This window comes from Hesperophylax consimilis, chromosome 11, assembly GCF_061612785.1.
Source record: "Hesperophylax consimilis isolate HC1 chromosome 11, BYU_Hcon_1.0, whole genome shotgun sequence".
In the NCBI taxonomy this organism is placed as follows: domain Eukaryota; kingdom Metazoa; phylum Arthropoda; class Insecta; order Trichoptera; family Limnephilidae; genus Hesperophylax; species Hesperophylax consimilis.
This window is the reverse complement of record NC_142846.1, coordinates 37,148,241-38,301,673: the sequence shown is the minus strand read 5'-3', so window position 1 is coordinate 38,301,673 and position 1,153,433 is coordinate 37,148,241. Positions and strand designations below refer to the sequence as shown.

Sequence of the window (1,153,433 nt, the reverse complement as noted above, 5' to 3'; positions counted from 1 at the left end):
TTAGCCGATTTGGTACCATCGAGCCTGAGAAAACTGCTTCCAAAGTTCGAACCCAAGTCTGAAATTAGCGTCAATTAAAATTATGATTTTTCTGTGAGTCAATCTTTATGGAGATTTTGTGATTGATTTCGATTTTTACCACTATTTTTATATTTATTCCAATATTTCAGCCCATTTGGTACCATTCAGCCTAAGAAAACTGCTTCCAAAGTTCGAACCCAAGTCTGAAATCAGCGTCCATTAAAATCATGATTTTTTTTAAATCCAACTCTATGGAGATTATGTGACTGAATTCGATTTGTACCACGTTTCTTACCATTTTTCCAACATTTCAGCCGATTTGGTACCATAGAGCCTGAGAAAACTGTTTCCAAAGTTCGAACCCAAGTCTGAAATAAGCGTCCATTAAAAACATGATTTTTTTTAAAATCCATCTTTATGGAGATTTTGTGACTGAATACGACTTGTACCACGATTTTTTCCATTTTTCTAAAATTTCAGCCCATTTGGTACCATAGAGCTTGAGAAAACTGCTTCCAAAATTCGAACCCAAGTCTGAAATAAGCGTCCATAAAAATCATGATTTTTCTAAGAATCAATCTGAATGGAGATTTTATGACTGAATTCGATTTGTACCACGATTCTTACCACTTTTCCAAAATTTTAGCCGATTTGGTACCATCGAGCCTGAGAAAACTGCTTTCAAAGTTCGAACCCAAGTCTGATATTAGCGTCCATTGAAATTATGATTTTTCTAAGAGTCAATCTTTATGGAGATTTTGTTATTGATTTCGATTTTAACAACAATTTTCATATTTAGTCCAATATTTCAGCCCATTTGGTACCATAGAGCCAGAGAAAACTGCTTCCAAAGTTCGAACCCAAGTCTGAAATAAGCGTCCATTTAAATTATGATTTTTCTAAGAGTCAATCTTTATGGAGATTTTGTTATTGATTTCGATTTTAACAACAATTTTCATATTTAGTCCAATATTTCAGCCCATTTGGTACCATTCAGCCTGAGAAAACTGCTTCCAAAGTTCGAACCCAAGTCTGAAATTAGCGTCCATTAAAATCATGATTTTTTTTTAAATCCAACTTTATGGAGATTTTGTGACTGAATTCAATTTTTACCACGATTCTTACCTTTATTCAAAAATTTCATCCCTTTATTCACATCTTACCTTAAAAAAACTACTTCCAAAGTTCGAACCCACGTCTGAAATTAGTGTCCATATAAATCATGATTTAAAAAAAAATCCATTTAAATGGAGATTTTGTGACTGAATACGACTTGTACCACGATTCTTTCCATTTTTCCAAAATTTCAGCCCATTTGGTACCATAGAGCTTGAGTAAACTGCTTCCAAAGTTCGAATCCAAGTCTGAAATAAGCGTCCATAAAAATCATGATTTTTCTAAGAATCAATCTTAATGGAGATTTTATGACTGAATTTGATTTGAACCACGATTCTTACAACTTTTCCAAAATTTTAGCCGATTTGGTACCATCGAGCCTGAGAAAACTGCTTCCAAAGTTCGAACCCAAGTCTGAAATTAGCGTCAATTAAAATTATGATTTTTCTGTGAGTCAATCTTTATGGAGATTTTGTGATTGATTTCGATTTTTACCACTATTTTTATATTTATTCCAATATTTCAGCCCATTTGGTACCATTCAGCCTGAGAAAACTGCTTCCAAAGTTCGAACCCAAGTCTGAAGTAAGCGTCCATTTAAATTATGAATTTTTTTTAAATCCAACTTTATGGAGATTATGTGACTGAATTCGATTTGTACCACGTTTCTTACCATTTTTCCAACATTTCAGCAGATTTGGTACCATAGAGCCAGATTAAACTGCTTCCAAAGTTCGAACCCAAGTCTGAAATAAGCGTCCATTTAAATTATGATTTTTCTAAGAGTCAATCTTTATGGAGATTTCGTTATTGATTTCGATTTGAACAACAATTTTCATATTGAGTCCAATATTTCAGCCTATTTGGTACCATTGAGCCTGAGAAAACTGCTTCCAAAGTTCGAACCCAAGTCTGAAATTAGCGTCCATTAAAATCATGATTTTTTTAAAATCCAACTTTATGGAGATTTTGTGACTGAATTCAATTTTTACCACGATTCTTACCGTTATTCGAAAATTTCATCCCTTTTATTCACATCTTACCTTAAAAAAACTATTTCCAAATTTCGAACCCACGTCTGAAATTAGTGTCCATATAAATCATGATTTAAAAAAAAATCCATTTTAATGGAGATTTTGTGACTGAATACGACTTGAACCACAATTCTTTCCATTTTTCCAAAATTTCAGCCCATTTGGTACCATAGAGCTTGAGAAAACTGCTTCCAAAATTCGAACCCAAGTCTGAAATAAGCGTCCATAAAAATCATGATTTTTCTAAGAATCAATCTGAATGGAGATTTTATGACTGAATTCGATTTGTACCACGATTCTTACCACTTTTCCAAAATTTTAGCCGATTTGGTACCATCGAGCCTGAGAAAACTGCTTTCAAAGTTCGAACCCAAGTCTGAAATTAGCGTCCATTGAAATTATGATTTTTCTAAGAGTCAATCTTTATGGAGATTTTGTTATTGATTTCGATTTTAACAACAATTTTCATATTTAGTCCAATATTTCAGCCCATTTGGTACCATAGAGCCAGAGAAAACTGCTTCCAAAGTTCGAACCCAAGTCTGAAATAAGCGTCCATTTAAATTATGATTTTTCTAAGAGTCAATCTTTATGGAGATTTTGTTATTGATTTCGATTTTAACAACAATTTTCATATTTAGTCCAATATTTCAGCCCATTTGGTACCATTCAGCCTGAGAAAACTGCTTCCAAAGTTCGAACCCAAGTCTGAAATTAGCGTCCATTAAAATCATGATTTTTTTTTAAATCCAACTTTATGGAGATTTTGTGACTGAATTCAATTTTTACCACGATTCTTACCTTTATTCAAAAAATTCATCCCTTTTATTCACATCTTACCTTAAAAAAACTACTTCCAAAGTTCGAACCCACGTCTGAAATTAGTGTCCATATAAATCATGATTTAAAAAAAAATCCATTTTAATGGCGATTTTGTGACTGAATACGACTTGTACCACGATTCTTTCCATTTTTCCAAAATTTCAGCCCATTTGGTACCATAGAGCTTGAGAAAACTGCTTCCAAAGTTCGAATCCAAGTCTGAAATAAGCGTCCATAAAAATCATGATTTTTCTAAGAATCAATCTTAATGGAGATTTTATGACTGAATTCGATTTGAACCACGATTCTTACAACTTTTCCAAAATTTTAGCCGATTTGGTACCATCGAGCCTGAGAAAACTGCTTCCAAAGTTCGAACCCAAGTCTGAAATTAGCGTCAATTAAAATTATGATTTTTCTGTGAGTCAATCTTTATGGAGATTTTGTGATTGATTTCGATTTTTACCACTATTTTTATATTTATTCCAATATTTCAGCCCATTTGGTACCATTCAGCATGAGAAAACTGCTTCCAAAGTTCGAACCCAAGTCTGAAATCAGCGTCCATTAAAATCATGATTTTTTTTAAATCCAACTCTATGGAGATTATGTGACTGAATTCGATTTGTACCACGTTTCTTACCATTTTTCCAACATTTCAGCCGATTTGGTACCATCGAGCCTGAGAAAACTGCTTCCAAAGTTCGAACCCCAATCTGAAATTAGCGTCGATTAAAATCAGAATTTTTCTAAGATTCAAACTTTATGGAGATTTTGTGATTGGTTTCGATTTGTACCACTATTCTTATCTTTCTTCCAATATTTTAGCCCATTTGGTACCATAGAGCCTTAGAAAACTGCTTCCAAAGTTCGAACCCAAGTCTGAAATTAGCGTCCATTAAAATCATAATTTTTCTAAGATTCACACTTTATGGAGATTTTGTGATTGATTTCGATTTGTACCACTATTCTTATCTTTCTTCCAATATTTTAACCCATTTTGTACCATAGAGCCTAAGAAAACTGCTTCAGAATTTCGAACCCAAGTCTGAAATGAGCGTCCATAAAAATCATGATTTTTTTAAGAATCAATCTTAATGGAGATTTTATGACTGAATTTGATTTGAACCACGATTCTTACAACTTTTCCAAAATTTTAGCCGATTTGGTACCATCGAGCCTGAGAAAACTGCTTCCAAAGTTCGAACCCAAGTCTGAAATTAGCGTCAATTAAAATTATGATTTTTCTGTGAGTCAATCTTTATGGAGATTTTGTGATTGATTTCGATTTTTACCACTATTTTTATATTTATTCCAATATTTCAGCCCATTTGGTACCATTCAGCCTGAGAAAACTGCTTCCAAAGTTCGAACCCAAGTCTGAAGTAAGCGTCCATTTAAATTATGAATTTTTTTTAAATCCAACTTTATGGAGATTATGTGACTGAATTCGATTTGTACCACGTTTCTTACCATTTTTCCAACATTTCAGCAGATTTGGTACCATAGAGCCAGAGAAAACTGCTTGCAAAGTTCGAACCCAAGTCTGAAATAAGCGTCCATTTAAATTATGATTTTTCTAAGGGTCAATCTTTATGGAGATTTTGTTATTGATTTCGATTTTAACAACAATTTTCATATTTAGTCCAATATTTCAGCCCATTTGGTACCATTCAGCCTGAGAAAACTGCTTCCAAAGTTCGAACCCAAGTCTGAAATCAGCGTCCATTAAAATCATGATTTTTTTTAAATCCAACTCTATGGAGATTATGTGACTGAATTCGATTTGTACCACGTTTCTTACCATTTTTCCAACATTTCAGCCGATTTGGTACCATCGAGCCTGAGAAAACTGCTTCCAAAGTTCGAACCCCAATCTGAAATTAGCGTCGATTAAAATCAGAATTTTTCTAAGATTCAAACTTTATGGAGATTTTGTGATTGGTTTCGATTTGTACCACTATTCTTATCTTTCTTCCAATATTTTAGCCCATTTGGTACCATAGAGCCTTAGAAAACTGCTTCCAAAGTTCGAACCCAAGTCTGAAATTAGCGTCCATTAAAATCATAATTTTTCTAAGATTCACACTTTATGGAGATTTTGTGATTGATTTCGATTTGTACCACTATTCTTATCTTTCTTCCAATATTTTAACCCATTTTTTGTACCATAGAGCCTAAGAAAACTGCTTCAGAATTTCGAACCCAAGTCTGAAATGAGCGTCCATAAAAATCATGATTTTTTTAAGAATCAAACTTAATACAGATTTTTTGAGAAAATTCGATTTGTTCTACAATTCTTACCACTTTTCCAAAAGTTCAGCCCATTTTGTACCATAGAATCTGAGAAAACTGCTTCCAAAGTTTGAACCCAAGTCTGAAATTAGCGTCCATTGAAATCATGATTTTTCTAAGAGTCACACTTTATGGAGATTTTGTGATTTATTTCGATTTGTACTACTATTCTTATCTTTCTTCCAATATTTTAGCCTTTTTGGTTCCAAAGAGCCTGAGAAAACTGCTTCAAAATTTCGAACCCAAGTCTTAAATTTGCGTCCATAAAATTCAGAATTTTTCTATGAGTCAAACTTAATGGAGATTTCGTGATTTGGAGCATGATTCTTATCACTGTTCCAAAATTTCAGCCCATTTGGTACCATAGAACCTGAGAAAACTGCTTCCTAAGTTCCAACCCAAGTCTGAAATTAGAGTCCATTAAAATCATGATTTTTCCAAAGGTCACACTTTATGGAGATTTTGTGATTGATTTCGATTTGTACCACTATTCTAACCTTTATTCCAATATTTCAGCCCGTTTGATCCCAGAGAGCCTGATAAACTGCTTCCAAAGTTCGAACCCAAGTCTGAAATTAGCGTCCATTGAAATTATGATTTTTCTAAGAGTCAATCTTTATGGAGATTTTGTTATTGATTTCGATTTTAACAACAATTTTCATATTTAGTCCAATATTTCAGCCCATTTGGTACCATAGAGCCAGAGAAAACTGCTTCCAAAGTTCGAACCCAAGTCTGAAATAAGCGTCCATTTAAATTATGATTTTTCTAAGAGTCAATCTTTATGGAGATTTTGTTATTGATTTCGATTTTAACAACAATTTTCATATTTAGTCCAATATTTCAGCCCATTTGGTACCATTCAGCCTGAGAAAACTGCTTCCAAAGTTCGAACCCAAGTCTGAAATTAGCGTCCATTAAAATCATGATTTTTTTAAAATCCAACTTTATGGAGATTTTGTGACTGAATTCAATTTTTACCACGATTCTTACCGTTATTCGAAAATTTCATCCCTTTTATTCACATCTTACCTTAAAAAAACTATTTCCAAATTTCGAACCCACGTCTGAAATTAGTGTCCATATAAATCATGATTTAAAAAAAAATCCATTTTAATGGAGATTTTGTGACTGAATACGACTTGTACCACGATTCTTTCCATTTTTCCAAAATTTCAGCCCATTTGGTACCATAGAGCTTGAGAAAACTGCTTCCAAAATTCGAACCCAAGTCTGAAATAAGCGTCCATAAAAATCATGATTTTTCTAAGAATCAATCTGAATGGAGATTTTATGACTGAATTCGATTTGTACCACGATTCTTACCACTTTTCCAAAATTTTAGCCGATTTGGTACCATCGAGCCTGAGAAAACTGCTTTCAAAGTTCGAACCCAAGTCTGAAATTAGCGTCCATTGAAATTATGATTTTTCTAAGAGTCAATCTTTATGGAGATTATGTTATTGATTTCGATTTTAACAACAATTTTTATATTTAGTCCAATATTTCAGCCCATTTGGTACCATAGAGCCAGAGAAAACTGCTTCCAAAGTTCGAACCCAAGTCTGAAATAAGCGTCCATTTAAATTATGATTTTTCTAAGAGTCAATCTTTATGGAGATTTTGTTATTGATTTCGATTTTAACAACAATTTTCATATTTAGTCCAATATTTCAGCCCATTTGGTACCATTCAGCCTGAGAAAACTGCTTCCAAAGTTCGAACCCAAGTCTGAAATTAGCGTCCATTAAAATCATGATTTTTTTAAAATCCAACTTTATGGAGATTTTGTGACTGAATTCAATTTTTACCACGATTCTTACCGTTATTCGAAAATTTCATCCCTTTTATTCACATCTTACCTTAAAAAAACTATTTCCAAATTTCGAACCCACGTCTGAAATAAGTGTCCATATAAATCATGATTTAAAAAAAAATCCATTTTAATGGAGATTTTGTGACTGAATACGACTTGTACCACGATTCTTTCCATTTTTCCAAAATTTCAGCCCATTTGGTACCATAGAGCTTGAGAAAACTGCTTCCAAAATTCGAACCCAAGTCTGAAATAAGCGTCCATAAAAATCATGATTTTTCTAAGAATCAATCTGAATGGAGATTTTATGACTGAATTCGATTTGTACCACGATTCTTACCACTTTTCCAAAATTTTAGCCGATTTGGTACCATCGAGCCTGAGAAAACTGCTTTCAAAGTTCGAACCCAAGTCTGAAATTAGCGTCCATTGAAATTATGATTTTTCTAAGAGTCAATCTTTATGGAGATTTTGTTATTGATTTCGATTTTAACAACAATTTTCATATTTAGTCCAATATTTCAGCCCATTTGGTACCATAGAGCCAGAGAAAACTGCTTCCAAAGTTCGAACCCAAGTCTGAAATAAGCGTCCATTTAAATAATGATTTTTCTAAGAGTCAATCTTTACGGAGATTTTGTTATTGATTTCGATTTTAACAACAATTTTCATATTTAGTCCAATATTTCAGCCCATTTGGTACCATTCAGCCTGAGAAAACTGCTTCCAAAGTTCGAACCCAAGTCTGAAATTAGCGTCCATTAAAATCATGATTTTTTTTTAAATCCAACTTTATGGAGATTTTGTGACTGAATTCAATTTTTACCACGATTCTTACATTTATTCAAAAAATTCATCCCTTTTATTCACATCTTACCTTAAAAAAACTACTTCCAAAGTTCGAACCCACGTCTGAAATTAGTGTCCATATAAATCATGATTTAAAAAAAATCCATTTTAATGGAGATTTTGTGACTGAATACGACTTGTACCACGATTCTTTCCATTTTTCCAAAATTTCAGCCCATTTGGTACCATAGAGCTTGAGAAAACTGCTTCCAAAGTTCGAATCCAAGTCTGAAATAAGCGTCCATAAAAATCATGATTTTTCTAAGAATCAATCTTAATGGAGATTTTATGACTGAATTCGATTTGAACCACGATTCTTACAACTTTTCCAAAATTTAAGCCGATTTGGTACCATCGAGCCTGAGAAAACTGCTTCCAAAGTTCGAACCCAAGTCTGAAATTAGCGTCAATTAAAATTATGATTTTTCTGTGAGTCAATCTTTATGGAGATTTTGTGATTGATTTCGATTTTTACCACTATTTTTATATTTATTCCAATATTTCAGCCCATTTGGTACCATTCAGCCTGAGAAAACTGCTTCCAAAGTTCGAACCCAAGTCTTAAATCAGCGTCCATTAAAATCATGATTTTTTTTAAATCCAACTCTATGGAGATTATGTGACTTAATTCGATTTGTACCACGTTTCTTACCATTTTTCCAACATTTCAGCCGATTTGGTACCATCGAGCCTGAGAAAACTGCTTCCAAAGTTCGAACCCCAATCTGAAATTAGCGTCGATTAAAATCAGAATTTTTCTAAGATTCACACTTTACGGAGATTTTGTGATTGGTTTCGATTTGTACCACTATTCTTATCTTTCTTCCAATATTTTAGCCCATTTGGTACCATAGAGCCTTAGAAAACTGCTTCCAAAGTTCGAACCCAAGTCTGAAATTAGCGTCCATTAAAATCATAATTTTTCTAAGATTCACACTTTATGGAGATTTTGTGATTGATTTCGATTTGAACCACTATTCTTATCTTTCTTCCAATATTTTAACCCATTTTGTACCATAGAGCCTAAAAAAACTGCTTCAGAATTTCGAACCCAAGTCTGAAATGAGCGTCCATAAAAATCATGATTTTTTTAAGAATCAAACTTAATACAGATTTTTTGAGAAAATTCGATTTGTTCTACAATTCTTACCACTTTTCCAAAATTTCAGCCCATTTGGTACCATAGAGTCTGACAAAACTGCTTCCAAAGTTTGAACCCAAGTCTGAAATTAGCGTCCATTGAAATCATGATTTTTCTAAGAGTCACACTTTATGGAGATTTTGTGATTTATTTCGATTTGTACTACTATTCTTATCTTTCTTCCAATATTTTAGCCTTTTTGGTTCCAAAGAGCCTGAGAAAACTGCTTCAAAATTTCGAACCCAAGTCTGAAATTTGCGTCCATAAAATTCAGAATTTTTCTATGAGTCAAACTTAATGGGGATTTCGTGATTTGGAGCATGATTCTTATCACTGTTCCAAAATTTCAGCCCATTTGGTACCATAGAACCTGAGAAAACTGCTTCCTAAGTTCCAACCCAAGTCTGAAATTAGAGTCCATTAAAATCATGATTTTTCCAAAGGTCACACTTTATGGAGATTTTGTGATTGATTTCGATTTGTACCACTATTCTAACCTTTATTCCAATATTTCAGCCCGTTTGATCCCAGAGAGCCTGATAAACTGCTTCCAAAGTTCGAACCCAAGTCTGAAATTAGCGTCCATTTAAATTATGATTTTTCTAAGAGTCAATCTTTATGGAGATTTTGTTATTGATTTCGATTTTAACAACAATTTTCATATTTAGTCCAATATTTCAGCCCATTTGGTACCATAGAGCCAGAGAAAACTGCTTCCAAAGTTCGAACCCAAGTCTGAAATAAGCGTCCATTTAAATTATGATTTTTCTAAGAGTCAATATTTATGGAGATTTTGTTATTGATTTCGATTTTAACAACAATTTTCATATTTAGTCCAATATTTCAGCCCATTTGGTACCATTCAGCCTGAGAAAACTGCTTCCAAAGTTCGAACCCAAGTCTGAAATAAGCGTCCATTAAAATCATGATTTTTTTAAAATCCAACTTTATGGAGATTTTGTGACTGAATTCAATTTTTACCACGATTCTTACCGTTATTCGAAAATTTCATCCCTTTTATTCACATCTTACCTTAAAAAAACTATTTCCAAATTTCGAACCCACGTCTGAAATTAGTGTCCATATAAATCATGATTTAAAAAAAAATCCATTTTAATGGAGATTTTGTGACTGAATACGACTTGTACCACGATTCTTTCCATTTTTCCAAAATTTCAGCCCATTTGGTACCATAGAGCTTGAGAAAACTGCTTCCAAAATTCGAACCCAAGTCTGAAATAAGCGTCCATAAAAATCATGATTTTTCTAAGAATCAATCTGAATGGAGATTTTATGACTGAATTCGATTTGTACCACGATTCTTACCACTTTTCCAAAATTTTAGCCGATTTGGTACCATCGAGCCTGAGAAAACTGCTTTCAAAGTTCGAACCCAAGTCTGAAATTAGCGTCCATTGAAATTATGATTTTTCTAAGAGTCAATCTTTATGGAGATTTTGTTATTGATTCCGATTTTAACAACAATTTTCATATTTAGTCCAATATTTCAGCCCATTTGGTACCATAGAGCCAGAGAAAACTGCTTCCAAAGTTCGAACCCAAGTCTGAAATAAGCGTCCATTTAAATTATGATTTTTCTAAGAGTCAATCTTTATGGAGATTTTGTTATTGATTTCGATTTCAACAACAATTTTCATATTTAGTCCAATATTTCAGCCCATTTGGTACCATTCAGCCTGAGAAAACTGCTTCCAAAGTTCGAACCCAAGTCTGAAATAAGCGTCCATTAAAATCATGATTTTTTTAAAATCCAACTTTATGGAGATTTTGTGACTGAATTCAATTTTTACCACGATTCTTACCGTTATTCGAAAATTTCATCCCTTTTATTCACATCTTACCTTAAAAAAACTATTTCCAAATTTCGAACCCACGTCTGAAATTAGTGTCCATATAAATCATGATTTAAAAAAAAATCCATTTTAATGGAGATTTTGTGACTGAATACGACTTGTACCACGATTCTTTCCATTTTTCCAAAATTTCAGCCCATTTGGTACCATAGAGCTTGAGAAAACTGCTTCCAAAATTCGAACCCAAGTCTGAAATAAGCGTCCATAAAAATCATGATTTTTCTAAGAATCAATCTGAATGGAGATTTTATGACTGAATTCGATTTGTACCACGATTCTTACCACTTTTCCAAAATTTTAGCCGATTTGGTACCATCGAGCCTGAGAAAACTGCTTTCAAAGTTCGAACCCAAGTCTGAAATTAGCGTCCATTGAAATTATGATTTTTCTTAGAGTCAATCTTTATGGAGATTTTGTTATTGATTTCGATTTTAACAACAATTTTCATATTTAGTCCAATATTTCAGCCCATTTGGTACCATAGAGCCAGAGAAAACTGCTTCCAAAGTTCGAACCCAAGTCTGAAATAAGCGTCCATAAAAATCATGATTTTTCTAAGAATCAATCTGAATGGAGATTTTATGACTGAATTCGATTTGTACCACGATTCTTACCACTTTTCCAAAATTTTAGCCGATTTGGTACCATCGAGCCTGAGAAAACTGCTTTCAAAGTTCGAACCCAAGTCTGAAATTAGCGTCCATTGAAATTATGATTTTTCTTAGAGTCAATCTTTATGGAGATTTTGTTATTGATTTCGATTTTAACAACAATTTTCATATTTAGTCCAATATTTCAGCCCATTTGGTACCATAGAGCCAGAGAAAACTGCTTCCAAAGTTCGAACCCAAGTCTGAAATAAGCGTCCATTTAAATTATGATTTTTCTAAGAGTCAATCTTTATGGAGATTTTGTTATTGATTTCGATTTTAACAACAATTTTCATATTTAGTCCAATATTTCAGCCCATTTGGTACCATTCAGCCTGAGAAAACTGCTTCCAAAGTTCGAACCCAAGTCTGAAATCAGCGTCCATTAAAATCATGATTTTTTTTAAATCCAACTCTATGGAGATTATGTGACTGAATTCGATTTGTACCACGTTTCTTACCATTTTTCCAACATTTCAGCCGATTTGGTACCATCGAGCCTGAGAAAACTGCTTCCAAAGTTCGAACCCCAATCTGAAATTAGCGTCGATTAAAATCAGAATTTTTCTAAGATTCAAACTTTATGGAGATTTTGTGATTGGTTTCGATTTGTACCACTATTCTTATCTTTCTTCCAATATTTTAGCCCATTTGGTACCATAGAGCCTTAGAAAACTGCTTCCAAAGTTCGAACCCAAGTCTGAAATTAGCGTCCATTAAAATCATAATTTTTCTAAGATTCACACTTTATGGAGATTTTGTGATTGATTTCGATTTGTACCACTATTCTTATCTTTCTTCCAATATTTTAACCCATTTTGTACCATAGAGCCTAAGAAAACTGCTTCAGAATTCCGAACCCAAGTCTGAAATGAGCGTCCATAAAAATCATGATTTTTTTAAGAATCAATCTTAATGGAGATTTTATGACTGAATTTGATTTGAACCACGATTCTTACAACTTTTCCAAAATTTTAGCCGATTTGGTACCATCGAGCCTGAGAAAACTGCTTCCAAAGTTCGAACCCAAGTCTGAAATTAGCGTCAATTAAAATTATGATTTTTCTGTGAGTCAATCTTTATGGAGATTTTGTGATTGATTTCGATTTTTACCACTATTTTTATATTTATTCCAATATTTCAGCCCATTTGGTACCATTCAGCCTGAGAAAACTGCTTCCAAAGTTCGAACCCAAGTCTGAAGTAAGCGTCCATTTAAATTATGAATTTTTTTTAAATCCAACTTTATGGAGATTATGTGACTGAATTCGATTTGTACCACGTTTCTTACCATTTTTCCAACATTTCAGCAGATTTGGTACCATAGAGCCGGAGAAAACTGCTTCCAAAGTTCGAACCCAAGTCTGAAATAAGCGTCCATTTAAATTATGATTTTTCTAAGAGTCAATCTTTATGGAGATTTCATTATTGATTTCGATTTGAACAACAATTTTCATATTTAGTCCAATATTTCAGCCCATTTGGTACCATTGAGCCTGAGAAAACTGCTTCCAAAGTTCGAACCCAAGTCTGAAATTAGCGTCCATTAAAATCATGATTTTTTTAAAATCCAACTTTATGGAGATTTTGTGACTGAATTCAATTTTTACCACGATTCTTACCGTTATTCGAAAATTTCATCCCTTTTATTCACATCTTACCTTAAAAAAACTATTTCCAAATTTCGAACCCACGTCTGAAATAAGTGTCCATATAAATCATGATTTAAAAAAAAATCCATTTTAATGGAGATTTTGTGACTGAATACGACTTGTACCACGATTCTTTCCATTTTTCCAAAATTTCAGCCCATTTGGTACCATAGAGCTTGAGAAAACTGCTTCCAAAATTCGAACCCAAGTCTGAAATAAGCGTCCATAAAAATCATGATTTTTCTAAGAATCAATCTGAATGGAGATTTTATGACTGAATTCGATTTGTACCACGATTCTTACCACTTTTCCAAAATTTTAGCCGATTTGGTACCATCGAGCCTGAGAAAACTGCTTTCAAAGTTCGAACCCAAGTCTGAAATTAGCGTCCATTGAAATTATGATTTTTCTAAGAGTCAATCTTTATGGAGATTTTGTTATTGATTTCGATTTTAACAACAATTTTCATATTTAGTCCAATATTTCAGCCCATTTGGTACCATAGAGCCAGAGAAAACTGCTTCCAAAGTTCGAACCCAAGTCTGAAATAAGCGTCCATTTAAATTATGATTTTTCTAAGAGTCAATCTTTATGGAGATTTTGTTATTGATTTCGATTTTAACAACAATTTTCATATTTAGTCCAATATTTCAGCCCATTTGGTACCATTCAGCCTGAGAAAACTGCTTCCAAAGTTCGAACCCAAGTCTGAAATTAGCGTCCATTAAAATCATGATTTTTTTTTAAATCCAACTTTATTGAGATTTTGTGACTGAATTCAATTTTTACCACGATTCTTACCTTTATTCAAAAAATTCATCCCTTTTATTCACATCTTACCTTAAAAAAACTACTTCCAAAGTTCGAACCCACGTCTGAAATTAGTGTCCATATAAATCATGATTTAAAAAAAAATCCATTTTAATGGCGATTTTGTGACTGAATACGACTTGTACCACGATTCTTTCCATTTTTCCAAAATTTCAGCCCATTTGGTACCATAGAGCTTGAGAAAACTGCTTCCAAAGTTCGAATCCAAGTCTGAAATAAGCGTCCATAAAAATCATGATTTTTCTAAGAATCAATCTTAATGGAGATTTTATGACTGAATTCGATTTGAACCACGATTCTTACAACTTTTCCAAAATTTTAGCCGATTTGGTACCATCGAGCCTGAGAAAACTGCTTCCAAAGTTCGAACCCAAGTCTGAAATTAGCGTCAATTAAAATTATGATTTTTCTGTGAGTCAATCTTTATGGAGATTTTGTGATTGATTTCGATTTTTACCACTATTTTTATATTTATTCCAATATTTCAGCCCATTTGGTACCATTCAGCCTGAGAAAACTGCTTCCAAAGTTCGAACCCAAGTCTGAAATCAGCGTCCATTAAAATCATGATTTTTTTTAAATCCAACTCTATGGAGATTATGTGACTGAATTCGATTTGTACCACGTTTCTTACCATTTTTCCAACATTTCAGCCGATTTGGTACCATCGAGCCTGAGAAAACTGCTTCCAAAGTTCGAACCCCAATCTGAAATTAGCGTCGATTAAAATCAGAATTTTTCTAAGATTCAAACTTTATGGAGATTTTGTGATTGGTTTCGATTTGTACCACTATTCTTATCTTTCTTCCAATATTTTAGCCCATTTGGTACCATAGAGCCTTAGAAAACTGCTTCCAAAGTTCGAACCCAAGTCTGAAATTAGCGTCCATTAAAATCATAATTTTTCTAAGATTCACACTTTATGGAGATTTTGTGATTGATTTCGATTTGTACCACTATTCTTATCTTTCTTCCAATATTTTAACCCATTTTGTACCATAGAGCCTAAGAAAACTGCTTCAGAATTTCGAACCCAAGTCTGAAATGAGCGTCCATAAAAATCATGATTTTTTTAAGAATCAAACTTAATACAGATTTTTTGAGAAAATTCGATTTGTTCTACAATTCTTACCACTTTTCCAAAATTTCAGCCCATTTTGTACCATAGAGTCTGAGAAAACTGCTTCCAAAGTTTGAACCCAAGTCTGAAATTAGCGTCCATTGAAATCATGATTTTTCTAAGAGTCACACTTTATGGAGATTTTGTGATTTATTTCGATTTGTACTACTATTCTTATCTTTCTTCCAATATTTTAGCCTTTTTGGTTCCAAAGAGCCTGAGAAAACTGCTTCAAAATTTCGAACCCAAGTCTTAAATTTGCGTCCATAAAATTCAGAATTTTTCTATGAGTCAAACTTAATGGAGATTTCGTGATTTGGAGCATGATTCTTATCACTGTTCCAAAATTTCAGCCCATTTGGTACCATAGAACCTGAGAAAACTGCTTCCTAAGTTCCAACCCAAGTCTGAAATTAGAGTCCATTAAAATCATGATTTTTCCAAAGGTCACACTTTATGGAGATTTTGTGATTGATTACGATTTGTACCACTATTCTAACCTTTATTCCAATATTTCAGCCCGTTTGATCCCAGAGAGCCTGATAAACTGCTTCCAAAGTTCGAACCCAAGTCTGAAATTAGCGTCCATTGAAATTATGATTTTTCTAAGAGTCAATCTTTATGGAGATTTTGTTATTGATTTCGATTTTAACAACAATTTTCATATTTAGTCCAATATTTCAGCCCATTTGGTACCATTCAGCCTGAGAAAACTGCTTCCAAAGTTCGAACCCAAGTCTGAAATTAGCGTCCATTAAAATCATGATTTTTTTAAAATCCAACTTTATGGAGATTTTGTGACTGAATTCAATTTTTACCACGATTCTTACCGTTATTCGAAAATTTCATCCCTTTTATTCACATCTTACCTTAAAAAAACTATTTCCAAATTTCGAACCCACGTCTGAAATTAGTGTCCATATAAATCATGATTTAAAAAAAAATCCATTTTAATGGAGATTTTGTGACTGAATACGACTTGTACCACGATTCTTTCCATTTTTCCAAAATTTCAGCCCATTTGGTACCATAGAGCTTGAGAAAACTGCTTCCAAAGTTCGAATCCAAGTCTGAAATAAGCGTCCATAAAAATCATGATTTTTCTAAGAATCAATCTTAATGGAGATTTTATGACTGAATTCGATTTGAACCACGATTCTTACAACTTTTCCAAAATTTTAGCCGATTTGGTACCATCGAGCCTGAGAAAACTGCTTCCAAATTTCGAACCCAAGTCTGAAATTAGCGTCAATTAAAATTATGATTTTTCTGTGAGTCAATCTTTATGGAGATTTTGTGATTGATTTCGATTTTTACCACTATTTTTATATTTATTCCAATATTTCAGCCCATTTGGTACCATTCAGCCAGAGAAAACTGCTTCCAAAGTTCGAACCCAAGTCTGAAATCAGCGTCCATTAAAATCATGATTTTTTTTAAATCCAACTCTATGGAGATTATGTGACTGAATTCGATTTGTACCACGTTTCTTACCATTTTTCCAACATTTCAGCCGATTTGGTACCATCGAGCCTGAGAAAACTGCTTCCAAAGTTCGAACCCCAATCTGAAATTAGCGTCGATTAAAATCAGAATTTTTCTAAGATTCACACTTTATGGAGATTTTGTGATTGGTTTCGATTTGTACCACTATTCTTATCTTTCTTCCAATATTTTAGCCCATTTGGTACCATAGAGCCTTAGAAAACTGCTTCCAAAGTTCGAACCCAAGTCTGAAATTAGCGTCCATTAAAATCATAATTTTTCTAAGATTCACACTTTATGGAGATTTTGTGATTGATTTCGATTTGTACCACTATTCTTATCTTTCTTCCAATATTTTAACCCATTTTGTACCATAGAGCCTAAGAAAACTGCTTCAGAATTTCGAACCCAAGTCTGAAATGAGCGTCCATAAAAATCATGATTTTTTTAAGAATCAAACTTAATACAGATTTTTTGAGAAAATTCGAATTGTTCTACAATTCTCACCACTTTTCCAAAATTTCAGCCCATTTGGTACCATAGAGTCTGAGAAAACTGCTTCCAAATTTTGAACCCAAGTCTGAAATTAGCGTCCATTGAAATCATGATTTTTCTAAGAGTCACACTTTATGGAGATTTTGTGATTTATTTCGATTTGTACTACTATTCTTATCTTTCTTCCAATATTTTAGCCTTTTTGGTTCCAAAGAGCCTGAGAAAACTGCTTCAAAATTTCGAACCCAAGTCTGAAATTTGCGTCCATAAAATTCAGAATTTTTCTATGAGTCAAACTTAATGGGGATTTCGTGATTTGGAGCATGATTCTTATCACTGTTCCAAAATTTCAGCCCATTTGGTACCATAGAACCTGAGAAAACTGCTTCCTAAGTTCCAACCCAAGTCTGAAATTAGAGTCCATTAAAATCATGATTTTTCCAAAGGTCACACTTTATGGAGATTTTGTGATTGATTTCGATTTGTACCACTATTCTAACCTTTATTCCAATATTTCAGCCCGTTTGATCCCAGAGAGCCTGATAAACTGCTTCCAAAGTTCGAACCCAAGTCTGAAATTAGCGTCCATTGAAATTATGATTTTTCTAAGAGTCAATCTTTATGGAGATTTTGTTATTGATTTCGATTTTAACAACAATTTTCATATTTAGTCCAATATTTCAGCCCATTTGGTACCATAGAGCCAGAGAAAACTGCTTCCAAAGTTCGAACCCAAGTCTGAAATAAGCGTCCATTTAAATTATGATTTTTCTAAGAGTCAATATTTATGGAGATTTTGTTATTGATTTCGATTTTAACAAAAATTTTCATATTTAGTCCAATATTTCAGCCCATTTGGTACCATTCAGCCTGAGAAAACTGCTTCCAAAGTTCGAACCCAAGTCTGAAATTAGCGTCCATTAAAATCATGATTTTTTTAAAATCCAACTTTATGGAGATTTTGTGACTGAATTCAATTTTTACCACGATTCTTACCGTTATTCGAAAATTTCATCCCTTTTATTCACATCTTACCTTAAAAAAACTATTTCCAAATTTCGAACCCACGTCTGAAATTAGTGTCCATATAAATCATGATTTAAAAAAAAATCCATTTTAATGGAGATTTTGTGACTGAATACGACTTGTACCACGATTCGTTCCATTTTTCCAAAATTTCAGCCCATTTGGTACCATAGAGCTTGAGAAAACTGCTTCCAAAATTCGAACCCAAGTCTGAAATAAGCGTCCATAAAAATCATGATTTTTCTAAGAATCAATCTGAATGGAGATTTTATGACTGAATTCGATTTGTACCACGATTCTTACCACTTTTCCAAAATTTTAGCCGATTTGGTACCATCGAGCCTGAGAAAACTGCTTTCAAAGTTCGAACCCAAGTCTGAAATTCTGAAACAAATGTACCATGCATTGTGTAACTCTTTGCTAGAATATGCATCCTTGGGATGGGGCGGCTGTTCCAAAACAATAATGGACCCTCTCGCAAAAGCACAAAAATCACTTCTAAGGGTCATCCTTAAGAAACCCTTCAGGTATCCCAGTGATTTATTATTTGGAGAGATGCGAGTTCTTGATGTACGGCAACTATACATAAGAAAAATTATTTTACACACACAAAAACACCGACACCAATATCCATCCATTGATCATCTCCACAACACCCGCCATGCAGGGAGGAATCCAGTGGTTCCACCTACTATAAACACATCACATGCCCAAAGACAATACTCCTACTTAGGGCCTAAATTGTTCAACATCATACCCGATACATGGAAACTGAAAAGTGCAAGCACTTTACGGAAATGGGTTAGCAATTGGCTTCTAGACATGGGGAGAGTCAAGAGCGAACATATGCTAACGCAATCTCACATACCTAATATGTACTAAAAAGTCTAAGTTATGCAAAAAAAAAATATATATATATGTATATATGTATGTAAGTATATATATGTATGTATATGTGTGTGTGTGTGTGTATATGTATGTGTGTGTGTGTTACATGTGCACACACATATATGAGGGTGTGTATGTACACACACACATGTGTGTGTGTGTATATGTATATATATGTATATATATGTATATATATATATATATATATATATATATATATATATATATTTTGCTCTGTTTTTTATTATCCTTGTGATATAACGAGTGTTCTTTGATTCTTGTAAACTAACGACTAGCCATTTCAAATATAAATTTTGAAATTCCCTTGAAATGCTCTATACAAATACATTGGATATTCATATGTCATAATTTTATACGGGTTTATAAATGGGTTTTTCTCTATAACTTACTTATGGTACTTACTAAAAATTAAATAGTCATAAATACAATGTGAACTAATATGTCATATATTGATTTAAAAATGTGGAAACTCTATTATGCAATTGTTAATAATAATTGTGTAATTTCTAAAATGCAATTGTTATGTTCTACAAAAAGACCTGAAAAGAATTTCAAAATTGTGATCGTCTTCTGAATGCAATTATCGATGTAATTAAATGTAGTAATTCTTTGAAAAAAAAAAAGGACTTAACTCCTTATCTAAAATATTAAAATCCACAGTTCCGAACCCCTGCAACTACAGGAAGGTAGCGAGAGGTACCTAATGTACATAGGTACTCGACTCGTACCACAGCGCTTCGGCAGTTTGGCACTGTATGAGTGGTTTGGTATATTTATGGGCACTGTGATTAAACGTACTCGTGTTATTGAGGTTATTATTGCAATTTTGGAAACATATGATCACCTTACTTATTTTTTATTTTTTCTTTGTTGTATATATTTTTAAATTATGTATGTATTCTTTCTCATCTTAAATATTTGATAGAACATATCTCACTGTACCTTTTTACTATTTCCTTGTTAAAAATATTATGAACTGAATATACAATTTGGCTGTCCTGAAACGGGTATCATTCCCAGTTGGACAGACAAAGGATCATTTTGAAATGTATTGTAATATATATGTACATCTATGAATAAATAAATAAAATAAAAAAAAAAAATTAGCGTCCATTGAAATTATGATTTTTCTAAGAGTCAATCTTTATGGAGATTTTGTTATTGATTTCGATTTTAACAACAATTTTCATATTTAGTCCAATATTTCAGCCCATTTGGTACCATAGAGCCAGAGAAAACTGCTTCCAAAGTTCGAACCCAAGTCTGAAATAAGCGTCCATTTAAATTATGATTTTTCTAAGAGTCAATCTTTATGGAGATTTTGTTATTGATTTCGATTTCAACAACAATTTTCATATTTAGTCCAATATTTCAGCCCATTTGGTACCATTCAGCCTGAGAAAACTGCTTCCAAAGTTCGAACCCAAGTCTGAAATAAGCGTCCATTAAAATCATGATTTTTTTAAAATCCAACTTTATGGAGATTTTGTGACTGAATTCAATTTTTACCACGATTCTTACCGTTATTCGAAAATTTCATCCCTTTTATTCACATCTTACCTTAAAAAAACTATTTCCAAATTTCGAACCCACGTCTGAAATTAGTGTCCATATAAATCATGATTTAAAAAAAAATCCATTTTAATGGAGATTTTGTGACTGAATACGACTTGTACCACGATTCTTTCCATTTTTCCTAAATTTCAGCCCATTTGGTACCATAGAGCTTGAGAAAACTGCTTCCAAAATTCGAACCCAAGTCTGAAATAAGCGTCCATAAAAATCATGATTTTTCTAAGAATCAATCTGAATGGAGATTTTATGACTGAATTCGATTTGTACCACGATTCTTACCACTTTTCCAAAATTTTAGCCGATTTGGTACCATCGAGCCTGAGAAAACTGCTTTCAAAGTTCGAACCCAAGTCTGAAATTCTGAAACAAATGTACCATGCATTGTGTAACTCTTTGCTAGAATATGCATCCTTGGGATGGGGCGGCTGTTCCAAAACAATAATGGACCCTCTCGCAAAAGCACAAAAATCACTTCTAAGGGTCATCCTTAAGAAACCCTTCAGGTATCCCAGTGATTTATTATTTGGAGAGATGCGAGTTCTTGATGTACGGCAACTATACATAAGAAAAATTATTTTACACACGCAAAAACACCGACACCAATATCCATCCATTGATCATCTCCACAACACCCGCCATGCAGGGAGGAATCCAGTGGTTCCACCTACTATAAACACATCACATGCCCAAAGACAATACTCCTACTTAGGGCCTAAATTGTTCAACATCATACCCGATACATGGAAACTGAAAAGTGCAAGCACTTTACGGAAATGGGTTAGCAATTGGCTTCTAGACATGGGGAGAGTCAAGAGCGAACATATGCTAACGCAATCTCACATACCTAATATGTACTAAAAAGTCTAAGTTATGCAAAAAAAAAATATATATATATGTATATATGTATGTAAGTATATATATGTATGTATATGTGTGTGTGTGTGTGTATATGTATGTGTGTGTGTGTTACATGTGCACACACATATATGAGGGTGTGTATGTACACACACACATGTGTGTGTGTATATGTATATATATGTATATATATGTATATATATATATATATATATATATATATATTTTGCTCTGTTTTTTATTATCCTTGTGATATAACGAGTGTTCTTTGATTCTTGTAAACTAACGACTAGCCATTTCAAATATAAATTTTGAAATTCCCTTGAAATGCTCTATACAAATACATTGGATATTCATATGTCATAATTTTATACTGGTTTATAAATGGGTTTTTCTCTATAACTTACTTATGGTACTTACTAAAAATTAAATAGTCATAAATACAATGTGAACTAATATGTCATATATTGATTTAAAAATGTGGAAACTCTATTATGCAATTGTTAATAATAATTGTGTAATTTCTAAAATGCAATTGTTATGTTCTACAAAAAGACCTGAAAAGAATTTCAAAATTGTGATCGTCTTCTGAATGCAATTATCGATGTAATTAAATGTAGTAATTCTTTGAAAAAAAAAAAGGACTTAACTCCTTATCTAAAATATTAAAATCCACAGTTCCGAACCCCTGCAACTACAGGAAGGTAGCGAGAGGTACCTAATGTACATAGGTACTCGACTCGTACCACAGCGCTTCGGCAGTTTGGCACTGTATGAGTGGTTTGGTATATTTATGGGCACTGTGATTAAACGTACTCGTGTTATTGAGGTTATTATTGCAATTTTGGAAACATATGATCACCTTACTTATTTTTTATTTTTTCTTTGTTGTATATATTTTTAAATTATGTATGTATTCTTTCTCATCTTAAATATTTGATAGAACATATCTCACTGTACCTTTTTACTATTTCCTTGTTAAAAATATTATGAACTGAATATACAATTTGGCTGTCCTGAAACGGGTATCATTCCCAGTTGGACAGACAAAGGATCATTTTGAAATGTATTGTAATATATATGTACATCTATGAATAAATAAATAAAATAAAAATAAAAAATTAGCGTCCATTGAAATTATGATTTTTCTAAGAGTCAATCTTTATGGAGATTTTGTTATTGATTTCGATTTTAACAACAATTTTCATATTTAGTCCAATATTTCAGCCCATTTGGTACCATAGAGCCAGAGAAAACTGCTTCCAAAGTTCGAACCCAAGTCTGAAATAAGCGTCCATTTAAATTATGATTTTTCTAAGAGTCAATCTTTATGGAGATTTTGTTATTGATTTCGATTTCAACAACAATTTTCATATTTAGTCCAATATTTCAGCCCATTTGGTACCATTCAGCCTGAGAAAACTGCTTCCAAAGTTCGAACCCAAGTCTGAAATAAGCGTCCATTAAAATCATGATTTTTTTAAAATCCAACTTTATGGAGATTTTGTGACTGAATTCAATTTTTACCACGATTCTTACCGTTATTCGAAAATTTCATCCCTTTTATTCACATCTTACCTTAAAAAAACTATTTCCAAATTTCGAACCCACGTCTGAAATTAGTGTCCATATAAATCATGATTTAAAAAAAAATCCATTTTAATGGAGATTTTGTGACTGAATACGACTTGTATCACGATTCTTTCCATTTTTCCAAAATTTCAGCCCATTTGGTACCATAGAGCTTGAGAAAACTGCTTCCAAAATTCGAACCCAAGTCTGAAATAAGCGTCCATAAAAATCATGATTTTTCTAAGAATCAATCTGAATGGAGATTTTATGACTGAATTCGATTTGTACCACGATTCTTACCACTTTTCCAAAATTTTAGCCGATTTGGTACCATCGAGCCTGAGAAAACTGCTTTCAAAGTTCGAACCCAAGTCTGAAATTAGCGTCCATTGAAATTATGATTTTTCTTAGAGTCAATCTTTATGGAGATTTTGTTATTGATTTCGATTTTAACAACAATTTTCATATTTAGTCCAATATTTCAGCCCATTTGGTACCATAGAGCCAGAGAAAACTGCTTCCAAAGTTCGAACCCAAGTCTGAAATAAGCGTCCATTTAAATTATGATTTTTCTAAGAGTCAATCTTTATGGAGATTTTGTTATTGATTTCGATTTCAACAACAATTTTCATATTTAGTCCAATATTTCAGCCCATTTGGTACCATTCAGCCTGAGAAAACTGCTTCCAAAGTTCGAACCCAAGTCTGAAATTAGCGTCCATTAAAATCATGATTTTTTTAAAATCCAACTTTATGGAGATTTTGTGACTGAATTCAATTTTTACCACGATTCTTACCGTTATTCGAAAATTTCATCCCTTTTATTCACATCTTACCTTAAAAAAACTATTTCCAAATTTCGAACCCACGTCTGAAATTAGTGTCCATATAAATCATGATTTAAAAAAAAATCCATTTTAATGGAGATTTTGTGACTGCATACGACTTGTACCACGATTCTTTCCATTTTTCCGAAATTTCAGCCCATTTGGTACCATAGAGCTTGAGAAAACTGCTTCCAAAATTCGAACCCAAGTCTGAAATAAGCGTCCATAAAAATCATGATTTTTCTAAGAATCAATCTTAATGGAGATTTTATGACTGAATTCGATTTGAACCACGATTCTTACAACTTTTCCAAAATTTTAGCCGATTTGGTACCATCGAGCCTGAGAAAACTGCTTCCAAAGTTCGAACCCAAGTCTGAAATTAGCGTCAATTAAAATTATGATTTTTCTGTGAGTCAATCTTTATGGAGATTTTGTGATTGATTTCGATTTTTACCACTATTTTTATATTTATTCCAATATTTCAGCCCATTTGGTACCATTCAGCCTGAGAAAACTGCTTCCAAAGTTCGAACCCAAGTCTGAAATCAGCGTCCATTAAAATCATGATTTTTTTTAAATCCAACTCTATGGAGATTATGTGACTGAATTCGATTTGTACCACGTTTCTTACCATTTTTCCAACATTTCTGCCGATTTGGTACCATCGAGCCTGAGAAAACTGCTTCCAAAGTTCGAACCCCAATCTGAAATTAGCGTCGATTAAAATCAGAATTTTTCTAAGATTCACACTTTATGGAGATTTTGTGATTGGTTTCGATTTGTACCACTATTCTTATCTTTCTTCCAATATTTTAGCCCATTTGGTACCATAGAGCCTTAGAAAACTGCTTCCAAAGTTCGAACCCAAGTCTGAAATTAGCGTCCATTAAAATCATAATTTTTCTAAGATTCACACTTTATGGAGATTTTGTGATTGATTTCGATTTGTACCACTATTCTTATCTTTCTTCCAATATTTTAACCCATTTTGTACCATAGAGCCTAAGAAAACTGCTTCAGAATTTCGAACCCAAGTCTGAAATGAGCGTCCATAAAAATCATGATTTTTTTAAGAATCAAACTTAATACAGATTTTTTGAGAAAATTCGAATTGTTCTACAATTCTTACCACTTTTCCAAAATTTCAGCCCATTTGGTACCATAGAGTCTGAGAAAACTGCTTCCAAATTTTGAACCCAAGTCTGAAATTAGCGTCCATTGAAATCATGATTTTTCTAAGAGTCACACTTTATGGAGATTTTGTGATTTATTTCGATTTGTACTACTATTCTTATGTTTCTTCCAATATTTTAGCCTTTTTGGTTCCAAAGAGCCTAAGAAAACTGCTTCAGAATTTCGAACCCAAGTCTGAAATGAGCGTCCATAAAAATCATGATTTTTTTAAGAATCAAACTTAATACAGATTTTTTGAGAAAATTCGATTTGTTCTACAATTCTTACCACTTTTCAAAAATTTCAGCCCATTTGGTACCATAGAGCCTGAGAAAACTGCTTCCAAAGTTTGAACCCAAGTCTGAAATTAGCGTCCATTTAAATCATGATTTTTCTAAGAGTCACACTTTATGGAGATTTTGTGATTGATTTCGATTTGGTGCACGATTCTTATCTTTCTTCCAATATTTCAGCCCGTTTGGTCCCATAGAGCCTGAGAAAACTGCTTCCAAAGTTCGAACCCAAGTCTGAAATTTGCGTCCATTAAAATCATAATTTTTCTAAGATTCACACTTTATGGAGATTTTGTGATTGATTTCGATTTGAACCACTATTCTTAGCTTTCTTCCAATATTTCAGCCCATTTGGTACCATAGAGTCTGAGAAAACTGCTTCCAAAGTTCCAACCCAAGTCTGAAATTAGCGTCCATTAAAATCATGATTTTTCTTAGGGTCACACTTTATGGAGATTTTGTGATTGATTTCGATTTGTACCACTATTCTTACCTTTATTCCAATATTTCAGCCCGTTTGATCCCAGAGAGCCTGAAAAAACTGCTTAAAAAGATCGAACCCAAGTCTGAAATGAGAGTAAATAAAAATCATGATTTTTTTAAGAATTAAATTTGAAAGAGATTTTGTGAGTAAATTCAATTTCTTCAACGATTTTTACAACTTTTTCAAAATTTCAGCCCATTTGGTTCCATAGAGCCTGAGAAAACTGCTTCAAAAGTTCGAACCCAAGTCTGAAATTTGGGTTCCATAAAATTCAAGATTTTTCTATGAGTCAAACTTTATGGAGATTTTGTGATTGTTTTCGATTTGTTCCACTATTCTTACTTATCTTATCGTATTGTAGCGCCCTTCGTGGCAGCAGGACGCGTCCTAACGCTTCCTCCAACCGCTTTGTGTTTTTTTAGTATTTTCAAGGGAAATGAGGCAACATCCCTTTGAAATTATTTTTAAAATCAATCCATCAACATTTGAACTTAAATAAAAATAAACTTAATAATTATTAGAACTTTATAATATGTGATTTGAGTGCAGTGTTTTAAAGTGAATATTCTGAAATTTGCTCAAAAATATCGGACTTTCGAAACGAACGGCGACCGGTAAATGCACTCCAGATGTTTTCAACAAAATTCTCGGAAACTGGGCAAGCTTGGACACTGGCAAGTTTTTTACTAAGCCCAGGGCAATTTATTACCCAACCGTCGCTTTTTATTGCGGACAGAATGCACCACTTCAACAATTACCAGGAACAGGATTACATGGAGATAAATGATGGACTTGCCAAACGTCACAGCGGTGCTGCCAGGGTCTCTTATCTATGTGAGGTGTCAGCGCTTTATTAGCAACAGATACATACCTGGAAGCTGTTGTTGGACGCGGTGGACTCTCTTACTGCAGCAGCTGGTCCAGTTCCTTCACCACTTAGGATTCTTGCTGCAGAGTCTCCATCTTCTATCTTCGTAGAACGTCACAGCGGTGCTGCCAAGGTCTGGTATCTGTGAGAGGATAGTGTGTCAGCGCTTTATTAGCAGCAGACACATACCTGGACGGATGACGAACCTCGTGCTGGCACTGTTGGTGGACGCGGTGGACTCTTTCGCTGCAGCAGCTGGACCAGTTTCTTCACCACCTGGGATTCTTGCTGCAGAGTCTCCATCTTCTATCTTCGTGTCACCTGTTCCTTTACTTCATTTTACTTAACTTAACTTCACTCTATTTTTGTAATATTTATATTTTCTGTAATACCTGCATCAACTGTAAAGCGCCCCTGAGGTGATATCTCACAAAAGCGGCGTTATACAAATTATCCAATAATAAATAAATAAATAAATAAATAAATCTTTATTTCAATATTTTAGCCCGTTTGGTCCCATAGAGCCTGAGAAAACTGCTTCAAAAGTTCGAACATAGGTTTGAAATTTGCGTCCATTAAAATCATAAGTTTTCTAAGATTCACACTTTATGGAGATTTTGTGATTGTTTTCGATTTGTACCACTATTCTTACTTATCTTTATTTCAATATTTTAGCCCGTTTGGTCCCATAGAGTCTGAAAAAACTGCTCGAATTTGCGAACCCAAGTCTGAAATTTGCGTCTATAAAATTCAAGATTTTTCTATGAGTCAAACTTAATGGAGATTGAGTTATTGATTTCTTCTCTTAATTCAATATTTCAGCCCGTTTGGTCTTATAGAGCCTGAGCAAACGGCTTCCAAAGTTCGAACCCAAGTTTGAAAAGAGCGTCCATAAAAATATGGATTTTTCTAATTATCAAACTTTATGGAGATTTTGTTACTGATTTCGATTTGGAGCATGATTCTTATCACTGTTCCAAAATTTCAGCCCATTTGGTACCATAGAGCCTGATAAAACTGCTTTCAAAGTTCGAACCCAAGTCTGAAATAAGCGTTCATAAAAATCATGATTTTTTTAAGAAGCACACATTAAAGAGATTTTGTGAGTAAATTCGATTTGTACCACTATTCTAACCTTTATTCCAATATTTCAGCCCGTTTGATCCCAGAGAGCCTGATAAACTGCTTCAAAAGTTCGAACCCAAGTCTGAAATTTGGGTTCCATAAAATTCAAGATTTTTCTTTGAGTCAACCTTTATGGAAATTTTGTGATTGTTTTCGATTTGTACCACTATTCTTACTTATCTTTATTTCAATATTTTAGCCCGTTTGGTCCCATAGAGCCTGAGAAAAGTGCTCGAAATTGCGAACCCAAGTCTGAAATTTGCGTCTATAAAATTCAAGATTTTTCTATGAGTCAAATTATGTATCGGAGATTTTGTGATTGATTTCGATTTGTTCCACTATTCTTACCTTAAATTCAATATTTCAGCCCGTTTGGTCCCATAGAGCCTGAGAAAACTGCTTAAAAAAATCCCTGAAATGAGCGTCCGAAAAAATCATGATTTTTTTAACAATCAAACTTTATGGAAATTGTGTGTCTGAAATCGATTTGTACCGCGATTCTTACCACTTTTCCAAAATTTCAGCCCATTTTGTACCATAGAGTCTGAGAAAACTGCTTCCAAAGTTCCAACCCAAGTCTGAAATTGCGTCCATAAAATTCAAGATTTTTCTATGAGTCCAATTAAGTATTGGAGATTTTGTGATTGATTTCGATTTGTACCACTATTCTTTCCTTTATTCCAATATTTCAGCCCGTTTGATCACAGAGAGCCTGAGAAAACTGCTTCAAAAGATCGAACCCAAGTCTGAAATGAGAGTAAATAAAAATCATGATTTTTCTAAGAATCAAACAATATGGAGATTTCGTGAAAGTTCGAACCCACATCTGAAATTAGCGTCGATTAAAATCATAATTTTTCTAAGAGTCACACTTTATGGTGATTTTGTGATTGATTTCGATTTGTACCACTATTCTTATCTTTTTTCCAATATTTGAGACCATTTTGTACCATAGAGCCTGAGAAAACTGCTTCCAGAGTTCGAACCCAAGTCTGAAATTAGCGTCCATTAAAATAATAATTTTTCTAACATTCACACTTTATGGAGATTTTGTGATTCATTTCGATTTGCACCACTATTCTTATCTTTCTTCCAATATTTCAGCCCATTTGGTACCATCATAGAGTCTGAGAAAACTGCTTCCAAAGTTCCAACCCAAGTTTGAAATTAGCGTCCATTAAAATCATGATTTTTCTTAGGGTCACACTTTATGGAGATTTTGTGATTGGTTTCGATTTGTACCACTATTCTTTCCTTTATTCCAATATTTCAGCCCGTTTGATCACAGAGAGCCTGAGAAAACTGCTTCAAAAGATCGAACCCAAGTCTGAAATGAGAGTAAATAAAAATCATGATTTTTCTAAGAATCAATCTTAATGGAGATTTTATGACTGAATTTGATTTGAACCACGATTCTTACAACTTTTCCAAAATTTTAGCCGATTTGGTACCATCGAGCCTGAGAAAACTGCTTCCAAAGTTCGAACCCAAGTCTGAAATTAGCGTCAATTAAAATTATGATTTTTCTGTGAGTCAATCTTTATGGAGATTTTGTGATTGATTTCGATTTTTACCACTATTTTTATATTTATTCCAATATTTCAGCCCATTTGGTACCATTCAGCCTGAGAAAACTGCTTCCAAAGTTCGAACCCAAGTCTGAAGTAAGCGTCCATTTAAATTATGAATTTTTTTTAAATCCAACTTTATGGAGATTATGTGACTGAATTCGATTTGTACCACGTTTCTTACCATTTTTCCAACATTTCAGCAGATTTGGTACCATAGAGCCAGAGAAAACTGCTTCCAAAGTTCGAACCCAAGTCTGAAATAAGCGTCCATTTAAATTATGATTTTTCTAAGAGTCAATCTTTATGGAGATTTCGTTATTGATTTCGATTTGAACAACAATTTTCATATTTAGTCCAATATTTCAGCCCATTTGGTACCATTGAGCCTGAGAAAACTGCTTCCAAAGTTCGAACCCAAGTCTGAAATAAGCGTCCATAAAAATCATGATTTTTCTAAGAATCAATCTTAATGGAGATTTTATGACTGAATTCGATTTGAACCACGATTCTTACAACTTTTCCAAAATTTTAGCCGATTTGGTACAATCGAGCCTGAGAAAACTGCTTCCAAAGTTCGAACCCAAGTCTGAAATTAGCGTCAATTAAAATTATGATTTTTCTGTGAGTCAATCTTTATGGAGATTTTGTGATTGATTTCGATTTTTACCACTATTTTTATATTTATTCCAATATTTCAGCCCATTTGGTACCATTCAGCCTGAGAAAACTGCTTCCAAAGTTCGAACCCAAGTCTGAAATCAGCGTCCATTAAAATCATGATTTTTTTTAAATCCAACTCTATGGAGATTATGTGACTGAATTCGATTTGTACCACGTTTCTTACCATTTTTCCAACATTTCAGCCGATTTGGTACCATCGAGCCTGAGAAAACTGCTTCCAAAGTTCGAACCCCAATCTGAAATTAGCGTCGATTAAAATCAGAATTTTTCAAAGATTCAAACTTTATGGAGATTTTGTGATTGGTTTCGATTTGTACCACTATTCTTATCTTTCTTCCAATATTTTAGCCCATTTGGTACCATAGAGCCTTAGAAAACTGCTTCCAAAGTTCGAACCCAAGTCTGAAATTAGCGTCCATTAAAATCATAATTTTTCTAAGATTCACACTTTATGGAGATTTTGTGATTGATTTCGATTTGTACCACTATTCTTATCTTTCTTCCAATATTTTAACCCATTTTGTACCATAGAGCCTAAGAAAACTGCTTCAGAATTTCGAACCCAAGTCTGAAATGAGCGTCCATAAAAATCATGATTTTTTTAAGAATCAATCTTAATGGAGATTTTATGACTGAATTTGATTTGAACCACGATTCTTACAACTTTTCCAAAATTTTAGCCGATTTGGTACCATCGAGCCTGAGAAAACTGCTTCCAAAGTTCGAACCCAAGTCTGAAATTAGCGTCCATTAAAATCATAATTTTTCTAAGATTCACACTTTATGGAGATTTTGTGATTGATTTCAATTTGTACCACTATTCTTATCTTTCTTCCAATATTTTAACCCATTTTGTACCATAGAGCCTAAGAAAACTGCTTCAGAATTTCGAACCCAAGTCTGAAATGAGCGTCCATAAAAATCATGATTTTTTTAAGAATCAAACTTAATACAGATTTTTTGAGAAAATTCGATTTGTTCTACAATTCTTACCACTTTTCCAAAATTTCAGCCCATTTTGTACCATAGAGTCTGAGAAAACTGCTTCCAAAGTTTGAACCCAAGTCTGAAATTAGCGTCCATTGAAATCATGATTTTTCTAAGAGTCACACTTTATGGAGATTTTGTGATTTATTTCGATTTGTACTACTATTCTTATCTTTCTTCCAATATTTTAGCCTTTTTGGTTCCAAAGAGCCTGAGAAAACTGCTTCAAAATTTCGAACCCAAGTCTTAAATTTGCGTCCATAAAATTCAGAATTTTTCTATGAGTCAAACTTAATGGAGATTTCGTGATTTGGAGCATGATTCTTATCACTGTTCCAAAATTTCAGCCCATTTGGTACCATAGAACCTGAGAAAACTGCTTCCTAAGTTCCAACCCAAGTCTGAAATTAGAGTCCATTAAAATCATGATTTTTCCAAAGGTCACACTTTATGGAGATTTTGTGATTGATTTCGATTTGTACCACTATTCTTAACTTTATTCCAATATTTCAGCCCGTTTGATCCCAGAGAGCCTGATAAACTGCTTCCAAAGTTCGAACCCAAGTCTGAAATTAGCGTCCATTGAAATTATGATTTTTCTAAGAGTCAATCTTTATGGAGATTTTGTTATTGATTTCGATTTTAACAACAATTTTCATATTTAGTCCAATATTTCAGCCCATTTGGTACCATAGAGCCAGAGAAAACTGCTTCCAAAGTTCGAACCCAAGTCTGAAATAAGCGTCCATTTAAATTATGATTTTTCTAAGAGTCAATCTTTATGGAGATTTTGTTATTGATTTCGATTTTAACAACAATTTTCATATTTAGTCCAATATTTCAGCCCATTTGGTACCATTCAGCCTGAGAAAACTGCTTCCAAAGTTCGAACCCAAGTCTGAAATTAGCGTCCATTAAAATCATGATTTTTTTAAAATCCAACTTTATGGAGATTTTGTGACTGAATTCAATTTTTACCACGATTCTTACCGTTATTCGAAAATTTCATCCCTTTTATTCACATCTTACCTTAAAAAAACTATTTCCAAATTTCGAACCCACGTCTGAAATTAGTGTCCATATAAATCATGATTTAAAAAAAAATCCATTTTAATGGAGATTTTGTGACTGAATACGACTTGTACCACGATTCTTTCCATTTTTCCAAAATTTCAGCCCATTTGGTACCATAGAGCTTGAGAAAACTGCTTCCAAAATTCGAACCCAAGTCTGAAATAAGCGTCCATAAAAATCATGATTTTTCTAAGAATCAATCTGAATGGAGATTTTATGACTGAATTCGATTTGTACCACGATTCTTACCACTTTTCCAAAATTTTAGCCGATTTGGTACCATCGAGCCTGAGAAAACTGCTTTCAAAGTTCGAACCCAAGTCTGAAATTAGCGTCCATTGAAATTATGATTTTTCTAAGAGTCAATCTTTATGGAGATTATGTTATTGATTTCGATTTTAACAACAATTTTTATATTTAGTCCAATATTTCAGCCCATTTGGTACCATAGAGCCAGAGAAAACTGCTTCCAAAGTTCGAACCCAAGTCTGAAATAAGCGTCCATTTAAATTATGATTTTTCTAAGAGTCAATCTTTATGGAGATTTTGTTATTGATTTCGATTTTAACAACAATTTCCATATTTAGTCCAATATTTCAGCCCATTTGGTACCATTCAGCCTGAGAAAACTGCTTCCAAAGTTCGAACCCAAGTCTGAAATTAGCGTCCATTAAAATCATGATTTTTTTAAAATCCAACTTTATGGAGATTTTGTGACTGAATTCAATTTTTACCACGATTCTTACCGTTATTCGAAAATTTCATCCCTTTTATTCACATCTTACCTTAAAAAAACTATTTCCAAATTTCGAACCCACGTCTGAAATTCGTGTCCATATAAATCATGATTTAAAAAAAAATCCATTTTAATGGAGATTTTGTGACTGAATACGACTTGTACCACGATTCTTTCCATTTTTCCAAAATTTCAGCCCATTTGGTACCATAGAGCTTGAGAAAACTGCTTCCAAAATTCGAACCCAAGTCTGAAATAAGCGTCCATAAAAATCATGATTTTTCTAAGAATCAATCTGAATGGAGATTTTATGACTGAATTCGATTTGTACCACGATTCTTACCACTTTTCCAAAATTTTAGCCGATTTGGTACCATCGAGCCTGAGAAAACTGCTTTCAAAGTTCGAACCCAAGTCTGAAATTAGCGTCCATTGAAATTATGATTTTTCTAAGAGTCAATCTTTATGGAGATTTTGTTATTGATTTCGATTTTAACAACAATTTTCATATTTAGTCCAATATTTCAGCCCATTTGGTACCATAGAGCCAGAGAAAACTGCTTCCAAAGTTCGAACCCAAGTCTGAAATAAGCGTCCATTTAAATAATGATTTTTCTAAGAGTCAATCTTTACGGAGATTTTGTTATTGATTTCGATTTTAACAACAATTTTCATATTTAGTCCAATATTTCAGCCCATTTGGTACCATTCAGCCTGAGAAAACTGCTTCCAAAGTTCGAACCCAAGTCTGAAATTAGCGTCCATTAAAATCATGATTTTTTTTTAAATCCAACTTTATGGAGATTTTGTGACTGAATTCAATTTTTACCACGATTCTTACCTTTATTCAAAAAATTCATCCCTTTTATTCACATCTTACCTTAAAAAAACTACTTCCAAAGTTCGAACCCACGTCTGAAATTAGTGTCCATATAAATCATTATTTAAAAAAAAATCCATTTTAATGGAGATTTTGTGACTGAATACGACTTGTACCACGATTCTTTCCATTTTTCCAAAATTTCAGCCCATTTGGTACCATAGAGCTTGAGAAAACTGCTTCCAAAGTTCGAATCCAAGTCTGAAATAAGCGTCCATAAAAATCATGATTTTTCTAAGAATCAATCTTAATGGAGATTTTATGACTGAATTCGATTTGAACCACGATTCTTACAACTTTTCCAAAATTTTAGCCGATTTGGTACCATCGAGCCTGAGAAAACTGCTTCCAAAGTTCGAACCCAAGTCTGAAATTAGCGTCAATTAAAATTATGATTTTTCTGTGAGTCAATCTTTATGGAGATTTTGTGATTGATTTCGATTTTTACCACTATTTTTATATTTATTCCAATATTTCAGCCCATTTGGTACCATTCAGCCTGAGAAAACTGCTTCCAAAGTTCGAACCCAAGTCTGAAATCAGCGTCCATTAAAATCATGATTTTTTTTAAATCCAACTCTATGGAGATTATGTGACTTAATTCGATTTGTACCACGTTTCTTACCATTTTTCCAACATTTCAGCCGATTTGGTACCATCGAGCCTGAGAAAACTGCTTCCAAAGTTCGAACCCCAATCTGAAATTAGCGTCGATTAAAATCAGAATTTTTCTAAGATTCACACTTTACGGAGATTTTGTGATTGGTTTCGATTTGTACCACTATTCTTATCTTTCTTCCAATATTTTAGCCCATTTGGTACCATAGAGCCTTAGAAAACTGCTTCCAAAGTTCGAACCCAAGTCTGAAATTAGCGTCCATTAAAATCATAATTTTTCTAAGATTCACACTTTATGGAGATTTTGTGATTGATTTCGATTTGTACCACTATTCTTATCTTTCTTCCAATATTTTAACCCATTTTGTACCATAGAGCCTAAGAAAACTGCTTCAGAATTTCGAACCCAAGTCTGAAATGAGCGTCCATAAAAATCATGATTTTTTTAAGAATCAAACTTAATACAGATTTTTTGAGAAAATTCGATTTGTTCTACAATTCTTACCACTTTTCCAAAATTTCAGCCCATTTGGTACCATAGAGTCTGAGAAAACTGCTTCCAAAGTTTGAACCCAAGTCTGAAATTAGCGTCCATTGAAATCATGATTTTTCTAAGAGTCACACTTTATGGAGATTTTGTGATTTATTTCGATTTGTACTACTATTATTATCTTTCTTCCAATATTTTAGCCTTTTTGGTTCCAAAGAGCCTGAGAAAACTGCTTCAAAATTTCGAACCCAAGTCTGAAATTTGCGTCCATAAAATTCAGAATTTTTCTATGAGTCAAACTTAATGGGGATTTCGTGATTTGGAGCATGATTCTTATCACTGTTCCAAAATTTCAGCCCATTTGGTACCATAGAACCTGAGAAAACTGCTTCCTAAGTTCCAACCCAAGTCTGAAATTAGAGTCCATTAAAATCATGATTTTTCCAAAGGTCACACTTTATGGAGATTTTGTGATTGATTTCGATTTGTACCACTATTCTAACCTTTATTCCAATATTTCAGCCCGTTTGATCCCAGAGAGCCTGATAAACTGCTTCCAAAGTTCGAACCCAAGTCTGAAATTAGCGTCCATTGAAATTATGATTTTTCTAAGAGTCAATCTTTATGGAGATTTTGTTATTGATTTCGATTTTAACAACAATTTTCATATTTAGTCCAATATTTCAGCCCATTTGGTACCATAGAGCCAGAGAAAACTGCTTCCAAAGTTCGAACCCAAGTCTGAAATAAGCGTCCATTTAAATTATGATTTTTCTAAGAGTCAATATTTATGGAGATTTTGTTATTGATTTCGATTTTAACAACAATTTTCATATTTAGTCCAATATTTCAGCCCATTTGGTACCATTCAGCCTGAGAAAACTGCTTCCAAAGTTCGAACCCAAGTCTGAAATTAGCGTCCATTAAAATCATGATTTTTTTTAAATCCAACTTTATGGAGATTTTGTGACTGAATTCAATTTTTACCACGATTCTTACCGTTATTCGAAAATTTCATCCCTTTTATTCACATCTTACCTTAAAAAAACTATTTCCAAATTTCGAACCCACGTCTGAAATTAGTGTCCATATAAATCATGATTTTAAAAAAAATCCATTTTAATGGAGATTTTGTGACTGAATACGACTTGTACCACGATTCTTTCCATTTTTCCAAAATTTCAGCCCATTTGGTACCATAGAGCTTGAGAAAACTGCTTCCAAAATTCGAACCCAAGTCTGAAATAAGCGTCCATAAAAATCATGATTTTTCTAAGAATCAATCTGAATGGAGATTTTATGACTGAATTCGATTTGTACCACGATTCTTACCACTTTTCCAAAATTTTAGCCGATTTGGTACCATCGAGCCTGAGAAAACTGCTTTCAAAGTTCGAACCCAAGTCTGAAATTAGCGTCCATTGAAATTATGATTTTTCTAAGAGTCAATCTTTATGGAGATTTTGTTATTGATTTCGATTTTAACAACAATTTTCATATTTAGTCCAATATTTCAGCCCATTTGGTACCATAGAGCCAGAGAAAACTGCTTCCAAAGTTCGAACCCAAGTCTGAAATAAGCGTCCATTTAAATTATGATTTTTCTAAGAGTCAATATTTATGGAGATTTTGTTATTGATTTCGATTTTAACAACAATTTTCATATTTAGTCCAATATTTCAGCCCATTTGGTACCATTCAGCCTGAGAAAACTGCTTCCAAAGTTCGAACCCAAGTCTGAAATTAGCGTCCATTAAAATCATGATTTTTTTTAAATCCAACTTTATGGAGATTTTGTGACTGAATTCAATTTTTACCACGATTCTTACCGTTATTCGAAAATTTCATCCCTTTTATTCACATCTTACCTTAAAAAAACTATTTCCAAATTTCGAACCCACGTCTGAAATTAGTGTCCATATAAATCATGATTTTAAAAAAAATCCATTTTAATGGAGATTTTGTGACTGAATACGACTTGTACCACGATTCTTTCCATTTTTCCAAAATTTCAGCCCATTTGGTACCATAGAGCTTGAGAAAACTGCTTCCAAAATTCGAACCCAAGTCTGAAATAAGCGTCCATAAAAATCATGATTTTTCTAAGAATCAATCTGAATGGAGATTTTATGACTGAATTCGATTTGTACCACGATTCTTACCACTTTTCCAAAATTTTAGCCGATTTGGTACCATCGAGCCTGAGAAAACTGCTTTCAAAGTTCGAACCCAAGTCTGAAATTAGCGTCCATTGAAATTATGATTTTTCTTAGAGTCAATCTTTATGGAGATTTTGTTATTGATTTCGATTTTAACAACAATTTTCATATTTAGTCCAATATTTCAGCCCATTTGGTACCATAGAGCCAGAGAAAACTGCTTCCAAAGTTCGAACCCAAGTCTGAAATAAGCGTCCATTTAAATTATGATTTTTCTAAGAGTCAATCTTTATGGAGATTTTGTTATTGATTTCGATTTCAACAACAATTTTCATATTTAGTCCAATATTTCAGCCCATTTGGTACCATTCAGCCTGAGAAAACTGCTTCCAAAGTTCGAACCCAAGTCTGAAATTAGCGTCCATTAAAATCATGATTTTTTTAAAATCCAACTTTATGGAGATTTTGTGACTGAATTCAATTTTTACCACGATTCTTACCGTTATTCGAAAATTTCATCCCTTTTATTCACATCTTACCTTAAAAAAACTATTTCCAAATTTCGAACCCACGTCTGAAATTAGTGTCCATATAAATCATGATTTAAAAAAAAATCCATTTTAATGGATATTTTGTGACTGAATACGACTTGTACCACGATTCTTTCCATTTTTCCGAAATTTCAGCCCATTTGGTACAATAGAGCTTGAGAAAACTGCTTCCAAAATTCGAACCCAAGTCTGAAATAAGCGTCCATAAAAATCATGATTTTTCTAAGAATCAATCTGAATGGAGATTTTATGACTGAATTCGATTTGTACCACGATTCTTACCACTTTTCCAAAATTTTAGCCGATTTGGTACCATCGAGCCTGAGAAAACTGCTTTCAAAGTTCGAACCCAAGTCTGAAATTAGCGTCCATTGAAATTATGATTTTTCTTAGAGTCAATCTTTATGGAGATTTTGTTATTGATTTCGATTTTAACAACAATTTTCATATTTAGTCCAATATTTCAGCCCATTTGGTACCATAGAGCCAGAGAAAACTGCTTCCAAAGTTCGAACCCAAGTCTGAAATAAGCGTCCATAAAAATCATGATTTTTCTAAGAATCAATCTTAATGGAGATTTTATGACTGAATTCGATTTGAACCACGATTCTTACAACTTTTCCAAAATTTTAGCCGATTTGGTACCATCGAGCCTGAGAAAACTGCTTCCAAAGTTCGAACCCAAGTCTGAAATTAGCGTCAATTAAAATTATGATTTTTCTGTGAGTCAATCTTTATGGAGATTTTGTGATTGATTTCGATTTTTACCACTATTTTTATATTTATTCCAATATTTCAGCCCATTTGGTACCATTCAGCCTGAGAAAACTGCTTCCAAAGTTCGAACCCAAGTCTGAAATCAGCGTCCATTAAAATCATGATTTTTTTTAAATCCAACTCTATGGAGATTATGTGACTGAATTCGATTTGTACCACGTTTCTTACCATTTTTCCAACATTTCTGCCGATTTGGTACCATCGAGCCTGAGAAAACTGCTTCCAAAGTTCGAACCCCAATCTGAAATTAGCGTCGATTAAAATCAGAATTTTTCTAAGATTCACACTTTATGGAGATTTTGTGATTGGTTTCGATTTGTACCACTATTTTTATCTTTCTTCCAATATTTTAGCCCATTTGGTACCATAGAGCCTTAGAAAACTGCTTCCAAAGTTCGAACCCAAGTCTGAAATCAGCGTCCATTAAAATCATGATTTTTTTTAAATCCAACTCTATGGAGATTATGTGACTGAATTCGATTTGTACCACGTTTCTTACCATTTTTCCAACATTTCTGCCGATTTGGTACCATCGAGCCTGAGAAAACTGCTTCCAAAGTTCGAACCCCAATCTGAAATTAGCGTCGATTAAAATCAGAATTTTTCTAAGATTCACACTTTATGGAGATTTTGTGATTGGTTTCGATTTGTACCACTATTCTTATCTTTCTTCCAATATTTTAGCCCATTTGGTACCATAGAGCCTTAGAAAACTGCTTCCAAAGTTCGAACCCAAGTCTGAAATTAGCGTCCATTAAAATCATAATTTTTCTAAGATTCACACTTTATGGAGATTTTGTGATTGATTTCGATTTGTACCACTATTCTTATCTTTCTTCCAATATTTTAACCCATTTTGTACCATAGAGCCTAAGAAAACTGCTTCAGAATTTCGAACCCAAGTCTGAAATGAGCGTCCATAAAAATCATGATTTTTTTAAGAATCAAACTTAATACAGATTTTTTGAGAAAATTCGAATTGTTCTACAATTCTTACCACTTTTCCAAAATTTCAGCCCATTTGGTACCATAGAGTCTGAGAAAACTGCTTCCAAATTTTGAACCCAAGTCTGAAATTAGCGTCCATTGAAATCATGATTTTTCTAAGAGTCACACTTTATGGAGATTTTGTGATTTATTTCGATTTGTACTACTATTCTTATGTTTCTTCCAATATTTCAGCACGTTTGGTCCCATAGAGCCTGAGAAAACTGCTTAAAAAGATCGAACCCAATTCTGAAATGAGAGTAAATAAAAATCATGATTTTTCTAAGAATCAAACTTTATGGAGATTTTGTGACATAATTCGATTTGTTCCACGATTCTCTCCACTTTTCCAAAATTTCAGCCCGTTTGGTACCATAGAGCCTGAGAAAACTGCTTCCAAAATTCGAACTCAAGTCTGTAATGAGCGTCCATTAAAATCATAATTTATCTAAGACTCACACATTGTGGAGATTTTGTGATTGATTTCGATTTGTACCACTATTTTTATCTTTATATCAATATTTCAGCCCATTTGGTATCATAGAGCCTGATAAAACTGCTTTCAAAGTTCGAACCCAAGTCTGAAATAAGCGTTCATAAAAATCATTTTTTTTTTAAGAATCAAACATTAAAGAGATTTTTGTGAGTAAATTCGATTTGTTCCACGATTCTTACCACTTTTCCAAAATTTCAGCCCATTTGGTACCATAGAGCCTGAGAAAACTTCTTCCAAATTCGAACCCAAGTCTGAAATTGGCATCCATTAACCTTTTCATCACCTTTTATGGAGATTTTGTGATTGATTTCGATTTGTACCACTATTCTTATCTTTATTCCAATATTTCAGCACGTTTGGTCCCATAGCGCCTGAGAAAACTGCTTCAAAAAATCGAAGCCAAGTCTGAAATGAGCGTCCGAAAAAATCATGATTTTTTTAACAATCAAAGTTTATGGAAATTGTGTGTCTGAAATCGATTTGTTCCGCGATTCTTATTACTTTTCCAAAATTTCAGCCCATTTGGTACCATAGAGCCTGAGAAAACTGCTTCCAAAGTTCGAACACAAGCCTGAAATTAGCGTCCAATAAAATCATGATTTTTCTAAGGGTCACACTAAATGGAGATTTTGTGATGAATTTCGATGTGTTGCACTATTCTTATCTTTATTCCAATATTTCAGCCCGTTTGGTCAAATACAGCCTGAGAAAACTGCTTCAAAAGTTAAAACCCAAATCTGAAATGAGCGTCCGAAAAAATCATGATTTTGTTAACAATCAATCTTTATGGAAATTGTGCGTCTGAATTCGATTTGAACCGCGATTTTTACCTTTTTTCCAAAATTTCAGCCCATTTGCTACCATAGAGCCTCATAAAACTGCTTCCAAAGTTCGAACCCAAGTCTTAAATTAGCGTCCATTAAAATCATGATTTTTTTAACAATCAAACTTAATGGAAATTGTGTGTCTGAATTCGATTTGTACCGCGATTCTCACCTTTTTTCCAAAATTTCAGCCCATTTGGTACCATAGAGCCTGATAAAATTGCTTCCAAAGTTCGAACTCAAGTCTGAAATGAGCCTCCATAAAAATCATGATTTTTCTAAGAATCAAACTTTATATAGATTTTGTGACTGATTCCGATTTGTTCAACAATTTTTATCTTTATTCCAATATTTCAGCCCGTTTGATCCCAGAGAGCCTGAGAAAACTGCTTCAAAAGATCGAACCCAAGTCTGAAATTAGCGTCCATAAAAATCATGATTTTTCTAAGAATCGAACTGAATGGAAATTTTGTGACTGAATTCGATTTTGAGCATGATTTTTATAACTGTTCAAAAATTTCAGCCTGTTTTGTCCCAGAGAGCCTGAGAAAACTGCTTCAAAAGATTGAACCCAAGTCTGAAATAAGCCTTAATAAAAATCATGATATTTCTAAGAATCAAACATTATGGAGATTTTGTGAAAAAAATTCGATTTGTTCCACAATTCTTGCCCCTTTTCCAAAATTTCAGTCCATTTGGTACAATAGAGCCTGAGAAACCTGCTTCCATAGTTCGAACCCAAGCCTGAAATTAGCGTCCATTAAAATCATAATTTTTCTAAGAGTCACACATTATGGAGATTTTGTGATTGATTTCGATTTGTTCCACTATTCTTATCTTTCTTCCAATATTTTAGCCCATTTGGTACCATAGAGCCTGCGAAAACTGCTTCCAAAGTTCGAACCCAAGTCTGAAATTAGCGTCAATTAAAATCATGATTTTTCTAAGAGTCACCTTTTATGGAGATTTTGTGATTGATTTTGATTTGTTCCACTATTCTTATCTTATTTCCAATATTTTAGCCCATTTGGTACCATAGAGCCTGAGAAAACTGCTTCAAAAGTTCGAAGCCAAGTCTGAAATTTACTTCCAAAAAATTCATGATTTTTCTATGAGTCAAACTTAATGGAGATTGTGTGATTGATTTCGATTTGTACCACTATTCTTATCTTTCTTCCAATATTTTAGCCCATTTGGTACCATAGAGCCTGCGAAAACTGCTTCCAAACTTCGAACCCAAGTCTGAAATTAGCGTCAATTAAAATCATGATTTTTCTAAGAGTCAACTTTTATGGAGATTTTGTGATTGATTTTGATTTGTTCCACTATTTTTATCTTATTTCCAATATTTTAGCCCATTTGGTACCATAGAGCCTGAGAAAACTGCTTCAAAAGTTCGAAGCCAAGTCTGAAATTTGCGTCCATTAAAATCATGATTTTTCTAAGGGTCACACTAAATGGAGATTTTGTGATTAATTTCGATGTGTAGCACTATTCTTATCTTTATTCCAATATTTCAGCCCGTTTGGTCCAATAGAGCCTGAGAAAACTGCTTCAAAAGTTAAAACCCAAGTCTGAAATGAGCGTCCGAAAAAATCATGATTTTTTTAACAATCAAACTTTATGGAAATTGTGCGTCTGAATTCGATTTATACCGCGATTCTTACCACTTTTCCAAAATTTCAGCCCATTTGGTAACATAGAGCCTGATAAAACTGCTTCCAAAGTTCGAGCCCAAGTCTGAAATTTGCGTCCAAATAAATCATGGTTTTTCGAAGAATCAAACTTTGTAGAGATTTAGTGATTGATTTCGTACTGTACCACTATTATTATCTTTATTCCAATATTTAAGCCCGTTTGGTCCCATACAGCCTGAGAAAACTGCTTCTAAAGTTCGAACCCAAGTCTGAAATGAGCGTCCGAAAAAATCATGATTTTCTTAACAATCAAACTTAATGGAAATTGTGGGTATGAATTCGATTTTTACTGCGATTCTTACTACTTTTCCAAAATTTCAGACCATTTGGTAACATAGAGTCTGATAAAACTGCTTCCAAAGTTCGAGCCCAAGTCTGAAATTTGCGATCATAAAAATCATGATTTTTCGAAGAATCAAACTTTATGGAGATTAAGTGATTGATTTCGTATTGTACCACTATTGTTATCTTTATTCCAATATTTAAGCCCGTTTGGTCTGATAGAGCCTGAAAAATCTGCTTCCAAAGTTCGAATCCAAGTCTGAAAAGCGCGTCCATTAAAATCTTGATTTTTCTATTTAGCAATTTTATGGAGATTTTGGGACTGATTTCGATTCGGAGCTCGATTCTTATCACTGTTCTAAAATTTCAGCCCATTCGGTACCATAGAGCCCGAAAAACTGCTTCCAAAGTTCGAACCCAAGTCTGATATTAGCATCCATAAAATTCATGATTTTTCTAAGAATCAAAGTTTATGGAGATTTTGTGACTTATTTCGATTTGGAGCACGATTCTTATCACTGTTCTAAAATTTCAGCCCATTTGGTACCATAGAGCCTGATAAAACTGCTTCCAAAGTTCGAACCCAAGTCTGTGATTAGCGTCCATTAAAATCATGATTTTTCTAAGAATCAAACTTTATGGAGATTTTGTGATTGATTTCGATGTGTAGCGCTATTCTTATCTTTATTCCAATATATAAGCCCGTTTGGTTCCATAGAGCCTGATAAAACTGCTTCCAAAGTTCGAGCCCAAGTCTGAAATTTGCTTCCATAAAAATACTGATTTTTCTAAGAATCAAACTTTATGGAGATTAAGTGATTGATTTCGATTTGTACCACTATTCTTTTTTTATTTCAATATTTTAGCCCATTTAGTACCATAGAGCCTGAGAAAACTGCTTCGAAAATTCGAACCCAAGTCTGAAATTTGCGTCAGTAAATATCAAGATTTTTCTATGAGTCAAACTTAATGGAGATTGAGTTATTGATTTCGTATTGTACCATTATTCTTCTCTTTATTCCAATATTTCAGCCCGTTTGGTCTAATAGGGCCTGAGAAAACTGCTTCCAAAGTTCGAACCCAAGTCTGAAAAGAGCGTCCATAAAAATATTGATTTTTCTCATTATCAAACATTATGGAGATTTTAATACTGATTTCGATTTGGAGCATGATTCTTATCACTGTTCCAAAATTTCAACCCATTTGGTACCATAGAGCCTGATAAAACTGCTTTCAAAGTTCGAACCCAAGTCTGAAATTAGCGTTCATAAAAATCATGATTTTTTTAAGAATCAAACTTTAAAGAGATTTTGTAAGTAAATTCGATTTGTTCCACGATTCTTACCACTTTTCCAAAATTTCAGCCCATTTGGTACCATAGAGCCTGAGAAAACTGCTTCCAAATTCGTCCACAAGTCTGAAATAAGCATCCATTAAAATCATGATTTTTCTAAGGATCACCTTTTATGGAGATTTTGTGATTGATTTCGATTTGTACCACTATTCTTACCTTTATTCCAATATTTCAGCCCGTTTGATCACAGAGAGCCTGAGAAAACTGCTACAAAAGATCGAACCCAAGTCTGAAATGAGAGTAAATAAAAATCATGATTTTTTCTAAGAATCAAACTTTATGGAGATTTTGTGACTTAATTCGATTTGTTCCACGATTCTTACCACTTTTCCAAAATTTCAGCCCATTTGGTACCATATAGCCTGATAAAACTGCTTCCAAAGTTCGAGCCCAAGTCTGAAATTTGCGTCCATAAAATCATGGTTTTTCGAAGAATCAAACTTTTTAGAGATTTAGTGATTGATTTCGTACTGTACCACTATTATTATCTTTATTCCAATATTTAAGCCCGTTTGGTCCCATAGAGCCTGAGAAAACTGCTTCTAAATTTCGAACCCAAGTCCTAAATGAGCGTCCGAAAAAATCATGATTTTCAACAATCAAACTTAATGGAAATTGTGGGTATGAATTCGATTTTCACTGCGATTCTCACCACTTTTCCAAAATTTCAGACCATTTGGTAACATAGAGTCTGATAAAACTGCTTCCAAAGTTCGAGCCCAAGTCTGAAATTTGCGATCATAAAAATCATGATTTTTCGAAGAATCAAACTTTATGGAGATTGTAATATTTCGCCTCTTTTCGCCATTCTTTTATTTGTTTAAAACAATATAAAATTTTCTTCTCTCTTGGCTATGACCGATATTTAATTTTTTTTCTAAGGCTTTGCATATGTGTTCGCAGGGATGGAAAATTCCTCCCCTACAACACATAAGCCTCCATGAAAATTGGACCCTTTTCTTTGATATCTACAGAAAGCTACTTAAAGCTCTCTTGTACTATATATCTTTATAGACATATGTACTTAACTAATTAATACGTTATTTACGAACTTGAACGCAAATATTTCCGTATTTATATTGTAATTAAATTCCATCAAACGTTGTGTAATTTTTTGATTTATGATATAGGATTTTAATTACCTTCATTTTTGTGGTAACCCTCTTGGTTCTGATCGAGGCTTTGAGTTTCAAAATTTAATTGGTCTTTCCATTGCAAACCTAGACTTAAATGAATTCCCTGAATGAGCTAACTTTCCTATTGTAATTATTCTGATTCCCTGCACCCTGACAAAATCGTAGTTAAACGCTGATAAAAGATATTATACATGTTTATTTGGACAGGTAATTAAATATAACTGAAATGGTTAATTGTTAGTAAATTTGATTTTGGTAAACTGTTGTGTCTGTTTGGCGCCACTCCTTTATGATTCTGCTGCTATAAGGTTCATGTAAAGATTGATTTAGTAGGTTAATGTAATTATTTAATTGCATATTTGACGAACTCGGAATAGCCCATTTGCTGGCATAATTTGGCTCCAAATCCTCCTGCAAGTAAACGAGATGATCTTGAGTCAGCGAGAAATTCGCACAATCCTTTGACACGGCTCTTCGATTGATACCTAAGTTATCGCGTCCCAAAAAGCCTTCCACGTCATCATGCACTGCCTTCAAGTTTCCCCTCGATTCCCGATACCCCCAAATTCCGACCCCTCCTTGGACTACAATTTACTTAGGGCGAACCGGTTTCGTCCTATATACAATCATATACTCACGGTTGGTGTGGACTTACGGGTCGTGAATCCTCATTCCACGTTTAAAAGAAGATGCGAGAGTGGTCCAGAAGACCTAAAATGCAAGCTGTATGCAGGTCCGCATCCTCCAGTAAACAGTACATACGAATAAATATATGTATACATACAGTTTGGGAAAGGTTTATAACTCGCAATACGAGGCTATCTACCTCGCATTCCAAGCTCGGATCTCGCACGAAGAGTTCTGCGAAACTCTAGGATTGGTAACCGAATATATACCTAAGAATAAGGTTATACTAATAAATACTAGTAGAATAAGATCTTATGATAGTTTGTTTTGGAGAGCTTTCGAACTCCAGGCTTTTTGTTTGTTTGGTTTTGACGTTTTTATTTAAGAGAATCGTCATCTCTATTTGGTTTGGTTAATGGTCTTGTTGTAGGAGCGACCACTGCCTCCTGTTTGATGAACTGTATTTGTTTTAAATTTTTCCTCCAGGGTTCAACATTAATTTTTGTTCATCCTATCCCGTGATTTTCCAATTTTTTCAAGTAGTTGATTGCCACATTAGAGAGTACTCGACTCTCAAATGTCTCAGGCAACTGATGGAGTTTTGTATGAGCACCCAATCAATAAAATTCAAATGTTTCGTATAATTATTCGATATAATCCTACTAACCCGTGATTTTCCAATTGTCGATTGTAAATGATAAGTATTTGTAAGCACGCAGCTTCCAGCTGTTTCAGGTAACTAATAAAAATCTATGCGACTATCTAATCAATGATATTTAAATGTTTCATGTAATTTTTCGATATAAATCTGGCTAACCCGTGATTTTTCAATTGTCGTTTGTGATTGATAGGTATTTGAGAGCACGCATCTTCCAGCTGTTTCGGGTAATTAATAAAATCCTATGTGACTAACTAATTATGGCCAAGGTCGTTTCCAAACTATGCGGTTGACCCAATTCTCCAGTGATCCCTTGTTTTATCAACAAATTGAACAATGTAAACATCTCATCTGACCCACTAACCCAGATGTGAGATTGTTTATTTTAAAATTATCTCGCACTCTCCTTGTGATTCAGTTATGTTACCGTTTATTGTGCATAGTTAATTTAAATATTTTTAATTCCTTTATTGAAGTTAAACTATTTATTTCTTTTCCGAATTTAGTAAATTTACTAGAGTTTAATTGAAGAATAGATTTATATATATATATATATATATATATATATAAGAAAACATATCTCGATTGTCAAAATATGTTAAAAAAAGAGTCCATATGTTAATAAATAAATATAAAATATATGATTCTACATAGTCTTGAATATTAATAAATACATATTTTCTTTTTCAATAAAGTAGATATGTCCTCGGGTAGGTATTAAAAATCGCTACCATTTCGATGCTTCGATTAATAAATAAAATACATATATATAATTACATTACTCATATATATATTCTTTATATACAATATATTATTTTATATTTATATATATATACACAAATACACAATATACATATTTAAATGTGTAATTCTTTGTTTTGTTGTTTTAATAATTTAAATGATATACCATTGATCAGCTGTGCCTCCTCACTCCTTGGGCCTGAAAATCATTTATAAAAGGAAAACTCACCCTCTACAAGATTTTTCCGGTTGGGTGCCACACAACAAATCTTGCCGAAGAAAATCCTACCTAATTAACTGAATTTTCCAACTAATTTCAAAATAAATCTTTTCGACTATTTATTCCTATTTAATATTTTATTCTCGCTTGAATCATATAAATTAGCTGATATTTAATTTTTCTTCCGAACAAAATCCTAATCCAGAAAACCCGTTGATTTAATAACACTTTTCTAGTTTAGGCTTTTGAATGATAGCTGTTTCAAAGACTTTTTTCGAAATGGTAGACTGATGTTTAGAATTCCGGTTAAAACGACAAACACTTTTAACACTGTCGTTATACGCACGATGGATTTTAATTGATCAATTTATTGATTCTAAATTTCCTTTTATTTATTTTTATAAGAAAATTTTTTCCGAATTGCGCAGACTTTTAATTATCTCGATTCTTAATAAATTAATTTCTTTTCCGAACTGTTACTTTTAGAACAAAGGTTTGAGCATTTGTTGTTATTTCCTTTCAAACTGTCTAGATTGTGTTTATTTTAAACTAAGACGTAAATATTTATTACTATTTTTATTATTTTTTAACCAAATTGATGTTAAATTATAATCTATTTTTAAATTTCAATTCACGAGCACATCCACTCTAGATGAACGACAAAACTCTCAATCGAATTTTAATTTTAACTTTGAATGGAATAATTATTTTTAAATTTTGATTTAATTTTTTAATTCCGTAATCACTTTTTGCACTTCACTTAACACTTTTTAAGCACATTATATTTATTTTTCACTGTTTAACCAAATTAAACTGACTCAACAAAACTTCACTGATGGGATTTTCAAAGGAATTTAAACTGAATTTAAAATTTCTAACTTTTCACAAAACTTCCTAAGTCCAGGGACTTGTTCAGAATTTAAACTAAGACTTTTTCAAAATTTAACACTTAGATTATTTCACTAGAATTTTACCAATAGACGTAGTACTGCGACGTAAACTCCGTTTTCAAAAATCTCGACTGACTCCCCGAAAACTGGTCTGCACCGCCATTTTATACCCTTCTCAGGTTCCAAAAGACGTATCTGAATTTTCTTTGATAATCAATTCTGTCTTTTAACAACTCGCAAATCCGAACACATCTCCCCCTAATTTCACTTGTTCCTACATACGATCTTCTGTTTTCCGGCTCTGGGCGGTGGTTAATTTTTATCTCACGACTCTAAATCGATAGGGTCCGAATCGGGTAAGCCTGCGTTAATCGCCCAAGCTTCCTTTGTCCTCTGTTCATACAATATGTAGTTAAAATCTCATGATTATGCGTTCCTTTTTTTTCTCAATTCGCGATAGGTCCGTCTTCAATAACATATATATAGATCTCAATTTCATGCATCCCGTGCGAAAATTGTTTAAATCCATGTCGAAATCTTTACTACGCATTTTTGAATTTCGATTTGTTTAAATTCTACTTAATTTTATTGTCACTTATATGAGCTTTTCCATTTCCACCCGTACTTTCTATCTTTATGTCGCAGATTTGAGTTTTTCCTAATCTTTTTGGGTTTTCTTTTATCCGCGACGTTTTCTTGCACAATGTCTTCTTTATTCTTTTGTTATTTCTCATAACTCTATAATTAATTATTTTCCAAGTCGTATTTATTTATTTCACGGATAAATTTGAATTGTATCACTTTTCTCCACTTGGATTATTCTTTATCTCCGTTCTTTACCCTTTCTTTTATCTTTCTCTCACTTTTCCCGATGTGTGTGGTCTCCAGGAAAATTTCATACTTCATTTATTATTAATTAATATATAGTTTTCCACACTTCTATGGGAGATATACCTAATTTGACTCTGGGATATCTGTCACTTTTATTGTCTGACCCAATCTCCGCCCATTCTCCATCCCTCACTTACAAGATTTCACATAAATTATACGTCTGGACATATGTTTACGTCTCAGATTTTATGTACTACGGCCGTAAATTTTATTTAATTTCAAACCTATTAATTTTAATCTCTTTTGCCTAATCTAAATACTTCATAAGCTCCACGTTAAAGTTAATCGTTTTTCTAATCGTTTATTACCTTAACGTAAATAAAAATCATGTTCGGATTTCGATTGTTTATCTCCCAAAATACACATGAGACCGTCAACCTTTTATCTTGTTTCGATCCCTCTGTAATCTTGTGTAGCTCTAATATCTATCTAACCTAATAATTATGTAAAATGTCTACTTTTCCTGAATCTAATCTATCGCTATATGTTTAGTTTTACTGTCTTCTTCTGATACTCAATTTTCATGTCCCTAGGACCTTTGTAGATGTTCAAAAATCTCTGTATTGTCCTTCCATCGGTCGCGGCACTTTTCTAAAATGTCTATTTTTTTTGCGAGATTTTCATTCAAAATTGATTTACCAATATGTCCGTTTCATCTTAAATTGATAACGATTAATTTCCATTGTTTCCAAAACTCTCACCTCTCTTTAGTACGATTTTTTATCGAACATGACACCCTCCTTCTATCATAAATAATTGTACTACAGTTGAAAATTCTGCCAGTAATTTTCCTAAGTTTCTCCGCCCTCTCTTACACTATCACGTTTATAATTTTTTCATTGCATTTTTGTGTGTGCGCTTTACAACTTGTAAAAACTTCCAAAGCCCTCGATCTCAATGGTTCGATACCTCATAAATGTCTCAGTTATTGTAAACATTCCCAGGACTAGTTCCCTTGAAACGTCGATGTTTACTCTATAGTGCATTTACCTCTAATTTTTGTGGGAATCGAAATGTCGTTAATTATCTATTTTAATGTCGGGTCCATAGTTCATTCCTTTGTCTTTCGTAGACACACGCCCCTCCGTTCACTGATTGGTTACTCAAAATTTTATAGCTCTTTGTTCAGATCTATTGGTTGACAAAATTCAATATTTATTTTTAGGCCTAGAAAGGGGGTTTCTTTCTCGTGCTAGACGATTTTACGACCTCTCTGCTTTCGTCCCGGAACCTTGATTTAATTCCAACTATTACAGGTGTCTACTGCAAGCAAGCTGAATCAATTCTTTCTCCGCCAGATGTCGTTAGCATGTCCGTTTTCATAAATAATTTGTATATTTTTTTGCAGCTATGGTTTATCTGTTTTTTCACTGTGATTTAAAGCCTTTCATCACAAGATTTAGTGATTGATTTCGTATTGTACCACTATTGTTATCTTTATTCCAATATTTAAGCCCGTTTGGTCTGATAGAGCCTGAAAAATCTGCTTCTAAAGTTCGAACCCAAGTCTGAAAAGCGCGTCCATTAAAATCTTGATTTTTCTATTTAGCAATTTTATGGAGATTTCGGGACTGATTTCGATTTGGAGCTCGATTCTTATCACTGTTCTAAAATTTCAGCCCATTCGGTACCATAGAGCCCGAAAAACTGCTTCCAAAGTTCGAACCCAAGTCTGATATTAGCATCCATAAAATTCATGATTTTTCTAAGAATCAAAGTTTATGGAGATTTTGTGACTTATTTTGATTTGGAGCACGATTCTTATCACTGTTCTTAAATTACAGCCCATTTGGTACCATAAAGCCTGAGAAAACTGCTTCCAAAGTTCGAACCCAAGTCTGAAATGAGCTTCCATAAAAATCATGTTTTTTTTAAGAATCAAACTTTAAAGAGATTTTGTGAGTAAATTCGATTTGTTCCACGATTCTTACAACTTTTTCAAAATTTCAGCCCATTTGGTACCATATAGCCTGATAAACTGCTTCCAAAGTTCGAACCCAAGTCTGAAATTAGCGTCCATTAAAATCATAATTTTTCTAAGAGTCACACTTTATGGAGATTTTGTGATTGATTTCGATTTGTACCACTATTCTTATCTTTCTTCCAATATTTTAGCCCATTTGGTACCATAGAGCCTGCGAAAACTGCTTCCAAAGTTCGAACCCAAGTCTGAAATTAGCGTCAATTAAAATCATGATTTTTCTAAAAGTCACCTTTTATGGAGATTTTGTGATTGATTTTGATTTGTTCCACTATTCTTATCTTATTTCCAATATTTTAGCCCATTTGGTACCATTGAGCCTGAGAAAACTGCTTCAAAAGTTCGAAGCCAAGTCTGAAATTTGCGTCCATTAAAATCATGATTTTTCTAAGGGTCATACTAAATGGAGATTTTGTGATTGATTTCGATGTGTAGCACTATTCTTATCTTCATTCCAATATTTCAGCCCGTTTGGTCCAAAAGAGCCTGAGAAAACTGCTTCAAAAGTTAAAACCCAAGTCTGAAATGAGCGTCCGAAAAAATCATGATTTTTTTAACAATCAAACTTTATGGAAATTGTGCGTCTGAATTCGATTTATACCGCGATTCTTACCACTTTTCCAAAATTTCAGCCCATTTGGTAACATAGAGCCTGATAAAACTGCTTCCAAAGTTCGAGCCCAAGTCTGAAATTTGCGTCCATAAAAATCGTAGTTTTTCGAAGAATCAAACTTTATAGAGATTTAGTGATTGATTTCGTACTGTACCACTATTATTATCTTTATTCTAATATTTAAGCCCGTTTAGTACCATAGAGCCTGAGAAAACTCCTTCTAAAGTTCGAACCCAATACTGAAATTTGCGTCAATAAAATTCATGGAGTCAAACTTAATGGAGATTGAGTTATTGATTTCGTACTGTACCACTATTCTTCTCTTTATTCCAATATTTAAGCCCGTTTGGTCTAATAGAACCTGAGAAAACTGCTTCCAAAGTTCGAACCCAAGTCTGAAAAGAGCGTCAATAAAAATATCGATTTTTCTAATTATCAAATATTATGGAGATTTTGTTAGCATGATTCCTTATCACTGTTCCAAAATTTCAGCCCATTTGGTACCATAGAGCCTGATAAAACTGCTTTCAAAGTTCGAACCCAAGTCAGAAATAAGCGTTCATAAAAATCATGATTTTTTTAAGAATCAAACTTTAAAGAGATTTTGTGAGTAAATTCGATTTGTTCCACGATTCTTACCACTTTTCCAAAATTTCAGCCCATTTGGTACCATAGAGCCTGAGAAAACTGCTTCCAAAGTTCGAACACGAGTCTGAAATTAGCGTCCATTAAAATCATAATTTTTCTAAGGGTCACACTAAATGGAGATTTTGTGATTAATTTCGATGTGTTGCACTATTCTTATCTTTATTCCAATATTTCAGCCCGTTTGGTCAAATAGATCCTGAGAAAACTGCTTCAAAAGTTAAAACCCAAGTCTGAAATGAGCGTCCGAAAAAATCATGATTTTTTTAACAATCAAACTTTATGGAAATTGTGCGTCTGAATTCGATTGATACCGCGATTCTTACCACTTTTCCAAAATTTCAGCCCATTTGGTAACATAGAGCCTGATAAAACTGCTTCCAAAGTTCGAGCCCAAGTCTGAAATTTGCGTCCATAAAATCATAGTTTTTCGAAGAATCAAACTTTGTAGAGATTTAGTGATTGATTTCGTACTGTACCACTATTATTATCTTTATTCCAATATTTAAGCCCGTTTGGTCCCATAGAGCCTGAGAAAACTGCTTCTAAATTTCGAACCCAAGTCTGAAATGAGCGTCCGAAAAAATCATGATTTTCTTAACAATCAAACTTAATGGAAATTTTGGGTATGAATTCGATTTTTACTGCGATTCTTACCACTATTCCAAAATTTCAGACCATTTGGTAACATAGAGTCTGATAAAACTGCTTCCAAAGTTCGAGCCCAAGTCTGAAATTTGCGATCATAAAAATCATGATTTATCGAAGAATCAAACTTTATGGAGATTTAGTGATTGATTTCGTATTGTACCACTATTGTTATCTTTATTCCAATATTTGAGCCCGTTTGGTCTGATAGAGCCTGAAAAATCTGCTTCCAAAGTTCGAACCCGAGTATGAAAAGCGCGTCCATTAAAATCTTTATTTTTCTATTTAGCAATTTTATGGAGATTTTGGGACTGATTTCGATTTGGAGCTCGATTCTTATCACTGTTCTAAAATTTCAGCTCATTCGGTACCATAGAGCCCGAAAAACTGCTTCCAAAGTTCGAACCCAAGTCTGATATTAGCATCCATAAAATTCATGAATTTTCTAAGAATCAAAGTTTATGGAGATTTTGTGACTTATTTCGATTTGGAGCACGATTCTTATCACTGTTCTTAAATTTCAGCCCATTTGGTACCATAGAGCCTGATAAAACTGCTTTCAAAGTTCGAACCCAATTCTGAAATAAGCGTTCATAAAAATCATGATTTTTTTAAGAATCAAACTTTAAAGAGATTTTGTGAGTAAATTCGATTTGTTCCACGATTCTTACCACTTTTCCAATATTTCAGACCGTTTGATCCCAGAGAGCCTGAGAAAACTGCTTCAAAAGATCGATTCCAAGTCTGAAATGAGAGTAAATAAAAATCATGATTTTTCTAAGAATCAAACTTTATGGAGATTTTGTGACTTAATTCGATTTGTTCCACGATTCTTACCCCTTTTCCGAAATTTCAGCCCATTTGGTACAATAGAGCCTGCGAAAACTGCTTCCAAAGTTCGAAACCAAGCCTGAAATTAGCGTCCATTAAAATCATGATTTTTCTAAGAGTCACCTTTTATGGAGATTTGGTGATTGATTTTGATATGTTCCACTATTTTTATCTTATTTCCAATATTTTAGCCCATTTGGTACCATATAGCCTCAGAAAACTGCTTCAAAAGTTCGAAGCCAAGTCTGAAATTTGCGTCCATTAAAATCATGATTTTTCTAAGGGTCACACTTAATGGAGATTTTGTGATTGATTTCGATGTGTAGCACTATTCTTATCTTTATTCCAATATATAAGCCCGTTTGGTTTCATAGAGCCTGATAAAACTGCTTCCAAAGTTCGAGCCCAAGTCTGAAATTTGCGTCCATAAAAATACTGATTTTTCTAAGAATCAAACTTCATCGAGATTAAGTGATTGATTTCGATTTGTACCACTCTTCTTATTTTATTTCAATATTTTAGCCCATTTATTACCATAGAGCCTGAGAAAACTGCTTCAAAAATTCGAACCCAAGTCTGAAATTTGCGTCAGTAAAATTCAAGATTTTTCTATGAGTCAAACTTAATGGAGATTGAGTTATTGATTTCGTATTGTACCATTATTCTTCTCTTTATTCCAATATTTCAGCCCGTTTGGTCTAATAGGGCCTGAGAAAACTGCTTCAAAAGTTAAAACCCAAGTCTGTAATGAGCGTCCGAAAAAATCATGATTTTTTTAACAATCAAATTTTATCGAAATTGTGCGTCTGAATTCGATTTGTACCGCGATTCTTACCAATTTTCCAAAATTTCAGCCCATTTGGTAACATAGAGCCTGATAAAACTGCTTCCAAAGTTCGAGCCCAAGTCCGAAATTTGCGTCCATAAAAATCATGGTTTTTCGAAGAATCAAATTTTGTAGAGATTTTGTGATTGATTTCGTACTGTACCACTATTATTATCTTTATTCCAATATTTCAGCCCGTTTGGTCCAATAGAGCCTGAGAAAACTGCTTCAAAAGTTAAAACCCAAATCTGAAATGAGCGTCCGAAAAAATCATGATTTTTTTAACAATCAATCTTTATGGAAATTGTGCGCTGAATTCGATTTGTACCGCGATTCTTACCTTTTTTCCAAAATTTCAGCCCATTTGCTACCATAGAGCCTCATAAAACTGCTTCCATAGTTCGAACCCAAGTCTGAAATTAGCGTCCATTAAAATTATGATTTTTCGAAGAATCAAACTTTATGGAGATTTAGTGATTGATTTCGTATTGTACCACTATTGTTATCTTTATTCCGATGTGTAGCACTATTCTTATCTTTATTCCAATATATAAGCCCGTTTGGTTCCATAGAGCCTGATAAAACTGCTTCAAAAGATCGAACCCAAGTCTGAAATGAGAGTAAATAAAAATCATTTTTTTTCTAAGAATCAAACTTTATGGAGATTTTGTGACTTAATTCGATTTGTTCCACGATTCTTACCACTTTTCCAAAATTTCAGCCCATTTGGTCCAATAGAGCCTGAGAAAACTGCTTCAAAAGTTAAAACCCAAGTCTGAAATGAGCGTCCGAAAAAATCGTGATTTTTTTAACAATCAAACTTTATGGTAATTGTGCGTCTGAATTCGATTTATACCGCGATTCTTACCACTTTTCCACAATTTCAGCCCATTTGGTAACATAGAGCCTGATAAAACTGCTTCCAAAGTTCGAGCCCAAGTCTGAAATTTGCGTCCATAAAAATCATGGTTTTTCGAAGAATCAAACTTTATGGAGATTTATTGATTGATTTCGTATTGTACCACTATTGTTATCTTTATTCCAATATTTAAGCCCGTTTGATCCCAGAGAGCCTGAGAAAACTGCTTCAAAAGATCGAATCCAAGTCTGAAATAAGAGTAAATAAAAATCATTATTTTTCTAAGAATCAAACTTTATGGAGATTTTGTGACTTCATTCGATTTGTTCCACGATTCTTACCACTTTTCCAAAATTTCAGCCCATTTGGTACCATAGAGCCTGAGAAAACTGCTTCCAAAGTTCGAACACAAGTCTGAAATTAGCGTCCATTAAAATCATGATTTTTCTAAGGGTCACACTAAATGGAGATTTCGTGATTAATTTCGATGTGTAGCACTTTTCTTATCTTTATTCCAATATTTCAGCCCGTTTGGTCCAATAGAGCCTGAGAAAACTGCTTCAAAAGTTAAAACCCAAGTCTGAAATGAGCGTCCGAAAAAATCGTGATTTTTTTAACAATCAAACTTTATGGAAATTGTGCGTCTGAATTCGATTTATACCGCGATTCTTACCACTTTTCCAAAATTTCAGCCCATTTGGTAACATAGAGCCTGATAAAACTGCTTCCAAAGTTCGAGCCCAAGTCTGAAATTTGCGTCCATAAAAATCATGGTTTTTCGAAGAACCAACTTTATAGAGATTTAGTGATTGATTTCGTACTGTATCACTATTATTATCTTTATTCCAATATTTAAGCCCGTTTGGTCCCATAGAGCCTGAGAAAACTGCTTCTAAATTTCGAACCTAAGTCTGAAATGAGCGTCCGAAAAAATCATGATTTTCTTAACAATCAAACTTAATGGAAATTGTGGGTATGAATTCGATTTTTACTGCGATTCTTACCACTTTTCCAAAATTTCAGACCATTTGGTAACATAGAGTCTGATAAAACTGCTTCCAAAGTTCGAGCCCAAGTCTGAAATTTGCGATCATAAAAATCATGATTTTTCGAAGAATCAAACTTTATGGAGATTTATTGATTGATTTCGTATTGTACCACTATTGTTATCTTTATTCCAATATTTAAGCCCGTTTGGTCTGATAGAGCCTGAAAAATCTGCTTCCAAAGTTCGAACCCAAGTCTGAAAAGCGCGTCCATTAAAATCATGATTTTTCTATTTAGCAATTTTATGGAGATTTTGGGACTGATTTCGATTTGGAGCTCGATTCTTATCACTGTTCTAAAATTTCAGCCCATTCGGTACCATAGAGCCCGAAAAACTGCTTCCAAAGTTCGAACCCAAGTCTGATATTAGCATCCATAAAATTCATGATTTTTCTAAGAATCAAAGTTTATGGAGATTTTGTGACTTATTTCGATTTGAAGCACGATTCTTATCACTGTTCTAAAATTTCAGCCCATTTGGTACCATAGAGCCTGATAAAACTGCTTCCAAAGTTCGAACCCAAGTCTGTGATTAGCGTCCATTAAAATCATGTTTTTTCTAAGAATCAAACTTTATGGAGATTTTGTGATTGATTTCGATGTGTAGCACTATTCTTATCTTTATTCCAATATATAAGCCCGTTTGGTTTCATAGAGCCTGATAAAACTGCTTCCAAAGTTCGAGCCCAAGTCTGAAATTTGCGTCCATAAAAATACTGATTTTTCTAAGAATCAAACTTCATCGAGATTAAGTGATTGATTTCGATTTGTACCACTCTTCTTATTTTATTTCAATATTTTAGCCCATTTATTACCATAGAGCCTGAGAAAACTGCTTCAAAAATTCGAACCCAAGTCTGAAATTTGCGTCAGTAAAATTCAAGATTTTTCTATGAGTCAAACTTAATGGAGATTGAGTTATTGATTTCGTATTGTACCATTATTCTTCTCTTTATTCCAATATTTCAGCCCGTTTGGTCTAATAGGGCCTGAGAAAACTGCTTCCAAAGTTCGAACCCAAGTCTGAAAAGAGCGTCCATAAAAATATTGATTTTTCTCATTATCAAACATTATGGAGATTTTGTTACTGATTTCGATTTGGAGCATGATTCTTATCACTGTTCCAAAATTTCAGCCCATTTGGTACCATAGAGCCTGATAAAACTGCTTTCAAAGTTCGAACCCAAGTCTGAAATAAGCGTTCATAAAAATCATGATTTTTTTAAGAATCAAACTTTAAAGAGATTTTGTGAGTAAATTCGATTTGTTCCACGATTCTTACCACTTTTCCAAAATTTCAGCCCATTTGGTACCATAGAGCCTGAGAAAACTGCTTCCAAATTCGAACGCAAGTCTGAAATAAGCATCCATTAAAATCATGATTTTTCTAAGGGTCACCTTTTATGGATATTTTGTGATTGATTTCGATTTGTACCACTATTCTTATCTTTATTCCAATATTTCAGCCCGTTTGGTCCCATAGAGCCTGAGAAAACTGCTTCAAAAAATCGAACCCAATTCTGAAATGAGCGTTCGAAAAAATCATGATTTTTTTAACAATCAAACTTTATGGAAATTGTGTTTCTGAATTCGATTTGTACCGCGGTTCTTACCACTTTTTCAAAATTTCAGCCCATTTGGTACCATAGAGCCTGAAAAAACTGCTTCCAAAGTTCGAATACAAGCCTGAAATTAGCGTCCATTAAAATCATGATTTTTCTAAGGGTCACACTTAATGGAGATTTTGTGATTGATTTCGATGTGTAGCACTATTCTTATCTTTATTCCAATATTTCAGCCCGTTTGGTCCAATATCAATCAATCAACAATCTACCTACTAACTAACGTACACGCAAATCAATCGCTCTGAACAAAACAATTAAAATATAAAGTTTAAAACGCTTATAAAACAAAGTATAAGTTTTATACGTGTTTACCACAGATGATTATAGTGTCACATCTAATTAACAAAGAAATATTCTTCAATTAAGTGATTAAAAAAGAACAAATATTGAAGTGAGGTGACAGATCAGCGTCATTTTACAGTGAATTTGTCATATCAATTTGAATTTCAATCTGTTGGTGATATATAATTAATTATCAAAGTGTTCATAATTATTGATCCCGTGATAGTGTTTAAAAATAATAAAATTACAAAAGTTATCTGATAATATTGAAAAGAACAGTAAATTATTTAATTTACAGGTGCTCGGTTATATTATAAGCCGTTAAAACCACGCTTTGCCGCAAGCCTTGTTTGGTTCAGTGGTCGCGTCACCTGAATTTGGTGCAGACATTTGATGATCCTAGGATCGAATCTTACAAAATCCAGAATAATAAAATCAAAGCGATTTTATTTTTATTTTATAATTTATAAAGTTCAACCAATATACCTAATTCGATTATCATCGTAGTGTCGGTATAAGGCGGGAAGTAAAAATATTATTCAAGATGCACTGCAGAGTATGTCCAGAAGCCGTCCTTTCAGACGATTCAATATTTGTGTGTGCGACGTGTAAAGGCACCTATCATTTAGCCTGTGGAGGCATTAATGAGAATACATACCGTCGATTAACTCAAGAAAGGCGAACCCAACAGAAGTGCAAGCAGTGCAAAAAGGATACTCGTTCAGCCGCCTCAAGTGCTACTATTTTAACGGAGACCACCAGTGATACCGCAACATTGGAACCATCAAAAAAAGTGACCAACAAAGCTTCAACGCCCACCTACCAACCATCAACTAATCTAGAAGAACTGCAAGAGTTAGTCATTTATAAAACGACTAATTTGGAAAAAAAAACAAAATGATATTTTGGACCAAAATAATAAAATTCTAGAAAATATCCAATTCATAAGTGCGCAGTATGAGGACTTTCTTGCCAGATTTCGTAACATGGAGCAACGGAATGATGAGCTCACGAAGAAGAACGCCGTTTTGGAAGCCAGAATTACGGTCCTGGAGAATGGTCTAGAATTTCAGGAGCGTGCCCTCAAAGCAAATAATGCCGAAATAAGAGGCATTCCTGAAATCAACGGGGAGAATTTACAAGACGTAATGTTCAACATCTGCCAGACTACAAAATCCTCGATTCAAACTAAAGATATCGACTCTATCTATCGGTCAGCTAAAAAAAAATAATAAACAGAATCATCCGAGAGAAATAATTATCAAATTAAAGACGAATCTAGCTAGAGATCAGCTGCTAGCGGATGTGAAAAATTACAATAAAAATCAACAAAATACCGAAGACAAACTTAACACATTGAACATTGGAATTGCCGGTCCTCGCTCGCCTATCTACGTTTCCGAACAACTGACCTTTCGATCAAAGCAGCTCTGGTTTAAGACACGCCAATATGCCAAGGAACGTATGTTTCGATTCGCGTGGGTTAAAGGAGGGAACATATATATTAGAAAAGAGGCGGGAACAAATGCTATTCTCATTTCCGATGAATCAAAATTGTCAGCACTGTGATAAAATTGTACCAATTTCGCTCTCGAAGTATATTTCGTCTCGCTTGTTTACTATTATATTTAGTCGTTGTTCCCGCTTCATCATGTCTATTGCCTTCCACTACCTGCTAGAAACTTGTATTATCACCAGATTCATAGTAATTTTAGGTGTCAATAAAACTAAATTAGATATTGTATTAAAACTTATATTATGCGAAAGTTTATCACAGCACTACGTTAATCTAAAATATAATAACTATGTTACGCAATACTTCACTTATCTAAAATATACTAAATATGTTTCGTTTACCATATGATAATTATAATGATTCCGATATAAATTATAACACAAATGTTATTTATGATCTAAATAATCTAAACAAATACATTTGGGGCTCATATAGTCTAAAAATCATACATCAGACTATCAGAAGCATTTCAAAAATCGATGATTTTTTATTATTTCTTGATCAATTTAATTACTCATTCGATGTTATAATTTTGTCGGAATGTTGGATAAATAAAGAATACACCTCCAAAATTATACACAATTACTGTGAATATCACACTAACATAAGTTTAAATAAATCAAGTGGAATCGTTGTTTACATCAGAGACGGAATACAAGCACAAGTAGATGAAATTTTACTATCACAAGCAAACTGTCTGAAAATTGTTTTGAACAACAACTTATGTATCTTTGCAATCTACAGATCACCCGCTTTCCAAAACATCGACACTTTTTTGAGCTCACTTCAAGCAATCATCAATACTTCAAAAAAAATAGAACGTCAAATCATCATTGGCGATCTCAATATTAATACTATTCCCGAATACCACCGTCAATATAACGATTATTTATGCCTGCTTACTGAAAATGGATTCATTCAGACAATTAAGAGCCCTACTCGAGAACAGGGCATGAGTAAATCTTGCCTAGACCATATAAATGTTAAAAATGTTAACCTTATCGACTCATTTTTTTTTCACACTACAATTTCAGACCACTACACCACAGCTATCTGTCTTAAAAACAAACCTCCCACTGATGCTAAAATTAAATATGTCCCTCGAACAAATTACAATAACTTGGTCGAAGACTTGCGATCAGAAAACTGGCAAAACGTTCTAGACCAAATTGATACTGACTCAGCAATGAATGAATTTATCACAAAATTACATTCATATATATCTAAACACACTAGTCTCATACACATAACAAATAATCAAGTAAAACTCACACCTTGGATCTCCCCTGGCCTTGTCAAATCTATTCACAGAAGGAATCAATTACACGAAAAGGCGAAAAGATGTCCTGAAAATATTTGAGTACAAGCTCATTATAAAAAGTATAGGAATTTATGTAAACATTTAATTAAATCGACCAAAGAAAATTATTATAAAAAAATTATTTACGAAAATAACTGTACGCCAAAACGTCTGTGGGAAGCTTTTCGTAATATATCTAAAACAAATATTAATAAATCTTCCGAAATTAAATCGTTGTACATTAATAATATAAACTGTTCGGACCCAAAAATTATGGCAAATTTTGCCAATAATTATTTCACTTCAGTGGGAGTCACTTTTGCGAAAAAAATTCTTGATAAACTTAATACTACTGAAATTGATCTCGCTAAGTTTACTACCTCTAATTTCGGTCATAAAATAGACAATATAGAAACAACGACAAACGAAGTCATGAAAATAATTGACGATCTTAAGTCATCAAATGCTTGTGGTCCTGATAAAGTCTCATCAAATCTGTTAAAACTTATTAAATCCTCAATCGCAATACCGATCGCGTTCATCTCGAATCTAAGTTTTAAATCAGGAATATTCCCCAATCATTTAAAACATTCAGTAGTTATATTGCTTCACAAAAATGGTGACAAATCGCATGTACATAATTACCGGCCAGTTTCTTTACTAAATTCGGTCTCGAAAATTATTGAAAAAATTGTAAAAAATCGCCTTAGCACATATCTGGAAGATAATAACATTCTTTCTAATAGACAATACGGCTTCCGACCAGGTTTAAGCACAGAAAACGCTATCACTAACCTGACAAAAATCATCTCTAATAATATCGATGGAGGAATTAAATGCACTGCACTATTCCTGGATCTAGCCAAAGCGTTCGATACTATATCACATAAAATTCTGTTGAAAAAACTACAGTGCGTTGGAATACAGGGTCAACTATTAAATTGGATGGTTAGTTATTTAGAAAACAGAAGCCAAAGAGTGAACATTAATGATACTCTAAGCGATTCAGCAAATATTAAATTTGGTGTACCTCAGGGAAGTACTCTAGGGCCAATTTTGTTTAATATATATATTAATGAGCTATGTAACAGTTCCCTTGCCGACCACATTATTACCTTTGCAGATGATACGGTCTTGTTATTTGAAGGTAAAAACTGGAATGAAGTTCACAGTAAAGCAGAAGCTGGTATAAACAGTGTTAAACAATGGCTTGATAATAATCTACTCACACTCAACACGGAGAAAACAAAATTCATCCGCTTCAGTGCAACTCAAGCGGGACAACCGAAAGAAACACAAAACATTATTATACACCACTGCAATAACCCAACTACTTGTAATTGTAACACCCTAGAATGCGTAGATAGTATAAAATATCTAGGAATTATGATAGAAAAATTTCTGAGATGGGACCTACATACAGGGTGTATCGGCACTAACCCGACAAACTTTAACCAGCTATTCCTTAGCACATTTGGAGTAAAAAATGTTATGGGCACTTTGCTGTCCGGTAGCATTTTTTTTTCAATTAAAAACAAAAAAAATTAAAATTTCCACACTACATCACTGTCATTGGCATTGCGTTTCGTGTTAAACAGCTGTTATAAGCAAGTATGTCAAAAAGCGTCTTCGCTCTTTCGCACACACTAAATAATAATAGTTAAAAATGAGACGAATGGTGCCGTGCTATTTCGTTGTGACTGTAAACGTGCGCCAATATAGGTACACACGTGCATTATTCAACGGAATTCGAATAAAATATTTGCCAGATGGGTTTTCAAACTTTGTCAAAGGGTAAAACAGTGGTGACATGTGGTGAAAATATGAATAATAAAATTTTTATTAAAAAAAAACGTTACCGGATAGCAAAGTGCACATAAGATTTTTTACTCCAAATATGCTAAGGAATAGCTGGTTAAAGTTTGTCGGGTACGTGCCGATACACCCTGTATAGACTCAATTTCCACAAAAGTCAGAAAACTTACTCATCTTTTCCTGGGCATTAGAAATATTCTCTGCATAAAAGATCTGAAATGTTTATATTATGCTCTGTGTAACTCATTACTTGAATATGCATCTTTGGGATGGGGCGGATGTACCAAAACAATACTGGATCCCTTAGCAAAAGCACAGAAATCACTATTAAGGGTCTTCCTAAAAAAACCATTTAGGTACCCCAGTGATGTATTATTCGAAGATATACGAGTTCTTGATGTAAGGCAACTATACATAAAAAAAATTATATTACACACTCAAAAACAACGTCGCCACTACCCTTCCATTGATCATTATTACGACACTAGACATTCAAGGAGGAATCCAGTTGTTCCACCTACTACTATGACATCCTTTGCCCAAAGACAATTCTATTACCTTGGTCCAAAATTATTCAACCTCTTACCCGATTTATGGAAATCGAAAAGCATAAGCATTCTGCGTAAATTAGTTTCTTATTGGCTTCTAGACTTAGGAAGAGTCGAAAGCGAACTTATGATGACCAACAGATAAACAAAAATGTTCTGTACTCACATTTATTCATTGTTATTGGCAGTTAAATAAAAAAATCCTACCATGCATCTGATTTATACAATGCGATTGATAATTTTTGTGATTGATAATGTTTATACAATATGTTTTCATGTACCTTGTTTATATTTTTCTTGATTATGTATATTATATTATATGTACCTTAATTATGTAAATTAATACACAGCACAGTAACAGCGATAAAATTAAGAAACCCACCTAATATTTTTCTTATATTGTAACTATAAATTGAATTAATCCAATATGTTATCATGTACCCTGATACAGTGTTCCTTAATTGCATATTATTACATGTACCTTGATAAAATTTATTAGGTGTTTTCATAAAAAAAACTAAAATTCGGGTGTACAAATATGTCTGAAAAAGTTTTTATTTTGATTACTTTGATAAATATATATGTATATAGACTATATTACTAGCGTAACTATTAATGTTAAGTATGGAAATATAATTCATAACAGCAGCGTGTACAAATGTTAACTAAACCAGGCAATTTGGCTGTCCTAAAACGGGAAAATTTCCTAGTTGGACAGCCAAAGCTTCCTTAATATGTGTGTAATTATTTGTATCTAATAAATAAATAAAATAAATAAAAATAAATAAATAAAATAGAGCCAGAGAAATCTGCTTCAAAAGTTAAAACCCAAGTCTGAAATGAGCGTCCGAAAAAATCATAATTTTTTTAACAATCAATCTTTATGGAAATTGTGCGTCTGAATTCGATTTGTACCGCGATTTTTACCTTTTTTCCAAAATTTTAGCCCATTTGGTAACATAGAACCTGATAAAACAGCTTCTAAAGTTCGAGCCCAAGTCTGAAATTTGCGTCCATAAAAATCATGATTTTTCGAAGAATCAAACTTTATGGAGATTTAGTGATTGATTTCGTACTGTACCACTATTATTATCTTTATTCCAATATTTAAGCCCGTTTGGTCCCATAGAGCCTGAGAAAACTGCTTCAAAAGTTCGAACCCAAGTCTGAAATGAGCGTCCGAAAAAATCATGATTTTTTTAACAATCAAACTTAAGGGAAATTGTGTGTATGAATTTTTACTGCGATTCTTACCACTTTTCCAAAATTTCAGACCATTTGGTAACATAGAGCCTGATAAAACTGCTTCCATTTATTAACATAGAGCCTGATAAAATTTGCGATCATAAAAATCATGACTTTTCGAAGAATCAAACTTTATGGAGAATTATTGATTGATTTCGTACTGTACCACTATTGTTATCTTTATTCCAATATTTAAGCCCGTTTGGTATGATAGAGCCTGAAAAATCTGCTTCCAAAGATCGAACCCAAGTCTGAAAAGCGCGTCCATAAAAATCTTGAATTTTCAATTTTGCAACTTAATGGAGATTTTGTGACTGATTTCGATTTGGAGCTAGATTCTTATCACTGTTTCAAAATTTCAGCCCACTTGGTACCATAAAGCCCGAAAAAACTGCTTCCAAAGTTCGAACCCAAGACTGAAATTAGCGTTCATAAAAATCATGATTTTTTAAAAAATCCAAATTTATGGAGATTTTGTGACTAAATTCGATTTGTTCCACGATACTTACCACTTTTCCAAAATTTCAGCCCATTTGCTACCATAGAGCCTCATAAAACTGCTTCCAAAGTTCGAACCCAAGTCTGAAATTAGCGTCCATTAAAATCATGATTTTTTTAACAATCAAACTTAATGGAAATTGTGTGTCTGAATTCGATTTGTACCGCGATCCTTACCACTTTTCCATAATTTCAGCCCATTTGGTACCATAGAGCCTGATAAAATTACTTCCAAAGTTCGAACTCAAGTCTGATATGAGCCTCCATAAAAATCATGATTTTTCTAAGAATCAAACTTTATATAGATTTTGTGACGGATTTCGATTTGTTCCACTATTCTTATCTTTATTCCAATATTTCAGCCCGTTTGATCCCAGAGAGCCTGAGAAAACTGCTTCAAAAGATCGAACCCAAGTCTGAAATGAGCGTTAATAAAAATCATGATTTTTCTAAGAATCAAACTTTATGGAGATTTTGTGACTACATTCGATTTGTTCCACGATTCTTACGACTTTTCCAAAATTTCAGCCCATTTGGTACCATAGAGCCTGATAAAACTGCTTCCAAAGTTCGAACCCAAGTCTGAAATTAGCGTCCATTATAATCATGATTTTTCTATGAGTCACACTTTATGTAGATTTTGTGATTGATTTCGATTTGTACCACTATTCTTATCTTTCTTCCAATATTTTAGCCCATTTGGTACCATAGAGCCTGAGAAAACTGCTTCAAAAGTTCGAACCCAAGTCTGAAATGAGCGTCCATAAAAATCATGATTTTTTTAATAATCAAACTTTATAGAGATTTTGTGACTGATTTCGATTTGGAGAATGATTCTTATCACTGTTCCAAAATTTCAGCCCGTTTGGTACCAAGGAGCCCGAAAAAACTGCTTCCAAAGTTCGAACCCAAGTCTGAAATAAGCGTCCATAAAAATTATGATTTTTCTAAGAATCAAAGTTTATGGAGATTTTGTGACTGATTTCGATTTGGAGCATGATTCTTATAACTGTTCCAAAATTTCAGCCCATTTGGTACCATAGAGCCTGATTAAACTGCTTCCAAAGTTCGAACCCAAGTCTGAAATTAGCTTCCATTAAAATCAAGATTTTTCAAAGAGTCAAACTTTATGGAGATTTTGTGATTGGTTTCGATTTGCAACACTATTTTTTTATTTTTTTTTAATTCCTTTTTATTTCCCAATTTTTACATTAATTACATACAATATTATATAAATCAATAATAATAATGGGAACCCACTAAGGCGCAGCCTGTGCGTGGGATATATATTTAAGTTATTATTTTATTGTACCTAGAAATAAACAAATCGTGGGCATAAAAAATAAAAACAAGATTACATTTTGTATAAGCGTTTTGTATAAAAAGTTTTTATTATAGTGTATAGTGAAGTTATTAGTGTTTAGTGTAATATATGGTGAATATTTTATGAAAAACATAAATTGATACAAATTAATTGAAAAAAGTTTCAACTGCTGTATCGAAAAGCCATAATTTTAATTCTTTTAAATATTGAGGAAGTCACTTGAATATTTTTCGGTAAAAGATTGAAAGTACGAGGTCCAATGAAACTGCAGTGTGTTTGCATTTGTTTTGTGTTCGTTTGGGGAGTATAAAATACATTATTATTTCTAATGTTGGTTCTGTTTTCTTTTTGTTTATTTCGAATTTATTTTTGTTTTTAAAGATGTATTTCATAGTTTGCAAAATAAATAGTTTACGGAGACAGAATAGTTTAGATTCTTTGTATAACTCATCCGTTGAAAATGTTCTTTTCCGACTATATATAAGTACGATGATTTTATCAGAAATGCTACTTTTTCATGATTTTTTGACTGATTTTGCTTTGGACCATGATTCATATCACAATTCCGAAATTTCAGCCCATTTGTTACGATAGGGCATGAAAGAATGCATTTTAAAATCCAAAGCCAAGTCTTCAAATAATGGCCATAAGAATAATGATTTTTTCAGAAATGCTACTTTTCCCTTATTATTTGACTTATTTTGCTTTGGACCATGATTCATATCACAATTTTCAAATAAAATCTCATTTTGTGCCATAGATTCTGAATAAATACCTTTTAAAATCCGAACCCAAGTCTTCAAATAATGCCTATAAGAATGATGATTTTTTCAGAAATGCTATTTTTTCCTGATTTTTTGACTTATTTTGCTTTGGACCATGATTCATATCACAATTCTGAAATTTCAGCCCATTTGGTACCAAAGGGCATGAAAGAATGCGTTTTAAAATCCAAACCCAAGTCTTCAAATAATGCCTATAAGAATGATGATTTTTTCAGAAATACAACATTTTGCTGATGTTTTTACAGTTTTCGGTTAATAGCATGATTTTTACCAAAATTCCAAAATTGCAGCCCATTTCGTGGCATAGATCGTGAACTAATGCTTTTAAAAATCCGAACCCAAGTCTTCAAATAATGCCTATAAGAATGACGATTTTTTCAGAAATGCTACTTTTTCCTGAGTTTTTGACTGATTTCGCTTTGGACCATGATTCATATCACAATTCCGAAATTTCAGCCCATTTGGTACCATAGGGCTTGAAAAAATGCCTTTTAAAGTCCGAACCCAAGTCTTAAAATAGTGCAAATAAGAATCATGATTTTTTCAGAAATGCTCCTTTTTCCTCATTTTTTGACTGATTTTACTTTGGAACATGATTCATATCACAATTTCCAAATAACAGCTCATTTTGTCCCATAGATCGTGAAACAATGTCTTTTAAAATCCGAACCCAAGTCTTCAAATAATGCCCTTAAGACTGATGATTTTTTCAGATATGCTCTATTTCCTGATTTTTTCACTGATTTTGCTTTGGAACATGATTCATATCACAATTTCCAAATAATAGCTCACTTCGTACCATAGATCCTGAAACAATGCCTTTTTAAATCCGAACCCAAGTCTTCAAATAATGCCTATAAGAATGATGATTTTTTCAGAAATGCTATTTTTTCCTGATTTTTTTACTTATTTTGCTTTGGACCATGATTCATATCACAATTCCGAAATTTCAGCCCATTTGGTACCAAAGGGCATGAAAGAATGCGTTTTAAAATCCAAACCCAAGTCTTAAAATACTGCACCTAAGAATGTTGATTTTTTCATAAATTTTGCTGATGTTTTTACTGATTTAGCATTTTTATTTATACTTGGTTTTACAGATCATCACACTTACGTGAGAACAATCCACTTATTAAAACTCAGTTATTGTACAATTACAAAAATCTACAATAAAATTAAGATACAAAAAATTTAATACAGATGCATACAATTAAATACAGATACATACAATTAAATACAAATACATACAATTAGAAAACAAAAACATTAAAAAATAAAATAAACAATCATATACAAGCTGGCTCAAGTAACACATTACATTATACATTATTACAAGTGGTAAGAGGCATAAGAAATACGAGAGGTATGCATAGAGAGAAAATTGACACAATGAATTAGCTAATATTTTTTAATAGCGCCAGAACTTTTTTTCTGAATCCGTACAAATTATCGACGAAAATATATATTTCAGCACACTCTATCTTGTTATACAGTCGACACATCTGGGTCAGAGGGCTAAAGTAGGCGATATTATTTATAAATGTATTCAGGTGAAAAATATTATGGCGTCTTAAACAATGCGAATTGAAGACATTTATTTTAATATTGCTAAGACATAATGTAGTATCAAGTTGACCGTGAATAATTTTATGTAAACATATGAGATCAGTCAATTGCCTTCTAGTTTTAAGTGTATCAATCTTGAAGTAATCACGACGTACGTCATATGATCTAAGATGGTCATGTAATCCACATTTGAAAGATAACATTCTTAGCATTTTTTTTTGAGTGGATTCTACAATATTTTCATATTTGCAGTAATGTGGATTCCAAATAGAGCTTCCATATTCAAGTTTACTTCTAATTAAGGCATTGTAAAGAGCTAGAATTGATTGAGGATCTTGGAAAGGTTTACATATTCTATGAATAAATCCCAACATTTTTAATGATTTGCACTTAGGACCGGTTGTTTCGGAGAATTTGAACAATTCATCAAATTTTAACGTTAATTTGCGAGTTCAAATTCAAGTTCTGATATTATATCATTATAGGCTAGTTGCTTGACAGAACTGAAATAATAACAGAACTAGAAAATATCTTTCACAGAACTCGCAAATCAACGTTGAAATTTGAATAATTGTTCAAATTCTCCGAAACAACCCCTCCTTAATGTCGTTAATGTGTACATCAAATATGAATTTAGAATCAAGAGTGATTCCTAGATCTCTTAGTGAAGATACTTTTTTGATAATAATATTATTAATAACATAAGAAAAATCCTTTATAATTTTATTTCTAGTGAAGTTTAAAATGTAACATTTTTCAACATTTAAGTGCATATCATTGACAGTACACCAGTTATTAAGTGTGTCGAGGTCGTTTTGAAGCAGTTGATGATCGGAAACAGACTTGATTTTACGAAAAATTTTAAGATCATCGGCGAAAAAAGCATAATCACAATTTAATTTCGAGCCAAGGTCATTTATGAATATAAGAAAAAGCAGGGGGCCAAGATTTAAACCCTGTGGTACACCGGAAGTTCCAATTATAGGGGATGATTTGTATCCATTAATAAGAACTAATTGAGTTCTGTTATACAAATATGATTTCACCCAGCGAAGAAGATCTCCATGTATTCCTATTTGTTCAAGTTTTTTTAATAAGATGGAGTGATTAACTTTATCAAAAACTTTTTGGAAATCAGTATAAATTGCATCTACTTGTAATCTTTCATTAAAAGAATTACATACACAATTACAAAATTCCAAAAGATTTGAGTTAATAGATCTTCGAGGAACAAACCCATGTTGCCTAGTGCAGAGAAGGGGCTTAAAATGCGAAAAAATATTTTTATATATCAAAGATTCAAAAACCTTAGCAAAACAGGATAATATACTGATTGGTCTATAATTTTTATTTCATCTGCACCAATATGTATTTTACCCAAATTGCTTTGATTGTGTTCAGTTATGTTTGGCATTGAACCATTAGTGGATGATTCCGAATTGGTATAAACAGATGAAAAATATTTAGAAATATGTTTGCTATGTGTTCACCGTCATTTGCGCAAATATCGTCAAGATGCATTACTTTAGGAATACAATTGGTTTTTCGTAATGATTTTGAGTATGACCAGAACACCTTTATGTTACCTTGCAGACCACTTTTGACAGAGTTGATGTATGATTTTTAACATTCGCTTTGTATTTTTTTGTAACTTTCCTTAAATAAGAAAATTCTCTATAATCTGACTCGTTACCATGTTTTTTTACCTTAAGTCTAATGTTGTTTTTTTTTCTTAAGAAGAGCAATCAATTGCTGATTAAACCAGACAAGATATTTATTTTTTGTTTTAGTAATATATTTTTTAAAGTGTTTATCAATTATTTCCCATAATTTTTCATAGAACAAGATCACCATACTATTCACATTTTCATTTTTAAAAAGAGTTATCCAATTAACAGATAATAGATCCTGTCGACATTAATGAAAGTTTTCCTTCCTGAAGTTATATTTTGAGTCACTTCTATTGATTTCTTAAAATTGATCTTTATTTTGTTTCACCATTATTTTAAATGAAGTGTGATATTGATCCAATTTGGTTAAGCCTGGTGCTACATGTATATCGATGTTAATTTTATCAGAGAAAACAAGATCCAATAAATTTTCATTTGTATTTAGTACATTATTGAATTGATACAAGTTGCAAATTGATGAAAGGTTGACAAGACTGTGTGCTTTCATGCTTTTATAATTAGAAGGTGAAAGTACATTATTTTTAAATGAATTTTCAGGTAACCATTTTATTTCGGGCAAATTGAAATCACCAATAATAATAAACTGTGAATTGGAAATTGAATACTTTAAATACAGATCTTGTAATTTTTCAATCTGATTACAATAATTGTCTACAGTTACACTAGGAGGAATATAGAGGATGCAAATAAAGATGAGCAAGTTGGAACGAGACTTAATTACAAGCCACAAATCTTCATTGTCACTCTCCCATTCCGTTTTTCTGGACACAAGAAGTTTTTTAGAAACGGCGGCTAGAACTCCGCCACCTTCTTTAGACGCAGATTTGGTTGACTCACGATCTCTCCTAAATACTATATATCTGTCATCAAACAGTTCTTCACTAAACACTGTTGAGTTCAGCCATGTTTCAGAAAAACAAACAATGTCATAATTATTGATTAAAATTTCATTGCGCACACTTACGGTCTTTGTTCGAATACCCCATTTTGATCTAATATATTTAATGCATCAACAGCAACTGCCTCGCCATCTTTTTCCGTATGATTAACTAACCAATAACCATTTTGTACCATAGATCCTAAAAAGATGCCTTTTAAAGTCCGAACCCAAGTCTTCAAATATTGCCAAAAAGAATGATGATTTTTTCAGAAATGCAACATTTTGCTGATGTTTCTACAGATTTCGCTTAAGAGCATGATTCTTACCACAATTCCAAAATAACCGGCCAAAATAAGCCCATTTCGTAGCATAGATCTTGAACTAATGCCTTTTAAAATCCGAACCCAAGTCTTCAAATAATGCTTATAAAAATGATGATTTTTTCAGACGTGCTACTTTTTCCTGTGTTTTTGACTGATTTTGCTTTGGACCATGATTCATATTACAATTCCGAAATTTCAGCCCATTTGGTACCACAGGGCTTGAAAAAATGCCTTTTAAAATCCGAACCCCAGTCTTAAAATAGTGCACATAAAAATGATGATTTTTTTCAGAAATGCATTATTTTGCTGATGTTTTTACTGATTTTGCTTAAGAGCATGATTCTATTCACATTTCCAAAATTACAGTCCATTTCGTACCTGCGACATTTTGCTGATGGCTTGACCGATTCCGGTTAAGACCATGATTCATATCACAATTCCAAAATATCAGCCCATTTCGTACCATAGAGCCTGAAAAAATGCCTTTTTAAGTCCGAACCCAAGTCTTCAAATAATGCCCATAAGAATGATGATTTTTTCAGAAATGCAACATTTTTCTGTTGATTTGACTGATTCCGCTTAAGAGCGTGATTCTTATAACAATTCCGAAATTTCAGCCCATTTCATACCATAGAGCCTGGAAAAATGCCTTTTAAAATCAGAACCCAAGTCTTGCAATCGTGACCATAAGAATGATGATTTTTCCCCAAATGCAACATTATGTAGATTTTTTTACTGATTTCGCTTTAGATTACGATTCGTATCACGTATTTTAACTGAAAAAATGAACTTACATGAAAATATTTCTGTTATTTGTTTTTGGGGTGTTTTGCCGTGTTGCGCTAACAGGAATTGGCTAAAGAAGGATCTTTATCCAATTTTTCGGACAGCATTACAGTGTCCATCATCAGGGCCAGAGGCGGATTTGCAGTCTTGGCCGCCCTAGGCCCCAGACCATGTAGCCGCCCTTTTTTCAGTACCCATCATATTGACCAGGAGTATCCAAACTTTTCAGTAAGTTCCTAGGGTCAAAACCGTTTTAATTTTCCTGCCATTATCATTCATGGTTCATGGGGTGAGATTTGTCCAGGTCTTGGCGGCGGATACGTCTGCCCACCTGCTGCGTGGCGGGCCGAATCGAGAGAGACTGGGTGAGGGAAGCCTTTTGACCTTTCCAGCCGGACTATCTTGACCCATCGCCTTGCACCGCAGTTGGAGGGATGTATTCATACGTATGTCACTCCTGGACACACTAATCCCCAGATTCCTACCCACCCTCATACATTTTCCTTTTCAGAACGTCCTATCCTTCCCTTCCTTAAAAAGACCCTCCACACAGCATCACCTAAGATGACATAGGTCGTGAGGGAAAATATTTTTTCTCAAAGTCTCCTGTGTGGAATTAATGTAAAAAATACGCTTGCTAAATTCGCTAGTTCAATTACTGTATAATTGTCAATTGTCGCAGGCCGGATTGATGACATTGGCGGGCCATTGTTTGGATACCCCTGATATAGACTATAAAAAGAAAACAAGGTCCACAAAAAACAGGTCCAGTACTTTCGGAATAAATTAGCCACTTTCGCGGAACTTTTTCGCCATTTAGAAGCTGACGTTCGAATAAATGTTCTGACAACTGTCGCACCTTATCTTTGTAAATTCGCACACTGTTAGAAAAATCATTTTGAATGTTTTGATTAGCTCCTTTCTTACAAATGTAATGTAAACGCGTGAACTCGTCAATTCGTTCTTGCTTATCCCCTGTACACACTCTTTAGTCATTCTTTATCGAAAGGTATATTTCCCGATCTATGGAAACATAGTTATATAACACCTATCTTCAAGAAAGGGGATAAAAACGAAGCAACTAATTATAGACCGATATGCATACTATCAACAATTCCAAAACTCTTTGAGAAGCTTATCCTGGATAAAATAATTAGTTCATTTAAAGATATTATATGTACTGAACAGCATGGTTTTATAACCGGAAAATCAACACTAACTAACCACATTCTATATCAAAATTTCATTTCCGATGCAATGGCGAAGAAGCTTCAAGTTGACTCAATTTACACTGACTTCAGCAAAGCGTTCGACAAGGTTTGTCACGCTATTCTCGTAGAAAAACTGTTTAAAGCTGGAGTTCGTGGAAATATGTTGCATTGGTTTATAAGCTATCTTTCAAATAGAAAACTTAGTGTTAAACTAAATGTGAAACGATGGTTATTGCCACGTTGGGCGGTATTGAAACGAGATTATAAAGGTGAAGGGCATGAATACCTCAGGAATGGTTGTAACAAAAGTGTATTAAATAAAAGAAAGGAGAAAATGTTTCCCATAATACAACATTTATTTCTACATCTTTTAATTAACATGAGAACTCTTTTAATTAATGACAAATAACTCAGGCGTGTGCAACAACCGAAGGTTGAATGCACGATTGGTAATTTAAAAATTGCATTGAGAGCGACAAATGGATGGTGACATTTAATGTAAAAACTAACCTGATGATAAGTAATAATGGGCGCCAAGCGATGCGGTAGGCAAAGCTATATTTATGTGCAGAACGAAGGATGACCAAAGGCATATTATTAAACTGCGGCGTCATCACCGTTCGTAAATTTTGTCAGCTCATGGCGGGGTTCGTGTTCTCCCTGCTAAGCGATGTTCCAGAAGCGCAGCCAGTTGAATACTGAATTCTCCAACTGCTTGTCTTGACCGCGAGCCCGTCCCTCGTTGTCGCGGAATTGCCATAGTTGCGGCTGTAAATCAGAGATGGGCACTGAATATTGCTAAGACTCTGTAGCGGGCAGGAAATGACTGCTACAAATGGGGAATCATCATATGATTTTTTTGCATCCAGTGGGGTACCGCAAGGTTCCCACATTGGACCTGTATTATTTATATTTTTTGTGAACGACATTTGTAATATTTTTAAAGGCATCGACGTACTTATGTTTGCAGATGATTTGAAACTTTTTAAAGCAATTCGAAGCCTGGACGACTGTTATATTCTCTCAAATTTGTCAAAATTAGTTCAGTGGTGTAACGATAATAAGCTATACCTTAATGTTAATAAATGCACAACTATGAGATTTTTCAAAATAAAAAATCCGATTTATTTTAATTACTCAATCAATAACATAATTCTCGAATCTGTCTCCCAAATAAATGACTTAGGTGTTACATTCGACACCAAACTTAGCTTCATACCTCACATTGAAAATATTTCCAAGAAGGGTTTAAAAATGTTAGGCTTTGTACTAAGAGTGGCTAAAGATTTTACCAACATTAAAACTTTACACATCACTAGTGAGAAGTCAGTTTGAATATAATTCAACTATATGGTCTCCCGACTATAATGCGCATTCTCAAACAATAGAAAGAGTGAAAAAAAAATTCCTAAGCTTTTTAAATTATAAACTAAAAATACCTATAGAACAAATAAACTACACTTATCTATTACGGTTATCTAATCTATTAACTTTGAGTGACAGAAAAACTTTTTTCGATCTAGTATTTCTATTTATAATCTTGCATAATACAATTGACAGCCCTGAATTATTGGCGCTCATAAATTTGAATGTGCCAGCCATAAACACAAGGTCAGTAATACCGTTTATTGTGGTAATACTACGACCAGGGCGCAGTTCAATATACCATTCCACAGAATTCAAAACTTGGGAAATATGTATTCGTACATAGATGTATGGAATATGTCACTGATACAATATAAACATGAAATAATCAAATCATTTATCCATGATACAAGTTCTCACTAAAGAAGTTCATTGTTAAATTTATCAACTACATCGGCAAATTAAATGTATGATTCATAGAATCATTATAAACCATCATAATCTGTAGTATTATTTAGTTATAAAAAAAATAAAAAAAATTTCATCATTAAAATTAATATATATAAAATATTAAAATACAAATCGGACAGTTCCGAACTCCTGCAACTAGCTAATTCCCCGGTACAGCGGTCTCGTATTATGCGAAACCAATACCGAACCAATACCGTAACAATAATGTTGTGATTCTCTGATCACGGTACTTTAAATTTTGGTTTTTATTTTTCACTTAACTTTAAATTTAAATTTTTATTGCATTTATTTTTAATCCATTTATGTATGTATGTATATTTCTTTCTCATGTTAAATTGTACTGCCTTTATGTATATATGTAAAAGCCCTCTGGGCGTAAAATAAAATAAATAAATAAATTGTCCATTTGGCTGGATCGTCGCTGATTTCGCACAGTTCTTGGTCCGGATAAGGCTGCACTCCTGGTACTAGTGGAACATCTTTGGCTTCTTCCTGCAATCTACTTGCCACATCGATAAAAATATCTGCACTTGAAGACACTAAAGAAACATCAGTTGACATAACACCGCTACCACTTGGAACGTCGCATGTTCGATCAATGACATATGGTTTTCCAAAGAAATCGTCTAATTTTCGCGTTTTTTTTTTAATTACATCCTGTTGTTTGTTATCTTTTTCTTTAGCTCGCTTGCGATACTCAGCCCCATTTAACCTTTTCTTTCCATCCATATCTAATTATGCGAAATAACACTTTTTACGTGAGGTATCGTCCACGTCCTGTAAAATATTTTGATTTTTGTTAATATTGCAGTACATACACGTCGCGTCGCGAATACCTTTAAGAAATTAGAAAAACGCTCGTCAACTCGCTGCAATTGCTGTACGCACACTGGCATACTGACCACTGACCACTGCCGGCACTGACTGCTGTCGCCTGTCGCGAGCGGATGCGTATTTCCAATCCCTACGCGGGTTTGTTCCTCTGGAACGATTTTGGTCGAAAAATGGGCAACGGACCACTTTTATTTTTCTGCGATTGATTTCGGTCCAAAAATGGACCACATTTCCTACCATTCGTAAAACATTTATTGTAATTATTTAAAACATTTTCTTGGCCAGCCGTTTATTTTAACACGGAGCTATTGCAAATTGCAATGCTTTATCTATTTTGACCATAGATGTCACAAATCCGAACTCCGTAGGCTACTTTAGAACAATGCTAAAAAGAAATAAAAATCCTTTGCCTCTTAATCCTATTCCTAAATTCCTCCAACCCCCCCCCCCCCCCCCCCCCCCCCCCCCCTTTTTCATAGAATTCACTAAAAATATTTTTTTTTTCAGTGGAAAGTTCATAATTGGCATAAATAAACATCTTATTTTTGTATTATTTTATAATCTCTGATTTATTTATTTATTATAGCTTTTGTAAGGTGATTAAGAGCGTGTTCACATAGAGTTATATTATAGCTCTGTGTGTGAACACGCTATAATGCATAACAATACCTAACGCGGTTCAGTCACTAGCGCAACTGAATGGATTGGAAATACGCGAGCGGGCGAGCGACGGAGCATGATAGGTGTGGCGAGGGCGGCTGCGGGGCGTGGGGGCGCGCTGTGTGCTGTGTGTGAACACGCTCTTGCATATCGCTATTTCGTACGTACAATATTTAGTTACTTAGGAAGTAATTTCTTGTTATCATCTGTGACTTTTTTGTCACGATTGGCCGCCCCTAATATCTGGCCGCCCTAGGCCCGGGCCTACATAGGCCTAAGGGCAAATCCGCCTCTGATCAGGGCAGATGTGTTATACATGGAAATAGTTTACCGCGGATGCTTCTGACAAAATTAGAGCCAAATATATAAAAATTAATGTAAAAACTCCTGGCTCATTCTTCGCATTAGAAATTTATTTAATTTTATATTGTCTACGATATTATTCACTTATAATAATTACCTTTATTATTCATTTTTTCGTAATGTTTTATTTTCAAACTTCCTTACTGAAATTTTAAAAATTCACTAGTAGTTGAATATATTTTAAGATGATTTTACATCAGGTTCGTAATTGACATACACATCAGGTTTGCCTTTCTCATTAGGAATATTAATTTTTAAAATATAAATTGACAGGGGGGCCGTGTGTAATTTTGTGTCCAGGGGGGACGTGGTTCAAATACGTTTGGGAACCTATGGTCTAGACCAGTGGTTCCCAACCTCGTGCCCGCGGGTCCCATGGTGCTCGCGGAACGATTCGTATGTGCCCGCCACTATTCGACAGTGAAATAATTTTTTCATAAACATTAATTAAAAATGTGAATTGGCTCACTTCAGTTTTTTCAAAGTATACAAGTATTGATGTGTAAATAGCATTCCCCGCCTGGAACCGCGTTGTTATCATTTTGATTGCTATTGCTGCCCCGAGTTTGTCGATCAAAAATAGGTGGTGCCCGCCACCCTACCAAAATTTTAGAATGTGCTCTAGAGAACAAAAAGGTTGGGAACTCCTGGTCTAGACGATCTAGTGAGAAAGCGAGAAAGTCAGAAATGACAAGGGGTTACCCAATTTTTCGCACGTAAAGGTATCGCATAAACTTTTTTCTTACGTTTTCTATATCATTTGAGTTTATGGCATCTTCGGGTCACCAAATTACCGAGCCACTCTCGAGAATGCTACGACCCAGAGTAAAATAAAGCATAATCAAGATTCGTCAAAACTAATTTACGATTCACACGGAGTTTCTGTATTAAATTCTTCAAAAAAGGATGTGAGCTTGTATTCTATCGAAAAAACGATATTTTTATAAAAATAATTCTGATCGTATTATGTCTTCACATGTTTTCAACGACGGATCCGTTGAAATCTTTACCTTACTCCTCATTCGTGATCTGTTGACAAAACCGAATGTCGCGTTCGATGGAGGACTTAAAGCTAGAGGAATTGAACCCACTACGCCTGGGTGGATACCTGACTTATACCACTAACCGGTCTACACAGTACACATATACATGAATTATACTTATACTACACAGTACACTTAGGCAGTTATACCCGTACTACACAGTAGACGTCTTATATTGTCTTGTTTTGTCTTATTCTTATTATTTATCCGATTTCTTTTTATTTTTTCAAATTTGGAATGTATTGCATTGCATTACTCCTGCATATTTTCTGGAATAAACTATTATTATTATTTTATACAGGTATAACTGTACTACACAGTACATACATACAATTACATATGTACTACACAGTACACATATATAGTTACACCTGTATTGTACAGTAAACATATGCAGGTATATCTGTACTACACTGTACACACATCAAGATATACCTGTACTACACAGGACACATACACAGTTATACCTGTAATATACAGTACACATGTACAGGTATTATATACCTGTACTACACAGTTCACATATAAAAGTTTACCTGTAGGTGGTACACAGTACACGAACAGAAGTATACCTGTAGGTATACTACAATTACATTTAGGTGCAAAACTAAATTCTTAAGCAAATGTTTATAGCACCGGTAGATAACTGATTGGGGACAAGACTTCCTTTGCGTGCTGGAGTTAGTATGCTTAATCATCAAAATTATAATCTTGAGACTGATTTGCCAAGCCTTGGCTTGAATTTTACGTAAATATAGTAGGTGGAGAGGATATCCGGAATAGTTATTTCGTACATAAACTAAATAATAATAGATGCCAATCTACACAAGTCCAACAAATCTATCGCTATCCATAGTAACGTCTCTTTTCATTACATGTGTTGTTCATGAGAAAGAGGGAGAGGTTTAAAAGAATGTATCAGCGGCCATAACTAGGGAAAATATTATAAAATTATGGTAATATAAGTACCAACCCAGATTAGAGGTTTCAGTAAATTCATATTAGAGGTTTTGCTTGACACCCGATTTTGACAGTTTGACATTTGAAAACGGTAGGTAACAGTTTTTTCACATATTTTTATAAATTTGGTCCAATAGCTACTTCGATATTATGTAGCTACCTACCTATATTTCAGAAATACAAAATAATACTTTTTATTGTGATTATCTCAAATGATGTAGAAGTATTGTCTTTAGTAAAGTACAGATAAAGTACAATACAGATTTCTGAACACAGTGTAGCATTCATAATGTGAAAAATATACACTTGGACTAAAGTGCTTTTCAAAATTTATAAGGTGCCTACCTTTGAATAAACTTGATGTTGCCATTTAAATTAATTTAAACGATTGCAACATGAGGTTGTCTCCTAATTGTGAAACTGCACAATAATCCCAACTGCTCACAACCGTCTGGAGCCATTGAGACTGTGGCATCCCCAATCGGGGTATGTTGTGAGGCTGAAGCTAATGGGGACGGGAAGGAGATGGGTAAGAGGAAAGTGGGGAAGTACCTGGCTATTCAGATCTAGTCACCAAACATGGCCAAAGCCATTTTTTTATTGTTATTACAATAAAAAAATTAAGCTAATTAATTTCCTTATATTTAAGGAAAATATAGATACATAAATATTTAACAATATTACATTTTTTATCATCATTGGTTATGTATACCTTTTCAGGAAAGAGGAGTTCTCGTGTCTGATAAGGGAGCCACGATCCTTAAATATGTTTTATGTTGTAATAATATTTTTGTATAGAATATAAATTTTTCAATTTAAAATTTAATTTAAGATTTAAAAAAATATATATTATTTCATTTATTTGTTCTCATTGGTTGAAAAAACAGCGCAGTTCAGAAGAAGATTTTTAAAATTTGGTGTAATAAATTGATTTATATTTCTCATTAGTTTGTAAAATTCTTGGTATTCTTTGATATTTTTTTTCTTTGTACATTTTTACAAAGGAAGCTTGCTTAAATGTGTCATTGTCATTTGGTACTCGAAACAATTTAAATAGTGACTCTGTTGAGAAGATAGATTTTAAAGTATTACTTTTATGATGATTCTTTGTGATTCATTTCAAGCATCGTTTCAATTCTGAAGAGTGTTTTTATAACAAGATGATACTGAGATTATCTTCCACATTGGAACGTGACGCAAATATACAATTTATATTATTTTAAGTGAAGGAATTGTGAAATAACAGAAATTAATCAAATTAAATTTACTTGCGCACGACAGGATTTGAACCCGCAACCTCTGACTTGCTAGTCGAGAGTCTTACCTTTCGAGGCCGTCAAAATGCTCGCAACTTAGTCATTTTTGGAGATACTGAAAAACCAATTATGCTCTCGTCAATAACTCTGTGTACAGTTTTTTCCGGGGGGAAAGTGCGCTAACTTCGGGAATTTTAATAAAAAACTTTTATCGAAATTCCAACTTTTTTCCCGTACTAAAATATTTTACAACAGAAAAATATTCATATTCAAACTTATATAAACCTTTAAGGTAATTCCCTTTTAACGTTGTTATTTATTTTTTTACTTGTACTGTCATGTAGAACCACCCCCCGAAGTTAGTGCAGTTTACCCCCGGACAACCTGTAATTAATACATTTTCTTGAAAATAAAATAAAAAATGAGAAGAAACTTTTCAATGTGTATAACTCCGTGTTTTTCGCCTTCAAGCACAGTACCTACCTGACAATATAATTATATTACAGAATGAACGCCTCAACAATGCGTACATTTAAAACCACGCCGTTCTCAGGTAGGACAGAATTATTCGATTCGCCTTTCTTGGTTTACTTGGCAGCCTTGCCGCTGTCGGAAGGCCATCGGAATAGTTATTTTTTAACAAGCTGACTGTTAAATCGGCTATTTGTTATTCTGGTCTCCTGGCACTATTGTGATTGGTATTCCGCAACTTCTGTAAGGACTGGTCTTTGTTGTATTGGCAAAATAAATTACCAGGGGGATATAAACAACTAACGGTTATTTCGCTGGCTGTTTAGCAATCATAATTTAGATTTTTCGAAGAAGACTTATGATTATTGGTACATATGTTCTAGAACATATGGAATGAATACCTCGGAAGAAAATAAGTCGCGGGAATGACTGTTGCAACCTCATTTTCCCAAGTAAAATCCGTTCATTAAATCCGTACAATTTTTTGTGAACGATGTGTAACTTGTAAACAAATATATGCGCTGTGAATAAGTGTCACAGTTGCGTAACAACAAAGTGACACAAATATGTCACAGTTTTATAATTCTTTCAGAGGTCGAAACAGTTGCCATGCCTGTACTTCATCACCTGTTCATGTACTTCATTTTATTTAACTTAATTTCACTTATTTTTGTAATATTTATATTTTGTAATACCTGCATCAACTGTAAAGCGCCCCTGAGGTGATATCTCACAAAAGCGGCGCTATACAAATTTTCCAATAAATAATAATAACGCGTAATAATGATTACACAGCAGAGCTTGTTTAATAATAAACTGTTTTTTTGTTGTAATTTTGAAGATAGGGTTTTCCAATAAGAGGTGTTATTTTAAATAGCCCGCTATTTCGGTAGATGTTACTTTAAAAGCTGTCATTTTTTGACATTTGACAAGTAAAAACTACGCCATTAATAAAACTGGAAAGATACACGCTTCAACAACGCATCGAAATTATTAAAATTCACTTGAGTGAATCAAATGCAAATCATCTTGAGTGATGAGGCCCATTTCAACTTCCGTGGCTTCGTCAACAAGCAAAATTGTCGCATCTGGGGCTCGGAAAACCCAAGAGTTATTGTTGAAAAGCCTCTTTATCTTCAACGTGTGACTTTTTGGTGCGGTTTATGGTCCGGCGGAGTTATTGGACCTTACTTTTTCGAAAATGAGGCTGGAGCAACAGTTACGATGAATGGATTGCGCTATCGAGAGATGATTAATGATTTTTCATGACCGAAATTGAATGGTATTGATCTGGACAACGTTTACTTTCAACAAGTCGGCGCTACGTGCCACACAAGCAACGAAACCATTAATCTTTTACGATTGAATATCAAAATAACACCTCTTATTGTAAAACCCTGTACTATTGAAAATATAAAAGAAAAACCAAAAAAAAAATTCGTAGAAACGAATTCAACTAGATATTGTTGTCAATATAACTGGTCAATACAATGGGCGATGTGATGTAGTGTTAGTAAGTGAAGACTTATTGCCGATATTGTTGATACAAAACCTTTATTGTGTTAATGATGTCATTTTTAAGGCTCCCCAAGCTACAATTATATATCGTGTGTTTGTAGGGCTATTTACAAAACAATCAGTTTTTCTGCATTAGCTATACTTTTGTGTACTTATTACGTTTTACTTATTTGCTTCTGGTAAACTGTAAACCCTACGGTCTGGTAAATAGTACAAAAACAACTGTGTTTGTTGAAATGGATTCCTGTCAATTTGTGGTATTTTTAGGAAAGGAAGGAGATGAAGTTCTGGGAAAGAAAAAGGAATATGGGGTGCATATGAATCTGGAGATTAGTGTGTCCAGGAGTGACGTACGAATCTATTCCTCCCATAGGTGCATAGGTCGAGAGAGTCTAGAGTCTAGCTGGATAGGTCAAGGTCCTCATACATCGTCAAGACCTGAACAAACCTCACCATATGAACCGCGGCATCGGTGCAAAGTTACCAAATGCAGCGAAGCATTTGGGGTAATCGATGGCAAAGGTGATGGGTTGGTTCCCGGGGCTCCCAAATTGGTGATTGATGTACATAATAAATTGTGATTAGTAGCGGTCTTTATAAAATTGTCCCCCCTATATGCAAGTGTCATAGCTACGCCCCTGTACCCCTGCGGAGAATTGAAAAAAACTGAAATAAAAAAGAATGCATAATGTACATTTTTCGGGAAGCCCCGTAAGGAGGAAGATGCAACTAGCTGCATTACGTTGATGCACTTGTTCGTGACGAGGGCAGAGCTTTGGCGATTACAGCGGTAAAGTTTTTCCCAGAGAATTTTTTATGGTGATACGTTCGTGATCTGAACAATGGATTTCTTTGCACTCGCGGTGCATGGGGATTCCAGAGATGCCTCTGAAAAAACCCGATTTTTTGTATGCCGTACCTACCGAATCTTCCAAAGGTAGGTACTTTATTTATCTATTTTGAATATGTTACGAATATTTTTTTAAAGTACATTTTTGTCTTATTTCAGTTTTAGATACCTACCTATTTAAATTGCTTACCATTGATAACACTTAGAATTTTTGAAGGTTTGTGAAAAATTTAAATATTCTATCTCCTAAGGACAACACCGGGTACACATCAGTTAGTTTATAGATAGAATTGCAATACTTTTCACCAAAATTATGAAAATTCAATAACAACTTGCATATAAACATTACGATTATTAATTAGTTTTACGTATAGTAAGTTTTGATTTTGTGGCTTGGAGGGTTTTACCAAACCAGAGACGAATATATTTATTTGTAATACAACTTTACAACCAACGATACTTGATTGTAAATTGCTTGTAGTTTGTTAACAATGTCGACATATTATTTTAGAATAGCACGTAACTTCGATAAGTTGAACACAAAATATCTACTACTTTTATTTGCAACCAGTACTACCTACTACCCACTACCCACTACCCACTACCCACTACCCACTACCCACTACCCACTACCCACTACCCACTACCCACTACCCACTACCCACTACCCACTACCCACTACCCACTACCCACTATCCACTACCCACTACCTACTACCTACTACCTGCCGGCCCTGGCAGGGAGGATGGAACGGTAAACAACTCCTACTTGGCATACACTCCTTTCTTCATTCATATTCATACATAAATACCTACTACCTACTACCTGCCGGCCCTGGCAGGGAGGATGGAACGGTAAACAACTCCTACTTGGCATACACTCCTTTCTTCATTCATATTCATACATAAATACTGTTATTCTGACTCTTGGCATTAACCGACTCAAGTATTTGGGTCAATTGATCCTGCCATGTATTTTTCTCTCGGGCGTCCCCGAGTTTTTCCACCATTCTCATTCGCGTGTATATTTTTATTAATTATTTCATACATTATTTTAGTAATTAACAAAAAAAATTAAACGTGATTTAAAAACACAATTGGAAATTCCATGACATAAATGATGACACAATACGTAATTCAAAAGTCTGACAACAGCGGTTGTCACAGTTATGTTCCATTCAAGGTAGTATGCCTTCGCGGAAAGATGGGTACCGACCGACCCGATTCATAACAATTAAAGGCTCATCATGGTTCAAGTCCTCATCATTATTCCCCGAGCTAATGAGGTGATGAGGCTACATAAGTACCTGCCCGTTGAATGTAATGTTGCCATAAGGAAAACGTGAGAAAACTAATCACATCTGGCAAAATCAAAAACCATTGTCAAGTGGAACAGAAATAAGGAGACACCTCTGAAGTTAAATATGATTTAAGATTTTCACGGCCAAAAGTATTTTTGTTATTTGTTTTTGGGGTATTATGCCGTGTTGCGCTAACTCCTTCTTTAGCCAACGTTTCGGACAGCATTGCAGTGTCCATCATCAGGGCAGATGTGTTCTATACAATAACATATTTCTGGAATATCTGTAGTGGGGACTGTCCCCACGGTCCCCTTATGAAGAACCGCCACTGGTTGTTGGGGTATTATGCCGTGTTGCGCTAACTCCTTCTTTAGCCAACGTTTCGGACAGCATTGCAGTGTCCATCATCAGGGCAGAGGTGTTCTATACAATAACATATCTGCCCTGATGATGGACACTGCAATGCTGTCCGAAACGTTGGCTAAAGAAGGAGTTAGCGCAACACGGCATAATACCCCAACAACCAGTGGCGGTTCTTCATAAGGGGACCGTGGGGACAGTCCCCACTACAGATATTCCAGAAATCTACCAAGAAAAAAATGACAATTCTTTCAGTTCGCAAAAAATAATGAATGCATTCTTTACATGAAAGTAATTAACAGTTGCAGAAATTTCAACTAAAAATTCATTAGGGTAATTTTTAAGCTCGAAATTTGAAAAGTTTCTTCCGACGAACGTGCGACTAGCCTCCTCCGTTCCTTGCAGCATACTAACTAATACCAACGCGAACACGCGACGGACGAGCCCGAACTAGCTAGCGTCCAGTTATGCGCAGAACGTTCTGCGCAGTTGGGGGACAACCCCAGGGATTTATTCCCACTAAAGTGATTATTCTACTTGGACAGAATACACTTGTATGAAATGTTATGAATTTGCGCATGCGTATTTGAATCTTCTAACGAAACCTCAGGGGACAGACTTGAAAATCCCCTTGTGATGGTTTGTTTTAGTTCTAATTATTGAGGTAGGTCAGTTAGGTCAGTTATGCACGGGTCAGAATATGCGTTAGTCGTGTTATAATCGTTTGTGACGTTTAAGTAAAATAATAGTATTGATATAATCGATTGATCGGATCATTTCTTATTTCTATAGCGCCGTTCTCGTGGTAAAAACGCTTTAAACTGAAGTATCTACGATTAACTTGTGTTATTTTTTATTAAACGTAATATTTATGAATATTTGGTGTTTCTGGTTAGGTGCGTGACTTATCTTCTTATCTAATAATAATTTTTGTTAGAAATTATTCGAAAAAATGAATGAAGTCGACTTTTTACTGAAAAATAAATTCAGTACGTTAACATTTGACGAAAAAGTAGAAGTGAAACGCCTAGGTGCTCACCAACCTAGAGACATTGTAATCGAGTTTCATGTTGTTAAAACTCGTAAAAAGTTAAATTTTAATCCAGAGTGGTTTTTTTAAAAATCTCGGTTATGTGCTAGTGTTTTTGTTGCAGTAAAAAACCTATTCGTGTATATATTTATATTGGATCTCGTACTCCCATTTTCTGGCAATGAAATGTCAGTATCTACACATAAAAAATGACGGTCCCCACCACCAAAAATGTGCTCGAGCCGCCACTGCCAACAACAAATAACAAAAAAAACCTCTGAAGTTATTTAACTTTTCTATGCTTTGTTTCAAATTAGTCTGAAATATCTTTATAAGGTATTTACTAAGTAAAGTACCTATTTGAAACATTCCGAAGTTAGGTACCTACTACTCGAATTCACCTGTGTTTCAAAAATATGTAGCTATTGACAAATATGAAGAGAAAAAGAGCCGTCACTGGACGCCTGCCAGACATTTGATCTGTCATACAGAATTGTTTTTTATTGAAGGAAGTTAAAATGTAAGTATACAAGTCTTCATATTTTTTTAAACAAATAAATTCTTTTATAATACTTATTGTAAATATTTATAATATAATATTTACAGTAATTTCTACCCTTGCGGTGAAACCGCGTGATGGTTAGTTAGTTAGTTATTCTTTGTGTACATTTTAATATGGAATGTATTGCATTGCACTATCCCTGCATAATAATAATTAAAATGTACACAAAGAATAACTAACTAACTAACCATCACGCGGTTTTACCGCAAGGGTAGGCAGAGAGGACGAACCGCCAAACAACACACTCCTTGCCTCATTCACATTCATACATCGTCTCATACGTACTCTTCTATTATTCTCTCTCTCTTGACGTGGCCCGACTTAAGGATCTGATTCACTTGGTCGTGCCAAAAAGAAATATATTACAAATTAAAAATTCATCATCATTTAGAATAAATGTCAGTGAGAGTAGGTTCAAATATACCGCACAGAGTTTTGGCGGCCAGGTGGAAAGAGACGACGAGTTACGAGGCTGGCCGAGTGAAGTGTTTTCCCGTCTCAAAAGATGTTTCACATAAAAAACAATCTGGCGTCTTGTCTTAATTGCCGAGAGTTAAATAGGTATACCGATGCAGCAAAGCTCAAGACGGTGACTTGATAAGCTGAATAGTATAGAGAACATTTAGGTTTTCTAATTTCATGTCGTCGGTACTCAAGTTTTTGTTGAGACAAACAGATTTTCCGCTTTGTTGTTGTTTTTCAGATATCTAGGAAAAAAAATTCTTCTTAAATATGACATTACATCCTTCACCGGTAATGAATCGAAAGTCACTTATGATGCTGATGAAGAAGTTGATTTCAAATAGAAAGATCAAGAATGTATATTATGCAGACACATAAAGGCATAAGGCCGTGGTAGCTCGGGGCAATTCTCAAATCATGGGATAAAGGCTTTTATAAGACAATGACGTTATCACGTGTGCCACATAAATAAATTGCAACTTTAAATTTAATACTTAAAATGAAAATGAAAATATAAATATATAGTATAAGTTTTGTCGTATAGAAGGAATGATTTGGACTATTGGCGAATGGCTTGGGCATGTAGAGGGTTTGATTTGGAATATTTGCGCATGGTTGGGCAAAAAGAGGGATTTATTTGGCAAGTTTTAGAATTGTTCGGGCATTAAGAGGAAATGATTTGGCCTTTTGGCGAATGGTTTGGGTATGAAGAGGGAATGATTTGGCCTATCAGCGAATGATTTGGTATCTAAAGAGAATTATTTGGACTATATACCCTTGTGAATGTTTTGGCATATTGGCAAATTGCTTGAAGTTACGCTAGATATCGAAGCCTAAACGTTATTTTCCTCTTCCACCAATCATTTCCCGAAGTATAAGTTAGGTAGAGTTATCATATGAATTTGAATGTCTATGAGAAGAACATAGAAAACAAACAACGAACCATTCTGATATCACGATCAGCATTGATAAATAACAGCGAAAACACTTTTCTTACATAAGATTGTCGCCATAGGATTGCGTGATGATAATTTGCTGAACAATGGTAGTTTTTTGTGAAAGAGTGAAATCTTCTAGAGTTATAGCTTCGACTGTGTTTTTAACGTTGAAATGATCAGTAATGCGATTACTATTATTTCCATGTTAAGGAAAAGGAAAGTATAATGGTGTTTTTTGCCATTTTCCGACTATGCTGGTTCGCCATAAAATAAAATGAGATTTCTTTTAAGTTAATGACAAATCAGTTGCGCACATTACGAATGTGGGTATGTATGAGCGAGCATCTTAAACATAATATTTTATTAATTGTATGAATTTACGGTAGTTTTTTACATGTAGTGGCCGTAGTGGGTACATTCCTTTCTAGGAACATTCCCATAAACCGCGTGTAAGCCGAAAATAAAGTAGCAAGCAGAGTAAAACCATTTCTTGTTAATGTTATTTCGAGCTTTGATTTTCAAACGTACTAATTTCGGTTGTAGGCCTGTGAGTGATTGTATCTCTGGTTCAGTGAACTCGGAATTGTTTTGAATTTAAGTGTCATTTTATTGATTGTGTGACAAATTCAGGCAATTGATAAAGAATCTATCTACAATATTGAATACTTACTTACTATTCTGCTTACAATTTGTGCAGAAAATAATTTTAATTATTATTTTCAATATTAAAATTGACGTGTTGATTACCTACCTATAATCAGTGGCGGCTCGTGACTTGAGTGTGCTAGAATTCTAATATTAAGAAAATTCTTTTTTTTTGTAATTTCTTCATAATTTTTAAGGGGTCTGTTCTAGTTTTTTTAATATTTTTTTAAGTGAAAGAACCAATTGCGGTATGTTGTGAGGCGAGAAGGAAAGGAAAGAGATAGGAAGAGGAAAGTGGGGGAGTATTTGGCTACTCAGACCTGGTCACCAAACACAGCTATAGCCATTTCAAGCAAGTTTAATTCTGAATGGTTGTCACCGGGGCGATACTGACAGTATTTTCCACTCAGGAAAGTACCGCAAGTATACTACGTAATTCATTAATATAAAATTTACTTGTGCGTGTCGGAGAGAGCCTTAACCCTCGACCACGGAGGCCATAAGATAATAACTTTAATTACGCATACCGATAAATAGGTTAAAATATATAAATTCGTCAATTATTTATAACTTAAAATACAGTGGAATTACCACTGTTGTTCACTAATAAATACCGAGTAAATTTGCGGATATTTGCTTATGTTTCAGCACTTAGAACGACAAAAATGGATTGGAAAAAGATAAGTCTTCCAATACATTGTACTTACTAGGATTCATCGCTTTACCGTTGAGTCACATTCGCATGTTTTCGGTGTCATTCGGTTTCTCAGTACATACTTACTGCACCTTCATCGACTTCTATATTAAATGTATACATATTACGGAAATGGAGAAAACCGCGTAGGTTCCTGTATTTACATCGATATTAAGTAAGTATCCACTGTTCACACAAAAACAGCATTACTGTGGTTAGAAATTCCTGCCACAACAGTCCGAGCCAAGGGGACTATGGCATCCTCAATGGGAGAAGGAGATGAGGAAAGTATGGAAGTATCTAGTTATTCAATTCAATTCAATTAGTTTATTCCTTTAAAAACATTACAAAATTACATTTTATTTCGTTTTTAAGTACATTTGTAAAATGGTATTACATAATAAGTAAGCGGTGTATAAACTATACCAGCATCAATAGGGCTTGCCTTTTAAAGGCAGCTTCACCTTCAGCTAAATATGTCGATATCCGAATTAATTCTGTTCAACAGCAAGACTGCTCTCCCCACCGGCATGACCTGCAGGCAAGTTGGTCCTGCAGGCCGGGAGATAAAACAGTCTATGCTGTCGGTGACGGAGATAACTATCAGGAACATAGAGACTAATACTCTCCATGATAGTCGGATTTTTAAACCATCCACGAATCAGTTTGAAGAAGTGTGATACAATATGCACATCTCTTCTGACCCGTAGATGGTTCATACAGAGCATGCCTAAGAGAAAGTCAGTAGGATAGAGCCACGGGTAGTAGCCATACTCCCTCAGGTAGAGGAATCTCAGAAATTATCTCAGTTATCTGATCACCAAACACGACATAAGATAGTTCAAGTAACGTTTCGATTTTCTTATTTGTGGTTTCTCCAGGGTGATACTGAGAGTGTCCACCATTCTGAAACCAGGTGGTAAAGTTCCGTATATTATGATTTATTTTTATTTTCATGTGAAACTGTACAACAGTCCCAACTGCTTCTAACCCTCTGGAGCCAGTGAGACTATGGCATCCCCAATTACTGAAGATAGTGGGGTGGGGAAGGAGATATCTCATATCTGGTTACCAAACACGGCCAAAGACATTTCAAGCAATTTTTCAATTCTGAATGATGGTCTTACACCGGGGCGATACTGGGAGTATCTTCCACTCCGGAAACTGACGCAAATATACCATATAATTTGTGAAATAACACAAATTAATCAAATGAAATTTACTTACACACTCCGGGATTTGAATCCGCAACCTCCAGCTTCCTAGTAAGAGGTCAGATAAATATATTTTGTTTTGATATAATCGGTCATAAATTAATTAAATTTACAAACATATAATTTGAACGGTTAGGCACACGAGTGTTTGAATTAATTGTAACTCTTGATAGAAATAGCGTGGTGAAGAGAAAACAGCGTTGACTTTGAAATATTACCAACAGAAAAAAACTTTGCATATTCTTCGATTCTCAGTTTGAGAGTTTTGCTAAATCAGACATACCGATATCTGATTCATACTTAAAATGTACGTTAACTGTCTTCATCTCAACATAATGGCAACACGTGGGTAGCACAAATTCCTTAAAGTTTTGTAATGCGTCCATTAATGCTACAAATTAACGAAGGATATTCAAATGAGGTTATTCAACTGAAGAACTGTGAAACATCGTTTTGCAAAACGGCCTCTCCTTTTGGGGATTGTGGAGGAACGCTGCGAACTGTGAACTTCTTCGTTTATAACCTGAAATTGGCTTTTCCCGACAGGGAAACGCAGGAAACGCATACAGTAAAAGATTTTTTAATAATATGGCAACACCGGTCGGTGGTCGAGATGACATCGCGCTTGGGTCCCACCCAGGCGTAGTGTGTTCAATTCCTCGGCTGGCTAAGTCCTCCATCACAACACAAGCAACATTTTCCGCTTTCTGTGGTGGTAGTAGGAGATTTTCAAATATTTTCAGGTTATTTGTAACCCGGGAATGTTTGTCTTTCTTTTTAAAAATAAAAAAATAAAATTATTTAAAATTTATTTAATATAAAAGGGCTGATTGATTATTCATGAAAATTTAAAAAACCTTTCTGAATTTTTTTATTATTTTTTAATCATGAATATTTATTAGCCTGTGTTACCCGCGTCAAAATCCTTACTTCATATTCACAAAACATCCAAAATATTGGCTACGTTCAAACGACCTGTTTATAAGGCGAACGTTGAAAAAAAGTTTTTATTTTTTTTTCCAAAAGTTTCACGGCACGGTGTATATGAATTTTTTTTTAACTTCAAATAAAAATTTCATTCAAAAGATGAATGAAGTGATAATTCGTCTCATACGCACTTTTGAGGAAGGAGCTCCAGTCAAAATGCTTTTTAAAAGAACATTATTCTTTTTTTATTAACAACTGCTGACCCGTAAAAATTACGAGATAATCAAAAACAAATCAGGTCCAATTTTGAAAATTAAAATAAATTTCTCATAAACTATTACATTTAATCAGTAGGTTACTTTATCACTTATCTAAATTCTTCATAAAATCAGTTACAATTTTGAAAATGACGCACATCTGAAAGTATTATTTTTTATTATATTAAAATTTGTGCAGTTAAGAAATGTTGTAAACTCATTTTGACGAGCGGTATTTAATTTAAATGTGTTCGCATGTTTAACAATACGATATTACAAAGCACGTTTAAATAATACCGTCTTCTTTGAAATGGAGTCGCAGAGACGTGTCATATCTTTAATGTTCAGCGGGTGTAACAGTGGCCCAGTTAATTAATTATTCGTAAAGAAACAAACGGTGTTCCAAACACACGGATCCATTAACCATTCAGAATTTGTTCCCCTGTTTCATCAGATCGGTAACAAAACTCAACACAAAGGCATTTCTCTACAGATATTCGACAGGGTGAGGTCAGAAACTACTTATTATAACTTCTGATCACGATCTATGGCTAACTTTACCGTTTCGGTAAAAAGGACACGGAGGTGACAAGTCGACACTAAATACGTAATGTGATGTTACAAGTACCCACGTACCGGCATTGTTTCTCTTTCCTCTCTGTTGTTTATTCGTATCCAAACATTCGCATGTGACTGTTCTCTGTTTCGTGTTTCTTGATTCGAAATAAATTCCAACCGAATGTGATTATTCTCTGCTTCGTGTTCCCAAACTCAATAATAATAATAACAATAACATTCCGTGTTCCTTGATTCAAAATTTATAAAAATTGGAATAAAACCGTTTACTGCTTCGTGTTCCTTAACTCAAAATTAATAACATTCGAATGTCGCTATTATATTTTTTGCGTTCCTTGATTCAAAATTAAGAACATTCGAATGTCGCTATTTTAATTTTTGCGTTCCTTGATTCAAAATTAATAACATTCGAATGTTAATATTCTATGTTGCGTGTCCCTTGATTCAAAATAAGTTCCATTCGAACGCTTTTCTTCGCGGAAAGCCTTTGTCTATGGAAACTAAAAAGTTTCACACGGCTCAAAATATTTAAATATATCTCGCGTACCTATCTACAATAATAGTTTTCATACCGATTTTCTCCGTTCAGTTTTGAACGTGATATTAACTGGCGTGTAAAACAAATTAAAGTGGGTTCTTGATTTTGAGGTAACGCACGACGAGTTTACCGCGAATTTGTAATAACAATAACTAATAACAAACCAGCGTCGTCAGTTTGTGTTCGACTCCATTGCTGCACGAGCCTTTTTTCGTTGCGTTCCATTCTCAGTTTCCTCGAGCGGTCGACTTAAAGTGATTGTGTTTCGGTTAATCTTTGAGATTATCGCTTTGTAAATTAACAATAACTCTTGTGAGTTTTGTAACCGGTACAGACAATAAAACAGCGGAAAATTCAACTACATAAGTTGTCCTCGGACTTTTAAATGGTGCATTGAAGTTTTTTCTGGTTTGAAGTTGTCATTATAAACCATAAAAATGGATGATCGTTATTTGGGATTGACAGAGTGTAAAAGAAATAAGTTGAGGAAGTTATTTTCTACAAGTTGGATTTCCGATGGATATAATATACAGGTAATTCAATCTTCTTATTATTTTGTTTTTTTTTTTCGGATTACGAAGTAAATTTTTATTTTTTTGCTAATTCGTTACGTTGCGGTGCGTGTATTTACTAAATTTCATAATCACGATGTTGTATTATGTCATTTGTCCAATTTCAATATTATTTATTTATCATTAGTGTGTTCTCAGTGTTATTCATTTTATAAATACGAAAGTTTTGAAAGACACGATTTTAGGGGATTTTTAAAGCTGTTTTTTAAACACAATTATATTTATCGTATGGAGTTATTCTTAGGAGATAGACATATACCATCACTGAATTTTCTGTGTGCAAAATGTACAATTTCGTAGTACATTGTAGGCTAAAGAAGGAGTTAGCGCAACACGGCATAACATCCCAAAAATAAATAACAAAAATTCGTAGTACATTATTTGTATCTCATGCGGTTTAGTCAGCGTTAGCAATGTAGTGACCGAAAATATATTTTGACGACTTGATTATAAAACATTGACTTTTCTATAATTTCTATAAATATAATATGTATGTATCATATATGTAAACCTTTCGGAAGAGAATCTCTAAATGATAGTAAAAATCATATCAAAATCCGTTGCGGAGTTTAGAAGAACTGAGCGCACAAACAGACAGACGCGGATAGCGACTTTATTTTATACTATTTATACAAATTGTATATTTTTACCTATTAAGAAAAGCCTTTAAAAATTTTCTTAAAAAAAACATTTAAAATAACAAAATTTGTCCATATATATTTTCTAAAGACATGATATGTGGATTTCGTGGATGTAGAGATTGCATTACTTGTGTTTTTTACTGTTCAAAGTAATAATCAGTGTTAACTAGAGCTGATAGAATTTAAACGATAGGTTATAATGGGGATACTTAGAGTAGGTAGGTACACCAGTGGCGTGCTATTATTTTTCCAATTTTCTGAACACATTTTTGGATATGTTTTATAACCAAAAAAATTATCCGTTTTCTAAAACGGGGCTATAATAAATTAGAATAGTACCTATACCTACAATAAAGACTATTTTAACAGTTAATTTTTAAGGTTAAATTGAGTCCACACATATTAATTATCTTTGCAATGTTTCTATTTTTAGTTAATATTTTACATTTCAATAAATATTTCTTAAACATTTTTGAAAAGTATTTTTGTTATTTGTTTTTGGGGTGTTATGCCGTGCTATTGTAATAACAATAACACGGTTATTGTAATAACACATCTGCCCTGATGATGGACACTGCAATGCTGTTCGAAACGTTGGTACAGAAGGAGTTAGCGCAACACGGCATAACACCCCAAAAACAAATAGCAAAAATACTTTTGGCCGTGAAAATCTTAAATCATATTTTTGAAAAGGCTGAAATACCCATTCCAGTAAAATCTCAACCTTGATCTTCCCCATCTCCTACATTTATCCACTCTCTTGCGCCTCAAGAAATACCCCAATTTAGTGACGACAGTTGAGATACCTATGTTAGAGTACGTTGAGTGGTTCTTGCCAACTTTAAAATTAAGCCTCTAAATTTCAGCATTTTAAAACATGTTTTCTGCAAACACAACTTGGTACTTTTGTGTGGTTATGTGTTCACGAATACACGAACTAAAAACTTGTTATTCCGGAAATTTGAACAGTTTAATAATCATGCTTTGTCACTTTATACAAGTGATGATCAACCTTTTTAGCCGGAAGGAAATCCATTTTAAATGTTTGTTCGAATCAATTTTCTTAAATGGTCATTTTTTAATTAAAACAATTACAGATCCCAAAAAATCAAGCACCGAAGACAAAAAATTTATGTTTCCATAATCAAAACAATTGACGCTGTCGATTTATATCATTCTGAAAAAGAACATATAATAATACCTACTTGCAGTTTTGGGAAAATGTTGATTTTTCTTTAAGAAAGTAAAAAACAAATTAGTCAAGAAAACTTTAATTGTATAAAACGGAAACATAGATTTAAATAATAAGATGAAGTCTCAAATTTGGTCTTAAGGCCCGGGGAGTAAGCGTTTTTAAAGCGTTTTTCTTTAGATGGTTTGAAAGGGAGATGTGTAAATAAGAATGTTAGAGGGAGCGCGCTAATTATATTAGAAAAACGATAGTAATTCAGCAAAAATGGTTAAAGTGTTTAATTAAACAAGACTCGTTTGAAATAGGGCAAAATCTCTCAAAATTCAATTGCATTTAGATACACTGTAATTTTTTTCATGCCTATAACATAATAAATAACTGAAACAACGTGTTTTTAATAATTTTCAAAGCTTATTTTGCGATTTTTTCTATCGAGGGGATTTCATATAATCTTCAAAAATAACTTATTTTTATTTTAGAATGTAAAAAATTAAAGATTTTTCAAGAAACTTGTTATAAATCGGTAGAAATTGGGTATGCGAGGGCTTAAGAATTACATAACTTAAGAAAAACATATTATTTTGAGCAGCCGATTCAAAAATTGAAGTCTTTCGCTCAACCCCTTTTCAAACAAAAGAATCCGCTGAATATTCTTTACCTGAAACTTTTTGATATTTTATCTAGCCAAGTTCGGCAAAAAGGCTCGCGGGCCACGGGTTGCTTATCACTGCTTTATAGTATCTACTCACGTACTTACATTAATCTGCGATACATTTACATTGCATTACTCAATATAGTACCTACGCAGATTACACTGACTTATAGAAAGCGATTCAACCCACATTATGCATAATGTGTACCACAATCTACAACACTACAATATACTCGTACAGTACCTACACTAACTCGTACAATATCTACACTAACTCGTACAATACCTACACTAACTTGTACAATAATGAACAATCACACGTATTGTAAAACGCATTACACAAATTATTATCTCGGAACTATTTCATTAATTTCACATTTCACCCGTATGTTTTTAAGTTGTTGTAATTTCCTTGTTTTGAAATTTTAATTGTATTGAATAATTTGATAGACTTCTGTAACATAATACAATATTAAATTCATTGTGGACGTGAATCGCTATTGCTTTATTACAAGGAAGTAGATTAATAAATAGTGATGTGCATGATCTAAATTATAATATGTTTATAATCGAAATATGTATGTGATATTATGAAAATCGAATGATGCTTAGACACGCACGATGTCGATTAGGATCGGCAGTGTGCAATTAGTTGGCAACGTTTAGTTTGTTTTTTATTGCTTTTGCAACACATTAAAATCGTTGCACAATTTTTTTAGATATCACATTAATAGAAATACTTCAATTTTTAAATCGATATCATGATTTTGTTCGTCACTACATATCATATATTTTTTACATCTATTAACACATCTGCTACATTGAGTACCCGGCTTTGCCCTGGAATAAACAGTTTTGGGGCGTTTTTTGTTGTTGTTAATAAATAAAATTAAAAAATATTGGCCAGTCGTCATATTTTTGGTCTGTATGATGATGCTAACTGAATATGGTTGGATTGATCTGGAATATTCAGACAAAACGATGTGTATTTTTCATAACACCAGTGCTCACCGTTCGAGAGTTTGGGCTGCTTCGGATATTTGATTTGGGAGACGGGTATATGTATTACCGCATCGGGAACCATTTTATTGGATAACGAATACCTCTGCCTTAGATCACCCCATGTTTCCGCTACGTTTGGTGACTTAGTAGGGGTGCCGGGTTCATGGGGCGAGGTTTGTCTAGGTCTTAATGCTTAATCTCTTCACCTAATGCGTGGCGAGCCGGTTCGGGAGACACTGGTTGAGGAAGACCCTTCAACATCTCGACCTTCTCTCGACCAGCGCCTTCCACCGCAGTGGGAGAAATGGATTCAAACGTCCGTCACTCCAAGACACACAACCCCAGATTTCTACCCACCCCTCATACCAATTTCCTTTCCCAACCTCCCTCTCCATTATTTCATTAAAAATATCCCCTACACATCATCCCCAAAGTACGCAAGTTCATTCTTTTCCTCATTGTGTGGAGCCGATGTTAAACTTTTAAAAAAATTATGCTGTTTCTTCTTTCGACCCACTTCAGTTAGTGTTCGAACGAATAATTCCATCTAATAAAACATCAATTAAACGTCTCATCAATCAATAAATATATTTTTAGACATTAGGAATAAAATTTAAAAAAAACATTTATTAATTTACTTGTGGAGGAGTAAAAAATGCAAATAAATTAATTCATATTTATTATTCGGTACCATTGGGGGAGTAAAAGATCCGCGTCGAATTATTTTAGAATGCATCCTATGTATAATTAATTTTCGATATTATTTAAATAAATCATTCAATCATGGCGTACCGGATGCTTATAAATAAAGAAGTGAATTGCGAAATTTAATTCCACCTACTGGCACCACTGACATCAAGTGTTGCCAATTTACATTCTTCTTCTTCTTTCGTATGGTGGGGTATCAGAGGGGAACATATAGGTCAGTGAGCCAGTCTAGGGCCTCTGGCGTCATCCTGTTGACCTCGTTAATCCCACCGGGGAATGAATCCAGCGGGCATTCTTTAACCACATGTTCGGTGGTCTGCACTACACCGCATTCACACATGGCCGACTCTTTTAGGCCCCACCCGTGCATTATATGGGCACAGCGGCTTTGGGATTCACGTCGGCCGATTGACACTCAAGTTTCCACCTATCTTCTGGAGTGAGAGATAATCAGTTTTTTTTTCAGTGCCTTTTTGTATTCCGTCAGCCAATTTACATAAGACATTTCGACTCCTAGGTTTCAGACATACCATTGAAATTGATTATCTGTTCAAGATAGATTTTTGGTATTTGAAAAAATTTTATCGATTTTACCAGAAGTAAGGGAAAACTGACCTTTCTTCGGGCATACAAACACGCCCACATTTTGTATGTACTTCTATCGGTTTATTTCTTTAGTGGGATTGTGGGAAACCCCAAAAAACTTACTAATCTTGCAATCAAGCAAAAGACTTTTTGTTTTTTACGTTGTCCGATAGATGGCGGTGTCATTGCTCTTTTCCTCATTTTGTATTCCTTGCGGTTCATGATTTCCGGCAAGAAAATCTTTATCGACTCTTATAAAAACAAGGAAAATTTATTTTTAAATTGATTGTTTCAAATATTATAAGGACCTTTGCTCATATGGGTTATAACAATGTCTAATTTTGTATAAATTCGAAAGGTTTATATCCACAATCGATGTAATACTTAGGTTCTGTAAATAGTACAATAAAAAAATAATTGATTAAAATTAATTAAATACCTATTCAGATTCTAACAATTAACCTATTTTTTTTCATTTACGTCGTATTTTAAAAACAGATGAGGTACACAAGATTCTAAATAATATCTAACAAAATTAATTTCTAAGATTTTTATTTAATAATTTGGAAAACTGGTATAGATTAAGAAAAATTGTTTCTAAATTTGGGTGCCTAATTATTTCGAAACATTTGTAGATTATTCCAGTCTTTTCAAACGTAAATGGTATCTACGCTTCGAGTCAGCGCCGGATCCGCCGTTCGTTAAAAAAATGTCGGTGAGAAAATAAGATCGTATTTAAATTTACTAAAAATATACCCTTGGTCATTTATAAATTACCGCGTCTTTTCTAACCTAGACAAATATACAAACACAACCAACAAATAATATTGAATATTTAACCTTCGGATTTATTACACGAATGTTATTTCTTTTACGTTTGTATCTTTTAAGATTGCCGCGTTAGTAAGTTTATTTAATTAGTTTTTGCCTCGATTGAAGGCAAAAACCAAATTAATTCTATTCACCATCACTATGATTCAATATGAATGAGTCTTTGAGAAGCTGAAGTTATATTGTGAATTAATTCAATTCGTTTATTTCCACTTATTCAATTATCATTGAAGCGAAGAAACCAGTGCACCGGCATATTTGTTACAGATTTATTACTTTACAATTTATATCAATTAACAATGATGCAGTTTTTTTTTTAATTTATTTATTTTTATATTTGATTCAATAACTTTATACAAAAATATTTGATAATGTGGGCCTCACTGGGTGCTTTCCCCAAGCTAAGGCCCCCATTTTAGAATTGAATAATATTCAATAATAAATTGAAATAAAATAAAATAAAACTGAGTTGAAATTGAATAATAATATAACGGTACAAATGTAACAAAAATCGGTAAATATTATGAGTTACGGTTGTATATAACGAAGTGTGTATTGTAATGGTATTGTGTATTTATTTATTTTTATTCTTTTACATTATGGAACTATTTTAATTTTAATCATTTCTTTAATCTTTAATCCACAATCCATATAAGATTATTATTATCAAAATAATAATAAATTATTATCAAAATAAGATTTTTTTATTTCCCTCCTTTTTTGTATCGGACTGGTGTCTTTGTCCAAAGCTTGGGTTTACCGTCGGAGTTGTTATTTTTTTTGTCTAACAGGTCTATCGATAGTTTTTTGGTCAAAAATGTAGTTTAGTAGTGTTTTTTATAGTACGTCAAGAATGTTAATTTAGTATGTGTTATATACATACAGTGTTACTTACCTACACGGAGAAAACTTACTGATAAAATTGGCTATTGCTAAATTATTAAGAATCTCTTCAAATTATTCGTATTCCGTTTAAAAACGGGATTGCAGGCCGTTAACGAATGAATTGATAGGTTTCCTGACTGTCAAGATCTCGGAACAGGTGTTCATAAAAATCCTAATATGTTTGCATTTCGTCATTAAATATCATTAAGGCAAACATAGCTGCATGAACAGTATGAACACGTGTTCCGATTTTATTACAAATTTACTAAAACTTTTTAAGGAAGCGGCCTGCAGTCCCGTTTTTAACCAGATTACAAATAATTTGAAGATTTTAATGAATCAACAATACTCACTTTTCTCCGTATATATGTTATTCTTTTACGCTATAACTTTTTAAGCCTTTTTTGTTCATTTACCCATCTTTTAATTTTGTTTTGTTCTGAAATGTTTATTGATTTTCTAATTTTTTCGTTGCTTTTATTGCCTGGTATTTGTGGTGTCTTTTTCCAAAGCTTGTGTTTTTTAATTATTTTTTTCTGTACTCTAGTCTAACTAATCTATTAATGACAGTTTATGTTTGATGAAATTTATTTTTTTGTTGTTAAATGTAGTTTAGTATGGATTTTTTATATAACTGGCGTATTTATATCTGTACGTCAAACATGCTAATTATTTCCAATCCACTTCATACGAAAAAGTTCAACGTCTACGTCTACGGCACGTGACGATGGTATTTATATGAACGATATTCCAAACTTATGTTTGGAATATCGTTCATATAAATACCATATACACTGCACCGATCTTTTGGACACCGACAAATTTAAGAAATTGTCATGATTATAATAGGCAATGAAAACCTGTTTTTTAATTGATTCCTATTAAGTAAAATATTATTTTCATTCGAACGAAAGTCAATGTTATATCGTCTAAACCGTTTTTGTCTACAATGTTACCAGGAATAATAAGGTAATTAAATATTAAAACCTGTGAGTATATTAAATAATTAGTATATTGAATTAATTTCATAGTAAAATTTTAGTAAAATTCGATTATACAATATCGGAATACGTAAAAACATGAAAATCCTAATATTTTCGTGCTTCGTTATCATATAAAATCAAGGCAATGCAGGTGTTAAGGCAAATTAGGAATTAAGTAAATGTTTATCAGGAAACGGCCTGAAATCCCGTTTTTAACCGGATTTTTGACCAATTATTTGAAGAGATTCTTAATATCTCATTATCTTCGGTGAGGATGTGAAACTGAAAGAATTAAAAAAAAATATTTGTCTCTTCAAAGAAGATCAGTTTTTTTAACAGTGTAAAATAAAAAAATTGTTTTAGTCTTACGTTAATTTTTTTTTTTGAAAAAATATGTTTTTTAGTATTTCTACGCCAATGAAGAGAACTAGCTCTTGAGTTTGGTGTAGGAGTAAAAAGTAATATCATAGTGTATATGATAGTATATCCACATCAAGCAGGAGAAAATATAGCATATGTATATGCATGTAACAATTAATTAGTAATTTGTGACCTTAAATGTACAAATTAGTAACATAAAATTAATAAATAAATAGTACAGTATGTGATACCATTATGTTAATTGAACCTTTATTCTTACGAAGAAAGTATATTTCAGAAACCGGGCGGTAGTCAAAATAAATGTTGTTTTAAACAAAATCAGGCAAAGCACCTATCAGTTTCATATAGTCTTTTTTCAGCCATCTGATCTAATTATTTATTTATCATTTATCATTTTTTTTTAAAACATGACATATTACATATTACAGTGATCTTTGGCTGTCCAACTAGGAGATTACCTGTTTTAGGACAGACAGAAATAGGCAGATTTATTAAAAGCGATTCTTGTTTAGTCTAGTGTATTGACTTTTACTTAGTTATTGCACTTTATAAATAATATGAAAAGTTTTCTTGGTTGATATAAGAAGTTTCTAACTTGTATTTTAAATAATATAAACGTAGATAATAGACTAAAAGAATATTCAAATATGATAATACAAAAATAGCAATATAGTAAAAAATTATTGACATATGAGTTTATAAAATTGAAATTTTACTTTTTATTTAGATGAAATTAATATTTAAAATTTAAAAGAGGGTTGAGAAATTAAAACAAGGAAAAATAAAATAAAAAGATGTAAAGAAAGGTTATAATTAATACGACATTAATCTAAAAACGGTTCCACGACATTATTATTTCTGAATCACAGTGATTTTGTTTCCTTGCTACCTGATTATGTCCCGGTATAAGTAATGATAAATAAATTTAAATTAATGATATCGACACACATCAATTAAATGTTAAAATAAAAAATCTCATGACAATAGTAGGGAGCTGAAAATTTCGCGCGAATTTTGCCCTTTTCACGAGAATAACCCGATTTTCCGGTATACAAAGAAACTAGCTGACGTGTACCTGGCTTTGCTGGGGATTATCCTTTGAAGATATCACATATGTTGGACTTTTCTGTAGGCCTTTTTAAGATATACAATTCCGTAGTACATTATTTTGATATATCTCATAAGGTTTAGCCAGCGTTAGCAATGTAAATATTTTTTATATTACAAAACATCAACTTTTTTCTACTTTCTATAAATATAATTTAATGTAAATATAAGCCTTCCGGAAGAAATTCTCTAAATGTTAGTGAAAACACTTAATTTCCGAAATTTCGCCAAAAAAAAACGCTACATTTTCAGTTCCCTACTCATGACTCATGGGGCGTAGTGACGATTTCATCAGTGATGCAATTATTATTCCGATGACTGGTTGTTATCTTGCGAATAAGTAACTTTTGCACAATCACAATCCAATCATGGCGCCATTTCTTATTCGACTTTGCCCATCTCCTTTCTAATAATACCCTGGTGTCTTAAATATTGCACATAATCCTTATTAATGCATTGCAAATATGCAACGTGTGTAAAAAAGCAATAAATGCAAATTACGTATTGGATTTGATGTTTTGTTTTCGTTTTAAGGAATGCACTTATGTGTACATGGCTCGCGTTGCAGCAGACCTGCTTGTTATTTTAGTATTCTTTTTAAATGCAACTTAAGACTAAGACTTCCAAATACCTAATGTAAACACTTCTAGTACTTCTCGAGGTTGGTGTTGTTATGATGATATTTTAATAGATGTATTTTAGAAAAATATAATTGTTTTTTCCGGGTTGAATTTTTAGTAATTACAAAATATTAATGAAAAAACACTAATACCGCTTCATTTTTTTTAATATTGGTCGGTGATCTACTTCGATGGGTAATTTTCGGATTCGCTCACTCCACGCACAGCGCATGGCGATAACGAAGAAAATACGTCGCAAATACGCATTTTGTGAATTTTAGGCACAATTATTATTGAAATGTTTTTATTTAAAGAACATAACTTAAAAAACAAAACATAAAATAATAGAACCGTATTCGAAAATGGGTTTGCAAGTAGTAGATTTTGCGCTTCAAAGCCTTTTTTGGAGGCTTGATACTTTATTATTTTTTTGTTTATATTTATAGAAAAACTGCACGATTATAGAAAAGGACAATGCGTGTTGAATTCGCATTATTGAACAGAAGCATAAATTAAAAAAACTGATCTATTATAGAAAGGAGAAATATGTGTTCTATACGTAGAATCGAACAGAAGCATAAGTTAAAAATTTTCAGCGCACTATTTTTAAAACCAAAACCAAAAACACTTGGTTTTGAATTACTTCGCATTGCATCACCAACAATCTGTTGCACTTACTCTCCTGCATGAAATCTGGTTCAATGAACTCCAATTTACTTTGAATATAAGTGTAATTTCAAAAATTTTAACTGATTATGTGAATAATTCAGACAAACGATAGTGTAGGTACTTACATGACCAAAAATATTTTATCATAAAATTATTTTATTTGGCGTTTTCAAAATTGTAACTGATTAATGATTTTTCAGGAATCAGACAATGCTGTGTTTTTTTTTGTTTAATTAGCATATTATTTAGTTATTATATTGTTCTCTTCGTACAAATAGTAGTAGCAATTACCAGTAGTACAAATATCGAAGAAATTGCGTGCTCACTTTTCTTCGGTTCTCTTCGCTTCTTGAAGATAATAAATTGAATCCAAAAAAGTAAGTCACAATGCAATCTAATTACTAAATACTGATACTCTTACTCACTACCATTTTGTTTCGTGACGATGACCTCGGAAGCAAAATGGTCGTGTTTTTGGTGTATCATCTCAGTTTTCAACAGCATCTCTGTCTCTGTCAACCGAGGCGAGACAGGTCTGTAGTGCAGTGTGACGTGTCACCATGTCACCCCTGGGCGCCTTGTGTATGCTGAGTCGTGACACTGAGCGGTGACTAAGTGTCACCAACGCGAGCGTGCTGACTCGTGCAAGTTATAGTTAAGTGGACAAAAAATAAAGAGAATGCGTTATTAGGTTTTTTTGCCAGCGGACAAGGTTTAAAGTGGTGATCTTGTTTGAGTTGCCTAGTCATCAAGTGTTCTTGAATCTAACAGACTAAACTTCATGCCAAATATCTGAAAGGGAAGATAAACATGGTGGAGGAAATGAAAACAATAATAAGAAATGCGATAAGGACGTGATTCGTGATCTAGAAGTCTGGCAAATCAAGCCTTAAATTTTCAATAAAAAACAGTGTTTCATCATTATTATGAAACTGAAAAGATGATGATATACGATGTCAGGCAAGTGTGCTCGAGACAGAGCGCGTGCTATACGGGCTAGAAACAAAAGGTATTAAGAAGTCAGCGGCGAAATTGGTATCCATTCAAAACTGCATTAAAGGTATTTCTAGTGGGTACATCTATTCGGTGCCTTGAAGCAAAAAAAAACTACCTTCACAGGGTGTCCGTGGGCAAAGTGTACAAACTTTGGGAGGTAATTCTACATGATGGTAGAAATAAAAACGTCAACAACTTTTTTCGAAAATCTTTGTTTTTCCCATACAAAAATATTTTCCCGTAGAAGAATATTATTTTCTCCATACAAATAATTCAATTTTTGTACATGAAATCTGCCCTAAAACGTTGAAATTTCGAAAAAAAAACCTATTTTACTTGTAGAATCACCTCCTGAAGTTTATCCACCTAATCCCCAGACACCCTGTATAAAAGCATTTACATTTCTTACACATTTACTAAAAAGAAACCTAACCTAACCTGACCCCCGGCCATTATTTTCATGGTGGTCAATAATTATTGTCAAGTACCCATGCAATTTTTTTAATTTTTCTTGACACTAAAAACAACGTAACTTCCGGGTGGTTATTTTTAGGCGGTTAATATTACTGTCACTGTCACATAAAGCTTATTCTCTTTTTCATACACCCTGCTTATTTAAACAATGTAAGTTCCCCTTTCTTAATCTTGTTCGTAGCTCATTAAATTACTCTGATTCGTAAATAGTACAAACTCCCTTCTGCATGGTACAAACCTAAATCAACACCCATTGCCTCATTTTTAATACTATTAATCAATTAAACTCAATCAATTCCATTTCTCTAAATCACTTAGATGGTACCAAAATAAATAAATGTTACTTTTAAAAATGAGAAACTGTTTTCAAGTCAATGGACGAACGTACAAAAAAACTAAACTATTAACAAAATGTTGAGAGCGGCCATCTTTATATTCCCTTATCGATTACATAACCTCGACATACACTGCGCCACATTAATTCAACAAACTAATCGCAGCAAACTAAAAGCGTATGAAAAAAATGGAAACTTATTTTTATCAGAAACAATAAATTATTTGCTTCTTTAATCAATTAACTTAAGAGATGGAAGCATAAAAAGAAAAACTTGACAATGTTGAGAGCGGCCATCTTTGCTTTCCATTTTCGATTACATAAACTCAACATCATGCTGCGTCCTATTAACTTAACAACTAATCGCATAGGTACGTATCGGAGGTTGATACGCCCCTTTCTGCATATACTGAGATAGTTGATCGTACTGGATAGTGAATAACGCCGGCAAAAGTGTACCACTGAGTCAGGTAACTGTGCAGAACTGCTCGAGTGACCACGGCGCCGTATCGTAGTGGTGTATTTGCATTTCTACAGGTCCGGTGGCAGAGTTAAATAATAAAAATACCTGATTTTTAATTAATATTAAATGCATTACATATTTATGTACGTAAGTATAACATCTTTTGAGGTTTTTAGTAAATCTTCTGTGTTAATATAACTTACAAGTATTACGCCATTCGTTATTACTAAACGAACAAACAAATGTTTATGATTTTTATCTGTTTTCACGTTTGTTGAATGCGCGTTGATATCTTTTGTATGTGAAAATGACACTGAATACGGAAAATGTATCGAGGCGGTGGGAAGTGGGGAAGTACTTGGTTATTCAGATAAGATCACATTGCTTACTAACCTTTAATAATATTTGGGAGGCGGGCATGGTTTTTGGGGTGAGGATTGTCTAAGCCTTGCAGGCGGATACGTCTGCCCACCTACTGTGTGATTTGGAGAGACTGGTTAAGGGAGATCATTTTACTTCTGCAGCAGGACTTTCTCGACAGTGAGAGGGTTGAATTCAAACGTCCGTCACTCCTGGACTCACTGACCCCAAATTACACTACCCACACCTCATACCCTTTTCCTTCCCAGATCTTCCTATCCTTCCTTTTCTAAAAAACTCTCAACACCAGCATCTACAAAGATGACATAGGCCCTGAGGGAAATTATTTTCCTCATAATTTCAAATATTTGATTTCACTAACGATTTAATTTAATTTACGAAAATGTACAGGCGTAATAGGCGTAATTACGCCTGTACATGATTTTTCAATGAGAAAATTACAACCGCTGATCTATTACGCTCACCAATACACCATATTAACATGTTTTATATTTCATCTACAGGATTGACCTACTAATTTACTAACAAGACTTATAAGAATTTGAAAATATACGTTTTTCATCTAGAATCTAGCGCTCTCCATTCTGCATTGGCCCAGTACAGAAATTTAAAAAAATTATCAGTACAAAAATCAAAAATTTTACTGCAGTACCAATCCAGCTCTATCAAGATTAGTTCCATGACTCGCCGTCATGTTTAGTAGAGTGAGCAAGAACGGTGGTAGTGGTAAGAAACTAAGTTCGCATGCTCCAACAAAACAACCTCCAATCCCTTTCACTTGTTCATTTTTACGCTGATCTCGAGCCGCTATTATTATCACCGGCTTCACAAAGAACCGTCTATCTTTATCTCCGCCGATCACAGACTTCAGACGTTTCAGACTTCTCAATGTCTTTTGAGTACGCAGAAACTAAAAAGAGAAGCGCCAACATTTTTTTTGTGAATCCTTGCGAGAACAATTTAGTGTTGTTAAGTAAGGTCATTAAAGGCCTTCCGCTGATCTTATTATTGTATTTATATTATTACAATGTATATCTTCTACAACCCTCCCTCTTTATCATAAAGTCCTCAGAGACCGAATGGTTAAGATCCTTGGCTAAGAACCCAGACGTCGCTAGGTCGATACATGTTATTTATTGTAATTTTGTATTCAGCTTTTTGGTTTTTCATTACAAACATGAAAGAATTTTCTTTAAGGGTAATTTATCATCCTCTTGATAAGCGCTATAATCTATCTATATAAATAAAAATGTAAATGTTCGTAAAAAATCTTAAATCTTCGAAAGTTCTTCAACGATTGCTTTGAAAATGTTGACACAATGTTACATTGTTGCAACGTTGCGTGTGTTTTATATACATATATGTATTATATAGATGTCACCTGAGACAGATAACAACGTGCTTTTTTAAAAAAACAGCGCCATCAGATTGTTTCTCTATCTGCACAGACAGGCTGAGCAACAGTGACGCGTGACGCGGTACAGTTAGTAATAATAATATTTGGATGATTTGTAACGACAACGATATAGGAAAACGTATTATTTTAGATTTATCGATGTATGTATTTATAAAATCGAAGGCAAACGCATGTACATGAACACGTGTTCCGATATATTAGGAATTTACTGGAACGTTCATCGGGAAACGGTAATCCATGCAATCCGGTTTATACCCGGATTACCATAATTTGGAGACATTCATAAATTGGGAAAACTGTCCCCCAATTGTGATCCCATACTTTCACTGGCTGCGGACCGTTCTAATTCTTGTGTGGTTTTCACTAGTAGAAAATTACGCATGATATATTACGGGTCGTAGTACAAGTACATACTTATTCTGTTCAGATAATACGTATAACTTACCTTTATATTATGTATACGGGTTTATCATAAAACAAATCTACTTGCATTCTTGTTTTGGTTTCTTGTGATAAATATATTTGGTTTGTGTAGGTACGAATAAATATAATTCTTATTGGGCTGTTTTTTTAAATAAAAATATGAAATTGATATGTACCACTGAAGATTGACACTGGTAGTGAAAGCGTTAACTCGTACAATCTAGTCTGGTCTATTCGATGGCAATTTTCCTAACAATGCGGACATCGAGAGGTTGAAAACATGGTGACGGTACACAATAGTTAGGTAAAGTTGGTTCTGCATCCTGATTTCCTGGTTACGCCACTGTGATTTGCAATCAAACTGCGTACACAATAGAGAAAACCATGTGAGGAAACGATGTAAGAGTGGTCTATCCACTCGAGCGATTTTTGGCAAATTATGCCAAGTTTGCAAAAACGTCTCGAGCGATCTCTTGCCGTAACGTGCCAACTTTATAGAACCAAAAAGAATGGGATAAACGGAGCAATATAGGCGGATTCATTGGCTTCTAACCGCAGCAACCAGTTTCATATGTTTCCATATTAATATTTTAAGGAATAGTATTAATTAAATGATATAGTAAATGTATATATATGACACCAATCGCTAAAGTGGATATACTCTAAGCATCGCATCGCCCTGGTAAAAGACGACACGATGAAAACTTGCTGATAAAATTAAAGCTAATTTATTAAGAGTCTCATCAAATTATTTGTAATCCGGTTAAAAGCGGGATTGCAGGCCCTTATCAAATGAATTGCTAGGTTTCCTGATAACTTTTAGTAAAATACCAATGTCGGGACACGTGTTCATAAAAATCCAAAAATTTTCGCATTTCGTCATTATATTATTTTATTAAGACAAACACGGCCGGCCGGCATAGTCCAGTGGTAACGCATTGGACTGCCATTCCTAAGGTCGCGTGCGCAAATAAATTTTATTTGATTAATTTGTGTTATTTCATAATTAATTAATTAAAATAATATATAGTATATTTGCGGCACGTTCCAGAGTGGAAGATACTACCAGTATCGCCCTGGTGTAAGACCACCATTCAGAATTGAAACGTTGCTCCAAATGGCTTTAGCCGTGTTTAGTAACTAGATCTGAATAGCCAGGTACTTCCCCACCTTCCTCTTTCCCTTCCCCACTTACCTTCGGCCTCACAACATCACCCAATTGGGGATGCCATAGTCTCACTGGCTCCAGACGGGAGCAGTTGGGACTCTTGTGAGGTATTTACTATAAAAAAAAATATTAAAAAAAACACAGGTGATCAACACGTATTGCGATATTATTACGAATTTACTAAAAGTTTATCAAGAAACGGCCTGCAGTCCCGTTTTTAACCGGATTATCAATAAATTTATTATTTTATATTCTTAATAAATTAACAATACTCATTTTTGTCCGTTCGCCATTCAGAATCGAAACGTTGCTTGAAATTACTTTAGTCATGTTTATTTACAGACCTTCCTCTTTACATCTCCCTCCATCTTCATCTTCTCTCCCTTACCCACTTTATTCAGTCTCACAACAATATATCTCATTTGGGGATGTCCCACTAGCTCCAAACAGTTGCGAGTTGAGAGCACTTGGAATCTTGTTTTGTAGTCAGATTCAAAAAAATACTAGGTAAAGGTTCTGTAAACAGTATCCCTCGCGTTTTGCTGATTATTCCTATTTGACTGCTGGTAACGCTCGTGCAAACTCTGGCGGAGTCAAAAGGTACTAACCAAGACGGCTACCATCTTAACAGGATTAACCGTACGAGGTATAAATTAATGTGAAAAGTATTGATTGTTAAATTAGAGTTGAGTTTTGATACATCTTATCTGCCCTTTAATAATATGATGTACGATAGTAAATTCAGCAAAAGAACGCGCGCCGTAACCCCAAGCACGTGATTTTTTTGCATACTGATTAATCCATTCCTTAATTCTTAAACTATCAATACCCATAAAACTTGCATCACAGTTAAATGCCGTAAAGTAGAAACGACGATGATAACATACCTCCGTGATAGTTTACTTTGCGAAATTATTATAGTTCTAGTTTCGAGCTCGGCTGTCTGTTCTTTGATGATTATAGTCCGTTAAACCGAAGTTTAATTATTCAACAAACAACGCCTGCACTCAGTATTGCTAGAAGCAATCATAACTATTATGTGTTTATCTTATGGTTTATGACATTTACTGATTAACTTAGATCACAGTCGTAACCATTCACGGTTAATACTAATTCCTGCATTAATTAGGTACCGTAATTCATTTTTGACATCGTAAATCAACATCAACATCATTTTCACATCGGCTACCCGTAGAGGGATTTGACCTCCTTTGGAAGATTTTTTAAAATGGTTTTTACTAGCTGGGGGCTCCTTCGATTCGCCTCCAGTCCTTCGTATTTCTAGTTCTGCTCGTTCCTCTTTTACTTCTTCATTTAGGCTCTGGGTCGCTTCCACTGGGGCACTCACACAATCATGATTTTTGGCATCCTGTCAATATAGTGTTTGATTATTTGGAATTTACCAAAGACAAATCTATACATATACTTTGCGGCTATTTAATATGTATCGTTTATCAACCTTTTTAGCGTCGCCATACCCTTAAAAGCCAAAAAATAAAGATAAAAAACCTTACAACCCCTTCACTACATATTTCAAGGTTTGTCAAAGTTTCAAATTACCAAATTGAAAAGGATGTGTTACGATGACTCAGATATTTTAGATCGGTGATATTTTCAATTTGTATGGATATTTTTTTGACAGATTTCGGCTTCAGGTTGAGAAACGACGTGTTAAGGAATACATAAAATAGTAACAAAATGCATGGTTTTTTTCACATGACGTATCATGTGTTGATTTCTATTCAGCCTACGAACCCGAAAATGATTTAGTTCCTACTCATATAATAAAAGTAGTAACCGAGTAACAAAAGCCAGAGCATTCATATTACAAGTTGCAGCATTCACATAATCGTGACTTTTATCCATATAGCGAAGGTTTAACATAAAGCGAGTGAAATGACATACGAGTATGACATTCACAGGTAATTCGATCAATGGTTGACATGAAAACGAAGATTAAAGTGTCTACCAGAACGTGGTGTATCTCAAACAACAACTGTGGTGTAAAATAAACCTGAGTGATTGTGCGTGTCACGTATTGTATCCAAGTCACTGAAGTAGCCACAATATAAGCACGTGCCTTATAATAGAATAGTCGTACTACATCGGGTGATCTATATTTACTAATGTCTGTGATGATACAATTGCAGATGCCTTGTGTGCCGTGGAACCAGGGACGTGACTGTCATAGTAAGCGATTAAATTGGAGATTATAGACGTCTAACATGAAATCTGGGTACCAGGAAGGTTCGAGAATGCTTTGAATAAAATATGACATGTTTTAAGTTGACCACCGAAGAGCGCACATTGAAATCACCAGACGATGCGCTGCAAGGGTTTGCAGCGCAGTCTATTGTGGGACCTTGTTTGTTTTTAAACGAACCGCCGCTAATAGCGACGCTAAAATGAGGGAGGTGGGCAAATTATTTCACATCTGTAAGAGTGTTTAACTAAGTAGTGTAACAAAATATTCAATTTTGGTAACATTTCTAAACTTTTGTCAACCCGATTTCGGATTTGTAGTTAAGTTTTACGCAGCAAACTATTTTCGCGCCATTTTAAAGAGGACTAGTAATTCGTAAGAACATTTTGTTTCGAGGTCTAAATAGTGATGCATTGCGAGTTGCCTGTATACTGTCAGATTCATTTATTGACAAATCGCAGAGACGGTCACGTCACCTCCCGCGCTCCCCTTTCCCTGAGTGGATGGTCCATCAATTTGAATATTTATGGAGATTATGAACTGCAGAGAACAAAGCACTTTTTTTTTTAAAATTTTAATATTAATTTATTTTTACAGATAAATATAAAATAAATTAATTGTATTTCAATTTTATCCTGAAATTCATGAATTACAGTTTTTACGTTTAAATGAAGATTTTTCAGAGTAGTAACTAGTAATTCCTAGATACAGATATTGTGAGTATGTTTAGTCTTCAATTTTGTTTTAAATTAAAATTGACAGATTATTTCCAAAAAATATTAACATTAAGTTTTATTAGCGAAGAAAAAAAAATGGTTATTATAAAAATCTCCGTTTACTCATTTCAAAAAGTTCCAATTATCGGCTGCTCGAAACTAACTCCTAATATGAACGCGCATGTCCTTGGGAAACGATTCGGCAATGGTAATTTCGGAGTTTGCGAGATTTTTTTTCAGTTATAAATAACTACCTATGACTGTGGAGTTTTCACTCTTATCTAAGGATGCACTAAGATTAATTTCTCCAGATAAGTTATTAAATTATATAAGGTAAGCAAATGTCACGGCACACCCTCTACTGGAAACCCTATTCTATATATAAACCCTTTATTTCGAAGACTGACTGCTCGGAGGGTTTTTTATTCTTTCGTGAGCTCTCGCTTTTCTCTCGAGAAACAAGCTTTGAAGCGGAAATTCGAGAGATTAATTGCGCCGAATGATTTGCGATGACCGATTCGTTCAACTGTGTGATACTGATATTAAATGAACCACAATCCATTGCTGAAAGTATATAACTAACAAAATATATTTTTTGAAAGAAAGAGAAACATTACCAGGATACGAATTAACGGGATAACATTTGATTTCCTCGTACTCCCATCACACTATAAGCAGTAAAAGTTTAAATGATGATGTAGGATTGAAGCCAGAATATCAGGATGGTAACCTGACGATATACTAACCGTTCATCTTATTACTTGTACATATTATAATGTGTTTATGGTACGGACATTCTTGCCATTTTCCTGTCAAGCACCGTAATAAAACCACTAGTTAGGGTTTTTACCAATATCCGTTTTCTTTGAACTATGTCGAGTGTTGACAAAGGAAGTTGCTTTATATGTTTACCGGGGTTTCCAGAATACAACAAAAAATCAATGCGCAACAAATAACGGCTTACTTAATCCGTGATCCGGGTCTCGTAGATGTTAAATCCATGTTCGAACGTGCTCATTCGTTTTAATTCTTGAAATATACTATTTTCTGTTGTTGGTCTGTCTCTAAGGATTGTGATTGTGACATCAGAATCATCAATGAACTCGGATTTGCTTTGAATTTAAGTGTCATTTTTAAAACTGGAACTGATTGCGTCAAAAAATCAGTTAAACAATTAAATATTTAAAAAAACAAATTTAATATCAAACAATCGATATCACTTTAAAAATCGGGTATGGTGTGTCAAGAATTCAGAGAATAAATGAAGCACCAGCTCATAATATAATATGATTTTACCAGAAAATGTATGAAAGAAAACCAAGGCGTACAACTCACGCCACTAGGAGGCGCTAGTGTAGCATCTTGCCATCAGAATGTATAGGTTACGATTGCGTCAGTTGCATTATAATAATAAATTCAAATTTGACGACCCCTCCTTATACGGAAGGAAGGTGTGATTGATGATTGCATATAATTAGTTTGTCGATTACAGCATATTATTTGATTGTCTGCTTTGAATAACGGTTATTATTTTGGAGTGGGAAGAAATAAAACACTCTTGCTCTATTCTAATAATATTATTGAAAATCACTTTTCGTTGTTGAAATAATATACGTCATATTCCCCGTAATCTTAATATGACTAGGTAAACGAAAAAGTGTTCTGGAAAATCGATAAAATGAGAAGAAACATAACAAATTATATTATAAGCAATAATTAGTCGCCTGAAATATCCATACAAATTGAAAATATCTCCCGAGTAAAAATAAATGCCGCCGACGGGAATTGAACCCGCACCTTCTAATGTCCGGTCAGGTGCTCTGTACCACTGAGCTACGACGGCTTATTTTCAACACGCCAAATAATTCAATAAGTACTAGTACTTCAATCAACAATTACTGATTTTTATATTTTTTCATATGTAAACAACCAACTTTATTTTTGTATTAAAGGCTTTGTTAGTGCTAAATTTTCCACTAGATGGCGTCGAGACATATTATTTCTACATTTGTTGGTGAAATATTTTAAAATATTACTATTTTTTAATGATAAACTAATGTTTATAAGACATGGTTTTTTATGCGTAGCACAAAGGATAACAAATTAGTATAAGCAATAATTAGTCGCCTGAAATATCGACCAAATTTCCACCCTTTAAAGTAGAATTGAGATACTTCTGATGAAATTTCGCACACTTGACGTTCAAAATAATATAAAAATTACTGTTTACAACTGATTTCGTAAAAAATGTGTGTATTTCCCGGGCAACGCCGGGGACAGCTAGTATATTAATATTTCTAATGGTTTTGCATAAGAGACGAATTTTATTTATATGTAGTTGCTGAAAAATATATTTATTCACCTCTATGACCCTGATGTTATATTCCACTTTGACAGATTTATTCTACCATTTTGCCAGAAGGTTTCGAAATAATGTATAAGTGATCAAAAACATAGAACCCTGAATAAAACCCATTGTTTAAATGTATTTAAAGTGTTTTTAAACTGTTTTTGCCCAATTTATGAACACTTACTAAAAATGTCCTACGCTTAGGTCCATAATGAAGATGATAGACTGTTACAGAATATTGTTAGAGTATGTAATACCGTTGTCAGTCGGTTATGTGGAGGATTACTTGCAGATTACATAGGCGGCATTTAAATAAGGCGTAAATAATTCATTATGGTGCTGAAGATGAGGTCAAAGTGGGCGAAGCGTACCTACCCAATAAGGTCTGACATTTTTATATCATTAAGTGACGAGGAAGAATGAAAGTTTTGCCCGTGATAATATTACGTCGTGTTTCTAATACAAGTTTGTCACAACTAATTATTTCAGGTCTTTGTCGGGGGGATGGTAATCATTAGTATGGAGTAGGCAAATTCTGTAATTGCTTTACTCTGTTCGTGTTGTTACCTACTATAAATACTGTTTATTTTTTTTTAAACGCTCTATCACTTGTCCAGAAGATGATCTATTTCATAGACAATAACCTAGGCTTCCCTTCCACGTGTTGTAAAACAAGTAAAAAAAAACTCAGAAATAAAGCCATTATAACCGTGTATTTTGCTATCGGCTGCCTTAGTCGATAGAAGCACCTCTTGCTAATTTAGCGGGCAGATAGTGAATTCGGCACAACCTGGTAGATAAGGATATGTGGGGATTTTCTCTATCACCAACCATATCGGGACATCATAAACTCGGACCTATATTAATTTTACTCAGCATTCCACCTGTAAATCGCAGTTATTCGCACTTAGAATATCAGCAGTTTATGATATTATCCTTTCGCCATGTTATTTCCTGAATCTAACACGATATGTTATACATACATACCATTACGATTAACCCTTTTTGACCTGAATTAAAACTGGCAGTAGTGAAACACATTTGATGCTTGTAGAATTATATGTAATTTTTTTTAGTTTTAGTCATTTATTTAAAGGTTATTAACAAGTTTATTTGAAAGAATATTTTAGATCTAAGAATTAGTCACGTAGACGAAGCTCGCCTGACATTAGCGGAACACCCGTTCACAGTTGATGTTGGCTTCATGAGAACGGGTCGTTTCTTCGACACGTTCTTATTGCCGTTTCAGGTCCGATCTTTATTGAAAAACAGTTTTTATTTTATGTTTAGTTGTTATAATATGAATAAGAGTAACAAAGTAAGAAAATTCAAATATAAATTATTAATCAATTTTCTTGGGAAAAGCAATACTCATAATAAGTACCGAGTCTCAACAGTGCCAAAATTAGGTATCGGTAGAACAGAATATTAATATGTAAATTAGCAAAAATTATTGATTATTTGCGATGAAACAAATTTCATCTTCAAAAAGAAACCGTTGAAATTTTTTGATACAAATAAGTAGACATCAAATTTTATACATTTTGTACGAGATAGCTTTGAACATCCCTCTAGTCATATATTATATAATTTACCCAGCTAAATAATATTTTTCAATTAGCTAGTCATGCTCACAACCGATCGAGTCCGGTTCCAAACTCGTAGAAGCATTTGGACCATCCGTAATTAAATATTGAACTTACCCTCACAATTGTGAATACAGGGTCTGAAAGGGATAATCCGGGCATCTTCAAGATCCACATTAATATATCCCTTCCTACAGCCCCTGCCTTAACCCGCCTCACAACACCGTCAAACTAGGTGGTGATATACTTCCCCTGTCTTTAGACTGTACAGACAGGGGTGCTCTTGTTAGGTGTCACGTAAATTAATAGAAGAGTGTGGTTCAAAAACAACACTTTATTAAAAAAAAAAAACTTACCAGCGACAAAATTAGAAAACGAAAACGGATATATAGGGAAGAAAAATAAGTGTTTTCAAATGTGTCTACGGTCCAAAAGGGTTAACTGCTGGACAGTCTATCATTATCTACCATTGCGTAACCCGTTCTGTTATTCTCGAGAAGCCAATAATGTCAACCGGTCGGCCGAGCGTAATGTTGCCAGGTTCCTCTAAGGGAAAAATGCACCAAGTGACCTTAACTGTCAAGCGACAACCGGCCACCAGCAAGTTGTCAGGTAGGTGACTTCATTTTTAATCTAGCGAACGAACCGCTAGATGCAATTATTATTCTCTGTGTCAGGGTACCGCAAATTTTTGTAAGCGTAACACGTAGTACAAATAATAATATAAGAGTGCCTTTTATGCGCAACGTACAAGCACGCGACCCACACAGCATAGGATGTTTTACGTTGTTTTATACTAAATCTTGGTGACATCAAATACTGCGACACGATATGCATTGCGTCGTAGGCATGTATGTATAAATTTATATGAGCGCACAGACTTGGAACTTGTGCTCCGGGGATGTTAAATCGACCGCTATATGTATTGTACATGGTACCCTAATAAGCCAATATTGGAATTCAGAATGGGTATGAATAAAAGAATTGATTCAGCGTTTGTTTTTATTTTCATTATTTATGTCTTCCTTCTTGTTCCCTCTTTTTGTCTCATGTTGTCTCTTCTTGCCTCCTCATATCTCTTCTTGTCTATTCTTGTGTCTTCATAACTCTTCTTATCTATTTTTGTATCTTCATATCTCTTCTTATCTATTTTTGTATCTTCTTGTCTCTTCTTGTAGAGTTTAATCGATTGGTACTCATGGAAAACTAATCAAAAAATTTAAAAAATTCCATCACACGTCGCACAGTCAGTACCCGAGTTCTCGGGAGATTTTTTCAATTTGTATTGATATTTCAGGCGACTATATATTATATATACTATATATTATTATATATTTCATTGCTCATAAATTATTTGTTATCCTTTATGCTATGCATAAAAAAACCTTGTCTTGTAAACAATAATTTAACATCAAAAAACATAATGTAATATTGTTATTTGTGCTGAAGTGTGGTAGAAAAATATATTCTTTGTTTTTGATTGAAAATATATATATAATTGGACTGCAAAATGACAACTATATTTTTACTCCAAATTTGCTTAGGAATCGTTGGTTAACCTTTCGGATACGTGCTGGTACACCCTGTATTTCTAAATCAACCAACGAATTTGACTTTATGTTTATTATCTGCTTTTTACGGATTGTGATAAATCCTACAAATACCAGTGTTTATTAATTAGTCTAATGTGACAATAGTTTTCTTAATAGTTAACTACCGCTAGTTAAAAGTTACTAAAGTAAATATACCTAGCTCCATCATTCGCAAACGAAATCCGTGATGGAGCGATAAGTTCCTTGGTTCTGGTCTTAGATTTCGCTGACATAAACTCCGAAAAGACCAAATAAAAAACACATTCAAAATTATTTATTTTGCAACTATCGTAAGAGACCCAGCGTCCCTGGCCTGAGTCCAACATTTAGAATAAAAAGTTTCTTGAAACGACTTTAGCATTATTTTGTGAGCAGATCTGAATAACCAGGTAGGTACCAAAATCACAACGGCCTTCTTTCACTTCTTGTTATCTTCCTCTATTTTATTCCGCCTGGTAACATTCCACAAATGCTAGTGCCGTAGTTAAACTGTTCCAGGCAGGTTTCAGCGGCTGTAAGTTAGTTAACATTTATTATTATTTGGCTCTTGTACCAAAGTTTTCATATTCCTGTCGTATTTACTTTATTTATTCCTTCCTACAGTGCCGCACCCCTGTCTTCAAACAGCTTTGTTGTTGTTGGTTTTACTGCATTCTAGAAAACTGTTAGCCGACCCAAGTACAACCATTTACTCAGCGAGAGTTTACTGCATATATATATGATTCTATGTACCTATCGCATCTTGCATACCAAACTGTACGTAGTATGTAATAAATTAGGTGTCAGCCTGAAGCCAACGTTGTAGATTTCTAGAGCATGGACTATCGGAATACTGTTTAATGACATCATTGTTTAGTTTATTGTTATACGCCTTACTTAATGTACTAAGGATGGTATTCCAAAAATTTAACTCGAAACGAAACTGCAAGTGGCCCAACCATGGATAATTTAAAAACCCAAGCACAATCAACACAATTCTTCCACGTTAATAAATTAATGTCAAATTTTATAGTTATTTTATGCCCACAGTCTTAAAATTAAAGCTCTTTTGTTATTGGAACTTATGTCATTTCGTTAAGAGGAACCTACAAAGACAAAAATATGCTTGGTATACCTTATATTGTTGGTAATAGGCATTAAAATCGCTTGATAGACGGAATCTAGAAACGTTCGATTTCAAACACAAAACTGTTTTTTATTTATTTTGTAAATAATTTTAAAAGATAGCAAAAATGTTAATCAAGTGAGACTGTCACAGATAATTTTAGCTATATTTTTTGGTATCCATAATGTACACCAATTCGTTATAAATATTAATCAAAATAGTAATTTAGCATTTTAAAATTCTGCATTGATTTAAATATTGTGTGAACGGTAGATACTATGTGGCTTAAGAAAATGTATGAAGTTAGATGTGGCAAAAGAAGAATATTTTCACTGTTCCAGCAAACAATATCGGATGTGCAAATTGGTAACTTTGAATTAGAGCTGGATTGGTTAGCACATTGCATTTTTTTCTGATGCATTTAATAAATACGTATATGTTTTATTTTATCCGAAATTTGAATGTATTGCTGAGGAACACAAATTAATGGAATTATATGTTTTGTACGTTTACAGAGATATTAAAATTAAATAATAAAAAAGAAAACACTTTGTTTTCGAAAAATTGATTCCGAAGAATTGTTTTCGAAAAATTGATATTAAAATTATTAAGACAAGTCAAATCAGTACACATCACAGGTAGAGAAGGGTTAAGGTCCTTCAACTCCTCGTTGTCTTTGGTCTAGAACTTTCATAAACAATTTAATATGTACAGTAAAAGATATAAATTTGTTTTAGACCACTTTAATTTTAATTGTACTCTACCGGTTTCGGAAGCACCCTTCCTTCGTCAGGAGAATATTAAAACTAACCTATGATACAAAATATTAACAGATATATACACAAAAAATATAATTTAGGTGTTTGAGTGGGAGGTTAACAAAGGGGGACGGGTAATTGCGGGAATTCCGGCAATACCAGAGCAATGCCAAATTTATATCTTTTATTGTAATTTATGACGAGCCACAAAGTAAATGCTTATTACAAATATGTAATTTAATATGCATTTATATATTTCCAAATCGAGAAATCAGAATAAGCAACTTTATCTTCAACTAATTTTTGCAATATTTTTGGCTGCAATCTTTTTGAAATATTACAAAGTTTTAATGAATTTATTTGGATAGTGTCTCGGATAAAACTGTTGGATTTTTATTTATTATGGAACACTTATTAACTTTCCCAAAGGGATTAATGAATATTCATTTTTTTCATTTATTAAAGGAAAAAGTACATATAAGTAATAAGGTTTACAATTACAATGACAATATTTAATACTACTCTTCCAGAGAAGCATTGGCTTGTGGTTGGATATCTTCTACCTACATATATAAATAAAAATGTTCGTTTGTTCGAAATCTTTGAATGTTCTCCATCGATTGCTTTGAAATGTTGACACAGCATTGTATTCGAGTACGTGTATATATTATATAGATGTCACCTGTGGCAGCATTGATGTATAACTCAATGTGTGGCAGGTAAAAACAGGCTTTAAAATAAACAAACCGCATATGTTGGACGTCAAAGCCAAAGGCTCTATTTTTTCTCTATCTGCACTGACAGACTGAGCCACAGCAACGCGTGGCGCGATACAGCAAGTTATTGTTATAAATTTTGAAGGTTGTAACCATCAATGTAATATAAATATGACAAAAATTACGTAAACAATAATTTGGTTCAATTAACCGGATTCGTAAAGGCGTTGTCCCGGTAAAACAGATATTCTGGGTTCGGTTCCCACTAGTGATCATTACCTTTTTTTATTTTTCTGTGTCTTGTTCTGTGTCTTGTTCTGTGTCTTGTTCTGTTTCAAGTTTCGTTTAAATTTATTATTTTTTATCTTTTTCTTCAATGATGTATTACGCGCCCTTGAGGTGTTTTTGCACAAAAACGGCGCTATACAAGTCATCCAAGTATTATTATTATTATTATTATTGATGGGTATAACTTTCAAAAGTTATTCAAAGAAAATTAAAAGTAAACATTTCTTTGGCTTATCGTCTACCTAACATATCATCTACCCAACATATCGTCTAACCAACAAATCGTCTACCCAACATATCGTCTAACCGACAAATCGTCTACCCAACATATTGTCTAACCGACAAATCGTCTACCCAACATATTGTTTACCCAACATATCGTCTAACCAACAAATCGTCTACCCAACATATCATTTACCCAACATATCGTCTAACCAACAAATCGTCTACCCAACATATCGTTTACCCAACATATCGTCTAACCAACAAATCGTCTACCCAACATATCGTCTAACCAACAAATCGTCTACCCAACATATCGTTTAACCAACATATCGTTTACTCAACATATCGTCTACCCAACATATCGTCGATCTTCTCCATTTTGATTAAAAATATCCCTTTATTGACTTTTCTCATTTACATCTTTTTACAATTTGAAATTGATATGGTTTCGATAATATTTACCTAATTAGCTTGTATTAGATGGAATCTGTTAAAATACTCTCAAGTGTATGCTTTTCCTAATAGCTTTTTGTTCTTATACAAAGTTTACGTCTGTATACAGTTTGTAGTAAGTAAGACAGTAGTAGTTAATCGACAATTTAGATTTCATCTCGTCAGAAGCGAATGTGGAAGTATACGGTACACTGGGTGAACTTTACCGTTCCGCATTCTTAGGATCGTCTCAATTCTACTATTGGCTATCATCCTCTTATAAGTAGTCTCGACTCTTTATAGTAGGATATTGGCAGGACCGCTGCATATTTATAATTTTGCCAAGCGTGCGGAACACAAGGGCGGCCGAACTAGGGGGTAGCCTCTTGGATTAACGCCACTTGATTTATCCTCAAAACGTCTGCTTGTTTGCAAGTATGCATGTTTGATGTGAATTGTGAATATTAATTAATTTTTCATAAAGCAGTGTTTTTCGGGTTAAAAATATAACTTTTCTTTTTTGTAATTTATATCAATTGCTGCATCCACTTTTAATCCTTAAGAAACCATACGACAAATTTAATTTACCAACTATTACAGAATTGTATAAAAGAAAGGCCGTATATTAAATTTGTAAAGAATATTTAAATAACATAAGTAATCGATTTAAAACAAAGGGCCTAAGCCTAAGCCACCAAGAAATGCTAAGAACGACCACGGCTCAACAACACTACTTATTTTTAGGTGTGAAATGGTACAATATATTATTGTCCAAAAACAAAATTAAGGTAACAGAAACATTGAAGTTTGAACAATTCAAAAACAAATTAACTACCTGAATTTGGATTAATTAATTTGCATGAATTTGCATTCACTTGAAAATAAAATAATTTTGCATATAATCTATACTATCTAATATTTTTAAAAAAAATTCCATTGGAATAAAACTATTTTGTAATATTATTATTATTATAATGCTTATAGTTATAACACTTGCTAAAATATTAATGTTATTTTTAAAAATATATTATGGTAAAACTATACTAACAGACCGAACGATTAGTCATAATAGACCCAATATTTCGACCGGTCAGTGGTTGAGTGGGCATAGCGCTTGGGTCTCACCCGAGCGTCGCCTGTTCGATTCCTCGGCTGGCTAAGTCCTCCATCACAACACAAGCAACATTTTCGGCTTTCTGTGATGGTAGTAGGATATTTTCAAACATTGTTGGGTTATTCGTAACCCGGGAATGTTTGTCTTTCTTTTTAAGAAAAAAATAAAAAAAATAGTTTTACATGACAAAATTAAAAAAATAACTTATATCATTGATTTCGCTATTCCAAATACCTGTAATATTCAAAAATCTGTTAATTAAAAAATAAGAAAATACACAGATTTAGGAAATGAAATAAAAAGAATTTGGCATTCTCAGACTATAAAAATATTACCATTCGTTATTTCGGCTACTGGCATTATACCTAGATCTCTCATTAAAAATTTAGGCGTATTAGATCTATCAAAAAAATTATATATAAAGATGCAAAAGTCGGTCATTTTGAATACTTGTAGGATAACGAAAGATTTTTTAAGTCTTTTGAGGGATCTATAAATCCTAGTGATTTAGAATTAAGGGTTAATTTAATTATTAATTAATAATAATTAAATTAATTATTAACGTAATTAATTAATTCTTAATTAAGCCCTTAATTAATTAAGGGCCTATGCCCTGTTAGGAGTTCTACCGAGCCGAATCCTCTGATATGAAAATATCGGTGAATTATTTTCCTATTTGATCTCTGGTGAGTTGACGTGTTGTTCTTGTATTGTTTTGTATTTATTTTGCTTATATAACGCACTTGCATAATGTTGACTGACTAGGTGATCATTTGTGGAAAACTGTGTGGAAGGGTTTAGTTTTGCCTATGGGGAAAACCCGGACATAAAATCGGAAGTTTAAAAAAAAAATGTTTGTGTTTGTAGTTAATTTGAAGCTTAAATTATGTATGACGAATTATGTATGTAGCTAATTTAAAGATTGAATTGTGTTAATTTGTATGTTGAATTACGTTTGTAGTTTTCTAATAAGACTTTGAATACTGTTCACACATCGCCTTTTAAACATTATTTTCTTTTTGTACATTCTTATTCCTCCCATAAACACGATCTCCTGGAGCTCTCCTTATGGAGTAGTAGAATAATTATATTTACTTTGCATACTGTTATAATTTGAAACCTTGTATTATTGTGTAATAAATAAATAAAATCTAATTATTAATGTCTAAGGTTTTGATCAGTAATTTTTAAGATGATGACATTTAGAGAAGATACATAAAATGTGTATGGCTTTGATGATCTGTACAGAATGATGTGAAGGCTGATTTATTTAGATTTCCCTAAAATAAGATAAATACACAGTAGTGTAAACAAAAATAGCGTAGTAAATTGAATAAGATCCCTGAGGCAAATTTAAGGTAAAGCGATGACAAAAATAATTCAACAGTAGTGCAAGATGAGGACCAAGAAAATTTTGAAAAATCGGTGGTGTCTCTGGGTCCCTGTTTTTGTGTGTAACGCGGGTTCAATGAACTTTGGAACTGCGATTTTCTTTATTTTTCATAATTGGAATCGATTGTGGAAACTATTCAGACAAGCGATAATATAGGTACCAAAATTGATGAATTATTTACAAAATTCTGTAAAGTGCGTTTCTTTTGTTTAATTTTTTGAGAGATGTCTTAATATTTCAAATTTGAGGAAAATATATTTTTTTATAAATACTTTCAGCTTTCAACTATTTCTAGTATTTTTATCATAAAGGTATCTACGTTAAAATTGGATTAAGAAGAGAATTTCCTGTTCACATTTGAATCAATTTGGCAAGGAAGAATCGTTCTGTTAGATTATTCCTTTACGTGGATTAGCAGTATTTTAAATCAGTATCTTTTCTCCGTGTGTGGCAATTTTATGCAAACCGGCGGCGGCCCTGTATTTCTTGATGCAGTGACCGCTACCAGAGGCATCGATTTATCATTATAGGAATCTGACAGTCTGACCAGCTCCAATGTAGCTTTGTTTATTAATCATTCTTATTGCCTAAATGAAAATCATGTTGTTATTAATGATGGTTGGGTGAGTGCAAATTTATTCACGAAGAGTGTAACGAATCGAATGCGAAACAACCCAGATAGATTGGCATTGCAGATAATCACTTTTTTTAATCGCTTTCTATTTTAGTTAGGTACTGTGAGAACATACTCGAACCTACTTTAATACAATGCATATTAATGCTTTATTTATAGTATAGTATCTATCTACTAGAGAGATAAGTTCATAAATTAATCTAAAAAAACTCGTACGTCTCAAACAAACTTCTATCCTATTGGAAACATAATGGCATGCCATTTCCTAGCAAAATATCAGTACAATCAGAATATATCTGAACACGTGTTCACGCAGCTGCGCTTATCCTATTAAATATAAAGACCAATTTCATTAAATATCAGAATTTTTATGAACATGTTTTCCGACATTCCCATAACATATTCGTGTTTTGCCGACAGTTTGTTAGGAAACCTGTCAATTCATTCATGAAAGGCCTGCAGTCCCGTTTTTATCACGAATACAAATAATTTTAACAGATGTTTGATAAATTAGAAATTTTTATTTCAGTAAGTTTTCTTCGTGCACAAACCTTATTACACAAAGTGTGCGAAATTTCATCTATCTCAGAATAAAACTGTAGATTTTTATAAAAACCAAAGCCAGGCCGCCCGAGAGACACTCTTATTTATAATATACCGGGTGTTCCTCGGAGCATCTTCCATTTTAATACCAGTAGAACAGGGACATCATCCCTACCTGACGCTTGTGCTCTAAAGTTTGCAACCCGCCCGTTAAGATAGGGGAATCTGTCAAACGGACCATTGTTTCCATTCAAATATATATAGAAGGCACTTCTTTTTTTTTCTTTATTGTATGGTCTTCATCGATCAAATATTACAACATTATCTCTAACATTTGAACACCATGGTTTATAATTGATATTTTCAATTTTCATAACTCCTGAAGATGCAGACTTAAAACATTCGGATAACTTTGAAATTGCAGCCAGAAAACGTGTGCATTTCAAGCGTCAGTCAATCATACGGACTTTCTGTTTTAACATTCAATTAGCTAAACCTTTCTTCTTGTGTATTGTTCATGCAGTAAGTTAACAACCAACGCTTGATTGTTTTATAAAACTCTGTATAACATTTACCATTGTCTGTAAAGCGATTCATAATATTACATCTGATAGACACGATAATATTATTTATAAATATATCTAAAATCGTCATCTCAGCGACAAGAGACGGAGTTCCAAGTTAGACCTCGTTTACACGATACTTTTTTTCATACCGATTACCATATCGGGACCCATACGGAAATTTTTCGATTTACATGATCATTATTTTCATACAGATGTTGCCATTACAGAAAAAAATATATTTAAATAAAATTTAATAAATCGTCAAAAAGGCAACACCTGGAACATAATCATATTTCAAAATCATGAAAGCATCTGTCACTGTCATTTGCGAGCTGTGTCACGTCCTTGGTCATTATCCAATCGATGTTTCAACCTTTATCTTAATAATTTTTTATGGGTACCTATGCCTTGGTAAAATTGTCTACCTGAACACCGTATCTTGATCCGTACGATATTCGTATAGTAGGTGAAACTACCAAAACACGGCAGCGCAGATGCCCAAACGATAGCTGTCACAACCCTGTCTCTATTCAATAAAAATTACGTTACAATATGAAGTTAACACACACAGATATTCTTTATTCTATGAAGTAAAATAAATTTCTAGGGTATTAATTCCTGAAAACAAAATGGCGAATCATCAAAGTACACGCGAAATTCACAATACCTAACAATAATACACATCCATAATAAGTACATAATGTAATCTTTTTATTAATATTTTAAATATAAAACTGAATAAACATGCAACAATTTCACGTAATATTGTTACGTAAAAAACAATGAGAGATGGCAGATGTCAAATAATGTCCGCCATCTTAAACTGTACGAAAATCGGTAATACCAACCCACGTCACTCACGGTACCAGCTACCAAAATCGAACACGTTCCTTTTTTCATCCAGTTTTTCTAATCGGGATATTATTTGATTTTTTAGTTCCTTTTTTCATCACGATTAGAAAAACTGGATGAAAAAAGGTATCGTGTAAAACGTGTATAAGATTAATCAAACACTTTAACGTCAGAGGTTCGTTCTAAAAAGCAGTAAATTTTAATCTTTTAAATTATATCTAATGTCTGGGCGGTTAAAACGGTGCACTACAAAGGTACAAAGGATATAATTAATATCTACGTTGACTGCAGCTGTTAATTACTTCACAAGGGACCGCCAATTATGTAAGGGTGATCAGCTTTTAGTATTGTTTGAAACAACAAGCAACATCACTGTATGATGTTTCAACTGCTCCACACTGTAAGGAACCAGAGGGACTATGACATCCCCAATTGGGGTAGGTTGAGAGTCTGAGGGAAGGAGACGGGGAGGATGAAGGTTGAGAAGTACATAGCTTTTCAGATATGGTTTCCATACACGGCTAAAGCCATTTCAAGCAACGTTTCGATTCCGAATGGTGGTCCTTCACCAAGGCGATACTGATAGTATCTACCACTTAGGGAGTTAAAGCGAAAATTATTTTTATTTTATTGTGATAACTTTTGAAGGTAATAATATTATTCCAATTAATTTCATATTCTAAACTTTGTAATCATGCAATGACAGCAGCTAAAAAGGGGGAATCAGATGAGGTTAATATTGTTAATAATTTTAAAATTGAGATATGAGATCAACAAAACTGTAGAAAAATAGTCTGGTCTCAATAGTTTAGTGGTTAGGACGTTGTCCTGGGTTTGATGTATGTTTCATGTTTCGTGGTTTTAACGGCTTGAAAGTAAACTATTATTTTTAATTGATAACCACAACTTCAGCTTTACGGCAGAAAAAAAATTAACAAGCTAATAAATAAAATTAATATGCACTTTTAATGAAATTAAAATAAAATATTATTGAGCGCTAGACGTTTTAATGCATTTATAGTTTTTTTATGGTGTCAACCAACTGACAAATAAAAATAGGTTAACTCTTCCGGTCATTGATTTGTATACCACTTTTTATTGTTTAAAAAACATCTGTGTTTTTTTCACATTCTAAATCAAGTTTTTTCGTAAGAAACGTGGGTCGTCAGGTCAAGCGTGAATAACCAGCTTACAAACCATAGAATACAAGTTATTAGTAGAAAAGCAACAAATAACTAACCATGCCATTTCCCCGTTGAGGCAGGCAGGGAGGATTGACCGCCATACGACTCTGTCTTGGCACACTCTCCCGTTCATACATCATTTAGTATATATGCCCTCATATTGTATTGATCCTTATATAATCCTTAACAAGTATTTGATTCGCTTTGGTCGTGCAATGTCTACTTCGAATGTCCCCAAATCCTTCTTACATACATTTTTTTCTTACTCCATCGACGTCATAAATTTAATGCTTGTTCATTTCTTAATTAATCAAATTTGGGAAGCGGGTATGGGTACCGCCGACCCGGCAACCATTTACTGCATAACCAACACCCCTTGCCATAGTCATCCCAAAAGATTCGCTACGTTTGGTGACATATTAGAGCGCCTCTTAAAAAAACCTCTTCTTCTCTTAAAAAAAACCCTCCACACAGCATCCCCAAAGATAACGTAGGCTCTGAGGGATTTTTTTTCCTAAGGGCCTCCTGTGTGGAGCTAATGTAAAAAAAAATTACCTTCACGGAGAAAAATGAGTACTGCTAATTTATTAAGAATCTCTTAAAATTATTCGTAATCTGGTTAAAAACGGGATTTCAAGCCTTCAACGAATGAATTGATAGATTTCCAGATAAAATTTTAGTAAAATACGAATATATGTATATATATACGAATATGTTTACTATGTTTTATTTGGTCGACGATAGTGCGTCATTTTACTATTTTATCAAATCCGACAACAGTACAGGACTTGGCGCTCGACAGATTTGGAAGTGTCACGTGGTGAGCCAGTGCCATCGAGCATGAAGCTAAAAGGCCATGGACAGAGCGTTAGTGCGATTTTATACGAATTACACCGAAACCTAAATCTATGGTGAAGAGAAATTGCCCGGCAGGTATTTTCGTAATTTTTTGGTTGCGCGTGCAGACCTGTGCCTACTCTACTCGTAGTCTGCCTTGACTATTATCACGTAGGTTTTAGGCTTAGGGCGTCGATTTATCGCCAATTCCACCATTATGCAATTAAAAATCTGTCATCAAACCATCCGGTCACTGGTCAATTAGTGCCCATAACGACACTCGAGACTAAACACTAACCGTCTTTCTAATTAGATTCTTACACAACGGTTCAACGTTGGTATCGTAAAGCCGGCCTTGAGCCTGGTTTAAGGCGACATAAGACTCTAATTTTGGTTTGCTCGACGCTCACATCTCAATTATTTCTGGTGAACGTACCTATTACTTAAATCTCAAATGTTTTTATTGGGATCCCTACGGATGTAAGTAATTTTTATTTATGATTAATAAAAACAGGACCTTATGATGAAAATATTTTTGTAAAACGGTTTGAAATTTTTACAATACGTTTTTCAATTATAAAATTAGCCGTAAGCACCAGATTTTATTTTTCTAGAAGATTTCACTTTAACATCCCGAGGGATCCCTCTGGAAAAATTTAGGATTTTAGTAATATGTTCATCAGGAAAAGATCGATTTTCTAGACCTGCTAGGGCAAAGTAGGTACGTCCATTACGCCGGGCTGCGCGCAAAACATTGGTTTTACACAATTTCATCACATGGTATATATTACTGCTTCACTTACGTCGTTAAGCCCCCGCATATCCAATTTCTACCGATTTATAACAAGTTTCTCGTTAAATCTTTAGGTTTTAAGTTCCAAAAATATATATATTATTTTTGAAGATAATATCTATATATATTTGGCAGAAACGTTAATTATATTAAATTCCCTCCATGTAAAAAAATCGCAAAGTAAACTCCGAAAATTTTTAAAAACACGTTTTGTTCTGTTATTTAATATGTTATAGGCATGAAAAAATCCACAGTGTATCTTTAAATGCAACTAAAGCATTGGTCGAGAGATTTTTGCTCCATTTCAAACGAGTTGTGTTTTATCAAATATTTTCACCATTTTCGCTTAGTTATTATCGTTTTTAATATTACCGCGCTCCCTCTAACATTCTTATTTTGATATCTCCCTTACAAACCATCTTTGAACGCTTACTACGGGGCCTTAAAATTCTGACTTATTTTAGGGTATTGTCTCGTCTTATTTAGACCGTTTTAACCAAACAAACGCCAGGATAATAAGTCAAGTTTTTCACCGTTCAGACATATTTACACCGCGTTTATAAGTAAGGAGGTAAACTTATAAATGGCAATACGTGCCTCAGATACACTAGTATGTTTTATATTACGGAGCCATAATGCGCACTGCTTGTTAGTTAGTACTCGGAGAAAAAATACTGATATTAAGTTCTCTTCAAATTATTTGTAATCCGGATAAAAATGGGATTGCAGGCCCTTAACAAATGAATTGATAGGTTCCTGATAAACTTTTAGTAAAACACCAATATATTGTTATCACGATGTCGGAACACGTGTTCAATAAAATCTTAATATTTTCACATTTCGTTATTATAAATTATGAAGTCAAATGTAGGTGCATGAGCGCGTATTCCAATATATATGGAATTTACTAAAAGTTTAACAGAAAACAACCTGCAATTACCAATATATAATAATTTTTTTACAAGTAACAGTATAATTTATTACAATTATGATATTTGGATGATTTATATAGCGCCGTTTTTGTGCAAAATCACCTCAAGGGCGCTGTACAAATGTATATTACACTTTGTAAAAGGGCGCAATTTCCCTGTGAGAGGTCCATTGCAAAAAGGGTGCCTTAGTACATATCGGCGTTAGCTCAGGTGGTAGAAGGTGAGGTCATGATCATCAGGGGGTCAGGTCAGCTTCTGCTTTTACACGGGGAACTGATTAACAAACAAACCACTTCGAATTCGTCAAAGGAAACGCATTAATGGGGTATGATGGTATATTCACAAAGCACAATTACAAACAGGTACACAAATGAGATGGGTCATTTACATCCTAAATATCCCTAGCGTTTCGTTAGGAACAATCTCTCTTGATAATTTAGGTTCTGGCTGGCAAGCGTGGGTGTAGGCATAGATCAAGTCACAAAAGGCACATAAAAGGTAAAGATAGTTAGTCCGCTTACATGAATCTGTAGTAGGTTTCGCGTACATGATGAACCACAAAAGGAGGGTTATCTTCCGTACTGTACGCGCTATTACGCGTACATTTCTCCATGGTGAGTAGGCACAGCGATTAGGTACAGGCTTTGAAAATACTTGTACAATGCGGCCGTTTATTTAGGCGCGCAAACACGGCGTCCTCGTTGATAGCGGAACGGACATGTAGGCAGTGCCAAAGCTAGATTGTGAGTGTGGCCGTTGGTGGTTTGAATGCCGGCGAGTGTGGCGTGGAGCAGTTTTACCAACTTGGCCGTGCGCGAGGCAGGTGCGCGCGCACAGTGACAATGGTAACAACCACCGCTTACTAATTTGAATTCGCGGGAGTTTTGAACGTGTCCGATTCGTTACGTGACACATCCCCGCCCGCCCGAGAAAAAGCGACGTGGCAATGAAGCAATAGGCTTAAGAATCCTCTTTTACTTACAACATTCCACTGGCTTGCGAGAGAGAGAGAGAGAGAGATTGTTGGGTGTGCTAGCTAATTGATGACAAACATAAAACACATAGTGACATGACAAGACAAGACAGAACACAGTAACATATGACATGACATGACAAGACAAGACAAAACATAGTAACATATGACATGACAAGACAGACAGAACATAGTAACATATGACATGACATGACATGACAAGACAAGACAAAACACAGTGACATTTGAAAGAGAGAAAAAAAATGACTCTAAGTTTATCATTGGTCCGGGAAGCTAAGATTTGCGAAGCCTAGTTTGTTTGCGTAGTGGGTCGGAGTTTGCGTAGCACTTGTTATTTTCACTAACACATGACCCTTTGAGATTACACTCAAACGAACACTAGGGTCTTGGAAAAGAACACGGTGTGGAACTTTGTTGTTGCGGAGGGGTTCTACTATCACAGAGGTCAAAATAGGTGCTTCAGGTTTGTAGAGGTGCCAGAGTGGGTCCATGCTGGTAGTAAGCAAGGTTGTTCTGGTTATTAAAGCGTGCAGGGCTGCGAGTAACATCGGTTGGTGCCAAATGGAGGTTGGTGGTGAGTATGCACAAACGGCATTTGGTGAGTCTGCATGAACGGCGACTGGTTGGTCTGCGTGTTTTAGTATTTGCAAGACAGTGCTTGTGTCAGTGCTTGATGGAGCAAAAGACAACTGTTGATTTGGCAGGAACGGACAACTAACCTGGAGCTGACATGCTCGGAGGTTGTTGTTTGGAAAGTGTCATTATATTGTGAGACAACTTGTTCGCAACTGCACAAACGGCTCACACTTGATTGAGTTGAGTGTGGTCGGGTGCTTTTTATATAACGAGGCTGAAGAGAGGGGACCTCCGTGACGGTAGTGAAGGCGGCAATGAAGAGGGCTCAGCTGGTGATGAGAGAGGCTGCTGGGCTTCTTTTTAGTCCAGGGGTGAATTATTATTAGAACAAAATTCTTGAAGTTTACCTGCCTGGTAGACCAATGATGCAAAAATGGTTGGAGAGAAACAAATGTGCCTTGGGTAGAAGAAAGAGATTTGCTTGCCAGAAACCAGAGAAAGAGAAAGGTAGAGATGTTCCTAACTAGTTGATATTTTACAAATGTGAAAAAAAATATGTTTTCGTATCAAGGGGTGACTCTGTATAGTCCATTCAGTGCAATAGTACTGAATACAAATCCACTGATACAAGAACATGTTTGTGCAGTGAGACAAAAAATAACTTCTTTGAAAGCAATTGACCTTTCATGGTCAATGTCATCGCTAAAGCGGTAACAACGTAAGGCTTTCAAGGAAAAAAACGTAGTGAATATATTTCATTGAAGGGTGAAGGGATGATGGAAGAGGGGGTGAGAAAAAAGATTCGTGGATGAGGTTTGTCCTATTTGACAGACGATAAGCCAATGCTTATCGTACTATTTCCAAATCCGTGAATAATTTTAACAATATGTACATAGTGAAAGTGATGACGAAAGAAGATGTTTGAGTACAGAAATCTGCTGAAAACTGGCTAGAGTCCGGATTCGATCTTCAGGAGAGAGCGAAATATATTTGACAGCAGGTTTCCCGACTCATTATATTTACAAGAAGGTGTGATGAAACATAACATACAACATAATACAATTCTAGTCTTTCATGTGTATTGGATGAAAGACTAGGGGTCGATTTAATCTTCTACAAATTTGTGAGAAAATGACAGACCCTTGTTCAAATTTCACAAACCTGGGAGTTTTCTTATTCGTTTCCCAGCCGACGAGTTAGGTGTTTTGGTGTCATGTCCCGATTGACCTCCTACGACACGATACCTCATAATCAAAAGTGAAGCCGATGATTAGTCCATGGTCAATGGATAGTAGATAGTTCTTGGGTTTAGTTACAAGAAGTCTACAGGCATCAGTTCAACCAAAATTTGCTGAATGCACAGCTTCAATGTTATTTTTTTTTTTTTTTTTTTAAATTCTTTCAAGAGGGAAATTTCCTGCTGTTTGGCAAGTTTAACAAAAGTGTCAAATATTTTAAAAATGACAAGACATATCCGGGTAAAATGATCTACGTCAGGTAGTTCAAGTATAAACAGGTGGCAATCTTAATTAAGAAAGGCCAATTGATATTATATCGTTCACACGAATCACGGTAAGTATTATGACGTCTTCACGTATCATGTAAGAATTTGAACGATTTTGAAAAAAAAGGTCGAGCCTAATATTGCAAGGGTGTAAGACAGTAGGTATTTATATCAAAGCATTGAGACAAATTACCTATTCGCTGCATTGGCGAAAAAATTAAGTGATTATAACGAGCTTCTCGTATAGCGTTGGATTTTATAACGTTCGCACGTATCATGGTGGATTTTATAACGATCACTCGTATCATGGTGGATTTTATAACGATCTCTCGTATCATGGTGGAAGACAAATTTACGTTTAAGTTGATAAAGAAGTTTCCATTTCAATACAGACGGCATATGAACAAAATACACAATAAACATACTCGGTGATGTCGATAGTTATTGGTACCAGCATAATGCAAAAGTAACATGACAAGCAGATACAATTGTACAAGACATGTGGTGTGATGGTAGTAATTACTTACACAGCGCACAAATATAGCGAAAGAGACCTATTGGTTTTACTTACTCTTTGCTTACAATATACTGTGATGACACAACCAAAAGTTGAGTTTACACGGTAAGTGATGACATAATACAAGACATATGTCAACAAGAATTTTTTATACAAGACAAAAAAATAATATATATATAGCAAAGGAGGCCTGTTTGGCTTTACATATTCTTTGCTTATAATATAAAGGTTTGTAGTGGTTTATTTAAGACCTGATTGGGTTTTACCTACTTAAAATGACCAAACAAAATGAGCAAGGAAACACGCTTGGTGTTACCAATTGCCACAAACACGAATGTTGTGAACTTTACATGTTATACATTTTTATATACAGAAAGGAGGGCACCTTGAGACACAGGATAACTTAATATGAGTGACCTGGCTTGGTGTATTTTAACAAGGCAAATTAATGTCATTCAAGACAAAAAAGTGCGACAAAATAACAGATTTGGGTCAGGAAGTTGAGATCCTATGATTTTACATACTCAATGTGACCGAAAGGTGTTGTGCATGGTACAATGTTATTGATTAGGAAGACAAATGCAATTTGTTTTTCTTTACAACAACTATTTTCAGAAATGACGTGTCAATATCAAATTCTGAAAAAAGACAAGAGCAAATGGGATAGTTGAGCGCCATTCAATTTTGGGAAAACTGAAAAAACTTTAACATGGTAATTGTAACTTATATTTGTTACACCTGTGTAACTTGAATCAAATGACGATACCGAACTGGAATTACACACGCATTTTGATTACAAATTACAGGGGTAGAACATTCACCTCAATTGGGTGCATGTTGCAAAAAGGGGACATTGTTTTTATACGATGGAACCCATTAGAACAAATATGAAGGACAATAGGAAGAACAAGAGCAAAAAAATATAATGATATGTCAAGAAAACTTGGTGTGTTGGGAACAGGGAATGGAGAACATTTTCGAGTATCGCGCGTACCCAAAAATACAAACCGACATTGAGGAGGTGTCTCTTTTCCGAAATGATCAGTTTCAAAAAAGGTGTGTACATGAGAAAAAGTGAAACGTGAGAAAAAGAATAGTAACAAAAGTTTATATACAAAGAAATAGTGTACCGAGGTCAAGGTTACAATTGACACTCATTGTACCTTGTCGTGTAAGATTTACTTACAACAAACCATAATGGATGATTAACTTATGAAAATCAAGAACATTGTGGTTAAAAAGGCTAATGATTTCAACAAAAAACGAATAACACTTTGGTAGACGGCTTGTGAGATCAATAGTAGAAGTCATAGATAGTTGTTTAAGCAAAGTTTGTAGTGTATGACAGTGGTTGTTTCTGCCAATGAGGTACAAACGTAGGGACAGGAGTGATGGTTTCTATTGTTTCCATATTTCCAGCCTTGACAATGTCCTTTATGTGGTAGTTGCCTATGTGTTTACCAGAAATGTCGGACAGGGTGTACACCAAATCTGAGATTTTTCTCAGTACTTTAGCCTTGATAAAGCGGGGTACCAATTTGGCAGAGAAGTACATGGCACCTTGTGACAATGTGTTATCTCTTCTCCAGACAATATCCTCTTTATTAAAAGTGACATGTTTCCTGCGTAAGTTGTATCTGTCCGCACTTTTTTGGTGGGCCAGTAATAAAGCGTCTGTTACTTCGCTGTAGATAGCAGAGAGTTCTTCTAAGCGGTGGGCATATGTTTCTACAGGGTCTTCAGATGAGGGGACCGATGATGGAAAATCAATATTCCAATGTAGAGAGCCGTGGACAATTTGTTCCATGCCGTGTTTGAGGAAGAATGGGGTGTAACCGGTTGTAAGATTTACCGTGTTGTTCATAGCTGCTTGAATTTTTTCCAAGTTTTTACACCAAGTGCGTTGGTCTTTATCGACTAGGATAGCCAGGGCAGTATTGATGTTTTGGTTATAACGCTCTACAGTGTTGTTCTGTGGTGTGTAGAGAGTATTATAAAAAATGTCCTTTATGCCGTATTTGGACAGGAACTCCTTAAATTCAGTTGCGATGAACTGTTTTCCGTTATCCACAATAATTGTACGGGGGGTTCCGTAAGGTATAAATATGTGTTTTTCCAAAAGGCTTACGACTGCAGATGCGGTGGCTCTTTTTGATTGGAAAATGTTGGTGATTACACCAAATGTAGTTTCTGTAGGTGCAGTGGGTGAGTCCATTTTGAAGGTTTGCTTGATGTTTGAAGAAGGAAGATGGTTGTGTTCCGGAATTTTTTGAAGTGTTTTGAAATTTGAAAATTTGGCCAGGACTTTGCTTTGTAAAACTGTGTTTTTTAGTTTTACTAGTCACTTTCATTTGTTGAGAAGAAAAATTGGCCAGGACTTTGCTTTGTAAAACTGTGTTTTTTAGTTTCACTAGTCACTTTCACTTGTTGAGAAAAAATTGACCACAGATTTACTGATTTGAAATTGAGGGTGTTGAAGAAAAGGAATGAATTTAATTTCACTTTTCACGTCACTTGTTGTAAGGTTAAAACTTGTCGAAGGCACTTGGAGGGTTAACACTCGTCGAAGGCACTTGGAAGGTTAACACTCGTATTTGCGCACTAGAGGAAAAAACAGTTGTACCTATAATTTATTAGGAATAAATGTATAATTAGTGTTGAGACAAACCCGTGTTTTTATTTACACTAGTTGAAGGAAGGTGATTTGTTGGTAATGTTCGCTACGTGAAAGGGAACATTACGGTTTTGAAATGGGCGTTGAAAACAAATAAACAAACACGAATTCGTGATGTTTATTGCTTGTTGAGAAACAAAAACAACTCTGTTGTGTTTGTTTGTAGTTGTCGTGAGTGTTCACGATACGCGGCAAGGTGTGAGCACGCGCGGCCACCATTTTGTGAACCCAGTTTTTTGCGAGCGCACCAAAAAAAACGGTTTGTAGACATTTGCTAAGGAAATCACATGTTGTTACAAGAATAATGTACATGAATAGAATTTCAATTGACGAACACGAGGTAGTCTATTGTTGGCTTATGAAGGGATGACAAAAAAAAAAAAATTGCCCCATGTTCGGCGACAGTGTAAAAGGGCGCAATTTCCCTGTGAGAGGTCCATTGCAAAAAGGGTGCCTTAGTACATATCGGCGTTAGCTCAGGTGGTAGAAGGTGAGGTCATGATCATCAGGGGGTCAGGTCAGCTTCTGCTTTTACACGGGGAACTGATTAACAAACAAACCACTTCGAATTCGTCAAAGGAAACGCATTAATGGGGTATGATGGTATATTCACAAAGCACAATTACAAACAGGTACACAAATGAGATGGGTCATTTACATCCTAAATATCCCTAGCGTTTCGTTAGGAACAATCTCTCTTGATAATTTAGGTTCTGGCTGGCAAGCGTGGGTGTAGGCATAGATCAAGTCACAAAAGGCACATAAAAGGTAAAGATAGTTAGTCCGCTTACATGAATCTGTAGTAGGTTTCGCGTACATGATGAACCACAAAAGGAGGGTTATCTTCCGTACTGTACGCGCTATTATGCGTACATTTCTCCATGGTGAGTAGGCACAGCGATTAGGTACAGGCTTTGAAAATACTTGTACAATGCGGCCGTTTATTTAGGCGCGCAAACACGGCGTCCTCGTTGATAGCGGAACGGACATGTAGGCAGGGCCAAAGCTAGATTGTGAGTGTGGCCGTTGGTGGTTTGAATGCCGGCGAGTGTGGCGTGGAGCAGTTTTACCAACTTGGCCGGGCGCGAGGCAGGTGCGCGCGCACAGTGACAATGGTAACAACCACCGCTTACTAATTTGAATTCGCGGGAGTTTTGAACGTGTCCGATTCGTTACGTGACAACTTCTACAATAATCTACTAACTATATATGGAGATAATATACAGTACCATACTTAGCTGGTAGGTCACTTGAGATTAACACTTAATTAACATTAACTTTAAATTAAATTTAGATACAGAATTTAGGATAAAATTAGAAAATTGCATATAATTGGACTTTTTATGAGGAACGGTATATTTAATAATGGTATGACAGCTTAAAAAGGTAAGTTTTTAGTTTAGATCTGAATTTTGTTGGACTTGTTATGGATCTTAGTTTCGGAGGGAGTTTATTCCAAGCCTTCGGCCCAGATGCTCCGAAAGCGCGATCACCAACTTAGTATTGTTCCATCAGTCTGCCTACAGCTGATACCTTTGTCTAAGTAAATATGTTTTTATTATCGTGTAAACAGTAAAACAGTTTGCACGATCTTAAAAATCATATATTATCAAGACAAACGCAGGTGCGTATACAAGCGTTCCGATATTATTACGAATTTACTAAAAAAATATCAGCAAGCGGCCTGCCATCCCGTTTTTAATCGGATTACCAATAAATTGAAGAGGTTCTTAATAAATTTGATTAGTTAGCGCCCTTTGTGGCAGCTGGACGCGTCATGCCGTCTTAGAACAGCTTTGTGTTTTTTTTTGTATTTTCAAGGGAAACAAGGCAACATCCCTTTGAAATTATTTTAAAAATCAGTGAATCAACATTTTAAATTAACTTACCAATTAGTAATCAGAACTTTATAGTAATGTGATTAGAGTGCAGTGTTTTAAAAATGAATCATCGAAAAATGTGCTAAAAAATATTCCAAATTCGCTGAAGTTGAACTTGGGACGAGAATCGGTAACTGTAGGTACGCTAGATGTTTTCAATGGAAATTTTGGAAACTCTGAAAGTCGGAACAAGTGCCCAGGGTAATTTATTATCCCTTCCGTTGCCTTTTATTGCGGAACAATGCACCACTAACATAATCACCAGGAACAAATGTACAAGGAGATAGACTTGCCGAACGTCACAGCGGTGCTGCCAAGATTTGTTATCTATATGAGGATACTGTGACAGCGCTTAATTAGCAGCAGACACATACCTGGACGGATGACGAACCTCGTGCTGGCACTGTTGGTGGCGCGGTGCACCCTTTCGCTGCAGCAGCTGGTCCAGTTTCCACACCACCTAGGATTCTTGCTGCAGAGTCTCCATCCACTACCTTCGTCGAATGTCACAGCGGTGCTGCCAAGGTCTGGAATCCATGAGAGGACATTGTGTCAGCGCTTTATTAGCATCAGACACATACCTGGACGGATGACGAACCTCGTGCTGGCACTGTTGGTGGACGCGGTGCACTCTCTCGCTGTAGCAGCTGGTCCAATTTCCTCACCACCTAGGATTCTTGCAGCAGATTATCCATCTTCGTGTCACCTGTTTCTGTACTTCATTTTATTTAACTTAATTTCAATTTCAATTTGTAGTATTTATATTTTTTTTGTAATATCTGCATTAACTGTAAAGCGCCCCTGAGGTGATATCTCACAAAAGCGGCGCTATACAAATCATCCAATAAATAAATAAAATAATAAATAATAAAATTAGCGATATATTTCTCCGTGTAGAGAGCAGAGAGTATATATTATGTGTGGGGCAATATGCACTATGTGTAGTGTTTGTAGTGCGGAAGATCAAAGCGTAACCGTCACACGAACTCTGACAAGTCGATGACCTCCGTCAGAGAGATCGGAGATCGACCCGCATAGGGTTGTCGATCAATTACGAGTACAATTCATAAATTGTCGCCAAGTATAAAGTGCCGCCATACTGGACTGAAACGACTTACCACTTACCGATTATATAAGTACCTAAATAAATTACATTATTTTTTAATGATAATTCTATTGATATACAAAAAGGGGAGTATTATTCATAATTAATTTGTTTTTCTCTAGCGGATGAAACAATGTATTCGGTGAGTAGGCACGTACTTACATAATAATAACTATTTTTACCTCGACTTATATCACAAAAAACAATTTATTATTGACATGTTACTGCACAAGAGTCCTAATTGCTCTCGACTATCAATTTTTGAGGGGCTGAAGGCAGTAGGGAAGGGAAGGAGATGGGGAAGAGAAAGGTTCGGTACACCTCCCTGGCTCTTCAGATCTGATAAAAAAATGGGAAAAAGCCATTTAAACCAACGTTTTGTTTCTGATCGGTTGTCTTTCAGCGGGGGTTTTGAAAGTTATATCCCACTCAAAAAATGAATCAAATATTTTATAATCACGAGTCAAATAATTTTATATTACATGTTTTTTTCGAAATATCTCATAGAAATCGTTATGTCTCCCTTACTGTTATAGTTATAAGTATGAACTAAACGTTTTAAGAAAGAGAAAACACCAAGCTTTGCATTCGAATACAGGTTGACCGCAGAATAAGTAATATGTACACCTCTATGAAACCATTGGTTTCGAACGCAATTTGCGAAAATTTTATGAAACTTTTTAATTGGTCATTTTTATATTAAACGACAAAAAAGTGAGGTGACAGTAATGTTTAATATACATTTGTCTAATAAAACACATATTTTTTAGACAAATGTATATTAAACATTACTGTAAAACATGTGTTTTTTTTAAGATAAACTAATATTTACAAAACAAGGTTTTATGTATAGCATTAAGGATAACAAATAATTATAAGAAATAATTACTCAATACAAATTGAAAATATCTCCCGAGTAAAATTAGAAAAATGTATTTTAAACATTACTATCAAAAAGTGAGGTGACAGTAATGTTTAGTATACATTTATCTAATAAATTATGTGTTTTTTATTATGAATAATTTTAGTTTAGTGATTAGAACAGCCATTTTTGTGAGTGTGATTAGAACTTTTTAAATTTTATTTAAAAATGTGAAAAATTATATATTTATTTCTAATAATATAATTTGAATGCATATTTCATCACCTTTCAAAAGCACTTTTATTTTTGGGATACGTTCAGTAATATATCCCATTTATTTGAATTTTATTGAAAAGCGGAAAAACTCCGACTTTCTGACTGCATCTCTAAGAAAATTTAACGGTCAGTATTCCAGAGGCAAAAGCGTTCATATTTATGATTGGTTTTGGCGCAGCCCTATTTCCACCGGTGGCAAATGTGGAACGCGTCGCGCTCCGGCCGTGTTGATAATTAAAATTACCTGGTGTTGTTTACATTACCTGTGATGTTACGCCTGTGTACATTATCAGACCATCTTATCATGTGATCACACATGAATGAGCTTGAAGATTGAAAAGATGAGAAATGAATGCTTGATTAATGTTATCAAAGCACGCACGCTTGATTCAATCATAAATCAGTTTTACAAATAAATTGTTTCGACAGCCTTTGAAAATGTTATCTAGGGACGCGAGTGTCTTGTTGACGAAATTAAAGGAAAAAAAGAACTGCAGCGAGGATGCCCCCACATTGGGTGTACCATACTTCGAATCGTAGGTTAGATATCGAGCAACCGGCTCGATGCGAAAAAGATTCAAGGACCGTAATTCTTGCTCGATGTTCGACAGAAATTTACGACTTGACAGATCGTCTTGGTGATATCTTGGTGATGACTAATTTATTTAAAAAATTCACCTAATTTTTTTTCAGTTTTAAATTTGATATCCCCCTTAGGTTATTTGTGTTAATTAGATTCCTTTTTTATTATCTTACCCCACTGGGAAAATAGGGAATTTTTATATAGTATTATAATGTTGAAGCCGGCCGTAAGAGTTTACTTAATTTGCCACACCAAAAAGATGGGTCAAATCCCAGTACTGGATGGAATGGGCGATGGCACTCGGAATAAGGACCATATAACCCATAAACGGACCAGACCTTAGCTAGACAAACCGGGAAACTACTCAATATTGTTAGCAATAATAAAACGCTAATAGATGTTTTATGATGAAATACTTTAATCTTGTCTCCACGGTATTACAATCAATAACTTTAAAATGGTGTGTATTCGCTCAGCGTGGCTGTGCTCAAGTGTTGCTCGCTTGCAATCCTTCTTCCTGGCGGGGGGGGAGTCGCTCCCGCCTAAAACCAGCAGCGCCTCTGGCGGCCGTACCGCAAACCACCCGCGAAGTGTAGATCCCTGATTGGCCGACAGCGATGAGAGTGGCGCCCCTGGCGGCCAATTAGTAAACTAAACTCTGTGGCGGCAGTATTTGAATGCGCTGCTAACACGGCCATACTGATCACTGCTTTGACCTCAAAGCAGTTGCTGAAATAAAAATAAAATAATAATTAGACTGGTTGAAACTTGTTCAGCTCCACAACGGTACTGACGAATAGACTTTACTGTTCGCCCTTCCTGACCGTTACTCCGAAATTTGTTCAGCCGGCCAATTCCTCATATTCTCATATGTGACCGTCACTCTGTGAGTGCTGCCGTTGGGTCTGGTACCCAACACGTCGAAACGATCGTTCGGCAGGACTTCAACCACTTTATAAGGCAAGCTCCGAAACCGACCTTTCAACTTTTTGTACCCAGGATTTCCCTTGGAAATCCGGATTAAAACCGTATCGCCAACGCGATATGAAGGTTTAATGAATCGTTTCGAGTTGAAACGTTTCATCTGCCGCCTTTGATCTTCATCAAAAAGCTTCCGTGCTTCCGCACGTATGACCTTAAGGTCCTGCCTCTCACCAGCCTGCGTGAGATTGTTTACCAACACAGCTTCGCACAATGCAGAGGGCTTATAACCCATCAATAGCTCATTTGGAGTTTTCAGAGTGGTTCTGTTGACTGCATTATTCAGTGCTTGCTGTGTTGCTGCCAGAGCTTCAACCCACTGATCTTCGGGTTTATCTCTGATGATGGAGTTCAGCGTATTCAATATGGTTCTATTGAGTCGCTCTACCTGACCATTAGCCCTCGGTAATAAAACTGAGTTTATGGTCAGCTTGATGCCATGCTCTTCACAGAAAGCACGCATCGCTTTTGAAGTAAAAGCTGTACCTCGATCGCAAACAAGTCTCCGTGGCACCCCGAAAAGGTACGCCATCGCCGAAAGTGCTTTTATGACACCTTTCGTACTTGTCTCTGCCACCGCCTCTAAGAAGCAGTACTTCGTGAAGCCATCCTGGAGGGCAATGACGTACTGCATTCCCTCCACACTCTTCACGAACGGCCCCAAATGGTCCACATGCACAACTGCAAAAGGAATCTCTATTTTGGGAATGGGATGCAATACCCCGGGCTTTCGACCGGTATCACTTTTCCCAACTAGGCATTTGAAACAGTTTTTCACGTATTTCGTGACAACATTCCTCATCCGCGGAAACCAGTATTTGTCCCGGATGGCAGCCAGTGTTCTATCAACACCTTGATGCCCACTATCGTCATGGAGGATCCTAAGAACGCCCCATCTGGCATTTCTAGGTACGAACCACTTAGAACCAATTGACGTCTTACGGAAAACTCTGTCTTCCTTTATCTCGTAGTCAATAAAATATTGCTTGCGGTCTTTTGACTCGTTGCCACTTTTTAGGATATTCTTTATGTTTGCAATTTCCGGATCGGCTGTTTGCATATCCAACAGCTGCTCCTGGGTAGTCCATTCGTATGTCAAGCATACAGGGTTTCGGCTTAAGTAGTCGACATGTGCTACTCTTTTGCCCGCACGATATTCAATATCAAATTGGTAATCTTGTAAAAATATCCACCACCGTGCCACACGTGGATTAATATCCTTCTTAGTCATCGTAGCCCGGACTGCATTACAATCTGTTACCACTTTGAATCGGGTTCCAATCAGGTATACGCGGAAGTGTTTCAAGGCCTGTGTTACAGCTAACGTTTCGAGGTCGTAGGAATGATACATAGATTCATCCGGGGATGTACGACGGCTATAGTAAGCCACAGGATGCATTTTCATATCTTGACCTTGCTGTAATAAGATTGCTCCCAGTCCTTTAGCAGAAGCGTCAGTGTGGACTTCTGTGGCAGCTTCCGGGTTATATATTTGTAACACAGGTCTATTGGTCAGAGCAGTTTTTATATCCTCGAATGCCTCGCTGCATTTGGAAGTCCAACTCCAATCAGTATCTTTCTTCAACAGATCGTATAAAGCTCCAATCCTAGTTGCGAAGTTGGGAATAAACTGCCTGAAGTAGCTGGCAAGGCCGATGAATTGCCTCAGCTGTTTCACAGTTTTAGGAACTAATGCTTTGATGAGACATTCTGTTTTACCACTGCTTGGTTTTATAGAGCCAGCGCATATTTCTTTGCCCAAATAGTTGATAGTGGTTTGAAAGAACTCACACTTTGCCAAATTTAAGGTAAGACCAGCTTGCTTAAGACGCAATAGCACTTTTTCCAGCTTTTCAAAACCTTCTTCTTCTGTTTCCGACGGAATTATGATGTCATCAATGAACACCAGTACCTCGTCATTTAAATCGGCTAATACTTTATTAAGTGTTCGTTGAAATACTGAAGGGGCATTAGCAAGACCGAAAGGTGTTCTCAAAAATTCATAATGTCCGTCAGGAGTCACAAACAGTGGCGGCTCGTGACTTTTGGGTTACTAGAGTGCTAATATTACAAAAAATTGCATTATTGATGTTGTTGTAGCTGAAAACGATTTTTTATTTTTTTTTGAAAAATTGGTTTTTTGTATGAAGATTTTCAGGAATTCCGTGCGGCGCACGGCTATACTGAAATTTCCTGAAAATCTTCATACAAAAAATAGATTTTCTAAAAAAAATAAAAAATCATTTTCAGCTATAAGAACATCAGAAATGCCATTTTTTTTAATATTAGCACTCTAGTACACCCAAAAGTCACGAGCCGCCACTGGTCACAAACCCAGTTTTCTCAATCGAGTCTTCTTCAATGGGAATTTGGTAGAAGCCGGACATTAAATCCAACTTAGTGAAGTATACGCCTTTCCCCAAAGTGTCAATGTGGTCTTGGATCCTCGGAAGAGGATAACGGTCCTTTACCGTAATTCCATTCAAAGCTCGAAAATCGATGCATAGGCGATCACTGCCATCCTTCTTTTTGACGAGCAGAATAGGGCTTGCGTAGGGTGACGAACTCGGTCGGACAATGTTGGCCTCAATCATCTCCGAGATCATGGCCTTCACTGTGTTCCTCTCAACTAATGACAATCGACGAGGTCTCACAAAAATGGGCACATTAGAATTCAATAAGATCTTCAGGCTGCCGACTTTAGAGCATCCGATATCTTTAAGGGAGGAGGATGTGAGATCCCAATAGTTTTTCATGAGCTTATGAAGGGATGTAATTCCTACCTCTGACAGAGCTCCAGTGGGAAGATCAGTCACCTCGACCACAGCAACCACATGATCGGGCTGCACCTCCTTGTATCGGAGTCTTACTCCGTCCTTGTCAGCCAACACTTCGATACCGGGGTGGCGCAGGATGTCTCTTCCAACGAGAAGATCAACTGGCAGGTCCTTATCTTCCATCACCAAGGGCTCCATTTGAATTCCAATCCCCTCAGATGTTATGCTGCACTTGGTCTGCCCCATTGCCGGTACGATGGCACCATTGATGCCACTCATGAGCGCAGTGGATGGTACCAGATGCAGGCCAAGGGACCTTGCTCTTTTCTCCCGCATCAAGGAACAGGAACTGCCGGTGTCTATGATGGCATCTATGACGGTGCCGTTAATGTTGCATTTTGTTGTCATATGCAACAACTTATCGGCACACAAATTCACCGGCTTCAACTTCCTGAAGCATGTTTCCTCAGTGTGGCCTTCCCTCTTGCAATGTGTGCATTTAGGCCTTTGCGAAGGCCCACTGCTAGCAGCACTTTTGCACTCATTGCGCTTGTGGCCAGTGCGCCCACACTTGTAGCAGGTGACCAAACCGGTCGCTTTTTTAGTGGCCGCATCCGTTTGTCGACTAGTAGGGGCCGTAGGGCCGGGCTTTACCGCCGGCGCATCGATCCTCGCCGCCATCGAGCGACGTGACATCTGGGTGACCAGGGACTGCATCGTCTCGCAGCTCTCCAGAACGACGCTCAGGCTCTTATCGCTGATGCCACCTAGCATCACGTCCATCTGTTGCCTCTCTGTCAGCTTCACACCGAGCCGCTTAATTTTGCCGGTCATGCGCCCAGCATATAATACGAGCGATTTCGCTTGGCAGCTTTTAAACTTCACGATATCTTCGATCATCGCATAGAAGTTTGGTTCCCGAGGATACGACAAAGTGAGGTCTTCTTGGAAGGTCTTCCAGGTACGCTTGGGCGGTGTCCACAGGTTGAACCATGCTCTGCCTTCTCCCTCCAAGGCTTGAGTAGCGCGGTATAATTTACGCCGCTCGCTCCATGAACACGCGGCGGCCACCTCATCCACTTGACGAATCCATTCCGCCACATACGCGTTTTCACGCGCGGGATTGAAATGCGGAACCAATCCCAATTCCGGGGTTTCGGATCTGCCCCGGTAACGCTTGTTCGTCCTTCTTGGTTGTGATTCCGATCGGGAACGAGATCGCGTACGAAATCTACGATGATGACGGCTTCTCGGCGAGTTTCGGCGGGAACGCGAACGGCGTGGCGGAGTATAGCGTTCCTCCGAATCTTCACTGCAATAACGCGGCATTATCGTGATTCGCAATAATAAGAAATGTCAAATGTTCAATGTTTCACACTTGCTCACGATAAATGAAACAGTTAACACAAAACAAGCGTGGTGACGCGCAATGGCGGATCGCAAAGCGTCGCTTGTTGTCAAAACACGAGGTTGGAAAGTCAGTAGGGCGAACTGATACGTTGAAGTATTTATTTATACGAATCCCACTTCTGATGTTAGCAATAATAAAACGCTAATAGATGTTTTATGATGAAATACTTTAATCTTGTCTCCACGGTATTACAATCAATAACTTTAAAATGGTGTGTATTCGCTCAGCGTGGCTGTGCTCAAGTGTTGCTCGCTTGCAATCCTTCTTCCTGGCGGGGGGGGAGTCGCTCCCGCCTAAAACCAGCAGCGCCTCTGGCGGCCGTACCGCAAACCACCCGCGAAGTGTAGATCCCTGATTGGCCGACAGCGATGAGAGTGGCGCCCCTGGCGGCCAATTAGTAAACTAAACTCTGTGGCGGCAGTATTTGAATGCGCTGCTAACAATATAGACAGAAACTCACTGAGGGAACTGGTAGAAGTACTAACGGAACACTGCCATATCAAGAGACACAACATGCAGCTGCTGAGTGTGGAAAACACCAATAAATGCAGGAAATGTAAGCAGGATGAAGAAACTCCACTTCACCTATGGTGGCAATGGGAAGAAGCCTCAGCTTATTGGGACCAGGAACACATTTTGGAACCAGGAGAGCCCAACATCAAATGACAACCCTGGTGAACTTTATCGATTGGACCGAGTTACTGTCAAAGGAATGAGGTAGATAATATAATAGGCCATGTCCTGAGATGTAAACAACTAAAAATTTGTCAGCTTTTTAAGGCCACTTCATAAACATTATCCCGTCCTAAAGAGTTCTAAACTCTCCAGTCATTTAAAATAAATATCAAATTTACTTTTGCCAATAATATTCTAATAAATGCAGTATCAGAGGACCCCATAGTAAAATCGATTTAAGAAATTTTTTACAAAAACGCGTTAAATAAATTATCCAATTATTATTATTATCATTATTATCCGCCTGTGTAATTATACAAAAACCCGTAATATTTCTAGTTTTGCTGTAAATTACTGTGTTTCTCAGCACGAGTATGCTAATAAAGCTAAGAATGTCGGTATAATCGGTTACTGTAAATCATTACCACTGTTATCGCTGTCTTTATAATATTACTATTTGACCCCGCAATTCTTCGCTATTGCTAATGTCTTTCTCGGGCGTATCCGACTTTATTCACCATGAATTACTGTATGCCACAATGTCACTGTTAAAAATCTACCATTAACACCATCTAAACACTCCTGGAATTAATAAGAACAAACTTTCAAATTTTCAGCGATATCGGTGCAGTACTTTCGAAGACTGAAGATTTTGAACAAACGAACATTTACATTTTTATTTTTATAAGATTATAATGAATACGCATTCGGCCGCTCTACGCTCTGCATTTTCAAACGGTTGCGGTCTGAATTCCCGTTGAAAACCACAAATATGTTTGATTGTTTGATGCGATGAAACATAACATAATAAAATAAAATGTGCAATTCACCTTTCGTGAAATTGGGTGATCCTACATAAATGGCTCCGTAGGGCTCTCGACTACTAATCAGGAGGTCGCGAATTCAAATCCCGGCGTACATAGTGTGATTTCACAAACAATTCGATAAAAATAACGGTTCTATGATAACTCAACACAGTGACAATTCAATACACTTTAAAAAAGTGATATAAAGTCATTAGAAACGATGAAAAAAGTTTTTGTTTCATCACTTTCCATGACTTTATATAACTTTTTAAAGATGTGATGAATTATCATTTTGATGATTTATCCGGTCACCAAAAATAACATGTAGTGTGCGGCACGTTCTAGAGTGGAAGATACACTCAATATCGTCCTGTTGAAAAACCTTCGCTCGGAATTTAAACGTTTCTTGAAATGGCTTCAGCTGTTTTATGGTGACCAGATCTGAATAGCCAGGTACTTCCCCACCTTCCTTCCTTCAATTCCTTTCCTCCCGCTATACGGAGAAATTTATTTTTCAAGAATCTCTTCAAATTATTCGTAATCCAGTTAAAAACGAGATTTCAGGCCGGTTACTAATAAACTTACAGTTAATTTTTAATAATAACACGTGTTCATGCACCTGCGTTTGTCTTGATAATATATAATGACGAAATGCGAAAATAAGACATTGTCACAATTAATTGGTATTTTACAAAAAAAAACGATAGTGATAGTAATGAAGTGATAGGAAACCTAACACTTCATACGTTAAGGGTCTGTAAACCCGTTTTGAAGAGATTCTTAATAAATTAGCAATATTTTTTATCAGTAGGTTTTATATAATATTGTGTATGTATGGGCGCAAACAATTAATCCATCTTCATGTTTTTAAAAAACTTGGGAAAGTGTTTTTTCCTGAAATAAATAAATTACCGTCATCTATGAAAGAGCAGATTGATATAAATTCTTTTAAGTATACCCTTAATTACATTCGAAATTTTAATTCCGGTTTGGTTTTGCAAGAAAACCGTTTTTGAAAATCGAACTAAAACTTAAAAAACAGTGTAGTAATAATTAATTTTGATAAATCTAAAGTGTTTAAAAAACATTTCACCTTAAAATAACAGTACATAATAATAGGTATTTTTTGTATATCGCATTTGAGGTCACTCGATAGCGAACTGTTTTCATGAACTCTCTGTGAATTCTAAACTGGAAATTACCGTATTTTGAATAAGTTGAAGACGAGTGGTTTTATGCTGTAAGATTGCATCGATAAAGCATGTTAATAATTTTATGTGGTAATAATTACCATTACTTATAATTATAGTTTAAAAATTAAATAAAATTTCTAACCGTTATTCGTATGATGATTTCTTACTTTAAAATATTATAAAATGTTTACATTGTAAAGTTCACGAGCCCGAGTAGAGTTATTCATTAAGGCGATGCACTACGTCGTGTAAATCGAGCCGCTATCAATAACACCCCTTACGTAGATGGCGATAAGCTTTCAATTCCCGCTTAACACCATCCGCCTGTTTCGATATATGCAAGAAAAAAACATGACCAAAAAGTGCCTTTTATTTTATTCTGTGGATGTTCAGGCATAAATATTTAATTTTTTTCCAATCATTTTATAAATAACTTAACTTTCCACATTATACAATAAAATCATAACCGAAAATGGGTTCGTAATTAGGAGATTTTGAACATTAAAGTAGTTTTCATAGGCCTTAAACATTATTATTCTGGGCTTATAAAAAGACTTATCTAAAAAATACTCGCATTTAATTAAACCATCTGAAGCATTTCTAGGCGACCAAATTTTCAAATCAAAAACACATTATTTTGCATACTACGTAGTGCATCGCCTTAAGACTAGACAATACCCTAAAATGAAGCCAGTATCTAAACGACTTAACTGAAGCAGCCGTGCACAAAAACATGCGACATGCGGCCCTGGGGTATTGGGCAGATATGCGGTTGAATTTGTCCTATCGAATCTCTAAAATAAAGTGGGAATGATGTCCAAAAACAATATTCGGCCCTCGGCCCGGCGTAATGGAACGACCTACGGTCGACTTCGCCTTGGCGGGCCTAGAAAATGGTTATTTCCGTGTGGTTTATTTTAATTATTTCTGATGAACGTATTACTAAAATCTCAAATGTTTCCAGCAGGATCCCTTGGAAAGTTACCAAATTCATCGTTTAGAAAAATTAAATCTGGCAGGTAGAAAAATGTTTTATAAAATTTTCTAACCGTTTTACAAAAATTATGTTAATGGTAAATTATTATTAATCTTAAATATAAATGACTTAAATCCGTTGGTATCCCTCTAGAATCATTTGAGATTTTAGTAATACGTTCATCAGAAATAATTCAAATGTGACCGTCGAGCAAACCCCGTTATTAGAGTCTTATGTCGCCTTAAGGACAGGTTGTTTTCACAAATTTCAACGTTAAAATTCAAGTTCTGTGAAATATCTACTCAAGTTCTGTTATTATTTCATCACGGGCCGGTTGTTTCACAGTAATCCATTAATAACAGAATTTGAATAGGATTTCGCAGAACTTTAAATTGGCGGTTAAAACCGGATTACAGGCCGTTTCCTGATAAACTTTTAGTCAATTCCCAATATGTTGGAAAACTTGAAAAAATGCGGAAATATTAGGGTTTTTATGAACACTTGTTCCGACATTGCGATAACACATTCGTATTTAACAAAAAAATTATTAGGAAACCTATAAATGCATTCATTAAGGGCCTGCAATCTCATTTTAAGTAGGAGAGATTTTTAATAAATTATAAATATTCACTATTAGAAAGTTTTCACCGTGCAGTGAATAATACAAGAAAACAAAAAACACGATATACATCGATAAATAAATGAGAGAAAATCTACCGTACTAGAGTTGAGATGCTTTTGACAAATCGACTTCTTTAATTGAAACACCTACAGAAACTGTACTTGCTAAGGAATGTGTCTTACGATAGGTTTCCTATAAATTCTCCAATAAAGGAGATTGGCAAAACGCCCACCGACAGTTACGTCAACAGTGGGACCGCTGAAACTCGACGCTGGACTTGGAATATACAACTGTGTGGTTTAATAGCAACGATCAAAACACCCGCCTAATGTTCAGCTTACAACTAAAAGCGACTAAATGCAGATATTATTACTGTGGGGTATACTAGTGGATCCCCCGCAATGCATCACTCTTGCTGTCTTTTTCGGGCGCCTCCGACTTCTTCCACCATTCACCACTGTGTACCACAATGATACTGGCAAAAACTACATTACATCGATATAATTTCGACTCCGTATCTTGTTACGGTGCAGAGATATTGCGTTAAGTACTCCTCGGGTGTCCCCGACTTCTACCATTTAAACATCTCAAAACACTCCTCACACTAATAACAAAAAACTTTGAAAATACCGACTACTTTTCGAGTTTTGCGAGCACAAACATACGCAGGCTAAGTTTATATATGTATATTAAAATTAGAAATTAGTTTAACCAATTTAACTTAACCATTTGGAATGCATTTTATAATATAAGACGTTGTCCTCCCACAGACCGCCTTCTAGGTAGGGAAGATAAAATTTGTGGTTGTACCTATTAGTCCAGTCAGTGGGGAGTTTTACCTTGCAAAAGGTTAGGTAGTAGCGATTTTGATATATGTTGTTAAGATTGGGACTCTAAGGAAAAAAAAAAGTTTTTTTCAAAATAATTGTGAAGTGGTCGTTTTTACAACCAAATTGTTGAAGACAAACTTAAAGACAACTAAATTACCTAAATTTTTTGTAAGTAGTATTTTTTTGTAAGTCTAATAGGTAATGAGTTACAGTGGCAGAAATGTGAATATTTTTCTAAAAAATGATGAAATTCCCAACTTTGTAATTTTTTCGGGTTATTCATTACATAATTATAATGATTTTGTAAACTCATTTCCACACCACCATGAGGTATAGAACATGGCGCATTTTTTTATTGTGGTATCTCCAGTAGGTCTACTCCACAGATATACCTGCGATGGTAGATTTCGAAATTATGTTACATTACTATGAATTATGTTACTATAAATTATGTTACTTAATAACAGTCTTCGTCACCAATGTCATCATCTAACTCATTGCCTGTGATACTGAGATTCTGGGCTTTCATTGACAAAATCTCTTCTTCTTCGTCCTCGACATCGATGTGAACCTCTAGCGAATTTCAGCATGTTTGACCATTACAGCACCCACATACAATAGAACACTTCAATCCAGCTTTCGTGCAGCTACATGCAACGCCGCATCCTTTTTTACAATTGCATGAAATCTCGGGTGCTGGTTTCTTTGTCATTCTTACTGGAACAAGCCCGTTGGTGTCACGTTTCCAGCCCCAGTTTCTGGATTTTTTTGGATTCCATACCATTTTTGGACTTGATGGTACGTTCTAAATGCATGGTACCGTGCAGCGTCGTTCGTTGGTGGCAAAGAGGCAAGATTGAATTTGCTTTTTGTTGTCGACTTTGCGAAACGTTTGTAGCGGACTTCTTCCAAGGTTTCCTTATCCATGTCACCTCCGTACAAAGCAACAAGAAAGCGTGTTTTTGCAACTGCTATGTCTTCTGGTGTTGCATCATGTTGTTTGAAGATTCCTATCATGGCATTGAGTCTTGTGTCGTTTTGCACAAGCGAACAAAATTTTGTTTTTCCTTGGTTGAAGAAAGACGATGTTGTATCGCAGCCTCTAAATGCCTTAAATGCCATGAAGAAACAGAATATTCTCAGCCGCCTCTTTGTATTTCACACTATTCGCGGAACACAGTCTTTCAAAAGTTTTGCCTCTCCCGGGTTTGCGAAGATATATACTACTTTTGGGTAGTGCTAATGCTGTCAGCAGAACTAGGAGATCAACGTCTTCGCCAATAATGAAAACAGCGTCATATGATGAACACAAGGAAATCGCAGTATTGACAATCAACTCATCAGCATCTTCTTCAGCCTGCTTAACTGTAAAATCATCCTGTATAAATTGCTTTGTAAGCATCGAAATCAGACGGACTTTGTTATTTTCATTGGCTAAAAATCGTTCTTGTGAAACTTGAACTGGCATTGTTTCATCGAAAAGAACACCTGCAGACATGAGCATCCAGGCAACGTCCTGTAACCAGGACTCAATCAGTGTTGCCAAGTCAGCTGTAGACTAGGATCCCACTATAACAAATCAACGTCATCGAGTACACGGATGATGCTATATAAGTATATTGTAGAAATACGTTAAAATGATATTGTGTAATATGTTCGTACAAAATTTATCAAGAAAACTGGAGTTTTACAATTTTTTGTCAAAATTTTCTTCTTTCAACCGCTGCAACTCGTTACCTATTAGACTTACAAAAAAAAACTTTCTCAAAAAATGTAGATAATTTAGTTGTCTTTAAGTTTGTTTTCATCAATTTGGTTGTAAAATCAACCACTTCATAATTATTTTGAAAAAAACAAATTTTGGCACCTTCAATCTAAGATGGCGGATCGAGCTCGACCCCCCCAAGGTCGAAAACTTTTTTTTTCTTTAGAGTCCCAATCTTAACAACATATGTGAAAATCGCTACTACCTAACCTTTTGCAAGGTGGAGCCCTTTTTTATCCCCCACTGACTGGACTATATGTATTTTTGGATAAGAAATCTGACAAAAAATCAAATGGTGAATGTTTTTTAGATCTTGACAACAGCGCCACCTATAGGGTCCAAAACTTCATTGAAATCGTTTGGGCGGTTTCGGAGATTTGCTTGTGAAATGTGATTTTTATAATATTAAGATTAAGATAGGTATACATATACCAGGAAACTCAGGGGGAAAATGTGTCAATCAAAATAAGATTTCGTCCATTTTACACATGAACACTGAACGGTATCAATAATACAATAAAAGTTCTACAAATTCCGTAATCCAGTTAAAAATGGGACTATAGGCCTTTAACGAATGAATTGACACGTTTCCTAACAAACTGTCGGTAAAACACAAATATGTTATTAGGATGTCGGAACACGTGTTCATAAAAATTATAATATTGTGAAATTTCGTCTTTATATTTAACATGAAAAGAAAACCTGCTTTGACACATGCTCCGATATATTCTAAATGGAATATTATTTTATTAGGAAATGGATAACAATCACGTTTTTAACAGGATTTCAATAAATTTGCCATTTTTCTTCGTGCACGACTTGTTAAATGAAATCTTCGCGGTGGAATCATAAACGTAAAAAAAGAGGTTTTAAAATCGCCATAATAATGAGACAAATCGTCCATAAGTCTTTCAGCATCAAGTCCGGCCTGGCCTTACCGTTAACTTAGGATGGGGCTACAGTTACATAGAGCTACACCATCCAACCTATACCCTATCAATACAACAACTCCACCGACTTCCAGTGAACCTGCTGCATCACGATATTATACTATTATAGATTATATTCGATGCAATACGATTGAATTATAATAAACGAATACCACAATAGCTAATTTAGAGGGATCATTACCGTATTCATATTGGGAGTCGATAAGCTCCTGGTGTCTCTTTCTAGTCAACTGTCGCCGATGGTCACAGTTGTTGCCACTTCGGTTTGAATTGCCTTGTAGTAAATTGTTTGAAGGCCCCGTAGTAAGCGTTCAAAGATGATTTGAAAGGGGGTAAATACGAATGTTAGAAGCAGCACGCTAATATTAAAAAACGATAAGAATCAAAAATAGTGAAAATATTTAATAAAACACAACTCGTTTGAAATTGAGCAAAAATCTCGGTACAAATGCTTTACTTGCATTTAAAGATACACCGTAATTATTTCATGCCTATAACATATTAAATAACAGAACAAAACGTGTTTTTAATAATTTTCGGAGCTTACTTTGCGATTTTTTCTTTCGAGTCAATTTCACATAATTAACGTTTTGTCATAAAAAATGTACCTAAGATTAATAAAAAAAATTTGGTAACTTAAAAACTCAAAGAGTTAACGTTAAACTTGTTATAAATCAGTAGAAATTATGTAAGCGGAGGCTTAGGTCCCTCTGTTTCTGTTGATGTCGATAATATAGGGTAAATTTGCGTAATATACAGTATTTATTTTACAATCTAAAATACCTAATGTCTAAACTACAAAATTCTCGTTCAATAATAATACAAAGGCCCTAGAATAATGAGATTTTTTGTTGTTGGTAATGAGCATTAAATAGACTGTATAACATCTCAGAGAGGTCAGGTCACACGTGACTATACCAGAACGTTTTCCCAACAAAAAATTAGGTCTTGAAGATTTTTTTAATGGAAGATATGAAAGTTAAAATGTTTTAAAAACAAAATTATGTTTAAAAACTGAACACAATAAGGCTATTTTTTATAGCTAAACGAAAACCTCGTAAGTTTTATTAATAATTAATCGAGCATAGCGAAGTCCTGCTTTATCTCGACTATTTGGTATTTCATCTGTCTGCAAAACTGTTTGTTACTTCCCGGTTCCGGTTCAAGATGGATGTTGAATACTATATTTTTATCTCGCCACAGTTCGTACGATCGTGGTTTCTACTACGTGCTGTCAAATTGGTATAACAGATAAATGGTACCTACCGGTCTGAAGTAAGTCTCGAGAAAGTGAATTTTTTTTGAACAAATTATATAATTCCTTAATTGAAATTTTAAAAAAAATATTTAGAAGAGGAAATTTTGGTTTTGATTTATATAAGAGAAAATTATAAACATACTTTTTTTTACGCAAGGTCTACTATTATATACACAGAACTACCAATATTTTGGGTGACCGGATAAATCATCAAAATGATAATTCATCACATCTTTAAAAAGTTATATAAAGTCATGGAAATTGATGAAACAAAAACTTTATTAACTGGGTTAGGTTAGGTTAGGTTAGGTTAGGTTAGGTTAGGTTGGGTTAGGTTAGTTTAAAAAAAATTATCGTTTTTATTGACTTTATATCACTTTTTAAAAGTGTGTTGAATAGTCACTGTGTTGAGTTAGCATGAAACCATATTTTTGGACGCGGAGTCTACTTTTGTACACAGAACTACCAATATTTTTGGACGTGAGGTCTACTACTGTACACAGAACAATCAATATTTTTAAATTAATTTATTTGAATTTCTCTTTGGTTTTCAATAATGAATGAATGCAAATCTTGGAAGCGGAAATTAAAGTACCGCTCACAAGCCACGCAAATATAGCGCGCTTATAGCGTGGTCTGTCACAGGCTTTATTGTGAAACTATTTTATCTCAAACGGATTTTCCAGTATCTATTACTCTCAGAGCATATTTACATTCTCTCGAAATACCATTGTAATTAGTGGACATTGCCAATAATTAATTGCTTGAAACACATGGCGCGATAAGTCAAACAAATACACAAGTGTGAATATAGTAGTAAAATAGGTATTGAATGTTGATGAAGCAAGCACGTATGTCTTTATAGCGTATCCCTGTTAATAGCATGATGCTTAGGTAGTTAAAAAAATAACTAACTATCTATCGCGTCGTTTCCCTGCAAGGATAGGCAGAGTAGACAGACCGCCAAACAATACAGTGTTGGCACACACTTCTTGCCTCATTATAATTTGGGAGGCGGGTTTGGATACCGCCGTCCCGGGAATCATTTATTGGACAAACACCTCTGCCATAGGTCATCCCAAGTGGTTATCTGCGTTTAGTGATCTAGCAGGGGTGCCCGGGTTCAGCGGGTTAAGTGTTTTAAGGATGCGCCTGCCCGTCGCACAGTGGGCTGAAAATCGCCTTTCATAGACATAGAGACTTGAATTTTCAAGTGTATTTTTTTGGCTAGAAATGGATTCTGCTGATCATTAATATGCTATAAAATTTTGTATGAAGCAATTGCGTGTACAAATGAAGGAGTCATCATTTTTTAAGAAAAATTTGTATGGAACTGACATTAAAAATGAGGCTATCTATGGAATCATAAGGTTGACCATTATATCCTTACACAAAAATATACTACTATTTATTTGTATTTTTTTGACATACTTCGTATTGTGGCGAAACTTGTGATTTTTTTTTTAAATCCTCAAAGTTTAAAAAAAACTTTTTTATGTTGAAGATTCATTTTAATGCTTAAATGCTTTACATATGCGTATGCTTTGTCTAGTTTACAATATTTTATTTACACTGCAAGCCTAAAAGCATTTAAGCATTAAAATGAATCATCAACATTAAAAAGGGTTTTTTTCAACTTTGAGGATTTAAAAAAAAAAAATCGCACCTTGCGCCACAATATGAAGTATGTCAAAAAATACAAATAAATAGTAGTATTATCTGTGCGTAAGGATAGAACGGCCAACCTTATGATTCCAGAGATAGCTTCATTTTTAATGTCAGTGTCATACAAAATTTTCTTAAAAAAAATATAACTTTTAACCTTCATTTGTACACGCAATTGCTTCGTATGACATTTTATAGCATAGTAATGATCAGCAGAATCCATTTCTAGCCAAAAAAAATACCCTTGAAAATTCAAGTCTCTATGTCTATGAAAGGCGATTTTCAACCCACTGTGCGGCGCGGCGTGCCAGATCGGAAGAGGCTGGTTTGGGGAGACCTTAGAGTAATAATTATAATATTATTACTCTAAGGGGGAGACCCTTTTACTACCCAACCCTTATACCCTTTACTACTCAGAACTCCCCCTCTTTCCTTTCCAAAGATCATCCACACAGCATCCAAAAAAAAAACATAGGCCCAGACGGAAATTATTTTCCTCAGGGCCTCCTGTGTGGGCTTAATGTAAAAAAACTGTTATTTTGACTCTTGACATGGTCCGACTCAAGCATTTGGATCACTTGATCGTGCCATTTCTTCCTCTGCCATCCCCAACTTCTTCCACCATTCACATTCACGTCATATATTCTCCTTACGCGCCTTTCTTCGTTCATTTGCTTTGCATGCCCAAACCATCTAAGTTAATCTTTCTTAATCTTACTCATTACGTAAGCGTAATGATTCATATCAGCCTTACATTATTTGAGAAACTTCTTTTACGACATATATGCCTCAGGGATCTCATTTCCACAGCACTCGGTCTACTTACATCCTTCCTCTGACAGTTCCATGCCTCACTGCCATACACAAGGGTAAGAGTACCGGCACTCCATTTCACAAGATTCACTTCTTTGGACAATTTGTTGTTAGCGCCAACGCGTTCAGTCCTCCATTAATGGAGTTTACTGCATTTACCTTGATTTCAATATCTCTATCAGCCTTTCCATCTGTCTCAATTCGCCGGAAAATATAAAAAATAAGCAACAATTGAGATTATATTATCGCTGCTTTTTCTTGCAGCTCTGTTTTAAAACAATAATCATTATAATATCTGAATCCACCCGTATATTATGTAACATTAAAGCTAAATGCTACCATAATCAAACAATCTTGTGATATTTTTTGTAAATTTAAATGAGTCTACGAACATAAGTAATGTTCTTACAATCAATCGGGAGATCTCATTTATAATGTGCCATTTTCCGTCAATTTCCACGAACACTTTCGCAACAAAAGGATGATGCATCTCACACAGAAGATCACCTGCAGTTAATCACGAAATCAAAACGACAAATGCAACATGCGTGAAATTACCTGTCGCAGATTCGTGCCGCCGTCATTAACCTGATGGACATTAAATTTAACTCAAGGCCATGATTTATCATTTTGTGTCATTGAAAAATAGTTTCCCTCCTGTAATGAGCTGGTAATGTGGCAAGTGGTCGGTGGTCTGCTAGAACTACCAATAAGGTAAAGAATTTTATTCGCTAAGGTAAAAGCCAACCAATGTATAAATGAAAGAGGCGCATTCTGTGGCTGGCGTCTCGCGTACAATTCAAAGGCATTTATGCATTTTATGACCACTTTATAATATGCAAGCCTAATGAATATTTTAATGCCTTTTCTAATGCATATTTTAGTTTAATGGAGAACTGAACATATAATTTTGCAATTCTAAAGAGGGATATTATATACCTGCAACCAATGCTTGGGAAATAACTTGCTAATTTATTAAAAATCTGATCAAATTATTCATATTCCTGCTAAAACAGGAAACTATCAGTAAAACGCGATTGTGTTATGAGGATGTCGGAACATGTTCATAAAAATTCTAATATTTTCGCATTTCGTCATTATATTTATCAGGATAAGCGCAGCTGCATGAACACGTGTTCTGATTTATTCTAAATGTGCTAATATATTTTTAGGAAATGGCTTGCCGACTCAATTTTAATTAAAGAATTTAATAAATCAGCAGAATTAATTTTTCTTCGTATAAGTTTTTCTTGAGTTGGGAGGTCTTTTAGAACTGTTGGAACATTTAGAAAATTCTCTGTAGAATCTCTTGAAAAATTGGTTGTTTAGTAAATTTTATGCCATTATCAATAAGACATTTAACTTATAAACAAAACTTTTAATAAATCTAATATTTTTTATTTAAATATACAAACATATTAATTGTAATTAATATGTTTGTATATTATTGATATTATTATATATTATATTATGATATGTATATATATATATATATATATACAGGGTGTATCGCCACTAACCCGACAAACTTTAACCAGCTATTCCTTAGCACATTTGGAGTAAAAAATGTTATGGGCACTTTGCTGTCCGGTAGCATTTTTTTTTCAATTAAAAACAAAAAAATTAAAAATTTCCACACTACATCACTGTCATTGGCTTTGCTTTTCGTGTTCAACAGCTGTTATAAGCAAGTATGTCGAAAAGCGTCTTCGCTCTTTCGCACACACTAAATAATAATAGTTAAAAATGAGACGAATGGTGCCGTGCCATTTCGTTGTTGTTACACACGTGCATTATTCAATGGAATTCGAATAAAATATTGTCAGATGGGTTTTCAAACTTTGACAAAGGATAAAACAGTGGTGACTTGTGGTGAAAATATGAATAGTAAATTTTTTATTAAAAAAAAACGTTACCGGACAGCAAAGTGCACATAAGATTTTTTACTCCAAATGTGCTAAGGAATAGCTGGTTAAAGTTTGTCGGGTACTTGCCGATACACCCTGTATATATATGTGGGAAGCATAGAATGAGGACAGTTTTTCGAGCGCGCCCATACTTCGGGGACATTTGTATAGTTTGGGGACAGGCCCAAAGTATCTGTCCCCAAACTAACACTTTGCATTATATACGCAACGCATAGATTGAAGCCAATTTTAAAATTATGCAGAAGGCATGCTTTGAGCCATACATTACTAAAATATCCATAGATGCCACTATCGTATCGTTCTCAGATTTTTGAAATTTTCTATTGTGAATTTACGAATTAGCAAAGGCTCTGTACCTATTTACCTAATTTATGTTTGTATTCTTTTTTGCTTGCTTTTGTCGGAGAATGTCGCATTTTTAAACCCGGTGTCCGCAAATATTTTTATTTATTTAATTGTTGGTATTATTTTTTCTCAATAGATAATAATAAAATTAACATGCTTATAATATATGCTCGTACATAATATTATGATGGTGTATTAAAAACTGATTTTAAAATAATCTAATACAAATAATTACACATATTACGTTTGTGCAAACATTAAAAAAAATACTTCAATAATTTTTAATCATATTACAGATACATGTATTTTCAAAATAAATTTATTTTCATACTTTGACAATGTGGGCTTCACCACCCGTACTGAAATTTATACTTTTTATTTTTATGTTTTTTTTCTAGTTACCTATTCAAAAGTATAAATGTACGTAAAATAATAATGAGAGGTACATACTTCATACTCTCATGTTACGTGAATAATGCAATAATAATATAACTATAAAAAAAGAATTCAGAAATCGCGGGTTCAAATTACGCCGTGCAATTTGCATAATTTCACAATATTTGTTTGTTTAAATAATACGTTAGTACCTATATGGTATATTTTTGGCAAGTTCAAGAATGGTAGATAGGTACTGTCAGTATCGCCATGTTACGTGAAAAATGCAATATTTTAAATAACTACAAAAGAGTTGTTAATTTTTTCGCCGTTGAGATTGAGATTACGATCCTTGACTACGAATTTGGAGGTCGCGGGTTCAAATTAGGGCGTGCGCAAGTAAATTTTATTTGATAAATTTCTATAATTTCACAATATTTATTAGTTTTAAATAATTCGTTCGTACCTATATGGTATATTTGCGGCAAGTTCAAGAATGGTAGATAGGTACTTTCAGTATCGCCATGTTACGTGAATGATGCAATATTTTAAATAACTACAAAATAGTTGTTCATTGTGTCGCCGTTGAGATTGAAATTACGATCCTTGACTACGAATTTGGAGGTCGCGGGTTCAAATTAGGGCGTGCGCAAGTAAATTTTATTTGATAAATTTCTATAATTTCACAATATTTATTAGTTTTAAATAATACGTTAGTACCTATACGGTATATTTGCGGCAAGTTCAAGAATGGTAGATGGGTACTTTCAGTATCGCCATGTTACGTGAAAAATGCAATATTTAAAATAACTACAAAATAGTTGTTAATTTTTTCGCCGTTGAGATTGAGATTACGATCCTTGACTACGAATTTGGAGGTCGCGGGTTCAAATTAGGGCGTGCGCAAGTAAATTTTATTTGATAAATTTCTATAATTTCACAATATTTATTAGTTTTAAATAATTCGTTCGTACCTATATGGTATATTTGCGGCAAGTTCAAGAATGGTAGATAGGTACTTTCAGTATCGCCATGTTACGTGAATGATGCAATATTTTAAATAACTACAAAATAGTTGTTCATTGTGTCGCCGTTGAGATTGAAATTACGATCCTTGACTACGAATTTGGAGGTCGCGGGTTCAAATTAGGGCGTGCGCAAGTAAATTTTATTTGATAAATTTCTATAATTTCACAATATTTATTTTGTTTAAATAATACGTTGGTACCTAAATGATATTTTTGCGGCAAGTTCAAGAATGGTAGATAGGTACTTTCAGTATCGCCATGTTACGTGAATAATGCAATATTTTAAATAAATACAAAATAGTTGTTCATTGTGTCGCCGTTGAGATTGAGATTACGATCCTTGGCTACGAATTCGGAGGTCGCGGGTTCAAATTACGGCGTGCGCAAGTAAATTTTATTTGATAAATTTGTATAATTTCACAATATTTATTTGTTTAAATAATACGTTAGTAACTATATGGTATATTTGCGGCAAGTTCAAGAATGGTAGATAGGTACTTTCAGTATCGCCATGTTACGTGAATAATGCAATATTTTAAATAACTACAAAATAGTTGTTCATTGTTTCGCCGTTGAGATTGAGATTACGATCCTTGGCTACGAATTCGGAGGTCGCGGGTTCAAATTACGGCGTGCGCAAGTAAATTTTATTTGATAAATTTGTATAATTTCACAATACTTATTAGTTTTAAATAATTCGTTCGTACCTATGTGGTATATTTGCGGCAAGTTCAAGAATGGTAGATAGGTACTTTCAGTATCGCCATGTTACGTGAATAATACAATATTTTAAAAACTAAAAAATAGTTGTTAATAGTATAGTGTTTGAGGTTGAGATTACGCTCCTTGGCTACGCATTTTGAGGTCGCGGATTCGAATTCCGGCGTGCGCAAGTAAATTTGATTTGAGCCTGAATTGTTGATGACTTAATGCGTTCATATGTGTTCATTCCGTGTCATGGGGAAGTATGGGAAAAGGACACGAGGTTTCCATGTCTAATGGTGGGCTCTGGCATTTTAAAATTTGTATGACCATTTTGCAACTAGAGGCGCGCGATTCGTTTCAACAGATGTGTGTATTTCATATAGTTTAGAATCAGGGTAAGGAAGGCGAGAGAAGGAGGGGAATATCGGAGTGGGGTAGGGTACGAATTATGGGGAGGGGGGAAAGCGGGGAAGGTGGAAGGGTAACGCGAAAAGGAGTGACGCGGAAGGGGAACGGAGCGGGAACGGGGGTTTATGGGAAAGAACACAAAAGTTTCTATATTTCATGGTGAGATCTAGCGTTTGTATAAGCATTTTACAACAGTGTGTGTATTGCATAATGTTTAGAGGCATACATGGAAGGCGGGAGCGGGGAAGGCGGGGAAAGTGTAAAAGGAATAATTTATATGGCAGTCATTGTACAATAATTTTATTTAAAAAAAATTGTTAGGTTCCAAATTTTATTAATTAAAAAATTTTGTTAGGCACGAGCTTAATGTAGATGTGTAAATAATAATGATAGATACCTATTTCTAATAATAATTATGTGACGAGAATATTGTCAAAATTGTGCCGCACAAATTATAAATCCATTTATTATTATAATTATGTCCTCTGCGTGCAAACTATATCTAAATTTTACTAAAACACAATAGCGTCATTCTCAACCGACCTTCCAGATTAGTATGGTCCCGTTTATTATCTGCCTGTATAGAATGTAAATAAATACATAATAATTGTTCATTTTAACGCAATATCACGTTCGTTGGTCAAATGAATTGTACATACATATTGTCTTGTATTAGTGATCGATCAACCGGTGGATGCAATCTGCTAGCCATAAGTTGCTATAATGGTTTGCTTAATCTGTAGTTAGTAGTAAGATAGATTATAGAAATACATTAGTGATATATTAAATAACATATTATAAATTTGTACAGAGCCCTTAAGGTGATTATGATTTTTCACAAAAACGGCGCTATACAAACCATCATTAGTATTATTATTATCCAACAGTTTTTTTACGCCAATACCGCACAAGATGACGTCTCCGTGGTCTAGAGGTATCGCTTTTGACTAGATATCCGGAGGTCGCGGGTTCAATTCCCGGTGTGCGCAAGTAAATTTTATTTCACTAATTTGTGTTATTTCACAAATCATTGATTTAAAATAACATTTAGTATATTTGCGGCACGTTCCAGACTTGAAGATACTCTCAGTATAGCCCTGGTGAAAGACCACCATTCAGAATAGAATCGTTGCTTGAAATGGCTTTAGCCGTGTTTAGTGACCAAATCTGAATAGCCAGGTACTTTCCCACCTTCCTCTTCCACATCGCCTTCCTCTTCCCACCACCTACAGCCTCACAACATACCCCATTTTTTTTCAGAAAAATAATATCTTCCGCACATTTTTAATTGTATTCATAGTTTGTGAAACTTTCCAAATGGATTATTAAATAAATCCAACATGAACTTGACCTCTTTAAAATCGAAAAACTTTTAATTTCATTAATTTTGTGTAAATAAATTGATTACATTTTTAGAAAACTTATTGTTCATAGATATAATAATAATAATATTTGGCTAATTTATATAGCGCCGTTTTCGTGAGAAATCACCTCAAGGGCGCTGTACAAATATATTTCTTAAATAGTTAATACTAGAACTACCGACTTATCTCTAAGACTTATATCTAGTGACTTACGACTAAGGCCTATAACTACTATCTTAATGACATATATACAACTATGTAATAGGGCTATGTAACTAGGTACCTAGGTAACTGGGCTAAATATTGGTAGGTTACAAGATGAATTTTAATTTAATTGAAAAACTTCATAGGTAGGTGGTTAATAAGAAGTGTAAAAATTAATTCATAACAAAGTCTCAAACGATTTGCTATGAATTCACTCCGCGAACACGTGAACATGTTAACACGTATTACTGACGTGCTCCTGCCACCGCGCAGAAAAGAGACAGCTACCCAACAGTTTGTTCCATAATTTGATTGAACCCTTTCCACATATTCTCGACCGGATATATTCCAGACAGCTATCGGATTACATCGAAAAAATATATTGCTTTTAGGAAAGGGTTGTCACAACCAATGATAATTAAAATACATTTTTAATATTATTTTTAGTTAGTGGCCATATAAGATTATCGGTATTATCATTCTGTGAACCATCATTTCTATTTGTTGTATTTTAGGGAAATCAACAGGAATAAACCAGTTTTAAAATGAAAAATGTTATCCTTATCAAAACCGTAATAATTACTAGTGTTTAATTTTTTATCAAATCTTGTATTATAAAATTCTGAACAATGGCCGAGACTCGCCAGAGCTTACCAATTTAATAAAAATTCCAATTCCATCAAGATCAACCCGACAATCCAATTTATTCCATTTGCCCACATGTAGAACAAACATTAGAAAAAAAATCCCAATTCCCGGAATATGTACGCATTATAACAAAAACATTCACAGCATAGACATTTAAAAAAAAAATCTTCAGAAATGTCGAATAGAAGAAACGCGTACGATAAATTAATACGAAAGTATGAAATGTATCGGGAGCATCTTATATCCTTATCATATATTCCTCTACTTTTTCTCTAACCAAACATTAATTTTAAGATATAATAAAACTCCATCTCCAAACCAATATTAGCATTAGAAACTTTTTTGGCTTGACTGCAATTCACTTGTGTGAATACACAAGTGGATTGCAGTCGTATTGTAGGTATTTATCTCTGTATTATATATTATGTAAACTGTAAGCTGTTTGTTTCTTACAAATAAATACATATCAATTAGTTAATTACTTATCTAACTTATTTAAATATCGAATAAAATAGTTAATATTTATTCAGTTGTAGATTTGAAGAGGTTTTAATTAAGACGTTTACACAGTAATTAACTAGGTTTGAACAGTCAGGATTCGACTGTATTCTCTTTACACTCTTTTTTCCATTAATCCGTGCAATATGCCTAATCCATATAAAGCGTCCACTTCTTTATCGTGTTCATTATAATAACTTTAGTCTTGCTTGGTGACCAGATATAAATACCTAGTCAGGAACCTTTACCGCTCCATTCCCTTCTCCTCGTACCTACAGTACCTAGTACAAGTAAATGTTCGTTTCGGGACACCGACTGGATTCTGATTTGGTAAGTACCTAGATAAACAAAATACACCAGAGATTTTTCCGAAAGGCGAAATAGCGAACCTAATTGTATTGTAAGAACTGTGGTAGGTATGCGGTCTATCTTCTTTGATCTTACGAATTCGAATCAATTTACAGAATGCAACATAATTACATTCCTACCTACTTTTTACATATCTTTTCATAAATTATCATAAATTCCAAGTAAGTAGCGACCTAGGTAGGTACCTGCCTACCGAAGTCTAAAACATCAAGATTTGATTTAACTATCGATATCAAGCAAGAAACTAAATTGTTTGTTTTGTGTATCCCTTGCCGGAAACCCTTTAGGTCTTGTGGCGTGATACATTTTAGCTCTCATTGGTTAACACTATCGCGTAGGGATATATAATAGTGCTATTCTATGGGAGTTCGATTTATATGCACCACTTAAAAATTTTCAACACTCCTGATGGAGAAAATTAATAATGTTTGTGGTAAGGTTTGGTCGAGGGGTAAGGCTCTCAACTAGCAATTCGGAGTTGCGAGTAAATTTTATTCAATTAATTTGTCATATTTCACAATCAATTCATTTGTCTTATTTCATAATCAATTCATTTAAATAATCTGTTGTGCACTTGCGGCGCATCGCATAGTGAAAGAGGCATTCTGAGTAAAACCACCGCTCACAATTGAAAAGTTGCTTTAAATAGTTTTAGCTATATTTAGTAACAAGATCTGAATAGCCAGTTATTTTTTTTAAGTTTTCTTAAGAAACTGTTTTTCACCTTCCGTACAAATTAAATTGGTGTGGCATGGAGTTATCAAAATATTGATCGATGAAAAACATGAAAAAAAAAAAACATTTTCTTCCTAGTTATAATATAATAAAGCATTGTATTGGGTTTTGGACATTTTGAAGTCTGTTTCTACATTAAAAAATATATTATGTTGCCCTACGAAAAGTTGCGGTTTCGGAATTCGGTTTTGTTATCGAAATATACGAACATTCTTATCATATCTCACTGCAAATTTTTTATATATTTTTTTTAAGTGTAACATTTCGATATTTATGATATTGTGATATTTCTACGAACCATAAAAAGTGTTTTAAGGGGCGCCCACATATTTGTCTCGGCTTGGCAAGCGTCCGCAAGCTCCAACATGTTTGGCTTGGCTTGAATAGGCTTGCGATAGCTTGCCGCCGATCAGGCCGGGGTCCGGTTGGTATTCTGTCCACAAGGCCCGGCAAGCGTTGGTAACTTGCGCCTTGTATATGGCAATTAACCCTGAGAAGAGTACAACTCCGAGCTGTTTATAGTAAATATCGAAAAAATGAATAACTGGACAAACGATAATCATTTTTTTAAAATTATATCAAGCAGGGTCCTATGTATGGATTTATTAATTTAAAAACATATTTAATTAATTCAAGTAAATTAGTTAATTTTTATATGAAAAGGAACAAGTCACAGAAAAATAAATAAAGTAACGGTTGAAACTGGGTCTCTCGTATATCCGGGACGAATGCATTATACCACTCTTTTTGTGTGTGAATACCGCACAAGAGTCTCAACAGCTCCAAGCCATCTGGAGCCAGTGAGACTATGGCATCCCCAATTGGGGTATGTTGTGATGCTGGAGGTAGTGGAGGAGGGGAAGATAAGTAAATGGGGAAGAGGAAGGTAGGGAAGTAACTAGCTATTTAGATCTGATCACTAAACACGGCTACAGCCATTTCAAGCAACTTTTCTGCTAGCGAGAGCACTTATTTTTAAGTTGTTTCTGACGATTTCAAATTTCAAAATTAACAATATTATCTTCAACTATTTTTTCCCATAGTTTTGGCAGCAATCTTTTTACATTATTTTCAAATTTCTTCTCAAATTATCAATAAAATTAATTTGTCTTTTTTTTGGGCAATTTCTTCGTTTAGCTTTTAAATAGAAATAGGAAAAATGACAGCTGTCACAGCTGATGTAGTTGCCTCAACGTCCGCCAAGAGCGTAGATGCCGACGTTTGGCTTGCCTACGCTTACCTAGGCTTGCGTTGCCACAAGTGTCAAGTGGCAAGTGTCTGGGCGTAGCATTCACTTTTCGTCGGGACAGTTTTTTTTCGAGCTTGTTGCCGTGAATTCAAGGTAAAATACTTTATTATTTGAGGTGATTTTTAAATTACTAAGAAAGCGGTGTAAGTGGTGTAAACAAAGTGATTTGTTTTTATTTAATTTGTTATTATTATTAGAAGTGAGTGCATATAATAAAGGCTTCGCATTTATCGTTCTCGATGGTAGTCAACGCGCATGGACTTGGCACGCGTGAATCGAATGTTACCTACAGGCTGTTTCAAAGTTCGTTCGTCGCTCAACAATATTAAAATATTTAGGTACTACTATTTCGGATTTTCTTCGCTCAACAATATTAAAATATTTAGGTACTACTATTTCGGATTTTCGTCGCTCAACAATATTAAAATATTTAGGTACTACTATTTCGGATTTTCGTCGCTCAACAATATTAAAATATTTATGTACTACTATTTCGGATTTCTTTCGGAAACTGCTTCCTTGAACCCATTATTAGAACCATTTAGCGCCCATCTTTCACAAAAACGGCGCTCTACAAATTATCCAATTATTATTATTATTTTTATTTGCCTGTGATTAATGAGGATCGTTAATTAAGCTAGTGTGTGTCGGAGTAATCGATAAATACTGAAAGCATGCCTTCCGTTCGATGTTTCCTGCTTTAATTAAGACAGTTACTATTGGCAAACTGCGTTAATTGTATCATTTTGTGGAACAATAAAAGAAATCAGTTTTAATCGAATACTAAATGTTGTTTTATTAATTTAAAACCAGGAATATTTCTGTGTCATTTATGAAAATGAGATGTAGTATATGCAGTTCTACTATAAAAGGTAAACAAAGTGTTTTTATTTTATTTAATGGTGTTACTAAGGTTAGGTAAAGAGATGCAACTTGGTAAAAAAAACTTAAGTATTTAGAAAATAAAATTGGTATAAATAGGTATTCATCAAAATTAAAAAGTAATTATGGGAATAGAGGTAAAATCTTTTTTGTTATTTGTTTTTGGGGTGTTATGCCGTTTTGAGCTAACTCATTCTTTAGCCAACGTTTCGGACAGCATTGCAGTGTCCATCATCAGGGCAGAACCAAGAATCAAGGGCAATAAATAACACATCTGCCCTGATGATGGACACTGCAATGCTGTCCGAAACGTTTGCTAAAGAAGGAGTTAGCGCAACACGGCATAACACCCCAAAAGCAAATAACAAAAATACTTTTGGCCGTGATAATCTTAAATCATATTTGAGGTATAATCTGATTACTATAACATGACGGCCACTTTTTCTAAATATTGACGTAAATAAACTAACGTGAAGTTGACACGCCGAAAATGTTAAATGCTAATGAGTATTGCCACGCTAAAAAAATCGTCACCAATATAATTCGTCAAATCTTCTTGTAAAAAATTTACAATCCGGCAGAATCAGTCCCCTCCCCAGAATATTTATGAGTAGGGCCGTAGATATATTTATTTTCAAATGTATTGACTAAGGACGGGTTGTTTCGGAGAATTTGAACAATTCATCAAATTTCAACATTCATTTTCAAGTTCTGCGAAAGATTTTTTCGAGTTCTGTTTTTATTTCAGTTTTGTCAAGCAACTAGCCTATAATGATATAATAACAGAACTTGAATAGGACTTTCACAGAACCCGTAATTGAACGTTGATATTGGATGAATTGTTCAAATTCTCCGAAACAACCCGTCCTTAATATTTAGTATACGTAATAAGTATGCAAGGACATTTTAAGAAATAAAGGAAGTGAGAAATTAACTTTATATCTCCTAATGGAGAATAGGGAATTCTCGTGCATTTTGTAAATAATTTATTTCAATAAAGATAATTATTTTATTATGTGCCTTTTTTTTCTTTTTTTTTTAAATGCATTTTCAATTTTTTGTAGTTGTTTTAAAAATTGCGTGCTATTTCGGCTCTGAAAACGGTCATGCGCCATCTTGACCGCTACGTCACAAGTGCTACGTCACACCTTTGCCGCCGCTGCCGCCATCGGTTTGCAGGATCTACTCGGGCCGGTCAACAGTGACGTCATCGTTCGCCCTTGAACGCTTGATCAATCACCGGGCGTTTTTAGCTGCATTGAAATATTTCGTTCGCGCCTGTTTTTAAAGTCATTATAACTTTAATAAATGATTTTTGAAAATTATAAAAACTATGTATTCTTGTGTCTGAAGTGTTTCTACATATGAATAATTTATAATAAGTGATTTTTTGGTGTGAAGAGAATTCCCTATTGTGATAAAAAATATTCATCTAAATGTTACAGATTTAAAATTTAATGTGTTTTTGTTGCTGTAGGTAAATGCTTATTTTTTTTCTGAATGTTTAGTCGAATTACACATTTTTTGTCGAAATCATAAAAATATATATTTTCAATTCATAAACGTTTCCACTTCTTTAGTAAATCCTTTTTTGGTTTGCGAAGGATTACCACGCACAAGTTTCATCATGAAAAAGATTTACGGCAAAAAAATTACTTTGCGAACTCCATATATTATACTTTTGCATCAAATATGCACTCACTCATTCAAGGCTTCGGCCAATAGTGTTATACGAAAAAACTCACACAATCACAGACCAAGTTTTACTCCCCACACGATGCAATCTCTGAGAACAGGAATTGCGTAGAAAATTAGTGCGAGAAGCAACTACATTAAATGGAGCATGGGGTCTAGTATTGTATTTATTGGGTACGTACTAGGTCAGGGCTGCCTGACCAGATCTGAATAGCCAGGTACTTTCCTCTTCCCCATATCCTTCCCCTCCCCACTACCTTCAGCCGCAGAACATAACCCAATTGTGAACGCCATAGCCTCACTAGCTCCGGATGGCTGGAAGTTGAGACTCTTGTGCGGCATTCAAATATCAACTGAAAACAATACAAATAACTCCTCGATTAATATATTTTTTATGTGAATACATCACAAGAGTCCCGAGTGCTCCCAACCGCCTGGAGCCAGTGAGACTATGGCATCCCAAATAATTGGGGTATGTTTTTATATACATATATGTGACACCTCACAAGAGCGTCCCTGCCTGTGCAGTGTACCGACAGGGGAACTATGTCACCACCCGGTTGGGCGGCGTTGTGAGGCGGATTAAGGTAGGGGCTGTAGGAAGGGATTTATTAATGCGGGCCTTGAAGAGGCTCGGATTATAGGAGGGAGGAAAAACAGATGCCGGTAGCTCGAAATTGCTCGTTGATAAGCTAAAAGTATTGGAGAGAGACAGGAGATGTGGAAGAGAAAGGTGGGGAAGTACCTGGTCACCAAACACGGCTAAAGCCATTTCAATCAAATTTTCAATTCTGAATGATGGTATTACACCAGGGCAATACTGAGAGTACCCTCCAATCTGGAACGTATCGCAAATATACCTTACATTATTTTTAAAGATAAATTGTGAAATAATACAATGTCATATCTGCTTTGTTTCTATTATCTATGGGTAAAGCCATGTAGGCACCTACCTAACACAAAAGTTAAAATGTGTAACGGAATAAGGAAGATAGGCCATTAATCGTTGTTAGTTTGTGTGTAGTGTCGCCAACATCATATAACCTAACAATGCCCTGCATCTACACTCCTACATAGTCACCAAACGTACAACCCGTGCAGTATGGTCTAAGCTCGATGACAGTTGGCAAGCTTCCATGCCATATCTGCTTTGTTTCTATTATCTATGGGTAAAGCCATGTAGGCACCTACCTAACACATAAGTTAAAATGTGTAACGGAACAGGGAAGATAGGCCATTAATCGTTGATAGTTTGTGTGTAGTGTCGCCAACATCATATAACCTAACAATGCCCTGCATCTACACTCCTACATAGTCACCAAACGTACAACCCGTGCAGTATGGTCTAAGCTCGATGACAGTTGGCAAGCTTCCATGCCATATCTGCTTTGTTTCTATTATCTATGGGTAAAGCCATGTAGGCACCTACCTAACACATAAGTTAAAATGTGTAACGGAACAGGGAAGATAGGCCATTAATCGTTGATAGTTTGTGTGTAGTGTCGCCAACATCATATAACCTAACAATGCCCTGCATCTACACTCCTACATAGTCACCAAACGTACAACCCGTGCAGTATGGTCTAAGCTCAATGACAGTTGGCAAGCTTCCATGCCATAACTGCTTTGTTTCTATTATCTATGGGTAAAGCCATGTAGGCACCTACCTAACACATAAGTTAAAATGTGTAACGGAACAGGGAAGATAGGCCATTAATCGTTGATAGTTTGTGTGTAGTGTCGCCAACATCATATAACCTAACAATGCCCTGCATCTACACTCCTACATAGTCACCAAACGTACAACCCGTGCAGTATGGTCTAAGCTCGATGACAGTTGGCAAGCTTCCATGCCATAACTGCTTTGTTTCTATTATCTATGGGTAAAGCCATGTAGGCACCTACCTAACACATAAGTTAAAATGTGTAACGGAACAGGGAAGATAGGCCATTAATCGTTGATAGTTTGTGTGTAGTGTCGCCAACATCATATAACCTAACAATGCCCTGCATCTACACTCCTACATAGTCACCAAACGTACAACCCGTGCAGTATGGTCTAAGCTCAATGACAGTTGGCAAGCTTCCATGCCATAACTGCTTTGTTTCTATTATCTATGGGTAAAGCCATGTAGGCACCTACCTAACACATAAGTTAAAATGTGTAACGGAACAGGGAAGATAGGCCATTAATCGTTGATAGTTTGTGTGTAGTGTCGCCAACATCATATAACCTAACAATGCCCTGCATCTACACTCCTACATAGTCACCAAACGTACAACCCGTGCAGTATGGTCTAAGCTCGATGACAGTTGGCAAGCTTCCATGCCATATCTGCATTGTTTCTATTATCTATGGGTAAAGCCATGTAGGCACCTACCTAACACATAAGTTAAAATGTGTAACGGAACAAGGAAGATAGGCCATTAATCGTTGATAGTTTGTGTGTAGTGTCGCCAAAATCATATAACCTAACAATGCCCTGCATCTACACTCCTACATAGTCACCAAACGTACAACCCGTGCAGTATGGTCTAAGCTCGATGACAGTTGGCAAGCTTCCATGCCATATCTGCTTTGTTTCTATTATCTATGGGTAAAGCCATGTAGGCACCTACCTAACACATAAGTTAAAATGTGTAACGGAACAGGGAAGATAGGCCATTAATCGTTGATAGTTTGTGTGTAGTGTCGCCAAAATCATATAACCTAACAATGCCCTGCATCTACACTCCTACATAGTCACCAAACGTACAACCCGTGCAGTATGGTCTAAGCTCGATGACAGTTGGCACGCTTCCATGCCATATCCGCTTTGTTTCTATTATCTATGGGTAAAAGTTTGTTGGTACCTATAAAAAAGCTAAAATTAACAATAAGTATTAAAAATGTTTTTTTTCGATATGGATGAAATTTTTCACTCTTACCTTTCGAAAAACTCAACGAAAAAGTTTCATAATGGATTTGACTTGAAGACGAAACATTACTTTATCATAATGTACCAAATTCACAGCGCGTAAATATCTACATATTTGATATTATTATTTGTGCCATCTGGCGTAAAAAATATTAATAATTACACATTATTCCAATGGAAGTTTCCTACTTACCATAGGTCCAAAGTATGCTTTATGTACACGAAACACCTCTCTGTGAAAAGCATTATTTGAGACCACGACGGGAAATTATATATAACGCATACATTGAGGACTGTCTTCAAACTATCGTCTGTACAGAATAAAAATATGTCTTCAAAGTATGCTCTAGATGTATGTATCGATATATATTTTAAACGGTACATCATAGACGTATATAGCTGTGAGGGGGTAGTTTAAAAGGGTTGATTAAACAAAATGGCATTAAAAAAAAAGTGTATATAATGTGGCTCAAAGTATGCTTTATACAAATATATATATATATATATATATATATATATATATATATATATATATATATATATATATATATATATAGGGCAGTTGGGCAGTTTCATTAAAAAAAACCCTTTCCGCAATTAATCTCGAAAAATGTATTTAAAAAAAAAAAAAAAATATATATATATATATATATATATATTTTTTTTTTTTTTTTTTTAAATACATTTTTCGAGATTAATTGCGGAAAGGGTTTTTTTTAATGAAACTGCCCAACTTACAGAGAGAGTTAACTCTTTTAAATAACAATCTTCAAAGATTATATAAATAGAATAATAGGTATCTCTTTAGTGAACAAGAAAGAAAGACTATGACTGCACGGAGAGATCTCCTTTTTTGGGCTCACGATGGTCTAATTAATAATAAAAGATTTATTTAGAATGTTTTATCGATTTGCTTTGATAATATGTCATCACGATAAAAAGATTTTTCTATGAAATGGAAAAAATTTCGGTTTTTCATGAGCACGTATTCCAACATCATGATAATATATTCGTAATTTACTAAAGTTTATGAGGAAACCTGTTACCTCATTCGTAAGGCCTGAAATTCCGTTTTTAACAGGAATTACCAATAATTTGAAAAGATTCGCAATGGTCATTTTTTCTCCGGGTGAATTTGTGACATACCAAGATTTCTTTCTTCAACATTTTCTGGAAAACTACTGAATATTTTATGACCTTTTCAAATCTTGGCTCTTATCCATCAACCCACCATCATACTCGTAATCCTACATACGAGTACTTTGCATTATCAAATATCATTTCTTAGGTACTCCTGAGATCTGATTCCAAAGCCTCCAGCTTCATAAACCTGCCCATTCAAATGTGTATACCGCTGCAAACAACAGCTACTCAGCAACTACGATCAATTACAAATTAAATAACATCAATAAATAAATTAACATAATACCTAACATAGCAACAAAACATTACGTAGCTAATGAACAAACGACTTCGAAATGCACTTAGGAATGCGATAATAAAGCATGATACATACACATTTCAAACTTTCGAAAAGGCAGGTATCAGTAGCAGGTTACAGTAGATACAAGGTACAAGACAAACGGCCATAATATATAATATGAAGGCCAATATGTACCTGAAGCAGAGGTTCAATACTCCAGCAAGGAGAACTAGATTAATGAGATAAACACTCCGTGGTTGGTTGCTATTGACATGTGAGAAATACAAGTTCACATCCGACCGTGCCTCGAAAACTTTCGATTTGGTGTTCACTCACGTATTCTCGTCATAGGTGATTTCTCTACGATTTCAGTGTGCCAGAGTGTGTCTTGAAGAAATTGATTGAAATTGGGTTAGATCTTAGAAAACTGTTTGAGTGTCATGTGATAAAACTATTGTAAGCATTGTTTGTTTGTCTTGCGAAGAAAATTGTAAACATTGTTTGAATAGGTACCATTAATTAGTGTAAATACGTATTGCATCAGACCCGGAAGCCGGAACTCATTATGATGGTACCTACCTGCTGATATGCGGCGAAGAAATTGATTAAATTTGAAATGCAACGGTTTTGTTCCATAGATTTCGTAACGATTTTAATGAATTTTCCTACCTTCCTCATACCTAAATTCATCCGCTCACGGGGCAACTGAAACTGGTTGGCAACTGCCGGTTTCAAACTGGTTGGCAATCGAACTTCTCTCACGGCGCAACTCAAGTTCACGATTTCACCAATTATCTAAGCTTGTTTAACCATATAATGAAGAAGTGTCAATGTTCTTTAGCTGTCATCTATCACTGTCATATTGCGTTACAAATGTCTGCAGAATCAAGTGACGATGAAGCCGCTATTATCTTCTTTTATTTTCTTGCATAATCAGGAAGTATATATTCGTAAATACACGGCAATTTTTCACCTCCTGAACAAATTTTATGTTTTCCTGCTAGGTCATGTCGTAATCTGACAGGTCTTGAGGCATGAACAAATCGCAAATTTCTTGAAACTGACATCTATGGGCATGGGCAACTGGCAACTGAAAACGCGCAGGCGGAGTTGCGAGTGACTGGTTGCGTCGCCGTTGAAAACTTTTTTTTTCGTAAATTGCGTCGTGTGCGTACCATTGAATACACAGGACATCAACTTGAGTTGCCAACTGGTTGTTTTTCAGTTGCCCCGTGAGCGGATGGACTTAGGACGAGTTGTTTTAGAGAATTTGAACAATTCTTCAAATTTCAAAGTTAATTTTCTAGTTTTGTGAAAGTTCTTTTCAGGTTCTGTTATTATTTCATTACTGTCAAGTAAGTGGCCTATAATGATGTAATAATAGAACTTGAAAAGGAATTTCACGGAGCCCGAAAACCCATCCTTAATCTTTAGCCGGAGACTAACAAGGTAGAATGATATCAAAAAACTTAAACAACGTCATTATTGTTCTGCCTATGTATTGAAATTAGTGTATTTTCGTTGAAGGTTTTAGTCAGCTATCGGTTAGACAAATCTAACGATTAATATCCTATTTCCCAATTTCAATGACATTTGAAAGACTTACCAATCCCATAATGCATCAACGAGTAAAATCTCACTACCAATGATCAGAGGTAGGAAACAACACAAAAACATTACGTTTATGTAGTGAACTTTAATCTTTTGCGATACGCAACAGTCGAGGAGTAATTTATAGGTCATTGTTATGAATTCAAGTATTTAATTGAGGAATTTAATTGCATGAAATTTACGGCAATTTACCTACATTAGATAACTTTAGGCCATTAAATTGAAGCATAAGGTTAGCATTTAATATTATTGTTTTGGCAGGTCTTACGTCTGTCAGTCTTTGGTTAGGTATCTACATTCAACGTTATTCGCGAATATTAACTAGAAGTATAAATTCTACTTGCGTATTTTTTCTCGAACAGTAAAATATCTCGAAAGGAGAACTTCGGCACCATGAAATTTTTACACCTTTATTTTTTGTAATGTACTGTTTTGATTTGATTTCTTATACTAATTTTTCATAATGAGCTTTGAAATTATGTCAATTTAACACAAATTGCATTTACAATTGACCCATAACAAAAATATTATTGAAGCGAAACCGGGTAGTAACAACTTAATATAATTGTTATATTATTATCCTTTAGGTATATCTTCTACACGGAGAAAAATTAGTATGGCTAATTTTTAAAATACTCTTAAAAACATGATTGCAATCTATTTCCTAATAAAATATTAGTTCATCAAGAATATATCGGAACACGTATTCATGCAGCTGTGCTTTTTCGTGACACACGTGTTCCGGCATCCTAAAAACATATTCGTGTTTTACCGACGGTTTGTTAGGAAACCTATCAATTCATTCCCAAAGGCCAGCAGTCCCATTTTTAACAGGAATATGAATAATTTGAAAAGTATTTTAATAAATTATCAATAATTTGTATCAGTAAATTTTCTTCGTGTATACTGAAAGAATTTATTTTTTTTATATTATTTTAACCATTTACACATTTTACAAACAAAAAATGATAGTGTATATATGTATATTAAATTGTATTTTTTATTCCTCCTCGCTAGACAGTCCTGTGCTGAGGCGGACTTAAGTTATTTTCTTCTATTTTATTTATTTTCTATGTGTTTTTTTGAGAGTTTTTCAATTAATCTATTTCAGCTAGATTTTTATTCTCGATTTGTAATCATTAAAAATTTCTCTTCGCTTTATATCTGGGGGAAGGATGTTGTGGAGTCATGTCGCAAAATAAATGTAGTTTCTTTGCCCGAATGTGGTTTTATGACTTGGAATATTTTTTTATGTCATGGGATTTGATTTAGTGTGATGAATATGCGGTATTGTAGAGGATTCAGTATTTTTTAATTGTTTCAATAGTATATTTTTAACATATATTTGTCGTATATTTAGTACAAAAAATTTCAATCGAAGGCGTTCTTATGGGTACTTGTAGTATGGTCTTTATGACTCCTTTTCGTATATATATATATATACTTAGATACAGCAGATCCCCATCCGATAATTCCATATTCAATTATAGAATTTGTACTTAGATACAACAGATCACCATCCTATAATTCCATATTCAATTCGAGAATATATACTTAAATACAGCAGATCCCAATCATATAATTTTACTATCAATTCGAGAATATATACGTAGATACAGCAGATCCCCATCCTATAATTCCATATTCAAATCGAGAAAAAACAATACATAAAAAATAAAAAAAGACATTAAGCGTAATAGACTATAGTATAATAATATTACGTAGAATTGGTAGAATATAGACATTTTGTCAAACAAATTCATTCAATAATTATTGCAGTTTCACTCCATAATATTTGAAATACCTACCAATAAACATAATATTATCACAAAACCAAATCGCAAATCACAAAGCTATTATCGTGTATTACACGGACCTACAATTTTTATTCATAATTACATATTATTTAATTGAAACTATGTTGCATATATTTAAAAAAACGGAATTACTATTTGCTTACATTTTAAAACTAATATTTTTTGTTTCTACAGGTAACTTCCTTCACCGCTACGAATGCTCGTCCCAGAACGACCTTTCTCCAATAGTCATCACAAAGAGGTTTATAAATAATATTTATTCTAATACAAAATTAACTAACTTCTCATAAATTATATGATTTTCAAGCATATTGTATTTAAGCCATCATTGCAAATTCAATAATAATCTATTTATTTTTTTAAAAATGTTCCTACTCTTATGACTCTTGAGTTATAATGTCTACTAAAACCATTATTAACTAACCATTGATTTTTACATAATTAAAACGTTTCCTAGTCTTGAGAACTTCTCTAATTAATCTTATTTTTAGATCGCAAAAACATGTTTTAAAAAACTACTGCTGATAGGCCGTTATCTACCTAATAATTTAATTAGAGAGATAATAAACTTGTCACTAGTGTTGTTATTCAAATCAGATGAAATAATGGTTGTTGTACTTATTTGTATATAACCTTTCAAATTAATTTATAAAAACTCAAATTTACGTAGCTTTTTATTTCCACTTTATTACAAAAAAGAGTTCAACAATAATAGTCCAAAAATGGTTGCAAAATAAAAGTCAATTCATTTAATGGTAAAAAAAAACTTGCCACTTTAAGATTGTCTCGGCTAATAAAACAGGTTCATTGTATAAACTCAAGGACTTTATTATTTCATCAGGACGGTGTTTTTAGCTTTCCTTAATAGTATCTCTGCACCTTACTTCGTTTACAATGGCTCGTCCTTGTAAGGAGCTGTTGCCAAGATTATTGAAAAGGATAATATTATTTATGTAAAGTAAATGCATAATGCAATATTGCATCCTTAACCCATCCCACTCTCAGATGCAAGCCAAACCAAAATATGTCCAATACGAGTCCTTTGTAGGCGTCTTTGCATTGTCTTTATGCACATGTTATTGTTGAATTAAAGAGATAAGGTCATGTAGTCAATGTTAATCTATCAATCGATAACTCATAATCATAATTCAATGTGTAGGATCATGATGGAATTTTTATTCAAATACTTTTGTATTTCGAAACCGCATGGAAATGTTTTTTTTTCATATTAACTCCAAACACTATATTTATATGTCTTACTTATGAATATGTAAACCTTTTAAAGACCCTCAATCAATTCTAATCCTTTCCAATGCCTTAATTAGAACTATAGTTGAATATGGAAGAACTGCTTGGAATATATATAGATATACAATACATACATCGTTCAAAAACTCTTATGACTGATGTGGTCTACAATGTGGTCTACATGACCATCTTAGATCGTACGACGTACGTCTTGTATACTTCGAGATTAGTACACTTAAAATTAGAAGGATGACTGATCTAATATGTTTACACAAAAATCACGACCATCTCATACATCCTCTTCTATTATTCTGACTCTTGACATGGCCCGTCTCCAGTATCTGATACACTTGATCGTGTCATGTATTTCTCGGGCGTCCCCGACTTCTGCTACCATTGGAATTCGCATCATTTATTCTCCTTACACTCCTTTCTTCGCTCATTCACTCTACATGCCCAAACCATCTAAGCGTCCCTTTCTTAATCTTACTCATTACAATTATTTTACAAGCAATAATTATTCGCCTGAAACACTCATCCACATTGAAAAACCTCCTGATAAAAGATACATGATAAAAGATACATGTCCCGTTGGCGTCATGTATCTTTTATCAGGAGGTTTTTCAATGTGGATGAGTGTTTCAGGCGAATAATTATTGCTTGTAAAATAATTGTTACCCTTTGTGCTATGCATAAAAAACCTTGTCTTAAACATTAGTTTACCAAAAAAAATAATAATTACTTACTCATTACGCTTACATCAGTTTTCCATTCTTTGCGGATCTCCACATTTGTCACACTATCATAAATGGTTTTACCACACATACGCCTCATTTCAACAGCATTCAATCTACTTTCATCGTTTCTCCGACAGTTCCATGCCTCACTTCCATACATCAGGGTAGGTACCAGCACTCCATTGTGGACTGCTAACTTCGCTTCTATGGACATTTTTTTTAGCGCCAACATTACATTATGTACAATATCAAAATAAATGTTCCCAATTCCATTAAAAATAAAATATTGTGTATTTTAGCCCTCTGAAATGTGTGACTATATAATAAGAAAGATTGTGCTGAAGTAGACATTTTCTTCTATAATTTATACGGTTTCAGAAAAAAAATTTGCTGTTGTTAAAAATTATGTTACGCTAATTAAATTATGTATTACTTGTGTCTCTATTTGTGTATCTTGCCTCTCTTTATTATTATTTGGTTACACTTAAGTTACTTTTTACACATAAGTGTGCTTTTATATACTTTTGTATTACAATATAATAATATTTATAATCTTTATTTAGATGTATCCAAATTAATGTATCTTATATCTGAGTAGATTTTTGTAATTTTATTTATCTATTTGAGTATTAACGAGTTTATATAACAGGATTGTTCTCACGTAAGTGAGACCATCTGTAAAAACCCAGAATAAACAAATAAAATATTTGGGGATGCTGTGTGATATGTCCGTCAGAAATTAGTTATGATATTATATTAGGTATAACACCTCAACCTCAGGGTTTTTTAAAAAGCAAGAAATGGACATATGTACAACTATAATGATGAAAAAACTCATTTACCTTTCTATATTACTATAAATAAACAACATCTACTTATCATTACTTCATATTTGATGGACTGCAAAAAGATTCAGATTTGTGTGAAGAGAAAAGTACAAAGTGTGAAATTGAATTTAGGCACATAATACCTTACACTGGATATGAAGGTCTGAAGAGATTAGTTCAAGTATTGTTTTTTACATTTATTCTGCAGAAACCTAATATGGGTATCTAATTTCACCGGATAACTCATCAAAACGGCAAATTAACACATCTTTAAAAAGTTATATAAAGTCATGAAGAGTGATAAAACAAAAACTAGATTAAATAGGTTGCGTAGCGTCTTATATGTTAGTATTCATCGTTTTTTATCAATTTTCAACGGTTTGTTGAATTGTCGTTGTGTCGAGTTATCGTGGAAAATTTCACGCGTACTAAAGTTATTTGATTTGAGTTTACAGTTGTGTGTTTTTAAACAAATTTTAACATTGTTCAACAACGCTGTATTGTTTTAGGTAATTCGATAAACCCCACATGTCTTAATCCTATAAGAAATAAAGATTTTTTAAATTTCTATTTACATGAAAGATTACTTCCCTAATTAAAAAAAAGTCGAAAACCTAGTAATTAAAAATAATTATTACTTTTTTATTTCCTTATGCCTTCGGAAATATTTAACACCTATTCGTAATTTGAACGGCAAATTGAATAACATTATAATTTTTGCATTGAATATTCTTCTGGAGAAAGTGGAACGGATAAGATGATGAGTCTACTAATCAATTCATGCCCATTTCTAATTTGATGATAAAAATAAATAACTTCTGTCAGGTATCTGTTGATAATTACGCTTTTTATAGCCAATTATTACAGTGTATTAGGAAGACCAAGTATCGCAATAATCTATATTACCTACATATCTACACCTAAATGATAAAACCAATTAATTCTTAGTAGTTCAATTATATTAAGTTATTTTATGAATATCATTGTAGTTTCTTTCAACGATTAACCTAATTTTTGTTTTTTTTATTTAAAAGATAACGTCGACTATTTAAGAATTACTTCTGTAAGGGTAGTCAGAGTCGATGGAATGGAAGAAAACTCTCACTGATGTCGAGTGATATCACGTGATGTTCCCCTAATATTCCTAATATATTATATTGTATTACAAACTCCCCGATGGACTTGATATATGATACATATTTTTATTAATTAGTAGTAAATTTACTTAATGGTGTCATTTTGATTATATATAAATGAAACACTCTGTTTTCACCACTTTTAGTTAAAAGCCTTCGTCATAATAAATCAAATTAACGAATAGTAAGAATAGATAAGTTTAGACAAATAAGTTTAAATAAACAAACATATTATAATGAAAGATGATTAATTAGTTATTATCATAAAGATAAAAATAAATTATTTAAATGTATTAAATTATCATAATATAGTTATTTATTACATATATGTATATGGAATTTTTTTAATAAAATAACTTGTTTCATTATTGATTCTTCTCCTTGATTTTTTATTGTTAATTTATAAAAGTTTTCGATTTATACATAATAACTTAATTATACATAATAACTTATCAATTACTCCTCATTACAATATTTTTGTCTATGTGTACTTATATGTCTATACTTATCTATTTTTGAATTCGTATATGTGTGGTAAAACCATGTTTGATCGTGTGAGGAATGTGGAGATCCGCAAAGAGTGCAAGGCTGATGTAAGCGTAATGAGTAAGATTAAGAAAGGGACGCTTAGATGGTTTGGGCATGTAGAGCGAATGAGCGAAGATAGGTGTGTAAGGAGGATATATGATGCAAATGTGAATGGTAGCAGAAGTCGGGGACGCCCGAGGAAGACATGGCATCGAGTGAATCAGATACTCGAGTCGGGCCATGTCAAGAGTCAGAATAATAGAAGAGTATGTATGAGACGATGTATGAATGTGAATGAGGCAAGAAGTGTCTGCCAAGACCGAGTTGTTTGGCGGTCCGTCCTATCTGCCTACCCCTGCGGGGAAACGGCGTGATGGTTAGTTAGTTAGTTAATGTACTGATCCTGACGAAGAAGCCATTGGCTTTTAAACATGTAGATTATTATTGATTAAAAGTTGTGTTAGCAAAGTATTTTCTTTATATATAATCAAAATGCCGCATAAATTGAAGAAGTAATAAAACATTATTAGGAATTGGGTCGGCAAATGATTGACCCAGATGTTTTAAGGATCTTGATGAAAATGGTGCAAATTTTCTGGTGATACTCGTGTATAATACGGTCAATGTGAATATGAATGAACTAAAGATCGGCAATGGCAGCCGGCGGTTTGCGAGAGTACGGCGAGGTACTTTTTTAATACTTTCTAATAAAAGCCAATCGAAAATGATCTACGTTTTTTATGTGATTACCGCGCAAGAGTCCCAAATGCTCCCAATAGTCGGGAGCCAGTGAGACTATGGCATCCCCAATTAGGGATATCTTGTGAGGCTGACGATAGTGGGAAGAGGAAGGAGATGGTAAGAGTAAGGGGGAGTACCTAGCTATTCAGATCTGGTCACCAAACACGGCTAAAGCCATTTCGAGCAACAATACTAACCCGGCGCGGCGTGGGCAATCAATTGTATTGGATGAATATGTGTTATTTCATAATTTATTTTTTAAAAGTATAATATACCTAATAATAATTTGGATGATTTGTATAGCGCCGTTTCGCCGACTGGTGACCGTTTGTCTGACGGACGAACGTAGATATAATACTGAACACAGTATACTTGAGTGTGTCCACTGGACCTAGTTGATCATGGATTGTACGCTCTTGATATCTAAAGTCTATGTTAATCTCAAAGAACATTCTAGCAGAAAACACTGTTAGATTTATTTTAACTAGAAAGTTGCATTAACTCTTCACTCTTACTACTTTGTCCGTGTATCATCATCGCACCAAGAATAATAACAAGTATCCGAATACAGTTGGTTAAGTTTTTTTATGGGAAACGAGTTTCGGCGTGTGATGAGGAATTCCTTAGCGTCCAAAGTGGGCCACAGTGACCGCTTGGCCCCCTTTCGGGCACTATGGGCCCCGGGCCCAAAGCCCAAATGTGGGAACAGGGCGCACAATTAATACATGCACATTGGATACTGCAAGCTGCAATGCTGACCAATGTGGTGGCAGACCATCGACAAACTGTGTGAAATGTACATTTAAGAAGAATAATTAAGAATTTACTAACCAAATCTAAAATCAGCAGTCGTTTTATTCTTGTTTTTGATCTGTTGAATTGACTGCTGAGAATTGAATTTAACATAATCTTAATTTAAAACGTTAGCTCACAATGTCTTTTCCATCAGGATCTATGGAGTTTTGAAACATCCATTGAACTGTGGTAATTAAGATGAAACACCAAACTGCTTTACCAAATTTTGTGGTACACTTCAGATACAATACGATTGTACCACCCCAGCCAGGAACAATCCTGTCCCAGTACCATGCACCAGGGGACACTGATGTGTTAGGACTTGGAAGACGTGCTTTGAGGATTGTAAGAAGGTTTTATTTTAACATTAGAATTTAGGATGGACAGGAATAAAGGAATTGATTGAGCGTTAGTGTTTGATCTCGATAACTTGCCACTTTTTGGCTCTTCCTGGTTCATCTTGTCTCTTCTTGTCAATTGCGAATTCCGGCTAAACGATAATAGTTACGCACATTTAGCTACTTGAGAAAGTAAACACTACATAAAAACACTTTTCACCAATCTCTTAACACGGGAAACCTTCTAAACGGATTAAACGAACAGGAGCGGTCTGCTTGATCAAATTTTGTGGTACACCAAATTGGATTGTTTTGAAACGTGAGCGACAACTAGATCACGGAAAGTGGAAAAGTACTATACCTACTAGGTAGGTACCAATAGTTAAATAATATGTACACCCTGAGCTCTGAGGATTTCAAAGTAGGTAGGTACTAAAAAAACTAGGTACTAAAGGTTAAAAAAACGTTATAGTACCCAGAGGCGGATTTGCAGTCTTGGCCGCCCTAGGCCCCAGACCATGTAGCCGCCCCTTTCTCAGTACCCATCATATTGACCAGGAGTATCCAAACTTTTCAGTAAGTTCCTAGGGTCAAAACCGTTTTAATTTTCCTGCCATTATCATTCATGGTTCATGGGGTGAGATTTTTCCAGGTCTTGGCGGCGGATACGTCTGCCCACCTGCTGCGTGGCGGGCCGGATCGAGAGAGACTGGGTGAGGGAGGCCTTTTGACCTTTCCAGCCGGACTATCTTGACCCATCGCCTTCCACCGCAGTTGGAGGGATCTATTCATACGTATGTCACTCCTGGACACACTAATCCCCAGATTCCTACCCACCCCTCATACATTTTCCTTTTCAGAACTTCCTATCCTTCCCTTCCTTAAAAAGACCCTCCACACAGCATCACCTAAGATGACATAGGTCGTGAGGGAAAATATTTTCCTCAAAGCCTCCTGTGTGGAATTAATGTAAAAAAATACGCTTGCTAAATTCGCTAGTTCAATTACTGTATAATTGTCGACTGTCGCAGGCCATATTGATGACATTGGCGGGCCGTTGTTTGGAGACCCCTGATATAGACTATAGACTACATAATGAATTTACTTTATTGACGACTTTTATCGAAATCGATTCAGAAATTTAGTTAACTATAATAGCTGCTAGTTTGTAATACTTTCTAAGGTTTCAAGGATTTGAATAAAACATTTAAAACTAGACTAAACTATTTTGATAGGTGTGGCGAGGGCGGCTGGGGGGCGTGGGGGCGCGCTGTTTGCTGTGTGTGAACACGCTCTTGCATATCGCTATTTCGTACGTAGAATATTTAGGTACTTAGGAAGTAATTTCTTGTTATCATCTGTGACTTTTTTGTCACGATTGGCCGCCCCTAATATCTGGCCGCCCTAGGCCCGGGCCTACATAGGCCTAAGGGCAAATCCGCCTCTGATAGTACCTACATGTCGTGGGGTTTGCGTTTGAAATTGTTTTCTGAAAATCTCGTAAAGAGGTCCGAATTGAACTATAAATACTCATAGATTCTAAATTAAGACAATTTTATTGTCCCTTTGTCTTATTAGTGGACCAAATCTTAAAAACAATGTATGCAATGTAAATTAGTATTCAGGCATAACAATAATAATAAATTTATTACCTACACAGAACAAATATTTAATTATTATAAAAAAAACTTCATTTGATCTTAAGCTTATCGACATCCAACGTATCAAAACATTTACATGATGGCTGTAAGACTTGTGAATAACAAAGAGTACCTATACCTATAGGTATTCCACACACTTGTGTAAATGTTTTGTATCTTCCGCAACAATCAGTATAAATAGTAGTAGTAGTAGTAGTAGTAGTAGTAGTACATAGTAGTAATAGTATAAGTACCTGCCAATCGAACAGCCATCAAAGCTTTCAAAAAGTAAAAGTATTATTTTTTCAACGGATGAGATTGGTCGAAAATTTTCTATTTTGCCATCGTTACTCAGGAAGAAGATCACTACTGAGAATATATGATTTTTTAGAAATCATCTCGTGTTGTCATTATGCCGGAAATATTGTCTGTAAATTATAGATGATTGAGATGATAATCAGGAAAAGTGTTTGATCATAGCTATACAGCTGACCTACGACAAAAGGTGAAAATAATAATATGAACTACAAAAGCGAGAGTTTGTTTCAATAGACCGATCTCTTCAATAAATCTTTATTTATTTTTGTTTTATGTATTTGTCCCGACTACGATACAATTATATTAATATTATTATTAAGTCTACACGATCATCTAATACCTAATTTATACAACTTTTTTGTAATGTCATACCTCGCCACGACTTCTGCAAGGAATGCCCTATATGTTCAGTAATTCGTCGATATTGGCCAGCGCTCCGTCCCTTGTAAATTTTTGTGCTACCTAAATTACTGTTTTACACGATATAAATAGCCATCACCGTGGACGGGGTATTACCGTCTCTGGACAGCGTTACGGGAACGGTACGAAATCAGTCCGAAGATCGACAGTGCGATACGAGATTAGATATGGTGCAAGGCTGATGAGAGTTGGGAGAAAGATAGGGAGGAGGAAGGTTGTATTACCAAACTCTTCGGATCCGGTCACTATATACTGCTAAAGCCATTCCAAGCATTTTTCTTTTCTACATGGTGGTCCTTCGCCAGGGCATTACTGAGAATATATCCACCACAAGCTTTAGCGATACGATTTGCTGAGAGTTTTGAAGCAGGTAGAACTTTTTACAAAGTCTGAATCCGGGACCAGAAATGAACCGTGCGCTCATTTAAAACAATTATTTCTCCTTTCCAAAGCGTTATAATCTGACATACCACAATACCGCTAGTAATCAATAAAAGCTGTTATTTCTTCACCAGAACTCGGAATAAATATAAATATTTTTCGATAATGCACAAATCTATCTATTGATTTTAGGTGATCAACTCTGCCTTGAATGAAAATTAAAAACTAATCCAAATGAGAACACCCTTTCAACAGAATTGATCGAGTTTTTAGTTGAGCGGCGATAGTTGCTTTCAGCCTACTTTTGTTGTACAATTATGATTCCTCGTTCGATTTTCCTGCCTAATCGAAACGTGTGAACACATGTTTCAAGTCGCTTGCGATTTTAGTTCCCTGCGGTCGAAAGGTCCGAAATCATAAGGACGCACGCAGCGATAACTTCACTTGACATCTTGATTAACAATATCGTCTGAACGATATCTTGTTCAATAAAAGTCGTTCAACTAAAATCGCTCCGTCCGCGTCGGAACGGGGCTTATAATATGTATATAGAAAGAATATGGTTTATTGCGGACAAACGGCTTTGGTTTGTTTTTAATACAATCTACAGTTTTTTCAAATGACCTACAAAACAAGAGGAAGGTCACTGTCTTCGTCAGATTTCGTCGGTGACTTTCGCTGGTTGAATATACTTTCCAGGATTAGATTTTGGGAATGCCTTGGAGCACCTACGTTGACTAACATCAATGAGTACCTAATATGATTTTTCTGTTCATTGTATCCTCACTTATATATTCTGCATTTTCTGCTTAATGATCATAGACATCCAACTTGATGTCTATGTGTATGATAAAAACCAGGACTGCAGGTCTTTAACGAATGAATTGACAGATTTTTGTAAGTCAGCCAGACTCATTTTTCTCCGTGTACAAACATAAATTAATTCTTAGTTATTGATGAATTGCATTCTTGTTTCTAATTTTATTTAATATATTAATTTTATGAACATCTCGAGTTATTATTATACAGGGTGTATCGGCACGTACCCGACAAACTTTAACCAGCTATTCCTTAGCATATTTGGAGTAAAAAATCTTATGTGCACTTTGCTGTCCGGTAACGTTTTTTTTTAATAAAAAATTTATTATTCATATTTTCACCACATGTCACCACTGTTTTATCCTTTGATAAAGTTTGAAAACCCATCTGGCAAATATTTTATTCGAATTCCGTTGAATAATGCACGTGTGTACCTATATTGGCGCACGTTTACAGTCACAACGAAATAGCACGGCACCATTCGTTTCATTTTTAACTATTATTATTTAGTGTGTGCGAAAGAGCGAAGACGCTTTTTGACACACTTGCTTATAACAGCTGTTTAACACGAAACGCAATGCCAATGACAGTGATGTAGTGCGGAAATTTTAAAAAAATTTGTTTTTAATTGAAAAAAAAATGCTACCGGACAGCAAAGTGCCCATAACATTTTTTACTCCAAATGTGCTAAGGAATAGCTGGTTAAAGTTTGTCGGGTTAGTGCCGATACACCCTGTATAGTGGCGGCAGACATGAACCTTCGCGAAGTCGGCCGGTTGTTGGTTGATTAGTTGATTTGGCTTATTGAATGAACAAATCCCCATTGTGGAATGCACATGTGTTTTCAAGTGCGCTTAATCAACTCGTTGAAGTGCAACATGTGCCCATGCACATTCCGAGCATACGCAGCGGACAGACGTCATCAAATAATGCAGAAACCGAGCATCTTTATCTCATAGTGGGTTATGACTGTTATGGTTTATGAACCATAATACTTTTTTTGTTTAAATATTTATTGATAGTAATTGCACACATACCTACATGCGCAATGTGCTCATTTAGACTATGCGGGTTGCCTGTATAAGGTTGAGGTGTTTCAAATTCTTTCACTTCCGATCGACGAACGAAATTGAAAATATTCTTTAGTTTTATGACATTATCGAGATAAATAAGTGTTCTTCACAATAAGAAAATAAGTCATACGAGGCTTTCCTTTAAATAAATCTTGTAGACATAATAAAAATTGTTATATTTTGTTATAAAAAATCAATGTTTGCAAGTGACGAATCAACAAGCTAGAATAATATTAAGATATCTAGATAATAGTTTAATTCCTTGCGAAGTGAGGTATGATTTAAGATTTTCACGGCCAAAAGTATTCTAATGATTTGTTTTTGGGGTATTATCTCCTTCTTTAGCCAACGTTTCGGACAGCATTGCAGTGTCCACCATCAGGGCAGATGTGTAATAGACAGAATTACTGGCTAAAGAAGGAGGTAGCGCAACACGGCATAATACCCCAAAAACAAATCACTATAAACCTAGCGAAGTGAATTTATTTTAGTAGGTATGTTAGAAGCATTTTTTATGGTTCAAAATACCATAAAATCTAAAAGTGCGGTGGGCTAGTAACAAATTCACGCTGGATTCACTGGCATTTCAAGGGTTAGTATAATATTTCTGATGACAATAGTTCCTTGTTTGCTGATAGTCTGTTTGTATGCACTCCGATTGTGCTCATACTAATCGTTGTGCATATCTTACTAATAATATTTACGTGTGTGGTTTGTGTGTATAAGTTTAGTGCATCATGGCTCCCGAGCAGTATTCATCTCGACAAATGCTGTTGGTGTGTTTTAACGGCGGAACAAGTAAAATTCATTAAAGATAATGTAAAACATGCAATAAATTTTGACGCATTTACCGATAACCAGCCAGAATAGTATGTGTACTGCCATTAACAAGCTTGTATTTTATTGTTCATATCGGCACCTTCATACTAAAATTGCGAATCTGAATAAAATTTTCGCGTTAACGACTTTTTGATGAAAAAAATCTTTATTTGTTTGTTTTTTTGTATTTCTTTGGCATTCACTATGTAACAATTTCTAGACATTTTTTGTTTTTAATGAGTTTTTATTATTCACAATGTACATTTTTAAAATAGCTAGTTAATGACACGGACGTGTCGAAACCGGTCGCTAATTTTATAAAAAAAATATACGTAACAAATGTACATTGTGAATAATAAAAACTCATTAAAAACAAAAAAAATCTTTATTTGATTATACGCACTGTGGCAAATCAACAAAATTCTATCTCTAGCAGTTACGGAATTATAAATCTGATCATATTTGCGAACCTTCAGTATATTACTTATCATTTGCATCAACCCATGATAATTTAAACAAAAAAGTTGACGAAACCCTTACACTATGTTGTAAAATTATCAATAAAATAGATTACAAACGACTGCGAATCTGACGTGTACAATAAATTAAATATTAAAATTGATTTTTTATTGCTCTTCCGAAATGTTGATTTTTTGCCGATTCACAACGCTACAAAGAAGGTGATTATATAGATAGCATATTTACAGACACCTTTTTTTTATTTTTATTATCAATATAAAGTTTTTTTACAGGTTTTTTTTTTCGATGTCAGTCTCACTAGGATAAACATGTGTCGAGACAGACGTATTTGATACATGAATTAATGTTTACATATTTTTTGATACATAAAATATTTCATTACATTAAATGACATTGTGAAAAAGATAATAAATAATAATAATAAATAATGTCGCTATACCAAATTCCTGTAATATTCAAAAATCTGTTAGCGAAAAAATAAGAAAATACACAGATTTAGGAAATGAAATAAAAAGAATTTGGCATTCTCAGACTATAAAAATATTACCATTCGTTATTTCGGCTACTGGCATTATACCTAGCTCTCTGATTAAAAATTTAGGCGTATTAGATCTATCAAAAAATTTATACATAAAGATGCAAGTCGGTCATTTTGAATACATGTAGGATAACAAAAGATTTTTGTAAATATTTATGTTGAGGGATCAGTAGGATTTATAGGCCCTGTTAGAAGTTCTACCGAGCCGAACCCTCTGATATGAAAATATCTGGAGACGGTGAATTTTTTTCCCATTTGATATCTGGTGAGTTGACGTGTTGTTGTTCTTGTATTGTTTTGTATTTATTTTACTTATATAATGCACTTACATAGTGTTGATTGACTAGCTGATCATTTGTGGAAAAGTGAGTGGAAGGGTTTAGTTTTTCCTATGGGGAAGATTTAACCCGGACAACAAAATCGGAAGCATAAAAAAAAAAAATATAGTAAACTACTTAAATAATATGAACAACTGCCTTATAAATATATATATATATATTTTTTTTTTTAGTTAGTTATAAGGCAGTTGTTCATATTATTTAAGTAGTTTACTTTCTCAAGGAAGTTGCATTTTGCTTGGGGCCGGTTTCGTGATGCAAAAATAAGGCTGCCGATCCCCCTTACTAATTTTAAATTTAAATTTTAAACAACTGATAAACTTCCATTTACCAATCGTTAATAGTTGTTTATCAGTTGTGTAAAATTTTAAACACGTTTATCAGTAAAATACATACTAAACAATTGTTAGGTCAAATATTATGAAATCAGTAGACAGGTTGTTTCATAGAGAATTGACCCCATATAGTACAGCCCACAGCGCCCTTGAGGTGATTTTGCACAAAAACGGGGCTATACAAGTCATCCAATTATAATAATTATTATTAAAGGTGCTGAAATTGAACAGTGTTTTTTTTAAATGGAACTGGTATATAACATATACATATGTACTATTTCTCTGTTGACAAACTTCACATTCGATTATTTGTTTGCCGCTTTTTGATTCTAATAATTTGGTGAAATACAAATTATGAAACAATGGAATATTTTGCAACCCGAATACCTAATACTGTACACTGGCAGATAGGTATAATATAGATGGATAATATTATGGTTTCTAGAACAATACCACAGAGTTTACGCGCGAATGCATTCAAATATGGAACACAAATGAAATGCAACCAATAGCCATCAGTCGGTCTTTCCCCTCGAAGAAACTGGTAGGAATTCCTATTGTTTTTTCTTCTTATGAACAAAACAAAACAGGATGTCTGCCCCCGTTTTAAATATTAACAAAACCGTTTAGCCGACACCATAAAGGTACCGCCATGATATGAAATCTAGACGTTATGATCATGTTAGCCTCAAGTTAATTTGGGCCTTTTTTTGCTTGGATTTTTCTGGAATCCTGACTTGAAAAAATCTCCTTGACCTTCGTAGACACAATGTAGGTTGAATTGAATAAAAGTTGTCACACGGACGCATTACTTACATCCAGCATTTTTCAAAACTGACATTCAACTTCAAAATATATTTTTTTTTGAGGCAATGCAAAAAATAGCATCAAACATACTATTTTTGGTTGTCTGTCAGTGATTATAACTCTGGATCAATAATGTCGGATTTGTTTTGAATTTAAGTATTATTTTCAAAATTGGAACTGACGTATCAATAATTTAGACTACCCCTTGGTTTTTCAAGGGTCTGCGCTAATTTTTATATAATAAAATAATACCGTAAAACTTTTCGAATAACTCGAAATATTTAAATTCAAATGTATTAACTTGGATATGATTTGAGATTAAGTATTAAAGTGATTAATTTTGGGGTATTATGCCGTGTTGTGCTACCTCCTTCTTTAGCCAACGTTTCGGACAGCATTACATTGTTCATCATTTGGGCCGATGTGTATTACAAAACCTATAACTCAAAACACCGGATTGTTATTGTATTTTGCAGTATTGCGGCAGTAGTTTCACTGGGTATTTTATATAATACTAGCGGCAGACCCGTTAAAAAATCACGGGAAATTATTTTTACTGGATTATTTGTGAAGCTGAAAGTACTTGAAAAAAATTGCCTCAGGGTCATTCATTGCCTGTCACAAGAAGAAATTTATCTTTCCAATTTTAATAAGCACGCATTTTAGACACGCCCAGCATTATTTCGGGGGGTAATTCTGCATGATAGTAGAAGTAAAAAAAAGGTAAATAACCCATGTAGAATCACCTCGCGCGCTTTGCCCCGGACATCTTGTATGTAGATACTACTCCCGTCGTACGTCCGCCATCCATTTATTAAAAAAAAAATGACGTGGTCAACCAAAAAGCTAACTGACCTACACGCTGAATAAAAGATAAGCAAACGCGTAATTAAACGTGTATTAATTTAAGGTTTTAGGTTGTGGAAAAATATTACGACCAGACTAACAAAGCGTATTATCGTCCGCAAATGGTTAATGTGCGTGCATACTGCATAATAAGTAATATTTACCTATGGAATATAATATTATGAGGAACTTTCACGTTCATAACAATATCCTTAAATAAATATCACTAACAAACCGCAAGATATTATTTTCTGTATAACCAGTGTACAAAGCTCATTTATCAACTCTTTCCAGTTTATTTATAGACATTTGCTGTTTCTGTCTAAATCGCACTTTCACTGTTTACAAGATAAATGCATTAATTGATTATTTCTCAACTAACCGATGATTCCAGCGGATATGTTACTTAGCTTCCAAGACGTCGCTTTTGACTTTTAGCACTGTCATAACAACTATGTTGATGAATGTTCCACGCGCATTGATTAATTTATTATTAAATTTGTCAAACCGAAATTGATCTTTCTCAACCGAGGGTCATAGAAATTATTTAAACATATCCGAATGATGCATTGAGGTCTATCGATAGAGCTAACATTGGCGTTCGACTTATGGGCCACAAACGTCGGTTACAAGCGCTCGTTAGGCACAGGGTGGTGATATTGTACAAGTAATTCTGGAATAGATAGGGAAAGCAATAGTTTAACCTTTCATTGTTAAATGGGGTTTTACCATAATCAGTCATGTAATTGGCTTTTAATGTTAAAAAAACTCTAGGAAGTCGGCGCGCGGTCAACGGCTACTCCGTTCGTTGAGTTCGTTCGACTTCGGAAGGATTCGGACGACATCGACAGCTGCCACACTACCCTTCCCTACCTCTCGCACGTGAACAATATTTTACACCCATTTTGCAAGGAATGCATACAATATTTATTATAACTTCTTATTTCTTACAACTCAATAGAATGATGTACATACTAAGCAGTAAGCACGCTAGATATAGAGATTGTATCAGTCGGTTCTTGACCTTTTGAGAGAAAGGATTTCTATTACATATTCAGTGTCTATTTTACTTTCATTTTTTTTATTTAATTAATTCTGTTTTTTAAGGTTTTATCCAGAAATTTCTGGTTCAGATGTGTCTCTTTGCCAGAGTGTAATCTCCATGGAAAAGAGATTCCCCAGAACACAAAGTCTTTGATTCGAATTTTTATTCCAACTATTTTTGTATAAAACTATTTTTTTAAACGTTATTTTTTCACCTTCCTGGACCTCGGGTTGCACCAGTTTATTTTTGAAATATTATATATATTATTTAAAATATATATATACCCAAGATTTAAAAAAGTTTTTATTTACCCATATACTTAAAGTAGCGGAAAGGGGTTTTCGGTTTTCGATAATCAATTTTTATTTTATTTTTTAATGTGAGTACCGCACAAGAGTCCCAACTGCTCCCAACCTTCTGGAGCCAATGAGGCTGAATATAGTGTGATGAAATAGATGGGGAAAAAGAATGTGGGAAAGTACCTGACTATTCAGATCTGGTCACCAAACATCATTTTAAGCAAAATTTCGTTAATAATCGATACAAATTAGTCAAATAAAATTTACTTGTATCTATACAAGTAATTTATTTACTTTTATCTATACAGTTTTCTAAAACGATATGTCTACTTATTTTCAAAAAATTTCTTAAAATTAACATCTGAACAAAATGAATATTCACGCTACCAACCCTTAAGTATGTATATCGTCAGTAGGTAAGTAAATACATAACAAAAAATGGTATCACTTTTACATACATAAAAACATACTTCACCACAATCTACACATATGATTCCCTTATATGGACACTGTAACGCTTTCTGAATCTTTGGTTAAAAAAGGAGGAAGCGCAACACGGCATAATAACCCAAAAATAATTAACCACGATAAACGGTAGGTTCCTATTCCATTTTTCCCGTAGATGAAACCGCATTCACGATGGAGCAAAAAAAATGCCTAGAAAAGATATTTTCCGCAATCACTACTAATTGCTTTGCTACTCCCCTCTATTACTTTACAAGGAAGCAAATATTCTTGAAACAACCCATAATGAAGAGAATGGCAAAAACGCAAGAACTGTTTATGAAACACATACTTAAGTAATTATAACAAATGGTTCTAGAAAATTAATATACTACATTTTCAGCAAAGCACCTATATAGGTATAATATTTTGTTTTTGACCTTTGCTTCTCTGCACGCAAGAGCTGGTAGAAAATAAACAAGCCTTTTAAATGCACGCGTTTTGTTTGCAAGAAGCAGCCATGCAAATGCAGCGGTTGGAATACAAAAAAATGCTTTTGAGTCTGCATCAAAACTCGCTGCTCTGGCTTAGTGTAAAGAATTAAACGCGTTATAGGAATTTGGCCGTTGTTAAATTCATTCGAAGTTGGGAATCCAAAATACCTGAAAATCATAGCAATCTTAACTTTACGATACACAGCTCAGAAAAATCTGTTCATATTACCTAAAGTTGCAAAAACTCTTGAACGGAGAGCGTTAGGAACATGCAATTTTGTAGAGTTTTTTTCGTCTGGATTGCCACTATTTTCAGCTCGTAATATATTTTCTTTTGTTAGTTTAGTCGTGGTGCTTTTAATTAATATTTTCTTCAGTCGTAAGCGTCGCCACGACTTGTTCAAGATACCACACGGCAGAACAGATGTTCTATCACAACATAGGAACACAACGAGGAATTGTGCTGATGTTAAGAGAGTCAGAAAGAGAATATTGTACTGAAATTAGATTAATAATCGAAACGAGGAATTGTGCTGTCAATGTGCTGATGTTAAGAGAGTCAGAAAGAGAATATTGTACTGAAATTAGATTAATAATCGACAAAAATAAATTTCACGTTGGAAAATATAAGATTTGACGCCATGTTGTTTGTTCGGAATAAATCTTCGTTATTAAGTTAGATAGGTTATAGGTACCTTCTCAAACAAATAGGCAAATGCAAATGTCACCAAGATGTCGATAAAAACTTTTTTCTCCTTCATAACTCTCGTCTCAAGTAAATTGAACGCTCTTCAAACGAGTAAAAATTTTGAGAAGCACTAAGTCAGAAGTATGTCAGAAGGGTGTTTTGTTCCCTGTCTAGGCTCACAATCGTATGCAAATTTCAGATGATTAATTGGGTGAAATCTTGAAAGTCCAGGTATAAAGCTAACCACAGATAGCTGCGTACGAAGCTACACGGCCACTATTGACACGATAGCTACGTGACCGCATACAGCGATGTGGCCACACATTGCTAGCTGAGCTACGACACGACAACGCCTATTTTCAGGATGCTTAATTTTTTTTTTTTAAATAGTGTAACTCGTTAAAATTCAAGCGCTTGCGACGGTTTTAAGAGTGGAAAAGGCGGGAGCGGTGAGCGCATGCGTGTGCCTCTGACGTCACATACCCCACACATCCGTGCGTAGTTGATATGTGTTGATATGTATGGCAGCTCATAATGAACGAAGCTAAAACCACGTGAGCAGCTATCTGTGGAACCGATTAAGATACTACATTAAAAAAAAACCAGACAGACAGTAACTGCACCTATACGGATTTGGCAAAAAAATCCCATAAAATTCACAGAATGTTTTACAGCCGGATAGAATTATTATACATACTTACTTAAAAAGATGCCTGTTCGGTTTTTTTGCAGCAGTAAAATCAAACATGTTTGTTAAAGCAATTTCACATTCAAATTTGCTGAGCACATGTTTCGAGGGGCTTGTTTAGACTTCGACCAATGTACTCAAACATTCAACCATAGTTTTTTCGCTGTTATATTTTGTTTTATTTTTTTATTGACTTTCATTTTGGCGGGGAATGCGAGAGTTCTCGACTGACAAGTTTTGACCACTTTTAAAGGCGAAGAAGTACTTACATGACCGAAATTAAGCCTAATTTAAAACGTTTTGAAAGTTATCAATTACAACATACTAATTTAGTTTCAGCCATCGATATGTAGTATGCCAATTATTTAGTTTTAATTTTACTATCTACAGTGATATAAATTATAGTTCTGAGAGGAGTGGCAGGAATCACAAAAAGGGATCGAGTAGTTAACTAGACGATCGGAGATAAGCATGGAATCACACCCCTGCTACCCACTTATAGTTGCAAATGAAGTTGCTCGGACATGTGCTTAGAATATTAGAAGAGCGACTTCCGCACAAGTTACTGGCTGTAATTCCCGTGGGAATGCATCTTGTTGCACTCAGTAAGTCCATAGACCAAGTTGGGGAAATCAGGTAAATTCTGAGTAAACACAACTACTTTCTGCTCGCAACGACGATTTTCACAAAAAATATATTTTTTACTTTAACTTCACACATGAGGCCCTGAAGAAAATAAATTTCCCTCAGGGCCCATGTCATATTTGGAGACGCTGTGTGAAGGGTCTATTCAAGTAAATGAAGGGTCTTTTTAAGGAAATGAAGGGTCTTTGTAAGAAAATGAAGGGGCTTTTTAAGGATATTAAGGGTATTTTTAAGGATATGAAGGGTATTTTTAAGGAAATTAAGGGTCTTTTTAAGGAAATGAAGTAGCTTTTAAGGGAAATGAAGGGTCTTTTTAAGGAAACGAAGGGGCTTTTTAAGGAAATGAAAAGTGTTTTTAAGGAAATGAAGGGTCTTTTTGAGGACGTTCTGGGAAGGAAAAAAGATATGAAGGGTGGATAGCCATCTCGAGGATCAGTGTTTCTAGGAGTGAAGGGCGTCCGAATCTATTCCTTCCACTACAGTGCAAGGCGAGAGAGTATACATTCTATTAGTCCGAGTATATGCATGTACCTTATGAACAATACCTATTAATACAGATTTGAGTACAGACAAGGGTAAGATAATCATATTTGAAACACGGTGAGATATGTTTTTAATAATTAAATTTCAAATGCTTAATAATTACATATCTACGCACCTATTTGGTGCAGTGTTGGCATGATTTTCCCCAGCCCAAAACGAACCAGTGGGTTTCCAAATTATACTTGTGAAAAAACAATTCAAAATATATATTTTTAATTAATACTTTTCTTGTACATACGTACTGTAGTAATGTATTACGAATAATGTGTAAAATATATTCCCAGAGTAGAACAACAACACTACGACAGTACGATATATTCATGTGACGAGAGTGTAAAACAAAGTTGAAAATGAATCCATCTGGGAAATCTCTTTATCTTAAAAGTTACTTCAAATTTTATACAATTCAATTATTTCTGGTCATAATCTTCATATTTATAACTTAATTTGCCACAGTATACAATAAAACTAAATCAGAAAAGATGTTCGTAAGTAGGAGATTGCACTTAATTTTTGTATGTCTATTTTTTATTTTTTTCTATGCTTATAAATAGCCGAACGATCAAATTTTCAAACCAAATCACATGTTTTGCATGATTTTGCATTGCATCTTCAAATCCTGAAAACCCAATGCAACCCAAAAAATTCCCATTAAAAAGGCCACTGGGTAAATAATCTTTGAAAAAACCCAGGTTTTTTCCAACCCTAACTTAACAGAGAAGTACGTAAAGATAAAAGTTTCGAAACCAAAAAAGTTAAAGAAACGATAGACAATTTCAACAAAATAGATCTTTACAAAGTCATCTTCCTCAGTGAACCTGAAGATTCAGAAGATGATCAAAAAGAAAAAGGTGCAGAAATTGAAGAAAAAACTGTAACAAATGCATTTGATTCTCCTCCTAGAAATGTGCAAAGAAACGAATCGCCTCCCAAAGGGATTTTTGCAAATTTGAATGTTGACAAAGTTGATTTATTGGCAGAATAGTTCCACTAGAAACAATGAAGACATCATTGGTTCAAATAGAGAAAAAAGCTTCCACAAACAGTACAACAAAAGGCATTGAAGCATCATCTAAAATAGATGCAGCAACTGGTAGAAAAGGCAGATTTGAACCAATTAATGATAAAACAAACCGCATTAAACCAATTGGAATGGGCAGATTTGAATCAATTGACGCTGGAAACAGCAGACTTGAATCAACTGATTCAGGAAGTACGAGACAAAAACCGATGGAAGCAGATTTATATGGACCGAAGCTACCAGAAAAGCATATTTTCAAACCAAAGCAGGCCAATCCAGCAGAGAACCAATCAAAAATAGATTCTCTGCAAGTTCCCAAAATTAAGTTAAAAAATAATGGTAGATTCATTGCTTTGCTTTGATTCGGTTGGTTTTTTAACATAAAATTCTTTCATACCAAAATAAAATGAATTCATAATCTTTACAATAGCGTTTGATTAAAAATATTCTGTACTTATTTATTTAAGGAACAAAAGCTGTAATAAACTGAAGAAATTTACACAAAACAGACTAATTACACAGCTAAGCACACAACTAATGTTCACAGATAAGTATTTAGAAGTAAGTAATGCATGTAAAACTAAGTGGTAGGTGAATTTTTCCTGTTTTAGCGAAATGATGTAAATGTAACTATTGTTACAACATTATATATGTACCATTATAGCAAACTTAACTGTAACTTTCTCCACAGAAATAACTTGTCTAAGTTTTTTTCCTTTCGAAGCCATGAACTTGTTGTCAAGAGGCTGACCAGTAATGTTGATTCCATATGATAATATCATTTTATTAAGCGTAGATCTAGAACAAGTTTATTGAATGGAAAGAAAAAAAAAATTTAATCCTAATTGAGTAGACTTGTTCTCTCTATTTCCGCTAATCTAATTAAAGTAATTTTGTGGAATGTTTTTTTTTATCTAACAAGCTGAAACCTTGATAGAAATCTGCTTAAAAAATAGAAAAAAATTGCAAGAATCTTGAGTGCATTGGGCTCAATCCATTTCTGTTCTCATTTAATGCCGGACGGAGGTCGGGGGTATGCTCTTGTCTAGGCCCTTGGGGCCTTACTTAATGAACGAGTTGAATATTATTGTAATGTAATGGGTGTTTATCAATTGTGTAAAATTTAATGCACGTTTATTAGTTAGGTAGTTAGTGCATACTATTTATAATATTATAATACTCCGAAAACAATGTAAGTATTGCTTATTTATTAAAATCCGGTTAAAAACGGGATCACAGGCTGTTCCCTAAAACTTTTAGTACATTCCTAGTTAATCGGAACACGTGTTTATCTGCATTTTTCCTGATAATATTATGATGAAATGCGAAAATATTCGAATTTTCATATAACACTGAAAGTTTATTCGAAAACCTATCAAATCCTGCAATCCCATTTTTAACCGGATTACGAATAATTTGAAGAGATTCTTAATAAATTAGCAATTTCTTACTTTTCTTCGTGTATAACTCATTCGGCAACGTAATATTATTCAAATAAATGATATATTTTAATACGTAAATGAAATCCTTATCACGGGATATATATCCCAGAGAGATATACGGGATATATTTTAATAAACCTATAACAAAACATAGTGACAAACTTCACATATTATTATTATTAACACCTATTTTTTTAATTCCTTAAGATACTGGAGATTTCTTCCATTTGTGTCCAAAACCTACCTGTGGGTATGTACATATTACATACACCAAAATTAATATTTTATTATTTTCATTTTCCAATCTGAATAATCTCCGATTTCAGCACAAATTTCGTTTTACTTCCATAATTCCAATAATCTAACATCTGATAATATTATTACTCCAGCGTCTGGACGGTGTAGGCCCTGTGATTGGTCAAATTCAAATTGTGTTTAAATAAGACTTTAAAGATTAAGACACCATTTCATACTGAAATAGAATCGCCACATGTAATACGATATTTCTTAAAAAATATCGTTTCTGCTCATACAATTTTTGGATAATATCGAAGAAAATATGTCTTAGAAAGTTCATAATCCATTGGATTAATTACATTACAGTGAAAATTATCCACAATTACGTGATTACGTTTGACGTTTGACGAAAAAGCATGCGTTAATTCAATATGGCCGATTCCCGATACGCATCGCGGCTAGGTGGCCGACAGAGCGCCCCTCTGGCGGTGAAGAAACGAATCAAATGACTGGCGCGTATATTTAAATATGCAAAATTACTTGAATATCAAGCATTTAATAATAAGATTTCTTCTGGAAGTTTAGTTCTACTTTGCAATGGCATTTTTCATTATTATTTATAATTTTTTTTTTGCTTATTAATTACATCTGATTTTATATTGACATGTTTTCTAATTTCTAAAATTTCTAAATTATTTATTTGCGATGCTTTAATCCTGAGTGAAGTATTTTAAGACCTGAATTTTTATCGAAAGTGTGATTCAAAAGATGATTTGCAAACTCATATTCACTATTTCCATTTAGAACCCTGAGATGTTTTTTAGTTCTGACTTCAAAGTTTCTATTGGTTCTACCTTTGTAAAATAAATTACAATCCAGCCCAATTGAGTTTATAAACTCCTGATTTTTTTGTTTGATTTTCGCAATCTATATTATTAAGAATATATTTATTCATTCTGTTATTAGTGTAAAACGCCGGTTGAATAGTACCAGGAATGTTTATATATATATAATTTTAGAAGTGTCGTTATCCACAAACAGAATTCTACGCCATTGTTTATTTATATCTTAAGAACTAGGGTAAAAATACCGTTTGAAGATAATATGTTTAATTATTTTATTTAGTATTTCAACTATCAATTTATTAGAATAACCGTTATTAAATGTTATTTGTCTTATGAATATATTGTTTTATGGTTATATGCAAAAAAAAAATTCAGGTCTTAAAATACTTCACACAGGATATAAAGCATCACAAATAAATAATTTCGAAATTTTAGAAATAAGAGAACATGTTTATAAAAGTAGATGTAATTAACAAGAATTTTTTTTTATAAACTCTCTTTTAAATATTTTCCCACTTAACTGGTCTTTCATATTGTAATTCCTAATTTTTATAAACCCAGCCTACTCTTACCCCTCCCCCCTCCTTCCACTTCTTTTTTCCAATTGTAATCTATATTTAATTTTTGACTTCGGTGTATACTTCGTTCATGAAACATGTATTGGTTGTATATAATAAAGTGAAGTTAAAAAAGTTATTTGTTTTTTAATAAAATAAAGTTTAATCGGATAACATTATTTTATCTATTTCCATTGTATATCAATGCATACGTACATAATAAAATGTAAACATTATATTTATTTATTAATTGGACAATTTGCATGGCGCCGCTTTTGTGAGATATTACCTCAGGGGCGCTATATTGTAATAATCTACCTTTATATATAGATTTTTACTCTCCTGATGAAGGTGTATATATAATCTAACTTTAAACTTTATTAGATACAGTAACAGTTTTAGGAAAAGAATTACCACCAGTTGGAGTAAAATTCACACCTTTTAATTAAACCGACTGCTAATCACATTGCACAATTACCCTCCTTTTATCCATAAACACGGGTACAATTAATCAATATGTAATAATGTATTATTTCAGTCAACTTTGTTGTAACTATCTTTAATTGTTGTGACAAACTATACGATATTGATTCAACTTATAGACATTGACGGTTGTAACACATATTTAAGCACTGCAAGTCTCCTATGAGCAAATTATATTAGGTACCATAACAGTTAATATCAGTTGTAGACATGTAGTCAATAATAGTGTTTCATTTGAAATAATCCATCACAAATACGTAAAATTTCATTTATTCAAACAACTGTCATTCTTATTATGCCTAAATTGAGCATGTTATTATTCATTAACTCCTTCCTGTTCCGTTTTTTAACAATATATACTCACCCTCTCTCTGTGAATGACCTAATATCTATCTATCAAATGTAACTGTTGTTAATATCACTTAAACTGGGCGCAGCCCAACCAAGTGCCGCCCGCAGGGCCTAGCAGCAAAAACCCGCGGAGCGGGTTTTTAACTGCTAGTCTCAATTAATATAATATAGTTTGATTTCTATATAATCGATCTCTTGCTCTGTTCCTTGCAAATGATGAGAGCTTCTTGATTATTTTTTGTTCATCAAAAATTACCTAGCTGCCTTTGTGTCAAAAATATGTCTGGTAGCCCCATTATCTATTATCTATTGTGGACCAGTCGTCCGAGATACATTAGTCAGGCTGAAGTAGGCACGTGAATACCAGATAAAAAATAGACGAATAAATAAATAAACCATTATGGTAGGTACCATGACAGCGGGACACCTGGCTTGACAGGTTCTGGTTTCGAGATCAAAAGAGAGCTTTTGAGAACCTGCTCTAAAATTATTTTTTATTAATTTATTATTGATCGAATTCATGACATCAGTGCCAAAAAAATGGTCGTGATAATAATATTATTATGTTGGTAGACCCGCTTCAGTTGTTCAGTTTTGTCTTGGTATTTGTAAACAAACACTGATACAAGAATGTGAAAGATAAAGCTTGCGTGCTTACGTGCTTACTAGTATTACATGGTGAGTTGTTTATTTATGATTACCTATGTACAGGAAGTGAAAGGAAGTACCTAAGCATGTTAGTTACCAATTTTCAACCATTTGACAACAAGATGCAAAAAAACAAGTTACGGGTGCTGTTATAATGATTCGACTTCTGATCACCATGAAATGATGAAATTTGTAAAAATTTTTTTTTTTTTTTTGTAATTATTTTTTATTTTTAATAATATGCATACATGGTACATAATTCATTTTACATCTTGGGTCTTTTTACTACTCTTCCATTGAAAGCATTTGCTTGGGTATGGAAGGGGAGTGTACATAAATGTTGTTGTTAGTTAGTATTTAAATAATTCATTGTACATAAATGTATGTTTGCTGTAGTATTTTTTTTAATAGTAGTGAGGGATAATATATTAATATAATAATTTTTTTAAAAAGAAAGGAAGTTATGGAAAACTAAGGATATTTGTGAGATTAATTAAGTGACAGTAGTTTTTTTTTCAGAAATTTTTAAAGTGTCTCTTGACAGAGAGCAGTATTCGGGTTTTATCATTAATGCTTCTGATTTCTTCTGGTAGACGATTGAAAAAAGTTCTTCCCTGGTAAGTATAATGAGATGTGCAAAAGACGTATTTAGTTTTGGGCATAGAAAAACATGTCTAAGTCGTGTTCTGCTTTCATTTAAAAATTGATATTTATCTTTTTCTTTTATAATTTGGATTAGTGAGTTTTTAATATATAGGTCTTTAAATGTAGGTACTTGAAATTCTTCAAACAGGCGTTCTGTTGGGTAGTCAAAGGATTTTTTTAATATAATTTTAATAATTGTTCTTTGTATAATTTCAATTGGAAGAAGGTTACATTTATACGCGGATCCCCAACTAATAATAGCGTATTGTAAAGTGGATTGAACTAAGGCATAGTAAATTAAATATAAATTTTTTATCGACAGAAAGTTTCTAATTCTTAAAAATATATATATATTAATTTTCTAATTTTGTTTACTACTTGACATATTTGTTCCTTCCATTTCAGATTTTTATCAATAATTACTCCTAGATATTTAATTTTATTTGTTGTTTTTAGTACTGTACAGTTTGATTTGTAATAGTTTTGGCTGTGAATTTTAGTATTATTATGTATGAAAATGTTAAAATTTTTAGGAGTATCATTTGTATGGATTGCAAATGGAATTACAAATGTCTTTTCATTATTAAATGACAGTAAATTAGTGTCGAAAAAATTCTTGAGCGTGTTGATGTCTTCTGTGGCATTTAGTTCTACTTTTTCCCAAGTCTTATTACTTATTATTAATACTGTATCATCAGCGTATGACGTAATTTGACCATGTAAAGGTTGAAAAAAAATATCGTTTACATATATAGTAAATAGAATTGGTCCAAGCACTGTACCTTGGGGGATTCCAAAACTTGTTATCTCTTGATCACTATTAACACGATTGATTTTTACTACTTGAGGACGGTTTTTTAAGTAGTCGGTGATCCATTTAATCGCGTTGCCTTTTATGCCGATATTATTCAATTTTTTTAATAGCATCTCATGGGATATATTGAATGCCTTTCTAAGGTCAATAAATATACCCGCACATTTTTTACCTTTATCTAATGATTCGTAAATATATGAAGTTACGTTAGCAATAGCATCTTGTGTGCTGAGAGATTTTATAAAGCCAAACTGGTTTTTGTGTAATATTTTATTATCATCTAGAAAATTTACCAATTGTTTTTTTACTATTTTTTCAAAGATCTTTCCTATATTAGAAATTAGACATATTGGGCGATAATTCGTTGCTTGATGTGGATCTCCAGATTTGTAAATAGGTGAGATTATTGTGGTTAGTTTAACAATTCCATTTGTTAAACTTAAGTTTATTAAATGAGTGATAGGTTTTATTAAGTGAGGTTTCATAGTTTTTAACATGTGTGTTGTAATAGAATCAAAACCGGGAGACGAACCTCCTTTCATATTTTCTATTATTTTCGAAATTTCAAATTCTGTTGTTGTTTCAAACATTGAAAGTATATTACGTTTCTGTATATTTTTATTTTTATGGTTTTCTTGGTTTGAAGGCTTATGAATATTTTTCGCAAGATTTTTCCCAACATTTGCAAAGAAGGAATTAAATATGTTTGCACATTGTTTAGGCTGTATATTGGCATCTATAATTTTTTTATCATGTTCAATGTACTTAATGTTTTGTGTTTTTTTTTCTATTTTCTATGGCGAAATTAACAGTTTTCCACATTTGTTTATGGTTATTTTCTGAAGATAATATTTTATTTTTAAAATACTCTTCTTTACTTTTTTTTAATATAAGATGTTAATTTATTTTTATAGAAAATATATGCTTTTTCATCTTGGGGATTTTTTAAAGTTATTTTGTAAAGTTTTTATTTATTTCTGATAGATATAATAAGTCCTTTGGTAATCCAAGGCTTTAAACATCTTAATTTTGATTTTATGTGTGTTGTTATCTCAGTTGTCGAATTTTTAATGTGTTGTGACATAATATTTTTGAAGTTAGTCGAACAAATTTCAGACTAGTCATATCTATTGTTGATTTTTTGGTTATTAAATTATGTTTTTTATGTTTAATATTATTATTATACAGAAGTAAGCATGAGTGGTGATCAGTTATGTTAGTTTTCCAAACAATTGATTTTATTTTGTGAAGATCTTTAATGTTTACATTTGTCCAAATGTGGTCTAAACAAGATGGAGTATGTTCTTTTATTTCCCTAGTATTTTTATTTATGCACGACATAAAATTTTGATGTATTCATTTTTGTTATTATTTTCTATTTTTTCATTAATATTAACGTTAAAATCTCCTACGACGAAGCAAAGTTTATTTTTTAATTTTAATAATATGTATTTGAGGTCATTTATAAACGTAATAATACTCGATCCATGCGTTCTATAGATAGCTATTATATAGTATATTGATTTGTCGAGTTTGAAATGTACTTCGATGCAGTTTACTAAGTGTATTGGATGTTCTATTATGTTAACAATACTAAATTTATTGCTTGCAAATATTATTATTCCCGAATTTTTATTGATGTCCACTTTGGTAGAAATATAGTTGTACTCAGGTAAGTGATAAGACGGTGATTCAGCGTTCGTAAATGTTTTGGATAACACTATGAAGTCCGGTTTTTTAATTAAATTATTTATTTTTAGAATTAATTCATCTAAATTTTTTTGAATGCTACGGATGTTTATGTGCATAATAATTATATCATTGATGTTTTTAGAAATAATTTTGCTACACGAATCGGTACATATACATTCATATTCTTGAATTTTAATATTTAACTCTAATTCGTTACTTAAGAAATCATCCATTTAATGCATTTTCGGTTGTATTTTACAAAATTAACTATAAGATTTTTATTCAATGTCGTAGTTAATTCGTTCTTTGGCTAATTTAAGCATGTAAGATCGGAACTTACATGTTTCGCTGTTTGTTCGGTGGTCTACTTCATTCATTTTACTGTTCAAGGAGTTTATTTCTTTCTTCTTGTTAGCTGAGTTGCAGTTAGCGCATTTGGGTGGCAGTTCCAGGGATTTACACTCGGAGATGGGATGATCTTCTGAACAGTGCTTGCATGTTGGTTTATTCATTCTATTGTAGCATTTTTGTGCTGTGTGTCCAAATCTTTGACAGTGGAAACATTGGGTAAGAGGACTGCAGTCTTCTACATGGATTCTCATGAATCCTAGATGAATTTTTTTTTATTAATAAGATGTAGTCTCATTTCGGGATTTGTTTGTAGTATTAAGTTTTTTTGTTTGTAATGATGGCCTTAACTTGTAATATTTCTTTGTCTTGGTATTTTTCACATATCATTTTGATGTCGTTGTTTTGTTCAATGATGTCTTCTAAGAATTCTTTTTCGGTATAGTCTTTGTCAAGACCTTTGAATATTACGCATGGATCCGTTTTCAGAAGTACCTCCGCTTTTATGGTTTTGTCGACTTCATTTATCTTAATTTTAATTTTTTTGCGTCTTCTTTTTTTGGGCATGTTATTATAAGGTTTTTTTTTTTTAATTTCGCATACTCGAATTCCCAACTGCGATATTTTAATCTTTTGTATTTTCTCTTTTATTTTTTCAGTGTCTTCTTCTTTTAAGCTTTTAATTATTATAGGAAATCGTTTTTCTTGCGTTTGTGATATTAAGTTTTTTACTGCAGAAGAGTATGAAAATGGGTATTTTTGTGCTTGGTTTTTTTCTTGAATATCATACTTTTCTTGTAATTTAGCTAATTCTATTGCCATGTGCGATATCATTTCCATGGTGTTATTTATTTCTTTCATCATTTTTGATTTGGTTTCTTTGGTAAGTTTATTTTATTCTATGATTATATGTAAGCCACTTATGTTTTGTTTCGCCTTTGTTATGAAGGCATGCGGATCAACCGCTTCCTCCATTTTTCCAGGTTAAAAAAATATATTTTCCGTAAATTTATGTATTTATATAATTTGTCTTGGATTGAAGGTGTTATTTTATTTATTCACTGTTTAAACCATAGATATGCCCAATATATAGACAGTAAAATTCTCATTCACCAATGAAAAACTCTGAGTGTTTATTCCATAGACTTTCAGAGTTTTTTATTGGTTGATATAGTTGGGCAATCATATGACGTCACAATACGTCGGTGCCAATTTTCGATCGAAGTTATGCTCCTTGGAATATACCTGCCTGAAGAAATTTGAAAAAAGAATTGTAGGTAATTGAGATGTGACAATTCCTTGGACAAATTTTATAATTACGTATTAGAAATTTTAAAGAGTACATTAAATATTATGGTTGATAGTAATTGTATTTAAGGTATTTGAGTACGTACTTACAAATCTTATTAATTTAATTTATTAATTAATGATTTCAGAGGATATTTTGGTTTCTTTTAATAGGAGAAAATTAAAAACATACTTTTTCTGTTCACAGAACTACTAGTAAGTACTTCAACATAAGAAACTCTTCAATAAAAAAAGTTAAATTTAAGTTCATGTTAAAAAGGCCCAGATTAAGAGTGGCACAGGTGTAGGCAACTAGACATCCATTAGTTTGTTCTAAAGTGCGTTGGACTTTCGACGTAGAAAACCACAGATAAAAAATATTGTTACAAAAGGAGGAAAACATCAGACTATCATAGATAATGGGTAAAATGTATTTGTTAGAATGTTAGGTTACTAGCCCATAAGTAGTATCTGAAGCTGTAATATCTCACATTTTCTACTGTCGTCAAATTTACGCAACAGATTACCATTCAATACCTATTTTTAGGTTTCGGACTCGTCTGATAAAAAAATGTTTACCTCCCAGCTCCCGCGAGGTTATTTTTAACCAAAACGACGCTGTACATCAATATATTTATTATGTTGGTCGATGGCATTAAGTCTATCTATCTACCTATCTATTCATATAAATTGTCTGTGGTGGGCGAGCGATGTATTTGATTTTTAGATAATTTAAATGTTTTATTCCGCCATTGTAAGTTTGTATGTGAAAAATGTAAATAAGTACGAATTCGGACGCTTTTTCAAAGTCTTTCACAAAGTCCCTAGACAAAGATATTAGAAGAACGAGATGTGCTACGCGCAGTTCGTACTGAGTGGAATTGTTTTGCCGAGTGTCGCCGGTTTTGTTCACCAATACTACTGCAAACCTTCGCTTGCGCTAAGGTATCCGCACTAATACATAGAACAGATTTCTGTGCGTACACGTCCCGATACCGTTCAAAGTACCCTAATTAGGTAGTACTCCGGCTACGGTCCGGCGGCCAACATAGCATATCTCGTTCTTCTAATATCTTTGTCCCTAGACGTTTAAAATAAATCTCAACTGCACTTCGGCCACTAATCTTCCACTAAATGAAAAAGCAAATGTAAAATTGTGCAATGTCCGGTGTTTTAATATACTGTCCTCTGCGTACAAAGTCTAAAGTATCTTCTCCAAGCTCTACTTTCTAATAAAAGTGTGTTTATCTGAAGTGACCTGCCATTACAAGGAAGAACTGTGAACTGTGCTGAGGCGGACTAAAGTTATTCATTTCTGTTTATTAGTTTTCTTTGTCGTTTTTACAAGCCAAAAATGTGTATATTCTTGGTATGCCTTATATTGTCACGAATGTAGGTGATAGGCATTAAAATCGCTCGACAAACCCTAGAAACGTTCGATTTCAATCAAAAAGTGATTTTTATTTATTTGGTAAATAATTTTATAAGAAAGCAAAAAATTTAATCAAGGGAAACTGTCACAGATAATCTTAGCTATAATACTGTTTTTTAAAGTTGTTTCCTTTACGCGTTCATACATTCTATTGAAAAAATATTTTTTTAGTAGTTCACATTTATATTTTTTATCGAGTAATTTATTTTTTCATTTGTATTCTACTCAAGGTAAATTATATGAAAACCTTCAATTTTTCTGAAGCATATTTTTTGGTATTCGTAATGTACACCAATTCGTCGTAAAGATAAAAACAGTGATTTAGCATTAAGCTTCGCCTTAATGTTTTTTTCAGAGTTTTTCAATAATCTCTTTCAGCCAGATATTTATTCTTGATTGGTAATCTTTCAAATTTTCTATTCGCATTATATCTGGGGAATGATATTGAGGAGTTTTGTCGCAAAATAAATGTAAGTTCTTTGTCCGAGTGTGCTTTTATGATCTGGAATATTTTTATGTCATTGTGATTTGACCTAATGTGATGAATACGCGGTATTGTAGAGGATTCAGTATTTTTGATTAGTTCCAATAAAATATTTTTAGCATATATTTATTGTACATCAAAACTATTGAAAATATTAATCGAAGACGTTCTTATGGTTACTTTCAGTATGGTCTTTATGATTCCTTTTTTAATTGTGTTCAGGTAATGTATATATTTAGATATAGTAGATTCCCATCCTATATTCCATATCAAATACGAGAATGACATAAAGCCCAATAGATTGTTTTCATTTTATTTACCACAGTTTTTAGATTTATAAAGAATTATAGAAGAAATATATAAGTTTTGTAGCTTTTCTGTGATTTCTTTGATATGTAGGTCCCATCTAAGATTTTCATCAATTACGACCCCGAGATATTTTATGCTTTGTGATTTTTCTATAATTGGGCATTGACATTGAACATTATTTCGATGGCATTCATGCAATTTAAAAAAAAATTGGAAAATTAAGAAATGTTCACGACATCGCGATAATGTTTTCGAAATTTCTCTAAATTTTATCAGGAAACCTGTTAATTCATTCTTTAAAGACCTGCAACCCCGTTTTTAACCGGATTACTAATAATTTGAGGAGATTCTAAATAAATTAGCAATACTCATTTTTATCTTCGTATATTTTCTGTATCTGTTTTGTAAATAATAAAATTGGATAGATCCTTTATTAGAAAGATTAATCGAAAATAGTTATTTCACTGATAGCTTCGGAGTGTATTTATTCTCTCTGCCAACCCCTCAATGGAGCTGCGGTGAGTTATTTTTAAATATACCAATCCATCGCCTTAACATACATTGTGATCACACCATCACAATCAATAATCATACATCAACGACCCCTGCTTCTTTGTGCCGTCGATGGTGTTTCAAAATTTAAGTACTTCCTGCAAGTCACATTCTCCTGTGAAGCAATCGTAAAGACTTCAAGCTGTGACATATACGTGTGGAGGGGAAGAAATGTATTTTTAAAATATTGGTTTTATTAACACAGTTAAAGCTCGTTAAGCTCCGGGAAGCTATTCGAGGGGTGGAACTGGGACAAGTCGCTTATTCTCTCAGTTCACGGTTAACTTTTTGGTTACAGCAATAATTGCAATAGGTTCTTTCGAGTTATCAAAGTTATGCAGTTCTGGATGATCACCGCACTTAGGTCAGATCGAGCCGTTTACTATGATCGCTCTTTTAGTGTAACAGGCCCGCTCAGCTGGAATAGACTTCCCTCAGCTCTTACTAATCTCCAGAATATGGCTGAATTTAAACGGGTTTTAAAAACAAAATTGTCTAAAAAATCTTACCATTCATAAATCTTTACTTTTTTCAATATTTTATACTAAGCCAAATTCTAAAACTTCCGTTAATTGTTCAATTTACTAAAACATGTCATATACGGTTATGTCATATCTTATATCATATACGGTTTTATAGACTGGGGAGGAGCAAACGCTGCCGTCTTTGATTCGATCTTAGAGGAAGCGCGCTAATATTAAAAAACGGTAACAATTAAGCGAAAATTATGAAAATATTTAATAAAATACGACTCGTTAGAAATAGAGCAAAAATCTCTCGACAAATGCTTTGGGTGCATTTAAAGATACACCGTGCTTTAAATAATGTTCGGAGCCTACTTTGCGATTTTTTTCTATCGGGTCAATTTCATATAATTAACGTTTTGGCATAACAAATATATAGATATTATCTTCAAAAATAACTATTTTTTCGAATACAAAAGGTTAAAGAATTGATCGAAAAACTTGTTAAAAATCGATATACGATAAATTGTGTATGCGAGGGCTTATGCAACGTAGTCAGATGTTTTAGTAGCAATATTATCAAATCAAATCCAAAGTTCATAACATTCGAGATGGAATTCGATGCTTCAGTATTTTTTTCTTAGATAAGCAATCTTTATTCATATTAAATTGAAAAAATTGCCAATATTATTCAAAAATGTTTTTTTACGATAACAACCAGTTTCAACCATGTTAATAATATGTCAGAATAATAGAAGAGTAGAGTATGAGACGATGTATGAATGTGAATGAGGCAAGAAGTGTGTGCCAAGACCGAGTTGTTTGGCGGTCCGTCCTCTCTGCCTACCCCTGCAGGGAAACGGCGTGATGGTTAGTTAGTTTCAACCATGTTTTGAACACTCTTTTACATTATTTAACAGTCGAAAAAATTGTAAGAAAGCAACCCATCTTTTTTAAAACATTCACAAACAATGATGAACATAATGTTGCTGTGAATAAAGTTTAATGCTTTCGTAATGTTTTATGAAGCTAGATCTCACCCAGTAACAACTAATAGTTATGTGAACAGTGTAGAGATCGCGTCAAAAATACCTTCTTATCAAAACGAAAATTTCCTCTGAAGTCATTAGATTTAAGTAGGTACTTAAATTCCTACCTACCTATTATAAACCATAAATATTAAAAAAATAGTATTTAAAATAAGAATTACACAGTTTATCCAAATAAATATAACATATAAATGACAATTCCTTTTTCAAACTTTCTTCAGGCGGGTAGTTTCCATTTTTATTTCGATTTGATAGCTCGTTATAGACACCATGATTATGGGAACTTGGCTGGATTAAAATATAGTATCCAACAAAGCCACCATCTTAAACCGGAAACTGAACAAACAAATTTACAGACAGATGAAATGCCAAATGATCGAGTTAAAACATCACTTCGCTGCGCTCGGTTAAAAATGAATTTTAAACAATGGATATTTTTGATCCCAGTGAGTGCAGGTAGGTACTAGTCCTCTAGTAGTCTAGTCTAGCACCGGGAACACTGCCAGTTGATCCCCGGACTGACCCGGTACTAGGCCGTAGAACCATTAGGACAATTAACATTCCGGAGGGTTCCCCATATATATTACCCGCAACCGCTATGCGCTACCGGTAGGTACCCTCAGACACAGGGCTTCTAAACCCCGGGCCATTAATGCATACCGCTGATAGATCCATTGTAAGTCTCCCTTAGTTTATTACCCACCGCTATCGAGTCCCAACTGTTAGAAGTTGGTGGGACTACGGGATCTCCAAATGAGGTATGTAGAGATAAACTCTGGCCCATAAAAACATACCGCTAATCTATTAGAGTAAGAGTCCCAAATGCCCAGAACCAGTGGGATTTTGGAATCACCAATTGCACAGAGAAAAATGATTAAAGCTAATTTATTAAGGCGAAGCTTAATGCCAAATCACTATTTTGATTAATCTTTATAACAAATTGTTGTACATTATGAATACCAACCAGAAAAATTTGATTTAGATAAATTGAAGATTTTCCTATCGTTTCCCTTGAGTAGAATACAAATAAAAAATAAATTACTCAATAAAAAATATAAATGTAAACTACTAAAAAATATTTTTTTCAATAGAAATGTAAGAACGCGTAAATTTTTAAAAAAATACAGTATTATAGTTAAGATTATCTGTGACAGTTCCACTTGATTAACTTTTTTGCTTTCTTATAAAATTATTTATAAATAAATAAAAATCAGTTTTGTGCTTGAAATCGAACGATTCTAGACTCCGTTTGTCAAGAGATTTTAATGCCTATTACCTACAATAAACCAAGAATATTCACATTTTCAGCTTGTAGCTTCCTCTTAAGAATCTCTTTAAATTCGGTTGAAAACGGGGTTTCAGGCTTTAACGAATGGATTCATAGGTTTCCTGATTTAGTAAATAATGAGTATATTATCACGACGTCAAAACAAGCGTTCATGAATGAATTATCAAGGCAAATGCAGGTACATAAACACGTGTTCCGATATATTAGGAATATACTAAATGTTTATCAGGAAATTGCCTGCAATCCCGTTTTTAACTGGATTACTAATAATTTGAAGAGATTCGCAATACTCATTTTTCTCCTTTAGGTTGCACGATCCGGTGAAGTTTCCGCATAGTAGTCATATTATTTCTATAAAACAAAAGTAAATGGTTAAAGAAAACTGTGGTTCCATGATAACTCCTCAAAATGACAATTTGACAACACACCTTTAAAAGGTGATATAAAAGTGTGATGAAACAAAAACGAGGTTAAATAGATGTAATATAATTTTACGTATGTATCAATTATTTTATAAGCAATAATTATTAGCCTGAAACACTCATCCACATTGAAAAATCTCCTGATAAAAGATTTTTCAATCAATATTTTTCAATAAAAAATCTTGTCTTAAACATTAGTTAACCAAAAAATAATAATTTACATATGTAACCTATTAAACCACATTTGCCGATATTTTTTTTCATTGCCACCTATGTTGTTTGTATTTTATTTTATCTCCGTTTCATTTTATTTAATTCTACTTTTTATTTCATTTTAATGAATTATATTAAATTGTAAAGGGAGGCCTCAGAACTGGCAAATTATCATACCCAGTGAGGCTATTACCGTATAATGTTTGGAAGTAAATAGTATAATTGCATAAAATAAATTAATGTATACGAGTACATCTGGTTTTGAACCTACGATTTCTGGATCCGTGGTCAAAATGTAATCATTTATATTTTTCCCCTAACCTTTTCTGTTCTTTATGGTTATGGTTGCTCTTTAAATCTTACCGTTAAAAAAGTATTTATTTACCATTAATATCCGAAGTCGTAAATAATTTTAAATCTACAAATAATAGGGTTTTTGCAAACAATGAACACCCGCTTTTCAACAATACCACTAGACGTACCTACCTAAACTCAACGCACTTATGAAAGAACTATTTAGGTAGAGTAGGCTTATTATCTATTCAGTTGGTAGGTAGGGACTATTATTTACTACCCTTTAATTATATAGTGGGGTCAATATATTAGGTAGGTACTTACGTCAATAAATTTCGAACTTCGTTACTGACAGGGTAAAAGTTTTTTAGGTGTTTAAAATTCGAACATAGAATTAATTCGACGCGTTGAAATATTTATAATAGGAAGGAATGCGTTTGTTTACATTACGCAAAAAATGGTTATCGGCTGTCAGTTGAATAAATAAACTATCAACAGTTTTGTATTTTGAAGCTTTATTGTATTACATAATAATTGCTGCTAATAATTTTAAGTTTGTTGAATTATGTGCTCCATGCTGATTTTATGTAACATAATAATGTCGTGGTTTGTTAGTCCTGAAATCAAAAATTAAATGGTGTGCTGGTAGAACATGGGGTTTAATTTTACTCAGCACTAGAGCTCCTAGTGAGGTGTTCACAAAACACTACTATGTATATATATACACACATACAGTTTATGATTTTATACATTTTCTGTATATTAAATTGTTATCATCTGTAAAATGTATGTATGAGAATTGGAATAAGCTGCAAGAAAGTTTTTTTTTTACCAACAGTAGCTAAAATTAAAAAAAATCGTCTTTTTTAAAAAACTAGTTACTTTTTGTCTTCTAAAAACAAATGTTAACGAAGTATTTAGGTATTACAGCACCCAACATTTTTCACATTTACGTAATACTTGAGTATGTGCATACAATAATAAAAGGGAAGGTACGTAACTACACTTGAAGTAAAATATTATTAAATCGCCTTTTTAGCAAAATCAAAAACTCAGTGGTGCTGTATCTTCATAATTTAGCTAAAGGTTAATCCGCCCACCCTAGAATAATGCATCTAAGTGCTTCCGCCTCTTTCGAAATAACACGAACCACACTGGAGATGATAAAAATGCATTTTTCTAAATTGCCCAAGAAACAAGTAATAATACATAATAAGTAGAAAATCCTGTACGTCACCAAACACCTTATAAAATATTCATTCATCTCACGGACTTTCTTAATAAATTACAAAGCCCCTTATCGCAGGCTTACTTTCACAAAGGTCGAATTGAAATTACCTACATTTTATTTTAATCACATCTCAATAAAAAAATATTCGAATGGGTTCCAAGCCTCTTTTAATGTGTGAGTGCGCCTCTACCATCCCAAAGCTGTTCGAAAACTTTCTACAATATCTTGTTTACTCTGTCTCTTTTCTTCGTGCATGTTTTGCATTATCCCATCTCTTTCAGGCATGATTTTTCCCAAGGCATTCAGTAGAATCTACGTAGAATGTTGTGTAGTTTTGAATCCCTCCCAGTCCCAGTGATCTGTTCATCAGTTTTTCAGTTGCGGTTTGTCCGCCAGTCGGTGCTGGTGTTTCCACGCTCGTTGTTCGTGCAATTTGTTTCTCTTTTGTTTGACCTTTTAATGATGTCAACCGCGTATTGTTTTCAAACAAAGTTTAGCTTTGATGAACAATAATTAAGTTGTTACAATATTGTCGCGTGCTAATATCCAATAATAGCGAACTTTAGTGTAATCAAACAGTGCCGATATATTATATTTTGTAGTGATCTATAATCTATTATAAATTGTATGTTTCCGAAGTGCTTTTGGTTTTAAAAGCAGTTCTTGGATAACTGCACATTTTCTGGATATTTGTACGAGATGTAAGTAAAGCAACTATTGAAATATTATACTAAGTTTATATATATGTGACGCATATAATGTTCTTTTTTGCAACAATAAAACATTACTAACAAGTTTGCATATTATAAAACGATGATCAACCAATTATCTTACTGATTTTAAATCATTGCAAAAGCCTTTTACTTCGAAATGTCATGTATTTCAGTTCTGTAAATGTCAAAATAACAATTTTGGGTTAGGGCACCTCCCACTATTTTGCATCAAATTATTCGTGATGGCAAATCAGCGAATGTTAAACTGTCGCTCCGGATATTATTTGTTTAAATATTAATTAACTAGTCAGTTCTTCTCAAAGTGTCTATTTATTTTGAATGTGTCGTTATTATAACAGCGCTAATCGAAAGCAATCATTTAATCACCGTGCTTTCGTTACCTTATTTCAAGTAGGTACAGAACATCATAGCAAATTTTTTTTTTAAGTTAGATAACCTAAGTTATACGGTATATACCTACACACATGTGACACAGGCATAATATTCAACCAATATTCACTTTGTATAAAGATTAGCAGTTTCGACGGCCTCCGTGGTCGTGGGAGACTCTCGACCAGCAATCCGGAGGTCGCGGGCTTAAATCTCGGCATGCTCAAGTAAATTTTATTTGATTTATTTGTATTACTTTCACAATTAATTTAGTAAAAATAATAAATTGTGTATTTGCGGCACGTTCCTGAGTGAAAGATACTCTCAGCATCGCCCTGGCGTGAGACCACAATTCAGAATTGAAACGTTGTTTGGAATGGCTTTAGCCGTATTCGGTGACCATAACCAATAGCCAGGTACTTTCCCACCTTCCTCTTCCCCATCTCCTCCCCCCCCCCCCCCTCCACCTAAATCCTCACAACATACCCCAATTGGGGATACCATAATCTTCAGACGGTTGGGAGCTGTTGACACTTGTGCGGTATTTACATTTAAAAAATATATAGCGAGTGAAGGTTCGGTTAGGTTACAGTTAGGTTTTATGTACAATATCTAATTAAATTCAATTATCTCCAACCTAACCTAACATTTGCTCATTTTGTATTGTATGCTAACCTATCCTAACCTAACACAGTTTCAACATAAATTTTATCAGGTCGTATTTGGGTACGAAATAATGATATTTTCATTTAAAAGTAAAGTTAATGTACCATTTTTAGATAATTTATTAGATTGAGCCGCAATACTGTTTCAAAATCTTATATCTCGCGAGAACTGTAGGTAGGTACTCTTTTGCTGCTGGAATCAAAACATACAAAACACAATTTCAAGACTAAACGTTGACGACTTACTTACATACAACATATAATAATATTTTCTTATTTAACTATTACGAGTGAGAACCTAGCTAACTAGGTCCTTCACCAAACATCAATATAGTAAATGGTTGTTAATCAGTTGTGTAAAATTTTAAAACACGTTTATCTATCCAGTAGGTATAGTGGGTATGCAGAGCCAGAGGTTTTACAATATGAATACTATCAGAATCAGAGAGATATTTTAATGGTAGCGTATTATGATAATTTAACAAGAATGGTTTGAAAATTATAATTAGATAGTTAGTAGTACGAAGTTGTTGGTATTCAGCATGATATGTATTTGAAAGGAGACAGCCAACGCTCCCGATACCCCGGGGGCAAAAGCAACGGTCATGGCTTCACAGATTAACTTCCTGCGCTGTGCAAAAAAATAAACCTCTAAATACTTTCTCAGAAATCAGTAGTTAAATAAAAGTGGTGCCACTTTAACATCATTTATATTATAGCTACCATTATTATTTTTAAATTGGTTGAAATTTGAGAATTCTATACGAATTACCTAGCTACTAGCTTCGCCTGAGTTTCTCTCTTGTTGAACAATGTTGGATGATTTGTACAATCATGTTCAAACTACAATACTTTTCAAAGTTGCGTGGCTCATGATGGAGATAACTCAGTCATCTGAAAATAGCTGTGTGGACCTAGGGATTCCATGCAAAAAAGCTTTGCTTTCATTATGTCTGGGCTCACCGTTCGAGAGTTTTTGATTCGCTCTTTCATTATTTTAAATAATTACCAAAAGTTACAGTAAAACGTTCAAGTGCAATTAAAAGAGTTTTTCACTAATAATAAATTATTTCAGAAGGTTCGCAGGGCTAGTGCAATGCAATGCGTTCAATAAAAATCCATAGCATATCCTATTCCCATCCTATATTCCTCTGCCTCCATCTCTTCCTTTACCTTTTTGTTAGATTTCCTAACTCAAGCCATTGAACCTCGATGTCTCTAACCAACTTCGGCCTAACCTTTTTAAATTTAACCTCCTATGATGTATATAATAATTATTGTTATCTTTGTAGTAGCTGTTTATTTCTCAAATAATTGTTAGGTAAGGAACCAATTATGTATTTGAAGTTAGTAGTCGTTCTCAATATTTTACACTGAAATTATTTTATTCCTAGTAGGTACCTACCATGACAATAAATCTTCTTTTTTTATCTGACGCCCATAAATCCTAACATATGATTAACTTGTAAATATATCGGGGGGGCGGAAATCGTGTGTCAAAATTCAGGCTACAAGATAATTATGACGATAGTATGGCTTCCTGCCTATCCTATATGTTTCAAAGGAAATATCAAAGTCCTGAAAACACATCAGTTTGAATCTCAAATTTCTGAGCTTAAAAAATCTTTTTAATTTTATGTTGCTCCAATTCTTTTGAAAAGAATAGACCTAACCTAACTTACCTGAACCAAGAAATATCTTTGTGTCACCCTAAAATCTCTCAAACGATGAGGTCTGGCGCCATGAAATTAAAATCGCTTTTTCTGTATTGAATCTATTAGTGAACGCAACTATCATCAGCTCTCGTCGTAGTTTACATGATGAACTATAAAGCTTACATGACAACATCAAATCAAATGTTTAAATTATTAATTATTACATAATTATGAACATTTTTATTTATCTATGTAATAATCTTCGAACACCATAATACGGGCTGTGCTTTGTTTGGTGACCGAGAAACATTGGTGAATTATACTAGATTTGCCCTCTAGTAGATAATTCCAAGCTAAAAATAACCCTACCTAAGAGTAATTTCACAATACAACTCCACATCGAATTCCGCCGCCTCGCTTAGAAAGCCTAGTTACTATAAATGCATGTTCCCTACAATATAAAACAGAACACAAAGTTATTCCTCAAACCCATTGCGAAAACCATAAAATTATTATAAACGTGTAATTATTAATGAATAAAGGATTTTAAAAAAAAAAACAAGTTGATTTTCAACATAATAACACGCCCTAACATCGGGGTTGTAATAGAAGGTGGGCTCTGACCAGTTGGATTCTGTCTGTTATAACTGTATCGATGCAATACAGATATGCTAATATATTACATAAGCCTTAAATTGTCAGTAATGATCCATTTTATTACTCCATCAGAATGGAAACTTCGAAATATGTTAGTAATTTGCATGCAATGAGATTTCTAAGAAATTCCGTCTTAACAGGAAGGCAATAGACAAGAATATGAACACAACATAAATACAAAGCATTACAAGCAATTTCATAAACAAAGATAATAATATATTAGTGAATGTTTATTAGGTTGCTTAAAACATAACTTGCAGCTACTCAAACATGCATTATGCGATGCATTTTTTTCGAAGCAGCCTTCACAAGTTGCATTAGAAATAATAACACGGTTTATATTTATTTCCTGAATTGAAGAATTTTAAAGAAATAAGTAAGTTTACGACTTTCGTGCTGTAACCAGTTAAACAAGTTTTTTTTTTTCAAATTAATATCAACGTTTCCGCATAACTACCCAATCATTGACATAATATATAGCACATAGGACCAAATGTTTTATTTATTTTTGTGAAGTTAGGCACGAATATTAAAATGTTTTCCAACCATAATGTAAAGAACTTATTTTTACACATTTTACAATAAAACCATATCCGAAAATTGGTTTGTAAGAAGAAGATTTTGTACTTAAAAACAGTTTTCATAAGCCTAATACTTAATATTTTTCTAGGCATATAAAAAGATAAAATGTACTTAATTATAGCTATAGTCGCAGTATATTTCTAAGTGATCAAATTTTCAAACCATGAATTTGCATTACAGCGCATTTTTCCATCTGGTTTTCTCATCCCATTCCTGAAAACTTGAATTTACAACTCATCCAATACAGCTCTGCAACGTCATCAGAAGGTAGAAGGAATTTAAATGCAGTCCAAATTCCAAATACTGAGTTCGCACTTTACGGATGCTCTAGGATCAATCTCCCACTAATTTCTAAGACGCTTAACTAAGTGTTAATCCATAAATCTAGTCATCAGTCTATTGGTTCCTAATTTGAGGAAATAAATACAATATATTTATTATTTATCTCACATTTTATTCCACAAATTTGAACATTTTTAACACTTCTTCACATTCATGCTTCACTTACCCTATTCATACTGGGAGTAAAAAAACTCCAGGTGTAATTTTATACTTAAATGAAGATAGCTTCAAAATAAGGTCACCAATACTTTTGCCATATGGCTAGAATGACATTGAATTTGATAGAGGAAGCGATTGAAAGGTGATGCAGCGGTACCTGTCCATCACCAATCTGAAATGCCATCCTCAATTCATACTTATTCATTCATTTTCAACTACAGAACAATGCACAATACACGAATGCGCATACATTGATTGTATCGGTGTTTGTCCTTATTCTCATTCAGTCAGTTCCTAATTGACAAAGTCAGTCAACAAATAATGACAGTATTTGCGTGGGCTAGTATGATAGTTTGATAGCCCACAAGCAAAAGAGTACGAAACAATATGAAGATCTATATTAAATTCTTACGTCTGTCGTACACACTAATACATATTATTTCCAACTGCTCTCAACTACCCACCCCCCATTGGGGTATGTTGTGAGGCTGGAAGCAGTGGAGAAGAAAGAGGTGAAGAAGTATCTTGTATTCTGTGGGCAGTTCCAGCTCTAGATTATTTATCAAAACCACCTTCTCTTGGCGGTGAAACACCTCTCCAAAATGATAATAAAACTCAATTTCTTGAATTATTACTCTCAGGTGAAATGAGTCCAGCGATTGATACCGAAAAATATGCGGCCCACTTTTCTGCATGGAATTTATTCCGAACGTGCTCTGGGAATTAATTTAAATGTCAAACAATTCGTGGCAAAGCGATTTGTCTGAAAATAAATGTGTTCGTGGAATATTTTTTGCAGTAGTCATCTTCTAAACTCTATTTACTTTACTGATTACTGGTTTTTACGCTAAACGTAAAATATTTAACATAACAATATTTCTCTTTTCGATTACTAGCTATAAAATACGATTTGCTCATTTGCAAACACAGCACTTTAGATTCATGTAATGAATCACCTATAATTTTACATATTCTAATAACGTAGAATGGTATGCAATAGCCTTACCAGTTAGCTCTGTGTTTTGTTTGTGATTTTCTTTAAAATGTCAAATTCTTATATCCTAAAGGCGTTGTGTTTAATAGACCTTCAGAGAGTCCGTGTCATTTGTCATGTATTGTGTCACATTGTCATGAATCATCGTTTCAAAGTTCAAAGCAATAAAAATCATGTCAACACTTCAAATATCAATTATTATTTACTACAAGTAAGAAGGCCAAACAATGATTTTATATCTTACTTAAAGTTACTACCCGGCCTCGCCCGGCATTTCAACACCATTTTTTTCTTACTGAAAAATATGAAACACACTTAACAATGACAATTGAATGCATATTACAAACCTCCATAGCTCGTTCTGCAAATGACGCAGAGAGCTAAAGATATTTCCAATGATCTACAAATTAGTAAAACAGAGTGAGTATTGCTAATTTATTAAGAATCTCATCAAATTATTGTTTATACAGTTAAAAACGGGATTTTAGGCCGTTTCATGATAAACTTTTAGTAAATTCGTAATATATGGGAATAAGTGTTAATGCTCCTACATTTGCCTTGACAATATACAATGACAAAATGCGAAAATATTATAATTTTTATGAACACGTATTCCGACATCGTCATGACACATTTGTATTGTATTGAAAGTTCATTAGGAAACCAATCAATTCATTCGTTAAGGGCCTAAAATTCTGATGTTTATCTGGTTTACGAATAATTTGAAGACATTAAATTAGCTAATAAATTAGATAAAAAATTGGCAATATTTTATATCAATAAGTTTTCTCTGTGTATCATTGGATAGTTAAATGTACATTACAAACCTTCATAGCTCGTGATGCAAATGACTCAGAGAGCTGAAAATAGTTGAGAAATTAGTTAGCTGTGCAAATTTCATGTATTTAGCGATCACCAATCGAATAATATATGTCAGTCATATATTATTTATATTCATCGTCGACTAAACATAAGTTAAATTTCCGCTAGACAACGTACCAAATTACCAATATCCACGTAATGTATTTTTTTTTAGATAAATTTGCTTATTTTGGTTAATTCCGTATTTTTCATTTACACAAATCGGTGGAAATCACCAAACCATCTAAGGTCACTTTTTGTATCGTTCTGCATGAGATGGTGATGTGTCCTCTGCTACCATTCGATATGCAGACAAACAATTAGTTGGTCGCTGTTGTAGTCGACAATGAGTGCACTTCCTGTGCTCACTCTATTCTGTCTATTTGTGTATATTCCCCGTGTCATTTGAAGCACGTTATGTAATTTATCATATCCCTGCCAATTACTTGCACGAATAATGGAAATACTGTTATATTATTACGGTTAAATGAATTAAATGCGACTTGCGTGGTATTAGATTTGTTTGTACAATCGAGTGACAAGTAATGACGGTTAGGAAAAGGCCAAACATATACAGATTGTAAATTGTAGCATCTTACAGAATACTCTTAAATAAGATATAGACAATTTATCTTCTATTTATATAAAGAAGAGTGTCTGTGGCGGACGACTGGATTTGATTTTTATACAAAACTACAATTTTATTCCGAGGTTAATAAAATTATGCACATTTGACCTTCAAAACCAAACAGAGGACACTGTCTACATTATATTTTTAAAAAAACTTCCTTTAAAGTCCGGGCAAAGTCGGGGACTTTTAATAGACTATAATATAAAGTGATTTAAGCGGTAACTTGTTGATAGATTTTTTATATGATGTCAGCTTGAGGTTATGATATTTAATGTTTCCTTAGGCCCAGTTCTGTCACATTCGACACTTCTATCAACTTGGCAATCTAAATCATTTAGATTTTTTAAACATTATTTGCCAGTCAGTGTTTGTTGAAAATGTCGTCAAGAAAATTTGATCTAACGCTGACACGCCGAGCCGAGAAGTGACAAAGATGACCGATTTGATGACAGTGCCAAATTCAAATTAAAATTTTTGTTTTTATTGATTGTAGATTAATTTAATCGCTGTGCTGCTACTTATAATAATTTGTAGTCAAATATTTATTGGGTGGTATAATTTCACCTATGAATATTGATACAAGCATGCACGTTAAAAGTGTGAAAAACCTAAAATAGGAATTCTAAATACCAAATTAGAATAGAAAGGCATCAAATTTTAAAATTCTCTTAAAACGATGAAGGGAAAATGTGTGTCACGGATTCTGATGACATTATTTTTTTTTTTCCCTTGTAGCAAACACTTTGTGGGTATACATAATTATAATAATTAAAATAAAATAACTTTGTTTAAATACCACTTTATTGTATATATTTATAACCAACCGGTTTCAGTTCAGCCCGAACCTTCATCAGGGTAAATAAAAACATATTAAATTAATTACAGAGGTGTATGGGTACTTATAGTTAAGCTGGAAGAGGGAGAGAGAACATCAACTTTGGTGGGGGTGGAAGACTTAGGTAGGAGAGAGGGGGTAAACATAGGTGCAGGAAATGGAAATATATTTAAAATGGGGCTGTTTGTTAAATCTAATTGTTTATTTAGTAAATTGATTTTATTGACTTTAAGGGATTTTTTTATCTCGAGTGCTTCTAAATTGTTGAGGCGTAGACCTATCCCGTTTCTATGTAATACTTCTACACCTGAAGGCTTATCAAATGAGTGATCTTTATCTATTAAATGTGTTGCAAATTCCGAAAAACCTATGTTGTTTAAGCATCTCAAGTGCTCAACTACCCGCGTTTGAACATTTCTTGCAGTTTTACCAATGTAAAATGCTTCGCAGTCGTTACATTTAAGTTTATAGATGCCAGAATGACTTAAATTATTTTCTTTATCTTTTGAGTTAATTAAAAGTTTACCTAGGTTATTATTGGTATAAAAAGCGGCTTTAATTTCTGTTGGAAATTTTAAAACACATGAGGACGAGAAATTATTAATGTATAAAATTCTACGCCAACCATGGTTTTTATTTAGTGCGATGTTGGGGATACTATTGTACAGTAATTTATTACAAAATATGAGTCGTTGTTTTTTTGCAAGGATTTTATCAATTAAGGTATGGGTATATCCGTTATTTATGGCGATAGATTTGATTATAGAGAGTTCAATATTGAAGTTAACTTTAGATAGCGTAATAGTGACAAGTCTGTGGACCATAGAATGGAAGGCAGAATGTTTATGGGAAATGGGATGGTTAGAAGTACTATGAATGACTGTATCGGTAAAAGTAGGTTTTCTATAAATATTAAAATTAAATTTATTATTAATAATGGAAAGGGATAGGTCTAGAAAATTTAAACTGTAATTAGTACCTATTTCTACTGTAAACTGAATATTTTTATGGAACGAATTAAGGAGGGACAAGAAGGAATTAAGTTGACGTTCTGTACCTTTCCATATGCAAAAAATGTCATCAACATAACGTTTCCACATAAAATTCCACATTATTTTTTGTTCATTTAAAAAACACATACACACATGTTAACGTGTTCTGATTGTCTTGTCCGAAAAACTTACACAATCAACCAAATTAACCTAACTTACCTACAAATCTATTCACCGCCTAACTCACTTATTTTTTGTATACATTGTTGTGGAATTTAGAGCTCCGGTGTATGGTATGACTTTGGTGTGAAAGTGATCCAAATACTTTTGTTATGTTGTGGTGAATTATATATTTTTTAAAACTATTTTTAATCTTGATTTGTTGTATTTGGTCACGTACTCGAGGACAATGTACGTGTTTGATATTGTTATTTTTACAAAAGAATGCCATGCAACCTGAAAAACTAGCCATCGTGGTGTTCTAGGGATGTCCGATGCACCCGAAGTAAAGTCAATTTTGCCTTACTTACTTTTTAAATGAAATTGAGTTTTTTTACCATAACACATCCATTTTAAAATATCTTTTTAAAGTTTAAAAACTGCCGTAATGTCGTCTGATTTCAGAGAAAAGCGTATACTATATGTCAGCGTGTGTGTAGGTGATTGCTACCCCAATGCATTGTCATCGACAACGAGTCTCAGCTGAGTTTCAGCTCGATCGGATGTCGGGAAGTGGGTTAATTTCCTCTTTCAAGAGGCATTAATTCACTATCGAAAATAAAATAACACATATATTAAAAAAGATATTGTAATTAATTTTAACAGTTAATCAATTTCATTGGCCTGTCTGGGCCCTAGAAGTGAAAGTATTGTCTAAATTGGTGACATCAGTTTTCTTTATGATCGTGACAATAATCTTGTTCCTTAGCGATTTTCTGATATATGAATTATTTGAATCCTAATCAAAATCGCTAGTAAAAATTATTTTATTATATCTAAGTTTTCATTTATTTCTTTAAACCCGGGGTTTTAAGGGCCCTTTAGATGAAACAAGTCATTGATACATTATATTAGCGCATTAAAATCATGCAACATAACAATAATAGAAATAGCAACAATCATATATTTAAACTCGGTATTGAAACTTACCTATACCTGGGGATATACATGGTCAATATTAACATAAAAAGTTACAAGTTTAAATTTTAGTATGGAATAAATGAAAACGGAATTAATTTCCAAGCCTATGTAACCTTTGGATTGGGGAATTTATAAAATAGTTAGTTGTAGATGAATAAACAAAGAACAACTCGGGAAGTCTCGCGTTACCATGCAATAGTTAAATCATTTTTCTGCCTGATTCAACCCTGAAATTGATTGAAATAAAAATTATCATATTAATCGCCTTATTTCGCAGACAGCTGACTACCTTTCTACTAGGAATTATTCGAGATAATAATATACCTACTAAATAAATAATTTACATTTGCCGATCGTTAATAATACCTACCTGCTAATTAATACGTGTAAAATAGAAAGCGAAAACGCCGAAGGTGGTCCAACTTTTTATGTGCTAATATATTTTATAGGTATAGACATAAAAAATAAGAATTTTAATCTGCACGTGTGATGGCTAGATACCAAATTCTATAAACAAATATATTGCTTTTCAAAATAAGAATTTTCATCTGCACGTGTGATGTGATAGCTAGACACAAAATTCTATAAACAAATATATTGCTTTTCAAAATAAGAATTTTCATCTGCACGTGTGATAGCTAGACACCACATTCTGTAAACAAATATATTGCTTTTCAAAATAAGAATTTTCATCTGCACGTGTGATAGCTAGACACAAAATTCTATAAACAAATATATTGCTTTTCGAAATAAGAATTTACATCTGCACACTGACACCAAATTCTATATAAAAATCTAAATAATATTGCTTTTTAAAACTGGTGAAATTTCGACGGTTATGGTAAGTCTCATATGATCGTAAGCAAAAAAATCGCACGAAAATAATAGTGTCTGTGTATTATGTTAAAGAAAAAAGATTTTATATGATTTACTTTAGGAGATGTACAAAAAGCTATAAATAAAATTATATACCAAATCAGCTTATTTTTTACCTTTTTAGCTCCTTAGGCCTCTGGCACATTGATCGTTATATTTTTTAAATACACTGGGAAGGTCGGAGAATTTGTGTGTATTTCTCAATGTATTCGAAAACTCAACACTGTTTCGAAAGGTGATGAAATACGCTTTGAAATTTTATTATTAGAAATAAACATATAATTTTTTAGTGCAAACATAAAAAGTTTTAAAAACGGCTCACCTTGCGTTTTTCGTCTAAACAGTGGACTAATATTACTGATAACGAAAAAAGAAATTAACATTATTGTCACCTCTTTTTTATCGGTTTTTATTAAAATAATTAACATTAAAATTCTCAAAGTTTCATATTTTTTTCTCAAAATGCGGTTAGAGCCTTTGGCTCTCTTAGAAGTCTACATCTTAATTCTTTCGTGGTCAACTTCTTGATTTGAATACAAAGCGTGGTGTTTTCTCTTTCTAACATCGTTTAGATCATATTTCTCATCATGACAATAATGGAGATACAACGATTTGTATGAGACCATACGAGCCATACAAATTGACTCTAATCGAGAGATTCTTCTCAGAGTTCACATATAAATAACAGACACCTACATTATTTTCCACTTCGCCACACATATAAAAATACGAAGAAATGTTAGTTTCCACTAGTATTCAAACACATTTAAAAATAATACTTGTTATTATGACCTGCCTGCTTGTTTCCGCAGCATTTTTATAATGTATTCTAGCAAACAAATGCCAGTTCTTTATTCTCATATTTTAGCTTTCTTCTGTTCCGACTCCCGACTGACGGACTGATGCCCCGCAGATGTCTCGTTATACCGCGAAGACATTATTTACAAAAGCAAATTCTGGAATCCCACACACATGTCTCTGGTAGTCTGTTTGACGACTAACTGTTCCTTTCAGCTGAATTACTTGCTTTATTATCTTGCTTACATATGCTGAGGATCATTATGTATTTACGATGCAGAATATAGACACATCCCACAAAACCAGGCACCAGAAGGGAGATAACGAGCAATATTAATGGTATTTTGTCATTTCATGACGCTAGGGATGACCGTTAGAGAGTTTTTAGTCATCTTAAATCTTTATTATGACATCATACAATCTGCCTGTGCAGAATATAAATAAATAATAATATATGTGCATTCTAAAGCAGCACCACGTTCATTGGTCAAATGCATTGTACATATAGTTTTGTGTTAGGTAACGACGAACCGATTTATGCAATCTGTTAGCAATAAGTTGATAATAGTTTGTCTAGTCTACACTTAATAATAAGATTGTAGAAATATAGTTTATACAGCGCCCTTGAGGTGATTGTTCACAAAAAACGGCACTATACAAATCATCAAATATATTCGTTAGAAAGCTTTTGTGGGACACGCGAACAAATTATTATTATTTTTTTTATATATTAACTCCACACAGGAGGCCCATTATCATCTTGCCACTGAGAGTTCCGCTGTTACATCCATTAATTTTACAAGCGTTATTTATGGGAGAGATGAAGAAGTTACAGATTTTACGCCTTATATTAATATCATGTTCGTGAATAATTCTGGCCAGGATAAAGCTTCACAAATTTCAGGACGCCAGAACTCTCGGTTCGAGAGTTTTTAGTGGGGGTACAGTTTTTATTAATTGTTATCCTTGGATAAGATTTGCAATTTATGCTGTTTCTAACGATATTTGTAAACATTAAAACCTAATATTATTATATGATGTGTACAAACAATAGATATATTAATATGTATGTCCTTATCCTCAGTTCAAAAGTATGTTTTCTAAGCATTTGAGCATTTAGCATGGGTAATGGGTACCTAATTCAAGGGCATACTCGCAGATTCTAAAAAAATAATTACGTTTTTTTAAAACTACCTTGAATATAAATTTTTCATTACTAAAATCACTTGTGATTATAGCCGGTTGACAATAATAATTATTTACCTACCAAATTCGACAAATTAAAGTTTGGTCCATTGAAACAACCATCATTATTTATAAATAAATGGCAGTTGACGTTGACTAACCTTGCACGTCAAATTATTATCGGTGACTTTTCTTCATAGTATATCGTAGCTCAAGGCTCTTAATTAGATAGTTTGTATTATAGTAATGTTAAAAATAGCTTCTAGGAAAACGTATCAGATTATTATTTATTTAAATGGGAAGAAATCGAATATACGATATTATAGTCTTGGTCATTTTACATGCTAAATTTTGCATAGTAAATTATCTCGCACGCTTTGCATGTAAACGAAAAAGACAGACCATTTAAGAATGTTTTGAATGGAATGCATAAAAATTGACTTTTATTTACCTTTATAAAGCAATCATTATTCGACCCTTTATACAGGAAATATGCAATACAAAAGAACACAAATCAGAAAGAACGTACATTCTCCAATGAATTCGTTTGATTGGAAACATTAGACATTCTTAAATCGTCTGTCTCTTTCGTTTGCAAGTAAAATTCCGAGAAAAATACAATAATTATTACTATCGTTATGTTAATTATTTTTTTGTTTTTTATATTATAGTATTTAGTGTTCCTGTTCATTTTCGTGTGTTTGTAAGTTGAAATTTAATATCTTTTAAATTTGTAATTCTGTTTCTGTATCTTTCTGGTAATGAATTAAAACATGTTTAAAATTGAATTGCCCATTATTTATTTTTTTACATGTTGGAGTTTTGACAAATTGATGTTTGTCTAAGATTTTTATTATTTTTAAATTGTGCAGTTTTATGTATAATATTGTCTTTGTAAATTTGCAATGATGCATGGTAGAAGTATAATGCATGCATGTAGTTTCCTGACTTTAAATTCTTTAAACAGAAGTTCTGATGCATATGTATATCGTAAGTAAAATGTTTTTATTATTATTTTATGTAAAGCAATTGTTTGTGTTTTTTATAAGGTATTATTGATTGACAGATTTTGTCGAATAAAGAGCACTATTTTTTATGAATGGTCACCATGGAGTGTTAGGCAAATCAAGCTGCAACATACGAGTACGATGCGCACACGATGGGTTACGCCGGATTTCTCATGCGTTAGGTATCATATCTAGAAAGAGAACACCATACACCTCTCTTCCTTCTCAATCAGATACCTGTTGTCATTTGTAATGTATTCGGTATTGTTGACTTGCCTTGGTAAGTTCGTTATCATATTTGTCCCAAAACCAGATCGATGATCCCAAAATTGGATTGTAAATTATTGGAAAATAACATGGCTATCTTCGAAATTTGTTAGTAAACCTGAACTATGTACATTATAATACCTGATATCTAGTTTTAAGTGCTATTTTTGGTTAAATCGTCTTTTTATGTTGCCCAAATGAATATTTCATTGCTCCGTACCTCGTGATCATGTTTGCGAGCTGAAAACAACATCAACATTTTTCAACGTTGCGAACATTTAAAATACTTGCGTTTACCTAGTTTCAGTTTGGATAGAAACATACCTATTATTTTTTTAAATGTAATCATTAAATACAACATTAGTAAAGTATAGTTAAGTATGAAGTATAAGTAAAGTATGATACAGTTAAATATGACCGAAGCGGATAAGTTCGAATCAGTGGCGGCCAGCTAATATGTGCTCCCGAGCGCCGAACAACCAAAAAGATTTCCGACATGACTAATCACAATACGAAACTCGGTTCGGTTATAATATCTCATTCAAAAGGTACCTACTTATTAAGCGCGCTTAACTTGCAGACCGACTTTGACTTGTTCCTATGTTCGTAGCAGTTCGTTTTCGATTGCGATCCAAAATTTAACTGCTTTGTCGCATATTCTGTGGAACAGTCGAAAGCGTGGGTACATACCAGTTCATACTATTCTTTGCAAAAAATACCATATCTTGGACGGCGTTCGGGGTTTTACCACCACATCAGAAGGAACGGTTTATTCAGTAGAAAGTTAAATTAAAACGCGTATGTTTAATGTTATTGTCGATATCGTGGTTTCAATTTACCATCTGCTATTTTCAGGGAATGTTTCGCTTCTTCGATACAAGCATTTAAGATAAAATTTGTCATTAAGAGATGAGTGATGGTCAGATTACTTATTATCAGTTTAGTCAGTAGGTAGGTACTCGCCGTTGCCGGGCACGGTCTGTTGAATTAAAAAAAAATCTTACTCTGCGAAAGTTTTTAAATTTAATTGCAGGTTATATCGATCTTGTATATCAATTATTAATAAGGTATATCAATTGCAGGTCATACTAATTTATGATTACTTTTGTGTTTGTTCAAAGTATAAATTAAGAATGTGAAATACATTAAGAACAATAGGTCGAGTTTTGAAAACAAAGTGATAATAAAAAATGTCGGTCCACCTAAAATCTGAACTGATAATAAAACAAGAGTGAAAATCTGGATCGAAGAAGTTTACGCGATCATTTGACAAAACAATGTATAACAAAGCTTCGTAGCTCTGTGCATGTGATCAATTGAATAGTTTATTTTGTTTTACGTGTTTAATTTACGATGTTGATTCAGTTTGGACAATCAGCGGTGTTACTGATGTAACTCACCTTTCTTAAAAAATCTAAAAACATAATTCTTGTCATTTACATTTACAAAAAGTTTTGAGCTTAAAGGTTTTAGGAAAAGTTGACATCAGAATGCAATTGAATTCAGGCTACCGTGCCTAAGTTAAACACCATAATGAGCTATTTAATAAAAATCGATACAGGTCAAATTTCCCAGAACATGATTTCAATGTGACGTTTAAAACGTATGACTTCCTAAATAAAGTTCAGTAAAAGTGAACTCTGTGCAATTTACGCCCGCGACGATTTTTCAAAAGCTAACGGCGCTTTATCAATTTTACAAATTTTTTATAGTACCTACTTGTTTATTAGAAGACTTTCCCGAGACTGTGAAATTACTAAAACTTTTGTGCACCATTCATGACCTTTGGAATGACCTCAGTTGAAAGCTAAAGTTGTTTCTCAACGTTAAAAAGAATAAAATCTTTTTTAAACACGTTGAGCCAGGACAGACTGAACGCACTATCAGTGTTAAGCATTGATAGAGGTCTTCGCTAAACAAAAGGAGCAGAGAATAGAACTTCTTTATAAATAGGTACGTACCTTTATTTAATTTATTTTATGACTTAATGTTGTAATCCGGTGAACCCCCATATATTTTGACCACCGGCCGCCACTGGTTCGAATTAGCTCAGTGGTTAGAGTAAATCCCGGCAAGGTTGAGGACCCTAATTAAATTCCCAGAAGCGACTGAATCATTTTATGATTTTTCTCTTTTCAAATTTTTGTTCGAGATTCGCTAATATTGTCTTCTATGATTAAATATAACATTTCGAGGTTTTACTTATTAAGTTATTATAAAAATAAAGATTTTTAAATATTTATTAGAAATTTCTTTACTTTGTGTATATTTTCATTCAGTACCTACCTATTACTGCGAAATTGATGCGCTTTATGAATAAAATCTAGATACAAATATAAATGGCAAAATTACCATTTTTTGTTTTTAATGAGAACTCATTAAAAACAAAAAATGTCTAGAAATTGTTACATAGTGAATGCCAAAGAAATACAAAAAATGGCAAAATTACCGTTTTCTGCTAGGAAACGTTGAATATTACAGATTATTATTTCAATAAATTATTATATCTTTCCTGGAAGAGGTAAATTTACTATGAATCTATTTTAATAGATACCGTTTGGTCCTTTGTCTACATAAGTACCTACATCCCTTATAAACATAAGCAACCTTCAAAATATACTACGATGTTTTTATTCCTTGCAAAATAGCTGTTCAATCAATTAATAATTTGTAAAATGCAGTCACGATTTTGATGTAAACATTATTAACTTGCTCCATCAGTACTGATGATGAATTAATCTCGTTCTTCAATTTTCTATGAGAATGCAGATTCTGATTGATTGCTATCAATAACTGTGGTCAAATGAAACCAACAACGCAATTACTATAAAATGGACACTGCATATTCGTATTATTCTGTATTTCTACGTGAGTCTAGGAGTCTACAGTACCTACCCATTCACGTTTTAATAATATAAACGTGCATAAAGCGTAGTTTGTTTAACTGATATCAAATATAATATTTTATAGCAGTATTATGTTCAACCACAAGTTAGTAATTGATAGTTGTTCTAGTGACCTTGTGACTATCAAACTTGATTTTATATTCCATGTAAAATATTTATTATAATGATGTATTATTCGATTTAAACGTAACAGTGAATGGTTTTATAAGAATTATTTTAGATCCTTTCTACCAAACGTGATTTATTGTGATTTAGCGTTGCTGTGGCTCAGTCTCTATGTGCAGATAGATAAAAATCACATGAGACATCTATATAATGTATATAAAAACACACGCGTATTCGAATGCAGCGTGTCAAAATTTTAAAACAATCAAACAATTTAAATTTTTATCTGAAAAAGTTATTCACCGATTGTTTTGAAATTTTGTCACAACGTTGCATTCGAATACGCATGTGTTTTATATACATTATATAGATAGAACAGAACCTACACATATAATAGGAAGATAACCTACTGTTATATTTCTATATATAAACGGTGAATAACTTTTCCAGATCAAAATCTTAAATCTGAAAAATTTATTCACCGTTTATATATAGAAAGATAACAGTAGGTTATCCTCCTACTAAATGTGTAGGTTCTGTTTAAGTTTATTCCATATTTTATTTGGTTAATAAAATACCTTAATCTTTAATACCGCACTAAATCGAGTCCTTAGGTATGTTGAAGGTTGAAGTACGATTATCTTGAATACAAATGCGTTTAGTCCGTCCCCGCTCCGGCAGATTAGCGCCTTCCACAGCCGCCCACAAAATGCATTTTTTCCGAGAATGCGATCAAAGTGCATTAGTCCTGGAACTGGACATTAAACGCTCGCAGTTACAGGAATAATTATTATTGGTGACTTCCAGACTTCCTCTAACCAACAAACAATCAAATAACGTAATGGGGCTTACTTAGTATGCTCAAAATAGAGTTTATTTATTTACTTAGAATTATATTAGAAACTAGCTTTTTCGTCTTAAGTCTTGGAAACCGTAGATTTTGAATTTTTAACAATTTGAAATATTGACATTGGGTTGATAGAAGAAACATTTGATTTCTTCGTTAATTCTAATGCTGTCTCTCCTGAAATAAGCTAAAATCCTTGACTAGTGAGTTCTGGCACCCCAAAACTGGAGCCTTTTCTGCGTGTTTTTTCAACGCAACTGAATTTTAGATCTTAACATCAATTCCATCATGAGCTATGAAGATTATAAATATGTAATTAAAATCATTCTCTAGTAAAGTTAGCAGACCTACACTGGACATCATCATTGAAATCTGTCTTATACCGAGGGACGAATCACATTTACGAAAGTGAATTCTGATCAAAACCTTGTACTGTAGTACCGTACCGCCAGCATAAAATTTACTTTTCCTTTCCTAAACTCGCTCATTAAAGAACATAGATATTATTAAAATAAATACCGGAAAGTCCAATTATGTCATAAAATCTATATCAAAATTTCGCTAATAAACAATTAAGTGTTAATCTCAAGTGACCTACCAGGTAAGTATGTTACTGTATATTATATCCATATATAGTTAGTGATAACATAGATTATTGTTGAAATGTATTATATATTTGTGCAGCGCCCTTGAGGTGATTTTGCACAAAAACGGCGCTATACAAATCATCCAAATATTATTATCGTCTGAATAAAGTCTCTTATTTCACCTGCCCTCGTAAATAAAAAGATAGCTGAAAATTTTCAACGATCACATTCTGATGTACTTTTTACTATATTTGGTTGATAAACATGAACGGTCACGTATATCAGAATGTGACCATTGAAAATTTCCTTATGGCTTATTACGGCAGAAATAGTGTTCACTGCTCTTCAGGGATCCCGAGCCACAAAGCAACATAAGTTGATACCACATTTTACATTGCTATTATCTAGAATATTGTTATGTTTGCTATATAGAAACTAACGCAAGAAGTTGGCGTAATTAATCCAGTTTTTGCACAAAAAACAAGAACAAAAACTCACGCCTGAGGCCGCCTTTACGTAATATAATCCGCTTGTATAAAATGTTAATTCGTCGTTTGAATGCGCGATTAAATTAATTAATGTGCCATTGATAGATTCCTACATACTAGTGCTATTCATGCCATTCACACGTAAAAATGTCTTTCTTGTCGAGCAGGAAGTGTGTTTATTGAAAACAACTACTCGAGTTCTAGAATCTGAATTTACTAAGATAATCATCTGTAAATGATAAGCACTCTCATAAGATAATATTGAATCAACTGACGATATTATTGTATGAAAATTGTTATTTTTTTAATTTTACTAAAATTCGAGCAATTCTTGTAAAAATAACATCCTGCTATTCGATACCCACTCTCTTTGAATAATATTGAGATGAACTGACAGAATAGGAGAATGTAATTGTTGAAAGATTAGAAGGGAGTATAATGTATGTTTGTTTTTGATCTTCGCTTCCCCTTTACTTTAAATGCATTCTAGGCACTTCCTGCATATGTGCACCACATGCTATGCATTTCACTTTCCGTAACCAAGTGTTACCGAAATTGTTAAAGTAGGTACCTTGAATAGTTTTACTTGTATGAACTACCCCAAAATATCATGGAATAGTTAAGACGCGACAATACCCTAAAACATAACCAGAATCTTAACGACGTAAGTGAAGCAACCATGCACAAAAATAAGCGACGCGCGGCCCTGGTGTATTGGACAGACCTGCGGTTGAATTTGCCCTATCAAATCTCTAAGATAAAGTGGAAATATTAACGACATAAGTGATGACGTCGCGTAAAAACAATATTCGGCGTGCGGCCCGGCGTAATGGACGCTCGACTTTACCCTAGCAGGCGTAGGGAAATCGACCTCTCCGTGGGGTTTATTTTAACTATTTCTGATGAACGTATTACCAAAATCTCAAAAATGTTTCTTGGGAAATCCCTCGGAAAGTTACTAATTCATCGTCTAGAAAAATAAAATCTGGTGATTTTCTGGTTTTACATAAGATATTTCAATTGTAAAGTCTTGTTTTTATTAATCTGAAATATAAATAACTTATCCATATACATCCCTCTAGAAACATTTGATTTTAGTTTTGCGTTCATCAGAAATAGTTAAAATGTGATCATTACTCTGCGTAGCAAAGACCTGCTTTGTTCGTGTTTTTCGTTTCCGGTCAATCCTGTCAACATGATAGTTCGATAGTACCTTGTTAAGTCTACTGTTCACAGAACTACTAGTAAGTAATGTTTATGTTTGCAAATTGTGCAGCGAATTAAACGAAAAATCTGATATAGTGAAGATGTGCATTTTATAGGTACTTTGTAGCAACTGGTTTTAGTGCGACTCAAACATAACATTTACGTTTACTTCAATTTATTATAATTAATTACATCATTTTGTGGTAAAATGCCTTTTGGATCAGTGAATATTGTTGATGGTTTAGTTTATATAATCAACAATTTGGTATAGATAAAAGTCGCTAAGAGTCGGTAAAACTGGACCTATGTTCAGAGCTGGACTCCAGAAGGTTTTAAGTCGAAGAAAAGACGAATATTTTTCTCATGAAATGTTTTGAGTACCTAACTGAAGTTTAGATTAGGAATGCCTACATCCCATTAGTTGTTAGATCTTAATTTACCAAATTAAAAACCGATTGTTTTCTTAAAGTCCCGTTATAGAACATAAAGCATTTAATTAAGAATTCCGGTATTTTTTCATTACTTACATATTTTAATTGTTACAATGTTCGCTGAGTTAACAATGGAGTTCCCATGGTTCCATATCACCACCAAAATGCCTACAAATGCAGGAAATAATGCGTAGGAAACCACTGTAGAGGTATTGAGTTGTAAAATATTTTTGTTGGATGTTTTGCCTACTTTTGCAGTGTTCTTATCTTGGAAGAAAATTTATAAACGACTTAAATGAAACCGTTAACGAAACTTCTCACGCCTTATTTATCTCTCTGAATAAACAAACCATAAAGATTTCATATAAATATTGTTTGTTTTTCTCGGCGTCATTTGCAATACAGACTACTCAGTGGATGCATTCAGATTTTGAAAAATTTTTTAAAAGTCGAGAAAATTAATTAATGAAAGTTATTTTTGCCTATCTTGGTTAAGATTACAGATGATAGCGTTTAAAATGAATTTTCAGAACTATTTCAAGTATCCAGAGTTTTCGTCATCAACCAGTCTTCAGCGTCTTTAGCGCATTGCAACAGATGATTATTAATTATAATGACGAAATGACAAATGGTTCATTTGTAAATAAACAAGGATCATTTACCAAAAAAAATTTTATAATGACAAAAGTATTATAAAATTGCAAGTAGCGCCCTTGGGGTGATTTTTAACAAAAACAACGCTATAGAAATCATTCAAATATTGAAATTACAATATATGTTCACATGTTCCACTAAACTCTAAAAACTCTAAAACGGAAAACCTCAGTCATGACATTTGCACAGCTTTTTACGTTTAGAATTAAACATTTATTTTTTTTGATTAATTTGTGTAATTGCGATAGAATTTGATTAATTAGACAATTGCGGCACGTTCCAGAGTGGAAGATGCCGTGAGTAATTTGTGTTATTGATTAGAATTAGATTAATTAGACATTTCCGGCACGTTCCAGAATGGAAGATACTCTCAGTATGGCCATGTTGTAAAACCACCATTCTTAATTGAAACGTTGCTTGAATGACTTTAGCCGTGTTTGGTGACCAGATCTGAATAGCGAGCTAATTCCCTCCTTCCTCTTTCCCGTCTCCTTGCCTTCCCCATAATATTCAGCCTGGCAACATACCCTTGATTGAAGTTGAATTGAGGTTGAACCTCATTGAATTGAGGTTGCCGTAGTCTCTAATAAAGCAAAAATGATACAAAATTTCCATAAAGCAGAAAAACAATTTTGAAATAGACAATTAAAATAATTTTCTGTTAAAATATTATATTATTGGTTATTTATTACTTTTCCCTTGTCGAATTAGAATCATTCTTCACGCAAGCAGTTTCAATTTTGAAACTGACACTTTAAATAAAAGCAATTTTCAGTTCAATTAACAAGTCTTCATGCAGGAAACACTCACGTACGTCACAGACGACCGAAATTAGTACGTTTGATATATTTTTTCCAGTTTTCCCCAAACATTTATTTACACAGTGTAATGATATTCACTCCGCGATTCTAGATACACAATCTTAAAATAGTCGTGTTGTACTTTTTCGCTTTGATAATGACTCACCGTCAACTATTTCGGTAAATAAGACAAATCCGTGTTTGCCAAACATGTTATAAATACGAGACACGAGTGTGTAAGTGTGTATGCAAATTTCACCTAATTACATAGACATACACTGATCTTTGTACTAAGTAACTACACTAAAACCTCTATGGCCTCATGAAAATTAAGATTGTTATTTATGTTTTTATTGCGTATTAAAGCACTTCGTACGTTGATAAAGGAAGTATTTTAATTGACAGCTTGCATAATATTTTAATTTCAAGAAAGACTAAAGTGTCAGCTTACTACTCGCTTCGACGCTTCGACGAAGTCCTCGACGAAGTTAGCCGAAGTTCGAAGTGCGTGCCCACACACTCGTGCAACTTCGCGAGTAACGCTTCGAGTCCTTTGACTCGGGCGCATTTACCGACAGCAATCGGAAGTCGGGCGAAGCGAAGTGAAGCGAAGTTGCCCGAAGCGTAGTGAAGTTCGTGCCCACACTATCGTATTCGGTCAACTTCGATCAACTTCGCGAGTAGTGAAGCTGGGCTGGGACCGGTTGTTTCACAGAATTTGAACAATTCATCAAATTTGATTTTCAAGTTTTGTGAAGGTTCTATTCAAATTCTGTTATAATTTAAGTATTGTGAACCAACTGGGCAATAATGATATAATAACAGACTTTTAATAGAACCTTCACAGAACTTGAAAATCAACTTTATTTTTTGAATAATTCTTCAAATGTCAATTTCAAAATTAAGTTTGAAATTCTGTGAAGAAATTCAAGTTCTGTTATTATTTCAGTCCTGTCAAGCAACTAGCCTATAATTATAAAATAACCGAACTTGAATGGTACTTTCGCAGAACCCGAAAATGAACGTTGTAATTTGGTGAAACAACCCATCCTAAATTCTTTCTACTACCGTCGTTGTAAGCTGGCGATGCTAATTCTACAGTGATGGAAGATTGAGAACTTAATTAGGATAGGATTAACACGAGCCTCCGATTTTATAACTGACTAACCATCATATAGTTTCCACGTAGGGGTAGGTAGAGAGAATGGACTGCCACACAACCCTGTCTCGGTGCACACTTGCTTCATTAACATTCATACATCGTCTTATACATACTATTCTGTTATTCAGAAACACTTGACATGGCACTTGGTCTTCGCCCTCGATTCCTTCTGCACAACCCATTATATATATATTCTCCTTACAATTCTTTCTTCGTTCATGACTTTTTGACTTTGCACCGTAGTGGGAAAAGTGGATTCATAAGTCCTTCACTCCTTGACACACTGACTCCCAGATTCCTATCTACCCCTCATACATTTTCCTTCTTCCTTTACTTAAAAATATCCTTCACAAAGCATCCCCAAAGATGAAGTCTCTGAGAGAAGTTATTTTCCTCGGGGCCTCGTGTTTGAAGTTAACGTTAAAAAAATCAGCTCTACATGGTCACATTGTGTATATCAATGCATTATTTCTTTAATAATTATTATTGACTTCACGGAGTTTTGAGCTGTGTTTGCTCACCCTCCTGCTTATTGGGCCAACGTTTCAGATTACATCGTCAGATTGACGCTAAAAATCTGCATCTGTGGAATTATAGGACCTATTTATTGTCCAACTAACTGACGTGTACCCGGCGTCGCTGGGAGTTATTCTTAGGAAGTAGACATATGCCATTCTAGGCTTTTCTGTAGGCCTTTTTAAGTTATACAATTCCGTAGTATATTATTTAGATGTATCTCATAAGGTTTATCCAGCGTTAGCAATGTAAGCGCGCGAAAATATTTTATTTACGACTTAATTACAAAACATCGACATTACTCTACTTTCTATAAATATAATACGCTTGTATTATATATGTAAACCTTCCGGAAGAAAATCTCTAAATGATAGTGAAAACCTTATCAACATTCGTTGTGTAGTTTTAAAGAACTAAGCGCACAAGAAAACGTCTTACAGACGCGGACAGCAACTTTATTTTATACTATTTAGAGATTAGAGATATAGCAGTAAAAAAAATGTTATATTTTTGCAGTTTCAGTTTGCATCAATCAACTATTCATTTCGAATAATGCATAACGGCATTGGACGAGGTATTGTTACGTGTCGTACGATAATTAATAAGAAAATATTTATTTAAATAATTATCGTATTATTCTTAGGTCACTTGTTGCAGTGAGCTGGTATACACCGTATCCACCCGAGGCCACTGCAAGAATGGTCTCCTTCAGTAATCACCACATTTGCATTGAGATTTTATTTTTATTTCCATCAGTAAATATACGGGCATTGTTTATGTAATCGTTATTTTATGGGAAACATTTTGTGAGGTTATTGTAGTATTGATGCATTCAACTGTAATACTTAATGTTCATTTATTTGTCTTCTTGTAGTGGGTTTTTCAAATGTTTTTGTGGGTATTGTTAAATCCTAACCTTAAACATTTTTTGCTCATTCTTAATTTCATTACAATTTAGCGTAGGATATTTACTGTAAAGCAAATAATATATTTGTCCTCGTTGTAACCTCTCCATCCTTCTCTTGCTAAAATGAGTGGGAAGGGGCAGGAGGTGGGGAAGAAGAAGGTTGAAAGTACCTGGCTAATCTGATCTGGTCACTAAACATGACTAAAGTCATTTCAAACGACGTTTTGATTCTGATTTTCTTGGCTTGGCCCTATTTCAGCATATCGCTTTCCATACATTCTCATTGGTAGTGTATGGGCGAGCGGTATGCTGAAATAAGCTAAGCCATATAGCGTAATGTGTCGCCTACCTAAACAGAACGTCTGCGTTATTTGATAATAGTTCTTTTGGCTTTTGTAAACTCGTACTAACCACGTAAGAATATAGAAGTAAGATTATGGGTTTTTTATATTATTAACTTCGTAATAAAAAAATCTATTTTCAAATTTTCGTTTACATAGAAGTATCAATAAGAAATCTCAATAAATTAATATTTTCTTAAATAATTGCAATTTAATTATACTTGGTACCCTGATGAAGTTTGGTTTTGAAACATATTGATAATTTTTATTATATAGTGAACTAAGAGACACTGAGCCACGTCGGCTTATTTTCAACCCGCCAAATAAGTCAATATGTACTAGTACTTCAAGCAACAAATACTTTTACTAATTTTTACTCGGGAGATATTTTGCTGCTTATTATATTTTTATTTTTACTAGGGAGATATTTTCAATTTGTATTACATTACAATTATATTACAAGCGACTAATTATTGCTTAAAATAATTTATTATCCTTTGTGCTATGCATAAAAACCTCGTCTTATAAACATTAGTTTATCATTAAAAAAATAATAATGTTATAGGATATTTCTGCTTCATATATTCTATTAGCAATAGTATAACATATAAGTATTTTGTAACAGACATTGCGTACTAACTTCCATCTATTTGTGAAAAAAGTTTAAACGTAATCCAATGAATGTACCTTGAAAAATTTTGTTTTCAGTTGCATCTTACATTTCTCAACTCCTCGTGAAATACCTCCTTGAATGAGTTAAATGCAAAACGAATTGAGTCCATCTCCAACGCGGAAGTATCCGGTTTTCAGCGACCCTGCATGCCCCAATTCACCCGAGGAGCAAGAAAACCTCGCGTGTAAAAGTGAGTGAATCAATGACCGACTCTGAGCGACCAACTGATCGACACGAGACGCTCCACATTACCTACAACTTACAACAGACCTAATAGAACGTAAGGATCGAGTAGCAGATTTACAGTAGCGAGAATGGAAATTATTTTCAGTCTTAAAATATCAATTTATTTGCAATTAACATAATATATCAGGTTTTGTCAAGATTTTTTAAAGGTGTTCTTGGAATGGAACTATGACATTCCCAATTGAAATGTGTTGTAAGGCTTAAGTCAGTGGGGATGGGAATGAAATAGGGTAGAGAAGTACCTAGCTATTTAGATCTGTAATAAAACGCGACGAAATCGACGTATAATGGTAGTCTTTCTCCAGGGTAATACTGAAAGTATCTACCACTCTGGGAATATTATATTGAGATTTATTGATACATAATAATATCTGGATGATTTGTATACTCGAGGGCGCTCGTTAACTATTTAATGATGGTTTATAATAAAACAACAACTTTTAAACGAGATCCGTAACATATTTTGATTAAATTTTAAATGTTTTTATAGAAAAAATATCAACAAAAACTCATAATGCAAATCAGATTCTATTTTTGGTTCAAAAATTGTTATGGATCCTTTTCAAATGATGTTTGTTTATAATGTGAAGAGAAAATGAATCCATATTTTATTATTACAATGAAATTAGATACATTACAAATACTAGACATATATGAACACATTGCTAGGCTCACTACTGTTTAACTGTACAGGTAATCAGGGTTGGGCTATTTACTGTACAATCAACGAGAGAAAAAACATCGAACCCATCAAACAGTAATGGAGACGAGACCTGAAAGTCAATTTAACTACGGTGTTTTGGTCTAGGTACGATAATTTGACCTGTATTTGTTCCATAGACACGCTTATCTCTAGTACCGATAATGTAAAATATTATATTCAACAAGTACTATAGATACTTCTACACGTTTAAATATTTTGGCTAACTGCTCGACAAGTGCTTTTTTGTACTGTGTTTTTTCTGCTGTGGTTAGTTAGTTTTTTGTGGGTGATTTTTATATAAGTCTGACTGATTTACTCAGTTACGGAAGGTTAGTCGCATCGGACGTTTAATAATGATTGAATGCCGGTGTTGACACATTCTTAAAAGAGGAAAAGATTTTATGAAGGCGTTGCGTTTTTGTCTCCGGCTGAGGTAAAAAACATGTCGATAAACTCTACGTCACGTCCTAATGAATTTGATCATATTTTTTCCAGGATATTGGGAAAACACGTCGGTAAAGCCAAATTTCACAATGTTAATGTATTTTACAGACAAGAACATTTGTATGGAAGATTGTAATAGTAAGATATTAAATGAGTATAGCTAATTTATTAAGAATCTCTTCAAATTATTGATAATCCAATTAAAAACGGAATTGCAGGCCCTTCAAATGAATTAACAGGTTTCCTGATGTCAGAATACGTGTTCATTAAAGAAGGAATATTTTCGTATTTCGTCATTATATATTATTTAGACAAATGGACTCACATGAGCACGTTTTCCGATATATTAGGAATTTACTAAAAGTTTATCAGGAAACGGCACAAAATCCCGTTTTTAGGATTAGAATAGCTTGAATCTTTCAATTCCTGAAAATGGAAACACAGTGAATTTCACCAGTTTGTTTGGTTGGTGGATAATTTTTTATTTTTTTTTTTTTTATTTAAGGAGAAAACACAGATACAGACAGTAATTAAAAGATAATTTTCTTAAACAATAACTTGAGAATTCGCCTGCATCCTAACTATTTCTCACTGATTGACTGGTAGATAACAATTTTAAATATTTTTTTACATGTAAATAAGGTAAAAATTTTGTATATAGATAATGCTCAGTATCAAATAAAAGTGTACACATATTTTGTAAACAAGTTTAGAGATAGATCATAAAAAGTACTTAAAGAGTATAGTGAATGAAGTAAGTACACATTTTCTTTTTTTATAGTAAAACAGACTTCAATTTCCTGCCAAAAGTACTATATGTATCAAAAAATATGTCGGAATCCTTCAGGTTTTGGTTTTTATTATACAATTCGCACATTCTTCTGATTGGATCTCTGACACCAGCATTTGTGCGCGTCCGGCTAATATGGAATAAGTCGTTAAGCCTCGTCGTTCTGGGTGGTATTTTAAAGTTTATTAGATTGAGTAAGCCAGGACAGTCGATAAAGTTATTACAGATTTTGAACAAGGTCATTAGGTCAAGGTAAGTTCGCCGGTTAGTAAGAGTGGAGACGTTATATTTCGAGAGCATATTTGTGTATCCCCGTTTAGGTGCGCTCATTCTGTGGTTGAGGTAACGCAGAAATTTCTTCTGGATACTTTCAATATTTTCTTTATAGATATCGTAAAGTGGAGTCCATATGGAGGTGCAGTATTCAAGTTGAGAACGGACCAGCGTATAGTAAAGCAGAAGGTAGGTTTCAGGCTTTCGAAATACGCGGCTGTTTCTGATAACAAAGCCTAGCATGCAGTAAGCTTTATTCACAATGTTTTTAATGTGCGCATCGAAATGAAGTTTGGAATCAAAAAGTACGCCAAGATCCCTTATACAGTATACACGATCTAGTGAATAGTTGCCTATATAATAATTGTGTATAATAGCGTTATGATTTTTAGTGAAGCTTATTTGTTTACATTTATTGTAACTTAGGTAAATTTTGTTTTCATTGCAAAACGCTTCGAACCTTACTAAGTCTCGTTGGATGAGCAGACAATCATTTAAATTTCTAACAATAGCAAATATTTTTATGTCATCGGCGTACAAGAGAAATAAACAATGAATGAAACATTCAGAAACTGTATTAATAAAAAGTATAAATAAAAGCGGTCCTAGGATTGATCCCTGTGGTACGCCAGAAGTAACTGGTTCCCATACGGAGGTATGTCCTCGTAACGATACAGCTTGCTGTCTTTTTGTTAAATATGAGATGAACCAACGTAATAAGTTTCCCCTAATTCCGTTATACATAATTTTTTTGATAAGAATAAGGTGATCAACCTTGTCAAAAGCCTTTTTTAAATCGCAGTAAATTGCATCTACCTGATGGCCTCGATCCATGCTAGTAAACAAAAAATTAGAGTAAATAAGTAGATTACTCACGGTAGATTTGCCTTTGACAAACCCGTGTTGTTGGTCTATAATTTTGGCAGCAAGCTGAGGATATATATTAGTATGGACAAGTCTTTCCAACAGTTTAGGGATCGCTGAGAGAATGGATATTGGCCTGTAGTTTTCCACTCGTTGACGCGAATCACCTTTGTGGACCGGTATGATGTAGGCCAGCTTCCACCTGCCAGGGAAAACCCCATCACTCAGACATTTATTGAATATTATTGTAAGCGGCACACACAGTGACGACGCAGCAGATCTAAGGAAAAACGCCGGAATTCCATCGTGACCCGCACCTTTGTTTATGTCTAGCGACTTTAAACTTGATTTCACTTCTTGTTTCGTTAGTTTAATCGTTGAATTCTTGTATAAGATTGTAGTCGATGAGATAATCGGTAGCATATGAGATAGTCGAGTTGTCCAAGACTTAGGGTTTACGCCTAGGCGTCGCGGGGTTAATACTTTGCAAGCTAAGTCCTCTATCGTGTTTGTAACCAAGGGAAGTTTAACAGTGTTCTCAGCCCTGTCAAAAAGCCTGATCTTAAAACTTTCCCTTAAATATTTTTTCATCATTCCGCAATTAATTTTGGAGCAGATTTCAAACACCGTTGCTAAATTGGTTACTTCACCACGCGTGCACCATGCACCCCGTGGCCACGGACCGTGCTGTTGTTGCACACAACACAACACACTCAACACACCACGCTATTAGCTATTAGCATCGCCATTACAGTTCTCACTTTTCTGCGGATGTGACGGTCCGGCGAGTTCCGACCACATTGCCAGATGATAAGTGCCTGCCCATCTCGCGGCCAGGAGTCAGGAAAGAACTAGCACATTTTTTTTAAGCTCCGTGTTCTATAAAGCTGGACACATATGGCAGAGCCATGTGGCCCCGAATCATTTGGCTGAATCCATTTGGACACGGTACAAATTAGGGGGCACACACGACGAACCAGTTTGATCTATGTCCAGTGATGCCATGCCCCAAAAATTAAAATCGGTAGGTTGTCAAATATTTATAGAGGCTAGTCTTTATATTTATGGTGGCTAGAAAACTTCAGAGAGAAAACTTTTCCCTGAATATTTTAGAAATGGCATCACTATCTACGTCACCATCGAGCAAACAACTCTAACTTGTGAACTAATCGTATATGAGTACAAGAAATAGGTTATGTTTTCATAAATATTCAGCAAAGGTTTATTTAAAATAGCTATTAAAAATTATGTACTCAAATATTCAACAAAGAAAGTTTATTAATATTTAAAACAAAATATATATAACAAAGGTTTATTTAAAATTAAGTAGTAAGTAATTTAGAGGAAAATAAAATAGGTACTATATATTTTTCTAAAACATCCAGAACAAAATCATGTTCGCATGAAGGACTATCTTTGAAGAAATCGTTCTTCCGCGCGCGATACTGTCTGATTCGATATCTGAATTCATACTGAGCAGGTTTTGCACACACACGACAGAGCCGGCAAGCCATTGGCTCGGGGATTTGGACTCGCCAAATATCAAGCCACCTGAATTACCCAACATACGATGAGTTTTGGCTCGGCGCGGGACTGTTTGGCTAGTTGGCCCTGCCATGTGTGTCCAGCTTAAGAGAATGCGCATACCAAAATGTGGCCACCCACATGGAATTTGATTGAACTAAGCTGTATTCGGAAGTTTTCTGTCTTTTCTTCTTCTCGATACAACGCTTCAGGCATCCTCGGAATGGCCGTTGTTCACAAAAAAATATATAACTTTATACTATATCCACTCATAGTGGCCACTGTAAGGCTGAACTAAATGTGTGGCTCAAGAAAGTAAAAGAAGTGTAAGGGGGTTCACCAAAATACTGCTACTTCACTAAAACTAATGTTAACTAAAATGTAAAATCTGTTCTGAAAAAACTGGACTCACAAGGGATAGTGGATTTATCAACTCCTTTCGTTTAGTTTTATTATTCGCTTTAGTCATTGATGGAATCGTTTGTCGATGACATTGTAAAAGTTTAATCCTCAATTCTATCAAACGATACTGACTTGAAGCTGCATATTATTGCTTGTATACATCAGTTATTAAATATTTATATCCAATCTATCTAATTTTAGAATCTGCTAATATTCTTCCACTCCGATGATGCCTAGCGAAGATCTCACAGTTCGTTTACGTTCGTACAAAATTTAATAAACTGTATTAATTTTAGATCGGCATAACTTTTCACCACTAATGCAACATTAGAAATTGTTTATAAACAAACGCCTCGCTCCGCATCTGCTTTTGATGACTGTTTCGCCATTTATGTGGAGCATTGTTGTTTCATCGGCTCTATAATTCTATAATAGCCTGCCATCATTTACTTAACATGGACGAGTTTGCATTAAAACGGTCCAATAGATAGGTAGGAACACACTGTACGTTTACGGTTACCTTCATCAAATTCTTCTTGCGAATCGAAGGTGGGCGCTAAGTCATTATTTTTTCAATTTATTTTGCTCAAAGTGGATAAATATCAAATATGGATCTCTAATCTAAAGAAATAGTTAATTATTGTGTTTCTATTTTTGGGTGATGATGTTTCAGCGACATCTAAAAGCGTAAAAAGACTAAATGTAAATCTGAATTACCACTACTTACGTAAAAAGTTTTACAGATTTCAGATTAGCGTCATGTTATGTTAATGAACTCTTCTGTACCTGTTTGTTACAAAAGTGGCCATAAGTTCATTGGCATTTGCACTGGTAGTGACACCGAGTGTTGCAAGCATATCAAAACGACGTATTATGATAATGGCAACACGATCGGCTTAGCGAACTGGGATAATGTCTTTGCATTATTCATTCAGGAAAAAATAAAGACGATTTATGACATTTCAACAACCTTATCTGGTAATTTCAAATGCGTCTGTAAAGAGAAAACCTTGAAACTGGACTTAGATACTATTTATTTTGTGATTTATGAAAATATCGATGTTGATAGTTGAGTGTCACGTAAAGACAGTTTGATAGAATCATCACACTTAGCGTTTATCAATGGCAGAGAAAATAAACAAAGAGAGCCTAATGGATTTCTTCTCGCGACCTTTTACATACAGAACCCAGACATATGACCAAGATTTCTACATTATCTCGGCTATAAAGCGCCTTGAGCACAATCTCTCTCTCCATGTGACGATCTCACATCGCGGCTCCAATTTGGCCTTGGGTAGAGCATTCGAGGCCAATTCGAGAACAGGTGGCAGTAGGTGGTTTGGTTTACGGTTCAGATACCTGAACAACACGTGTGCTCTTTGTATTCTTCTGGGTTGCATTAATTAGGTTACCTTTGTGTGCAGGAAGCCAAATAGAACATTATCAATGTGCTTGTGACGTTAACATAACAAAAGATAAGAATTTCCTAGTCATTGTGACATAATTATATAAACCTCTGTAGGTTTATGCAAGTTTCAGATTACTTTAATATTATTGTACCTGCATAGAGGTTGTTACCTAGGTTTTATTTCATATAAACATATCATAAAATGATCACTTCGTGCGTTTCTCTTTCTAATTTTAACACCCCCTCTAAAAATTCCGATCTATTGCGTTTTTCATGTGCTTTACCATGTCGTGCAATCCGGATAGGTTTCAAATTACATCGTTAAAATACCTTTGCATAGAAAGTTGAAGAAGGATGCGTGGTAATATAAAACCAACTTTGTTGTGGTGTTCTATAGATTAGTTGCAGTTCTAGGTGTGCTTTCTTAAATAGTTTTACTGATGATGAACACACATAATTCCTGCAAGTATTACTGCGGTTAAATATATACAACCCTCTCGAGATAAACGCTTACGAGTAGCTTTTGAATTTGAATCATTCAAAGTCTCGTCTGAAGTGGATTCCTGTATAGAAGACTCTAAAGTGGCTGTAGAGAGATTAATATGGGCAGTTCCACTTGCGGAAACCTTCTCGGGCCCGACGAACCGACCCGAAGGTCGACATCCTTATAAGTTCCTGGCTCGCAAGAGGCCAGTGATTCATTATTACTTGACGCCCACATCACTGTTACAAGTCCACCAGTCATAATACTAAATTGCTGCCACTGGCACTGTCTAACGTAGATGACCGGCAAAGCTGTTTGGCCATGTGTTTTACCAAATTGTGCTTTCAATTGCCGATACTTAAGAATATAAGCGTTTTATTTTCAGATAGATATATTCGTGAAGAAATGCTACATGCTTTTAATATTTTTTATCATCTATATAGCACTTTTTTGTGTGAAATGTAAGAGCGGATTAAAATTATTGATTATTATAGAATATCCTTAGACGATCGCCTTAGGACTAAGACAAAGATGAAATAATCAATTAATCAATCAATTGTAGCTTGATATATTGAAACAATTTTGAATGAATAAAAAATTATCTAGATTTGATGGGCTAAAATTTAACTTTAGGCGATGCACCACGTCGTGTAATATTTCAAATTGAGCAGCTATCAATAACAATCCTTACGTAGATGGCGATAAGGTTTAAATTCCCGCTTAACACCGTCCGCCTGTTTTGATTTATGTAAGAAAAAACATGGCCAAAAAGTGCCTTTTATTTTATTTTGTGGATGTTCAGGCATAATTTTTTTTTCGATCATTTTATTAATAACATAATTTGCCACATTATACAATAAAATCATGAGCGAAATTCCTAAAAAATAAAACTAGTTTTTTTATACTAACTTTGGGCCGGGGAATCCGAATCCGAAAGAATTAGGTTGGGGCAAGCAATATAAACTGAAATACAGGACTTAAAAATTTTCGATGCAGAACAAAATACAATACCCCATTTTCGACACGTTGTTGACAATAAAATCCATAGAAAAATAACCAAAGATATATCACCATATAAAATTAAGTGTTGCTAGTAAGCAATAATATCAATAACGTAAAATAACATGTTTATAATTTCAGTAATATTTCTTATTCAAACAGTTAGATTTAGGTTTATTATCACGAAAGGTGAGTTTTTACGTCGGGGGAGACGAAAAAATATGCATTTTATATTTTAATTTTGCTAACATTAATTCATTTACGTAAAGTATTCAGATACATTTTATTCACTTTTGTATCACAAACCATGTTACACAAACCTAGCGTAGCCGCTAAACTACTTGAAAACTGGGATGTTTTCTTGCCTTGACGCGAGTAGGCGCTACGAAGGGGGCACTTTCTTTTCTATCACAAACCAAAATAAATAAATATTTTTGAGAGTTGGTAACACTGTATGTAATATCTTTGGTTATTTTTCTATGGATTTTATTGTCAACAACGTGTCGAAAATGGGGTATTGTATTTTGTTCTGCATCGAAAATTTTTAAGTCGTGTATTTCAGTTTGTATTGCTTGCCCCAACCTAATTCTTTCGGATTCGGATTCCCCGGCCCAAAGTTAGTATAAAGATAACTAGTTTTATTGTCAGAAAGCGTTCAAAATGGCCAGTTAAATTGTTTGTGCGTCGAAATTTTAAAGTCGTGTAATTCAGTTAATATTGCTTGCCGCAACCTAATTCTTCCAGATTCGGATTCCCGGCCCAAAGTTAGTATAAAAATAACTAGTTTTATTTTTTAGGAATTTCGCCCATAAACCGAATTTTTTCCGATTATTTTTTAATATTTACAAAAAATGCCAAAGTTGACTCTAAAAGAAGGCAAAATTTAATTATTCATCGACCTATATATTTATATATCATAATTTAAAACTCTAATTGGCACATATCAGTACTAGATATGTGTTATACCTTTTAAAATAAATAATTATTTAGTTTGGTTGGGTATTTTGGTCACTAATCGAAATTTAAGTTTTGCATGAAAAAGTTCCTCTTGAAGCCTTGTGTTTTGAAAATCTAATTTAATATTGTACGATTGATAATTGCATGTCAGATGAAAATCATAAGAAATTTAAACAAAAAATTCATATTTCAAATAAAGAATTTATAAAAAAAATATATTATAACAGGTAAACTACTAAAGTAACGAAAAGTGCAAAAATGCTAAAGAAATGTACCCAAAATCTGGTCAAAAATCTTACATTATATTATAGGTCGGTACTTTATAGTTGTTCACTTTATTATAATAAGTTCCAGTTTTTAAAATGACACTTAAATTGAAAGCCAATTCGACTTCTATAGTTTTACCCAGAGTTTCGAACCAGAGTTACAAATAGACAGACAAACAGAAAATAGTATTTTTGAATTGCATTGATGATGTAAAACTTGAAATAATGATAGCCAAAAACAGGAAACAATACATAATATAACACAATTACATCGATATCTCCGGCAAATTCAATTGGTTTTGCATATCCATGTACAGTCCGTGTATAGTCTGCTTGCATAACGCGAAAAATAAAAACTCTTCATTATTTCACTATTTGCCTATACGAAAAGCGCAGCGCAAGATTACGTAAACATCAATGAACTATAAAATGATTGCATAATGTTGCCTGATCTCTTCAACAGTCTAGCCGGTAAAGTTAACCTTCAGACGTGCGATTTAATAAAAAGATGTTCGACTTTTTCACGGTCGTTTAGGCTTGACATTTTCACTTTTCGGTTTGTCTAAATAAAAAAAGTTGGTAGATACCTATAACCTATTATACCCACTTTACCATTTTGTTTTTTTTTGTGCTCAATACACAACACCATCGCTATAGTGTATAGAGTGAGGTTTTTATAATTCCTACGGTTACATTCATTGATATTCAAAAAGGTCAGCTCGTCCGGAACCAGTGGGACTAAGGCATTCCCAATTGGGATATGTTGTGAGGCTAAATGGAGTGTCAAAGGGAAGAAGAAGGTTTGGAAGTACCTAGCTTTTCAGATCTGGTCATCATACATGCACGGAGAAAAATGAGTATTGCTAATTTATTAAGAATATATTCAAATTATTGGAAATCCGGTTAAAACGGGATTGCAGGCCGCTTCCTGATAAACTTTTAATAAATTCCTATTATATCGTAAGTCTTGTTCATGCATCTGCATTTACCTTGATAATATATAATGACGGAATGCGAAAATATTTGAATTTTTAAGAACACATTTCATATAAGTATTATACTCAAAGTTTATCAGTAATTCATTCGTTAAGGACATGCAATCCCGTTTTAGCCGGATTACCAAAGATTTGAAGATATTCTTAATTAATTAGCAATACTCATTTTTCTCAGAGTGGCTAACGCTAAGGGCGATATGGAGAGAAGATCTTTATTCTAAGTTCTAACTTGTCAATATATTTAAAGTTCCGCTCGAAGCCAAACGGCAATTACTATTATTTGATAAATGCCACACAACGGTGACCCATTCAGGTATATTTTACCTAACCTTACCTGTGATTAGCATCTTACACTGCGCCGTGCAAACGACTCCTACGGCTAACAGGTATTTAATAATACGTACTTGATGAAACCTTCAGATATATTATTAGGGACGTGCAGAGGTAAATAACCAAGCAGGAAACCAATCAAATGTATCGGTCGCGCAATTAGAGTTCACACATTTTATTTATTTTTTATTAATCCTATTGGGCTCTTACAATAAAATTATAAATTAAATTAAAAACAACAGTAACTTAAATTTCAACCTAACTTAATTTCCAATAAAAACACATAAATTTGTTTTTGACCACTATAGTTTTATTTTCACTCTACCGGTTTCGGAAGAACCCTTCCTTCGTCAGGAGAATATTAAAAACTTTTTTTCAAAAAAAAAAGTTTTTAATATTCTCCTGACGAATGAAGGGTTCTTCCCAAACCGGTAGAGTGAAAATAAAACAATAGTGGTCAAAAACAAATTTATGTGTTTTTATTGTAAATTATGATGAGCCACAAAGTGAATGCTTTTTACAATTACATTACTTAATTTCAGTTAAAAATAACAACAATATGACATAAATAAAAAATAAATTATGAAATACCTACAATATACTTGATAAGTTAATGGCACGCTAAATAAAGAACGCTTGAAATAAAAAAAATATATAAATATATATTATGAATACATAAGCATATGCATATATTATGATATGTCGTTATTGACATTTACTAAAAAGTTATTTGGTTTAAATTTTGTTCTTTTTTTTAATTAACACCACACAGGAGGCTCTGATAAAAATAATTTTCCTCAAGGCCTATGTCATCTTTAAGGATGCTGTTAGGAGGGTATTTTTAATGAAAGGTAGGAGAGAAAGCTCTGGAAAGAAAAATGGTACTAAGAGTGGATAGGATTCGAGTGTGAAATACTCTTAGGATTGTGTGTAGGTATTGGTGCCTATGTTTGACCTTCCGACAGTGATACCTATATTAGCGAAACGTCACTGAGAAACAGCCTTTGGTCTTAGTTACGCAATATTAATTTTTTTAATTGTAAACTTATATTTATAAGACAAAGTTTTATGCATAGCACAAAGGATAATAAATTATTATAAGCAATAATTAGTTGCCTGAAATATCAATACACATTGAAAATATCTCCCGAGCAAAAATAAATGCCGCCGACGCGAATCGAACCCGCACCTTCTGATGTCCGGTCAGGTGCTCTGGAACACTGAGCTACGTCGGCTTATTTCCTACACGCCAAATAATTCAATCGACAATTACTGCTTATTATTTTTTTCCACCTTGAAACAACCCACTTTACTTTTGTAGGAAAGTCTTTTACGTGGTAAGTAGGTAGGTAGACATATTAAAAATGAACTTTTTCAATTTCACTAGTATTTTATTTTTTTAATAATATTAAAAGGGATGATTTTCATAACGCCATTTTCGCGAAAAAGCACACCTCAAGGGCGACTTTAAGGACAGGTTGTTTCACAGAATTTGAACAATTCATCAAATTTCAAAGTGAATATTCTAGTTCTGTGAAAGTCCTATTCAAGTAGTGGAACTTTGAAAGAACTTAAATTTCAGCTTATAAATTTGAGGAACTGTTTTGAATCCTATGAAACAACCTATCCCAAGTCGAATAACAAGGTGAATTGCTAGTATTTTAAAGATTTATTGGGATGAACATTTTCCATGGTGACCAACATAACACATCCTCTTTCACTATTTCACAATAATTGACAGCCTTCTTCTATTCTTGTTTGAAAGTATGAGAATTGAGTTCTTAATTAACGTTATGACCTTTGAATGCACATTGAGGGATCTCCCAAACGACTCTTCAGCCATTATTCTGAGCTACCTGCATCATTGGAAAACTATTATTATCACAACCGTGACGGACCAATGCGAATAATTATAAATGTTTATTAATCTGTTAAATAATTTATTGCACCCAAAATACATTAAAAAAACTCATCGAATTATAGTATACCTATATGCATTATTTAAGAGGCAACCTTGGCGTTTTTTTCGATTCAATTGTAATTATTAAAGAAATAATCTAGACTTATCTAATTTGTTAATATGATGAAATATAATCTAAAACAGTCGATTTTTGGATAGAAATTTAAATTTATATACGTCAAAATTCTGTTTTCAATCTGTCGTTTATAATTTAATTTTACGTCCATCAAAATGCTTCTTTTAATGTATATTTTTAAAATTTTATATTTCATCATATCTGTACAGCAGAGTAGAGCAAAATAATTTTTTTTCTCACAAATAATAGCTAAAGTTGAAGTAAAATCATGAAAAATGTAATAACGTTAATAGCCTACATTTTATAATTTCAAAATAAATAAATAAAATACATAGCCATATAAATATAAATATAAATCCATAATAGATATTTGCTATATATACCTTTTGATAAAAATTTTTTTTGCCTCGAATGCAAATATAAGTTTTGTATGAAAAAGACCGCGCAGCCAAAAAGTCTTAATTGCGGTAAGTACCTAATATGAAATGAGAGCAAGCTAGGTAGGTAATGTCGTCATCAAATTAATTAAAAAATTAACATATCACCCAAACAACAAGTCCCTCATTTTATATAATATAATATTATGTTAATATCTCTCATTGTCTTATAAGCATATCAGAATGAGTTTTATATGTGTGATTTTCTATCAAATCGAAAGTTGAATTATAAGCAATGTGAAGTGTAAAAAATCAGCTCTTGGCATTTTATTTGAATTTTAATGCAGTAATGGTAAATTATTAAATTAAAATAATAATAGATTCAACCTACTTGGTTAATTTTATTGTATCATTTTTAGTATCACCTGAGGCCCGCCTTATATTGTTTCAAAATAACCTAATTATTAATATCGCTTTACATAAATATTATATTTAATTACATATAGTTTTTTTTTTAATTTATTTAGTTCAGGATAACATACATTTGTAAAATATTTTGACTGTCCAACTAGGAGTAATTCCCAAAGTACATATATTTAATAATAAGGGATTCAAACATAAAAGAAGTTATCTGGTGTTTGTTTTGCATATTAATTAATTAGTTATGCATACATACTTTGTAAAAAGATGAAAATTTGAAGTTTTTTTTGTTTTATTTTTCTTTTGTATTGGTTTTGTTTTTTTTTATGTGGTTTTGTTGTTGTTTTTGAATTTGTATTTGTTTTTGTTTAATGGACAAGACTTTAAAATTAACAATTTATTTACATACCACCATCGATGTAATGAATTTGTTGGTTGTCGAAATTATCGTTGCTCCGAATTGTCCGGAGACAGTGGGACTATGACATCCCAGGTCGGGGTATGTTGTGACCCTAAAGGAAGTTGTAAAAGGAAGTTTGGGAAGTACCTGGCTTTTAGATCTGGTCACCGAACACGGCTAAAGCCATTTCGAGCAATCCAGAATGGTGGTCTTTCACCAAGGCGATACTGAGAGTATCTACCACAACTTCAAAGATTTAGACAAATAAATGGTTGTTGAAAGTCGGTCGAAACCGGGTAGTAAAGCTAGTTTTATATTATTACTTGCTGAATTTCCCAGCGTTGCCCGGGCTTAACGCAGAATTTTTCGAAATCAGATATACTTAGACAGTAATGATCCTCTTATTTTGAACGTCAAGAAGTATCAAAATTCTGCTTTGAGGGTTCAGAAAATGGGATAGGTGGTTTTTCGTACAGACAGCGACCTTCATTTTGTTTTGAAGGTCAAGTTTGAAAAATTTCATCAATCAATGAATAAAACTGTAGATTTGTATACAAAAATAAAACTACAAACAGAAACATCCCAGTGATGTGTCAGTTTTGTTTTCTTTATTGATTAAGTTGGGCGAAACAGAGTATTAAACCTAGAAAAAATAATAGTTATCGATAAACAATTGTTGGTAGATTTAAACGATCAAATTAATTAAACTAATTAATTAACAGGACCTTTACAGAACTTGAATGTTTACTTTGAAATTTCCCCGTCCCAACATACTTGGAATTTGATGGCCGAAAATACAGACCATTAAACATCTTCTTTTACAGTGAAAGTGTCCGTTTCGTTTGCTTTATTGATTCATAAATTCACAAATACTGCATTTGAGACTGTGCGTGACTTGCTCCAAATGATGCTGATGAATGAATAACGTGTCTCCTTGGTAACTAATTGAAGAATCCTGACTCAGTCATCAGCCCGTGTAAACTCGAGTCTGAGTCGGGAGTCGAGAGAAAGCAACGACTCGGTGCAATGAACCAGCAGCAGTCGGTGGTTAAAATAGAATGAGAAATACACCACGTCTATACACGCCTATCTTATTTACAGTATGTGTATGGCTAGCTTTAGACTTGTAAGTTTTTTCGTAAATTTACGACTTCTAGCCAATGGGCATATTGGATTTTCAAAATGCAATATGCCCATTGGCTAGAAGTCGTAAATATTGTAATATTGGATTTTCAAAATGCAATATGCCCATTGGCTAGAAGTCGTAAATTTACGAAAAAACTTACAAGTCTAAAGCTAGCCTATCGATGACAATGGTTCAAAATAAAATTATTGCAGTTTCCAACTAGTTAGTACATACATACAATGCTTAGAGAATGTACTTAGGTCGTTAAGTAGATCAGCTGGAAATTGCTTTACAAATCGATACAAGTACATACCTGGTGAATTTTTAAGAGGAAGCTACAAACCAACAATGTGTTTATTCTTGGTATGCCTTATATTGTCACGAATATTCGTAATAGGCATTAAAATCGCTTGGCAAACGGAGTCTAGAAACTCTCGATTTCGAGCACAAAAGTAGTTTTTATTTATTTTGTAAACAATTTTATGAAAAAGCAAAAGAGTTAATCAAGAGAAACTGTCACAGATAATCATTAGCTATAATATTTTACTTTTATAAGTTGTTTCTTTTATGCGTTCATATTTTTTTAGTAGTGTACATTTATATTTTTTATTTGTATTCTACTCAAGGGAAACGGTAGGAAAAGCGTCAATTTATCTAAAACATATTTTTTGGCATTCATAATGTAAACCAAATCGCTATAAAGACTAATCGAAAATAATGATTTAACATTAAGCTTCGCCTTAATGGAATCTTTTTCAGATCAAATGATTTCCGGAGGATGTAATTTTTTGGGCGCATTTTATATTGGTACAATAATCGCTTTCATTAATTAACTAGCGTGGGCCCGTTAAGAATCACGGATAGTCAAATCATTTCCAATTTTTAAATTGGCAATAAAAATATTTATCTGCCAAAATTTTGTATTACAGTTTGGTAGTTTCTCGCGTTTCTGAATTTGTTCAAAAAAACAGTTCCAATTTTGAAAATGATACTTTCAAATCCAAGTACTAGAGTTCATTGAACCGGAGTTACAGACACAACCGAAATTCGTAATTTTAAAATACCCTTAGAACTAACTGTTAGAGAGGGTTGTTTCACAGAATTTGAACAATTCCTCAAATTTCAAAGTATAGCTTTTAGTTCTGTGATAGTTCTATTCAAGTTATGTTATTATTTCATCATGGGCCGTTTGTTTCCCAGTACTTGGATAAAAACAAAACTTGAATAAGACTTTTACAGAACAGCGACCTTGGATAATTTAAAGCGCCCTCGAGGTGATTAAAAAAAAAACGGAGCTATAAAAATCATACAATTATTATAATTATTAACTAGAATATCATAATTTTGTAAAACCTTACCTTAAGTAATAATAATTGGATAATTTGTATAGCGAGGTTTTCTCGAAAACTCACCTCAAGGGCGCTGTGTACGATTACCTACAATGTACCGAGTCCATAAAATTGCAATTTATTTCCAAGCGTTTACCATTTTGTTAATTGAATTAGTATCTGAATTGACGGTTGTTGTTTCATGATTATTTATGTAAATCATTCCTAAGGTCTAGTAATTCTATTTCACGCTTCACGGAATCTCTTATTCATTCTGTGTATTCAGGGAGTGTCTTGCATGAACACTGAACACTGCTTATTAGTAATTCATTGGAGCAATTGAATCATACTGTATATCACTGTAGTAATCTTATGATTAAACCAAGTTAATTGTGCTTCTGTCAGCGGTTATACTTTCCAAGTAGGGCTTCCAAACCATAATATCACTTTAGTAATCTTATGATTAAACCAAGTTAATTGTGCTTCTGTCAGCGGTTATACTTTCCAAGTAGGGCTTCCAAACCATAATATCACTGTAGTAATCTTATGATTAAACCAAGTTAATTGTGCTTCTGTCAGCGGTTATACTTTCCAAGTAGGGCTTCCAAACCATAATATCACTGTAGTAATCTTATGATTAAACCAAGTTAATTGTGCTTCTGTCAGCGGTTATACTTTCCAAGTAGGGCTTCCAAACCATAACCTGTTGACCGGTTATTTGGACAAATTAAAAATACCTAAAATTGGTATTTTTTGTTTAACCGGAAAAAACTCCAACGCGTTAATTTTGCAATTAGTTGATGTGTAGTAAAATAATCAATGGCAAAGGAAACATTAATAATAAGACTGTAAATAGAAGTTAGACTAAATGCACAGCGGTGTTCCGGTACCAACCCTGGACAAGCGCGTATTTGTGGTAAAATCATGTATAATCGAATTATAATAGCGCCCTTGAGGTGATTTTGCACAAAACCGGCGCTATACAAGTCATCCAATTTATTATTATTATTATTCTCAGTATAATTAAAATGAGTATTGCCATTTTATAAAAAAATCTCTTCAAATTATTGGTAATGCGGTTAAAAACGTGATTGCAGGTCATTTGCTGATAAACTTTTAGTAAAATCACAAAATATCGTGTTCATGCGCCTACATTTGTCTTGATAATATACCATTATGAAATACGGAAATATTAGGATTTTTATTTGTATTTGTATATTACTAAAAGTTTATTACGAAACCTGTCAAGTCAATTCAAGGATAAACATCGACTTTTTTCCACTTTCGATAAATATAATATACATGGATATATAAACCTTCCGGAAGTAATTCTCAAAATGATATTGAAAAATCAGTTGCGTAGTCTAGAAGAACTAAGCGCACAAACAGACAGACCGGATAGCAACTTTATTTGATACTATTTAGAAGTCTACTGAACCATTAAAACGGCCACCATCTTGAAACGGATCGTATAAATAAATTTACAGATATACGAAATGCAAGGCAATCGAGTTAAAACAGGAGTTCGTTACGCTCACTCAATTGAATATCCGTAAATATTGGATATGTGATTTGAACAAAGAACAAGACGAGGAAGAGTGTTGGAATGAAATATGATGCTAAAATGGAAATGGAATACTTAGATCTGGTCATAATAAAACCTGTTAGCCGGTTTCGAGGATGTGAAAATAATAAAAATCTCTTAATCTAATTAAACGGTTAAATAGGGAGCCCTAGTTCCAAGTACGGCGTGTCTACTATGTGACAGGTGACAGTCCCATTTGCATGATTTGTTAGGCACGATGGCTTTGTAAATAGAACTAGTAAAACACAAGTATCACATGCTGATTTCAGTCAGAATTAATTAAACGCCGTCACAGAAGCCGAATATGTTTGTTACCAAATAAAACCAAACGCAGTTGGACGATTTCTCGTCACATTCTGAACGCGTCTTCTAAAATGCCATTCGCACAATGGTCTTGCAAAATCACGGCTAGAAATTTGGTAGCGTCATTGAGCATTCCTTTCCCGACTCGATGCGGAGATATCTTTAGAATTTAAACGCATCAACTGTTATTTCTTAATGTGAATTTCACCTTGGACAGTTCGTAGTTCGTTTACCCACATGGTTAATTTATATTCACCGCGAACGTTCGCCAACTCTTTTACCAATGGCCAGAGCTTTCTTTGTGGTGGAACGCGACGAAACGATGTTTCTGCATCTACGAGTATGTTTGACGGTTTTCAAAAAGACAATTGCAAAATAAAACGGTTGCATTTGGTAATCGCTTTGAGCACCATTCCCAAATATTCATTTGATTACGAACATGGGTTATGACAGATAAATCTTATATCATCTCAATAAAAGCTTCGTTGAAGATTAAATCAGTTTCAGAAATTTGGTTCATTAAACTTATTGGTCCACCCATGAGCCGGTTCGATCTTTTAAATTGCTCAAAGAACAACATTCGGAACTATATACTAACTAACTAACTATCACACTCAGGGGTAGGCAGAGAGGACGGACCAAACAACTCGCTTTTGGCACACACTCCTTGCCTCATTCACTTTCATACATCGTCTCATACACACTCTTCTATTATTCTGACTCTTGACATGGCCCGAATTTTATATCTGATTCACTTGCACGTGCCGTGTCCTTCTCAAGCGTCCCCGACTTCTTCTACCATTTACATTTGCGTCATATATTCTTTACACTACTTTCTTCGTTTATTCGCTCTATATGCCCAAACCAACTATGCGTCCCTTTCTTATTTTTTTCTTGCCTTGCATTCCATGCAAATCTACACATTTCTCACACGATCATCATGGTTTTACCAGACATACGCCATAAGGATCTCATTTCTGCTAAATCAATTAAATTTTTTGTATAACGAGAAATGGAAAAACTTTGAAGCATTCTTTCAAATTATTAATTTAAAAAAAAATCCGAGATGTTCCAGCACAAATTTACCAATTGCCCAACTGCTTTCACCAGAACTTACAAGCTAAACTACAAGCAACACGGTTTCCACAAAGAAAGTGTGAAGTGAATAAATAATTGTTTGTCCAGTTTGCGTAAATATCACGGAGCACGATAGTGCAGTATTTTGTCTTTTGATATTTGCCAGGTGACAATTATTATCATCACGAAGAGGCCTCCAACTTTCATAAAGTTTCCATCGCAATAATTCTCGTGCGCTTCAATCGCTGCCTACTTTGTCAAAGACGGCTTTCCAGTGATTCGAGATTCGATTGGCCAAATCGGGTGTGTCAAGTTTGCCTCACTTATCCGATTTTCTAATAGCTCTCGTTCTTCATCAAAATGCTTTAATGTGATTTTTATAGCCAGTTCTTTTGAATGCCAGATTCAGAAGACCAGCAGGTAATACATATAAGGGAAAAATTGTGCAAATACTCGCATATCGATGTTTCTTATATAAATTTGAAACGAGAAGACTTTCTAAGACATTGCCATTTTTTCATGTTTTTAGAAGATGTTCGATACATAAATTGAACAAAGTTGTGGGTATATCAAATAAATTATGCAATCTGCCATTTTTTTAGAATTAGATACGTCATTTCTTCAAATACATTATGCAGATGAACCACTGAAGTTGTTGATTATCTTAAATATCCTGTTGTCTGTCTTTTATAGACCATACATACTCATAGCAAATCACGGATGCCGCCTCGATCGACAGGACAAATAGTCGATAGACAACAAGCTTATGTGTTTCTATTGAACCCACGCACGTGAAAAATATACGTGAAGTGATTTACATAACATAAAAATATCGCCATAAAGGTCATCCGACCATCGTGGTTTCACACGCGTTGACATTACATGAAATATGGTAGGTATACATAAAAATACTGCTATTTTGGTTTTAGGCGATGGATGAGAATTCAAATAAGGTGAACACGTCGAATCTTCAAGCGTTCAGATGTTAATTTATTTAAGACAAAATTCTAAATATCTAGGAGGTATTTTATGACCGTTTTTATTTTTAGCATTCAGAAAAATATACCTACTTTTAAGTATTTTTGGCAGTTTTTTTCTTCTCAGGGTAACCTATCTGCACGAGTTTACGATTTTTACAAGTTGCAGGCAAATAATGATTTTTATATGTCATGGTTTCGTTCCACCCATCCTTGGTCGCGTTTAGCCTATTTGCAAAAGCAATGTAGTAATCTTTAAGGCTTCATGCTTTTTTAATAATATATTATAGACTTTCAAGGTGTCAAATCAGCCTCCAAAAAATCCTCCCACGCGGTTTTTATTTATTAATTTTATGAATGAACCAGAAAATAAGCTGTTGATGGTGCCACGTGTTAGCTAAACTTAGTAACTTAAACTTTTTGCTCTCGTAATGTATGTATTTTCACTCCCCAATGTAAACACCCATCTTCCAGGCCAAATGCTGAAAATTTACAGCGAAATTTATATTTAGCTGAAGTTTCTCATTCGCAACGGATTTGAAATATCCCCGAGTTGAACAACTGTCGGAGTTAACGAAACTGAGATTAATGGTTTATGCAAACTACCTTCTCCTATTTTCTAAATCTTTTTCGATCAATCTCTAAACCATGAAATAAAATCATAATAGTTGGTTCTACACGGAGAAAAATTATTAATATTGAATATTGCTAATTTACTAAGAATCTCTTCAAATTATTGGTAAGCTGGTTAAAAACGGGATTGCAGACCCTTAAAGAAAGAATTTATAGGTTTCCTAATAAACTTTCAGTGAAATATGAATGTGTTATCACGATGTCGGAACACGTGTTTATAAAAATTATAATATTTTCGAATTTCGTCATTGTGTATTATCGAGACAAATGCAGTTGCATAAACACGTGTTCAGATATATTACGAATTTACTAAAAGTTTTCGGGAAACGGCATGCAATCACGTTTTTAAACGGATTACCAAATATTTGTAAACAGATTTTTAATAAATTGAAATTACTCATTTTTTTCGTGTAATCGACGGTATATATTTGCGAACCGAAACGCGAACCGAGCCACGAATTGCAGGAAAGGATCGAAACAACTGCTTTGTGGTTGATTCGTTGAGGTTCAGCTCGGCAGTTCGGCTCGTGTATGTATACGTAGCACTAGGGTCCGTATAAACAGTCAAGCCGCGAATTACGGGAAAAGAACAAAGCAATCGCAAGCGGCGTTTCGCGCCTTTTGCGGTTGCTCACCTTTCCCATAATTCGCGGCTCGTTTAAATGTAGCACTAGATCGACAAATTCTCAGAACGTGGACAAGTGAAACTGAGATTAATGATTTATGCAAACTAGTGTACCTCTTCCTATTTACTGCAATCCTGTTCCATCGATCTTTAAACTATGATATCTATTAAAAAGAAATCATAACATTTGGTGTTAATTGATGGGGTTTGGTCGACAAGTTCTCAGAACGTGGTCAAACACGTTATTTTGCTGCGGGGTCTGAAACAGTTATATAGGTATTATATTTATTCAACTCAACAACTTTCCTTTGCTTTCATAAACTATCTTCTATTATTGTAATTTTCTGATTTCACCGACCAGCGAGATACCACAACAATACCATCATCGGGTAAATGCACAATTTTCCTATGTTTATTTTTTCTTACTTTACAAACAATACAATATTATCTGCATTTGTTATTTGAACTCGCAAACGGTGCTTTACAAATTTAATATTGTTAAGTTGTGTGATTATTTGATTGGATATTATAACTCATAATCATCGCTTTCAACAAAATTTCTTTGTGACTTGTTTTGATCATTTGTATTCTTGACCATCGAAATATAAATGAATGTTTCTTTGTTTGTCCCGCACGAGTATATATATACTAGCTGACCTGTACCCGGTATTGCTGGGGGTTATCCTTAAGAGATAGACATATACCATCAAGGACATTTCTGTAGGCCCTTTCAAGATATACAATTCAGTAGAACATTATTGTGATATATCTCACAAGGTTTAGCCAGCGTTAAAAATGAAAGCGCCCGAAAATATTTTGTTTACGACTTGATTACAAAACATCGACTTTTCTCAACTTTCTATAAATATTATATGCATGCATTATATATACATATAAACCTTCCGGAGAAATTCTCTAAATAATAGAGAAATTTCTATCAAATTCCGTTGCGTAGTTTAGAAGAACTAAGCGCAGAAACAGACAGACGTGGATAGCGACTTTATTTTTAACTATTTAGAGTTATATAATACACCATTCACCCGATTGCGATGAAAATTTCTGTCCATCATTATTAGTGCCAGGAGTGTTTAGAGCAGAGGTTCCCAAACTTTTTTGCCCCGTAGACCACTTTCCAAATATATTTTTTTCCGTAGACCCCCTGCCTGCCGAATATTGAATTTTCCTAAATCTATTAACGTCCCATGTGATAATCATTGATTTTTTTTCGTAAAAATATTCCCTTCCCTTGCCCGCCCTACAACCGGGTGGCGATATAGTTCCTCTGTTTTTGCATTGTGTAGACAGGGGCGCCCTTGTGAGGTATTACACCAAATGAAAATGGAGCAGGATAAGCAACGGGAATTTCTTTCTGTAGCTGGCCCTACAGAACTGCCCATCAGTTCTTTTTGTCATATGATATCCGATTCTTCAACCTTCCATTTCCACAGTCAAAATGTCCTCTAACTTAGTTTTGAAGTCTCTGTGAAGTACATATAAATGTTGAACGTCATTATTACCCTGCACGTTTTTCAAAAACAAGATGGGGAACTAGGAAAATTCCCGGCTTCCAATGTGCAATGTGTTGCTTGAATATATTAATTCAGACGAGAAAAGGAACGTAGACTCTATTTACATACCTCAATAAACAACTTTATGGTATATAACCATACAAATATCAAATAAGTAATTTCTGAGTCTATTATTAGTATTACGTAAACTGTGTTATTTGTGTTATGTGTATTGTGTCATTTACGGAACTCCTAAATATTGAGTTGAGGTAAATGGGGATCCGCTCGTATGTACCCCCATTTGAAACTCGTGGACCCCCAAATTTTTTTCTCGCTGACATAGACCCCCAGCAAGCCAATATCGACCCCTGGGGGTCCATATAGAGCACTTTGGGAACCACTGGTTTAGAGGATGGTTTGAATGGTTATAAAAGTCGGGGACGTCCGTAGAAGACTAAATACCTTATCTCTGCACTGGATTAAGATACGTATCCGAATTAATGTTGATACGATGTACTTTTTAATAGTAATAATGTGGTATACGGTAGTGAAGGTAGAAAAAGCAGGAAGGCTCGAGGAAGGACTCTCTGCACTGGAAGATATGAAGTCGACTTAAAGTCGGCATAATGTAGTTTTTTATCTTTAACTATTTGGATTTCATGATACTACATAAAGCGAGATTAAAAAAAAATAACCTGAATTAAACCAAGCAACCATGCACATCTCCAAAATGACGTAAGTTTACATTGTCCAATAAATGTTAAATAAAGCAATAATTACTATTTGGTATTGCTTACGTAATCTCTTATTACATTACGTGTGCGGAAAAAATGCAATGGAAAAAAGAAAGGAAACATAAATATTCCAGTACTGTTTTTCTTCGGTGTTATGTTCCGTCTTATGGGATGACTAGCAAATTAAATACCGCTATTGGAACACGTAGTATTCATTGAACGATATTGGGAACTTGGAACGGTATTTTTTTATCTCAGATATTTTGCGCATCTTAAAAAAACCACTCACGACTTGAATCTCAATCAATTGGCATGTGTAATGGATTCAGTTTGGGAAAAAACAGCAGTACCCATATTTTACGATGTGTGCTCAACGAAAATATCGGGGATCACAGTGTTTTTACTCATAACAGTGGAAAAATATGGAATAAGGAATTTAATAATATCTTTTCTAAGGACGGGTTGATTTACAGAATTTGAACAATTCATCGAACTTCAAAGTTGGTTTTCAAGTTCTATTCAAGTTCTGTTATTATTTCAGTTTTGTGAAACAACTAGCAAAAAATTAAATAGTAACTTAAATTGAATAGAATCTTTAGAGAACTTGAAAATCAACTTTAAAATTTCACGAATTGTTCAAATTCTTTGAAAAAAACAGAACTTAGTTTTTGACAGTTAAATGAGAATTCGTAGCTATTGGTGAAAATAACGAAAAATAAAAATAAGCAAAAGAAAGTTGTTGAGTTGAATAAATATAATACCTATATAACGTTGTGAGTTGAAAATATGTATTTTTGAGCTTCATTCCAGATAGTAAAAGCTATCCAAATTTCATGAAGTCAGAGTTCACTTTTCGACAGTTTTTGCTGCGACAGATTTTATGTTTTAAGATTCCAGAATTTTCAAAACCATGTTATTTTTTCTTTTCGTTTACTTTTATATCCGTTGTCCCGTTAGAACAGATCAAACACATTGACCCCGGTCTGCAGCCAGTCAAGATGATAATTAACATGATGATGGTGTTGTCGTGAAGCCAGATGATCGTGATCATGATCAATGATGTTCATCATTGATTTTGCACGATCACTCACGCGCATCTGAACGCATCAACAGCTTTGCTGTGCCAAAGTCATGCCCCCTTTTGTATTTGTCTTTACCATAAATTACTTACAATAACGAACAGTCGAGTCGTTACTTAATTTCCATACGAATCGACGGAAAAAAACCATAACTCAGTCGTCGGTCAGAGCTTCCTTCATTATTTTATTAGTCCTCCGAATTATAAATACTGAGATGATGTGTTTGTTGTTTTTTCTCAATTAATCACTATTGTTGTTTCAAATTACCCTGATGCCTGGACGCGTGGGTGTGGCTGCTTACAAGTAGAATTCCTGGAATTGATTTAAAGAACCAACGATTTTATAATTAAGAAACTAACTAACCATCACGCCGTTTCCCCGCAGGGGTAGGCAGGGAGGACGGACCGCCAAGCAACTCGGTCTTGGCACACACTTCTTGCCTCATTCACATTAATACATCGTTTCATACATACTCTTCTATTATTCTGACTCAAGAGTCAAGACATGGCCCGACTCGAGTATATGATTCAATTGATCGTGCCATGTCTTCCTCGGGCGTCGCCGACTTCTGCTACCATTCGCATTTGCATCATGTATCCTCCTTACACTCTTATTTTCGCTCATTCGCTCTTCATGCCCAAACCATCTAAGCGTCCCTTTCTTAATCTTACTCATTACGCTTACATCAGCCTTGCACTTTTTGCGGATCTCCACATTCCTCACACGATCAAACATGGTTTTACCACTTTGCCCTCGACTGGTTCATTAGCTATACTAAAAACAGAAAACAAATAGTAGAACTGAATAAATGCTACAGTGATCCGGAAGAAATCAAGTATGGTGTCCCTCAAGGTAGCGTCCTTGGTCCCCTTCTATTTCTCATTTACATAAACGAACTTACTGAGATTAAAATGGCATCTATCGACTACAAGATTATCAGTTACGCAGATGATACGGTAATTTTAGTCAAATGACCAAGTTGGGAAAAGGCATTCAAAAATGCGGAAACCGGTATGTCAGAAATAAAAAATTGGCTCGACAAAAACTTACTTACCTTAAACATCTCCAAAACAAAATACCTAACTTTTAGCAAAACCATCACTGGGCAACCAAAAACCCTTCCGCCTTTATACCTACACCTATATACTCCCTCAAAATCCTCATACCACCTCTGCGAAAAAATAGAACATACTGACAACATCAAGTATCTAGGCTTAACAGTGGACAATAAATTAAATTGGGATCTTCACATTAACTCCCTCATAAAGAAAATCCGAAAACTATCATTTATTTTTAAAACTATAAGAAATATCACTATTACAAATAATATACTAGATATTAGGAAACTATTCATTAAAAAGATTATTCAAATAAACTGCATAAAATCCTCACCATGCCACGTAACTCACCCACATAACACAAGGGCAAAATCACAGAATCAACTTCAAGTACCAAAAATTAATTCAACTTTTGCCAAAAAGCACGAATCCTTCCTAGCACCTTACATCTTCAACACCTTCCTAAAAGAAACCACTTACTGCAACACTCATAAACACCCAAACAGTTTACTTAAACATTTCAACACATGGTTACTACATAAAAAAGAGCATGCATTAGCAAATTACTAGCAATCCCTTCTTAGTCTAATTCTCATTCCTTATTTACAAACATGTGTTATGTACATTTATAGTGATTTACTCTTTCTTATTAAAACTGCTTATGTTTTACGCATGCCTAATACCTAATACTGTTGTTTAAAACTATTCTTTGATATGTTATTATTATGAGATTAAGATTAAGATTTTTTAAATTTAGAGTTCCTACGAAACTCCTGTTTTCTTTTTTAACTATACATGAATGTAACTATTTATGGAATGCTCCATGTATATATTGATATATGTCTATATTTGTATAAAAAATGTATGTGTATGTGTAAATAAATATATGTACCCGCCTCAGAACAGAAACCTTCTAGTGAGGCGGGTTACTTTCACATTTGTTATATTAAACATGTAATTGCAATAAACGCCCGGGTTTCCGTCAATTTAAAAAAAAAAAAAAAAAAAAAAACACACACATACGCCCCAGGGATCTCATTTCAACAGCATTCAATCTACTTTCTTCTTTTTTTGCCAATTTCATGCCTCACTTCCATACATCAGGGTAGGTACCAGCACTCCGTTGTGGACTGCTAACTTCGCTTCTTTGGACAATTTACAAGCAATTTTGGACAAGTATGAACATACTTCATAATAATAATAATTGGATAATTTATATAACGAAAGGGCGCTGTACAATTTATTTCGAGTTCCTAGGCTCTATCTAATTTTATTGTTTACATACAAATTCGGAAAAACATACTTATTATTCATTAAACAGGTACAAAAAGCAATCACTTCAGATAAACACACTTTTGTTAAAAAGTTTACGACTTGCCTTCCATTACTATTGATATAAAATTTATTAGAAGATTAGTGGCAGGAGTAAAGTTGATATTTGTTTTAAATAAAGGCCTTGAAAAGCTTACAAATTCTTAGTTGTTTACATATTTAGTTATTTACAATGTCGCGCCACTGTGAAGGCGAAATTAAGGAAGTTACTATAATTATATTATTGATCGATTTGAGAGTAAGATTGGTTTAGGTTTGGGCAGGCATCAAAATGAGGCCCATGGGGTTTCTTGCTTGTGCGTGATTCACAAATGTTTCTGAGACATGTATTATTTGTTTAAATCTTTGGAGCATGACACGGATCATTTAACGCTAGATTCAAAGGAGTGGTTCAAATGTTGTGTTATTTATTAGTTCCAAGTTTTAAGCTATTTTAAACGACTGTATTGAATCATGACAGATTTGGATCGTTTTGGTTTGAATCCCACAAAATTAACATAGCGTGAAACGAACCAGTGTATGTGTAACATACACTTCTAACTTTCGGTTATTGAATTGACGTATATTTCCACCTACCACCACCTGCTATCGGCTATCAGGTAATAAATCGTAGACAAGAGGCTAGATCGTTAATTGCTTTAAGAATTTGAGAGGTAGACCGTAGCTGGAGGTGCGAGTGGAATCGGTTTCTGGTTTCTATACAATGTGAAACCATCTTACTGCAGTGGGCGGGACTGAATCCTAAATAACACTGGCTCGTTATGTACACCAGTGTCCATTTTTAATAAATTATTAACATAGTGTTTTGTATATGGACTGGAGGCTGTCATCGTTTAAGGAGCTTCTCAAGGTTACGGTATTGACCATTGACTTTTGATTTTACAGATTTCAGACAATTCTTCAAATTTCGTCATTTTCTTCGCAGATGAGAAATTTTGACACGATTCACCGATTTTGAAGTAAAATGAAATTCAGGTCAAGATCGATGAAGGTAAAATGACGCGTAGACAGTCTTAACCGCAAGTAATAGTGGCTATGACAAACAGCATTTTTTGTTCCAGTTATTCACGGAAAAAGTATCCGGGAAACGTATTAACATTATGTTCTGTAATATCCGGAAAAAATAATGTCATCAACTAATAGAATATTTGTAAAAAAAGAAACGAACATTAAGGGGTACTACGGGGATCACAAGTAGGGCCCATATTACTTTTTTAAAGTTGTGAAACATTAAAAAGAACTTAACCATCAGAAAACATCATAATAATCTGATCAACAATATCCATCGACGGATATTTCAAGTATCAAGAAAGTAGGTACTTAATAATAAGGAATGCGCTCTAAATTACACGGTAGTTAGCTCCCAACCCTTGAATACTTTCCCACGAAATGCGCTAGTTTTTTAGCTCCTTATTCCTGCTCGCTTTGGTTGATGATGTTGTTTTTTTTACTTCTTTTGAAAAAATCGTTTAGTTAAACGATTTCTTAGCTAGGAAATATGATTTACAACCACGCAACCTTATAGGAATAGCACTTAAAATAATTCCAATGAACATTTATCCATTATGTAGTTTATTTTTCTCATTTTTTAATTATTTCTACGTTTTTTACAAACCACTTCAACGTCATTAATTTTTGTCATTATTTTACTCAGATTCTTTGAAACGTTACGTCATTCTCACTCGCAAGTAGCCACAACTTTCCGATTAAGTTTACCGGATCTCACATTCCGTGACATTTCGTAATAATATAATTTAATACCGCTATACATTATAACACTTTCATGCGTATAATTTTATTTGGTTATAAGTTATAACATGGATTGTTTTGTTTAGCAACCATTTGCGATTACGGAGCACATAATAGGTACAGAGGGTTATGATGACTTATTTTTTTAAATACCTTTCCGAAGACCCAGAGCTCACGATGGAATTTGAAATTGCTAGCCTCAAATGGTTGCTTTGGCCTATAAATTCTATATTTCGCCAAATTCGAGAGTTTTAATGAGACACACAAACAGCTTTTCAGCTATGAAATATGAATTTGATTTTGTGGTCCTGCCGCTTAGAGTTCCGTTATGACATCTATTTCTGTTGCATGCGTTGTTCATGATTCACGAGAAAGAGGGACAAGGGACAAGTTACAACTGAGCTATCATTGGATGAAAAATACATGTGTTTGGTTTGTTGGTGTTTTTGTTGCTTCATTAAAACAGACTCAAGGCTCCGCATAATTGCATTATTTACGCTAGACACAAAAAGGTTTGATAAACAGCAGAGATGTCTAAACGTGAAACATAACCCACTGTGCGATTCTTCACAATGCAATTCTTTGTATCTTTTGCAATGTCTGATGCCATTAAAAAGATGGCACGGAGTTGGACACGTTTGTGAGTCACGATCTTCGCATTTTCTCAGTTCTTGTGAATTTCAGTGTTCGAGTAATAGCCGGGGAGATGACTGTTAGAATGGTAATTGGTAAAGAATGAGTAAACATGCAATGATTGTTCTATCTTGATTCAAGTGACCATCACTTATGAGTTCTTATGTATCTCAGGGTACTTCGCACGTTAGACTGCGCCGCTAAAGTATTTTTAAATTTTGGAAACGGAAGAAACGAACAGAGAGAAGCAAGAAATAGAAAGAAACAAGAAAAAGTAGTAAGAAACGTAATTAAGGGAGAAGAAGCAGGAAGTAGAAAGAAAAAAGTAGAACTAAGAATGAAGAAATAAAATTAGCGAGATAATAATAAAACTTAACAATTTAACAACTTTGCCAACTTAACTACACATCTTACTAAATTTAAAGCGCCGCTAAAGTATATTTAAAAAAAATTGTAGCATCCTAAAATATATTTTTACGACTTTATTATAAAACATCGACATTTCTTTACTTTCTATAAATATAACATGCACGTTTTATATATGTAAACCTTCCGAAAGAAAATATCTAAATGATAGTGAAAACGCTGTCAAAATCCGGTGCGTAGTTTAGAAGAACCAAGCGCACAAACAGACAGACGCGGAGAGCGACTTTATTTTATAGTATTTAATAAATAATTGAAATAAAATAAAATAATTAATATTCTAATTAAATAACATAACCACAAAATCGCTAACACAAACAGGCATTTTTCATTAGGTATTCATAAATTTTATCAGTTATGATTTTAGCAACCATTCCCCGCAGAGCTTCCCGTAGCACTGCAACGGTGTCGATGTTCGAATAGATAATATATTTCATTTTTGTTTGATGAATAGCTGTAACTACTCTCAAATACAGCAGTTTGATGTCTGGGAAGAAAAGTAAATACTCTCTTTGGCGTGTATTGTAATAATGTATGTATGTAGTGCATGGGAGTCACAGGACTGCAGCTGTCAAATAGATTAATTCATTCGTTGTTTCCTGTTTACCCTACATTCCTGTATACATTGGCTCAAAGTTGTTATGTATATCGTCTGATTCCACAATTCAGCCCCCTTCACATTCCCATCCTCAGAGCACTTGATCTAAGTTTTAACTGATTAGTGCCCAAATTGTGTATAAGTCGCACCGGGTCAGTGATGCTCTTGATTGGGGGTGGTTCATTTATATCATGTCGTCAGAGATCTCAAAAGTTGTTCAATTGAATATATTTGGGGCGTATAAAACCAGAGACTAGTTTAAACACACATCAGTCTAATGGTACGTATACATTCGCGAACCGAGCCACGAATTACCGGAAAGGAACGAAGTAACTGCAAGCGGCGTGTCACGCCATTTGCAGTTCGGCAGTTCGGCTCGTGTATGTATAAGTAGCATAAAGCGGCCGCTACACTACTCGCTTCGACGCTTCGACGAAGTCCTCGACGAAGTTAGCCGAAGTTCGAAGTGCGTGCCCACACACTCGTGCAACTTCGCGAGTAACTCAGTCCAACCAGTCAGTGATTGGTTTATTTATGCCGTGACGCTTCGAGTCCTTTGACTCGGGCGCATTTACCGACAACAATCGGAAGTCGGGCGAAGCGAAGCGAAGTTGCCCGAAGCGAAGCGAAGTTCGTGCCCACACTATCGTATTCGGTCAACTTCGATCAACTTCGCGAGTAGTGTAGCTGGGCTATTAGGTATCTAATTTTCACTGAATGAAGTCTACTTTCGTCCTTTAAGCATAACTTGCCTGTTACAAGGAAACCGGTTCTTTACAAGTAAAACTTTGTAAGATATGTAAAATGATTTGTTTTCAAAAGACGTGATCTTAGTCATCTTTGAATCCAAAGAATTGCATAATAACATTCCTACAATTGGTGTGTTCTTAATCATTGTTTGCGACATCATAATCATTGTATATGTAAGTATGACATTGTACGAACGACAATTATTCAATGAAATATGACTATGGTTACTTCGCCGACAATCGAATTCACCAGGAACCTCAGTTACCACTACAATACGTTACCAATTTACAAAGGCGACAAAGAAATGAAGAAATACGGTCGCAAAAATAAATGTTAAGTAACTTTCTACGATGGCTCGCGATAAGCGAATTAATTAGTTGTGCAAGGCGCATTATTTACTGATTACCCATTACCAGTAACTGTTCGTCTCGCCGGGTTAACACGATAAACTGTATCGTGTGTACAGCGTACACTATTCAATGATCACCGACTGCACTGTCTGCAGTGCAGAGTATAATATATAAACAGAGTAATGCAGCACAATTAGGAACTATAGTGAATAATATTACGACTTGAAATTGAAATTTTGCTAATACATAACATCACGCTCCCCCCACTTACGGGCCTTAATAATAAACATGTTTTAAATTTTGCACAACTGGTATACAACCATTAATGTGTCGTACGTAAATGGATGTTTATCAGTTGTGTAAAATTTTAAACACGTTTATTACTAAATGGACAGGTATACACATAAATATATAATTCACTAAATTAAAACAGTTAATAAACGGTACCTAAATTATCTTACTAAAAAATCTCTTGAATAGTGAGCTCTGATGTCATGATATTTGTATAGCTTTTTTTATCTGATTTTTCTACTTTGACACGAAAATGTTCACCTAGCAACGTAATACATCATGTTCTATATGGTGAAATTGAAGGGAGTGGTGGGGGGGGGGAGATGAGGAAGAGAATTTTTGGGCAGTACCGTGACCTGGCTATTCAGATCTGGTCACTAAACACGGTTAAAGCTATTTCAAGCAAATTTTCGATTCTGAAAGGTGGTCTTTTACCAGGGCGATACTGAGAGTATCCACCACTCTCGAATGTGCCGCGAACGTACTACTATTATTTTTTAAATAATAAAACATTTAAATTAAATCGCGGCCTATATCTTAACCACTCGGCCACGGTGATTGGTTACATATTGCATGAGTTTTCGTGGAATGCGTAGCTTATCCTCTTTAGTTATTTTACCATTTCTTAGCATGGGAAACGGCAGACAGCTTTGATTGCTGTCTGAGGAATGGATTCCCCATTGACGTCCAAAAAAAGGGGCGCATGAATTACGCGCCACTTGTCTAGTATATTTTTATATATCTACATATTAATAACATTTGGATCATTTTGATAGCGCCGTTTTTGTGTAAAATCACTTCAAGGGCGCTATTGGCATATTTTTTTTAATTTTTTTTTTAATATTACATTTAGTTACAATAGTAACGTATTGCCCATCTTACTAGGTGTGGAACGCCTGTGTTGAGATGGCAATTTACATAGTGGTTGTTAACTAGGTTTTAGCTAATACAATATTGTGAAAATGCCAGATAAAATAAAATAAAATCAGTTTTTTTTTGTTTTTTTTTTTTAAATTATACAATTCAAGAATGAATGTGGTGGAGGCCAAGCAATAATAATTTTAAGTAATTAATTAATAAAGTTTCAGTTTGACCAAAAGGCGTATTATACATATATATACACAGTAGGCACAATTTTTAGTATGTTTTGAAATAGTTCAATGTATATTTTTATTGGAGGTAATCAATGATTTTATTTTTAAATAAAGTTTTGATTTGTGTGTTTCTAATGTCAATAGGTAAAGAATCGAATAGCTTAATAGCATTGTATTTAAAGCTTTTTTGTCCATAAGAGATTTGACAAACTGGGATGTTAAAAGATTTTACATGTGAATGTCTCAAGGCTCTAGTGCTTGTTCGTTCTTCATACATATGGGTATTTTTAAATTGATGAAGCAGGATATTTTTTTAATATAATTTTTTCAGGTTTGGAACATTTAGGACGGGTTGTTTCGGAGAATTTGAACAATTCATCAAATTTCAACCTTCATTTCCAGGTTTTGTGAGAGTCCTATTCAAGTTCTGTTATTATACAGGGTGTATCGGCACTAACCCGACAAACTTTAACCAGCTATTCCTTAGCACATTTGGAGTAAAAAAATGTATGTGCACTTTGCTGTCCGGTAACGTTTTTTTTAATAAAAAATTTACTATTCATATTTTCACCACATGTCACCACTGTTTTATCCTTTGTCAAAGTTTGAAAGCAACGTCGCAACTGCTCGCGTGTCGCTGCGAACGAAGCCCGTATTACATAATCCAGTACCAGAAAATAAATATTTTATTTAACAATAATGATTATTCACATTTTTCGTATGCGAATCACTGATTGTCTTCTTGTATTGTACACATTAGTTTTATTTTTGTATCTAAATTGTTTCACCTCTGGAATGCTCTGGTTTCACCTCTTACGCATTTCACGTATTAAATAGTCTAATTTTGAAACTAAGAAACTTATTAGTAGATTTCCTGAATTTATAATCGAAGTCCAATAATTCTGAGCACTTTTAAAAACAATTTTCCTCACTTAGGTACTTATCAATAATAATAATTGGATTATTTGAACAGCGCCCTTGTTTTTTAAATCACCGTAAGTGCTCCGTCAAAATGTTACTTGCTAGGCTATCCTACAACGTATATTTTTTAATAAATTTAGTTATTTACAATTTCGCGGAATGTGATTTATGAATATTATTGCTTATGTTAAAAGCCTTCCAGAATTACCGGAATATAACGAGCAGCTTGACACACTTAAGTTTATTTCCACTAATTTGAAGGTACAAAGAATGTATAGTTTTAAAAACAATCCCGATGAATCAAAAAACGGTTCATATAAAACTGCTGCGCAACACACTCACACAAAGGAAACCACTCACACAAACGTCATGACTGCATTGGATTGACCACCTGCAAATGAATGCTGCCTGATTGCTAATTTATTTACATAATAATTATTAAATTTTATTTAAAATATCGCAATTTTTTTTAAAAATCGACAATAAATTACAACTTTAATTTTAAAAAATATTCTTAACCCCACGCTTTTTCGTAATTGATTAATTAATTCAGAATTTAAACGTTGCTTGAAATGACTAGCCGTATTTGGTGACCAGATCTGAATATCCAGGTACTTCCTCACCTTCCACTCCTTCCCTTAGCCATAAAACTTTCCCCAATTCAACATAAAAATTGTGTTGATATATCGGATGTAATGAAATGCATGATAATTAGACCCCAAAATACTTAATTATTCAGGGAAATAAACCCCCGAGTCATCAGTAATTCGTAATTGATTAATTAATTCAGAATTTAAACGTTGCTTTAAATGACTAGCCGTATTTGGTGACCAGATCTGAATATCCAGGTTCAGAATTTAAACGTTCCTTGAAATGACTAGCCGTATTTGGTGACCAGATCTGAATATCCAGGTTCAGAATTTAAACGTTCCTTGAAATGACTAGCCGTATTTGGTGAGATCTGAATATCCAGGCTCAGAATTTAAACGTTGCTTGAAATGATCCAGGTTCAGAATTTAAACGTTCCTTGAAATGACTAGCCGTATTTGGTGACCAGATCTGAATCAGATTTGAATCCTTTAACATTGACGTAACGTCCGGCGTTCCCCAAGGAGCTCATTTGGCCCCGCTTCTCTTCAACCTTTTTATTAACGATATCACCAAAGTTTTTTCTCATACACGCTTCTGGCTTTTTGCGGATGATAATAAGATTCTTCAGATAATTAAATCCTACCTTGACTGCTTACATTTTCAACGTGATATTGACTCGTTTAATAATTGGTGCAAAATAAACTGCATGGAACTTAATGTTGATAAATGTAAAATTTTGTCCTTTTATAGAACCAAAAAACCTATTCAGTTTGATTATAAATTAAACAATGTTTGTTTATCTACTGTAACATCTATCAAGGATCTTGGGGTCACTCTAGACTGCAAACTTTCTTTCCGTGAGCACATTAACAACATTGTTAACAAATCACTTAAACTACTTGGCTTCGTTCATAGAATAACCTCTGACTTTAAACATATAAGTACCCTTAAAACTCTTTACTGCTCGTTAGTTCGCCCTCACCTTGAATACGCTAGTGTTATTTGGTCTCCTTTCTATGCTGTCCACATTTGTCACATAGAATCCGTACAACATCGCTTCCTAAGAGGAATCGCTTGGAGGTTGGGTCTTGAAAGAGGAGAGTACTCATATGATGAAGTTGAACAAACTTTAAACATTTCTTCTTTGGAGAAACGTAGAAGGGACACTGATCTGATTTGCATATTTAAGATTATCAATGGTATTACAGACTCACCTGCTTTGTTGCAACTTATCCAATTCAACATCCCTTCCCGTAGACTCCGAAATAATGAATTGCTGTTCGTCAATCAACATTCTACCAATTATGGATACCATTCTCCTTTGTCCAGAATGTCGAGACTTGTCAACTCACTGTCAAGTCAAAGCATTGAATTTTGTGGTATATGCCTAAATGACTTTCGACAGTCAATACGCAATGTCTAATTTCTAATGCCCTTTGAACCATCTTCATGCTTTGACTTATTATTATCTCCCATTCTTACTTTTATATTATTATTGTCATTGTTATTGTCTTCGCTCCTCATTTATATATGCTCTCCTTTCACTGTCATCTCTGTTTATAAAACTTATTCGTGTAATTAATATGTTGTTAATGGACTATTTGTCCGTAAATAAATAAATAAATAAATAAATAAATAAATAAATATCCAGGTTCAGAATTTAAGCGTTGGTTGAAATGATCCAGGTTCAGAATTTAAACGTTGCTTGAAATGACTAGCCTATTTGGTGACCACATCTGAATATCCAGGTTCAGAATATTAACGTTGCTTGAAATGACTAGCCGTATTTGGTGACCAGATCTGAATATCCAGGTTCAGAATTTAAACGTTGCTTGAAATGACTAGCCGTATTTGGTGACCAGATCTGAATATCCAGGTACTTCCTCACCTTCCCTTAGCCATAAAACTTACCCCAATTCAACATAAAAATTGTGTAGATTATCGGATGTAATGAAATGCATAATAATTAGACCCCAAAATACTTAATTATTCAGGGAAATAAACCCCTGAGTCATCAGTTGGAAATAGCAACGACATTAAGTGAAATTTTAAACAATGCAATAATAGGGATTAGCAAATAATAATTTGCGACAATTTACTCGGAAATCAATAAAGCCAGGATAATAAAAATAGAAAGTTATCACTTACGTCGTCTGTAAGTGGCTTTACCAAAGTTTGATAATGCCCTCAGAAGGTGAAACAGCTGTCACGCGTAATAATAATTACAACTAGCAGAACTTGTTTATAAACACACTGTTTTTATAAATTTTTTAATAAGACTGTTAAAAATAAAAATAAATCTCTAAATTGAAATGGAGTTCTACAAACTAAACTTAAAATCAAATAAATTTATTGCGAAGGTTCAAAGTACTGTACTGTAATATTATATTAAATAATTTTTACGTGTTTAATTATTGTTTGAAGTCAAATTAAAGCGATTAAAAAACCCACCTGAATGGGAATTGTCAGGTGAAAAAATCTAATAAGCCGAAATTTTTTAATAAAAATACTAGTACATGTTGAATTATTAGCCGACGTAGCGTAATGGTTAGCGCAGCTGATCGGCAATCAGAAGGCTGTGGGTTCAATTCCCGTTGGTGGCATTTATGTTTTCACTTTTTTTTCAATATGTGTTGGTGTTTCAGGCTTATTGCTTATAATATTAAATTAATTATAAATTGATTTCCATATAAAATTTTCCTGAATAATTTGTGGAGAAGTTGAGGTAGCTATCTAATTTCACGGTGCATTAATAATAAATGGAGTCGATTTAAGCGTCATTAATGCCGCTATGGAAATGCACTTGGAATGCAGACTGCATTATTAGATACGGTATTTCTATGAAAAATTCTTATACAGCGTTTTCAGAAAAAAATAAATTATTTTCTTGAAATGTATCATTTGCATCACTGCTACGAAACCATTGGGCGATGCATATTCTTAAATGATCTTGAAATGAATGCACCTCATGCAGCTCAACATACGCACCTCATGCCGCGCGACATACGGTTGAAATTGCATTGTCGCGTTAAGGCGAATATAAACGCCAAACATATTTCGGTTTCTACCCCTTCCAACAGAATATAAAATGTGCACATTTTTTGTTACTTATCTGCACGAGACAAGTAATTGCAGTAGCCGCGTACTATGTACCTGCTATACGTAGGAAGCGCCCGACCAGGCCTCCCCGTTCGCCAAGGCTTCCGTATACCTACTAATACCTTTTTAACTGGTGGACGATTACTATCAATCTTATTTTGACAACAGCGGCAGAGCTATGACTGCCGGATGGACTCAAACTGTGGGGATATTAGTGATTAAGGTTAAACGCAACGCTTGTTATAGGTATTCTACGAGTTCATAGATGGCGTTAATTAAAAATTTTTATTAAAATACGCTTTTGCAAAGTATTTCTTTACAATATTAAGAAAAATCATTTGTTTGCGCCCGTATATACGCAATATGAATATGAATCAATAGTTTTGTTCGTTTAAAAACTCAATTCTTTCGAGAAAGGCATACAAATACAATATTGTACCGATTATTCAATCCAATATTGTATTTGCATGCCTTTCTCGATAGAATTGAGTTTTTATACGGACAAAACTATTTATTCATATTCATATTGCGTATATGCGGGCGCAAACATATAATTTGTCTTAATACTGTAAAGCAATACCTTGCAAAAAGCGAATTTTGATCAAATTAATTAATTACGCCATCTATGAACACGTAGAATATAACTAGCGTCGCGTTTAACCTTAATATAATAATTAATATTTTTTAATTTTTAATAACTGTATATTTTTTATTGATTTTTATTATTTGTATGCATTATTAATACATATAAAATATTTGTTAATAATACGTTACATTGAAATGTCACTTACATATATTATTTTAAAAAAAAAATTATATACACTTTTATCAAATTTATGTTGCTAATATATTTTTTAAATTCAATTTACAAATAATTTTTGAAGAACAATCAAATTACCAAACAAATATCCAGTATTAGAAATTATCAAGGAACAATTCTTAAGTTCTTTTTTCTAAAAATAGTGCATGAGTATATAATTCTACATGCATGTTAATTATAGCAACTACTAAATATATAATCTAATATCAACTTGTGATAGTACTCCCTCTCTAATCACGATAATTTCTCAACTAGGGAGGTATTATTACCACTAATTAGAACATATTAGCTTTACATGTATTTTAAAAAATGTACTTATACCTGCTTTTATTATAATGTAAAAAAATTGGAAAAACAAAAAATACTTATATTGTGAATTTATATAGCATATTCATAAACCTAAAATTTCTCAAATGATATACCTAACATTCTCAATATCAATAGAGTTGAAATCAGGAACAATTGTTGATGACACATAATATTTTGTCATTACACATAGTATAATATTTTGGTCGTGAATAATAACAATATAATAACAAACTCCCTCACCGTTTGAGAACTAATAATACTCGTAACCTTAGAGTGTATATTATTAATTATTACTCTAAGCTCGTAACCAAAATAATGCCGACAAGAAAAAACCGTCGAAAAAACTGTCACAAACCGACTTCCGTTCCGTGCCACGTTCCGCGGACTTCTGTACAGATGCTAGAATGTTTGCGTCTTATATCACCACGAATAGAGGCGACAATTGCTCGACCAGCGGAGTCTGGATATATTTGACGTAAGCGCCAAAGTGAGTTTTATTTATTTGTTGAATATTTTTATATGAATGAAAAAAAGTTAGTCAATAATAATTATAAAAAATAATCTTAGCCATAAAACGGTATTTTTTTAAAGGTGTTTCTTATATGAGTTGTTAGTTACCTCAAGAAAAAACAAAATTATCAGTGGTTTACGTTTATATTTTTTGTAACGCAACCAATAATTTTATTCCAATTCCAATCAATAATAAAGAAAGAAAAAGCTTCAATTTATGCATAGTATACTTTTTGGCATTCATAATGTATACCGATTCGTAGCAAAGATTAATCTAAATAGTGATTTAGCATTTACCTTCGCCTTAAACGCCTGTATTGAAAGGGAAAAAACTAAATTGCCGAAGCAATTTTATTTTATTTTTGACGCTGTGGCCCAAATTTTTAATTATTTTCCGAATTAGGTAAAATAAATATGCCATATAATTAACGCAGAATAGTACCAACGGCCTCCAGCCAGTGGGAATATGATGTGCAGCTGAAAGGAAGTTGGGAGGGGAAGTAAATCTTGTCACTAAATACGGCTAAAGCCATTTCAAGTAATGTTTCGATTCTGAATGGTAGTTCTTCACCAGGGCGTTACTGACAGTATCATTGTATATATCCTCATAGGGTAGGAAATCTATCCAGCCTACCAAAACTGTTTGAAAGTTAAAAATCTCATATTTATGGTTTTATTGTACCAAGTGGCAAATTAAGTTTTTTAGAAAACGATCGTAAAACATTTCAATATTTGTGCCTGAATTTAGCAAAATAAATTAAAACACGCTTTTTGGCGATGTTTTTTTCTTGCATAAATCAAAACAGGTGGTTGGTGTTAAGCGGGAATTTAAACCTTATCGCCATCTACATAAGGAGTGTTACTGTAAGCGTCCCGATTCCGGATATTACACGACGTGGTAGTGCATTACCCAAATTAAAATACAAATATAAATTTAAAAGATTACAATTTTGGTGATTTTTTCTTCTTTATTTTTTTTATTTAAATAATAGTAATATAAAAGTATATGTGTATATTTACCTAGTTAGCAGCCTTCGTTAGAACGCGGTTTCCGTGTTAAAACAAGGCGATTTCCAAATCTCACCATTGTTGTTATTCGGTATCAGGTGGATAGGTTATCGTTCACTACATAGCTCCCAGGTGTTAGAAACTACACGGCATAAATACCCTGGGAAGCTGATACATGACACACATCAGACATCAGGCATCAAGCATTCTGTGACGTCAACCAATTGTGAAAACTAATAAATAAATAATTATTAATAACTAGCGCAGACTGAACACTTGATTCTTGACGACTTTATTCAGTTCATTTTTTTGATTATAAAATTATGTTATAGATAGGTACTGTACCGATTTTCTGAATTCTTCACACAAATGATACCAATTTAGATAATGACACTTAAATTCAGAGAAAATTTATGAACAAGATTTCACCCAGGACTTACTAACGCTCAGCACAGACAACCCACGTGAAAAATTACGGAATATTATAATTACTTAATTTATAGATTATTGATAGGTACCTACTTTATCGTTCGTCTGAATTATTTCACCAAGAAAATGACATTTTAAATTAAAAGCTAATTTTAAACAGCGTGGCGATACTGATTTCTTCCACTCTGGAACGTCCGCAAATAAATCGTATATTATTTTAAATGAAAAATTGTGAAATAACCCAAATTAATCAAATAAAATTTACTTGCGCACGCCGGGGATTTTAACCCTTGACCTCCAATAATGATCGTAACCACTCAACCGCGGAGACCGCCAAATTTAATTATAATTCCATAAATTCAAATGAACTAATTTTCACCGCTTTTCGTCTAATTAAAAATGAACATTCCATCGAATAATTTAACACGTATTTTAAAGTTCTTACCGAGAGGAGATGTCAGTGTAGATTTGATCTAAATGATCCGATTGAGACAATGGCATTAGAACAGTGCAGAAATTAACTTATATAATAATTTATCATACGCTTTTTCTTCGTTTCTTTCACCGACACGTAATTATCAGATATAGATGCAAACGGCTCCGATAAAGAGGTGAACGTGAATGCTTCTTCGCCATTTTACTTATTGTTCTCCGTAGAAAGTTGTTCAAATTTCTCGCAATTATAACAACACGCGGTAATTGCCTTTATTCATCGTTTGAACGTATAAATTCTCATAATTATTTAGGCACTCCGAACACCGCTATTCTCGTAAAGAAAGAAACGCTCACAAATAATAATGACAACGCTCAAATTATCATGTAACTGACATTTACATTCATTACGTAAAAACTAACGCATTTATTATTACAATTTAACAACGTATTATTGTATTGTACTAGGTATTGGAAGTGCAGGGCCGTGATAAGGGGTTTGGCGGTTACTCGGCTGAGTGACCAGTGATGATATTTGGAAGAAATAAAAAAAAATGATTTGAAGAAAAAAAACATTAAAAAAATCACCGGAGACTAAAATTTCGTCGACATTTTTTACTACAAATGATGTCAGGAATAACTGGTTACAGTAAGTCAATTACGTCCATTAACACCCTGTATAGGCACTTACTGTATTTAGCGCTGATACAATCATTAGTTTTATAGAATTAGTCCTTTAGTTTAAGTTGTCCTTACGGAAGGTTTTCAGGATGTGAAGAGGTTTTTAAACAAGGGTTACGAAAATGCCACGTTATTAAAAATAATTATTAACGACGATGATACGTATCCTTTTCCCGCAAATTGTGTTTCGCTGATAAATCTGTCGTTGAAATATTTCTATTCAATTCTATATTAATTTAATGAACTTTTATTGCGTTTCTTGGATATGGTGTATTTCGACGTAAGGTGCCGTTATGTTATTGCGGTGTTGTCCAAACTATATTATTATACGATTATGTACGGTACAGGTGTGGGTCAAAACTTGTTCTTGAATCTAATTCCGCGTCTAACCTCAGCTCTCGTCTGCCAGTCCTCTGTAGTAGCAAGTATCAAGCACTTCCGCGAGATTTAAACGGTATTTTCCGTCAATAAAAACCTTGATTACCAAGAAGGTGCACGTTAACAGTAAATAGAGAGATAGGTGCGTCTCACTTTAGTCTCGCGATTTAATAGGATTCACGAAGGTGCCTAATTATTGTAATCAATAAACTAATTTGTCTTTTTGTTGTTGTTTCAGAATGTTGGGACAATAGTACCGAAAAAGGCGCGGGGAAAGATGTCGGCCGTTTGCCAGGGATTCGTGCAGAACACGTGGAAGAAGGACTTCTGCTCTAACTGCTTCAAATCTAAGGACGAACACAACAACGAAAAGAATGTCAAAAGTAGCAGCTACTTTGCTACTCCTTTCCAGAACAAAGCTCCCAAGTCTCCCAAAGCAAACAACACCGGGATCCTGAAGGCCTCCCCCAGGAAGAACAAGAAGAGGGGAGTCTCGTTCCCAAATGAGGTCAGCCAAGTCATCGGCTATGGCGGAGACGTCTGGTCAGACGATGAAGAGTTCCAACTTTCCGAAGACACCGGAGAAGACGACTTCGTACCCGACGGCGAAGAAGAAAAACAGATGAAACTGTTGACGAAATCTAACACCGACTTTAACACTGTCAAGGAAAATCTCTTGGGCTCCACTGGCGAAACTAAGAAATCTTACACCTCTCTGTTGCTAGGAAGAATGCAGACAGATTCCGACGGCAAGAAGAAAACCTTACTCGTTTCCGTAACACCTTTCGGCCATGAAAATTCTCCGAAAAATAATAAAAATAGCATTGTTAAACTTCCAGACAAGAAAAAATCGCCCGTTCCGAATCTGCACAAGAATAAAGAGAATCGTACTAACGACTATAAAACTAATATCATACTAACATCATTCGTTAAAAATAGTGAAGCGACCTTGAATAATAATAACAATGTCAAGAAAGAAACCGAATCTCACGCCGTCGTATCCGAAAAATCACTCTTGGAAGAAATATCTGAAACTTTAGAGAAAAACAGAATAAGTTCTGTCAACAAGAAACCCACGGAAAACAGTGAAGTCAAGAAGAACAATGCATACAATAATGTGGCGAATGGGAAATCTGATGATAAATCTAGTGATTCGGATCAAACATCTGAAAAGTCAATGGATATCTTTGAATATAAAAAGAATTCTATTATTCGCAACAATCCCATCAAAAAAGATTGCGAAAAGCCGAAAGTGACTGTTTTGCCTAAAACAGAATTCACGTTTTGCAAAATTGATATTGAGCCAGCAAAGACATCAGACAATAATGATTCAAATATTGAAGTTAATAGTAAAAATTATTCTGCGGAGACCGTTACGAAATCAATGGCATCTGACGAAGATTCCACAAGTTCCAAAAGTGATTCTGATAATGATGACAGATTATTTGTTGAGACTTGTAATCTTGTAAAGCAGTGCGAAGAAAATGGTCAAATGCAAGTAGTCTTCTCAAATAATAAGAATTCCGATTCTGATGATAAAACAAGCACCGATACGTCTTTAGAAGATATCCGGAAAGTTGATGGCCAGTCAGACTCTCTGCAAGACACATACGAAAATCATTTCCAACCTCAAATACTCGACTTACCTCCTATCATTCCCCAGCTTGATCAAGGATCAATCTTTTCAATGGAGGCAAGCCGAGAATCTGCAGGGGAACCTGATGGAAGGGCTGATCCTGAAGAAACGTCAGAGCCTCCTGCACTACCGAGGAGTCCTCCTCCACAAGTGGATCCTCGCCCCTCATTCCTTCACGGAATGTTTAAGGAAAACCCCATAATCAGACCAATTGTCCCTGAGAAGCCCAAACTCCCTATTAAGCCATTATGTGTATCGAAGCCATTTACTAAACGACCTCAGGCGAATGTTCTGCCACAGCAACAACAGGTCATTATGCAGTTACAGCAAACACTTAATACCACTTCTATTAGGACTTGTACATCCGAACTTTCGCTTCCACTGTCAAAAGACGAAATGGAAGTATTTGACTGCGTAGTTGCTGAAAATGTCAATACCCCCATCTATGATGATACCGACTATCACTTACCTCTTGGGAAACAAGATAGCAATTGTTCAACTCCTAACAAGAGAAAAGCACCTAAGCCACCACCACCAGGAAGCAATGAAGAAGCTTGCGGCAACATATATCAGAGAAACCCATCAGCCAACTTGAAGTCTGATTCTCCTGTTGTAAGGGAAAAGGAGAAAAGAGAAAGGGCTTCCTCTTGCAGTCCAAAATTTAGGCCTTTGGTTAATGCAAATCCAACCGGTGGACAAATCCAGACATTGGACAAGATTCCCGCTGTACCTGAACCTATTCCTAGGAGATCTATTTCGCTCTCTCATGATAATTTGATAACTGACGATAAGAAAAAAGGCAAAATGAAATTTTCTCTAAGAAAGCTGCTTAGAATAGGATCGTCCAAGGAGTTGGACAAAAAAGACTTACAAATTGCATTTGATCAAAACATGACGCCCAAAAGAGAAGAGATGGGTGAATTGACACCTCGTCCCAAACCGAGATTGGTCATCATACATCCTCTCGAGTTGAATGGCTCTTCTGTGGAAGTTCTTAAAAGCACAAATGACTTGAGTTGCATTGGCAAAAGCTCTGTACATAATGACAACATATCACTCTCTGAGGGTTCTACTTATAGTGGAAGTTCAGGAGGCGATGCAGAAGATTTGGTTTACAAAGAGAACCAAATTAAACCCCTTCCTCCTCCTAGGAAGTCTTCGGATGAAGGGAGCACTTCCATTGATGGTTGTCCAACAAAACCAGCTCGACCACCCCCACCCAAGTCTGCGCTCCTGTTGAGACAGCAGAAGCAGGCTTCCTGGTCCACTCCTCCCTCTCGACCTGTAGACATTGTTTATGCTAATTTAGGTATGTTCAAAAATTCATTATTTTAAACCGCGGGGTAATAGTTTACAACAACTTTTTTAAGTATCTGCTTAACTACTTACACTAAGGCCTTGTTTTACAGAAATTCAAATGTAACATCGTCACAAAACGGGCACTCAGTGCCATTTTCTTTTTTTGACATTTGAAAGGTCCCCATAAAGCGCCTATTCTATCAAATTGTAATAAGCTGACAAGCTTAACAAGACAATAGTTGTCCTCTTTGGCTGATCACAATTTGTTCAAAAGTGAAACATACTTAGAATCATTCAACGGGATCCTTTCGACTGTCAAAAAAACACAAAATAGTGCTGGATGGCCTTGATTTCACCGCATTTGATGACAATGTTACATTTCTATTTCTGCCTGGGCCTAAATATATTTCCAGTGTTGTTATTTTATATTTTATGTTTTTTATTGTGATAAGGTTCCTTCCAGTATAGTTACTTTGTTGAAAAGGTTTTCTAAAATACTTTATATTATTGTTATAGGAGAAGTCCGATCTGCCATTGCTCCCCGTAAACCTGAGAGGACAGCCAGTATGAGGGAAAGAGAAGCGCAGCTCGAGCTCCCAAAGAAGAGAATGCCATCCTCAGAGGACAGCGATGGGGAAATAGACGTCAGGTCGACTAAATCTGAAGTCACAACTGTATCAGCCAGCGAACCCAGCCACAGCTATGATGATGTTTACGGCTCAGAGAAATATGAAGTACCGAATGAAACCTACCCTAACAATCACAAAAGGATCGGAAGTGACAATGACTATGAATTCGTCAGTAATTGTACCTCCAGCACCCCTCAATCCAACGTTACTTCCATCAGGATGAACGCTCTCAATGCGAGTCTCAACCGGCTGCCAATAAAAACCTTTGTACCATCGTACAGAAACAGCGACTGCGGAGTCAAAAAGAGCTCTGACTACATGAAGTTGAACAACTTTGCGAGAGCAACATCCCTTCAATATTACGGAAGCGAATCAGAGTCTGAGATATATTCGCCGTACAGTTTCTATAGCTGCCACGAAATGAATGAGAATGATTCAAACGGTGAATTTAACAACAACAGTTCAATGAACAACACAACTAACAAACTCAGGGTAAGGAAAGGGAGGAGTGTTGTTCACAAAAACTTGGAAGATAATTATGGTGCTGTTGTTATTGCTAATCACGAAGCTTTGGCTCAGGTGCTTGAACAGGTAAATATACTATCACACTCTCTCTATATCACTCACTATGCCATAGGAATATACGGAGGGAAGAGAATTATAAATACTTTGTAGCTATACATATAATGCATAGATATTCTTCTTACACTTTGTTTAATCAATTATTGAATCTCTCACTGTGTTCTACTGATGCACGCAAATTATTTCTAGTTCTTTTGATAAGCATGGTAGGGTTTTGTTTCCTGCACTATTGCATGTGTTCAAATCACTGCCGAAGAGTGGCGTGCTGTGACCTTTCTTTTAAATTTTCCAGAATAAAAGGTTCAAAGATGGTTTTTCCTCCTCATTTCCAAATAGAAAGGGCTATTGTTTCTGGAAAGTATATATTTTTAAATAAAACTAGCCACAACATAGACACCCAAATTGATAGACCATCAGGGAAAGGGGAGCGAACCAAGTTAAGTGGAGCGCGGGGGGCGGCGTGACCGACTCCCTTTCTGTAAATGAATCTGACATTAAACAGGCATCTCGCATTGTAATATCACCATTTAGTCCTGCGCCCTTGAGATGATTTTTCACAAAAACGGCGCTATATAAATTATCAGGTGAGCAAATCGGGCTTGTTTCCAAATCTGAACATTTTGTTACACCATTTAGATAGTCACTTCGAATGTTTTATAATTTACCCACCTCACTAATTTCTTGCATCGCTGTGAACCGTTTTTACAAACATTCTGACCCTGCGCAGAAAAGTCACACAATAGACTACGCTGCAAACTGTTGCCTTACTTTGCTGCACAGGGTCTGGTTATTTCAATGTTCACTCTTCGGTGTTCGACGTACAACAGATGTCCTAGATTATTCAAGGCATTCTGGAACCTATGGTCACTTGGTTTGCCTCCAGCTTGTCAAAATGATCCTGGACTTTAATGTTAGGGCAAGTCTATCAATTGGAATGTCTATGAGCCGTAACCTTTTTTCCTGGAAACCAAAAAATAAGTCACTGCCCTGCTCAACGTATCATACACACAATTTTAAATTCATATATTTTTTAATCTAGTTCATTTCGCTTAGTTTTCTTGTATTATCCAATCAAAATTATACCACCAAACACATCAAAAATCATTTTAGATTAATAACTAAAGACATATTCATTGTTCAAAGGTTCAACAGAGTGCCATGATGCAACCGTCACTACGCGGACTGAAGACTTGTACCAATCTGAGGTGGAGTGACTTCACCATTACGTCAACGCCACTGAAGGGGCCAGGTTATCTCCGGGTCGGCAAAAGGGTCTTCCACTCCGCCGTGTGGAACTCCAACTCTGCTACCGGAGCCGTTAACGTGACTCTCATGCTCCACAAGGAACAGATGGCCTCTCAGCTTGTGTCCCAGCAAATAGGCCAGCCGCAAGCTATGTTCTTGAACGCAGTCACAGAGTTCTGCGACCTGGTGCCTCTACAACAGTTTGGAGAAGAAGGGAATCAGCTGGTTCAAGGTTAGCACATTAATCAATATTTTTATTAGATATTTATTGTATCAACCTTCTTCTTCTTCTTTATAAGCCTTCTGGCGTTCGGTTTTGGACACAGGCCTTTCTCAAATGTCTCCAGTATTGCCATTTTTTGTGGCTCTCACCTATCCGAGTCCCACAGTAGTTCTTCTTAAGTTTTCAGCCTATCTCAGATAGATACTCATCTGTTGTATGAAAATCCTTGTAGTAAATGTGACATCTAAAGAACACAATCACAAATGATTCAATCTTCTTGAATACCAAACGTAAGGACACGCCCACATATACGATGCTATGTTCCCGCGCTGACGTGAACACTTGTCCGATGAACGTAATGCAAATTTGGAAGGACACGCCTTCCAACACTTTTTAGGTTATGTTTTTCCCTTCTTAGAATATGCATGTGACTATTCGTATTCAGCTTGTGATTCTGAAAGTGAATTTGAGGACGACATGATTGAGAAAATTTCAAATCGTGAATTGTCAAATCAACCGGTTGATTGGAAGGCTTGACAGCCATTATCTCCACCATTCATCCTCAAACAGAAAGCAACTCCTAGTATTAGCCGAGGTTTTATTCAGCAGCTCGTTTAAAATGCAACCCCCAAAAGCAATAAAGCAAGCAAAATGCAAACGTAGATCGGCGTGGGGAGTGTAAGATAGCGTTGCACGTGACAAGTGTATTCCTAAAACATATATTTTCATAGAAAATATTTGGATTGTAAGTTGTCTTAATGTGTTGCGTTCGCCCAGCGTGTTCTTACCTTTAAACATGTGTTACTTCTATTATTTTTCTTATAGAACAAGTTACCTACATATATTCAGCAAATACTTATGTGATGATTTATTATGTTTCAGCCACAGTGGTAGTTCTGGCGAGAACACAAGTGGACACCATCCATTCGTTTGGAGAGTACCTGCAGAACAAGTCTCATTCCAGTCCCACCAGCACCCTGCAGAAGAACGCAAGTGGAAACGACAAGGATCTTCCCCACGCTTCAGAGCGCCAGCACGAAGCCACCTTCACCATGCTGCAGCTGATCAATGGCCTCAAGTGCCTGCAGGCCAGGGGACTTGAAGAGGTCCCGGCTTCCCTGTCTTCCTTCGTAATCAGTCGAGACAATCAGAGCATGCCGAAGAACCAGCAGAATGGATCCTGCAACCTCTCCGACAGCAACTCTGAAGATGGACCTCCTTCTATTCAGATGCCCAAGGCTAACAGTTATGGCAGACTATGTATATTACAAGGGTAAGCTGGTTTTTGATAAATACTCAAAAGTCACCAACTGCTTCTCATCCAATCTGTATCACAACAAATTCTGTCTAAATGTGTAAAGTTACCCGGTCTTATTAAGATATTCAGTCTGTTCTCAACTGTAATCACAGCTAAAGAATCTAAAATCGCTAGATGACGACTTTTTACGAAAATTACCACTTGTCACTGTCAATTTGGTGACAAATTATTTTCATATATTTATTTACTATGCTAATAGGAATGGAGTTAATTTTCAATCAAGCTACGATTCCAGCTGAAACTCAAATCGACTTGTATATTATATTAAGTCAATCTGTTTTCGATTTACAGACTTAGTGAGGAAAACAGCTGCCACACTCCAACTGAAGAGAAGATCTGTTCCCTTTGCGAATGCGCCGTAACCTCCCTCAAACTCCTGCTTCCAGAAGACAAACTGACCACCCTCATCCAAGGCCTCCTCAACAAGGAGAAGTCTGTCTCACTGAGCCAAGTCAAGTCCATACTGGAGTTTACCCTCTGGGGCCCTTGGGACGTAGTTCTAGGGCTCCCGGTAAAGGAAAGAGAACTGTCTTTGCAAAGATGGCTGGATTTAGAAAGGGCAACAGTTCTGCATGGTTTAGTCAGAACGCGAGTACAGTTAAATGTATTTGAACAGTCCCATCTGCTCTTCTTGGTGAGGTCAAGTGCTAAGGTTATGTGCGAAGCTTCAGTCTTATTGGAGTCATCCAATATTTATTAAGTTATCTTTATTTTCATGGAGCATATTATTAATATTGTAACTAAAATGATGTATTTTTAGTCAGGTACTGCCAAGATATTATAGAATATTTAAGTTTTGTAATGATTTATACGATGGTGTATTTTCAATATTTCCAAAGTAAGGAATATTTTATGGTCTTGTCAAGTTTGTTTGAAACTTGACGAAGACTATATTTTGACTTCCCTCGTTCTTCCATTTGAAAAAGAAATTATTGTTTGAATAAGAGTTTTTCATCCATTGTTTATAGCATTTATCATAGGTTTTATGTTATTATTTAGTTAGTAGTAAAAAATGTTACTAGAAAGTGTTGTCATAATAATATATCTGCCCAATCACATTGGCATTGGAAACGAAAGAATCTTATAAAAAAAAACATAGGATTTTTTTTTTTCCATTCTACTTTTATTAACATTCAGATGAACCTTTATTTAATATCCTGTATTCTACAAGCTGTAACAATCTATCATAAATTTTATAGAAAGCACAACTTACATAAAATTACACTGAAGAAATAAGTTACATTTTATAACATTGTAGAAGTGTAAGTTTGGAGATTTATTGTTAATAAGTTATTCAATTATATAATCTTTGAACACAATATCAGATGGTAAAATATTTATTTCTTGCGAATCAATACAGAGAAGGAATGGCCAACTTAATTGCCTAGCTTAAATAATTATTAAATAAATAAATATGTGTTAATAGTAATAATATTGTGTAATACATTAGGACAATCTTTTGTATCTTATTAGAAAACTAACAAGCAAGAGATGTTGCAATAATATAACAACAAATGTTCTTTGCCACAAAATGAGCCAACGTAATAAAAATTAATAATTTACATTGTATATAAACATTGTTTGTTTGAAATTCAAAATAAAACATTTACTTAAAACTACCATTGTTTTTGTTACCAATCGAATTATCCCAACATTATAATTATTATTAAAAGAAATTGCTTCATAACGTATTGCCAAAATTGGTTGTCTTTATTGCGTACCAAATAATTGCAATAATATTAGCTTTTTTTGAAAGATAACTTATTATTTTTTCACTTCTTATTTGTTTTAAAAAAATCACAATAAGATCACAAATTAAAACCCCTCGGGCATCTGACATATTGACCATTACATTTCTTAACCAGTCAACCGTGCTGTCATAAAAACCGACTGTTAGAAACAGGCTGATGAAAAGATAACGCCGGCTTGTCATGGATAATTTAATATTTAAACAAACAGCGTAGCTAGCCTCGTGAAACAAAAAGCAAATGTTAGTCCGTAATTGGCGCAAGCGATTCTGACCTTTTGCTTTATACAAATTCTTTATACATAAGGGTTAAAATCGCATTTAAAAAAAAAAAAACGCCGGATTTCAAAAAAGCCCGCCAGCGGTCGAGCCACAGTTAACTGGTTTTAAAGACTATCAAAACATCGGAGAATTCGTGTGTATTTTCACTTTGAAATAAATGGATTTCTATGAGACCTTATGAGCTGTTCCCAAAAGCGAACAAATTGAACAAATCAGCCCGAGAGGTTAAATATATTCCGAAATAAATAAAAAGTTATTTTAGTACATAAATAAATAATTGTGGACGTTTACTTATGCCACCATCTTATCACTGACGGCACTAACTTCTTAACACTTAAAATTTATAAAAAATAAGTACTTACAGAAAAAAAATTTAACAAAATAGTATTGCACAAAACACCAAAAAAATATTCAATTATTATGTATGTCTTTTAAAAATATCAGAGTGTTGTAAATTTATGGAATAAGAATGATAAACTTAATTTTTCTTAACAATTCGGGTTCCTTCACAATAGATTAAATTACATATAAATTACAAATATAATGATATAAATTACTGTACCGTAAAATGGGGTGCCAGATCAAATTTTCAAGTTTGAAATTATAACTTTTTTATAAAAAACGTTTGAAGGGGAAAATTTTATGTCATATTTACTGCACGTGTTTACCATCCATTGTTTTTACATATTTTTTAAAAATTGTATACTTTGTGCTTGGAGAGTGAAAAAAAAAAGGAGATTAAGGTCACCTTTGAATTGCCATTTTTATAAGCTTATTTACAACAATGCGTCAATACCAAAAAAATTTATAAAAAAAAGAAAATGCAAATTCAACTGTATGTGTCGATAGACGTTTATATACTTTACAATATAAATGATACGTAACTATTACTATTGTTGTAATTGTTATGTATTATTGTTGAGGAATTTATAAAAATGTATTTACATTTTTCTGCCTAAAAATATTTTCAAAAAATCAACACATAAAAACCTTTTTTTTATTATAATAAATGTATTTTGAAAAAAAATTTAAACTTTTTTTGGTTTGACTGAGGATTGAACCTTCCTACCCAAGAACTGAAGTTGAAATGTCGATCGGGTAGGACTGACACTTATTTAGTATATTAACTGCTGTAATGTCATTCAATTTGTGAATGTGTGTACGTGTTTGCCACCAAAAGTCAATTAAATGCGGTTAGAATGCATTGTCATCGACAACGAGTGCATCAGGGAATTTCAGCTCGATCGGATGTTAGGAAGTGGGTTAATTTCCACATCCAAGATTTGCATTCATTCATTACCGAAAACAAAAGTGAAATTCTAATACATAGATAAGTTAAAAACAGCTTCACAATTCAACCGATAACATGTTTGAATAAAACTAAACACCAACTAATTTGACTTTTATTTTCGAAGCGTCATTATATCCACATTGCAGATAATTTTATCAACAAAAATAAGCAGGTAATTTCTGAATGGTAGAGAGAATTATGCAGATATCCGCAATGATCAAAGTCGTCCACGATTCAAAATTCTCCCCATATTACGGTATCTTAACTACTAAACTAAATAAAATATGTTCTAAATTTGAATAGTCCAATGTTTCAACAAATACAACATTTAAAATAAGAAAGGAAGTAAATTACTTAAATTTGATTGATAAACTTTTGTAAAATAAACATCTAAAATGAGTTTGTGACAAATTTGTGGAAACATATTCTTCCAATAGGAACTAAAAAAAAAATACAGTGATAAACATCATCATACCAAATAAAAAAAAAACAAGAAAGATAGAGATTTGCTAGCAACAACAAAAAAACATTTATAAATGCAATAAAAGTGTCTTCATGTATCAAATACATGCTACAAGCAACTAAAAAATCTTAACATCTAAAACCTACCAGAGGTGAAAAGTGCACAGATTTATTTGAGAATTGTATGAGAGTAACCTCAAATAAATGCAGTTTGTTAGTTTTGTTAATTTAAATAGCACTAACGAGGGTTCAACATTCTAATTCTCGGACAAATTTAACAAAAGTCAATTACACCACAGATTGATTACATACAAATACAATTACAAGGATATGTAAAATTTTGATGGAACAAATTTCATTACTGATGTAAGTACGTTAATAGTATAAAATAATTTTAAACTAAGAATAAAGCAATAATTGAATAGAGCGGTTGTGCGTAGGTGACACGTAGCCAGTAGCAAGGTCAGCAATAAGTGGTAACTAAATCACTGTCCTGAGAAAAAGATTCTAAATGAAACAAATTAAATTTTTACTTAACGCATTGTCCGCATGCGGCCAGTGACATAATTTTTTTAACGATTTAGGTGCTACTTATCGCTGTACTTGCTGGCTGCGTTTGACATAGGAATTAGAATATAAGTCGACTGTTGCCAATTCGACAAACATACAGGGTGTATCGGCAAGTACCCGACAAACTTTAACCAACTATTCCTCAGCACATTTGGAGTAAAAAATGTTATGGGCGCTTTGCTGTCCGGTAACATTTTTTTTCCATTAAAAACAAAAAATAAATAAAAAATCCACACTCCGTCACTGTCATTTGCCTTGTTTCTCGCGTTCAACAGCTTTTATTAGCAAGTGCGTCAAAAAGTGTCCTCGCTCTTTCGTAAACACTAAATAATAATAGTTAAAAATGAGAAGAATGGTGCTGTGCCATTTCGTTGTGATTGTAAAAGCGCGCCAACGTAGGTACGTACGTACATTATTCAACGAAACTCGAACAAAATATTGCCAGACGGGTTTTCAAACTTTGACAAAGGATAAAACATTGGTGAGATGTGGTGAAAATATGAATAATAAATTTTTTATTAAAAAAAAATGTTACCGGACAGCAAAGTGCCCATAACTTTTTTTACTCCAAATGTGCTAAGGAATAGCTGGTTAAAGTTTGTCGGGTACGTGCCGATACACCCTGTATATATATTTTTTTTATAATTATAAAACACTGATTCATAGAATTTATGTGAATTCGCTTTGCTGTCGCTCTCTTCAATTGTTATTTTATTCACTTATAAAACAGATAACATTACTTTCCAAATCTCAAAGGATCAGTAAGCAAAATATAGACGAGAAACAACTGAATTTACAACTAATATTAACCATTTGTATAGGAACTATTCCTGCAAACATAAATATTGACACAGTTTCAGGACAACAATAGTTATTATTAACAATAAAAATTGATGTGGTACTGGAAAACATAATTTGCATTCTGTAAATAAAGTTGATTAACTTTGAAAAACGACAAAACATTGAAATCAGTTTCATAATATTTTCTGTTATGTGTAATTTCAAATTTAAAAATGGTTACTGATTTTTTGACAGTAAACAGTACATATAAATTAATTAACTTTTTAAAAGCTATATTATTATTGTCGTTGAATTATTAAGTATGTCAAGGAGGTATAATTTAGAGTCCCTTGTTGAAGTAGACAAGTTCCGGTGGATTCCCATTGGTATTCTTCACAATCTCTTGGTAGTTCTCCTTTTCATATTTCTTGATTAAGTCAATTGAAATAGGACTGGAAAAATAAAACACATCATTTTTTTAATGCCCATTTGAATGTACATACTCATAGACAGGGCCGGCTCTGTGCAGACGCTATTGGAGCAGTCCGCTCCAGGCGCCGAGGAGCTAGAGTGCTTATAATACCTAACAACTATTACAGCGCCCTTCAGGTTTTTATTGGCGCCAGGCGCCGTTTGGCTCAGGGCTGGCCTTAAACATAATATTTACAAGTAGAAAATGTTCAGAAGTTTGGAAATGGAACAAAAATTGTTGATTAATGTGACCTCTCTTTACTCAAATAATATAAAAAGAAACACACAGCCAGTTGAAAGATGGCTACCCATATTTAGGTACCATCGCTCTAGGCGTTGAACGATGGCTGCCTAAACTTAGGTAGACAATGTTTGGCCTGAGGAAATTAATTTCCCTCGGGGCCAATGCCATCTTTTGGGATACTGTGTGGAGGGTCTTTTTTAAGGAAAGGAAGTTCTGAGAAGGTAAAAGGTATGAGGGGTAGGTAAGAATCTAGGGATCAGTGTGTCCAGGAGTGACGGACATATGAACATATCCCTCCCACGAGGTGATGGGTCGAGAGACCAGTTGGAGAGGTCAAAGGGTCTCCACAGAGCAGGCGTAACCTGAACACACCTCACCCGATGAACCCGTGCACACCTGCTAAGTCACCAAACGTAGCCTACCACTTGGGATGACCTTTGGCAGAGGTGTTGGGTATCCAATAAATGGTCCCCGGGGCGGCGGTACCCAAATTTATTTTTAAATTTCCTCAAACATCTCAGTTATAAAACCTACAAATATGAGATAAACAATAAAATACAGGTGGATTCATTGACTAAACTACAGAAAACAGTTTATATGTTTCCATATTAATAATATTCAGAGTTGTGATTTTTTGAATGAGCGTGGTCGAATCCAAATCCGAATACCTGGAAGTCTCCATCGCTCGTGGCATTTATTTTGTAAATAACCCATCGCTAGAGTGGTTAGCAAATAATTATTTAATGCAATTAAACTACTTTAAAACAAAAAATTATAATTTTTTAAATTCAAATACCGCACAAGATTCCCAACTATCCGGAACCAGTGGGACTATGGCATCCCCAATTAGGGCATGCTGTGAGACTGAGGGGAAGGAGTTAGGAAAGAAGAAGTTTGGGAAGTAGCTGGCCATTCAGACCTAGTCACCAAACACTGTTAAAATCATTTAAAGCAACGTTCGATTGAGAATGGTGGTCTTTCACTAGGTTGAAACTGTTGTATCTACCACTATGTAAAAAAATAATTTTCTGAACCCTGGTGGTTTTATAGTAGGAACACACATAATAACATAATGTATTTACATATCGTCGCATTAATTCGTAGACTGCGTAACTCCAAATTTTTCGAAAATACGTTTTTAATGCCATCTGGTTTTAATATTAGACCCGCATCGACTAGTAAAACTCGAAAATTTAAAAAAAAATTAACCTTTTAGATAAACACAAATTAGGAAACTGCGTAAAATTATGGTGCCATTTTTACTCTCGAATACTTCGTAACTCCTTAATTCAGTATTGGCCGGTGAGCCGTGCACGCTTGTTGTGTTTTTGACTGAGGAAATTTATTTACGGTGTAATAGTTTTACCGTGAAATTAACTGAGATAAGTTGATTAATCAATTTTGAACATTTTATAACCTTAATTTTAATTGTGAAGTCACGAATAGTGTTTTGTATCTGTAGTCTAAACTGACGTCTTCTGCACCGTGTGACGCTCTGCCGTAGCTCTCTTGTTTTATGTGCCTCTGCGGTTTCGTAAATACCTAATAGGTCCTTGTTCTGTGATTATCTCTTCTTCAAGGTCACCATCTCTTTGCAAGTGGATCTCCTCCTGATGCATATCCGGATCCGGTTCTTCACTGTCCTCTTCAAACAAACCCAAACTATTTACGGTGGAACGTGCGGCAATTCCATCTCGTCTCTCCTCAGACACAGTCCGTTCTCTGTCAGGCATCTTCCGCGGGTCAAGCACATGTCTTGGTATGCCATCTACTTCGATGTTGTTGACTGAAGTAAGTCCTGTCACCCTTCCATGCACGATGTGCATCTCCCATCTACTGGTTTAACCGCAAGAAGATCGCCCACTTAGAGCTCAGTCAATACTTCCTCTTCTATATTCACTTGCGCAGAAGGGTGTCTCCACGAGTGTGAAGTGTGAACTATACTAGACAGCGCAATACCTCGATCATCCTGACTTTTGCAGCCAAAGATTGTACCGAAACACTGCCTGCAGGGGATCGCTTCCACTTCTGGCTGCAGTTCTCTTTATTGTTTGATGATGTCGTTCAACTATACCGTTTCCAGCTGGTCGGTATGCCGCGCAAAATCTTTGACGAACATTCCATCTCTTACACTTATCTGTAACACTGTAGGAACAAAATGCAGTACCATTGTCCATGAGAACTACTTTGGGCGGGCCTCTTTCCCGAAACACTTCTTCCAAATGTCTGATAATCGAAGCTGCATTATCTGACTCGATTTCCCGCCACACGGCAAATCTACTTGGACCGCAATCGATAAATGTGAGTAAACATTTCCTACCGAAATGAGTAACATCAACTGCCAAGCGACTCTAGGTTGTCACAACATTAAGATTACCCGCTTCATGGGATGATGGTAGAGGGTCAATTGTCCTGCATTGTACGCAGGAACGCACGCATCTATCGACGTCCTTTCTTCTCGCCTCGGGATCGACCAGCCGGGCAAGATGAAGCGTTCACTTTACTCCAAAGTGATGCTGAGCATGAAGAGTTTCTACGCTTAAAGCACATGTTTGCTCACCAGTTCCACTTTCAAGTCTCTCCCACCTATCTTCACACTCTGAGGAGTCTCTTTCACAACGTTTCCTGTCATGGCTACTCTTTGCCCGGGTCTTGCAAACCCTAGTAAGTACATCAGTTTTATTTCTACAGGACAACAAGGGTGATCGACAATGTCAGATCAAATTCTTCTACAATCTCCTTCATCAACTCCAAGCATCACTTAACGATCATCTCTGACACGACTACTCCCGGTCAGTGTAGATCTCACCCAGCACAAAACCGTCGCCGAATCTGTAATGATCTCCAGAGTTTGAAGATTTCACTTGAGAGTCAGATTTAATCCCTTAAGGAAGGAAAAGTACCAGCATTTACAAGACTTAAAACAGACATTAGAAAAGGATTACCACTCCTTTAATGATAACCTTCCGCATTATTAAAATCATTAAAATGCATCTAAATAGACTGCCTCGACATACACATACATTGTTGTCTTTTATTTTGTAAATGTAAAATTCCTATCTCCCAAATTTTTCGCTAGGTTGTTCATAAAACTGTTCGCAGAAAAGTATGTATCTTTTGTAAAATGCGTATCTCCATTCTCGGTTTTTACGTAAACTTCCTAACTCCGATTTGAAATAGAAAGCCTTAACTTACAAAAGTTTAATGATTGAAAATAAATTTCCAAATATATTATATGTTCGAAACATAAATAAAAAGAATAAGCGGTCTTTCATTTTTTTTCACTACGAGGTTTTTTGTGCCTCCTGTAAAATTTTACATTTGGGAGTTACGCATTCTACGAATTAATGCGACGATATAACACATTAATGACAACCTTTTGATTTAGAATTAATCTACAATGTTATTAGTATCATTTAATGTGGAACCAGAAGACATCGCCACATATCCAATGACAGCCCTGGTGAACTTCATTAAAGGGACCGGGTTACTGGCAAGGGAATGAGGTAAAATGGGAGATAGTACAATGGGCCTATGGCCTAAGTGCTCGCGGGGAACGTAAGTAAACCGCCTCCGACTTTAAAAAAAAAAAAAAAAAAAAAAAAGTATCATTTAATGCTCACCATCTTTGAGGGAATATTGCGCAGGCTGTTGGCACCATCAGAGTCAAGCTAAAACAAAACATTAATCTTTTCAATGCAAATCTATCCCACCACAAGGCATGTTTTGACACAATATATTTGTACAGCGCCCTTGAGGTGATTTTGCACAAAAACGGCACCATACAAATCATCTATTAATGCATAAGTATTATTATTAATGCAGGTATTTTAGTAAAACTTTGTGGATCACATACATGACAGACGTGTAGATCAGGTCAAATGCTGGTGTTTCTCTCGAATGTATTCTTTATTGAATTTTCTGCTTTATTAAAGTATTTTAAAGTCCAGGAATTAAAAATAAACTTCGAGAGTATACTTTTGTTTGCAGCAGTCACAGAATTTCTGTTTTCGGAGCGCCGTGTGTTTTATTTAGCAGTAATATTGTAATGTATGTGGTTTTTAATATTTTTTTTTTTTTATTTTTTTATTATTGTACGACAGACAGGTAAGTCCAATTATGGTACAATTTTATTAAAACTAACAATACATGTACATATATTTTTTAAAACATGGTATAGTGATAGTAAACACATCTATATCCGCTGGTAGGGCATTTAGTAAGGTCATACCTCTTGTCATGCTATGTCGGGCAATGACATCTGTCCGACCCTGCGGTATACAGAATAGGTCGTGGCTACGATTTCGACAGTATTTATCAGGAACGAATAATCCACAGCATGACAGGAGATATGGGCAATCGATAAGGTTTTTTAGTAACTTTAATTCAAATACCATGAGTCCGGCATTACGCCTAGTCTCCAGGCTTTGGTAATTTGTCTCCTTTAGCAGTTCCACGTGATGCATGAATTTCGGATATATTCTGTATGATCGCATGTAAACATACCTTAGGAATTTTTTTTGAATTTGTTCAATCATATTTATGTATTTAACCGGTCAGCAACGTAAGCAGATATACACGATAAAATAACGATAGCAGTCAAGTACAATAAGCGTGTTTACACGTCAACGCGTGTGTTTCCACAAAAATCGTCATAACTCCGTTATTCTTCTAGTGACATCCCTAAAACAAAAAGTAGAATATTCGTATTGAATGAAGCTTCACATCTCTATTCAAAGTTATCCATAGAAACCCGTAAAAAGACCTACTCAGTGGAAGCAAATTTTACCCGCCAAATCGTAAAACGACGCCAAGAAAGCCGTTTGACGTGCCGACCCGCCTCGCAAGTTTAATTGTTTTTTTAAAAATATATTTTGTATGAAATGGTCAAAAAGTGAAGTGACAGAATTGTTTATTGTACATTTGTACAATGAAATAAGTGTTTTTTTTTTACATTATCCGTGATTTTAGTATCGTTTTTACATAAAACATTACAGGTGAGTCATTTTTACAATTTTTTCATGTTTCCATTCTAAATTTAAATATTTACAAATGTTAATATTTATTTATGATACAACAATTTGAAAGCCTATTTTGTAACCTTTCTAAAACAGTTTTTACTATTCGGCTCCGTTCAGTAATGTTTCATTTATAGAGCTTTGATTATGAGGCGGTAATAACACAACGTTTTCGTGAAATTGACATTTCGATAAAGACATCTTAGCTTCAAGTTCGCGAAAAGTCGGAGGGGTTAAGTTGATAAGGTATCCAGACAGTACTGGCGTACTCCAGCTTGCTTCTGACCACTCCGTTGAACATGGAGGTCATTGCTTCTTTGTTATTGAATTGTTTGCAAGTTCTAATTACAAAACCAAGAGTTTTGGAGCAAGCCGAGGTAAGCTGGACTATGTGGTTTGAAAATGTCAGCTTGGGATCAAAGATCACCCCAAGGTCCTTGATGATGTTTACGCGTGTAAGTACTTCACCATTCATTCTATACTAGCAGAATACCGGATTTTGTGAACGACTATAAGTCATAACAACGCATTTTTTAATATTGAAGTTAAGTTTATTTTCTACCGACCATATCATGATTGAATCGAGGTCGGCCTGCAGTTTCGAATAATCATAATCTGATTCGATTTCCTTCATCAGTTTCATGTCATCTGCGAATAGTAGACATGAGCTGTGACGTATGCAATCCTGAATGTCATCAATCAGAATGAGGAATAACATGGGACCGAGATTCGATCCTTGAGGAATTCCTGACAGAGCTGCGAACTTATGGGAGTCGTATCCATTTATATTTACATACTGACTTCTATCTTTTAAATATGATGCAAAAAATGTCAGTAAGGGTTGATTAAAACCTATTTTATGCATCTTTTTTATTAGAATATCGTGATCTACTCGGTCAAATGCCTTTGCGAAGTCCGTGTAAATTACGTCCGTCTGATGCCTACAGTCTAGGCCTTGTGCTACCCGTCGAGAGAAAGAGAGTAAGTTGGTTACCGTTGATTTCTTCGGTAAGAAGCCATGTTGATTATCTCTTAAGAAAGGCGTGATTTGACTGATTTTATCACAGATAATCATTTCAAAAATTTTTGGAATTGTTGACAGTACTGCAACTGGTCTATAATTTCTGACGTCAGTCTTTTCATCAGCTTTGTGAATGGGGCTGACCCTCGTTAGTTTCCAACACTGTGGAAATGTGGAAGACATGATGCAGAGATTAAATATGTACGCAAGGGGAACACAGATATTTGGAGAGATTTTTATAATTATTGAAGGAGGAATACCGTCCGGACCAGTAGCCTTATCAGGTCGGAGATTCCGGATACAAGTTTCTATTTCCTGGATGTTGGTCAATCCGAGTGAGATATCTCCAACGTTCCAGGGTGATGCTGTTGGGAAATTGGTTTCAAGTTTAGGGGTTACTTGACTATAGACGGAATGAAAATAGTCAGCAAACTTATTTACAATTGTGTTAGGGTTAGTAAAAGTTACGCCTTCCTCAATCAAGCATGTTGGTGAGGTTGGGTTAACTTTTTGTGACCTAATATAGTTCCAGAAAAACTTTATGTCGTCTTTGATCCCATTCTGAACATTTTCCATGTATTGTTTTTTAGCAAATTCTATTTCAGATTTTAGCTCGGATCTACTCGCTGAAAATATCAGATAATCGGATTAATTAATTAATTCAGTTAGAGTGATTCCATAAGAAAGAAACAGATATAATTTTATTTTTCTAGGATTTTTAGTCCGATTAATTATGATTGAAAAAAGATATATCAATGTGAAAAAGCTTGCAAACTTTTGTAAAATTTTCTAAGTAAAAATAGTAATGTGTAATATAGTTCTATTACGAACTATAAAATCATGTTAATAAATATCCTTTTGTAAATGTCTTGGTGCTGGTGCTGGTGGATTAGTAGTTATACTTTCTCCTTTGAACAAAATTAGTAGATAAGCATGAAACTCACAAGCAGCCGACCATGAGCGTCTGGATGATGCCGTGCGACCACTTGATCCTCTGCATCCAGGGCTTGGGCTCCAGGTACTCCATGATGAAAGGCAACATCAGCATGCCGGGGGCGGCCATAGTCACGCGTGAGAACACCACCTGACTGATGCCCTTCACGGGCGCCAGGCTGGACTTGCCAACAATGTTTCCATTCTCGTCTGACACCTCGATACCTGAAATTATAAATAGGATTTAATATCTATTTGACTGAGCGTAGCGAAATCCAGTTTTAAATTGGCCATTTGGCATTTCATTTGTCAGTAAATTTGTTTGCTGCGTTCTGGTTCCAGTTTAAGATGGTGGATACTATCTATTTATCCCGCCAGAGTTTTGAATGATCTTGGATCTTACTATGAGCTTTCAAAACGGAATAGTCAATATTGTGGTACCTACTGGCATGAAGTTTTAATAAAGAATTGTCATTGAGTTATTGAAGACAATATTAGCGATTCCTAAACGAAAATCTGAAACAGAAAAATCAGAAAAAGATACGGTCACATCTAGGACTCGAACCCTGGACCCTTGACTTGCGGGGGCACGCTCTACCAACTGAGCTAATGGGACCCTATTTCCTTCTGTCATAATTAACTGTATCATTTACAAAAAATATTAGAAAGATTAGTTAAGTGACATTTCTTTTGACAAATTGTATAACTCGTTAATTGGAATAAGAAAATTCTTCATAAAATATTTATTTTTTTTATAATTAATTAGGTATTTAAGTACCTCCTAGCAAAACATTTTTTTGTGAGTAAATTTAAGTTTTAATTTTTTAAATAAAAAAAAATTATAAAAATACATTTTTGGATGCCAGGTCTAGTGTTCAAAGAATTACTCTTATTAATTGTCTGTACGAGGATATACACCACAAACTGTAACCAGTGATTCCTAACTTTATTTCGAGGAAAAAAATGTAAATGGCAATTTGGACTCTATTGAAATTTATTTAATTTTTCCAATTCAAACAAAAAAAAATCTTTTGCATGTCGTAACTGTTCGTTCGAGCTCATTAAAGCTATGTTAATCTAAATTAATATTTTCATATGCCATGACATAAATACGTAATAAGGTGCATAAAAAGTATAATTACCGTTAATGATTTCTGACTGCCTCATCAGCGGGATGTTGACACAGTTAGCCGCACCCACGGCCACAAAGGGAACGAATCTCTACAATAAACGTGTTAATTAGCATTACTTCATTTAATGGCGTTATAATAGACTATGCAAATAATTCCATTCTTCGGGGTTTTTCTATCAGAACCAATTTTAATGGTAACATTATTATTATTTCAACAAGATCTACTCTTATTACGGAGGCAATTGAAATTCATAAAAATAAATATCAAGAAAGACAACATTACTAGGCTCAATAGTTCTTGGTATCCGATAATTGATGGCTTCACCAAAACTGCAAGTTTAAATGCAAAAAACCATCTTAAATTATAATGTATTACCAGCTCATTGAGGATTGGAGTTGGCTACACTATTTCACATCTACATACATAAGCATACACTTCACCACAATCTTTACACATCTGCCCTGATGATGGACACTGTAATGCTGTCCGAAACGTTAGCTAAAAAAGAAGGTAGCGCAACATGACATAATACCGCAAAAATAAATGACTATAATTTATTTTTCTGGTTCCGATTGTCTTTCTAAAAATTTCACATATTAACACACTCCCTGCGGGAAGGGTAGTTCTACCTTATATTCTGATCCTACTTGAATGGCTACAAAGGCATTGTTGTCCGATAATTATATATGTATATTGTATACCAATCTTTTTGTAAGGCCGTCCTAACTATAAATATGTATATGTACAATGTGATACCAGGCTCCATTTTCATATCTTCTTGCCGAGTGACACAAGTGTGTGGAAGAATATATAATCAAAAGGTAACTATACTAAACCCGTAGAACGGTTAATAAATCCTTGCACTTATGGTACTGGAGATGCGAAAGTTGTTATTTTTTTGTAATGAGTTTGCATAAGTGAAACCAAATTTTTGGTAATGTAATAAAATACATTTTTTACACATAAAACATCACTAAATGGCCTAAAACTGACTTTAACATAAATTTATGGATTTTTATTACAAAGTAAGGTTTAATTTCAGACGGTACTTTTGTAGTTGTGGTGTGGTGACTAACTAGTATGTAAAAAAAAAAATCATTTAATTAGAAAAAAGATATACCAGTTTAAAGCAAAATCCATTTTATCGAACCTGACCAGATTTGTCCGCTTGAAGTGTGTTAATATTTTCAGTAATAATTATTATTGATTTAAAAAGCTAATTCTTAAACGGCACGAATTTGGCTATGTAACCCTACCAGCTACTAAAACAACTGTCACTGGGATCTTATCAATGTTGACGCGTGACATCACAAATGCCCTCCGCACGAATATATCGTTTTGGCAGCAAATAAAAAATGGCATATTTTAAATTGTTACAGAAAATTTACTCGACAACGTAAAATTAAAATTAAAATGCCATTATTATTGTAATTTTTTTTAGACAATAAAAAAACTAGTTGCAACAATCTATTGTGAATGATTAACTGAATCAACTCACCGCCATGATAGGATTGGTGGCCCTCTTCTGCACCACAAACTTGAAGCTGAGTGCAGTGGCGAGAGCAGCGCCGGTAGCAGACACGTAAGCCACCCCCATCTGTTTGGTGGTCAGGGGGGACTGGGCGTTGCGGTTGGTGTAGTTCACCAGCGCGTTGAAGGACTGATTCACCCACTGCCAGAATATGACCGCCTGGTTGGTCCTGCAACAACCAACATACACTCAATTAGTTTCCAGGAAATTACTTATTTACTTACAACAAGGTGGTACAAAATCAGTCGGAGCAGTCATCACCCTATCGGAAGAAGCTGTCATTTTTGCAAATGGTGCCTTTCATGTCATCACAAAGTGTTTCAAAAAGAAAATCAAATACTATCGATCCAGTCAGATATCAGTTACGGGATCGATTGCATATGATTTTTATTTCAAACCTTTTCATCTGAAATATATTTTGCTAAACGTCACAAAAGTACAATGTAGTTATTAGGATATTTGACTTTTTATAATCAAGAGGTATTTCAAACAGTTTTTTTAAATCAACTCAAGATAGCTTCTGTGGTCGTTGGGTAAGGCTCTCGATTGGCAATCCGAAGGTCGCTTGTGCAAATCCTGGGATGCGCAATTAATTTGTCTTATTTCACAATTTATATACATATATATTTTTTAAGTTTTTATTAATTTTTTTTTTGTGACCTCCGGATTCGTAGCCAAGGATTGTAACCATGAATGCCGTCAAAATATTGGATTTTCCCAAAGGGTTGCTGTGATAGACCAATGGTTTTGAGCTTGGAGCAACTGCTTGGTTAGAGGAGTTCCGGGCTTCAAATCCCAGTTGCGGCAGTTGATTGATTTGTTCGCAACTGTAATTTTCTTGGCAAACAAAACTCGATTCTTTTGTGGGGCTTTTACGCTCCACTTCCCCCTATCTAAACTGGGTTAACTATCTCATTAATTTAATAACTTCTGAAAGTTCTTTAACTGGATTGATGTATTGTTTTGCTGAACTATTTGCAATGTAAATGATGGAAAATTTTTGAATGCATAATCGTCACTGTGGAAATTGTTGTGCTAATTAATGTTAATTAGTGGTAATGAGTTTAAATTTCGGCACAGTGGTAATTTGTATTTAACATATTAACGAACACTTGCCGGAAAATGCTGGAACACAAAGGTTTGCGCCACAACACATGCTGTTACATGATGGTACTGGGAGGTTTTCAAATATTGTCAGGTTATTCTCAACCTGGAAATGTTTGCCTTTCTTTTAAAACAAATAAATATCTGACTAGAACATGTACATTTTGTGAAACCAGAAGTGCATCGTAAATAGACTTGATGCATTTATGGCCTCATTTTAATCAGAAAAGATAAGTTAACAATTTCAGAGTAGGTCTAAAATAAAATTAGTACATACTGAACGCCAATCGTAAAATCCGCTTGTGTGTATCTATATTGTTATTTTTATTTATAGAAAACTTATCTACCGTATCGTTGGCTATAACTCATTTTAATAAGATCAGGAGCCGCGGTACCAGCTCAATATTTTCGTACGGCTAATAATAATTAACGACAGCAATTGAACGGGAACCGTGATCTCTGGGTGTTGGAGCAACGAGAATACTGTGCTTGCCCGATACAATATGGTTCCCTGGAACGGCTCCTCCGGTACGGCTCTCAGTTCCAGCGTAAGCGTATGAATGATCGTACGACTTTTGGTACTGGTACATCACTCGTACCACGAGAAAAATAAGATGCTAGGTAGTTAGTAGGTGTAGAAACATATGTTCAAGTTCAGATATCGGATTGTCAGACACCATTCAAGTCTCTGAGTATGTAATAATAATTAGTACTTGGATAATTTTAATGGTGCTATATTTCTAAAATATCTCCTGATAAAAAAAGAGTAACCGTTCAATTGAGCAAACGGTTTACCAGGAGTCGTATAAATACGGCTCATCAAAAAGAGCTAGCTCAATTGTGGGGCTCATTCGTGAACGACTCATTGCTAGTTGGCTAACAACTAAAATCCAGTGCAGTTTTACCTCAAGTGAAAAAAATGCTAAGAATTATGTGTACAGGGGTATCTAATATAGCATTTGTGTTAATGGTATTATTTATTTGTCTTGAGCCTGTACTTAGTGGATTTTAGTTGTCAGACGACGTTATATTATCATCTGCTCTGCTTTGTTATTTACATTACACTTAGAAATAATTGTGTTTATATTCCCTTGCCCTTTAATTTGGCTAGACGGAATACACAACACTATCAGAGTGCATGATAAACTATGATGATAAGGTCATAACAAGCATGATTAGAGTGGACAATGCTTGCCAACAACTCATATAGACGGATAGAAGAAATGATGCTAGTGAAATAAGCAAGGAATAAGTTTTAAAATTGTCACAAACTACATATATTATATATATTTAAAATGTTAAGTTCATCAAATATACAAGATATTACACACGGTGTCCGCAAACTGGTGGTACAATTGGGAAATTGGAGAATCTACCTTCCCAATCTATTTTCCCAAATAAATAAAATAAAATAAAAATCACATAGAGAACTGAAAAAAAACTTTTTTTTTTGTTTATTCTGAACATTTCGATTTTTTTTTTCACCAACTAAAGGTGCTCAAAAAAAATTTTGGAGCCGGATCTATATTTCCACGCATTTTAATTATGACATTAAATAGCTGATATTAACCCTCTAGTGACAGATATTTTCAAATTTCACCTAAAGAATTTTAACTTCAGAATCGACTTACTCGAAAACGAAAGCTCAAATCAAATAGTTTCCCACTTTTCAATTTTTTTGTTGTTGTTTTTTTTATTTTATTTTATTTATTTTTACTATCAATGATTAGGTTATATAAAAAGAAATAAAAAAAATATATAATAAAAATTCAAGACATACAAGCAATGCAAAAAAAAAAAGTTCTAAGCTGGTAATTTAATTAACACCTCAGTAATTGAGAATAACTCGTGTTTAGGGAGGGGGTGCCTTTATAAGTTTTTAACATTAATTTATTTTGGGAATACTACCATACATATAAACGTTGAAATAACGAACATATGTGTACAGAATAAAAGATTTCTATATGCTAGATATTGCAAAAATAAATTAAATATTTTACAGAAAATAATTTTTCTCTTTTAACTTCTCGTGTATATGTAGGTACACAAATATTTTTAACACTGATTTTTATATACAATAATATACCAAACAACCAAATTAGTCTGAGGTAAAGTATACTTTAAGTTTATTCTTAACCACTTGTAGCACTAGTTTCCAGACACCGTGTATACTTGTGTTAACTCATACACAAAGAATTATCGTTTGCCATTCAAAAAGAGCTTCTGGTATTAAATTCACCAGCAATATTATTTTTAATGACATTTTAATTAACATTTGCTAAAAGATTTTCCTCGGCAGAAAGCATAGTATTCAGTTGCACACGCTGGCCATAAATTTTTGGGAAACATTTTAAATTGCCTGTTTTACCACATTTTATAGCTGTTGCGCATAATAAAACTGTAATATGATGATCTTGGCAAGCTTTTGGCACTAGATATTCATATACCTAAAGCCGAAATTGTGATTGTGTGATCTGCTTCTATAATTAATACAAACAATCAATGAGTTAATAGTTTGCAGGGCATCGGAGTTTCACTCTTGTCAAATAAAATGTCTTTAGGAGCAGAAAATTTGAGCCTTGTCTCATTTATAGTCTTTCTTTAGCCTGCCAGGTCAGCTTGACGCTGTGGACATTTTACCATATTTTTTATTTTTTTTTTTATTTTTTTTTTTTTTTTTTTTATTTATTATTACATTTATTATATAAGTACATTTTTGTTTGTTTGTTATAATATAAGATAAAATATTTCAGGACCCCTCTTCCATAGAAGCATTAGCTTGTGGCTGGAAGAGGAGTGTACATTGTTTTATTGCAATAAGTAAGTAATTAAAAATAAAATGATTTTAAACTTATTTAAATGAAGTGAGTTATTTTTCATGAAGTGAGTTATTCTTAAGATTAATTCAATTGGAAACATTTTTATTTTTTGTGAGTTTGTCTTTAAAATATTTTTTTACAGTGTTTATTATTTTGATGTTATCATTAATGTTTCTAATTTCTTCAGGTAGTCGATTGAAAAAAATTCTTGCCCGGTAAGTGTAATAATTTTGTGCAAAGGAAGTGTTAAAATTAATATGGAACACCATCTCTGCTAATTCTTCATCTATGTAACTTCTAAAACACCAGCCAGCTATATCAGTATTACATTCTTCGGAAACTATTTTTAGTCCAGTCAGACTTCAGAGCTCTTTTAAATTGCAATTTCCACCTGACCTGCCTGTCTCTCTTTTCTGCCACTTAAACTGTGATAAAGCTGATGTTTTATATGAATACCACACAGAAGTTCCAATTGTGTTCAGCCAGTGGAACTATGTCATTCTTAATTGGGGTATGTTATGAGGCTAAAAGGAGTTAGAAAAGGAAGGAGATGGGGGGAGGAAGGTTCGAAAGATCTGGTCACCAAACAGGGATAATTATTATATTTAAACTTTTAAATACTGTCGAAATCTGCGCACGGGGATAACCAATGTGAAATCTACTGACTTGTAAAACTGCAACATGGCTCCAGTAATAATCATACCACCGGGAAGTTGGAAAGACATCCTTCCGAATACATTCTGCAGATCTCCACTGTCAGGGTGGAAGGCAGATTCATAAAGCTGTTTGGCCCGCAGGACTTTATCTCGGCTGACTCCTTCCGGGGGATTTCCCGCTCTGGAAATATAAAAATCATATTATTAATAACAGCGTAAGACATTTAATCACATAATTACCAAGGAAATATAATGGTGGCATTCTTATTTCCTTGAAATTTTTGCTAACCAGACAAGGAAGTAATTTGGGATACAATTAAATAAATTATATGCCAATGCAAACTTGCAAATATAAAGTTAGTTAAGTAAATTTTACCGTGTCAAATCAAGCTCCTTATTTCAATCTTTAAAATAACTGTTTTACATTATTTGCGTAACTTGGGAAGGAATTTGAATCATTGTTTGGAAAGTTATCACTTCAGAAAATTATAAGCTTGTTGCATCCTCAAAATAAAAAAAATTATAAACTTGTTGCATCCTCAAAATAAAAAATTATAAGCTTGTTGCATCCTCAAAATAAAAAATTATAAGCTTGTTGCATCCTCAAAATAAAAAAATTATAAACTTGTTGCATCCTCAGAATAAAAAATTATAAGCTTGTTTCTTTTTTTTTTTTTTTTTTTTTACAGTATTACCGCACAAGAGTCCCAACTGCTCCCATCTGGAGCCAGTGAGACTATGGCATCCCCAATTGGGGTATGTTGTGAGGCTGAGGGTATTGGGGAGGGGAGGGAGATGGGGAAGAGGAAGGTGGGGAAGTACCTGGCTATTCAGATCTGGTCACCAAACACGGCTAAAGCCATTTCAAGCAACGTTTCAATTCTGAATGGTGGTCTTACACCAGGGCGATACTGAGAGTATCTTCCACTCTGGAACGTGCCGCAAATATACTATATATTATTTTAAATTAATTAATTGTGAAATAACACAAATTAATCAAAATAAAATTTATTTGCGCACGCCGGGTTCGAACCCGCGACCGTCGGATCTGTAGTCAAAAGCGTATACCACTAGACCACGCCGGCCGTCGAAATCCTCAAAATAAAAACAAATTTCGTAATAAATTGTAATAGCTAGTTAGGTATATTCAGAGAAATGATTTTTTAATATACTGATGAACAATAGGTTAATGGTTGTGTATCAGTGGTGTAAAAATTAAAACACTTTTATTAGTAAGGCCCTCAATGTTTATGACCAGAAAGGGTTAGTCAACACCCCATTTACTGGCGGGATTTGGCAAAGGGTAAATCACCTCATAACTCTGATACACTTCTCACGTCATTCATACATCTTCTCATACAGATTTATAAATTCTTCTAAAGTACTTTCTGATGTGGATCCTCACCCACTGGCAATGACATATTTGGCAAGCACCTTAGAGGTGAATTTGCACATAAACATTGCTATAAAAATGATACATTTCGACAGTCCCAACAAACAATGTCGGATGTGAAAATTGTTTACTTTGCATTAAAGCTGTTTAAAGTTGTCATAATACATTTTTCCAATCAACTCCTCGATTTTGGGAACAAATAGCTATTACCCGTAGAGTCAATTTGTTTACTTTTCGGAGCAGCTCAAATGGTCTCATAGAAATCGTTATGTCTCCCTTACCGTCATAGTTAGAAATATGAACTAAACAATATTAGAAAGAGAAAACACCAAGCTTTATATAGAAATATAGAAGTTACCCAGAAAATAATTAAAATTACACCTCTATGAAACTAAGGACGGGTTGTTTCGGAAAATTTGAACAATTCATCAAATTTCAACGTTCATTTTCGGGTTCTTTGAAAGTCCTATTCAAGTTCTGTAATTATATCATTATAGGCTGGTTGCTTGACAAAACTGAAATAAAAACAGAACTTGAAAAAATCTTTCACAGATTGAACTTGAAAATGAACGTTGAAATTTGATGAATTGTTCAAATTCTCCGAAACAGCCCGTCCTAAATGTTCCGATCGTAATTTGAATAAAATTTTTGAGTTTTTTAATAATTATTTTTATATGACACGACAAAAAAGGAAGGCTCCAGTTATGTTTAAAACACATTTTTCTATTATAATACATGTTTATTTTCACTAACAGAAATTTTAGTTTAGTGTTTAGATGAAAAAACGTAAGGTGAGCTATTTTCAATTTTTTATGTTTGATTTTATTATGTTTATTTTAAATTTGAAAACGTATTCCATCACCTTTCAAAAATAGTTTTCGGATACGTTCAGAAATATCCCTTTTATTTGAATTACATTGAGAAGCGGAAATAAACACAAATTCTCCAACTTTCTGACAGCACCCTTAAGAATAATATAAGATCAATATGCCAGAGGCCTGAAGGGTTAAATAAATAGGGGTTTTATGAAAAATATGAAAACAATATTACTTGCTCTCAAAAACAATAAAAATGTGAAACATTAACATTAAACAGATTTAATGCAAAGTTGGCAATTTGGACTTCTGACAGTGTCCGCTGGGACAAGCGAGATAATGTTATACCTGTGCAGATAGAGTACTTTACGAGACGTCAGTTTTATATTGTACTAGCTGGCGTGTACCCGGCATAGCTCGGGGTTACCAATGGTTTGGAGTCAAGTTTTGAGGTTGCCAATTCTAGTGTACATGAAATTCTGGATCATTTTGCTCCACATGATCGTGCCACGTCCTCGGGCGTCCCCGACTTCCACCATTCACTACTTTATACCACATTGTTACTATTAAAAAAACTACATTATATTGACTCCGTATCTGATTCCAGTGTAAAGATAATGCGTTAAGTCTTCCTCGGGCATCCTCCCGACTTCTTCTCCCACTCAAACCACACTCTAAACACTCCTGACACTAATAAGAACAAACTTTGAAATTCTCAGCGAAATCGGTCCAATAGTTTTGAGTCTATAGGAGACAAACAAAGAAACATTCATTTTTATATACATATAAATTAAAACCAGCAGATTCGCAAGACAATTAGGTACATCTAGTTCTCATTGAGTACTTGATCCACCACTGATATGATTATTTATTTATTTATTAATGCCCTTTTTCGGGGCTTTTACGTGAGAATATTAAGAAATATACACTATTTATTATACATAACTGAATTGCTTCATTAACAATATTTTATATTTGTTTAAAGATAAATTGAAGATGTCCATTGACTTGGTATAATTGTTTCCCTCCATTAGTATTCTGGGCAACGAGGAATACATATGATAGTTAGTCCCAGAATTTCTGCACTGAAATAAATCCGGACTTCTAGTATTACGTTTTGGAATCCGAAAGCTTATCGATTCTAGCAATACCCGACTATCAACTAAATCATTTAGAATTTTATATAGAAATACCAAGTCAGTGAAAAATTTTCTGTCTGACAATTTGAGCATATTCATATAATGTTTGTAGTTCAACATAATTGCTGGAATAACCATTTTAAAAATTATAAAACGTAAGAATTTGTTTTGTATTCTTTCAACAGCTTGTACATGTATATTATAATGTGGGTTCCAGACAGGAGAATTGTACTCAAGTTGACTTCTTACATTATGTTTGTATTGTTCAGAGGAATAATGGAGTTGGCCTCAACTGACTTACTTGTAACTAGAATAGATGGATTTGGCCTCGAACAGTTCCTTCTCTGAGGCCAAGCCGGAGCGAGGGTCTGTGATCCAGGAGAAGTGTCTGAACCGCCCCCAGAAGGTGTTTTGGTCCCATAACGGTTGTGTGATATCAAAGTCCTTTTCAGTCATTGTGATTTTTATTTTATATGATCCTATAAAGAAAGAGCCTATTTAATAATTAATATTGTAGAGCTCTCTTTAGGTGAGTTTTCAACAAAAAGGCAGTCCAATTATTATTAAATAACATAAGTTTATAAATATAACTAGCTGACGAGTACCCGGCGTTATGCGATAGACATATACCATAGAAAATAATTTTTTTACGACTTGATTATAAAACATTGACTTTTTCTACTTAAAAATATAATATGCATGTATTATACATATAAACCTTCAGGAAGAAATTCTCTAAGTGATAGTGAAAACCCTATCAAAATTAGTTGCATAGTTTAGAAGAACTAAGCACACAAACAGACAGACGCGGATAGGCACTTTATTTTATACTATTTAGAGATGAATGATTTTATTTTATTAAATTTTCAATAATAAGAAATAGTAAATTTGGCCATTTTTTAATTTCAAGATTGATAATAAAAGTAAATGCAAAATTACTTAGTATTGTATTATAAACAACTCTTAGGTAATTTGACTACAATAAAAATTAAAAGTATTTTATTCCACAATTACATTATTTTGGTAGATAATAAAAAATATTCTTTTTTTATTTTAAAAGGGTTGAAGGAGTAAAGCGAAAAGGGTGGGACTTATTTTTCAACACATTTTTTACTAAGGTTACTTATTATATTTTTTTCAGTATTTTACTCAAAATTAATTATGGGTTACGCTAGCAGAATTTCATAAATGTAATAATTTATCTAATGAGTTAGTAAAATACATTGTTAAAGTAGTGATCTCGTAAACATAATATCCAATAAAACGGTGGTATATTTTGCGCGAATTTACCAAATACAAATATAAGATATGCTGTTTTTTCTACAAAATGTTTTTATTAATAATTACTGATTCCGTGTTGCGTATCTAGTCATAAATTCATGCACTTTATGCTTTCATAAAACTGAAATGAAAAATCGATACTTTTTCATAAAACGAGCGTGGGTTGTACCCCTTACGTGTTTTCGAAAATTAAATAATATTATACCAAGAAAGATTAACTGCATAAATGTATGATAATTTTAAAAATTGCTGGTGTTTATCCGTCAAATAACCTGTACAAGCCAAGGTGAATTAATAAAGGCTTTAAATTTAAAAACATAGCATTACCCTTCTCGTAATTTATCATTACATAAGCCTAGCATTACACTTGTAAGTTTTTTCGTAAATTTACGACTTCTAGCCAATAGGCATCTTGCATTTTGAAAATCCAATGCGCCCATTGGCTAGAAGTCGTAAATTTACGAAAAAACTTACAAGTGTAATGCTAGGCTAAGGATTATTAATTTTAATAATTACACTATCGAAACATAACTTGCCTGTCTCGAAAATTAGTATAGAAAACGAATACTAGTTTATTACAATTTAAATAAGCATCTAATATTAAGACTTATTCACAAATTGCTAATATTAATCAATATAAACAGCAAAGCACGATTTCCACAATAAACTTCTGGCAGAACCGAACACAGTTGACAGACGACGGTTAGGGCTGTCAAAATGAGCTGAGCAACAGCCAATAATAAGTAAGTACTCTTTCTCTTTCATAAGTAACGATCACGATCACGTGACTACATTTGTAAGAAGCCAAATTTACATGTACCAGCTCAGAATCTCACACATCCTGTCAAAATTCGAATAGATCTCACTACCATAAAAATCTACGATGTCTTTAAGTTAAAAACTCTGTGAATAGGATTAAATAATTTTATTACACGAAGTTTATGGAGGTCAGAATTATTTTCGAACACTGTCGACGCGAGATGCTAGCTCATGTAAGTTGAGCTTTGAAACGCAAAAAACCTCGTTGTCCTTGAACATCGGGAAACTTTCGCTTCCAGTGCCTACCGCAGTAGTTCTGCCCGCTGAAGAGTGAAGTCGCTAGAAACACAGAAAATAGGGAATTAGTATTTTTTTAAATGGCAATTAATGAGTCACAATAATAAAAATGGCAGCGGCTGTCGCTACAGCCGATGTGTTGGTTTTAAAAAATACTCAAATTATAGTTAATGTGGACGAGGCCCTGTCAGATATATTGGTTGTTTCATATTTTAATGAAAATAAAAGATTTCAAGGGGTTTTGCTGGATTCCACGAAGAGGTAATTTTCCACTAATTTCTTGAGTTTTACACGGATGTTTCTCGTGCGAGTAATGTGATTTTATTTATTTAGATTTCCTCAAACCAGTCTTACCGGTATTGGATATTTTCAGAAATCTGCCCTTTGGAGTTTCATCTCTTCACCCCGCATTTTTGATTTCCCAAAAGTGCCCAAATGGAAGTGACGACAAATTGTACTCAGCTGGCCAAAGGTTCGCATACGAGGATCCCGACTATGTGCCCAGACCCCTCACCAAGCCCAAGCAGCAGCAGCAGAGGACTAAAATGACAGTGCGCCTTAGACCGAGGAAAGTCCTTTGTTCCAAGTGCAAAGGAATCTGTAATGAAAACTCGGAAAATGTTGCCCAAACAGGCAAAACCAAAGTGTCTGAACAGCAGAATCTTTCGTCTAAAGAAAAAAAAGTGTATTTGTCGGCAGATTCAACCAGCAGAGGTGTCGGAGAAGAAGAGAGTAGAACTTTGATAATGGGGCACTCCCTGATTCCAAAAATCTCTCGGTTACATCCAAACGAAATAACTGACGCATTAAACGGTAATATCTATGCGAGAAATGAAATCTGGTTAAGACAAAGTGACGATAAAAGTGAGACAAATTTCGAAATAGAGTTTGATAGTAAAACTAAACAGTCCGATGCAAGTAGAGATGGCAATGTCGCCGATCTGTTTGGCAAAAGTGATATTCTTTATAGTTCTAGTGAAGGTAATAGTGAAAATAGATTAATAGAAGACAATCTCTCAGAGGGTGAGCGGAAAGTTAAAGTCAAAAGCTCTTCTAAGAACGAGGAGAGTAACGGCCCCAAAAAGAAACGTTGCGAGACTTTTATTACTCCCGATCAGGATGAGTCATCTAGTGGCTTATTCGCCAGTGCCAGAACTCTGAAGATATCGTATGGCGAAGGAGAGGAAACGGTGTTGAAGCTGCCGGCCATGATCGGGGAGTACGACACAATGGATGCCGACAGTAAGGCGGCAAAGCGAGCCTTGAAGAAAGCCAAGAAGCAGGCGCGGAGACACACCTCCCCCGCCCCTTCGCCGCCGCATGACTCCCCTTTCAATATCTTCAAGAAACACAAACACAAGGTAAAGCAATATCTACAGAATACTTATATAAATCATTATTGGCAATCTTCCATGTCGCTCGATGGTAAGGTTGATTGGCACAGAAAGGATTCACAGGACAGCATGGAACTTTGGGAACATTCCCAAACCATGAAAGAGGAGTGCTTGAGGAAAAGGTTGTCAATCAGTCTGGAGAGATTGTGGTGAAGGTGGCTTCAGGGGGCCGGGTTTGCTTCAACCATCTCCTTTGGACACCTCCAAGGTATGACTTAGTAAATTCTCTTGCGGTGTATTTCCTACGTAGTATGAATCACCAATGGCATAATCAATTCAACTGTTCTCTGCTGCATGGAAGATGATAGACAGACACAATAATATAATGAAAGAATTGGTTTTCTTTTCTTATTAATACTTACATTCATGTATGTAAATCATATTGTCCATCTCAAAGGATGTTTTCACATTTCTCAGTTTGAACAACAATACCTGCTGGTTATCCTCAGTGTTGACAATCCTACTAACTCCATTTGCTGTATATTTAATCAAAACCAGCACCGTATTCTCAGTGATGAGACAACCCTAAATATGAAGATATGCAGTAATAAAAAATTTCTTTCAGGTTCGCTTCAATAAAAAAAAGAGAGGCCTCAATAAAGAGGACGACAGACTGGCAGCCCTGGAAGCTGTGGCCACGGACCCCCTCGCCACCGATATTACGGATACTCTCTCTCCCACCATTACACCCTTGTCTCCCCCGCCCATCGATGTTCTGTCCTAACAGTACGCTTGGCCCTAATTACCATTATCACACTAGATATGAATACATTAGGATTTATTCTGTTTGATGTATCAACTTGGCAGAAAGCATTTTGAAATCTAATCTACCAATTTTGCATATAAGATGTTCTCTGTGGTCGTCTGAAATAAGCTGTACTCTCTTTTCTATTTAACTTTGTTTTTCTAGGCACCTAAATGCAAAAAAGACTCTTCAATTATACCTAGAATTCTTAATTTATTGGTAAAGATAATTATGAATTTCTTCATATTTATTGGGAATCTAATTATTTTTCCTTAAACTCTTCAACGCTGGCCGTTTCGACATAATCTATGCCATCCAGCACGCTTTTACGCAATGTTTTAGTGAAACTTCGTGGATCACATGTGCAAAATTGGGACCACTGACGGACCACATATATGACAGTCGCATAGATCAGGTTAAGAGTAATGTTTTCTGCCACCCTCCGATTGTAATTAATCTAATTTTATTATTGCAAAATGTTTCTTCTACCATTCTTGATGTTTTATTGTGGAATGTTATGTCATGTCGTCTTGTGATTATTCTGAGAACTGATTTGCGTGATCAACTCAATATGATACTGTGCCACACATAACCTTTCCTGAGATCACACGGAGATAATTTCTAAACTCAGAATGGCCATGAATATGTTAACCCATATTGCTGGTGTAAAATAATCATCTTAAGTTCCTGAGAGCTTTATTGAGCTCTGAAAAGAATGATTATATGTAATGCTAATATGCGCATTGTAAAGACCACCAGAACTGAAAGTGCTAAGCGATGACTCATCGTAGCTCTGTTCTCTAATTTAAACTTATTCTGACCATCATCCATTTCATCCCAACTGATTTCTAAAAATGTTCATGAAAATTAACCCCTCAAGCCTCTGGCTTATTCTGTCAGATGGTCAGATTATTTCCGCTTTGCAATAAAATCTAAATATTTCTGAACGCATTCAAAAACCAAAAACTGTTTTTGAAAAGTGACGAAATACGCTTTCATATTTTATTATCAGAAATAAACATAAATTTTGAAATTTAAATGTTTTAATGAATTTTTTTTAAATAGCTCACCTTGCGTTTACTGTAGTAAAGTTACTGATAACTAAAAACGAAAAGTATTTCAAGTGAAAATGCCACCTCAGTTTTTTGTCATTTCATGTAAAAATAATGAATAAAAATTCAGAAAGTTTCATAAAAAAAATTCTAATTGCGTTCGCAAACTTTAGTTTCGGAGAGGTGTACATTTAAATTTTTCTGTGGTTAATTTTTAGATTTGAATATAAAGCGTGGTGTTTTCTTTTTCTAACACCGTTTAGATCATATTTCTCACTATGGCAGTAAGGGAGATATCGATTTATATGAAACAAATGAGTTGTTCCCAAAAGTAAACATATTAGCTTGAGGGGTTATTACACTAACATTTTTAACTGAAACATAATATATTCATTTATGTTGAAGTATTGGTGGTATTGAACTCCTATTCTTGTCCATGGTAAAAGTGTTTGCTAAAATAAAATACCCTAAATATGAAAGGGTTACACATTCCTGATTCTCGCTTGTTTTTCATATTTTATGAGAAAGTTGCAACCATAGAGTGGAAATATTTTTGAAAAAATTTTGCGTGTGAAAAACATTTAAATGAACATTTATTATGTATTTGTTATTATTATTAGATTGTATGCTCCTGGGCATATAAATATTTTTTCATTAAAACAAGTTTTTGGTGACTGTACTCACTCTACTGTCACGTAAGAAATAATATTGATAAGAATTTAAAATCATTTCTGTGTTGTTGAATTCTATCCAATGACATTACAAACTATAGACACGTTATAAAGGTCTCAAAGGTGACCAGCGAAAGAGACGGTGATCGCCGTATAATGCTATTTATAACCAAATTGCATAAAAACACTAGTAAAATCCAAGGAATTCATTTGTAAATGAAAGCAAATTACTAATGTAAATAATTAATTTATTTCGGTAGTTTGCTGAAGATTTTAAGCGACTTTAGAGAAAGTTATAGCAAACATACATAGGAAGGAAAATCTACTGTGAGTAGGACGGCTCATACAGCGTTCCGTATTTGTCTTAGTGCAAGCAAGTACGCTTCAATCACACCCGTGATGTAGAATGTGGTATTCGACCCAACTTTTAAGTATATAAATGCTGTATATGTTTCGTTCATGCACACATATTCTTTGCATGTCTGTCTTTGTTACACATTCGTGACCAATGTTTGAATTAAGAATTTACTGGGAACGTAAGTGTTTGTTGCTTGCTACATTATGTGTTATTTTCCGAGATCATAATGTGTCTATAAGTTTGTAATATAATTGATTCTATCGGTCAATATTATTGAAAATGTTCAATTATTTTCAATGTCCAATTAACTTGTATTTTTGTGATACACTTTCAAATAGCATTTAGATTTTATAAATGAATGTATTTGGTAGATATGTGAAAACTTTTTGTTTGATTCTTTAATATTTTCATTCTCTTTCCTGAAGTTAATAATTGAAATTCACACCTAAAAATTAAAACAGCCTTTGTAAAAAAATTACACGTAAACTAAAATTGGAGACTGTTTGGTAGATAATGATGGAACTATATTTAAATTTACATATTATAAGGGTCGATTAATGTTTCTTTCAAAAAAAATTTTCATATAGTTGAATATCTTCTATACTGTCGATGAGGGTTACTTTAGCCCTGGCGGGTAACAAATAGATAAAAAGTTTGAACTTTAAACCTTAAGGCATAGCACTACCTACGTAGTAATGCAAAATCATGTGTTTTTGGTTTGAAAATTTGATCGCTTAGAAATATTTTAGAAACTTTAATTAAATACTGCGACTAGAACACGTCGTGACCTTTGAAATAATTGAGCATTTTTTGATAAATCTTTTTAGGAGCCCAGAAGAAATATCAGGCCTTTAAAAACTGCTTTAGAGTTCAAAATCTCCTACTTACGAACCCATTTTCGGCTAAGGTTTTATTATATAACGGGAACTTATACCTTATCGCCATTTACATAAGGAGTGTTATTGTTAGCGGCCTGATTTCAAATGTTACACGACGTAGTGCATCACTTTAATTAACTCTTAAAAAGTTACCCGCCGTCGACGGTAGATCACTTAATTTTGTCTTGTTCGGTGTCCCCTTGTTTGCCATTAAAATTTGATGATTTCAAAAACAAAATCCTAGTTTGTATATTGATTAAATTTATCCTGTTGACTGTGATGATGTCAGTGACCTTGGAAAAAATAACATGCCTAAAAATCGTAGATAATTTTTTTTTATTTTTTATAGTGAATACCTCACAAGAGTCCCAACTGCTCCCATCTGGAGCCAGTGAGGCTATGGCATCCCCAATTGGGGGATGTTGTGAGGCTGAAGGTAAGTGGGGAAGGGAAAGAGGAAGGTGGGGAAGTACCTGGCTATTCAGATCTAGTCACTAAACACGGCTAAAGCCATTTGGAGCAACGTTTCAATTCTGAATGGTGGTCTTACACCAGGGCGATACTGGTAGTATCTTCCACTCTTTCAGAGTCACCGGAGAAGCTTCATATATTAAACAAAAAGTATTTTCTAAAGCAATATTTAGCGCAAGCGATTCTGAATTTATTCTTCATACAGTTCCTTTGTACATAAAATTTAAAATCGTTAAAAAAAAATTCATCCATTTTAGTATGGAGGACATTGGTCTCCCATCCACAGTCGACAGGTTAATAGTCTGTTCTTTAAATTACACGATGCCTTTCTGCTAAACCAGAGTAACTCGGAATTCATAGAACTATCCTGCATAGCAAAATTTTATCTAGTATGTGTCATATTCTACCACTGAGTCACAAGTCAAAGTAAACCAAGCTATAATTTATGGCCGTTGCTAAGTAAACGAGGGGGACTTTTTTGGTAAATTAATCATCTTTGTGAATAATGTTTCTTTTAAATTGCATATTTTTTAATTACAAAATAATAGATGACAAAACTTTCAAGAAAAAAAAACTTATTTTCTCCTGCACAGTATTTGATTTGATTACTTCTCTGATGGTTTTAAATAATGTATTTGATAAACTTGTCGTATTCCGCTTCACGCTTAGTACGCAAAAAAATTATAAATAGCACTTGGCTTCAAGTTAATACAAGAAACAACTATTTATGTCGGGGAAATCAAAGTTAAGTTTGGAGGTTAGGAAATATTAAAATAACCGAAACAAACAATTTAAAAATCTGTTTTGTGCATGTTTACACCCCCCACTTAAATAGTTGTCTCCGTTAAATATTTAAATTGAAATCAAGTGTTGATTTGAGCAGAGCATGCAATGAAATTCGACAACTTTACTTTATATTTTCCACAATATGCTGAATTCAATATGTACATGTAAATCAGAATAAAGAGATTCTTGATTGTGTATTGGTGTACTGTATCGTAGGAGTACTGCGTGGTAAGAGGGGACTGCGGGTGGGTATTCTAAAATGGCTCGAACCAGTTTGACCCCTGCTTATCTATGTGCACAAATACATTAAAATGTTTAATTATTGAAGACAATATTAGCGATTCTTAAATGACAAATTGAAACAGAAAAATCAGAAAAGAATACATTCGCCTCTAGGACTTGACCCCAGGACCCTCGCTTTGGCGGGGCTCTGCTCTACCAAATTAAATATTACAATCTGAGGTTTGACTTAAAGTTATTTGAAAAACAAACATTCAAATGTGCTTTCTTTAACATGATTTGCTTGTACATTTGCTTAGTTAAGAGTCTAAAGATTTCAAGGTTGGAAATGGGGAATGTTACCCAACATTATTAATTGAGTTAAGTGAAATTTAAAATCAATCATAATTAACTTCTTACGAAACTTCTTTAGTTTCCCACGCCTTGTCATATACATTTATTAAGAAATTTAGTTGACATTGATTTAGAAAACTGACGAATTATTATTGAATTGCCACATCAAAAGCAAAAGATTTTTATGTGAAATTAGTCAGCTTGGTTTGTAATCTTTTTTATTGTACAAGATTGACAAACGTCATGGACATCTTAATTGATAGACTAACTAGCCCGTCAGGGAAAGGGGAACAAATCAAGTTGTGCGGAGCGCAGAGGGGGTGTGACCATCTCCCTTTCTATAATTTGTCAATAAATGAATCTGACAGTATACAGGCAAATCACCATTTAACCTTTTTACAATGGCATGCAAATTACAGGCTGTGTAAAAAATGTTAAAAGTTTAGACTTGTTTCCAAACAGAATATTTCGTTACACTATTCAGTTAGACACTTTTACAAATTTGTTATAATTTACCCACCTCGCTCGTTTACCTTACCTCTTTAGCTTCGCTATTCAACCCAATTTGAAGGCGGTTTAATTAAAAACAGTTTTTACGAACATTCCTTTACTTTACGTCCCACAATGGACTGCCCTGCAAACCGTTGCCTTACTCTTGTCGTTATCTGGTTATTTCAATGTGCGCTTTTTGGCATTCAACGTGCGACTGATGTTGTAGATTATTCAAAGTTTTCTCAAATCCTCCTGGTACCAAAAATATGGTCAGGTAGTTTGCCACCAGCTGGTCGAAATGATACCCGGATTTCATGTCAGGACAAATCTATTCATTTGGATGTCTACAACAAAAGTAGACATTTTATTGAAACAGAAAAATTAGTGTCTAGCATATTTGAAAACTACTTTGGAATTATTTTGTTACAAAATGATTGAATGTACACAATTTTGACTATCTATGTGCAAGACGTATAAAAACATTTCCATCCAAAAATCTTCACAAAAATTTCATTACAAAATAACTTCTCTCTTTTTCAAAAAACACTTACTATACTCTTGTTTCTAGTGTGATTAAATGATTAAACTCAATTCTATTTTTCTCTAATAATAATAATTAACTCGGATCAATGTGATATGTACTATATTCATCTATTATTTTTGAAATATAAATGCCCTCATGTTTTTTTTTTCTTGCCATTGAATTAATTGTAAGTGTTGATAGTGTTATCAAAATTAGCCTCTAACTAAATATCATTATGTTTTAGATGACATTGTTTCAATAAATGCTGTATGGATGTAACTGAGAGATATCTCATATTTCTATATCAACCTTCAAATAAATGTTATCTCCATTATTGACAGCACTTTGGATACAAATTATCATTGCATCGATTCTTTTTGTACATATTGATTGCGTTGGTCAAGACCACTTACTTTTCGCTTTTCTCCGATAGACATGACGAGCTATTTCGGCTATTTGACATGTACCAAATTAATCAGTTTTCAACATCGATCGTAAGAAACGACAAAATTTTTCAAACAAATCTAGATCGCACGTATGTATGGGCGTGCGCACACACGAATCTTAAGTTCAGTGTGCGAGCTTCAATACTATTTCAACGATCGGGAATACATATATTCATACGTATATGGACTGCTCAATTTCGTTTGATGTATTAAGTGCGACCGGCCTAAAGCTTAGCTAAGAGTTAATGTTTATTGTAGTATTCTAAAATTCCAATTTAATTTTAACATCCAGATGATGTAATTCCTATTTAATTTTGGAAAATTTTATATTAAATTTCTTCACATTATTTGTTCTCCAGTTTTAACATTATTAAAAACAAAACAAAAAACTGTTTTAAAATAATAAGAATTGCAGGTTGCCCAAATTAGAGTTGATCCAAACAACACACTGGATTGTGCATATTGGTGTGTACGCACACAGTTGCGACAGTGATGGTGATATCCGTGCGAAGCATTACTGAGAAACAGTCTTTTGTTGTGCTTATGCCGCTTACTTATTGGTTTCAGTGAAAAAGGGGACAACAAATATGTACATTGTTTGAATTTTTAAATTTGAAAAGTTTTATTTCACTGAAGTTTAATTTTCTGAAGTACAATAGCAAGATTGAAGCAAGCTGTATGCAGGAAATGCATCTGTGTGAGTACTATGTTTGTGTCAACTCTGGCTGCTGTATCTATATTAAAAGTACTTATTTATTAATATGCGGGTTTTCAAATATTAAAATATATCTTGTTTTTTTTTAATAAATATTTTTTAATTGGTTTTGAATTGCATACATCATGCCTCAGTTAATTTTGCAGATGGTGGCATCGCTAATACAAAAAAATTTGTACATTTAAAAAATTTGTTTATTTTTTAGTTCCTCTTTTTGCCACCCACAAAGTTACCTGTGTCAAGCTGTGTAACCTTTGGACATTTATGTTATAGCTGCATCGTCAAAGGTTACACACATTCAAAATTATAGTTTTTTATAAGAGTTATTAATTTAATAAGAAATATTTCACAGAAGCGGTGTTTATTTTTTTATGAGTTACCAAACTTTTTAGGATACTTTATGTTACTAAGCTTTTTGAAGATGACAAATTATTCTGTTTAATATTATGGTATATTTTCGGGCATTTTTGTAATTGTTTATATGAACAATGAACAAAATTTTATTTCTAATATTACATTGTACATTATACTATCAAGCATTCCACTTTTTCCGTATTTTTGCAAATAAAGTTATTTTATTTTATTTATATATTATAAATAAGTTCGGATTCATTTATTCAATTCGGGTAATTTCAGATCGCTTTGAGATTTTCAATAAAACTATTCATGATAAGGGGCTGAAGATAAAATATCTCCATGTTAAAAGAAGAACTTATTTTATGATAGCTTGTCGATCTTTCTTTTTTATAGCTTTTTGGCGTCTAGCTTTGGGCATGGGCCTTACTCAAATGTCTCCAATTCTTCCTCTTCCCTAACCAAGTACGCCATCTGAATTCCAACAGCTATCCATTAATTGTGGAATGCATCCAGCGTAGTAGTGGTGGTGGGTCCACCGGGATCGACCCAATCATTGTGACCTCATTATGAACCTCCAATGATCGATCGGGTCACTTTTCAAAATGGATTCAATCATTTGCGATGATGAGGTGTCAGCTCAGTCAGCACCTGTGATGGGTGTTGTGGCAAGCGACATAGATGTATACATTTTGTAGACCAACAGAGAAATAGTGGATACCTGAAATAGCCTGTCAATTACGGTGACAGTCCATTCTTCTAATTTATTCATTAGTCTTTCCCTCTCGCAAGGACACAAATACCTAGCACCGAGCTTTCTTGGATGTGTTATTATCATTGTTGTCACAAAGCTCTTTGCGCTCCGAAGTAAGTACTAGTATAGTTCGAGCAAAAACAAAAGACCTCTTCCTAGAGCTGTCCGGAATGAAGCGTAGAATAAATAAGAAATGCGATGTGGGCGTGTTTGGTGATCCAAAAGTCTGGCCTTACAGAACTGTGTTTCATCATCATTATGAAATTCAAATGGGATGGCGATATTCAATTTCAGGCAAGTGCAAGAAAGACAGAGCGCTTGCTAAATGGGCCAGAAACAAAAGGTATCAGTGGCGATGTTGGTTTCCAATCAAATCTACATGGAAGGCATTTAATTATTTTTATTTATATAACGGAGACGGTTTACACAGTTCCGAAGGCCATGGGCAAATTGTGCTGTCTGCCATTTTACCCCATCCTTTCACGGTAACCTGATCCCTTTGATAAAGTTCACCAGGGTTGTCATTGAATATGTCTCCTGGTTCCAAAATGTGTCTTCTCAGGTAATTGAGCCTTTTTCCCACCAGGGCGGGATATTGCCACCGTAGGTGAATTGGAGTCTCTTTCTTCACATTTCCTGCATCTATTAGTGTTTTCCACTCCCAACAGATGCATTGTCTTCTAAGGTAGCAGTGTCCCATTGTCTCGCCTGTTCCCTCAGTGAGTTTTTGTTCATATTGAGTAGTTGCCTAGAAAGCATTTCTAGTATTTATTATCTGTTCAGGGGGTGTGAGAGTCCAGCAGGGCATGGTAAGCCACTAACGAACTTCTAATAAATCATGCCCTTTCTGCACATTGCAATAGATGTGTGTCTGCACACCTTTACCTTGCGGTCAACTAAAAGTATGCATTTATTAAATTCACACAGTTCGCAGGTGTTGAGATTTCTCCTAATTTATTTGTTTATAACAATCTAATGATAAATAATTGCTGCTCCTTTTTGTATGTTTAGCACTTAACTTTCTGATTTATTTCATTTGAATTATTTTATAAATGTTCCTACTTTAATAAGTTATTGATTGTGAAAGGACGAAAATAAAAATAACTTCTCTTAAATATAATCATAGCTTAAAGTAAACGTAGATCTACGCTAATTTAATTATTTCACTTAAATACACTTTTTGCGAGTTATGCTTTAATACAAGACGAATTGTTTGTTTGCTCCCGTACATACGCAATATGAATATGTACATATATAGTTTTGTCCGTATAAAAACACAATTCTTCCGAGAAAGGCATTCAAAGGCAATGTTGGATTGGATTTCTGACACAGTGTATTTTCATAAAATAATTAAATGAACAAGTAGATTAAAATGTATATTACATTTACCCTTAAATCATAAATATTTTAAAGAATTCTATTATTTCTCAGTAATGCACAAAGCAATGAGAAATGGTGTGAAAATATTTTACGATTCTGATATAACAATGTCAATACGTAATTTATTGCGTATTTCTTCAATTTATTGTAAAAAATACTTTGTGGCACCATAAAAACGGTGGTAAAACTAAGTATTTAATTTTTATTCATATGAAACTTGCACACACGAAGTACGTTACGTTGTAATGTTTTCACTTAGTTCTTATAAATGAGGGAACTCATTTTGATACAAAAGAATTTGTAAATAATAATTGAGTAAGTGGTGTATATACTGCCTGTGTTCATTGATCGGTTTTAAATGTAATCATTTACAGGACTTAATCTAGTTGTGTCTAATTATAAGGGTGATTCATAATATGTTGATAAAATAAAATAAAAATATTTTACTGAATATAATACATTTTTTAAATTACATCGCAGTAGAGACCAACTGCTCTCTGCCATCTGGAGCCAGTGAGACTATGGAATCCCCAATTGGGGTATGTTGTGAGGCTGAAGGTAATGGTGAGTCGAGGAAGGTTGGGAAATATCCGGCTATTCAGATTTGGTCACCAAACATGGCTAAAGCCATTTCAAGCAATGTTTACATTTTGAATAGCAGTCTTTCACTAGGGACATTCTGTATTTACCACTCCGGAACGTGCTGCAAATACATTATGTACGTATATATTGATTTTTTGTGAAATAATGTAAATTAATTAACCACTTAGGCCTCTGGCATATTGACCATTAAGACGCTATCAGAAGGTCGAAGGATTATTAATCACAGGTGTTCAGGGACGTACTTGACTTACTTTAACCAGTGATTCTAGACATCATCTGGAAAAAATCTTTTTTTTTTTGTTTTCTACAATTCATAGAATAAGTAGGAATTGGACAGCTAGGGTCGACGTGTGGGCTTGGGTGGTTACTCAGCTGAGTGACCAGTGTCAACATGTGGTATAATTAGGGTCGACGTGTGGGCTCGGGCGGTTACTCAGCTGAGTGACCAGTGTCAACATGTGGTATAATTAGGGTCGACGTGTGGGCTCGGGCGGTTACTCAGCTGAGTGACCAGTGTCAACATGTGGTATAATTAGGGTCGATGTGTGGGCTCGGGCGGTTACTCGGCTGAGTGACCAGTGTCAACATGTGGTATAATTAGGGTCGATGTGTGGGCTCGGGCGGTTACTCAGCTGAGTGACCAGTGTCAACATGTGGTATAATTAGGGTCGACGTGTGGGCTCGGGCGGTTACTCAGCTGAGTGACCAGTGTCAACATGTGGTATAATTAGGGTCGACGTGTGGGCTCGGGCGGTTACTCAGCTGAGTGACCAGTGTCAACATGTGGTATAATTAGGGTCGACGTGTGGGCTCGGGCGGTTACTCGGCTGAGTGACCAGTGTCAACATGTGGTATAATTAGGGTCGATGTGTGGGCTCGGGCGGTTACTCAGCTGAGTGACCAGTGTCAACATGTGGTATAATTAGGGTCGACGTGTGGGCTCGGGCGGTTACTCAGCTGAGTGACCAGTGTCAACATGTGGTATAATTAGGGTCGATGTGTGGGCTCGGGCGGTTACTCAGCTGAGTGACCAGTGTCAACATGTGGTATAATTAGGGTCGATGTGTGGGCTCGGGCGGTTACTCAGCTGAGTGACCAGTGTCAACATGTGGTATAATTAGGGTCGACGTGTGGGCTCGGGCGGTTACTCGGCTGAGTGACCAGTGTCAACATGTGGTATAATTAGGGTCGATGTGTGGGCTCGGGCGGTTACTCAGCTGAGTGACCAGTGTCAACATGTGGTATAATTAGGGTCGATGTGTGGGCTCGGGCGGTTACTCAGCTGAGTGACCAGTGTCAACATGTGGTATAATTAGGGTCGATGTGTGGGCTCGGGCGGTTACTCAGCTGAGTGACCAGTGTCAACATGTGGTATAATTAGGGTCGACGTGTGGGCTCGGGCGGTTACTCGGCTGAGTGACCAGTGTCAACATGTGGTATAATTAGGGTCGATGTGTGGGCTCGGGCGGTTACTCAGCTGAGTGACCAGTGTCAACATGTGGTATAATTAGGGTCGATGTGTGGGCTCGGGCGGTTACTCAGCTGAGTGACCAGTGTCAACATGTGGTATAATTAGGGTCGATGTGTGGGCTCGGGCGGTTACTCAGCTGAGTGACCAGTGTCAACATGTGGTATAATTAGGGTCGACGTGTGGGCTCGGGCGGTTACTCGGCTGAGTGACCAGTGTCAACATGTGGTATAATTAGGGTCGATGTGTGGGCTCGGGCGGTTACTCAGCTGAGTGACCAGTGTCAACATGTGGTATAATTAGGGTCGATGTGTGGGCTCGGGCGGTTACTCAGCTGAGTGACCAGTGTCAACATGTGGTATAATTAGGGTCGACGTGTGGGCTCGGGCGGTTACTCGGCTGAGTGACCAGTGTCAACATGTGGTATAATTAGGGTCGACGTGTGGGCTCGCGCAGTTACTCAGCTGAGTGACCAGTGTCAACATGTGGTATAATTAGGGTCGGCGTGTGGGCTCGGGCGGTTACTCAGCTGAGTGACCAGTGTCAACATGTGGTATAATTAAAAAAAAATTTCATTTCACCGGAGACCAAAATTTCATTTGCATTTTTTACTCCAAATAATATTAAGAATCTCTGGTTAAAGGAAGTCAAGTACGTCCTCAACACTCTATATATATATAAAATTATCAACGACCGTCAATACGGATTCCGGCGGAACCGCTCGTGCGGTGATCTTCTCGCGTATGTGACGCATGTTTGGGGGCGGTGCCTGGAACGTCACGGTGAGACCCAAACGGTCGCACTAGACATATCCAAGGCCTTTGACCGGGTCTGGCACCGAGGACTTGTCAACAAATTGCATTCTTACGGACTTCCCGCATCCCTGTGTACGTGGATTGCTGACTTTTTAAGGGATAGGTCGATTCAGGCGGTTGCTGACGGTTTCACCTCTTCCTCGCACTCCATAAATGCTGGCGTCCCACAGGGATCGGTTCTGTCTCCGACTTTGTTTTTGTTGCACATCAATGACCTTTTGACATGTGCACCGATTCATTGTTACGCGGATGACAGTACAGTTCATGATAACTTTTTGTTTGACAAGCCCCCAAAGGGCACACAAACTCCAACGGCTCGGAGGGCTTTGAAGCAGAGAATGGACGGTTATCTCGAGAGTATTTCCTCCTGGGGTAAAAATAATCTCGTCGAATTTAATGTTTCAAAGACCCAATCCTGTCTGATTACGTCTAAAAGGGATCCAAATGATAATCTAGTCTCCTTCAACGGAATCAATCTTCCGAACAGGCCTTCCATTGATATGCTTGGTGTAACTATAAGTGACCAGCTCAGGTACGGGGGCTCCATCGAAGCCAGAGTAAAGTTGGCCTCTCAGAAGCTGGGCGTACTGTACAGGGCCCGCAGATACTTTAATAGTACACAACTGCTCACCCTGTACAAATCGCAAGTGCGCCCTACTGTCGAATTTGGCAGCCATCTCTGGTCTGGAGCCCCAAAATACCTGAAAAAAACCCTTGACTCTGTGCAGAAACGGGCGGTCCGTTTGATAGATTCCCCAATCTTAACAAACGGACTGCAATCTTTAGAGCACAGGCGTCAGGTAGGTATGCTGTCCTTGTTCTATCGGTATTACAATGGAAGATGCTCTGAACTAGCGTCATTGATCCCTTCGGCACCGGTGCGTAGTCGGGATACACGCCAAACGCGCGCCCAACATTTGTACACAGTTGACACTTGTCACATGAGAACGGGTCGCTTCTACGATTCGTTCTTAAGTTCAACAGCTCGGCTGTGGAACGAACTGCCGGCCTCTGTGTTTCCTCCCTCCTACAACATGGGACTCTTCAAGACCCGTGTTCACTCCTTCCTCTCCACAAAAAGACCCTCCACACAGCATCCCCAAAGATGACATAGGCCCTGAGGGAAATTATTTTCTTCAGGGCCTCCTGTGTGGAGTAAATATAAAAAAAAAAAAAAAAAAAAAAAAGGTACATATATGCATAATGTACAGCCATTATGTTACAACAGAATTCCACTTACATATTTCTATTGCCTTCACCTATAAAATAAAACTAAGGAAATAAGGGTTCAATAAATTGAATAAAAAATAGTAAATTCGGTCTCAAAAAATAATTTTATTTGACTCAAGTTTAATAATTGTAGGCACATCTGCAGGCACTTAATAAAACATTTGCAGTTTTCAAAAATATAGTCATCTAGTTTACAACTCTCTAAAATGTAAATTTTCCCAAAACAAAACAAATCAAATACAGAACTGTTGTCGAGACCTTTGTGATAAGTGTCACCTAATTTGGAGCAATGTTGTATTATACATAATGGGAGACCCATTCTCTAAGTGCGTCATTAATTTTTTACATTGGTTTTTTTATAATACATTTATAAATATTTTTTTTTGTGTTTACTATAATATACTTTGAGAATATAATATTATACTAGACAGTTTTATATGCATAATTTAAATATCTGCAACAGTGAAACATTCTTCATTAGTCACAAAGTCGACACAGCTGTCGTATTGCAGAATTTTCTCCTTCAGGTACTGCAGCTTCGAGATAAATATTCCGTGCACACACGTGTCAGCTCGTTCGTAGCGGAGAGCTGTGATCATCTTATCCAGGGTGTAGTGCAGCCACAGGATGTTTGTGTATGGCTCAAAATGCTGCCATAGATTCCTACAACAGAAAGACAAACTGGTTCAGCTTATATCTACTCGCAACTAAAACGGGAAATACGAATCTTGATTTATGTTTTAGAGTCGCTGTTTTGAAAGTTTTACAGTATCGTTTATGAGGGTACATCACACGTAGCTTGAAATTGTCAACTGAAATGATGTGCAATCACCGTGATCTTGAAACTGGTGCACACTGATGATTACAACCCCTCAGTTGTCATCAGAGCAAATATCTTAAATCATACTTTGTGAATACCTTCCAAAGTTATCCTACTTTTGGAAATACCCTCAAAATTGTCTGATACCAAGAAGTATTTGTACAGACATTTTCAGAAGTGAGTTTTGCTATAGATAAATAACAGAAACAAAGTGTGATGTGGTATGGAAGCAAGCCGAATGTCACCGAGATACAACCAAACTGCACGAACTATGACAAAAGCGGGGTGACACTGTACGTAGACGCGAATTGCAATAGTATGTGTGAACGATTGGCAACATTTTTATGCGTGTGGTTTCATACTAAAATGGTACCTAACCCACCTCTCTATAGTTAGTCTATTTTTATTTTTTTATGTGACACCTCACAAGAGAGCCCTTGTCTGTACAGCAATAAAAGCAGGGGAATTATGTCACCACCTGGTTGGGCAGCATTGTGAGGCAGGTCAAGGTATGAGCTGTAAAAAAACCAGATACCGGTAGCTCGTTCCATATTTGAGTCGACTTACAGAAAAATGAGTCAAAGAAACGGCCCGCTCTCACGAAGCCAACATCAAATGTGTTCCAATCGTGTACTTTCATTTTCTGGTATATGCACCCGCTGCACCGGGGATCAATGCTGCTATTGACTGAGATAATGATCGCTGGTGGATGGAATAGAATAATAATATTTACCCGTTCTTCTGCTGCATAAGCCGGTAAATCTCAAACTGGTAATCTCCTTCGGCCGCAAACAGATCGGGATCCTTGGCCAGATCGTTGTAGATGGTGTGAGAGGCGGGCACGGAGATACGGGACAGGGTGAAGTCGATGATGTTTCCCAGGACACCGGCTGTGGGGATGGAGTAAGGCTCACCACGAATCTTGTACGTCACCTCCTGCAAACCAAATGGCATTTTACATTTAAAATATGTCAACTCTGAGACAACAGATTATATTTTGTACTTCTATCGGCCTTTGAAACAATTCCACAGGAGAGCAAACACAAAGATTTTAAATTATATCAAAGATCGATTTGGCTAGGCATCAATAGGGCGGATTCTAAAGTTGGAATGTTTCAAATTCCCATCAAGTTTGATGATCATCAAATCGACGATCAGCGACTATATGAGTTTTTAAAAATTTGAACGATTCACCTCTTGGCCATTTTAGGTTTAGATAAAATTGTTATTGGCTGACAGGCATAAAACGTGATTGTTATGCTGATAGCAAATAAATGTTTGAATAGGGAAAATCCTAACAATTCAGCTATTTCCAAATAATTGATTTTAAAACTATATTTTGTGTGCATTTTTTTTCCTGATTCAATTCATTGCAAACGTTTGCATTTTTAATATAAAAAAGATTATTATTTCCAATATTGTTTGCTATCACAATTATCAAAACAAAAGTAAATCCTTTTGTCATTCATTTTTGGAGTATTATGCCACGTTGCACTTCCTCTGTCTTTAGCCAATATTTTGGACAGTGTTATATAATATGCTCAAAATTACCATGTCTTTAGGTACTAACGGTGTAAACTTGTCTATGATACGACTTATATAAAATCACCAATCAGGATTCTTCTTTCATTAAGTAAGTAATTCTAAATGAGGTTGTCTCCAAATTTTTGGAATTTTCAAGAAAATGCATTATGTATATTTAAAGAGTTAATAATTACAGTAAAATAAATTTTTTGATGTCTCCAAAGATGACAAAGTTACGGGCTATCGTGGTGAACTTGGGTAAAAAGTAAACAATTTATGATTCGGATGGTAATGCTGCAGTACTGCCGTGCCAGTCATTGTACCTACCATAACACCACAAGATTATCAACCGGTCGCGTACATCAACATTTTGATGGCTTATATCTTCAGTACTATTCGACATTATCCAATAAAATTCGGCTGTCGGCACGCTCTAATCAATATTATTATATTACATACAATTTGTTAATAACATGAAATTTCATTGCAGAAGACAACCTCATTTGTTTTCATTATCAATATTCCCCATTTTGGGAATATTCCTGGGAATGTTCCTACCGCTAGTTGTTAGGCTGGAGATGGGGTGGAGAAAGACTGGAAAGTATCTGGCCACTCAGATCAAGTCAAGGCTAGAGGCTAAAGCCATTTCAAGCAACGTTTCAATTCTTCTTTCACCAGTGTGGCCATAACGAGTAGTAGTGGTAGACACCAGCCTAGGAAGTAGGTATATGATAAGATTCACATTAAGAAAACTATTCTTACCGCCTTTTCAGCAAAAGAGATGAGCACATTCCCCCAGTGTAGGTCTCGATGCTCAAACTGGAAGGCTTCCTCGGCCACAGCTAAAGCAAAGGCAATCTGGAAACATCAAATCAAATAAGTCTCTTGCCACTTTCAAAATGTGTACAAAGCATGTTGTCAAAACATCAAATTTACAGTATTTATCCAGTTCACACTGCATTAACTGGGATAACAATCTAACCAGTAATCAGTATGTTATGTTTTTGTTTATTTCACAAATGAATTTGATGCAAGTCATGCTGCGGATGAGTGAAAATCTAGTCATGAATATAATCACATGGACTAGACTTTCATCCATCTGCAGAACAGCTCATTTCCAATTGCTTTTATGGCTACAAATTTGTTTGTTTTTTTCAAACTTTTCCCATGCAGATATACATACAAAATATGAAAGAAACAATATATAATCTATTTGTTTTGAACATAAAAAAAATATGTATTTAAAGCTCGGTAGTTCGTGAAGTAAATATACGCTTTGATCTATAAATTTTATACAGAAAAAGCAATGCAAATTTCATGACACCGAAGCTCACCGCTTGAGAGTTTTTACTGTTTCAGACAAAAGGGGCCAGCCAAATAAAGCCATTCAGGCTAAAAATTGGTTAAAAGCAGCGTTCGGAAAATATATTATATCAATGATATTAATTAATAAATTTGTAGGTTTACATACTTTTCATCCTTTTTTATACTGTATTTTTAAGGTATATTTTCCATTAGAAAATAAATTTCACTTTTGATATAAATCCAATATTTTTATAAACATCACAATATTTTCAAAATCTGGTTAAAAAAGTGAAATCATTTGCCACTATTCAATTTACTTTTAATTACTAAAAATGTTGAAAGAATTCTACAAAAATTCTACACACCTTTCCTAATATTTACACTTCTTCATTTAATTTTAAAAATACAGTAATCTTTTGTCCTACAATAATGGTCAACACAGAAAAATATTATAATAATAAAAAGTTCCACAATTGTAAATAAGAAAAAATATTGCTATGTACAAATGAAATCAAAAATAAAATAAAAAGCATCAACAAACCACAATGAACAAAACGTAGAAAAGGCAGATGACTATGAGTTTTCTTAGTGGATGAGTGAAAATCTAGTCACGACATAAAAACACACATGCACTAAATGTTCACCCACCCACTGGGAAAATCTAATTAACAGGTGATGACTGCAAAACTACAAAGCAATACACAAGTACATCAATTAAAACAACAACACTTATACAGTGAAACTCTCTTATAAGGTTTTTCAAAATACAGAGAAAAAATAACTTAATAATTTTCAACTTTAGCCAGGGACCGAATAAACTGAACTTCTGAAGGATAAACTTTGTATGTATTATGTGTAGTGAAAGATTCTCATACTGTTCTTCAAGGGGACTGGAAAAAGTAAATTAAATGGCGGTACATACTCTTATCGCCCTGGTGAAAGAACTCAGAATTCAAACTGAAATGATGCGTGTTTAATGACCAGATCTGAGTAGCCAAGTACTTCTTCCCAAAACCTTCCTCCTCTCCTGACTCCCTTCAGACTGAACATTCCCCGATTGGGGATGTCGAAGTCCTATTGGCTGCGGACAGTTGGGACTCTTGTGGGGTATTATATAGAGGGTTTTCCAATAAGAGGTGTTATTTTGAATAGCCTGCTATTTCGGTGGATGTTACTTTTGAAGCTGTCATTTTTTGACATTTGACAAGTAGAAACTACGCCATTAATAAAAATGGAACGATACACGCTTCAACAACGCATTGAAATTATTAAAATTCACTTGAGTGAATCAAATGCAAATCATCTTGAGTGATGAGGCCCATTTCCACCTCGGTGGCTTCGTCAACAAGCAAAATTATTGCATCTGTGGCTCGGAAAACCCAAGAGTTATTGTTGAAAAGCCTCTATCCTCAACGTGTGACTGTTTGGTGCGGTTTATGGTCCGACGGAGTCATTGGACCTTACTTTTTCGAAAATGAGGCTGGAGCAACAGTTACGGTGAATGGATTGCGCTATCGAGAGATGATTAATGATTTTTTATGGCCGGAATTGGATGGTATTGATCTGGACAACGTTTACTTTCAACAAGACGGCGCTACGTGCCACACAAGCAACGAAACTATTGATCTTTTACGATTGAATATCAAAATAACACCTCTTATTGGAAAACCCTGTATTATAAGTACGTGGGTGTCATTTTCAAGAGACTGAAAAAAACCGAGCTTAAGTGTGGAAACTTCTTATGTGGGAACCTTGTACGAGGGTTTCACTATAAGTATAGGGGGTCAGTAACTTCTTACGATAATAATATCAGAAACATTGATTGTAATTAATAAAAACCTCAGGCCTTTCTCAGATGATGCAACCATTATGTCAATAAGTATTACAATAAACTTGTTTTTCATTACAAATTTTGAAACAATGAAGTAGGTTAGGACAACAGACAACCATTATCATCATAACTTTATATGAAATGGTGCATATCTCATGTTAAATAAAAGTCGAATGATAAATGCGCCGGTAAATTAAATGCCACCTTTTTATCTTTTCAAATCAATTGTGTAAAAAACAAGTTGAATCTAAATATCATTTTGAATGTTGAAGATATGACAACATAAGTATGTAGATAGTTAATGGAAGGCAATTAATTGACAGGGGGATTGTGTATATCGTTTTCCATCTAGGATTTTATAAGAATCGCACATTGTGTCGACAAAAAAAAAATTACAATAAACATGAAAAATTAAAACAAGAAAAAACACACTTAAAACATGAAACAAGGTGTCAAAAAAAATCATGCAAGATTTAAACAAAAAGGTTTGTGATTCAAACTCCAACTTCCAACGATTAGTGCCATTTTGATATATCAACAGTTCCCGTCAAATGCCTGTTTCAGATGTTTATCAAATTGTTTTACTGATTCATTATATAGCCCATAACGGCTTTACACATTTTATAACACAACAATAAACACAAAGTAAATGATTGGCTTACTGTGATCAGTTGCCAAGCATAATAAGGTCAGGTTGTTATGCTTGTCAGCTGATTTGTCAGCTAAAATGGGCTGAGAATCAAAAAATAAAAAATATCCTGTTCGTCAGTTCGATGGTCCTAAAAAATGAAAGCACACTTTACCTGGAAAAAGAGATAGTAAGACTGCTCGGCAGTGGTGAACTTGAAGGCCTCAAGGTCCTTCCCTCCGTTGGCGAGTTCGAGGATGATGAACAACTGGCCGGCGTCAAACAGGGTGGGGCAGTCGTTCTCCGACCCCTTGAGCTCGTCATACAACTCCCACAGCTCTACCAAGCGGTCAGGGTAGCGGCCCTTTACGCATCGCACACGGTTCACCTTATTGAATCCCAGGGTATTGTTTTCTTCGTTGCTTCGTAAATCACTCAATTCCCTGGGAACATAGTTACTCATTAGAAACGGCAGATTTGCAAAGCCAAACTATGAAATGCCTAAATGGCTACAGATCATAGTAGTCAAATAAAAAAATTTAATAATACATTGGTAAAGATATGATGCAAATGCATCTGCTCTCGTAGGTCTCTAGACATTTATATAGGAAAGTTTCGGGGAAGTCCCAGTTGTTGAGATGTGAAGAATTAAGAAAGCATAAAAACACCCTCCTTCGAAAATTTCAAGTTTACACAAATATGTTGCATTCAAATTCAACACTGACCGACACGGGATGGCAAATGTGGAAACAATGCAAAGTAATAATGCCAGTCGCACACGGCAGACCACGGCGTTACCTTTACCTGAAAAGTACCCCTTGAAATTTCGAAAAAAGTTGTGTTTCTTTTTTACTTGTACTATCATTTAGAATCGCCTCACAAAGTTAGTGCACTTTACCACCGAACACCCTGTATTTGGTCATTATTACAATGTGAGTATATAATTAGGCCCATTTCTTAGATGAGGCATCCTTTCATTAGGCAATTTATTGCAGATTCAGATATAATAATTTATCATGGTGGAATCTGTGGTTCTTGGAAAGAGATAAGAGAACAAAGCAATAAACATAAGATAGGGCAGGTTTCAATATCTCATTGGTAGATTTAACGAAATTAATATTTCCTACCTACTGTACTGTACCAACAAAATAAAATGTTTTATTTTATTCATTCACGTCATGATGAATTGTCTACAATTATGTGATACATGTGCAGTAACTTACATAGCAATTACAATCTCAGAGATGATCTCTTCGAATTTCTTCTGGTGATCTCCATTAACCAACTGCGTTCCCTCGATCGGTATCACTTTCATAACAATGGGGTTAGTGGGGTCATCCTCATTCTTGTAGAGAAATACTTCCCCGTAAACTCCTTCGCCAATCTTGCAACACTTTTGCAATTTCCTGGAACAAGACAAAACATTTAATCAGAATCATTTTTGTCAAGCATTAGGGCATCGAGCCACAGGCACGTCATTCAGCAGAGATGTGCCGCTGGGAAACAACATTCTTCTACGACGTGAACTATTTCCAGAATCTCTGTTCACGATCACACAATCCATGATTCAAATAACCTCAAATATATATGTAAATGAATAAATAAATGTTTGCAAGAAACTCAAAACCAGTTTATGGGTCATCTTCGGTTAATCACTCAAGGATAAGGAGCATGAATCAAATCCAGATAAAAATTCAAGTAATTCCTTTCTTTCAGAAAAGCTCATTTCCAGACATCAGATCTAATAATATATTATAGTAGTAAATAATATGTTTCCTTATTTAGTTTGTAATTTATTACCTACTAGATGTACCCACCACGCATTGCTGTGGCTAAGTACGTCTGTGCAGATAACGAAACAATAGCGCATGTTGCTTTTACGTTCCATGTAAGATAATATGGTTGTTTTAAAAAAAAAAAGCATGTTTGTCCAACAGATTGCGCTTAATGCTTGCAGATTGATGTTTTTACCTGTCACTGGTGACATCTAAATAATATACGTATTTAAAAACACATGCGTATTAGAATGCAACGTTGTGTCAAAATTTCAAGGCAATCATTGAACAACTTTTGGAGATTTAAGATTTTGAACAAACAAACATTAACATCTTTTTTAATATAGATTTATAATACAGTACAATCCTTTAATATATAGTACAATCTTATAATATAGTACAATCTTATAATACAGCACGAACTGGCACCTCATCTTATTTTTACAACAGTTATACGGATATTTCAAAGTTTATAGCTTATGATAGAAATAACATTGTCAGTTGAAAATAGTTGCATAAGACTGAAAAAGCAGTGTAAACTTCGGAACACCAGAGCTTAATTTTCAATAGTTTTTTTTGCTTTTTTTTTATATTTACTCCACACAGGAGGCCCTGAAGAAAATAATTTCCCTCAGGGCCTATGTCATCTTTGGGGATGCTGTGTGGAGGGTCTTTTTGTGGAGAGGAAGGAGTGAACACGGGTCTTGAAGAGTCCCATGTTGTAGGAGGGAGGAAACACAGAGGCCGGCAGTTCGTTCCACAGCCGAGCTGTTGAACTTAAGAACGAATCGTAGAAGCGACCCGTTCTCATGTGACAAGTGTCAACTGTGTACAAATGTTGGGCGCGCGTTTGGCGTGTATCCCGACTACGCACCGGTGCCGAAGGGATCAATGACGCTAGTTCCTCAGAGCATCTTCCATTGTAATACCGATAGAACAAGGACAGCATACCTACCTGACGCCTGTGCTCTAAAGATTGCAGTCCGTTTGTTAAGATTGGGGAATCTATCAAACGGACCGCCCGTTTCTGCACAGAGTCAAGGGTTGCTGCTATGGAGAAAAATCTTTTTACAGAATTGACAACACATTGAAACCAAAATGAATGGTTCCAAAAATTGGGTTACGTAAACATTTATAAAAAAAATTCCATCTCGCAGTCAAAAGATCGCAAGACGCATTGGTTTTTACTTTGTTGGAGTGCAAGAAGAAATTTGTCTCCCAAGATATTATGTTTTCGATACGAGGCGACGGAATTAGATGGGGAGATTTATTATGATACTATTAATTATTGATGGGCCAAATTATTCTACTGAATTTGTAAGACACGCCATATCTAGAGTTGACATCGATGTATCCAAGACTTTATCTGCTTTATTGTAAACATTACAATAACCAGTCAGGCTAATTTGTTCACTTTGGGAACTGTTCAAATAGGTCTCATAAAAATCATTGTATCTCCCTCGCAGTCATGGTGATTAAAATGATCTAAACAGTGTTAGAAAGAGAAAATACCAAGCTTTATATTCAAATCTAAAGGTTGACCACAGAAGAATTAAAATGAACACCTCTACGAAACCGAAGTTTCTGATCGCAATTTGAATTTTTTTTTACACAAATTGACAAAAAAGTGAGGCGACCTTAATATTTACGATACATTTGTTTCAATAAATTTTTTTTTTTTTCATCGTCAGTAATTTTAGTTAGAAACAAATGAAGGGTGAGCCATTTTTATCACTTTTTTATGTTTGCATTAAAAATTTGTATACTATGTATAAAATGTTTATTTCTAAAAATTTGTATACTATGTATAAAATGTTTATTTCTAAAAATTTGTATACTATGTATAAAATGTTTATTTCTAAAAATTTGAATGTTTATTTCATCACCTTTCAAAAATAGTTTTCGGATACATTATAATCCATTTATTTGGATTTTATCGCAAAGCTGAAATACTCTAACCTTTTGACAGAATATGCCTGAGGGGTTAAGAATGTTTTTTGATTCATTTTATACACATTCAATGGCAACATTGTTATTGAGTGTGATTTAGCTTAGGCCTGAAGCAACACAAGAAAATATCATTGATTTTCTTGGCAGAAGATCAAAGAAGATTGAGGAATATTTATTTATACATCAGTGTAAAACAAACAAAATTATATTTCAAGGTTCAATTACCTATAAAGACTCGTCAATTAATTATAATGGATGCTTTGAGCAGACATTAATGCTCCAGTCATTTAATCTTTAGATTGAATGCCATAATGCAAAATGACAATGAATCAATTGTTGATCAAATTCTAATATTTTGTACAAAACAATATCCAAAAGATGACGTGCTAAATAAAAAGGTAACATAATAATGATTAATAACTAACTAGCCAACTAACCATCACGCCGTTTCCCTGCAGGAGTAGGCAGGGAGGACGAACCGCCAAACAAATCGGTCTTGGCACACACTACTTGCCTCATTCACATTCATACATACTCTTCTATTATTCTGACTCTGGACATGGCCCGACTCAAGTATCTGATTCACTTGGTCGTGCCATGTCTTCCTCGGGCGTCCCCTACTGCTAACATAATATTACAGAAAAACCTAAACATTATACAAAAAAATATCAGAATTTTAAATGGTTAAAATGTGAAGTGTGCTCCAATGTTAACGAGTCGGGAAATACGGGAAAGGAACAAAGCAACCGCTGTTTCGCATCTTTTGCAGTTGCTTCGTACCTTTCCCATAATTCGCGGCTCAGTCATAGCACGGTCATGGTAGGCTCCAGTTATGTGGACAGACTCCTTTATAGTGATTTATGGGGTATCATGCCGTGTTGCGCTACTGTCTTCTTTAGCCACCCTTTCAGACAGCATTACAGTGTTCATCAGGGCAGACGTGTAAACACATTTCAACACATCTGCCCCGATGATGGACACGGTAATGTTGTCCGAAACGTTGCCTAAAAAATGAGTTAGCAAAACGCGACATATCCCTAAAATAAATGACTATAATAGTTTTGGACATGAAAATCTCAAATCATATGTGTGGTTCAATGCGATTGTCACAAAACAATCTCAAACAAGGGTTTAAATTAGCACAGCATTTTCCGTCTTCCATTCCATAATCAATACAACTATTTTCTATAAGCAACTAGCAATGTCAGAATTAAAAAGAGCTATGAACTCAAAAATCTTATTGTAAAAATTTTTAAGTTTGTGCAAAGACTGCGGAGTGCGGGACATATAATCCCAGATGACAGGACAGCAAAAATCATGATTGAGAGCGACCTAGGAAAGAGACGGGTAGAGACTGGGTCGAAGAGGATTGGAGGCAAATAGCAAGGGACAGGAGAGCAATTGTAAAGGTTGAATGAAGATGAATGTCAATTCTATCATGAGCTAACAAGCTTTGAAATTTACAATTACCCATCTAAAACTAAGACACATAATTTTTTTTCTTTTTATTGTTCAATGAGAAAAAGAGTATTGAAAACCAAGGTGAAGTCGGATAATAAAACTAGTAAATTATAAACCCATTAGCATAATTATTGTGTTATTCATGTGGTTAAAGTAATTGACTTCTAATGTCAGAGCTATTGAAATGCTGTATGCATTTAACATAGGAGATACATAACAAAGAACTAATTTTCAGTTATACATCACAAGAATGTTCGTAGTACCTATGCATTGTATTTAAGTGTTTGTGCCATAAAAATATTTATTTGGCAGAATTTAGTATTTAAAGGATTGGTTAGCATTGTAATTGCTACTAATTGTAATGCCCTACCAATATGCAAGGCTATGACAAAGAGACTGTTGCCTAGTGCCTGCCTAATAAGCATAGATTAAATTGTAATAGTCTCTCTAGCCCCCCTATAATAATAGAAATACCAACATAACAAAATGTCATGGACAGAAATTATTGTAAATGGCTATCATCTCATACAACCAAAGCAAATTTTACATAATTGTAATTTGAAATACAGTATTTTCCATCACCCCGAAAGCAAACAGTTGTCCTTGTAATTAAGGTAAATCAAAAGGTATAAAATTATTGTATTAAGCGTGGCCAGCGATCCAGAAACTTTACCAAATATTTCAACTAAACCCTAATTTATAATTGAAACAGTAATATACTTTCGAGTCTTTTGATTGGCAGTAAACGTAAAGTAAATACTCAGGTTACAAAAGGCCTGATAGTAGTTGAATTCTCCTAACATTTTAAGCAGAAAACGTTGTGTGTGCAATGATGGAGGAATGAGCTAACAGAAGATTGAACTTGCAAACCCGATGCTTTGGACTACTAACCGATATCAGTTTGGATATGTAAACATTGACGGAACAACTAAATTCTTGTAAAATTATTACACAACCTAATACTTCAAATGTTGCAGAATTCCACAGCACGGTAAACTCTTGCTGTGTTGATGGTAAATTTTCAATGCGTGCGCCATCGTCACAACCTTCTTGTTTTTACACATTGATGTTTTGGTTAATTGTAGGTCTTACCAGATAATGTGTTTATACAGGGTATCCGCAGGTAAAGTGCACAAACTTTGGGAGGTGATTCTGGTACCATATGGTAGAAGTAAAATAAAATTTTTTTTTTTTTTTCGAAATTGTATTGTTTTTTCTGAAACAATAATATTTTTCAGTATAAGAATATTATTTTCTCCGTACAGAGAATATAATACAACTTTTGTACTTGAAAACTACCCTCAAACGTTGAAAGTTATTCATCTTTTTTACTAGTACTATCATGTAAAATCACCTCCCGAAGTTTGTGAACTTTACCTCAAGACACCCTGTATACTTAAAAAATTATATATAATCTACCAAATGTAGTTTCCCCAGAATAGAAAGTTATTTCAGAGAAATCATTATTTTAAATGTATTCTTGAGGATATGCCGGCATTAAAGAGGTTAATAAGCAAAAAATTGGGTTTCAACTTAATTACAACAATAAACAAATATTAGGGTAGATTTAAAGAAATTTAAATAATTTATGCGTATTTCCTAACCTTAAAAACCTGACAGATCATATTAATGAGAAGAAAACATTGCATCGAAACAAGTGAAATTTTGAACATTGATTGAGAAAAAAGTAACTTTAATGCATCTTTTACATCTTGAGTGATGTTAATAGATATTTCTTGTAGTAATTAAGGTGAAACCAAGTGCTATTGTTTTTTTTTTCGCATGCATAGTTACTGAAAAATGTATTTGTTAGGTCAGGAGAGACAGGTTAGATTGAACAATAGTTTTAAAAAGAATTTTGGGTGGAGTGTCGGTGAAGCAATGATCGGAGGGAAGCACTCACTTGTCTGGGTAGCACTCATCAAATGGCAGCGGATGGGTTTGATTGCATCGCCTCAGCACAACGTCTCTGGCATTGAGCGCAGACCAGGCGGGCTCCTCTTTGTCTAGTAGACTGCTTCGGGCAACCTTGGAGATTGCAAGTCTCGATAGGTTGATTGCCGTATCATTACAAGCGCCAGATAATAAGTCTGCAAACAATAACATTATTGAAGTTACATTTCACCCTCTGGTAGGTAGTACGAAATAATTGCGCAATGTTTTATTGATCTTTCAAAAGTCGCAAAAATGTCAAAGTTATTTGAATATTTTTTCTTTTTCAAAATATATTCAATCTAGGATAAATCATTAAAAAAACTGCGCAGTTAAGAAAATTTAAATTTAGCTTATTTACCCGAAAATCGTTAGCAAGGGTAAGGAAAAATCGGTCACGGCCGAACAATAGCACCGTTATACAAGGTAAAATTCGTTAGCCTTGAAAGGAGAAACTCTTGAAGGAGAGAAATAAAATAAAATTATATCAAAATAAAATTGTTACCTTCACAGAACAAAGGCAGATACATGCACTTGGCTTCTCTGACTTGTGAACAAAACAACGGTTTATATGAAGCAATTATCCCGTTACGAGGGATAGTAACTGCTATGGCAGACGGAGAAACTTTCACAATAATTTAGCAAACTATTCACACGTCAAGCTTCCGAAAATTGATTGTTATGTCGTAGCGTAGCACTTATAATGGTCCAAATACAGTTTTTAAACACTGGGGAAACGAAAAGGCAACTTGAATTTATCAAACACGCTTTGGAAATAATCTCAACGCGTCACCTCTCCTTTGTCCGTAATGATGCCAGGCGGTGATGCCAGTACAAATAAATAACACAACAAGAAAGTAATCTAAAAAATAACAATTTCATTTATTCTAATGATCAAGTTCAATGAAATCAATAAATCTAATGAAACAAATAAATTCAATGATTGACTCTTACAAAATAATTAGTAATTCTTTTTTGTTTTATCAAGTTCTACGATATTTTAAATTTGTGTTAAAGTCTGACAACTAGCTAATGGCAACACTGGCGTAGACGTCATTGACTTCCGGAAATTTTTATGACGTATTCTATGGAGATTCTAGCATTTCCTGGTATCACGCGAATGAGCGCAGTTGCCAGATCTTTTGTTTATGTAATAAAATATATTAAAAAAAGTAGAATCGTTGCAACAGCGAACGGACGAAACACCAAATATTTAAATTCAAAAGAAAAACATTTAACAGTAACAAATTATTGCTATAAAATTTATTTTAAATTATTGACATTTTGTCAAATGCATTGTTGCGTTTTTGCAGTAACTGCCGACAGGCGACAGCTCCGTTGTAATTTATAATCTCTCCCTCTTTCTCCGATGCATGCGACAGAAAGAGAGAGGTTACAGCTGAACTTGCAGCGACAGAACCGCAGTAGTTTTGGATTTGGTTCAATTCACGAAATCATTAAAGTAATAATTCCGATGAAAATACGTAACGATTTGTTAGACAATGAAAGCGCGCGAAATAATAAACGCGCATCTGGCAGCACGAAAATAACGCGTAGGGTAGGTACTCTCCGGACTTTGGCCTTGCAAACGTCACCCGATTTCGAGGATTCCTTCGTTTGCTAACGAAATGAGTCACGGCAAATACCTGAGAAATAACAGCTTTCTGATAAAAATCGCAGAATTATTATTATCTTTGAAATATGAATTATGGCCATTTACGCTATAGAAATGTTATCTGGTACCCTTTGGAGAAGTACCCACATATATTATTTCCTAGAATTAATTTTGAGCGCTGCATTTTACTAAACTGCAGACATAAATAAACCACTCACACTGCAGATAGTAAATTACTAATGCTTAAGCTATGGGCATACTTTAAATTAAATGCAGTTTTTATAATTATAACGTTTCCTTAAATATCACTATCATAAAATGAAGCAATAGGTAAAACATAATATTCCTCTGACAGAGCTATATATATAACATAAAGTAGCGAACCCACACAGATGGCGAATTCATTGGTTCAGGTGAGGTACGTGGTGCAAAGAGGGAACTCTCGCATTCGACAGTCGAATGATACTCACAAACCGTAGTGTGTGCTGTGAACTTCAAATTTTGCGCAAAAACTTGCTGTTTCTTAATTAGCAGTTATTTTACTTTTTAACTGCTGCCAACCGTCTGGAGCCAGTGAGACTATGACATGGCAGTTGAAGTGGGCAAGGACGGTAGGGGAGTACCTGGCTATTCAGATCTGGTCACCAAACATGGCTAAAGCCATTTCAAGCAACGTTTCAATTCTGAATGATGGTCTTACACCAGGGTGATATTGGGAGTATCTTCCACTCTGGAACATGCCACAAGTGTGTTATATATTATTTTAAATGAATGAATTGTGAAATAATGCAAATATATCAAATAAAATTAACTTGCGCACGCCGGATTTGAACCCGCAACCTTCGGATTGCTAGTCGAGAGGTGAGACTCTCGACTAGCCACAACTACATTAGACTAGAAATAAAAAGAAACCTTCCTCGGGAAAGTTACTTCATCGGCTTTTATAAAGGTAATGTGAATGTCTTTGCATCAGTGTGAGCAGTTTATCAGCATTTTAGGGCAGAGTCGTTCAACTAGCAATATGTCACTTATCGACAGTCACTCGTAAGCGACTGTTTGACCCAGCTGAGCTGTGACTTCCATGGACTCCAGTTAAGCAGAGCCACTTTGAGCGTCTAGTGTCCAATCTAATTATATACATCTATATCGGCCGTGAGAATCGTTTCCAAAATAATCATTACTGTTATTAAATTAATGGTATTGAACTGAACATTTTTTTACTTTACAAATTAATGATTATAGGTGATGAACATTTTTATTGTACATTTGTATTATCAAAAATATTTCTTTCAGCAAATTTTTGAGTGATTCATCAATCAAAAATTAATCTGGCAACCCCACTTACTGCTGACACGACCTAAATAAAGACTTATTTATAAAAAGTTAGTCACAGAAATAAATTACAGGTCAAATTTATTTATATTGCTTCATTGTACACTTGTACAAACACATAATTTATTAATTATTGGATGCCATTGTCTGAGTAATGAATTTATTATAGACCTGAGGAATTTCGTACAACTTTTGCTCATGTACAATGCAAGCAACATAATTAGGTAAATGAATTTTATACAAATTAGAAATTAAATCATGGAAATCGATAGAAAAATGAATTTGTCCCGCATTTTCGATTTATAGTTTAGATCTTCGATTGGATCATAAATTTCACAAAAAAATGGTCGCCAGCGTAGACATTCAAAATTAGAAAGGGGAGCGAACCAACGGCGTGGCGGTCCCAATTTCAGTGACTAATCAATAGATGAATCTGACAATATACAGGCAACTCACACAGTAATATCACTATTCGTTCCTCGAAAATAAAATCTGCTTACGAATCACTAGTCCTGTTTACAATGGCCCGCAAATTGCTGGCTGTGAAAAAAATTTAACTTCATTATTCCAAATCGGGTAAACAAAAGTTAGGGCTTGTTTCCAAAATTTTATATTGAAGTGCAACTTCTTTACGCGCGTCATGCATTTTCGAGGACCGGAGTAAAACCGACTCATGACCGTCACAAAAAACCGTGATCATTTCGCTATAGGAGCCTAGCTAATATTATACAGGGTGTCCGGAAACTCGTAGTACAAGCGGGAAACTGGTGAATCTACATCACATTTGGAGTCGATTTTGTAGTATATTTTTTTTGATTTGAGCTTTCGTTATCGAGTAAATCGAGTTAGTTGTTGATTTTTTTTTTTTTTTTTTTAATCAAATTCTTATAAATTATTACTGAAGATCAAAGTACCCAACTAATTAAAACTATTTGAAAGTAAAACAAATGAAGAAACTCGGATTTGAAGCATTATTTTGAAATCACCCTTCATTTAATCCGGTGTAATCATAAACTATTTCTGCTCTGCAGGGTTAAAACATCTGTTGTTCAACCCTAAACACCAGAAAAAACTTTAACCCTAAAATAGCCGAAAAATATATTTTTTTTGTTTTTTTTTTTTTTTGAAAATGCTCAAATCAAAAAATTTTATGTTTATTTGGGTTCCCCATGTGGTGTAGATTCTCCAGTTTCCCGCTTGTACTACGAGTTTCCGGACACCGTGTATACCTAGTTTAGGTCACTCTCCAAACTCAGCTTCGCGGTCTAGAGGCAGAGCGCCCGACTGTCGTCGTGAAGAACCGAGGTTCGATCCCCGCTTTAACTAATTTTTTTTTTCTTTTTGTGATTTTTTTAATACGAGGAAAAGTGATAAAATGCTCTCGTGCTGCGACTTTGTCAGACATACATATAAGAAGATATCTACATGATTTGTAATAATGTAGTAAAAAATTACATAAATTTGTTAATTTTAACCGAGGGTCTCCCGAAATGTCTAAATCCATTTAGTGATACTAGACCGGCAGGTGTTCACTCGAGTAATTGGCTAAAAGTAACGGTCGGTACCTATATGATATTTTGGTTGAAATATAGCTTACAAATCAAGCCGGTAGAGTCGCTCGGTATTTTGATTAATTATTTTTATTTTGAATCATTAAAATTACTAATCAAGGCCGATAACGCGACTAATTACCCTCGCAGACGTGCGTGACAAGTTTTTTTAGTAAAAAACACAGCCGTAAGTGAGTTTTTCAAAATTTAGAAATGTTTTTCAAATTCAGACTCCATACGGGTATGAGACTGTTAAAACACGATAGATCTTTTCCAAAACGGACAAATATACGGAAATATTTTGAAAAACGACAGATATGACTTCACACTGCCGATATATTTTCGATTCGACCCTATATAAAGCGTTAACGAGACGTTATGTGATATTATTCATTTGCCGTGTTTGAAAACGAAAATTTGCGCGGGACAAGTCAATTGAGGAGTACACGTTGTATACGCGGTTCTCGTCGCGCGAGATACCTCTCCCCGCGGTCTAGAGGCAGAGCGTTCGACACTCGTTATGCAGGACCCGGGTTCGAATCCCATATTTTTATAACTTTTAATTTTTTTTTATCACATGCTACCACAGACATAGGAATTAATAGACGAGAAGATAATGGCGAGGGGTAAAATCAACTGTTGAAGAACGAAGGGCGTAAGGCTGACTGTGATTCGTCAATAAATCAATCTGACAGTAAATAGGCATCTCGCATTATAATATCACCATTTACTTCTTAAAAGTAAAATCTGCTTTGGAATGAATAGACATTTTTACATGGGAGCGCAAATTACTCGCCACGTTATGAACAAATTTGCGAAGTCCAAATTCGGCAAAAAAATTCGGTTGTATTTTCAGAGTCGAATATTTCGTTTAAGTATTTAGTTAAGACACTTTTATAAATGTTCATAATTTACTTCCCAGCAACCAACCAGCTTTGTGTTTCGCGTCCAGACGTTTCTCGATATGATAGTATAATATGTTTCTAAAACTGATCTATATTATACGATGTGAATATGCTTAAAATAAAGTAAAATAATGCTTATATATGGAATGTAATACGACAATTGGGTTTATTCTCTTTTTCACATCTATTTTTACAAGTTTTCATAGTACAAGTAAACATTTTGCCGTGTTATTTCGTAAAATGAACCGATGATGCCTCGACCATAGTTCGCACAAGAATGATGACGTCACGTTTTCAAATTTCACTTGAGGCCATACGCCAGCCCAGCCGGTTCCAATGGAACCGGTATGGGGAGTGGGGATAATACGCTTTTAATCACTTAGGGCAGGTCTACTAATATTCATATGTCTATGCATGCTACTTATAAATATGTCAATATTAGGACTCTAGTTAAACGTTCATTTGTTAACAACATGCCTATAAATAAATTTGAACTTTTTAAAACTATAATGTACAGCATTCTGAATAATAATATGTAATATGAAATGAAAAGAGAGAGAGAAGAATACTAAAAGTTTCACTTCCGTCGTGCGTAGGCTTGCCACACACTGTATTTTTTTTGTTACACTATTTAGTTAGACACTTTTACAAATGCGTTTTAATTTACCCACCTCTCTCAATTTTAGCTAGGGGTTCGTTTAAAAACGGACATCCAGATCCTGCGCAATCCCAAGTCCCACAATGGACTGCACTGAAACCTTTGCCCTACTTTAGCGAACTTTACTTTTCTGGGCATGGTCTGGTTATTTCAATGTGCGCTCTTCGGTGGTCAATGTATGACTAAAGTCGTACTTTATTCTAAGCACTCCTGGTGCCAAAAATATGGTGACGTGGTTTGCCTCAAGCTCGTCGAAATGATACCCAGATTCATGTGAGAGCAAGTCTATTAATTTGGATGTCTTTGGTCGCTGAAGGGGAGGGCCGCTAAGCAAATGTTTTTTAAAGCCTTTAGCTTAATTAACTATGATTAGATATAATGATTTAAAAAATACTAGCTGACGTGTACCTGACGTTGCTGGGGGTTTTCCTTAGGAGATAGACCTTATACCATAGACCATATACCATCGCAGACTTTTCTGTAGGCCATTTTAAGATATATAATTCCGTAATTCATTATTTTGATGTATCTCATGAGGTTTAGCCAGAGTTAGCAATGTAGTGCCCGAAAATATATTTTTACGACTTGATAATAAAACATTGACTTTTCTCTACTTTCTATAAATATAATATGCATGTATCATATATGTAAACCTTCCTCTAAATGATAGTGAAAACCCTATCAAAATCCGTTACATAGTTTAGAAGAACTAAGCACACAAACAGACAGACTATATCGACTTTATTTTATACTTTTTATAGATATTTAACTTACCTTCTGCCGAGGAATTGGATGCTTGCGAAATGTTCTGTTGGATTTCATCAGGTAAGAGTGTTTGTTCCTGAAGAACAATTAATTTATTAGTTTTCTTCATAAAATCAACAATAAGTATTGCATAAGTTTTTTTTATAAAAATTTGTTCATGTAAACAAGCAACTTACCTCCACAAGAGTCACAGAATGGACACGGGTGGTGGAAAACGTATCATGGAAGGTTCTGGAAAAGTCTGCCAATGAATTTCTGCGGCCTAAAATAAAGAAGTATTATTAAAAACATTATAAAGTTCTGGATCTATTATTTTTTCATGTGTACACTCCCACCACCTGCTGATGGTGGAGAATGTTACTAATCAATTTTTTACTTATATACATATAGACATTACTGTGTTACCAAGATATATGACCGCTGCGCGCTAGAAAGTAATACCTATATGTAAGCACTTGTTGGTAGCTTGGCAACACTTGGATAGTACACCGGGCGCAGTTGTTTTCTGTCATGCTTTAGAATTTTTTTAAATTAGGTAACTCTAAAGCTGCCTATATCGGGACATCATTTTATTCTAGTGTTATCTAGCGAAATAATTGCATGCAACTGTAGCCACATTTAAAAAATTGAACTGCAGTAGCATTTATTTGCTGCAACACAAAAAAGAATATTAGCAAATAAACATTGTTATAGTTGACGATTTTATTTATACATAGTTGCCGATATTATTAACAGCCGTTATAAATTATAAATAAGGAAAACTTAATCGGAATTAAAAATATACTTTTTTATATGTGTAATTAATGAATAATGCGAAATGTTGTAACCATATAATAATTTTAAAAAATTTATTCAATGTCAGTATTTACCTTATTTTTTGATAGTTATGCGACCATTAACCTCTTGTTCGCCAGCATATCCTTAAGGATACTATTAAAAAATCATTTCTCTGAACATAACTAGCTATTCTGGAGAAACTACTTATGCTATTTTTATAAATATATAAAAACATTTGGCAAGACAGTACAATTTTCCAAAACATCACTTTGCAAAAAACAAGTAAGTCATTACTTAAACAGAATCATCAGGCGAACGGCGAGAACTTAGCAGTTTTAATATGACGGAGCTCTAAAAAATGTGGTTATTGGTCGTGGCAACAAGTTTTGAAAGATAGAGACTTGGCACCTGGACATATTAGTATAATTCACCTGGATAATTTTTAAGTCTGTAAGTGAATGTGTTTGAAAACTTACCTACTTGTAGTTGATATCACAAACTATCAAAATTGAAAAACTGAATAAATTTAAAAAATAAACCTACCGTCTTTGGATTGAAGATCTATCAAATGCGCCACACTCTCTCTGTATTTTCTACCTTTGGGGTGAGGATTTTCTTGAATCGTGGCGTTACAGTGGTCTACAGTATCATCTAGTGTCATGTTAGATCTATTTAAGTTCCTGAGAATGCGTAGAGATCTCTCCCAGCGCTTTCCAGGCTCCAGTACTATAGACGGCCTCGAAGAAAACTCATTATTGTAGAATGTCTCTCTTCTATTGGAGAACGTCTCTCGTTTATTGTAGAATGTTTCTCGCTTATTGAAGTATGTCTGTCGTTTATTAGACAATGTCTCTTGTCTATTGAAGGATGGCTCTGGTGCATTGGAGGTTGTCTCTCGTGTATTGTGGGTTGTATCTCGTTTATTGTAGAATGTTTCTCGCTTATTAGAGAATGTCTCTTGCGGATGGAAGAATGTATCTCGGCTATTTTCAAACCTATTTTCTGAAACGGTCCTATCGTAATCAACGAAGTTGTTTGGTGAATTTTGAGTCCTGTTCAGACATGAGAATGCAGAAATATCCAACAAGCTATACTGAGAGGATTCTGTGTTACGCGTAGTGACAAATTGATCTCCACCTTTATTTATAGCCGAATAATCAGTTGCATCTAGAATCGATATTTCATCTTCAATTTTGTCTTCCATAATGGATTTGTTTGCTTCAAGTTCATTAAATGTTTCTTGGCTTTTGATTAATACTTCTAATGGCATTTCTAATACTTTTGGTTGGATGATTTCAGCACTAGAAATTTTATTGTCTTTAGATGTTTTTTTATCCAATGAAGTACTTTTAGTTGCTTTACGCGCTGGTTTATTATTTTTATTAGCTTGGCCTCGGTAAACAGTTTTCTTATTTCGCAAAACTATAGGTGAATCCATAATTTTTCCAACAAATTCAACAGATTGCTCATTAGGTTCTAAATTTTCTTTAAGTTTATCTAATGAACTTTTAGATATATCGGACATTTTATTATTAATACTGATATCAGACTTTGGTGAATTCTGAACAGACTTGGATGCTTTTTTACTGCTCAAATTCGACACTTTTGAATTGGAGAATTCCTTTTCAATATCTTTATCATTAATGCAATTGTTTTTGGAATCATTGTTGTATTCCAATGTTTTAGTACTCAAGCACAATATTTTTGAAATATTTATTGTCATTTCTACATTTTCATTGCTTGAATGTGATGTATTACAGTCATATTTTTCTATTTGAATTTCGTCACTGCTCAAGTGAAATAATTCAGAAGTATCAATGATTGTGTCTGGATTACCACTGCTAGAGTGCAATTGGTTGAAATTATTTGCCTCCAATTCAATTTCACCTGTGGTTTTATAATTGGATTCTAATTCAAATGATTTTGATAAATTGTCATCTAATTTAATTAAAACTACTATAGGTACTTTTGCCAATTTCGAATCATTAAATAGATTGTATTCCATGGAATTTGTGGAATGTTTGCCAGTCAGATTGTGTTTGTCACTATCAAACGATGAATTCATACCATCAGAATCATTAGTCAAATTATTTAGGTGTTGAGATTCATTCAAATTCTTCAATTTGCCAGCTACAGATGTATTTTCAATCACTTTGTCTGTATTTGATAATATTAAATGCGTTGGTTTATTTTCTGATCGACCAAGCATGATTTGACTTTCATTACAACTAGTATCGGACAAAATGGAGTCAAATAGGACAGGGCTATCTTGGCCAGAGTTATTCTTTGAAGGAAATCCATAAAATAATGATTCGGATTCATTATCTTTAGTATCTGAGTGAAAACCACGGAAAACTGATTCGTCTCCACTTTCAGCAAGAATTGAACTGTCATTGTCCTTAATTCTCTTGGATTTTCTAGACCCAAGCTGGCCACAGGTATCAATCATATTCACTGATTTATCTCCATTTTCAGGGAGAATTTCTGAACTAGGCCCAATAGGTTGGGCAAACATATCAGTCACATTCACAATGGGGTTTGTGAATATATCAGTCACATTGACAACGGGGTTTGCAAATATATCAGTCACATTGACAACGGGGTCTGTGAATATATCTGTTACATCTACAACAGGTTCAGTGAAAATATTTGTCACATTGACAAGAGGTTCTGAAGACATTTTAAAGTCAATGATTTCATCATTACTTCCTAGACTGCTTTTTAAAAAGTCATCTTTAATTTTATTATATGATACAGTTGATCTGGCCTCATTCTTTTTTAAAGAGTTGATGGAATAATAGTGAGTTTTTCCCTGAGAGGAATTTTCAGATGTTGAAATTGCAGACAAATCATGCTCTTGAATGTAAGTGGGTAGGCAAGATTTCCTATACGGAGTACTCGAAAGCGGGGGTATATTGTTATCGGGGGTAGCTAAATGATCAGAGTATTTTTTAAGTAAATTTCTATTTATAATAGGAGAATAAGAGTCTAATTTTGTCATAGATTCTATTTGTGAAATGTCACACTCTTTATGGCTTTCTGAAATATTGTCAGATGATGAAGTGGTAGCAAAATTATCATAAACATTTGTCTTGGAGCATGACGGAAGATTGATCAATTTTTTTAATTCGGGTGACACCTTTTTCTTTGCGTCATTCTCAATGAGGAATTTGTGATGGATAATGCTATCGGAATCATCTTTGGCACTAAAAGGTAAAACAGATGCCAATTTCTTTCTCTTTGAAGATTTTCTTTTCTTTTTTACTTTAGAGGGTTTGAAACCTGTAAATAGAAAAGAGATTAGTCAACTTCCTCCTGTTTAAAATAATAAAAACAAATTACGTATTGTTTCAATAATATTTACTTGGGTCTCGTTGATGAACCAAAGGTTTCTCAGGAGACGAAGCAGCACTGTCCGTGGTAATATTGAGCCTAGGGTTAATATCTACTGGAAGTTCTTTGCTTCTGTCTCCAGCCAGGAGTTTTTCAAAAGGGTCATTAGAGCCTTTTCTAAAAATAAATATTTTAATTGGAGGAGATCAACCTGACATTTATTTAGAAATAACACGATACATCTTTAGCATTTCACTGCCAGAACTGGAATAATGTGAAAGAGTTCCATTATATTCCATCAAAATGACAATTAAACACACCTTTAAAAAGTGATATAGTCATTAAAAGTGATGAAACAAAAACTAGGTTAAATAGTTACCTATGTAACCTAGTCATTTTGATGAGATACCCGGTCACCGTGTGAAAGGTAGCAGAGATTTAGTAGATTCTTTTGGAAAAATAAGTAAAGGTTACTATCAAATACTTACAAACTCAATCTTAACTGGTCAAAAAGATCATTAGAATGATGCTTTACGTGGAGAGAATCGTCGGAACTAGAATCGGTAGAAGATCCTTTAATTTTTGGTTTCGGAGTTACTGCAGCTTTTTTGGTGACCAATATCCTCTTCCGACCAAAGCCTACGCTATGTCCATTAGTGGGGAGTAAATAGGAATTATCCTTTCGATATTTTTTAATGTTAGTTGCCGAAAGGGCTTCGAATAAAGTACTTGTATCAGGAGCATTTCGCAAAATATCCTTATGATTAATAGGTCCGCATTCACTTTTCTTTGATCCGTAAGTGCGCTTTTTAGTCCCTAACATCTTGGTATTCAACAAAACTTTCTACGAATCCATTAAATTCAATAAATCAGGTATGATTAGAAATATTTTTCGACATAGTTTCAAAAACAAATTACGTTGAAAGCTGTCAACTTATTCATAGATAAAGATAAATAAAAACAATAAAAGGATCTATCTACGCAATGTAATTGCTTCTATCTAGGGTGGGCAGAATATTTTGATCGAAACATCAAAAGAATCGAGTGATTAATCGATATAATCGTTCGGAGTTCAGCGGGAGCAGTAGCTGCGGACAGAGGCAGATTTTTGTAGGTGCATAAATAAACCAATCACGTATGGGGTGAGGGGTGGGGGGTACGTAGACAAAATATGGGTCACTGGTATGGCAACATTTTGGTAGGTATGCATTTGCAAAAAATGTGTTAAGCCACTGCCGTCCACCGTCTCAGTGGTTAAGCCAGTGTTTTCATACTGGCAATGATGTTCATTGTTTACTTGCAGAGAGTGGTTTCTTTATGACTTGCAGATAGCAACTTAATGATCGTAATAGTGGGTGGTTTATTTATGATAATATTATCATAATGATCTGAATGACTACTGTGAAAGCGTTTCAAATGACGTTAAGTTTATAATATTTAAATTTAAACTTAATAAATAATACAAGTAAATTTCGTACCTACTTTCAATTATAAAAAAATACTATATACTTGAATATTCCTACTGGAGGTTTGAAATCTCATCGCTTTCTAATTATTCAGTGAAGTCATTCTTCAATGGGAGAAATAATTTAAATATTTCATCCTCGCGGACACAATACCGAATATAATATTTATATATCGGGCCGATTACATTTTTCACATAAAATATTTACATAACATTAAAAAAAATTCAACCTTAAGATTATTTTACAGAACGCCCCCGAGAAGGTTTTTCACAAAAACGGCACTATAAAAATGGTCAATTTCTGTTGATCAATAACCTTTTCAACTTACTAAGTCAGAATGCCATTTTTTACACACACTAAATGCACGGGCGTCGTAAATCCCAACATATAGTATGAAAGAATTGTTCACATTCGTAGCTTCTTCGATTGGTAGATAATGTCAAAATTAAACATTTAACAATTAGCAAAGAATCCCAGTTCCCACTGGATATCAAATAATATTAGGTAGTAAGTAACAAAATATGCCACGGGAATAATATCTCGTTCTATGATCTCATTTGTCAAGCTATCCGGGATTTTTTTGACGTTTCTCGGAGTTGGGAATCGATGGCAGCAGAATGGTAGCAGAAGTCGGGGACGCCCGGGGAAGACATGACGATCAAGTGAATCAGATACTCAAGTCGGGCCATGTGAAGGAACAGAATAACAAAAGACTATGTATGAATGTGAATGAGACAAGAAGAGTGTGCCAAGACCGAGTTTTTTGGCGGTCTGTCTTCTCTGCCTACCCCTGGGGGAAAGGCGTGATGGTTAGTTAGTTAGGGAATCGATTTACGTTTTTAAATGAATTCTGACCAATGACGTGACGGCTGTGGTTTCGAATGATTTTCAAAACGATTGTCTCGGACCGTGTGATGATTTTTGACAGAATCGATTTGTCCATGAAAATGAATCGAAATATTTCGATGGTCAAAAAGATCGAATAAACCATCGATGATTCATTGGTTGTGCCCATCGCTGCTTCTGGTTGCTTCTATCTCGGGATGAAACTCGAGTTTTTGAAATATGAAGTACCCATCTTTACTTATTACTCAATTTTTTTGTTATCTATGGTAATTTGCGAAAAATGTCTATATCCATCTATATCTGTTTATCTATTGTCTATTAGAGGTGAGTCCTGTGAGTACTTTCCGATATTGGGTACAATGAGTACACGTACAAAAAAATACCTGGTAAAAATACCCGGTACAAAATACTTCCAAATATTTTATACCTACTTTGAGTATTGGGTACTGGGGACGGAAAGTGACGGGGACCTGAGGCGTGCTGGGTACAAAATATTCTTAAATATTTTATACCTACCATGGGTATCTGGGGACGGTGAGTCACGGGGACCTTAGGCGTGCTGGGCACTGAGAAGGGAAGTTGAGGGGAAGGGAGGGGAGGAACAAGAAGGAATAATATTACTTACATAATAAACAATGTTTGCAAGTTTTTTAATATGATTTTTATTTTTTGTGCATTCGTAGCGTAATGTTGTAAGGCGTATTACACTGCCTAGAAATTATTTATTAAGCATGAAACACTAACATCATTTTAACAAAACATATATTATATGGTCATGAAAAATTAACACGTTTTCCTACATTGCTGTCTGTAATATCATCTCTATAGGTAACTTACTGTTAACTCAAAACCTGTTTAAAACGCCTCGACATCGGCAGCAGAATTTGGATTTTCTGGTTCATTCCAATCAACGCTAATACTCATTCCTATTCTTCCTGAAAGCATTAAAGCAATGAATTAATATATTTATTGGTTTTGCCAATGTTTTCGTTTCAATTGATCGATTCATAACACTTTTTCAACATAGGCATTTGGCCGGTGACATTGTTAATGAATTACATATAAAATAACAAGTTTTCTCTTCTACTCACCTTTCTGCGTTGCCCTGAATACATCTTCGTAAAGATGGTAGACCCTGGTGTGAGATTTGATCAGAGTATGTGCGCACAAGTAGTCAGCAATACCTAGGAAATTACCAGAACACATCATAACCTCACAAAGATCTGCATTTTATTTTCAAGACATAAGATTCTTGTTATTGAATGTTTATGTTAATTTTTTACCTGATAAATTCAATGCAGAAGCCTTTCCGTCGCCTCTACCGCCGTATTATTCCTGGAATACTACGGAAGGTTCATTGAAAATCAACTATTTCGTGACTTTATCTTCGAATGCGCTGAAAGCAATATGTAATCTGCGAAGTATTTTTCAATAGTGGAGTTCGGCCACCCTCCACTATCTTGTAGAGGATGTGGAAGATCCCAGTGGTACAAAGCCATCTCGCTAATATCGGTTAAACAATTTATTAAAATCTGCCAATAAAATCTCCACAACAGCGCAGTAACTACACAAAATTCAATATGTGAAAATGTCAAACACCATGCCATAGACACTCAGCTGTCAACAGTTTTTCCATAGACACTCAGCTGTGAACAGTTTTTCCATAGACATTCACCATCAGACAATGGAGATTACCGTGGCTAAATACTCATAACTGTCCTTTTTCCTCGTACACCTTTCTAATAGGAACGAGCGAAAAGGCATCTGTATTTTACAGTGCCGAAAGCAAAAATATTTCTTTGTCCCTTTTCCTCATATAACTTTCTAACCGACGAGAGTGAGAAGTCAGTAATATTTTAAAGGACGAAGTACTTCAAGACCTGTGGTACAAATATTAAACCAAATATTTTGGAACCAGGTATTTTGGAGATTTGTCACAAGTACAAAGTACGGCATGAATATACCCGGTACTTTTACTGGGTACGATAAATACGCCTCTCCTCTATTGTCTATGGGGCACTGATTAAATAATTTGTTGGGCTAACGTCAATAAAAGCGTTTCGTTGTAATTTTCAATAAGAAACACCCATTGAATTTATATTACTACGTTGAATACGGCATACTTCTTTATTTACCACGGAAATATTTATAATTTATTGCCCCGCATGAATTTCTTTCCTGTTTAGAGTGATCAATATTACATTATTTGCTTGGTAGGTTGGTCAAACAATGACATAAGGATTGTACCAAATGGAGGAATCAACATCGGGTATGTAAATAAGGGTAGTTTTCTGAATATGTAAACACGAATTGACTAATATCATGAATTATGGCATTAAATTTTGTGATGCTGTCAATTTGTGAATTCATAATAATTTCCATCCTAAAATAATGTCTTAAAAATTGTGTGTGGTGCGAATTCGGCAAGTTTTTCAAATATATTCCCAATTTCTTTGGGTATTCTTAAAATTTTCTGATTCTCGTACCATATTTATATATATAAATAGCACTTGGTTTCAACTTAATTGCTACAACAAATAACTATTTATGACGTAAACTTACTAGATGGTAAAAGATGTATTAATTTTTTCTCAAAGTTAAGTTTGAAGGTTAGGAAATCGCATAGATAATTAAAATAACCTAAACTAACACCCTAAAAACCTACTTTGTGTATGTTTACTTAAACCCACGACTTAAACAGTTATCTCCATTAGATTAAGTTGAATCAAGTGTGTATTTTTAACCTGTTAATGGCCGGATAATAAAACAGATAAATATTAGTGGAATCTAAAGTTTTATTAGCCCAAAAGTTTCTGATTTTGCTTTTCATACATTTTTCAATGATTTCAAAATCGCATGGCATATTATTCTAAAAAGGAGAATATTAGAATGCTCGCTTGTTCTCCAGAGACCCATCGGTGTTCCACCAGTTAAATAGTGTTTGCATGCATGTGTCCCGGTATGGGTTTGTTTTTTTAAACAAATCTACAGTTTTATTCCGAGATTGATGAAATTTAGCACACTTTGCCTTCAAATAGGAGGAAGGTCACTCTATATGAGATTTAGAAAAACGACCCCCACTCATGCAACTAAATTGAATGTTTCAGTATCTCGTCCAGCGGGACTTTTGAGTGTGTGCAGTGGCGCGTCCAGTGGATCTGCTCTGACCCTGACTCCCGGGCGCACCAGGAACATAGCGCAGGACATGGAGGCCTTAAGGCTCTCGAGGCAGGATAACCCTTTCCTCCAGGTAATTTCAAACATTCTGAAAATGCTCACTGTAGTGCTTAAATGACTGACTTAAAAGAGATGAGATACTTTGAATTTTTGTATTTATTTTTTTAACTCGTAACCCAACGTCACAGCAGTTGGGTTACGAGCGGCCCCATATGCGAATTTAACAACTGTCGGGTTGTAAAGTTTTGGCGTCGATAAAGTCAGAATCATAAAAATAATTAAATCCTTTTATCTATATTTGTAAAATCTTGACACATCTTCCATTATTCTAGCAACATCTGTAAGATTTAAAAAAATAAAATTCTATTTTATGTTCTCAAATCGTAATTATCTATGGTCGGTGATATAGTTCACCTTTCTTGTAAACATTTAAAACTTCCCACCAATCTCCTTGCCAACTCGAGCGCCTGCATAGTTGATCCACCGAGTTCTTAAAAGCGTTCTGTGTGTCGATTACGTGAATGAGCATAACTTTGATTGGTTACGGTTTATATTTTATGATGTGTTAAAGTGTTGGCGAAATTGTTAATCTTGTCCACTGTCACTCAAAGCCTAACGAGCCGTCTAGCCCTTGGGAAGATGGCAGCTTGGAATGTGGATTTGTTTATACTGAGATCTTTGTCTTTTATTATCGTAAATACAAATGTATGGAACTCTTTCGGTAAAAATTAGTAATCTTTAAGGCGTCTTAATCAGCAGCTGAGAATTCATATTTCATCAAAGACGGTCTCGCGATCGGAGTTTTTTTTAGAACGAGATAGAAATACCGAATTCATTCCACTGCGAGCCGTACACCCGCGCGGCTGACGAAAACTACAGCATGGTTCCGATGAAATAACAATTATTGTTGTTGAATTCTCGGTTGTAGCTTTCTTCCTAATAAGTAGGTACACACATATTTGTAAATTATATGTCGGAGTGCGTAAACATAAATAAATACAAATGCAGTGCGTTGACCTAGTAGGTACAAAATAGGTATGTACATATATGAATATACATATTTTTTTTATAAATTTTAAAATATTGTTATTCATTTGTTTTCTTTTTAAATTAATTTTACATAGGTTTTACAAAAGTGAGTAAAAATCTCGTTTTACATATTTATTCATTTGTACGATAGGTATTACCAGTATGTTTTATTTCTAATACTTATCTTTAAAGTATTACTCGATTTGATACGTATGATATTGAAAATAGGATTTATTCCTTACAACTGAAGTAGTATATGTATTAAATCTAGGTTTTATTTCAAACTATTTTCTACTATACCTATATGTAGTTATGCAATTGCATAATATTGTATCGCTTTCATGTATTTGTTTCCATGGTTAACGGAGGTAGAAAGACCTTACTATTGTTTAATTTTAGAAATGTTATTAAATTCAAGAGGTAAATTTCAATTGAAAAATCATAGGTTAGTATGTCAAAAATAACCTTGTGTGTCAGGGTGTTTGTAAGAAAATAGCTTTTTATCGTCGGTCAGTTTATTTATCTTACATACAGGGTTCACAGCTTATAGTAAAAAACAATGATCACTTAACGTTCTCAATAGCACTTAAACACAGCGTAATAGCCACAACAGAGGACCCGGGGGTCTCTTAGTTGGGTGGAGATTCTCCCGACAAGTAATGTCCCCGAGGGAGCTGTTACTTGAATTCCCAAGGAGGACCCGGAGGGTTCTCTCCACTTGGTACTGGGGAGTGTTTAACTGGGCAACGACCACTAGGATTCTGTTGCTTAGTTAACCAGGAGACTGGATACTCTGCCTTCAAAATAGGCATGCACGGCGTTATATACCCTTTGGGCAGTGCAGTACCGGCCGCTGACGGAGGGGTGGGGGTAGCTCGGCCAATGGGGTGTCTTCCTGTACGGGGAATGGGCTGTGAGTGGCCGCGCGAGACGGCGCTATGCGTGTGAGGGAGAAAGTATTCGGATCCGTGCGTCGGTCGAAATGCCGCGCGCTACACTTGTTTTTTTTTCCTAAACTGACAAAAAGTAACACAAATATTAAATATGTTGAATTATACCCATGCAATAGTGAATTGGACAATAAAATACGTTACAAATAGCCTGACAATGTTTGAATTCCTCCTACTAATAATATTATAGGTGGAAAATGTTGCTTGTGCAATGATGGAAGATTTAGCTATCAGAGGATTGAACTTTCGACGCCTGGATGGGAATCTGACACTTTGTACTATACTTTATAACTTACCGTCGATCGGGCTAAGCATAGTACTCTGTATCCGGTACTTGACGGTTTCATCAAAACTATTTACCGAAAACCACATTAATTTCACTAATTTTTATACTGAAATATCGGCCCTAAGTCGATTAATGCTTGCAACACAGTAACACTTCCGCATACATAAACACACATCTGCCCTGATGATGATGGACACTGTAACGCTATCCGAAAAGTTGACCGAAGAAGGAAGTAGCGCAACACGGCATAAATGTAGTATTTATTAGTTCATTTTATTTTTCAATCTGATCATCTTTTCAATGCTTCATGATATTTTCTAAAGTATGTTTATAGAGTTGTTATCATTATCACGATGCTTTGGTCTCCACAGATGCTCTCCACCGGCTGCGGTCGCCTCCAGGTTTCAGCCTTCCCTGTCCTGCTCCAATCCCCTTGCACGCAGTCTATCCACCTCTTCCTTGGTCTGCCTCGGGGCACTGCTCGCTTCCACTGGGGCTCCACCTGAATACTGAACTAAACATTCTTTTCCTTATTTTATTTGCAGCAAGTAATGGCTAGCCGGGAGAGTTTGATAGAGAGTTCATTAGATGAGTGTGAATCGGATGATACTGTCTTAATGGCCCAGGTTAGTAAACATAATAATAAAAATAATATTTGGATGATTTGTATAGCGACGTTTTTGTGCAAAATCACCTTAAGGGGTCTGTACAAATATATAATACGCTTCTACAACGATCTAGGTATATTTTATGCTATGTACATATATATTTTTAAAATTTACTAACTTGTCTTATTCCCTAAAATATAGAAATAAGTGCTGACTTGAAGAAAGTGTGTTGTTTTTGTAATTATGTGTGTAAATTTGAAATAAATATGTAGTGTAATCTATTGATCTATTCTTATCGGGTATTTATATAAAGAAGATTATCTGTGGCAGCGGACAGCGTTTGTTCTACAGTCTAATTCCAAGATTGATGAAATTTTACACATCTGATCTTCAAAACAGGAGAAAGGTCACTGTCTACATGAAATTTTGAAAAACCACCCCATCCCTTTTCCCACCCCTTAAAGCAGAATTTTGATACTTCTCGGTGAAATTTTGCACACATGACATTAAACATAAGAGGAAAATAACTGTCTACACCTGATTTCGAAAAACTCGTGTAAAGTCCGGGCAACACCGGAGATTCAGCTACTTATTTTATAAATCTATTAAATATCTATAAAATAATTAAAATATACTCCTTTCCTCTTCTGATGTCCACTCCTACTGGGGGTTGTCTATCATCATTGCAATTTTCACCCTGCAGGCTTCAGCCCGGAACAACTCTGCGGAACTGCGACTGTACCAGTCACATAGTTTAATAATTGACCCATTTTATTGCTATGTATTTATTAATTTTGTAAAAGAAAATTTCAGCATTTATATCACTTCTTTACAAGCATATTTAAAACCTGAAAGTGATTTGTTTTATTAAAGTGAAGTGTCATTTATTCCTTAGTAGCAAAAATTAAATTGTATTCTATCATTGAAGAAGATAATACTAACAAAACATGAAACAAAAGTCACAGAAAGTAAAAAAATAACGGTTTCAACTGGGAATCGAACCCAGGATCTGTCTTACTGAGACCACGATTTTATCCTTTCGACCATTGGGACCTAATTATTGTACATCCTATTTATTGATCTCATATTTCAAATTCAGAATTAACAATATTATCTTGCAACTAATTTTTCCCATATTTTAGGCAGCTATCTTTTTGAATGATCACAAAGTTCTAAAGAATTGGTTTGTAACCAAGGTAATAATAATATTTGGCTAATTTATATAGCGCCGTTTTCGTGAGAAATCACCTCAAGGGCGCTGAAATATCTCAGATATCCTATTTTTATTTATATGGGATACATATTGAATTTTTCTAAAAGTTTAAATGAATATTCAATTTTTTTATTGGAACAATTTTTCTTTAACTTTTGAAGGTTTAAACCTTCCTAATCAATGTAATATATCATTGGAGAAAAATAAAATACTAACAAATCTTTTTTTTGGTTCTAAACAATTTCTGTCTTTTGGTTCAATCAATTTCTTTCTTTTGGTTCTCTAACCAATCTCTAGTTTGGTTTAACCTCAATCCCTAGTTTCAAATACACACATGGGGCGAGGAAATAAAGTGATATTTTGTGTGTTGCTCGAAAACGCTGATTTTGGATTAACCTAATTGTAGTAATTACCTCGCGATATTAGATTTTTCTTTATTTTGGTGTTTTCATTCGATTTATTCCTTTTATGGATAATTTATTTTTGTTTTTTTCAGGAGTTTTGTAATGCATCAATAGACCTTTTAGCAGAAGATCCGCTGACGTTGAAAGAAGTTCATGACCACATGATACGATCTCCGCCTCCCATATCTTTCTGGCCCCAAGGTGAACCATCTTTTATTTTGTATGCGTAGCTAATAATGAAACTATTGTTATCTTAACATTATGATAATTTATAAATGGCAAAGATAATATTTTATTTCAACAAGAACTGATTTACATTAACGAAGCTGACATCCAACTTTGATATAATAATATCAATGTTTATTTGGATCTTTTTTCTAGCATAATTTTTGTGAAAAACCTCTTCAAGGCCACCACATTATGTAGCAATTTAAAAAATATAGTTCAAATGAATGTACAAAATATTAACTTTATACACTATCAGCCTTACTAAAAAATGTTGTTTAAATTTTAACCAATTAATAAACGACCATGTATATGCAATCCTTAATGATTGAAACTTTAAATAGAAACTAACATAAAATAGTTCATAGAAAGAAATATATTTTGCCAAATCATGCATGAAATAGTAAAAATAAAATTCAATAATTCTTATTGAATTTCGGAATTTTTCAGTCGTAAAAACAAATACAATTTTAGAAATTAGATAAAATTACTTCTTACCTAAGGGTTAATGAAGCACTTAAAAAAATAGACATTAAAATTCAATTTAAATATATTGGTATAAGCCATTTTACAACATGCAATTATTGTAAAATTACATAATAATATAACACAAATAAGTTGTAAATATATTGAATTATAGAAATATAATAGTAAATTGACCTCTTTAAACACGATTCTTGGAGACATTACTGAAACTGTCGCCCTGAATAATTGAGCGCAGCGGGAAAAATAAATATAATTGCGCGCGCATGAGGAAACCATATGCGATGTTGCCAGATTTAAAGAATAAAGTTAGAGTTTTTTTTTTTAGTTCCAACTCGAATCTAAACTTTTACAGTGTTTATACAATGTGCAACAAAAACACTGTTTAACAGTTGTGAAGTGATTTTTGTTTTAGATAGATTGTATGTATTTAGTAAGTATTATATATTTTTTTAAATATGCAATGGTACGGTATGTGGCTATTGAAGGGTGCAAGGCAAAACAATTGGCAGGTATTTTTCCTTATTAATTATAACACAAAAACATGAATTATATGATATCTGTATTGTTAATGCATGTCTTAATAAAACATTAATGGTAATTGGTAATGTGTATCAGGGATTTTTCATTGTGATATATTACTCTACAGATAATCATCTTGATTAATTATAGCCGTTTTGATAACATCATTAAAATGTTGCAACTTTATGCTACTTTCCTTTTGATTCTGCCTTATGAAATATAATAATCTATCATGTTAGATTACAAGAGCACAAGTCAAAAACAACAACTTTTCAGGAGAGCGATTCCAAATTTATAAACTGTGAATTGAAATATATTTTTGAGAATTTTTTTATTTTAATACCACGTGAAGATATTGTCCCAGAGATTGAAAAAATTAAATAATAAATGGCTATTAACTGTTGTATTGTTTTCCTATGTGCAACTATAAAAATAATGACTCATATCTGTAGAGGTGGAGTCACATATAGAGTTGCTTTAACTCTAGATTACAATTTTTGTTCTACATAAAATTATTTTAATGATCTAATTAATGTTTGCAAAGACAACAACTTTCTTATAAATGTTTTTGTAGCATTGTCAAGTTTTAAATAATTCTTTTGACCTTATCTATGCTGTTGCATATATGATCCATCGACGGCTATCCCTGTATTCGGATGTTGCTTATGTAGGATCCATGGAGTTTAACTAAAATACATATACTGTGCCAAAACGTACCACTTGGTGGGATAGATTGCGTTGAAAAGGTTACTGAAACAGAGAACTTTAGATGTCCAAATCATTAGATATATTAAATTAGCAACAGTCTTACTTATAAAGTAACCCTAATACGCCGCTGCAGCGTTGCTATACGAAGAAGAAGGCCGTATGGTTATGGTATGGCTCGGGTTAAAATCGTCACTCATAATAATGTTCATGAAGATTTTTTCAGATACGCACCACTTTGTTCCAAACCTCAAAAACATGTTCATTTTTTATTTCGCGTTTTATTTCTTACTTCATGTTTCTTCAGATGACATTTGTAATGTCATTGACCCGGCATATTTTTAATTGTGTCGAAATCCGGCCAATTCGATTATGCTTTCCATATTTGCTTTGGTAAATTGATATTTCGATTTAAAATATTTCTCTGATAGTGCTGCAAATGGGTATTACTGCTTTTTTACATTTTCATTATGCGACAGATCAATATTTGGCAAATCAATCAGATTTTTAACAAAGTCCGATATCTCCACCTTAATATGATCGTAATACGTTCCCATTCCGGGGGGTCGGGACGTTTAAAAATCTGTCAGCAACTAATACTGCCGTATTACGGCCGGTATATGCAATACGCATGCGCGTGATTATGAGTAAAACTGGACATTTTTGATAATAATCCTGTGATTTATAGTCATGTTCATGAAAAAAAGTAATAATTGAGGTTGGTGGAGATTGCTGTCTTTGCTTGTATATCCCTTATTTATAATGAAGGAAAGGAAGCAACATAAGATCATGTATGATGCTTCAGTCTCCAGATCCTCCACCTTTGCTGTACTGTACTGATTAGTATAAATGAATCATGTAAATAATACGATGGTTGGTTGGTTTGGGTGTAGATTCTCTCTCACAAAGGGCGTCGAGCGCTTTTGACTTTTCCAGCAGTTCGCCGCACTCCATTTCCTTCAGTGCTTTGTCCATTAACAACCCCGACCATGGAAAGGTTACTAACTCTCTCTACTAATTATTGTGTTTGTGTTTATTGTAGTTTGTTGTACATAACGCTTATTATTAATCATTATTGTCATGTGGTAGAATACTGTAGTTAAGAAATTAAATCTGTTGTAGTTTGGGATATTGAAAGAAAGGTAAATGCAGGAAACTCTTATAATGGAGCCGAACGCGGTTAGTGCTAATAAAAAATTGTCCAAAGAAGCGAAGCTAGCAGTGTACAATGCAGTGCTGATACCAACCCTGATTTTTCGGCAGCGAGGCATGGAACTGGCATTGGAAGGATGAAAGTTGACTGAATTCTGTAGAAATTTAATTTGGTAGGTGGGTATGGGTACCGCCACCCCGGCGACCATTCGTTGGATATCCAACTCCTCTGCCATAGGACGCTAAGTGGTTCGCTACGTGTGTGTGGTGGTCCCGATTTGGAGAGCAGGACTCCCTCGACCCATCGCCTTCTCATCGCACCTCAGTGGGAGGGAGGAATTCAAACGTTCATCACTGGACACACTGACCCCAGATTCCTACTCACCCCTCACACCTTTTCCCTTACCCTTCCCAGATCTTCCTCTCCCCAAAGATGACATAAGGCCTCCTGTGTAAAGCTAATGTAAAATAAAAAATAAATGAGATCCTTGAGGCTTATGTATGATAAAAGCATGTATGCCCGTGTTTAGAAAGGTAGAGATTCTAATAGAACTAAACTAACCTAAACATTCATCTTTCCTTTGCAAGTTACATGCCTCACTAAGTACATCAGCACTCCATTGCGTCCTGCTAGCCTTGCTTCTTTGGATAACTTTTTATTATTGACTATAGCCAAAATATAATACATATATCATACAAAATATAAAACAACTCATACATGACAGTAACATAGGCTCATCATCTTGGTAGCGGGAGCAAAGTTTTTTTGAGCTTGGTAGCGGGAAGGTTAGTGGTTGCAAAATCGAAATATTATCAATTAGCAAAAGTTTAATGCTTATTTGATCTGCATGATTGATCTAATCTAGATTTAAATCTTTTAAAATTTTAATCTGGATTAAAAGTGTATTTATAACCATAATCTGTTAATTAGATATGCTTTTTAATCAAGTAGATTATTTGCTTTACATAAATAATGTGATTGATTCAATGCATGTGCGTGTGCGTATTATTGTGTGCAATCGCATTGATTATAGCAATACTGATAGCTTGAATCAGTGAACATGAAATCGGAAAGTAAAAAATAACACTTCATTACATAATATTGTAACTATGATCTAATATATATTTTATTTCTTTAATAATGCAAAATTTCTTTCTGGCATAATTTTAATTATATAAAAATAGCTAACTTTTATTTATTTAACTTATTATGTACTATGATGCCCAAATGGGTGTGTGTGTGTGTGTGACAATCACATTACTCAAACTAAACCAATATAACTAAAACATAGTTTGATGTCTTCAAAATCTCTGAAAATATAATAACCCCATTATGATTTGTAATGAAACTTTTTACGTCACAATCTCCGGACAGATCAAATATTATCAAATCAACTTTTTTATTTTGAAAATAGTGCATATTCATGTATGTGTGTATGTACATGATATTTACCACCTACTTTCATATTTCATAATTGTCCGTCTTGCTTGGTGTTCAATTCAATAATCAAGTACAAATTTTATATTATATTTATTTTTAACACATTCACGGACACAAAGTTTATTGACGTTGTTTAAGAGACTTAAAAAAACTTATTTACTTCGGACTTCAAAAATGTAAATACCCTTAGAACTCTTTACTGCTCCTTGGTTCGCCCCCATCTTGAATATGCTTGTGTTATTTGGTCTCCTTTTTATTCTGTCCACATTCGACGCATTGAATCTGTTCAACATCGGTTCTTAAAAGGGATTGCTAGGAGGCTAGGTTTAGAAAAAGGCAAATACTCATATGATGAAATTGAATTAACTCTAAACCTCTCTCCTTTGGAAGTCCGTCGGGAAAGAAATGACCTCATTTGCTTCTTCAAAATTATAAATGGTATTATTGATTCACCCACTCTACTGCAACTCATTCCCTTCAATATCCCCTCGCAAAGACTCAGAAATAATGAACTGCTCTTCCTCAACCATCATTCGACAAATTATGGATATTATTCACCATTGTCCAGAATGTGTAGACTGGTCAACTCAAGTCAAAACCTTAACTTTTTTGGGATAAGTCTAAATGATTTTTGCCAGTCGCTAAACAAGTGACGGAATATTATAAGTGTCCTGTGGTCCTGACCCACGGCGTATTCTTGACTTGATTCGACTTGTCACTTTATTTTCTTATATTATATCTACCATATGTCTTTGCTTTCATGTACCTTTGTCTACTCCTATATTTTTCATTTTACCTTATTCGTGTTATTATTTTGTAATTTGGACGATGTCCGTTAATTAATAAATAAATAAGAGGAGATGTAACATGACACAATGTCTATTGACATTGTTTTAGAATCGATATGACACAATGTCTATTGACATTGTGTTAGAATCGATATGACACAATGTCTATTGACATTGTTTTAGAATCGATATGACACAATATCTATTGACATTGTTTTAGAATCGATATGACACAATGTCTATTGACATTGTTTTAGAATCGATATGACACAATGTCTATTGACATTGTTTTAGAATCGATATGACACAATGTCTATTGACATTGTTTTAGAATCGATATGACACAATGTCTATTGACATTGTTTTAAAATCGATATGACACAATGGGCTACGAAGTCAAGTTTTGTATTGCAGAAGTATGTGGTCTGTCTAATTGTGTCACAACGTGAACACTTCTATACTTGGTAGTCTCACAACCAGAGGTGATCATTTTTTTATTAGTGATTTTCATCGACTTCACAAAATACGTGTGCTGTGACATGTGATAGCATGTGTCATATCACAAAAGATTTTCTGGCAAGTGTCCGTCAATGTGTTAAAATAATGGTTTAAAAAAATTTATTTATTGTCATTGTAAAAGAAGACAATATTGTAAGATCTAAATGAAACAGAACAAGACACAGAAAATAAAAAGATAACGATCGCAACAGGGAATAGAACCCAGGGACACCCAGGTCTTACCGGGACAACGCCTTTATGACCACTCGGCCATTGACACCTGATTTTACTAATTTACTTAATTTTAGTTGATCTGACATCTCATTCTTATTACGTACAAATATAATTTGTTTTGTGCTATTTCATATTTCGTTTAGATCTATTAATACGTAGTATCTTCTTCTTCAATGATTAAATATTACATTGATGGGTATACCCCTCAAAAGTTAATCCAATAGATTAAATAATGTATTTATTTGTCATAATTTAAATATATTTTGTCCAAACCTAATGTTTTTTTATATATTTTCAGGATTTCATGGGATCTACTTCAATCCTCCGTAAATCACCTCTCAGAGTAACGGCTAAACTTCACAACACTAGTGAGGATTCTTATTTACATGGTAAGTTCAATTTCCACATCTCATTCTTCTTCTAGATGGCTATCCTTAACAACCTTAACAACTCTAAATAAAGCCAGAATTATATTAGCCTCTCAGAAACCAGGCATACTGTACAGGATCCGCAGATACTGAATACATATAGAACACAACTGTTCTCACTGTAATCCCACTGTTGAATTTTGACTCCTCTGTTCTGGAGCCTCAAAATACCTGAAAAAACCATTTAATAATGAACATCGGCGGCCGGCATAGTCCAGTGGTAAAGCATTGGACTGCCATTCCGAAGGTCGCGGGTTCAAACCCGGCGTGCGCAAATAAATTTTATTTGATTGATTTGTGTTATTTCACAATTAATTAATTAAAATAATATATAGTATATTTGCGGCACGTTCCAGAGTGGAAGATACTACCAGTATCGCCCTGGTGTAAGACCACCATTCAGAATTGAAACGTTGCTCCAAATGGCTTTAGTCGTGTTTAGTGACTAGATCTGAATAGCCAGGTACTTTCCCACCTTCCTATTTCCCTTCCCCACTTACCTTCAGCCTCACAACATCCCCCGATTGGGGATGCCATAGTCTCACTGGCTCCAGACGGGAGCAGTTGGGACTCTTGTGAGGTATTCACTATAAAAAAAAAAAAATCTCAACATTTTACCGCCACCTTTGAGAGCAGACTAAATAAGGCATTTCTCAAATGTAAATTAGACTTTTAAAAAAGGAAATTGAATGAAAATATATTGATTTTTTGCGATTTGTAGCTTAAATATTCAATTAAATCATAGATTTAGAAAAGAATTTGCTCACTCGTGTGGAGAGCTGATAAAGAAAAGGATAATACGCATTATTATTTTATTAGTAAGCAATTATTTTTATCTTCAAAACTATTTTATTATTTTGTTTATGTGCTTATACTTTTTTATAATGGGATTGTTGTATATAATCTGTTACATCCTGAGTTCCAAGATTTATCAATGATTATTAACTTTCATAAAATATTTCACTCATTAATCTTTTGCACGCGGCCGTATCAACTGTTGTTACGGCAAAAAGTCTATACTCACACGCGGCCGTATCAACAGTTGATACGGAAACTTTGACGGCCGATATTCCAGCGCTCTTTCGTCATTAATGTATTTCTTGCTCGCTTGGACATTCGTAGAACTATCACGATGCTGACATCTACAAGTATTTCTCAAAAATAAAATTGTATTTCATAAAAAAAGATCCATAATCAAGTGCGCCTCTTCGCGCCTTTGAGTGCTTTAGTTCACAATTTTGTCAACGGATGGCGTTAGTACTAGTATGTTATCTGCGCTTGCGCGCGCCGAGTTGATCTGTGGAATCTGCGCCGATAACATTCTGTGTTCTGCTGTAATATTGAATTATTACGAAAAATTCAAATTAATTTGTTCACTTCAGAAATCATTTTTTTTTTGATTTCTTGTGTTTCGTCTAGCAAATTCAATTTTACTGTATCCACGAGTGACCATATTGTGCCGATTGCGCGTATTTTTTAACATTTTACTGTGTTACAAAACTGAGTTATTGACTTTACTATATACTTTATTAATTTAAATATATTTTGTTATATATATGTATTAGTTATATATTACTAAAGTGCGTGTTATTTTCGTGTTTTATATACTATTTCAAAATTTATTAGGAAACGTTCACAAGTTTTTAGTTTTTTAATTCATTTGATTTTTCGGATAAAAAATGGCCCATAGTTTGGAAGATGATGAAATTGAAAATATATTGAACGTTTTGGATTCTGATTATGAAATGTCCGAAGATGAATTTGAACCTTCGGAACTTTCAGATACAGAAACTCAAGCGAATGAGTCTGTAAGTGAAGAAGTGCTACACTCCTGGGTGTCTGGACCTCATATTCCAATAGTACACGAATTTGATGATTTTCAATCCGGCGTTTCTGTACAATTTAACGAAAATTCAACAGAAAGTGATTTTTTTGAACATTTTTTAAATCGCTCGATTATGAATGAAATTGTTCGAGAAACAAACGACTACCATACTTTTCTTCTCATTTCAAAGGAATTTGGTGCGAAGTCACGAATTCATAAGTGGAAGGACACAAGTATTGAAGAAATGTATCTATTTTTTGCAATAACCATGCTTATGACAAGAAACGAACATTTGACTATTGAAGAGTATTGGAGTACAAATATATTTCTAAGTTCCCCTATTTTTGGCCAGATCATGAGTAGAGACCGATATCAATTGTTGTTGCAAAATTTACATTTCTGTGACTCAAATTCGCTTCCTATAGATCGTCTTTATAAAATAAGGTTAGTTTTAAATCACACCCGAACACTATTTAAGGAGTCTGTGATACCTTATGAAGACCTATGTATAGATGAAAGTATCATTGTTTTCAAGGGTAGGCTAATTTTTAAGCAATATATTCCATCAAAACGACATCGCTTTGGAATCAAAATGTTTGTTTTGTGTGATGTGAAAACTGGATACATTCTAGATTTCATAATTTACTGCGGAGAAGGCACGGAAATTACAGATGAACAAAACTTGGGAATAACCGGCGCTGTTGTTACTACACTCCTAACTGATTATTTTGGCAAAGGGCACAATTTATGGTGTGACAATTGGTACTCAAGTCCAAATTTATTCAATTTTTTGCATTCGAAAAAAACAAATGCCTGTGGGACGGTAAAAAAGAACCGGAAGGAAATGCCAAAATTTATTAAACTGAAAAAAGGCGAATTTGAGTCAAAAAGCCGCGGTCCCCTTTTAGCATTAAAATGGTGTGATAAAAGGGATGTACATATGCTAACTACCTTGCACGATAACTCATTTAAGGAAACCAGTAAAATAAATCACCAAACTAAACAACACATTCGCAAGCCTGCCTGTGTCATTGATTACAATAAATCTATGGGAGCTGTTGACAAAAGCGACATGATGCTGAGCAGTTTATCCTGTATGAGGAAGACCATAAAATGGTATAAAAAAGTATTTTTTCACATACTTGACCTATATTTATTGAATTCATTTATTTTGTACACCCAAGTGACAGGTATAAAAAAATCTCTAGCAGATTTTCAATTGGCGGTTATTATGCAACTAGTTGAGAAATATAAACCAGAGATTTCTCAAATACCAGAGCCTAATACATCAGCCCACCTCAACCCGTTTCGGGTTTTGCCTAAATATGCCGCTAAGCATATGGCCGAATTGATTCCATCAACTGGCAAAATAAAAAAACCGCGTAGACGATGTCGTGTATGCCGATTGAAAAATAAAAAAATGCAGTTAACGAGATACGTATGTAAAGAATGTGGTGTGTCTTTATGTATCGAACCCTGTTTTAAAGTTTACCATAGTTCCAAAAAAATGTGACAGACAGAGATTCCTCTAAAGTGCTTAAAAAACAATATTTATTAAGTGATATAAAATTTATGTGTTATTTTTAAGTGTTGAGTTTAGAAAAGAGTTTGAGAAAAAGTTTTCAGAACTAAAAATGATAAGTGATCATGGTGTCCCACTTATGTCTATCAACGCAGTGGCCTAAGTACACACACGGCGAGTGAATGGCGGGACCACATTCAAAAGATACGGTACGTCTTTGTATGAAATTTTATGTTTTTGTTTTTATAAACATCTAAGAGTGTTGAAACACGAGGATTTGTTTTCATATTGTGGAGAATAATCTGTTCTGTCTATATAGTCCAATAAATAATGCCAGAATGCTATAATTTGACATTTAATTGCGTGCATAGGTATTTGAAAATATGTACCGCGTACGGGTATAGATAAAACGGAGCAAATTAACGCGTTCAAAAGGTTAACATGAGTCAAGATTACTATGTAGGGCTTAAAGTTAAACATGTTTTTCAAACAAGCAATCAATTTTTTTTTTTAAATTAAGGCTCACATCTCAGATTGCAACAATAACATTTGGCTGTCATCAGTTGTTTTGTTTTTCTCTATCTAAAATTAATTTTTTACTATTCTATTTTGTTTTCTGGCCAAAAAAAAGTGTAGTGTGTTGTGCCTTGAGGTTTCTTCTCCCTTCTGATCTTCCAGGAGTCACTTTTCGCTGCTGATTTCCAGATATTTATAAACTTTTTTACTTCTGTCATTTTTCATACTATTATTGTAGTTGTTTACTGTTGTGAATAATGGAGGAAGATTTCCCTCCTGGACCCCCTACAAAGCCCCCAGATCCCTCTCCGGACCCCCCAGACGGGGAAAATGTAGAAATTTCTGACAGTGATTCTGTCATTTTGACTTCCACCAAAAAAAGGAAATTTACTCCTTCTTCCCCAATAAAACTTGACTCGCCTTCGACTTCACAGTCCCCACCAGCACTTTCTCAACTTCCTCCAACAAACTTTTATTCTCCTCATTCCCGTGGCCCATTCATAGTATACGCCCAAAAAACTGAGCAAGGAAAAACCATCCACCCTCTTGAATTTGGCAAATTCCTATCAAATAGCAAGAATCTTTCAATCAAGCCTGGAGGTGTAAAAGCCGTGGGTCGCTTCCGAATCTCCGTCGAATTCCTCTCAGGGTCAGCTTCCAACAGTTTCATCAAAAATATCTTCATTTCATCTAATTCAAAGTTCAAGGCATATATTCCTACTTTCAATGTCACTCGCATGGGCCTGGTCAGAGGTATCTCGACCGATCTGTCCATCGAAGAAATTCTGTCTTCACTTTCAACCCCCCAACACATTGGCAATCCCATTAAAGCCAGGAGGCTAAATTACAAGGACTCCTCTGAGGGTATAATTTCCTGGAAGCCCTCCCAATCTGTCGTTATCACCTTTGAAGGTCAATCTCTTCCCTCCCATATATATTTATTCTTCAACTCATTACCAGTTGAAATGTATACTTATCCCACCACTCAATGTTTCAATTGCTGCCGTTTTGGTCATACCAAAGCTGCATGCAGATCTCAACCCAGATGTTTTAAATGTGGAGAAAACCACGCAGCTGACCAATGTCCTTCTTCCTCCTCACCTAAATGTTTTAACTGCTCAGGCTCACATACAGCTATCAACACTTCTTGCCCAGAACAATCTCGCCAAAAAAATATTAAAATTTCTATGGCCTCTCAGAACTTGTCTTTTCTGCAGGCTCTAAACTATTCCTGCCTGTCAAAAAATCATTTGCTGAGGCTTTATCCAGCAACTCCTCATCCAACCCTCTTCCCTCCACTACAACAACTTCTTCTCGTTCAACTAAATTCACATACAAAAACGCTATCTCTAAACCGGCTCCTGGATACGATCAGCAACAACACAACTCACTGCTCTTAAATCCCAATGGTTCACCTCTTTCAAATGCCACAAATGGGTGTGCAAATAATTATAATCCGTCCTCAATGAACTCTCTTAAACTTTCTGAAAAACTCTCCCAAGACAATTCTTCATTAATCCAATCTCTTATTATGCTTCTAATTGACCTTATTTCTTCTCAAACTAATCTACCGTCCAACGCTGCTACTATTATTTCCACATTAAAATCATTTATTCAAAATGACTCTTCAGGATGTCAGAATACTTCAGTGGAATAGCCGAAGTGCTATTTCTAACAAATCTGATCTCCTTAACCTATTAAATTCCAACATTATTTCTTTGGCTGCTATCTCGGAGACTTGGTTTACTCCATCCACCCACTTTAATGTGGGAGGGTATTCCTGTCTCTGCGACGACCGCCTGGAAGGTTCGGGCGGCGGTGCTGCCCTTTTTATTAAAAAATCCATATCATTTTCCCCAATAAATAATATCAAACCCCCCAATGCTGACTTCCAAATGGTTGCAGCTAAAATAAAGGACACATCCTTTATTTCAGTCTATCTTCCCCCAACAGCCCACTTCAATAAACAAACTTGGTTGCAAATTGTAAGTCAACTAAGCCCTCCTTTCTTTATATTAGGCGATTTTAATGCCCATTCCCCCGTCTGGGGTTCTGCTTTCTCCGACCGAGATGGTCGAAGTGTGATGGATTTCCTAGATCAATCCAACCTTTTCCTTTTGAATGACGGATCTCCTACTAGGATCTCACGCCCCAGCACAAACCCCAGTGCAGTGGATCTATCGATATGTTCTACTAGTCTGGCTTCTCTCTCCTCGTGGGTGGTGTCCCCCGACCCTTGCTCCAGTGATCATTTCCCGATCACCATTACTTATCAAACTTCTTTCCAATCAGATAAGTCTCATATTTCGACAAAAATTAAAACGAAACACACCAAATGGGATGAATTTAACTCTCATATGGACCAGTTCCTATTAAATTCACCCGCCACCGATATATTTTCCGTCAAAGATGATTATAATAACTTCAAATCAATGCTCATAACTGCAATAAATAAATCAAATCCTCCCCCTAAAACTAAATCTCTCAAAAAACTCCCTCCAACTCCCTGGTGGGATGAGGAATGTTCCAAAGTAGTAAGAATTCGGAAAGCTAAATCTCTTTCCTATCGTTACAATATGACTATGGAGAACTATCTTATATACAAAAACGCTGAATCCAATGCCAAAAGGGTATTGAGGTCAAAAAAAAGATCCGGGTGGTACAACTTCTGCAGTTCAGTATCTCCGAACACTCCAATTTCGGAAGTTTGGTCTATGATCCGAAGATTTAGATCCTCTTTCAGTTCACCATCTCCTCGAGCGTCTCATTCTAAATGGATCGATGAATTTTTGGACAAAATTGCCCCCCCTTCTGTACCTAACTTAGATGAAATAACGCCCATCTATAATACTCCTATGTCTAATCATTGGCTAGACTCTCCGTTCACCTTAATTGAGCTAAAAAATTGTTTATCAACAGTCAAGGACTCATCTCCAGGCAGAGATGGTATACCTTACAGCATAATCAAAAATAGTAATGATAATGTTCTAAACCACTTCTTAAGCATCTTAAATAAAATCTTCCAGACTGGTATAATGCCTGATGACTGGAGTTGTCAAATAATCATCCCTATTTTAAAAACAAACAAATCACCAAATTCTGGATCCAACTACAGGCCAATCGCTCTTTCATCCACCCTCAGTAAACTTTATGAAAAATTAATTAAAAACCGATTAGAATTTTTTGTCGAGAGTAAACAGCTTCTCTCTCCATCTCAATTTGGATTTAGGAAAAAAAAATCCACTCAAGATAACCTTGCCATCATCAGTACTGATATTAATTTATCAATTTCTAAACAGGAAGTTTGTCTTGCCGTCTTTATAGATATAGAAGGCGCCTTTGACAATGTTTCCATCCCAATCTTGAAAAAAAAACTTCTAGGCCTTGGCCTTCCCCCCATGTTTGTCCAATCTATTATTAATCTATTTCTAGATAGAAAAACTTTCATTGAACTTCCAGATATTTTTCCTCAAAGTAGGTCTATTTGGAAGGGTTTACCTCAAGGCGATGTATTGTCCCCCTTACTGTATAATATATACACATATGATATGCATGTCGCTATTCCCCCACAAGTAAAAGTTATTGAGTTCGCAGATGACATAGCTTTCTTCTTATCATCCAAAATCATCCCTCTCGCCGTCAAATATCTTAACGAAGCCATGAATGCCCTTTGCACATGGCTCACGTTAAATGGTCTTGAACTTTCAATCCAAAAGACTCAGTGTGTCACCTTCTCAAACCGCCATAAAAACCCCCCCGTTCAAATTTTATTTAAAAATTCTCCAATCCCCAACGCTTCTGAAGTAAAATTTTTGGGAGTAACATTTGATAGGAAACTTAAATGGTCTTCCCATATTAATAATTTAGTTACTAAATGCGAAAAAAATTTAAATATCAGATCATTATCTGGCGTTTGGTGGGGAGCTCACCCTACTTGCATTAAGTTGCTTTACAACGCACTTATTCGAAGCCATCTTGACTATGCCTGCCCACTTTTTAGTACTGCCTCAAAAAATGTACTTGATAAATTAGACAAAATTCAATCTAAATCTTTGCGAATTATAACTGGAGCGATGCAATCGTCACCCATCAATTCCCTTCAAGTAGAATGTTCTGATCCTCCTCTTTATTTAAGGCGTCAACTATTTGCTGACAAATTTGTTCTTAAATGTTTAAATTCTAAATGTCATCAGGTTATCCCCAGCGTCTCGTTGTTCATTGACTCAACCCATTCATCTACAATCAGAGCTTCAACTAAACCTCTTCCTGACATCTGTAAAAATTTTAAGTCTCTCTCAGAGCTTCACATCATCCAAAATGACTACTTCCCTTATACAAATTAAAATATAGTCACGTCACCCTATCCCCAACAATAATAGAAGGGATCGGAATCCTTAAAAGTCATTCCAATCTCCCGGCCCGAACTGTTAATAATATGTTCAATGACATTATTTCATCTAAATGGCCCAACTTTTCTCTTTTATTTACTGATGGATCCAAATCTCCCGACTCTCCTAACTGTGGTATAGGTATTAACGTTTACCACAATAATTCTAATGACAGAATATTTCATTCAATTTCAAATCAATTTTCAGCCGAGTGTATTGCAATAATAGAATCTCTCAAATATATAATCAAAAATAATTTTGAACATTCCCTCGTTCTCTCTGACTCTCTCAGTTCCCTCCAAAAACTTAAATCCAGTCCTCTTCTTCATTCTGATGATCACTTTGTATGCCTTATTCGAGAGATGATAGCCTCCATTCAAAGCTCTGGTAAAACTGTAACTCTGATTTGGATTCCTGGACATGTTGGTATCATGGGTAATGATATTGCGGATGCCTTGGCAAAACAAGGAGCGTCCAACCCTGTTGTTACCCTCGTAAACCACATTCCCCTATCTGACATTTTTTCCATCATCAAAGATAGATCCCGCAATGTTTGGTCGGAGTATTGGCACATTGCTAGTCAATCCAAGGGAGCCTGCTATGCCTCAATACAAAGGACTATTCCATCAAAACCGTGGTTTCAGCAATTCCCTCCTTTTTTCCAAAAAAGAAATTTCTTCACTCATTCGAATGAGGATCGGACATTGTTCCGTTCCTTCCCATCTTTTTAAAATTCACGTTGTTGACTCCCCAGATTGTACATTCTGTGGTCTAGAAGTGGGAACTTTAGATCACATATTTTTTGGTTGTCCCTCTCTAAACAAATATCCTCTCTTCTATCAAGCGTTATCTAAAATTGCCTCCCCTCCATTCAACATCTCATCTCTTCTAAGTCTGAACTCGACTCCAATTTTCATTATAATTTTGAAATTTGCCTATTTAAATAAAATTAATATTTAAATTCACCTTTCATTTCTCAATAATTTTAAATGATGGCCAAGAACACCCTTGAAGGGTGAAAGCCAGAAATAATAAGAAAAAAAAAAAAGGCTCACATCCAGGTTACTCTCTCATCATTATAAGCAGAAAATGTTGCTTGTGCAATGATGGAGGTCTTAGCTAGCAGAGGACTGAACCTGTGACCCCTGGGTGGGAACTCCACATTTGCATTCAACAGGGCACCTGTATAATTACTGTGTATATCTTTTGCAGGAGATTTCAAGACAAATGTGAAGAACAACAATCCTCCGCGGATCAGATCTTCCTCGAGACCCATCTCTCCCAAGTCGCGAGACCCCAATTCCATGCGGCCTTTATCTTTACCGGGTATGCTTATTTTACCTATTTTTAACCTTTTCATCGCGTTCCTGATGTATATAGGTGGCAATTTTTGTTATATTTTTTCATTTTTTATAATAATATTTTCTATAAAATATATATTTGTGGGTGTTGTGATGGATATATCATACAAGAACGCCACCAAAGTTACTTACGTATATATTTACAATCAATTAGCACACCTCTAGGAATGCACTGCACTGTGTTTCAAGCTGAGATGAAAGCCATCTTAGCCTGTGCACAGGAGAATATGAGTATCGGGTACAGAAATAAGAACATAAACATATGTTCGGATAGCCAGGCGGCCTTAATGGCACTGGAAAGTAACCGATGCGACTCCAGACTGGTGATGGAATGCAGGACTATCCTTATAGAACTGGCGACCATCAATAAAGTAACCCTGCTCTGGGTACCAGGACATAAAGGTATTGAGGGCAACGAGCGAGCTGACGAACTAGCAAGGAAAGGGGCGAAAGCACCACTTGCGGGATCCGAGCCGGCCGTAGGAGTAGCAGCTTGCCACACCCAACTACATATCAAGAGGTGGGTCAAATCCCAACACTGGAAGGAATGGAAGAAGGCACCCGGAATGAGGCAATCTAAAGTACTCATAAACGGACCGGACCCTAACCGAACCAGGCAACTACTCGATATGGACAGAAACTCACTGAGGGAACTGGTAGGACTATTAACGGGACACTGCCATCTCAGGAGACACATGCAACTGTTGGGAGTGGAAAACACCAACATCTGTAGGAAATGTGAAGAGGAGGAAGAGACTCCAATTCACCTATGGTGCCAATGTCCCGCTCTGCTGGGAATAAGGCTCAGATACCTGGGAAGACACAGTGTGGAACCAGAAGACATCGCCACATATCCAATGACAGCCCTGGTGAACTTCATAAAAGGGACCGGGTTACTGGCAAGGGAATGAGGTAAAATGGGAGATAGTACAATGGGCCTATGGCCTAAGTGCTCGCGGGGAACGTAAGTAAACCGCCTCCGAATTTAAAAAAAATAAAAAAATAATACCAATATTTAACTCTTTGCACGCGGCTGTATCAACTGTTGTTACGGCAAAAAGTCTATACTCACACGCGGCTGTATCAACAGTTGATACGGAAACTTTGACGGCCGATATTCCAGCGCTCTTTCGTCATAAATGTATTTCTTGCTCACTTGGACATTCGTAGAACTATCACGATGCTGACATCTACAAGAATTTCTCAAAAATAAAATTGTGTTTCATAAAAAAAGATCGATAATCAAGTGCGCCTCTTCGCACCTTTTAGTCCTTTAGTTTACATTTTTGTCAATGATGGCGTTAGTACTAGTATGTCATTCACAACTTTTCATAACTAAAAATGATAAGTGATCATGGTGTCTCACTTGTGTCTATCAACGCAGTGGCCTAAGTACATACACGCCGAGTGAATGGCGGGACCACATTCAAAAGATACGGTACGTCTTTGTATGAAATTTTATGTTTTTGTTTTTATAAACATCTAAGATTGTTGACACACGAGGATTTGTTTTCATATTGTGGAGAATAATCTGTTCTGTCTATATAGTCCAATAAATCATGCCAGAATGCTATAATTTGACATTTAATTGCGTGCATAGGTATTTGAAAATATGTACTGCGTACGGGTATAGATAAAGCGGAGCAAATTAACGCGTTCAAAAGGTTAAACTAGAAGGTAGTGAGCGAACACGGAAGCGAATGATTCGGTTCAGGCTAGCTCAGTCCGTCGCGGTGTTGGAGACCATCTCAGTTATCACGTCCGCTATTGGTGGATGAATCGCCAATAGAAGTTACTCCAATGTAAGTTCGCTGTTGTGATCGCTTGCCACACATTTAAGCACTTAGCGGTGTACAGGTTAACTGGTAGTTAATAACTGACTTCCCCCAGTTCCAACACTCAAAATAATTCTTCTTATTGATAAATAAGGAATAAACAGTTTAACATCAGTGTAAGTCCAATACTGCAAAAGAACCATTTGTAAAAACATTGAGGTGGGACACCAATCAATGCAGATTACGCTGTTCCACTACTAAACTAAGAACTAGGTCCAGTGGGCCTACTTTAGCAGTTCGTTTGTATAGCTATTTCAATTGTACATACATATTTTCTTTGAATGGCTATTCTTTTCATAAGGGTACATGTTGGTATGAATGTAACATGTCTTGTGTTTTTATAATGTAATTGCTATAGATATTGGAGTATTTTTATAGCTACAACAATTTCACAATTCTCATTCAACAAAGAACTTCTAAATTGGTTTCCCTTTCTGTCCAATGTATATTGAGGATGTACTTATATACTATTTATATACATTTCAAAGACTTCTATCTTCCGTGTTAATGCTTGGTTTAATATCCAGGTTACCGTGCCGTACAGAAGAGTACAGAAAACATAATCTCTCTGATCCTTAAAGAAAGATAAATTTTTCCCTTTACAAATAACCCGAGAGTATTTGAAAAACTTCTACTAACTATCATTATAAGTGAAAATGTTGTTTCTGCAACAACGGAGGACCTAGCTAGAAAATAAATTGGGTAAAGTTCTCTTACTCTGCTTACTTCAATATGCACAAATTATTTAAATAACACTTTTCAACTTAATTGCTACAAGAAACAACTATTTATATCATGGGAGATTGTAAAAGATGCTTTTTTTTGTTTTCAAAGGTCAAAACATCTTTTGCTACCGTGGTGGATTTTTTTAGTATGAAGTGATGTTTGTCGAAAGGTTCTGCTTCAAAATCAATATGCATAAAATTTACATAACCCAAACTAAAAACCTTGCAGCAGTTATACTTGCAACCCCGGTAATCTGAATGTTGACTCCAATAGTTACTGATACTGAATGTTGACTTCATCGAGCGCCTTGCTTTAGGAAGAGTGTAGCCGCTCGTATGAAAGGAAAAAGAGCGGCGGTATCGGCCGTCAACTGAAGTCAGTGCTTCGCGGACAAGCCACGGTGGAAATGAATCCTGGGAGGGAATGATGGGTGAATTTTAAGTCGACACGTAAAAGGAGTTATCTAGTTTTCTATATACTGGTTATCTTAATACTAGTTATTATTACTCTTACTGTGATGTCAATCTGACACGCATGGCGCCCGACTATTTGTTTTAAGGTTAGTACTTCACGTTAATAATGTCACATGTCACAATGTAAATGCTTTGCAATTTGTCATCAACTTACAAGCGATTCTTGGAACCTTGTACACGCCCTGACGTACATTCGTTTAACAAAACATAGAGTCTTAGTTATAAATTGTATCAGTTTTTAAAAACACTAGTATGTTTCACTTGCTTCAAATGTCATCATCTTTTATTTCATTCCCCACAGATGCGTAGTAAAATATGGTGGGAATAGGTGAAAACGTTACAACCTAACGACCTTTGTTGCATATTTATCCATCCTCCCATGTAAATTAAGTTGAAACGAAGTAAGTGAATGGAGTAAGCAAAGGAAGCAGCCAAGATCAGAAGAAGAGACCAGTGCATTACGGATAGACATTGTTGTGAAATCAAACTGAACTAAATTTACCAACAAAATGATTATGTGTTATGTTTATTAAATTAAATAAAAATGGTAGAATCTGAAGACAAGATGCCTTGCGGCAGCAGCGTCACCACTTTTTGTTGTTGTTGTTACATATTCTAAAATTCTACGAAAATCAATGTTTTATTTTTAAAATACTTTTTTTAAATAAGGAATCTTTACCATTGTATTGAAACCTCGATGCTTGTGTGGGAACCTGATGCATTTGTCAACTTTGCTACTAACCAGTCAAGGTTAGGTAAGTCTTTAGTTAAAATTAAGCCTGTTTAATTAGCAACAAAATAATTTCTATATTAATGACATTATTTTATTTTAGAATGCCCCTTTTAAGAAGTGTCTATTTTAAACCTCAAATAAATACATATATACTTCATTTTCAGGTGAATCCCACTTGAAGAATGCGCTAGGCCGGTCGAGACAGCCGAGCCAGCACGACCGCTTCTCCATCCTCCACCATCCCGTCCCCATCCGCATGTCGGCCGGCCTCAGGATCTCCGAGGACAGCATCCATCTGGTGCAGGACATCGACAAATAATAGTCAGGAGACAGGAGTCCATGGAGCATTATTTACTGTCACCGCGCCCCTCATCCTCGAACCGAAGGAACCTGGGTCACGTGACAAGACGCCTCGACTCGGTCACAGTATTGTCGATAGCCTCTTGTGTTGGCCTACGATATAACCAGTGTGCTGTTGAGACATCAATTATTGTCCTATTTGCTTATAAAATGACTTAATTTTTTTAAATACAGTGAAACCCTCTCATAAGGTTTTCCAAGAGACTGAAACCTTGTATGTGGGACTATTTGGGCCATTTTTGCATTGCTGTCAACTTTTTCAATGTTTGCAAACAGAATCTATCCCAACGCAGCACATAAAACTGCGATATGCGAGTATAGGGATAGCCGACATAAAGAAACGAAAAGCAAAACTTCTTAGGCATGAAAACTTGTTATGTGGGAGCTTTATAAGTGGGTTTTACTGTATCACATTATGTGCTTATAATGGTGTTTATTTTAAAACCATATTAATAATACACAATTAAAAGTTATATTTCTTCACTCTTCACAAAGCTTATCTTGTTGTCTTTTTATGATCAATTTAGTCTGCGCTTTTGGGTGATGGCGGTCTATGTATTTATGAATATGTATATTTTTTGAGCCTTGTTTGATGCAACTTTAACAGAATTTACTCATACATACTAAGTAGATTATAATTACCCATACATAACAGTGCTAGAATCAGTTTTCTTCTCAGGTAAAGTGTTCTTTTGTGAAAGTTTTTAGTTTGTTATAATGAAATGAAAATGCATTTAAGAATTGTCTCTTATAGAAATAAAATAAAATCTCTTCTTATGTCTTATTTAAATTAATTGCATGAAAGTTTAATTATCTTGCATATGTTTCTTTATAGTGAGAACAATTACCCTAGCTCTCATAATGACCAAAAAGTAAACGAGATTTTAAAAACCGTTTTAAAACTTTTAAATTTTTAGAATAAAACTGTTACGTACATTTATTTCATAGTTTCACAAAACTCAACAATCTGAGGGTATTCTTATTGAACATGTTTCAAATGTAAAATGCATATTTAAAAGAGGCTTGTAAATATAAATCCATACATATATATGTACTGTTGTCTTCTATGTGTAATGTTGATTTGTATTTGGTATCAATGTATCCAATATCGTGGACCAAATGTGTGTATTAAATTTAAAATCTTGATGAAATGGATAATTTACATGTTTTTAAAAGAAATCCTGAGAAAATGGGACAGACGTGCGCTAAGTTCATTGATTACAAATCACAGTAATTAATAACTACTTATAATAAAATGTTACACATCTTATCATACAAGCATAATTTTTCTATGCATTTACCGTAGTCCATAGATTATGGCAAAGATAAATATTTTAGTTTATTGTCAAATTGTTAAAACCATAGAGTAACATTGTAGTTGATCTTATTATATTAGTATGTACTTATTAAATTTTGGATTTTACGTGCAGACAATCGCCTATTGTTCCTTGAGATTAAGCGGCTTGCGTAATGTTTGGCAAAAACCCTGCTTCAAAAGGTGTACTTTATCTAGCCTTAGTTGGATTTTGCATTTATGACCACAATGCAATTGTCAAGTTTATTAAAGATTTATCTTAAAAGCTCTAATATCAAGTGGCAGCTCAACGTTAGTTATATGTTTTGAATGAAACCTTTAGTAACCTTTAAATGATTACTTTTGGTATTATATGGGTGACTGGAAGGGAACTGCTTTTGAATTATTTAAACTAAGTTCTAAATATCTTTATTCAATTGTTAAACTAAAAAGGTACGAAAAATTCTCCAAAACATAAAACTAGGATAAAATGCAAAAGTTTCACCAATGCGAATAAATGAAAACTAAGTTTTTGAGTCCTCTAACTTTTAAAATTCTCAACTTTTGTTTGTATTTTCAACCTATTTTCTATTTAAATATTTGTTAAACTTGCCGAATTCTGCCTCACACTTATAATATATGCCAAATACGCCAAAAATTTATAAATAGCACTTGGTTTCAAGTTAATTACTACAAGAAACAACTATTTATGTCGGGAAAGATGGTAAAAGATGAATTAAAGTTCCATTTTTTCTTCAAATTCAATTTGAAGGTTAGGAAATACGCATAAATTATTAAAATAACCCAAACTAAGAAGCTAAAAACCTATTTTGTGCATGTTCACATCTCCCCCAGCTTAAATAGTTGTATCCGTTAGTACATAATTATGTTGAAATCAAGTGTTGTTTTATTTTTTTTCTACATGCGTTTGTGAGGTGGAATGCGACAACTTTACAAAATGTTTTTATTTTTTTCCTGCAAATTCAGAAATATTTAAAGGTTAAAAAACAAATTTTAAACAAAAAGAACACACAATAGGGTAAAAATTGAAGATTTTCTTTTTCAATACAACTTTACAATTTCGATGATGAATTTTAAGAAACTTTTTTTTTTTTTCTTGAAACAATGTATGTACATAATGGTTCCATGATAACTGAACACATTGACAATTCAACACACTTTTAAAAAGTCATTAGAAACGATGAAAAAAAAAATTGTTAACCTAACCTAACCTAACCTACTTAACCCAATTAAAGTTTTTGTTTCATCACTTTTTATGACTTTATATAACTTTTTAAAGATGTGATGATTTATCCGGTCACCGTACATAATATGGATTGTGCAATCTTTTTGATATTTTCATGCAATCATTTACTAAATATCTATTACTAATTTTACCTCAAATATTGGGACACTACCCACTTATTCGTAAAACAGTCTAGTCTTTGAAACGTGAATTAGTTATGCTAAATATTTTAGTTAATTATTAAGATTGAAGTATATTTTCAAAAACTTAAGTTTGAAATGTGATTTCAAATACTAATATGAATGTGTCTATTATTAGAATCATGGAATGCTATAAATTAAATGTAGATAAATATGTAAGTTTAAGAACCAATGATTTATCATAAGGTGATTTGAATTTTCATTAAGTGGTTTATTTTATGTTGATGGAAGTTTAATCTGGTGGTGCTTGAAATTAGATATCTAAGAAGTAAATACATACTACATATAATATTATCTATTGTTACAATTTATATCATTTCTGTTGTAATGTAAGTTTTTTTATGGTGAAACTATAAAAATTTAAAAAAAGAACACAGAAATTTAGTGATGTAACTTTGTAATTTGTTAGGATTACGTATTTCCAATTCTATTTTTAAATAACATCAGTATTGCCTTGCAATAATTTTAACGTACTTACTAGGACCATCGTGTAGGTACTTACCCAATTTGTGAATCGGTTAAAATATAAACGATAAACTTATTCCGTAGAAGTATGTGTACAAGTTGTTGAAAATTGTTATAAAAATATAGTGATTTTTGATTGCCTTAGGCATCTAATGTAATAATAGTTTTATTTTAGGGCTCTAGCCCTTTATTTAATACAATAGTGGTACTAACTATGAGTTAACCATTATTAGTTTTGAAGTAATGATGTTTTATCTAGCTTACAAGTTAAATATCAAAATTCATCGTCCGCCTTATAAACCTATCGGTAAATCCTCATTGACAGACCTCAACTTAGAAACTCTTTGAATTACGTGTGAGATCCCTGAACCTGTTTGAAATCAGGAACAAAATGTTACGGAACATAGAACAGTTTAGAAGTTGGCACTACTCCGCCTTTCAAGCTTCAACTGCACTGCAACTATAATAAATAATAACACTATCCTAAAATAGCCAAATCCTCTGATTATCAAACACCAATCGTGCACCAGTGACCACAGTTTTCTGACTTACAATATCCTAAAATAGCCAAATCCTCTGATTATCAAACACCAATCGTGCACCAGTGACCACAGTTTTCTGACTTACACTATCCTAAAATAGCCAAATCCTCTGATTATCAAACACCAATCGTGCACCAGTGACCACAGTTTTCTGACTTACACTATCCTAAAATAGCCAAATCCTCTGATTATCAAACACCAATCGTGCACCAGTGACCACAGTTTTCTGACTTACACTATCCTAAAATAGCCAAATCCTCTGATTATCAAACACCAATCGTGCACCAGTGACCATAATTTTTGCCGTCTGACATAACGATCATGCACTGGTTACATTGGAATTTCGCCCTATCTGGAATTTAATTAATGCATGCTGCTGTGGAGTTATATTTCCAAATAAGTGCACAACGTTGAATAATAATATTATTTTTTAATGAAAAACTAATGTTTATAAGATAAGGTTTTATGCATTGCACAAAAGAAAACAAATTATTATAAGCGTTAATTACTCACCTGAAATATCCATACGAATTGAAAATATCTCCCGAGCAAAAATAAATGCCCCCCACGGGAATTGAACCCACACCTTCTGATGTCCGGTCAGGTGCTCTGGACCACTGAGCTTCGTCGGCTTAATCCCAACCCGGATCCAATTCCTGTTTGCGACATTTTCTTTTACTCGGAAGATATTTTCAATTTGTATTGATATTTCAGGCGAGTAATTAATGCTTATAATAATTTGTTATCCTTTGGACTAATAATATATTAATTTGTTGTGCAGTTTTGGTTGTTGATGCTTCCACACTCTTTTGTCTTCCGTTGCAAGCCATTTCCACCTCAATCCTTGTGCAAACTGTAACGTGTAAAAGGGGGTCTTACTGGATGTATCTGATACGTTACACTATATGCGTATCACTATAAGCAAGCGAACTACCACGGAATATTTTTCCTCTTATAATTAATGTAGATTTATGAGGTAAGAAAAAAATAGAAGTTTTAATTTCTATAACAATCTAACAATTCGATACTTATATTTCTAAACCACAGGGGTTATTAGAAAAAGAATTGTCTGTTGGCAAACTTTCCGTTAAACTCATGTTCAAAAATTGAGAAATATTGTGTTTATCTATCAAAATCTATTTTATTTCGAATAACATATAAACCTTTTCAATACATTTTATTTCTCTGCAAAAACTTTTTAAAAAGTATATCATATCAGCTTGGTTTGCGAGGGAATTCGTTCCATCGAATTCGCGTTTGCGATGGCCCATTTTGTGAACTTACGAATTATCGGAAGTAAATATTTTTGGTGACTGTATTTAGAGAAAAGATTTTAACACCTCTATTGATAATTGAATGGTATGTATTTGTATATTTTGTGATTATTGTTTATGATTTCTTTACGTTGAATGTCTCCATTAAAAAATGAAACAAACATTTTTTTATAAATTATTATCGCACCATCTTCCCATCCCTAACCTACTTGAACCGTCCAAAGGCGTTCCCTCAATTTCTTCCAGATTCGCCGACTCTTGCTGCAGCCCTTCTCAAATCGTCGGCCATCCTATGATGCTGTCATCTTTATCCAGTTTTACTCTTTATTATTTAATTTTTAGAATTTATTTATACCCAGGAGCTAAAAAAATATTTCTTCTAACTCAGCAAACTTATTTTGTGGCACCATTTTAATTAAAAATTAATAAAATACTTCGTTTTAACCACTTTTATTGTTTATTACCAACATGTTTCATGAGCAACGCTCACTTCTTCAGGGTTTTTGATAAAACTAATTATAAATAATAGACATAAACAATGGTGTCAATAGATAAATAATATACATAGACAATGGTGTCATTAAAAAATAATAGACAAAAACAATGACAACAATGAAAAGATAAAACGGATAGGGGAAAGAGAGGCAATATGGAACAATTTACAAAGGGAATAGGTTTAATATTGGGTCATTTAAAAATAATTTTTGATTGTTAATAATATTCAATTTTGCGTTCACACTCTTTCTAATCTCTAAAATTTCTAGTTTATCTAACTGGATGCCATTGACATTACAATGTATTAATTCTATTCCAGTATTGAAGTTAAAAGTATGACTAGTTTCCAACAAATGGTTGGCAAACTCCGAGAAACTGTTATTATTTAAAGATTTCATATGTTCTTTAATCCTTATTTCAAAGTTTCTCGAAGTTTTTCCTATATAAAAGAAACCACAATCATTACACTTCAATTTATAAATTCCAGATTTTTTCATTTTTGGATCTCTGTCTTTATTATTTACTATGTAATTTTTAAGTTTATTATTTGCATAAAATACAGGAAGAATTTCATTCGGTACATTTTTTGTTAAGGAATTAGAAATTTTATTATTAAAATACATAATTTTCCTCCATTTATTCTTTTTCTCGTCCTTTTGTACAGGATAGATGTATGATTTAAGAAATTTATTCTTATATTTTTTATTAAGAATGTTTTCAATTAAATTGGTGTTATATCCATTATTGGTTGCAATTTGTTTAATGATATTGAGTTCCTTTGAAAAATTGTTAAGAGATAGGGGTACATTAACTAGTCTATGAATCATAGAATGGAAAGCAGACATTTTTTGAGAAAATGGATGATTTGAGGTGTTATGGATTATAATGTCTGTGTATGTATTTTTACGAAAAATATTAAATTCAAATTTGTTATTAATTATTGAAATATTTAAATCCAAAAAATTTATACTCAAATTTTGGCAAATCTCTACGGTAAATTTTATGTTTTTATGGAGTTTGTTTAAGAAATTAAGAAAAATATTAAGTTGTCTCAATGTACCTGTCCACACACGTTATTCTGTACAATCCAAGGCAATTTCAATACTAAACAAATGTAGTCCAGACCCAGACACAATACCACCTCCACAAGATCTTCAAATATAACATACACGCAACAATTGTTTAGCTAATTACTGTTGAATTATTGAGCGCATCAGCAGAATGCTGCCTGCCACAAGCAGCACTTTCACTGTAGTAGAATAATACTGTGCAATAATAATACAAAATAAACATGTGGATTTGTAATAATACGAGGGTGGTCTGAAAAGTTTTCGACCTAACAATGAAACAATAATTTTTTTCTTAAGTTTTTTATTTATTTTCTATATGGTCTATTTGTAACTCTACACACTTCTCCCAGCGATGCTCTCATCTCTCTAACCCGTCCAAATAGTACTCGGCGTTTTTCTCTGCAAAATAATTGTTCACAAAGGTGATTGTCTCCTCATTTGAAGAAAATCTCTGTCCTCCGAGCACAGTTTTTAGATTCGGGAACAAAAAGAAGTCGCTTGGGGCTAGATCTGGTGAGTAAGGCAGATGGTCAAGCAGTTCAAACCGAAATTTGTGGATTTTTGCCATGGCATACGCTGAGGTGTGAGATGGCGCGCTGTCTTGGTGAAATAGGATTTTCTTTTTCTGCAAATGTGGCTGTTTTTCCGCAATCTCTGCCTTCAGCTTGTCAAGTAATGATGCGTAGTATGCTCCTGTAATAGTTTTTCCTTTTCGAAGATAACTCCATGACTATCCCAAAAAACAGTTGCCATCACTTTCCCATCCGAGAAAACAGTTTTTGCTTTTTTTGGAGCCGGTTCCCCCTTTGCAGTCCACTGTTTTGACTGTATTTTTGTTTCGGGCGTATAATGGTGTATCCATGTTTAATCTACAGTAATTAATCGGCACCAAAACTCAGATTTATTGCGCCTAAACTGTGCCAACAGAGCGTTGGAAATGTTCATTCGAACACGTTTTTGGTCTAACGTGAGCAAACGCGGCACCCAACGCGCGGACAACTTTTTCATGTCTAAATCTTGACTTAAGGCGATGCCATACGTAGTAATGCAAAATCATGTGTTTTTGGTTTGAAAATTTGGTCGCTTAGAAATGTTTCAGATGCTTTAATTAAATACTGCAAGTAGAATACATCTTGGCCTTTGAAATAATCGAGTATTTTTTAGATAAGTCTTTTTATAAGCCCAGAAAAAAATAATGTAAAGGCCTATGAAAACTGCTTTAAAGTTCAAAATCTTCCACTTACGAACCCATTTTCGGTTATGATTTTATTTTATGATGTGGAAAATTAAGTTATTTATAAAATGATCGAAAAAAAAAAAATATTTATGCCTGAACATCCGCAAAATAAAATAAAAGGCACTTTTTGGCCATGTTTTTTTCTTGCATAAATCAAAACAGGCGGATGGTGTTAAGCGGGAATTCAAACCTTATCGCCATCCACGTAAGGGTTGTTATTGATAGCGGCTCAATTTAAAATAATTACACGACGTAGTGCATCGTCTTAATATGTTTTTTTTTTTTTTTTATATTTACTCCACACAGGAGGCCCTGAAGAAAATAATTTCCCTCAGGGCCTATGTCATCTTTGGGGATGCTGTGTGGAGGGTCTTTTTGTGGAGAGGAAGGAGTGAACATGGGTCTTGAAGTGTCCCATGTTGTAGGAGGGAGGAAACACAGAGGCCGGCAGTTCGTTCCACAGCCGAGCTGTTGAACTTAAGAACGAATCGTAGAAGCGACCCGTTCTCATGTGACAAGTGTCAACTGTGTACAAATGTTGGGCCCGCGTTTGGCGTGTATCCCGACTACGCACCGGTGCCGAAGGGATCAATGACGCTAATTCCTCAGAGCATCTCCCATTGTAATACCGATAGAACAAGGACAGCATACCTACCTGACGCCTGTGCTATAAAGATTGCAGTCCGTTTGTTAAGATTGGGGAATCTATCAAACGGACCGCCAGTTTCTGCACAGAGTCAAGGGTTTTTTTCAGGTATTTTGGGGCTCCAGACCAGAGATGGCTGCCAAATTCGACAGTAGGGCGCACTTGCGATTTGTACAGGGTGAGCAATTGTGTACTATTAAAGTATCTGCGGGCCCTGTACAGTACGCCCAGCTTCTGAGAGGCCAACTCTACTCTGGCTTCGATGGAGCCCCCGTACCTGAGCTGGTCACTTATAGTTACACCAAGCATATCAATGGAAGGCCTGTTCGGAAGATTGCTTCCGTTGAAGGAGACTAGATTATCATTTGGATCCCTTTTAGACGTAATCAGACAGGATTGGGTCTTTAAAACATTAAATTCGACGAGATTATTTTTACCCCAGGAGGAAATACTCTCGAGATAACCGTCCATTCTCTGCTTCAAAGCCCTCCGAGCCGTTGGAGTTTGTGTGACAGACATGTTCTTTGGATATTTTCATAACCTTCGCTATCTCCCTCACTTTAATTCGGCGGTCATCTAACACTATTTGGTGAAGTTTAGGAATGTTATCGCCAGTATTTGCAGTATTTGGACGTCCCGAACGTTAATCTTCTCCCAAGCTCTTACGGCCGCGTTTAAATTCAGCTGCCCAATATTTCACTGTGGTTTACCATTTATTTTATTTTACTTATTTTATCATTTATGATGGTGCAGAGTCCCCATACACAGAGCCAACTCATCTTTGATTTGCGTAGGCGAATTTCCTTTCAAAAACAAAAATTTAATAACAGCTTGATACTCAATTTTTTCCATTTTCACAAAAACATACACATCGACTCACTCAAACGACTGTCAACTAAAACTGCACTTCCAAAATGGCCGAAACTATGGTGAGTAACTGTCAGAAGATGCACAACTACATTAACTAGCTTTTATTGACGAGTACCGCCAACTTTGCGTTGCGGTCGGAAACTTTTCAGACCACCCTCGTATAAAAATAAAGAAATATAAATACTTGGCGATTTGCCGACTAAATTTATTCCCCACTACGCTCCAAGCTGTTCCTGTTGTGTTTTTTGGATCATAATAACATATAGGCGCAACTGCAACGCGCTGGCGACTAGCACAACGAGTTGCGAAAGACTGGTTGTGTCGCGTCGAAAACTGGTCCGGGGGGTGGAGTAAATTTTAATTATTATTTGAATACCGCACAAGAGTTCCAACTACTCCCAACCATCTCTGGAGCCAATTGAAGGACTCAACACTACTTATGCAACAGTAATACTTACATTTGTATGAGGCGTTTGACGCTCAGATTTCAGATAAGTTAACTTTGTGTATGTTATGTACTTTTGTTACACTTGCTCGATGCTTACCAGTCACATGAGTCATGAGGTGTTGAATTGTGAGGTGGTTTTGTATGTCTATTAATGTTATTTCGTATAGGTTACTTACATTGTAATACCATGAACTCTCCGACACAAATTGAATTATGCATTTATTCATTTATGTGAATAGATTTTTCTCTGAAATTCTCTACACCTCATTTCAGTATTTGAGTACCTCTTAAAAACTCATGCTGATATTGTATCCTACCCAACACTACTATAGCAGAGTGTCAAATTTGCATCCTAGCAAGGGAATTTACTCAGCAACTTACGTAGCGTTTAGGTTGTGTAGGTGACAGAAACAATTCTGGGCAGGCGCCAGCATTGCATTTTGTTATTTTATTATTGGAAACCTAAAGCTGGACACACATGGAAAATCCCATGACGAGTCAAAATTCAGGTGGCTTGGCTTGGCTCAGCAGCCTCCGCTTGAAATTCAGCGTGTCCGAAAATTCACTGAGCCAAGCCAAAAGGCCGTGGCTCGGCTTAGCCGTATGTGGCAAATGGTTCCATGATAAATCAACACATCGACAATTCAACACACTTTTAAAAAGTGATATAAAGTCATTAGAAACGATGAAAAAAAATAAATTAAACCTAACCTAACCTAACCTACTTAACCCAGTTAATAAAGTTTTTGTTTCATCACTTTCCATGACTTTATATAACTTTTTAAAGATGTGATGAATTATCATTTTGATGATTTATCCGGTCACCGTGGCAAATCCCCGCCAATGTCTTGCCAGCTCTGTTGTGTGTGCAGTTCCCGAGTTAAAATCCGCTCAGTATGAATTCAGACATCAAGTCGAACAGTATGACACACGGAGAAAAGATTCCTCCGTGGTATGGAATCTTTAAGTGGATGTGATTTTGTTGTGGATGTTGTAGAAAAATATATACCTAATTTATTTACTGGTATTATTTCCTTACTACTTCATTTTAAATATACATTTGTTACATATTATATCGACCACCAAAACACAGGCATGTGGGCACGAGCTTGGTGGTCTTAACATACCCAATAATTATAATAACCAAAAAACACTGAATAAAGAAAAAAAATTATATTTGTAAAAAAACTATTTTGTTTATTAAGGACGGGTTGTTTCGGAGAATCTGAACAATTCATCAAATTTCAACGTTCATTTTCGGGTTCTGTGAAAGATTTATCCAAGTTCTGTTATTATATCATTGTAGGCTAGTTGCTTGACAAAACTGAAATAAAAACAGAACTTGAAAAAATCTTTCACAGAACTTGAAAATGAACGTTGAAATTTGATGAATTGTTCAGATTCTCCGAAACAACCCGTCCTAAGTATTTTTGAATTCTCAACTGTAAATAAATTTTTGTTGAATATTTGTAAAAGAATTTTTTTTTTAATATCCATTTTAAATAAAACCTTGATGAATATTTGTGAAAAAAATAAAGCATTTTATGTACCCAAATAATACGATTCAGGTTCACAAGTTGGAGTTGTTTACTCGATGGTGAAGTAGATAGTGCTGCTGCCATTGCTAAAATATTCTGGAGAAAGTTTTCTCTCTGAAGAATCTCTAGTCACCAGAAATATAACAAGTAGTCCCTATAAATTTTTGACAACCTACCGACATTTGTTTTTGCGACATGGCATCACTGGGCGTTGATCAAACTGGCTCGGCCCCTTGGCTCGGTCATGTGTGGCCCCCTAACTTGCGCCGCCTCCAAATGGTTCGAGGCCAAATGGCTCTGCCGTGTGTGTCCAGTTTTAGGGTTTGGATGAAGTTTAAATAAAAAAAAAATTACAAGAAGTAATAGTACACAAATTTATTTTCATAGAATCGAAAAAATAAGAACAAAACATTGCAATATTATAGTTACAAGTAATATGTACAATAAATTCTCAAACATTCACTGAGATACATCCTTTCAAAAAATGTCACTTCCTGGCTGTAGCACGGTGGTCGGCCATTATGCAATCTGGCCACCCGGACATCTGGACGTCCGGACAGCCAGGCCACAGCCAAGAAGGAGAACAAACCAATTGACAGAAGCATCCACAACAGTGATTGGGCGGGAAGCGATTCTTCTAACATAAAGGCGGCAGATGATCAAAATGTTTACTTCACGTTCCTATCTAGTGCCTAGATGCAAATTCTTCATTCATTAACTAATTATATATATGTATATGTTATAATCAGTAATCATAACTGGAAATATCTAACAGGACATCTAAAAATAACACCCACGAATTGTGATTTCTTTATACATGGATATTTCTAAAAAGGAGGTGGTGATTTCACAATACTGTACTGTACTGCAGAATATTTACTGGCTTCCTGCTTCCTGCTTTCTGCTTCCCGCTTCCCGGGAAGTCAAATTCTTTACCGGTGAAGCAACCTCTTCCACTATTATATGATGACAAATTATATTTACTTTACTTTATTCTCACATTTATTCAAATATCTACTTTTCTCATTCACATTGGCATCAACGTGACTTGCGGATTAAACACAAAGTTACACATATTATGTACATGAGAATACTTTTTATGCGTCGAAGCGATCGGAATCAAACGGGACAAAGCAACCTAATATGTTTTTGTAGTGAGCAAAGGATATTGATATAAGTCATCATTCACTAAACTTGATGATAGCACACATTTATACTGTTGTAATCGGTAATGTTAATAACAAGAAAAGATCCCCTTGGAATTTTATTTGCTATTCCGACATGAAAGAACTAAGTGCTATTAGGAAATAAACATGAATCTGCAGGCTGCGGGCTATTGAAACTACATCCAAGTCTATGGGGAATTGAAGAGAAAACTTTTCAATTTGGTAGGCGGGTTTGAGTAGCACTGCCCCAGGAACTATTTATTGGATTACCAACACCTCTGCCATAGGTCACCCCAAGTGGTTGGCTACATTTGTGGATTTATCAGGGGTGCCCGGGTTCATCGGATGAGGTGTGTTCCACCAGCTGAATGGCGTGCCGGGTCGAGGGAGACTGGTTCGGGGAAACTCTCTTACCTCTGCAACTGGTCTCACTTGACCCGTCACTCCTTTCCTTAAAACGACCCTTAATACTGCATCCCCAAAGATGGCTGTGTGGGGTTAATGTAGAAAAAGCAACTCATGGTGGATGCGGTGAACAGTGACAGCAGTGGACATGAAGCATTCTCACTTGAAAGGTAAAACAGGTACTCTTGTATTGTAAATCAGACTAAACAGAGTGAATTCTCATCCGCCAGCTTTCCGCTTCCGCTAAACTCACCAATAACCAGCTAAACACCCTCCCATATCACTTGCTTTGTTTTTATTTCATAATGAATAGATAGAAATCTATAAAAGAACATTTACACCATCTGCTCCTTCTTCGTAGGGCTAAATTTTATATATATTACCCATTTTGACATTGATACATGTTCAACCTACCTATCTTCTAAATTTTAATTGGGATTAAGAAATTTTAAATAAAAAAATGTCACAAAAATAAGTTTTTTTTTAAATGTTCAAAATTTTAAAATATATATTTTTTTTTAATACACAAAATTAAATAATGCATAATATACAGACCCAAATAGACAATAATATGCTCGCACATGTGTAAATGAGAGTGTATTGATGCAAATATTCTTATGTGGATATAGAAAAAAAAGAAATAAAAAGAAGGTTCGAAATAATAAATTATGATCTATGTAATAATAAATTCATCAACAAAGTGGGCCTAAGCCTACTAAACATGCACCCAACATAATTTCACTTCTGACACAATGTTTAACAATTATAATAATAATGATTACTGTCACCCAACCATATCCGTAACACTACTCGGGACAAACACTTATTCTGTTCTCCTGTTCGTCTTCTGTTCTCTCAACACGTTTCTCGCATTATTTATACTTTACAAAAGACACATGGAAATATCATACAATATTTTTTGGGCATAACCCTTATTTATAAGCAAGGTAAATTTACAAAATTAATTTGTGACCAACTTTAACCAATTTGGAATAAAGAAATATTAAAATTTTGAATAATGTTTGATTTAAAATAATTTTTGGTCCTTGGTTTGTCTTTTTTTTGTTGAATTATGACACCCTTAATTCGGTCTTTACAAAATAAATACACTCAAATGTAAGTGGTAAATAGACTGGAATCTCAGGTGACATTTGAAAACAAATGATAGTTATCAATGAGAAGAATAACTTACAAACTTGCAGTCACCATGTAAAAATGTACTCATTTATAAAATTAAATAATAATCCCCATATATTTTTAATATATTACACAATCTTCAAATGTATACATGAGGGGGGGGGGGGGGGGGGCTTATAAAGAATTTGTACTCTTTGAATGCTTTACGATGTTTAAATTTAGTCATTGAATTACAAATATGAATTAATTAAAAGTCCTGACCCAGCGTCAGTGTGCCCCAGTGGATGTGTATGTACAATGGTCACGGAGCACGGAGCACTGAACACTGAGTTTACACTGAGCACTTAATACTTAACACTGACAGAGTAGAAGTATGTACAATTACAAGTAAAGATCAACAGTGTTTGTCCCTACTCAGACTGAGTCTTCTACTTCTCAATCAAGGCGGCTACATACACATTCTCTGGCTAACAACACTTAACTCTCTAGAAGGGAGAAGGGAACAGAAACACTCCCCAAAGCGCTGATGGGGGATATAAAAGAGACAGAAACAGATAGACATATATAGCAGTGACAGTTCTGTATGTAAATGATTGAAGTTTAGTGCATATAGTAGCCCGTAGCCCGTCTTTAGTCACATTCTATTACAATGAATTGCTAACACACCATGTCATGTTAAACTAAAGTAAGCCTAGGTGTCAACAGACATTAATTTAAGAGATCTGCCTTTAACTTACATATGTATTTACTATTTATTTAAACAGTAGACAACTTTACTGATAGATAATAAACAAGTAACATTACTAAATCTTATTTCATGGTAATAAAGTGGACAAGAATCAATCATAAATAACTTGAAAAGGGTACAATGTCAGTACCGGTAGTACATACTTTCCCTTTCTGGTGGAGATATATATGTACACAAGAGCAAACAGCAAATAGCAACACTTGGATATGTAACCATGAATATGCAGAATGTGAGCTTCAGAATAAATTATTGCAATGGACTCCTATAAATAAATGGACTTTTATAATTTAATATTAATTTCAATAAAATGTAATAAACTATCTGGATTATGACCATTTTTATTTAAAATAAAAAATATAATATGTTTTACTTTTCTTCATATAAGTATTATATGTATGTACAATAAATTTACAGTTTGAATAATTTACATATTTAATATGAATAGCGGGCGCAGATGTTACATGTAGATGTTCATAGCTCCCTCCACCTGCGTAATACGGACATGTTCCTTGGTGTTGACTAGAAGGTTGATTTGTCAGACGACCACGCGCCCTGGAATATGACGTCGAGCCGCCCATTAACCACTAATTACCGTCGCCAGCTCCGGTGTTCAGTTCGGTTAAGCCTACACATCATCCTTCATGGATCCCTAATAATGAGATCACGAGACCGAGAAGGACACTCAATCATCCGTCCCCTGAAAATAGCATTAACGTAAGTTATCAGTATTAGCTATCTACAAAGTCGCTAGCTATTTTACTAATCTTAAATATTATTCACATTTACCTATGGACATATCGTTAATAATTTAGTCGTTTGCAACAGATCCAGAATAAAGTCAACTTTAATAATACATTCTTCTTCAAAATTTGTGACAGACTCGACCAACGGCGGCTGAAAGGTTAAGTAGTGGGGGGCTCGTCGTAAGTTGATAGTCTATAGTCGTGTGTGTGTGTCTAGTGTCGTGATATTCCAGGGGAGACGGCGCGGGGCACTGTTGTATGAGGAAATGCCTGAATAAACGGGCACGTGAGTATCTTAAATTTAGATAAAATCATGGGTGAGTACAAAAGTTGCACATTGCGCTCGTGATCTTATATACTTACCTCATTCCTTTGTTGGTACTAAACCAGAGTCTCTTAGTTCTCTTAAGACAAAACTACACATTTTAATGCTCTTTGTAATATTATTGAAATATATATTGTGTGTGTTTATACATAAATACAATTAAACTATATAGCTATAGAAAAGAAACTAAAGTAACACCCACCAATACCATTTTATATAAATAACAGTTAATAATGGCATTATTTGGTCTTCATATTTGTAATACAAAAAAATAAAACTTTGCGAAAAATTTAGAAAGAAAAAAGATATTACCCGGCTACATCAAAAAGTTAAATAATTTTTTCAGTCATTCTAAATTAAACATTTCAACTCAATTTCCATAATATTACGATTAATCTGCAAAATATTAAGAAGAAAATGACAGATAGTTCATTACGTCAGGACAAATCTATGCAGTCATTTTTTAAATTTTCAAAATTAATACTGTTACATCTAAACACATACCCAATGGTGTATTTCAATCATATTTTACAAAAACGGCTTTCAAAGTTTCATTTTGTCATTACAAAATAATAATAATTAATGAATATAAATATTAATTTGGATAAATAAACATTGAATAGTTAAAGTTGTAAGATAAACACTTAATAGGCCAAATAATAGCACGGAATAGAAAAACAATTAATAACGTTAAGGTAATCTAATACAAGGTTAGTAGGCTGTTAATTATATCCTGTTTTCTCTGGTGTCAGTTAAGTTAATAAATTAAAATTGCAATAATTATTTTATCCTCAGTTGGATATTTTAAATATTTACAAAAATGAACAAAGTTAAAATAAAGTTAAATCAGTATTTAAGAGTTACGTTGTTTGTTTATTTGTTAATAGGTTGGTTTGTTGTTTGTTTGTTTGTTTGTTGTCTATATACTGGCTCCAATCAGTCAGTAGCTTCATACACTCGTATGGAACTGTTTGTACGACAGGGCACTTGCTGGTAGCTTGTGGATTGCTTGCTTCTGCTTCTTCGCTCCTCTCAAAAAGGAATTATAAGATTTTGTATTTTTAATTTAATTTAAAGTTCCTCCCATTCGGCGCAGTCTACGAGATAATTGCGCATTCCACATCACTTGACTGCACAGCAGCCAATCTGGAAACAAAACACACACAATAGTACATTTCTTTTAATACAAACAATTCACACTATTAATTCTTCATATGAGGGTTTACTAAAAATCTCTACACAAAATGACTACACAATCTTCCAGGAATAAACATTTATTGTCTTGGTATTTTTTGTATTCCTATTGTAAGCAATTGACAAATACCAAATGCTGTAAGACCTGCGAAGACCATAATCAACTTAATTTTCTGCGCAGAGTCTTATATCACTCGGTTTATGTAGATTGTTTACCGACCCGTAGGACAAGACTGATAGCATGTGTGAGGGTATCACAGGGACCCCTCATGGTAACTGTAATGTTATTTTGTACCTTGACACACTGAAGGTTAAGTCAGAATCTGGGGATTGGAGACATTTTTAGATAGAAGCTTAAAATATTTTTTTGGAAAACGATAATAAAATATGACCTTGTCTTAAAAACGAGCGAAAACTAGCCGATTGCTTTTCAAATAATTATAGTATAATGTAAAGGAAATATATACCTACGTATTTTTAATTCCATATAAATAATATTTTAAGCAAAGTAAGGAGATGTGCTCGTAAGTGCCTAAATTGCCTCACTACTTATTGTTATTAGGTAGGCCTATGTCATATTTGGGGATGGTGTGTGAAGGGTCTTTTTAAGGAAAGGAAGAAGAGGAAGTTCTAGGAAGGAAAAATATATGAGTCGTGGGTAGGGATCTGAGGTGCAAGAGAGTCCGGCCGGAGAGTCAAAGGGCTTCTCTTAACCAGTCTCTCCCAATCCGGCCCGCCACGCAGTAGGAGGGGACACACACGCCGCCAAGACCTGGACAAACATCTGCTCTGAAACAAACATCAACCCTGGCAGCCCTGCTAAGTCACCAAACCTAGCTTGTCGCTTAAGGTATCCTACGGCAGAGGTGTTGGTTATCCAATAAATGGTTCCCGGGGCGGCGGTATCAATACCCTCCTCCCAAATTGGAAGCATATTCAGATATAATTCATATTTATATATTCATATTCATATTCATATTCATTAAGCATTTTCTTCAAGAGGTGCGGCAGACTTAGATAAGGATAGGAGATGAGAGACAATTGAAGGACAAAATAAAGGACATATAATGGACACTTGTGAGGCAATTGAAGAACAATTGTAAGACACTTGTAGGACAATAAACTTCAGGACATTTCCAGGACATTTGCATGACAAATGCAGGACAATCGCAGAACATCTCCATGCAGGACATTTGCAGACACTTGAAATACACTTGATAATAATTTAAGGAAACATGTAGGACAATCGCAGGATATTTGGAGGATAATTTGAGGATAAAGAAAACAATATAAATTGAAAGAAGGACATTTACCTAGATGATCTCCATGTTGGCGAGCGACAATCGGCTGGCGGACAGCGCCACGCCCGAGTCCCCGGAGCCGCTCTGAACAGAAGAATGATCGTCCGTGTCGCTCTGGTTGGACGTGTACCCAATCACGTCTACCTCATCTGTAACAATAACAGAACACACACATTATATACTCGTACATTACCATTCAACTTTTAAATGTTAAAACATACTTATTATCATTCTGATCATGTTTTGCAAATTAACTGAATCAATTAGTATTCAATAGGAGAGGCCACATATTAATATAAACTTATAATAAATTCATATGTTATATAAGTATAAAAATTGGCCTGAAATCCATATAATATGGAAATAGATGAGTAGAAAAATTAATTGATGTTAGGGAAGCAGAAATGCATTTTCGATTTAGTAAAATTGCTTAGAATAACATGGTATTTTTTATTATCAGTATCAGAGGGACAATACCATAAAACAAGTATCAGATTATTATTTTATTAATGAGAGGTGAATAAAGGATTAATGATCGTATTTGATAAGATAAAATACAAAAACAAAGATATTATCATTCAATCAATCCAGATATCAATGTACAAATGATGGATCATTTTCAATTGAAATATTCGGATTCATGAATTCGAAAATAAATTGTTCAACCCATCAGTTATTTTTTAATATGGTAAAATAAATTGTTCAACCCATCAGTTATTTTTTAACCCATCAGTTATTTTTTAATATGGTAAAATGCTTTTTTAAATATTTTTTTTCTTGGGCATTAATTATGTAACAATTTCTAGACATTTTTTTTTGAAGAGTTTTATATCACATGTACATTTGTTACTTGATCCCACCGTTCTACCACCCCCCCTCGTTAGTTTGAAGATTGCTAGTGAATGACACGGATGTGTCGAAACCGTCAGCAAATAAATAAAAATCAAGTAACAAGTGTACATGCGAAATAAAAATCTTTTTTGAATGAAATCCGAGTGTGTTTTTTTGTTTGTCGATTAAAATTTAGTAGAAATACCGTGTTTGGTGACCAAATTTGAAAAGCCAAGTATTTCTTTATAATTTCTCAATAGGTAGAAAAATCTGACTTTATAAATAAGTAAATTGTAAATCAAAAATATACATTATCCTATAGATAAGCTAGCAAGAGGATAGTGTCAACTCCTTTGTCTCAATGCCCCTTTACAACATTAAAGTAATTAAGGTTGTTATATTTAAACCTAAAATATACATTATCCTATAGATAAGCTAGCAAGAGGATAGTGAAATAACTCCTTTGTCTCAATGCCCCTTTACAACATTAAAGTAATTAAGATTGTTATATTTAAACCTAAAATATACATTATCCTATAGATAAGCTAGCAAGAGGATAGTGAAATAACTCCTTTGTCTCAATGCCCCTTTACAACATTAAAGTAATTAAGGTTGTTATATTTAAACCTAAAATATACATTATCCTATAGATAAGCTAGCAAGAGGATAGTGAAATAACTCCTTTGTCTCAATGCCCCTTTACAACATTAAAGTAATTAAGGTTGTTATATTTATATATTATATAGTCATCATGGCCGGCATAGTCCAGTGGTAACGCATTGGACTGCCATTCCGAAGGTCGCGGGTTCGAACCCGGCGTGCGCAAATAAATTTTATTTGATTAATTTGTGTTATTTCACAATTAATTAAAATAATATATAGTATATTTGCGGCACGTTCCAGAGTGGAAGATACTACCAGTATCGCCCTGGTGTAAGACCACCATTCAGAATTGAAACGTTGCTCCAAATGGCTTTAGCCGTGTTTAGTGACTAGATCTGAATAGCCAGGTACTTCCCCATCTTCCTCTTTCCCTTCCCCACTTACCTTCAGCCTCACAACATCCCCCAATTGGGGATGCCATAGTCTCACTGGCTCCAGACGGGAGCAGTTGGGACTCTTGTGAGGTATTCACTATAAAAAAAAAAAATAAAAAACAAAAATTTAAACCTAAAATTTCAGTCAGGTTTTCGATAAACTGAATCAACTGAAACGGGTCGTACGTAGGCGTGTGAAAATATTTACTACGCCACACTAAAAATAGTCAGCACGTCTCCTAGACGTATAGACGCCGCAGTGTTTGCTGACCTGCATATTTTAACCGGACCTTAATAAAAAAACTAGAATTTGAAGTAATAAGGAATTCCAGTATTTTTTTATGAATGTTCAGTTTCTAACTAAAATGCCAGTTTTTTTTACGTATGTCGATTTTGCAGTTAAAATTAAAATTAATATTCAAAGTTCGCATTTTTCAAAGCCCGCCAAAACGATCAAAATCTGACGAGATACGCGTGACGTCATATGTCGAAAAAACACTATTCATAGAATTGGTTCTCACACAATAAAAATAAAGGTAAAAAGGTCCCCGTTAAATGCCGATTAAAACAAATTGTGATCAGCAGAAGAGGACAATTATTACAATTAGATAGAAAGCTGAAACGCACCTAGAAGCGGCGTTTAGCGGGACAACTTGAAATGACTACAGATTTAAACACTGAGATTTACCCATACTGCGCTAGAAACACAACAAGGCCTTGGTTAGTTTGTCAGCAAGACAGCAAATCCGCGACCTACCTCAAAGCGTCTACGTGTACGTGATCATCTCACATCATAAAATAATCCATTATAGGCAGCCAGTTCTAGTTATGGACTCTCACGATTTCACTGGCGTATTCAATTATGTGATGGAAGAACAACAATCAGAATCAGAAAGCATGGATATTAAATGTTACGTGCGATGAGCCATGATCAGTAGAAACTAAATTGAAAACTAAAAAAAAAATAACTAATGATGTAGCGTAGCAATTCTGCTTCCGAATATATATTATGTACGTGCTCATTAAACTGGATGTATTCTGTTTCAAACCGTGTCTAAACGTTGGGTGTATCGTATTGAAATAACAAGTTGACTTCATTACAAATATTTCACAACGCTCGGCGTGGGATTTGTTTTCGAACTTATTTTTGCAAATTTTGAACACGGTTTAATATTATTAACAAATCATTGAAAATACTAATTTTGATTCTCTGTGCGTCCTGCGTAACTCTCGTTCAATGAACTTAAATTTGTTTGGCATTTATTTGTCATTTTAAAATTGGAACCGACTGTGCGAAGAATTCAAAATTGAAACTGATTTTTAAGAATTCAGATTATTTCGTGTTTTTTTACGGGAGTTAGTCAAAAATACTATTTTTGGCTGTGCTTCTGTTCTGCGTAAATCTAGTTCAATGGACTCAAATTTGCTTTGAATTTAAGTATGATTTCAAAACGGTAACTGAATGTGTGTAACCTATTATATAATATTTTTATTATAATTTTTAAAAATGTTTTTCAAGAATTCGGACCATCCTGTGATTTTTTACAATACTTACTGTAAATTGGTATCACAAGAGGTCCAAATTTCTGGAATTAGTATCGTTGCTTTTGGTATTCCCAAATTAGAGTAGTTTGTGAGGCTGAAGTGGCTGAGGGAGGGAAAGACATGAGTAACTGGCTATTCAAATATAGTCACTAAACATAGCCACAGCCATTTCACAACAGTTTTCGTTACGACTTCTGGTAGGTACCTCACCAAAATATCGAGAATGGGAATCTAGACCTACTTACATATTTTTCAAAGAAAAGATACATAACCGATAAAAGTGTACTGTGTACCCGCAGTAAGGTCAATTTTTCATTATTTCTGGTGAAACTGTTAAAAAAATTATATGTATTAATAATTATTATGTATAAAATATAAATTTTATATGTATAAATTTTAAAAGTATACATTTTATATGCATACATTTTATGTGTAAGTATAAATTTTATTTGTATTAATTTTATATGTAGGTATAAATTTGTATAATTCTTGATTTCCTTGGCCTGTCTGTGGCCCGGGAGACGAAAGGTCTTATGTACATAAGTTAACAAAATTCTTTCAAATCAGTAAAGATCTAGGAATTCTTTGTTCAGTGGTATATTATTATTTTCAAAAGTTGCTGGGTAGCACCATCGCAGAATATTCCCTCCAGTGTTTTTGTTTAATTTCGCGAGTCATTTAATATGAGAATGTAAAAAGTTGTATCACATTCATTGCGGTCGATAGCCGAGATTGCGTTTCGCGTACGCGCGCCTTCACTCTGAGAATTTATTTCACGGACCAAAAACCAATACAGATGGTTGATACCTTAAATGGACTGCGGTTCCATTCACCGGAGACCGACGTAGCACCGCTGCTGTATCCAGTTCAGAACCAATTCCTCGAAAGAATTTCAAGAATTCCAAAAGTAACCGGTTCCAAGAAGAAACGGTTCCAAATATAAACGATTTTTCAGTCAAAAATCTCCACGGTTCCAGTGACAACAAAGGCACTGTGGTAGGAATATAAACCATCTCTACTGCCGGAGTAGATGCGCTGACAAGATGCGTTCGTCGTCGGTTACACACTACACACTACACACTACATACTACACACTACACACTACACACTACACACTACACACTACACACTACACACTACACACTACACACTACACACTACACACTACACACTACACACTACACACTACACACTACACACTACACACTACACACTACACACCACACACCACACATCCACACCAGGGCCGATTCATACATGTATTCAACAATAAGTGAACACGGGCGGTCGAGCCAAGGAGTGGCTTGCAATTTTTGGCTTGGTTTTTGGCCAGTTGATTTGACGTTCTTTTTTCATTCTTTAATATTAATTTTATGATAGATAAATTAGCATCTAAAAGAACGTAAGAAAAAGTACATTTTGTGTTTAATAAAACACGTGGTAAAACAATGAATAAGGACATCAACAAAAGAATGCAGTGCCGATATAAGATGAGATGGTCTGCAGAAATTATCGTACAATATTCGTTTCATAGTATTTATAATCCTCTCACATTAAGGCAAGGACTTGCACGATGCTTATACGCTCCTGGGATACATATGTATACATTTACATCCAATGTAAATAATGTATTAGTATTATTATAAATTAAGCACGTAATCGTATAAGGCTATATCTAACTATATGCGCAGGTCGATAGCACGGTGGGTAGGCCGCTCGACTAGTTGTCAGTCGTTTCAAATTCATCCGTACCCAGGCGAACATCGCTGTAATCCGAACATACCGAGGCCAATAACGCTATATTTTTCTGTAGTTACTGTATGAAAATCTTCATAAAAAAATCGAATTTTCGAAAAAAAAATCGTTTTCAGCTACAATAACATCAATAATGCCATTTTTGTAATATTAGTGCACCCAAAAGTCACGAGCCGCCTCTGATATGAACGTTTCGCTAGTCCGAACAGGTTTTGTTTTTCTTTAGTTCGGATTATCAACGGATTACCGTAGGTACTCCCTTTTTAACACGAGTTCTGATTAGTCAAAGGGTCTGTAATATAAATCTAAGGGTTTGTAGTATGTTTACATGTATTATTAAAACTATGGGCGCCATTTTTAACGCACAAACGCGGTTTAATGTTTTATCCCTAGTGGCGGGTCCAAACAACACTCATTACACACTGGGTTCAGGATGAATGGGGCAACATACACGAACGTTTTAAAACATATTTCCATAAACCGAGGGAAAGGCTGATCGACTCGCAGTGTTTTTTAATAACTGAAATGATTGATGGAAAATAAAAAATAACGTAATGGCCCGCGTAGAAGCGGCAATACACACAGCACAGCCGGTTAATGAAGACGTATCGTCGTCGTTGTTGTTGCTTTTGAGTGGTTTCGATGTAAAAACGAGATTTTAAAAAGCTTATTTCAGTGAAGGCCACGCCCACGGCTCTGGGCGGAATGTAGGCTTGGAGTCACTGATCTCAGGCGACACCCCATAGGGCGGAATACATATTGACACAAAGCAAAATCTAAAATAGGAACTATTTTAATGAGCAACGCATATTTTTTTCGGTCATTTACGACAATTTAAGGAGGTAATGGATTATGAAAATAAAATTTTAAACATATCTAAAATAGTAACCGCGATTATATAAAATAATATTATATAACAAAAAACTTAATGAAACATAAAGCTACCGATGTATCAATAAATTACTAAGCGTACTGATTAAATTAATGTTCTAAAATTGTTGTAAACGTTTATTTCGTCCACCTTCAATTAATTAGGTAATTAGATACAAAAAAGAAATTTCGCAAGGTTTTTCCTTTTCTCAATACAAAGCCTAATTAATCATTAGATTTTTCCCAAATTACCCAAATATTCCACATAAAATATCAACGTAAATAATTGTATCTTCCATAAAAATGGCTTTATTTCTTATTTCCTTACGTGTAAAATATTACTTCGGCCGAGTTTGTTGGTAGCTAATTGATGTCTGTAATTAGTTAGGTGGCTAAACGTGTCTCTTTCTATATTTTTTCCCATGGTGAAATATGTACACAGTTAATTATAGTGACTTCCGGGGGACGAGAGGAAATGATCGATGGCACGTTAGATGCCAGCGCTCAGGTGAAGGTTAAAGGTCAAAGGTACTCGGATAACAAACAGCTGATCATCATTAATATACGTAGAAGTCAGTCGTAATTAACAGGTGATAAGAGCAACCGAAAATCACGACTAGATTCATGTTGCTGCACATTGAAAATGCGGCTCTGCTTCCCTAGCGCTAATAGATTTTCTATAGAATAGATTAATTGATTAGGAATTTTAATTCGCTAAAATACCCTTATAATTTAAAATGCACCTCTTCATCTTATTCAGTCAGTCAAACTGTCAATTGCAAGGTAATTAAAATTACAAATGGAAGTTCAAACACACGGAGAAAACTTACTATTATTAAATATTGCAAATTTACTAAGGGTCTCTTCAAATTATTCGAAATCCCGTTAAAATGGGATTGCAGGCCTTTCAAGAAGTATTGGAAATTAATTGCTTTCCCAATAAACTTTCAGTAAGACACGAATTTGTTATCACCATGTCGGAACACGTGTTCATAAAAATTCAAATATTTTCGCAAATCGTCATTGTATATTATCAGGACAAATGCAGGTGCATGAAAACGTGTTTCGATATATAAAATAACGAACAAAATGGAACATCCCCCATACACACAAGCCTAGCTTTATTATGGTGGTACATCTTATGTATAAAATTAGGTTACATAATAACTATATTTTCTGTAAATTATGAAACATTATTTTTTATGAATATAAATATATAAATATTTATATATACACGTCCATTCCTTGGTTTTGGTTCTTACTATGTTCGCAGGCATTTTGCCGGCCTCTGTTTTTCCTCCCTCCTATAATATAGGTCTTCAAGACCTTCTCTCCTCTCTCTCATCTAAACCATCCACACAGAATCTTCAAAGATGACATATATCAGGAATGTACTAAAAGTTGAATAGGAAACGGCCTTCCATCCAGTTAATAGCCGGATTTTAATAAATCAGAAATACTCATTTTTCTCCGTGCAGGGTAAAGATTTCCCTGAAGATGGCCAAACTATGGGATAATGTACCTCAAAAGCTATCATGATCCACGGAGCGTTGATCAGGGGGGTATAACTCCGATCGAAAATTGTAAATTACTTCTTGTTTTCATTGTTGCTAGGCTAAAATGATGAATGTAATGTTGTGTTTGGGTAAATATTATCTATTTTATCATTTGTCGAACGTCTTGCTTTGAAAATAAAATGTACGCCTTGAATTGTTTCTCTCGAATCTAAAAAAAATCGTTTGAAGTAAACACCTGGTGCTAGTAACAGCGTTGGCACATTTAAAAAAATATTGCGTAAGACTTCATTACGAGGAATCTCCGGGAGCAAAGTGGAACGAATCTTGGTATAAAATCTCCCGCGAGAAGACGAACGTCACGATTGGTCTTGATCCGAATTCAAGGTGAAGCAAAATGGGTTAAACCCCATTTCTTTGCGAAAAAAACGTCAAAGATGAGTTATTTTAAATTGTTTTTTGGGCGAGAGCTGGAACCGCGCCAGCAAGCGCGGTGACAAAAGCACCGCTCGAATGTCATAGACAAGGAGGTGGCTGCAAAAAAAGTGAAAAACGTATTTTTAGTTTTTAATTATCGATTAAAAAGACACGACTTTCGTGACTCCTGCCGAGAGACGGGCCGAATTGATTTACGGTCCAGTTGTGAACTGGTTTACATTATTAGGTATTTGAAGTGGTGTCACTCACAAAAACTGCGACTGAATTATCATACAGGGCGTAAACAGGACGTAACCGAGAGACTCCTGAGATTATTCACCACTGACTAAAACTATAGGTTCACGTTAGTGTCTAGTTTGCGAATTGCACTTCGGGTTAATTTGTTCGCTTTTGGGAACAACTCATATGGTATCACAGAAATCGTTGTGTCTCCCTTACTATTGTGGTGACAAATATTATCTAATCTAATAATAGTCGTAGAAAGAGAACACACCATGCTTTATATTCAAATCTACAAGTTAAGTTTATGGAACCAAAGATTCCGACTGCAATTTGAAAAAACTTTTGAAAAATGATTTATTCATTTAATTTTAATTTTTTATTCTTATTTTTACATGAAACGACAAAAAAATTAAGGCCATATTAACGTTTTTAATACACTCGTCTTAAAATTTACGCCGTAAAGTGAGCCATTTTATTTATTTTTTAATGTTTTGCATCGAAAATTTTAATATTTCAAAAAATGTATGTTTATTCCTAATAATAAAATTTGTAAGCGCATTTCATCACCTTTCAAAAACAGTTTTCAGTTTTCGGATACGTTCAGAAATATTCCATTTATTTGAATTTTATTGCAAAGCGGAAATACTCCGACCTTTTGTCAGAATATGCCTGAGGCCTGAGGTATTAGAGTTTGAGACTATAACTATTATATTAGACGCTACTACCGTCACGCTAGGTAACCTACTACCACTTTCAACAGACCTACGCTCAATTTGAACAAGTTACGTCCGTAACGCTATGTTACGTTGGACATATTTATTTTTAAACTTGGTCAAAGAGAATATTTCCACAATATTCAGGACCTACCTGAACAGAAAAGCGGTGAAGTGTAAAAAGCCACCTGTCCACGGTGAACAGATAAGCCATAATATTCGGCTATAACTATCTATATACACATTATAATTATCCCTCACAACTCACGTCCCTCACATATGCAAAGCGGTAATGAATTCTTTCACCGACAACCTGAATAATGAGTAATGATACATAATTGCGAATTTGTATAAAAATTACACATTACTGATTTAATAAATTAAGAAAATAATTACAAATTAACCGTAAATAATGTATAACGTGTGGGAAAGGAAGTATGAGAATTATATGAGAGATATAATTCAAAGCGATACGGTTCTCTGAATAAATAGCCGATTTGTATCATCAATCATCGGGATATAATTAATTGGATGCGTGTCAAGGGAGACAGGCGACATGATCAGCTCTTGTAATAGAATGAGAGACTTACGCAACATATTTCATAATTTAGATATTTTTATCCGAGGCTGCGCTGCCGCGTACACATTTAGCCAAGCCGGGGGCGTAGAATATCAGAGCGAAAATTTATGGCAAAATGCTTTCACCATTGTATCAAAAGCTCTATTCTCAGGGGCACTCTCTTCCTATACAGCTTCCGCGGGCACTGCTCAGCGCTGTGTACATTGTAGGTGCACGTGTATGTAGTACACCCATCGTACACTAGCAACTACTGGCCACTTCTAGTCCTGCAGCCTCAGGCAGTCCAGGGGAAACGCGGAAAGGTAATCAACTGACGTTTTCGCTAATATGGGCATACCGCTGAAAGCTCCGATGTAAACTCGCACTCTTTGTCATCAACGACACGACCCACCAGAAGTCAGGAGAGGTTTTAACGGAGTACTCACAGCGCCTCTAGCGGCGTGTATGCGCAATATACATAAATTTGGATTAAGTTTTGTATTATTTATTTAAATTTGTATCTCAAAAGATGTTTGGATAATTGAACACCTCGGTGTACGTTCTCATACAGGAGATCTCCAAAATTCGAAACATAAGAGCATAATATTATGATGTACACTGATACATACTAACATAATACACAATATTGCCGCCATGGGTGGATTCACAGTATCCTCCTTGAGAATGTCAAGGAAATAACAGTTTATCTAAAAGATGCGAATTAATTAGCACAGGTTCTCCTAGTGAGGTTTTCACAAAACACTGCTACTAATACCAACTCATATAGTTACTGATAACATTTTGTATTACTGGTACTTAATATATGAACACGAATAAAAATGAATAAATAAACAAGCAAATGTTTACAGTACCCAATTCATTCGCATTGTAAGCCGCAGGGTCATCTGCATTCATGTTCATATTGGATATACAGATACATCTGCATAGTACCTACGAATCATAATAATACACGTAATTGTTTGGCCGTGTAGGGTTGGTGGAAGCCTCGGGGAAATCCCTGGGAGGGTGGAATTACGGAATAGCCCTCGAGACGGCCCTCAGGCGGGAGTGTTCAGAGTACCCAGTCTGGGCACCCACTTGGGGTGATCGCAGTTCCGCGATTCGCCCGGGAATTATTAATTTTCCAAACACGTATCACGGACGTCACCTTTATAAGATAAATCAAACCGAAGTGGGAACCCGGCGGCTCGGAACCTGCGAAAGGTTAAACTCATCACGTCTGTATAGGAATAGCGATTTGTGTGCGACAAAAGACTATGCTTAAATTTGTCTCGGCGAAAACTCGGATTAAGCGCGAATAAAAATGTCAACGGGAAAATGTATCGCGTATTTTTTACCCGCGGCGAATTTTCTCAAAAGCTTATAAATATGTAGGACAAAGATATTTCAAGAAATTGAATTATGTATTTATCATTCATGAGATGGTATTTCAATAGGAAAAAGTTTTCGGAATAACAATGAAAGCTTTAAAAATGCAAATGAAAGTAGAAATCTCGCCATAAAATAAAATAAAAGAAATGTATTTTATGAAGAACATATTCAACGTCTCGGCTGACTTAACGTTGCTTATTTATAAATATATTGTATTCGTAAAAAAAACATGTTCTAAAACACGAGAAATGAAAAGCACTCAGGAATAATGTTGGTCGTCAGTCGGCAATTGACATCGGAATGCCGTTAACCCGTCTAATCAGTAATCCGGCCGACTTCTTTCTGTTTTCTTTCCTAATCCTCATTATCCCCTTAATCCCATTAGCCCGGGACTTCCCGGCCGGATGCTAATACCTAATACTGATCACTACAGTCTGCTATTGCTCCCTTCCCTTCCCACTATCTGCTACTTACACCGGGAAGTGTCCAAACTAGATTACCCATATACCTGTCATTGCCCAGGGCTGCGCTTAGCAACTGTACCGCCTCAGGTAATGCCACCTCAACCCCAAAATAAATATTTATAATTTTTTCATAACAATCGTCGTATTTTATTCGGTAGTTTCATTACTTTAAAATTAAATTAAATTACAGCTGGAGTCGCAAATATGGTTTGCGAATCACTTTGTGGTTTTATTATGGACTGAAATCAATTTTTGACACAACTATTTGGGTAGCCGTGGTTAACAGTTAGAATTGGAAAAGGGTTCTGATTTACCCTTGGTCTTTTAGATCGATATAATGGCCTTGACTGACACTGCTGGTTATCACCGCACAAGCTTCCCTAAAAAACTCGAATTAAATTCACTAAAGGGACATGTTCACTGTCCCAGTTTACTTAACAGACTGGCAATGCATAATGAATTGTTGCAATGTCACTCATGTAGGTATGTAGGTACTCCACACTGTCAGACAGGGACATGTAATTGGGTGGAAAAATGCAGGAACGTATGTTTAAGAGATATGGATATAGTTGTGTCTACAACACCCATCCATGGAAAAAAATGACGGGGTAGCGAAGTTATTATTCTTGCTGCATCATTTTTCACAAGCTTCAGTTGTTAAATGTGTTGTAATGATACAGAGAAAAATAAGATGAGCGAACGGATGAAACGTGGAACATATTGAACAAGAAGATTGACTTATTTTACTCTTGCTTAAACTTGGAGAGACCTGCTAAACTTTCCAGATTTACTGCTTGCAGTGTGACAATGAAATGTCCTAAACCTACAGAACAAGATATGCTATCTTGTGGGCGCAATTTAGTGTGAACTTTAATTATTTTTAATTCTGCTTATCTTTAGGCAAAATGTGGAAACCATAATAAACCATAAGTGAAAAATGCCAACCCCTTAAAGTAGCCGCCCAAAGCATCTGTTCAGCTTGCCTAGGCCTAAATACGACTCTGTCATTGCCTATTGTATCATTTACAGCTTCACATCTTGTCCTTGTTGCATAAACGATATTGTATAATTACCGACACTGGTACATTGTATTAATGATTCTAAAACAATAATGTTAGGTAGGTGCCTACTGTTATTTACTACAAGTATTTTCGTCAAATTAATGTCACTGAATGAATAATTTACGTTTTCGAACTGACATGACGTCTCTGCACTGTAACATTGCCAAGAGCTCAGATATACTAAAGTGCCATCGTAAATCACTTTATTAAAGGGACATTTAAATACAAAATGCGTGCAGTAATTATAATATTACAAAGACGTTACACGATTTATCTTACATATTTTTTACACGATACCGAGTAGAGTTCTAACTACATGGAGCCAGTGGATCTATCTGAGGAACTAAAGAACGCGAGGAAGAATAAGAGCAAGGTTGGAAAGTACGTAACTAAACACACTAAAAGTAATTTCAAGCATTGTTTAGATTCTCACTGGCGATCTGAGAGCATCTTCCACTCTGGAAATTAAACGTGTAAACGAATCTATGCCCAAACAGTGTGACAGGGTCTGGGACCTACAAACATGTTTCGAATTCTCAGCCGTGTTACTAGGGACATTAAGCCGAACAATTAAAAAAGCATCAAGCAGACACGAAAATACAGAATAAACTGTAAAAGAATCTCGTAAAATAACAAGTTTTTACTATAATGATGGCCTTATAACGATTCTAAAAACTTGGCAAATAAAACTAGTAATAGATATGTACACGCACCACGCACAGTGTAAAAGGAAATAATTACAGTAATTCAAACCGACTGAAAAAAACTGAAAACTTTTGGATAATTCGGGGACAATTCTATAGAAACAACGCCATTTCAACATGTAAAATAGCGTATTTTTGGATGTGAAAATATGGCGTTAAAAAAACATATTTCTTCATAAATGCCTAGACAGTAGACACAGAAAATCAAGTTATTTACACTACGGCTTTGAAATAAATAAACTGCTTTGTAGATCGTTGGAATAACATGTGGCGTGATTGCATGTCACGGTTAAGGTCGGTTACGGCGGGTAATTTTACCCGGCGATTTGTTATACCATTATGATGTAATAAATGATGCAGGTATTCTGCTATTTGTGTACACTATAGGACAATACAACTATACATTATACTGAACAGGGTTTATAGAAGTACAAACTAACCTACAACAATATTGTTTAAATGAACTTAAGCGTTTATAACTGAAAGATCAGAATGCTAAAAAGTTAGTAGGTAAATGCAAAGTTTGAAATCAGGCATCTTTTAGCACAGACGATGGACAGTTTACATCGATTGAAATCTCTTGAAAATGTCCTCCACAGTTGAATTCCCAGCAGGGCAGGGCGAAAAACTCCTCCCTATCAATATTCCCCCCAAGTTGTGTGTTAAAAATTGTCCGCACACATGTTCATCTTCCGCACACATTTCAAAGAAAGGAAAGTGTCACCAGATTTTTGTTTTACGCAAGTAAACACAAAAAAATAACCGATGTTTTTGGTGGGTTGTCAGCGTTCAGAACATATACATATTATAAAATAAAATAGTATTTATATTATAAATAAAATATTTATTTATTCGTGGTACATTCAATTGATTACTTAATTTTACCTACGCATGATTGTGAGAAATTTGCGCACTAGCCTCTTTCTTTCTTTAATATCTTGCACAGATAAGTTGATGTGCCACACACACAATGAACACATTTCCATTGCTCCCCATAGTCCCCCTCCCGCTTTAAACTTTTCCACGCAGTTAGTTCATCTCTTCTTCAGTATGCCCAAGTCACTTTCACCTAATCAGCTAGTTTGGTCATAGTCTGCAGTACTCTGCGAGGTTTTCTACATTCCTAGTCATTGGGACCTAAATAGTCTGGAAGATTAAGGGCCAGTTGCTTCACAGAACTGAAATAATAACGGATGATCAGGATCAGAAAATTCACAGAACTTGAAAATTAACTTCTAAATTTGATGAATTATTCAAATTCTCTGAAACAACTGGTCCTTAGGTTCAATACCCTCTTGATGGTTTTTATCGTTTGAAATTCTATTATCAATGACTACATAAAACGCAATACAGATTACAGAATGGCAGCTCAGACATATAAGAAACAAGAGGCGTGTGCCGGTTGTAAGAAGGCTAAGCACAATCATAGCATAATATTCGACGTAAGTATGGAAACCCTGCCACAATGTTAATCTTGCCGTAATGATATGCCTCGGTCAGAATAATATCCACATTCGTATGTCCCCGCTCACAATAATGTTGAATAACAAGTTTTAAGGTAATCTCTTTCTAAATAATGATTTCGAAATGGGTAAAGATATTCCTAGTTAATATTTGAACACGTGTGTGGGGTCGGGCTAGATGTGACCTCTTTAACTGAATTACGGTAAAACCCAGTGAAATTAACTAGACAGGCTTGGGATATTTCGTGAAGTTCATTCCAGATAAGTAAATCATCATATATCGAGTGATGTGACTACAATTCATTATGTTGATGGATTCAACAAACATTTCTATTAAAAACTCGAAGCTTGCAAAGGAATATACATCGTCGTATTAAAAAAATATCCGAATCGCTATTGTGACTAAAATTAAGTTTGACAAACGGGTGAAAAAGTTTTGAAATTGAATCGAAATCTAGAAACAAGAGAAGTAGATTGCAAAATGTCAGAGGCTTTAGGGGTTAAAAAACAGCTATGTTGCCTAACGCAAAGATGCTGTGTTAATTATATTAGAAACACATAAAAAAATCCCGAATTCAATTATTAGCAAAGGGGGTATTTTAGGGGGGGGGTGGGGTAAATAGTTATTCAAGGCGTTTGAAAATCCAGAGAAGGTAAAGAATCGTTACAAATACCTCTTAGAAATCAAACTCGTTAAACGATGATCGGGACTTTACCCACATGAACTTTGATTTGATCGGGACATTACCCACATGAAATTTGATTTAATCGGGACATTACCCACATATTCATGACTACTCAGAAACAGAAAAAGGGAGCCAGTGCATTAGTAATTACAACTAGAAGATTTTCTCGTAGTCAGATAACTAAACAATGTTACGCAAATAAAAACTAAATTCCAGAAAAGTTCGAAACACATAGTGCTTAATACTTATTTTTTAAATTACCTTTGCTTCAGAATGCCTTACAAAGTCGTTGTAAAAACATTGCATTGTAATTTATTGTATTCAATTCACTTCCATACGCCATCATACATACTTATCATAGTATAATGACGTAACGAATGTAATAGGACTGGAAAATAATAATTATTCCTTGAGGCCAGAGTAAATCACTGGAGAGGCTGTTGTTTTTAACTGGTGATTTTACATTAAATAAATGAACAAACTAACAACGCCCCACAACATACGAGTATAACGGAATACTATTCAACTCTGTTTGGCATACTCCTTACTTCATTTTTTTTATAAATCGTCTTATACAGGTTTGTCTATTTATTGACACGATAAAATGTATCAAATGCTATATATTTTTCAATTATCCTGCGCTTCTTGCATTGTTTTGACACTTCTTTCTGAAAATCAAAATCTCCCTTTGACTATTTTGTTAATTATGTTTAGATCGGCCTTACATTGTGTATACTTATCTTGCGTACATGAATCAAAACAGAATTTGAGGTTTCTAACTCACTAACCATCACGCCGTTTCCCTGCAGGGGTAGGCAGATAGGGCGAACCGCCAAACAACTCGGTCTTGGCACACACTTCTTGCCTCATTCACATTCATACATCGTCTCATACATACTCTTCTATTATTCTGACTCTTGACATGGTCCGACTCGAGTATCTGATTCACTTCATCATGCCATGTCTTCCTCGGGCGTCCCCGACTTCTGCTACCATTCGCATTTGCATCACATATCCTCCTTACATTCCTTTCTTCGCTTATTCGCTCTACATGCCCAAACCATCTAAGAGTCCCTTTCTTAATCTTACTCAATACGCTTACATCAAGCTTGCACTCTTTGCGGATCGCCACATTCGTCACACGATCATACATTGTTTTACCACACATATGCCTCAGGGATCTCATTTCAACAGCATTCAATCTAATTTCATCCTTTCTTTGCCAGTTCCATGCCTCACTTCCTGGTGTTGCAATTTTTCCACTGTCATTTTTATTATTATTACGAGTATAAATGTTCACCTTCTAACTTAAATACCAGTATTTTTTTACAAATGTCGGATTCGTAGATAAAATAATTTTCAATGTTAGCATTTTTCTAATCTGTCGGGGTACGCATGAAGTTATACGTATCTCGGTTTAGTCGGCTAACAGTAAGTTCAATCCCACTCGGGTACGAAAACAGCAAAAAACCCCATTTAAGTAGTTTGCAAGATTTTCTTGAATCCTTTTGAAATAATTTGTAAACCGCATTAGTGACCCAAGTACAATTATGCGAAGCACAAGTTGGGACAAAGTTGTGCATGCGGCCGGCGACCCGTGAGGTAGCGCTTTAAGTGCTGTCAGAACCCAACAACCAATAACAAGGCGTTTGTCTTATGGTTTAATCGTTTTTAAATGACGATTTATTAATTCTACGTGTAATAATATATAATAAAATTGTATATTCAGAATTAGCGTTTGTTGATCTATATGAGTATTATATTTTTTAAGACATATTTTTTTTTTCACTTGTAGCAAACACTTTGTGGGTATACATAACTATAATAATTAAAATAAAATAACTTTGTTAGAATATGTTTTTATTAACCCTGATGAAGGTTCGGGTTGAACTGAAACCGGTTGTTTATAAATATATACAATACAGTGGTATTCAAACAAAGTTATTTTATTTTATGTATCATAATATTTTTCACTCAAGTTATTTATTCTGAGTTAAATAAACTACTAAAGTTCATCATGAACAACGAAATACGTTGCAAATTAGTTAGACTGCTCTCTGGTAAAAAAACTACCTTTAAATGTATTTTAAACTTTAATAGCTTTTGCCGTAACGCTGGAATATGATTACCTCGAGGTTAATTAATATTGTGGAAAGGTACAGGGCGACTTGGGTACTCGCAATGTACTACGTCGCCTTCCTTTCTATGGACCAAGATGAAAAGCGGAATTTTTCTCATTCTCATTTGCTGCGATAAAACAATCAACTTGGAATTCCATCGCGAGTATCACTTTCATGAAATTCATCATTTCAACGGAGAATAAAGAACGCTGATGCAATTCATACAAAAACCGAGCCTTGGGGCAGAATTTTTTTTTAATGTTTTTTTTTTCGCGACGTAATCAACTTCAGAGCGGTAAAAATGGCTTCATCTCCGGTAATGTTTTTATCTTTATTCTTGTTACTTTAATTTAATTAATCGTACAGTTTGCTTTGTTGAAATTTGCAATGCAACGGGGTATTTTCCTTGTTTATTACGAGTAGTATTGTGGAAAAAAGGAAAAATTACAACAACGTCATGTTTACGAATAACCTTTCTATAAATATTTAAAATTATGCGTATTTTTACTTGCTGCCACAATGATGGGACAAATTTGAACGGTTTGGAAATTTAGATGCACTTTAGTACCTACAGATAATCAGAATCGGTAAAATAATATTTTAGTGCCAGTTGTATCACAGAGTTCGAATAATACACTTACCAAACTCTTTTGTACAACTTTCTATAGATCTTGAATCTTTCATACTCTTCATGCAACTTTCATGGCTGTATTCATTTAGCTATGTTCTGTAAAACACAAAATTTAATGTAACAAAGGTTTGCTAAATACAAACATGCTTTACAACAAACTATTTGTTTATTTTTATAAATATCAACAGAGTTACTAGTTTAAGTACCTAAGGTAAGATATCACAGTTTATCCTATATTTTTAGATTCTATAAATTTGGCAGATTATGGCAAGTTATCGCTCAAAATGTTTTTGCAAATTTGGCATAATATGCCAAAAATCATTCGAGTGGTTATATCGTTCATACTCACTTTATTATGTTATGTACTGTGCACTTATTATTGTACTACATAACACCTTACCTATAATAATGTAAACACACTGAAAAAATGAGTATTACAATTTTTTTAATAATCTCTTTAAATTATTGGTAATCCGGTTAAAAACGGGATTGCAGGTCTTAATTAATGAATAAAGGCTTCTTGATAAACTTTTAGTAAACTACAAAAACTATAATCACGATTTCGGAACACGTATTCATGAAAATCTCGCCTTTCGTCATGATATAATATTAAGGCAAAGCACGTGTTCTGACATTGTAGATGTTTCACTGAAATAATAAGAAAACTTGAAAATGAACTGTAAAATTAGTTGAATTGTTCTAATTCTGCGAAACGACTGGCCGTTAATATTCCACACTATTTTTCCAAGCTTCCACATAATTTGAACTGTTAGTTTGTGACAAAACTCCATTCTATTATATGTTGTCATTGTCGACCTAAAGGTTTAATCTGGTGACAGATATATTTATTAAAAGGACATAATAGTAGTTCATCAAGCAGCCACCCACTGACTCGAGAGTATAATTGAAAATTCTAGTGGCCAGCCAAATGGCCTCATCGTACTGCTAGCGTCGCTTTCAGCATACACCCATGGAGACTGGGGATACAAGAGCGTACGAGTTGCAAGGCCAAATAACCTTCACACATGTAATCCGGCGGCACAATACTATGAAATTATTGCAGGGATGTGGCTTAGGTCTTATACGATGTATGCAGAGTATGCAGCAGTGGTGGTCTGGTGACGTGGGCGCGGGGAAACTGCAAGGTTGGATCGATCAATTCATTGAATTAGATCGCGAGTTAAATCTAACCTAGACTGTGTACGGGTGTGTTTTAAACCGATTAATATGAACAGTTTAAAATTAATTACTACAATTCAATTTTCATATTTCTTCACATTGTTCAACATGTTTTTTTTTATATATATTTTGTATTTTATGAAGCCCTTTCATACATAATGGCATGTACACTGTACACAGTACATTTTTATAACGAGCCACGAAATAATTGACCTGTATCGGATCACGGTCCTGCCGCTGAGGGGTTTATTATGCCAAAATTCTCATTGAAGGAGAGGTTACAATGGAGTTAACAGCAGTGAGTGTATATTTCAAGATGGATTATTTAAAAAGCTTGGAAATCTGTGAATTAGAATTGCACTGAATCTAAATCTATTTTCAACAAGAAATCATTGGCGAATCCTTCTAAAAGCGAACAGTGTAAAACGAATTAACAAAAAATGAAAAAAAAAACTAACGTAGTGGTTCATTCTATTGAACCATTCTAACAATGAAATTCACACGAATGAATAGTTTCTAAAAAAAAGCATTTAGGTATAGAAAATCGTTTTGTGCTGCAAAGTTGTAAACTGTACGTTCTAAAAATATAAGTTATAATATAGAAATGAAATACTTTGTTTACACAACTTTTAATCAATAATAAATAATCTACGTGTTTCAAACCCAATGGCTTCTTCGTCAGGATAGTAAAAATTAGCGAATATTTTTGGTGTATACAAAGAATTTCATTTTCATTTAATTAAAATGACGCCACAAAGTAATTTTGTAACTATTGAAGAAGATACAAGTTAATTGTATAATTAACAATAATATATAATATATCGTTACACGCACAAACACATAAATCATTATAAATGCCGATTTCCATTATTTTTCTTTTAGTGTGATAATTATATTTTAACTTTTAATCTTTATTTTTAGTAAATTTATCTTTATTTTAATGTTGTTTTTTTTTTTTAAATGTATAAATTCTTATATTATAAAATGGGGGCCTCAGCACGGGTAAACAACCCAGTGAGGCCAACATTACTGAATTAGAATATGAAATATTGTAAAATAATGTATCAACAATAAAAAAATATATTTTTCAACAATATTATTTAAACATAAAACATGTCGACATGTATTTGCTGCAATTTTTTGTGTGGGTAAATAAAGGAGTTTAAGGAGAATATATGATGCAAATGTAAATGGTGGAAGAAGTCGGGGATGCCCGAGGAAGACATGGCACGATCAAGTGATCCAGATACTTGAGTCGGGCCATGTCAAGAGTTAGAATAATAGAAGAGTATGTATGAGAAGATGAGAATGAGGCAAGGAGTGTGTGCCAAGACCGAGTTGTTTGGCGGTCTATCCTCTCTGTCTACCCCTGCGGGGAAACGGCGTGATGGTTGGTTAGTTAGTTAGTTAATAAATAATAATGATTGGATTATTTGTATAGCGCCGTTTTCATGAGAAAATCACCTCAAGAGCGCTAGGGATCTCTGATAAGCAAAAATATCGAATCAATCAGGTTTTATAATAAATATTTATATGAGGTATTGACATTATTTAAACACAAAAGTTATATTTACTTTTTTTATTGAATATACAAACACATTACAATAATTTACAAATGTAGATATTTCGAGGTTGATTGCGAAAAAATTGCGAAGAAATTTTTAACAAAAAATTGCCCAACTCAGTTGAGAAATTATTTCTCGTGTTTGAGTTGGGGAGTGTTGTGAGTCATTATGGTTTATAGGTTGTAAAATTTCACTAGTTGATGTAGCTAAAAATTAACAAATAGCTATAAAACTAGATGATAAATTTGATAACACTGTATAATTAAGAAAATAAGAAATTTAAATAAAAACTAAAAAATATAACTTAAATAATATAATAGTTATTAAACATAGAAAAAATAAGATATAAAAATAAAAATGTACTTATTAGGTACGAAATAATAGTAGGTAGGTACAGTACTGGTAGTAAATTGTTCAAAGACCGAGCTGGCAATCTTGAATGATAATACTTATTATATTAAGTTATATAGAATTATTATTACTATCATGAATTTAACTTTGAATAAGTTGATTTTCCAACTCACGCCACAACACGCTCGAGGTATTATGGTGAAATAGTAAAATACACGCGTGTATTTGAGTCAGCCAATATGGCGGGCCTAGCAACCGATACGATAGCTCCATTCCTATGCTAATACCCTAATAATTTAAGTAATAATCAATTTGCTAACAAGGGCTGCGAATCTGCCTTTATCGATAGCGACATTAAACCGACAAATAGAGTAGTTAGAATAATGGACTGTAACTAATTTTATGACTATTCTTGAAGATTTCACTTTGTACACATTTATTGGAAAAACCAAAAGCACCATAGATCTAATTTCCACAGAACCAATAAAAAGTTGAACTATGTAATTGACTGAGAGTAACAAAGTTGAACTATGTAATTGACTGAGTGTGAATAGATTTCAAAAGATTACTTTTAGCAGCAGGTAGTATGTTGAACTCTTCTAATAATTGACTGAGCTTAGAGAAGTCATTTTTTAACTCGACTGATTTGCATTTCGCCCGTCCGTAAAATTGTTTGTACGTTCCGTTACCGGTTCAAGATGGTGGCCGTTTTAATATTTCAGTAAAGATTCGGTTAAAGATATACTTTTTTAATAGTATTTTCAATATTATGGTACCTATGAAGAAAGTTTTAAAAGAATTGTCATTGAGCAAGGCCTACTACAGAACAGGCCTAGGCGCGCTACCGCCGAATTACGAAGTCAGTGCTATGGTCAGTGCTGTCATATAGTGTTCGTATGCGACACGGGAGTCGATTTTCGCCATGAAGTTTTTATGTTTTAAATCGAAAGTTTTACGAAAATTAAAATGTTAAAATTATTAAAATGAGCACAGTTAAAAAAGGAAAAGGAGTAAAGAAATAAATGAAGTCATATATTTTAATAAATATGTATTTTTTATTTAAGAAATGACATAACATACAAAACACATGTAGGTTTATCTCTAATAATAATGGAAACATATAACAAATCGTATTTTTGTAATTAAATTAAATTACATAGGTATTATATTCACACAATAATGGACACATTACAATATGTAGCAAATAATTGTTTCTAAAATATTACTAATTTCTTAAATTCCTCATGAAAGTAATGTTTATACTGGAAGATTGGAAGTGAAATTTGAACACATATCAGATAGACAATTTAGTATAATAATACATTATGTATAATTGGAAATAAGTTTCTAATAAATTCCTCATGAAAGTAATGTTTATACTGGAAGATTGGAAGTGAAATTTGAACAGATTCAGATAGACAATTAAGTATAATAATATATTATGTTTAATTGGAAATAATTGTTTCTAATAAATTCCTCATGAAAGTAATGTTTATACTGGAAGGTTGGAAGTGCAATTTGAACACATATCAGATGGACACATATACATAATATAATAAATAATAAGTTTACAAAAGAAGAGAATTTGTGGCATGTATTTCATAAGATATTATACGCTATTTAATTTTTGAACTTTTCTATTACGTGATCCTGAACAATTTTGTACAGTGAGTTCATCATTTTTGTTTTTTGCTAAGTTACTTAAGAGGATTTTACAGGTTCTATGACAAATGTTTTCCAACATTATTTGCATAGTTTTTTTACAATTACATTCATTTAAATCATTTTGAAATAAAAAATAATCATTTAATTTGGTAACACTTATCTTATTCAAAATATAGAGTTGATTCTGGCCACTAATAAAAATATCAGGACAAGAATCTAAAATTTTTTGTAAACTGAACCATACCAATGCTGTAGCAACAGTGGGACTCTCAGTCGGTAATATTAATTTTCCTCTATCTAATTCCAAAACTAATTCTTTGGGTACATTTTCAAGTTCTACCTCCTTATCTAACGACTGAAGCCACGCTACACATATATCACATTTCTTTGATCGCAACTCTCTTCTAACATTATACCCAGCAATGTAAGTAATAATTGGCATTAAATTTTCAGGAATGTTTTCTAAAGAAAATTCCAAACATATTATCTCATTATAAATAGTTAAATCCACAAATATGTTATTAATTGATGCACTTGCTTGCGGAAGAAGTGTTTTCAATGGAATATTATTTCCCTTACATACTAATATAACACTGCTTTTAAAGCGAAGTTTTCTTTCACTTTCTAAGACCTGAAGGTAGCTAATGTAATAGTTAGCTCCACTCATTTGCCGATAACAACCAAACCTCGCTTCGAGATCATCGTTCTGAAACTTGCCCAGCAATAAGTAGTCTATTTTATACACGGAGAACATGTATGGAATTAATGACAAAAATGAATCTAACGTGGTGATGAGAGATTGGCATGTTTGCGCACTTAAGGAAGCGCTGACAGGAATCGTAACCCTCCAATTCTTTAACCATCTCAACATATTCTGTAAAAAGTTTATGTTATCCAAACTAGTTTCTCTCATGGGTTCCCTATGCGGATCGTTAAAGCGTTTTCCTTCGAAAGCGCTATGTACATTAATAATTTTCCACCATCTACAAAATATATTTAAAAAATGTAATGTACCCTCAGGGTTTACAAATGTTTCAGGCTTTTTGAGTGCAACACACTTTAACCCTGCAATAGTTTTTTCATTAAAAATTTGTAAAGCTAATGAAACATTTTGTTTTTGAATGCTACTAGGATACAATGCTTTGTATGACAACATGTGTCCATATTTAAGAAGTGACTTCTCCTCCAGTTGGTATACTAAACGCAAATGTTGAAATTGAGCTTCCAATGTTACATCGAAGTTATCAATATTAGGAAATTTAATAATGCAATTATCACCCTTCTTACATATCCAATTATTACGCACACATTTAATTATGTGAACAGGATCAAAAATAAAAAATAATGTTCTACTATTATCTATCGGGTGAGGCACACTGGGGAGTAATATTTTATTGGGTTGGAACAATTCAAATGCTTTCCTATTGATGGCATTATTATCGGATATTAGGGATATGATTTGAAAGCCAATATCTTCAACCTCCTTCATAACATTTAAAATCATTGATTTCAGCTGCTCGGCAGTCAAATTATTTACTGGCACTATACTAACCACATCTTTATATTTTGACAAAATGCTAGAAATCATAAATACTTGAGCTGTTTTTGCAATTTTCGATGAATCTGTTTTACTGCTTCCATACAAACTGCCCCCTTTAAAATTAAGTTGAGGACTTATATAAATTTCATCCAATTGCAAATTCACCAAAAGTTCATCTTTTTTTAAAAATTGTTTTTTCGTTTTTAAATATTCTACGCTACCCTTTATATCTTGATCAAATAAACAAAATTTTGAAATCAATTTCTTAATATTTCTAGGGTGAGGAATGCACAAATAATTACTATTATATAACATATGATACACGGCCGAAGAATGTACAAACATAGATGCAGCAAATATTAAAGTATTCCCACTGTACCTACGAAGATTTTTAAGGGTAGCAACATACTTAATTTGTTCTATAATGAACATAATTCGCAGATCAGCGTCTGGAAAGTGTCTTTGCAACATCATGAGAATATCATTTAAATCTAAAGCAGGGGTATTGTAATGGATCGAGGACTCGATAAAATTGATCAGTTCGTTTAAATCATCCACACTTCGAATTAAACTAATGTTTTTTGGGTGTCGACTTTTACTCACTAACTTATCACCTAAAAATAAATCTATTTGTAAGTCACTCATCACTTTTACAGCCCCTAAAACACAAGGCGTATCACTTGCACCGATTAGACACAAAACTTTATGTGCTGCTGTCTCCGTCAAAACCCATTCTGGTTTAATTAAATTTGAAGTCCTTCCAGAAGAAAAGAATTTTGATATGTCGTCTAAAGATTTAATAGCCTTTGCCTCTTCGTGCTTCTTAAAGTCTCGGAGGCTCTGTTCAAGAGCAGCTTTCATCCGGGATGCCTCCACGTCGCAGAGTCTCCTTGACGCTTGGGAGATGGTGGACAGGTATTTGGGGGCATTGGGAAATATTGTAGGGACTGATCCCTCACGAAGCTTGGGAATTTTGCGAGGAACATCTATAACTTCCCCGCGTACTGTGCATTTGTCACTTCGTATGATTGATGATTCATCAAAATGTTTTATGCAAATGTACGGATTTTTGATTCCAGAGAAATCTGTTGGAATCCTACGAAGCCATTTTTTCCGTAGAACATCATTTTTCGGAAGGGCAAATGTGGATACACTTCCATGTTGAGAGCGATAGTTGGATTTACACCCAATCACACTGCAGCACCTTCCCATCTTGTTAGCGTAAATCACCTGAAAAAAAACATAAACGAAATAAGGCACAGGTATTTATTATATAGGTATAATTTAGTTTAGTTGAGGGTAGCGTCATGATTAGTGTATTTTTACATAACAATTTGAATGAATTTTAAATTGTAGCGTTCCGGACAAAACAAGTGCAAAGCACCTTGTAATTAATCCTGTCAAGACAACACTGTATTTATATTATACAGCGCATTCTAACAATAATAACAAGGACAAATTTAATTTAAATCGCCTTTATTTTAACCACTCTCAAACGACAGATAACCTCAAATATATTAAAATGATTTTGTTGAAAATAATGTTACGAATAAAAGATGTGGTAACTAACATAAACGCATTTCAAAATTTAATCTAAATCAGTTCTATTAGCAAAGTAACAAGTAAAAAGTATCTTTCATTGATGATGCAACCCAAATTGTTGATTATTTGTGAAACGTCAAATATGATTTGTTTTTTTAAGTATTAAATATGCATTATAAATACAAAATCCACTTACCAGTTCAACTTCCAAGTAAACTTCACTGTTTAAAATAGTAGAATCAGTTTGTTTATTTAATATGTTCGCGATAAACAACACAAATCAGCAGTAACAACGAGAATCAAGTGACGACCGCCGCCATTTGCAAACAATGCCGAACTCATAAATGAACCTAGCCGAACCAGTTGCCCATAACTTGAAACTTGACAGCACTGACTTGGTCACGTGACATTTTAAAATCTGCCAGGCGCCTAGGCCTGTTCTGTAGTAGGCCTTGTCATTGAGATAGTGACGTTTCTTTGGACAAATTGTACAGTTCCTTATCTGAAATTTAAAAAAGGTTCATAAAACATTTGGTTAATTAAGAAGCCAGGAACCTAATTAAGTTTCTAGTTATAAATCTTATGATGAGAGATGAAATTTTGGTTTTGATTTAGATAATAAATAAGAGAAAGCATACTTTTTCGGACAGGACGGCCTGCATAGTCCAGTGGTAACGCATTGGACTGCCATTCCGAAGGTCGCGGGTTCGAACCCGGCGTGCGCAAATAAATTTTAATTGATTAATTTGTGTTATTTCACAATTAATTAATTAAAATAATATATAGTATATTTGCGGCACGTTCCCGAGTGGAAGATACTACCAGTATCGCCCTGGTGTAAGACCACCATTCAGAATTGAAACTTTGCTCCAAATGGCTTTAGCCGTGTTTAGTGACTAGATCTGAATAGCCAGGTACTTCCCCACCTTCCTCTTTCCCTTCCCCACTTACCTTCAGCCTCACAACATCCCCCAATTGGGGATGCCATAGTCTCACTGGCTCCAGACGGGAGCAGTTGGGACTCTTGTGAGGTATTCACTATAAAAAAAAAGGAGGTCGACTGTTCACAGAACTACAAGTGTGAAATCATTGAAAGTAATCATTAACAAAGTATAACAAATTATTACAAGCATTAATTACTCGCCCCATATATCCCGAGTAAAAATAAATGCCGCCGACGGGAATTGAACCCGCACCTTCTGATGTCCGGTCAGGTGCTCTGGACCACTGAGCTATGTCGACTAATACCCGTGCGGTATAAGGTGCGGGTTCGATTCCCGTCAGCGGCATTTATTTTTACTCGGGAGATATTTTCAATTAATGCTTATAATAATTTGCTATCCTTTGTGCTATGCATAAAAACCTTGTCTTATAAACATTAGTATATCATTAAAAAATATTATCAAAGTACATAAAAAACGACTTTTCCTGCGCAGCCTTAAGACATACTGTTATAATAATTTGCATGTTATTTATGAAGTAAAACCTCTCCACATAGAATGATAAACCGTATAGTTTAACAGCGCTCGTTAAGCAATCAAACGGCTCCATGAAAAGTGTGTATTATCATTCACGCGAAAAGCTAATGGCACCCTCGCAACAGTTATGTGCACTAAATGTAATGTAATAACAGATTATGCACGGATTTTCACACCGGGGCAAGAATTCGGCCAGAGCGATCGCTGGCCTGGCAAAAGGCCAAAAGGTCCACGAATATCACTAGACAGGGGCGCCGCATTACCTTAATCTTATTTTTGTTTGTTAATTTAACGTTTTATATAACTCCATCACCTTTTTAAACACGACACTCATCTCCCTAGAAAATTTCTAAAAGCCTTACCAACACCGATATTTAAACATAGAACTATACAATTAGAGGCGCTAATATGTACTAATATATCGTCAACTGTTATAACGCGATAAGCGGTGCGTGTAGACCAGATTCGGTAGTTTTAGTAAGAGCATTGTGAGCGTTGGAGGTCAATTGGAGGTAAAAAAGTGGAACCTATTTTTTTTGCTTCATGTCTATAAAAATAAATTTAAGAGTTGATTATTATGATTTAATTGACTATTAGTTATTATTTTAATTTCAAAGTTGTTTATTATTAAACTCATTTTATATAAATAATAAAATAATTTGTAAAAAGACTTTATAAATCATTATTCAGATTTAGATCTGCCATGCACCATGTAATAACCTGATATTCTGAAGACTGGCACATTATAGTATTCGGTTTATCAGCTGCAGGTAAATATAACCCCCGCGGCGGACCTGCATAGCCGGTGTAAGAGTATGCATACCTTTTTATTTAGCATATATTATTATCCAACCGGACCGTTGTAAGCTGCTAACCTATAAATAATGGCTGCTATATTCCTTTATATCAATCATCTCCGTAATATAACAAATCGTCAGCGTAATGCGTTGAAATAATGTGGATTCGCCGAGCGAAACAGATTTCTATAGTTCGTCTATCCATCACACACAAAATGGGCACGTATCTAGCTGAACGTAAATTACCACAATGTGGATTCCTGCACAATATTGTTTTTTTGTTGTATTATTTTATTCGTAGATGGATTGATCGACTCTTTCTCTGAATTTAAATGCAAAGGCGAGAAAAACAACATTTCACTTGAACTAGAATTTTAATGTTAGTAATAAAATAACGTAACATTAAAATCAATACATTATTATTATTGCCCGACACTGAGTCCAAAGAATTTGTTTTCTATTGACTGGGTACATTATGAAAATGGGAACTTAGATACATTTATGAATGCTTCTACTTTTTGATTTCACAACTATAATGTGCTTGAAGAAGTGGTGCGTTCATTGGCTCTGAACCGTAGAGGTTGCGATACATAAATATATATGGATGTTTCCTGGGCAATGACAGTACCCACTTATGTAAATGATAAGCAGATTGCGAGACGCTGATTAAAAGACATAACATTTTTAAGGTTAAAAACTCCTAGGCACTATGGATGGGGCAGCATTGCAGGTGTACATTCATCTATGGCACAGGTACAGAATAATAATACGGTCGTCAAATAAACAGGAAATGTCAAATTAGCAAAGGTTTAACTGAACCAACGCTGAACCGGCACGTAAGAATCTAATGTAAGTAAGACGGTTTGGATTCTGTCACCAGTGGGAGACTGGGAGAAGATGTCAAAATTAAATTTCCTTCCGTCCCGTAACGGGGAGACATGCCCACAGCAGGGATGGGCTGGAGGCCCGGCGGGGGACGATTGTGCCGAAACAGTTTTAATTACACACCCCTTCCCCTCCCCTGGTTATACCCGCACCACGTGACCTTGTCCCGGGTTTAATTAGGTAACCACCACAGTCAGCCGCCGATCGGGGTCACGTTCCAGGAGAAGCCAAAATAAGGTTACGTCACCTGAACTGAGGAACGGGGAGGCTTTCGAACATTCGACCGTACCTCGAAAATTATATTTTGACGATACCGCTGGAAAGGTCAGAGAACCCAATTCAAACACGAAAAATGTTTGAAAATAGGGTTGTTTTCCAAATTTAAACAATTGAGCTGTTTATTGAAAGAAACCTTTATTTGTTGGTTGTATTAACTATTATATAAGTTTGTTGTATTTCTATTCTGTTTTGTACAGATTAGTTAACTTCATATTATGTTATTTAAGTTTATTATTATTAGTTAATTATTATGTACTTCAATTAAAGTAATTTTTTAAACACCTTATAAACTATAATGGCGCCACTACCCAATTCAAACACGAGAAATAATTTCTCAATTGAGTTGGGCAGTTTCGTTAAAAAAATACAATCTTTCGCAATTAGTCTCGAACTATCTGTATTTCTAAATAAATTTTAATATCTTTGTAAATAATTGTTTGTCTGAGGGGAGTGGGGAAGAGAACAACCTGGCTATTCATATCAAAACCATTTTAAGCAAAGTTTCTATTCTGAATAGTGGTTTTATATCACAGCGATACTGAGAGTATCTATAACGTCAATTACGTGAATATATCAACCTATTTGACAAATAAATATTAGGTGTAAAGCTTTTGAGACAAGTAATTCAATCGTTCAAAAATATGTCTGTACTTTATGTTGAATCTAACAAATTGTTTCAGAATAATCGAATCGGAAACATCCACTAAACGAGATATATACTCGTATATTAATCACAAAACAAGTGAGCTTGTATTCTGTAAGAAAAAAACAATTTTCACTGGCAACACTCGGGAGCAAAACGATAAACATAAAATATCTCGTAAAATAGAGATTTAAAAAACAGACAATAAAATAAACAAGCTGTTAACGCAACAACGCGAGCTTAAATCATTCCCAAACTATAAGAGTTACAACACATACTAAATAATAAAAAAACTACTGTTAAATCAATACATGACGAAAGGTTAAGAGGATGCTACAAGCGAAAAATGTGTATATTCTTGGAATGCCTTATATCGACACGAATATACGTAATAGGCATTAAAATGGTTTTACAAACGCAGTCTAGATTTCAAGCACAAAAGTGTTTTTTATTTTTTATTTATCAATATAAAGTTTTTTACGTGTATTTTTCGACACCTGCCTCACTAGGGTACACCTGTATCGAAACAGACGTATTCAGATACTTAAAGAACATTTACATTCATAACTAAATCAAAATACACATCACAAAGTTGTATACACTTTAAACCATGGAGACAATAGAGAGATAATAGAAAGTGTAAGTACAGGGACGACAATATTATAAATGTATATGAAAAATAAATGCATTTTGTTGGAGGACGTAGTTACAAAGGGGCTTTTTTAATTTTTTATTTATTTTGTGAACAATTTTACAAGAAATCAAAAAAGTTAATCAAGGGAAACTGTCATACATAATCTTAGCTATAATATTATATTTTTTAAAGTTGTTTATTTTATGCGTTCATACATTTCTATTGAAACAGTATTTTTTTAGTAGTTCACATTTATATTTTTTATTGAGTAATTAAATTTTTTATTTGTATTCTACTCAAGGGAAACTATAGGAAAACCTTCAATTAATCTAAAGAATGTTTTTTTGGTTTTCATAATGTAAACCAATTCGTTATAAAGTTTAATCTAAAATAGTGATTTAGCATTAAGCTTCGCCTTAATGTTAGTAAAAAATCTCTAGCCCTATGATATTTGATTTTAGATTTTAATCATACTGTAATAATATTATGACGTTAACAGAAATGATTTGATCCACGGAAAGCTCAATAAATCTTCGATTACTTTGGAAGGAATATATTAATTTGTAGTGAGCAGTTCAGAAATTAAGTACACCAATTAAACCAAAGTACGGAAAGTTTGACGTTTCAAAAAATACCGGTTAGTAATTGTTAACTAACCCCAGAATAATTTAAACTTTGATTGATATTGACGGCGCGAGGAACTGTAATAACAGACTGTCGGCTAAGTAACTACAAATCTGTAACTTTGATTGTATAAAAACGCGGTTATTTTTTAAATGAATGTTAACTATTCCCGAGTTACGAATAAACTAACACTATTTGAAAAACTCATACCGCCATCATTAAAGCTTATGCAATGATGGAGGACTTCGCTAACAGAGGAATTGAACTCAAACGACGCGATGTCTGGGTGGCAACGTTGACGAATGTGAATAAAAACTTGAATCCAAAGTTGTATTTTACAATACCTATGTAAGAAGTAGAAGAGGCAATAATATATTTATTATAGGTGATCGTATGTTTAAATTTCTGTAAACCGCCGACTCGTGTCAATATTTAAAGGTAAAACATTTGATTCGCTAAGCATACAAAAGAGATAGAGAAATTAAGGCGGATATTCAAACCCCGGCTGTCACCGTCTCGAGTGTTCTGTAAACGGTTGCCATCTTGGAGTAACAATATATATAGGTAGAAACACACCGAGTCGACGTCGTATGCTACGTAAGCAACGCACTAAGATATCTGGACTAATTAAAATTCATACGAAGAGTTTTATTTTTAAATTTACATTTGATATTTATTTTTTAATATTTCTCTACCGGTTTCGCGACATCCGTATCATTAACTAGCGTTCTTAAAGCTAACTTTAAACTAACTAACCTTTAAAAATAATTATAAATAATCCCTTCAAATTATCCGTAATCCAGTAAAAAACAGGATTGCAGCTCCTTAACAAATGAATTGAATGGTTTCCTAATAAACTTTCGTCATTGTTAATTATCAGGACAAACGCAGTTGCATGAACACTTGTTCCGATATATTATTAATGTACTAAAAGTTTATTAGGAAACGGCAGGATTTTAATAAATCTGCAATAGTCATTTTTCTCCGTGTACTATCTAGATGGGGGTGCGAAAAAATGAACATTCAAAAGTAAAATCTTTTAAAAAAAAAATTCTAGAAATTGTTAATGCCGAAAAAATACAAAAATAGTATTATTAACTAAAATATAGCCAGATCTAGAAAACTGTCCCACTCTGGAGTTTTGGACTTATGGGTTTGAATTTAATTAGTTCTAATGCTGTACTAGCTAACTACAGCACTAGTACTACAGCAAAGGTTTCATGAAAATGTGATAAAAGTAATAGCACCCAATGATAGAATTATAATGTTAAAACTGGTAATATGTAACGCCATTTACAATATCATTTGTGCATATGCACCACAAATGGGATGTGATAGAGAAGAAAGAGACAGTTTTTGGGACAAGCTGGAAGAATTAATCCAAAACATTACAGAAAATGAAGCTATCATGATGGGGGCAGATATGAATGGGCATGTGGGGATGTCAAATAGTGGCCATGATACTAGCCATGGCGGCTTTGGATATGGAGCACGAAACGAACTAGGAGATGAGCCACTAAATTTCTCAGATGCATACGGTTTCACTATCGTGAACACATTCTACCAAAAGAAACCAGAACATCTCATAACCTACAAAAGTGGAAATGCTGCAACACAAATAGATTATTGGTTATGTAGAAACGAAATGAGAAAAATGCTCAGAGACTGTAAAGTTATCCCTGGTGAACCCCTTGCAACACAACATCGCCTACTATTGCTGGAATTACATTTAACTAGACATAAATTGTATAAGGACAAGATAAAACCAACAACCAAAATTAAGTGGTTCAATATCTCAAAAGAAAACGGAAAACAATTAACGTCAAAACTCCAAAACTGGATGCTTGAAAATCTCCAAAATGAAGAGACACAAAACCCAACTGAAATGTGGAAAGCATTTGAACAGGTATGTTTACAGGAAGCCAAACAACATCTGGGAGTCTCCAAAGGTAAACTGAAAATAAAGAAGGAATCATGGTGGTGGACAAACGAGGTGCAAAAATGTGTAAAAGAGAAGAAAACTGCTTTCAGAAACTGGTCACAATGTAAGTGCGATAACGAGAAAGAGCAACTCCGGATAGTGTATAAGCAAATCAAAAAGACAGTAAAGAAAATAGTTGCCTCTGCACAACATGAGGCATTGAGAGAGCTGTATGATGACCTAGAAACACCTAACGGAGTGCAAAGAATATACAAAATCGCAGCACACAGGAGAGAAAGGGCCAAATCTATTAGAACACCCAAATACATAGAAAACACTGACGGTGAGTTGATCACAGACGAAATCAAAATATGTGAAAGATGGAAAGATTATTATTCTACATTACTGAACGAAGAATTTCCAAGAACAATTCATGTGTCAGAGAAACCAGTGCTGGGGCCAGTTGAAGAAATCACTCCGACAGAAGTTAAAGTAGCCATATCACAAATGAAAAAGGGGAAAGCAGTGGGGCCAGACAATATTCCAGCCGAATTATGGAAAGAGTGTGGGGAAGTGGGACATAAATGGCTTTGCAACCTGTATAATAAAGTACTGACCGGAGAACCAATGCCAGAAAGCTTTAGGAAAAGCTATCTTCTTCCATTTTACAAAAATAAGGGAGACTCTAGGAAGTGCGACAATTATAGAGGGATAAAGCTTATGTCTCACACCATGAAAATATATGAGAGGATTATAAACACACGAATTAGGAATATTGTAAAAATACACGACGATCAATGCGGCTTTGTATCGGGGAAATCAACAATAGATGCTATTCAAACAGTCAGAATCATAGTTGAAAAATATCGAGATGCAAAAAAAGATTTACACATGGTATTTATAGACTTGGAAAAAGCATTTGACAGGGTACCCCGAAGCCTGATATGGGCGGCATTGAGATCTCATAACGTACCAGAAGGATATGTGCTCTCCATACAAGATATGTATACAGACGTAGAAACACAAGTAAGATGCACATCAGGGATGTCACCAACATTTCCAATTAAAGTGGGGGTACACCAAGGATCTGTCCTCAGCCCATTGCTATTCATAATGGTCATGAATTACCTAACGAGTCAAGAAATGAACAGTATTCTCAAGACTATGCTTTTTGCAGATGATGTAGTACTGATAGAAGAAAATCATTGTGATCTACAAAATAGCCTGGAAAGGTGGAGAAAGATCCTGGAGGATAATGGACTTAAAATTAGCAGGAAAAAGACGGAATATTTGTATTTACCATTTGAAGACCCAAATGCTGTAACTCCTTCGATTCAATTGGATGGAGTAACATTAGCCAACTGTGACTCATTTAAGTATCTGGGCTCACTCATCCACAGAGACGGAGGATGTGCAGCGGATGTCAACCATAGGATAGGAGTGGGATGGATGAAATTTAGATCCGTAACAGGAATTTTGTGCGACACGAAAATGCCAATAAAACTTAAAGGAAAGACATACCAGACTATTGTTAGACCCGCGATAATGTATGGCTCCGAATGCTGGACTATGTACAACTTCTACTCTAGGCAACTCGAATCAGCAGAAATGCGAATGCTTAGATGGACGGCAGGAGTATCATTAAAAGATAAAATTAAAAGCTCACACATTCGTGGTAGCCTGGGTGTCACTGACATAAACAGTAAGCTAGAGGAACGACAGTTAAGATGGTATGGGCACATAAGACGGAGACCACCAGACCACACAGTGAAGCAGGCAATGTCTATAGAGCTTCAAAGACAGTCATCCAGAGGTAGACCAAAGAACTCCTGGATGAACCAATGCTCCAAAATCCTACAAAGAAACGGCCTAGATGAAAGCGACACTCAAAACCGAAGAAGCTATAACCTGAGAACGAGAAGAGCCGACCCCAACAGCCTACCTAGGCAATGAGTTGGGATAGTGCTAGGAAGAAGAAGAAGAATGCTGTACTAGCTAACGTTGGACGTCGATTCTCGACGAAGTCATTCCACTCGAACAACGAGTGGTTCGACCTACCCGTTGTTCGAGTGGAATGACTTTTGACGTATGGCGTATGTAAGTATGTACCTTCGACGAGACTCGAGAATAAGACTGTCGAACAATATAATATGTAGTTTCAACGGCGATTGCGAGCGGCCTGTATTGGAGAAATGATACCCAGTTCATAAAAATACCGAAGTAAAAGGATAACATTCAAGATGCCGTATAAGGCCGTTATTTAGGCAAATAAATCAAACAATTCCCATAGACTTGTCCAACTTCAATGCAGCATTGCAACAGTTCTGTCACGGTTCAAACCACACGCATAAATCTCTAAGGCAATATTTTATGTATACATTTTTATTTGGCAGCCAAATGGCTGTTGAAAGTTTGACAAAATGCGATTTGAAAATTGGTCTGCAGTTTTAGAGACGTAGGAAAAATGTAAATCATTTTCCATGTAATAACATTCAAAGATAAATAAACGCACATACATCAAACATATTTTCGTACGAAATACACATTCACAGCTTGGTGGTAATAAAAAAGAGGTACATCTTTATTAACACAACTTTATTTCATTAGGAAGTGGATGTTTGTAGGTACTGTTGAGTAAGATGGACTACAAGTGTCCCACACAAAAAATGTCCCAGCACCTCATAAAATACATGTTAGTCCCAACTATTTTTATTAGTATTACTACAAATGATTTGAGGTGGTGTTGTGGTAACGTGTTTGTGTATTGGCACTACATTACTACTTTTCGAATATTCAACATTTTTGTATTAGATCCGTACATCTGGGACGATTGTAGTGCATCTTGAGGTGGTGAGGTGTTTTTGTATTGAACATTATTATATTTGAGATATTCGTAGTACAATTTATTGAGCTGATGAGGTTTTAAGGTGTTAGTGTATGGGCACTACATTACTACATTTCGCGTATGAGACATTTTTCTATTAGAGTCGTACAGCAAGGGATATTTTTAGTAGATCTTGAGGTGGTGCGGTGTTTGTGTATTGGCAATACATTTTTTTAGTATTAAAGCCATACAGCATTGGACATCATAATACATGGCTCATTGGTAGCACATCTTGAGGTGGTGAGGTGGTGAAGTATATTAGCACTACATTACTACATTTCATGTATGAGACATTTTAGTATTAGAGCCGTAAGCATGGGACATTATAATAAATACATGGGACATTTGGTATATCTTGAGGTGGTGAGGTGTTTATATATTGGCACTAGTTTACTAAATTTTGTGTATTTTTGTATTAAAGCCGTTTTAAGAAATCCCATAATAATAGTTAATTAATCAATTAAAAGTTATCGTCTTATCTTATTAGGGAAGATAAATAGTAAAGGTACTTAGAAAAAAAAAACAATTAAGAATATCGGAAAAGGGTATGTTACTATAGAAGTGTAACTAAAATAAAGGTGTAAATCCATCGGTAGAAAGTTGCGTGGGTATGAATGTGTTTGGTATAATATACCTACCTATTAATCTAGCAGTAGTTATATAGGAATGATATAGGCTAGTGTGTGTAAGCACATAATGGGATGCTAAAGATTTATTTAGGTTCCGACAGATAAAAGAGGCGTGAATCTGTTGAGGATATCTCGCCAGTTTGTTACTAGGAAAACTGTTCTGAGAAGCTTTCTTTAGAAAATGCACTTCAAAGCTGCAAGGTCTAGTAATACAATGCAGATATCTTAATCTTACTACGCGCACTTTCATATCTCTAAATATTATAAAATAAAGTTTGTCTGTTTTTGAGCTTAGTTCTTCTAACATACCCAACGAATTTTTATAGGGTTTTCACTATCATTTAGAAAATTTCTGCCGGAAGGTTAAATATATAATAAATCCATATTATATTTAAAGAAAGTAGAGAAAATTCGATCTGATATAATCAAGTCTAAAAATATATTTTCGGGCACTACATTACTAATACTGGCTAAACCTCATGAGATACATCAACATAATGTACTACGGAATAGTATATATTAAAAAGGCCTAGAGAAAAGTCCGCGATGTTGTATGTCTATCTCCTAAGGATAACCCTAGTAACGTCGGGTACACGTCAGCTAGTTTTTATTATAAAACCCTGTTTGGTTATATGAAGGAACAACTCTTGAAAGTTGGGATCTAGTTTCATGAAATTGCAACAGCTTTTTTATACGTGAAAGCAACCATTTTCAGCTTGCTACTCTACTACCTTTCATCGTGTACTACTTACAAATGTAGCTGTTAACTATCACAAATAATGCAAGATGTCATATAAATTATTCAATTTTAATCAGTTCAAGACGAAAAACGGGTGTTATAAAGCCGAGGGAGACCAAATACATTTTATGGAAAATTAACATGTGGAGAAAATTTACATGAGTTTACGGATAAGAAAAACGAAAGGGTTTATGAGTGAGAAAATATCAGAAAACAAAAATTATATTCCGCAGTTTACAGAACCAACAAATACAAATCCGGGCGAAACCGGGCTGTAAAAAGAGTTATTTATACAATCTGTTAGATATGTTATTTACGTTAACGCGGGATACCTGTTTGTGTACGTGACAGAAAACCATACACAAAATCACTGAAAAAACCACGTCGTCCGCTAAAAAAGTAAGAAGTATTGTGTTGTTGTGTCCCGCATCCCACAGTTACATGGTTTCAACATCTGGGCGCGTTGTTTCGGGATGACAAAGATTCGGAAGTAGCGGGTCGGACCGGCGGAAATCAATAATCCGACAAATAAATATGAAAAAAACGAGCGCGCTGCAATCTTTAAATGGCCATTCCGATATGATTGGAAGAAGGATAAAAAAAAAATTCCGACAACCACTACTTCTAACTGATGTTTAAATCAAATGGAATTGCGGTATACGATGGCAGGCAGTGAAGGAGAGACAGAGCATCCATTTTGAATTGGCTGTCAATCATGAAGAAGACAAACTGAAAAAGAACAAGCATCGATAAGTACAAAGGTACTTATCGTACCTATATCGCAGTATTACATCTACTTAGAAACTAAAAAAGCGGACACTTTATAAAAAGGTAATAACCTTTAGTGGATAGATACCAATATATAATTTACATCTAATTTTAAAACGAATTTTTAACTGTGCAAATATGAATTGCAATCCAGGCAACAATTTCATAAACTTTAGTGCAAGTATTATGCAGAAGTGTTCCGTTGAAAGCTAGATAGAGTAATGCTGGCCGCACACGAGCGCTATTCTCTTATAATTGTGGGCTTGCCCTGTTTCACCATATTGATCATATATTATAATATGATAGTATAGAGCTCGTGCGCGACTAGCATAAGTCAAATGTATTGCCAAAGGCATGTTGCAACTTACAACTAAAAGTATAAATTCGTCAAATAAGTCTAGTATTCACGTATGAACATGTCATGTTTCAGGTGCATTGCTGTAAATGAAGACGGAACTGTACGTATGGATAGATACATTAATACTAAGCTATATAAATAATTTATTGATTTAGAACGGTTGTAAAAAATACCACAACATTATGAGATATCTACTAAATAATCTTTCTGGTTATTTTTTCTCAGGTTAGGCACAGCTATTTAACTTTTACGGTTACGCTTCAGGAAGGTAGCTACTAGCCTCGTCTCGGGTAGCAACTAGTTAGTAGATGGTAGCCACTGGTTCCGGCTTACAGGTAACAGGTGCGTTCTTCCCCATATCCGCAACATATTTCACACCGCGTGACACGTGGGGTGGTTAACGATCCGACCACCCCACGTGTTCCGTTCACTCCACTTCTCGCTGAAGAAGAAATCAATAATCGGTATTGGTGTTACCTATTATGCGCCGCGTTTGATTGTAGAGGTGGACAGATAGCTGCAGCTTGACTCGGATAACTTTACAATCGACAATAACATTGAAAACCTAACATAATCAAAACTAATCTATTCATAAAGCACTCTTTTTAGGGTGAATATCCTAATACAAAAACAACCTGAACTATTCACTCCTACATTATATCAAACAGAGTCGTGTTGGGGAAATATAGCATTAATTGTGTTTATATGAGGTGTATGTGTATATACATTTTAGTCGATCCATGCAATATAAATCAAAAGCGAGGCAAGGTTTCCTTCTTTCCTCGCTTTCCCAGCGATTTAACGCGATTGAATAATATTCTATTTTTAATTTACAATCCATTTAACTGCCATCGGGCATCAAACATTTTGTTTACAAATATTTTATTACACAATAAGCATCTACCTAAGGTTAATTTCGACAATACATTTTTTTAATAAGTTGGAAGCAAACATATTTGGTAGATTTGTGTAATTGAGATTGGTATTGGTATTTGGTGACAGTAGTAAGATTAGATAACTTTTTAATTCAAATTTGTGTGAGTTGAATAATTATTGCAAGACCTTTGCTGATTTTTTTGTTACTGCCTTATGTTTTGTATAATTATATATGTACCTGTATGTATCAAAAAAATTGCCAAATAACAAAAATCCAATGTTTAGTCATAATTTTGAATTTGTAAAGATTTTTTAATTGCCTCGTTTTGTCAGGAGGATTATTGTATATTTTAGTCGCAACGTACTTGAAATTTCTTTATCCAAACGTAGTATTTGTAAGGATGGGTTGTTTCGCAGAATTTGAACAATTCATCGAATTTCATCGTTCATTTTAGGGTTCCGTGAAAGTCTTTTTCAAGTTCTGTTATTATATCATCATAGGCTAGTTGCTTGACAGAACTGAAATAATAACAAAACTTGTAAAAATCTTTCACATAACTTGAAAATTAACTTTTAAATTTGAAGAATTGTTCAAATTTTCCGAAACAATCCGTCCTAAGAGTTCGTCGGTTTTATGTGAGTTTTTATGTCTCGACACGGGATATCCCAGTGAGACAGGCGCAGTAAAAATACGTCTACATAGATCTGCAGTAAATGAATAAATAATATTTTTAACTATGTTCAATCATTTAACATATTGAATTGTTTTAAATGTTGAATCCATGCTAAGTTTTAATTTTTAGAAAAAAGTTTAAAATAAAGAATATCATAACGTAACTAAACGTAAATATTATAACGTAATTACCAACATTAGGAAGAAAATATTACATTTTACGTTCGAAGAGTTGTAAACGACAAAAAAGACAAACAGCATTTATTTTTGGTTTTTAAAAAATAATGGAAACACTTAAAATGTGTTACCTGCGATAAACAAACCTAAAATAAACAGAAAATGTATTGATATACCTACATATACAATGAGCTGGACTCAACCCACCAATATAAAATAAGCTTAAAGTGTTAGTCCAGTCAACTGTTGACTGGCAGTTACACAATTTTAAGGCGATTAACCGATTCAGTTTTTATGTAAGTCCTATTGACTTACCTTAAATTTAATAATGAACAAGAAAGGTTTTTACATTCATTAATATTATACAGGTCGATTGACGACCTCCGCGATCAGGGTAAGACTCTCGACTAGCAAGCTGGAGGTCGCGGGTTTAAATCCCGGCGTACGAAAGTACATTTTATTTGATTAATTTGTGTTATTTCACAAATTACTCATTAAAAATAATATATGTATATTTGCAACCATTCAGAATTGAAACGTTGCTTGAAATGGCTTTGGTATTGTTTGGTGACCAGATCTGAATAGCCAGATACTTCCCCACGTTCAAACTGTATAATAATCGGTGTAAATCTTTAATGTGCTTTACAATAATGATACTAACAGCAACATCGAATTCTTCAAAGGAATAGTTTATAAAAATTAAAAAAATTTCATTAAATTCGAAATGAAATAACAAGGAATGATGAATGAAAACACGGTTAAGGCTACGCTGCCTGCTGCGGAATTCGGGAGGATATATCCAGGTGTCTTGTATAATTGCCTAAGAAGTGTAGGTGAGTTGGAAGGTAGGTACAAGGTACAAGGTCTACACTCGTATTCTCCAGATAAGAATACCGAGTGTTGCCAAGTGTGCGCTTTTTTTATCGTCCCGGAAATGAAATCGGGAGGGAAAATAAGGGAGCACCCGGGACCCAAGAACTTTAGAGGTTCCATAATATGTATGTAGTAGGGAAAATTTCTCAAAATTATTAATATGTTGATGTTTAATATATGATTAGCCACGCATTTCTTCTGCTACGTTTATACTCGACGTGCTACGTTTATACTCGACGAAAATTCTGCAAGCCGAGCCGCGAATTATGGGAAAGGAACGAAGCAACCGGACCCGAAATTTGAGAAAATAATTTCACACAGTATATTTAAAAAAAACAGCTGGAATAACAGTTTTACAGTAGGAAATCAGATAGTTCAATTCAGCACGTGAGATACCAGTTACGATATCATTATCTGTACTTGTTACAAAAAAAGACAATAATTCTATTATTATTAATATTTTTTTATATAATTACGTATTTAAATACAGATCTATTTTTTCTAGATTTAAAAATAAATATACTATGCAAAAAATGGTAGATCAGATTTTAAGCTAAGATCTTATCGCTGCATTTTATTTTTTTAAATCGGGTATAATTTCGAAATCACTTTTCTAAAAAATGCCTTCCCACAGTATCTCCAAATGTGACAATTACAGTCTGTAGATAATATAGACATAGTTATACAAGAACAAATAGGCATAAAGGACGCGCCTAGTGCAATTCTATTCAACATACCTAAAATATTTATTTTTTAAGAGAAAACCGATAACGTGGAGGATTTGGTGTTTGGGAATATTGACGGCTACACCAAAACTAAATGCCGAAAATCACACCAATTTAACCAATTATTACACTGAAATACCTAAGAGTATTAACGCGCGCAACACGGTATCACTTTTACTTACATAAAAACACACCACTACATTAACTTTAAATTCAGTAAATTTAAATGATTCACCACTTCATGGAAAAAAAAATAATCAATTAACACATCTGCCCTGAGGACAGACCCTGTCACGCTGAACGAAACTTAGGCACGCCCTTGAGGTGATTTTGCACAAAAACGGCGCTATACAAGTCATCCAATTATTATTATTATAACGGAGGAATCTTAAAACTAATAAGACAAATGTATTAAAAACGTTACTGTCTCCTCACTTTTTGTTGTTTCATATAAAAATAATTTAAAAAAAATTTAAATATCATTATTTTTTTAAATTGTGGTCGGAACCTTTGGATTATTACGTAAAAATCAATTTAAAAAAATTGGTATCTTGTCCACATATTTCAGCTAATTGTAGAAACTAAATATTCTCACCATTTACGAAGGGTCCCTTACAGTTACGGCATTATAATTTAAGGGGCATTCCTCGCGCCACGCACTGCGAGCGCGGGAATATAATGAAATAAAAATATTGTCACCGGAGCCCGCTTCTTCGCTACAATGAAAATTTATACCCTCTCGAGAATTTATATTATTGCCGACATCATTGCGTAATGCAGAGAAACTCCTGAATTAAAGAAGACCCTCATTTAGAATGTGGGCGACGGGTGGGTTTGTTTGATGTGCTACATTTAAGCAACCTGTTATAAAGATTGTTCGTTGAGACATCAAACATTATCTTCGCAATATGTAATAAAAAACATGCATATTTTTTCCATAAAATACGATTTAAGTTAGGCTAGGTAATTTATTTTAACACGAAACAGTTATTCCGAAAATTTTGTCGTAAAGCCACTTACAAGTTAATGTGTTTACTTAATTTATCATATCTATTTTCGAATTTGTATTTCCGATTAGTAAATAACATTTACGAAGAAAATGACAAATTATTGATGTTAAAGTCTTTGCTGATCAGCTAGCTATTCATGTATTATATCGCTTAATTTTATTTTGGTCAACATTGAAAAGAAAATAAAAGGGTAGGTACTTGTACCTACTTAAAGGTTTTATTTATATATATTATTTTTAAACAAGTTATTTATAGGTTGAATCTTTTTTAAATATTAATCCATCAGGTTTCTGGCATCAGACAGAAGGTTGGAGTATTTCCACTTTACATTAAAATCTAAATAAATGGCATATTTCTGAACGCATCCGAAAACCAAAAACTGTTTTTGACAGGCGATGAAATACGCTTCCAAATTCTGTTATTAAAAATAAATATATCTCGTATTTTTGATATATTAACATTTTAAATGCAAACATAAAAGATAAAATAAAATGGCCCACCTTAAGTTTTTTGTAACTAAAATTACTAATAACGAAAAAACAAATAAAAACACAAGCATTTTATTAGACATATGTATTACAAACGTTACTGTAACGTCACTTTTTTGTTGTTTCACATTAAAGATAATTAATAATGATTTTACAGGTTTCATTAATTTGTTTTAAATTATGGTCTCAACCTTTGGTTTCATAATGGTACACATTTTAATTCTTCTGTGGTTAACTTCTTATTTTTTTTAATATAAAGCGTGTTTTCTCGTTCTAACACCGTTTAGATCATATTACTCACCATAAAAGTAAAGGAGATACAACGACTTCTATGAGATCTTATGAGTTTTTTCCAAAAGCGAGGGGTTTTAACTTAGATAGGAATATTTAAAATCCAATAACTTTTTGCATATCTTTAAAAGTGTTTAAAATGTGCATTCTACAAAACATGACATAAAACAATAACACAGAAACCCTGAACAGCGAACCGCAAATTTAACTATGGACATGTATTTTACTATGCAACATTGGCTATTTTCACTATTTTACAGGGTTCAAAGAATATATATCACGGATATACCTACCTCACAGATATAATATATCACGATAAATGTCATGGATATACCTCTATAACGTGATGTATATCGTGATATTTATTGCCGATTATGTTTAACTTTACTAAGATAATTAATTATCACGGATATACCTAGTTCATTATATTTATTGCCGATTATGTTCAACTGTTGGAAATAAATTCAGTTCCGTTGATATTTTCATTTATTCCATAAAAAAATATTAAATCAGAAATAGCTGACATCTTGTTTCGCTAACATTATTATATTTAATCTGTAACTTACTTTATTTTACTTTTAATTTTTCTCTCTTCTTTGTATTAATTGTAATTATGTGTATCACGTTGATTCATTTTGTTTTCATTTCATCCCATCTTATTTTTTAAATATTCTATGCTATTGCTATTTGGCCAATATGGATAAATTGAATTGCAGAACCCATTCATGCAGCTGGGAATAAAATAAATATCATTTTAATTTGAATACTCTACGTAATTTAATAAATTTATACTTGTTTTATGTAAAAGCCCAAAGGGCGTAAATAAATAAATAAATAAACTTTACTGGGATTCTCCGGGTACAGTCAAGTGGTTTTCATGTATGTTTGGAATTCAATCCCTCGGTACGGTGAAAATCTCTGATTATAGATAACAACAATTCCTGTTGTCCTTAGAAAAAAAACAACTTAGTTTCACCTTGTAAGCATATTATAAACTGACCATGCCGCAACAGCAACTCTAGAGAGATACTTTTCATCTTTATGTAAACTGTATTTTTTAAAGTTTAATTTCATGAATAAAATAACTATCACGATTTTTATATTTATATCATGATATTTTGTCACCTCGTATTAGTTTTTAGGCGTACTACCCGTGGTGTACCGTACAGATCGACGTTTCATATACAATTAATGAACAGTAGGTTAACCAGTACCCAGTTTGATCGCACAGAATTCAATGTATTAAATTTAAACCGGAGTGTTTAGAAATGTTGGCTCAGTGGGTCCCCTTTGGTCCTTAGTTTTGGCAATATTCAATTTTGAAAGGGATAACATTCAGTTGGTTGGCTTCCGAATCCGAGGGACAAAGTATTGTATAAATCATTCAATAGGATGCAGCAGAAGGATGAAATAGTTTGTCAGTTCAAATACTACGTTATTATTCCCTAGCAAAAAGCAATTTCACTCTAAAGTTCCCTAAAATTGGATAGTTTCGTTCCTTAACTAGTGACAGGCCAAGATCCCAAATAAAACGTCTGTCACCAAGTGGGTCTTCCGACGACCCCATGATTTTTCTGTCTTATGGGCTTTTAAACTATAGATATCCCAATCATTAAGTCAATTTGCAATTATCAATGGTAACTTATGTATTTGCGCAGGAATACGTAAAATACTAAAATGATATGTCAAGTATTTAAGTTAATATAAGGAGGATAGTAATTTTGGGTACTACCTACTCCCCCATTTGGCTGCGGAATAGTTAAGATCATAAAAAAAAATTCAATTAAAATTTACCCTTTCCTAATACTATCATTTAAGGAATTTCTAGTATTTTGCGTTGTGCGTAATTTCCTCATAGTTGCCAGATGTAATATAAATACTTATTAGTACTTACATTCCGTATCTGAAGTAAGAATTCGCTATTACGCAAGTTAATTCAAAAAGCAGGCAGAAGTGCAACGCGAATTATTACTCCAATAACAATCAACTCTATACTTTTGGCTGTATGAATCTTATATCCCTACTAACTTATACCCCCAGGGAGTAATTTATACCCTCTGTAGCTGACTATTCGATCGTCCAGCCTATAGCGGGCCTTACTAATAAACTTGTTTTAAATTTTACACAACTGATAAAAAACAATTTACCCAGCATTAGTGGTTGTTTATCAGTTGTGTAAAATTTGAAACACGTTTACATTAGTAAGGGGTAAGTCCCGAATAGACCTACCTCAACTTCCGAAATTATGAATCTATTATATAAAATTCATTCGATTAATTTGTGCTATTTCATAATTTATTCGTAAAAAATAATATATAGCATTTAGAAAGAAAATGCTAATTTCAAGGAACAGCATGATGATATTCACAATTCAAATGGATTTTTAAGGAGATATTTTCAATTTAAACAACAGTGTGGTAGGTAACCTCGTAGATGGGGTTCTTCTATCAATAGAGAAACACAGACAGTCCGGTCAGTACTTCTATGAAATTTGACATGGCCGCACAGAGGCCGCAAAACGGAATGCCTACAATTTCAATTGAATCTGTTCACTGTGGAAGTGTGGAAAGCAGTATTCAATGTCCGATGTTCACGTATGCAGTGTTCATGTGTTCAGGGGCGAGCTTTGTCCGCCCTGACGGCATAGCTCGGGGGATGCAAACAGTGGCGTAATGCCTGATATTAGAAGGCCCGCCGAGGGCTACACAGATTCAACCACACGGATACATGGCCACACGGACACACAACCAAAAATACACGCAACCTCAAACGTACGAGTACGTAGTATCAATTTACATTAAGCACAGACTGGAACAGAAATCTTTTATGCACGGAGAAATATGAGTATTGCTGATTTATTACAAAAACTCTTAAACTTATGGTTAATCCGGTTTGGAACGGGATTTCAGGTCGCTTCCTGAGAAACTTTTAGTGAATTCGGAATAATATCAGAACACGTGTTCATGCTCCTGGGTATCTGCAGTCTTGGTTCTAGGAGGGATGTAGCATTACCGCTGTAGCTTATAAGCTTCTGAACAATTTATTATCAATACCAAAAAATTCTGGTTAAAATATGTCCCGGATAATTTTACGCTAGGCCGTCAACACAAGCTTTATCTTACCAATGGTGATGCCTATGGGAAGACTTGCTAGGTTAATTTACTATCTCGTAGGAAGTGTATTTTTATCCACATGTCTCTATTTAAATGTCATTATTTAGTCTCTAACTGTGTACCTTCGTGTAACCTCTTCCCACATACCTATAACCTTATATATTTACTATGCCAAATAATTTTCTTTATCGCTCTTGCAATGTATTGGTTTTTATACTGTTTTTAGAAAATATATATAAAATAAAAATAAAACAACATGGTACCGTCAAAACTTTGTACAGATATTATCTTCTTGGTGTACGTTTTTGTGTATTTTGTCATTACTGTATTAAGATGTTGGTAGTTTGTAAGTATCATTCTATTCTGTCATTTCTATTGTTTCTCAGTTTGTGTTAAAATTGTCTGTAAAAAAATATATATAGCAATAAAATCACTAAAAACGACTATGAAAACGTATTTTTGGAAGAGGGTTTGAAGAGCTTCGGATTTCGCTTTAAATCCTTTTAAGTGACACAAAAACCAGACCACTGAGAAAAAAACCATAAAAACTTTAAAGAGAATTCTGTAAATCTTCAAATCAGAAAAGCTGTCTGTAGCATGGTGTACCTGTGTTACTTAGCCCAAAGATAACTTGAAGCACCGGCTCGACACCCACTAAAACTCACTACATAAACCCCAAAGCCTCAGATTATTCTGAACATATAACGGACTATTTTGGCATCACAAACACTTCAGAATCGACTAAGCTGATAACTAAAACCGAATTTGGAATAATATGAACAACTTTGGGTGTTTTTATGCTTATATTTGGATAGTGGTTAGAAGTTTACCCATTTTGACTGAATTTTTAAACTAACTAACTAACTAACCATCACGCCGTTTCCCGCAGGGGTAGGCAGAGAGGACGGATCGCCAAACAACTCGGTCTTGGCAAACACTTCTTGCCTCATTCACATTCATACATCGTCTCATACATAGTCTTCTATTATTTTGACTCTTGACATGGCCCGACTCTTGTATCTAATCACTTGACTCGGGCGTCCCCGACTTCTGCTACCATTCGCATTCCCATCATATATTCTCTCATTCGCTCTACATGCCCAAACCATTTAAGCGTCCCTTTCTTAATCTTACTCATTACGCTTACATCAGCCTTGCACTCTTTGGGATCTCGACATTTCTGACACGATCATACATGGTTTTACCACACATACGCCTCATTTCAACAGCATTATATCTATTTTCATCTTTCCTCTGCCAGTTCGATGCCTCACTTCCATACATCAGGGTAGGTACCAGCACTCCATTGTGGACTGCTAATAATACTAAACTATTTTTCATTTCTCCACGGGAATAGGCAGAGTGGACATAAGGCCATAATGATGATAAGACACAGATCTAAAGAAGGTTTGTTTTTATCGCGTTTGAGTTATTTATGTTCTTCTTTATTCCACGACCTCGAGTATTCCATTCGCTTGGTCGTCCCACGTGTGCCCTGGAATGTCCCCGATATGTTTTCTTCTTCTAGAGTTGCGCAATTATTACCATGATATTATTTTAACGGGAAACGTAAAGCTTCTAATTTTTCAACTAATTTTAAGAGTTAGAAAACGCAGAAGAAATTTAGACATTGGTAAGACCTGGAAAAAAGGCAATAAAAATACTTGTATTACATCCTGCTTATAAAAATCGGCATTAGGCATGTTTATTGTCTCATTGTAATCTAAAATGAAATAAACGTAAACGTGAAAAAGCCTCTTTGTAATATTTTTATTACATCGAGTCATGCCTCGAGTAGCGACGCTCGACGTAGCGACGATAAATTATTGTGTCTAAAAAATATTTCCAGAAAAAAGGTAAGAATAATAATTCCGCGTAAAGCGTTGAATATCGACGTAAAAGTGAACACGAAATTGAGACTTTATTGCGGTGTTAATATTTTTGCGTGAGCCTTTATTATATGTAGCAACAGGGAGATGTGTTAAGGACTCCGGCTAGTGTATCGATGTATGGCCCGCCACGAATAGCAACATGGGAGAGGCGAGGAACAGTAGTCCAAGTCATATAACTTATCGACAAAGGCTTAGAATTAAGTGAAAGACGTGAAGAAAGAAGGCCACCTAGATTATGTAAACATCGCCGATATAGCTGTACAAGAAAATAATCAGAATAACTAGTATTTTCATTGATCAAAACTGAGAGAGCTTCAATCGGAAAAGTACGCAGTGTTGAAACGTAATTATTTCACCTGCCTCCTGTTTTATATTATGTTTTAGTTTTAATGTTCTTGTTTTATCCTATCCTATAATAACACTGTTATTGTTATTCTTTGTTTTGTCATCGCTTTGGATAAACTGTACATTCAGTGTTATAATATTAGATCTGTATTGTATAAGGCGCACTGTAGGAATTGTTTTAAGAACAGGACCACTAATACCGTTTAAAGTTTGTTATAGTAAAGCGCACTTGAAGTGAAATGACACTAAACTGCGCCATATAAATCCTATGTTATTATTATTACTAACAATTTTTATACGAATGAACACGTTAAATTATCAATAATAGTCAATAATCTGAAAATATACGAACTGTGCTTAACGGAAAACGATTCCCGCAAACAGCTAATATATATCTGGTGTACCGCCCAGTAAAAAAATATACTCGGCTTTAAGCTTTTACCTTTGATACTGAGATTGAAACAACTAGAAAACCATGCCAGTTATAGAGTTGCCAGATTGAAACTCAGTTTAATTTCATTACAAAAAGACTTTTCGTAACTAATTTAGAAAAATGAATGGTTCTTTGTTTGTGCAAACTCAAAAACCACTTGACCGATAGTGATGAATATTTCAAAGTGTGTTCTTATTAGTGCCAAGAGCGGTTAGAATGGTAGAAGAATTCGGGACGCCCGACGAAGACTTAACGCATTATCTCAGCGCTGGAATGAGATACGGAGTCGAATAACAGTCGATAAAATGGCACGATCGAATTAAACAAATACAAATAATATTGTTCTCTTAATATGTAATCTTTGCGTTATTTTTATTATTTTGTAAAATTACTAACCTCAACACAGGCCTAGTGAGGTTAAACATTCGCAAACAACGCAAAAAAGATTCAATGTAAAGAAACAATAAACAATGCGTGAAGAAGAAAGAAAGGTGTGTAAGGAGAATGTATGACGTGAATATGAATGTTAGAAGAAATCGAGGACGCCCAAGGCAGAAATGGCAAGATCAAGTGATCGAAGAAAAGTTTGTTTTAATTGTTACGATAATATTATTGCCACCTTAAAAATGCACCCAGTTTTCAGGTACACTAGAATTTAAAACCTCAAAACTTTACTCCAAAACATTCATAACCCCGAGCAACGCCAGGTAAACGTCAGCTAGCAGTGTATAATACACATAGTTTGACTATGCGTTTCTGCTGTACTTCTTTAGATTTTTTAGATAGAAAAATACATAGTTTAAAAAAGTTCGTTCGTTCCTCATTTGGACGCCTGCAAAACGAACGGTATCAAGGTAAATTTGTTTAAAATTTTAAATATTTTCAGTCGAAAATATTAATACGATTTATCGTCAACTACGCAAAATTTAAAAATATTTCGTGCATAAAAAAGTTCAAGGACTTCACCTTTCTACCTTCGCTATTTTACGTTCCCGGGATGTATTTCGGCTGTCGATAGATTTTATTCGCTGTGTTATTTGAATGAAAAGCTTCGCCATTCGTGCATTTGTAAAGGGCACTTGATTGGCCTCCACACTCGGGTTTACGCTACACTCTAATGGTAGGCAATAAGGTAATGAAGGCATAATAGTGTTATGGTTGGTACTGGTATCAGCGAGTATTATTCAACTATGAAAGATCTGCGGACTAAAAGAGTCTATATAGTATATCTAAGAGTCTGTTTCTAAGAGTATTGCTAATTTATTAAAAAAAATCAAATTATCTTTCAAAAAAATATTTTTCGAAAATAATATAAAAAATCGTTTTCAGCTACAACAACATCAATAATGCCATTGTTTGTAATATTACCACTCCAGAACACTCAAATGTCACGGAGCTGCCACATTGTGACTTTTCTTCGAGGACTATGTAATTTTTGGTAACGCGGTGCGTGGGGCCAGTTTAATGAAAGAACGGTGTAGTAAGCCTGAAGCCATGTTGTAGAGGAGAGTAAACAGGAAACATCTTTACACAGCTGTTAAGCGTAAGAACGAAATGTAAAAACAACCCGTTTTCAAGCGAGAAGTATTAGGGTAGGGTTACTTTACTGGTATAGTAAGGTTATAAGGACGTGTGGCAGAAGAATGTGGTCTCATTGTGATGCTGCTTCCAGAACAGCTGTATAATCTAAAGAGTACACAACATGACGCACACATGCGCGCAACGCCCACGGAGCTGTGCGCAAAAATAACTGTGTTTAAATTAACTCCCAAGGCCAAGATCAAGTTTACGGTCGAGGTTGTTCTAATGCGCTGATTACATAAGAAATGGGATACACACACTTACAAAAACTAGAGCAGCAACGCGCACAAGTAAAAGGGAATGATCCAAATAATGTCTACATAAAAAACAGCAACCAATTATGAATAATTTTGATAAAAGCCATCGATTGGAGGTGAATAATTTTACTTTTCTAACCGCATAAAAACAGTTTTTCACGGTCGGATGGACATCAAAATAAGGGTAGTAAAAGCAAACTGTAAAAAGGAATAATCAACAGTGCTAATTTAGACATTTGATACATTTCGATGATAAGCCGTCGATTTATCGAAAAATATGTGTTTGAAAATATATATCAGCTTGAAAACTGAGAATAGTTTTTTCGCGGCAGTATTTTTTGCACGAAGTTTGGCATGGAGCAGTGTGTTGTTTGTAATGTGCCTAATGGCAAAAACACATCCGTTCAGTTAAAGATAGAAAAAGCGAGAGTACCTATCGTTTTTAGTGATGTACGTATTCGACATATCAATTTCGTAAAAATCTATATTTTTTATCAGTTTTTGTCTCTGGGGAAATGTTTCAGAGAAAACATTTGGTTATTGCCATAACTAATATAAAATCAGTTGGTGTTTATAATCTGCTGTTGTTGAATTAGACCTGCTAAAAATAAATTCTACTTCAGCTTTTTAAGAACTACTCGATCGAAAAACGTCAATAGCTAGGTACACAATTTAAAAATCTTACCGTTACGAGTTTTTAGGCTTGGAGGCGGTTATTTGTACCACCGCCTCAGGAACCATTTATTGGATAAACAACACCTCTTCCATAGGTCACCCTAAGTGGCTCACTAAGTTTGGTGTCTTAGCAGGTGTGCTCCGGTTCATGGGGTGATATTTGTCCGGGTCCTGCCGCCGGTTGCGCCTGCCCAGCTACTACATGGCGGGTCGGATCGGGAAAGACTGGTTGAGGGAGAACTTTCAACCTCTCCAGCCGGACTCGCTCGACCCATCGCCTTGCATCGCAGTGGAACAGATGGATACACACGTCCGTCACTCCTGGACACACGGACACACAGATTCCTACTCACCTCTCATGCATGTTTCCTTCCTTTCCTTAAAAAGAGCCTCCACACAGCATCTTAAAATATAAGGTGCGTGGAGTTACAAGTGCGTACTCCCTGCGTGGAGTTAAAGTTAAAAAACAACGAACTTTAAATTAAACCCAATTCTCTGCTAATGAAATCACCTAAATAAATAAACAATTAAAGGGTAGAAAATACTCTACATCATCTGTCAATCTTTGTATCCAGAATCAACAACAAAAAGTTATTTAATTGAATAATTTATTTGTTTCATCGGTCAGTAATCTTGCCTAAAACATGGATAGGTACTAGAAACTCTCGTTACTAAGGTAGGTACTAGGTACACGACATATGTATATGTATAGCTATATAAGTTCCCAGCACTCGGCCATACAAATCAAATAAAGCACCCACACAGAGTCATTGTACGTTAAGCAAGCTATTTGATTAAATTATACCAGGGAGATAAAATTACTACTAACAAGGGTTTGACAAAATTAAAATCGTTCCTATGCGGAGGAACATAAAATATATGTCGACATTATTGTTACTTAGATGGGGGTTAATTCATTTGCGGAAGGTTCTACTATTATTACGTAGAAATGTTATTATAAAAGGAAACGTGAAACCTACTACACCTTAGCAGTGGATTATAATGTATACCAGTGCTATTATCGTCGTAATTAATGTAGTCTACAATGTTGATGAATAAGTAAATAATCGAAGCGTCCACAAAATTATAAACCTTTTACTAGTGGACTCCGCATTACTTCGCTAATGTCTTATTCGGGCGTCTCCGACTTCTTCCACCATTCACTACTGTATACTACAATATTACTGTTAAAAAACTACATTACATCGATTTTAATTCGACTCCGTATCACATTCCGGTGCAGAGATATTTCGATAAGTATTCCTCGGGCGTCCCCGGCTTCTTCTACCATTTAATTCACTCTCTAAATAATCCTGGCACTAATAAGAACAAACTTTGAAATTTTCAACGATATCGGTCGACTACTTTGCGAGTTTAGCGAGCACAAACATAAGCATGCTGAACTTTTATATATTAAAACTAGTTGATGCGTACTCGGCAATACCATCGAGGACTTTTCTGTGGGCCTTTTTATGGTATGCAATTCCGTTGTACATTATTTTGATGATCTCATAAGGTTTAGCCAGCGTTAGCAATGTATACGCCTGAAAATATTTTTTTTAAGAATTGATTACAAAACATCGACTTTTTTCTGCTTTCTATAAATATAATATGCATGTATTATATATATAAACCTTTCGAAAATAATTCTCTAAATGATAGTGAGAACCTTGTCAAAATCCGTTGCGTAGTTTAGGAGAACTAACCGCACAGACAGACGCGGATAGTGACTTTTATACTATTTAGAGATTTAGTTAGTTAAAACTTCACTTTAAGGAAAAAATCATATACACATTTTAAAATAATATTTTTTTAACGGGAGCACCACATTAGAGTACGAACTGCTGGCAACCGTCTAGAGCCAGTGATACTATGGCATCCTCAATTGGGTATGTTGTGAGGCTGAAGGTAGTGCGGAGGGGAAGGAGATGGGCAAGAGGAAGGTGGGGAAGTACCTGCTTATTCAGATCTGGTCACCAAACAGTACTGAAACCGACTCTTGCGTAACAAGAGTGAAACGGGACGACGATTCTGGACGGAAAGACTCTTGATTCGGCCAGCCTCGTGACCCGTCTTTCCGCCCGTCAAACAAAACCACAAGTCTTAACTATCGTGTAAAGCTTTTTTTTCATATGGGTCTGGATCTAGTTTCCGTATCGGAATCCATATTAAAAAATGCGTTGCGTAAACTATGCAGACCATCACACCATCAATAAAAAAGGAATAAAATAGTGAAATAAAAAACACCTTATAGATATCTAACCTACATATTTTATCGACTCAAGGAAATTTTAAACGCTGAAAAATTGAAAATGATCTACTTCTCCCTGGTGCAATCTGCAATCACTTATGGCATAATAGGATGGGGTGGTGCACCTGATACATTTATTAAGCCTCTACAAATAATTCAAAAGCACATAATTAAAGTCATATACATATAACAAAAATAAAACATTTTCGACCGACCTATTATACAAGGAATCTAAATTATTTAACATTCGTAAATTATTTATATTACAAACTATGAAATATCTATTTAAAAACAAAAACAATTTCAAAATAAATGAAAACAGAATGAGCAAAAGAACAAATAATATATTTTACACCCCCCAAACCAATACTAAATTAATGCAGACGCATAGCAGTTTCATTGGTCCTCGTACATTTAACCTTCTACCACTACAAACTCAAATGATAAATAAAAAGATAGAATATATTAAAGAGGTAAAATTATGGCTGATTGACGCAGATATTGAAACGCTTTTACTATAAATTTATTTATCCTTTCTACAACTCACTTGCTGAAACTTTATAAATTATTGTACATAATGTTTTTCTCTTTACTTTTTATAATAACTATAAACAAAAAAACTTTTTCTACTAATGTATATTATACTTTAGGTACTTGAAATATCGTCACCTTAAAGCAATAGTGGGATATCTTCGAAAAATACACTTTTGAGATAAGTATGCAGTTCGATGTAAAATTTTGAGCTCTACATGATGCATTACTGGGATATTTTGTAAAAAAAAATTGCCAGTGTTACAAGTAAAATCTCAGTATTGAAATGTTCGGTCACTCAGAGCAACACTGAGATATTGATGTTGTCCCACTGTTGCTTTCAAAAGGTCGTTTAAAATACTGAAATAAATTTATTGTCTCACTGTAGCTCTATAGTTTTCAACAAGTTGGGTGATCTTGGAAGAGAAACATAAAGAAACTGAAGGTGAATACTGGTCAGGAGTATGTAGCAAAGTCAGGAAAGATACGCAGAGCAAAACAAATTAAGCCTGTACTGTGTACTAATTGTAAATACAAATGTTCTGAATCTGTTTTGGAAGTTGATCGATTAAAATATTTTAATATTTATGATTCCATGAATGCTAGCTAATAGTGGTTATTATTTTGAGAGAGATGGACATAACATACGTATGTGTAAGATTTTTTTATGGCAACCTTAGATATAAGCAATAATACCATAAGCACTGCATTAAAAAAGAAAACAGACAGCTTCCTGCAAAAGGATGATTTAGTTGATGGTGTTATGAATCACATCAACAGCTTTAGTAGTGTGGAATCGCTATTCGAATCACTATTGTCGTGCAGGATCAGCTCGGATCTCCAAATATCCAAAAGATGTACAATTTGAACAAATAGAAGTGTGTCTCGGTAGGTAATCTCTATGTTACACACTCTACATACAGGAAATATTCAATACCAAATTCAATATATATTTTTTTAAACCAAAAAAGAACCTTTGCGCATTTATAATACAACTATAGTACTGCAAATGAGATATTAGAAAAAAATAATAATATTCTAAACACATTCATAATGTAAAGCTATCTCGACAAGAAAAAGATAAAAACATTACCAAGACCATACTGATGATACTGTAGTTGCCATTTATGACTTTCAAGCTGTTATGTCGTTGCCAAATGGCAATATATCTATTTTTATAAGAGCAAGTTAAACGTTATAATTTCTGTATTTACAATATCAAACACGACAGGGCCATTGCTACATGCGGCATGAGGGTGTAGCTAAAAGATGCGCAATTGAAATGTCTACCTGCGTGTACACATTTTTAAAAGACTTTTGACAAGGGAAACGGGAAGTGAACTTTTATTCTGATAACTGTGTGGCACAGAATAAAAACAATTTTATTTATTTTCTATGTACATGCATGCACTATGAACACTTGATATTCAAATCATTACCCATATATATAGTAATCGTTTTATATTACCCACACTCAGGCAGTCATTGCCTTAGTGGGTTTTCATTTCTTTTGTAAACTATTTGGTATTATATATTATGTTATTTTATACTATCTATTAATATGTATAATATGTGTAAAGAAATGAAAATAAATAAAGTAAAAAAAATAAAAAAAATAAAAAATAAATAAAAAATAAACACTAAATTCTCAAGGAACGCGCAAAAAGGGAAGTTAAACTTACAAAAAATAATTATATTGTTTATTTCTTTTAATGTATTTATTAAATATTTTCTATTTAACTGTGTTAAGTCTGTTTTAAAATTTATGGACACTGTTCATTGAACTCCCTTTTATATTAGATTTCTTATGTAAAAATAAGTTTATTTTATTTTAATAATGTTAAATAATATTGTCTTTCCGAAAATGAGATTTTTTAAACTCACTAGGAATAATATATGAATAGTATTGATATTATTTTGTAATATATTATCAGTAAATTAATAAACGTATACGTAAAATCATCCAATCACATATAATAATGATCACGATGTTTGACTATCCTGTTACAGTCTTGAGAAAATTCGTTTGGATGGTAACATACAAACATGAAGCAGTATATATTAACATAAAGCAGAACATATTAACAAGCAGAACATAGCCGCACCAAAATATAATAACGAATACAATTATTAGAGGAAATGTAATACTTTTCCCTTTATATATACACTGCGAAATTTCATGAATACCAGATGCGGAAACTTTCTCGATTTACAACAAACAATAATAATATTTAAGTTGCACTCAGAAACAAACTAAAGACGACCCCCCAACAAGTCATTTGTGTAAAATTAACATACTAATGGAACTTGGAATAATTATATTCAAACGTTCCGTTGCGAGAGCGAAATGGACTACCTGTCTATAAATGGAGAGAGAAATCGCAGGGGATTAAAGAATGAGAAGTAGGAGAATATAAGAGTTACAAGTAGAAGTAGGAAGGAAGACAAGATGAAGAACGAATTCGTCCAGTGAGATATGGAGTTTCCTTGAGCAAGGAATTATGAAAATTATTATTCGAGGTTAGATTAAGTTCTCGCCGTCTAAAGTATTTCTTCATTTGTCAATTTAACCTTCCTACTTCCGAATATTCCGTATGGGACGGGTATAATTACATTATTTGCATCCACCGACCGGGAGGGAAATTATTTCAAGACTTCTGCCTTAATTTGAAGCGGAAATTAAGGGGTAATCCACAATGTGGCCAAATTACATTTCGTATTCGATTTTTAGTCAAAGCAGTCGCCTTATAAAGCTTCTTTTGACATTTATCTGTAGTTACATTTAGTACCTATATTTATAAAACAAATAAATAATATAAAAACCTGCTAACTAACTAAAAAAAATAATAATTGTATTCAGTTCCCACAATTTTCACAGTTTTTTTGTTACTATTAACTTTTTTGTAAATAAAATAGGGACACGCTTGATCCGCACATTTAAAAAAAAAAAACAATTTAATTAGATAATAATAAGGAGTAAGTATTTCTATATTTAGAAAATAATGAATTATTTTTATAATTAGAAAATAATTCATTTGGTAGCTATTTTCTGTATATTTAACTTTCTTAAATTAAAGAAACATTCCTATTACAAATAACCTCGCTACTTTGAAAAACTCGTATTGCCATCATTATAAGCGGAAGATGTTGCTTACGCGATGATATCTTAGTTAGACGACGAATTGAACCAGACGCAAAACGAACACGGGTTTTCATATATATATACGTTGGCACTGTACATTAACCTCAATTCGAAAATCAATATATTATTGACTTGCCAAATTATATGTACCGCCATAAATAAACTAACTAATAATAATAATACAGTACAAAGACGAAATTTACTGATTTAAAATATTGCTAATTTATTGAAAATCTCTTCAAATTATTCGTATTCCCGTTGAAAACAAACACAAATATTTTCGTATTTCGTCGTTAAATAAAAACAAGAAAAGTGTAGCTTCGTCAACACATGTTATGATATATTATGAAAGTACTGCTAGTTTATTGGGAAATGGCACGCTGTCACATTTTTAACGGGAGTTTAATATCAGCAGTACTCATTTTTCTTAGTGTATTTTCATACCATTACCAAGAATGTTTCGAGAGTTTTTTGACGATTATGTAAATATAAATAGCACCCTAAACAGTCCCTGAACCGTTTCATCACATCACATAACGCGACTCATTATTTTCCTTGAAATATTTCCACGTCGAGGGAAAATTGAATCCTAGCAAGGTAAAGCACATTTCCCGATAAAATTAATGAAGTTGTCCTAGTGGGGTTCGTAATTGACTCAATAAATTAACTCTAAATATATAATTTTCCAGACTGGGCGGACTCTTCGAAGGCACAAATACGTTTTGTAATTAAAATTTTCCTTGACAATCTAGGGGCTGTGTTCGCCACGGGCGAGAGGCGGAATACGACAGAAATACTCGTAATAATGATTGCTTCGAACAATATCTAGTTTTACCTGCTCTGAATCAGATTAGTTGGTGCTCTTGAAACACTGAACGATGAATATAAGCTAGCACTCCACAATGGGGTGCTGATACCAACCCTGATGTATGGCACTGAGGCATGGAACTAGTAGAGGAAAGATACAAGTGGACTGAATGCCGTGGAAATGATATCGAAATCAATGAATTCAGGGGTTAATTATAATAATAATATAATTGGATAATTAACATAGCGCCGTTTTTGTGAAAAATCAACTTCCTTGATTTTAAATTTGCTTTTTTATCCTTAATAATATTTTATTTATTAGAAGATTACTAGCAAAAGTAGGGTTGATATTTCTTTTCAAAGACTGGAGAATTTAGGACTCTTGAAATGACCTTAAAAAGCTCACAAATTTGTAACTAAGCATAAGGGATAAGATTAAGAAATGAATAATTAATGAAAATGGTATACGTATTATACGAGATGATAAATATGAATAAATGTTCTGCCTACCCCTTAGGGGAAAGCTGGTTAGTAACAGAGCTTTACCTGCTCTGAATCAGATACCCCGGTTCCGTTATCAAATAATAAAATCTGCGAAAGTTTGATGTGTTGTGATATTAATTCTTCAGCTTCTAATTCGTCAACCTCCCACGCGCCGCGGCCGACACGCGAGATGGATATTTGGCCGCATTAAAACACATTTTAGGTTGTGAATAATATCTAATAAAATGAAATTTTACACGCGAGATCTGATAAAAGACACTAGAATTTTATTCATCCAACAAAACACTTATCTAAAACTTTCCACAAGAATACAATTTGGTACGTAATGTAACTAAGTAACATGTACTCGGCGTTGCTAGGGACATTTTTGAGGTGGACATAATAGTATTTTATCTTATTAAGTATTCGATCGTGCCATATCTTCCTCGGGAGTCCTCGACCTCTTTAACCATTCGCTTCCAAGTCATACATTATTCTTACACCTATACTTTCGTTCATCACTTACGTCTCATATTACCACAAACAATTGTTTGATTACTCTCTAAACACTCCTGGCACTAATAAGAACAAACTTTGAAATTTTCAGCGACATAGAATGAATCGTATAGTAACGCGTACGGGACAAAAAAATACATACATTTTTATATTTACAGATGGAACAAATTTTAGGTTTTCAAAATTTTTCCTTAATATTTTCTGAACTCACCGAAACTTTAATAATCCCAACAATCCAAACAAATAACAAAAAAAAAAAATAATAATCCCAGTCAGTGTAGGTAGGTACAGAGATGAACTATAGACACTTTTTTATGAGTCTGTTGTCAAAATATTAAAATTTGCGTTTCTTCAAAGTTTTTTTAATATTATGGTGATTATTGCTCGATATGTTGATCTCAAACACCAAGTATTTTTTTTCTTGTGATAGGTAGTAGCAAATATTCGAGTGAGTAGAATAGTAACATATTCACGCTGTGATTCAAGTAACTACCTCAGAAGGTAATAATTAAAAGAAGACGAGAGACAAAGCAGACACGTCCATTTATACTTCGACATATTCATGTTATCTCATGCATACACAAATGCCTCTGTCATACCTTTAGCCAAACATTCATTACAACTATGAAACGACCTAGATAGGAAACGTAGATCGATGCAGTAAGCATTATCTCAAAGTTCATTCGTAGACTTTGAATAAATAAATATATTTATTTTTAATTTTCTCACATTTGTTGAAAAGAATGTGACCTTACTGGGGTACACCCATTCTAAGGTCACATTGTACGTGGTTATTTGTGTGAATTATAACTTGTAAAAGTTTGTCAAGTTTTTTTAGTAAGTAAATTTTTTTTAAAGTATTTTTTATAAATGTTCAAAATATACAAGAGGTAAATTACAAAGCGAAATAATAAAAGAAAAACATAACATTATAATAGAAAAATGTATGGTGGTAAAACATACAGAAGAAAAACATAATATAAGGTTAATCTTTGTTAGGTTGCAACATTTTATATTCTTCCTTCCCTTGTCCATAATCCATGTCTTAGTACTTCCTTTAAAGTAGGTTATTTTTTTTATGGTTTTTTATTGCAAGACGGAGGATATTAAATAGTTTTTAAATATAATAGTCGTTTTAGTTGTAGTTTGGTGAGATATATGTTGTAATGTAAAGTTATCCTAGTTTTTGAATGCATTAATTAAAATATCTTTTGAATGTGAATGTTTAAAATATAAATGAATTAATAAAAAAATCTTATAAAAAGGCATCATAATAATTCAGTATTCACTGGTATACCCTGTGTATAGTATGTTATTATTATAATAAGTGTTTTATTATCTTTTTGTTGTTGTTGATATCTATTTGGTAGGTAAGGTCATGTATTTGAAGGTGGCGACGTCACAGAAAGCAAATTAGTAAGCGCCAGCCACCTTACCTAACTCAACCTAAAGTGAATTAAGCTTTTAAAAATCCATAATTGTATATGTATCCACAATTTAATCACGAGGAAATTGTGCGATGTGATTCACAGTGTCAAAATTAATGAATGCCTGCACATTTTAATGAGGAATATAATGTCCCATTACTGCATGTAATAACAGTTCCCGGAGGGGGCCATTGCCATAAACCCACCGCAAAAATATGCAAAGATGTAAATTAGGGAACGGAGTCACTTCATTATGAAACAAAATATATTTAAGCGGATAAGACAGTATATAATTAAAGCTTTTCGTATGAACCCTTTACGCCAAGGATGGGGTGCTTCCATATTGCGCAAAGGGTGTAATTTAATATGATGCCGAATATAATCCCGGGCAGGACATTAGGGATGGCAGGTTGGAACCAGTTCCAGGAACCAGTTCCAGGAACCAGTTCCAGGAACCGGTTCCGGGAACCATCGCGTTTTAGTGCTGTTTGTTGTTTCGCCCCCGAATTCCGCCACTGATCATCTAATTCCTGGAAGTGTGGTTTGAAAGTAAACTGCTGTTGTCAATTTGCGTGCAAGATATTACGGAACATATGACCCAGACATATCAACGAAATTGATCATCTGCTAAAGAAAAAAATATATCTAAACTCAACATGTAAATTCTGCGTATGGTATGTATGGGCTAAGTATGGGTGGAAATTTTAGAGGAAAGAAGTTCAGTTGGCCGCCCCAGGCAAAGTAGGGGATACAACTTCAGAGGTGAGAACTGTGAGAGGAGAGGCTGGGCCTTGTCGATGCGATGGGTCGCCGGCCCGAACAGAAAGGGGAAGAATATGAGATGAAAATTTTTGATCATTTTCAGCAGAAGTAGATAAAGAAACATTGAGCTTACTTCGGGTAAACGGACACAGTACACTTCTATCCGTTCACATTTATCTCTTCACAGTGCTTTCCGCAAAAATATGAAGCGACAGTGTCATAATGTCGGGCTCATTCAGTTTGTTCACTGACACGCCAAACGTCCCGCGGTATTGATTGGAATATGTCCATTGACACGTCAAACGTCCCACGGTATTGATTAAAATATGTTCATCCGCACGTACCGCAGAATATAAACGGCATTAAACGATTACTGTGTATGTTTATGTAAAATAAAAGCAATCGTTGTAAACATGGAAATAAAATAACTTCCATACAAAACCTCTTTTTGTCTGAAATTTCAGCGCCAGTTCCACAACACGCCTTATGGTTAGTTCGGCATTTCTCAATAGTTTTCAGCAAGAAAAACACGGGCGAAGTCGGGTAGTAATTTAAAAAAAACTATAAAATCACATTATCTTGCATTGATTAACAATATGCAAGCAAGATAGAAACATATTTGATGATACCACGACAGAAATTTAAAAAAAGAGAAAAGAGAGTGTTTTGAGTCACCAAATAAGAAAAATCACGCCATTTCCCTCCATATTTAAATATTAAACGGTCCAGTTCCCAAAGCATTACGGGTCACAAATCAAGATAAAAAGATGAATAGAGATGAACATATTTTTATCGAAACGATAATCATTTCAAGCGAAAAGCCACCAACAAAACCAGAAATCAGAGAGCCCGCATTAAATTTTGAAAAATAATCGCACGGTGAATTAGAAAAAGCAAAAAATGTTTTCGGTAAAAAACGTTGTCAGTGAAAATAAATTGAAAATGAGGAAACATTCTCGACTTACAACTACTGTAGCTGTTAGCTAAGTTGCATTTGGATATAAACCAAAAACGATCAAATCTTTTGCGTAAAATTAACAATAGTTGACGGTGTTGAAATTATTACATTCAAAAGTGCGATGTGAGAGTTTAAATGGAGTAATTTCAAAATAATCTCACGGCGCGGGCGGTTTTTAATATTTTTGGTAAAAAACGTTGACCGTGAAAATAGAGTGGAACGCATTAAGGGATTTCCTCACCGCAGTAATGGGATACAGGGCACCCTTACAGGTTTTGCGATGACGATGTCCAGTGGCTTATAGATTATGTAGCATTGTAGACTTTGGGACATTCTTCCTTCGGGGGTGTCCACGTCGATAATTCAATCGCGCTTGTAAGTGTTCGGAGGTGGACGTACCAGACAGGGAGACGGGAGCGAAGGGCCCAGAAAACGCGAACCGCGGCTAAGTAACAGTTACCACGGTGGGGGTCATACTTCAAGGGGTTACAAGCAATGAAAAGGTGATTCGTTATCCAGTACAGATCCTACCTAAAACATGCCCAGGTGATAAAAAAAAATCTAGAAAAAAATATATAACGTACTGTAAATAGCGTTGCGTTATATTTGCCTTGGTGTCATTCTGGAAAATTTGAGTACCTTTTGTTTTGATCCAGACTGAAACCTTTATTTTATTTTATGATGTACTCAAGATTCTTTAATAAAATACTCTGAATAGGATATCTTGGTATAAAATCTGGTAAATAAGATTATAATGATTTCACTACTTTCAGTTTTTTTTTCAAATTCAGATCGAAATACATTTTAAAGTTCTGACCATAAAGAAAAAAAGTACGGTTTGCCGCTTTTGGGAGTAATTTGATGTGGTCGATGAGAATAAGCAATGTGGCTTTGCGGTCACTTCATAATGGTAGTGTATTCGCAAAGCCTTATTATTAAAAAAAAATAGTGAAAGGTGAAGGCTCACGTCAAATATAACAACTATGTATCAAGAAATTAAAGCAGTTTGACCAGCTAGATAATAAATGCTATCACCTACTCCAATGGCAAATATTCCATTACTAATATAAATTACTGCATAATGTAAACACCTAAGCTTATAAAATTCAACAGTGGAAAATAATAGTAAGCAACAATGTAAAATATTTGTGGGAGACTATACTATAATATAATGTTATTCCCAAGTACCTATAGTTACAAAAATGCTAGTAATTATGTATAAAACGTTTTAAAGTACACGAGCAATTCAATATTATATTTAGTTACTGAAGACAATACAGCGCACACTCTCAGTTGGTAGAGCCGTGCCCGGCAAGGCAAGGGTCCTGAGTTCGAGTCCTTGAAGTGACCGTATATTTTTCTGTTTCAAATTTTCGTTTAGGAATCGCTAACATTGTCTCCAATAATTAATTATTACAATTTGAGGTTTTACTCATTAAGTTACTCGAAAAAAATCAATATTATATATAATAATATTATTGTATATATAAAAAATAAAAAAAATAAAATGGAGTTCTACAAATTAAACTTAATAACAATAAATATTATATGCTTTTAATGTCTATTACAATATCAATAGGGCATGACCGTCCTGGATTGAGCGCGGGACCACTGTGCAGCCGTAATGCCAAGCTAGTATCTCCCGAAAACATGGAAGTACGTCGCGGAAATTATTCAAGCTAAAATAATTTAAACTTCGGCGGCTATTCCAGATTCTTTACTTAAAAAATATAAAAGAGTTCCGATTCTTAACACGCTTTCGGGAAAAAACGGCGCGCAAAACAATTTATACTCCTGTGTTGAATATCAGATTAAGCAGAACACGTTTGCCATGAAAATAATTAAAGTCGAGGACAGAAATAAGGTTTTTTGTATTCACGGGGTATATTATTCAGGGCTCTCCAGGGGCGCCCGAAGTTGGGCTATAGTCTATAGTACCGGGCACAGTGGGTAGAGGCTACCAGGCTAGGTAGGGCGGATAACCCCCTGCCCGGGAAGCCTGCCCGGAGACAACATTTAAAACAAAGCCGCTGCCATATCTCGCTTTATTCATACGGACTATTGAATTATATCTTTCCCACACTCCCTTATGTGCAGGCGTTTATTTTCTAAATAAAAAGGTTTCCCGAAAGAGGCCGCCCGCCCGGGAAGGGTGGAAGGGAGGGTAAATAAAATAAATCCCAATTGTCACTCATGCGAACGCAGATAGAACGTATAAAACGTAGTACGCAGAAAGTTGGCCGCGGAATGTACGCGCATAGTTGGACCGAAATAATAACTGAGAACCATCGGATCGTGTAGGAATCGAACAGCCTAGCGGTTTATCCCTCTGAACCTTATTTTACATAAGAAAGCGGTCCAACTGTATACACACACACTCACGCACGCACACGCGCCCCGGTTTGACCTTTCTCGGGTAAAATATTTCCGTCAGGATGTTTTACGGCTCCATTTCATTTCCAGAATTCAATACGCCTCACAAAGGATGTACATGTGGAGATGTGTAGGAGGGACGTTATTCCATACTTTCTCCCGTGGCGTCTTTTGTCATCGTCTGATTAAATGTTACAAAGGGGAAATCTGGGACGAAAAGACTTCGCACACTTTATGTCAAAACGCTTATCAAATATCATCTGCCGGGGAGTGCTTACTTATCGACTAACAGACAGACTGACAGACAGTAGCAGACACGAACAGAATCAACCTACAACCTTTCAGAAAATAATAAAATAAAGAAAACGTATTTTCTCATTATTTTTAATTTAATACCTTTATGTTTCACTCCTATCATAATAATAAGCATAAAAAATGTAACTAATTCAAAGAAATAGCAATTCATTCCCAAGGTAGAAAGTAGATTGGATTAAACGACGAAATGAAAAACTAGTTCCTAGGCGAGTATAAATAGAAGAAGTTAAATAGAAGCGCCGCGTGCCAAAACAGAATAGTCCATTGTTTTTTGTTAATCCACGTGATATCAAGTACGTGGGAAGTACATATCAGGCAGACGGCACGGCGTCCAAAAGCAACTTCGGAAAAGTAATGAGTTTTCGTACCGCACGGTGTACGTGTACGCAAACATCGCACCGTGCCTTCAATTGAACATTAATCAATGCGAAATGGCGTGCGGAGCACACACATTAACCGCACGTGGATAGCCCGATGTGTCACGTCACTGACTCCCAGTGGGCTCGTCCTTCATCTCAGTTCCTACTTCCTACCCTTCTTTCCTTACCGCTTCTATCATGCAAGCAGCCAGTCAACCCTCGCATCTCACTATTCCAAGGAGCGTGACATCGCATCAATGCTTGATTACCTAACACTTAAACAGAAATAATACAACTAATGACACGTGAGAACTCAACTTAAGGCGACGCGCCATATCGATTAACATTCGGAATCGGGCGGATAACAATAACAATCCTTATGTAGATGGCGATAAGGATTAAATTCTAGCTTAACACAGAAAAAAACAATCGCTAAAAAACATGTATTTTTTTATTTTGCGAAGTTCAGGAAAAAATATAAAATGTTTTTCGATCAATTTCCAAAGAACTTAATTTATCAAATTATACAAAAAAACCATAACCGAAAACGGGTTCCTAAGTAGGAGATTTTGAACTTTTTATATTAAACGAAAGCAGTTTTTATAGGCCTGACACATTATTTTATTCTGGGCTTATAAAAAGACAGATCGAAAAAAGACCAAGACGTGTTCTACTCGCAGTATTTAATAAAATGCATTTAAAATATGTCTAAGCGATCAAATTTTCGAACGAAAAACACATGATTTTGCGTTAATCCTTATTGCATCGCGTCAAGGACTTCTAATTTAATTCTCTTAGGTTGGTGAATGACTTATTTCTTGAATGATTAAATGTCTAAATGAATGGGGCGACATTTGAAGAATCCGGCAAAAGGAAAACGGCTCAAAAGGGGCAAAGGCCGAAATCTTTCAGCCTTAAATACAACAGGACTAAAACCTTTCCGGAATCTCTCAATCATAGAAACTTAACTTGAAAGCTGCTTAAATATTTGATGGGAAGAGCGGGAACGTAAAATATCAAGTTCAATTTGATTTCATTTTGTTGTTGAAAATGAGCCATATCCAACTTAAAATAGTTAATCGTTCATAAAAGACACGAAGAAAAATAGTTAATCATTTATAATACACACGGAGAAAAAATAGTAATTCTAATATATTAAAAATCTCTTCAAATTATTGGTAAAACGGTTAAAAACGTGATCGCAAGCAGTTTCCTAATAAACTTTCAGCAAATTCCAAATAAATCGGGAACGTGTTCATGCACCTGTACTCGTATTTGCTTTCATTATACGACAGCGAAATGCGGAAATATTAGGATTTTTATGAACACGTGTTCCAACATCATGATAATTCATTCGTATTTTACTAAAACTTTATTAGAAAACGTATCAATTCAATCATTAAGGGCATGTAATCCCTTTTTTAACCGGATTACGAATAATTTGAAGAGATTCTTAATAAATTAGTAATTTTCAATATTAGTTATTTTTCTCCGTGCACGCAATAAAATGAGAATTAGACTATAATAAGAAAATAAACGGGTGTTTAAACATTTCTTTAAAAGCGACAAACTATTCAGCGATCTATTTGCGTTAATAATAATAAGATGGGTTTAAAGGGAGATATGTAAATATGAATGATAGAGGCAGCGCGCTAAGACAAAAACTATTATAATTTCGAAAGGTATGCTCAACGCAAAACATGACTTATTTAAAATACAGCAAAATCTCTAGGCATCGAATCATTTCAAGAAACACTGATTACTCAATTATTTCATAGATATATTTTTGAACCAGATGTGTTTTTTCCTAATTTTCGGAGCACACCTTTAAATTAATAATTTCGAAAGAATTTCATATGCTTACTTTTTCACCTGAATAGAGATCTTCTTCAAAAATAATATACAGGGTGTTAAGGAACAAGGAACGTACTTGACCAGTGATTCCTGACATTATTTGTAGTTAAAAAGTTAATGAAATTTTGGTCTCCGGTGTAATTTGTGATGTTTTATTTTCAACTTAAAACATTTATATCAAACTAGCTGAACCCCGCCACGCGTTGATGTGGCTCAGTTTGTCTGTGCACATAAAGAAACAATAGCGCGTGTTGCTTTTACGTCCAACAGATGGCGCATCTATATATTACTTGTATATAAAAACACACGCGTATTCGAATGCAACGTTGTGTCAACATTTCAATGCAATCGGTCAAGAACTCGAGGAGAATTTGAGATTTTGAACAAATGAATATTAACATTTTTATTCATATAGATAACATGAAACTAATGACGAGTCTTCGCACAGTTCAGTAATCTGAATAAGGTTGTTAAACATAGATCTCTCGGTCCATCATTTACGCTTTGTCTTGTACGAATAGTACGTGCTGTGTAAGTACACGTTAGAAGATTAAAGTTTCCTCGGAGCGTAATTTAGATAAATTTAACCGCAATTGGCAGAACTGTTAGGAAAGCACGTTCAGCGAAGAGTTTATCCAGTTATACACGCATTCGTTTGTAGTGTACTAGTACTAGTAGTACTTGTGTGCGTATTGCTGTTATTGTGGCAGCGAGCATCGCGTGTGGGCGGGATCGTTATTAACTTAATTGTTCAGTCACAATGGAGGAAGCGAGAAAATTAAAAATGCGAACAAGAAGATGATAACATCCAATGGGGAATTTGTTGCTAATAAATATGACAACGGTTGGATTATATCGGTGTTCGGTTGCGTGAATGTCACGATAAAGAGAAAATCTTACCCATCTACACATCTCACAGTCTTACAAATAAACAACTTACATAATATTACGTACCTACCTGTTTATTACAGTCTTCAATTTATTTGAGCACGCATAGGAAAACCATAACCGCAGAATGTAATTACCTTACTTCAAGTCTAAAAGTAGGCACTAATAATATATTATATTCTCAAGGAACACTGAACAGATAATACACACTAGAAATGCCTTGCATGTAGATTTGAATGGAAACCAATGTCGCCAATGACTCAATACATTTAGCACGCGCTCTGTCCTTCTTGCACATAGTATATGGTAATGAAAATTTCATAATGATGATGAATCATAGTTCTGTATTTGAATTTTAAGCGAAGAATGGTCAGAAATTTTGATCACGAATTAAGAAACAAATCGCATTCCTTCTTTATTACTATATAATATATATTATCTACGGTCGGTATATTGAAAGCAGCGCAGGTAAAAACGGAGAAAAATGAGTATTGCTAATTTATTAAGAATCTCTTCAAATTATTGGTAATCCAGTTAAAATAGGATTATCGGCCGTTTAATGATAAACTTTTAGAAAATTCAAACATATCGGAACAAGCGTTCATGCACCTCCATTTGCCTCGATAATATATTAAAGACGAAATGCCTACAGGTTAGGATTTTCATGAACACGTGTTCATAAAAATGTGTTAACATATTCATCATTTACTAAAAGCTTATCAGAAAAACTGTTAACTCATTCGCTAAGGTCTGCAATCCCGTTTTCATATACCGGATGATTAATCATTTTAAGAGATTCTAAAGAAATTAGATTGAGTTTTATTCCATGTAATGAATGAATGCTAAAGAAGGATTTTATGATGTTATCGATCATTTTATATTATAATAATAATGATTGGATTATTTTTATAGCGCCGTTTTCGTGAGAAAATCACCTCAAGGGCGCTTATCTAACACAATAGTTAAGTATTTTTAACGGTTATTTTCTAGTTTAATTACACAGATTAGCCAAGTATTATTATTATCATGGACCATTTCAGTAATTATCAGTCGCCGTGAGCAGATCTATTAGGCGGGTACCTACTGATTACTAACGTGACACGTTATTACTAAACAAACACCTGGTTGGAGGTATAATTATTGTTCTCATTTTATAAATTACAATCACTTTAATTGCACAAAAACAAATCGTAATTTGGATGAGAACGTCATTCTTGGGTGTTATTTATTTATGTTTATAAAATGAAATTAGAATTACGTACGTCATAAAGAGACATTCAGATTATAAAACAGCGTAGGATACTAAATTGAACTTAAGAACATAAATTAAACATAACCCTCGGGCATATTCTGTCGGCAGTTCGGAGTATTTCCGCTGCGGAATAAAATCCAAATAAATGGAATAACATTTCTGGAAATCGAAAAGTGCACGCATTCTGCGTAAATCGGTTAACAATTGGCTTCTGGACTTGGAGAGAGTTGACAGCGAACATATTATGCTAACTTACAGATATACAACAAATGTTTAGTACGTTCATAATTTTTTTTTTTATTCATAATATTTAAATGATTACATTTTTTGTGCTCTTTACAACCACCATACTAGGCTCATGGCCGTATTATTTTAAGTATGTTCCCCATTACTTCACTTATCCCACGTCCCCCTCCCCCACCTCTCTCCCATAACTGGCGCACTGTCCCACTCTAGTATACTATCTCTTTCTTTTTTGTTACTAAGTGTATATATATTTGTACTTTAATAGCATACATTTAATAACTGTCCCGATGATGGTACGGAGGTAACGAAACCGATAGACAATAAAATATATCAATAAAGTGACTTAAAACCAAGTTTTTTCGTTTCATTTATTTAAAATATTATAATAAAATACGTAACTTATTTAACATAAAGATGAGATACATAGTATAGATATATAGGTATGTCTGCTGCTATATACACATGTGTGCTTGCATGCACACATATTAAAAATTATATATATAATTTTGTACATTTTTACAATCTAATGCTAATTTACTTCTTTCTCCTTTCTAATTTCTATCTTCTACTTTTTATTACAATTTTTCCAAAATTTTAGCTTCATCTATAGTTACTAATTTCATATGTTTACACTAGATTTCATATTTCATACAAATTAATTACACTCAATTGGTCACCATGAAACAGGCAGCCGCCTAGTATGGTGATTCATTATATCTAATTTATGTAAATTTCATAATAATGTAACATGTATTAAATAAATAAATAAAATAAATAAATAGTTAATGCTTATGGGTAGGTACAGCAGGTAACATGTATAGCAGGTAAAATATATTTCAAGTTAAGTAGATAAAAAACCTCATTTCCAATAAAATAATTATGAACATGAAAAATACAATAGATAATATTAAAAATATCTGTAAACAGTAAAACGAGAATAGCCTCTTAGACTGGTAGGTACCTTTATAAAATGTTGTACTCAAGAAAAGAAGGAAAAAAGGTTATTACAAAAAAATTATAATAGTACCTACAGGTTGTCAAGGGTTTATATTTTTTCTTTAAATCATAAATTTAATAACTAAAATCCATTATTACAGAAGGTAGAGAAATGTACATCACTGTAGGTCAAAAAAATTAGGTCTTCAAGGAGAAAAATGAGTATCGTTAATTTATCAAATTGTGCGTTTAAAAAGGATTGCATGGCCTTAATGAATGAATTGATAAGGTTCCTGATAAACTTTTAGTAAAATACCAATGTATTTTCACGATATCGGAACACGTGTTCATAAAAATCCTGACATTTTCGATTTTTTTCATTATATATTATCAAGACAAAGGCAGGTGCGTGAACACGTCTTCCAATAAATAAGGAATTTACTAAAAGTTTATCAGGAAACGGCCTGCAATCCCGTTTTTAACCGGATTACCAGTAATTAGAAGAGATTTCTAATGAATTACCAATACTCATTTTTCTCCGTGTTGTATTGTATATCTATAGAATAGAAGTGTGTACGTACATTTGTACTAATTCTTAATCACATGAATAATCCTGGAAATCTCTCTCGGTAGAAATACCCCGGGGTATCAGATATCTAGTGGGGATCAGAGTAAAAATGTACGCCGTCTCGCGAATCCTTGATCCTTACTTGGCTCACCCGTAAATCCTGTCCCGCACCTACATTTAGCCGGAAGCTAACGCCCCTCCCCCCACCCCACCTTCCTCGCCCCTTTAAATATTTCCTAGAAGATGATATATCTGAGGGGCGGCGCGGCGGCGGCTTCCGGTCACTCGGCTGGTTCTAGCTTACTGTGGCAGTTTGGACCATTCGCTCTACAAAGCAAACTTGCAAAATACATAAAACACCCGAAAAAGCACGCGAAACTTTCTCACAAGGGTAAATAATAAAAGCGAAAATTCTCCCGCGATAAAAAACTTACGTATTTTTTTTTGCGCGTCAAACTTTTTCTGATTCGTCAGCTGCTGAATGTATTACAATAAATCAAAAATAAAACAATTTTCGCGAATTGAAACATAAGTTCCCAACATGGAGAATTGTAGCGGATATCCCCAAGAAATACGGCAAAAGTAAGCGGGATTTGTTTATTTTGTATGGAAGAGATCGTATTAAAAAGAAACATACATAATATTTAACGAAACGTGGTCTGAGAATTGTAGAAGAAAATACAAATATCTGATAGAGATTGGTTATGTCTTGTTAGCCGGATTCCGATCCTTGGGTTCCCGTGCGCCGTACACTGTTTACTGTTCATGGTTCACGTTGAAATGGGGGATGGGGAGGGGGTTGGAATGGGTTACTTCAACCCTGTCCTATTCTCCAATACCTCCATATTCCTTATATCTATATTTGTCTTTGTTTCGATTTTCCAGTGCGGCTTTGTCAACTCAGCATTAACATATTGTACGGTTTTTTTACGTAAATTTTTCAATTTATACATATTTTGTAGATAAATCTGAAGCGCCATATACAGTACATATCCGACCAGGCAATACTGATTGAATTATTATCCTGTCATTGTTTCCTTAAGGCGACCACGAACGGCCCTTTTTATTGAATAAGAAGATTAACGACTTAAATAGACGAGGATATACTATACATAAAAACTTCAAATGAATCGTTGCCAAATTGTATCCTTGGCCAATTCAGTATATATCCAGGGGACTATTTACTGTGTTGAATAGTTTTGTTAGGTAAAATAAATATCATAAGACAAGACACCGTACTACTAATGCATGTTTTCAAAGATTTCAATAAGAAAAGAATAAACAAACAAAAAGTATTAAAATATAACACCGAGATCGCGATCATAGAAGAGATATAATAAAACATACAAATAAGAAATTCTAAGCATTTCTGAAATCAATGATTTAAATCAATGAGGTATCAATGATATAATTATATAGAGATTCAATATCTGTGTTAAAACCAACCACAGTCAAACCTGGTTAGTAAAACCAGCAGCAAATACAAAATAATAAAGAAGGAACACCATAAGACATAAAATGGAATTATTACAAAACGAAGTTGAAAATATGTACGGACTACAACGGGAAATACGTTTGTAAATCTATGAGCTGGGAATTATACCATTCCCTAGTTCCTACTGCGTACAATAAGCAGCTAGGAGCAATCAGTTCAGGGGGTGGCTGCCTAGTGCCTGCCACCCCCGTGACGGGGGTTGTTATAATATCACTCAAAGGACTCGCCCCCTGAGGAAAGAAGACTCCGACCTCGTTCCCTATTCCTTGCTCCCTGTGCATAATACCACGCAGACTCGGTCCATTTCTCCTAAGGATTGATGCGGAATCTGAGTCTTACGACAGGACTGTAACTGTAAAGATGTGGCCGACGTTACGCCAGCGAGCATCTGAGTGCTCCGCAGTCCGCACCGCTTTTGAATGGATATGTTTATTGTTATTGGTTTTCGTAAAGGAGGATTATAAAACTTCGTAATGGACATGGGCAATGAGAATATTATATGCCAAAAAACGGTTACTACTACGTTTTATAGTAACCGTATCGTTGAAAGCACACCGAGCAAAAATGCCACATCACAAACAAACTTTAATAAGGTTTTTTATTGTGTTTGTCTCTCCTTACGTTTGTGTACTTTCATTATAGGTTTATCCTGACGAAGAAATAATTGGTTGATTAATTTTGAAGACACAAAACATATCTTTATTATCTCAGCATACATATTTTGATTGTGTGATGTTATTATCACTAAGAAAACATTTCCGTCTGCGTATAAAATTTTCAGCTAAATATAAAATTCTACTTCACGTCAATATATATTTGGAACCTAATCTAACAAAGCTTGTAAAAACTGTGTATTTAGTGTAACCTACGAGTATATGAAAAAAGTTGACAAGTCAGAGGTGTGTTGACGTCGAAATAATACGTATATATGCACGATACAGTTTGCACTTGCAAATTGAATTAATACAAAGTACTAAACAGATCTGTGCTTTGTTCATTCAATTAATAAGAATAACAGAGTCGTAGTCTACATTACGACTAATAATGATTATAAATAAGTAGTTGAATAGATGACTTTATGAAGTTATAAAGCGCCTTTGGGGCGATTTTTCACGAAAACGGCATTATTCAAACCATATAAATATAATTATTATAATCAAATGTAGTAAATCTATAAGTCATAGGCCTAGAAAGATTGCAGACCTCGGAAATATATCTGGGTTCGTACCAGAGGAGCGGAAAACCATACACTATCGTCTCTGCAAGGCCAACATTCTACCGCGGATAATATTATATCCACGAGGGCGAAAAGGCAATTACGCTCATATAAACACAAACATTGCCCCCCACAGGGAAAAACTCAAATAAATCATATTTCCGGGAGGGGTCCACAAAAATATTGTTAACTTCTTTCGCCTATTTATTTTGTGTCTTTAAACCATTGCGCTGTATCACCGAAAGGGTGAGCAGAGAGGACATCCATCACGTAGCGTCGTTTCGAAGCTTGGCAATAAACTAAAGGGTGAGCAGAGAGGACATCCATCACGTAGCGTCGTTTCGAAGCTTGGCAATAAACTAAAGGGTAAGCAGAGAGGACATCCATCACGTAGCGTCGTTTCGAAGCTTGGCAATAAACTAAAGGGTGAGCAGAGAGAACATCCATCACGTAGCGTCGTTTCGAAGCTTGGCAATAAACTAAAGGGTGAGCAGAGAGGACATCCATCACGTAGCGTCGTTTCGAAGCTTGGCAATAAACTAAAGGGTGAGCAGAGAGGACATCCATCACGTAGCGTCGTTTCGAAGCTTGGCAATAAACTAAAGGGTGAGCAGAGAGGACATCCATCACGTAGCGTCGTTTCGAAGCTTGGCAATAAACTAAAGGGTGAGCAGAGAGGACATCCATCACGTAGCGTCGTTTCGAAGCTTGGCAATAAACTAAAGGGTGAGCAGAGAGGACATCCATCACGTAGCGTCGTTTCGAAGCTTGGCAATAAACTAAAGGGTGAGCAGAGAGGACATCCATCACGTAGCGTCGTTTTGAAGCTTGGCAATTTACATAAATAGTACGTTACGGGCTGTGAAAGGGACTTATGAAGGATGTGATCTTCTGAAGAGGTGAGTTTTGAGTTTAGCTCCGAAATATATTATTTAAAAATATATATTTATTATTTTATTCAAAACCTATACTCTAAAAGCGTAAAAATCTCCGAACTTAGTAGGTAGATTTGGTTTCATCAGCCTTCCGTTACCATACGCAGACGATACCATTGATTGATTGACTGAACGTAGCGATTTGTCTGTATATAAATTTGTTTGTGCGTTCCGTTTCAAGATTTTAATGGTTCAGTAAAGATTATTTTTTCAAATGTGAATTGATCGTGTTTGAGATTTTTATTCCCATTTATCATATTACGGTACCTACGGGATCAAAGAAAGTTTGAAAAAGAATTATTAATTATGACGTTTCTTTGGACAAATAGTAGAATTCATTATTGTCTATTGTTCGCAGAACTACTTACCGACTAGTATAAGGGTTAATCGCCTTTTTGTTATATTTAACATGTTAGATTCTCTATTGTGACGGTAAAATCGCGCAAAGATGGCTGAAAATATCAAGTACAAGAAGGACTGTCGACAGATTTCACTCGTTACATTATATCTTATTTTTAAAGAAGAGAATATAAATTTCTTCCTTGAGTAGGCACCATCAGTTATAACCGTCTCTTGAGAAAGGGACCTAACAAAATTTTGCGACGGCAGTAAATTCAGATGGTTTGAATATGTGGAACAATTGAACAAAGAAAGGATTGCCGAGATCATGTTTAAGTAACGCAAAAGAATGGTGGGTACGCCCCAGGAAGACATGGCACAACCAAGCGAATCAATCATGTCAAAAGTCTAAATAAAAGAACGCATGAGTCGGTGCATGAATGCGAATATTGTGTCTCAATACAGTTTATATGTTTATTTTATTTATTTAAGGAGAAAACACAGATACAGACAGTAATTAAAAGATAATGTTGTAAAACAATAACTTGAGAATTCGCCTGCATCATAATTATTTCTCACAGATTGACTGGTAGATAACAATTTTAAATATTTTTTTACATGTAAATAAGGAAAAAGTTTAAAAGAAAATTATTTTGTATATAGATAATGCTCAATGTCAAATAAAAGTGTACAAATATTTTTTTACAAGTTTAGAGATAAATCATAAAAAAGTACCTAAGGAGTATAGTGAATGGAGTAAGTACACATTTTATTTTTTTTATAGGAAACCAGACTTCAATTTCCTACCAAAAGTACTATATGTATCAAAAAAATATGTTCTAATCCTTCAGGTTTTGGTTTTTATTATACAATTCGCACATTCTTCTGATTGAATCCCTGACACCAGCATTTGTGCGCGTCCGGCTAATATGGAATAAGTCGTTAAGCCTCGTCGTTCTGGGTGGTATTTTAAAGTTTATTAGATTGAGTAAGACAGGACAGCCGATAAAGTTGTTACAGATTTTGTACAAGGTCATTAGGTCAAGGTAAGTTCGCCGGTTAGTAAGAGTGGAGATGTTATATTTCGAGAGCATATTTGTATATCCCCGTTTAGGTGCGCTCATTCTGTGGTTGAGGTAACGCAGAAATTTCTTCTGGATACTTTCAATATTTTCTTTATAGATATAGTAATGTGGAATCCATATGGAGGAGCAGTATTCAAGTTGAGAACGGACCAGCGTATAGTAAAACGGAAGGTAGGTTTCAGGTTTTCGAAATACGCGGCTGTTTCTGATAACAAAGCCTAGCATGCAGTAAGCTTTCTTCACAATGTTTTTAATGTGCGCATCGAAATGAAGTTTGGAATCAAAAAGTACGCCAAGATCCCTTATACAGTATACACGATCTAGTGAATAGTTACCAATATAATAATTGTGTATAATAGCGTTATGATTATTAGTGAAGACTATTTGTTTACATTTGTTGTAACTTAGGTCATTTTTTTTTCATTGCAAAACGCTTCGAACCTTACTAAGTCTCGTTGGATGAGCAGACAATCATTTAAATTCCTAACAATGGCAAATATTTTTATGTCATCGGCGTATAAGAGAAATGAACAATGCATGAAACATTCAGAAACGGTATTAATAAAAAGTATAAATAACAGCGGTCCTAGGATTGATCCCTGTGGTATGCCAGAAGTAACTGGTTCCCATACGGAAGTATGTCATCGTAACGATACAGCTAAAGTTGTGTGGCGATCTGTCCTCTCTGCATACCTCTCCGAGAAACAAATTTTATTTATTTATTAACGCTCTTTTTAGGGGTTTTTACACATGAATAGTAAAAATTATACAGTATTTATGATACATTTACTAAACTAACTTTGTAACAAAGTTTTGTATTTGTTAAGTGCTAAATTGAAGATGTCTACAGACATAATATATTGTATTAATTATTTTACTCTACACGGAGAAAAATGAGTCTGGATGATTTATTGAAGTTCTGTTAAAAACGTGATGGCAATCCATTTCATGATAAAATATTAGTCTATTCATGTTAAGACGTGTTCATGTAGGTGTGTTTTCCTGATAAATTTAATGACGAAATACCACAACATTTGAATTTTTATGAACACTAGTTCCGCCTTCCTCATAACACATTCGCGTTTTACTAAAACTTTGCTAGAAAATCTGTAAATTCGTTCGTTTAGCTCCAGTCCCGTTTTAACAGGAATACAAATAATTTGACCAGATTTTGAATAAATTATCAATACTTTGTATCAGAAATTTTTCTCCGTGACTTCTAGTATCACGTAATGGAATCCGAAAGCTTATTAATCAATGCAAGTAATTCTGGACTATCAAAATGCATCATTTAGAATTTTATATAGAAATACCAAATCAGTTAAACATATAATTAAAAAAATAGATAAAATGGCAGTTAGTTGGTTCACAGAATTATATTAAAAACAATTAAAATATTATTTATATTAAGACAGAGACGTAATTATAATATAGAATTATTTGCTTAACCTGAGGTCTGACTTACGTGTATTATTTAATCGAGTTAAGTGGTCGTCGTATTCCCAAAACTAAATAATACAAGACTACTTGATCTTCGTGGAATATTATTATATTATCTAATGGTTAGTTATGTGGAGGCGAAGATTATTCAAATAACACCGGAGTTGAGAGGGCAAGTTTCAGCAGGCACTTAAATTATTACTTGCGAAGCTGAATATTAAACTAGCTATAAAATAATTCTTAAGACGAGACGATACACTAAAATAAAGCCAGAATCTTAACGACGTAAGTGAAGCAGCCGTGCACAACAATATGCGACACGCGGCCCTGGTGTATTGGACAGATCTGAGATTGAATTTGCACTATCAAATCTCTAAAATAAAGTAGGAATCTTTACGACATAAGTGATGAAGATGTATAAAAACTATATTCGGCGAGCGGCCCGGCGCTATGGACGGACATACGGTCGACTTTGCCCTAAAAGGCCTAGAAAATCGATCTTTCCGTGGGGTTTACTTAAATTATTTCTGATGAACGTATTACTAAATTCTCAAATGTTTCTAGAGGAATTCCTCGCGAAGTTACAAATTCATCGTTTGGAAAAAAAAATCTCATGCTTACCGCAAATTTTATAGTTGTAAAACGTTTTATTAAATTATAAACCGTTTTACATAAAATATTTTAATGATAAGGTCCTGGTTTTATTGATCGTAAATAATAAATAGCTTACATCCGTAGCGTTCCCTCTAGAAACATTGGAGGTTTTGGTAATACGTTCATCAGAAATAATTAAAATGTGAGCGTCGAGCGAACATCCGTTCTTATCTTATATCGTCTTAAACTCAAATTTACTATAATGCCAGCTCGGTGGTAGAGTAAGAATGGCATTCTATTTACCCTTGTAACGCGTAGTTGTTGTTGGGTTTATTAGTGGCTGTGTACTGACTGCGTGCGTCCATCACCAATGCCTCTAGCTGGTGATAATTACATAGTGTCCTTTGACTCTTTGTAATTATGGACAAAAATTAATAAGGGACGACGCGAGGTACGGCAAGTGCGGCTACTACAATTTCGCGTTTAGGACTCTTTGGGGAGTAAAGCCAATATTGTAGAGCATTAAAAATATGAATGTAATACAAATGCAGGTGCATGAACACGTGTTCCGATATATTAAAAAATTTATCAGTAAACGGCCTGAAATCCCGTCTTTAACCGGAATACCAATAATTTGAAAATATTCTTATTAAATTAGCAATATTCTTTTTTATTTTCTCCGTGTAATGTCTTTGACTTTTGTATTATATTATTAAAAGTTTTTCTGCGATATTGGTATGGCGGTAAATAGCTAATAGACCGTCATTAACTGTCTCAGATGACAGGTGAAAACGAAGAGACACTGGACAACCATGGACGCTCTTATATACCTGCATTGTAGCCTCTCTTTAATGCTGTCTCTATCTAAAGACGTTCCAACAGTACGTAAATGATTCTAACCAATAAACTACGACAATTTCTCGAGTGGAAATATGTATGTTTCATAAAGGTTGCGATATAATGTCTAAGCTGTGTGCTAACACGGCACTTGACATAAACAAGACGAATTCGTGTAGTGTGTAGCGACGGTGGGCTGTGACTGTGGCTGTGGCTCTGGCTGTGTACACTGTACACTGTAGACTGTAGAAGATTCATGAAGTCGGTTACGGTTTCCATGATTGTAAATAATTGCCGGGGCATTATTCGCTGTCAAATGCGAATGGTTGCCATCACCAAGCCGGCGGAGCACCAATTGAAAATCACAGAGGGGAAAAGACAAAGAAACCAGCGAAAATCGACGCAGAGCTCCAAAGCCACTCACTACATAAAATGTAATTGCAGACCGTAAACGTAATGACGCCGTTCCGAGTAGCTGTTTTATATGTCCGACGCTCTTACAGAATCCAGACCCACTCAGGAACACTCAGCAAAATGCACATTACTTAACCGTCCTCCGATCAAAACATGCATTAGTTGCTTAGACCCTTTTAAGCTGAATCTGTATTTTGCAGCCCCTGCCTCTTTGAAGTGCAGCTCCGTGCGTATATAGAAAGAACAAAACCAACGGCGAAAATGTTAGCAACGTTACAATCGGTACCTAATTTTTCCTCGGACTAAAAGGTTCGAATACTTACGTAGGCCTATAATTCACTCTCACCGCCCCCTAAATCAAATGGGCTCGATGATCCCTTCGATAAGGCACTTTGACTAAGAGTACATACTCACAATATGAACATATGGCAAACATTGTTTTTACCTTGAAAGTGTCGAAAACATAACGCCGGCACATTGACGCGACAAGTCAGTAATTCCAGAGACCCATCAACTAACTACTACTGTTGAATAAATTGTTCATACCAGGCGACACATGCTTCTGTAAGATATAAATTAAGCTTAGCTTCTCTTGTGAATCGAGCTATAAGGAAAAATAGCTCAAGGAAATGAATAAAAATACGGAAAACCTATAAATTTATTTATCTATGACAGATATTTTGAAGGATTACAGAAAAAAAAACACACTCACAAATCATGTTTCTTTTTCATTAAATTTAAGGATCCATTCTAACGTTCGGTTTCTAATCGAATGAAGCCATAATAAACTGTACTCAATGGGCGAATGAGGCCATAATAAACTGTACTCGATGGGCGAATGTGTGAATAAATTTGTCAATAAAATGATTGAGAGATAATCAGAAAGTTTCTAGTACAAGAAATGGGAAAACTTTTCTCCGATGAAGATGTAGGGTCGCTTTCTCGGAGTGTTTTATTTGTCCGTTCCTATTTCCCAAACTACTGAGGAAGATTAAAAGGTCTGATTGATTGGCGACATTAATTTCAATGTCAATAACCCAAATTGTATAATAGAATGGGCTAAAATAAAGGCAAATTAACGAGAAGAAACCCTCAGTTTGTTAGTCAATAAATTAAAACAAAAGGCCGATAAAAAGAAAAGTATCGGAAAACTGGAAATCATTCTGAATCCAATTCTAACTAGTTTAGTATCCAACTTGTTAATGGCAGGAATTGATCTGATACCCTATATACGAGGGGAGAGAGAATCCAGGGATGAATATTGGAATCGGTTTAGAACTTAATACGGCGAGGGTAGAACTTTTAATTTCTATAAATATTTAACATGTTTTGTCGCTTTTGTCAGCGGTGACATCCTAATTGGAAACGCGTTGAAATCTCGGCTTGAACTGTTCGTCGCAATGGTTTTAAATCGAGCCATTTGCATACGTCTATCAACCGGAACCCAAAACCACTTTATTTCGCAAAAGGTTGTGAATATAAAATGTAAAACTTTCTTTGACAGCATTGCATAGAATATGGACTCTTATAAAGGCTGGGTGTTATATAGACTCTATGTATAATTCATACAAAGAAAAAAATGAGAAATGCTGATTTATTCGAAATCTCTTCAAATTACAGGCAATACTGTTAAAAACTGGTCTGAAAGCCGCTTCCTGATAAAGTAAATTCACATTAATATAGGAACACGTGTTCATGCACCTGCGTTTGTCGTATTAATATATCATGACAAAAAACACGTGTTCGAACATCGTGAATAAGAATCAATATTTTACTTAAATTTTATCAGGATTCCTATCATTCATTCGGTAAAGGCCTACAATCCCGTTTTTAACAGGAAAGGGAACAATTTGAAGTGATTCTTAATAAACAAGTTTTCTTCGTGTATAAGAAAGAACTGTCTTGGATGAAAGAATTTCTATTAGCATTGTGACATTTGGTTAGGTTAGGTTAGGTAAGGTTAGGTAAGGTTAGGTTAGGTTAGCGAGACATTTGGTTAGGGAGACTAAAATAATTAATTTTAGTGAAACTCACGGGGAAAATCTTTACCAAAATGTTTTGTGTGTATAAAAATGGGGCTACTAGATTGCTAATATTACAAAAAATTGTGTTATTGATGTTGGTGTAACTGAAAAACGATTTTTTATTTTTTTTTCCAATAATTGATGATGTATTTTTTTTTTAAATTTCAAAAAATTAAATTAAAAAAAAAATTGGATGGTGATATTATTCCTCCAAGGTCACTTATGATTGTTATCCTATAAATAAACGTATTGAAATTTTACTGTGCGTAGTTTGGTTTAAAATGCCATTTTTAATAATTATAAGCACTCTAGTACACCCAAAAGTCACGAGCCGTCAATGGTTTTGAGCAGTTCATAACATGATGTTATATTGCTTCTTTTTAGGTCAGTTTACTTAATAGTTGTTTAAATATGGCAACGTTCAAATATTTGACTGGTGTGCAATTTATTTATAATAATTTTATTTATAAATAATAATATTTTTTTTTAAATTTTTATTATAAATTATGATGAGCCACAAAGTGAATGCTTTTTACAATTACGTGCAATTTATTTGTTTATTCAATTAACTATGAATTCAATTGCGTTTGAATAAAATACGAATTGATTATTCAATTCAGAAAATCAGGAAGATCATTCATCAAAGGTAGTTAATTCAAAACCAATTTAGTAAACGATATAAGTGAAAAGTTGGTTTCACAGAGAGCCAATCCCCAAAAGACGACAATGGGGTGGTTTTATGGGGAATGTTTGGGGTACCTACGCACAAGTCTATTGAATCAATCTAAGCCAAATTACAGGAGTTGCGTAAGAGGCTTCGCACACAGGAATTACACTGAAACAAGATGCTTGTACCGTGTACTCCCTTAAGATAAGTCCTTAATTATAAATACGGGAAGAAGTTTGGAGGGTGTTCCCGCCATCCTGTGAGTGGACCCTAAACAAAAAGGAAGTTTGCAAGAAGTAAGAGACCTTATTCGGTTTCCGGAACTCACTTCTCCGAAGAACGGGAACAATATTAAAACTGTTTATCGTTAAACCAGTTATTCCCAATTAAGGAGGCATTAATTAACATCCAGAAACATATATTTTATTAAATATATATACCCTCAGTTAAAATTATATATTAAATAATTGTAAATATGTGCTAACAATATAATTTTGACGGCCGGCATAGTCCAGTGGTAACGCATTGGACTGCCATTCCGAAGGTCGCGGGTTCGAACCCGGCGTGCGCAAATAAATTTTATTTGATTAATTTGTGTTATTTCACAATTAATTAATTAAAATAATATATAGTATATTTGCGGCACGTTCCAGAGTGGAAGATACCTACTACCAGTATCGCCCTGGTGTAAGACCACCATTCAGAATTGAAACGTTGCTCCAAATGGCTTTAGCCGTATTTAGTGACTAGATCTGAATAGCCAGGTACTTCCCCACCTTCCTCTTTCCTTTCCCCACTTACCTTCAGCCTCACAACATCCCCCAATTGGGGATGCCATAGTCTCACTGGCTCCAGACGGGAGCAGTTGGGACTCTTGTGAGGTATTCACTATAAAAAAAAATAAAAAAAAATATAAGCTGTTTATTGTTAAACCAGTTATTCTCAATTAAGGATTATTTATGTATGTAATATATTTACCATCAGTTAAAATTATGTATTAAATAATTGTAAAATTAAATATAAAAATATGTTAACTATACAATATATTTAATTATTGAAGACAATATTAGCGATTTATAAAGGAAAATTTGAAACAGAAAAAGTTACGGTCACATTTAGTACCCCAGCAAGGTTCCTGGGTCATGTCCTAGAAGTGACTGTATGTTTTTCTATTTCAAATTTTCGTTTAGGAATCGCAAATATTGTCTTCAATAATTAAATATTACAATTTGAGGTTTTACTCGGTAAGTTATTACAAAAATAAAATATAATATATCATGGAAAGGAATATACTTTCGAAAATAATAAAAATTTCGATGCTGAAAGAAAAAAAAACTTGTGCGGAAAAATTAGGGAATAGAAAATTACAAAGGCGAGTGGAAGTAACGTGGAAGTGAATGTGGAAAGAAGTCGGGGACGCCGAAGAAAGACACGGCACGACCAAGTGAATAAAATCCTTATGAATGGTAAAATGTGGCGTATGTGATGAACGAAGAAAAGGTGTAAGTAAAATGTATGACGTAGAAGACATGGAGTACGCCAGAGGAACGAATGGCGCGATTAAGGGAAACTTAATACTTTATATGTTTTTCTTAATTTATATTTAACTAAGAAGAATAATTTATAAATGAAGAAAACATATATTCACTATGGAGTGGTAAACTAGTATATTTCAGCGAAGTATTTGTGTAGAGTTCGTTTCATCGAATAATGAAACGAACGTGTCTCTAAATATGCCGACAACATTCGCCGATCTATTACCAAAATAATGCAGTCGATTTATAGATGTGTGAGATATTTATTTACATATTTATTGAACGCTCGTAGAGCTTTTATAAACATAATGCGAGTCGAAAATTTACAAAAATTATACAGAAATAACATATCAGTACATTAAATTTTAAAAATTTCACAAACATATCAGTTATTTTCGCAAATAATTATTATTGCTTTTATGTAGGACGGAAAGGTTTTAAATATATCGATAAGGTCTGTATACGTACTGGCAGTTCGATTGAACCTCGCTAGTGGGATGTGATATGAATCAACCGATGAAATAATAAATATAATCAAATACTAAATTGAGGATTCAATATTTCTTAGGGCAATGGCAACATTAAACAGCAGAAATTAAAATAACGTCTCCATTAAAATAATCATTTCTCGAAGGATGATGATAATTGATGGTAAAAAGGTAGTTTTTCACGCTGAACGCGTAGTGCGTAGAGGCGCTGTGCACCGGGCGCGGGGTTTCAGGGGGCGAGGTGTAATGCCGCTATTAACGCGGCCCGCACGAGGACTAGCACGGGATAAGTAATAGCCCCGGGAAAGTTTTTGTGCCCGGCGAAGGTACGAGCAAGAATAGTCGGCAGTTAAGATTAACAAGATAGCGACGGTATCAGTGCGTGAAAGGCCCGAGAATTGTTCCGTTCAACTAACCATTTCCATGCGTAGCACGCCCCGAGGTTTCTATTCAGAAAATAAAATTCGCACGATTCCGCTTACAATTACGGCGGCGGTACAGTTTTATATTATGTACAGGTGTGCGGAGGTGCTATTTTATTTGTTTATTCGCCAAAATGCTTAGTCTGAAAAGGCAGAGAAATCACCGAACTATAAAACATTTCCACCGTCATCATCACATTTAGTCTTACATATAGATTCCCTAATACGCCGCTGCAGTGTTGATATAGCTAGCGAGAAGAAGAGCCGTATACTGCTCGGGTTAAAATCGTTCCTCATAATAATATTCATACCATATTTTTTAGTACGGCATAAATTTGTTCCAAACCTCAAAAACCCGGTAATTTTCGCATTTCACGTTTTGTTGCTAACTTCATGGTTCTTCAGACGTCATAAATAACGACATTTGTAAAGTCATTGACCTGTTCCTTTTTTATTTGCATCGAAATCTATAATAACCGTATAACCGCTTTTTAACATTTTCACTACGCGACATATTAATATTTGTCAAACTTCGAGAAAAAATGTCAACAAATTCGGGCACTGTTCATTATACCGGCGCAATCTTGACGCTATACTGAGGAGCCAGCCGATATAAATCTGACAGCTAATAATACAGCCGGTATACGCATCCGTAGTGATTTTGAGTAACATTTTCCACTATCCCGAATTTATATGCCAGTATAATAATCACATCGGGATTATGAGAAAGACGGTTATATTTCGGTTGTGAGTCTGTGATTGTAACTCTGGTTCAATGAGCTCGGATTTATTATTAATAAGTGTCATTTTCAAACCTATTGGGTTAAAAATTCAGACAAATTACAGAGTACTTACATATAATGTAATATTATAATGAGAAATTATTTTCTGTCATTTCCAAAATTGGAACTGATGGGCCAATAATTCTGACAAGCGATTAAGTACCTACCTATAATACTTTTTTTTTTCAATTCTACATTTGAAATGTACAATATATTTATTTTGTTTAAATGTCTTACGGTTAATCTTAATTGCGCTTTTTTGAGCTTACTTGCAATTATTATTAACCTGACTCAAGTATTTTATTAATTTGAAACGCCTTTGACTTGTTTTTTCATTAACTTGGCTTCTATGTTGTCCTGACGCTCCTTTCTTCGTCCGTCCGTTTCAAACGTCCAAAACCAACTAAGCGTTTCTTCTGATATATTGATGTTCACAGTCAAAAAATTTGAAAATAGTGATCACGGATACAGCACAGATATAGTGGATAATAATTAGTAGTACACATCAGAAAAATAAAATAATTAATAATCCAGTAATTTGAAAACAATGCAGTGCGCCATGGGGTCGCTACGAAGAACCAGGAATTATACACCAGTCTACCAGGGTAGCAGAAACCGGAAAAGGTCGTATTTCCACGGGCAACAACGGCTAACTGGCGCACTCGTCACCCGGGTCACGTACCGACGTTATACACCGCACGTCCCTTGAATCCCGAGTGCGGTGCGTGCCGATCTTGCGCGCCCATTCCGAGTGCATGCACCCTGAAACTATGCCGCTGGAATGGTCGTTTAATATTTGGCCCGCGGGCAAAAAACGCTTGATCTTGCGCGCCCATTCCCACTGCATCCGCCTTGAAACTATGCCGTTGGAATAGTCGTCTAATATTTGGTCCACGGAGAAAAAAAACACTTTTCCCGGAAGGACGTGCAATCCGAGCGCAATGTATTTGTGTGCGCTGAGAAACAATCGCGAAACGGAGAGCTTAAAAGTTTTATGCTACCCTGATACGGAATAATAGATAACGTATGTATTATACATTTTATTCGTGAAACTTTTTTTCAGCACTACTGAAAACGAAGTGACGCATTGTTAGATGGAAAATAGAATAATTAGTTAAATTTGATGTTAAATCGAGTTGATGTCACAAGTAATATTTAATCTGAAAGGTGGGATTTTAATAAATTTTTCACTAAAACTTACTTTTGATTTATATATTTTTTTTAATAACACACGGGGTGCCCTGAGGAAAAATAATTTCCCTCTTGGCCTATATATATTTTGGGATGCTGTGTGGAGGGTCTATTTTAAGGGAATATAAATAACTGGATAAAAGGTTGGGTAGGAATCTAGGGATCAGTGTGTCCTGGAGTGACGGATATATTAATATATATCTGAAACTGCGTCGCAAGGCCTCAGCCGATAAACCCGGGCACCCCTGCTAAATCACCAAACGGAGCGAACCACTTGGGGCGACCTATGTCACAGTGTTGGTTATCCAATAAATAAATAAAAAAAATAGTGCATCGACAAAATAATCGCTGCCATAGTGTCTATAATAAAAACAATAAAGGTATTTTGCATATAAACTAACCAGAACGTATGAAAATGGAATAAAACAATCATTAAAAGTTATAAAATCTGAATTGAATTAACTGAAAGCTGAAAGCAAAATAGGTAAAAATTGACAACATTTTTCTAACTAAAACAAAAAATCAAACATTGATAGTTTCAGATTATTTAGGTTTGAATGAAAATTTGACAACAAAAAATTTAATAAAAATGATAAAAACATAGGAGCATGCAAATATTCCCGAAATGTGTGGAGACGGAGAAAAAAATATTCAATATTTCCTTTTAAATTCATTCACGCACACTTTGTGTGCTGTCTTGATTTGGTCGTAAAACCCTTTGGGGAAACTATGAACGCCTACAGAAAATAACACAGTTATTTCGCCAAAATGATATTTTTAACAAATTTGTTTTTAACAATGTTTGAACGAGTATGGTGGTGGTACTTCTAGAAACTTTACTTAAATTAAAGGTTAGGATATTTGAATATTATATATGTGACCGTTTTAGCAGAAGTGATGAAAAATTGAGCGTACTTCGGATTTACGGACACGCACAGGGTACCTTTATAACAGTTCATCTCTTCAGTATGGAATATATGTACGTATATATCCATATACTGTGATGTTATCCATAGATAAGTGAGGCACGTGAACAATGTTTTCCTTGGCAATCGTCAGTCAAAGTAAAAGTATCGTGTCAGTTTAATAAGGGGGTGGAGGTGTAAGCCGTGTGTTTGTTTTGGATAAGCCAAACCGACTGCTGTTAATAAAAAAAGGCTTCTATCGAAATAATTTCGGCCCCCGTGAAGCACGTGAAAGCTTTTAAGCTCGACCCGAGTTGTTTACAACGATGCTACGCCCTGGAACTCCAGAGTTCCCCTCTACATCTCTCTGGGTCCTACCCACACCGGCAGTAGCACTGGTCAGTGGCGTGACAAAAGTAGGGACAACCTGAGGGGGCGCAAAGATGGGAGGTATAAAGGGGGTCGCACCAGGAGTTCAACTTAATAAAATAAATATTTTGTAAGAAAGTCAACTATTATCTACGCTCTAATAATGAAGCAGACATTTTTAATGAAATGATCAATTTATTAAAAAAAGTTCCGCCATTAATTACATCAAGCTTATCAATTATATCATGCGAAGAAGCTCTTTATTTTAAAGATGAACAATATTAAGTACCAAACCAGTGTGTAATCAGAACAGGTGCCAATAATATACTTTTTTACTTGTGTATTCTACCTTCTAACTGCTGATTGTATTTTATTTTTAATGTAATTTTATGATTTTTTATTCAAAGGAAGAAAATACTTTAGGGTGTGACATTAGAGCTGAAAGACTTGTTAAAAATGAATTTATTTGATGCTATTTGTTTAACTTTTTATTACAAAGAGTATTTTTTCATAATATATAATTGTGATTTAACCTTTTTTTATAAACGGTGCTTGCTCTTAACACAAGATTTCCTAGAGAAAACAGGCACAGTAAATCATCAATGAGCAATAAATAAATGAAATGAAATCAATAAATAAAATAAAAACATAATTGATAGTTACTACTCTTCATACATTCATTAATGTAAGTTTTGGGCCTCACACCTGCGTTATATTTCCAAATGGTATAAAACAAAGACGCTATCCGCATCTTTTTAGTTGTGCGCTTAGTTCTTCTAAACTACGCATCGGATTTTGAGAGGGTTTTCACATGATTTAGAGAAATTCTTCTTTATCTAATACATGTATATTTTATTTATGGAAAGTAGAGAAAAGTCTCTGAGCAACGCCGGGTACTTGTCAGCTAGTAATAAAATAAAATAATTAAAATTATTATAGCTTGTCATGTCAGTTAAACCAAATAAATATTACAAAGGTAAAAAAAACTTTATTAATAATTATCGAAATCGATGGAAAATATATTTCCGTTAGGGTAGCAGAACTGCATTTTCTATTTTCTGGGAGTAGACTTCATAGATCTTCGATTGAATCACATATATGGTAATATAATTAAAAGAATTTGACCGCTATTATCGAGTGCCGCTATAAGGCTGCCCCGGAGACGGTGAGACTATCGCCACACCACTGACCGCAGTAGATACTAGGCACTATGCACCCACAGGCTCTCCACTATTCCCAGTGCCACTTTATCAAACAAGAAAAAGCAAAACGATCCAGCGTAATGAATGGCGCAATAAAACCCGGCTAGTAAAACGCATTACGATCAAAAGGCTTTAGTTACTCGAGAGCGTCTGTATTTTCTAAAGTGGAAGAGCCTTTGCATTCGCGAATAAAAAACGTAGGTTCAGGGTGGCTATAAAACGGTACGCAATCTGTGCCGAGGAAAGGTTTCCGTATTAAGGACATAAATTATCACGAACCGCAGGTTAGTGACGTGCCATTATAGTCAACCGACACCGAACCTAGGGTCAAAGTCCTGCACGGATCATTAGATCACGTCATGTTCAAATACCTACCCACTACGGGTTAAATGTCAGCGAAAAGATGCTTTAATTAAAATACAAATTAATGAACAAGATAGGTTACATATTATCTAATATCCATTCCTATGTCTTATAACAGGAATTCTTGACTTTTACACCTTGTAAGAAGACTAAACCGCGCGAGCCGAATACTTCCTCACTCACACCTAATACGACACACTTGTCTAAGAACGAAGGACACCGTAGATCTCCTACTGGTCATACAGTTCATAATTCACCAATCAGTGGTGTAATAGTCATTTCACTACCTACCGAACGATGGAGCCAGCGACCTATAAAAGCGTGTGCAAGGCCTTGAACGAAGCAGAGACTCCGAGCCGGTCGTAGGCTGAAGAAATGATACTGGTAGCGAGATGTGTCGTCCCTTAAATTCTCGCGCTCTCCGCTATCTGTGCTAGAACCTAGAACTTCTTAAAGACCTCGCTGGAAGGGACGCTAGATATATAACTATTGATTATTATTTTTTTTTTAATACTGAATAAAAATATTTGCTTTCGTAACTGTGTATAAATTAATTATAACTAACAAATCTTGTTATAACCTTAAAAATTATTAGGTAAACATATTTTCAAGTTTATCTCTGGAATTATCGTATTACCTAATCCATTTCTAAAAGTTAGTTTTTGTTAAAAGAGGTTAACTTGTACGCCACTAACAACAATAATGGTAGAAGTTCTCGGGTGCTATTTTATGCTACAAAAGCATTTCTGTGAATCAGAACAAGCCAATCAACAGAGCGGTTCCACTGTTACGATGCTGCGTTGACCGTTGACATTTTTAACGTTACATACAATTTATCGACCACCTTTTGGCGCTTGTCACAAATAATCGTAAAGCTTTGACCTTGACCCTGCCTGGTAACCTTTATCAATTATCTATAATCACATCATAAAACTGACATCTACAACTTCTTCATGACGTGTTTTATACCATTTATCTTCTGTAATTTTTGCTGAACATTATTTGTAATCACTATAAATATTTTGTGAATCACCCGTCTTATTGAGATCATGATTTATAAATAAATAATGAACAAATATTAAAAATAAACTAACTAACTAACTAACTAACCATATAGTTTCCCGGAAGGAGTAGGCAGAATGGATAAACCGTCACACAACTCTATTGTGGTATAATATGCTCCTTGATAACACTAAAAAATACAAAACTATATAACCAAAATTAACGCGAAGAACTATAAATTATGCAAAATCATGAGTTTTTGGTTTGAACATTTTATCGCTTTTGGGTGCTTCAATTGAATACTGCGAGTAGAACATATCTTGGTCTTTGAAATAATCGAGTACTTTTTAGATATAAGTCTTTTCAAAAGCCAAGAAAAACTATATTACGTCTAAAAAATGCTTTAAAGTTCAAAATCTCCAAATTGCAAACTCCTTTTCGGTTATGGATTTATCGTATACTGTGGCAAATTACATTATTTTTAAAATGATCGTAAAACATATATATTTGGGTATGGATTTCGCAAATTAACATGAAACACTTTTTGTTGCGATGTTTTTTTTGCATAAATCAAATAAGCGGTTGGAGTTAGAAGGGAATTTAAAGCTTATCGCCATCTGCATAAGAAGTGTTATTGTTAGCGGTCTGGTTCCAGAAGTTACACGACGTGGTGCATCGCCATAATAAGGTTTTCTATAACTTTCATTAACCGTACAATACATAGGACGCAAGTTATTCGCGAAAAACCAATGTTGGTAATCTTCGACCATTAATAATAATGTCTCGAATTGCCCTGCTGATGTTGTTTAGGATTTTATGAAATACTTATTTGTAACATTGAACCGTGCGTTTATCAAAAACAGATTTGTAGGAATTATCATGACCCTTCGCACATTTTTTCTTTAATATTACTGGGCTATAGTTATGATTACTATTTTTCTTTAATTATTCCCGTCGAGACAGGATACTCTATGAATATTTTATTTTCAATGGACACATTTTTTCGATAGATTAATTTTTTTATTATAAGTTCGAAACAAAAATATTTGACAGAATTAAATCAGGTTGGTATTGGTAATAATAATGGGATTAGACAAGCATGGTCCTGTATATTATCTGCCTGAACAGAATATAAATACATAATAATATATGTTTCCATTCCAACTCAGCACCACGTTCATTGTTCAAATGCGTTGTACATATAGTGTTGTATTAGTGATTGACGAACCGGTGGATGCAATATGTTAGCCTTAAGTTGATAATAGTTTGTCTAGTCTATAATCAGTAATAATAAAGAGCAATATTTGTACAGCGCTATACAAAGCATCTACATATCATTATTTAGATTTGGATGAGTTGATTGATTATTGCACGACCTTTGTTGATGATCCAACGTTTAGTCAACATTTTAAATTTACACTGATTTTCTAAGATTTATCATTACAAACCTTTACGCCCTTGAGGTGGTTTTTCACAAAAACGGAAGTATAAAAATCATAAAAATATTGTTATTTATGTAACGCAGTTGTTTACTCGAATACAGTTTGCGGCGAACAGTGACTGGACCATAGGTCCGCTGACGGCGTTGACCTTTTGTTGCCCCCATCAAATCGAAGATGGAAATATAAAGCAAGACTGACGCCTGCCAGGAAGAGACCTCTTCTCTTACACATGAATACCTAATGGTCGGGCAGATTTCCATAAATAATAATAACCACGGTGGGATGCTGCGATCTGTCAGCCGGAGCAAGCCACAGTCTCGTGGGCTCGACGTCTCAACACCACTGAACCGCCGAAATTCCCTAGAATGATCTACACTGATAAGGAAAACTAACACAGTAAAATAATAATATTTGGATGATTTGTATAGCGCCGTTTTTGTGCAAAATCACCTCAAAGGCGCTGGCATACATACTTTTTTTTTTAAATTTCAAATAAACATCAAGTTCAAATAAACCGCACTTTGAAAAAAAAACAATAAGATTGTTAAAATAAACACGACGATTTCACACTTGAAAAAATAATCTTTATTGATCTATTAAAACGGCCACCATATTGAATCTGAAACGGAATGTACAAACAAATTTAAAGACAGACTAAATGCAAAACGGTCGAGTAAAAACAATTATCGCAGTCAGATTTGACACGAACAACGTACTCACACAAATGCATTGCTGGCATACATCCTGTTTCAATTAGATAAACCGTACGATGCATTGACTGCATACAGCAAGTTTGAAACTAGTTATTCAACTTGAGAAACGATATTCCAGCGAAATTAATAAAAAGACAATCTACATTTTAAATAATTGTGGAGTAATAAGAACACACCGTAAAACGTTTAGAATAACTGTTATTACGAAATTTATAAAGAAGAACGAACAATATTATAATACTAGCGCAGACCATTTAAAATCTATAGTCTGGATAGTCTGAATTCTAGACAAATCAGTTTCAATTTTAAAAATGACAATTAAAAATAATTAATTGTTACAATATTATATTACATGGTAGGTTACGCAAGACGCACAGACAATCGAAATAAGTATTTTTGAAGATACGCGTTATGTCTTTATGGTCAAAAATATAAAATAGGAATAAGCCAGACAAAAGGCTGCTTCTCAGTGACGTTTCGTGTATACACTAATACAAACAATCTTAAGAGTGTGTCGTTTGGGTCAACAAACATGAATTTTCAATTCATCGCCACTGGCCGAAGACAGCTGACAGTTGGTCAGAAAGAATATAATTATACACATTTAAAAAAAAAAACTTCCATCAATTTCACTACATGGATAATATAAGTATGGGATATAATTCTGGCACACTGACACGCCTGTAACACATTTCTATGGGATTTTACATTTATTGTTCTTCACCCAACTGACACAGGCTACCGTCTCCCACTAGATAAGCGATGAATAATTTAAACATGTTAACGTAAAGACAGATAATAATATGAATAACTTCAGTGGATTCAGAAAGAACTTGTAGGAGGGAGGAAACAAAGATGGCTATATACTGAACTCGAGAACGAGTCGTACAAACCTGAAGCTCCGTTCTCGTGTGACTAAGGTCTATTCTCACTGGGGCTAATAGTTAACACTAAAGTGAAGCAATATATTATACTAATTACGATATACATAAACACAAAATATTACAACGAGAAAGAAGAAGAAAAAAAAGTGTTACATGAGTCCAATTGGGTACTTTGAGAATGCATTGTAACAATAACTAACTAACCAACACGCCGTTTCCCCGCAGGGGTGATTAAAATATTGCCAGTAATAAAATATTGCCAGATGGGTTTTCAAACTTTGAAAAAGGATAAAATATTGGTGACATGTGGTGAAAATAAAAATAATATTTTTTATTAAAAAAAAAATGTTACCCGGCAGCAAAGTGCCCATAATTTTTTTTATTCCAAATGTGCTAAGGAATAACTGGTTAAAGTTTGTCGGGTACGTGCCGATACATCCTGTATATATTGGAGACGTTTTAGCTATCTATATTTATATCACATTTAACAAACATGTAATATAAATTTATGTCACATTTGACACACACGCAACATAATATATTTTTTTAATTTCTCACTGCAATGCATCTACTAAATCTCAAAATACATGTACCTATCATATTATTAATAACTTATAAATAACGACAATATTGTACTGTACACTTCTCCTCCAACTAAAAGCTAACGTTTCTAAGGATTATTGTTCAAATCTCACAATATGTACAAACACAATATAAATACTATTTTATATGTCTTTAATAAAAAATAAATAAAATATCCTGAATTAACCTAAAATATTGTCTCCGACAAACAAAGTTTTATTAACACCATTTGGAGTTTTTGGGTTCAAACATATCTACGTAATAATGGTAGGAATATATTTTAATAACATTATAACAACCCTTTGGTCTTAATATAGATTTCCACTAGGGATTCCGACTCGTTGGGTTTAATTTATATTTTTCGGACATTCCTCACAAAATAATTAATTATACAATACTTTTCTGCCTTTAATCAAAGTTATTCCACTTATTCAATAATATTATTTCATCGATTGTATCAAATGTAAATACATTATATATTAACTTGTCAGGCTAAAGTATTATAACCCGTAGAGTCAATTTGTTCACTTTTCGAAATAGATCATATGGTCACATAGAAATCGTCGTGTCTCCATTACCGTCATGATAAGAAATATGAACTAAGAGGCGTTACAGAGAGAAAATACCAAGCTATATATTCAAATATAGAAGTTAACCACAAAATAATTGAAATGTTCACCTATATGAAACCAAAAGTTAAGACCACAGAAAAAAAAAGAAATTTAATGATTTTTTTTAATATGAAACAACAAAAGTAAGAGGACACATTTAAAAAAACTTTTTATGTTCGATTTCAAATTTTAGTATTTAAAAAAATATATGTTTATTTCTAATAATAAAATTTGAAAGCATATTTCATCACCTTTCAAAAAGAGTTTATAGTTTTCGGATACGTTCAAAAATATGTTAATTGGTGTGTATCGGAAATACATTACAATTTTGAATATCCGTTCATCAGACAAAAAGTATGAAGACATTTTCTATTTTTTTCAAATTTTCCTTACTTCAACATAATCAATTCATATATTCAATTATTTTTTGAACAAACCCTTTCTGGGGCCTAGGAGTCGAAAAGTTTAATCTAAATTGGGGAGGTCAATTTTATATCAAAGTATAGATTTGAAACGAGTTTGCTTTTCCTGACCTAATTTCCAATAAACTGCACCCATCATGGCGGTGATTCCATAAACCGCACTCGGTATGCGCGCGTCCTCTGCTGCAGTTGGCTGCCGACGGTGACCTTGAGATGTCAAACCGACACCAGGCGAACACCTGACTCAACCGGGTAACATGATCCGAGCGGAGAGGATCGAGTTACGATTAGACACTCGATCGACCTGAATGCAAGTCCAGCCTTGGTTGCTAACACAGTTTAGTAACACGTTTGCTGTTGCCATGCACAACAAAAAAGAAGAATGATAAAATAATGTCACTATTTTGATGAAATGGTGGTTGAAAGCGACTATAAAAGGGCCGAAGATTTTTACGGCACGAATATAATTGCAGAATGAAAAATATGAAAAAAAAACCAACATGGCGTCTTGTATTATTTTGTCACTTTCGATAGTAAAAGCTCCATAGCTCTCGATAGAAACAACATGGAGATCTGAAAATAGTTGGGTTGAACTAGAAGTTTTATAAATAGTACGCGGTGCAAATTTTAAGATTTCAGAGCTCACCGTTCGAAAATTATTGCTATAGAAAAAGAATAGTTGCTTTAGAAAAGAGATCTGTTTTGCAAGATAATTAATTTCAGAAACATAATGTTGAAACAATGCTAGAATTTCAAATAGCCTAGAATATGTTGCTTGCAGTATCTGCTTCTCGTATTGCATAATATCCAGGGTATATTCTGTACGGAATTGTTTGCAAATAATAGACAGTAATTGGACATAGAACGAGCCAGAGAGCGTAGTATTGATTTAGGTACATATTGTATGGCAAGCCAATTATTCGTGGGAAGCGGCGATGCATCTTTGTCCAGGATAATAACTAATAACCAATATATCGTCCTAGTTCCAGCAGAAATGTTTGTTTTTTATGCGAATACCACACAAAATTCCCGACTGCATAGTCAGTGGAACTATGGCATCCCCAATATTATATTTAAACGTTGTTGTTGAAATATTATTGTATTGCTCTATCTGTATAACTCGGAGGGTAATATACAAGGTGTCCGGGGGTAAAGTGCGCAAACTTCGGGAGATGATTCTATATTTATAATAGTACAAGTAAAATTAGATGATTCGAAATTTCAACGTTTTAGGGGTAGTTTTCAGGTACAAAAGTTGAATTGTTCGTATGGAGAAAATAATATTTCTTTATGGAAAAATATTTTTGTATGGGAAAAAAAATCGGAATTATGAAAAAAAATATTAGTCTTTTTACTTCTACCACCATGGAGAATCACCTCTTGAAGTGTGTGCACTGTACCCCCAGGCACCCTGTACAATCTCTGTAAATAAAAAATATGTTTAGATTACTAAAAAGGGGGACTGAACCTCAAATTTGTAATATTCTTCATAATATATTGGTGCATAACCGTTTTATGGAGAACATGAAGAAATAAATAAATTTAAAAAAATATTTATTCTTTTAAAAAACAAGACAAATATTTCCAGATGACTAATAAATCAGAACAGAAATCATTACGCTGATGTTAATCTAAGGTAAATGTATTGCAATCTGTAGGGGACTAAATCCGCCAACTTTAGGGGGGCGGACTAAATCTTTGCAATTTCGATGAGCTGCCAACCATTATCCAGAACAATGTTCCTTGAAAGTTGAAAGGGCAAAGCGGAGGAGACGCTAGTTCCGCGCCGGCGGCTACGAACAAAAAAATCTGTAACACCCACTGCCGAAGGGATGAAGGGTGTCAGGGTGCCATGGGTTGGGAGGACCTATGGGCAGGGGGTGGGAGGTGGGAGCTCAGGGTAGATTGCCCCGGCAAGTTTAAATGTTAATTTGTAAGTTAAGTCAGAGCTCTTTGGCAAAAACGATTTTTCGAAAAAGTTTGGTTTTGGTACCAAGTTCAATATTAGAATCGCCCCAAGCCAAATGTATGAACATCAACAAGGGCTTGAAAAGTTTCAAAACTTACACTGAAAGGATGAAGGACAATTTACATAATAAACCAAAAACCGTAAATAAGTAATGCAAGTATGTATACTTGAAATGAAAAAATAAATAAATTACGAAATGGCTGAAGATTAAAACGAAAAATGCCAACTCTCCCAGTTGCGCTAAAAGAACACTCAAGAATATTATATGGTAATCAGCGCGTACGCGGAAAACCTTCGGGCGATGCGGCTTGACAAGGTCTCGCATACACTTTTATGATAACCTATTTTAAAAGAAGTCCAATTTGTCTCACAGCTATCCTGTGATAAAGCAACACTAAAAATAAAGCGTCGTCTGCTACGTTGCGCGTCGAAACGATGCTATGATGTTAATTGGTCACCTGACTACTGCAACCTGGCCACCGTTGGTTGTGTGGAGCTTCGCTTCGCTTCCCTTCTAATGAAAGCTGTATCACGAAAAAGCATAGCAGATTTTCCGTTCACATATAATCCGACCGTTATCCATAAATGACGCAACAACTAACGAACGCAACGTAACATTGCACAGAGGAATTTTATTTCAGTTCCGCGAACAAAATAATACATGATGAACTCGTAGCCTCTCCCGTATTAGTCACATAATAACAAGCGAGTTACGGAAGCGATGGCGCTAATACCGCCGTAGAGTCTGCAAATTGCCTACAGCACAGAAAGATGAAGTAATCATGTTTCTGAGAGGACTACAGACTTCGAATAAATAACGAGGAATGCCGGAAAAAAGTGCAACTCTTGAATCAGTTTCCAAATAGAATATAAACCATAAGAGACGTTTCATCCTTGGCATTGCATTCAGATATAATCAATCACAACAGTGACATTAAAAAAACCTGCATTTACAAGTGAATGCTTTGTGTAAATAACTACATTTGGCTATAATGATTTTCCTATTTCTTTTTTTTTTAAAGACAAAAATTTCCGGTTTTTATTGAGAGCATTTTAATTCTTCCTACCACGTTAAATATTTAATGGGGACTAAGCTAGCAGAGGATTGAACCTTGGTGGGGGAACCCGACGCACTAGTCCACTCGGGTACTATACCGATAGAGCATGGAAATTGTAATAAAATTGTAAACTTCAACTTTAAAATTTAACAAATGGCAAGTTCTCCGTAACGGAATGATTGAAATTTAATTTATCGAAGAACTTCAAATCACGATACGGTTAATTAACACAAGGCTCGGGGGGAGTTAGTCAAGGAGAAGTAGAGGTGGGAGGATGTGGGGGTGGGAGGTGATACAAAAGACGTGTGTGAAAATAGTCGCTTCAGAAACACGCAAACTATATAATAATTAATGGGGGTAATCTGGGTAAAATACCCACCGCGTAAAGGGTGAAGCAAGACAGCAAGCTAGGTCCTTTGTCGCAGCGAGGGACAAAACTCGTGGTGGGGGTTGTGGATTAATAAACAGGGTGACAGCTCTTTCTACTAACATAACATACACAACTACCGCACTAACACTGCTAATATAGCTAACGTGTAAACAACGCTACACTTCAACAACCAAGTTGGGAAAGGCCTCGCATGTTTACGAAAATTAATAAATAATCAATATAAACCACTTTATTTAATAAATTGGTTTAAAATGAATGTATGTGTACATATTGACATTATGGCAAGCCACAAAGTAAATGTATGTATACATATTGTCATTATGGCAAGCCACAAAGTAAATGTATGTATACATAGTGTCATTATGGCAAACCACAAAATTAATGTATGTATACATATTGTCACTATGGTAAGCCACAAAGTAAATGTATGTATACATATTGTCATTATGGCAAGCCACAAAGTAAATGTATGTATACATATTGTCACTATGGCAAGCCACAAATTAAATGTATGTATACATATTTTCACTATGGCAAGACACAAAATTAATATATGTGTACATATTGTCATTATGGTAAGCCACAAAGTAAATGTATGGGTACATATTGTTATAATAGCAAACCACAAAGTAAATGTATTTTTACGAATATAAAAATACATTAATATTTTATCATCGTAATTTAGGATTTTTTGAAAATTTAAAAGGTACTCAAATTTTATAACGTTATTATTATTAAGTTTTGCAAGAATTTTGTAAAGTAAAAATTAAATTGAGTTCTACGAATTAAACACAGAACAAAAAGAAAATAAAAAATGCATTTTACTTTATTTTGAGAAACTAAAGTAATAATGAAAAAATATTCAAACTAAAATGAACACTGTTTCAAAACATTTTCTCAGTTTGAATTTTTTTCTAAGCTTAGTGAGCAATAATTTATTAAATCGTATATTTTTAAAATCATGACCATCGCCGAAAAAAAATATTATACCCAACAAAAGCTACATCTGTGTCTGTATTGTATCGAATAGCGAACAAAGAACTTAAGAGCGATCACACGGAGAGGGAACTAAAACAATTTTTGCCACGGAAAAAAGACCGAATTTATGTTCAAAATATAGCGCAGTAAACCAGAATGATATCTTCTTTGGGGCTTATCAGGCGGCGTGATAAGGTAAAGTAAGAACATTCCGGGAGGCGGGAGACACAGGAGAGAGGGAGCGGGAAAAAACACAAATATTTTCGCGATAAAAAAACATTTCTTCGGAGATGAAACGGCGCTATATGAGAATAATAAAAAAAGTGTCGGGATATAAGAGGATCATGATAAGGATGAAATTGCGTTTTACCTAGAGACAAGGAAATTTAGTAGGCGTATTACGTGCTGTATTACTGTTCGTGTGGAGACAGCCACAAAGCGGCACATTCATAAACAATTCCATAATAGAAGGATTTCTCCCTCATCAATAATTTATTATTGAATATTTCATGCGACTGCTGGCGGTTTCACGAATCTGTTTTCACGGAAAACAACGGAGGGCACCATGATACATACTTTGAATTCGTTTCAAGTAACGCTTAACACTATTAAATGGTTGCTGATAATGGATTCAGTCATTTCCTGGTGTACTTAACCTTTATAGGTCTAATGCCGCGCACTGCGAGACAAGGGTATTTCTTGAGCAAGGTTGCACGTCTTGCACCCTGCGAATTTTCGATTTAAATCAATTTTATGAGCCACCGATATTATATTTTCTAATTATGATTAAACCCATATTAACAAACTTCCAGGAAATTAATAATAATCACATATGTGCTCTAAAATTAATCATTTTTTATCGTAATATTTTAATGCGTTGATTGACAACCCCAAATGGTGACACAAGCGGGAACTGTTAGTAAAAATAAAATTTAAAAAAAATGTTGTACAAATGTAAAAAACTAATCACAGAAAAATCGGCCAAATTAAAACTGATCATAGGTAGAAGTTCTCAAAGCCAGTAGTAATCACAGAGAAATTGGCCCAATTAAAACTGATCCTAGGTGGAACTTCTCAAAGCCGGTAATCACAGAGGAATCGGCCTAATTAGAACTGGTCCTATGTGAATTTTCTTGAATTCAGTACTCACAGAAATATCGAAAATGATTGTACGTAAATTTTCTCCAAGTCAGTACTCACAGAGAATTTAAAACTGATCCTACGTGGATGTTCTCAAAGTCAGTAGGTATTTAAAAACGGCCTAGTTAGAACTAATCCTACGTAGATGTTCTGAAATGCATTATTCATAGAGAAATTGGCCTACTTAGAACTGATCCTAGGGAGATGTCCTCAAATCCAGTAATCATAGAAAACGGTAGAACTGATCTTAGGTGGATGTCGTGAATACGGTATTCAAAGAGAAATTGGCCTAATTACACCCGATTCTAGGTAGATGTCCTCATATCCAGTAACCATAGAGAAATCGGTAGAGCTGATCTTAGGTGGATGTCCTCGAATACGGTATTCAAAGATCAATCGGCCTAATTAGAACAGATCCAAGGTGGAGTGAAATCGGCATCATTAGGAATGCTCCCAGGGTACGCGGGAGGGCGGTCAGAAAGCCGGGGTACTCACCGGACTCGGAGATGGAGGCCGGCTCGCTGTCCGGAAGCTCGCAGCGGCTCACGGAGCCGCTGGACGCAGAAGCCGACGAGCACTCTGACACGGAGCGCCGCTGCGTTAGCTGCGTCATGTGTTCCAGCTGGTCGAAGGGCCGCGTCGACAGCTGGTCGAACTGCCTCGAGGACAGCTGCTCGTACTGCCGCACGGCCGCGTGGTGGTTGTGGTGGCCGTGGTGGTGCAGCGGGTCGGGTTGGCGATGGTGATGGCTGTGCTGCTCGAGGAGCTGCCTGCCGCCCAGCTGCTCGACGCGCCGCATCAGAAAGCGCTGCTTGCGCGCCAGCTGTTCCCGGTACGCTCCGTGCCGCTTCTCGCGGTCCTCCAAATTCTACGAAAATTACAATTAGGAGGATTACACACACATTCTAACTTAACGTAGTGTGACTCCCCCCACACTAGGGGCCTTAATAATAAACATGTTTTTATTTACACAACTGGTGAACAACCATATATCGTAAATGGTTGTTATCAGTAGTGTGTTAGTAAGAGGATGGAAATGTGTTGTAGAGGACATTTTATGGATGCTATTCATTTTTTATAAATGCACATAACACAGTTTATATTCATAGAAGAGCTTTTTATATTAGCTCCACACAGGAGGCACTTTGTCAAATCGCCCTCGTAGGTCTTTGGAAAGGTGTGTAAAGTCTTTTTAAGGAAACAAAGGAGATTAAGTTCTGGGAAGGAAAAGGGGTATGAAGGATGGGTAGGAATCTGGGGCCAGTGTGCCAGGAGTAACCGACGTATGAACCCATCCCTTTCACTGCGATGCAAAAGAGTCTCCCTCAATCAGTCTCTCCAGTTCCGGCATTTGTTCATCAATAAAATCGCTTCAGGCTATCTCAGTCGTATTGGCCTTCACCCATTGATGTATTTAGTCTTTGCCGTCACCTCTATTTTTTGATAGATTTAGCCATTTTTACATTTATATGAAGAAACGCATTAAACATTAATTTCAATAAGCTTCGTTTTGTAGATATAATTTGTCTATATTTGTTGCTTACTTCGTTAATCTTTTCACAATTTATTATTTATTAGTATTAGCAAATTAACACGCATAACGGAAAAATAAGATTTCCTTTTCATCAGGAATAATTGTGAATAGTTTAATTTGTGTAAATGTTTTTCACTTTTATTCCACTTTCATTATAAATATAAACATGACCTAAACTTTCAAAATATGTAGGTAACTATGAAAAAAGTTATTTAGATGACTGGTCTGAGTCACGGAAGCCACTTATGAATATCTAACTAGCGCGGTTTTATAATTCCCGCTAAAAACAGTGTAGCTTCATTAGGTTCACCTTTTCTTTTCTTTTAACTTCATTGTTACTATTGTTATTATAAACGTGTACTATTTGATATGCTTTAACTGCTACGAACCTAATATACAATAACAATTTATCATGCGAACACCTCAGCACAGGATCTCCTAATGAGGTGTTCACAAAACATTTCTACTTAACCATTTACTATAACACTCTAATACCGTGTTTTATACTAGGAACATTTCTTGCATTATTTGCATTTATCATTTATTTACCTACCTTCAAACGTACAAGTAAAACAGAATACGACAACTAATTTATAAAAATCCTCTCGCCTTTTCATAATATGCCACAAGCGCCGTTTATGAAAGAGCGAAAGAGCAGTATGCCGCAGGATCTATCAGAGGTTTGCCATATATATAAATCGAAATAGGCAAAACAAAAAAATATATTAACCAGCTTGTTTCATAACTTTGAAATAGCTGCCTCGAAAATTCGTTTTTTATTATATTCCGTCGAAATTTCCGCTAAATAGTCAGCGGGGATAAACGTGCAATGAATGTAATTATATTAAAACTCCCTTAATCTCATGAAATCGGTTTAATTTCAGAATTCCGCTGCAGTTGGTAATTGCACGGTAGTGGCGGGATACATTTATTTTTAAAGCAATTTGAAATCTGCTCACTCGGGTCTCATTAGCATCTCGGCCGTAATTAACCGCCTGCATAATTGAACATTTTTCATGCTGCACTGACAGTTTTCCCTGTGGGGCAGCGGTTTCCAAAGTGGGTGATCTCCTCCCCAACCCTTTTTACTACCACTCCCCCTCCTAGAGGTGCAGCAAGGATCGAGATGCTTGGTGGTAGTGGCCTCATGGGCAACAGGGGGGGGGGGGGGGTGGAATTTAAGGGCAGTATGGGGGAGGCCAGAATAGTAAGATTTTAAAAATACGTTAAGTATTCCTCTTGACTGTACAGGATAGTAAGACTTATGGTTCCATGATAACTCAACACAGTGACAACTCAACACACTTTTAAAAAGTGATATAAAGTCATTAAAAACGATGAAAAAAAAAAAAACGTAACCTACTTAACCCAGTTAATAAAGTTTTTGTTTCATCACTTTCCATGACTTTAAAGATGTAAAGACTTTTTAAAGATGTGATGAATTATCATTTTGATGATTTATCCGGTGACCGTATTATTTAGTATGCTCCTACTGATAAGCTATTTATTTATTTGTTAAGACATACACAGTACAATAAGATACAGTTAGATATTTTTAGTTATTACATAGTTGTAGTACCTATTACGTATGTCCATAAAATATCATTACGTAATTTCGCCTGAGATTGTTAGAAAATGAAGGAAGTGTGTGGATAGATAATAATAAATGAATTGAAAACAAGAATTATAATAAGCTCACGAATTGTTATTGACTGTTAATACATAGAAGTTTGGAAAAATGATGTGAAAATATTTTTGAAATATTTATTTTTATTTTTTATTTTATTTTATTTTATTTTTTATTTATTTATTGAAACATATAAACAAGGTTTCAATTTTATAACAATATAAACACCAATATTTCAATCACTCTCCTAATAAAGCAGCTGCTTGTGTTTAGGAGAGGACAAAAAAATATTTTTACATTTGTTTAAATTAAACAAAAAATATTAGTAATTTAACAAAAAATAACAATAAAAGTAATAAAAATATAGGTTAGTTAATAAATGATTAAAAAAATTGAAAAGGCAAAAATATATTTCTAAACAATAAGTAAAGTTATGAGGCGGTACAAGAGTATTTTAATTTAATTTTTTTATATATTTCGTAGTTTTCTTCCGATCGTATATCAAGGGGTAATTTATTAAATAATTTTACACCCTTGAATATATAGTGATGCTGAGCTGTTGTGGTTCGTGCTAGTGGCACGGTTAGTCCTCCAACAGATATTATTCTTTTGCTAATATTCAATTGTGGTAAATTATTTTTACTAAAGAAATATGTCATGCTAAGAAATTTAATAAGTTAGTTTTGTATGTTAGAAAGGAATCATGCAAGATGTCTAAATGTAGTAATTTTTCGTAATGGGTGGTGTATGTTGTGATTACGTACGCCTCGTTGGAACATTTAAACCAATGACGGATAGCAATTCGGGACTATCTATTTTATTATTTAGCAGATTATGTAGAAACAACAGGTCTGACAATGTGCTACAACTTTTATGTAAAGTTAACATATTATTTGTAGTTTTGTTGTATTTCTTGAGTAAATGTTTCGAAAATTTATTCTGTATACTTTCTACTAAATCTATGTATACCTTATATTGAGGATTCCATATTGTGGAAGCATACTCCAGTGGACTTCTGACCAATGAACAAAACAAAATTTTCAGAGTCTTAGCACTTTTGAAAACTTTGCATATTCTTAATAAGATACCTAGCATTCTGTAGGATTTTGAAATAATGTGTTCAATGTGCTTGTCAAAAATTTAGTCTGCATTTGTAGTGTTTTTTTTTTAATGTTGTGTATCGCACAATAATCGCAACTGCTCCAGACCATCTGGAGCCAATGAAAATATGTAAGAGGAAGGTGGGTAAGTACCTGGCTATTCAGATCTGGTCACCAAACACGGTTAAAGCCATTTCAAGTAAGATTTAGATTCTGAATTGTGGTCTTTCACCAGAACGATGCTGAAAGTATCTATCACTGTGGAACGTAAAAGAAATTAAAGTTCTGTTTATTTCATGAAATAGCTTGAAAATTTCAGTGACAAACTGTTTCGTAACTTTGTCGATGTTATCACTAGTAAAAAAAAAAGAAAACGGCGAATAGGTTTTCCTGGAAAGAAGGTGGCGGGGAACGTGAAAATAAGTATCTCTTAAAACAAGGGGCGGAGGCTCGTGTCAAAAAAGTTTTAGAAACTCTGCCGCAGAGTTACATAAAGTCCTCCAATCAGAGTGATGCGTCTTCCCCGCCCTGATGAGAGGCGGATCACTAATTGCGCGTGCTTGTTTGGATTTTGTAGCTGACTCTTCCAATCTCCCACCGGAATTCTCGAGCGTTCACCAAATCACTGGGAAGCGTGCAACATGTACCCGTCGCGTCGTGTACCTTGTACAGGCCATGCGTGACTCTGCATTTGGCTGATGGCTACCAGGGAGGCGGTGGATAGAGTCAGTTATGAATTCCTCCGAGATTTTTGCACGACTTTCCTGGTATGAAAAATCTGGCGAAAGCATTGAAAAACCCTACGATTATTTTTTACTTTGCATTTATAAAATTCTAAAAGATGCCTTTGATAGTCCAGAATTGCTTGCATCGATAATCTTTCGGATTCCACTACGTAATACTAGAAGTCGGGATTTATTTCAGAAATTCTGGGACAAACCATATGTAGTCTTCATTATTCAGAATACTTATAGAGGGAAATAATTATACCGAGTCAGTGGACATCTATAGAAATAGACATAGACTAATCACACACTATATGTATCTTCACTATTCTAATTATTGCTCATACACAATTGAAACATACACAACAGCTCAAGTTCGATTCTATCATATAAGATTGTAATGATTAAACATCACAAATTAAAACATTAATGAGATATATTATAGACATAGACAAATCACACACTTACTTTCACGTATTTTGGTTCCTTGGAACGGGCAATTTGCCTAGTTAGGAACCAATAATTTCGACCTGATAAGGTACAATAATCTATAATCACTAAAAATATTTTAATTATATCTTGTATCATATTGTACTGTGTGCAAATATAAAGGAATAAAATAATAAATAAATAAAATCTTCAACTTATCACTTAACAAACACGAAAGATTGTTACTGAGGGTATTTGGTTATGAATAATAAATACTCTATAATCTTTGCTATTTATATGTAAAAGCCCCTAAAACGGGCGTTAATAAATAAATACACAATAAATATAGTAATTTCGGTTGTCGGTGCATGGATAATGTGAAATATTCCTCCGTACTCCCGCGTAATGCGTAAAATTATTCAAGTTCAATGAACTTTTTAATTTCAGAATTGAAACATACAGGCGATATAGTAGGTACCAAAATTATTTTACTTTAATAAATTATAATAATAATTCTATGTTTGAAATGTGTATTTTTATTATTTTTGATAGACCTAAATCATCGACAATTCTAAATCTGAATAATCCGTAATATTATAAATGTCTTTGTCCATGGGTGGTTATTTTAGTGAGATATTAAGGGATTAGTTCATTGAAGTTCTGGTTAGAGGTTGTAAAGGAATATGGATATACGATTTGTATTGATGAAGATGATTGCAGAGTTAGCGTAGAGTTGTCAAATTGTGATTATGTTTAAAAGCTTCAAGTTTTTAACAGTATGTAAAGTATTTGTATTTAATTTTCTTACACTATAAAAATGTCCCAAAAAATAAATGTCCCAAATAAAATATCCCAAATGCAGTCAGATTCCTTTTATAGTATTTAAGGTAAATCAGAAGGTTGTATTAACAAATATTTCGTATAATCCGTGTCCAGCGATTCCGAACATTTACCGAATATGATCACGAAAAGTTTTTGGGAATGCTGTGTGGGGGGTATTTTTGTGGAAAGAAAGGGGTGAACCTGTGTCTTGAAGATACCCATGTTGTAGGAGGGAGGAAAAACAGAGGCCGGAAAATCATTCCACAGACGAGCTGTCGAACTCAAGAATGAGTCGTAGAAACGACCCGTTCTTGTGTGACAAATATCAACTTAGTACGATCGTTAGAGAACTATTATAATTACTTAGTTACAAGAAGAATAATTTTAATTAAAACCACTCGATCGGTTTTTGGCATATTATGCCAAGTTTGCAAAAACATTTTGAGCGATCGCCAGCCATAATGTGCCAAATTGACAGAACCTTAAAATATCGGATAAGCGGTGAACTCCGGGTAGATTCATTGGCTTTAAAATGCAGTTCGCAGTTTCATATATTTTTATATTTTCACAAATGCAGCATATAATTCACCAATTAACCGATCTCTTCGTACTCTAAATGAGACTGTCTAAACTCAAACATTGACATTTTTTCGGATTCACTGCCCAAATTCAAACGCGGCTTCATGTCAATAATATAAACTGTTCAATACGCATACACACACACTCACACATACATTACACACAACCATATACTACGCACGTCACCTGGTAATCAAGGAATAGATATACCACTTAGCAGACGTCATAATACATACCCAACATGAAATATCTAATTCCTGTATATTGTTTGTAACTCATGTACTGTTTGTTTCTATAATATTAAGTAAATAAATATGTTTACATATTAATATTTTGAGGAACGGTATTAATTAAATAATATGGTAAATGTATATATATATATATATATATATATATATATATATATATATATATGACACCAATCGCTCGAGTGTACATAGTATTTTATACTTAAACTAGTAGCTCCATACCAATATTAGTGGCACTTACATTGAATGTATACAAGTACGAAGTTATTGTTTCGTTTAATTATCCTTTTTTTTCAGACGACATAACATTGTATTTTTATTCTGCAGGTAATAAATACCATTGCTTCGTTATTATTTTAATAGCACAGTATCATTTTTCATTACAGTATGAAACATAACATTGCGCTGTTCAAACTTTAAACAGCGCGAGGGGAGTATTTTTCTTGGCTGAAAAATAATACTTCAATAAAAAGTAATTTTTTCAAATCGATATAAAGGAGTGCCTACTGCTTACCTACCTGTGCCAGAGTTATGGCTCATAAAAATTTTGACGCTGTTCAATATAGCATAATGTAGATCAGGTAATTTGGGCTGAGGGTCGCCGGAAATAAATACCTTTATAGGATATTACGAAAATAATGTTTTAAGCCAGATAATAATATTTTTTTCATATCATTTATTGGCGTTTTAAAACAGAAATGATTCGAGCGCAGATGAGTTATTTCCTTAGTATCTAAATCATGGGATAGTCATACAGGCGTTATTGCGTATTACTTACTGAGTACTACGTACTACTTATCTCGATAAAACGTGTTCCGGTAGTTTCTGGCGGTTCGGCGTTAGAGCGTTGGAGGTCAAATTGGACTAACTATAGGTAAAAAAGTGGAATTTTTTTTTCGCTTCGTGTCTCATCTAAATATAATAACATAAATGAGGATAGTCTGAATTCCCGACAAATCAGATCCAATTTTGAAAATGGCAATTAAAATATTTTCTGTTCAAATTATTGTATTATAAGTAGGTACTTTATCACTTGTCTGGATTCTCCAAACAAACTCTTTCAATTTTGAAAATTAAGCATAAATTCAATTCAAAGTAAAAGTTCTAGAGTTCATTGAATCGGAGTTACAGACAGAGGCACAACGGAAAGTAGCATTTTTTTAATAATAATTATCACAGAAGTTCCTTTAAAAATAATTTTTTGAATTGAATTTAAATAATGTTCAGAACAAAAAGACACATACACTCTTGAGATAGGTTTTAACATTTTTGTTATGTTTGGTGAATAAATCTGATTAACAAGGTACTACCCTTTAAGTACCACTTTTACGTCTCCTCCCCCACTACAACCAACCTCACAAAATATTCTAAATTGGGGCTGCCAGTTACCGAGCAGGAGGGCTTTAGCTATGTTTGGTACCCATATTTGAATAGCCCTTCATGCGACCAGAACTAACGAAGGAACGAACTGCCTTTTTGTATTCGGAAAATATGCACTAGCAAAAGGTCATCAACCGAAAAGTTAAGATTGCCGATTTACACCAGGCTGCAGATATATATCCGCTATTATTTGTGGGAAGAGAAAGAGTGGAATAATATATAAAAGATTTAACTCATCAGGCTAATTTGTTCGGTTTTGGGAACAAATAGCTATTACCCGTAGAGACAGTTTGGTCGCTTTTCGGAACAGTTCGTGTGGTCTCATAGAAATCGTTTCGTCTCCCTTGCCGTCATAGTTAGAAATATGAACTAAACAGTGTTAGACAGAGAAAATACCAAGCGTTCTATTCAAATAAAGAAGTTAGCCACAGAATTTGAGGAAAATTTATGAAATTTTGTGAAGTTTTCATTAATTATTTTTATATGAAACGACAATAAGTGAGGTAACAATAATTTTTAAAACTTTTTTATGTTTAATTTCAAAATTTTAACATACCAAAAATGATATGTTTATTTCTAATAATACAATTTGGAAACGTATTTCATTCACTTTCAAAAACAGTTTTGAATTTTTGGATACGTTGAGAAATATTCCATTTATTTGGATTTTATTGAGAAGCGGAAATACTTATAACTTCTCCGACTTTCGGACAGCTAACGGTCAATATGGCGGAGGCTTGAAGCATGAAGTTTGTATTCTGAAGGCGGCGTGTGATGCTACTCGTAAGGCCGTTGGGAATGGAAACTGGAAGGTGGCGGAAAGAGGAGTTTAAATAGTCATAAAAATAAACGCGCGAAGTTTTTTTATCCAGAAAATAAAAACAAAGCGAAAGCAATAAAGCTCATGAAGGCAATCTAAAGGAAAAACTAATTGAGGAAAAATGTAAATTGGCTATACTAAGATATTCCCTTAATGACGATACTTGAAGAGTTGGCGCTCCCCGAGGATTCCCATTTTCTTAATGAAGGTCGGGGGAAGCGTTCTGGATCAGGTCGGGTCGGCGACCTTAACTAAACCCTCCTCAAACCAGGCCAGGACACTGAATAAAATCGGCCTCTTATATATATACGATTTCCATGCACACGATAGAATGGTTTATAATGTAGGTACATAAAACGCTACATAAACGTTGCTTATAAAAATAACAGGCCGATTTGATTCAATGTCCTGGCCTGGATTCAGTTGGTTTTAATGAAGATCGATTTGATTCAGTGTGCTGGCCTGGGTTGTGGTGGTTTTGCCTCTCCTCTTATCCCCCGATTGTTGGCTTAGCGAAAGATATAAAAAAAGTTTTAATATCTTAATTTTTGTCATGTTTCAACAAATAAAAAACTAACATCATTTATATGGCGCCGCAATAAAACAGGCGTAAAATAATTTAACAGAAGTCCATGTTTTCTTAAAGATTTCTAAATATGAAAAATCTGAAGCTAAAAAAGTTTCAAAAATAAACATTAACTCGAGCTTTAAAGAACCAAGAATATTATAACATCGTAAACTTCGTAGCTCCTTGAAAAACTTGGAAATGTACCGAACGATATTATTTAATTAATTTCAAATATTGCAGGTATAGAAAAAAGAATACTTTTTAGAGCCCAATTTTTAATTATTTTATTTAAGTACATAAAACTGGCATGATGCCCAAAAATTAACATACATGGATGTTTGAACATATATTAATAAAAATGATAATAATAAATGAGATTAAAACAATATTTATTTTTCGGAATAACTTTATCGCGTAAAACTTCAAATTTTAATATTTAATTATTGAAGACATCCTTCATATTTAATTATTGAAGTATCCTTTTCTGATTTTTCTGTTTCAGATTTTCGTTTAGAAATCGCTAAAATTGTCTTCAATAATTAGAGATTAAAAGAATTTGGCATTCTCAGACTCTAAAAATATTATCATTCGTTATTTTGGCTACTGGCATTATACCTAGCTCTCTCGTTCAAAATTTAGGCGTATTAGATTTATCAAAAAATTTATATGTAAAGATGCAAAAGTCGGTCATTTTGAATACATGTAGGATAACGAAAGATTTTTGAAATATTTACGTTGAAGGATCAGTAGGATGTATAGGCTCTGATATGAAAATATCCGGAGTCGGTGAATTATTTTCCCATTTGATCTCTGGTGAGTTGACGTGTTGTTCTTGTATTGTTTTGTATTTATTTTGCTTATATAATGCATTTGCATAATGTTGATTGACTAGATGATCATTTGTGGAAAAGTGTGTGGAAGGGTTTAGTTTTTCCTATGGGGAAGATTTAACCCGGACATAAAATCGGAAAAGATATATTTTTAGAAAATGAATTTTATAAAATATATTATGATAAAACTATACTAACAGACCGAACGATTAGTCATAATAGACCCGATATAGTTTTGCATGACAAAATTAAAAAAAAACTTATATCATTGATGTCTGAGTTTTATGTAGAAGTAATAAATCAAAAAATTTACGTCTGGCTGTCAGAGAGTGAAGTTTATAGTGCAAAATTCAGTCACTATGCGTTTAAGGAAATTTTTGTAGAAAGGTGTTTAAGTGAGAACGTTTCCGTAAACGCGCGAGAAAGAGAAATAATCTGCCACGGAAACCGTTCAATCTACCAAACGATCTCAATACCAATATGGGATTTCACGCCCGTTTCGTTTATGATATTCCAATAAAACCATACTCTGCGAGGCGTCGTTAAAGTGGGAAAATGAATGGTCTTTATGGGAGGTATAAATCTCGCCGCGAGTCCGAGAGAGCAGCCTTCTGTTGGGCGCCCCATTTTGTCAAACATAAAAGTGGTTCCTTGTTAATAATCATGCATTACGCGGCCGCACAATGAAATCCCTAAAACACAAAAATAACATGTTTATAACAAAGCCGTAGTGTAATTAAAAATTTCTTGCGGTGCGCTACCTGAACCCATAAAGCAAGTAATTTCGAATGTGTGATGAAGTCATAAAATATACAACACGCTCGTAACGACCCGCTTAAAGTGAGCGCGGGTTAAGTCGGGAATAAAGTGTGGACCCCAAAATGCAGAGCCGCTCCGACTTTAGTACAATATTACTGGCTGGGGAGGCAAGCAGCACGGTTGACAGCCGTTAGTGCAAGCAAAATACGGAAGCATGACTTTGCGTTATGTACCCCGCTTAAAAACTAGATTGAGGAAGGTATGATTTGAGATTTTCACAGCCAAAGGGATTAGCATGATAAGTGTTTTGAGTTATTATGCCGCGCTGCACTCCTTCTTCTTTAGTCAACTTTTCGGACAGCTTTACAGCGTCTATCATCTGTCCACACCTGCCCTGACAAAAGAAACCGCATGTATAATTTGAAAACGTTTTACGAAACGTTGGCTTAAAACGGAGGAAGCGCAACACGCCATAATAACCCAAAAATGAATCATGATATAACGATAGATTGCGGATGTCAAATGTATAACCAAATATACATAGGTTGCAACTAAAAATAATAAATTCGTCAAATAGAAACTATCTTGTGTATTTCATACTTACATTACAATAAAAAATCTATTTATTTATATAAATAAGAGTATCTCGGTGTGAGTTTGTGTTTAAACAAATCTACAGTTTTATTCCGAGATTGAAGACATTTTTCACACTTGATCTCTAAAACAGAAGGAAGATCACTGTTTATACGAGAGTTCGAAAAACCACCCTGATCCCCTTTTCCCACCCCCTTAAATCAAAAGTTTTAATCTTTGTGATGAAATTTTGCACACTTGATTTTCAAAATAGAATGAATGTCATTCATTCGATCAGAAATTTGCTGTATGTTTTTTCTATTTTCTTTTAATTATGTTTTGGTTCATTTTCTTAGGGTATGTGCAGCTTCTCAGGCTCTATGGAGCGTACGGAACTGTCAAAGTGGCGACTGGCAATGGACAGAAACTCAAATCTAAATTTCAAAATCGTAAAAAACCGTAATGATATGCAAGAATACCATTAAAAGAAAATGGCTAAAACTCAAAGTTAAAACTCATGCAACTAACCAACCCTTAGGAAGGAAGGCACGACCCTCGCGGAGCACTGCTTTCATTGGTTGGAACATGTTGAAAAGTTATTGGTTAGGGGAAGGTTTTTTGCATGCAATCAATAGACTTAGTAGAGCAATTACTTATATGAATATTGTATATAAATTAATTTTACAGAAGGTACCCTAGCTAGAATTATGAAGCGAGAGTGACATTTATTATATGGGTACAAACTACACGAATAAAATGAGTATTGCTAATTTATTAAAAATCTCTCCAAATTATTTGTATCCAGTTACAAACGGGATTTCAGGCCGTTTCCTAATAAAATAAATGTCTACTATATCACATGTGTCATGCACCTGCATTTGCTTTAATAATATATATTGACGAAATGCGGATATTTAGGATATTTATGAACACGTGTTCCGACATCTTTACATGACATGTTTACCCAAAGTTTTTTAGGAAACCTATCAATTTTTTCGCTAATTAAAAAAATTCTGAAATTATAAGAGATTATTAAAAAATTAGCAATCTTTAATGCTAGCAATTTTTTTCCGTGTACCGGTTTTGCTCGGGATGGATTAAACATTTTGATAAAAAAAATAAGGCGCCTTGCCAAATTTTTCAGATGAATAATTCAAAACTTATGATGAAAACGACATCACGGGCTGAAAAAAATTATGGTGGTCTAGGCAATCCGAGCAACAGAAAGCAATGAAAATTTTACAATACCAGAGCTTACCATTCGAGATATTTCAGGTCAACAGAAGTACCTACCCACCTCTGCATGCTTCTTAATTTAATAACATTCTATCTAAGCGCCGTATGTATTTGACGACACTGGTCTCGTGGTTTTTTGATACTTTAGGCAAATAGATATTTATATTAAAGTTAATCGAAAAACAGCAATAGGTGTAGGTAAAATCCTAAAATAAATCGTACATAAAAATGAGAAATTCAATATTCCGGAAAGGTAATGTAAGTGCCTACCTACCTAGGTATAAGGCTGTCCACAGAAATTTTTCCCGTGAAAAATGAGCCCACACATGGGTGTGGAGTAGGTACCTGGTAGGGGGCAGCGAGTTAGTGCCGAGTTTAAGGGATGGGGTGGTAGCCGGGTCAAGGGAGGAAAACTCGGCTCGTAACGGCCACGGCTAAGTGAATTTAAGAGACATTAAAAACTTCTAGACGGCTTGGGCCTCTAATGTCTTTAATTGTTTCTGAGCAATCATTATAATATTGTGTGTGACGATACACAGTTCGCCATAAAAACACATGCCATTGTTTGGACAGGGAGAATTATTTAAAAACACTTCACCGATTCGTGACATGCAATTGGCTTTAATCAATTGATCTCAAATTTTGTACCTAATAGTTGGAATGGAACAAACAACCAAACAATCTTATTTTTTGAGAGTTAAATGGATATTTCAAAGCTTAAGGGAAATCAACCTACTAAAAAGCAGTTGCTAAATGCTAGTTTCCTAACAAAATATAAGTCATTCAGAATATATCGAAAACACGTTTTCTTTCGGTATCCAGACCGATATTGACAACGCAATAAATCATAAATCGACATACGCTAGCAATGCTGGACATGAATTGACATTCAAAAACGTCATACAGGTAATTAAAAATATTAATAAATTCGCAATGTTGAATTACCTACCTAAATATGCATTGACAGCCCGAATTTACTTTTTGATTCTAAAAGCGACTTAACGAGGTCTTTATTCACAACTTGTTTTGTGAACAAATTTCGTTTATGCAAGCTTCAACCAATGTAGTGTCATTGTCGCTACGTATACGAATTCTTTCAATTTTAAGAGCTTCGTTAGTTCAAATCCGTTCGTTAAGCTAGTAATTTTTCGTAACAAAATACATTATTGAAAAAGATGTGCGTATTGAGGGTTAATCGAAGATTATCTGATACTCCGGAGGCCACGCTAAAATTTGTCTATTGTCGGTCGGAATATTTCTCAATCGTTGACTGTGCTCGCAAATATCGCTAACTGACCATACATGACGGATTTCGTCAATATTGTATTGACATAGGTCTTTATCGATCGTCTGTGCAAGAAGACCTCCTGGCTGGCTAATTGCGATTAATTAGCATAGACGAGATACCTTCTGCAGTCTAAACAACATTCGGATAATTGAAGAAGCCGAACACTCCGTATCTGCAATTGGACTACGGAACGGAGAGCCTACAGGGTGAGGGTACACAAACTTTCTTGATGGAGTTCATGAGAAGACTACGGAAATGTCCAAACTTATAACGACCCCACGAGAAATTCAAAGCCTTAAATATTATTTAAATGCTTCGACCCCCATTAAGCGGTCACTTAGATTAAGGTACGGATAAGGCCATGTCTTACTGGAAAATGAATATAGAATAAAATGTTTATCCGGCCTAAATACCAAATAAGGGGAAAAACGAAATAAAAAGGTAAGGGTGGAGAACATTTTCATGGAGATGATTCTTAAATGAAATACGAACTAAATAGGAAAGGAATCATGAAAATGCGATACACGTATAAAATGGCAAGTTGTTTTTGTTTAATAAAAACAACCCTTTCGTAAAGAAATAAAAAAGGGAATACTTTTAGGGCTAAATAAGGGACCCAGATGTTCAGGTCATAATAAACTAAAATAAGTAAGAACATTCAAACAGATATATTATTGTATATGCCAGATGTAAACTTACCATTTCTCATTAATGACACATATAAAACAATACAGGTACAACGGAACTATCGGTGGCAGGAGCTTATTAAATAAAAAAGAAAAAACGGGGGATTAGTATGCAAAAAGTGCGACCAGCATCGTACACCCATACTACTGCAAATTGATGAACTCTATGAACATCAAACGCATCACTTTCATTGGCTTCGTTATGTATATCTTGGTAGTTGTACCAACTCCAGCTGTCAGATGATGACAAGGTTGACTCCACAATGCTAGCTTCCGAACATGTACAAATCCACAATAAACCGTATTTTCATCAATAACGCACAGACATATAAATCGGCGACGAGGTCAAACCATACTCAGTATGGTGATGTCAGTGTTGATCAACAATGGTTACGAAAAATATTTTGAATTTGAAAAATAAAATAAATTTAACAGAATACCAGAGCCAAAATACGAATACGAATGTGATTTTTAAAGAAAGGGAACAAATTTATTTTATAGTATTATTTATAAATATTACAGATAAATACATAATTTGTTATTTGTGTATGGGAGGCATAAAAAATACAAAAACGTAAACACAATATACAAAACGCATGTATCTTAGGAATGAGACGTGGCAAGAATTTGGATAAAATTTTAAAAAAGAACTTTAAAAGTGACTATAATGGCGGCCTTTTAAAATTTTAAAATTTAGCGCCAGCCCATAATGCCCGATTAAAAAGAGCTTAAGGTTAGTTTAGTAGGTGGTCATTGAAGAATATGTGCGGAAGCGTACAGCTGAAATCATTGGCCCGCAGAATGTGCGTATTTCCAGGAAGTTATGGCACATTACGGCCATCGAACCTTTGTACCTAGCCCCGTTAATATTCCCGACCAGCGGAAACCGGGCGTCGATAAATTATCGACACTAAATACAAACTTATAACTCAGCAAAAAATAATGGCAATAGGCGAATTTTCAAAGCTAGGTGGATTTTCAAAGCTGGGCGGATTTTCAAAGCTGGGCGTTACCAGTCAGGACGATTGCGTGGCACAAAGGATTTTTCCATCCCCTCCGTCGTTTTTGGCTAATAGAGCGAATTAAATTGGGAAAGTTTTTGTGTTGGCTTTTCCGGGAAATGTAAGGCTCGATCGTTCGAGATTTGTGGGAGAGGAGAGCGACTGAAAGTCCGACTGAATAAAATAAATATGTTGATCAAAACGGAATTCGTGAGCGACACGAATTTGGGGCGAAAACAACGATAATAATAGATTTTAATAAGAATAATAATGTTTGGTATTTCAGCATACCATATAAACGGTATCATTCCAATATGTTTGATTATTCAGATAGATTGTAAAACAAAACTAATATTTTGTGAATGAAAATTAATTATTAAAATGAGGTCGTCTACTACAACATAATTTCGTGCATTTTACAAATGCGTCATATTAATTAGAGCACGCTGAATACAGAGAACGTTTTGAATTATTGGGAAATTCTGAACCGAAGCCGGACGAAAAGCGTGTGACATCACGAGACATGGTCGGCAGATCTGCAGCATTTACATTCGAATTATGAATTTATTGTACTGCGTGTGACTTCACGGGACACTATTGCATAGCTCATATTTTCGTAATTTTTAGAGACATCGAAAAACTAATTTTACAGTCGTTAATATACATGTTATCCGGGGGTAAAGTGGGCTAACTTCAGGGGGTGATTTTAGATGATGGTACAAGTTAAAAAAAATCACTTCTTAGAAATTCCAACGATTTAAGGTACTTTTTTGGTAAAAAAGATGAATTTTTTGTATAGGAAAATAAATATTCTTCTACGGAAAAATATTTTATCACCTCCAGAAGTTAGCTCACTTTATTCCCAAACACCCTGTATCTTTGAAAATAATAAATTTTCATAAAAATAAAAAAAGAGGACCATGTCAGTAAAATTAACATTTTATCAAAGCTTGCTTATTTATTCACAGAACTAGTTGAAAATAATGATAAAAGTTTCAATTTATACTTTTACGTATTCAACACCCAGTCCATTTGCTTTTACATAATTACAAAATAATAATTTACGTGTACTTCTGAAAACAATTATTATTCCACAAGGTACGTATCCATCGATTATATTCTTACTTTAATATAACGGTTGTGTATTACACATCCCTAACAACCACGTAATAATCAATCATTATAAATATTAATATTCCGTCTTCGGAACACACTCGCAATACGTTGCTCTTACCCCCTGTGTACTGCCTCGCAATCTTGACTCAATTATTTAGATCTCTTTACATAATACTAATGAAGTATGTACCTTTATAACGTCTACTAATTTTTAAAAATTATACCCGGGCGTTGAGGTGACTTGGGAATGTATGCTCTATTTTAAATTCGTGCTTTATTAAGTATTTTCGCTTACGTCTATTAAATAAAATCGATATTTTTTTTTAATTAGCGCACACCTTTTTAATATTCGTATTTACATATCTCCCTTTCAAACGAGACTTTAAAAACAAATCAATTTTATAAATTTTGTAGTCTTCTTTAGTCCAGAAACCACCATTTAAAATCCATCTGATTCCATTGAAAAAATTCAGCATACATTTCTAAGATATTTCTCTAAGATATATCTCTAAATAGTATAAAACAATGTCGCTATCCGCGTCTGTCTGTTTGTGCGCTTAGTTCTTTTAAACTACGCAACGGATTTTGACGGGGTTTTCTCTATCATTTAGAGAATTTCTCTCGAAAGATTCAAATATTTAATACAAGCATACTATAATTATAGAAAGTTGAGAAAAGTCGAATTCTTTTGGCTACTGTTCCACTGAATTATTGTGTATAATATAAATAAATAATAAAATATGTTATTCTTCTTTTTGAACGCTTACTACGGAGCCTTAAATCCTATACCAATACCAACAAGTATCGACCATTTGAGATATACTAATTTAAAAGCCATGGGAACGAAACTATTGAAGGTGGCGCATTGGCCAATGAAAACAGCAATTGTTGAGGGAGTAATGCAGATAACGCTTGGCGAAAAAAGTAAAAATAGTTTACTCTAATTGACATCCGGCGACACGTCCCAGCAAATGGGAAATTAGTTGCTTATTGTGGATGGAAATTCTGATGAATATCTCGGAGAATCGAATCAGCCGGATGAAAAGGGGAGATATTGAGGTTTAACCGTGCACAATAATTACAAGTTATTCAAGTCCGCGTGATAGGCCTAGCATGGCACAATCACAGGCAATTAGACTCTGATAACACCATGCTTTAAGGACTCTTGTTTTGGTATCGGGCAAGGGGTGGACTAAATGGATTAGCTGGCGGACGAAGTTCATTCAATTCGAGATAACATCGTTAAGTCAATTAATATGATAGCACGGTTACTGAAGTAATATGTTTATAATTTTTAGTTTTGTCGACAACAGTGGATTTTCGTAATGAAGTACATAGAAAATAAATAAAAAATCAATTAAAACAAAGAAATTGTGTAATTAAAAAATAATACCCTTCATTTATTGACACCAATCAATAATTATCGTTTATTATCAATTATCTATGAACTTGACAAATACTTCCATATTAATACAAAATGTATACGGGCATATTTACTATATTTCGACTGCCCTGATGATGGAAACGTAATAAATAATCCAAAAAATTAATCACGATACATTTAAATAAATATTTCTCTCTTTCTCGTGTTTGTATTTTTTTTGATAAACATGTATATGATCGGTTTTTATCATTACTATTCTCATATTATAATTTTAATTTTTGATATAAATAATGTAAAATAACAATTTAAAAAAAAACATCTGAATCAAAATATGCGATATCGAAATAAACATGCTATCTTGATTCGTAGCTAATAAAGGAAAGGGCCACGGATAAACTCTTACGTCAGTATTATGTTTACACGAAAATAAAGAAAACGGGAATAATATGTTGCGAAAGCCTGCCGATAAGACCACCAATCCCGTGTTCGGGACCATTCGTAAGCATCAGCCCCTAGGTCACAGGGATGGCACATATCTTCTCATGATGTCGGCAGTGTCATCATTAAGCGAACGAAGCCTTATACTTCTTATAGGCAAGGAGACAAAACTACGACTCTAGGCAGAAAATGCCTACAGCCTATCAAAACTGTTATTGGTTGGCGCAATCAGAGACCTTATAAATTGGCACTATTTGTCAGAGCTCCGGGAGAAAGAAAGGGAAGAAACGAACTTGGAATCAGATAATTCAATAACGACGGCAAATGTATGGACAACGTTACTTAGTGTTATAGTTTGACGTCTCGCATTTTTCATACGGAATAGGAAAATAGTGCATTAGGTTGGTATTCACGGATATTATCGGAATAATAATGCTGGAATTTTCAGAAAACATCAACTATAAGTTTAAAAAAATTGTTTTTTATTTATTTTTTATGTGAAACCGCACACGATACCCAACTGCTCCCAACCGTCAGTGAGACTATGGCATCCCCAATCGGGGTATATTGCGAGGCTGAAGGTAGTGTGGAGGGTAAGGAGATGGGGAGAGGAAGGTGGGAGATTATCTGGCTGTTCAGATCTGGTCACCAAACACGGCAAAAGCAACGTTTCAATTCTGAATGGTGGTATTACACCAGGGCGATACTGAGAGTATATTCCACTATGGAACGCGTCACAATTATAATATACGTTATTTTAAATTAATAAATTGTGAAATAACACAAATTCATCAAATAAAATTTACTAATTGCTAGTCGAGAGACTTACCTCTTACCCCACCACGGAGGCCTTCGAGCACGAACACTGTAATGCATTTGCTAAAGAAGCAGGTATTTAAACACGGCATAATACCCAAAAATAAATGACTGCAGTATTGGATATACTTTAATTAATTGCATGAGAATGGTATGAAATAATAAGAGCTTAATTTGTGAAAATAATATCCACGTAAGTTTACTTTTCAGATTTGATCACCCGAATACGATTGTAAGGGCTCCACAGCGGAGAGTGAGGCGAGTTCACCTTCGCCTCCACCAACCCCTGTAGAACAATAGAGATGTAGACAATAATATATCTCAAGCATCCCCACTCAACGGCTATCTGGGGATATCATAAAGCGTTACACTACTTTTTATCATGATGAAATATCTGCATCAGAGGATGTGTGCCCTTTGTCCATTAGAAAAACTGAAATCATTATAATGTTGTAAGAAAGAAGATGTCATTTTTCTGTCCGATGATCAATGGCAACGGATCACGTGATACGCGATCTGGCTCGTCTATACGGGCGTCTAAAATCAAGAAAAATCTAATTCTTAATAGGCTCTTTTTTATAATATACATATAAAAAACAACTAAAAAATCAGTATAGTTGGGTATTTTGGTCTTTAATGCAAAATTAGGTTTTGTATCAAAAAGGCCGAGCAAACATGTCTTAAGGTTAGTAGTTTTTTATTGCAATAAATCAGTGTTAATCCAAAAGGAAAGTTATCATTCCGATTTATTCTATTTTGAATGGCAATTTTGAAGAAGGTGGAGACTCTAGGGACGGGTTGTTTCAAAGAATTTTAACAATTCGTCAAATTTAAAAGTTGCTTTTCAAGTTCTGTGAAGGTTGTATTCAAGTTCTGTTGGACTTTAGTTTTGTGAAGCAACTGGCCAATAATTATATAATAATAGAACTTCAATAGAACCTTCACAGAACTTGCAAATCAACTTTGAAATTTGATGAAATGTTCAAATTCTGTGAAACAACCCGTCCTAACTAGTTCAGTTTTGAATTTTAGAACTGTAGAATAAAAAATATATACAATATTGGACCATATTAATTTCCTTGGTCATGAAGACTGGGTACATGACATATCCTCATACTTTTCAATGTAGATTGGTTTCAAATTCAAAATAATTAAGTGCTGACTATAGATATCTTAAATATTTATGATCTGAGGTGCTGTCATTATCATTATTAGGAAATTTATCCCTCAAAATTGCACACAAAGTTTCATCCCTTAGTTTCACATTGAAAGGCTTTTGTAACCTGTGCGGGAGGCTCTGTTCCTGTTTCTTCTACTTGTGAGTATGGAGCGTGACGGCGATGAATTATTAAAAGACGCTAGCGACAAAATAATAGGGAACTACAGTTGGACGTCCGGGACCGCTCGGACCCTCTTTTTGCAAACAAATGGACAAGTATAATGAAGTGATCCCGTCGAATGGCGTCATTAAAGTATCGGAAAAATCATAATCATGCATTTTAAGGATAATAACACTAAGGATGAAGAAAAAGGGTTTCTAGGTTGCAGGTTTTGTTATTTTAAGGTCCTCAATAACACAACTAAGTTGACAAATTTATCATTTAATCATTTAAGCTAAGATCGCTATTATGCTTCTCTAATACCCAAATACAAGTATGAAGCGCAATATCCACCGCCAACGCAGCGAAGATGGTACTAACTTAGTTGACTCATTTTCATACTTTAATTCCACCAAGAGCGTGTACGAAAATATGAAAAATACTCGTTACGATGCGAGCTAAGCTAAACTAAGTTAATACTAGCTTAGCTTAGTTCCCGGTGGAGCCACTTTTCTACCGATTACTATTGTTAAGATTTATAATTTATAATCTAACATAATAATGCTATTTCACCATGCATTATTTTAAAGTACCTAATTTGGGAATTTTAATGCGAGATATATAATGTTTGCAAATAAGTTGTGAGCTGAAAAAATACGAATTTCATGACGCCTGACGTCACCGGTTGAAGGTTTTAACGACTCCAACATATAGATGGTTTAAGCCTATGACAGACTACGCTATAAGCGCGCTATATTTTCGTGGCTTGGCCTATTTCAGCATATCGCTCGCCAAACATTCCCATTAGTAGTGTATGGCGATCGATATTCTCAAATAGGCTAAGCCTTGATGCGTGTAGCGTAATGTTTCGCCTACCTTATAGTCAAAACACAATATGTTACATTACAGGAAAGTCTCACTGTCCGGTGCCAGAAGGAATGTGATATTTCTATTTGAGTAATGTCAAATATGAAAGAAAGTGCAGGAGGAACAAGAATAGGGAAAAATTAAGGTTGATCTGGTTATTCAAATCTAGTTATTAAAACAGAGCTAAAACCATTTTTAGCAACAATGATTCTTAATGGATAGAGATAGAATTTTTTAATATTATTATTACAGGTAGAAAAAGGAGTATTGCTAATGTATTAAGAATCTACTAAAATTATTGGTAATCTGGTTAAACACGGGATTGCAGACCCTTTCCTGATAAACTTTTAGTAAATTCTAAATATATCGGAACACGTGTTCATGCACCTGCATTTGCCATGATAATATGTAATGAAGAAATTATTATATTATGATTTTTATAAACACATGTTTTATTTTAATAAAACCTATCAATTCATTATAAGTGCCTGCAATACCATTTTTAAGCGGATTATAAATAATTTAAAAAGATTCTAAATAAATAAGCAATACTATATTTTCTCCGTGTATTTTAGGCTTAATAATATTTATTGAGGGCGAAAAAATTATTATATTGTATGAGAGACAACGTAGAGATAATAAATACAAGGTGTCCGGAAACTAGTGACACAAGCGGGTAATTGACCACTAGTTTCCGAACCTCCTGTATAATGCGTTGGCATCGTATTAAACCATAAACACTGAGTGGACGCAATAGCAACATAATACGCCATAAAACGACTGTAAATTTAATGATGTGTCTTAATTGAGCAATTATTTCGGTAGTAGCGTTAAAGCCTTCGACACATTACGCTATATTATGCGCGCATAATTTGGGCGTGGCATAAACATATTATATGTTGCGCTGACACACTATGCTATAATCTCCCTCAGGAGAGGGGGACAGATCAATTGGATGATTGCCGCGGAATATCATTTATTTGTTCACTTTGACAGATGACATACGCGTAACTACAGCGCTCCGTAAATTGTTCTGAGGGGGTCGCACAATTTACAAATATAGCCTGGCTAGCAGATCACAGCGCATTTCGTCGCCACGCCCACACTTATAACCCATCATGTTTTTAGGTTTGACGGGTCTCTATGGGATTGTATAGCGAGCAATATAGAGTTATATAAAACGATTTTCGAGTAAGTTGAAACCACTGCACAGACATTCTCTAGAAGTGTGATCAATATGAAGGCAGTGTGCTCAATGATAGGCAGCAGACAGGTAACCAATAAAAATGACTGTCTGCTCAAGAAATAATTTCATTATTTTAGGATAAAATTAGGGCACTTTGGGCAAACGAACACGCCCACAGCAAAATTCTGTTGACGCGTGACGCGTCTTTGCGATGAAATCACTGTGTATCAAGTGTATACATTTGCACTGAACATACAACTCTAAGTGTGTGTTGTTTGCGTAAACATTAATTGCGCGATCTACAGGGTGTCCGGGGGTAAAGTGCACAAACATCGGTAGGTGGTTCTACATTTGATACAAGAAAAAAAAATTCTTTCGAAATTTCAACGTATTGAGGTAGTTTGTAGATTAAAAAAATTGATGTTTTTGTATTGGAAAATAAATATTCTTCTTGGAAAAATATTTCTGTATAAGAAAATTAAATTAAATTTTGAAGAAAGTTATTTATCTTTTTTTACTTCTACCATCATGTAGAATCGTCTCCCGAAGGTAGCGCACTTTCGGACACCCTGTAAAACACTAGACTTGGCGACTTGTAAGAATTAAAAATCTATATTTAAAAATAGGTGACCCGTTTCTTTATCCCCCGACAGTTAAAAGACCGAAAGATGATCTCCGGGACCGTTGATCCCCGGACATTTGACCCCTCAGACACTTGATCCCTTAAAGGATTATTTCTCTGTACATCCTCCCTGGTAATGTACATAGAGAAGATATACGGTCATACAACTAAATACGCGACTTATAACCCCAAGTCTTAAGTGGAAATCCGCTACAGGTATATTTTTGCTAACAATAATGTCGTGTCCTAGAAAGAGTACGCAGAGAGGATATACTTCCGAATAATAAAATACGACATACTTAAATGTACAGTCGGCTTAGGGAAAATACAATAAGCCTACCAACATAATATGACAAGTGTCCCGGGAGGGGTATGAAGAAAGAATAAACCGCCGAATAAAAAAATATGACCTATTTATGTGTGCAGAAATAAGCTATACTAGATATAATGCTTTGGGGGATCAACTGGCAGAGGAATCAACTGGCAGAGGAATCAACTGGCAGAGGAATCAACTGGCAGAGGAATCAACTGTCCCAGGGATCAGGGTCATGGAATCTTTAAAATATTTGATTTGAGCTGAATTCGGGCACACCGGTATGCCAACAACAAACTTATACCAGCGTATCTCTTCAGTATGTTTAGAAATAAATTGACCACCTTCGATTCAGCACCGCAGCCGGCCGCCATTTAAAATTAAATAAACATGTCAGATTGTGATTGTAGGTTCGTAACAATACTCAGTTGCTTTATTATTTACCATAATAAAACACCCTGTTATCGTTGATGCAACCCTTTCATGTCGCAGAGTATCATTACGGGAAAATTATGTACTGAATAATGTCATTTAAACTACCCTATTTTGCCTTTAGAAACGTGAAAAGAAAGCAACAATGAAGGTGTTATTCTGTTATTAGTGTATCGGGTGTAATAATTCTATACTCACTCGAGGGATGGGGGTGTTTACTAAATAAATGCCTTGAGCGACGGAGATTTTCAGGTATTCGGTTTTGGATGCAGTCGCGGTTATTAAAAAAATTTACCCCGAATATTAATAAAGAAACGAAATATTTTCTAGTTAAATAAAAATGTAAATGTTCGTTTGTTCAAAATCTTTAATCTCAGAAAGTTCTTCATCGATTGCATTGAAATGTTGAAACAACGTTGTATTCGAATACGTGTGTGTTTTATATACTAGTAATATATAGATGTTACCAAACAAAGCAGACACGCGCTATTGTTTCTCTGTCGGCACACGCGGACTAAGCCACAGCAACGCGTGGCAGGGTTGAGCTACTAATAAATAAACTGGTTACTGTGGTTTAAAGCCAATTAATCCACCTATATGTTATTTTTACTCAGTACTCATCCTCAATGCACTCTTTTTTCTTATTTTATAGAAGCTTACACATCAAGGACATTACTGAAATCATTTTAAATTTTAATTGCATTACTAACAAACATGTTTTAAATTGTACACAACACGTTTATTAGTAAGGCCCTAAATGTTTAAAGAATAGGTCAGTGAACCCAAAATCTTTCAATTGAGGGTAGAGAAACTTGATTAATTTCGAATCCATGCTTATACTATGTTGATCGAGTAGAGAAGCGTTAGGGTTTCTTTGATGTGTACCTTCCTTTAAATAGAAAAACAGGCCATTTTCTTTTGTGCGGAGAAGTTGTTACAGTCAATCTCTTAACAGTTGATCGATGTAAAGAAATATCATGTTATTTCTTTGTTAAATTGAAAATAAACGCGATTCTAAAAGCTTCACTTATAATAAAAGTAAACATCAGATACTGTGGTTAGGAACTTTTGAATATTGTATAAAAAAGACAGGAGACCAGCAAAATCAATATTAAATGTAAATTCAATATTTTAAAGAAAACTTGTAGATTTCTAGGTCCAGATAGACAAGAGATTATTGGCAAAAGAAATTATATTTATATTTGAAAATACTATTAAGAAAACCTACGAAATTCTTGGCCCCAAATGGGCATATGAAATCGATAATATTCTCAAGAAAGAATATCGATATTTGAAAATATTATTTCAATTTAACCAAAAGTAAAGAAAACGTTTGCTTGCTTCTGGCACACGGACACGAAACATATGTGTAAATTTGGGCAGCGGTTTATCTCTTCGGGGCTCTAGCAGACACTTACAATAGCACTATTACAAATTTACAAATCAGAAAGTGTTCAACGCTAAAGATAAAATATACAAGAAAGTTCTCAGTGAACGAATCCATAAGATTGATCAAGAAAGGCGCCTAGATTGAGATATTTGTACCCCGTTCAAGGGAATACCTACCCGAAGTGCAATTATCAAGTAGCTCGGCAACGTTATTATTCGGTAAAGTTGTAACCTCACTGCCGTACACTGACAGTTCTCAACTTCTTAGAGTTGGTACATTTCCCGGAAAGTTCGTGTCTCGCAAGAGAAGGCAGGGCAAATTACCTACCCACATGCTGAGGCATGCTGCTCAAAAATACACACGCGGGGAATTGTTTCCTTTCATTGCTTATATCACTACCTCGCTATTTCTCCTTATTACTTTCAGGTGACACTAATAATAATAACGCTTGTGCAGGAACGCCTCAAGGCATTAGAATGTAGGTACTGAAGTTTATATTTCATCTGCGCTGCGAACAAATTAGTTCGGTGACTATTTTTCCAAGCGAGATACAAATGTCAGACTATAAGTATGACAGGACTCCGGAAGGCTCCGTAATAAGCATTAAAAAGAAGAAGAATATGGTTTGAAAGGTAGATAATATACTATAATAAAAACACATAAATTTGTTTTTGACCACGATAGTTTTATTTTCACTCTACCGGTTTCGGAAGATCCCTTCCTTCGTCAGGAGAATATTTAAAATATTTTAAGGAGAATATTTAAAATATTTTAAATATTCTCCTGACGAAGGAAGGGATCTTCCGAAACCGGTAGAGTGAAAATAAAACTATCGTGGTCAAAAACAAATTTATGTGTTTTAATTATAAATTATGATGAGCCACAAAGTGAATGCTTTTTACAATTACGTAGATAATATACATTCGTTCAAGATACATCATGAACGTGAAAGTTACATTTTCACACCTAAAACATGTTAAATAACAGAACAAAATGGGATAAAATAATTTTCGGAGCACACTTGCGATCTTTTTCTATCGAGGGAATTTTATATAATTACCTTTTTGGCTCGGCAAATGTATAGATATTTTCTTCAAAAATACTATATATTTTTGTAAGAACTCAAAAACTTTGTGCTCAAGGGAAATATGTTATCAATTGGTAGAGGGGCTTAGGTACCGAAACAGAAGAAAAAATCGACATGTATCTTGGGAGCATTATGAGGAACGAAAATATAAGATTACCTGATGGATAATCCAGGGGAAAATTGATGGGAAATGGAGCTAAAGAAGACGCTGCAAAATCTACGTGACTAAACGAGTCTATTTTCGCAGAGCTATTCCGGACTACAGCAGCGTGCAGATTGAGGATTGCAGAAGAATAACCGAAACACGCGGCAAAGTTGAATAATTGTCTTGTATACACGAAGAGAACGACATATAATTATGTTACAGGTCAAAACAAACAATAAAGGAATTATAATAATTAAAATAAAATAACTTTGTTTAAATACCACTTTATTGTATATATTTATAACCAACCGGTTTCAGTTCAGCCCGAACCTTCATCAGGGTTAATAAAAACATATTGAAACCGGTATACTGAAACCGGTTGGTTATAAATATATACAATAAAGTGGTATTTAAACAAAGTTATTTTATTTTAATTATTATAATTATGTATACCCACAAAGTGTTTGCTACAAGTGAAAAATTAATAAAGGAATTGTTTAAATTCTATTTCTTTCGTATGTTGGGGAGGTCAGAGGTGGACATTTAGGTCTGCGAGCTACTCTAGGGCCTCAGGAGTTACCCTGACCTCATAAATCCCGACTTGCGAAAAATAATTTAAATAAATTAAACATTTTCTCGTTTACACATTTGACGAGTTGCAGTGAAGAAATCTACTAAAACCTGAAAACCGTATACAGTAAATAACAACACACATGTTTATAGCAACGGTTTAACTGCAACTAGTCACGTTTTTTTGTATTTCTTTGAACCTATTTTGAAACTAATAACGCTGGGTCTTGGAATTTCCATGAGCACTGAAAAAAACGTTTACGTTCCTCAGTGAGAGCCTGCAAAAGGGCAGGGGTATGCAAGTTCCACCTTGCATGTAGGGCGCTGAAAGCTCCGCAAAAATTCATGGTTCAGGGGTGCAAAAACTATGGAGCCTATCACACCCGGAGTTTCATAGGAAAAAAGTAGAAATATTAAAGCAGGGGTCAAAAACATTTTAAATGCCAACACTCGTTATCTTGCTTATTACTATTTTAATAAATAAGCCAAGTATTATCATCTGCGAGCATCAAAAGATGGCACGTTTTGGGCTTTGCAATAAGCTTTTAAAAATAATCTAGAATCTTCGAGACATTAAATGCCTAAGTTCGGGATGGTTTTACGTAAAGGAATAATATATATATAATTTTTTTATTCAATTTATGTTAATATCAAAAATAGATAAAAGTGCTGTAAAGTCATTTTTAAAGTTCCCAAAAAGAAAATCAACACCAGAGCATCCGGACGAAACGCAACAAAAGCTGTCCAGCAGCAAAAAGAGCATATATTAATTATTGAAAACAATATCAATAACCCTCAATAAAAATATGAAAGAGAAGAAGACATAGAAAATCTTCTATTTCATAAATTTATTTACAATTATTTTCAACTAGGGCAGACCCGTGAAAAATCAGGGGATATAATATTAGTAAACCTCGTTAGTTTATAATAACGCTTTCTTGAAAATTGAAAAAAGCGCAGACCTTTGAAAAATCATGAAATCTAACTTAACGTAATAACTAACGTTCTAACATAAGAAATTGAAACAAAATAAATACACAATTCAAACAAATAATTTAAATAATTTTCCGTTAAAATATTATACCGTGGGTAGGTGCTTTATCGCTTGCCTAAATTTGACGGCTATAGGTTTTCACTTGCTAGTGTTAGCCGCAAGCAGATAATTTTGATGACTTTGGGCAGTACTCAGCATAAAGGCCAAATTGTAGGAATTTAAATGAAACCATGAACCTGTTATCAGTTTGCATAATATTATGAATGAGAGATCGTTATTTTTCTCCGTGCGTATATCTCTTTACGCGAATTCACTGAGAACCGGAATGAACCCGGGTTTTCCAATCCTCCATGGTATCCACTCTTATTCTAATATCTCCACAGTCAAATATCCCGCCCTCAGCTGCGGGGAGGGGGGGGCTCCCTCACCCGCGGGGGCGCCGCCCTCGCAAGGCGCTTTGACACATCAAAGGGCGGGTCATAAAGTCAGCATGACAAAAGCTTCTCAAAAAATCCGTCTGCTCCCGTAACGAGGGCGGAAAGGGTAATGGATTAAATGCCATGAGAATTATACAAATACTCACTGAAAATATACACCAATATTTATATAAAGACCAACAAAAGATTGCGGTGTGTCCACACACGAATAAACACACGAATTGTATACTTCTATGTGTGTGCATTAATAACCAAAAATATAGGTTACATGACAACCTAACACAATGAAAATACAACATAATTTTTTAAAAACTCATTAAGAGCAACGATAAAACTAATCCAATCGTCATTTTGTTGAGTTATCCGGTCACCAATTTTAAATAAACTGTAACGATGTCCAAAAAGAGCAACTCGGCATGGTAACCAAAAAATGAATCACGGCAATTATAATTATTATTAATGTTCAAATCAAAATATGTACTCAATGCCCTGTGGGTGATAAGTAAATAAATAAATACAAAAAACTAAATTGAAAAAATCATAACCACAAATCAACCATAAATCTAATACAGACCATCACAAAATAATGCGGGCATACGCCTGCTTTGTGTTTTGTGGTCGCAGGATCCTCAGATAACCTGTAGGCGTTACATTAAATTGTGAGATCCTATACACCTATCTTGTCCGATAGACTCGTTGTCGATGGCAATGTATTATATCAACTTTTGGTGGCAATGACGTACGCACACGCGAACATATAAGCATTTATCTGAAATCGAATGACATTATAGCAGTTAATGTAAGAAATAATTGTCCCTACCCGATCGGCATGTGGCGAGGTTTTTAGATTTTTGCTATTTGTTTTTGGGGTGTTATGCCGCGTTGCGCTAACTCCTTATTTTGCCAATGTTTCGGACAACGTTACAGTGTCCATCATCGTGCCGATGTGTGAATACTTTTGTGTGTGTGTGTGTATAATTTTGACCGTGAAAATCTTAAATAATATTTTAGGTTTGTAGAGTTCTAGAATCAAGTTCTTGAGTTGGAATGTTTAATATATGTCAAACAAAAAAAAATTAAAGAAAGAAAGAATCCTGGATTACAAATAACCTTGACAATATTTGAAAATCTATTATATACTACCACCACAGTGAGCTGAAAATATTGCTTGTGATGTGATGGAGGACTAAGCCAGCCGAGGAATTGAACACTCGACGACTGGGTGGGACCCAAACGCGATGCCAATTCAGCCAGATAAATACAGATGTATTTATAGTAAAGAAAACTTTGTTTTTACGGATTGATTTTTTTGTTTATAAAAAATAAATTGTGAATATTGAATACAACGATTAAATGAAAAAAAACCCTTATGAATCAGAATCAGATTATAAAGTGTACTGCAATAAACTTTTATTTGGGCACGACATGCAAATTTAAAGTGCCTACCTTTGCGACGATACATTGTCAGCAAACAGTAGTTAACTGTACAGAGAGGTAAGTTCCTGTTGTTCATTGACTTATTTCGTGAGAACAACCTTACGTGCAACTACCAATAGTCATTACTCATAAAAAATATTTCACTTCTGTTTACTTTCGAAAGTTCTGTTTGTATTCGAAATATGCTGTTTGCATTCACTGACAATCCTATTAAGTTGGAAGGTTAGGTTTTTTTAAAGAAATTGTCCGTAAACACGTTTACGTTGAATTTATTGATTGTGATACTTGATATTATAGTTGAGTAAATATCACGAAGAATAAATTATAACTTTTCAGAAACAGAAGTAAAAGTTGTGTTGAAAGAAAGGCGATCTCGACGGTTTGCAGGACAACCTTATAAATTAATTAAATTTTAAAATCTTAGACAGGGTCCGCAGAGACGCACGAGAATACAAAAGTAAATAAATTCCAAAAACTACGTAAGAAATTTTAATTCATTAAATATTAGCTACATTGCGTAAGATCATTTTAGGTAAGATTCGATTTATTGTGTAAATTAATGTATAAATATCCAAAAATGTCGTATTTTTAGTGAATTATTCATGAAAATATATAATTAGTAGTTATTTTGCTAAACTACCCTCAACCACCCAAGAGCGCGGGCGGCGCGACGCCGACGTGAGCAAACACAAAGCGCACTCCACAATATGTTGCAAGATTTGGCCAATCTCGCGGGCGCTGTACTCACGCCGAGTACGGTTTTAATAATAGATATATTATACGACTTACGTTCCGAGTTGCTTGTTATAAGATATGAGACTGCACGATATAACAAAACGTGATTATAACTCTTCATCGATCGCTGTTACGCCGCACGATGGTTCGCAGGGGAAAAATAATTTCTCGGTTAAAACGAGAAATTATTTTCTATAAATACGCATTTCAACTTCAGGAGAGCAGCAGGAGAAAATTATATCTTCTTCACAACAATGGTTAGATAAAATTATTATTTGTATTCTGTATGAAGAAAAATAAACCATTGGAAGGGATTAATAAATGTTTTTAACGATGTTATAAATAGACATTTTATTAGTTTTCTCTTATTTAATTAATTAAAATAAAAATTTCCTCTGACATAAAAGCTTTGTAAGTAAGTACTTAAATACATACATAAACGATTATAAATCATACATGTATGTATTAAAGTACCTATATACAAAGCTCATGTAAGTAGGTTTGTAAGTAGGCACTTAAATAGATACATACATGATTATAAATTATACATGTATACATTTAAGTACCTATGTACAAAGATTATGTAAGTAGGTTTGTAAGTAGGCACTTAAATACATACATAAAATGATTATAAATCATACGTGTATGTATTTAAGTACCTATGTACAAAGCTTATGTAAGTAGGTACTTAAATACATAGATATTTGATGATAAATAATATTATAATTTAAGTAGTTTTTTTAAATTTCAAATAAGAGATTATAGAATTTGTCCAAAGAAACGTCACTATCCCAATGACATTGACCTAAAATATATAATATTGAAAAAATAAAAATTAGTATGTCCAAACAAACACGAATGATTTCGCACTTAAAAATAGAATCTTCACTTGAAAATTAAACGACAACCATCTTGGACCAAAAACGGAACGTATAAACAAATTTATAAAAAAACGAAATGCAAAACGGTCGAATCATAAGAAGACTTAGGCTGGCCGCATACATACGTTTTTCGTATTCGATTTCCGAATTCGTTTTCCGTATTCGGACATCCGAATGCACGGAATCAGTAGAAAATACATTAACTGCCGCACACGTTCGTGTTAGTTCCGAACGGAACAAATTCCTTACGCACGTTCCGAATGCGAGCCGGCGCGTTCGGAGAAAACGAATGGAAAAAACCTAATGACGTCATGTGGAACGCAACTATTGCATACAGTTTGTTTGTGCCGACGCAAACGTACGGAAATTTCCATTCGTAATTCAGTGTTGCCAACGGATCTTGACCTAATATCGCCGTTTCTCATACATAAGGTAGCGTAAAGTAGCCGAATTTGCTGTTAGGTGGGACATGTTTAAAATTGATGTTTTTACGTGAAAATAAAAAAATTTCGTGGGGGGGGGGTGGCTAGAGAATTTCAAAAAAATAAAATTTGTCCCCAGAAAATAAAAAAAATTCATAGGGAGGGTGGCTAGAGAAATTCGGGACATGTTTAAAATTGATGTTTTTGAAGTAGCTTAATTGGCGACCAGTCGCCTTTTAGATTTTTTCGGCGCCGATTCTCGCTCTGAGTAGCCTAAATGGCGATATATCGCCCTTGTTGGCAACACTGGTTCTGACGTTTATACATTCCGAATGAAGAAAAACGAACGTTTGCGCTAGTCTCACGGAATTCCGAATACGGAAAACGAATTCGTAAATCGAATACGGAAAACGTATGTATGCGGCCAGCCTTAACGCCGCACTCAGTCGAAAAGAACGACCAATTTAAAAATACCTACAAAAAATTCATAGGATTGTATTTGTTTATTTCATTCTGGTGTATTTTCAAAGGAATGAAAAAAAGCGATAAAGCGTATTATTTAAAAAAAAAACAGGAGCTTAACCAAATCGCTAGGAAAATATTATTTCTTCTGTTACAATTTCCGAAACGAGAATGAATTCTGTACTCAATTGAACCACCCAAATAAACCTTCCGCCCCCTCCATTCCGCCCCCTCCATTCCGCTCCAGGAATGAACCAAAATATATCAAAATAAATCAGATCAAAAGCGTTCTTAGTAAACAGAGCTTTAAACGTGATAAAATATATATTCCATTATTCATATCATTATTCTTTTTAGAACAATGTTTGAGAAGGGCCACGATTTCTAGATAATAATATATTAATACATTACTAGAATCTCACAAAATATCACGCCACTTTCAAATGATATTACTATACTTTCAGAAAGGAAATGATTATATCCATATTACTTTCAGAAAGCAAAGGACTATATATGTAAGAAAATTGTATATATTTGCGGCACGTTCCAGAGTGAAAGATACTATTAGTATCGCTCTGGTGAAAGACAAACTATTCAGAATTGAAAAGTTGCTTGAAATGGCTTTAGCCGGGTCAGGTATTCAGATCGGAACAGCCGGGTGTATCCCCACCTACTACTACCAGCCTCACAACATAACCCAATTGGGATGCCATAGTCCTCCAGATGGTTGGAAGCAATTAGGACTCTTGGCAGTATTCACATTAAACTTTCAGGAATCAAATGATGTCCATGCTCCTTTCAGAATTAAAATTACTGTATCCATGTTACTTTAAGAAATTAAATGACTACGTCCATGTTTTTTTTTTCAGAAATGAAAATACTATACAGCCAATGCCTCGTACTTTCAAAGTTAAAACGAATCTACCATGTAACGCGTAATATGTAGTAGATCAGGATTGAAAGGTATCCTCAACTCGCACTTTGAAATTTTCTCATTGATCTTGCCACGTTCTTTCTCGCAACCGGAAAAACCCGTTGTAACAGTATTATGTATTATGATAATCCGAGGTAAGATGATTGACGTGATTCCGATCGCCCCCAGGAATCTAGAAGGGTTGAGTGAGACAAGGGGATAGATCAAGAGGCAAGCAAAAGCAGTAGTTCGGGGTAGCTCGTGTGTATACAGCCTGCGATAAGAGAGGTGATCATCAGTCATGGACGCGGGCGGGTCACACCGGCGGGCGGTTCTAATCCATCATCCCACCCCTCTCCTTCTCCTAGCCCTAGCCCATCTGCCATCCCCTATATTCGCTACCACACACCACACAACTCACCCCTAGCTAAAACACCACGTGGTGAGAAATGCTATCAAATAATTTCGTACTGCGAATGTTTCAGCTGTTTATTGAGGTGTTAGCTATGTCGTCTCATAATGGAATTCGCGTTATTACAGTGTGCACGTTCACTGTTCACTGTTCACGCGAATTCGCCAGTGAAATTTTCAATTCGCATAATTTTTTACCCCTTTCATAACCAAAAATTGTTTTGTGGTTACGAAGCGATTCGAATGGAATATCAAGCTCTAGCCCTGAGTTTGACGCGAGGTTTCTTCTTGATTTAAGCTAATAACAACGGATTCAGATGTTAAACATATAAAATATTCATAGCATTATTCACGGGCTCAAAACCTGAACGTAAACTTTGGGTACGTTTTATAAACATCTGGAAATAAGTAGGCTTCTGAAAATATTACAATATTGTACAAAATACTGGTAAAACACATACAATTCACGCCTAATAAAATTTGCGTTAAAATCTTTTCATAAATATTATTCTGTGAGACATTATCCAACGTTGGTTTGGTTTCGGAACAGATTTCATAAAAGCCCTATGTTTAAGGACTTGGAAGGATTCAACCCTTCGTCAACAAAGCATAATGTGCAGGGTATCAGTAATTCTCCATAAATATATGTAAAAATAGGTCGGATCAGGAATAATCCGATCCACCGTGAAAGCGCCCGCTGCCGTCTTACTCTCCAGCCTTTAATTATTGAACTGGAAAGTGGTCTAGTTCTGAGGTGAGTTTTTCCTGCTGGGGAAGGTTTAAACGCCGCCTATGAATATTTATAAGCCAGCCATATTTACCAACCCTATCGACCAGCGTCACCGGGCGCACAAAACAGGTGAAACGCCTAGCAATAGACAACCCTACTACTATACATTTTTAAACGAATGCAAGGGGAAATTGACTCAATAGTAATGATAACTTCTAAGCGATTTAAAGTTTTAGTATCGAACTACTATTAGTTCATTATTCCATTTCCTTGTAACTTTTAACGATAGAAATAAAATTATGTAAATTGCCGTCCGAAATTTGGTTTGAAAGAAGTTGAGTTAGTAATATTACTTCTGGGAACCCAGAAATATTGTACAGAAATTCAAGTGAAAAGAATGCCGCATGTTGGATGTATGTATCTCTCGCTGATTACTGCAGTGGTTGACTGCGACCGAAAGGATTATAACAAAATTTTCCTCGACCTCGACCTCGTCTACTCTGTTTGACTCGTTTCAAATGCAAAGACAAGTTTATTCAATAAGACCGCTCCGGCCATAATTACCCAGGAATTACTCGACAGATTCAGCTGCTTCAAATTTCTAAAGAATAGAGATTAAAGTACGAACTCGAGTTCTATTTTGTTTTGGTGGCTTTAGAAACAAAGCTAACCATATTCGTTATCTTCACTACGAGAACATTGAGAATTTATCTATGTAGAAGTGTGGGGGTGGACATTCTCTGTTCCTAACGGCACTTGTTTCTCGATATGAAGGCAGCGCAACAAACCAAATTAATTAATAATAAGAGAGGAAAATAACGATAGATTGTCTCTACAATGATGATGCAGGCAAAATAATTTAATACTCGTAGGTATCAATATTAAAGGAGCAAAATAAAATTCGTCCAGAACAAGTACCAACACCAACCAACTGGTCAAAACTTATATTCTTCTAAAATTTGTAATACGTGACTATTTATTTATTCACACCTTGAAGGCTTTTATATTTATACATTATTTTGGGTAAGTTTTCAGGAGTACAATAATAAGTGTATAGTACATAACATACGATATATAATATTATAGATAGAAACACCTCAATGAAGATTCTTTAAATAACACAGTAGCTATAAATAACTAATAAAATAATTCAAGTCGGTAAAAGAACAGTCTTTGCCGAACCACCCTAAACAATACGAAGTTCTCGCAGATGGGAAATAATTTCGAAAGAAAATTGAAAATTCGCCGATCCAATGAACCATTAAAGGGAATTCGAACTAAAATATGTATTCGCCAGGAAAGAATGCAAACGGCGAATGCCCTGCCGTAAATGGCGCAATATTTTACCAATTGTAATGAATCCCACGCTCAATTGGTCAAACGGGAGGCGGCGGGCTGCGCTTTGGGCAAGCAGAACGGAGCGGGAAGCAGAAGCGAGCTACCGATGGGAAAACCGAAGCAAAAAAACACCCAGGAATAAATATTTCGCGAGGAATAACTTAAAACACTACCGACATCGGGAAGGCACGTAATGAGAAATGCAAATCGGGCGAGTCGGCGAAACAAATCGAGGAACGGAAGAAACAATTCTATCGCCAGCCTCGGGCGGGACTGTACATTTAGAGTACTTATGTACAGCAGAGAAGTTGGGAGCTAAACCAGCTTTCAGAGGTTAACAGCATAATAAATGCCGATATAACCAGAGACAAACTTTTTCAATTTGAATTAATAAATTTATACTGTTTCGTAGAAAGATAATTAATAAGTTAGACAGCCGTCTGACTGTCGATTTACTTCTTTCGGTCATCTTTTTATGGAAATGTGCACTATGCTGATTGACAAGTCACGGAGGGTAGTCGATATTTTAAGGAACATTAATGTTAAAACATTGATTACGTACGCTTTTTTCTATGCAAATTGTTGGTATGGTAGTAAACACGCAACTCAAAAATATGATTTATCTCAAAGTAGCAATCTCCATCACCTCATTACCCTTCTTTTGCATTTTTTTAATTACCTTCTTATCATACACTCATAATGATTGATTTTCAGTTTATTTCTGAAGAAGGCACGGTTGAGCCAAAATCTTTGGCGTGCTGTTATGAAATTAAAGTGGTAATAAAGCTAGGAATTTTGGGAGTTCAGTTGGCTGGATGGTGTGGAGACAATAAAAAACAACACAGCCTTAGGCAAAGAACACAGGGGAACTACATATAAGAGGACTGCCAGGTGTGGAGACGTTCCCTTGAGACGGCCAAGACTCTGCAAGAGTTGTACCGATGTTGTTGTTAGTGTTTTATCACAATTTCGAGGTAAGGCGTGATTTGTCTATACTAAATTGCTACTCTATAATACCGTGATATCGTTTGTGTGTATTCCGGAAGACTGCTGAATATAAACGGGCTGTGATTCGACTGGGAGATACGAGAACGCTGAGCGCTTTGAATACAGCTTCGAAAACCGCACAGAAATTATAACCACGAAACTCATAAGACACTCGTAACTCATTAAAGGGTCGTATCTCCTCAGTGATGCGATTATAGCATGAACCAGCGTACACAATAATAATATCCCAATAAAGGTAGCATTACGGTTAGTGGGACTATTTTGAAAATTACCGGGAACTCGTATAATACTGCAGGCAATAAAGGGACCATGAAAGATATTACGATGCTATAAATATATCAGATGGTACAACGGGATTGTTTGTAAATCCTTAATGGGTTGTGGAGGGTGGTAGGAAGCTCTCGTGATCTCGCGGAGGCACGATTTAGAATACTCCTGGGCAGAGGGCTGGAGGCTGATAAGGGGTGCATTGTAGTATTGTATTGGGTCTGTAGGTGAGCAATGCACACGGGCGGCCGAACCGAGGGAAGACCTTTAGAATTTTCGGCTACACCGGCTGCTTGATTCAGTCTTCGTGGTTCCATGTCAATTCAGAACGCTTTTGAAAAGCGACATAGTTTTTCACCAGTCACCAAACATTTTAGAAAAATTCTTACTCAAAAAAGGAGAATTTTTATTGATAATATTATTTTTAGTATAATCAAAACAAGATTTGAGATCCGTAAGACGAATGCGTGGTAAAATCTCGTATGACTGAATTAAAAAAAACGATCGAAGAAAATAAGGTCAAACAGAGATGCAAAGACGGTTTGGTGAATATCATGTACACATTTAATTGAAATTAAATAATATAGATACAATTTAATATACCTATATGCATTTCATATCTGGAAAGTTTGCGATAGCCATCTTTCTCGTGAATGTACACGAAATTAGGAACACATTGTGCTGTGTTAGGGCAACATTTTCATTTTGCCCACAGGCGTTGTAACGTCGCGGCGGCCCTGGTGGATTTTCTATTTCTTGTTAAAGCTCGTACCCACCAAAACAATCGCAATACTCATAGAGACACCATTTTCAAAGCTGCGTTTGCAATTCACGTGACTATTTAATTATTTAGGCAATACAATGTGGTATTCATTGTGTCTTTTGGGAAATTCAAATGACGATTATATCATTATCTAATCAGTATTAAAAACTCACGAAATTATTAGCTCTCTGTATTTTCAAACATAGTTTTGTTTTAACTCGACACAACTAAAAATAAGTCTAGTCAGAAGATGCCTGCAGCAAGGTGAAACCAGGTTATAAAACTAAGGCATTCTTTCATTCGTAAGATTGACAGCGATATTGTAAAAACGGGTGGTACGTCCATATCTTTATCAACCAAAGACAAAGCATCGATGTTTTCTACCACAATGAATACTGGTTTGGACATTTGTAAAAAAATAACCTGTGATTATAAAATTGATTCGCAAACATAAGCACGACGCTTTGCTGAAACGTTGGTTACCCAAAACGAGAGAGAATAAAGTCATGTCACGTGAAAATAATGTAAAATTACCTTTTGAATGTGAAAATTGAATCGTTAACGGCGGAAAATACCACGGAAGCCTCCGGGGTGGAAGCGTCAGGGAGAGGGGTGAGGGTGGGGGCAGGGGTGGGGGTGGGGGGTTGAGGCCATCATGTAGAATTGATGGCCCCAGCGGACATTTTTCACCCCATCAATCATCGCATCTGATTGCGGCCATTATGGCATTAAGGCGTTTGGCATCGCAACCGAACTTTGCAGACACGAAGTGAAATACAACAAATCCTCGTCATTCTCTTCTCTTTTTGTGCAAACAAATATACAGGCACGATAGACAGACATCATGATCGGGACTCGAAATCCTCCAGTTATAGTCCAGACATAACGTATTTCTCCAGGCAGTCCCTACTGCTTGGAGCCAGCGAGATTACAAAGCTAAGGTATTTTTCCACGGAGCGGTGTTATAAATAATAAACCAATTATTGTGGTTTCCCTAATTGGGGTATGGCTGCGAGGCTGAAGGTATAGGGGTGGGGAAAGTTAAAAAGAGGAAGATTCAGTTCAGGTCACAGAACACCGCTAGCCATTGGCTAAAACCATTTCAAGCTTCGCTTCCATTCTAAATGGTGGTCTTTTGCCGATAAATGATTTAACATTATTGTTGTTTACATTAAACGCAAACGTTAAATCCTTCAGGTTAATTTGATCGCTTTTGGGAGAAACTCATATGGTCTCATAGGAAACTGTGTATCTTTCTTATTGTCATGTTGAAATATGATCTAAACGGATTTTGAAAGACAAGAAAAACACCATCTTTTATATTCAAATATAGAAATTAACCAAACAAGTTCACCTTTTTAAAACCAAAAGCACAGAACGCAATTTTTAAGAAAATTATGAAACTCGTAATTTTTTTTAATAATTATTTTTTATATAAAACGGCATAAAAGCGAGTTTACAGTAACGTTTGCAATACATTTGTCTAATAAACTGCATGGGTTTTTATATATTGTTTCGTTACCGTTTAGTTACAAAAAACGTAAACTAAGCAATTTTTTAAGTTCGCATTTAAAATTTTATTATGTCAAAAATTATAAATTTTTTTATAATAATACACTTTGAAAGCATATTTTATTGCAAAGCGGAAGTACTCCGACATTCTGTCAAAATATGGCAGAGGCCTAAAGAGTTAAAGTTATACGTACGTAAATAAATAGTAAAACACAATCATTTGTTATCAGGTTGGCTGGCGACTTGTTATTTTTCGCAATCAAACATTGATAAATTTAAGATGGCGTTCAAACATTATATTGCCGTTCGTATTGTTCTCGCTTATTTGACCGAAGTTTGCCCATTTATATAGCGCGATAAATGAATTAATGGACACCGAGATAAGAAGCGAGGTAAACAGATAGCGCGCTTTACAGCTCTCCCAAGCCGAGGTATAAAGTGTAAACCATTATCGTTCGTATTATATTTTACACCTGGATGGAACACCCAAGAAAAAATAAAGAGGATATATTTTTTTATAAAAAATATTTGAATAATATTTTTTACAGTGTTTGGTGACTATTCAATTCAATCCCTTTATTCATTTTAAAAAGATTACATAATAAAATTTCATTTTAAAGGTAGCTTAAAGAAAACAATAAATGCCTTACTAATAAGCGCGCTCCAAACCTTACACAACTGACAAACAAACCATCAATGTCAAACTCCTACTAGCTTTAGACGCGCAGGCGGTTGGGAACAGTTGGGACGTTTGTGCGATGTTTACATAAAAAAACACTGTAAAAAGGTTTTACCATTAGTTTTACATGCGTTACCAAAATGCCAAAGGAAATTTTATTTATGATAACAAATAATGATAACAATTATTTTACAAGCAATAATTATTCGCCTGAAACACTCATCCACATTGAAAAATCTCCTGATAAAAGATACATGACGCCAACGGGACTCGAACCCGTGTCCCTTCGATTTCCGGTCGACAGCTCTGGCCACTGAGCAATGGCGGCTTATCTCTTACCCGCGAAATTATTCAATATATACTAGTGTTTCATTCAACAATTACTGCTTGTTACATTTTTTATAATAGTCAGAGCTGTCGACCGGAAATCGAAGGGACACGGGTTCGAGTCCCGTTGGCGTCATGTATCTTTTATCAGGAGATTTTTCAATGTGGATGAGTGTTTCAGGCGAATAATTATTGCTTGTAAAATAATTGTTACCCTTTGTGCTATGCATAAAAAATCTTGTGTTAAAAACATTAGTTAACCAAAAAAATAATAAATAATGATAAAGTGTTTCTAATATTTTAATTACAGTTTAGTGATATTGGTTTAATGTTGATGTAAATTTCCTGATATTGGGGTAATTTTTAAGGAAGTTTTCTGATATTGCGGTGATTTTCAGATATTGCTGTAAATTTCATTAGTTTTTTATCGTAATTAGAGAATTTAAACCTATAGTTTTTAGTTATTTCCTAGCTTGATAAACCTTCCATGAGGTGATATCTGAGGTGAAATTAAAATGACTAACATGTTTTGCATTTAATGATCGTTACTGCACATCCTTTCCATTTCCACAATCTAAATATTGAGATTAATGAGGAATAAAACTCCTCATCTCGCGTTTTCATAGACAATTCAAATTTACAAACGCAGCACTCAGCATCTATGGCCGTTGGATCTTAAATTTAAATTAAGAATTCTGCCGGAGGCACTCAAATCTTAATACTGCGTTACGGACTTTCCCAGCTTTTTATTTACAACTTACCGGCAGAATGTTATGTTTATGACGTCATAAAATATACGGAGCGTGCCATAAACCAGTAAGTGGTTTATACAAAATTTATTTCCAGCAAAACAAGGAGGATAGTTGCGGAAAACTTTCAACCCTTTATCGCTTATTTGGGTTTCGTCATAAACTTATTTCCATTGATAAAATTTTACGGGATAAATTTTCGCAGATGCGTGGATACGCTTTTTGTCCACCCAAAGTAGAAAGTAGAACCTTTCCACACAAATGCTACTTCCTCAGCTGGCACTCAGAATACCCAAAAATAAATGTTTAAAGAATTACTACGAACATTAGTTATAAACACATAAATGTAAAACGAAAAAAATAACGGAGTGAGTTGAAACTGTTATTCAATTTATGGACGTAGTTCAACTTAAGCTTTTTACATACATTAATTGTAAAATGTTCTAACGTGATTCAACTGCTCGTAGCAAGCGGACTTATGGCTTCCCCAATCGTCCCCAAACACGGCTAGTGCCATTTCGATTCAGAGTGGTGGCCGATAAAGGCGATACTTAGGGAAAATTAATTTCTAGAACAATGAAATAATACGAATACTTATCTATTCGTACACATACGTAGGTAAATGAAAAAATAACATTTTATTTGAGAGTTTCGGATTCGTGACCTGGTTTTTACCACCAATATTATCTTGTAATAGATGAAGTCCCCGGCGTTGCACGGGCTTTATGTAGAATTTTTAGAAGTGAGAAGTAGGTAGTAATTCTCCTCTTATCTTCGAACGGAAGTGTGCACAATTTCATTAAGAAGAATTCAAGTTCTGCTTTAAGGGAAGGAAAAGGGGGTAGTTGATTTTACGAAATCTAATATATAAATGAACTTTCTCCTTTTTTATGTGAAACCACACAACTGCTCCCAACCCCCTGGAGCCAGTTAGCCTATGGCATCCCCAATTGGGGTATATTGTGAAGTTAGAGGTAGTGGGGAGGGTTGGAAGTACCTGGCTATTCAGATCTGGTCATTAAACACGGCCAAAGCCATTTCAAGCAACGTTTCAATTCTGAATGGTGGTCTTTTACGCTCTGGAACGTGCTGCAAGTGTACTATAAATTATTTTAAATAAGTAAATAATATAAATAAATCAAATAAAACGTACTTGTTCACGCCGGGATTTGAAACCGCGACCTTCGGATTGCTAGTCGAGATCCTTACCCCTCGGCCACGGAGGCCGTCTTGTTTTGAAGGTCAAGTGTGGAAAATCACGAAATAAAACTGTAGATTTCTTTTTAAAAACTAACTCTCAAACCCACACGGGGACACCCTTCTTTATATTATGTTATGGAGATAGATAGATCGATGAATAGATATAAAAGATATGGCATATTTACGTACATATTTTTTGGGGTTTTTTGATGAATGCCTTTATCGATTTATGAATAGATAGATATTTGGAGCGGTGTTTATGCCGCGGCTAATCTCCGCTATCGGGAGAATTTCCCGGAACGAAGGGATATCAAGAGATAAACACCAATAATCTGAAATGGTTTCGGGTATATATTCATTAATCCACAAGGCTTATTTGCCTTTGTCTTCCCGCGGCGGGACGGGGGAGTGAGAGTGAGGGGTATGAGAGAGAGACAGCGGGGTGGGGGAGGGGTGAATGGAGCAGTAGAGAATCATGGGTCGTGTTTGACATGGGTTCACATACTTAAATACATAATAAATATTAGAATTATAAAGTCCAAACACAAGAGACATCCATTATTATGTCTACTAAATTATCATCTTGAAAATGATATCTTCATTCCAATATTAATGATAATAGCACAGGCCTTCAAGAAATACAAGTGTCAAGAGCCAATTAATATAATGTAAATTTAATCTAATTTATGATTACAATTAATATGTTTTTAAAGCATGACAGCTGTTTCGAAACAGATGTCTATCTGGGAAGAAGTCAAACACAGACGAAACATGACGCCAATCTATACTATATATTTTTTTAAATATGAACTTTACACAGGAGGCAATCAGGAAAATAATTTCTCTCAGAGCCAATGTCATATTTTGGGATGCTGTGTGGAGGGACTTTTTTAAAGAAAGGAAATTCTGGGAATATAAAAGCTATCATGGTTGGATAGGAATCTAGGGATCAGTGTGTCCAGGAGTAACGAAGATTTGAATATTTCCCTGCCACTGCTGCTCGAGGCGATAGTTCGAGAGATCAGTTGGAGAGGTTGAAGTTTCTCACCAAACCAGCCTCTTCCAATCTGGTGATCAGTGTGTCCAGGAGTGACGAACATTTGAATATATCCCTGCCACTGCCGCTCGAGGCGATAGTTCGAGAGATCAGTTGGAGAGGTTCAAGTTTCTCCCCAAACCAGCCTCTTCCAATCTGGCACGCCACGCAGCTTGTGGGCAGGCGCAACCTGAAATACACCTCACCCGATGAACTCGGGCACCCCTACTAAATCACCAAACGCGAACCACTTGGTCTATGGCAGAGATGTTAGTTATCCAATAAATGGTTCACGGGGCGGTGGTACCCCAACATTCAAACGTACAAATCATTTATTGAAGTCACCGGTTAGGAGTTGCATTGACGGATGCGTCGGGTTTCCACCCAAGCATCGTGAGTTTAATACGTCTGCTAGCTAAGTCCTTTATCATTGCACAAGCAACAATTGCAAAGCTTATAATGATGGTAGTAGCCAGGTACTTCCCCACCTTCCTGACCCAAATCTCATTCCCCTCCCTGTTACCATCAGCCTCTCAAATGGGGATACCATAGTGTCACTAGCTCCAGACCGCTGGGAGCAGTAGGGACTATTGTGGGGTACTTATAAAAAAAATAGGAGATTTTCAAATATTAGATTGATTATACGTAACCTGAAAATGCTTATGAAATCTTAATTATTTTATTTTTAAAAAGCTCGAATTACTTTTGATTGGTAAGTACATCTATTTTACAATGTTTAATTACAGATAAATTTTGTGGATTAGGCGATTAGATTCTAGCAGTGAGATCTCCAGATTCCCAATTTATGTTAAAACAATAAACTTTGTATTGTATTAGGCATGACTTTTTTTCAGTAGGATTCATATATAAATTGTCGCCATTTCGCAGATTTAAAGATAATAGAGTTGCGCTTTCGTTGATATTTTTTTAATGAATTACAAAAAAAACAAAAGAAATTCATAACAGGTGAATTGTATGCATAGATATTGGGGGGTCACCGATGACGCCTGTCACGCTCAATACAAATGCGAACATTTAACTTCGGGGTAGGTAGTCCAAGTAATCTCTGCTAAACGAAGCCTTATCAGAAGCATCGAATCGAATTGTTAAATGAGGCTTAACAACACTAATTACCAAAAGTAGAGTCTGGCACACGGCGAAGTGGCCACCGACTACGAAACGTGACGGCTAAAAATACGTTTATAAAAGTGTGTAATACAAAGTGTTATAACTATCCTGGGTTTGGGAACGATGCGACTGTTTAATGTTTGCGACTGTTAATCTTCGCTTCGACTCCTCGAGAGGCAGTCCTGGCTCCCGGCTACCGAATCCCGGCTTCCGAATCCCGGCTCCCGGCCGAATGTCGCACGTAAGACTTTTATGTAAAGTTGTGTGCGACATTCGGTAAATTCGATTGCGTTATTCGAGATCTCCATTTGACGGACGCGGATGGGGTGAGGAATTAACGGGCCTCCAAGCCAGAGCCCAAATTCCTTCCCTTCGGATTGCTAGTCGAGAACCTTACCCCTCGATCACGGAAGCTGACGAGGAAAGGAAATTTTTTTTATTTTTGATAGGAAAAACTTTTCTTTAATATACATGATTTCTATAATCGAATAAACGTTTAAGATACAATAAATGAAAGTTTTTTTTACTTATAATTGATCAGTTGAAATTAAATCGAGAAGTCTAATAAAAACATGACGAAATTATGTCTTAATAATGTAAGAATTATTGAAACCAAAAATATGTACGAAATGATTTCTAGAATACCTAGATTAAATATTGAACATACAATACAATGCAAATATACTTGTATTAATCTATAGAAATTCATTCGGGAAATCAAATATAATCCGATGATTAAAGCGAGCAGTCGACATCAGAAAACACCTTTCGGATTACACTCAATACAAGTCAAATCCGGCGGCGTAGCTCGTAGCACCGTAGCACTGTACCCGAACGCAGAAGGGAGGTCGGGCGCTACGACAAATCGTAGAAGCGATGAGCGTCGCGTGGGCCATTAAGGAAATTAAATCAGGGTGGGCCGCCGGGCGGGTGGGAGAGGGGGCGTCGGATCGATGGATTAACATAATGCCTTAACCGACGTGCCATATGTCACTGTTGGGAAATAAACCTGCATTTCCAATGTAAATGTTTAATTGCATTTTGCATGAGGCCTACCTGCATGTTGGTTTTAATCAGTCACTGTACAGATCCGATTGGTGTTACGAGCCTGTCACGCGTGAATGGAATTTTAATTAATTTACACTTGATTAATGGAAAATAAATATGATTTATTTGTTTTGTGGCATACTTTTGTATTACACAAAGCAAATGAACTCGGTGTGGGTATGTAAACAATGCTGGTTAGCTGATAATATGAAATTGGATAAATAACAGGTGAATACAAAATAAAAAACATTATAGATTAGTAATTATATAATATGTTCTGAAGGTAGTTTCTCGCCTTCACAGGGCTATATCTACGCTTGTGAACTTTGGTGGAACATATAGATAGAACATCGGTAACATAGGAACTCACAGGCATATTTATATACAACATTACACGCATAAAATCTATGGATACTAATGTATAGGTGCGTAGAGACAATATTAATATAAAAAAATCTTGAACTATCAACGATTTTTTTTGTGCATTGGTGCAATTTGATTAGCTTTTTATAAGCATTAGCAGAGAGTGGAAACCCAACATGCGCATCCCGTCACTGATGCGCATTTTGTGCCAATGGAAACACAACATGCGCATCCCGTCACTGACATAATATAAGGAAAAAGACTGCAATAATTTTAAAGCTAGATGTTGCAATAAATAAGTGTGAATCCATCAGAATGGTTATTATTCCGATTGATTCGATTTTAAATGGCAATTTCTACCACGGCAGCACACTTCCTCCGCGAGGCCGGCGTGTAGTGGAGTGTAGTGGATGGAGGCCATAAACACTTCCCCGGATACGCGCGCTGCCCAGCGGACACGGAAATGGCCGGGCGCGTCACGTGACCCCCCACCCTCATGCGGACCATGAGGCCCACCCCTCGCAAACCCTAACAATGAGAGGTAGTAAACACGCTAAATAAAGGCTTTCACTGTGTCTTTTGTCATCTGGAAAGCGGCTGCTTAAAGTTAACTTTTTAATGATAATTGATATTTATACGATACCCATAAAATATTTTTAACACGACAATATTTAGTTTTACACAGTCTTTTCAGGTATATGACGATACATGAAGTATATGCGGCTTCCCGAGAATTAATACTCTACTTTCTAATTAAACAATTTAAAAATATGAATCCAAAGTAATTTATTTTTAGAATATTATGCCGTGTTGCGCTACATCCTTCTTTAGCCAACTTTCGCACATCATTATAGTTTCCATCATCAGAGCAGATGTGTCATGATGATGGACACATCTGTCCCGATCTAAAGCTAGCAAAAACGTTGGCTAAAGAATGAGGTAGCGCAACACGGCAAAATACCCAAAAATAAACCACTAATACTTTTGTCCGTGAAAATCTCACATTATATTCGCACTTTCAAAATTTGAAACCATACGTTTTAAAAAAAAAAATTACTAACTTCGATATTTCTGTGTTTGCAGTAGGTATCTATGTAACTATCTAAAATTCGAATTAATCATTCCAATCATTTAACTCGGAGAATAAAATGAAAGAATGAAGCCCATTAAAAATTGATATCTAGAACATAATTAGAATATGTATCCATTTGGATCAATATTGTTGATTTAAAGAAGGCTATTTAGAAAAATAATCAAAATTATAAAAAGATGGAAAAAGGTAAAAAAAATCACATAATAAGTATCCACATCGGGGAAACCCCATTTTTCAATTAGAGTAACACTGCACTCGCAGAGTTGGGGGTGGAGAGCAGTGATGATTAAAAATCCTAGTCAAAGAAATGTCCATGAGCAATTTTATTGCTAAAATGATTGCTTTTACATCTTTATTACACCACGAAGATGAACAAATTGACATGACTCAGATGCTACATCAAAACCAACAAAACTCCCTTTCAAATCTTTAACGAATTTGAAAAACAGCTGTCGGTTCGGAAGTCGGAAAAGTCGCAAGGGTAAAATAGATCCCCAGGACTTTGGGTTAGCTAAATATGTGCTAGCCCATGGAATAAGGGGCATTTTTGCTGGGAGCCGATTTCCACGGATTTTCCAACTGCGGTCGGGAGCCGGTGGTATCTCAATTGATTTTAGATTAAGTGGCGCTTTACTCGAGGTGGTAGAAAGTTGAGGGGTAGGTTGTGGAAACGGAAAGGGAAACGGGGGAGGAGAGAGAGAGAGAGAGAGAGGTTGATCATTCGGCGCATCGCGCTCTAACGGGGAACATTTCCCAAACGAATACCAGGAGTACATAAGTCTCCAGGATCTCTAGTTCTTATTCCTTATTCCCGTCGCGTAATCCGAATGTGTTGCAAGATAAATAGAACTCGCATACAGTTCGGAACAAAAGAAAAATTGTATCCGGTTAACTGTGTGACTCGAGGTAAATAACAGGTGGAGGTAAAAGCTGTTTGCTTTGTTAAGGAAATATAAATATGTTTGCAAGGAGAATTTGACAAAAGAATGAGGAACGTAGAGTGATAAGGAAAATACACAGAGGGTTTGGAGGTCTTAAGTCAAGGGCGGTGCAGGTTTGACAATATCTCGTGTACTGGATATTCAACACGATTCGACCTTGAAATATGTTTGCAAGGAGAATTTGACAAAATAATGAGGAACGTAGAGTGATGAGGAAAATACACAGAGGGTTTGGAGGTCTGAAGTCAAGGGCGGTGCAGGCTTGACAATATCTCGTTTACTGGATATTCAACAAGATTCGGTACCTTTAAATATGAGACGCGATAAAATAGTTCTAAGATAAGCGGTTTGCAGGCTGATTTTTTAATTTAATTTATCTTGATATTGGACGTGAGCCAGCAGGAGAGCCAATCCGTTAATGTATTCGTAACATAAGTGATAAAGATGAAAGTAAAGGATTAACCATTTTTAGATTTTTTTTAAATCAGTCTAAGGCCCATCGCATTGGTGTGCAAAATCTAAACCTAATATTTTGCGAAATACGTTATTGGTTCGTTGAAAAATAATATCAAACGATAAAATTTCCAGTAGACAAACAACGTGGATAAAAGGGAATCTGGAAGGCGACAAAACACCCCTCTTTCGGGAGTTGATTTCACGAACAACTTAACCCTATGGGCTCCCGGATAAACAGATTGCCACCCCACCGATATCTGAATATACCACCACCTTCCCCACCCCACCCTGTGCGTTATAAGCCGAGACTCAATAAACATATCAATTCCACGCCAGCCAAACGCATAGCAAGAATCTACAGATACACTACATGAAAACAATACAGGAATTGTTCTGCCATTCATAACATGAAAAATAAAACGGTTCCATGATAACTCAACACAGTGACAATTCAACACACTTTTAAAAAGTGATATAAAGTCATTAGAAACGATGAAAAAATAAATTTAAACCTAACCTAACCTAACCTACTTAACCCAGTTAATAAAGTTTTTGTTTTATCACTTTCCATGACTTATCATTTTGATGAGTTATAGGTCACAAAAAAAACACTTCTCAACAGTTGAAAGGTGTTTTAACAGGTTGAATGAAGACTAGAAAAGTTCAGATTCGATTTTTACTAATATTTTTTGTAAAAGATGGCATGTTGTATACTGTACATTCATTATAAACCTTTGGCATGGAAAATTGAAATTGAATTTTACTGTCTAAATTTTTTAAGAATTTCTTGAAAGTGATGTTTTTTATAACTTATGTCTAATTCATTTATTGGCTATCCAAGAAATAAACGTTTTGAATTGTGCAAGTAATGTATTCTTTCATTTTTGTAATTGTTGTTTTTCCGGGAATTAAAATCATTTTTTTATTCCCAGAAACGGAATGTATTTTTTGACGTTTTGATTAAAAGTGTTTGCGTTAAGCTTGTTTTTCAACTTTTATGAAATTAAAATATTGCAATTTATAGTATATTGCACTAGAATTCAAATACAAAAATCTGAAGGGTAATATTATCTAGCTTCTAAAACGGTATTTGTTTTTAGGACATCTTCAAAAATATTAAATATATAGGAGATTTAAAAAAAATTTCGATAATCGATGAGAAATAATTATTGTTAACAGTTAAATTCAACAGATAAATTACCTTATTTTATGTTAGTTTATATTAGTAAGGTTTTCACATACACGGTTGTTTTACAATTATATAAAAAATGCACCCCGTTTATTAGTAAGGCTGCTAGAGTAAAACCAGACCAAGCAGTAGTCTTTAAATTTTCCGGCTTTAAAAAGATGGGAAAATATCGACAAAGAGAATACCGAATATATACTCAAATTTACTTTAAAAGTATCACATCATGTAGGACGTATCGCAATTATTATAAGGAATTTTGGCGTGAATTATTTTAGGTAGTTCGGGGTTTGTTTGTTGATACTGCGCCCCTTTCAATATAAAGAAGTAATGTTGACAGGATCGTAAAGCCAGGGTGGATGCCTTATTACCACTACTACCTGCTATGTATCTCTATCTCTATGTATCTCTGGTATGCAACCCTCCCGTAATTGGACTTCTATATTACCTTCTAACTGCAATATCTGGGATGTCAATTTTCATAAGGGGTTCCTTTGTTCTCCTAGCCGTGCACCGTTCGTGTCATATTCGGCTCTGAGAAACAATGAAGCGGATCTAATACTATACAAAATCACTCTCAAATATTAGCTTCGTGTTTGGAGGCGCGTGTCTTCTGGCAGAGACTGCATTGTATCTAATCTCTAAATAGTATAAAACAAAAAAGCTATCCGCGTCTGTTAGTTTGTGCCCTTGGTTCTTCTAAACTACGCAACGTTTTTTGATAAGAATTTTATTGTAATTTAGAAAATCGCTTTCGAAAGGTTAATACATATAATACAAGCACATTATATTTATAGAGAGTAAAGAAAAGACGATGTTTAGTAATCTGTAGCAAAAAAATATTTTCGGGTGCTTACATTGCTAACGCTGGCTATACCTTATGATATACATACATCTAAAAAATGTACTACGGATTTGCATATCTTAAAAAGACCTCACAACCTCAAAGCTTTACCCCAAACCATTTATAAGTCCCCGTGCAACGCCGGGTACACGTCAGCTAGTATTATTATTAAAAAAAATTGTGCTTATAAACTGTAAAGTTGATGGGTTGGGAATAGCGCATTTCAAAATTAAGAAATACAATATTAAAAATAACACAAACTTTCTTGAAAAAAGGTTAATAATTAATATTTTTTATTGCAGACTGGCTTCGCTTTGATTCGAGATTCTAACTAACAGTCAGTAAAATCCAAATTAATACAAAATGAAGCTTAAAGCTTGCTTAGTCAAAGTGAAACCCTTTCAACGTCGAAACTTTTAATAAACACTGATGTAAAATAATATTGCTATTCATTTTATTTGAAGCACCACAAGAGTGTTTGCTTAATAGAAACAATGGGAGATGTGACATGAAAGAGTACCGCCTGTTGCACGGAGGCAAATGAGTATTGCGAATCTCTTCAAATTATTGGCGATCCGGTTAGAAGCGGGATTGCAAGCCGTTTCAAAATAAACTATAAGTTTATTCCTAACATATCGGAAGACAATGACGAAATGCTATTGCGTTCGTATTTTACTAACAGTTTATTGGGAAACCTATCAATTCTTTCGTTAAGGTTCAATTAGCAATACTCATTTGTCTCCGTGTGCCTAACAACAATAAACTGCACGGACTATCAACGCGGGTGGAGCCAATGAAAGTTAAAACAAAGGTGGGGCAATGGGCAATGGTGTGCGTACAAGCCATTTGTAGTGTTAAGTGTAAACGATTCTGGCAATACTTTTGACCTATATCCATTGTTTCTATTATGTATGGGTTGCTTTCTATGAAAACACAACTTAATTCTAATTACGAGTTCTAATTCAATGTTTATTATAGACCCAAGTGCTATCACAAAACTACCATGAAACGTTCCAGAGAAGTTATAAAAAGGTGTTTAAATAATTTAAGGGATGATAAACGATTATAGCCGCGATTGATAGCTTCCAGGTAGAGGAGATCTCGTTGAACGGGAAAATTTTCCCAAGAAAAGCCTTTAATTCCCAAACAAAGTCTTTTAATTCAACTCCCAATATTAATTGTTTGTTTCCAGCTTCCAATTAATCCGGAAGCAGATAACTTCGTAGTACAATCAGTAAGAAACGATAAATTAATGAACATCGATTTTACTGAAACGTTTCCAGCAAAGTGAAATAATTATAGTTCATCAAATATCTGAAAATGAGATAACAACAAAGCCTAAAATAAGCCTCCGTTTTAATTAGTAATAAAACTAAAAATAAATTCACGATACGCAGTTTGATTCTGTGGAGGTAGGCAGAGTAAACAGAATGCTGAATTTTTACATTAGCGCCACACTCCACTGAGGAAAACAATTCTCTCAGGGCCTATGTGATCTTTGGGGATGCTGTGTGGAGGGTTTTTTAAGGAAAGGAAGGGGAAGAAATTCTGGGAAGGAAAAGGTATGAGGGTTGGGTAGGAATCTAGGGTCAGTGTGTCAGGGGTGACGGATGTGTGAATCCATCCCTCTCACTGCGGTGCAAGGCGATATGCGGAGAGTCCTGTTGGATAGGTCACAAGGTCACCCTCCCGATCCGGCACATCACACAGCTGGTGGGCAGACGCATCTGTCGCCAAGACCCGGACAAACCTCACCCCCATGAACCCGGGCACCCCTGCTAAGTTACCAAACGTAGAGAACCACTTGGGGTGACCTATGGCAAAGGTGTTGTTTTTTTTTTTTGTTATTTGTTTTTTGTAAATCAAGGTGTTGGTTATCCAATAAAATGTTCCCATACCGGCCTCAAATTGAAATTGATCCCAAGCCGTACGATGCACATAACTATAACATCACTTTCATGAAGGGGTAGATGTTCTGTAATTTAAGATTATTTATTATTCAGTTTGTTGTGTATGTTTACCTCAAATCCAAAATAAAGATTTGTATGAAATAGGCCGCGCAGCCGTTCCTCTTAATTATTGTGCCACTTCTTTCTGACGCGTTCCAGTCATCTTCCACAGACGTACGCATTATATTTTCTGCTGTCTCTCTTTTCTCTGTCCATCCCCTGTACATTTATATACCATCTAAAGCTATACAATATATTGTACACTATATCGGCAGCTTAAGGCCCCGTAGTAAGCGTTCAAAGATAGTTTTAAGGGAGATATGTAAATACGAATGTTAGAGGGAGCGCGCTAATATTAAAAATCGATAATAATTAAGCGAAAATGGTGAAAATGTTTAATAAAACATGACTCGTTTGAAATACAGCAAAAACCCCTCGACAAATGCTTTAGTTGCATTTAAAGATGCACTGTGATGCCTATAACATATTAAATAACGGAAAAAAACGTGTTTTTAGTAATTTTCGGAGCTTACTTTGCGATTTTTTTCCATCAAGGGAATTTCATATAATTAACGTCTCGGCATAAGAAATTGAAAATGGTCATCTTCACAAATAATATATCGGAACTTAAAAACTTAAAGGTTAGTGAGAAACTTGTAACAGGGGAATTAATTGGTAGAAATTTCTACCGCTTTAAAACGTTCATTATTTGAAAATTCCTTACAATGTTTCATTAATTCATTTAATTTACTAAAAATATTTGATTTTGACTGACCCATATGATTAATTTTCAAATATAAATTCCCCTTCAAGTGTCTTGTCTGCAGTATTATTAACACGGAACATTGAACATGAGTGGTCGGGGAGTCGTAACATAATGCTGCTAGATAGCATCCATATAGTGCAAGGACTCAGAGGACTCAGTGGGCAGTTAGGTTTACAGCACGAGAAATAATACGCCTGTAATTACGCGAGTCTACTCCAGCTACGCGGAAAGGGAACAAAAATGAACAAGCACTTTCCGTTTGGGAATCTTTCCCTTAATTTACTTTTACGATCATCCATTCTGGTTATCAGTGCCTATCAAATAATATGAGTACGGGGGCACTGTGAGCGTGATAGGGGACAGGGGGCAGTGGCGTAACTTTAAATTTATTTTGAAAATAATACTAATACATCTAAACAAAACGTAAGACAAAAAATATAAAGAGGAAAAGGTAACGGCGTCAATTAGAAATTGAACGGAGGATCTCTGTTTTACCGGGACAACGCCACTAACCACTCGGCCCTTAATTATTTTATGAATTGTGATTAATTGATAACTGCTAACCTAATTTTAGATTTATTAGTAATATCTTTTCAATGACATATTAAATTGATGCGTCCAAAAATTATTAAAAGAAAAGTTATTCCAATAAAAATAAAATTTGATTTTTTTATGTGAATACCGCGCAAGATTCCCAATACTCCCAAGCGTCTGGAGTTAGTGAGACTGTGGGGTCTCCAATTGTGGTACGTTGTGAGGCTGAAAGTAGTGGAGACGGGAAGGAGATGAGGTAGTGGAAGGTGTGGAGATATCTGGCTATTCAGATCTGGACACCAAACACGGCTAAATCAATTTCAAGCAACTTTTCAATTCTGTATGGTGGTATTACACCAAGGCGATACCGAGAGTATCTTCCGCCCGAAATATGCTATATATATACCTCGACTATCTCCACCACTGTAGGAGAGCTACTGAAACAAGATAAAGGCAGTTAAAAAGCAAAATAAGACGAAATAATAAGTGTGGAAAATCGATTGCTCTTCATTAAAACAAGATACTTACGCACGCGTTGATGTCTTTTTCTAAAAAACACAACTCAGAGATAATATATTATAAAGGAAAAATAGCTAACATGGCAAAAAGTTTTAAAATAACGAATATGAAATGTTACCTGAGGCGCTATTAAACACAGCCAATCAGGCAAAAAGTTTAAAATTATGTATCGTGTGATCTGAAACGCTTACAAATGAAATGTTGCTTATTATAAAGAACAAAGTACTAAAGGAACACTTAAAAACATCCACCAAGTGAAAGAGTTTTAATTGCGTATATACAGTTATCGTAAATATGTTCCAAATGAAATAACTTTTTACAAAAAAGAGGTACTTGTTAGAAAATTTGAAACATCCCGGTTGCGTCTCGAGGAACACCATATCATATCGGGGGTTTCGAGTAAGCAAATAACGCATTAAGTGCCCGGGAGAAGTGCCCAGAAGAGGAATTCATTTTTTTATTTTCATAATGATATCCACAGGGAAATATGGGGTGAACTCGGTGACGGCTGATAACCTGTGAGGGGCAGTAATAAAAAGAAGATTCAAATTCATGAAGTAATTTGCAGTCGAGAATACTTCCAACGCATACTTCATTTATTTATTTTATTTCATACATTACGAGTATTTTTTTATAAAGCATTGGGTGACCCGTGATGAGGTCCCCATTTTACAAATTTATGAGATACAGCATTTGCATGTAAATGAAGTGGACAGTAAATAATTAATATTAAATGAATTTAAACGAAAGATGAAATATTGAGAAATAAATAAATTAATAATAATATAGGTAGTAATAGAAAAATGCAACATGTACGTAAGTATTGACACATTTGTGTTTAACATGATTATTATATATGTTTCATTCTTATAAGATATATTTTTTTGTATTTATTTTGATATTAAATTTTGTTGGAGAAATATTTTGTGTTTTTCTCAAATTTGGTATCTAGTGTAATTACTAGTGTAATTGCCTAGTTTTAGTGGTGTCTTTGTCCAAAGCCTGTGCTTATCGATGGAGTTTTAATGTTTTGTATGTACGCTTGTCTAACTGGTCTATTAATGTTAGTTTGTGGTAGCTGAAATTTGGTTTTTTGGTCCAAAATTTGGTTTAGTAGTGGTTTACGGATATTGGACGTATATCTAGTACGTCATCACCTTTAATACTTCAGGCAAATTGGTTCTCGGGCGCCTCCGACTTCTTCCACCATTAACTACCGTATACCACAATGTTACTAATTCGACTCCTTAATTCATTACGGTGCAGATATATTGCATTAAGTATTCCTCGGGTGTAAAATAGATTTCAGTTTTCGGATACGTTCAGAATCATTCCATTATTTGAATTTTATTGCAAAGCGGAAATACTCCAACCTTCCGACAGAATATGCCAGAGGCTGAGGAGTTAAGATAGATTCCTATTCAATTTCTATATGACTGATTTTCTATATGGTTTATTGCTCCTCCCCGTGCAATGAAATAAACTTATACTTCATAATTTAATAACCAAATATAATAATAAATCCCTGAAATGACATCCTTGAGTATTTAGACGTAGGTGTCTGGCCATGTAATACGAATGAGAGGATTCAGAAAATAATAGAGGTTGACATTTTAGCTAGTTCGAGGTAAATACACCAACCATAAGGCCGTTTCTCACACAACTCGATATTTGCACAAGTCTAATATTTACATATTCTTGACATGATGACACGATTCAATTATTTGATTCGAGTAAATTATTCACTCTGATTTCATGAAAATAGTTATTATACCAGAAACCTGATGTACGACACTGATATTTAGAACTGGCGGCGAAAAGGTATGATTTGAGATTTTCACGACCAAAAGTATTATAGTGATTTGTTTTGGGGGTATTATGCCGTGTCTCGCTACCTCCTCTTTTAGTCAACGTTTCGGACAGCATTGCAGTGTCCATCATCAGGGTAGATGTGTAATCTAAGGTGAAATGTGTGCTTATGTATGAAGATGCGATACCGTGTTCCCAGCTCCAACTCTCTAAGAGCTGACATTGACGTATAATTTTAAAGTGGTTTTCTGCGTTTAGTTCTGTTGTAGCCGTCAATTACCGGATACCAATAATGATACCGGATAATGGCGGAGAAAAGTACGTATATTCAGTGTGGTAGAAAATCTCAGTTATCGCGGTGGCGAAAGACCACCATTCAGAATTGAAACGTTGCTTGAAATGGCTTTAGCCGTGTTTGGTGATCAGATCTAAATTGCCAGGTGCTTCCCCATATTCCACTGCCCCAGTAGTCTCACTAAAAACTCCAATTACGGAAGCCATAGTCTGACGATTGGGTTGGCTCCAGAGACGGTTGGGAGCAGTTAGGACTCTTGTGCAGTAATAACATTTTTTTTAAATCAATTAGACTGAGTAGCAGTAGTGAAATAAAAAAATACAAATTCTTTGAAATGCGAGTATTAAATTACCCGACTTGACATGCGAAAACCAAACACTTAGAGAAGTTACAAATTTAACATGACTCCCACGAATTACGACTTGTCCGCGTTAAGACGAGACAATACCCGAAAATAAATTCGGAATCTTAGTGAATAAGCCATGCACGAAAATATGCGACGCACGGCCCTAGTGTATTGGACAGACCTACGGTTGAATTTGCCTTAGCAAATCTCAAAAGTGGGAATTTTTTGACATAAGTGACGAAGTCGTGTACAAACAATATTCGGCGCGCGGCTTGGTGTAATGGACGGACCTACGATCAAATATGCCCTAGCAGGCCTAGAAAATTGATCTTTCCGTGGGGTTTATTTTAATTATTTCTGATGAACTAAATTCTCAGATTTTTCTAGAGCAATTCCTCGGGAAGTTACTAATTCCTCGATTAGAAAAAAATAAAATCTGGTACTTAACGCAAAATTTATAGTGGAAAATCGTTTTATAAAATTTTCAAACCGTTTTACATACAACATTTAAATGGTAATGTGCTGTTTTCATTTGTCTTAAATAAAAATAACCTACATCCGTAGGGATCGCTCTAAGAAGAAAAAAATATTATCGTTAGATTCGTCGGAATTAATTAAAATGTGAGTCTCGGGCAAACCTCCGTCATTAGTCTTGTGTTACGTTAAAAAAGCCGTGTTGATTCAACGCTTCAAGCTTCAAGTATTATTTTTGACAATAGTACCTCTAAGCAGTGTGTGTAATTTGGGAAATATTTGTGTTTATCGACATGGCCCTCGACATTCAGCAGTCTATCACTCGAGAAGATGACACACGACCCCCACATACCAAATTTGAAGTGATATATTTATTATTCGTGTGCGGCGAGGCATGAAGCTGGCAGGGGGCGACCAGCCATGCCATGTCAAACGTTTCCAATGCCAAATAATAATAATACTCTCCTCCCCTGCCATGTATTACGGCCGCCATGCGCCACTAAAGCAAACAGTCACTAGGTACGCTCTACTCTATATCCCGATAGCACGAACAAAGGACGTCAACGCACAAATATTACATATTATACTATCGAATATTGAGCTACATTCCAAATGATAAGAACGTCGGGGAAAATATCCAAGCTTCGTAGCTGTCTAATTAAATTAATATCTTATTCGTATATTTCAATATTATGGTACCTACCTGCCTTAAAAATTAAAAAAAAGAATATTCATCGAGTTTGTGACGTTTATTTGAACAAATTGTATAATTCCTTATTTGAAATGAAAAAAAGTTGCATAAAATATATGGTTTATAGGTAAGTAGGTATGATTTCAAAGGAAATTTCGGTTTTGATTTATTAAATAAGGCTAAAATAATATAGAAACAATACTTATATGGACGCAAGGTCTACTTATTGACATGTCACCATCTCAATTACACTTGTTTTTTCAAATTTTCTTCAGGCAGGTAGGTAAAATAAATACCAAATAAACAGGACGATTTCAAATTTGAAAAAATAATCTTTTCTGAACAATGTTTTAATGAAAATGACCACCATCTTTAAACGGAAAGTACAAACATATTCACATACAGACGTTCAAAACGGTCGGATTAAAACAGGACTTCGCTACGCTCAGTCAATAAATAGATATTCATACAATTAGTGTAATTATTAATTCGAGGAAAATAAACACTATTCTGGATGTAAAGGCTAGGTATGTACGGATTGGTGACCACAGGGTTAGTAGCGGGGCGACAAATTTTTTTTAATTTCATGAATAATAACAGATGTTATCCGGGAAACTATACTTCATAAACACGTTAGTTCCACGGCCCGATAAGATCTGTTATTACCCATACGTTACACAATACCGGGCCTATGTTCCTAGCTATTACTTTGTACGCGTCATTTTTAAAAATATATTATTTTCATCATTCAGAATACATTAACCCTCAGTGTGCTAAGACATCCACCGTGGAATTCATAGCTCACCAAATTTGCCTCGAATTTATCGTATTTTGAACCTTAAAAAATGCTCCCAGGATATTATTTTTTCTCGCACGGCAAGGAAATGGTGTATCATAAAGATTCGTTCCTTTCCCATAATTAGAGGATCGGTTCGCAAATGAATTATTCTGCATTGTTGTTTCGTCACTTGCAAATATGTTTATTTCGTTTGTAAAAAAGTGCATCGCAAATTTCCATGACAAATTTCATCATTTTTCATTTTAAGTCACAACAATGTAATTATATACAGGAAAGCATCGCGTGACTAATTTTAATTTTAATTAATGCTTTTTTAGCTGGAAACATAATAAATCTCAAGAATATTTTCGTATGTCTTCATTACATTAGAGAGAACAAAAAACTTGTCTGTGAATACAAGTAGCTATTCTGTGGAAACTCGTAAGATATAAATATATATATTTTTACACATAATCTGGTAAGACTTTGCAATTTACAAAAACATCATTTCGCAAAAAAACAAGTAAGTTACTATGAAAATAGTGTCAGACAGTATACGGCGGGGGATTGTCACTTTACTCCGGCATCCTGAGGGTTAATTGACCCTTTGATAAATTACCCTCGGGTAACGTATAAATTATTAATATTTTTTATATAACATATATAATAATAAATAAAGAATAAGTATAAGTAATAATACCAATCAACCGGTATTAGATAGTTACAGTTAGACTTCTCCAGATTTCAAGAAATGAAAGTAATAATAATAACAACATTTTTTTATAAAATTTCTCATACATTAAAAATATTATATATTGGAAAGAAACACTATTAAAATAGCAATCCCGAGGTTGCTGGTTCATATTTCAGCGTCCGCAAGTAAATTTTATTTCATTAATTTGTGTTGTTTCACAATTAATTCATTAAAAAATAATAAACTACAATACGGTACAGAATAAAAGATACAATCAGTATCGATTTGGTAAAAACCATAATTCAGAAACGAAACGTGGCTTGAAATAGCTTTAACCGTCTTCTCCTTCATATCCTTCCCCTCCCGACTACCTTAAGCCACACAACATATCTCAATTGGGAATGCCAGTCTCACTGGCTCTAGACGGTTGGGAGCAGTTGGGACTCGTGTGCGGTATTGACAAAAAATAATAAAATGTAGAACAAACATACAAGGTTATGTTATATACGGAAAAATAACCTACTAGTGGCTACACAACATCCAGTACACACCCGTTTTCAATCAAACCTGGGTTGCTTGGTTCCTAAAACAAATACCTCATTCGCTCAACGCCAATTCTGGTACATCGCTCCTAAAATACATTGAGTACCGACATAAAGTCGTATAATTCTATCTCCTTTTTTACTGCCAGAGTAAAACATTGGTTATTTGAAAGGGGACAAGCTTTTTACAAAGACTCCTTAAACTCAAATAATATATGTATATAAATAATTCGCTATCACACCTTCTTTCCAATTTTTTCCATTGCGAGAATTTTAAACATGTATTCTTGTAGTAGAATACCTACAATTCTTATTTCAACTTTCAGTTCTATCTCCATCAAAATATTATTTTTCTTTATTTCTTACCTTACTTTTAATTTCTACATTTGCATTTAGTTCTATTTATTCTTATATATTTTTATCTTAGATTTTCTTATTTTCATATTAATACTTTTTATCTGTTGATTATTATATTTTATTAATGAAGTATTTTATAAAGTGTTGTGGTAATACGGGCATTAGCTTACTGTGATAGTCAAAAGTAAATGTACTGCATCATCGTGTAAATATTTATTAAATAAAAAAAAATTTAAAAAAAATTGTTAAAAAAAAGTAAAATCGATATTTGAAAGCTGCATGATGGAAATGAAGTAACGAAACCCATAAAGTTTAGAAATTCAACTGAAAATGTATGTGCGAATTTCACGACACCAGAGCTTACATATTAGTTATTCTGTTTCATAGTTAAGATATAGACATAAAATAATATCTTTTGCAATTCATTAGGATTCTCGTACGCCATGTAAAAGTCATTTTTAAAGTACTTATTGTATAATATACAGTGGGTAAAAATTGGGTTGTTAAATATGAATTAATTGAAACCAAAAAAAAAAGCTCCCATACCTGTGCCTGTCGTATTAATTATGCACCCCTATTTGAAATTGACTACTGTACACAAAATTACAGAATTCTAGCGCGGTGATTAATGATGCATTTCCCTTTTCGTAAAAAAGTTAACGACAAAAAGTTAAAACTATTATTTTTAAATGAACTGCGCTGATTTGCATTTAAAGCAGACGCAGTTGTGAAGGGAGTTGAGGAAGTGGAGGGAGCTAGGGAAGTAGGTACTTGTTTATGGCTAGGGCCAGGGCCAGGGCCAGGGCCAGGGCCAGGGCTAGGGCTAGGGGTGTGTTCGGACCGGAAATACCTCCGCCGCCTACCGCGCGGGAAAACACGAAACCGGATATTGTATAATCAAAGTATTCTTCAAGGTCACGCACAATGGGGGCTGATGCTTAGCTTTAATTTAAAGACGTACCGTTGAAAGCTCCATTGTAATCTCTCTTTCTGTTACACGCCTCGCTAATAAGAGGGAGGGAGAACATGTTACAATAGAGCGGTATGACGCATGATAATAATTTGTATAGCGCCTATAATGAAAAATTGCCTTAAGGGCTCTGAGTGTGACGTGTGCCCTTCCTAGATTCGTTCCGAGAGTCCGCGGATAGCGCATGAACCATTCTCAATTGGCGAATGTGTAAGTTAATAAATAGTTATTTTTTTACACACAGGAGGCCCTGAGGAAAATAATTTCCCTTGGGGTCTATGTCATCTTTTGGGATGCTGTGTGGATGGTCTTTTTTAAGGAAAGGGAGGATATTAAGTTATGGGAAGGTAAAAGGTAGGAAGGTTAGTTCATGGTGTAATGGATATAATGAAAATCAAATTTCATAATGTTCTTATTAAGTTTTGCACGTATTTTATTATTATGACAGTAATTTTAAAACATCATTTTCAAACAGTTTGAAAATGGCCTTGTACGCCGAAACAGCTGTCACAATAATAAAATAAACTAAAATACTTGCAGAACTTAATAGTAAAATTATTAAATTTAATTTTAAGATATAAAAAAATGATCTATAGGTAGTTGTACGAATTTACACAAAACAATAATAAGTAATGGTAAAGCACGAACATATTATTAGAGTCACAATTGATACACTTCATTTTGCCCTTTAGACTGCTAAACCACACATGAGAAATACAAACATCTTCAATTGTTTGTGAAATGATGGAGAACCTGGCTAGCAAATGATTGAACCCACGATTAACTCAGTTCACGCAGCTACTAACCAGTGGCAGTGTGTTTGTCAGCTTACCATTGCATTGACCACCTTGTCGTAGTTAGGAATGGCTTGTGCGTTAGCCGCGCAGTGGGCGAACTTCATAGGACACCGCAAACATTGTGGGTTGCTGCGAAGAACCTAAGTGAAAATTTATGTAAATTTCCGGCTGAAAGATATATCGCAAAATATGGGTATTAAAATATTTATGTTGGTGGTTTTGGGCGGAATTTTTGCCTCAATTTACGTAGTCCCTTGCTTTTCACAGAAACGTCGAATTTCTTATTTGCGGGAAAATATGACGAAATATTCATTCAACGTTTGCGAGATTGTTAGAGCTTTCACTCCTGGTATTGGGCAACTAAGTGTTTGGCTGGCACGGGGAGTTACGGAAGATTGAAGAACCTACTTTTAAGCCGACGTTTTCCATAAATGTATGTATTTTTATGAATACCATTTGAATATTGAATTTCAGCATGAAATATCGATGCACAAGAATACATTTTGACACTGGTATTTTGCAGTCGGCAGCGTAGCCATCGTAGATATTACGGATGCCAATGCAAAATAAATCCATAGACGAAGGCTTTATTTAGAACAATGAAATATTATCTGTAGAGTAATATAATTTTCTTATTGATAATGATTTATGATTGATTCATTTTAGAACACCATTAGTACAATAATTATTAAAATCAACCTGTAAAAAAAATTTTTTTCCTATAATACATATATTTAAAAATGTCTATTGAAACATTTAAAACATTGGTTTGAAGTTTCATACCCAGGAACTGGAGTCGGCAATTCTACCAACTGACAACACAACTTTAACTGGCAGTAATATAATTGTCTTGATACTGGAATTATTGGGACGTTTCATTAGTTTAAGTCCATAAGAGCCCAAAGAATAATGTTTCATGCCTCACTTTTCATAGGTTTTCCCATTTGTATCGATAAATACCAATAAAAACGAAAACCGTTATTTTTTTCGTACAAAGAATATACCTTGTTGTTAGGCATTATATTTTTGAACATAACACCGGCTATGAAAGTTACTAAATATAGTTCGTGGTTAAATACAAAGTGTTTGTTTCAATAAAAAGAAGTACAATTAAGTTTGAAGAAACACAATTAAACACGAAGCATAATGCTAAATCACTATTTTCGATTAATCTTTACTATGAATCAGTTTATATTATGAATGCCAAAAAATATGCATTGGATAAATTGAAGCATTTCGTATCGTTTCGCTTGAGTAGAATTAAAATAAAATCGATAGTCATTTTATAAAAAAATAAAAGCGCAAAATACAAAAAAAATCGCTTGGCAAATGGAGTCTAGAAATTCTCAATCTCAACCGCAAAAGTATTTTTTTTATTTATTCTGAATCATTTTATAAAAAAGTTAATCAAAGATAATTTAGCCATAATATCAAATGTTTTAAAAGTTGTTTATTTTATGCGTTCTTGCATTTGATTACATAGCGATTGTAGGAACGCATAAAATAAACAATTTTAAAAAAATTTGATATTATGGTTAAAATTATCTTTGATTAACTTTTTATAAAATGATTCAGAATAAATAAAAAAATTACTTTTGCGCTTGAGATTGAGCATTTCTAGACTCCATTTGCCAAGCGATCTTTATGCCTATTACCTATGTTCGTGGCGATATAAGGAATACTAGGAATATACACATTTTTGTGAAGAGCTTAATATCTTTAGTTTCTTGTCTAACCGCATATAAAGTTTTAGGAGTATTTTGGTAAAGAAACACTAGTTATCGATAGATTTCATTAATGGGTCGCCGGGAACATTAGCGAGAGTATCAGCGTAGTTAATTTCCGCTTCCGCCAAAATTTCAGGTATAAACTTTCATGCACTAACTGAATTTAGAATTGTATGGGAACCTTGCTCACCGTTACGGATAAAGGAACAAAACTTACAATACTGAACATTATGGTGCCTCGTACACGGCGCAGTTTCCCATTGACGACCTTCTATTATAATCACCTCCGTCATCCAGAGATAACTCGTGATTCGACAAACCGATTTTAGAATAATTTATTGTGCTGATAAATGAATGAGTATATTTCAAACAATATTCTACAGTACACGGTAGATTATCTCAGCACAAACTAAAACTTCTTCTAAAAGCAGTAGAATCGATCAATGGAAATCGTCGAACAAATAGGTCTACTGTGATATATCGATCAGCCATTATTGTTATCGTCGAATATAGATCAATAAAAGAAAACAAGCATTTTCTATGGGTTATATATAATTCTACGTCCAAAAATAATGAAAACTTTATATTATCAAACATACTAATTTCAATTGTAGGTCTGTCATTTTGTGGGTGATTGTAACTCTAGGTCAATTTAAGTGTCATTTTCAAAATTGGAACTGACTGTGTCAAGAAATCAGACAGGCGACGAAGTACCCACAATATTTTAAGGAAAAATTGTTTAAATTATCATTTTAGAAATGTGTCAAGAATTCAGACTATCGCGTGATTTTTCATAGATTTGCACCAGTAAATTTGTAGAAATTTCGAGAATCATCTTCACAGTAATTTTCCGTTTTCTCAAATGTATTTTGGTTACTTTGGTTGAAAGTTGAAAGTAAAACATTCACAAGTCGCAAGTCACCAGAGAATTAGGTAGTAAATTAGTCAAAGACGCGATTAGTTTGAATAGAATGTTAGTGTTAAAAATATAACCCTATAAAGTTAATGTTTCTTAGTTTGCTGTTCGGATTTAACATCTGGCGAAGGTTTTGGAAAGCGCGATGTACAGTATAGTACAGTATAGCAGAGGCATCCACAATATCTTATTCAACTCTTAACACTGCCTTATTCTGTTTGGTACTAACTTGACGTGGAAATTTCAAATTAGGGTAGCAAGGTTCCGGCTGCTCTTTCTTCCAGCGATCCGGAGTCCAGCGGGAGGAGTGAGCGGGCGAGGTGACGGTAACACAGTAACAGAGTGAAGAGAGGAACTTACCTTAATAAACTTCTTCGCTTTGGTTAATAGTCCTAATGTGGTGTGCCTCGAGGCCTCGGGCCCCAGAGGCACTATGTCTTTCAGCTTCTCCAAACAGTTGCGGAGGTGCGCCCGTCTGCGGAAACAAACAACGCAAACAGATTAGTCAACAGTTTGACAACTTTGAATCATGCACGGAGAAAAACTAATATCGCTGATTCATTAAAATCCTGTTAGTAAAATACGAGTGTGTGTTCATGCACCTGCGTTTTTCCTAATAATATACAGTAAGGAAACCCGAAAATATTAGATTTTTTATGAACACATGTTCCGACATCATAATAATAAATTCGTATTTTACTGAAAGTTTATTAGGAAACCTATCAATTTTTAAAATATATCATAGTGCAAATAAGGGACAGTCATATTTAAAAAAAAATAATGACCTTGGAAAATATAGAAGGATTTGAAGAAACATTTGTTTTTTTTTGTGTTTCATTGGTAAACAAATAAACGAGGTAGTGCCACCTGATAAATTTAAGGGAAAACTGGCTTGTCCTCTTCTTGAATTATCATCTGGAGGGAAAAGTTATGATTTCACATAGAAATTAATTTTGTGATATTTGAGAAGAAAATGGTTATGCTAACATAGGAATTCCAGTCAGAAAAAGCTGTGTAAATTTCATTACGTCAAAACCCACCGTTTGAGAGTTTTGTTGTTTCAAAGAAACAAGTTTTCCGCTTTTTGTTTCTTCTGAAACAAAGTAAAAGTTTTTATACCTCTCCATGAAAATAATTATGCCAATCTCTGTTATAGAACCCATTACTTCAATCGTGATTCAATGTAAACTGTGAGGACCTTGCCAAACTTATAAGTTTATTTTTTTGTGTGACACCTCAGGGGAAATATATCGTCACCCGGAAGAGGCGGGGTACGGTAAGGTATGTAGGGAGGGATTTATAAATGCGGAGAAGAATTGTTGAAGAGGCCCGACTTATGAAGAGGAGAAATAGCAGATGCTTATGTTGAAAAAAATAATTATTAACAACCCTTCAACTAAAAACATAATTAAAATTGTTATAATACAGAAAGTATAATTCAAAATCAAGAGCCAAATTTACATCAAAATTAATTGCCAGGCGAAAAATGCAAACCGAGCGCGAACTCTCACAATATCCCAGAAAGCCATCACGTAGAACCGGTAAGGTAGATTCCGTGTACGTGAAGGGCGTACATTCTACGTTGGACACGAGGGCTGAATTTGTACGCGGTGGCTCGGGTGTCACGTGCCGCGTGCGCTTGCCGACTAAATGCGGCGACGGTGGTGTACAATTATTCTAGAATATTATTTAAAACAGCGATAAAAACGTAAATTTAAAGATAAATGTGTACGTTTAAGAATTTGCAGTTCATTTTGTAATGGAAGTAGGTTCAGATCTACGATTTCAACTAAGTTTGTTGATAGTACTAAAGTAGTATTTAAAAACTTTCAACTATATATTTTGAAAATTTCGTCAGGTTTTTGTAAAAAATGGTCTCAAGCCAAAATCCCTATCTTTCGAAACTTTCGGAAATCTTCCCAATAGTCGAATTTTTTGATTTAATAATTCCGGGATTTCGTCTTTCGAACATTATCATTATGGAAAGTTCGTCATTTGAGATTAGGACGTTCGGGAATATGAACATAACCTACCATTACTCAAAAGGTTCAAATTAGTCAGTAGTCAGCACATTAGATAAATGCTCCCAATTAAAAAAAAAGTATCATTTTGTGTCCTTTATATTTGGGGTTTGTAGGCGGCATTACTTATACTGTCTTTACCGGCAAAACCGTGCCGCCGGAAAATGCATTTACATTTATTATTTATCGCCGCTATAAATCTGCCAAAGGACCGCTCTGTTGCCGTGACATAGGTTAGTGTCTGCTACCGGCCCATCCTCCCTACGGCCATCCTGTTTCTAGCTATCCTGCCGCTAGCCTATGCTATAGCTTGGCTATCCTACCGCTACACTCGTTGCTCCGGCTAGAGGGAGATCAGACATGGACCCGATAGAACATACGAGTATTATACGCCTATATCAGCCACTCGAGGATCGAATTAAATAGCAGCCAGCGCCTGAATATTCGGAACTTATGAGATACATTTTAAGGCAGATTTTTTTCAAATATTCGTTTAATTGTATATATTTAATACCCACGGTATAAATATTCCATACACAATAATTGCATGTCACAGTATACAAGCATTATCAAATACTAGAATTTTTTTTCACAAAATAACAATTAACTGTGGCGTTTGTACGTAAAATGACGACAGAAAGATTAAAATTAATACGAGCTCAAGAAGGAAATACAAGTATAAGTAGATTTAGGTTTAATTAATATTGATAGAAAATGTATGATAGTATAGCCTTCTTGTACCTACACTGAGCAGTTAAATAAATCCACCACATTTGCGTATCAATTACTAACATCATGTAATCTAGGTTCAAGCGTGTGTTTGAAATGCTCAGACCTGTTAGTGCTATATTTAAACAGGATTTTGGGACGACTAGCTTTCGTAGGTACCTATATGAAATTCAATAAGGTTCATTAAATCAGCGCTGTCTATACTAATATTTCAAAATTTTAGCATAAATATTAAGTCGTATATAATTCTTCGATCTGAGAGTTATAATAAATTTAATTTTTTTATAATTTTAAGTCATATCTAAGTTTCGATCCAACTCTCACATGTTTACCTTTGGGTAATATAAATCAGAGGTCCCATCAACAGATATTGCTTACGGTCGTAAATTCATTAGAATCTTGCATTAGGTATCAGATTCTGACTTCTTTAAAGACCCAGGCTTTTCGGGGGGGAAACATTTGAGATTAGCTGCACCTTTTAGTGTCCTTACGCAGAATTATATATATATTTTTTTTTATTAAAAATAGATTTCTTTTATATAAAACATAAATATGTTATACTAAAAGACTGATTACAATATTTGTTTTCTTCTTTTTAACTACCCAATTCAATAGAGAAAAACGTTTCTCGTGTTTGAGTTGGGGTATAGATATAGATCGATATAGGGATATATGTAGATCGGTATATTTTATAGCGAAGTTATGTTAATAGAAAACATATTTTCAAAGCACTGTGAATGGCAAGAACGGGTTTATTGGCGATATCTGTACCTAATTGAAATAATCCAGAAGTACCTACCATATTTCATCAGATGTTATTTTGTTCACATTTTGTAAGTATTGTGTGTTATACAAGTTGTGTCTGATATTGCTTTGATGAAAAAGAAAACTTCCAGCAAAGCATTCAAAACCCATAACTTTCCCAGGGAAGCAGCAAGCTGGCCAGACGTAAGGTTGAATAATTGCCCGGGCGATACAGTCTGCAGTTTACTGCATTTTCCGCAAAAATCAGACTTAAATAATTATTGCTGGGATGCAATAGCAGAACATTCATGCGATAAACGGATATGAATGCGATAAATTCCCGGCCGGCCCGCTTCCCTTGACCGGCCCCGATCCATGTTGACAGCCCATTCCCCCCCCCCCCTCCATCCTCCCCCTCTCACTCTCCCTACACCCAAACTCAATCCCATTTCACCCACCGCCCGCCCGAGCGACGGAGGAGGGGCCGATAATTAATTCAAAATTCATTCGCATTATTGTTTCACGCGCTGGAGTTACAATTATCGCAGGGCATTCATCACCGAGGCAGGGGCACGGCGCAGAGGAAATGGCAAGGGAAATTGGTCCCCCGAGAAGAATTCGGGTAGCTTTTAGGCCCCACTTACAGTGCCAGGTCATTATCTTTTGATAAACGGTTCCGCAAAAAATCTGTTAAATTATAAGACTCCAAAATTCATCGAAATTACCTAACTGTAGATGTAGACTTCATTCTTTAGAAATAACAAGAATAGCGACATTACTTCATATAAGCATACAATATTACCTAACTGTAGATGTAGACTTCATTCTTTAGAAATAACAATAATAGCGACATTACTTCATATAAGCATACAATATTACCTAACTGTAGATCTAGACTTCATTCTTTAGAAATAACAAGAATAGCGACATTACTCCATATAAGCATACAATATATGTTTTTTAATTGTCACCAACACTTCTGCCACAGGTCACTCCAAGCGGTTCGCCACGTGCCTGGGTTCATGGGGTGGAGTTTCTTGACGGAGGATGCGTCTGCCCACTTACTGGTTGAGGGAGACCATTTGACCTCTGCAGCAGGACTCTCTCGACCCATCGCCTTGCGCTGCAGGGGGGGTGAATTCATACGTCCGTCACTCCTGCACATACTGACCCCAGATCTACCTCTCCTACCGTTTCTTCCGAGACCCACCACATAGCGACCCCGAAGATGACAATTATAATCACAAATGCGGGGTTATCAAAACCTCCTAGATCACAAGGCCGGGACACTCATTCAAAGCAGCCTCCTAAATGTATTAGATTCTACAAAAACTTAAGTTTTATTTTTTTATTCAATTTGTTTTTATTATTAAAACATTTTAAAATGTTTTAGTTAATTTTAAAAAATTAATAAAAATATATTTTTGAAGTTCCCATACAAGTTAGGAGGCTGATTTGGTTCAGTGTCCCGGCCTCGTGATCTAGAAGGTTTTGGTTTATCCCTACCATAACTTCGATTTAAACAGCTTAAGCCGATAAAGGTTAAAGCATTAAAAAGTTGTAACGACTATTCCTTCCCCAGCCCGGTGGGGCGCGGGCGGCGATATAACTGGCTGCAGTCAGACACGATGATATCTGGGCGGAATTTATCTTGGAAGCTTGAAATAATCCATTGTTACCCCACAGGTAGAAAGAGAGCAAACTGCCTTCGCAGGATAACCCATCAGGCTACTTCATTGCATATTCAGTGCATGCCATAGATATATAATAACAATAGATTTAAAACTCTTATACCTAATTACAAACTAATGTGATTTCATGTCACAACACTCACAACTCCCCAAAGGATTCCGATGCCTCGCATACAAATGCTACCTTTTATTATTGTTTCTGTTACCTACAATTTTAACTTTTACCTATTATTTATTTATTACTTTACTAGCTGTACCCCGCCACGCGTTGATGTGGATCAGTATGTCTGTGCAGATAGAGAAACAATAGCGCGTGTTGCTTCTACGTCCAACAGATGGTGCTGTTTTAAAAAGAAACATGTTTCTCCGACAGATGGCGATGTTTTTCAAAAATAATGTTTTTACCTGTCACAGGTGACATCTATATAATATAGGTATATAAAGAGACACGCGTATTCAAATACATCGTTGTGTCAAAATTTCAAAGCAATCGTTGAAGAACTTTCGGAAATTTAAGATTTTTAACAAACAAACATTATTTTTTTGTTTTTTTAATGAGTTTTATTATTCACAATGTACTAGTGAATGCCAAAGAAACACAAAAAAAAAACATTAATTTTTTTATTTATATGCATTAACGGCCATTTTAGGGGTTTTACATATGAATATATCAAATTATATGTTAATACAGTACATATTTATTACACATAATTATAATTGTCGTTAATAAAAAAATAAAAAAAAATAAAAATAAAACTAAACTGTCTCAGTAGAAATCTTTTGTATTTGTTAAGTGATAAATTGATGTCCACTGACTCGGTAAAATTATTTCACTCCATAAGTATTCTGGGCAATGAGGAATCCAAATGGTAGGTAGTTATTACCAGAATTTCTGCACTGAAATAAATACTAACTTCGAGTTTTACGTATTGGAATCCGAAAGCTTATCAATGCAAGCATTTCTAGGTTGACAAATGCATAATTTAGAATTTTATATAGAAATACCACGTCAAAAAAAATTTAAGCAAATTCATTTAATTTTGTGTTGCAGTTCGAAAAAATGTGGAATACCCATTTTAAAACTTAGGAAACGTAAGAATTTAATTTGTATTCTTTCAGTAGCTTGTACATGAATATATGAAAACTCCTGAGGTATTTTAAATAGTTACACAATTCTTATACATGTATTCTTAAAATATATAATAAAATCAATCACATATTTTACTAAGTTAAGTTTAAATTTATTTTTGTTTTTTTCAAATTTTATTTCTTCTGGTAATTCGCCAAATATCTTCATTGCTCCGTACATCAACAACTTTTGACTATGGGGTTTTTGTGCTGCAGGTTTTCAATTATTATTAGATATTCAATTGATCTGTTGGGAATACTTATTTTGTACATTAAAAATAAAGTATTAAAGTACAAAATTTGTTTAAATGACAAGATATTTAACTCCTTCTACATTTCCTTGATTTTCGTTCAGTATAGTTCTCATAACTCTATTTTTAGTATTGTCATTTGTTTCATTAATCCATCGTTGGCTAAGAATAGAATGCTGCTACAGTAATTAACGTTTGATGCAATGATTGCGTGGTTTACATTTTTACTGGAGACTGTGTTTAGGAATCTCCTTATTCTTCCCAATAGTAATTTTTTTGGACCCTTTTTTTTTAATTTTTGGTTTTGAGAATAAGTCAGTTTGAAGTCTTGTATTACTCACAAATATTTAATTTCAAACATTTCTTTGAAAGATTCACCGTCTCTCAATATTTCTCTTTTTGTTGTTGTCAATAGTTTTTCAAAATTCAAAAATTTTATTATATTTTCATGAGTATACAAATGAATATAACAAAGAGCACAGGGTTATCGCTGAATTTCATGTTGTAATTCGTTAATTTTATTGGCCAATAGCAGGCCTGAAAGGCATCGCGTCACAAAATATAGAGAATATAGATGAACTTTACAACCCAACTTGTTGTTCAACTCATTTTGTGGCAAAAGTGTTGACGTAATTTGTAGCGCCACGTAGAAAGAGGAGAAAAGCGATGCTTCTTTCGACTGCGAGACAATGCACTTTCTTTTGATAAATATTTTTGGTTTCGGTATTATTTTAAGGTTCACACGCCCTGTCTAAATAGGTAATATTTGGTCGATGGTTCACGCCAAAACGCTGACAATTTTAGGAATGGTAATGAAATGCATCGCGCCAAACAAAGGATAATAATCATTATTCGTACCGGCTTTGATGGACCCTTTGAACGAGCGCCCTTTTGTTGCACACAATACAATCGTATCTTTATAATTACGGATCTGCATAACATCGTCATCGTACAACAACAGTCAGAGGTATTTTATCAATGTTTAATATCAATTCTTTATGACTAAATTGGTTCTCTTGTCGTATTGTTTGTCTCGCCGGATAAGGGCGAACAATAAATAATACGTAATTAGCACACATAATAAAATATGTTAATATATCTACAGTTCCGATAACCTCCATCCTGTGCCAGACGAATAAAAATGTTTCCCAAAAGATCCAAAAAAGAAGAACTGCGGAATGAAAAACGGGAACTTAGAAAAACGAAAGAGAGCGAAAATATATTTAAAACTGCTACAATAATAAACTTTTAAATAGTGATTTATATGATGCTGCTTAACACAGTTAGATAATTAAGTTACAGAATTCATCGTATCATATTTTAGGTGCGAATAACAGGATTTCATGTTGAATAAATTAACTTCTTCAATAATCGCAAATTGACTTTGTGGCGTCTTTTTACTTTAATAAAAATAAATAACTTCGTTCAAACCACTATTTAAAAAGGACGGGAAGGGAAGAAGGATGGGGGACGTTGCCGAGCAAGTAAAAAAATAACCTACTAAACAGGATTCCGTAATATTTTTTGATACATGCAGTACCTTTAGTAGAAAATTGAAGCTGTTTTCATATAAAATAACATTTTCGAATTAATTAACTTTACCCTCTATTTTCTAAAAAATATTTGTAAACATTTTTAATGGATATTGTGAACTTTTTCCTATTTTTTAATTAACAATTGTTAATATAACTCACTTTATAATATTATATTTGTAAAGGCTTATTATCATTATTATTATTTTTGGGTTGCCATGATAATCTGTGAGAAATAGTTAGGATGCAGGCGAATTCTTCAATTAACTTTTTATTACTGCCATGTTTATTTCTGTCTGTATCTGTGTTTTCTTCAATAAAAAAACAAAAAAAACAATTAATTTAGTTTAATAAAAATAAATCAATTTGTATACACCACTATTTGATAAACCTATGGTTTCATCAAAAGCAAATAACGCCACAAATTTGCTATTATTGAAGAAATAATTAACTTGGTTGAACCAACTGTTATAATAAAACATAACTTACCTGTATAAGAACCAAAGGTAATTATAATTAATTTTATTTAATAATTCCACAAACTCAAACGGTGCAATATTTGAGCCGGTGCTGGAATGGTGCTGATTACCTTTCTGGAACAAAGCGCAGATAGCAGACAAGCCACGAGGCATCAGATGATATAAGTTAAAGTTAGTGGAGCCTGTAGATGATTCGGATAGATAGAGTCCACAGCCCAGTTGGGTCCGCGAGGAGCACGGCTATGAGACGTATGGTGAAATGACTCAACTAAACGGGGCATTACGTATTACGGCGCGGGATCGAAATTCAAACAGACGGTGATTACGAAACTTTATAAAATGCGAGATGAAAGGATAACGCGTCGGTAGAACAATGCATTTATAATCAGTCGGTTGCGATAGAACCGTGAATAATTAACGAGCGTATCATTTACATACGTGTAGATACGCTCAAAAGTTCCACTTTATATACTTTATGTACTTTAATTAGCATTTTATGCACAGCGGCCATAATTGGTGCAATTCGTTTCTATTTGCGGGGCCTTTGACACAATCGCTTTTAAAATTAAGGTACGGCGAGCAATCTGTCCGCCCAGAGCACGTAATATTCAATTAACGATTACAAAAGGTAGCTAATGGAGGCTAACTAACTAAACAACTAACTAACCATCACGCCGTTTCCCGCACGGGTTGCCATAGAGGACGGACAAACAAATCGGTCTTGGCGCACACTTCTTGCCTCGTTCACATTCATACGTACTCTTTTATTATTCTCTCTCTAGACTCTTGACATGGCTCGACTCAAGTATCTGATTCACTTCATCGTGTCATGTCTTCCTCGGGCGTCCCCGACTTCTGTTACCATTCACATTTGCGTCAAATGTTCTTCTTACACTTCTTTATTCGTTCATTCGTTCTTGTCCAAACCATCTAAGCCTTCCTATCCTAATCTTACTCATTACGCTTACATCAGCCTTGCATTCATTGCGAATCTCCACATGTTCATACATGGTTTTACCACCCATAGGTACGCCTCAATGATCTCATTTCTACAGCATTCAGTCAGTTAATGGAGGCAGCGCGGAATTACTGACATTTTATAACATTGAACCTATTTTTGTTTTAAACACAAATGAAATAATGCCAAAACACAACAAACTCATAAACTTTCCCAACAAGAAGCACGTTGGTACATAATAATAAAATATATATTACACCATCCAATATATAACAGCAATTCGTACAAACTTTCCATGCCTACAAATAAAATGTCTCAAGTTAATCGCAAGTTAGTCGAAAATGTACTTTTAATGTATGCGATAAGTTGAGGGTCAAAATTGATTAGAACTAAATTCGTTCGTAGGTAACAGTTGATGTTGCATTTCTGTTTTTTTTTCTTACTAAAAAAATCGCTTCACAACCGTTAAACGGTGTTTTATTAGATATTGTATAAAGACTGTAAAAGTGTAGATTCGAGTTGGTACTAATAAAAAATGCATTTAAAGCTTTAACTGGGCTCCGAAAGAACTGGCAATGTTGGATTTTCCGCAGACTAACGAATTGACAAGTTATTTTGAATATTTTGTTTTTTAATTAACTGTTACCCCGTGAATTTAGTAATAATTCTAAAGAAGTGATATTTTTTAAATAACATAAAGGTTTTAAGTATGTGTAGGTAGATATGAATCAAAGAAATCAATGTTTATATACCGCTAACAATGAATTAAAAATGATATTTTTGTTGTTATTCTCTGGGAACTATTATAATTTTTAATTGTATAAATACGATAAATGTGAGGTTAATTTTGTTGCAAGAGGAGGTTTTCAAAATTTCTATTCTCTACAATTTTTCGACGTTTGGAGTAAAAATATGAGTGTGTATTTTTTCAACCTTTTATGGTGTTTGAAATTAAAAATTATCAAAGTATATTTCAAATATAAAAATCCAAAAGGTAATTTTATCTAGTTTCTGAAAATCGTATTTGTTTTTACGATGTTTTCAAAAAGAAGAAATATATAGCACATTTAAAATACCTTGGTAATATTCCGCAATTTTATGAGAATTGTCAAGTTTATACAACAGATAAACAACCCTCTATGGCTGCGTAAACAATGTTTATATTATCCTTCTATGAACCATTTTATGACAATTTCCTAATTAGTAATATTTTCAAATACACGGTCGTTTATCAACTGAATAAAATGGTGTAGTAAGGCTTTAAGTATTTTAGTTTATGGTGGCAGCGAGCAATACCGAATATTATTATATTACAACATAACTTGCGGCAAAACAATAAATTCAATATTTATATATATGTCATTGTAGATTATCGAGTCGTCATTCATCAATTGGAAGTATCAATAAACGTCAATAATTACCCAATAAATCAAACAGAACAACTCCATCGCAATAAGAGGACTGGGAAGAGCATCACCGCAAACTCTTCATAAAAATATTTTCAATTTGATAACATTTTGTAAAATGTTATCTATTTCTTTTTTACTAAACATAAATTTAGCTATACAATCATTTCTGTAAATTGCCACCTCAACACAGTCTTTTTCAGATAGTGAGATGGGGGCAATATGTATAAATTTATAAATAACATAAATTTAGCTATACAATCATTTCTGTAAATTGCCACCTCAACACAGGCGTTTCTCAGATAGTGAGATGGGGGCAATATGTATAAATTTATAAATAACATAAATTTAGCTATACAATCATTTCTGTAAATTGCCACCTCAACACAGGCGTTTCTCAGATAGTGAGATGGGGGCAATATGTATAAATTTATAAATAACATAAATTTAGCTATACAATCATTTCTGTAAATTGCCACCTCAACACAGGCGTTTCTCAGATAGTGAGATGGGGGCAATATGTATAAATTTATAAATAACATAAATTTAGCTATACAATCATTTCTGTAAATTGCCACCTCAACACAGGCGTTTCTCAGATAGTGAGATGGGGGCAATATGTATAAATTTATAAATAACATAAATTTAGCTATACAAACATTTCTATAAATTGCCACCTCAACACAGGCGTTTCTCAGATAGTGATATGGGGGCAATATGTATTAATTTATAAATAACATAAATTTAGCTATACAATCATTTCTGTAAATTGCCACCTCAACACAGGCGTTTCTCAGAAAGTGAGATGGGGGCAATATGTATTAATTTATAAATAACATAAATTTAGCTATACAATCATTTCAACAAAAAGACGTAGATTATAAAATATTCCACATAACATAAAATCAACTTCATAATGACCTTTACCTTTAAATTATATAGATAGAACTCTAGAATCTTACTCTTAATCATGACATCATCATAAGAGTTAATCTCAAAATCTGCGATGTTCTGGCCCTGTGGAAACAATGGTAGACGATGAAGTGGAAAGACCGAGTCAAAGAAGGAGAAGAAAGAAGCAAGATTGGAAGGATTTCTGGAATTGAGAATATGAACCATGATTTTATTGACCAGATCGGAAAAGCCAGGTACTTCCCCGACTTCCTATTCCCCATCTTCTTCCCCTCCTCACTACTTTCAGCCTCGCAACATACCCCAATTGGGGATGCCATAGTCCCACTGGCTTCAGAAGGTTGGGAACAGTTGCAATTTTACAATAGAAAAAAATTCCATTTCCATAAAGCTCGGTAGGCAGAATAATTGGCGAAACGCATGATTGTAGGTGACTTTTAGTTTATGCCATTGGGATGCAATGTAATTTAATGACAATGCGCATTAATGATTTGAGATTCAAATAACGTTAGGAGGGAATAACTAAAAGCTTTCAAATTAGGTATAATTTCTGCATCGAAGTCATCATAAACTAAAATAGAGCGAATAAGTGCACGGGTGGGTAATAAAAGCGATTCGCGTTCGCCTGTTAAAACGTCATTCACAATGTATAGAGTGGAACGCATAAAGAATAACGTGGGGTGACTTGCTCCTGCCTAATCTTCCTACTCTGCCTATTGTTGGGCAGTAAACAGTAAAAACATCGAAACCGAACAATAATTTTCTTGTAATTATGCCGCTAGCAGGGGATTGTACGGGATTTAATGATAGACATTTACAACCGGGAAAGTAATGCAGCATTACCATTAAGTCACTCACAACACACTTGCGGAATTCAACAGCTTTGTAATGTGTAGCTTGTTATGTGGGTTGAATAGTATTATAGATTGCTAAAACACTTTTAACTGCAGGTAAACGATGAATTAGAGATGAATGAAAGTATTCGCGGTCAAAACTATTTTAGTGATTGATTTTAACGCAATGTTTGGGCGAGGTTAGTCCAGGTTTTGGCGGTCGTCGGCTGCGTCTACCCTCCTAATGCGTGGCGGTCCGAATTAGAAGACTGATTGAGGGAGACTCTTTGACCTCTCCATCCGGACTCTCTTGACCAATCGCCTTGCACCGCAGTGGGTGAACCCCCCATTTCCTTCCCTTGAAGATACCGACTACACAGCGTCCCCAAAAATGAAATAGGCCCTGAGGAAATTATTTTCTTCATGACCTCGTGTATCGAACTAAAGTAGAGAAAACAGCAAAAAAACCTGCTAATTATCCCAAAAATCAATCATAATAAAGACTTTGGCAATGAAATGTCTCTTTGAAAAATAAATTTACTTTTAAGCAACTTACTTCAGGATTAAGTTTTTATACTGTTCTCTCAATTTCGTTGGATAATTCAATCAAAACAAATTACTACTATCGTGAAGAGAACAAATTGGAAATCTAAGCGAAACAAATCAGTCACTTGTAATAATCCGAACGCTGTAATCAATGTACTCGAAATTGCTTCGATTAAAATAACTCGAGTACTTCGTGCACTCGAGCAATATTATTTTCAGATTACGGTCCGCCGGGTTTGTACTCCCTGCAGTTGTTAATGTCTGAGTACAGTGCAATAACTTATTTTGAGAAACAGCTAATTCTTTATCTATTTTTTTAATTAAAATCAATTTTTAATAATATAATTATTAAGTTCTGCAAGTATTGTGTGGTTTTTGTTATAATATAGAAGAATAAAGTCTAAAATACCGCACAAGCAACCTTTTTGGAATAGTTTTCGAAATTTAGGATATAATCGAAGATTTTAGCTGTAAATTGATTAAAATATCCTAAAAGTCAGCTCTTCTTTTTTGAAGTTAAACCTTAATTGTTCGCAACCTATCGTTGCATCTTCTGTCGCTTTCTTTGTTCTAATTTATATTCACTAAACACCTAATAACCAACTTCTTAGCTGAATAAATTACGGAAATATTGAGGCGTATAAATAAATGTAAGATAATAATTAGCGAATATTATATAAATGGTGTACGAAACTAGGGGTAGAAATTGGTGAATCAGTATTGTAGTAAAACTTTTTAGGATTTGAGATTCCGGTTTTGATGAAATCGAGTTCGAAATTGGAATTTTTCAAATTTAAAAAATCTGACGCTAAAGGGCTACTAGCTGTTTATCGACTTTATGAAATGTTCAGGAGAGCCGAAAACCTCCGTGTTTTTAGCAAATATCTCCACAAATGTGTTCATTGATTGCAACTCTAAAACACGAAATGTTCACGAGAGCCGAGAACCTACGTGTTTTTAGCAAATATCTCCACAAATGTGTTAATTGACTGCAACTCTAAAACATGAAATGTTCACAAGAGCCAAAAACCTACGTGTTTTTAGCGAATATCTCCACAAATATTTTGATTGATTGAATGAAAAAACAATAATTCTTACAATTATTAATCAATATTCCTGGAAATAACAAGTGATTTGCTACACACACAAATGATGTCCGCTCTCCTGAACATTTCGTGCTTTGGAGTTTCTTCCGTATTCTTCTCGGGTACAGATATCTATCTACCTTGACGATCTATAGCTCAATCTTCGTTAACTGATATTACCAATAACAATAATTACGCATTACGAATGGGGTAACAGGAATGTATAATGTGAACTTGTAATGGTAACAGAATTCATATCATTAATCGTCGACTGGTTATACCACAGGTAGATAATAGGTTTAAGATCGAAACGGCTGTCAAATGTAAAAATAATGTTACGTGAATTTAAAAAATTGGTTTTTTTATTGCATCAATATTGTTATTTTTTATGATAAAGTCGCGCAACGTCATAGCTGGAATGTTTTGACATTATGCAACAAACGTTTCTTGAACAACTCTAGAGAAAGAAGCTCAATTGCGTACACAGTGGAACGAGTATAACAAACTCCCATACGAGGACTCGCATACTTCACGGCTATTTCTTCTTTGTGATTTTCTACAGGTAGATAAGTCACTTCACGAACTGAGGATGTACCGATGCTTTTCGTTACAAAGAAGCTGCACAAAATGTGAATAAGGCAAATACAAAAGTCTCCTCAGAACCAAATCTTATGTGAATCCTGCGATTTAGCAGAATATGACTTAACATGACGGCCGGCATAGTCCAGTGGTAACGCATTGGACTGCCATTCCGAAGGTCGCGGGTTCGAACCCGGCGTGCGCAAATAAATTTTATTTGATTGATTTGTGTTATTTCACAATTAATTAATTAAAATAATATATAGTATATTTGCGGCACGTTCCAGAGTGGAAGATACTACCAGTATCGCCCTGGTGTAAGACCACCATTCAGAATTGAAACGTTGCTCCAAATGGCTTTAGCCGTGTTTAGTGACTAGATCTGAATAGCCAGGTACTTCCCCACCTTCCTCTTTCCCTTCCCCACTTACCTTCAGCCTCACAACATCCCCCAATTGGGGATTCCATAGTCTCACTGGCTCCAGACGGGAGCAGTTGGGACTCTTGTGAGGTATTAACTATAAAAAAAAAAAATAAAAATAAAAATATTCAACCATACAGTGAATCTAATATTTTTTATGACACTTCACAAAAGCACCCCTATCTGTACAGAATAAAGACGGGAGAATTTTATCGCCGCCCGGTTGGGCAGCTTTGTGAGGCGGGTTAAGGCACTGACAAAAAGAATGCGGGCCTCGAAAATTTGACCTACACAAAACTAGTCAAAGAAACCCGACCTCATGAAGCCAACATCAACATACAATGGGTGTTCCGCCGCTCGTGTCGGCCGTGTTTCGCGTGCGTGCACCGGTGCACAGGGGATCAATGCTGCTAGCTCCTCAGAGCAGGCTACATTGAAATACCTGTAAAACATACTCAGCATGCCTACATTGAATCTGTAAATTAGAGATGGCGATAGTATGTTAACAACGGATTGTCAACTTTATTTTATGTGATTTTTATAATAGCACAAAATATATGTAACCAATGTACATTATTTATTATTTTAAGTTAAAAAAAAAATGTTTTTATGTGAAGTGATCTACGAGTAAAGTATGTTTTGTGAATATAATAGTATTATTTCCACAGCGCCCTTGTGGTGATGTAAAAAAAAGCGATATTCTAGATATATATGGGCAACTATAATAAATATAAAAACTTAAAATTAAACAATAACTTTGTAAACATCACTTAAAGGTAAATACTTAATGCCGACCGGGTTTCGCTACAACCGTAGCTTCATCAGGGCAGTATAATACTGAAGAAATATAAAAACTATTTAATATCTTCCATCTTGCAATAAAAACCATTACCAAAATAACCGACTTTAAAATAATTGTTAAGATATGGATTATGGAAACGGGAATGAAGAATATAGATAACCGTTGCCTTAGAGGGGGTACCCCAGTAAGTTCACATTCTTTACAACAAATGTAAAAAATTAAATAAATAGTGGTAGAGTGCTAAGTTTGAAAAAATCGACATTATTGATGTGGTTTAGTCCAAAGTGATTTAGTCCAAAGTGATTTTTTTCGAAAATGCGAGTTTATGTATGAAGACTTTCAGGAAATTTTATTTTGGCCGTGTGCCGCACGGATTTTCTGAAAATCTTCATATAAAAAACCGGATTTTCTAAAAAAAAGAAGACGTTTTCGGCTACAACATCAATAATGTCTCTAGTACACCTAAAAGTTACGAGCCGCCACTGTAAATAATCAAATTATTATTATTGTTGTTTACTGAATTCTACGTATGGAGTAGAAAACCCATAAAACGAAGAAAAAAAGATTTGCTATGGGCAACGATTCTGAGATCACCGACCCAAACAAAAGGGTATAAGAATTGATTTATTGGTTGATGGGAATAAGTCAACTTTTTTGATAACGCATTTGTATTGTTCGCTTATACTCTAATTGACAGATATTGCAGCTTCAACCAAACAAGGACAAAATTAAAATGCAACCGGTTGATTAGATTAGGCACCCGCCTATCACGGCCCAGCCGTCACAGTGGGGTGACGAACGCATCGGAATACTCGTACAATCACAGTCCCCGAAATGAAACCCGTAAAGTAATTACGGCATTAATGGAGATAAAAAAATAAGGTCGTGTCGCGAAATCGAATCAGACGTCATGCGGCTACGGTCCGCTTACCGCTGGGACACGTGGATCGCTGTTAATGCTTTACACCATCCTTTTTTAAACACCGATCCCCATATCGGGACCCATATGAAAAATCTAAGCTTTACAAGATCATTATTGTCATACCTACGATTTTATAAGGATTGTTGCCATTAGAGAAGAAATTATATTTTGGGACGGTACTAAATCATCAAAAAAATTAAACACATTTAAAATAGTTTACAATTATGAAAGCGTCTCTCACTGTTATTTGCGAGCTGTGTCACGTGATTGGTCGTTCGTCGTTTGATCCTTTATCAAATTGATTTTTATAGGTGCCTATGCCTTTGTGAAATTACCTGCCTAATCAGTGTCTTAATCGATACGATATTCGTATAATATATGAGGTAAAACCACAAAAACACGGCAGCGCAGATAGCAATAGCTGTCACAACTTTATCTCTATTTATTAATTAATAAAAGTATGTTGCAATATGAAGTTAACCCACGTAGATATTATATTCTAAGTGTTAACAGTAGGTACATAATATGTAAAGTTCTCATTTATTACTTTCTCAAAACAAAATATCAAAACATCAAACGTACACGTTAAAATTCATAAGACCTACAACAATGAATTCATGTTTAGTATTTAAAAACTGAATAAGCATGCAATATTTTCAAGTAATATAGTTAAGAGATGACAGGTGTCAAATAATGTCCGCCATCTTAAATTGCACGAAAATCGGTACCAACATAGATATTATACGAGAATAGGTACCAACATAGATATACTACTCACGGTACCAACTACCAAAATAGAACCTTTTTTCATTCCGAATTGCTAGGAATAGACAAACTGGATGAAAAAGCAATGTGTAAAGCAGGCATTAGCTGTTAGGCCGAGGGGGTAGCCTATTTGGTAACAAAAGATTAACTATTATTAATTCTAAGAGAGAATCATCGTCATGAATGTGCGCTTTTGGTTTGTAGGGTTAAGGGCTCGCAGTTAGGAATCAAGAGCGCCATACGAACTTCTAGGGCCCACCGGAATATTGTTTTAGTTAACATGGTTACTCATCAGCGTTTTCAATCTCTAAACTGAATCAAGCTCCGGTGATCCCGATAGACTAGTGCTTCATCAACTAGGGCCTCTGTACTTAAAGGATTATGTATTATCCTTGGCTACATATCCTGAAGTATCGGGTTAAAACATCGGCGTGCGATAGTAAATTTAATTTCAATATTTTTTGTTATTTTACAAATTATTAATTATGGTATATTTGCGGCACTCCAGAGCGGAAGTTAATTTCAGTGTCAACCTTGTGAACGAACACCATTCAGAAAAGAAAAGATTGCTTGAAATGGCTTTGGCCGTGTTTGGTACCAAGATCTGAATAGCCAGGTAGGTACTTTCACACCTTCCTCTCCCCCATCAACATACCCCAATCGGGGATGACATAGTCTAACTTGCTCCAGACGTTTGGGAGCTGTTGGGACTAACTAAAAAAATGTAACAATTTATATCACAACACTGGTAGCGTTCATAATATTTTAAATAAAAAAGAGATTTAAAAATACACGACAAAAAATAAAGACAATACTATTTTGCTAACATTTTTCGTAAATGCTATTGTAAAATATACAAGTTACATAACATGAGCGTGATAACGTGATAGCCATGCAAAGTTGCTTCATAGCCAGCTGAAAAGTCACAAGCTGACAAGCTCCAATTATAATTTACGGAAAGCGGTCAGTTTGAAGTAGCCATCCGTGGTATTTCCAGCAACTCGTGTTCGTATTTTCAGAAATAATTTTAATTTTGTGGAACAAGGAACTCAATACCAAATGTACAAACTTTGTTCAATCTCCGTTAACACGATTACTTTGGCAGTTTATTACGCGAAAAAAGTCGCACTTTTTACAGCCATGAAAATTATTCGATGAAATCTGAAATGTTTGCAGCGAAGGTGGCACAGACTCCGAGCAAATAACCAACCTGGCTAAACCCCCGGAGGGTTAAGGGCATTCAATAATGAGTATGCTGAAGACGATACAAAGGGAAAATGAAATGTACCGGAACACGTCCTAAGGCGATAACTTTCTATTCGAAGACAAATACATAAAAGGTTTTCTCTGGCATGAGATGATAGAAGATAAATATAGTTAGGTACTCATGCAATATAAAATAGGGGCAACGGAGGAACAAGACTGAAGAGCCCGGCTTCATAAACTGAGAGGTAATATACTTATACATGGTCCGTCACGGGGATCGCTTGGTTTTCAAATAAGATGTACGCGGTCAGTTTTGCTTAAAAATGACTTTTTTCTGAGCTCTTTGTTGGTAGTTTATGTTTTGAAGATCACGTCGCCCTCGCTCAGATGTTAGCCATTTACCTTTATGCGTGTTTGCAGCCGGTCCCGAAAACTTCTAGTAGCGTCAATAACATCTGACGTGGAATCCAAACGATTTAAATCGGGATTTTTGTCTTGAGATCTTCAAGGCAGTCTGGCTTGTCAACATCTATGCGGGACTTGAGATATACGCACAAAAAGAAGTCACATAAGCTTAGGTCAGGGGAGCGAGGAGGCCAGTGTATATTGCCATACCTATAAGGCTGATAACTGATCCCGTAAGACGGCCATTGAATTACGAGCTATGTGTGCAGCTGCACCGATAGTTTTTCAAAATAAAATCGATGGATTTTCACAAATTCACAAATTTCGGTAGATTTTCTACGAATATCGGTACATTTTTTCCGAAATCGTTAGATCTACCGAAATTTCTGTGCTCTAGGTTCCTGGACATCGCGACAAGCGACAACTAAACTTGCCACTATAACGGACAAACCCTACTCGGTCGTAATAGCCAATCAAAAAACGTTCGTTATTTTTTTAATGATAAACTAATGTTTATAAGACAAGGTTTTTTATGCATAGCACAAAGGATAATAAATTATTATAAGCAATAATTAATTAATAATTAATTGTTGTTGAATTACTAGTACATATTGAATTATTATTTGGCAGGTTGGAAATAAGCCGACGTGGCTCAGTGGTTCAGAGCGTCTGACATCAGAAGGCGCGGGTTCAGTTCCCGTCGGCAGCATTTATTTTTACTCGGGAGATATTTTCAATTTGTATTGATATTACACTCGACTAATATTGCTTTTAATAATTTGAAAAACATTCGGTTTCCGCGACGGACCCTGTATTATCATCCGGAGTCCTCGAGCGCTAAGTGCGCCACAGCGAGCGAATAGCAACTAATGATTAATTATTTATTAAATGTGAATACGAATACACCCGACAAACGGCCGGCGTTGATTCATCTACGTGTATTTAGGAACTCGGAGCCAGGAGCTAACCTATATCATATGTTTGCAAGACCGAAACGCGAAGCAGCGATCTATTTGCCGTACTAAAACAAGTTTGTTGAATAGGTGTGTTGATTGGGGAAAAGATAATTGGAAAGTCACGCCTATCGGGCGAGGCCCGGCACGTGGTGCGTATTGTTTATAGATTAATCTATCAGCTGACTTTCGTCATTAGACCTCTGGGTAAACAAACCCTCAACTAAGCGCTCGGAATACTAATCTCTAATTTCCCATCTGGGAGCACTCATCGTCAGTTCACCTACAATACTTAAACGGTACATTATTTATTGGGTAGGATTTTTATACTACCTAAATCGATGTATCTAGTATCGATAGCAACCTCAATTCAACATTACTAAATTTACATCTGTCATTCAAATTTAAAAAATGCCAATAAAACAGCTACTTTCCAAGTAACAAAAAAGTTTTTACGAGTAAAATTATGAAATATATTTGAATGTTAGCGTTACTCCGCGATATGTAGCACGAATGATGAAGTGTGTATTTACTAGTTATGAATATAATATTATGACCTGCTAACAAATAGTAAGATACGTGATGGAATTATACAAGTATCTGATCTCGACAAGAACTCGACTGATTAATAGCTCCAAGAAGTACTTAAAAAGATAGCAAATATAAACATAAAAAAACGCAATAAACAACAGACCGAAATAAGTCTCCAGAGAACCATTATACGGGGAAGACGAACACATTAAGGGATGGAAAAGGGAAACGGATAATCTAGAAGAGAGGAGAGTTATGAAAGTAAAAAGTGCCTAGACAGACGGAGATAAGGAAGCTTCAGCGAGTTACCATAAATCTCCATGACGCTGCGGGCGCCAGGGTTGAGGAAGAAGTCGATAGATGATGGAGACCCACTATCCTGACGCGTCGTTAATAACCCAGCCTGACGACTTATTGCTAGATCAATCAACGGCTTCAATCAACTGCCGGAGTCATATACAAAGCAGAAAAAAACCCACGACCAATTATTAACTTTTATCTACCCGACAACATAATTAAGAATTAATCTCCAACTTTATTTTTCATGATTTCTAAGAACATGAATCTAATTAGGTACGTAAGATTGTATGGGATGATAAATAATAGAAAGTCAAACAATAACTACTGCCAGATTTAAGATTTTCACGGTCGTTTGACGTTTCTATAAAACTTTTGACGCGAAATGTCATTATCCGCCAAAAAACGCTCGCACAAAATAATAATATCAAGACGGCGACTGGAAAAAAATAGCAAGATATATTTTTTGGAAGCGTAATATTTTCATTTGCCATTGTAAAAATATCCAAACAAACAACATTCCATTAAATAAAATAACGCTCCATTTCGGCGACAAAATTGTTAACGGACAGGGAGTGGGGCCCGAAGTTGATTGATTACGTCAGGGGAAGTTGGAAAACTGGGAGACTTTCAATTGTGTGTCGCTGTATTATTTACCGCGATGGAAAAACACTAGAGCGAGAAGCCCACCTTCCCACATCCCACTTCCTATCTGATAATGCTAACATTGCCAATATTGATAATACTGCCCCATACCATGTGCTGACCGCGTGGTCGGTATCATCAGTTACACGATCACTAGTGTGTCTAAAATATAAGTGCACTGCAGGAAATGCTGTCGAGGGCGTCCTTAATCGTAAACTAATTAGCAGACACGCATTTAAGTTTGCCTTGCTCGCCTTGGGCGCGGAGGAAAATTACCAAAGTTGATGCGATGGCGTTTCGCAAACATAACGGAGGAGCAGTGGTACTTTGATTAATGGAAACTTCCGATGGATCCCACCCCTCGGCCCTCCCCCAAACTGTAAACCTACCCAGCCAGAGACTGCTTGTTCCGTCGTCATGTCGGGAGGGAGGGAGTGGGGCGACTAAAGCACAAGGATCGATGTGTTGGGACAGGTTATTTCCATTCAAACTCTTTATTGAAAAATAACACCAGTCAGGGTGATACCTGAATAACCTGAAATGACCTTCAAATTCGGGAGCGGCCACGATGTCTCTCGCAAGTCGGGATAATCGCGTCATCCGAACTTTTAGTAAATTCCTAATACATCGGAACACGGTTAATGCAACTGCATTACCCTTGATAATGTATAATGACGAAACACGTGTTCCGACATCGTGATAATACATTCACAAATACTAAAAGTTTATCAGGAAACCTATAATTTCATTCTTTAAGGGCCTGCAATCCCGCTCTTAATCGGATAACAATACTCATTTTTCTCCGTGCGCCTGTCAGTTTAAAAGACTAAGCCACTAATTTGATTGTTTTGTGAAGGATTTTAAACAGGAAAACTGTTCTTCGATTGGAAATCCTTTAGTTCAAAGCAATATTACAAAGCTGTTTTGTAGGCTTGTGAAAAGATAAATACGATACCTGTTCTAGGTATCCTTAAATATTTCGCCCAATTAAACATCATTTATCACATTAAGTAAGCTTCGGGAAGATTGTTTGTCGAGCTATTGCGTGAACAAACCAATTAGAGTTTAAAGGCCATTCTTCAAGAAAGGGCAATCAGGGGCGCAGTAAACGAGTCAGCGGCATTAAAATATCGTTACTCCAGGAATGTAGGCAGCGGGCCCCGACCACCCAGAGCACCTCGGTACGCCGTGTGCATATCAATTCCTCTAATTGCCATAAATCACCGAATAGCGAATGTTCCCACTGAGGGAGGCGGAAGATTGTTTCAACCGGGGTCACCTTGGACGGAATCAAAGTCAGTCTGCACAAGATAACTAAATTACTCGGATTCTTGGAAGTTAATCCTTCAGCCAAAACGTTTTGTGCATACAAAGGGGTAATTTGCTAACCCTAAATCCTTTGTTATCAATAAATAATTGCTTGCAGAACCCGGAGAGTGAACGTACAAAGGAAGACAACTTAATTGGATAAGCAATATTACTGTGTGGATTTCTTCACTCGGAACCATGGACGATGACTTTATATTTATCAAGTTGCTCACATACATCATAGAATCTTTACGATTATTAACTTTTGCATGAATTTATTTCGTAATTTCAAATGCAATAACACTTTGTAACGATAATTATGCGCATAACTGCTCCTGTGAAGCACAGATAAAGAGGAATGCTAATATACGAACATAAAAACATTACTCTGTTTTATCACATTGGAATTATGCGAGAGCTCCGCGGGAAATAATTCTTGTTATGATGGCAAAAAGCAAATAAAAATACCGAGTATGCGATTGCAATAGGGAAACTTTTACCAACCACTACTTCTCTTCCTTTATCCATTCACACTTAAAGCTATACGCGTATTGTTTCGAGTCTATTTGTTTGCCTATTAATATTTAAACGGTACAAATGTAAACATAACAAAATACACCGATCTACCACATTAAGTTTACAAGCATGTAAAGACATGACTTAGGTCCTACGTGAATTTATTATTTTAACATTTTCTGGAATTTATTCTGCATTACACATATTCATACGTCAATGGGATGGCTCAGCTGGGCAGGAAATTTAGCAAGGATGTGAAGTCGACCACCAAAGAAATTTCTTCATAATAAGCCGGTAGGTCGAAGGGGTGATGGAAGATCAAAGTATAGGTGCCTAAAATATTCTAAACGGTGCCCGAAGTACAACAATTCCTTTAAAGAACAGCGTGTACATGAAAACAGAGTAGAGTTGAACTCACATACGAATAAATGAAACTAATGAAATGAACTGTATTTTTATTTATTTCAGAAGCACACTGTAAACGACTAACGGGGTAATTTAACATACCTAACAATCAAGCGGCCCCTGTTATAAAAGCAACCCACTTAAACAATTACGCAAATGACTAGCGGGGTACATTTTTCTACTTCTATTACGCGGTGTACGCCCTCTAAAATGATTGGAAAGAAAGCCAATGGTCTGTCATTAAAGGTATTGCACAATGCACGCGCTTAGTAAAAGCCTTATTTAATGACGTCGAATACTATACAATAACATGAGGGAAGTAATCTTTATAGAAAGTGGATCATTAAAATACTTTGGTGACTGACATTAAGCGTCTGGCTCACATACAACGTTCTACTGAAATTAAGCTAGCTTATTGGTAGTTCGGGATTTAAATACCTGTTCACAGAACTCAAGACAGTTGACTTTGTACAAAGCGCGTCCCACTGATGAGTTTTTAAACCAAATACGTAAGAGACATGCCAGAAAATAAACCCTGCACTCTGTGGAAAGACGGTAACATCCTGACAGCTTACGAATTTACTCTCCACGACAACAAGAGCAATTTCAAAAGCCTGATTCACTCCTTCCTATTCCCAAAACTACCCTCCGCACAGAATCCCAAGATAGACTTCACCTAAGAGAAACATCAAAAGCACAGGGTGGAGATGAAATATATATTTTTTTAATCTACACGGAACGTGTTACAAATAAAATAAATGGATGTGGCATTAGCGACACCAAACTAACATATTAAATGATATATTTTATAATAATCTGACGACTGCCAACCCTTTATTTACCGCGTTTAAACATTTATTATCGTAAAACCATTTTTCAAATGAGCGTGGTTGTGATTGTACGGTGTGTGAATTGGTGCAATGTTAGAGCATAACGAAGATATCGTTTCATTCGACAGTAAAATGGATTCCTTACGATTTTACAGAAAGCACCCAAGTTAACACATTTTAATCACATTTATTTATTTAAAATTAACAGCACAAGTGCCATTTACTCGTTACATACATGATAGTTATTGACAGTATGGTACAATATATAAAAATCGAAGAAAATATATAAGATTATGTAAGAAAACAAAACAAAATAAAAAATATTATAAATTAGTACAAAGTTAATGAAAGAAATGAGGAAGAAACAAAAACAAAAAGACGTTACAAAGATGTTACGCAGTATTTCTCAATCATCTACATTTGAAACATCACGCATTAGTGGGTATAATTATATTTGGTCATATTTGGAACTCCATGAAGTGGGTGAATTATTTTAATCCAGATAAAATGGCTCCCGATCTGGCACGCCACGCAGCTGGTGGAAGGCGCATCCTGAACACACCTCACCCCATGAACCCGGGCACCCCTGCTATATCACCAAATGTAGTGAACTACTTAGGGCTACTACTATGGCAGAGATATTGGTTATTCAATAAATGATTCCCGGGGCGACAGTACCCAAGCCCGCCTCGCAAATTGGATACTAATGGGTAATGCTTTAATCGTAATAATTACACTATTGTATCAACCAAATACAATAAATGCCACTAATTACGTTCGAATATAGTGACTAATTTCAAAGTCGAGACGCAGGGAAATGACAAAATGGAAAACAATGGCTTTTCGTTATCTGTTGAAAAATTGCATTGTTTCTTCAGTCATAATAAAAACCATTGCATTATTGTTTGGAAACTGGAACGAACTGCATCAATTCCTTGCACAAACGGAGTGTCATTACAGCGTAGATAATTGAAAAAGACAAAAAAGGTAGCATTCACATACCAAGATCATGAGCCATTTTGCGCGCTGAACCGTCGCAATTTCAATGCAATTTATGCATCCGTGTGCAACCAAATTCGCAACTGAAATAAAAACAATAAATGCAAATGGTGATACAAGTGAAACAAAAAACATCTGTTTTTTTACATCAACCCACTTACTTATAAACGCGGTACAACTATAATGCCGCGCGTAAGATCGGAACAGGGAAAAACTTTACTCATTACCACGGCGTTTGAATGGTTGTAAGGGTCATGAACTATGCTCAAGGCCAGCTTTACCATACCAACGTTGAACCGGCGTATGGTGAAGACGACAGAGAGGAACATCTAGGTCAGTGAGCCAGTCCTCAAGCGCCGCACTATGGACCTCGTCAATCCCGCCGGGGAATGAATGCAGCGGGCATTCTTTGACCACATGTACAGTGTTCTGCACCGCACCGCATTCACACATTGCCGACTCTTAAATGCCCCAAATTTGCATCATATGGGCACAACGGCTGTGGGAGTACCTTATCCAATGGATGGAAGACCAAGGATCGACGGTAAATTAATAATACAAAACTCCATAGATTATTGTGATAATGATGTTGCAAAGTGAAGAGTTGCGTGAACGTAGATATTATAGAACAAAAATATTAATGCTAAAACGCCTTAGTTCATCAATCGACAATTTTTGCTTCTTCAGAAGTGCAACAGATTTTCGGGTTCACGTTTCAGATAAACACTCGTAACAAATAATAGTATGTTTATACAAACAAAATAACATATTTTTAGTCACATAATCAAGCGTCGTCGTACTTCATCTACAGCAGCATACGCCTGCGCCAGGCTCTCCGCGGTGACCAAACTGACCCTGGCGACCGCTAAAGTTTCGTTTGTGTCGTGGGCCAGGCGAGGTAATATATAGAGGCATTTCATTTTCCAGGGCATTAGTTACCCCCCCCCCCCCCCTACTGCTACCATGCTACCATGCTACCAACCACCCTTTAGCAAACTGACCGGAGGAAAATGGCCGAAATACGAACCACGTACATTTTTTTTTATTATGGCCCCAGCAATATGACGACGAGTCAATCAGACCGGCCGGCCGGCATCTGCCTGCGGTTAGGAATATTTATTTAAAAATAAATAAAAACACTTTCATGTTGAAAGAAAATAAGTAAATTGGTTTGAACTAGTGATACCAAATGCGGGCGATATCGCCCCCTGGGGACGGACGGTTGCCTGAGGAGCAAGACGAAGCATCTGGCAAAATTTGGTAGACTAAAATATTCAATTTAATAACAAAGTATTGCAGGCAGTGGCGGCATGTGACTTTTGGGTGTACTAGGATGCTAATATTACAAAAAATGACATTATTGATGTTGTTGTAACTGAAAACGATTATTTTTTTCGAATATTAGATTTTTTGTATGAAGATTTTCAGGAAATTTCAGTTTGGCCGCGCGCCGCACGCATCTTTTGTATGAAGATTTTCAGGAAATTTCAGTTTGGCCGCGCGCCGCACGCATCTTTTGTATGAAGATTTTCAGGAAATTTCAGTTTGGCCGCGCGCCGCACGCATCTTTTGTATGAAGATTTTCAGGAAATTTCAGTTTGGTCGCGCGCCGCACTATATTTATATTATTTATATCTAGATTTATTATTATTTTCTTCTTCTTCGATGATATATTACTTTGATGGTTAAATTTTCAAAAGTTTTACTGTTGTACTGCCCTGTACTGCAATTGTATTGAAGTTTCACTACCCCAAAGAAACTACGTTGTAGCGAAATCCGGTCAGCGTTAAGAATAAAAATAAAAGTTATTTTTAAAGTTATTCCAGTAAAATTGAATATTTATTTAGACTTTTTTCGAGACAAAATCTAGTTTATAAATAATTCGTTAGAACTGCGTAATCATTCAAAAAGATAGCAGCCAAAAATATGGTGGAAATTAGTTGAACATAATATTGTTAATTCTTAATTTCATGTATAAATAATTCGATCCCAATGGTCGAATGTTCCCATGATCATTGTCCCGATAAGACACAGATCCTGGGTTGGATTCCCTGTTGAGACAGTTAGCTTTTTTATTTTTGTGCGACTTGTTCTATTTTAGATTTATTAGTATTACCTTCTAGTTATTATTTATTAGTGATACTGTCTAGTTAAAAGAAAATACATCTACCGCGCGCCAACTACGCTTCAAAGGTATTTAAAAATTATTTTCGTATCGCCAGATAGTATACATTAATATAATAACAACACCGTTGTCCGAGACGTTAACTGCCGGACTGTGCGGGCGCGACGGGGGTCTTGGAAAAAACGGGATTTATTCGCGACATTCCGCGTGCGATTTTAAACAGAGTTTGGACACCGCAGACCTAGAGGGTTTATCGAGATTTATTGCGGGGAAGGGGTGGACAGACCTGCAGGGGGAGGGGGAAGGAAGGATGCGGGGAAGCCTTCATACAGCCCTTACAGACCTGCACAATATTTTATTATGTTGATCATATACACATCATATCATATATTTTAGACTGGGAGCCCACAACACATCCGTCTATCCCTATGTCTCGGGACACGCTGATGAAATCAATTTTTTGGCGAACCATGGAAAATTTTGAAAAAAATTGGTAATCGTACAAGTTTAAAGCAACAATAATTTGTTGGAGAATTTTACGTCATAGAGATGAATGCAATCAACGAATAACCATAACATATTATTATTTCACCCAGGTGAAGGATCACTTTGTTGACCAGCATGGTAGTTTTTTTAGGACACTTTTGAGATTGCAAGTGAATCATTGCCTTTTTTATCATTGACAAGTTACTTGCAGTATCTTAGCGGGTGAAAAAAAATTATCGAATTCAAATGATCATCAAATTGTAGTTTCATACTACATAACATATATATGACTGTAGTAGTATGTTGCAGTTTTTGTAGGTTGATCATCATATTGTAGTATCATACTATATAATATATATATATATATATGTGACTGCAGAAGTATTTTGCAATTTTTGTAGGTACGTACCTTATGTCCTTGTTGGACGGAGTATACAAATAATGAAAGATGAGATTTAATTTCGTTTTTGATGTTTACCTGCAACAAAAGAAAAACAAAAATTATTATTAGAAATATGCTGTCCACGTTCGTTCAGCATAATATTATCATATTAAATATGAATAATATTGAGACAACTTAGATTTACGAAACATCACCAAAGAAATACAATGCTTACAAATGTATTTATTAGATTTATAACATATTTGAAATATTATATAGTATTTGTGGCGACTACGTTTCAGCTTTTTTGTCGACTTTTACCAAGATATCGCCTGACGAAAAATACATATTTGGTAATGAAGTTAGACTCGTTGCAGAAGTTTCTCGTCTCCCCGCCCTTAACCAAACATAAAAGTAGCCTTTGGAATTATCCAGCCGATATACAGCTAGAAAGAAAGGGGTAGGTAGATAAATGTTTTATGTCCTTAAAAAAGAAGCAATGAATACAAAGGCTAGCGGTATTTTTTACTAACAATTATAGTATAATTTTAGCTTACTGGCCAAAATAATTAAGGACAACACGTTTTAAGCACAAATAATCTGGTCTATTACTTACAACCATAGAATAAAAAAGAAAACTAGAAGTGCCTTCTATATAAATTTAAATGGAATATAATGTCGCCACTGACTTTATACCTTTTGGTTCTAACCCATTTTTACGCGCCTTGCCTCTCTTGCACTTGCCTGACATCGTAGATCTCCAACCCATTTTAATTTAGTAATCACGGTGAAACACAGATTTGTATCGGAAATTTAAGACGTGATTGTCCTAACTTTTGGATCACGCAGGGCATTTCTTGTGTTGTTTTTATTATATGCTTATAACCTTAAAAAACAAAAATAGCTAAATTATTAAAACGCACAACTTTTGGTAAAAATGTGATCCAAGGTAGCGTTTGTGTTTTCTCCATCTTACAACATGTTGGGTGTATTCAAGACGCAGATTCACTTCCTCCGTTCCTTAACGACACCCCTACACAGCATCCCCAAATAAAACGTAGGCCACTAGTGTACGACCAGGACCTCCAGTGTATAATTAATAAAACGATACAAAAATATCAAAAACTAAACAAACCCTTTAAACGTTTTACATCAAATTATGAGAGGTATGGGGAAAAATAAGATAAAGTATTTGATTTTTGATACATAATATTACACGCACATTAATAAAAGGGAATAAGTAAGCTAAACCTACAGATATTCTGCTCTACAACCATCGCAGGAAAGGTAACGACCCGAAGTAACACCAAGGCGAAGACGGACCCCTATTTCTAACAGAGCAGACTTAGCCTTACAATTTATGCGGCAATAAAAGAAGATACTAGCTGCGACTAGTCGGCTCACGCGTTAACAACGATTGACCGTTGTCACATTTAAAGCGTAGAGCTATAGAGAAGAAGAGAAGGTTTCTGAAAGATGAGACAAAACACGGTCACAACAATAGTTCAACAAAGGCTGAATATTATATTTAAATGATACCTGTACATGAAATATATTATATTTTCCATCAAAATTCACATGAATCACTATCACCAATGAAATTTCTCTTTCCAGTGTGATCGTTTTTATGGCAATCAACCAGGGTTGTGCATTTTGCGGGGGTGCAAAATTAAATTCAAAGGGGACACAAATTCGCTTTATACGGAGGAAATAAATACCGGGTAGGAGTTGCCAGCCGAAAGAATCCTTTTGCTAAGTCGGAAAGTAGAACGGGTGGCAACACTACCGACGTTTTATGACAAAATAGCACGGGGTAGTTTTGGGAATGAAAGAATTTTGAATAAGGAAATACTTTCATCCGCAAAGCGGTAAGTGTTATCTGTCAAAGAAAAACTTCCATCACAGTGATTTCAATGTAGGTACTGTTGGTTGATAAGAAAATACGTTTTTATTGTTTCAAAGCAGGTCAAGACAGTTTTATAATATTATTGTTTGTGCAAAGAATGTACACATTGGGTTGAACTAAAAGATTTTTTAAACTTTTGATTTGATAAAATAATATACAGAAAGCCGTATAAAATTCTGACTTTCAAATTTACCTGTAGCTAATAATTTTAAATGAAGACCTACAAAATATAGCGAAATGGCTGAAATTAAACAAATTAAAACTGAATGTCAACAAAACAAAATATATGAAAATAGGCAACAAAACGCATAACACAGAGTTAAAATTGACAATTAATGACGAAAAAATTGAAAAAGTAAATGATATTAAGTACCTAGGTGTGATACTAGATTCAAAACTAACTTTCGCAGCAAATTTTGAATATGTGCTAAAGAAGGTATCTAAAAAAGTCAATTTTCTTAGAAGATTAAGAAATAAACTAAATGGAAACACTACAGAGCTGATTTATAAAACTATAGTTGCTCCACATTTAGATTATTGCTCTACTATGTTGTATTTGGCCAATGAAGGAAACTTGAACAAGCTAGATGTTATACAGAATAGAGCTATGAGATGTATACTAGGAAAAGGAAAATACGCAAGCATAGATCAAATGAGAGAACAGCTAAATTGGATTTCTATAAAAAAGAGACTATTATTTAATGTGTTAATTTTTGTACATAAAATCATGAACAACCAAATGCCAAAATATTTTAAGGATGAAATTGTTTTTAATAGAGATGTTCATAATTACGAAACCAGAAATGTAAATAGGATTAGATTGCCACATATGAAAAAAACAAAATCACAGAACTGCCTAATGTACAAAGGACTCAAAATGTATGATGAAATGCCTGAAAGTCTGAAGAATGAAGGAAGAATGAATGTATTTAAAAAAAAAAGTTATATTTATTGTAAAAATATGTAAAATTACAAAATGAAATATGATCTTGTTTATATTAGTTTATATTCAAATGTATAAACTAACTCAATAAATAATAAAAAATAAAAAAATAATAATAATAATAATTTTAAAGGAAAATAATTTCCCTCGAGGCCTATGTCATATTTTGGTATACTATATGGAAAGCTATTTTTTAAGGAAAGGAAGGAGAAGAAGTTCTGGGAAGGCGAAGGATAAGAGGGTTGGGTAGGAATCTAGCGTGACGGACATATGAATATATCCCTCCCAATGCGGCGCAAGCCGATGGGTCGAGACACCAGTTGGAGTGGTCAAAGGGTCTCCCCAAACCAGCCTCTCCCGATCTGGCACGCCACGCAGCTGGTGGGCAGGCGCATCCTGAACACAACTCACCCTATGAACCCGGGCAGCCCTGCTAAAGCACCAAACGATGAGTGACCATTGAAGAATATAATACAATTAAATCTAAACGAAACATGAAACAGAACGAGACACATATACCTGCATTAAAATCTGTCTAGGTTCCAAACCAATGCTTTAGAACATTGTAATCATTCAAAAAGATAGCTGCCAAAAATTAGTTTGCAAGATAATATTGTTAATTCTGAATTTGAAATACAACAAAAATAACTTGTAATAATTAGCTCCCAAATATCCTGGGTTCGATTCTCAGTTGAGATCGTTATCGTTTATGTTCCAATAAAAACATATATTTAAAGTATAATTCGAATAAATCTGAGAAACTCTGCTACCGAACCATACATACATTTTCTACCTTAAGAAATTAGCTCAGTTTACCGTTAGTCATTTAAAATTGGCAGGTATTTGACATTTTTTTAACAAACGTATACAAAATTTGACAGCGAGATTGTTCCTAGAAACTGCCCCAGGAATAAATGACTGGCGTTTGTGGTTCGTGTGGACAAAAGCTCCGAATTGATTGATAGAATACCTTCACCCGAAATCCAATAAGGCCGCGCGCGGTGATCTGCTGCCCGCGTACAGCACAGGGCGCTGCGGTGGCGCTGCCGATAATAATATTATATCCTAGACCCGGAGACTGTAGGACACCAAGGACGAAGCGAGTGGAGACACCGCCGCAACTATCGATAACACGATACGAAAATTATAGATAATCATTTTTACTGTTTTCGCTGTTCTAGTTATATTATTTTTTTTCTTTTGCTTTTATTTATATTTTAGTATGTAAAATTGCTTATAAAAACTACCTGCATAATTAATGGAACTTAATGGGTTTATCGTATTTTCATTTCCCAAGATAAAATTGTGTGTTATAAAACTGTTTAATTCGTATATATTATTTTTTTTAATAGTATACGTTTCGACTTTAGCCCTTTCTGGAACAACATGAACTAAATTGAAAAGAAAATTGTTGATTGTTCATCAAGTACGGCTTTGATGATTATACTTGGATCCGCTTGGTAAAACAAACAAAAAAAAGAAGAAAAAATACTGTTCGGCTTTTCGAGATAGAATAACTTTTTCATCAGGATGGGTCCTTGATGATAAATCGTTAGTCTACTCCATTTAATACATAATATAGAATAGTTCTTACATCTAGTTCAGTCCGTAAACAGCCTTGCGGTTTATGAACGGAAGTCTCAAACTGCCCGAACCACGGGTTTGATAAATAGGGTCAAGACCGCCAAACTACTCTCAAGAGAGTTGAATCTGTGACATTATGTCGTACGTTTCCTAGTGGGCTTTCGAGCGATAAATTCAACACGGGCCTTGTTTTTCGACAGCGATAAATTAAATAAACAAAAAGCGTTCGAAATTACTTCAAATTCAAAATGGGAGAATTATTAAGATATCTTAAAGTTATTTCAGTTCAAAATGAAAATTTCTCTCGGGCCAGATCCGATCATTAATATGCTCCAGGGTTGAAGTTTGAAGTTTAAATGCCTCGGCGACCTTTGACCAGCCGAGATAATTTAATTTGATTGGTAACATTAAAACAAGAGGGCTACTAATAAAGCAATTAATTTGAGAAATTGTATTTTCATCAACTTCGATATTACAAAGGACTGTCAAACATTGATTAGTGAACCTGTCAGTGATATTGGGTTCCGTATAATATATATATTATAAAGGACTGTCAAACATTGATTAGTGAACCTGACAGTGATTATTGCGTTCCGTATAATATATATTATAAAGGACTGTCAAACATTGATTAGTGAACCTGACAGTGATTATTGCTTTCCGTATAATATATATTATAAAGGACTGTCAAACATTGATTAGTGAACTTGTCAGTAATTATTGCGTTCCGTATAAAATATATTATAAAGGACTGTCAAACATTGATTAGTGAACCTGACAGTGATTATTGCGTTCCGTATAAAATATATTATAAAGGACTGTCAAACATTGATTAGTGAACCTGACAGTGATTATCGCGTTCCGTATAAAACATATTATAAAGGACTGTCAAACATTGATTAGTGAACCTGACAGTGATTAATGCATGCCGTATAATATATATTATAAAGGACTGTCAAACATTGATTAGTGAACCTGACAGTGATTATTGCGTTCCGTATAATATATATTATAAAGGACTGTCAAACATTGATTAGTGAACTTGTCAGTAATTATTGCGTTCCGTATAAAATATATTATAAAGGACTGTCAAACATTGATTAGTGAACCTGACAGTGATTATTGCGTTCCGTATAAAATATATTATAAAGGACTGTCAAACATTGATTAGTGAACCTGACAGTGATATTTGACGGCCGGCATAGTCCAGTGGTAACGCATTGGACTGCCATTCCGAAGGTCGCGGGTTCGAACACGGCGTGCGCAAATAAATTTTATTTAATTAATTTGTGTTATTTCACAATTAATTAATTAAAATAATATAAAGTATATTTGCGGCACGTTCCAGAGTGGAAGATACTACCAGTATCGCCCTGGTGTAAGACCACCATTCAGAATTGAAACGTTGCTCCAAATGGCTTTAGCCGTGTTTAGTGACTAGATCTGAATAGCCAGGTACTTCCCCACCTTCCTCTTTCCCTTCCCCACTTACCTTCAGCCTCACAACACCCCCCAATTGGGGATGCCATAGTCTCACTGGCTCCAGACGGGAGCAGTTGGGACTCTTGTGAGGTATTCACTATAAAAAAATAAAAAATAAAAAAAATGCATGCCGTATAATATATATTATAAAGGACTGTCAAACATTGATTAGTGAACCTGACAGTGATTATTGCATGCCGTATAATATATATTATAAAGGACTGTCAAACATTGATTAGTGAACCTGACAGTGATTATTGCGTTCCGTATAAAATATATTATAAAGGACTGTCAAACATTGATTAGTGAACCTGTACGTGATTAATGCATGCCGTATAATATATATTATAAAGGACTGTCAAACATTGATTAGTGAACCTGACAATGATTATTGCGTTCCGTATAATATATATTATAAAGGATTGTCAAACATTGATTAGTGAACTTGTCAGTAATTATTGCGTTCCGTATAATATATATTATAAAGGACTGTCAAACATTGATTGGTGAACCTGTACGTGATTAACCTGTATATAATATATATTATAAAGGACTGTCAAACATTGATTAGTGAACCTGACAGTGATTATTGCGTTCCGTATAATATAAATTATAAAGGACTGTCAAACATTGATTAGTGAACCTGTCAGTGATTATTGCATGCCGTATAATATATATTATAAAGAACTGTCAAACATTGATTATTATAATATATATTATAAAGGACTGTCAAACATTGATTAGTGAACCTGTCAGTGATTATTGCATGCCGAATAATATGTATTATAAAGGTCTGTCAAAAATTGATTAGTGAACTTGTCAGTAATTATTGCGTTCCGTGTAAACAGATATATCAGATATTATATAAAAATAACATTAAAAAAACTAGTAAAAACACACCAGAAGACAAGCATTTTTTAATGAACGTTTACATTATTTTTAAGGGTGTATTGAAAATGAAAAACAAACTGGTAAAAGTGAAGAATACATCATCCACAAATATCGATAAAAATTCTAGCTTAAATGTTCAGATACAAGGGCATACGTGTTTGGAAAATTTCTTTATACATAAGGGAAGGTTTGCATTATCAATTTGGGAGACACGTATGGGTACCCCTGCCCGGGAACCATTTATTGCATAACCAACAGTCACCCCAAGTGGGTCCTTGCTAGGTCTTGCGACTGGTGAGCAGAGGTTCCCGGGTTCATGGGGTGAGGTTTGTGTAGGTCTTGGCGGCGGATGCGTCTGCCCACCTATTGTGTGAGTGGGTCCTTGCTAGGTCTTGCGACTGGTGAGCAGAGGTTCCCGGGTTCATGGGGTGAGGTTTGTGTAGGTCTTGGTGGCGGATGCGTCTGCCCACCTATTGTGTGGGTGGGTCCTTGCTAGGTCTTGCGACTGGTGAGCAGAGGTTCCCGGGTTCATGGGGTGAGGTTTGTGTAGGTCTTGGCGGCGGATGCGTCTGCCCACCTATTATGTGGGTGGGTCCTTGCTAGGTCTTGCGACTGGTGAGCAGAGGTTCCCGGGTTCATGGGGTGAGGTTTGTCCTGGTCTTGGCGGCGGATGCGTCTGCCCACCTATTGTGTGGCGGGCTGACCTCTGTCGACCTCTCCAGCAGGACTCTTTTACACTTCGCCTTACACCGCAGTAAAAAGGATTCATTTGTACGTCCGTAGCACCTTTTTCTTTCCCAGAACTACTTCTCATTCCTTTCCTTAAACTACACATCACACATCGACCCTCTACACATCATCCTCAAAGACGAGATAGATCTTCAATGAAAATATTCCCCTCTAGGCCTACTGTATGGAACTAATGTAAAAACTAGTGGAACAAGATATAAGCTGTTATAAATTTTTAAAATGACTTTTTGCATGAGGAGAAATATAAATTAAAAAAAATAGTTAGATTGATTCGCCAGAACAAATATCGAATTCAAGTTTTGGAAATAAAATCCATTTTCACAATGATGAATCTATGCTCTGAGCATCACACTTTACTATCGAATATATGTGGAAAGGTGTTACTTATAGTGGTTAACTTACTCATCCACGTAGGAAATGGTAAGCAATATGTTAATTGATTATTTATGTTCCGTCAATTACCGACAAATTTATTGGGACTGGCAGTATTTGTTTATTTTAGGAAAAAAGCAAAGATAAACAGATCAGGTTCAGGGTTACAGCATGACCAAAAACAAAATAAGGTGCGTAAGCGCACTTCTCTTGCTACGCGTAAAAGGGCGAGATTTATTAGTAGATCGCTAGCGTTCGTTGGTGGCTTGCCACTCCGCACTCCCGCTAGGGAACGGTCTTTCGTTTTTGGTCGAACAGTAACGGCGGTGCCAGGAGGCCAGAAACTCTCCGGGCGAGATAGTAGCGGATCGCGGATAACAGTTCCAGGTATTTACGATGTTGTTAATGTTGGAGGCAGTTTAGGGCTAGCCTTCCGATCTGTGCACAGATACGGTCGGAATAATGTTACCGGGAAGCGGTAATGTGTTCAGATAGCGAAAAATGTCGAACGCAACTTATGGCTCCCCGAGGTCACTTTAATACCATTATCACCATAATACAAAAACACACAAGACCCGTCCGTATAAAAAGAATTGAGACACCAGTAACCCAAAACAAAACAAAAAATAGATACTGGAGTGTAATAAAAAGCGATTTAAAGAAAACACCTACAAGAAAACAAATAATAATCTATATAATACGGTGTACAAATCACACATGGACGCTTTAGATCATATATTTTAACCAATTTACATACTTTGAATAAAAGCACTATATAATGTGCTATTATTTAAAAAATACTAATTTCAGTCGTGACTCTGTGTATAAATAACTCTGGTTCAATGACTTCTAGAAATTTTACTTTTAATTTGTCGTCATACGTGTCATCGGAAGTGTATGTTTGGAGAATTCAGTCGAGCGATAAATTACCTACCTATAATATAATATTTTTAACAGATCATTATTTTAATTCCAATTTTCAAAATATTAACTGATTTGTTGAGAATTTTCACGGTCTTTCGCTAGTATTAATACTAATTATGGCATACTGCTTTTTACAAACTTTCATAATACATAAAAAAAGTTTTGAAAATATTGATTCTCTGATTGGGTCTGATCTCTCGGATGAAGCGAGGACAAAATAAATCAATTAGAAACTAATTGGCAGTCTCGAAAAAAGGAATAATAATTTTGCATAGATATAATAAAGCCATAAATTTAGCCGCTGAAAGGGGGAGGCTGAAAAATGGTGCAAATTTATTATAGCACGAAGATAATTCATCTCCAATAAGCAGAGGCTGGTAATGCAAATATATTTAACAAAATGTAAGCCTCTTAGACGTAATGAGCCACCTCCGTAATATAGTCATAACAAAGGAGGCAAGAGCTTTGGGCTGGCAATTTCTTATGCCTGTCGCTTAGAAATTCCCTTTTATAGTAGCGTCAGATGGCTTTTTATAAGGAGAATTACAACTCATTATGGGGCGTAAGATATTAATGAACTAGCACAGGCCTACGAGCGAGACTTGTGGAACACTGCTGGCTGCTAGCTGTGGTCCTTGTAACGTGTAACCTCTCTTTCGGCTACATGAGAGTTCACGGGAAAGAGGGAGTGGTCACAACGGGGTTAACAGCGGTAAGTCTTTACCACCGGGCTCAAAGGTCACGGCGAGGAAGACTTCCTAGGGAGCTAAAGGAAATTTACGACAACAGTTTTTGATGTAATTTTTGGAAGTTTCGTGAAACAAGAGCGATAAAACAAAAGTACATAATCCACATTGTATGGAGTTAGGGATGTGTGCGTGTTACGGCACTATACGCCAATATTTATGTTTCAAAAGAGTTAATGGAAAAAGTGTGAAAGTTATCTTTATCAATAAATGTGCGTACAGAAGGCATTTGAATACGAAATGTGCTTCAGAATTCATTTCGGCTTCGGGGGATAATCAAAAGGCCGTTGAAATTATACAGAGTACTTTCATAAAATACGATCTCAATAGTCCCACGATTTTCAAACAGTATTCGAATTGCAAACAACGCATTTCAAAACATAAAACTATTGCAGAGATTAAAATTTTATGTCGAGTAGCTTTAATCATAGGTTAATGGAGGTACAAACAGACGTTTGCTTGCGAGTAGCTTTAATCTTAAGCTTATGAATGTTAGAAATAGAAATGGGCAGGGTGAAATGCGAAAAATTGTAAGTACATTACAGAATAATCCGATATTAATTTTTGGAAAAATTAATGAGAAAATTAGTAGTTCACACAAAGCGAGTGTTTTATTTCATACACTATGTCACAGAGCGGTATGCTTGCCAGAAAACAACACAATATTGCCTTAAATTTGGCTCACTAAATGCGAATAAACAGTAAAAAATTGCGGCCATTCATCACGCCCTAAGCCCGCAACAAAGAAAAATATGAAACATTTGAAGGAGAGCCGCCCGCCAGGCACAACCCAATTTATCATTTATCCCAAAAACAATGCGCGAATAATTACTATACATTTAGTGAATGTCGTTAATAATTAACATTTAAACTACTGTCAGATTTAGTCACAAAGCTACGCTCGACTTCCATTACGAAATTCACCGAAACAGGGATAACAAATCTGTATGTTAAAATTCTGGATAAATTTTAAATTAAAATGTCGTTTACATGGTTTTGATGTGTCTGGCTTTGCGCGAATATTTGGTATGCGTGAATTACAATGGATGGTTTTTTTTACATTGGTTCCCACAGGAGGTTCTGGGGAAAATAATTCTTCTCAGGGTCTATATCATCTTTGGGGATGCTGTGTGGAGTGTCTTTTTAGGAAAGGAGAGGGAGGATGTTCTGGTAAGTTAAAAAGTATGAGGGGTGGGTAGGAATCTGGGGATCAGTATGTCCAAGAGTGACGAATGTATGAATCCATCCATCTCCCGAGCTGCCACGCAAACCTCACCCCATGAACCGGGCACCCCTGCTAAATCACTAAACTCAGTTGGGGTGACCACTTGGGGTGACCTATGGCAGAGGTGTTGGTTATCCAATAAATGGTTCCAGTAGCGGCGGTACCCATACCCTCCTCCCAAATTAAAAATTTGTTCATGTAAATATATAACAAAAACAAAAGCATAAACCTTCACAGCACATATCTATTTGTTAACATGTAGGTACATGATAAGAAACATAAAATTTATATCATAGTGTGAATTATTGAAGATAAGTAAGCGTAAAGCCATTTAATTATTAATAAAACGTGTTTGAAATTGCGATCCCTGGAATTCAAAGGCATTAACGAGAGTCGTAACTTTTTATCGTCGTTATTAGTTCCTTAGTTTACCTGCGATATACACAGATTCTGTTATCGTACTAATGGAATACTAGCAGCTGAGATGGTCGTTTTGATATTATATTAATATAATGTTATTATTTTATTATTGATAACGAGAATGACTGCATCTGCATAGCTTCCATAAGGTAATCAATCACGCATGCTTCACCAGGATTTTCATTGCGTATTTGGCAATTTCTTGGGTTTAACAATATATCTTCCCTGGTAACTGAGCCTACTTCCCATCACAACGAGACATTGACATCTTAGGTGTATTGTAGTATAATCATCCTCCTTATATTATTTCTTACAGCATTTGCTGCTATAGTATAATTCACACAATTATAAAATAAGACGTTCTTACTACATCGCCTTATTGACATGAACACGCGGACCAGTTTTGGCAAAACCGTGTCTTCGACAGTTTAATTTCCCGGCGTTGTCCGAGGTTGACTGAGAGTTTTCGAAATCAAATGTAGACGGAAAGTTCTTACTACAGCGCCTTATTTACATGAACACGCGGACCAGTTTTGGCAAAACTATGGCAAAACCGTGTCTTCGACAGTTCAATTTCCCGGCGTTGTCCGGGCTTGACCGAGAGTTTTCGAAATCAAATATAGACGGAAATTATTTACATGAACACGCGGACCAGTTTTGGCAAAACCGTGTCTTCGACAGTTTAATTTCCCGGACCGAGAGTTTTCGAAATCAAATGTAGACAGATTTTTTCGTCGGGAACCGTCTTACTAGATTCTTTTACGCCCGTTCAACGTTGGCGTGGTAAAGCAGACCTTGAGCCTGGTTTAAGACCATTCAAACCAAACAAACGCGATGGTAATTAGTCTTAAAAAAATCACATTTAGTAAGGCTTCGAGTGTGCAAAATTTCATCATCAAGTGTCGAAACTCTAATTTAAGGGGTGGTAAATGGATATGTAAAAGGGACACTTTTTATGTCTACATCGTGTCTGGAAATTCGTAGCACAAGCGGGCAACTGAAAACATCATATTTGTAGTCCATTTTGTGAGGACTTTTTTGATTTCGAAGCTTAGACCCGGTTCCAAAGGTTTTTTTTTAATACTCGAGTTGTCGAAAAACAGGAAAAATATTAATAATCGAAATGTTCAGATCAGAAAAGTTATTTTGGGTTCTCCATGTGATGTGGATTCTCTAGTTTCCCGCTTGTACTACTTGTTTCCTATCCTATATAAATAGATGTGTCAACTTGTCTTTTAAACTTCCAAGGTATCAAAGCATTCTTCCCACCAAGGAGCTATTAGTGCCACGGGCATAATAAGTATGATATAAAAAATATATTTTGCGTGATACGAATGAAATACAGTAAATAATCATAATTCTCTTCGTAAGGTGCGAAACGAGTGCGTTCTTGATCTGTAATTAAAGTTGCCTCTTTGGTATTCAGCGCATAAATCAACGCTTCGGAGCAAAAAAAATCATATACACTAATGAAGAAATAATAATAATATAGTATGTCGAAGTAAAAAGTAACACTATCTAGTAATAATTATATACACTAATGAAGAAATAATAATAACATAGTATGTCGAAGTAAAAAGTAACACTATCTAGTAATAACACATTCGTAGAATATAATTAACTGCGCCGTGAATAACATTTTTTCTGTTTACTCGCAGCGTAACTAACAGATTCATGAAGATTTATCGATAGCATTTATAATAAATCCGATATAAAATGAAAATGCAGCTTTGCTAGGCTAACACATAAATATACTTTTTCTGTGGATTTTCATATTTTCAATACTATTTCATGTTGGCTAAACAAATTATAATGACCATCTTATTTCAAATGGTTCTCCTAGGCAAAAATGATATATTATGTATGCATTAAGATAGGGAACATTATAAGGTACCTAAGCGGATATAAAAAAAGTTGAATTCGATTGAAAATATATCTACGTTATCGATTCAAGTTCACAATTATAGGTGAAGTAAAAAAGATAATATTACATTTTAATTGGTTTCTTACGGTCTTTTGACTAATAACAAATTGTTAAACGCTCTCGGGGTGATTTTTCACAAAAACAGACGTACAGGCGTTCATAGCTTAGAACTTCGATTGTACCTCAGATTCAGAGATCGGTATTTGGTCACATCTAATACAATATGTACCTAATCATAAGTAGAGCTAAATTTTATGGCCTTTTGAGAACCGCAACAACTTAAAGACCCATTACCTTTCCATAAATAATCAACATTAGGAAACAGGATAAATATATCCGATCACAATGTTTTATTCATAATCATCAAAATCGCTATTGGAAATGACTTCTTTCTAGAAAACATTCAATTCCACTGTCCAGTATGAAACATACACTCTTCCAACTATTCCACATCCCACAATCAAAATTACTATAAACAACTTTCATTTTTCTGAAAGACGTGCACAAAATACAACATCTTTTCAGACGCTGATATTATCCATTTATCCCCAGAACAATTTACTAATTTTCAAAGGCTAAAAAAACTAGAAAAAAAAATAAAAAGGTTAATTATGAACTTTCTACGAATGCTTTGTCGCTATTTGTAAGATCTTTAATTTATTTTACACACTTTAAGAATATTGTTTTTCTTTCTTTATTTTGTTATAATAATAATAATAATAATAATTGGATAATTTGTAGAGCGCCGTTTTTGTGAAAAATCACCTCAAGGGCGCTGTACAATTTATTTCCTAGGATCTACATTTGTTATTTAGAAATGATACCAAAACATACTTACCTGGCAAGTCACTTCCAACAAACACACTTATATTAAAAAGTTTATGCTTATAAAAGATAGAACTGCACGCAGAGGACACTATATCAAAAAACACTGGTCGTCGCATGATCTTAAGTCTGCTATAGTTTTTATTTTAATTTAAATGTATTTTAACTGTCTTAAAAGCCTACAAATTGTTAGTTGTTATCAGTTTTATTTATTTATTTTTAATTATTATTTTTATTTATTTTATTTTATTTTTAGTATTTTTTACATTTTGTTAATTTAAATTTAAATTGCCGTCAACTGTGAAAGTGGAGGTTTCTGAAATTATGGATACGACTGTCTGAAAAGGTGCGTTTTAAGTTTAGACCTAAATTCTGTCGAGTCTGCGATCATTCTCAAATCATGTGGCAGTCCATTCCAGGCTTTAGGTCCTGACACGGCAAAAGCACGCTCACCGAACTTAGTATCTGGTGTGCGCTTTGGTTCCTTCAACCTTCCGATAGCTGATGACGTTGCTGACCTAAGGGTTGACTGTCGGGAGTTGGAATCTTCTGGAATACACAATTCTGATAAATAAGCCGGAGCCATTCCGTTAAGTGACTTAAATACCATCCAGCATACCTTGAACTGGATTCTTTCAGGACATTTGAGCCAGTGCAGATTTTTGAGATGCTCTGAAATGTGGGAGTATTTAGATACTCCGGTGATAAGCCTTGCCGCGGCGTTGAAAACGGATTGTAATTTGTTGATTTGACATTTAGGGAGACTTGCATATATTCCGTTGCAATAATCTAGACGTGAAACAACATAGGAATTGACTAGCAATTTAGTCGCCTCTGTTGGCAGGTTTCTCCGCACTGCTTTAATTTGCCTTAATTGAAAGAACCCCGTGCTTACAGTTCTGTTCACTTGAGTTTTAAGGGAAAAATTAGCATCCAGATTGACACCCAGTAATTTGATGCACGTTTTTGGAGTGATGTCACTTCCAGAAATGGTTATTGGGGAGTTTTCAATGTTATGCTGACGTCTGCTTGTAGCAGTCCACAGAAACTCAGTCTTTGTGGGATTCAGTTTCAATCTATTTGAGGTCATCCAGCGAGTAATTGCTTCTATACACTCAGTTATACGAATTTTTAGACTGTTTATTTCTTCTGGTAAGCAGTAAAAGTAAACTTGCTGGTCATCAGCGTAGCAGTGAGATAGAAGGCCGAATGATTCTATTATTTTAGCGACATCATTTGTGAAGAGGATGAAGAGTAGTGGACCCAGAACGGACCCTTGGGGTACTCCAGATGAAAGGGTTGCATAATTTGATTGGTTTTTTCCTACTTTTACGGCTTGTAAACGGTTGGCCAGGTACGATGTCAGCCAGGTCTTAACATCGCAGTTTAAACCAAATGATTCATCTAATCGTTTAATAATTATGTTTATTATTTTATAGTTTAAGTATTATTTTTACATATTTTAAATGTATAAGCATATTTTAAATCTGTTTTTTTTTAGATTTTCTTTTTCTCCCAATGAGGGATTCTTACAATCTATAAATAGCGCTAAAAATGTGTGGAAGTGTTAAAGTTTTTTTTTTATTCTGATTATACGAAAAAATGTGTAATTTTAATATTTTCATTAATAATTATTACTTTTAAACCGATCTAAAACAGCACATTGCGGAACGATTCCAACTGGCTACAACGTCATGATGACGTAGAAAACGCCATTGGATGGTAAGACGTCTATCACCAACATTGCCCGGCGTGACGTCAACGCCGCCATATTCACGAATAAAAAGGAAAATAGCACTTTTTAAATCGTTACAGAAAATTTATTCGTCAAAATAAAAATAAAATGAAAAGCCTTTACTATCGTAATTATTTTCTTAATTCTTTTCCAAACTAAAAAAAAACAGTGAAAATTCCACTATCAATAATTCGTTTTTTTTAACCATTTATGTTTTTTGTATATAATATGTATTTTATGGGAACACTTTTGATTTATTCAGCCAAGTAAAATATGTAATTTTTATAATATAATATTTGCAATTTTGTTTCCCAAATTAAGAAACCTAAAAAAAAGCTATAATTCAGTTCGAAATGATTGGACCGCTGCAGCGCTGGTCAAGAACCCCCGATGCACATGTACAAGTAGCTACAGGTACCTACATTCTGGTACACGCTGGCAACTCGCCGAGTAGTTCTAGCATCGTATCGCCCCCTCCTTCCCGCCGGCCGTCATCGCAATTCACTAGATCAATGTCTCAACAAGTAATGGATTATGCACCGGCGAATGTGGTTCACTTGAGCATGCCTTAAACGAAGCACGGCGTAATCACGAGATGCGAGCGATAAGAGGTTCGAGCTCCAACCATGTACCAACACATGCACCTTAGAGGAATTAAGGTATGCACGGTGCACACTCTATACACATGCATGCACACTGTGCACAAAACGGAGAACGTTTTCTGCACTGCTTCTGCTAAAAAACATAATAAAATAATAAATTAGGTATTCAATGCATTCTGCAAGAATCTGCAATATCGGCCTAAGACTTGGTGCTACGATATAAATGCTAGATGAATAAATCACTGAAGAACAAGAAAATACTAATTTATTTACACGAAACATGAAACAGAAGAATCATTTAGAATATATCTGAATACTTTTTAACGCAGGTGGTTTTGTCCGAATAAATACAATGAAAATATTATTATTTTTAAGAACACATGTTCAGATTTCCTCATGACATATTAGTGCTGTACTGACAGTTTGTTATGAAATTTGTCAGATTATTCGTTATAGTTCTCTAGTCCCATTTTTAACAGTAAAACGTTTAATTTGACCGGATTTTTAATAAATTAACAATATTTCATATAAAAAAGTTTTCTCCGTGAAGACGCAAAAGGTAACGGTCTCAACTGAATGACGTAAAATAAATAGGTCCCAATGGTCGAGTGGTCAGAGACTTTGTCCCGGTAAGACAGAGATCCTGGTTTCGAGTTCCAGTCGAGACCGTTACCTATTTGTCTGTTACATGTTTCGTTTAGATTTATTAGTATTATCTTCTTCTTCAATGATATACAATTATATATTGAAGGGTAGTAGTACATTAAAAAATTATTCAAATAAAATTTAATACTGTAAGCTTGTGGTATTTAATCTTTATATAAGTGGTCAAATTCAACCTGTCACATTTGATCGACGATCAAATTGACAATCAGCACCTATTTTTGACATTTCAGCAGTCTCCGTTAGACGCTGATTCTCGGGCCGTTTCAACTCGGGATTAAATTGTGACCGATAGATAAACTTGAAGAGGAGGTAATCACAATTTGATCAAAACTCAAATGGACCCAGAATCATAATAAGTTAGTAACAAAAACATTTAGCTATTTCAAACATGAAATGCACGTATGTAACATGGTAAAATGACTTAATCAAACAAAAAAAAAACAATTATAATGCTGCCTATACACGTAATAAAGGCGTTAAAAAATTACAGTGTACACTGCAAACAAAATATTATTGGTTTCACAGACACTACGTCAAGGCCTCGTCGTTTTCTCTTAATTAATAAATTAAAACCAAAATTTCATCCAAAATCATCAGAATTGTAAGTAGGTACTGAATTGAGTATTGTAGCGCCCTTCGTGGCAGCCGGGCGCGTCATGCCGTCCTCCAACCGCTTTGTGTTTTTTTAGGGAAATGAGGCAACATTCCTTTGAAATTATTTTTAAAATCAATCAATCAACGTTTTAAATTAACTTACCAAATAGTAATCAGAACTTTATGGTAAAGTGATTAGAGTGCAGTGTGTTAAAAATGAATAATCGAAAATTGTGCTAAAAAATATTCGAAATTCGCTGAAGTTGAACTTGGGACGAGAATCGGTAACTGTAGGTACGCCAGATGTTTTCAACGGAATTCTTGGAAACTCTGAAGGCCCTAACAAGTGCCCGGGTAATTTATTATCCCAACCGTCGCCTTTTATCGCGGGCACATTGTACCACTAACACAATCACAAGGAACAAGATTACATGGAGATGAATGGTGGACTTGCCGAACGTCACAGCGGTGCTGCCAAGGTCTGTTATCTATGTGAGGATACTGTGTCAGCGCTTAATTAGCAGCAGACACAAACCTGGACGGATTACGAACCTCGTGCTGGCACTGTTGGTGGACGCGGAGCACTGTCTCGCTGCAGCAGCTGGTCCAGTTTCCTCACCACCTAGGATTCTTGCTGCAGAGTCTCCATCTTCGTGTCACCTATTTCTGTACTTCACCTGTTCCTGTACTTCATTTTATTTAACTTAATTTAAATTTATTTTTGTAATTTTTTTTTTGTAATACCTGCATCAACTGTAAAGCGCCTTTGAGGTGATATCTCACAAAAGCGGCGCTATACAAATTGTCAAATAAATTAAATATATGGCTGCTTAATTATAAACAATTCATTTTATGTAATTCTAATGAGGAATCAAACATAATTTGTAATTCTACTAAGGAATTGTCAGCATCAAAAATAGAAATATTTGGAATGATAATTATTTTTTCAAACCTTCTTCAGACCGGTAGGTGCCATAATATTTTAACTATTCCGATTTTAACAACTCTTAAAGGAACATGCAAATTCTAGCGGGATAAAAGGGTAGTATCCAACACGGCCACCATCTTGAACCAGAAACGGAACGCAACAAATCAATGCGAAGCAGTCGAGTTAAAACAACTTTGCTCAGTAAATTAGGATTATTATTGCTAAAATAGAAAAACCCTCGCCCCTTTGGGTCCAATTTTCATAAAGTCACTGGTCGGTTGAACAACACGACACACAACTCCCCAAGCGACGTGCCGCTGGATACTAGACGAAGCAGGCAGTTTGGCTGGTAGAGGTAGGAGACACAAGGTAAACCATGTGGCGCGGCGGGCTCGAGGCACCTGGACTTGTTTGCTTATTTTCGTCCGATCCGAGGCGATAAACACGATTATAGAGGTGGGCGAACCTGCGGCGGAGCACACACAGACGCGGAGGACATACGCGACTACCCGGCTACCCAATACTAGGGATTACAATTCCGGACCTATTTCGGAAAATCCGCATTTTAGAATGATAAAATATAAAAAATGTTTTTGATGTGGACGAAAAAAAGTCATATATAGAACACTCTAATTAGGGTGCATGGTATTTAATTTCAGTTAAAATACTTCGTTCTGTTCATATTCATTCTTGCTTATTTATTTACCGTCTTTTTTAATAAAGACGGTTTACATGTAGTTCCCGTGAGCACTTAGGCCATATGCCCATTGTGCTATTTTACCTCATTCCTATAACAGTAACCCGGTCCCTTTTATAAAGTTTACCAGGGTGCTCATTGGATATGAGGCTATGTCTTCTGGTTCCACACTATGTCTTCCCAGGTCTCATCTCTCCTTGCCCCTTGGTGCTCTGAAGGCCTCACGAGGGAATAAGGCCTCATATCTCTTCTTCACTCCTCCCTGGTTCCCTTAATTACAATCTTACTATTTATATTATTTTAAGCTGGTTAAAAAGGTACGGTATGGTAAAGCCAGCTTCAAGCCGTTTTAACCGTACTGCCTTGATAATACGTCTAGTTTTTCACTGTTCCGATCCTACGCGCCGCGTTATATTTACACACGGAGAAAAATAAGTATTGCTTATTTATTAAAATCCTGTTAATAAAGGAATAGCATGCAATTTCCTAGTCAAATTTGAGTACATTCATAATATATCAACAAGTCTTGACGCACCTACGTTTGTCATGGTAATACGCAATGACCAAATGAGAACATATTAGAATTTTTATGTAGTAACGTATTAGAGTACGTATTCCGACATCGCCATAACACATTTGTATTTTACTGATAGTGTATATGTAGTTGAAACCTATCCATTCATTTATTAAAGGCCTGCAGTCCCATTTTTATTTTTTAGATAAATTACTAAATTTTACATCAGTAACTTTTCTCCGTGCACCGCGTTTATATGAGTAGTTGTTTATTAGGAACATTTTTAACAGAGTGATAACAAATGAAAAAAAATACATTGTAACATTGAATGTTAATTTTTGGTTCTCATCTTAAAAATTTTTTGGGTACTCATAAACACATTTCTTTGTATTAAATCTTGTAGCTGTGCATGATGTGAACATTTCGTTATATACAACAGTAATATTACAAAGTTACTTTTTCAAACTTGTATGCTATTCGTGCATGAATTATCCGGAATTATGTGGCTATAAATAATCGGGAACTCCGAATTTTTAGAAATCCGGATTCTCTCGATTGCAGTCTCTACTCAGTACCCAGCTGCCTAGAGAGCTAGAGTAGCTAGTATGGGTAGATACTAGAGACGGCTCCTGGCGCTTGCACGGTGACAGTGTTGGATCGAGGACTTACTGGCTCGGCTAGCTGGATAGACTTTATTTTGCGGGTACACAAAATAAAAACAAAGCCATCAACTACAACGGAAGATTATGCACGTAATGTCTGCTATGTACTGGGCACTGTCCACAACTTTTCTGAGAATTAAAGGTCAGAGAATAAGTCGTAAATTTCAGGATTTGAAAACTATTCGAATAATGTATATCTATACCTTTACTTGTAATAATAAATAATAAGAAATTTACTCCAGAGATTAAGGTGTGAAGTGCTGTGCAGTATACTTTGCACCGTGGAATGCCTCTAACCTCCATGTGGGTAGTAAAACAAAATAGATAAAAGATGCAGATAACGTAAGAAAAATTAAATTATGTTATACATCCAGAATTACTCAAAGGTCTCTGGTAAATTCTACTTCACTGTTATGTGTACTCAACACTCAAAGGTTTTTTTCTGATACATGTAAACGATATTATATTGCATTTTGAAATATTCATATCAAGTCTGTACAATTCGCAGCAGGTATACAAAAGATGCTTGAGGTCCTCTTGAATTTTAATGCAGTAAAAATAATGTTTAACAACCTTTTGTGAATAATATTGGGCCTTAATCACAACCTTGAGGCACGCCGCACTTTGGACGGAATGGAAAAAAAATGCGAATTAAGTGGTTTTTGCATACGTTAATTTTTTTAATATTTATTTTTTTTTTAGTGTAGTACAATAGTTTCTGCATTTTATGTGTTAATTTAAATATGTCAATAGGGCTTGATGGAAGTTTGGCAACGCTGCAAAGTGTGTCGTAAGTTGGATGTTCGGCATCGCGTTTTTCAGTTCATTCCTACGCGTGAGCAGAGACGGTTGTGTAATAAGTGACTTTTGGATATATTTACAAAAGTTTCTTATGGCTGACATTCCTCAAGGTATTCTTAATTTAATTTACAAAACTATATATCAATATATCATGTGTGTGAGATTTGAACTAACATCTAATTTTACACTATTTTTGAATTTTTTTGCTGTTAAAATGCATATTTCAATTAGCATTTAGAAACAAAACATCGTTTGTTCCCATTAATGAATATATAAGTATTGTAGACTGAAGTCTCACCTTTAATGTCATATATAAATTGTGATCATCTTTTGTCCTTCCTTGAACAATTTTGTTATTTTCAGGAAGGCCTATATGCATTCTCCGGAGAGAATTATTCGAGGCATTAAAAAAACGGGGTATATTAAATGCCACTTCTGCGAAATCAAAATAGTTTTTAATTAATTACGTAACACAAAAATACCACATAGCGGCAGGTTCTAACATTTTGAGCCCTACATTTTACAAAAACATTAAGAATTTTTCACTACAATTAATGACGAAATGGAGAAAAAGCCATTTATAATAATAAATTAATATTTTTACTTAAAAATAGTTATAATTCATTAATAAGATTAAAAAAAATATTGCACTAATATTTAGCCATCAAACAATTAATTCGTGTTTTTTCTTCATTCCGTCCACTGTGCGCCGGAGGGCACGGAAAAAGCTGGACTTAGTTTTCTCAACTAATACACATTGAAGTCAGTAGGAGTTTTTTTAATATTGCCAGGTTATTCGTAACTCGAGAATATTTGTATTTCTTTGTTAATAAATAAATTTAATAAAACAGGTTCCCCATTATTAAAATCGTCGAGATCCCGTCACAAAGTTACAGGAAGCGGGATCTTCTCGGTGACAGAATAAAATGATTCCGTCAGTGGTGAATGCGACTCTGACGGAGGAGTCAAGTCACATGGCGATATTGGGGGATCATTAATCTGAGGGAAATGTTCCGTGTCACTGTCATAAAGCGTCCCGGATCCGGAGCGGGCACGAAACAGGAGCTTGACCCTAATGCAAACTAATGTTCCGCCGCAGCAATAACGTATCAAATGAATTCTTATGCAAATTGCAATACACTTTTATTTGTGTATGTTTTGATTCCAAGACAAAACAGAGAACATTGATGAAAAGTGATAAAAGTTTGGTAAAGGCTTTGAACACCGAAACACATCATAATAATACAAACCAAAATACTTCTATTATTCTAATCTAAATATTTTCTTTTACGGAAACACAAATAATTGTTTCTTACAGTAATTAAATAAATAATGAGCACGTAAATTTAATTTTATTGAGTTGTGTTATTTAACAATTTATTCGTTTAAAGTACAAAAGGAAGATACTGTCAGTATCGCCCTGGTGTGAGACCACCATTAAGAATTGAAAAATTGCTAGAAATGGCTTTAGCCGTGTTTAGTGACCAGATCTGAATAGCCAGGTAATTTCCCCACCTTCCTCTTCACATCTCCTTTAGCCTCACAGCATACAATTGGAGTTGCCACAGTCCCACTAGCTTCAGATGGTTGGGAACAGTTGGGACTCCTGCGTGGAGTTCACAAAAAATGTTTAAACCAAGTATTGCTTGTGGTAATTATGAGAATTAAGAGTGAGTTTAAATATAGTAAATAATTAACGATCACAATTACATAATATATCAAAAGCTCAATAAAATGTGAAGAAAATTGAAACACCCTAACCTTAAAAGGACAAAAACAAACCAGAAAGACGTTTAACGTACGCAAGTTAAAGACTGCACTTTCAAAATTGCTTTCACGTCATTACTACTTATTGTAAGAAAACAAGTCTAAGAGCTCTCGGTAGATAAACAAAATAATCCTACTACTGCTGGGAGTCTGTATACAAAGTGCTTAAACCTAGTCGAAGGTATAAAAGAAAAGGTAACAGAATAAGTTTGAATTTTTTTTTAAATCTATGAATAACGATGTAAAATGAATGGAACCGTTTACAAGCTTTATCAAACCTAACCTTACTTAACCAAACTCTACTTCTTACACAACCTAAGCATTAACACAAATGGTTATATAAAATGGAAGCGTTTATAAGTATTCTCGGAGTTTTTTCACGTTTTTTTTTTCAATATTATAAAAAGAAAGTACATTGGTTACAGTGATGAAAGAATTTCAAGGTGGGTACCTATGATATGTTTCCTTGTAATGTCTCATATGTGGTACGTATATTCAGTAATTACCGGGTGACATGTGTAGAGTATAAGTGAGTGTGTGTGCATATGTATGCGAATTGAACAGTTTATAATATTATTGACATGATGCCACATTTAAATTTGGGCAGTGAATCCTAACCAATGTCGTGGACGTAAATAATATATATCAATCGTCTATATGTATGAAACATCGAGATACCAGGGACGGAATCGGGAAGGGGGTGAATTGAAAAGGTAGCAGACGCGAGCTACAACAGCAATTACCGAGCGCCGGCAGTCGAGTGCTGGGCAAACTGCAATAAGTGCAAACTGCAGTCCGCACTCGACTCTGCAACTGCGCTGGAAATACAACACACAACAGAGCGACTCAACACCGCTCCGACACCTCGGCAGTCCGCGAGGCGGTCGGGTCGGTCGGGCCGGCGTCGCACAGTGGGCTGAAAATCGCCTTTCATAGACATAGAGACTTGAATTTTCAGGGGTATTTTTTTTTTGGCTAGAAAAGGATTCTGATGATCATTATTATGATATAAATTTTCGTATGAAGCAATTGCGTGTACAAATGATGGAGTTATCATTTTTTAAAGAAAATTTTGTATGTCACTGACATTAAAAATGAGGCTATCTCTGGAATCATAAGGTTGGCCATTATATCCTTACACACAGATATACTACTATTTATTTGTATTTTTTGATACACTTCGTATGTCTATGAAAGGCGATTTTCAGCCCACTGTGCGTCGGTGGACCCACACCACAGGCAGATAGTGATAGCCCCTTTAGACATTACTTCGGGGATTAAGTCGGGTTGGTGACTGCATTCAGCCATATTATAGCGGTCCAGCCGCCATCTCGCTATTGAAGGCTGTTGGAGCAGCGGGCGTTTGAGATTGAATGTCTGGCTAGGGGTAGGAATTAAGTATTTACTGACGACTTATCAAAATAAAACTGTTAAATAAATTTTAGGTCTCAACGGTAAAATATTTGAAGGAAAAAATAATACAATTACGAATCAACTAATCATAACTATAAAGCAAAAAAACTTTCCAATAGTGAGCTTTGGTGTATTGAAATTTGACCACCTATTTGCAATCAATCAAGATTACTACTTTCAGGTCGCTAAATTGATTGTTCCATATTTTCGAAGTTTTGATTTAAAATGAAGACCTAATTTCTTGAGGTGATTTTGCACGAATACAGCGCTATAAAAATCATCTAAATATTATAATTATTATTTATTTATTATTTGGTACAATATTTTTTTAAATTTCATATTTTCCAGTAATGTTGGCCTCACTGGGTGGCTTGCCCGTGCTGAGCCCTTCATCTCTTTTCAATTATTATATTAAATTTAATTAAACCATAAGACGGGGATGAGGTTTGTCCGGGTCTTGGCGACGTATGCCCAGCAACTGCGTGGCAGGCCGGATCAGGAGAGACTGGTTGAGGGATACCTTATGACGCCTGACTGTACACATTTTTTCATTCGATTATATTTATGAAACATACAGTTATACATGTGAATTAATTTAGTATTTGAGATTTTAAGTATAAAATAAATAAGTTAAGTTCCATTTACAATATTTTTATGATTACAGGTTAGGAAGAAAGTAGATATTTAAAATTTAAAAAAAATATTTACTTCTAATTGAATAAGAAAAACATGAAGAGGATAGACGAATAATAAAAAAGAATTAGTTTGGTTTAAGAACATTGTAAGATTAATTTTATTTTTAAATTTTTAAGGGTACAGTGGAAAATATCAATATCTAATATTGTATGTAATTGTATGTTATGTAGATACGTCCGTGTAAAGAGTTTTGGGCGTATTTTGATTTGAATTGTTGTTTGTAAAATAAGGTATTCGATCTGGTATTGTGTTCAGGGCAACGAAATGCAATATTTTCTAATAGAGATGGTGAGTCAATAAGGCAGTTCACAATCTTATACAGAAACAGTACATCAATTTTTGTTTTAATATAAAAATAGTACGTCGAATATTAAGTGTTTACACGGAGAAAACTTGTTGCAAAATATTACAAATTTATTGAAAATCTCTTTTCAATTATTATTCGTAATCCTGTTAAAAATGGGACTGCAGGCCCTAAAAAATAAAGAGAAGCATGTACACGTGTTTCGATATATTCGGAAAGTACTAACACTTTATTAGGAAACGGCCTGCTGTCTCGTTTTTAACAGAATTTTAATTAATCCACAATACTAATTTTCTACGTGTATACAGGATTTCAAAAAACTTTGCCTAAACCCGTCATAATGCCGGGGACTTCAGCAAGCCTGATAGAAATATAATAATTTTGTGCAAAAATAATTTATTATTGAACTTGATAAGACAAACCCAAAAAAGTAAAGTTAAAGTAATTAACAATAATAATTTTTATTATGTGTATGATATATTGTTTCATCTGTTATTAATGACCTGTCCACAACATCTATCGAACGCTCCATTATTATCGAGAGAATTATTGAAAGGGTTCTTCTGTCAAAAGACGTAAAGTTTCCCAACCCGCGCCGTTATTTGTCCCAACTTGCCAGACAGATGATAATAAATGACCGAAGATGCCCGAACACCGCAGAGTACACGATGCTTTCCCGGCCGACAGAAGAAAGAGTCAAAATAATAAGAAGAAGAACAATCAGTACAACAAGTGAGTACAAAGTTCGGGGAGGACATTAACTTTGGAACTTACGTGGAAACTAAAACGAACCCACTATCGGGAAAGCGCCCGAGTATTGGGTCGTGCCAGAGAATCCTGAAATGTCCGAGATCACGAGCTTTCATATACACTAGGGTGGGCTTACAGCTTACTTTATATTTTTTTATGCGAATATGTCACAACATCCCAACTGCTCTCGAATGGAGCCAGTGAGACTATGGCATCCCCAATTGAGGTGTGTTGTGAGGCTGAATGTAGTGGGGAGTGAATGGCTAAAGCCATTTCTTCAGTCTTTCACCAGCGCGACACTGAAAACATCTACTACTCTGAAATATGCAGCAAATACAAAATATATTATTTTAAACACCACAAATTGATTGAATCAAATAAAATTGCAAAAGAGAAAAGTTACAATACTGATCGAAAATCTAAGCGTCGGGGATTTCAGCTATTACGATTAAAAAATATTATAGTTTTGCGCGTAAATAATTTATTATTGAACTTGTTAAGTAAGATAAACACAAAAAAAGTTTAAACATTTGGCTTCTGGCAGAGAACTAAAAATTAATTGGATGGAATATTTTTATGCGCAACTTTTAAGACCCCTCACTTATCTAAATTCGATAAAATAATGTTGGACGCCACCCTAATATATAGTACACCCTTCCAATTGTCTTAATACTTTGTCAAGTAAAGACTAAATCCGAATACGTGGTACAGTCAGCAGCACCAGTCAGTGGCGTAGCTAAGTAATGTCCCGCTCCCTTGGGCGAATTATGGGCTCACCAGGGCCGGCCCGGGCTGGCGAGGGTCGTTACTAAAGATTGATATCTGAGAAAAGTTGGGGGAATTAGTCTGTGTGCCCCGCACAGGCGACCCATATACATAATATAAGCCCCGACGCCCGCCATGCCAACCACTAATAAACATACATCAGAATTAGTCTGTGTGCCCCGCACAGGCAACCCACATACATAATATAAGCCCCGACGCCCGCCATGCCAACCACTGATAAACATACATCAAAATTAGTCTGTGTGCCCCGCACAGGCGACCCACATACATAATATAAGCCCCGACGCCCGCCATGCCAACCACTAATAAACATACATCAGAATTAGTGTGTGCCCCGCACAGGCAACCCACATACATAATATAAGCCCCGACGCCCGCCATGCCAACCACTAATAAACATACATCAGAATTAGTGTGTGCCCCGCACAGGCGACCCACATACATAATATAAGCCCCGACGCCCGCCATGCCAACCACTAATAAATATACATCAGAATTAGTCTGTGTGCCCCGCACAGGCGACCCACATACATAATATAAGCCCCGACGCCCGCCATGCCAACCACTAATAAACATACATCAGAATTAGTGTGTGCCCCGCACAGGCGACCCACATACATAATATAAGCCCCGACGCCCGCCATGCCAACCACTAATAAATATACATCAGAATTAGTCTGTGTGCCCCGCACAGGCGACCCACATACATAATATAAGCCCCGACGCCCGCCATGCCAACCACTAATAAACATACATCAGAGATGCTGGAAGTTGTAAGACCCAACTGTATCTTTATTTTCATTGTGGTTGAGATGTTGATGTGGTTAACGATTAATCAAAATCATTTCTCCAGATTGTTTATGTATTGGCAAAAATATAATGTAATTTTTTTAAGTAATATTATTTTTAAATTCAGATTTATTTAGTAAAGGATATGACTATTCCTTATTTATTAAGAATCTTTTCAAATTATTGATAATTCCGGTTAAAAATGGGTGTTACATCCGAAACTGCTTACGAATTACAGCTTTAGATAATAAATAATTTAAACGAGACTAAATGAATTGATGTTAGCAGGAATTGAGTGAGTATTTGTAGTAATGCACAATGTATGGAAGGAAGGAAAACGGGAAGACCAATCTCAACACTTTCAGTATAGCCCAGGTGTAAGACCACCATTCAATATTGAAACATTGATTGAAGTGGCTTTAGCCGGGTTTGGTGACCAGACCTGAATAGGTAGTTACTTCCCCACCTTCCTCTTCCCCAGCTCTTTCCCCTCCATACTACTTTCAGCCTCGCATCATACCCCAATTTGGGATGCCATACTCACATAAAAGATAAGAAAAAATGTATTTAAAATCATAATGAAATCATAATAAAATCAAAATAAAATTACAGAATCAACGTATGGGTATATATAATATATTTAATTTAAATTATGTTTATATTTTTGAAACAATACCATTAATATGAAATAATGAAAAATATAAAATATGTATTATGTGGCGACCTAATCTACATGAAACAGAATTGTACAAGTTACTTGAAGGAATGTTACTGTTAAAAAGCAGATATACCCTTTTGTACGTCAGCATAACCATGCTTTATCTTTCATAGACAAATGTCTCTTTCAAACATTTAGACATACTTTCATTACAAATATTAAATGTGCAAAAAGACGGAAAATAATAATTCTAGATTAATTGAGATCTTAATCAGGGAAATGGGTAAGTAATAATGCAGATTGGTTTGATTGGAAAAAAATAATGATAATCTGACTGAATGTATAAGTATTAATCAAAAATATATTGGATTCAGGTAACAGATTTAATTAATGGCAAAGTCAGAGAGAGCTACAAGAAATATCAATGTAGATGGTCACACAAGCTGCAACAGTAAAACTTCGTTTCCTTCGCAGCACAAAGACTGTTAAACCAGACTGCTAACTAATCACAGCCTTAGAGCAAATGGCTTTATCGGAACCGAGCCGGGAAATCGTCTGCGCAATATCCACATTATCTTCTATACGAGTCGAATGTTCATGCTAATGCAAAAGTGGGATTGAAAAAAAGTTAATCCGATAGACACTATTTACGACTTTTACGACAATATTACTTGCATAAAACAATGTGGTATTAATCTTAGATGTTTAAATTGTTCAAGATTTTGAATCAATGAAACCTCTACCCAAAAAATACAAAAAAAATCATTATTAATAAAAAATTCTTTAAACATGTTTTTCTATTACGGTATCAGATAATATCTCTAAATAGTATAAAATAAAGTCGCTATCCTCGTCTGTCCGTTTGTGAAACTACGTAACGGATTGTGACAGGGTTTTCACTGTCATTTTGAGAATTTCTTCCGGAAGGTTTATATTTATAATACATGCTTATTATATTTATAGAAAGTAGAGAAACGTCGATGTTTTGTAATCAAGTCGTAAAAAATATATTTTTGAGCACTTACATTGCTAACGCTGGTTAAACCTTACGAGATACACCATCATAATGTGCTACGAAATTGTATATCTTGAAAAAGCCTACAGAAAATTCCGCGATGGCATATGTTTATCTCCTAAGGCTAACCCCCAGCAATGCCAGGTATATGTCAGCTAGTCGTTTATGAAATAACATGATTATCTAAACACTCTTTTTTCTTATTGAACGATTAAAAAACATGTAAAAATAATAAGTATCGCGTCGGGTCTATCTTTTGATGTACAATTCAAGCTCTATGGCAAATGATCTAAATTTGTATGCGACCTGATAATAACTTCTTTAGTCTTGAAATTTCACACTGAAAAAGATCTGCAAATTTCATGACGCCATAACTCACGGTTCGAGAGTTTTTGCTGCTTTACAAAGGTACCCACCACCAGAAATTTGTTTTCCATTTTAATAATAATGTTTTCAAAACATTGAGTTACCTTCGTCAATTCAATAACTAAACTATTAACCGTAAGTTACCTTCTTTGACCGTCCGCCTGTTAGGTGAGAATTTCAAACTATTTTCTAAAATTGATCCCAACTAACTGACTAACTTATTAACGGGGGTAGGCAGAGAGGAAGGACCGCCCAACAACTAGATCGCGGCACAGAGTACTTACCTGGTTCTGACTATCTGGTTCACTTGATCGTGCCATGTCTTACTCGGACGTTCATTAACGTTTGCGTCATATATTCTGATAAACGTAAAACAAAGAAACCACTCTTCCTAATGTAACACAGTCATGGATTAACTCGGTCGATGGACACACAGTACAAATGGATAAACCCATCTCACAACTTACAAATACATCCTCGTGGAAGGTCCTGTGCACACAATGCCGGGCCATCTTAAATAGTAGACACGGGAAGTTGTAAGTTAGTTCCTATGGAATTACATTGATATTACGAGGACTTCGCCCGAGACTTAAGAGTGGTATCACTTCGGCCTTTCGGAGGAGGCCGACTGATGTTGGACACTTTGGAAAGGATTAGGTTTAACTTACTGTTTGAGATAACATACGAGGGCATTAGGGGGTCAAACTTACGTCAACGTACATCTTCCCGAGTTATGATACATTCCAAATTTCTAAAGTGCCTTTTAAAATACAGTTTCAAGTTGCTTTACGAAATTAGAAATATTAAAAACTTTTAAAACCGACAGAAGACGGATAAGAATAAAATAATGAACGCTTTCAGACCTGAATTAAAACTGGCTATGTTAGAACATATCGAATAGGTAACAATCCGTAGAGTTATTTGAAATTAAATGATCATTGAAAAATTGCGTACAAAGCCAGTTATACCTACCAGTTATTGGAAAACGAAAACCGATGGTTTTTATTCGCTCTAGATAGCGAGGAAATTTTTCTAAAATCTATGTATGTTCAAATACACACACGATCTGAAAGGGTTAACAAAATAAACAGAACCTAAATTTTGATATAGAATTAAAAATGTTAACACACGAATATATTTTTGCGCCGTCGATTATGATAACAACAGATGACAGAGCTAAAAAATAACCGTAAATGGTATTAACAATATGAAATAACCATTAATCAACGTAAAAACCATAATTACAAAGCATGTTAACTATTTAACAATACTAAAGAAACATTGATACATCTTACATGTATGTCAAGTAATATTATTGATCGCACTGCGATGGAAAATGCATTTATACGAAAGTTTTATTTATCAGTGTGGAACAATAAAGTCAGGTGTTTGACTCAGTGAGGAGCGAGACAGATATATTATAGTAGTGTAAAAGCACACGTATTAGCTTCGTCTTATCCCCGATCGCAACTAGTAAAAACGCATTCTTAGTACGTGTACTCGGTTAACAATAAACTAAGTAAACAATCTGGGAGAATGATTATATAAATAATCCCGGAACATTATAATAATAGTGGCACAGCCAATATAACCTGATAATAACAATTATTGAAAAGAAACAACAAATTCATTATTTTTAAAGATAAACTAAAGTTTGTTAGACAAGGTTTTTACAAATTATTATAAACTATAATTATTTTCCCGAAATACTGGAACAAATTTAAAATATCTCCAGAGTAAAAATAAATGCCGAAAATCATAAGAAAAAAAACAATCAGAAGACTGCGGGTTCGACTCCCGTCGGCATTTATTTTTGCTCTTGAGATATTTAAAAATTATTTTCAAATAAGAAACCAATACGACCGAATTAATCTTACATATTAACCATTTCAGATCAGAATTAAAACTTAGCGACAAAACAGTAGTTGATGCTGATAACACGCAGTATATTTATTTGAAAAAAATTGGTGTAGTATTATAAAATTTATTTTAATACTTTATCAGTTATTTTTATATTCATTAATAAAACATTAGGTCTCAAAGAGTGTGTTTAAATTAAAATGATAAATCGTAGTAAAAAAATACATTTTATTAATTCAAAAAATGTATATAAATTTCTTTAAAAACCTAAATTCTAAAACCAATATAAATGATGCGAAAGTCGAGATTAAACACAAAAATCACCTTTCAGAATATTAAGACGACTACCGCCTGAATGTCATCCTAACATCCAATTAAGTCAGCAGAGCGCAAAACCAAAATGCTACTGGAGAAACCATACATTTTTATTCTTCCTAGATAGGAAAATTTTCTGATATCTATGTATTTTCAAATATACGGACGTGTACGGTGCGAAACGGAAATTTGTAATTAGTTAATTAGATACAAATCATGGATCAGAATAGAATTACAATATGAACGCACGTTGGATAAGTAAACAATATTTTATGGTAACAATAAAACAAAACATGGAAACCAAGAGCCAAGAAAGGAGAAATAATGTAATCGCATATGGATGATAATGTAATTACTTCAAATCTAATATAAATATGTTATAAAAAGAAACCCATGTTTCCTTACCCACCTAATTTTCTTCACAACCAGCCCCTGCCACCCACCGGTGGTTATGGTGATAGATAACCCTCGGTGTCACAAGAGAGTTTGGCGGGTGCTGAGTGTGGTGACGAAAGTGTACTTTGTTATGGGAAGGCCGCGAATGCTTCAGATTATTTCAGAATGGGCTCGCCGACCGTGTCGGTGAGTCTGGAAGGTTCCAGAAACTTCATGAAGGTTCTTGAATGCTCCAGAAGGTTCTGGAAGGAGAAAGTTCAAGAAGGTTCTTTAAGGTTTCAAACGTGTTAAGGTGGCGGAGTGCGTCGTTGAGTCTAGAAGCTTCCGGGAAGTTCCAGAATGCTCTTGAAATTTCTGGACCATAACAACGCATGGCGTTGTACAACTAGTTGTTGCATAAAAATAATTACAAAAAGCAATAAGTATCACTTTTCATTACCAGCGATGACCGCTGATGACTTAGACATGTTAATTAAAACCAGGAGAAGAGCTTCCCAGAGTAACCAGCAGAAAAGAAACTCCGAAATACGCCAAAAGGTTTTAAAAAAAAAAGTTTATTTTGACAGCCTCCGTGATCAAGGGAAAAGGTTCTTGACTAGCAATCCGGAGGTCGTGGCTCAAATGCCGGCGTAAGTAAGTAAATTTCTTTTGATTAATTTGTGTTATTTCACAATTTATTTATATATTATAGTATATTTGCGGCACGTTACAGAGTGGAAGACACTCTCATAATCGCCCTGGTGTAAGACCACCATTTAGAATTGAATCTTTGCTTTAAATTGCTTTAGCCGTGTTTGGTGACAAAAATCTGAATTGCAAATATGTGTGACCCACCTTCCTCTTCTCTGTCTCCTCCCCTTCTCCTCTACCTTCAGCCTCAGAACACACCTCAATTGGGGATGCCATAGTCCCACTAGCTTCAGACGGTCGGAAACAGTTAGACTCTAAAATTCACATAAAAAACATATTCCATAAATGGAGAGGCAAATAATTTTTGTCGAAATATTTCAGATAAATATTAAAATCCCCGAAGGAATGAAATTGGCATAATTTACAAAAAAGTCATTCGAGTACAAATTGTTCACGATGCTCTCTCAATAGGAACTAATTCGTAGGCGCGGCTGTAAATTAAAGCTTTTGGGCCAGATTCAGATTTCTGAAAGTAAGAATAAAATAAAAGTATGAATTTTATTCCGCGTTACTTCCACGTCCACTGAAACGTTACGGAAAAATTAAAATTTCTTCCCACAGCGATTCATTTAGTTTTTCAAACATTTTTCGGTTTTGAATAATTCTGTTTGAGCAACAATTTCCGACGTTTCAGACGCAAAATCCCCCAAAACGTATTTAAAAGTGCCATATTTATCCTCGGTCACGTAGCGATTGGACGTGTATGCAAAGCCGGGAACTCGGACTTGTGCCTGGCCGGGCTTGGACGGAGTTGGAACCAGGTTTCGAGCGGGTTCGGATAGTAATCCTAGACTGTTGCGCGGATTGTATGGAGAAAGTTGGACTATCGGCTATCGGAGACGAGGGGGCCATGAATAATGTAGACCAGCTCCGGCAGACGGACGACACGTGTAAATAAATATGAATACCATTTCTACTGAAATCCCTCGCTGCCTGCATGCCGTATACTGTATACGCTTCAACTGGACCGACTTTATTCTACTTGAAAAGGAGTTTATTTTGAAAACTTCATCAATAACGTGCATTCGGTAGATATGCATACTTAAAATCTTCTACTAGGAACATGAATTCACATTATTAAACCTCTTTCTATCTAGTTGTATTCTTAATAAAGACGAACTAATTCAAGAAGTTGAACGAAAATTAAACAACGTGCAAATGAAATAAACCAATATAAAATTATTTTAACCTACATAATTTTAAAACTTTAAAAACATTTTTTTTAAATTTCAAATGAGAAATTACACAATTTGTCCAAAGAAACGTCACTATCTTAATGCCAATTCTTTTTTAAAACTATTTGAAGACAACTTCTGAAGATGAATTGTTTAAATTCTGTGAAACAACCCATCCTTCGTGGCCAAAACACAGAATTGAAAAAAAATATAAAACAAATTTGCATGCTTCTCTTTTTGGGTAGCGATTATTAGCGATTGGGCGAATACAATTTAGAAGTCGAACCGAACCAATAAAAATACGAAACGTGCGCAAAACAGTAAGCAAAGATCGAGGCCGTTTGGGGGCTGCTAAAGAGGCCATTGTATCGAAATGTGGCATCGGCTGGTGGCCGAAAAGTGGCAAAAAAGAAAAGTGTCGACTCGGCCGGGCCCAGACAGCGCGGCGGCCATTATCTGCCACTCTGCCCGGGCACTAATAGGTTTCAGGCACAACACCGCACAGTGCCAGTGCCACCGCGTAGCGCCACTGCATTGTGCCACCGCCACCGGCCTCAGTACAAGCTTCTTGCGGTGATACGTAAACATTGCGATTGCTGACGTGCACAAAGATAGTAAACTCAGCAAAACGTCACAAGTACACACACACTTCACACGACAACATAACAACACACATCTTCCACATAATACATATATAAATCAATGTTTCTTTGTTTGTCCCCTTTATACTCAAAAACAACTGGACCGCTTTTGCTGGAAATTTGTTTTTATTCGTCTTATTAAAGGTTTGAGAGTGATTTGAATGGGAGAAGAAGTCGGGGATGCCCGAGTAAGACATAACGCATCATCTCTGCATTAAAATGAGATATGGAGAACAGTTGGGGACAATCAATCCTTCAATCCTTAGTCAAACAATCGCAAAGGGCAAATACTTGTTCGACATTGTATATCGCTATCCCATTTGAATTTCATAACAAGGTAAAACACATTTCTGAAATGAGATTTAAGCGGACAATCTTCGGAATTTTGGATATAGTAAAAAGGTCCACATGTAATTTCTTGTGTTTTGTCTTTATTCAACAGTCGTGATGATGCTCTGTAAGTAAACTTCAAATATATTTTTTTTATATTTACAAACTGATAATGTCGAACCACAAAGTGATTGGTTCCTACGAACAAAAAAATGTTTATTTAGCTCTCTCTGTATTTCTCAGGCCGGTGGAAAACAATTCAATCCTGAAAATGTCTTCTGTGAAACGTGTAGGTATAAGAATAACCTGAAGATATGAATATCACCGATAAAAAAAAATTCAGAAGAAAAATATTTTCCTCCGCCAATATTCTGTCATGTAATATATGGATGTGTTGTTCTAGCCGGGAGATATACGGAACGAGGAACATTGGTTCGTATTAAATCTTGTGCCTTCATAAATAATCATGGGATTTCCATGTGGGGGCCGCTCTGCGATCCCTGTTTTAGGAAATATTCACCGAATATGGAAATGTATCGGGAATATCGTATGCGCACTCACAAGCTTCCCGGGCTCGTATCGTGTGCGACATCGCATGAACCACGACCGTATTATATATTTTTTTCTTATCTCAAAAGCTTTACAATAAATTCAGAATGTATTCCTTGCCCCTTCCGACTTCTATATTTTTTGAATAAACAGAATCAAAAAAACACATAAAAAAGTGTTTTCTTTATTTCAATAAAGACAATACAGTATTTTATTAAAGGGTTGTTTTTATGTGAAAAATCATCTCTTAGATCATCGAGTTATCAGATTTGGGAAGGTTGAAGTTACCAAAGCGCACTTCGGTAACTACCTCGTACCTTCCTTTAGCGGAACCACAACTCATAGGAATAAAGTTATGTAGCAATTGTGAACATACAAACCAAGTTTATTTAATTTATTCCTTATTATTAAACCAATTGTTTGCTAAGTGTAATTTTATATTAAATAATGGGTTTAGTGTGACTTTTACATACCCCTTGTATCTTTCAAGGCTAGTGTTAAAAATGTCAACAGAGTTGGAAACTTATTTTAGCCATGAGCCATACCTCGTGTCATGCTCTGCCGAGCCGGTACGTCCGTTCTGCTATGTGGGGTACATAACAGATCATGGTGCCGTCCCTGGTTGTAGTTGTTCAGTACGAACAGCTTATAGCATTCCAGGACTATCTATTCAATTATTAATAATTTTATACTGCACGGAGAAAAATGAGTATTGCTAATTTATTATAAATCTCGTAATCCGGTTACGATAAACTTTTAGTAAATTCATAATATTTCTGAACACGTGTTCATGCACCTGCATTTGCCTTAATTATATACAATGCTGAAATGAATAGAATTTTTATAAAAATATGTGTTCTGACATCCCGATATATTAGGATTGTTATAAACATTTGTTCCGACGTCCCGATATATTAGGATTTTTATAAACATGTGTTCCGACATCCCGATATATTAGGATTTTTATAAACATATGTTCCGACATCCCGATAACTCATTCGTGTTTTTTTTCTAAGAGTTTATTAATAAATCTATCAATTAATTCGTTAAAGCTCTAAAATCCCGTTTTTAACCAGATAACGAATAGTTTGAAGAGATTCTTAATAAATTAGCAATATTCAATATTAGTATTTTTTCTACGTGTGCAAGGGATCCCGCTTCTCGTCGACTGAAGACTTTGGTAGCGCGTTTCAGCAAGCAAATCTTCATGATGCATGAATCGCGGGTCCTCTGCATTCATTCTCATATACTCGTATCTAACGAACTTTTTTTATGTCATGACTTGAAAAGAAACCATAATTATTTTGAAAATATTTATTGCGAAAAATTCAATTTTTACATCGTTTTATTAATACTAGTCTTAAAATTATGTTGTCCGACAGTTGAATTCGCTATTGCGTGTTGCGTGCATTCGTCGGTAACCGGCGTCGGCTGCCTGGATTCTGCAAATGCCCACCTAATTCTTAGAACCCCTGAGACCCTTTCACGGAACCCTAAGGTTCCGCGAAACACCTTTTGGGAACCGCTGTTGTAGTAGATACTTAGTTTGTATATCGCGCTTTCAAATATAGGTATTACCGTAAAAACCGAGTTTGATAAGGCTTTCAAGAAAACAAAAGTGAAACTTAACTCTTCAAAGAGTCATATCCGTAAATAGATAGTGTAGTTGAAAACCCAATATTGAGTTTAATGAACTTATTTTTTAAATTGGAACTGATCAGTATAAATTATATCAGTCCAGCGGTAAAGTAGGTGAACCCAAATTATTCTATTTATTAATAATCCTTTATTTTAAATGTGTATTTCTTCCGTTCAAATGTTTGAGATCTAAATCTGAATCACTAATGATTTTTAAAGTTTACAAACGAAAGGTAATTCTGGTCGTCTCTCTAATGATTACTCAACAAAAAATATTACCTATATATTATTATGTAAATTAAAAATGTGGTTTGTTAAAAATCCTAAATCTCTGAAAGTTCTTCATCGATTTCTTTGAAATTTTGACAAAACGTTGCATTCAAATACGCGTGTGTTTTATATGCCTATATTATAAAGATGTCTCCTATAACATGTAAAATCATGTTTAAAAAAACCATCTGTCGGCGTAAAAGCAACACTTCTACTGTTTCTATTCTATTTAGGGAATCTGCAAGAAATCTGTAACCTCACTTTTTATCTCGTTTATACAGTACTCACACATACATAAAATATTTGTCTAATTTATATAGCGCCGTTTTCGTGAGAAATCATCTCAAGGGCGCTATATGTTATTAAAAAACATCACTTTATCATCATACACCTTATTCATCACACATAGAAACCTTATAAAATTCTCGCATTGTCGAGACAGGAATTTCAAGTGTCAGTCTGCTGAAATGCGACGTTGCCGGTTTACTCGGAGCCCAGTTAAAGATATTTTTTATTTAACTCGAATCTAAACTTTTACAGTCTTTAACCAAAATACCGTGTAACGGTTGTGATTTTTGATATATTTTTTTTGTAAGGCTGTTTGTTAGTGTAAAGATAAAAACGCCAAGCTTCCGAATGCCAGCATTGACAGGCTAAGATCCCGAAGCACATAAAGCAGGAGGAGATGTACTCGTAGGAGAAGAGTATCGTAAAGGTCAGTTACCTGGTCCCGCCTAATGATTCCGTGAAGCCGGCTTGCGCGCTCGCTAGTCGGTCGGAAGTGCTAATCCGCGGCAATCTCCGAATGAAGCGGATCGTTAGTCCGCCGGGACGGGCGACAGGAAAGCCCTTCTGACATTTAATCCTTCACTTCTGCCGAGGAAAATCCTTCGGCGATTGCGTCACACCGCCGCCCTGTGACAGTCTGGCGCCCGCGAGGATTTCTGCCCCACCCCCCAAGCTTTAATCTTTTTGATCACGGGAAATTCCCAAACTATATCTACTGCTGCCAAAGAAATAAAATGATTACGTGTCAAAATAATGTGAGTGCTTACGTGATCAATGTGAAGGGTTGCTTTGAAGAAAGAGGATTTCTATCGCTTTTTCTAAATAGATACACGTATAAGATTAAATTTTATCCATATGCTTATACTTTTTAGAAACTTGTCAACACACGATAAGCCGAGTGTCACGTTCATTCCGCGAGACTCCAGGAGTTGATTATTCATTGATTCAAATCAATAATAATCCTTTATAACTATATTCAAAGTAACGGGAAAAGTTTTGAGTCACAAGTGCCCCTTTAGCGAGGAAAAACTCCCCTTTTATGAATGTTAAATAGGCGTCTGTACTTGTGTAGAAGAAACGATTTACAGTTTTAGAGGCGTCAATATGCAAGCCTGCTATAATACTGTGCATAGTATTGCGTAGTGCACAGTGCACAGTGCAGCCAGCAGGTGGCAAATAATTTCATTTCCTATGAGTTTTCAATACTAATAATACCTAAAGATAGATGCCCAGAGCAGATTAAACTATAAACAAAGTTAATGATCGCGTAAAAAAAACACTGCACTATGTACTGGAGAAACACGGCGGCTCTGAAAGTACATGCGATATATCAGTGGTTAAAGCAAACCTCCAAGTGATGGTTCTGCAATAGGATACGTTGGCTAGCTTCCACTTCCATATCCTACATAAAATATAAACATCTAAAAGAAACGCTAATTTGTTATGTATGTTAAGTATGGTCCGAGGAAGGTGCTCGCATCAAGTATGGATCATTTATTATAAATCTAGAACCTTTTCAATGTATGCCCGTTTTGCTCGAAATATCGTAAGCCCTTGAAGGGCGGGTGGCAAATGGTTTTCACTTATTCACTGAGTGAAAGACACGGATCTCTCGGCGAGCATAAAAAATGCAAACGTAATGACGTCATTCCCCCTCCTCTCCACCCTCCAGCAGTAAGAGTGTTGCATGTGCAGTGGAAATGCACGGGGTGGCTGGGAGGGGTAAGTGAACGGGTGAGAGCTGATGACAAGGGTGGGAAAACGGGGAAATATACCAACACACGTCTATTTATCGCGTCGCGCAATTGGTGAGCGAAAAAATAATAGAATGAAAGGTGTTAGTGAAAATGATTCGACAAAGTATTCATGTATTTTTTGGAATAGCTTAATGAGTAAAACCTCAAATTGTAATATTTAATTATTGAAGACAATATTAGCGATTTCTAAACGAAATCTGAAATAGAAAATTCAGAAAAAGATATTTATCTATAAGGTATCTTTAACTGATTTCTTTTGACTGAAAAGGTAACCAAATTAAAAATTTAATCCAATTCGACAAAGCAGGTATTATGACTATTATGAATATATTATGATAATGATAAATGTAACCAAGCGGAGTTGATGAAAGCAAGTCACCAAAGAATTCATGTGAATGTAATTAGGTCTAAAGGAGTTCTACCAACTGAAAATTTGTGAATGCAATTAGTACTCAATACGTACGGGGACTGAAAAAGTCATCAAATTAACAAATAATAATTTCATCAAACGGACTCATTCTAAGTATCTACACATATTTTGTTTATTAAAATAGATTTTTCCAATATTAACTAACCGACAAAATTAAAAGTTTAACGTTTTATATAGGTACACTTCATGGGAGAGTCGTAAATGAAAATATGTACTCTGGTATAATTCGGTAATAACGCAGAGTGATCTTTGGAACATAATACAAGCATAAACGAATCCACAATTTAGAGTTTTTCTGTTAATTTACAGTCAGGTCACGTGCCGTTTGCCATTTCGCCGAGCAGTTCAACAAAAAGTCCATGATTGACTAGAAACTAGAGTCGGGAGAGCGAGGAAGGTACTTAAAGCCCTTGGCCATAAAATTTTGAAATTGATACAATTTCAGATAGGTATCTGGAATATACCTTCGCATTGGCTGATTCTGTAAATTTAGCTGTAAATGCGTCTCACGGAAAAACTGGGTTAACGAGCTTCGTGGTAAGACTCCTGGCTTAGAGTTCACAAGTTCAAATCCCAGATTAAAAACCCTTTGGTTCAAAGCAGATGATAATCTAAGAGCCAGTTGTCTTCCACAATTTAAATAATTCATGAAATTTCAAAGTTGATATTCAATTCCATTTCTGTGAAACAACCAGCTCAGAATGGAATAATAACAGAACTTGAATAAAACTTTCACAGCACCTGAATATTAAATTTTAATTTTTAACTAACGACTGGCCCTAAGAATCTCACTGACTGAGGAACCACCATTTTAAACAGAAACCTTTTTTTTTAATACCGAAGTCCGGAGACAGCGGGACTTTGGAAGATTTGGAAGTACCCGGCTATTCAGATTTGGTCACCATACATTTTCAGTCTTTAGCCATGGCCATATCTAGAGTATCTTCCACTTATTAGTTAATTACATTGAATGTTTTAAGCTACCCATATCTAGTAAACAGATAAGTACCCTTTCCAAACCTTCGCTTATCAGTTCTCCCTTCTTTACATTATTTTCCTTCCAACCTACAAAAATGTACTTGGGGTGCTATAGTCCCATCGGCTTCAGGTGGAGGGGGGGGATCAACACTAGGAGGGAAAAATTTATAAACAAATACACACGGAGAAAAATTAGTATTGCTGATTTATTAAAACACTCTTAATAACGGGACAGCGTGCCATTTCCTAATAAACTTGTGTACATTCATAATATATATATCATAATATGTGTTCACGCACCTGCGTTTGTGCTAATAGTACACAATGACGAAATGTGAAAATATTAGAATTTTTATTAACACCTGATATCGTTATAACACATTCGTAATTTAATGGCAGTTTACTAGAAAACCTGACAAATCATTCGTTAAAGGCCTGCAGTCCCATTTTTAACAAATAAAGATTTTCCTCAATAAATAAACAGTTTTATTTATAACGAGCAATTAGTATGTATGTACAGAATTAAACTCGCACAATTCACATGTCGATATAATTGATCATTATTTCAAACTGCAAGTGCATCATGTATAATACCTTTATTAAGAATGACTGTGCATTGTATTGCGCATCGAGCACTTGAAAACGTAATTGAAAAATTGCACATCCCACGAAGGATTTTTTTAACGCAGTTATCCGCAATGATTCTGTCAATTAGTTGAGAGCCGTTACTGAGGACACGAGAGTTTTCAGAGGGGCAGAGGTTGAAACTGACCACTTTCTGGTGGTGTCGAGAGTAAACCTCTTTCGCGGTTGGCGCTCTAAAGTGAAAACGGTACTAACTCCAACAAGAATCAAAATAGAAAAACTACACAACGATAATGAGAGAAGTAAGTATGTGCATTGTGCAGAGATGAGATTGAATGAGAAAAAAATGGATGGTCTAAGCATAGACGAAACATGGAACCACATAAAAGTGAGTCTTTGTGAATCTGCTAGAGAGGTGTGTGGAATAAGTACGCAAGGTAGAAAGAAAGGTGATGCATGGTGGGATGATGATATTAAAGCACTGGTCTCAGAGAAGAAGAAAGCATGGTTATGTCTGATTGCGGCTGGCAGTGCTTCCAGCGAAGAGAAGGATCGAGCGAAAGAAGTATATAAGGAATGTAAGAAAAAAGTAAGAGTTGGAGTGAAAGAACGAAAGAAACGCCGGGAAGAGGAAGAAGGAATGAAAATGACAAACCATTTCCAAGAAAACATTAAGTTGTTTTGGAAGGAAGTCAAAAGGTCCCGGTGTAGCCCTGAAACCGGAAGCATGAAAGTAATAAAATCGAAAGATGGAAAAATGTTGACGAATGAGGAAAAAATAAAAGAGAGATGGATGAAGTATTTCGAGGAAGTCTTTGAAAGCGAAGTGAGTGACAGTGATTCTAGCGGCGAATCAGATATGAACGATGATGGACTGAATGTTACCGAAATTAGCATGGATGAGATAGAAAGATCAATTAAGTGTATGAAGAATGGTAAGGCTGTCGGTTTCGACAATATTGCTGCTGAATATTTTAAAGGAGGTAGCCGTATAATTCTCACATGGTTGTGCAATCTTTTTAACCAATGTTTAAAGGAAGGTTACACGCCTTTAGATTGGAGAAGGGCAGTGATCATGCCATTATATAAAGGTAAAGGGTCACGTATGGAATGTGGGAATCATAGGGCTATTAGCCTGCTAAGTTCAGTTGGCAAGCTGTATGGTAGAATTTTGATTGAAAGGGTAAGAAAGGAAACAAAGGATAAAATATGGGATGTGCAAGGTGCTTTTATGAGTGGAAGGGGGTGCATGGACCAGATCTTCTCATTGCGTATGCTCACCGAGAAGTTTCTGGCAAAAAACCAGAAACTTTTCTGTGCCTTTGTAGATCTACAAAAAGCATACGACCGAGTCGACAGGAAAAAGCTATGGAAGGTGTTGTCCAAGTATGGAGTGAATGCGAATCTGACTCAGGCAATTGCGTCTCTATATGAGGGAAGCGTTGCATGTGTTAGGGTGAACGGTGGTTTTACGGGGTGGTTTGATATCACAAAAGGTGTTAAACAAGGCTGCGTAATGTCACCGTGGTTATTCAATCTATACATGGATAATTGTATGCAAGAATTGAAAGATGTGGGATTGGGCGCGAATTTGAGTAATCTGAAAGTATGTTGCCTGTTGTATGCTGATGATGCGGTGCTGATTGCTAATAGTATGGATGATCTGCAGTCTCTCGTGTCTAGGATGAACGAAGTATGCGTGAAGAATGAGTTAATGATGAATGTAAGTAAGTCTAAAGTAATGGTGTTTGAAAGAGAAAGTACGAAAACAGTGGGCAATATAGTTGTGAATGAGGAATACTTGGAGCAGGTGGATGAATTTGTGTATTTAGGAAGCATGTTTACGAGAGATGGGAAGGCTGACAGAGATATTGAAAGAAGAGTAAATGCAGGTAACTCCATTAATGGAGGACTGAACGCAGTTGGCGCTAACAAAAAATTGTCCAAAGAAGCGAAGTTAGCAGTCCACAATGGAGTGCTGGTACCTACCCTGATGTATGGAAGTGAGGCATGGAACTGGCAAAGAAAGGATGAAAGTAGATTGAATGCTGTTGAAATGAGATCCCTGAGGCGTATGTGTGGTAAAACCATGTATGATCGTGTGAGGAATGTAATGAGTAAGATCAAGAAAGGGACGCTTAGATGGTTTGGGCATGTAGAGCGAATGAGCGAAGAAAGGAGTGTAAGGAGAATATACGATGCAAATGTGAATGGTAGCAGAAGTCGGGGACGCCCGAGGAAGACATGGCACGACCAAGTGAATCAGATACTTGAGTCGGGCCATGTCAAGAGTCAGAACAATAGAAGAGTATGTATGAGACGATGTATGAATGTGAATGAGGCAAGGAGTGTGTGCCAAGACCGAGTTGTTTGGCGGTCCGTCCTCTCTGCCTACCCCTGCGGGGAAACGGCGTGATGGTTAGTTAGTTAGTTAGTTTGAAATGAAGATCAAATTAACACAATGAAAAGTCGGGTGCAAGTGCAGTAACGACTTAAAGACCCTACGCACTAGCGAAAAATACCTTGTAAAGTATATAATAAGACTAACATCGAAGAAGCAACAAAACAAAATTTAGATAATTTGTGCAGCACGGCAGTATTGCATAATTAAAAAACAATAATTATATTAGCCCAAAAAGACTTGAGTTTGTTTATTGTACCTAGTACCTACCTAGCCATGTTACATAGTATGAGATGTGGATTTTTTCCAAGGTATTCTTTCAAAGGAGCGTAGGAAGAATATATAAGGAATAATAAATACAGAAAGTGGATGTTAGAAGTCTAACTATAACTCCCGAGGAAGACATGACACGATCAAGTAAATCAAATACTTGAGTATTTTGACATAGCTCGCATTTTATTTATTTTTAATGACTACTTTCAAAATACAAAGTAAATTCATTTATTTACAGTCCTCCTCACTGGGTAGGTATTCCTGTTCCGAGGCGGACTGTAGGTTGTTGTATGGGTGTTACATCATGTTTTCGTCATCTTATTGTATGTTTATTTAAATAAATATTTATATTGATGTGTCATATTGGGTCAATGATATATATATACCGCCACACAACTCTGTCTTACCACACACTTCTTCTTTCATTCACGTTCATACATCGACTTATACAAACGTTTTATTATATTCTGACTATATTATTATATCTAATGCAAGGACGAAGACCTGTGAAGGTGAGGAAATCATTAAAATTATAAAGTTACAGTAAAAAAAAACAAAAAATATATATACATGTGGGAAGTATGGAATGAGGACAGTTTTTCGAGCGCGCCTATACTTCGGGGACATTTGGAGAGTTATTTACATACCTATATATATTTTTATAAAAAATCTTTGTTTTGTTTACAGTAAGTTGTATTGATGTTACTTTATAATTTTAATGATTTCCTCACCTTCACAGGTTTTTGTCCTTGCATTACATATAATAATAGAGTCAGAACGTTTGTATTAGTCGATGTATGAACGTGAATGAAAGAAGAAGTGTGTGGTAAGACAGAGTTGTGTGGCGGTCCATCCTCTCTGCCTACCCCTGCGCGGGAATGGCATATTGGTTGAGTTAGTTAATTCTTTCCAAGATACACTGTCAAAGTAGTAGGTACGTACAGAATAATCATTTTATTTAAATTCTTATTTGTGTAGTGGTGTACTTACTGTACCGTACGACAATTGTGGGGTAGGAAGGGACTGCGGGCGGTTATTATATATTTATATTCTATTTTTATTCTATATTATTTCGAACGTGTTTGTACGACTCCTAGTGTGCAGAAATACATTCAAACGTGCACCCTTTAAAAGGATTTGCCTGAAACTCAATACAACTGATTTTTTTAAGTATGATAGTGTAGATACGGAGTGCGAATTTCATTAATTATAATTAATCATGATAACCTCCGTATTCCAGGGGTAAGGCTCTCGACTAGCGAGCCGAATGTCTCTGGTTCAAATCCCGGCGTATGAATTTAAATTTTATTTGATTCATTTGTGTTTTTTATTTAAAATAATATATGGTATACTTGCGGTACGTTCCAGAGTGGAAGATACTTTCAGTATCGTCCTGGTGTAAGACTACCATTCAGAATTAAAATGTTGCTTGAAATGGCTTTACCCCTGTTTGGTGACCAGGTACTCCCTTACCTTCCTCTTCACCTCCTTCCCCTTCCTACTACCTTCAGCCTCACAACTTGCCCCAATTGGAAATGCCATAGTCTCACTGGCTCCAGACGGTGGGGAGCAGTTGAATTATTTTAATCGTGCCTACCGATGACCTTTACGTTTTATGGAAGGTACAGCAAGCGTCAAATTGCCTACCGATGACCTTTACGTTTTATGGAAGGTACAGGAAGCGTCAAATTGACTCGCGACAATAAAAAAGCTTGCAAGTCGCGGGTCTCGTAACGGCACTCTTCGGGAGCGGAAATCTCAGAAGAGACGCGACAAACAGAAAGCTTGACAGACCATAAAGGGCTGACATGACATAACGTCGCAAATGGAAACGTGACAGCTGCAGAGCTGGAAAAAAAGCGAATCGCGAAGAGATTCCCATTTCACAGGGGCCGTACTGTATAATAAATTACCTCGCAGAAGGAGCCCGAGTTGGCGTGACGCGAATTTATTATTGTTAGGCACATCTGGCGGATAGTTGATAAAACTCCACAAGTTACATACACGAGTGACTTCTCACTCTTTCTCATATTCGACGCGTGTAATAGAAGGAGAGGTCAGAACGGAGCTCTCAGTGGCGGAACCATACATATCTAGTAATAAAACTCCCATAAAGGCCTGTTGAGACCTCTCCTTCTTTCTCATAAAAGACGCGTGTAATAGAAAGAGATGTTACAATAGAGCTCTCGGTGGCAGAACCATATTTCTATTAATACACGGAGAAAAATGAGTATGGCTGATTTATTAAAATCCTGTTAAAAACGTGATTGCAATCCATTTCCTAGTAAATATAATAAGTCTATTCATAATATATCGGAATACGTGTTCATGCAGGTTTCCTTTCGTGATAAATATAATGACGGAATGTTATAATATTAGAATTTTTATGAACACGGGTTCCGACATCCAATAACATATTCGTGTTTTGTCGACATATTATTATTTTTATGAACACGGGTTTTAACGATTCTTTATTTAAATGTCAAATTTATATTCGCTAAAATATTATACTAGCGCAGACCCGTGAAAATCACGGGATATAATACTATAAGAATTGTTTAGCTGAAAATATCTGACACAGGTTCATTGACTTTCAAAAACAAATATTATCAATTTTTTAAAACAATGTTTTTTTTTTACAAATAATAAAATAGAGAGATTTTCCGAATCAACGCCGTCAGTAAAATTAAAAATCACGAAATTTTAACACAAGAAATATACATTTCAAATACTGATTAATAAATTAAATATTACGGTACGTATTTTATAGCTTATTTATTCTTCACAAAACTGATTCTAATTTTGAAAATGACCGTGAAAAATTTCACGCAGGAATAATTCACGATGGAATAACTAACGCACAACATGACAGCCAACCGAAATTGGTATGTTTGATTAAACATCTTAACCCTTAAATGCATGATTTATTTATTTTTCTGGAAAAAAATATATTTTATAGATATTTACATGCATATGCAAGGAAATATAAAGAATTTTATTTTTTTGTAATTTTTTAATGATATTTGATTAAAAAAATTGTTGCAGGTTTACAACACCATGTATTTAATAGAAATTAATATGAACAATTTACGTATGAAAAAAAAATAAAAAACCCAAAAAAAAACGAAAAATACGAGTTTTTACATATAAGTAATGTATTATTGTATCTACTTACCTAAGAAAATCAAAATAATAACAGCAAAACAAAACTGTAATTCTAACCTCCAACCAATTTTCGAGAATCTTCACTTTGTTAAAGAAAAAGACATTTGACATTCGCGAAAGAAAAAAAAGGTGATGCCACGCGATAAAATATATTACCGTGAACTTGATAATTCTAAAACGGCATGCATTAAGTATACACCAAAGAGTTAAAGGTGGTTTGAACGGTATGTTGCAGTTGTGCAACAGTATGCATTTAAGGGTTAAATCATTCAGCTCAACGAGGTAGCTGGAAAATGTTGAGATGTCTGCGTATGTACACGAGTACCACCACTGAGTAATGCATTGTCATCGAAAAGAATTAAATTAAATCAAATTTTAAAAAAAGAAATCAAAAAAAAAAAAAAACAAAAACAAAAAAAATGGACTTATACACACAAACACAACATTTAAACAAACGTCACAAGTACACGAACATTATACTAGGCAACATAACAAATTGAGCACACATGCTGTAAGGACTGAAAGTGGCAAAAGAGGCATTGGCCACGAGGGTGTACAAATATACAATCTCCTTCCAGATAAACTTAAAACGGAGAGTATAAATGTATTTAAAAAAAAATTAATCTTAAGTTATTAGAATAATATTAGAATACTATTTATTTAATGTTATATATTTAAGTTAAGAAAGTGAAATGTAAATTTCTTTTAACTTAATAAATAAATAAAAAAGTCTATCTGCCGAGTTACAGCTGGATCGGATGTCGCGAAGTGGGTTAATTTCCAATTCCAAAATTCATTCGTTTCATTCATTCGTTCATTCATTCGTTCATTCATTCGTTCAATCGAGAAAACGAAATTGATATAAAAAGTATTTGTATTTGTAATAAGCATTGACTTTGTAGCTCGTCATAATTTACAATAAAAAACACATAAATTGGTTTTTGACGACATTAATTTTATTTAAACTCTACCAGTTTCGGAAAAACCCTTCCTTCATTAGGAGAAAATTAAATTAATTATCAGTTTTTAATATTCTCCTGATGAAGGAAGGGTTCTTCCGAAACCGGTAAAGTTTAAAGAAAATTAAAGTGGTCAAAAAAAAATTTATGTTTTTTTTTTATTGTAAAAAATACTTTTAAACACGTTGAACGCCATGTAGGTCACCGGTGACTTCGTAACGAAAATCGTCATTTTTCTCCCATAGCGCCACGACGCGACGGTCACCGATGACCGCAGTTCATTTTCTTGATTTTCATGGAAAATTTTGGTCAAAAAAAAGGAATACGTTTTGATGCCATTGGAGTATTTTTTTTTTCAAATTTAAAATGGTTATTATTCTTCATTTCCACAACGGCGTTCAACGTGTTAAAAATATACTTATGTTACGTTAGTTCATTTTTTTGCAATTTATAACTTATAATGTATGTTCGAGAATTAGAATTGTAAATGTTTCAAAAGGATTTGATAGCGTACTGCAGAGGGCGATTGAACGATTAATAAAACACAACCTTTACCAGTTGAGGAGTTTTCTTTGATGTATTTTTAAAATAAAGTCTACGGACAAAACAATCTAAAATCATCCATTCGGCGAATTTGCGAGTAACGCACTATGCTACAAATGAAAAATGAACACGGCTAATAGTCGTTATCAAAGGTCTCGTCTAGACAAACAATAATTTGCCGAAGAATAATAATTATTCCATTTACTGAAAGGGCCGGAGAGGAGATGGGGAGGGGAAGACAAGCAGGGATAGGGGGTAGAGGGAGATAGGAAGAGGAGGTTCGGACATTTTTCAGGGCCCCTTTGCCTTTCATGTTTCAGCACCGGCGTCACATCAATATTTCAATCAGTCGAACAAAGACCTCACTAGGGGAGGCGAAGAACTTCGCTGATAAAGATGGTCATTTTTGGCTTTAATCTTCCAGATGCCTCAAAGACTTGGTACTATCTCTAAAGCAGATTAAAGGAGATTCCGCAAAATCAGACTTTTCAATAAAACAAGGAATTTTCGACGATAAGAATTTCATAGCCTGAACTTTATATTCAAAGAATACTTTACTGAGGCACGTTCTGAATTGACAAAAAATGAATCAAAAATTATTAAAAAATGTATTAGATGTAAAAATTATAAGAAAACTCTTTCACACATAATGAGAAGCGACAAACGCAAAATTATTCAAAGGAAAATTGAGGAATACATCGCAAATTACACTCCGAACCAGTACATATAAATTCCGAGATTTAAGACCCAGTTGTTTCGCAGAAATTCACGCAATGAATTAGCCATTCAACACAATTTTTTTTTCCGTTTCAAAGGTTCCCATTAAATACCGATTCTAAATCCGTCTTAGCTTTTGAATAAATTGTGATCAGCAGAAGAGGACAACTATCATGCATGTCTGCTTATTATAATTTGATAAAAAGCGAATACGCACATAGAATCAGCGTATAACGGGAATCTTTCAAATGCTGAATGGCCATTTGATGACAATGTTACATTTGAATATGTGCAAAATAACTGGACCTAACTTTAATGAGTGGAAAATACTGATAATGACAGATACTGGTGCAAGCGCAATACTAGAGCCAACATCTGATACGAAAGGGCATCAGAAGATGAAATTATTATCATGGCTTGTTCGCGACTCCTTCCTTTACCTTATTTTTACTTTTCTTGCAAAGACAATATTGATATTCACTAAGTGTAAAACTTAAATTATTGACATTTGAGAATAATGTGACACAGTAAAAACAGCGTGAAACTGTAATTTCAGTTTGCTTGGGCTGAAAAATTACCACTTTGAATAATCAGAAATTCTGGAAATCGATATGAACCCAAACTAAAAGGACAGTAAACTCAAATCACCCCTTCAATAAAACTTTAGTTTAGGAATCCGAATTCCAACAATGCAGTTAAAATTAATTATTTTTTTACGAATCACGACTGAACGGCTGACACGTGGTGGTCCGGCTCTAATGACACACGCCCGAAAATTTGATTGAAACCTAAAAGTTTCCAACTCATGTACAAATGGCACAATTGAATTGTACTTCGAAACAAATTTACGAGCAGGATCGTTCATCCGGTTTGACGACGAGCCGTTAATTTAACCAGTGAAGTTTGTATCGTACTCGAGCCATGTCGTGCGTATTTCACTTTTCGCACATATTTCTAAATTGACGGAACAAAGTTTCGTGACCGTACGCAACTGAAGTAGTGTACGTTTTATGACTCCGAGACTTGGTAAAAATGCGTGCCCGACCGCATATTTCAATCGATATCGCTCAATCAATGCGCATGGTAATTATAAGCCCGTACACGATTGGAGGACGCGCGTCTTTAATTGAACGCGAGTTTAGGAAGAGAAACAGCGTAAAAAAACCGTGTGTATTTCAAGGCAGTACTGCCTCCTATAGAACACGGAAAAGGAAATACGCTGCCCGGCAATCACGGTTACTTAATCGCGATGTTTTTTGAGCATCATAAATTGTCTATAGATTTTATGGCGTATCGTAAAGAGGTAGTTTTGGTGACAAACGGCCCACAAGCCTTTAATTGAATACAAATAAAAAGCAATAAATATCGATAAGATAAGAGTAGGTACATACACAAGTTCGGTTAATTCTTATGACAGGCGACGTACTTCATCAGGTAGTACGAGCTTAAATGCGGGCTGAATGGAAATATTTTTCGTTTGCCCTCAATGTACGTTAGGCCGGGATAATTCGATGCACGCTCCTCGAGCAGATAAAGGGTTCAGCGGGAGAACACAGACGAGATAAGCCGTGAAAAGACTGGAAATTTTAACGAATAATCGACAACTATCCCGCATGATGTGTTCGCTTGTATTGATCCAACAAACCGCGGCAAGTCTCCATCACATTACGTTTTCCTTCAAATATTTATATTGGCGGTACAAAAAAACAACAAACTGGCTTCGAACGAGGGCTTTCATGTATTCAATAAGCTAAATGGAAGGAAATTCATGGGCGAAATATATTCAGAGACAAAAATGTTCGGCCCGAGTCTCGCCAACGAGGAAGGGTTGCGCTGTGCCTCGCCGTCATTACGGTGAAATTATGTCTTTCTTTATACAAATATTCAAAGCGTGAAAATATGAATATAATTCGGGCGTAAAACTTCCTCGGGCGGGGGATGAAATATGGCGACGAGGAGAAACATTAAGGCGATGAGAACACAGAACACAACCAGGATTCTGCGACTTTACCAACTAAAAGGAAGGCCAAAACAAAGACACTTCGAGAAAAGGAGTCAAATGCTCGGTGTTTGCGTTATCAAATTATAATTCAAGAAGCAGTCCCGCTGATACGGTGCCGGATGAGCTTGCGAGGCAAACGAAAGAACAGGTGAAAAAAGAAAGGCAACACTGTGGAAAACGGAAAAGTTTCCGTTAACAGAACAACTGCACTAAAGACAATATGAGGCGGTCTTAAAAAAGGAAAGTCCCATTACAACGACCCGAGAGAGGGGACATAGGGAAGTGTAATTTAGACCGAGGGAATAAATTAAAGCTACAATTGCACTATATATAGCGCAGATTGGCCGAAACAGGAACAAGAACGAATAATAGCATCAGGAGTAAAATATCAAACAAATTAGTGTTTATTTTAGAATCCTTGCGGACACTTGCGTATAACGTAGTAGTACACTGAGAGCGAAGGGAGGAAATTAAAAATTCTCAGAATAATAAAGGGAAAGATCAATGTATTCTGTAGAAAAGGTGTGGGGAGATTTATTTCCGCCAATGCTTCAGGAAAAGATTTAGTGAGTACGAAAATACATTTGTCTTACTTATAAAAAACGTCCTTCGAATTCTCCGTTAAAACATCTTTGAATTTTTCGCAAGATTATATTTTTCGTGATAAAATAAAAATCGCTCCCGTAGGCCGTACATTCGATTCAGTACATACACATAAAAAACATATTATATTAAAAATAAATATGAGATACAAGGATATTATTTGTATTGGTAAGTTAGAAGTAAATAATAATATAATATATTGGTAAGGACAGCAGTAAGTAGTTGAAGGGCGTCCATTTCTAAGAACCGTATATTTTGACAATGAAAAAATCGAAGAAAAGGAACACCAAAATATCGTGACAACCTGAATACAATTCTCTCGTACCTTGGCGAGCTGATTGGGAGTAAAGGTAAATAAATGTAAAACGAAATCGAATGTTACGAGATCGAATGTTACAAAATCGAATGTTACGAATTCCCTGAAAGTATCGCAGGGTCCAAGTGACAATGGGACTCGAGGCACAACAGCTATCCTCCTTTCTTGAGCACTCGGCAAACACGCTGAAGGGTGTGCTTATGAAAAGGTAACCCAAACTATCTTACCCTTAGAACCCGGAGCGGACGCTTTATGTCATGTTGCTTTCTGATAAAAAACCCACGTGGGTAAAATAAATACATAAAGGAGGAATATTATAATTAATTTATGTTTCAAAAATATATACATTTGTCGTCCCCCAACAATCAAAACTGAATAAATGCAAACACGTTTGTTTGTTCCATTGTCATAAATATAAAGATGCGTTATGTTCAAACTAATCGAACAAATCGAACATAAAATATGACACGTTCCTATTTCTAGATTTAAATCGAATAACGAAAAGCACGAGAAAAGAATAGCCACCACGAATTTGTACGAATGGATGAAATGGCTACAAATAACATCATACATAGCTAAATGAACGGAACGCATTCAAAAGAGATAGCCATTCAAAGAATATGTGTACGGGTGAAACGACTATATTATTATGAATGCCCCTCGTTTATCTTACCTCCTCGCTAAACCAGTTGTGAGCTTAAACGGGCGAGCGCGTCCGCGGCAAACATGACGTCACAGGCGAGCGACGAACATTTCTGTATCGACGTCTTACTCAGACTGCTCGCCGTGAACATGCTCGAATGTTAGCGGGCCGCTTTTACCCTCATGCTTGGCTAACAAACGGGCGAGCAGAGTAGTAGAATACGACGTACTATCACTAGCTCTTATGTTTTTCTGCGTTCGCTGTCTCACTATTGTATAAAAGAGCCTAGAGCGACGTGTTTGTGGCAACCGGTGACAGCTTGTCTGACCGACGGGTTTATGTGCGATACTAAACGCAGTAAATCACCAGTTTGTCCACTGGACCAAGTTCAGTGTAACCACACTCATTGTCTCATTAACCTATCTTCCCTTTTAATTTTCAATCAAAATGACCTAACGCATATCTGCTAGAAGTTACTCTAATATCAATTGAAGATAGTCAGATTATGAGTAGTAAAATTACAAATATAAATAAGAGGAGAGTAGGTAATTAGAGTCAACTCAAACAACACAAACTTTGGATCCTGATATCCTTGCAAAAATGACACTGAGAAACAGCACTTGCTTATTTATTGTTGAAAGCGAGGAAGGGAAAACAATAATTGTATACGATTATCGAAAAGTTATTTTTTATTATTTCGTTTTTAGTGGATTTTTTTCTTCATAAAGTCGGATGGCAATTTTTAAAACATGCTTGAGTTTGAGTACTAATCAATCTTTTAACGATCGAAAGGGTTTTTACTAGACAAAATCTGGATATTTATAAAAGTGAAACTAACTAACTAACTAACCATCACGCCGTTTCCCCGCAGGGGTAGGCAGAGAGGACGGACCGCCAAACGACTCGGTCTTGGCACACACTTCTTGCCTCAAAGTGAATTAGTGACAAGTAAAAACGAAGAAAAATGGTTCAATTACTCTTCATTTGATTACCATAGTTGAAAATAACAATAATACTTCACCATTCATCTTATAAACACCATCTCCCCACCCCTCGTAACAAAGCACTGAGTTTAAATTTCACCCTAAAACTTACCATCAAGTTTACGTAATCTTTCGATTTCCAAACAAAACCGTCTCATTCCAGAGTAATCGGGAGGATTCAACCGGGTAATATAACTTAGAATAATTCTACGTGAAACAATAATTATTAAATCTAAGCTAAACTATGGTATAAACTGAGTAAAGTTATTCGGCGCAAGTCAAAACAAGATATTACCTACGGTTATATCTAAAACGAAATCAAACTTAGATCTTGTACACTGAAATGATAATATCTAGAAGTGTGATCCATACCAATGTAGCTAAAGAGTGCGCACCCTGATTCACACATTTATTTCATTACGGGAAATTTAAAAAAAACAAGACTTAAAAAACATATACTACGGGCTGTGTAACTCAATCATAACCTACGTTGCATTGGGTGGGGAGGTGCAGGAAGAACAACATTAAACCCGTTATTGAAGGCACAGAAATCTATTTTACGTGTTATTATGAAGAAACCTTTCAGATATTCGAGCGACGCTCTCTTCAAGGAATTTAATCTACTAGATGTCCGACAGTGCTATATAAAAAAAATTGTAATCCATGTTCATAAAAATAAAAACAAAATGAAAACAGCCGAACACAAACATCAAACCAGAATTAAGGGAAGGAAAGACCTTTCCGTTCCAACAAGCAACAGAGCGGCTTATCAATAAATATTCTCATATGTCGGTCCTAAAATATATAATAAAATCCCCTCTCAGCTGAAACTGTGTGAATTGTCATCCTTCGGTCCAAGAGTGACAAAATGGTTGTTGGATCTAGGCAGGACTGATTCCGAAATGATACTAAAAAATTTAATTTGAAATCACGAACGCCTCTATGTATCTTTATGTATCTTTTTTATGTATCTTTTATGTATCTTCGTTTAAACATACTTATTTTAGCTAGTCTTAAATCCTGTATTCGTCTAGGGGTCTAGGGTAACTTGAAACCTGTAAATTTGACTATCTTGAAACGGGAATCCTTCCTAGTTGGACAGTCAAAATCATAAAATGTAATCAATATTATAAAAAATAAATAAAAAATACCGAATTCAAAGAAAACTAATGTCGCCATTCTACATAAGACCTGTTGACTCCTTGACTTCAAACAGAAGAAACCTTCGTGGCCGATTAGTTAAGAACCTCGTCCACGAATTGGGAGGACGCGGGTCCAAATCCCGGCTTGCGGAAGTTAAAGTTATTTAAGTAATGTATTTCACGTTTTATTTAATATAAAGTAATATATAGTATATTTGGGTCACGTCCCAGAGTGGTAGATACTCTCAGGATCGCCCTGGTGAAAGACCACAATAATATATAGTATATTTGGGTCACGTCCCAGAGTGGTAGATACTCTCAGGATCGCCCTGGTGAAAGAACACAATAATATATAGTATATTTGAGGCACGTCCCAAATCGGTAGTTACTCTAAGGATCGCCCTGGTGAAAGACCACCATTCGGAATCGAAACGGTTGCTTGAAATGTCTTTAACCTTCTTTGGTGACCAGGTCTGAAAAGCCAGTTACTTTCCTTCAACGTTCCTCTTCTCTTTCCTTTCCACATACCCCAATTGGTGATGTCATAGTTTCACTGGAATCAGACAGTTGGGAGCACTTGAGACTCTACTGATATATTACAAATTTATTGAAAATCCTCTTCAAATTATTCTATTCCTGTTGGAAAACAAGAATATTTTTTGGCGACGTAGGAAAACATGTTCATAAAAATATAGTAATATATTTATAGATATGTTATGAAAGTACTGATAGTTTATAGGAAAATGGCATGCTGTCACCTTTTTAACAGGATTTAAAAAATCAACAGTGTTCATTTAACTCCGTGTGCACGGTAGGTATTTAGGTAGTAAGCTTTTTTTTAAATCTATGTCGATCTGAAAGACAACTCAACTTACAAAACACCTTTCGACTCCTAGGCCCCAGAAAGGTCCTTGAATTTTTTTAACCGCTCAAGAAAGAACTTCAATATTTGATCAATTTCGACAATTATTAAAATGAAGCTTAAATCTGGCACACGGACACGCCCACACATCTATCTATCTGCGAATCTCTTCAGTGATCTCGTTGGTACACGAGGTGGTTTCGATCCGAAGTCTAGTTTGAGAAATGGCTGTGAGCGCGCAAGTGGATGACGTAATTAAATCTCAGATCTAGAGGCAAAATAAGCATAGTAAACACGCGCACGGACAAAACTAATCTATAATAATAATCTCTTCAAATTATCCGCCATCCGATCATCCGACCTATCAAATCATTTAACGAATGATTTGATAGATTTCCTAATAAACTTTCAGCAAAAAAAGAATGATGTGTTCATAAAAGATGACATTTTAGCATTTCATCATTGTATATTATCAAGAGAAACGCCGGTGTAGGAACACATATTCCGATATATTATGAATGTACTAAAAGTTTATTAGGCCAGCCCGGTTTTTCAGTATTTTAATACAACGATAATACTCATTTTCCTCCGTGCGAGTGGATTATTGGAGACATTTTAATGAGCGTTACGCTTCCCAGTACCGGAAAAGTCCCAGAATGGAATGTGCTGTAAACCGTTACCTTGCTTTAGAGGACTTTACTTTCTGCGCGGCGCGGCGGCCTGAAACGGCGCGTGGAACGCTCGTTCCGAAGCATACGTGAATTCACGTTAATGCGGGATTATTTGGAGAAAAATGAGACGCTGCGGCGCACATCCGACAGAGACAGCCATCGGAATATCAGGAGTGGGGCATGCATACTTTAGTATGCATAAATTGCATTACTAATTAATTGCCAAAATATATAATATTAACTTCATGCGTACTTAGAACATAGACGTCAGGTAGTGATTGATTCAAATATTGAAGACAATATTAGTGATTTTTAAACGCAAATCTGAAACAGAAAAATCAGAAAAGGAAACGGTCACATCTGGGACTCGAACCCAGGACCCTTGTCTTTCCGGGACAATGCTCTAATATTGTCTTCAATATTTAAATATTATAATTTGAGGTTTTACTCAATAAGTTATTCCGAAAAATAATAAGTGATTGATTCCTTTGGCGCCGGTGCACTTCCGGTAGGCGTATTTACAAAGCCTATAATACAGGTTTTGTAAATACGCCTCCCGGCAGCATACCTACATATAGTATATACCATTTCAGTTAAGGTGACGACCATAATAAAGAAGCTTCTGTTTGTGCAAAATCATTTACAAATACCATACCATTTAGGTTATGATATGACGAACATAATACATTAGGTTTTAATTCAAATAATATACATAATTTTAATTTAAAAATAATATCGAATTTGCAATTATTGAGGAAGAGTAGATTGTGCTTGTGGAAAATCATTTACAAAGCCTCTACCATTTCAGTCACGGTGATACAGACCGTGCAGAAAATGGACCGACTGTTAAAGATACCTGTTTTCGGACTTTTGCACTGGGTTAGAGTACATAGTGGCGTAGTTATTATAGATTAGTAGGAGGCATTAGTACCAAACCCAGTGCCAAAGTCCGAAAACAGGTCTCTTTATCTGGCAGTTGATTTTCTACAGCACGGCCTGTATTAATGAAGATGGCGGTGCTATAATAGATTGGTTCTTGTTTACGCAAACCTAACATAAACTAGCATAGCCTAAACTAACTAATAGTAGTTTGTCTCAAATTTGCTGTTCGTGTTTAGAGTTGATATTTGAAAGGGGAGGAACATTATTAAATAGTGACATGGCTACTCAAAAATGTTTTATTTTTATAATGATATTTTTTAAATAAATACAAACATTCCCGGGTTATGGATAACCTGACAACATTTGAAAATCTCCAATACCACCAAAATCAACCTTGGTATAGGTTTAGTCCTAGTGAGGTTGATTTTTATGAGAGAAAACACGATTTATGTATAGTAAATACAATACATAAATAAATAAAAGTAAACGGAAAATATTGCTGTGTTGTGACGGAGGACTTAGCCAGCCGAGGAATTGAATACACGACCCAAACGCGATGCCAACTCAGCCACTGACCGGCCATATTCTTGTCCAGGGCACATGTCTAATTGATTAAACCTTTAATGCTGTCCGAAATAAATAACAAAATATCCCAAAAATAAATCACAAAAATCTTTTTGGCCGTGAAAATCTCAAATCAAAGAAATATAATTAATTACATAAGTTGAGTTGTTTCTTACCTACGTATAATCGGATTAATAGGTAGATACGGGAATATTTACGCTCCTCACCAAATAACACTTGTACGCCATTCTACATATTTTACAAGAGATATTCAGGTTGTTCTGTTAGGAGGCTTTCGTACCTAGTGTACCTAGTGTACCTACTACCTACCACTTGGGATGAATTTCCGCGAGCATTCGAACTTAAGTATTTGGCCAAACATTGCGGTGGGAATCGAATGTATGGAATACCCGCCAGTGTGTCTAAACAAATATTTCCATTTCTAACCGACGAGCCGTGCGATTCACAGAGCGAATTGAGTGGGAAAATCCCAGCTTTACTAAGGGAAAATGAAGGGATGAACCGGGATATAGCAGTAAACTATGTTTGAGGCGCAGACTTCTTGAATATCTACTTGGAAAACGAGCATCACTCAATTCCTACGCCCGGAATATTATTTGGGAGTACATTTTCAGATATAAGTTCTGTAGAGCAAGCGAGAATGGTTTTCGAGTGTGGGCGTGTTAAAATTTCATAAGTTGAAGATTGCTTCGCATTGACGAAGGAAAATTCTTAATTAAACAATCCTTTTTAAATTCAATGAAAATACGTGTTTAGTGCATAGATCGAGTCTGGGTTATTCGTTTTTAATGGATTAATTACCTACCCTTAATTCGATAGAAAAAACTAAGAGATTTTACGTAATATAAACTTTGAAATATAGCTTTAACTTTGTGGTTAGACATAATTATAATTTAGATAAAAAATACTATTTATATGAATATACAGAAAAAAGGTAACGGTCTCAACTGGGAATCAAACCTAGGATCTTTGTCTTGCCGGGACAACGCCTCTAACCACTCGGACATTGGGACCTAATTATTTTACGTCATTTTGTCGATCTCATATTTCAACTTCAGAATTAACAATATTATCCTCAATTAACTATTCCCATATTTTTAGCAGCTTTTCGAATGATTACAAAGTTCCAAATAATTTGCTATATATATATATACTAAAAAAATTAAAGAAATACTGTAATATAACATTTAAAACACGCTCTGATCGGCGTTCAAAAACGCAAAGGTAAAAGATTTGTATATTATTTTTTACAAGGCATAAAAATGTTAAATCCGGTACCTATATTATGAACTCAGCACGATTTACAAATAAGGTCAGGACCTAACTCAGCACCAATTAACTCGCAGGGCGCAAAAAACGTTCATCATCAATTCGACGTCTATACATAGGCATTACTTATAATACATATTATATCTATGATGGAAACAGGTATAAATATGTATCTAGGAATAAGGCAGTGGCAGTGGCGCAGTGGCAATGGCAGTGGCAGTGGCAGTAGGTGCTTGCCGGGAGTCGGTATAGAAATGAAGCCACTTTATATTTAGGACGGAATTCCGTGGAATATTTTCCCCAGGGGCGGATGCTCGCTAGGAAATGCCAAATGAAATCGACAGGGGGCGGATGAGTGAAGGGCGCTCCGGCAAACCCGCCACTGCGAAACCATTATTTTGATAGGGATAAAAGAAATTCTTCCATTTCTCGGTCTGGCCCACCCCTTGCCCGCCTCCTTTCCTCAGGCTAACGGAGCTGGAAACGCGGCGGGGAAATTTTGTTCAATCGAAAATAACGACGGTTATGGAAAACTTTATTAGGCTTCTCGGAAACCGTTTCCTTTGACGGGAAACAATCGTCACTTTATGGTCGCCAGCGAGCGAGCTTTACAATATGGACTTTCAGTTTTAGTTGAGAAAGAATCCAATTACTGACTTGCACAGTCCAGAACCATCTGATTCGTGCTAAACAAAAACTTAACAGAAAATCGTACACTAGAATTCAATCGTTAACAGCAAAGAAATTTCGCGAATTTACATAAGATGAAAAAAATTCCAGAACTTTCATAAATCTATAAAATAAATTTTAGTTTATTTTAATGGTAATTCTCATCCAATTACTCATATAGCATATTGTGGAGAAAAAAACAAACATTAAACATCGTAAAGTAATTTCTTCCAGTTTACAAGATGGATCACGATTGTATGTAGGCATTTTGTTTGATTAAATACAATTTAATGAAACCAAGAAATGACGGTAACTTACATGAACGGAAACCGTAACCACTTATTATTATTTATTAGACAAATAAAAGCCAGTTACTGTCATGACGTAGACAACATCATTAAATATTAAAGCTCGGAATAAAAGGTATATTCTTATCTAAAAATACATTAAAAAAATTGATGATGGTTAAAGTTAATGAAAGAAAGGAAACCTAAATAATGCAAATTAATCGTGAAATAAATTATTTGAACAATGAAAAAATTCTTAGTTTCGCAGTATTTTTTTTATGAATCCTTCTAAAATCGGACTAAAGATGAACAAATTTAAAAAAAAAACTTACGGAATTTTTCCCAAGAATATGGCCATTACATACCTGAAACAGATAGAAAACAGAAAATTAGTAACAAGAAATACACGTCTTAAAGCTTGTTACAGTATTTATTTTTATGATTAATTTTTATTTAAGTGTACAAATTACCAATTAAATAAAACATAATATATACTATATGCTCTCTGTGGCTCCTACAATATATCTTGAATCTACCAATTGGTGCAGACTTTGAAGTTTCCGGCAGCGCATTATAATCCCTTTGTTTACTACTTATTAACTATTTTGTTTACTACTTATTAACTACTTTGTTTACTACTTATTATAATCCCTTTGTGCTTTGCTATTATTAAACAGGTCGTATAAATTTATGTACAAATATAATCGCGTTCAAGTGACACATCAGTATTATCGTAATCATTTTTTGGGATATTATACCGCGCGTGTTGTGCTTCCTCTTTCTTTCGCTATTTTCGGACATAGTCACAGTCACCAATTTCAGAGCAGATTTGTAGTTTGTGGTGCAGGGTTTGTTTAGTATGTAGAAATGATAACATTTATAAATATGTTTAGTTTTGGTGTAGCCGTCCAGTACCGGCATACCTAGAACTATTAAGCTTAGCCCCGTTGTCATCTCTATTAATAATATTGTGAATTTCAATTGCTTTCGTAATTAGGCACTCTCGATGGGTTTTGGGTCTTTCTAGGACTTCGGGAAAAACTCCAAAGTAATGGCCTGTTTAAATTATGAAGTGCTCGGCAATGAATTGACGATTTGTCCGAAAGGCCAAGTTTGCACGCTCGAAAGTGTTCTGAATTCCTTTAGGAGTGGGACACCAGTCTTGTATAAAATTGGTGCAGATCACACTTAATGCTATTATCTGTTCGGGGCTTGCAGTAAAGCGGAGTAGAAATGTGTCACTGGCACACCTCGAGACGGCAAACAGGCCTCGCCGCGTACAATAAGCATCGGTGGGCGGGAGGGTGCGAGGGAGGGTAGCTTCTAGCTAGGGTAGGCAACTAGCGACCCTAAGCACTAAACAGTGGGAGGATTCGGGGGAGGAGGCTCCACAACACATTCCAAATAGAGTATTTGTCAAACAATCCAATTGTTCGCGCGATTCGACGAGAATGAATCGAGGCTGTCACGTGGATATGAGCCACTTTCGGGATGGCGATATTTGCGGACGGAGCGCGCGGAGGCAGGACTAAATAAACAAGTAAACATAAATCGTCAACAGCTGAGAGGGTGGGGGTTGCGGGCAAGTGCGCTGGTTGCGGCCCGGAGCCGGCTGATGTCATCAGTGTAAGGACAGGATGAGATCATCACTCCTTTTTAACTACTATACCATTTTACAAACTACCCTACTCATGTTTTTTCGGTGCTTTCCGTTATTTAGACCCAGAAATCCGAATTACTGCCGATACATAAAATACTTCCCTTGAACACTAGAGACGGGTTGTTTCAAATTTCAATGTTGACTTTCATGTTTGGTGAAGGTTTTATTCAAGTTATTCAGAGACCGGATGGAACAAAAGAATTGTAGAAAACAACAACATAGAAAGCACCGAAATTTACTAAAAAAATGCACAGTGTTTCTTTAAGTTATGATTATACTTAAGGTAGGCGACACACTACGCTCAATCCATCATGGCTAGGCCTATTTCAGCATATCGCTCGCCATATACTACAAATAGGAATGTATGGCGATCGATATGCAGAAATAGGCCAAGCCACGACAATATAGTGCGCTTATAGCGTGGTCTGTCACAGGCTTAACTCATCCGGCCGGTAGCTGAGTTGATATCGTGCTTGGGTCCCACCCAAGCACGATAGTGTGTGTGTGCGCTAGTGCACCCAGTAGTGTGTTCAATTCCTCGGCTGGCTAAGTCCTCCACCACAACACAAGCAACATTTTCCGCTTACTGTGGTGGTAGTAGGAAATTTTCAAATATTGTCAGGTTATTCGTAACCCGGGAATGTTTGACTTTCTTTAAAAAAAATATATATATATTTATATATGTCAAAAGATTTTTGCTCTACTTTAAATAAGTCGTGTTTTATTAAATATTTTCACAACAGTCGCTTACGCCCATTAATTATAATCTTTTTTTATATATAAACGCGCTCCTTCTATCAATCCTATTTACATTTTTTTTTTTTTTTTTTTAATATTTTTATTTATTTTATAAAATACAGTATAATGTTTAAATGTACATAGTAAGAACATATTTCAATAAAAATTAACATGTTTACCTTTACAAGAGTCTAAAACTCGTGTGTAAAGGGAAAATAATAAAAACTTAACATACATATGTAAATAGAAGAAAAAAAGAATCATAAAAACATATAAAGTGAAGAGATTTTAGTTTTTTTATACAATAATTTATAAAATAATATAGTGAGATATCATCGTCGTTCTAATTCGTTAAATTATTTATTGTAGTGAAGTTAATTTTATTTTTAAATTTATTAAAGTCCGGTTCTAATCTCATCTCAGTCGTTAATTTATTACATATCTCCCTCTTGAACACAGGGGACAGAAAGATACATGTTTTAAGGAACATGTAATATAAAAATACAATTATACAAACTCTGTGTCAATCGGACTTGATGAAACTTTATTATTTATGTATTAAGTCATTTTACTTTCAGTAACGCAATTCTCACCCCCTAATTAACGCACTGAACCACAAAATTCATAATATAATTGACAGACTTTATTTTGCAAAACTTATTGTGATAATTATTACAGTGAAAACTTTTAAGTAGATCGTTTGTGATTCGAATGTGGAAAGGTCTGTACGGAAAAAATATTTTTTCTATCCAAGGAAATATTTACTAGAGCACAGCTAAATACTGTCAGAAGCAGGAGACAGAAAAACTAGTAAAAACCGAAAAAGTCATGTCACGTTTAGGGAACTCCCACAGAATGAAATGAGTTTTGTTACGTTCGGTAAATTTGTAATTAAAATATTATAGTAAATGTTTCACAGAAATGCTAATGGCAGATATGCTTCGGCATTAAAAATACGTGTACAAATAAATAATAGAATAAGACAATTAATTATAATTATAAGAAAGTAAGTTATAATTAAAGGCTAATTTTACAGCGACATTTGGACAAGAGTCCAAAATATTCGCACATTTCAGAACACCTTCGTAACCTTCTCTGGCTCGAGTACCTTGGAAGAATCCAGTACAAATTGTGCTGGATGGTGTTTAAATCCATCAATGAAATGGCCCCACCCTACATCTTTGAACTATGCGTCTCGGAAGACACTGGTCTGAGACAGTCAACTCTTAGATCAGCAACATCATCAGCTGTAGGCAGAATGATGGAACCTAAGCGCAAGCCAAATACTAAGTTTGGTAATGGCGCTTTCGGAGCATCTGGGCCGAAGGCTTGGAATAAACTCCCTCCGGAACTAAGATCCATAACAAGTCTAACAGAATTCACGTCTAAACAAAAAACTTACCCTTTTAAGCTGTCATACCCTTAAATTAAATATACCATTCCTGAGAGAAAGTCCAATTATATCCAATTATTAAGTGTTAATCTTAAGTGACCTACCACGTAAGTATGGTACTGTATATTATCTGAATATGTAGTTAGTAATAATATAGATCATTGTGGAAATGTGTTATATATTTATACAGAGCCTTTGGGGTGATTTCGCACAAAAACGGCGCTATACAAATCATCCAAAAATTATTATTATTATTTAAGAGTCCCGACTGTTCCAAACAACGGTCTGGAGTCAGTGATAATATGGCATCACCATTTGGGGTATGTTTTGAGGCTAAAAAGTCTGCTTCATAGAATGAAACAAAAAAAACAATGGCAAATTGAACCGCGTGTTTAAATTTAAATTTTAAACTTCGCTACGCATCCTGCGGGCGAGTGTCCCAAACTAAAAAAAAAATGTTTTAAATGTTCAATACTAGCGATGTGGCCAACATTCAAACGTGTCGTCTTTAAGACGATTTGCCTGAACCTATGCTTAAAGTAAAATAACGTTATTTACAAAAAACATAACAAAAATCAATAATTGTAATGTTTTTTTTTGTGTATATAATTTAATTGAATAAAGACCTAATGATGGTAAAGTTCGTTTAAGTCAAACAACGTTAACTACAAAAATATATACCAATAACAAATTAGTATTGATATGTTTATTGTATATAATATATTTGACTTTAAGATACGTTGTTTGACTTTAAGCCCCGTGTCTACCTTTAAACTTACCTCCTAGTAAAATCACGCGGTGGAAATACGGTCTTGTAAAGAATCTGTCAACCCTTATTCTTGTTTTCTGATACGAGCTGCAGGTTGGAGAAATGAAGGAGACTGCGAATGCGTTCAGCCCGCGACATTAGCAAACGATAACTTGCCGAGTTCCTGGGACGCGGAAGCCGCTCGCGGGGGACGGGAAGAATGATTGATGGTCCGGCGGTCCGGAGACGGAAGTTCCTCTCCAGACCCAGACACACGAGTGAGGAGAATCATCGGATTATACAGATTCACGGTCCAGCCACCCGTGGGTGATATATTATGGCCCGAAGAACTGCGACTCCGGCGGGAGAATCGAAATAATAAGACCATAATGTATGTAATAGTCGCTGTTTCAAGTTCTCCTTCGAATCCTCTTCTTCATATTGATTTCATTACGGCAAATAAACATGTCATAAAAGTGTTACTTAATGTATTTAAGTCAAAGTTCGTCCATTCTCCTCAAAAAATAGAGGTAATCATAAAAGAACAGAAATCGCACACCACACGGTCACTTTTGGGGAGTGAAAAAGTCTCTCGTGAAGTTGCATTGGGTTATTTTCAGCCCAGTACCGACAATTTTCTTTATTCTCCGCTCCACATAGATGGAAGGCCCGCAAACCATGGTAACGACTGAAAACGGCACGACCCTCCCGACACAAAGAGAACCCTCCCGGGTTCCTACCCCCACTAAACGGTATGTACCGACCTCAGGGCCTTCTGCGTGGAGCTAACGTAAAAAAAATATTCCAAGCATATTCTGAATTAGAAAGAAAATAATCTTTACATCGCAAATATTTCATATTTATAAAACGGACTTCACAGATGTGAAACTTCTTTCCGGTAGGAAAAAACAACCGTCGTTTGAGCAATAAAGCCTACAAACATCACGGGCAATATAATATTCCCAACAAGCTACATATTTGTTCCGCGCTATGGGATAAGTTTAGCAACAAAAACAGTGCCCTCCTCCCCCCGAATTGTGCTTCATTGCCGTGAACGTCCATAAATTCAGCGGGGAAAAAGTGGCCAAGAAGGAAAGTTGGGAAATTGCTATGTTCGAGCAATTAATCCGGTCATGTAAGCTCCGAAAATACGCCTACTGGAAAGAAATTACGAACTCGCTATGAAAATGGTAGAGTGGGGAGAATCTATATTGGAGTAAAACATGAATAATGGACGCATTAAGGGGCAGCCTTTTCTTGTCCCAGCACTGTTGACATTTTCGGTGCAGGGCAAGTTATTAAAAATAAAAAGCCGCCGAGAAGAGAATCTCAATCTACCTTCCCGCCCCTTTATGGCTCCTGCGACCCGCGGTCTAAGGTAAACTGAACTAACTTCGTGATACTATGTTTTACTTCACGAACTAAGATAAACGTAGTTAATTTCCTGAAATGTTATAGAGGCTAAAACATATAAATATTCAACAAAGCAATGAGAGCATTCAATTAATCTTTCGAAGAAAACTTCTTCTAAACGGTTACTACTTTGTGATGCCATTTTGTTTTTCATTAAAATGAAAAATGAGTTTATAGTACTTTATTATTATATACACAATCTACATGTCCGATTCATTAGGAGTTATTGTATATATGAAAATAAAGTGATGTAAACTAAGTTATTTGTCTTATTTAAATTGACGTATTGAATTGTTATTTAATTGACAAACTATAACAGATATATTACTACAAACAATAACAGATTATTATATATAACAGAATTTAAAATAACAGATTTTTTAGGGAATTGCGTAATGCAAAGCTTTAATCAGCGATTGAAATAAAAGTATAATACTTATATCTGCTGGCTTTCGTATTACTAGATAAATATATAGGTAGGTACCTATTTTAATATTACTGGGTATACAACGAAGCTAGTACATTATCACGAAATAAGAAAAAATCACGAAATTATGACAACACAATGATACAATAAATATCACGAAGTTGGGATATATATTAAGGAATTAAATGACTTACAATATATTATGCTTACGAACTTCTAGTGTACCTCTGCCTTGTCCACTTGCCTAATGCCACCGCGGAAGACGAAAAGGCAAACATAAACAGCTATTACTCCAAAGCGGTCCTGCCAGTACACTCGGACACGGATATCACGGAACTGCAAGATATGTGTTTTTTTCCTAATTTATGAACGTTCTACAGCTTAACAAGCGAATTATTTACTCAGTAAAGCCCTGATTCCGCTATTGCGACGACAACGAACGACGTTTGAACAATGAACAAATTTGCTCTATTTTTCTTTTACCCCCACCAGCAAATAACCGAGAGAGCTTTTAACAGCGTAAACTAATTCAGAGGAATTCGCCTGAATAAATATTATTGTACGCATTTGTTCCATTGAAGCCATTGAACCCAATACAACAGTCGGAAGAAGGTTTTGTATTTAATGAGAAATGTACAGCTACCCAGCTACCGGTAAGAAAAAAACATTTTATTTTTTTGAATCAACTTAACCGTAGGAAAGCATTGGCCTCGGTTTTTTGTTACATACTGGAGCTGCGTTTTGTCGTGCTATTTGGATGTTTCTTCAAAACAATAAAATTATAGTAGTCCCAGAGAGAGAGGTTGTACTTGACGTCATAATTCTAGAATCTTCTGTCTTTTTCGTTTTCGAGAAAGACGTGTGGACGATCATCGATGACGTATGTACGAGCTCTCTCTGGAGCTACTACAACCTCCGTAGAAGAGCGGCATACTCTTTGGTTCTATACGTATAGACTTGGGCTTGGACAGTCGCGGTTCGAAAAACAACGCTGGTAAAAAAAAGTATTTAATTTAAATATATAATTTCACTTACAGATTTTTTTAAATGTGATACCGCACAAGAATCCCAACCGCCTGGATCCAGTGAGACTATAGCATCCCCAATCGGGGTATGTTTTAAGGCTTAATGTGGGGAGGGGAAGGAGAAGATGATGGGGAAGTACCTGACTTTTAAGATCTGTTCACCGAACAAGGCCAAGGCCTTTTCAATCAAAGTTTCATATCTGAATGGTGGTCTTACACCAGGCGATACTGAGAGTATATTCTACTCTGGAACGTGCCGCAAATATACTGTGCATCATTTTAAATTAGTAATTTGTGAAATAACACAACTCATGACCCCCAGCTTGCTAGTCGAGAGCTTTACCCCTCGACCACCGATACACAGACTTGCCCAACCTTCAGATTCCCGTTGGGGATGCCATAATCCCTCTATGACTTTTATGCAAAAAAAAACCTATTCACATTTTTAAAAAAGTCACTACCCAGATAATTCTTAGTATTAACACGACCTCTATGCTTTACCTTTCCCAACTTACCTCAAAAACAACTACATCTATAATGGGGGAGCCATAATTTTGGTTAGCGTTTCAACTCACAAAATGATAAAATAATAAAAATGACTGTAAAATAAGCACCTAAGCTGAACTATAAACTGCATTCATTAGAAAGAGCGGGCAGAGGCAGAAGTAAGGTATAGGTATAATTATCCACTTCCATGGCCATCTCTTGCGCTTATCTCCACAGCGGAATTGCAGGAACTCGGAAGTTTTGCCAACTATCGCCTCCATTAGTTTAGCACGCCTACAAATCTATAGGCCAATAACAGTCAGGGATCTACATATCTCGGCAACGGGAGTGTGTATTCCTTGGCTGGCTGCTCGGGTCCTATCGCGAAATCTAGAGGATGTTGATGGGAACTAGGTGGTTGGGTGGGGAAGGGGGTTGGGTGGTTGGGTGTTTGGGGGGTGTGTCTTGGATTATTAACAACCCGATTGGTAACCCCAACTACCCATTGTTTTCGGACCGGAGAAATCTGGTAAATAAGTCTGAATAAAAGCCAACAAAAAATTACGTTGTGACTTAATTAATGTTATAAGGGGGTATTGAATGGTAAAAATCGGAAAGAGCAAAACAAATGCAAAAGCTTGTAAAACATTATCATTTTTGTGAAATGTACGACGTACCACAAGGTTCACTTTACAGACCGGAGTTTTCTGAAATGCTCACAAATCTCCAAGAAAAATGAAAGACAGGAAAAACTTTTACAGGGGTAATGATAACGTAAACATAGTTTAAGTTAAATAATTAAATCATGTTGAACATGCCTAAAATCTATATGACAATAACAGTCAGGGATCCACAAATGTCGGCAGCGGGAGTGCGTATTCCTTGGCTAACTGCTAGACATCTAGGCGATGTGGACGGGAAGAAGGAAAGAGCAGGGTGATTGGGGGGTTGGGTGGTTAGGGGGTATGTCTTGGATTATTAACAACCCGATAGGTAACCCCCACGAGCCATTAGGCAGACCGGCCGAGGAGGCCAGGCCGCCACGGGTCATTGGGCCCCATTGCTGGCGCAGTCGGGATTCTGCTCTGCCAACCGGCCGCCCCAACTACCGGACACACATTGATTCTTTAATTTGGACCTTTCAATATTTTAAGCGTCTTGCCTCAGAGGAGGTAAGGCGGATATTGTAAAAACGTCCAAACGAAATAAAGAACTGGAGAAACTGAACGTTACATTAGAACACTGTTATAATATGGTTAACATTTATTATATTGTATGCACTGGTTATAAACAATTCGGTAAACGATTTAAGATTCTCCCGGTACTATATTGTATCGTATTGTTTGACTTTTAGGTTATAGGGCATTTTTTCATTATGCAACACAGGGACAGATTTGTATTAATGATGACATATGAAAATTTTTTATCAATTTAACGTTTAAAAGTATGATAAAAAATGACATTGAAAAAAGACACGCCCATAACACACTTCAATCGATTTATCTCTTCAGTGATTTATGTTATGGCCGAGTCATCAAACTAAACTTGAAACATCAAGTTAAACTTTTAGTAAAAAAAGCAATACATTATCGCGATGTTGGAACGCGTGTTCATAAAAATCATTATATGTTAGAATTTCTTCATTAAATACTTACTATCGGAAAATGCAGTTGCATGATCACGTGTTCCGATATATTAGGAATGTACTTAAATTTTTACAGGAAACGACCCGCAATCAAGTTTTAAACCAGATTTGAATAAATGAGCAATGCTCATTTTTCTCCGTGTATAGATACACATCGGAATCAAAGCAATAACAAACACATGCTGAATTTTACACAACACGAGATCGCACAATTGATTTCGCCACCATGAATACAATTTGGAGATATGTTTAGTTTACCCTTAACGACCAACTGAGTTTACATAATACAACAAGGTAGGTCCTGTCCCGTCCCTCTGATAATAATGATAACGTAACGAGCAACCGGGTTCACGTTTGGTAAAGAGGGGTTTCTCGAGTGGACTGCCCTCAGCAGATGTCATGGTTATTTTCATAGTAACCCTGTCCGCTGATCAGTGGCGAAATAGGTATATATTGTGTCTCTCCGTTGCTTATAAAAACATGACCCTTTTGCCAAGTTCAAAGGAGTGTAGTAAATAAGGCCCGTTACTGTGACATCATCAGAGCCCAATGCAAAGGATGTCAATTTGTACAAAATAACAAAGGGCGATAAAATCACACATTTATCGTTCTCATTGGTCGAGTGGTTAAGATTCTAGGAAACGAATCAAGAGGTTTGGCGTGCACAAATAAACGTTATTTTATTTCACATTTAATGATTAAAACCATAGACATATGAATATTAGTAGACCTGCCCTAAGTGATTAAAAGCGTATTATCCCCATACCGGTTCCATTGTAGCCGGCTGGGCTCGCGTATGGCCTCAAGTGAAATTTGAAAACGTGACGTCATCATTCTTGTGCGAACTATGGTCGAGGCATCATCGGTTCATTTTACGAAATAACACGGCAAAATGTTGACTTGTACTATGAAAACTTGTAAAAATAGATGTGAAAAAGAGAATAAACCCAATTGTCGTATTACATTCCATATATAAGCATTATTTTACTTTATTTTAAGCATATTCACATCGTATAATATAGATCAGTTTTAAAACATATACTATCACATCGAGAAACTTCTGGACGCGAAACACAAAGCTGGTTGGTTGCTGGGAAGTAAATTATGAACATTTATAAAAGTGTCTTAACTAAATACTTAAACGAAATATTCGACTCTGAAAATAGAACCGAATTTTTTTGCCGAATTTGGACTTCGCAAATTTGTTCATAACGTGGCGAGTAATTTGCGCTCCCATGTAAAAATGTCTATTCATTAAAAAGCAGATTTTACTTTTAAGAAGTAAATGGTGATATTATAATGCGAGATGCCTATTTACTGTCAGATTGATTTATTGACGAATCACAGTCAGCCTTACGCCCTTCGTTTTTCAACAGTTGATTTTACCCCTCGCCATTATCTTCACGTCTATTAATTCCTATGTCTGTGATTAAAACAATATTTATCATAAACAATAAATCATATGCAATGACATCAGAGAGTATAAAATGAATAGAAACTCTAGAAGGATATTAAAGTAAGAGATACAAATATACGCAAAACTTATAAGTAGACTTTTATTAGGTTAAATTAATATTGATTGAAAAGATATGATATTACAGCCTTCTTGTACCTACATTCCGTGGAGTTAAATAGATCCGCCACATCTACGTATATTTTACTAACTTTATGTAATCTAGGTACAAACCAGTGTACTGATATTGTTGCATTTAATGATTTTAGAACGAGTAGCTCTCGAATGTATATGAAATTCAAAGAGGTTAAGTAAATCCGGGCTGTATATACTAACATTTACAATTTTAAACATAAATAATAAATATGTAGTATATTTATTTGCGGAGAGTTCCAGAGTAGATACTACTATCAGAATCCTCTGTCCTGGTGAAAGACCGCCATTCAGAACCGAAACGTTGCTTAATATGGCTATAATAATGATTGGATTATTTATACAGCGCCGTTTTCGTGAGAAAATCACCTCAAGGTATAGCCATGTTTTCTGACCAGATCTGAACAGCCAGTTACTTCCGTACTTTACTCTTTCACTCACTCCCCCTCTCTACAGCCTCAAAACATACCCCAATTGGGGATGCCATAATTCCACTGATTGGGCAAGTAGGAACTCTTGTACGGATTTCAAAAGAAAATAAATAGTTTTAAGAGCTTTCTCACAAAGAATGCTTATTACCGTTATTTAAAGTATAAGACAATTTTATTTTATAAACGAGAGTGTCTGTGGAAGGCGGCGTTTGTTTGATTTTTATAAAAATCTACAGTTTTATCCCGAGATTGATGAAATTTTGTACGTTTGACCTTCAAAACAAGAGGAAGGTCACTGTGTAATTCTGATTTCGAAAAACTCTGTGCAAAGCCCGGGCAACGCCGGAGACTACAACTACTAACATGGATTATATAAATTTTAGGAATCCGCAGTCTTTCATCACAAGTGAGACTTGTTTATTTTAATACCATGCAAAATGGAAAAGATAAATCCTACAAAATACGATACTCGACATCTTCAAATGCCAAACACAAAATGACACGCCAATCCATCACCGGTGACTTATGTCGAATGCCGAATAAAAAATAAGACATATAGCTATCGTGAAAGGGAGAAAATAACATTACATCGCGAAATGCAATTATGTGCGGAGAAAAAACAGAAACAGAATAAGGTCATTTAAAAATGATTCTACAAAAACGATATCTACGAGTACACGTGTTTTAGTTAAGAAAATTAATAGGAATACGTATGACTTTCACAAGAAAACGTCTAAATAATAGATATACCTAATGTGGAAACAAAATAAATACATACTTTACTCGGCTAACTGTTAATAAGAAAATATAACAAATAATTTTAGCAGAACATCGAACCTCTTCTATAGTTATATTATTTATTATTGTACTGTGACTGGGAAATAATACAAAGAAATTATTTAAATACTCTTACACATAATATATAAAATAAAATAATACAGTTATCAAAACACAATTAAAAGATACATAATACAAATAAGATCAATACAAATACATTTGAAAGAAAAAAGAGAGATAAAATATCAGAAGGGAATAAAAGCAAATAATACGCATTTGGCTATTAAAAAAGTATAAAATATTCTCAGAATTAACTTAATTAAATATTATCAGAATATTAAGTAATAACAAAGTGAAAACACAAATTTACCTATCGTGACGTCAACAAAGATGCGATTTCAGCAAGGCTGTTTGTTAAAAATACCACAACAAACAAAGATTACCCAAGCAAAGGTCTATCGGCCGTAAACATGTTTTATGAGCCGGTGATGCAGCGAACGCCGGAGGGGGGGCGAGCGGCCCGATAATCCATGAGTGCACTTTTAAAGGCAAATAAAATATTGTTCAAAAGTACACAATGGAATACATACCGGAGATATGAACAAAGAGCATCGAAGCAAATAATATGCCTAATAAGAGATTTTAAAATCGATTGAATCCGGAAGATATTTGAAATTATGGTGCAATGCACGGAATACTACAATGACATTTCTTACACGGAGAATAAAATAAAGTAAAAACGTACGTTATGGTTTAATTCATACGCTAGACATAAGAGCCCGAGCACCGGGCATTGCATTCGAGATGCACGCCAATGTCGACCCTACCATAGTATGAAACGTTTGAAAACATGAATCGGATTCGTATGAATTCGATGATCGAATAATAATAACATTTGGCTAATTTATACAGCGCCGTTTTCGTGAGAAATCACCTCAAGGGCGCTGAATATTAATATAAAGATTATAAAGGGATATTGAAAGGTAAAAACAGATCGGAAATAACGTGCAAAAGATGGGATTTGAAAATCGATTGGTTACGGCGGATATTGTCTTTTTCGTGAAATGTACGGCGTACCACAAGGATTACTTTCTCGACCTGATTTATCTGGAATGTTTACAAATCCTAAATTATATTTGTTGGAAAATAAATAATTCTAATTAGGAATTGAAGTGGTAAAGAATAATAAAAACATTTCCTGATAAATCAATTAAAAAGGCGTGAGTTATATCGGTATTGTTAATTATACCGAGGAAGCGGCGCAATGATGCTGACGGAGATAAAACGTAGCCAGTGAAACGTCCCGACCGCTTCCCTGATTGTGTATAAATCGATTGTGGACCAATGGCAATAGCATTTTACGTCACCGAGGATAAATGTCCCCATTGTACCCAGGACTGTGTAGTTGTGTACACACAAGGTGATAAACTGTCGGCACACCACAGGAACATCAAAGGACCGTGATTAGCATTTGTGGAAACCATAAAACTAACCTTATTTACAAACATGTATTATGATTGGAGTGAAGTCGTGCGTAGAAAGATAAACACGTAACAAAAAAAACATTACCTAAGTTTATACAGCACCATAAAAAACAATGCTCTCAATGCCAGAGGATCGAATTAATGAGTGTCTCTAGAGAGTACATTATAATATAAGGTAAGATGCTTCCAAGATTGAATAGTAATAATAAATTTAAGTGTAAAATCCTCGTTATCGAGCTGAATATTCAATTGAGACAAAATGCATTCATAAAATATGCTTAGTGATAGAAAATAGAGCCAGTTGCAAAAGGATCAATGGGGATATATTTATAAAGAAAATTCAATGCGTAAATCGGTAAAGGAGTAGTTTGTGTATATCATGTATTGTGTATGTGTACAAAGATGTATGCGTAAGTATCAGAAAGGTACTAGCGAGAAACTCATCGAAGAGCGGAATACTTATTCGCTTGTTTTCACACGGAGAAAAATTAGTATACCTGATTTATAAAAATCCGGTTAAAATCGGGATTGCAGGCCGTTTCCTATTAAACTTTTAGTACATTCCTTTTAAATCGGAACACGTTTTCACGCACCTGCGTACAATGACGAAACGCGAAAATATTAGAATTTTTATGGACATGTGTTCCATCATCGCAATAACACATTTATGTTTTAAGTCAATTATGAAACCTATCAATTCATTCGTTAAAGGCTTACAATTCCATTTTTAACTGGATTACGAATAATTTGACGAGATTTTTTTTTAAGTGGCAACTTATTTATATCATTAAGTTTTCTCCGTGCAGCATAAAATAACGTGTAGAAAAAATTAAGAGTTGCAGGCATTTGTCCTTCCTCCGTCATTTAATCCAGACCTCACTAACTAATCGCTTAATTTAGCCCCTTCATTAACCTGCCTCACAAAGCCGCCCAGCCGGGTGGTAAAGTTTCCTTGGCTTGCGCTCGACTTGCTTAACGCTGCAGAGCCAGGGAGATTCAGCGAGGAATCACATAAAAAAAAGCAATAGGCATCGCTCAGTGGCGTATTTATGCAAAATAATATAATCTATTAAAACCACTTTATACCGTGGACATGCTAGGACTCCGTTGCGTGCATCAGATATCGTATTTAAATGAAAATATATTTACCCAGATAAGATTAATATGCTATGTCAATGATAAAGCTTCGTAGGTACATCGCAAAATAATCTGAGTATATAATCTGGCGAATAAATACTATGACTACGTACCCAAAGTAATTGATTGCGTTACTTCATATATCACCAGGCAAAAATCAGCGAAAAGGTGCGAACTCATCTAAAACTCTTTCCGTCATTTATTACAATGACAATATTATGGCATTTCAAATATACTTATGAAAACCTAGTTTGCTGAGTTCGGTTGGGATAACAAACTTATTTCGGAGAATAAATAGGTAGGTATGGTAGGTAGGTCTCAATTTGGGATGAGGGTATGGGTACCGCCGCCCCGGGAACCATTTATTGGTGACTTAGTAGGGGTGCCCGGATTCACGTGGTGAGGTTTATCTAGGTCTTGGCGGCGGATGCATTTGCCCGCTTACTGCATGGCTGGCCGGATCGAGAGAGAATGGTTGACGGAGACCTTTTGACCTATCCAGCTGAACTCTCTTTGACCCACCTTTTTGGACCGCAGTGGGAGGGATGGATCCATACGTCCATTACTCCTGGATACATTGACCACTAGATTGCTACCCAACCCTCATACCTTTTTCCTTCCCAGAACTTCCTCTCCATCCTTTCCCTAAAAAGACCATCCACACAGAATCCCCAAAGATGACATATGCCCCGAGGGGAAAAAATCCTCATGGCCTTCTTTATGGAGCTATTAAAAAAATGTACGTAACTATTGAATTAAGGAATAACCAGGAGGTATGAAAATTATAGAAGAATACAAAGCTTCACGGTAATAACTCTAATAAGGTAGTAGATATAAAATGTTAAGTATCGCGGTCGGAAATAAAAATAAAAGCTAGCAGTAGAAAAGGATCATTGTCAAAATTGCGTACCTGCAATAACAAGGTATTGATATGGTAATGGTAACCGTAACCCATCACAGACATGACAGCTGCGGATTGACTGGCGACCTCTGTGTGAATGGGACCACAGGACATAGGACGTTTAGCTAAATACTAGCGGAACAAAGAAGCATCCCTGTGTGACACCAGTACCCGGCCTTGTGTGACCGCGCGCCCCTCACAATGGCAGCCTTCGTCGACTCCTGTCAAATGAACGTCGAATGCTTCAACGGGGAGTCAGATAGCAAAGGATACTGTGCTGGCAGTGACGGCTAATCGATACACGAATGGAGACAATCTTTAATTGATTCTGCCGGAATTGAAAAGGGGAAAGACAGAAATGCCACCTTCGAACCATGCACAGTTGGGGATAGGCTCTTCCAGTTTTGTGATCACGACATATAGTAGCACAAATAATACACGTTTATAAAAAGTTATTTGCAAACTAACCTAGCACTATACATAATGTTCACCGTTGATCACTACTTATTGTAGGTTGATATCGAAAGATGGATGTTTTTTTAAGCTCTGATAGCTAATCGATACACGAAAGGAGGCAATCTTCAATTGATTCTGCCTGAATTGAAAAGGGGAAAGATAGACATGGCACTTGAAAGTTGAGTTAACTTTGAAACAATGTTTTGACACAGGTACATACATAATGACAGGCTCTGTCAGTGATGTGCTAACTTCATAAGTGCGTAATTCATTCGCAAGCTTACTTCACATTCCATAAAAATGCACTCTAAATTGTACGATTGTAATATCTGTAGTAAGTATCTTTTTCCTACCGCACAAGGGTTCCAACTGACAGTAAAGCTATGGAAATCTCAATTGAATAATATTATGAGGCTGAAGGAAAGAAGGCAGAATCGGAAGATAAGGATCTGGCTATTCAGATCTGGTAACTAAAGATAGATTACAAATTGTGGTTTCTTAACAGTACGTTACTGAAAACGTTTTCCACACTGGTAGAAATTGAACATTGATGTATCAAGTAGGCGTTATTTAATTTAGTTATCATATACCAATAATACAGACAACATTATTAAATACGTGTCCTTAATACATTAAGACACTTAAAAAAATAGGCAAATACATTCATATTCCATTGAGCACATTTTTAATAGGAAAAGATAAGATAAAGTGAAAGTAAAAATTCCCCTTCATATCGGATAAGCTCTACTTGTAAACTTATCTGATAACAGGGAACCACCTTTGTCGCAATAAAAAACTCAAGGCTGTTCACAAATAATTTAAATGCAAGTAATTTTTCTTCGTTAATTGGAAAAAACTAATCCACCTTTTACCCAAGTGCATTGCGATTAAAGAAGTTGATGGACATGAAAATGAATTAAAGCACAGTAGCATCTTGATTAACTATTAGAGTTGCACTAAAAAACTAAAGGCCGTTCATAAATAACCCAAGTGAAAGTATTACCTAAGAAAGACAAACAAATCTACCCATTACACAGAAGTTATAATGCATGGAATTTAATTAAAACATAGTAACATCTTGATCAACTATCAGAGTTGCATAAATTAAGTCGCGAAATAGAGATTAATTGCGCCCGGAACAGGTTTGAAATGAAATTCTCACCGCGTACTGTTTTGGCACCGGTGCAAGCAAATGCAACGTTCCTAGTTTACACTGGAGAATAGAGACATTGCACATAAAACCACTTATCCGACTTAGGGAGACAAGAAACACGTCGAAATGAATTGCGGAATTAAACGGAGATGTTTAGTTAAACAATAAAAAACTGTGCTATTACGCAATATATATAGTAACTGAATTTCGAAAACAGTTATTCATCTTTATTATTTCTAAAATCATGTAGAATCACCCCGAAGTTAGCGCACTCTACCCCTGGACACCCTATATGTTTTAACAGGAAAATAACTACGAAAATAAAACTAATTTTGAATTACATGTTGAAATAAATCTTCAATTCATCTCGAATGACGAAGAAATGTGTAATGATGAGTCATCACTAGAAACAATGTGAACGATATAAATAATTAAATACCGCTGTACGTCTCTGCCAATAAAAAAAAAAAACAATTTACCCATTCAATACATTATTCCGTTTGGCAATTTGATGACGAAACAAAAAGCAGAGAGACTATAAAAATAACAGTATCGCTCCGATTGTAGAAGCCGTTGTTGCTTTCACGACGCGCGTGAAAGTTTAAAACATCAATTAAAGGCTTCTTAAAGTTTAGTACCATTTACGCCGAGGGGGAATATATTATATCCCACTTTACTTTGGAGACTGTCAAATCTTACCCATATAAATAAGATAAATATGTTTACAATTATTTCATGAGATTACACAGAAACGAGGCAAGACAATAAAATACAACTTATCTGTAAATATCTACACTTCGTGTTGACATAATATTATTTTTTACATTTATTTGTAAATTTTAGTTAAAGTTTATCAACATTTGTTGTTTTACATTACGGGTACAAATACCGGCATGCGCAAGTAATTTTTTTTTATAAATTTGTGTATTTTCACACTTTATTCATTTGAAAATAATGTATAGTATACTTGCCGCACGTTCCAGAGTGGAAGATACTCCCAGTATCGCCCTGGTGTAAGACCACCATTCAGAACTGAAACGTTGCCTGAAATGGCGTTAGCCGTATTTGGTGACCAGATCTGAATAGCCAAAAACCTTCCTCTTCCCCGTCTCCTTCCCCTCCCCACTACCTTCAGTCTCACAACATACTCTAATGCCAGTCTCACCTGGCTCCAGAAAGGTTGAGAGCAGTTGTGACTCTTGTGCAGTATTCACGTTAAAAAAACATTCCAGGCATGTACGAATTTGTCATTCGGGGCTCGGTTCGCGTTAAGGTTCGCAAATGTATACGTACCATAACACAAGTCATTTACACAGTCGGGAGAAGCGGCCCGTTCTCATGAAGCCAACATCAACTGTGAACGTGTGTTACGCTCGTGTACGTCGAGTTTCACGCACGTGCATCGGTGCACCGGGGATCAATGGTGCTAGCTCCTTAGAGCAGGCTCCATTAAAATACCCGTAGAACAGACCGAAAAATCTGCTAACCCTATATACAACACGCGCAGTTTCTAGGAGGCCAAGTTTTGTTGAAAACTCATACACAGATCAATCGATCAGGCACCGACCTACACATTATCAATAATGGTGTAATTTCTTTAATCTACAAACATCCACAAAAATAACAACTAATAACTCGAATTCTTTGTCGCGTACAGGCTGCAAATATTTATCTTTCAAAAAATCAATCTAAATTAAAAATGAATTCCGGAAGCATTGCAATGTAGGTACGTGTATAAACATATTCTAGGAAAGAAAGTTATCTCATTTCAAAAACGAAATAAAATTTTCCTCCGCGTTGTACACAGCACACCTAGCTGATCAAAGGAAATTATCACAGTTTGTTATTAAAGATATTTTAATTTTGCTTTCAAATAAAAGTTAGCTTACTTTGAAGTGACAAGCCGAAAGACCAATTAAAATTGATTACACGATCCAATTCAATTTGTAAATAAGTCTGTGAAGTAAATTGTAAAGAGGTGGATATTAAATTTGGATCAGTGACAGACAGAGGAGGTGAGGTCTATGGGGCAATAACCCAGGGGAACAGGGAGCTGGGAACAGGAGAACAGAGCACGCAGGATGCTGTTTGCTGCACAATTTTATTAGCACCTAGACCAGTGATGATCAACCTTTTTAACCGGAAAGACAATTTATTAACGTTCAATTTGTTCGCGGGCTGCAGGGATTACGGGAAAACTTTACATGGTTAAATTTGCAGTCGATAGTGTCGACAACTTTTCTAAATTGGTGTAAGAATTGGTTGAAATCATATAATGTTAATAGGAACGCGCCGCTAGCGAAAATTGTATGCTTCCAAAGCCAAACGAATGAATGCTGTTTTTATCATTTGTAAAAAAAATATTAAAGAATATACAAAAAGTACTTGGTTACCAATAAATGTTGTTGATTTTTATTGTTCGGAAAGCAAAACAAAATTTTGTCAATAAATGTGTTGTCGGAGAATTTGAACAATTCATCAAATTTCAACGTTCATTTTCAAGTTCTGTGAAAGATTTTTTCAAGTTCTGTTTTTATTTCAGTTTTTTCAAGCAAATAGCCTACAATGATATAATAACAGAACTTGAATAAGTCTTTCACAGAACCCGAAAATGAACGTTGAAATTTGATGAATTGTTCAAATTCTCCGAAACAACCCGTCCTTGTATTTTATAAAACGAAAACATTTTTAATGCTTCAAACGCAGATCTAAAACAAAGCGCTGCGAAGATAAATTTTTTCTACAAGGTCGAACAACGAAATTCTGTATTTATAAGAATATCCTTGCATACGAAAAAAAGGCTTATTATTTTGAGTTTCTGATTCAAAACTTTGAAGAAAAACTTAAGTTTTAAGCTAAACAACCCTTGTGCAAAACAGAACAGAAACGGTTGAATTATTTTTACTGCAATTTGAATTGATATTTTATTTAGCCATGTAGGCCGCGGATTGGTCATCACTGGCCTAGACAGTTGGTAGTTGTTGCAGAACTGGTGTAGTATGGCAGGCAGCAGAGTAGGGAGCAAGGAGTAGCACCTACCATAAATTCGGTAATAAATGTCAACCGCTCACAATGGGCTGGGAGAGGAGAGCGATAGCTGCCGCCCCGAAAGGCACGAATCTGCATTCTACAATTTTTGAAAAAGCTTTCACGCGCCCGACTGAACACAATAGCTGCTGATATTTTGGCTCATGCATGTATGCGCCGCTATAATGAAGGAACGATAAGGGCTGTAGTCTACCCTAACACCAATACGAATAATAAAGACTGGAAAACGCAAGGTATGAGGGATCGTCATTTCCATCAAATCTATCAAATCTCGCAAAACCAAGAAAGGATAACTATCATCCAAGACCCGTCATCATTTCCAGAATATTCGTATTTTACAAATTAACTTAAACGAAAGATCAAGGTAATTGAAGACTTTGAATATTCCCGTGAGATGAATAAATTTAACAACCCTCCCCCATTTTATGGTATTTCAATAAGTTTACTTAACCAGGAATCTCATTTTGTGCGCTAGAATATTGGCGATGTTGGGGTCTTGGCGTTGTACCTAGACAGTGTTTAATCACGCTCGAGCTGCTCGTAAGAATTTTACGAGTCTTAGCTTGTAAAACAGATTACCGAAACTTTAATTAACTTTTGTGGATTTTTTGTTTGTAATTGTTATCTGTATCTATGTGTTACGTAAAAAAACCTTTTGTTTCGAGCATAATAAATATAAGAATATAAATCTTCTTTCCGGTTCTATTGTAACCACTCCATAACGCGGCAGTTATTTTTAGAGTTTAAAAAAGAATGGCCAATTATAGACTATTGTCATTTATTTCAATTAAAATAAAAGCTTTGTCAAATTATTTGTCCGAAAGGGCTTACCCGCATTACCAAAATAATACAGTATTGTGAAATACTAGCTGACGTATTTGTCCGAAAGGGCTTACCCGCATTACCAAAATAATACAGTATTGTGAAATACTAGCTGACGTATTTGTCCGAAAGGGCTTACCCGCATTACCAAAATAATACAGTATTGTGAAATACTAGCTGACGTATACCCGGTGTTGCTGCGGGTTATCCTTAGGAGATAGACATATACCATCGAGGGCTTTTCTCTAGTCCTTTTTAAGATATACATATATACGTTATTACCGTAATACATTATTTTGATGATCTCATAAGGTTTAGCCAGCGTTAGCAATGTAACGCCATATTACAAAACATCGACTTTTCTCTACTTTCTTTAAATATAATATGCATGTATTTTATATTTAAAACTTCCGGAAGAAATTATCAAAATGATAGTGAAAACTCTATCAAAATCCATTGCGTAGTTTATAAAAACGAAGCGCACAATCAGACAGACACGGATAGCGACTTTATTTTATACTATTTAGAGATATGTGTTATACAAATATCTATTTATTTATTAAACAAAAATTTATAAAAAAGTTTCAATTCTTTTGCTTGATTAAAATTGAACAAAATCAATAAAAGCAAAGGGCGGGAAAGTTTGATGAATCCAAGAGTACAAGTTTTTACGACAAATACCAGAATAAACTACCCGGCTTACACAATGAGCGCCGGAGAGCCATGAGACACGAACGACAAGCAACCAGAAAAAACTTTCAAAGCTCAGAAGTTCGGCCAAGCGTCGGGCCTTGGGGGACACCAGACGGCACCGAAAGATCATGGGTAGTTCGGATTTTATAGCTAAACTGGAAACTTCACTGTTTCTTGGCTATGGCGAACTCTAACTTACTAAATGATCTATAGGAGTTACTTAGTTAGGAGTAGTTCGCATCCATTGTTATTGAGATTCGCTAATATCAAAGGTAATTCAGAATCAATAAATATTGCAAGATATCCTCATATTAATATAAAAATATTACCAAAATTTCATAACATAAAATAATAAAATCTACTCGTAACATAAAATTTTAAATATAATTTTTTTCTTAATCTTATGTTTTTTTCTTCATCAACACTATATATATTTTCAATAAATGTATTATGAATATTTTTTGTGATATAAAATGTAGGCCTCATCACGGGTAAGCCACCCTGTGAGGCCAACAACGACTAAATTGTAATAAGAAATGTAAAATATTATACCAAAATAAAATAAAATAATTATTAGATGTTTAAGCATTTGGTTAGCAACTATTATTCATAGGAAATGTATTTTTAAAAAACTGTCTAGTTCGGCAAAATCATATTTTTTACTGGTTTCTTAAGACGAAAAGAAAAAAAGATAAGTGTCAGCAATATAATGTTTAATGATTTCAGAATGAATGTGTCGTTCAATTTCTGGAGCTATTAAAATCACATTTTCATGAACATTACTTTTAATAAACCTTTGATGTCAATGAGTTCTCTGAATGTGCAGTGAAGGAAATAGTAAATAGAATTGAAAGTGTTCAAAATAGATTTTTAAGGTACCTTAATTTCCGCTCTTTTCGATCTCATATCAGTAATGAAGACTCTGCAAAGTTCTTCAATATACAGACGTTAACTTTCCGAAGAAATGTAGCAGATTTGGTAATGTTATTCAAAATTACACACAATTTAATCGATAGTCCTGATCTTCTTCAACGCCTATTATTCCATGTTCCCAATCGCAACAGCAGACAGTCGCTTACTTTTAATCTCCCTCATTGTAAGACAAATTCCAAACAAAACTCATTTATCTACAGATCCACACACTTTTTTAACTTAAATTATAACCATATTGACATATTTAACTCGACTTTACGCGACATAAAACAAAAACTCAATAATCAACAAAACTCAAACTAGTTCAATTCCTATATATTCCCGTCCTTTGCCTCTTAATCCTTATCCTATATTTCCCCCTCCTCCCCCCCACCCTCCTTTATTTTAATATTTTTAATATTTCCTAACTAAACAAGAAATTAATTTAAGAGAACATCTCTATGCCATTGTACACCATTGTAACACCATTAACTATTCATCAGTGGAAAGTTCATAATTGGCATAATTAATAATATTATTATTGTATCATTATATAATTACAGATTTGCTGTCAACTTTTCCAAATAAATAAATAAATAAAGGAACAGTCTCCCTTTCAGAAGAATGTAATAATGTTAAAGTAATGTATTTTTCGTTTGTATAACGGCCCTTTACATTTAGGTTTCACTGTGATATTGGGATGGCGGAAAAAATGTCAACAGACTGTAATTAAAACAATGTATTTTCTCGGATGACAAGTGATATTGAAGAGAGACCGGAAAACTATGCATGCTCGATATATACCTATAATTGTCTCGCTTTCATGTCGCTCTCTCATACAAGACTTCAGTTGCACTTTAAATACAGTTAGAATACAAGAATGTTAGATTGTCAAAAAGCAAAAACGGAAGATTGCAAGAACGTGGGAAATATATCAATCTAAATAAGAAAAAAAACCTAAGAATGTAAGATTGCGATTTGCAGTACAAAAACTGTAAAAACATAGATTTGTAAGAATTTAGGAATGTAAAAAGGTAAGAATTTTAGATTATTAGAATAAAGGAACGTAAGATCGGAAGAACGTGAGAACACTAGAATGTATGAACGTAAATAAGAAACTAAAATCCAAAGAAGGTAAGATCGCGAGAACGCAAGAACACAAAAATGTAAGAAAGTATAAACGTAGGAAAGTAAGAATGTATATAAAAACTGAAATCCGTATGAACAATGCAATTAGGCTGAACCTAAAACGTCGAATGCGAACAAAAATAAAACTTGAAAAAAAGAACTTCGGACGATAAACCCCACTACTTATTACAGTGAGTTTTCTCTTTAAGCACAGAACTAAATAATGGCAACATCAAAAGCTGAATATTCGTCCTCCATAAAAGCAAGTGGAAAATGGTCACTGAGCGGAAGGATTTCCATCGCCCGAGGGTGGGCGGGATACTAGAGCAGGCATAGGTGGTGAGGAAGGGCGGAGGCGGCGAGGGAGGGCGGGCAACAGGAAGGAAATGGGCGCCGTCCTTTTGGAAAGGGCGGAACGGCCAGCACTAAAAAGGCGCACCGAAAAAAAAAACTCGGACAAAAAGCAGAGTGGGAGCGAAAAACAGGGAGGGCACTGTTTGTGTTGCATTCGTAGAATATACCATGTGGTTCTCCCTTTTTCAATGTTGGCCGTCGCCTTTAGTCATTCCGATTTAATGTTTTGATAAGAGAGCAGCGGGTGTTCTGTTCGCTTTCCAATCAAATCAAACAATCATAAAAAGGATGCTTCCTACGAAAATATTATTAAATTTATTTGATATTATTTTCAATTTTAAAATACTCCTCTAGTCTATTTCAGTTTAATAAACCGTAAAACAGTATTCGAAATGGTCGACGTAGTATACAGGGTGTAACAGCACGTATCCGAAGGATTTTAACCAGCGATTCCTGAACATATATGAATTAAAAAATTTAAATGTCATTTTGTTGTCGATGTTTTTTTTCCATCACACGTCGCAACTGAATAGTTGGGCATAGCCTAGGGAGTCACGTGATACGGACGGCGCACTTTGGACGGAATGGAAAAAAAACGCGAATTAAGTGGTTTTTGCATACGTTAATTTTTTTAATTTTTATATTTTTTTTAGTGTAGTACAATAGTTTCTGCATTTTATGTGTTAATTTAAATATGTCAATAGGGCTTGGTGGAAGTTTGGCAACGCTGCAAAGTGTGTCGTAAGTTGAATGTTCGGCATCGCGTTTTTCAGTTCATTCCTACGCGTGAGCAGAGACGGTTGTGTAATAAGTGACTTTTGGATATATTTACAAAAGTTCTTATGGCTGACATTCCTCAAGGTATTCTTAATTTAATTTACAAAACTATATATCAATATATTATGTGTGTGAGATTTGAACTAACATCTAATTTTACACTATTTTTGAATTTTTTTGCTGTTAAAATGCATATTTCAATTAGCATTTAGAAACAAAACATCGTTTGTTCCCATTTATGAATATATAAGTATTGTAGACTGAAGTCTCACCTTTAATGTCATATATAAATTGTGATCATCTTTTGTCCTTCCTTGAACAATTTTGTTATTTTCAGGAAGGCCTATATGCATTCTCCGGAGAGAATTATTCGAGGCATTAAAAAAACGGGGTATATTAAATGCCACTTCTGCGAAATTAAAATAGTTTTTAATTAATTACGTAACACAAAAATACCACATAGCGGCAGGTTCTAACATTTTGAGCCCTACATTTTACAAAAACATTAAGAATTTTTCACTACAATTAATGACGAAATGGAGAAAAAGCCATTTATAATAATAAATTAATATTTTTACTTAAAAATAGTTATAATTCATTAATAAGATTAAAAAAAATATTGCACTAATATTTAGCCATCAAACAATTAATTCGTGTTTTTTCTTCATTCCGTCCACTGTGCGGCGTCTCGCTCACGCAGCATGGCATCAAATGAGAGAGGACGCTATCACGTGATCACGTCGCGATGTGTAGCAGTGTGATCAATTGCGTCGCGTGATAAATATATTTTAATTGGAAAAAATATCATCGTACTGCAAAATGACATCTATATCTAGGTTCTATAAGGTATCGGTGAGGGGGGGATATGGGGAATAGGAAGAATATGATATATGTTACCTAAGTAAAGTTAAGTTAAGTCGAGAGCCGGTGTAACAGGATATTTCGCATTAATGTAAATAAAGAAGTACAGACAGAATCAATCGTAATAAGTATGAAGTTAAAAACAATACTTAATTCCTTGGTTGCGAACCAACAGGTCGCAAGTTCGAAACCCGGCGGGAGCAAAAAAAATAAAATAATGTAATTTTTTTTACAGATGTCCCATCATAATAAAGCTAGGCGTGTGTGTGTGGGGGGGATGTTATTATGATAGTTATTTCTTTGTTTATATGTTTAAGTATGCAGTCGATATTTTCAGCGTTTTTTAGATGAAATTTAAAAACTATGTTTTTATTTATATTTCTGATACTTTCGGGTAATGCATTAAAAAACTTTACTCCAAGATATTTATAGTTGAACTGCCCCATTGATTTTTTTAACATTCTGGGGTTAGGAGAATTATTTTTGTCTGAGTTTACTGTTAGTTTTGAATTGTGCAGTTTTATTGAGAACATTATATTTGTAAATTTGTAATGTTGCATGGTAGAAGTATAACGCACTTAGTTTTCTATCTTTAAATTCTTTAAACAGAAGTTCTGATAAATATGTATAAGGTTCAAGTAGAATTGTTTTTAATGTTAATTTGTGTTTTTTATAAGTTCCACCCCATCTTATAATAAATTGTATTATTGATTGACAGAAAGCAAAATACTTCATTCTGAGTACATCATAATTTGGGATGTGTCTTAGACATAAAGGATTTTTTTAGTCTCAAAGATTCGAAGAGTAGGTAGTGTAATATTTTATAAAACCCTCAATAAAATGCAAAGCAAATAACGATCGATCACTCACATGAAGTACGCTCCCTTATCTCGCTCGAAGCTTACCTGAAACAAACAAGAAAATAGACATTAGGACAGTAGCGGCAGATAACGTCACATGACCGCCCGGTGCACTGAGCAGTATATGGTATGTTACCCTTGGTAGATCCGTTGTTACCTCTCTCTTTCTTATAAACGACGCATGTACGGGAAAGAGGGGTAACACCGGTGCTCCACTTTCGGTGCCGAATAGTAAAGGTAGGGGAGAGCACCCGTGAACTGGACACTTTCCTTCTCAACGGTCTAAGTTTAAACTTAATACTTTCTCAGTAAAAAAATTAGACTAATGTAAAGTATTTCTTGTTGTTTTGATCATTTAAAGCATTTTACAACAAGTGGTCAATGAACAGGACACCGTCGCCACAGAAAAATCATATAAAACACATCTTAGAACTTATTCGGGTTTGGTTATTTGGTTAAGAGTTTGCTGCATATTATAAAAGTAGTTTTAAAATTGCAAACGGAGAAAAATGAATATTGCTAATTTATCAAGAATCTCTTCAAATTATTGGTAATCCGGTTAAAAACGCGAATGCAGGACTAAATAATGAATTAACAAGTTTCTTGACAAACTTTTAGTAAATTACAAATATATTATCACGATATTGGTGAAAAACCGAAAATTTTCACATTTCGTCATGATATATTATAAATAATTGAATTTTCCTTCATAATATATCGTTCAGCCTGCAATCCTGTTTATAACCATAATTTACTACCAATAATTTAAAGATATTCGTAATAAATTAGCAATACTCAGTTTCCTCCATGCATTTTCCGAAAATAATGATAATAATAATTTTGATATTTCGGACTAAATTTACTTTCGGTAAATTGGTATTAAACTGATATTCAAATACTTTAAAAGCTTTGACGGTCCAGTTTAAAGGCATCGTGACATTTGTGACCGATCCGTGTTCAATTCAATTTTTATAGTTGTGATAAATTGGCAAGCACAAATCCATCAAACTATGACGGAGTAGAATACCAACATTAAAAAAAAAACAATGAATCGCCGAAGTTGATATATCACTAGTTTGCCGTTCATGGGCCATCCATTTCAAGGATACTCTCCCCTACATGGTCGACATACCCAGTTCTCCACTTCCAGTTGGCTACCAATGTTGGCCGTGCCGTCTTATCTCAACTGGTAGAGACCTCATTATGTCCATTGTTGGGGTTCGAAATAGATAAGTCAAAACATAACGAGAATTCAATAGATAAATCTAGACGCCATGCAACATATTGCCATTGATGCAAGAGACGCAGAGCAAAATAAGCACAGGACAATTTTGAAAATGTTTATTTTTACAAAAACAAAACACAAAATTCTTACCAACTGTTTATAATGGTTGCCCCTTTCTGTAGATATTTCTGTAGATAAATTACATAGTTACTATGTAATAAAATACTTGTAGAAGTAGATACAAATGCATCATACAATGACCCTGGGAAAAGTGCATAAACTTGCGGAGGTGATCCTGCATGACAAGTATAACTAAAAAAGAAACTTTTTATAAATCCGTTTAATTCGTTTTAAGGTAGTTTTAAGGTAAAATAAATAGATTGTTTGAATAGAAAAAAATGGAGAAAAGTTTTTGTATGGGAAAACTTAAAGGATTTCGAAAAAAGTTAACGATTTTTTACTTCTACCATCATATAGAATCCCCCCCAGATGTTTGTGCACTTTACCCCCGGACACCCTGTATAGACTTAATTTGGATAACACTTAATTATAATTTCATTTAGGCATCAAACAGTTATTTGTAAAATCAATATATGACAATCCAATTAATTTCCATTAATTATCTAAATATACAAATAATTATAAATTAGTATATACTAAAATGTAAGCAAAACATGAGAAAATAGTTAGGTATTCATCGATATTTGGTGGATGTACAACGTACAATGTAAACAAAACACGAGAAAAAATGAACAAGAGAATAAATAAACAATAAGCAAAGTGAAAACAGTTGGTAATATTAAATGTGTTCAAGGTACGGTTGAAAATGTCTACATCTCGTAGGGTGTTAAATGTTTTGCAGATACAATAATGATATTAAAATATATACATGTCTCCAAAAGAACTCAAAAATTTTTAATAGGTTTTGCTACTTCAGACTAACAACCTACAAAAAAAATTTCTGCTGTACAGTGTAGGTATGTATGTAAAAAAAATGAGTTTGGCTGATTTACTAAAAATCTCTTCAAATTATTCGTAATCTGGTTGAAAATGGGATTGCAGGCCGTTGCCTAATAAACTTTTAGTACATTCCTTATACACTGGAACACCCGTTAATGCACTTTCATTTACCTTGAAAATATTATGATTTTTTTGAACACGTGCTCCGACATCATAATAATACGTTCCTCTTTTACTAAAAGTTTAACAGGAAACCTATCAATTCATTTGTTTATCCCGTTTTTAATCGGATTACGAATAAATTGTGGAGATTCTTAATAAATTGGCAATAATCATTTTTCTCCTTGTAAGTAACCAGGTAAAAATGAAAGTGTGACCTTCACGGGTAAAATATAGGTCAGAGTTCTGATAAGGATGTATTTTCACTATTATCCTGCATCCAGTTAAAGTTTTATAATCTTAGTACACTCCACACTGCAGACAAACTACTGAAACTTTCGGCCGTTTATTATAGATAGGGAACAGTCAATTCCCAACGGAGACATTCTCACGTTAGTGCGGTGCGCCTATCTTGGAGTTAATAGTGAGATGGACACATAACACACTAGCACCGTTTTATTGATAGATATTAATTGCATAACAGAACACTTCCGAAGGAAAGCCAACGATAATAAAGTGGAAGTAGAATAGATTCATATTAACGCTTTTTAGGGGCCTATACATATGGTAGTATTGTATTGTTATTTTGTGCGGTTATTAATATCTAGTTAAGATAGTTTCGAGAGTTGGTCATAGATGGCGGTGTTTGCACTATCGGGTCCCGAATGGTTCCGACTACACCCGAAGGGTAGCCGATTAATAGGCCGGGAGCTCGTTGTGTTTCATCGCTCCAGCAGGATAAAACAAAATAAACCAAGAAAAACTTATAGACTTAAACAGATCGGTCGTGTGTCCAGTAAAAATTTATTGCAATTATCTACGATAAAGAACTTCTTGTAATCTAGAACGAATCAAGTAATTATTGAAGACTCCCACACTCAATATATTTAATAGCGAGTAAGAATATTTATGCTAGTAATAGTATAAATTATACAGTATTTATTATACGTAACAAAACTGCCTCAGTAACAATATATTTTATTTATTGAGTGATAAATTCGATATGTCCACTGACTTATTTCAGTAATTACATCAGATAACAAGTCATGGTATAATTATTTCCCTACATTAGTAATTTGTAATGGTAGTTAGTCCCAGAATTTCTGCATTGAAATAAATCACGCTTATACTGCGAAATATCAAAAAATGATTATACAAGTTTGGAAGATTGGTTATCATCACCAGTTTAAATGGATTGTTGGCTAAATGATTCTGCGGTTCTACAAATCCGCAGAATCTGAGGTTGCGTGATTATTTTCAGTGTGAAATAACGAGAATTTGGATAATTCTAATGTAGTTTTTATTTTAACAAAACTCACTTATAATACAAATAAATCGCGTACGCTAGAGGAGGTTTAGGGTCAACCCGACGGCAAGACTGCTGAAGACAGAATAATACAGGGTTTTCCAATAAGAGGTGTTATTTTGATAAAGAAAAATGTCATTTTTAATATAAATGATCCAATGTTTATTTCATTATAAAGAGGAAGGTATGCCGTTAATAGTGAAAAATAACATCAGTCAAATGACCACCAAGACCACGCCTACAGGACATATCCTTTTCATGAAATTTTCCATAACCAAATCGCAAATGGCTGCCTTATGTCCTCGATAGCCTCACGAACTCCATCTTTGAGGTCTTGAATCGACGCTGGGCTGTTGGCATAGACCAAGGCTGCCCAACCCCAGGCCCGCGGGCCATAATGTGGCCCGCGAACGAATTATAAGTGGCCCGCAGGAACCATTTTCAAAAAACCCGCCAATCCGCCAATTTGAAAAAGTATTGCTATTTGGGCTACTCAGACCGAGAATCAGCGACGAAAAAATCTAACCTGTTGAACTTACTTTTTATACAAAAATACACCGGTTTTGATATAGTATTTTTTGCGTCCGAAATGGAATCTTGTAGCCCCCCCCCCCCCCATGGAATTCGAAAAATTGTTGTGGGGAATCATATATGATGTTTTTGGGTGCGCGGATTTTTTTCTCAGCGAAGTTCCGTAACAACCCCCCCCCCCATGGATTTCAAATATTTGGTGGGGAGTACTCATTTTGAATTTTTTTTGTGAGGAATTATGTTTTATAGAAATTCTCTAACAACCCCCCCCCCCCATGGAAATAGGAACCGTCAGGTATTCAGTGGCCCGCCAGTGATTCAAAATCGTCAATTTGGCCCAACTGTTAAAAAGGTTGGGCAGCCTTGGCATAGACCTTCTCTTTCACGTGGCCCCAAAGGAAGAAGTCGCAAGGTGTTAAATCACAATATCTCGGTGGCCAATTGTGATCACCTCTTCGAGAGATAACACGGTCCGGAAACTTTTCCCGTAAAAGATCAATGGTTTCGTTGCTTGTGTGGCACTTAGCGCCGTCTTGTTGAAAGTAAACGTTGTCCAGATCAATACCATCCAATTCCGGCCATAAAAACATTAATTCCTTAATTAATATTCAAAATAACACCTCTTATTGGAAAACCCTTTATTATTTACCGCTCGAGGTATCGCGCGCATGTTTACAATGATATCAGCCTCACAAGAATGTGGGTAAAAATAATATTGTAGTTATTTTCGGGAGATGCAAAATCCTTATAATTTACCCTACACAAGCATATAATCGTTATAATGTATTTCGAACGGAGCAATTCGTAGTTTATTAAAAAAATATATTATTTTAGTCGTTTGAACATCCCACATCACAGATTATAACATTTTCATAATTTATAATCTTTTCTTTTGATTAATAATGCTCCTACAATCCAGCTTGAATCTATCAATTGGTGTAGACTTTATGGTTTCCGTAATAGATTTCAACAATGGCTTTGAGGATTGCAAAATGAAAATAGAAAAATATTTAAAATACGATTCCTTAAAGTAAAGCATTTCGCCTGTCTACACGATACAAGGAAAGAGAGCAAACATTGCAAAGCAAACAAACTATCCTTTTTAAGCATGTGTTAAACAATCCTTCCGACGTAGACCAAGAACACGAACCCTGCCGTGGCAGGCAGGCGTTAAAATACACCTGCGTGTGCTGTGTACTACAAATTCACAACGTTACCATAGATGTATACCTCTACGAACGTAACACGTAAAGTTACCTTTGTAACCGATACGGGCCGTTTGATAGGATTCTGTAAATAGATAGAGAAAGTTTACGAACCTGTCAATCAAGGAAACTCGCCTACAGTACAAACCCGAGAGCAATAGACAACACGTAGTGCAAAGTGAAGATTTGTTCAACACCACCCTAGTCATCAATATCTACCTCGATAACAATGATTGTCGATTGTTTGAAGTTTAAAATTTTAAAATACCGAACAAATTCTGGCAAACGAATTGTTCAACCTGTGATGCAATCGAAGATTTAAGCTACAATTCGCAAAAAAGTGCAGCTGTGAAACCCTAAAATAAATACACTTTCCTATCGATTTTAATTTATAATGATTCTAATTTGATTAAGAATGGGACGCTTAGATGGTTTGGGAATGTAAAGCCAATGAACGAATATGACGAAAATGTGAATGGTACAAGAAGTCGAGGACGCCCGAGGAAAACATGGCACGATCAAGTAAATCGGATACTTGAGTCGGGCCATGTCAAGAGACGAATAATAGAAGGGTATGTATGAGACGACGCATGAATGTTAATGAGGCAAGGAGTGCGCCAGGACTGAGTTATTTTGCGGACCGTCCTCTCTGCCTACTACTGCGGAGAAACGGTGTGATGATTCAGTTAGTTAGAATTACTTATTGATTAAAATCTCAAGGTGTAAGATTTAATCGCTGAAGACCGTACAATAAATAAGAAAACTACAAGTGCCTTCCATATAAATTTGAATAGAAACAAATGTGCTACCGACCATATCTCATTAGAATTTCGTAACCATGGAGAAACATAGTTTTGTATGGAAATATAGGCCCAAATCAGGCTTATATTTGGATCACGAAGCATGCCTAAAAGCCACCTCATGTGCTATTCTTTATTCTGTTTTGAAGATAATATTAACCACTCGCAAACGAAAAATGTGAAACAAAAAAAGGATTCAATAGAATAAAACAATTATTTTGTTTAAAACCATGATATTTTAATTTACTGACCTACCGGTTATTATTTTAACCCATTAGTATACATAATCGTTTGTTGTTTTTTACGCAGCATTTAAATTTATTCTACTCATTGTTTTGTTATATCTTTATCTTATTGTCTCCCTCTACATCTGTATTTTTATATACAAGCACACACTTTGTATTTCTTGTTTAGTATTAATTTGCACCCTGATGATGTTTAAGTTAAAGGAAACCGGTCGGTCAATAAATAAATAAAAAATCGTGGTTTTAAACAAAATAATTGTTTTATTTTATTAAATATGTCAAACCACAAAGTGATTGATTTCTACAATAATAGAAAAGGATTCGGTAGAATCTGGTAAAAAAGAATCGTTAAGAAAATGAAAGTTATGTTGGTAGCTCTTAGATCGAAGTATGATAAAGATAAAAATGTCGAAAGTTGATATGGGTGAATTAACTCCCAGATGCGACCAAATCTTTTTCTGTGTCTCATTTTTCGTTTAATATTGTCTTCAACGATTAAATAATTTGTATTCCCCAAAAATCATAACATTAAACATCAAAGACAACTGCACTAGGTAAATATTAAAATGTTTATTATAGGATCTCAAGTTAATATCAATTAGAAATTAAGACACGGAAAATCGTGTAAAAAAGGATGAAAGGAATAAGTCAAAATAAGCACTGGCGAAAATCCGTTTGTGCTTGTCGTGCTTTTCAATTGCAAAAACGTTTATTATAATGTCACGTTACTTAATATTTTATAATTTACAAAGAATTGCTCCGTGAGATAAAAACATAAGAAAAAAACGAAATAGGAACATCTTAAATTATATGTTTTCTCATTACTAACATGAATTTTACCGCACCAAGTTATTTCTGCCTCGTATAATTAAATTTCCAGTAATTACAAAATTGGTGAACATCTCTACTTCTTTGACCGAGTGATTACTGTAAGACACATGATGTGTACAAAATATTCTCCAATAAACAATATGAACGGAGTGGCCCATATTTAGCGACAAGATTGAATCTTGGCTTAGCGAAACTTAGCTTAGCTTATGTTTCCCTAATGACCAATGTAACTAAAGTTTTCTCCAGTTCTTTCAGAGTACACACGCACAGTCGCACGGAGGCCAAATTTAAAGAAGTTTCAATGATTGATGACTTAACAGGTTTTGGGAGCCACCACAAAAAATAATTGCTCGAAAGTAATAATAATGAATGTTCGTTCAACACTTCAGCAATCTAGTATCTAAGGAAAGGTTGTTTCACAGAATTTTGACAAATCATCAAATTTCAAAGTTCTGCGGAAGTTCTGTTAAAGTTCTGTTATTATTTCATCATATGCCGGTTGTTTGACATTACGTAAATAATAATAGAACTTGAATATAACAGTTAGACAAGAATGTAAGGTGTTTGACTTCGTCAGTGTAGAGTGTAGAGCGAGACAGATATATTATAGTAGTATAAAAGCCCAAATGTATTGTATTGGCCTCATCTCTCTCTCACATCCCAGCTCGCAACTAGATCGCACGTATCCGTAATCTTTGGACACGGTTAAACAATAAACAATCTCTCAAGTACCGAATATCATTATATTAATAATCCCGAAACATTCTAACGGTTGTAAAAACAAGAATTTTAGAAGAGAACATGAATTTTAACTTTGAAAATTGAAAATTATGTGACACAACCGGTCCAGTCAGTTAGTTAATCTTTTCGAAGTCATTTAACACTTTTGATGAAAAGAAAATTAAAAGATAAATCTACAACACAAAGGTTATAAAACTAAGCGCAGATAAATGCATCAAAATATCTTGGAGATATTTGACTATAAATATAATTTTTAAGAGCAATTTACAATTTACAATGACCCCAAGACACGCCACTGGAAAATCATATTTGTGTCCGAGTGTGGGATGGAAAAGACTGTTTGGGAACGGTCCCCGTTAAATGCGGATTCTAGGACAGTTTCATCTCTTGATCAAACTGTAATAAACCGTCAAGCATAATGGCATGATCAAAAAAACATAGCGGTATGATATGATTACCAATCAATTGCTGTGATGATGTTTGAAATTCAAGTTTAATTATTAAAAAAGCGTGAATTTCACGTAATAACATTACACATGGAGAGAATTAGACCTACAGGAATTACACGTAAAAAAACGGCATTACAATAGGTTTAAGAGGGTGCTAAATAAATTTAACTAAAAAAAGAAGTTATTTTAGGTTTAGTTAGGTTTTATGGATGTGTGTAATTTATGTCGATTTCATATTTTAAATATAAATTTCACTTTCTTTTACACTACATTAAGTCCACTGTTATTATTGTATAATTTATCATTGAAAAATATCCTCCACAATACAGGTAAACTCTTAGCATGCAGAACAATAAACAACATTTTTGTATGGTTAATATGTTAAAAATAATAAATTAATAAAATCTATATAAATAAAAACGGTAATGTTTGTTTGTTCAAAATCTCAAATCTCCTAAAATTCTTCAATAATTGCTTTGAAATCTTGGCATAACGTTGCATTATAATTTAGATGTCATCCGTGACAGGTAAAAACATGTTTAAGACAAAACAGCGCCACAGACAACCACAGCAGCGTGTGGCGGGGAACAGCTAGTTAATAATAAATATAAAAGTAGGTTTAATTATTTCCATTGGTAATTTCGTACAGGTGCAATTCACGCCTGTATAATTTCGTCAACCATACCTTCCATAGTTACGAAAAGTATTTTTTTAAAAGGCGTGTTATCTTAAGGTAGTTAAAGTCTTAAAAAACTACCGAGAAGTACCCGAGTATTCCAAGGAACCACCGACATAAGTTGTGGAATATCAGGTTGAGATCTATTACCATTTGTTTATAGTAGCTTTTAAAGACTGTAGTTACATACCGACAGCGATGTATGTAATAAAGCAGTCAAAGAAGAAACGCTTTATTTAGAAAGAACCTCAGAATAGGAAGAACGACCTATATATCGAAAATTTTACCGGAGCAGTATTGACGAGAAGAAAATGGATGGAAATTACGCAATATTATTATAAAACTTATAAACATTTTATATTATTCTTCTCGTGTGGCGGGAGGGTTGGGTGACAGACAGAATTGAAATGAAATTAAAATAAAACCATGGTTGAAACGCATTTTGTGGGGACCAAATTTCAGTGCGAACGCAAAATTTGTTGCAATTCATTTCAAAAATGCGACCCAATAAAACGTTTTTTCTACATTATTTTATTTCTTTAACGTTTCATCATATTTCCAAAGAATATGAAATCATAAAAAATCGGTATCTTTCGTGGCCTATAAATTCATAAGTAAAAAACAAAAACAATCTCCCGCGTAAAAGACACACGTTGTTATTTTTTTAATAAAAAAAGATCAATTATTATTTTATTTGTTTATTCAATTCGATTTCTATATTATATATTCAATACTTTAGGGTTATAAATTTAAATTGTACGAAATAAATAAAATAAATAATTTTCAAACCGATATAACAATAAAAGTTTTGTAAATTTACATGAATCATTTAAATTGAAAACAATAATAGGTTAGTGTAATCTATAAAGATACGAATACGGAAACAAAACTACAATTGATATCATTTTGCCGAGTGTGCATTAAAATAGTAAATTACGTATCACAATAAGTACTATCGAGTTGTTTGTTTGAAACATCACCTTTAGTTTATCAAGTAGGTCGAGGTGAGAATGTATTAGTAATGTATATTAACATAAAGTTAGCGTTTATTGGAATACCGAATATATAAACACGAGACACCGCAAACCTCAGACTATGGAAATATTCATAAAATGCTAATAAACGACAATTCCAACGGGAGACACCTCATCGAAATATCCGCCCAATAAGTTAAACAGTTAACAAGGCAGGTGGACATTGCCTTACCTTTCCTCACCTGCCTCCTGAGGTCAAATGATTCACTGTTATACCAGTATTGTATGCTTCCCAGCTGTGAAAATCCACATCTCCTCTTCAAAAGGGATAACTGTTGTTTTCTTTATTTTTATTAAGTAACAAACATCAGGTCAATGATGTGACTTACTTACTAAGTGTCTTCATTTTGCCTGTCACATGCGTTCTAATTATAAAAAAGCCCGTACTATAGATTTCACGTTTTCCGCGGGGTCGACGGCCTCACGTCATGTGTACATAGTGATACACGCACAACTCACGCACTCACACAAACCAACCGACACAAAAAAGTGGTTTCGGGGTTAAGTGTAAAAAGGTATTCACTAAAAAACAAGGTTGTAAAAATCGTACCTCTTTGGTTAGACGTTTCGTAAAATGTTTTTATTTTGCTACACAATTTCAAAATTTTCTATCTTTGCCTTAAACAATTTTTAATGGCACAGCGTACCTACTAGATAAAACTTTTGGAAAACAGTATAAAAATGGTCAAACCTTTATTTTAAATATCTATTTCTAATTGAATAAGAAGATTATAGTAACAAATCTAAACGAGACATGAAACAAAACAAGACCCAGAATATAAAAAAGATAACGGTCTTAACTGAGAATCGAACCTAGGAACTCTGTCTTACCAGTACAACTTCTTTATTTTCTGTGTCTTGTTCTGTTTCATATTTCGTTTAAATTTCTTAGTATTATCTTCTACTTCAATGATATATTACATTGACGGGTATAAAAACACTAAATAAAAATGTTATATTTGTAACTTTATTTATTGAATCTTATCGTTTACATTGTTGAAAAATGAGAAATGACTAAATTCTTATCAGAAGACAATTTCCCCCTTGGCTGACGCATTCAATATGTCGCACAGTCTGGTTACCCGTCTAAATTCCGCGCGAGAGATGACAAACTGAATAGAGAAACACAAGTTGTTGTGACAGAATACACGCTTCAGTTCAATCGGAACTCGTAGTACTTTTACTTTTATAAAAGCGTCAAACAGACTCGACTTTAAAACAAAATTCTTAATTAAATTACTTATCAGCCCTCGCAACTAACAACTAACTACTAACTTACTACTCGGTACAACACTTTTGTCTAAGGTTGGAATGTTGGAAACACACCCTTTTGACAGAATATTATATTTACTTCGAGATGATGATCAACAGTTACGTAATTTCCTACCCATTTCAATTTGTTTCAATAATAATACTTGGCTACTGAAACTTTAACAGCTTTTTTGAGAAATAGAACTTCAGGGGAACTTTACAAAGTAAGAAAATAACTAAATTCTATGGTTAGGACCACCGAAGACGACAAAGATACAAATTTGTTACAAATGTAATAATACTACTTGATTTACAAGTAAGTAGGTACTACGGGTTAGCTATGAAATACGTATTCAATTTATAGGGAATAAATTGGAGTTTATATTTTTAATGTGAATACCACACAAGAGTCCCAACCGTCTGAAGTCAGTGAGACTATGACATATCCAATTACCGGGTATGTTGTGAGGCCGAAGGTAATGGGGTGGGGAAGGATATGTGGAAGAAGAAAGTTGGGTACCCGGCTTTTTAGATCTGGTCACCAAACACGGCAAAAGTCATTTCGTTTCAATTTTGAACGGTGTACTTACACCAGGGGGTGTTACTGAGAGTATCTTAAACTCTGGATCTAGCTGCAAGTATACTCTATATTATTTTAATTAATAAATTATGAAATAACACAAATAAAATTTACTTGCGCATGCTGAGATTTGAAGCCGCGACTTTCGGATTGTTAGTTGAGAGCCTAACTCCTCGACCACGGAAATCGTCATTGTAATATTATATGAAAATATGGTGTCAGTGCCGGTAAAACTAGGGGATCTGGGTTTGAATCCCAGTTGCGACCTTTACCTTTTTTGTTTTCTATGAATTTTCCTTCAACCTTCCGATAACTGCTCCTGATTGCAATTTCTTTAATAAAGTGTCTCCACATTTAATGAAAATATTTCTTATCGTTTTGCCAACACATTCAAGAATAATTACTGGCGTGGATTGAAGCCCCCAACTAAATATCCTGCAGATCGAGGTGGTTCTATCGGCAACGACATCAACTGGACTGGCAGACACAAAAACAAAAAGCAATAACAATCATCGGAGCCCAACATGTTAAATCCCGCTGCTGATTAACATCAAATTTACAATCGAGGGTTCGGATGATAAAAATAGGCATAAGGCTTTTACGACCGGCCATAAAAGCGTGAAACGGCTCAATTTTGGGCGGGAACAATACCACGTGAATAATTGGGGTTCATTTGTTGTATTTTTTTACGCTCAGATAAGAGGTCTGAGACTATCAAAAGGGAAAATAACTAAACGCCGAAATTAACGACCGCGGAAGTGCGAACTCACCAGAGATTTTAGTGGGCGGATAAATATGGGATAGGTCAAGAAATGCTTGCAGAGGATAATGAAGAATCGCAAAATATGGAAAAATGTACCCTAGAGTCAATATTCAAGGTAAATATTAAATATTTATATTTTGTTTTACAGGTGAGAGTTAGAAGTTATAAATCTGAGGTAAACGCTCCATAAAACACACCTCAGTTCACCAAAACATTTATAACATGAGACAACCCTACGGTACCGTTGAAGTGATTGTTAAAAATTAACAGACAACTTTAAATATAATGCAGAGGTCGTAAAAAAGTTGAGATTTTTTTCTTTGTTTTAAAGATTCTTTGGGTCATTTGACTAATTGCAGCACCAATTATCCATTTGTTATTAATACAGGATAAAATGGATACTAATAATACTTATATAACGGGAGACAAAAACATAATAATGCAGAGATTGGAAATTATTCACGATTGTAGATCAATAAAATAAATATATTTAGGTAAGTAGGTACCTACAACAACATAGATTTATTATATCATTTCGTTATTTTATGCGATCTATTGGTACGAGTAGCTGTCTTTAAATTTTTGGAGATAAGTAAAAGAGTAATTTGTTTTCAATTATTGTAAAAAAATGTCACCAGAGACCAAAATGACATTAAGGTTCGTTGTTTTCAATCCAATTAAGCTCAGGTACCGCTAGTTAGTGTTAGAGAGTGTTTCTTTACGCCCTGTATAATATAAATATGTAGCAATATACTTACCAACGGTTCCATGATATTTGACAACTAAACACACCTTTAAAAAGTGATATAGTCATTAAAAGTAATGAAACAAAACCTAGGTTAAACAGGTTACATAGGTAACTATTTTTTGTTTCATCACTTTATATCACTTTTTGTAGGTGTGTTGAACTGCCATTTTGATGAGATGTCCGATCACCCTTACCAACATAATATGAACTGTAAGGAAAACTTGCGAAAAAAACAAGACAAACATAAACCAGAATAAAAATTACGTTCAATGCAGATTTATTATCTTATAAATAAACCCATCATGGAAAGGGTACCGAAACAAGTATAGATAATAATTATTACTGAAAATTAATTATTATCACATGCTTCCAATTCAAGTTGTCGGGATCTTTGACCGTGCTTCTTTTGCAGAAGACAAAGTGAATCTGGCAGATTGTAGATCTTAGGAATAAATCCATTTTGAAAAGGGCACCGAAATAAGCATTTTAATTATTAGGTACTTTAAATTAATTATCACTTGTTTTCAATTCAAGTTGTCGGGATCTTTGACCGTGGTGCTTTAGCAAAAGACGCAAAGTGAATCAGAGGACAAGGCCCAAATACAAAAGAAGATTAAAAAATTATTATTACTGACAGCGGCAGAACTTAGCTTGCCATGAGCATTGTTGGTTCGTCAGAAGAGAGTCGTTGTTGCAGTAATTTGTATTCACAGAACACCGCACATAATAAAACATATTGCATCCAATAATTCTTCCTGGTGCAGTGACCCAGTAACTCAACCGGGTAAAGGTGCAACAGTAGTGTGCAGTGCGCAAAGGTGTGGCTGACGCATAAACATATTACACAAATGAAAGAATATCTTTGTTTTAAACCACTTTATTACATTTATATACGTCGACCGGTTTCGGTTGAACTCAACCTTCATCAGGACAGTACAAATATAAACTGAGTTTATATTTGACTCAGTTTATATTTGACTGAGTTTATATTAACTCAGTTTATATTTGTACTGTCCTGATGAAGGTTGAGTTCAACCGAAACCGGTCGACGTATATAAATGTAATAAAGTGGTTTAAAACAAAGATATTCTTTCATTTGTGTAATAATGTCAAGCTACAAAGTGTTTGCTTCCTTCGATAATTTCATAAACATATTGTTTATATGTGAATCTTACACAGAGAAACGTCGATGCAGCAGCATTGTCTGAACTGTATTTGTAAATAATGTACAGGTACTGAGCTCAGAATGAATGTATTACAACTGTGGTAGATCTTCTCTGTCCCATCGCGGAGAAATACCGTCACTTAGAGTCAAATATTGATTTTAATGGATGTCGTGTTTAGTAACCGGTCTGAATTTTCTCAACCTTTCTGTTTCGTCTCGTTCCCATCGTACGTCTTAGGTTTCAACACTCTTTTCCATATGAACATTTGGAAAAAAGAATATGGCGTCATGTCTTTCTTTTTGACATCTAAAGGTATGTTCCAAAGCTAATACAGTTCATTATGAAAATGACGTATTTTTCAAATGTTTCTGACTTTCACCTTCAAAGGAAGGTGAATTTATATATTCATTTTTATTTAAATGAGCGAAATTCATAATTATATGAAAGATTGGAGTCGAGTTCAGACCTAAAAGAAATAGATGTTGAACGGAGGGGTTGAAATTATAGAGAAGGATTAGTAAAAAAGAGAGGATTAATAAGAAAGACAAGGATTAATAAGAAAGAGAAGAATTAATAAGAAAGAGAAGGATTAATAAGAAAGAGAGGATTTTTTTAACATTAGCTCCACACAGAAGGCCTCGAGGGAAATAAATCCCCTCAGGTCCAACGTCATCTTTAGTGATGCTGTGTGGAGAGATTTTTAAGGAAAGAAAGGAGAGAAAGATCTGGGAAGGAGAAGGGTATAAGAATTGGGTAGGAATCTGTCAATATGTCCAGGAGTGACGTTTGGTGCAAGCCGATGAGTCGAGAGAGTCTTGCTGGAGAGATAAAAAGTTCCCCCTCAACCAGTCTCTCCAAATCCGGCCCGCAACACAATAGGTGGGCAGACGCATCCGCCGCCAAGACCTAGACAATCCTCACCCCATGAACTCGGGCACCCCTGTTAAGTCACCAAACGTAGCAAAACACTTGGGGTGACCTATGGCAGCGGTGTTGGTTATCCAATGACTGCCTTAACACAGGCTAGCCTAGTGAGGCAGGTTATGAGAAACATCAAATTTTCTATTTGTTACATACTACCTATAGTTTTTACATTATTATTTTCTGTTGTTAATTCTATTTACAAACCAATTTAAAAACAAATGTACACTATGAACACTTAACATGTATTCTTGGTTATAGTTGCGAATTTCTTAAATCAACATATATATTATAATTATCATTAATGAATGGTTCCCGGGGCTTCGGTACCCATACCTGCCTTCCAAATTGCTAATTGATATTGGTTTAGAGAGGGACCACTTCTGGACATGTACACTTCTATGGGGAAATTGTTGAAACCACAGTTTTGATGGGAACTCCTTTGTATTGAGGCATGGCAGACTCCCTTGGATTGACTAGCAATGTGCCAATTGTAGAAATAGTTCATAATGCTAAAGCACATCAATAAATAGTTCTTCCTGCTTCAGACATAAGATGACAAATTATTTGTTTTAGAGTAAAAACAAAAACCAAAATTGCTAATATTGATAATTTAAATGTTACCCTTTAGAGAAATCCATACTATTATAAAGTAAATATTGATACAAAAATAAAGATTTTATTCCTAAATACGTTTTTGCTGTTTTTTATACGCTGAAAAAAATACAAGCTCGGGTTCTCGCCTCTGGATCGATCGTGTGAATTGCACATACAAAACACACGCAAAGAGGTAATAAATTAAATAAATGACCATGTAAAACTGACAATCGACTACCGGGTAACGCCGCTAAAGCACCTACAGGAAAAGCTGACACCACCTAGAAAGGATATAAAATTAATTACTCCATTTGTACCAAGAGAAAGGATCAAAAATATACATTTCTATTGTAATTGATGTAGAAGGAACTCGAAACGCGGAAATAGCTCAAAAAATGATTTAGAGTAAACAATAATATCATTTTTGTTATTTGTTTTTGGGGTGTTATGCGTGTTGCGCTAACTCCTTCTTTAGCCAACATTTCGGACAACGTTGCAGTGTCTATCATCAGGGCAGAAGTGTTATTTGAGGTTGTGTTAAAATGTGAGCTTATGTATGAGGTTGTGATACCGTGTTGCCAGCTCCAACCCTCTGAGCTAACATTAACGTATCATTTTTTATTTAAAGTGGTTTTCTTCGTTTAGCTCTGGTGTATCCGTCAATTACCGGATACCAAGAACTATTGAGCTTAGCTCCATCGTCTCTATTAATGTTTACGGGATTTTTACGAATTTCAATGGCTTCCGTAATCAGCCGTGCTCTATAAGTTTTGGGTTTCCCCAGGATTTCAGGAACAAATCCAAAGTAATGCCCGGTGTCAATCAAATGCTCGGCAATCGCCGATTTGTCAGGGTGGCCGAGTTTACAAGCTCTGAAGTGTTCTGAAATCCTTTTGGAGATATCAATATCATTCAATAATATCATTCTTGTTAAATTTTAAGTGCATATTTCCGATTGTTAGAACCTACACTTCCGGCTGCTAGCAACTACGCATAACTATCACCACAGTGATAATATTATAAAAAATAATTCGTTTAATATAATTGTTTTGTTGCGGTAATTGGTAATAAAAGTCATTCCGCCCAAAAGAATGAAAGAGGAGAGAAGGCGGAATGCGACAGCCAGGCGCAGCACTTACATTACCGCACCGGTGACATTAGTTCCGCCTTCACGTGCATACTTTGTACTAATCGGCCATTACCGTCTGCATTTTTATTACCACGCCACGTGATTGTTTTTGATAATCTTGATTGTGGTTTCGGTTCCACGGTGAAAGAGGGACGGAGGATCGCGGACTCTGAACAGTGCCGGTTCGTGGTCTAAATCACTGAGAGTTCAACATGAAAGCAATATAAAAATGAAAGAATTTCGGCTTTCTGTGAGCAGCTTTTCTTTTTCACGTCATTTCAAGAGCTGGCGTGGAGAGGTAAGCAAAAGATATATAAATGAAAAAAAAAATTCGATAGCTATTGAGTAAAATTTCATATTTGTAGCAGGATTTATTTTGTCATAAAAATAACTAACCAGTCGAACGCTGGATACCCATATTTATGTATCATCGCTCTAGGCCTTGAGCCATGTCTGCCTAAATTTAGGTAGACCTATTAATTAATTCGTTAAAGGCCTGCAATCCCATTTTTAACGGGATTACCAATAATTTGGAGAGGATTTTAATAAATTGGCAATGCTCAGTTTTCTCTGTGTAAAAACATAACTGCTCTGACGAAACCTTTTAGCATTTTGAGAAGCGTAAAGTGATGTTATCAAACTGCGTTTTTTTAGTAATGTTTCACTGCAAATTACTAATAAAAAAAAAACAATTTGCCAACCGTTTTCGACGTCACGTGTTTAAAATATTTTCATTAAATAAATGAAATTTTCATATTACTTACCGCATTAGAATAGTTTTTCTTCACACCGCATTAATAAAACCTGCAGATTACCATTGTTGTTAGTGCCTAATCTTGATTGCGGGTTTGGTTGGGTTGGTTGGTTAGCCATCGTCAAGCCGCTGTTTTATTGGGCAATCGGCATCGTGTAGCGGTGAAGTGGACACGATGAAACACAATATGTGAGCGTGGCCGTAGTAAGCCAACACCGCTGGACTAGAAAGATGGTTACCTGCCGAGAGGTGGTGACTGATCACTGAGGACTGCGGTCAGGGGACTTCTGACTGACCATCGCCGCCAAGGAATGACCGCCACATGGACAAATCGACATCGTCATAGCATATTCGTGTTTTACTAGTTTGTTGGAAATCTGTGAATTCATTCATTAAACGTCTGTAATCTCGTGTATCCATCACGCTTTCATCAGTTTGTTTGATTTCATTTGTAGCACGATAATAAATGGTTTTACCACACATACGCATCAGGGACATCGTTTCAACGGCATTCAGACTATTATTGTAATTTATAATAACACCTACCTATTATAAGACACCCGCAACGTTCCATTTTAATATTAACTGAATATAATGACGATAAAACTTTAATATTGAGGTTACTCCAAAAGATGGTTTTGTAAGTTACAAACTTTTGGCAGTAACCCCACGATATATTAAGATAAGAGAAAAAAATGTGTTTACACTGTCTTTAATTGGTGCTCGGAATTGGAACGATTTGCCGGCTTCTGTGTTTCATTCCTCCCACAACTTGGCCTCTTCAACACCCAGGTTTCCTTTGCACAAATATTTGCAGCGAAAAGTGACGAAACTATAAAAGCTAATTAGGGTAAGCAAGCATATAATCCACGACTTATTGATATACTTTATCGAGAAACTCTCGACAATTTTTTAGAGCGTTTTGGTGGAACACGTTTTGAGGTTATAAAAAACATTTAGTGCGAATTGGATGTTTCTAAGAAGGCCTTGTCAAAATCGGGAGGTAAATGTCGATGCTCTTGCATTAAAAAATCTCGATCTCTTTTAGGCCCGTGATTTTTGTGAGAGATGATAATCTGGCTGACAGGGGGAGAAAGAGTGATAGGTCACGCCTGAAGCTAAATAATGAATACGGGGTCCGAGGAACCGGGGGGGGGTCTGATGGACGGGGGTCCAAGAGACGGAGTCTAAGGAACAGGGTTCTGAGAAAGGGCAGGCCTGAGGGACCTACCGAGGGCAAAATGAAGAACGCCCAACACTGGTCCATTCAAAACTAGAGCTGGAATCGCAGGACAGTGCTCTCAAGGTGACATTGGATAATAATAGAAGAAAGTATTAAAAAAATATATTTTATCACCCGAACCTAGTCTTAAAAAATGAATGAAATGAATCTCACATTAAAATTTTTTTTTATCACTCTTCCTTTTCGGAACTTTTTTCTTAAAATATGGATAAAACAAAAATGTTCCGTCTTATTGATCAGCAAAAATAGTTGGGTTAATCTGGATTTTCCAGACAGAAATATCCGTGCAAATTTCATGACGCCAGAGCCCACCCTTTTGAGTTTTTGCTAGTACAACTGACTTAAGATTAATAAAGAGCTTGATATGAAAAACAGTAACAGCCTTAGTAAATTGTTCAGTTATACAAGCATCAAGTTTGTTGACTTTGGTTGGCATTATCTAAAATCGTTCAGTTTTACGAGCATCAAGTTTGTTGACTTTGGTTGTCATTTCCAAAAATTATTCAGTTATACGAGCATCAAGTGCGTTGACTTTGGCATTTTCATAAAATTTTGTTCAGTGTTCTACGACTTCGACTGCTTCAGTAATAGGTTTGCCATCCAATGTTTAATAGGAAAGTAATGAATTTGATATTATCGTCACGCCATCTTACGGCGCAAAAAAGTTTTTCGACATTTCGCTCAAATGCCCTTATTTAAAACACGAGCAATTTAAAATGCCGTAATGCTTCATTGGGGATTATTACAAAATAAGAAAATTTAAGAAGGCGACATATTTCAAGAATTATTAAATCAGAGTGGAAGAAACCTACTCTCGAAAGAGCCGTGTTTGGTGACCAGATCTGAACAGCCAAGTCCTTCCCCACCTTCCTCTTTATTTTTTCTTATTTTCCACACTTCTTTCGGCCTCACAAATATACCCCTATTGGGGATGCTCTAGTCCCACTGCACTCGGAGAGCGAAACTATGGCAGCTAGGACTTTTGTGGTTAAAGATATACGGAGAAAAATCAGTATTGCCAATTTATAAAAAATATTTTCAAATTATTGGTAATCAGTTTAAAAACGGTATTGCAGGCCGTTTTCTGTAAAACATTTAGTAAATTTCCAATATATCGGAAAACGTGTTCATGCACCTGTATTTGTCTTGATAATACGTTATTTTTTTATTTATTTAACGCCCAGAGGGCTTTTACATGGTTGGTAGTATAATTTTAATTTGACAGATACTTTGAAACATAAAAAATAAGAATAACATTACATTTGATAAAAGCTATGCAACAATTCATACAAACACAAGAAACAAAAACAGAAAATTACAGCTATTTGTAGGTTTACATGATGTGTTTAGGAGTATTGTTGAAATAAATGTTTTAAATGATCCACAAAACTTGCCAAGTTGGTATTGAATATGTCAACATCACCCAAGTAAATCCAAATATAGCAATCTTCTAATGTATGTATTTTTAGAGTATTTAATAAGAAATTGTATTTCAAGTCTTCGACAGGGATATTTAATTTAAAATTTATAAAACGTAGAAATTTTTTTTGTATTCGCTCAATGTTTTTAATGTGAATTTTGTAAGATGGAGACCAAAAGTAATGAAGAAATGTGAAAATATTAGGATTTTTATTTTATGTGAACAAGTGCACAAGAGTCCCAACTCCTCCCAACTGCCTGGAACGAGTGAGACTGAGGTATGTTGTGAGGCTGAAGCTAGTGGGGAGGGGAAGGAGATGGAGAAGAGGAAAGTGGGGAAGTACCTGGCTATTTAAATCTGGTCACCAAATACGGCTAAAGCCATCTCAAGCAATGTTTCAATTCTGAATAGTGGTCTTATATCAGGGCGATACTGAGAGTATCTTCTGCTTCAATGAACACGTGTTCCAGAATTAGTATTTTACTAAAAGTTAATTAGGAAACAGACCAATTCATTGGTTAAGTGCATGCAATCCTGTTTTTAAATGGTTTACGAAAAATTTGAAGAGATTCTTAGTACATTAGCGATATTCATTTTTCTCCGTGTAGTTTGAAACTAGGTGTCCTCATCTATCTATGTGATCATAATACAATTTCTTCCGGTTTCTATTTATGTTTTCCAAGTCTATCGAATGTAACTAACGATGAAATTTAATCAGCTTATCCCGACCAAAGTTTCACCAAAAACTTAGTCTAGATTCTAGAAAAACTTGTGGTACGAAAAATACAATTTATCAATAGATAATGCGCAGTCGATTAATCTTCGGTTAACGACAACGTTTCACGTATCGAGAGTTTGGAGTAGGTACTGACCTGAGTCAACAGCCTGACCAAACCGTAAACAAAAGGGAACGAAAAAGCTCGCGCTTTGAATGCAAAAACAACAAGTTGTTTTGCCAGGAGCGCAGAGTGCGATGCACCTCCGATGCGAGATGAGACATCAATAAAGAAACGAGGCATCTAGTATGCAAGTAAGTAAGCGCCACAATTCCTAGTTGGAACATGTGCAGTTTGTGCAGTGACGGTTCGTGGTCTTTTTCACTGGAGGGACAGAATATCAAGAGAAGATATTAAAGTTGTATACCTGTTTCATCAAAGTTTACTGAATTCCCTCATTTTTAATTTCATTTTCCCTTTTCACACCAACTCGCATTATCTTTTTTATGTAACCAAAACTATTTCGCCATTATACAATATTATATATAACTAATAATAATAACTGAAAAATCACTAGATGCAACTGCTTTCTAGTCGAAAGCAGAATTGGCTCGGCCAATCTCGGTGACACTCGTCAAATTCCGGAGGTTATATGGCGTCAAACATTCTCTATGGCGCCGCACAAAGATAGTCTTATTGTGGCGTAGGTTATAGGTTGGCGTAGGTCAGGGCGATTGTGTTGTTTTGATTTTTTTGTATGAAGTATTTTGTGCTGATTCTATAACGCATAGCATGGGAATATCGGGTTGCCCTTTGACCGTATTTTTCAGTCGCGTCGATTTTAAAGTCGGAATTGTAACGACGCGCTATTTATAATTTGCTAATACTATTATCATGGAAGTTTGTCTCATAATCTCACATTATAATGAGGTTCACTGCCCAAACGCACCTTAGAGAAAACCGCCATTGAATATGTGCAGTGTGGAGTAAGTACTGTGCATTCACCACCGAGCTACTTATAATGGGAAACTGTTGTGCGGTGTGGCAATTTATGTTCAATCTGATATGCGGTTGGAATTAATTTAGTATCCACAAGCTGGCGCGCTGCTCACAACTCATTCCACCAAATGCAATGGGGTCAGACATGTCCAAGTATTTTCCCATCGGCAGACTGATGAGAGATTCTTCCTCATGCCTATATCGGACCGGTGGCCGACCTCGCGCGTTACAGATAATCCGTCTTCGGGCGAGATTTGAATCGGGCGACTGATATAAATGTGGATTCAATTTTGCTAAAGTCAAGACATTATGGAAAATGGAAGAACGTGAGAAAATACAATAATTATTTTTCTACACATGGTGACTCAGTTTTCAACAGTTCAGAGGCTGTGAGACTATAGTACAGCAATTTCGCTAAACGTGGCTAGGCGTGAGGAAAGGAAAGAGTTACAAAATAAATTCTGAATAACTCCTGCAAATATAAAACTCAGAATGTGTTACAGATTTTTAAATAAAATAATAATATTTCTCGGTTTTAAGCATGAAAACAACATTTTTAATTACTTCATTTGAATGCTTTAAGACAGGATATATTTTAAATTAATAAGTAGTTTAATATTTCAAAAGAAGTTTAACATGGAAGAAACTAGTCGGATTCGCCTGTCGCGAACTCCTGAGTCTCTAGTCAACGTAAGTGTACCAACTCGACAGACTACGCGCAAAGGTCCATTTCAATGTCACCGTACACAGACAAAATACGAAGCAAACTCGCCAATTCTTCGCCTACATAGTTTCGCAAACCAATATACAAATTATATCAACATTTTCAAGGTAACTAATTCGATATTTAAAATACACCTAAAAACATTTTGTCACGTTTTTTTGCGTTCATTTTAGATAATCTCTTCTTTAAAATAATAATAGAAGAGTATGTATGAATGTGAATGAGGCAAGGAGTGTGTGCCAAGACCGAGTTGTTTGGCGGTGAATCCTCTCTGCATACCCCAGCGAAAACGGCGTGATGGTTACTTTGTTAGTTTAAAACAATTATAGACTATTGTTACGTATATGTATAATTATTGCATGCAATTATTGTTTATTTGATTGATGAATAAATAAATATAACCATTTGATGTTGATATACCAATTGTAAAAGCCGAATAAAAGGGCGAATAAAAGAGTAAAATTAGTAAATAAATATAAAAATAATTTATTTTAAAAACAAACGTACTAAAATTTATTTTATTTATCATAATTTATTGAGTTAGTTCATACAAGATTTGAATATAAACTAATATAAATAAGATAATATTTCATTTTGTAACTTTAAATATTTTTACAATAAACATAACATTTCTTTTTAAATACATTCATTCTTCCTTTTTTCTCTATTGAAAACAATTTCATACTTAAAATATTTCGGCATTTGGTTGTTCATGACTTTTGGAGTTATCTTGTTTAGCTTGCACCATATTTAATAAGACAGCAGAAAGGTACATACAACATTTGCGACAGTTGCTTTCGCAAGTCTAGTCTGACAAGGAAAATGTCGACAAACAATAACTAACAGAAGTTAATATGATGCTGTGTATAACGCTCGTTTGCTGCAATGACGACATAAATCTAAATATCCACATCTGACTTTCTTGGTCTGAAGTTTAACCTAACCATTTCCACTTGTACTTTTTACTGATAGTTGCCGCGAGACAGCACTAAGTGTTAATATTGATTCATGACATTATAACAATAATAAAAAACTTCAATTGTGTCATTTTGCAGCAAACGAGAGAAATAAGCCTATAATAATGTGGATTAAAACATTCAGAGGAATCGGCAAAGTGTGTTGGTTAGTTCGAAGCCAGCTAGCGATGTATTCCCTTGCCCTGTTCCCAGTGAATTGTGGCCCCGGGCAGCCGGGCAGTATGCGAAATGCAAATTGCAAGCGCACTGCAACCGGAGAACGTTTAATAAAAATGCACTAAAACATTTAGAGCCGTTGTAAACTGACTGCAGATGGGTTCGGCACGCCCATCGCGTGCATCGCCGGCGCATACATCATTTCCAAATAACAGAAGCAGAAACCTAAAAGGGTGAAGTAACAGCTAACACCAAACAGATGGAATTCATTATTCACGTAATGTATTATCTTTTGATTAATATGGCTCCTACAATCCTGTTTGAATCTATCAATTGGTGCAAAATTCAAAATATCCAGCAGCGCATTACAATAATTATTGCATTCCTTTGCACAGTAAACTATTTTGTGAATTTGCTTTGTTGTTTTTTGGTAGCTAATTTCATTGCACGTTCTTGTGTTATTTCTGTAAAAGTCCTTGTTGTACATAATTTCGTTTGAAAATATTTTGATAATGGGTTGTTTATTATTTTATGCATAAATATCATCTCGCTCAAAGTCAGCATCTGTTAGCCAAATTAGTTGCTTTAACATTTTAGTTACTTTTTAAAATCTATTTCGCCTAACTCATTACTCTTTTTTGGAGAATTTTCAACTTATTTTGTTCTCTGTCATTAATTACACAAGGAATAAATCGTTGAGCAGTAGTTAAAATGTGGAGCAATAATGGATAGAGATATAGATACCTATAACATTAGTTTTTCTGAGGCAAGTTTGCATAGAAAATAGGTGCACCTCCACTGCCATCGATGTGTTATAAAACCATTACAACAAAATACACTATTTTAAACTGATCCATATATTTTAAAACGACAATCGGTAGTAAACTATATAATAGGCTTTCGTATTGATTTTTGTTTACTGAAAACACATATTAAAATATCGCATGCATTATCCCTGATACGATCAGTACCTATGTATTTAAAATACGGTGTCGAATGACAGCGAAAATGGCGGCGAAAAAAAAACAATGAATCAATTTATATTCTCAATATATTAGGTTCAATAGCATTCATGCCGTGTTATGTGTATCGTAGAAATAGCACAACTGTAGAGGTCGAAAAATCTTTGAAAAAAAAAATAAGATGGATTTGTTTTATGTGAATACTGAACAAGAGTCCCAACTGCTCCTACCGTCTGGAGTCAGTGAGACAAGGCACCCCCTAGTGGGGTATGTTGTGAGGCTGAAGGTAGTGGGGAGGGAGGGCAGATGGGGAAGAGGAAGGTTGGAGAGTACCTGGCTATTCAGATCTGGTCAGCAAACACGGCTAAAGTCATCTCAAGCAATGTTTCAATTTTGAATGGTGGTCTTACACCAGGGCGATACTGAGAGCATTTTGCACTCCGGAATGTGCCGCAAATATACTATATATTATTTAAAATTAATGAATTTTAAAATACCACAAAATCATCAAATAAAATTTGATGATGAGAGATTTGAACCCGCGACCTTCGGATTGCTAGTTGAAAGCCTTAGTGGTTGTGATATTAGATATATTAGAGTTATATTATAAATATATTATTAACTATTGACAAACAACTACGTTATCCTCTGTGCTTCTTTCAGCGTCCATTCTAGCAGAACTGCGTTCCGGTGAGATCCGATTGCCTAATGGCGCGAGAGAGATAAATCCACGTTTGAAAATAATATGCGTTGGTAATAAGTTGCACACGTGGCGTTAACGTGGAGGAAAAAAGCAACTGCCAGGAAATCGAATATGCGAGTTACCTCTGCTTTCAGCGCCTATAACAGATATTATTGTTTTATGCAGTTCGCGTAATGTATTATTGAATAAAAGTTGCAACATAGAGAGGTACGCATATTGGCTTGGGACCTCACTATATTTCGCTAATAAAAGTTACAACATAGAGGTACGCATATTGGCTTGGGACCTCACTATATTTCGCTAATAAAAGTTACAACATAGAGGTACGCATATTGGCTTGGGACCTCACTCTCTCTCTCTGGTTTCAATCCTGGGATTGGTTTGCAGCAATTTCATCTAATCTCCTCTTCCATTCTTCATGGATGAGCAGCGCACGTCCACCAGCAGGTCCTCCAGGTACTCTCGGCGTGGGCGTCCCCTAGAGTTGGTCCCCTCGGCCATACCCTCCATTATGACATGCAAGAGGCCTTCTTGTCGTATAACATGACCGATCCATCTTGCACGCCTTTCGGACAAGGTCCTGAGCAGGTGCCTTCCTCCTTCGATTCTTTGGAGGACCTCCTCATTTGTAATATGGTCTCTCAAGAAATTCCTAACAGTCTTCTATAGGACCACATCTCAATTTCGCTAATTATACGCACGGACAACATATAGCTGTCCGGGCGTATTTTAAGGTAGGTAATGTCAGGGTATTACCGCTTTGCAATAAATTACAAATAAATGGAATATTTCTGAACGTATCCGAAAACTGAAAACTGTTATAAACATATATAAATATATATTTATTGTCCTGAAGAACGTTGGGAACAATCGAATCCGGTCGACGTATATGTATAATAAAATAAAGTGAAATATGATTTAAGATTTTCACGGCCAAAAGTATTTTTGTTATTTGTTTTTGGGGTATTATGCCGTGTTGCGCTAACTCCTTCTTTAGCCAACGTTTCGGACAGCATTGCAGTGTCCATCATCAGGGCAGATAACACATCTGCCCTGATGATGGACACTGCAATGCTGTCCGAAACGTTGGCTAAAGAAGGAGTTAGCGCAACACGGCATAATACCCCAAAAACAAATAACAAAAATAAAATAAAGTGGTTTAAAAAAAAAAACTTTTTCATTTTGTGAAAATTAAGTATTGTTTTCAAATTGCGGTCCGAACGTTTGGTTTCATAAAGGGGCACATTTTAATTCTACTGTGGTTAACTTCTAGATTTGAATACAAAACGTAGTATTTTTTTCTTTCTAACACCGTTTAAATCACATTTCTCATCCCAGAGATACGGCGATTTCTGTGAGATCATACGAGCTGTTCCCAAAAGCAAGCAAATTAGCCCGAAGCTTATTAGTTTATTAGCAAAAAAAAAATTGTCCCAATCAATGAAAATTACTCATTGTATGGGACAGAACAAATATTAATGGGACAGGTCTTGAATTTAAGAAAATTAAAAATACCTATAATATAAAATAAAGTCGCTATCCGCGTCTGTCTGTTTGTGCGCTTAGTTCTTCTAAATTACGCAACGGATATTGATAGGGTTCACCATCATTTGGAGTTTTTTTTCTGGAAGGTTTTCATATATAATACATGAAATTTTGTATTTATAGAAAATAGAGAAAAGTTGGTGTTTTAAAATAAAGTCGTAAAATTTTTTTCTCCGAAACTCCGGCTAAACTATGAGATACATCAAAATAATGTACTACGGAATTGTATATCTTAAAAAGGCCTACAGAAAAGTCCGCAATGATGTACGTCTATCTCTTAAGGATAACAACCAGCAACGCCGGGTACCAACGTCCAGCTAGGAAGGACACGTCCCATTCAATAATCATTATTTTGTCCCATTCAATATGCACACCACATTATCCAAAAATGATTGGAGACATCTAAAATAATACTACTTAAGCATGAATTGTGTACGCATTGTATTATTAGAGACTACTGTCGATTGAAACATAAAACATATTTCGCTTATCTTCTAAAATTGCTGCAAAATCAGAATAAACAAAATATTTTTTCAAACCACTTTTATAGCTCTCCAAAACACAATAACGCAGTATGTCGGATATATACATATTCTTAGCGCAGTATGGCAGATCAGTCGGTCTGTTGAATGCTTGCGTCTAACGCTCCTAGCTGAAGGAATTTGAAAATCCTGGCATCGTCTCTTCTTTGAGAATCTGACTTTGTCCCATTCATTAAGGATCTCCCCTACTGATATCTTCACCGGGATCTCCCGTGCTGATGATTTCATTTACATATTAAAATTTTATTAAATGAATACTAAAATGAAGTTACTGAAAGAATTTTAAATATATTTATGTAGTACTTATTATACTAAATAACTAATCTTTATCTATATCTATAAGTAAGAAAATAACAAAAGCTGTTCGTTGTGTGGGCTTCTGTCATGGGAAAAACACATTACTCATGTAAATTTAAACACATACATACATTGATCCGTTGGGATCTATAATCATTATTATTTGTCTTTAGAAAATATTGGACGAGGAGTAGGTCAACAGCACCAGAAGTAAGAACTGAAAGAAACAAGAAGAGGTCTACATACATAGAATGTGAAGAGGGGAGTTGATCATTTCATCGATAAAAGTTATATCGTGAAAATGCAGAGCATTTATTGCGTCATAAAATCACCCGAGCGTAGTCGTCGAGCCCACAAAATTACGTTTCCTTACAAATTTAAACAAATCTGGCGCTCGCCAGCCATTAAGGAGTATAAATTGCTCAACAAATTTGTCTAGGCGATACGAATGGCTAAATAAATACGAGAAGAGGGAAACAGAGTCCGGTGTCGTGACGAAGGTCGGGTCACGCACGGTTAGGAGTGCCTTACTTCTTCTGTCTTGATCGTAATCAAGCAAGGCTACCACAGAGCCAGGGCTGCTGCCCAACAACTCTGGGTGGGTACTTCATCAAACTCACACTACCGCAGAATTATTAAACGTGGCAAGGATTCACCGTGATCCCGCTAAGGTCAGGGGTTACTGTACTGTCGTACGCGACACGCCTACTGCCATTCGCGCCCGGCGATACAGGTAACTGGCAAAGAGACACGTCCGAGGCAGGCCACGAGAACCCCTTTTGTTCAACTCAAAATAAGACAACCGTTTAACGGAACAATGCCGAACAAGAATGCGAAGGCGCTAAAGCACGTCCATATTATTATGTAAGCACTTTGATACTGAAATGCAATAGAACAGAAGTTGCCGAGTTCGAGACCCACATCCATATTTCACTTTTACAAGATTACTATCTTGTAATGTTCACGAAACAGCGCTTCGAGGCGGACTAAACTTAACCGTATATTAAATTTTCTGTACGTAGAGACTTACAACAGCTCTATCGGAATATTACATGTAAGTACCTACTGAGACAAATGCCTGCTTTCTTTCTTAATCAAATTATACGAAGGATATGCTTTAGATTAGTGTATGCAGATTCGCAATTGAAAATTACTGTCAATAATTATGGTGAAGTCAATATAATTTACGTACAAGCAGGAACATTATTTGTTATTTCCCAGTCAGCAAAATCGAAGCCCGCGGGGAATAAGTTCCACGTTACATCGCCGCTATTAGAGTTGCTCGCTACACCTCGGTGCGTGTGGTGTTGGTTCCATTTGCATAAAATCAAACAAAGGCTTGCTCAATTTTAATACTGGCGTGTGTGCAGAAATCCGCTCAGCAACGGAGCTCCACTCGCTGGAGCTATACAATTGAAGGTTCAACAAACTCGCAGCCGCTCGCAGCATCAGCTGTGAAAAAATATTAAGCAAACAGCCGCAAAACGCGCGGGAGACAAAAGGGGCGTCAGCGGATGCAGCAGCCGTTGTCGATACAGCCGCGAAGCCACGATACTCCGCAGTACAGATACTAAACAACTAACTAAACAAACTACGGCTTTTTCACTCGGCAAGATTAGAGAAGCGCGACGAGATGCGCAATTAGATGGATAAGTCAAGAATAACAGGTAGGAAGAACGCTTTTTGCCCAGAGAAATTGGTTTGCCAACCGGCTAAATTACACAAAATAATACAATCCCTTTACCTGAAGCCTTCGTGAGATACAACAAATCAAAAATCGTAAGAAATAATATTTCCGTTGTAAAAAACAGTACAATTGAATTTATACATGAGAACTGGAAATTGGTTGGTAAAGGCAGCTAGCAATAAATTTCGCTGTCAAAACGTGTTTCATAATCTTTATCAGAAGCAAGATGGAGCGATGGGGGAAGGCACAGAGCATAGAGGTACCAGGCATCCTGTAGGGTAGTAGGGTAGGACAGAGCAGGGGTTCTGTTCTATAGGTAACAGGGGATTGACGGTATTTAGGGGTTCCTCCACAATGAGCTTCCAGAGGAACGGGTGTCATAAACAACGACATTGACGCGGGCTAAATTACAATAATAGGCAATATTTCGCAATATTTAAGAGACAGATGGATTGAATGAGCGCTTTACCATCACCTTTCTAAATAATTCAACTTTTTGAACCTCCGGGCCTCGGGCATATTCTGTCAGAAGGTCAGAAAAGTTTCGCTTTGCGAAAAATTCGAAATAAAGGTAATAATTCTGAATGTATCTGAAAAGTAAATACTGTTTTCAAATTAAATGAAGTCAAATGTTATTACTTATTACTACAAATAGACATATACTTTTTTTAAATATATTTAAAATGTTTAAACCTTACGTTTTTTTAACTGAAATTTTAACTACTAATTATTTTTTTTTATATAAATTACTTTTCTCAAATTGCGGTCGGAAACTTTGGTTTCATAAAGGTGCAAATTTTTAATTTTTCTGGTTTTCTTCTAGAATCGAATATGAAGCGTCTTTTTTTCTGTTTCTAACACCATTTAGATCATATTTCTCCCCATGACAGTAAGGGAGATATAAATATTTCTATGAGACCTATGTGAGCTATTCCCGAAAATGAACAAATTAAAACAAAGAAATCACAATAAAATGACGCGATTTGGGAACAATATACATTTTAAAAGGAACGGAAAAGATTTTTTATATAAAAACCATGAATAAATTACGGCTGTAAATGATTTTAAAAATAAAACAATTTATGTACAACCAAAATAAGTTAATAATATAATACTACTAAAACATTACAACTTTGTATTGCTCGTTAACCATTCCAAATTGTTACATAAAGTACCTTCAATTCTCTTCATTAAATTCTTTTTTGTAACTAGAGATAAAAATAACTGGTGGATCTGGATAAGCTATTTTAAAATTGTGAGGGAAAACCACGTAATCAAAAAAGGGAGGAAAGGGGTCGTGTTCGAGTTACACCAACACGAAAATAATCGTCAGGCTTAATTTAGATATTAACAGAAATAAATATCCTCATTGTAAAATATTGAGTTTATGAAAACACAAAGAGTTGCGAAGCACGTAATGATGTATTTCTGTCTTATTTATGGAAAAATTATGAGTGCAAAATAACTGTCTTGTATGAAAGTATTGCAAAACGTTCAATAAAAAAACAGGAAACGAAAAAACTGCCGCACGAATACGTTTTTTTCCCCGGAAGCTTCTTTCATGAACGGATAGTAAATGTTTCGAACATTATTCCCCCAAACGCAGTATTTTACTTAAAATTTCAGGATGTGTGGATTTTTATAGTGGCGCGTGCCACCCTCGGTATAACGCCTCAATAACCAATAACCCGGGTGGGGAGTGGGGAGCGGAGCGCGTCAGCGCGCAACACTTTATAGATATATTGGGGAACTCTAGTTTAAACACGGGAGATTAGCGCTAAATACAAACAGGCCTGGAAATCATACAACATCATTATCTACAGTAAAAATTTTGTGAATTCATTACATAATAAAAACAGCAAAATTCCGTCCTTGAAATAAACTTCTCGAGCTTAAAAACACTTCATAATTGTATCAAGATTTATGGCATAGGGGCAATTTAATACTCATAAAGTATTTATGAACAGTTTGCTCGTATCACAGCCGGCAATAAAATGAATATGTAAGATCATCTTAATGCTCCAAATCAATCAATTTCATAAAACCCAAATCAACCGGACGTCGGCCCGTACAAAATGTTGGAAAGCTGATATCTTTTTGACGAGTTTAAGTACGTGGGGGCGGGACGGGAGGGCGGGACGGTTGGCGGCCACCCCATCCAGCAGATCAAAAACTACCCGACAGGCAAACGAACGGCGAAATGTGAAAACCGTATCCCGTGCCTACAGTCCACGGCGGAAATGAGAAATTGGAGAGTAGATTGAATCAAAAAGCAGAAAAAGGAAACCTAAACTAAACAAGCGAGTACACTACACAGTTTTCCTTATAAAAGGGAGGATCCAAAAGCATCGGCAATAAAATAGTTCTTCGTGTTTATTGGCATTTTCCACTCGGCGACGTTGATTCGGATACGTATCCATTCGTGCGAGTATTTCGGTGCGGACCATCGGATCATGGAAAATTGATAATATCCTGGGAGTAATAGGACTCGCTGATAGTCTGAGTCCGGAACCCTTAACCCAACATCCGCGCCCCGTTCCGGTCCTGGTTCGCCCCGTTTCGTCCTTGTCATATACGAGCTTCGACCCTGTCGCTGTGTTCTCCACGCGAATATTACCTCTCCAGGCACGTGTGTTTCAATAAATAATAACGTCTAAAGCAATTTTCGATTGATTATGGCTGATTCTGACAAAATTAATGCCGATTTATTCATGTTTGCAAAATCCCTTTAATATTGACACCTGACAGGAACTGGGAGTAAGGGAATAAAATTATTCGGTATGCTATTTTCACAGCATAATTACGTAGAGTGAATCATAAAAACAAAACCCATTTATATTTTATCCTAAGTAAATCAATTGTTTTTCTAATCTTTGTAAGTTTGCAAGAGCATGGCAAATTCGCACCGCACCGGGGAATTTATCGTGTGTGGACATTATATTTAGTCAACGTGTGTGGGTCTATAAAAAAAACCACAGTGTTTACCGTAGAATACATTATTTTACGTAAATCGGTCAAATTAATGGAGGACTATGCTTCATTAGATTGAAGGGCCCGCCTAAGAGCAAAGTGGGTGGGAAATGTTCATACGAAAATAGAAAAAAAGGGGAATACCACCTGAAAGGGGCTGTTATTGGATTTATTACTGACCTTTTTCCAGAATCTGATTCGCATTATTTAATATTTCTGAGAAACACATTTGGTTTCGGTTCGATTACAATTTGATATTTAAGGCGAAGCGGTGAATATGGCAGGTAAAAGAAATACGGATTCAATTCGGGATTTCTGATTGACAATTCATGAATAGTGAATAAGGAGAAGAGATGGATCGGATTATAGATTGGAAAGCGAATGGCAGGAATCATATTCAAACATTCGGCGAGGGTGCAGTATGAAGGTTAAATAAATTTAAAATGGATCATTTTAGATATTCTAGCGAAAGCCAATACGGAAATGGTATTATAAAACTATGGATGATCTCCCAAATGCGCAAATAAGCAAATGAAAACTACGTACGATTAAATCTTCGCTTAACGTTTAACCCTAAACTTGCGTATGCTACTTATTGGGCCATAAAATTTATCCCTTCAATCGTAAGCAGACACTGAGAAAACTTGGTTATATAAAATATTGCTGATTTATTAAGAATCCCTTCGTTATTATTCGCAATCCGGTTAAAAACGGCAATGCACGCCCTTAAGGCCCGTAGTAAGCGTTCAAATATGGTTTTAAAGGATAATATGTAAATACGAATGTTAGAGGGAGCGCGCTAATATTAAAAAAAACGGTCATAATGAAGCGAAAACTCGTTTGAAATAGAGCAAAAATCTCTCGAAAATTACTTTAGTTGCATTTAAAGCTACACTGTGCATTTGTTAATGACTATAACATATTAAATAACAGAACAAAACGTTTTTCAAATAATTTTCGGAGCACACTTTGCGATTTTTTTCTATCGAGGGAATTTCATATAATTAACGTTTCGGCATAAGAAATGTATAGATATTATCTTCAAAAATAACGTTTTTATTGGAACTTAAAACTTGGAGAGTTGACGAGAAACTTGTTATAAATCGGTAGAAATTGGGTACGCGGGTGCTTAACGAATGAATTGATAGGTTTCCTGTTAAACTTTTAGTAAAAGAGAAATGTATTATTGCGATGTCGGAACACGTGTTCATAAAAATCATTATATTTTCGCAATTCGTCTACATTATCAAGGCATGATGCATAAACGCGTGCTCCGATATATTATGAATATACTAAAAGTTTAACAGCAAACAGTCTGCAATCCCATTTTTTTTTAAATATTGCGATTAATTTAAAGAGATTTCAATAAATCAGCAATACTTTTCTTTCTCCGTGAAGATTCTATTATTGATAATTTGGATTATATTCTAGTAAAAGCAGATTCGTAGCAAAAAGTGCCATAAGAATGTGTGAGGCGTCAGCAAAAGGAGGAAGATATAGTAAGTCTACTCAAACCATCTGAAGCCAATGAGACTATGGCATTCCGAATTGGAGTATGTATGAGGCTGAAGGTAGTGGGAAGAGGAAGGAAATGAGGGAGAGGAAGGTGGGGAAGTATCTGGCTATTCAGATATCGAATAAATGAATAGGTTTCCTGAAGTCGGAACACACAAAAATCATAATATTTTCAATCGGAAAATGCAGACAGGAAGAAAGTAAGGAAACGGTATGCAATGCCGTTTTAACCGGATTACCAATAATTTGAAGAGATTCGTGCGGTCTCACACCAGGGCGATACTGGGAGTATCTTACACTATGCATCGTGCCGCATATATACAAATAAATTAATTGCGAAATAACACAAATTAATAAAAAAGAACATATATTTGGTGACCTGGAACGATTAATTAATGTCTTAATTCTACTAGTATTTCCGCTATCATTTATTGGATAACCGACACCTCTGCCATAAGTCACCACAAGTGGTTTAGTGATTTAGCAGGGGTGCCCAGGTTCATCGGATGAGGTGTGTTCAGGATGCGCCTGCCCATCATATGCGTGGCGTACCAGATCGGTAGAGGCTGGTTTGGGGAGACTCTTTGGCCTCTCGACCCATCACGTTGTGGGAGGGATATGTTCGTATGTCCGTCACATCGGGACACACTTATCACTACATTTCTACCCAACCAACATACCTTTTTCCTTCCCAGAACTTCCTCTCCTCCTTTCCTTAAAAAAGACCCTCCACACAGCATCTCAAAAGATATAATAGACCCTGAGGGAAATTATTTTCTTTAGGGCTCCTGTGTGAGGATAATGTAAAAAAATACGGAAAACTAACCTACTTTCAGCTGCTTTATTGGTTCGAACAATTGATTTGTACTGCCGTAAGCATGAAGGGATGCATCAAACGTTCCACGAAGTATATTGTTATACTTGGGAGATTCGAAACAGACTGGAGGGGATACGGAGGAAATGAAATCTACAATTGGCCACCGGATATGGAAACTGGAGTGCTGAAGCTATATCCGGATAGCAGTTGGTACTATTATTGTTTTTCCAGAGACCGAACTGCTATATTTGTCCTATACAAGGCTAAATGAAAAGAAAATAGAAACGACAGAAAATGGATAGTAAATAATATACAGTTATTTAGCTCGGAAGATTTTTTCAATCTATATTTGTGTTTCAGGCTAATAATTATTGCTTATAATTTGTTATTCTTCGTTCTTTGCATAGTAAACCTTGTCGTGTAAACATAAGTTTATCTTTAACTAGCTGACGGGTACCCGGCGTTGCTGAGGGATATCCTTAAGAGATAGACATATATCATAATGGAATTTTCTGTGGGCCTTTTTAAGATATACAATTCGTGGTGCATTATTTTGATGAAGCTCATAAGGTTTAGCCAGTATTATATACAATATTTTTTACGACTCCATTATAAAACATAGACTTTTCTCTAATTTCTGCAAATATAATATGAATGTATTTTTAATATACAGGGTTTTCCAATAAGAGGTGTTATTTTGAATATCCCGCTATTTCGGTAGATGTTACTTTTGAAGCTTTCATTTTTTGACATTTGACAAGTAGAAACAACGCCATTAATAAAAATGGAACGATACACGCTTCGACAACGCGTTGAAATGATTAAAATTCACTTGAGTGAATCAAATGCAAATCATCTTGAGAGATGAAGCCCATTTCCACCACGGTGGCTTCGTCAACAAGCAAAATTGTCGCATCTGGAGCTCGGAAAACTCAAGAGTTATTGTTGAAAAGGCTCTCTATCCTCAACGTGTGACTGTTTGGTGCGGTTTATGGTCTGGTGGAGTCATTGGACCTTACTTTTTCAAAAATGAGGCTTGAGGAACAGTTACGGTGAATGGATCGCTATCGAGAGATGATTAATGATTTTTTTATGGCCGGAATTGGATGGTATTGATCTGGACAACGTTTATTTTCAACAAGACGGCGCTACGTGCCAAACAAGCAACGAAACCATTGATCTTTTACGATTGAATATCAACATAACACCTCTTATTGGAAAATCCTGTATAAACATCCCGGAAGGAATTCTCTAAATGACAGTAAACACCCTATCAAAATTCGTTGCGTAGTTTTGAAGAACTAAACGTTGTTTTATACTATTTAGAAAAATAAATATAATTATATTTGAAAAATCATAATATTTCACCTTTAAATGAAGATATTTATATTTACGCCTAAAAAGGCTTTTACATAAAAGTGATACATGATGCAGTGTACATAGGAGAATATCTGTATTATATAGGAGATACTGACAGTAAATAGATGTTATCCATTGTAAAGTAGGTACCAAATACGCAATTGTAAAATTGTGATTCCAAGTATAATGAGAAAATATTAAGAAATAATTAAAAAAAGAAAACTAAATGTAATAAAAACTAAATATGAAGCAATATTAGTAAAACGTTAGAGTAACATAAAGTAAAAAAATGAATTACAACAACACTACATATGAGTCAATTGGTATCAAGATACCAATTCAAGATGATACCAAAACAAGTGCTGGATTTGACTATTTTTCATACCACAGCCGCTTTTTAAACCGGTTTCTCTTACAAAATATGCGGATATGACTGCTTTTGAAAAATAAGAACTGTTCTTTTGTTAATAATGAACACAGTTCAATAATTAGTTTATTTTTTTTTAATTTTGGATCTGACCAGTTTTGATACCAAACAACTCATATAAGACAAAACATTAAAACTAATTTAACCGATAATATTAAGGGATACAAATCATCCCCTATAGTTGTCACTTCTGGAGTACCATAGGGGTCGAATCTTGGCCCCCTGCTTTTTCTTATATTCATAAATGACCTTGGCTCGAAATTAAACTGTGATTATGCTTTTTTCGCCGATGATCTTAATATTAAGTCTGTTACCGATCATCTAGTGCTTCAAAAGGATCTCGATACTCTAAATAATTGGTGTACTATCAATGACACGCACTTAAATGTTGAAAAATGCTATATTTTAAACTTTACTCGAAATATGGTTATAAAGAATTTCACCTATGTCATTAATAAGATTATTCTTAAGAAAGTGTCTTCTATAAGGAATTACTCTTATATGATTTAAGATTTTCACGGCCAAAAGTATTTTTGTTATTTGTTTTTGGGGTATTATGCCGTGTTGCGCTAACTCCTTCTTTAGCCAACGTTTCGGACAGCATTGCAGTGTCCATCATCAGGGCAGATGTCTTATTTGAGGTTGTGTTGAAATGTGAGCTTAAGTATGAGGTTGTGATACCGTGTTGCCAGCTCCAACCCTCTGAGCTAACATTAACGTATCATTTTTTTTATTTTTTTTTTTTTTTTTTATTTAAAGTGGTTTTCTTCGTTTAGCTCTGGTGTATCCGTCAATTACCGGATACCAAGAACTATTAAGCTTAGCTCCATCGTCTCTATTAATGTTTACGGGATTTTTATGAATTTCAATGGCCTCCGTAATCAGCCGTGCTCTATAAGTTTTCGGTCTCCCCAGGATTTCAGGAACAAATCCAAAGTAATGCCCGGTGTCAATCAAATGCTCGGCAATTGCCGATTTGTCAGGGTGGCCGAGTTTACAAGCTCTGAAGTGTTCCGAAATTCTTTTGGAGATAGTCCGCTCTGTCTGGCCTACATAGACCTTGTCACATCCGGAACAGTTGAGTTTATACACTCCATCTGTTTCCAGAGGAAACTTAGTCTTTGCAGACCTCAGTAAGTCCTGTATCTTTGTTGTTGTTCCGAAGACAGTCTTGATATTTTCCTTTCTCAAAAGCTTGGCAATTTTGTCTGTCACATTGTGCACATAAGGCAGGAAGGCACAGCCTTTCGACTCTTGTTCAACTCTGTCTTCGTTTGGTGCAGATTTGGCTCTTATGATTTGCCTTGTCTGACTTGCTGGGTAGCCGTTACGCTCCAGTGCATCGGTCAGCTTCGTAAGTTCCGCTCCGATTTTATGTTCTTCGCATATTCTGGTCGCTCGGGTCACCAATGTATGGATAAGTCCTCTCTTCTGCGCTGGGTGGTGGTGCGAATCAGCGTGTAAGTACCGATTCGTATGGGTTGGTTTCCTATATACAGTATGCCCTAGGCTACCATCGTGTTTCCGCATCACCTCCACATCTAGAAAGGGCAGGATTTTATCTTCGTTTTCCAGTTCCATTGTGAATTTAATTTTGCTGTGGAGAGAATTAAGATGGTCCAGGAATTCGTTTAGTTTCTCCGTTCCATGAGGCCAAATGGCGAAGACATCGTCGACGTAGCGCCACCATACTTTAGGGACAGCCGAAGCTGTGTCGAGTGCCACTTCTTCAAACTTCTCCATAAAAAAGTTGGCTAGTACTGGCGATAACGGACTGCCCATCGCAACTCCCTCCAATTGCTCAAATAGTTCACCCTGAAATGCAAAGTATCCCGTTTTGAGGCAGTGTTCAAAAAGTTTGCAAATGTCTTCCTCATATATCTCCCTGAGCATTGTCATGGAGTCTTCTAGAGGCACATTTGTGAAAAGTGACACGACGTCAAAGCTGACCAGAATATCTCCTTCCTCAGTCTTAACTTTCTTGAGCTTACTTATCAGATCTGTTGAATCCTTAATCCACGATTCAGTTTTACCAGTTTGCATCTGTAGTAATCTTGAGAGGTATTGGGAAAGTTTGTATGTAGGAGCGCCAATAGCGCTGACAATCGGTCTCATTGGGATTTCCTTTTTTATGTATTTTTGGGAGACCATACAGGGCAGGAGTTCTAGAGGCTTTTACAAAAAGCTTAGACCAATCCTCTTTCCTGATGCTAGAAGCTTTCACTAGTTCCCTTGTCTTTAAGTCAATCTTGTTGGTGGGGTTGTTTTTAATCTTCTTATAGGTGCCTGAATCGCACAAGAGGTCTTCCATCTTCTTTGTGTAGTCTGCCGTATTAATCACGACAGTGGCATTTCCTTTATCGGCTGGCAGAACCAAGATTTCCTCATTGGCGCGTAATTGCAAACTGAGGTCTGCAAAGACTAAGTTTCCTCTGGAAACAGATGGAGTGTATAAACTCAACTGTTCCGGATGTGACAAGGTCTATGTAGGCCAGACAGAGCGGACTATCTCCAAAAGAATTTCGGAACACTTCAGAGCTTGTAAACTCGGCCACCCTGACAAATCGGCAATTGCCGAGCATTTGATTGACACCGGGCATTACTTTGGATTTGTTCCTGAAATCCTGGGGAGACCGAAAACTTATAGAGCACGGCTGATTACGGAGGCCATTGAAATTCATAAAAATCCCGTAAACATTAATAGAGACGATGGAGCTAAGCTTAATAGTTCTTGGTATCCGGTAATTGACGGATACACCAGAGCTAAACGAAGAAAACCACTTTAAATAAAAAAAAAAAAAAAAATAAAAAAAATGATACGTTAATGTTAGCTCAGAGGGTTGGAGCTGGCAACACGGTATCACAACCTCATACTTAAGCTCACATTTCAACACAACCTCAAATAAGACATCTGCCCTGATGATGGACACTGCAATGCTGTCCGAAACGTTGGCTAAAGAAGGAGTTAGCGCAACACGGCATAATACCCCAAAAACAAATAACAAAAAAAAAAAAAAAAAAAAGGAATTACTCTTGATTCTAAATTCATATTTGATTTACACATTAATGATATTAAGTCCAGATCACGTAAAATGATGGGATTTATTCACAGAATAACTAAACCTTTCAAAGATCCTCAATCAATTCTAACCCTTTACTATGCCTTAATTATTTATTTATTTATTTAACGCCCAGAAGGCTTTTACATGGTTGGTAGTATAATTTTAATTTGACAGATACTTTGAAACATAAAAAATAAGAATAAAATTTGATAAAAGCTATGCAACAAGTCATACAAACACAAGAAACAAAAACAGAAAATTACAGCTATTTGTAGGTTTACATGATGTGTTTAGGAGTATTGTTGAAATAAATGTTTTAAATGATCCACAAAACTTGCCAAGTTGGTATTGAATATGTCAACATCACCTAAGTAATGATTTCAATTTCAATTTCAATTTCCAACTATTTTTTTTAATTAGAAGTAAACTTGAATATGGAAGCACTATTTGGAATCTACATTATTGCAAGTATGAAAAAATTATAGAATCGGTTTAAAAAAATGCTTAGACTTTTATCTTTCAAATGTGGACTACATGACCATCTTAGATCACGACTCACGTCGTGAATACTTTAAGATTATCACACTTAAAATAAGAAGGCAATTGACTGACCTAATATGTTTGCATAAAATTATCCAGGGCCATCTTGACACCTCATTATGTCTTAGCAATATTGAAATAAATGTCCCTAATTCCCATTGTTTAAGACACCTTAGCATTGTTCACCTGAATATTTTCAAAAACAATATCGCCTATTTTAGCCCTCTGACCCAAATGTGTCGACTGTATAATAAGATTGAGTGTGCTGAAGTAGATATTTTCGTTGATAATTTGTATGGTCTGAAAAAAAAATCTGCTACTGTTAAAAAATATGTTGCACTGATATATTATGTATTACTTGCGTCTCTTACTTTTATGTAATATTTGTGTTTCATATATATTTAATTTTAATTTGTTTTATATTTTAATCTTTATTTAAGTATATGAAAATTAATGTGTCCTATGGCTGAGTAGATTTTGGTAATTGTTGTACCTATTTGTATATATTAACTGTTTAATTGTTTAGTGGTTTAGAATTTTTTTTAATATGTACTCTTTAAATTTTTCTCCTTATTATGTGCTTCAATTTTTGTAATTAAGTTTTAAGTTTTGTATATAAATACTGTCATTGTTTTACATGTTTGATTATGTGAATGTGCAAATGTGATTGCTGCAGACACATTAGTCTAGGGATATTTATAATTGTATTTTCTTTATTTTGTAATCCATAATTAATGTTTTTATAAATATCCTGTTTGTGTCTCGAATAAATAAATAAAAAAATAAATAACTGAGTTTTTATAACTGGATTGTTCTCACGTAAGTGAGATTGTCTGTAAAAACCCAGTTTAAATAAATAAATTTACCAACGTAACGCTGCGCAATTAAGATATAATATATCTCGACGCCACCTAGTAGGAAATTTAGTATTTAACAACGCATTTCCTACAAAAATAAAGTTGTTTGTTTTCAGGTGAAAAAGGGGACTAATTGTTGAATAAAATACTAGTATTTATTGAATTATTTGGTGATTAAAATTAAGCACAGTGGTTTAGTTCACCCGACCGGCAATCAAAAGGGCGCGGTTCAATTCCCATCGGCAGCATTTATTTTTTCAATTTATATTTGTGTTTCAAGCTAATAATGATTACTTATAATATTTTTTTATCCTGCGTATTTTGAATAAAAAACCTTGTCTTGTAAACATATGTTTATCATTAATATAAAAAATAAATATAATATACACGTCAAATAAAAGTCTGTTTAGTTCACAATTTAAATAGAACATATGAATAAAAAATTATTTGCGTCTAGGGACAGAAAAAAATATATTGACTTTAGCAAAAATATTTAAAATTTATTCACATTTATTGTAGGTAAAAATTAACAATAGTAAGTATAATTTAAACGTATTATTTTGTAAAAAAAAATCGAAAAACGTCATCTTTGTAGTAAATCTTAGATATCATAAATCACACTCAGATGATAATTCTTTGAAAATTGTATTTTTCATAAAGTACTTACTTATTTTGCGAATTTCATGAGGCTTATTATATATATTCAAAGCACGGTGCTTACCTGAAACAAAGAAAGAAAATGATAAGTAAATATAATATACTCCTACCGGCTGCGCCAATATTATTTAGTGTTTTGTTTGAGTTAGATGTTAATTCTGTAACAGCTCTTCAATAATAACACTCTGTTCTTCTCTTAATGTATTTTTATGGGTATGCACTATTATCGCGAACTAATTTCTAGCTTTGATGTTGATGGTCTGGTGTAGAAAGAGGCTAAGTGAGATGACTCTATAAATATGAAGACTCACCAATTTTAATCTCACTCTACACAACGTAACATGGCGACTTTATTTTCTATCTCCACATCATACACGGAGAAAACTTACTGATATGAAATATTGTTAATAATTATTCGTTTTCCTGTTAAAAACGGGACTGGAGGCCTATAACGTATGAATTGATAAATTTCATATCAAACTATCAATAAAGCACGAATATGTTATGAGAAAGTCAGAAAAAAAAAATTTCGTCCATTATATTTATTCGGACAAGGCCATCTGAGTCAGATATATTCTGAACGACTAACATTTTATTAGGAAATAGTCATGTAGTCACATTTTTAACAGTATCTTGATAAAAAGAGCCGTACTCATTTTGCTAAATGTATATCCAACCACCGATGTGAAAAGGCACCAAAAAGAAATACTAGAAGTACACGGGAATCCCTTCGAGGCGTCCACGAAAACAAAGTACATATTATATACTGTAACTTTCACCGTTTGAAGAAAGTGCAAAGGAAGTTTCTTAGATATGTTAAATATACGTTAAGACAACCTGAGTCAGTGGCGGCTCGTGAATTTTGGGTGTGTTAGAGTGCTAATATTACAAACATTGCGTCATAATGTTGTTGTAGCTGAAAACGTTTTTTTTTTTTCGAAAATTTCTGTTTGGCCGTATTTACAGATTTCCTGAAAATCTTCATACAAATAATAGTTTATTTTCGAAAAAAATCGTTTTCAGCTACAACAACATCAATAATGCCATTTTTGTAATATTAGCACTCTAGTAACCCAAAAGTCATAAGCCGCCACTGCCAGCGACTGATATCTGTTACAATAACTAATTTCTAATCGAAAACTACCACTACTTTCTACCTGGAGAACGATTAATGAAATTCTCATACTTTTTAAAGTACTGAATAAATACATTCTTGTTTTGCCTACAATATATCCTAATCACAAGTTTCTTATTGGATTTACTTTATTCGAATATATATACTTATCAATCTGTCTCATAACAAGGGACAAACCACATTTGGGAAAATAAATTCTAATCAAATCCCTGTACTTTTGTACCGCCCATACAATTATGTCCTCTGCATGCAAATTGTATATAAATTTTTTTAATAGACAAAGAACAGTGATAATCTCAAATGACCTCCTAGGTAAGTATAGTCCAGTATCTATATTGATCAAATGCATTGTACATATAGTTTTGCATCAATGATCTATCTTATTACGAACGAAGTTAGTAATAAGATAGATCACAATAGAAACATATTATGTGTTCTACAGCGCCCTTGAGGTGGTTTTTCACTAAAACGGCGCTATAAAAAACATCCAAATATTATTATAGACTGCCTCAAATGTTAAGTTTTATAAATATCCGTGTCCCTGTTAAATCTACCCGACTATTCTAACTATTCATGTAACAAACCACTAGTGATTTCACCGAACTACCAATGCATGTACAGACCTTTTCGATATATTCAAAACCCCTCCGTCCTGCATCAAAGTAACAATAATTTTAGTTATAAAATAAACTGACGCGTATATCTGTATTATTGTCCCTACTGAAACATTTATTTATTTATTTAGCACAGGAAATACATATTATAAAATTGCGACATGTATTATTTTTATAAAAGCACTACGGGCGTTCAATGACTAACTATAAAATGGTAGAAGGTACAGAAATTAAACAACGAGATGATTAAGTATTAGATTTTACAACTGATAAGCGAGAAAACAGTATAGCCCGGCGCAATTGGGTCATTACCGCCCACGAGCCAAACACTGAATTAGTTATAATCCACCTGTACGTTGGAATGGAGCTTTATTACCTAAAGCTACGTCTCACTTAATGGCTTATTAGCATGAAAGGCTCTACAACAAAGAGGAAACCATATCTTTGAGGGTATAATATCGCGTCCCAAAGGCACCGTCACACTCGCACAGTCATAATTATATCAGGACGTAGGACTTAGGTAGTAGATGTACGCAACGGGTACACACTGTATTCAGAATACACGCGAGTGTATACGAGCCGAACAGTCATCCAGGCTGGATTCCCAAACCAAGACACCCCGTGAAACATTAGGGATGGAACCGGGATGCCCAGTGGCGTTGCAACTGACTGAAGTTACCCGGGGTTATTGCATTTTACACTTGTGAACAGTATTACAATAATTGTATCTTGATGCAGGAACCTTTGGTTCGAAACATATAAATAGTTATTGAGAATAATGGTTGAATCAAAGTTAACTACATGTATCATTTAATGTAACACTAAACAAGATATTTTATTATTTAAAGCGGATAAATCTCGGAATAACCCTTGATAGTAAACTACAATATAACCTTCATATACATCAAATCACAAATAAAGCTGCTAAAATGTTAGGCTTAATCATAAGAAACACAAAACTTTTTAATAGCATCGATATCATTAAGCAACTCTACTTTGCCTATGTACAAAGTCATTTGGAGTTTGCATCAGTTGTTTGGTCTCCATTTTACAAAATAAACATAAACAAAATCGAAGCAATCCAAAACAAATTCCTAAAATATCTTTGTTACAAGTCATTTGTAAGATTTAATAATTATGTAGAGGCAGCTTCATACTTTAAAATTGATTCACTGAGTGTACGGAGGCATCATAAGGATGCACTATTCCTGTATAAAGTAGTTAACAATAATATTCAATGCCCAGCGTTGCTAAACAAGATTCCATTCAATTCTTGTGTCCTGTTCAGGGTTGATCAAAGCAAAACTAATTCTAAGCAGAATTCTTGCCTGAACAGACTATGCAATAATTACAATAGCGTATTATCCAAGGTTGATATTTTCTGTTGCGAACTTACCAAATACAAGAGGTCTCCTCCAATTACTGTCCCCCCCGTCTCAGTCTATTAATGTACTTTTATTTTCTTTTTGCAAATTTAGCTAATTTAGGAGACGGAGTGCCGGCCGAATGTATACATAACAACTTTTTTTGGAAAATTTATGTCTTATCAACAACTATTATCCCCCTCGTGTATATGTTGGCACTTGCATACCGTCACCTAACCACGTATGCGGGGACATTGGAGGTCTAGAGTCCTTTTTATGAAATTGTAGAGTCCTTTATATAAAAAATTAGCTTCTTGCGAGACCCCCGAAGGGGTGACAAGAAGTCACCTATACCGGGACGGGAAAGCGGTGGGTACCCTCCAATGGATCCAATAAGATGGAACCACAGCCCACACTGCAAGGGACACAATGGCTCTGTTACGAGACCTCTTTGGCGAACGCATTATTTCGCGCAGAAGCGATTTCAATTGGTCCCCACGTTCACCGGATTTAACAGCGCCAGACTGTTTTCTTTGGGGTTATTTGAAAAAAGGGTATACGTAAATAAGCCATAAACCATACCACAGTTAAAACAAAATATTAGCAATGAAATTCAAGCCATTACACCGGAAATTTTACGAAAAGTTATGCAAAATGTACTGGAAAAAGCACGAATGTGCGAAGCCGAAAATGGGCACCACTTGCTGGGTATAATTTTTCACACAAGCGAAAAATATTCCCCATTAATGTACTGTACAACAAAAAAATTATAATAATAATTAACCATTAAAAAAAAAGTTATTATACATTCAAACCATATCGGTAGCTTTGCGCCACCCTGTATTTAATATATTACGTTACGTTACGTTACATTACGTTACGTTACGTTAGGTTACATTACATTACATTACATAATATTATATTATACACACCCCCGTTATTAGAGTCTTGTATTGCCTTAAGGCTCCGTAGTAACCGTTCAAAGATGGTTTGAATGGGAGATATGTAAATACGAATGTTAGAGGGAGCGCGCTAGTATTAAAAACGAAAATGGTGAAAATATTTAACAAAACACGACTCGTTTGAAAGACAGCAAAAATTGCTCGATAAATGCTTAAGTTGCATTAAAAGATACACAGTGATTTTTCACACATATAACATATTAAATAACCGAAAAAATGTGTTTTTAATAATTTTCTGAGCTAACTTTATGTAATACAATTTTCGGCTTACAAATTTATAGATATTATCTTCAAAAATAAGATTTTTTTTTGGAACTTAAAAACTCAAAGAGTTAAAAAGAAACATATTATAAATCGGTAGACATTTGGAATGCGGGCTTAAGCGCTGCATAATATTTACACCGCGTTTATAAGTAAGAGGAAATAGTAAAGCATCGTTGCGGTAAGACGTAATATTAATTGACTTTACCAGCAAAGCATGTTATTTTCACCTAAATATGTCAATTCTTACTTCATTAAACTCTTTTGGGGATTAGACTGCTATATATTATTTCAGTTACTCTTCCATTTATTCTTCTATCTTCTAAATATTTATACATATAAAGCTCTCCTCGTCTGTGGCCAGTTTAATCTAAAACTACAGTTTTATTCCAAGATTGATAAATTTTGCTAACTTGACTTTCAAAAAAGAGGAAGTCACCTTCCTTTAGAGTCAGCATCAGATTTCGAAAAGCTCTGAGCAAAGCTCGGGTAACGCCGGGGACTTCAGCTAGTAGTTAATAACGTCAATTTTAAAACTTCAGCGACACTAATTATCCGGGTGTGCTTGTGAAAAGTAGAGGTAAAAGGAAATATATTAATATGCATACATAATTAAGGAAATAACGATATTCAAACAGAGTGGCGAATTCGGAACATCCTCGAGGAAAATTGGTCTTTCGCTCGGAAAACCAACCGTAGAAACCATCATTGTGCCTCCCCCAGGAGAGTAGTTTCGTTAGAGATCTGACTAATTAGTCCAGTTACAAACCAAAACACAAGGATATAGCAACACCAACCAGCGCCTTATTACAAAAAATAATTCAATTTCTAAATATTGTTCTAAGCATGACATGAGGTTTCATGGTTATTTTTACTACTGGTGAAATTGATGTAAAATATGCAAATACCGAAATTCTTTCTTGAATAGATAATAATAAATTTAATTGTCCTGAGACCCAGGAAAACATACGTAAAATGGCGAAAACAGTTTTGCTTCAAATTGGTATAGAATATACTATTATTTCTCTTCGAAATATACAGGACATTTTCACTACATCGACTCCGTCACCAGTTCTTGAGCTTTGAAATATCGTTTTTTCGACATCATATAGTGAGTTATTTATTTTAAAATTGTGCAACTTCTGCAAAACGAGTGTTTAGATTGGAGCGAAGTCGATTTATTTCTACTGGTAGCTAATAAAAACGACTTAAAGAAAAAAAGTTTATAAATAAACGAAAGTCATATATTATAAGTTTTTATGCTGTAGTGAAGAATGTTTTTCACAAAGAGAACCGTTTTCTTTCACTATTTGTTGGGAAGTCAAGGCAGACCAGCATTTCCGCAAGCCCGGGGGACCGTTTGTCGCCGCGCCACTGGACAAGGACATGCCGGGAACACGAGCACAAGGCACCGAGGCGGGGACGGCAAGCCGAGCGCGGAAAAGCAAACTTCCGCCATTACTCCATTAGCATGTTTGTTCGCGAACATGACTTATACCCTCATACTCCCCGTTGAAATTCCGCTTTCATAAACCCCGGTGACAAACGCATTTTACCCGGAGCGATGCTAGATGCTACACTGAGCGGGATCCGGCGAGGCTGCGCCGTAATGAGCCCGTCGAAATTGATATTTTGATGTAGGGGATATCGTGTTCAATTGCGGGCGATGCTCGTCTGATGGGCTCGTGTGATGGGCTCGTACACAGTTACGGAGTCCGCTTATAAAGAGATCGATTTCCTACAGACCGTTATGAACTCCTGCATCTAATCAACTTTAGAGTACCTAATCGAGCTACTAGGCAAAATACAGTTTATATAGTTTAAGTTTAGACTTACGGAATTCAATACTTCGTTTGTGTGAAAGCACTATGAAACAAAATACTAATATATATATATATAATTATTATTTTGTAAGAATCGTTGCGGGACTAACACCATATATATGCACCTATTTCTCGTCTACACTCGCTTGGAAACTAATTCACATCATATACCGACATATTTTATTTAAGTTTGCGATAGATTTGTATAGAGATAGTTGAATGATACTTTTATTCACATTTTATATTATATGATGTCTGCAATTTAAAAACTATTTCTATTTTTTCCTTTATCTTTTCCCCCTTTTCTTATATAGTATATAGATTTATATTTACCTGTACACATATACCATGTATTATGTGATTTTTTTTTTAAAACCTTTAAAAAAAATTTTGGTCTATGTATCATACACTTAAACAAGTTCATCATACTTATTTTTTGCTGCTTTCTTTTCGAATGATTACAAAGTTCTAAAGAATTTGTTCGTAGCCTAGATAGTGTCTCTGATAACCATATCCGATTTACATGGGATACCTAAAAATGGACAAAAATAGTTGAGGATAGTATTGTTAATTTTGAATTTGATATATGAGGTCGAAAAAAATGATTTAAAAATAATAATGTCCTAATGGCCGAGTGGTTAGAGGCGTTGTCCCGGTAAGACAGAGATCCTGTTCGATTCTCAGTTGAGACCGTTACCAGTTTATTTGTCTATGTCTTGTTCTGTTTCATGTTTCGTTTAGATTCAGTGGTATATTTACTGATGTTTTTAATCTTTAAAAGTTGAAAGATAAGTTATTTTAATAGAAATTAAAATAATAAGTATTTATCACAATTAATTTACTAATTATAGTATCTCCACACAGCACTCCACGATGTTTCCAACAATGTCATAATATATCATGTTGGGAAGCTGCGTGGAGGGTGACATTGTAAATGAAAGGAAGGATTTAACATAGGCCTTGAAGAAAACAATATTGCAGGAGGGGGAAAAAACAAAAAGTCGGAAAATCATAACACACAGCCGAGCTGTTAACGTCTACACTACCGACCAAATTCTCGTAATGGTATGGTAATGCAAAGATGTTCACGACGGTACCGACTAATATTGTCGTTCTTTTTGTGTAAGAAAATGTAAAAAATATATTTCAATAAACGCCGATTTATATGCACTGAAGAGATTCAATCGAAAATCGTGGATCAAAAATGTAGCCTTCGTACCTTAACAAAAATTGGTATTTTTTATTTCCAGGTTGTAATTGCTTATCTATTTATATAAAGGAGAGTGGCGAGTTAGGCACTCTTTTGTTTCATTATGGGTGTCAATAGCTCAAATGGTAGAGTTTCGGTCCTCATACGACCAGAGGATCTGGGTTCAATCCGCAGTTGCGACCGTTCGGCACTCTTTTGTTTTATTATAGGTCTCAATAGCTCAATTGGTAGAGTTTTGATCCCGATAAGACGAGAGGTTCTGGGTTCGAGTCCTAGTTGCGACCGTTAGGTACCGTTTTATTTTATTATAGGTCTCAATAACTCAATTGGTAGTTTCGGTCCCGATAAGACCAGAAGATCTGGGTTCGATTCCCAGTTGCGACCGTTCGGTACTCTTTTATTTTATTATAGGTCTCAATAGCTCAATTGGTAGAGTTTTGGTCCCGATAAGATAAGAAGATTTGGGTACGAGCCCCAATTGCGACCGTTAGGTACCCATTTATTTTTAGTGTCTTTTTATATATTTTTATATTTTCATTGAGAGATTATTTTCAATGAAATATTATAATACGGTTCAAACTTCAATAAATTAATTCTGAAATGGGTTGAAAACCCTTTTGATCTAACCAGACAGACAGGGTCATTTCTAGATGCAGCAAGGTCAATCCATCCAGCACCAAAGAGTGCTGAACATACTCAGCAGAGAAAGCGTTTCCACGTTAATCCATCACATCAATTGATAGATGAACACGAATATCGACGGTAACCCAATTCAGTGTCAATAATTATCTGAGTTCCGTGGAGCCGTGCATCTTTCGCAAGTCTCCCTACAGAATCGTCCGCTAGTCGAATGATTGATGGACCCGTAATGCGCCCGTCTCATCATCACGCCCGGGTGCACGCCATTTGATTAATGTGTCAAGAATCGGAGGAATAATAATTATTGCTGGTGGCTGGTGGCACACGGCTTTGGGCTGACCCCTGCGATCAGCGGTCATAAATACGGTAAAAAAACTTTCGCTTCCGTTCGCTTACGTTTGGCATATAAGGATGTAGCTGCACGATTATCTCGATTGATTCAGCCATTGATTCAGTCATTGATTCTTAAGTCATTGATTCTTCAGTCATTGGTCCCATTGGAGTCAGTGTACAGCCGGGAGAAGCAAAACGAACTTTTGTGCACGATAGCCCTTTAACGTATAATAGGTATTGGATATTGTAATCTAAAATTTTAAAACTGGTTGCTTTTTCTTATGTATGCTATGTAAAAAAATATGTGTCCAATAAATGAATAAAATATCGCGGGGTTAAATTTATGATTTACAAAAATCGCTATCAAAGCAAATTTTTAACATTTCTTTCCTCAATAACGGTAAACTTTATATGGTTTGAAATAGCGTGAGTATATCAAATAAGGATGTTGTGATGTGTGAGCTTAATTAATAAAATGTACCTATGCTAGTTTTATAAGGTGTTGGCATAGTAATATTTTATTATATAAATGCCTTATTATATTTATTAAATAAAGAAGATTGTCCCGGTGAGTGTTTGTTTTTTTTAAATAAATCTACATTGAAATTGCAGAATTTCATCAATCTCGGAATAAAAATGTAGATTTATTTCAAAACAAAACCCATTCAGATCTGCAGACACTTGACCTTCAAAACAGGGGGAAGGTCACTGTTTACGTGAGTTTTCACCACCCTCATCTCGTTTTCCCACCTCTCAAAGCACAATTTTTATACTTATTTATGAAATCTTGCACACTTGATATTCAAATTAAAATGAAAACACAGAAATGATAGCTACCAAAAATATGGGAAAAATTTGTTGCAAGATGATATTGTTAATTCTCAATTTCAAATATGAAGTTTAATAATAGGTTCCCATGGTCGAATGGTTAAGACGCTGTCCCAGTAATACAAGAGATCCTGGGTTCGATTCTAAGTCGTTATTTTTTATTTTCTGTTTCATGTTTGGTTCCTTGACAGGTGCCAAATGTGAGCTTTCAAGGCAAAATCTAAAACGCACAAACTTCAAAGTAAGAGGATAATTACTGTCGTCATCTCTTGTTGAAAATCTTCAGATACTAAAATTCCTTTATTTAAACATCATGGAATAAGAGCAGATGCCTTTTTTAATTTCATGCTTTGGTTTGAAATTATTAAAGAACGTGTAAAACTGGCGTTATTTCAATATTTAACTCCAAAATGTAATTTTTTAACTGCGCAGTGATACTTATACAACACAGGATGCTCCGAGGTTGTCGTCACTCAATTGAGGTGTGGTATTTTATTTTATTTGTAAGTCTTAGATTGTAATTGGATACTTTAGCAACGAAACAATTAAAAACTATGTAAAACTCTCATCTACTTATACTTATGGCAGAGAAACAAATCACGAATAGGGTGTGTGTAGCATTTGAATTGAGGTTAGGTTGTAATTCGGACTGAGAGATCCCTTCCGAATACCGACGATTGCGGAAAAGGTCTCAGATGTCAGCGCAATACGGCGCGATTACAGCCTGAACTTTGAGGACTCACGTTCTGTGGAGAGGTCGACGTTCGCGGAGAGTTGCAATCTAAAATGTCAGGGATAGTACTGCGAGAGTAAAATGCGGGAGCACAGCAAGAATGTCAAATCGCTTCGTGGCAATGAAATATCGACCTCGGAAAGGCAAAGGCTGTAAGCGACAGTTTAGTCATAAATAAGTTAATCGTACAGTTTTAATTAGAATTTTGGTCTAATCAAAACTGTATATTTATCTTATTTTTGTTAGAATTGTCGCTTGCGCCTTTTTGCCTTTCCGGCGTCGATATCATCATTGCAACAACGGGAAGTGCACGTAAACCGGACAGAATATATCGAAAAAATGAAGACAATGCTTATTTTTAAATGGCCTTTAAATTTGGGAGCAGTTACTACTCTCAGTGTTATCCTGGTGAAAGATCATCATCTCTAAATAGTATTTATTTATTTATTTAATACATGTTAAATTATTTTGAAATTTACATAAAGTAGATATAATGAATCACCATACTAGGCGGCTGCATGTTTCATGGTGACCAATTGAGTGTAATTACTTTGTATGAAATATGAAATCTAGTGTAAACATATGAAATTAGTAACTATAGATGAAGCTAAAATTTTGGAAAAATTGTTATAAAAAGTAGAAGATAGAAAATAGAAAGGAGAAAGAAGTAAATTAGCATTAGATTGTAAAAATGTACACAATTATATATAGGTATAATTTTTAATATGTGTGCATGCAAGCACACATGTGTATATAGCAGCAGACATACCCATATACATAATATTCTAGTATAAAACAAAGTTACGCTATCCGCGTCTCTCTGTGCGCTTAGTTCGTCTAAACTACACAACGGATTTTGATAAGGTTTTCACTATCATTTAGAGAATTTCTTCCTCATATTTATATATTTATATATATACATGAATATTATATAAATTGAAAGTAGAGAAAAGTCTCTGAGGTACCTCAGATCACATCATAATTCAGAATAGAAAAGTTGCTTGAAATTGAATTAAGGAGTTCTTCCCATTTCCATTCTCCTTCCCTTCCCCACTTTCTTAAGCCTCACAATGCACCCTTGATTGGGAATACATAGTCCCACCGACACTAGACAGTTGGAATTCTTTTGAGGTAAACGTAGAAAACAGAATATTCATTGCGCTGATTGCAATTAGGTTAAAGTTGGTTCATCTGTCAGGAATTGGGCGTAAAGCGTATTTAATCGAAATATTCATAAATACGCAATTAACTCGGATATTTTTTTGAAACCTCATTGTAATATTTAATCATTGAAGAAGATCATACCAACAATAAATTCTAGACTTTTAGAAAAGTTGAAAGAATGTTTATCCAAGACACCATCTAGGCTATAAAAATATTCGCGTAGAACTACGCCATCGCACAAAAATACATAAAGAAATATAAATATACCACATATATAAAAATATATATGTAGAGCAAAAAAGCATATGATATTTTGATCGGCGTTTGACAGGAACTTTTCAAAGTAATCAAAATGGCGTTGGTCGCCGATTTATTATGAATCAAAAGACGTTCGTCGCCGATTTATTATCAATCAAAATGACGTTAGTCACCGATTTATTATTGGTCAAAATGATGTTGGTAACCGATTTATTATTAGTAAAAATGACGTTGGTCGCCGATTTATTATTAATCAAAAGCGACAAAGTTTGATACAACAGAACAAAACTGAGTAGGTACCTACTTTGTGTAAATTTCGGTGTGACGGGAGGTAATAAAATTGAACGTACCTACCTACATACATGACATTAGCATATTCCTATACACTGCCGTGTTTACCTGGCTACACGTGTTCCACCGATCTGCATACAATTTTGTATGATTTTGTGACGTCCAGATTTACATACATAGTGCCTTAGTTTTACGTGGTATATTGCCGAACGGGAATCAGTAGGTATCTCTAGTTACAATTCCGGCCGAGGCGCGAGAGTCAACGCCACACTTTGAGTTTTTGTGCCCCGTCTATCGAGCGACTTGGGTAACTGACGTATCTTTGATTGGGTTATAGAAATCTGAAGCTAATCTTGTGGAGAAGATACGCCAAGTGTGAGCTTACACTTACCTTGGTGTGTGTATTGTGTACCGAGACCGTTAAGAGAGACCGTTGCTCCGCAATCTGATTGAACATTAATGCTTTCCTTCAGGTAGGACTATGACATTCCCACACCGGAGTACGTTGCGCGGCTGAAGTGAACGAGCAGAGGAATAATATGCGAGAGAGGAAGGTTGAGAAGTATCTGGCTCAGATATAGTCACTAAACACGGCAAAAGCCTAAATTGTCGTTTGTCACCAGGGCGATACTGAGCGTTTCTACCACTCTCTAGCGTGCCGCAAATAAAATTTAAGAATCCAGAGGAGCGGTTCTCACTCTACTTAATGATAAAGAATTAACCTTAAAATTTACGATTTTTTCGTTAATTGCGATTCCAGTTCTCTCGGATGATAGCAGAAAAGTTAATTTTAAGATTAAGGACAATTATTTAGTAGATCCGTTATCTTCGTTAAGAGGAAGCTACAAGCCAAAAATGCGTATATTCTTGATATTCCTTATATTGTAGGTAATAGGCATTAAAATCGCATGACAAATGGAGTCTAGAAACGTTCGATTTCAAGCACAAAACTGGTTTTTATTTATTTTGTAAATAATTTTATAAGAAAGCAAAAAAGTTAATTAAGTGAAACTGGCACAGATAATCTTAGCTATAATATCCACTGTATTTTTTTCAAGTTGTTTCATTTATGCGTTCATACATTTCTATTGAAAAAATATTTATTTTAGTAGTTTACATCTATATTTTTTATTGAGTAATTTATTTTTTTATTTGTATTCTATTCAAGCGAAACGATAGGAAAACCTTCAATTTATCTAAAGCATATTTTTTGGTATTTATAATGTACACAAATCCGTTATAAAGATCAATCAAAATGGTGATTTTAGTTTCGCCTTAAAGTGGTAAATTTTTAGATTGAATGCAATTCTTTATCCTTAACGAGAACCACCCCTCTGGATCCGTAGCTAAAGATATTAATTGCTCAGCCACGAAGGTCGTCATAATACTATTGAACCGGGAGACATGGTTAACCTCTACTTTTCTTCAAATTTCTCATTTTTCACGACATTCAATAAACACGGGATATTTTTGGATTTGAATTAGCTATTTTGTTTTCTTCGATAGACAAACCACACACAATCCAGACTTCGAGTGAATTAGGTATTGTGTTAAAAATTTAAACATCAACACCTTGTTATTTTATGCCTAGTGTAAATTCTTAGGAGCACGCTGCAGCTCTTCATCGCATCAACTATGTATAATAAAACCGACGCGTATATACAATTTTACGTATTGAATATACATATAGCAATTAACTTTGAAATACGTATAGGTATATGTATATATGTGCAATAACTTGGACAGATAGGGCAGCCAATTTACAGTGTTTATATTCGTTTGGGAAACGTGTAGTACAGTGTTTTATTAGTAAAATCTGCCAGTGGATATTCAGATATACAAGGGTATTTATTGAACTTTATGGATAGTACAGTGTTTGGTTGCATACAAATATTGACAGTCGAAAGGAGGCTTCAGTTCATTTTTTAAAGATGTGTTTTGGAAAAAATAGCTTATACAGTGTTTACACTTTGATAATGAATTGGCAGCAAGTAGATAGAGGCATAAGTTTAATTAATTACATGAAAATACTGTGTATACACAAGTATTTAATCAAAAAAGATCGACATGTTTCAAGAAACCATTGGTTTTCATGGAAATATTTCGATCTTTTTAGATTAAATAGTGATGTAAAAAAAGTATTTTATCTTCATATATCTTATTAATGCACATCGAATATCAACTGTGTTTTGGTAAAACCCTTCAAACCACATTTTTGGTAATGTCACTTTACAGTGGTTTCATAAATTATATTTTTCAAAGTTCAACATCGTAAAGTAATTTTTGCTGATTCTGCATTTTTTACTAAAATACGCGTAACTTTTTAACGATGTGTCGAAAAAACCGTGGAAGAAATTAATCAAAACCTAAAATTTCTCAAAATTATTTAAAAGATATTGCAATATTTTAAATCAAAATTTTGAAAAACCAATAACCACTTTCATATGAACTTCAAGATTTTAAATTAGTTTTATGATTCCGTAAAAAATCGTATTTACCGTCTCCTGTAAAGTTTTCATTTTGTGGCTCAAGGGGTTTTACCAAACCACAGTCAATTTAATAAATCCATAAGTCTCTGTATATTTTATTATTCCCCTTTAATTTTATATTAGTTTGTTAATGTAAACAACAGACAGAAACAAAAAAATATATAAGAAATAAAACAGCTTCAAAAATAAGAGAAAATAATTTTTGAGTCAAGTGAAAATAAGTAAACCAAAAGAGATTCATAACAGTTTTGCGCAGTGGCGGGTTCTGGGGGATATCGTTAAATATGTCCGAAATCTTGCCACTACAAATAGCAGGTTGTCATATAGTAGATACATTCGCAAAAGAGGTAGTAAGAAGGTTAAGTTGGTTCTTTGGAAAGGAATATGGAAAATTTCGGAGTTTCTCAGTAGACGGTGATTGACATTGACTTTGATCGTGGCCAAAGGGGAAGATTTTCCAAAGTTATTTATAATTATGAAAATAAATTTGATGTCATTTTTGTCACGACGTGACGTTCATTAATGTTTCTAATTTGAAATATTCTAGGCGTTTCTTATAATCGTTAAGCATATATAATATATAAAAATGGATATATGAAACTTGAAAATCATTGAAAGTGAATGAACATTCACTAAATAATGATGCGTGCCTTTGGTAGATAGAAAATAATATCGACTCCATTGAATTAAGCGGCTATTTGTCTTTAAAAGCACCATTGAGAGTTGAACGTACTTTAATATTCCATTGAAGAGTCCGACATAAGTGCATCACATAATATGCACCGTAGCCATAATAAAACGATCAGGCTAAACACTGTGTGCTTTGTTCTAACAACAATAGTACTCACAGTTCCCTAGCTACCGTTCACATAGGCGCACAGTGCAGTAGAGCAGTGTTTCCCAAAAATTTTACTTGGCTACTTTTATTAAATACAAGTATTTGAATTTCATTTTGGTTTTAGTTTAGTCGAATTAATGCAAACCTTGTGAGTGGAAATTAACCCATCCACTTCCCGACATCCCATTGACACTAAAAACTCGGCAGATAAACTCGTTGTCGATTTGATTCTATCAACACTGATGTCAAGCACGTACACACACGCGGACATATAGGCATTTCACTGAAATAAATGTCCATTTGGCTTAGTTGTCATCGCGATTGACTTCAGTCCCTGAGGAGGAAGGTACAATCCTCAGTGAAACCAAAAACATATAATTCCATGGTAACTCTCACACAATGTCAATTCAACACTAACTAACAGATAAACTTAACATACGTTGTCATTAAAAGCGACGAAAAAAACTAACCGATAAACTACTAACCTGTAAACCTACGCAACCTAAATAACCTAGTTTTTGATTCATCACTTTTTAAAGGTGTGTTGAGTTGTCATTTAGATGAGTTATCCGGTCACCAACGAAAACAGCTTTCGTCCAGCGACATTAAATGTCGATTTAATGTTTATTGCTCCCAAAATATTCAACTCCGTAACTGCCGTTATTGTTCAGAATTTTTTATTTATAAAGGAAAGGAACTATTTTAAAGAATGGCTGATATCATTAAAATAAGTTCAAATTCTTTATTTTTATTTTCATTTAACCCAAATTCTAAAAAAAATCTTTTTCTATGTTTTATTTCTGTTGTTTCAAAAAGTAAAGTTATTTATATATTTTCTTTTAGGGAAATCAACCGTTTACAATAAGGTTGGTTTTTACATATTCAATTTAATTGTTTTTTATTATAGTTAGTCTTGTTTTATTTTTTGAATATTTTTTTACATTTTTTACTGCTTCTATTTTTTTTTAATTGGTTAATTTTAAATTATGTTAACTCTTTATAAAAAAATAAAATAACCTGATGTAGGTATTTAGTTTAATTTTTGTTAAAAAAACGAGTATTAAGTGGTTAACAGAAAAACCATTTATAGATTTCCGCCTAGTATTAATATACCTACTGTATTTAACAAAACAGAATATTTAACAATTATCAACAGAATTACATAAAAACAATTATATACACAAAATTCGACTACAATTACACGGGGGTGCCTAGTGTGGTAGTCGAAAAGAATGTAAAAAAAACAACAGAACAAAATATTACATCACGAAAAAAAATTATATTAATATTTTTTTTAATAATTAATTAATAATTTATGAATAAGTAGTGTCGTAATTCATAAATTTATGAATAAACCTATTAGGGAAAACGCGTTCGAATATCTTCAATTAAATTAATACAAATTCATTTAATTGTAGATGTTGATGAGTTTCGAGAAAAAAATTAGAACGCTAACCCAAACGTCGAGGCTTACGTTTTGTGCGCGACCCGTCATTTTTCTTTCCAGACCGGTATCGGGTCGCGACTCATCATTTGAGATACGCTGCAGTACAGTGTGTACAGTAGGTACAGTGAACACTGCACATACACAATGTAGGTACAGTGCCGCATAGGGAATGTCACGTACAAGCTTCTCTCGACTACACAGGATTGAGGATAATTATAAAGATATCACATCCGTGTAAATTATGTATTGCACATTGTACTCTCGGCGTAAATCTACAACACTGATTTCCCAAATAGGGATATAACTCCCCTCTCGTGGCATTGCAGAGATCCAGGGGAGCTTGAAGGGCATGTAGCGTGCGGTGAGGGCAATAAGAGAGCGTTGAAAATATTTGTATGAACAGAAAACACTTGAATCGGGATTTCGTGAAGGTTAAGGGGGTAGGGGTGGTAAAAAGTGCTTGGAAAGGGGGCGTGAGCCTAAGAAAGTTTCGGAACCTCTGATATAATTAATAAATAACAATTATCAATAATTACAATAGCGTATTATCGAAGGTGGATATTTTCAGTTGCGAACTTACCAAATACAAGAGATCCATAAAATTCTAATTCAATAATAATTCCTGCATTTACCCTTCTTTCAGTATCTCTATCAATCTTTCCATCTATCTTACTATCAGCATTGGAAGTTTATAAAATAAAATAATACAAACGAAAAAAAATGAAATAATTAAAATTAAAAGAATGATAATTTAAAAAAAACTTTTAATAAGGTGAGCAATGAGAGCACTGAATCATATTGTTTGGAGTGATAATATACCCCGGGCCCGCCGGCGGCCCCGCGGGGTACCGAAATAATCAACAATCCGCCTGGCGCCGAGAGTCCGGCCGATCAGTCCATCTGCACTGCACTAATCGAATTCGACAAATTTCAATTGAAATCTTTATTCTCCAGCTAGTTAGTTACTAGAGTAAGAGTAGGTTGTTCGGCAGGGGCGTGATTCATTACTTCATTATTGAAATACGCTTCAAACAGCTGTGTTTTTATTATTTTTTTTTATTAGGTACAATATTTTTTACAATTCAAGTTTTCCAGTAATGCAGGCCTCACTGGGTGGCTTGCCCGTGCTGAGGCCTTCATTTTATAATATGAAAATATAAACTACATAATACATTTAATGAGAAAATTTATACATTTAAAATTAAAAATACATAATAATATATTTAAAATTAAAAAAAAAGTACATTGAAAATAATCTTGTGTGTTTGTGAGTGATGTGTGTTTATATTGTTTTATTTTTTATTGTTTTTATATGTTTAGTTGGGTGGTGAACACTGAAGAGAGATAATACGAAGAGAGCCTAAAATAAGGTAATTTTTATCTTACCTAGGGTGAAATCCACCAGATATTTTCAATTATTTTTTTAACGGATTTCGTTGGTCTATCTTTGTCATTAAAATATATAGAACTCATGAAGAAGAACAGTTTATGCTGACCTTAACTAAAAACTAACTAACCATCACACCGTTTCCCCGCAGGGGTAGGCAGAGAGGACGGACCGTCAAACAACTTGGTCTTGGCACACACTCCTTGCCTCATTCACATTCATACATCGTATCATACATACTCTTCTATTATTCTGACTCTTGACATGGCCTGACTCAAGTATCTGATTCACTTGATCGTGTCATGTCTTCCTTGGGGGTCCCCGACTTCTGCTACCATTCACATTTACGTCATATATTCTCCTTAGAGTCCTATCTTCGATCATTCGCTCTACACGCCCAAACTATCTACGCGGTCTTTTTTAATGTTACTAATTACGCTTGCATCAGCCTTGCACTCTTTGCTAAACTTAATTATTATTATAGCCTTTTTGTAACTATATTCCGTGTAATTGAACAAATCTATTAGTTCTGCGAAAGTATTGCGAACTGCATGCTATCTAGGTACAAGGGAGTATGAAACGAATTTTCTATGGAGTAGTAAGTACTCGTAGTTGTAGTTGGTATGTTGAAACTGATTAGGCTCAGTAAATGAGAGCTGTCTGTAATTCCATTAACTATTTTAAACATAAAAGTCAAGTCGGAAACAAGTCTTTCAGCTGATAGTTTTAATAATTTTATTCTTTCTTTAAGCGGTTGTAATTTATGGTTTCTGTAGGTAGACCGAGTTTTAAGTTGACATAACTTCTAAAATTACGTAGGCTGTATATTGGCTATGTACTAGGTAAATCACTTTTTTATTCAAATCGATAATATATAGATCACTGAATGGCCTGGATGATGACCACTCGAGAGAAAAACCGATATAAGTGTGTTGTGGCGTGTCAGTGAGACCGGAGTAATTACTCCTGGATGTCAATTAACATTTTCAAAGCTCAAAGTTATTTCTTAAAAAACATTGTTAATATTATCATTTTGGTTGATGGTTTTCTCACAAATCGGTGTAGATCACATTACACTTCTATTGTATTTCTGTTCAGTGAGTGCGAAATACTGGCCGAAAAATTGAGATTAATTGGAACGTTAATTTCGTTCGAAATGAAAATAAAATTTGCACGTATTAAATACCAAAGGAAATAAAAAGATTCGATGTGTGGGTTATTTTTTCAATTTATTTGTTGTTGGCAATTTTTATAATATTGACTTTTTGTTCTCTAATCCATCGTTTAATTTTGTATCTGAAATATTTGTATGTTTCCCTCACTTTTTTATCGAGGGAAAGAATGTTGAATGCTTTTATTGCCTGATATTGTGGTGTCTTTGTCCAAAGCTTGTGTTTACCGTAGTTTTTTGTACACCTGTCTAACTGGTCTATTAATGATGATTTTTATTTGTTGACATTTGTTTTATTGTCAAAAATGTAGATTAGTAGTGTTTTAGTGTATAATCGGCTTATATCTGGTGCGTCAAACATGTTAAATATTTGGTCTGTGTCAGTCATTTTATTTTTTTAAAGTATCACCTTTAAGAGGAAGCTACAAGCCAAAAATGTGTATATTCTTTGTAAACCTTATATCGTAGGTAATATGCATTAAAATCGCTTGACAAACGGAGTCTAGAAACGTTCGATTTCAAGTACAAAACTGTTTTTTATTTATTTTGTAAATAATTTTATAAGAAAGCAAAAAAGTTAATCAACTGAAACTGTCACAGATAATCTAAGCTATAATACTGTATTTTTTAAAAGTTGTTTCATTTACGCGTTCATATATTTCTATTGAAAAAATATATTTTTTAGTAGTTTACATTTATATTTTTTATTGAGTCGTTTATTTTTTATTTGTATTCTACTCAACCGAAACGATAGGAAAACCTTCAATTTATCTAAAGCATATTTGTTGGTATTCATAATGTACACCAATTCGTTATAAAGATTAATCAAAATAGTGATTTGGCATTAAGCTTCGCCTTAAGATGGTTTTCTATGCGATTTCCATATGACCGATAGCTGAGTTTGTTGCTCCCCCAAACAATGATACCATATTCTATTATGGATTGGCAAAGTGCAAAATATATTGTTTTCATCTGTTTCAGTTTATATATATATATATTTCTCATGTTAATGAAAATGTATAGTATAACAATGTATGAAAAAAAAACACAAATGTATGTTGAAGAGATAATGATTATAATTTAAACTATATAATAAGTTCTTCTTTATTCAATGCATACACTTACGCCTACGTTTCGGCAAAGGAAAACCTTACAAAAAAACACATTAATATAAATAATTGAGCTTCGAGAGTTGCATTTAAAAGATCTTTTAGCCCGGGTAATCATCGTTTAGAATTACAAATGAAACCAAAAGACTTTGGTTCCACGGAAGCTGATGCTTGCCTAACGTCTATATAATATATTTGGCCACTAACAATAATAAACAGATGTACTACATAGTTGGAAACCTCGTCTAAACACGCCTCGGTACCTGGAATTCGCGAAATTTGTAAAATTTACACGAGTTTAAGCCAGGAGTTTCAACAGTTACTACAGCTATTCCAAGTTCCTAGTTGTTCCACTCCTGCAGACGACGATTCGAACATTACATTATTTGCGAAGTTTTCCAGCTGAAGAATTAACGACAGCTGGTTCGCATTTTAATCAACACAAGGAGGAAAACTTACTCAGGGCTGCTAATAAATTACAAACAATTTGAGATGGGAATGATCAATATTTTAAAGACAGAACAAACATCAAGAGAAATAACACTTGTCTGTATTTAGTTTGTAAATGTTTTGACGATAGCTTGGCATTTAATCAAAGTAAAACTTTTAAGTATTTAACTAACGAAACATAAATACTTATCACGAATACCTACATTTTATACATAGATACCAAATTATTTAACATTAATATGTCAACAACATTCTCGCACACGTGTACGATATAACAATATATATTTTTTTAAATGAGACCACTGTTCGAGCGGTCCACAAAGAAGACGTTGAGAATGGGAGATTCTTCAATACCGTCCTGGTGAAAGATAACTATTCAGTTTCGAAACGTACTGTGAAATGGTATTAATAAATCGTGTTTAGTAACTGCATCTCTTTTCCCTTCCCACTCCCTACATCCCCACTGGCTCAATTGGGGGTGCAATAGTTCTACTGATTTCGGCCAGTTAGGACTATTGCGTCCATTAAAAAATAGGCTTAATTTTAGGTGAATAATGCTTTGTCCGCGTTCGTAAAACAGATATTGTGATTTCATAACTGAACCGTCATCGGTGCCTGGTTAAGTGTGATGGAGAAAGATTCGAAATGACGGGCAGATAATTGGAAACATGCATAGTTCCATTAACACTGTATTTAACACGACACACGTGGGTGGGGGCAATTGGGCGAGTTGTAGGGGGTGGTGAGTGGGAGGTGATGTCATAATGCATCACCGACCCCCAACTAGTGATGGCCGGGAATCGATAATTCGAGGACATCCACATCATCAGCCCGACAATAGACTGTGGCCTGTGCACATCGGAAGACCTAAACACTGATGCACACTCTTCCTATTATTTAGCCGCATTGTTTTATAAAACCAACCAAGATAAGCTTCGCATGATATCTACTAATCGAACCGTTCAAATAAAAGAGTGCCCTAACTTAACAAACAGTGATCTAGGAAATAGTTTGGTTAGTTTAGTTATTGTTTAATAGGCTTTCAAAAATAAACCAAATTCCAGAGACCGATATGTTCAAATTAATTTATTTACAATATTATAATATGAGAGATTTACATACTGATCAATTTAGTAGATAGGTACCTCAGAAACATGTGTCTATGTTTATGACAAGTATGTTCATAACAAGTATATTAACGTCAAGTATGGTCATGACAAGTATGTTCATGACAAGTAGGTATGTTCAGTTACAACACTCATTAAAAAATTAATGATATCTAAATTTTAATATATAATATCTACAAATCCATTATATAATGTACGTTTCCAACAAATTTAGTTTTTACTATATACAAGTAATTTTCGTTTATTTTTAGATCTCTTTTTGTCTTAAAAAAATGTTTTATTCACATAATTACTGCTCCATATATATACTCGTATATATATGGGACGTGTGGGATTGCTCTAACCTCCCCACATCCTGTAATAAAAGTTTTTAAAACTTCCGATTTTATGTCCGGGTTAAATCTTGCCCATGGGAAAAACTAAACCCTTCCACACACTTTTCCACAAATGATCATCTAGTCAATCAACATTATGCAAGTGCATTATATAAGCAAAATAAATACAAAACAATACAAGAACAAGACGTCAACTCACCAGGAAAATAATTTACCGACTCCAGATATTTTCATATCAGAGGGTTCGGCTCGGTAGAACTCCTAACAGGGCCTATAAATCCCACTGATCCCTCAACATAAATATTTAAAAAAATCTTTCGTTACTCTAATTAATATTATTATTATTACTATATTTGGTAGGTACCTACTCACGACGTTGACATAATCTGACGCCACAAGCATAATTGATAATAATAACATAATTGAGCATAATTGGCCTTAAAGATTTCAAAAGTCATTTTAGGCAAGAACTCTAAAATATTGGTTATTGTAAAATGTTTAATTTAAAGCTTTGTATATTTCATATGTATTGTAATAGGATTGAATCAATCTGTAATGCACAAAAAATAAAAAATAATTGTCTAAACCTCATTTTTTGAGAAATCTAAGTATTACCATAAGAGAATCAATCATCAGCCCTCGCCTCAAGGAAGAACTATGGCACCATAGACACTGCTTTGTAACTAGTGTCAGAATAAGTATGTACGAGGTTCTCAAATACTGAAATGAGGAGTTGAGGTGATCCAGTCGTTGTTCGAGTGGAATGAATTTAGACATTTGGCGTAAGTAAGTTTGTACCTTCGACGAAACTCAAGAATAAGAGTGTCGACCAATGTACGAGTATGTACGATTGCGAGCGGCGTGGATTGGAGAAGCGATACCCAGAAGCTGTCTTCGTAGAAAACTGCTGCCGCTGTTTCTATTGACCATACAGAAACTTGTGTAAGAAAAATTACAAACAAACAGTTACATTTATATAGTACTTATGACATTCATTATAATTATGATACGATTATGTTTTATTTTAATAATTGTTAAAAAAATGTTAACAGACGGTACTCACTAAAAGTTATAGTACAACACTTAGGATGAGTTATTTCATAGAATTTGAACAATTCATCTAATTTCAAAGTTCATTTGCGAGTTCTGTGAATGTCCTATTCAAGTTCTGTTATTATATAAATATAGGCCAATTACTTGACAGAATTGAAATAATAACAAAACTTGAAAAGAACTTTCACAGAAATTGAAAATTAACTTTGAAATTTGTAGAATTGTTCAAATTCATCGAAACAACCCGTCCTTATTTTCACTTCAAATGGCTGAGCGGTTAAAATCTTTGGCTACGATCCAGAGGTTGCGGGTTCGTAACTCTAGATGCTAAAATAGATTTATAATTTCATATGAGATATTTAATAAATTAGCAATACTCATTTTTCTTCGTGAAGGTGCTTAACAACCTTCCTCTTCCTCGTCACCTCTATACGAATAATATCTTCAGCAACTTGTAACGATTTCCTTATTCCGCGTTTTCCTTAATATATTTTGTAATAAATGCATTAATACAAAACTTTAACCAATACAAATAGCTCGAAAGTATCAAAACTAAGTTCCTTTAAGAATATGAGAAAATTGTTTCATTGCACGATCTGTGTAGGTACTGTTCTACTAGACCTAAACGTATATTCATAAGCAAAACGTGCCCATTGTCATTTTGTAGCTCAAGAAAATAATAACAGACAACGTGATTTTAAAAGATAACCTCTGAAACTTAAAATACAGAAGCACGAAACCTAGCTGTATATATTTATTATTTGTTTTATGTGAACAGCGCACGAGATTCTGAACTGCTCTCAACCGTTTGGATCCAATGAGACTATGGCAACCCCAATTGGGGTAACTTGTGAGGCTCAAGGTAGTGGAGAGGGAAAGGAGATGGAGAGAGGACTTACTCAGATCTGGTCACCAAACAAGGCTTAAGCCATTTCAATCAACGTTTCAATTCTGAATGGTTGTCTTACACCATATTACGGAGAGTATCTTCCACTCTGTCATATTTGTTTCCTAGGTCCTGGCCAATATAAAACGAATACCGTAGAGAATGAACAATAAAAGGTCGCATCGCTGTTCGCTATTCACACCGCGGCCGTTCGGTTACATTTTTTATCGATGAAGTAGGTACTAGTACCTACCAAACCCGAAAAATTGCTGCGTCAGTAATTTTTCCACAGTAAACGTTTGACAAAGATCTTTTTGCAGCGCGGGCTTTTTTCAGTTCCAATTTTAAATGTAATTTATCTGAGGGAGTTAACAGCCAGTACGTGTTCTGTAAAGGCTCGTTTGTTGGCAGTTCGGATTCAGAAGAGTTGATAACCCCCGCGCATTATCCGCTCCAGTGGCGTTGTCTATTTTCACCGTTCAAATGAGCGATGACATCACGGCGTGGCAGCAGCGGCCCGTGATTTCGGACAAAACCGCGGGGCGCAACATTTAAATTTGCTTTGTGTCAAAATTGACGCATTTTAGTTTAAATTGGTCGACTAAAACGCGCAAAACCAGTTTATGGCGGATCCTAGAAGTGGAAGCACTCAACACCTCTTGTCAATTATAATAATTATGCTGTTTAGTGCATTTGATGGTTTGCTAAGTAAAGTAATAAGAAACAAAAAACTTTTGAAATGGTAGTTACGTGTTCATTCTAAAAATTCACAAGCTACAAAATTTTTTGTCTTAACTTTTTGTCATTGCAGTTTTAAGTATGTTAGTGCTTTTCTTTCGCATTCATATCTGTTTTGTTTTCCATTTGAGTGAAATATTATTATTATCAAAAATGGAAAATCCAAAAAAAATCATATTGATAACTAACAGTGGTGATTTATTCTTTGTTGAAATATCTAATAATAAAAGGTATTTTATTATATTTTTTGTAACAAATAGATATAATGATATCGTCACTGTGATCTCCTGTGCTGAGTATTTCATTCCTACATAACGTTACTTTCAAAGCTGGCTAAAAAAATCCAAACCTACAGAAAAAATGTTTTAGAAGTATACAACAGTATGTAAAACAGCCAGAAAATCATTATTTTTTGCCATGAATTCTAAAAGTACTTTTTTAAGGTGACCGTTTTTAACACTAATCGTCACACAGGTTAATAGACAATCTGGGCGTCAAACAATAATAATACATACTAATTAGACATTGTAAGAATTAGTTTATGTTATATTAACAAAAGCCTTTGGGGTGGTAAGGTTGAGTTAGGTCTAATAAAGCGTCTGGGGTGGTAAGTTCGAAATGATAAAGGAAACATTTAAGAGAATAGAAGGTATAGGGACTACAGAGCATTCGGGAATGAAACGTTTCGGTCCCAGTGTAAAAACAAGATCCCGATTCAACTGGCAATCGTTGAATGTATTCGTTTGCTACAACTCGATCCTGTTTCAAAAACTCATGTCAGTCATGCCGAATAATAATTCAATACGTAAAATGCTCAATTTAAGCAGCCGATCCTCGGAATCACAGCGTTTAGATGTTGTCGTGTATGCAAACCGCCCGATAAAAGTCCGTTGTGTATTTTCCCCGGGCTCAGCGACATGCCAAATAGGAGAGTCATCGCGATAAAGAATCATTTCAGCACCGAAACACAACTCACCCCACTCCGGTGAACTGTATCCATGTTTACAGGGACGGTTCATTAAAAATATTGCCGCGTCACTCCGAGGAGACGGGACGGGAGACGGCAAACAAGTGTAGTGATACAGTCAGGGCTATTAGGCAAGAGCTCACTTCTCGCTTCTCACTCCCTCATTACCGAGCGCACACATCTCTACGGCACCTCACGTGCTGTGCGAAGCTCCGACCCAATCAATGATGTCTATACACTGCCAAGTGCTTTGTTACGTGCATATACATTATCCATCTTTCTTCAAACAGATCTCGGAACACTTTCGAGCGTACAAACTCACAAATCGGACTTACCATCCGGACTAATCGGAACTTTATCGAAACCGGCCATTACTGTGGATTTGTTTCTGAAGTCCGGGAACACTTAAAACGCATTGACGTCTAATAAATTGATTAAAAACCACATTAATTTTATTAGAGACAACGTGGCTAAGCTTCATAGTTCTCGGTGTGCCGCAAATTGACGGTTACACCAAAAACTAAACACCGAAAATCACATTAATCAAACTAATTATTATCTGTACTAAAATGTTGATCCTAAGAGCAAAACGGTATCACCTCATATACATAAACCGCAATTCGCCACAATCTACTCATTTGCCCTGACGACGGACACTGTAATAATGACGAAGCTCGACATGATACAAGAAAAAAGGTTATCACGATATTGTCAGTCTTACTTAAAAACACGGTGCAAATATCACGCCGCGCAGAGGGATGAAATAATGAAAAAATAGATGAAACCATGGCATTAGTACAAGTAACTGTCCTTGAGCCTTAACTGTACCAACGCTTTCCGGGAGCGTAAGAATCTGACGGTATTTGTTTACACTGGTGACCGCATAAATCATCATAATGATAATTCATCACATCTTTAAAAAGTTATATAAAGTCATGGAAAGTGATGAAAAAAAAACTTTATTAACTGGGTTAAGTAGGTTAGGTTAGGTTAAAAAAATTTCATCGTTTCTAAGGACATTATATCTATCACTTTTTATATGTGTGTTGAATTGTCACTGTGTTGAGTTATCATGGAACCGTTTACACTTACTACTTTACTACGTACTAACGCCGGGGATTTTAGCTAGTATGTGAATAACTATGCCGGATCATGTTGAGTCGGTATAGCAGAAGAATATTTGTATAAGACGATTTTATTCATGTGAATGAAGGAATGATTGGTTGCCAAGAAAAAAAGTGCGTCGGAAAAAACAGTAAAATGGAGGGAGACATAAAAATAGTGAATATAAAGAAAAAATAAGTAGAATATTATCGTTTAAAATCGTGCTTGGTTCAAAAACACAGCAGTTGTGTTACGTCTGCAGACACGAACGTGAGTTCAAGTGAAACCGAATACGGAACAAATGGTAAAAATCAAAACTCCACGCCATAGCACGCTTCCACGTGAGCCCACGCACGCGTGTAGTGCCCGTTCCGCCATTTCATTTTAGTTCCGTATTCAAATTAGTTTGTAGTTAGGAGGCTTTCAACTTGCCTCCTAAGGCAGCATTGGATTTGTTGCCAACTTTGGAAACATTGTGATGTTTATATGTTTTAGCGGAGAGTGTGAGAAAAATTAAGTTCGCTAAACAATTAAACGTTAGTATTAGTAAGTTATACATTTTGGTATGAAAAGTTAGAGATCAATTTTATTACTTACCTTTGAGCCTTATGTTACTACCATTTTTAATTTATTCAGCGCTTGGTGCTTACCTGAAACAAAGAAACAGTAATTTTTAAGTAAATAAACCAAGTGCTGCGGTAAAATACAATAAATTAGTTCATTCAGCTCTAGTATTTATTATAAGTTGTAAGGTATTTAACAAATAAAAAATTGAAATTAAAACAAGAAATCGATAACATTTGTGTTAGTTGGGTTAGCTTATGTATTTATGTTTGGTTAGTTTCTGTATTGTTTGTTAGTTCATGTATTTATGTTAGGTTAGGTTATGAATTGTATGTTAGTTCATGTATTTATGTGAGGTTAGATTATGTATTTATGTTAGGTTAGATACTGTATTGCATGTTAGTTAATGCATTTATGCTAGGTTAGCTTATGTATTGCATGTTAGCTAGTGTATTTATGTTAGGTTAGCTAATATGTTAGTTAATGTATTTATTTTTATTTTTATTTTTTTATTTTTTTATTATTGTACGACAGACAGGTAAGTCCAATTATGGTACAATTTTATTATAACTAACAATACATGTACATATTTTTTTTTAAATATGGTATAGTGATTTTAAACACATCTATATCCGCTGGTAGGGCATTTAGCAAGGTCATACCTCTTGTCATGCTATGTTGGGATAGCTTATGTTTTGTATGTTAGCTAATGTATATATGTTACGTTAGCAGAGGTTATAGCTCAGATCTTCAATAGAACCTAAGTATTCATAATACTCAATAGAAGAATTACGTCACTAGTGTATTGAGAGCCATTAAAAGCAGTTAATATTAGATTATTACTCGTGTAAACTGTTATATTTTGCATTTGTTAGAGACTAACTACCATATGTATTCCTCATTGCCCAGAATACCTACGGAGGGAAATAATTATACAGAGTCAATGAACATCTATCTATCTACTAAATAAATAAAAATGTTAATGTTCGTTTGTTCAAAATCTTAAATCACCGAAAGTTCTTGACAGATTGCTTTGAAATTTTGACAAAACGTTGCATTCGAATACGCTCGTATTTTTATATACATAACATAGGTATCACCTGTGTCAGGTAAAACATGTTTTTTTAAAAGAACGCCATCTGTTGGACGGAATAGCAAAATGCGTTATTGTTTCTCTGTCTGCAGAGACATACTGAGCCATACCAACACGCTAGTGTATAATAAATACTGTATAAAAAAGGGCGTTAATAAATAAATGTATCTTGCTGCTGAAAGTATCACAGTGCTGTTGCTACTCTTAAAAACAAGATCTTAATCGCGGGATGAATCGAAAACAGATTGGTTCCACGCGCGGTGGCGATTGCTTACGATTGTTCGTAGTTCGTGCCACGCAGATTAAGGCTGCCAAGGAACTGGTTTTGATAGGCTTGAAATTCAGTTTCCATCATACTACTTGTATTGATTCGGTCGGAGAAAAAACTACTACAATCTACGCGATCTGTTACACGCGCTTGGCTTACTATGGCTCCACGACCTGTACCGTTACGGTTATGTAGCAATGTATGTACGTGGTTATATAGTATGATAGCGCATAGAAAACAGCGTTTGTTTTTTCAGCAAATAAGTCCGAGCCGGTCGAGAGAGGAAAGCATTATGCACGACTGTAAATTCGGTATCGGCGCATGTTGTACTCGCAGGTCAAAAGTTGCTACATGCAAACGCAGTCATACTAGGTAATATCTATAATATGAAACAATTGTATTTATCGTTGACTCAAGAGGAAATTAATTAATTTATTTAAAGGGCTATTAAAAAAAACGGCGCAACTTACAGCATGGGGTTTATTTTACTGTATTCGATACGTCATGCCATGATGAAGGCGATTTCTGAAGTTTTCGGCCACATTTTTGAACATCTCGACGGGAATAGCGGCGATTTCCTTCCGAATTAAATTCTTGAGTTTTTCAAAGGTGTGAGGCCGATGTCAAAAAACATTTTAATATCGCCCCACAGGAAGAAGTCGCAAATTGCAGCCGGAAGGTCCGCTGGGTGGCGACGAAAGAAAGACCATTTTCAAGAAACGTGCGGACGGCGAAGCTACGGTGTTATCTGGGCCAAACCATGGTAACGACTGAAAATGTCACGACCCTCCCGACAAAATGAGACCCCTCCCAGGCTCCTACTCCCACTACATGGGATTTACAGACCCTTCAAAAGTGCATCGTCTATTTTGCTGCGCCCATTTAGCAAAGCTTACTACTCCAGATTGGGTGTTTCATAGAACATAGCTTAATTAATACAGCGATAAAGAGTACACATGAAGAAGGATGAAAGATATAATGACATATCAAAAGTTGTGCAATGGAGTTTCATAAGTGTATTAAGGTAATATACCATTTACCAAAAAAGTGTTTTGAGTCAAGTGAAACAATGAATGAAATCAAGCCGATCAACACATCTTCTCAATCCCAATAAATCATTTGATATTGCCAAAGGTTTACACTAAAAGGGCACTCGAAATTTTGAAACTTGAGATGTATCGCGAAGAGCTAAAACTAAGGGAAATAACAAAGAAAAGTCTCGGAGTGAGCCGTTTACGGAAAACAGAATCGAGGAAAAGCTCGCGGAACATCTTTCATTATTTCCCAGATCGAGGCTCTCGAGTGGATTGGAAAATAATATAATACTTTTAATGAAAATAAAATACTTTGTATACACAAATCAATCAAAAAGAATCGACACGTTTCGAAACAAATGGTTTCTTCTTCAGGATAAACGTAAACCATGGTTTTCGAAAACTAACGATTATTTTGATTAAATAGTGGTGTGGAAAGGCGTTTTATTTTCGTTAAATAAAAATAGCACAACAAAGTGAATTTGAGATTATAGGAGAACAACATATTTTTATACTGAAGACAATATTAGTGATTTTTTCAAACGAAAATCTGAAACAGAAAAATCAGAAAAGGAAACGGTCACATCTGGGACTCGAACCCAGGACCCTTGTCTTGGAAGAGGAAGCCGCCTAGATACAAGTGACTTGTGAACTTCTTCACAAAAAATATTGTTAAACCTGTGCGTTGTGCACTATTAAAAATTCTACCTCATTTTATCCTATTTGCCTCTCAATTTCCTTCAACGTCGCAACATACCATAATTGGGGACGCACTTGTCATCTCCCTTCAGCCTCACAACATACCATAATTGGGGATGCACTTGTCCCACTAACTCCGGGAGACTCTAGTGCGTGTGTGGTAATTATATAGAAATAGTTTATTATTTGACATTTTTGTGGGTTTCGGATGCTGAAAACTATTTTAAGTGTATATGGGAACATTGCATCGATAGAAAAATATTTTTTTATCAGGGTGGCACAGTTGCATTTTGTAGTATTAGCAACAGGTCAACAATCAGATAAAAATACTTTAACAAGAATCTGGTAGCTAAATATTGTAGAGGGCAAATCAGCACGGTGAGTGATGGGATAAAGGAAACCCCCTATAGAAATGTTGAACGTGGCTTTCGGCACCTACAGAGGGAGCGTTGGTAAAGAAAGAAATGGATCGGCTCCGAAAAAGCTGCCATGACTAAGCACAACAGTTTTAAGGAGGGCAATGCTTAAAAAGTAACAATTGATTTTACGTCAGGACTTACAAAAGTGGTCCTATATTATAACATATTATGCTGGAACTAAGTCAGTTCATAACATATTGGTGGTGCGTCCCCAACGTTGCGTTGCCATGATTTATGAAAGTTGTAAAAGGATCTTTTTTCAAATGAGAAATCGCACAACAGTCCCAAGTGCTCCCAACCTTCTGGAGCCAGTGAGACTATGGCATCCCCAATCGGGGTATACTGTGAGGCTGAAGGTAGTGGGGAGGGGAAGGAGATGGGTAAGAGGAAGGTGGGGAAGTATCTGGCTATTCAGATCTGGTTGCCAAACACAACCAAAGCAATTTCAAGCAACATTTCAATTCTGAATGGTGTTCTTACACCAGGGTGATACTGAGAATATCTTCCACTCCGGAGCGTGCCGCAAATATACCATATATTATTTTAAGATTTTTAAGGCTTTGTTTTGAACAAGATGAATAAAGTAACGAACAGGGTACTTGTAATATGGGAGGGTGGATGACTATATTATTTACCTCGGGGTTTCAGAGGGTAACTGGGGAAATTTTGAATCCTGTGGCATTTACATCGTTGGGGAAGGGAGGTTATGGTGAGTTTTCGCGTGGTCTTAAAGTAGGTTATAAGGAGCAACTTGGCAAAATTACACATATATATAATTAGATTAATTATTTAAAAATAGATAATCTCTAAATAGTATTATATAAAGTCGATATCCGCGTCTCCCTGTTTGTGCGCTTAGTTCTTCTAAACTAAGCAACCGACTTTGAAAGGGTTTTCACTATCATTTAGAGAATTTCTTCTGGAAGGTTTATGTATAGAATACATGCGTATTATATTTATAGAAAGTAGAGAACAATCGATGTTTATCCCATAATTCACAAGCTCAAAACATGACTCCAAATCATTCACAACCCTGAGCAACACCGGGTGCACGTCAGCTAGAATATTACTAAGACTAGTAGGTACATACCTATAATATTTTAAGGTTTGTCACTAGTTGTTAATCGTTTCAAAATAGACATCTACACATATTAGGTAAAAATATGGAGGAAAAATGTCGGAAAGCAAAAAATGTCATCCAAATATTGTATCTGACGAAAATATTTTTTCTTCACAAACGGTTCTAATTTGGGAAGAATCAGATGTTAAAAATAAAACATTTCATCGTCTAACTCCCCTAACAAAATAAACATTTAAAGCTATGCAAATTTTATGACGCCAGAGTTCATCGTTACATATTTTTGCTGCCTCAATTTTGTTCAAATTATTAATGAAAAATATAAATTTTGGTTGAAATCACAAATTGATACAAAGCAGTTGACATATTATATTGTACACAGAAGTATAGATTTAGTAAGTAATTTGACTGTCCTAAAACGGAAAAACCTTCCTAGTTGGACAGTAAAAAAACAAATAAAGTTCTAAATCAAAAACGGATACCAAAACCTACTTAAAATGAAATATAATAATTATGTTGTGGCGGCCCTGGGTGCTGTGTGCTATGGTCGGTCTTTACCGTTATTCCGCGTCGCCATATGCGAGACGAAAATGGCACCGATTTTCCCTCCAAAACTGTTTACGCACCGACTCACCTACTTTCTACAACGTAAATTTACACATTTCGAGACGCGCGGATACGAAATGAAAACGCCAACTCGAATCCGGTGGCGAAATTTGAATTAATAACGGATTTTACGTATTAGTTTTTATTCAATATTCTAGTTTACCGGTTCAATGTAATTTCTTGAAAAACAAAACGCAGACATTCTTTCACAGTTTATTATTGAAAATAAAACTGATATTAAAAAATTATTAACAAAAAATAATATTTTTTCTAATGGTGAAAAGTAATTTAATAGGTCTCTTTTTATGAGAATACAGCACAAGAGTCCCAACTGAGTCGTCTGGAGGCAGTGAGAGTATTGTATCCCCATTGAGGGGTTATGTTGTGAGGTTGATGGGTATGGGGGGGGGGAAAGGTGAGAAAGAGGAAGGTAGGGAAGTACCTGCCTATTCACATCTGGTCACCAAACAAGGCTAAAGCCATTTCATGCAACATTTCGATTCTGAATGGTGGACTTACATCAGAGCGCTACTGAGAGTATCTTCCAGTATGCGGGAGCAGTTGGGAGTCTTGTTCGATATTCATAAAAAAAGGAACAGCCATGTTCTTAAATCATTAAATAAAATAACTCTAAGTTATGCGAAAAACAGGTATATGAATTTGATGTTCAACAGACACACAATGGCAGGGAATATAAATATACGGTTTTTTGCTATGTACCTACGGCTTAGATTTTTAATATAATCTTAGAAATCGCAATATTTTACAAGAATATGGTCGCATATCGGAGTCATAACGACAATTTTTTCAATAAAAAATGGCTCTCAAACCAAGATAAGTTATTATACCGACGACGCATAAGTTATGTCAGTAATTTAATGCGGGTTCGATAATACGTAATGTTGGTAATAAATATTAAATAATTCCATCTGGATTTATCTAGTTCGGCCGCCAAATTTAGATCAGCGTAAAACGGAGTATGAATTTAAATTTAGCGTATCTCTTAGAGTGATATCCTCGACACCGTAGGCGTTGTGAAAAAACACATTTAAAACCGGTTTTTAACGCAATGTGTATCCTAGAATAACGGGTATTATTTTCGATATATTATTAAAAAGGCGCCAGTATTTTTTTAATAAGGAAGTTGAGTGAAAAATATTTTGACTTATAAAAAATATGTTCATGTAGATCAAAAAATATCGATTCTAAATATATAAATATATTTCTATATTATTATTCTTAGAATTAGTTAAACGTTCTTGAAAAAGCATTCAATAGCAATAGACTGCATACGCTCCACGATTGGTCGAAAGAATTCTGTCGTCACATGTGTCGTGACTTGTACGTACAACGGAACACCTATGGTGCATCTCTTTCTATTACATGAGAGATGGTCGATTTAGATGAGAGAGGTGTATAGGCCAAAGGTTTATTTGGGTTTGTCAAATATATGTACGTATTTATTATTATTATTATATGAAATGGATTTCTAAAGATACATATTCGTATATTTTTTTTTATTTTATTTATTTATTTGCAAAAACAGTACAAAAACCAATACATTGCAAAAGCGGTAAACAAATTATTGAAGAAAATTTTATACATAAGTATACAGTTAAAACATATGCAAAAGCGGTAAACAAAATATGGAAAAAAAATTATACATAAGTATACAGTTAAAACAAATACAATATTTCGCGCTTAAAGTCGTTGTAGGACATATGGAAAATATCCAAGTTAGCTGGAAGGGAGTTAATTAACCTAGTGAGTCTTCCCAGGGGCATCACCATTGGTAAGTTAGTTCTGGACCTGGGAAGAATTAAAAGCCTGTGTTGGCGGCCTCTCGTGAAATTATCCGGGACATAAAGTCCTATTTTTGACAGAATGTCTGGAATTGATACTAAACCATTCAGAAGCTTGTAAGCCATCATCAATAATGCGACGTCCCGTCTGGAACTAAGGCTGCAGATATTCAGCATTCCCGAGATAAATGCTGTTGGAAACAGCCATGGGTAAAAACCAAACTCTCTCATATAGAGGTATCGTAAAAATTTCTTTTGAATTTTCTCGACCATTATTAGTATAGTGCTTTATAATAATATGTTGTTTATTGCATAACTTAGATGTTTTTATTATTATACATGTCACATAGCATGTGATACATTTCAGGCCGCCGGCCGCTCAGAAAAGTCTCACAGTGAACTGGGCTGTAAACCGTTATTTTACTTTTGGTCTTTACTTTTCTGCGCGGTGGTCCTGAATTCGCGCGGGGAACGTCAACAAGTAGCGACGGCGATACCGTACAAGTACCGTATCGGGCGTGAAAAGCAAATATTCTAACTTAAAATATTAATTTAACTATGAAATCTTAATCAATTTTCTTTTTTTTTTTAATAACATCAATTATAATAGACGGTTAACATTGGTAAAAAATTACTGGAATTCCTTGTTGAAGAATAAAAATTTTTTCCATACATAATGCTTAAGCGACGTGGTTTTCACAGTTCTAATGACGTCACACTACACCCCGCCTGTTACCGCTCGGATTCCGCTCGTTTTGGCGGGCTTAATAAAATTTAAACTTTGAGAATTAATTTAACTATGAAAACAAACTTAAAAAAAAAAAAAAAAATACCAGTATTTAAGTTTGAATGCGAACATTGATAAAAAAAAGTAAAAAAAATGGACTCAACTTCCTTATTGCCAGTATTGCAAATGTGATTTAAAAATAATAGGACCTTCACCGGTGCATTCACTCAAATTCTCAGTTGTTGAAGTCACCACATTATTGAGCGAATACATATTAATACAAGTATAGGTATGTTCAAAGGTATTAGGAACTAACACGAAAAATTCTGCCTCAACTAGCGCTATCCTAGTGAAGCGGTATTTGAGAAACCTCATCTGTACTTTTATTTTCTTTTTACCTTCACAATATTATGTTTGTATTTTTCTGTTAACATGGTTGTTGAAGAGACCCATGTTATAGTAGGGAGGAAACACAGGCTGGCAAATCGTTCCACAACCGAGCTGTTGAACTCGAGAACGAATCATAAATGCGACCCGTTCTCGTGTGAGAAATGCCAACCGTGTACATATGTTGGGCGTTGGGCGTGTTTCCCGAGTACGCATAGGTGCCGAAGGGATCAATGACGCTAGTTCCTCGGAGCAACTTCCATTGTAATACCGGTAGACTAAGGACAACATACCTACCTGTTGTTTGTGCTGTAAAGATTGTAATCCGCGTATTAAGATAGGGAAATCTATCAAACGTACCGCCCGTTTCTGCACAGAGTCAAGAGTTATTTCAGGTATGTTGGGGCTCCAGACCAGAACAAGATCAGCAGTTGTGTACTATTAAAGTATTTGCGAGCCCCGTACAGTACACCCAGCTTCTGAGCTAACTTGACTGGCTTCGAGAGAGCCCCCGTACCTGAGCTGGTCATTTAGAGTTACACCAAGCATATCAATGGAAGGCTTGTTGAGAAGATTGCTTCCGTTGAAGACCTCACGACAACCGTATTAGACTCATGCCCTTATCATGATTTTACATCTCGACAACCGTATTAGACTCATGCCCTTATCATGATTTTACCTCTCGACAACCGTATTAGACTCATGCCCTTATCATGATTTTACCTCTCGACAACCGTATTAGACTCATGCCCTTATCATGATTTTTTAATTAAAAAAAATTAAAGCGTTTTTCATCACCTTTCAAAAACAGTTTTTAGTTTTCAGATACGTTCAGAAAATCACGAAAGACCATCGGACAGGGTCTTTGAGAGATATAACGGTCAAAATGCCAGAGGCCTGAGGGGTAAACAATATTTTTCATGCAATATCTACCACGACATCACGTGACAAGTAAACGTTACGAAATTATAATATTAGAATCTTGTTGAAAAACAGCGGTTCGTTTTGAAAAGGCAAGAATTGAAAATGTGCGGGGGGGAGTTATGCAAACTAAAATGTCAACTACTATGACGAAAATTGTGATAAATTCTTCCCGAAATGAAAAATACATTAGCAAGACGGTGACGGGCTACTTGCCATGGATGTCACTAAACCGTTTTATATGCGATGTATTAATTATATTAAACATTTATCATATTATTCGCAAGCATAGCATTAATGACTTCCGTGGTTTACTTAGAAGTCATAATACCTGTTCAAATTTAATGGGAATATTCTCTTGTGTGAATATCGCACAAGATTTCCAACTGCCACCGTCTTTACGGAGCCAGTGGGGCTATTGCATCCCCAATCGGGTATGTTTGGAAGCTGAAGGGAGAGATAAAGGGAAGGAGATGGGAAAGAGGAAGGTCGAGAAGTACCTGTGATCCCTAAACAAGGTTAAATCCATTTCAAACAACATTTCATTACTGAATATAGTGGTATTTTAAAATGGCGATTCTGAGAGTATCTTTAACTCCGTAAAACATAGAGATATGTCATATTACGAATATTACAATATGATTTTGGTATGGATTAAAAACACCTGAAACGCAAAGTGAAATTGAAAATAAGTTATATAGTATCGTTCGTAACGAAACCGGTTGGCGATTTCGTAAAAATTAAGCAGTATAAAACTACACATATAAAACAGCTATAAAACTACCAATTTCCAAAGTAAAAAGATGACACGTCATATTTACGATTCGTGTGGAAAGTATCGTCAGTACTATCTTGGTAGGTAGTCGCAATAATCCCCTTTCTTCTTCCCCATAGAGTTACCATAGTCGCTTTACTAGCTTTCAAAATACAACGTACCACGACTTTGCTGCGGATTTGTTCGGCTAAAACGGCGGCCATTAACGTTTCAGTAAACGTTAAGATAAATAAGCCGTGAAAAATGAAAATTTATGTTAGTCGTTGAAGAAAGAACAGAACGAACAAAGAAACTAACGGTAGCAGTTACTTAGGCAGTTTAGGCACAAATAGAAGACAAAGAAAGCACATAACAACACAAAATATACTCACCCTAAATACATTTAGTTAAATAGGAAGTTATAAAGACACTAATTTGTCTTAGCGACCCTCCTTTCTAGAGAAGTATTCGCAACAATCAATAATTTAATTGGAGATGTAAGCCATACATCGTAAAAACTTGAAAATGTTGCTCCGCTATCGTAACTAAAATAAATTGTTTAATAGTAAATTAAAAATACTAATTTTGTTTGTGTGTCTGTTAGTAACTGCGGCTCAATGACGTTTGCTTTGAATTTAAGCTCTTATTTAAAAAAAAATCTTAATTTAGCTCCCATATAATGAGGTGAATCCCAGGCAAGCGATAAAATAATTTCTTCAATAGTTGCAAAAATACTTGGTGGCGTCATTTTAATTATGTGAAAATTAAATACTTTGTATGCACCACTTTTAATTAATAATAATCTACACCTCGGCTGGCTAAGTCCTCCATCACAACACAAGCAACATTTTCCGCTTACTGTGGTATTAAAGTATAGTAGTAGGAGATTTTCAAATATTGACTGGTTATTTATAACCAGGGAACGTTTGACTTTCTAATAATTTGTTAATTTTCAATTAATAGCTCATTTTCATTATGCTAACGAAGAAGCCAGTGGCTTGGAATCATATACAGAGATTGTTATTAATTAAAAGTGGTGTATTTCATTTTCATGTAGATAAAATACCTACCTGTAATATAATATTTTAACACAAAATTATTTTGCAATGATTTTAGGGATTTCAGACAGTCAGACACGAAGCTAAAAAATTGATTCCAATTATATACATATATACAATTAGTTCAATTAGACATCCAACGCTAGACCGGAAACTACTGAATCCGATCCCCGCGCACTGGTACTCGCTTGATAATAGTGGAACACGTTTCAACGAGATATTAGTACACAATAGTGCCTAATAATATCCCGAGATGTCAAGAGGTTGGTAGTAGGTACCCACCTCCTAATGAAGATATTAGCAGATAAATATTAAAATGTTCATTACAGGTATTTAGCAATAATAAATTTTAAATTGTAACAAAACAATTGAAAAAAAGTATCTATTTTTGCTATTATAACTCAAATCATATATTTCGTAATTTACGTGCACTTCATAGCTAGTAAAGATAAAGATATTTTGTCTTCAAATAAAAGTCAGAGTAAGCGAATTGAAAAGTCTTTTCACATCAAATGCAAAATAAACGCGTTTAAGAAACGATTTTGTCCCATCGACGGACTTGAAAAGCAACGTTCTGTCTGAATGTCAAACATTTCCGAAGGGAGAATAATCCAATTTAATTAATTACATCCGATAATTAATGATGGCGGATCAAGACAGCGCAGGAACCCGAAATTCAGTCGTAAAGTTAACCGGCAGCTGTAACCGGGTACAGTTGGGTACTGCAAACTTTAGAAAACGCTACGTGACTCCGGGTTGGATTTTAGAACAACCGATATATTGCAAACAGTCTTACTTATGAAGATTCAGTAATACTGGTATAGCTATACGAGGAAAAGGGCCGTACACTGCTCGGTTCAAATCTTCACTCATAATAATATTCATGCAACATTTTTTTGGACGGGCACTATGTTCCAAACCTCAAAAATTGGTAATTTTTGCATTTCGCGTTTTGTTGCTAGCTTCACGTTTTATCAGATAACATTTGCAATGTCACTGACTTGGTCTGTTTGGAATCGCATCTAAATCTGACCAGTTCGATTATGTATTTGATTTGGTTAATCTATATATTCCTGTGATGCTGCAAATGGGTATAACTGCTTTTTTACATTTTCATTGCACGACTGATCTATATTTGTCAAATCACCAGATTGTTCCAACAAAGTCCGCTATCTCCGTCTTACAACGATTGTAATACGTTTTTATTCCAGGGGTAATACTACAGTATTACGGCCGGTATGCGCAGTACGCATGATTACGAGTAACGTTTTTTCCTAACCCGTTTTTAGCCCCCGCATTATCTCGAATTCGTTCCGAATTCCGTTTTTATTTTAGGTGTGAAATATACGACAATCGTAAAAAACAGAACAATATTAGAAGGGAGCAATGATAAAACTGGACAGTAACTCTATTAGTTCAATAATACATCTTTACACACTATTAATAACTATGACAATAAACTGCGCTATATAAATGCCATGTCATTATTATTATTACAAATCTTATTGTTATAATTTAAAAAGGAGAGTGTCTGTATGTGGCGGGCGGGCTTATCTATATATAAAAGGTGAAAAATACGAAAAACAACTAAGGACGGGTTGTTTCGGAGAATTTGAACAATTCATCAAATTTCAACGTTCATATTCGGGAATTGTAATAATAACAGAACTTGAAAATATCTTTCACGGAACTTGAAAATTAACTTTAAATTTTGAAGAATTGTTCAAATTCTCCGAAACAATCCGTCCAAAGAAATTCTAAATAAAATGAATTTAAATTTCATAAGCTTTGAAATTTCCGACAGAGGGAATGTAATCGCATTCAACATTATCTTAGCTTTCGTATTTTACCTCTTGACGTTACGTATTATTCGAGAGATATTGTTGGATAATGAATGTATTCATATATTTACGTGTACGGGGCGTGTTGGCAAATTGACGAACATGCCTTGTGACTTTTTATCCCTTTTTCCATAGGAAAAAGTTTTATTTATTAATTGCGTTTCCGAAAATATATATTTTTTAAACTCCAAGTATTGTAACGGACGTATTTTTGAAAAGTAGAGCCAATAGAATACTAGAAGCGAATAGAATAAGACGCGGACACCCTAGAAATGACACGACAAATTTAATTAAATATCTCAATTCCCTTATCTCAAGCCACTCCCCAATTCAAACACGAGGAATAGTTTCTCAATTGAGTTGGGCAGTTTCGTTAAAAAAAAATTTTTTTTCGCAATCAGCCTCGAAATGTCTACATTTTAAAATTATTGTCATGTGAATGAATAACAGGGGTATGTAGCTTAAAGACAAATTTTGGTTGTACTCGTAGCCTATCACCTCAGCGGATGAGAGGAGAGAAAAAGCTTGATGGTGTTATTTCATCGTATGAAATAAAACTATTATTATTTTTTTTTGTATTAGGCAATTCACCCTAAAAAGAGTGCTATGTGAATTATTATTATCTCATGATTTAAAGTAATAGCTTCCACGCAGTAGTTATTCTAATATCAGAAATAGATAAGCAATAGACAAATTAGTGGCTAAGTGGTCATCCCACCCAAGCGCAACGAGTTCTATCTTCTGCTCACTAAAGTCTCCATCAATACACAAAAAACATTTTTTAGCTTATAATAATTTTAGTAGGACGAATTCGAATATTGCCAGGTTCGTTGTTAATCAGGAATGTATTTATGAATGAATAAGTTTATTCTAATAGGTATCTATATATCTAGAAAAAATATTGTTTTTAGTTATGAAAATGGAATTTTTTTTAAGAAAAGTCATTGTGCCTACTTCCCTGCCTGTTAGCTGTGTTCTGTATCGCACATTAACATTAGAAAATAGATTACAGTTCTGAAAGTCGAGAGTTCACGCTCTCCTGCCGCCTAGAAGTAATAACGGGGTTATCGCGTAATTTAATTTCACGCGTTACAATGTTCCTAACTAAAGAGAAGAAAGCATTGACAGAGAATGTACATGTAGTAGCCCTGCACTCGGTAAGAGAATAGTATTGCCATAGTAAAACACTGGCTGAAGTGTACCCGGTGTTGCTCGGAGGTATGAATGGTTTGGAGTCATAGACATATGAATATTAGTAGACCTGCCCTAAGTGATTAAAAGCGTATTATCCCCACTTCCCATACCGGTTCCATTGGAGCCGGCTGTGCTCGCGTATGGCCTCAAGTGAAATTTGAAAACGTGACGTCATCATTCTTGTGCGAACTATGGTCGAGGCATCATCGGTTCATTTTACGAAATAACACGGCAAAATGTTGACTTGTACTATGAAAACTTGTAAAAATAGATGTGAAAAAGAGAATAAACCCAATTGTCGTATTACATTCCATATATAAGCATTATTTTACTTTATTTTAAGCATATTCACATCGTATAATATGAATCAGTTGTTACTATCACATCGAGAAACGTCTGGACGCGAAACACAAAGCTGGTTGGTTGCTGGGAAGTAAATTATGAAACATTTGTAAAAGTGTCTTAACTAAATACTTAAACGAAATATTCGACTCTGAAAATAGAACCGAATTTTTTTTGCCGAATTCGGACTTCGCAAATTTGTTCATAACGTGGCGAGTAATTTGCGCTCCCATGTAAAAATGTCTATTCATTCAAAAGCAGATTTTACTTTTAAGAAGTAAATGGTGATATTATAATGCGAGATGCCTATTTACTGTCAGATTGATTTATTGACGAATCACAGTCAGCTTCACCCCCTTCGTTCTTCAACAGTTGATTTTACCCCTCGCCATTATCTTCTCGTCTATTAATTCCTATGTCTGTGTTTGGAGTTAAGTTTTACCGTACATTAGTATTGTTTCATTTGATCGTGCAATGCCTTCCTCGGGCGTACCCGACTTCTTCTACCGTAACACGTGTATGTATTATCACGATTTCGTAACCCGTGCTCATAAAAAGCCTATTTTATTTCTATGGAAATGCATGAACACGTGCGCATATATATATATAAGGACTTTACTAAAAGTTTATCAGGAAATGGTCTGGAATCCCGTTTTTAACTGGATTACCAATAATTTTAAGAAATTCTTTTATAAATGTGTGTCAATAAAACCTACATTAGCGATGATTTGTCATCGACACCGATCCCGATTGCTAACTTAAGCCAGTTATGCCCAAATATCCACTTGAAAAATAATTATTTCTGAAAAATAGAAATGATTGTATCACGCAAAATGTAATGCAAGTTCGTACACAATTCGAATTACACTGAGCGCAGTTGTTTTCGGCCGTGTTTTAGACTTTATTGTAATTGGCTTATCTTCAAGATTATACAGGAACATTATTTTTTTAATCATGTTATCTAGCGATTTTAAAATGATCCGCGAGTATAATAAGTATATTTACTATAGTTACAGTTATAGTATTATATATGTAAGCGTAATGAGTAAGATTAAGAAAGGGACGCATAGATGGTTTGGGCATGTAGAGCGAATGAGCGGAGAAAATAGTGTAAGAATATATGACACAAATGCCAATGATAGCAGAAGTCGGCGACGCTCGAGGAAGACATGGCATGATCAAGTGAATCAGATGCTTTAGTCAGGCCATTTCAAGATTCAGAATAATAAAAGATGATGTAGAAGAGAATGTGAATGAGTCAAGAAGTGTGTGCCAAGACCGAGTTGTTTGGCGGTCCGTCCTCTCTGCCTACCCCTGCGGAAAAGGGCGTGATGGTTAGTTAGTTACTAAGGGTGAAACAATATATACGTAAAACGTCAACTTAGTGCCATTTAGATATCCAATCACCTCGAGGGAGTTTTACATTTGTTATTGAAGGAAAGCCAAAAAAAAACAACTAGACCTGTCTTAAAATATTTTTAAAGCTAAAGGGAAGGTATAATTGTTTGTTTCATTGTTTATATATAGGACTAAGAACGCGATTATAGTTATTTAAGTCCACTTGCGCATCCTATATCGCTGGCTGAATAAAAAGTTTTTAATCGCAGGAAAAGCATTCCTTTAATTCCGTTATGGAGAACGCGATACGATGATTAATCAGGCGTAGGTACAGCCTCACAATTAATCAAACCAGATGGTGCCACGTCGGGCAGGAGAAGAACAGAGAACAAAGCGTGATGTGATGACGGATTGAAATACTTTATTTATAATAGGCGTTTGCGTTTAATTTATACAACGCCATATTATTATATTTTATAGTTTAACGTCACGCGAAAATAAAAAAAAAAACAATAAAACTTAGTAAACAAAATACAATTGATATAATAATCTTAACAAGGTATCCATCAAACATATAACAATAGACAAATAAGTACATGTAGACAAAAATATTACATTAACCAACTAACTAACTAACCATCACGCCGTTTCCCCGCAGGGGTAGGCAGAGAGGACGGACCGCCAAACAACTCGGTCTTGGCACACACTCCTTGCCTCATTCACATTCATACATCGTCTCATACATACTCTTCTATTGTTCTGACTCTTGACATGGCCCGACTCAAGTATCTGATTCACTTACAAATATTACATTTACAATTAATATTTATATACCTTCATACAAAAAAATATATTACAATTATCTACAATAATTAATATTTTTCGGTTATAGTGATATATTTATTTGTTTTTTTTTTTTCATTTTACGTTTATCCTGATTAAGAAACCATTGGTTTCGAAACATGTCGATTATTTTGATGAAATATTGGTGTAGATAAAGTTATTTATTTTCATTAGATTAAGTTGTCGTTTGATCTAATTTAATCATTTCTCCGATGAAAAATATAAAATTAATTATGATAAAAAACGCAAGATATTCAAATTTTTGTGATAATAGTGATTATAATATTAAAAATGTAATCGTATCAAAAACTTGAAACAAACAATCGCTTTTCTACGAACATAAAATTACTGATTTGATTATTGTTATAAAACGGCTCATACATATATCAGTAAGTTTTCTCCATGTACAAACTTACTGATATACAAATATTGCAAATTTATTAAAATCTCTTAAAATTAGTCATATTCCTGTTAAAAACGGGACTGCAGGCCTTAAATGAATGAATTGAAAGATTTCCTAATAAAACTATAAGTAAAAAATGAATGTGTTATGGCAATGTCGGAAAACGGGTTCTAAAAAATTCAAATATTTTCGCATTTCGTCATTATAATAATAACAGGATAAACGCAGTTGCATGAACACGTGATCCGATACATTATGAAAGTACTAATAGTTTATTGGGAAATGGCATGCTGTCACTTTTTTAACAGAATGTTAATAAATCAGCTATACTCATTTTCCTCCATGAAACAATTTAGGAAATAAAAAAAATTATATACAGCATATATATTAGGTTTGCGGAAGGTGTGGTATATATTGTAATTGAAATAAAAATGGATTTTCACATCTTATGTAGTTAGTTATATAGTAAAATATAATATATTCACTTCAAAACATTTGGAAAATCTTTTAAGACAGGAAAATATAACGTGCTAAATAAGAAATTTAAAATAATAATGAAAAATTAAATGATATTTTTATATTTCATAATACTAACAAAACACAATACACAGTAAAAAATGTGTGTAAAAAACTATGGCGTTGCGAAATCATTTTATAAGATTCATTGTGTTTTAGTGTATCAATAAAACAATAAATAATAAAACATTTATTAATCGAGGTTTACGGCCAAGGAAATAAGAATATATAATATAATATACTGTCGGCTTTGTAAATAGCGTTCATAGAGCGACTATTGAGCGCGCAATAACTGTTCACGTACACATTAACTTAAGAAAGTGTACAAAATCCGAATAAATTATAAAGGCATTTAATTAGGCAGACTGTGCTAAAATGTGAACAAACAACACAAGAGTAGCGACGTAACCTAGCTCACGCTCACGCTCACAGCTCGCAGCTCACGCTCACAGCTCGCCGGTTTCTCACCTCGGCTTGTAAATATTATTACAATGAACAGCTTTCTTCTATACTAGCTGACGTGTACTGGGCGTTGCTCGACTTTTCTATATATATATAAACCTTCCGGAAGAAATTCTCTAATTGATAGTGAAAACCCTATCCAACTCCGTTTAGAAAAACTAAGCGCACAAACAGACAGACGCGGATAGTGACTTTGGTTTATACTATTTTTGTTTTATATATAGTCACGATTAGGAATTTACTAAAAGTGTATCAGGAAACGGCCTGAAATCCCGTCTTTAGTTCGTTATGATCTGGGATGTTCCGGGATGTTCCCGAACTTTCCAGATTATTCCCGAATACTCCACAACATTCCAGAATGTTCCGAGATGTCCTGAAATGTTGTGGAATACTCTCGAATGTTCTGGACTATGATCGGTGTCGGTGTTGGGCGAAACTTCCAGCCCTTATATCTTCAAAAGCACGCTCTTCAGGTAAAAACGGTAATTCAGGATCCCGGGGATACCTATTAATTCATTCTTTTAGGTCTGCTATCCCGTTATTAACCGGATTATCAATAATTTTAAGATTTTGTCGAAAATCCGGTTAGGATTACCAATAATTTTAAGATTTTTTTTATAAATTAGTAATACTCATTTTTCTCCGTAAACAGAGTTTTTAGAAATCGGACTCAGGCAGTGGCCTTCCTTTTGTTTTAAAGGTCAAGTGTGCAAAATTTCATCAATAACAGAATAAAACAGTTGAATTGTATAAAAAAACAAACGCCGGCCGCCCGATGTCCGCCATGCGGCAGCCACAGACGCTCTTAGACGGCTTTTAGACAAATTTACAATATTAGTTCTCACTTTCTGGCACTCTAGCAGAAACAAATATTTAATCGATTACGTCGGTATTTTGATATCGTTCCCGAGAACGACTGAAATTCACCAACGACCGAGCAACAGTTCACGTCACTAATACGCTAAATATAGTCGACGTTAACTATTATTTGTTCTTTGGCGATCTGCAGTTGTGCTAGGATATGATATTAAGTTACGACATAATCGATAAAATCTTTATCAATGTGTACATGCTAAAGATTCGTCTTATTAAACTCTATTACATACTACCGTTTCACGCGGCGCAATTGCATAATAAAAATAATAATATATTACTACATACATATATTATACACGTCATGTATGCACACAGCAAACTGAATTAATTAAAAGACCAAATCTGCATACTCTGTCCACAATTAACACTGGGGGACAATACTGACAGAGCAAAACGCATCGGATGAATACTAATAAGAGTAATGTACTAATATTAATAACTCATAAACATATCGATGCGTTATTTTGTTACACAGACTTTAGTGGCAGTTCAACAGGCACGAATCAAATTAATGAATGCGAAAGGTTTAGAATTGTGTTGCATAGTAAGGTACTTGAGGGAAAAATATTATGACTTAAATATATATACAGATCAACAAACGCAAATTCTGAATATATCAGTTTTGTTTTAAATAATCACAGTAAGAATGAATAAATCGCCATTTAAAAATTATTAAAACCGTGAGAATCTCTAACACTAAGTGGTCCCACCCAGGCGTAGTGTGTTCAATTCCTCGGTTGGTTAAGTCCTCCATCACAACACAAGCAACATTTTCCGCTTACTGTAATGGTAGTAGGAGATTTTCAAATATTGTCAGGTTATTCGTAACCAGGGAATGTTAATCTTTCTTTGAAAAACAAATCACTTTTTTATGTGAACACCGTACAAGTGGCACTATGGCATCCCCAATCGGGATATGTTGCGCGACTGAAGGGAGTTGGAAGAAGATGGTAAAGAGGAAGGAGAGAAATCAAACCATTTCAACAAGCATTCCAATTTGGGAGGAAAGTATAGATACCGGCGCCCCGGGAACCATTTATTGGATAACCAACATCCCTGCCATAGGTCACCCTAAGTGATTCGCTACGTTTGGTAACTTAGCAGGGGTACCCGAGTTCACGGGGTGAGATTTGTCGAGGTCTTTGCGGCGGATGCGTTTGCCTACCTACTGCGTTGCGGTTTGAATCAGTTGAGACTGTTTAAAGTGAGACCTTTGACCTCTCCAGCCGGACCCTCTCTCGACCCGTCACCTTGCACCGCAGTGAGAGGGATGGATTCATCTGTCACTCCTTGGCATAATGACACCTAGATTCCTACCCACCCCTCATACCTTTCCCTAAAAATATCCTCAACACCGGCCTTTTTTTCTTCAAGGCCTCTTGTGTGGAGTTAATGTAAAAAAAAGTCGTGATTGTGAATGTTGTCTATCACCGGGGTGATACTGGGAGTATCTACCACTGAGCTAAAGTTATATATTTTTTAAAAGAATCCTGATATTCCACCGAAGAGTATAAAATGGTTTGGAATCAGATTTGTGAGAGAAGCTGTTAAAAAATCAACAAAAATTATAATGTTATCTGTTACAGTAAAACTCCATAATAATTGCGCAAATTCAACAATGTTGCATCACGACAAGTGGGTAACTGTTTGTTCGAATGGCGAACATTCTCTTGCTCGTAAAAATTGCATATTTCATGTTAGTTGTAAAATAATGTGGTTTGAGGGAAACAAAACTACTCAATCACGCCATTCGCACCGGGCTGAATCATATTTTAAACATGTCTGCTGAATATAAAATGTCACGCAAATAGAACATACATAAAAAACGATATCAAAAAGTTTTACAGTTGAGTAAATATTTATATTTTCAACTAATTTAAGTTCATCAAACCCGCTTAAGTATGAGCAAGAACAATAAGCCTAACCTACATAGCCAACATAATATTATGTACAACCTCCTTTCTTTGTGCTTGGTATAAAATTAGTAATTAGATTTCCTACTCGCATAGTTATTAACGTTCAGGATTATGTGCATACGTGCAATACGGCTCGCACCTTGGAAATGCTTATTTGGAAAGGTCCCTTTAGGAAAAGGGACTCATGTTTCGATGCCCGTCACGTAAATAACCAAAGGTAGTACCTACCGCGTACAGTACAGTAGTACCTACGGTAGTACCTATGGTGATAAATCATGAAAAAGTATTATGAAATCTGAGATTCAATGGCACTTTTATAATACTTTTTGCAACCGTTTGTCATTCATTAAAATTTCTAAATCATTTTACTAAATACCTTATAATGAACATCTCAATTCAGTCAGCTATGTCGGAATAAATGTTAGGAGTACCAGCACAAATTAATTTCTTAATGATCACCGGAATCTTGATTACGAACCAAAAATAAGACATATTTTACACCAGAACTAAAGTCATCCAAATGAAGCATGTCTGTGACCAGAATACAATTTTATAGGACAAATATCAATAACTGCGGGCAATATTTTATTAGTGTCCGGAGATCATATTATTTTGCTGATTTCTGGTGAAAATATCTTAATATTGGTTGATCAAATTTTATATCCAGATTTTCTACAAATCGCTACACATCATTGGTGCTCAAATATTATTTTTGGTTGATAATTTGAGCATCAGATCACTAAATGGTGATCGATTATATTAATATAATACACATTATAGAGAGAAAAAAATGATTATAGCAATTTAAAAAGAAAGGGAATAATAACTCCGTATAAATTTGATTTACACCGATTTGAAAAAAGGCTTCAGACAGGCCAATGTAATTGATTTCCTATTCAAGAAAAAAATTCGACAAATGGTTGATGAAGTTCAGCAGAAGTAGGGTAAAATTGGGCTAGTTTCTGGCACACAACACATTTCAATCTAGTGGTGGCAGATTGTTTAGGGTGAACAAGCCGATTTGCTTCCAACGTCCACGCATTTACAGCGTGCATTATTTTATTTTATTTATTTATACGAGTGTCAGAAGGGAGCATTGCCCACTTAATGGGACAACACCAGTGAAATCGTGGAATTCACGAACAGATGGGTAAATGATAATCAGATCAAGGGTAAGGAATATCACTGCAGAGATTTTTTGTAAATTCATAATGGTAACAAAATGATAAATTACTATTTTTTAAAATTAAACAGTAACTTTGTAAACATCACTTATGGGTAAATACTTAATGCCGACCGGGTTTCGCTACAACCGTAGCCTCATCAGGGCAGTATAATACTAAAAATCTAAAAATTAAATTAACATGTGTAGATATCACGGTAGGTGGACAGTCTGAGCTACAGTGGAAGAGGTAGGGATAGTTGGGATTTAATAATTTGCAAATCACCTCATAGCAACAAACCATACGTTCGACAAAAATACTGGCGTCAGCCTATTACATAAAAACGGAATAGGTCTTAGGTTGGATAACTTAGAAGCGTTAGAGTTAAGGAAAGCCATAAACGTCAATAGCAAAGTCATCAACAACCAAATAAACCTAAATAAAAGCCCTATACTCAGATTGTTCCCTATTGACAAAGAACACTCGCCTCCCAATCTCCCAACTATCCCTACCTCTTCCACTGTAGCTCAGACTGTCCACCTACCGTGATATCTACACATGTTAATTTAATTTTTAGATTTTTAGTATTATACTGCCCTGATGAGGCTACGGTTGTAGCGAAACCCGGTCGGCATTAAGTATTTACCCATAAGTGATGTTTACAAAGTTACTGTTTAATTTTAAATTATAATGTCACATCACAAAGTAACCGCTTCATATGAAGAGATAAATTACTATTTTATAATAATACTTGGCAATTTAAATTACAGCACCTTTATAAGCAACATTAGAGGACCTAAAACACTACCCTGAGGCACACCGTACCTGATCTAAAGTGGTTATTTCGTCGAAAAAAACTTGTTGAGTTTTGTCTGACATTAAGTTTTCAGGACGTTATGTTTATTTCTTCATAGTCAGCTGCGGCTCTCTCTTATCGAAGGTTATTATCGAGGCAAGACTGGGGATGGGTTCAGATTGGTGGAAAAAAATTTAAAGGAACAGAAGTTCCAAAATTTCATTATAGTGAAAAAAAAGTAATTGTCATATTGTAGAATGTTTGTAGTAGAAAGCTTTTTAATCGAGGAGACTCTTGGATAATTCTGAACAAATGCATACGTTTTTTTAAGGTTGTGAATAAATCATTGTATATTTATTTATTGAATATACGCCCAAGGGGTGTTATATATGCTAGTTTGATGGTCCAAAAGACTTAATGTGGCGTGCTGATTTGATGTCGGAACACATTGTTGTGAAAACTGTTTTAACGAGCGTGTTGCTCGCCGATTTCCAATTATCTCTCAAAAGATAGGAACTATCACTCACTTGATTAGAGACGGAAAAAACTAAAATTAAAAATACAAACACTACGAGGAAAACAATAATTTTAGTAAAAAAAGATCGAGCATTAATTCAGAGTTATTCTGGGGCTCGTCGCGCGATACGAACCTTTTGGACGATGCGTTTCTTTCCTGCCTGCGCGGTCTCGCACAGGTCGGGCCGTTACGTATAAAAATATCGTACATAGCGAAATTTATATCTCGCAATAAACACGGGGGCTTTGACCCTCTTTACGCACACCAGTACGATCACAACAGCGCCGTGTTCTGAGAGCGGGGAATGTAAACAGACGAGCTGTAGGTAACGTACTAACTAACTAGAGACTAACTAACTATAAGCTATCCAGTCATCCTGAGGATTGAGATATTGAAAGGTAAGAGAGAAACAGGGGTTATTGGCGTCACCGAGATTTGAACTCCGCGACCTTCCTCTCAATCCAGCCAACTTCAGACCTACCGTTTATCTGTATAATATAACCACTGGGCAATCACCTCGACCTTCAGACCTGTCGTGTTTTTCCGGTACGCGTTTTAAAATAAATAATAAATCTGATTATGCGCTGAGATAAATCGATAGATTTGAGTGGGCGTGTCAGTGAGCTCAAGTTTTCCTTACTATGGTTAAATTGACCAAACAGAAATTATTTCTGGAGCAAATATTCAATAATTTGACAGGCCTTTCTAGGACCTAGGAGACGAACGGTCTTACGCAACTAAATCACAGCTACAGAAGAAAACTTACTGATAAAAAATATTGTGAGAAAAATGAGTATCGAGTAATATGAGTGTCGGGTAATGTACTTCCTCTTTTTTCAGAAAAATCTAAAGCCAGATTTAATTTATTTTGAAAAACAGCAATCGGATATTGATGGGTAAATAAACAGAAATAGGCTCGCTACACGAGTTTAAGCGACCATTAGGCATCCATCCAACTTTATTTTCAATTTTTTTACTAAAATTACTTAATTTTGAATGCCTACTAATAATAATTATTTGTCGTCATTTTGGTAGGTAGGTACCTACGCATTTTACATTTCAAAACAAGCTATTAACAGCCTGCTTTGTTTTCGATTCGAAATGCGCTGCAATAAAAGAAAAAAAATAAAGAAAGCAATAAACAAATAAATCTTAGGAGCAGAAGTGAAAGAGTTACGCAAAGCGAATATGCACCCGCTGATGAAAGACCAACATTCAGAATAGAAAAGTTGCGTGAAACGGGTTTAGCCATGTTTGGTGACCAGATTTGAATAGCCAGGTATTTCCCAACCTCCCTTTACCCCACCCCTTCCCTTCCCTATTTAATTTCAACATACACATATACATCCACACATTGGGGATGTCATAGTAACATTGGCACTGGACAGTCGGGAGCAGTTGGGACTCTTGGACACTAATTGAGAAATTTAAAATTGGAATATAAAATGAAGATGTTATTATGACAGTAATATTGAATGAAAAGCCTAGTTTATTTTCGAAACAAAGCAGTAAAACAAGCTGCAACCATTATTAATTAAAGACTATGTACTAAGTTTATTATTGGGGAGATTGTGTCTATTGATATTTATAGAGTGATAAATAATTCAAATCCTGAGTGGTTGATTGTTGGTTGTATAATCAGGACAAAAATATCTACCATTGATCCTTCTACCCTTCGCAGACAAAGCTTCTAAAGGAAAATCATAATTGCTGCGGGTTTCATGAACACGTGTTACATAAACCCATCAACACTACGTATTGCCTACACACAGAGGACTAAAATAATATAAGTACGTAGGCACTCATACGAGTAGGTACATGGGTATTAAAATATTTCATCACTGATCGTTGTACTTCATCATGAACTTAGTTAAAGATTCTATTATTTGTGCATCATATCGAATTTAAATAAATAAAAAAAAACATTTTGTTCCAAAGGTTTAATTTCTTACGGTTATAATCTATTAAATTTTACGAAAAATAGATTAAAATACAAGTAAGGCCTTACTAAGAAACGTATTTTTATTTTACAGAACTGATTCTAATTACATCAGGGTTGGTGTTTAAAAAATCATTCAGCTAAAGAACATTACTAGGTACACATTTTTTATTTTCTTTTTATTAATACATGATTTGGAGGATACATATGGTTTTTGTGATATTTCACCCTCCATGCTAGGGATGACCCTGTGTTATGGCGGGTGAATTTTACAGTTTGCGGACATAGAATGTACTCGTATACATTACTATAATATGAAAAAGAAAAATAAGATATTAACTGATAATAATAATTGATATTAAAAAATTATAACCTCAAAATCGAAAGTACACACAAAAGATTAGCCGGGAAGGGTAGTTTTACGTTTTACGCCATTCCTACCTGAAAGGCGGAAAATGCAATGCTGTCAGATAATTTAATATTAATATATTATATCAATCTCTTAGTAAGGGTCCCAACTATATATTTAAGAACGTGAAATAAGTCTTCCCCATCTTCAAATTCTTTTCTTTTGTGTGGAAGAATATTTTATTTAAACTCGTAGAACGGGTAGTACATCAATCATCACTTATCGCACCGGAGATATAGAAGTTTTTTTGTTTCTGGAATGATTTGTGCGAAAACGAAAAAAATATATATTGTAATAAAATACGTACAATTTATACAAAAAACACCACTAAATGTCCTAACACTGATATTCAGTTTATGGAGTCTTATTACAAAAGGAGGCTTTAATTTGCAATAATTATTAGCTTGAAACACAAATATAATTTTAAAAAAACTGAAGATCAGTTGCACGAAACCACTGTGCTACGTCGACTGATTTGTCGGCAATCAGAAGGTGCGAGTTCGATTCCTGTCGGCGGCATATATTTTCAAAAATATAACTGTTTAAAACAAAATCTATTTTCTCGAATGAGACCCTCGTTTTCGCCCACATGAAGTGTGTTAATCGAGGTAGGTACCTACTTCATTTTGATTAGTTGTGTTTGTTTTGATGTTTTTAACGTTGATTTTAATTTGACGGAATTTATGTGTTATCCATACGTAAGGGAGCAATTAAATAATCTATTCGAGGAAATTTGAGGAATCTAATTATTGCAAGCAAGGTACGACTTATGATCGTGTCAATTATACGAAATTTGAAATACGCTTGAATTGGCTAACATAGAGAAATTTAATGAAAAATGGTCCTTAATTATTATTATTTATTAATTTATTTTATTTTTATCAGTAATTTTTTATTGCATACATACATACATACTATGTTTTCGAAGCGAACATTTTGTGTTGCATACATACACACATACTATGTTTTCGAAGTGAACTTTTTGTGTTCCATACATATATACATACTATGTTTTTGAAGTGAACATATTGTGTTGCATACATACATACGTACTATGTTTTCGAAGTAAATATTTTGTGATGCCTACATACATACAAACTATGTTTTCGAAGTGAACATTTTGTGTTGCATACATAAATACTATGTTTTCGAAGTGAACATTTTTGGATGCAATCAATATGTTCAGATTTTATCGATAACATTCTTCACCATCAAACGCATAACAATATAAAAGGAATTTCGTAAATGTTTCATAAATTTTATATTGCGAGCAGCAAGCGGAATATGAAATATGTCATAAGGACTTTATGTATACTTTGAGTTTTAACTGATCGGCTGCCAATTTACTAATATTTAAATCTCAGCCGGGTGAGTTTTAAGATTATTGACTGAAAAAATAATCTCAATAGTAATCAAAGTATTGACTTTTGATGATAAACGTTTTTATTTACGATTGGTGACACATCGAATCGCTAAAGATTACAAACACATATTTCAAATCACATCCTTCTTTCATCGCATTCAAATATCACTGCGAATTCATAACATAAAACCGTGTGCGATTATTTCATTTACAGTATCAAACCACAAAGTTTAGTTTCTGCGAAAAAAACTAATACGATTATATATATTTTTTTTTTTTTTTTAAAAGAAAGACAAACATTCCCGGGTTACGAATAACCCAACAATGTTTGAAAATCTCCAACTACCACTACAGAAAGCCGAAAATGTTGCTTGTGTTGTGATGGAGGACTTAGCCAGCCGAGGAATCGAACACGCGACGCTCGGGTGAGACCCAAGCGCTATGCCCACTCAACCACTGACCGATATTAAACATATATTAAACGTATTAATACTATCACCTATTATATTTATCGTTGAAAAAGTAAAATGGTTGCGTTAATCGCCATACGAAAGGAAAGAACAGTTAAAAATATTGATTTGGGTATAATTTTATCAGAAATTAAAAATAAACAGTTGAAATAACCGCACGAACCACGATAAGATGCTCTGAGAATAGTTACTCGAGGATATTCCTAATAAGGAGCCTTTGAGACCTATTGTTACATCAAATGTTAGAATTAAGCGAAATTGAAGATCACGGAGAAAGAGAGGAGAGAGATCACAGAGAGGCGATTCAAGATAAATTTTCATAAATCAAAATTTAATGTTTAAATTAAAAGTATGTATTTTGTTTGGGTTGCGTGGTAGGTAACTCAAGCCAGTGCCAACTCAAAAGTGATATAAAGTCATTAAGAATTATGGAAAAAAGGTTTATAAACCTAACCTATTTAAGCCAGTTTTTTTTCATCACTTTTCAAGAGTGTGTTGAATTGCCACTGTTCTGAGTTGCCCGGTAACCGTATTTTATTTACACTGACATTATTCGTTAATGCTTTTTCCCACCACTATCAGTATTGATTTTTGTCCTTCGTCGCGCGGACGCTCATGATTCTTCCCTGCCTTAACCAAATAAATAGACATGATTTTTGACAGCTATGGTTGTTGTTAAAGCAATTTTGCATTGTTTTCTTCTATGCAGAGACAGTTGCTGACAAATGTTTAATTGGCATCACAGTTGGAGCGGAGGTTTTCGTTGTCACGTGAAAGGGGAAATATCAGAAAAAAATAAATAAGCGTCATTATTTGAGAGAAATTCCCAACATTAAGATATCCACCAGCGCCGGGGAAGCCCATAATGAATAATAGTGTTTTTCCCAACTGCGAGTGCTCATTAAAATAAATCACAGACATCCATTTCACGTTTCGGTTCCGTTCTGGAAGAAATATAATAAATGTTATTTATGGGATCGCTTAGATAGCGATACCCCGAACCGTATCACACAATACAGTGCAAATATCGCTTGTATATATGTAGGTACTAGGGACATGATGGTTGGCGCTATAATGGTGATAATGGTTTTTAGTTGGACAAAACAACCCGCTCATTATTACCGGTCCAGGACTGGGTGTCTGCTGTTGCTGCTCTTCCTCATCTCGGGAGGATCGTAAAAACAAAGACAATAGGCACCTTTTTAGTCTGTTGGTCGTATTTACCAAATTTATTGCGGCAATGGTCGCGGTAAAGGGCCGATAGCAATTCAATTATATTATAATTGTGAATGCGAATGTTTAATTGGGAATTCAGTTTTTACGGCGCATCCAAATGTTAACTGTACGGTTTAGGATGGTTGTAATCGGAATTGGCGCCCTCTATTATTTTCTAAAAGAACCATTGAAGTTTTTATCTGCTATTCCTATTATATTATAACCAAAGAAAACCTGCGAAAAACCATGGGATGTTATAATTGCAGGACATGTGCAGCTCAAAGTATTTATAAAATATTTGCCTCAAGATCATTTACTACATTGCTGAATATTTTAATATCTACAAACATTTTGAGAGATGGCCAGATTTACCTTTCGAATGTTGTTTCGTTTGGGTCCCACCAAGGCGTCGTGTGTTTAATTCCTCGGCTGACTAAGTTCTCCATCAAAGCACAAGCAAAATTTCCCGCTTTCTGTGGTGTTGGTATGAGATTTTCAAATATAGTAAGGTTATTCGTAACCCGCTCTTTCTTTTTAAAAAAAATAAATTAATAGTGATTCAGATTTAGATCTGGCAAAGTTTGAAAAACATTAAAAAAATAAATACACATTTGAAATAAATAATTATTAATACTTAAAATATTGTTTTGATGTGATTTATATTTAACAGTTCCAAGTTTTAAAAATTAAAATAAACGAATATGACTTTTGCCACTGCCTTTTTGCTTGTGACGGCAGCATATCGCCAGTTGTAAGGGCCGAAATCCCCTAAATTCAATACTTTCAGAACACGATGGAGGCAAACGTATGCAGCATCGGGAAATGAATACCAACTTCCCCCCGCCGCTAACTGAATATCGGTTGCACTTTACATCTTGCGCTATATGACTGTGTTAGGGACAGCGTTGCCAGATTATTGTTTTACCAAATCGGGATTTTAACTATGTGAAATAAAATTGTTAAAATCTGGATTAAAGAACAAAAAGCGGGACAAACCAAAAAATGCACAGTAAAATTTCAATACGTTTATTTACAAGCTATCAATCATAAATGACCTTGGAGGAATAATATTATCATCCATGTAAATAAATCATCCATTTTTTTTGAAAAATTTTATGATTTGAAATTTGAAAAAATCGAATATTCGAAAAAAATGTTAAATTGTTTTTAGCTACATCAATAATGCCATTTTTGTAATATTAGTACTCTTATTAGCGGTACACCCATAAGTCACGAGCCGCCACTGCTTGCGAGCCGATCGACGATTCAAGGGAAAGGACGAACCAACCACAAACAGCACGAATATAATCTCGCATAATACAATCAAAAACTACAAAACTCTCCGCCCCATCAATGTCAAATATCCGCATAGCCGGCGCACGTCGTGTAACAATTGGAATCGGGCCGCTAACAATAACACTCCTTATGTGGATGGCGATAAGGTTTACATTCCCGCTTAACACCAGCCGCTCTTTTGATTTATACAAGAAAAAACAACGCCAAAGAGAGTGTTTTATTTTATTTTTACGAAGTTCAGGCACAAATATTCAAATGTTTTACGATCATTCTCTAATGAACTTAATTTAGTTTTTATAGGTCTGATACTTTACTTTTTTCTGGGCTTGTAAAAAAGTGCTACATTATTTCAAAGGCCAAATTCAAAATGTTCCAATTTTCTAACCAAATAGGTACACATGATTTTGCATGACTTCGTAGTGCTTCACCTTAAGCCCCCGCATCCCGAATCTCTACTGACTTACAATACTTTTCTTGAACGCTTTTGAAGATAATATCTACACATTTGTAGAGCCGAAACGGTAATTATATGAAATTACCATCGGAATAGAAAAAAATCTCTAAGTATGATCCGAAAAATATTCAAAACATATTTTGTTCTCTTATTTAACATGTTATAAGTATGATCAAATTCACAGTGTAACTTTAAACGAAAATGAGGAATTTGTCGAGAAATTTTAGCTCTATTTTAAGCGAGTCCTGTTTTATTAAATATAATTTTCGTTTTTTTATATCGGCGCGCTCCCTTTAATTTTCGAATTCACATTTTATTTACATTAGCTCCAAATAGGATGACCCGAGGAAAATAATTCTCCTCGAGGACTATGTTATCTTTGGCGATGCTGTTTTTTTTTTAAATTTAAAATAAGAAAGAGATGAAAATAAAGATTAATTAATTAATTATTTTAAAAGAAATTTTAAAAAGAAGAAATGAAAAAAAAGAATAATAAAGCAAATGAACTTAATTTAATGATGTCAGGTATTCTTTAAAATAGTTATTTCCCTTCATAAATAACCAATTCTGAATAAATAATATTATGTACATGATCACATACAGGAAAGGAATTGGAGTAGGTGAATCTTGTAAACATAAAGATAAAAATAAGGTAGGATACAAATAAAAATAATAGATAATGCTAGGGATAATATAAATAATAATAAGAATAATCGCATCAGCGTAATATAGAGTTTTTGTTGAAAGTTAATTTAGAGATAAAATAAAAATTTTACTCGAAAAATAGGAACAGTTTTAAGTTGTAAGGCATTCTTTATGATATTTCCTTCCTTGAGCAAATAACCAGTTCTGTACACTAATGGCATAAAGATCATCAGTTTTCGATGTCTTAATATCAATACTCAGTAAGTTGAACATTTTAGGCGCTATATAAGAGAACTGTCGCTGGGCGAAGGCTGTTTTTGTTGGAGGAATTTTACATTTTTGGTGGGATGAGTAGCGGGTGCAAATATTGTGTTGAGTTTTGAGTGTTAAATCATTTTTCCTTATGTGTATAAGAATTGTCTTAACGTATAATTGTCTAATGTCTAGGATTGCGATTTTTTTTAAAAGTGGGTCTGAAGGGTGAGATGGGTGACATTTTAATATAATCCTTAGCAGTTTTTGAATTAAGATCATGGGATAAATAATTGAAGCTGCACAGCCTCCCCATCCCACGATACCGTATGTAGCTAGTGATTGGAAAAATGCGAAATATATGCATCTCATTGTTTGAAGGTTCAGGATTTTGAGGGTTTTGAGGGTCCCTTTCGAAAAGGAAGGGGAGTAGGTTCTTGGAAGAAAAAGGGTATGAAGGGTGGGTAGGAATCTGGATGTCAGTGTGACCAGGAGTGACGGATGTATGAATCCATCCCTCCTACTGCGGTGCAAGGCGATGTTCCGAAAGAGTCCTGCAGGAGAGGTCAACATATCTCAACCAACCAGTCTCTCCCGATCCAGACTGCCAAGCAGTTGGTGGGCAGTCACCCCATGAACCCGGGCACCCCTGTTAAGTCACCAAACGTAGCGAACCGCTTGGGGTGACCTATGGAAGAAGTGTTGGTTATCTAATAAATGGTTTCCGAAGTAGCGGTACCCATATCCGCCTACCAAATTGAAAATATCTCCCTTTCAAACCATCTTCTTCTTTTTGAACGCTTACTACGGAGCTAAATAAAACGTCTTATGTGCTTTGAAATCGTGAATTTAGCTGTCTCACGCGGGACAATCAAATTTTGTTTAGAAACCGGGTATTGCCGCAAAAATCGGTACGTCTGGCAACGCTGGTTAGGGGTCATAGGCCAGTGGGTGTGGGCCCAATCTAAAACCAATCACAGTTCGACCCTGGCCGTATATCGTTCGGCAGGTCGCTCTTGTAAAATTCAATTTTGGAGCCCAACGGCCCGACCCGCAAGGCAAAGTAACGACAAATGCTAAATTTGTATGAAAAAGGGTCCATACCGTGTACAGCAAAACCTCGATTTACTGGTTCCGGATTAAACGGGAAGCGGATTAACCCGGAAACAGTGGGATTTGTATTAACCGGGATGTGGATTAACCGGGAAGTGGAATAACCGGGAAATGGATTCACCAGGAAGCGAATCAACACGGAAATGGATGAACCGGGAAGTGGATTAACCGGGAAGAAGATTAATCAGGGAGTGGATTAATCGAACAATAAGATAACCGAGAAGTGTATTTCAAGATACAGGGTTTTTCCAATAAGAGGTGTTATTTTGATATTCAATCGTAAAAGATCAATGGTTTCGTTGCTTGTGTGGCACGTAGCGCGGTCTTGTTGAAAGTAAACGTTGTCCAGATCAATACCATCCAATTCCGGCCATACAAAATCATTAATCATCTCTCGATAGCGCAATCCATTCACCGTAACTGTTGCTCCAGCCTCATTTTCGAAAAAGTAAGGTCTAATGACTCCGCCAGACCATAAACCGCACCAAACAGTCACACGTTGAGGATAGAGAGGCTTTTCAACAATAACTCTTGGGTTTTCCGAGCCCCAGATGCGACAATTTTGCTTGTTGACGAAGCCACCGCGGTGGAAATGGGCCTCATCACTCAAGGTGATTTGCATTTGATTCACTCAAGTGAATTTTAATAATTTAAATGCGTTGTTAAAGCGTATATCGTTCCATTTTTATTAATGGAGTAGTTTCTACTTGTCAAATGTCAATAAATGACAGCTTCAAAAGTAACATCTACCGAAATAGAGGGCTATTCAAAATAACACCTCTTATTGGAAAACCCTGTATAAAAAACATTAATGAGTGAACATATAGTTTAAAATGTTAAAAAATAATAATGTCAAAACTAGATGAGGGCTTTTTACAGGAAATGAAAGAGGAAGAAATCAGAGAAGCAGGAAAATATACTTTCTTATGTACATATTTTTTCTTTCTTGTAGAATATTAAAAAAAAAGTTAGTTATATCAGGCCTATTGCTATTAATCTGCTGCATTGGTTATGAGTACATTGTATAAATATAAATGAAAAAAAAAATTTATCAGCCACGAGAAGTTGAACACAATAAAGAGTTGTAAAATTGGTAACGCGTTGGCCTTAACTTTCAGCTGCGTACCGGCCGAAATGAGTGCTTCTGTGTTACGTCTTATTATTGGATTAACCAAGAAATCGGTTTAAACGCGATCTTTTCCGTTAATCGAGTGTCTAATGTAGAGTGTCGGCGCGGAGGTGATAAGACGTCTTATTTTCAGCATCACCAGGCTTTATTATATTCCCGCTCCTTTTCGGCTAAATGTTCCCAAGGAGGATTTTCTCTAGGAGAAAACACAATTCGAGCGAACCTTGAATTTGATTAACAAAGCCCGGGGCAAAAAACAAAACGTTGCTAAAATCTTAAAATGTAAATAGGTGCCTTGTACTTTATCGCCAGGGCTGTGAAATGTCAATTTACTAAAATGACACAAATTTATGGCAGGGTTGGGTTTCGGCCTCAGATGCCCCCAGAATCTATTTTTAGGGAAACTGTTATTCTAGGAATTCTGCTAAAGATGGTAAATGATTCTTTTTTCCAACAAAATACATAGTAGTAGCTACTCGCTAAATACGGGTTGTCCGGTAAAATCGTGTAATAAATTCTGACAACCCAATCCGATTCGTAACATTAACCTGAACATGTGAACATATATTGAAAAACCGGCCTTTCTTAGTGGTCTCAGCTTCTCTTAGTGCCCATTATTAGTACTGTCGCAAAAACCGTTTATTTATGGGAACACTGCGAAAAGTTCCGACTGGCCAAAAACAGTGGGACTATGGCATTCCCAATTGGGGTTTTTGAGAGGGAGTTAACGGGGAAGGGAGTTGGAAATAGGAAGGTTTTGAAGTATGTGAATATTAACATCGGCGTTGCGATAGCTCTTGGAAATGTTATCTCGAGTTTCTTTATAACTTAATGAATGGAAATGGTATTGTATTGAGGATGCCACCGGAATATTGAAAAGTCCTTTCTTGTTGAATTTTGCAACAACTAACGTTAAAATGTAAAAGTAAGTCACACCATTATTTTTATTATAAAGGTGCCAAAAGAAATATGTTTGTAGTTATTAAAGAACCTACTTGAGTATATTGCATGAAGGGATCGGGGGGTCGGCTGTAAAGCCTTCAAAGGGATCACCCTTTCCATAACCTAAAAAAGAAAAGATCGGCGTTTTTTTTTTGTATCGAGGCATCAAGCCAAATAAGATCAAGCCGTACTCTGGCAGAATTTAATTATGTTCCGGATTGCATTGTCGAGAAGAATATCGGGTAATCAGAATGGAGTGACGCCATTTGATCCCCAATGAAATCTCACCGATAAAATCCCTCCGGAGTCAGTGGTTAGAGACATTGTAATATTGCTCACGTCGGGAAATTCTCTTTGGGGAATCCTCGTATGCGGAAAGAAGACAAATGCGACGGGGTGGTGAATAACTCAAGGTGGGCAGAGCAGGCGGCCCACGTAGCGCTCTAACTCGTGGGAACTCAACAAGCAACCAACTTTAAGGGTGGAGACGGGGGTAATTCTAATACAACGCGCTATAAACAGGCGTGGAAGAATGATGGATCGGCCTATATAAAAGCACAAAGTGATACATATACGATAATAATGTAGGTATATAGGCAGTAGGCAACTAATTTAAAAATTCAATCGAAATTTCGTCGAATGGCCAAAACTGGCGAAGTTTTACTAGCTCCACTTCATGTCTAGAGACCAATGCGAGGGTTACCCAACAGATATTACGTGGAAATATTGGTTTCGAAAGTATACACATAACTGGAACGAGTGCTCGTCCTCGACAAATACATCAGTGGTAGGAAAGTAACGTGGAATCCATTATATTCCATTTAGATAAGGCAACAAATACAGTAATAACAAGAAAGTAACGCGGAATTACTTAATACTTATTACAAATAATTACTTATAAGGCGACAAATACAGTAGCATCAAGAAAGTAACGTGGAATCCAAAATATTCACTCGTTTCCAGGCCCAAGTGCGGCGGAATCCGGGTCAGGGGAAAGTGGTTTATTTGGGAATTTAAGGGCGCGTGGGTCACGTGCCACGGCTGCATTATTTTTCCCTGGTATCAGCCAACGGGTGGGAATGCCATGCCGGATAATATTATGATACCCTGACATTAAAATGATATTCGGACCCCGAGGAACGGTGCCAAGAATTCGGGTGAAAACAAACCGCTTGCTTGATTCTTGCTACACGAGTCATGCATTTCAATAAATGCAAATTTCACACCTCTCGGCGCGCACGTATTTTATTTTCGTGACTTTCGCAAACGAATGTTGAGTAATTTCATTTTGACGTTTGTTAGCACAACAACTCTACCGTACGTAACACTGGGCCGATGACCGCATTTTAAAACAGTATTTTAGCTTGAAACACGTGTATTGCATTGTCGGATTACCAATAATTTGAAAAGATTCTTAATAAATTATAAATACTCATTTTCTCCGTATGGGTTACCCAACGCATTTGCACACTTGGTTACTAACCGGTTTCATATTTCAATTTGTTGTTTATAGGTCGAGAGAAAAAAAACTAATTTATCCGATTAAGGCGATATTTCTTATTATTATTAATATTTTGAAATCGTAAAAATGAAACAATGAGTGGCATGTTTCCAAGGTTGCAGTTTCATATTTTCATGACCTCTCAGAGCTTGAAGTAGATAAATAATAATCATAGTATCTGGCTGTTTGTTGGTTGGTTGTTCCTCGCTCTGCACGAACGCCGGCTATTACCTGGAAGCGCCAGAAGTAAACAAACACACACGGACCATTGTACGGGGAATATAATATACTCCGCTCCTTGTTTACCTTCAAAGATAAAGGAGAAAGGTTTCTCCTGCACATTGTTTTCTTTAAAACATTGCCGTGGCTGCTCCAGACTCTGGGTTGTTGCCCCAAAGGCGCAAAGGAATACAGATTAAACATTAAACCACAATCGGACCAAAGACACAAAAGAAAAACAACCAACGTATTCTCTGTATTTTCTTCTCCATGTCGTCTTGGCAATGATAGTTTTGCTTTTACTTTAACCACTAAGATAAACCAATTATAAGTTCGTGGAAAGCAATCACTTCGCGGTTTGACAATTTTGACATTACATATTTATAGTGTGAACAAAAAAAATTAATTTAGTTCATATGAAACAGAAACTTTGTGATGTGACATTATAATTTAAAATAAAACAATATCTGTTTGTTTTTGTTTTATTTTTAATGAAAAATTGGTACATATTCCGCCCACAGGTTTCGCATACAGTTCACGGCCAGGTTTTCAGTCCCTATAATCAGGAATGTTATGAGTCGGATTTGGTTGTCAGGAGTCCTACCCGATAGCAACTTGATGAGCATAAATAAGCTCTTAAGTCGAGCTTACAAAGCAACTGAAATACCGGCCTTGAGGGACCTTCATAAGTCTAAGAAGGGAGGTCGCGGGTTTGTAAACATACATAAATAACTTCTTGCAAATTGACTTTGTAGCATCATTTTAATATGAAAGTAACTATATTGCGACAATATTGTCCTATCAATAAAAAATCTTTGTGTTTTAATATTGTGCAAAATTATTTTGTAAAAAACTTTGTTGACACCATTAATTAATAAAAATTATCAACATATTTCAAAACCGAAGGTTTCTTCATGCTGATGAAGAAAAATTGGCGTAAACAAAATGTTTTTTTGTTTTGCATTAACCACTCACAAGAGGCCCTGAGAGTTGTTAATGCAAATAATTTCCCTCAGGACCTATGTCATATTTGGCGATGCTGTGTGGAGGGTGCTTTTAAGGAGAGGAAGGAAAGGAAGTTCTGGGAAGGAAAAAAGTATAAGGGGTACGTAGGTATCTAGGGATCATGTTTCCAGGAGTGACGTATAAATATATCCCTCCCTCTGCGGCGCAAGGCGATTGGTCGAGAGATCAGTAGAAGAGATCAAAGGGTCTCCCCAAACCAGCCTCTCCCGATCTGGCACGCCACACAGTTGGTAGGAAGGCGCATCCTGAACACGCCTCACCCGATCAACCCGGCCACCCCTGCTAAGTCACCAAACGTAGCGAACCACTTGGGATGACCTATGGCAGAGGTGTTGGTCATCCAATAAATGATTCCCGGGACAGCGGTACCCAAACCCGCCTGCCAAATTTTTACTTTCATTTATAGAAAAAAAAAAGTTTAATTGACTAACCTTCTAAATAACTAACCACCACGCCATTTCCCGAAGGACCACCTAACTACTCGGTATTGGCACACACTCCTTGCCTAATTCACAATCATATATTGCAAAACCATATTTAATAAAACTAGATAGTGAAGATTATGAATTAATGATAGATTGAGAATTAAGGGATAAACGGGCAGATAAATTCAAGTTTTTAACTGTGGAAAAAGAAAAGACAAAAATCGCTTTATTTATTATTATAATCGATTACTAATTCCACACATTTACAAAGGGTTGTAGGTATCGGTGGATAATTAAATAGCTTGGTTGGTAAAGGTTGAGTAGTACGCTAAAAAAATAAAGTTCCCGATACGAGCACAGAAAAAACGAGAAAAATTCTTGTGTTAGCACATTCCCCAATAAACTATGATTCCTAATTTCCTTCGTGGGACATCATGCAGATTATGGTATCGATTCTTCAATCCAGGCCGCTCGCAATCTCCGTCGAAAGTATAGATCGACGTTCTTATTCTTGAGTCTCGTCGAATGTAATACTTCATACGCCAAATGTCATTCCACTCGAACGACGAATGGGTAGAACCACTGGTTGTTCGAGTGGAATGACTTCGTCGAGAATCGAGGCCCAGGAATCCGGAGAGTTAGTCGCACTCGGATCGCGTGTCCTAAAATAATAATAGTGAATGTTTACGATAAAACTAGCGTGTTTAAAATATTAAACTTATTATTAAATCTAAAACTTTAAGGGCCTTACTAATAAAAGTGTTTTAAATTTTACATAACTGATAAACAACCATTAAACCATTAATGTGCCAGACATCCACCGCGGATTTCCGGGTAGTTCACCGTGCTTTCGTCGGTTTTATGGTATTTTAAACCTTAAAAAATGCTCCTAGCATACAACTTTTTTTAATTCCCTTGGCAAGGAAATAATGTATCTTGACATCATTCTAGCTTGTCGTTTCGCCACTTACTAATATTTTATCTGTGAAAAAGTACGTCGCAAAATTCAATGTCAAATATCTAAATTTTTAATTTTCACAGTCATATTTCATTGTATTTATTTAAAGGAAAGCCTTAGTATTATTTTATAACACCAGAAAAACAAAAAAAAACTTATATCTGAATATAAGTATCCCGGGAAACTACGTGGACTAGATACATAATAATTTTTTTTTAATGATAACAACAAATTATTATAAGCAATAGGCGACTAATAATTCAGGCGACTAATTATTGCTTATAATAATTTGTTATCCTTTGTGCTATGTATAAAACCTTGTCTTATAAACATTAGTTTATCATTAAAAAAAATATATATTAGACAAGTCAAAATAATTCACCAACAAATGTAGATATAATATGTCACAAGTCACAACGCCATCTAGGGGGAAATTTAGCACTAACAAAGCTACAAAAATAAAGTTGGTTGTTTACAGGTGAAATAATATAATAAGCAGTAAGTAATTGTTGATTGAAGTACTAATACATATTAAATTATTTGGCGGGTTGGAAATAAGCCGTCGTGGCTCAGTGGTCCAGAGCTTCTGACAGGACATCAGAAGGCACGGGTTCAATTCTCGTCGGCGGCATTTATTTTTACTCGGGAGATATTTTCAATTTGTACCTACAGATATTTCAGGCGACTAATTATTGCTTATAATAATTTGTTAGATACATAATAAATATATAAACCCATCGTATAGTTAGTTTTTCAGTTGAGTAAAAACAAGGTACGCAGGAAAGGTACTGGAAGGAACGCAGCTTTTCCCAACAAGAAAGAATATAATATAGCTCCTAGTGGTCCGGAATGACTCGTATAAAACATTTCGCAGAGGAGCTAAATGACCCAATTTGCCAACAGGCGGTCTCGGTCTCAGCTCGCGGTCTGCTCACTGTTCCTTGCTCATACTGTTCAATCTGTTCATCGCAACTCTACATACTAATACTGCGTGTGTTTAAGAAAAGGTGTGCCAAAAATCTTCAATGGATTCACAAACATAAACATTGTATCGATTTACAACACGGTACAAACGTGTTAATCAAACATTAGAAAATATATATCTATAGATAGAGATTTAAAAATTTCGCGTTCGCAATAAATTTGTTTAAAATGCGATATTTACGCGAAAACCATAAATTTTCCCATTTTCAGGCCAATAGGGCGAAATTTGTGAATTTTTCGTATTTTTCACGCGATTTTAAAGTAAGAAAGTAATGTTATAAATTATAAATATTTCTTCGTGTGTGATTTTAATAAGCTTAGAACGAAAAGAATGTTCAAATAGAATGCAGTTATTTAAAAAATCAACTTAGATTAAAAAAAAAACGTTCCACCAATTTTTGGTGCAAACACTAAAATGTTAACCTAACATCACTGTTTCGCAAAATACCACCGCTTTTCCCGAAACAACACCAATATTCATAAAAATATCGAAATTTTCATGTCTGCATATTATACGGATAATCGTATATTGATGAAGTCGTCATACTTAATGGCCTAGTGCAGTTCCGCAAAGTTGTTCTTGGTTGCAGTCGACATGGCTATATATAATCAGGGCAATCTTCACCCTGCTGACTCTACAAGAAGATTGCCTTGATGTTAGCCAACCTCCTTAAAAAGAGGGCACCTGAAGAATAATAATATTTCCCCAATATATCATTTCCGTTTAAATTTTACATGTGAATCATTTCTAGTGCTCTTATTTATTTTTGATTTGTTAATTACGAGTAGAGAATATTTCAATTTTTTTTTGTTATATTTATATTTGTCATTAACTGACTAACCATCACGCCATTTCCCCGCAGGGGTAGGCAAAGAGGACGGACCGCCAAACAACTCGGTCTTTGTTACACAATTCTTGCCTCATTCACATTCATACATCGTATCACTCGAGTATTTGATTCACTTGATCGTGCCATGTCTTCCTCGGGCGTCCCCAACTTCTGCTACCATTCGCATTCGAATCACATATTCGCCTTACACTCCTTTCTTCGTTCATTTGCTCTATATGCCCAAACCATCTAAGCGTCCCTTTCTTGAACTTACTCATTACGCTTACACTCTTTACGGATTTCCACATTTCCCACACGATCATACATGGTTTTGCCACACATACGCTTCAGGGAATATGTATCTCTACTAACAAACCCCGTATGCAGGCACACCGTAGTATCTACATTCGATCATAATAATTAAATGTGGCTTACCATTATTAAAAAAAAATAGAATCTTTACGTGAATAGCGAAGGCGGTAAACAATCGTTTTCCTTATACTGCCTCGTCGCGGTCGTTGGAAAAGTGGTTGGACCCTTCCAATGTTCTTTACGCTCGTGTTTTCAAAGGCAAATCGGATATCTTTCGTGGAACCTTCCACACATAGAGAGAAATATATTTCTAAGAATCTAGTTGGAGTACATATAAAGCTGACTCTCACACTAAACTTGTACTCGTTCAGATGTCGGTCCAGCAGTGTGAGGAGCAAACAACACGCCGTTCAGGACGCGCAAGGCAAACGGAATAAAATAACGTCAGTGTCCGACAGAAAAATAAAAGATGCGACTCGTGTACGAGAGTCAAACAAGACTCAGGAGATGCATCTCGAGAGGCGGATAGGAATCTAGCCTCTGTGATGGCCATCTCAAGGGCTAAAACCGCGCGCCGCGATTCACTTATCTGATATTGACCACATACAGAAATGTACAGCGAAATAATATTCATGATTTTAGTGTGTCGAACTCCACGTTATTCTTTTAAATAAGTTTATATTTTTAGGTTAGCTTCGAAGGACGAAAAGTTATAAACAATTTTTTTATTAAATAAAAATATATAGTAGAAGTTAAATAGAAAATTACATTTACTGTTGGTGTGTTTAATTAGTAAAACTCTTTTTATTTATTTATTAAATTTAATAATGATAAGGAGTTTTTTCAGCTCCTTGGAATTTTCAATAGGGAAGTTACTAAGACAAACCCCGGGGAAGACCAAAGCGCGTCACACAAAGGATTCGGTTTTTACCGAAAATATTAATAAATCAACTGAAACATCATGCCAATAAAAATGGGGGAGGGTTAAATAAAACCATGTTCATTAGTCGTCTCAAAGTGGCACAGTATTCAGCTGCAACAATAATAAAAACGAAAATACTCGCAGAACTTGAAAATAACGTCATTAAATTAGATTTATTTAAAAAATGTTACAATAAGAACAATAGGGGCCACGAAAATCTTCTAAAATAATCATGATATTTAGATTCATTTTTATAAAATTTCATATAGCTTAAGTGTAAACTCTAGTGTATAATATTGTATTGATATCTCTGTAAAAATGTTTTATTATGTATTTAAAGGTACTAATAATGGTGGTCAACTTTTCAAGGTATAAATCAGATTTTAAAACATAGACACCAATAGAAAAATATATTTGTTAGGGTAGTAGTAGTGCTGAAGTGTAGTTGATTGAACGTAAGCATTCGAAATTACAATTGGAATTAGTTAATAAATAGAAACAGTTTCCAAGGGCACTCATTCAACACCCGATGTCATTTAATATCATCTTTAACGTGGACAAGTGGGTTTATACTGCGGAATGTCATTGTTGAATAAATTCCAATCCCTTTGAGGGTCCAAAGAGTTTAGGGACTAGAAGTCACTCGGCGCGTTCCTTGGAATGCTATTTGAAAAGGAACCTTCCCAAATGAAGAATCTGCCCGGTCATCCTAGGCTACGTTGATAGATCCATTGTATCCCCCAGTGTCTCGTAAGCGGCCGCGGCGCGAGTGAGCTCTCAGCGCCGAGCTCTCGGCTCACACAGCGCGCGTCGATACAAATATCAATATCTCCCGTGGAAACAGAAACGTGGCATGCGATCGAGAGACAGTATTTATAGGCAGGTACTCCTCAAGGACATTATAATTATTATTATGCTTTATGTTCAAGACTTAAACAACACCTTTTTAATTAAAATCTCTTATGTACCTATTCCCTATAGAATATTTAAGATTGCACGGAGAAAAATGCGTATTGCTAATTTATTAAGAATCTCTTGTAATTATTGGCAATCGTGATTCAAGTTTTTAACCGGATTAATCAGTGGATATGTATTTGATACTTTATGCATTGAAAGTAGATTTGATATTACTTACTAAAACTAGCTCTTGTGCCAATTTATTTAGAAATTATATATTTTATAACTTTTTCCGGCCCTCTTCTTCCTTGTCTCAAAAAAAACCACCCATACAGAATTCTCAAAGATGACATAGGCCCTGAGGGAGCTCGTGTTGAGTTTGCACCAGCCTTAAGAAGCCCAAAGCAAGATTTAACCGCTCCGGTCTCAAACAAGTGAAACGTAAATATTATACTGTGATAATGCAATGGTTTCCTACCAGAAAATAACGGTTTCCAAAATACAAGTATTATTAAATAAACTCCATGTAAAAAAATATTCTTAGTCAGCTTTATTTAACTTACCCAACAGGAATAGGGGAGATGTTCTGTGGCAACACGAAACCTCAAGATTAATGTATTGAAGACTCACCTGAAACAATCAGAAAAACGAAACATTAATCAAATGGAAAACGAAGAGGAAATCTATACGTATCATGTTTTCTTCTGCGATCCCCATCTCAAACGTCAAAAAGCAAAATAGCGGAAAGAAAAGGCAACAAATATATTATATTATAAACTGGCTCCAGCGCCATCTCCGAGGAACATTATAACTTATTTTGTGTTCATTTTTCTCTATTGACATCCGGAATGGCAGTGAATAGATTACTACGGCACTTTTCCATTTGTTATATAATGAAACTCTTTCGTCACGCCGGAAAACATAATACGGAGAAGAGGGAAACTCACCTATTTCTACTATCGTCCGCTCTCTGCTCGGCAAGAGATACTACTCGTACTTTCCAAGTTCTCAGATCTCTAACATTTTATAGCTAACAAATGGTGGCGACACTTTATGATGGCCTTTTATTCCCTGAATATTTTCCGTCCAATAAAAGAAAGACAGTCTTTAACGGCGGAATATTCTGCTGTGCAAAAGTTTACTTCTGTTTACCTTGGAACATTTGCAAATGATAATAACAAAAGAATTTCCTACTGTTTCAGAACGCGTGTTTCCAACCATTTTAGAATCAACCACACAATTGAAAAATGCAACCTTACTCGTTCTAATCGCGGTGTAAATACATATAACGCGGCGCGTTATATCGGAACAGTGGAAAACTCGACTTATTACTACGACATGGTTAAAACGGCCTTAAACCAGACTTAAAGCCGATTACCATACCAACCTTGAACAGGCGCATAAGAATTTAATAAGTAAGACGGATAGAACATCACAGATCGTTAGAATAGATCCCAAATCCCTTTAGTGTGATGGTTAAGGTTTTCTTGCGTTGTTTTCAAAAAAAGAAAGGCTTTTACATGCACCTTCATTTACATAATTTATATAATAAACACTCATAAACAGTGGAGCAGATTAGTGTGACTGATAAAAACATATTTAAAATTATTGTACAGTAAAAAGTAAAATTGAATAGGTACATAATGTAAGAAATATAAAAGTATCAAAATAATTAGAAACTTTCAGCTTTCGAACCAACGTTTATTTCGTTCAGAGTTAAATATTTTCATGAAATAAATTAGCCCTACTAAAAGATAAAACTATTATGTATTATATTCAATGATCCCTCTAAGGTGTGCGCGTGTGCGGCCGCATATTTGTTAAAAATTGTCCGCACACATGTTTTCATCTTCCGCACACATCTCTAAGTAAAGAACGTGTCACCAGATTTTGGTTTTACGCAAGTATACAAAAATAACGGATATTTTACAGTAGGCTGACAGGATTCGGACTATATGTCAGTATTTTATAAAATGAAATAGTATTTACGTTATATAAATGTAATTTATTATTTCGTGGTATATTCACTTGAATACTTTATTTTATCTACGCATGAATGTATTTGTATTATATATCTTTCTTTCTTTAATATCTTTCACATATAATTTGATGTGCCACACGCACAGTGAAAAAATTAAAGGGATAATTACTTATATTGTAACATATTTATTTATTTATTTATTAAACTCCCGTAGGGCTTTTACGGGCATAATACAGTTAAAATAACGCAAAAATTTAATACGTAAGTACATAAAATAAATATCATTTGAACATTAGATACAGTTTTAACTCCGCTTGGTTTACACTTCACCAAATGAAATGACTATTTGAAGTCAGTTCGACAATCTAAAAGAAAACTAAATTATCAAACACCAAGAAATGGCCTAGTAGCGAATTTGAACTGTTTAGTTGCAGCTGACGACCCCCGAAAAACCTCGTTGGCCCAAAGTTTGGGATCCCGTGGAATAACAGGAACGAAATGTACAGGAATATCTAAAAGAAAAGAATGTATTATTAATTTTATTCTCACTGGGTATTATTTTTTCCTGGTAGAACGTTTGTCTGTATTGATCTTTCTGAACATCCCGATCCGTCCGATCCCCGTCAGAACTGATTAAGGTCCGGTAGTTCGGAGCGCGCGCCCGTCAACAACCAAGGGGCATTTCAGTCTTTTCGTTTATATTATCACAGACTGCTAGATGCGATCGTTACCAATGTTATCATTTTGTCCGACCTAAAGTCTCTTCACGAGAGGAATATTCTGAATTCTATATGGAAAGAATAAGCCAATTTTTGGTTGACGTCTCGATTATGATGACACATGCACCAAATTTGGGAGAGTTTTGTGTTTGTAGTATATTTAATATCATTTCAAAGTTTTTTCTTATCGATACCGGGAGTGTTTAGATGGTAGTTTGAATGATAGAAGAAGTTTGGGACGCTCGAGAAAGACTTAAAGCATTATCTCTGCAATGGAGTGCGATACGGAGTCGAATTAAAGTTGACATAATGTAGTTTTTTAGCAGTAACAATATGGATTTCATGACTACGTGAAGTGAATGGTATAAAAAGTCGGGGATGTCGAGGAAGACATGAATCAAATAATTATTCGTGGTAAGAGAGACGTAAGTGATGAACGAAGAAAAAAGTGTAAGGAGAACGTATGACTTTTTTTTTCCTTTTTTTTTTAGGTTTATCAACAGTGATTCATATCAAAGCTCTCGAAGATTCATATCTATTGAAGTAACTTGTTTAGTATAGTATAAAATCAGTTTCTGCTTAATTCATAATTTTAGTGATGACACAGAAAAAGGCGCTCATGGTTGCATTTGAAACGAATATAAACTTATCAGTTACTAGGTTTTATACGTGAAATAAGTTAAAAGATGTCGAAAGCTGAAACCAACGCAATGTAAAATAAGATTATGCTAGGCATAATCCTAAGGGATAAAATGAACTTGTTGAATCTACTGACGAAATTAAACACGCCAAAAAAGAAATAAAGGAAAGTGTTTTGAAGATACAAAATCGATGGACAAATATCGTAATTTGGTGATTGAAATCCAAGAAGAACAAAGATAGCTCAAGGCAATCCCCAAAACACGCTGAATCGTCGACAAAATCCAGTTAGTTGAAGACAAGTGGTAGGGGTCATAGCTTCAAACATGTAGCTGGGAATATCTTGGAAAAACCTTCATCAAGCACTCAAGAAGTGGACACAACTGATCATACTCTCTATAAGTAGGACAATAGGACCAATTCACAGTATTACTTCTACATGAGATTTAATCAAGTTATGTTTTGTCAATCCCTCCTTATCCAGAATTTGTGTCGACTACCAATATATTTTGCAATAGTTTGGTATGGCATTACGATTCGGAATTACAATCGTACGTCTAGATTACTGTTTCATTAGCTAGCTAAGAATTATCAAAGAAAATTACACAACTTGCGAGTTATACAGAGTACCTAATTACTCGGGTGAAATTCCTAATCTTGTTTATAACACTTCAAACAAACGGGTGCGAACGAAACATTAAATTTATTTGCTCGCAGGAGTTGATTTGTTTTGCACAGTAGCAGTTCTTGCGTGTTTACGACGGCGATAAATTAGCTATATGGTATTATTTATATTAATGGGGACACTCGCCAGATGTCGTTCAGTTGCTGTAATGTGAGATGGGTCGGTGATTGCCTGTTGTGCACCATGAAGTAAGCCGTATATGCGCTAGAACAATAATATTATACTAGGCGAGCTATTACGTCTGATATAACTGCCAAGGTCTCGTTAACCAATTATTTTGATAATGTAAGTAGCTGTTATTAAATGCAAAAAATCTGTGAATTTATATTGTTTTGTGAACACAGAGAAACAAATATAGATAAAATCACGAAAGAAAGGGGTTTATTTCGTAAAAAACCACAATCGGTAACTTAATGCTTTCCTTTGCACAGTAAGGTTTTATTACGTATGTGTTTAATTAAATGTAAAACAAAACTCACTAAGGATAAGGTCTCACGGCCGCTGTGCCAAACATGATGCATAAGTGGGGCCCGCTGCATTCATTCCCCGGCGGGATTGATGAAGTCCACAGGGCGACGCCTGAGGCCTAAGACTGACTCACTGACGTAGATGTTCCCCTCTGACCCCCCCCCCCACCATACGAAAGAAGAAGAAACAAAACTGACCAGAACTCTATGAAATATTGACACATTTGTCATTATGTTCCACTGGCTTTTGGCAGGTCCTCCTTTCTTACTATTTATTCTACATGTGGTTGATAAAACGACAATATAGAAAAAGCGGTGCAATTATTGGTATCATTTTCCATAGTCGAAAGAAGTGTTAGTCAAATTGATAAATGGTTAGTCTTCCAAGGTACATAAATACATTTTTTAAAATTATTTAGATATTCCAAAACACATTTGAGAATATGTGTGAAGATCTTAATAAATAGGTACAGAGTGTACGGAGTGTTGTTACGTACGCACGATGCATTCGCCTCGATCTGGTACAGCTTGCGGCTGCTTAGCGTAACAAACAATCCGTCTTGATTGCGGATAATGCGGTTCATTCGACCGCATCACGAGAAGGGTTCCATGACGAAATTACACAGTCGGCAGTTTCACATTACACCGCCAGAATTACACACGGACGGAATTACACATGGACGAAATTACACACGCACGAAATGACACATCCAGAGAATTACACCTACTACAACAATAAATAAAAATTATTTTTATACACGTTAAAAACCTAACCTAACTTTTTACAGTGATTATTTTTTGGGTTATCATACCGATTTGTCAATCATCAGGACAAATGGTGAAATGAAGAAGGAGAAAGCGCAATACGCCATAGATAATAATAATTCAAAAATTAATCACGATAATACTTTTGGCCGTGAAAATCTCAAATCAGATTATCTAATATAACTTTTTTTTCAATATGTAATTTATTTAGCACACACTTAATCACACATTTAAATTTATTAGAAACAGATATTTTCGACGTTTAATAATAATAACATAGCTTATATATAGCGCAGTTTGGTGTTATTTCACTTCAAGTGCGCTTTACTATAGTAATTTAATATTAGTGGTCATGTTTTTAAAATTATTTCTACAGTGCGCCTTACCCAATACAGATCTAATAATATAACAAGTTTGTAATTCCAGTAGGTTTAATTTAATTATGTGTTATTTCGTCTGCGTCTAATTCCGTCCGTGTGCCATTCTGGGAGTGTAGGTAATATTGGTAAGTGAAATTCACGGTTTTGTAATTTCGCCCGTACTCCTGACACCCGCGAGAAAACCGACTCGGTTAAAAATGAGAAGAGAAAATACTAAAGCCATGTAGAGGGCTTTTAAAATAACAAGTACCAGCAGATTATTATTGTGGACAATTTACTCAAGATAACCTTACAATAATAACAAAAACAACTGCGGTCTAAAGTCTAAGATTCATTATTTACCGCTGGCATTACTAATAATAGCTTAGCTAATGTGGCTGGTTGTTTCATTTTGTAAATACGCTAAAAATTAACGACGTGTGCAATTGATTTTGTCTGAGTACTTAATGGATGTCTATATTTACCTCTTTTTAGAGTTCAACTGAGGATTTTTTGGGAAGGGCAGCATTTATACAAAACTACGTAGTTGATACTATCCCGTTTCGTTCGACATTTCGATTAATTAACAGTAATTTAGCTTTGTAAATTTGTAATACGTATGTTTTTCTGTATCTGTTTGTAAATAATAAAATTACAAAGAGTTCAGGAACTCTTGATTGTTCGCAAAAACGGCGCATTACAAATTATCCAACTCGGCAGTTAAATGCTACAAATCCAACGGGCGCAAGTAATTTTTTGTTATTTCAACAATGTATCCATTATTATTATTTAATACATATGTACATAATGAAAAGATATACAAATAAAACTACATTGTAGTGTGTAACAAAAAATCTCACAAAGAAAAGCCTGTGAGTCAAGCGTGGGTATTACAGTTATTATTATCACAATCCTATGGTAAGAATAAAACAAAATTAAGGGATAAATTTTCCTTGAAGATAATTAATACAAAGTTAAGTTATAAAAAGAGGAAATGAGAAAATAATAACATAAAATAATACATGATATATTTGCGATACGTTCCAGAGTTGTAGATCCTTTTAGAATCCCGTGGTGAACAACCACCGTTTACCCGTTTGAAAGGCCGTTTTTGGTGACCAGATCTGAATAGCCCGTTACTTTCCTGCCTTCTGCTTCCCCATTTCCTTACCCTCTTCACTACCTTCAGCCTCACAATATACCCCGATTGGGATTATGATGCCATAGACTCACTGGCGCCAGAAGTTGGAAGCAGTTGGGACTCTTGTCCGGTAAGTATAAAATGTTTTTAAAAATGCATAAGCGTTTTGAAAATAATGTTGCGAGTTGAAAATACACGGAGAATAATAGTAATAGTTTTGTTAATGTATCAAAAATCTCATCAAATTTTTGGTAATCTTGTTAAACGGAATTTCAGACCGTTTTATGATAAACTTTTAGCAAATTCCCAATATATTGGAACAAATGTTAATGTACCTTGATAATATATATATAATGACGAAATGCAAAAATATTACGATTTTTATGGACACGTGTTCCGACATCGTGATAATACATTTGTATTTTACTAAAAGTTTATCAGGAAACTTTCTTTAAGGGCCTGCAATCCCATTTTTAACCGGATTATGAATAATTTGAAGAAATTCAAATTGTCACAACTCATTTTTCTCCGTGCACGGTTGTAAGATAACTTGAACTGCCATATCCCTATTATTTAAGTAGATTTGTTCTTAGGCTGAAGAGAGCGAAGAGAGGAAAGAGATGAGGATGATGAAGGTTGGGAAGTACCGATAAGATTAGATATCCGGCTTCAAGCACCCTGCTCAGCAATTAGGAAGAACTACTACTGCGTCTGCCCCCGGGCACGAGTTTGTGCTTTACTGGTGCCTGGTGTCGTCTAGTCATTTGCGGTTAATATCATAATAATGTCTCGTCATTTTCTAAACATAGACTAAGGCGGATATCAGTGACTAGATGACCACATTGTTCAATACAACATTAATAATGTGAAAAACATATACATGGTGTATCAATACGCACCCGAAAAGCTTTCCTGGGCATATTTGGAGTAAAAATGCAGATGATGTTAAAGGATTTTTTTCAATAAAAAATATTTTTTATCACACGTCGCCACTGCTACACCACTGGACCAAGCGATAGTGCTACATCTCGGTACGGTGCTGCTGGAACGTGACCGATTGCGTATCACGTGATGCGCTAGGTTGTACCCAGTGGCGTGGTGTGGTGAACAAATATTTCTTTTTTTCATAATTTAAAAAAATATACATCGAACAGCAAAATAACATCTACATTTCCACTCACAATATATGTTATCAGGAATCTCTGGTTGAAAGTTTTTTGGGAATGTGCTGAGTGCTTCATATCCTGTATATATAGTGTAACGTAATAAATTATATTAGACCCAGCGAGTGTTGCACTCTAAAATTGCAAAATACTATAAAATTTCTCAAATAAATACATTATGCATATTGATAGAGGTGTGATTTCTTACGTACAATGACAAACTAGCGAACAAATTATTCTATGGAGTATAATCGAAATTGTAAGCCATAAACCGCAAAAAACATTACATTCACTGTATTACAACACATTGTTCATCAATTTCAAGAAGCTCAATTTATTTGTAAGAGTGGTCCAAAGCGTCGGGTTCCCACCCAGGCGTAGTGGGAACACATTCTGCTTACAAATAAGATAGAAGGAGGAATTTAAAGATTCTCAAACTATTCGTAACCCAAAAATGTTTGTCTTTATTAAAAAGGAAAATTTATGTCTGCCCTGACGTTGGTTGTGTCGAAACCGATTTGCACGTCGATGTATAAGAAAGTGATTTACACTATGTTTCAGTGCGTCATATTTTACAAACGAGAAAAATAAAATAAAGACGTTAATTAATCATAAGTACCTACCTATTAATAAAAAAATTATAAATAAAAACCATTAGGTAGGCTAAAAATTACGCTATACGTATCATAAATTGGCCAATGGAAATGTATGGTGAGCGATATGCTGAAATAGGCCAAGTCACGAAAATACAGCGCGCTCATAGCGTGGTCTGTCACAGACTTAAATCAATATGTCTGACAGTCCAAAGCGCTTATCTTGATAATACAATCAAAGATAAAATACTAGAAAGGCATAATCTGTGTGCTACTTCTTCATCAAGTGTGGTATACCTACTCGTACCTGCGATTGCCAACGTTTATCAAAAATCTATAAGAAAACAAATCGTCCAGATATAAATATTTTGGGACATTTGTTCAAACAAACCGTGTCCTCGCACTTGACTGAGTCAGCCTTGACATTGAGAAATAAAAATAATCTACTTACTGACGCAGTTACGCCGTATCATCAGCATATACATAATGTTTAACAAAGGTGATTATTTTATTCACGAATAAAACAAATATTATGTATAATGTAGGGCCGAGAATTGACCCCTGTGGGACTCCCGTTGACATTTATTTGGCTTTGCTATAAGTTTGGAAGAGTTTCACTTTAATTTGTCGATTTATTAAATAGTTTTTGGGAAGTTCTAGTAATTTTCCCCTAATTTTTAGTTTCCCCATATCAATAGTATCAAACGCTTTAAAGATATCAGTATGAACAAGACCAGAATATATATTTTTTTATTATTGAGTTCTTGATATATGTAATTGGAAATGGTTTTAGCCGTGTTTTGTGACCAGATCTGAATAACCAAATAGTTCTCCACCTTCCTCTTCACATATCCTTCTCCTCCCGACTACCATCATCCTCAAATAATATCCCAATTGGGGATGCTATTGGGAGCAGTTGGGACTCTCGTGCGCTATTCATGTAAAAACATAACAATTAAAAAAACTGTCTTTGCACGCACTGCTTACATCATTGCCCGTTAATACAATTTAAACCTAAAACGTATAACAAATGAGTAATAAGTAAGGGGAAAACAATAATATTCCAGCCCTTCCGAAATTTCCTTAACGATGAAGACATGAAACAAACAAAATACTTGCAAAACTACGCGGTGTTTCATTTGCTCGAAAATAAGATATAATTGAAAATTGGCAACGTAATCTTTCTGTTTTCGAAGACTTTTTTCTAGTAAAAAGCAAGCTAAACATATTATTCAGATCGGTGATACCGATAAACAAATAATGTGTGAAACTAAAAATAAGAAAATAAAAAATGTACGGATAAATGTATGTACGTTTGCAATATGTGTGTAACTTATAGGCGTGTTGTTCCAACGACTAGATTTGGTTAACCGGTATAGTTTATCCGCTGTGATGAAAACAAGGCGACCGCGTCAAAAAGATTCGTTCTTTTGGTCAGTGAGTTCATAGAGTTCGTCGGAATCGAACACCGTTGTGTAGACTCTTCTGGTGAATCGGTGGCGTGGGGACGGGCCTCATTGCCACCCCCGCCACAAGGTACAGTTGAACTTGACATTGAGAGCCCCCCTCCCAGCTCGGAGCACACAAATAGCTAGCGATGAAAGAAATGATGTGTGTGTATTCGCTATTCGCAGTGTTTTCGTTGTAACATCAATTCGTTAGGTTGTATTATAGTATGGCAACAACACAGTACTGTATTATGTTCTATGTGTGGTAAAGCAACACAGCTCGAGAACACACTTCTCTCGACGAGGTTTGCGAGGAGACGCAATAATAATTCATTTATCGAATTGAATCGGGTGTACAAAACGGGTACAAAAAACAATGGATGATAAACCATTTCTTTGAACCATCATCTAATAATAATAGTTGGAGGGTTCTCGATTTGTGTGGATTAATTGTAAATAATTAATTATTTACAAGTGTCAGAAGATGATCGTCTTGTCTTAATCGAGGGTCCTTGACTTCTTCTAACCTTAACTTACGAGTCATACATTCTTCTTATACTCCTTTCTTCCTTCATCCGCTCTACATGCCTAAATAATCTAAGCGTCCCTTTCTTAGATTTAACCACTATGCTTACATCAGCCTTGCATTCCTTCCGGGTCTCCTCATTTTTAACACGGTCATACAAAGTTTTACCACACGCATGCCTCAGAGATCTATTTTCTAAAGCATTCAATATGTATAATAAGAGAATAAATAACTGAGCCTTTATGCGGAAAACTTAATCACATAAAATATTGCTAATTAGAAAAAAACTGGACTGTAGGCCTTTAACGAATGAATTGGCAGATTTCCTAACAAACCGTCAGTAAAACACGAATGTGTTGAATGAGGATGTCTGAAAATGTGATCAAAAAAATACTAATATTTTAGAATTTCATCATTATATTTAGCTCCATGAACACGTGTTCCAATATATTCTGAATTTATTATTATTTTACTAGGAAATGGCATGCCATCACGTTTTGACAGGATTTTAATATATCAGCAATACTCATTTTTCTCCGTGTGCCAAGCGCAGATCGAACAAAACATCAGTTTCAATCAAGTATGGCTGACTTATGTTTAGAGCGCGCCACCGGCCGGCACCATGGGCCTTGTACTCTGCATCTGTCTGTGGTTGATATTTTAAAATAATTTTTGCTGTGAACGAAAATACGTGGACATGGCGTGTAATTTCAATAACGCTATTTTCCCACTAAGGGCTCATCATCTAGATAAAATATTACACCGTGACAGTGAAAATGCTGAAAGTCCTATAAAAATATTTGTATGGAATACAAACTCTGTTCAAACACAACCCAGATGGCGGCTTTCTAGTATTGAAATAATCGCTTCAATCAATAAACACATCGTAATGGCTAATAAATTCTCGTGGATAATAATAATAATAATAATAAGCCTTTTATTCTGAACTTCTGTTAGGTACATTAATATTAGAAATATTTTGTTTGTTATAATATATCCCGAAGCTCAGTTTGCCTCTTGGCATAGGCCTCCTCTAACTGGATAATAGGTTAGTTGGTTATGCAACTCAAAATAAATAAAAAATAGACGATCTTCTGTAGTCGATCAACTCACAAAAAACATTTAAAAATACTTAAACTTAAGAGCACTTAATAAAGTTAAAAATACTAAAACTATTGCCAAAATTACATTGAAAATAATTCCTAAAAATACTTAAGAGCCAGAAAATAACCAAAACTTCCTTTTTAACCATTGTAATACTTAAAAGTATTTTAATTACTTTTATTTTAAAATGCTTTTGCGACTATAAAACAGAAATTTTGATTGTGCGCCTCAAAAAACTTGACAACAGGGAGAGTTCTGGCACCATGACGCCCAGTTAGACCAATAAACTTGAGAACGAGGAGAACTCTGGCACAATGACGCTCAGTTTCCCCAATAAACTCGAGCACGGGGAGAGCTCTGGCACAATGACGCTCAGTTTCCCGAATAAACTTGAGCACGGGGAGAGCTCTGGCACAATGACGCTCAATTTCCCCAATAAACTTGAGCACGGGGAGAGCTCTGGCACAATGACGCTCAGTTTCCCCAATAAACTTGAGCACGGGGAGAGCTCTGGCACAATGACGCTCAGTTTCCCCAATAAACTTGAGCACGGGGAGAGCTCTGGCACAATGACGCTCAGTTTCCCCAATAAACTTGAGCACGGGGAGAGCTCTGGCCAATGACGCTCAGTTTCCCCAATAAACTTGAGCACGGGGAGAGCTCTGGCACAATGACGCTCAGTTTCCCCAATAAACTTGAGCACGGGGAGAGCTCTGGCACAATGACGCTCAGTTTCCCCAATAAACTTGAGCACGGGGAGAGCTCTGGCCAATGACGCTCAGTTTCCCCAATAAACTTGAGCACGGGGAGAGCTCTGGCACAATGACGCTCAGTTTCCCCAATAAACTTGAGCACGGGGAGAGCTCTGGCACCATGACGCTCATTTTCCCCAATAAACTTGAGAACGGGGAGAGCTCTGGCACAATGACGCTCAGTTTCCCCAGCAAACTTGAGAACGGGGAGAGCTCTGGCACAATGACGCTCAGTTTCCCCAGCAAACTTGAGAACGGGGAGAGCTCTGGCACAATGACGCTCAGTTTCCCCAGCAAACTTGAGAACGGGGAGAGCTCTGGCACCATGACGCTCATTTTCCCCAATAAACTCGAAAACGGGGAGAGCTCTGGCACCATGGCGCAATTATATTACGAATATTAAAAATATGTTCACGTTCACTTATCATCAAATATTTTTGTAATTTTCGAAATCCTCCAACGTCAAACATTTTTTACGATACATCAAACCCTGACGGACGTATTTCAAACAGAATATCAGAGTAAACAGCACGATTGTTTTTGGAATGAAGCCATTGTGTTTTTACCGTAGAATGCAGTTCTGCAAGTTGTGTTTATGCATCAGCCAGGATGGCTAGTCTAGTAACTGTGTACTAAATAGTAGCAAGAATGTGTTCCGAAACGGGCCGGTGATGCAATACACAAAAGCAACGTGGCAAATGCCCAAAGGATACAAAGCTGTTGGCCGGTTCGGTCAAGCAAGTGCCACTAGAGATGGGAATAAAGATTCTTTTCCGATGCCTATTTTGACATTCATCCGTGTCAAATAAGTGTATGTTAAATTCCGCACCAGCCGTATTATCTCAGAAAGATGTTAGTCATCCCCCACTCGTTATAAATATTTTTCTCACTCGTTCTACCTTCCTAAACCATAATTATACTGACGTAGTATAATATTACTTTTATAAATGCATTGTTGATGCCTGCAACTTTCTTTTGTCCATACCGTGGTTTAGTCTTACCTTCATGGTTTCACTAGCAACACTAGTTTAATTTGTTTTTCAATACATAATGGGAAATAATCGTTAAATTAATATACACCGATTAAAAAACCGAACACAATAAGCTATCCATCTGTCACTTAAAACCTACTAAAAGAAAAGGATAAATTTAAAATTTAGAAAGAAAATTGGAAACCCCAGTTTCGTAATACTAGTCACATCTCTAGTACTATTCCGTTAGCAAGCGGTGCGAGACACAAAAAGAGGAGAAACTAGAAATCAGAAACGAAGGGACGAAGAAACTAAACTAAGTTGCCCTCTCCCCATGCGATACAATAGACCAGCTTTCAACGTGCAGTGCCTTTCGTCTTGGCTTTTTATCTATGAAATCCATATGGGGAGCCGTGCCAACAAGACCGGTCTATCTGATCAATCATTCCCTACTTTGTATCGAGTGGCACCTACTTGTTACATTCGTTCGCACTAACTCACCGCGGGGCGAAACACTGCGGAAGTCAAGTTTTAGTCATAGAATGTAAGTAATATCAACTGGCAGACATACATACTACTACTGCATGTGTGTTTGACAAATAAATATAACTCAAATAACTACCAAGCTCAGTAATTATTAGGCTGTTCGCTCGCTGTGCGCTCAACGATATCGCCCAATTGAATGGTGATGTAACCTACCTGTGCAGTGTGCACGCCACGCTCCACACGTATTCAATGAGAATTTGTATAAAAAATCATGCCTGTTATGTAGACATTTTATATAGACTAAAAATACCGAAATATGCACTAAAATAACAAAATATGCACTAAAATAACAAAATATGCACAAAAACTGCTAAAATATGCACTGACAGTGCACAAAATTTGGCACTAGCAATTCCTTAAGAATGCCAAAACGTAGTCCAATATGCACGTTTAATTGAAAAAAACTATAAATTGTTGTTTCGCAATAATTACTGTTCTCTCAATCTGTCCCAACTGCTCCCAACCGTCTGGAGCCAGTGAAACAATTGCATCCCCAATTAGGATATGTTGAGAGGCTGAAGGTAGCGGGGAGGGAGAGGGGAAGGAGATGAAAAAGAGGAGATGAACAGTAAGAAATTAAGTTTTCCTTGCAATTGTATTATTATTATTGATTGTGCATATTCCGTATGTATAAGCAAGCATAAACTAATTTATTGTACAGTGTTGCCGAGCCAGGGGTTAAAAAAATGAATGACATTATGTCCTTCGAGGTCTGAAACCCTTTCTTGTTACACCCACTACGGAGATCCCTTTCTATCCTGCAAGTGCGGGGCTATGATCAATAAATGCTTTGTTACTTCTTCGACCACCCTTTTTTCCTTTGTGACACTTGACTAAACCCCGACAATACTTTTTCTGATCAATCGTGGACCAGCGTAATATTTTTAGGATGTTTTATATATTTTCGTAACTTTGATTGTATATATCTTTTATAATATTGGCTTTTATGCCTGAGACAGACCACGCCATATTTTCGTGGCTTGAGCTGTTTCACTATGGCGAGCGATATGCTGAAAAAGGCCAAGCCATGATGCGTATAGCGTAATGTGTCACCTACCTTAACTAAAGATTTCATTATAAATACTTAATAAACCTACATAATTCTGTGCAATGGAGGACGGTTCGTACGATTCTGAACAGACCGATTATCATCTGCATTATCTTCAACGCACACACAGTGCCGAGTATGTTCTACAGGCTTTTTAATGGAGCCTACACTAAGGCGCTCAACATTGATCCCCGGTGCACCGGTGCGTGTGCTTGAAACTCAACGTACACTCGGATCATCCGTTCATGAGAACGGGCCGCGACTTATTTTCATCAATAAATCACTCCCTACTGCCCCAACTTTAACCCTCCTCACAACGCTGCCCAACCGAGTGGCGACATAGCTCCCCTGCCTTTACACTGTACAGTGGTGCTTTTGTGAGGTGTCACATACATATTTGGAAAGCATTTATTTTTATTAAAAAATTGTAAAATGGCAAACCAAAATTGCATTTTTTGATAATATCTCAAAGAAAGAAATATCTCAAAGCTCTGTAGCTCTAGTTGGAAATAATTTTGTGAGGTCAATAAGTGCAAAATTTCATGGAGCCAGAGCAAAAAGTTCGAATCGATTCAAAATGATTTGCTCCTATATAGTTGAGATTGACAATATGTACCGACCTACATGGTTAATAATCAACGCCACTTAATAAGGACATGAAATAACTAAAAATTGTTACACTAAATTTACATATGTAGTAAGGTAGATATACGTATTCTTCCAAAAAGGCATTATATTTGCTGCTGAAAATCGTGATTTTATTGTGATCGGTAACTACCTACAAGTTTACACAGAGAGAGATAAGCAAATTTCATGACGCCATAGATCACTGTTCAACCGTAAGCTTTTGCCGCTTCAGAAAACAGATTTTCTGCTGCACATCAAAGATAACGAAAGATAGCGATCTGTCAGTCAGTGTACGTTCAATAAATCAAACCGGCGATGTTCGTACAACGTCAAGGTACACATTAATAAAAGCGGGATTGCACTTAGCCACCTTAATGATAACATCATAAAATATGCATCAGCAGATAAGCGACATTTCATATTATATTATTAGCTATACGTGATTTTATTATTATCATTATTTAAATACAAATAAGCCCCTGGCAACAGCGACTGGTACTACCATAATGTACATGACGAAGGACCGACCATTCATGCTACGAGAGCATTAACAAATTGCCGTGGAATATTCCTACTGAGATTACCGATTGCACACACTACTAGGCAGTAAAGGTTCTAGCTGAACTTTATTCAGACTCAAGTGCAGCGACAGAATAGTAAGCTGTGATTTATCGCAGTTGCGTATGACGGGATAACGTATTCATACGTGGAGAGAACTAATGAAACAGAATGCATTTATAATGTTGGTCGATACAAACTTTATGATAATAAAAAAAATATATTATTAAATTTGGGAAAAGGTTATAGGTACCACCGCCTCGGGAATCATTCATTGGATAATTAAAACCCCTGCTATAGGTCACCCCAAAAGGTTCAGTTAGTTTGATGACTTAGTAGAAGTGCCCGGGTCCATGGGGAGAAGATTGGAGCCGGATTTGGAGAGATTGGTTGAGGAAGATCTTTTCACCAGGACTCTCGACCCATCGATTTTCGATTCTTAATTCCGTTCTTCATCAGAGCGATACTAACCATTCATATTGTAAATCACAGGTTCTTAAACTTATTTCGACCACCGCCAACTTTGAGATTATAAAAAATCTGTTTCCCCCATATTTATTAAAAATAACTTGTTAGAACTTGATTGTGCACAAATACGGGACGAACTGAAAGTGGATAGTTCGATACAGTTTTCCATAAAAACTTTGAGGAACCAATGACGATGATAGAAAAGATATAATTACACTATTTGTGTTTCACTTAGTGTAACTAACAAAGTGGCAAATACCCAGCTTTGTTTTAGAAAATTTATTTTTATAAGGAAGTAAAACAAACGTCGCCCCTCTACATTTCTTTAACATCCCTATTTTTCTTTGAGCCTTCTACTGCCCCCTGAAAGGCTCCAGCGCCCACAAGACCGCGAGGGGGCGTTATCGCCCACTTTGGTGTAAATATATATTATACAAATTATAAGTTTCATATCAAATTATTAATTAAATTAAATTTATTGCAGACGCCGTGTTTCGAGCCCGCGACCTTCGGATTCGGGGCCAAGAATCTTAACCACTCGGCCACGGAGGTAGTCGTAATTCAACATCTCTTGATAATCATTATTTAACTTTTCCGTATATTTTTCTAATTCATAATATTGTAAATAATTATTTCAATAACAGATTATGAGAGAAACTTGAACTATTAAAAGAATATAAATATTATAAAGATAATGTCTGCAGCAAGTTCGAGCATCGCAGCTTGCTTAATGAGAATTTGATTGATTGTGTATTCAACCGATATGAAGTGAACTACTAACATATGTTTCAGATTGAGGCATATATCTGGCCTTGAGTAAAATGTTCGGTGACTTTGGCCGTGAATTCAAAGTCGACGAATAATTGAATATTAATTTAGCAAACGACACACAATATTAGTTTTAGTATAAGATAAATATAAAGAAAAGAAAATAATTTATTAATGTCCCGATAAGACAAGATATCCTGAGTTTCGTTTAGATTTTTTTTATTTATTAACCAATATACATATAATACATAATATATAATATTAGTGGTAACAATACCTCCCTAATTGAGAAATTCTCGTGTTTAGGGAGGGAGCACTATCAAATTGACAGTACTATACATACTTATCAGTTGTTACAATTTGGATGCATGAAGGACTACTTTTTTTATACATAATAAAAATACAAGTTGCAATTTTTTTTTTTTTTTTGTACATAATGAAAAATTATTTTTATACATAATGAAAATTATAAGATGGCATTTGTTTTGTACATAATGGAAATATAGGTTGGCACATCGTAACACATACCTACTTAAAAATTATTTCCTAATAGTAAAATGTTTTTTGAGTTTTTGTTTAAAAATTTCATAATTCCTCTCGGATTGTATTTCTATAGGGAGTTCGTTAAAGCATTTTATTGCTGAGTATGTGTAATGATGTTGGGCTGTTGTAGTATTAAGTTTAGGGATTATTATTTTTCCTAGGGTTCTCGGTCTGGTGCTAAATGACTTTATTGTTAGTTTGTCTTTATGGATTTGTAGTAATGCGTTTTTTTTGATAAATTTTATTTATTGGTAATACTTTGAATTCATCGGTTATTTATCAGTATTATCTTCTTCTTAAATGATTTATTGATCATAATTCACTGATTCTAAGGGAATTCCAAGTCTAAAATTAAAACACCTCAAACATTTGTACTGGACTCTTTCAATGATATTCGTATGATTATTAAAGACAGGTGACCAAATTGTAGAGTTATGTAGCGATTCTATTGGAATATTCGGGAACGTTCGCCAATGCAAACGCATCGTAGCTAGAAGTCTCTATGTATGCTAACATTCGGCGCACACCTACCTACAAGTCTGAATATTCTCGACGCGTAAAACGGGCGCATCGAGATGTATCCTACAATTTTTATATGTTATTACTTCGAGATTACAGTACCTGCCTACGTAGTTTGAACGAATCGGAATTAAATTTTCAATAATGTGAAGCTACAATTTAATATATACTATAAATGTATTTTAAGTCAAGCTGGCTGAGTTGGCATCGCGTTTGGGTCCCACCCAGGCGTAGTGTTCAATTCCTCGGCTGGTTAAATCGTCCATTCCAACACAAGCAACATTTTCCGCTTACTATGGTGGTATTTTCAGGTTATTCGTAACCCGGGAATGTTTGTTTTCGTTTTAATAAAAAAATATATTAAACACAACTACAAAGCATACAATGAGTTTATTTGTCTCTCGCGGTCTCTATATTGAGCAAAATTATTAATCACAACTACAAAGCATAAAATGAGTTTATTTGTCTCTAGCGGTCTCTATATTGAACAAAATTATTAGTCACAACTACAAAGCATAAAATGAGTTTATTTGTCTCTAGCGGTCTCTATATTCAACAAAATTATTAATCACAACTACAAAGCATAACATGAGTTTATTTGTCTCTAGCGGTCTCTATATTGAACAAAATTAACAACTACAGTAAACGTCGACGTCGACTGATATAAACTAAATAAAATACGTTTTTTAAGATAGATAAATGACGATTTTTCTGTCATTTCAGTTAAAAAGTTCTCCGGCAAATAATGTAATATTTCGGTTACCGCTAGGAACATTAGACTTGTAAATGAAGCTATCATCACGAACGAATTGTAAGTAATCACCGCGAGTCGACTAAGGCCAAGGTTTATAACCAAGACAGCGTGGCCGATTATTTATAACCGTGTTGAAACCAATAATTAAAGATTTAGCTAAACATGTTGACATATCCGACCGGTGATTAAGATTTAATATAAGTACATAAAGTTTTAAAAGAAATTGTATAAATTTAATAAAGTGGAACCCGTTTCTTCCTTTACTTTGGTAACTGAGCTTGGTTTAAGATCGTTTTAACTAAACAAACGCCGTGGTTATAAGTCAAGTTTCCGCCGTTCTGACTTTACGCGCAGCGTAATATTTACACCACGTTTTTTTTAGTAAGGCTGATAATGTGAAAAATATGCACCTGAACAATGGTGCTTTTAACACTTATCTAATAATCAATCACAATAATAAATTATGATGATTATGTATATTCAAATCATCAAATTGATTCATGAAAGTGATATTTTGCACCTGAGACAAAAACGTACGGCAATTAATTTATTTATTCGCGTCCAAACAATTTAACGAAAAATTCAAACCGTTCTAGTCTAAGACAAGATACTGGGTATATGCAGTACAGTATTTGTTGCAAAACCAGATTAGCCCAAAGACATATTCAAAAAATGTACAATTCACGAATTACAACCATTAAAGAGACCATGTTGCGTCAAAACATTAACTATTTAAAAATATATTTCAAATGTTGGTTAAAATGCATTGAGATAGCTCTATTTTTCATAGAAGTCAACAATTATCTATAGTATTTACATGCATCAGTTGTGCAATGCCATATACTGATGTATACATACATTGATGCTTTTGTTTTTGATTGCACCAATAGCACAATATTTGTATACATACTTTTTTAAAACTTCTTATTTTTAAAACATTAGTAGGTATCATATTTTTGATGTTTGATTTAAAACTTTCACTGAAAATGTAATAATTTTTTTATTTCACTTACCTATTTTTTTTAACCTCATATCATTTATCTCCAAGGAAAATGTACACCTTAATTTAAAGTTATATTCTGAGATCATAGAAATGTGATAACGATTACTATAATACATACATCCACATAAAGGGTTCGTCTTTTTGGTATTTTTTGTTACATACTACACTCAAATTTTTATAATTGATGTTCTGACATATTATATAAAAACATTATTTTTAAAAAAAATACACCTTGGTGAATTGCGTGCCGTAATTTCTTACATCTATTTGTGAGACTACCTAGTGAAAATGAAAAACGATTGTAATAAATTCCAATCTCAAAAAAATGTAATTCGAGCAATTATTGCACGGAGATGAAACCATCACAAGATTAGCTAAAAAAATGCTGTAATAATAACTTATCGAGGTAAACATTATGCATAGAACGCTTGTACATAATTAAAACGCTGTTAATGGGCCTGCACAAGGCACAAAGCAATTATGCGTAATCTCGTCGAATCCACTGTAAACTGTGCTAATAATATCAGCAGGGAGGTGGAGAATAATTATTACAAGATAACGATCGATCACATTTTCATCTGGGCGCGAGTGAGCGTTAGAGCGTGTGACGCGCACTTCTGTCAATTCTTCCTCTCCTGAATGAAAGGCATTATCAGTTCCCTGTGCAAAGGGTAATTTTTTCGTGTATCCACTATTGGGGTACATTATGCAGCTGAAGGGTGTAAAGAAAGAAAGTAGATGGGAAAGCGGAAGGTTGAGAACACGTTTCGAATTGTGGTCGTTCTGGCCATTGTGATACTTCACTAGGACTCAACATTATTGAAAGGTAATGATTTTGTATAAAATCACTTTTCACGTAAGTACCAAAAATCATTAGCTTTCAATTCGTTTACATGTAAATTTCCTCGGCGCTAATGAATTAAGAATTTCAGCTCTCCGGCCTACGTAATAATTCGCGTATTTTTTCGTAATCTCAACAAACGCACGCCGAGGGAGATATTAACTTCCTCCGCCGCAATCAGTATTCCTTCAATATCCTTCAGAGCCAAAATTACAATGTTTCAAATTAAAAATGAATCGCAAATCCAATTAGGGCGGCGTTGTGTCGAAAGGGTGGAGGAAGGCGCGGCGAGGAACCGCCCTTATGTAACGCGGTCAATGACCGGTACTTGCAAAAAGGGGAAAATTCCATAAGGACCGGACTGAAACATAATTGGGCGGAAATACACTAAAAGGACTACCAGCAACCCGCAACGCCCTGGATAGTGGAAATGACCGCTGATCAAAGGAAATGGGCATTGTGCAATTTATTCGTTCGGAATGAATTTTATCCTCAGATGAATATTACTAAGACTTGACACACATTATAAAGAGGCAACTGTGCCACCGAGTCACTAGGTTCCTACTTAGGAGAGTACTAGTATTAATGACATTGCATTACTCAATCCACACTCTATTTATACATACCATTCTCTATCGTACAGAATATGTAGAAACTTAACTTAAGGTCTTGAATTTTGTTTAAATGACTTTGTCAGTCTTTACCCAAACAGAATAATTTTCTATTAATATCGTAAATCATGGATTCTTAAAAAACTTTGATCATGCTTAGACATAAAATTATCATCCCAATTATTAACATGTTTGTCCCACGTTATTATTTTATAAATTCATATGCTCATACTATATGTATATAAAAATATGTAAAAAATGTACTCGAATTCTCGTCAACTAAAAAAAATGTGACGGCTGAGAATCAAACCCCGAGCAACTACTCTGAAGGCAACAATGCTGACCATTGCACCACTAACTATTGTAAGAACGGCGACATTAATTCATTCGACGTAGGTACAAGAATTATTGTACATTTTTGAATTTTGGAATGTTACGTATAAACATTGGAAGCTATACTGTAAATATAAAAAATAAGAAATTATTTCATATTGTTTTTATTTTTTATGTACTGTATATTTGTTATTGAGTGTAAATATGTATATGTACAAACAAACTCTGTATGCAGGGACACTGTAGGATCTACAATCGTTCATAATAATTAAGTGTGTGGTTTTGTTTTATTAAAATAATTAGAGCCTTGAGGTGTACCTGGAAGGAGGTAAATAATCAGTTTCCTTATACCGTCGTTGGGAAGGTGATGGGGCTTTTCCAATGTATAATCAGTTTCCTTGCACCGTCATTGGGAAGGTGATGGGGCTTTTCCAATGTATAATCAGTTTCCTTACACCGTCATTGGGAAGGTGATGCGGCTTCTCCAATGTATAATCAGTTTCCTTATACCGTCATTGGGAAGGTGATGCGGCTTCTCCAATGTATAATCAGATTCCTTACACCGTCATTGGGAAGGTGATGGGGCTTTTCCAATGTATAATCAGTTTCCTTACACCGTCATTGGGAAGGTGATGGGGCTTTTCCAATGTATAATCAGTTTCCTTACACCGTCATTGGGAAGGTGATGGGGCTTTTCCAATGTATAATCAGTTTCCTTATACCGTCATTGGGAAGGTGATGCGGCTTCTCCAATGTATAATCAGTTTCCTTATACCGTCATTGGGAAGGTGATGCGGCTTCTCCAATGTATAATCAGATTCCTTACACCGTCATTGGGAAGGTGATGGGGCTTTTCCAATGTATAATCAGTTTCCTTACACCGTCATTGGGAAGGTGATGGGGCTTTTCCAATGTATAATCAGTTTCCTTACACCGTCATTGGGAAGGTGATGGGGCTTTTCCAATGTATAATCAGTTTCCTTATACAGTCATTGGGAAGGTGATGCGGCTTCTCCAATGTATAATCAGATTCCTTACACCGTCATTGGGAAGGTGATGGGGCTTTTCCAATGTATAATCAGTTTCCTCACACCGTCATTGGGAAGGTGATGGGGCTTTTCCAATGTATAATCAGTTTCCTTACACCGTCATTGGGAAGGTGATGGGGCTTTTCCAATGTATAATCAGTTTCCTTATACCGTCATTGGGAAGGTGATGCGGCTTCTCCAATGTATAATCAGTTTCCTTATACCGTCATTGGGAAGGTGATGCGGCTTCTCCAATGTATAATCAGATTCCTTACACCGTCATTGGGAAGGTGATGGGGCTTTTCCAATGTATAATCAGTTTCCTTACACCGTCATTGGGAAGGTGATGGGGCTTTTCCAATGTATAATCAGTTTCCTTACACCGTCATTGGGAAGGTGATGCGGCTTCTCCAATGTATAATCAGTTTCCTTATACCGTCATTGGGAAGGTGATGCGGCTTCTCCAATGTATAATCAGATTCCTTACACCGTCATTGGGAAGGTGATGGGGCTTTTCCAATGTATAATCAGTTTCCTTACACCGTCATTGGGAAGGTGATGGGGCTTTTCCAATGTATAATCAGTTTCCTTACACCGTCATTGGGAAGGTGATGGGGCTTTTCCAATGTATAATCAGTTTCCTTATACCGTCATTGGGAAGGTGATGCGGCTTCTCCAATGTATAATCAGTTTCCTTATACCGTCATTGGGAAGGTGATGCGGCTTCTCCAATGTATAATCAGATTCCTTACACCGTCATTGGGAAGGTGATGGGGCTTTTCCAATGTATAATCAGTTTCCTTACACCGTCATTGGGAAGGTGATGGGGCTTTTCCAATGTATAATCAGTTTCCTTACACCGTCATTGGGAAGGTGATGCGGCTTCTCCAATGTATAATCAGTTTCCTTACACCGTCATTGGGAAGGTGATGCGGCTTCTCCAATGTATAATCAGTTTCCTTACACCGTCATTGGGAAGGTGATGGGGCTTTTCCAATGTATAATCAGTTTCCTTACACCGTCATTGGGAAGGTGATGCGGCTTCTCCAATGTATAATCAGTTTCCTTACACCGTCATTGGGAAGGTGATGCGGCTTCTCCAATGTATAATCAGTTTCCTTACACCGTCATTGGGAAGGTGATGGGGCTTTTCCAATGTATAATCAGTTTCCTTACACCGTCATTGGGAAGGTGATGCGGCTTCTCCAATGTATAATATAACTAGCTGACGTGTAGCCGGCTCTGCTCGAGGACTTATTGAAGTAGTGATGATCTCATAAAGTTTAGCCAGCGTTGGCAATGTATGAATGTTTTATATGTATAAACTTCCGGAAGAAATTCTCGAAATGATATTGGAAACCCTATCAAAATTCGTTGATTAGTTTAGAAGAACTTAGCGCGCAAACAGACAGACGCGGATAGCGACTTGTATGTTTTATACTATTAAGAGATTAGAGATAATGTTTCACATTTACAATAAATCGAATCATTATAATGTTCGAAAAATTTGATCGTATTGTGTAACCGTTGGCATTTATTATAAGAGAAAAAAAACAAAACTTTATAGTTTAAATGGAATACAATTCGAGAGACCTTGAACCGTGCGGTTCAAATACCCCAAATGGTTGCCTCTGAAGTGTCAATCCTATTATAAAATGAACCCTTTTCACCAACACTACCCCTTTCATATACAGATAAAACAACAACACCCTCTTCCCTAAATAACAAAGTTGATTTTAAACAGGTACCTGAACATGTGTATGAACACTCGGCGGTGTTCTGTTACTTTTCCTCCGATTTTCGCTATTTTCCAGAAAATCTAACTTATTTTTGAAACAACTCAAAATACTATCTGCAAAACATAAGCGTATTTCGAAGACGAGATATCAAATAATTCCAATTTTAAATGTCTTTTGATTTATTTAAACAAATATAGTGGGTTCGGGGATAAAGTGCGCTAACTTCGGTGGTGATTCTTTATGATTTTAGAAATAAAAGATATTAATGACTTTTTTCGAAAATCCAATGTTTGAGGGTAGTGTTTAGATTAAAAAGTTTGATTGTTTGTATAGGAAAATAAATATTCTTCTAGGGAAAAATATTTTTTTTATGTGAAAATATGCATCGGAATTTAGAAAAAAGTTGTTATCTTTTTACCTCTACCATCACGTAGAATCACCTCCCGAAGTTAGCGCACTTTACCCCCGGTCATCCTGTATAGACAATCAGCGGTGTCATTAAATTTTCAGGAGTTTTTGTATTTTTCAGAAAAACAGTTTTAGGTCCGTATTTTTTATAAGCAAAAATAGAAAAGAGCGGTTTCTAAATTAATTTCTCGGTAAACTTATTAATAACGCTTTTGGAGGAAAAAAAATTCAATGGAAAAAATATTTAATGTATTTTTGAAGTAAGGATCAAAACACTTCTATACAGAACACCAACGCAGAAAATAACGATACCTATAGTTGTTTGTACCTATACTTATCACAGCTCGTGCCGGAAAACAGAATGAATATTTGATATTTTAATACCTACCTATCCGTTCATACTGTTAAAACATTGATTGAGAGGTCGTCGACTTCTGTAGATAAGCGAAATAATATGTTATGTAATAAAAATACAATAATGAAATATTTTCATGAATGTAAACAGATTTGTTAAGATAATACAGGACAAAAACTGAACGTTTTGTATAAAACGATAATAAATATTCCATATATATTTGATAATAAACGATATTAAGTCTTGAGAAGTCTTCTCATAATGCAAGAATAATACTAACCTAAAAGCAAAACGTTTTAATTGCTGTGCAATAATGATACCTGAAATACATTTTACGACTAATAATAATTTATCTCTAGAAGTATTATTGTGTGCTATTCATTGATGTATTATATTTAGATGAGGCATGAAGTGAAAAAATAGGTTCCGCTTTTTTACCTCCAACTGACCTCCAACTCTCCTAACACTCTAACTAAAACTACCAAATCCAGTCTTCGCGCACCGCTTATCGCGTTATAGTGACAACAAGTGACAACAAGTTTCGACGAGATATTAGTACGCAGTAGCGCCTCTAATTGTAGATCTACGGTGCTATTGTATTTTAATCTTAAATGCACATTTTTTTCGATTAATCTTGTAAAATAATGAATGGTCAACTTACTATAGCTGCGTTTATTTATTTATTCATCTTTTTGATAAAACGGTTATGCACCAATATATTACGGAGAAGATAATAGTTTTGAGGCAAATGTAAGCATAATGTAATATATTTTGTGACACACGTCAAAAGATACTTGCTGAACTGTCTGTGAGTGACGTTAAAAATGTCGATGGTCAATGCAGAACCATTAAGCAGTCGAGTCGCTCTGTTGATTGGCGCATTCAGATCTTCATTCTGATTCTGGCAAAACACACGTCTAAAGAGCGCGTTAAAAAATCTTTCAAATAAGAATATTATTTTCGCCCTGTTCAACATATATTGTAATATAAAATGCAACCGAAAAACAAAATTTGTCGTATTCTTCGCAAACGGTGACGTGGTTTTCGGCAACAACGTTCTTACTGGAAGAACATTTTTATTCGCAATTCGCTTACAGATGGCTTCCTTTCGAATAGTAATACAGGGTTTCCGGGGGTAATGTGCGCTAACTTCGGTGGATGATTCTACACGATTTCAGAAATTCTATTGTTTTGAGGTAGTTTTTAGAAGTTGAAAGTTAACCTGGTGTTCAAACTAAGATATAGTAAAGCACAAATCAAGTGTTTTTAACAAGGAAGACGTCCTGATAATATGTGTAAATAATTGAACGATTTAAGCGAATGAATACGTATCACGTTGTCTGGTATCTATCTACACAGGTATTGTGACTTCAGAACTTCAGAACGACAACAAGTCACATGTTTAACGCTGTCACCATACTCTACTGCGATAATATTGTTTGGAGGAACAATTATTTATCAACGCTGAACTCATTTCAAAATGCCATTATCGCGCCAAGCTGGGAATTTACATTGTATACTTGTCCCGGTTTATGTGTATAATATGTCTCCGAAATTTACTCACAATTCTTGCGTTAGAAAATATTCACATCGTAATAAATGCGAGTTTCAAAAAGGGGAAACGTTGATAAATAAACGTATAACGAGCCGCTTGATAACTCCATTTTAATTCTCCCTCTTCCTCATGAACGATGTACGTAATAGAGGGAGAGGATACAACAGAGCTCTCAGTGGCAGGATCATAACTCTGAAAAGAGTTTTTTTCAAGCGCTTGAAAACTTCATTAAATTCATCCCACTTAGGCCCAGTTTTCCGGTGGCGTTTATAGCTCGGTTTAATGCAAATGTTAGCAGGGCCCGCCCTGAGCCAAACGACGCCTGAATCGAGTAAAATCAGTAGACGCCTAGATAGGTGGTCGGTATGATCACTGTGTATGAATCAATAATATATGATTTGAGTTTTTGGGTAGAACTGTTTTTTTACGAAAATAATCACAAGGGCGACGTATTCGGACTGTTAAGTTTTAAGTATTATCAGCGCACTGAATATTCGGCGACCGGAGCGGACTGCTTCAATTGCGCCCGCATAGTGCCGGCCCTGAGTATATGATCTATGAAATATAAGGAAACGTGCTTCACGATGCAAGGTGACACTAAACAAAACAAAACTAAACTGAAATCAAAACGTTTAAAAACACGCGGCTTACTTCTATAAATTTACGTTAAGTTAATTTCTGTTTTTTTTTTCTGTACAGTTTTAAAATCGTAAGCCCATGCAGATTATTAGCTTAATATCAAATAATATATAAAGTAAAAGTTTACATAAACTAATGTATAAACATTAACATTACATTTTCAGAGAGAACACAACAAATCCGTACCATCAGAATTGGCTCTACTGGTCAAAGAAACTATTTGCATTAGACTCCACTTATGTTTAATTGTTTAAATCTAGAAACTATTCATGCTATATATGTAAAGAAATGTGTACGAAAGTACTTACCTATATAATTTTAGTCTTCTTAAACGAATTTAACTGTATTTTAAACCAATGTAACTGTAATTCTTCGAGTGTATTTAAAAAATATATATATTGGTCCTACTAGATGTGTGAATTTTTCAACATATATCTAAAAATATACGAAAACAAACAAACAAATAATGTCCTTCTCCAGTATTTCATCCTTCTCCTTCCTTGAATTATTTATTTTTATTTTGTATAAGTTTCATGTGTTAAAAACAGAGTGCCACCCTAGTTGTTTATGTAGTTTATTACTTATGGGGATTAATGATTTAATTACGGTTCAAATATTATTCCGATGCATTCTCAAAGTACCCAACTGGACATTCATGTAATGTTTTTTTTCTTCTTGTTTTTGCATGTAGTGGTTAATTTATAAATGTGTAAGTGTTAACCTCGAATACAGGCTATTAGTCCAAGTGAGGTAATTATTATGCAAAAAATCAGACTTTGTGTTTTATGAATACAATAAAGAAATAAATGTATACAATGTCTAATGCGACACATGCGAGATGCGTCACTACTAGCGACGACGCGTCTATAAAATGTCTACAATGTCTGATGCGAAGCATGCGATATGCGTAACTACTAGCGCCGACGCGTCTATAAAATGTCTACAATGTCTAATGCGACACTTGCGAGATGCGTAACTACTAGCGGGAACGTGTCGATAAAATGTCTACAATGTCTAATGCGACACATGTGAGATGCGTAACTACTGGCGCCGACGCGTCTATAAAATGTCTACAATGCCTAAATGCGACACATGCGAGACGCGTAACTACTAGCGCCGACGCGTCTATAAAAAGAAATACTTCCAGGGTAGACGGAGAAAACTTATGGTAATTGTAATTTTTAACAGGAGTAACCGGTCCAGCTATCAAATTAATTAAATCATATCTATCAAACAGAAAACAATATGTTAGCATAGGAGATAATAACAGTCACCTAGAGAGTATAAACTATGGAGTTCCGCAAGGATCTATACTGGGGCCCCTTCTATTCCAAATATATATAAATGACATTTGCCAGTTGAAACTACATCGTGAAATATTTCTATACGCAGATGACACTGCAATATTTTACTTCGGAAAAAACTTAGAAACTCTATTAGAACAATCTCAAGAGGATCTTAATATTCTAAACAGTTGGCTAGTAAAAAATGTATTAACAATAACTATTAATAAAACCGGCTACATGATCCTAAGCTCACCTAAAATAATAATACCGTCGCACAAACCTCTACAAATAGAAGAAAGGGACTTGCTTATTCTAGACAGCGAAAAATACCTTGGCTTACATATTGATAAACATCTGACATTTAAACAACACGTAGAAAAATTAAAAGCAAAAATCATCCCACTAATTGGTGTATTTGGTAGAATTGCCCATCTCCTACCAACAGAGGTAAAGATGGGCTTATACTTTAGTTTAATCCAGTTCCATCTAAATTATTTAATAGAAATATGGGGAAACACATACATTACATACCTAAATGATTTACAAACAATACAGAACAAAGTTATTAAAAAAAACTCTTCAATTATAACCCGGACACTCCCACAAAAAAACTGTATCAGGAAATGAAACTTTTGAAAATAAGAAAATTGTACGAATACAACATAATGCCTCCTAATCTACAAAATCCAAAATGGACTTATACACACAAACACAACATTTAAACAAACGTCACAAGTACACGAACATTATACTAGGCAGCATAACAAATTGTACACACATGCTGTAAGGACTGAAAGTAGCAAAAGAGGCAATGGCCACGAGGGTGTACAAATATACAATCTCCTTCCAGATAAACTTAAAACGGAGAGTATAAATGTATTAAAAAAACTTTTTAATCTTAAGTTATTAGAACAATATTAGAAAACTAGTTATTTAATGTTATATATTTAAGTTAAGAAAGTGAAATGTAAATTTCTTTTAACTTAATAAATAAATAGTAAAAATAAAAAAAATTATCAACGTGAATAACGGCCTATAAAGAATTAATTTTCATAACAAAATAACAGTACAACACGGATATGTTATGAGGAAATCGTAACACGCGTTCTTAAAAACAATAATACGTTTGCATCTCATCTCGTCTCTCTCTCGGCCACCTGCGTTAAACACGTGTTCAGATATACTCTGAATAAGTAAAAGCCCAGCTACACTACTCGCGAAGTTGATCGAAGTTGACCGAATACGATAGTGTGGGCACGAACTTCACTTCGCTTCGGGCAACTTCGCTTCGCTTCGCCCGACTTCCGATTGTTGTCGGTAAATGCGCCCGAGTCAAAGGACTGGACTGAGTTACTCGCGAAGTTGCAAGAGTGTGGGCACGCACTTCGAACTTCGGCTAACTTCGTCGAGGACTTCGTCGAAGCGAGTAGTGTAGCTGACGCTTAATATTTTATTAGGAAATAATCATTAGTCACATTTTTAACAGTATAGTGATAAAAAAGGGTACTCATTTTTCTCCGTGTATGTAACACTGTTTTAAGCAACACTCTCTTAATCCGAGCTTTAAAATCAACTGAAAAACTGGGCTTAGCTGCCAAAATCTGCCGAAAGGAAATCCTAATAAAAGATATCCTAATAAAAGAAATCCTAATAAAAAAACCCCTTTGAAATTTTCCACATTTCGAGGAGATGGCGAGAGATGGTTTTGTCAGTGACGGGAGGACACAATAGGAGAGGTATCAAGAATCTTGTCCGAAGTTGAAGGATCCGTCGTAAAAGCCGCGCTTTAATGGAGTGTGCTCTCCGTTTTCTCAGAGTTATTCTATACCGCCGTCAGAACTAAACTTATACTTACAGATAGCTGAGGAATGAACGAGATTGACACGCTGATTCCATCGGTGACTTCGGTCGTTCATCATACCATAATTCCGGGAGGTGTAACTTTACCGGGAAACAAAAGGACTCGGATCTTCCTACTTTCTACACCACCAAGCAGCAAATACACCTGGATAGAAAATGTATATTTCATGGAACGTTGATGTTTTGAAATAGTCACACCATTGATTGTTTTGAACGCTATAACACTTACTGTCAAGATGATAGACGAAAATAACAAAGAGGCTACAATAATAATTATCATTATTGAAATTCAGTTCTTAAAATGAAATCACTTTGTGGATTGACATTATATATGCGCACATGAAATAAGACTATCTCATTAATTAAAAGTGATATATCATAATGACTAATTTCCATATTTACTGCTGCGATGAAGTTGTAGGCTGTATAGTACAAGAGAATTTAGGAACATTCATACTTTCTTGACAGTTAGACCATTTTGAATAATACAATATTTAGATTTTCTCCAGGGAAATTAGGCATATGTTTATCATAATACGGTTCCAGGTCGAAGGGCAAAGTTAGTTTTCGGGGATTGCTTTATATTCGGGCGCGTATTACATTCCGTGCACGTCAATTTGCCTTAGGCCCCTTCAGCGGCGCGCGTTACGCGAGAGAATATTTCACGGGCAATCACGGGATTAGGTGAAGGAAAAATTGAAAAAGGAAACTCTATTACGCGTCGTGTATCAAGGTTGATCGATGGCTCCGGGTGGGGAGAGGGGGTGGTGAAAAAGAGGTGGGGAAACCACCCCTCCCACCCAGAAACAACTTTCAGCCCCCTCAAGCGAAGAAACTCGCCCCCCCCTCACCCGCAAAGCGTGTTGCGTTGAACACTTGAGATAAGCAATCGACAATTGAGAGACTTGGAATTACCATAATTTAGGGACTGTAAGCACATTAAGCAAAGGCAGTATAGGTGGGAAATGCTTAGGAGGATTTCTTACTTTAAACGAAGAGGTGGAAAGAACATAAATAAAACTGAGAGTAGGTCAAAATAAGAACTCGTATCGTTGGTTCGATTGATTACATCTGTGGAGTAATGGAATAGGTTGTGTCAGGCTCATTTTATATAACAGTAAACTAATAGAAACAAATATAATAGAAGCAAATAGAAACAAATCCGATAAAACACAAGACAATATATATATATATACGTATTTCTTTAAAAATCTAACAAATATGGTAAATAAAAAGGACATGAAAAAAATCAATTATAGGATGGGGATCTGCTGTATCTAAGTATATACATAACCCGAACACAATTCAAAAAGGAATCGTAAATAATAAAGACCATACTGAAAGTACCCATAAGAACGCCATCGATTGAAATTTTCAATAGTTTTGATGTACCAACTATACAACAAATATATGCTAAAAATATACTATTTAAACTATTCAAAAATAATGAATACTCTACAATACCGCGTATTCATCAAACAAGGTCAAATCACAGTGACATAAAAAATATTCCAGGTCATGAAACCACATTCGGACAAAGAAATTATATTTATTTTCCGACGAAACTCCACAACATCCTCCTTCCCCCTGATATAAAGCGAATAGAAAATTTGAATGATTATAAATCAAGAATAAAAATCTGACTGAAAGAGATTAATGAAAAAACTCTGAAAAGACATTAAAAACGACATAGAAAACTAATAAAACAGAAATGAATAACTTTAGTCCGCCTCAGCACAGGTCAATCTAGTGAGGAGGACAAAAAATACAATTTAGTATACATATATTTAGCAATCATATTTTGTGTGTACAATGTTTAAATAGTCGCTATAATAAAAAAATTAAAAATAAACAAATTGATAAGTTATAAAACACGATTTAATCGTACCCCTTTTTTGTTCATATGAAATTCTATTTTGACACACCAAATTTAAAAAAAAAATTCTAAAGAGGAATTTAAAATGAATGCGTAGGTTAGATGAAACACAAATAAGTTTATCGGTTTGTGCCACAACGCTACAAAATATACCTAATGTGTGAAGCGATTGGGGTGATCTACACCTTAACAAATATTAATAGTAAATTGCTAAATTAAAGTTTTTTATAACTAATAAACTGCATACTGCTAATATTTATGCTGTAAAATTTCCTTACCGTCCTTTAAGAAAAATATTCCTCGTAACTTAACATAATGAAAATTCAATATACCTACATTCGAAAAGTGATATAAAGTCATTAAAAGCGATGACAAAAAATAACCTATAAACCTAACCTAAGTTCCCTAGTTTTTGTTTCATCAATTTTCATGACTTTATATCAGTTTTCAAAGGTGTGTTGAATTGTCATTGTGTTGAGTTGTCCGGATACCAATACTATAGAATCGAATCACCAACTTTCTGAGTTTCCGTAAAAAAATGTTTAACAACTGCGATCAAACGGATGGGTGTGTATTACATCTGAAACAGAGAGCGGGGTTGCATGTAGCTCAACACAGGAGCTAATAAGAAGGCATAAGTTACGAACAGGAGGCGATCAAATAAGATATAGCCGAATGAGTGGATTTGTCTAGACTCTGTGCAGGCGTGCGGTACGTGCCCAGGGGAAGTCAACCGTGAGGCGTCACCATGTGGAAACTAATTCCGGGAGAAAATGTGGACACTGGACAAGGGACCTAAAATACTGTTTTCCATTTGATTTATTGCATTGTGAGGCGGGTCAAGGCAGGGGATGTAGGAAGGCACATGCATTCTATATCGGTCGGCTTTCCGGAACCAAATAGGAGTGTCGATCGCTACATTTATTTTAAAAAGGAGGAAAAACAGATGCCGATAGCTCGTTCCACATAAGAATCGTCTTACACAAAAACGAGTAAAGGAAGCGGCCCGTTCTCACGTATCCAACATCAACTGTGAACGAGTGTTCCGCTCGTGTACGTCGAGTTAAACGCACGTGCACCGGTGTACCGGGGATCAATGCTGCTGGCTCCTTGGAGCCGGCTCCATTAAAATACCTAAAGAACAGGCTCAGCATGCCCATTTTGCGTCTGTGCATTAGAGATGGCAATCGCTCTGACAATGGATTATCAATCAGACGGACCGCTCTACTTTGCACAGAACCAAGTAGGTTTATCAAGTATTGTGGGGCTCCAGCCCAGAGGCGACTACCAAATTCATTGTTGGGCGTACTTAATAGATTTGTATAGGGTTAGCAGTTGGTTCCTATTAAATAATCTGCTAACCCTATATGATACAAAAATTGCCTCTAAAATCATGAAAAATCGATTTATTTACCTATATTTTATAATTTGAAAAAAAAATAGTTCACATCCGGACTATATATTGGCTGTACAAACCTTTTCATTAAAAATATATTATTCTGTATGGTTGGGTATTTTGGTCTCAAATCAAATATTAAGTTTTGTAAGTATTACAATAGACAATGGTAATGGATACAATATTATAATACGGCTTTGTGTGGGAGTTTAAGGTTAGCGTGTGTATGAGTGTACTTCGTTTCGTGAACACCACCTCACAGGGAAAATATGTACGGAAGAGTTATAGTTTGTAGAACTTCAAATATATTTTATTATAGTCGTGCAGCTTAAAACATTTTTCGCCAAGCCAATAAATAGCAAACTGTCTGATAACGTTAAAACATATTTATGGTATGGGTACGTTCGATTGAGAAAAGCAGTAAAATTGCCAAACACAAATCAAATAAGAGATAAATTCTTAATAATTACTGTCGTAACTGTTGATGTAAATTGTCACATCAGAGAAATAGTGTCAAATTTGCTTAAAATAATATGTCATTGAAATGTACCAAAAAATACTGCCACGTTTCAAATAAAATCAAACGTTACCAGCATGTACAAGATATATACTACCCACGTACGGACACACATTGGACACGTGTCGTAAAGTATGTGAATGTGAATCCGTCTGTATCAAAATGGAAAACAGAATCGAGGCAGTATTTTTACGCGAACTCCGCATTTCCCGATTGCGGGAACCGTTGAACAAATAATAATGAATCCTGAGCAAATATTGCTGATGATATTCAAATATGAATCGGCCCATTGATTTGTCGCCAGCCTGTCTGCCTCCACATTTGATTTATGGACAATAACAATTAAAGGATAATGCTAAACAAACATTTCACCCAACCATCAATATTATGTACTTCTGGTGGTTGGTTGGTTGGTTACTGGAGATAATCTCTTACACGACACAAACAATGTCCAAATTTTCTAAATTCAAGTTTTTTTTAAATTAAAATCATTATAAAAACTTGAAAGGTGGATCAGCAAAGCGGCTGAGGTCCTGGGTTTAATCCCTAGATGCGACTGAATCATTTTCTGATTTTTCTGTTTCAAATTTTCTTATTAGTCATTAATATTATCTTCAATTATATGCATTTTTTCATTTAAATTAATTCAAGTACGATAGATTAATCATCCATTTGCAGTACAAGATTTCCTTTTTTAACATTCTTAACATTGGCAAGATAGGTATACACTAATGTTGTTTAAAACATAATTAAATATACGTACTGTTTAATTCGGTTCAAGCACAGTTACTCTTGTCATGCTAGAACATCTGTTCTGCAGTGTGGTATATGTATAAGCCATAGCATTCTCAGAGGTATGGGCCATCAATAGAGTTATGCACTTTATTAAAACTATGTATTGCTACATTTAAATAATCTATTCGTTGAATCAAGTACGTCCATACGGCGGATGAACCTCGGATAAGATCAAATAAGGATTTTTTTGGATTTCATACACCACTTGCATACTCCAGCATCATGATATTAATAATAATATAATAGCAAAGAAAATAATGCCTCTGTCTCAAGGCTTCAATCGCAGTACAGGCCACCCAGCAGCACGGTCCTGCCGCTGAGAGCTCCGGCGTAACCTTTCTTTCTGTTACATGTGTCGATAATGAGGAAGAGGGAGATATTACAGAGAAGCCCTCGCTGGTACGCTTTTACGGGCAGTGGTCCCAGGGCAGGCACTTATCGAAGTCACACCGGTTCATCGAACAAACTCCTCCAAAGAAACTGGACTGGTTTCGAATGCCTTCCTAGAACCAGTCGCCTATAATTTATGTGGGAAAATTATAAATTGTAGCACACGATGGTATTAAAGGCAGAAAGTCACACTTACCACCTCCCCATTCATTCCGTGGAGGATGGATCCGGCCATAAAATACCTAAAACATACTGCATATTTCACCGCTACAAGGAGAAAACTTACTGATATATTAAATACTTTTAATTTACTAAAAATCTGGTCAAATTATTTGTTTTCCTGTTAAAAAAAGGGACTGCAAGCCCGTAGCGAATGAATTGAAAGAGTTCCTAACAAAGTATCAGTCAAAAGCGAATTTTTTATGAGGATGGCAGAACACGTGTTCTAACAAATATTGAATATTGTCGCATTCCATCATGATATTTATTAAGAAAAGAACATGTTTTCTCGATAAATATGAATATTTCATCTGGAAGCTGGCATTCTGTCACTTCTTTAAAAGCATCATTTTTCTCCGTGCAATTTCATTACTAGATAGTGATAAATGGTACAAACATTTTAAATATACCTACTAGTAATTGTGAACCTATTATTAAACATACTGTTTTAGATACGAGGTCTATTACCACGCATCTAAAAAAGTATGTTTCTAATTTTGTAAATCATAACCAAAATTTCACCTGAAATCATAAGATTTGAAAGTAAGTACTTAAAAACCCACCCACTTGATTTCAAACCATATATTTATTTCATGTGACTTTTAAAATAAAACAAATAAGGAATTATTCAATTTCTCCAAAAACATTGCTATCTAAATGACAATTATCTTTTTTAACTTTCTTCAGGCAGTAAGTTAACATAATATTGATAATTCCGATTTGACAGCTCGCAGAAGGATCAACGTCCATTCGTAATAAAATGAGAGTATCCAACACGGCCACCATCTTGAAACGTACAAACAAATTTATTGACAGACGAAATGCAAAACCGTCAAGTTAATAAAGGACTTCGCTACGTCCAGATATAATACACTAATTTATTAATGAACTCACCTGTGGGGAGAGCTACGTGCTTTTTGAATGCGGTAGATAAGAAATTAGATTTATTTTTTGTGTCCTATAGCGCATTTGCGAGATTTTTGGCATTGCATATACACTGCATAAATGGTACAATTATAACGTCTTAGGCTTTATTACCTGTAATTGTTATAAATAAATGTACAAATTATATATAAATAAATAAATAAATAAATACACTTAAAGAAATTGGAAAAATTACGTAAAACAATGAAAAGAGATTGGTATCCAAAACTTTTGAAATTTTGATGACGTGTTGTTTCACATGGTGAAATAATTCAAAAATTAGCAACAAAATGTAGAAAGGTCGTTTTCTTTTTGTCACAAATCAATTTTTATCGAAAAATATTTTCACCTTTTTTTACATTAACCCCACATAGGAGGCCCTGGGGAAAATAATTTCTCCCGGGGCCTATGTCATCTTTTGGTATGCAGTATGGTCGGTCTTTTTCAAAGAAATGAAGGAGAGGAAGCTCTGGGAAGGTAAAAGGTATAAGTATTAGGTAGGAATCTAGGGATGAGTATATTCAGGAGTGACGGACCCTGTATTACCCTCCCACTGCGGCGCAAGGCGATGGGTGGAGAGACCAGTTTGAGAGGTCAAAGGGTCTCCCCAAACCAGCCTCTCACTATCTGGCACGCCGCGCAGCTTGTGGGCAGGCGCATCCTGAACACGCCTCACACGATGAACCCGGGCACCCCTGCTAAATCACCAAACGTGGCGAACCACTTGAGGTGACCTATGGTAGATGTGTTATCCAATAAATGGTTGCCGGGGCGGCAGTACCTAAACCCGCTTCCCAAATTTAACTTAGGTTCCTTAATATTCAGAACATAAATCAAATGCAATAACATCTAGTACCATATATGAACCCAACCTTTTCATTATAAGATATTATTATTTTTCATCATCCAACGATACGAGGTACGACATTTTGCCGCAATGAAACATTTTATTATGAAATTAAAGGCAGACATTTAACCATAAAAGTTATAGGAAATAAAACACACAACATTGTGCTTGTATCGCCTTCAATGCAAATGAATCTTGTTTATTAGAACTGTGAGAATATAATAATCATCTTAACATGCAAGTAAAGATGAGTTTCTTTAATCTATAACTTCTTTAACAACGTAACGTTTGGTTACATTACGTGCAATTTAAATCTATTTATTATAGGGAATTTAACGGCAGTGTTGAGACTGTTGAGGGACGTAAGGAGTAATTAAGACAGTTTTAAGTGGAATTGTAAATGCAAATTCAATTATCTGTGTGACATGGTGAATAATAAGATAACTTGATTCATTTGTGAAAAGCCATCATTATTTAAAAAAAGTCGCCAAACGCGATTTTTTACAAAAGAGTCTGCACATATGAAAAAAAAACGTTTTCACAAAAAATGTAATTACATGATTTAATTTAAAAAATCTGAATTAGCCGTATCGTATACTCTTAAAGGAATAAGAGTTAAAAAATTTATCCTATAATAAAATACAAAAGTAGGTAACCGGATTAAACATTACAATGAGAAAACTTAACATGAGAAAGGATAGACTAGGTTAGTTTAGGTTAGGTGTTTAGGTCGTTTGTTTGTAAGTATTTAACCATTCACTTTTCTTAAATTTTCCGTGTTGTAATAGAATCGCACAAGTAGCTTAGATAATAGTAATTATAACGACAAACGAGCGTCGCATTCCGAAGATTACATTTGCATGCCTGCATTGCATAAACATTTAATGTAATAATTTATCGTCACCCATTCCCCATAAACATTTTCGCCAATATTGGGCGGCGGGGGCACGTATGCGGGTGTCCTACACCGAGTCTCGTCATAAAAGAGACGATACGACCGTCACGCGATACACGGACTCGTAAAATAGAGACAATCTAGGCAGAAAAACTTTATAAATGCAATAACGCCAGCTCTATCTGGAGGCAATACACGGCGAATTTAAAGCCGAACCTCTCTCTCTCTTTGTCATGGGAATAGGGGCGGGGGTTGTTTCGCCCCGGTAGTGTCGTCACTCATTATTTTGTGGATAGATAAAAGCTGATAATTTATCGAAATAGAACGCATAAAGCGAATCTTACCGCAACGATAGCAAATGCAAGATGTAATACAGTTTAAAGGATAAATTCGCTGGACACGAATAACCTAACCATATTATAACTCTCCTTGCTCTTGCATCATCAAAAGCGGAAAATTTTGCTTGTGTGATAATGGAAGGCTTTGCTGGCACAGAGGATTGAACCCGATGCTTTTGATCACTCGGTCACTAAACAATAATCATTATTAAAAAAATCGAACATTCATTCACATCACCCTGTTTGAAATTCTGATAGAACTGATGAACGCTATGTCAAAAATGTCGGAGAGGCGTAATTGAGTAGTCTTTTTCCTTTAAGGATAAATTCAAACATTGCTATCGTTCAGTTTTCACGGAGAAACACAAAACCACGGAGAAGAAAATAACAGAATGTTTCATAATTAAATTTTGTGAATAATTTTTAAAGCGTCATTATTGGGAAAAATCAAAATTACCCACTAAATAACATGAACACCAAATAACAAATAACAAACAACACAACAAATAACAAATTATTACTTCAGTTCAATTTGTTATTTGTGCACCTTGATATTGACAGTTCGAAAATGATTCCAGGTAATTCAAGATTGCAGAGATTGTCTGGTCGTACGACAATAATAACGCACGAAAACCGAATCTGGCTGGTAGACAATAATGTACAGTCAACTATATACATAGCGCATCACCACTGAACATAATATATCTAGAAGAGAATAAACTTTACTCGTCCATATCAATTTGAAAGATAACCGATGACCCTAATTTACACGACAACTTTCGACTCCTAGACCCCAGCCAGACCAGTGAAGTTGACTATCTATTCAAGAAATAGTTTTCATATTTCAATTCATGACTAATCAATTTCGTCCGAAGTAAGGACAAATTGAGCTTACTCCGGGCATGTAGACTCGCCTACAGCGCACTTCGCAACATTTGTTCAGTGGCCATCACACGGAAAAAAATTACTGATAAAAAATATAGCTAATATATTAAGAATATCTTCAAATTATTCATAATCCTATTTATTATTGATGAAATTTTGCGCACATAAATAAGAGGAAGGTCCCTATCTGCGTCTGATTTGAAAAATACTTTGTGTACAGCCCGGGCAACGCCGGGGACTTCAGCTCGTTTAACAAAGAACTTGAAGGTAGGCAGTTAAAATGCAAGAGAGCTCCTGAACACGCGTACATGCTTTTTATACCTTTATTCACATCACTTAAAAAAACATATTATTTTACAATCAGGTACAATTAGGTATGAACCTACGATCATTACAATTTCATTTGTCAAATGCTGTGAGAAGTTACGCATAATATTTATTTAAATCGAGTGTAACCCTCTTGTACAATCAAATAATGATTAGGGAGCAATTAAATCTTAACCTTGTTTCGGTATCGCCTACTAAACTATGCCCGTCGGATCCGTTCCGGACGAGTGAATAATAATTCCGCCCTTTAAACGTCAGCCAACATCGATATTCCCACAATAACGGAATTCCGGAGGATTCCCGCCTTGCCAAACGGAAAGGCTCCTTCTGACGCACTTCCGGCGGCCGAGAAGCCTTCATTAAATAATACAATGACAATATGTTCTATTGCTTCGCCACGGTAATATCCCCGCGGAAACATTTTAAATAAGGTATGTTGGTGGAAAAGATGTTACAAATTACATTCATAAGTCATTGTTGCACATTGAGGTATTTAATAACCGTATTCAAGACCATATCTTTATAATAATGTTCACGATCCGCAAAGTTTGTGACAACTGATTTGGATACGAGTGACCCTACACGGAGAAAAATGAGTACTGCTAATTTATTAAGAATCTTTTCAAATTATTTCGGTTACAAACGGAATTGCAGGCCTTAAGGAATGAATTGATATGTTTCCTAATAAACTTTTAGTAAAATACGAACGTATTATCACGTCGTCGAAACGGGAGTTCATAAAAATCATAATATTTCCGCAAATGGAGGAAAACAGTGTATGAACATGTTTCTTGATGTTAATTAATTAATACCTCCCTAACTGAAAATGTCGTGTTTAGGGGTATCATCTTGAGTTGTATACATAAAAAATGGAAATACCTACTACTATGAACACGTACAGAATAACAGATGCATAAACGATAATTATTGCAAATTTAAATAAAAAAATTACAGATTTTTTTTAGGGAAGTTTTAATAAAATTCCTGTGTATATGCATTTTGTATCATTTTGATCCGGTATGTTAGGAATTTATTATAGTTTATCAGGAAACGGCCTGCAATCCCGTTTTTAATAATAATTTGAATATATTTTGACAGTGCACCGCATGAAATTGGGCATTGATGGAAATTGGGTCGTTGTTTCGGGGTAACGTAAAATCTAATAAGAAAATTAAATTTTAAACGGTGAATACTGTTAAAAATACGTACTACGTCAAACAAACAAACATTGGCTGTCAAACAATCAACATTAATGACGTAAAATCTTATTTGAGAAGTCTAATAATAGGTACCTACGTCTGTAATTTGGTAAACCTTCGCGTTACTTTGGAAAGTGACCGTAGAAGAAAATTACACGAGGCAAATTACGCAACTGAAAATGAAGGAGAAAGAGTGAGTTCACAATGGAAAATGACAACAATTCCTTCGACCATAAATCATAAGGAATTGTATAATTCCAGGGTGGGAAAGCGCACACGCAAAACTTAAAGCATTCAACAATATCAGAATGATTAGACTCCTAAGCAAATACAAATGGTTTTCCGTATTTTCATACGAATTGACCATTAACAGTACAAAGCGAAGCGTAGAATTTATTATTTATTACTTTACTAACGCGCCTTTTAGGAGCTTTTACATTGTAAAAAATATATATTAATACAGTACATAATTAGTATACATAACTAAACTGCCGCAGTAACATTCTTGTGCGTTTGTTAAGCCCCCGCATAACCCAATTTCTAATGATTTACAACAAGTTTCTCGTTAACTCACTTAATACATGTTTTTTAAGATAACATCTATAAATTTGTTTTGCCGAAACGTTACTTATATGAAATTCCTTTCATAGAAAAAAAACGCAAAAAAAGCTCCGAAAATTATTAAAAACACGTTTTGTTCAGTTATTTAATATATTATAGGAATGAAAAATCATAGTGTATCTTTAAATGCATCTAAAGCATTTTTTCGATGGAGTTTTGCCCTATTTCAAACGAGTCGTGTTTTTTTTATATATTTTCACCATTTTCACATAATTATTATCGTTTTTTTTAATATTAGCGGGCTCCCTCTAACATTCGTATTTACATATCTCCCTTTCAAACCATCTTTGAACGCTTACTACAGGGCAATAAGTGATTAATTAAAAATGTTCACTGACTTGGTGTAATTATTTCCCTCCATAAGTATTCTGGGCAATGAGGAATACACATGGTAGTTGGTACTAGAATTTCTGCAATGAAATAAATCCCAACTTCTAGTATTACGTAGTGGAATTCGAAAGCTTATCGATGGAAGCAATAGCAATTCTGGACTATCTAATGCATCATTTAGAATTTTATATAGATATTATATATAATTGCACAGCACTGTTATTGCAACGCGGGTATTAAATCATTTGTACAGTATATTACCTAAATCAAAATGAAAGTTCGGTTTCACGGTTGTACCGAAAACAATTTGCATACACGGAGAAAAATGAACACTGCTAATTTATTAAAAATGTTTTAAAATTATTGGTGATCCGGTTACAAACGGGATTGCAGGCCGTTTCCTGATAAACTTTTAGTAAATTTGTAATATATCAGAACACGTGTTCATGCATCTGCATTATTTGCCTTGATTACATACAATGACGAAATGCGAAAACATTCGAATTTTTACGAATACGTGTTCTGACATCGTCATAAACGTTCGTATTTTACTAAAAGTTTATTAGGAAACCTGTTAATTCATTCGTAAAGGGCCTGCAATCTCGTTTTTAACCGGATTACGAATAATTTGATTTTTTTTTACATGCACTATTCAATATTAGTAATTTTTCTACGTGTGTCATTTCGAAAAAGTTATTTAACTTCTTTACTTCTGCCATCATGCAGAATCACCTCCCGAAGTTAGTGCACTTTACCCCCGGACACCCTGTATATAAAGTAGCAGGTATAAAACTTTCCTTCGTTAAGGAACTAAGTAATTTCCACGAAGTTAACTTAGTTGAAAGTTTTTACTAACCTTTTATGATGATTTTGAAGCCTGTTTTTAATGGTGCTTACCTGGAACAAAGAAAGAGAATCATTAGTAAACAACAAAAAATGGATTCTGTAGTAGAAGTTGAACAATGGAACAAAAATATAATACAGAAACAAAATAACCAAGATCGTTTTATTGGAAAAAACACAACAAAAATAAAACAGTGAAACTTTACTAACTTTATATGCTTATAGAAATACAGCTTTCAGTTTGTTATTACTATTATTACGTATTACCAGTCAGTGGCTGAGTTGGCATCACGTTTGAGTCCCCCACCTAGGCGTAGTGTGTTCAGTTCCTCAGCTGGCTAAGTCCTTCATCACAACACAAGGAACATTTTCCGTTTACTGTGGTGGTAGTAGGAGATTTTCAAATATTGTCAGGTTATTCGTAACACGTGAATGTTTGTCTTACCTTTTAAAAATAAACAAAAAAACTTATTTTAACAGTGTCTCATTTTTCATCATAAAAATACATACTTAATTTTTACAGAACATAAATTAGCACTGTTAGGTAACACCTAACAGCTGCTAGGTCTGAACCCCTTTTTTAGAACAAACTAAAACAAAATAATGTATTATTTAGTTATCTACTTATTTTGTTAATTATAAAAAATAGCTTTACCTAGTACCTACTGTAGAGCAAAAACCTAACCCATTTTTCTGGAACAAGCTAAGATAAAATCATGTATTATTTAGTTACCCCCTTATTTTTTTTAATTATGATTAATAATAATAGTTTTACCTAGAACATACTGTAGGGCAAAGTCCGAACCTATTTTTCTAGTTAAGAGCGAAGAAACCCAGCAACGAAATCATATAATGTTATAAATTAATTTATCTTTTAGCACGCACGATCAAAATACTACGATATGAGCGTGTAATGTCAACGAGAACTCCAGGCATATAAAAGAACCAAAATCAAAGAGTAAATGTTCAAATAATTAAAGTTGATATTCTCAACATATTAATTACATACTTACAAATCAACTGACAGACTCGCACGTTCGACTAACTTTCAGGAAGAAATTGGTCATCAATTTAAGCAGTGGCGTCTGGCTTAGGAATTCGGTTTATTTGTCTATTCATCGAATGATACAGCAAACACTAACACGTAGGTTTAATACATTTTCACAAACCCAACTCCACGAGCCGGAGATATAGAAAGATGTCATTTATTTCTATACACTAATCTAAAACACTTTGAAGTGTCATTTAGTTACTATTACTACACAAGATAAAGTTCAATTTGATGTTAAAGCTTTTAACGTGATTACTGTAAGGTGCAAACAATCGTAAAGCTATAACCATTTGAGCTGCGCTGATAGCATCGTATGTTTACTATACAAACACAATGGAACGGTCGCATCAGGTACAACTATGGTTATACAGCGTACACAAAGCAAGCCTCGCAACAGCCACAAATAAAACTAAAACATAAAACAAAACCGCCTCTCGCCTTGACCGTTTAATTCAATAACCTTTTGAGATTATTCTTATCTTACACTTGAATCTCCCGGCACGTTTCTGAAGAAGACACGTGTTTCAAAAATTGTCAATTCTATGACGAAGGAACGAACTCCCCAAGAGTGAACAGAGACACTAATGAAGACGGAATTATGCGAAGGAGGAGGTTTCATCGATTAACGTTTACGGCACTCAATTAACGCGACAATCTGCCGAGTGAATACCTCCTTGATACTTGCCAGCATTTGAACCGATTCAGATAAATGTCTAAGGACTGTGCGAAGTGCGTCAGAAGAAACCCCGCCTTTGAAGCACTCAATAAGGTGAATTACGCCTGAAATACTTGTCAAGAGTAACATTATGCGAAACGTCGTCACAATCATTACAATCTCAAATTTTATTCATTGAACCGAAAGAGCTCATGTTTTTATGGAAGTAAAAAATGCTCCCCGCATTTCTCGCTTCATTGAACAGAAACGCCCGATGCCATATTCATTTATCAGAGCTTTAGACAAAAAGCACTACGGGCGAAGTTCCCTTTTGGGTGTTGCAAAAAATAATCCGCGGAGGGCTCGTTCAGCTTTCACCGAAAAATATCCCCCATACTCCCAGACACTCGACTTCATTAAAATAATGCACGGGCCTGCCAAAACGAGCAAAACTGCTCCGACCTATCCTATTGTTTGGTGCGCTGCATGTAATAGTACCCGGCTCGTGTAACCTGCTGGGAACAGCTAAAACTAAAACACAAAACTAAATCTAAAGCAAAAGTGCACCTTTCTAGGTGCTCGCTTTACTTCAAGACGTCACTATGAGAAAATCCCTTCCTACTACGTGTCACGAATATTCTAGAATCGCTATCCGGCCGAGACGTGTCAAAACGCCGTCCCAAGGGTTATGCATCACTCTCAGGCGGGTGCACTGTTGGTTACTTCACTTGACACACACACACCTACACAATATGCTCGACAATATAATACATAGGAAATTTCATAAAAGAAGTCTGCTAAAACGAGAAGAAAATAACGGCAACTTCACGAGGAGAAACAAAAACATCAAAGCTTGAAATCAAAAGAAAAAACATGCACGAGTTATTTTTTATCCACATGACAGAATTTTCAACATCGAAGAAGATGATGAACAGAAAAGACTGGGTACAGGCCCAGAGTAGTACCGACACAAGTATGACACGCGATTTGACGCGATTCACTACGCGCTCTTTCATTTTATTTCTATGAAACAAAGCACCGCAATACCAGCATCCCGCGCACGTCGGAGTGACGGGTCACGAGAATCCCTCGTGTAAATATTCCCATTGTATGTAATATTTTAGAGTAATGAATAAGCACGTACACACAAACTTTCATGCTTCTATGCAATTTATGATCTGCTGAAATTTATTTCTGGAGCGGAAACAATTCCTACCTTCTCCGTTTTGGCAAACAAATTCAACCTAGTTAACTTAAAATGCCAACGCTGACATGCGGATAATAGAGAAAAATGCTTACAGCTGTAAACTTTTTCATCCGAATAAAACAAAGAAAATAATGGGTGATGGAAACTTTTAAATCGCTCCATTTATCGATGTGTTAATAAATGTCATCATTTTCGAATATTATTAATGTAACTCAAGAAGCGAAATAATAATAAACGCTATAAGAGATTATTAAATCATTACTTAACATCAACTAATTACAAGGTATTTCTTGTTAATATTTGGTGGTATGAATAAAATATTACTATTTAATTACGATCAAATGTATAATAATTTTATTTCATGAAAATCTGACGGCATTTTGATTTAGACAGGAAGTTTTACTGAAGGTCGAACAATTGTCATAAATATCTCAGAAATAGTCACTTGGAATTGAGTGATAATAATACTATTGTGAAATATCAATCAAACGCTTCACAAACCTTGGAAACTTATATAGAATACCTTTACCTATATATAATACCTTTAAAATACTTTCGTAGATTAACTATTTACATATACTATATATTTTTTTCAAATATTGCCACTGACGAGATAAGCCGATAAAAATATGCTGTAGGCGTGTCAAGGTGCCCAAAGTAAGGTAATTTTTTTTTTATTTGGCCGAAATTTGATCAAAAATTTTCAAGAATCGACATTCTTTCTTGAATAGATAATCAATTCCATTTGCCTGTCTGGGACCTAAGAGTCGAAACTTCCGAGTAAATTGTGATTATCTGTTTAACTTTTATTGAACGAAAGTTCGTAGTTAAATAGACAAAAAGACAGTGATGATTCACATGACATTTTTTTAAATGATGAATGATTTATTACTTTCCTTTTTCGTAACAAATAGAGATAGTGACATCCTCGCTGGATCCCCTGTGCTGAGGGTCTCATTTACATATTATTAATATATTAAATAATTGTAAATATATTATTTGGTGTTTTTAATGCAGTTGAGTGGTTTCGGTTTCAGTCTGAATTTGGTGTCAGTATATTTTCTATTTCTGATCTACCTACTTTATGTATCCAGTATTTTTTTTTTATTTGAGATTTATATGTCATAATATTGTTGTGAGTTTTGAATGAGAGTGGGAAGCCCTTTTGCCCAAATGTTTATTTGTTTATTATGTGCGACGGGCTAGATCACAAATAAGGTTGTCATCTCTCGGTGGCACTTTAGTTCAAAATAAAATTTAAAAAATGCTTAACAACATTTTCATTTGAAGAATAGAAATGAAAATGACACACGAACACGAGACGTATAATATAATTGTATCAAAAGTCAGATAAAGTTAATCCGGATGGATAATATAAAATTACGCACTCGCATATTCAGAAATCCGACTTGAGCGAATTAAGCCACTTTTAGTTGGAGATGTGTGGAGGGGGTGAAGGTGGAATGGGTAGGGAGACGAAGGGGAAACCAACATAATGTGATAAAGTTAAAAGCAAGGGAAGAAGACACCGCAGCAGGCCGCCTGCGCCTGTGGGACATGATAAGTAGTGATAACCTCGTTGCGAGGAAACGTGGCGTATATTTACTGGGATAATAGACCGCCTCGGTTATTATTTGTTTAGGCCGGCGAAACTGGCAACTAGCACTGGCATGAGATCGTGAACCGGTCAATAATTAGGTTCCCATCATTTGGCGTCATTGATCCATTCCGAATCATACCAAACGCGCGCCTAACAAATTCTAAGTGTGTGGGAACGTTTGATCTATAATACCTATTTATAAGTTCAAAAATAAAATGTTACCAGATTATTTGTTAAAAATGTTGGTTTTAACAGTACAATTCGTGGTTATCCTACTAGAAGCTGCAACGATTTTAGGCTTCCTAAGAAGACTTTATCGGGAACACAAAACAATAGTAATTATAAATGATCGATGAACTCCCTTTAAATGTTACGGAAGCTAAAAGTCTTGCCGTTTTTCGTGGGTAATGCCTCACCGTTGTTTAATCTAAATTATAGTACGTAGGTAAAAGAATATTATTATAGTAAGTAGTTTTCCCTAGACATAAAATGTTAAAATTTTATAGCCATATAAAATATACAACACTCGGCTATGAAACGACTTGGCGGCCTCTTTGTGTCTCCTCCGTCCTACAATATACAACAGCTCGGCTATGAAACGACTTGGCGGCCTCTTTGTGTCTCCTCCGTCCTACAATATACAACAGCTCGGCTATGAAACGACTTGGCGGCCTCTTTGTGTCTCCTCCGTCCTACAATATACAACAGCTCGGCTATGAAACGACTTGGCGGCCTCTTTGTGTCTCCTCCGTCCTACAATATACAACAGCTCGGCTATGAAACGACTTGGCGGCCTCTTTGTGTCTCCTCCGTCCTACAATATACAACAGCTAGGCTATGAAACGACTTGGCGGCCTCTTTGTGTCTCCTCCGTCTTACAAAACGTGTCTCTTCAAGATCCATGTTCACCCTCCACACAGCATCCCCACAGATGACATAGTTAATGTTTAAAAAATATATATATATATTAAAAAAACAAATTTAAAACAAGTAGACCTTAAAATGAAACAAACAAGCAATTTTTATTATGTACGATAGCTCTGCTTCTTCGTATAGTGAAGGAGATTTATGGAGGTCATAGTGAGATGACGAGAATGACGATAGACATGATTCGGGATAACTTTGTTAAACGGCTATTTTAAAGGTTCATGACTCATAAATAAAATACGGTTGCGATATGAAAACAATTGCGTTGACCTAGAATTTCTACGGTAAAAAACTGTGTAAATTTCTTGACTAGCTCACGCAGAGAGATTACATAAATAATAGGCAAACGAAACCCTCACCAATTTCCAAATGATCCTTAAAAGGCGTTTTACACGATGCTTTTTTTCGTTCAGTTTCCATATGGGTCGTCTTTCCATGTGGCTTTTACACCTACCGCTTGTTATCGTTTAACGTAATTATATAATGTCAAAATGTTTATTTCGTTATATATTTAAAGTATTATGTGTTCGTATTACGATCGTGATTGTGTGTATTATTGTTGCGTACTGTGAATTACACGTGTATTTTGATGATTTGTTGACGGCAACGGAAAATGCAAATGACAAATGATGCTTTCATGTGACCTATGGTTATGTTGTTAAGGTGTTTTCCTGTGCATTTTCTGAGGATTTAGTACCGTCCCAAAATATTATTTCTTTTCTAATGACAACTATCAGTATGAAATCGTAGGTATGACAAAGCACGAAGAAAAATGAGTACAGCTGATTAGAGGCAAGCCATTTCCTAATAAAATATTAGTACATTCAGGATATATCGGAACACGCGTTCATGCAGCTGCGCCTTTCCTGATAAATATAATGTCGAAAAGCTACAATATTAGAATTTTTACGAACACGTGTTCCGACATCACACATACACATTCGTATTTCAATGATTGGTAGGAAGTCTGTCAATTCATTCGTTAAAGGCCTGCAGTCACGTTTATAACAGTAATACGCATAATTTGAATAGATTATTAATAAATTAGCAATATTTTAAATCAGTAAGTTTTCTCCAAATGATAAAATAATGACCGTGTAAACAAAGAATTTTCAATGGGTATAGTTTCCATATGATAACCAGAACGAAAAAAAGCATCGTAAATAACGGCCACTATTCTTGTAATCATCTGCCATACCAAGCCACATAAAATAAGTGTAAATATCATGTTTGGATCTCTACACATAAAACCAGTTACATTTTAAATAAATTTCCCTTCTTTAAATAAAATTTGTTCATTATACTACTTCAATAAATAAATTCTGTCTTTTGCCGATGATACTGCAATAACAGTACAAGGTAAAACATGGGAAGATACAATAAGTAAAGCCAACAAATGCATTGCAATAGTCAAAGATTGGCTAGACAGAAATTTTCTTAGGACGGGTTGTTTCGGAGAATCTGAACAATTCATCAAATTTCAACGTTCATTTTCAAGTTCTGTGAAAGATTTTTTCATGTTCTGTTTTTATTTCAGTTTTGTCAAGCAACTAACCTACAATGGTATAAAAACAGAACTTGAATAAGTCTTTCACAGAACCTGAAAATGAACGTTGAAATTTGATGAATTGTTCAAATTCTCCGAAACAACCCGTCCTAAGTCTAAATTACGATAAAACCGTTTTTATTCCCTTCTATAATTCCCGAAAATAATCCTAACCCGAAATTCCATAATTTTAATTGTAACCCTGCGAAGATGTAAAATTAGGAAATTATATCAAATACCTACGTGTAACTATTAATTGTCAACTCAAATGGACTTATCACATAGAAAAAACTGTCAATAAACTGAGGCACCTAATTTGCTTATTCAAACGCATGAGCAATATCGTTAACATAAGAACCATGAGGCTTGTTTATGATGCATTGGTAATTTCATTTATTTCCTACGGAATAATCGTCTAACCACATGAAACCTCTAGAAATTATTCAGAATTCTATCATTAAGATAATGCACCAGAAGACCAAGACATATCCCACCGATCAATTGTTTCAGGAAACTGACATTATGGAACTAAGGCGGATCTACTGTGTCCAATGTCTTTATACACTAGTCCTTACAATTTCTGTAAAAATCCAAATCGTTCTAGCCAGAGACACAACATATGCATGTACATAGTGCATCACTGCAAAACTAGGCTAGCCCAAAAACACATTAACTATATTGGCCCAAAATTACTTAAATCCTTGCCGAGTTCCATTAAAATGTGCCAAAACCTAAACTCGTATAAAATAAATGTCAAAAGCTGGGTAAAAAAGTACCTGGAAGTGAGAGAATTTTTTCTATAATTTATACTACGAATATGATACCTAAAATATGCCATTACCATCTACATTTAAAAAAAAGATAACTTCATGTTTTTTATTAAATACGCAAAAACTCATATTAAACTAACTATGTGTATAATATATATTTTTCTTTATTCATTTAAACCATAGATAATGTAACCACCACTGTTTTGAATACATAATGCTCACGCACAGACTTCGCCTTTGTGGAATTTTTTGTTACTGCCTTATGTTTTGTATAATTATATATGCACCTGTATGTATCAAAAAAATTGCCAATTTTTTTTTTAAATAAATATTATATATTATTAAAATCAATATATTATTAAATAGCTAGTCACAGTGATATTAAGACCCAAAATATTACATAATGCCGAAAGGGTTGGCACAGTTTTGGAGAATTCATTCGAGGGCCATTTCATCGTGTTTGTGTTCGCAAAAAATGTTAAACCTTCCGGGGCCGTAAATCCCGCGATAATTGCTCCCCGTCCAAAGGGTAAGACGATATTGGTCCAAGGGATGAGCGAGGACCTGCGAGTGATTCTTTTGTGTAACTTCTGTGATCTGCGTGTTCACGAGCAACTAATAAGCGAGGAATTGTAAGTGATTTTTGTGTGTAACTTCGGTTATCGCGTGTTGAGGAGCAACTGATGAGCGAGGACCTGCGAGTGATTCTTTTGTGTAACTTCTGTGATCCGCGTGTTGACGAGCAACTAATAAGCGAGGAACTGTAAGTGATTTTTGTGTGTAACTTCGGTTACCGCGTGTTGAGGAGCAACTGATGAGCGAGGACCTGCGAGTGATTCTTTTGTGTAACTTCTGTGATCTGCGTGTTGACGAGCAACTAATAAGCGAGGAACTGCCAGTGATTTTTGTGTGTAACTTCTGTTATCGCGTGTTGAGGAGTAACTGATGCGAGGAACTGCGAGTGATTATTTTGTATAACAGATATACCTATCCCCAGCAGAGCGAACGAAAATATACCCATCTAAATATGAGTATTTATTTAAAAGAATAAGCTGAAATATTATATTCAGATAAGGTTTCTACTTTAATATATACAATAGAAAAATGCTTCGAATTTCCGTTGATATTTCTAGAATCAATTGTTCAACAAGCCAATTCAAAGCAAACCAGAAGCAAAAGTAAAAACATTTCCTTGAATCGTATTAGCGATATATTCCTTTATTTCCACAACGAGAAAGAAAATCAACCTTCAAGAACGGTAAAAGCCAGGAAGAAGACTATAAAATGAAAATTCATAAGTTTGAAAAATATAACGTGCAGACAAATCGAGTTAGAGCGGACGAAGATGCTCAAATCCTTTATTGTTTTTCTACGTGTAATTCTGTTTAGCCATCCCTCCCCACACCCCGCCTGCTCGGCCACCCCTTGCCTCTGGTTGCCGCTGGGCACCGCGCACCGGTGTCTTTTTTACGTTTACACGGAAAGTTTAATGAATCCTTTGATGCTGGCTTCAATATTTGTTATGCGAGGGGTTATCGTTTTTAAAATTCGCGCGAACTCCGAATAATCAAATAAACCGAGAATAACAGCAGGTTTTTAAAAAAACTTGTATATGTTGTGAAGCACCATCATATTGTATGGACCGTTGCAGGCTAAGACCTCCATCATTGCGCAAGCAACATTGTAGGCCTACAACAATCAGACTAGGGAAGGGAGAATTCAAATATTGACAAGTTATTCATACCCCGAGAATGTGTGAACCTATTTCTCTTTAAAAACAAAATCTTTATTTATTTAAGTATAGCTGAAGTTTTACCCAAAGTTTTTAAAAATCAGAAGTAGATTTAATCTTATTTTTAACGTCAAGTGCGCAAAATTACACCAAAAATAATCAATTCTGCTTTATGTAATGGTAAAAGGGGATGGGGACTGGGGACGCCTTTCGAAATCTCATGTGGATAGCGACCTTCCACGTGCTTTCAAGGTCAAGTGTGCAAAAATAATCAACTCTGCTTTAAGGGATGTTAAAAGGGGGTAGGGACGCCTTTCGAAATCTCATGTGGACAACTTTAAAGGTCAAGTGTGCAAAATTACATCAAAAATAATCAACTCTGCTTTAAGGGATGTTGAAAGGGGGTGGGGACGCCTTTAGATCTCATGTGGACAATGACCTTCCACCTGCTTTCAAATTCAAGTGTGCAAAATCCCGTCAATCTCAGAATAAAAATATATTCCAGCTGGACTAGCTAGGCGGTGCAAACTTAAACTTCTGCCATATTACATGAAATATAAGTATTAAAATTACATGGAATGAAAAATTAATAATACTAAAATAAGCGAATAAAACGTCCATCAGAATGACAAGTAGATTGTCCAAATAAATATAAATTATATTAATAAATATATTGTTATTCCAAGATAATCGCACAAAGTGGAAAGTGGAAATGTTTTTATTTATTTTATCTTATTCATTTTACGCCCGTAAGGCTTTAATACTAATATACATAATTATATATTATTACCATCTTAATTCAGAAAATCTAGCTAATTATGATCTAAAGAGAAGGTGTAGTGAGTGTTAATTGTATGCACGCAAAATGCAAGTTTATCACAATATTTCCTAATAAGCTGCCCGAAACACAGTGGAAAAATCAATGAATTATATGCGAACATTGAAATCTGCGTGTATTATCGGGACTCTGAGATGGCACACCTAGAACATTGCTAAGCGAAGGGGCTCGCGGAAACTAGGGGCTGGAGGGCCGGAGGTTTGGGGAGGTTTGGGGGAGGTGCGGGGGAGGTGCGGGACACACTTATCTCTACAGGCTCATTATACATTCATACATATTAAGGATTCCATCTATCACGAGAAAATCCCTTGAGCGCCCGGCGAGCTGGTAATGAACACCGGGAAATACAAGGAAACCCGATATCATTTTCCGCGAATGTATTGCCCGCTAGAATCATATTTCATTTGGTAGTTTGTACGGAATTTTTCTATTTGTTTCGTTTCTGGGAAGCTCAATGAGAGAATGCCATTCGGAATGCCTTTTTACATTACGACAATAAAATAGCTTACATCCTCTCCCTATATTCATTACAACGTGAATTCTACTAGAAGACTTACAAATTAGGTGAAGAAATGCTGATTTAAATCTTATCAAATCATTGTGCAAGTTCCGATTGCTAAAAACGATCATTCGCAAATAAAACATTTCTATAAACATCGTAATTTAAATAACAAATTGATTTCATATTTTCTACACGAATATTTAATATTAATAAAATAATTCAATCTCCTTAGACTAATGAAAAAATGTGAAGGCGAAAATGAGACTTTAAATTCAATAACAGTTGATTAACGCTAAGCCCGAAGAAGCCTGCAAAAGAATGGATACATAAAATATTTGTAGCTCGTAAGAACAAAGAAAAGGAATGAAATAAGACCGATAAGACTCGGCTGGTGTTAAGGAGGGCGAAAAGAAACGCTGGCAAGACAAATAGCTCCGAACGAATAAAGCGAAAGAATAAAACAAAACTTTGAAGAGAATACGTTTTCTGTCTTCATACAAATATCAAAGTTACAGATACGAAGCTCGCCTTATAAAAACACTTCCGAGGCGCGTTTGTTGCTTCTACACTCCAAATGGAGACATCCATAACAATGGAAGACCGGCCGAGATAGGTGACAGCAGAACAGCAGAACTGGAGATATGAATCATGCCTCGGCGCGATGTTTAATTTCAAAACAACATTCAGAAACAGAAACGACAATTTTTATTATAAAAACCCATCTGCATTGCAAATCTAAATGAAGAAATAGAAACGAAAATAAATTAGGATGAGCACGAAGATTCGGGTTCAATAAATGTGTGCGCTTATCTTTTCGCAGTAACTTTCGTTGCCCTCTTGCCGGGGAATCGCGGTAAAGAACTGCAGCAAAGTAAAACAAATAACCTGAACTAACCATATCGCGGATAACTAAAATAAATAAGGTGGAAGAAGAGAAAATACATAGCAACCTCCCGACGTTATACAATATGTATAAGGATTTATGTACGTTAGTGTGGTTGCACTTCCCGTGTTTCTAACTCAGCCAGAACTACACACACACGGGGCGGTGCGGAGTGGCCGATACTAAACTAAGGATATTTACTAGACTCTACCAGAAAACTAGCGGGGGTAGAAATAAACCCACGGCCACGGCCCAAATGAGGCTGTATTTTATCGACGCGATTGCGAGGATCAACTGCAAAGGCGGAATGATGAAATTAATGGTGAGCAATTTGAGAACAAAGAAAGGGAATTTACAAAAAACAGTCCATCACAAAAGCTCGACTGGTTATAAATCGTGCCAGAAACGGTTGGATAAACTTTTCTTTTAACACGACGATGCATAAGCAGACACCTATATTTGATTTTTCAGAACAAAGGGACGTCAATAGCTGTGTAGAATTACTCTCGATGCCAGGGGTGGAGTCCAGAGGGTGGCGAGGGAGCATACGCCTCGAGATGGAAAATTTATACGACGCGGAGGCACTGGCTACACCCAGAAAGAATGATCTACAATGTACATAGAACAGGACTTTGAACAAGACAGCAAACATTTGCCGTCGACAGTTTTCCTAGCGCTAACTAACTTTTAATTAGTAGTTGCTCCTCCAAAACGGAAAGGTCCTTCATTCCAACTGCCCTACTACGTCAAATATGGTGGAAAGTTATGGATACTTTTGGTTCTTGTTTCTTTAATTGCACTTCGGTGCTACTACGCGAGTGTAATTGAAAGTTTTTATAAATCCACGACGCTTAATTAAATAAATATAATATATATATATATATTAGAAGATAATATTGATAAATCTAAACGAAACAGAACAAGAGACAGAAAAATAAAAAAAAAAGGTAACGGTCTCAACTGGGAATTGAACTTTAATTGATTTTTTTTTTACTAAAACATTGCCTTGTTCTGTTTCGTGTTTCGTACGAACATGTCAGGTTGACCAGTCAGAACAAAATTAAAATATTTTGTACCTAATTAGTACCTTCTGTCAATTTGTGATAATCACTTAAAATTATTACACGCCAACCCGTTTCTAGAGAACACACTTAGGACGGGTTGTTTCGGAGAATTTGAACAATTCTTCAAATATCAAAGTAGATTTTCAAGTTCTGTGAAGGTTCTATTAGAGTTTTTTTTACTATTTTAGTTTTGTGAAACAACTGGCCAATAATTATATAATAACAGAACTTGAATAGAACCTTCACAGAACTTGAAAATAAACTTCAAAATTTGATGAATTGTTCAAATTCTCTGAAACAACCCACTATTAGTTACTACACTTAGTTTATCGACGTATTGTTTATGAATGAAAGTGATGTACGAAATGATATGTCCCTTGAGGAGATTTTGCACAAAAACGGCGCTACACATTATTTTATTAATCCTGCATCGGGTTTAAAACAAATAGGAGAATGTCTGAAGCATGTTAAAAAGTTGGTCGTAATAAAGGAATCAAGGAAAAACCGTTATTTTTCTGGGGGAAACATCCGTTGTAGCTAATCTGGAAGTGGTTTTGTTGCACCGCATGTGGATATTAAAAGTACACCTTATTAAAAGTAACTAATCGCGTTAGCTATCGTTCATTAGTTGGCGCGGTACGACGTCCGCACCAGTTCATCTCTCTTTGATACAGATGTTTACGTATCCAGTATTTACAACATCGGCGTACATTGGCGCTCGCGGGTAGGCGATTAACGGCAGCAGAGATCTAGTCTAACTCGTAAAACCGGTAGCAAACTACGGCTATGAAATATGATTCCATTATCAGAAGCGACGAGTAATGTCTTGCGATAGGTTTGAACGGAGATTTAGAGTTCGCCGAGAGGTTTATTGCACATTGGCAGAGCGGAGACTACTAAATAGTGGCTTATTATGCTTTATAGGCGGTTGTCACAGTCGATAGTTCCAATACCCTCAGTCTACACTGTCTGCAGTCTCACAGCATCCTTTACAGAAGCGACGAGTAATGTCTTGCGATAGGTTTGAACGGAGATTTAGAGTTCGCCGAGAGGTTTATTGCACATTGGCAGAGCGGAGACTACTAAATAGTGGCTTATTATGCTTTATAGGCGGTTGTCACAGTCGATAGTTCCAATACCCTCAGTCTACACTGTCTGCAGTCTCACAGCATCCTTTACAGAAGCGACGAGTAATGTCTTGCGATAGGTTTGAACGGAGATTTAGAGTTCGCCGAGAGGTTTATTGCACATTGGCAGAGCGGAGACTACTAAATAGTGGCTTATTATGCTTTATAGGCGGTTGTCACAGTCGATAGTTCCAATACCCTCAGTCTACACTGTCTGCAGTCTCACAGCATCCTTTACAGAAGCGACGAGTAATGTCTTGCGATAGGTTTGAACGGAGATTTAGAGTTCGCCGAGAGGTTTATTGCACATTGGCAGAGCGGAGACTACTAAATAGTGGCTTATTATGCTTTATAGGCGGTTGTCACAGTCGATAGTTCCAATACCCTCAGTCTACACTGTCTGCAGTCTCACAGCATCCTTTACAGAAGCGACGAGTAATGTCTTGCGATAGGTTTGAACGGAGATTTAGAGTTCGCCGAGAGGTTTATTGCACATTGGCAGAGCGGAGACTACTAAATAGTGGCTTATTATGCTTTATAGGCGGTTGTCACAGTCGATAGTTCCAATACCCTCAGTCTACACTGTCTGCAGTCTCACAGCATCCTTTACAGAAGCGACGAGTAATGTCTTGCGATAGGTTTGAACGGAGATTTAGAGTTCGCCGAGAGGTTTATTGCACATTGGCAGAGCGGAGACTACTAAATAGTGGCTTATTATGCTTTATAGGCGGTTGTCACAGTCGATAGTTCCAATACCCTCAGTCTACACTGTCTGCAGTCTCACAGCATCCTTTACAGAAGCGACGAGTAATGTCTTGCGATAGGTTTGAACGGAGATTTAGAGTTCGCCGAGAGGTTTATTGCACATTGGCAGAGCGGAGACTACTAAATAGTGGCTTATTATGCTTTATAGGCGGTTGTCACAGTCGATAGTTCCAATACCCTCAGTCTACACTGTCTGCAGTCTCACAGCATCCTTTACAGAAGCGACGAGTAATGTCTTGCGATAGGTTTGAACGGAGATTTAGAGTTCGCCGAGAGGTTTATTGCACATTGGCAGAGCGGAGACTACTAAATAGTGGCTTATTATGCTTTATAGGCGGTTGTCACAGTCGATAGTTCCAATACCCTCAGTCTACACTGTCTGCAGTCTCACAGCATCCTTTACAGAAGCGACGAGTAATGTCTTGCGATAGGTTTGAACGGAGATTTAGAGTTCGCCGAGAGGTTTATTGCACATTGGCAGAGCGGAGACTACTAAATAGTGGCTTATTATGCTTTATAGGCGGTTGTCACAGTCGATAGTTCCAATACCCTCAGTCTACACTGTCTGCAGTCTCACAGCATCCTTTACAGAAGCGACGAGTAATGTCTTGCGACAGGTTTGAACGGAGATTTAGAGTTCGCCGAGAGGTTTATTGCACATTGGCAGAGCGGAGACTACTAAATAGTGGCTTATTATGCTTTATAGGCGGTTGTCACAGTCGATAGTTCCAATACCCTCAGTCTACACTGTCTGCAGTCTCACAGCATCCTTTACAGAAGACGACGTTGTAAACAGTATTATTATCTTATGTCTATATATTATATGTAGGTACATAGTTCAACTATTCTAAATGGCAAACAGAAACCATGATAAATATTGTATAACGAAGAACCTGTGTCAAATTGAATAATTAAATTGATATTATTCAAGAGGCACGAACCGCTGGGCTGGGATAGGTTTGGGGTATTCAGGCTATTGCTTTATTACCTACAGGGCGACGCGACGGTGAAAGGGTGTCACTAAACGGGCAATTAAAGGAACTAATATAGGGCCCAGAGGCAGAAGGAATCAGGACATTCACTTCTAATGGCGTAGCTTGTTAATTTATGGCAAATAGCTTTTTACACGGGGCGTTGTCTTTGTGAAGGCAAGCGAAATAATGGGGTAGCGATGGAAATCATTTGATAACTTGTCCGGATAGTCATACCGAATCTTTAATTAACGGTTATTAATGTTTGCCTAACAAATTACCTTAATGGTATATTGTAATAACAATAACTATCAGAATTGTGTTTAAAACGTAGTATGACGAGAACAATGTAATACGACGTAACGTAATATTGAAAATATAATGAAATGTATTATATAATGCCTTCGAGTAAAATTGTTAGCAGAATCTAGTGCGCGTTTTGTGATATGTTTCGAGTTTCGGGTAAGATCTCGTTAGGATATGACAGCCTAAATATTCATGGAGCTTATTAAATTGTTCCCGGTGGCTCCCCCTGACACCTAGCGCCGATCAAGGAACAATGAGGTTATGTTTCATTCCGCATCCCCCTCCCATCCACCCCTCTGCGCCTTCGCCCGACCACTCCCTTATTTCAAAGGCAATGAAATTTTACAGAGACAAGTACAAAACGTCAAATGAATTTGCGTATCTAGTATCACACTAATTCAATGCCAGTAGTTGAGTGTTAGAGACAAAGAGAATTATTATTTAGCACAAAAGAAGATTGTGGAATTTCCGTGATAGGCAACCAATCTAAGTACTAAACTCGTGCAAGACTTACCTTTTTTAATAGTATTCTTGTATTGCTCAAGGACACGGCATTTGTATGCTCCGTGCATTTATTATTCAGTCAGTGCAATTTCTGGCCAAATCCAACATTAACACAACGAGTCTGGTAACTTAGAAAGGGGTTAGATTTATGCAGCTTTATATCACAGCGGGGAAGATTTTAAAAGGGGAAAAACACATCGCATACGAATGGCCTATTATTACGCGCTATATACATTCTACACCACCACTCTTGGAATTTCGTATTAGAAAAGCTTTCATTAGAATATAAGCAATATTTTAAATATTCATTTCAGTTCGTTAATTTATTCAAAGGTGTTGGATAACAGAGTATTTAAAGCTGAACTGGGGCGTGGACACACTTTGGTTAATTTAGTTCATTTTAAGAACTTTCTTAGATATGCAAAGATATAACTTTTATAAACTGTTTTGTTCCTTCGCAACAAAATCCAGTTAAAATTATCTTATCAGTGACCTCTCCCAGTAAGCACACAGGCCGATGATTATCACACGGGGGAATAAGGCTAATTTTACAACCGCTAAGATAAATGAAATGTTTGTTGTGTGTTTTGCAAACTTCATTGATATTCAATAAGATACACCACAGTTCGTTCTTGAATCCTTCGACACCCACTCCTTATACATACATTCAAAATAACCAAAGTTATGTAGATAAGTAAGAAAGTAACCGAAAGTTTTGATAAGCAAAAGCACTATTGACAAAATACGTACTTAATAAATTGAGATCACTTAAGGAGCTTAGTGTATTTTTCCCTGAATAGCGCTAGCCTCCAAGGTAATCTCGTATTTCCCCATCTTCAATTTTCTTAAGTCCATAAGAAGCTTTCTACTTTCTACCGTCCGACTTCCCTCTAATAATACACACTGCCGGCGATAAATGTAATTCAGTTCCTGCGTAAAACGATGTCATTGTTTTGATCTTATTTCCGCAGATAGTTATGAGATACAGTTTCCAAATACCGCGCAGTTATGTTTCAAATTCTCTGATCCCGTAGCGGGGCCAATAGCAGACTCCCAGGGAGTACACCCACCCCCTCCCGTGGCAAGGGGGCCCGAGGCGCAGGAAGCCCCCTCGGTGACAAACTTATCTACTTCACGCAACTTTACAATTTATAAAATAAAACTAGATCCAAATCAGCGACCGCCGCGGGGTGCGAGTGTTTATCGATCGACGTTCCTTCCCCGAAGGCTTTTGAATACGCAATACTCTGTGTCATTTAAAATGTGGATAATACACAGGTCACATCAAAGATATACAATATACAAACGAAAAAAGATTAATTATTTAATGTCTCGTACGGAATAACAATACCCGTATTCAAAAATAATTGTTTCAGGTTCCATTGTGTGTTTTTTATTATTATCAAAAGCATATTTTTTTAAACCACACATAACACAATTAATATCACGAAAGCTTTTTCGTTAATGGCTCTATGAAACACCATAGAACCATACCCATTTTTATTTAAAATATATAATATTTACCATATGAACTAAGACTGATAAAAGGCTCAACATAATTCAGAGCGAAACCGAAAAATTACTCTTCATAAAGTTATTTCTACTTACAGATAACGGAGTTGAAAACTTCAGTTTTGGAGCTAGAAAATATTTTTATTTTTGCATAATTATTAAAACTTGTGTATTGGTATATTTTTATATATTTATATACTGTCAATTTAGCCGCAAATCCGAACCCTTTTAAAACACACTACATCTGTAACTTTGTAAATATCAACCATCGTTGTTTTATAAAGCCTCGTCTAATCTACTTGGAATGGCAACATATTTTAAGTATTATTTTAACCACAGTTTTAATTAATTTTAACTTTTTAATTTAATTTTAATTGTTCTCACTTTTTAAAACGCCTTTGGGGTGAAATTACACAAAAAGCTACTACAAAAATGAGAATTATCATTATTAAATGAAACAATAAATGTAGCTTTGTGTTTACCATCAATTATGACAAGATGCTAACCGATTTCGTCGCTACCGTACCTTCGCCAGGGCAGAAATAAATATACCGTTTTTTATTATTTAACCGACGCAGACTCGTGAAAAATCAGGGCTAGTCTGAATTCTCGGCAAATCAGTTTCATTTTTGGAAATGGTAATTAAAATAATCTTCTATTAAAAATATTATACTATAGGTAGGTACTTTAACAAACACTTCCAATTTTGAAAATAATTACACAATTCAAAGTAAAAATTGTAGAGTTCATTGAACCGGAGTCGCAACCAAAATTATTAATTTAAATAAAGTTACTCGTACATCTAGATATCCTAAAAGTTTTTCTTAGACAATCGAAACAAAGGCGGATATGTTATGGAAGCATGCTGGAAATGCATGCAATGAAATATATACGATTAGTGTGTAGGTAGAAACAAATGCGGGGCACAGCTGAGCGTAGATGCGATTTGCATTAGTAGGTATTTGTGAACTACGTTAGTGGACACTTTTCCATACTCATAATGGTTTATAGTCCAACTCCTTGTTTTTACTGTATATAGTGCTGTCAATGGTACTTGTGACGTCATCCGACCCGATGAGGATTCCCTAGTCCTCAAGGGCGGGGACAAAAAGCCAGCCCTGGACGCGGCCAGCCGAGGGCGGCCGACGGCCGGGGCCCGACACCCACTGGATGGGAACAGGGCGGACCGCGCGACCGAATACACCAAACAACAAGGCCATTGTTTAGTTTACTTCCAACGGTCAAATTATATTTAATCCTTATTGGAATTAATACATAATATAGTACAATATGGTGAAGGAGGTTAGCTTATATGTGCCTAACAACTAAACTCGTGGGAGATCACAAGTACTAATAAATACACTTGTGATCTACCACGAGTATCGATCAGCAGAGCAATTCTGCATTGACCATCGACATTTTCAATGTCACTTACAGACAGTACAGCAACAAAACATAATAGTAAAACTGCCCCCATGACCTGTTTATACTCACATGTACCCTAAATTTCTAATCTTCTCCAAAATATATCGGTTTATAACCGTTTTATGGAAGGCATGAAGAAATAAATAAAAAGGGCAAATAAATAAACAAAGAATTTGGCTAATAGATATTAATAGGTACAGAAAATATGGTTTTTTTAATGTGAATATTGCACAAGACTCCCGAAGTCAGTTGGACTAAGTAAGGCATTCTCAATAATAAGGTCGTCTCCTAAAAGCTAAAAGCGTTTATAAAATAATATATTTGCATCAGCATCCTTCATTGGCTTTACCTATCGAAAGTTACTTAAAAAATTACAGCATTTATCCAATTACATAATAAAAATACAAGACACGTTATATTACAAATACTAATCAAACAAAAAGTACCAACACTTATGAAAATTATAGCCATTCAAAGAAAATGTACAGAAACGGGCCGCGAAAGTAAGTCCACTGGACCTAGCTAGTTCAGTGAAACCACGCTCGGTAACGTATCTTCTCCACATTATGCAACTGCAAAAAAATTGAACAAAATAAAAACACATTTCAAATAAATAATTATTTGTTAATAAAATAATGTTGGTACCTCGCTTGATAAAATCAAATCACGCACCCATGCACCGACAGTGGAATAAGCATTTTTGATCAAAATTATTTTAAGGCCAAACCTAAATTTTGCTTCACCTCAAATATTAAGCAATCGCAAATAGGTGTGTTAAATAGGATATTAACACCCCTTAATGAGATCAAGCAGGGTTGTAAAAATAAAACCTGTTTATTCTCACTGCTATTGGGCTGGGCTAGACTTGACGACTACAGATGATGTATGCACGTGTAAATAAAGGTATATTTAAATGTTGATATGTTGATATAGGTATATCAGCAGATATTGTGAAATTTCTTGTATATTTCACTTTCTCTGGTATAATTCACTACGGGAACGGCGTTCGTTTCAAAAACAAGTATAAATTATTTTTTTTTGTAGGTAGTGACAATTTCAAATGGCAACGCGTAGATATTATTATCAGGGGGTGGTTGGGTCATAATAGTAAAAAACCAACATTAAGAATTATTGAAACGTTGCTTGTAATCGCTTTAGCCTTGTTTGGTGACCAGATCTGAATAATGATATATAAATATATATATACTTTATAATATACTTTTTTAATATTTCAGCAACACGAATGCATGTCGGTAGGTACAAGGATTCATTTTTCAAATATAAGTTTACACTTTTCTAAGAAAAACGGCGCATTATATTATTATTCGCGTATGTATAAATATGAACCAGCAAAAACTATCGAATTATTGTGAGGTCTGATGTTAAGGAATTTGCACGTACTTATCGAGACGTAGGCTCTGAAATATTAAATTAGAAAAAGGGTTTCAAAAACGGTAAGGGTATTCCTAATTCATACAAACTTCGAATTAGGTTTAATTTATTTCGTTATATTTTTTTTATATTCAACGTAAAGCGCCCCCGAATAAATTTTTCACCAAAAATGTACTATAGATAATGATAAAAAAATAACAAATTAATAAGTGTGTCTGTGAGTGATTGGAACTCGGATTTATTTTGAATTTAGTGTCATTTTCAAAATTGGAAACGATTGGGTCAAGATTTCAAAGCATCTACCTATAAATTAAAATTGGTACATTTTCGTTGATCATCCTTGTTCTGAAGTGTTTATTTACATAGAGTTTCAGCTTCCCAAATCCTACAAGTATGATATTCTATAATTTTTCACGTATCTGGGCTATTATAAAGTCTTGTTGTCTGTGAAACTTTTTGGTAGCGAACAAAAGTCGGGTGTTTCATTAAATAACATCCTGTCATTAGAGGATTTTATAAACAAAGGGATGACAAAAAAGAGTCAGTGAAACGGGTAAACATCACAAAGGAAACGCTGGACTGACAAAAAGGTCAGACGTTTGTGGAAATGTCCAGCGGTCGGCCTTTGTGGGGACGGCTGACAGGCCACGGGCTGCGGGCCGCGTTTCGCCACTCCTGTAGACGGGCCGCTCCAAACTTCGCAGTGCCAGAAAACACCCACCCACCCACCCACCACCTCTACTCTCTACCCACACCCAAGGAGGGTGGGATTGTATAAAGCGGACGCAGCGGAACAGTCGTTAATTCATTCATTCTTGAGACGATGTTATCTTGTAGAATATGTCAAATGGTGTCCCATATAAATAAAATTCGGATAGACACTATCTGGGTTACAAGTAAATTCGTGTAGAACTTTGTAATCATACAAACAGGCAAGACAGCAGCCAAAAATATGGTAAAAAATAGTTGAGGATAATATTGTTATTTTTGAGTTCGAAATAAGAAATCGTCAAAAATTACGTAAGAAATAGTTCACAATAGCCGAGAGGATAGAGGCGTTGTTCTCCGGTAAGACCGAGATCCTAGATTCGATTCCCAATTGTGACTCCTTCTTCAATGATTAATGTTAATAGTAGTCAAACAATTTGAATAAAAAAATCTTCACAAATTACATCGTGTTTTCAGACGAGGGTTTAAGCGATTTCAAGCAAAGTTTTAATACTTTTCAATAATTTATTCATCAAGGCGATAAGTATTTAAAATTTTATAAATTTAAATTTTTATTTATTACTAAAAAATGATCCACCAAACTAGGCGAATATCCGTATTTTGATGGTAATGACAAAATAGTATAAAACAAAAAATATCAAAAATAATAAAGAATGAGTCGTGGCTTGGAAATGACATGGCACGATCAATTGAATCAGAAACAAGTCACGTGAAAGGAAAAACAGAATAGAAAGTATAAGACGATGTATGAGTGAAAGAAAGAAGGAGTGTATGCCTAGACAGAGATATGTTGCGAACCATCCTCTATGCCTAAACCTGCGGGGAAAAGGCCCGATGAAGAGTTATTTAGTTATACATATTAATATTTTAGATTTCCGCAACAGATCCTTAGCTTATCTTTAATCGTAGCAATGAACAACTAGTACACCCGCTTCAGCGACCCCAAAGCGTCGAAAGCGCAAACAGCCAGAGTGAAATACGTAAAAAGTCAAACATCCACCCTTCCACCGTATTCACGGACGTACGAGCCAGGGCCAAACTTTTCAGTAAAGGGGTGTATTTTGAAGGGTGGATTTGTTGGTGAAACTCAAAGGTTCAGAACTACTCCTTCACGAACATGCCATTGGACTGACCCCGCTAATTTACTCGCTCACATTTGAGTGCCGAATGATCTCTCCTCTCAAAACTATGCGTACATACGTTTACTTGCATACTATGGGAAAAGCTTCAAGTTCTCTACGTATCTACTGTTTATTGTAGGTACATAGAAAGTTCTAATATATTAATTTAAAATGTTCGTAGGTTATGTGGTATTCATAGAGAATAAAGTTTTAGTCTCGCTTTAGTAAAACACCACATAACGCCCACGGAAGAGTCCCGACCGCTACCAACTGTCCGGTGCCAGTGGTACCAGTCCCCCGATCCAGTATCCCCGATAGTGGTATGTTGTGAGCCTGAAAAGAGTGGGGAAGGAAAGAGAAGAGAAATAAACTAATGTAGCGTTGTTTGAAAATCCACCCCATCTTGCGTAAAAGAAATAAAAATTGATCCAATAAACTTCTCATTTACAAGTCGATAATAAAACATAAACTGAAAATTGCAAGCCCCATTTGGACATTATTGTATTAAGATGAGACATGAAGCGAAAAAATGGGTTCCGCTTTTTTACCTTCAACTGACCTGAAACTGACTTCCAACTATCCCAACGCTCTAACTAAAACTACCGGATTCGGTTTACGCGTACCGCTTTTCGCGTTCTAATAGTGGAGAACAAGTTTCGACAGATATTAGTACGCAGCAGCGACTCTAATTGTAACTCCATACATTTGGGCACGTTTCTGAAAGCCACTTTAAAAAATACAAATATACTATCCCAAAATAAAAGAATCCAATTATTGAAGACAATATTAGCGATTTCTAAACGAAAATATGAAACAGAAAAATCAGAAAAGGATACGGTCACATCTAGGACTCGAACCCAGGACCCTTGTCTTTCCAGGACACCGCTCTACCAACTGAGCTAATGGGACCCTATCCCCCTCGGTCACTTTTAACTGTATCATGCTTCGAATAAGAACTACCAACATTTTCTTCATTTTTTCACCGCACTTTTTTACTGGCAACTATCTTTATGTATGATCGCAAGATTCAACCCGAACTAAATGCAATCTAGACAGCGTCTTTGGTAGAGCGGTGACCCGGAAAGACAAGGGTCCTGGGTTCGAGTCCTAGATGTGACCGTATCCTTTTCTGATTTTTCTGTTTCAGATTTTCGTTTAGAAATCGCTAATATTGTCTTCAATAATTAAATATTACAATTTGAGGTTTTACTCAATAAAGTTATTCCGAAAAATAAATAAAATAATCCAGTTAGATTTTGAAATTACTTAGAAAATCAGAAGTTCCAGTCAAATAAATATCACAAATATAACAAACCACATTAAATATAATATGTTAATGGTAATGTATAATGTACAGCCCTGATTTAATTAACCCCATTGAATATTATGTACCTAAGAGAGCTACTCATTCCAAAATCTTGTTGAAACGTAACATTACCAGGACTGAGCATTTCAAACACTCGCTTGTACCTAGATTACATGTAGTTAGTAATAGACACGCAGATGTGGGGGATCTATTTAACTACACGGAAGGTAAGATATACTATCAAATATTTTAAATCTACATTTATTTAACCTAAGTCAACTTATACTTATATACTGGATGTACTTGATCTCCTACTTTAATATCATTCTAGATCTTTTTAATATTTCTATTTTTGAAACTGACAATTCATGGGTGTCACCGGGGTGACATGTTTGAGATTGTTTATTATCATGTTCGTAGTTTTTTTTCTCTGCACATTGTAGTTGCCCCGATATTCCAGAAATCTTCTCCACCAACACAAATTAGAATCTTGAGGACATTACTTGACATCTTGTGGAACTGAAATGGCCCGGGCTTTACACATGTTTTTCTCAAATCAGATGTAGACAATAACTTTCCCTTTATTTGAACCTTTTGTGAGATTAGACATAAGCGCATCTGTAAAATGCTGCCTGCTAATTAAGCAGTTGACGGTGGTGACGTCCGTGACCTTGAGAAAAAATGACTATAATTAATTCCAAAGCCGTCAGAGAAGCTGCATACATCAAATAAAAAAGTATTTTATAAACCAATATTTAGCGAAAGCGATTCTTACCTCATTCTTCATACAGTTCTTTTATACATAAGGGTTAAAATCGCTTAAAAAATTTCAACGAGTTTTGTATGGAGGACACCGGTGTCCCATCCATAGTTGACAGGTTAAATAATAACAATATTATAATATAATATTAATATTTTTTTGTAATCTGATAAAATAATTTCTTATGAAAATAAAAGTGATTGACCGATAATAATAATAAAAGACCACAACAACGAAATTAATTAAAATATTGATTAAGATCAACGGGTCTCTGTCACTGCGATACCGTACCTTGATTTACGGCTGGGTGTTAGTTCGTTCCAGAAATTCGGCAAGTGGTCATAAAACCTCAAATAATTCCGTGAATTCCAAAGTGAATTCATTGCACCGAATTAAAATAATACAGGGCGATAAAATATACATGTTGAAATGTTATAATTGGACAAGCTTGCAACACCTCACCAAAAGCCGTATAAAATAACAATATTACTGCACAAATATTATTTTGCAATAAAGAAAATCAAAAACATCCAACGAATACAAATTAATATATTGCCGACTTTGGAGGCTCCTTGTTAATGCACGGAATTACACAAGCAATAAACAAATTCACACTCGACCAATTAATGATAATAATCAGGAACACGTTCTTAATTGCACTTATTGTTTGCTTTATCTTGGAAAACTGCATTCAATTGAATATATTATTTTATGCGAAATAATTAAAAACAAAACATGCCCAGCTGTCAAATAAATAAAATGCAAGTTTGCATGATTATTTTTTTTGCAGAGAAGGTAGTAGTAAACTGTAATTTATTCAATGTACTGTGCAAAAACAAACAAAGAACTAAAAGTGGACTTATTGACTATGTCATATCAGGGAAAGGAACAGGATTTCGTGAAAAAAGGGGCAACTGAAGTAATGCGCGTGTTTGTTGAATTGGTTTTGATGGATGTATCTTTTGGTTAGGTTCCTTGGATTGTGGCAGGGCGGAGGGCGGAAGGCCGCCTATCGATCGGGCTACGGCGGGGATAGCTCGAGGGGGAGAGGGGATGGCAGCCCACGTGGCAAGAGAGGTGGAGCACGTGGCGCCGCCGGTTGCCTGAACCACCAGACAAAGGAAATAGACACAGCGATCGGAAAAGCCGGCATTGCTCTACACACTGAAAGCTGAATGCTGGTACGAGTGCATTCCGAAACTAATTTGCCATTTTTTTTACAAATATCACACATCACAGAAATAAGTAGTCATATCTCGCATTCCATTAAAGAGTACATACATACTTTATAAAATACCATCAAAAGTCTGATTGGTAGTTGATTTTTATAATACACTACAACACTCTTAAATGATCTTAACATTTTTTAAATTTTTGACAGACAGAAGGATTTTCACTGACTTGGTATTTATATATAAAATTATAAATTGTATAATTGATAGTCCAGAATTGCTTGCATCGATAAGCTTCCGGATTCCACTACGTAATACTAGAAGTCGGTATTTATTTCAGTGCAGAAATTCTGGGACTAACTACCATAATATGTACTCAATGCCCAAATACTTACGGAGGGAAATAATTATGCTGGATCAGTGGACATCTTCAATTTATCAATAAATACATACAGATGATTGTTATTGAGACAGTTTAAATGTGAAAAGCTCCTAAAGAGGGCATTAATATTATCTGAGATTATCAAACATTAAGGATCACCGATTTGTCATGACCATGAATGATTCCAATTCCAATCCAATTTGTTGAATTAGTAGATGATACAATTCCGTAATGAATCCGTCCAGTAGTTGTCTTTGTTTACCCACCGATTTATTATGAATGATAATATTCATCCCCTGAATTAATAATAAGTGTATGTAATAATAGGTTCAGAAATCTGATTATCAGTTGTTATTGATGTGATTACCAAACAGGAAGCTCTCATACAGCTCTATCGATTTATTAATCAATCGATTTCAACCAGCCAATACATACTTACAAATAACAATGTTGTTGCCGTAAACATATATAAATATATATGTTTAGGGAATGCCGTTTCACTTCGAATACACGTATAAGATAAATAAAGGGAAAAACATTGCAAAGATAAAATTGGCCAGCTTCTCGATAACAGCAGGCTTGTTTTTGACAACATTTTAGGCAAATTAGGAAATAAAAGCTAAAAAAGACAACCATACATAACGGGATTTTTTTGCGGATTTAACAAAATTAATTAAATCATCGGACAGCAAAGAAAGGGATAAATAGGACTTGAATAAAATGAAAATCGTGTAAAAAAGAAAGCGGTTTGACGGGGCTTACTGGTTTCACCAAATAAAATAGAAACAAGGGAGATAGGCCATGAAACATAACCTCGCGCACAAAGCGAATCATTCACCCATACTGCTGCAAAACACTTTTCCAGACAGCGGTGCGCCGAGTTTGTTTCTACCAATGCACCTAATGCATAACTTTGCAAATACGTGCAGTTTGGTAGTAGCTCGGCGATATCTACCATGTTATTAATATTATCTGTGAGCGGTTGCTACTGGAAACAACCTGGTATTCCAATCCGGCCGATTGAGAATGAATCATGAACACCTATGATCATAAGTTTATCGGCGTTAACTGTGCACTGTGTATCATAAGACGACGTGATGGCCAAATCGTACGCTGACAAATAATAGCACCGCGACCGGTGCCGCGGTGGGAAGAAATAGCACAAACTCAAAAAAATTACAATTTTTCATAGAAATTCGCGTTACTGAAATCATGGCAAAAAAGTGTATTTATTTGATGTCCATCGAGAAATAAAAATAGCGTACGATGGCGATATTCGTTATATATCATGAATTCGGTCAAAATCTTAGCCTGCCTCAAATAAAAATTCAGTATAAAGAATACCTTATTTCAGTAACATAAAACACAGCAATTTTTCATTTTTTTCTCACGAATTTGAGTCACACGACAGTGTTCTTCCGCTGCATGTGTCATCTCCTATCAGAGGTTGGCCATCATCAGGGCAGTATTCACACTGAAGATTGTAGCTTGGAACAAGTCTATGGTACTGCAACTCCTACCAGTCATGTAGATTTCTGAGCCATAAAGTGGTACGAAATACATGTGTGCATCCAAAATGATTGCGATGAAGAAAACTAATTTAATTTAACTCAAAAGTGTTAAAAACTGTCCGGGGCATATGACGGGATGACTGTCCATATATCACGGTAATGCGCTTTAAAACAGATAGACCAGATAGTAAACCCCACCTGAGAGTGAAATCAAAACGAATAAGCCGAAAAGATGATATACCTAGACTGATTATAAAAGGAAACCCATCAAATAAGGAAATAAATAGCTGATACAATTAAAAAAATGTTGAAAAATTTAGTTGAATAATAATTAAAGCAAACCGCAAACCAAATTATACCCTAGTTAAAAAATCAGAATGGCAAATTCAACAGATTGACCAAAAGAATCTACTGTCAAACGTTCCAGATTTTGTATTAAACAGAGATGTATCCGGGAGACTGGAATTGCCACGTGTTTACAAAGGCCCGGGGAAGTCCCTCTCACCCCTCCTCCGAACCCACCCCGTCCCACCCAGGCTCCGCCATCCCCCCATCGCGGAGAAATCTCCCTTCGTCGACTTTCCCGAGATCTACCTTCCGTTTTATTTTGACGAGGGTAGAGACTTATTGCATAATCTTCAAGACTTTATAATTAAGAATATTCCTTGGTATTTTTCTCATTCAATTTTCATGATGGTGAAAATGTTGTTCTGTTGTTGTTTAGGATTAGAATCAATGAATTATCAAGAGATATGAAGTATTATTTATTTATTTCATTGTTAGGAAATCAACAGCATTATTTTAAAGCAGCTTATATCGTATGAAGAATATCTTCATTTTTACCATACCCATCTTACATATTACATACAAATAAATATTCAAAATTATTGATAAAAAATCTCAAACATTAAAATAGCTCTGCAAATCCTAATAAGTACATTTTATATCAATTTCCATGTAAATCCGCATATTTATGTTCACTAAATACCTTATTTAGAAATCTGTATTTGTGTCAACCACTCGGCTAAGGTGTTCAATACATATTGTTACTAGCATTTCTGTGAACATTCGACCTCGCGTAATGTTGATAATTCCGATAGAACACGGAACAGACAGACAAAATGCAAAGCGATCGAGTTAAAGTAGGCCTTCGCTGCGCTCATTCAATAAACTTAGCGAATATGTTTTCTTCAATAATGCAAATTGACCTTGTGGCGTCATTTTAATTTAAATTAAATAAATAACATTGTGTATACCACTATTTAATCAAAAAGTTTCTTCGTCATTATAAAAGTAAAAAGAAAATTAACAAATTTAAAATAGACAAGCAATTACTACTTGATCCTGTTGTGTTAGTTTATGATTTTATGATATACAATATACTATTATATACTATATTGCTGTACTATTCTCTGTAATTTAGTATGTGAATGGCACATGTTGTGCCGTATATGTGAAAATAAATAAATAAATATAAATGCAATAATTACATATTTTATGTGGTTTTTTAAATTATAATAACTAATTAATCACCGCTCATTGTAATATTTTTGTCTGTGGAAACTTATTTATCAACACTTATTGGTCTATTCATATCGTTTATCCTGACGAAGAAACCATTGGTTTTGAAACATGTCAATACTTTTTTTATAAAAACAGTGGTGTATACAATGTTATTAATTTTATTAAAATAAGCGAATTTAAATTAGAGCATAGATATCGATAGAAAAACGTATTTATTTTTGGGTAGCAGATATTAATTTTAGCGTATTTCAAACATATTTCAAGGCATTTTCAATTTTTATTAAGTTACAGCTTAGATCTTAGATTGAACCGCAGATTCGCAAAACTTTTATAAGAATTTCGCCGCTACACGGAGAAAACTTACTGATATACATGCTTATTTATGAAGAATCTCTTCAAATTATTAGCAATCCGGTTAAAAACAGGATCGCAGGCCTTTAACAAATGAATTGAGAATTTTCCTGAAAAACTTTCAGAAAAACACGAATGTGTTCATAAAGATGCTAATATTTTTGCATTTCGTCATTGTATATTTTCAGGACAAATGCAGGTGCCTGAACAAGTAAAATATAAATTAGGAATGTACTAAATTTTTTTAGAAAATAGGATTTTAATAAATCGGCAATAATAATGTTTCTCCGTGTATTGTGGAGAGCCGTTAATACAGCAGCTCATATCAATAATATCATTAAATCCACGATGGGTACGAAACACAATTATTATAAATCCATAGTTCGGCGTCGATATCGCGTATCGCGTAACGGCTTCGTTCGGCAATAGGTGTCTGTATTCCGCCGCACAGTGGGCTGAAAATCGGCTTTCATAGACATAGAGACTTGAATTTTCAAGGGTATTTTTTTTGGCTAGAAATGGATTCTGCTGATCATTACTATGCTATAAAATGTCGTACGAAGCAATTGCGTGTACAAATGAAGGAGTTATAATTTTTTTAAGAAAAATTTGTATGGCGCTGACATTAAAAATGAGGCTATCTCTGGAATCATAAGGTTGGCCGTTCTATCCTTACATACAGATAATACTACTATTTATTTGTATTTTTTTGACATACTTCATATTGTGGCGCAAGGTGCGATTTTTTTTTTTTAAATCCTCAAAGTTGAAAAAAACCCTTTTTAATGTTGATGATTCATTTTAATGCTTAAATGCTTTTAGGCTTGCAGTGTAAATAAAATATTGTAAACTAGACAAAGCATACTCATATGTAAAGCATTTAAGCATTAAAATGAATCTTCAACATAAAAAAGTTTTTTTTTCAACTTTGAGGATTTTTTAAAAAAAAATCACAAGTTTCGCCACAATACGAAGTATGTCAAAAAAATACAAATAAATAATAGTATATTTGTGTGTAAGGATATAATGGTCAACCTTATGATTCCAGAGATAGCCTCATTTTTAATGTCAGTTCCATACAAATTTTTCTTAAAAAAATGATGACTCCTTCATTTGTACACGCAATTGCTTCATACAAATTTTTATAGCATAGTAATGATCAGCAGAATCCATTTCTAGCCAAAAAAAATACACTTGAAAATTCAAGTCACTATGTCTATGAAAGGCGATTTTCAGCTCACTGTGCACAGTGTTTTGGCTTGGAGTGTAAATAAAATATTGTAAACTAGACAAAGCATACTCATATGTAAAGCATTTAAGCATTAAAATGAATCATCAACAAAAAAAAGATTTTTTTTCAACTTTAGGATTTAAAAAAAAAAAATCGCACCTTGCGCCACAATATGAAGTATGTCAAAAAAATACAAATAAATAGTAGTATTATCTGTATGTAAGGATAGAACGGCCAACCTTATGATTCCAGAGATAGCCTCATTTTTAATGTCAGCGCCATACAAATTTTTCTCAAAAAAATTATAACTCCTTCATTTGTACACGCAATTGCTTCGTACGACATTTTATACCATAGTAATGATCAGCAGAATCCATTTCTAGCCAAAAAAAATACCCTTGAAAATTCAAGTTTCTATGTCTATGAGAGGCGATTTTCAGACCACCGTGCGCCGGTGAGTGGTGCTGTGCTGGGCTGGTGCTGGTGACCTTACTTTTGACAACAGAAATGATTCATAACCAAATAGCAGTAAATTTGCCGGATTATAAAGCGGATTGTCACGCTTTTCGTGACTGCGTTGTGTAATACGAACTGCGATCGACCGAAGCCAAAAAAGACGATGTAATGCAGTTTATTGAGTGGGAATGATTGACACAAGATATAACACGAGTTCTATTACCGATTTACCTAACAAAATGTTGCAAATTTTATTAATTAAAATATAATGTAATTTTTAAGATACAACAAACACGTAGCGACTGTGTGAAGTTAGTGAGAGATATTATTTTTTCCGTGTATCGTTCCTCACCTAACTACATATTTTCAATACACTAGTTCACTTCACTATACGTGAAGGCGACCGACTTGTTCGTTATTATTATGCTAGCTGTACAACCTGTGTTATTAGTTCATCACATATGTAAAAACATTTATTATATTTGAAACGGTCCCATGATAAATCAACACATCGACAATTCAACAAACCTTTAAAAAGTGATATAAAGTCATTAGATACGATGAAAAAAAAATTAAAACTAACCTAACCTACTCAACCCAGTTAATAAAGTTTTTGTTTCATCACTTTCCATGACTTTATATAACTTTTTAAAGATGTGATGAATTATCATTTTGATGATTTATCCGGGAACCATTTGAAACAGTAGTTGTAGACGTGTTATCATTACTATAGAATTAGGTAGATACAATTCCCACAAAACATGTCATAAAAATATATTATCGCACATTATATAAATCACCAAATTTACCTAAAAACAGATACAATTGCTTAACGATGACATCAGCATCTGAATGCTTCGACTCAAATTGTGTCAGCCTTAATACCTCGCAAGGGAATTAAAACGTTTTTTCACGTAGGATTATACTGCTTTCTGTAAATGCTTTGAAGTAGGTAGACTTCTAAGATTCCACATGAAAAACGGTATCTTGGTGCTCTAGTAGTCTGTGCGGTACAGATAAAACGGTCAAAACGTAAAGACAAAAAGGCCGGGAACCACCCTTGAGCAACCCCAGACCGGCAGGCACTTCAGACGGTGAAACCTACCCGACCACCACGGCGCTACCCGCTACCCCTAGCGGGTGCAGGGGGCAGGGAGCAGGGAGCAGGCAGCAGGGAGCAGGGAGCAGGGTAGCAGAAGTCTGAGAGGCTGAAAGCCAAAAGCATAAATCCTTTATAGGCTGGATCATGTCGAGAGTGTCGCGGTGCCAGCATTCATCCGCAATTAGAGGCGTCATACTTCCTCGGCATTATTACAGAGTACAACACAAATGCTTAGTTCTGAATTCTGTCCATCAATGCAGCAACCAGGATTGTTAGAAAACATTCCAAATCTTCAATATAATTTATTTATTTTTTAACGGAGAAATATTCTTGGTTTATGGATAATCTGATAATATTCTTATGCATTAATCTGTAATGCCGAAAATATGGCCGTCGAAAAAAAAACTCTGGAACAAAGAAAAGTGGTATATGACGACAGGAAAATTCTCACTTTTTGTTTCATTTAGGATTTCTAGATTAACTTGGAAGCTTTATAAATTTTCATTAGACGGTCAAAAAATAAGACAAAACCCCAAATGATGTGTTCCGTATTTTTCAATAAAAACAAGAGAGCAATAAAACACACCGCATTTATATTCCATTAATCAAATATCTTATTAGAATTCATTATCTCAATTACACCAAACAAAACACAAACATGTCTTTAATGGAGTCATTATTAGGTAGGTATGTCTTATTACGGTTTTAATAAGTGCATTCTAAGCTAATAATAATGGGCAAAAGGGTGTAAAAGCAGTAATGCCACTGACCACCGACTAGTGTTCACAAAACAACCTAAAGAAGTCTGGAAATTACGTAATTAAAGTACAGTAACTGCGTAGCGTGTTTTGAAATTGATGTTACCCGAATCACGGGTGTAGCTACTGCAAAAATTGAGATGTGAATTGGCAATATTCTGGACAAAAAATCTTTGACACCTCATTATTAACAAAGTGTGTTGCATATTTGATTCGTTCGTACTACGGCAAGAATTATAAACAGCAGCACTAAGGGGAACGAACATAGGGAGTTCTCTCGACAGTGGAGGTTTACTAGAGCTCGGACTCCAATTCCTGCGTTGTAAAATATGCTAATCAGCCATTCTATCAAACTAGGAAGGAGAATTGTTACAGTAATAACCACGAACGTGTCCTGAGTGATATATAAAAAATATATAAAAGAAAAAGGCCCTTGATTGGAGTGGAAACAGAAAACTTGAAAACAGAGTGGGTAAAAGTTAATGGAGTATTCTTCATAAATATGCGAGTGTGTACCTACTTAAAAATCCGTAAAGAAATAGAAATTAACATTTTCCAAAAAGGATTACAATAAAGAGTAAAGATGAAAACCGATTTTGTGAAGAGCGGTACTTGAAGGGGTCAGCCCGACGAGCCGAAGAGAGAACAAAAGAATACAAAAAGCTATTTTCCTCCTACGAAAATAATAAGCTCATTTAATACATAAATTCAATTTCTAGCTTTTCGGGCAGAATAATACTGCATTGTATCAACACTAGGAATGGAACAGACTTAAAAAGTCAACACAATAAGTCAAACAAACACTTCCAAGATGGGATATTATATAACTGCGAAAAAAACTATATTTAATCGGAATTGAAAACGCCACAGTACTTAAAAGGCTGAAATAACTAATTAGGTTAAATTTCGTTTTATTTCATTAGACAATGAATATTAACAATTAGGTTACCAGAGAAGCTCTTTGCCGTGCATTTATATAATATAATTTTTAAGCCCAGAAAACAAACACCATATTAGAGTGTCAAGTGAAATAATCATAATAAAGAAAATAAGTAAAACACGTGTTGAAGGAAAAACCGCGTCTACGCAGGGGCGAAAAGCGCTGAGTAAGCTCGCACAATAGAAAAACTTTCTCTGCGTTTCACGGCAAGGGTTAAAAGAAAACCGGATGAAGGGGCAGTTTTTAGGAATGGTTTGCTTTAATTAGCCAGCAGTTTCACGCAATGTTGTTCCGGGCGGGCGTGGCCCCGCTCCGGTTCCGTTGTAGGCTTTATATTGCCGGGGTGTAAGGGAGGGTCCGAGTGCGTTGCACATAGATCTCTTCGGACATTTCCTCCATATTGGTACAGCCAACTTCCAACTCGATAGTAATCTTTCATATTCATTTTAAATTAACGACCAAATCTGGGGTTCGGAGATTCACAACTTTTTGCGAGCGTAAAGAACTTAAGGGAGTCCGCTTTATGGCGATCGCATAATCTTTATTTTTTACGATCCGGTCAATAAGATCCGGGAATAAACGTGAAAACACGCGTCGGACAATTTGATATACAGACGACGCCATGTAATTCAGTAACATGGTAATAAATTTGTCGGCGATATCGACAACAAATCGCTTGTGAACAAAGTTTATTGCATTTGCATACCCAGCCCCCCTGTGGGGTGTGGAGGGAGGAACTCGGAGGCGACATTAACATTTTTTCAAATCGGTTACGCATCTTCAATTTCCGCTCCGGAATATCACCAAATTACATTCTATCGATTCGCTCAGTACTATTTGAGATAGAGCTTCGCGACGAAAGGAAGGGTGCGCGATAGAGATAAGATACATTCAAAAATATAACTAAGTATCGAAACAAAGAGAAGAACCTTCTCTAGCAGGCATTATGTCGCCGTAACCACTTACATGCCGACTATTTCAGTCCATACGCCACAACACGCTTTATCCCCTATGTTACCTACGTTGCTTAACCAAATAATCGCATTAGCCGAAGAATTAACGATAAGGCCCGGTTTTGCCAGGTAATCAACTTTATAAAAATGCGCTCCTACTTTACAGCAGAAATGGTGTAGAGGGGTAGTCGAGCGAAGAAAACAGCTGCCAACTTATTGTACAATTTGATTATACCTACTTGTATTTAATTTATTTCAAGTTTGTTTCCCAGAAGTTCTTTTAAGATAAGGCCTGAATCGTAAATAATGACTTTGGCACAGTTCTACGTGTTGTTGTACAAATCACTTTGAGTCCCGCAGCCGAGCGCATAAAGTGCTTGTTAGAATATGGATGTAATCAATATTATTTAATGGAATTAGTAGGAATGTGTGTTCAAATGGGGAGCACTTTGGTAGCATGCAAAGATTAGACAGAGCAACCCCTAACAACCGCCCCTACCCAAGAGGCCGTGTTATTGGAACCGGTCAACTGGACAAGACAGAACCCTCTTAACTGTAGGGTGACTAATTCGGACTGTCTGCATCACTGCAACCAACCGAACTAACTATCTGGGCAATAATATGCTTGGTTGAAAATGCATTCAAAGCATAAAATCCTGGTAACGATCTTCCGGGGAGAATTTAGCAACATACAAATTTACGATAAAGTTTTCTTAAAAATATATCGTAAATGAATAAGGACGTATTAATTTCGTTGGAGGAATGATATCAAAGAGAACGGGAATAACAGTGCAGTACGATTTATGAAGTTTCGCTGCTGATGTAGCATTTCGTTTTATTTATTTTTATTTCTGTTGTTTTCCACTTTGTATCGTTAGGAAAAAACTCGGCTTGTTTGTGGTAGAATTTCGCAACATTCAAAGGGTAAACTGTTTAGATTCTTTTCGGATAAAAGAGACTAATTGAAAATTGTCGACCTCCGAGACATACCGGCCAGGGCTTTGGACCAACAGAAAATCAACTCGACAAAGCGGAAAAAAGATTCTATAACAATTCAATTTGTTCGCTTCGTTCCAGTCATCAGTGGAAGATACCCTTAATTTGGTGTCGTAAAACACCAAATTAACAAACATTACTTTAGCTGGTAGTGGGTTATCACTTATCACGGTCTTATTAGCTCCAAGTAGCGGCATTGGATTGCAGGCAAAGGATGAACAAGTTTCCTGGTTAACTTTTTAGTAACTTACGAATTTACAGGGTGTATCGGCACGTACCCGACGAACTTTAACCAGCATATTTGGAGTAAAAAATCTTATGTGCACTTTGCTGTCCGGTAACGTTTTTTTTAATAAAAAATTTACTATTCATATTTTCACCACATGTCACCACTGTTTTATCCTTTGTCAAAGTTTGAAAACCCATCTGGCAATATTTTATTCGAATTCCGTTGAATAATGTACGTGTGTACCTATATTGGCGCGCTTTCACAATCACAACGAAATGACACGGCACCATTCGTCTCATTTTTAACTATTATCATTTAGTGTGTGCGAAAGAGCGAAGACGCTCTTCGACATACTTGCTTATAACAGCTGTTGAACACGAAAAGCAATGCCAATGACAGTGATAGAGTGTGGAAAATTTTATTTTTTTTGTTTTTAATTGAAAAAAAAATGCTACCGGACAGCAAAGTGTCTATAACATTTTTTTACTCCAAATGTGCTAAGGAATAGCTGGTTAAAGTTTGTCGGGTTAGTGCCGATACACCCTGTATATTATCACGAGGTCGGAACACGTGTTATTTAATATTTTCACATTTCGTCATTGATATATTCGAGGATTTAAGTGTAAGTATGGTCTTGTATATCAACTGCTCGTACAGAAATAAATCATAATACATTCTAACGCAGCAGATTTTTCACAAAAACGACGCTGTACAAATCATTAAATTATTAAGATATTTAACAAGATAAAACAAGATTTATCAAGATATTTAACATTTTCGTGAAGTAATTAAAAATTAAAAGTTTGTATTGTTATTCACACTCACAATATTTTCCCACAAGTAAAAGTTAACTATAACTAGTGTGTTCGTTACGGAGCGGTTCTCTGAGCCGCGGAAGTTAACACTAATACCCAGTTTTACATAATACATACAGGTGTACCAGTTACCTGGCGGAAGATGTAAGCCCCTACCAGGCACGTGCTACTAGCTACTAGTACTAGCTGCTAGCCACTAAGAACTGGAATGAAAGGAACACAAACATATCGGATTAGAATCTGTAACGGATTAAATAATAATAACATCGGCAGTCAAATAAAGGGGTCTCATTAACCTCACGTTTTCCACTATGGTTCAGACCATTATTATTGAAAACCTAGAGAATAGTGTGTGAGCGCAGAATTATTATTGTTCTCTAATTAGGTTACGTTAGAAAATTATTTTGTTTTAATTACCATTATTTTGATTTGTTATTCAGTATATATAGTAGTTCCAGAGAGAGGTCGAACGTGACGTCATCGTTCTAATATTGTCTGTCTTTATCGTGTGATTGTTATTTAGACGTGTGAGATGTAAGGAAGGATTATTCGTCGATGACAAACGTACGACCTCTCTTTGGAACTATTTTAAGAACACACACGAAAAAAAACTAAGTAGTATGTCTAACTTAGAATATGTTTAAAATAATTATTTAATTAATGAATTGATAGGTTTCCTGATAAAATTTTAGTAAAATATCAATGTTTTATAACGATGTCGGATCATTTTGTCTTAAAAATATTTTCGCATTTCGTCATTATATATTGTCAAATAAAATACAGGCGCATGAACACGTGTTCTGATATAATAGGAATTGATTAAAAGTTTATCAAGAAACGGCCTGCAATCCCATTTTTAACCGGATTATGAATAATTTGAAGAGATTCTTAGTAAATTAGGAATACTCATTTTTCTCCGTGCATGTACTACATTACGTACAAGACATACCTGTGCGACCCCAAAAAATCTTATGTGCTGCCATACTCTTACATAAAAATTCTCCATTTGGCTCTGGCGTCATGAAACCAAGGAATTTCTGGGTCAACGTAAGTATTTTCGGATTGTAACGCCCTTTATAAACTAGGAATCTTTTAAGTGTCAATTTAACTTTTAAAAATATAAGACAATACGCCTTATTGTAGGTAGACACGAAATAAAAAGCTGCGCAAATTTTAGTTTTTGCTGCCTCACCTACAGATTTTAGAAGATGAAGTCAGGTAGTAGATATACAATGGGCGGCTTTTTCAACATAGTTTATGAATTTATAAATGATCAGAACATATAGATAATGTCGTAGTTTTTGCACGATTATTCTAAATGTCTCAATTCTAGGAGGTGAGGTTCACCACGTAAAGAGAAATCACGAGCCGCGAATTCGAGCCGTACAATTCAACTGTCTGTGGATTCAACGAACGAATGGCAACAACACGACTCGGCCATGTTTGTATCGGAAACGCCATCGCATTATCCAAACGACCGACGACTTCTTGCTCATCCATAATCCATCCATCAATAAGTCGGTCGTAATCGCGCCAATTCAAAGGCGATGGAAACCAATCAGGTTTTTAATAAACCAGTCTGAGGTACACAATGAACTGATTAACCTAACAGTCAGTAAACTGCTCGATGTGTGTCTGTGCGTCTGCTAGTGTGTGTACCTTTTCTTCTTCTTCGTATGGTGGAAGAGAGTGTTGATAGATGTCAAAGTGAGATGCTGAAGTTATTCAGTCAGTCGACGGCATTGGAGTCACGTGGTCAGCACTGATGTTCCTCGGGGAAATTTGCGGAGGGAACGTTTTCTAAAAGCGTTCTTCTCTGTATGTGCGAATACGTGTTTGTATGTGGATGTATGCATGTTGTCAAATTATTAAGAATCTCTTCAAATTATTGGTAATCCGGTTAAAAACGGGATTGCAGGCCTTTAACGAATGAATTCATAGGTTTCCTGATAAACTTTTAGTAAATTTCGAATTCATATACATTATTAATCATTGTCAGATAATAGATTTTTCAGACTATCCCAAATCTAAAAGACGCTTTGAGAGGAAGTTACAAGCTAAAAATGAGTATATTCTTGGTATGCCTTTATATCACAGATAAACGGAGCCTAGAAACGCTCGATTTCAAGCACAAAACCGGTTTTTATTTATTTTGTAAAAAAAATTATAAGAAAGCAAAAAAGTTAATCAAGGGAAACTGTCACAAATAATCTTAACTATAATACTGTATTTTTAAAGTTGTTTCTTTTATGCGTTCATACATTTCTAGAGATTTTTTTTTATTAGTGTACATTTATATTTTTTATTGAGTAATTGCATATTTTATTGTAGCAGATTGTAGCGCCCTTCGTGGCAGCAGGACGCGTCCTAACGCTTCCTCCAACCGCTTTGTGTTTTTTTAGTATTTTCAAGGGAAATGAGGCAACATCCCTTTGAAATTATTTTTAAAATCAATCCATCAACATTTGAACTTAAATAAAAATAAACTTAATAATTATTAGAACTTTATAATATGTGATTTGAGTGCAGTGTTTTAAAGTGAATATTCTGAAATTTGCTCAAAAATATCGGACTTTCGAAACGAACGGCGACCGGTAAATGCACTCCAGATGTTTTCAACAAAATTCTCGGAAACTGGGCAAGCTTGGACCCTGCAAGTTTTTTTACTAAGCCCAGGGTTTATTACCCCAACCGTTGCTTTTTATTGCGGACAGAATGCACCACTTCAACAATTACCAGGAACAGGATTACATGGAGATAAATGATGGACTTGCCAAACGTCACAGCGGTGCTGCCAGGGTCTCTTATCTATGTGAGGTGTCAGCGCTTTATTAGCAGCAGATACATACCTGGACGCTGTTGTTGGACACGGTGGACTCTCTTACTGCAGCAGCTGGTCCAGTTCCTTCACCACTTAGGATTCTTGCTGCAGAGTCTCCATCTTCTATCTTCGTAGAACGTCACAGCGGTGCTGCCAAGGTCTGGTATCTGTGAGAGGATAGTGTGTCAGCGCTTTATTAGCAGCAGACACATACCTGGACGGATGACGAACCTCGTGCTGGCACTGTTGGTGGACGCGGTGGACTCTTTCGCTGCAGCAGCTGGACCAGTTTCTTCACCACCTGGGATTCTTGCTGCAGAGTCTCCATCTTCTATTTTCGTGTCACCTGTTCCTTTACTACATTTTACTTAACTTAACTTCACTCTATTTTTGTAATATTTATATTTTCTGTAATACCTGCATCAACTGTAAAGCGCCCCTGAGGTGATATCTCACAAAAGCGGCGCTATACAAATTATCCAATAATAAATAAATAAATAAATAAATTCGTAGGTATTCTACTCAAGAGAAATCCTTCAATTTATCTAAAGCATGTTTTTGGTATGCATAATGTAAATCAATTCATTATAAAGATAGATCGAAAAGAGTGATTTAGCATTAAACTTGGCCTTAACTATAATGTTGTTTGTCCTATTGGCATAATAAGGATGGCTGTAATCCAAATATCCCAAAACTCAAACAACATAATGCGGTTGTGAGAATCTCAAATCTATCCTGGATTCAGCTGTTTTTATAAATATTCAGGCACTTTTCAAAATTCCTCTTCCATCGCAATTTCAACGTTAAACATCATTTCTATAGCACCTTTTTCGTGAGAAAACCACCACAAAGGCGCTTATACTATGCAATGCAACCAAATAAATAGCGCATATAAATCATTGCAGCCCGTTCTCGAATTTGTTAAGGCTCAGACCATCGTAAGTCGGGTACGAGATTATAATAATTATATTATCCAGATGAAATGATTGACATGGCCCATTGAAAGTTGTAGCAACCATTCCGAATATGAACTAATATTACAATCTATGTAGTAATAATAATAATGATTATTTTTAAAGCGATATTGGCGTGAAATTCTACCTCAAGGACGCTTATCAAAACCACATAAGTAGTTTAAATTACATAATTACATTATAATATAGTATATTAATCAATCCACTTGATTTAAATTACGTCGTTGAAATTAGATCATTTACTGATGGTAGTAAAAAGAACAACAGACTTTACGTGCCACGGGAAATAAGGTTCTAACTCTGGTATCTAAATATGGGTGACTTTCTGAAGAAACGAGTTTTGTACATCGCTTCGAGTCTTGTCCGTCTTAGTTTTTATGTGTATTTATGTTTCGCGGGACGTTCCAGAGAGGTAGAAACTCTTAAAGCCTCGTAGTAAGCGTTCAAAAAGAAGAAGAAGATGGTTTGAAAGGGAGATATGTAAATACGGATGTAAGAGGGAGCTATATTAAAAAATGATAATAACTAAGCGAAGATTGTGAAAATATATAAAACACGACTCGTTTAAAATAGAGTAAAAATCTCACGAAAGTTGCATTTAAAGATACACTGTGAATTTTCTCATACCTATAACATGTTAAATAACAGAAAAAATGTGTGTTTAATAAATTTCGGAGTATATTTTGCGATTTTTTTTTATTGAGAGATATTTATAATGATAGATATTATCTTTAAAAAAATACATATATTTTGTGGACTTAAACTTGTCCAAGAGAAAAATGTTATAAATCAGTAGAAATTCGGAATGCGGGGGCATCGCTCCGGTAAAAAGACCACCACTCCGAAACGAAACGTAGCTTGAAATGGCTTTAACCGTGTTTGGTGACTAAATCAGAATAGCCTAATCCTTTATTTTAAACCTTCCTCCACACCCTCTCCTTTCCCTTCTTACTATTTTCAGCCTTACAACACACCCTAATTTGAGGATGCCATTGCCCCACTAGCTCTCGTGTGGCGTATTCGCACTCCGCGTAAAATTCTTCCAAAAATGTCACCGCGTGGTTAGCAAACACTGCTGGGGCCAAAACACATGTCACCGAGGCTAAAAACACACACCGCACGAAAATAAAATCAGAACGAGGCGTGCATTTTCCAGTGATGCAACAGGGCTAATTTATTTTTCTAATAATCTTGGACGATAACCAAAAATTTAAAGTAGATATAGAATGCAGGCAGATTGAAGCGAGGATTGCGCCGAGCCGAGTCGGCTTGGACGAGTCCAATTCCGGTGCATCCAAACTGAATGTTCACTTGTTCACCATCTGGAGGACTCATTATCAAGGTTTTATCTTCACTATCGGTGATTAGTCGACTTGCGATAGCACGCCCGCAATGTGCAATGACATTTTACAGAAGTTGACATCGACTAAAAGCTGTTTAGTTCGTGAGGCATTCTGATCCCTACATCGATTCTGTGGACATATCTACATCTGGGCCGTGCAGACCGTATTGAATCTACCAGGGTTGAGATTACCTACTCATATTTTTCCGTGTAAGAATGATACACTTGATCAATTCTGCAGCGCACTGAATTATACAAAAAAAACATCAATAGAATGCTAAAAAAACTCTGTTCATTGCAATTTCAAACAGTGATAAAACAACTTTGTGCGAAATACCTTAATAAATATGTATAACGAAATTATTCTATACCAGATAACTCTGTATTTACGCAAACGAGTGTTATTTTGTAGTATCATGTCGCGAGCTTTGACAAGGTTCAGACTAGTAAGTGGGATAAATTTTAGAAATGAAAAATACGCTGGAAATCCACATTTACTGTAGGTAATCCACTGAAGGTACTAACAATTTATGGATGACTTCCGGAAGAGGTGAATTTTGACTGTCACTCTGAATTCTGTTATTTTATTAGAATAAATACAACATTTATTCAAAAAATACTCCGCTATATCTCAAAAATAACTAGAGACAAGTGTTCCTATAAGATGTTGTGCGTTGACGTGACAACCGCCACCACGAAAAATATTTCATTAAAGCCCAAACAATCTTAAAGAAAACCGCAGAAGCCAACTCCCCAAAGGGCGAAGGCGGGAGTACACAGAAGGTGTGAGAACAAATCCAATCAAAGTCTCAACAAAGGGCTGACCGACGCGGCTTTGTGCGCCGATCGCATTCATCAATTGAACAAAACGTGGGCGCAGGACCCTGGGTCACTCCTCTACTCACTCCTACGGGGTTTATACCGAGGATTGATTCGCCGAATAGAAATCGGCAGCTAAGTTCAATCAGACCGTTTGGCTCTGCGTTAATTATATCATTGTTGTTAACAACTTGTGAACCCCGCAGCGGGCTTTGGGCGGTTATGACGTCAGGAGGCAATTTCAGGGGGGGGGGGGGGGAAATAAGAAGTCACAGGACAAATTTTGTCTTCAGAAAATTTTGAATATATTTATTTAAAATACGTATAATCTAAAAGTATTTTAATTACCAACTTCTACTGTCATCATTATAAGCGGAAAATGTTGCTAGTGCAATGATGGAGGACTTCGCTAGCAGAAGATTAAACCCGAGGCGCTTGCGTAGGAGCCCGATGTTTTGGAATAGTGTGGACGAGTCACGAGGCTGGCCGAACGAAGCGTAATTCCGTGCAAGAGCGTCGTCCCGTCTTGCCACTCTTTCAAAACATAAATAAAGAGCATTGGAGCAAATGGAGTGTTTTTGATTTTCTTGCAGTGACGTCATAAAGTAAAAACGCGGGTTATGCATGACTTATAAATAAAAAAATGCGAGCAGGTAAGTCAATTTTATTAGTATGTATTTCTGTATCCTAAATAGAAAAATCGGTTCACATGAAAAAAAGCCAGCAAAAAATGCATGCAAGTGGCTCATTGCAGACAGACATCATTATGATATCATATAATTGTTCCGACGTCTTTTTTTACCAACAAAACATCAGAAAACCATTCACTTTCAAAATGATGATAGATTAGCAAAATAATCACAGTATATTGCATAATACTTATAATTAGAAACATTATTTTGTTTCTAACCAGTTTGCCAACTTTAAAAATAAAAACCATGCCGTTAAATAATGAAATAAGCACAGAAATAAAATAATACAGTAGCCAGTAATATAAATAAAACAGATTAAAGAGAATTAGAATAACCAGAAATACGAGAATAACAAGGATTTAGATACAATAATAATTATTACAGGACAATTTAAATCGTCAACATAAAAACGATTACGAAAGATACAAATCAGCAATCGGATCATTTTGAAAACTTTCAGATGAATCAAACATCACAGTAGAGAAAAGTCGATGTTCTGTAATCAAGTCGTAAAAAAACATTATCTGGCGCTTACATTGCTGACGCTGGCAAAACCTCATGAGATACATAAGATACGTTAAAGGGCCTCACCACCTCAAAACTTTACCCCAAACCATTTATTATTTATATTAAGTCCCCGAGCAACGCCGGGTATGCCATAGGTCGCCCCAAGTGGTTCGATACGTTCGGTGACTTAGCAGGAGTGCCCGGGTTTATGGGGTGAGGTTTTTCTAGGTCTGGCGACTGATGCGCCTATCCAGCAGGACTCTCTCGACCCATCGCCTTAGGGATGGATTCATACGTCCGTCACTCCTGGACACACTGACCCCAGATTCCTACCCACCAATCTTACCCTTTTCCTTTCCTGAACTACCTCTCCTACCTTTCCGTAAAAATACCCCAACATAGCATCCCCAAAGATGACACATGGCCTCCTGTGAGGAGTCAGTGAAAAACGAACAAATACAAGACTAGCAAAACTTTATCTTGAAGATGAATGTAATATAAAATTACGTAAAAGTATTCTTTCAGAGCGGAAAATTCCTATGAAGAAGGATTTAAAACTCAGACACTTTAAAAAAATCATAATATTCTTCTCCCTTAAATGCCAGTATTTTTTTAAAGCACGTTTTCATTAAAGCAAGATTTTTTGCCTCTTAAAGACGGGACCACTTTGAAGAATAAACAGCTCAACACGATTTAAAGCCAGATGACGTCACAATAGTTGTCAATCTCACCACAACGCTCCGCAACGGCAATGCGATAGAGTTCGAATGACGTCAAGGGCGTTTTGATCTGTTTTTATTTAATAAGACATAATATATACAGCAATTCTTCGCTATTGCTAATGTCTTTCTCGGGCGTCTCCGACTTGTTCCACCGTTCACTACTGCATACCACAATGTTACTGTTAAAAAACTACAATACGTCGATTTTAATTCGACTCCGTATCTCATTCCGGTGCAGCCCTACTGCGCGGGTGTCCCCGACATCTTCCACCACGCAAACCACTCTCTAAACACTTCTGGCACACGAATAACGACAAACTTTGAGATTTTAATTCGACTCCGTATCTCATTCCGGTGCAGCCCTACTGCGCGGGTGTCCCCGACATCTTCCACCACGCAAACCACTCTCTAAACACTTCTGGCACACGAATAACGACAAACTTTGAGATTTTAATTCGACTCCGTATCTCATTCCGGTGCAGCCCTACTGCGCGGGTGTCCCCGACATCTTCCACCACGCAAACCACTCTCTAAACACTTCTGGCACACGAATAACGACAAACTTTGAGATTTTAATTCGACTCCGTATCTCATTCCGGTGCAGCCCTACTGCGCGGGTGTCCCCGACATCTTCCACCACGCAAACCACTCTCTAAACACTTCTGGCACACGAATAACGACAAACTTTGAGATTTTAATTCGACTCCGTATCTCATTCCGGTGCAGCCCTACTGCGCGGGTGTCCCCGACATCTTCCACCACGCAAACCACTCTCTAAACACTTCTGGCACACGAATAACGACAAACTTTGAGATTTTAATTCGACTCCGTATCTCATTCCGGTGCAGCCCTACTGCGCGGGTGTCCCCGACATCTTCCACCACGCAAACCACTCTCTAAACACTTCTGGCACACGAATAACGACAAACTTTGAGATTTTAATTCGACTCCGTATCTCATTCCGGTGCAGCCCTACTGCGCGGGTGTCCCCGACATCTTCCACCACGCAAACCACTCTCTAAACACTTCTGGCACACGAATAACGACAAACTTTGAGATTTTAATTCGACTCCGTATCTCATTCCGGTGCAGCCCTACTGCGCGGGTGTCCCCGACATCTTCCACCACGCAAACCACTCTCTAAACACTTCTGGCACACGAATAACGACAAACTTTGAGATTTTAATTCGACTCCGTATCTCATTCCGGTGCAGCCCTACTGCGCGGGTGTCCCCGACATCTTCCACCACGCAAACCACTCTCTAAACACTTCTGGCACACGAATAACGACAAACTTTGAGATTTTAATTCGACTCCGTATCTCATTCCGGTGCAGCCCTACTGCGCGGGTGTCCCCGACATCTTCCACCACGCAAACCACTCTCTAAACACTTCTGGCACACGAATAACGACAAACTTTGAGATTTTAATTCGACTCCGTATCTCATTCCGGTGCAGCCCTACTGCGCGGGTGTCCCCGACATCTTCCACCACGCAAACCACTCTCTAAACACTTCTGGCACACGAATAACGACAAACTTTGAGATTTTAATTCGACTCCGTATCTCATTCCGGTGCAGCCCTACTGCGCGGGTGTCCCCGACATCTTCCACCACGCAAACCACTCTCTAAACACTTCTGGCACACGAATAACGACAAACTTTGAGATTTTAATTCGACTCCGTATCTCATTCCGGTGCAGCCCTACTGCGCGGGTGTCCCCGACATCTTCCACCACGCAAACCACTCTCTAAACACTTCTGGCACACGAATAACGACAAACTTTGAGATTTTAATTCGACTCCGTATCTCATTCCGGTGCAGCCCTACTGCGCGGGTGTCCCCGACATCTTCCACCACGCAAACCACTCTCTAAACACTTCTGGCACACGAATAACGACAAACTTTGAGATTTTAATTCGACTCCGTATCTCATTCCGGTGCAGCCCTACTGCGCGGGTGTCCCCGACATCTTCCACCACGCAAACCACTCTCTAAACACTTCTGGCACACGAATAACGACAAACTTTGAGATTTTAATTCGACTCCGTATCTCATTCCGGTGCAGCCCTACTGCGCGGGTGTCCCCGACATCTTCCACCACGCAAACCACTCTCTAAACACTTCTGGCACACGAATAACGACAAACTTTGAGATTTTAATTCGACTCCGTATCTCATTCCGGTGCAGCCCTACTGCGCGGGTGTCCCCGACATCTTCCACCACGCAAACCACTCTCTAAACACTTCTGGCACACGAATAACGACAAACTTTGAGATTTTAATTCGACTCCGTATCTCATTCCGGTGCAGCCCTACTGCGCGGGTGTCCCCGACATCTTCCACCACGCAAACCACTCTCTAAACACTTCTGGCACACGAATAACGACAAACTTTGAGATTTTAATTCGACTCCGTATCTCATTCCGGTGCAGCCCTACTGCGCGGGTGTCCCCGACATCTTCCACCACGCAAACCACTCTCTAAACACTTCTGGCACACGAATAACGACAAACTTTGAGATTTTAATTCGACTCCGTATCTCATTCCGGTGCAGCCCTACTGCGCGGGTGTCCCCGACATCTTCCACCACGCAAACCACTCTCTAAACTCTTCTGGCACACGAATAACAACAAACTTTCAGCGATATCGTCTGATTACTTTTCGAGTATTGCGAGCACATACATACTGCAGGCTGAATTTATGTATGTTAAGATTTCATTGGAGTTCCTTATTAAAAATCAATAAAAAAGGCGTGATAAATGATAATTAATTTAAAAAGCAAGTCGAATAAAAACTGTTCCGAATCCAGAAAGAATTCCCATTCTTCATTATTGATTATCGATTAAGAATTACTATTAAGATACGTAATGAAAATTAACTCATATATAAATTTGTAAAAATATTTATTCGTCGACTTAATGTATATTTGACACGGACGTCTGTAAAATATTTTAATAAGAAAAAACAATATATTATTTTACGAATACATTACCGAGTATAATGAAAGCAGAGTTGAGTCAGCAAAAAACATACCTGAAACAATAAAAAAAATTGTTTAGTAAACATATAAATTAGCGACGAACTTAAAACACAGCTATGAATAAATTAACGACAATATTAAAGCGAGATTTAATTAAAAAATAACCACTTATTTATTTATCTGAATATATTTGTGGAATCTAAAAACAGAAAACACGAAATCAGGATGTGAATCAGGTAACAATTTATTTTTATTAATGATAAACTAATATTTTCAAGACAAGGATTTTTATGCATAGCACAAAGGATAACACATAAAAAATAAATGTCGCCGACGGGAATTGAACCCACAGCCTTCTGACTGCCGGTCAGCTGCGCTAACCACTACGCTACGTTAGTAATAGATTAATTAATCTACAAATTACAGAAAGCGAGATGGCAACGCCCTTTCCCCGCTCCTCGCAACTTGGTTTGTTCCCCTTTTCCTGATGGGCTAGTCTATCAGTTTGGATGTCTATATGCCACAAACTCACACACCGAGCACCTATAACCTCCACCATACGAATAAGAAAACCAGAATACAATACGAATATACCTAATTGACATTTGATTGAGCTGCACACAAATGCAAACAAGGCATGACTTTACGTGGCGGATTTCCCTCGCGAATAAATAATAATAACAGAATGGCAAAAAGACTACTAATTACAACACTGATTAGGAACACATCTCTGAAAATAGTCGTTTGCAGCTCACACGGCGTTATTATGAATTTGTTTTGCTTATTCCCATTCCCGGACTAAGCGATTAGACGGCTTTTGGAACGTCACCACAATGGGAGGCAAATTACATCATGCCGCAACGGTTGTCAGTCAGATAAAACGACGAAAGAACTTCCTGATAATGCCCGCCATATGCGAAACACGGGTGTCTGAAAGATGATAATCTAATTTTATGAAAATAACAAGAATCTGAGTCACGATTAGGGCGAATCCGTCACTGGTCGACAAGCAAACTTTCAACGAGTATATATAGTTATTTTAAATTCGTGTGTTAGACAATATACCTACACCACATATTAATCAAAGCATTCAACCTATAAATAATATATCAAACAAACAGCCGCTTTCATAAATTAAAACTTAGTTAAATACGCTTGACTGAGCATTGGCTCAATACCAATTGACGAAAAATTTGAGCTATAATTTTAAAATATTCAATTCGAATAAATAAACTTTGTTTACATTTTTTCAAAGCTTTTGACTACATTTGATGATTTGACGCAAAATGTTTTTGACGATTGAATGTTCAACTTAACGTTGGCCGCGTTGTTGACACCGAGAATGTGCATTTCAGGCAAACTTTTAAAGCAGACATGGCTCAATTTGACTGGCTAAACCAGCAGCTGTGAAATTTATATCAAAAGTGTTGCCATCTTGCTAAACATATGTAGTTCACGGTCTCTAACTAACCATCACGCCTTTTCCGCGCAAGGGTAGGCCGAAAGGACGGACCGTCAAAAAACTCGGTATTGGTACACACTTACTTCTTCCTTCATTCATACATCGTCTCATACATACCATTTATTATGGCTCTTGAAATAGGCCTAATCAAGTATTTGGTGCTCTGACTCGACACTTCGGGCGTCACCGACTTTTTCTACCACTCAAAGTCGCGTAATATATTCTCATTACACTCATTTCTTCGTTCATTCGCTCTAGATGCCCAAACCCAACGCTCGCTTGGTTTTAGCACTCAGGGATCTCATTTATTCAACATTCGTTTCTAGCGCTACTTCCATACATATCTACAACTCTACAACCTAAGGTCAGCAGTAGGTACTTGTATCTGAAACCATCCATCGCCTACGTACCCAGGATTATACTGGCATATCGACGTACCGTACCCGTCAGTGTGACTTCTATAAGTATAGCAAGTAAAGTGAACGGTTCCTAATACTACGTATACACACGCGAGCCGAATTGTCGAGCTTATAGGAAAGGGACGGGGCAACCGCAAATAACGCAATACTCTGCTTGCAAGTTGCTTCGTTCCTTTCCCGTAATTCGTGGTTCGCAAATGTATACGCACCATAAAACACTCCCCGGCCGAACAAATTGCAGCTGGCCAAGGACAGAGGGGCACTTGATAGCTTTATAATTATCTTTGCAGTACGCGCGAACAGGAGCGGAATGGCACAATAATAACTATCATTCTCTCCACTAATATACTGTCTACTATCCTAACTGTCCGAAACCAGTGGAGGTATGGTATCCCCAATCAAATATATTATTTAGAGGAGCTGCACGAAACATTTAAATAGTATGAAATACACTCGCTATTTGTGTGCTTAGTTCTTCTAAACTATCTTTTTTTTTCACTGTCATTTAGAGAATTTCTTCCGGAAGGTTTGTATAATTCATGCATATTATATTTATAGAAAGTAGAGAAAAGTCGATGTTTTGTAATCAAGTCGAAAAGGAATTATTTTCGGATGCTTACATTACTAACGCTGGCTAAACCTTATGAGATAACTTAAAATAATTTACTACGGAATTGTATATCTTAAAAAAGGTCTACCGAAAAGTTAACGTTGGAAAAGTTAACGTTGGAAAATGTCCTAGGATAACCCCCAGCAACGCCGTAACAACATAAGATTTAGTTTTGAGTAATTGCAATTTAATTTTTTTTGAAAGGCGTCGTTACTAGTTTAAAAAAATTTGCATGTTGCTCCGTCTGTGTAGAAACTACAGAAATAATATTCACACAACGGATAAAGAAGAGATGAACGGATGAATCGTATAAAAGGCGATGGTAGCAAGTGGCACCCAAGTTCATTCCTGCATTCCATTCCAGTTGGTAGTTACTCGTTATGTGGTGCGCGATAACCAAATATAAGGCTGGAATTAGAATTGCCTGAACGAGATTGTGTTGGCTTTCCGTTACGAAAGTGCAATGTAATATAAATGATTTGACCATATAAGTTATCAAGGTTCAGTTACCTACAAATCGTACTTATGATTAATGTTGCAAAAAAAATGGAAAAGGTTTGATGTTGTCAGTTCATTAGAAACAGCCAGGTCAGATATAAGGTTTCATAGTAGGATTAATGAAATAGGTAAAAAAAAAACAATTTTTACTTTTATTTCCCTTATATTCTTCTCCGACCGGACCGGTGAAAATCACATCCATCTTCAGAATGGTACATTTTTGCTTCAAAACTAAAAAGGGACGTGATTGTCCGAAACCGGTTCAGAGAGGAGAGAAAAAAAGTGGAATAAGATTTTTATTGGTTTTATTATACTTTTTTTAATAAGATGGAGTTCCATCAAGTATTATTAACAGTTGAAAAAAAACAGATATTCGCAATAGGCAGAGTTTCATAAGGACGCAAGTTTTATTAAGGTAACCCAACTTTTAAAATACATTTGATCTATTATTCCTATTAAAAAACATTAAAACTTTGACGCGCGCCGGAAACATGTTTTAAAAGACATTTATTTTTTACGGATGAAAAGGTGGTATTTTATAAGAACGAGCTTATAAAGCGCGACGCTAACCTTCAAAAATTTACTAAATACTTATTCGGAGTATTTTGAGAGAAGTGCAATAAATAAACATTTTCATATGATAAAGATAAATATATCGTAAAAAGAATAAGGCCACGCGAGTACACAAGAAAAATCTGATTTCAAAGATCATTAAATCCCTCCACCGGGGAAGACGCGGGCAATAAAAGCACGGGGGAGAATACATCTACAAAAATGAAGTCGTAAATTGTCCTTAACCTCAAAGCCATAAAAATATAAAGAGGAACGCTTTTCCGAGATGACGATTTCCTTTTGGAAGATGGTTTAATCAGGGCCGCCGCCCCCTGTCGCATGAGCGACCCCATCGGCCGGTTAATTGAAGCTTAATTAAAAGAGCCGCCGTGATAACAGGCAACCGGCCGCAGTGCCTCGCGGGGTCCGCCCCTGGAATCCCTTCAAACCCAGTCCATGCAAGGCCTACAGCCTACAAACCCTAACACTACAGCTGTAACGCATTTCTTTAATCGCTTTCCAGACAAATTCAAGCGCTTCTGAATTCAATTTGTCGCAGTTAAACGACTTAATGTAGAAGAATTAAAAATACGCCTGTCAACTCGAGCTTCTAATTATATATTTTTTTAAATTTTATTTTATATATATATAAATTACAAACAAAATGAACCTTTGTCTGTCCAACTTGGAAAGATTCCCGTTTCAGGACAGCCAAATTGTGTATTTAGTACATCATATTCTTACAATGGAATGGCGATACTGTCAAAACAAATTTTGAGAACATTGTTGATTGCATTCGAAGTGACAGGATGGTTTCTTTATCCTTGAAAGAATCGCAAAGATGTAATTTATTACCAGGGTCAATTTGGATAACATTAGTAATTGCATTCAGAACAGATGAATGGTTTCTTTCGGGACATCACAAGTCTGAGATTCTTTTCAGGGAATTTTGGAGAACATTTAAAATTGTATAGTTAGAATTTCCACATTTATAAATCAGTAAAAGACATATGAATCCTATAGTACTTTTTTTTTGAATTTCTTAGGTGATAGAAATTACACATTAGGTACTAGACCAGAATATATGCCGTATGACATATGAATTTCCAATTTTAAAATTTCGAATCTTTATTTATTAAATGACTAGTCATTATTATACAGTAATTGAAACTAGCAGTTAAAAACCCGCTCCGCGGGTTTTTTGCTACTAGGCCCTGCGGGTGGCACTTCGATGGGCTTCGCCCAGTTTAAGCGATAATAACAACAGTTACATTTAATAGATAGATATTAGGTCATTCACAGAGAGAGGGTGAGTATATATTGTTAAAACACGGAACAGGAAGGAGTTAATTAATAATAACATTTATTTATTTATTTATTTGTTAAGACATACACAGTACAATAAGATACAGTTAGATATTTTTAGTTATTACATAGTTGTAGTACCTATTACGTATGTCCATAAAATATCATTACGTAATTTCGCCTGAGATTGTTATAAAAGGAAGGAAGTGTGTGGATAGATAATAATAAATGAATTGAAAACAAGAATTATAATAAGCTCACGAATTGTAATTGACTGTTAATATATTATAGGAGTTTTGAAAAATGATGTGAAATTATTTTTGAAATATGTCATGCTAAGAAATTTAATAAGTTAGTTTTGTATGTTAGAAAGGAATCATGAAATATGTCTAAATGTAGTAATTTTTCGTAATGGGTGTATGTTGTGATTGCTCGAGTAATTACTGAGTTGTTTGCTGCATTGGTATTGTTGGCTTCAATGTGAAATAGTGTAGTGTGCCTGGTACGCCTCGTTGGAACATTTAAACCAATGACGGATAGCAATTCGGGACTATCTATTTTATTATTTAGCAGATTATGTAGAAACAACAGGTCTGACAATGTGCGTCTTTTTTGTAAAGTTAACATATTATTTGTAGTTTTGTTGTATTTCGTGAGTAAATGTTTCGAAAATTTATTCTGTATACTTTCTACTAAATCTATGTATACCTTATATTGAGGATTCCATATTGTGGAAGCATACTCCAGTGGACTTCTGACCAATGAACAAAACAAAATTTTCAGAGTCTTAGCACTTTTGAAAACTTTGCATATTCTTAATAAGAAACCTAGCATTCTGTAGGATTTTGAAATAATGTGTTCAATGTGCTTGTCAAAAATTAATTTGCTATCTAAGTAAACACCTAGATCTTTACACATAGACATAGGTTGTAAAGGTTTGTTATTCAAGTTGTATGGATAGATGATTTTGTTTTTATTTCTAGTAAATGTAATCGAGTGACACTTAGATATGTTTAAGGACAATAAATTTGATTCACAATATACGCACAAATTATCAAGATCGCTTTGCAATTCCATACAATCGGGTAAACACTGTATAGCTTTATAAATTTTCATGTCATCCGCGTATAAAACAAAGTAACTATTTTTAAAGCATACGTAAATGTCATTTATATAAATATTAAATAAGAGTGGTCCAAGATGCGACCCCTGGGGCACACCTGAGACGATTTCCGTTAAGCAAGATGCAAAACCATTGACAACCGTGATTTGGTGCCGATTATTGACGTATGATGCGATCCATCTATAGAGGTCACCGTGAATTCCTAGACCTAATAACTTTTGTAAAAGAATATAATGATTAACACGGTCAAATGCTTTAGAATAATCCGTATAAATGGCATCTACCTGGCATCGCATATCCATTTGAGCATGAAGAAAATTTGTAAAAAATGCAAGATTTGAGGTTGTAGAACGATTTTTCATGAAGCCGTGTTGATTATTTAAGAGTGAGGGTGAGATAGTAGAATATAATTGATCATAAACAATTTTTTCCAATACTTTACTTAGTATCGGTAATTTGGATATAGGTCGATAGTTCGAGACATCATTTTTGCTGCCATTTTTATATATTGGGGTAATCAAGGCTGTTTTCCACTTGTCGGGAAATGTTCCTTCAGATAACGATAGTTTGAAGATAGCCAAAATGGGGGGTGTCAATTGTTTACTACAATAATTTATGAAGATCCCTGGAAGTTGATCATCCCCTGGTCCCTTTTTGATATCAATGGACTTAAGGTATTTGAATGTGATGTCTTCATTGATCTCGATTGAGTTGATTATGCTATTTGAATTAGAGCAAAAACTGGCATTGCTTGTATGTGCAGGTTGAGCATTCGAAAATACAGATCCAAAATACTCAGAAAATAAGTTGGCTACTCCTCTACTGTCGTTAGCAATTTTTTCACCGTAAATCATATGATCAGGGATGGCAGGAGATTTTCTTTGAGAATTGACGTAGGACCATATTTTTTTAACATTATGCTGTATACCGGATTCTATCGTAGAAATGTAGGTTTTGTAAGCTGCTGAAGCGACTGTTTTTTGCCTTTTGCGAAGCAATGAAAATGAAAGATAATCAAGGGGGTTCCGATGGCGCTTCCATTTTCTAAAGAATTTTAATTTTTCGTTTGTTATTTTTATTAAGGCTGCCGTGTACCATAGTGGGTATTTTCCAGATTTCATAACTTTCTTAGGAATAAACGCTTCGATAATCTGTTCAATTATAACATAAAACGAATTTAACGCTGTATTTACATCCGGTGCATTTATAACGGTTGACCAGTCGGTTTCTTTCAGTCTCTCATTGATCTCTGCATAATCTGCTTTATGGAATAATTTTATTGTTCGAGGAGTTGAGAGGGTTGCAGTAGTGGATGGAAATTCTAGTTCTACAATCAATGATTTATGATGTGCATCTTCTTTAACTAATGGGTGGTCGGCGAGCGACACATTAACTGAAGTGTTACAGAAGACGAGGTCCAGAATTCGACCGAATTTGTTAGGTAAATGGTTAAATTGGGTTAAATTTGCAAAAGATAAGCAGTTAAGTAACGCGAGTGTGCATTGATCTCTATTACTTGGCATTTGTTGAACATGTTCAATTTAGGCATAATAAGAATGACAGTTGTTTGAATAGATGAAATTTTACGTATTTGTGATGGATTATTTCAAATGAAACACTATTATTGATTACATGTCTACAACTGATATTAACTGTTATCGTACCTAATATAATTTGCTCATAGGAGACTTGCAGTGCTTAAATGTGTGTTACAACCGTCAATAAATTGATAGTTGCAATACTAAATAAAAAAATAATTTTGACTTTTTAGTAATTAGAAAACATGTCAATATAAAATCAGATTTAATTTAAAAAAAAATTAGAAATAATAATGAAAAATGCCATTACAAAGTGATAAGCTTCCAGAAGAAATCTTCTTATTACACGCTTGTTAATGGTCAAGTTATTTTGCACAACTATGTGTATTGTGAGCTGCATATTTAAATATTCGCGCTAGTCATTTGGTTCGTTCTTATACCGCCAGAGGGGCAGAGTGGTCGAATTTTGCCTGCAGACCCCCTATTCGGGATTTCCCCGAAACATACGATTTGAATTCGACCAATCAGAGTGCCTAGACCGTCCAGACGCTAGCGTAATAATACTATCAGATAAAACCGCGCAAAAGATTCGTAAATTTAAATTTAAATAATAACAAAAATGAAGATCAATTATTAGGAACAAAAATAACATTTTTAAATTTGAAATAAAAAGTGACTTTAGATCCTTATCTCTCATAAGTATACAATAGCCTTTTGGAAAATAAAATATAACATAATATTATCAACGCCATTATATATTTTTTTCTATCTAAGTACTAAAAAATAAATGAAAAATTAATTAAATACTTATTAGTTCATATTAGATATGTGCGTTTGTGTTAGCATGAGTTCGCTCTCGACTCTCCTCATGTCCAGAAGCCAATTGCTAACAAATTTTCGCAACGCGCTAGCACTTTTCAATTTCCATGCATCGGGAATGAGGTTGAATACTTTAGGTCCTAAGTAGGAGTATTGTCTTTGTGCATGTGATGTGTTTGTCTTTGTGTGTGGAACTACTGGATTCCTCCTTGCATGACGGGTGTTGTGGAGATGATCAATGGATGAATAGTGGTGTCGATGTTTTTGTGTATGTAAAATAATTTTTCTTATATACAGTTGCCGCACATCAAGAACTCGTACCTCTTCAAATAAACAAATGACAATTCTACAAAATAGAGCAATGAGAACCATATTGAAGAAAAATAGATACACAAAAATTAAGAACATGTTGAAGGAGTTAAATATCTTGTCATTTAAGCAAATTATTTATTTTAATACCATATTTTTAATCTACAAGATAATCAATGGCCATACGTCTAGTGAATTCCTAAGAAAAATTGATAAACTACAGAACAAACACACACATGAGACGGGGAAAAGAAATGAATTGAGACTCCCCTTCAGGAAAAAAACACAGAGTCAAAAGTCATTGATGTACGGAGCGTTGAAGATATTTGGAGAGCTACCAGAAGAAATAAAATCAGAAGAAAACATAAAAACATTTAAAATTAAATTAAGAAAATATGTGATTAATTCATTTTAAATGTGTTACTATAATTATATGTATATGTATATAAGGATTGTATTAGGACATAGATAACTATGTACCTACTTAAAATACCACAATAAACAATATATAATAGATCACTGGGATACCTAAATGGTTTCTTAAGAATGACCCTTAGAAGTGATTTTTGTGCTTTTGCTAGAGGGTTAAGTAAAGTTTTGGAACATCCTCCCCATCCCAAGGATGCATATACACGAGGCATGGTACATTTGTTTAAGATCTTTTACGCAAAGTATATTTCTAACAGACATGAATAGATGAGTTAGTTTTCTGATCTTTGTGGAAGTTTCGTCTATATGTTCGCCCCATCTCAGAGATCTGTCTATGATAACTCCTAGGTATTCGATGCTATCGACACATTCTACGATAATACAATTACAAGTGGTTCGGTCATTACAGTGGTGTATAATGATATTGTGACATCGTTTAAATTACAAAAGCCATTAAACTATACATATCTCTAGTTAGAAGCATAATTGAATACAACTCAATAGTTTGGTCTCCCTCTTACAAAATTCACATTAATAACATTGAGCGAATACAAAAAAAATTCTACGTTTTATAAATTTTAAATTAAATATCCCACTAGAAGACTTACAATATCATTTCTTATTAAATAAACTTACGAATACCTACAATAACAACACGACAAAATACACTATTCCACTGCAACACACATAAGCGCAATTACATTGCGAACTCCCCAATACAACGGTTTCACACTATGGGAAACCCATACTTAGGTGATGTCGATATATTTAATATTAACTTTGCGAATTTTGTGGATCATGTAAAAGATTTATTTCAACACTATTCCTAAAAGGAAGTTGTATTTTTGTAAACCAGTCAAATCGCTGTATTTTTAAATTTATGTTCTTGTTCTTTTTCATATTTGTTTTTTGCATATATTATTATTTTTTAATGTAATTTTATTTTCATTATTTCTTTCTCATGTTTAAAAATTGTTTGTCATTAAAATTGTACCACATACATGTAAATGCCCTCTGGGCGATAAATAAATAAAAAAGTAATAAGAACAACAACAATCTTACTAGAAAATGAGTATAATAACAAAGAACATAGTTTTATCACTGAATATCGCTAAATCGTATATACCAGCGTGAACAACCGTACACGAAGTGGGAAGATACATAGTAAACGAACACGTCATTTGTGAAGACCAAACTGAGAAACTGTCACTAAAATATATTTCAGCACAATATAAAATATATTTATAAGAATAATATTAGGTGTAATGAAACTCGTAGTACAAGCTGGTGAACCTACTTCACATTTGGAGTATTTCGAGTGGATTTTGTGGTAGAACTTTTTTGATTTCAGTTATCGTTTTCGCGCAGTCCGAACGTAGGAAGTTGGAATTTTTTAGGGACATTTTGACGAAATTCGGGCGATAGGGGTTAGTTAATATCAGCTTTTAAATTTATTTTAGTCGAAGCAAGGAGCCGGCTCCAAAAGTTTTTTAACCCTTTGGGTGCTGAAAAAAATGTAAAAAAGCTTTCAAAATATACAGTTATAACGAAATGTATAAATCTTAGAAAAAAAAGTTTTTTTGGAGTTCTCTATGTTATTTAGATTGACGCGATAAAACAATTTTCAAATTATCTATGGAAGTGAATAGTTTACGAGGCGTACTATGAAGATAGAGGTTGTTTTACCAAATTGCTCTTCCTTCCGGCTTAGAATTCCATTTCGGAAATTATTATAAATGTAAATAGTCTTAAATTGAAATAAAAATATCATGGAATCTAGATGAATGTAGTATAGTACAGCAACCGGGGATACAGCGACGGCTATAAAAGAATAAAATTTTGGAAGTAATAATCAAGGAACGTAATAAATTAAGAATTAAATAATGCTTGAAGGGAAACTTTGAGCGTTCCTATCATTTTAATTTCAGTCATAAAATTCAAGGACAGCCGAGCAATTACGGAACGGAAGATTAAGAATGGTGAAATTTGAGAAATACAACGTCATCACTGTGTAAAAATTGAGAATAATGATACCACCTTATAAAAAATGGGATCGTCCATTGTAAAATTATATTATTTTTATCTAAGGAAGATCCACGCGCGCTGCTAAAACATATTCGAGGAGAATAATGTAATGTAAATTTAATCACGCCGATCTTCAGACTCGCACAGACACTAAAGAAGAACGCCTTGCTGAAATTTCAACGTAGAGCTGTAGGTGTAGACCTCGCTGTAGACTATGTGGCGGTGACGAAGATATATATTATGTGCGGTTTTCTGAATGGACCGGCGCGTGTCACAAGATAGAATTATTGCACGATAGCCTAGAGTCCTAGCCGACTCAATGCAGGCAGTGGGAACCGAGAAGGTTCCCTCAAGCAAATCCCTTCAGAAAGAGTGTGTTAATTTTATTTGTCCCGGCGGGCGGCGAGGCACTAATAGCGGAGCCGCTTCCCGCCTAAATAATTGACGAACAGCTCGACTAACACCAGCCCTCGGCCAGGCAAAGCTTAATAATTACGGAACGCGCCCTACTCCCTACTCGGCGGGTCCTCCTCGCCTTGCAGAGCGGGGCTTATAGGATTGTCTACTTCTCCCTGCAACATGCGGCGGTGCGCACTACACCAGCAGGGTCCCGAGCGCGAATAAAATAGGATAGACTAAAATATTGTTAGTTTATCGAGCACATCCGCTCCCTAGAGACAAGCCTGTCTACATATAGATAAACAACATTTAGAAAATTTTACATAAAAAATGTTCTGCTTTTTAACAATTTGAACTTGGGGAAGCGGACTTTCGACACTTGTTATTCGGGATGTCACATTCAAATCAGTTTTGAAAAAGAAGCTTGTTTGAATTTCGTTTGAAACAACTGTCTACGTACTAGATAAAATGTCTATACTTTTCCAGACATTGTATTAGCAAAATTATCGACACAAGGCGAGCGTGCTGGTGAAATTCGGGAATTCATGTCGATATCGTATCGAATCTGTTTAATTATCGATGTGGCTATGCTACCATAACCCTGTTCCCGCTTCCCCTGTAAGGAATCGAAAGCTGTAAGACCCTGCGATATCGACATTGTAAGAAATTTTACTTTAGCGAACTATACTTTCTGCAAAGGGTCTTTACAGCACTCGGTTAACGTCGATTCCTTACCGGCCCATGAGGGAGCTGCCTTAAAGTAGAAACTACGGACAAGGGGCTAGAAGCTACTACACTATTTAAGTACCCTGTGCTGCCGGTGCGGTTTTCCAGCTATGTAAAAGACTTCCGCACCTGGTGGTAAACAACGGTACCTAAGCCGACCTTTACAAAGTACGGAATGAATTATGAAAATAATAAAACCGACTCTAGTTTTATTGCATTGTTAAGTTTACTTTGAAATAACGAAGCGAATAATGTTATGCTAGTAATTTATTCAACACGTCTTCGTTCTCAACACAAAATATAAATGAACGAAAAAGATGGCGTCTTGTCATTTTCACAGTCAAATTTCAAATTTCCTGGAAATTATGTTGCAAACTGTAAAAAATAGTTAGGTTAAGCTAGAGTTTTAAGAAGAAGAAATGTTCCGTGTAAATTTTATGACGTCAGCTCTCACCGATCAAGGCCTACTACAGAACAGTACGCCTCATCACCGATTGACAGTTTTCTGCTTATAGATACGATAGGCGATGAGTTAATTTTACAAGCGTACCGCTGATAGTTCCGCTGCACCTCTCCCTCATTCTCATAAATGATGGACGTAAACGGTGGCAGGGCCATGCCCAAATAATTATTATTAATGAATAGTAATGTTAAGGATCATTAGGGAAACATTTCGTGAAAAAGGGCCTAATCAAGTTTCAATACGTATCGGGAATGGAGTCAACCGTAATCACGCTGGGGCTAAAAATTTAAGCCCGAGACAATTTAAACCGATAGAATTGTGTTGTGGGCGTGTCAATGTGTCCAAATATGTAATTTTTTGACATAGTGGTCAAATCGATATAGAAATTCTTTCTTAAAAAGATAATCAATTTGATAGGCTTGTCTGAGGCGAGTCGAAATGACTTACATTTTAAAGGTTATAATTAGAGTTGACCGAAACTATACGAATTTATGTACTTCCTATAGCGATACATCTGCAAAAATTCACTGAGAAACCGCCTTATGTCGTGTTTACGCATATTTCTTGTTATTAGTGAGAGAGGGACAACAACTGTAAACGATCATCGAATTTTAACAGTGTGTTATTTTCACTATACAAGGTGTCCGGGGGAAAGTGCACTACCTTCAGGAGGTGATTCTACATGATAGTACGAGTAAAACAGATAATAATAAATGGAATTTGGAAAAATGTTATTTACCATTTTTCTTTCTAATATCCCGCAGAATCACCTCCGGAAGTCAGTGCACTTTAGTAAAAATGAAGTAACTAATTTAAACTAAGTTAACAATTCTAAGTTCGAGTTGACCCAAACAACACGAACTTAGAATTGTGTGTATTTGTGCGTATACACTTCCTAGAGTGATGTTTTGTAAAAACAGACTTTTGTGTTGCTTACGCCTATTTATTGATATTAGAAAGAAAGGAACAATAATAGTGTGATTTTTATTGCTTATAGGTGGAGTGTGAGGGATTAAAGTACATTAGCTCCGGGAAGTGATTCTTCACGTATAAAGACATTTTTTTTTAATATAGTTTTCACTTTTTTACTTCTACCATCATGTAGAATCCGATGTAAGTGCACTGTGCCACCGGACACCAAAAAGAACTTAACTAATTCATTTTGACTGGAATTGTAAAATGTATAAAAATTGAGTGGTGACATCAGTTTTATTTGAAATTGGTATGTATAGATTATTCACACACTTCTAGTGATTACCTGTTCGGTGATGCACAGGCAGAAAACACAAAATGCGGGCAATTAGCTCCGCGTCGGACAATCACGAAAAAGGTGGGCCAGTGAAATTATTGACATCGTAATTGGGACGAATGATGTCGGATGAGGCCGGACCGGGGACTAATCACGATCACAATCAAATTCAATTATGTCCGTCGCTGTCGTTTCCGAAGCAACTGAGGCGATTTCGATATTGAATCAGTACCTGCTAAAGCAACACTCACGTGGAAATCTTCAGGACAGTGTTTCAAAAACTTATTATTTGCCTCACTTATTTCAATACTGCGTCGGACAAACTACCTCAACCCAGGCCAGGACACTAAATCCTCTTTATTTCTAAAAGGGTTTTATAAAAATTAGAGGCAGACCTGATTCAGTTTCCTGGACTGGGTTAAGGTGGTTTGGGTCTGAAGCGACACATATTTCATTTGGTTCACAATTTCACATTGACATTCGACATTTTTTTCGCGCTCCCTCACAAAAACCGCCTTGAAATACGAAACACTGAAACATATTTATTGAAGATCCCCTTTCAGAATGTAAACTTTGCTTGAAATGGATTTAGACATGTTTAGTGATCTAAATTCGTCTGGTGCTTGGTACGTCACAAATTTTATCTTTTACATCTCCTTCCTCGCCCAACTCAATCCCTTTAGCCTCAAAACATACCCCAAAAGGAGATGACATAGTGTCTTTCTTAGATTTTTTCAGCGCATTTTACATCGCCCCTCTGATTAGCTTTGGGTAGGGCACGATTTTAAAATGAAATTGTACGAAGTACTTAAATACTGAAATGAGGTGTTAAAATGTCCTAGCTCAAATGAGGTAAGGTGTGAAATGCGAGGCGATCTCGGAACACGTGTTAATAAAAATCCTAACATTTTAGAATGTCGTCATTATACGAGTATATTAAAACTACCGCAACTACATGAACACGTGAGTCGAAATTATTACGAATTTACTAAAAGTTTATCAGGAAACGGCCTGCAGTCCCGTTATTAACCGGATTACCAATAATTAGAAAAGATTTTTAATGACTCAGCAATAATCACTTTTCTCTAATGCCATCAACGCCCCTTGGACAGGCGAAATCGCCTCGCTTTGTTGAGAATCGCAGCTCTAGACCAATCACACGAATTCGACGGATTTCTTTAAAATGTTATCCGACGCATCAAGAAGACATAAGTGGGTAAACGTATTCTGGAGACGGACTTACGTGTTGTGACGTAACTGGCGTCAGGCCGGCTCCGTCATGCGATGTCGTATCTAGAGACGAGAGACACGCTACTGAGACGAAACACGCGGCGGCAGACAAAAAAACAACAAAGGAAATAATGATGATTACGTTTCGAGATTAACTTTTAATAAAACAATAACGCTAAGTAATGTTCTTTTAATAAATCAAAGACAGAGATAACATCTCCCAAAATATTCCAAATGAATTACAGAAACACGTGTGATATGATATTATACGAGTATTACGTACCTAGGTGTAATTTGCTTAGCCTTCCGCAATAGCAAAACAATTCTTCTAAGCTCGAACAATCAAAGATTTAATCGAAGATCTAAAATATCAAAAAAGGAGCCCTGTATTCTAATGGTGCGTATACACTTGCGAACCGAAACGCGGGCCGAGCCACGAATTACGGGAAAGGAACGAAGCAACTGCAAGCGGCGTTTCGCGCTATTTGCGGTTGCTTCGTTCCTTTCCCATAAGTCCGATCGATTTCTATGTTTTGATTTCGAATGTAGTATATTCGCTAAATACCTTATAATCAACATCTTAGCCGACCGAAACGTACAAATTTATCGTTAAGATGGTCATGAATACGTATTTGGCGAATATAATACTTTAGTAATGATACGGGAAACAGTCTAGAATTCTGGTAATCGAAAGAAGAAAAAAATCTAAAACAAGGATATCGATGCATTTTCGATAGGATTAGCAGAGTTACATTTTCGATTATAGCTTAGATCTTCGTAGGATATCAGAATGTTGTATCACTAACTCTAACTACGTATCAGAAGTGACCAAATTACAAGTAGATCTGTTTTGACTTTGATTTCTGCATGAATACATACATGCATCGTTTGTGGAGAAATAGGGAAAGGTTACAACTTCCACCGGAGCTATCGGCGGTATACCTTCAGAAATTGTGTGCAAGAACATTTCATGTGTCAAATTGTCATTTCGTTGTCAGAAGCGGTGTAAACGTAATTACAATATTAGATGTGTGCGTGTACAGTGTGACAGTGTGACAGTACTAGGTACGGGAACTATGATAGCAGTTATGATAAGGCCTGTCACTCAGTCAATAAGAACAACATGATAAGAAACGTCACTTTCTTTTAAACGGTGTGATGCAATGCATATTTAGATGATAAACCTCTGTTAATGAACTTACCTAGATGCAAGAAAAATATTAATTAACATGAATAATTGCAGAGACAAGCATTTGATTTTTTGACAAAACTCTCCCGCTCTCTTAACGGCTTGTGCGGTCTTTTTCATACAAAACCTAAATTTGGATTTGAGACCAAACTGATTTTTTAAATCAATTAATTATTTGTGTTTCAAATTATTGAATATAGGACATTAAGGAAATCGATTTGTCACGATTTTAGAGGAAACTTTGGCAATTTTCGTGAGTTAACGATAATTTTTTTTTATGTAAATATTAAAATGTTGTTATTGGTTTAGTAATTTGGCCTCAAATCCAAATTTAGGTTATTTATGAAAAAAGGCGCGCGGTCGTTCCTTTTAGAATCTTATATTTCCGCATAATTGCGTAAAACATGGGTGTATTTATTTAGCGAATAAACCTACCATTCAATGCCATACTAGGAAAGGTACGATGTACGCACATTACCGGCAAAGGGTATATTTTACATTGATAAGAATGAGCTTAGACGATTGGGGCGAGCCGTGATGATCTATGCGATGAATCCCTTCCAGGCTCCTTTCATTCGGCTCAAGCACGGCGTCTCACAAAGCCCAAATAAACAGACAGGGGCTAAGTCCGCTTGTCTGTCAGAGCATACATGTTTACTAATGACGGCTCCGATAGAGGGCACAATGCGAACCGACGTCCCGTAATGCATAAACGATGCCTATAAACACAGTCAATGCTCTCCTCCAGCAGTGAGTCGCGCCCACCCCTCCCTAGCGGATTACACGGCGCGACGCAAAGTTGACAGAGCGCTGCAAACTGTCTGAAAAGAAGGGGGGTGTTGGGTTCTCTCTTTCGACGGCGTGGCCCGAGCGACTCGTGCTGTAGGGACGGAGCGTAAGTGATCGACGATCCGTTTCAATTCCCCCAAGGAATCGGCTCCAGTACCAGCCCTGCATACGAATGCTCTCAAATGAGCTTCAGTAGCGTGCACAAGTAACCGAATATCGGGGACACTAAAACGGCGCTCGGCAATAAAATGAAAATAAATAAACAGTTTTATATCACAGATCGAAAGGCAAACACAACAATCTCTCCTCGGAGATACATTCGCGGGGGGATTGGTCTCGTACCGTTTTATATTTTTTAGATTTATTTCTCCGCCATAATATTAAATGTTACGATCTTCGACGGTTCAATACCGCAATCTAAAAATGGTGTTTACTGGGTAGTTGTTGACTCGACAAAACCCGACAGTATTCAGGACAACTATTTGTTTAAAATTACACGAATATTTGCCAACAGATATATCTACTAAAGTAGATACTACATGTGTGACATTTTAACATAAATGTAGGTCTTCATATTATTGCAAGTGATACACCAATATTAGTGAGCGGTATCTACTCGTGTAAAGCTATAAATCGAGTCTTGGATACTAAACTAATGACATCTAATATAATTTACGAGAGACTAAAGTATTGTTCAATGCAACACGTGCATTATTGAGGAAATAGATGCTAAAGAAGTAACACATTGATGAACAAAATATCACAATAAACACAAAATATTTGTGATAATGATAGGTATAATATTACATTAAAAGAGAGAACTAAATAAACTACTCACTAGATCGATATCTTCGAGATTTTATATGAAACAAATTGGTCCTCTTTTGCCAACATTTAGACAAATTTTAAGTGTGCAACAATACTACGTCACACATCATCGACGAGGATAGAGGAAAATAAAAAAAAATGCGCGACCATAGACAATATAATTCTCATTCGGAGCCTACGTACCAGCTTAAAATATTTTAAAAATAAAAATGTTTTAAATGTCAAAATATTACCTCACGACAGGTAAATGAAAAACTCAGTTACACGTTAAGTATTTTTTTTCAGCAAGACAGTAAATTATAGATACAAGTTAAATCATTAAATTAATCTACCTAGCATGATATAATCACCATCCAGTACAGCCTCACAATAAGCATATTCCTGGCAAGGAACACGGATGCTGTCTGAAAAAGAAAATAGATTCATTTCTGCGGTGAAGTTAAATTAAGGCTATTACAAATTAGCAAATTAGGAACAAAACAAAGAGAGATTCTCGCCTGTGTTTTAGTTACAAACACGTGTTCTATTTTGTGTTCGAGATGTCAAGATTAAGCGTTGGCAAGGCGTAATTTCATATCGAACCACTCGGCCTTTTGCTTCCGATTGAAAAATGAGAGCCACAAACTAATGGACATCTCACTAATATTGAATAAACAATATATTAAAATCCGCCAAAATTACACGACAACGCCATAGTTCGAGATCAAAATATTAAACAACTACAGATGCGCCACTCAGCCAGTACTCAGTTGTGAACAGTTTTTTTTTCCAAAGACATTCAGAGTTTTTCATTGGTGGATATAGTTAGGCAACAATATGACGTCACAAGCCATGGAGATTACCGTGTCTTTTCTACGGTTCCGATATTCGATCGGAGTTATACCCCCTGGAGAGAACTCGTGCAAAACTTTATAAAGCAAGTCATACGTACTAAGGTAGTAATATTTAACCATAGACATGCCCCAAACAAAGATGCATAGATTACTCACGTCTTCCGTGGTATGATAATATAAGAGGGCTTAGGAATTGGCCAACACTACTCATATATACGCGAGTCATGCAAAAATTTCGCATTCGCAAGATTTTTTTAAAATGTAAAAAGTTGGATGCATTAAGCTAATGAGAGAGTAAGCCTGTTAATGTAATATTTACGAAAGCTCTTTGCCACGGGTAATTAATGTAATGCAATACTTTATTTGTAAACCTGGAAACGGGTCCGAAATAACGACCGTCTGGAAAATTTTCCCGATTTACATCACTTGCAGGAGAGCTGAAGTGATTATTCACACACTTCTGTTGCTGCCAATTGCATACCTCGATCGACGAAGGTACTTACCCAGACTAATCATCTGACTCTAAATACTGGAAATTCAAATTTTGAACCATATTATACAAGAAATCTAAACAGAGAAAAATGAGTATTTCTAGTTGATAAATAATCTCTTCAAATTATTGGTAATCCGGTTAAAAACTGAATTGCAGACCTTTAACGAATGAATTTAGAGGATTCCTGATAAACTTTTAGTAAATTTGTAATACGCTATCATGCAAATGGTATTTTTCTACGTATGTGGTCCTACAAAAGAATCATTTTCAGGAAAATACTTGTAATTTTCCTTACACACCTAAAAATAGTAAGTTTTTCTTGTCTGTTTGGTAAGTCATACCATCCACCAAATGTTGGAATAATAAAATAAATACATTAAACGTAAGAGGGCGTAAAACTCAATGAAATAACGTGCAAACTAACAAAGTAATATTCAGCTTTCGTTGGATTCAGCGTTTATTTATTGCCAATTAGTGGGTGTTTCAAAGCTCCGCATCTATGAAGGAAATGAAATTGGGCGCTGAAGAGACAAAAAAGTAGGCCAAAATTTCATAACATAAGAATTCATGAGTTTTATACATACAAACGGATTTTCCGCTTACTCGTTAAGATTGTTCGTTCTGTTTTCCATTACAAATTCCATCCAAGGTATATTGGCTCGTTTAAATTGGGCTTAACACATGTTTTTGAGTACATTATGCCTCAAATATTATGCCTCCACATTTTCTCCGATCCGAGCGTTTATTCCTCAAATAATAGCATAATTTCACGGTTGGCAAATCTTATTATTTATTGAACGAATCACTTTTTTTGTGATTTACGGTTACAGCCGGTGTTCACGATGCAATTGAAAGTAGAACAGCCTTCAATAATTGCATTTACAAAAGTACAGCAAGCGAATATTTGTTATAATGGACATATAGAAAGCAAAAACCTGTAGTTAGATATACCGGCTTATTTAACTGATTTTGAAATCAGACACTTCATACAGGGTTTTCCAATAAGAGGTGCTATTTTGATATTCAATTGTAAAAGATCAATGGTTTCGTTGCTTGTGTGGCACGTAGCGCCGTCTTGTTGAAAGTAAACGTTATCCAGATCAATACCATCCCATTTCGGCCAGAAAAAATCATTAATCATCTCTCGATAGCGATACATTGACCGTAACTGTTGCTCCAGCCTCATTTTCGAAAAAGTAAGGTCTAATGACTCCGCCGGACCATAAACCGCACCAAACAGTCACACGTTGAGGATAGAGAGGCTTTTCAACAATATTTCTTGGGTTTTCCGAGCCCCAGATGCGACAATTTGCTTGTTGACACCGAGGTGGAAATGGGCCACATCACCCAAGATGATTTGCATTTGATTCACTCAAGTGAATTTTAATAATTTCAATACGTTGTTGAAGAGTGTATCGTTCCATTTCTACTAATGGCGTAGTTTCTACTTGTCAAATGTCAAAAAATGACATCTTCAAAAGTAACATCTACCGAAATAGCGGGCTATTCAAAATAACACCTCTTATTGGAAAACCCTGTATATTTTTGTTATTTACCTACAAGTTATATTACCCGTCTTAAAAAAATCACAGGACGTATCTTCAATTGCCAAGATGAATACTGAGAAATTTAGTTTCTATAGAATCAAAATATTGCAAATTTTAAATATAGAATAAAAATAATCGTTGGTTAAAATCTCATAGGATTCTTTACGCTTGTATGGACTACGTTTATAAATAGAGGTTTTGATAAAATCTTATCTGATTCTTAACGATTGTCTGGACTACGTTTATAAATAATCTTTTTATTAAATTTCAAAGGATTCTTAACGCTTGTCTGTACTACGTTTATAAATAAAGGTTTGATAAAATCTTATAAGATTCTTTACACTTGTCTGGACTACGTTTATAAATAATCGTTTGATAAAATCTCAAAGGATTCTTTACGCTTTTCTGGACTACGTTTATAAATAATCGCTTGATGAAATCCCATAGGATTCTTTACGCTTGTCTGGACTACGTTTATAAATACAGGTTTGATAAAATCTTATAAGATTCTTTACACTTGTCTGGACTACGTTTATAAATAATCGTTTGATAAAATCTTATGGGATTCTTTACGCTTGTCTGGACTACGTTCATAAATAATCCTTTGAAAAAATCTTATAGGATTCTTTACGTTTGTCTGGACTATGGATGGTAAGACTTAAGCATTCGGGCATAGAATAAAGAATAACACAAGAAGTGCCTTGTGGGCGTGTTTCTTTATCCAATTATAGGCCTAAACGGGGCCTCTACTTCCACACAAAACTATGATGATTCACCATGATTACGAAATTCAAATGGGATAGCGATATACAATTTTAGGCAAGTGTAAGAGAGACAGATCGCGTGCTAAATGGACTAGAACCAAAAGGTTCTAAGTCAGTGCCACATTTGTTTCAATCCATATAGAAGGCACTTCTAGTTTTCTTCTTTATTCTATGCCTTCGGGGAAATATTTTTTTTTGTAAAACTGCGTTACTGCAAACACGAGCGTATGAATTTATGTTTCAAAACATGTAATTTTGCACGCATGAAATTAAATCAAAAATCTCGAGACGTTACTTGGCTTCTTTAATCTTTAAATGTAGACAAGTTGATGAAAACGGACCAAGAAATCAGCATTTAAAGGGGACCTTACAAATGTCAAAAATAGCGCTGATCACAAAATGTGATGAACTTTATTATAAATTTACTGCGAAAGAAAACACGGCCCAAAATACGATAACGGCAAAACGTAAGTACCACACTTTGCAGTGCACCGTAACGCATAGAGTAAGCATAGAGTCCCCGAACTGCTACTGTAGTTCGACGTAGTCTAGGAATAAAGTAACTCAGGATTAAGTGTTTAAATATATATATATATCAAAGTGGAGCCCCAATCCTGCGCGCAATTAAACTACCTGTAAATCCGCCCCTGCCAAAAGTGCGACTTTATTTATCCGGATATTCGTATTTATTTATACATGGCAGAATTCATTATGGCCGATCGCCTACTAAATAATGAATTAACGCGGCTTCCGCGAAATGATTCAATTAAACCGAAATAGTCGCGTATTTATTTGCACAGCTCATATGTATACGCCGGTGTTTATAGGTAGATATATCGAACTCATAGAGTGAATAATATTGATATTCCCTTTCGCAAATATGCACCGGAAGCAATATTTCAACAAACGAACCAGTTCAGCCGGAACCACGTTAATATTCAGGCGGTCACTTAAAAGGAATACACAAGCCAAAAATGTGTATATTCTTAGTGTGCCTTGTATCACCTCGAATGTAGGCAATAGGCCTAAAAATTTGCATGGCAAACGGAGTCTGCAAAGGATTAATTTTAGCGCCAAAGCGGTTATCATTATTTTAAAAATAATTGTATAATAAAGAAAAAAAGGCAATCAAAGAAAGCTGTCAAAGATAATTTTAGCCATGAAATATATTTTAAAAGTGATTTCATATACGCGTTCATACATTTCTAATGAAAAAAAAACATCTTCTTGTGGTACACACTTGTATTTTTTATAAAGTAATTAAGACGGGAAAATATCCTAAAATAATGTCAAAACGACGTATAAGCCATGCACAAAAATAAGCGACACGCGGCCTTGGTGTATTGGACAGATGTACGGTTTAATTTTCTCTAGCAAATCTCTAAAATACAGTGGGAATCTTAACAACATAAGTTAAGAAGTCGTGTCAAAAAATATTCGGCGTAATGGATGGACCTACGGACGAATTTCCCGCAGCAGGTCTAGAACGTCGATCTTTCCGTGGGGATTGTTTGAATTATTTCTGATGAACGTTTTATTAAAATCTCAAATTGTTCTAGAGGTATAAATGCCCCGGGATGTTACTAATGCATCGCCTAGAAAAATAATATCTGGTGCTTCCCACTAATTTTAAAATTGTAAAACGTTTTACAAAATTTTCGAACTGTTTCAAATAAAATATTTGAATGGTAAGGTATTGTTTTCATAAATCTAAAATATAAATAACACATGTAGGTATATAAAGAAATATGTATATATTTCATTACGAATTCGTCAGAATGAATTAAAATGTGAGCCTTGATGAATCCCCCGTTATTAGGGTCTTGTGTCGCCTTAAAAATTTTATTTTTATAAACTGTTAAGATTAATCTAAAATAGTGATTTCACATAAAGTAACCCCTTAAAAAAATTTGGTTTGGTTAGTGTACACTACAGGCGGAACAGAACCGAATCCCACCGGGTGGTCCTAAATTACTGAAACCATAATGTAACATAATATGCAAAAGGGTAATACAATTTTGGTACGGCCATCCGGCATGATAAATCATCTAGATATATTCGAACCATTAGGGAGTCTAGTAAGAACTATGTCCAACAACGTTCCAGTTCAGAAATAAAATCAGACCAGAATTTTCGATCACGAAACACGCCCATATCGCATGCCTTGGGTTCTTCCTTATTCTACGCTATAAAACCCACTTCCCAACTTTTATTTTCTCAATGTTCATCCCCTCTCCACTCCCTATAACCTTGCAAAATACCATAATTCGGGATGTCATTCATGCCAAGGTGCTATTGACTGACACCGGACAGTAGGACCCTGTTATGCAGAAACCATCCTATATACAATATGCAAAAATTGACTTTTTGATGAATCCTACTTCATCAATAGTGATATTTTCATTTACTAAAGACAACCAACCCCAAAGCCCTGACGCTACAAGTTTGGTATCACTACTGTATCTCCGAAGCAAAGTAGATGGAATATATTATTTCACAACAATAACTTCGTGTTCAATTCTGTCATAGAGAGAATACATAGACAGGGCAATGAGCTTATAGATGTCGCCTATATTTTAGATTTAAATCTTGACACATTCGCAATATCTTATTAGTCGTATTTATATTTCAAGGATTCTTTAAAGTTAGTGTGTTAATAACTGAACAAGTATATTGTATTTAATACTTTATGTTTTAAATGTTTTCATTTATTTGTGTTATACTTTTGTTTACTAATGAAATCGGGATTTATCTCATACCTTTTAGTTGGCTTATCACAGCGGTTTCGATTTACATACAAGTGAATCGAGGCTGACGGGGTAGATAAAAAAAACGGGATAAATGAATGAATTGAGGTATTTCTTAATAAACTATCAGTAAAACACGAATGTGTTATGGCGATGTCGGAACACGTGTTCGTAAAAATTAAAATATTTTCTCATTTCGTCATCGTATAAAACAGCATAAACGCAGCCGCATGAACACGTGTTCCTATATATTATGAAAGTCCTAATAGTTTTTTTATGAAATGGCCTGCTATCACCATTTTAGCAGGTTTTTAATAAATCAACAATACTCATTTTTCTACGTGTAGTATAAAATATTTTCTCATTTCGTCATCATATAATAACAGGATAAACGCAGCCGCATGAACACGTGTTCCTATATATTATGAAAGTCCTAATAGTTTTTTAGGAAATGGCCTGCTATCACCATTTTAGCAGGATTTTAATAAATCAACAATACTCATTTTTCTACGTGTAGTATGTCGGGCCGGTCGTTGGGGGAATGTGATGCAGGTGGTGAAGGTAGGTAGGTAGGTACCGCACGAGGCGGAGTGTTGCAATATGGATGAATCGGCAATATTCGGATGCGGTTTTCATCACGTTAACACAACCGCGGGGCCCTGTCCGCCATTTATGCAGCCACTGCTGTTACCTGTTACCGTACACTAACTTTAATGTGTCTAGACCCTCTGTTGATATTTAAAAATGGTGATAAATGACGAAAATTGGCAAAGCGAGGGATACCGGAAAGATTTTAAAAACAACAACCTAATTTTAAAACAAAACAATTACAAAACCATTATATTTACCAAGCCATAAAAAACTACAATGATTTTCCTTCTGAACTGCTCTGTATTGTCAACCAATCAAAACAAATAAATGATATTCATAAAATCTAAAAAAAACTTCAATTAAACATTACATTGAAAAATCAATATTCTGTACAAAAAATATTATTACAACATAAAACATATGTAAGAATCGTGGCTCCCTTACAAGGCACAAGAACTCTTTTTTTCTGATAAGGTATACATAACCAAAGATGATCTAAAATTTAATATTGTTAAATATTTATGTATCTATATTTCTTATATTACAATAAAAAATAATAGCCAAAAAATCTGCGATTGACAAAGAAGATCGAAATTTATTAGGTAGTTACTATTTTGAAAACCGTTATTTTAATTCGTAAAGCATAATAACTTCGAATTTTATCAAGTCATTGCTTGTAATAAACTCATTCCGCGAAGGAACACTATCATTAAAGTATTTTCAATTCAAACAGAAATGGTTTTTTTTTCGAAGGAAGCAAATACTTGGTGGAGTGACATTATATTATAATATGGAATGAAAAACACACATTTTTAAACAATGTATTTAACAATGTTATAATTAATTTATAGACAGCATTTCGTTACCTGATTTGGTTTTTTCTTCTTCTTTAAGTTTAAAACTGGTCGTCAGCACTTAATTTATTTCCAATAGTGAACTATTTATTATTTATCACATTATGTGCCATTAAAATATAAAAAAATTGAAATGCAAATTTCCCACATTTTTGTAAGTACTCAACTAATGACCGGCTCTAAATTACTGTTTTTTCAAAAGTAATATTATAATCGTTTCGTTTTACAAACAAAATAAAAACAGCCGGATATCATAACGTCATGGGTCAAGATTATTTTTTTATTTGTAATCTAATGATAAAACTTAATTTAATCATGGCATAATGTGATAAATAATAAAAAGGTCACTATTGCAAATAAATTAAGAGCTGACCACCAGTTTTAAACTCAAAAGAAGAAAAAAACCAATTGAGGTGACGAAAATATAATGATGTATGAATTGCTGCCAACCGAGTATATGGTCGAAAAGTTACATTACGGTAATCTATACAAAGATAAATTACAATGATGAATAAATGAAGTATTGGATAGAAGGGTAAGCAGGCTTAATCCTCGAAAAGTTATCCGAGCGGTCGGTCCCACCCCCGGGTCATCCCCTGTCTATCTGTTACCATAGATGAGTATAAGAGAAGAAAGTATTGGGTAATAATACAGAGAAATCTCCGCCCGGCTTCCCTAATCCGTATTTCGCCAGCTAATTTCCGGATCCTGTCCCGCAGATCCCCCTCTCATTCGCCTTTCCACCCCCTCCCGCCCCTACGACTGGGCCAGCAACCACAAAATAATAAAACCTTACCCCCACCGAACCCAAATCCAAATTGGTCGACAGAATCGCGTTTCATCCCCTATGTAAGATGGAGGCATGACTCAAAAATATAACGTCAATCAATGTTATGTAGGAGATGGGATTTTAAATAAATTTGCGTTCTCAATGACGCCGAAAAAAGCGAAAAACAATATAGGCATATGGCTGTTAGCTTCCTCATAATCTCTCTTTTTTTCTTATTCAATTCAGGTTATTATTTTGAAAATATTACAAAACTGTTATATTTAATGCGTTTATAAAATAATTCATCTTAGAAATTCGTTAATTTTCATTATCCTTTCAAAGAAGCCATTGGCTTTGAAATATGTATATTATTGCTAATTAAAAGTCGTGTATATGAAGTATTTCGTTTTCATATAAAGACATGGGTGTCAACTTAGTGGGCAGGTTCATTGATGCTAAATATGTCGATATCCGAATTGATTCTGTTCAACAACAAGATTGGTCTCTCCACCGACATGACCATTGACCATTGGGCAAGTTAGTTCTGCAGGCTGGGAGAACAGTCTATGCTGTTGGTGACGGAGATAACGAGATAGCCGAGTTTTAAAACTATTAACTAATCAGGCAGTAGAAATATGTAGTAATGTGCACATCCCTTCCAACCTGTAGATGGTTCATTCCGAGCATACCCAAAAGACAGACGGTTGGATTGAGCCACTACAAGTTTTAAAACGATATACGAATCAGTCTTTAGAAATGTGTAAAAATGCGCACATCCCTTCTGACCTGTACATTGTGTACATGGTTCATTCCGAGCATACCAAAAATACCCAAAAGACAGACGGTAGGATTGAGCCACCACACGTAGAGAAATCCCAGATTTTTTTTTTCAGAACTCTCTACAACTTGAGGGAATACACTACTTATTACTTATTTATAATCGACGTATATATTATTACCTATCACGATACGAACGTGAAACAAGTTTAATAGTAGATAGAATCCAACAAACCATATTATTCAAAGTAGACAACAGACACAGACAAACAGACAAATGCTTTAAAAAAATAACCAAAGTAATTCATGTACATTGTGTACATGGTTCATTCCGAGCATACCAAAAATACCCAAAAGACAGACGGTAGGATTGAGCCACCACACGTAGAGAAATCCCAGATTTTTTTTTTTCAGAACTCTCTACAACTTGAGGGAATACACTACTTATTACTTATTTATAATCGACGTATATATTATTACCTATCACGATACGAACGTGAAACAAGTTTAATAGTAGATAGAATCCAACAAACCATATTATTCAAAGTAGACAACAGACACAGACAAATCAAAGCGTTAGGAACCTTCCTTTAGATATTAAACCTGCCTTTTATACAAACAATACCCTAGGAAAATTTTTGATTAATACTAAAGACAAGGATGACATACTAAGCCATTCGGGTATTTATAAACTCAACTGTAGTGATTGTCCCGCCTTTTATATAGGTAAAACATCGCGCAATGTAAACACCAGAGTGAAGGAACATGTACGGTGTTTAAATGGTAAAGGTTTTTCGGAACTCGCCAACCACTTAATATCAGCAGACCATAGATTTGATAAAATAACAGGTACTAGCCTCTTACATAAAAATAGTATAGGCATTAGGTTAGACAATTTAGAATCATTAGAAATCAGGAAATCTATAAACAGTAACTTATCAGACCATTTATTAAATACACAAGTTAATTTATCTAATCAAAAAAACACATTCTATAGTCCTATATTTAACTTGTTTCCCAGAATCCTTTCCACTCTTAAATAATAAGTTTATGCTTTTTCTTATGTCTTTAAAATGTATTATTATATGTATAATTCATGTAAAAATGTTAATTGTTATTATATATCTTCAATTCACTATGCCTATGTAATATTTGACTCCTCCCACTTTTATAATGTATTATATTCTGTCTCCCTCTGTTTTCCTATAAATATGCATCACCTCTGTCTTAGTTTTTAGTTATATTTCACATCCTGATGAAGCTCGACCGTAGCGAAACCGGTAGATGTAATAATAATAAAGTCGTGGTTAATAAACAAAGTGTTTTATTTGATTTAATACAAAGTAATTCAGGTTACGATGGAGATTTCAGCGGCAGGACATTGTGGGGTGTATCATAAATTGGATATGGGATTCTACAGCAAAAACATAAAGAAAATTCCAAATAATGAGCAAAGTTATGATTCATTAGTAGCAGTATGGAAAATGAAGTCTAAGTAATATTTTAAGTTCCATTATTGTGAACAAATCTCGCCTGAAATATCCATACAAATTAAAAATATCTCCCGAGTAAAAATAAAAGCCGCCTACGGAAATTGAACCCGCACCTTCTGATGTCCAGTCAGGTGCTCAGGTGAGTAATGAATGCTTATAATAACTTGTTATCCTTTGTGCTACGCATAAAAAACCCTTTCTTATAAACATTAGTTTATCATTAAAAAAACTATTACTGTGCTTACGTGTTTAAAATAAGATCTTTGGTTGTATTTAAAAAAATGACGTTGGTTAATAGCTAATAACACACAAACTAAGTTTAGCCCAAACGTATACCAACCGAATTAACCACAGTGTCCGCGCCCAATAAATATTTAAATGCGCAATTAGTAGACTTATAAGAGAGCAATCAAATTAGTTAACTGCACCAATTAGCCGACAAACAATAAAAAATACGAACACGAATGTGTGAATACAAATTATTATTCGGTAGATAAAAATATTATTATAGCAATCAACAATACGCGGCAAAAACGAGTTGAATCTTTAATACAATAGAACGGGAGAGGAGTTTAGTAAGAAAATAATACCAGTATAATATTATGGAACCAAAACTATTTCTAGGATTGTGTGGTTATCGCACCGCGATTATAATGGGTGACCCAACAAGAGCGCCGGAATTAAATTTAATGCCATTTGTTTATTGCAAAATTGGCAGCTTCATAAATTTCACATGCGTCATCTGTCGACCTTGTTGTTAGTAAATCGGCGTTTATTGAAATGCAATTCTTACATTTTCATACAAAAAAGAGCTTATTAGAAGTTACCATAAGTAATTATATATATAATTTAATTATATTTTTTACATTACCTAACTCAATAGGTGTGACCTGTTCTAAGGTAGGTGACAGGAATGTACAGTAAACATATTTCATTGCCATGCTATTGACAGGCGGTAGGCAATTAAATTAATTAATAAACAATTTGGTAGGCGGGAATGGGTACCGCCGCCCTGGGAACCATTTATTGGATGACCAACACCTCTGCCACAGGTCACCCCAAGTGGTTCGCTACGTTTGGTGACTTAGCAGGGGTGCCCGGGTTCATGGGTTAAGGTTTGCCCGGGTCTTGGTGGCGGGTGCGTCGGCCCACCTTCTGCGTGGCGGGCCGGTTGGGAGATGCTGGTTGAGGGAGACCCTTTACAACCGGTTACCGCTGTCCGGGCCGCTCGATAGTACAGGGGCCCGACCCTCAGGCTCACGACTAAGGGTGGGCTGCCTAGGGTTGCCATCTCTAAAATTTGGCGACCAGGACAAGAGGCGTGAAAACCCCGGATTTTAGAGCCCATAACCCGGACATGTCAACAGGTTTTTTTTAAACACAATCAGTGTAATAAAAACAGTTTAAAATGTCATAAATCACCTTTTTATTTATTTTCAGACCTTAAAATTGAATTTTGTCATCTTTTATCATCATTTTAAATGTACCTAACAAAACAGAATCTTATTACAGTTTGTTACACATTGTTTTCATAATCAGTTAGAATTTTTTCATTCTTAAAATAAAACAAAAATTATTAATATACTGTTATGAAAACTAAGCCTTATTAAAATATTAAACATAACAAAATTCAATTAAATTTTTAAACAAAAATCATAAAAATACTGAGACCATTTTAGTATTCAGTCTTACAATTTTTGAGGTAACTCTTTTAACTGAATAATAATTATCTTCTTTAAATTTTGTATCATCAGCCATTTACACAACAAAATAACTCTTAACATAATATGAAATAAATTCAGTCTTCTTAAATCTTGAGCAACAAAACTGACCCTTTTTAAAGTTTAGACTTACTGGAATGTAAGTTACATTATTAATTTTTTAAAACATATAATATCCAAAACTATTCTCATTTATGTCACCTTAAATTTTAATCAACAGCCATATTACCTTAACACAGGCATTAGCCTAGTATGGTTGTAAAAAAACATAACAATTGTAATTTCAAGAAATCTATGAAATAATAAAAAAATAAAATTCTACATTTCTTTTACGTAATAAAAACAATCATTACTTCAACTACAAAAATGAATAGAAATTATAGCACTTGTAAGTACATTATTTGAATCATCTAAATATTAAAGATTTTTCCTCAGTCTCTTGCCTTTTTACTTTTCAGTTTTTTTGTATTTATCACTCTTTCCGATAGCTTTTAAAATATCTTCCCTTTTAAAAGGGAATTTGTAAAAATCAATGCAGCTGTATTCTTGGAAATTGAATTTAATTTTAATTACGGGCAAGATTGTTTCTACGTTTAGTAAATTTCTTTCTTTTGTCCATTGTTGTGAAATCAATGTGAATATTCTCTCCACGTTGGCAAACCCGGACTACAAATGAAACCCCGCCCGGACGCTCCCCGGACGCCTTCTAAACTAGGACAAATCCGGGGAAACCCGGACGGATGTCAACCCTAGGGCTGCCCCATCAGCGAGTGAAAAAACCCTGCCACTGCTGTTGTGCCGGTTCGTGACCGGAGGGGACCCAGCAGCAGCGTTTGGGGCGGATTGGATGCCCTCTCCAGCCGGACTCTCCCAGCCTATCGCCTAGCACCGCAGTGGGTGGGCTGGAACCAAACGCTCATCACTCCTGGACAGCCTGAACCCCAGATTCCTACCCACCCCTCATACCTTTCCTTTCCAGACCTTTCCTTTCACCTCCTACCCTTACAAAAAAAAAACTTAAAATTCATGAACATACAACACAACAATTTTAACATCGTTACATCGGCGAGTAGCAGGCGTCCCCGGTGCGGGCCAAAACTGTTGGTAAATTTTGCCAACATTCGCGCCCTGCACACAAATTTAAATTCCGTCCATCACCATCTTTTGTCCCAACGTCCCAACCTTCTTTTCCTATCCGAAACTCAGATAGCCGAGCCGCCAGACTCCTCCTATCTGGACTGCCCGGGCTTTACCCTCGCAAGCAAATTCCGACTCAAAGGAGGAGTCTGCCTCTATAGTCGAGCTGACGTCAACTGTGTACGACTATTGAGTCTGGAAAACTCCAGATTCGACGTAATGTGGGTGCGCGTCAATCTTGCCAGTACGGCAAGATTCTACGCATGTCTATACCGCTCACCGAACCATAGCGAATCAGACACTTCCGAACTCTTCAAACATTTGAGCGATACTATTGATGATCTCTTGCCCCGCTACCCTTCGGCCGAGTTTGTTGTTCTGGGGGACTTCAATGTTCATAACGAACCATGGTTGAAGTTCTCAGGCCCAACGGACTCGGCTGGCCGACAGGCGGAATCCTTTGCCATTTGCTACGGATTAGAGCAATTGGTTCAGGAGCCTACAAGGGTTCCTGATGTCCAGACTCACCGCTCCAATCTGTTAGACCTATTCTTAACTACTGTGCCACACGGTTATAAGATTGACGTCACAGCGCCTCTGGGAACATCCGACCACTGCCTAGTGACGACATCAATCCCCGTTAGCCTCAGACCAACCAATGAGAGGCTGAAGAGAAAAGTGTGGCAGAGCATTCTGGTCGCTAGCGGGCTCAATAGGTCGAAATTTTTGCAAACCCAGTTTGCCACCTCTTACCAGACCTGACGGCTCACTAGCAAACACCGCCACCGAAAAGGCTAACCTATTAGGGAAAATGTTTGCGGAAAACTCGACCCTCGACGACGGAGGTGCTGTTCCGCCGTCGGTTCCTCACTGCGGCTTCTATATGAAAAAGCTGAGTACAGTGATGTACTCCACGTCATACGGGGGCTTGATGTTAACAAAGCTAGTGGACCTGATGGAATAACTGCCCTGGTATTGCAGAGGTGTGCTGCGGAAATAGTTCCAGTTTTGACAAAGCTCTTCAAAATGTCCCTGAAGTGTGGCACTGTCCCCTCTGGTTGGAAAAAAGCGGTCATTCACCCTATTCCCAAGAAAGGTGACCGCTCCAACCCGGCCAACTACCGCCCCATAGCGATCACATCAGTTCTGTCCAAAGTGATGGAACGTGTGATCAACGACAAACAGCTCACATACCTCGAGAAGAACAAAATTATCAACGACCGTCAATACGGATTCCGGCGGAACCGCTCGTGCGGTGATCTTCTCGCGTATGTGACGCATGTTTGGGGGCGGTGCCTGGAACGTCACGGTGAGACCCAAACGGTCGCACTAGATATATCCAAGGCCTTTGACCGGGTCTGGCACCGAGGACTTGTCAACAAATTGCATTCTTACGGACTTCCCGCATCCCTGTGTACGTGGATTGCTGACTTTTTAGGGGATAGGTCGATTCAGGCGGTTGCTGACGGTTTCACCTCTTCCTCGCACTCCATAAATGCTGGCGTCCCACAGGGATCGGTTCTGTCTCCGACTTTGTTTTTGTTGCACATCAATGACCTTTTGACATGTGCACCGATTCATTGTTACGCGGATGACAGTACAGTTCATGATAACTTTTTGTTTGACAAGCCCCCAAAGGGCACACAAACTCCAACGGCTCGGAGGGCTTTGAAGCAGAGAATGGACGGTTATCTCGAGAGTATTTCCTCCTGGGGTAAAAATAATCTCGTCGAATTTAATGTTTCAAAGACCCAATCCTGTCTGATTACGTCTAAAAGGGATCCAAATGATAATCTGGTCTCCTTCAACGGAAGCAATCTTCCGAAAAGGCCTTCCATTGATATGCTTGGTATAACTATAAGTGACCAGTTCAGGTACGGGGGCTCCATCGAAACCAGAGTAAAGTTGGCCTCTCAGAAGCTGGGCGTACTGTACAGGGCCCGCAGATACTTTAATAATACACAACTGCTGACCCTGTACAAATCGCAAGTGCGCCCTACTGTCGAATTTGGCAGCCATCTCTGGTCCGGAGCCCCTAAATACCTGAAAAAAACCCTTGACTCTGTGCAAAAACGGGCGGTCCGTTTGATAGATTCCCCAATCTTAACAAACGGACTGCAATCTTTAGAGCACAGGCGTCAGATAGGTACGCTGTCCTTGTTCTATCGGTATTACAATGGAAGATGGTCTGAGGAACTAGCGTCATTGATCCCTTCGGCACCGGTGCGTAGTCGGAATACACGCCAAACGCGCGCCCAACATTTGTACACAGTTGACATTTGTCACATGAGAACGGGTCGCTTCTACGATTCGTTCTTAAGTTCAACAGCTCGGCTGTGGAACGAACTGCCGGCCTCTGTGTTTCCTCCCTCCTACAACATGGGACTCTTCAAGACCCATGTTCACTCCTTCGTCTCCACTAAAAGACCCTCCACACAGCATCCCCAAAGATGACATAGGCCCTGAAGGAAATTATTTTCTTCAGGGCCTCCTGTGTGGAGTTAATATAAAAAATAAAAAATTAGGAAATGTTAAATTTAGATAAATATTGATGGACAAGAATTAATAATGTATGTAGTGTCTAAAAAAAGATGAAAAACGTAACATTTTTAGACACCTGGTTAAAAGAGGTCGTTTAACGCTCGTGCAAAGAAGCTTTCCCGCCGTTTATTTGTACAATGATCGGTGTAGGTAAGTAACATCTTCTTTCCGAAGAACGCCATCTTCTCCATAGTTATTCCATCTTGGCGGAATTAAAATGCAGCCAGCGATCGGAAAGGTTAGACGCAAGGTGCATTCGTGCACTAAAAGACTCAAATAAAGGTGGGACGTGGGAACAACGTGCCCGCAGGCCGGTTCGAGGAAATATACCCCAAGAAAATATAATAATAAAATAAATTGAGTGAGGGGTAACATGACCACTTCTACACAGTGCCACAGTACCACATGGCTTCTCGATGTGGTAGATGATGATAAAAATATAAAACGCTAAAAGACAGCGATTTTGCCACGTCATTTATCATTCGCTTATTGGAGGATAATCGCTGGTTACTGGTTATATTTTAATTAATACTCGATGGTTTATGAAATTATTTGAAGAGAAACTTCTTTTTTTTTCTTTTCTTTCAGATTTATATGGAATGTACGGTCTTTAAAACATGTGCCTATATCACTGACATACAAAATAAACAAGAGAGGTCCGAGGTGTGATCCTTGTGGAATTCGTGATGCTATATATGTTGCAAGAGAAACAGAGCGCATGCTAAATTGGCTATAACAAAAGGTAAATTGTTTTCCATTCAAATCTACATGGAAGACATTTCTAGTATGTATTATCTGTTCAGAAGTTACCGAATTGATAATCCAGGGGAAGATTGAAGGAATACGTGGCAGAGGAAGACGCCGCACTTCATTCCTTCAAAGACTTTTATGAAAGTAATAATTTTACCTACTTACTTTTTTGAGAAATCTATGAAGCTCGTTGTATTTATTATAAGTATGGGCTTACCTGGAACAAAGAAAGAAAATTATGAGTAATTAATTAATATGCTGAGGTAAAAGCTGTACGATGAGCCGAAAATGATTATCAAACATGTAAACATTCAAAATCATCAAAATAATAATGTAGAGATGGGATATTGGATAAAACAATATACAAGTTCCGAAGGGCCAAAATTGTAGCTAGGTACAAAATAAAGAAAACTAATAACTTTATACAATTTTTAATATTTCTATTTGAAACTGACAATTCATGGTGGAATTCCATTATAATATATTATAATAAAACAAATATGAAACTTTTTTCCACTTTAATTAAATTAAATTAATGTGGAAAAAAGTTTCATATTTGTTTTATTATAATATACTTTATACAATATCTTGAATAAATGAAAAGCAACAAGTACACGACAACTGAATATTGACGGAATAATATTAATTTTAATATTAAGTTTTTAAACTTAATATTAAAATGGAATTTCAAGACAAAACAGTTTTAAATAAGTAATGACTAGTGGTTCTGTGAACAGTAGACCTCGCTCCCAAAGATATGTTTCAAATTATCTTTACTCAATCAATCAAAACCGAAATTTTCTCAGAAATCGTAAGATTTTGACGGGAATAAAATACCTACCTACTTTATTATAAACCATATATTTTAAGTATATATTTTTATAATATATCTAATAAGAAATTATACAACATGTCTGAACAAATGTCAATATCTCAATGACAATTATTTATTTCAAACTTTACTTTTAGGTACCATAATATTGAATAATCCACAGACATAGGAATTAATAGACGAGAAGCTAATGGCGAGGGGTAAAATCAACTGTTGAAGAACGAAGGGAGTAAGGCTGACTGTGATTCGTCAATAAATCAATCTGACAGTAAATAGGCATCTCGCATTATAATATCACCATTTAGTTCTTAAAAGTAAAATCTCCTTTTGAATGAATAGACATTTCTACATGGGAGCGCAAATTACTCGCCACGTTATGAACTAATTTGCGAAGTCCAAATTCGGCAAAGTAAGGCAGCTTCTATTTTCAGAGTCGTAGTTAGTTTCAGAGTATTTAGTTAAGACACTTTTACAAATGTCTCATAATTTACTTACCCCAGTAAACAACGATGAGCACACTTGAGAATCGCTACATTGAGATGTGATAGTATATGTTTCTAAAACTGATCCATATAATACGGTGTGAATAAGCTTAAAATAAAGTAAAATAATGCTTACTTATGGAATGTAATACGACAATTGGGTTTATTCTCTTTTTCACATCTATTTTTACAAGTTTTCATATCACAAGTCAACATTTTGCCGTTTTATTTCGTAAAATGAACCGATGATGCCTCGACCATAGTTCGCACAAGAATGATGACGTCACGTTTTCAAATTTCACTTGAGGCCATATGCGAGCCCAGCCGGCTCAATGGAACCGGTATGGGGAGTGAGGATAATACGCTTTTAATCACTTAGGGCAGGTCTACTAATATTCATATGTCTATGGAATAATCCAATTTGACAATTTGTAGTAGTATCCAAGTTTCACGCGAACTCAGGAAGGCGGGATGAATAGCTAGTACCTGAAAAGGCCACCTCCTTGAACCGGAAACGCAACAACACAAACAAATGCACATACAGATGAAATGCCAAACGGTCGAGTTACAACAGGACTTCGCTGAGCTCAGTCAATTACCACTACTCAGAAATGTTAGAATTATGAGAATTTACATAACGACAAGAATCACAGCATTTAAAATATTTCAAAAAATAACAGTAACTAAAGGGTTCAAATTTAATTCCAAAACGATTTGACATTTTTTATAATTAAAATGCAACACCTCTATTAAATATTAATATTTTTTAATACCTGCCACTTTATCAAGTACAAAAACATTAATTTGAATTTAAAATGTATCGGGAGCACAGAATGGTATGCAGATAGGTAGTTAAGTACTATAACAACACGCAGTTAGGAACAAGGTTTTATTGTATTATGGGATTATAAAAACATAATGTATACACTCTTACATGGTAATAAATATATTAAATAGGTTCTCGGCACACGCGTGGCCATATTGCACGTCGCAGGCAATGTGTAGAGCACGGTACATTTTACGCGGGAGCAGATAACCGGCAAAGGAAGCTTGTATCAACTAAATAAATAATTTCAGTAGCTGAAGGGCATATTTTTATCAAAACATTATATTAAGTCATTTTAAAAATTGGAACTAATTTGTCAAGAATTTATTAATGCCTTTATGCCTAATGACTTTTTATTTATGAATTTAGTAATTGTACATTCTTAATACTTATACGTAGATAAAAAAAATATACATAGTTACTATACACAAATAAACTGCTTCGGTATAATTATTTCCCTCCATTATTATTCTTGGCAGAGAGGAATACATATGGTAGTTAGTCGAAGAATTTGTGCACTGAAATAAATACTGACTTCTAGAATTACGGAATCCAATACGTGATTGATTTATTCTAATACATGTGTAAAAGGATTGTATCACGACATAGATAACCATGTACCTATTTAAAATACAACAAATAAAATAAATATTACTATACATTATTTATGATTAAAAAATTGTGAAATAACACGAATTCATCCAATAAAATGAATTGAACTCGCGACCTTCGGCTTGCTAGTCGAAAGTCTTACCCCTCGACCACGGAGGCCGTCATAAGAGCCTACATAAGAGCAAACGGGGCAAAAAAGCAACACGTAGATGCTTGGGACATAAATCAATTTAATGGACTTCGAAGCTTATTTAATTTTGGCACGTAAAATGTAATGAAGCAAAATACTAGATTATTCCCTGAAAGTTGCAAGCAACTCAGAACGCCATGGATTGTTTGACGAACTGAGAGGTAAGCAATGTGAATATATGAAATAATGAACCTATTATCCCCTATGCTGTGCACACGCAATAATATACACGATATGGGGACAATAAATACCCGTAACTACAACTTTTAAGCTTGCTTTATTGTTTTGTTATTGGAACCCTCGTGTCAAACCCATTACAAAACTCACGACAGTCATATTTATGGTATAAATGCAATTTAAATTTCAAAAAGGGTTAAAGACATTGGTTTTTATCACTCAACGTCACAACATATCCTCTAAAAATTAAACATTTTGATTGTAAGAAAAAAGTCAGTGATTTTATCACTCAGCGTCACAACATATCCTCTAAAAATTAAACATTTTGATTGTAAGAAAGGTTAAAGTCAGTGGTTTTATCACTCAACGTCACAACATATCGTCTAAAAATTAAACATTTTGATTGTAAGAAAGGTTAAAGTCAGTGGTTTTATCACCCACGCGTCACAACATATCCACTAACAATTAAACATTTTAATTGCAAGAAGGGTTTAAGACAATTAAAATTTAACATTTTCAATGATCAGATGGAGAAAGGCGATGTCATGGGTAAAATCGTTCACTCGTGTAAATCGACATACTTAACTATAAAGTAATTTAATAATATAACCCTGATAAAGTTTTACTAAAGTGAAACCGGTTGGTAATGTATATTAATAAAAAATAAACGTTCGTTTTAGTAATAATTTAATGTTTTTACGTTAAATATAAAAATGAAATAAAAAACGTTAGTTTGTTAAATATCTTAAATCTCCGAAAGCCCATCACCGATTGACACGACATTGAATTCGTTTAGTTTTTATATCCCTACCTATATTAGGTACTTAGGCTGTTGGACGTAAAAGCAACATACGCTTAGACAGACTGAACCACAGCAACGCGTGGCGGGGTACAACTAGTTATTCTTTCATTTCATATATATTATAAATGGTACCCGGATAACACACCTTTAAAAAGTTATATAAGGTCATGAAAAGTGATGAAACAAAAACTAGGCTAAATAAGTTAGGTCAGTAGGTTATTATTTTTTCATCACTTTTAATTTTTTTCATCACTAGATGCTGATTAACAAATTTATCATTTATTATTTTGTATCTTTTTCACAATGTCATTTAATGTAATGAAATATTTTATGTATCAAAAAATATGTAAACATTAATTCATGTATCAAATACGTCTGTCTCGACACAGGTTTATCCTAGTGAGACAGACATTGAAAAAAAAACCTGTAAAAAAAACTTTATATTGATAATAAAAATAAAAAAAAATAAAAATTTATATCACTTTTAAAGGTGTGTTGAATTATCATTGTGTTGAGTTAACATGGAACCGTTTCCGGTTAAGCATTTAGTACATTCCTGTTATATGAACACGTGTTCATGCACCTGTGTTTGCTCTGATAATATATAATGTCAACCGGTCAGTGGCCGAGTTGACATCGCGCTTAGGTCGCACTTAGGTCTCAGGCGTAGTGTGTTCAATTCCTCGGCTGGCTAAGTCCTCCATCGCAACACAAGCAACATTTTCAGCTTACTGTGGTGGTAGTAGGAGATTTTCAAATATTGTCAGGTTATTCGTAACCCGGGAATGTCTGTCTTTCTTTAAAAAAAAAAAAAGTGAACTCGTGTTTCGACATCGTGATAGTACATTACCTTTTTACTAAAAAAGTAATATAAAACCTATTAATTATTCCTTAATGTCCTTCAGTCTCGTTTTAACCGGATTACGAACAATCTGAAGAGATTCTTAATAAATTAAAAATATTATATTTCAGTAAGTTTTCTCCATGTTTTTTCTGAGCTGAACCTTGACTTAAGGAAAGGAACAAAGCAACCGCAAATGGCGCGAAACGCCGCTTGCTCGCATAAGAAGCAATTATATTATGGTACGTATTCATTTGTGAACCGAAACGCGAACCGAACCACGAATTAATGAAAAGGAACAAAGCGACTGCAAGCGACGTTTCGCGGCATCTGCAGTTGCTTTGTTCCTTTCCCGTAATTTGTGGAACGGTTCGCTTTTCGGTTCGCGAATGAATACGTACCATAATATAATTTTTAAGATTTTGAAGATTTCTGAATCAAAGTCAAAATTAGAGGTTTACTTCAAGTAGGGTGCCCTATCGGCGGTAAGCTAAGGTAGCCTTTACGAAGAGTATAGTTTGTATTCCCATATTGCGTGTCCGCGTCATATAGTTGTAGCGTAATGGCTCGGTAATGGATGTAGCCGCATTAATCACATTAGCCTGTGTTCGTTATGTAATGATTGTCTCATGGGGAATGATTATAACAAAACAATGGGAGGATTACACGGCCATAAGCAATCACACGCTCCGTGGATTGTAATGTTTGTGCACGGCTCAAATGGACTATCCAAAATTACTCGGATCGCCCTCGGTGCTTGGCCGCTCGGTAATCATATTTAAATCAACATACCGTCGTATTGATCACTTTCCAGGGGGTTACAAATATGCTAAATTCGTGGGAGTTAGTTACATAAAGCAACCCGTTTTAAATTTTTGTAATTCGCTTTGAATAAACATTCTGAATTTATTGAACCTCACGCATTTTAAATCGTTCATGGAATTATTACAAAATATTATTAACAAAAATTTCTCCACCAAATTTTTTTTATTTATTTTTATTATGAAGTAGGACTTGCCAGCTAAGAATTGAACCCGCGACGCCAGTTCACATTCGACACCATTCGTATTGGATATAATTCAGAAATGTATGTATTATCAGAACTGAAATGTTTGTTTACACGGACAGACACCAGTACTGAAAAGTCTTTTATAATAATTATAAAATAGCGGTGCCTACGTGACCGATGATAAATCAACATAATTATGAGTCAATTAAAATTTCAGAATATGGTCACAAGAATTAGCATGCGGCTTCGGCGCCGTGCAATTTAGTATGTGTGTTTACACAAGTTTTGCATGGGGATATAATTCAAACATAAATATTAGCTTTAATAAAAATTAATTATTATCAGTTTGTTATTCACACCGGAACGGTTGGCTAAAAGAAACTACTGCAAAATTGTGCAAGAGAATTATATATTTTATTTTTATTGTTCATCACCTCAATGGAAACTTTTTACAAATTAAAATAAAACTTAACTATAAAGCACGAGAGCTCTGGCGTCATGAAACTTGTGTACCTACATAGAAATTGGTGTTTAGTATTTTAATTTTATTTAATTATTTTCTGTTGCTTTACAATTAATTAATTAAAATTAATACATAATGTATTTCCGGCATGTTCCAGAGTGTAAGGTATTCTCAGCATCGCCCTGGTGTAAGACCACCATTCAGAATTGAAAAGTTGCTTGAAATGTCTTTGGCCGTGTTTGGTGACCAGATCTGGATAGCAAGTTAAATTCCGACCTTCCTCTTTCCCATATCCGTCCCTTCCCCCCTACCTTCAGCCTCACAACATACCCCATTTGGGGATGCTGTATTCTTACTGGCTCCAGACGGTTGGGAGCAGTAGGGACTCTTGTGCGGTTTGACATTTAAAAACACCGAGCAGATCTCTTCAGGTAAACACACTTTTATTACAAAAGTTTACGACTTGGCACGCACAGGACACTATAGTAAAAACACTAGACATTGATTTTGCATTTGCTATTTTGCCCTGTTTTGCTATTGGTATTACATTTATTAGAAGATTAGTTCAAAAGTAGAGTTGATATTTAATTTAAAAGACTTAATAATTTAAGACACTTTAGGACTGGAGAATTTTTATGACCTTAAAAAGCTTACAGATTCTTAAGATGGGTTGTTTCACAGAATTTGAACAGTTAATCAAATTGGAAGGTTAAAATTCAAGCTCTGTAAAAGATTTATTCAAGTTATGTTATTATTTCAGTCCTGGGAAGCAACTGGCCCATAATGATATAATAACAGAACACGGTTGGAAATTTCACAGAACTTGAAAATTATCTTTGAACTTTGATGAATTGTTCACATTCTGTGAAACAACCCTTTATTAGTTATTTACAATGTCGCCGCGGAATGTGGAGGTGAGAGGTTTCTTAACTTATAAATATGATTGGTTAAAAAATCTGAGTTTTATGTTTAGCCCTGAAAGTATGTGATCATGTGGTAGTCCATTCCAGGGTTCAGGTCCTGAAACCACGCTCACCGAAGTGATCATCTGGAGTGCGGTTTGGTTCCTTCATCCTTCCGATAGCTGATGACGCTGCTGCTGTCGTGATTTGGAATTCTCCAGAATACGCCGGAGCCATTCCGTTAAGAGGAAACTTCATACAAGCCAAAAATGTAGATAATAGGCATTAAAATCGCTTGACAAACGGAGTCTAAAAACGTTCGATTTCAAGCACAAAAGTGGTTTTTATGTATTAATTTTATTATTGTAATTTATACATTTAAGTATACAAATGAGTATTTAATTTGTTACATATAAATATACTTTATTTTTTCTTGCTTGATGTGGCTCCTGCACAACATCTTGAACTTTCCAATTGGGGCAGACTTTATATTTTCCGGCAGCGCATTATAGTATTTCATCCCTTTATATAGTATACTATTCCGAGTATTCGCCATGTCCTTTTTTGGTAGCCTGATTTCATTGCACGTCCTTGTTTTATGTTTGTGTATGTCCTTATTGTATACAATTTTATTTGAAAAATATTTGGGTAGCAGGTTGTTTACTATTTTATGCACAAATATCATCGTGTTCAAAGTCAACATCTGTTTAACCGTTAGCCAATTTAGTTCCTTTAACATTTTATTTACTTTTGAATATCTATTTCGTCGGAGTATTGTTCTCATTGCCCTATTTTGGAGAATTTGAAATTTATTTTTTTCTTCTAACTCAGCAAACTTATTTTGTGGCACCATTTTAATTAAAAATTAATAAAATACTTCGTTTTAACCACTTTTATTGTTTATTACCAACATGTTTCATGAGCAACGCTCACTTCTTCAGGGTTTTTTAATAAAAACCCTGAAGAAGTGAGCTTTTATTTTCTTCTCGGTCATTACACAGGAAAAGGATAGCTGAGCAGTAGTTAAAATGTGGAGCAATAATGGAGTTATAAATGGTGATTGCAGTTTTTCCGGACAGTTTTTGGCGAATTCTTCCCAAAAAAGATATCTTTATTCCAATTTTCTTTTGGGTATATTCAGTATGTTTGTTAAAGTTGAGTTTGGAATTTATTATAACTCCTAAGTATTTTATATCGGTAACATTTTCAATAATTTCACCATCAATTTTGATTTTGCTTTCACTGGATGTCTTCTTATAACCAATTACCATACATTTTGTTTTTTTGTATTTAATTTAAGCTTATTTATTTTTAGCCATCTTGATACATTATTTAGTTCATCATTTAAAATATGTATTAGTTCTTCATAGTTTTCTCCAATTATATACATTAGTGTATCATCGGCATGTAGTCGTACTTTGCATTTTGAAAATATTTTCACCATGTCATTAATATAGAGTATGAACAATAGAGGTCCAAGTACTGATCCCTGTGGTACTCCTAATTGATTTTCCATTGGTTTTGAAAATTGATTAAATGATCAAATTGATCAAAAAGATGATGTGTAAATAATTTTATAAGAAAGAATAAAAGTTAATGAAGTGAAACTGTCACAGATAATCTATGCTATAATACTGTATTTTTAAAAGTTGTTTCCTTTACGCGTTCATACATTTCTATTGAAAATATATATTTTTGTAGTAGTTTACATTTATATTTTTACTGGGTAATTTATTTTTTTATTTGTATTCTACTCAAGGGAAACGATAGAAAAACCTTTAATTTATCTAAGGTTTATTTTTGGTATTCATAGTGTACACCAATTCGTTATAAATATTAATGAAAATCAAAAGGCTTGCCGCTGCGTTGAAAACAGATTGCAATTTGTTCATTTGATATATGGGGAGACTTTCCGATACATCTATCATTTATTGAGAGAGAAGGAAAAATGTATAAAGCAATTAAACTAAGTACCTACCTTCACGATTTTATCTGAATAATAATAATTTATTCAGAAAATTTCCAAAGCACCTTCAAGATAACCTACAAAAAATGTTAGTATACTTATAAATTAGTGAGTATTAAAAATAAAAACAGCGCCACCTCGGAAAGGTGCATTTTCATAATTAGGACGTGATGGATGCGCCGGTAGAGTAGGTCGCCGCTTTTCTATGTGAGGTATCACTTTGCATGCATTTCCACTAATCCGGAGAATGCGATAGTTCTCTGAAGGTGGCGTGATGTGTGTGACGTCATCGGCCAGGTGATGCAACCCTAATACAGTAACCAGATGCATTTCCATCGCGGAATTCATAACTAAATAATTTATTGAGTAAACAATCAAATAATTCAAATGCAATGTTCTTTTAATTAAGAAAATAATTGGGTAAATGTTGAAATTAATGAAATAAATTAAAGTGCATAATAGAGAAATTCTGTACTCGTTGGTATTTTCTGAACTCAATCACCTCATGTTTATGATTATGGTTTTAAGTGAAAAGAAAGGATGGCTGACTTATCAAAAATTCTGATTACGGTTTTCTGTAGTGTGCGATTTACAAAGAAAATACAGTGTGTGGCAAGCCTACGCACGACGGAAGTGAAACTTTTAGTATTCTTCTCTCTCTCTTTTCATTTCACTCTCTCTTTTTTTCTGTCTATTGACATATTTATAAGTAGCATGTGATAAAAAAAATTTAAAGTTTTAAAAATATGGGATTCGAACCCGGGTCCTGCATAACGAGTGTCGAACGCTCTGCCTCTAGACCGCGAGGAGAGATATTTCGCGCGACGCGGCGTTATCGGCCTTGATTAGTAATTTTAATGATTCAAAATAAAAATAATTAATCAAAATACCGAGCGACTCTACCGGCTCGATTTGTAAGCTATATTTCGACCAAAATATCATATAAGTACCGTAAATTAAAGTAAAGGTAAATTAACAAATTTATGTAATTTTTTACTACATTATTACAAATCGTTGATAAATAAAAATAATTAATCAAAATACCGAGCGACTCTACCGGCTCGATTTGTAAGCTATATTTCGACCAAAATATCATCTAGGTACCGTAAAGTAAATTAAATTTAAAATTAACAAGTTTATCTATTTTTTTACTACATTATTATAAATCGTTGAGAAAAAAAAATTAAAAGTTTTAAAAATATGGGATTCGAACCCGGGACCTGCATAACGAGTGTCGAACGCTCTGCCTCTAGACGGCGGTTATTACGTAATCGACCAAAATATCATATAGTCAAAATATCTAAAAGTCGCAACACGAGAGCATTTTATCACTTTAAAAAAAATTATTAGAAAAAAAATCACAAAAAAAAAAATAGTTAAAGTGGGGATCGAACCTCGGTTCTTCACGACGACGATCGGGCGCTTTGCCTCTAGACCGCGAAGCTGAGTTTGGAGAGCGACCGAAAGTAGGTATATAATATTGGCTAGGCTCCTATAGCGAAATGATCACGGTTTTTGATGACGGTCATGAGTTGGTTTTACTCCGGTCCTCGAAATTGCATAACGCGCGTAAAGAAGTTTCACTTCAAAAAATTATTTAATCGTCTTTTTTTCAAAATTGGAATAAAATATCCCGTGATTTTTTATTAAAAAAAGATTGAAAGTTGACTCGAGAAGGCAGTCCCAATTCCGGAATAGCAACAAACAAAAAGCGCCTTTCAGAAATGCTTGGATTTTCAATGAACTAAATTCAAACAAATTTCTTTGACATGCACTAGTTGGATTTTGATTACGAGACCTTCTGCCACGAACTTTAAAAATATAATAATACACTAAAATCACATTTTTGGTTTGGATACGATGTCAGCCACATCACATTCTTCAAAAACATGTCAAAGCCTGGTCACCCTTGACGTCTTCACCAATATAGTTCTGATAAAATAATGCGTGCGCTAAAAAGCTACAATCCGTATGCTCTCTGCGTAAACGACGGCCTTGTATTACTGTCCACCTGTTGATTTGGTGGCCGCCTGCCGTACGAAGGACTTGTTGCCGTCGGGTCGGAACTGAGCCAGCGTCGCCAGACAAAGCGGCGCGGGTGAGCATTATATCCGTGGCTACGGCGAATGGGATTATAAAGAGGCACACAACAATAACGATGAAATTATAAGCACATTATTAGTGCCCAAGATTGTGATATTATTTTTTTTTAAGTTTAAATATGTTAATAGATTTATTTAATAATAGTAGTAACTACCCGGTTAAGCATGAATTTAAACAGTCTTTTTTAATTTCTTTCGAACTGAGCAATCGAAAGGTGTGGAAAAAATATGGTTCCCTTTCCTTTGTATTAAGGCGATGCACTACGTAGTAATTTAAAATAATGTGTTTTTGGTTTGAAAATTTGGTCGTCTAGAAATTTTTCAGATGCTTTAATTATATACTGCGAGTAGAATACATCCTGGCCTTTGAAATAATCGAGTATTTTTTAGATAAGTCTTTTTATAAGCACAGAAAAAATAATGTACAGGCCTACGAAAACTGTTTTAAAGTTCAAAATCTCCTACTTACGAACCCATTTTCGGTTTTGGTTTTATTGTAAAATGTGGCAAATTAAGTTATTTATAAAATGATCGAAAACGTTTAAATATTTGTGCCTGAACATCCACAAAATAAAATAAATGGCACTTTTTGGCCATGTTTTTTTCTTGCATAAATCAAAACAGGTGGATGGTGTGAAGCGGGAATTTAAGCCTTATCGCCTTCTACGTAAGGTGTGATATTGATAGCGGCTCGAAATATTACACGACGTAGTCCATCTCCTTAATAGTAGATGTAAGGAATAGTATTACCAAACCTCAAAATGAGTGAAAAAATATAGAAATGAGAAGAAATAGTTCGATTGAATTAGAAATTCTATACAAGAAAAGCTATGAAAATAAAATTCATTAAAATGAAGCAAATTAAATAAAAAACATCGTCCTTTGCAATGCAATACCGCAAATTTCAAAAGAGATATTTTAAAGTTAATACTTCTAAATCATTTTCTTCTGATATGTTCTTCCACAGAACGCCGATTAATGCTGTTCATTTATGTAGATTAGATGAAGACGCTGATCTGCACGAATGTTTGCAGCAAGTTCTGAAACACTTAGGACGGGTTGTTTCGAAGAAAATGAACAATTCATCAAATTTCAACGTTCATTTTCAAGTTTTGCGAAAGATTTTTTCAAGTTCTGTTTTAATTTCAGTGCTGTCAAGCAGCAACTAGCATATAATGATAAAATAACAAAACTTGAATGGGACCTTCACAGAACCCGAAAATGGACGTAGAAATTTGATGAATTATTCAAATTCTCTGAAACAACCTATCCTAATGCTTCCAACCACCCCAACATTTAAAAGACTTATTAGCATTCCACAAACTATCAACATTACAAGATAGAGGAGATATATCCGACGAAAATTAATTATTTAAAATTAACGACTACCTTCTGGAAAATGGTAATTTCCACTGAACAGTTCGAAAAAACAAACTATTCCACATCCCACACTCAAAAACTAACTAAACACAACATTCATTTTTCAGAAGGACATGCACAAAATACAATAATATTTTTTCAGACGCCAATGTTTTCCATGTGTCCTTAGTTCAGTTTACTAAATGCATATTGGAGAAAATTAAATTAAATTGTTAATTACTGCAGTGTGTAAAATATCTCAGTTATTTTCATTAAGGTGTTTTTATGTTTATTAATTTTACATGAAAACTTCACTGGTTAATGTAATTATTTATATAAAATTGTAAAACTGTTTGTTTCCCCAATACAGTGTGTGCAACTGGCGACAACAAGCATAAGCATCGCTGGCCGTAAAACCCACGAGTAAACACATATTGCACACACAAAAAAGTGCATAATATATATTTAACGAACTCTTCAACAATCATTCAAAGCAACATGTAACACATCCTCTAGTCATTGCGATTGCCCTAGTAGCTACTCAGCGGAACCGTCATACATGCAAAGCATACTCACCTAGTATTTACCTGGCTATTGTACTTTAATGTTTTCACGTGTCTTGTTTCAGCGTTGAAATGTTGTTTTATTCGTTCAACTAACGTTCCGCTTTCAAAGAAAAACGCCGTTAAAAATCTTTGTTTCCTCCTGACGGGCCACAGGCCGAAGGAAATCAGTGTAATTTTGTAGATAAACATAATAAATAAAGTAACAAACATAATACGTGTAACAAACATAATACGTATAACAAACATAATACAACTTTGCAAAGAACACCGTATTTACGGACCTTCCATACTAAGACCGAAATTTTGTATTGACTGACGACGTAACGCGACGAGTTAGACCGATGGTCCTCGTATACAGCGCGTAGCGATTGCGTCGCATTACAGCTATTCATTCGCTTACACAATGTCAAAAGTTAGTAACCACATTTTTAGGTTTTTTGAGTTAGCGATGATTTTAATGTTTATGTTTTATAATCTATGTCTGGAATAAGTTTAGGTCCCCCTTATGTTAGTTAATAGGTTTTCAGCCACTGTTTTTTTTTAAATAAAAAATGTTACCTCATATTTTCATAATTAATAGACAAGAATAATATTATAATTGCATTTACTTATGAGCATGTTTGTAAAACAACACTAAACGGATATTTTTTTAAATTTACATTATTTCCCAAAACCCTGATTTTATAGTGAAGTTCAAACTTTAAAATCGAGTTTACTCCAAAACATGTTTGTAAGTTACCAACTTTTGGCAGTAATCCCCACGATATTATTTCACACGACCAAAGTACGCGATAATATTTCGAAACTAACAATAAAACATTTTTCGATTGATTTTCATGTTATAATTTCTAAATTATATAAGCTAAATACCGCAGGCCTTAATCCCCCGCATATCGAATTTCTACCGATTTACAACATATTTTACTTGAACGTTAACTCTTGAAAAGTTTTTAAGTTCGTGTTTTATTAAATATGTTCGCTTAATTATTATGGTTTTTTAATATTAGAGCGCTCCTTCTAACATTCGTATCTCCCTTTCAAACCATCTTCGAACGCTTACTACGGAGCCTTAATAAGACGCAGAAGCAAGCATTATTATTTATTTTAGTACAGTTATAATTTAATTTATTTATTATATTAATATAATATACAGAGGATGGAAAAATGTCCAGAGATTTTTGCACTTTTTTAAACGAGTCGTTTTTTATTAAATATTTATATTTTCCCTCAATTTTTGCTTAATCACTATCGTTTTTAATATTCGCACCCTCCATCTAACATTCATATATACATATCTCCCTTTCAAATTTTCTTCTTCCTTTTAAACGCTTACTACGGAGCCTGAAATGAACAAGTTAATTCAGTCGGCTTTCGGAGGTAACCTGGAAATGTTTAGATATATTAACTTCTTGTTTATTATAATGCATATTATGCATTATAATAAACAAGAAGTTAATTCAGTCGGCTTTCAAAGATAACCGGGAAATGTTTAGGTATGCATTAAAATAAACAAGTTAATTCTGTCGGCTTTCGGAGGTAACCGGGAAATGTTTAGGTATGCATTATAATAAACAAGTTAATTCTGTCGGCTTTCGGAGGTAACCGGGAAATGTTTAGGTATGCATTATAATAAACAAGTTAATTCTGTCGGCTTTCGGAGGTAACCGGGAAATGTTTAGATATACATCATAAAGTTCTGTAGCGAATTTAAAACACTGACATCGATAGAAGAATGTTTCTGTTGTTATTTTTGATAATATTTAAACCAAAAATAACATTTTCAAAGAAAACAGATTTTTTATTAAGATAATAAAAGCTCTTTGCACAAACGAAGAACATTTACGATTTAAATTAAACTTCGTAATATAAATAATTGTCAGAACACGCTGTGCTAGTATTGAAAAAACAAAATTAAAATTTTCCGAGAACCGAATACAAAAGTAAGAAATTATCTCAAGTATGCAAACATAAACTCACATTGCGTACAGTCACAGTGTACATCGACTCGGTGTATATTTCTTGGATAACAACACAACATGACTTGTTATTACCTATTTATTATTCATTTATGATTTTACGTTTTGCTAAATATTTTTTACGACTCGAATAGAGCATACGGAACAAGTAATTAGATATTTTTATGAGCGCACGGATACACCCATTGCTGAGAATAAAATAAAATGATGATGTCTCATTCCGGTTGCATTTTATAAATACAAACATATAAAAATACACTCGTGGCACATTTACAATGCATTGCGTTTTTATATAACTCTGATGAAAGTTCAGGGTGAAACGAAACCGGTTAGTTTTAGGTATATTTAAAATATATACAATAAAGTGGTATTAAAAACAAAATTATTTTATTATAATTATATTTTAATATTAAATATTTATTTTAACATTAATATTAAATATTAAATATTTCAAAACCGGTTAGTTTTAGGTATATTAAAAATATATACAATAAAGTGGTATTAAAAACAAAGTTATTTTATTATAATTGTGTATTTCAAAACCGGTTAGTTTTAGGTATATTAAAAATATATACAATAAAGTAGTATTAAAAACAAAGTTATTTTATTATAATTATTAAATATATACAATAAGTGGTATTAAAAACATAGTTATTTTATTATAATTATTAAATATATACAATAAAGTGGTATTAAAAACAAAGTTATTTTATTATAATTATGTATATGGGTCATTCCGCCGTTTCGTTCAAATCGCATGTTCTTGCAAAAAAGTCATATGAAAAATAATGTTTTTCAAGAAAGTTTTATTGGAAAATGTAGTTATTTAAAAAAGGAAAAAGTAGTATTTACCGGATTAGGCATTTGTTACTTAATAACTTTATGGTATACAAAAAACATGCTAAAATCTCATTACCTTCCCCGTGTAAATGAGGGACCGGTAAATTGATCAATAAATAAGAACATTTTACACTAGTAAAATCACTACATTCATTAATCGACCTGAATGTACAACTAATTTTGCATATTTATTGGTGTTTAATTTATTTTTAAAGTTACTGTATCATAGAAAGAATTGAGATTTTGTTTTTGTTCAGAAAAAATCGCTGTCGTCTTCCGCCAAAGCGGTAATTAAAATTGTGACCGTGTTTGTCACTGTTCGTCAGCTGTACCCCACCCCGCGCCTCCGTTACTAATCAGTGTACCGCTATATCTGGACGGGGGAGGACGTGCGTCGCTGAATAAAGAAATATCTGCGATCTCCGTGCTCGAAAACGACTTTGTCACCGACCAGGCATCATTACCTTCCAGCATTTTTTAAAGTAAGTACATATTTTAAAAATTCGAATCATGAACCTATAAACTATAATTAGTCGGACTATTTTTTATTGAAACATAAAGATTTGTAATGTCATTATTAAGCGAGTTATTAAGGAAAGATTGTCAAAACCTCATTACCCTCCGTCTCATTACCTTCCGTATCGTAAAATTTTTTGCCGGATGGTAATTTAGAGGTGTGGAGGGTAATGATAAATTTGTAAGGGTTATTTTTACGTGCATCTGGGACCATGTTTGGGGGTTCATAAAAGTTAATATTATCAATAAAAGCAGTTTCTTGCGTTCTAGCGTCGGACAATTTCAGTTTTGGTGAAATACATATTTTCGTTTTATCTATTTACTGATATGGAAAAACAATCTGTTAAAATTTACCCTGCGAATTTTTATTTGAAAATCGATTTTTTTATTCAATGATATAATTATAATTATTCAAATGTAAACGAATAATATATTAAACAAATGGTTTAACTATTCCCCTACAGTCACAATTATTTTCATTACTTATCTTCATTACTTCAGTTGTCTATTAAAACAGATGAATTTTTACAAAATTTCAAGTTTCTAAACAAATCCAGATTTGAACAAAAATCTATATAAAGGGCATTATTAAGAGTCCAACGCAAATTTCTTGATTAAAAAACCATATCATTACTGTTAGATTTTAAATCATTTAGGGAAAAAAATATTAAACAAAGATATAAAAGTAGTGTAACAATTTTTGGGCTCTCCTGTAAAAGTAACGAAATTGAAATTATCCATATTTGTTATTCAACTTCTCACTTGATCCGATACTTATGATAATTTTTCTTTATTATTTGTTACAGGCTAAACACCATAATCCACAATGGCAAAGTTAAATAAAAAACTGAAAAAAGAAGAAAAGTTATCCAAGGACAGGCTGCGTAAGCAACAAAAATATGCTGAGATTAAAAACAATCCGGAACTGTACAGTCTTCAGAAAGCGAAAGAAAAAAAAAGATACTTAATGCGAAAAGCGCAAAAAAAGATTTGCAGTATTGAAGATATGAGTGAAAGAGCCCAGAGAGAGCAAAGACGAAGATGGCGAAAGAACTCTGTAAATTATTGGAAGAAAAAAGAGGAGCAGCGTAAAATAGAAACGATTACAGTAGAAAATATGCCTCCAATTCATGAAAATGTCAAGGAAGTACCCAATAATGTGCAAAATACTCTAGATCCTGACCCTCTCGCAGTCGAGAATGAACAACAAATCATTAAAAAAAATGTGCGTGGTCTAACGAATGTTAGAAAATTAGATCATTGAAAATCATTAAGACGTTACAGGACCAGATAAGCAAACTCAGGAACGAGAAAAGAAACGAACAAAAGAAATTGAAGGCGTTGCAGCTACAAAACGTAAATAGACCAATCGAAGATACAGTAGAGAAAAAAGTAAACGACATAGTTAAATACATCCCAATGAATAAAGTCGAAGATGTAAAAAAGAATAGTACGTAAGAATTCAATCCTTTCGATCAATGTGAGTTCGAGAAGTTCATCCGATCCCTAAGAGTAGAATATCCTGATTTCGATGAATCAAAACAGCAGTCCCCCAAAACTGTGGAACTCCCACACATGGACATTGACGAGGAAACCAACAAAGAGGATAAGGAGGCGCCATTCAAATACTACTTAGATGACTGGATAATGGTTCAATATAAAATAACTAACACGACACATCATTTCATTGGGAAAATTATTGGAAAACATGAGTACACACTAGAGTACAAAGTAATTTTTTTGAAAAAAGCTCAAGGGAATTCCAAAAAATTTGTCTGGCCAACAATTAGTGACGACGATTTCATTTTGGAATCACAAATTCTTCAGCGCTTGCAAGATCCAGATGAGAATGAAAGAGGACAATTCACTTTCAAAAATTTGCCGAACTTTGATTTGAAATAGTTTTCCAGCAAAAACTTTCACAAGAATGATCTCAAGTTCCTTAAATATTATGTTCCTATTTAGATGTAAGACCTTTATCTTGTACTTATTAGTTACATATGTTGTGTTTGTTTTAAGTATCTCTGATTTTATTTTAAACTGCATTTCAATTGACTTCTGATTTTTTCTTATTTTTAATTATTATTTTTATTATTTCTATTTTTCAAATATTACAATGTTTGCTTAGGAATGTGAAAATTTTGTATTTCTTGTGTACAAACCTACTTATAAAACGTAATTATAAAGAATTTGACTATTCCTTATAATTTCTGGGTAAGTAGTATAATAGGAAAATTTTAGTTGTGTTGGGTTTGATGTTCCAGCTGCCTTTTCTTAATTTGTATTTTGATATTTTTTTCCATTATTTTTAACAATTCATACAGATATTGCAAAAGCATAAATAAGCAGAACTGATTACGTATGAAAAAATGTATTTCTTGTCTCCAATGTTCAAAAGTCTGAATAAAGCATTTAGTTTTTCACTATAATAGGTTTTTCTTCTTTTTCCTAATCCGCTCACCACGTCAAATGATACTTAGCATGATTTGAAATCTATTTTATTATTCAATTTCTATTCAAATTTCATTATTCACAGACATTTTAAGAACCTTAAACATTTTCACTACCATCTATTAATATTTCATTACCAAACTTCATTACCATCCAAATTTTTAAATTACCATCCAACAGTTTTTCATTACCATCCACACCTTCATTACCTTCCATCAATTTTCTTCGAATCCAAGTGTCGCACAAAGGTGCCCTTTTCACTTTTATACATCTGATAGGTACGGGAACCCATTTCTATAAAAATATATAGTAAAAAGGCAAAAAAAAAAAAATCCGCGGAAACAGGCAAATTTGAACGAAACGGCGGAATGACCCATATCCACAAAGTGTTAGCTACATGTTCAAATTGAATGCATCGTTTATTGATAGACTTTACTGTATGTGTGTGTGTGAGAAAGAGACAACAAGAATATATGAACGCTTAGCGCTAGAAAGTAATGCAAGTACCTAGGTACATTCTAAATTTATGTACAAAACGCTGGAATGTACATCGAGCGCAATTGTTTTCTGTTATGCTTTAGAAAAAGTGGCGACATTAGACAGAAAAATATATTGTTTTTCTTTACTCTAAATTAAAGATAAACTGAAGAAACTTGCGTAAAAAGGAACAATAAAAAAATATCTATAATTATTAAAAATACCTAACAGCTTGACACACACTACTTATCTCTGCAGACGGCCTAGAGAGAAAGAACCAAATAACTACATATTTCTAAAACCGTCTGAATAGTTAAGTATGCCGATCTGCGGGTTCTTACACAAGATGTTTGCATGGGAAACTCACGAGATGTAACTAAGGTGAGGTAGATACCAACTACACTAACTGCGTTCCTATCGGTCAACTTATGAGAGACGTATTTTACGAGACAAACAATGTTATCAGATTATTGTCGGCGGAGGTAAAGATATTTACGATAAAAAAAACAAACAAGCACAACCTTAATTTAGTAACAGATTATGTAAAAAATATTATGAGACGCTGCGAAATTCGAAAAAAATTCTAAAACATCAGTAACAAAGGTTTGTTTTAAATAAATTATGTTAATTTTAGTGGTAGATATTCATTATCGCCACACAGAGAAAAATGAGTATTGCTGATTTGTTAAAAACGGGATAGCATGCCGTTTCCTGATAAACTTTATATATCGGAACCTGCGTTCGTCCTGATAGTATACAATGACGAAATGAAAATATTTGAATTTTTCTGAACACGTGTTCCGACATCGTCATAACACATTCGTTTTTTACTGATAGTTTATTAGGAAACCTGTCCATTTATTCAGTAAAGGCGTTCAGTCCCGTTTTTAACCGGAATACGATTACGGATAATTTTAAGAGATTTTCATGAAATTAGCAATATTTTATCCGGTATTGTGAAAGAGTAGAAATTGCCCGAATGCTAGAAATTGCTTCAGTCATGTTTGAACGGAACAGTCAGATACATCTCAACCTTCCTCCTCTCCATCTCCTTCCATTCCTCATTTCCTTCAGCCTTCATAACATACACCGATTGTAATGCCATGGTCCCACTGGCGTCGGACAGTTGGGACTCTTGTGCGGTATTAAATTATTAAAATGCATGTGATTTAGTAATATCGCACGTAAGAACAATGAGCCCCGCACACCGTACCTACACAGTATGCACACATACAGCGCCGAGTGCAACCAAGATGCATTTACACCGGCCTGTGACATAATTGGACAATTAGACCAACACGGCGATGGAGACATAATGAGTTGGAGCTGGGGCGAACTAAAACTACCTACTGCAAATAAAGGTCTATTTGCACATCCCACTGACGCGACACTGCATACGAGTAGGTGAATGCTGCATACAATGCATCCATCACGGCCGTTTGTCGGAGATACGGCCGAGATAAGTAGCCGGCTAACGTGACGTACCGCTTTACTAAAATATCAGCAAAGGCTTTAAGAGGGGCTATCTATAGATAGTGCGTACATTCAAATGTTTGATTTTATTTTTACTTTATAGATCAACGTTTTGAAACAACATTCATTAGAAAAACAAAAATGAAGTTTATGGTTTTGCTCCGATACACGGAAAAAAAAGAGTATTGCGAATCTCATCAAATTATTCGTAATCCGGTAAAAACGGGATTTTAGCCTTAACGAATTAATATTCCTATTAAACATTTAGTAAAATACGAATATATTATCACGGTGTCGGAACACATTCATGAAAATTCTAATATTTTCGCATTTCGACATTGTGTATTATCAAGACAAATGCAGGTGAATGAACACGTGTTCCGATATATTAGGAATTTACTAAAATTTTATCAGGAAACTGCCTGCAATCCCGTTTTTAACCGAATTACCAATTATTTGAAGAGATTCTTAATAAATTAGCAATAATCATTATCTTGAAGGATAATGATTATTTTCGAATACAATCGCATATATGTGTTTTGTTTAAAATATTTATCTAACAAAATGAACTCACAACGGTTGAGGTTTCCTGTTAACATAAAAAAGTTGCTTATTTAAAAAAGAATACGTGTGGGTACATAATCAAAACATTAAAATGCTAAATCAATTGAACGAAACATTGCATTTTATACAAATTCATACGAAGAACGACGTCCGGCAATTATCATAATTTATTAAATTTATCCTCAATTGCTTGTGTATTATTAGCTACAAAAACGATCAGAATGCGTTCAGATTTGTAAAATGCAGTAAGAATGTAAATCCACGGCGCAATACATATATTTCATGCCCCGTTGCACCGCAGTGCATCCGTCTCGACGTTGTCTTTGGCTTACGTGCTGATCCAACTATGTGACTGGAACATGCCCTCCAAATGCACCTGTGATTATATTATTACTTATTATTTCATATTGATAAACTATTTTAAGAGAGAAACAATTCCGGATAAGCGATATTGAGTCAGTCACTTCTTAATGTTTTAGTGAAATAGGAAAACATAAGGCAGTTAAAAATACAATAGATATTTTTAGGGCGGCTTGCACCATAAGTTAAATTTGATTTAAATATAATTTTAAACACATTATTTGATTTAAGTCGACTTGGCGTCTTGCACCACAAAATTTAATTCGTTAAATGCGTTTAAAGAACTGTCAAAGTTAAATACCCAAAAGCGGCTGTTTAACTGAGTTAAACGTGTTTAGCCCTACTCGTAAAGCAGTACTGTCAAAAATATTTAGGTTATCTCTTCGATTTCTGATTGTGTTTAAAATCTATCTCATTTTAATTTGTATTCACAATGAACATTTGGGATATGTATTCTGACGATCATGAAGAAATTATGTTATTGAAATTATAAATAACTTAAATAAATTATAATATAGTCAGAAAAGTAAACAAGAGAACAAATTTATTTGAAACACTCAGTGCCAAGAAGTTTCAAAGAATATTTCGTCTCAGTAAAGAAATGACATCATTATTAGTGCAAGAAATTGAACCTCAGTTAAAATTCAACACCAATAAAACATCAGCGAGGTGCTCGTCACTTGGAGCTAACACTCCTTATCGAGGAGTACTTTGCAAGGTTGTAAACTTCTAATCATACCTACAGCATTCTTATAATACTTTAAAACAATATAATATGTAAAAGAAATAAAAAAAAAACAAAATTACTCGGATAATTGTTTTATTTTTAATTCCAACAACAGAAGCTCTTTTTGTATTATTTCATCATTATGTCTATTTGCTTTAACTTTTTCTTCATAAAATAAATGAACACACTATTAAACCACACACACAATCACAAAATATTTTGACACTTCAAGTAAAATGAAACATCGTAGCTGTTTTATTTACGCGTAAATGGCGGTAAACACGCGGTAACTGTTTTACCGACGCGTTAAACGCGTTTAACTAAAATTGCCACCGAACTGCGTGGTGCAGGACGCAACTAAACGCATTTAAGTTAAATGTATTTAGGGTCTTAAATACGTTTAGTTAAATACAATTTAAGATAAAATTTGCGATAGTTGGTGCAAGTCGCCCTTAATTATTAAAGACAATATTAGCGACTCCTAAACTGCGTAGTGCCCCGGCAAGGCAAGGGTCCTCATTAAAATAAAAGATATTTTTAAGTTCATTGATATACCTGCCCTCAAGCATCTATTGAACTATATATATATAACTTTTCACCTTTAAATATACTTGTTTATACACTTACCTGTAAGCAATTACTATGTACCTCATCTATCTTAAATCAATTACATAAATTTAAAAAAATTACACATTGATTTTATTTTTATTACATATTAAAAATTGTATTATTTAAACAGGATCTCAATTTGCTTTGTTATATATTCACATTCATACATCGTCTCATACATATCTTCTATTATTCTGACTCTTAACATGGCCCGACTTAAGTATCTGATTCACTTGATCGCCCATGTCTCCGTCGGGCGTTCCCGACTTCTGCTACCATTCACATTTGCGTCATATATTCTCCTTACATTCCTTTCTGAGCTTATTCGCTCTACTTGTACAAACCATCTAAGCGTCCCTTTCTTAATCTTACTCTCAACGCTTACATCAGCCTTGCATTATTTGCGGATCTCCACATTTCTCACACGATCATAGATGGTTTTATCTCACATACGTCTCAAGGATCTCATTTCCACAGCATTCAGTCTACTTTCATCCTCCCTCTGCCAGTTCCATTCCTCACTGCCATACATCAGAGTAGGTACCAGCACTCCATTGTAGACTGCTAGCTATAAGTATCATATTATGTAAAAGCCGAAAGAGATCAATTATATAAATAAATAAACAAAGTATTATCTAATGATATCGATATATTTCACATTTCAAAAGTCACATAACATTTTATTGATTTTTTACATTTTTTTCAACATTGTGACAGTTTTTTAGTTTCATCAATAAACATGACTGTGATCCGAGTAGCACAATATTAATTCAAGAGAATAACCGACTTATTCTCTCCTCGAACCATCACCTATAGTAAAGACTTATAATTTCATAAATTGCGATATCTGGGCAATAAATAGTATAATTCAAAATAGTAATAACTATAAACATAGTTTTTCTCACTTGTTTCTGTCTAGAACTGGTATAATGTATCAACTTATTAGATATTAAAAGTGGCAACAGAAAACCGATTTAAGGACGTCTGAAAAATCTAGGTGTTCTTGTTTCTGGGTTTTCCAGGTTTCTATTTTTCCTGGTATTCAAAAATTCGAAAATCTCGACTCGATAATCGAGAATGACCGCGACATTGGTATTTGTCTCGCGATAATATTATTTTAAAAAATGATAAAGGTTTATTCGAATCTCGATCAGTGGCAACTGCGATCGAATCACGCAGTTGATAGTGACATAATGAACTGCAACGCTTTACAATAAAGATTAGTTCAGCACGACCATATCAAATTAAAACGAAAAATCATCGGGATATATATTTACTTTTTATGCATTACGATATTATTTGTTTCAACATTTAAATATTTTTTAATTCATGTTCTCCGTAAAACGGTTATGCACCAATATATTGCGGAGAAGATTGCAAATTTGAGGTTACTATACTATTATTTTGTGTATTCTGTGCTATTTTGTGACGTGCGTCAAAATATATTTGCTTAACTGTCTGTAAGTGAAGTTAACAATGTCGATAGTCAATGAAGAATTGTTAAGGTAAGTAAACGTTCACAGATGGTTAAAAAATGGAGATATTTAAATAGGAATGTAAGAGGGAGCGTGCTCATATTAAAAAAACATAATAATTAAGCGAAAATTGTGAAAATATTTAATAAAACACGAATCGTTTGAAATAAAGCAAAAATCTCTCGAGAAATACTTTAGTTACATTGAAAGATGCACTGTGATTTTTTTCTTGCCTATAACATATTGAATAACAGAAGAAATGTATTTTTCATAATTTTCGGAGCTTACTTTGCGATTATTTTCTATCGAGGGGATTTCATATAATGAACGTTTCGGCATAATAAATGTATAGATATTATTTAAAAAAATAACATATATTTTGGAACTTAAAAACTAACTAAGAGTTAGCGAGAATAACGTTTATAAGACAAGGTTTTATGCATACCATAAAGGATAACAAATAATTATAAGCAATAAGTAGTCGCCTGAAATATCCATACAAATTGAAAATATCTCCCGAGTAAAAATAAATGCCGCCGACGGTAATTGAACCCGTGCCTTCTGATGTCCGGTCGTGTGCTCTGAAACCACTGAGCTATGTCGGCATATTTTCAACCCGCCAAATAATTCAATATGTACTAGTACCTCAATCAACAATTACTGCTTATTATATTTTTTCCACCCATAATTTATTTTTACTCGGGAGATATTTTCAATTTGTATTGATATTTCAGGCGAACTAATTATTGCTTATAATTATTTGTTATAAATCGATAGAAATTGGTACGCGGGGATTTAAGCAGTTAGGTACTTGTTAGGTACACACAACTATATACACAAGATAAGTGGATGAAGTACCTAACGTTCCAGAGATTAGTTTTAAAACAAGTTTACAAAAAATATTTTTCGGGGTGCTTCTAAAGCATTCCAGTAAAGAACAATGATGGAGGCCAAAATAATGGTGCTATATTCTAGGATACTGAGAACTAGTGCTTCATATCTTACAAACATTTAACTGTCCGTATTTCTATATGTACAGAAAATATACACCACTAACAAATATACAGGAATTCGAGTAAAAATGTGTATAATGTAAAAATCTTACCTAAGAACAGTAGTTGCAAAGATAGTTTTTTTTCTTTGGGGCAACACTCGAAGACTCATGATTAATGTATTGAAGATTTACCTGAAACAATAAAAAATAAACATTAATCATAAGGAAAACGTAAGGAAGGTAATATTTCACGTTTTATTGTGTAGAAAACATTTCAAAGTGAAAAAAAACTAAAATTATTCATTATAATTTTTCTGCAACCATATTACTCTTAACGTTTAACGCTAGATAATGTGCTTGGATGTATGTAGTTGTATAATAAATATTTAAAAAAAAATGTTTATAAGCGATAAAACAATAGTAAACAGCAGACAACGTATTGTAAAAAAACCAAACACTTAGTTCAAATAATTAATTCCTTCTGTGAAAAGCACCTCGCGTTCAAGAATGTATGTTTTTAATTTTCTCTTATTTAATTAATCAAAACCATTTCATCTGAATTCCTCTGAAGGATTTGTAAGTAGGTACTTAGTAGGTAATACCTACTCACTTAATTAATACCATATAATATTTTATGTAACATTTTTAATTTCAAATAAGGAATTCATCTTATTTCAATGAATTATTTTTCAATACTTCTTCAGGTAGGTACCATGAAATTGATAAATCCGATTCGAAAGCTTATGTGAACTCTGGCGGTAAATAGATAGTATCCAACACGGTGAAAATCTTCAACGGAAAAGGAATACACAAACAAATTTACATTGTTTCTAGAAACATGATAACAACACATAGGTAATAAGTTATTTTATGTGGATCCGCACAAGAGTCCCAACTGCTCCCGTCTGGAGCCAGTGAGACTATGACTGACCCAATTGGGGTAAGTTGTGAGGCTGCAGGTAGTGGGGAGGGGAAGAAGATGGGCAGGAGGAAGGTTGGGAAGCACCTGGCTATTTATATCCGGTCACCAAACCATTTCAAGCAACGTTTCAATTCTGAATGGTGGTCTTACACCAGGGCGATACTCTAAGAGTATCTTCCACTCTGGAACGTGCCACAAACATAATATATATTATTTTTAATTAGTAATTTGTGAAATAACACAAATTAATCAAATAAAATTTACTTGCGCAAGCCGGGATTCGAACCCGCGACCTCGGAGGTACCTACAAAATTATTTAAGCCGATCGTGTCCGTAATTCCATTTTTGATCGGAATGCATCCGAGATGTTATTTTTTACGAGTTCACTATTTGTGCTGTGTTCCTCGAGTCGTTAGGAGGCAACACCGTATCCGTAGGCTTAACCACGATGCACGTAGTTATTTTAATTGGATCATGACCTCTGCAGGCAACTGAGGTAACCTCAACTTGAGCCAACCGACAGCGGTAGTGGGTATGCTGTAATGAGAAAGAAGCCAACGAACGCTTTCTATTTATGTAACACGCGTCCAAAGTTAGGAGTCAGCTCAGGTAAATATCACAAGACGCTCGATCAAGCGACGAGTATCGTGTTTCATACAGAAATGCACTAAAATGGAATACGACTTGATACACTTAGGTACATAATACTTTGTTGACTTTTAAATAATAATATAATTTGCGTATTAGCTGGTCATTATTTTCGAGTCCACGGGAAGGGGATATTGAAAGGGATGAGTTTTAGTAAGGTAGGTAATCAATAATACAATAATTGTGAATAATTTTGAAGAAACGAAAGAGATCAAATTTGTTCCTAGGGTCTTCCGAAGGAGAAAGAATTAGGACGGGTTTTTTCACGGAAACCGAACAATTCATCAAATTTCAAAGTTGATTTGCAAGTTCTGTGAAGGTTCTATACGAGTTGTATTACTATACCATTATTGGATAGTTGCTTCACAAAACTGAAATCACAACAAAACTTGAATAAAACCTTCACAAAACTTGAAAATCAACTTTGAAATTTGATGAATTGTTCAAATTCTGTGAAACAACCCATCCTTAGAGTTATGTAGTTCAATTTCATAGTATGTGTTATAATGGGTGTTATCATCATCCTAGAGAACAGGAAGAAAATAGTGGAAGAGAACCGCCGCTGAGAACTCTAGGAGAGAGCGAGAAAGTTACAATGGAGCTAGCATCTTACAGTACGTCTATTATATGGTGGTTCTCTAATGCAAATGCACTTACGATACTTGTAAGATGGGGCTTTGAAATAATCCAGAGCTAGGATACGGACTATTAATATTAAACTATTCATTAGTCATTCACAAGTTGGAGAAGCATACCATGATGTCAAAGTCGACATTTCACGGAATGACTGCACACGAAACCAGACATTATCTTACATAAACCGAACTACGATTATTTCAACAATAAGTCAACCTGAACTGAACTTTGAACGTTTGGCATATTGGAAACGATTTGAAGACGATACTTCGATAATATTTAGCAGATCATTTGCGTATATAACTACCGCATTTGTAGGTATATACTTATTTATTTATTTATTTATTTATACTGGGTTTTACAGATGATCACACTTACGTGAGAACAATCCACTTATAAAAACTCAGTTATTGTACAATTACAAAAATCTACAATTAAATAAAGATACAATAAATTAAATACGCATAAATTATATACGCAAATATATACCTACAAATGCGGTAGGTATATATTGGCAAATCATTTGCGTATATACCTAACATATACCTACCGCATTTGTAGGTATATACGCAAATATATACCTACAAATGAGGTCGATAATATTTAGCAGATCATTTTCGTATATAGGTACCTACCGCATTTGTATCATATCCCCATTCGACAATGAGGTATTTTCACAAACCATTCAAAATGTGCAAAGAATAAAAAATTATTATAAGCAATAAAATAATTAAATTTAATACATTATAATATCCAAAGTATTTCGTTTTCATATTAATAATTATTAGCCTGAAACAATAGAAAAAATCAGAAGTCAGAAGGCTGTAGGTTCAATTCCCGTCGGCGATATTTATTTTGTATGGGTATTTCAGGCTAGTAATTATTGTTCATAAAAATTTGTTATTCTTTGTGCTATGCAAAAAACCTTGTCTTATAAACATTAGTTTATCGCTAAAAATTTGATTTTAATTTTATTCGTCTGATTTTAGAAACGATCTAAACTCATAAACGGTTCAATATTTTCTAAGACGCAGATAACGTTAAACTAGTCCTAGTGAAAGCTCGTACGGTAGTCATCGATCTCTCATGTGTCTAGAAAACGAAAAAGACAGAAAATATTAGAACGATGACGTCACATACGATATCTCGCTAGGAATAGTATAGTGGCTGCTCAGATAATATAATTAACACAGGGACCCGGACTGCTCCTATAAACTCTGGAGGGTGTGACGTCATAAACGCCCTCCGCATTGATATAATACCATTTGGCAGCAAATAAAAATGGCATATTTTTAATTGTTATATGCATAAGGGAAATGTATTCGTAAACTTAATAATAGAGTCATTGTTGTAATAATTTTTTTTTTTTTTGTTTTTGAAAAAACAGAAAACACCCTATACCAAAAATAATGCCCACTAATATCAATATCTTATCCAGAGTGTTTGTTGATTCGTTTGATAAAAATCAGCGGGTGACATGATATACCTTTGAATTATTTATGACTCAATCAAGTATCCAAGATAAGATTGCATTTAATTTATAGCTTGGAAAATAGTAATAGCACGATAAAACTATTGAGGAAATGACTAAAATGTATATATCATGATTGTATTATTATTTTCAACACAATAAATAATAATCGGGTTAAACCTGACGCTCGTTATAATCTACATTTTCGTAGACAGCGTTAATTAATTTATATTATTAAATACTCTTTTTGCAATATTAACACCATTTATTTATTTGCGCCCGTATATACGCAATAAGAATATGAATTAATGATTTTGTCCATATTAAAAGCCAATTTATCAAGAGAGGCATACAAATACAATATTAAATTGAATCACCGATAAAATATTGTATATGTATGCCTTGTAAAGCGTATTTTAATAAAAATTTGGAGGTGTGTGTATGTTATTGCCAATTTCAGTGGATTGTAGGCTGGATGATTCTGCGGTTCTACAATCTGCAGAATTCCAGGTTGCGTGGTTACTCTCGATGTATAAAATCAGAATCCGAATATTTTAAATTTAGTTTTATTTTTACAAACTCACGATACAGTAATTTATGAACAAAATCAGAGCGCGTACATTACAGGGGATTTAGGACTAAACCGGCGGGTGGAACCGCTGGAGACAGAATGAATTATTTGCCGCGCGAGTAAGTAGTATAATGATAATACCCTACAAAATAATAAAATGAACGCCATCTGTGAACACGTATATTATAACGAACGTCGCGTTTAATCGTAAGAAAGGGAAATTCATCAAACGGAGACATCCCGTTTCTGCACAGAGTCAAGGATTTTTTCAGGTATTTTAGGGATCTAGACCAAAGGAGTCTGCCAAATTCAACAGTGGGTGCACTGAATTCTAAAGATTGGATAAACTCATGTTGTATAATATGGCGTACTATTTGATAGGTCCCCGATAGGGTATTAGTAACATCGAATTCCTCGAGAATGTGATTGTGTACTCTACAGTTTAACTGAATGAATATTTTGCAAACGAACTAAGTTCACGGGAAAGCTCCTTATTTTCCGCCCTATTTCACGGCGTAATGACGTGTTACTACTGGCCTTAAGCAAAGTCCACACGGTTAGATTAAAGTAGATTTTAACGTAGAATGATATTACACACGACAAATAACAGTAGTACGTAAATGATACGCTATAGAATGTAAGTATTGCTGTCACCTTTACAAGTAAACAGCCCCAAGTCAGTTTGACCTAGTTAAACTGAGTACCGGGGAGCACGGATTTGAAACGTACTGAAATAATAATGCCACTGAAATATTTGAAAATAGTATCTCACATTTGATCTAAGCTCACAAATTCGGGTGCGATCGAAATATAAAACAAAAGTTATAATTTTTTTATGTGAATATTTCGCGAGTCCCAATTGCCCGGTGAACTAGATCCCCAATCGGGGTATATTGTGCACGGAGAAAAATGCGTATTGCTAAAATATTAAGAATCTCTTCAAATGATTGGTAATTCGGTTAAAAACGTGATCGCAGGCCTTAACGAATAAATTAACAAGTTTCCGGATAAACTTTTAGTAAACCACATCACGATGTCGGAACACGTGTTCATGAAAATTCCAATATTTTCGCTATCATCATTAGATATTATCAAGGCAAATGCGCGTGCATGAATACGGGTTACAATCAGTCCAAATTTTGAAAATGACAAACCCGAGTCCCATTGAACCAGAGTTACAAACCGGCACACAACCAACACTAGTACTTTTGATAACTAGCGCACACTCGTGAAAAACATGAAATCAGATTTGAAAATGGAAAGTAAATAATTTTCTGTTAAAAAGATAATATGATAGGTAGGTACTTTACCGCTTGTCTGAATTATTCAAACAAACAGTTCTAAATTTGAAAATGACACTTAAATTCAAACCAAATCCGAGTTCTAGAGTTCACTGAACCAGAGTTACGCAGGACAGACACTGTAAGAAATATAATAAAATCACCGCAATAGGCCACTTGCATGGATTTCATAACGACTTGGAAAAAATCGTGTGGATAGATCTTTTTACTAAGATTCGAAAATGTTAGTAAAATTTTGTAGAAATGTACATTTATTTTTATTTTTAAATAAATAAATCCATTATTTGGGCTCGTGTCGTCACTACATGAAAATGTCCCGTCTACTGAAAATGTTCCTATTAATTTCGTAAAATTCCACACTGATTTAATTTTTTTTATATGACATCACTTTGATTTCAGGCGAATTTTTGAATTCGTTCACTAGATTTATTGTTTGTTCTCTGCGAACTTTTCATTTGGTTTGAATTTTTGACAGATGTGAAGAGAACCCCGTACAATTTAGATGTCGGTACGTGTTTTAGAGGTATAATGGTTATGGTGCTGATTTTATCAAAATCAAATTTTAGGTATATTCTTATTATTATTATAATTTACAAGTACAAGTATATTACATTGGATTTATTAATATAGACGTTGTACATTATAATGATTTATGATCAATAAGATGGATCAAGGAAAAAAATATTCATGAGATGTAATATTTTTGGTATGCTTCGTTATTCTGCTGTGTCATTCGTGTGGAAAACGTTATTTTTTTTTTAAATGATTTTCGGCCATGTAATCATTGTTTTTTCTCACCTATAAAATTATGTCCCGTCTTTCCGGTTTATAAAAAAAGGTCTGATTTTTCGGATTGAAATTTTCAAAAAATCCCCAGGGTTTCAAAAATACGATTAAAAAAATAATAATAATACAGAATGTCTTAGAATATTTTCCTTAACCGGAAAAAAAAATTAAAAAATATGATGCAAGTGGCCTATTTAAGGACCAGAGAAAAATGATTACTAACAGCTTTCAGAAATATTGTATTTTATTATATAACTTCCTCCACGAGGCAGCACAAGGGTCGTCAGATTAGTTTTACCACGATTCTACCCTCTTCAGCGAATACTTCCCTTCTCGTCAACAGTTATTGAAGGAAGCCCCTTTTTAGAAAGAAATAATACCGAAACAAACTGCGGACTGAATTAGTCGCTGAAGAGACTGCTTTTGTATCGGCAATCAAAGGGCTTTACAAACAGTTATATTATAATGGTAAAGACGTAGATATTTCTCTTATAATGGTGAATGACAATATTGAAAGACTTCATTTTATTCATTAATTAAATTTTATTTTGGATAGCGAATACCTTTTAGGAAATATTATTTTTAATGAAAAACTAATGTTTCAGAGACAATGTGTTTTATGCGTAGCTCAAAGGATAACATATTGCTTTTAAGCAATAATTATTAGCCTGAAAAACCTATATGAATTGGAAAAAAAATTAAGAGAAAAAATATATGCCGCCGACCGGAATTGAGCCCGCAGCCTTCTGACTGCCGGTCAGGTGCTCTACCAATTGCGCCACGTTGGCTTATTTAAAACCCGCCAAATTATTCAATATGTACTGGTATTTTTTCATTCAACAAATATTGCTTACTGATTATTTAAGTTCCAAAAAATCTCTTATAAGTAGGTACCGTAATACCTACCTATTTGTAATTTTTTATATTGAAATTTTCTCTTTCCTTTCCTTAAAAAAAGACCCTCCATACAGCATCCCTAAATATGACATAGGCCCTGACAGAAATTATATTCCTCAAGGCCTCCTGTGTCGTGTTAATGTAAAAATGTCCGTGTGGACATATCCACAGTTTGATAATGGCCTCAAAAGCCGAAACAGCTGTCACATTAAAAACTGTAAAAATAACAGAAATACTTGCAGAACTTAATAATTATTATAACATTATTAAATTTGATATATTTTAAATTTATTTAAAAAAATAAAATGGAGTTCTACGAATTAAACACCAAAACAATAAATAAAAAAGGAGAGCTTTAAAAGAAACCGTCCTCATTGGGTGTTTTTTTAAACAGTAGGATACGAAGGAACTTGTTAAAAAACAAAAACAAAAAATGTAAAAATCGATGGATGCGGCCAGTGACTGTTGTCAGGATTTATCTAAACTCTAAACATTATTAGACGGACTTGTTATTGCGCCATATTATACGCCATAAAGTTTTATTGTTATAAAGGAGATAGGGCCCGCCATAAAGTGATACAAACAATAGTAATATTTAATAAAATAATTGCAGCGTTTAGCGAGGGAGCGGTGCAACATCAATGTATTGGGTGTGCCGTTTAAAAGCTTCATAAATAAATAATTAATAATGAATACGATTTGTGAAGCTACGTGTTTTTGTTTATTTTTTGCAATTTAAAATTTAATATACGTTTTCATAACCTCAAAGTGTCTAGAATTATTGACATTCAGCATTGATGAAAAAATATTTTTGAGAATACAAAAAAAAATGTTTTTTTTCATACAAAATTGATAATTGGTAGATTGCTATTACCTACTCAGTTTGTTGTACAGAATACCTACTGTGGCGTAAACAGTGTTTGGGAAACAGACATTCTTTGTACATATCTTTGGTAAAAAAACATTGCAACACACGAAAAAAAAATAATCGTTAAGAATAAAATAAAATTGATTTCAAATTGAGAAAGAATTGAGGTATGTTATATTTTTAAATTAATTTATTTTATTTTATAAAATTGTAAAATGAGTACCTCAACTCGGGTAAAGCTTCCAGCGAGACCCACTTTATCAAATAACGTTTTAAAATATATAAAGTTATTGTCCAAGAATGAAGTGAATACGAATCTGACTCAGGCAATTGCGTCTCTATATGAAGGAAGTGTTGCATGTGTTAGGGTGAACGGCGGTTTTACGGGGTGGTTTGATATCTCAAAAGGTGTTAAACAAGGCTGCGTAATGTCACCGTGGTTATTCAATCTATACATGGATAATTGTATGCAAGAATTGAAAGAGGTGGGATTGGGCGCGAAGTTGAGTAATCTGAAAGTATGTTGCCTGTTGTATGCTGATGATGCGGTGCTGATTGCTAATAGTATGGATGATCTACAATCTCTCGTGTCTAGGATGAACGAAGTATGCGTGAAGAATGAGTTAATGATAAATGTAAGTAAGTCTAAAGTAATGGTAAGAGAAAAGAGAGAATAGGAAAACAGTGTGCAATATAGTTGTGTATTATGAGGAATACTTGGAACAGGTGGATGAGTTTGTGTATTTAGGAAGTATGTTTACGAGAGATGGGAAGGCTGACAGAGATATTGAAAGAAGGGTAAATGCAGGTAACTCCATTAATGGAGGACTGAACGCAGTTGGCGCTACCAAAAAAAAATGTCCAAATAAGCGAAGCTAGAAGTCCACAATGGAGAGCTGGTACCTACCCCGATGTACGGAAGTGAGGCATGGAACTGGCAGAGGAAGGATGAAAGTACACTGAATACTGTGGAAATGAGATCTCTGAGGCGTATGTGTGGTAAAACCATGTATGATCGTATGAGAAATGTGGAGATCCGCAAAGAGTGCAAGGCTGATGAAAAATGAGTAAGATCAAGAAAGGGACGCTTAGATGGTTTGGGCATGTAGAGCGGATGAGCGAAGAAAGGAGTGTAAGGAGAATATACGATGCAAATGTGAATGGTAACAGAAGTCGGGGACGCTCGAGGAAGACATGGCACGACCAAGTGAATCAGATACTTGAGTCGGGCCATGTCAAGAGAATAATAGTAGAGTATGTATGAATGTGAATGAGGCAAGGAGTATGTGCCAAGACCGAGTTGTTTGGCGGTCCGTCCTCTCTGCCTACCCCTGCGTGGAAACGGCGTGATGGTTAGTTAGTTAAGTTATTGTATCAAGTAAAAATTTAAAAAGCGAAAGGCAGTGAGGAATATGAAGGCGGGATTAAGGTTTTGGTTGAAAATTTCTTTTAAATTTAAATTAAATTTCTTAGTTAAAAAACAAAGTGTAAAATAAGTTCCGTATCCTTTATTATTATTATATAAAATAATGGGCATTATAAATACATGTACACGCGAAATCGCATTAAAATATTATCAGCTATTTCCCGTTCACAATGTCCCCGCATTGCGACTGTTTTCATTACCAGTTTGACAATTAAAATAATCCCAAACCGTATAATATGTTTTTGCTTACCCCAACGCAAGAACTATAATCGTACGTATATATTTGCGAACTTAAATGCGAACCGACCCACGAATTACGGGAAAGGAGCCAAGCAACTGCAAGCGTCATTTCGTGCCATTTGCGATTGCTTCGTTCCTTTCCCATAAGTTGAGGTTTAGTTCGGCAGTTCGGCTCGCGTATGTATACGTAGCATTATACGCATACTGAGATATTGGGAATACATCTGGCCGGGATCAGGAGAAACAGTACAATGTGAACCCTTCTAGTTTGAGAAAATGTGGTAAAAAATTATGTAAAATAATGATGAAATAACAATTTAAGCTAACTGAAAAATTCAATAACAAGATCCGAACAGAGTAAACAATAATATTAACTTTACTACCCAGATTCGCCCGGTATTGGATTTTGAAAATACCTTAGACATATTTTGAAAATATGACACGAATAATAACATGGCGTCCCGCCATTTTTTTAAACTTACCGTACATTATAATCTGCGCGTTCATAGGTGGGGTTAATTTAATTATTTTATGCTCGTAATTAAGTATACTCGTAGAAGATATAAGTGTAGTCAAACACTCGCCGCCGTGAATAGGCGCACTGACTAAACTACGAATTGAACTGATACTTTAAAATCACATTAACCCGATGTTAGATGCTATTTCAACTGAATGAATAATAATAAGGCACATAATATACTTATTCAAATGGGTATTTTTAAATAGCAAAGTAATTTATTATTCCTTTGCTCGGCTGCCAATAATTTATTGTGCATTGGTATAAATCGCCGCACGCCGTACAAAGAGAAACAACTTCGACTCTGTAAAGGAATAAACGTATTAAGGCTTGAAAAGCTTTTAGAGAATTCAAATTAATTGCGCTAAGAAACAATGTGTTCGCTGAAACAAAGGTTTAGTGCTGATTTCCGGAGAGGCGAGGCAGTCGGGTTGTATTTATACAACCCGTATAACGCTGGGCTGCATCGAGTTGCGCTTAGTTGTGCTGTGTAACGTTGCTTTAGCGCTGTTTCTTTTCACAGCTGCAGACAAATAATAATTAAGGTGTCACGTCTCGCGATAGAAGTAGTGTCGCCTTGGGTGCTAACTGTCTCCACACTAGTGATCATAATTACAGCTGCAGACAAATAATAATGAAGGTGTCACATCTCGCGATAGAAGTAGTGTCGCCTTGGGTGCTAACTGTCTCCACACTAGTGACCATATTCACAGCTGTAGACAAATAATAATGAAGGTGTCACGTCTCGCGATAGAAGTAGTGTCGCCTTGGGTGCTAACTGTCTCCACACTAGTGACCATATTCACAGCTGTAGACAAATAATAATGAAGGTGTCACGTCTCGCGATAGAAGTAGTGTCGCCTTGGGTGCTAACTGTCTCCACACTAGTGACCATATTCACAGCTGTAGACAAATAATAATGAAGGTGTCACGTCTCGCGATAGAAGTAGTGTCGCCTTGGGTGCTAACTGTCTCCACACTAGTGACCATATTCACAGCTGTAGACAAATAATAATGAAGGTGTCACGTCTCGCGATAGAAGTAGTGTCGCCTTGGGTGCTAACTGTCTCCACACTAGTGACCATATTCACAGCTGTAGACAAATAATAATGAAGGTGTCACGTCTCGCGATAGAAGTAGTGTCGCCTTGGGTGCTAACTGTCTCCACACTAGTGGCCATATTCACAGCAGCAGACAAATAATAATGAAGGTGTCACGTCTCGCGATAGAACCGGTGTCGCCTTGGGTGCTAACTGTCTTTACACTAGTGGCCATATACTTTTAACACATCCCTTTACACTCTGTTTGAAGTCCGTCGGGTACATCCCTTTAAACTATTTTGAATGCGTATAGTATAATATGGAGACTCGACAGCCAGTTTAAAGACTTGGCGCAAAGGGCGACCGCGCTGCGAAATAATCAATAATTAATCTCGCCTGTAAGTCTGTGGTCGTTGTGTGCACCTGTCACGCGCATCCATACTAGTTAACCCATTACCGACAACACAGAACCACTTCCATATTCATATCAGGTAGAATGCATTCGCCTACTGCGATAATCTAAATTATTATATTTGTGCTGTAATGAATGCAAACACCCGTAATAGGGACTTGATTTGATTAATAATTGAAACCGATAACGATTCCCATACAAAAGAACAATGATAATCATCATATTTATAAATATCTACTACAAGTGGAACCCGAAATGCTTCGCTACTGCTAATGTCTTTTTCGGGCGACTCCAGTTTCTTCCACCATTCACTACTATAAACCACAATCTGTTCAAAAAACTACATTACATAGAGTTTTATTCAACTCCCTATCTCATTCCATATTGCGTTAAGTATTCATCGAGCGTTCCCGACTTCAAACCACTCCTGGCACTAATATGAACAAACTTTGAAATTTTCAGCGATATCGGTCGACTACTTTTCGAGTTTTGCAAGCATAAACATATACGGGCTGATTTTTTTTATATATTAATATTGAACAGTGGAAAGAGTTACGAGCCAAAAACGTGTATATTCTTAGTGTGCCTTATATCACCACGAATGGAGGTAATAAGCATAAACATCGTTTGGCAAACGGAGTCTGGAAAAGCTCGACTTTAGCGAAAAAGTGTTTTTTTTATTATTTATTTTGTTAATAACTTTATAAGAAAGAAAAATGTTAATTAAGGGAAACTATCACAGATAATTTAGCCATAATATTGTACTTTAAAAAAATTGTTTGTTACATGCGTTCATACATACACATATAATGAAAAAATACATTTTTAGTGGTTTACGCTTATATTTTTTATATGAAGTAATTATTGATTTTATTTTAAGCCTACTCGAGCGAAACTATAGGAAGCGCCCCTGAGGTGATATCTCACAAAAGCGGCGCTATACAAATTGCCCAATATTATTATTATTATTATAAAAGTTTCAATCTATCAAAATAATGTTTTTTGTTATTAATAATGTGTAACAGATTCGTAGTAAAGATAAATCGAAAATAAAGATTTGACCTTAAACTTCACCTTAAGACGTCGCGCAATGCTGTAATTTTCCCATGACAAAAAATGTTGTTTTATCAATTAACGGACTGCTAATTTTAGCTGAAAGAAAATAATCGTAGATGGCAGGGAAATTATGCAAGTTTATCTGATATTATTTATAGCGATAAGATCGCTTTGAGCTTCCAAGAAATGTGTATTAAAAACTTATCTACATTTAAATTGTTTGTGTAAAATTAAATAATAGCGTCCATTTATCTAGAAAACAATAAATAATTGATGGTGGCTTTGGGTTTAAAGATTTCCACGATTCTGTCACGATACTAGAGCAAGTGTGTCATCGGCCACGTAAAGGTACTTACTACAAATATCTACACTCTCGACGAGACTTGACAAGATAAAGACACATGTTTCAAATTTACAGGGGCATAATAATATGAACAAATAGAAGCATTAGAAGTCATTAGCAATGCCAATCGTCGCAGCCATAAGAATGGGCCTAAATGAAAATTTAATAAAAAATCAACCCGAAAACATTTTTTTTACTACAAATACATCTATTTTTAAATATCTCTTCTAAAATTCTACTCCTACCCAGGAACTGGAGTCGAAGTGTCTACCAACCTCGCCAAACGCCGATCGGGTAGGACCGACATTTATTTCGCAAATTAATTGCTGTAATGTCATCTGATTCAGAGAAATGCTTATAAGTTCGCGTGTGTGTATGTGATTGCCACCAAAGTTGATAGAATGCATTGTCATCGACAACGAGTCTATCTGCCGTTGTGTGGTATCCAAGTGGTATCGTTGGGAAATGGGTTATTTCCCGCTTCCAGGATTTGCATTCATTCACTACCGAAAACAACAAATTCAAATAGATGTATTTAAAAAAATATACTAATTTCAGCCGCGATCGAATTTGATGGTAAACAGTATTGGTAACTTTTGGACAACACATTTTTGAATTTCGTCAAAATGGAAGAATTTTTTTTTTAAATTTCAAAATATTTCAGAAATTTTCAGTAACTGTGCACGTAAACGAGGTCTGTTCTAGTAAACAATAACATTTAAAATTCGTCGAAGTTCTGCTACGGATACCGACCAAACTATTTGACATTTGATAATGTCATAATGGAGAATTCGTGACGGATACTCTGACATTTCATTACGATGCTCGTTATACATTTAGCAGTAATCGACATAACGATAATATCTAAACCAGTTAGTTATAAAAGAGGAGTGAAAACTCATGAAAAGTTACAACCTAAAATTAAAGTTTAAATAATTCTCAACTGCTGTAATAATAAAGTGTACGTGTACTACCAGGAAAATAGACACCCCCGGGGTCATCTACGACATCCAAGTTATTACCGACCAGGAAAAAGAGATGATACGAAAGTTTTCCGAAGTCACGTTCCTACCAGGTACTGAGGTACTGATAAGTATTTTTTTGTTTTTAAAATCACCAGTCACGCAGTTAAAAGTGATCCATTAAACCCAAGTAATTAAAAAAACGTTGCGAGATTATAGCACGGTGTTTTTTACTCGGTGGTGCGATCTAATAACTACTCACGGGATCGGTTGATCACGTCGGGTCAGGCACGCGATAGTACGAGGGTTCAGCTCTACGTATACCTACTAATAATAAGTGAAGTGACGTCTTAGCCCGGTTACAAACAGTAAGATCAGATAAAGCAGCACTACTTTGTAAAAAGGGGAAAGCATTATCAAAACACGCTAAACTTGCACATTAAACAAAACAAACCTTTTTATAAATATCTTAATGAGATTTACAATTTACAAGGCTTGAGTGACGATCAATTTTCCGCATGACTCCCGAATGCACAATTGCACAAGGCAACACGTATCGCAGTACTAAATTAATAGAAAGCCGATTAAATAGCTACCTACTTAAACAATAAAGCGCATGGCTCTTGTGATATTTCATCAGAAATACGCTGTTCATAAAAATTATTTATAATCGAACCGGGGCGAATCACAGTCAGTAAACTGTAATAATTAATAAATAGCAAGGAACTCCAGTGAAAAAATATTGTGACTTAAAATAAATAAATAATATATTTGAGACATATTGTTAGTACATCGTTCTATTGTTTGTGTTTTGAATCACCTATTGTTGTCAAAATTCAAATACCTTTGAAAATCTGACTGTAGCCAGTATAACTGTATCAACTGGAATAGTCTACGTTTAAGTTTATCCAGCCCGGTCGATAAATCATGTTTAATAAGCCTTGATAATTAATGGCAACATACTCATACAGACCAACAAACGCTGATTCCGAATATAGTTTTATTATGAATTATTATACCTACGTAGATTTTGTAAATCGTCCTTTAAAAAACCATCAAATTAAAACACGGGTACGACAAAACTGCTGATGGCGAGAAACGACCAGTCTACGCGAGTAATATATCTTTGGTCAACAAAGTCCACATCAAGGTAATTACATAGGTATAATAATCATTGACTAATGTATTGTAATTTCCTCGCGTCCTAAAATGAGTTTTGTAATTCATCGGGATTGCCCTAGCAAGAAATAAAATAATAAAAAAACGTTGTCAATTCGTGGAGAATTCTTCAACTTGAGGGGATTTTCTAAAAGTTTTCTAAAATCGGGTTTTTTGCGGAGAGAACCTTTTTATGGGGAAAATGCAAGGATTTTTGGAATTTCTTGATCATCCAACCATATTGAAAAATAATATTTACGATAAATATGAGAACGCACTATATTTCGTTTTCGTTCGCAGCAATTGAAAAAAAAAACTATTTTTAAAGCCTAAAGAGAACTAAAGAGAAAATGTCTAGATAATAAAAAATAAATGCAATTTTCAATAGAATTTTAAGGAAGGTAATGGAACTCGTGGGGAATTTGAATATCTCTTCGTCTAGAACAGAGGTTCCCAAAGTGGTCTATATGGACCCCAGGGGTCGATATCGGCATGCTGGGGGTCTATGTCAGCGAGAAAAAAATTTGGGGGTCCACGAGATTCAAATGGGGGTACATACGAGCGGACCCCCATTTACCTCAAGTCAACATTTAGGAGTTCCGTAAATGACACAATAGACCTAACACAAATATAATAGACTGAGAAATTACTTATTTGATATTTGTATTTTTATAATTCGTAAAGTTGTTAATTGAGGTATATAAAGAGAGTCTACGTTCCTTTTCTCGTCCGAATTAGTATATTCAAGCAAAACATTGCACATTGGAAACCGCGAATTTTCCTAGTTCCCCAACTTGTTTTTGAAAAACGTACAGGGTAATAATGACGTTCGACATTTAAATTCACTTCATACAGACTTTAAAACTAAGTTTGGGGACATTTTGACTATGAAAATGCAACGTTGAAGAATCGGATATCATGTAAGAACTGACCGGAATAAGCACTGACAAATAACTTAAGGGGCAGTTCTGTAGGGCTAGCTACAGAAAGAAATTCCCGTTGCTTATCCTGCTTCATTTTCATTTCGTGTAATACCTCACAAGGGTGCCCCTGTCTGCAAAATGTAAAGACAGAGCAACTATACCGCCACTCGGTTGTTGGGCAGCCAAGGGAAGGGAATATTGTTACTAAAAAAATAAATGATTATCACATGGGACGTTAATAGTTTTAAGAAAGTATTCAGCAGGCAGGGGGTCTATGGAAAAATAAAATTTGGCAAGTGGTCTACGGGGCAAAAAAGTTTGGGAACCTCTGGTCTAGAATATATATGAATTGGCAACTCTGGTCCACATTCGCCTTTGAATCGACGAAAATATTTTAATGCAAGTTTTTAAACACAGGTAAATTGTTTATCAGGTGCGGTCACGGATGCATTTTTGCACGATAACATTCGTTCTTCAATGTTAAAAGCGGGTGATATACAAGAACAAAAAACGTCTCGACTCCCATTCAAAATACAGCTTTCTGAGACTGGTGACTTGTGACGTCAATGGATTTGATGCATTTCAGAAGACTCGAAAAATTAAAACTTAATTAAATTATTTTAACTTTTGAATCTTACTATAACAATAAAAAATATTTATACACTGTTGAGTTTTGTCATTGCTGAAAAAAATGAACTGGATTTCCTTATAACAACACAATGTACTATCTCGAACAACAAGTGATGAAGAGAGACATTGGACATCCACATTCTTTTACCGTCCTTTCTTTTCTCTCTCGCATGCCGTCTCTTTCATACTAAATTTAAGTCTATATTACATCAATTCATGATTTACGACCAAATGTAAAGTCAACGAATTAAATGAAAATAAACTCAATGACGTATTACGAAACAAATGAGCAATCCTAGGATTAAATTCGGGTTAGTCACGGGTGGGGTAAATAAAGGTAACTTTGCTTCAGCCAACATCAGAATTAGGTTAAGTCCACACTATACAACAACTAACGATCGAACCTCTTTCCCTCGCAATAATAATAATATTGCGGTAGTCATTAATACCTCATTTGTATGCGACAGCAATGTTATTAGCTTACCGCGCGTTGTAGGTACCTAATTGTTTGTTTAAATTATGCGATGCACGGCCAGCGGAATATCAATACAAACACCGCAATAGATGGGCATTTAATTAACGTCCCGATATCAATACAAATGCGGGCCGCAGTCTTTTTTTATATCGTGACAGGTTTGATGGCCGAGTGGATATTCGGTCGCTTATCACTCTGTCAACCGGGGTTCAACCCCCATACGACAGTCAGTCTAATGGTTATACCACGTTGACGGCACAAGCCATAATTAGTCTTGCGAATTAGTGAAAACATGGGAGAGGCAGGCACCTATAAATTATATAGACTGACATAGAATATAACTTGATGTTTTTGACTCATCGGTTTTAAGCCTTATTTCAACAATTTATAGATCGGCAAGGGTTTTTAAAGTAACTTAAAATTACCTAAAGAAGTTATAGATTAACTTGAAGAAGTGACGATTTTTATTTGTAGGTACTATTTATTATCTACTATTTCTTCATCTAGCGTTGTTAAGTATGTTGTGGTGATCATTTAGATATCTATGTTTTTTTTTTTTAAATAACCACAACACGAAAATCAAAAAAAGTAATGTAGCGAAAAGGATCATTCCAGCATCAGGTCACACAACTACTACAAGAGTCCTTGAAATAAACGTGTAATTGAAGGAAAACGACTTTTAAAAAATAAAGCAAAAATTCACAAAGAGAGTATTGCGCTCCTCGAGAGCCAAGTTTCCAAGAGTTCTTTGAAAGCATAGGGTACTCATAAGCGCACATTGCAAAATCGCACGTACACTTTGTGTGGATGTGTTCAACGAACACATGTGTGAATATGTGCAACGAACATATGTGTGAATGTGTGCAAAGAACACATGTGTGAATGTGTGCAAAGAACACATGTGTGAATCTGTATAACGAACACGTGTGTGAATGTGAATGGATCGTAATACAAATAGAATAATGGCATTCAGCTTCGGACAAAGTTTCCAGTGGCCGCCGTCTTGGCTTCAATTCTCTAACTAAAATAATGAAGTGTTGCGGATCGCACTCAAAGAGATCATTAACATCGCCGGATGGCTTATTAACGGAGGTTCTCTGAAGTCATGGCGCGGGTACTTGTATCCGATGTTAGTTAGTGATGGGTATTTTCAAAACGCATTCATAAATTATCGATTAGAGATTAAGTTGTAATTGAAATATGTAATAATAATAGAAAACAAAAAAAGTTTTCGCACGCCGCCACTGATCATACTGTTAAGCGTCGCAAATGGATCACGTGACACGCGTTCTCTCTCCTCTGTTACCGTGCTGCTGGAACGAGACGGATTGCGTAACACGTGACCCGCTAGGATGAACCCAACTACTCAGTTGCGACGCGTGATGGATTTTTTTGTTGTTGTTTTTAACTGAAAAAATGGCATCGGACAACAAAATGACATCAACATATTTTACTCCAAATGTGCTGAGGAATAGCTGGTTAAAATCCTTCAGGTACGTCCTGTTACACTCTGTATCAATGTCAGGTAAAAAATATTTTAATAGTTTGTAGTATAATTGAAAAACCAAAAAATTTTCAGAAGAGATATTGTCTGGTGAGGCGGTTAAATATATTGTGTACAAGTAAAAATAATAAACGCCCGGCTTACCGGCAATGAAATCTTAAATCTCTGGTAGCACAATCTGTCCCGATTTCTTAATTCCCCTTGATGAAGCATAGCGGCCGGTAATAGTAATACATAAGCCATGCACGGTACTACGTACGGTACAGTACTGCAAGGAGTGTAGATGCAGAGGTACTGTCATTCGCGTGTGTAGGTACACGTGCACGGTGCACCCCCACGTGACGGGCGTGCGGTTAGCCGCCTACCTGGTATCCTGGAGTATCGTCACATCGATCCGACAACGTACTCACTCCCGCCCTTTCGCCAGTACACGACACACAACACGACATGCGGGCAGACACCGACTGTGCAGTAACTCTCTACTCTATAAGCTTTTTAATTTTATTCATTTATTGCTAATTACTTTACAGTTCAATTAATGCAATTTCAATATAAACATTATTTCATTATATACTAGTAGATTGTGCATAATACATTATTATGTAGTGTAAAATAAGAATTTGTACATACAGTTTTTGGTAAATACCTCACTAGGAGAACCTGTGCTGAGGTGTTGTTGTGAATTGACTTGTTTTATGTTTGATTTGGTATTATGTATAATGTGATAGTTTATTCTGTGTGGATTTTTTTCAATGGTGTAGGTATGTGATTATATAGTTTATTTTCTCGGTAGTTAAAATATCACTGCCCGTGGGTGGTATATTTTAATAGGATATTAAAGGTGTCGTATATCACCCGGCACCAGATCAGCATCGCCTCAGTTCGAGCCGTTCAGAATTCTTCATAAATGAAACTCGATGTTGCAACGCACACTGATCAACATCGTAACAGCATCGCCTCGCCTCGGGACAAGCTAGTGAAATGTGTAGAGACGATGTCAAGCTGATACGTGTGCGATAACCTTAAGGGTGTAGTTTATTAAAAATCTGGTTATTATTGGTGATTATAACTGTAAGGGGAATATGGAGGTTGGATTTGAAGTTGTCATAATGTCAAAAAAATTTCAACCGTCTGTAGAGTATGCCACTAGAAGAAATTTTTAACTATTTGTCTTTTGTTCTTTTACTAGTGGGTCCATACAAATGTTAGTTTTACTTCCCCAATGCGTGTGGTTAGTGGTTATGAATTCAGAAAGTCACAATAGTAAGAGGAAGGTGTTCTTAACACTTTTTAAGAGGAATATATGTTTTTGTATGGTTGAAATATTATACTTTATGTGGTCAGTCTAACGTAGGTTCGCGTCAGTTATTAAATACTAATCAAATATTGTTTTAGTTGCGAGTATCTTGTTATGATGCGCCTCTAATTAACTATTTATAAATAGTCGTAATGTACATTAATGAATGAACTCTCAACGGCAGTAAAACACCTCATATATCGGGCGGCGACTGCCCTGAGAAAGCGGGCAGGTGTGCAGGCGGGCAGGCGGGCAGGCGGGCAGTGGGCGGGACGTGGAAAATCATTCAACGTGACACACACATAATGCCTCCTGCATTCTGCAAGGACTAACGTGGCGATGTGCGGTGTTACATGGTAGTGTTTTTAGTGTGATAATGGCGAGGCTTTATCAGATTTTCATCCGCTTTCATGAATACTGGATAATCTTGTTAGAAAAATAAGTTTTCGCGTCTCCTGTCTAATAAATAAACCAGAGAAAATGACATTCAATTCTATTTCTGCTCAATTTATTCGTCTCGTGAGTAGGTACATGACTTTTTCAAGACATTATTTTTTTATTCATTCGCTTTTTATATTAACTCTACACGGGAGTCCTCGACGAAAAGAATTTCCCTCAGGTTCTATGTCATCTTTGGGGATACTGTATCTTACCTTACTTTTGACAATTGCATGGATATTTCAAACTTATACAGCTCGCGATGAATAATATGACGTCGCGGGCTGAAAATAGTTGCGTTGCATTAGAAATGTTAAATCTTTTTAATCTTAAAAAATAGATGTATAACAGAAGGCTCGGTAAATTTCTTAACATCAGAGTTCATCGAAACAACGCGCGACATCACTAGTAATATTATTTTCCGTCTCCTTTTCTGGGTAAGTACCTACGAGATGCGAGTCAAATAAAATATACTAGCTTCAGCATTGATTAATTTATATAACTAAGGAAAGTGTTTATGTAATGTAAAATAAATTTAGCGATTTGGTCGGAATCCGACTTACGCGCTTAGGACAGTTATCGGCTAACGAAGGCCTTTTGTATCGAAAAGCAATTTCGCTTTTCCAATAAAATAACTTTTCAGAATAAACTCGAAAGTTTGTAGTCTTTTCTTCCCTTTATAATATATTCTTTTATAACTTTCCCTGATTTAATTTCTTCCGTCAAATACTAAACTTTCGCCAACTAATATAAATTTTAAATTGTTGTCAATGTAAAATTACTGCCATTGTTTATGAAGTCATGAAACTTTTCTCTACCTTTGATAGAGAAAACTCTCCGTTTAATCAAATTTGTTTTGCATGCTTTGTAAATTAAATCCACCAATTTATATCAAAAAATCTGTCTTAAATAAACTCTTCCTATATCGGATAACAATTAGCTCTACAATATTAAGTATTTCAATTGAAGCTAACTTTATTCTAAATAACTTATTACAGAATGAAAGAAAACCCACTATCTAGTTTTAAAAATCCAATTTTAGGTTGAAAACAACGATATATCAAGCAAACGAAAAAATTGTTTTTTATTGTATTATCAATGAAAATTATTAAAAACTAGAGCAGACCTGTGAAAATTACGATATTGTCTGAATTCTTGACACATCAGTTCCAATTTTGAAAATGGCAATATTGTTAGTACTTTATCGTTTCTCTGTATTCTTCACACAATCGGTTCCAATTTTGAAATTGAGACAAAAAATCAAAACAAATCAGACTCCATTGAAACAGAGTAGCCATTCTCAATGCAATTCGTATGTTTGATGATGCGACAGTACCTACTATTCGTAGCAGTCATGAAAGAGATATTTTTCCCTTTAGTAAACATTTTCAAATATTGTAATTCTTTCTTGAACTGATTATCAATTTTATTTTGTCAATGGGCCTAGGTGTCGAAAGGTATTATAAAAAACAGACGATATCAGTTTTAGGAGTGCTTAATTCTGAATTAAAATATAAGAACGACAAAAATGAGGCATAATAATTAGGTGCCAATGGCCTAGTGGTTGGTTAGAGGCGTTGTCCCCTGTAAGACAGAGAACTTGGGTTCGATTCCCAGTTGAGATCGTTGCTTTTTTTTGTGTTTTGTCCTGTTTTATGTTTTGTTTAGATTTATTAGAATTATCTTTTTTGTAACTGATAATAAATGTATTTAAGTTTTAATTAAGCCACGGAGAATAATTCTAATCAGTTTTCACATATCTTTAGTTAGCATTAAAAGTGGATGAAAATGTGATGTATGGTAAGGGATAATAAGAAGAAAGATGATAAATCCTTTTGTGAATCACAGCATAAAGATACCTAGTAGATAGGTACATCTTCCAATCAGAAATGAAAGATACGATATCGCGCTGTTTGCAGAGCAAGTACAATATATTGGAAATAAAAGAGGTCAGCCAATTACAAATCGCCTAGGTATATTTTCTCTCCGCAAAGATAACAATAAAACGAACAAGAGAAACACTCGTAAATTATAACTTTCCTTGAAACAAACAACATTATCAAGCCATTAACTCGGCGTTTATCGACTCGGCGAGATACAAACTACAATTGTCACTAGTGAAATTATCAGCTCCAACATTAGCCCGATGCTCTAAAATAGATTCGTGTGTACAAGGAGTTACCTAATTAACTAAATCTTCATTTCTAAACCTCTTGCTACGAAAACTTCTTAGTTTGGTCCTGCCACTGAGAGTTCAGTTGTTGAGAGATCAGAGCGGATCTGTCAGCGATGTGCCTTTACACAGTTTACGGTATTTATTGCAGTGATTCTCAAAGTGGGCGAAAGCTATCACATATTGTTACTACTGATACTATGTATATTTACAATTATGTTGTACTTTAACTGCTACTAACCTAATATACAATACTGCCACCACACGTAGTTGAAGCACAGTATCCTCATTGAGGGTCTCAATGTCGATGTTGTGCTTTTTCTTATGTCGGCAGAATATTTTTTGAACATCCAAGATTTATGCAAGAACATCCAACATTATCTTAGATTTTCTTATTCTCATATTATTACTTTTTATCTGTTTGTTATTATATTTTATCGATGAAATGTTTTATGTATGACTACCACAATACGGGCATTAGCCTAGTGTGATAGTCAAAAGAAAATGTACTGCATTATGTAAATATTTATTATAGATAAAAAAAAATAAACTTGTGAACTCACTGAACACTTCAGCACAGGTTTTCATAGTTAGGTGTTCACAAAACATTAATACTTAACCATTTGCTTACTGATTATTTTATACCCTATACAATGCATTATCATATTAGGAACATGTTGCATTACTGGCACTCATTCGTATCATCTACGTAAACTGTAAACATATGTAAACTGTATGTACGAGTATAGAAATGAATAAATAAATTGTCGCGAGAATCATGCATTTGACGATTCGACTCGTGTATTCCGTAATGATTCAAGTGTTCTATTTTGCAAAAAACCTAATTATAAATTGCACGTATAGTAATACTTAGACCGACTTTCAAAACTGCAGATATTAACTAAAGTACTTTAGATTTATGCAGAATCTCTAAGTGAATGTTAGTAACTAGACAAAAATAGCGATTGATATTTTTTGGGTATTAAAGTAACGCGAAGAACTAAATAAGTTTGAGAAACTCTACCTCGGTGTGTAGGAAGAAGCAATACACAATTCTAGCAAGAAAAAACAAGAAAAACGCAAAGGAGAGACACCAAACATGGAAACACAATCGAACTGCTAATACGCACGGAGCTTCACACGGAGAAAATACAGAAAAATAACAGCACAGCATTCATTGCAACGCCAGCCGCATAACGATCGCCCGGAGCGCAGAAGACGGCGGAGACAGACGCGGGAATAAAAACGACACCGCAAATTGACGGTCATTAAAACGACACAAGCCCTCTCTTTGTAGAAGAGCGGCTCAAAGGAAATAAACAAAAATAAATGATATTATAAAGAAGCGAGGTGTGGCAGGATCGGTGCACTGGACCGGTGTTAGTATGAAATACTCCCACAGCCCTCCTAGGAGCATAGAAAGCGCAGGAGGTATTGAGTATGGAATAGGTACGTAGTGTCCGCTGAATAGCTCACACCTGGAGCCATCTACTGAGGCATGAATACGAGGATGTGACGGTTTACCAGGGTGAAAGAATTCCTCAATAGATCAAAGCTATTCAAATATCGATTCAAGTCGGGTCTCGTGTATTATTTATTAAAAGTGAGAAACATGGACACAGGACAAAAAATGCAAACTATTTATGATTGCCGGCAGGGAAAAAGTAACCACGTAAACAAAACTTATGTACCGGGCCATGCATCTCTATAATGAATATATAGGAGAAAATTGGGTAAATATACAGAAAATAGGGACACGCTCTATACGGACATTTTATTATAAAAATTCAGTTGAAAAATAATTGAGAGGTAAGTATTTCAGTTCAAAATAATGCATTACTTATTTCGTTAAAATCAATAAATAATAATCAATAGTTAACTATTGATGACGATTCAACTATAATGTGAACAAAAATCATTGAAATAAAAGACGAGAATTCGGAGGATTAATCATACCTTTGAATATGGTCAACAATGAGTTCACCTTAATCGCACTTAAAGGAGCGGATTCGCATTTGACATTAGTCGTGAAATTTTATAAAAGCATTTCTTAATCTAAAATTTTGTACGACATTAGCACGATAATATTCATATTGCGTGAGCCAAGACAGTACCTAACTTCCTTGGCAAAGTTACTTGGAAACTACGGAGAACTCCAACGGAACAGCACCGAAAATAAATAAATTTAGTTAGTCAAAACCAAATTCTTACAAGCTAAGACACTATTATTAAAAAAAAACAAATTTAATAAATTTGTAGAAATATTATACGGCATAAAGTTCTTGGAATAAGAAATATAACCGGGACCTTTTTCGGCAACCAGGACCCCATATTTTGGAGAGGGTAAAAAAATGATAGTATATGAGAAAACACGATATAGCTGTAGTAGTACCTAACCGGTGGCGGTGTTTCCGTAGTAGAATTTTCCTGTAAAAAAACTAACTTTTAACGAGTTAATCTCGCCTCATATCCCGCAGAGGTACGCCGAACTGACTCTATCAACTATATGTAAATAGGGGTAAGGAGTCACTCTCTACCGCACTACCACGACCGCTAGGAACTGGGAAGTTTCGCAGGCTTTTCGGGAAAATGGCTCAAGCCGGGTATAAAGAACGAACACCCAAGACAGAAGAATAATAATACACGTAAGCGCGACGCTCGGCCTAAAGTATCGTCTTACATTAATAATCATAAACATTTGCGCAAAAATAATCCTTTTTGAAAAATGTTTCTTGGTTTATCTCCGGGATTTACGGGGGCTTTACTTACAGCGGCCTAGTATAGTAGTACCTTGCACAGTACCTATTCACATTACTACCAGTACCTACTTAGTATCGAGTGGACCTAAACAACAAGAATCCGTCTCCAATTCGCGGAACGAAAAAGATTATACGGACTTGACAAATCCCAGACGGGGTAAACGCTCTTCTAGTATACCTACCTACCAACTCTACTTTACTCCGGCACCGAGTGCCAGAGATTTCTCGTATTATGTTAGCTCCTTCTACATTATGTATCTTCCACGTGGGAATAAGGCTGTAGGTACATTAAGAAATTCATGTATAATGAACGTGTAAATCTAAAAGATTACCATTCGTATTAAGAAAACGGAAACCTTTTCACTAGATTCAGCAGCCATTTGATTGGAAATCCTGTGTACCCTATAGACTCAAAAACTACTGGACCAATTTCACTTTCTCTAAGTATAAATTTCTAAGTATGTTCTCATTAATGCCAGAAGTGTTTAGATAGTGAATTGAATGGTCGAAGAACTTGCGGACGCCTGAGGAAGACTTGACTCATTATCTCTACACTGGAGAGAGATAATTTATTTATTTAATAACAACGGTATAAATCTACCATAAACAATAAATCAAACACCATAAATACCACGCAATTAAAGCATTCAACAGTCTTCCACTTGAAACAAAAATTGAGGAAAATAAAAATAAATTCAAACACAAAATAAAAAAAATGGATTAAAGAACAAAAAAGACAATATTTCCAAAATTCTATAACATAAGAGAATAAAACATATACACGCAACACAAAAAATGTATAAGGCAAGCGGCACGCACAAGCACATAGATCATTGTAAATGCCGATTTCCATTCTCTTCTAATGTTTTATTTTGGTGTGAGAATTGGATTTTGATTTCTAATCTTTATTTTTGATGTAAATTTATCTTTATTTTAATGTTGTTTTTTGTTTAAATGTATAAATTCGCATATTTTAAAATGGGGGCCTCAGCACGGGTGAACAACCCAGTGAGGCCAACGTTGCTGAATTGAAATGTAAAGTACTGTAGAGTAATGTATCAATAAATAAATAAATAAAATACAATGACATCAGAAAGTATAAAATGATCATAAACTCTATAATGATATTAAAGTAAGAGATGCAGGTACACGCAAAACTTCTAAGTAGACTTTCTAGGTTTAATTAATATTTATTGAAAATATATGATATTATAGCCTTCTTGCAGTTAAATAGATCCGCCACATCTGCTTATCTATTACTAACTTCATGTAATTTAGGTATAAGTGAGTATTTTCAATGCTCAACCCTGGTATTGATACATTTAAACATTATTTTGGAACGAGTAGCTCGCGCAAGTACATGAAATTCATTGAGGTTAAGTAAATTAGGGCTGCCTATACTACCAATTACGATTTTGAACATAAATATTAAGTCGGAGAATTTGAATTAAGTATATTAATTTTAATTATATTATTTTAATGAGTAGAATAAAAGTCGATATAATGTACTTTATTAATAGTAACAATATGGTACATAGTAGTGAATGGTTGTAGAAGTCAGGGACGCCCGAGGATGACTTAACGCATGACTGGACTGAGATACGTAGTCGAATTTAAGTCGATATACTGCGGTTTTTTAATGTTACAAAAAGTCGGGGACGGCCGAGGAAGACACGGCACGATCAAATACTGATGTGTGTAATACTTATGTGTGGCGTACGTGAAGAAGATGAATGACGAAAAGTGTGTAGGCAGAAACAAATACCCAAAAGAAAACATTTCTAATCTTATTTCCTTCTTTAAAATGCACCCAGTTTCCAAGTACATTTGAATTCACAATTTCAAAACATTACTCCAAACCATTCATAACCCCGGTCAACGCCGGGTACGCGAGCTAGTACATAATAAAGTTACTCTCTTGATTTTATTTTTATACTAGGACATAAAGGCTCGAATGGAACATAAATAATACAGACAAAATAAAATAGACAAATGATTCAAGAGCAAGAAAACCCCTTTGATATATAAAATCGCAGTCAAAGCATAACGTAAACGTAAAATAGATCGATAAAATTATTGAGGAACTCGTAAATATTTACGAGAGAATGATAAAATAGTCATAAGTCGTCGTCCAAGGGTTATGTCCTAAATCTGAGGACTGTATACCATAGACAAAACACCGAATGATCTATTACCTTTGGTAGGGTTTCATTTGTTCGCGACCACATTAGTTGAAGGAATGCTACGTTAACCCTTCAGGCCTTGGAAGGACATTACTAGCCACAAACATCATATTCCATTATGGCCTCTGAAGGACAGATCTGACCGGGGCGTCAATACATTACAAAAGGTTTTATATTTTTTTTGTAATGCGTAGATGTGATATGTTCGTCATTGGAAAGATACATAATTGTTCTTCACAGTTCACTCTTCACAAGTGCACGGTTTCGAATTTCGGTATTTTTTCATTGACAGTTGAAAGTTAATTTTTTTTTTATTGTACTAAAAGTGAAGTGACCGTTTTATTACTTATTACCTAAACAAAAGGAATATGTTTTATAAATATCGAATTCTTTCAAAATTATGGACGTTCCGAGTCAAAGTGTCCTGGTAAGTTTTTTGTTTACATTTTCATGTTTGATATTAAAAATGTATTTTTTAGAAAGATCAATGGTTTTTTCAAATGCAAATATATCAAAGACAATTTAATCTAGTTTCTAAAATAGCATTTTTTTAACGATAACTTCAAAAATAAGTAATATGTAGCACGTTTTACATACCTCGGGAGCATTTCGAAATTCCAAGACAGTTCTCCATGTCGTTGGGACGTGTTGGTAAAAATATTTAAAAAGCTGAAGGGTTAACATCAAATCATTTTACATAAACTGGGTTTAAACAATGTAATTAAAATGATTCAGCAATATAAGTTGGTACAAGCAATGAGTAACAAAGGCCGGGACTTCTTCAGCTGTGTTAAAGTGTTTCTGTCACATGATTATAAAACAACAAAATGATATTATTGAAGTACATATTGGTGAGTTGGTAGACACAGCGTAGCATAACATACTCGCACTTTGGCGCAATTGGCATTACGAATATAATCACATTTCGGGATACCAACAACAATTAAATTATGTAATAGTAATAATTAATCGAAGAAAGCACTAACTTTATAATTGAATTACTTTATTATTTTTACTATAGTAATTTGTACATAAAAGTTTACAAATTACTAATTAATTTTATCTTATATACTACTAGACGTGTACCCGGCGTTGCTTGGGGTTGTTAAGTCATTACATGTTTCTGGTTAACTCTTTAAGTTTTTAAATTCCAAAAAAATATATGTTATTTTGGAAGATATATTTGTCTACATAAAATTGTTATGCCGAAATGTTAATTATATGAAATTCCCTCGATATTATTTTTATTTAAAACACGTTTTGTTCTGTTATTTAATATGTTATAAAAAATCACAGTGTATCTTTAAATGCAACCAAAGCATGTGTGAAGAGATTTTTGCTTTATTTCAAACGAGTTGTGTTTTTTTTTTAAATTTTTTAATTTATTTAATATTTGTATGTTTTTTACAATAAATATACAATTATACATATTATACAGTGTTATCAAGGTAAATAATAATAGCTTTTCCTCACCATAAAGAGACGAGGCTCTTGTGTTTGGTGAGTGAATCCTAGCTCAATTATATGGAATCATGTAAGTAAGTAAATAATTTGCAAAACCAAAGGGATAAGTAAGAAATAGGCAAGATTTAGCAATAATACAGTTTCAAGATTTGAAGGAAATAATAATAAGAGTAAGATATGGACTTTTATAGTAGTTTTAGGTAATATTTTAATTTTATTTTAAATTCCTGAATATCTTCAATATTTTTTAGATATAATGGAAGGATGTTAAAATATGTTATACCTAGATAGAGATAGGTATTTTGTGTGTGCTTTGTATTAAGTTTTGGGATTTTGATAGTTTTTTGATATCTTGCTGATGAATTGAATTGTAAGTTATTTAACTGTATTTCTTTATAAATTTGTAGAATTTAATTTTTCATTCAATATTTTCACCATTTTCGCTTAATTATTTTTTTTATATAAGCTCGTTACCTCTAACATTCGTATTTACATATCTCCCTTTCAAACCATCTTTGAACTCAAATATGATTTAAGATTTTCACGGCCAAAAGTATTTTTGTTATTTGTTTTTGGGGTGTTATGCCGTGTTGAGCTAACTCCTTCTTTAGCCAACGTTTCGGACAGCACTGCAGTGTCCATCATCAGGGCATTGTTAATAACACATCTGCCCTGATGATGGACACTGCAATGCTGTCCGAAACGTTGGCTAAAGAAGGAGTTAGCTCAACACGGCATAACACCCCAAAAACAAATAACATCTTTGAACTTATTACGGAGCCTTAATCATTTGGAGTAAAGTTTTGAGGTTGTGAATCGTTGGCTAAACATCGACTTTTCTCTATTTTCTATGAATATAATATGCATGTATTATAATTAAACCTTTCGGAAGATTTTTTCTAAAAGCCTATAAAAAATCGTTACGTACTTTCGAAGAACTACATTGATGGGTTGGACAACCTTCAAAAGTTATTCCAACAAATTGAATTGAATAAATAATAATAATAATAATTTTGGAGAAGATCAAAGTTTTGCAATCAATAAATAAGTATTTATTTTCAAGGGTCGTTTACATGCCGCAATTTATGTTTCTAATTCAATAAAAGACTATGTACACGAATTAATTTTTGTAAAGTTTTTGTCGTGTATTGAAATTAAGTTGTCTGTGTATTTTATATCATACGATTTAATTAAACTGGAAATAAATGCAGGATGGCGTGTGGTATCAGGCAATTAAATAACAGTTTATCGCGCAGATTACAGTATACACTATGTGCAACATCCGTTCAGATGAGTCTGTAAAAAATAATACATTTTGTATCTTATCGTTTTGTGAGTGCATGGATAAAATAATGTAATTAAGTACCTCAGCGTATTGCCAGTAATTCTCCAGTCCTTCGGCTAGTATCATCTGAGCTAGCTATATTCAGAGAATGGTTTATTTCGTTGCGAATGGCAATATTATATACTATAGTACTTCCAGTTTCAACGAAGGTCTTTTTCTTGTTTTTGCGAGGCTAGGCAATCCGCTGGGCTGTGATGTGCATCCACCTCGAATGTTACTTTTAGTTGCATCGCAGGTTGCAGTGCGCAGATCATTGCAATATTGAACAAGTCATTCCCAATATGCAATGTGAAGCCGAACAAGTACTTCAGTATCGAATGCGAACGGCTGGGTACTTGTGCAGTGTGCATAAGACAGAACAAGTGAAAGACTCTGGAAATATTTCACAAGTAAGAGATAAGTAATGAAAACATCAATAATATACCACAAACATTGATGTATTATATACCTAGTCGATAACCACAAACAATTAAATATGCATACAAACATAAAGTTGGTTGTTTTCAAGTGGAAAAAAATCAATAATTGTTACAAATAATAATAAACAAGCCGACGTAGCACAGTGGTTCCGTCCACCTGACCGGCAATCAGAAGTTGCGGGTTCAATTCCCGTCGGCGGCATTTATTTTTTCTCGGAAGACTTTTTCAATTAATATTTGTGTTTCAGGCTAATGATTACTGCTTATAATAATTTGTAATCCTTTGTGCTTTGGATAAAACCTTACCTTGTAAACATATGTGTTCACACACAGGATCCCACAAGGAGAAAACTTACTGATAAAAATATTTCTAATTTATTAAGAATCTCTTCAAATTATTTCGTTAAATCCGGTTAAAAACGAGATTACAGGCCATTAACAAATTAATTGATAGGTATCCTGAAAACTTTTAGTAAAATACCTATGTATTGTCACGATGTCGGGACATTTTCATTAAGAAAAACGCAGGTGCATGAACACGTGTTACGATATTATTACGAATTTACTAAAAGTTTATCAGGAAACGGCTTGCAGAACCGTTTTTCACCGGATTACCAAAAGAGATTATTTTTTTTGGAATAATTTAATGAGTAAAATTTCAAATTGTAAAATTTAATTATTGAAGACAATATTAGAAATTCTTAAACGAAAATTTGAAACCGAAAAAGATACGGACTTAAGAACCCAGGACCCTTGCCTATAAAAAGATATGGACTTAAGAACCCAGGACCCTTGCCTATAAAAAGATACGGACTTAAGAACCCAGGACCCTTGCCTATAAAAAGATACGGACTTAAGAACCCAGGACCCTTGCCTATAAAAAGATATGGACTTAAGAACCCAGGACCCTTGCCTATAAAAAGATACGGACTTAAGAACCCAGGACCCTTGCCTATAAAAAGATACGGACTTAAGAACCCAGGACCCTTGCCTATAAAAAGATATGGACTTAAGAACCCAGGACCCTTGCCTATAAAAAGATACGGACTTAAGAACCCAGGACCCTTGCCTATAAAAAGATACGGACTTAAGAACCCAGGACCCTTGCCTATAAAAAGATATGGACTTAAGAACCCAGGACCCTTGCCTATAAAAAGATACGGACTTAAGAACCCAGGACCCTTGCCTATAAAAAGATACGGACTTAAGAACCCAGGACCCTTGCCTATAAAAAGATACGGACTTAAGAACCCAGGACCCTTGCCTATAAAAAGATACGGACTTAAGAACCCAGGACCCTTGCCTATAAATTAGTGCAAGGCAAATTTTCGTTTAAGAATCGAAAATATTTTCTTCAAAAATTAAAACAAAAAAAGAGCAATACCCATTTTCCTCCGAGCACCAAACAAATTTTTTTAAATTATAAAAATAAGTATATATAAATAGTATTTATATTAGGTTTCTACATATTATAAGATTTGAATACTACTCTTCCATGGAAGCGTTGTGTTGTAGTAAGTACATTGCAGTGAGAAAATAACAAATAATTATATTACATGTTTGATAAATGTCATATAAATGTAAGTAGTTAAAACGATGTAGTTAAAATGTCATATAAATGTAAGTAGTTAAAACTTATCTAAAATAATGATATAATAAAACATAATATTATGTATACATGTGGAGTTTAAATTGTCACTTATGGAAAATGAGTGAGATACATGTTATTTTTAAGATCAAAACATGTGGAAATACGAATAACAATATTCTAACTAAACAAATGTAAATTCACTCCAACTTGAACAAATGAATATAAGATTTTTTTAATAACTGCAAATAAATGGCGTCATTTTAATATAAATAAAATAAATAACTTAGTGTGTTTCAAAACCAATGATTTCTTCGTCAGGATAAACTTATACTATGCATACGGTGAATACAAACATATTTATTTTACTTCATTTAATTGCAAGTCTTATCATTCTCAAACACAAAACAACATACAATTTTAGCAGCTCTTTAATGTGTTACTGCTCTATTTTATCTAATTTAATGCGTTTTAATTCTTCAACTCTGGAAGAATTTTTATCTATTATTAATTATTTTATGCAATCTTCAAGGGTAGGTGTAAGAGATAGGCTACCCTATAAGCAAGCTAAACCTTTAATATTATTTTATTTTGCACAGTAGCAAAATTTTTTGAATTGCTGAAATACTAGAGCAATAGCATAAATGTAGGCATATAAAACAACAAACAATCGTATAATAATAATACGTGTCAGACAATCGTATTATATCGTAGGTGATCCACTTGACATTGCAACTTGACCCTTGCTTTCATCACAATAGTTCGTTATTACAAAGGTCACACCACGAAGTTTATCTTCATGCGTTCCGAAGAGTTCAATCTCCACAGCTTAGATTTGAGAAGTAGACAAGACAGATGCAAAACGCAAGACGTTTCGAGTGGTACGTCATGATTGATGCATGTGCAGTGCGACTTTATCGAGCGAGTATTGATTGATACGGCCGGACAACGACCGGAGGGCCTTGGAAGCGAGATCGCTGGACGGACGGCATTATCATTATGATTGCAATCCAGGGACCACGCAGATGTATGTGCCTGATGGTAAGACGCGGGGCGAGGACTGCCAGGATCATCGCTCCGCTCTCTGCTGGCGGGAACCTCCTACAAGTCACGACGCGGACAATTGCCAATACATATCCGCCCGCCTGCGTGAGGACTAAGATTTTCTCTATCTCTTTTCCAGTCTTTTAGGAAAGCTACGACCATCGAGCAAGTATTATCTAGACAGGAGATGCTAACCTTAAAATTAACACCCAAAGTCCAAATATTGGTTCACGAAAATTTTGAAGTGCATTATTTCGCAGTAAAAAGATGGAGAAGCATTGATTTTTACTTTTGTTGGTCTCTTCACGGAGCAAATTCGTCTTCCCGTTAGTCCCATGAGTGTTGTGAGGTCATTTTTCAAACTAGCATTTGAGGCATTTAGCAATATTTTCGGTAGGGGCTCTCGCGGACATTATCAATAAGAATTTAATCAGCTTTAAGAATTTCGAAATAAATATATGTATATATACGTCATAGATAGCTTATCATATCGATTAAAGTAACAATTGATAAACATCTTAAATTTCTTTAAAGCAAAACAACTATGCCACACAAAAAAATACGACAACACTTGCCAAAAATAAACGATCTTCTCTGGTTTCGCGCACGGTTTTAGAAGCTTGAACAAGTTTACATCAAGTTGGGTTCTTAAGTTCATCTCTACATCTTGTGAAGCGATGCCTTTCGGGTCTGCTATTGGCCGATAAAATAAACAAATTACAACATGGGATTGAGCGATAAATTTGTGCTCTGTTTTAAACGGCATGGAACTAAATTTGTATCTAGGCTTTCGAGATTCGATGAGGAGTTGTATTGTGAAATTACTCTTAGGTGGTGTTATTTTTATATTCCAATTATGTATAAGATGGCTAATCTATTTTTATTATATATCAATGGTTACGACGCATAGAGGAACACAATCGAGTAGCGCGGCGTGAGTGCAGCGCAAACTGCGCATTGCCACCAGTACACGCAAACTACTCGCAGTCTGCCTTTCCCCCGGGCTGTACTTTTGTAACCATTTAATATCTTATAACACAGTGTAACATAACATAGTGTAGCATAACATAACATAGTGTAACATAGTTAAACATTGGTGTTTTTTATTTATAAATACATGATATTTAAAATAGACATTTACAGATAATGTATATATTAAATCATTACACTAGGCAGCTGCCTGTATCATGGGGACCAATGGATTACTAATTTGATTTTGAGTTGGGTGGTTGAGGGTTCGAGTAGAATCAAAGACAGCAATATTCACCTCAATATCTGTAAACACGAAAAAACCTTGTTATTCTCTTTTCTCCTATTTAAAATGGATCATAATAATCAAAAATATTTTTTTGGTTGTGTGTCTGTCCTGCGTAATTTTGGTTCAATGAACTCTGGAACAGAAACTGAATAATTAATAGCGATATTCAAGCGATAACGTAAGTACCTATCTAAAATATTATAATTAAACTGTAAATTATTAAAATTATTATTTTCTAAATTCGAACTGATAAGTCAAGAGATTAAGTGCCTACCTAAAATTGGTATCTATATTTTCGTGAATAAATTTTTTATCATTCGGCAGCAATTTGTTCTTGTTCTGACGTGTTCTTCACATAAATTTAGCTTCACAAGACCTACAATTATATTATCCCGTGATTTTTCACGGGTCTGCGCTAATAAAAATGCTAAGTAATATAATCATCTTGATATAAAAGGATTCCAGTTAATCTCTTCTTCACAAATTAAGTTAACAGCCAATTGTGATCAAGAATAATTTTTACGGACTTTACAATATTGATATCTGCACTCTGTCACAAATAGTATTAATAATATTAATTCATGAATGACGTTTGTTGTGCACGATGATTGAGATGTCCGGTGCTATTGATGTAAACACGATAATATTTCGCTCAGTTCATTGGGGCTGTCGAAACAAGCCTACTGCAACGAGTCTCCTATGTCTAAATAATGATATTCGTACGCGTACAAGTTTAGTACTAGTACAAGGATATTTGTACTGGCTCAGGTACACTTTTAGTAGCACAACTCTAGTCGGATTCAACTAGAGTCAGGAGCAGTGGCGGCTAGCACAGAGGAGCGCTGGGGCTACGGCACTCCCTAAATTTCGGTCAATCTAAAAATAACCATTATCAACCAATAATAATACCACCAAAAATCTAAGCAAATGAAAGTAATATTGTAAAAATATTGAGGCGACATAAGACTGTAATCTAGGTTTGCTCGACGCTCACATATTAATTATTTCTGATGAACGTATTACTAAAATCTAAAATGTTTCTAAAGGAAAAGTAATAAATCAGGACCTTAACCATTACAATGTTTTGTGTAAAACGGTTTGAAAATTTTATAGAACGTTTTTTGACTATACAATTAGCGGTAAGCACTAGATTTTATTTTAGGTCCATCCATTATACCTGGCCGCGCGTTGAATATTGTTTTTACTCTACTTCCCTCTTTACTTTAGAAATTTGAGAGGGCGAATTCAACCGCAGGTGTGTCCGATACACCAGGGCCGCGTGTCGCATATTGTTGTTCACGGCTGCTTCACTTACGTCGTTAAGATTCAGGCTTTATTTTTGGGGTATTGTCTCGTCTTAAGGTAAATTCAAGCGGCACGAATTTTCGTTCTTTATATCACGTGGCATATGTCACGTGGTGCGAGCGGATTCCATATCTCTCACTGAGAAATGTTATCTGGAAAAATCGCAGAGCGTTGTTGTTGAGCATTGTAGTGAAATTTCTCCGAAATAAGAGCGGCGCTAATCAATGTCTCGGAACACTTCAGCGAGACGTAAATACTCGAATACACAATACATTTATTTGTCACGCCGAGATGGCACCGGTTTAATTCACAGTTCGAATACGGGTAATTCCAGCAGGTTTCAGCTTAAAAATGCTAAAAAACATATTATTGAAGTCCTTTATCATGCTCAAGTAATTGAATAAAAAACCATCAGGTGACATTACTACAGTTTTCAAGACAGTGGTTAAGTTCTCCCCTTAACTTGCTAAAAGAAGCAATAGATACTGGCATTCTTTACCTGTCGTAGGCGATAGACTGGCAATATTTTTAGCGCACCACCCATTTTTGTGACAACAAGCCGCCACTGGCTAGGAGCCTGGAGCGGCTTGCAACTAGACTAACCGGTCGGAACACCTCCCAGTACGCTGGGTCGTCTTTGACATTGCACATGGGCGGTGCGGCGATCAGCGGCAATTAGTATGCGCCGCGTTAGCCGCGGTGCAATCGGCTATCTGCCTTGCATTAGGCGGTCGAAGGTTTCGCACCATCATTTAGAGCACTCAAAACATTCAAATACATCAACCTACGTAAGAAGGAGCAATAACACACTGCCGATCGTTTCCGATGCTGAGTTTTGAATCTAAGGACGCGTTGTTTCACAGAATTTGAACAATTCATCAAATTTCAAAGATAATATTCAAGTTCTGTGAAAGTCTTATTCAAGTTTTGTCACTATCCAAGAACTGTGAAACAACCAACACATGATGAAATAAAACGCTTTCTATATTGTGTTGTGTTTCTATAATAGTTGGGCCTTGTAAGTAGGTACACTGGATGACCTGATATAAATTTAGTGCGTAGGTAGGTGCTTCAAATTTTACGCCATAATTAACACTAAGGACGGGTTCTTTCACAGAATTTGAGGAATTCATCAAATATCAAAATTAATTTTCAGGTTCCGTGAAAGTTTTATTCAAGCAATGTTATTATTTCAGTTCAGTGAAGCAATTGGCAGTTTTCATGGATGTCAGAAATTGGGTCTTATAGGTTATTTTATTAATTAAGTTTCGCCCCACAAATCACATCATTAAATAACACTCAAACAATCAAACTTTTGAAACTAACAACTTTTACTTGGTTTCAGTAAATTGACCGATAAAGGTTAGAATGACGTGATGTCAACTAAGAACTCGGCTGTAAATTTTAACCATACGACTTTTATGAAAAAATTGAGGTATTACAATGGAGCTACATATAAACGATATGCGCTTTTAATTACTTAAGGCATCGCACCGTAATTCACTGCACTACATAAATAATAATCTTATGTAAAAAAAGTCTTAATCGCAGACGAATACATCAGACACTAAAATATAACAGTTTTGACTTGGTGTCAGTAATTGAGCCTTATAAGTGCGATGTATGGCCTGACACAATTTATTTAGTACGTTGCTATGCAGGCAGGTACTTAAGCAGTACAAGTGAACGCAATGGAAAAGGTGTTGATTTGATTACCAGCTCCGGCAATAGGTGGACGGGGAGTGATTGTAATATTTAATCGGCGAACTCTTGGCTGATGCATACATCGCTGGTTCGGAAGAAAAACACAAGTCACAAATCTAAAAAATCACTCATGTAAGTCCTATACCCAGATGAAGTTTCTGAGGGAAGTACGACGCATATTTTAAACTTTCCTCACAAACAAAACCAGACTTAGATTTCTGACGTTCTTCCCTACATTATCATAAAATATATATATATTTTTTTTTTTACTTGATATGACAATTTACTACCATTAAAAACTTCATTATTTAAAAAAAAATTATGTTAATACCACACAAGAGTCCCAACTGCTACTAGCCGTCTGGAGCCAGTGAGACTATGGCATCCCCAATAAGGGTATTTTGTGATGAAGTTAGTGGGGATGGGGATGAGATGTCGAATAGGAAGGTTGGAAAGTACCAGAATATTCAAATCTGTTCACCAAACACGGTTAAAGCCATTTCAAACACCGTTTCAATTCCAATTCCGATACAAAGAGTAATTCAAATCTGAAACGTGCCGCAAAAATACTGTAGATATATGTATTATATTAAATTAATGAATTGCGAAATAACATAAATAATCAATTAGAATTTAGTTGCGCTCCTTCCCGCGACCTTCGGATTGCTAGTCGAGAGCTTTACCCCCCAACAAGGATGCCGAATAGGTTTGTTGATAACAGAACATTAAAAATGCTGATGTTTCTGTATTTTTGATGTTTTAAGGCGATGCACTACGTAGTAATGCAAAATCATGTGTTTTTGGTTTGAAAATTTAGTCGCTTAGAAATGTTTCAGATGCTTTAATTATATACTGCGAGTAGAATACATCTTGGCCTTTGAAATAATCGAGTATCTTTTAGATAAGTCTTTTTATAAGCCCAGAAAAAAATAATGTAAAGGCATATGAAAACTGCTTTAAAGTTCAAAATCTCCTACTTACGAACGCATTTTCGGTTATGATTTTATTGTATAATGTGGCAAATTGAGTTATTTATAAAATGATCGAAAAAAAATTAAATATTTATGCCTGAACATCCACAAAATAAAATAAAAGGCACTTTTTGGCAATGTTTTTGTCTTGCATAAATCAAAACAGGCGGATGGTGTTAAGCGGGAATTTAAACCTTATCGCCATCCACTTAAGGGGTTATTGATAGCGGCTCAAATTAAAATATTACACGACGTAGTGCATCGTCTTAATGTTTTTCTACATAAAGTAGTGTAGGTACCTAACTATCTACTATTCCTGTAAAGAAAAATGCTTAGTGATCTCTACTGAACGCAACAGATAGGTATGTCATTTTAGTAGCAAATAAGCGGGACTCTCATTTAAAGAATGGTATCTATTACTGAAAAATTGTATTTTTTGACTTTTGTCGATTTTCTTCCAGAATCATTAAATCTTATGTGCATATTATATGCACGGTATGGCTAGTACACTCTGTTGCCAAACCGAGCTGAATGCCATATACGCAGTATAGGTATATGCATACCGGCAAGGAGTCACCACCACCGACTTGCAGTGTAATCGTATAATGAACACGGTGCGTGGGCATACGTGAAAACAAATTAATAAACACAATACGATCCGAGACGGGCTCGGAGGCGCGAAGCTATTGTCAGACATTGATTGGTTCGTACGTTTAATAAAAATAATATGATACGTGGAAATTTTATTGATTAAGTGTTCGTTTCGAATCAGGTTATCTAGTGACCCAATCACAACGTTTATTTAATACAATATAACAAATAATCACTAATTCATATTTGATTATTGATGGTCGTATCGATCAATATTTTCCAAAGCCATAATATTTTACTTGGTTAATGATAAAAATTAATATCAGAGAAACAAATATATGACGTGCAAGCGGATGGAAGAATAAATTAGGAATGCTCCAGGAAGACGTGTTTCACGGAGATAAGGGAGTATTGCTGATTCATTCAAATCCAGTTAAAAACGGGACAGCAGGCGATTTCCTTATAAACTATTAGTACATCCATAATATATCGGAACACGTATTCATACAGCTGCATTTATCCTGTTATTGTATAATGGCGAAATATTAAGAATTTTTATGAACATGTGTTCCGACATCGCAGCAACAAATTAGTGTTTTACTGATACTTTATTAGGAAATCTGTCAATTTATTCGTTAAAGGTCTGCAGTCCCGTTTTTAAAAGGAATACGAATAATTTGAAAAGATTTTTAATAAATTAGCATTATTTTATATCAGCAAGTTTTCTCCGTGTGCGATTAAACTAAAGAGTCCTATTTTATTTTATTTTATTTGGCTTTACGCCCTTGACCGTTACCAAATATACGCATCGAATATTATACACAAGTATTAAAAGCATGACATACCGTTAAACAGAAAATGAAATAAAATAGAAACTAGAACAATACTACAAAGTTCTGGTTTAGTTTACACTTAATTCTATAAATGGAGTCGGTAAAATTGTCAATAGTACCCCCAAACTTGTTGCCCAGATAAAGCATCCTATTGGTTATTGAGTGCGTCTGATAGTTGGTGTTGTATAGCATATATATATATTGCAGGAGAATGTTATATTTTGTCTTGTGTTCCTAGTCGGCACATGAAATTTTATAGTGGCAACGATCGCAGGGCTGTCAATTAAATTGCTAATGACTCTGTGTACCACATCCACGTCTGACAATTATCCTGTCAGACAGTGATATTAGATACAATCGATTCATCAAACTGACATAATTTATATTCAATTGAAATTTTGAGTTAAATTTACGTACCTAAGAAATTTGTACTAAACTCTTTCTATTTTGTTGAACTTTAGACAAAGAGGACCAAATAGGTGAATTATATTCCAATGACTTCCAACTAATGAAATATATAGGGTTCTCATACAATCGAAGGACTTAAAATCAGTAATGCAAAATTCTGCAAATTCTGCAAAGTAAGCCAAGCATCTTTAAAGCCTAATTAGTCATATCCTTAATATTGTGCAATGAATGTGAATATTTCACCCAAGTCACAATTGTGTAAATTTTATGTATATTCATGGAAGATGTAATAATGAGTTAATGAAAATCGTATCACTTGACATTTCTGGATGTTCCAAAAATAAAGCATTTTGTTTTGTTTTTTTTTCATAAAGTTTTTATTAATTTTTATTTTATCATTTTTTTATTCATTGTAGGCTATATTTGTACATGCAAAATATGATAGTAAATATACGTATAGTAAATTGTATTGCTGGGGCGAACTAAAGTTATTGATTCGTTTTATTTATTTCTGTCTTTTTTAATGGTTTTTTCATTAAACTCTTTCGGCCAGATTTTCTATTCGCTTTATATCAGGGGAAGGATGATGTGGAGTTTCGTCACAAAATAAATATAGTTTCTTTGTCCGAATGTGGTTTTATGACCTGGAATATTTTTTATGTCATTGTGATTTGACCTAGTGTGATGAATAAGCGGTATTATAGAGGATGGATACATTATTTTTGAATAGTTTCAATGGTATATTTTTAGCATATATTTATTGTACACTTGGTACATCAAAACTATTGAAATTTTCAATCGAACGCGTTCTTATGAGTTACTTTCAGTATGGACTTTATGATAAGTTAGTCTGTAAAATTTGGCAATCGTATACATTTCGTATTCTTTTATATATTTTAAGTCATCAGCAAATAGTAGGACTTCAACATCTTTAAAATGGTCAACAATGTCATTGATGAATAGTATTGGGCCCAGGTGGGACACTTGAGGAAACCCCCTTGTGGCCTCAAATACATAAGATTGTACAGACTTAATCTTTATGCTAATCACCTTATTGCTAAGGTAACTAACACTCCAGTGTATGACTATGGATGAAGCAGGGATGTGTGAGAAGGTAGAGAAGAGGGTTCCAATTCCTCTAATATTCCCCTAAAATATAGTAATGATGTGATGGTAGGTGAATTGTGATATTAATTTATGCATAAAATATGAAATTATCTCACAAAAAATCTTATATTCAAAATGAAAAAAAACATACTAATATAAACAACGTGTGTGTAACAGATATAGTGATTACAGCGGAACTCTCAGAAGCAAAACGGAACATCATAAAAGGCCGATGCACGTAGCGCATAACGTATGAATCATTATTTACTTTTAATCATTATTATTTAAGGGTCGTTAAATAGGTCGTCCCTACATATATTTGACACTTCTCTGACCTTTGAGCACTAAACGGTATTTTTTGCGAATACTGCAAAACTTGTGATTTTTGGTCGCTAGTGTAGACGGCCGTTAACACAAATATCTGTAATTCATAGGGAAAAAAATGTCTGTATTATTTACGTCGTGTAAATAAACTTTCCGAGTTCATGTTTGTTCCTCTCGTGCTGTGCTATATTTAGTCAGTGACAGCACTATACTCCTTTGCTTTTACGATATTAAAAAAAAACATAATTAGTCGATGTATGTATTTTGCAGGCAACGGGGAACGAAATCACTTGCTTTAACACAAAGACTAGAGATGTGAATGGCGGTTCTTTTCCGATACCTGTGAAAATGAATAAAGCCTCGACACAGTAGATATCATACCTGTTATTTAGAGTAACATAATATTCAAAGTTTCAAGGATTTACCGAGTGAATATTGACTAACCGAATAACTAGGAATAACAAATTATCACATCATTTTTATTACATAGATAACTTTATATATTTTAAAACATTATTTGATAATGTGGGCCTCACTGGGTGCTTTACCTGTGCTGAGGCCCCCATTGTACTTAGCCCACAATACATAACTAGCTGACGTGTACCCAGCGTTGCTAGGGGTTATCCTTAAGAGATAGACCATCGTGGACTTTTGGCCTTTTTAAGAAATACAATTCCGTAGTACAGAATTTTGATGTATCTCAGAAGGTTTAGCCAGCGTTAGCAATGTAAGCGCCCAAATTTTATTTACGACTTTGATTAGAAATCATCGATTTTTCTCTCCTTTTTATAAATATAATATGAATGTATTATAAACATAAACCTTCCCGAAGAAATTGTCTATATGATAACCCTATCAAAATCCGTTGCGTGGTTTAGAAGAACTAAGCGCACAAACGGACAGAAGCGGATAGCGACTTTATTTTATACTATTTAGAGATACGGTCGTAATCGGATAGATTCGCAAAAGTTCGGCAATCGGAAGAGAGAAAATTTTCAGAAACTTTAATATTAACTTCTTGAAACTTAATAATTTCCAAAGAAAAACCGTTTGTTTCAATTTTGTTGATATTACGTTATGCAGCGGTATGGTAACAGGTTTAATTGATTTTAGAGGATATTATGTTATAAATACCTGTTATTGTTTTATTAGTCACACCTCTAGCTCCGACCTGCGTGACTACACCTCATAAATTGGAAGCGTATTCGAAAGAGAAAATTTCCTTCAGCACCCGCAGTGTTAAAATTCACTAAATAATGCCAGAAAATACTTAAAAAAAACAAGGTTACTTTAGAAAAAAACACGCCTCGGAAAGGCGGTAAACTTTTAAGTGGTTGTGATAATAACGTCACAAAAATTATAAAATATTATGAAATAATAAGTAACGTTTTACGTTCATACCACGTAGGGGGTGATGATAAGAAATTGAATATCACATGTACCGTCAGGGATGGGGGGAGGGGGTGAAGAGCAACAACGTCACAAGCATATTTTAATAAAAGATTATTTTGAAGAAATACCCTTTATTTTTTATATTGAAATACATTTTTACATTTTTATTTAAATGTGGTTGTCTTCTGTCTCGGCTATCGTAATTATTTAGTCACTTCACACAACAACAAAAAAACTGAACCAACCACTGCGATTCTAATACTGGAAACATTGGAATTGTAAGTAGAGGAAGTTACGTCGATTGACAGAACCAGTTGCCGAAAAAAAACTTAATTATAAATCGAACAAAAAAAAGAATTTGGGTTCTCTAGTGGCGTAGATTCACCAGTTTCCCGCTTATACTACGAGTTTCTGGACACCGTGTATAATAAATATGTCTCACATATAAAATAATGATGTGGGTTGCTTCATATTGTAATATGATGTTTAATTCTAGATCATTTACTAAAATGTTCATATGATAAAGACGACCTGCACCCTGCAGATAACCTATCAGCAGGTACATAAGATTAATTACAATAATATAAGACAGTATGCGTCATATTGCATCCAATATCACTAATTAATCAACTCCATTGCAAATATAATTATCTATCGCTGATTGATGACTTGCTAGTTGTAATTATTTAGTTATGGGCAATTAAATATAAATTGTTAGATTTACAATATTTTCTAGCGGATATAAGATATTATATTAAACGAAATCGTGAAAAATCACGGGATTTTATAAATGTAGGATTGATAATTGCACGTCAGCTAAAAATCGCTGATTATTGAAAAACCACGAAATCTGAGTTTACTTTATCACAGCTATGTTGATAAACAATATATATATACATAGCAATATAAGTGACTCTCAAATATGTCGGTAGTTCTTAGTCGAACTATGACACAGTTAAATATGACCGAAGGAGACAGGGTCGAATTAGCTCAGTGGTAGAGCAAAGCCCTGGTAAGGCTAAGAGTCTGGGTTCAATTCCTAGATGCGAATAAATCTTTTTCTATTTAAAATTTTCGTTTGACAGTCGCTAATATTGTTTTCAATCTATTTACATAAAAATGCTAATATTCGTTTGTTCAAAATCTTAAATCTCCGAATGTTCTTCGCCGATTGTTTTAAATCGTTGCATTCGGATAAGCGTGTGTTTTCATATATCTATATTATATAGATGTCACATGTGGCGTTGGACGTAAAAGCGAAATGCGCTATTGTTTCTTTATCTGCACAGGCAGACTGAGCCACAGCAACACGTTGCGGGGTACAGCTAGTGATTAAATAAATTATTATATTGAAGATTTTCACTGCATGCATATTCAAGTATGAACAAAGCAGTCTCCCAACTTCAGAGTAATCTTTAAAAAAAATCAAGTTTCATATAAAAAAGCACATTATGAAAGTGAACTTTGGCAAGTTGGTAGAGCCAAAAAATAACTCGGTTGCTTAGCGTGAGCAAGACTCGAACGGAGCATTTAATTAAAAAAATCACTATGTTCCCCGAGCAGCAAGAGGCTAGTCTAACAATGGCTACAAAAAAACAATGAATAGAAATGAATACACAACGTGAGTTATACCAACTTTAGTATAGATGGAAGGTAAAAAATCAAGGTGAACTGGTTACGAACAAGCTTGCATGCGGAGGTAAGTATTATAATAAGCTCGCCGTACCATGTACGATGAAGGTACTCTCAAGCTTACGACAATGTTAATCGAAAACTAAAATACTATTATAATTATTGTTATTTACACATGTGGTCACTTGAAAAATTATATTTTCTTGCATAATCCAACTACGAGAAAATTTGGAATATAATGCTATGCAGGATGTTAAGGGACGTACTTGACTTACTTTAACCAGTGATTCCTGACATTATTTGGAATAAAAAAAATAAACGAAATTTTGGAATTCGGTGATTCTTTTTTTTTTTTTAAACCAAGTAAAAAAAATCTTTTGCATGTCACTCAGTTAAGTAACCGACCAACACCTCATTCAGATCCTGACTGTCCAACATTACAGATTTTTAAATTTAAAGAGAAATAAATCAACAATAATTATTCACCTATCAAAACGCTATAAAATTAATTTAATGAGCGTGCAAAATGTGACGCGAAATACATAACCGATTATTATTATTGCAAACTATCAACTCACGACATCAATGACTCCGCAGGAAAGTGATAAAATGTGCAAAAAATAAGTGGAACAAGTGTCAAATGAAGAGTTAGTCATGTCTTCGACAAAACTAGTTCTAATGCGAGCGCTCCGAGTAAAATTAAATCGTTTAATAATATTATGATGTGTTATATCACGTTAGTAATAGTCAAGTATGATTGTTTTTACCTATGATCGATACGGCCGATACTAAACACAAGAAGGGCGTTGGCGTAAAACCGGTCACCCGTTAAAATGCAAAACATCGTGCAGCTGCGACGAGCTCTAGTAGCAAGTAACCAACTGTTCACTATCAGCTAGAAGCTAGACGTACCTCCTAGTGACGCTGTAACCCTGGTAGGAATGGCGACAAGTGGAAATGAAAGGGCAGCAGCCGGTGGAAGAGTTGACTAAAAGGGGAATATTGTATATGGAAACATTCCTACCCTTTTCCTTATTATGTACTCCAGGTGCAATAGTGCAGAATAGTACAAAATACAACACTACTAGAGTGTTGGGAGGGCTAGAATTAATCATTTAATGTTTTACCTGTTTATGGGGGGATATCCATTCCTGTATCCATCCTTGTTCTTAACAGGAATGATTGATTTGAACATGAGTGGTCTCTACAAGTTAATCTATGGAACTATACTTATTCCACCTACTTTGAAAGAGGTTAGCTTATATGTGCCCAACAAGTACACTCGTGGGAGATCCCACACATGTTTTTATGCTCCGAAAGCGAGGATCTCTGCCTATCAGAACGGGCCAATCAATGAGCGCGATTCTGCATTGACCATCGACATTTTCAAAGAGAGGTGGGAATGGGTACCGCCATCCCGGGAATCATTTAATGGATAACCAACATCTCTGTCACCCCAAGTGGTTCGCGACGTTTGGTGATTTAGCAGGGTTGTCCGTGTTCATGAGGTGAGGTCTAGGTCAAGGTCTGGGCGGCGAATCGGGAGACACTGGTTTAGGGAGACCCTTTGATTTCTCCAACAGGACTCTATCGACCCATCGTCTTGCGCCGCAGTGGGAGATAAAGATGTATAAGTCCGTCACTCCTGGACACACTGAGCCTCAGATTCTTACGCCACCCCTCATAACTCTTTCTTTCCAAGAGCTTCTTTCTTCCTTTATTTCCTAAAGGCGATGCACTACGTCATGTAATATTTTGAATCGAGCCGCTATCAATAACACACCTTACGTAAATGGCGATAAGGCTTAAATTCCCGCTTCACACCATCCATCTGTTTTGATTTATGCAAGAAAAAAACATGGCCAAAAAGTGCCTTTTATTTTATTTTGTGGATGTTCAGGCATAAATATTTGAATGTTTTCAGATCATTTTATAAATAACTTAATTTGCCACATTATACAATAAAAACATAACCGAAAATGGGTTCGTAAGTAAGAGATTTTGAATTTTAAAGCAGTTTTCATAGGCCTATAATTTTTTTTTTTTCTGGGCTTATAAAAAGACTTATCTAAAAAATGCTCGATTATTTCAAAGGCCAAGATGTATTCTACTCGCAGTATTTAATTAAAGCATCTGAAACATTTATAGGCGACCAAATATTCAAACCAAAAAAACACGATTTTAAATTACTACGTAGTGCATCGCCTTAAAAATACAGTCTAAACAACATCCCCAAAAATGACAAAGGCTATAATTTTTTCTCAGGGCTTCCTGTGTGAAGCCAATGTACAAAAAATGTTACAAGATAGTAAAACTGCCCCCATGATATATGTATTTATACGTACCTACATGTATAAAAAGGTAATATAATATAAATATACTGATTTTTTACTTTATTTCATTTTATTTTTAGTAAATTTATCTTAATCTTTTTTTTCTTCACCAACATTATATATATTTTCTTTAAATGTATTATGTTATATTTTTTCTATTATCTTAAAACATGAAGAAATAAATAACGATAGGTAAAGTTAAATTAAATACCTTTTGGTAAGGCAGTGATAACTAATGATGAGAAATAACCGAATCGAAAGGAATATTAGATTGCGCAGTGTTCCAAGTCCCAACAGATTTAGAAACCTTTCTGATTTTTCTAAACTAAGAATAATGTTATAGGGATTAACCTACATATTGTGTTATATTATAATCCACTTACGATTAAATTAAGTCGATTTTCCAGATACTAAGCACGCGTTCGGTTGGTTTGGCAAGGCAAGAGAGTGAAATTCGTTTAAATGTAGCAGGTGAATGACATTTAAAAGGATGTCTCGAGAAATCTATTTACCATAGCCTCATTTATAACTTTAATGCAGTGGTGTATACAAAAGGCTTTGTTACAATACAGCTACACTAATGGCAGCTACAGAGTATCATATTTGGTATCACGTCTAGCACTACTAACGCCACCATAAATATAATCTGACTGCCACATTAATCAAAGCCTCGTCGCTAACTCATAATACAAAACGTACACATCACATACACACCACGCGGTAGGTTCATCATAGGTAAATCCACACGCATTATTTTAACATTGCTAATCGAAACGTTAACATAAAGGATATAGTTCGGCAAAAGTCGCGACACTAGAATTAAAATAGTTTCAGATACAAGATGGACTTTTAGCCATCATATGTAATTTCATGATATTTTTAAAACTTACGTGTAACCTTTGGTATATTGTTTTTTTTTGTAAGAAATACGATTTATCAATTAGCTATGTAGATACTTCGGCAAGCGAATATATCAACTTCAAACATCGACACAACATAAAAAACCATTGGTTTGAAACATCGATCCTTTTCGATTGAATGGTGGTGTATACTAAGTTATTTACTTTATTTAAATTCAAATGACGCCAAAAAAGTGAATTCGCAATTATCGAAGAAATAAATATATTATTACTTAAAAATATTAACCTTTACGTTTATTCGACGAAGAAACCATTGGTTTCGAAACATGGCGATTATTTTGATTAAATATTTGTGCATACAAAGTTATTTATTTCCAAACTAGCTGTACCCCGCCACGCGTTGCTCTGGCTCAGGGTTAGGGTTGCCAGATGGTACAGATAAAAAAACCGAACATTTTTTATCAAACATTTTTTGGTACAATGTGTCGAAAATCAAAGGGTCCTTTGACAATCATAAACCCCTTTGATTTTGGCCAAAACAAACAGAGAAAATTACCGAAAATTTGTGAGGATAAACACGATTTGGCACTAGATGCTACAGCTTTAAATAATCGTTTATTGCCTGAAATTGTATCTTTAAATTCAGTGCAATTGACATTTAAATTGAAGTAAACACATAATTCGCTTGTTACGGTACTCACACCTAGTCGATTTCTTTCGTCAGTCCATACATTACCCTTTACACTAAAAACTCTTTTTACGAAGGCATTGGAGACAGGAACACCATTATATTGTACCATTTTCAACAGATTTAAATTAGTAAATTATCTTGTGAGGTATATATGTAGCGTTTTAAAAAAAAAATGAACATTCTATTGTCCGGTTTTCCAACATTTTCTAGACCGGACAGCCGTTCAAAAAACCGTACGGTCCGGTCCAAAACCGGACATCAGGCAACCCTACTCAGTGTGTGTCTGTGCAAATAGAGAAACAATAGCGCGTGTTGCGTTCAACCGATGGTGCTGTTTTTTTTAAAAAAAGGATGTTTGTCCAACAGATGGCGCCGTTGAACGAAAAAAAACATGTTTTTACCTGTCCACAGTTGAAATATATATATATAATATAGCTGACAGGAGAATTATTTCACACCTGGTTGTGTTACACAGAGTCATTAACAACTTAATTGACAGTCCTGCCATCCTTGCCACTATTAAACTCCATGTACCGACTAGGAATACAAGACAAAATATAACATTCTTCTGCAATAAATACACGACCAACTATCAGACACACTCACTGACCAATAGGATGCATGATCTGGGCAACAAGTATGGGGGTGCTATTGATTTATTTACTGACCCCATTTATAGAATTAAGCACAATCTATACCAACACTTAAAACACACGCGTATTTGAATGCAACGTTTTGTCAAAATTTCAAAACAATCGGTGAAAAACTATCGAATATTTAAGATTTTGAACAAACGAACAATTACATTTTTATTTATATAGATGCCGCCACAAAGTGAATTTGCGATATTGAAGAAATAATTATCTACATGTTTCAGAACCAAAGATTCCTTCATCAGGAGACAAAGTACACTGAAAAAGAAGATTATAAATTAAAGTTAAAATGATGCCACAAAGTGAATTTATAGTTATTGAAGAAATATATTATTATTCATTATTATTTCCAATATATACGAAAATCTATATTTATTCTTGTCCATTTTTGTGGTCGATGCATTTGCGATACCCCAACCAGACAAGGTCGCGTAGCCGTATATAAATATTATGATAAATAATAATTGGAAAGTCGAACCTGTTTTCAAGATATAATAAACAAACCAAATTGAGCACGAACCATCATTCGATGATGACGTACATCCTTAGCGAAATATGAGTGTGCTTTTTGTTCATATTGAAAGTGGAAAAAGAAAATGAAAGGATCTCGCAATTCGCAACAGTCAAAGAAAACCTCAAAGGCGCGCGGCGCTATCTTCAAAGCCGGGCTCTAACAAATCCAGAAATAGAGGAAAAGGTCCAATTAAAAGTTTGCGATCCATTATCACCCAGCGATATGACTTCGGCAGCCACACTTTGGAGCCCGATTATCCGGTACACAATACACAGGACTGGAGAGTTAGTTGTAAGTGTGAACAGTTTACTACGGAAACAATACCCGAAACTCATCTAAGGAAATGTGTGCATCCAAGGTTGACATCCTAAAGAGACGCTCTTGTATATTATACAACGAAAAATATTCATTTTCAAACAAAATCAATGACTGTGCTCGCAGCTCAAATCGACAACGACCCATTGTTTCAATTGAATAATCGCAATTTTCTCAAGTACTTAATTCAGAAATAGTGCCGAGTAATCAACTTAAATTAGAATTTCCTATTGAAATGTTCTGCCCGCAAGCTATTTTGATAATATACGGCAAATGTAAATTATAATAATACCCACGTTCTGAGGTGACTTGGCGCCTGCGCCTGGTTTTGAGTTATTCGGAATTTAGCCAGGAACACAGAATATGGATGAAAGAAAGGCCAAAAGGACTAGAAATATGACGGTCCGAGCGAGGGATAATTGTCTAATATGTGACGTGGAAAAAATGAAACGAAAGTGTTTAGATGGGAGATGACTGAGATAGGACAGGACACGTGCGAAGGTATTATACTCCGGGAGATTGACGCTGATTGGAATGCTATTAGAAACAAACTCAATCGCTCCGGACAGGCTATTTGCCAAACATAACAACGTTACTGCGCTCCTGCTCTCTCACATGGTACCGTGTACACTATATTTTGGTAAACATATTAATCAATCGGTGAAAAAACCCATCCATATAGTGGCTTCACTTTCAAAACACACTATAGGTAGATACTATCACTGTTGTGTATATGTTTTTATATTTTTAAAACAAATTGTTATTTTTATTGTTATCACTGTTGTCATTAAGTAAAATAAGTTTTTATCTTTTTTAAATATTTTTTATGTGAAAAGTTGCCATCGACAAACTACTGAAAAGTAGTATGTTGGAACTTTTCTATTTTTTTTCTGTATTTTTATTTTTTTATTATTTACTGTAATATGTATTTTTTGTCTTGCTTTCTTTAAATAAAAAAAAAAAAAAAAAAAAAAAAAATCATTTGGATTGATGGCAACTGAAATATGAATTGTAATAAATCTCCTTGTCACGTCCGCAATTTTTCAGCTTGATTTTAACAAGCTATCGCGAGATTTGTGGAGATAAAATTGGCCTTTACCGGTTTTTCTAACAGGAAACCAATCACGTCGATTTTACTGTTACACCCATTCTGATTACTTGCCTATCGCCTATGTCTATTATAATTGATGCAAATATTAGCTCGGTGCCAAGTGTTCCAATGTGAACGAACTATATCGGATCGATCCATACGATTTTGCTACAGCGATACTTATCTACAGGAATGGTGATGCCAGTGCTGTTAAAAATACAACAATGGATTATATTACAATACCTGCTACTGTTTCAACATGTGGCGCGATACGTGCACCCGGGTAATATTTGTCAGTCGGAGGGAATGGGAGCTGGGATCCCACATCGTGACTACAGCTACAGGATGCATAAGATTTGTTCCCTAAATTCTGCCTTCGATAGAGTCCAATGTCGCTTGAACACATTCATCTCTCTGCATAACAATATTACCACGTCATCAGCGAGAGGCTGCAACGGTGCGGAGTCCAATCAACAACGTCCATTACCATTCCGTATTGTAAATCAAAGTTGTCTTTACAGAGTATAATAGATTACGTGTTTGCAGTACGAGAGCAATAATTATTCAGTTAATTAGCGTATGCGTAATAAACATAACTTATCGCAATCTGCAAATATACCTCCATAATAATACTACAAGTTTTTAGATCAAAATATGACATTTCTCGCGATAACAGATTGAAACTTTTTGTTGTCCCTGTAAATGGAAAAATAAACAGTTTTACCGATTTTTATCGGTTCAATTAAAAAAGAAAATAAAACCCAATAAATTGACAATCAGAAAAACATATTTATATTAACTATTGTTATAAGAACACAGATGAGAGCGAATAAAAAAATACTTCAAATGAACTCAAAATCAATTGCAAGAAAGTATATCAATCAATCAATTAACACCCAACAGAGAATCCTCACATGTTAACAAATCACCAATAATCAAAGGATAGTCTGTAACATTATGCAAATAGAATATATATTATATATATATTACCCAATCCATGTGGAAGATTAATTACTGAATTCAATTCTAGGTTCGCTCTCGTATTGAAGCATAGTACAGTACAGTACAGTACAGTAATTTGCGGCGAACGATTCCCCTCTGAATATACGTAATTATTATGAAACATGACAGTTAGTAACAAAGATAATAGTTGTTCAGGTTGTCGTAAATAATTTAAAACGAAAAATATCTAGCCAGTATATCTTCTATCTGAATTGTAAATCTCTTAAAGTCTCTTAAAGTCTCATAAAATAATGTTATAGGGAATCCTAGTATATGTTTTCAATGGGAATTTATAATTTTAAATAAATACTAGGTAGTTCTAGGAAATTTCTGCTGAATTCTCTCAGGGGATTTACGTACGGGTGTAATATAAAATGAGTTCAAAATGGTGGAATCATTTTATGTATTGCGTTGTTTTATAAGTTTTATTTTGAGTTACATTTTTCATCAAAATGAATTCTCAGGACCGTTACTTTCGCCACAGGTAATTTATTAGTTAAAATGTTAATTCATTGAAAGCTATATTTATTTCGTTGTTTTATTTTACTTCGTTTCCAATCAGGAGCAAACTTATTATTTGAACAATATACGAAGAGACAAATAAAAGTTATACTATCATTTAATTTGCCCACATACGCATATGATCTTGAAAGGAAAACATGTATTGATTAGGGGAGTTCATACAGTATCGGGGGAAGATGGTGTCTTGATATATCTACATTAAACCTACTTATTGTTATCATTAGTAACTATTGTATTATAAAACAAAGAAAAATAAAGCGGTAAAAGTTAGAGCCCATTTGTTCGATATTACTCGTCGTTGTCCGATATAGTGAACGAAAATTATTATTTCGAAATGCCATTTTTTGGGAAACATTGACGACAATTGATTTATTAATAATTTAGCATACCATTAAGAGATAATAAAATGGTACAGGACCAATGTATGAGCCTTCGGGCACGCCATCATTAGCTTCAAATTCATTAGCTTTTAAATACTATACTTATCAAACAACTTATCAAAATGTTAATACTCATCCTAATTTGACTGTCCTAAAACGGGCCAGTGACCTTGGATGACAAATGTAAATAATATAGAAATCATCTTTTATTCCAAGAATTAGTCGTTGAGAATATTGTTGTCCAGTTAAACACGGATTACCGCATACCTATACGTAATATTTAGAATTTCAATTAAAGACTAGGTTTTATCAATTTGTTAACACTCGCGATACATTATTATTTTTTCACAACAAAGTAGTTGACCTTAAAAATAGTTAATCAACATAAATACTTCGACAGCTGCAAAATCCACTTTTATTTTAATGAATACATCGAATTGCATAACATGACAAAACGGTCAAGGCCGTTGTTCCACCCAAAATAGTACAGTAATAGGGGAACTGCGACGAGAATAGATGTCATGTTTACTATAATGCGGCGCATTGTACATTCTGAAAGGTATCAAAGTCAACACATTATCGCGCTCGAAAAACCAATTAGATTCTACAAATTGCACTATAAATAATAATGTGCATTACCAGGCCGGGTAGCTAGAGGACGGTCAACGAGAGATTGATTCATAACTTTGCACAATATTCAACACTAAACGATATACTATAATTAAACGTTTTTCTCCACACTTCACAGTGATCAATTCGAATAGTTTATATGGTTATTTATATGGTAATTCGTGTATCTTTTTTATTTTATTTGTTTTACTTCCATATTTTTATACTTGTTACTATGTTCGGCTTCTAAATTTGTTACTTAGTTCTGCTTTTATATTTTAGTCTACATTCACTAAATACTTAGATGTATACCAAATCAACCATCTGTGAACATTTATAATTGGTCTGTTTCTTTTCCATCCTCCTTTGTATATTAATATTAAGACTGTTTATGTTCCTTAAAATAAATAAATAGATGTTTTGAAAAGTAAGTTCCAGAGTATAATAATAACAACGAAACAACGTTTCTGATAATTGGCAGCCTTTCGGTGATTTTATTACTAAACAACCATATACATTAATCAGATGATCAGTATATGACCCAAATTATTAGTAAAATAATTCAATAGTTTCTCTACCATTTATTATATAATATCGTGTTGTACTAAGATGTTTTATCGGGTGTATCAGGTTATTTAATAATCTACAATAATGAATATGAAATAATTTCTCAAGGTTAAGTAATTAAGCTTCAGATAATATAAATCTCCCGTTGGCAAGACTATACCAGCCCCTGCGTGGTACCACACGCCCCGGTGGCATACTGTTTGCGCTCAGAACTATAAGTACAACTGCCAACGTGGGGTGGGATTTGCTCATTAGCGAATTAGAGAGAACGTCGCTACTGTAATTGAAGACCGCCGCGCCGCGCCGGGTCGCTTTACGGCTGCAGTCAATTTTCCGAGTCACTTTATTGATTTGCATTGTAGGCCTTGCGTAGGTTTGTGTTTGTAGGAACAGCGCGCCGCCGCGTATTGGCTCACCAATAACGATAATAATAATATTACGTAGAGTTACTGAATACTAGCTTGAGGTCCCCGGCGTTGCCCGGGCTTTTCGCAGAGTTTTTCTTATTTTTAATTGTACGTAGAAAGTGACATACCGCTTGTTGTCAAGGTCGACTGTGCAAAATTTCATCAATCTCGAAATAAAACTGTAGATTTATATACAAATCAGATGCACTTCGCCCGCCCGGTACTGGGCGCAGACACTCCCCTTTATATAATTAATAAAGATATATAGATTGGTCGTCGTATCTAAGGGTGCGTATAAAAAGGAAAAAAAGTCGGCGAGTCGAGCTAAGAGCCTCGGCTCGCGGAAATTTTGTCCTGTTTATACGTAGCATAACGATTAAGGGGCCGGTTTTTTTCAGATAAGATAATCCAATACACGTTTCTTGGGGCGGCGGTACTCAAACCCGCCTCCCAAATTGGAAATTATTGAGCCTTTTGTAAAGTTGCACTTTTATAGACAACGTTGTTTAACTTTAAACTTCAAGCCCTCGATGATAAAGCTGAGATTTTCGATGGTAGGTACCAGATGAAAAGTCAGTTAGTGGTTATTTTTTAAATAAGGGTTGGGGGTATTATGACCCGATTAGAACCGTACAACGAAATGTCAAATGCGCCCCTGAGGGTATTCAATTTAAACATTATATCTCGATTTTACAAACAATCAGACTAAAGAAGTAAGATAGAGGAGCGGGAGCAGCATCTGGTCTTCAAAACAGTTCCAGGAACGCGTCGGTGGTCCAACAATGTTTATTGTGTACACTACACCCCTATACTCCACATTTAAACTTCACACAAGACATGAATGCATGAAGCACGACCAATAACATAGCCCGTTTGAAACTGTTTCCCGATAACCGGTTCCGACGTGTGACAAATAATACCACCTTAAAACACAGAGCCTCAAAATCAGCTTTACTATGTACATATTATGTATATATTTCATTAGTATTAAAAGCGAAACAAAACATTGCATAATAATTAATAAGAGCTATTATATATTGCCGTGGTTCGGATCCGCGACATTGAAAAGCGAATCTGACACTATCTAATAAATCATTAAAATTAACATATAAGACGGTAAAGTGATACGGAATGGGCAGGAATGAAACCAGCATGATTAAATTCCACGTGATTCTTTGTTGAGACACTGGATATTATGGGGATATTATAAAACTGATCGATTAAAAATATTCATTAGTGAAAAATTTTGTTCACTTCTCTCGTTAGAAGCATTCTAGAATATTACTCTACAATATGGTTATCTTTCTTTTGAGTCCAACGCGAGTGAGTTGTATTAATTTTAGACTTCCATTAGAATTAATACATTGTGATTTTATTACATTCATTGGAATTGTTGGAGTTAATTTAAAAGAAGAAATGTTTTTGACCTATTATTTAAATATATATAAAATTGTAAATCATTAGTTGGATAGCCATGATACACAATTAATAATTATTCACTCTCATGTTTCTACTGCCTAACATTAGATCAAGGTTCCCAAGGTGACAATTATACTACGGTTTTAGGAAAAACTGTTATAAATAGATTACACACTTTTGCTAAAGTAGCTGATATTTGTAATATGCCTCTATTGATGTATAAAGCTGAATTTGTCAAACACTTTAGCACTGCGAGGTCACTGCTTATAGTGCTGCGTAAACATATAGGAATTATGGGAAAGGAACCAAGCAACCGCAAGCGGCGCATCGCGCTTCGTTCCTTTCCCATAATTCGAGGCTCAGCTCGCAAATGTATTCGCGTCATAAAAGGTTTTTGTTTTTATTTTTCATTGATTACATTTACTGTACACTAATGTATGTTTACTTAATAAATCATACAATATTTATTTATTTTCTTTATTCATTCTATATTTATTTTATAATATTTTTGTACTATTGTCGTCAAGAATTATTTAAATGGCACTTGAGCAGTTAATTCTAAATTAAATTAAAATAAATAAATTTAATATTTTATCATAATAGGATCACTCATTAAATAAAGTTGCATAAATGTGCGACACAAAGCATGCATGTTACCAGTATATATTCTGTACCAAAATAACAGGATTGCTATCTGGTTAATATAAACCTGTCTATTAGATTAGCAATACTCGTATATATTTTAAAAATGGATTCAACATCTTTATTTAGTTTTTATATTCGACCAGAGATGGTACATAAAACCGACATGCGTTTACACTAATTTTATCGAAAAGGTTATACAGGCAACTTTCAAAAACATTTTAAAGTATTAATTACATTTACGCCACCAAATTTCAAATGTAACAAGAAACCTAACCTCAAATTCAAGCCAGGTACCTAGCCGCACAAAGCAGTTGATATAATAATATTCAACCCATAAATTGATATAATTTAACAGTTTAAAAAAATAATACAAATCAATCTATGAACGTATTAAAATCCATTCATTTTAGCAGTCTGATAAACTAACACAAATCAATCACTGAAAGTCAAATTCACACAAAATAGGTATCGTACAAAAGAAATACAATAATATGTATTTTAGGTATTAATATCGACATTACTAAGGGAATTGAATAGGACTTCACATAACTGGAAAAAAACAACAAAAATTTGATGAATTGTTCAAATTCTGTACATCCTAAAAATGTCTAAACGTCAAATTCAAGCCAGATAGGTAGTTACCTAGGTACCCGAAAAATATGCAATGCGTATTTTTTATTGTTCTTTAAAGTATTATCCCGTTTAACTACAATTAAGCAGTTTGTCAACAGTATGTACATGTTCAATTACAAAGTAAAAATAATGAAAATCGATATAATTTAACAGCCTAAAAAAAGAATAAACCAATATGAGCCCACGGCGGGTAGGTAACGGGGAGCCTTTTAATGGCCGCGTAATATGACCGGGAGGGGGGTTAATTCAAATGTGTGCAGTAATTAAATCGGCGGTAGTTAACGAACCGCGATGGGCCGCGCCACACCCGATATCCAATATCGCCGCGGCCGCCGGCCCACTGCTGCGCTTTGGCCCTTTACCAAGGACGTTCTGTAATTATAATTATTGGTTATTATTTATTATAACCGTTAGCCGGGCACGACAATTACCCCTTGTGGACAATAAGCGCCCCGGTAATGTCTTCAATAAAAATCGGGAAACGAAAATGGGAATTTAAAAAAAGGGGTTACATGGTGGTACTCGAACGTTGGTAGGTTAGGTACTATTATTTTCAGGCATAATTTGACAACAGCACCTACCCAAGATGGTTACAAAAAATTTAAAAACATTAATTAAATACATTATCTAAAGTAGGTACTGTTTTCGGGCAATATATTTGCGTATATTTACTACGGTACCTACTTAGGTTCCAAATATATTGTAATGCAGATGAAATATGAAAATTAAAAAATAAATAACTACATAGGTATTAACTATAGTACAGTGCAAAATTGGCCGAAAATAATATCTACTAAGTAGGTACTATTTATGGCAATATATTTGACAACGTTACCTATGTGGGTATCAAATACATTATGGGTTAGGTGCAACTACTTTGATAACCGCACCTACCTACCTACAATGTTTTTTTAATTTTTTTTAATTCAAACATTTTAATGACAGTATGTACTAAGTAGGAACAATTTCCTGGCAATAATTGAATACGGTACCTACGTAGGTTCCAAATATCACTTAATATAACTTCATCGTTATTCTGCATTTGAAAAGATTTGTATTATTTTTTAAGCACAACGTAAGCACATATTGTTCAATGGCAGAAACTGAATAAATAGCGTAGCCAGTTTCGTGAATAGATATTTAAGTGATGAGGTAAATAAATTACACCACCACACGGAGAGAAATCGATTTTTACCCTTACGATAAACAGGTCTTATTAATAAAACATCAATTCAAGAACGTTCAATTGATTTGTCTTGATAATATATCACGACGATATAATGACGATTTTTATGAACACATAATACTAAAAGTTTATCAGAAACCTATTAATTCATTCGTATGGCCTGCAATCCCGTTTTTTACCGGAATGAGTAAATAATTTGAAGAGATTTTTAATAAATTAGCAATACTCATTTTTCTCCGTGTGACGCTGAGAAAATGTTCACTGCTCACTGTGAAAGTAAGTTTACTTGATATTAATTTGTTTGTTTGACTTCTTTCTCAGTGAGTAGTATTTATTAGCAGAATTCATACAATTCCATAACAAAAGTAGATTATACAAGTGCAGTTAGCGGGTCTCGCTCGCTTACAATGTAAGATTGTTTCTAAGCCTCTGATAATTTACCTGCATAATGTATTATCACACCTTGCCGCGGGGAGATGCACAGATAAACACTTTGTAATTTGAATAAATACGTTTGAATTATTATGTTTTTTTTAATATACAATCGATTAATTCAACAATGTTCACGATAAAATTGAAAGATAAGATTATATATAAACCACGAAAATAAGATAATTAATTTCTTTTTCGTTTCTTGAATACGATCAAAAAAATATTAACGACATAATCATTTTCTTTCGCGTACATGTATGACTTTTTCAAAATAGGAACAGGTGAAAATTTTCAAATTATAAAAAGAATCTTTCAAATCTAGACAAGTCGATAAAGAACCTATCTACCTTTAAAATATTTTACAAGACAATTTTTGCCCTCACGATAAATTAACAGGTGTTATTAATAAAACACCAATTTGAGAATGTTTTAACGATTTGCCTTGATAATATATTATCAAGATAAAAAGAATTTACATAGTAATGAAAAATATTCGGATTTTCGTGAACAAGTGTTCCAACATCATAATATATTTGTTATTTACTAAAAGTAACCTGTTAAGTCATTCGTAAAGCTTGCAATCCCGCTTTTAACCGGAATCACCAATAATTTGAAGAGATTCTTCATAAATTAGCAATAGTCTTTTTCTACGTGCATCTTAGCAAAGTTAAGTTACATCCCGTGATTTTTCACGGGTAATAATATACTATCACTATAGTAATAACGTGATATCATAATTCCAATTTTGAAAACCAATAAAAATAATTAATAACATACTATACTTCTATAATTTAAACGTTGTACGAATTTAAAAAAATTACACTTCAAAGTTAGAGTTCGTTGAACGTGAATCAATTCACACAGGAACAATGCACATCACAGACAACCGAAGTTACTACATTTGATAATGATATTTTACTTACAAATTTTACCCCATTGCGCTAGTGAAAATTAAAATTTTAAAAATACCTACAGTAAAATACTTGCAGAATTTAGATAATTATTAAATTTGATTAACTTCACTAGCAAAATATATTAAGGATGGATTGTTTCACAGAATTTAAACAATTCATCAAATTTCAAAGCTGGTTTTCAAGTTTTGTGAAAGGTGTATTCTAGTTCTGTTATTGTATAATTGTTGTTATTGTATAATTACAGAACCTGAATAGAACCTTCTCAGAACTTGTAAATCAACTTTGAAATTTGATGATTTATTCAAATTCTGTGAAAAAACCCGTCCTAAATTAGTTCCATGAATTAAACAAACAATAAATAAATCTGAATATTTTCACAGTAGGTCTCTGAAAATAAATTCCAAATATTAACGTTTATTGTGTTCAAAGCAGGTTCCAAGTAAAAAAGCTAAGTATTTATTTTTATTTAACTATTTAGGTAGTGGGTTTATTGACTAGTAGGTAGGTACCTACTAGTCAATAAAGTTATTTTCGAGACCCGTAAAATGATTTTGAGGTGGTACGTTATATCGTCAAAATAGCAATACGAAACCTGTATAATTTTGCTCGCTATATTAACACATGTGAAACGAATTTTATTTACGAAGCTTTTCAGGAATATAATTTAATATTACATACAAGGAGCGCAGGAATCGCGTGGAGTTAGTTATTTTACGACCGCGCTGACCCGAGCCATCGTAAAGCTGACTAATCCTACTTTATCAGGAGTTTAGGTCAACTTATGCTGTGATAAAAATAATTACTAAGCGAAGGGTCCAACTCAGATGCCATTGAATTAACAATAAGACACAATTATCCGAATGACCTTGATCTAATGACGGGTTGTTTCGGAGAATTTACAATTCTTCAAATTTCAAAGTTAATTTTCAAGTGCTGTGAAAGATTTTTTCGAGTTTTGTTATTTCAGTTCTGTTAAGCAACTAGCCTATAATCATATAATAAAAGAACATGAACAGGATCCCGAAAATAACGTTGAAATTTGATGAATTGTTCAAATGCTGTGAAACAACCCATCCTTAGTAACGAGGAAAGAGATTTTTAAAAGGTTCACATTTACATGGGAAGGTGTGGCATGACAAGTTTTTTTAATTGCAAAGAAACTGAAGATAACTCTCAGATAGGAAATAACCCACCAATAAGGTTGGAGTGTTTCACAGAAATTCAAATGTAACATTGTCATCAAATGGCCATTCAGCGCCATTTTACCTCTTTGACAGTTGAAAGATCCCGTTACATCGATTCTAGGTATATTTTCGCATTTCAACAATTTTTCATCAGCAGAAGAGCACAAATTTCATATTGTTAGGCTTGTCAACTGATTGATAGATAGGTCAAACGGACCTATAATCGGCTTTTAGTGGGATCTTTCAAATTGCAAAAAATGGCTAATAGTTCTGTTAAACACACAACCTTGTCTGTCAAATAAATATCATGTATTTCATATAGAGCAACGTCGTTTCACAAAATCCTGTACGAGGCAAGTATGGAAACCAGTATGATTGCAGCACAAGTCAATTAAGAACTAATACAACATTGTCTAGAACATTTCTATTCAAACCTCCGCCATTTTAAGAGGTTCTTTTGTGCTGCGTTGCACGTGAAAAAAAACAACTAAACCCCGGTTCGTTTTGATTATTCCACAATGCGTTTTAATAACGCAGCAAGAATCTAGTTCTGAGAGCCGAGACAATGATGAAAATAATTCTACACACACTCGTACATAGACTACAGACTACACGGTGATGGCTCGCAGCGCACCCATGTCCGACATTGAACTTGCAGAGGTAGGTGGTACTAGGTAACTACTGCTTTAACAATGTGTTTTTTAGTTCTCTCTCTAGTTGCTCGGCATGCCTATTAGGGAACCTATGAACTCGCGGGAAAAGAACAAAACGAGAAGACAGGAAAGGTTTGAATCATTCAAAAGATCGTGATTCTATGAAAATACCACTGTGGAAATAATTTCATTTAACGACATTAGTTGCATATGCCGGAAATGCATATTTTGAATAGGTTGGTAAGTTTTTCATTGTTTTCCCATAAGTAGATACCTACCTAACCTAACCCAACTTTTCAAAATATTCTACGTAACACGATAGAGTTGTAGATATTATGTACTAATCGGTTTCGCCTTGGTGAAAGACCACTATACAGAATCGATGTTTGAAATGCCAATACGATGCCATAGTGGGAGTCTCATTACTCATTACCTTCGGATAGTCGGGAGCAGTAGGTTGTAACTTTTTAACAGTAATATTTTTTTTAAGTTCCACCTAACCTCGATCTAAACTATTGAAAACTATTCCTGCAGTAGGTTTACAAAAGGATTCCGTAATGTAGGTATTTACCTAGGCACAAAAGACATTGAAGATGAGGGGTAGTCACCAAACTCTTTTATTTTGTTCCGGGACTTGGCCCCAAGAAAAAAACACAGCTAAGGGAGCGCCCCTAAGGTACGTTTTAATTGACGATTATTTCGATCGCTTATAATATAATACAGGAGGGTCACCCGAGATAATAATAAAATACAACGAATCCAGAGACATTAAAAAGCAGTCGATCAGCCGAGATGGAGTGACAAGCCACTGAGAATGATAAATATTTATGAATATTCTAATTCGAGGCTGCAACGGTCGTTCACATCGATGCAGCATCATCACAACAACACTCGGTTGTACAAGAGCTGTCATACGAGGTGATTTAACATGCCGTGATATCACGTCACAGTTCTGAATATTAAACATTGCTGGATGTCGTTGTTTCCCCAGCTTGAAGATGAGCACGAGTTGGTTGCAGTTAGTGTTGATTTACATAAACGATGTGCCGGTACCACGCCCAGAACGCACTTATATTAGGTACACCTATTGTTTCAATTTGAGATAAGGTGTTTGGCGGTCACGGTCGCCAACAGCCGAGGTTCCGAAAACACGCGCACTAAATCCTGAGAAGCAACTACTATTAATTGTGCAATTTTATTATTTAAAAAAATATATTATTCACAGTGTAATTGGAACGATACAAATAATATGATGTTTGCCTGCATACAGCCGAGCGATAAAAAGCGCATAATACTCGTATAAAAATAATATTAAGTATTTATAAAACACGAGCGACGAACGTTTGTTACATTCAGATAACGCCGAAGGAATGTGTAATGTGTAGTGTGTAGTGACTGGTGGCTACGTGATGTGTGTATGACTGTAAATATTTAAAACGCACTCACCTATTTTTTTCCAACTCATTGTGACTCGTCCTGAAAAGGAAAAGCGCTATTTTAGTACTGCCGATTAACGTAGATGCCTCTCTGTGAGAAGCTTTATATAAAACTTTGTAACTTTCACTTTCACTAGGAGCAAACATCCCCCTCGAGGGGGTGGGGATGGGGGTGGCGGAAGCAACGGTAACTTCCTAACAAAGAAACACCTTTCAATTATTGGCCGATATTATTTTTAACACTTTTCCTGGCCTCATCGGGACGGATTTAACTCAATTCGGAAACATTTAAATGAAAAAAGGAGTATTTCTAATTTGAAAATGTCAAATGAAGGGTAGTTCGCGGTGAAGTGACTTACCTGCTCCCCTGTGACTTTTTCGACTTGGGCCTCTTGACAACACTCCTGAGATCATCCGGAATTGGTAGAGATGAAGCGTATCCATGCTCAGCTTCTGCAAGCAAAAATACACCAGCCCGTCAAAATCAGCTGATTCTTGCATCACAAAAATAGACGGGGGCCATGTTGATGTGTAGAAACCGACTACAAAGAATGCTCGGCCGCTCTCGGAACTCACCTCTATCTCGTCTCTCGATATACTCTGCAGCTTGTATCAGTGCAGCAATACTCATATTTAATATATTCAATTAAAATACTAAAAACTTTTAATAAAACACACAATATTTCACGCGTATTAACAGTAAAACCGACACGGTCCCAGCCCCCGAGAGTCACGACTGCATCTATTGATGTCAAAAACACACTGAGCTCCCGTTCGTGTCCGTACCGTGCCGACGCGCTATTCGTCGGTAATGTTCGGAAGTGTTCGGCCGGCCAATCGCAGCGCTTCTCGTCCCTCTGGTCTTTCAAACTCACACCTGACGACCTGACAGAGAAATCACATGCTGCTTTCTGCTTCTGCTATTGAGTGCTGCTTTGCTTCTAAACAAAACAAACAGCTGAGAGCTTTTTAGGGGGAGGAACGACGAACCTCCAAATAATATTGTGCAATCCCTCACCTATCTTTTAAACATTCCTGAGGATATTCGTCCAGCTGTTCTTTGAATGTTATTACTTTTAATAGTTCCGGACTGTCAAAATGATTATTTTGACGTTTGCATAACCTCTCAGGTTATCGAACGGATAAAGGTTTGGTTGCGATTATTTTTGCGGTTTTTCTTATTAGATTGCGATAAGAATATTTGTGATAATGTTTTTTAAATAGTACAACTTCTTTGAATCTACGCTATTTGAAAATAACAACATTCTCGTAAATTCTAAAATATTAGTTTTGGTGTATTCTTTACTTATAATATATGTATTATCCCATGCATGAATAAAAAACTTACATCCTGTTAGAATTTGTGCAGTTTTTTTTAAATTCCTTTTTCTGAAAAATGCAGCTGCTGAAAAGATTTTTTTTTCTTTAGAACTCTTCTCCTAAATATGAGCTAGGTAGGTACTCTCTTAAAAGATGAGATAGTTTATACGAAAATATTTTTTTGTATTGGTTGGTTTTGTATTGACTGGTAATTTATTATACATACTTATCATTTTTTATTCCCGGAAAAGTCATTATTTTAAGAAAAACACCATTATCTTTTTCCAGTAATTATCTATCTTTAAGATAATATGCAATCTTATTATCCTGTCTTAGCGGTTGGATAAATTTGTAATACGTATGCGGCTAACTAAAAAATCATCACATCGTTTCTCCAAAGAGGTAGGCAAAAAGGATAGTCTGCTACACAATTATATGTTGGTATGCACTTCTTGTGTCATTCACATGCACACATACTTTTCCGTTTTATTGTTCCATGTCTTCCTCGGAAGTCCCTGACTTCTACCATTCACTTTCGAATTATATATTATAGTCGTCTTGACACTCCTTTCTTTGTCCATATTCTCTACATGTACATCCCATCTATGCATTCCTCTAATCTTGTAAATTACGCTTACACCAAATGTAAATTACGCTGCATTTTTTCTGGATCTCTACATTTGTAATAAGGTCAGCAGACCAAATAATTGATTTTTCTTACATTATAGAAAATGCATTTAAAGTATACAAATAAAACAATTAATTTAATTTTATATGGATTTAATATTTTTAAGGAATAGAAATCGATAATATAAAAAATAAATATTACATAACCTACATACGACCTTACTGTTTATTTGTTCAGACAAAAAATAAAAAGTAAAAAAATATTAAAGAATATTGATCAAAATACAAATCACAAAACGCACAACACAGCCAGTGAATACCACATAAATTCAATTATCTGCCATTGTTTGGAAGGAATGTTAACATTCTACATCAGCACCTCTAGTGGCCAGCATTGGGAATACTGCCAATATTTTAATGGAGTTGGGCATATGACTCTAGGGTATTTGATAATAGTTATTATTGCTTTTGATATGCCTTACCTTCCACCTGGCTGCATAATTAGTTAGGGCTGCAAACCAATTTTGGAACTTTTTGAGGCGAATTTGTTAGAAATTGGACAAAAACCATCAATATTTTTAATAGGTTAAGGATTTATCTCAGACAAGAGATATCAAATCTTTTAGTAGGTAGAATGCTAAATAATCACGCTACTCCTTTAAAAAATATTTATTTAAATTTATTATACGCCCATATGGGCATTTACAAATATGTTCATATTAATTTAGTGGAACAGAAATCAAAAGTAAAATATTCTTTTAAAATATTTGGACATATTATAATCATAAAAAATATTTAAATGTTTACTCAACATTATTTTTAAATTCTGTACAATTTAAAAATATATATATATATTGGTAAAAAGCAGTCACTTTGTGGTTTGACATATTATTAAATAAAAATAAAATACTTTGTTTAAAAACCTCAAATTATAAATTATTAAACATTAGTTAAATTTTGAATTTTATTTTTATTAAATATATATATTACTTCTTGAGTTTTATCTTTAACCGGTTCAATGGCAATCACACCCGTGGGCGGACCAATTATATGTAATTTTATTTATTTAGAATTAACAACACAAGTGCCATTTAGATAAATGATAGTAATTGACATTCATAGTACAATACAGAAAGAAGAAAGAAAAGAAAAATTATATACATATACAAAACAAAAGAATTCAAATTCAAATTCAAACAAAAGTTATGCTATAAAGTACAAATACGAATTATATGAATGATATTAATAAATAGTTTTGTCTGTATAAAAACTCAAATCTTTCAGGAAAGGGATATAAATATAATATTGTATGGTAATTCAATCCAATATTGTTTTTGTATGCTTTTCTTGAAAATTGAGTTTTTATACAGACAAAACTATTTATTCATATTCATACTAGTACATATGTACAGGCGCAAACAAATAAATCATCTTAATATTTTAAAACATATCTTCCAAAAAGCATATTTTCCTAATATCATTAAATTAATGCCATCTATGAACGCACAGATTATAACGTATGTTATGTTACCCTTAATCTCCTTTGCTTTATGATTAAGTTGAACTATTATTGTTATAAGTACTTACATATTAATAATATGTTATCTAATCATGTTGACATCCAAAGTACTCGCATTTATAAAAAATCATTTTACTATTAGCTGTCCAATTTTTTTTTGCTCTTTACATAATTGCACAAAATGATTAAGTTCACATTTTTGGTTTCTTGTTCTCAATTGGAAATGAAATTCTTAAAACTAGTACTGTGAACTAGTAGACCTCGCGCAAAAAAAAAAGTATGTTTCTAATCATCTCGTATTTAATAAATCAAAACCAATATTTCTTCTGAAGTTGTAAGATTTGTAAGTAGGTACTTGAATACCCACCTACTATTATAAATTCTAATATATTTTTTATAAAACATTTGTTTATTTCAAATATGGAATTATAAAATTTTCCCAAACAAATGTCTCGATCTCAGTGACAATTCTTTTTTCAAACTTTCTTCAGGCAGGTAGGTGCCATATTATTGAAAAAAAAATGGAAATAATAAAGTCCAAATAAACACGACGATTTCAGATTTGAATATTTAATCCTTAATGAACCATTAAAGCGGCCACCACCTTGAACTGGAAAGGGAACGTACAAACAAATTTATAGACACAACAAAATGCGAAACACGATTTCCGCAACGCTTAGTCAATTTTATTCCAAATTTGATGATTGTTTACATTTGTGCGACAGGAACTATATTTAATATTTTCAAAGCATGTTTTAGAACAATTTGAAGTGCCATGAGTAGTTGAACCCGTGCGTGAATCAGAGAGATCAGATGCTTTCTGGGTTCCTGAAATGGAGAAAATATTTTAATAATTATTTAGCACAAAAATATAAAGCCCATAAAATTATAGGAGGGACAATTTGACTACAGAAAGGGTAGTCAACCTTAAAGAGGAGGGTAAAGTCACAAATATTAATTAATTATATTTTCATAGTTTCATAAGTTTCAATAATCCATGCAAAAATAAACTAGCAAAAAAGTCAAAATGTATTCCATATAAATAAAAATCGTAAATGTTTTTCCAAGACACTATCTAGGTTATAAACCAATTATTTAGAATTTTTAAATCATCAAAAAAAGACAGCTGTCAAAATTATGGGAAAAATTTGTTGGAAGATGATATTTTTAATTCTGAATTTGAAATATGAGATCGACCAAAATGACATATAATAATTAGGTCCCAGTGGACGTTGTCCTGGTAAGACAGAAATCCTGGGTTCGATAACTACCTTCTTATTTTTCTGTGTCTTGTTCTGTTTCATGTTTCGTTTAGATTTATTGTTATTATCTTCTTCGATGACTTATTATTACTTTTTTATTTGACAAATGAAAAAGTAATTGTCAATATTTCCAATGTCGAATCATCAAACGACAGGGACACGTGTTCCCCAAGATTGCGAGAAGTTTTTTATGGCCCAGCCTATATATCGGCATACCGTACTCGAGACGGCCTCCATGGCCGAGGTGTAAGGCATTCCACAAAAAATCTAAATAGCAATTAAGTTCTCTCCAATTTGCGGCTTTGCGCAGTTTGCTGACATCTATTGTTTAAATATACAAATAATGTTTGGTGAGTGTGTTGAACATGTGGATTTTTTTTTTTTTTTTTTAATTTGATAAAAAAAATTTTAAAAAAAAACGACATTAAAATATAAGTTTCGTTCCATCAAATTTAGATGCATTAATGAATTAATCCATGTATTAATTGATTAAACCGTGTACTAGTGAATCAATCTATTCAATTGTGTTTTAGAGTTGCAAAACTTGTGAAGATAGTTAAGAAAAACTGCTTGGAACAACACACAAATAAATATATACACATTACTTTTGATATTATTAGGGAAAAAGGTAAATATTTTATTTGTTTTTAACTTATTCATATGCTTTTTAATGAATGTATCAAAACCAATAGAGCGTGTTTTACAACTCCATGACTTAATTAATTAATATGTGCATTCATTCATGAATACATTTAAATCTAAATTAAATGTGAAAGCGAAATGGCCATCTAAACATGATACTTCACAGGCAGTAGAATATTTGTTTTTTACGCACAAGCCAGGCGGCAGCACTTCTCGTGGCTCCCTGACTCTCACCAAGATTTAATCTGGCACTGAACAAATAAAGTGCTTGTGCACATCCAACACACGCCAAACTTACCTATATACATATATAAAACGTATATCATTGCCATTTAAAAATAATAACGAATATTTTTATTTAGATATTGCTCACCATTAATATCCGAACTCGCCTGTAGTACATACTGATTCTTCCCGTCATACCACTGAGGAATGTGCATAAAAGGTGTGGAGCCAGCATGCTTTCCTTTGAATTATAATCCAGACATTTCTTTATAATTCCAGGGTAAGCCAGGATGTAATTGAATACTAAAATCCATTCATCCTGAAAACATATTTTTTATAATAATCATTTTATTGATTAAAACGTATTATTTACATAGAAAAATTAATAAACAAGACAAAATGAATCCATTCAGTTTAGTGACGAATAAATTAATCAATTCAGTTCAGTGACGCAGAAATGCAATGTCTTACCAGATATTTATTTTATGTAATAAAAAAAAAAAAAAATGTATTTCCTCCAGGATAGCTACTTAAATTTAGAGAAATGTTTTACTCTCTAATTTTATAAAAAAATATATATTCAAGTCATATGAAAACGATCTTGGGTTTTATTACGTTTTCCATAAAGCTAAATAAGTGATTTAGCCATAAAAAATAAATTATATGAGGCTTTCCCGTAAATAAATACAGTGCTACAGCATTGAAAATCGAAAATACTTTTAACTTCCAAAAATATAAAGATAAAATGAATACGCAACGAAATGGGATTCTAGAATAATATGATTATATTTTATTTCCTCACCAGGCGAATAAAAAATATTTCAGTGTGCCATTACGTTACAAAATACAATAAAACCGGGGTAAGTGCGGTAAACTATTAGTGAATCTACAGTGGATTCGAGGATACACTGCGGGTACAAATGTCAGAAATCCACAGTGGATTGCGAGGATCACACTAAGTGTTAATGAATCTGCATGGCAGAGATAAAAAAAATTTAATGAACTATTAGTTATATACTATTAAGCCCTGAGACTTGGGTTCAAGGATATCATTGACGGAGTTAAAAAAAAAATAATTGTGGTTTAAAAAAAAAGTTGTTTTTATTTTTATAATTTACCTCATCATTCAGAAGTTCCGTATTTGTTTCATTGAGGGCTGGTAATGGTGGGTAATGTTCTGATTTCACATTATTGTTGAATGTATCAATAATGCTAGCCAGGCGGGCCCCGTTGTACAGGACAAATGATGCACCTGAAGTAAGACAGTATGTGAAAATCAAGACATAAATTAAACCAAAAAATAACATAAATAATAATTATACGTCAGATAAATTAATGTGTTAAATAATAATTGGATAAATTAATGTGTTAGATAATAATTAGATAAATGAATATGTGAAATAATAATCAGATAAATTAATCTCTAAGAGAGTGAATTTTTGAGAGAAGAAAATGTTCAGAAGAGTGAGGTTTTTTCACCCCCAAAATTAACATCATTTTAATTTGTATTCATAGTATGTGTTACAAAAATCAAATAATGTCCAAAAAATATGTATATAATATCAAAATAACTGAATCAATCAGATATTAATAATAGTATAATTTTTATTTACTATTTATTAGAAGGATTTATACAAGCACCGCCGTATGGTTTATGTCCATACTCATTTACACTTTTTTTTTCTTCTTACTTGTACGGTATGGCCATACTTTCCTAGAGGTTATATATATGTCAAATAATAATCAGATAAATGAAGAAGTCTGATAATACTCACATAAATTAATATGTTAAATAATTATTAGATAAATTAATATGTCAATATAATAATTAGGTAAATTGATCGTGTCAAATAATAATTAGATAAATTAATACACCAAATAACGATATTCCAAAATGTATAACATTAGAAGTTATATATTACGTAAACATTAATTTGGTGATTAAAAAATATGTTTTTCGAAAGACTAGGTAAATTTTCTTTTTTATTATTATGATGGAACCATGCTGGGCATGTAAATGACGAACCGATGAATATTGAAATTTTAACATCATCAGATAGCATCCTTGGTGGGTAAACAGAAACACAGGTCGTCCAAAGGGGAGTTGGGCTGATGAGAGCTGCCAAAAATCAGAAAAACTGGAGACAATTGAGGGAAGTCTAGCAAGAAGAACAGTTTTTTTCTACGTGGATATTGCACAAAAGTTCTAAATATTTCCAACTGCCCAGAGCCAGTGGGACAATGGCATCCCAAATTGGGGTATATTGTGAGGCTGAAGGGAACAGGGAAGGGAAGGAGACAGGGATGGGGAAGGTTGGGAAGTACATAGTTGGCCATTCAGGCCTAGCCACTAAACACAGCTAAAACAATGTTTCGATTCTGAATGGTGACCTTCCATCAAGGAGATACTGAGGGTATCTACCTATGATGAACCAGTCGAATGATGGCTACTCACATTTAGGTCTCACCGCTATAGGCCTTGAGCCAAGGCTACCTGAATTTAGGTAGTCAGTTTTTTCCAATTCAGTTTGATTCAGTTTCAGTTTAGTTATTTCCTCTAATTTTTTATTGATATCAAGCAACATGTAGGCAGTCAAAATATTTTTTTTCGTGTTGGATTTATAAAGGGGTCATTTAAAAGAGTCACGGATATGATTTAAGATTTTCACGGCCAAAAGTATTTTTGTTATTTGTTTTGGGGTGTTATGCCATGTTGGGCTAACTCCTTCTTTAGCCAACGTTTCGGACAGCATTGCAGTGTCCATCATCAGGGCAGATGTGTTATTTGAGGTTGTGTTAAAATGTGAGCTTATGTATGAGGTTGTGATACCGTGTTGCCAGCTCCAACCCTCTGAGCTAACATTGACGTATCATTGGAGCTGGCAACACGGTATCACAACCTCATACATAAGCTAACATTTTAACACAACCTCAAATAACACATCTGCCCTGATGATGGATACTGCAATGCTGTCCGAAACGTTGGCTAAAGAAGGAGTTAGCGCAACACGGCATAACACCCCAAAAACAAATAACAAAAAAAAGTCACGGATGTTTATTTCACTCAAATTCTGTAATATATTGTACATATATCAATGTGTTCATTTATTTATTTGTAAAATTTTAGCTCTAAATACATAATATGTGCAGTTTTATATATGAATTCAATTAGATTAATTGAAAACAATGAAACAGATTTAATTTTTATTTTTCTGGGACAATTTTTATGTACCTTGCTGTGAAAAAAACATACAAGATTTTTTGGTAAGTACATATAATCTAATATTTAATAAGTTAGAATAGTACTTGCAGTAACGATATGATATGTCTTATTTTAAACACTGTTTTTAGTTTATTTATTGTTATTAAGTTTAATTTGTAGAACTCCATTTTATTTTTTTATTTTTTTTTATATATACAATAATATTATTATTGGATTTATAAAAACAGTTTATTTTTAAACAAGTTCTGCTGTGTAATTATTATTACGCGTGACAGCTGTTTCGCCCTCTAAAGGCATTATCATGACAGTTTGATAATGCCTTTAGAGGGCGAAACAGCTGTCACGCGTAATAATAATTACACAGCAGAACTTGTTTAAAAATAAACTGTTTTTATAAACCCAATAATACTGTTTTTAGTTCTTTTACGAACTATAAAAACATGTTCATAAAATATCCATTAATATATACAAGGGGCAATTTTTGTAAACTGACAAACAAATTTCATGCATTTATGATTTTTATGATTTTTTTTATAAATTCTACAAATATGGGATAAAGAATAACATAATCTTGTGGGCGTGTTTCGTGATCAAAATATAAGCCCAATTTCGGGCCTGTATTTCCATATAAAACTGTGTTTCAGCATGATTACGAAACGCAAATGGGATGGTGATATACAATTTCAGGCAAGTGTATGAGAGACAGACAGCGTGCTAAATGGTCTAGAGCCAAAAGGTTTTAAGTCAGTGGCACATTTGTTTCCATTCAAATTTGTGCGGAAGGTACTTCTACTTCTACTTCTGTAGTTTTCTTTTTATTCTATGGGATAAACAATGATAAATAGGTGTTAAATTCGTTGGCTTTAAACCACAGTAAGCAATTTAAATGATTCAGTGAATGATTTTTCGAATGAGGGCGGCCGAATGAATCCAAAACCGAACTAAATACTCCATCGCTCAAGTGGTTATAGAAAAAAATACCTTTGCTATTTCCCGTTCCATTATCATTAGTACTTATGGTGACAGGATTGCTGGGCCTGATCTGCAACAGGTCGAAGGTGACGGCTGCATCTCCCAGTTGGTTGAGGAACACTTTCCACCGTTCTTCATCCTTCACCCGCAAACCGTACTTGTGTTCTGCCATTAACTGCATATCCAGCTTTCTTTTCCTAGGATCATAGATACATATTAAATGGTGACCGGGTATGTCACCAAAATGATAATTCAACACACCTACAAAAAGTGACATGATGACGTGGTGACATGACAAAAACGGCGCTCTACAAATTATCCACATTTTTATTATTATGATGTCATGAAAAGTGATGAAACAAAAACTAGGTTAAATAGGTTCATAGGTAACTATTAAACCTAGTTTTTGTTTCATCACTTTTAATGTCTCCGTATCACTTTTTAAATTTCATTGTGTCAAGTACATGATGATATATCATGGAACCATTTAAATATTGTACTTTTAATAAGTGAAACATTAATTAAAATTACTAGAATATCATTAGAAAGTCATGCTAGTTTGCGTACTGCATTACTTCTTAAACGGGGAAAGTTTAATAATAAGTGACTCTTAGAATATTTAACAATTCGTAATAAATATTCTTAAAAGTAATATTATATCATCCTTCGGCATGCAATACCGCATAAGCAATGTGAAAGAAATTATTCGGGAGTGAAAAAAAAATTGCATAATTTGTGGATAAAGATAACACAAAGAATATGATTACGAATCGTCTTTGGAAGAACTGTAGGATTTGCTTGCATGCCGAACGACAATAACGCATTAATTAATAAAAAGCTAAAGTAATTACTTACCTAACCGTCACACTTTTCGCTTTAACAATTACTACAAAAAGTAACTATTTACATGCGCAAAATAAGTTATTAGGTTTTTAGTTTGGGTTAAGTGATCAATAGGTATTTAGATTCAAATGAAACATCACATTAATCCATACTAAAAAATCGCAAAAATGGCGGCAAATGGATAGTTTTATAAGGGAAATTTTGAACTTTGATTGAATAAAATGGAATTTTAATGCATCATTTACATCTCTCCCGATGTAAGTAGTTTATTTTAGTAATTAAGTTGAAACGAAGTGTATTTTCCATAATTTGTGAATGTCAAAAATGCAGCGGTTAGGTAAATATTTACGGAAACTAATTTCTAAGTTGGCTCTAAAATGTTATATTATGGGAAGGTACTTTATTGCTTGTAAATTAAATTAAAATTCAATTAATTATTTTTTTATTTAATTTTTCTTTTAAATTCTTGAGACAATCAGTTCCAATTTTGAAAATGACTTAAATTCAAAACAAATCCCAGTTCATTGAACCAGAATTACAATCGAATTAAACTGAAATTAGTACGTTTGACAAGAAATTAAAATAATTATTGACATACTCTAAATACAGACTGGGAGTTAGCTCAGTCTCTTTTGCGCCTGTCTTCTTGTTTAACACCGCAGCGCAGAATATATTGGTTGAGTCGTTGTATTTCCTGTCATTGGATTTCCTAGTGAAGTAGATGTGCCTTCTACAATTTTCACTAGAATCTTGCTGAGTAATTACATCACCTTTCAAAATAACAAGATTTCTAAATACATCACACAGCAAATGTAACCGCTTTGAGCTTAAGTCATCATCCAGTTTTTCTAGAACTGACAATTTAATGATTTCCGTCTGAGAATTCTTAAATTCTAAAAGGTTTGTTAACTTTTCCAAACATAACCTTGTGGTTGATATTCTATCCAGGAATATGTGTATTCTACCATTCTTGACATCACATTTCTGTATTTTGAATGGCCAATCTTCACTACTTGCACTCAATTTTTCGCAGGCCTCGGCTAATGTAATATTTTGATAAGTGAACTCGAAAATCGTTTTAGCGTCTTTGATCTCATTATTTTCACTTGATTTAATATAATGTATCCACGGTTCTATTTTTAGGGGAAAGCTATATTCTCCGTACTTATCAAGTGAATCAGAGTGCGTTTTAATCAGACCACCCTTAAATCCATCACTTTTATTATTTGTCAAATGTGAAAATATGGCAGACGTAAAACTATCGTGTAAATCCATTGTAATATTATAGTATTAATAAAAAAAATCAAAGAAGTCTTCAGTTTGAAACAAGTATTTACAATACATGTGTTTGACCATAAATATTTATTAATAGTTGATAATAGTATACGTCACTTTTGACAGTACTTTCATATTTTTAAGTGCTGCCAGAAAATAAACATGAATTCCCTATCTATTTAATATTCTAAAACCGTCCACAGACATTTGAAAAAATGACGATGATTTTCATTCTCTCCGTATCGTCAATAATTCTTTATTATAATAACAATGTAAATTCGTAAATTGATAGTAGTAAAGTTTCCGTACTCTGCTTACTTCGTATTATTAAAAAAAACATTTCAATCAACTTCACTGCAACAAGAAACAGTTATTTACTTTGGATAGGGTAATCTATGCATTCGTGCCTTTTTGTTTCAATCAAACTTTAAAATTTACAATACAAGATCATTAACATTCGCCATGCTTGACACGTTCTACGTCAATCTAAATATGCACAAATTATTTAAATAGCCCAAACTGAGAGACTGAACTGATAGAGAATGAAGAAGAGATGAACGAAGAGTTTCTTGAAGTAATTAAAAAGCGAAGTATTATTTAAACAATTTTAGTATATTTAGAAGTAAGCGGAGAACGGAAAATTTGCCACCACAATAACATGAAACTCTAGATCTAAAGAAACGCTGGAGTTATATAAAAAATCTGACGATGGAAGTGTCCGAAACGTGATTAAAAATTGTATCACTTATCAAAAGTACGAATTTCAGTTGTGTGCCTGTCATGTGTAACTCTTGCACTCAGATTTGCTTTGAATTAGTGTCATTTTCAAAATTGGAACTGATTGTGTCGAGACTTCAGACAAGCTATAAATTACCTACCTGTAATATAGTTTTTTAATAGAAAATTATTAAATTGTCATTGTTAGAATTGGAATTATAGTATGATGAGAAAATCACGGGATACTATAATTCCAATTTTAATAGTCTGTGTGTGGTAGTTTCATATAAAAAAGTTTTAATTTTGTTGCCTGCAGGTGAACATTGTCCTGATGATACATGAGAAGAAAAATAAATTCACTCGATTTCTTCGATCAATGGTATTCGCGTGTGTGGAGGTGTTTATATAAATGTAAAAATTGCAAGTATAAAAAATTCTTACTATCTAATTTATTTTCTGCCAACACTTCTAGACGTCACTCATCTGCTCAAGTGTCAATTTTACGTTTGCTGTGTGGCAGTTGGCTCACAACGTGTAACTTGCCGCGAGATTTAGATTATATTTTAAATTTTCTATATCAATGAATATTTAAAACTTTCAAAATGAAAACCTTCGTATTATTATTTTTTGTGACTTGTGCAATTCAATATACAAATGCCCAGTTATTGGAAGGTATCTATTGCGGTACAGAAAATTGTTACGACGTTTTAGGTGTCAATAGGACATCGACTAAAAGTGAAATCGCGAGGAGCTATCGCCGGCTGGCGAGGCAATTCCACCCAGATTCTCACAAGGAGGATGAAGCAAAGAAAGAGGCCGAAGAGCAATTTAAAATAATTGCCACAGCCTACGAAATATTGAAAGATGAAGAAGAACGCACGGATTACAATTACATGCTGGATAACCCTTCAGAATACTACGCGCATTACTACAGATATTACAGGAGAAGAGTTGCCCCCAAGGTGGACGTGAAGTTAGTTATAGCAATTGCGATAACCATCATCTCAGCCGTCCAGTACTACAGCGCATGGCAGAGATATGAATCTGCTATCAAGTACTTCATGACGGTGCCAAAATATAGAAACCAAGCCATGGAAGTTGCTAAATGCGAAGTGGAAGAGCCTCAACCCAAAAAGAAAGGATCCAAGAAAGCCAGTAAATTAGAGCAGAAAGAAGAGTTGGAAAGGTTGATTCGGAAAGTAATTGAAGAAAAGATGGATATCCAGGGATCATATGCCAAGCCGAGTTATGTGGATATCCTGTGGGTTCAGCTGATCCTCTTACCTTACACCCTGGTGCTTTACATCACTTGGTACTGCAAATGGATATGGAAATTCACCATATTGAAGCAGCCATATGGTGAGGAAGAAAAGCTGTACATCATTAGGAAGAACCTCAGTATGGGAGTACACCAGTTCAACGCTTTGGAGGACGACGTGAAAGAGGAGTATCTCAGCGAAGAGCTGTGGATTAAAGATAACTTTGTGGAGTGGAAGGAAGAGCAGGATGAGATTCAGAAGAGGTCTCTGGCGGATAACAGTAAGTACAAGCAGTATCGGAGGTACATGAAGCAGCACGGGCCGGGCAGGATGACCTTCGATGATTCATGATTGTCCAGATGTCGGGATATTTATATTGTAAGAAAGACTGCATATCTTCACTCTCTCCTGATTTCTGTTATCTGTTCATACTTCTATACATCTCAATCATTGTTATTTATTCATTAAAAATTAAGCTGTGCATTTTATTAGATGTAAATTTATGATGTCCTTCCAAACTATTTATTTTATCAAAATAAGTGTTATTAATTCTGATTTTATAGTGAATATACTAATTGTTGACATAGTGAACTCTGTGTTTGTTTGTTGAATGTTTTACACTTCTATAGTTAATTCAGGAAACTGCGTCTTATTTATTTAAATTAAACTTTCTCATATATGTTGGCTGGTTAACTTACTGCATTGATCTGATTTACTTTAAAACAACAAACATTATTTGTTCACATATATTAATATATTCTGTGAAAAAGTGCTATGTTAACATTCAAACATAATACATAAATGTTTAGAAAATAATATAATAACAAAATCAATCTCGGGAGATGATGCTGGTTTTTGAAAAACATGGAAATATAATTGTTAGGTATTTAAAAGTGCATTGTTTTCATGCAATTATTATGTGAACGCTAAATGGTTGAGAAATTGTATTAAAGAAATATTTATCCATGAGAATATTATTTATATTTTTAAAAGGAATGCTGTGAATCTTTCAAAAGTTTTAACATGACAATAAATGAGAGTTAAAAGAAACTTTGAAATAGCTTTTACTTTTACTTTGTAAATTGTAGACAAATTTATACAAATAAGTGTAAAAGTTTTGTCATCACCGCAATGAGATAAAAACATGCATATTTATATAACTTTAGGCATGAACCGACACAATAAATAAAAACCAAATCGTGACAAATTGTTGGAAGAAATTTTAGAAAGTTTGTTCAATGGAGTGCGTCAAGTTACGACATAGCCAAACAAATCAATCTTTTGTTAAGGTTTATCAATTTTACTGATGTTTCAAACAGAAAGGTCTTCAAATAGTACTTAATTCAATTACCACTGTACAAAGAATGACGAATTGATAGATAATAAATATACTTTCAAAATTACACTTCTCTTTTCTTATTACTGTATAAAATGATATTTTATAGAACACTTGTATTTGAACTCCAGGGAATAACAGGGTGACCGTAAACAGGTAAAATCAAGAAAAAAATTATTATCCAGGTAACTGAAATTGATATGCAATAACGATGTCAATGGTGCCAGTAAATTAGGTGTTGTAATTAATTAATTAATGCAATAAAAATCCTCATTTAACCGAGCATCTATCAAGTCTACATTATACATATTATATGGAGAAAAATGTAGTAAGCAAATTCTGGAAGAGCAATTTATTGAAGTTGACTTAATTACATACATGAATTTTTTAAATGTTTGTATTTGGTGCAGTCGAATAGTAATTAAAATTTGATTTTTGTTTTTATTTTGTTCCTGAAAGGCAAGAATTTCTAAAAAGGAGTCTAAATTACAGACAAATATGTAAAACACTGCTCTTAAAACCAATAATTAGAGAACTTTGAAACATGTTTTCAGTGTTGACCCTGAATTATGAAATCAAATTTGTACCTACAAACAATTTTTTGTTGGATTAAAATTATTTTCAAAAGATTTTTTCCAGATTAGCTTTGATAACCTATTATCTCCGTTAGCAACAGTAAAGTGGTTTATTGACGTAACATGTCTGTTGTCTTCTTGCTCTAATGAAACCATGTGTAGGTCCTACGACCAAATGAACAAAATTGACCGTAAGTTTACGTATTTAAACAGCAGGTGGATTGAAATTAAAAAAAAAATATACACATATTCAGTACTGAAACTGAAGGTCGACAACATTCATAAGAAGTTGTATAAATTTGAGATGTAATCTTAGAAATAGTTATACTAGTATCTCAAACTATAATTAAACCAATTTTTCACTTAATTTATAATAATTTCGCCAATAATAATATTACGATAGTAGCACTATTTTGTGAAAATCACCTCAAGGGCTCTGTACAAATTCACTTTTCATAATTTTTTTCTTTTCTCCACCATCTTCCAAGACTATACTACTAACGAAACCCTAAAAAGAAAAAAGAAAATTATGATTGCTGACATCTAAACGGGTTTGTTGGAAGAAATTTTTACTGGTCCAACAAGCATGCCTATAATAAACATTTTTTTTTTTACATTAACTCTACATAGGAGGCCCTTAGGAAAATAATTACCCTCAGGATCTACGTTATCTTTTGGGATGCTATATAGGAGGGAGTAAACACAGCATCCCCAAAGTAAACCGTTCCATCGCCGAGCTCAAGAACGAGTCATAGAAACGACCCATTCTCGAGCTGGTCACTCCGAGTTACACCAAATATGTCAATGAAAGGCATTTTGAGAAGATTTCTTCTGTTGAAGGAGACTGAATTGTCATTTTGATCCCCTTTCGACGTAATCAGACATGATTGGGTCTATGAAACATAAAATTACTACGTAGAGAAAATAAAAAAATCTAGGTTTGCGATTACCTAAGATCAAGATTGATGGAAGACGTAACAGAGAAAGAAGTCATATTTCATGGCTTTGTTATCTATATTTCAAGCTGCAGCTTGCAGAGTGAATATTGTCCGTATGATAACCAATCTCCAACAGGAGAGGGCAATCCAAACATACGTAGCGGAATTGTTGTAGACACGGATCTAGATAGATTGACACAGACAAAATGTGAAGATATCATTTATACCAATGCTTTTTTTCTCAGTATTTTAATCATGTATAAATACGTGCACAAGATTATTTACACTGCAATTTTTGTCGAGATAAGCGAATTCTAGTGCAGCAATCGTTTCACGCTGCATAATTGGGAAACATTTACAAAAATATTGTTTTCAATGAAACTCCGCTTCTGCTGTTCCGCTCCGGGAACCATTTATTGGACAAACAACACCCCAAGTGGTTTGTTACTTTTGGTGACTTAGCAGGGGTGCCCAGACTGCACGGGTTCATGGGGTGAGGTTTTTCCAGGTCATGGCACCCATCATGCCCTTTTTCTTCCCAGATGGTGGAAAATCTATCGCCGATCACAGAGGTTATCTAAAAGAAAGAAAGGAGTCAAAACTTGCAGGAATCAGCTACTACCAGTACAGAGGTTTTTTCAAATCACACAAACTTTCACACCGAAGAAAGATCAGTGTGATGTTTGTCTCATTTACCAAAATACGACAGAATATGAGAATCATATTCTAGAAAAGGACTTGTCCAGACTGGAAAAGGAGAATGACAATAAAAGCACAGATTCAACCGTCGTAGCAGTATAAAAAAAATAACTTTATGAAGGCAATGTACAAATATGCTGTTACAACATTAAAAAACATAAAATCTATTACACACAAATTTTTAGTAAAGGGCCACACCCAAAACAAGGTGGATTCGGCTCACTCAACCATTGAAAAATAAGTTAAAAGAGCACTCCGAAGCGAACCGATATACTTACCTTCCCAATACGCCATGGCCATGAAAGCGGCAAAGAAAAATGGCAATCCTTACCTGGTTCATGAGTTGAGTCATGAGGACTTTTTGATATAAAAGCTCTGAAGGACCCCCAGGTAATTTTACCCATTTTGGACATTTGAATGTTTAAAGTAATTAAAGACGACGGCAACTTTTACTTCAAAACATCCTACGGATCACATGCCTGGGAGGAGGCGAAGAAAAGGAATAAATGGGGCAATAGGAGCGTGAATCCTGTTCTGATGCAAGCTTATTCCAAGAGACCATTGATGAGAAGAAGAAAAATGGTATCCTAAAGTTAGTTACCGCCGGGATAATACCGTCAATTTATTCAGATTTCGATAAACGATTGGGAAACTTTGAAGTTACCAGCAAAGGGAAGAGCAGTATTATGTTAATTGTTTATAAAAAAATTGTGAAGCAATAAATTATTTTTTCATTGACAACATTATCTTTTTTTTATACCTAAAACAGGTTCCAAAAGAAGAAGCCACTATGACACAAATGCAAATATTCACTGATTTTAAAGCCATACTGGCCATTTTACTCTTAATTTAAGCAATTTTCGATTTATTTGCAAGTACTACTTCAATAAGCAGTATTCGTCTAAATTTTATTCATTCATAAGGTGGCTTTGAGGTGAACCAAACGGACGTTAGAAGGAAAATATCATATGCGAAATCTTTAAAGCGCTCTGGTGAAAAACAAGCATTTTGCAGATATGCCGGTTTGATTTCACAGCGACGAAATAAAGTAAGCAACAAAATAACAGTAATACATTTTATGCTTTGTTTTATGCGTTTTAATAATGGCAAAATCATATATACTTGAGCGTAATGTCAGGGACACAGATTATACGCAAATGGTATAAGTTACCTATGAATAGGTTAATTATTAAGATTATGACCCTGTACATATAACCTTATGCAAGTAATTATTTTCATCAAAACCAGTTTCACAAACTCAGGCACTTGGTTAATAAATAAACTGACCCTAGATCCGCAACACACATATTTATATTTCCAGAACATCTTTTATTCTAGTCCTAAATATTAATCCCACACAAGAGTCGGAGGCAGTCCAGGGATAGATTGTGAGGCTGCAGGGAGTGGGGAGGGGATGGAGATGGGGAGGAGGAAAGTACTTTGGTTTTATGATCTGGTCACCAAACACGGCTGGATCCATTTGAAACAATGTTTCAATTCCGAATGGTGATCATTCAACAGGACAATACTGAGAGCAGATACATACTACTAGAATACATGCTTGTATTTGGTCAATTTGCTGTCTTGTAAAACAATGTTTGAACAATAATTTATAGCACAGTCATCAGTTCAAAAAGGGCAGTAAAAAAATGAATGGTACTGAATCAATTTGTTTCGCATTTAATACGATTTGTTCTGCCACCTGATATTGTTTAATCGGTGTTTTTTAAACCAATTGTAGTATTTAATTTCAATCGCCTTGGTTAACAACTGTATAAATAATTTTCTAAAGAAATAATTCGCCCAAATTACAATACAGAGTATTCATCTGCGTAAATAAAATAAAATACTGTTTTTTAATTTAGCAACGATATTTATTAAATGCTTTTGGTGGGTTAACTAAAAATATTTCAATGAAGCATTCATTCTCCATTCATTTATTCTCCTTAAATCTTCATCAGGGCTTTTGTGACATTAAATGTTTTGACAGCAGTCTGAAAATTAAAACATTTTGATTAAATTTCTACTATTTATTTATTCTTCTAGACAATTTTATTTTGTTTTCGTAGAAAGCAATCACTTTGTGGTTTGACATATTCTAAAATTAAGCAAACATTTCTTTTAAATTACTAATTATTTATTTAAATTTAAGTTACCCTGGTGAAGCTTAAGCCAAGCGAAACCGGTTGGTAAAATGAAATAAATTAGTGGTTTAAAACAAGGTGTTGGTTTCATTTAACATATTTATTTTTTTCAACATGAATAGAAAAGAGATAAATAGTATGCAGCAAATTTAATGTGTGACTGTGTGGTGTGGGGAATACACATATACAATACAATAATAATGAATTAAATAAACAATGATCTATCAATCTCTTAGGACGGGTTGTTTCGGAGAATTTGAACAATTCATTTTCGGGTTCTGTGAAAGTTGTTATTATATCACTGTGGGATAGTTGCTCGACAGGACTGAAATAATAACACAACTTGAAAACTAACTTTGAATAATTGTTCAATTTCTCCGAAACAACCTGTATTTAGATATCATTTATTTGGTCCAACAAGATCAAAAAGATTTTTTTTTCCTATTAATTGTTTTCTCACTCTGACCGTTAAGAATTTAAACTAGTTTGTCGGGTTTTTCCTGATTAACAGTTTTTATGAAATTTTGTGCAAAATATATATATACCGGGCCAGGATACAAAACAACTGGACTGGACTTCCTTATTGGGTCAGTCCAGTCAATTTTCAAAATGATCGAAATCTGGTGGGGTACGCATGAGGTCATACATACCTCGGTTTTGTCAGTTAACAGTAGGTCAGTCGACTTAGGTCAGTATGAAATCAACAAATCCCAATTAAAATATTTTGGAAGATTCCAAAATCCACAAATTCTTTTGAAATGATTTGTATACCGCAGTGGTGAACTATATGCGAGTCTACGCTATGGAACTTTACACAAAATTGACCGTATTCTTAATGCCCGACTCGTGAGGTAGCGGTGTAAGTTCTGTCAGAACCGACCAATCACAGCATTTAAATCCCTTACAGTTTTTTTAAAGGACGATTTATTAATTCTGGATATAATTATTTACAATAAAACTTATATATTCAGGATTAGCATTTGTTGATCTATATGAAAATATGTTTTTGAGCCATAATATTTTTCACTCAAGTTTCTTTCTTATTGGCAAGTCATATCTAAAAAAGAGTTAGGAATATCTTACCCTCCAAATTGTATAGGTACAACAACTATAAACGAGAATAATAAGATATTTTAACAGATTAAGAAATAAAATTTAAATTGACTTTTCTTAAATCTCGACACTTCCATTATAATAATTAAGTATTAGTTATTGAAAAAAAAAGAAGAATAATATTCAAGCAGTATGAATTAGAAAGACATACATAAAAGAAAAAGATTTGGGTGCAGCTAAGAAACACTCTCTGACGTATAAAGGGAGTTAACGGACATACTTGACTACTTTAACCAGTGATTCTTGACATTATTTGGTCTTGGTCTCGGTGACTTTTTGATGTTTTTTTCCCCAAAATTATGACCTTTTTTTTTAATTCTTCCATGGTTACTCAGCGGAGTACCGCCCAACCCCTCAAATTGACCCTAGCTATCCAATTCCTACTGATTTTCTATTCTTTTGTAATCAGAGAGGATGAACTGCCAAACAACGCCATCTTCATATACCGTCTCATATTCTGTTATTCTGACTCTTGACATGGTCCGACTCAAGTATTTGGTTCACCTAATCATGCCATGTCTTTCTCTGGGGTCCCTGACTACTTTTACCATTCATATTCCCGTTATATATTCTCCCTACACTCCTTTCTTCCATGCTCTACATGCCCAAACCATCTAAGCATCCCTTCTTAATCTCACTCATTACGCTTACATCAGTCTTGAATTCTTTGTGAATCTCCACATTTCTCACACAATCATATATGATTTACACCAGTTTAAGGAGTAGGCTATATCGTTTGAGTTGATTAAATTGAATTGCCTTAAAGACGACAAATTTGACAGCCAGCCCCTGTCGGCGGTAAGAGCACGGAGATAAAACGATTCTGATTGTGAGACACACCTGCCAGTCTTCCATGTTCAAGGATATGATGAACTGGTTGTTCTCTCCCTTGGCAGTCTCGTTATTGTCCCGTTCTCTGTCATGTTTTGACACCGGGGCGATGTAAGGTAGCTTTGTGTTTTCATCTGAAATAATGAAATTTATTCAACTTTATAAAGTAAATTAGTGCACAAAGGGGTGGCTTTCTAAATAGGAACATAAGCACTAACATAAAGATATAAATAAAATTATTAAATTTCTAAAAATACGCGCAATGTTTCAGTTACCCTTGCGCCCCACCAACCTCCCTACTGTAATATGTCAAAAGAAGGAACTGTGTCCTCGACACATTTCTGACCTTTTCTGAATATGCAATGTTTCAGAGCCACACGCGCCTCTCCAACCGCCCTACTATAACATGTCAAAAGCATGAACTAAATATGTAAAATGACACACATGGTCATATTCAAATTTCGACTATTTTACTCAAAAATATGTGTGTGCAAAATGTACATTCAAGGGAAGGCTCGTTTGTGTTAGTGTTGAAAAAGTTTCAGTACAAATCACAATTATAGCAATCAGTGCCATCTGTTGGTACCTCTAATAATTAGTAACAACTTTAAAATAAGTCATGTTATGTTGGCTTTCTTTCGTGCAATTGTTGCACGAAAGAAAATATCCAGCTGCATTAAATATCCAGTATAGGTTTGTGATGTGCATAAATGAAGGGGTTATGAGGATATTTGATGGTTAACACAAATAATTTCATCTAAAGCTTAGTCATCCAAATTGAAAGTTTTTTAATCAATTAATTCCCTGTTTTTCCTACTGCCTACCCTACCCTGGTTAAAAACTCTGTGCAGGCCACTGTTAGTACATGGGTGTATGTACTGTGCCTGTCTCGCTAGGAAATCCTGTGTTGCGAGCGGGTGCAAATATAAACTGTGGTTGGATTATTTCAATTTATTATTCGACAATCAGCGCTACTTGGAATCTTTAACATTTGTCTTGGTCCATTTCAGCACTTGAATGAATTGTGATCAACTAACAACTATAAAGTGTGGCCGCCAACACAGGTCTCTGATTCTGATTCACTGGAATGATTAACTAGGCTAATTAACAGCCTGGCGGGAAATAGGGATATTTTTCACGTGTCCTCCGACAACTTTAAGCACAAAGTATCCTTTAACTTTTAGCTATATGTACCTACGTATAACCTTTTTTGTCCTACATGTAACCTTATACAGGGTGTCCGGGGGTAAAGTGCGCTAACTTCGGTGGGTAATTCTACGTGATTTTAGACGTAACGTTTTAAGGTGGTTTTGGGTATAAAAAAGTTTAATTGTTTGTTTCGGAAAATAAATATTCTTCTATGGAAAAATATTTTGGTATGAAAAAAAGTTATTTATCTTTTTTACTTCTATCATTAGAATCACCTCCCGAAGTTGGCGACTTTACACCCGGACACCCTGTATATTTAATATGCTAACTATATCTTTTGTTATGTACATATTGGCTTTTATACTGTTTTTGCAAAATAAATAACCACATGACAATAATGTGAATACAGGACACGAATCCTGACTGTTCAAAGCCAATGGGACTATGGCATCCCCAATTGGGATATTATGTTGTGAGTTTGAAGGGAGTAGGAGAGAAAGGAGTTCAAGGAGACTATTGGGAAGTACCTGTTATATATATCTTGCCACTAAACACGGCTAAAACCATTCTTGACTGAGAGTGTCTATCACTCCGGTATGTTCCACAAATATGCAATATTATTTATATGAAATAATACATTAAATTTATTTGGGCACATGACCTTCAGATCCGCAGCGGAGAATCTGCTCAGCCAAGGAGATTTTTATTTTTTATTATTTACAGGGAGTCCCAGAGGATAATCACTTCCCTCGGGGCCTAAGACATCTTTGGGGATGCTGTGTGGAGGGTTTTTTTAAGGCAAGGAAGAAGAGAAAGTTCTGGAAAGGAAAAGGTATGATGGGTAGGTAGGAATCTGTGTCCAGGAGTGACGGACGTATAAATACAACCCTCCAACTGCAGTGCAAGGCAATGGATCTAGAGAGACCGGCTTGAGAGGTCAAAAGGCCTCAATCAAACAGTTTCTCTCAATCCGGCCTGTCACGCAGTAGGTGAGCAGAGGCATCCACCGCCAAGCCTAGACGAACCTCACCCCCATGAACCCCAGCACCCCTGCTAAGTTACCAAACATAGCAAACCACTTGAGTTAACCTATGGCAGAGGCTCAAATGCTAATACATATAAGTAAGTACAGTATGGATATCAAATTCAATTCTTGTAATCAAACTTTAATAACATATTTCAATTTGCAACTTACCTATTTGTATAGATACCAAGCCATCTCGAACCAGAAAAGAAATATGGTAAATATTTTCTATTGTTTTTTCAAATGATGCGGGGTCAAGCACTAAAGTAAAGTAATTAAATGGCTTAGAGCCATTTGTTTTGTAGTACTTAGAAATAAATTTATGTATCTTTTGAACACTTTCTGAAGCTTCTTCACTTTTTTCCGAATCGACCAAGTTCTCCGGTTCCTTGGTGGCGTGTTTCTGCTGCTTCTCAAAGGTTCTCTTCTTCCTCTCAGGTCTTTCTGGAGGGGGACCGGGGAGAAATGTTCCATGGAGGTAGGTCATCTCCTTGATTCTTTTAGGGAAACATATGGAAGACCAGTATTGAGGGAATGATTTCTGAAATAGAAGAAAAATTATATTAGACAAAGGTGATGGTATCAATCACAAGAGTTGCAACTGCTACCAGACCCAGTGGTAGCAGTTGCAACTCTTGTGATGCAACTGCCATAGGCCCACTGGCAGCAGTTGCAATCACAAGAGTTGCAACTGCTACCAGACCCAGTGGTAGCAGTTGCAACTCTTGTGATGCAACTGCCATAGGCCCACTAGCAGCAGTTGAAATCACAAGAGTTGCAACTGCTACCAGACCCAGTGGTAGCAGTTGCAACTCTTGTGATGCAACTGCCATAGGCCCACTAGCAGCAGTTGAAATCACAAGAGTTGCAACTGCTACCAGACCCAGTGGTAGCAGTTGCAACTCTTGTGATGCAACTGCCATAGGCCCACTAGCAGCAGTTGAAATCACAAGAGTTGCAACTGCTGCCAGAGCCAGTGGGCCTATGGCATCCCCTATCGGTATGGGAAGTGGGAAGAAGATAGGAAGAGGAAGGTTGGGAACTATCTGGCTACTCAAATCTGGTCACTAAACATGGTTAAAGTAATTTCAAGCAATGTTTCGATTCTGAATGGTGGTTTTTCACCAGGAATCTACCATGAAAGCTGTGTAGATTATACATTACGGCGTTTCCCCGCAGGGGTAGACAGAGAGGACGGACCGCCAAATAACTCGGTCTTGGCACACACTTCTTGCCTCATTCACATTCATACATACTCTTCTATTATTCTGCTATGAGCATGAGTGGTTCATGAACAAGCCGTACGACTCCCGGTAAACTGTACCATACCTTGATTGAACGGTTACTCTTTATGATCAGGATATTTTAGAAAATAGTGTCACCACAATTATAATTAAGTATTAATTGTTATTACTCCCTCAGAGGCGTGAACGGCGTTTGACAGTCCGACATCTGGACTTGGACACACTTACCTACACCTACTAACTACCTAGTATCATCCAGTATGAGAGAGAGTCGTTCCATCATTCATACGCTGGGAGCCATTTCGGGCAAACTGTATCGGGTGGCGTAGCGGAGAGCCGTATCGGTTTTATTTTGTTCAAATGCTTCGCCAACGCTTAGAGGAATTAAAAGAGTGAAGATACGTTACTGAGACAAAGCAAGTGGTTTCATTGAACTAGGTCCAGTGGATGTACTTTAGCGGCCGGTTCATATACATATTCTTTGAATGGCTATCCTTTAGATTAGTATGAATTAACATGTCTTGTATTTTCATAATGTAATTGGATAGATGTTTACTATTACCAACAACATTGAAAGAAAATCATAACTTACGTTTATTACAACAATACTTACAATGTGTTCGGCCAATTCGTCGGGGTCGTATACATTGGTGTTTCCGCTGAAACCATCAGCCAGCTTGGTCATGATATTGGATGAAGCCAACAGGACCCTGGAGTCCAGCAGTCCCTCCACCGGATGGTCCACCCTCTCCTGAAGGTTTCCATCCCGCAACAGTTTCTCTGCCTCGTCTATCACATTGGCAGCTTTTACAATAGTTTCGGGATTATTTACAGCAGCGTCGTCTGGAAAATGTTTAATTGCAAATCAAATTGATGGAGTTAAAGAAGTTAGCGCCCTGGAGATGGTTAATATCAATAATTGGAAATGGTTATATTAATTTTATGTGAATGACGTTGAAAATTGCTAATTAATCGTTTACAGAGGCAATTGAAGCAATTTACATTTGCGACTTCCCATTGATGAGAGAATGATGGGTATTTTGATTGAGTGCATTGACAAACACCATAGATACAGAGGAATGATCGTTTACTGTGCCTTTGGCAATCGTTCCTTCAATTGCTATATCTATCGAGCCTTTTGGAATTCATTTTCATCTAAAGAACAGATTTACCTATAACTGCATTATATCGCTAATGTCCAGAGTTACGGACAATAATATCTAAAGTTTCTAACTGTTTTCGCAAATTTTAAGTATAATTTTTCACAGAAGTCCACAAATCAACTGGGGCAAAAATATTGACGGTTCGATTGAAGTTCCTTATCACGCTATAATAATTAAAATTGTCAATCGCGTACACACTGATAATTTATTTATTTGTTTGTTACAAAAATATTACAGCATAGACTGTCCAACTAGGAAGGTCTCCCGTTCTAGGACAGTCAAATAATAATACGGTGTTTTAACTGTTTATTTTATTATTGAACAAAATTACAATACAATCACTCCCAAATAAGCGTTGATGCGTATCGCGTAATGTATCTTAGGTTTTATGTTATAAATTATGCGTTAAGTGAATAAATTTATAATGTGCCATTTTCGATTTGCCACCAAAACTACATGTTCGTTTTATTAGTGAATTCGGCTGTTGACATCATGCCGGGCAAATGTTGGTGACAGCCTTCTTACCAGCAAGCGGTGGTTTTTGGAATGTGCTGTTTTTTAAACCAATAATTATTAAATAAATTTTAAAATTACACATTTTTAGTACAATTATCAGAATCAGTAAAATAAACTTTAAATCTTCCACATATTTTTAACCGTATTCATAGGCTGACTCCTGGGTCCTTTAAAACGTAAATAATACCAACCAAAAGGTATCAACATATTTATACAATATTATTGAGCATCATTCACATATTTTTTTACAAAACCAATACTGTACAAGTCGAGCACGGGCTCTCTCATAAATAAACCCGAATAAACCACTCACGGCCCCGCACGGCCCTATGTTATTATTTTGACTTTCAATTGTTTTGAAGTTTTTTTTTCAAAATTTGGATACGGAAAAAATTGTTTTCAATTTATTTGTGCTGTAATGAGTTGATAGAGGTTGATCTGATTCATAATTTACGAGACGATCAGGCAGGTGAGCTTTTACAAGAACATTTAAACAATCGTGTTGCTTAATAACCTTCTCACCTAATTCCTCAACATTTTCTAAGAGCTTGCGGTATCTTAGCTTCCTTTCATAGCTCCCCAAGCTAGCCATAATTCAGATAAAATTTTAAAATGGTAAACAAGAAAATGGATAAATTGTAATATTAAATAAAAGATTCACAACAACCAAACAATAACTTTGTTTTGCCGCGCGAGTAGACTGTTGACAGCTTAGATCCATAGATATATCACGCTCAGTTTGACAGTTTCGCAAAAATAGACGAAACCATTTTTATAAAATAACTACTTGAACCATAGACAATACACTGATTGTAAATTACAACAGCTCCATCGCTCTCGGTGGCAGAATCAGGAACAGAAAGTTGAGACAAAAAATAAAAATTTAGACATCAAATTTATTTATACGTTTTATGTACGGAGGTTTTTCTTTTTCGCCTCTCTTTATTTTTACTACTGGAGTTGCTTCAAAATAAAATAGACGTTTTGTCCATAGATATCCATAGATGCCTCTTGGCCATCTCTTGGCTCTCTCCAAGACTGATGGAGTTAGGAAAATGCGGAACTCGATTCTGCTGACGGAAAATGGCGGGATAAGAACGCGATATTCAAATAAAAGTTATCAAGAACATTCCGAGATGGCACTGGTAGGCGCATTAGTTTACCGTATCTCGAATTAAGCGGGAATTTTTAAAAAGTTATTAATTTATTCTTCAACGTAATTTATTTGTGCGTGTGACATTATACAATCGAACTGATGAATGTGTGTAAATTAAAAAATATATTATTTTAATCTAGAAAAGCGATAAAGTACCTATCAATAGCATAGGTATTTTACAAGGCGATTGGGTTTTTGTATTCTATTTTTGATTTGTGCAATATTTTTTTGATTCTTTTGAAATAAAATATCATAGCAAGTCAAGTTACATTTATTCCGAGATTTTTTATGTGTAACAAAACAATTAGTAATAAAAAATATTCATGTAGGAATAGTGAAAGTAGTTCTGAAAACCCTTTTATGATTTGGTTGAAATTATCGCTTACGAATTCCTATTGTTAAACTTGCCGATTTATGAATACATTTATAAGGGATTATCCACATTAGAATTTACAGCTGATATGCCTCCATCAAACGCAATCATAATTACTAAACAATAATATCTTAGATAATAATAACTGATCAAGGAATATTTATTAGTTCAATGTTTCAAGTAAAAATTTTATGTAGAAAATAATTTACGCTGAAGAGGTCTGTACGAACTAGGCAAATTATACAAAATTAACTACACATAATTGCAATATTGATTGAATTTATTAAACTCTTTCCTTTCCAACAAAAGTCCTTTGATAATAATTCTTAAAATAAATAATATTTAATTAACAGCATAAGTTGAGATCGTCTATTTTATTGGTACATCATAATGTACAGAGATGTGCAAAATGGGTACCCAAAACCATTTGAAATGCAAAATGGAAATGGGTCAAAACTTTTCCATTTGAAAATGCAAAATGCAAAATGGTTTTTAGAAAAGCATTTCAAATGCAAAATGCAAAATACCTATTTTCAAAATGCATTGAAAATGCAAAATGGTTTCTCAGGTCAAACAATTAAAATAATTATAGAATTTTTAAACAATTTTGTCATTTAATAATGGACATCAATGTAGAACAAACATATTACATGATGGTAAATCCAAAAACACCACGACTACAGATTATGAAACCATAAAAAAATTTGCGCGTGACTAATGTTGCCAACGTAAAAACATAGAAACTGCTATCTAACATTTAATATTATAGTGTCATGGCCCCATGTTCAGTATTTGAATCAGTATTTTTTGTAATGGTATCACTCAATTGCCAGGGCTTCTACCTATCCTACCAGGGAGCAACTTGACAAATGTAAATTATCTCTCATAGCGAGGTTGAGGACTGACTGATATTTGGGGCTTATGAAAAAAAGATGAGTGGAGAAAGTAGGAAGAATGTTGCAAAAAAGCATTTAAAATGGAAAATGCACTGAGAAAAGCATTTAAAATGCAAAATGCAAAATGGTTTTTAAAAAAGCATTTAAAATGCAAAATGGAAAATACCCATTTTGCATTTTGCATTTCCATTTGAAATGGATTTATTTGAAATAAAGCACATCTCTGATAATGTATTTCATAGAACGGACCATTTGAAAATGGAAAAGGAATTATTGCGCGTTCACACTTGCTCTATTCTATGGTCGATTATATGTAGAAAGGAACGAAAGTTGTTTTTTTTACATTAGCTCCTCACAGGAGGCCTTAAAGAAAATAATTTCCCTCAGGGCTTTTGTCATCTTTGGGCATGCTGTTTCGAGGGTCGTTTAAGGAAATGAATGAGAGGAGGTTATTGGAAGGAAAAATGTATGAGGGGTGGGTAGGAATCTGTGGGTCAGTGTGTCCAAGAGTGACAGACGTGTGAATCCACCCTCCCACTGCAGTGCAAGGCGATGGGTTAAGAGAGTCCTGCTGGATAGTTAAAGGGTCTTTCTCAAAGGGTATCTCCCAATCCGACCCGCCACGCAGTGGTGCGCACACGCTTCCGCCGCCAAGGGACAAACCTCATCCCCATCAACCCAGGGCGTTCTATGGCAAAGAAAGCCTGTTCTTGCCTTATTTCTTGAGTATTTATGAAATAGATCATAATAAAGAAAGAATTGCAGTCCATACAAATTTGAATAGAAACAAATGTACAATTTAGCCCAATAGCCCAGCGCTCTGTCGCCTGACATCGTTGTAGATCTCCATCTCTTTTGAATTTAATAAACGCAGTTAAGTATTGGAAATTTAATATGGCCGATGAGGTCCATAAGGCATTTCTTGCGTTCTTTATTATATGGGCAAAAATATGAGTAGGTATAATGCTTACCTATTAAAAAATACGTACGCACCGAGGTACAAATTTATTGTTTCTCAGTAGATTTCGCAACTCAAATTATTCGTTTTTTTTTATATAATAATATGCTGAATCGATAAAATAATTGTTCAGCAACAAAATAATTTTGCATGTGACTTTGACAGCTGAAAAAAAATCGAAGTATATATCATAATATAAATCTCTACAGAAACACTACTGAGTAAACATAGGTCTTGAGTCTTGAAGAGACCCATGTTGTGGGAGGGAGGAAACCCAGAGGCCGGCAAATGGTTTAAACTCAATAAAGAGTCATAGAAACGACCTGTTCTCGTGTGACAAATGTCAACCGTGTACAAATGTTGGGTACGCGTTTGGCGTGTTTCCCGATTATGCACCGGCGCCGAAGAGATCAATGAAGCTTCTCAGAGCATCTTCCAACTACAAGTAGAACAAGGACAGCATTCCCACCTGTGCACAAGATTGCAATCCGTTTTTTAAGACGAGGAATATACCAAACGGGATGCCAGTTTCCAGTCCAGAGTTTTTCAAGTATTTTGGTTTTGTAATTTACCCAACGCTATAATTAACTCTAGTCGCACTATCTTACGACATAAAACAATCGTACTTAATTAATTCACTTAAGAACTTCTTGCTTGTTGTTAAATAATAATAAAACACAGTTAAATTATAAACAAATTCTTATAAATTTATACGATTCTCTGAAGATAATGTATACGCAGGTACCTACTTTAGGTGACTGACTTCATTTATCATGTATGTCATGATATTTGTCTATAAATGTCGTGTAATAATATTTCAATAAACCATGAAGAGATTGACAAGGAAATTTGTACCAATAAAAGTGTTTTGTACCAATTTTAATTAAACAACACTTTGAAGATTTTTATGTGAAGAGTAGTTTATTATATTTAAGGCGATGCCATACGTAGTAATGCAAAATCATGTGTTTTTGGTTTGAAAATTTGCTCGCCTAGAAATTTTTCAGATGGTTTAATTAAATACTGCGAGTAGAATATACCCTGGCCTTTGAAATAATCTTTTGGGATTATAAAGTCTTTTTATAAGCCCAGAAAAAAATAATGTATAAGGTCTATGAAAACTGCTTTAAAGTTCAAAATCTCCTACTTACGAACCGATTTTCGGTTATGATTTTATTGCATAATGTGGCAAATTAAGTTATTTATAAAATGATCTAAAAAAAATAAATATTTATGCCTGAACATCCACAAAATAAAAAAAGGCACTTTTTGGCCATGTTTTTTTCTTGCATAAATCAAAACAGGCGGATGGTGTTAAGCGGGAATTTAAACCTTATCGCCATCTACGTAAGGGTTGTTATTGATAGCGGCTCAATTTAAAATATTACACGACGTAGTGCATTGCCTTAATGAAAATCTTTTTAATATTATCCCTAAAGCAATGTAGAAAAATATTGTTTGTAAATCATCAAACCTCTAATTTAATAGGGAAAAAATTCCTATTACAATACAGCCAGCTTTTTATACGAATAATAAATTGAAAAATTATATTCTAAATAACAAGGACAAAGACTTAAAAATGAAAAAATCCGGAGTTTACCAATTGAATTGCAATGATTGTAACCATTTTTACATAGGTAAAACTTGCAGAAATTTTGAAACAAGGAAAGGAACATTTGAGATGTCTAAATAGCAATAATTATTCGGAATTTGCTAACCATCTAATTGGATTCAACCATTCATTTGACATAAATACTGGTTTTAAAATTTTACACACTAATGTTAGTGGTTTTCAGTTAGACCTTTTAGAAATATTAGAAATTAGGAAAAATGTCAATAAAAATTTAAATATTATTAATAATCAAACTAATTTTGTGAATAACCCTGTCTTAAACATATTTCCATTGTAATTTTTTGTCTTTGATCTTCTAAGCACCTCCCCTTTCCACCTCTCACCCCTCCCCACAACCCCCCCCCCCCACACTACTTCCTTTTCTACCCACACCTGTCTCTATATACTTGACAATTTAGTTTTTAGTACATTAATTGTCCTGATGAAGAGAACATCGTTCTCGAAACATGTTGACTTTATATATAAAAAATAAAGATTATTGTGGTAAAAACAAAGGGTTTTAATTATTTTATTAAAAAATATTTAATTTTTTCCCGATCATTTTATAAATATTTGCCAATTATACAATAAAATTATAACCGAAAATGGGTTTGTAAGTAGGATATTTTGAACTTTAAAGCAGTTTTCACAGGCCTTATGCATTAATTAATTAATTATTTTTTTCTGGGCTTATAAAAAGACTGATCTAAAAAATACTCGATCATTTCAAAGACCAAGATGTATTCTACTCGCAGTATTTATTTAAAGCATCTGAAACATTTCTAGGCGACCAAATTTTCAAACCAAAAACACATGATTTTGCATTACTACGTATGGCATCGCCTTAAAGGGAATTCTTGGTCATGTATAGGAAAGTACCTATCGAAATTCAACTTATCGGAAAGTAGCTATTTTTTGTTTCTAATCAGTTTATATTGTAAATCCTTGTTCATATCGAGAGAAGAATTTATAGCTCCAGGCATCTTTTTCTAGGCAATGAAAATCTTTATAAACAATGGCCACCATTATTGCTACAGAAGTTATAATTGGCTAGAAAAAGATACGCTTGCACACCCAATAAGTACAGGATACTTTTGCACATTCCTCTTCACCATCTTCTTCCCCTCCCCACTTCCTACAAACACACGACATAGTAGTAGTCATCACGACGACTTGTTCAAGATATCACACGGCAGAACAGTTGTTCCAGCACAGAATAGCAAGCCAAGAGGAATGGTGCTATTGAATGAAATTTTAAAAACAAAAATATTTAATTAGTCTTTTGACTTTTTGTTTGAGTGCCAATCTTCCTAAAATGTTAAGAATTCTAAAATGAGAAATCTTGTACTGTAGATGGAAGATTAATCTTTCACGATTATTAAAAAAAAAATCCCCATTCGGATGAAATAGCTCCACTGACTCTGATAAGTTGGGACTCTTGTGCGGTATTCGCATACAATAGGGCACTAGGAATGGGTACGCGTAGCATACTTTTGTGAACACTGGGCTCTTATGAAATGTATTGGTCGTTCTCACGTATCTGTATTATCAAGTCGTACCTAGTATTTACAACATCAAATTATTTATAAATGGAAAAGATTGTAATGTGTTGGAAATTTTAAACAATCGGTGATAGGAAAATGTTGATTCTTGTGACGAGCGACTTTAAATATAGCAGACAAATGTAGATTTTTTTTCTCCATCTTATTGCTCTCGCCGCCCCAAGGGGGGTGGAACGAAGAACCACCCTCTTTATGAATATCTTGTGTAAAATGCAGCCGATCACCGAGTAAGAGTCCCAGCTCTAGGCACTATAGGCAATGTCAGGGCCGTGTTTAGGTGTCAGTCGCCCAACGCCCTAGGCAATAAGATTATGTCATGTTTTCAGGGGAAAGCTTATTACATAAGATGTCCTATTTCCAGTCTTACTTATCTATTCAAACTTATCTGTCGAGCAAAATAATATGTTTATTTTTTTAAATCTTCATCCATGCAATTGATGATATACAGAAAATTATTCTCCGAAGTATCTGTGACAGTGGTGATCAAATAGGTAACGTTATAGCTGCAATTTGGAATAAACGTTTTATATTTTTTTGAATTTGGAATCATAATATTCAAAGAGAGTGTATACGCATTTATTTTATCCTGACCAAATCTTCTAAAGCAATCATAAAATTTATCTAAATCAAAGTATTTCACTGTATAATATTGGTGGAAAGTACGTGACTTATCAAAAAAGTGCAAAGTGCCCTTAAAGTGTAAAAATTGTCGATTTTTGCAAGTTAGTGACGGCTGTTATAAGCCCCCCCCGCTCCCGCCATCTATAAATCGCCGCCGCGGTAGCCCACATTACTTGCCTTACCAACTTTTACAAAAAATAGATTATTTAAAAAATGGCTCTAAGTGATAAAGCTTCCCATTACATCGCAAAGGTTAACGAAATAATTGGTGGTTTGGTATCGATTGTTCATGACCCTAACAATAAAATTAAGACGCAATATCCCAACTTTAATAAAGCCAATTATATCGCAATTCACGATTATCTACATGAAATCGACTAGTCTTTATTGGAAGGAGGTAACCACGATGGAAATATTGAAGCCTTTTATGAACATTTGTAGAAAGCTATTGAAAATTTTGTTACAGTTAGTTTTAAATTATCTTCAAATTTCCCTAGCTGGTATAACCTAGTAACCTACTAGTTTAACCTCATTAACCTAGAAATTGCAAAGAAAAAGCTCATAAAATTTACAAAGATATTACAAATCTTTCTGATTTTACAATATCAGAAAATTACGAAAAGTTTGTAATAGATTGTCAAACACTTGTTATAAAAATTATATAAAGAATGTTGAGTTTTCAATTTTCAATAATGTAAAACATTTTTTCAACTATTACAAATCACAAAAGAATGATAATCTTGGCATACCTGAAACTATGTGCCACAAGCAGAAAACTTCCTGTAAAATTAAAGAAATTGTCAATTTGTTTGCAGACTTTTTTAAGAATGCGTATGAAGCCGATATTCCTGACGAAAACATTCCAAATGTTGAGTCAGATATAAATTTACAACTATCTCAGATTCATATTGAGATAAAAAAATATTTCAGTTTGTATTAAACTAATGGAACATAAATCTTATTCAGAACCAGATAAAATTCCGCCTTATTCCTTAAAAACTGTGCAGATAGTGTCACTCGTCATCTATACCTACTCTTTAATCAATCACTTTCAACAGGTAGGTTTCCGCAAATATGGAAAAAACAGCTTTCTCACTCCAATATTTAAAAGTGGAGACACGTCTTTTGTTGAAAATTACAGACCTATGCATACAATCGTCAATACCGAAAGTTTTCGAAAATGTTTCTTCGAAAAATATGTTCTCCGGTAGTACTGTGACTGTGGGTCAGAGGATACTCTGGACCATAATTTTTTTGAGTGTCCTATCAATGACCAATTTCCAAACTTCATGCATGAATTGGTAAAACTTGATATTAAATTGCCTACCAGTATACCCTGCCTTCTTAGTCTAAACACTCCTGAAATTTACCATTTGTTGACAAAATTTATTTATAAAAATGGCCTTAATATCTGACCACAATAATAAATATAAACCAAATTTCTTTCACTTTCATTTGTATTCATTTGTTCAGGTTCCTATTTTCATCTTTATTTTCATCTATTTTTACTAATCCCAACTCTGCATATTTTGACTGAGTTAAAACACTATTCTTTATGCATTTGTATATTTGTCTTGATTCTTTTATTGTATTTGTTCATATTCATTTCATAGTACTGTTTAAAAAAAAAATAATGCTTCTTATTTTGGAAAAATATGTTCTTTCAAATAACAAAAAAATGCCCACTACTATTGTGCACAGGTTCCTATTTTTATAATTTTGTAATTACCTATTATTACCAGCTCTGTATTGTTTTTGTTAAGCACAATAGTATGCACATAACATGATATGTTATGTTCATGTTATGTGCATGTTATGTTATGATATGTTTATGTTATGTTCATGTTATGTTTGTGTTATGTTTATCTTTATGTTTTATAATCACATTAGTTTACTCCTATATGCTGTGTTTGTTTATAAGATTGCCAATTTCATAATTCTGTTTAAAAAAAACCCTACTAATTTTATAAAAATCTTTGGTTAAATAACGAAAAGCGCCCACTTATATTGTACACAGGTTCCTATTTTTATAATTTTGTGATAATCTACTGTTACCAGCTCTGTACCGTTTATGTTGAGTATGTTATGTTATGTTTATTTTTTTTATTTTTTTATATTAACTCCACACAGGAGGCCCTGAAGAAAATAATTTCCCTCAGGGCCTATGTCATCTTTGGGGATGCTGTGTGGAGGGTCTTTTTGTGGAGAGGAAGGAGTGAACATGGGTCTTGAAGAGTCCCATGTTGTAGGAGGGAGGAAACACAGAGGCCGGCAGTTCGTTCCACAGCCGAGCTGTTGAACTTAAGAACGAATCGTAGAAGCGACCCGTTCTCATGTGACAAGTGTCAACCGTGTACAAATGTTGGGCACGCGTTTGGCGTGTATCCCGACTACGCACCGGTGCCGAAGGGATCAATGACGCTAGTTCCTCAGAGCATCTTCCATTGTAATACCGATAGAACAAGGACAGCATACCTACCTGACGCCTGTGCTCTAAAGATTGCAGTCCGTTTGTTAAGATTGGGGAATCTATCAAACGGACCGCCCGTTTTTGCACAGAATCAAGGGTTTTTTTCAGGTATTTAGGGGCTCCGGACCAGAGATGGCTGCCAAATTCGACAGTAGGGCGCACTTGCGATTTGTATAGGGTCAGCAGTTGTGTACTATTAAAGTATCTGCGGGCCCTGTACAGTACGCCCAGCTTCTGAGAGGCCAGCTTTACTCTCTCTTCGATGGAGCCCCCATACCTGAGCTGGTCACTTATAGTTACACCAAGCATATCAATGGAAGGCCTGTTCGGAAGATTGCTTCCGTTGAAGGATACTAGATTATCATTTGGATCCCTTTTAGACGTAATCAGACAGGATTGGGTCTTTGAAACATTAAATTCGACGAGATTACTTTTACCCCAGGAGGAAATACTCTCGAGATAACCGTCCATTCTCTGCTTCAAAGCCCTCCGAGCCGTTGGAGTTTGTGTGCCCTTTGGGGGCTTGTCAAACAAAAAGCTATCATGAACTGTACTGTCATCCGCGTAACAATGAATCGGTGCACATGTCAAAAGGTCCCTTGTAGGCTCCTGAACCAGTTGCTCTAATCCGTAGGAAATGGCAAAGGATTCCGCCTGTCGGCCAGCCGAGTCCGTTGGGCCAGAGAACTTCAACCATGGTTCGTTATGAACATTGAAGTCCCCCAGAACAATAAACTCGGCCGAAGGGTAGCGGGGCAAGAGATCATCAATAGTATCTCTTAAATGTTTGAAGAGCTCGGAAGTGTCTGATTCGCTATGGTTCGGGGAGCGGTATAGACATGCGTAGAATCTTGCCGTACTGGCAAGATTGACGCGCACCCACATTACGTCGAATCTGGAGTTTTCCAGACTCAATAGTCGTACACAGTTGACGTCAGCTCGACTATAGAGGCAGACTCCTCCTTTGAATCGGAACTTGCTTGCAAGGGTAAAGCCCGGGCAGTCCAGATAGGAGGAGTCTGGCGGCTCGGCTATCTGAGTTTCGGATAGGAAAAGAAGGTTGGGACGTTGGGACAAAAGATGGTGATGAACTGAATTTAAATTAGTGTGCAGACCGCGAATGTTGGCAAAATTTACCAACAGTTTTGGCCCGCACCGGGGACGCCTGCTACTCGTCGCTGTAATGATGTTAAGTTTGTTTTTATGTATATTCATGATTTTAATTTTGTTTTTCTTTTTTAAGGGTATGAAGTGAAAGGAAGGTCTGGAATGGAAAGGTATGAGGCGTGGGTAGGAATATGGGGTTCAGGCTGTCCAGGAGTGATGAGCGTTTGGTTCCAGCCCACTCACTGCGGTGCTAGGCGATAGGCTGGGAGAGTCCGGCTGGAGAGGGCATCCAATGCGCCCCAAACGCTGCTGCTGGGTCCCCTCCGGTCACGAACCGGCACAACAGCAGTGGCGGGGTTTTTTCACTCGCTGATGGGGCAGCCCACCCTTAGTCGTGAGCCTGAGGGTCGGGCCCCTGTACTATCGAGCGGCCCGGACAGCGGTAACCGGTTGTAAAGGGTCTCCCTCAACCAGCATCTCCCAACCGGCCCGCCACGCAGAAGGTGGGCCGACGCACCCGCCACCAAGACCTGGGCAAACCTTAACCCATGAACCCGGGCACCCCTGCTAAGTCACCAAACGTAGCGAACCACTTGGGGTGACCTGTGGCAGAGGTTTTTTTTTTTTTATAGTGAATACCTCACAAGAGTCCCAACTGCTCCCGTCTGGAGCCAGTGAGACTATGGCATCCCCAATTGGGGGATGTTGTGAGGCTGAAGGTAAGTGGGGAAGGGAAAGAGGAAGGTGGGGAAGTACCTGGCTCATAGATATATAACACCCATAGTAGACTAGATCGCCAATCACCCTACCTCCCGTATAGCAGCGCCCGTAGTGATTTGAAGAGCCCATCCGCCATCTTGTAAAGGTCAGCCGTGATTTGCCTGCTTGTGTACAATGGAGAATTGATTGCAAGTTTATCAAGTTTAATTAAATATTTTGGATTGTTTGAACCATGGTTGTGGCGTGTGCAGCATGGGGTTGCACCAACAGACGCGACAAGAAGAGAAAATTAGAATTTAATTAGAAATATAGTACTTATACATTTCATAAAAAGATGTTTAAACAAATATTTATTTATTTATTTATATATATATATACGCCTAAAAAGGCTTTTACATAGAAGTGATACATGATGCAGTGTACATAGTAGAATAAGTATTATACAGGAGATATTGACAGTAAATAGATATATTCCATTTTAAAGAAGGTACAAAATACACATTTGTAAAATAGTGATTACAAGTATAATAAGAAAATATTAAAAAATATGAAGCAAAATTAGTAAAACGTAAGAGTAACATAAAGTAAAAAATTAATTACAACAACACTACATATAAGACAAAACATTAAAACTAATTTAACAACGCTACTCAAATTTGTAGGATTCAACAAAGTGTTGGTGTAGATTATGGTGTACATTCTATATATGGAGTCAATAAATAAATCTTTTTTATTTTTCGGAATAACTTTATTGAGTAAAACCTCAAATTGTAATATTTAAATATTGAAGACAATATTAGTGATTTCACACATTTTGATTGGCAACTATAGTTGCCAATAAAAATGTGCGGTGAAAAAATGAAGATAATGTTAGTAGTTCTTATTCGAAGTATAATACAGTTAAAAGTGACCGAGGGGAATAGGGTCCCATTAGCTCAGTTGGTAGAACACTGTCCCGGAAAGACAAGGGTCCTGGGTTCGAGTCCCAGATGTGACCGTTTCCTTTTCTGATTTTTCTGTTTCAAATTTTCGTTTAGAAATCACTAATATTGTCTTCAATATTTTAATAAATAAATCAATAGCGCCCCCAAACTTGTTGCCCAGATCATGCATCCTATTGGTCAGTGAGTGTGTCTGATAGTTGGTCGAGTATGTATTACAGAAAAATGTTATATTTTGTCTTGTATTCCTAGTCGGCACATGTAGTTTAATAGTGGCAAAGATGGCAGGACTATCAATTAAGTTGTTAATGACTCTGTGTAACACAACCAGGTCTGAAATAATTCTCCTGTCAGACAGTGTTATTAGATGCAATTGATTCATCAAACTGACATAATTAATGTAATCAATAGGAATTCCGAGCTTAAAATTTACGTACTTAAGGAATTTGTGGTGAACTCTTTCTATATTATTGGAGTGAACTTTATATAAAGGGGACCAAATAGGTGAATTATACTCCAATTGACTTCTGACTAATGAAATATAGAGGGTTCTCATACAATCTATGGACTTAGTCAATATTAGTTAAAGTTCTGCAAAGGAAGCCAAGCATCTTTAAAGCCTTATTAGATATATAGTTGATGTGTTCAATGAATGACAAGTTTTCATCGAATATTACACCCAAGTCACGAAGATGTGATACTGGTATTAATTTAATATTATTTAATGTATATTCATGTAGTATATTATAACTGATAATATACTACATAAAAATATGTTCTTAATGTACGATAGAATGCATGTATTTTGAATTCCCGCCGTAATCTGACTCTTTCAAGATGGCTTCAAATTCCTACGGCAATGGCCGCCAGGTTGGCGATCTAGTCCACTATGGGTGTTATATATCATTGACCTGGCTATTCAGATCTAGTCACTAAACACGGCTAAAGCCATTTGGAGCAACGTTTCAATTCTGAATGGTGGTCTTACACCAGGGCGATACTGGTAGTATCTTCCACTCTGGAACGTGCCGCAAATATACTATATATTATTTTAATTAATTAATTGTGAAATAACACAAATTAATCAAATAAAATTTATTTGCGCACGCCGGGTTCGAACCCGCGACCTTCGGATGGCAGTCCAATGCGTTACCACTTGACTATGCCGGCCGTCAAAGGCGTCAGAGGTGTTGGTCATCCAATAAATGGTTCCCAGGGCGGCGGTACCCATCCCGCCTACCAAATTGAAATGTTATGTTATGTTATGTTATGTTTATATTAATAATCTTATATTAATAAGAAAAATGTTGTAATGTATGGCCAATATCACTCTTAATGGGCGAAAGCCAATATAAAGAATAATAAAAAAAAAATATTCTCAGGTAAAATTTAATTTAAAGTTTCGTCTTTACAACATGGTTTTGTCTATGGCCGATCTACTTTAACTAACCTTACACTTTATAAAAATTTCATCTCAAGTGCCCTTGCTAATAGACAACAAGTTGACTCGATTTATACGGATATGCCTTTATTAAAGAACACTTGTCTTATGAATTTGAAGCTACTAGCGGCGTGCCTCAGGGTTCGCGCCTTAGTCCAATATTATTTATATTATCATAAACGATGTCACTTCCATATTCTTTTATGTTAACATATTATTATGTGCTGATGACATGAAACTTTATTTACTGTCTGTACCTGAAATAAGAGACATTGGAGTAACCTTTGATACTAAATTAACATTTACTAATCACATTAATATTATTACTAGTAAAGCAATGAAAATGTTTAAGATATTCTTAGGCTTCATCCTAAGAATATCTAAGGATTTCAAAAACATCCTTTCATTCAAAATACTTTATACAACTCTTGTTAGAAGCCACTTAGAATACAACTCCCCCATATGGAACCCGCCCTACAACAGCCATATAAATTCCATTGTGAGGATCCAACGAAAATTTCTCCGATCAGTTGATTTTAATTTAGGAATTTCAGCAGACGACATTAATTATGATTTTCTATTACAAACATTGCGACTCGTATCGTTAAAAGATAAACGAATTTAATGATTTAATTTTTTTATTTAAAATAATCAGTAACTGGTTTGACTCCCCTGTACTAGTCTCGCTGATAAATTATCATGTACCTAGTAGACCACCTCGACTCATATCGCCACATTATTGTAACAATATTGCCACTAATGCAGAACAAAATTCTTTAATATATCGCCTGCATAGATTAGGAAATGAATACTTTGATATCAATGATGAAGGAAGTCTGTTATCATATAAAAGATGTATAAAAAATATTTTTTACGTATGCAAGAATCAAAAGATAAGTAATTAAGCATAAATTATCGTTATTTTGATAATTGATAGTTTTTTTTTTTTTTTTTTTTTTTTTTATAAATTTAATTTAGATTAAATTTGATAATATTATTATTAAGTTCTGCAAGTGTTTTAGTTTTTTATTATTGTGACAGCTGTTTCGGCTTACAAGGCCATTTTCAAACTGTGGTTAGTCCACATTGAGACGACGTTTTTATACTATTTCAAATGTAAATTTTGAAGGTGCATACATTGATTTATTACTGGTTACACCGATGACATGATCTATTGTTGGTTAAACCAATCTATGTTTTCCCCTCAGTAAATGGTAATGGGTTCTTAATTATTTACTAATGACTTTATTGCTATGAATTATTTGGGTGCATTATACTGCTTGGGTTTTGTGAAAATACTAAGAAGTGGTGAGTAAATTATTTTCCGTACTTTATTAATTAGTGTTAAATTTGGGTCATTCGTTCGTTTATTGATTTCTAATTGTTCAAGTAAATTTAATCTAATGCCCTTTTTTTCTATATGCAATGGTTTAGGACCCTTGTTGTTAAGTGGGGTATGATTATTCACCAAGAGATGTTCTGCGAATTTTGAGGATGTGTTTTTATTATTATAACATCGTATATGTTCTTGGAATCTAGTTGAGAATGCCCTCCCCGTTTGTCCGATGTAAGTGGCGTTACAATCGGCGTGGTCACATTTTAATTCATATATGCCACTGTTATTGAGTATAGGGATTTTACTTTTAGAGTTTTTAAGGCTTGTTCCTAAATTATTGTTTGTTCGAAAAGCTATATTTAAACCACATTTTTTAATTTCTTTTGCAATTTTTTCAGATATTGGGCCGAGGAATTCGAGACATGCAAATTTTTCTATATTTTTGTTATTTACCGGATATATTAAATTGATTTTATTTTTATATTTCTTATTTTTTATTATTTTTTCAATGTTATTTGCCTCATAGCCGTTATTAATCGCGATCGTTTTTATCGTTTCCTTTTCTTTTACATAAGCTTTATTGTCTAAGGGAATGTTAATGAGTCTATGTACCATTGAATGGTACGCTGATAATTTATGAGACCAAGGATGATTTGAATTTGAATTTATTGTTGTATCTGTAAAAGTTGGTTTTCTAAATATTTCAAAGGTATGTTTATTATTACTTTTACCAATTGTCAGATCTAAAAAGTTTATTTTACCTTCAATCTCATGTTCAACTGTGAAGCAGATTTTATTATTAACGGTGTTGGCCCAATTAGTAAAGATATCTAACTGTCGGTTGGTACCATTCCAACATATAAGGATGTCGTCTACGTATCGGACATAGTATACTATATGTTTAGCTAAGGGAGATTTAAGAATTATATTTTCAATATAATCCATAAATATCTCCGCTAGAAGTGGACTTAATGGTGACCCCATGGGGAGACCATCATGTTGTTGGTAATATATATCATTGAAAAGGAAATAATTTGTATCTACGCAGATTTTTATGAGCTGGAATAACTCTTTTCTTATTACCGGATTGATATTGCATTTTTCCAAGATATTTTCAATTATTATTAGGCATTCTTTAATGGGGATTTTACGTCTAGAGAAATGAATTTACAGTTATGCGGGAGATTAAAATTTTTTATTTTATTAACTAGTTCTATCGAGTTTTTGACACTGTAACGTGGTGAAAAATTTGTTAATTTTTTGAAGATGAAGTTAAGTCTTTTAGCCAGGTTTGATGTAGGGGCGTTAATAAAAGATACTACGGGCCTTATTGGATTATTCGCTTTATGGAGCTTAGGTTGGCCATACAGAGCTGGGGCTCTTGGGTTCATGACCCTTACGTTTTTCTTTGACCATTCGGTGGGAAATATGGCATTGCAATTATTTATAAGGATGTTGACGTTATTGACAATAACGTTGACAATAATAATATTGACAATAATTGTCAATAACGTCAACATCCTTATAAATAATTGCAATGCCATATTTCCCACCGAATGGTCAAAGAAAAACGTAAGGGTCATGAACCCAAGAGCCCCAGCTCTGTATGGCCAACCTAAGCTCCATAAAGCGAATAATCCAATAAGGCCCGTAGTATCTTTTATTAACGCCCCTACATCAAACCTGGCTAAAAGACTTAACTTCATCTTCAAAAAATTAACAAATTTTTCACCACGTTACAGTGTCAAAAACTCGATAGAACTAGTTAATAAAATAAAAAATTTTAATCTCCCGCATAACTGTAAATTCATTTCTCTAGACGTAAAATCCCCATTAAAGAATGCCTAATAATAATTGAAAATATCTTGGAAAAATGCAATATCAATCCGGTAATAAGAAAAGAGTTATTCCAGCTCATAAAAATCTGCGTAGATACAAATTATTTCCTTTTCAATGATATATATTACCAACAACATGATGGTCTCCCCATGGGGTCACCATTAAGTCCACTTCTAGCGGAGATATTTATGGATTATATTGAAAATATAATTCTTAAATCTCCCTTAGCTAAACATATAGTATACTATGTCCGATACGTAGACGACATCCTTATATGTTGGAATGGTACCAACCGACAGTTAGATATCTTTACTAATTGGGCCAACACCGTTAATAATAAAATCTGCTTCACAGTTGAACATGAGATTGAAGGTAAAATAAACTTTTTAGATCTGACAATTGGTAAAAGTAATAATAAACATACCTTTGAAATATTTAGAAAACCAACTTTTACAGATACAACAATAAATTCAAATTCAAATCATCCTTGGTCTCATAAATTATCAGCGTACCATTCAATGGTACATAGACTCATTAACATTCCCTTAGACAATAAAGCTTATGTAAAAGAAAAGGAAACGATAAAAACGATCGCGATTAATAACGGCTATGAGGCAAATAACATTGAAAAAATAATAAAAAATAAGAAATATAAAAATAAAATCAATTTAATATATCCGGTAAATAACAAAAATATAGAAAAATTTGCATGTCTCGAATTCCTCGGCCCAATATCTGAAAAAATTGCAAAAGAAATTAAAAAATGTGGTTTAAATATAGCTTTTCGAACAAACAATAATTTAGGAACAAGCCTTAAAAACTCTAAAAGTAAAATCCCTATACTCAATAACAGTGGCATATATGAATTAAAATGTGACCACGCCGATTGTAACGCCACTTACATCGGACAAACGGGGAGGGCATTCTCAACTAGATTCCAAGAACATATACGATGTTATAATAATAAAAACACATCCTCAAAATTCGCAGAACATCTCTTGGTGAATAATCATACCCCACTTAACAACAAGGGTCCTAAACCATTGCATATAGAAAAAAAGGGCATTAGATTAAATTTACTTGAACAATTAGAAATCAATAAACGAACGAATGACCCAAATTTAACACTAATTAATAAAGTACGGAAAATAATTTACTCACCACTTCTTAGTATTTTCACAAAACCCAAGCAGTATAATGCACCCAAATAATTCATAGCAATAAAGTCATTAGTAAATAATTAAGAACCCATTACCATTTACTGAGGGGAAAACATAGATTGGTTTAACCAACAATAGATCATGTCATCGGTGTAACCAGTAATAAATCAATGTATGCACCTTCAAAATTTACATTTGAAATAGTATAAAAACGTCGTCTCAATGTGGACTAACCACAGTTTGAAAATGGCCTTGTAAGCCGAAACAGCTGTCACAATAATAAAAAACTAAAACACTTGCAGAACTTAATAATAATATTATCAAATTTAATCTAAATTAAATTTATAAAAAAATTAAATGGAGTTCTACGAATTAAACACAAAAACAATAAATAATTGATAGTCATTTATATTTGGCATAGCTGACAAATAATTCTTCTAAGTCATTATTAACAATATTTTTTTGTTGTTTTTAATAATTTATTCTTTATAATTAACTTAAATTTATGTTTAACTTTAGACTTTACACCGTAAATTATACTTTATACTTAACATTATATTTAACCTTTACACTTTACACAATATATTATAATTCAAACTTTATGCTGTATACTTTATACCTTGTACTTTTTAACTATATTTTTATATTTATGTTAATGGCAAATGTCGTGCCGTTTGTATTTAAATAAATAAATAAATATTTCAGCAAACATTTTAAAACTACGTAGTCTTTAGAACTTCGGCAAAACAACACTAGTAAATTATTTATTCCAGAATATGGGGAGGTTGTAGCAACCCCACACATTCTATAAACTATATACGTACACAAAATAAATAATCAAGCTTCCAAATCTACTCTTTATTTACTTTATATTAAAGGATCAATCACCATACAAGAACAATATTAAACAATAATATTGTAATATGTAGACCGCAGAACAGGTAAAATATCTAGTGAGGTGTATATAACAAAAAATAATTTGTAACTGCTTTTTAAAGTATTTTATTTATTGTTTTTGTGTTTAATTCGTAGAACTCCATTTATGAAATTAAATGCTTTTCAAAGAATTCAAAATATATTTAATATTATGTATATAAAAATGCCCCTTAAATGTAGTGCCTACATTGCTTAGGCCTAGATACGGCCCTGGGCAGCGTACCGTATAATAATATATGGACTATTATTATATCGTGTGATTGAAATAAAGCGGTGTGCCGCCCATTGGGCCAGCGACGGAAACCTCTTCAATAGTCATGTAATCAGTGTCATTCGCGTGACCGTACCTGTGTTCTCTGTTGATGAGGCCCGCGTACTAGATATTACATATTATATCTCGCGAAGAAATAAACGACGAGTTGTAATCACCGCGATAAAGTACACCTTTAATCCGTGCAATTCTTGGTTATCTGCGGGTAAGGAAATTGCCGTATTTAAGCGACTCGCCACCCGAACAATACCATAGTGCTAATTTAGTATTTCCCGGAGTTCAGTGTTCCTGCAACAAGTCAGTACTCAACATGGATGAGGATATTATCGATGAGGTGAGCATTCCTTATTAATTTAATGCTTATTCCGTGATACTATGTATTTTACACAACTAATTCATTTTACTATCAATAATTATTATCACCTCTATTTAACTGTTTACCTATTTAGGTTGTGATAATAATTTCAACAAAATAATATTATTTGTCATTGAATTGAATTAATTTTCCTTTTAAAAGCGAATCATTGCTGACTGTTCACTTTACTTTGGCTTTAGCTAGTGACGCAAGATCTATTATGTAAATATTCATATTATTTTATAATTTACATGGATAGTACTTATTACGTCTTCATTACAGGTTTTCCAAGAAATATCTCATTTATCGAAGCAGTTTGTTTTGTCTAAGATATTCAATATTATGATCCTCTATCAATGCAAGACTTGTCATCATTTAGACTGCATCAAAATTTAGAATGTTTTGTTGTTAAATATTAATACGGATGTTTTGAGCAAGGAGCCGATAGTGGAAATTCCTCTAATATTAACAAATAATAATGTGTTATCTCTGGGGTATTCAGATGTAATCCAACATCTTGACATAGCCTGTAGCCAGCAGAGTCCGATACGCAAGCGGGCCGGGCTTGGCCCTCCTTACGTCACAGAAGTGGGCACAGTGTACAGCGGCCATACTTCTGGTGCCAATTATTATTTATAAATACATCTTCAGGCAGATGGGACAAAGCACGGTACAGCTTTAAGCTAACGGCTGTACAGTCATGGATTCATGACAAAACTTAACTAATCACTCCTGGAGATATCTTTAACTTCTTCTCGATAGTCTTCCAAAATCTCTTTTGAGCTTCAGCAAGAAAATTTTGAGTTTTAAAAACTCATATTTTTTAATCCGCACATTTTTTAGAATGATAAAGAAGTGCGAAGGTTGTGCACGGATACATAAGTTTATAAAGCACGAAACAATTAAGTAAGATAAGACTAAAGTAATGTTAAAAACTGAACAATTTAAAACACTGAAAATCTAAAGCAGAACTGTTATAAATTGAAGAAAAAAAAACCATGAAAGACTAAAAAGGGCGGGTTGTTTCAGAATATTCGAACTGTTCATAAAATTTCATAGTTAATTTTCAAGTTCTGTGAAAGTTGAAGATTTGTTTTTATATCAACATGGGCCAGATGCTTCACAGAACTGAAATAATAACAGAACTTGAATAGAACTTTCACAGTCCTCGAAATTTGACCTGATTTCTGAAAATTAACTGTGAAATTTGTTGAATTGTTCAAATTCTCTGAAACAACCCGTCATAAAAATTTACGCAAAGAATTTCAATAGCAAAATGTTTCTATTCATTTTTTAATCAGTTCACTCCTCAATCTGTCATCAATGTGTCAGTACCTAGATAACAAATCATTCGCCTAAGTACACGAGGGGTGGGGTGCACTTGGAACCAACGCAAGTATGTCTTTAGGCGCTTTCGAGATAGGAATGGAAGGTAACTTCGACAATTTAAGTCACATCCACTCTACTATAGACTACTCGCTTCCACTATTTAGTAAACTATATACTTACAATGTTTTCTATATAAATAAAATGAAATGTCCGTATGTGTGTGCCTTTAGACTCAAAAACTACTGGACCGATTTCCCTAAAAGTTTAATTGTTTAATCTCAGGTGTCAGGGGTATTTAGAGAGTGGTTTGGATGCTACAAAAGTCGGAGACGCCTGAGGAAGACTTAACGCATTATCTCTGCATTGAAATGAGATACATAGTCGAATTAAAGTCGATATAACGTAGTTTTTAACAGTAACAATATGGTATACAGTTGTGAATGGTATAAAAAGTCGGAGACGCCAAATGAATCGAATACTTACATGTGGTAAAATGTGGCGTGTGTGATGAATGAAAAAATGGGTGTAGGGAGAATTATGACGTGGACGTGAATGACAAAAAAGTTTAGGACGCCCGAAGAAACCATGGCACGATCAAGTGAAAAAAATACTCGCTAGAATTCATAACCTCAAAAATTTACTCCAACCCATTCATAACCCCGAAAAATGAACATTTATAAAAGTGTGACTCATCAGTGATTCCCCTTTCAATGGGATCTATATGACTGATTAAATGTATGGTTTTTACATGGACCTAAAAAGACCGGTTTTATGATACTATTGTGATGATGTGTTCAGTAAATAATAATGATTTTGAAGTATTTTAAACTTGAAGAATGGAAAATTAAATTTAAAATTCTACAATGAATTCCACCCCAAAACGGTCGATTGAGTTTGCTAAATATTTTTTTTAATGTTTTAACGTCTTATTATTATACTCCACGAGCTGGCGGATATTTTAATGTTATATAAAAACAAAAGTAAAAAATAAAATAATCAATCAAGGAATCATACACAACGGATCACATTTAAAAATTAATTACTCAGATGTAGATCAATTATTCTTGGTGAAAGATTATAATCGATCCATATTATTTATCAATGACACGTTCATAAATCCAAATATACTATATTATAGCTGATTATAATAATTATTAATGAAAACATTTGAAATTGAAGAATGTGTTAGATAATGAAAATATTTATCCTCTATTCATACCCGGCTTTGTTTCGCAATGATGTTATGACAAACACGAACCATAGAGCAACATTATTTTATAATCATTGAATACAATGAACTAAATCATCATGTAAATTGTAAAAAAAACAAGCAAACATTAAAACGGTACCGGTCAATCAACATACTTACAGGTATTCCCACCTTTGTGTAGTGCGCATTTTTCTTGTCACATTCTCTGATTATATTTTCCTTCTGTCTTCAGTTATATGTATTTTGCACAGGCGTCAATCATCCTATGTTTATATTATTATTTTTGAGATCTGTTTCCTCAACCTTCGTCAACAAGTTGTGTCGTTTCTTGATGTCTTTCATCCATTTGTAGTCGGAAGATCTCGCACATCTGACATCTCATCAGTTTCTCTTCCCAAACCATACTTCATGAAAAGCTAGTTGAATTCAAAAGTTCATCCACTAGCCGTACAAGAAGCTCAGCACAATTCCACGTGACGGTAATAATAGTTTGTGACAGTAATACCAACTACCTTCGTTTTACTTATCTTTCTAATCCACTCATCAGTTTTTCGTCTCCCGGGAGATACTTGAGTTTTTATGTATGAGTTTTTATGCAGCTGTCATTTTCATTTTTAACACAGTACACATTTGCCCTCGATGAGTATAGACATCTGCTGGAAGTAGGCATAGGTAAGATGTAGGGTTGAGACTTAAGAGGAAGCTACAAGCCAAAAATGTTATATTGTAGGTAATTGGCATTAAAATCACTTGAAAAATGGAGTCTAAAACGTTCAATTTCAAGCACAAAACTGTTTTTTTTTAAATTTATTTTGTAAATAATTTTATAAGAAAGTAAAAAAGTTAATCAAGTGAAACTGTCACAGATAATCTTAGCTATAATGTCGTATTTTTTAAAAGTTCTTGAAAAAATATTTTTTTAGTAGATTACATTTATATTTTTATTAAGTAATTTATTTTTTATTTGTGTTCTACTCAAGCAAAATGATAAGAAAACCTTCAAATTATCTAAAGCATATTTTTTGGTATTCATAATGTACACCAATTCGTTATAAAGATTAATCAAAATAGTGATTTAGCATTAAGCTTCGCCTTAACAAATTGGTATGATCAGTCCAATGGAGCATTGAGTATATACTTCTCTGTCCATACATTACCATTATTTTTGGAAAGAGGCTTGTCATTTTCCAAACAATCTTTGCTTCGTAGGTAGGTACATTGTTTTAATTCAACTCAGTTGGAGTAAATACCCAAAAAAATGTGTTTTAGGTTTTAATCAGTAAATTCGGGTAATATTGTTGCGTTGCAAATTTTATCAATTTGTTACTGAGTTTAAGAATTACTAAAGAAATACACAGAGTGGAAAAGTACGTTTTTGAAACAAACACGAGTCACGAACAATAATTAATGTCTTAGATAAGCACATTTTAATCTTTATTGGTAGGTTTGATATTTATTGCAACACGGCATTCCCCGAACGATAAACATAGATGTATCGAGCAATTTAACACAATACTAAGAATTTTATGATTTGTAGCATTGCACGCATTTTAGATTTCTGATATTGTAAAACGAATTATAGGAATAATAAATTACAACAGAGCATGATTGGTTCACCTCACACAAGACAGCTAGGACGCACTTATTCACATCAGAAAGATTCACATATGTATTATTTACCTAAGAAACTTCTGGTGACTGTTATTATTATTTAGGGTGACTTATGAGACTTGATATTTTTTTTTAAATAGAAAAAGAGTTCCTTTCAAAATTATTTTCATTTGGCTGTCTTGGCAAGAAGACAAAGAAATATTTTGTCCAACAATATAATTGGTAATTTCTTAATGTCTGTATTTGTATTGTTTTGTCCGGTTAGCCAGACTAACTTCTAAAATAGATTTAACTTAACTTCTTCTTAAGATTATTTTTCTGAATTTATTGAAAAATGTGAAACTTTTAGAATTTGAACTGATGTTCTGAATTCTTTTAGCTTATTTGGGAAATTACATGGGCTGAAAATAATTACGTTTGCCCAATATACCAAAGCTTAGCAAATTTACTGTTCAGAAATTCAGAATTTATTTATTTATTAATCTTATGTTAGCTCACATCGTCGTGTGTGCTAATAGTTTAAGAAAATATAAAAAATACAGTAATTGGCAAAAAGGGATCTTTAAATTTTTTATGTAAGTACGTATTATATGTCACAAAAAACTTTAGAATTTGAGGAAAATAATGTTTTCTCAATTCCTCTTTAAACTTAACCATCTTCTCAATCTCAGTAACTTCCTTCGGGATTTTGTTATAGACTATTCTTGTTTATTTAGCTCTCCAAAAGAATATTAAAGTTATGCCTTGACGGAAGATATTATTTAGTTGAAAGAAACCTGTTACTTAATTCAGAGTAATTTAGTCAACTGAGTTAACTAAGCACATTATGTACCCGAGCGGGGAATCACAAATAATAAATAATGAAAATATAAATAAATGGTAAAAACTGACAGAAATGTAACAAGATAGACAAGTCCTGTAATGTACGATTGTAGCCTTACTCGTAGAAGGAAAATGTGATTATTAACGTAGACGTAAACAAAGTCCATTCGTAAATAGTCACAAGTTCTGCCACGTGCTCTTCTTGATGTTTCTTTTTTTCTATTGACTTTTCCGCCATTGTACATATGTACATCAACAAGAAGTATGAACAATATTATTCATGGGCTCAAATTAATGACTGTGAGCATTCAGGTATTAGTACTATCTTTGCTAGTGATATATATATTTGTTTTCCTTTGAAAATTATGATTATAAACTCAACGGTTTTGCTGGAGATTAATTAATTAAGCTCTAGACAACCTATAATTTATAAACTTAAACCTTAATTTTTATAAATTCTAGTAGTTACTTGTTATACGGGGCTCGGTTCGAGTTTCAATCCTGATTTGATGAAATCTTCTTTTCTCGTTGAAAAAGACTCGTATGAACGCCTTGTTTTATTTACAGTGATACTCGTACTTCACAGTTCTAAAATTTATTATCAAAGTTGTATGAGAAGATGAAAAAAAGATTCAGTGAGACACACAAGCAGATTTTCTGCTTCATAGTTAAGATTTGGATTGTTTAGAACAAACCTGAATCAGGCATATGGTTGGTTATAATTTTCATTCATCATTCTTTTAACCCTTTTAAACTTAAAAGGCATTTAGCTACAGACTTATTTTTTTGATTTTTTTTTGTTATTTTGAAGTTTCGCACCGGTTTGCTGAAAATTTTCATGCAATATTATTACCATTATAATTATAAGTTGAAAAAAAAACAACGTAAATAATACGAGGTCGCGAATCTGACTTCATAATGTACGCAATTACACAAGTAAAGCATCATAACTCATAACATTCAAACCTTTGGTTTTTGACTTTGTACTTTAGTTTTTGTATTTACACAAAAATGATTTAATCAAATTTATCTGCTTATTGATGTTTAGAGTATAATAACATTAACAGAATAAATATTTAAGATCCGGTGTTAGAATACCACTGCAAGAAATAATTGACTGAAACGGGCAAAGTATCAGATAAGTAGGAAAATACTCGTACTAGTGAACTGCCTCGTTTCAATGGTAAACAAAACAGATTAATTAAATTATTTTATTATTTTCTAACATACAATTGTAAATTGGTTATTGTTTGGGATCGTTACTTTAATTGATCTTTTTTAATGCAAATACCGCAAAAGAGTCCCAACTGCCAGTCCGACTATGGCTCCCATAATCGTGTCCCCCATGTTATAAGGAAGAAGGGAGCGTTAAGGAGAGGAGGGGGAGAAGAGGAAGGGTGGAATGTATGATAAAACAAATTGCAAAACACGAAACTGAAATATTCTAGACCAATTTTTAGTTTTAGTAGAAATAACAATATTTATGTACAACTAGCTAAATTGCGGGCTTTGCACCTCTTATTTTGAAGGCCGAGTGTGCAAAATTTCATCAATCTCGGAATAAAATTGTAGATTTGTATACAAATCAAATCCACGCCGCCCGCCCGCCACAGGACACAGAAACGTTCTTTATTCATTTAAATACTCGTCAATGAAATAAATAGATTTCCTACTAGAAACCGTAATTATAAATGAAATTATTACTGTACATCACAATTTCACAATTCACCATATCAATTTGACGAGTGGTAAAATATTAGTTTTATTATTATATTATCATATGAACATTATTTTGCTGCTTGAATTCCAATCTCATCAGTGCATGTAACACAACTTGACTTTAAAAACACTAAAATCGTTATCAATCATAGTAAATATAAGAATGTTTAACAATAAATTATTATTCTGTAAATATAGGTTTTATAAGTTTTCCTAGAACTATCGTTTGTTGCCATATTGAAATTTACGTATTTTCTAATAGGAATCCCCTTTTCAGGTTTGTGTAGATGAGGCTTTGTTTGAAATGTATACATTGCAACCGTAGATAAAAAAATACAAGATAACAATAAATACAAAGTCAGTAGTTTAAATAGGAGATAAATAGGCCTAATATTATCGCTCTTGCCAATAAGCAAACTGAGGGGATGGAGAAATGTGTGATTTCAAATAACATAGATTTTATTTGAAAAATGCTCGTCTCGATCGTAAGGCAAACCCTTACAACTGGTGTTCTGCAAACGCAAAACAATATCCAAACCTAATGAAATCACCTTGCAGTAGTATCTATATACGAGTATATATGAAGAAAAACGAAAACGTCTGCTTCCAGCAACGCAGAAAAACTGGTTTATTGCCTTTGATTGATTTTAAATATCAAATAACGTAATCAAAAATTTTTCATATAAAATAGACACCTTTTGATTGAAATGTTATTTTATTTTCATTATTAGGTATTCAGTATTCGGCCGAATAGAGTAGACAGTATTCGGTCGAATGCCGAATATTAATAAGCCTAATACCGAATACTGGCCGAATGGTTGAATAAAAATAAAGGAAATAAAAAAAATAATTATAAATCTCTAGTTTAAATCATCAACGGAGCTGTCAGTTATTACATTTTCGTAGATTTCATACAAAAAAAACTTTGTTTTTCAACAAAATTCACGTATTTTCAATATTGGCACTCTGGCACAAGAAGCTAACAGCTAAGTAATCAAATTGTTATAGTATTTCGATAGTTTTTTAAATTAAAAATATATATATTTCATGATCTCAATGAAACGCCATCATCTTGGAAAATTTGGCTCCTTTGACGGTCTTACATGAATTTCTCAAAAATAAGTTTTTCGGGAAGTGACTCACCACAATAATGCCTAGTAATTTTCTAATAAAATACTGTTTTTTCTCTAATGATTGTTTTTCAAGTCATACCACTCTAAATCCAAAAAATGGTATTCTGTCAAAAATAATATTTTTCGAACTTCGAACAAAACTAGATTTGTAGAATTAAAGTTTACTAATCGAGATATAATTTTATTATTATTCAACATAATGTGGCCAAACTAAAGAGGAGAGAATAATAATAATTGAGCTTAGAGTTTATTTATCATTTCATACTTCGTCCAATCAAAGTCTACTAAAACTCCAATTCAGATGTGATTACTTCAATGGAAATGCGTCATCCTATGTCAACGAATTCGGGTCATGCCGGCGAATAATTTTTTTTAATTAACTCCACACAGGAAAAATATTTTAAAATATCATCTTTGGGGATGATGTGTGGATTTAGATGTGTATTTTTTCCACATCCGATCTGTTGAACCCAAGAACGAGTTGTAGAACCGAGGTTATCAAGTATCAAACGTTATCATATGACCAATGAAATAAAATTTATAAGTCTAGGGGTGTAATTTTTATCCCTTGGTAATCTGAGATGTTTTATTATTTTTTTATATGTCAAAACAACAATAATATACTGGGTGTCCGGAAACTCGTAGTACAAGCGGGAAACTGGTGAATCTACATCACATTTGGAGTCGATTTTGTGGTATATATTTTTTTTATTTGAGCTTTCGTTATCGAGTAAATCGAGTTTGAAGTTGATTTTTTTTTTTTTTTTAATCAAATTCTTATAAATTATTACTGAAGATCAAAGTACCCAACTAATTAAAACTATTTGAAAGTAAAACAAATGAAGAAACTCGGATTTGAAGCATTATTTTGAAATCACCCTTCATTTAACCCGGTGTAATCATAAAATATTTCTGCTCTGCAGGGTTAAAACATCTGTTATTCAACCCTAAACACCAGAAAAAACTTTAACCCTAAAATAGCCGAAAAATATTTTTTTTTGGTTTTTTTTTTTTTTGAAAATGCTTAAATCAAAAAACTTTATGTTTTTTTGGGTTCCCCATGTGGTGTAGATTCTCCAGTTTCCCGCTTGTACTACGAGTTTCCGGACACCGTGTATAATATATTCACATGTTATCAAACATTACGTGACAGCTTTGTGGGACTTCCTATTATAAAAATAACTATATTTATACAAATAATAAATAAATAAATGAAATTCGAAATAACAGCACATAAATGTATTGTTTTTTAAAGGTTGACAATGATATTTTTGCAGTTAGTGGCGTCGCGCATTGTGGATACCATGGTACAAAATAAACAAAAAATTCAAAATAAAATAAGCTTTGCTAAGATGTAAATTATTTATTAGGTACCAAGCAAAAAATAGTAAATTTGTCTATATTTTTTATGACAACACAGCTACTGGTAAAAGCTCATTTAGATTCTGGAATTATGTAGTTTTTTGTAGATTTTGGTGGGTGTCAAAACCTTGTGTTAGTGCTTTTTGTAGCCAACTATCTGACGTGTTGACGTGTACCCGGCTTTACTCGGGGTTGTGATTGGTGCGGAGTAAGGTTTTGAGTTGTGAATTCTAGTGTACCGGAAAACTATAAGGAGGAAAAAAATATTGTAAAGAATTAAAAAAAGTTTACGGGCGTCCTCGACTTCTACTTTCAACTTCCAAGGCATACATTCTTCTTGGATCCCTTTCTTCGTTCATCGCGTAGACCACATTTTATCATGACACATGAGTATTTGATTCTCAAGAATCATATGACTCGTAGGACCCGACGCATTTGTCCTCTCGGCTAATAACCGGTCGATTACCAACGTTCAGTTAGTAATTCCGTTGTTTGGATATTATCCGCGACAAATGAAGATGTTTTGTGTATTTTGAACACATTTATAAGGGTCCTGTTTTCGAGTCCCAGATGTGACCGTTTCCTTTTCTGATTTTTCTGTTTCAGATTTTCGTTTAGAAATCACTAATATTGTCTTCAATATTTAAATATTACAATTTGAGGTTTTACTCAATAAAGTTATTCCGAAAAATAAACATTTTAAATAGTATATTTCCCAAAGAGAAACTTATGTCATCCTCGGATTAATTAATTCTGATTACTTAACGACAAATAAATTGCCATAGACTTCATTGATTGCATCATCGTCTTTAATGACACAGTTTTTAATAACATTTGCATCTGATGTTACTTAAATAATGTCAAGAATATAAATGAAAAAAAAAATGATTGTTTGTTTGTCCCATTGACTCGAAAACTACTGGACCGATATCGCTGAAAATTTCAAAGTTCGTTCTTATTATTGCCAGGAGTGTTTAGATAGGGGTTTAAATGGTAGAAGTCGGGGACGCCCGGGGAAGACTTCGCATTATCTCTGCATTGGAATGAGATACGGAGTCGAAAAAAAGTCGATATAATGTAGTTTTTTAATAGTAATAATGTGTTATACAGTAGTGAATGGTGGAAAAAGTCGGGGACGCCCGATGAAGGCGTAGCACGATCAAGTGAATCAAAAATTATAAAAAGGAAACATATTCTTATTCTTTATAAATTTTTTTTATCAACCTTAAAAATAGACCCAGTTTCAGGTACAGTGGGTGGCCAAATTATTATACTCAAACAAAAAAACGTCGCTATCTGTGAAAGTGGTGGCTATAATTAATTTATTATTGGAAAAATGTTATGGTTTTTCAATTTAATGATTAGCCACTATATCTGGCAACACTTTCATCAGTGTGGCAACACATAAATGTTTTTTTTTATCAAAATGGCGGCTGCTAGTATCAGTACATGTCGAAAATTTTACTGTGCTGGCTTGTGAGAAGTCTTCGAAAAAAATCTTGTCTTCAGTGTTATCGACTTATTATTCAGTAAGTGTTCGATTTTTTTACATTTAGAATTATTCTAGTACTCGATCAATACATTGTGATCATGTTTTAGTTAGTTTTTGTTTTTTTTTTTGTTTTTTTATTGGTTGTCAACCGACCTAACCTAAAAATGTTTATTAACAGATATGGGGAAGTGTGCTGACCTCACACCAAGGAAAAAAGCACAGATTTCGACAATGTTACGGCATTGTCAAATTGCTGATTTGTGTGATGTATCACAGTCCAGTGTGCGTAATATCAAGCAAAAAGTGGACGCCGAAATACCGATCAAGGAGGATCGAGTCGGTAAATGCGGGCGAAAACGCATTACAACACCTCGAACTGAGCGAGAAATACGTCGCATTACACTTGAAAACCGTCGAAAGCCACGGCTCGTCATAAAACAAATTCATTAATTTTCTCCTATTCCGCCTCACTCTTAATACGCAATATTTCACTTTCAAATAAATGGATTTAGCTTTATTAATTCAAAACATGATTTATTATGTCGGGGGAGACGGAAATATACGCACTTTTAATTTTAATTTCGTTTATTAAGTCACTTACGCGATATGTCAATTAGTATGCGGCGACGCCGAAAGCGACTATATTCATATCAAGAGTTGGATTATATTCATAATATCGTAATTCATACCCACAAAATATTTCATAGACACTGCTGCCAACTAAAAAAAAAATAGTATTGCCATATAAAATAAATAATATCATCGTGTATAATTAATCCATATTAATATGTAAGTCAATGTATTATTTATAACAAATAATCAACATATAATTAAATAAAATAACCCGAATAAGAAACAAATAGAATAAAATGTGATTAAACGTATTCCGTTTAGGTAGTTTAGGTTAGGTTAGGTTAGAACATGGAAAATAGGTATTAAAATTAAATCACAAACAAGTCTATACAAACCTAGCGTAGCCCACATACTATTTGAAAACTGGGATGTAACTCTAAAGGGGACGCGAGCAGGCGTTATTAAAGGGGCATTTTTTTTGCTATAGAAAATCACAGTTAGATTAGGTTAGGTTATATAAATATATTAATTTAATATATTCAAGAATTTATTTTCTTTAACTGAATTAGTTCGTAGGTAGGTACTGTACCTAACCCGCGCACTGGCTAGGTAAATAACTAGTTGTGGTATTTCCGGCAAATGTCACATTATTTTGTTTCTTTGAAATCTCGTGTGACATATCGCGTAAGTGACTTAATAAACGAAATTAAAATTAAAAGTGCGTATATTTCCGTCTCCCCCGACATAATAAATCATGTTTTGAATTAATAAAGCTAAATCTATTTATTTGAAAGTGAAATATTGCGTATTAAGAGTGAAGCGGAATTCGTAACCTTTACCACAAATTCTTAATGATAATGGAGTACAAATATCAGAGCGGACTCTCAGGCGAAGATTTGTAGAAATGGGACTGAAATGTTGTCGGCCACTAAAAAAACCAAAACTCACTCCTGCCATGAAGGCCAAACGTCTGGCCTGGGCCAAGGAGCATCGACACTGGACACAGGAAGACTGGAGCAAGGTTTGAATAACCCTAATACAAGAATACACATGCTTAGAGTATCGTTTTTTACACATTTATACAAAAACAATTTCTTGCAGGTTTGTTTCTCGGACGAGTCGTCAATACAGATTCTCCAAGATAAAACTGAGTTTGTTCGGCGAAAGACGCATGAAAAATTCAATGAAGACTGCATTGTGGAACGTGTAAAGCATCCTGCTTCAGTGATGATATGGTCCGTCATCAGCAGTAAAGGAACTGGAAGGCTGTACATCGTCCAAGGAACTATGCGTCAGGATCAGTATAAGAAAGTTCTGGAGGAAAAACTGATCCCACAGGTATCGGAATGGTTCCCTAATAGGAATTTTATATTCATGTAAGACTCTGCTCCCTGTCATAAAGCCAAATCTATCACAGAATACCTAAAAAACAAACAGATTAATACCCTGAACTGGCCTGGAAACTCGCCCGACTTGAATCCTATAGAAAATGTGTGGGCAGTCCTGAAAACTGAAATGTCAAGGGATAAAATTATAACAAACAAAAGAGAACTGATTGAGAATATCATTAGAGTATGGCACAATACTCCGAAACTCCAAGAAGTAGCCATATCATGCATTCAGAGGCGGATTTGCCCTTAGGCCTATGTAGGCCCGGGCCTAGGGCGGCCAGATATTAGGGGCGGCCAATCGTGACAAAAAAGTCACAGATGATAACAAGAAATTACTTCTTAAGTACCTAAATATTCTAAGTACGAAATAGCGATATGCAAGAGCGTGTTTACACACAGCACACAGCGCGCCCCCACGCCCCGCATCCGCCCTCGCCACACCTATCATGCTCCGTCCCAATTTCAGAATCGCTACTTTTTTTGTAATAATCGATTCCTTATCAGCAGAACTAAAAAAACGACTGGGTGCTTACAAATCACTTTATAATAAATTTAATTTTATTACTCAATTGACAAAACTAAGCCCGTCTGAAGTCGAAGAAAAGGCAAAATCATTGCAAATGATTTATTCTAGTGATTTAGAAGCCCATTTTTCAGAAGAATGTCTCCATTTTCGTGCTCACTGCAGTGTGAAAAATAAGGATCGAAACAATGCTGTCAGTTTGTTAAAATGGTTACGAACTGAAGATCTTCAAACCATTTATAAAAAACGTGGATATTGCTCTTCGAATGTGTGTGTGTACTCCCGCCAGTAACTGTTTTGGAGAACGATCATTTTCTTGTTTACGACGTGTAAAAAATTATTTACGCACAACAATGGCGGAGCAAAGGCTGAACAATCTTGCTTTGCTTAACATAGAAGCAGATTTTTTAAGGAAATTTGATTGCGAAGATCTAATTAATGATTTTGCTGCACTTAAGTGCAGACGAGAATTGTAACTGCCAGATTTTTGTTTTGAGTACAGTTTTTTTTTAATGTTAGATAATGCTTTACGTAAATTTTTTTACCAACGTTTTAATTTGTATTTTAAGTTTAGTTATTATATTCGAATATGTACCTTAAGTTGATTTTTATTTAAAAGAGGTTCTGATTTCTTTTATTTGTTTGGAGACTTAATAATAACTTTTATCCAGCCCGTATCTGGCAACCCTAATTGTAACTGTGAAACACTTATATATTATTGTATGAGAATAAATCTGAAACTAGTTAAAAAAATTAAACCTAAAACTGTTTTAATGTTTTATTCAAATCCTTGAAACCTTAGAAAGTTTTACAAACTAGCAGCTATTATAGTTAAATAAATTTCTGAATCGATTTCGATAAAAGTTGTCAATAAATAAATTCATTATGTAGTCTATAGTCTATATCAGGGGTCTCCAAACAACGGTCCGCCAATGTCATCAATCCGGCCTGCGGCAATCGACAATTATACAGTAATTGAACTAGCGAATTTAGCAAGCGTATTTTTTTACATTAATTCCACACAGGAGGCTTTGAGGAAAATATTTTCCCTCACGACCTATGTCATCTTAGGTGATGCTGTGTGGAGGGTCTTTTTAAGGAAGGGAAGGATAGGAAGTTCTGAAAAGGAAAATGTATGAGGGGTGGGTAGGAATCTGGGGATTAGTGTGTCCAGGAGTGACATACGTATGAATACATCCCTCCAACTGCGGTGCAAGGCGATGGGTCAAGATAGTCCGGCTGGAAAGGTCAAAAGGCCTCCCTCACCCAGTCTCTCTCGATCCGGCCCGCCACGCAGCAGGTGGGCAGACGTATCCGCCGCCAAGACCTGGACAAATCTCACCCCATGAACCATGAATGATAATGGCAGGAAAATTAAAACGGTTTTGACCCTAGGAATTTACTGAAAAGTTTGGATACTCCTGGTCAATATGATGGGTACTGAAAAAGGGGCGGCTACATGGTCTGGGGCCTAAGGCGGCCAAGACTGCAAATCCGCCTCTGCCTGCATTGAAAGCATGCCACGCCGCGTTCAAGCCGTCATAGAAGCTAAAGGCGGAGTAACCAAATACTGAATAATGTGTATTTCTCTTTTAATAGACTATTCAACTTATCTACACATGTTTAATTTTTATTCCTAAATACACTTACTAGTATTAAAACAATATATACTAGTATATATTGTTTGTTATTTCATAACAAACTGACAAAATACAAAGAAATAGTTTTGAGTATAATAATTTGGCCACCCACTGTACATTAGAATTCACACTTTACTCTAAACCATTGATAACCCCGAGCGACGCCGGGTACACGTCCGTCCGCTAGACGTGTAATTTACTATAAAAATAAGAATGCATCTAAAAACTCAATCATTTTACATAATAAAACTACGATTAATATACGTTAGTACATAATTAATATCCAGTATTTATCAGATATTCCTCGGCATACGTTCAATAATTCATTGACAGGGTCAGATTAATAATTGATCCACTTGTACAAAGCTTTCATACATAAATATTATACCTACATAATAATAGATACTAACAAGAGTACAAAAGAAGGTGGTAGATACAATCTAAGTGGATAGTTACATTATCGTAGAAAATTGTACAAAGTTTTTATAAAAACAAGAGGACCAAAAAAACAACGCCAATTCATAGTAAGTTTGTCATTATAAGAGTGCGTACAAACAGGAGAAATTTTTCCCTAACCGAGCCACGACTTACCCATAATTCGCGGCTCGGCTCAAGTAAATTTTGTCCTGTTCATACGTAGCAATACAAATAGCTCTAAAGAATTTGTGTAATATGGCAAACCTTTATTAGGCAATTATTTCATTTTACAAACCCTTCGCATTGGCGACAATGTTTTTGTAAAAGCATAACGAATTATGTTCCAAGCTATAAACAGCCAAAAAAACAGCGAAAACACAATGTTAGAATGTTTATTAAGAGGTAAACACTTGGAAATCGATAGGAAAATTTATTTTCAACACTACTCTACGTATCATACCATGATTGCAAAAAAATATTCTTTCAACGAATGAATGTGAAACAACGCCCACTCTCGACAGTTCCGTCACCGACCAACACCGTAGCATGCCATGACCGGAACGTCAACAAATCCACGGCTAGAATATTTTGCTGGTGGCGATCAGAGATGTGCAAAATGGGTACCCAAAACCATTTGAAATGCAAAATGGAAATGGGTCAAAACTTTTCCATTTGAAAATGCAAAATACAAAATGGTTTTTAGAAAAGCATTGCAAATGCAAAATGCAAAATGCCTATTTTCAAAATGCATTGAAAATGCAAAATGGTTTCTCGGGTAAAACAATTAAAATAATTATTGAATTTTTAAACAATTTTGTCATTTAATAATGGACATCAATGTAGAACAAACATATTACATGATGGTAAATCCAAAAACACCACGACTACAGATTATGAAACCACAAAATATTTGCGCGGGACTAATGTTGCCAATGTAAAAACATAGAAACTGCTATCTAACATTTAATATTACAGCGTCATGGCCATGTTTAGTATTTTTTTGTAATGGTATCACTCAATTTCCAGGGAGCAACTTGACAAATGTAAATTATCTCTCATAGCGAGGTTGAGGACCGACTGATATTTGGGGCTTATGAAAAAAAGGTGAGTGGAGATAGTAGGAAGAATGTTGCAAAAAAGCATTTAAATTGGAAAATGCATTGAGAAAAGCATTTAAAATGCAAAATGCAAAATGGTTTTTAGAAAAGCATTTAAAATGCAAAATGGAAAATACCCATTTTGTATTTTGCATTTCCATTTGAAATGGATTTATTTGAAATAAAGCACATCTCTGGTGGCGATGCACTCCGTGCATACACACATAAGGGCATAGAACGCTGTCGATCCGTTTCAGTGACCATAAGTAGTGCGTGTCGCGTTTATTTTCGTGCCTGATACGTCCATAGCACGGTCATGGTATGCTCCGGTTTATATGAGCAGAATTATTTATAGTTTAAGATCGTCAATTGATTCTTAGAATTCGTTAAAATGCATTCAAAATTTGGACGCTACTAGTGTAGATTTTTTTCTACGTGAAATGCTCGCAGAGAAATAGTACTGGTAATTTATCAAGAATGTCTTCAAATTATTGGTAATTCGGTTAAAAACGGGATTGCAGACCGTTTTCTGAAAAACTTTTAGTAAATTCCTAATATATCGGAATACGTGTTCATGCACCTTCATTTGCCTTGATAATGTATAATGACTCACTTGTTCTAACATCGTGATAATATATTCGTTAAAAGTTTATCAGCAAACCTATTAATTCATTCCTTAAGGGCCTGCAATCCCGATTTTTAACCGGATTACCAATAATTGGAAGAGATTTTTAATCAATTGGCACTACTTATTTTTCTCCGCGTAATATTTTCCTCAAGATTGCAATAAAGCCAATACATTCGCAGTTCTGTAAACAATTTACATTATGAAAGCGCATTACGTTTTAGCGGCGTATAACGGTAATATTCGAATTACGCTGACGAGGCTTTGTTCGGCGAAGTTCAGCGAATTCAACTTTGACCGCTGCGCGTCCCCTGTGGAACACTGTAAATTCAATATCTCTTACGCAATCCGCATAAAGCTGGCTCAAAAACAAAGTTCAAGGAATGTAATATTATTGATTTACACGAAAGTTTTACTTCACTTTTAGCTTCATCATTTCACGGATTTGAAAATGTTATGCAATTATGTTGTAATAATTTGTAAATAATACATTAATTTGTTGAATGATGTTTTCCTGATTGGCTTGATTTTTTAAATGTCAGCTGAGAAGTTTAAAACCACCATTCAGAATTGAAATGTAGCTTGAAATGGCTTTAGCCGTGTTTGGTGACCACATTTGAATATCCAGGTATTCTCTTATCTTTCTCTCCACCATTTCCTTCCCCTTCCAACTACCTTACCCCCATTTGGGATGCCATAGTCTCACAGACTCTAGATGATTGGGAGAAATTGGGATTGTTGTCACATTAAAAAGATGAATAATTATTTACTATTCAATAATTTCTTAGAATTTTCCATTAGGCAATTCCGGTGTCATCATGATTTCACAACTTCATTTTCATAGTTTTTGTGCTTGAATTCCTACAACGGATCCATCAGTTTCGCATTTACTTTTACACCAAAACCTGCAGGTACAATAGTCCCAACTGCCCGCACCCCGGAATAACCTATTGGGAAAGTTGCAAGGTTGAAACGAGTGGGGTAAGGTTAAGATTTTTTTGTTCATTATTTAATCAACGTTTTGATTCTGAATGTACGATATTGAAAGAGTCCAAATCCACAGCAAATTTTCCAAAAATAAGAACCCTCACTGAAAATCGATGTCCTAAATTCTAGAACACACATCCGGCGATATCGCATAGGTGTCACTGACCTCGTTCACATTCTATGAATACTCTACGAAAGATTAAGAAATTAAACAAACGGTGTACATGCACAATGTAGATACTCGTACGATTCGAAATAAAAATGTAAATAATCCTTTTCATACGAACTTGTGCGCGATAGGAAAATAAATAATATTATAGACGAGTGTACTCAACTCGTTAGAGCTTCTCTTTTACACTAACCCCACACAGGAGGACAAAAGAGAAATAATTTTCCTCAGGTTCTATATCATCTTTGGGGATGCTGAGTGGAGGGTATTTTTTAAGGAGAAAAAGGAGAGGAAGTTCTGCGAACGTTGAATTATATAAGGTAGGAATCTAGGGTTCAGTGTATCCAGGAGTGACTGACGTATGAATATATCCCCACCACTACGAGACCAGTTGGAGAGGTCAAGGGGTCTCTCCAAATCACCTCTCCCGATCGAACCCGGGCACCCCTACTAAATGACTAAACGTAGCGAACCACTTGGGGTGGCCTGCAGAGGTGTTGGTTATCCAATAAATGGTTCCGTACCCAAACCCACCTCCCACCTCCCAAATTGTAAATTTATTTATTAAAGCTTATTGAATCATATCTATTTCTCTGAGTTTCGTGTGTAGCTTTTTTAAACTTGTTCAACTCAAGTGGTTGTATTTTTACTCGCAAATAGATAGCTTTGAAATGAACTCGCGATCTATTAATAAGTACGTAGGTACGTAGACAGATCCACCAGACCAAAAATTTTCCACTTTGACAGTAATATAAATGTGTGCGAAATATGGGACGCGTGTCAAAGAACTTTAGCAGACGCGTTTCGTGAAGCTACGACAACAACCATAACCCGGAAGGAAACGTCATTCATGGCATAAATTTTTGTTTTATTTTCAAACTCTCTTTTTAACGGGCGTCGTCCTAAAAATAGCTAATTAGAATAAGATATTCGTCACATTTTGATCGGCAATGTTAAAAAAGTACACGGAGAAAAATGACCATTGCAAATTTATTAAGAATCTCTTCAAATAATTGGTTATTCCTGTTAAAACGGGATTTGCAGGCCTTACGATTGAATTAACAGGTTTCCTGATAAACTTTTAGTAAATCACGAATATATGATAATGATGTCGGAACACGAGATCACGAAAATCCGAATATTTTTGCATTACAAAGAAAATTCTTCGTATCGTCGTGATATATTTGTCAAGGCAAATCGATAAAATAATTGATTGAAGAGTTTTCGTTGTAATGCATAAATATGCAGGTTCATGTCAACTTATTACATTATCACTGGTTTCAGTAATCTATTTATATTGAATATTAAATTTGAAAACATAAAATAAAAAGTACCTGGCGTCTTATGTTGTGATATAGTTTTCAATCATTTTTCAAATTGACTTGAATTTTCCATAGTTTGTGATAGAAAAGGCGGCAAAAATGAACGCACAGAGATAAATCAGAGAAAATTCAATTAATATAAAGTGGTTTTCTGCTTTATATTAATTTTCCTCTTAAATATTCTTACACTCTTAACTATTCTACACTGTAACTCTTTGTTGTATCACTTGCATCTCCTAGTGAATACTTTAACCGGGAATTTGTATTTAAGTCCTATATAATAAGAAATCAATAGTTAATTTTTTATAAGATTAATGAATTACTTTTTCAAAACACCAAGGACATTCCAAAAGAGTATATTTATTATGAATATATTAAAAAGAGTGAAGAAAATCGGATAGTAATTTAATATTTATTAATACTCGTAACACATTATTTGTGTGATATGTCCTGTGATTTTTTTTCAGATTTCGGATCCAAAGTTTTGCCCGATTACAGTCCTTTTTTTAATTGTCATTAAATCTACAAAAACAACATTCTTGATTAATTAGATTCTTTCAAAGATTATTTCTGATCCTTGAGTAGCCCATTGAGTAGTTATCAATCAACAAGAATTGAACAAACGAACAGAAAAAACAAACGTAATATTTCGAAAGAATATTTCATTGATAATAGATACAGTGTTCACTTATCGGGGCAAGGATTGCGAAATTGCAGAAAATATCATGATTATTAAGTTGTTTATGGGAAGATCGATTTAAAATCCTACTTTTTAATCTCTCTTGATAAATTTCCGATAAAATCCGCTGATGAAAGTGGCACATTCTGAAATTCTGCTCTATCTGAAAGATAAAGGCTATATTCCGAGTACTGTCACTTACACCTATCTATAAGAAGGTGTTATTTTGTGATAGTAACTAGTCTTAACTGGCATAAAAATGTTTTATCAACATTTTGTTGTTGATTTGACTGACAACGCATTTAAAGGCGTTATAGGTACCACTCTTACCTACAAACAAACAAAAACAGTTTGTGAAACGTTGTAGCTAACTAAAATCATAGCATAACGTGTTTTGCTTAACTTTGCTAAAGCTGATCGGCCGATTTATCGCATTTCCAAAGCCCCGTAATCACTCGGTTTCACATCGTTCCTTTGGCAGTAGCCCGACCCTTTTAAAAATGTTCCCCAGGGTTGACAACCCCGTAGAACATTATTAAGATGATGCTCCATGTCGTGTAACATTTGGAATCGGGCCGCTAACAATAAAATCCCTTATGTAGATGGCGACAAGGTTTAAAATGCCGCTTAACATAAGTCGCCTGTTTTGATTTATGCTAGAAAAAAACATCGCCAAAAAGTGTTTAATTTTATACTTAAGTTCAGACACAAATATTAACATGTTTTACGATCATTTTCTAGTGAACTTAATTTGCCACATGATAGAATAAAACCATAAGCGAAAAGAGGTTCTTAAGTAAGAGATTTTGAACTTTTTAAAAGACTTATGCTCTATTATTTCAAATGTGTTCTACTCGCAGTATTTAATTAAAGCATTTGTAAGCGATCAAATATTTGAACAAAAACCACATAGTTTTGTATTACTTCGTAAAGGGGTTGATAACATTGTGTTATGGTTTCTGTAACTTCTTTTGAGACGGCGTATTGGTAACATAATTCGGTATAATCCTTTGAGATTTCCAACTGTTGTTGAATGGCCCAGAACGACTCCCAGTTACACCTCTGGAGGTCAGGAGATTTCAGTTATTAGTTGGGTATTTAACTACCCCGCAGCCAAGTGGGGGAGTGGGTAGTATCCAAAATTACTATCTTCCTTATATTAGCTTAAATACTTGACATATCATTTTAGTATTTTACGTATCCCTGCGCAAATACATAAGTTACCATTAATAATTGACTGAATAATTGGGATTTCTATAGTTTAAGAGCCCATAAGACAGAAAAATGCATGGGTTCGTCAGAAGACCCACTTGGTTACAGACATTTTTGTTTGGCATCTTGGCCTGTCAAGAGTTAACCTGTGAGGGTATATTTTTTAATTAATGGTAAAGCGCGATGTAATTTATCCCGAAAACGACGCTATATAAAAACCTAGTCTTCCTTTCCATGACTGCTGATTTTGCACAGCTATTTTAAAATTCATATTATTAGATACCTATTGTTGTTGTTGTTGTTGTTGTTGTTATCAAATGCGACTAAATCGGTTGTAGGTATTTATAAACATGCACGAGTGTATTTGAAATAATTTCTCTTTTGCCGTCTGTTCTTTAAATAGAATGCGGTAAGTATACTGTTTTTGTGAATGCAGCGCGCGTGCTTTTTACGATGTAGCCGTATTGGCAACTTCCCGCGAATGTAGCGAAATCCGACGCAAGACGGGAACCTTGATAACATGTGACGGTGACTCGACGTGAGCTCTGCCGTGATGCAAGGTAATCGAGCCTCATACCCGGAACACGATGGTTTGGGGAACCCTGCTTATTGCCGGGAGCGGACGTGCAGGCTGTCACGAAGCTTTTTGCTTGTCGAGAATTTTGGGCAGGGGGGATTGAAACTGGAAGATTATTTCTTTGCATAATTAGTTGTCCATTGATTTTGCTCGCTATGATAATATTTAAATTTGAAAAATCAATTTTTGAATTAAACTGAAGTAAGCTCAGTTTTTTTATTTGTTAAATTAAATTGTGATAAATTTGTCTTAAATGAGCCCTCTCACTGTCACCAACGCGGTTGAGAGCAGTTCGAAGCCCTTTGAAAGTGAAATCAGTGTTTTTCGGCTAGACATACACTATATTTATCTAAAATATTTTCTTATTCAATAAAGTCAAATAATAAATATGATTTCATAAAACGTTTGCCCGCCATCTACGACACAACGAGGCGAGCCCATATAAATAAACAATGGAAGCTAAACGCGTCATCAGAGATTAAATTAAATTGATGACGCAACAGAACTGTAATCCAGTGAATAATCTACTCCTATTTTCAAAGTTTGTTTCTCCGTATCGCCGCTAGGGGCGGGTTATGTCGCAGGTCGTGTTGGGAACTACTTTCTCCTCGTGACGTCAGAGGGCAGTATTGATCTTGACTCGGAGGTGTGCGAGGGGTGTGGCACCAAGGTGACCTGCGCTCGTGAGTCGTTCAAATCTATACAAACGAAGACGCAACGAGGTAAATCTTTACCCCGAGGAAAAATGCACAAATTAAAACAATGAAAAATAATCTGTTTTTCTCATATAGGATTTTATCCTTTTCACAAGATCGCTTTAAATTATCTCTCAGTCTCCGTCTGGATATGACGTGCCTCCATTCTCTCTCCCAAAGTGTGGAAATTCCTCCTGAACCCCTCAAACCCGTGACCAAGCTTCCTTCCCGCCTACGCCAGCTATTTGCAAGAACTTCAGTCTGTGTTGCTTCAAATACTTCGAAATAGTAGGTGTGCAGGCACTTAGCAAACAACACATTTTCAGCAGACCAATACTTATGATAATCCAAAGTATTTACTCGTCTATCGCTGTGAAATAGCTGTTTTTACCGGCTTCAATGATTCGTTATTGCGTGATCCGGTTCGATTGTTAAAAGCAGTACCTATAGGAGTATCGTCGTATTGTGTCCCCGGCGAAAAGTTTGTGTTTCAGTGAATTTGGTGACAGCGAACCGTCAGGACGTATTTTCTGATCGCGGTTTCGATCAATTGAATTCAATTCGCGAGTATTTCAGAGGGGCCTGCAGATCACCTGTAACTATCGACTCTTTACCAGTTTTACCTGCCGGTGGTACCGATTCGATTCAACTATGCGCCAAGCGAGAGATATTGTAAGTCAATTACTTTCACTATTTCCCCCTTAGTGGCTGGCCTGGTTATAAACAAAACAGAATGTGTTTAACCGATAATATACCGACCTGTAATGAATACTTATGAACACACGACGATTGATTAATTTTATCAAGTTGATGTTACCTGTTTGGTATAAATTTGGTAATCTAGGCGTAGAACTTATAAAATATAATACTCATTATACGCGGCTTCGATCAAGATTTTCGTTCTTCATCATCAAGCAATTTTAAAATTACGACAAACAAATGGCGTCTGATAGTATTTATATATTAGCTCCATAGCTCATTATTATAAAATAAATAACTTAAGGTAAATAACGTGAATTAAATCAACGTCGAGAGAGATTTTGCTGAGGGCGAGTGATGTTTTGAGAGGTTTGTTTTATTTTTGTTTGTTATCTGAGATATAGACATTTTTCAATAATAACGTATTAAGTCTAAAGGTTATCGAAGGACACCAAAATGCCATTATTAAATACAATAATTATTATTTCCGGTGATTATTAACTTGATTTATTGGCTTCTGCCTGGAAACCGAAGAATTGGAAACCGGCTTTTGAATTTGAAAGTAGAACAACTTAGGGAGCCGGAATGTATTGGATTAAGAACCACAGTATACAAGTTCAAACACCAATCCCCGTTTATTGTATACATCAAAGGACCGGTTTAACGACCCTCACTTTAGTGACCAAATTCTTATAAAAGAACCCATGTTCGAATTCTGAGATTCAATCGTTTCTCGAACATCTGAAATGTAGATTTGTTACCCAAAAATAAAAAAAATAATTCTAATTTATATTCATTCAAAATTACTTAAAATGAAAATTTTTGCATTTTCCTGTTATCTTGGAGACCCGACTTTTTATGTGAATACCGCACAAATGTTTCAACTGTCCGGCGTCAGTGGAACTAGTTAGGACTAGAACTAGAAGGAGAGGAAGTACCTGCCTATTCAGATCTAGTCACCAAACATGGCTAAAGCCATTTCAAGCAACGTTTCTATTCTGAACAGTGGTCTACATCAGTACGATAATGAGAGCTGGTTTCTGCCCAATAATATGTTACTGATCTAAGGATTCGTAATTCTTTTCCAAGAATTACGAATTTCAACCTCCACTTAAAAAATATCTGACAATAGTACAAATTTTAATAAATCTTTGGTGCTAAAATGTTATTGCGGACATTTTGAAGTATTGTGGGTGGGCATGTACGAATTTGAGGGTAAGATAATTTCTATTTTTGTAATTATTTACACCTACATGATAATGCATAATTAAATTTATATACGTAGGCATCATGCGACGGTCAAAGATAAGGTTACAAACATTACAATGCAATTTGAATTAATGTGAAATGTTTAATGAATTACCTTACTTTATTCTGTGACCCTGATACCCACTTTTTGTTCCTTCTTTGTTCGACACATTTAATTAGGACGATTTTAATTCAGGTTCAATGCAATTCAATTATTTAATCGACTGTTAACGTTGTATACTTTTTATATTGTTGCTGACATATTAGTTCAGGTGATTGCACATCGATTAAATCTATAGGCAAACGTTATTTAACGCTTGTTTGACTGAATAACGTAAGACTTACATTATACATAATTATTATTATGTGCATATTGTTATAACAAACTATTGGTAGTTACCACCCGCTTTGCTCATGTTTCAACACAATTTTTTACTAATTGAAAAAACATGAAATGAACAACATGGAGTCTTGTCCTATCTTTTGATGGATCAATCGATATTTCCAATCTGAAATAGTTACGTTAAGCAAAATTATAATATAAACACGAAGATGAGTAGATTCTGAAATTAAAATAGTATTTTAAAATAAGTGGAAAATTTTTCAATATATTATTATAATGGGTTCCACGAATTGTCAGTATCAAAAAATAAATATTAACCCCATCGAAAGATAGATTTTCTAGGCCTGCTAGGGCAAAGTCGACCGTAGATCCGTCCATTACGCCGGGCCGCGCGCTGAAAATTGTTTTTACACGACTTTATCACTTATGTCGTTAAGATTCCCACTTCACTTTAGATTGAGAGGGAAAATTCAACTGCAGGTCTATCCAATACTCCAGGGCCGCGCATCGCTTATGTTTGTGCACGGCTGCTTCACTTACGTCGTTAAGATTTTGGCTTTATTTTAGGGTATTGTCTCGTCTTAACACATATAAATGTCATAATAACTAACCCACACACAGGCTTTGCCTTTGTGGGATTTTTTGCTACTTAATGCACTTTATTTTTAATTGTATAAACTGATCCAGTGTTTAATTGTATATATCGTTTGTGATTAGATAATGAAATTACGTCTATGATATCATTTTGAACTATCAGATGAGATTCATGTTGGATTATATAATGCGGTCGCCTATAGCCATGACATTGAAACCAGGAAGGTCAAGTTCATATTATGGTAGTTAGGTAGGCCCTATGTAGCAGGTATTAGGCACTGTAGGCAGTACCGCTAAGTGAGAATTTCTTTATAAGGTCGTTGGGTATAGGATGGTTTAAAAATGCGTAGATTAAAGCATATTTCAATTCACGTTTTTATAATGCAAACTCTTAAAATAATGTGTCTTGATGCGATTCTAGTTATAATTGAATATTCAAAATTGAAACCAATATATTAATGGGTTCGTGAAATTATAAAGATTACTTTAATCACAGAATATAATCATTATGAATATGTTCACATTAACACCAACGTAATATAAAATACAAATAAACTTTCTCCAGAAGATTACTAAAAGCTGATAATAATAATTGTTAATGTAAGTTATAAAAATAATAATTGTGTTATTGAAGGTTGATTATCACGATAACCTATTACCAGTTATCGTGATAATCACCCTTCATATATGCATTGAAGTTATATTATAGCTGTACAGAACCTATGAAGTAATTTTTCACAAAAACGGCGCTATACAAATTAACCAAATATTATTTATACTTAACCGGCTGTATAGTGAAAAAAGCTTTTAAACAATACTTTGCTTCAGTAAACAGAATACAGAAAAGGGTTTCGCAATTGTTAGTAAGAATCTCACCAACAAGAAAGTAAGTAGGTACTCTGATTTGATTTGAGATTTTCACGGCCAAAAGTATTACCTTGAAATATTTTTTTGGTTATTATGCCGTGTTGCGCAGATGTATACTGATGGACATTGTAACGGTTTCCTAAACGTTGGCTAATAATGGATGAAGGGCTACTCGGCATACGAAAATGAAAAACTGATTGAAATATCACCACAGAATGGTTAAAACGGCCTTAAAACCTAGCTCAAGGTTTTGTATAACAAAAGTTAACTCAAAGTCAAAAGCAATTACGTCTATTTTAAATACGAGAGAAAAAGCAGTAAAAGTTAAGAAAACGGAATATGATGTTATGAATATGAAAAATTTAATGAAAAAGATAGTAAAATGTTAGAAGCTGATTGCAATGATAGAACAGTAAAAAGGAAAATTAAATGCAAAAGTAAAAACGTATTTCAATTCAATAAAATAACAGAAAATACTGATAATAGGTATGAACTTTTAAAATCATCTTTAAGGATTGAACATTTAAATAAAGAAGAAGAACGATCACTTTTTTCAATTTGTCGAGAGTATAATGAACTTAGAAGGAGATATATATTGAGTCAAACCAATTCAATTAGGCATGAAATAAATACTACAACACAGATTCCAATACATGCAAAAACATATAGGGACCCCGAGGTACATTTATTCATTTATCGTTTCTTTACATTGTATCTTTTTTTTAAGTTATAATTTTTAACCTCACTAGGACAAGCCTGTGTTGAGGTTAATAATTTTACAAAATATTAAAAAATAGTACAAAGATTATAAGAGATTTAAAACAGTACAAATATTAAAAAAAATAATTCAAATATTAAGATAACAATATTGTTACATTGACGTTTCTGCGAATTGGATACCTACATGGTACTTATCAGCCTATTCATTAAAATATAATGCTGTAAACATGTAGGGTGACCATGATATTTAATTGCAATAAAAATGTAACAAACTATTTTTTTTTAAACAGAGAAGAAAGAAAGAGAGAAAAAAAAATTTACATTAAAAAAAGAAAAGGATGAAAAAATTAACTTATTCACAATATTATGCCACAATTTAAAAGGACAAAGATGAAAGAATATGTTGGAAATCCTCGGATGGCAGAAGTAATTTAACATTCTTTGTATAAAAAGGAAAATAAATTAATGATTCAAATTCAGGATGGTCATCTCCTTTGTGGGTAGTGCCCAAGAAGAAAGATGCAACAGGTCAAGTAAAATATAGAGTAGTGATTGATTACCGTAAATTAAATGAGGTCACTATAGGCCAAGGCTGCCCAACCTTTTTAACAGTTGGGCCAAATTGACGATTTTGAATCACTGGCGGGCCACTGAATACCTGACGATTCCTATTTCCATGGGGGGGGGGGGTTGTTAGAGAATTTATATAAAACATAATTCCCCACAAAATGAGTGCTCCCCACAAAATATTTGAAATCCATGGGGGGGGGGGGGGGTTGTTACGGAACTTCGCTGAGAAAAAATTCCGCGCACCCAAAAACATCATATGTGATTCCCCACACAACAATTTTTCGAATTCCATGGGGGGGGGGGGTGGCTAGGTGTATTTTTGTTTAAAAAGTACGTTCAAGAGGTTAGATTTTTTCGTCGCTGATTCTTTACCGCGGGCCCGCGACTCTTTTTCAAATTGGCGGATTGGCGGGTTTTTTGAAAATGGTTCACGCGGGCCACTTATAATTCGTTCGCGGGCCACATTGTGGCCCGCGGGCCTGGGGTTGGGCAGCCTTGCTATAGGCGATGCTTATAACTTACCCAACATCACAGAGATATTAGATCAACTAGGACACTCAAAGCATTAGATCTTGCATCAAGATTTCACCAAATTCCAATGAAACCGGAAGATTCACATGAAACAGAATTTTCCACCCCTCTAGGACATTACGAGTTTTTAAGGATGCCGTTTGGATTAAAAAACGCTCCTGCAACCTTTCAAAGGATTATGACTAATGTTTTTGCTGGTATTCAAGGAACAAGATGTTTCGCATATCTAGATGATATAGTTATTTATGCCGATACAATAGACTCACGGGTTTAGGTTAAAAGAAGTATTCCACAATTTAAAATTACAGCCTGATAAACGTGAATTTATGCGTAATGAAGTCGTGTATTTAGGTCACGTTATATCAGAAAATGGATTCAAACCAAACCCAGATAAAATTCAAATCATAAAAAATTACCCTATTCCAAAAAATACAAAAGATATTCAGTCATTTTTAGGACTTTGCTGGATATTACAGACGTTTTATTAAAGATTTTTGCAAAAAAGCTCAACCTCTCTCACAATTATTAAAGAAGGATATTCCATTCATTTGGAAGGAAAAACAACAAGAATCTTTTGATATACTTCGAGATCATTTAATTCATGAACAGTTCCCCGATTTCAGTAAAACATTTAATGTCACCACAGATGTCAGTAATTTTGCTATCGGTGCAGTATTATCTCAAGGCGAAATTTCTAAAGATTTGCCAATATCCTTTGCTTCCAGAACTCTAAATAAAGCCGAATCAAATTACTCAACAACAGAACGTAAACTTTTAGCTATAATTTATGGATTTAAACATTTTAGACCTTACTTGTATGGTGTAAAATTCAATATGATAACGGATCATAGTCCTTTAGTTTGGTTGTTTATGCAAAAGACTCTGGTTCTCGCTTACTTCGTTGGCGTTTAAAATTGAAAGAATATCAATATAATATTATATACAAACCCGGTAAACTTAATTCTGATTTCGATGCGTTATCTAGAATTGATCAATCTCAAATATTACACTTTAGAATAAACCCAGAACCGAATTCTTAGGAAGAATTTATAATGTCTCATTATAAAGATAAAACCATTATTGACTGCAATCATATTGTTGAAACAGACGAAAGTCTTCTAACTCGGAAAGATAATTTATGTTACTTTATTTCCAATGATAAGGAAATGTCCGAAGGTTTGTCTATGCAGATAAGGGATTTAATCAATAATCACGATGATATAAGGAAACACAAAATGTTAAAATAAATATTCCATTAATAGTACCAAAAATATTTACTCTAGATAAAGAGGATTTAATTTTTGCAAGCCATAAGCTAAATGAAATGTACGATGACTTAGAAAATATCCCTGAAGACCATATTGTAATTAGAATAATTAAAAATAACTATTTTTCAGATGTATTTTTAAGTTTAATAATCATTAACATTTTATATAAACTATTTAAGTGTTACACATATAGAAGAAATAATTTCAAAGGTGATTCTCGTGTAAGATTTATAAATTACTTGAACATTTGTAAAACAAAAGAGAAACAAACTTAGAAATGGAAGAAAACGTTACCGGGTTCACTGATGAACCCCTAACGCTTAGACGAAGTACAAGAATTCGAACTGATGTGAGATAATGATGGACGCCATATTTATCTTACCTCATATTACCTTTCTAACATACTGCTACAACCTTTGAACCTATTATGCTTCGTTCACTATCTATTATTTCTCCGTTGCACCATTCTATATCAAGGTCAATATTATGATTGTCGCCATATCTCTTGTCTACTGTTCACGCATTTCCATGTTTACTATTGATTAACTTTATTTATAATACCACACTAGTTAAATATAAGATTACTATAAGATACATTGTACGCTCAGATTAGGAGCTGATTCATCCCAGATTTCAGTTTGGAAACATTCACATAGAAACATTTAACTCTGTTAAAACTCTAGTATAAAACATATAATTAGAAATATTGTAAGACTTACAAATAAATATCAAACCAAGTGTAAAAGTGTTTTCATCAATAAGATCCATAACACACACATAACTATTCCCAAATATAATTGAGAATACCAACTATGAAAAATGAATACCTAATACTCAAATTCCATACGGATTACAATCTGAAATATTAAAACGATAAAGCATCGTTTTGTTTGATAGATAAAATACGCTTATAAATCCTGGAATTCTGTATCCATTGGGGTTCCGTAACGTAACTCATAAGGAAAAATGCACGAAAATTATAAGTCGGTGTGGCACGACATGTTACCATTTTCTGGCACAAATTCAATGAATTGTGCCTATGTATTATACTAGTACACATACGGACCTAGAAACATGATCAAATAATGATAACTTCAAACAAGATGTCGCGTATTTATTCATTTGCATTGCAGTGCATGTTTTATGTCTAGTGTTTACAGAGTTTTAGTTTCAACGCAAGCAGAATAAGATAAGATAACGACAAAAAATGCTAGATAATTCCTGTATATAGAATTAAAAAGCCTTACAATATAATAATATATAGCATTGACGTCACCATACTAACACTTATACAGGAAAGTACCTACACACCTATACATACTACGATTGTGATGAGAAAATGAATAAATGATTTCGCTTCTCCGCCATACGCCCAATCTTCTGAAAATATTATACGGCTTCGAGAACGCGATTAATTATTTTTCTTGGAAATCTCGCATCAATAACCTGCCCAATTTATTTTCTATTCTTGAATAATTCCGGAAATTCTTTAGATTCAGTTGCATGATAATATTATGTACGGTGGTATTAAGAATCTGAAGATCCGAAAAGAATGCTAGGTGTAGTGAACATGTTTTAGAAGTGGACACTTACATAGTAAGCTTGGTTATATACACGGTGTTCGGAAATTCGTAGTACAAGCGGGAAACTAATTTTTTTTTTTTCCATTTGTTTATTTTGATTTTTTATTTCTACTTTAATACTTTTTCAACAACTAAAGGATTTATAAAAAATCGAACAGGTCTATACTTCGACGCATTTTTTAAGTAAAAACAATCATGTATTTTGTATAGCATTTATAAAGATTGCTTAATTTGAAAATCGATGTTTCGTGGGAAATTTACAATACTTATTTCACCTAGAATGGATGAAAAGTGAATAAACATATTAATTTTGTTGCTTTACATCTTATAACCTAAAGTATTCTTATAAACAGAATTTTCAAATTGCACTTGACACGTGTGTACTACGACCCCGGGGTGTCCCGAAAGTGTGTAAAACTTATGGGCTGAGAATAAGGTGTAGCAAGAATAAATGACATACAAGCACAAGGAAAATAAAGACCTGTCACGATCGAGGGTATCAATTACTTGGGTCGGTTAGTGTCTCATGTCAGGAGTCGCTAAGATAGAAGAGTTGTGTAAATGAATTAAGCATGGCAGGTGTGTCAAGACAATGTTGTATTGCGCTATCAAAACATAGAATCCATCTGTTCTGCATGAAGAGAAGAGATAATACTAACAAGCTAAAGAAGACAGGAAACAAGACAAAGAAAATAAACTGGTAACGGTCGCAACTGGAAATCGAACCCAGGATATTTGTCCTACCGAGACAACGCTTCTAACCACTTGGCCATTGTGACTCGTAACCTGATTTTAATCAATTTGTCGAGCTCATATTGAGACGTTATCCAAGTAGGACGTTCGATTCTCAGTTGCGATAATTAGACTGTTTCTGTACCTTGTTCTGTATCACGTTTCGTTTAGATTTATTATTATCTTCTTCAATGATTAAATACTATATTGATGGGTATAACTTTCAAAAGTAATAAAAATAAATAAAATAATATTGTTACTCGTAGATTTCAATAGCCGTGCATTCTCATTGGCCTCTAGACAGTAGTTGGGCCACCTGTGAGGCATTCAAATAAAAGTTTCGACCATTTCCACACGATAACTTGCATATATTATGTATCTTCGATGTAAACGATTGGTTTTCGGTATTCATTTCTTGCACAATACGCACATGCACACCTTTGCCTCTTTTTTTACGACAGCTGGGTAAATATTTCGTTCGGACTTGAGCCGAAATCTGAATACTAAGCAATTTTACTAAAATCACAAACTAGACACTTGATATGTCGCAGTGGCAACTGACGGACCGATGTGTACAATCAGCTAGAATTCATTCTAAAACTGTTTACATGTGCGTGTCCGAGCAACTAGGTCAATGATTTGTGTCGAAGAATAAAAACAATTCAGAAAATGGTGTATTTCAGGAGTTCTATAATTATTAGCATTCAAAAAACATTTCCTTGTGTTTAATGCACCTTTTCACTAGCGATCAAATTCTTGTAGAAGTATTGAGAAAACTATGATGTAATTGAACAACTTAGCTATAATCGTGATTATTTTTGGGAGTCATAATGCCATGTTGCGCTTCCTCTTTCTTTAGCCAACGTTTCGTACAGCTTTAGATAAAAAAAAGAGGAACCGCAACACGGCATGATAACCTAAAATTAATCGCGATCTTACTTTTGCCAGTGAAAATTTCAAATCATAAATACATTTTTTCTATCGTTTTTCATGTTAAAAAATAAATAAAACAATCTAATTTATGTTTGCTACATATATTCAAACTTTATTACAAGTTAAATATTTAGCAAACATAGAAATTAAAGCTTGGAAATAGGTTGAAAAAACATTTTTTGTCAGTAAAACTTTAATATTTGAAGGAATCGCGGAGTTTGTAATATTTTTACATTTTGTCGCTAGTGTAGAGGGTAAGCTAGCTATATTTATACAATATATAAAGAAGAGTGTCACAGTGTGGGTTTGTCTTAAAGATTTTGAATAACCACCGCACTTCCTTCTCCTACCCCACAAAACAATTGTGATATTTCTTGATAACATTTTGCACATGTGAAGTTCAAAGTAAGAGAAAATTACAGTCTACATCTGATTTCTAAAAACTCTGCTTAAAGCCCGGATAACGCCGGGGACTTCGGCTAGTAATACATCGATAGCAATAATACGTACCTTAGGTGATCTTCAAGGCGTTTACATACATCGTGTAAGATGTAAGTACCTACCTACTTGACTCTGTGATTACATACAAGCATGCAGGAGTTTCAATAAATAAATATAATCCAGTACAGTAATGTGAATGAAATCATATATCTATCTGCTTCCTCTTTTCAGGTGATTAACTCTGTCCTTAGCATTGCATTAGCTTATAAATTTCTGAGTCGCAAGGGGTAACCGTGCGAATTTATTTCACTAAGTTTTGTGTTTTAAAACGCAGTAGATATTTTAGATTCTTTTTTGTTGATTATTATTTTCTTTATAAGGTTCATAAATCAAAAATAATGCATAGGCATACCGTAGAAGTGTGCGACCTTTACATTCAACCTCGACACAGGCTTAATCGTAGTAAGGTTAATTTTCACGAGAAAAAACATGGTTTATGTACAGTGAGATGATATAAATAAATATACCTGCTATTGGGTGCAAAATGACCTATCTGGATGTTTTCTTACATAAATACACAAGCGGATGATTTCACTGTAAAAATTAAATAAGAAGGGAAATACGTGTGCGCTTATAAAATCATTTTTGCAGGAAGTAAGTGTGCGCAAACATATAACCGCATATGCTTACACCCACACACTTACCTCATTACACAGATGAATGAGAACTACTTCTTTACAACCGTTTTACAAAAATTTTTGTAGATACAGAACGACCTGTTTCAAGGCTACTAAAAACAGTATCTACACATTTGTCGCAAACATCGCTGCGTACACTTACCCACCGCGTACTGTTACCCATCGTGACTCTAACCTTATTATAATTATTTCTTAGTATCTGCAATTTTTCTCCTACAATGACAAGTAAATAGGTACTAAGTGCTTCGATGGTGGTTCCTGACCGCATAGTTTATTCAAGACCAAGGTCGGCTAGCCATTGCGTTTATTTATCATTCTATGCGTTTATATAGGTAAATTTTTATCACAAATAATTATACTTTGACTTTAAAACCTTATCACAGTTATAAAATTCAGACTTTTCCTTATGTTTTTTCCTTGTAGATTGACCATTCAATTGGGAATGGGTCATAACTCCGATAACCCGCTCTTTGGGTTTTTAGAAAATCTTTTATCTTAGAATACCGTTTAATATTAAAGAATTGAAAACCTTACGTTCATAGCTAGGTTACCCATTAGTGATCATCTGATACAAAATGCTTGTATTTTTTTAAGAAAAGCCCACTAGGGCGTGTAATAAATAACTAAATACTTTATGGTAGTATAAAATTAGCCAAGTACTATCAATTCAATTTTCGAAAGCCAAAGATAAACTAAAAAAGACCACAACTAAAGACCATTCTACAGAAATTATGAAATAAGTTTTATTGCAATATTTAGAGATTATAATAATAAAAATACTAATTTCGATTGTGATTCTGTCTGTAACTCCGGTTCAATGATTCATTGTAAAACTTTTGTATGCATCGAATTTATTTCGAAATTAGAACTGACAAAAAATCATATAAGGCATAAAGAAGGTACTAAAATTTTTTTATTTAATAATTCTATATTTGAAATCTGTATATCTTTTCTTAAAATTTTTACCAGATGTCGTATTTTTACCATACAATTATAATATCCCGTGATATTCACGGGCCTGCTATAAAAATGAACTTTCGTACGGATAGCGTTTATAAAGGCACTCTTATATCAAAGTCTGGCTTTAATTAATATTTCCCAATGGGGTAGTAGTTTAAGACGCCTGTTCCGGTAAGACAATAGATCCTGGGTTCGATTCCTAGTTGTGACCGTTATCTTTTTATTTTCCTGTGTCTTCTTTTTCATGTTTCGTTCAGATTTATTATTATTATCTTCTTCTTCAATTATGTACTATTTTTATTACATGTTTTAAGACGTGCTGTTGATTTCCCAAAAATAAATACTGACATCAATTGAGCTGTTTAATTAAAAGCCCAACCCACAATTCCGTCGTAATTGACTTGCAATCAAATACAACAAACACCCAACCCCTTTCTTAAAATTAAAAATAATTTCGCAGCTTAAAGTTTGTTCATTCATTGATATTGCAGCCCATTGCGAATGGGCTGCTTGTTGTTGCTCAGTATATTGCATACTCTAACATCATTATGCAATTTACTCCAGAACAACATATGCATAACCCACTTTTTTCTCCTATTTATGAATATTTTTCTAGAATCTTTACTAATTATGCTCAATTTTAATTAATATTTACACTTATCATTGTTGCAATTTCTATTATTTAAAAAAATAAAAATTTCGTTTAATTTTAAATCCTTCATAACTCAGGTCGAAGTTTTTGAGGTTAGGCTTTTGTTGCACTAAAGACGTCGACTTTCTTTGCTAAAACATGCGTGGGATTCATTCAATGAGGATATACACATTGTGTTTGAACAGTGATGCTATTATTGGTAGTAGCATTGAAATAATTGTAAATTGTATCACATTATTCTTACAAAGCTCTGAATTTGTTATTTGTACTCTGTGGACTGTAGTACTGTACATGCAGATCAGCTCGTATTCTCGTGTATACGCACATGTTGGAGTATTTCGGGGGCATACCAAAGGCGATGGCTGTGCCAACTCATTCAGACGTCTTCGGGTGACGCTTATAAACGTTCCCTAATAAAAATACCAACTTTTATATGAAGCTTTTACTAATCGTGTGTTTTCGTAAAGGAAAGCAGGAAAATAACGTATATTTAAAAAAATCAAGTCACCTGATGAGGGGTTTATAATGTAAATACGTTGCTTTAGCACGTCACAATCTACAAATAATAACATTATGATGCTTATTGTCTTTGTTGAAGATCCCAGAAAATCAATCTGATGGTATTCACCAATGTTGCTAGGTTACTAGATAGTTCATATATACCAAGAAGACTGTTCATACGATTTCTCGCCTTTGATACCACGAATCAAAATATTTTACTCACAAAACTTGCCCAATTGAGTTTCTATATTCGTGTGCTAAAGTTTGTTAAAAGTTACCTCAAAAACAGAAAGCACAATAACATACACGGAAACCTCTAATCCTCTGAGTTTCTTGTTTTTTTCTATAGAGTTCCCCAAGGGTCTATCCTAGGGCCTCTTTTCTTCTCTCTTTCCTTTAATGACATTACTGAAGTTATCCGATTTTCTCGCTTTCTCCTTTTTTATTGTTATGTACAATAAATTATACATATATTTGCTGATAGTTTTATTAATGTTTTCTTTAATCTCAAGGTTGTTCACAAACTTTATATGAAATTATTCATAAAATAAACAAAGTATTAATTAAAAAAATATTGCGTAGGTACATAGGTTCTACGGAGATAAAAATCAGATCATTGCGCAATGGCTGCAAACAATTTCCAAAATTACCGCGTCATCCGTGTATTTGGATTGACTTATTAATTTTATTTGTGTTGATAGCATTCCAAAATTAACACCGATACGAATCCGTTCATTGAGTTAGATTTAAACAAAGAAAATCAACAAAGATACCTACGTAGGTCCACCGGCCCACGCTTACCGGTAGATACGCTAGTTTTCTTTATTTCGTTGATTTTTGTATAAAAAGATAAATCATAAAGTTTAAAAATAAAAATAACTCACCAAAATTCCTCTCAAAGTTCTAGCGAGATGTTTTTCAAACCAAAACCTTCGCAATCGGACTACGCAAAACCTTGTGTAATTAAAATTAAAAAAAAAATGCAACTAATATTTAACAGAATAGAAATAAACATGAGAGCTGTCATATTTGTTGGGATTGGGTTGGGGTCCCCTTTTTGGTCCTGTAAACAATATAAAAATCAATTTAATATCTTTCAAAAAATAATGCCAAATTCTGATAACTTTTCAAATACATCCGCATGTTAGACAAAATAAAAAGAGCAGATTTTTTTTGTGTGCAGTTTTATAGATTTCTAAATAGGCCTAGCAATTAAAATATTATTAGTATTTTTCAAAAATTCTTCAAAAGGTTATTGTACAAATTATACTACGAATTTGAACACTTTATGCTCGGACATTGAACACTTTATGCTCGGACATTGACTTATCCTCTCACAAGAAGTTTGGAGGCTATTTTTAAGCTCGTACAAAAAATAATCAAGTGAATTCACTTAAAAATAAATCCCACTACAGCAAAAACATGTTTTTCAGTCGGCTCATTTTATTTCGCAAAGCTAACAGCGAATACAGTTTAAATATTTAATTATGTATTAAGATGACGAGATAAAAAAGATGATGACAGATATTTGCAAAGCTATTTTGAATCCCAAATACATAACGAACATGAAATTATAAATCTACCTATTAGAAAGAAAACTGATGTCACCAATTTACATACATAAGACCTTACGACTCCTGGACCTCCGACAGGTCAAATGACCGCACAAGAGTCCCAACTGCTCCCAACCGTATGGAGCCAGTGAGAATATGGCATCCCCAATTGGGGAATGTTATTTGGCTTAAGGTAATGGGGAGAGAAAGGAGATGAGCGGTGGATGTGCTAAAAGTTCCTTGCTATTCAGATCTGGTCATAAAACGCGGCTAAAGCCATTTAGCCAAGCAACGTTTCTATTCTGAATGGTGGTCTTACACCAGGGCGATACTGAAAGTATCTTCCACTCTGAAACGTGCCGCAAGTATACTATATACGAGTATTATTTGAAATTAAGTAATTGTGATACAATGAACAACTAAGCCCATCGTTCCATGGGTTGGTAAAGGGTAAGGAAACGGTAAGGAATCGACATAAATCGTAAGATCCTGCTCAGAAAAGTTCCACAATGGCTGCACTGCAAACCGTAACGAACTTTACTTTTCTGCGCAGGGTCTTACAGCACTTGGATACCGGACCGTAGTTCAGGGAGGTAAAATGTACGTACGCCCGCCAGGGTTTGAAAACCGCGACCTCCGGATTACCCCTTGATGATTTTTTGTAATATTTTTGCTGTCTGATAAATAAATACTATCTTATATTTTAGACATATCTTGAGGATAAATTTGTAAAACAATGAATTCTCCATGACAATGCAATTTTTGTGTGGGTTACTGGTTTTCCTTAACAGACTGTGTTTTACTTCTAAAAATCCATAAATTTTCCTTCTGTGGGATCCGTCAATTTGACAGATAACATACATATCAACACTTTCTTGACTGGTAGTGAGCATATTAGATATTATGAAATAATTTTGAAAAAAATCCAATTTGGTAGTTCAAACAATTATGTTGTACATTTAGATCGATTTTTTTAAAGATACTCTCCTTTTAGTTATTGTTATCAGTTGCTTGACTATGTCAGTGTAGAGCGAGACAGATAAATTACAGTCGTATAAAAGCCCAAGTTTTAGGTTGATCTCCATCTAACATCTCGGCTCTTAGCTACTAGTGAAGTAATTTCAGAGTATCATTTATATGAATCTTATACTAATTGTGGTATATACTCGTATAATAACAGTATAACAGTGGCGCAGCCGGTGCCTAATCGTAAAAACTGAAAGGTACCTACTCAATTTCGTTTTTCGATTGGACATATTATGATATCATGCAACTTGCATCGGTAGATAGTTACATAAATACTTCATAATTCTCATTTCACGGTCAAAACGCTAGAAGTGACGGCTAATCAGCTGGGACCAGTATTCTTTATTATTGTTTGATAAACGAATGTCAACATTTGCAAACACTTACTTCCCTAAGTTTTTTCGCACGGAAGTAGGCTGAGTCTCGTGTAGTATTGTGGCCTTACAATTATTTAAGTATTGAACTGTAAGCGCCGCGGGCATCTTAGATCAAACGCATTAATATATTATAACAAAGTTGTTTATCACATTATCTTGTCAGGGCTTCAATACTTGCCGGAGGGTTTTATCACAACTGAACTGCAGAATCTGCATGTTGAACTCAGCAAACTCTTAACGCAAATAGTTTCAGCTCGCTACGTAATTTGTATCATGAGCTAACGTAAAACACGCCTCAACGAAAGATCACATAAAATAGTATCAGAAACTTATACAATAGTGCAGTGTGTAAAAATCATCATAATCTTCATCAATAAATGTCTATTTACTGCTGAGTGAAGGTCTCAACTAGCTGCTTTCTCTCTTCTCCGTTCCTTGCATTGCGCTACGATATGTTTACAGATAACAATAATTTATCGAATTGATCCAACGTCATTGAATGCCCCCTTTATGAACTGTTAAGTAATTTTAATAACGTATGTACTGCATTGTTAAGGATCAACGCATTTAAAAACTAGTTTAAGCTTCTAAATCCATAATAATATTTAGTAGCAGTAAGAAATTTTAATTAAAATATTAATTGGCTTTTTACGGAGGTTGATAATGCACGTAAAACGCATTTAAACCAAGTCGAGTATGAATTATTCTCAATGCTTCTTCATGAAACGAGGAATCCATATTTACATAAATGAATTCAATAGAAAAACGTCACGTGCGTTTCATGTGTTAATTCCGGTTTTATCCAGTTATATTTTGCATCACACATTATGATGGAAGGCACATTCTGTAGGTATACCTACAACGTTGATGTGTGGGAAAAGATATTATGTATATTAGCTCAAACCTGGTTCCAGGGCCGGCCCTGAGCTAAACAGCGCCTGGCGCGAGTAAAAATTTGACGCTCCTTCTCAAAACCAGTCTAAACGCCTAGCTAGGTGATCACTGTTATCAATAATATTCGGATTATTTGTATTTTTGTGTGGCGCAGTTTTTGTGAAATATAATCTCAAGGGCTATGTGTTAGGATTGATAGGTGTTATCAGCGCATTGACGCCTTGACAAATCGGCGCCTAGAACGGACTGCTCCAATTGCGCCCGTATAGGGCCGGCCCTGCCCGATTCATTAAGCGAATGTAAACGAAGTAAAAACACGTGTTTAACGTCACGACGACACTTTTGAAGTTATTATTTACATTCACAAAAGTAAATACTAAGTAAACTAACACAGACAAATACTTACATTTTATTTGAAAAGCTGTTTTACATTATTAATTACAAAAAGTTAGATTTATTTAATAAACCTGTCTTGTAGAACTTTTCACTATTGAAGGAAGCTCGAGGATGTAGGTTTGTGCTAATCCTGAGGTTGACATATCATACAAATATATTATATTTTTTAATATCAATTCGTCAATCTTACTTTTCAATTCAATAAATAAAATGACCTTGAAATTACGAAATTCTTGAAATTGGAAAAAGCGATAATGTTGAAATTAAATTGTCTCAAATTATGGGAAAAATCGCATTTTATTAAATCCGTGAAGTAGTAGTAAAACAGCTGGTCAAGAAATTAAGATGAAAAAAATTCCCGATTAAAAATAGGTAAGGATGTTTCTTACTCGTATTTTTATATATATTATTTTTTACTCTTTAAAATTTATCACATTGTAAATTTCGAAAAAAACAAATTCTTCAATTTTTATTTCCAAAATGGATTCCTTTGCATGATAAACGGTTTTTCATGATGTTACCTTTGTTGTCTTGAATATTACTATGCATCAAAGTTTAAGTCAACAGATTGACACTACGAGCCTTTTAACCAAGTCTAGGTCCCACAAAAGAGCATCGCTCTGAGGTTAAGAATAAATAATAATGTATGTATAAATTACGTTAGAGATAATACACTACAAAGTACAGTCACCTTGAAATTGATAAATTAATCAACCCGTTGATAATGCATCGTCTAAATTAGATAGTGAGTAAGGTAGATTATTGAGAATGGTATTTTAGGTGTGCTAATCATTCTTCAGTTCTCTGCTACTATAGAAACAGAGGCTGTCACAAATTAGTTTACATTTCTTTGATGTTGTCTGGCCAATGAACCAAAAATTAGAAATGCCAAAGTAATAACACATTTATATGCATTGATAACAGGAAGGAAATCATTAGACAGACACTCGAAGGTCAACCACCATTGTTGATGATTTACTTCACTTTCAAGACTCGTAGACTAACCATTCATAAATGTGCACAATAGATATGAATAAAATATTTCTAGATGCTCTGAAGTTTACACCTCAGTTTTGACACATTCGTATAATTCACCCGAAAAGCTATATTCACGCTGATTTTGAAAAAGTTCATTATAGATTATTGCATAATTACATTCCTAAAACCTGAAATGAAAAACGAGTTTGGAACAACTAGCATTTAGCGTTCTTATCAGGTTGTATTTATAACCATTATATTTTAAAGAGAACGGCGAATTCGCATTCATTTATGACAGTTGTAAAAATTATGTACCTGCACAATTCTAAGATATTTATATTAGATAACATAAATGACAAAATATCATATTCGTGAACATTTAAGATGATAAAATATATTTTTTTTTGGAATTTCAAATTACCTGTTTGTAAAGGACATTAGATTTAAAGATATTTTTAATTTTAATAAAAAAGGCATAACATTAGATTACTTGAAAGCGTACAGAACCAGGAAATACATTACTAATAAATACAGCACAATCAAATACCAGTTAAATACTCGTTCTTAAAATATTTAAAATAAATCGCTATATTGATTGAATAGTCATGTACTTTCTCTTCCCTATCTCCTTCACTTAACGCTCCAATCTCCTCACAACATAACACAATTATAAAATATATTGTCCCACTTATTCCGGACAGAAATATAAAAAAAGACTCATACGATTTTATGGACTATTTCAAAAGCACAAACACAGCAGTAGGTACTTGTCATTCTGACCACACCTACTTTTATCAGTCGTGTTTATTTCCGTAATTTGACACAACATGTTATTACGTTTGCACTTCCTAGATATTAATTAACATTGTACAAGATTCAAAGGCACCACTAACTGCTAGTGTAAAAGTTATATAATCTATACTTTATATAATAAATACAATATTATCTTTAAAAGTTGTAAACGGCGTCTGTAACGTGGTGCTCTAGGTTAGTGACTCTGAGTCAGGGCATTGCAGGTTTAATTCGTGTGAAGAACCAAACCTACTTCTAAAATATCTCTAACATATCCACCCTAACGTACCTACTTTTGAGTACATAATATTTAAGTATGTTAGACTTGATCGAATTCAAAATAATCTTAAATTAAAATGGCAACACAAAATTATTTTCAAAATATTGATAAAGTAAATAAATCTAATTAGAACCTAAAAAAGAATCCAAAACACGCGTTTGGCAAAGATGTTCGTCAGAAAAAAACGACTCCCTAGCGTTATCACAAATTTACATAGGTATGTTGCCTAAAATAGCAATATTTTTGATAGTTTACACAAACACCTGACACACATCTTCAAGAGAAAGCTTATTAAAGAATCATCAGAAATTATTTACGAATTTTACCAACGTGGTAACGGTGGATACCTATGTAAAAAAAAATTAAGATAATTTTTTTTGTGTTCTTTATAAAATTATGAAAATTTTAAAGATTTTTCGCCACCGAACCTGAAGTTTCAAAAAGTCAGGTAAAGAAAAACAATATTTCAGCAGAACATTTTTTTAATATGACTTTGTATTGCCATCGACGCCGAGCCTTACTGCCCTTCAATGGCCTCATTTTAACCCTGAGGCCACCATTGCCGATCTAGATTTTAAAATAATTAAGATTTAGCTATCACATCTTACAATACCTGCGATTAGTTGGATTCAGAGAAATACACATTAGTCAGCATAAAACAATTCCATAACAGATTATGAATTGAATTGACATTTGACCACTACCTGCGTCAATAATTAATTTCCCTCTAGTGATTATAACTTATAAGTAGTAAAATTGTGTTACTGTAAGATTTTATCTGTTATCAAATCGTCAGAAAACAATGGTCAATTATAGTAAAATTATATGTTTTCTCGCCTTTTATGGCGTAGATTGCTAATAACGAAAGATAAGCTACAATTTCAACCATTGGCTTACTGCGGATATAAAAGAGCACAATGGGACAATTGTGTTTAATAACCGTAAACAGGATTTAAAAAATTATTAAATTAAAAATGAGGTATCCCGATAAAGAGTAATCTTTAAGAAAAATAGTAACCTTTGGCAGGTAACTTACAAATAATTAAACAAGGAATAACAACAAGGAAAAACAAGGAATTAAACAAATAAAAAACACATAAAATACATGTAATTAAAATGCATTTAATAATAATGATAGTAAAATCAGCAGCATGCAATAAACAAAAGGTATTTAGCCAACTTCGCGACAAAGGTTAATCCCGCATGACCAGACAATCCTCAAGGTCGTTTCCTCTACCGGTCGAGAGTTTAATCAATCCAGTCTTTATGCTAATTAGTCGACGTCCACTGTTCAGTTATTGCTTGAATTTAATAACCGTAGAAGAACCAGCTAGAAGTTGAAAGTTTTTATCCAAACATAAATAATATAATCTAAAAACAATTCAAGTCACCAATCATTCTGTAAAGTGAGGCCCTTTTGCCACTACAATGCTTCCAATATTCTAATATCGACATTTACGAACTCTAAAAAGAAGAATTAAATCCTTTAGTAATTGCTTGTGTTTTAACAATAAACTATATAAGCGCCATCTATTACACTTAGCATCGTTGATTTTCAAAAAATACATTTACTTTTCTAATGTTAGTAAACTTGAAAAACTACGACAGCTTACACACATTTTAAATAAAATAAATAGACATTTAAAAATGAAATAATAATTATTATTCAATTAAATAATTTTGATACCTACTTTATCGTTCCTCTAATATGATTCAATCAGTTCCAATTTAAAAAATTTAAAGTTCGTACTAGAATAATTTTACACATTACACAGGGATAGAAATTCGAATCACTTCCCGCATCCACCCATGCACCAATAACCAATAGGCAGTAGGTAGGTACTTTATATAATTAATTAAACCATATATGAACCTTAATATTATATTTTGCAAAATATGTATGTATTAATGTAACCCATATGATGTATATTAAAATAATAAAAATTAAAAAAAATTAAAAAAATATATAAAAATTAAACATACTAAACATGGTTTGACCTATTTTTTTTTCAACTCACCATAATAATTACCCATTATATCATAGAAATTCACCGATGCGGTCGATCCGAAATAAAATAATAAATACAGTATTAAAATGGCGTGAAAAAGCTGTCACTATATAGCAGTAAACAAACTAGCAAAACTTAAAAATAAGCACAAAATTTTCTGTTAAAATTCAAGTCTATTATTTGCTTCAAGCTTGTGAAATTCCTTCATCATCGGTAACCGAGCGAGTACAGTCTGGCATTTGTAGCAGTGTCGTGTCATACTCATTGGCTCCTGTGGCTTGTTGAGGTATTATACATCTCATGGACCGGCCTCAAGGCCATCGAGCAACCAAGAAGTGTCTGTGTGTAAATAAACTCACGGATTATCAGCGAATAATAAACGTTTCTATAGTACCTATACTACATGCCCAAACAACTTTCATTATGCGTCCATTTCAAAGTGAACGCCTTTTAAAACTACATCAGTATTCTATGCATGTTTCGTTTAGGTCTTCCTAACATCGTTTAACCAAATACTATTAAATATATTGAAAAGGATATTTCATGAATTCGTGAAAAAAAAGACAGCCATTCACTGAAGGAAAAAAATATTTAATTAATTTCTGGAGAGGTTTGAAGACATACAGAATTTTTTAATAATCTTTTTCAGCTATGGGTAAAAAGTAAAAAGCGATGATTTTCAATTCCAACTGACATTATCCCTGAAATCAATGGTAGGTAGCTCTCGCTGAAAACGTTTTTCATAAATTATTTATTTATTAAAACGCCATAAAATGGCTTTCACAAATTACTTTAGATATCGATAAACTGATAATTTCTACTGATGAAATATATAATTATATTATTATCAAAAATACAATTTTCCGTTGTCCGTGCATTAAATGTTAGTTCGATTATTATTATTTTTTTTAATTTGTGTAATTTTCGACATTGGTTAAAACGGAATCAAATTGTTATAACAGTTATGCATTTGGCATGTTAGTTATTAACCAAAGAAATCATCCAATAATACAATCAATCGGCATTAAGATATCCTTGACTTATTATAATCTAACTTCAGTCGTATGTTTTTGATACTTTTCGCGGTATCAAACCGCACACCCTTTTATCTGTCTAGACTGCATTTAATCAAAGATAAAAATCATTATCTTTGTTTTGCGTCAATTATTTTACAGGCAGGAACAGGTTTGAAGTGATGTAAGCGAAATTGGTAAACAAGAACAATAAATGGAAATAAATATCTTTTGAACACAAGGAAAATTGCTCTGATGGACGATTCTTTCAATTTAATTTTACTTATTTTTGTGATGTTTTTATTTTATCATTAGGTACTATTATGTTACAAACGGGATTGCGGGCTGTTTCCTGTTACACTTTTAGTAAATTATATATATATATAATTATATATAACATCGAAATACGTGTTTATGTACTCTCGAACGGTGTTCTCTGTCGTCATAAATATAGTTTACATTTTCACTTGTAGCAAACACTTTGTTGATATACATACATATAGTGAAATAACTTTGTTTTCAATACCACTTTATTGTATATATTTTTAATATATAAAACCAACCGGTTTCGGTTCACACTGAACCATCCTAAACCTGATTTATATAATCTAATATGTTTTAAAATGTAAATATCCTAATATATTTTTATACGACCCTAATGAAGGTTCAGGGTGAACCGAAACCGGTTGGTTTTATGTTTTTAAAATACCTACATTAAAGTGGTATTAAAAACAAAGTTATTAAATTATAATATAGTTAACGATTGATCTAACTATTAATATATTTCGAGTACCTACATTATTTAACTTTTTTCATACAATATGTATATATTATTATTTTTTTTTAAATGTATATTTAATTTCACTAACTATGTGCAGTTGTTTTTTTTTAATAGGTTTGTGCCTCGTGATTAATTCTTCAAAAAGCATGAAGATTATTTGTAATATTTTCCGGAAATAATAACCACTTACATCCGACGTTACAATATTCCGTACACCGAAGGTCAGGCAAGGTTATGCGGTGTGACTGTACGTACATAGTTTGACTGTACGATGTAATCATAATGTTTGCAACATGCGCAATTCCTACCTATGCAATTTATTTAATTTAGAATTGATTTGATTTTTGACATCATATGAATAGAATGATAAACGTCGGGGAAATATGCAAATAGCAGGATTAGTACGCTGCTGAAAACTAAAAGACAATTATTATGCTAAGACGAACTGGTGGCATCCAGATTATGCGTTATTATGCGAGAGAAATATCCACACAACCTTTTTTTATTCGTGAGACAGTTTTAAGTAAATAATCAGTCGGGTTTAACATTGTATGATAATCTTCAAATTCAAATTCAATTAACTGTTAAACACGATGAATAATAATAAAACTCAATTCATCTGTGAAAAGCCATCCTTAAAAAGTAGTCGAAAATTGCGAATTTTGACAAAGAGAAACATGTAGTTATTTCGAAAAAGTTTTCAAAAAATTATTTTGTTTGAAAAAATAAATTATAAAACGTCTATAGGTACATATAAAAATGCACAAATAATACATAAATGCTAGCATGTAAGTAGACCGGCACATAAAAGCAGGAAAATATAATGATTTTTGAAAATCTGAATTATCCTTTTAGTAGCTACGTAGAGAAAGAATCAGAAAATAAAAAAGTCCTTTGGGGAAGATATTTGTGAAAACGGTCCTTAATTTAACTTAGCGGTAGTTTGATCAGTGTAACCGTTGTGTCTAATTGTTTGTCGTTTCATAGTTTGTATTCTATACTATAAGGTAGTGGTTAGTGGTGACATTCAATAGGTCGTGACTTCGGAGAGTCATTGAGTTACGCTTTATCATTGACTATAATAGGAGCCTGTAATATTTATTGTGTTGACGACTTTAACTTTTTTTCTTATTACATGTGTATATCGTCCAACAATACGCTTAGCGGAAGTGCTGTTTAATTTTTGAAAGCGGTCGATCTGAACGTAAATTCTGTCTCATAAACATGTAGGAGATTTTAAGTTATATTGTATGCATTCGGACAATCTGTATCCTGTTAAAGTGTCGAGCAATATTCGTAATAACATAAATTGTCTGGAAACGATGTGCAGAAATGATAAGGTGAGACTGGAATGCTGAATAATAAAAAAATGTTACACAACTCAGGATTGCACTGGTAGAAGTTCTGTTGATACCCTTATTGTATCCTCTCCCAATTTCTCATAAATGTTACATGTAACAGAAAGAGAGGTTAGAACGGAGTTCTCAGCGGCCGTACCAAATCTAATCATGGTGACCGTTGATGCCTGACATCGAACAAGACAATAGAAGTGCCCAATATAAGAATAAAAATGATGCGAATAATACCGAACAAAAATAATTAATATCTGTCCTAGGAGATTGCACTTGAAAACAAACGTAGGAATTAGTTGGCTTAGTTATGAAAATGGCCTTGCTTCCCGACAAATATTAATATCAACTAGGTTACCTATTATTTTTGTTATAATAATAGAACTTCTTACATTTAATCAATAATGAATGTGTGTCCATTATTTTCATGACAGTAAGCCTACATCACTCTGTGATCTCATTTTTCAAGCAATTTATTAGCCATCGCAATCAATTGTTCAATTCATTGTTTGATTGTTTTAGATTGGTTGGAAATTTACAATTCGTACCATCATCGATAAAAAAGTTTCTTTTGAAAAAATGACCCTTTAAATCATCAATGTTATATTATTAAAAAAAAACCATGAACTATGCAAGTACAGAGCAAGGATATGTTTATAAATGCATTCCAATTTCATACGGGTAAACTGAGTTTGCATTGAGATCTTTAAAAATACTCGAGCTATTTCTGTTTTTGAGGGCATCAGACGTGTCTGGAATAATCATCAGGTATTTTGCTAATTTCGTTGTTAGACATGTTAATGGGTATTTTCCCACCTCTGATTAAACTGCCGATTTGCTACTCGTCGAGCTAACCCAAAGACAGAAAATACTAATTAAAACTCTTTGTGATTTTGCACAAAAACGGCGCTTTACAAATCATCCATATATTATTATTAATATATTACGTTCCTTTGTGAGGAACGATACAGGTGTAACCTGTTCCTTAGTAAACCCATAAAGTGCTTATTAAAGTTTATTACACTTGCCTTACTATTGTTGAACTGCTATAATACGTGTCATACTGCAAATTGATTGTACCCTAATATTCATATGTCTATGATTGTACCCAACATAAATAAGAAATCTGTTCACCGTTAAAATTGTGCATTTATTTAATAAACACGTTACAAAGTTCAATTCAAATCACTTTCAATTCAAGGCCCGGTCGCTACGATAACCTTTTTTATTTTGTTTTGCCCCTCATATAACTGGAGATAACAGTAAACCTAACCTAGCCCAAGTCTGCATTGTTTATTTTATGATTTACATTCGGCGCCTTGATATGTTCTTAACTCAAGAAAATAATCTCTTTTTATTTGGCGAAACGACCATTAAATAACACATTTAAATAATGATAATTAGTAATCTCGTGTCGAGCTGTCGCGCATATGCCGACTGATGAAATTAAATGGTTTTGTGAAATTGAGCGATAAAATTCATATTTCTGGTGGCATGTTGAAACAACTCAAGATTAACACAGATTAAGACTTGGAACCGTTAAACTTTTTTGGATTTCCAGATGTCAGAACATCGTACTAGTTTAATAATGATAACAATTGAAAAATACATTTATTTGACGCATCTATCGAAAAATATATTAAGCATATCTTTACGATAAGGATTTCCCGGAACTCCCAATGTACAATTTAGCGTTATTTTTACCTCTTTGCGATATTATATGAACAATGTATTACGCAAATCATTTATAATTCTATCTTTATAGTTTGATCAATAATTCCACAACATTTCATGTTCACTTACCAATCATGATTTGTCTTTTTTTACTAAAATTCTGGCATCATTTTGACGACTTTTACCTTTTTTGTTATACTTCCGTTTCGTCCAACATAATATATTGCTCCCAGAAAACTTAATTTCGATTTCATATCGAAATAATTACGCCGAGTCAGTGGACATCTTCAATTTATCACTAATTCAATAGAAACGCTGATTTTTTTTTTATTTATTTTGAGTTTATAAAATATATTGTATTTGAAATTTACAGAGAATTGATATTGTTATTTTTTTATGTAAACGTATGGATCAAAGATGTCAGTTCCCTCAATATAGTCATCAGGCGAGAAATTGCAACACTGAGGGAATACAAGAAGGCGCTGCAAAAAAGCGCAATACCTCTACACGAAGATGTCGTCTCCCACCCGGCATGCCGCTTGAAGTCCCGAAAGCCCTTCTGGGCGGAAGGAGAGAGGCTCCTCCGACTACCTATCACCCCAGAAGATAGGTGGAAACTTGAGTGGCAAACGGCCAACGTGGGAAATGCCCATCTCATACAGGACCCCACCGAGAGACAGCCTGGGTTCTCACTGCCTCGCAAAACCTGGTCCGCCATCAATAGGTTAAGGTGCTCCCATAGCCGCTGTGCCCACATAATGCACAGATGGGGCCTTGAAGAGTCGGCGATGTGTGAATGTGGTGCGGTGCAGACTACCGAACATGTGGTCAACGAATGCCCGCTCCATTCATTCCCCGGCGGGATTGATGAGGTCCACATGGCGACGCCTGAGGCCCTAAAATGGCTCGCAGATCTAGATGTCCCCCTCTGACCCCCCACCATACGAAAGAAGAAGAAAGATGTCAGTTATTTTGCTTGGACAATTCACTTATGTATAAAAAGAAGAAAAAAACTGCATAATTTTTACTTCTCCTAAAAGTACCTAAAAACGACATTAATAATTGAATAAATCAACAACAGTTGCCTGTTTGTCGTATGCGTCCTAAGAAGTTTTCCGATGGTACCAAGTAGTTCACTTCGGTCTTAAATTATAAAAAACGGTTTTACCTACGCATACGGATCAATCTTATATTATTCTGCGATTAAGGTCATCAAATGGCTAAATCCACCCCTGTACCCAATGTATTAAAAAATAATCCTATTTCAGACAAAAATATCATTATTATCACTTTTTTCGAAGAAACCTTTGATAATAATCGAATTCGAATTCTAAGAAACCCCAGTATCAGTATTTTTTAAAGTTATTTGCATGCGTTTTCAGTATTTTGTCGTTATGTTTTTCCAGAAGAAAGGCAAGGGAGGAAGTATGTTGTGCCTTTTTGGCTGCAGAGGTAAAAAGAAGATTGAGGTCTCTCCAAAGGTCACCATGGTCCACAAGGCGGAGAGGAGAGCCACCCCGGGACCTCCTCGCAAGGCCTTGGAGGTCAAGGTCTCCGATACGGTCAGCTCCTGTTTGCTCAACTTATGGCAATGGGTGGCTCATTTGAATGTTACTTCGTTCATAATTTCAACATCATTGTGTTTATCCAGTGGGATTAATTCGTGTACCTACGTTTATAGTACCATTGTTGTTGAAAGTGTTGTCAGGCGTTGTTGAAATGTACGAACATGGCGTATCAACGCTATTTTCTGTGAGAAAATGTATGCCTTTGTTGTTCTTGTGCACAATCGAATTTAGATTTTTGTCTAATGCCGATACTGTTTTATTTGACAAATTTAATGTGGCTTTATTGTTTACTGATTTTATGTACACACTGTTGCTTACTAAATTTTACATGAATAGTATTATGTCTTCAAGACATATTTTCACAAGTCCTCTTTACACATAATGTTGCTTACTGAATTTTACATGATTAGTATTATGTCTTCAAGGCATATTTACACCGTCTTCTTTACACATAATTTTGCTTGCTGAATTTTACATGATTAGTATTATGTCTTCAAGGCATATTTACACCGTCTTCTTTACACATAATGTTGCTTACTAAATTTTACAAGATTAGTATTATGTCTTCAAGAAATATTTTCACCAGTCTTCTATACACATAAGGTTGCTTACTGAATTTTACAAGATTTGCTCAATGTTATGATAAATTTGTTTCAATTTAGGTACTTCCATTTATCAAAGATTTGAACCAAAGTGTTTTGATTTACAGCAAGTATTTCCATGGATATTGTGTTTTCAAGAAATGTTTTCACTAACACTTACTGTGCTTTGATAAATTTAGCTTCAAATTCGATCCTAAGATCAGATATTACAGATTTACATCAACATGTTTTTTACTTACTTTATAATAATAGTAATAATATTTTTTATTCCGGAATGTGGGACGGATGGTGGATGCTTTACGCTGGAATTTATTGCACGACAGGAAGAGGAACAACTAAATATTACTTACTTATCACTTTTATCATGCCTTATTATCTTTTTTTGCGTTGTACGTGTAGATTTGTACAGTCTGGAAGACTTCGTTCCTGTATACATCTATTATAGGATAGAACCCTTGAGGAGATCGAAACTAACTTATTACTGCTTTTACTTTATTCAATTTCTAAAATGATTAATTACTATTATATACTCAGAACAATATACATATTTCAATGTTACTTACCTACATGTGTAATAACTACACATCACGCAAATAAATTACAAGTTTATTTTGTTCTCAAGTTGTGACGCCATATCATTTTTTGTTCGTTAATATCTGCTTTATACTCTTCCAAATTCTGTGAATCAAAAAAACATTTCAAGTACTTAATGCAGAAACAATCGCATTAAAACATTTTAAGTACTTAATACATAAACAATCGCATAAAAAATCTTCTTTGAGTAGATGATAAAGCTTTGTAGTATTTATTTATATTTATAGTTAAACCATTGTTCGTAGTAATCTCGTGTTAAGACTTGCACGAGGGTAAAATAAAATAAAAAAAACTAGCACACTTTTTACGTTTTGTATCGTGCCTACGAATAATAGTTTCGACGAGGGTTAAGAGGGGTGAATGAACAGGCAAAATATATTCTGCACGAATGGGCTCTAAAGGTCCAAAATTATGAATGGAGCCTCGTCCATTTATTGCATTATTGATCTAAACCGTTGGCATTATAATTAAGGGCTATAAATAATAAGAATAAAGCTCGAATTCATCAAAAACTCAAAGATCTTATCTTTTGAAATGTAGTTGGTCTCGCCGCCTACGCTAAAACCAGAACCTTTTCAGGACATTTAATGTTGTGTGAGATCAAATAACGTCTTTGGTTTATCCTGCGGTTAAATATGCCACCTGAGGCTCCAAGTAGACTAAACATTAGATGATTACTAACGACATAAAATCAACACTTCAAACAATGAGCAGTGTTATTCTTAAGAGGCACCATTATAGTAACATAATATGATAGCAAGTTTAAACATTTTTGAGAAGCAATTTAAAAGTACGCACCACAAAAAATTGTTAAAAAATAGAAGTAAAAAAAGTCTATAATAACTGTAGTTTGTATGTCGCATATCGGAATTAAATGGGTGATTGTTTTAAAGAATTCTTACTGAAATATTGAAGACAATATTAGTGATTCTTAAACGAAAATCTGAAACAGAAAAATCAGAAAAGGAAACGGTCACATCTTGCGATCATACATAAAGATAGTTGCCAATAAAAATGTGCGGTGAAAAAATGAAGACAATGTTGGTAGTTCTTATTCGAAGTATGATACAGTTAAAAGTGACCGAGTAGGATAGGGTCCCATTAGCGCAGTTGGTAGAGCATTGTCCCGGAAAGACAAGGGTCCTGGGTTCGTGTCCCAGATGTGACCGTTTCCTTTTCTGATTTTTCTGTTTCAGATTTTCGTTTAAGAATCACTAATATTGTCTTCAATATTTAAATATTACAATTTGAGGTTTTACTCAATAAAGTTATTCCGAAAAACTTAATAATTCTTACTGAGTCCAATTGCAAAATAATTACAAAGCAAACGTTAATATGGGTAACCTAGATTCTACATTACATAAATAATGTCACCCAGTCATCGCAGCAGAGTTTTTAGCGGAATTTATATTATTTCCACGCCTAACGATTACTTCTGAAAACTTTGCCATTATTTAAGCCTTTGCAAAATATCTTTGCTTAGTATAATTAAATATGTATTCTTTACAATCATAATATTTCTTTAAATTTATGGGAAAATAAATCAAAAATTCATCGTTACTCTACTAGGATGCTTAGAAATTGAGTTCGTTTTTGAAAAATAGTTATTTTCCAGAAATGTGAGTCTATGCAAAAATTCAGAAGAACAAAGTATTCAGGACATCAGGCAGCTGCATTTTTTCTACGTATTTCAAAAGAAAGTGGATAAAATAAGGAAGGGACTCGTTATTTTATTCAGCAAATCAGCTGGAGTGATTTCTCAGCTTTTATTTTTCCTCTCTCATATAATAAGGGACCCTTCAATACCCAAGTACACGACTTCCTCTAATCGAGAAGACCATCCCGAATATGCGAAAAGAGGAAACCTACCTTAGGGCAGACTTTGTGAAGTTGGTCTCTCTTCGGTGTGTGGTCCTTTAGCTTTAGGTTAGAAACACACCAGCAAACATTTAGATCGCACCTTTTGCAGTCTTAAGTACTTAGTTAGGCATTCCGTTATCTCCGTCTGGTTGATTAACATTAGTATAGGCTTATGTTAAACAGATACATTAACGCGAGCAAACGATCCACGGCCACTTTCAGTAACACGTAACAATGCGCCTTGTCATTTAATTTGCACACATTACGCCGTAGTATAATATATAGGTACCTGCTTACGTTATCTTTCAGTAAGCCGATAATCATAGGGCGCCCAGATCAAAATATTCACAATGAACATTTTAAATGTTTTTATATTAAAGTAAACATTATAGTCTTCTAGTAAACCTAGGACGGGTTGTTTCACAGAATTTGAACAATTCATCAAATTTCATAGTTTAAATTCATGTTCTGTGAAAGTTTTATTCAAGTTCTGTTATTTTTCATCATGGGCCGGTTATTTCACAGTACTTGGATAGTGACAGAACTTGAATAGGTATTTCATAGAACTTGAAAATTAACATAGACAAATTATGAATTGTTCAAATTCTTTGAACTTTACGTTGTCTTACACAACAAAGGTGAACTCCTAACATAGAAGGCCAATATACAATCTCTGTAAATAAACAATACGTTTAGATAAATACTGAAAAAGACATAGGAACTGTTTGGGTATCTACGAGCACTATGCAATTTACAATTAACCTATGCCTGAAAGCAAAAACTAAAACAAAATTTATAAATATGTAAATAGTTTTATTAGAGAACTATGTAATTAAACTCTGCTGCTATCCTGAAGCAATCTATACCCTCTTTTCATTTGAAGCCATGAGCTTTTAAGCGGATGTTTACACTTTCATAAAATCCATTTATTAGCATCCGTCATCGAGCATTTTCAGAAAGTATTTTGGGATGACATTAATCTTGAATTCACGAAGTTTCTAACCTATCCAAGCCGCAATCTTAGAGTACCTGGTTTCTTATATGATCTACATAAGTACTATTGGACTTTTCTTTTAAATTATTTTAACGGTCTACGCCAGGGATAGCGAGCAATAATATCTACTTTTGAAGTAGGCATTCTTTTAAATTCGTTTAACGATTTAGGCCAGACAAAGCGAACAACGGTAATTTCTTATATTTTTAACATATATACTATCAAAACATTTTGGGTGAAACTACACCGAAACTATTAGAAAGCTACTATATATCAGGAAGAGAGCAGCATGTATAAATTGATGGAAAAACGAAGTCTCTTCCAATAAACATATGGAGTTCCACAGGGAAGTGCCCTAGGACCATTATTATTTCTGATCTATAAACATGAAATTTCTGCTCTTCCCCTGATAGGAAAAATAGTTAACTTTTCTGATATTAATTTAACTGTATTAATTTTTCTTGAAAATAACTAGAACGACACTTTTAAATAAGCTAAACATGGACATAACCGTTCTGCAAAAATTGATAGAAAGAACCAGGGAAAAAACATAATCTAAAATTATATTGATGACGATGAATTTTTCTCAATGTTCGTGACCGGTTATTAGACATACGGAAAAAACGTACAAAATTAAAATATGTTTTTATGTAATTTGATAGTTGATATTAAAAAGTTTAATGTGCCCTATGCCACACTCGTCTCGAATATAGTATACTAGAATGGGGGAATGTGACCTCAAATTTTAAAAGTAATTTGACACATTGTTATTTAAAACAATTTATTGTGTTATGTACAGGGTTGCCATCCCTGGTTTACCGCAACCGTGCCAGGAGAATATATCTACTTTTAAATATCAAATTTATGTTTTTAGATAATGTAACACATGCCGTAGGTATGTATTATATATTCATTTTGTGACAGCCCTCAGAAAATGACGCATTTTTAGAAGATTCTGGTATTGTGGAATGATTAGCAAGAGTCCTCTCGATGCGAATTGTATAATTCTTCACACGAATCCTACTAACAAACAGTAGACCAGTTATATGTAATAGGTGCGTTACAATTTGTCATTGTATTATTTACTTGTGCAAACTATGTAAATGCAGTGTAAAACAATTATATTTAGGTAGGTAGGTACATACAAATACAAACATAGCATTTAGGTGCCTATCAGAGCGATCTGTATATTTTCATAATTGGCTGTTTTTCCCGAATTGAGAAAATTTCGGAGGTGATTTATGTGCCGAGATAAGGAAAAATAAGAAAGTCTGATTAAATTACATTGAAAGGAGTGCCGCGCTTTTTGAAGCTTGTCAGAAATTATTTTTTATCATACTGGAAATTCAGCTGTCATGTCAGTCGGGGATTGCATAAGTAAGGTCTGACAGAATGCACGTAGTTCAATTGGGCTTACGTCTTATTTGCCACGCAGCTTTTCCACTGTCATTGAAGTGATCGAAGCCTTCACAGAGCAAAAACAAAAATATCGAATGAAGAAAAAACCCTTCCTTAAATGGAACGTGTCTCAACATAGAAGGTTTAGCCAGAAAAAATCCAGTTATTCTCATCCATCTTAATAATTATTATTTGCGATGCACGTTAATCATTTATTTGCATGAGCACCTCTTGCACTGGGGAATGCAGACGGGAGTCACACACCCATTATTCAGAATTGCGTTTGTAAACAAAAAGGTTGCTTCATTTCGCCTCTTTCTTTCATTGTGTCCACGTTATTCTTTTCCCTTTTATCTGATTCGCATCGTTTTTACGGTTGGAGCACAAGTGTCACGTGGCACGAAATAGGATGATGAAACTGCAAACTTAGTGACGTCAACCACTCACACAGTCACAGGTCACATTCATCGACCATTTCGCACGCACACAGCCAAAGGTGTAGACGGGGCAAAGTATGGAAAATTACACACATGTACGGTTTTATATTTGTTTCATCGATTTGTGTGTGTGGGAGAGCTCAATACAAAGGTCGAGCATGTAGCCGCAGACGTGCCCGCGTCTCGGCCAATCAGAGTCGGCGCCTGGAGGGCTCGACTTTCCACAATACAGAGGAAGCACACACACACATACAACGTGCGCCGTCGATACAGAAACACGAGCAATATCACAACCTACGCGATCACTCGCGGCTCGCCGTCATGTCAAATGGCTTTATGAAATTCCACACCATTAATTGCGCCACCGTCTCGCATTTTTATTCATTTTGTTTTTATAACGTCTCACGAACAATTTCAGGTGACAGACGAAAAACCATACGAGTTCGAAGTTTAAATACATGACGCAAAATTATGTCAATAGACGTGTCTAGTGAACTATGAAATATTATTTTGTTAATTTATGCATCGTCTACTTGCTGAAATAACGATTTCTTATTTTATTGTTTAAAAAAATGCTACAGGATATCCCATTTCAATAATTTAATAATAATGACTTGCAGTAATCAATTACAATAATTAGAAATTAAAGCTTATATTACGCTTTATACATGTTATAGTTTTAGCAACAGCTTCCTGATAATTTATAAGTGGTCTAGGCGAATTACAAAACATTAAACAGTAGCTGTTTATTAATATATTTTTCGGTATGTTTATTTTATTAAACAGAGGCCATGTGGCGTAATGTTGATTAAATGAACAAGTTTTTACCACCATAAAACGTGTATTTAAATGACAACGTAGTTAGTCAATTACGGGTTTAAAATAACCGGTACAGTGATGTATTATTCAGTGTAGATGTATGGAACGAGAACATAAATTATGATTATGCACGGTAATAAATAAAAATCATTTCCGTTGACCGTGAAAATATGTATATGTTAGAAGTGCAGAATTTATTAGCTTTGCTTCTAGCTTGTCATCGCTTTCAAATTAAGGCTTTTAATTTTAATGAGGATCGCATTCGTGGCTTAATGGTCTACGCATTCGACTCTATTACTATTGCACTACATAAATGTATTATGGTGCTGCCTGAATGGCTAATGTTTTATTGTTATAATCATGGATTAACGGATCTTAAAATAATCGCTTTAGAGGTGTCGTAAAGAACTCATAAAAATGGTTTTACTGATTAATTATTTAAGGCGACTCGTAACAGTCGTAACGTTTTATAACATTATGTTCTACTGCGCATTGCTTTGATAATTCATGCCTAATTTAACTTAAATATACGATTTAAGGAACATGATGACATGTTATGATTAATGTTTCCGGTAATTTATGACACAGCGTTTTAACGTTGTTGATGTTTTTTTAATGAAAATAAATTAAAAAAACATTAAATTTTACACACAGTTTTAATAACAGATTCAATAGCAATTGCAATAATAATAAAGTTATCGTATGTGACAAAGCAAATACCAAAAATTTACCAGTTCTTTATAAAAGCAAATTATTTTAGTTGCCGAAATGAAGATGACAATTTTCAATTCAGAATGTATCAATTAACTGTAAATGTACACATTCGTTTTAATCGCTGATTAGTTGTCTCTAGGTACTCATTAGTATAATCTCTATGCATTGGTAAATCAGTCAACCCATTTGGACCACTAGATTAAAACGTTGAGAAAAAACTCATTTCCCGTAATTGTGACGTTTACATGAGCCACTGGATTCCACGAATGGTATTGCGCATGCTGCAGTCGTCTCCCTCTAGCTTGGGCTATAGAGAAGGTGTCAGAGAGAGAGGTAAAGCCTTTCTATGACCTCTATACAAGTAGTCTGGCGCTACCTCTAGTATTCAGTGTTTAGCACATGCTCAGTCAGTTTCCAGTTCAGTCGCGATAAGTTCTTCAGAAGGTTCGGCCGCTGTTCGGCCTCCTGGTTTTTAAGTACTTCGGTTCGCACCAATCTTTATTCAGTGTTCGTGTGTCAATCGGTTGAATAAAGAAGCGATCAACCACCAATCAAGATGGGTATGGCAACTATGGTTCTCCCCTCGGTGAGTTAGACCAGTGCTCCATTTAAAATAAGAACATTTTTTAAATTTTGACCGCTTTGACCTTGCGCAAGTTTACGTTCTTCGGGAAAATGCTGAAACAATTTAAATGGATCGTACAATAGGGTTAAGGAAACTCGTACCGCGGTATTTCGACCGTGCTGAAATTAAATTGAGAATTCGCAATTTTTAAGTGTGGTTTGAAAGTATAAAGAATATTTGGAATGTATGTAGGTAGGCCGGTGCCAAAGGGCCGGCGTCTATTTGACGTGTCGATGACGTGTGAACGCCGAACGCGTGGTGCACCAGCACAAATTGCACATTTTCCATAATGACAAAACATTATCCAAAATTAAATTCGGAATCGCGTTAAAAACATAAAGAATATTCTTTGTGAGCATTTTATAAGAGCGCCTTGAAGTTTACAACAAAAAATTATAGTGTACGTGCAAACGTTCCGTAAGCGTGACATTATATATTTCACTGCATTAATAATATAATCAGATTACAAAAACTTCCATGAAAAAATGATATTATTAATTGTTTTGATTGAATACAATATGTAGTGTTTCAGAAATCGATTTTTTCCGACCTCTAATCTTGTTGGAATTGATTTTTATCTGATTTCAAGTCCACAGTCCTAAAAGGGTGGTTTTAACCTTCCCGAATCCACGACCTTCAAACTCTGACGTCATTTCATTGAGGATGAGGAAAAGTGGCGGGAATAGAGAGGAGGGGGAGCGTCCTTTCACCCTATACACACAGTCACAACATATACCTATATGTTTAAATTTCGGAATAGTTCTTTCTTTCTAGTTCGAACGAGTTCTTTTTTGTAATGTATTACACAATTTCAACCATAATATAATAAAAAAAACTACTTAATAGAATACTACACAATAAAAATAAAAATTCAGTTCTATCATAAATTCTAAATTTGAAATTCTCACTGTTCCCATTTTAAATATATTTACATAATATCAACGTGAAATGAACCCTTTAAATCTCATTGAATTCAAGAAAATTTTAAATTCTCATTATCACTAAGCAACAAGAATTCAAAACATCAAGTACCTACATACAGGACATTTTCTTCCACATTATAAAGTGTTATCTAACACGTGTTAATCAACGGAAACGTAATAATTCCATAAAAATAAATTATTATCGAAACGAATTATTTTTCCTACAGTGACTTATTAATATTGAACTATTATATTTTTTCCACGAGTAAAAATTGTTATTTTATGAAAACTGAGTGCACACTCAGAATTGCTGCGCGAATCATTATTTCTAGATAAAGTTAATGAAAAGCAATCAAAAAAGTATTTTATCTTGACCCGACACGTATCTTATCACGGTAAAATAGCGTAAAATAATCGTTCAGTCTGTGATGTCGCATGATAAAAGGCTTCATATATCACTCCAGTGTATCAATAAAACCATGGCCATAATACAAAAAAAAACGTTTCTACAGAATAAAAAAAATTACTCATTTCAAATACAGAATAAAATTTATTATCGGCAGGTACCTACTTTAATAACGCTTGTTTGAAATCGAAAAGATTCTTTTTAACATTTGATTACTTTCCCATAACACAGTTCTAATTTTAAAATGTTACAAATATACACAAGGAAATTATAAATAAGGTTGCTCAATTTTAGGGGATGTTTTCAGGCATTAAAAATGCCTACGTGTCTGAGGGTAGTCTACTGTGGTGCAATGTGTCGGTTTTTTCCTTGTCTGGGGATAAAGTGAGCTAGAGGTCAAAGTAATTGCACGATCTTAGGTTTCACTATGTAATACCCGCCCTCTTTACAAAGGCCCGTCGGGGTTGGCATTACACAATGACTTTTCATGAGCGACTAATACACAGAAAGGTTAGATAATATATTACCTAAATACCAATTTTTTTAAAACTGAAAATTACTTTCGTAACGTACGTTTTTATTTTTTTTTTTAATATTTCAAAGTTGAATGACTTTTCATGCTGTGTTTCCAGGAGCTTTTAAAAATGCCCTAGTATTTTGAACCCCGCACAAAGCTTTTTGTACCTTTTGTGTGAGTTTGAATTCACTGTACAGTTCGTGAAAAAACTTTGTTGTTTACCGGTTTATTATTTATTTAGACATACACAGTACATTGTATTATAAGATTACAATTATTTTGTGAATAACAACAACGACAGCTAGACATAACAGTTGTTGCTAACTGAGAAAGCACATTACCGTGTTGTTATTCGCGGTTTTTTACAGCCAATGTCAAATATATTTGAGCCAATTTAAACTTCCAGGGCATTAAGACTAGCTTTATAACTTATAACAAAATGTGAGGAAATTTCCATTCGTTTTTTTTTTCTCAATCTTCTTAATTATTTCTTATCAATTAACCAATCAGTCTCGATACACTTACAAGCTACTTACGTAGATATTTTGATTAGTGATTCTTGTAATTTAAGAATGAAAAAAACATTAGTATAAATAAGTACATAAATAAACAAGAATTTTAGTATTTTTTTTACAGACAATTACATCATTTACTTTATTTCAAATAAACAAATTTTCTACTTATTTTCATTGCAACAAAAAAAATTCATCGAGTTCTACGAATTAAAATCAAAAACAATGAATTTACACGAATCAAATTAGATTATCGATCTATTATATGTAACATACTTGAAAAGATCTGTTTTTCTGATCGTCGATAAGAAAACAATTCCCTGAAGGAATTTATTTATGACAGATCTGATTTTTTAAATCCAAGGGTAAATTAGTTCTCTCGAACAAGTGTGTAGGATTCGTAATTTTAATTGAACTTGCTATAAATGATCGAACCAGACTTGAGTGGCGAGTTTTGAATTACAAGTACCTAGGTATATGAAAATGAAATGACACTTTTATCAATTGACATAAATTAATGTACCTATCACGAGGTTTTTAACAAGACTGTGTTCGTTTTCGATATTGGCGCCAAACGAATTTGTGTAAATAATGAATAACTCGTATTGTACTATTACTATGCATATTATACGACACACGATTCTTGCAAAATGTATTTACATTAAAGAAAAGATAAACTTATTGCAAATACTAAACTGTCACAAACTGGGTGACCGCACGGTGGTGGATTTTTTAGCAAAAAATCTCAATTGTTACGTTTACAGACGAGAAGATCTATTTTTGTGAAATAAACTTGTGGAAAATTTGAAGTAAACGTAAGATAACTCTTTCAATACTAATTAATCTGCTTGACTGTTTTCGTTTAGGAAAAACATAGGCAATTCACGACCTAGTTTTGCTGATTCACGGCAATGTTTTGTGTACAAATTTTATTACGTTGATGAATCACTACGGAATAATTTTGTTGATAATAAACACATCTTATAAAAAACATGGCCCAAAGTAGAACGTAAATATTATTGCTTTTATAATGGGTAGAAAGTTATCTCAGTTCAATTATTCGGTTCATTCATAAGAGTGGCGATATAAAATCATAACACTGTAATTGAAAAAATATTAATGTTCACGAACCTATTATTTTATTCTAACTGTGAATTGCAATCCATATTACAAATAATTATTATAAATACTATTTTATGCTACCTAGTAATTTTACAAACCTGGTTTAATATGACCTTTAAGTTTGATATTTCGTTTTTATCTTGAAGAATTTATTATGACACTTGAATTTATAAAAAAAGCTTACTTTCAATTTTGTAACTAAAAATAGAATACGGGCTTGGATTGAATACCTTAACGGCAACTCGTTACACGTGTAAAATAATAATCCGGAGATACCGAATTTTGTGGTTATGCATTATTAAAATAATTATTGAATTAGTTGTCTAAAATACAAGCGTGGTTGCTATGCTGTAACGAATTGTCTAATTAATTAGTGATGTCGTTAAAACCTCAAGTTTTTTATCGTTGAAAGAAATAACAATAACTACTGTTCGCCGTTTCACGCCTATTGCGCTCATTCCATTTTTAAAAGTTTATCTATTTTTGTTATTGGATGTTTGACGATGTCTCCTGGTTTCATTCAATGGAACCTCAAGTATCTGAGCATTATTTCCACTAAGGTGGGATATGGCACCGTAGATAAATAGGAGTTCTTCATCCTCTTTCTTTCCAGTTTCTTTCACGTGAGATTTATATGAAATTTGATTTAGTATTTATTGTAAAAATAAATAAAATGTCAGGACAGGCAAAGATAGCAACAAATTACACATCATTTCACCATTATTGAATGCTTTTTGCAAGTATAATTGATTAATAAGTGAAGCCGCAATGCTTCGGATGTAATAACGTAACGTGTGTTTTGAATGTAGGTACTGCGTGCAATTTTCTCTGTTAGCGTTCAGGTGTATACCCGTGTTATAAATAATAATTGTGCGCATGATAACCTTCGCACCTTTGTACGAGTGTGGGTAAGAAAGTTGCAGCGTGAATATAATAATATAATTTACTATTATATTAACATATTTCTGAACATACGTGTAACATGACATTGAAATCTATTATCGCATTTCTTAATATAATATCACGTTTTCTATTTTATTATCTAGATTATAGATCGATGAATAAGCTATAATATTTAGATTAGCAGCTTTGTGAAGGTAGATAACCAGATACAAGGTATAGGCGCTAGTATAAAGCTTGCGTACTTGTTCTCAAGAGAGAGAATATTTTTAGATAATGTACATAAGATTGATGATAGTACCTAATATGTATGTTATTTCTGTTTTGGAGCTCAAGAGATCAAAAAATGAAAATCAACTGAAAATTTTCCATATTTTTTATCGCAGAAAGCATGATGAGAGTGATTTACACGGAAATCGAGTTGTATAATTGAAACAGTAAGCATTAAAAATCTTTAAAACATTATTATGCCTTTTGTTACTTCTCTCATTCTTATTAATTTACAGAATAACTTTTCTGGGTCGCATATTTCGACGACTTTTGAATCTACCCATATAATGGTGGCCGTTGATTTATTTTGCTCTCTCTCTGGTTTCAATCCTGGGATTGGTTTGCAGCAATTTCATCTAATCTCCTTTTCCATTCTTCTCTGTCTTGTGCGGCTCTTTTGATTTCTCCATATGATGAGCAGTGCACGTCCACCAGCAGGTCCTCCAGGTACTCTCGGCGTGGGCGTCCCCTAGAGTTGGTCCCCTCGGTCATACCCTCCATTATGACATGCAAGAGGCCTTCTTGTCGTATAACATGACCGATCCATCTTGCACGCCTTTCGGACAAGGTCCTGAGCAGGTGCCTTCCTCCTTCGATTCTTTGGAGAACCTCCTCATTTGTAATATGGTCTCTCCAGGAAATTCCTAACAGTCTTCTATAGGACCACATCTCAAAAGCCTCTAGTCTCCGTTTATCTCTTTCGGATAGGCACCATGTTTCGCAGCCGTACATCAAGATACTCCATACATAGGTCTTGATGTGTAGTATTCTCAGTTTTAGGTCTATATTATTCGATTCTATTATTTTCGACTTTTTATTGAATGCAAGCCTAGCCTGATGTATACGGCTGTCGACCTCGCTCTTAGACCGACCGTCCCATGTTATTTTGCTCCCGAGGTAGACAAACTCCTTGGTGTTCTTTAGTGTAACTCCTGCCATCTCTACTCTCATCTGGTGTTGCGTTCGGCCTACAGTCAGCAGCTTTGTTTTGTCTTTATTTATCTTCACGTTGTAGTTGTTTTGAAGAATGCTTTGCATGGTTGTTAAGGCCTCTTGCAGTTCTTCTTCGCTTTCAGCAACCAAAGCAATATCGTCAGCAAACCTTATCATATCCACCTTTTGCCCGTGTATCTTTACACCTTTTCTGTTACTCATTCTCTCTCTCAAGTCATCAATCGCACTCTGTATATAAGCATTAAAAAGAACAGGTGACAGAGAGCATCCCTGTCTCACCCCTTGTCTTATACTGGCTTCTTTTGTTTCTATTATTTTGCTAGATTACCAAAATTGATTTTCTTTTCCGTGTGTAGAGCACCAAACACGATTTACGAAAATTACCTTTACATAATTTAGTTATTTTCAACCCTTGCCAAATAAACCGTAACATGTACGTGCTGCAAGGCAAAGTAAATTAGTAACCTTTTTAGTGAATTGTGAATATATTATATTAACCTACATGAATAAGTCAAAAATATTATTTGTAAACTGTAAGTTACTGGTTGTCACCATCTAACAAATGACTAAATATTGCAAAATCGAATTCAGTCATAGCCAAGTATTTCTAGCTACAGAAATGCGCATAATTTATGTTATAGATTTGTAAAATAAACAAAATTATAATTATTTATTTGTTTTTCTATTTGAGAGTTTTCACGTTTTCAGCATAATAAATAAGAACAACGATTTTGAATAAAATATAAACAGGTACCTATAATAAATATTATCTATTACTAATGCTTCCAAAACGAGTTTTTTTTTCTAATTGGTATTTATAATTATGCTGATGCAATATGAATTAAAAATCAGGCGAAGGTTGTTGCTTTTTGCAAAATGGCTTAGCTATAAATAATTTAGTTGAATAAATTAATACTTTTATTATTTTATACACAAATCCTCCTGCCATATTTACATATTGTTGGTTCGATATTAAAACGTGTTGAAATGATTTCAAGTTACTCGCGTATTTTGTTTGAATCTTTTATTTATTTAAATATTTAAAAACTGACCCGATAGACGCCGAATGTTATTTGCTCGTCAACCGGAAACCAATATGAGCTTATCTGATAAAAATCCTTTACTACGAATAGGTACCTACCTTACATTCATAAAAAAACCCAATTTTTTTAAATGTGCCGTAATGGTTGGCACGTACGTTATTAGAAATATTGAACGGTTGGTGGCTGAGTTTTCACCGCGTTTGGATTCCATCCAGGCAAAGTGTGTTCAATCCTACATCACAACACAAGCAACATTTTCCGCTTACTGTGGTGGTTGTAGCAGATTTTAAAATATTGTCTGGTTATTCGTAATCAGGGATGTTTGTCTTTATTAAAAAAATAAGAATAATAATATTAAGTAAAAACTAATATGTTTTATCCTTTTGTTAGTTTAGTAAGCTAAATATCTCCACTTCGTAAAAACCAAATATGAAAGATAAAGTAAAATATTTTTACCATAGTTCTTCGTGTTTATTGCATTTAAATGAACTTCTATTAAAATATAGACTTTTACAAACTTACTTACCTCTGCATGTAGCCGAAAGTTTTAAGATCTGTTCCACAGACATAAGAATATATAGACTAGAAATTAAAGGTGAGGGGTAAAATCAACTGTTGAAGAACGAAGGGGGTAAAGCTGGCTGTGATTCGTCAATAAATCAATCTGACAGTATATAGGCATCTCGCATTATAATATCACCATTTAGTTCTTAAAAGTAAAATCTGCTTTTGAATGAATAGACATTTTTACATGGGAGCGCAAATTACTCGCCACGTTATGAACAAATTTGCGAAGTCCAAATTCGGCAAAAAAAAAACTTCTATTTTCAGAGTCGAATATTTTGTTTACGTATTTAGTTAAGACACTTTTATAAGTGTTCATAATTTACTTCTCAGTAACAACGATGCGCACACTTGAGAATCGCTACATTCGACCAGATGTATCTCGATGTGATAGTATATGTTTCTACAACTGATTCATATTATACGATGTGAATAAGCTTAAAATGATGCTTTTAAGGAATGTAATACGACAATTGGGTTTATTCTCCTTTTCACATCTATTTTTACAAGTTTTCATATCACAAGCCACTATTTTGCCGTGTTATTTCATAAAATGCCTCGACCATAGCTCGACGCTAGTTCGAACAAGAATGATGACGTCACATTCTCAAGATTCACGGGGAGTGGGGAATAATACGCTTTTAATCACTTAGGGCAGGTCTACTAATATTCATATGTCTATGGATCTGTTCACCTTAAGAACTCGCCAAATAATGATTTTAGTTTGGTTTTACATAGGTTTTTCATGGTTTTATATTTACATGTTTATGAGCAATATTAAGTACAATTAGATACGGAATAAATAAAACTCGAATTATTTAGTTACATTTTTCAGATTTGACAACACACAATGAGTGGAAAAGTTTTGTTTTCCCTCCATACATCTACAATGGGGCAATTTTTCCCCTCAAAAATAATAAAGATGATTAATAATATAATGACTAAGCGATTGATCGATTGATAATAAATAGATTGCGTGGCCTTCAAGCTTATCATCAGGGCCACCATACGCAGGCCCTTGTCCTTAATTGACACACCAATACATGAACGTTTTAAATAGATATAAAATTGACTACGGAATCTAACGCGTGAAGTAAATTAACTTAAGATTGCGCAATCATTTGGAAATGTTAAAAATTTCGGATTGATTCGGATATAAAGTTAAAGCCTAATCATAGGACGGGTTGTTACGGAGAATTCGAAAAATTCGTCAATTTTCAAAGTTAATTTTCAAGTTCTGTGAAAGTTATGTTATTATTTTAGTTCTGTCAAGTAACTTGAATAGGACTTTCACAGAACTATCAAATGAACGTTGAAATTTGATGAATTGTTTAAATTCTATGAAACTCCTTTGCATTTAAACAAACAAACGAAAATTGAAATTCACAACTTAGCAAATGATATTTAGAAAGAAGTTAGTCAGAATTCTTGATAAATTAATTCCAATTTTGAAAATGACACAATTAAAATAATTTACTGTTCAAATATTATGCTATAGGTAGGTAGGTACTCTATCGCTTGTCTAAATCCTCCACACTATCAGTTCCAATTTTGAAAATGACACTAACATTGAGTTCATTGAACCAGGATTGTGCAGGACTGCGCAAGACTCACAGAAACCCGAAATCAGTATTTTTGATGACTTTTAACTTGTTTTCACTCCTCCATTCAAATATTGCCACCTAAAATAATGTTGATGTGTGATTGGTTTTAAATATCCATAAATAGAAAATTTAAGTGCCTACTTCTACTTAGCTTCTGTCTGGAATTTGTAGGTCAACACAACTATTTTAAGGTCTTACCCTCATCTTGAGATGATTGAGTGATGTTGATCTGTGAAAAATTGAAATATCAATTTTACTGCTGTTGAAAAAGAAAACGAGACTCAAGATATTGTTTTTTCCCCCCATTTTTCAATTGGTCAATAAGAAAAAATGATGCAGAAAATCGGTTCAAGTTGGGTAGGAACTACCACTAAATAACAAAAGTAATCTGTTTCTTTGTATTGTTTCAGATTCGAGAGCAATGCGAGGAGCTCATCCTAACGGACAAGCAGACTCGGGAGATTATGACCAGACTCCTGAAGGACATCAACGATGGCCTCGGGAAGAAAACTCACGACGACGCGGTCATCAAATGCTTCGTCACATATGTCCAGGACTTGCCCAATGGAAAAGGTGAGAAGAACACCCATTATAAAAATATTATAGATATAAATTCTATAATAATCAACTAATACGCCTAGATGCTTTCCCAGCCTGTTTAAAGTATATCTAGTAGGTTGAGTTTATTTTCAATATTTTGTGTGCTTACAATAAAAAAAGAGCTGATCGATGAATATATCAAAAGCAAAGTAATTACTGTAAAGATTTACTGCACTTTGAAAACCTATATGTAATATACTAAATGTTTTCAAGCAAATGGCAAGGGGTAGAAACTGATTAGCTTTCTCAGAAAAAATGAGTTTAGTGGTATAAAATATATTTATATAAATAGCACTCTTTTTAGGGTGAATTGCCTAATACAAAAAAAAAAAAAAAAAATTTGAATTTTTTGTTTGTTGTAGAAAGGGGAAAGTTTTTGGCGCTCGACTTAGGAGGGACTAATTTTAGGGTTCTTATAATAACCCTAGCAGAAAACCATTTCGATATGCAGTCCAAAATCTATGCCATCCCACAGAGCATCATGATAGGCTCGGGACAAGACCTTTTCGACCACATTGCCGAGTGCCTGGCCAACTTCATGAAGGTAAGAGAACTAATTAACAAAAATCTATATTATTTTCCCTATTGTCTATTTCTTAGTTCTCTTTATATCCCCTAGATGGCATCATAAAGATGTTTTGAAGTAAAATTTTAAACATTATCATCATATAGATTTTGTCTAAATGATTTAATGTTGCCATAAATAGAAAATCTAAGTGCCTACATATTCCCTAACAGAATTTGTGTTATATTTTAGGATAACGATGTTTACAAGGAGCGCCTCCCTCTTGGCTTTACATTCAGCTTCCCCTTGCGACAACTTGGCCTGACTAAAGGGTTACTGGAACGGTGGACAAAGGGATTCAAGTGCTCTGGAGTTGTTGGTGAAGACGTAGTTCAACTTCTGAAGGATGCCATAGCAAGGAGAGGCGTAAGTTTTATTTTAAAGCACTAAAACAACCCAGCTGTAATCGTTTAGCTTACTGATCTCATAAAGAACATCCGTGACTCACTCAAACATTGAATATCAAATTATTAAGTATTTTATCTTTGTTTCCAGGATGTCCAAATTGATGTATGCGCAATCCTGAATGACACTACTGGTACATTGATGTCTTGCGCTTGGAAAAATCACAACTGCCGGATAGGCCTCATTGTTGGTAAGTTATCTGATTTTATTTTCCTCTGCATAATAAAATACCTAATGCCTCTATAACGAATGCCTTCATGAGTTTTTTTATGTGAATGTTAACTAGAACCTCTTGATATGGAATGATGCTTTCAAATAGTGTAATTCTGTAATTTATTATTTACAAAAGCACTTTGCTTTCCGGATGACGTTTGTAATTTTACTGTTATATAACAATACTTAATAATTTTACAGGTACTGGCAGCAATGCCTGCTACGTAGAGAAGACAAAAAATACGGAGATGTTTGATGGAATTTCCACTAAAGATGATATCCTTATTAATACGGAATGGGGAGCATTTGGTGATAATGGAAATTTAGATTTTGTCCGGACTGAATATGATAGGGAGGTAGACACCTCTTCAATAAACCCCGGAAAACAAATGTAAGTTACCAGCCCACCCTTTTTGCCTATCAACATAAGAAAATGCTTTTAGGATCTCATGAATGTATCATACATTGCAAAACACAACTTGAATACGTTTCCAGACAAAACATTCAGTAGCATATGTCTTCAAAGGGTATGTTTGTGATAGCAATGTCTTTAGAAATCTTTTACCCTGCTTGGTGGGCTATTTTGACATTTGTCAATGTCAATTGTCGATTGTCTGTTGGCCGGCATGCGTCCATCAACATATTATTAATTACCAACCTCTGTAAAGTTAAGTTTTATGTTATTTTGGTGGTATTTAACCATTCTTTCGATAAGCTAGATGTCTATAGGACAAAATATATTTTCGATTTAGCAATATCTTTAAATAGTATAGAATAAATACGCTTTTTGCTTCTGTCTGTTTGTGCGCTTAGTTCTTCTAAACTACACCATGGATTTTGATAAGGTTTTCACTATCATTTAGAGAATTTCTCCCAGAAGGTTTATACATATAAAACATGCATATTATAATTGAGGAAAGTCAGTTTTGTACATAATCAAGTCGTAAAAAAATATATTCCTGCATTTACATCGTAAACGCTGGCTAAATCTTATAAGATACATCAAAATAATGTACAACGGAATTGCATAACTTAAAAAGACCTACAGAAAAGTAATAGATGGTACATGTCTATTTCCTAAGGATAAACCCCAGCAACCTTATTAAGTCCAAGTTTACTATTCAGTACTCGAACCTATGAATAGTGGCTATTTGATGTATCGGATAAGTTAGACGAGTTTTCTACCTATTGCAAATATTTATTTATTATAATGAATAATTATTAAGAGGATGATGAAATACTGTCTTATAATAATTATAGATTGTAACACATAGGGGTATTTCACCATCCTCTCGATAACTATCTACTGCAATAAATAAATATATTCACGCAAAAGGTAGAAAACTCGGCTAACTAATCCATAGGTTCGAGTACCAAATAGTAAACTCTGACTTTATAAATAAATGCATCGTAATACGAAAATTCTTTATCCTATGGATAGTGCATTAAACAGCTTATCTAGAGGATGATGAAATACCCCACAATGCGCTTGGGAGATTTTCATTTCATCTTCAGTATATCTATAATATTTGAGTTTGCCCGACTAAATAATATTTAATCATAAATTCGCCTTCCCATTCTCCATCTATTGAAATGATGGCATTAAAGAAAAAAGAAACACTGGGGTTTATTTTAATTGTAATGAATGTAATTCTAGCCAAGAGAAGATGATTTCCGGAATGTACATGGGAGAGCTGGTCAGGTTGGCCCTGGTGAAGTTCACAAAGGCTGGACTTCTGTTTGGAGGAACCGGCTCAGATCTCTTGTACCAGAAGGGAAACTTCTACACAAAGTATGTTTCGGAAATTGAGGCTGACAAAAAGGGGGACTACTCCAGCTGCCGGGATGTTTTGGATGAACTTGGTAAGAGCAAAAACCGCCTCTCTCTTAATATTGATATTCAAAGAAAAATGCCATTTTTTAATATAAATGATCGAATGTTTATTTCATTATAAAGAGGAAGGTATGCCGTTAATAGTGAAAAATAACATCAGTCAAATGACCACCACGACCACGCCTACAGGACCATATCCTTTTTATAAAATTTTCCATAACCAAATCGCAAAGTGGCTGCCTTATGTCCTCGATAGCCTCACGAAAATTCCATCTTCGCTGGGCTGTTGGCGTAAACCTTCTCTTTCACGTGGCCCCAAAGGAAGAAGTCGCAAGGTGTTAAATCACAAGATCTCGGTGGCCAATTGTGATCACCTCTTCGAGAGATAACACGGTCCGGAAACTTTTCCCGTAAAAGATCAATGGTTTCGTTGCTTGTGTGGCACATAGCGCCGTCTTGTTGAAAGTAAATGTTGTCCAGATCAATACCATCCAATTCCGGCCATAAAAAACATTAATTCCTTAATTAATATTCAAAATAACACCTCTTATTGGAAAACCCTGTATATATGTACTTCTATTTACCTCTTAAACGGTCTTTTCTAACAATCTTTGAAGTTTGTTATCCAAACGCAGTGTCCCTGAACCTACTGCAATAACATTTCCACATTATATCATGAAATTTGAAGTTTATGTTTTAATAGCACTGACTTTGAAGCAAAAAGACGACAATTAAACTAATCAGATAAAATCCACAATAAAAGAGCTTTAGATGTCTTTGGTACTGATACCGTTGCATGTTATCTTTAAAATATGTAATTTTCTTCATAAAATTATGCTTATTTAGGATGCATAAAGCAATTTAAAGTATAATTGTTTCACCACAAACTCAATGTTAAGTCTACTTTAAAGGCTTACAAAACTTGGCTCTTAGGTTAGGTTCACAACAAGTCACAAATAAGTTATAATACTCAAGACTTAGCTCTTAGGTGATCTGTCAATAAGTAAGGCTTTAGGAGAAGTGTTTAAAAAACCCTTTTAATAAGCCAACATTAGCGTTTGAAGTATGGGCCACAAACATCAGTTCATTGTCCACTGTGAGATACCACGGGCTTCAGTCAGTTACAAGCGCTCGCCGGCACATATCTCCAGCGATAACTTCAAAATGCCGACATGCACGCTGAGATATTGTACAATTCGTAAAAAAATTCTGGAAAAGAAAGGGAAAGCAATGGTATAACCTTTCGTCGGTAAACAGGGTTCTACCATAATCGCTACTTGTGTAAATTGGCTTTTTAATGTTAAAAAACTCAAGGAACGCTTGAAGTTGGCGGCAGACGGCCACCGGTAACTACTTTCGTGGAGCTAGTTCGCGGTTGGAAGTATTCAGGCAACATCGACAGCCGCCATACTCCCCTTCCTACTTCCCACACGGGAACAACATCTGATTTTGCAAGGAATATAGAGTCTATCTATATACCTCAATGTTTCAATGTGGCATAAAAAGACTTAATTAATTTGAGTTGAGAATTGAATAAGAAGATAGTGGTCTTTGTCAATAGGGAACCACCTAAGTATTGGGATTTTTTTTGGTTGATTTGATTGTTGATGACTTTGTGATTAATGAATCAATTGATTCTTAATTTATTGATTTTATTTCTTTCTCTACAACAGTATTTCTATTTTTATTTGCAGGTTTACCGCATGCAAACGACCAAGACTGCGCCAACGTGAGATACATCTGCGAATGCGTCTCCCGCCGCGCGGCTCACCTGGTGTCCGCTGGAATCGCCACCCTCATCAACAAGATGGGCGACCCCGTGGTGACGGTGGGCATCGACGGCTCCGTCTACCGCTTCCACCCTCACTTCCATGACCTCATGGTGGAGAAGATTTCACAGCTGGTCACCCCCGGTATCAAGGTGAGTCAGCAAAACTTGAATAAATAAATTCCACAATGCATCAACCGCATAATTATCAATACGATAGGAAGCCAGCAGTTCTCATCGAGATTTTACCAGGGTTTTTATCATATTCTCCCAATGAAAACAGAATAGTACAGTCCTGCCGCTGATACCTGTTTCGTACGTCGTTTATGAATTTTATATAAAATGGCAAAAATAATTATTGTTCGAATGATTGTAGAAAATAAATCCCCACAGCAGAATTACACAGGATTAGTTAAAAATAAAATAACGATATTTTCGGATGTCAATCTATCTTTTGCGTTATAATTGGTCTTTCCTTCATGATGTTTTTATAACCTAACCTAACCTAACATAATGCCATCTTGTTTCAGTTCGACTTGATGTTGTCGGAGGACGGAAGCGGTCGCGGAGCAGCCCTGGTGGCCGCAGTGGCGTGTAGACAGCAATAACCTCCTTCTCCCTAAATCAAGTTTAGCATCTTTCATAACATACCAATAGATAAGAATTGGATTAGAATATAATGTAGTAGGAATAGATATTTAATTCACTTTGGTGAAAAGCAAAAGTATTGGCCATGCAATAGATTTGTGTTCCATCTATTGCTATTACAATAATGGTTTATCTTTAAAAGAGGAAACAAATATAAGAGTTGAACGCTTTCATTATGTGTAAAATTAATGATAGACAGTTAATAACCTAACCTTTGATATTAAATGATACTTGTTTTACTTAACGGACACGATCTTAATTATGTAGCGTAGGATTTGGGTTCCTTGATAGACTGCATTTTAGTGTGATCTCTATGCGAGAATAGAGTATACAAAAGAGTAGGTTATTGAATAATTATTTAATACTTTTTTTAATAAAACTGTTATAAGTTTTTTGTTGATAAGGTATTTTACTTAATCTTTATTTTTCCTTAAGTGTGGTATTTATGAAGTGTAAATATATAATTATGTACTTTGGTCACTATTGTTTGATGAAATAATGTGAAAGATATTTTTGAATTCCATATGTTGTACATTGGAAGCATATTAAATTATAAATTTATAATATTTTACATCCTGTAGGCAATTAATTGATAACTTTTATTGTAAATATTTATTTCACAGCCTGGTGCTGTTACGAAGGTATTATTTTGTCAAGTTATATCTCCATCTTAGTGAATTAAGAAATAAGTTGATATACTTGGAAATAAACAGTCAGATTTGGGAACATCAGTTCAAGGGGCCCATATTAATGTAGTGTACATATTAAATTAGGGACTCTACTCATTCAATTCCACCAACCATTAATACTTCAACCGTACTTCAAATCTAACATCTAACCACAATGTGTTCTTTAGCAATGCAGACACTTTAACGGCGGAACTTTCACTGGTGATTGAAGGAGTTTAACTATTGTGAGATGCTGTTTAAATGTTGTTCGTTCAATTGAACTAAATAAGTACTTTGTAATTCAATTTCAGGTTATATTGACATTACACAATTTTATAATAATATACATACATTTATATGACTCATTTTTCTATTCACTGATGGTTAACGATATAAACACCCTAGAGATATTTTAAGCTTTGAAATTGTATTTCTCCTTTTTGAAAGAAGTTTAATGGCAAAGTTTTAGATTATATTTATGTAAAACTATCACAATAAAAGTTTTAGCAGAAAATAAAGACATATGTTAGTATACCTGATTTTTATTCCCTAGTCCTCTGAAAATATCAATATTGTTCCTGGAGTGCTGCATATCCCACCATACTGTTTTATTGTATGTCCCCCATTTCACATTATAAAACACAGCACACTAGACACCCACATCCTGATCATGAAAGGTTTCAGAAAATTTAAGAAGACTGATCATGATAAATGTATTATTACATTGATTTGATTACTTTAAAGTAATGTGAAACCACAGGGTACTACTATAGAGCCCTTGAGGTAGGTTTACCATGTTTGGCATTAATAATAATAATATTTGGATGATTTGTATGGGGCCGTTTTTGTACAAAATCACCTCAAGGACGCTGTACAAATATATAATATGTACATTTATATAATGATCCATGTTATTACTAACTATATATAGAGATAATATACAGTAACATACTTCCCTGGTAGGTCACGTAAGATTACCACTTCATTATCATTAACTATTGCATTTGGCACTGACCCAAGATTTCAACCAACATTATTATGGCAGACGACGGGTCTTCTTTGCTAATGAAAAGAAATGGAGCCACATTTTGAAATTAGCCTTTCAAGTACAGAAAAAAATAATTTGATATAATAATTCACACTAAATAGATGACTTGGTTGGTTGGGAAAGAGAATCAGAGGTTCACGGATAAGTTGGACTGATAATTTGAAGAGAACTGAAGGCTTCAAATGGGTAAGAGCTGCTCAAGTGCAAGAGAGGATAGGCAATTCTGGATGCTCGTAAAGAAGAAATAGGTGACTGAAGATTCAATATGTACTACCAAGATCCCCAGTGAGGTATTGTAGCAATGATGACAAAATAATATGCACAAGACAAATAATTTTTCATGAATAATTTAATCATAAAAATTAGTAAACACATGATTAACAGTAATTTAAAATATAAAAATACATATTTTCGTTTTAACATCCATTAAAAACATTTTTTAGGTTGTTCAATAATTCACCCAGCAATAACTTATTAGAGAGGTCAAAAGTTATAGCATTAATAGGATAGTGTAATAATATATATTATTTATCTGTATTAGAATTTGAGTCAGCTATGAAATTTTCCAGTTGCTAAAAAAATTGAGCAATCTATTCCTTAAATCTATATGCCTAATGAAAAGGTGGGTGAATTTCAATAATTTAATATGAAACATATATTTTTTTTAATGATAAACTTGGTTCTATGCATAGAACAAAGGATAACTAATTATTATAAGCAATAATTAGTCGCCTCATATATCAATACAAATTGAAAATATCTTTTTTCATTTATTTTTACTTGGGAGATATTTTCAATTAGTATTGATATTTCATGCGACTAATTATTGCTTGTAATAATTTGAAAAACATATGTTTTGGAAATTGAGGGATTACACATTGAAAATTTATATTCACTCCAATTGTAAGATAAATCTTCTATACTTTGGTGAATCTGAAAGCACACATGAAAGTACTCAAAGGTGAAAGATAAAATAATAATTTCAATGCATTAATAATTACCACACTTTCGCGAAATCATATTTTAACATCATCTTATAGAGGAAAAGGAAAATAAAAATTAAATAAGAAAAACTGTAGCATCAGTCCGCTGAGCAGCACTTCCATTGAACAATAGAGGAAATGGCAAAAACAATACACAAGCAGTTAAAAATACATAATATGTTGAAAAAGGACAACAACCTTATTTGGCAAGGATGTTATTAAAATAAGGAAAATAAATACCAAGAATGTGTTACATTGAATGGATTAAACTTCTTAAATTAAAAACATGTTGGCTGGCCAATTTTTCCAAATAAACAGGAGAATAATGAAGATGTACACATTAGTAATGCTACTGACATATTTTATCTATTAAAAAGAAAAGAATTTAATTTATTCTAACAAATTAAGTCGAGTTGTTTCACTGCTTTTTAGTCTGTCGAAATAAACCATGTTGAAAATTATTTACACAACAGAACGAATTGCAAAACAGTATTCATAACAATGAATAGGTTATTGGCTTTTGAAGTAACAATTATTTTTTTAATACGCAATTCATTTCAAACAAAGATTATACATGATAAAAATATAATCTGTAAATGTAGAGAAGAACCTAATATTATCTTGGTGGGTCCAATCTTTGATATAATTTATATTATGATACATACTATTAAACATTTTTAACTATCAATTGTCATATAACAGATTTTAGGCGCAAAGATCCTACAGTTGCCAACTTGAGTAGCGGGAATTATCAGGTTAGTTGCTGGGTCAAACGTAACGCGCAAAAGATCCGCTACAGTTCCCCCCACCCCCGGCGACCGAGCTCCTCGTTCCTCCTTCTTACGCGCCGACCTCTGACCTAGCTGGACGTGTGTTCGTTTCGGCGCCCGCGTTCCAATTCGCACCGCTCGGTCGAGAAGCCAAATGTACGACAATGTCGCGCTTTGAACATCGACAGGCTGGCACCGTTTGTTTGAAACACGGCGCACCGTCCTGCAATCAACAGGATACCCCGACAACACCATGCTGTGAGTCTCTTACATTTCCTATTACCCTTGAATGTGTCCGCTAATAACCTAAATTCGTCCACGCTGCCTGTCGGTCTAGAGAGAGCTGTTAATTATTTCCCAGAGAGAGATTAGGGAACCCTTTGATGATAATTCTAGTTAGGATGTAACAACCTGTATTCTATTGTCATTCACCCATGTAATGTCCATTTTGCCGCTCAAATACAATGTTGATTTATAAAAACCTAACCTCTTTCATTTGGGGATAGCGGTTGTATGGGAGTGTTTTGTGTAGACGGTGGGATATGGATTCTTGAGCCTCGCGCTGACCCCGAACCCTGACTATGAGAGAGACGTCTCATGCCCCCGCATCTGAGCTGGCCGAGGGAAAGTCAGGGCCCCCCCAGGTCCGACGCGCGACACAATTTAAAATAAAAATGTCAATGACTTTTGCGTCTTGTACCACAACAACAAAAATATCCATTCCAGTCTGGATAGTTATTTTATAATGCATTTTAGTTTAAACAGTTATTATTTTATCATAATTAATGTCGATTTTATATAAGTTTTACGAATTAAACAAGGATCCATACATTCCAATGTGTTGGGGATTATGTGATAAACCATTATCAATAAATCATTGATGATAAAGTCTACAAAATAATGATTCAATATTTGGAAATATTGCACATCCTAAATAATAAAGTCAAATCAAGTAGTGAATAATAATAATAATAACTTAGTTACACCTAACCGAGTTTATGGCTGATAAACCATAAATGTTGTAGAATTTGAGTTTGAGAATTAACAAAATGAAAACACTTCCATAAGCATGTTATTTTATATTTAAAAAGAAACTACAATCCTTACGATTCATAGAACTGTATATATTTTCACCATGGGCAGCTTATGACTTTTTAGGGTTAGTTAGTCTAACATGTGTTGAAATAAAGTCAGTTTTTTTTTTTTTTTTTTTTTTACAGTATTACCGCACAAGAGTACCAACTGCTCCCGTCTGGAGCCAGTGAGACTATGGCATCCCCAATTGGGGTATGATGTGAGGCTGAGGGTATTGGGGAGGGGAGGGAGATGGGGAAGAGGAAGGTGGGGAAGTACCTGGCTATTCAGATCTGGTCACCAAACACGGCTAAAGCCATTTCAAGCAACGTTTCAATTCTGAATGGTGGTCTTACACCAGGGCGATACTGAGAGTATCTTCCACTCTGGAACGTGCCGCAAATATACTATATATTATTTTAAATTAATTAATTGTGAAATAACACAAATTAATCAAATAAAATTTATTTGCGCACGCCGGGTTCGAACCCGCGACCTTCGGATCTGTAGTCAAAAGCGTATACCACTAGACCACGCCGGCCGTCAAAGTTACCTGCTGTGAGTATATAACTCGATCCGCCCAACTACTAGTTGAGCATCCTACCTATCGAACTATCAACCACCATTTTGAATATGCAGTAAATTAAATTTTTTAGAACCCAGAACAATATTGCAATTTTTTTAAATACATGACAATTTTGATATATCTTCTCGATTTTAAATTTTTTTATGTGACACCTCACAAGAGCTGTACAGTGTAAAGGCATAGGAACTATGTCTCCACCAGGTTGGGCAGCGTTGTGAGGTGGGTTAAGGTAGGGCCATAGGAAGGGATTTATTAATGAGGGTCTTGAAGAGGCTTAGATTATATGAAGGAGGAAAGACAGATGCCAGTAGCTCATTCCACATACGAGCTGTATAACACAAAAACGAGTCGAAGAAGCGGCCCATTCTCATGAAGCCAACATCAACTGCGAACAGGTATTCCGCTTGTATATGTTGAGTTTGACGCACGCGCACCGGGGATCAATGCTGCTAGCTCTTAGGAGCAGGCTCCATTAAAATACCTATATAACAGACTCAGCATGCCCATTTTGCATCTGTGCATTATATTTTTTTGTGGTGTATCTATCTGGCAAAACATAAAACTCAAATTGTAAGCAAGAATTGCCCAATCTGAACATATAAAAATGTCATCGCATAGAGGTGAAAACGTCAAATTCATCTGTCTTTGAAACGCCGATGAAGTATTCACAGTACTCAAGTTTAGTTAACACTATTAACTTACTATTTGACTGAAATAAAATAGAATGGAGTATTGCAATGGATTGGAGTAATGCACAATAGTAATAATGTTAAAGACAGGTATATCATTGAAAATGGTTTATCACAAAACGCACTAATTATTTCACAGCCAATTTTTCCACTCCATTCATCGCACCGATTTTCATTTCTCATACTCAACCAGGAGTTTTATAATATATGTAATAATAATATTATCAGGTAATTTCCTGTTACATGATGTACAGGGTGTCCGGGGGTTGCGGGGTGCGCAAACTTCGGGAGGTGATTCTACATGATAGTACAAGTAAAAAGGTCAAATAACTTTTTTCGAAATTTCTTCGTTTTAAAAAGTTATTTACCTTTTTTACTTATACCATCGTGAAAATCACCTCCCGAAGTTTGTGACCTTGTCCCCGGACAACCTGTATATAGACACATTGTTTAAAATAAAATAAAAAGAGAACATTCTTGCACTAAATAAAAATATTTCAAATAGTCACATTTAACAGTGAAACTATTTAGGTTAGATTTCTACAGTATTTTATTTTATTTTAATATAAATGACGTGTCCATTTTACAGGAAAGAACCTAATATTATTATTAAAATTAGTAGTTTGTCCATCTTATGTACGACAGAAGCATTCGGGCTGATTTCTTGCTGGTGGTTTATTTGCGGTCAACTTCTGGGAAGCGGCTCCGTACTGAATTCCAGATCCTATCCTTTCTGGGTCCAATTCTCCCGTCTCAATTTTGGCAAGGATCGATTTGGAACATTTGAGAAAAGCTTCCTCTACATTTTCGCCGGTTTTAGCACTGGTCTCCAGGAACATCAATTCTGAAAGAACATTCAAACATAGATGTATTATAATGATGAGTGTTGACACAACTATGCATCTCACATTAACATATGTTCCTGCATTACCTCCACCGCATTCCCTTACCCAATTACTTGTCCACTTTCTGATAGTTTGGATTACCTACCTGAATGACAATTGTAACATTTTATTGATATACACGTTAAGTGACCCTTAAAATGTATTTAATATCGAGTCTGCTAAGAGAACCAGAATGTTTACGTATGCTCTCACAAGACATGTTTCAAAGGACCAGGGGTAAGTCAGTTCTAAATGTTAACCAGCTTCCCAAGTAGTTGTGTCAATTTGAAAGGTTAAGAAAATATTGATTATAGTCCACAAAAATTAATTCGCATGCAATGTGTGACTACATTGTGACAAGTGAAAAAGTGGCTCCACTTTGATGGAGATTGGTACATCCACCTACTATGCAAACGCAACCTTAGCGTTTAACGTATGCCTGTATCGAAGTACCCAAATTGTTACTGTAAAAATATCTTCACTAAAAAGTTAGCAAAAGCCAACGGAGTAACTATCTCGAGGTGTGTTTTCACATCATTAAAAATACTTTTTTTTAACATTTACTCCACACACAATGCCGAGAGGAAAATAATTTCAATTTTAGGGACATGATCTTCGGGGATGCTGCGTGGGGTCTTTTTAAGAAAAGGAAGGAGAGAACCTTGGGCATGAAGAGGCCCAAATTGTGGAGGCCAGCAAACCATTCCACAGTCGAGCTGTTGAACTTAAAAGCGAGATGTAGAAACGACCCGTTCACATGTGACATATATTTCAACTGTGTTTGATGTATTTCCCAAATGCAACGGTGTCGAAGGAATCAATGATACTAGTTCCTCAGAGCAGCTTCCATTGAAGTACTGGTAGAACAAAGACAACATTCCCACACGATGCGCGTGCTTTAAAGGTTGCAATCCATTGAAGATCGGAGAATCCATCAAAAGGACATTGGATTTCAGTATAGATTCAAGGGTTTTTTCAGGTATTTTGGGGTGCCGGACGAGAGTTGGCTGTCAAATTCAACCGAGGGGCACACTTGCGATTTGCACAGTGTTACGCCCTGTACTGCTAATTAAGAAAGAATATTAATTTTTGCCTACAATTTTAAGATTGCAAACACAACTGTGACATTATTTTGAACGCACGGTTCAGTTAATGGCAGGTTAGGCATGGTCCGTCAGTGGCGTATCGTACTACTGGTAAATACGAGAGTCCGCACCACATATCTTCCCCAAACAAAATGTAAAATAATTTCAAGTCTGACTCCTCTAGTGTATTATACCTCTATGATTAAAATATACAATGAGATAATGAGTCAAAGAGTAAACAGTGAGGAAGTATGGTAAATAATACCAACACTGTGTAAATATTAACACAACACAATATGAGTAATCTTTGATTAGCCATTTCCTTAATAAATAAAAAAAAAACTAAAGGAAGAAACTTTTATAGCATGTATTAGCTGCTTATTTATTACGAAGCTTGAAACACAAGAAACCCAATTGGTTTTAAACCAGATAAAATATGTAATACATTATAATAAAAAAGGCAGGCCATAAATTTAATTGTTCGGATCGAATAACTACTGCCAGGGTCAACACCAAGATCAGCTATGTATTTCACATGGCTGTGCGGACGTGCTGGACCAGCACACGAGGACGCGAGGTATGGCCCTGCTAAATGATATCTCTGGTCTCTGAACATCGGCAATGATGTTCAACATCGGCAATGGAGGTTGCAAGAGTCACATTAGACAACTTTAAAATATAGTTTTCCAATTTAAATGATATTTACACATAAATCGTTATATTTTTATTAGGCATATAAATTATTTTCGATTTTTAAGATTCGAATAGCCAGGAACATCCCCACCCTACTTTTTCCCATCACCCTCCCTTCAGCCTTACAACATACCTCAATTAGGGATTCCAAGTCCCGATGGGCGCTTTAATAACTCCCACGCCAAAAACACAGCGACAGCAATGACAGCAGCGCATTGACAGCAACGGCGCAGCGACGGCAAAATACATCTCTCATTTTCAACAGCATTATGATAAAGAATGTACTCTTTTTGTGCCGTCACCATGCCGTTGTCGTTGGTGCTTGAGTGCTGCATTCACATTGAAAAAAAGGTATTTACCATTTTCCTGTGCAAATTGCGTCGCCTCCATGAAGGTAACCTCTCTGTCCTTATCCAAGTCTTTCTTGTTTCCGACCAGCAGTATGACGATGTTGGGGCTGGCCAGGGTGCGTGCATCTCGCAGCCAGTTGGACAGGGCGTTGAAAGAGTCTCGCGAGGCGATGTCGTAGACCAGCAGCGCCCCGGCAGCCCCGCGGTAGTAGGACCTAGTTACCGAGCGGAAACGCTCCTGGCCGGCTGTGTCCCAGATTTGGAGCTTGGTGCACTTGCCGCCGATGTTGATTATCTTGGAGCCAAACTCAACGCCCACCGTGTGGCATCGGTCTTCTTTGACTGGAATATAAAGGATAGATTTTATATTTCGTGTTGTTACATCATTTAATCAGAGGTGGCTCCAGGAGTCCAGAAGTAAATACAGTCATTTCTGTGTTTACACAGCCTTCTTTTTGATTGACAGCCAACGAATTTGAAATAAAACGGCCAACAAAGCCTAATAGTACCTGTTCTTAGCAGAATCCTAGATTTTTCCCACCGCAGTGCCTACACTACCGAATAATAGTGTAGGAAATAAACAATAATGTGCTTTATTTTTTGAGATTTGAGATGGAGTGATTTTCATATTACAAAACCTAGGTACAGGATAATGGGAGATGGTTCTCTAATGAAAATCAATAATAATAATAATAATAATAAGATGTAATTTTGCACACTTGATGCAAAAAATAATAGGAAAATTACTGTCTATACCTAATTAAAAATCTCTGCGTAAGGCCCTTCAGGAACTCACGTTTTCAAGAGTAATATTTTGGTTTTATATCATTTTAAATAACTTTTTATTATTCTTACTATGTTGTCTTATTAGAGGTACAGTCGAAAGAAAGAAATCCCTCATTGGCTTCATTTTGGCTATACTACACAAGTACAAAATATAAACTTTTGATTTCCTGAACATAAATAATGTATATTGGATTTCCAAAATTTTGATGTTTTTTAAACCTGCTTTATAGGTGCATACCACAGACATAGGAATTAATAGACGAGAAAATAATGGCGAGGGGTAAAATCAACTGTTGAAGAACGAAGGGGGTGAAGCTGACTGTGATTCGTCAATAAATCAATCTGATAGTAAAAAGGCATCTCGCATTATAATATCACCATTTACTTCTTAAAAGTAAAATCTGCTTTTGAATGAATAGACATTTTTACATGGGAGCGCAAATTACTCGCCACGTTATGAACTAATTTGCGAAGTGCAAATTCGGCAAAGTAAATTTCTTCTGTTTGCAGAGTCGTAGTTAGTTTCAGAGTATTTAGTTAAGACACTTTTACAAATGTTTCATAATTTACTTCCCAGTAAACAACGATGAGCACACTTGAGAATCGCTACATTGTGATGTGATAGTATATGTTTCTAAAACTGATCCATATAATACGGTGTGAATAAGCTTAAAATAGAGTAAAATAATGCTTACTTATGGAATGTAATACGACAATTGGGTTTATTCTCTTTTTCACATCTATTTTTACAAGTTTTCATATCACAAGTCAACATTTTGCCGTGTTATTTCGTAAAATGAACCGATGATGCCTCGACCATAGTTCGCACAAGAATGATGACGTCACGTTTTCAAATTTCACTTGAGGCCATACGCGAGCCCAGCCGGCTCCAATGGAACCGGTATGGGGAGTGGGGATAATACGCTTTTAATCACTTAGGGCAGGTCTACTAATATTCATATGTCTATGGTGCATACCCATTTTGGCGGTACAAAGAATTATAATACAACTCTTACTGCAAAAAGGTTTGAGCAACTACAACAGTTTTCGACTCGAGTTTATGTACAGGGTCTTTCAGGACTTACCCGACAGACTTTAACCAGCGATACCCCGGTTATTATTACCCGATATTATTTATTTAAATATAAAATATTCTTTCACATATCGCCACTGATGAAAACCAAAGGTAAATATAATATTTAAATAACCGCCGCACTTTAGGCACAGGTAATGAAAATTACAATTTGTTTCAACAATTACAAGAAACAACTATTTACATGCACAAAATAGGTTATTGAGTTTTTAGTTTTGGTTATTTAAGTAATTTGTCTGTATTTAGATTGTAAAGAAAATTTTGCATACATTAATCAATACTAAAAAAATCCAAAATAGCGGCAAAGTGATCGTTTTATAAGGGAAATTTGATTGAATAAAAATGACTGACATAAATATTTTCTTCTTATAGTAATGAAGTTGAAACAAAGTGTAATTTACATAATCTGTGCTTTTTAAAAGCGCGGCGGTTAGGTAAATATTTACCAAACGAAATGCGGTAATTATTCGGGATCCCTGCGGATAATACGAAATATTTTTAAATAAAACCTTTTGATTTACCTTAATTACTATAAAAGGAAACTGACAGCATTTGCAAATTTTTTTAATTTTAGGATTTTAATTTTTAATCATGTAAAATGAACATTTGCTTCCTTTGTGTGGGATGACAGCCAGAATTATTTCTGTTCATGACATTTTCTTATGTTGGTATTCCTGATACCATATGAGCGGCTAGAATTTTTTCCATTTACTCTATGCAAATACTAGGTAGGTACGATTTTGGCGGAACTCGAAAAATAAAATAATGGTATTTAGGCATATTAATAAAGAAATATTTAAAAAAAAAGGTTAGTTTATTTTAGGTTAGGTAGGGTTATTGTAGGTTAAGTTATAATATGTTAGGTTATTATAGGTTGGGTTAGGTTAGGTTGTTATTGGTTAGGTTAGGTTAGGTTGGGTTATTATAAGTTTTGTTAGGTTATTAGGTTAGGTTAGGTTATGTTAGGTTAGATTAGGTTAGTTTATCAATTAATTTACTGGACAATTTTTGTAGCGCCACTTTTGTGAGATTTCACCTCAGGGACGCTGTAGGTTATTATAGGTTAGGTTAGGTTAGGTTAGTTTATCAATTTTTGAGGATCACGAAATGAAAGGCGTGTCGTGAAGGTCACTGTGTTTATTGAGTCAGTTGCCGAGACGAGGAAATGACGTAGGACAGATGTTGAATACTCCGGTTGCTGCGATGGTGTGGTGGTCAAGCGCGGGTCAGTGAGTCGACGCCGGGCGCTGGTGACCGGGACTCGATGACTGTCAGGCACTGGCGATTCAATACTCCAGTGCTGACAGAAGGCCGAAGGTGCGGTGTAGGCGGTTGAGCGGGAGCGGCGTAGACCAGTGAGGATGCTGCGTGTCCTCGTGATGGTCATAGTGGCTTGGAAGAAGCGCTGGTCAGAGACGCTGGAACCAGGGCGCTTGTAATCCGAGTAGCGCTTGCCAGGGACGGCGATCTGGACAAGGCACTATGATGATGTCCCGATAGAGTCCATGATGGTACGGGCGAAACCGGGAATATTGTCCTTTGCGCTAGTAAGAGGAGCACGAATTATCACTCGTTGATTCTTGTTAAATGACGGCGGACTGATGACTGACTGACTGGCTGCGTCGGGCTTATTTATACTGTTCGGCCTGTGGCAACAGCTGGTAGTTAAATGGCAACTAAATCGAGGCCACTCGCTCGGTCTGGCCCTTTTCCGAAGTGTCGGCGGCGCGGCAATTATGCCTAGGCGGTAGACTCGAACCTTCTGGCGAGTTCTCGTAATGTGAAAGACGGACTTGCGATATTATTGTCGTCGATAGACAAGTAGGTGCTTGTAGTACGTAGGTTGCTCTGTTTTGATTTCGACTGCGAGTACGTACCTAAGTAGCGTCGAGCTGCTTATTATTAATGAATTAATCTGGATTCTTCTGCTCCAAATTAATTTACTGGACAATTTGTATAGTGCCACTTTTGTGAGATTTCACCTCAGGGACGCTGTAGGTTATTATAGGTTAGGTTAGGTTAGGTTATATAAAATAATAATAATAACTAAATAAATAATTTATGCTTTTTAAGTAGGCACTATTTTGCCGGAATATTAATTTACATTATATTTTTTTAAATTTACGTTATTCAATTGTCTCTAGCCGTTCGTTGTTCCGTTTGCAAATTAAATAAATAAATAATAAATAATTGTTTATTCCAGAATGTGGGGAGGTTAGTGCAATCCCACACAATCCATAAATTAATCGTCCAAATAATTAACTTATTGGCGGGACGTGCGAAAAATATTGTTGTCATGTAATTGTTGTTTTTTTTAAGTTTATTGGTTTAAAGTTATTAGGAGGTTTTATTAGAATGGTTGAGGAGTCAAAACGTAATCCGGCAGGAAATAAAAAGTGAAAATGTATGTAGTTTTGCCAACCTTTATATAAATGTCGAAAAACTGAAATAGTGAGTGCCGGTCACAAATCAGGATACCAATACGACTCTCAAGTAATTCTGATTAAAATTTTGTTTATATTCATAGACATATGAATATTAGTAGACCTGCCCTAAATGATTAAAAGCGTATTATTCCCCACTCCCCATACCGGTTCCATTGGAGCCGGCTGGGCTCGCGTATGGCTTCCCGTGAATCTTGAGAATGTGACGTCATCATTCTTGTTCGAACTAGCGTCGACCTATGGTCGAGGCATTTTATGAAATAACACGGCAAAATAGTGGCTTGTGCTATGAAAACTTGTAAAAATAGATGTGAAAAAGAGAATAAACCCAATTGTCGTTTTACATTCCATATGTAAGCATCATTTTAAGCTTATTCACATCGTATAATATGAATCAGTTGTAGAAACATATACTATCACATCGAGATACATCTGGTCGAATGTAGCGATTCTCAAGTGTGCGCATCGTTGTTACTGGGAAGTAAATTATGAACACTTATAAAAGTGTCTTAACTAAGTACGTAAACAAAATATTCGACTCTGAAAATAGAAGAATTTTTTTTTTGCCGAATTTGGACTTCGCAAATTTGTTCATAACGTGGCGAGTAATTTGCGCTCCCATGTAAAAATGTCTATTCATTCAAAAGCAGATTTTACTTTTAAGAACTAAATGGTGATATTATAATGCGAGATGCCTATATACTGTCAGATTGATTTATTGACGAATCACAGTCAGCTTTACCCCCTTCGTTCTTCAACAGTTGATTTTACCCCTCACCTTTAATTTCTAGTCTATATATTCATATGTCTGTGTTTATATTATATTATTAATTATTTCAGATTTTCCTTTCAATTGTGTTATTTATACTGGCTGGTAGAGTAAAACATCTGTCATGTCGCTAATATTGTAAACAAAATTACACGCCATTGTTTTTCTTATCCGCATGAAGTCGGCTACTTATGTAGAATCAGTAATACCAATTGACAGAAATTATTTGAAATGGCTGTCATCCTATACAACGAAAGTGAATTTTCATTTTACGTAATTAAAAATTAAATGCTAAAATTAAAAATTTCCCAAATGCAGTCAGTTTTCTTTTATTGTAATTAAGGTGAATCAAAAGATTTTATTAAAAAAATATTTCGTATTAGCTGTGGCCAGCGATCCCGAATATTTACCAGAAATGCCAGCACGCTTGTACCACATGATATACGCACCGTCTGGTTCCCACAGCATTGGACAGAGTAGAAATAAATTGATAGAATAGTAGAAGAAATATAATAATCAACGAAAAATAAACTGAATGGAGAATGCTCGCAGAATTTAAACAATTCACTTGATAAACTTTCAAAAGGTCATCATTCATTCGAATACATATTACGTCGGCGTGTGAGTTTATAAAAAGAGCATTAAAATTTAGTTAGTTAAATTTGCTCAATTGTTTTTAATGGGCACATCAGATCATGATTATATTTTACCTGTCAGGTGAACAGAAATACATGTGTGGCAAAAAGTAATGAAATAGTATTGTTTAATACTTACATTTGTTTCCGATGAAGTTATTCAACAACGACGATTTCCCCGACGCAGCACTTCCGATAATGAGAAATTTGAACAGGTATTCTGCAAAAAAATAATCGTTTTACACCACGTATAATGAAAATATACTAACGAATAGGTAAATTATATTACCATATGATTCAGACATTATTGACGGCGACGTTATCAGATCGAAGCATCAACAAATTTAAACGTAAAACATGAATAACAATGACAAGTTTGCGAATTTGACATTTGGAAAAATATGTCGAAACGTCAAGATTCAGTTGTGTTGCCAGAAAGAAAAAAATGTTCCAAGCAAAAAAGCGATAGTGACTAAATGCCACCTATTCAAGTTAGGTCCATGGATAATAAACCACTCACAGTGACCCATAAATGAACCACTCACAGTGGCCACTCAACCATTCAAATGGAGACATGGACCTAAAAAGCCCTGGACAGGCAGGCATTAAAACCAAATCCAGGGTGAAGGGAAATTGCCTGGCAGAAAATTGTATGGCTAACTTTTGAACTGATTTGTATGCAAAGTGGTGCATAATGATTTTTTTCCATATTTACTTTAGTGCATCATTTGATTAAGAATAAATTAAATACTTTGTTTACACCGCTTCTTCTCAATAATAAACTACATATTTCGAAGGCAATAGTTTCTTCGTCGGAATAATTAGCGTGCGTGTTTCAAGGTCATAAATAAACCACCCACAAGGCAGTACTGCCTCTTATTGAACACTTAAAAGGAAATACGCCTCCGTCCAGAGCTTTTTAAGTCCATGATGATTCAAGAGACCAAAAACAATGACAAAATTCATGTGAGCAAAAATATTGTTTTTCTTTGACAAAATTTGAAAAATACATGCAATAATTACATTTTACCTAAACCCGACATAGTTCTTTCAGATAGGAATTTTATTTAATGTAAATCTACGGAAAGCATGTCGATTTGTAATTTATGCCCTTTAGTCTATAATAAAAAAATGCGATTATGACCAAAGAAATGCCTTTGGTGAAGAAATTTTAGAATAAGTGGTGGAGATTATGCTGTAGTTATCTTATTGTTTTGATGAAATTAAAAATATTTAAAGAGTTTTTGTCATTTTTCTATTCAAGTTTTTGTAGAAAAAATGTCAAAATTCGAGTTTCGTAGAAAAGCACAGTCATATTTGAAAATTTTCTTCGTTGTTCTTTTTGTTTCATTAATTCGAATTAATTATTATTCAAATTTCTTGTTCCTTTCATAAATAAATTAAAACTTCGAGTCTCTTTATATTATTTCGAGACTCTTTTTCGTCTCCTCGGGTTAACAAGTTCCCATCTTTCAAAGCTTTAAAGAACGATATTTTAGATCTCATTTTCTCAGGACAGCGCTTTGTCAGATAGAACCTTGTTGCCTGAGGAAATGTTTTGACTTGTTCTATCATACTCTACTTCTAAATAGGTACTCAAAAAATCATTAGCCAATATAACTGCATTAAAAACACAAAAATAAAATAACAATAGTTAATTATTCACGACTTCACTTATTCACACATAAAAATCAGTTCAAGAGTATTCATAAAAGATGTCTTCCAGGCAATTTCCTCTCACTTGGTTTGGCTACAATGCCATTCATACCAAATCGCACTACTCTGTCCATAATAGGCTTTTAGGTCCATGCCGTAGGACCGTATTATTTGTGGTTAAGTTGGGACAAACAAGCCCGAATATATCGATCTAGTGAGTGTTATATCTATGCTCTGTCCCCAGCTACTGCCCCCGCTGAACACCGAGCATTTATGCCCGAGCGATTAAAAAATATTTCGATCATCACTACTAGTCATAAATAATGGTGGAAACACACTATTAAAACCCGACGCGACCCGATGAAACGCGATGCGTGTTGAGTCGAATCAAATGTATTGTTTTCTTATGACCAGAATCACACTATGAACATCCGACGTAACGCCATGCGCGCACACGCCACCCGATCTAGACGTGCCAGGTCGGCGTGTTGCCCATGGTAGGGGTAAACACGCCACCCGACGCGGCCTGCGCAGTATGTTTCTAGCAGCGTTGCCGATTTGTGGGTAATTCCCCAAACTGCGGGGAATTTTTCAGCTTTTTCAAGAATTGGGTATTTTGCGGGGAATAACTTTTTGCGGGGAAAATGCGGGGATTCTGGGCATTTCTTGATTATCCATTAATATTACATTAAGTACATTCGGTGAAAGATTTTGTAGTTTTCTTTTATGGCAGCACTATAGCATTTATTTTTAAATTATAATGTCTTGGGATTCCTGAAGTTCGGGACCCAAACTTGAAGACATATGAATTTTTTTAGTCATAACTTCTATGGTGGAAGGATTATT

General features: G+C 34.8%; 13 protein-coding genes across 18 annotated transcripts; 5 read left to right on the top strand and 8 right to left on the bottom strand.

Annotated features, from left to right (window-relative positions):
- Positions 1-93,670: 93,670 nt before the first annotated feature.
- On the top strand, positions 93,671-294,201 carry LOC149420122 (uncharacterized). 3 transcript variants are annotated; one of them, XM_089637494.1, is made up of 6 exons: positions 93,671-93,910; positions 285,653-288,359; positions 288,866-289,569; positions 290,704-291,037; positions 291,911-292,301; positions 292,638-294,201. In XM_089637494.1, the coding sequence occupies exons 1-6, from the start codon at positions 93,815-93,817 to the stop codon at positions 293,044-293,046; spliced, it is 4,641 nt and encodes a 1,546-aa protein (XP_089493620.1). In that variant the 5' UTR covers positions 93,671-93,814; the 3' UTR covers positions 293,047-294,201. The 3 variants fall into 3 exon arrangements, with proteins under 3 accessions (XP_089493620.1, XP_089493621.1, XP_089493622.1); XM_089637495.1 differs by lacking the exon at positions 93,671-93,910 and adding an exon at positions 217,087-217,394; XM_089637496.1 differs by lacking the exon at positions 93,671-93,910 and adding an exon at positions 243,138-243,255.
- LOC149420123 (uncharacterized) lies at positions 142,056-146,910 on the bottom strand. Its single transcript, XM_089637176.1, has 2 exons — positions 145,416-146,910; positions 142,056-142,380 (listed from the first exon to the last, which is right to left on the bottom strand). The coding sequence occupies exons 1-2, from the start codon at positions 146,736-146,738 to the stop codon at positions 142,369-142,371; spliced, it is 1,335 nt and encodes a 444-aa protein (XP_089493302.1). The 5' UTR covers positions 146,739-146,910; the 3' UTR covers positions 142,056-142,368.
- A 3,151-nt stretch (positions 294,202-297,352) lies between the features above and the next one.
- Positions 297,353-317,739, bottom strand: Sfxn2 (sideroflexin 2). The gene is made up of 8 exons (XM_089637175.1): positions 317,573-317,739; positions 316,057-316,234; positions 312,419-312,589; positions 307,797-307,998; positions 306,308-306,386; positions 305,177-305,390; positions 301,817-301,864; positions 297,353-297,930 (listed from the first exon to the last, which is right to left on the bottom strand). The coding sequence occupies exons 2-8, from the start codon at positions 316,209-316,211 to the stop codon at positions 297,819-297,821; spliced, it is 981 nt and encodes a 326-aa protein (XP_089493301.1). The 5' UTR covers positions 316,212-316,234; positions 317,573-317,739; the 3' UTR covers positions 297,353-297,818.
- A 462-nt stretch (positions 317,740-318,201) lies between these two features.
- LOC149420120 (uncharacterized) lies at positions 318,202-322,033 on the top strand. Its single transcript, XM_089637174.1, has 3 exons — positions 318,202-318,353; positions 318,466-319,453; positions 320,052-322,033. The coding sequence occupies exons 1-3, from the start codon at positions 318,202-318,204 to the stop codon at positions 320,208-320,210; spliced, it is 1,299 nt and encodes a 432-aa protein (XP_089493300.1). The 3' UTR covers positions 320,211-322,033.
- Positions 322,034-333,885: 11,852 nt separating this feature from the next.
- Haspin (haspin) lies at positions 333,886-347,834 on the bottom strand. Its single transcript, XM_089637493.1, has 7 exons — positions 347,532-347,834; positions 346,998-347,184; positions 341,132-341,314; positions 340,084-340,351; positions 336,907-337,002; positions 335,354-335,556; positions 333,886-334,463 (listed from the first exon to the last, which is right to left on the bottom strand). The coding sequence occupies exons 1-7, from the start codon at positions 347,554-347,556 to the stop codon at positions 334,247-334,249; spliced, it is 1,179 nt and encodes a 392-aa protein (XP_089493619.1). The 5' UTR covers positions 347,557-347,834; the 3' UTR covers positions 333,886-334,246.
- A 2,635-nt stretch (positions 347,835-350,469) lies between these two features.
- LOC149420118 (uncharacterized) lies at positions 350,470-358,889 on the bottom strand. Its single transcript, XM_089636954.1, has 6 exons — positions 358,450-358,889; positions 357,993-358,138; positions 355,172-357,910; positions 354,028-354,113; positions 353,861-353,927; positions 350,470-350,513 (listed from the first exon to the last, which is right to left on the bottom strand). Exons 1-6 carry the CDS (start codon positions 358,782-358,784, stop codon positions 350,470-350,472), a joined length of 3,417 nt encoding a protein of 1,138 aa, XP_089493080.1. The 5' UTR covers positions 358,785-358,889.
- Positions 358,890-362,305: 3,416 nt separating this feature from the next.
- Positions 362,306-393,328, top strand: LOC149420117 (uncharacterized). Its single transcript, XM_089637491.1, has 8 exons — positions 362,306-362,542; positions 363,381-363,523; positions 366,261-366,341; positions 368,033-368,141; positions 370,769-370,872; positions 374,287-374,377; positions 383,880-383,993; positions 387,960-393,328. The coding sequence occupies exons 1-8, from the start codon at positions 362,524-362,526 to the stop codon at positions 388,112-388,114; spliced, it is 816 nt and encodes a 271-aa protein (XP_089493617.1). The 5' UTR covers positions 362,306-362,523; the 3' UTR covers positions 388,115-393,328.
- A 6,523-nt stretch (positions 393,329-399,851) lies between these two features.
- Positions 399,852-1,017,245, bottom strand: LOC149420116 (uncharacterized). Its single transcript, XM_089637490.1, has 7 exons — positions 1,017,075-1,017,245; positions 1,016,858-1,016,951; positions 1,016,509-1,016,538; positions 573,331-573,445; positions 508,053-508,425; positions 406,512-406,648; positions 399,852-405,150 (listed from the first exon to the last, which is right to left on the bottom strand). The coding sequence occupies exons 1-6, from the start codon at positions 1,017,127-1,017,129 to the stop codon at positions 406,512-406,514; spliced, it is 804 nt and encodes a 267-aa protein (XP_089493616.1). The 5' UTR covers positions 1,017,130-1,017,245; the 3' UTR covers positions 399,852-405,150.
- Positions 1,017,246-1,018,665: 1,420 nt separating this feature from the next.
- Positions 1,018,666-1,028,529, bottom strand: LOC149420115 (DALR anticodon-binding domain-containing protein 3). Its single transcript, XM_089637488.1, has 5 exons — positions 1,027,730-1,028,529; positions 1,026,298-1,026,485; positions 1,023,212-1,023,345; positions 1,022,242-1,022,412; positions 1,018,666-1,020,792 (listed from the first exon to the last, which is right to left on the bottom strand). The coding sequence occupies exons 1-5, from the start codon at positions 1,028,404-1,028,406 to the stop codon at positions 1,020,673-1,020,675; spliced, it is 1,290 nt and encodes a 429-aa protein (XP_089493614.1). The 5' UTR covers positions 1,028,407-1,028,529; the 3' UTR covers positions 1,018,666-1,020,672.
- A 1,078-nt stretch (positions 1,028,530-1,029,607) lies between these two features.
- On the top strand, positions 1,029,608-1,031,815 carry LOC149420114 (dnaJ homolog subfamily C member 25 homolog). The gene has a single exon (XM_089637489.1). It carries the CDS (start codon positions 1,029,726-1,029,728, stop codon positions 1,030,731-1,030,733), a length of 1,008 nt encoding a protein of 335 aa, XP_089493615.1. The 5' UTR covers positions 1,029,608-1,029,725; the 3' UTR covers positions 1,030,734-1,031,815.
- Positions 1,031,816-1,033,541: 1,726 nt separating this feature from the next.
- Positions 1,033,542-1,043,825, bottom strand: Nse4 (SMC5-SMC6 complex kleisin component Non-SMC element 1). 2 transcript variants are annotated; one of them, XM_089637172.1, is made up of 5 exons: positions 1,043,637-1,043,825; positions 1,042,049-1,042,278; positions 1,040,363-1,040,732; positions 1,038,028-1,038,152; positions 1,033,542-1,033,808 (listed from the first exon to the last, which is right to left on the bottom strand). In XM_089637172.1, the coding sequence occupies exons 1-5, from the start codon at positions 1,043,704-1,043,706 to the stop codon at positions 1,033,587-1,033,589; spliced, it is 1,017 nt and encodes a 338-aa protein (XP_089493298.1). In that variant the 5' UTR covers positions 1,043,707-1,043,825; the 3' UTR covers positions 1,033,542-1,033,586. The 2 variants fall into 2 exon arrangements, with proteins under 2 accessions (XP_089493298.1, XP_089493299.1); XM_089637173.1 differs by lacking the exon at positions 1,033,542-1,033,808 and adding an exon at positions 1,035,795-1,035,924.
- An 18,729-nt stretch (positions 1,043,826-1,062,554) lies between these two features.
- Positions 1,062,555-1,137,560, top strand: Hex-A (Hexokinase A). Of its 3 annotated transcripts, none has more exons than XM_089637486.1 (9): positions 1,062,555-1,062,847; positions 1,130,752-1,130,914; positions 1,131,304-1,131,485; positions 1,131,699-1,131,872; positions 1,132,002-1,132,101; positions 1,132,326-1,132,515; positions 1,133,782-1,133,987; positions 1,135,653-1,135,879; positions 1,136,257-1,137,560. In XM_089637486.1, the coding sequence occupies exons 1-9, from the start codon at positions 1,062,824-1,062,826 to the stop codon at positions 1,136,332-1,136,334; spliced, it is 1,344 nt and encodes a 447-aa protein (XP_089493612.1). In that variant the 5' UTR covers positions 1,062,555-1,062,823; the 3' UTR covers positions 1,136,335-1,137,560. The 3 variants fall into 3 exon arrangements, with proteins under 3 accessions (XP_089493612.1, XP_089493613.1, XP_089493611.1); XM_089637487.1 differs by lacking the exon at positions 1,062,555-1,062,847 and adding an exon at positions 1,085,744-1,086,125; XM_089637485.1 differs by lacking the exon at positions 1,062,555-1,062,847 and adding an exon at positions 1,121,304-1,121,487.
- A 2,761-nt stretch (positions 1,137,561-1,140,321) lies between these two features.
- Positions 1,140,322-1,151,379, bottom strand: Rab4 (RAS oncogene family member Rab4). Its single transcript, XM_089637484.1, has 4 exons — positions 1,151,221-1,151,379; positions 1,151,071-1,151,151; positions 1,145,214-1,145,546; positions 1,140,322-1,143,036 (listed from the first exon to the last, which is right to left on the bottom strand). The coding sequence occupies exons 1-4, from the start codon at positions 1,151,234-1,151,236 to the stop codon at positions 1,142,825-1,142,827; spliced, it is 642 nt and encodes a 213-aa protein (XP_089493610.1). The 5' UTR covers positions 1,151,237-1,151,379; the 3' UTR covers positions 1,140,322-1,142,824.
- Positions 1,151,380-1,153,433: the final 2,054 nt, after the last annotated feature.

What these genes read in the sequence shown, in the direction of transcription:
- LOC149420122 (XM_089637494.1), top strand. Translation starts at nt 93,815, where the DNA reads ATGGATGATCGTTATTTGGGATTGACAGAGTGTAAAAGAAATAAGTTG. An exon ending in TGGCTCAGGTGCTTGAACAG is followed by an intron (nt 289,570 to 290,703) that starts GTAAATATACTA and finishes CATTGTTCAAAG; the next exon opens with GTTCAACAGAGTGCCATGAT. An exon ending in AGACTATGTATATTACAAGG is followed by an intron (nt 292,302 to 292,637) that starts GTAAGCTGGTTT and finishes TTCGATTTACAG; the next exon opens with ACTTAGTGAGGAAAACAGCT.
- LOC149420123 (XM_089637176.1), bottom strand. Translation starts at nt 146,738, where the DNA reads ATGCCGCGTTATTGCAGTGAAGATTCGGAGGAACGCTATACTCCGCCA.
- Sfxn2 (XM_089637175.1), bottom strand. Translation starts at nt 316,211, where the DNA reads ATGACTGAAAAGGACTTTGATATCACACAACCGTTATGGGACCAAAAC. An exon ending in GCCATGTTGCAGTTTTACAA is followed by an intron (nt 307,999 to 312,418) that starts GTCAGTAGATTT and finishes TGGTTGTTGCAG; the next exon opens with GACCAACCAGGCGGTCATAT. An exon ending in GCAGTCAGAAATCATTAACG is followed by an intron (nt 305,391 to 306,307) that starts GTAATTATACTT and finishes TTATAATTTCAG; the next exon opens with GTATCGAGGTGTCAGACGAG.
- LOC149420120 (XM_089637174.1), top strand. Translation starts at nt 318,202, where the DNA reads ATGGCAGCGGCTGTCGCTACAGCCGATGTGTTGGTTTTAAAAAATACT. An exon ending in TTGCTGGATTCCACGAAGAG is followed by an intron (nt 318,354 to 318,465) that starts GTAATTTTCCAC and finishes GGATATTTTCAG; the next exon opens with AAATCTGCCCTTTGGAGTTT. An exon ending in TCAAGAAACACAAACACAAG is followed by an intron (nt 319,454 to 320,051) that starts GTAAAGCAATAT and finishes AATTTCTTTCAG; the next exon opens with GTTCGCTTCAATAAAAAAAA.
- Haspin (XM_089637493.1), bottom strand. Translation starts at nt 347,556, where the DNA reads ATGTATCTGCCTTTGTTCTGTGAAG. An exon ending in TCTCTTTTGCTGAAAAGGCG is followed by an intron (nt 335,557 to 336,906) that starts GTAAGAATAGTT and finishes TTTGGTTTGCAG; the next exon opens with GAGGTGACGTACAAGATTCG. An exon ending in CTTATGCAGCAGAAGAACGG is followed by an intron (nt 334,464 to 335,353) that starts GTAAATATTATT and finishes TTTCTGTTGTAG; the next exon opens with GAATCTATGGCAGCATTTTG.
- LOC149420118 (XM_089636954.1), bottom strand. Translation starts at nt 358,784, where the DNA reads ATGTTAGGGACTAAAAAGCGCACTTACGGATCAAAGAAAAGTGAATGC. An exon ending in GACCAGTTAAGATTGAGTTT is followed by an intron (nt 358,139 to 358,449) that starts GTAAGTATTTGA and finishes ATTTATTTTTAG; the next exon opens with AAAAGGCTCTAATGACCCTT. An exon ending in ATTCTGTGACTCTTGTGGAG is followed by an intron (nt 353,928 to 354,027) that starts GTAAGTTGCTTG and finishes ATTGTTCTTCAG; the next exon opens with GAACAAACACTCTTACCTGA.
- LOC149420117 (XM_089637491.1), top strand. An exon ending in CATATCTTTCTGGCCCCAAG is followed by an intron (nt 368,142 to 370,768) that starts GTGAACCATCTT and finishes GTTTGGGTGTAG; the next exon opens with ATTCTCTCTCACAAAGGGCG. An exon ending in TGAGGATTCTTATTTACATG is followed by an intron (nt 374,378 to 383,879) that starts GTAAGTTCAATT and finishes TATCTTTTGCAG; the next exon opens with GAGATTTCAAGACAAATGTG.
- LOC149420116 (XM_089637490.1), bottom strand. Translation starts at nt 1,017,129, where the DNA reads ATGAGTATTGCTGCACTGATACAAGCTGCAGAGTATATCGAGAGACGA. An exon ending in AAAAAGTCACAGGGGAGCAG is followed by an intron (nt 1,016,539 to 1,016,857) that starts GTAAGTCACTTC and finishes TTTCCTTTTCAG; the next exon opens with GACGAGTCACAATGAGTTGG. An exon ending in GGCCTCCATCTCCGAGTCCG is followed by an intron (nt 406,649 to 508,052) that starts GTGAGTACCCCG and finishes TTATTGTTACAG; the next exon opens with ATGAGGTAGACGTGATTGGG.
- LOC149420115 (XM_089637488.1), bottom strand. Translation starts at nt 1,028,406, where the DNA reads ATGGATTTACACGATAGTTTTACGTCTGCCATATTTTCACATTTGACA. An exon ending in TGGAACGGGAAATAGCAAAG is followed by an intron (nt 1,023,346 to 1,026,297) that starts GTATTTTTTTCT and finishes GTCTTACTTCAG; the next exon opens with GTGCATCATTTGTCCTGTAC. An exon ending in CGGAACTTCTGAATGATGAG is followed by an intron (nt 1,022,413 to 1,023,211) that starts GTAAATTATAAA and finishes ATATGTTTTCAG; the next exon opens with GATGAATGGATTTTAGTATT.
- LOC149420114 (XM_089637489.1), top strand. Translation starts at nt 1,029,726, where the DNA reads ATGAAAACCTTCGTATTATTATTTTTTGTGACTTGTGCAATTCAATAT.
- Nse4 (XM_089637172.1), bottom strand. Translation starts at nt 1,043,706, where the DNA reads ATGGCTAGCTTGGGGAGCTATGAAAGGAAGCTAAGATACCGCAAGCTC. An exon ending in AGAAAATGTTGAGGAATTAG is followed by an intron (nt 1,042,279 to 1,043,636) that starts GTGAGAAGGTTA and finishes AACATTTTCCAG; the next exon opens with ACGACGCTGCTGTAAATAAT. An exon ending in ACGAATTGGCCGAACACATT is followed by an intron (nt 1,040,733 to 1,042,048) that starts GTAAGTATTGTT and finishes CTTCTATTTCAG; the next exon opens with AAATCATTCCCTCAATACTG.
- Hex-A (XM_089637485.1), top strand. Translation starts at nt 1,121,458, where the DNA reads ATGGGTATGGCAACTATGGTTCTCCCCTCG. An exon ending in CAACTATGGTTCTCCCCTCG is followed by an intron (nt 1,121,488 to 1,130,751) that starts GTGAGTTAGACC and finishes GTATTGTTTCAG; the next exon opens with ATTCGAGAGCAATGCGAGGA. An exon ending in GGACTTGCCCAATGGAAAAG is followed by an intron (nt 1,130,915 to 1,131,303) that starts GTGAGAAGAACA and finishes TGTTTGTTGTAG; the next exon opens with AAAGGGGAAAGTTTTTGGCG.
- Rab4 (XM_089637484.1), bottom strand. An exon ending in TAACTTCATCGGAAACAAAT is followed by an intron (nt 1,145,547 to 1,151,070) that starts GTAAGTATTAAA and finishes TTTATATTCCAG; the next exon opens with TCAAAGAAGACCGATGCCAC. An exon ending in GCAATTTGCACAGGAAAATG is followed by an intron (nt 1,143,037 to 1,145,213) that starts GTAAATACCTTT and finishes ATGTTCTTTCAG; the next exon opens with AATTGATGTTCCTGGAGACC.